Here is a 973,209-nt window from a genome sequence, read left to right as displayed (position 1 = left end):
TTAGGTTCTTGGAGAGGCTTCTTCCAACCCTCTTTAACAAGACAGAGTGGTCCCCTAACAGGATGGCCAAACAGAAGTTCATAGGGAAAACCCTACTCCTTTTTGAGGCACTTCTCTGTAGACAAAAAGCAAGCATGGCAAAAGGACATCCCATCTCCTTTTGTGTTTTTCAGGGAGCACCGTGATCATGCCCGTCAATATCTTGTTAAATCTTTCAACAAGACCATTGGTTTATGGATGATAGCGTGTAGTAAACTTGTACTGCACGCCACACTCATTCCACATGTGTTTGAGGTATGCAGACATGAATTTTGAGCCTCTTTCTGACACCACCTCCTTAGTAAATCCTACCCTGGTGAAGTCACAAATGAGGGCCTTGGCTACTGCAGGAGCTGTAGTAGTCCTAAGGGCAATTGCTTCAGGATACCTTGTGGCACAGTACACTACGACCAGTATAAATTTGTTTCCTGAAGCTGTGGGAAGTTCAAGTGGACCCACTATGTCAACACCTACCGTTTCAAAGGGAACTCCAACCACTGGTAGTGGAATTAAGGGGACCTTTGGGTGTCCATCTATCTTGCCACTGGCTTGAAAGGTGACAGGAGTTGATCGATCAATCAATCAATCATAGGCATTTGTATAGCGCACTGCTCACCCGGAGGGTCTCAAGGCGCTGGGGGGGGGGGGGTGGGGGGAGGGAACGCTACTGCTCGAACAGTTGCTTCCTGAAGGCGAGATGGTCTTGCGTTGTCCGGAGGTGGCTGGGGAGGGAGTTCCATGTCTTGGCTGCCAGGTAGGAGAAGGATCTTCCTCCGGCGGTGGCTCTGCGGATGCGGGGGACGGTGGCAAGAGCGAGGCTGGCGGAGCGGAGCTGGCGGGTGGGCTTGTGGAAGGTCAGGCGGCTGTTGAGGAACTTGGGGCCCAGGTCGTGGAGGGCCTTGTGTGCGTGGGTGAGGAGTCGGAACGTGATTCTTTTGTTGACGGGGAGCCAGTGCAGGTCTCTCAGGTGTCCGGAGATGTGGCTGTGTCGGGGGATGTCCAGGATGAGTCGTGTTGAGGCGTTCTGGATCCGTTGGAGTTTCTTCTGGAGTTTGGCGGTGGTGCCGGCGTAGAGGGCGTTCCCGTAGTCCAGCTGACTGGTGACGAGGGCCTGGGTGACCGTCTTCCTGGTCTCGGTGGGGATCCACCGGAAGATCTTTTGAAGCATGCGCAGGGTGTTGAAGCATGAAGACGAGACGGCGTTGACTTGTCTGGTCATCGAGAGGGAGGAGTCCAGGATGAAGCCTAGGTTGCGTGCGTGGTCCGTTGGCTTGGGGGTGGCTCCCAGGGTGGGGGGCCACCAGGAGTCGTCCCAGGCGGAGGGTGATGATCCCAGGATGAGGACCTCCGTCTTGTCTGAGTTCAGTTTCAGGCGGCTGTTCTTCATCCATTCGGCGACGTCTTTCATCCCTTCGTGTAGGCTGGCTCTGGCGGCGTCCGGGTCGCTGGTGAGGGAGAGGATCAGCTGGGTGTCGTCGGCGTAGGTGATCTTGAGGTTGTGTTGACGTGCGATGGTTGCGAGGGGGCTCATGTAGATGTTGAAGAGGGTGGGTTTGAGCGATGACCCTTGTGGAACGCCGTAGATGACTTCGGTGGCCGCTGACCGGAACGGGGGGAGGCGGACTCTCTGGGTTCTTCCGGCGAGGAATGAGGTGATCCACTCCAGGGCCTTCGACTGAATGCCGGTGTTGTTCAGGCGCTGTACCAGGGTGCGGTGGCAGACAGTGTCGAACGCTGCGGAGAGGTCCAGGAGGATGAGGGCCGCAGTTTCCCCGTTGTCCATTAGGGATCTGATGTCGTCTGTGGCTGCGATGAGGGCGGTCTCTGTGCTGTGGTTGGCTCGGAAGCCGGATTGCGAGTGGTCGAGGGATCCGTTGGTCTCGAGGAAGGCGGCTAGCTGTCTGTTGACGGTCTTCTCGATGACTTTGGCAGGAAACGGGAGGAGCGAGATGGGGCGGTAGTTCTTGAGGTCAGAGGGGTCTGCAGTTGGTTTCTTCAGCAGGGCACTGATCTCGGCGTGTTTCCAGCACTCCGGGAAGGTGGCGGTGTTGAAGGAGGCGTTGATGATGTCGCGGAGGTGGGGTGCGATGATGTGGTCGGCCGTGTTGAAGATGTGGTGTGGGCAGGGGTCCGTAGGGGATCCGGAGTGGATGGTGTTCATTGTGCGTGTTGTGTCTTCGGTGCTGACTGGGGTCCAGGTGCGGAGGGTGGCGGTGGGGGGCATCGGTTCGGTGGTGGGGTTCGTGGTTGGTGGGCCGAAGCTATTGTGAATGTTGGCGATCTTGTCGTGGAAGAAGGCTGCGAGGGAGTCGCAGAGGTCTTGCGAGGGAGTGATATCATTGTTTCCGGCGTCGGGGTTGGAGAGCTCTTGGACGATGCTGAAGAGTTCCTTGCTGTTGTGGGTGTTGTTGTCCAGTCGTTCCTTGAAGGCTGTCTTCTTTGTGGCGCGGATCAGTTGGTGTTGTTTGCGGGTGGCGTGTTTGAGGGCCGTCATGTTGTCTGTGGTCTGGTTGGTGCGCCAGGTGTTCTCCAGGGAGCGGCAGTTCTTCTTGGAGGTGATGAGCTCGTCGGTGAACCAGGAGGCTTTCTTGCTGCCGCGTCTGCTGGGGGGGGTTCTTCTTCAGTGGTGCGAGGGCGTCTGCGCAGTTGGTGATCCATTGTGTGAGGTTGTTGGCGGCTTCATTGGGGTCCGTTGAGCTGGTGGGGGGGGGGTTCTGGCTGAGGAAGGTGGTGAGCTGGTCGCCGGTGATCTTGTTCCAGCTCTTGCAGGGGGCTTGTAGAGGGTGGTGGTGGGTCATCGTTTTACTGAAGCTGAAGTGGACGCAGCTGTGGTCAGTCCACTGGAGATTGGTGGAGTGGCTGAAGGTGACGTATTTGCTGGATGAGAAGACTGGGTCAAGCGTCTGGCCGGCGTAGTGGGTGGGGGTGGTTACCAGTTGCTTGAGTCCGAGGTTGGCCAGGTTGTCCAGCAGAGCAGTGGTGTTGCAGTCCTTGTTGTCCTCCAGGTGGAAGTTGAGGTCCCCCAGGAGGATGTAGTCGGTGGAATTGATGGTGTGCGGGCTGACGAAGTCTGTGATGTCTTCGCTGAACTGTGTGCGTGGTCCTGGTGGTCTGTAGACGAGGGTGCCTCTGAGCGTGGTCTTGGGGTCGGTGTGTATCTGGAAGTGGAGGTGTTCAGCGGAGGTGAAGGTGTCAGCGAAGTTGGTCGTGATGCGGATGGTGTTCTTGTGGATGATGGCGATGCCTCCTCCTGTCTGATTGACGCGGTCCTTCCTGGTGATTTTGTAGCCTTCCGGGACGGCGATGGCAACGTCGGGCGCTGAGGAGGCGTTCATCCAGGTTTCCGTCAGGAAGGCGATGTCTGGTGCTGTCAAGTCGAGGAGGTTCCAGAGTTCGACGGCATGCCTGTGAACGGAGCGGGTGTTGAGCAGGATGCACATCAGGTGTTTGTTGCTGGGGCTCGGTTTAGCAGGTGCGGTGTTGGGTCGGAGGCCGGTGAAGCGGCAGGTCAGGCAGGTGAAGGGTCCGTGGGTGCGTCTCTGGGTGGCTCGGTAGCAGGCGGTGTTTCGGCCGGCGTTGAGTGCGTGGAGGGTTTTGGCGTCGTAGATGTGCAGGGTGTGCTGGCAAGGGCGAGGACCAGGGGGTCTGGCGCTGGGCGCGGTCCAGGCGCGGACGGGCTTACCTTTGGCGCTCAATCGGCGCTCCCGCTGCGCGCGTCCGCTACGTGGTCGCTCTGGGGGCGTCATAAGTAAGGAGCCGGGAGGGAGGAGCAGCTGGGTGGTGGGAGCGGGGCGGCGAATGGAATCACAGGGGCGCGGGGCCGCAGGGAGGCAGCGGCGGGAAATTCCAAGAAGCAGCGGGAAATTCCCAGGAGCAGCGGGAAATTCCCAGGAGCAGCGGGCAGCGAGCGAAGGAATCTGCAGGCAGGAGGCGGCAGAGGCAGGCAGGAGCGGCAGCAGTGAGTGGGGCGACCAAGCCCTGTGGAGGGCTGAGCGGTCAAACTCTCTTACTTTCTTGGACATCTGGGGCCAGTAGAAATAGCTGACAAGCCGGTCCCAAGGTTGTCTGACCATGATGCCCAGCTAGGGGGATGTCATGGACCAATGTGAGTAAGTAAAAACTCCCAGTACATCTGAGGCACTACCACTCTTCTAGTGGCACCAGGGCTGAGGTTTCTGGCCTCAGTATATAGGAGTCCCCCTCCCAATAGGCTCTGTGTGTTCCACTAACATCTCCCTTTTACCGTGCAGCATCTTGCTGCCTCAGGCTTTCAAGAGTTGGACAGGACTGCTGTCCAAGGTACAGCTGTTCCCAAGTGGTACCCCCAGGGCCTAAGGGCTCGACCTGGTAAGGGTCAAGTTCCATGAGCTAAGTTCCCTCTGGGGCTGACAAGTCCTCTCCGTGGGGAGAGGGGTGTGAGAAGTTGGCCTGATATATGATGTCACTAATTCTAGTGTACACCTTATATCAGTCCAAACAACCCTTATGGTGATTGGTTGTAAAGTCAACCTTATAGACCAGCTATCCTAGTGGTAGCATGGACAAGAGCAGTCTTAGGCTAAACTCTGAATGGCATGTGAAGCCAGCTGTTATACCATTTGTAACCCCTTGAATACCAAATGAAAGGACACCACAACAGAGATATATATAAAATAAAGTGTATTTATTCTAGTCAAACCCTCAGCACTCTTTATGAGATTCGAGGTAAGTACAACACAGTCTTATTTAAGCATACATTAAGTCACACAGGTAAGTAATACAGTTAGGCCCTGGGGGCCACGCAAACCATATACGAAGTAAGTGGTATAAGGACCACTGTTACGGAAATAGGATAGGCCTAGGCCTAGGGAATCGCTGGGGCTACACTATACTACCCAAGGTTAGGAAGTGGGAGGCCCACGGGATTCAGGTGCAGAGTGGAAACACTCACGCGTAATGTGTATAATCGATAGAAATAGTACAGTTTAGAATTGGTAAGATTTAGGACACTTCTGGAGTAGCTAGGAAGTCGAGACTTGAGAACTAGACACTAGGATAGTCAATACCCTGATGAGCACCGGAGTACCCAAGTTACCTAGCCCACGGGCTGCGGGTGCATAGGTGTGAACTTGCGTCGGGTTTCGTCGTCGACTCCTATGGATGCCTGAAGGAAAGATGCTGACAGGCAGTCAGTGAAGAGTGTCCGGTGGATCCCAAGGCCGGGATCAAGAAGGAAGGATACCTGCAAGCAGAAGGGACAGAGTCTGGGTCACTAGCCAGTGACCACGTGGAACCAGGAAGCAACCAGGCGATGTCGGGAGATTGCAGGTGAAGAGGTGAAGCTTGTCGCAGCAGCCACGGGTACCAGGAGACGTCGAGGACGACCAGGACCAGGAGGCGAGCTGTCCCACGAAGGCTCGAGCTGGCGGCGTCGAAGTCGAACTAGGACTCACCAAGCCTTGGCAAGCGGAACCCACGAAGAATGGAGGACTTGCTTCTGGTGCAGACCAGGAAGGTCTGGGGTGCTTCTCTTTTACAGAGGAGCAGGAGCCAGTCTGGAGGAGCCAAACCAGCAGTGGAAAATTGAAGGTGTCTCGTCGCAAAGGTTACTAGCCAACAGGCAAGCAATCGGACAGACGCGGCAAGCAGGAAAATGCAGAAGGGCCCACGCAGGACTCGTGGAGTGTGGGGGGCTGATCTTCGGTGCAGATGGTGCTTGGGGTTGGGGCTTCTCAATCCCCGGTGCACAACTTCGAGGGTGCCTCAGAAGCTGCGCTGGAAGATACTCGCCACTTTTCCCAGGTAGCCGGTCCCACGTCTCTCGTCGCCTCCACGGATCTCAGCTCGGCTGTGGATGTGGATCAGGGTCGGAGAAGTCAAGGCTCTGGTCAGGCTCTGCAGTCGGTCCCTCGTAGAACTTCAGCAAAGCAAAGGGTAAGTCTCTTGATGGTGCCTGTTCGCACAGGGTGACCACTCCTTGGCCACAAGGGAGATTCTTCAGTCTTCTTCTTTCGTCGAATGTCGAAGGTCCAGAGTTTCTGTTCAAGTTGCAGGTTCAGGATAATCTAATCTCCTGGGGCCCAGCTACCACACTTATACTAATCTGGGGGGCTGGGTTGCCTGCCAGGTCACGCCTTATGGGTGGGACCTCGGAGGGGGGTGGTTACACCGCCTTCCCTTTGTCCAGTTTTGCGCCAGGACGGGGGCTGGAGTGCCCCAGCACCGGTTTGAACTGGACTATGCATGGGACACCTTGTGTGCCCCAGGCAGTGTCTAGTTTCTTTCATCCCTCCCTGCCCCAATACACTAAGGCCTGTCTGGGGTGGTGCTCGCACCTCCCAAGGCAGGAAACCTATTGTCCAAGCCTCCCGTGCCGGGATCACTCCCAGCAGCAAGAGGTCAGACTTGTGTCGTGGCAGCAGCATCCATTTTGTGATGCTGGGGCTCTGGTTAACTTTAACCGGGTAAGTAGGTTTCAACATGTCTTCTCCCTCTAGAAGGGAGGGATAATATCCTCATCCCCAGAAATGGGATGGGGGTATTATTCCAAAGTGTTAGACACCTTACACGACATGTTTTGATAAAGCCAAACCATAGTTACCTTAACCGTTTAAGATTATAAGGCACTTTAGGAGTATATGGTAGGCTACATCATAGAACAGCTATAAGGACATGGTTCCGAAAGCTGCAGACAGGCCCAGCTCATGCTAGAGCACTATCTCACATGTTACCAAGCACTCTGCCTCCAGGATTGTTAAGGCCTGCCATAGGAGTGGCTGATAGGTACACATGTGTCTATATATAAGGTAGGTATAGGAATACTACACCTAAGCAAGGGGTGATTACACGACCTTGCCCCAGCTGAGTGATCAGCCAGTTGTGTCATAATGGAAGGCCAGGCCAGGGGTGGCATAATACATGCTGCAGCCCCTGGTAGGCCTAGGGTACACCTATGCCCTCGGTACCTAAGGTACACTGTACAGTGGCCAATCAGGTGATCCTATCCAATTGGGTTATGCACCTAAAGTACATAGTATTAATTTAGAGAGAGAACAGCAGGGCTGTGGGTCTGATTAGCAGGCCCACAGCCACATCTAAGTCGAAAACCAGTAAAACAAAAGCAAAAAGTGGGAGTGAACATAGAAAGCAGACCCTACTCTGCTACAAGGGTCCTAAACCTGTAGCTGTCCAGAAGCTTGTGCTCCAGTCTTCTTGCCTATTCTCTTGGAAGGTTGGATCATTCTTCAAGGCTCCCGCACTTCTTTTACATCATGTGCTCAGCTCCGTGCTCTAGTCTTGACACACACAATCTCATGGCTGTCCATCTTTGCTGCATTGTTCTTCAGTTTTACCTCTGCCCATGCTGAGGTCTCCAGGTTGTTTCTAAACAGACGGGCAGCTGGAAGTCTTGGAGAGACCACTACCTGTTTCAGACCAGTACCCCCTCCCCTCCCCTCCTTAGTCTGTTACCATAGCCATGGCATGGTCTGTAGTGACACTGTCAGTGTTTGTGACTGTATATGTCTTTCCAATCCAGTATTGCTCTGGAAACCCCAGTGTGTCTCTCACCATGGCGACACTGGCACCTGCATCCCTCAGGACTTCTATTCTAGTCCCATTGATCCAGGGGTACTGCAAATACTTTTTCAAGTTGGGAGGCCACACATCTAAAGTGGCAAACTCAACTTCCCCCTCCTGTGACTAAAACAGCTTCAGTGTGAACCGTGATTTGCTCTGGGCACACTGTTGATCCCATCTGGAGATTGGCTAAACCAGTACTAACTGGAGGAGGACTATGGGGTTTCTTGTTAGGACAAGTAGCATCTCCAGTCAGGATTCCCAACTTCTTACAGTTGAAACACCAGGCCTTTTGGGTATCAAAGTTTTTCCCTTTGTACCTACCATTGGTCTGAAAGAGTTCTGGGACCCACCCACCTGAGCAGGTTTTTGGGGGGGGCCCTTTCAAAGACTCGTGGGGTTTGTCTTTGGGGTTCTCACCCCCTTTCTCCTGAAGAGGTTTGGTAACCCCTTTCTTTTGGTCACCCCAGTGGTTGTTTTTGTTAGCCTAGGCTTGACCCAATGGTCTGCCTTCTTTCCCAATTCTTGGGGAGAAATTAGACCTAGATCTACCAGATGTTGATGCAACGTTTTATTAGTGCAATTACTTAAATTATTGACTTTCATTAAAAGATTCTAAAGTCCATTGAAATCATGCACATTATTTCCAGTTCACCATCCAACTAGTATCTTAACTGAGTAGTCTATGAAGTCAACCCAGTTCTGGCTTTGGGTTTTATGAGCCCCTCTGAATCTAATCATATATTTCTAAGTTGTGAGCCCGAAGCCCTCAATCAGAGTGTTCTTCAGGAGGTTATAAGACCCAGCATCTTCCCCAGTAAGGGTTAGGAGTCTGTCCCTGCAGTTACCAGTGAACAGTTCCCAAAGGAGAGGTCCCCAGTGTGAATTCTACCCTTTTCTCATTTCGCAATCCCTTTCAAAAGCTTTGAACCATTTGGTGATGTCATCACCTTCCTCAAATTTGGGGATTTTGGGATCATAAGATTGCTCTCTTCCCCTATTTACTAAGTTGCTGCCACCATTGATGAGTGCTAGGCCCATCCCTACTCTCTTTTTCTAGAGCCAGGAGTCTGGTCTCTAGGTATAAACTTTTGACCAAACTTGTTAGAAGGTTGGTCTCTTCGTTGAGGCCGTCCTCCATGGTCTCAGAAGTGCGTGACACACCTGTGTGGGATCTAGGTGCTGTGAGTAGTATTCTTTGAGTCGGGGGCACAGGGACCATGTCCTTCCTAGCAATTGAGGGGTTAGACGTTATCCTCATCCCCTCCACTTCCTTCCTCATCTAAGCATCTTAACATCCCCTGCCAAGAGCTCCTGGAGCCTTTGCCTGGTGGGATGGAACCCCACAACAATGTCTTTGAGTTTGCTTAGAGACCTTAACTCCCTCAATTCTATATGGAGGTTAGGGGTGAGGTCGGGCTCCTCAACCATGTTCTGTCATTTGGCATTTTGTTACTAATAGGTGGGTTCTTGTTAAGAGATTTACAAAAATTCTAAACCCTCTTACACCTAACTATGGTGATTTTTTTATTTTTCTAAAACATTCTAAAAGGGACTTCACCAAGGCCCTAACAAGACTTTTAGAAATTTGAAAAAGATGTCAATTCAAAAAATGTAGAATTTTAAAGACAATTTAGGAGTGATGTCGTGTGATCAGGTGTTGGCGAAGTCAGTCCAACAAATGCCAAGTTGCAGACCCCACCGCTGATCCAGCAATGTAGGAAGCTGGCTCTGTATATACTATAGCAAAGTAAGTTATAGTGTGCACAGAGTCCAGGGGATCCCCAAAGGCTTACAGAGGTAAAAGTAGGTAATACCTTACACTCTATTTGTGATAGTGTGGGCGAGCAGTACGGCTTTATCAGAGGATAGTGTTAAGCATTTATTGTACACACTCATACAAGAAATGTCACACTCAAAGACTGAACTCAGACCAATTGTTTGTATTAAAAATATTTCTTTAGTCGTATTTTATTTTTAGAACCAAGCAGGACTTGGTACAGGTAAATAGAATTGTACTTTTAAAGACCGATTTATCAGCAAGCAAGCACGATGAGAATGAATTTTGTTACAGGTTTGTGAAATATTTAAATACAGTTAAAATTACTTTTGATTACTTTTTAGAGTACTTTTTCTACCCAGGGTGATATGTCTAGCTATCACACTAGGACATTTCCTAGATAAAAGGTAAGTAAAACAGTTTTCATAAAAACAGTTTGTTTATACAAACAGTATCAACACTTGGACGTTTTTCACAGGAAAACAGTCAATGCGATACTATGGAGGAAAAATGACGTATCGGTTTGCAGGTAAGGTGCAGAGTGCTGGGGCCCAATGTTAGCCTAGGGGGCCGTCGGTTGATGGCTGCTCTCGGGCAAGCCACAAGGTTTAGGGAGCAAAGCTCCTAGGGTTAAGCTCAGGGCAAAGGGGGATCCAAGTTAGCACAAAAGGTGCATCCACAGCGGTGGCAGGGTGCTGGATCAGCGTCGGGTGCCCTGTTTGCAATGGAAGATCTCTGGTCGGGTCAAACACTGCAGATTAGGGCAAGAAGGCTTCCTGGAGGCAACCACTGGTTGTAGAGGTAATTTGGGATGCTGGGGGTTGCCTGGACACCGTTGTTTGAGCCACCCAAGGTCATGGGGGTTCGGGTGCATGGATGTCTTGAGACGTCAGGTTTTCCTTACCAGCTCCATCAGGGTCCGGGGGACCCTCCAGATAGAGGCTGCAGGCCTCATCGGGAGGCTTGAGGTAGGTCAGGGATCACCAGGGCCCAGGTCAGGATCACTGGGGGGGACCTCCTCTGGATGTAGGGCCACTCGTACTCTGGCCATGGGCGTCAGGTGCAGACTCACAGATTCAGTTGGAGCCAGGGTCTGGTTCTTAAGCAAGTCCGGTGCTCACGGGAGACAAAGTCTTTGTAGGGAAGGCAGGACAGGTCCTCTGGGTTCTGGGGGGCTGCTGGCTGCAGGACAAGACGGGATTCCACTGGAGCAGGTCGAGGTCGGGACAGGCCGGTAGGGCTGGGGCCAAGGCAGTTGGTGTCGTCCTCTTCTTCCTTCAGCACAGCTCTTTGGTCCTCCTTCTTGCTTGTCTGAGGAGGCAAGATTCGGGTTTGCCCCTAAATACTAAATATAGGGGCGTTTCAGGTTAAGTACAGGTCGGAACCAGTGGGTCCCTCCCTTGGGGTGGGTACAACACCTATTACGCCCCCCTCCAGTGGGAGGGGGGCATAAGCCTCACTCTGGTTGGCTGGGTCCCTCCATCTTCAAGATGGTGGGGACTGAGAGTTTTGCTTCGCCTCTCCTCCCCCCACCTGAGGGGTGGGGTTGGCAAAGGTGGGCACACCTCTCCTCCTATCTTGGTTTTCCTGCCAAATCTCCCTCCCAAAGTGGGGTTAGAACCGGTGGGGGGCAGTTGCTGGGAGCAGCAAATGGCTGCGTCTGCTCACAAAGGCAGCAAGCCTTTGAAGCTGCCCCTTCGTGAACCTGCCCATCCTGGGGGAGGAAGCTTGGCACCTCTGCCCAGAATGTGCTTTGTTTCAGGACCCCAAGAGCGAGAGGCTCTCGACCCAGGGGTCCAGAAACATGTCTGGTGGTGGCAGCTGGCGAGCAGCCAGTCAGCCAGGAGACTAGAGTTAGGTAGTTTTTCAGGGGCATCTCTAAGAGGCCCTCTGAGTGCATTTGGTATTAAATCCCACACTGGCATGCATCAGTGTGGGTTTAATGTGCTGAGAAGTTTGAAACCAAACTTCTCAGAATTCAGTAAAGCCATTATGGTGCTATGGAGTTCGTAACCACAAACACCCAGGCCATATACTTTTTGTGGCTCTTCCGCACTTACAATCTCTAAGGATGGACTTGGACCCTGTAGGGGTACGATGATCATGCACCTGTACTCTCACCAGTGGTATAGTACACCCAGCTAGAAGAGTGTCTTACTTATACCATAGGCAGTGGATTGTAGGCATGGCACACAGGCATGTGTTTATCGAGCGCCAGGGTAGATTGCCTGGCGTCCCTCAGATGCACTCCTGGTGGGTCCGTGAGGAGTCTTGAGGTCGTCTAAATGAATTTTGCGAATTCTTGAAAATATATACTCCACAGTGTGTTTTGTAAAGAGTGAAAGTAATGTATTCACGGTAACGTTAAAGTAAATTACGTCCTTTGTGTGTAATGAGCAATAAATCAATCGATTGTTTAAGGTAGCATGGTAATCCCGATGCATTTCGAGTCAAACTGACTCTTCGTCAGGGGATAAAGGTCCTAGGAATAAATGTAATAATCAATATCAAGACACAGGACCAAAGCATTATACAAGTGCTGTAATATGTCATGAAACAAGGTGATGTGAAAGTATAATCACTAGATTAGGTGTACAATCCCAGAGAAGTCAAAGCGTGTCAGAGGGAGAAATAGAATGAAATGTTCGGTAAGTATGGTTAAACAAAGAGAAACATGCCGTTCATGTGGCCAGAAAAAAACGGTACTTCGGAAATTAGTGACTGAATTCGCTAGAGGTGTTAGGTGTGCATAGAAACACAGTGGAGAAAGGGTCCGAGGAAAAATGAATAAAGGTGCCGGTTAAAAAGAAATGGAGGTTGCAAAGACAGAGTAAAGGAACCCGGAGAAACAGATGTAAGGGAGGTGCAAGACACAAGGAAGGTAAACATTAGTTATCATGCTAATAAAGTCGTTAGCGTGTATGCTACGGAAGACTTGAAGAGCGTGAGGCGGAATTACCTTAAATCAAACGTAGAGTCCGTGGCGGTACAAAAATTTCTAAATAGCCGAGTCTATCGGGGTAAAATATATAAACCAGGTAAGAACCAAATTAACGGAAAACGTCATAAAGTTCCAGAACAAAAGGGTAAAGATACAGGAGTGCCACTTACCAAGTGTAAAGCGGTCTTCCGTTACACCGTGAAGTGAAGAGAGTGACAAAGGACCAGAATTAGCAGAGTAAAATTGTGTAAAGGAAGGTCGACATGAAGATAGGACTTCGTAGAAATGGAAAATAGTAGCGCGCCATGTTTGAACAGGGTCCTGTTCAAGAAAAGTTATAACTAAACTAAGGGAAAACCATGAGGGTATAAGTAAGAAAGATTAAAAAAATATATAAAAAATCCAAAGAAGTAAGGAAAGAATTGACGGGTAAAGCGGAATAGAACGAAAGCGGAGTGTGATGGGAAACTTAAATAAGCAAACCTTCTGAAAGAATTGGTAAAACAAGTTTAAATAGGGAAAAAGGTGTGTGTGTATGCGTGAATTGGAAAGTCTAGAATTCACCGAAGGGTGTTGAGGATAAAAACAGGAGATGTACCAAGTATAAAATGGAAACCAAGAGTGTTCAGAAAGGAATGTAGTAAGCGGTACGGTAGGGGAAACATCATAAGTGAATGCGGTACACTGTACAATGGGGAGATACATAGATTACAGAAAACAACTGTATTCCAGATGGTCATTAAGACCGTTGGGGTGACAGGAATCGAGTCTTTTTATCCAAATAAGTTCTTTTTGGAGGAGTCTTTTGGTATTGTCGGTGCCTTGTAGTGTGTTCACGACTTCTAGCACCAGAAATCTCAATTGACTGATGTTATGTCTCTTTGTTAAAGTGTGCAGCGACAAGAGATTTCTCAGACTTGGTTCTGATGTTGCTTTTATGTTCAGTTAATCTGACTTTAATTTTTCGCTCAGTCTTTCTCACATATGGTAAACCACAAGGACATTTAAGTAGATAAATCAAGTTTTTGGAATCGCATGTAGCGGTCGTGTGTAATCGGATGGGTGTTCCTTTGGTAGGATGAAGGATCCATGTGCCTTTGATAACGTTATTACAATGACCTCAGTTCAAGCAAGGAATTGTTCCTCTGTACGTGCTGACAATGGGTTTAGGCGGATGAGATAACGGTTCTTTCAAATTTTTAGTGCGTTGATATGCGAAAAGTGGATGGAAATTGAATATCCCATTGAAATCGCGTTCATTACGGATCATAGGCCAGTATTTCAAGATTACTTTTTTAATTTGTTGACTTTTTGTTGAAAATTTGGATACAAATACCGGTCTATTAGTAGTATCTGATTTTATGGATTTGTTGAGTAATTGCGGTCGTCCAACTGATTTAGCTCTCTCAATGGCATCGGTGATGACTGTATTAGGGTATTTTCTTTCTTTGAATTTGGTAATTAGTTGTTCTTTATTTTTTTCAAAAATATTCGTCGTAGATGAGATGCGTTTAATCCTTAGGATTTGAGAGTAGGGCAGGTGTCTTTTCAAAGAAATCTGATGGCAACTGTCGAAGTGAAGGGTGTTATTTCTATCAGTATCTTTCCTATATACATCCGTCATCAATCTTTTGCCTTGTCTCATGACCAATACGTCCAAGAACGGTACTTGATGGGAATTCATGTTGTGGGTGAACTAAATTCTATCGTCAATGGTATTCAAGAATCTAAGGAAAGTGGTGCAGATCGGAGGTATCACCATGCCATATCAGGAAGATGTCATCTATGTATCTCCAAAATTGTAGGATCTTATCACACCACTCAGGATTGAATAAAATGTGGTCCTGTTCTAGTTTGTGCATGTAGAGATTCGCGTAGCATGGAGCTGCACAATTGCCCATAGAAGTGCCAGATAGTTGCTGAAAGAATTCATTGTTCCATCTGAAGTAACTGTGATGTAAAGTGAATTGGAGCAATTCCAAGATGAATACCTTAAGGTTGAGTTCAAGGGATTGTTCAATGAGAAAAGATTCGACAGCTTCGATGCCATTTAGATGCGGTATAGATGTGTATAATGTGCATACATCAATTGTGCATAAGATAATGGAATCGTCATCATTAAATTCGATGGTATTGATTATGTTGAGAAAGTCAGTGGTGTCGCGAAGGTAAGTTGACCTCTTTTGAACAATGGGCTGTAGATGTTTATCAATGTATTTGCCCGTAGCCTCATGAATGGTATTGATGGTAGATACAATTGGTCGAAATGGTGGATTATACAGTTGTTTGTGAACTTTGGGCAGCATATACAACGTTGGGCTGCCTGGATTTTTGGGTAAAAGATACTTTTTGTCTTTATCAGTGATAGTGCCTAGGGATCGCACTTTGTCAATGATGGTGGTAAGAATTTTTAAAAATTTGTCGGTGGGATCCTGAGGGAGTTTCATGTAGGTGGATTGGTCTAATACATGTTCGGAGACTTTCTTATGGTAAAAAGATGAGTCCATCACTACAAGGGCACCTCCTTTGTCAGCTTTACAAAATGTGATGTCCTTATTGTTTGCAAGACTCGAGATAATTTGTCTGTCTTTGGTTGTCAAATTCGTGAATTTCTGGTTGGGCTTCTGATGTATGGATTTGAGTTCCTTTAATACGGTGGTTTCGTATGAATCCAAAATTTTATGGCTGATGGGCGCCATGAATGTACTTAAATGTTTCAAACCAGTGGTGGTATCCTGGGAAACTGGAGGTTGTTGAGGGATGATATTGTTGAAGAAATGTTTCAAACAAAGGTTTCTCATAAATTTGAATACAGAGATTTCTGTGTCTAGTTCATTGGAGTGGTAAGTGGGTATGAAGGAGGTACCTTTTTGTAACCGGTTTATTTGAGAGTTTGAAAGTGTGGTGTGGGATATGTTGATAATCAACGATGACTCCTTGTTGATTTCGCCACAGGTTGTTCTTGTGTTCTTGCGCTTACTCCTGGTTCTACAGGGAGATCTTGGCCGGTTCCTAAAAAAGGTTGTCCAGTTTGAGAACTGGTTGTAGGAGTTTCTTGGGGACCCCTTTGTGGTTGAACATCCTTATTGGTCTGGTGTAAATTTTTCCTGCGCCTGTCCGTGGATTCAGTAGATGTAGAACTGTCTCCGTCAGAGGATCTGTTGGTAAAAGGACGTTGTTGTCTGCGTTGTGCGTAGATTTCAGCCCAGTTATACACTTCTCCCAACTTGTAGTTGATGGTGTCCCGTTTGTATTTCCTAATTTTTCTCTCATTGATCTCTCGGGTGTATTTATCTAGTTGTGTATTGACGTCATTAAGCATGATTTCAAGTTCATCAGTGGATAATCGTGAGTTCAAATCCCTCTTCAGTTGTAGTATTTCTTTATCCAAATCCTCAAGGATTTTTGCAAGTTCATCTACAATTAGTAGAATAAGGTCCACAGAACATTAATTGAGGATGGCGTACTATTTTTCTGTGAATTTAGGGTTAGAGTGTTGGCTTTAATGAAATTCTAAGCCCATGTGGAATTCTCTGTGCTCTCTTTTAGAGATGTAGAGTAGTTGTTTTAGCATGCTTTGAGTTGAAGCTGTACTGGTTTCTGAAGGGTCCATGTCTTGAATTAATGCGTAAATGCGGTTAGTTTCTTCGGCTGAAAAGCTGAAGGTTTATTGCGCGATTCTCGGTGATGTTGGTAATTTCATTGTAAGACATATTGAATGAGGTAGGTGCTCTCACTGTCGGGCAGTAGAGATAATCAGTAATGGTGAAAAGTGAGGCCATGCCATGCTGACTCTTCACTTTTCTGTGCACCAAAGCACAGAGTCTGCAAGGGTAGTGTGTATATTAAGGTACAGGGCTTCTAAGGGTGGCACATTAGGTGCTGCAGTCCTTAGAGGCCTTTCTTGGTCACAGTGCCCTTGGTACCCACGGTACCTTTTACAAGGAACTTAAATGTGGCCAGAGGTGTGCCAATTTGGGTTGCAAACGTACATTTTTAGAGCAAGAGCATAGGCCCTGGGTACCTGGTTAGCAGGAACCCAAGGCACACTTAGTCAGAGCATCAACATCAGGCACAAAGTGGGTGGGCAACCATGCCAAAAGGGACACTTTCCTACATCCGGTGGTTAAGGATTTTTTGCAAGGGTCTACCCTCCAGTTCATTCCCCTTCTCCCTGGGAACTCAATCTTGTTCTATCTAAGCTCTTGGGTCCCCCTTTTGAACCGATTAACAGAGCGACCCGACAACATCTTACATGGAAAGCTGCTTTCTTAGTAGCGATCACCTCGGCTCATAGGGTGAGCGAAGTCGAATCCCTCTGCTCTAAAGAGGCATACACAGTCTTTCACAGCAACAGAGTGGTGATGAGAACTTACCCTGCTTTTCTGTCTAAGGTGTAGTGCCTGACTTTCACATTAATCAGACCATTTCACTACCCACTTTCTTTCCTCATCCCACCACACCCGCGGAAAGGTCTCTCCATTCTTTAGACCGTAAGAGTATTGAAGTTCTACTTAGACAAGACTAAGGCCATTAGGAAACATGATCATTTGTTTGTTAATTACTGTTCCATTAGAACAGGGTTTCCTGCCTCCAAACGATCCATCTCCACTTAAGTTATCCAACAAACTCCTTGTGGCTACACCCAAGGCTCACTCCACAAGGGAAAAAGCAGCTACTGTGGCCCTGCTTCATAATGTCCCCGTCTCTGATATCTGCAAAGCAGCCTTTGAGAGCAGATACTCAAGTAGGCCAGGCTTCTTTGAGAAATGTATTCCAATGCCGAGTCCAGCAGCTCTGGATTCTTGGTCATTTATCCACAGAGATGAGGGATGGGCTTGCTACTCAATTCAATGCTTATGACTATTGATGAGGATCCCCTGGGACGGAAGGATAAGTTACTTACCTGTAATCCTAGTTCTCTTCCAGGGGTATACTCGTCAAAGTCATAAGCAACCCTCGAACGGCAAATGATCAAGCAATAAATCATCTTTGTGCCCTGATCTTCGGATCTCTGCAAAGAACTTAACTATCACCCCTTAGGCATGATGGGAGGCAATGGGTCATGGCTGCCTTAAAGGCACGGTGCCAGTTCCTTCATTTTCTATGGGTTAACAATGCCTATCCTATTATATTGCAGGTTGTGCAGTTCAATAAAGAGTGTGATTGTCGCTTTGTTTGCCTGTTTTTTCTTTCTACAAGTGAAATAAAGAGAATTAAAAGCAGATGTATGTTTAACAAAGCAAATGCAATTTATGGAAGCATTGTCTAGCCTTGTATTTGTTTAAGGCTGCTTTTCTTAGTTATGGAAAAATTATATATACATATACATATGTATGTGATTTTTTAAAAAAAAATTTATATATATAATATATATAAATCTATATAAAAAGAATACCCTTTCAGGCATAGAATGACGCATAAATTATGCAAAAAGCTTTGGGCAGTTCACAAGTTTAGGTGGAAAGCAGCTCCTTTATAGAGCACTCTCAACACCAGCGACACTCTAAATTTGCTCACCTCAAATGTCTGCTTTTTTATCAGTCTTTAAGCATAGGATTAGCACAGTCCCATCCACACCAAGATAGAAAGAGTCAAAGAATTTTGTCATTCGTACAGCAAAGTCTTTAAGCATAGGATTAGCACAGTGATATCCATGCCGAGCTGTAAAATGGCCAAAGCCTTTTACCACTCCAGGCACAGTATTACAGATTTGGATTGGTAAAATACTATCCAAGGCAACCTGAAATGAATAAAATCAACCCTGACACGTGTTTCGCTCTCAGAGCTCTTCAGAGAGGTATAGCTTTGTCCAGACACAATAGAGCACCAAGTATAAGTCAAAACAATACCCTTTCAGGCTTAGAGTGTTGCATAAAGTATGCAAAAAAAGAAGCAGAGAACTCTGGGTAGGTATCAAGTTTAGGTGGAAAGCAGCTTCAGTATAGCGCATTCTCAACACCAGCGACACTCTAAATTTGCTCACCTCAAATGTCTGCTTTTCTATCAGTCTTTAAGCCTAGGATTAGCAGAGTGCCATCCACTCCGAGATGGAAAGGGACAAAGTCTTTTGCCATTTCTACAGCAAAGTCTCTAAGCAGACATTTATGGTGAGCAAATTTAGAGTGTAGCTGGTGTTGAGAGTGTTCCATACTGGGCCCCCTGAAAACCTGCCAACCCGCCAACCCAGGTGTGGTTTCTGACTGGCTTAAGGTAGCCTACCAACACCAGACATGTTTCTGGATGCCTGAGGCCAGAAACAAAGCCCATCTTGGGTAGAGCTGTCATGCCTTCTCCCCCACGATGGGTTGGGTCCACGAAAGGGGAAGCTTCAAAGGCCTTGTATGCTGTCCCTGCCTTTTGCTGCCCCCAGCAACTGGCTCCCACTGGTTCTGATTCCCACTTTAGGTGGGAGAATCAGCAGGAAAACCGAGCTCGGAGGAGAGGTGTGCCCACCTTTCCCAACCCCACCCCTCAGGTGGAGGAGGCGAGGTGAAGCACACATCTGAGTTCCCTCCATCTTGGAGATGAGGGAACCCAACCATCCAGGAAGAGGCTCCTGCCCCCCTACACTGGAGAGTGGCGTAATAGGGGGTGTACTTACCCCAAGGAAGGGACCCATTGGTCCTGACCTGCACACCCCTGTAATGTCCCTAAATTTAGTATTTATGGGCAACCCTGAACCTTGCCTCCTCAGATTTGAGGAAGAAAGAGCCATGCTGACCCAGGACGAAGACACCTACTGCTTTGGCCCTAGCCCTACCGGGCTGTCCCGACTCCAACCTGCCTACAGCGAAGAAACTGGTGTGTCCAGCAGACCCTCAGAGCCCGCAGGACCTGCCCTGTACTCACCTTACAGACTGTCACCCATGAGCTACGGATTTGCTCAGCAAAGTCTCCAAGACCAGAACCAGGCGGCTCTGTGGTTCTGCACCACTCTGCATCTGATGCCCTCGGCCTGAGTGCGAGTGGCCCAACATCACGAGGAGGTCCCCCCAGCGATCCTGACCTGGGATCTTGTTATCCTCGACCTCCCTCAAGCTTCAAGATGACGCCTGCAGCCTCAACCTGAAGGGCCCCCCAACCGCAACCGGAGCTGATAAAGCGACCCAACACTAAAAGACACCCCTGCACCAGACGCCCCATGGCCTTGGGTGGCCCAAACAATGGTTTCCAGGCATCCCCAAGAACCCAACTTAACTCTCCAGCCGGTGGTCGTCTTCAGAAAGTCTCCATGCCCGAACCTGCAGCCTCTGTGCCGAACCGGAGGTCTCCATTGGAATTCACAGGGTCCCGAACGTTTTCTTCTTGGCACACACCATCCGGCCGCCTCTGTGTCACTGGTGGAGCAGCTCTTGTGCTGATTGTTGGCTCCTGGGGTTAAGGTCAGCACTGCAGGGGCCTGCTCAAAAGCAGTCCCTGACCGAAGGCCCCCTTAGCCCCATTGACTGACGTTGAGCCCCTGCACTGTGCACCCGGCCACCCCTGTGCCGCTGGTGGTGCAATTTGAGTGCCTACCTAGACCTTGGGGAACCTTGGTCCTAATCCCCAAGACTCCCTCTCATAAGACGTTTACTTACCTGTGAAACAGATAACCATTTTTCTCCCATAGGAACCAATGTGATGTGTTTTTTTCCTAAAATGTTCTAAGTGTTGAGCTGATGTTTTGTATGGGGAAAAAGTAACTACACGGCATATCCTCAAAAGTCTTACTTACCTTGTATTGTGAGATCCCCAGCGTGCTATCTAGGCATACCACTCGAGAAGTTGATGTAATATACAAGTATTGCAAAAATAATTACTGTGTAATTTCAACAGCTTTTTGAACCAATACCAACCTGTAACAATTACAAATAAATTACCTATTGCACTTCTCGAAGTGTTCTATGAATGAAAGTATATTTTACCTACTTGTACCAAGGCTTGCTTGGTTCTAGAAAATAAAACATAAGTATACCTTTTTTATTCTTACCTAATTGGTCTGGATTCAGTCTCTGAGTGTGTGCGGTCAGTCTTGAGTGAGTGAATACAATAAATGCTTAACATACCCTCTGGGTAAGTGCTGTTAGTTCTTATCTAATTTAGCCTCTGCTGTACATCTAGGAACCCCCTGGAATCTGTGCACACTATACCTTACTTTGGTATAGTATATACAGAGCCAGCTTCCTACAATGGTGCAAACCTATAATAAAATGAGACTGGGTCAGTTGTGTCATAACCTGAAAAACAGTCAAACTTTTGTGCAAATGCATTTGAAGTACCCCGTGGCTGTGATGGGCAATGTTCCAACTGTGTAAAGTTAAAAACTTCACATGGTGTAATAGCTTTATGTAGAAAATTATTACCATAATGTTAATAGAACATCTCATCAAAATTAGCTGTACCATCATATACCTCATCAGACGAACATACAGTTGAATGTTCTAGATCTTCTAACCTTTCATATACTGTATCAATGTCCCAATCATCAGAAATAGTATTGGGGGTGATAAAATCATTCAACGGAATGCATCGAATGCGGAATTTGTAAAAGTTCAGTGGGTCCATACACATCAAATGATGCCTTATCCCATACAATCCCATCCAGAACTGGAACAGGTGAAATGTTCACCAGGGGCAAGTCTTTCTGCTCACGGTGTGATGATGCGTGTGGTTTCAGAACCAAATTTACTGTGTACTGCAGAGCGTTCTGGGACAAAATGTCTGTTCAGGAGGAGGAAGAACAGTCACAAAACCAATCAAAACAACTAAGAAAAGTAATGCAATTGTAATCCAAAGGTGTAACCATGGACCAACAAAGTATGTTTTTTAGCCAACAATGGAAAACGCGCATATTTAGTTAAAAAGGCAGGGGTGGTGGGACTTCCGTTTCATAGGAGGAAAAGTAATCAAAGTCGAAGTATCCATACGCCGTCCGGTCTATTTTAGGCAGCTCAGCAGGCTGTTTCGAATTTGATTAAAGAGTCTGTCTGTGGTATATTGACGTAGACCATGTTCTTTTTTGGCTTCTGAATTGAAATTTGTCTTTCTGTAATTGTAAACTGCACAGTTGTCTGTTTTTTTTTAACAAGTAGATGGCATGCTTCGTTGTTGTTTGATGTTTCTTGTTGAAGAGAGCAAACTTCATTTGTAATTAAAACTTCCATCAGAACCTAGTGTACAGCAGTGAGGAGATTGGGAACTGCCCAGGAGTCTACAGGGCTTACCTGTGAGAATCGGCTACATAGTGTGGTTTGATCACATCGAGAGGGACAACCCTTTTGTCTCGGCACCCGGAAAGGGGCGGGAGAAGTATAGTTTGTGTACCTTCAAAAGGCACAGGTAAGATGACCCAAACTCCTCCATGTCCACAATCGTTATGCGTACCAGATCCCCGATCTTTGGCATCCAGCAGGTTCTTGCCGGAACAATCTTCATTTCTCCAGTAACGGATCGTTTTACTTGGACATTGTTTTGTTCGTCCCTGAACACATTAAATTCCTGTAAAACAGCCAAACGTTCATTGATGTCAAACAGTGTTTCTGCCGCCACTGTGCTGGGACTACCAAGGTCTAGGACCTGCATCTTAACCCCAAACTGGATCCCATAAGGAATCGACCACCCAGGGACTGTCTTGGCATGTTATTGAAAGCCCTCTGGACTCCAAATATGTGATGTACGACCAGAGCTTTGTACCTTTGCTGTTAAAGACTGCTTTAAGCCATGTTTTTTCCTCTCCACTACCGCATTTCCCTTGGGATCGTATGGAGACTAGAAACGCAGGGTCACACCCAAATTTCCCATGGCTACTTTGTAAGCCCAAGAGCTAAACGCTGGGCCCTGGTCAGAATGTAGTGTGCGAACTGCGTAAGCCCAGATAAAGACTTGTAGATCCTTTATACCAGTTTGGGTATCAGCCGATCGCTGTGGCCATACCCACAGGAATCTAGTGCAGGAATCCACTGCCAACAAGATGTACTTGTAAGCCCCAACTGATAGGAGGCTGCAATGGTCCAAATAAACACAAGCCGGAGGCTTATTCTAAATCAAGAGGTGTCGGGTGGTCGCGTCATGGTGGAACCCTTAATCTGCTGACAGATGTCACATCTCAGGACAAAGTCCTTGGTCTGTTTATAAAGACCCGGTACCAATAGCATTTCTACGATAAAGTGTAGCAGCCACCCCTACGTGTGCAGAAGCCAGACCCTCCTGTGCAGCCAGGATTAATCCCATTATGTGATCACTGTTCGGTATTACTCTGTCTCCTCACTCTTGGAATCTGAGAATACAGTGTGTTCTGGGCATCTAGTTTGTAGGAGTATTTGAGTGGAAAACCTTTTTGCAGATGTGTCATTCCGTGCAGCATTGACTGCCACATCCTGTCTGTCTATTCTCATACTTGAACGAGTTATTGCAGCAACCGTAGCAGTGCGAACTGTCACTTTTGCAGCTTCATCAGCCAGTGAATTCCCTGCAATGTGAACACCAATACATTGATGACTCAATGTATTCAGGACATGAACCTGTGACAAATCTTCTTTCAGCTTCGCCACCCGTCCCCAAAGCAACTTGTGCTTTACTGTGCAGCCTTTTGAATTCCTAAATCTGTTTTGACTCCAGTAATGAAGATATTCGGTATATGACTGTACACAATAATACGAATCACACACTATAAGTGTGGGGAATCCAGCATCCATATTCTGTAGTACCAGCACTAGAGCCTTAATTTCTGCCAGATGTGACATACAGCCACCTGGTTGACTGCATGTAGGTTTTTTCAGGATGAAAGGTTCCATCCTGCATATGGTCTTTTACGACTGTGCATGCGGCTGAATATTGGTGTGTGGTCCCTACTGCAGGCTTAGCAGAACCATCCGTGTAAATGATGTAGTCATAACGATCTAGAGGCATAATTTAATTAGGCAAAGTATATTCTGTAGTAGGGGATCTCTGTGTATAGTCATAATCTATGAATAGTCCCGCCCATGTGCGGGGACCCCGGAGCAATCAAAATATCTCTTAAGCTGTCCTGCATTTGCAAACCTGCAAAGACACTTAAGAGACAGACAAAATAATACAGCCTAATAACAATATGGCTGCACTGGCCAACACTTCCTCTGAAGTGAACACAAAAGCCAAAATAAAGTTTAAATGTCATTTTTATTCACATCTGACATGTTCCTTTATTGTATCACACTCCCTCCACCAAAATCCCTTTAAACAATAGAGAGGAAGGGGTGGACAGACAAGCCCTATAGGCTGTCATTATGTGTCTGCTAAAGGGATACCGTGCCTTTAAGGAACTCTCCAGAGACCCCCGGTATCCCAGGATGCACAGCCAAAGCAAGTTACTTTCAGTTCTTTTTGAAGGTGTATAACAACAGGCCTGATACTGCCAGTTTCACTCCACCGGGGAGGAGGGAGGGTCGCTTATGACTATAACAAAGATACCCCTACTACAGAACTGAAGTTACAGGTAAGAAACTACTCCTTCTGTAGTAGGGGATCTCTGTGTATAGTCATAATCTATGAAAAGAATGGCAAGCCCATCCCAACCAACAAACAGCGGTGGAGTAAAAATCAAACACCAACAAATTACTGTGCAAACAAATTCCTCAGCGAAGCCTGTCCAACCTGCGCATCTGCCCTAGCATCAGAGTCCAGGCAGTAATGCTTTGTAAACGTATGGACCGACTTCCAGGTGGCAGCCTTACAAATGTCAGCAATCGGAACATTCCTAAGCAAAGCTGTAGTCGCTGCTTTGCCCCTAGTCGAATGCGCTGTAGGCTTACCCCCTAACGTCTTATTAGCCTTCTGATAACAAAGCTGAATACAGGACACAATCCATCTGGAGATGGACTGTTTTAAGGTAGCTAGACCAGTTCTTACTGAACCATAATTCACAAACCGTTGATCCGACCTGCGGATGTCTTTTGTCTTATCTAGATAGAATTTCAACACCCTACGCACATCTAATGAATGCAGAGACCGCTCCGCCGGAGAGGAGGGATGCTGAAAAAATGTAGGCAAAGTTATCATTAGATTCACATGGAAATTAGATATTACTTTAGGTAAAAACTTAGGATGAGTACGCATCACCACTTTAGAAGCATGGAATACAGTATACGGCTCTTGACAACACAGAGCCTGAATCTCACTTACTCTCCTGGCCGATGTAATGGCCACAAGGAAGGTGGCCTTCCAGGACAAATGCTGCAGAGAAGCCTTATGAATAGGCTCAAAAGGCTCCCTCATTAATCTGGACAACACCACGTTCAATTCCCATGGTGGAGAAGGTCGTGTAACAGGGGGAAACACCTTACGCAAACCCTCCAAAAAATCTTTAATCACAGGGATTTGAAAAAATGAGGTTTGGGAAGGGCCCTTTCTATACGCAGTCAAAGCTGCGAGATGAACTTTAATAGACTGAAAATTAAGCCCAGATTGAGCTAACTGCAGCAGATAAGGCAAAATAACATCTTCTTTACACGAGGTAGGGTCAATGTCCTTTGCCTTGCACCATAAGCAGAATCTCTACCACTTATAGGTGTAAGAAGTCCTCGTAGACGGTCTCTTCGCCTCTTTCAAGATCTCCATACAGTCCTGAGGTAGGTTCAAGTGTCCATACTGCACTAGCTCAGGAGCCATGCTGCCAAACTCAAGGACGAGAGATTGGGGTGAACCATCTGTCCTCCGAACTTCGTGAGAAGGTCCGGCCGACACGGCAGGCACCGGTGTGGCAGAACAGACCGGTGAAGAGCTTTATTTTGGCTTTTGTGTTCACTTCAGAGGAAGTGTTGGCCAGTGCAGCCATATTGTTATTAGGCTGTATTATTTTGTCTGTATCTTAAGTGTCTTTGCAGGTTTGCAAATGCAGGACAGTTTAAGAGATATTTTGATTGCTCTGGGGTCCCCGCACATGGGCGGGACTATTCATAGATTATGACTATAACAGAGATACCCCTACTACAGAACTGGAGTTACAGGTAAGAAACTACTCCTTCTTGCTCGTACTGGAGAAAGGCTTGTATTTGTAATGTAGGATCAAAATCTATAATCTGCATCAGTTGCAGTGAGGGAGTTTGCCCATTGTATCCATCTTGGATGTAGAGCTTTAGCATTCGGAACACCTGCTTGGTAACCGCCTCTAAGGTTGGTACCGGTGTCACAACAATAATGAGTTTCCCTTAAGCCAGGGCATTCCCCCTCACTACAGCAGCCTGTACTGTTGTCAGTATTTTTTCAGTAGGTGAAAAACCCATTTCTGCATTGGTATAGCAATGCTATTTATATGCAGTCGGTACTGTCACCTTCTTTGAATGTGACATGTGTTTCCGGATGCACCGTGATTTCAAAGATGACCAGGTTTTGATGTGTTTACACGTGTGTGTAAATGTTTGGAAGCTATCATGTCGACTTGAATGGAACGTAAGATTCCCGTATGTTCTTATGTCCACTGTGTGAAAAATCGGGACGAATTAGGTCGTAGAAAAGGTTTTACCCAGTCTGTGTAATCTGGAATGTATGTTCAGCCAAAATTTAGGAATCTGAATACAAATTGTAACCTCTTTAGAGACGATGGAGGTTGGAGCAATATACATCTTTCTAAAAAAATAAAAGGTGTCTCCAGGCTCTTGGCCTCACTTTACAGCTCATATCCCAGAAACTGAGGTGGGCAATTTTTGATTTTTTAAAATTTAATCTGTAGCCCATGTGAGCAAACCACAGAATTATGCGGTCCAATCTGGTCAAGTGCTCCATCAGGTCATTGTCTGCCAAGTATGTGTCATCAACATATGACAATGCCTGGTCATCAAAATTCTCAAGTAATTCTGCGACTTTGGCTGAAAACAGCCCGGAGCTATTCTTATGCACCGGTGGTAAACAGCAAAAATCTTTTCAGAACATAGAACCGTGAAGGCTGACAAATACCTGCTTTCAGGTGCTATATTTTCGCAGAAAAATCCATTTGAGGTTGTCCAGTGTTGTTTTGTATTTCTTCTGCATGATGTTATTCATTAGTGTGGCACTGTGTGCATTATGTACTGCAAATGTGCGAATAACTGAGTTTAGGTGTCTGTAATCTAATACCAAACAATGAGATTGAGCTGGTTTCATCACCAGAAACAGAGGATTACTCATTGAAGAGGTGCAACTTTCGATCACGCCTTGATATTCAAGTTGTTCTAGGATTTCCCTAACTTGTTGCTTTGCTTCATTTTTTATTGGGTATTGTCTTTGAGGTTGTGGGGATGTCCTTAATGGTATGTCATAAGGTCAACCGTCATCCCACCCCACATGATAGCAGTATAATGCGGGGGCTAGTGTTAAGGCCCACTCTCTGGCATATGAATGTTTAATTGGTTCTGGAATGAGTTCAGAGAAAGCAAATAAAATAACTGTTTCCCCTTTTGGGCAATCCGTTAGAAATTCAGGTGTCCAATCTTTTTCGGCCAGCAAAATGTCATAACCTTTGAGTGAGTTCCTCCCAGAAGATGAAATGTATAAATCTATGTATGTCCCATCCGTAGTTGGACTTTGTATAAACGATGTGGAGCGCTTACCCTGGTAGCCGGTGTTTCCACCATGATATACTCACTCAGCTCTACTCCCACCAGACAATACATCAGGTTCTGGCGAATTATTGTGACTTTTGTCCCGCTGTCCAGCATCGTAAATGCCCATTCCCTGTTCAGAAGCAGATTCCTCAAAATCCAAAGCACGTCTGACCTTTAGTCTGGCTACCTTCTTTTTAACTTGAGGTTTTGATGTTTTAGGTTTGTCTTCCTGTTCAATAATGTATTCAGATAAGCTTTCCGTCCTTCCTTGGTTTCACCTGCTCTTCTGATCTACACTCTGAGCGTCCTCCTTACTCCGAATGTTTAGCGGATGAATCCTGAAAGGACAGAGAAGAACGTGAATCAGTATCCTGATACCTATTAGGTGGCTTAACAGCATCACGATTATTTATTTTGTAACTTTTTCTATAAGTTCCTGTGTAGGAGGCCCACCCAGGGATTTAGTTTTTTCTTTGTTTTTCTTATTGTACCACTTCTTCAGGTGCTTGTTTAGAGTTATCATTTTTAGAATCACTGTTGAATTGCAGTTTTCCTGGTCTGGCTCCCGAATTATCTCTACCCAGCGCAGCATAGGTTTCTTTGATAATTTTAGGTAATTTGCGTTTCTGCTGGGCAGGAATGAAATCCCTTAGACGTTGCATATAGCTAATGCTGCTGTTACTCAACATTATGGCGGATACCGCGTCAAAATTGCCCATCTAATAGAGACTTCTTGCTGCAGATTCCTTACCTTTGAATTTCCCAGACATTGAGCTGGATCTGGAAACTTTTGCTCGAGCAATCCCCTTTGCACGCGCTGTTGGGTGGCTCCATTCGGCTCCGTGTGACGTAGTCGAGCATCTGTTATATCGTCACCTATATAGTCGCCACCCAGGCACGCGGACATCCGTTCTTTTCTTTCCTCACCAGTTAAATGCCAATCCGGGAACAGCTACCCCTCTGTCGCTTTGTGGCAGGCTTTTTTTAAACTTTTTGACGTCTTCATAATTTTTCCAACTTCTTGTGCTAGGATGCCTTCAAGAAAGACCGGGTTTAAGCCGTGCGGTGCCTGTCACCGCATGATGTCAATCACCGACCCCACCTCTGTCTGTGGTGTCTTGAGCGTGACCACAATTTGAAGTTGTGCTCGGAATGGTGGGCTATGGCTCCAAAGGCATTGCGAGAGCGGGCTATGAAGCTACTTACGACCTGGGAGTCAACACCATTAAGCGAGTGTCCGCTGAGGTCCCGGTCCCGATCGGAGCCCTAAATCGTCCTCATCCCACTCGAGGTTTTCAGGACACTCGAGGAAGAGGCACAAGAAGAATTCCAAGCAGACTTCATCTTTGCCTCCTCTGTCATCTGTTGACAAACGAGTTAAGGAACACTTACGCTCTAGGCACGGTTCTGCAGAGCCGGAGCCAGGGTCGACTTTGCGCTTCCCTCTCTTTCCTTTCCGGGAGCCGGAGCGACCCTGCTCAAATGAAAGAATTTTACGAGTCCATGCGCTGTGATTTTGAGCAGGCCGACCCCTCTGGTGGGCCTTGTGGGTTCGGAAGGGGCCACATTGGATTAGACGCTGCTGGCTCCAGCCACGACGCTGGTGGGGCCTCAGGGGTCCGATCCCGGATCTCGGACGACTCCAGTTGTGCCATCGTGACCTCCCTTGATTTCAGACCCGAAGTCGATGACTTCAGTGCCAGCCCCATCCTTATCCCTGATGAAATAGAGTTGGAACGGTGTCGCTCTATGCCGATTGAAACCAGGGGCTCTATGTTGTTGCCTGAATACTTTGAAGATGTGTGAGAAAGTGCCCTCTTTCTTGCATGGTATGCCCCCACATTTTGCTGAATTGCTGATGTGCTTTGACTGTGTGTGCCCTGGGCTCCTGCCAATCAGGTGCCCAGGGCCTGTATTCCTTCCCTAAAACTGCATTTAAGCCTAAACCCAATTGGCATCTCTGGCCACAGGTCAGCCCCTAGTAAATGGTACCACAGGTACCCAGGGCACTGTTACCAGCGAAGGCCCCTAAGGGCTGCAGCACTTATTGTGCCACCCTTAGAGGCCCTGTCCCCTGACACTCACACACTGCCTTTGCAGACTGAGTGCCTTGGTACAGAACAAAGTAAAGAGTCGACATGGCACACATCCCTGTGTGCCATGCCCACAAACCACTGTCCTGGCATACATCAGTCACCCCTCTAGCTGGGTGCCCTATGCCAGTGGTGAGGGTACAGGAGCATGAGCCCTGTACCCCTACAGTGCCCAAGTCCATTCCTGGGCACTGTAAGTGCAGTGCTGCCATTAAGAGTATATGGTGCTGGGAGTTTGTCATTATGAACTCCACAGAACCATAATGGCTCCACTGAAGACTGGGAAGTTTGGTATCAAACTTCTCAGCACCTTAAACCCACACTGATGCCAGTGTGGGATTTAATGTAAAATGCACGACAGAGGGCATCTTAGAGATGCCCCCTGAAACTCGACCAACTTCCAGTGACCTGACTGAGTGACTGCGCAGGCTGCCACCACCAGTCATGTTTCTGGATCCCTGTGTCGAGAGCTTGCTGCTCTCGGGGGCCTGAAACAATGCACATCTAGGGACGAGGTGCCAAGCCTCCTCCCCCAGGAAGGGCAGGGTTCACGATGGAGAAGCTTCAAAGGCATGCCGCCTTTGTGAGCCTCTCCAGACCATTTGCTACTTTCAGCAACTGGTCCCCACTGGTTCTACCCCCCACTTTGGGCGGGAGAACCAGCGGGAAAAACAAGTGAGGAAGAGGTGTGCCCACCTCTGCCAACTCCACCCCTAAGGTGGGGGAGGTGAGGTGAAGCACAACCTCGAGTCCCCGCCATCTTGAGGATGGGTGGACCCAACCAACCAGGGATAGGCTCCTGCCCCCCTCCCACAGGAGAGTGGCAGGCTAGGGGGTGTACCCACCCCAGGGAAGGGACCCATTGGTCCCTGCCCTTTACCTACCTGTAACGCCCCTAAATTTAGTATTTAGGGGCACCCTGAACCTTCCTTCCCGAGATCCAGCAACCACAAGAAAAAGAGAAGGAAGACGACGAGAAGCCGTGCAGAGCTAACAAGAGGACGACGCCCACTGACTTGGCCCCAGCCCTACAGGCCTGTCTCCCCTCGAACCTATTCCTGCAAAACCCTGGCGTGTCCAGCGGACAGCAACCTCTAAACCCCAGAGGACCTGCCTGCCTTCACTTAAGCGGTTTCTCCCGTGAACACCGGATGTGTTTGAACTGCAGCTTCTGGTGCCAACCAGGTATCGCGAATCCCGCACACTCTGCACCCACCGAATCCGGCCAAAGCTCGAGTGCATAAATACCACGAGGAGGTCCCCCCGGCGATCCTGACCCGAGATCCAGCAACCCATGACCTGCCTCAAGCCTCCTGATGACGTCTGCAGCCTCAATCCAGAGGACCCTCCCTACCGCGACCAGAGCGGGTAAAGAAAATCCGACGTCAAAAGGCACCCCTGCAACCGACGCCCCACGGCCTTGTGTGCCCAATCCAGCGGTGCCTAACCAACCCTCAACATCCCAACTTACCCCTCGAAGTGGTGGTCACTCCTGGAAGATCCTCGTCCCCGAGCCTGCAGTGTTTTTGTCCCGGAGAATCTCCATTGAAATCAACAGGGCACCCGACCTCAAAACAGCACCCTGCACCCGGCCGCCCTAGTGCCGCTGAGGGTGCCCCTTTGGTGCTAACTTGGTCCCCAACTTGCTCTGAACTTAATCCTAGGAGCTTTGCTCCCACAACCCCGTTGCCTGCTTGCCAGCAGCCACCAACCGGAGCCCCCCTATCCTCCATAGGATAACATTGGGCCTCAACACTGCACCCGGCCGCCCTAGTGCCACTGGGGGTGCATCAACAGTGCATCACTGACCCTGGGAGACCCCCGAGTCTAAACCCAGGACCCCAACTCCAAAGACCGATTATCTACCACATTGAATAACATTGACACTTTTTCTCCCAAAAAGTTTCTAAGTGTCGACTTTTGAAAATTGAGAATATTACTTAAAAATCACCCGATTAACCAAAACGCATTTTCTCAACTGTTTAACTCCCGTAGGATAACATTGGTGATTCTATGTGAAAAAGTTTTTAAGTGGCAACTTTTTAAATACAATAATATTCTTTAAAAATCGTACCTCTAACTAAAACAAATTTACTCAACTGTTTTCAGGAAATGTCCTAGGGCTGAATCTAGGATCCAACCCTGTGTTAGCAAAAGTAGTCTGATAAGTAATTAATTGCATTTTTCTTAAAAAGCCCATTCATTCGAATGTACTATACCTGCTGAGTGTTGCAAACTGCTTACTTTTTTTAAAAACTTTATTATTTGCATCAAACAAAGCTGATTACAATCACTTATATTTTGCAGTTCGTACATTATACAGGGCAATGCCACAGAGCTAACTACGTACATGTACTTTCGCTTCTTCACCTCACCCATGAGATCCACCTTTACCGTACATAAAATGCTCTTCTATAGAGCGTCATCTGTGTTTGTCAGTCACTCAGTTCCGGGTCGGATTAGTCAGGCGAAGGGGCGCATATGTTCCCCTGAAATGCGTTCCATTTCCCCCCACACACTCATCCATTTTCGGGGACACCCTCTATGAAGAAATACTGCCTTCGCCGCTACCATAGCACTGTCTAAGTCACGACACCACTGCTGGTGAGTTGGGACCATCTGTACTCCCCAATGTTGAGCAATATTCCGTTTAGCCAGTGTGATACACAGGGTCGCCTAATCCTGCTCCGCGTGATTAAGGTCTATCGGCTCCCACACATTGAGTAGGCATCTCCTTGGTTCAGGGGAGACACTGAAGCCACACACTTGAGTGATCGTGGCCATGACAGCCCTCCAATATTGTGTAATGTAGGGACACTCCCATAATGTGTGGTAAAAGGTGCCCTCTAACCCACAACCCCGAAGACACAGCGGTGTATCAGTCCTTCCTATTTTATAAAGTGTTGTCCTGTTTGTTGGACTTGGTCCTTTTTGGCAGGTTCACCCCTAAAACTTTTTGCCTTAAGCTCTGACATGGTGGTAGTGATTTTAGGCCTCTGCGCACTTTTGCACTGTGGCCCAGTGTAAAGTGCTTGCGCACTCTTAAGTGCGTGTGGTGAGAGTGGCCTGCCCTCCTATAGGAATGCATGGGGGATATGTGTGTCCATGGTAATTCCTGATGTGAGAGGAGTGCAGGGTCGAATTTAGTATGTGCGAACTCGTGAGAATAAATGCTGCGCAATGGTGTGCGCAGATTTATGGTGACTAGTGGAGAAGTGCCACTTCTAGAAGTTGGTCTTTCTGTGTACTGTGTGTCTGCCTGCCTGATGTGGAGTGCATGTCTGGCATGTGATTGAGAGGGCTGGGGAATTCCAGGAGCCAGGGTGAGTCTGCCCAGTGGTGAATGGAGAGATCTGCAAGTAGATGGGAGGGAGGAGTTGCACCTGGGACCTGAATAGGACTGTGCCTTCCCTCCACAATGCTGGCTCCGCCCACTGTGGTGCGTCTGAGCACCTAGCCCCCACCTGATAAAGGAGAGAGGAGCTGAGCAAAACTAAGTGCTCAACAGCTCCCCTGAACCAGTTGTATCTGGTTCTCCCCTTGCCTACACTTATAAAACAAAGGATTTGCTGATATAAATAGAGGGGTTGTGACCCCATGTAAATGTTCTTGGACTCGAATCTGCCAGGGGCGTGCTGCTGCTGGGACCCAAGGGAAGGCTTGCCTCCCTGGGCTCTGCCCTGCCCCTGGATGCCTGGAGGACTTCTTCTTGGGACCCTTCTGCCTTGCTTGGATTCCAGGACCCTAAAGAGACTTTGGCAGCCCTGGTTGCGCCCTGGGAGCGCCGTGCTTATTTCCTTTGTAAGACCTTTAAGAGGGAATCCCCAGTGTCGGGATTCACCCGCGTCGATAATGGCAGCGGGTGCCCACCCCGCTTATTTGTATCTTTCAGTACGCAGGTGCCCACCCTGCGTCTTCGTTTTTTATTTCATAATTAATGCGGGTGCCCACCCTGCTTATTTGAGTCCAACGCGGGTGCCCACCCCGCTTCTACATTTATTTTCACTCTTGAGGGAGCCTACCTCTCGTTGTGCCCGGAGAAATTGCCGCTGCTGCCCAGCCGCGGCCGCCCGGAAGTCAGGCAAGTCTGCCTGTGACGTGGGCGGGGCCTGCTGCTGGGACGGAAGCGGCACATGAGTTGCGGGGCTCCCATGAGCTGTGGGGAGCCCCGGAAGAGGAATCGGCCCAGACGAAGTGAAGAGGTGGCAGTGGCCGCCGATGGGATTGCGGGGCTCCCAAGAGGGACAGGGAAGCCCCACGCCGCACGAGGAGTGTTGCCAGTCCCTGCAGCAAAGAGATCACCGCCACGGAGAGGAGCCCCCGCATAGCCGGTGAGTGAGGGGTGAGGGGGCAGATTTGTGGAGGAGGGCTATCCTGAGGGGCCCGTGCTGTTCAGTGACCATGCCTATGCTCCATGAGCGGACCCGCTGTTGCGGGCCGCTCCAAAGTTTTTGCATAATTATCTTCTGAGCCCCGTGTGGCTCCCCCAAGGCGGCACAGTCTTATTGAAGGGCCCAGAGGGCCCGTGTTGTCCCCAGCTTTGTTCCACTGCTCGGGCATGATTATTCCAGGAGCCAGTGCGCTCCCTGAGGGCATGTTAATTTCTAGAGCCTGAGTGGCTCCTACGCTTCGCATTAGTTAATTACCGAGCCCAATGTGGCTCCAACACTTGGCCGTAGTTACTTTTAAAGCGCCAGTGCGCTCCACATTTTGGGGGCAAGTTAGTTTTCATGATTGTGGCCTAATTACTTCAGGAGCCAGTGTGCTCCATGAGACATGATTATTTCTAGAGCCGTGCGTGGCTCCAACGTTTTGTATATTGCTTCTATGGGCCATTGAGAGCCCCTGCCTCATTTTTAACTTTCACAGCTGCCCAGCAAGTAGTGGACAGCTGCACCGTTTAGGCCTTGCTTCATTTTAGGGGACATGCTGAATTCAGGAGTGAGACGCACTCCTTCGCCCCCATGTTTTCCTACACAGCTGCGCAGCACTTAGTGCCAGCTGCTACGTTTAGGCCTGCGCAAAGTGCACACCCTTGACTGTCGCTGCATTGGCAGCAGCCCCGACTTTTAGACAGAGGGCAGTTGAGCCCCTTTGGGATGGCTAGTTGGCCAGGGGGATGGTTAGGTTTATAGGGCGCCAGGCCCTACTGTAATTTTGGGTGCTAGGAAATGTGATTCATGTAGAATGATTTACGCACCTCTAAATGTGTGTTATGATTATGAGGTTGGTTCGCATATGATGGTTTATGCTAGTGAGATTTATTCCCTAAGGTAGTTATGCTTAGGAGGTTAGGGTCTAATGCGTTTAGACTGGTGAGATGATGGCCTCATATGTTTATGATGGTGAGGTTGGCGCAGAATGTAATTCGCGCCTGATGTGAGACTGTGCATAATGTAGTTTGTTACAGGCTGATGCTAAGTACAGTGGTTACCAGTAGCTACTGGTTGTGTCCTATGAATATGATATGTTCTGCATTTACTAAGTTCACTTTGTGATGGTTCTGACAGTGGTCCAGTGGGCCCTGTCAGGTGTAAATAATCCCTTGTAAATATCGCCCAGTGCCAGGTGGCACAGTGTATAATATGTGCTTACTATTCTAATGTGTTATGATAATAAAAAGGCTTTTTTTTATATAACCTTGTGTGGAGTTCCTTTTGTGGTGTGCCTGGGATGTTGTTGCTGTGTGCGTGCGCAAATGCTTTACACGTTACCTCCGGGATAAGCCTGACTGCTCGTGCCAAGCTACCAAGGGGGTGAGCAGGGGTTATCTGTGGCGTGTAGCTTCCTTGCCCTGACTAGAGTGGTGGTTTCTGCCTGGCTTTGGCGCAAGCCTTAGCCAACCAGAAATCCCATTTCTAACACTGGTGTAGTATGTTCTGTGCAATATTTTAAGTTGCACGAGTTTTAGTCTGGAGGGGATTGCCACCTCCCGCGGAGATGCCAGCACCTCCTGCCAATCCTGATCGTCCATGTCTCCCACCTCAGTTTGCCATTTTTCTCTAAGGTTATGTGTGGGATCTTTCTGATGATTAACCAATTTGCGTTATGTTAGAGAAATAGCTTTTTGGGTGAGACAGTCCGTTAGTAATCGATCCTCGAGCGGCGAGGACTCTGGGAGGTCAGTTCCCGAGGGTATGGCCTTCGTCAGTGCGTATTTAATTTGCATTTATCGATATTGCTCCGTCCCTGCCATCTGGGACGATGCCTGTTGCCGGGCAAAGGTGACCCCCCCTCTTTTTCCACAGATCCCCAACCCTCGATATGCCTATTAGGTCCCATCGGGAGAAACCCTTACTTGCGCGTATTTTGCCAAACCTAGGGGTGTCCCAGAGTGGCTTGTGTTGCAAACTGCTTACTTAAACTGTAACCAAAATCAGTACAAGTTATACTGCAATTTTGAACTGTGTTCATACAAGTAATTTACTACTGCAAAGTATTTATACGCTTACCTATACCAGGCTTGCTTGGTTCTAGAAATAAAACGAGTATATTTTTTATACAAAACAATTGGCCTAGACTTCAGTTCTTGAGTGAGTGAATTAATTTGCTGACTGAGTGTGTACATCAAATGCTTAACACTGTCCTCTGATACTGCCTTACTGCTCGACCAAGCTACCACTTGAGAGTAAGGTTCTATCTAACTTTAAACTCTGCCTACCTCTGGAGACCCTTTGACTCTATACACACTGTACCTCACTTTGGTGCAGTATATATAGAGCCAGTTTCTTACAAGATGTTTTAGGCTCCAGAGAGGAATGGGAGGGGTCTATTGACCCTTTGGAACACCGGAATGACACTGCAGAACAGAAAAGCTGGTATGGGGAACTTGGGGAAGCCAGTGGACTGAACACTTCCCCAGATACTGGCATGCTCTCTCTGTCAACTGTGGCTACGGAGGAGGGAGCATCTTATGCCATGGTGGTGAGGAGGGCAGTAGAGGTCCTCCGTGCAGGTCAGGACTGATCTACTGACAGAAGTGCTTCAGTCTGGGGCTTCCACTTCTGAACCCCTTTTGTCCTTCAATGAGGCACTAACTGGTGCCCTTCTAGGCATGTGGTCCAAGCCTAGCACAGGGGTGTAGGAATCTGGCTCTGTCTATACTATACCAAAGTGAGGTATAGTGTGCACAGAGTCCAGTGGAACCCAAAAGGTAGGCAGAAGTAAAAGTAGATAGTACCTTACTCTCTAAAGTGGTAGCTTGGTCGAGCAGTAAGGCAGTATGAGAGGACAGTGTAAAGCATTTGTTGTACCCACTCAGTCAGCAAATGGTCCCACACACTCAAGAACTGAACTCTAGGCCAATGGTTTTTGTATAAAAATATTATTTTAGTTATTTTATTTTCTAGAGCCAAGCAAGCCTGGCACAGGTAAGCAATAAATACTTTACAGTAGTAATGCAGTTTGTAAACAGTTTGAACTGCTATTGTAAATGTACTTTGATTTGATTACAGTACAGTTACTGATAATGCAATGCTTTTCAGAATACAGTACATATACTTTCTATAGGATATTTAGTAGAATATCATGCAAGTTACTTTTCAGATTACTTTTCTTACATAGTGCAGTATACCTGAATACTGCACTGGGTCATTTCCTGTAAACAGGTATGTAAAAGTGTTTTGTTTATTTTGTTACAGTTTTAAACGATTTCTTAGATTTTTCAACTCCACACTTAGAAACTTTTCATAGAGAAACAGTCAAAGTTATCCTATCGAGGAAAATAGTATTATCGGTTAACAGGTAAGTACTTTTTTGTGGAAGTTGGTTTTCTGGGGTTAGACTCAGGATGCACTCTTGTTATTCCCATAACAGCAATAGGGAGGCCGGGTGCAGTGTGCTGAGGCCCAATGTTATCCAATGGGGGATAGGGGGCCTCCGGTTGGTGGCTGCTTACGAGCAGGCCACTGGGTTGTGGGAGCAAAGCTCCTGGACTTAAGCTCAGGGCATGTGGGGGTTTAGGCCAGTTTTGGCATTGGGCACCCTGTAGCTTTCAATAGGGGTTCTCCGGTTTGCAAAAGCACTGCAGGATCAGGGACGAAGGTCTTCTGGGTGCAACCACCGCTTGGAGAGTTAAGTTGGGATGCTGGGGGTTGGTTAGGCACTGTCGGTTGGGACACCCAAGGCCGTTGGGTGTCGGGTGCTGGGGTGCCTTTCTGATGGATACATCTGCCTGTCAATTCCTCACCTTTTGAATTACCATTGAGCCAGCATTCCATGGAAACTTTTTTCCTAGCTCTCCTGATGAGGACGTCCCAATGGCACGGCTCCGCTCACGACTGTCTGATGTCATCGGAGCCACAAATAGACCTCGTCGTGTACTGACGTCGGTTCCCTTTTTGCCGCGCCGACGACGCATAACAGTTTTCTGGGACTCTCTATTATACTTCTTAGGTTACTTTGTTTCTGCTGTTTCCTTTGGAGTGGCAGTGTGATGGCATTGAAGAAGTTGGGGTTTAAACCTTGTAGAGAATGTGGGGAACATAAGTTGATCAGGGACCCCCATGAAGACCGTTTGTGGTGCCTCTCTTCGGACCATGACATCGATGGTTGTACCAGCTGTCGGAAGATGAACCCGAAGGCCTTGAAGGAGCTTGAGGCCAAGTTGTTCATGGCAAAGGCAAGGAAGGAGAAAAGAGGTCGAAAAAGATCGAAGTCGTCGACTTCGCATGGTTCGAAGTCGAAGAAGCACAAGAAGAAGAGGAAGCCTGGTTTGCGACATCATTCGTCGAAAGGTAGGGCTTCAAGATCGCCCTCACCGGCTCCGAGACCTCGTTCTAGACATGTCATTTCTCTATCGCCTTCTCCTTCTCCTCCAGCAACTCCGGCTCATTCTCTGACGCCGACAGGTTCTCCGGCGCATTCACCGACGCCGAAGGGATCTCCTGGGCCAAGTTCTTCGCTGGTGCCGAGGGATTCTAATGAACCTGTACCAGCGACCTCTCCTGTCTTGGGCCCGATGTCACCGGCGCTTTCATGGCCTAGTGGGGATCAGGATACAGCTCCTTACCCATCCTTTCCTGGGCTTGGTAATCAATCAATCAAGAAATTTGTATAGCGCGCTACTCACCCGGAGGGTCTCAAGGCGCTTGGGGGGGGGGGGAGGGGGGTCCGCTACTGCTCAAACAGCCAGGTCTTTAGTTGCTTCCTGAAGGAGAGGTGGTCTTGGGTACGACGGAGGTGGATGGGGAGGGAGTTCCAAGTCTTGGCTGCCAGGTAGGAGAAGGATCTTCCTCCCATGGTGGCTCTTCGAATGCGTGGAACCGCAGCGAGGGCGTGACTCGTCGATCGCAGTTGGTGGGTGGGAGTGTAGAAGGTCAGGCGGTTGTTGAGGTACCTGGGGCCCAGGTCGTGGAGGGCCTTGTGTGCGTGGGTGAGGAGACGGAACGTGATTCTCTTGCTGACAGGGAGCCAGTGCAGGTCTCTCAGGTGTCCGGAGATGTGGCTGTGTCGGGGGATGTCCAGGATGAGTCGTGCGGAGGCGTTTTGGAGTCTTTTCTGTAGTTTGGCTGTGGTTCCGGTGTAGAGGGTGTTACCGTAGTCCAGTCGGCTGGTGATGAGTGCTTGGGTGACCGTCTTCCTGGTTTCGGTGGGGATCCATCGGAAGATCTTTCGGAGCATGCGTAGGATGTTGAAACACGATGATGAGACGGCATTGACTTGTCTGGTCATCGAGAGGGAGGAGTCCAGGATGAAGCCCAGGTTGCGTGCATGGTCCGTTGGTTTGGGTGCGCTGCCTAGGGCCGGGGGCCACCAGGAGTCGTCCCAGGCAGTTCAGTTTCAGGCGGCTGTTCTTCATCCACTCGGCCACTTCTTTCATCCCTTCGTGTAGGTTGGTTCTGGCGGTGGCAGGGTCGTTGGTGAGGGAGAGGATCAGCTGGGTGTCGTCGGCGTAGGAGATGATGTTGAAGTTGTGTTGGCGTGCGATTGCTGCGAGGGGGCACATGTAGGCGTTGAAGAGGGTGGGGCTGAGTGATGATCCTTGTGGTACGCCGCAGATGACTTCGGTGGCCTCGGATCTTAACGGGGGAGGCGGACTCTGGGTTCTTCCGGCGAGGAACGAGATGATCCACTCCAGTGCCTTCTCTTGGATACCGACGTTGCTTTGGCGTTGTACTAGGGTGCGGTTGCAGACAGTATCGAACGCTGCGGAGAGATCCAGGAGGATGAGGGCCGCTGTTTCCCCGTTGTCGAGCAGGGTTCGGATGTCGTCAGTGGCTGCGATGAGGGTGGTCTCGGTGATGTGGTTGGCTCGGAATCTGGACTGTGAGTGGTCGAGGGATCCGTTCGTCTCGAGGAAGGCGGCAAGCTGTCTGTTGACGGTCTTCTCGATGACTTTGGCAGGAAACGGGAGGAGCGAGATGGGGCGGTAGTTCTTGAGGTCGGTGGGATCTGCTGAAGGTTTCTTCAAGAGGGCGCTGAGTTAGGCATGATTCCAGTTTTCCAGGAAGGTGGCGGTGTTGAAGGAGCAGTTGATGATGTCCCGGAGATGGGGTGCGATGACGGAGTCGGCCTTGTTGAAGACGTGGTGGGGGCATGGGTCGGTTGGCGATCCGGAGTGGATGGTGTTCATCGTGCAGATGGTGTCTTCGGTGCTGACCAGGGTCCAGGCACGGAGGGTGATGGTGGGGGGTGTTGGTTCTGTGGTAGGGTGCGTGGACTATCGCCAAAGCTGTTGTGTATGTCTGCGATCTTACTGTGGAAGAACGAGGCGAGTGAGTCGCAGAAGTCTTGTGAGGGAGTGATGTCGTTGTTTCCGGCGCTGGGGTCGGAGAGCTCTTTGATGATGCTGAAGAGTTCCTGCTGTTGTGTGCATTGTTGTTTAGTCGATCCTTGAATGCTGACTTCTTGGTGGTGTGGATCAGCTGGTGGTGTTTGCGGGTGGCGTGCTTGAGGGCAGTCATGTTGTCTGTGGTCGGGTTTTTTCGGCAAGCTTTCTCGAGGGTGCGGCAGTTCTTCTTGGAGTTCTTGAGGTAGTCGTTGAACCAGGAGGCATTCTTGCTTCCGGGCCTGCTGGGATGTTTTTTCAGGGGTGCGAGGTAATCAGCGCAGTTGGTGATCCACTGTGTGAGTTTGTTGGCTGCTTGGTTGGAGTCTGTTGATCTGGCGGGAGGGTTCTGGTTCAGTGATGTGGTGAGCTGGTCGGTGGTGATCTTGTTCCAGCTCCTGCGGGGAACCTGTTGCGGGAGGTGGTGGGTCGTGGTCTTTCTGAAGCTGAAGTGGACGCAGCTGTGGTCTGTCCAGTGGAGTGGCTGAAGGAGATGTACTTGCTGGAGGAGAAGATTGGGTTGAGCGTGTGTCCGGCGTAGTGGGTGGGGGTGTTCACCAGTTGCTTGAGTCAGAGGTTGGCGAGGTTGTCCAGCAGGGTGGTGGTGTTGTTGTCGTAGTTGTTCTCCAGGTGGAAGTTGAGGTCCCCTAGGAGAATGTAGTCGGCGGAGGGGAGGGCGTGTGGGCTGATGAAGTCTGCAATGTCTTCGCTGAATTGTGTGCGGGGTCCTGGGGGTCTGTAGATGAGGGTGCCTCTGAGTGTGGTCTTGGGGTCGGTGTGTATCTGGAAGTGAAGGTGTTCGGCGGCTGTGAGGATGTCGTCGGAGCTGGTCGTGATGCGGATGGTGTTCTTGTGGACGATGGCGATGCCTCATCCTGTCTGGTTGACTCGGTCCCTTCGGGTGATCTTGAATCCGTCCGGGATGGCTATGGCGATGTCGGGCGCTGAGGAGGCGTTCATCCAGGTTTCCGTGAGGAAGGCGACGTCCGGAGATGTGGTGTCAAGCAGGTTCCATAGTTCCACGGCGTGTCTGTGGACGGAGCGGGTGTTGAGCAGGATGCACTTCAGGTGGTTGCTGTTGGTGCTCGGCTTGGCGGGTGCAGTGCAGGTCCGGATGCAGGAGAACTTGCAGGGTTGGCAGGTGAAGGGTCCGTGGGTGCGTCCTGGGGTCGGCCGGTGTTGAGTGTGCTGAGGGTGGCGGCGTCGTACGTCTGGCGGGTGGGCTGGCGTCTGCGGGGGCCAGGGGGTCTGGCGCTGGGCGCGGTCCAGGCGCGGACGGGCGTAGACGGGCTTGCCTTCGGCGCACCATTGGCGCACCCGCTGACTCTGCCATACATGGAGAGTGGGGGGGGCGGAGCGAGGGAGGAGCAGCTGGGAGGCGGGAGCGGGGTGGCGAGTGGGGAGGGGAGCGGTGATGCAGGAGGGAACGGGGGTGGGGCCACGGGGAGCAGCGGCAGGGAGCGGGGTGGGTCAGCGGTAGAAAACGGCAGTGGGGCACAGGAACGATCAGGGGCACAACGATGCAAACGATCACCAAACAAATGCAGGATCACAAAACAATACTGAGGTCAGGGGGCATGGGGCAGAAACAATACGGCGCAACACTGGGAGCGAGGACAGGGGCACAGAGGTACAACAGTTGACGATGCAAATTAAAGGAAAACAGTTACAGGCACAATACTGGTACAACAGTAGATGTAAATGAGCAGTGAACAATTGCAGGGGCAGATACAAACTTGGCAGCGGCAAGCGGATCCCGGGCACACTCGGGGCGGGCCACGCGGCGGGAGGAGCGACCGGCTCTGACCATCGCAGTTCCTCAACGCAATGAATGGCGTGTTTGCCAAGGCAGCCTACCCTACCGGTGCGCCTTCGGGCCCTGTGGGTCCGCTTGCATTTAATTTGGGTGTTCCTCAACATTATGCCCAGGCGCCTTTCATGCCTTTTATGCTGACTGCGCCGTCCTGGCACTTTCCGGCTCCGAGGTTCTTGACGCTGGTCTCTGTCTCCATCTGGTGATCGCTCCTCTTCTCTGCTTCAAGTGGCGCCGTTGCCTGCGTTGGAAGCTGACTCTTCCGAGGCGCAGAGGCTTCTTGAAGAAGACGAGTATCAGCAGGATGAGGCTGAAGAAGGCGAGATTGAAGAAGATGAGTTGGAAGGCCTTCAGGAGGCAAGTGGATTAGATACTTCCCCAGAATGGGAACTTTAATCTCCAAAGGCTTTACCCTCGCAAGATGTTGCGCCTTATCATGCAGTTATTAGAAAGGCTGCTGAACTTTTAGATCTTCAGCTTCCCACTGTTGATTTCAGACCGAATATTCTGACAGAGGTATTACATTCTCCTTCCTCTGTGGTTGAGCCTCTTTTGCCCTTTAATGAGGCTTTAACTGAGCCTATTTTGGCAGTGTGGAGGAAGCCCCTTTCTGCACCTGCAGTTTCAAGGACCATAGCAAGAAGGTACAGGCCTGCTCCAAATGATCCTACATTTCTTTCAAGTCATCCTTCTCCTGAAAGTTTGGTGCTGCAGGCTTCTTGTTCGAAGCAATCAACGGGATCTTTCCCACAGACTCCTGGGGACAGGGATTATAAAAAATTAGAACAGTCTGCTAAAAAGGTTTTTTCCTCTTTAAGTATGGCTTTGAAATCCACTAATGCAACCTGCTTGTTGGGGAGGTATATCCATGCCTTGATGGACTCTGCAAACCAGTTCATTCCAAAGTTGCAGCAGAATGATCGGATATCTTTTCAGGAGATTGTGACGGATACCCAGGCGGCGGCTCGTCAGGTTATACAGTCTGGATTGGACACTGCTGATTCAGTGGCAAGAGTGATGGGCTCTTCTGTTGCTACAAGAAGACATGCCTGGCTTAGGTCTTCAGGTTTCTCTCCTGATGTTCAAAATACTCTTCTTGATCTTCCATTTGATAGTTCAAGGCTTTTTGAGGAAAAGGCTGATTCTGCGCTGCAGAGGTTTAAGGACAGTAGAGCTACGGCTAAATCTTCAGTCTCCAGTCCCAAACTAGAGGATTTGCTTTTAAGAGGTATCAAGGTTTTGGCAGGATGTCTTCCTTTCGAGACAGCCGCCAACAACTGCAGCAGCAGCAGAACCTCCAGTACAAATCTTACAGAGGGGAGAACAGAGGTAGTTTGCGGGGTGCAGCCCGTCAACTCTCCTCCTCGTCCGCCCCTGCCACTGGTGTCTCCGGAGAGCAGCCCTAGATCCCCCATCTTGGAGCATGGTGGTACTGTAGGGGGTAGGGTGTCCCATTTTCTGCAAGATTGGAAATCTATAACATCAGACCTTTGGGTTTTGAATCTTGTAGAAAATGGGTAGGCCCTTTCTTTCTGGGAGTTTCCTCCTCCTTACCCTCCTCGCCAGGGCGGGTGTTCAGAGGATCATTTGTTGCTTCTACAGCAAGAGGTTCTTGTGTTATTGCAAAAAGGTGCGATAGAGGTGGTTACGGAGCAGGAAAAGGGTCAGGGATGCTACTCCCTGTATTTTCTGATTCCCAAGAAGGATGGCAGGTTAAGGCCTATTGCGGACTTCCGGGTCTTTAATTTATACCTCCGGCAGGAGAAGTTCAAGATGTTGACCCTAGCTCAGGTTCTTTTGGCATTGCAGCAAGAAGACTGGATGGTGTTGATCGATTTGCAGGGTGCATATTTTCACATCCCCATCCTGAAGTCGCATCAGTAGTATCTCCGTTTCACGGTAGAGTCCCAACACTATCAGTTTATGGTCCTACCATTTGGGCTTACTTCCGCACCTCGAGTCTTTACGAAGGTGATGGCGGTGGTGGCAGCTCATCTCAAAGTCGGGAATTCCTGTTTTCCCTTACCTGGACGACTGGCTGCTCAAAGCAAAGTTGCTGGAGATGGTGCTTCATCATCTGCAGGTAACAGCACGGCTGTTGTACGTTTTGGGTTTTTCGATAAATGTACCCAAGTCTCACCTGGTGCCCTCACAGCACAATCTGTTCATAGGGGCAGTTTAGGATACCACTGTGTGTCGAGCATTCTCTCCACCTCAAAGGATTCTCGACATACAAGTAATGATTCCCTTGTTTCACGATGGAGCGGTTGTTCCAGTCCTGAAGGTTCTATGCCTGCTCGGTCTGTTCGCTTCCTGCATTCTGTTGGTCAACCATGCATGCTGGAACATGAGGGCACTCCAGTGGTGTCTCCGCAGGCAGTGGTATCAGCACAATGGGGATCTCAGGGAGTCAGTCCGGATCTCCAGAGAAACTGCAGCGGATCTGTCTTGGTGGAGTGTGCAGGGCAACTTGTCTCAAGGGAAGCCCTTTCAGATTCCTCCACCAGTGGCCACAGTGATCACGGATGCCTCCACTCTAGGGTGGGGTGCTCATCTGGGGGATCTGGAGGTCAAAGGTCGTTGGTCTCCAGAGGAAAGGTTGCTTCACATCAACCTTCTGGAATTGCGGGCGATTCGTTTGGCACTAAAGGCCTTCCTTCTATCCCTTCGCGGTCAGTCAGTTCAGGCCAACACTACCACGATGTGGTTCATCAACAAACAGGGAGGTGTAGGGTCGTATCGTCTCTGCAGAGAGGCTCTGCGACTCTGGTCCTGGGTTCAGGACCATCAGATTTGTGCAATTGTAAATCATCTGCCCAGTGTACTGGATGTACGTGCGGACAGTCTCAGTCGGCGTTACTCGGCTGATCACGAGTGGCGACTTCATCCAGAGGTGGTCGATCTCGTCTTGAAGATGTGGGGATTTCCTCGGTTGGACCTCTTTGCTACTCTTGAGAACATGCACTGCCTGTTGTTCTGCAGTCTCCAGTTTCCGAGGCCTTTGGGGGACGTGTTTCAGTTGGATTGGAGTTCGCATCTCCTTTACTCGTTTCCTCCCATACCCTTGATTCCTTGAGTTCTGAGGCAAATTCACCAAGACTGGGCCCAAGTTATATTGATCACCCCAGATAGGCCAAGAATTGTGTGTTACACAGATCCACTTCACCACCTCTCATCGCACCCTCTGCTCCGTCTCCCTCTCAGGTCAGACCTCCTCTCGCAGTCGCAGGGGCAGGTTCTACACCCCCACCTTCAGAGCTTACACCTTCATGCCTGGAGATTGAACGGGCAACCTGAGTTCTTTCTCTCTCCCACCAGGTGTGGTGGATGTTATTATATCATCCAGGAGACACTCCACCAAATCTATTTATTCCTCTAGGTGGTCCAAATTTGTTAAATGGTGTGGAGAGAGGTCCATTGATCCTTTGAAAGCCCATTTGTCTAACATTCTAGAGTTTACTCTTTCTTTGGCCCAGCAGGGTTGTGCTGTGGCTACAGTAAAGGGATATTTGTCGGCTTTTCTATGTTTGCCGGACAAGCGGTCTTTGTTTAAGTCCCCCATTGTTATGAGGTTCATTAAGGGCCTTACTAATAGGTTTCCTCCCACTCCTTTCATTATGGCTCAGTGGGATTTAAATCTTGTTCTTACATTCCTGATGGGTTCTCCTTTTGAGCCTCTTCATAGTTGTCCGTTGAGGCTTCTCTCTTTCAAAACGGTCTTTCTGATCGCTTATTGCCTCAGCCTGAAGGGTAAGTGAGCTTCAGGCTCTTAGCTCCAAACCTCAGTTTTTGACCATTCATGCAGAAACGTTGGCTGCTTTCCTGCCTTAGGTGGTTACCCCTTTCCATCTTGGGCAATCCATTACCTTACCTACCGTCTATCCTCCTTCTCACCCTTCCAAGGAGGAGGAGATACTTAATCGCCTGCGTCCTAAGAGAGGTGTCAGTTTCTATCTGGACAGAACCAATGATCTGAGATTGGATGATCAGCTCTTCATGGGCTACGTCGGACATATGAAGGGCAAGGTTGTTCACAAGTGGACTCTCTCCAAATGGATCGTCTTGTGCATCAAGATATGCTACGCCTTGGCGAAGAAGGAACCGCCTGAAGGTATCAGAGCTCATTTCACCAGAGCTAAGTCTTCTGCTTTGGCTAGAGGTGTTCCTGTTGTTAATATTTGTAAGGCGGCAACTTGGGCCTCCCTCCACATTTCTGAGATTAGGAGGGCCAGCCATTTTGCATGCTCAGTGCTTCAGAATTTTTTGGTATTGGTTGCTGGACACCCTCCTCCGGGAGTGGAACTGCTGTGGGATTCAATTCAAAAGGTGAGGAATCCACAGGCAGATGTATTCATCAGAAGAACAAGTTACTTACCTTCGGTAACGCTTTTTCTGGTGGATACAGTTTCTGCCTTTGGATTCCTCACTGACTCACCCTCCTCCCTGTTGTCCACCTTCGTATACCAAAGGTTTTATGGATTATTTGACATATTGTTTTCATGTGTATTTTGAATGCTTTGTTCATTTATAGGAAATGCTTAGTTTCTTTTGCTTTTACTAGGATTCTTTATACTGTGTGTATTTATATTTATATTGTATACTGTGTATAATTCAATTATGATGTTGGTCCACCCGTTTTCCTCGGAGGCACGGAAAAAATGGGTGGAACTGACGTCAGTACGCCGACGAAGGTCTATTTGTGGCTCCGATGACGTCAGATGGAGTCGCGAGCGGAGCCGTGTCATTGTGACGTCCTCATCGACGTGGGAGAACTAGGAAAAAGGTTTCATGGAATGGTGGTGCAGGGTTAATTCAAAAGATGAGGAATCCACAGGCAGATACTATATACTCACCAGCTACGACCCTGTTCTCGCAGTAACCTCTCCAGGTACTGACTCACTGACAAGGAAGAGTAAAAATATTTGGTGACGTGTCAGCGAGCCCTCCAACGGACAGAAAACAAAACGAGCAGCAGGTGGAGGCAACGCCAGGAGGAGCATAGCAGCAGCGGGGAGAAGACTCGATCCATCAGGAACTGGCAGGAAGGAGCAGTCGCAAGGGGACCGGTAGGCGAGTAATCCTCCCCCGGGGCAACAGCACATCGGGAGGATTTACAGAAGCCGCCCGGTCCAGCGAGGCCAAGCTGTGCGACTGCTGCGGCCAAGGGCGGCATCCAAGCGAAGGAACTCGGAGGCTCGGCAGAAATCCTTAAAGGGGCAGGAGCCTCGCTGTCAGCATACAACAGTGGCTGCAGGCGTGGGGGTTAGTACGTCGCCAATTTTGGCGGAAGAGGGGACTGACCTTTCTTTGGGAGGCCTGGGGGCTAATACCTCGCCGATTCAGGCAAAAGAGGGCACACACCTTTCTTTGGGAGGCCTGGGGGCTAATACCTCGCCGATTCCTGCAGAAGAGGGCACAGACCTTTTATTCGGGCAGCTCCAGCAAGGGAGACGCAGCGCAAAGGATTGTATTGCCAGCGGTGCTCAGGACTTTCTATTTTGAGCAGGGAGGAGGTGGGAAGCAGCGCGTGAGCCACCAGCGCTACCCGGCCACGCCCCTAAGAACTGGATATAGCTGGCAGTTCTTCCCCGGACGCGGGACGCGCGCGGGCGGCACCGGGCAAAGAGCGGGCCGTCTGTGGCCGTCGGGGACCGAGGAGGGCCGGGCTACCCCCCTAACCTTCTGAAGTTCAGTAAGACGTTATGGGACATTGTGTTAATGCCAACACATTGTAGTTCTTTATTCCCTGGCAAGTGCATTGGTGTGTATGCTATTAAATGGCAGGGAAAGGGAAGCGTACGGGGGGGGGGTTGCGACAGTGACCGGTACTTTAGATCAGTTCATAACCAGAGCTGTTTCGGTCCTAGAACACAAAATCGCTATTACTGAGCGGCGCCTTTCTACTGAACCAATGCATGCCAGACGCTCATCTAATGGCCCATTAGCATTAGTAAAATCCCCTATTAGGCCAGTAGGGCATGGTATTGGTGATTTTCTCCGGCATGAGGATACTGAGGCTAGTCCCATTGTGTTATCGGATAGTAGGAGGACTACGGAGGCCTTCGGTGTGGCTGCCTCGGTAACCGAGGGTTCTTTAAGATCTGAAGTAGCCTATCCCCAGACAAGGGCTAGTAACAAAGTAATAAGATCTACTAATCCTAAGAGGAAAAGAGGAGGGGATACCCAAGGTGTGAGGCAGTCGAAAATCCCTAAAACTACGAAAAATACTTCCAAATTGCCTCGTGCTCTATTACTTGATGACTGTCTGGTTCTGGGCGGGGCAAACAAACGTCTCTGACCAGCCTCAAACTGGAGAAACGATCTCCCAGATTGAGCAGGTGGTGCGATCATTAATACTCCCCCTCCTAGAAAGGGTAAAACTGGTTAATGAAAGAATTGAACGCTTTGAACAAACGATCCTTGATAATTTTTGTTCATTAAATAATGTTGTCAAATTAGCAACTAAAGATAGAGCAAAATCTAATCCCATATCCTTTGACACATCAATGATTTCTGCACCCATTCCCATTGATGATCCTGTTGTGATAACCAAGGCCAGTCTAGGAACTGATCCTCAAAAGGTTCGGGCCAATGCCTACCAAATCAACGGAGGGGCAGGCCAAAAAAGTAATGTATCCGGGGGTAACACCAATAAGGAAAATAAGGGAGTGAGAGAAGACGTAAATCCAGAGATCCATGATAAATCTATTAAATCTCCCATGGTCCATATTCATCTCCCACCAGATTCTCTTCCTTACGTTGCCGTATTAACTGGTGTCCCCGAAATAAAAGGCGGCAAATCTGAATCCTACCAAGAACTTAAAAACAGTGACATTCTGGTTAAATAAGAACAGACCAATTCCCAACAACATGAACGGGAAGAACTTATTTGTTAGAAGGGTCAGTTGGGTGGGATCCAGACCAAAAGATGTTTTGGGTGACTCCATTATTGTCAACTTTAAAGATAGGCGCATAGCGCGTTTTATCTGTGATTGTGCATTCCCTGGGGACTGGTCGGGGATTGGGGTGCACGACCTAAAATATTTTGATAATCTGGCCCCCAATCGAGATGGAAGAATTAGACAGGACTGGGTAGGGAGAGGAATAAATTCTGGGTTTACCATTCCCCCCCCTGATCACTACAATGGTTCGCGTAATCTAGATGACCTGGACTGACCGGTGATGGAAGGGCCGAATTTAATAGTCTCTAGGGATGCCACTGTAGCTGGAGATGTGCCCATGGGTGGAGCAGATGTAGTCCATCTGGCCTCACCCAGGACCCCTAACCTGAAAAGGGTCCCAAATTTAAATCTGAACAGGGAGAACCAGAGGCAACACGAAGTAAGCTCCAATACTACCCATCAGGTTATAACGTCAGGATCAGGGGTGGGTACAATGATTTCTTGGAATGTTGCTGGCCTGAAGGTAAAAATGGATTCTCCTGAATGGGTTGAATTCATCGGTAACTTCGATGTCTGCCTTTATCAGGAAACTTGGTCTTGCGAGCCACAGTTTTTGCTGGGATATTTGAATTTCCATGTTCCAGCAATTAAGTGTCCCAAAGGGCGCCCTATGGGTGGCCTAACAACCTGGGCTCGCCAGGATTTATTTCAGATGGTTAGTGAGATACCAACAGGGTCTCCTGACATCCAACTAGTCAGGTTATCCCTGGGCCCCTTGGGCGATTTGGATATCTATAATCTGTATCTTAGAGGGACCAAGGGGACAAGGTCACGGGTCCTGGCCAATTTGGATTCCCTTATAGACGAGCTCTCGAGTGAGAGGGGAGTGCTCGTCGCGGGGGATTTGAATGTAACTTTCGAACCCCTCCTGGATCCAGACTCTGAATGGGGTCTTGATCCTGAGGAATATCGGCTTTGGGGTATACCCGGCCTTGATCTTGAACCAATCAAAAGGTGGTCAGAGGCTGTGGTCCAGGTCAATGCTCTCTGCTACGAGAAAGGACTGAGGGCATTGAATGGCAGGACGCCGGGGGACAAGACAGGAGTTAGTACATTCGACAATGGCCGCTCTAAAAGTAGGATCGATTATGTCCTCTGTAGCATGAAGCTATGGCAATTCGTCAAAGACATGGTGGTCGAATTAAGAGTTGAGACCGACCATAATCCTATTTGTGTAACGCGGTGGTGGTGGAAGAGTGCCCAAATAAAAGAAGAGGCGACAAAATTCGAGCCACCTGAAGTTGTCCCCTCTAATGATATGCGTAGACTCAAGTGGCGCGAGGTTAAGACTAACGAAAAGGTCATTGCTAATATTGAGAATGAGTTAGCCAGAGTTATATTGGAACTTGAGGGTGCTATGACCACCGAGGAAGGTAGTGCACAAGCCACTGGACTACATGAAACCTTTTTTGAGGGAATACGTAGGCACTTTCTGAAACCAGCAAGAAAAGATAAAAAGGCTCCACTTAAGTGGTTATGATGGCGATTGCAGGAGAGCCAGAGTTGATCTGGCTGCAGCCCTTTCTAGTGGTCATAATGATTGTGTCCGAAAGGCTAGACAGACATATAAAAAATGTGTTGGGCAGGCTAAAAAGAAATGGGATGAGCTTTATTGGCAAGACTTGAAGGGAGCAAGCAATGCTAGGGACTCAAGATTATTCTGGAATGTCATTAAGTGGAATAGAGGTGGTCTGCCTGATAGACCTTCAAATCATGTCACCCAAGAGGAATGGTTAAAATATTTTAAGCCCCAATATGCATGTAACTTTATACTTAATCCCACTAGGGAGACATCTTATGCTTTTTATTGCCAAGGTCCTTTTAGTACCGAAGATGCTTTAACGGCTTTAGGATCCGTAGCAAGTGGGCGAGCTCTGGGACCAGATGGGGTTCCATCTGATGTCTTTCTCCACAACAATACTTGTTGGAGCAAGTACATCACACTAAATGTAAATGTATGTGTCTTGTAAAGCGCACTGCTGCCCTGAGGCGTCGTGGCGCTGTAGACCGCTGGGGAACCCGTCCTGGCTATCCCTGTGAGATGGTCCCTCCTGGGTATCTCCAAGGTGAAACCAGGCATCCCCGGCGAATGTGGGGGGCCGTTGTGGAGATGAGGCAAGCTAATGCCCAGAGTTGCCGAGTGTGTTCCTGGTTAGAGTAGGTACCGAGGCGAGAATTATCAAGTCCGTTTTGACCCTGGTCCACGACCCTGCCGCGTCGGGAATTAAACCCTGGTCCCTGGCCGATTCTCTGCTTGCGGATCTGCCGCCTCTAACCAGTGAGCCACACCTCGCCACACTAGTGGCCAATGCTGTGGCCGAAGGTGCCCCAGTCCCTAAATCATGGGGGGGTGCAGTTATAATTCCAGTGTTCAAGAAGGGAGATAAGGCACTACCAGGAAACTACAGACCAACCAGCCTGATAGACACAATCCAGAAGATTATCGGGAGGATGGTTTTGAACCTGATATTAGAGTGGATTGAAGATAACAAGATCCTGTCCCCTTTTCAAGCTGGTTTTCGTAAACTAACTAGTACAGTGGATCAGGTTTTTCGTTTTGTCCAACTCCCCTGGAAGGTAGTCACCCTGGGAAAAGGCAGTCTCTATGTCGCTTTCGTGGACTTAAGAGCTGCCTTTGACCTAGTGCCCGCCTGCGGCTGTGGGCAGTGTTAGAAAAGCTAGGGCTCCCCGTAGAAATCTTGACCCTGGTAATGAGGCTACATGAGTCTAATTTTGCCATAATACAGTGGGGGGGCCCTTGTGATGTTACTTCTGAGTTCCCGGTAGAGCGTGGTGTGCGTCAAGGTTGTACCATGGCCCCCACGCTCTTTTCATTATACATTAACGGGATAGTAGAATGCATGCTTAGCGTCAATACAGATGCCCCAAAGCTGGCTGGAGTTACTACTCCGATATTGATGTTTGCGGATGATACGCTTATCGTATCAAAAACACCGAGTTGTCTGCAAAGAGCTTTGCTAGTGTTTGAAGACTTTTGTCTTGGTCATGGTTTGGAGGTAAACGTGGCCAAAACTAAACTCATGGTTTTTAACCCACATTTAAGCTATAGAGGGAAAAAGTTTTTTATGAACGGGCAACCGCTAGAAATGGTTAATAACTTTGTCTACCTAGGTATGCATGTAACAAAAGATAATAAATGGAGTAAGCATATAGAGATGGCCACCTTGAAATTCAGACAAATATCGGGAGCCCTATCTTGTGAGCATAAAAAATCTTTCACTAAACCAATAAAACCAGTGCTCCAAGTTTATGAGGCCAAGGCCCTGAGTTCTGTGTTGTATGGGGCTGAGCTATGGGGTTTTGACCAGCTAACTTCTCTAACGGTAGCTGAAAACAAATTTTTTCGTAGTATAACTGGTCTCCCACAGAGTAAACCTATGGTACCTTTGAGATACGAATTAGGCAGGAAGGCCATTATGGACATAGCTAAACTTCGTCCGGTTCTATACTGGCGGAGGCTTTGGACCACTCCGGAGCTCTCCCTTTACGCCAAAGGTCTCATGGATGTTATAAAATCTGATGTGTTCCATAAGATTGGGTGGTTGAGGAACCTCCGTGAGACCTTGATAGAATTGGGTTTGGAGGGGCTGTGGAGTGATCCAGCGGCTGCTCTGTTCCCTTCAAAGAGATCTTTGAGAATGACATATTGGGAACGTGTTGAATATCAAGTATGGAGTAGAGCAAATTCCTCCGGGATGACCGGATGGTATCTGGAGGCAAAAATTACACCCGCTCTAGAACCTTTCTGGGACTTGATCACCAAACCTGGAGACAGGAAACTTTATTTTCAGCTTAGAGCTGGTTCTTTACCACTTAGGTCTCTTACAGGAAGATGGTCTAGTGTATGTGAGGAAACATGTCCTGCAAGCAGAATCAATCGCCCACTTTCTGTTTGCCCTGCACTTGCTACCCCAAGACGCGTCTGGTTATCTCCAATGTGTAAAACTCTAGGTACCAGGAGTAGTGCTGTTGCATTAAGAATCTTACGCACAAGCACTTTACCAATCATCTCTATAGCTCTAACTAAATATTTGGGCTGGGCATGGTTTTTAAGGAAAACAGCCTTTAAGTAAATACCTGAAGCACTCCTACGAAACTATATAAACGCTGGGACGTGGGTTCTTCCTCCTGTATTATGATATGAACCTTGTTTAATTGATAACTTTTTTCTTTTTTTTTTCTTTTTTTTTTTTTTTAGATCTTGTTGATTTTTAAATACTTAAACTTTAATCCTGTAGTCTTCTGACTTGTTTAATGCTTTTTTAAACTTTTTAAAGTATTTATTGATGGATTTCAAGCATTTTAATGGGCACTAGATGCCATATTTTGTTCTTTGTTTGTGTCTTTTATGATCTTTTAAAATCGAATAAAGACTATGATGATGATGTTAAGAGACTATATCCACAAGAAAAAGCGTTAACGAAGGTAAGTAACTTGCTCTTTAGGTCCAGATCTTCTTACCATCTCCTGGTTTCTTTGGGGGGGGGGGGCCTTCCGGATTTAGGCTGAAGGTGTCGGCTGGAGGCTTGAGACAGGTCAGGGATCACTGGATCTTTGGACAGGATTGCTGGGGAGACCTCCTCTTGGTGTTGGGCCATCGAACTCGGGCCGTGGGAGTTTGGTGCAGAGTGATGCAGACTCGCGGATCCTTGCGGAGCTGGAGTCTATGGGTGAACAAATCCGGTGTTCACGGGAGACAAGGTCTTTGGGATTGTAGGCAGGCAGGTCCTCCGGGTTTCTTGAGGTTGCTGGCTGCAGGACACACTGGGATTTTACTGGTGCAGGTTCGAGGTGAGGATAGGCCAGTAGGGGTGGGGCCAAGTCAGTGGGCATCCTCCTTGTTAGCTTCGACACAGCTGTTTGGTCCTCCTTCTGTTCTTCTTCTGGCTTCTTGTCTGAGCAAGCAAGATTCAGGGGTTCTTCTAAATACTAGATTTAGGGGCGTTACAGGTAGGTAAAAGGTTGGGACCAATGGGTCCCTTCCCTGGGTTGGGTACACCCCCTATTATACCACCCAACAGTGGGAGGGGGGCATATGCCTTTTCCTGGTTGGCTGGGTCTCCCCATATGCAAGATGGCAGGGACTGAGAGTTGTGCTTCACCTCGCCTCCCTCACCTGATCGGTGGAGTTGGCAGAGGTAGGCACACCTCTCTTCCTCACTTGTTTTTCCTGCCGGTTCTCCCGCCCAAAGTGGGAGTCAGAACCAGTGGGCACCAGTTGCTGAAAGCAGCAAGTGACCTGGGGAAGCTCACAAAGGCGGCAAGCCTTTGAAGCTTCCCCTTCGTGGACCCTGCCCATTCTGGGGGAGAAGGCTTAGCACCTCGTCCTAGGATGTGCATTGTTTCACGCCCCCGAGAGCAGCAGGCTCTTGACCCAGGGGTCCAGAAACATGTCTGGTGGTGGCAGCTGAAAGCAGCCACTCAGCCTGGACACTAGTGGTAGGTCGTTTTTCAAAGGGCATCTCTACGATGCCCTCTGTGTGCATTTTTCATTAAAACCCGCACTATCATTAGTGTGGGTTTAATGTGCTGAGAAGTTTGATACCAAACTTCTCAGTTTTCATTGTAGCCATTATGTTGCTGTGGAGTTCGTAATGACAAACTCCCAACACCATATACTCTTAATGGCAGCACTGCACTTACAATGTCTAAGAATTGACTTAGATATTGTAGGGGTACAGGGCTCATGCACCTGTACCCCTCACCACTGGTTTAGTGCACCCAGCTAGAGGGGTGACTGATCTATGCCAGGGCAGTGGTTTGTGCTATGTCAACTCTTCACATTGTTCTGCACCAAGACACTCAGCCTGCAAGGGCAGTGTGTTTGTTTTAGGGTACAGGACCTCCAAGGGTGGCACAATAAGTACTGCAGCCTTCAGAGGCCTTCCCTGGTCACAGTGCCCTAGGTACCTGTGGTACCATTTACCAGGGGCTGGCCTGTGGCCATCGATGCCAATTGGGTTTTGTTCTCATTGCAGTTTTAGGGGCAAAACATAGGCCATAGGGTACCGGATTAGCAGGAGCCCAGGGCACACTCAGTCAAAGCACATCAGCAGCTCAGCAAAAAGTGGGGGCAACCATGCAGAAAGAGGGCACTTTCTCACACAACCCCCCCCAACCCCACCCCGTCTGGTGATTAGTTTGAACTTGGAAGTGAGTACCAAGCAAGTATGGTCTCAGCTTCTTCAGGTACTAAACCACAGCAAAGGCCTCCCTCTCAATGGCACTCCAACGCTGCTCTCTAGGGAGTAGCCTCCTGCTTATAAAAGCAACAGGTTGGTCTTGGCCTTTATCATTGATCTGGGATAGGACCACTCCTATCCCTAGCTCAGAGGCATCAGTCTGCACAATGAACTGCTTGGTATAGTCTGCAGCTTTGAGAATTGGTGCTGAACACATTACCTCTTTCAGGGTGTCGAAAGCCTTTTGACAGATAACTGTCCAGTTTACCTTTTTGGGCATCTTCTTGGAGGTAGGTTCTGTGAGGGGAGCCACAATGGACCCTTATTCCTTCACAACCCTCCTGTAGTACCCAGTCAAGCGAAGGAATGCCCTGACTTTGTCACGGTCCTGCCTGGAAACAGAGGCTCCTCAGGATTCGTGCGTCGCAATAAGGGTTCCACTCCTTGACATCCCCAACTCCTACAATGATTGCACAGAGTATTAGGGCGATCAAGTAAGGGAAAGGAAAGGGAAGGGAACAGCAGGGAGTAGAACCTGTAAAACAAAACACAGAGAAATGGAGACAACACAAGTGCATGCAACTCTACACTCAATAATTCTCGCTAGCCTACTTCTGACTGGCCACACCAACAACCACCGGCTGCTACCTCCTAGGCTTCCACATGTGGTATTGCCTCATACCAAAAAACATAGTTCCATAGGAAGTGACATGCAGCGGGAAATGGAGGAGTAAGTCAATCGGTTAACCGCAACCCCCCAGGACTTGCTTAGATTCAGCAACCCCCTGGCTGGGTAGTGTTTTGTAAGAAAAACCTACAGGTTATGACCTTCCTCTATATAGCAGAAAGTCGATGTGCACCACAACAAAATGCTTCCTTGAGAGAGTGTGCTATCTCTAATGTTTCAAAGACTCGGTAATCCTGTAAGTAAGAGAAGGCGGGTCTGCCAAAAGGCGCGCTAAGAATCGCCAAGTTAGCCAAGAAGACGCGGGAGGAGAGAGAAGTAAGCCGCTCCGCTGTAGGAACGGCCCGGTATGAATCCTAGTTCCGTCGGACACTGAGGCTGTCAGTGTGCGCTTACCTTCAGCGCTTCGGGGGTCTCAGGCCTCTTCGGCCATGCGGCACATTTAGACCGGCAAAGGGTCGAAAGTCCGACAGAGGGAATGCGGGTAACTGAACTAAACAGCAGTCCCCGGCTCACCTTCGAGCTCCGTGGTGCTTGCCAGCTCGGTCTTCTCCGCAAGTGCAGCGACGGCTGCCGAATACAAGAATCTCCAAGAGAAACGGGACCGGGCGGAAGGTGACGCTACAGCGTGTGCTTCTCCCCGTGGCTTGGTCCGTGGTGTAACGGGCTCGCAATACAAAAATAACGCACGCCTCTCTGGCGCGTGTCGTCCTAATTTACGGACATAGCTCCGCCTCCCCCCCCGCTGGACCGGGCTTTCTGGGAAGTGTAGTCCCATGCAGGCGCCAGCTCGTTGGTTCCTGACAGACTTGGGTCTGGGTTGTTGGAGCTGCCCAGTTCAGGATAGCCTGGATCTTGGGCTGTAAGGGTTGCACTTGGCCTCCACCAACAAGGTGGCTAAAGTATACCCCAGTTCCCTGCCCTTCCGGCATTTGGATGCCTTGGTAGTTAGGCCTGCAGTTTGCAGGGCATTTAAAAACTTCTCAGGGTGGATCATGTGATCCTGCCAGGTGAAACTAAAGACAGCAATATCATCTAGAAAAGCTGCACTAAAGGATTCCAATCCAGCAAGGACTTGATTTGCCAACCTCTGGAAGGTGGAAGGGGCATTCTTTAAACCAAACGGCATAACAGTAAACTGATAATGCCCATCAGGTGTGGGGAATGCTGTATTTTCCTTTGCTCCTGGGGCCATGCCAATTTGCCAATACCCTGCAGTTAAGTCAAAGATACTTAGAAATGTGGCTGCAACTAATTTATCAACTCATCTTCTCTTGGGATAGGGTGAGCATCTGTCTTGGTGACAGAGTTGAGCTCTCTATAGTCCACACAGAACCTCATTTCTCTCTTTCCACCCTGTGGATGAGGTTTGGAGACTAGAACCACTGGGCTGGCCCAGAGGCTCTCAGGGTTCAATAACCCTTAACTCCTGCATCTTGCTGACTTCCGCTCTGATGCTTTCCTTTTCTGTTGATAGATTTTGTTTTTGATAGGTGTACTGTCGCCAGTGTCTACATCATGGGCACACCAGTTTGTCTGACCAGGGGTCAAGGAAAAGAGCTTAGCATACTGCTTGAAGACTTGGTTGCAATCAGTCTGCTGTTGGGCAATGAGGGTGTCTGAAAAGACAACTCCATCCACTGACCCATCTTTGGGCCTGTATGAGAGGAGGTCAGGGAGAGGTTCACTCTGTCTCCTGATACTCATCAGTCACCATCAGCATGGTGATGTCAGCCCTGTCGTGGAAAAGCTTAAGGAGGTTCACATGGATCACCCTTTTGGGTGTCCTGCTTGTGCCCAGGTCAACTAAGTAGGTGACCTCACTTTTCTTCTCTAAGATGGGGTAAGGGCCACTTCATCTGTCCCGGAGATCCCTTGGTGCCACTGGCTCCAAAACCCAAACCTCTTGACCTGGTTGAAATTCTACCAGTGCAGCTTTTTGGTCATACCAATGCTTCTGAAGCTCCTGGCTAGCCTCTAGATTTTTGGATGCCTTTTCCATGTACTCAGCCATTGTGGACCTTAGGCCAGGCATAGAGTCCACAATATCTTGTTTTGATTCTTGGAGAGGCCTCTCCCAACCCTCTTTTACAAGACAGAGTAGTCCCCTCAGAGGATGGCCAAACAGAAGTTTAAAGGGGAAAAACCCTACTACCTTCTGAGGCACCTCTCTGTAGGCGAAAAGCACGCATGGTAGGACATCGCATCTCCTTTTGAGTTTTTTAGGGAGCCCCACGATCGTGCCTTTCAATGTCTTTTTGAATCTCTCAACAAGGCCATTGGTTTGTGGATGGTAGGGTGTATTAAACTTGTACTGCACGCCACACTCTTTCCACATGTGTTTGAGGTAAGCAGACATGAAGTTGGAACCTCTGTATGAAACGACCTCCTTAGGAAACCGTACCCTGGTGAAGACAGCAATGAGGACCTTGGCTACTGCAGGAGCTGTAGTAGTCCTAAGGGAAATTGCCGCAGGATACCCAGTGGCATGATCCACTACAACTAGAATTAATTTGTTGCCTGATACTGTGGGAGGTTCAAGTGGACCCACTATGTCCACATCTACCCTTTCAAAGGAAACCTCAACTACTGGTAGAGGAATCGGGGGGCTTTGGGTGGCCACCTGTCCTGCCACTGGTTTGACAGGTGACACAGGAGCTGACAATCTCCTTCACCTGCTGAGACATCTGGGACCAGTAAAAGTGCCTAATTAGCCTTTCCTAGGTTTTGGTTTGGCCCAGATGTTCAGCTAGGGGGTGTCATGAGCTAAAGTTAGTAGGAACTCCTTGTAGTTCTGAGGTACTATCACTCTCCTAGTGGCTCCAGGGTTAGGGTCTCTGGCCTCAGTGTACAGTAGTCCCTCTTCCCAATAAACTCTGTGGGTGCCACAGACATATCCCTATGCTGTCCAAGGCACAGCTCTTCCCTAGAGGGTCCCCCTGGGCCTAAGAGTTCAACCTGGTAAGGGTCAAGCTCCATGGGCTCAGTTCCCTCAGGGGTATCCAAGTCCTCTCCCTGAGGAGAGGGGTCCTGATCTTGTTGCTGAACAGAAGCTGTTTTCCCAGTCTTCTTACCTTTTCTCTTGGAAGGTTGGGCTATACTTTCAGTCTCCAACACTTCTTTTTCACCCTGTTTTCTGCTCTGTGCTCTTGTTTTTACACACACCATCTCAGGGATATACAACATTGCTGCATGGCTTTTCAAGCCCATGCTGAGGTTTCCAGGTCATTGCCAGCAGACATGCAGCTGGAAGCTTTGGAGACCACTACCTGTTTCAGGCCAGTAACCCCCCCCCCCCCCCCCCCCCTTGGTCTAATGTCACCATAGCCATTGCATGGTTAGTGGCAGCACTGTCCGCATTGGTGACTGGGTAAGTCCTCCCAATCAAGTTTTGCTCTGGGGAAACCAGTGCATCTCTCACAATAGTGACACTGGCACCTGTATCCCTCAGAGCCTCTATCCTGGTTCCATTAATCCAAGGGTATTGCAAATATTTCTTTAAGTTGTGTGGCCACACAGCTACAGTGGCAAACTCAAATTCCCCTTCTGAAACTAGAACTGCTTCAATGTGGAACTAGATTTGCTCTTGGCACACTGTTGATTCCATCTGGAGACTTGCTGCCCCAGGAGTAGCTGTAGTCGGACTAGGGGGCTTCTTGTTAGGGCAAGCAGCATCTCCAGTTAAGTATCCCAACTTCTTACAGTTGTTACACCGTTACACCAGGCCTTTAAAGGATCAAAGTTCTTCCCCCTGTACCTATTATTGGACTGAGAAGAGTTTTGGGACCCACCCCCTGCGCAGGTTTATGGGGCTCTTTAGAAGAATCAGGCTTTTTATCTTGGGGATTCTCACCCCCTTTCCCCTGGGGAGGTTTTGTAACCCCTTTCTTGTGGTCACCCCCAGTGGTTGTTTTCGTCACCCTTGTCTTCACCCAGTGGTCAGCCTTCTTTCCCAATTCTTGGGGAAAAATTAGACCTAGGTCTACCAAATGCTGATGTAACTTTTCATTAGTGCAATTACTTAAAATATGTCTTTCATAAACAGATTGTAAAGACCATTGAAATAATGCACATTATGTCCAGTTAACCAACCATCTAGTGTTTTAACTGAGTAGTCTATGAAGTCAATCCAGGATTGGTTTTGGGCTTTGTGAGCCCCCTGAATCTAATTCTGTACTCCTCAGTTGTGAGTCCAAATCCTTCAATCAGAGTTCTCTTCATGAGGTCATAAGACCCAGCATCTGCCCCTGTAAGGGTCAGGAGTCTGTCTCTGCAGTTACCAGAGAACAGTTCCCAAAGGAGAGTCTCCCAGTGTGACCTCTTCGCTTTTCTCATTTCTCAAGCCCTCTCAAAGGCTGTGAACCATTTTGTGATATCATCACTTTCTTCATATTTAGGGACAATCCCTTGGGGGACTTTAGGATCATAAGATTGTTCTTTATTCTTTATTTAAGTAAATTGCTGCCACCATTGATGGGTTCTAAGCCCATCTCTGCTCTCTTTCTAGAGCCAGCAGCCTGGTCTCTAGAGCCAGTCTTTTGGTCAGCCTTGCTAAAAGGCTGTCCTCATTGAGGCTGTCCTCAGTGGTACCTGATCCACCTGTGTGGGATCTAGGTACTGAGAGGTCGATTCTTGGAGTCAGGGCCACTGGGGCCCTTTTCTCTCTATGAAGTGGGGGGGGTGTGGACTGTGTCCTCACCCCCTCCAACTTCTTCCTCATCTGATTGGTCTTCACCATTTTCAGATGGGTGGTCCTTAGCATGCCCAGCCAACAGCCCATGGAGCTTTTGTTTGGTGGGATGTGACCCTATGGTTGTTTTTAATTTTACATAGAACCTTACCTCCTTGAAAGACAAGTGAAGGTAAGGGGTGAGGTCAAGCTCCTCAACCTGGTCCTCTGTCATTGTGGTTATCTTCACTAACAGCTGGATTCTTGTTAAAAGACATAGTTAAAAAACTTCTAACCCATCTTATCCCTAGCTAAAGTCACTTTTTATGTTTCTAAAATTCTTAAGGGACTTAATCAAGGCCCTAACAAGACATTTAGTAATTTTGCAAAAATGTCAATTTGAAAAGATTTTTAATTCTAAAGGCAATTTAAGAGTTCTGTTGTGTGATCAGGTGGTAACCAAGTTAGTCCAACAAATGCAAAGTTGTATATCCCACTGCTGATCGACCAATGTAGGAAGCTAGCTCTGTATACACTATACCAAAGAGAGGTATAGTGTGCACACGGTCCAGTGGAATCCAAAAGGTAGGCAGAGGTAAAGTTAGATAGCACCTTACACTCTATTTGTGGTAGTGTGGGCGAGCAGTAAGGCTTTATCAGAGGACAGTGTTAAGCATTTGTTGTACACACTCAGCCAGCAAATGATATCACACTCTCAAGAACTGAACTCTGACCAATTGTTTTTGTATAAAAATATTCTTTGTTATTTTATTTTCTAGAACCAAGCAAGCCTGGCACAGGTAAGCAATAAATACTTTACAGTAGTAATGCAGTTTGTAAATAGTTTGAATTACAATTGTAAATGTACTTTTATTTTACTGATAATGCAATGCTTTTCAGAATACAGCACATCTACTTTGTATGGAATTTTTAGTACATTTACAGGTAAGTTACTTTTCAGATTACTTTTCTTACACAGTGCAGTATACATGGTTACTGCACTGGGACATTTCCTGTAAACAGGTAAGTAAAAACTTTTTGGTTATTTTGTCACAATTTTAAAGGATTTCCCAGATTTTCCAGCTCCACACAGAAACTTTTCATAGGAAAACAGTCAATGTTACCCTATGGAGAAAAATAGTGTTATCGGTTAACAGGTAAGTACTTGGTTGTGGGAGTTGGTATTCTGAGGTTAGACTCAAGGGACCCCCAGGGTCAAGTATGGACTTGTCACACCCTCAGCGGCACTAGGGCGGCCGGGTGCAGATAGGGAGCCTCTGGTTGGTGGCTGCTGCCTAGCCGGCCACTGGGTTGTGGGAGCAAAGCTCCTGGACTTTAGCTCAGGGCAGATGGGGAAACAAAGTAGCACCAAAGGTGCACCCTCAGTGGCACTAGGGCGGCCGGGTGCAGGGTGCTGTTTCGACATCAGCCGCCCTGTTTTCAATGGAGAAACTCCGGTTTGTAAAAGCACTGCAGGCTTGGGGATGAAGGTCTTCTGGGTGCGACCACCACTTCGAGAGGTAAGTTGGGAAGTTAAGGGTTGGTTAGGCTCCATCGGTTTGGGCACCCTAGGCCGTGGGGCGTTGGGTGCAGGAGCGCCTTTTAGGGTCGCGTTTGGGGGGACCTTCCAGATTTAGGCTGCAGGTGTCGGCTGGAGGCTTGAGGCAGGTCAGGGATCACCGGATCTTGAGTCAGGATCACTGGGGAGACCTCTTGGTGTTGGGCCACTCAAACTCGGTCGTGGCCGTCAGGGGCAGAGTGGTGAATATTTGTGGATCCTTGTGGAGCTGGAGTCTGTGGGTGAACAAATCCGGTGTTCAAGGGACACAAAGTCTTTGGGATTGAAGGCAGGCTGGACCTCCGGGTATCTTGAGGATGCTGGCTGCAGGACACACTGGAGCAGGTTCGAGGTGGGGACAGCCGGGTAGGGCTGGGGCCAAGTCAGTGGGCGTCCTCCTCTTGTTAGCGTTGGCACGGCTGTTCGGTCCTTCTTCTTTTCTTCTTCTGGTTTCTTGTCTGAGGAAGCAAGGATCTGAAAGAGACACATTAGTGATAGATTCCTTACCTTAGAATATCCCCGGGCATCAGACTGGATCCGGAAAGTTTTCGTTAGCAGTACCCCTGCGCGTCGGAAGGTGCCATTGTGTGGCTCCGCGTCCGTCGCAGGCGTTTTATGCACCGAGATGACGTAACGGAGACTACTTAGGCGCCGCCCATGCGCGCTGACATCAGTTCTTTATTTTTCCGTACCAGCAAGCGCAGATCCAGTTAGAGCACGTACCCTAGTCACTTTTTGACTAATTTTTTAGACTTTTTGTGTTTCATTTTTGAGTCTTTGACTCCTGGTGCCACGTAGGGATGCCTGGGTTTAAATCCTGCGGGGCCTGTCGCCGTAAGATGTCAGTGGCTGACCCCCATGGTGTCTGTCTCTACTATTTGGAGCACGACCTTGACTCCCGGTCATGTTTTGACTGTCTGGCCATGGCTCCGAAGGTCTTACGGGCAGGGTCGCATTGGGATCACAATTTGGCCCGAGCACTGTCAAAAAAAGTGGCCCATATTTGCAGGGCGTGCCCTTTCATGAAACATCATTTGGTTACTCTGAGGTCTCATTTGTAGAGACATTTTGGGTAAATTCATCATTTTAAAGCTTATAGAGCCAGTAACATTGGTGAAGACACGGAGCACAGCAGTTCTGAAACAAGCATTGTAAATGCAATAGGTCTCGCCCTCGTTTAAGTTAAAGCAATTCTGTTTGTAATTGGGTGGCTTTTTAGCTTTGCTTTTATTAGTGTCTTTCAAACTTTCATGTACATAACATGCATATGTATGCATATATGTATATGTATAAGTATGCATGCATTTATATTTGTGTTTATATAGATATGCAGATGTGTATATATATGTTTATATATGTATGTGTATATATATATATATACCTACATATATATAAATGCATATATATATATATATGTGTGTGTGTGTGTGCATAGAGAGTAGTAGAGAGAGGTTGAGCTAGAGGTAGCTAGAGAGGTAGAGGGTAGAAGGGTAGAGAGGTAGAGGGTAGAGAGGTAGAGAGAGGGTAGAGAGGGAGAGGTAGAGAGTAGTAATGAGAGGCAGAGAGAGAGAGACAGAAAGAGGTAGAGGTAGTGTGAGGTAGAGCGAGAGGTAGAGCGAGGAAAGAGGTAGAGCGAGGAAAGAGGTAGAGAGTAGTAGAGAGTGAGTAGTAGAGAGTGAGTAGTAGAGAGTGAGTAGTAGAGAGTGAGTAGTAGAGAGTGAGTAGTAGAGAGTGAATAGTAGAGAGTGAATAGTAGAGAGTGAATAGTAGAGAGTGAATAGTAGAGAGTGAATAGTAGAGAGTGAATAGTAGAGAGTGAATAGTAGAGAGTGAATAGTAGAGAGAGAATAAGTAGAGAGTAGTAGAGAATAAGTAGAGAGTGAGTAGTAGAGAGTGAGTAGTAGAGAGTGAGTAGTAGAGAGTGAGTAGTAGAGAGTGAGTAGTAGAGAGTGAGTAGTAGAGAGTGAGTAGTAGAGAGTGAGTTGTAGAGAGTGAGTTGTAGAGAGTGAGTTGTAGAGAGTGAGTTGTAGAGAGTGAGTTGTAGAGAATGAGTACTTTGAAGACACTGACAAACTTAATAGAAGTGGGCCGTACCGTATTTAACTCCCCAGTAAAAAAACACTGCCCGGGCTGAGGTATGCATCGTGTATGATTAATACCTTCTATTCCAAGTTTTTGATTTGGAAATGAGTCTTCACACTCCGAATCGGTGTTTAAAGTGCGAAATTTCTTTTGCTTTGTATTTTTTTCTAAGGCCTTTTCCCCTGTTAAATTCCATCAGATTAGACATGCTGAAATCTGCCAGGGTAGAACATCTGGAGTGGGATCATCATCGCACAGCTATGCACTACAATCCCTGCGCAAACTCCTGAGTTTGTCATCAGGGCATTAATCCTGGCATTTAAATAATGTCTAAGCCCTTCCAATTCAGATCGATGACCGAAATGAGGTCCAGAAAGGTAGAGTTAACGGCAGAGGATCCCGCCATGTGGACAAGTGAGGTGAGGGGAGGAATATAGTAAAACCCAGGTCAGACCAGAGCAATCAAGTCACTGGACCATGTAAGATCCCAAGTCGGGACTCGCTGCACTTTTGTCATAAAAGAAGACTTTTTCAACACGCCAATCTCTCGTGTGTACTGAGGTTTTATTTAACTGCGCTGATGTAACACCTCCTACTCTGGCTCAGCTGTATCCTATACGGTACATGTAAATCCACTGATTTCTTTCTTAAACTATGCCCAAATGAAGGCATGTGCGACATATATTAATCCTGGCATTTAAATAATGTCTAAAACCTTCCAATTCAGATCTTCCGTGGCACTGACCTGGCAGAGAGGAGGCCTGTGGCATCGGGCGGCAACACACAGCTACAGACAGACACAGGGGTCGCAATGTGTGACCGTCCCACACACAGACATTGCCCCACTTCTCACATGAACACCACAGACCAGAGACACATACATTGACGCCAACACAAACATGCTCTCTATCTCACACACGCACTCAAACACACCCTGGCAGAAAAACAGATTGGCCAGGCAGCCGCTGTAAACAAGCAGCTGTGTCTCAGAGAGACAGACGGAAGGGAAAGCATATAGTGCTTCCCCAGTAAATAAAGGCACTAGTGTAACGCCGCGGGAAAAAGATCCAATCCCGCAGGGCGTAGATAAAAGGAGACAGGGTAGCAACAATAAGGGAGTGCCATGCCTGCAGTGCAATCATTGCACTGCCTTTGACACAATTTGTGACGCAAAACAACACACACGAATCAAAAGTTAAGACGGAGCTGGGACGAGGCTTCTGGAATCGTATCGATTCCAAGAAGCATCGTATGACGAGAGCAGCGCATGCGCTGCCTACGTCAGGCTGAGACCTAAAAATTAGTACCTCCTTGCAGTCTTAACACCCTGCACAATATAGTAAGATACTCTTTCCCAACCAGCTATGTCCTTGACTCTGATCATCACATAAATCAGAAATCTATTACAAAGTCAAGGGTAAAGAGTTAGACTGGAATCTCTGGGAATAGAACATGTAATAAAAGTAAGAGGAAGAGCAGCTCTGAACCTCTGCCTGGAAGAATAGAACCTCTAATGACACAGTAAAGAAATACATTTTGCAAATCACCCATAAAAACATTTTGCAAAACACTCAAAAGAAATGAAATCTACCTCACTCACAAATTTTGAGAGGTGAAGTAGAACTACAATCAGGTAGTGATACGTGTGATGGGGAGAGACATAAGGTAAAGACCGAAAGATCGGGTAGCCAGAAGAAAAGGTACTTTGCTATAGAAAGAAGAAGAGGTAGGTAGATAAGGAGTGTAAGAGGCATAGATAATACTTTATGGCCATTGACAAACACATGCAAACCTAAAAAGTGAACCTTCTTCAATTTTTCAAAGAGGATCTGTATCAAATGCCGCTAAGAATTCAGAAAAAGCAATAAACACCCTCTGTTCTCAGAATCATGATTAAAGTGACCTGACGACAACTAATGACATTGGTTTCAATATTCCATCTGTGTGACAATCCCTCACAATTCTTCACACGCCCTCCGTCTGTAAGACACATGCTGCAGCACCAAATCTGAAGCACGGGTTCCGGGGTAGCGTGCTACTCATAACAAAGCACTTCAACTCGTTGTCAGGGGTAGTAAGCGGGATATAAATCCAATTTACAATATGTTAATTAAGCATGTGTTTCTGTGGAATGAAAGGCAGCCCTCAGTCTTATTTACATTTTCACATTTTTACAACTGTTTTGCTGGTATCTGAAAGGCAATGTGGCTTTTAAGTTCATTTGATGCCATATAGCAACAATACACACAAATCTACTCCACAGCATACTACATAATTCTAATCCGCATAATTGTAATCAGTGCCACACAGTTCCTCTCCACACATTATCATTCCACACACTTCAGCAACACATCCCATAGATCAACTCAACAACACATTTACACAATACACCACATACATCCAATCCACACCACACAATACTACATCATGCCACAAATTTTAACACACCACATAATTAAAGTGCACAACATACCACTACACAACACAAAAAAATATTCCACATAATTACAGTCCATGACACACAATCCTACTCTACATAATTCCAGTATACTCAAAACCACCTAATTATGATCCACATAATTCCACTGAGCACCATCCCACATAATTCCACTCCACACCACATACCTCCACTCCATAACACATGGGTAAAACACATTGTCATTTACAATACCAGAAACTCAAACTCTCGCAAATGCAAAACCTAGTTGCATTGCCAATGCTTGTTTTTTTAATTGTTATTAATTTTTCATGAGCACCAATTACACTACACAAGATCATATTTTTTTTATTTAAGGGCCTGGGAGAGGAAGTGATTTGCCCAGAATCACAGTATGTTGAGAGCAGATGGCAGGCTTGAACGTGATCCCCCCTCTGCAATTCTGACCTGCAGGCCACATATGCCTATGCACACGCAAGGCATGGAAGTGGGAGAATATTGTTCTTGGGAAGGACACTGGGGCCAAGGTTACAATGGCATACAGCCTGAGCATTGTAACAGCCAGGCCCCTCCCATTACTAAATTACTCTATCCCTCCCCATCCCTCCATTGCCTCGGGGCAATGGCCTGGCAGGGGAGGAGATTGAGCATAAAACACGACTGCTGAGACATCCATAGGCGCGGGGTCTGATGTGAAGATGGCCCAAGTCCACAACATCACCTGTCCCCCACAGCAAGGCCCCAGAACAAACCCACCCTTCCCTGCCCACCGTGCCCTGAATGAGAAGGCCCATGTGCTGAGGTGTCAGAAAAACACAGTTTCTGGGCTGCATTGGCCCCAGGGGGGCTGAGGTGAGAATGGTTGAAAGGCCTTAGCAACACCTGGCCCCCAGGGAGCCCGATTCTCTCCGTCATCTGATCCCCAGCCCACCACCAGGGCGATTGGTTGGCAGGGCAGGGGTTAAGGAGAGGCCCCAGCTGATCAACGCCCAAGGGCTAGGCCCCACCAGCGATGTTGCTTTGCTCTCCCTGTCTCAGTGCCATCTGTAGGCTGGGAAAGGGGAAAAAAGCTCCCACAGAGGGCACTGAGACACCGGCCAATTCCCGGCTGCCCGTATTGCCAATCCGTCCCTACTTACAGGAGTGGTCCCGTAAGCTGCTGGAGGCCCGGCAGTCGTATTCGTGCCGTTCGAGTTCCAGGGGTCACTCGAGGGACCGACCGCGGAGCCATCATCATCGCTCCTCGGGGTCGAAGTCTTCACACACGGAATCGGGTAAGAGACGTCATAAGAAGAAGTCGAAGAAGCGTTTTCGCTCTCTGGCGTCCCCCCGTCGGTCTCCGGACGAGGGGGCCGGGGGTACATCCCCAGCAGCTCCTTTGGAGCCTGAGTCCCGCGGCTAACCCACCTTATCTGGGTCCATCGGCGACTCTGCCCAGGTGCAAGCTTTCCTTGCTGTCATGGACTGCCTTTTCAGGCCTAGGGCTCCCGGCGGCGCGCCTTAGGGCCCCGCTGTCCCAGCCGAGGGCCCTCCCTTGCTGCTGGCTCCGCTGCAGGTGCCGCCGGCGGCCCCGGTGCCGCAAGGTCCTCCGCTGGCGCCTCCTGCCCAGGTGCCGCAGTGGGTTCTATTCGTTCCACCACCACCCTTGCCTTGTTTCCCGGACAATCTTGTCCCTAGTTGGGACCCTAATTGGGACACAGAGCTGGACCGGCGCCTTTCCAGACGCCGTTCGAGCCTTTTTATTGCCCTGTCCCTCCCCCGCAGCCTGTTCCACGGGCAGTGTTGGACCGTGACGACTGGGAGGTGTCTGAGGACCCTCTTGCACGGCAATGCTCTTCGCCTCTGGACATGGCTGGAACATCAAAGCATAACCTTGGTGGTTCAACACCTGGCAGGTTCTCTGAACGCCAGGGCGGACGAACTCAGCCGCCGGTGTATGATGGATCACGAATGGCGTCTGAACTCGGACGTGGCGCAAGGTCTCTTTCTGCAGTGGGGAGAGCATTGGTTAGATCTATTCGCCACCGAAGAGAACGCACAATATCATCAGTTCTACATATTGGAATTTCCAAGGCGGCACTCGCTCGGCAACGCTTTTCGTCTTGCGGTCTGTTGTACGCCTTTCCGCCTATATCACTTCTGCCCAAAGTGCTGAAGAAGATTCGGCGCGACCGGGCCCAAGTCATCCTTGTGGCTCCGGATTGGGCACGAAGATACTGGTATCCCGAGCTACTCCGCATGGCGATCGATACCCGATCCGACTGCCTCTTCGGGAGGATCTTCTGTCGCAGCAGCAGGGGACGGTGCTCCACCCGAACCTGTCCAGCCTCCACCTCCATGCGTGGAGATTGAGCGGCGACAGTTGACCGCTTTCGACCTTCCTCCCGAAGTCTGTGATGTCATTCTGTCAGCCAGGCGTCCCTCCACTAAAATGGTATACACCTGCAGGTGGCATGGTGCACAGCAAAGGCTGTGACCCCCTTTCTGCCCCTCTTTCCGAGGTCCTTCTGTTACTTCTCTGTTTGCCCAGCAGGCTTCTGCTCTGGGCACTATCCAGGGTTATCTTTCAGCCATCTCTGCCTTTCTACGGCTTCCAGATCAGCGGTCTCTTTTTAAGTCCCAAGTTGTTAATCGCTTCCTCAAAGGCATTACACACGCTTTTCATCCCATGCCTTTCATAATTCATCAATGGGACTTAAATCTTGTCTTGACATATCTGATGTGCGCTCCATTTTGGGCCCCATCATAACTATCCCGTACATCTTCTCACTCTCAAGACTGCTTTCCTGGTAGCTATCACCTCTGCCAGAAGAGTGAGTGAGCTCCAGGCGCTTTCTTCTAAACCTCCTTCTCTTTCTGTACATCCGGACAAGGGGGTTTTAAGAACTCTTCCTTCTTTCTTGTCGAAGGTTGTCATGCCATTTCACATCGGCAGACCATCACTTTGCCCACCTTCTTTCCGCCTCCTTCAAAAGAGGAAGAAAGGCTCCACCGTCTGGACCCAAAACATGCGCTCTTGTTCTATCTACAGTGCACTCAACAGTCCAGGGTGGATGACAAGCTGTTTGTTGGCTATGTGGGTGCCAAAAAAGGTTGGGCCATGCACAAACAAACCATCTCTCGGTGGGTCGTTCTGTGCATCAAAGCATGTTACTCGTTGGCTAAGAAGGAGCCTCCTGTGGGGCTGCGTGCCCATTCTACCAGGGCAACGGCAGCAACTACTGCCTTGGGACGTGGCGTTCCCTTGCAGGACATTTGTCAGGCAGCTACATGGGCCTTGCTGCACACGTTTACCAAGCATTATTGCCTTGACAGTCAAGTCCGAAGGGACGGCTTCTTTGGCCGTTCTGTCCTCTGTGACTTTCTGCTGTAATCTTGTTCGCAGACCCACCTTTGGGGTTGGCATTGCTGGGGTATCTATTCTAAGGTAAGGAATCTATCACTAACGTGTCTCTTTCAGACGCACAAGTTACTACTTGTGTAACAATATGTCTGTAAGAGACATTAGTTAGTGATAGATTCCTTACCGCCCCACCCATCCTCCCCGTTCTGCGCACTGATATCTAGGGTTAAGGTCATCCTTTTCAGGGCCCTAGTTTCATGGCACCAGTGGTCAGTTTCTTGCATGGCTCTGCGTTCCTGGCGCGGAAAGTCAATCAATCAATCAAAGGCATTTGTATAGCGCACTGCTCACCCGGAGGGTCTCAAGGCGCTGGGGGGGGGGGGGGGAACGCTACTGCTCGAACAGCGAGGTCTTGAGTTGCTTCCTGAAGGCGAGATGGTCTTGCGTTGTCCGGAGGTGGATGGGGAGGGAGTTCCATGTCTTGGCTGCCAGGTAGGAGAAGGATCTTCCTCCGGCGGTGGCTCTGCGGATGCGGGGGACGGTGGCGAGAGCGAGGCTGGCGGAGCTGGCGGGTGGGCTTGTGGAAGGTCAGGCGGCTGTTGAGGAACTTGGGGCCCAGGTCGTGGAGGGCCTTGTGTGCGTGGGTGAGGAGTCAGAACGTGATTCTTTTGTTGACGGGGAGCCAGTGCAGGTCTCTCAGGTGTCCGGAGATGTGGCTGTGTCGGGGGATGTCCAGGATGAGTCGTGCTGAGGCGTTCTGGATCCGTTGGAGTTTCTTCTGGAGTTTGGCGGTGGTGCCGGTGTAGAGGGCGTTCCCGTAGTCCAGCCGACTGGTGATGAGGGCCTGGGTGACCGTCTTCCTGGTCTCGGTGGGGATCCACCGGAAGATCTTTCGAAGCATGCGCAGGGTGTTGAAGCATGAAGACGAGACGGCGTTGACTTGTCTGGTCATCGAGAGGGAGGAGTCCAGGATGAAGCCTAGGTTGCGTGCGTGGTCCGTTGGCTTGGGGGTGGCTCCCAGGGCGGGGGGGCCACCAGGAGTCGCCCCAGGCAGAGGGTGATGATCCCAGGATGAGGACCTCCGTCTTGTCTGAGTTCAGTTTCATGCGGCTGTTCTTCATCCATTCGGCGACGTCTTTCATCCCTTCGTGTAGGCTGGCTCTGGCGGCGTCCGGGTCGCTGGTGAGGGAGAGGATCAGCTGGGTGTCGTCAGCGTAGGTGATGATCTTGAGGTTGTGTTGACGTGCGGTGGTTGCGAGGGGGCTCATGTAGACGTTGAAGAGGGTGGGGCTGAGCGATGACCCTTGTGGAACGCCGCAGATGACTTCGGTGGCCGCTGACCGGAACGGGGGGAGGCGGACTCTCTGGGTTCTTCCGGCGAGGAATGAGGTGATCCACTCCAGGGCCTTCTCCTGGATGCCGGTGTTGTTCAGGCGCTGTACCAGGGTGCGGTGGCAGACAGTGTCGAACACTGCGGAGAGGTCCAGGAGGATGAGGGCCGCAGTTTCCCCGTTGTCCATTAGGGATCTGATGTCGTCTGTGGCTGCGATGAGGGTGGTCTCCGTGCTGTGGTTGGCTCGGAAGCCGGATTGCGAGTGGTCGAGGGATCCGTTGTTCTCGAGGAAGGCGGCTAGCTGTCTGTTGACGGTCTTCTCGATGACTTTGGCAGGAAACGGGAGGAGCGAGATGGGGCGGTAGTTCTTGAGGTCGGAGGGGTCTGCAGTTGGTTTCTTCAGCATGGCACTGATCTCGGCGTGTTTCCAGCACTCCGGGAAGGTGGCGGTGTTGAAGGAGGCGTTGATGATGTCGCGGAGGTGGGGTGCGATGATGTGGTCGGCCGTGTTGAAGATGTGGTGTGGGCAGGGGTCCGTAGGGGATCCGGAGTGGATGGTGTTCATTGTGCGTGTTGTGTCTTCGGTACTGACTGGGGTCCAGGTGCGGAGGGTGGCGGTGGGGGGCATCGGTTCGGTGGTGGGGTTCGTGGTTGGTGGGCCGAAGCTGCTGTGAATGTTGGCGATCTTGTCGTGGAAGAAGGCTGCGAGGTCTTGCGAGGGAGTGATATCATTGTTTCCGGCGTCGGGGTTGGAGAGCTCTTTGACGATGCTGAAGAGTTCCTTGCTGTTGTGGGTGTTGTTGTCCAGTCGTTCCTTGAAGGCTGTCTTCTTTGTGGCGCGGATCAGTTGGTGGTGTTTGCGGGTGGCGTGTTTGAGGGCTGTCATGTTGTCTGTGGTCTGGTTGGTGCCCCAGGTGTTCTCCAGGGAGCGGCAGTTCTTCTTGGAGGTGATGAGCTCGTCGGTGAACCAGGAGGCTTTCTTGCTGCCACGTCTGCTGGGGGGGTTCTTCTTCAGTGGTGCGAGGGCGTCTGCGCAGTTGGTGATCCACTGTGTGAGGTTGTTGGCGGCTTCGTTGGGGTCCGTTGAGCTGGTGGGGGGTTTCTGGCTGAGGAAGGTGGTGAGCTGGTCGCCGGTGATCTTGTTCCAGCTCCTGCGGGGGGCTTGTTGAGGGTGGTGGTGGGTCGTCGTTTTACTGAAGCTGAAGTGGACGCAGCTGTGGTCAGTCCACTGGAGATTGGTGGAGTGGCTGAAGGTGACGTATTTGCTGGATGAGAAGACTGGGTCAAGCGTGTGGCCGGCGTAGTGGGTGGGGGTGGTTACCAGTTGCTTGAGTCCGAGGTTGGCCAGGTTGTCCAGCAGAGCAGTGGTGTTGCGGTCCTTGTTCTCCTCCAGGTGGAAGTTGAGGTCCCCCAGGAGGATGTAGTCGGTGGAATTGATGGCGTGAAGTCTGTGATGTCTTCGCTGAACTGTGTGCGTGGTCCCGGTGGTCTGTAGACGAGGGTGCCTCTGAGCGTGGTCTTGGGGTCGGTGTGTATCTGGAAGTGGAGGTGTTCGGCGGAGGTGAAGGTGTCATCGGAGTTGGTCGTGATGCGGATGGTGTTCTTGTGGATGATGGCGATGCCTCCTCCTGTCTGGTTGACGCGGTCCTTCCTGGTGATTTTGTAGCCTTCTGGGACGGCGATGGCGACGTCGGGCGCTGAGGAGGCGTTCATCCAGGTTTCCGTCAGGAGGGCGATGTCTGGTGCTGTCGAGTCGAGGAGGTTCCAGAGTTCGACGGCATGCCTGTGAACGGAGCGGGTGTTGAGCAGGATGCACATCAGGTGTTTGTTGCTGGGGCTCGGTTTAGCGGGTGCGGTGTTGGGTCGGAGGCCGGTGAAGCGGCAGGTCAGGCAGGTGAAGGGTCCGTGGGTGCGTCTCGGGGTGGCTCGGTAGCAGGCGGTGTTTCGGCCGGCGTTGAGTGCGTGGAGGGTTTTGGCGTCATACATGTGCAGGGTGTGCTGGCGAGGGTGAGGACCAGGGGGTCTGGCGCTGGGCGCGGTCCAGGCACGGACGGGCGCAGACGGGCTTACCTTTGGCACACCTTCGGCGCTCAATTGGCGCTCCCGCTGCGCGCGTCCGCTGCGCGGTCGCTCTGGGGGCGTCATAAGTAAGGAGCCGGGAGGGAGGAGCAGCTGGGTAGCGGGAGCGGGGCGGCGAATGGAATCACAGGGGGGCGGGGCCACAGGGAGGCAGCGGCGGGAAATTCCCAGGAGCAGCGGGAAATTCCCAGGAGCAGCGGGCAGCGAGCGAAGGAATCTGCAGGCAGGAGGCGGCAAGGCAGGCAGGAGCGGCAGCAGTGAGTGGGGCGACCAAGCCCTGTGGAGGGCTGAGCGGTCAGGTAAGTAAAAGGTTGGATCCCTCAAGTGGGAGGGTGCATTTGCTTCTCCCTGGTTGGCTGAGTCCCCCTATCTGCAAGATGGCGGGGACTGAGAGTTGTGCTTCACCTCGCCTCTCCCACCTAAGGGGTGGAGTTGGTCACCTCTCTCCCTCACTTGTTTTTCCCAACGGTTCTCCCGCCCAAAGTGGGGGTCAGAACCAGTGGGAACCAGTTGCTGAAAGCAGCAAGTGGCCTGGGGAAGCTCACAAAGGCGGCAAGCCTTTGAGGTTTCCCCTTTGTGAACCCTGCCCATCCTGGGGGAGGAGGCTTGGCACCTCGTCCCAGGATGTGCGTTCTTTCAGGCCCCAGAGAGCAGCAGGCTCTCGACCCAGGGGTCCAGAAATATGTCTGGTGGTGGCAGCTGAAAGCAGCCACTCAGCCTGGACACTAGGGGTAGGTCGTTTTTTAGGGGGCATCTCGAAGATGCCCCCTGTGTGCGTTTTTCATTAAATCCCACACTGGCATCAGTTTGGGTTTAATGGGCTGAGAAGTTTGATACCAAACTTCTCAGTTTTCTGTGTAGTCATTATGGTGCTGGGGAGTTGTAATGACAAACTCCCAGCACCATATACACTTAATGGCAGCACTGCTCTTACAATGTCTAAGAATGGACTTCGACACTGTAGGGGTACAGGGCTCATTCACCTGTACCCTCATCACTGATATATTGCACCCAGCTAGAGGGGAGACTGATCTATGCCAGGCCAGTGGGTTGTAGGCATGGCACACAGGGATGTGTGTGTAAAGGTACAGGACCCCTGAGGGTGGCACAATAAGTGCTGCAGCCATCAGAGGCCTTCCCTGGTCACAGTGCCCTGGGTACCCGTGGTACCATTTGTAGGAGAGTAGGGTCTGCAATCCTATGATCACCCAGATTTTTTGCTTTTGCTTCATTGGTTTACGACTTTCTCCGGCTGTGGGCCTGCCAATCAGGCCCACAGCCTAGCTGTTCTCTCTCGAAATTAACACACCTGTACGTTAGGTGCATCCACTAATTGGAACTGGGCCGCCTTGTCAGTCCCTGTCTCAGCATACCACAGGTATCCAGGGCATCGGTGTACCCAGGGCCTACCAGGGGCTGAAGCATGTATTATGCCACCCCTGGAATGGCCGCCCAAATCTGACACAACTGGCTGCACGACAGCTGGGGCCACGTGGTGTAATCACCCGTTGCTGTAGGTGTAGTATTCCTACACCTAAACCCTAAAATGGACACATGGATTCCTATCAGTCACTCCTATAGCAGGCCTTATCAATCCTGAAGGCAGAGTGCAGGGGATCATGTGGGACGGTGCTCTGGCGCGAGCTGAGCCCGTCGACGGCTTGCGGAACCAAGTCCTAATAGCCGTTCCATGGTGACGCGGGCCAACTACTTTTAATGCAATTGCTAACTTTGGCCTCACCTCACCTATACATGTCGAGTAAGGTGTCATACGAATGGGAATACGAACCCCTCGCCAGTCCTGGTGACGGGGTTAGCATTCCCCCCCTTTTAGAGGGACACGACATGGAAGTAACCTTGAACCCCGGTTAAAGTTGACTCAAGCCTCAGCATCACAAAATGGATGCTGCCACCAGACACAAGTCTGACCTCCTGCTGCTGGGGGACCTTCCAGCAAGGGGAGCTTGGACAAAGGGTTTCCTGTCGAGGGCGGTGTTAGCACCGTCCCAGACAGGGTTTGTGTATCCCAGGTAGGCAGGGCTGAAAGGAAGGTGATTGCAAGTGGCACCCCGGTGCTCACTGTGCATAGCCCGGCTCAAACCAGTTTCGGGGGCACACCAGCCCCTGAGCTGGCGCGAAGCCGGACAAAGGTTAGGGGTGTAACCACCCCCCTCCTGGCTCCACCCATAGGTAGAACCTAGTCACGGGCCAGCCCCTTTTCTTAGAATAAAGGTAGGAGCGAGTCCCCTTCCCAAATTGGATAATCGGATAACTCCGAATCACGAACCACTTTCCACGAAAGGAACTCTTGACTATTTCTGAAGACTCTCCCTTGTGGCTAAGGAGTAGCCACCCTGCACCAGCAGGCACCACCTAAGCGCATGCGGTTTGCTGTAAGTCTCTCCTACGGATCAAGACTGCCCAGCTCGACGAGACCCGAGTACCCTGCCATCTCTGACCTTTTACCTACCTCATCAGCCCAGCTGAGAGACGTAGGTGTGACGAGACCTGCGGGACCGGCTATCTTCAGAACCTGCACGACGCTTATCTAGCACGCCCACCGAGGGACCCTCGAGTGAGTGCACCTAGGGTTTGAGAAGCCCTAAACCCTGAGCAGCTCCAGCATCGAAGTCTGCCTCCCCAGCATCCCCGAGATCTGCGTGGGGGCCCTTCCGCTCCTTGTTGTTCACCGCGTTGTTCGACCACTTGCCGACCGGCTTGTGGCCCTCTTCACGACGCACCACGATTGTTTCATCACTAGTCTGGTTGCTCCAGACTGGCTCTTGCTCCCCTTCAACAGAGGAGTACCACGGACCCTCCTGGTCCACTCCCGACGCCATCTTGACTCCCCCGCTTGGGTTGCCACTGCCAAGATCCGCTGCCCCTGCCTGGGCCCAGCATCATCGACAGCAGACACCTTCGTGGGACAGCTCGCCCTCTATCCTGGTCGCCGCCGCGCCTCCTGGCCCGAGGAACAGCCGAGTCCGACGTCACCCACTCACCTGGTCGAGGTGACTTCAGCCGGTACCCTCCTGGTACCCACACGATCGCTGGCTAGCGGTTGAGAACTGAGTCCCCTCTGCTTTCAGGTTTCCTTCATCACCGATCCAGGCGTGGATCGCTCTGAACATCGTCACTGGTCGCCTGCCAGCAACTGCTTCTTTCAGGCTCCTGAGACTACACGAGGACTCCCGACATCTTGCCGAACTTCACGCAGCCGCAGCCTCCGGGCTAGGTAACTCGAGCATCTCGGTGCTCCATCGCAGGTTCGCTCTACAAGTGTCCAGTTCCTTTTTCGTTTAGTCCCACTGATCGGATCACTCCGGAATCAGTACCTCCAGACTCTAACCATTCGCATTTTCACTGTTAGTGTAGATGGTTTCTCGTGCCCCTCGGGCATTTGTGTAAATTGTGCAACTGAAGTATTTTCCTAAGAGTTTTGTAGTGTGCTTAGCTCCCTGACTCATAAGGAGCCAGGGTAGTCTTGTTATTAATAAATATCCTTTTATTTTCATAACAACTTGTGTGGTGTCCTTTCACTTGGTGTTCAAGGGGTATATGTGATGGTAAACAGCTGGCTTAACACGCCCTCTAGAGTTTAGCCTAAAGACTGCTCGTATCCACGCTACTAGGATAGCTGGTCTAAAAGGTTGACTTACAACCAATCATCAATAAGGGTCGTTTGGAATGATACACAGTGATCACTAGAATGGTGAGCACTACATATCAGGCCAACTTCTCACACCATTTATCAGGGACTGGCCTGTGGCCAGGGATGCCAATTGGGTTTTGGTTTCATTGCAGTTTTAGGGACAGAACATAGGCTCTGGGTCCCTGATTAGCAGGAGCCCAGGGCACACTCAGTCAAAGAACATCAGCAGTTCAGCAAAACGTGAGGGCAGCCATGCAGAAAGAGGGCACTTTCGCACAAGGGACTCCTGTGAATTGGACAATTGCACGCTGCCATGGCCAGGCTCTGGGCAACCCAAAGTTCCTCAGCCAACACCCTACATCCGAAAGCTTGGTGGTGCAGGCTTTCTCACCACAGGACGCGTTACCTTCCGCCCCTCTGGACAGGGAATTCAAGATGCTGGATTCATTTGGTAAGAAGATGTTTGCATCCTCCAGCCTGGCATTGCAGTCGGTGAATACTGCATGATGTAGGTAAGTGGCTCTATATATACTGTTCCCAAATAGGTATAGTGAGTCCACAGTCCCCAGAGGTTTGGCAGAGGCTAAAGTTAGATATAACCTTACTCTCTAAAGTGGTAACTTGCTCGAGCAGTAAGGCAGTATCAGAGGACAGTGTAAAGCATTTGTTGTACACACTCAGTCAGCAAAATGGTCTCACACACTCAATAACTGAACTCTAGGCCAATGGTTTATATAAAAAGATGTCTGTTTTATTTTAGAACCAACAATAGGTATTAAAATATACTTTCTCAGAATGAGATGCTTTAGGTAAATACTTTTGCAATAAGCAATTGGCTTTTGTAGATAGTTACAAGTGGTTGCAATGGGCAACACAATTTCAAACACAATACAATGGGAATTTTAAGTTATATGCAATTGATTACTTTCAGGATTACTTTTCTAACTCCAGGACTGGATCCTAGATTGTCCTGGGACAGTTCTTGGAAACAAGTGAGTAAATACGTTTTAGTTACTGTCGTGATTTTTAAGCAATATTTTGCTATTTTAAAAGATGACAAACTTTTTCTGATGAAATTACCAATGTTATCCTATGGAAGGAAATTCACTTAGCAGGAAATTCACTTAGCAGGTAAGTGGGGTTATGGTTACTTTTTCTAGGTCAGTGTTGGATCCTGGATCCAGCACTAGTGTACCACCTGTAAGCAGTTGAGAAACTGCGTTTAAGTTATACAGGCGATTTTTAAGGAATATTTATAAGTTTGCAAAATCGACAATATCACAGAAAAACAGTCAATGTTATCCTATGGAAGAAAATTCAAGTTACGGGTAAAGTATGTTCTCGTTACTTTTGTAATCCAGTGCTGGGCTCCTAGGCTCATTACTGGGACATCTATCTAAAACAGGTAAGTAATTACGTTTTAACACAGTTGGTACGATTTTTAAAGAATATTTGTAGTTTGCAAAAATCGACAAGAAATTTCACAGTAAAACAGTCAATGGTTTCCTATGGAAGACAATTGAGTTAGTGGTAAGTACGGTTGTGAGTACTTTTCAGGGTCAGTGCTGGGCACCAAGATCCAGCACTGGGATCTCTCCTAATAGCAGGTGAGTATTTTCGTTTTCGTTACTCGGTTGATTTTAGGTGTATATTTTAAAGTTTAGAAACTCCACACTTAGAAGAAATTTCAGAAGAAACGAGTCAGTTACCCTATGGAAGAAAAGTGAGTTATCGGCTTTTGAGTAAGTACTCGACTGGCAGAGATAAGGTTCTGGGCACAGGCTCAGGGGTCTCCCAGGGTCGGGTAATTACAGTTGTTACACCCTCAGCGGCACAGGGGCAGCCGGGTGCAGAGTGAGTTAGGCCCAATGTTATCCTATGGGAGGCAGGGGGGCCTTGGTTGGTGGCTGCTGACTAGCAGGCCACACGGCTGTGGGAGCTGGGCTCCTGGTCACATGATCAGGGCAAATGGGGAAGTAGGTAGGAGTAGAAGTTGCACTGCCAGGGGCACTCGGGCGGCTGGATGCCGGGTGCTTTTGAGCCTTCGGGCGCTCGATGGATTGCAATGGAAAAGCTCAAGGACGAACAAAGGCTGCACGCTCGGGGACGAAGATTCTTCAGTTGTGACCACCACTTCGAGAGGTAAGTTAGGTAGTTGGAGGATAGGTAGGTACCCAGAAGTCGGGCACAGGGGGCAGCGGTGCCTTTTGGTGTCGGGAACTCTTACCCTCTGTTGATCAGGGTTGGGGGGGGTCCCTGGTTCTGAGGCTGCAGGCATTGTCAGGAGCGTCGAGGTGGGTTCTTGGGTGCCGGATTTGGGGTCACAGTCGCTGGGGGGGGGATGTCCTCGGGGTCTATGTCCACTCCAGCACAGGCCATGCTTGGCGTGTGCAGAGTGTGCAGGGTTCGCCGTTCCGGGCTGATCCCAGGGGTTAGATACTTGCTTTGAGCAGAGCCACTGCTCGTGGGAGTCCCAGACACTCAGTCACAAGGTAGCCAGGTCCTCCGGGGTTTGTGAGGTTGCTGGCCACAGGAGGTGCCGGGATTTAGCAGGAGCAGGTTCGAGGGTCGACAGGCTGGTAGGGCTGGGGCTAAAGCAGTTGATGTCTTCCTCTTCTTAGCAGCTGCACGGCAGGTCTTCTTTCTTCTTGATCTTCTTTGCTGTTTCGGAATCTGGAATCTAAGGAAGGAAGGTTCAGGGTGCCCCTAAATACTAAATTTAAGGACGTTACAGGTAGGTAAAACGCAGGGACCACTGGGTCCCTGCCCTGGGGTGGGTACACCCCCCTATCCTGCCACTCTCCTGTGGGAGGGGGGCAGTGGCCTAGTTCTGATTGGGCAGGGCTCCCCATCTTCAAGATGGCGAAAGCCCGGGGACGTGCTTCACCTCGCCTCCCCCACCTGAGGGGTGGGGTTGGCAGAGGCTGGGACATCCCCTGTCCTTATTTGGGGTTTCCGGCCAAGCTTCCCGCCAGAGTGGGGGGTTGCAGTGGCCTGGGGAAGCTCACAGAGGCGGCATGCCTTTGAAGCTTCCCCTTGCCCATCCTGGAGGAGGAGACCTAGTACCTCGCCCAGGATATGCATTGTTGCAGGCCCAGGAGAGCGGATGGCTCTCTACCCAGGGGTCCAGCAACATGTATGCTGTGTGGCAGCCCAGGCAGCCCCTCAGACCAGACGTGGATTGTAGGTTAGGTTCAGGGGGCATCTCTAAGATGCCCTCTGTCGTGCATTGTACATTAAATCCTGCACTGGCATCAGTGCGGGTTTAATGTGCTGAGGAGTTTGATACCAAACTCCTCAGTGAAGCCATTATGGTGCTGTGGAGTTCGTGTTTGACAAGCTCCCAGCACCATATACTCTTAATGGCAGCACTGCACTTACAGTGCCCAGAAATGGACTTGGGCACTGTAGGGGCATAGGGCTCATGCTCCTGTGCTCACACCACTGGCATAGGGCACCCAGCTAGAGGGGTGGCTGATGCATGCTAGGGCAGTGTATGTTGTGGGCATGGCACACAGGGATGTGTGCCATGTCGACTCTGTTTTGTCCTGTACCCAGACACTTAGCCTGTAAGGGCAGTATGTTTGTGTTAGGGTACAGGGCCTCTAAGGGTGGCACAATAAGTGCTGCAGCCCTTAGAGGCCTTCCCTGGTCACAAGGCCCTGGGTACCTAGGGTACCATTTACCAGGGGCTGACATGTGGCCAGGGTTTGCCAATTTGGGTCTTAGGTTTTAGGGAGGGAACATAGGCCCTGGGCACCTGATTGGCAGGAGTCCAGGGCACACTCAGTCAAAGTACATTCAGCAATTCAACAAAAAGTGGGGGCATTCCATGCAAGAAAGATGGCACTTTCTCACACATGCTTAATGGGCCGTTTCTCCCTCTCCCTCTGGGAAACAGTTGCGCAAGTGCTGCCTCAAGTCCTGGAGGAGGCCCGGGCTGTGCACTCTCAGGCAGTCGTAGATGGGAGAGATGCAGCAAAATTCACCCTAAGGTGTGGCCTTGACACGGCTGATTTGCTGGGCAGATCGATTTCCATGACAGTGGCTTTGAGGCACCATGCCTGCCTTAGGACAACTGGCTTCTCAGGTGATGTCCAGGCAAATCAGATGGACATGCCCTTTGATGGAACCCGCCTTTATGGGGAAAAGGCAGATTTGGCCCTAGTGAGGTTCAAGGACTCTCGATCTACGGCCAGATCCTTGGGCCTCTCCTCCACTTCTTGTGGTCAGTCTAGCTTTCGCCCCTTTCGTGGCAACGGAAGAGGTTTCCAGCCACATCAGCTCTATCCCAGCCTTTGTCCTGTGCAGTCTTCCCAAGTAGTGCGGAGACGTGGTCGCCGCTCATTCTGACCTCAGAATGGAAGCCAGAAGTCGTCGACCACCCTGCCCTCAGCAGCCATAGCCTCCAAGCACTCCTAGTCTGACTCTGTAAGACCACACCACTCCAGTTGGGGGTAGAATCCATCATCCTTTCCCCCGCTGGAGGTCCATAACATCGGACAAGTGCATTTTACAGCTCATTCTGGAGGGCCATTCTCTTCCTTTCCTTCCTTTTCCTCCTCCCAGCTCTCTTGGCTAAGGGAGCTATAGAGTGGGTCACGGATTCAGAAGTAGGCAGTGACTGGTATTCCCGCTACTTTCTGATTCAGAAAAAGAACATTTTAGATCTTTGGACCGTCTATCTCTTCCTCAAGAAAAAGTTCAAGATGCTCACATTGGCTCAGGTCTTGTCTGCCCTCGACCAAGAAGACTGGCTGGTAGCGATGGACCTGCAGGACGCGTATTATCACATCCCCAACCTGCCGGGCCATAGGCGTTACCTGCGGTTCAAGGTTGACACGAGCACTTTGTTTACTGTGCTCCCCTTCGGCCTTACCAGTGCCCCTTGGGTGTTCACCAAGATGATGGCGGTGGTCGCAGCTCCTCTGCGCAGGTTAGGGGTGTCAGTCTTCCCCCTACCTCGATGACTGGCTGTTGAAGGCATCCTCGTCCCAGGCTGTCGTCTCCCATCTTCAGACTACGGCGGACCTCCTGCATTTGCTGGGGTTCTCTGTAAACGTGCCATAGTCACACTTGACTCCCTCTCAGATGCTCCCTTTCATCTGTGCTGTTCTGGACACAGTGCAGTTTCGGGCCTATCCTCCCAAGCAGCGAGTCCAGGATATTCAGGTTATGATTCCGATGTTCAGCCTCTATCCTGGATTTCGTTGAGACTGACTCTGAGGCTTGTTGGGCCTCATGGCCTCCTGCATCCTGTTGGTAAACCCTGCCAGGTGGCCAAAGAGATTGGGCAAGGAGAGCCTGGTATCCAGAGCTTTGGAAAATAAGCATAGATCCTCCAATCAGGCTGCCCCTTCAGGAGGATCTTCTGTCGCAGAAGCAGGGCAGGGTCCTTCATCCGAACCTGTAAACTCTGGGCCTCCATGCGTGGAGATTGAGCGGCGACAGTTGATGGCTTTTGACATTCCTTGCAAAGTATGCAACATTATCTTGGTGGCCAGGCGGCCCTCCACTAAGACGGTATATGCCTGCCATTGGCAGAAATTTGTATTATACTGTACAGAAAGAACCATTGACCTTCTTTCTGCTTCTCTTTCCACTGTCCTTTTATTCATTCTAACCCTTACCCAGCAGGGCTCTGCATTGGGAACTCTCAAGTGTTACTTTTGTGCTCTGTCTGCTTTTCAACGGCTGCCAGACCAACCCTCTCTATTTAGGTCTCCAATTGTAAAGAGGTTTTTGAAGGTGTGGCACACTTGTTTCCGCCCACGCCCTTAATTATGCCTCTGTGGGACCTTAATTGGGCTGTCGCTTTTCTTATGTGTGCTCCCTTCGAGCCTTTGCACAACTGTCCCCTCTGGCTCATTACCATCAAGACAGCCTTTCTGGTGGCAATAACATCTGCCCGGAGGGTGAGGAATTTCAGGTGCTATATTGCACGCCTCCCTACATGAGGTCCTTTGCAGACAAAGTGGTGCTTCGCACCCGTGCTTAATTTTTGCCGAAAGATTTGGCCCCATTCCATCTGGGTCAGTGCATCACGCTACCCACCTTCTTTGCTCTCCTGAATCTCTCTAAGGAAGAGGAGCGTCTCCACCATCTGGACCCAAAAGATCATTGTCGTTCTACCTTGGCCACAATAAAGAGTTCTGCGTGGATGACCCACTCTTTGTGGGGTACGTGGGAGCTAAGAAGGGGCAAGCAGTGCAGAAAGGACCATCTCTCGCTGGGCCATTCTCTGCAATAAAGATCTGTTATGTCCTGGCTAAAATGCAGCCCCCTGAGTGATTGAGGGCCCATTTCACTGGGGGAAAGGCTGCGACTATAGTCTTTGCTCGGGGTGTCCCAGTCCCTGACATCTGTCGGGCGGCACCTTGAGCATCCTTGCACACGTTTGCCAAGCGCTATTGCCTGGACAGACAGAATTGACAGAATTTCGGGAGTTGGCGGAGTGCGAAACAAACTTCCTAGGGAAATATGCCACTCCCAGGCGATTCGGAGAGGGGGACAGGCCGGGTCGCACACTGGCTCAGTTGTTGCGGCCTTGTGTGGGGAAGACTTACATTACATCTATTCAGTCAGAGGACGGCCAACTCCACACAGACACAGCTGAGATCAGAAATTAGTTTTGTCGATATTTCACAACTTTATATACTACGCGCGCAGCAGGATGAGGACAACTGCAGGGCCTATTTAGATGAGATTGCTATGGTATGGCTTGAGGATTATATGCAAAAGTTCTTGGCGAAGTAAGTTGTCAGCGCCATAGATGCCTTAAGCGGCACTACAGTGCTTGGAATAGATGGCTTCACCAGCATTTTTTTACAAACATAAAGATAAACTGGCACCTAATCTCCTTGAGGTGTACAATGAAGATCTGGAAAATAAATGATTGCCACCAACACTGCGCGAAGCTGTGATTGAGTTACCCAAGCCGGGCAAAGGTCCATTGAGGTGCGGTTCTCACAGGCTGCTTTCGCTGCTAAATTTGGACTATAAAATCCTAGCCAAAATGATTGCGTTGAGGCTTGCGTTACTCTGGGATCGCATCATATTGCTAGTGCAATCTGGTTTTGTTCCCCATAGGTCCACTGCGCTGAATTTGCGTACATTGTTTGCAGTAATACATAGAATTTACTCCAGAGATCCCGGCCGCGGCAGTGCTGTTGTACAAGGCATTTGATTCACTGGAATGGCCTTTTATATGGGCCGTAATGAGGAAACTAGGCATTCCCAAGGGTTTCATAGACCTCACGCGTTGCTTTATGCCTCGCCCACTGCCAGGCTCTGCATGAATGGTACCTTATCCCCTCCCTTTACTCTCACACGTGGCACCAGGCAAGGTTGCCCGCTATCCCCACTACTTTTTATATTGGCACTAGGCCCCCTGGTTCACCACTTTCAGAAGAAGGATCTCCACAGAGGTATACAGTTTAATACGGGCCCCCTACTCTTGTCACTCTGTCGACGACGTTGTTTTATATATGTCCGCTGCCCTCAAACTAATTTGGATCCATTAATCAGAGAGGTTCTTCATTCTGGTGGGTACTCTGGGCTGGGTGTTAACTGGAATAAGGCTGTACTGTTCCCTTTGAACACGGGCACCATTGAGTGGGAATGCGAATTCCCGTTGACATGGTGTCGCGACTCAGTCAGGTATTTAGGTATACAAATACACAGAGAGACTGATCAGATGCTGCACCTAAATTACGGTTCAGCTATACATAACCATCAAACGCAGATAGAACGCTGGTTGAAGCTTCCACTCTCTGTCCGGCAGAGTTGCACTTATGAAGATGGTAGTTCTCCCGAAATTTCTATACATGTTCCACAACGTCCCCATCCCGCTTTCGGATAGCTTCTTCAAGACCCTCCGAACTCAACTGATCCGGCTCGCTTGGGGGGGTTGGGAATAAAAACGACCCAGGATACGCTGGGAAACTATGACATTGTCATATGAGATGGGGAGTTTGGGGGCCCCGGTCTTCAGATTGTACTATCTGGTTGCGCAGGCCAGTTTTGCCCACTCTTGGTACCATCCAGACATGTGTATTCCATATGGGAAACCTGAATCTGACTTGGCACTCCCGATTTAGCTGTCCGCCCTTCTGCCCCAGGGTTTTCCTCGTGACCCTAGGGATATTCAGGCGGTATCTACCAGGAGCTGGGCGTGGCGTAAACTCTCGCGGATCACAGGACATGGCTCCCTGTATTCCTCTGACATCCCTATAGCACACAATCCATGGCTCCCTATCACAGAAGAGAATTTGGTTCTGCAGGTACTTAAATCCCACTCATGGTAAAATTTGGCGATTTGTTTCCTGATGGCCATGTGTTTGAAAATGCGAGCAGAGACCGGGTGACCAACCTGACCTTTATGGACCAGTTTATTTTTGCCAGGGTACGCAGGGCGCTGCGTGCTAAAATATCAGAATACCCGCTTGAGCCGCAATCCTTCAGACCTCTATCTCTCATAATTACTAACCCGGACGGGGCTCGATTGATATCTAAATTATATAAGGCCTGTATTACTCTAATCCCGTGCCATAATACGAAGATCCGGGCTGCCTGGGAGGTGGACTTAGGGCATCCTATACTGGACAACCATTGGGCCGCCTGCTGTGCACAAACTCAGGGAATTTCCCTCAACAGCAGGCATAGGTTGATACACTTGAAATACTTATGGAGGGCATACATGACCCACGCTAAACTCCACGCGATTGATCCTTGTAGGCCGCACAGTTGTAGGAAGTGCAACAGCCCTTAAGCCGATTTCCCCCATTTGACATGGACCTGCCCCAAGATTGTGGAGTTTTGGGTTGTCGCTTTTGAGACACTGTCGCACATGACACAGCTAGAAATAGCCCCCTCCCTGGAGGTTGCGCTCTTTGGGTACGTCCATAACATGCCCAAGAAAACACGGAAATTCATTTCCCTTGGGCTGCTTTTGGCTAAACGCGAAATAGCTCTTCGATCGGGCAACAAATAACCGCCGACGAAGAGTGCATGGCTTGCTGGTCTTACTTTTGCAAAACGAATTGCAAATTATATGCCACATTGCTTCCACCCAAGTCCCGTCCGAAAGATATTTGGAGCCCGCTCAAGTCATATCTACAGAGTCTGGACCCTAGGACCCTCACTCAAACCCCCGCTGGCATAGTCCCGACAGGCGTGGGATGAACAGATTGCACGGGTGTTAGTATTATCCATGAGACATTATGTGCATCATAAGGTGGGAATTTGCTGGTTATGGGTCGATGTGTCGAGAGACAACTTAACTTGTGATTGTTATACATTGTAATTTCGTGACTTCCCTTTTATTTCTGTGTTCCATGGTTTATGATGGCACGTTGTGCAAGGAACTGATCATATATATTTATCAGGAACAACCGTCAAGATACCATTTACTGTATATGTTTGAATAATGATAAATAAAGTTTGTTTTTTAAAAGTTGCCTTCTCTTTGACACATCGACGTTTGACACACATTTGCATTCATGACACTTGGACTAGTTTTGTGGAAGCACTGACCTTGCTAACACAGAACACTTTGTGAGAATACTGTCACACTCCTTTGGCATTAGGTACAAGGCCCCTCACATGCGTAATACAATCAATCAATCAATCAAGCAATTGTATAGCGCGCTACTCACCCGGAGGGTCTCAAGGCGCTGGGGGAGGGGGGTCCGCTACTGCTCGAACAGCCAGGTCTTGAGTTGCTTCCTGAAGGAGAGGTGGTCTTGGGTCAGGCGGAGGTGGATGGGAAGGGAGTTCCACGTCTTGGCAGCCAGGTAGGAGAAGGATCTTCCTCCTGTTGTGGCTCTTCGGATGCGGGGGACGGCGGCTAGGGCGTGGCTGGTTGATCGAAGCTGGCGGGTGGGAGTGTAGAAGGTCACGCGGTCGTTGAGGTATCTTGGGCCTTGGTTGTGGAGAGCTTTGTGTGCGTGGGTGAGGAGTCAGAACGTGATTCTCTTGCTGACGGGGAGCCAGTGCAGGTTTCTCAGGTGTACGGAGATGTGGCTGTGTCGGGGAATGTCCAGGATGAGGCGTTCTGGATGCGCTGGAGTCGTTTCTGGAGTTTGGCTGTGGTTCCGGCGTAGAGGGAGTTGCCGTAGTCCAGTCGGCTGGTGACGAGGGCCTGGGTGACCGTCTTCCTGGTTTCGGTGGGGATCCACCGGAAGATCTTACGTAGCATGCGTAGGATGTTGAAGCATGATGCGGAGACGGCGTTGACTTGTCTGGTCATGGAGAGGGAGGAGTCCAGGACGAAGCCCAGGTTGCGTGCGTGGTCTGTTGGTTTGGGTGCGCTGCCAAGGGCAGGGGGCCACCAGGAGTCGTCCCAGGCAGAGGGTGATGATCACAGGATGAGGACTTCCGTCTTATCTGAGTTCAGTTTCAGGCGGCTGTTCGTCATCCACTCGGCTACGTCTTTCATCCCTTCGTGTAGGTTGGTTCTGGCGGTGGCGGGGTCGTTGGTGAGGGAGAGGATCAGCTGGGTGTCGTCGGCGTAGGAGATGATGTTGAGGTTGTGTTGGCGTGCGATGGCTGCGAGGGGGCTCATGTAGACGTTGAAGAGGGTGGGGCTGAGTGATTATCCTTGTGGTACGCCGCAGATGACTTCGGTGGCCTCGGATCTGAACGGGGGTAGGCGGACTCTCTGTGTTCTTCCGGCGAGGAAGGAGATGATCCATTCCAGTGCCTTCTCCTGGATACCGATGTTGTTGAGGCGCTGCACTAGGGTGCGGTGGCAGACCGTGTCGAACGCCGCGGAGAGGTCCAGGAGGATGAGAGCCGTTGTTTCCCCGTTGTCGAGCAAAGCTCGGATGTCGTCGGTGGCTGCGATGAGGGCGGTCTCGGTGCTGTGGTTGGCCCGGAAGCCGGACTGCGAGTGATCGAGGGATCCGTTCGTCTCGAGGAAGGCGGCCAGTTGTCTGTTGACGGTTTTCTCGATGACTTTGGCCGGAAAAGGAAGGAGCGGTAGTTTTTGAGGTCGGTGGGGTCCGCTGATGGTTTCTTCAGTAGGGCGCTAAGTTCGGCGTGCTTCCAGCTCTCTGGGAAGGTGGCGGTGTCGAAGGAGGCGTTGATGATGTCCCGCAGGTGGGGTGCAATGACTGAGTCGGCCTTGTTGAAGATGTGGTGAGGGCAGGGGTCGGTTGGAGATCCTGAGTGGATGGAGTTCATCGTGCGGATGGTGTCTTCGGTGTTGACTGGGGTCCAGGCGCGGAGGGTGGTGGTGGGGGGCGTTGTTCCAGTCGTAGGGTGCATTGGCTGTGTGCTGAAACTGTTGTGTATGTCTGCGATCTTGCTGTGGAAGAACGAGGCGAGCGAGTTGCAGAGGTCTTGCGAGGGCGTGATGTCGTTGTTTCCGGCGCTGGGGTTCGAGAGCTCTTTGACGATGTTGAAGAGTTCCTTGCTGTTGCGGGCGTTGTTGTCCAGTCGTTCCTTGAATGCGGATTTCTTGGTGGCGTGGATCAGCTGGTGATTTCTTCGAGTGGCAAGCTTGAGGGTGGTCATGTTGTCTGTAGTTGGGTCTCTGCGCCAGGCTTTCTCGAGGGCCCGGCAGTTCTTCTTGGAGCTCTTGAGTTCGTCGGTAAACCAAGATGCTTTCTTGGTGCCGGGTCTGGCGGGGGGGGTCTTCAGTGGAGCGAGGTCGTCTGCGCAGTTGCTGATCCATTTCGTGAGGTTGTTGGCGGCTTGGTTGGGGTTCGCTGATCTGGTGGGGGGGTTCTGGCTCAGGGATTTGGTGAGCTGGTCGGCAGTGATCTTGTTCCAGCTTCTGCGGGGGACCAGTTGCGGGTGGTGGTGAGCCATGGTCCTTCTGAAGCTGAAGTGGACGCAGCTGTGGTCTGTCCAGTGGAGTCCGGTGGCGGGGCTGAAGGTGATGTCCTTGCTGGAGGAGAAGACGGGGTCGAGCGTGTGGCCGGCGTAGTGGGTGGGAGTGGTCACCAGTTGCTGGAGTCCGAGGTTGGCGAGGTTGTCCAGCAGGGTGGTGGTGTTGCGGTCGTTGTTGTTCTCCAGGTGGAAGTTGAGGTCCCCGAGGAGGATGTAGTCAGCGGAGGGGAGGGCGTGCGGGCTGATGAAGTCGGCGATGTCTTCGCTGAATTGTGTCCGAGGTCCCGGGGGTCTGTAGATGAGGGTGCCTCTGAGGGTGGTCTTGGGGTCGGTGTGGATCTGGAAGTGCAGGTGTTCGGCGGCTCTGAGGGTGTCTTCGGAGTTGGTCGTGATGCGGATGGTGTTCTTGTGGACGATGGCGATGCCTCCTCCATTCTGGTTGGCGCGGTCCCTCCGGGTGATCTTGTATCCGTCCAGGATGGTGATGGCGATGTCGGGTGCTGAGGAGGCGTTCATCCAGGTTTCCGTGAGGAAGGCGACGTCTGGGCATGTGGCGTCGAGCAGGTTCCAGAGTTCCACTGCGTGCCTGTAGACGGAGCGGGTGTTGAGCAGGATGCACTTCAGGTGCTTCAGGTGGTTGCTGTTGGTGCTTGGCTTGGCGGGTGCGGTACGGGTCCGGATGCAGGAGAACTTGCAGGATTGGCAGGTGAAGGGTCCGTGGGTGCGTCTTGGGGTGGCTCTGCAGCAGCCGGGGCTCCGGCCGGTGTTGAGTGCGATGAGAGTGGCGGCGTTGTAGGTCTTGCGGGTGGGCTGGCATCTGCGGGGCCAGGGGGTCTGGCGCTGGGCGCGGGCCAGGCGCGGACGGGCGCAGACGGGCTTGCCTTAGGCGCGCCTTTGGCGCGCCCGCTGCGCGGCCTCCATATGAGTGGGAGAGGGAGGGAGGAGCAGCTGGGAGGTGGGAGCGGGGCGGCCAATAGGGTGCGAGGGGGCGGAGCTATGGGACGCGGCGGCCAATAGGGTGCGAGGGGGCAGAGCTACGGGACGCGGCGGCGGGAAACGGGCGGCGAGGGGGAGACGCGGGGAAAGACAGAAGACCAAAGGAGAGGGGGACAATCAAGGCAGCAAAATACACAGGTACAGTGGGGGAGAATCACTCACTCGTGGGTACAGAAGAGAAGGAGGGCACAGTCACTCTAACGCAGGCAGACACAATGCAGCAGCGGTCAGTGGTCACACAGGGGGCTGCGTGGCGGTGAGAGGAGCGACCTGCCTGGTAAACAGGGTCAGAGGTCGCTCTGACCCTCTGACACATACAAATGTGTTTATTATTACATCCATATGGCAACACAGCTATCTGTAGAAAACTAACAATGGTAGTCTGATGGCAATCTCTGTCCGAGGCAAGGATGCCATTATATATTTATAGCCTTTTGCTTCCAAGCATAATCAGAGGAGACACTTCTGCTGACTTCGAGGGGTCCCTGCATGCTGAAGCTTTCGGCTAGTAGCTGACTGACCTCTCTGTCAATGGTGTCCAGTTTATGACCAAGACGGGGTCGTATACTCTTACCCACCAGATAAAGGGGTTAGATCATCCAGAAGGGGGTTTTCTAGGCAGCCCATACATTCACACCTTTTATGGTTACACCCACTTTTTGCTTGATGTAATACGGTTTCTGACTAGTCTGATTGGGATCCTGCTAATCAGGACCCCAGTCTCTGTGCTTTCTCCCCTAAATTGGTTTGGTAAGTACTTGGGTACATCCCAGATTGGACACTGGTGTAACCTTATCAGTCTGTAGTATATGGTACTAAGGTACCCAGGGCATAGGTACACCAGGGGTCTCCCATGGGCTGAAGCATGTATTATGCCACCCATGTAAGACCACTTAATTTGTAACTACAGGCCTGCCATTGCTGCCTGTGTAAGCTGGTGCTAGCACCACTTACCAAAGATATAGGTTTACCTATATCTGAGGTCTTTCACTTAAAACCTATAAGTCCCCCCTAGAGTAGGCCTTTCAATCCTGAAGGCAGGGTGCTTGGTTCTAAGTGTGAGGGTGCCCCTGCATGAGCAGGACACCGCTGCAACCTACGGAGTCCATTCTCCCAGGTTATAAGTGAGACAGCCATGCAACATATAGAGGGGCACCGTGTCATTACGAGATGACCATCTCGAAACTGGCTTTAACAAATCCTATCATGTTTGGTATCAAATATGTTGGAATCATACCCCCACACCGTAAATGGCCTGTGGGTCCCCCTGAGGGTCACCGTAAATGTTGTGGGAGGTGTGATTTCGTGCACCGTAAAGCTCCTTTAGGAGGCCCTCGATGTTCCTGGTACTAGTCTTCAAGACCCGGACAGCAAGCTAGGGCTGCTGCCGGCCAGAGACACGATTCTGCCCTCCTGCTGCTGAGCATAGCTCAAGCAGGAAAAGGCAGAACAATAGGTATCCTGTCACAGGGAGGTGTGACCGCCTCCCAGACAGGGTTTAGTGTATTGGGGCAGGGTGGGGGCGCTTCCCAGCGCCAGATAGTCTGCGTGCAGGGCACACTTGCTGCCTTCCATGCATAGTCTGGCGCAATACTGGACAAAGGTTAGGGGAGTATCCTCCCCCTTGTCCAGCCCCTCCTTAGGGAGTGACCCCTGAATTATACCAACCCTTTCCTTAGGGTATTTAAGCGCTTACCTGTGGGTGGGTCCCTAGATTCGTCATGGGACAAGATTCGTTTCTGACACCACTTCAACCATCTGGACACTCTGGACTTCACTCTGAGCATCAAGGCTGCAACCAGGAAGACTCCTGCTGCTCCTGATCTCGTTGCACTGCTCGTCTGCTGCAATGTCCGTGCCTGTGCACTATACAGGAACCTTCCAAGGCCTGTGGGCATCAAAGACACCTGAAGGAATCTCCCTTGAAGTGAAGGAGTCACTTCCCTGCATCTGCAGGCACCGCAACTAAGCTGACCGGTCTTCTGATCCAGGGCTCCCATGACTCTGAAAGGCTCAGCAACACAGACGGTAGTTCTTCACATCCCTCGAGGCTTACCCTGTCCTCTCACCAAATTTGAGGCCAGTATCCCTCGTCAGAGGTGCAGGAACCGAACCCATGTGCACCACGTCAACTTGCAGTTGCAAAGCCTTGTTGGCTTCCTTCCACCAAGATCTTTGGGCTCCAAGTAGCCCCAACCTCAAGCATCTCCAATGACCAAGATCTTTGTTCTCACTGCCTCACTTGCACCGTGGGCCTGCATCTTTGATGAGCTGCTTGAAGTCCTTTTGTGACTCCAGGGCCTCCGGCCTGTGTGTCCTCTTGAGGGTCATCTTTGAATTCTTTGGGCTCCCTGATTGCTCAGGGCCTCCCCTTACACCCCTGCTTGTGGTGAGTCACCTGGACCTTGCTGGTCCCGACATTGCACCTTCTTCAACTTCCATGTTGGTTGAAGTTGCCAAGGTTTGTTGGTGCTTCCGCCGAACACCAACCCCCCCAACTCTCGATATTCGATGTGGGACAGCTCGTGTACAGCTCCTTGTCTTCCACAGTGTCGCCTGGTCCACACAGCTGCAGTTTCAAGGTCACCGTCCGCTCTCCTGTGGATGGTGACCTTGAAACTGCAGCATACCACTGCTCGCATACCACTATTTTAGTATATGGTTTGGTAACCCCCTTGTGACCACTGTGTATTTTGTGCTACTTACCTGTTTCTATTGCAAAGTATTGTGTGCATTGTGTATATCTCCGGATAGGCAATATCTGTATGTGATAGTGAGTGTCTTATAATCAATATATATTTTTATAAATACACTGTGTGGTTATTTTTCACTTTATCTACACCTATAAGATTATGTTCTGGTTAAACAAGTTGCTTTGCACTCCTCCTGAAGGCTGCTCTCCACAGCTACCACTTAGAGAGCTTTCTAAGGTTGTCTAAGACCACTAAAATCACCATAAGGGTTGTCTGGATTGGTGCAAGTTGCCCACTTACATAAGTATACACCAAGCTAGCTCCTCACAGCCACCCTCAGAGACCCCTCACCAAACACATACCCACTGCCATTGCAGACAGTGTGTTTTGATGCAGGTAAAACTGAAGAGTCGACATGGCACACATCCCTGTGTGCCAAGCCTACCAACCACCGCCTGTGGCATAGGTAAGCCACCCTCAAGCAGGACTCGCAGCGCTAAGACAGGGTGCACTCTACCCCAGGTGAGGACATAGCTGCATGAGCAATATACCCCTACAGTGTCTAAGTCCATTCTCAGACATTGTATGTGCCGTGAAGCCATATTGAGTACATGGGCTAGGGGTTTGTCTTTACGAACTTCACAGCTCCATGATGGCTTTACTCAATGCTAGGAAGTTTGATATCAAACTACTCGGCATAATAAGCCCACGATGATGCCAGTGTTGGATTTATTGTAAAATGCACTCTGAGGGCGTCTTAGAGATACCCCCTGAAAAACAACCAACTCTCTGGTGTGCAGCTGACTGGTCTGCACAAGCCTGTCACACACAGACATGTCTCTGACCCCCTGAGGTGGGAGCCTTGTGCTCTTGTGGATCAGGAACAAAGCCTGCTTGGGGTGGAGATGCTTCTCACCTACCCCCGCAGCAGGAACAGCATTCAGGGCAGTGAGCCTCAAAGTCTTCCTGCCTTTTGTTATGCTGGCCAGGGCCTCTCCCGCTAGTGGAGATGCCCACCCCCCTGAACAAGCCCCACTTTTGGTGGCAAGGTAGCTGGCAAAATTAGTAATCAGGAGAGGTGTGTCCTTTGTCAGCCAGGACTTACCCCTAAGGTGTCCTGAGTTGAAGTAACCCCCTTCTTTAAAAATACTCCAGTTTGGATTGAAGGATTTTAGTCAATAGGATTAGGTGATGTCCTCTACCCAAAAGGATGAGACATACAAAGGGTGTAGTCATCCTAAACCTGACCGAGACTGGCTCTGGTAAAGCAGTTCCGACGTCAAAAATCACCGGTGCATCCTCAGCCCCCTGACTTTGGGAGCCCAGCCGATGGTGCCCAAGTGTCCAACGACACCTCTACTTACCTGCCCAGCTGTCACTCTCGTCTAGCTTCCTGGTCCGAGCCTGCAGCCTCTTTGTGCGACCAAGATTCCCCATTCACTTGCATTAGGCGCCCAATGCTGATTTGTACCCTGCCGCCCCAGTGCCACTGGTGGTGTATGCTTGGTGCTGCCTTGTGGTCCCCCGTGCTTGCCTAAACCCCTGGGCGTTTGCCCTGAAACCACGGGTACCAACCTGCAACCAGCACCTCTGTGGGTGCCCCCAGTCTCCATTGACTAACACTGGGCTCAGTGACCTCTGCACCCTGTTGCCCCAGTGCCACTGGTGGTGCAGAACCAACCTTGATCTGACCCTTGCCCGATGTTGATTTAAAACCCAGAAGACTGGATGTGTAAGTCGAGTACTTACCTGTAAATGTGCATAACTGTTTTTCTTCCATGGAATTTGTAGGAAGCTGGTTCTGTATATACACTATACCAAAGTAAGGTATAGTGTGCACAGAGTCCAGGGGGGTCCCCAAAGGGATAGCAGAGGCTAAATTAGGTAAGTACTAACAGCTCTCTTTTTGATAGTGTGGGCGAGCAGTTAGGCTTATCCAGAGGGTGTGTTAAGCATTTATTGTATTCACACAATCAAGGACTGATTGCACACACTCGGACAGAATCTAGACCAATTAGGTAAGTATAAAAAAGATATCCATATGGTTTATTTTAGAACCAAGCAGGACTTGGCACAGGTGAGTGATATATACTTTCAAAATGCTGGACTGTGCAAGTTAATGCAGTTATGGTTGAAATTACAATTGTTACAGGTTTGCGTCACTTTTAAATGCAGTTTGTATCATATAGTAAGTACGTTTAGATTACTTTTGAGTTACTTTGGATTACTTTGAGTACTGGGGGTGGTATGCCTAGAACCACTTTAAGATTTCTACATATAAGGTAAGTACGACTTTTTATACTTTGCAATTGAGTTCACTTTTACCCATACATTAGAGGTTCCACACTTAGAACAAGTTAAGGCCCCAAATCTTATAATACGGGTTCCCATGGGAGAAAAATGATTATTGGTTTTGAAGGTAAGTAAACGCCTTACAAGGGTGAGCTTTGGGGGTTAGGACCAAGGTTCCCCAAGGTCTAGATGGGCTCTCAAGTTGCACCACCAGCGGCACTGGGGCAGTCTGGTGCAGAGTGCAGTTGGCCGATATTAGCCAATGGGGATAAGGCGGACTGCTGTCGGGCAGACCACTTGGGTGTGGGAGCAAAGCTCCTGGGGTTAAGGTCAGCACTGCAGTGGTCAACGACCAGCACAGGAGCTGTATCACCAGCGGCACTTGGGCGGGCGGGTTCAGGGTGCAAAACGGACGTTCGGGACCCTGTCCTTTCCACTGGTGACTTTCGATTTCGAAAAAATGCTGCAGGCTCGGGCAGAGAGACTTCCTGAAGGCGACCACCAGCTGGAGAGATAAGTTGGGATCTTGGGGGATGCCTGGACACCATCGGTTGGGCCACCCAAGGCCGTGGAGCGTCGGGTGCAGGGGTGTCCTCTGGCATTGGGTTTTCTTACCAGCTCCGGTCGTGGTTGGGGTTGACCGTTCAGTTTGAGGCTGCAGGCATCATTGGGAGTCTTGAGGGAGGCGGGGATCACCAGATTCCAGGTCAGGATCGCTGGGGCGACCTCCTTATGGTGTTGGGCCACTCTAACTCGGGCCGTGGGTGTTGGGTGCAGAGTGGTGCATAATCGCGGTGTCGACGGAATCTGGAATCTTGCGGGGAGTTTTGGGTTGAGAAAATCCACTGCTCAAGGGAGACAAGGTCTGTGGGAAGGTCGCAGGGCAGGTCCTCCAGGCTCTGGGGGTTGCTGGCTGCTGGACTCGCCAGGGTTCTTGCTGTAAGCAGGTTGCAGGCGGGACAGGCCAGTAGGACTGGGGCCAAGGCAGTTGGTTAGACAAATAAGGAGAGGGCCCCCGAGATACAATGCAGGCAGGATACCAGGGGAACTAAAAACCTTAAAAAGAAAAGAAAGAAAAGAACCTGCCTCTGATCAAAATGAGCGGAATATCTCGCTATAAGTGGTGAACACCTCACCATGCGGATCGAGCCTAGATTTTCAACATGGCTTAAATGATAAGCTACCACGTCCTTAATTTGGTTTCAACATTTTTTCCAATATTTAATACAAAATAAATCACAATAGGTATCAACAACTTATATGCACATATTGTCAAAAATTATAAAACTGCACTCTAATAGATTGCAGAAATACACCTTTTTCCTTTTTCCGTCCCCCTACATTCACAGTCTACTCAATCTCACCTACACACCTCACACATACAGACGTTTTCCACTAACATGCATGAAATATAGATCGATAGCTCCTTGCAAACAGGACAGGGATAAATCTGCTCTCTTGAGCTACGAACCGAGAGAGGAGTTTGAAGACCCACGCTACCCATTCATCAAGATTCCACACAGATTCATTTGTATCCTTTCGTTGGGCTCTTCAGAACACTCTTGCACTATGAAGTAAAGTATAAATCCCTAGGCAAGTATGATTGAACTGTCTGTAGTCTGTTGGTAAATCTATGCCCAAATAGTGCATTTAATTTCTTTGAGATATTGGAGTGCAATTCATATAAATTCAACTAACACTTACTATATTTAAAAACATTCATTTAATGACATATTAAAAAGCAATTCATAATACAGAGTAAAATACAATTGTTAAAATTTCTGAAATATTACACTTTTTATCATATCACATAATAATTACAGTTACAAAAGTACATATTCATTAGTGGCTGACGAGTAGATTCTACTCGTCAGCCACTAATGAATATGTACTTTTGTAACTGTAATTATTATGTGATGTGATAAAAAGTGTAATATTTCAGAAATTTTAACAATTGTATTTTACTCTGTATTATGAATTGCTTTTTAATATGTCATTAAATGAATGTTTTTAAATATAGTAAGTGTTAGTTGAATTTATATGAATTGCACTCCAATATCTCAAAGAAATTAAATGCACTATTTGGGCATAGATTTACCAACAGACTACAGACAGTTCAATCATACTTGCCTAGGGATTTATACTTTACTTGATAGTACCCTGCCCTAGGAATTATACAACTATTGTACAGGGGGCCCTTGCTTACTTATCTGAACACTCTTGCACTATGGCCATTTAACTTCTATGGGACTTGTGATTAATGAGCCAAGATACAGTACCCTCTCTTGAGAACCAGGACAGTCGTAGGCGGCTCATTATACATGGGCTGTGACCATAGAATCAGTGGCTCCTTCAACCGATGCCCTTGTTTGGAGTGGAGACGCCTTTGTTGGGACCTGCAACTCTTTTCCCTCTCCCCATCCCCCATCAAGTTATGGAATATTACATCTGAGCTCCCTGAGGAAAGTGTGGTCACTTCTGTGGCCCTCACCAAAACTCACGTCCACGCATTACTGAAAAGGAGTATTAGGACCATAACATTGGACAATGTCGTTTATATTTTATTTCATTAAAATGTACAAAACTGAACACTTTATCTATATGATCAGATTTATATTTTACATCAAAAGAGCGATTGAAATGTTCTTCAATGCCTTAATTATATCGAAACTCTCCAAATGAAGAGAGCTCTATGCGAGTGATCCTTCTGCATTGTGTCCATTCCTGTTCTGTTTCCATAGATCCATCTATCTAACTATATTTAATGCATATTAGTGGAAAAAGTCTGTATGTGTGACGTGTGTAGGTGAGATTGGGTGAATGTAGGGGGACGGAAAAAGGAAAAATATGTATTTTTTGCAATCTATTGTGATTTATTTTGTATTAAATTTTGGAGAAAAACATTTGTAACCAAATTAAGGATGTGGTAGCTTATCATTTAAGAAAATCTAGGATTGATCCGAATGGTGAGTTGTTCACCACTTATAGCGAGATATTCCGCTCATTTTGATCAGAGGCAGGTTCTTTTCTTGCTTTTTAAGGTGCCAAGGCAGTTGGTGTCCTCTTCTTCTTCCTGGACCAGCATGGCTCTTCGGTCCTGCTTCCTCGAATCTGAGGAGGCAAGGTTCAAGGTCACCCCATAATACTAAATTTAGGGGTTTTAAAGGAGCGTGCAGGTCAAGACGAATAGGTCCCTTCCTTGGGGTGGGTACCCCCTATTATGCCGCTCTGCAGTGGGAGGGGTACATGAGCCTCTTCCTAATTGGCTGAGTCCCTTCATCTTCAAGATGGAGAGGACTGAGATGTGTGCTTCACCTCGCCTCCTCCACCTGAGGGGTGGAGTTGGCAAAGGTAGGTACACCTCTCTTCCTAGCTTGGATTTCACGCTGATTCTCCTGCACAAAGTGAAGGCCAGAACCAGTGGGAGAGAGTTCCTGAGGGCAGAAAAAGGCAGGAACAGCATCCAAAGGCAGCAGAAACCACACCAGGGCTGATCAATTTTCAGGGGGCATCTCTAAGATGCCCTCTGAGTGCTTTTTACATTAAATTCCACACTGGCATCAGTGTTGGTTTAATGTGCTTAGACGTTTGCTACCAAACTTCCCAGCTTTTAGTAAAGCCATTATGGAGCTGTGGAGTTCGCATGACCAACTCCCAGACCATATGCTCTTTGTGGCTTTACTACACTTACAATGCCTAAGAATGTACTTAGGTACTGTAGGGGTACAGGGCTCATGCCTCTGTACCCTCGCCTTAGGGCTAGGGCACGCTGCTAGAGGGGTGACTTACCTAGACCTCAGGCAGTGGATTGCAGGCATAGCACACAGGGATGTCACTTTTTTCTGCACCAAAACACGCAGCCTGCAGTGGCAGCATGTGTTACGCTGCAGGACTTCTAAGGGTTTATTTGTTTACAAGATAATACTCCTTCCATGCCTGCCAACTTCATTGAGATTCTGAAGAAGTATAGAGGTGGCACCTGTTTCTCTCTCCCTTTAACCTCATCCTCCCTGATTGACGTACTTGTATGAAACCTATCGACAGTGAGCTTGGACATTTAGGATAACCCTCTGCCCTGAGCCAGAGACGTCTTCACCAATGGCCTGCCAGTAATCCTTAAGGTGTCTCTTAGATCATCACGTGCTGCCTTGATTTCTAATGGAGTCTGTGGGTAAATTGGGCTTTTCTATTGTTGGTAGCAGTGCTTTGCAGATGCTGAGTGCACTATAATCTCTTCTTGTTAAGGGGAATGTTTGTCCGCCATGATCTGCAGAGGGTCTGTTATATTATTCGTATTTGTATAGTGTACGACTCACCTGAGAGGGTGTTGCAGAGGACTGCACTGAACTTTTCCCATGGTTTTCTACTCAAATACTGGTTTGTCCCATGAGCCTCTAGCTTCGCACAACAGACACTTTGGTTTGCTCTTGCACCACCATAATATCTACATGTATTTCCTTCATCTTTACTGCATTTCAAGGCCTAGCATGGATAAGTTGAGGAATCCTTATTTTCTGTTGTGTATATGTAAAGCGCACTATCGCCCGTGAGGGTATCCTGGTGCTGAGCAGGTGCGTGTACCTAGCCCTGCCTATGCTAGGTTGGTTCATCGCCCGTGAGGGTATCCTGGTGCTGAGCAGGTGCGTGTACCTAGCCCTGCCTATGCTAGGTTGGTTCATCGCCCGTGAGGGTATCCTGGTGCTGAGCAGGTGCGTGTACCCAGCCCTGCCTATGCTAGGTTGGTTAATTGAAAAGATAGGTCTTCAGTTTCTTGTGCAATAGACGACAGGAGGTGGCTCTGATTTGGAGTGAGAGGCCGTTCCTCACTTTAGGAGCCATGTATGAGAACGCCCATTCTCCTGATGTGGTTCTATGTATGCCAGTAGAGGAGCTGTGGTGTGGCGGTGTCTTGGTGGTTGCTGGAAGGAGATACAACTGTTCAGGTAGGTGGGGCCTACGTTGTTTAGTGCCTTGAATGTGTGTGAGGAGTTTGAAAAGAGGGTGTTTGTGTATTGGGAGCCAGTGGTGCTCCCTGTGGTGTGATCAGAGTTCTGTGTGGAAGGTAGAGGATGGGTCTTCTGCTAAGTTCTGGATGGCTTGTCGTCTACAAGTGAGTTTCTTAGTGATCCCAGCTACAGGGCGTTTCAGTAATTTAACTGTTTACTGCCTAGGGTGTGATTGGCAGTCGTTCTACTGGTGCTTGGGAGACATTTGAAGATCCTCCTCCGCATCTTTTTTTCACCAGTGGGTCTTTATTTGGTTTTACATCTGATTGACAGTGAAGGTCGCCATCACTTACAGATTACATCAAATAACATTTTCATATACATTGATTTACAGGTATCAGTGAGACCCCTTTTTTTCATTAAACTTCCACTTGGCCAGCGGGGCAAATCTCGTACATGAAACTGTGTGGAGCTATGTATGACTCCGAAGTGTCGGGTTCGATTTCTGGAATGTCTTGAGGTGCCTTGAGGGTTTCCTCCATCTGATCACCTGGTCAGGGGAGGGGAAAGGGGGAACAGGCCCCACCCTCTAGGCTGTGTTCATGGGTCCTCCTCAGCATCTTCAGCGTGTGGAAGCAGGATGCAGTGAGGCGTGGACTTGTGTGGTCATATCCAGTTTGCTATTGATGATTATCCCGAGGTTCCTGGCACAGGTGATGGGTGTGGGTCAGAGTTCAGCCGGCCACAAGTTGAAGTCTGATGGTGAGGTATTCTTGCAGAAGGTCAACTTCTGTCTTGTCCATGTTTAGCTTGAGACACTTGGCTTTCATTAAAATAGCGACATTGGCCATGCAAGCGGTGAACTTGTTCCTTGTATCTGATAGACTTCTAGCTGCAGATTCCTTACCTTTTAAATTCCCAGGCATCAGATTGGATCAGCAAACTTTTCTGCGTGTGCAGTACCGCTATGCGCAGTCAGCTGGCTCCAGATGACGTTGTTGGTGTCCTATATAGGCACCACCCAGGTGCGCGGCGTCAGTTCTTTTCTTTCCACGCCAATTAGTGCTGATCCGGAGGAGAGCTACCCCTCTGTCACTTTTTGACAGGCTTTTTTCCACATTTTGCCAAGAGATTTTTTCTTTTGTGCCGAGGGATGACCTTTAGATGGGTAGGTTTTGAAACGTGTGGCAACTGTAACCGTGGCTCGGGAGAAGAATGGGAGGGGTCTCTGGACCTGTTAGAAAAGCAGTTGGATGCTCCTACTGAGTAATTGGACTGGTATGAGGAACATGGGGAGGCCAGTGGACTGGACACCTCTCCAGATACGGGTATACTCTCTGCACCTAATGTGGCTACAGAGGAGGGGGCTTCTTAGGACATGAAGAGGAGGGCAGCAGAGGTCCTTGACCTGGAGCTGCCCTCAATGCAGGTCAAGACTAATCTCTTGACTGAAGTGCTTCGCCCTCGGCTTCCTCATCCGGACCCCTTTTGCCCTTTTTTTGTTTAATATCTGTTTATTGAGTACAAGCAAGGAAAAAAGTTACACATGTCGCAGAAATTGGAGGACCCGGGTGGGGAAGCAACAAAAAGTGGGTAAAAGAAGCAGCAAACAGATCCGGACCCCCACAAAGGGATAAATTCAGCTCCGTAGGATGGAAAATACAAATGTAATGAAGGCACAGTGACTTCCCAAAATACAAGGGACAAAGTAAAAAAAAAAAAAGGCCTTCGCCATGCCCAAAGAGAAAGCCCTGGAGGGGGGCCAGAAGGCATGGGCCTAGTTAGTTCCATTGCCCAGAATAAGGTTCCCACAACAACACAACCAAAGAGACGAACAGATGGGCAAGGCTAGCAAGGTCAAGTCAAGGCGAGGCTCTCCACCCACTTGGAGGTTACAATTCGTACTGCGACAATACTAATACACTCTGCTATGTATAAAACAAAAACCATCATATAACAAGAGAAAGACAGAAAGAGAAACCTGAGAAGAAAAAAAAAAAGAACAGCGGAAGGTACGTCCCTCAAAGGGGAAGAGAAGAGAAAAGATAACAAGAGTGGATGCGCCCGGGAACTGGGTAGGAGGGGTAAGTGCCAAAGCCCAGGGTGGTGTCTAGTGAACGGAAGGCTCGAGGGGCTTGCCCGACAGACCAGGCAGGTCACTCAGGAGTGACCGGTATCTCTTGCCACGAGAGAAGGGCTCCAGAGGATCATCGAATAGCTGTAGAGCCCGCAGTCTAGGGGGCATCAGGCTGGAGTGTTCAGTTTTAGTGAGATAGTGTATAAGTGGGCGCCAGATGTGGTCAAAGCACGTCAGTGTGGGTGAGGCCAAAAGCAGTTCCATTGACAGGACATCCCACAGCCGGAGAAACCACGCAGCAATATGAGGAGGGTGGGGCCGCTTCCAACAGGAGGCGATGGACTGTCGCGCAGCTCCCAATAAGTAGAGAATTAAATACCAGTGTGCCGAAGACATGGCCTTCAATGTGCCGGGCCGAATGCCAAGAATCGCTAGGGACGGGGTAGGAGAAACCGAGAAGCCCACCACCTCTTTGATATGACTGAGGACTTCCTTCCAGAACATGGTAAGACTCGGGCAAGACCACCAAATGTGTAGGAAGTCCCCTCTATCAGTCTGGCATCGCCAGCAAGTCGGAAGAGTGTTTGGGAACATCTGGTACAAACGGGTAGGGGTATAATACCAACATGTCATCAGCTTATAAGCAGACTTGCGCTGATAAATGCTATGGTACACCTTAGGGATGTCCTTCCACAAGCGGTCCCTGTCGTCCAGGGGGATGTTAGCAGCCAGATCAGAGGCCCAACGCACCTGGTAACCATGAAGCGGAAGGTGTCGAGAGTGTTGAAGGACAGAGTAGGTTTTAGTGTTTAAGCCCGAGACCCCTCGAATCTACGCACCAGGGACTCAAAGGGGGTGAGCTGGTGAGTCACCTCCCAGGAGTATGCTGGGCAAGACAGCCAATGGCGCAATTGACAATATTGCAGACGCGTGTTATCTGTGAGATGGAAAAATAGTTTGCATTGATCTAAGGTGAGAAAGGCAAAACCCTGAAAAAAATCCTGGAGCACACGCCGACCCTCTATGGTCCAAGCCGCAAAAGCCTGAGGCTGCAAAGCAGGGGGGAACACAGAGTTGAGTGTCAGCGGGTTGTTGGGGGAAAGGAAGGTCGTAAGGCCCCGGGAAAGCGCCAATTTATCCCATATCTCCAAGACCGTTCTCGTTGGCGTTGCTATGTAGGCACTGCGAGAACGTGCCTCACGCGGGAGCAAGGCTAGATCCCACAATGGTCTACAGGCCACCGCACGGTCCATATGGAGCCAGTGCTTTTCGCTTTCAGGAACAATCCATTCCGATATAAACTGGAGATGACAAGCCCAATAATATTGCAGTAAATTGGGACAGGCCACCCCAAGATCTGGGAAGCACAAGTAGTTTATGAGAGAAGCGGGGCGGGACTTCCCCCAGATGAACTTGGTAAAATCCTGTTGTAAGGCCTGAATGTTAGCGTGCGGAATGGGAGTAGGAAGAGACTGGAACAGATAAAGGACCTTAGGGAGAAGGGACATTTTAACGACATTAGGGCACCCCAGCCATGCTAGTGTGAGGCCCTCCCAATGACGCATTTCATCGCGGATGGACTTCCGGTATCTGGGCCAGTTAGAGGAGGACCAAGAAGCGATTCTAGGAGTCGGGTCTAGGCCCAAGCAGCAAATCGACTCATCTGTCCAATGTACCCAGAGTAGGTACCGCAAACCCTGGACCTCCGAGGCCGAGAGCGTGAGATTGAGAGCATGAGATTTCGCTAGATTAATCCTATAGCCTGAAGCAGCCTCAAAGGACTTCAAGAGCTCAGCCACCGCTGGAAGAGAGGTCGACAGAGAGGACAAGGACAAAAGCCGATCGTCAGCAAAGAGGGAAGCCTTGTGTTCAGCACCCCCCATACGAATACCCCGTATAGTCTGATTGCGGCGTATGGCAACAGCTAAGGGCTCGACGACAAGTGCAAATAATAGAGGGGAAAGCGGGCACCCCTGACGAGTGCCTCGGTAGATAGGAGTGGTGGTAGAGCCATTGAAGCAAACGCAAGTGATAGGTTTCGCATAGAGGGCCATCAATTTAGAAATAAATCCAGGCCCTAAGCCAACCTTCTGGAGGACTGCCCAGAGGAAGCCCCAGTCCACGTGGTCTAACGCCTTTTTGGCATCAAGAGAGACCAGGCAGGCAGGGATATCTGATGAGCGATTTTTCCACCAAGTGGGGAATCCGCCGTATGTTGTCTGCACCCTGACGGTGGCGGACAAACCCCACCTGATCAGGGTCTATAAGGCCAAGAAGATGAGGCTCCAAACGGTTGGCCAAGATTTTGGTGAATAGCTTGGCGTCAGTATTCAACAGGGCAATAGGGCGAAAGGAAGCCTCCAGAGTCGGGTCCTTGCCAGGATAGGGACAAGCACTATTTCTGCTTCGTTCATCGTGGGGGAGAGGCCCGTATGATCAGTAAAGTTGTTAAAGAGATGGAGCAGATGGCCCGCAGTTGTGTGTAGAAGACCCGATAAAAAGCGACCGATAGACAGTCGGGACCCGGGGTTTTGCCCGTCGGGAGCTGTTTCAATGCTTTAGCAATTTCCTCGTGGGAGATAGGCTCATCGAGTAACTTTGTGAAGTACGGATCAATAGGGTCCCAGGGACAAGAGTCGAGAAACGTCTCGACTGCCTCCGGTGAGCAAGGATCCCGTGTATGCAGATCAGTTTAGAAGGCCATCAAGGTATGAGCCTTGTCTGCCTCCGAGGTAGCCCAGGAGCCATCAGGCTGTTTGAGCTTCGCAATATGGTATCGGGCAGTCTGAGTCCGCAGACGGCACACTAAGCACGCCCCAACCTTATCACCACCCACGCGATATTTCTGTTTAAGGTTAACAAGAAGGCGTTCGGCCTTATTAGTGTGCTGTAAGCGCAGTTGACCACGCAGGATAGCCAGGCGCCGTTTATTAGCAAGGGAGGGACAGGCATGATCCTCACGCTTCAAGACTTTAATATCCCGGGAGAGGGTGGTTTCAACCAGACGTGCCTCCCTGGTCCGGGCAATGGAGATTGAGGTGATGACACCCCGAACAGTAGCTTTGAAGGCATCCCAACGGACATCCTCGGGAGTATCGGAGAGAGAGTTAGCCACAAAGAAGGATTCTGAATGTCCGCCACATCTACAGGGTCACGGAGGGCTTGGGGGGGCAGGTGCCACCGCGGGAGGGGATCGCCACGGGCAGCGGGAGATTGGAAATAGAAATGTCCGAGATGTCCGCGGTGCACAGCACGTGAGCCAAAGAAAGCGAGAGAAAAAAATAATCAATACGTGAATAAGAGCGATGAACGTGAGAAAAAAAAGAGTAATCCCGAGAGTCCGGATGGAGATATCTCCAGGCATCGACCAAACCGAAGTCTGTAATGGCATTCCTCAATGGCGCTGACATCGCCCCAGCAAGACGGTGTGCCTGTGCAGTGCGATCCCGCTCAGAGTCCCAAACCAAATTAAAGTCATCCCCAAGAACAACAGGGATTGAGAGGGAGCGAAGCAGAGCCCCAAGGTGGTGGCGAAAGAACATATCCTGTTTCTGGTTGGGGGCATATACATTAACAAAAGTACAGGAGCCCCGACCCCAAACCATGTCAACTTTAAAATACCTCCCTCCCTCATCGGCCACAGTCTGGGAGGTCGCCGAGCGCCAGCCAGATTTAAACAAAATTGCCGCACTAGTCTTGGTCAGGGAGCACGCCCAAAATTGGGTAGGGTATTTGCGGTGAGACATGAGGCGGGTGTCAGAGGAAAGCAAGTGGGTCTCCTGTAAGAAAACCACATCAGGATCATGTTGGAGTAGGTAGCGCCACACCTGTCAATGCTTGTTAGGAGAGTTGAGTCCCTTCACATTTAGATAGAGGAATGTGACCGTGTATGTCATGGTGTAAGAGAGTAGGAAAATACGCTTCAGCCACACCAGCAGTTCCCAGAGCATACCAGACTCCGCACCCAATCAGGCACCCCCCAAGAAAGCGAAGGGAGACAAACCCCATGACCAGGAAACAAGCAGCCCCCCAAAGTCGCACAAGAGAGGGAGAAAAACATGTCAAAAACAGTGGCAAAGAGAATGAATAAAGCACAGGAGCAAAGGACCAGCCTACCCCGTACAGTTGCCAATATCTCCTCCACACACTCCCAGAGTTACACCACAATCCAGCCTCAGACAGGGATGCATCCGAAAAGAACCCATAGAAGGAAAAAGAGATAAGAAGAGAAAGAAGGAAGAGGGAGATTAAAGAAAAAACAGGCCAACTGGGCCAAGTCAATGTAGAGTCTATTCGGAGCAGCCTGGGCTCCCGAAGGCGGGCCATTCCGGAGAAGTCACTCTCCTATGGGACTCTGGAGAGGGGGGGGCTGCAGGCACACAGGCGGTGAAGAGTCTCCGCCGTCAGCATCCTATGTAGCAATGAAAGAAGCACAACTTGATCCAGCCACCGGGCCTGGGCTGAGGGGCCCCCAGGACTGGGCCCTAGGTAGGAACACAGCCAGGCACACCGCAGTACAGAGGGCGACTAGTTTGTGAGAGACGGGGAAGCACTCATGGAGCGAACATGGTTGATAGCATCCTGCTTGGCTTGTGACGATTCAAGTTCTCTCGAGAGGCATCTGGAGCGAGGAGGAGGGACAGTGGACCACTCTGGCCGGAGTGGGCCCGCAGGGCGTGTGCGAGAGGATGGAAGATCATTGTTTGAATCCACAGGGAGGTGGAGGAGACGCTGTGCCTCTTGCAGAGACCGGACAACTCGCCGTCTACCCTCCCAGGTAAACATCAAAGGGATGGCCCCATTGATATTTAATCTCAAGGTCCTGCAATTTATCTGTCACATGCTTAAAGGTCTTCCTCCGGCAAAGCGTAGAAGGTGCAAGGTCCTGAAAATTTGTAAGGAGAGCCCATTGTAGGAGACTGCTTGAACTCCCTGCCCCTTACGAAGGATGGCTTCTTTGTCCACAAAAAGTGGACTCTCATGATGATGTCCGGGACAAAATTAGGACGGTTGCGGGGGCCATGCACCCGATGCACTCTGTCCAACATGGGTGGCGAGGTACCCTCACACTCGCGTATGGCATGCAAAAGGTCCGCCGTGTACGCCAGGATATCTTTCTCTTCCGTTCCCAATGAGACGCCTCGGATGCAAAGGTTATTCCGCCTACTGCGGTTCTCCAGGTCCTCCGGCTTCAAATGTAGGCTGATATTTTGGTCTTCCATATCAGATCCTTCTTCCAGAGGCCATCAATATCCTCCGTCCTGGCGTCCATTGTCTGTTCAAGACCATCAACCCTGTCGCCAGTCTCAACGACCTCCCTGTGGATATCCTGCAGTCCGGCTTTGAAGTTATGCCGAAGGGAGCCAATTTCAGTCTTGATTTCCTGCAAGAAGGATGACATGTAGACCTCGGTGATTGGCACCCCAGAGGCGGACAAGCCAGAGGGCACAAAAGAAGCAGTAGGGTCCTCCTGTGTATGTGAGAGCATCTTGGACAACAGGGAGGTCACCGGATTCTAGCTGGAAGCCACAGAGTCGGCCTCTTTATTGCCACTATGCTTAGGAGGCATGTTTACGAAGACCAGGAGCGCCAAGGACCCAGCGGGAGAAGAACCAGGACGCTCCAGCCGGTGGCAGACTCCGGGAGGGGTGACGACGAGAGAGCAGAGAAGCGAGGGGCATCTCATTGTGTGAATGTCATGCCCTGCAGCACACAGGATGGAGACAGGCCCAAAATCTTCCGAGTGCTGGGGGACGTCAAGAGTAGGAGGGAGACTTGCAGTCACACCCCTGCAGGCAAGAGAGGAGTGAGCAATCAGCTACAGTGGAGAACCAGCTCACGCACCAACCAGCAGGGCTCCCGCACAGGTCGTCATCACAGCTCAGCAAGTCCAGCGAGGTCCCCGACCAAAGGGCAGTTCAGGTAGGGCAGGCAGGGGGGCACACAAGCCAAGGGGGCAAGGAGAGTCTCTGGGACCCCTCCGAAGGTCTCACAAGCAGGGAGGGAGCATCCAAAGCAGAGCAGTCTCTCACAGTGACCGGGAGACCTCCAGGGCCCTCACAGGCCAAAACTGCACCAGCACGTGGCTCAGAAAGCAGACGAGTTGGGCCAGGCTCTGATGGAATGGCACCTTCAGCGTACATGCCCATCTGGTCCGTGCCTTGGAGCCAGAGTCCCAGAAGAGGGAGAGGGGTAGAAGTGGAGCGAGGGCCGGGAATTGCAGGCCGCAGATGGGGACAAAATGGCAGGCCTGACGCTGAAGAGCCAGCAAAGCTCAAGCGGACCAGGCGCCCACATGTAGATGGTCCCCGTCCCGGTACCTGAACCCCCAGAGCGGTCAGCCGTAGTCCGTCGCGCCCTCAGGACTCCGGGGGGGGGGGGGGTCGACCGCTCCCACCACCAGATGTCTCGGGCAGTAGGGGGGGACGCCGTCCGCATCTGCAAGCGCCGGGCAGCGGCAGCTCGGGGCCCCAGCAGGTCATTGGAGGTAAGGGCATCAAGGACCTGTCCGCCGTCACCAGCGCCACTCTCCGCTAGCAGAACAGGCCACCAGGCGCCCGCGTAGACACAGCAACAGCTGGCGCCCGAAATGGTGGCAAGAACGGGTCGGGCCGATCCCGGCTAGAAGACTCTATCCACAAGGAGCCTCCGAGCGGCCCCCATAGCACAAGATGACGCCAAGAGGTCCCCCACTGGAGTCCGGGCCCCTCAGGGTGAGAAGCGGGCCTGGTGACCAGGAGGAAGGCGAGTACGAGAGGCGATGGAGCAGAGACTCGATGTAACACGTCTCACTCCATGCGCGCCCAAGCCACGCCCCCGCCTTTTGCCCTTTAATGAAGCACTGACAGAAGTCCTTCCAGGCACTTGTTTCAAACCTAGCACAGGGGCTCCTGTGAATAGAACAATAGCATACTGCCATCACCCTGCACCGGGTGATCTAAGATTCCTCCGCCAACACCCCACCCCTGAGAACTTGGTGGTTCAGGCTTCAACGTCTCATGGCGCGTTCCCTTCTGCTCCCCCGGAAGGAATCCAGGATGCTGGATGCACTTGGGAAGATGTTTTCTTCCACCAGCTATGCATTGTGGTCCGTGAACACTGTGTGATATCTCCCCTGCAGGCCCATTGCCGTTTTTCCTATGTTTAGCATGAGCATGCTTCAGTCTTTGCTTTGCACATGCTACTATACACCTGTATTTTGCTTTGTGCTCCTCTGTACTTTCACACAGAACGTACTGTTATTTTGTGTTCTATATTATCCTGGGATTTAGTCTGAACACCGTAGACCAGGTCAAACAACAATACCCCTTGTTATTTTGTTTTGGTCAGGTTCTAGCACATTGACAAAACACACACATGCAGCTGTTTGGGAACACGTACTTTGTCATATAGGTATGCCCAGACAGGCAAATACACAGACGAGATCGCGACTAAACCTAAGATGTAGACCCTTCATCTGTGCTGCAAACACCCAGAGATCTTTTGATATAGAGTCACTTTGCTTCCGTAGAACGGGAGGGGGGTTAGTTTACCCTGCCTTATACAATGACGGCTCCTTATATGATTTATAGATTACTTACTATGTTGACCGCATTTGTGTTAGGCGTCTTCTTACTTGTTGTGGCATTTATACTGCATACTACAGCATGATAATTAAAATAAATATTTTAAACTTTTCTCGTGTGTCTGTCAGATCTTATTGTGGACAAGTACAAGTGTGAGAGCGAAAGGGTGTGTCCTGTCACCGCGATTCCTGAGTCAGGAGTGTTGTGTTCTGGGGTGTCTAATCACTTGTTCCTCTGTGAGTGAGTAGGAGGGCAAGTGAGACACTATAGCTAGTTGGTCCTGGGCTCGTGGGTACTAAGGTGGTAGGATAACTCAGACCCTGCCTACCACGGTTCTATGGTCCCAAGCATAGTTGTGTGATGCAGCAGAATTCCTGCAGCAACTGCATGCTTATTGAGCCATTTCTTGCACGCCTTATGGGAAACGGTTGTGCAAGTGCTGGCACAGGTGCCGTGCTCTCCCTGGCAGTGAAAAATGGGAGCGATTCAGCAAAGATCACCATTAGGTGTGTGTAGGAGAGTAGGATCTGCACTTATGTTCCCCCACTTTTTTCTGATGTTAACACTGGTTTCTGGCTATAGTCTGGCTGGGTCCCTGCTAATCAGGGCCCCAGTCTCTCTGTTCTATCTAAACGACTTGGAGTGCATATTAGATGCACTAGTGATTGGATACTGTGGTACCTTATGAGCCCCTAGTATATGGTACCTTAGTTACCAAGGGCATAGGTACTTCACAGGCCTACCAGGGGCTGAAGCATGTATTATGCCACCCCTGGGAAGCAGACTAAATCTGACACCACAGGCCTGCTACTGCAGCCTGGGTGAGGTAGTGTTAGCACTCCTCACTGAGGTATAGGTTCCTATATCTCACCATACACACACACACAAACCTATCAGTCACCCCTAAGGCAGGCCCTATCAATCCTGAGGGCAGGGTGCTTGGTTTACAATGTGAGGGGGTGCCTCTGCATGAGCAGGACCCCTCTGCAGCTGGCAGAGTCTATTCTCTGTGGCTGTATGTGGATGCGGTTAAACCATATACTCTTAAGTGCATTATAACCTACCGGTAAATGCTATCTTTGGAATGACTGCATCAAAACATGTCGTGTTTGGTGTCAAACAACTTGGAATCATACCCCCACACCAGTAACTGGTGTGGGAGTATGATCCCACCCTTCTAGAGGGGACAACATGTACCCACTGTGGAAACACAGTAGAAATCTGAAAGAGCCCTGGCATCACAAAATGGATGCCACCAGCACAGACACTTGGCTGCCCTCCTGCTGCTGACTGAAACTCGCAGTGGAGGAGGCCCAACAATAGGCATCCCGTCACAGGGAGGTGTCACCACCTTCCAGACAGGATTTAGTGTATTGGGGCTGGGTGGGTGCACTCCTAGAGGGCTTTGAAGTCCTGCACTGGGGGAGCAGTAGGCTCCTCTGTGCATCTGCCAGCTCAAACCGGTTCAGGGGCTACCTGTCCCTGCTCTGGCGCAAAACTGGACAAAGGGAAGTGGGTGTAACCACCCCCTACCCTGACCCTCCCAGAGGAGTGGTCATAAAGCTAGTCCCTCCCTCCCTTTCTTTTAGTATAAGATAGGGAACCCTTGCCATTGCAATCTAGATATCCCTGGACGACACTTTACTAGAAGAATCCTGGCCCTTCGACGTTCCACTACCTTTGGAAGACTGAAGAATCTCCCTTGGAGTCAAGGAGTGACTCCCCTGCTTGGCAGGCACCAGTAACTTGAATCAACAGTTGCAAACTTTCCCGCTGGAGTCTGAAGTCCCTGCAGCCCCAGAAGTGGATTTCCTGACTTCTCGACGGCCATTGTGAGTCCCCAGCAGAGGTGAGTGGACCCCACGAGTGACGAGGAGCAGCAATACCCGGGTATCGTGCACTATTGTCAAGTGCCACCCCTTCACAACGTTCTACGAACTTGTGCATTGGACCATTTGTGGCCCAAGCCTCCAGCAGGTTGTGCACCGAAAATCAGAGGCCTACCCCGTCCCGAGCGACCGTGGGCTTCTGTAAAGCATTTCCTCACGAGGCGACTTCGCGATCCCTTGCCCGTTGGCTTGTGGGTCCCCTGAAGACTTTCTTATCAAACCAAAGGGCTCCCCTGATTGCTCCAGGCCTGCCCTCACTCACCCTCGCTGGGTGAGTCCCTCAGATCTTGCTGGTCTGCACCACTGACTTTATTCACTTTCCACGAGCCTTGCTGTTGCCAAGGCTTGTTGGCTCCAATCCGGTTGCCGACACCTCAGTAAGCTGCAGACATCGTGGGACACTCCGAATCCAGCTGCTGGTCATAGTCGATGCCTCCTGGACCTCGTGGGTGAAGAGTCAAAACACCCATGATCACCTGAAATCACCTGACTTCCGTGGGCATCCATCTTCCTGGCCCCGGCTCACTGGCAAGTGACTGTGAACACTTTCCCTTCTGCTTTCAGGTCATTTTCATCTTTAATCCAGCCTTGGATACCACTGGACACTTCATCTGTCTTCGCAAGCAGCAAATCTTCTTTGGCTTCCATAGAAAACAGCGACGCGACCCGACACCAAAAGACATCTATGCACCTGGCTTCCAATAGGGAACCCGCGGCTGTATTCTCACACTGCACGCGTTTCCCGTGGGTCTTTTACTTACCTGCCTTGGGTGGATTAGTGAAGCCTCAGCGATTCTACAGGCCCTAGGTCTTGTCCCTTTGCAAGTCGACTTTCCTAAACCTCTTTTTTAGTATATGGCCTGGTACGCCCCTAGGGCCCCAGCCATATTTGTGCTTAATTTATTGTGAAACGTTGATATTTGTATGTGTTCCTGACTTCTAATCTCATTAGTAGAGTGTGTCTAGAAATAAATACATATATATTTGATATATATATACCTGTGTGGTGTCCTTTCATTTGGTAATTCAAGAGATTATAAGGTAAAACAAGCTGCTTTACATTCCTCAGAGACTTAGCCTGAATACTGCTCTCCACAGCTACCACTAGGATAGCTTTCTTTAAAAGGTTGTCTTAAACCTATCTACCAAGAGTCGAATTGGACTGGTGCAAGGTGGCCACTATAACTAGTGACCAGCATATGCCAGGCCAACTTCTCACAGTGTGGCTTAGATATGACTGACTCGCTTGGTAGAGCAGTTTTGTCGACGGTGGCCTTGCGTCACCAAGCCTGGGCTGAGAACATCTGGCATCTTGGGTGATTGTCCAGACAAACCTCATAGACATGCCCTTTGACGGGGACTCGTCTCTTTGGTGAGAAGGCAGACTCTGCTTTGGAGCGCTTCAAGGAATCTCGTGCTATGGCCAGATCCTTGGGCCTCTGTTACCCCTTTTGGCCAGTCTACCTTTCACTGCAATGGAAGGGGTTATCAACTGTGTCGGCCATATCCCAGCCACCATCCTGCACAGACTCGCCAAGTTGTGCGAGGACGTTGACGCTGTACATTCCGACCTTGTGGTAATGGTAGCCAGAAGTCATCTGCCACACAGCCCCTGGCAGCTGCAGCCACTAAGCATTCCTAGTTTGGTTCTGCAGGACCGCGCCACTCCAGCTGGAGGAAGAGTTCAACATAATCTCCTTTGCTGGAGGTCCATAACATCGGACAAATGGGTCTGGCAGGTCATTCAGGATGGCTATTCTCGTCCCTTTCTTTCTTCTCCTCCTCCTTTACTGAAGTTACAGCTCCACTGGTCAGGGGGGCTATAGAAAAGGTTCCGATTTCAGAAGTAGGCAGAGGTCGTTACTCCCGCTGCTTTCTAATACCAAAAAAGATTAACGGTCTACGGCCTTTTCTGGACCTTCAGACCGTCAATTTCTTCCTCAAAAAAGAGAAATTCAAGATGCTCACGTTAGTGCAGGTTTTGTCTGCCCTAGACCAGGAAGACTGGTTGGTAGCGTTGGACTTGCAGGATGCGTATTTTCACATCCCCATCCTGTCGGCCCACAAGTGTTACCTGAGGTTCAAGGTTGACCATGAGCACTTTCAGTTCACTGTGCTACCTTTTGGCCTTACCAACGCCCCTCAGGTGTTCACCAAGGTGATGCCGGTGGAGCAGCTCATCTGCTCAGGTTAGGGGTTTCAGTCTTCCCCTACCTCGATGACTGGCTATTGAAGTGCTGTTGTCTCCCACCTTCAGACTATGGCGGTCCTCCTCCTTATGGTGGGGCTCTCTATAAACGTGACAGTCACACCTGACTCCTTCTCAGATGCTCCCTTTTATCAGAGCTGTTCCTGACACAGTGAGGTTTCAGGCTTATCCTCCTAAGTAGCAAGTCCAGGATATTCAGTTTATATCCTGGATTTTGGTGAGAATGACTCTGTGGCTGCTGGAACACATGGCTTCCTGCATCCTGTTGGTAAATCCTGCCAGATGACGTATGCAGGTGGGACCTGAAGTTTCATTGGGTGCAGCATTGGGGAATCTCTCAGATATGGTCTAGATCGCATAAGGAACTGCAAAAGCAGTGGTGGTTGACGAACCGCGATTGGGTCAGAGGCAGACCCCTCGCCCTTCCCCAACCAGATATCACAGTAGTGACAGTCGCAAGGCCGGTGACACGAGCCCCAGGGAGGGTGGGTGGGGTCAGGCGTGGGACCTGTGGCAAGGCCGGTGACACGAGTCCCAGGGAGGGTGGGTGAGGTCAGGCGTGGGACCTGTGGCAAGGCCAGTGAAATGAGCCCCAGGAAGGGAGGGAGGTGATGACAGGCGTGGGGCCGGTGGCAAGGCCAGTGACACGAGCCCTAGGGAGGGTGGGTGAGGACAGGCGTGGGACAGGTGGCAAGGCCAGTGAGACGAACCCCGGGAGGGTGGGTGAAGACAGGCTTTGGACCGGTGGCACGAGCCCACGGGAGGGTGGGTGAAGACAGGCGTGGGACCGGTGGCAAGGCCTGTGACACGAGCCCCAGGGAGGGTGGGTGAGGAGTGTGACCAGTGGCAAGCCCGGTGACATAAGCCCCAGGTAGGGTGGGTGAGGAGAGGGGTGTGACCGGTGGCAAGGCCGGTGACACGAGCCCCAGGGAGGGTGGGGGAGAGGAGAGGCGTGGGACCGGTGGCAAGGTCTGTGACACGAGCCCCAGGGAGGGTGGGTGAGGAGTGTGACCGGTGGCAAGCCCGGTGACATAAGCCCCAGGTAGGGTGGGTGAGGGGAGGGGTGTGACCGGTGGCAAGGCCGGTGACACAAGCCCCAGGGAGGGTGGGGTAGAGGACAGGCGTGAGATCGGTGTCAAGGCCGGTGACACGAGCCCCAGGGAGGGTGGGTGAAGACAGGCGTGGGACGACTGTCAAGGCCGCTGACACGAGCCCAGGGATGGTGGGTGAGGACAGGTGTGGGAATGGTGGCAAGGCCGGTGACACGAGCCCCAGGGAGGGTGGGTGAGGAGTGGGACCGGTGGCAAGCCCAGTGACATAAGCCCCAGGTAGGGTGGGTGATGAGAAGCGTGTGACCGGTGGCAAGGCCGGTGACACGAGCCCCAGGGAGGGTGGGAGAGGACAGGCATGGGACCGGTGGCAAGGCCGGTGACACAAGCCGCAGGGCAGGGGGGGTGAGGAGAGGCGTGGGACTGATGGCAAGACGTCTGACATGAGCCCCAGGGAGGGTGGGTGAGGACAGGCGTGGGACCGGTGGGAAGGCCGGTGACACGAGCCCCAGGGAGGGTGGGTGAAGACTTACATGGGACCGGTGGCAAGGCCAGTGACACGAGCCCCAGGGAGGGTGGGTGAGGACACAGTGCGACCAGTGGTCAGGTCTGTGACACGAGCTCCAGGGAGGGTGGGTGAGGACAGACGTGAGACCTGTGGCAAGGCAAGTGACATGTGCCCCAGGGAGGGTGGGTGGTGTCAGGCCTGGGACCTGTGGCAAGGCCGGTGACACGAGTCCCAGGGAGGGTGGGTGAGGTCAGGCGTGGGACCTGTGGCAAGGCCGGTGACACGAGTCCCAGGGAGGGTAGGTGAGGTCAGGCGTGGGACCTGTGGCAAGGCCGGTGACACGAGCCCCAGGGAGGGAGGGAGGGTGGGTGAGAACAGGCGTGGGACCGGTGGCAAGGCCAGTGACACGAGCCCTAGGGAGGATGGGTGAGGACATGCGTTTGACCGGTGGCAAGGCCGGTGAGATGAGCCCCAGGAGGGTGGGTGAAGACAGGCGTGGGGCAGGTGGCAAGGCCGGTGACACGAGCCGACGGGAGGGTGGGTAAAGACAGGCGTGGGACTGGTGGCAAGGCCGGTGACACGAGCCCCATGGAGGGTGGGTGAGGTCAGGCGTGGGACCTGTGGCAAGGCCGGTGACACAAGCCCCAGGGAGGGGGGGAAGAGGACAGGCGTGGGACCGGTGGCAAGACCGGTGACACGAGCCCCAGGGAGGGTGGGAGAGGACAGGTGTCGGACGAGTGGCGAGGCTGGTGACACGAGCCCCAGGGAGGGTGGGTGAGGTCAGGCGTGGGACCTGTGGCAAGGCCGGTGACACGAACCCCAGGGAGGGTGGGTGAGGTCAGGCATGGGACCTGTGGCAAGGTCGGTGGCACGAGTCCCAGGGAGGGTGGGTGAGGTCAAGCGTGGGACCGGTGGCAAGGCCAGTGATACGAGCCCCAGGGAGGGTGGGTGAGGACAGCCATGGGACCGGTGGCAGGGCCGGTGACATGAGCCCATGGGAGGGTGGTAGAGGACAGGCGTGGGACCGGTGGCAAGGCCAGTGACACGAGTCCCAGGGAGAGAAGAGGACAGGCGTCGGACCGGTGTCACAAGCCCCAGGGAGGGGAGAAGAGGACAGGCGAAGCAGTGGCAAGGATGGTGACACGAGCCCTGGGGGGGGGGGGGGGAAGGACAGGCGTGGGAATGGTTCCAAGGCCGCTGTGATGAGCCCCAGGGAGGGTGGGTGAGGACATGCGTGGGAATGGTGGCAAGGCTGGTGACATGAGCCCCAAGGAGAAGGGGAGAGGACAGGCGTGGGACCGGTGGCAAGGCCAGTGAACCGAGCCCCAGGGATCGAGGGTGAGGACAGGCGTGGGAATGGTGGCAAGGCTGGTGACATGAGCCCCAAGGAGAAGGGGAGAGGACAGGCGTGGGACCGGTGGCAAGGCCAGTGAACCGAGCCCCAGGAATGGTGGGTGAGGACAGGTGTGGGAATGGTGGCAAGGCCGGTGATATGAGCCCCAGGGAGAAGGGGTGAGGACAGGAGTGGGACCGGTGGCAAGGACGGTGCCACAAGCCCAGGCAGGGGGAGTGAGGACAGGCATGGTACCTGTGGCAAGGCCGGTGACACGAGCCCCAGGGAGGGTAGGTGAGGAGAGACGTGGGATGGGTGGCAAGGCCGGTGACACGAGTCCCAGGGAGGGTGGGTGGGGTCAGGCGTGGGACCTGTGGCAAGGCCGGTGACACGAGTCCCAGGGAGGGAGGGAGGTGATGACAGGCGTGGGACCGGTGGCAAGGCCAGTGACACGAGCCCTAGGGAGGGTGGGTGAGGACAGGCGTGGGACAGGTGGCAAGGCCGGTGAGACGAACCCCGGGAGGGTGGGTGAAGACAGGCTTTGGACCGGTGGCACGAGCCCAGGGGAGGGTGGGTGAAGACAGGCGTGGGACCTGTGGCAAGGCCGGTGACACGAGTCGGAGGGAGGGAGGTGATGACAGGCGTGGGACCGGTGGCAAGGCCAGTGACACGAGCCCTAGGGAGGGTGGGTGAGGACAGGCGTGGGACAGGTGGCAAGGCCGGTGAGACGAACCCCGGGAGGGTGGGTGAAGACAGGCTTTGGACCGGTGGCACGAGCCCAGGGGAGGGTGGGTGAAGACAGGCGTGGGACCGGTGGCAAGGCCAGTGACACGAGCCCCAGGGAGGGTGGGTGAGGAGTGTGACCGGTGGCAAGCCCGGTGACATAAGCCCCAGGTAGGGTGGGTGAGGAGAGGGGTGTGACCGGTGGCAAGGCCGGTGACACAAGCCCCAGGGAGGGTGGGGTAGAGGACAGGCGTGAGATCGGTGTCAAGGCCGGTGACACGAGCCCCAGGGAGGGTGGGTGAAGACAGGCGTGGGACGAGTGTCAAGGCCGGTGACACGAGCCCCAGGGAAGGGTGGGAGAGTGGATAGGCGTGCGACCGGTGGCAAGGCCGGTGACACGGGCCCCAGGGAGGGTAGGAGAGGAAAGGCATGGGACCACTGGCAAGGCTGGTTACACAAGCCCCAGGGAGGGTAGGTGAGGAGAGACGTGGGATGGGTGGCAAGGCCGGTGACACGAGCCCCAGGGAGAAGGGGTGAAGACAGGCGTGAGACCCTCAGATTCCATGTCATTTACCGCCCGCCTGGTAGCGGCCCTTCGTTTATGGAGGAACTCACTGACTTCATCAGCGACCAATACTCGCAAAGTGACAATCAGATCTTCGTGGGTGACTTCAATCTCCACTGGGGCTTGCCTCAAGACTCTTCTGCGAATTTTCTGGCCACCTTCCTCTCTGCAAATGATCTCATCCAACACTGCACAGAAACAACACACTCTAAGCGCTCAATCCTGGACCTTGTTATTTCTAAAGCAGGCATGCTGACTATCGCCACCCCTATTCATGTAGACTGGTCTGACCACCTCCTCATCCCATTCTCTCTTCACATATCCCACTCTATAACTCTGTCAACCTAAGAGGGCTACCTCCTGGTTCCATGACACTAAAAGTATTGACCTCGGTACCCTCTGTGAATCAGCTTTGCTATCACTTCCAAGGCTAGACCCGAACCTAGATGTTAACGGACTCACCTCCCAATGCCTCTCAGTTGAAATCAATAACGTCGCGCCTCTCCAAAGCAAAAAGAAAAGGCCTACTCCCTCAGCACCTTAGTTCAACAAATCCCTCTATGAAGAAAGGAAGTACCTAAGAGTCCTGGATAAACAATGGAGACAAGCGCCCTCCACCGATAATTTGGCCACGCTTCGCTCAGCAAGATCCAAGTACCACAAGCACATCTCCCTTGGAAAAGCATGGGGAGGGGAGGGTGGGTGAAGACAGCTGTGGGACGGGTGGCAAGGCCGGTGACACAGGCCCCAGGGATGGTGGGTGAGGAGAGGCGTGGGACCGGTGGCAAGGCCGGTGACACGAGCCCTAGGGCGGATGGGTGAGGAGAGGCGTGGGACCGTTGGCAAGGCCGGTGACACGAGCCCCAGGGAGGGATGGGGAGAGGACAGGCGTTGGACCGGTGACACGAGACCCAGGGAGGGGGGGTGAGGACAAGTGTGGGACCGGTGGCAAGACCGGTGACACGAGCCCCAGGGAGGGGGGGTGAGGACAGGCGTGGGACCGGTGGCAAGGCCGGTGACACAAGCCCCAGGGAGGGTGGGAGAGGACAGGCGTGGGACAGGTGGCAAGGCCGGTGACACGAGCCCCAAGGAGGGTGGGAGAGGACAGGCGTGGGAACGGTGGCAAGGTCGGTGACACGAGCCCCAGGGAGGGTGGGTGAGGAGGGGGACCGGTGGCAAACCCAGTGACATAAGCCCAAGGTAAGGTGGGTGAGGAGAAGCGTGGGACCGGTGGCAAGGCCAGTGACACAAGCCCCAGGGAGGGGGGGTGAGAACAGGCGTGGGACCAGTGGCAAGGCCTGTGACACGAGCCGCAGGGCAGGGGGGTGAGGGGAGGCGTGGGACTGATGGCAAGGCCGCTGACATGAGCCCCAGGGAGGGTGGGTGAGGACAGACGTGGGACCGGTGGAAAGGCCGGTGACACGAGCCCCAGATAGGGTGGGTGAAGACTGACGTGGGACCGTTGGGAAGGCCGGTGACACGAGCCCCAGGGAGGGTGGGTGAGGACTGACGTGGGTCCGAGGGGAAGGCCGGTGACACGAGCCCCAGGGAGGGTGGGTGAGGACTGCCTGGGACAGGTGGCAAGGCCTGTGGCACGAGCCCAGGGAGGGTGGTTGAGGAGAGGCGTGGGACCTGTGGCAAGGCCAGTGACACGAGCCCCAGGGAGGGTGGGTGAAGACAGCTGTGGGACTGATGGCAAGGCCTGTGACATGAGCCCCAGGGAGGGTGGGTGAGGACAGCTGTGGGACCGATGGCAAGGCCTGTGACATGAGCCCCAGGGAGGGGGATGAGGACAGGCGTGGGACCAGTGGCAAGGCCTGTGACACGAGCCGCAGGGCGGGGGGGTGAGGACAGGCGTGGGACCGGTGGCAAGGCCGGTGACACGAGCCCCAGGGAGGGTGGGTGAAGACAGGCGTGGGACAAGTGTCAAGGCCGGTGACACGAGCCCCAGGGATGGTGAGTGAGGACAGGCGTGGGAATGGTGGCAAGGCCGGTGTCATGAGCCCCAGGGAGGGGAGGTGTGTGGACAGGCATGGGACCTGTGGCAAGGCCGGTAACACGAGCCCCAGGGAGGGTGGGTGAAGACGGGCGTCGGACCAGTGTCAAGGCCGGTGACACGAGCCCCAGGGATGGTGGGTGAGTACAGATGTGGGAATGGTGGCAAGGCCGGTGACACGAGCACCAGGGAGAAGGGGTGAGGACAGGCGTGGGACCAGTGGCAAAGCCAGTGACACAAGCTTCAGGGAGGGGGGTGTGTGAGGACAGGCATGGTACCTGTGACAAGGTCGGTGACACGAGAACCAGGGAGGGTGGGTGAGGACAGGCATGGGAACGGTGGCAAGGCCGGTGACACGAGCCCCAGGGAGGGTGGGTGAGGACAGCCGTGAGACCGGTGGCAGGGCTGGTGACACGAGCCCCAGGGAGGGTGGGTGAGGAGAGGTGTGGGACCGGTGGCAAGGCCGGTGACCCATGCCTCAGGGAGGGTGGGTGAAGACAGGCGTGGGATGGGTGGGAAGGCCGGTGACATGAGCCCCAGGGAGGGTGGTAGAGGAAAGGTGTGGGACCGGTGGCAAGGCCGGTGACATGAGCCCTAGTGCGGATGGGTGAGGAGAGGCGTGGGACCAGTGGCAAGGCTGGTGACATGAGCCCCAGGGATGGTGGGTGAGGACAGGCGTGGGAATGGTGGCAAGGCCAGTGACATGAGCCTGGGGGGGGTGAGGACAGGCATGGGACCTGTGGCAAGGCCGGTAATACGAGCCCCATGGAGGGTGGGTGAAGACAGGCATTCGGACCAGTGTCAAGGCCGGTGACACGAACCCCAGGGATGGTGGGTGAGGACAGGCGTGGGAATGGTGGCAAGGCCCTTCACACGAGCCACAGGGAGAAGGGGTGAGGACAGGCGTAGGACCGGTGGCAAAGCCAGTGACACAAGCCCCGGGGAGGGGGGTGTGTGATGACAGGCATGATACCTGTGACAAGGCTGGTGACACGAGCACCAGGGAGGGTGGGTGAGGACAGCCGTGGGACTGGTGGCAGGGCCCGTGTCACGAGCCCCAGGGAGGGTGTGTTAGACGGACCGGGAGGGTCGGCCGAGGACAAGGGGAGGTCTCCGGGGAGAGCCGTCTCCAGCGATCGTACAGACGAGTAACTTCCCCCCCACAGATGTACACCACACAAAGATAAGGTTTTGACGTTCTTTATAAGCAATCTTTAGGTATGATAGAATGGTACAAGGAGGTCAGGACTCAGGGGTCCCCTCGATTCTAGTCTCTTGGTTGGGAAAGGGGGTAGCGGGACAGTCTTGTTACCAATCTGGTAGCTGAGATGGTATGATGGATAGCTCACAATCCTCGAGCTCGGCGTTCTAGATGGACGGGCCGCGGCGGCGCCAGCAGGTCCCGGTGAAGGTGGTAGTTACAACGGTCCGCGGCAGCGCCAGCAGGTCCCAGTGAAGGTGGTAGTTACAACGGTCCGCGGCAGCGCCAGCAGGTCCCAGTGAAGGTGGTAGTTACAACGGTCCGCGGCAGCGCCAGCAGGTCCCAGTGAAGGTGGTAGTTACAACGGTCCACGGCAGCGCCAGCAGGTCCCGACGAGGATGGAGGATGCAGAAGGCCGCGGCAGCGCCAGCAGGCAGGACGATAGTTCGCAAGGCAGGGCTACGGCAGCGCCAGTAGTCCGTCAGGGATGAGTTCTTCACGGTGTCTCTCAACTCCAGGATACAACTGCCTTCCTGCTCTGGAGCTGCCCCAGTTATAGGTCTGGCGCCCTTTGATGTCCGGACCCTCGCACTTGGAGGTCGGGAGGTCCGGGATGAGGGAGTCCAGACACCCAGCAGGGGGGTGGAGCCAGCGCCCGGGGGAGCTGGGGGGCGATCGGCACCTGGCGGGGGAGAGCCATCGACACTTCTTTCTCCCATCGACCTGCCAAGTGGTCCGTTCACCTCCTGGGTGGATGGTGGTGCCGGGATGTCGGGGCCTGGCCAGGCCCAGGGTTAGGGTCGAGCTGAGGCCACGCGGCCTCGTGGTGCAGTGTCGAAGATGGCGGCCGGGCCGGGTGAGGGAGCCGGTAGTGGTTCGGCCCCATGATACAGAGAGGTCCGGGGGCAGGAGTCCCGTCTGGGGACGGGGTGCGGGTTGTTTCTGTGGGTAACACCTGGAGGGCCGGGCTCGGGCCCTGTCATGCGGGGAGGGAGCAAGCCCTTCACGTGGCCTGTCCAACAGGGTGGGAGAGGACAGGTGTGGGACCGGTGGCAAGGCTGGTGACACGAGCCCACGGGAGGGGGGGTGAGGACAGGCGTGGGACTGGTGACACGAGCCCCAGGGAGGGGGGGTGAGGACAGGTGTGGGACCGGTGGCAAGACCGGTGACACGAGCCCCAGGGAGGGGAGGTGAAGACAGGCGTGGGATGGGTGGCAAGGCCGGTGACAAGAGCCCCAGGGAGGGTGGTTGAGGAAAGGTGTGGGACCGGTGGCAGGGCCGGTGTCACGAGCCCCAGGGAGGGTGGGAGAGGACAGGTGTGGGACCGGTGGCAAGACCGGTGACACGAGCCCCAGGGAGGGGGGGTGAGGACAGGTGTGGGACCGGTGGCAAGGCCGGTGACACAAGCCCCAGGGAGGGTGGGAGAGGACAGGCGTGGGACAGGTGGCAAGGCCGGTGACACGAGCCCCAAGGAGGGTGGGAGAGGACAGGCGTGGGAACGATGGCAAGGCCGGTGACATGAGCCCACGGGAGGGTGGGTGAAGACAGGCATGGGACCGGTGGCAAGACCAGTGACACGAGCCCCATGGAGGGTGGGTGAGGAGAGGCGTGGGGCTGGTGGCAAGGTCGGTGACACGAGCCCCAGGGAGGGTGGGTGAGGAGGGGGACCGGTGGCAAACCCAGTGACATAAGCCCCAGGTAAGGTGGGTGAGGAGAAGCGTGGGACCGGTGGCAAGGCCAGTGACACGAGCCCCAGGGAGGGGGGGTGAGAACAGGCGTGGGACCAGTGGCAAGGCCTGTGACACGAGCCGCAGGGCAGGGGGGTGAGGGGAGGCGTGGGACTAATGGCAAGGCCGCTGACATGAGCCCCAGGGAGGGTGGGTGAGGACAGGCGTGGGACCGGTGGGAAGGCCGGTGACACGAGCCCCAGGTAGGGTGGGTGAAGACTGACGTGGGACCGTTGGGAAGGCCGGTGACACGAGCCCCAGGGAGGGTGGGTGAGGACTGACGTGGGTCCGGTGGGAAGGCTGGTGACACGAGCCCCAGGGAGGGTGGGTGAGGACTGACGTGGGTCCGGTGGGAAGGCCGGTGACACAAGCCCCAGGGAGGGTGGTTGAGGAGAGGCGTGGGACCTGTGGCAAGGCCAGTGACACGAGCCCCAGGGAGGGTGGGTCAGGACAGCTGTGGGACTGATGGCAAGGCCTGTGACATGAGCACCAGGGAGGGTGGGTGAGGACAGCTGTGGGACCGATGGCAAGGCCTGTGACATGAGCCCCAGGGAGGGGGGATGAGGACAGGCATGGGACCAGTGGCAAGGCCTGTGACACGAGCCCCAGGGAGGGTGGGTGTAGACAGGCGTGGGACAAGTGTCAAGGCCGGTGACACGAGCCCCAGGGATGGTGAGTGAGGACAGGCGTGGGAATGGTGGCAAGGCCGGTGACATGAGCCCCAGGGAGGGGAGGTGTGTGGACACGCATGGGACCTGTGGCAATGCCGGTAACACGAGCCCCAGGGAGGGTGGGTGAAGACGGGCATCGGACCAGTGTCAAGGCCGGTGACACGAGCCCCAGGGATGGTGGGTGAGGACAGACGTGGGAATGGTGGCAAGGCCGGTGACACGAGCACCAGGGAGAAGGGGTGAGGACAGGCGTGGGACCAGTGGCAAAGCCAGTGACACAAGATTCAGGGAGGGGGGTGTGTGAGGACAGGCATGGTACCTGTGACAAGGTCGATGACACGAGAACCAGGGAGGGTGGGTGAGGACAGGTATGGGACCGGTGGCAAGGCCGGTGACACGAGCCCCAGGGAGGGTGGGTGAGGACAGCCGTGAGACCGGTGGCAGGGCTGGTGACACGAGCCCCAGGGAGGGTGGGTGAGGAGAGGTGTGGGACCGGTGGCAAGGCCGGTGACCCATGCCTCAGGGAGGGTGGGTGAAGACAGGCGTGGAATCGGTGGCAAGGCCGGTGACAGGAGCCCCAGGGAGGGTGGTAGAGGAAAGGTGTGGGACCGGTGGCAAGGCCGGTGACATGAGCCCTAGGGCGGATGGGTGAGGAGAGGCGTGGGACCAGTGGCAAGGCTGGTGACATGAGCCCCAGGGATGGTGGGTGAGGACAGGCGTGGGAATGGTGGCAAGGCCAGTGACATGAGCCTGGGGGGGGTGAGGACAGGCATGGGACCTGTGGCAAGACCGGTAATACGAGCCCCAGGGAGGGTGGGTGAAGACAGGCATTCGGACCAGTGTCAAGGCCGGTGACACGAACCCCAGGGAGGGTGGGTGAGGAGAGGTGTGGGACCGGTGGCAAGGCCGGTGACCCATGCCTCAGGGAGGGTGGGTGAAGACAGGCGTGGAATGGGTGGCAAGGCCGGTGACAGGAGCCCCAGGTAGGGTGGTAGAGGAAAGGTGTGGGACCGGTCGCAAGGCCGGTGACATGAGCCCTAGGGCGGATGGGTGAGGAGAGGCGTGGGACCAGTGGCAAGGCTGGTGACATGAGCCCCAGGGATGGTGGGTGAGGACAGGCGTGGGAATGGTTGCAAGGCCAGTGACATGAGCCTGGGGGGGGTGAGGACAGGCATGGGACCTGTGGCAAGGCCGGTAATACGAGCCCCAGGGAGGGTGGGTGAAGACAGGCATTCGGACCAGTGTCAAGGCCGGTGACACGAACCCCAGGGATGGTGGGTGAGGACAGGCGTGGGAATGGTGGCAAGGCCCTCACACGAGCCACAGGGAGAAGGGGTGAGGACAGGCGTAGGACCGGTGGCAAAGCCAGTGACACAAGCCCCGGGGAGGGGGGTGTGTGATGACAGGCATGATACCTGTGACATCGCCGGTGACACGAGCACCAGGGAGGGTGGGAGAGGACAGGTGTGGGACCGGTGGCAAGGCTGGTGACACGAGCCCACGGGAGGGGGGGTGAGGACAGGCGTGGGACTGGTGACACGAGCCCCAGGGAGGGGGGGTGAGGACAGGTGTGGGACCGGTGGCAAGACTGGTGACACAAGCCCCAGGGAGGGGGGGTGAAGACAGGCGTGGGATGGGTGGCAAGGCCGGTGACAAGAGCCCCAGGGAGGGTGGTAGAGGAAAGGTGTGGGACGGGTAGCAAGGCCGGTGACACGAGCCCCAGGGATGGTGGGTGAAGACAGGCGTGGGATGGGTGGCAAGGCCGGTGACACGAGCCCCATGGAGGGTGGTAGAGGAAAGGTGTGGGACCGGTGGCTGGGCCGGTGTCACGAGCCCCAGGGAGGGTGGGAAAGGACAGGTGTGTGACCGGTGGCAAGGCTGGTGACACAAGCCCACGGGAGGGGGGGTGAGGACAAGCGTGGGACTGGTGACATGATCCTCAGGGAGGGGGGGTGAGGACAGGTGTGGGACCGGTGTCAAGAACGGTGACACGAGCCCCAAGGAGGGGGGGTGAAGACAGGCGTGGGATGGGTGGCAAGGCAGGTGACAAGAGCCCCAGGGAGGGTGGTAGAGGAAAGGTGTGGGACGGGTAGCAAGGCCGGTGACACAAGCCCCAGGGATGGTGGGTGAAGACAGGCGTGGGATGGGTGCAAGAAAGGTGACAAGAGCCCCAGGGAGGGTGGTAGAGGAAAGGTGTGGGACGGGTAGCAAGGCCGGTGACACGAGCCCCAGGGATGGTGGGTGAAGACAGGCGTGGGATGGGTGGCAAGGCTGGTGACACGAGCCCCAGGGATGGTGGGTGAAGAGAGGTGTGGGACCGGTGGCAAGGCCGGTGACACGAACCCTAGGGCAGATGGGTGAGGAGAGGCGTGGTACCGGTGGCAAGGCTGGTGACACGAGCCCCAGGGAGGGGAGGGAAGAGGACAAGCATCGGACCGGTGACACAAGCCCCAGGGAGGGGGGAAGAGGACAGGCGTTGGACTAGTGGCAAGGCCTGTGACACAAGCCCCAGGGAGGGTGGGTGAAGCAAGGCGTGGGACCAGTGTCAAGGCCGGTGACACGAGCCCCAGGGATGGTGGGTGAGGACAGGCGTGAGAATGGTGGCAAGGCTGGTGACATGAGCCACAGGGAAAAGGGGGGAGAACAGGCGTGGTACCGGTGGCAAGGCCGGTGACCAGCCCCGGGGAGGAGGGTGAGGACAGGCATGGGACCTGTGGCAAGGCCGATGACATGAGCCCCGGGAGGGTGGGTGAAGACAGGTGTGCAACTAGTGTCAAGGCCAGTGAACTGAGTGTGAGAAGTTCTCCTGGCATATGCTGGTCACTAGTTATAGTGGCCACCTTGCACCAGTCCAATTCGACTCTTATGGTAGATAGGCTTAAGACAACCTTTTAAAGAAAGCTATCCTAGTGGTAGCTGTGGAGAGCAGCCTTCGGGCTAAGTCTCAGAGGAATGTAAAGCAGCTTGTTTTACCTTATAATCTCTTGAATTACCAAATGAAAGGACACCACACAGGTATATATATCAAATATATATGTATTTATTACTAGACACACTCTACTAATCTCTTTATGAGATTAGAAGTCAAGGACATGCACAACTATCAACATTTCACAATAAGTTAAACACAAATATGGTTGGGCCCTAGGGGCGTACCAGACCATATACTAAAAAAGAGGTTTAGGAATGTCAACTTGCAAGGGGACAAAGCCTAGGGCCTGTAGAATCGCTGAGGCTTCACTAATCCACCCAAGGCAGGTAAGTAAGAGACCCACGGGCGAGGCATGCAGTGTGAGAACACAGCCGCGGGTTCCCTATTGATTTCAATGGAGCAAGTCGCGGTTGGATTTTTAAAGTTTTAGGGTACTTCGAGGGAGTCTACAAGCAAGCCACTTACAAAGTTAGTAATTCGAGGGCCAACACACACTGGAGCACCAGAGTTCACGAGTTACCTCACCCAGGGAAGCCGGGTGCATAGGTGTCTTTTGGTGTCGGGTCGCGTCATCGTTTTCTATGGAAGCCGATGAAGATTTGCTGCTTGCGAAGACTGATGAAGTGTCCGGTGGAATCCAAGGCTGGATTCAGGATGAAGATGACCTGAAAGCAGAAGGGACAGTGTTCACAGTCACTTGCCAGTGACCCGGGGCCAGGAAGATGGATGCCCACGGAAGTTGGGTGATTTCAGGTGATCAAGGGTGTTTTGACTCTTCAGCCACGAGGTCCAGAAAGCATCAACGATGACCAGGAGCTGGTTTCGGACTGTCCCACAATGTCTGCAGCTTACTGAGGTGTCGGCAACCGGATTAGAGCCAACAAGCCTTGGCAACAGCAAGTCTCGTGAAAATTGAAGAAAGTCAGCGATGCAGACTAGCAAGGTCTGAGGGACTCGCCCAGTGAGGGTAAGTGAGGGCAGGCCTGGAGCAACCAGGGAAGCCCTTTGGTTTGATGAGAAAGTCTTCAGGGGACCCACAAGCCAACCGGCAAGGGATCGCGAAGACGCCTCGTGAGGATTCACTTCACAGGAGCCCATGGTCACTCGGAACGAGGTAGGCCTCTAATTTTCGAGGGAAATCCTGCTGGAGGCTTGGGTCACAAATGGTCCAATGCACAAGTTCGTAGAACATCGTGAAGGGGTTGCACTTGACAATAGTGCATGGTACCCTGGTATTGCTGTTCCTCGTCACTCGTGGGGTCCACTCGCCTCAGCTTTGCTGGGGACTCACAATGGCTGTCGAAAAGTCAGGAAATCCACTTCCGGGGCTGCAGGGCCTTCGGACTCCGGCGGGAGCAGGAAAGTTTGTGACCGTTGAGTAAGGTTTTTGGTGCCTGCCAAGCAGAGGAGTCACTCCTTGACTCCAAGGGAGATTCTTCCGTCTTCCAAAGGTAGTGGAACGTTGAAAGGCCAGGATTCTTCTTGTAGAGCGTCGTCCAGGGATATCTGATTTGTAATGGCAAGGTTTCCCTATCTTATACTAAAGGAAGGCAGGGACTAGCTCTATGACCACTCCTCTGGGAGGGTCAGGGTAGGGGGTGGTACACCCACTTCCCTTTGTCAAGTTTCGTGCCAGAGCAGGGACAGGTAGCCCCTGAACCGCTTTGAGCTGGCATATGCACAGAGGAGCCTACTGCTCCCCCAGTGCAGGACTTCAAAGCTCTCTAGAAGTGCACCCATCAGCCCCAATACACTAAATCCTGTCTGGAAGGTGTTGACACCTCCCTGTGACAGGATGCCTATTGTTGGGCCTCCTCCACTGTGAGTTTCGGTCAACAGCAGGAGGGCAGCCCAGTGTCTGTGCTGGAGGCATCCATTTTATGATGCCAGGGCTCTTTCAGATTTCTACCGTGTTTCCACAGTAGGTACATGTCGTCCCCTCTAGAAGGGTGGGATCATACTCCCACACATATGATTCCAAGTTGTTTGACACCAAACACAACATGTTTTGATGCAGTCATTCCAAAGTTAGCATTTACCGGGAGGTTATAATGCACTTGAGTATATGGTTTAACCGCATTCACAAACAGCCACAGAGAATAGACTCTGCCAGCTGCAGAGGGGTCCTGCTCATGCAGAGGCACCCCCTCACATTGTAAACCATGCACCCTGCCCTCAGGATTGATAGGGCCTGCCTTAAGGGTGACTGATAGGTTTATATATGTGTGTATGGTGAGATATAGGGAACCTATACCTCAGTGAGGAGTGCTAACACCACCTCACCCAGGCTGCAGTAGCAGGCCTGTGGTGTCAGATTTAGTCTGCTTCCCATGGGTGGCATAATACATCCTTCAGCCCCTGGTAGGCCTGAGAAGTACCTATGCCCTTGGTACCTAAGGTACCATATACTAGGGGCTCATAAGGTACCACAGTATCCAATCACTAGTGCATCTAATATGCACTCCAAGTCGTTTAGAGAGAACAGAGAGACTGGGGCCCTGATTAGCAGGGACCCAGCCAGACTATAGCCAGAAACCAGTGTTAACATCAGAAAAAAAGTGGGGGCAACATAAGTGCAGATCCTACTCTCCTACACCCCCCCCCCCACAACGCAGGGACACTAAACTAACCTTGACCAGTTGAGTCTTCGTGTTCTAAGTGGAAATACCTTGAGAGTCCATCTGCATTGGCATGTTGGGTCCCAGGTCTGTGTTCCACTGTATAGTCCATCCCCTGTAGGGAAATTGACCACCTTGGCAGTTTAGGATTTTCACCTTTCATCTGTTTGAGCCAGAGGAGGGGCTTATGGTCAGTCCGAACTATGAAGTGAGTGCGAAACAAGTATGGCCTCAGCTTCTTCAGGGCCCAAACCAGAGCAAAGGCCTCCCTCTCTATAGCTGACCAACGTTTCTCTCTAGGGGTCAGCCTTCTGCTTATAAAAGCTACTGGCTGGTCTTGACCTTCATTATTCAGTTGAGACAGTACAGCTCCCACACCCAGCTGTGAAGCATCTGTTTGGGCAGTCTGGACTCTGTAAGATGGGGGCAGTGCACATGGCCTGCTTTAGTCTTCAAATGCCTTCTGACATCTAGCTGTCCACTGAACCTTTTTTGGCATTTTCTTTGAGGTAAGATCATTTAAGGGGGTCACTATAGATCCATATCCCTTAACAAACCTCCTATAGTACCCAGTCAGGCCTAAAAAGGCTCTAACATGTGTCTGGGTGGTTGGAGCTACCCATTCCATTATGGTCTGGATATTGCTCTACAATGGTTGAACCTGGCCCCCACCTACAAGGTGGCCCAGGTACACAACCTGACTCTGCCCTATCTGACACTTAGTGGCCTTGATAGTGAGGCCTGCTTTTTGCAGGGCCTCCAAACCATTTCTGAGGTGGACCAGGTGATCCTGCCAGGTGGAACTAAAGACAGCAATATCATCTAGATAAGCTGAGCGATAAGTTTCCATACCTGTCAGAACTTTGTTCACCAACCTCTGAAAAGTGGCAGGTGCTTTTTTCAAACCAAAGGGCATCACCACAAAGTGATAGTGCCCATCAGGGGTTGAAAATGCTGTTTTGGCCTAGGCATCATCAGCTAACTTGATTTGCCAGTAGCCAGCTGTTAGGTCAAATATACTGAGGTACTTGGCTAAGGCCAAAGTATCTATTAGCTCATCTGCCCTGGGAATTGGATAGGCATCAGTCCTGGTGACTGCATTGAGGCCTCTGTAGTCAACACAAAACCTCATTTCTTTCTTACCACCCTGGGTATGAGGTTTGGGCACAAGGACACTGGACTAGCCGAAGGGCTATCTGAAGGCTCAATTACACGTAGTTCCAACATTTTCTGGACTTCAGTCCTGATACAGTCCCCGACATGGTCAGGTTGCCTGTAGATTTTACTCTTGACAGGCAGACTGTCTATAGTGTCCACCTCATGGGTGCACCAGGAAGTCTGACTAGGGGTCAGGCTAAACATATGTCTGAACTGCTGCAGAACTTTTCTGCATTCAGTTTGCTGATGGTCAGTGAGGCTGCTTGCCAAAGCAACACCATCTACTGACCCATCATCAGGGTTCTGTGAGAGCAGGTCAGGGAGAGGGTCACTCTCCTCCTCCTGTTCCTCATCAGTTGCCATGAGCAAGCCCATGTCAGCCCTGTCAACATATGGCTTTAATCTGTTGACATGGAGCATCCTAAGGGGGCTTCTGGGAGTTCCAAGATTCACCAAGTAGGTGACTTCTCTCTTTTGCTCAACAATTGTATGGGGGCCACTCTACGTGTCTTGGAGAGCTGCTGGGGCCACAGGCTCCAACACCCACACTTTCTGTCCTGGCTGATACAGTCAGTACAGCCTTTTGGTCATGCCAAGCTTTTTGTAGTTCTTGGCTGGCCTCCAGGTTTTTGGTTGCCTTCTTCATGTATTCAGCCATCCTGGAGCGGAGACCAAGTACATAGTCCATCACATCCTGTTTGGGTGGTTTGAGAGGTAACTCCCAGCCCTCCTTCACCAAACATAATGGTCCTCTTACAGGGTGCCCAAACAGAAGTTCAAAAGGGCTGTAGCCAACCCTCTTCTGTGGGACCTCCCTGTATGCAAACAGAAGGCAGAAAAGTAAAAGGTCCCATTTTCGCCTAAGCTTTTCTGGTAGGCCTTTAATCATTCACTTTAGGGTTTTGTTGAACCTTTCAACTAGCCCATTGCATTGTGGGTTATAGGGAGTAGTGAACTTGTAGTTTACACCACACCCCTTCCACATTGCTTTTAGATACCCTGACATGAAGTTGGTATCTCTGTCAGATATAACCTCCTTAGGGAAACCCACTCTGGAGAAAACTCCAATGAGGGCTCTTGCCACCACAGGGGCTGTGGTGGTCCTGAGGGGGATTGCTTCTGGGTACCTGGTGGCATGATCCACTACCACCAGGATAAACCTGTGCCCAGATGCTGTTGGAGGGTCAAGGGGACCAACAATGTCAATCCCTACCCTTTCAAAGGGAACCTCCACCACAGGTAGTGATATCTTTGTGGTGCCACCTGACTTGCCACTGGCTTGGCAAGTGACACAGGAGCGACAAAACTCCTTTGTATCCTCTGACATGTGTGGCCAATGAAAATGTGGAACAAGCCTGTCCCAGGCGTTGTTTTGGCACAAGTGTCCTGCTGAAGGGATGTCATGTGCTAGGGTCAAGAGGAACCCCCTAAACTTCTGAGGTATTACCAACCTCCTGGTGGCTCCAGGGGTAGGATTTCTAGCCTCAGAATATAGGAGTCCCTCATCCCAATAATCTTTATGGGGCCCACTAGTCAAGTCAAGACAAGTCAAAAAATAAGTTTATTATGACCATTCGGTCTTTAAACTACATATTCCATTTTATCACACGTTAAAAACGCAAGATAATATAACAATATTTTTTAAAATCCTAAATCCATTTCATTTGAACTAATTTCACAATAAAACAGGGCATACAATAAAAGGTTTCTAGTACATAAATAGTTAAAACCATTATATAGCCAACAATATTCACCTATGCCCACCTCATTCCGTTCCATTGTTATATTGGAATCTTTTTGCTTCTTGTAAAAATGTTGCCAAGGCGATTGCGCTCCATAACTGTAAGTAGCTCAATTGCTTGTGTTCTTGTACTTATTCCGTACTTCAGAAACAGGGGCCTTAAAATCATCCGCCTTATTATCATCAGTTTTGTGCAATCAAATACAAAATGAACACTTGTACATTTTAGATCAAGCCCACATATGCATTTGCCATTATCATCCATCAACATATTTTTCACTCTCTCAGTAGCACGGGCAGGATTAATTGCTATTCTTATTTTCAATAATTCTAATCGCAGACTGTAATTTGGTAAAATATCTAGGTATGGGTATGAATTATCATTATTCCAGACATGTAACATAAAGTGTACTGTCTTTTTTTGTTTCACATACTCCAAATCAATTTCTCTAGACTTTTCATTTCCCAGATTTTTTATTGCACTCTTCCCGTCTTCAATATACTGTGTTTCTGGACCAATTTTTACTTTTAGATTTCCACATATTAAACCCAATATTCTTCTAGTATCTTTTGCCCACTTCAGTTCGCTCCGCTGGATCTCCCTTCTACACCAACTAGCTACTTTCTCCGCCTCATCTTCTTCCATCCTTTTCCAAAATCTGCACGTATTTACCTGTACTTGCTGGTCCCAAGCTGGCCAGTTTAATTCTAGCCTAATAGCTTGTACCATTGAAGAGCTAGGTAGGGAAAGGAGAGATTTTAAACATTTCCCTTCTTCCTTTCCCCAGGTACATTTGCCACCAAGGCACAAAATTTCCGTTCCATACTGCATTTGCGGAGGAATCATAGCCTTAAAAGCTTTCAACATCGGTCTGTGCGATTTATCCCCATAAATGTTGTTACATTTTTTCAGACCACAGATTCCAGCATGCCCCTTTATTTTTTGTGCCTGAAGATGCATTTTCTAACTTAGCCCTTGATCGAACCATACACCTAGATATTTATATTCACTTACTTATTCCAATTTAATTTTGTTTAAAAACCAGTTATATTTCTGTTTTTTCTTACCAAAACATAATTATTTTTGTCTTGTCCATGTTTACTATTAGGTGTTTGGATCTACAGTATATCTCAAAGGCATTTAGTTTCCTTTGTAACCCTACTGCTGTTTGATCTAAAATGACTAAATCGTCTGCATATAGAAGACATGATAAATGCTTTCCATCTATCTTGGGACTCGCTCCACGTTCAGTTCTTAGTATTTTTGGTAAGTCAGCAAGAAAGATGGAGAACAATAACGGAGCCAACACGCACCCCTGTCTTAGGCCATTATTGATTCTTATCTCTTTAGTCAGGCCTCCTTCTGTATCTTTGATGACTTGTGCCCAATTTTCACTATGTAAGCTTTGGATTACTTCCAAGATGTCAGCAGGGATGTTGAATCTTTTTAACGTTTCCCATAAACATTCTCTGTCTACCAGATCAAAGGCTGCCCGGAAGTCTACAAAACAGCAGTAAAGACTGCCCTGCTGTTCGAGTGTCTTCTTTGCCACGGCCCACAAGGCAAAACAGTGGTCCAAGGTTGAGTGTCCTTCTTTGAACCCTCCTTGCTCCACCGGTACAATGGCATTTGTATCCACCCATTCCTTCAATTTTTTCAAAACTATCTTAGAAAAAACTTTCGCACCAATGTCCAATAGATTTATCAATCTATAATTCTTAGGCTCCTTTCTATCCCCTTTCTTTTGTATCGGTCGGATTACAGCACCCCTCCAAGATTTGGGTATTATACCTGTGGACAATACTGCTATGAACATTTTTGAGAAAAAGTTGGCCCACCATTCCGTCTCAGTTTTTATTATTACTGCCGGTAGGTTGTCGGGCCCTTCCGCGCGGGTTAGATTTAAATTCTTAATGATGTTTTTTACGTTTTCTACCGAGCACGAAGGGATGAGATTCATTACTACTTGTTGCCTCAGTTTATTTTTCCCACCAATTTCTTCCCCATTATTTCGCCTATACAATTGATTTAAGTATTCCTCCCAGGATGCTTCATCTACTTCACAGTTCAATGATCCTTGGGGATGGCCTGATGCTTCTTGGATTAGCCTCCAGAACTCTTTGGTATTTTTGGTTTTCTTTAAAATTTCTTTTTTTATTTCTCACTAACATTTTAAATTCCTTCCTTAGTTTTAGTAAATTATTGTAGGCTTCCAGCTTGTATTTTTGTTTCACTTTTCTTTCCTCCCTTCTTAGTATTCTTTTCTTCTCTCTACACATCAGGTCGAACCAACCCATTTGCATAACCCCCCTCTCCTGTTGTCTTTCACCCCCTTTGTAGGTTTTCCTTATATTAACCGCTAGACATTGAGCTGCCTGCTTTGTTTTCTCTTCAAACCATTCAACCTTCTTACTCCATACTATATCTACAGGCAAGTTTTGTTGGAACCCTGCCAATTTTGCAATATAATCCTCCGTCAGATTTGTGGTTAATCTTTTTGGGTAATCCATTTGTTGTGGTAAGACCTTTTTGCAGATTCGTGGGGGATCTTAGTATTTCGCAATACAATGGATAGTGATCACTTTCTTCCCTTTTGATTATCTCCAACTTTTTAACAAGAGCAAAATTCCAGAACTGTACATACAGGTAATCTATAGGGCAACATTAGTTCCCTCTTCTAAATGTTTGTCCTGCTGGACTATCATATTCCAATCTCCCATTTAGACTAACAAGCCCATATGACCCTAGGAATCTTCCTAACTCTTCCTCCTGTTTATTCATTTTACTATTAGGGAAATTAGCTGGCGCTATATCGTATGCATCCAGAATTTCATTCATCAAGGTATCTACCTTCGCCGGTGCTAGCTTATGGTTAAAATCTCCCATAATTACTAAATTACATTTCCCAAATTGTTCATTTAGATATTTCAGATCCGCTTTGAAGAACCCCATTTCTTTCACATATTCACCGGGGGAGCCCCATTGCATATATACATTCACCACTACCATATTTTCACTCAGCCTCCCATGCTCTTGTAGACCTATCTCATTTGCTAGTATCCATTTACAGGAGGTCTTAATAAGGTCTGCCTTAACTATTGCCCCAGTAGAGATTAGGGTCATTATTCCGCCTGAGGGGCGGCCTAATCTAGCTTTTGTCGCCTTTTTGGAGAACTGTTTATAGCCATCAGCTATCTGAGTATCGTCGCATAGCCAAGTCTCTTGCAGACAAATAATGTCTGCCTTCTGTGCAATATTCTTTACATACTCCACCTTTTTCCAATCTTTTAATCCATTAATATTCCAAGAAATTATTCTTAGGCTATGCGACGTCCCATTTTCCTAGTCTATTTCGCTCAAATTGCCCGGCTCATTTACTGTCCACCATGCCTCATTTAATTCTCTGTCCTCCATGCTCCCGTCACTCCTATTGTTTCTAAATTCATGATTTGCAACACTAATTTCCAATCCCTCTCTGCCTCCAAAGGCACCTGTTATTATTCTTGCTTGTCTTTTTCCCAACCCTGCATGAGGTTCAAGAAGGTGCTGGCGGGATAGCCTACCTTTTCTATTTCTACCTCTTGGATCAATCGTATTCCTTCTTTTAGCATCTCGTCTTCTGCTTTTATTATTGGGGATCTAATCATTTCTGAATATACCTCTACTTTTGTGACATCTTTCCCTATACTATTTATTAGGAATCCAACTTGTCTTAAATCTTTTGACTCAATTTTATATAGACTTGGGCATTTTGCAAATGAGGAGGGGAGTTGTGAGCGATTTAAGGGCGAGATTTTCCTTTGTTTTTTCCTGCCCTTGGGTGCATCCTGGGGTTCCAAATATACCCACTTTCCCCCACTCGCTTCTCCAACTCCCCAGTCTCTTATTTTTCCTCCCTTCTTTTCTTTTTCTCTTTTTTGGGCTATTTCATTTGCTTCCTCTTTCACTAAGCTTCTTGGGTTACATTTTGTTTTACATTTTCCCCAGGCCATATCCTTTTTCTCCCTTTTCTCCTCCCAACAATTTTTTTGCAGGACCCTTCTTTCTCTTGTTTCGCTCATAGTTGTTCCGGGCCTGCTTCTTTGGGGGTTCACTTTCATCTGTTCCATATTCTCATCCTTACTGGCCTTTGGTGTCACCCTTCTTTTAGATTTTATTTTCTGCTTTAGTGGTGTTGCCTCATTCCTTCTTACTTCCCCACACTCTACATTTTTATTTATCACCCGTTTCCCCTTGCTCTTTCCCTTTCCTTTATACCTGTTAACTTTCCCTAGAGGGAATCTTTGCTTTGCCATCTAGGGTCATTTCGTCTCCTTATCAGCATAGGTTGTTTCGATATATACACATCTTCAACTTCAACCTCAGCCCTGGATTCCCCTCTATCTCCTTCATTTGAATTATCAGTTACAATGTCATACATCAGCCGTACCACTGACGGCATTAAAGCCCTTATCCCCTGTAGCTCGCTGACAGTAAGTCTTAAGCTCATTTCTTGTGCTTTTAGTAAATTATTATTTGCAAGTGTGACTTCCAACAGGCCCTGTAAAGTCTTTTGTAACATTAGGATAACATCCAACATTGAGGCAGATAAGTCTAGAGTCTCTATACTGTTTCGCAATGTCTCATCCGTGGACTTATAGCCACCCTGTGACAGTTGCCCACGATTTTTTTTCTATGCCTGCTCTCTCTCGGTTACTGTTATCCCTCTGTTCGTTACCCCCTTCTACGGGTTCCTCATGTACTCTTTCACCGAAGTCAGTCAGAGAGCATTCTTGGTGAGGACGAAAGTCTTGGTTCTAAATTGATATTTATATTGCTTAGTTCACAGTGGTCAGAAAGTGAAAGTTCCATATCCTCAATGTTTTTCTCAGAAGATCCTTGCATTTGACTTGTATCAATCTCAAGCTCTACATCTTGATTTTGTATAGCAACAGTCTTCTTCATAAAGTGTCTACTCACAAAGTCTTTTATGGATCTAGTCCCGGAGTTACTTCCCTTCGAGTTCGAACACAATATGGATGGTGTCCTTGGTGTTTTTTTCGTCATTACATTTCTCACTGTTTCTTTAATTTGACCTCTTTCTGCATTCTCTCCGTCTTCTGGGGTCCCCATTTAGGCATTCTCCTCAACTGAGGAAGGGAGGGTTTTTTCATTTTTATTATTCTTCGCCTTTTTGAGGACCATTTTCTCGGCGCCCAACGTTGAATCTCTAAAATTACTTTTTTTTTTCCTCCAGAGTCCCCTATCTGGGCTGAGCTGGAATGGGTCTCCTTAGGCTAAAGATCCAGGAGCTCTTAGTCAGGCGATTTTCCTTTAGCTGCTTTTATCCCTTCCTTTTTTCCCTTTCTCTTTTTCCTCCCTTCGCCTCTGCCCACCTAAGTGAAAGAATGAGCTTTCTTTTTCCAGTCTATAACCTTCGCCCTATCTCTTTCCCCCCCACAGCCACCCCAACACACACTCTGCACGCTCCTTACCGGCACTGCTGAGGAGCAAAGAGGAGAGTAGAGCTACAGACCGGCAATCCCACAGCTCAAAAAGGGCTGTGGCGGGTCAACAAGAACCACTGGCGGGCCGTGATAACACTGGCCCGCAGGAAAAGTAGGTATGCCCAACATCTCAGCATGAGTCCATAACTCCACTTCAGACCAGGCTGAAGTCTCTAGATCATTGCCCAATAGACATTCGACAGGGAGGTCTGCACCGACCACTACCTTCTTGAGGCCAGTTACCCCTCCCCAGGAGAAATTCACAACTGCCAGACTGTGGTTGGTCCTGACATTGCTTGCATTGGTAACCTGGTACATTTCACCCAGGATGATCTGCCCAGGGTCCACAAGATCCTCTGCCACCATGGTGACACTAGCACCTGTGTCCCTGCATACCAAAGCCTGTTTGCCATTTATTATAGGCTGCTGTTTGTACTTGCCCAGATTCTGATTTCCACCTCTACCAGTACCTGTACTAGGGGGAACAGTTGCCTTAGGGGCAGGAGTGGGGGTGGTTTGGTCTTTGGACTTGGTACAATCAGAAGTCCTGTGCCCTTTCTGTGTACAGAATTTGCACCAGGGCTTCTTTTGGCCTTTTCCCTTTGTAGACTGAATCCCCCCCAGACGCAGATTTTTGGGGCCCTTGTGAAGACTTCTGGTCTTTTGACTTATCCCCACCTTTATCTGGGCCTTTAGGCTCCTGCTGCTTCTTAGTGTCACCCCCTTGGTTCTGGGTTTTCTGCCTCACCCTGGTTCTGACCTATTTGTCTGCCTTCTTTCCCAATTCTTGGGGAGAGGTCAGATCAGAGTCCACCAAGTATTGATGCAACAACTGGTTTTGGCAATTATTAAGGATCTGTTCTCTCATGATAAGATTATACAATCCCGTAAAATCAGTAACTCTACTACCAACCAGCCAACCCTCCAGAGCCTTGGTTGCACAATCAACAAAGTCTGTCCAGTCCTGATTCTGTGCTTTCTGGGTGTCTCTGAACTTCAACCTGTACTGCTCAGTGGTTAAGCCAAACCCATCTATTAATGCACTTTTCAGGACTTCATAATCATCAGCATCCTCTTCTCTAACAGTGAGGAGCTTGTCTCTACCTTTATCTGAAAAGGAGAGCCACAAGATTGCTGCCCACTGTTTTTGGGGGACCTGTTGTACTCTACAGGCCCTCTCCATAGCAGTTATCCATTTGTGGATATCATCCCCACTCTGGTAGGGAGGAACAACCTTGGACAGGTTCCTATGGTCTGGAATATAATCTGACTCTAGGGACACTGTTGCTGCCACCAGGGGATTCTAACCCCTCTTTTCTAGAAGCTCTCTGGAGCTCAAAGGCTTCTTTATCTAATGCCAACTGCTTGGCCTTAAGGGCAAACCTTGCCGCCTCATACTGCAGCAGTTTGTACATTCTTTCAGTGGAGGTCTCTCTTCTATTAAAGTATGAGCTCCTCTGATGGACAAATTCTCTTCCAGAATGATATGAGTTTTCAGATTCCCTTGAAGGGGACCTAACCCTCTCTTCTACTCTGTCAGTTCTCTTAGGGAGAATTCCTCTCTCCTGTTCAGATCCTTCTGGATCTGGCCCTTCAATCACAGAATCCTGGTCATCTTGATTTTCATCATCAGACCCAGACACTGTAATTGACCCACTCACTGATTCAGATATGTTAGCTCCTAGAGCCAACCTCAGATCATCTCTTGTTAGCAAATCTATCAGGCCAAGTGTGGAGGGACTAGCTTCAGGTGTCTTGCAACACACATGGCCTTCAAGTCAAAGAAGGTCATGTCCTTATACTGAGGCTGGGTGGACCCACTGGTTCCAACCCTTAAGCACATTCTAGTGTTGTGCAGTGTTATACTACCTACACTAGTTTGTGGCCTACTGATCCTAGCTTGAGCTGTAGCAAGGGTGTGCTATCCCTTCACAAACAGCTCTAAGTTCAGTAGAACTTATTGATACTAAGCTTGACTTTTATATGTACCTTGAGTACCTTTAGTGGTTTTCAGTTAGTAATTCAAATAGAGATTTTCTGGTAAAACAATGGCAAGCTGGAATCCCACACGCTGCCCACCAATGTGAGAAGTTGGCCTGGCATATGCTGGTCACTAGTTATAGTGGCCACCTTGCACCAGTCCAATTCGACTCTTATGGTAGATAGGTTTAAGACAACCTTTTAAAGAAAGCTATCCTAGTAGTAGCTGTGGAGAGCAGCCTTCAGGCTAAGTCTCAGAGGAATGTAAAGCAGCTTGTTTTACCTTATAATCTCTTGAATTACCAAATGAAAGCACACCACACAGGTATATATATCATATGTATTTATTACTAGACACACTCTACTAATCTCTTTATGAGATTAGAAGTCAAGGACATGCACAACTATCAACGTTTCACAATAAGTTAAGCACAAATATGGCTGGGTCCCTAGAGGCGTACCAGACTATATACTAAAAAAGAGGTTTTGGAATGTCGACTTGCAAAGGGACAAGGCCTGGGGCCTGTGGAATCGCTGGGGCTTCACTAATCCACCCAAGGCAGGTAAGTAAGAGACCCACGGGAGACGCGTGCAGTGTGAGAACACAGCCGTGGGTTCCCTATTGATTTCAATGGAGCAAGTCGCGGTTGGATTTTTAATGTTTTAGGGTACTTCGAGGAAGTCTACAAGCAAGCCACTTACAAGGTAAGTAATTCGAGGACCAACACACACTGGAGCACCGGAGTGCACGAGTTACCTCACCCAGGGAAGCTGGGTGAATAGGTCTTTTGGTGTCGGGTCGCGTCGTCGTCTTCTATGGAAGCCGATGAAGATTTGCTGCTTGCCAAGACTGTAGAAGTGTCTGGTGAAATCCAAGGCTGGATTCAAGATGAAGATGACCTGAAAGCAGAAGGGACAGTGTTCACAGTCACTTGCCAGTGACCCGGGGCCAGGAAGATAGATGCCCACGGAAGTCGGGTGATTTCAGGTGATCAAGGGTGTTTTGACTCTTCAGCCACGAGGTTCAGGAGGCATCGACGATGACCAGGAGCTGGATTCGGACTGTCCCACGATGTCTGCAGCTTACTGAGGTGTCGGCAATCAGATTGGAGCCATCAAGCCTTGGCAACAGCAAGTCTCATGGAAATTGAAGAAAGTCAGCGGTGCAGACCAGCAAGGTCTGAGGGACTCACCCAGCAAGGGTAAGTGAGGGCAGGCCTGGAGCAACCAGGGGAGCCCTTTGGTTCGATGAGAAAATCTTCACGGGACCCACAAGCCAACTGGCAAGGGATCGCGAAGACACCTCGTGAGGAATCACTTCACAGGAACCCATGGTCAGTCGGGACGTGGTAGGCCTCTGATTTTCGAAGGAAATCCTGCTGGAGGCTTGGGCCACAAATGGTCCAATGCACAAGTTCATAGAACATTGTGAAGGGGTTGCACTCGACAATAGTGCACGGTACCCTTGTATTGCTGTTCCTCGTCACTCGTGGGGTCCACTCGCCTCAGCTTTGCTGGGGACTCACAATGGCTGTCGAGAGGTCAGGAAATCCACTTACGGGGCTGCAGGGATTTGGACTCCGGCGGGAGCGGGAAAGTTTGCGACCGTTGATTAGTTTTTTTGGTGCCTGCCAAGCAGAGGAGTCACTCCTTGACTCCAAGGGAGATTCTTCAATCTTCCAAAGGTAGTGGAAAGCCGAAGGGCCAGGATTCTTCTTGTAGAGCGTAGTCCAGAGATATCTGATTTGTAATGGCAAGGGTTCCCTATCTGTTACGAAAGGTAGGGGAGGGACTAGCTCTATGACCACTCCTCTGGGAGGTTCAGGGTAGGGGGTGGTTACACCCACTTCCCTTTGTCCAGTTTCGCGCCAGAGCAGGGACAGGTAGCCCCTGAACCGGTTTGAGCTGGCATATGAACAGAGGAGCCTACTGCTCCCCCAGTGCAGGACTTCAAAGCACTCTAGAAGTGCACCCACCCAGCCCCAATACACTAAATCCTGTCTGGAAGGTGGTGACACCTCCCTGTGACAGGATGCCTATTGTTGGGCCTCCTCCACTGTGAGTTTCAGTCAGCAGCAGGAGGGCAGCCCAGTGTCTGTGCTGGTGGTATCCATTCTGTGATGCCAGGGCTCTTTCAGATTTCTACCGTGTTTCCACAGTAGGTACATATCGTCCCCTCTAGAAGGGTGGGATCATACTCCCACACCAGTTACTGGTGTGGAGGTATGATTCCAAGTTGTTTGACACCAAACACGACATGTTTTGATGCAGTCATTCCAAAGTTAGCATTTACCTGGAGGTTATAATGCACTTAAGAGTATATGGTTTAACCGCATTCACAAACAGCCACAGAGAATAGACTCTGCCAGCTGCAGAGGGGTCCTGCTCATGCAGGGGCACCCCCTCACATTGTAAACCAAGCACCCTGCCCTCAGGATTGATAGGGCCTGCCTTAGGGGCGACTGATAGGTTTATATGTGTGTGTATGGTGAGATATATGAAACCTATACCTCAGTGAGGAGTGCTAACACCACCTTATCCAGGCTGCAGTAGTAGGCCTGTGGTGTCAGATTTAGTCTGCTGCCAGGGGTGGCATAATACATGCTTCAGCCCCTGGCAGGCCTGTGAAGTACCTATGCCCTTGGTACCTAAGGTACCATATACTAGGGGCTCATAAGGTACCACAGTATCCAATCACTAGTGCATCTAATATGCACTCCAAGTCGTTTAGATAGAACAGAGAGACTGGGGCCCTGATTAGCAGGGACCCAGTCAGACTATAGCCAGAAACCAGTGTTAACATCAGAAAAAAAGTGGGGGCAACATAAGTGCAGATCCTACTCAGCTACACCGATCCCCAGGAATGGTGGGTGAGGACAGGTGTGGGAATGGTGGCAGGGCCAGTGACATGAGCCCCAGGAAGAAGGGGTGAGGACAGGTGTGGGACCGGTGGCAAGGCCGGTGAAACAAGCCCCAGGGAAGGGGGGGGGTAAGGACAGGCATGGGACCTGTGGCAAGGCCGGTGACACGAGCCCCAGGGAGGGGGGGTGAGGACAGGTGTGGAATCGGTGGCAAGGCCGGTGACACAAGCCCCAGGGAGGGTGGGAGAGGACAGGCGTGGGACCGGTGTCAAGGCCGGTGACACGAGCCCCAGGGAGGTTGGGAGAGGACAGGCGTCGGACCAGTGGCAAAGCTGGTGACACGAGCCCCAGGGAGGGTGGGTGAGGTCAGGCGTGAGACCTGTGGCAAGGCCGGTGACACGACTCCCAGGGAGGGTGGGTGAGGTCAGGCATGGGACCTGTGGCAAGGCCGGTGACACGAGCCCCAGGGAGGGAGGGTGGGTGAGGACAGGCGTGGGACCGGTGGCAAAGCCGTTGACACGAGCCCTAGGGAGGGTGGGTGAGGACAGGTGTGGGACCGGTGGCAAGGCCGGTGAGAAGAACCCCGGGAGGGTGGGTGAAGACAGGCGTTGGACCGGTGGCAAGGCCGGTGACACGAGCCCACGGGAGGGTGGGTGAAGACAGGCGTGGGACCGGTGGCAAGGCCGGTGACACGAGCCCCAGGGAGTGTGGGTGAGGAGTGGGACCGGTGGCAAGGCCGGTGAGGGGGGGGGTGAGGACAGGCATGGGGCCTGTGGCAAGGCCGGTGACACGAGCCCCAGGGAGGGGGGGTGAGGACAGGCATGGGACCGGTGGCAAGGCCGGTGACACAAGCCCCAGGGAGTGTGGGTGAGGAGTGGGACCAGTGGCAAGGCCGGTGAGGGGGGTGAGGACAGGCGTGGGACCAGTGGCAAGGCCAGTGAGACGAACCCCGGGAGGGTGGGTGAAGACAGGCGTTGGACCGGTGGCAAGGCCGGTGACACGAGCCCACGGGAGGGTGGGTGAAGACAGGCGTGGGACTGGTGGCAAGGCCGGTGACACGAGCCCCATGGTGGGTGGATGAGGAGAGGCGTGGGACTGGTAGCAAGGCCGGTGACACGAACCCCAGGGAGGGTGGGAGAGGACAGGCGTGGGACCAGTGGCAAGACCGGTAACACGAGCCCCAGGGAGGGTGGGAGAGGACAGGTGTCGGACCAGTGGTAAGGATGGTGACACGAGCCCCAGGGAGGGTGGGTGAGGTCAGGCGTGGGACCTCACCCACGCCTGACCAAGAAGGTCATGTCCTTATACTGAGGCTGGGTGGACCCACTGGTTCCAACCCTTAAGCACATTCTAGTGTTGTGCAGTGTTATACTACCTACACTAGTTTGTGGCCTACTGATCCTAGCTTGAGCTGTAGCAAGGGTGTGCTATCCCTTCACAAACAGCTCTAAGTTCAGTAGAACTTATTGATACTAAGCTTGACTTTTATATGTACCTTGAGTACCTTTAGTGGTTTTCAGTTAGTAATTCAAATAGAGATTTTCTGGTAAAACAATGGCAAGCTGGAATCCCACACGCTGCCCACCAATGTGAGAAGTTGGCCTGGCATATGCTGGTCACTAGTTATAGTGGCCACCTTGCACCAGTCCAATTCGACTCTTATGGTAGATAGGTTTAAGACAACCTTTTAAAGAAAGCTATCCTAGTAGTAGCTGTGGAGAGCAGCCTTCAGGCTAAGTCTCAGAGGAATGTAAAGCAGCTTGTTTTACCTTATAATCTCTTGAATTACCAAATGAAAGGACACCACACAGGTATATATATCATATGTATTTATTACTAGACACACTCTACTAATCTCTTTATGAGATTAGAAGTCAAGGACATGCACAACTATCAACGTTTCACAATAAGTTAAGCACAAATATGGCTGGGTCCCTAGAGGCGTACCAGACTATATACTAAAAAAGAGGTTTTGGAATGTCGACTTGCAAAGGGACAAGGCCTGGGGCCTGTGGAATCGCTGGGGCTTCACTAATCCACCCAAGGCAGGTAAGTAAGAGACCCACGGGAGACGCGTGCAGTGTGAGAACACAGCCGTGGGTTCCCTATTGATTTCAATGGAGCAAGTCGCGGTTGGATTTTTAATGTTTTAGGGTACTTCGAGGAAGTCTACAAGCAAGCCACTTACAAGGTAAGTAATTCGAGGACCAACACACACTGGAGCACCGGAGTGCACGAGTTACCTCACCCAGGGAAGCTGGGTGAATAGGTCTTTTGGTGTCGGGTCGCGTCGTCGTCTTCTATGGAAGCCGATGAAGATTTGCTGCTTGCCAAGACTGTAGAAGTGTCTGGTGAAATCCAAGGCTGGATTCAAGATGAAGATGACCTGAAAGCAGAAGGGACAGTGTTCACAGTCACTTGCCAGTGACCCGGGGCCAGGAAGATAGATGCCCACGGAAGTCGGGTGATTTCAGGTGATCAAGGGTGTTTTGACTCTTCAGCCACGAGGTTCAGGAGGCATCGACGATGACCAGGAGCTGGATTCGGACTGTCCCACGATGTCTGCAGCTTACTGAGGTGTCGGCAATCAGATTGGAGCCATCAAGCCTTGGCAACAGCAAGTCTCATGGAAATTGAAGAAAGTCAGCGGTGCAGACCAGCAAGGTCTGAGGGACTCACCCAGCAAGGGTAAGTGAGGGCAGGCCTGGAGCAACCAGGGGAGCCCTTTGGTTCGATGAGAAAATCTTCACGGGACCCACAAGCCAACTGGCAAGGGATCGCGAAGACACCTCGTGAGGAATCACTTCACAGGAACCCATGGTCAGTCGGGACGTGGTAGGCCTCTGATTTTCGAAGGAAATCCTGCTGGAGGCTTGGGCCACAAATGGTCCAATGCACAAGTTCATAGAACATTGTGAAGGGGTTGCACTCGACAATAGTGCACGGTACCCTTGTATTGCTGTTCCTCGTCACTCGTGGGGTCCACTCGCCTCAGCTTTGCTGGGGACTCACAATGGCTGTCGAGAGGTCAGGAAATCCACTTACGGGGCTGCAGGGATTTGGACTCCGGCGGGAGCGGGAAAGTTTGCGACCGTTGATTAGTTTTTTTGGTGCCTGCCAAGCAGAGGAGTCACTCCTTGACTCCAAGGGAGATTCTTCAATCTTCCAAAGGTAGTGGAAAGCCGAAGGGCCAGGATTCTTCTTGTAGAGCGTAGTCCAGAGATATCTGATTTGTAATGGCAAGGGTTCCCTATCTGTTACGAAAGGTAGGGGAGGGACTAGCTCTATGACCACTCCTCTGGGAGGTTCAGGGTAGGGGGTGGTTACACCCACTTCCCTTTGTCCAGTTTCGCGCCAGAGCAGGGACAGGTAGCCCCTGAACCGGTTTGAGCTGGCATATGAACAGAGGAGCCTACTGCTCCCCCAGTGCAGGACTTCAAAGCACTCTAGAAGTGCACCCACCCAGCCCCAATACACTAAATCCTGTCTGGAAGGTGGTGACACCTCCCTGTGACAGGATGCCTATTGTTGGGCCTCCTCCACTGTGAGTTTCAGTCAGCAGCAGGAGGGCAGCCCAGTGTCTGTGCTGGTGGTATCCATTCTGTGATGCCAGGGCTCTTTCAGATTTCTACCGTGTTTCCACAGTAGGTACATATCGTCCCCTCTAGAAGGGTGGGATCATACTCCCACACCAGTTACTGGTGTGGAGGTATGATTCCAAGTTGTTTGACACCAAACACGACATGTTTTGATGCAGTCATTCCAAAGTTAGCATTTACCTGGAGGTTATAATGCACTTAAGAGTATATGGTTTAACCGCATTCACAAACAGCCACAGAGAATAGACTCTGCCAGCTGCAGAGGGGTCCTGCTCATGCAGGGGCACCCCCTCACATTGTAAACCAAGCACCCTGCCCTCAGGATTGATAGGGCCTGCCTTAGGGGCGACTGATAGGTTTATATGTGTGTGTATGGTGAGATATATGAAACCTATACCTCAGTGAGGAGTGCTAACACCACCTTATCCAGGCTGCAGTAGTAGGCCTGTGGTGTCAGATTTAGTCTGCTGCCAGGGGTGGCATAATACATGCTTCAGCCCCTGGCAGGCCTGTGAAGTACCTATGCCCTTGGTACCTAAGGTACCATATACTAGGGGCTCATAAGGTACCACAGTATCCAATCACTAGTGCATCTAATATGCACTCCAAGTCGTTTAGATAGAACAGAGAGACTGGGGCCCTGATTAGCAGGGACCCAGTCAGACTATAGCCAGAAACCAGTGTTAACATCAGAAAAAAAGTGGGGGCAACATAAGTGCAGATCCTACTCAGCTACACCGATCCCCAGGAATGGTGGGTGAGGACAGGTGTGGGAATGGTGGCAGGGCCAGTGACATGAGCCCCAGGAAGAAGGGGTGAGGACAGGTGTGGGACCGGTGGCAAGGCCGGTGAAACAAGCCCCAGGGAGGGGGGGGGTAAGGACAGGCATGGGACCTGTGGCAAGGCCGGTGACACGAGCCCCAGGGAGGGGGGGTGAGGACAGGTGTGGAATCGGTGGCAAGGCCGGTGACACAAGCCCCAGGGAGGGTGGGAGAGGACAGGCGTGGGACCGGTGTCAAGGCCGGTGACACGAGCCCCAGGGAGGTTGGGAGAGGACAGGCGTCGGACCAGTGGCAAAGCTGGTGACACGAGCCCCAGGGAGGGTGGGTGAGGTCAGGCGTGAGACCTGTGGCAAGGCCGGTGACACGACTCCCAGGGAGGGTGGGTGAGGTCAGGCATGGGACCTGTGGCAAGGCCGGTGACACGAGCCCCAGGGAGGGAGGGTGGGTGAGGACAGGCGTGGGACCGGTGGCAAAGCCGTTGACACGAGCCCTAGGGAGGGTGGGTGAGGACAGGTGTGGGACCGGTGGCAAGGCCGGTGAGAAGAACCCCGGGAGGGTGGGTGAAGACAGGCGTTGGACCGGTGGCAAGGCCGGTGACACGAGCCCACGGGAGGGTGGGTGAAGACAGGCGTGGGACCGGTGGCAAGGCCGGTGACACGAGCCCCAGGGAGTGTGGGTGAGGAGTGGGACCGGTGGCAAGGCCGGTGAGGGGGGGGGTGAGGACAGGCATGGGGCCTGTGGCAAGGCCGGTGACACGAGCCCCAGGGAGGGGGGGTGAGGACAGGCATGGGACCGGTGGCAAGGCCGGTGACACAAGCCCCAGGGAGTGTGGGTGAGGAGTGGGACCAGTGGCAAGGCCGGTGAGGGGGGTGAGGACAGGCGTGGGACCAGTGGCAAGGCCAGTGAGACGAACCCCGGGAGGGTGGGTGAAGACAGGCGTTGGACCGGTGGCAAGGCCGGTGACACGAGCCCACGGGAGGGTGGGTGAAGACAGGCGTGGGACTGGTGGCAAGGCCGGTGACACGAGCCCCATGGTGGGTGGATGAGGAGAGGCGTGGGACTGGTAGCAAGGCCGGTGACACGAACCCCAGGGAGGGTGGGAGAGGACAGGCGTGGGACCAGTGGCAAGACCGGTAACACGAGCCCCAGGGAGGGTGGGAGAGGACAGGTGTCGGACCAGTGGTAAGGATGGTGACACGAGCCCCAGGGAGGGTGGGTGAGGTCAGGCGTGGGACCTGTGGCAAGGCCAGTGACACGAGCCCCAGGGAGGGTGGGTGAGGTCAGGCGTGGGACCTGTGGCAAGGCCGGTGACACGAGCCCCAGGGAGAGAGGATGGCTGAGGAGAGGCATGGGACCAGTGGCAAGGCCAGTGACACGAGCCCTAGGGAGGGTGGGTGAGGAGAGGCGTGGGACCGGTGGCAAGGCCGGTGAGACGAACCCCGGGAGGGTGGGTGAAGACTGGCGTTGGACCGGTGGCAAGGCCGGTGACACGAGCCCACGGGAGGGTGGGTGAAGACAGGCGTGGGACCGGTGGCCAGGCCGGTGGCTTGAGCCCCAGGGAGGGTGGGGGAGAGGACAGGCGTGGGACCGGTGGCAAGGCCGGTGACCTAAGCCCCTGGGAGGGTAGGAGAGGAAAGGCATGGGACCGGTGGCAAGGCTGGTTACATAAGCCCCAGGGAGTGTGGGTGAGGAGAGACGTGGGACCGGTGGCAATGCCGGTGACACGAGCCCCAGGGAGAAGGGGTGCAGACAGGCGTGAGACCCTCAGATTCCATGTCATTTACCGCCCGCCTGGTAGCGGCCCTTTGTTTATGAAGGAACGCAGTGACCTCATTAGCGACCAATACTCGCAAAGTGACAATCAGATCTTCGTAGGTGACTTCAATCTCCACTGGGGCTCGCCTCAAGTCTCTTCTGCGAATTTGCTGCCCACCTTCCTCTCTGCAAATGATTTCATCCAACACTGCACAGAAACAACACACTCTAAGCGCTCAATCCTGGACCTTGTTATTTCTAAAGCAGGCATGCTTACTATCGCCACCCCTATTCATGTAGACTGGTCTGACCACCTCCTCATCCCATTCTCTCTTCACATATCCCACTCTATAACTCTCAGTCAACCTAAGAGGGCTACCTCCTGGTTCCGTGACACTAAAAGTATTGACCTCGGTACCCTCTGTGAATCAGCTTTGCTATCACTTCCAAGGCTAGACCCGAACCTAGATGTTAACGGACTCACCTGCCAATGCCTCACAGTCCTTGCAGTCAAAATCAGTAACGTCGCTCCTCTCCAAAGCAAAAAGAAAAGGCCTAATCCCTCAGCACCTTGGTTCAACAAATCCCTCTATGAAGAAAGGAAGTACCTAAGAGTCCTGGAGAAACATGGAGACAAGCGCCCTCCACCGATAATTTGGCCACGCTTCGCTCAGCAAGATCCAAGTACCACAAGCACATCTTCCTTGGAAAAGCGTGGGGAGGGGAGGGTGGGTGAAGACAGGCGTGGAATGGGTGGGAAGGCCGGTGACACGAGCCCCAGGGAGGGTGGTAGAGGAAAGGTGTAGGATGGGTGGCAAGGCCGGTGACACGAGCCCCAGGGATGGTGGGTGAGGAGAGGCGTGGGACCGGTGGCAAGGCCGGTGACACGAGCCCTAGTGCGGATGGGTGAGGAGAGGCGTGGCACCGGTGGCAAGGCTGGTGACACGAGCCCCAGGGAGGGGAGGGGAGAGGACAGGCGTCGGACCGGTGACACGAGCCCCAGGGAGGGGGGTGAGGACAGGCGTTGGACCGGTGGCAAGGCCGATGACACGAGCCCCAGGGAGGTGGGAGAGGACAGGTGTCGGACCAGTCGCAATGCTGGTGACACGAGCCCCAGGGAGGGTGGGTGAGGTCAGGCGTAGGACCTGTGGCAAGGTCGGTGACACGAGCCCCAGGGAGGGTGGGTGAGGTCAGGTGTGGGACCTGTGGCAAGGCCGGTGACATGAGTCCCAGGGAGGGTGGGGGAGGTCAGGCGTGGGACCTGTGGCAAGGCCGGTGACACGAGCCCCAGGGAGGGAGGGAGGGTGGGTGAGGACAGGCGTGGGACCAGTGGCAAGGCCGGTGACACGAGCCCTAGGGAGGGTGGGTGAGGAGAGGCGTGGGACCGGTTGCAGGCCGGTGGGACGAACCCCGGGAGGGTTGGTGAAGACAGGCGTGGGATCAGTGGCAAGGCCGGTGACACGAGCCAACGGGAGGGTGGGTGAAGACAGGCGTGGGACCGGTGGCAAGGCCGGTGACACGAGCCCCATGGAGGGTGGGTGAGGAGAGGCGTGGGACTGATGGCAAGGCCGGTGACACAAGCCCCAGGGAGGGTGGGGGAGAGGAGAGGCGTGGGACCGGTGGCAAGGTCTGTGACACGAGCCCCAGGGAGGGTGGGTGAGGAGTGGGACCGGTGGCAAGCCCGGTGACATAAGCCCCAGCTAGGGTGGGTGAGGAGAGGCGCGTGACGGGTGGCAAGGCCGGTGACATGAGCCCCAGGGAGGGTGGGTGAGGAGTGGGACCGGTGGTAAGCCCGGTGACATAAGCCCCAGGTAGGGTGGGTGAGGTGAGCCGTGTGACGGGTGGCAGGGCCGGTAACATGAGCCTCATGGAGGGTGAGTGAGGAGAGGCGTGGGACTGGTGGCAAGGCCGGTGACACGAGCCCCAGGGAGGGTGGGTGAGGAGTGGGACCGGTGGCAAGCCCGGTGACATAAGCCCCAGGTAGGGTGGGTGAGGAGAGGCACGTGACCGTTGGCAAGGCCGGTGAGACGAGCCCCAGGGAGGGTAGGTGAAGACAGGCGTGGGAATGGTGGGAGGCCGGTGACACGAGCCCCAGGGAGGGTGGGAGAGGACATGCGTCGGACAAGTGGCAAGGCTGGCGACACGAGCCCCAGGGAGGGTGGGTGAGGACAGTTGTGGGAATAGTGGCGAGGCCGGTGGCATGAGCCCCAGGGAGGGTGGGTGAGGACAGGTGTGGGACCGGTGGCATGTCCCGTGACACGAGCCCCAGGATGGGAGGGAGAGGACAGGCGTGGGACCGGTGGCAAGGCTGGTGACACGAGCCCCAGGGAGGGTGGGTGAGGAGAGGCGTGGGACCGGTGGCAAGGCTGGTGACACGAGCCCTAGTGCGGATGGGTGAGGAGAGGCGTGGGACCGTTGGCAAGGCCGGTGACACGAGCCCCAGGGAGGGGAGGGGAGAGGACAGGCAACGGACCGGTGACACGAGCCCCAGGGAGGGGGTGAGGACAGGCGTTGGACCGGTGGCAAGGCCGATGACACGAGCCCCAGGGAGGTGGGAGAGGACATGTGTAGGACCAGTGGCAATGCTGGTGACACAAGCCCCAGGGAGGGTGGGTGAGGTCAGGCGTAGGACCTGTGGCAAGGCCGGTGACACGAGCCCCAGGGAGGGTGGGTGAGGAGAGGCATAGGACCTGTGGCAAGGTCAGTGACACGAGCCCCAGGGAGGGTGGGTGAGGAGAGGCGTGGGACCGGTGGCAAGGCCGGTGACACGAGCCTTAGTGCGGATGGGTGAGGAGAGGCGTGGGACCGGTGGCAAGGCCGGTGACACGAGCCCCAGGGAGGTGGGAGAGGACAGGTGTCGGACCAGTGGCAATGCTGGTGACACGAGCCCCAGGGTGGGTGGGTGAGGTCAGCCGTAGGACCTGTGGCAAGGTCGGTGACACGAGCCCCAGGGAGGGTGGGTGAGGTCACGTGTGGGACCTGTGGCAAGGCCGGTGACATGAGTCCCAGGGAGGGTGGGTGAGGTCAGGCGTGGGACCTGTGGCAAGGCCGGTGACACGAGCCCCAGGGAGGGAGGGTGGGTGAGGACAGGCGTTCGACCATTGGCAAAGCCGGTGACACGAGCCCTAGGGATGGTGGGTGAGGACAGGCGTGGGACCGGTGGCAAGGCCGGTGAGATGAACCCTGGGAGGGTGGGTGAAGACAGGCGTTGGACCGGTGGCAAGGCTGGTGACACGAGCCCACAGGAGGGTGGGTGAAGACAGGCAAGGGACCAGTGGCAAGGCCGCTGACACGAGCCCCAGGGAGTGTGGGTGAGGAGTGGGACCGGTGGCAAGGCTGGTGAGGGGGGTGGTGAGGACAGGCATGGGGCCTGTGGCAAGGCCGGTGACACGAGCCCCAGGGAGGGGGGGTGAGGACAGGCGTGGGACCGGTGGCAAGGCCGGTGACACAAGCCCCAGGGAGTGTGGGTGAGGAGTGGGACCAGTGGCAAGGCTGGTGAGGGGGGTGAGGAGAGGCATGGGACCAGTGGCAAGGCTGGTGAGGGGGGTGAGGGGGGTGAGGAGAGGTATGGGACCTGTGGCAAGGCCGGTGACACGAGCCCCAGGGAGGGGGGATGAGGACAGGCATGGGACTTGTGGCAAGGCCGGTGACACGAGCCCCAGGGAGGGGGGGTGAGGACAGGCGTGGGATCGGTGGCAAGGCTGGTGACACGAGCCCCAGGGAGGGTGGGTGGGTGAGGACAGGCGTGGGACCAGTGGCCAGGCCGGTGACACGAGCCCTAGGGAGGGTGGGTGAGGAGAGGCGTGGGACCGGTTGCAGGCTGGTGAGACGAACCCCGGGAGGGTTGGTGAAGACAGGTGTGAGACCAGTGGCAAGGCCGGTGACACGAGCCAACGGGGAGGGTGGGTGAAGACAGGCGTGGGACCGGTGGCAAGGCCGGTGACACGAGCCCCATGGAGGGTGGGTGAGGAGAGGAGAGGCATGGGACTGGTGGCAAGGCCGGTGACACAAGCCCCAGGGAGGGTGGGGGAGAGGACAGGCGTGGGACCGGTGGCAGGCCGGTGAGACGAACCCCGGGAGGGTTGGTGAAGACAGGCGTGGGACCAGTGGCAAGGCCAGTGACACGAGCCCCAGGGAGGGTGGGTGAGGAGTGGGACCGGTGGCAAGCCCGGTGACATAAGCCCCAGGTAGGGTGGGTGAGGAGAGGCGCGTGACCGTTGGCAAGGCCGGTGAGACGAGCCCCAGGGAGGGTGGGAGAGGACAGTTGTGGGACCGGTGGCAAGGCTGGTGATATGAGCCCCAGGGAGGGTGGGTGAGGACAGGCATGGGACCGGTGGCATGTCCCGTGACACGAGTCCCAGGAAGGGTGGGAGAGGACAGGCGTGGGACCGGTGGCAAGGCTGGTGATATGAGCCCCAAGGAGGGTGGGAGAGGACAGGCATCGGACCAGTGGCAAGGCCGGTGACATGAGCCCCAGGGAGGGTGGGTGAGGACAGGCATCGGACCAGTGGCAAGGCCGGTGACATGAGCCCCAGGGAGGGTGGGTGAGGACAGGCGTGGGACCGGTGGCAAGGCTGGTGACATGAGCCCTAGTGCGGATGTGTGAGGAGAGGCGTGGGACCGGTGGCAAGGCCGGTGACACGAGGGGAGGGGAGAGGACAGGCGTCGGACCGGTGACACGAGCCCCAGGGAGGGGGGTGAGGACAGGTGTTGGACCGTTGGCAAGGCCGATGACACGAGCCCCAGGGTTGTGGGAAATGGACATGTGTCGGACCAGTGGCAATGCTGGTGACACGAGCCCCAGGGAGGGTGGGTGAGGTCAGGCGTAGGACCTGTGGCAAGGTCGGTGACACAAGCCCCAGGGAGGGTGGGTGAGGAGAGGCGTGGGACCGGTGGCAAGGCCGGTGACACGAGCCCCAGGGAGGTGGGAGAGGACAGGTGTCGGACCAGTGGCAATGCTGGTGACACGAGCCCCAGGGAGGGGGGTGTGGACAGGCGTTGGACCAGTGGCAAGGCCGATGACACGAGCCCCAGGGAGGTGGGAGAGGACAGGTGTCGGACCAGTGGCAATGCTGGTGACACGAGCCCCAGGGAGGGTGGGTGAGGTCAGGTGTAGGACCTGTGGCAAGGTCGGTGACACGAGCCCCAGGGAGGGTGGGTGAGGAGAGGCGTGGGACCGGTGGCAAGGCCGGTGACACGAGCCCTAGTGCGGATGGGTGAGGAGAGGCGTGGGACCAGTGGCAAGGCCGATGACACGAGCCCCAGGGAGGTGGGAGAGGACAGGTGTCGGACCAGTGACAATGCTGGTGACACGAGCCCCAGGGAGGGTGGGTGAGGTCAGCCGTAGGACCTGTGGCAAGGTCGGTGACACGAGCCCCAGGGAGGGTGGGTGAGGTCAGGTGTGGGACCTGTGGCAAGGCCGGTGACATGAGTCCCAGGGAGGGAGGGTGGGTGAGGACAGGCGTGGGACCAGTGGCAAGGCCGGTGACACGAGCCCCAGGGAGGGGGGGTGAGGACAGGCGTGGGACTGGTTGCAGGCCGGTGAGACGAACCCCGGGAGGGTTGGTGAAGACAGGCGTGGGACCAGTGGCAAGGCCGGTGACACGAGCCAACGGGGGGGGTGTGAAGACAGGCGTGGGACCGGTGGCAAGGCCGGTGACACGAGCCCCATGGAGGGTGGGTGAGGAGAGACGTGGGACTGGTGGCAAGGCCGGTGACACAAGCCCCAGGGAGGGTGGTGGAGAGGACAGGCATGGGACCGGTGGCAAGGTCGGTGACACGAGCCCCAGGGAGGGTGGGTGAGGAGTGGGACCGGTGGCAAGCCCGGTGACATAAGCCCCAGGTAGGGTGGGTGAGGAGAGGCGTGTGACGGGTGGCAAGGCCGGTGACATGAACCCCAGGGAGGGTGGGTGAGGAGTTGGACCGGTGGTAAGCCCGGTGACATAAGCCCCAGGTAGGGTGGGTGAGGTGAGGCGTGTGACGGGTGGCAAGGCCGGTGACATAAGCCCCATGGAGGGTGGGTGAGGAGAGGCGTGAGACTGGTGGCAAGGCTGGTGACACGAGCCCCAGGGAGGGTGGGTGAGGAGTGGGACCGGTGGCAAGCCCGGTGACATAAGCCCCAGGTAGGGTGGGTGAGGAGAGGCGCGTGACCGTTGGCAAGGCCGGTGAGACGAGCCCCAGGGAGGGTGGGTGAAAACAGGCGTGGGAATGGTGGCGAGGCCGGTGACACAAGCCCCAGGGAGGGTGGGAGAGGACATGCATCGGACCAGTGGCAAGGCTGGCGACACGAGCCCCAGGGAGGGTGGGTGAGGACAGTTGTGGGAATGGTGGCGAGGCCGGTGGCATGAGCCCCAGGGAGAAGGGGTGAGGACAGGTGTGGGACCGGTGGCATGTCCCGTGACACGAGCCCCAGGAAGGGTGGGAGAGGACAGGCGTGGGACCGGTGGCAAGGCTGGTGATATGAGCCCCAGGGAGGGTGGGAGAGGACAGGCGTGGGACGGGTGGCCAGGCCGGTGACACGAGCCCTAGGGAGAAGGGGTGAGGACAGGCGTGAGACCCTCAGATTCCATGCCATTTACTGCCCGCCTGGTTGCGGCCCTTCGTTTATGGAGGAACTCACGGACTTCATCAACGACCAATACTCGCAAAGTGACAATCAGATCTTCATAGGTGACTTCAATCTCCACTGGGGCTTGCCTCAAGACTCTTCTGCGAATTTTCTGGCCACCTTCCTCTCTGCAAATGATCTCATCCAACACTGCACAGAAACACACTCTAAGCGCTCAATCCTGGACCTTGTTATTTCTAAAGCAGGCATGCTTACTATCGCCACCCCTATTCATGTAGACTGGTCTGACCACCTCCTCATCCCATTCTCTCTTCACCTGTCACACTCTATAACTCTGTCAACCTAAGAGGGCTACCTCCTGGTTCCGTGACACTAAAAATATTGACCTCGGTACCCTCTGTGAATCAGCTTTGCTATCACTTCCAAGGCTAGACCCGAACCTAGATGTTAACGAACTCACCTCCCAATGCCTCACAGTTGAAATCAATAACGTCGCGCCTCTCCAAAGCAAAAAGAAAAGGCCTACTCCCTCAGCACCTTAGTTCAACAAATCCCTCTATGAAGAAAGGAAGTACCTAAGGGTCCTGGATAAACAATGGAGACAAGCGCCCTCCACCGATAATTTGGCCATGCTTCGCTCCGCAAGATCCACGTACCACAAGCACATCTTCTTTGGAAAAGCGTCGCACTTCAGAACCCTCCTCGACTGTAGGAGAGTAGGGTCTGCTATCCTATGGTCACCCCAAATTTTTGCTTTTTGCTTCACTGGTTTTTGACATATTGAGGCTGTGGGCCTGCTAATCAGACCCCCAGCCTGCTGTTCTCTCTACTAAATTGACACTATGCACTATAGGTGCATAACCAATTGGAATTGGATCACCCTGTGAGCCCCTGTACCAGTGTACACTAGGTACCCAGGGCATTGGTGTATCTAAGGCCTACCCGGGGCTGAAGCATGTATTGTGCCACCCCTGGCCTGGCCTAACAATTTGACACAACTGGCTGATCACTCAGCTGGGGTAAGTTGGTGTAACCACCTCTTACTTAGGTGTAGTATACCTATACCTAACCTTAAAATGGAACACATGGTAACCTATAAGTCACTCCTATGGCAGGCCTTAACAATCCTGAAGGAAGAGTGCTTGGTTCCATGTGAGATGGTGCTCTGGCATGAGCTGAGCCTGTCTGCAGTGGTCGGAACAACTTCCTTCTACCGTTTCCAGATCGTCATACCATATACTCTTAAGTGCATTATGAACCTCGCGGTCAAATGCTATCTTTGGTTTGGCTTTATCAAAACATGTCGAGTAAGGTGTCATACGAATTGGAATACTAACCCCTCGCCAATTCTGGCGACGGGGTTAGCATTCCACCCTTCTAGAGGGACACGACATGTACAGTACCTGAAACCCGGGTAAAATCAGACATAGCCTCAGCTCCACAAAATGGATGCTGCCACCACAGACACAAGTCTGCCCTCCTGCTGCTGGGAGTCCTTCCAGCTTGGGTGACGTGGACAAAGGGTTTCCTGCCAGGGGAGGTGCGTGCACCACCCCAGACAGGATTTTGTGTATTGGTCAGGTAGGGCTTGAATGGAATCAGACATGCCTGAGGCTCACAAGGAGCCTCGGTGCATATGCCAGTTCAAACCGGTCCTGGGGCACACCAGCCCCGGACCTGGGGGGAGCTGGACAAAGGATTGGGGGTGTAACCACCCCCCTTCCTGGTCCCACCCTTAGGGAGGGACCTAGCAGGTAGTCCGGCCCCTAGAATCCGCTTAAAGGTAGGAACTGTGTCTCAAGACTTCAGACATCCTGGAATCAACTTAACTACAAGAAGAAGACGGGAACTTCGACGCTCTGCTGCACAGAGGACAGAAGGAAATCTCCCCTATGGTCAGGGAGTGACCATCTTGCTAACGCAAGCACCAACCAGCTACTCGACGTCTACTTTGCCGCCGCCTCCTACCGGAGCCCGAGCCCAGAGCCCGACAAGACCTGGACCTCCAGACCTCTCACCGTCCGATCCACAGTCCCTGAAAAGAAGGAACACGTGGAGGCCCCGAGACACGTGGAGCCAGCCATCTTGAAAGACCCACGACCAGCTGCAAGCGCGACAACAGAGGCTCCCTCCAAGTTGTGCTTTGGGTCCTGAGAAGCCCAACATCCGAGCAGCATCTGCACCAAAGGTGAGCCCTCCAGCATCTCCACGATCTGCGTGGGGCCCCTCTGCACTTTGCATCTCGACGCGCCTGCCCGGTCCCTGGCCCGCTGGCTAGTGGCCATTTTGGCGACGAACCTTGAAAACTACGACGCTGGTCTGGTTGCTCCAGACAGGCCCCTGCTTCCCTCCAAAGGAGCAGCCCCTCTGACCTTGCTGGTCAGAGTTACAAGCTTTCTTCATCTTCCACGACTCCTGCCTTTGCCAAGGTTTTGTTTGCTTCCTTCGAGTCGCCGACACCGCCGACAGCGAGAGCCTGCGTGGGACAGCTCGTGAACCAACTCCTGGACATCATCGACCTTCAGGGACCACGTGGCTGCGGAGACAAGCTACCCCTCATCACCTGTTTGCACCCGACATCGCCTGGTACCTACCTGGTGCCACGCTGGTCACTGGCTAGTGACTGTGAACACTGTCCCCTCTGCTTTCAGGTCTTCTACAACTCCGATCCACTCTTGGATCCACCGCATCTCTTCTGGACCGACCGCCTGCAGCATCTTTGTCACCAGGCTCCATTGAATTGATAGACGAAACCCGACGCACTTCGAGACCTATGCACCCGCTTCCTGTGGGTGAGGTAAAGCTGGCACTCCGGTGCCCAAGTGTAGAGAACCATCTCTAGTGTCTGTGTTTTAAGTCTTAAGTTCGTAGTCCATCCAGAAGACCCTTCTAGCAGTAACTTTTGAACTTTTACGCACCCATTGAAAACCTATGGGAGCCCGCGTGTAACTTTCCTCACTGCACACGCGACCCGTGGACCTCCTGGTCACTAACTGAAGTTAGCTCCTTGTAGGCCCAGCGATTCTAGAGGCCCTAGGCCTTTTCCCTTTCCTGTTCGTGGTACTTATACCACTATTTTAGTATATGGTTTGAGTGGCCACCAGGGCCCATCCATATAAAGTGCAACTTCTGTATATTGTAATACTTTCTTGTTTAACGATTTGTGCTCCTGTGCTCATAAAGAGTCTAGGGGATACTTTGAGTAATAAATACATATATATTTTGAATATATATCTGTGTGGTGTCCTTTCATTGGTATAAAAGGGGGTTACATATGTTAAAACAGCCTGCTTAACACGCTTTAACGAGTTTAGCCTCAAAGACTGCTTAGCCTACGCTACCACTAGGGCAGCTAGTCCGAAAAGGTTGACTTACAACCACACCATAAGGGTTGCTGGGCATGGTATAAGGTGGTCACTTTAACTATTGAACATCATATACCAGGCCAACTTCTCACATTGGTGAGCAGCGGTTGGATTTGAGCTTGCTGTGTTTTACCATTGTAATCTCTTTGTTACCAATTGAAAGATCATACAGGTACCTGTAGGTACATATAAAACAAGATTAGATATACTTAAGTTCTACTGAACTTAGTTGTTGTAGAGCAAAGGGAGTAGCACACCCTGACTACAACTACTAGATAGGTTTAGTAGGAAAACCCAAGTGTAGGTAGTTGCAACACATCCACCCACACTTAAGAGCAATGGCTGGGGCAGAGGGGTCCAATGTACCCATCTCTGTTGAGAGTGACCCCCAGAGGGCACCAACCATCTTTGCTACCCTAAATCAAAATGAGCTCAGGCAGTTGGCAAATATCAGGGGCCTTAAACAGCCCAGGAACCCTACCTCTGCTGAACTCCGAGAACTCTTACAGGCTGATGAAGATCAGAGAGCTCTCAAGAAAACCTCCCAGTTAGACCCCTTAGGGACAGGAACAGGAGGCCCTCCTTCTGAAGATGCCACTGAAGTACCCCTTTCCCACAGTCGACCCTTAGTTGAGAATCTGACTACAGATGATGAGAATCAGCATAGGGACAGGGATGACAAAGGGGGTGAATCTGACAGTAGCAGCAGTTCAGATGGGAGAGATAGCCCAGTGCCAGGTGCCAGACCTGGCTCAGCTAACTTAAGGCTACTGGGGACTGATAATGGGTTCACCCCATTGGATCTCCCTAGTGGACTTAACCAGGGGTTTTGGAGGCAGAGGAATCACTCAGGTGGCTCTAATGCTTCTCATGCCTCTAGAGGCTCTCAAGGTCGCTCCAGAAGGGGGATGACCAGCCCTCAGAGGAGGGAGCATGAGGCCAGAATGAAGGAAGCTCAGCTGAGGATCAGGAGACAGGAGCTAGAAGTAGCCCTGATGGAAGAAAAACTGAACAAGGCTAGGCAACCTAGAGAGAGTGGGTCTATACCCACTGGTGGCAGCATTGTCCCTAAGGACAAAGATATGGTCTTTGACAATAGGAACCTGTCCAAGGTTGTGCCCCCCTACAAAAGTGGGGATGATATCCACAAATGGATGACTGCTCTTGAGAGAGCCTGCAAAGTGCAGCAGGTTCCTGAAGACCAGTGGGCAGCAATCTTATGGCTCTCCTTTGAAGGTAGAGGCAGAGATAGACTCCTCACTGTTAGGGAAGAGGATGTCAGAAACTACAGAGCCCTGAAGAGTGTCCTAGTTGATGGGTTAGGCTTAACCACTGAACAGTACAGGTTAATGTTCAGAGACACCCAGAAGACACAGACTCAGGACTGGTCTGAATACATTGAATGTGCCACTAAGGCTTTGGAGGGTTGGTTGCTGGGAAGTAAGGTATCTGATTATACAGGATTGTACAATTTGATGATGAGAGAACAGATTTTAAATAACTGTCAGAACCAGCAACTGCATCAACACTTGGTTGACTCAGATCTGACCTCTCCCCAAGAATTGGGAAAGAAGGCAGACAAATGGGTCAGAACCAGGGTTAAGCAAAAGAACCAGAACCAGGGCCAAGGGGGTGATCAGAAGAAAACAGACCAAAAGGGTGGAGATCAGAAATCTAAAGACCAGAAGTCTTCAACAGGGCCCCAAACTAGTACTAACGAGGGTGGGTCCCAGCCTAAAGGGAAGAAGAAAGAAGGTCCAAAGAAACCCTGGTGCAAATCTTGCAAGAATACAACTCACTGGACTAGTGATTGTAAGAAGGGTGGAGCCCCCAACACTGTTGTCCCTAAGGCACCTGCTCCCACTACTACTGTTAGCAGTGTGTGTCCCCAGACAAAGGGTGTAGTGGGAATCACTATGGGAACTGAAGGAGATTCTGACTTAGACAGAACCCTGACACAGGCAGTCTTGATCTGTGATGGGGACATGGATTTGTCCCTGACTGTGAACCCCAGTAACCTGGGCAAGTACAGACAGACTCCTTTAATAAATGAAAAAGTGGCTCAAGCCTACAGGGACACATGTGCCAGTGTCACTATGGTGACACCAGGGTTTGTGGACCCTGGACAGTACATACCAGGTGAGAATTACCTGGTGACCAATGCCAGCAATGCCACTACTTCTCATAGTGTGGCTATTGTTAACTTCTCATGGGGAGGGGTAACTGGCCTCAAAAGGGTTGTGGTTAGTGCAGACCTCCCAGTAGAATGTTTGTTGGGCAATGACCTAGAGAGTTCTCTATGGTCAGAAGTGGAGTACAGGACACATGCAGAGATGTTGGGTATATCACCACATGTCCTTGCTGTGACCAGGTCACAGGCCAAAAAGTGCCTTACTGAACCACAGGTCTTGGATCCTGGAACAATGGACCAAGCACCTACCAAGAAGAACAGGTGGGTTAAGGCTGTGCCTTCCCCCCTGCCTCCAAGTGATGATCAGCCTTCCCAGGAAGATGATCTAGAGGACCCTGAAGGAACTGTCCCTGAAGAGCTTGAACCTGATCAGGTTGAGTTTCTGGGGACAGGGGGACCTTCCAGGGCTGACTTGGGGCAGGCTCAGTTATCCTGTCCATCTCTTGAACCCCTCAGACAGCTGGCTGCTGCTGAGGCTGCTGGGAATGCTCAAGGTACCCATAAAGTGTATTGGGATGAAGGGCTCCTTTATTCAGAGGCTAGAGACCCAAAACCTGGTGCAACCAGGAGGATGGTTATACCTCTGTAATTTAGGGGCTTCCTTCTTACCTTGGCCCATGATATTCCTCTAGCAGGACACTTAGGCCAGAACAAGACTTGGGACAGGCTTGTCCCTCACTTTCACTGGCCTCACATGAATGAAGATACCAAGGAGTTTTGTCGCTCCTGTGTAACCTGCCAAGCCAGTGGCAAATCAGGTGGCACAACAAAGGCCCCCCTAATACCACTACCTGTGGTGGGGGTCCCCTTTGAAAGAGTGGGTATAGATGTAGTGGGTCCCATGGATCCTCCCACTGCATCTGGGCACAGATTTATACTGGTGGTAGTGGATCATGCCACCAGGTATCCAGAGGCAATTCCCCTTAGGACCACTACAGCTCCTGTTGTGGCCAGGGCCCTGCTGGGAGTATTCTCCAGAGTGGGGTTTCCTAAGGAGGTGGTTTCTGACAGAGGTACCAACTTCATGTCAGGATACTTGACAGCTATGTGGAAGGAATGTGGTGTCAACAGCAAGTTCACCACCCCTTATCACCCACAATGCAATGGGCTTGTTGAGAGATTCAACAAGACCCTAAAGGGTATGATCAAAGGATTACCTGAAAAGCTCAGGCAAAGATGGGACATCCTTCCACCCTGCCTTCTGTTTGCTTACAGAGAGGTCCCACAAAAAGGAGTTGGCTACAGCCCCTTTGAATTGTTGTTTGGGCACCCTGTAAGAGGCCCACTGTGTTTAGTGAAGGAAGGATGGGAGTTACCTCTCAAAAAGCCTAAGCAAGACATAGTGGACTATGTACTTGGTCTGCGCTCCAGGATGGCTGAGTATATGGAGAAGGCATCCAAAAACCTTGAGGCAAGCCAGGCCTTACAGAAAGCTTGGCATGACCAAAAGGCTGTCTTGGTTGAGTATCAGCCAGGACAGAAGGTATGGGTGTTGGAGCCAGTGGCCCCAGCAGCACTCCAAGACAGATGATCTGGACCCCATACAATCCTGGAAAAGAAGGGAGAGGTTACCTACTTGGTGGACCTAGGAACTCCCAGGAGTCCCCACAGGGTACTCCATGTTAACAGGTTAAAAGCATATGTTGACAGGGCAGACATGGGCTTGCTCATGGCTACAGATGAGGGACAGGAGGAAGAGAGTGACCCTCTCCCAGACCTGTTGTCTCAGAACCCTGAAGATGGTTCAGTTGAAGGAGTGACCCTGGGAGGCAACCTCACTGAGCATCAGCAGATTAAATGTAGACAGGTTCTACAATCATTTCAACATATGTTCTCACTGATACCTAGTCAAACTGACTGGTGTACCCATGTGGTGGACACTGGTGACAGTCTACCTGTAAAGAACAAACTTTACAGACAACCTGACCACGTCAGGGACTGTATAAAGGCTGAGGTACACAAAATGCTGGAACTGGGTGTCATTGAGCCCTCAGAGAGCCCCTGGGCTAGCCCAGTGGTTCTGGTCCCCAAACCTCACACCAAAGATGGCAAGAGAGATGAGGTTCTGCGTGGATTACAGAGGACTCAATGCTGTCACTAGGACAGATGCACATCCTATTCCAAGGGCAGATGAGCTCATAGATAAACTGGCTTCTGCTAAGTTTTTGAGCACATTTGATTTGACAGCTGGCTATTGGCAAATCAGGTTAGCTGAGGAGTCCAAGGCCAAAACAGCATTCTCAACCCCAGGTGGGCATTATCAATTTTTGGTGATGCCCTTTGGTCTGAAGAATGCACCTGCCACCTTCCAAAGGTTGGTGAATCAAGTCCTTACTGGGTTGGATGACTTTTGTGCAGCATATCTTGATGACATTGCTGTCTTTAGCTCCACCTGGGAGGATCACCTGATCCACCTGAAGAAGGTACTTGAGGCCCTGCAAAAGGCAGGCCTCACTATCATGGCTACTAAGTGCCAGATAGGGCAGAGTAAGGTTGTGTATTTGGGCCACCTTGTAGGTGGAGGCCAAGTTCAACCACTGGAGAGTAAGATACAATCCATCAAGGACTGGTCTCCTCCAACCACCCAGACTCAAGTTCGAGCTTTCTTGGTCTTGACTGGGTACTACAGGAAGTTTGTTAAGAACTATGGGTCCATTGTGACTCCTCTTAATGATCTGACATCCAAGAAGATGCCCAAAAAGGTTCAGTGGACAGTAAGCTGTCAAAAGGCATTTGATGACCTGAAGAAGGCCATGTGCTCTGCACCTATCCTGAAAAGTCCTGACTACTCCAAAGAGTTTATTGTCCAAACAGATGCTTCTGAGTTGGGTGTGGGAGCTGTGCTGTCACAACTTAATGTAGATGGTCAAGACCAACCCATTGCTTTTATTAGCAGAAGGTTGACCCCCAGAGTGAAGAATTGGTCAGCTATTGAGAGGGAGGCCTTTGCTGTGGTGTGGGCCCTGAAGAAGCTGAGGCCATACTTGTTTGGCACTCACTTCAAGATTCAGACCGACCATAAGCCCCTCTTGTGGCTAAATCAGATGAAGGGTGAAAACCCCAAACTGCTTAGGTGGTCCATTTCCCTACAGGGGATGGACTTTACAGTGGAGCACCGGCCAGGTACAGACCATGGGAATGCAGATGGTCTCTCCAGGTACTTCCACTTAGGACATGAAGACGAGACTGGTCAAGGCTAGTTTAATGTCCCTGCGTTTGGGGGGGGGGGTTGTGTAGGAGAGTAGGGTCTGCTATCCTATGGTCACCACAAATTTTTGCTTTTTGCTTCACTGGTTTTTGACATATTGAGGCTGTGGGCCTGCTAATCAGACCCCCAGCCTGCTGTTCTCTCTACTAAATTGACACTACGCACTATAGGTGCATAACCAATTGGAATTGGATCACCCTGTGAGCCCCTGTACCAGTGTACACTAGGTACCCAGGGCATTGGTGTATCTAAGGCCTACCCGGGGCTGAAGCATGTATTGTGCCACCCCTGGCCTGGCCTAACAATTTGACACAACTGGCTGATCACTCAGCTGGGGTAAGTTGGTGTAACCACCTCTTACTTAGGTGTAGTATACCTATACCTAACCTTAAATGGGACACATGTTAACCTATAAGTCACTCCTATGGCAGGCCTTAACAATCCTGAAGGCAGAGTGCTTGGTTCCATGTGAGATGGTGCTCTGGCATGAGCTGAGCCTGTCTGCAGTGGTCGGAGCAACTTTCTTCTACAGTTTCCAGATATCGCCATACCATATACTCTTAAGTGCATTATGAACCTCGCGGTTAAATGCTATCTTTGGTTTGGCTTTATCAAAACATGTCGAGTAAGGTGTCATACGAATTGGAATACTAACCCCTCGCCAATTCTGGCGACGGGGTTAGCATTCCACCCTTCTAGAGGGACACAACATGTACAGTACCTGAAACCCGGGTAAGACAGAGCCTCAGCTCCACAAAATGGATGCTGCCACCACAGACACAAGTCTGCCCTCCTGCTGCTGGGAGTCCTTCCAGCTTGGGAGACGTGGACAAAGGGTTTCCTGCCAGGGGAGGTGCGTGCACCACCCCAGACAGGATTTTGTGTATTGGTCAGGTAGGGCTTGAATGGAATCAGACATGCCTGAGGCTCACAAGGAGCCTCGGTGCATATGCCAGTTCAAACCGGTCCTGGGGCACACCAGCCCCGGACCTGGGGCGAGCTGGACAAAGGATTGGGGGTGTAACCACCCCCCTTCCTGGTCCCACCCTTAGGGAGGGACCTAGCAGGTAGTCCGGCCCCTAGAATCCGCTTAAAGGTAGGAGCTGTGTCCTAAGACTTCAGACATCCTGGAATCAACTTAACTACAAGAAGAAGACGGGAACTTCGACGCTCTGCTGCACAGAGGACAGAAGGAAATCTCCCCTATGGTCAGGGAGTGACCATCTTGCTAACGCAAGCACCAACCAGCTACTCGACGTCTGCTTTGCCGCCGCCGCCTCCTACCGGAGCCCGAGCCCAGAGCCCGACAAGACCTGGACCTCCAGACCTCTCACCGCCCGATCCACAGTCCCTGAAAAGAAGGAACCCGTGGAGGCCCCGAGACACGTGGAGCCAGCCATCTTGAAAGACCCACGACCAGCTGCAGGCGCGACAACAGAGGCTCCCTCCAAGTTGTGCTTTGGGTCCTGAAAAGCCCAACATCTGAGCAGCTTCTGCACCAAAGGTGAGCCCTCCAGCATCTCCACGATCTGCGTTGGGCCCCTCTGCACTTTGCATCTCGACGCGCCTGCCCGGTCCCTGGCCCCCTGGCTAGTGGCCATTTTGGCGACGAACCTTGAAAATTACGACACTGGTCTGGTTGCTCCAGACTGGCCCCTGCTTCCCTCCAAAGGAGCAGCCCCTCTGACCTTGCTGGTCAGAGTTACAAGCTTTCTTCATCTTCCACGACTCCTGCCTTTGCCAAGGCTTGTTTGCTTCCTTCTAGTCGCCGACACCGCCGACAGCGAGAGCCTGCGTGGGACAGCTCGTGAACCGACTCCTGGACATCATCGACCTTCAGGGACCACGTGGCTGTGGAGACAAGCTACCCCTCATCACCTGTTTGCACCCGACATCGCCTGGTACCTACCTGGTGCCACGCTGGTCACTGGCTAGTGACTGTGAACACTGTCCCCTCTGCTTTCAGGTCTTCTACAACTCCGATCCACTCTTGGATCCACCGCATCTCTTCTGGACCGACCACCTGCAGCATCTTTGTCACCAGGCTCCATTGAATTGATAGACGAAACCTGACGCACTTCGAGACCTATGCACCCGCTTCCTGTGGGTGAGGTAAAGCTGGCACTCCGGTGCCCAAGTGTAGAGAACCATCTCTAGTGTCTGTATTTAAGTCTTTAGTTCGTAGTCCATCCAGAAGACCCTTCTAGCAGTAACTTTTGAACTTTTACGCACCCATTGAAAACCTATGGGAGCCCGCGTGTAACTTTCCTCACTGCACATGCGACCCGTGGACCTCCTGGTCACTAACTGAAGTTAGCTCCTTGTAGGCCCAGCGATTCTAGAGGCCCTAGGCCTTTTCCCTTTCCTGTTCGTGGTACTTATACCACTATTTTAGTAGATGGTTTGAGTGGCCACCAGGGCCCATCCATATAAAGTGCAACTTCTGTATATTGTAATACTTTCTTGTTTAACGATTTGTGCTCCTGTGCTCATAAAGAGTCTAGGGGATAGTTTGAGTAATAAATACATATATATTTTGAATATATATCTGTGTGGTGTCCTTTCATTGGTATAAAAGGGGGTTACATATGGTAAAACAGCCTGCTTAACACGCTTTAACGAGTTTAGCCTCAAAGACTGCTTAGCCTACGCTACCACTAGGGCAGCTAGTCCGAAAAGGTTGACTTACAACCACACCATAAGGGTTGCTGGGCATGGTACAAGGTGGTCACTTTAACTAGTGAACATCATATACCAGGCCAACTTCTCACATCGACTCAGCCAAAAATGGACCCAAAAAACGATTCGATCTCATCAAGAATCCAAACTGCCCTCCCCCAACCTCCAAGTTGGGGGATTCTACAAAGAAAGCAGCGGAATTCGCTATATTCTTTGACGAAAGAGTGAAATCACTTGTGGATCAGGTCACTCATCCTACCCCTCCAGAGGAGTGCAAATCCTTAGCCATTTGGCAGAACTTTGACCCCATCTCTGAAGATGCCCTCCTCAAATGCATCCTCCCTTCCTATTTCGTTCAAAACTGGTCAGGTCACCCCTCTGCTTGAAAAACCCACCACTGATGCAAACGAACTCAACAACTTCCGCCCCATCACTAACCTACCTTTTCTTGCGAAAATCACAGAAAGATGTGTAGCGAAACAACTCTCTCGTCATATCAAGGACAATGATCTTCTTGACAATTTCCAGTCTGGCTTCATTCAAAACTGCAGGTACAAAAGGGGGTGGTGATGGACGGAGCATCAGAGCCAATCAAACACTCACACCCAGTCAACAGATCTGGGTTTGATCCATCACCGTTCTTTAGCCCACTCTGCCACCCCAGTTCAGACATGGCAATATGCAAATCAGTCTGACCCTGTGCCTCATGGGAACAGTCCAGCCCGAACTGCCAAGCCATGCCTTCCCTGGACCAGAAACAAGCTTCCTAGGACCGGTTTCTGGCATTTCAGCCGTCGTCAGCCAGGCTTGCTTGAATCCAGTGGCAAAGTGAGCAAGGGACTCACGTCTGAGCATACCCTGCCAACTTATGGCGAACAAAGCGGTACAAAAGGGGGTGGTGATGGACGGAGCATCAGAGCCAATCAAACACTCACACCCAGTCAACAGATCTGGGTTTGATCCATCACCGTTCTTTAGCCCACTCTGCCACCCCAGTTCAGACATGGCAATATGCAAATCAGTCTGACCCTGTGCCTCATGGGAACAGTCCAGCCCGAACTGCCAAGCCATGCCTTCCCTGGACCAGAAACAAGCTTCCTAGGACCGGTTTCTGGCATTTCAGCCGTCGTCAGCCAGGCTTGCTTGAATCCAGTGGCAAAGTGAGCAAGGGACTCACGTCTGAGCATACCCTGCCAACTTATGGCGAACAAAGCGGTACAAAAGGGGGTGGTGATGGACGGAGCATCAGAGCCAATCAAACACTCACACCCAGTCAACAGATCTGGGTTTGATCCATCACCGTTCTTTAGCCCACTCTGCCACCCCAGTTCAGACATGGCAATATGCAAATCAGTCTGACCCTGTGCCTCATGGGAACAGTCCAGCCCGAACTGCCAAGCCATGCCTTCCCTGGACCAGAAACAAGCTTCCTAGGACCGGTTTCTGGCATTTCAGCCGTCGTCAGCCAGGCTTGCTTGAATCCAGTGGCAAAGTGAGCAAGGGACTCACGTCTGAGCATACCCTGCCAACTTATGGCGAACAAAGCGGTACAAAAGGGGGTGGTGATGGACGGAGCATCAGAGCCAATCAAACACTCACACCCAGTCAACAGATCTGGGTTTGATCCATCACCGTTCTTTAGCCCACTCTGCCACCCCAGTTCAGACATGGCAATATGCAAATCAGTCTGACCCTGTGCCTCATGGGAACAGTCCAGCCCGAACTGCCAAGCCATGCCTTCCCTGGACCAGAAACAAGCTTCCTAGGACCGGTTTCTGGCATTTCAGCCGTCGTCAGCCAGGCTTGCTTGAATCCAGTGGCAAAGTGAGCAAGGGACTCACGTCTGAGCATACCCTGCCAACTTATGGCGAACAAAGCGGTACAAAAGGGGGTGGTGATGGACGGAGCATCAGAGCCAATCAAACACTCACACCCAGTCAACAGATCTGGGTTTGATCCATCACCGTTCTTTAGCCCACTCTGCCACCCCAGTTCAGACATGGCAATATGCAAATCAGTCTGACCCTGTGCCTCATGGGAACAGTCCAGCCCGAACTGCCAAGCCATGCCTTCCCTGGACCAGAAACAAGCTTCCTAGGACCGGTTTCTGGCATTTCAGCCGTCGTCAGCCAGGCTTGCTTGAATCCAGTGGCAAAGTGAGCAAGGGACTCACGTCTGAGCATACCCTGCCAACTTATGGCGAACAAAGCGGTACAAAAGGGGGTGGTGATGGACGGAGCATCAGAGCCAATCAAACACTCACACCCAGTCAACAGATCTGGGTTTGATCCATCACCGTTCTTTAGCCCACTCTGCCACCCCAGTTCAGACATGGCAATATGCAAATCAGTCTGACCCTGTGCCTCATGGGAACAGTCCAGCCCGAACTGCCAAGCCATGCCTTCCCTGGACCAGAAACAAGCTTCCTAGGACCGGTTTCTGGCATTTCAGCCGTCATCAGCCAGGCTTGCTTGAATCCAGTGGCAAAGTGAGCAAGGGACTCACGTCTGAGCATACCCTGCCAACTTATGGCGAACAAAGCGGTACAAAAGGGGGTGGTGATGGACGGAGCATCAGAGCCAATCAAACACTCACACCCAGTCAACAGATCTGGGTTTGATCCATCACCGTTCTTTAGCCCACTCTGCCACCCCAGTTCAGACATGGCAATATGCAAATCAGTCTGACCCTGTGCCTCATGGGAACAGTCCAGCCCGAACTGCCAAGCCATGCCTTCCCTGGACCAGAAACAAGCTTCCTAGGACCGGTTTCTGGCATTTCAGCCGTCGTCAGCCAGGCTTGCTTGAATCCAGTGGCAAAGTGAGCAAGGGACTCACGTCTGAGCATACCCTGCCAACTTATGGCGAACAAAGCGGTACAAAAGGGGGTGGTGATGGACGGAGCATCAGAGCCAATCAAACACTCACACCCAGTCAACAGATCTGGGTTTGATCCATCACCGTTCTTTAGCCCACTCTGCCACCCCAGTTCAGACATGGCAATATGCAAATCAGTCTGACCCTGTGCCTCATGGAAACAGTCCAGCCCGAACTGCCAAGCCATGCCTTCCCTGGACCAGAAACAAGCTTCCTAGGACCGGTTTCTGGCATTTCAGCCGTCGTCAGCCAGGCTTGCTTGAATCCAGTGGCAAAGTGAGCAAGGGACTCACGTCTGAGCATACCCTGCCAACTTATGGCGAACAAAGCGGTACAAAAGGGGGTGGTGATGGACGGAGCATCAGAGCCAATCAAACACTCACACCCAGTCAACAGATCTGGGTTTGATCCATCACCGTTCTTTAGCCCACTCTGCCACCCCAGTTCAGACATGGCAATATGCAAATCAGTCTGACCCTGTGCCTCATGGGAACAGTCCAGCCCGAACTGCCAAGCCATGCCTTCCCTGGACCAGAAACAAGCTTCCTAGGACCGGTTTCTGGCATTTCAGCCGTCGTCAGCCAGGCTTGCTTGAATCCAGTGGCAAAGTGAGCAAGGGACTCACGTCTGAGCATACCCTGCCAACTTATGGCGAACAAAGCGGTACAAAAGGGGGTGGTGATGGACGGAGCATCAGAGCCAATCAAACACTCACACCCAGTCAACAGATCTGGGTTTGATCCATCACCGTTCTTTAGCCCACTCTGCCACCCCAGTTCAGACATGGCAATATGCAAATCAGTCTGACCCTGTGCCTCATGGGAACAGTCCAGCCCGAACTGCCAAGCCATGCCTTCCCTGGACCAGAAACAAGCTTCCTAGGACCGGTTTCTGGCATTTCAGCCGTCGTCAGCCAGGCTTGCTTGAATCCAGTGGCAAAGTGAGCAAGGGACTCACGTCTGAGCATACCCTGCCAACTTATGGCGAACAAAGCGGTACAAAAGGGGGTGGTGATGGACGGAGCATCAGAGCCAATCAAACACTCACACCCAGTCAACAGATCTGGGTTTGATCCATCACCGTTCTTTAGCCCACTCTGCCACCCCAGTTCAGACATGGCAATATGCAAATCAGTCTGACCCTGTGCCTCATGGGAACAGTCCAGCCCGAACTGCCAAGCCATCCTGGCTGACGAGGGCTGATAGCCCGAAACCGGTCCTAGGATGCTTGTTTGCAGTCCAGGGAGGACCTGGCTTGGCAGTTCCGGCTGGACTGTTCCCTTGGGGCACAGGGTCAAGACTGATTTGCATATGGCTGGGTTCAAACTGGAATGGCATGGTGAGCAAAAAAACGATGGATTTAGGCCCAGATCTCTGTACTGGGGTGAATGTATGACATTGTTCTGCATTCTGTCCATCAATTGTTGTTTTTTGCATCATTCAAAACTGCAGCACCAAAACAGCCCTGCTGTAAGTGATTGATGACGCGATGTGGCTACTCGATTCGGGGGGAGTCTTGTCTTCTAATTCTCCTTGACCTTGCTGCAGCCTTTGACACTGTCAATCACAACACTCTCCTTAACACTCTTCAACAGAGAACGGGCATGGAGGGCACTGTGCTTAAATGGTTTGCTTCCTTCCTCTCTGATAGATCCCAAATGATCAAAATAGCGAACAGTCTTTCATCTCCTTTGGCGGTAGATCAAGGTGTTCCTCAAGGCTCTATACTTGCACCCACATTGTTCAATCGCTATTTAGAACCATTGGGAAATCTCTTAAGTAAATCCGGGATCCACTATCATCTCTATATGGATGACACCCAAATCTACCTTAAGGTGGCCTCCAATCATGATCTCTCCAGCCTAAGCTCTACTCTCGACTCCATTCAAAACTGGATGTTAACTCATCAACTGATTCTGAATCCCTCCAAAACTGAATTCCTCCTCCTCACTTTCTCCTCCCCCGGTTCAATCATGAATGGATCAGATGAATCTACTTAACAATAAACCCATCATTGTTGACAGCGCAAAATCCCTTGGTGTCATACTTGACAAAAAACTCAATCTACTCTCCCACATCAATTCCATTGCAAAGTCTGCTCGATACCAACTGCGCCTTCGTCGCTTCTTCCTGGAGCAAGACCTTAAAACCCTGGTCCAATCGCTGGTTCTCTCCAGACTAGACTACTGCAATTCTCTTCTTACTGGCCTCCCCAAATCCCACCTGTCCCTCCTTAAATCTGTTCTCCATTCAGCAGCTTGTTTCATATATGGGGCCAAAAGAAGCGACCACATCACACCCATTCTATCCACCCTCAGTTGGTTTCCCATCGAGGCAAGATCTATCTACAGGACTGCCTATCACCCACAAAGCCTTGCACTCCTCCTCCCCTCGCTACCTGGCGAGTAAACTGAAACTCTCTGGAGGCTCTAGACCATCGCGTAATGCGGAAAATGTATTGCTTGAACCTCCCACTTTCAAGAAGGAAAGATCGATGGCTCAATCCTTTTCATGCAACGCGGTGAGAATCTGGAACTCACTTCTGCCTCAGCTCCGGACCACCACCTCTTCCCAGGCCTTCAAAACTGACCTCAAAGCTCTGCTCCTTCTGAAGTACTGGGAATTTTAAGCCCAGCGGTGCAGGGGAACACACCCTATGACTTCGGGTTCTTCCTGTTTCAGACCTACAGAAACAGAGTCTTCTGGGTGAAGTCAAAGATCAGTGTATTGGCTGCAGACCAATTACAGGCATCCTAGAAGTACAACAGCGTGTATGTTCTCAGGAGACTGCTTAAAGTTACAGAAACGGGCTTCTCCTTAAATACAAAATATCCTGCTTCAGGCATACATTCCTTGTTTTATGATATGGCCATATAAATGTATACATTACAAACAAAAAGGCAGAGTCATGATGACCATCCCACATTCCAGTTAAGCCAGCCCACAATTATTTACCCAGCAAGGCTCAGATCCCACATCAGATATCAACAGGCCCCAATAAACACGAGCATCTCCTGTTTGGAAAACAAGCCATAAAGCAGGAACAGTCAGGTGTGAAAGAGATTAGCTGGAGGCTCGTGTGGGATGAAAAGGCTTTATGGTGTGTCAAACCCTGATGCTAATCACAGGTGGCCGAAGGACGGGGAGCTCGTGAGACCGGACTGACCTGGGGCAGCGGAGCCAAGCTGCCCAGGTCACAGAGAAGTCAAAGGAAGGCACATGTGTTCTAAAGGCCCGTATTTGCTCGTAATATGTAGTCTATGTGAGGGCAACCATAAGATGGCCACCGCTCTAAGATGGAACCCACGAAGTCAATGTATAATAACGTATACATAGTGCATTTATCAATGAAACGCTATATAAAGCACTTGTACATACCGCATTGACCATTCGCGGTTCGCTAATACCGGGATAGACAGGGGTAGGGCCCTGCCTCCTACGCGGTCCCAAATTTCAAAGTACCACAGACCCTCCTTTTGCCCTTACATAGGCAATAACTATGCTCACATCAATCCGAGTCTAGGTCAATATTCACGAAGTCATGGAGATGTTGCTGTAGCATCATCCTATTACTTAGCTCGTCCCTCGATACAGGTTTCCTTACACATAATGTAGCACAGAGGCCACATATTGCAGGAGCACACTGTATGCACAGACAGAACAGGAAAAGGATGGCTAAGATCATTCCAATGACCATCAGAATTTTCCAACCCCAGGCAGATATCAGTTCCCAGAACCACCCCACCAGTGACCAATCTCCCTTATCCACGTGTATGGATTCAGATATTTTATGCAGTTTGGAGATGGCTTGATAAACTGTTGGAGCGTTATCTGGTATGAAAATGCAACAACTAGATTGGATAACCTTACATACCCCACCGCGGTCTGCAAGTATAACGTCTAGAACCATACAGTTCTGCAAAGTCATGAGGCGATCCGCTTGGAGCTCAGCTGTCAAATTACCAAGGGCACCAGCCGTAACATTAACAGTGGATTCAACCACACGAGTCAGTTGTCTCAGGTTCCTACTATTGACCATAGGTCCCCAAAACGGCAGGAAACCCAAAAAGAAGTCTCCCGCTTCCTGACCGGCAGTATCCTCCTTAGTAATCACGCCTCTCACAACTCTGGTCTTGTGATAGTCGGAGGCAGCAGTAAATGTTGGCGGTAGCAGATTTGCAATATAACATGTGCCCGAGAAGTCAGGGGGCAACCATGTATATGCTCGGTCATTGCAGACAAAATATGTACCCTTGGCAGCCAAAAACGCAGGGGAAAACTGTGACGGAAAAGTGTACGTTTCAGTACAGTCACTTCTCCCCAGTTGAGCTCTAGGATTCTGACCATTACCTTGTAAACAGAACCGACCTATGTGGGGTACGACCCAAATTGGGGATGAAACTTTTCGCTGTCTTTCACCCAGACTAATACTATACCCCGTCGCGTTCCACCCTACATAAGCTCTCAATTCCTCCTTGGGTATAGATGAGTATGCGTCGATATCTCTGCTCATATCGGCAACTCCTTTCATTAAGGCTTTATTATTTGTGCTAGGTCTGATGGAACGCGGTTGTCGCGGGGAGTAGGCGTCTAATGCAAAGAGAAACATGGTCTGGAATGCCCATGACGATCCATTGTAACTAAACGGCAGCACTAGATAAGGAATACCCTTATTAATGGTATGTGGCATTAAACCACACACCCAGCAATTGGTTGTATTCATGACTAGTTGGTGCTGGTGCAGGAGCTGAATAAACAAGTTGTTTACAAACTCTGATCGTCTAGCTTGTTCATGTTCAGGCAGAGGGTGAAAAGAGTGTGAGGAGACAGTAGGAGGAGGTATAGGCTGTACAGTGGGTGCAATGGGCTCTTGAGAGGAGAAGCATAATATAAATCCTACAGTAAACACTACCATACTACATAATACAAACAGGCATAAAAATACAAAACGTTTGCTCTTCATTATTTTACACATTCTTGCTTTAAAGTTAATTTCCTCAGCGAGTCTCTCCATCTTGAAAAACTCCATCCTCTAATCGTGCCGCTCGCGGCGGGTGAGTATCTTCTGCTAAGGAGTACGCCTGTCAGTCCAGGGAACGCCCTAGACCAACCAGAACCGTTGACCTAACGTCTTCGGCCTGTACCCCAAAGTCTTGGCACCGCGACCCTGCGGCTGAACCCGGATGGTGGTTCGAAAAACAAAAATCAAGAAAGTCCTTCAGATGGGAGAGCTATGGTTATCAAAAACCCAAAAGGTAAGGAAAATAATATTTATTTGTCCATAGGCCTTGGTCTTAAGTTATAGTGAAAACGGCCAGGTACTGTCTGATCTTGAAACAAGAGTTCAGGCTCTGTAGTGTCCAATCGAATTGACGGTGGCACAGCTTCTTGCAAAATATCGTCACTGTTGTGCTGAAGTTGTGCCTCTCACGCGTGCATCACTGAACGGCACAAAACGAGGTACAGTGTCTGTTTCAGAGTCAGCGATACCCTCCTGGACCCACTGGTCATACGGCAGAGGCAAAGGGATCCTTTTGATATGGGCGCCGTGGATCCAGTTATTTTTCCCCTTTACTCGAACAGCTGATCTTGTAGACAGAAGTACGAGGTGAGGGCCAATCCAACGGGGCTCATCGTTGCTTTTGCGCTGGAAATTTTTGATGAGCACCCATGTGCCAGGGTCGATAGGGTGTCCTGGAGCTTCAGAGGCCTGGGGAAGAGTATTGTGCACCTGTTGGTGTAAAACACGCAATTTAGCCGTCAATTCGTACAAGTAATCAAGCAGTACTGGATGTTCGATCTCGCTGAATTTCGTCGGTCTTGGCACACCCCATACATTGGCCGGGCGGCCAAAAATAATCTTGTATGGGCTAAGTCCCACTCGTGAGTGTACGGTCATTCTGGTGGACAGGAGTGCTAGAGGCAGAGCGTCAGGCCATTTAAGACCGGAGCTCGCCTGGATTTTGGCCAGCTTGAGTTTTAGAGCGCCATTGTAGCGCTCTACTAATCCAGCTGATTGGGGGTGATTTGCAGCATGGAACTTCTGCTTAATCCCTAATCCCTCACACACATTCTTCATTACGTGGCCCACAAATTCACTCCCATTATCACTCCACACCATTCTTGGCATTCCAAACCTAGGGAAAAATTCCTTCACAAGGGCTTTGGCTGTGGATAGAGCAGTGTTGTCTTTCAGGGGATATGCCTCTATCCATTTTGAAAAAGCGCAGACAACCACCAATACATATTTCAGGTTGTTGCACCTTTCCATGTGGATACAATCTAGCTGCAAAATTTCAAATGGATATGATGGAGGCGCAAAATGACCAGCTGGAGTTGGGGTTCCCCTACCAGGGTTGTACTTCAAGCATACCATACAATTCTTGACCTCATTCTCTGCACACTTGGGAATTCCAGCATTCTGCCATACTGGAGCCAACAACTTACAGATTCCTTTCATACTGATATGTGCCATTCCATGTGCCATAGTAACCACTGGAAGCACATATGCATCAGGTAACAACCATCGCCTATGTTCTGACAAATCAATCCAACAACCATTCTCATCCAACTTACCCGTACTTTCTCTCCACTTGCTCAACTCTTTCTCTGTGGCTTCAGCTTGAAGGGACTTCACACTCTCTATTGTGTTTTCACACATTCCAACATCACCAATCCATCTTGCAGGGCCTGCAACATACATTCGAGTCTTCACATCTTTTGCTGTTTCTTTCGCGGTTTCATCAGCAAACGCATTACCATGACCAACATCATCAGTGATTTTCTTGTGCGCACTGCATTTCATAATCGCAACTTGTAACGGTAGGGTCAGTGACTCAAGGAGATCATTCACCAACTTGCCATTCTGAATCTTAGCTCCATGCGAAGTCAGGAACCCACGTTCTTTCCACAATCGCCCAAAACTGTGCGCCACGCCAAAGGCGTACTGGCTATCCGTATATATGTTCACTTTCATTCCTTCAGACAACACGCATGCTCTCGTAAGGGCAATCAATTCTGCTGCTTGAGCCGAATTTTGTGGCACACGTGCAGTTTCAACAATCGTGTGCAAAGTCGTGATAGCATATGCAGCAGTCTTATCACCATTCGGAAGCTTGAAACACGAACCATCCACCCATAAAGTACCATCACACTCAGTCAGGGGAGTATCTTTAAGATCTACTCTCCCTTTCGTCTCTTCTTCGGTTCTGAACAGACAATCATGTTTCTCAATCTCATCTAGGTCTGCTGGAACTGGTAACAGTGTAGCTGGATTCAATGTGTTGCATCTCTTTATGTGTATATGATTTGCTAACAGTGTCAGCTCATATCCAGATAATCGCGCACTAGTTAAGTGTTGTGTCTTGGTCCTGTTTAACAATGTGTCCACAGCATGTGGAACCATAACAATCAATGTATTATCCATTACTAGGCCAGCAGACTGTCGAATAGACATAGCTGCGGCGGCTGTAGCTCTCAGACAACTTGGCAATGCCCTCGCTACCGGGTCCAAGGTTGACGAAAAATATGCGCATGGACGCGGTCTATCGCCAAAAGGCTGTGTTAACACTGATAATGCGCAACCATCTTTTTCATGAACATACAATGTAAAAGGCTTGCTGTAGTCAGGGTTACCCAACACAGGAGCTGAACATAATGCATTACGCAATTCCAAAAAACTTTTCTGACACTCTTCAGACCATGGGATAGGATTCGGTGTGTCTTTGCATGTTAATGCTAACAAAGGTTTTGCCAACAGGGAAAAATTGGGAATCCAATGCCTACAGTATGAAGTAATGCCCAAGAAAGCACGCACTTCTCTCTGTGTTCTTGGCACACTCAACTGTGCAATGGCTTGAATTCTTTCTGGGGTCAGTTTCCTTCCCTCCTTCGATAAGAGATGACCTAAGTAGGTCACTTCTTGTCGACAATATTGCATTTTTGAGAGAGACACTTTGTGATGGAAGGCAGACAAATGACGCAACAATGACAATGTAGCTTCTTTGCAAATCTTTTCAGTATCCGCGGCGATTAGTAAATCGGCAACATACTGAATAAGGATAGCGCCACTGGGTAAAACCAGTGCATCAAGCTGCGCTTTTAAAGCCTGACTGTATATTGATGGACTTTCACAGTAGCCCTGGGGAGCGCGTTTAAAGCGGAAGCTTCGACCTCCTAAACTAAAGCCAAAAATGTCTCTGCTCTCCTCTGCAATTGGGATGCTAAAGAAAGCATTCTTTAAATCGATCACTGAAAACCATGCAGCGGAAGCTGGAATCATAGTTAACAAGGCAGTTATGTCAGGAACAACTGGAAACTGTGGCACAACAATCTTATTAACCTCTCTAAGATCAATCACAAATCTGTAAACAGGTGGCTGTGAAGGGTCCGTTCGTTTTAAGACCGGTAAAACAGGAATATTGCAAACGTTGCCTCTTGTCTCTTCAATTACACCCTTTTTAATCAAATCACTGACAATTGCTAACAACGCTTTCTGACCTTCATTGGAGATCTTGTACTGGGGAATACATGGCAATCTGACATTGGCTTTTAAAGTGACCACGTATGGCGGTATTTCCAAAAGACCCACATCATTGGGACCAGTAGCCCAAAGGACATCCGGAAGGGATGACAATTCAGGTGGCATTGCATTTTTAGACAAATACATTGGGGAAATCACTTTCTTACCTAATGTAAGTTGTACTCCTGAGGGAGAACAATATAGTGTTGCATGCAATCTTTTTAGCAAATCTAATCCTAGCAAATTTTCACCACAACCTGTCGTTAGGATGAGGGGTGCTTTTAGCTCACAAGGTCCAACAGAAAGTGACATAGGACTAGAAATCGGGTGTCAAGAATTCCTGTCATACAAGGGAAACACGCCCTTATGTAAACAGGAGAGCTGTTACATAACTCAAGGGAAACACGCCCTTATGTAAACAGGAGAGCTGTTACATAACTCAAGGGAAACACGCCCTTATGTAAACAGGAGAGCTGTTACATAACTCAAGGAAAACACGCCCTATAAAGGGAGGAACCGGGAGGTACAAGGCTGTCGGATATTGTGTTTACACCGACGTACCTGCTTCGTGAAGAGCAGTGTTCCGGAGTGGTGCTCCAGTAAGGCAAGAACGGAGGTAGGTCGAGTCGTTACTCCCTGGGCCGTGTCTTGCCCCATCGTCACCTGTGAAGGACCCGGAAGCTCTACCGGTCAACCATTGAGCTTCGCTTTTTGACTCGGCTGAGTCCAAGCGCAGTGGCGCTTTTGCTGGTTGGAGTCGTAACTCCCAGCCCGACCAGAGACACAGGGACTGCCAGCTGTAACGCACACCAGGAGGTGTTTGCCGCGTTACAGACTCGGAAGTCCACAGGATCGATCGAGCGGCTGCTCTCGGTTCAGTCTTCTTGCTTGTGATTGGGGTATCGGTGACGCATCACCAGGAGGTGACTCCGCGTCCCGGTGCAGTCTGAGGAAGAGGTTGAGCGGCTGCTCCCTTCAGGTAGAGACCCCGGCTGGGTGTTTCCCTGACTCCTCGATTCTCCCCAACACTCTTCGTGCCCCTCACAGCCTACCGATTGGCATTGTCGGCCATTTCATTTCTGCCCTCTGTTGGCATACGCCGGGATCGGCGTATATGCAGAGGACGGTTAGGACCATCCGTGCTGTGGGCTGGTAACGTACTTAGCCTGGAGGATTCCAGTGACTATAACTTTTGTTTGTTCTTTGTATTTTATTTGCCTTCATTAAAAGAACTAACCCTTCACAAGTGGTTGCGTCCTCATTGTCGTGTCTGTTAAACGATCCTGAGACGTTCAGGGCGTTACATCGGGTTCCTAACTGGGGCGCCAGAAAAACCTACTGAAACATTCATTTTGCCAGACAAAGGCGCGCCAGGGAGTTTTGAATGCATGATTGAACTCTTTGCAGCACCAGTATCCAGCAAAAAAGGCTCCGTTACATTTGCTGTAGTTACTTTAACATAGGGTCCGCTCTGATCCACTGGCACTGAAACAACTCCCTCTCTCTGTCTACGGCTGTCCTAGTAATCATTATCTTCTACATTGTCATCTTCTGCATAATAATCATTATTGTAGTACTGAGCTGTATTACCAGTCGCGTTGGCTTGCTGATCAAAGCTATTTACGGTATTTTGAGGCGGAAGAGGACGCGCGTTCTGGGGAGCATTCCCACGCCCTCTGCCTCTAGGAGCTTGCTGACCACCTCTACCTCTTGCGCCATACGCATTACTGTTACGCTGCATTAATTTAGGGCAACTATATTTAAAATGACCTTCCTCTTTGCAATATGAACATTGGTTGGGACCTACAGGGATTCGTGGTTGATAATACCCATTCATTTGCTGATTATTCTGAAATTGTTGGGGTTGCTGATAGATACCTTGTGTTTGCCTATAATTATTCTGTCCTCCACGTGGTGGATAAGCCTGCTGCAAGAGGACCTTTGTTTTCAGTTCTTTCGTTTTCTTATCTGTTCTATCTTTCTCGTCTTTATCTCTATTTTCATAATACTGTGCAGTAGCCAGTATTTGCGCTGAAGAGGAAACAGCCCAGGAACTTTCTGAGTCTTTTAATTTTTTACACAACTCGGGAAGTAGATTCTGCACAAATTTATCAACAAATAACCGTTGGCCACCTTCAGTGCTCATGTCTTGACCACTGTGGTCGATAAACGTTTCTTCAAACCTGGTAAAGAAATCGGACACTGTCTCATCTTTCTTCTGCTTGCATGCGGATAGTTTATCCCAATTTACGCGCATCGCAGGCATTATAGTTTTCATGTAGGTAATAATTCGACCACGGAGTTCTGCTACCAAAGGATCAGGCTTCGCGCCGCCAACTTGTCTAGCGTCTGCAGCAACGATATTAGCCCATGCACCACCTAGTTCTGCCGCATGATCCGTATTACGGATGGATCCCCATAAAGGCTGTGTAACAACATTCCCAAATAACATATCTATGTCAGCCAGATTCATGACACATGATTCTGCAGTTTGTGATAACTCCTTATAATAACCTGTAGGGTTTTTACGGGGGTCAGGCAATGTCTGCTTGAGCGCTAACACCTCAGATCGCTTCCATGGGACATGCTCCCAAACACGCTGAAAATGTGCTAAGACAGGTGGATTAGCATTTGGATCAGCAGGTCTCCAAACTGGGGGAACCTCACGCATCGGATATTGGCGCGCTTTTACCTTTTTCCCCACAGGGAGTTCCTGTTCGAACAAGGATTGCTGACAATCGCCATTTCTGAAGGACAGTAAAGTCGCAACTGCTTTATCTACATTGGGACCCACAATTATACCTGTTTCAAAATCAAATCGCACTCGACACAATTCCTGTGGGTTTGGGTTTGCACCATTATCCTCCAATTCCTCACAGAGGAATTCACACATCTTATCAAAGACATACCTCTGTTTTGGGGCATCCCATTGGTGAAATCAGTTAACAACTGATTCCACATTATAGAGTGAAGGGAAACCAATCCACCTACGCGCCAGATGATCTAACACCTCTTTCTCGTCGGGACCAGGCAGCTGACTGCGCAATTGCTTACGCTGTAAGCCAGGAGTCGCGCTGGATGACCCAAAGAGAGGCGACATTAAACTAGTAACTACATTAGCTAGTCGTTGTCGTGCTGAAGGAGAAGTTGAGGCGAAAACGGGGGGATAGACAGAGGGAAGAAAAACGGATTCAGATACAGGTACCTGGGTAGTGTAAGAAGGAGCGCCAGGGGAAGCCGCTGGCGTGCTAGGCAAAGTCGCAGGAAGCGCGGGGGCAACAGGTAACAAAACTGGTGACTCTTGAGAGGGCTGCACTGCAGGGATAGGAGCCAGCTGAGGAGGAGCTGGCGGCTGTGGGAAGGCTTGCGGCATATTTATTGGAGGCTGCGCATTTACAAGCTGTGGAGGCGCGGTGGCATTTTGCGCATACGGGGGTGGCGAACTTAGCAAATGGGACATTAGGGAATCTTTCTCTTTTGTCTCATCTTGCACAAGGGGTGACAAAACAGGGTAACATTTATCGATCCCTAGTTTGCGCTGTCTGTGCAATTGCTCATTCATTTGTTCCTCCTCATTATCTTTAAATTGCACAGCTGCTTGCATCACAGACATACCTCTTTCTCTCTTATTCCTTTTCGCTAGCTTAATTTCCTTCTGTTTGGCTTCCTTTCGCCATAGGCGGAAAGAATCAAACATCGCCGGCCGGGCTTTCTTTTTAAACAATTTAACTTCCAAATTATCTAAGATATCTGTATCGAAACTACCATTTTGGGGCCATTTTAAAACACCGTCCTTTCTGGTGTATCGGATCCATACTTCATTATATGCAATGGGGCCCACGCCATGTTTTACATAAAGCTCATAAGTTGGAGTTCCAATTGGAGGAACCGGACATGGATCCTCTAACTGGAAATCCCTTCCACAACCCAAACAAAACAATCTTCCAAATACACTAGCACCAGGCATCTTCGCTCACTAGTCTAGGTCCAAACTTCAAAGGATTATCGATTACGATAGTCTCGTGAATACACGAGTCCTCTGGCTTTGGGGTTTGCAAACTCCAAATCAAAATGATCCCGAAGGATACCAAAAATCCCAAAGGATACCAAACAAACTGGGAGACGCTCCACTTATACTTAACTGAATATCGATGATCAATGGCGTCACCAGAAGACTCTCTCGATTGTTTCGCTCTACCAAAAAATTGTCAAGGGTCCAAAACAGGGCGATTAATCAGGGCAGCAGTCCTTCGTAGCCGTCGGGACGCGGAGAACCTCGCAGAAAAGACTTTTGGACCACGTCGACATGCAGGGGTCGATGAAGTGGCGGCCTTCCTCCAGAATTTCCACACGAAGCTCCTCACGAACCTCTGGCTTGGACTGGTACCGCTGAAATCGTCCCGAGTTGGGCGCCAACTGAAGTACTGGGAATTTTAAGCCCAGCGGTGCAGGGGAACACACCCTATGACTTCGGGTTCTTCCTGTTTCAGACCTACAGAAACACGGAGTCTTCTGGGTGAAGTCAAAGATCAGTTTATTGGCTGCAGACCAATTACAGGCATCCTAGAAGTACAACAGCGTGTATGTTCTCAGGAGACTGCTTAAAGTTACAGAAACTGGCTTCTCCTTAAATACAAAATATCCTGCCTCAGGCATACATTCCTTGTTTTATGATATGGCCATATAAATGTATACATTACAAACGAAAAGGCAGAGTCATGATGACCTTAAGCCAGCCCACAATTATTTACCCAGCAAGGCTCAGATCCCACATCAGATATCAACAGGCCCCAATAAACACGAGCATCTCCTGTTTGGAAAACAAGCCATAAAGCAGGAACAGTCAGGTGTGAAAGAGATTAGCTGGAGGCTCGTGTGGGATGAAAAGGCTTTATGGTGTGTCAAACCCTGATGCTAATCACAGGTGGCCGAAGGACGGGGAGCTCGTGAGACCGGACTGACCTGGGGCAGCGGAGCCAAGCTGCCCAGGTCACAGAGAAGTCAAAGGAAGGCACATGTGTTCTAAAGGCCCGTATTTGCTCGTAATATGTAGCCTATGTGAGGGCAACCATAAGATGGCCAGCGCTCTAAGATGGAACCCACGAAGTCAATGTATAATAACGTATACATAGTGCATTTATCAATGAAACGCTATATAAAGCACTTGTACATACCGCATTGACCATTTGCGGTTCGCTAATACCGGGATAGACAGGGGTAGGGTCCTACCTCCTACGCGGTCCCAAATTTCAAAGTACCACACTTCAAAGACACTTCCAAATTGAATTCACGCCCTCTCTATATCTGAAGGAAGTCCTTCCATTATAGGAAATTCTGTTCTCCATGACTATAGAAGTGCCTTCCCAGTGTGTTCTTGTGGTTTGAGTGTCTGCCATTTGTTGCAGTATTATACCTCTACTTTTACTTTGTATGCTTTTGTAACATGCACACGTGTCACCTTTCCTTTTGTAACGTATCGTTTGCAACCTCTTGTATTTTGTTTGCTCTTGATACATGCACAGTTGTCACTTTTGCCTCATGTAACGTAACGTTTGTTCTTGTGTTTTGAGTGTCTGTCATTTATGTTATGAGGGGTTTTGTTAAGCGCTCAGCTACTCAAGCAGTGTGTCCCGGCGCTGTCAGACCCGTAACCAAAGAACTCCATCAGGGGAAGGTGAAACTTATTGGCAAAACAGCCATGTTTTGAGCTTTTTTCTAAAAGACGTCAGACTCTCACTCTTTCTTAGAGATAATGGGAGGGCATTCCAGGCCCGGGGCGCGGGATATTTGAAAGACCGTCCCCCGATCCGGGCACGCCTGATTGCTGGAACTGTGGTGAGAGATAGAGACGCGGAAAGCAAGGCTCTGGCTGGCATATGGAGACCGATCCTCTTCCTCAGATAGCGAGGGCCGGTGCCATGAAGGGTCTTGAAAGCCAGCGTGAGCGTCTTAAATTCAATGCGCCTCTGGATAGGCAGCCAATGAAGAGTTTGCAGCAGACCGGTTGCATGGGCGCGATGACCAAGACCAAAGATCGCCCGAGCGGCCGAATTCTGTACAATCTGCAGGCGCGAGAGGAGAAGCTTCGGAAGGCCCAGATACAGGACATTGGCGTAATCCAGCCTAGATCCTATCAGGGCCTGCACTGTTGTTTTCCTATGGGCGATGGAGAGAAGGGGAAGACATTTTCTGAGCGTTTTTAAGACCCCAAAACACTGACCGACCAGGCTCATAATTTGTGGTTTAAAAGTGAGAAGGGTATCCATGTTGACCCCGAGATTTTTTGCCGCCAGTGCCGCATTAGAAGGGGGAGACATATCCGTCGGCTACCAGGATTTCCAGCAAGTATCTGGGGGACAGCCAAAAAAGAGAACCTCGGATTTATCCGAGTTGCATTTGAGCTGATTATCTTGAAACCAGTTAAAAACCGCATCCAAGCAGCCTTTAATGAGATCACCATCAAAGTCCATATCTTTCCCACAGGAGAAAAGGAGCTGGGTGTCATCAGCATATGAGACAATCTGGGCACCAAAAGACTCAACAAGTGCCGCCAAAGGGGAAACATAGATATTAAAGAGAGTCGGGCTCAAAATTGACCCCTGAGGGACTCCCACATCCAGGGGCGGCACTTCAGCGGAGTGCGGAGGTGCCCAGACTGTTTGTTGGCGGTTGGTCAGAAAAGATGTAAACCAATTGAACACCGTTCCTCCAATACCGATCTCCTCAAGACGCGCCAATAGGCGGCCATGAGGAACGGTGTCAAATGCCGCCGAGAGATCAAGTAATATCAACATTGCCTTCCCCCCAGAGTCCAGGACTTCCTTAATGGCCTCGGTCACCTCCAACAAGGCCGTCTCCGTGCTCATATTGGCACGGAAGCCGGATTGAGTGTGGTGCAAAACACCATGAGACTCAAAGAATTGCGAGAGGACGGACTGAACGTGCTTTTCTGCCACTTTTGCCAAAGCTGGAAGCAAAGAGATGGGTGGGTAATTGGCATGAATAGTATGATCCAATGAAGGCTTCTTCAGGAGTGGAATGACCATCGCCCGTTTCCAGATGGGCGGTACTATTCCCGTTTCCAAGGAGCAGTTTAAGATGGGGTTGACCATCGGGTTGATAACATGGGCCACTTTAGCCAGAAACTTTGCAGGACAGGGGTCCAGAGGAGAGCCAGATCTCATTTTTAAGAGAATTTCCAGAGAGGCTTGAGGTTGAATAGGGGGAAAGCTCGTCAGGCTGGGTTGTCCCTGATCAAGCACATCAGACTGGATTTTAGGACAGGATATTCCCCCCCGTGCAAGAGAGGGAAAAGTTGCCTGAAAACTCCTGATTTTATTGGAGAAGAAGCTGGCTAATTGTAAGACCCACGTCTCCGAGAAGGAACATTTGAGAGAAATGGCAGCTGGAGAGGTGAATTCTTTCACAATTGCAAAGATTTCTTTGCTGGTATTAGCAGCTTCTTCAATCCTTTGAGCGAAGTAGGCCTTTTTGGCGAGATAGATTTCTTTATGATAGGCCTTAATACAGGACCTATAGGCCTCCTTTAAAGGATCTAGATAATTTGCACGCCAAGCTCTCTCGGCCTTCTTACAGAGCCTTCTGCTGGAATTAAGTGCATGCGTGAACCAAGGGGCAGAAGCACGCAAAGATTTCTTGACGGACCGCTTAAGCGGGGCTAAGTCCTCCAGGCACTGCGCTAGCCATGTTTGAAAACGAGAAAGGTCCAGTTCTAAATCCCCTGTGAGAGAGCAGGGGATTTAGTATTATTATACCTCTACTTGTACTCTTTTGTAACATGCACACGTGTCACCTTTCCTTTTGTAACGTATGGTTTGCTACCTCTTGTATTCTGTTTGCTCTTGATACATACACAATTGTCAAAGTCAAAAGTGCTTTATTCGATTTTTGTCACATGTAAAAATCATAAAAGCATACACAATTGTCACTATTGCCTCATGTAACGTAACGTTTGCTTTTGTAACATGCTCACTTGTAATTTTATCCTCATGTCTCATTACTGTTCCTATTGTGAAGCGCTCCGACACCTTCGGCCGGTGACACGAGCGAGGGTGGGGAGAGAAGAGGCGAGGGACTGGCAGCAAGGCCGGTGACAGGAGCCCCAGGGAGGGGGCGCGACCACGGCCGCCTCCCCTCCGTCCGCCATTTTGTAAACCATTGTCCGCCATTTCCAGCCACGCCCTTGCCAGCTCCTTCTGGGGGAGGAGGTCGGCTGTTTCCGGAGAAGTTCGGCATTTTCCGTTCAGGCTGCGGATGGGGTATCGGGCGGCGCGCTCCACTCCTGCTAGCCTGTGGCTCCGCCCAGATGTGGTGTGCGCGAGCCCGCTCCTGCCCCACCCCTTCGCGCTTTCTCAGCTGTGCTCGTGGCCGTGTCCAGAAGGCGGGGCTCTCTCCCACCGTCGCTCGGTGGGTGCGGCGCGCTCAGCTGGTCTCGTGCCCGGCTCTGCAGAGGTGACGTCAGCGCCCGGCGGAGTATATGAAGAGGGGAGCGGCGGCGGGCGCGCACTGGAGAGGCTGAGATCCCAAGAGCAGGAGGTGAGAGGCGGGGGCGCGCGGGGGGTGTTGTCCTCTGAGGAGGGAGGGGCGGGGGGCGCACTCACCCCTCCTCAGGATGTGTACTGGAGTGCGGGCCCGGGAGGGAGGTGTTCGGTTGGGGTCAGCGGGAGGTGATACATTAGGTGAGGGACGGGTTGTTGGCGCCGTTCATGCGGATATGCCCCCCACCCCCCCCCCCCCCCCCCCCCCCGTCAGCCTGTGCAGAATTCCGGTGGGACAGGGATGCACGGGCACGCATGTCAGTCTCCTTTCATGCAGGGTCCTGCCCCGCCGTACAGTTCACATCGGGGGGGGGGGGGGTCTACATTCCGTTGATCTGTGTGGGATGTGACGGGGGCCCACAGACTCCTCCTGGGTGGGATATGGTGCAGGTCCTGTGTGTAGAGAGAGCTTGCCCCGATCCTCCAGACACTAGGGGGGGGGCGCACCCTGGCTAGCACAGCCCTCTTGGGGTGCCCCCCCCCCGGGGCTCTGCTGTGTAACATGCTGTTCATTCAAACATCCGTCTTCATGCATGCTCGGTGTGCTGCCGCCCTCGTGTTATGTATAGTCGGGGGGGCTGTACCCCCTCGCTGCTGGTGAATGGGAACAGGACGTGTTTACTCTTGCACTGGTGGGAGGGCCACCTTCCGGGGAGGCGCATTTTGTGTATCAAATATTAAGTTGCAGAGATGCACATTATCTGCAGAGTGTCACAGTGTGTCAGCTCGGGAGCCGGGATTCACAACGCTGTAACCACTGGACCGCACTGCGTTCACTCTACTCTCCTGACTGGAGCTGTAGGGCACGACCTGGGGATCTCTCTCCCCAGCCATCGCTCACTGATCACTCCCTATGACCTGGCAGTCACTCCTTCTGTCACAACTCTGCGATCCCTACTCTTGATGAGTGCATTCTTCGGCCACAACGCGATGCTATTTCCCTGCAACTTGACAATCGCTCCCTTGGGACCAACTTGGTAGTCACTCTCAATCCATCGGGGGCTTTTAAAGCGCAGCTCCTCACCCGTGAGGGTCACAAGGCGCTGAAGTGGGGGGGGGGGGGGGGCGGGGCTGATCTGCCTGGGTGTGGAGGTTCCGTCGGTGCCGGGTCTTGAGGTCCTTCCTGAACTGGGTCAACAATGCAGACTTCCTCAGGTGGAGGAGCAGGGTGTTCCAGGTCTTGGAGCTGAAGTGGGAGAAGGATCTTCCTCCGGCTCATGTCTTGTGGGACAGAGGCAAGGGCAAAGTAGGGTGGGGCAGAGTTGTCTGGCGAGTGTGTGGAAAGCGAAGAGGTGGTTTGTGTATTCTGGTCCTGCATTATGGAGAGCCTTGTAGGCATGTGTGAGGAGCTGGAAGGTTATTCCGTTGTTGATGGGGAGCCAGTGGCGTTGTTGGAAATGTTGTCATGGCTAAGGCGGGGGATGTCGAGGACCAATCTGGCTAAAACGTTTTGAACTCTGTAGTTTCTCTAGCTGTTTCGGGGTGAAGCCGGCGTACACTGCGTTGCCGTAGTCCAGTCTACTGGTGATTAGTGCGTGGGTAACTGTCTTTCTGAATTCTGTGGGGAGCCATCTGAAAGTCTTTCAAAGCAATGAATTGATCACTCTCCTCGACTGCTACTCAGTGATCACAACATGCAACTTTATGATCACTCCCAGCAATCGCATCTCTTGGCGATCACTCTCCTCGGTCACGACTTAATGTTCACTTCTTACGACTTGACGATCACTCCCCTTTGTCACAACTTGGTGAATATGTCCCTCTGTAATGTCTTCATCACTCTCCTTGGCTGTGAATCAGTCATCCCAACCTTTGATTTGATGATCACTCCCGAAAACGTCAACTTGGCAATCGTATCTCTCGGCAATGACTCTAGTGGTCACAACTGATCACTCCTTGTGACCTGGCAGTAATTCCTCTCAGTCAAGACTTGGCCATTACTCCTCTTGGTGTTCACTCTCCTCTGCCACAACTCAATTATCACTCCCTGCGACTTGATGATAACTCGATTAGGTGATCATCACTTGGCGATCACTCTTGTTTACTCCTAGGCCACCACGCAGGGATCCTGCCGTATTTCGTGCCATTCACTCCCCTTTGTCACAACTTGGCAATCGCTGTCCTCTGCCATGGCTAGATCTTGCTTCTCTGCCACAACTTGATCACTCTTTGGCTTTGACTCCATGATCACAGCTTGCAGCTTGACGAACAATTTGGTGATCACTCCCTTTGCTCACTATTTGGTGGTCACTCCTATTGGTGATCACTGTTCTTAGCTATGACTCAATGAGGACGGCCTACGTCTTGAGTGTGCGTCCAAGAAGCAACAGAGCTTGTGCGTAACTCTGTGTAGGGAGTGTCGATATTTGAGGTCATCAATCTCTCACAAGAGTAATAAATCCAACCAAAATCTAGTTATGATCCGCCTCTACACACCGCACTTGCAGCCTCTAGGCATCCGAGTCTTCTAGTGCCACCTCATGCAGCCAGACTTGGTTTACTCGGATATTCGAGCAACATTCTGTTGACCTATTTTCTCCTCTCGCTAGATTTTGGTTGGATTCATTACTCTTTGTGAGAGATTGATGACCTCACATAATGACACTCCCAATACAGAGTTGCGCACGAGCTCTGTTCCTTCCTGGACACACACTCGCCGTGCCTCTTCCACGATTAGGTATTAGTTAACTCACTTACCTTAGCACTCACCCCCTCCTTGTAAATAGCATCACTCCTCTCATTTCCCCTTACCCATAGGTGTTCTTCACCGCCTTGTCCTGAAGAAGACCCCAACACGAGGACACAAGTTACCCTCCAATCCTGGGGTCGAAACGTAGACTACATACAGCCTCCATTATAAGCTCAATGGATAAATTGTGACGATTAACATGTTCAATTGAGCTATGTCAGGAACAGTTGACCTATGTTAGGCTGGAAAGGTTCTACTTCATGTGTAAATGATGTATATATGTCACCATACCCTTTCCTTCACTCACTGACTCCCCACCTTCTATCCTACACCCTCTTCTTCCCCCACATCAAGAGCACTGTAAATAATAATTTCACTGTTATCTTTTGGAGCAACTGTGTTGCCATCTAATACTTTGAAGTTATTTCGCATTTAATGCCTGTCAAACTTGGAATTAAATATGACTAGAGCATTGTAAAAAAATTAGCGGTGAATGTTTGTGCTATCAAGCTGTATTACAACTTGCTACCACGACCAGATCTATACTTTACTGCATAACAGACCCAGGTCTGGTAGTTTTTTTGTGGTTCAGCCGTTGAAACTTAACACACTAACTAGGATTGTCCCAAACCAGCCTAGTGTTTAAGAAAAGTGTAGCCTCAAAAACAGAAGTATAATGAATGCACTAGTAGCCAATCCTTAAGGTCCATGATTCCTGAAAAGTCGATGCTGCCAAAACTAGAAAATTAGTGCTGCAAAGACCATCGTGTTTCGTGGTGGTTCTTTTGCTTCTTCAGAGCTGCAGGAAATATAACCATGAAATAGAGTTTACAATCAACAAATGAATAGCGTAAACATATAGATCATAATTGGGGTATCAACTCAATATATTAACAATTCTTACAGTAGCACCCCTTGTCTGCACAAGAACTCCGCTGCGATCTTAACTGCAATATCAACGCACAGTTCCTTTTTTAAAAAAAACAATTTGAAGGTACATAGTCGTTTCTCTAAGTCCTGTGATCTGTAAATTAAAGGTAGAGAACAGAATGTCTACAACAATGCCTAGCTTGTAAATTACAACAAAACAGAACCCACAGAGACTGTACAAGTTGTCCAATCTTACCAGATCTTAAAATATGATCCTTTCCACGATCAAAATAAGATTAGATAATGTTATTATCCTTTCAGTGTTGCATTCGTCATTGTTTCTCATCTGAGACCATCACATATTCCAATCGAAAACCAATGTGCATCATAGTTGTGCGTAGGTATAAAGTGTAATAAAGTACGCTCATCACATATACTTTAGTCATAATATACTATAAAAGTTCAGTGGATAGAGAAACTCTAAACACCCCGTTGCATCCATAAGTTGCAACATTGAACTCACACACATCAAACATCCTAAATTAAAATCACAAACCGAAGAACTCCAAACACCTGATCCAATAGGAGACGCGCAAAGCATCGCATAGCCTTGAAGCACCGAGTGACTTCATCCCATTACTTCATGTGCAGCCGTAAAAAGGTACAAGCCCTGCGACGAGATGGCCAGCTTTATATATTCGACCCACAGATTGGCATCTGACACCATTTCCTGCCTTCTGTCAAACCTTTTTTTGAAACCACCAAATTATCATGCCATAACTAAATTCAGCATCCTTAATTGGCTAATATCATGAGAACAAACAACATTAATATTCAAAATACTATCCATAAAAAAGCAATTCCAAAAGCATATGTATAAACAAAAATCTCTAAACATCAGGAAACATAAATGGCATAATGTCCAAACATAATTAAACCAAAAAAATAGAACAAGACTATTTACGAGGCCGTAGCAGTTTCGAACCCTGCATTTCTCACAAATGGATGTAGCGTTGTATTTTCATTGAACTACCTCACAGGTAGCCTCCAGCCTCTTCCAACATTACAGGGATGAGGTAACCCACCACTGGATCTGAGCTAGTATAAGGTTCATAAACGAACCGATTTATCATGCAACAGCTATATTTAAAATCCCAGAGCGGCTTACACGTTCATGTTCACGAAAACCAGCAACATCAGTATTCAAACTAATGTCCACAGATAGGCAATCCCAAGAATAAACTATGAAAACAGATGTATAACCATAACTGACATAACCTCCAAATATAATTAACCAAAACAAAATGGAACAAAAATGGTTTTAAAGTAAATGACCATAACTGTTTTGAACCTTGCGTATGTTGGTTCCTTATGAAAGATCACTTCCATTTAAGTGGCAATGTGGGCTCTTTTTATTCCTACATAGAACACTAGTAGGCATGGCCGAATGGCTTCACAATCCTGCTCTCTTGTTGGTACAATACCTACACTCCTTTTGTTGGTACAACCCTTCACGCCAGTTGGCTCTGTTGCACTCCCATCCTTCGGATTGGTGAGGAACACATATCTCTGTTCAGGCCCCCTTGACTGTCCATAGTTGGCTGAACTGCACAATTTTGGTTGTGATGGCATGGAAGTGCTGCAGTCCTCCGGGGTTATCATGGTTCAGGCCCTTAGGGTTGGTTTGAGGTGGCATGTCTCTATCTGGGTTGGTGGTGTTTCGTGAGCTTTGGTGGAAGGTGTTGGGTAAAGGATACGTGCAGGATAAAGAGCTGTCTGGTGTTCACGTTTGATGGCTCGTTTGTTGGAGTAGTGCAGCATATGCTGTGGTATCTCAAAGTTCCATCCCTAGGATAGCGTTCTTGGGCTGAACTTGGTGGCTGTCTCCATGCACACGTGGCCTGCATAGGTCAGACCTGGAGGAAGTTCAGTGTACACATAGCCAGCTTGGGTCAGACCTGGAGGAACTTCAGAGTACACGTGGCCAGCTTGGGTCAGACCTGGTGATTGTTCACCATGCACATGTGGCCAGCTTGGGTCAGACCTGGAGGAAGTTCATTGTACACATGGCCAGCTTGGGTCAGACCTGGTGATGGTTCACCGTGCACACATGGCCAGCTTGGGTCAGACCTGGAGGAACTTCAGTGTACACGTGGCCAGCTTGGGTCAGACCTGGTGATGGTTCATCATGCACACGTGGCCAGCTTGGGTCAGACCTGGTGATGGTTCACCGTGCACACGTGGCCAGCTTGGGTCAGACCTGGTGATGGTTCACCGTGCACACGTGGCCAGCTTGGGTCAGACCTGGTGATGGTTCACTGTGCACACGTGGCCAGCTTGGGTCAGACCTGGTGATGGTTCACCGTGCACACGTGGCCAGCTTGGGTCAGACCTGGTGATGGTTCACCGTGCACACGTGGCCAGCTTGGGTCAGACCTGGTTATGGTTCATCATGCACACGTGGCCAGCTTGGGTCAGACCTGGTGATGGTTCACCGTGCACAAGTGGCCAGCTTGGGTCAGACCTGGTGATGGTTCACTGTGCACAAGTGGCCAGCTTGGGTCAGACCTGGTGATGGTTCACCGTGCACATGTGACCAGCTTGGGTCAGACCTGGTGGAAGTTCAGTGCACATGGGCTTTAGGTGTCTTTCTCTTTTACTGGAGGCCCCATACCTATCTGCGTCCGAGCAGGGGTTACATACTCCCCTTTACCAGGGACCCTCTGGAGTCTCCTCAGGGACACACACTTCCCCCTCTCATTGGCTTCTGTCTTGTTGCTGTTATTTTTTCATTTTGCAGTAACTCTGTGTACACCCGGGATGGCTTGTCACTGTGTTCACCCGAAGGCGGCCTTGATGGGGGTGCCTGACAGTAGTGCCTCTATTCACTTGTCTGTCTTAAGGCGCTTGTGTACTTTCACAGCTTGCACGTAAATCTGGCTGAGGTCAACCCCCTTCCGGCCTGAGGGCCTGTCCATGGCTAGGATGTAGGTGGGATTTGGGGCCCCTGTATATGTGGGGCTCCATATATCTCCAGTCGGTTCTCCTGGGTTGAACAAGTTCGTAGCTCGTAATAGTGCACAGGCCGAGGGAAGCACAAGGGGGCTCTGGCACATCCCACATTTCTACCAGGCTTCGAAGCGCTGAGCTCCCAGCTCCAAAGAGGGGCCCTTCTGGTCACAGCACTAGCGAGTCAGGTGTGGGGCGCAGGGCTCTTGACCCCAGTGGGGGCGACCTCGGGACCTTTCAGCACATTCAGGAATTGTGGTGCCTGGCTTTCAATTCAGGGCACCACACAATCCGTTGGATGAGCCTGCCCCACCCCCCTCCATTGCTGCTCAGAATGTATTCAAGTACATACGCTGTCTGTCAGCATCTGCTAGAGGGAACCCCTCTTTCTCTCCTGCACCCCACCCTGCTGTAGGATCAGAGAAAGGCATTACCTGTGACAACTGGTTGCGAGGGCCCCTCTTTCCCTCACGCACCCCTCACCTGTAGGGTCACCGGAAGGCGATACTTTTGACAGTTATTTAAAACCATAACAATTTACAACATTGTGTAAATTTTATCGTAACTGGCGAATCCTTTCATTATGTTGTTTTGTATTAACATATCACCTAAAGGACAATGAAATCTCAGTCTGCTCCCTGAAGTGCTGCCAGCTTCAATCATCTGCCCAGGTGGCAAGAAGGGAGTTCTGACTCCATAGCTGTCCAGCCCTTGCCCTCTGCTGAGGCGGCCAACAATTCAAATAATCCTGCTAACACATGAAATCTTTACACTCCTCTACGAGCACATTTCCAAGTGAAAAACTAGATTTTCTTAAAAGGTCCCACCTGTTTGCTTCCTCAGTCAGTGAGCGCTCTTTATTAGCTGGTGGTAACAGTATCTGCAGGTGACTTGTCGCCCCGGCCTCATCTCCAGGATTGTGCCATGAGGTGCCCCGTTTGAGATCACGCCCTGCCCAGTGGGAGTGTCCAGGTCACTCCTGCGCCTCCAAGGTGACATTGTAGGCAGCTGAGCAGGAAGTGACTGGCCTGGCCATGCCTTTACACCTGTACAGCTCTGTGCAGCGCAGAAGCACCCCTCAGCTGTAGGGTCACAGGAAGGCATTACTTGTGACATCTGCTACAAAGGACCCCTCCTTTCCTCAAGCACGTGCACCCCTCACCTGTAGGGTCACAGGAAGGCATTATTTGTGACATCTGCTACCAAGGATCCCTCTTTCCCTCAAGTATGCGCACCCCTCACCCATAGGGTCACAATTTCACAGTAAGGCATTACTTGTGGCCTCCGGTAGGAAGAACCCCTCTTTCCCTCACTGCACCAATCAGCTGTAGGGTCACCACAAGGCATTACTTATGGCCTCTGGTAGGAAGAACCCCTCTTTCTCTCATGCACCTGCAGTCCTCACCTGTAGGGCCACAGGAAGGCATTGCTTGTGATATTTGGTAGGAAGAACCCCTCTATCCTCAAGCACCCCTTAGCTATAGGGTCACAGAAAGTGATTCGGCTGACCCCAGTCTAGCTCTGTAGAAGAAGCGTTTCTGCTGACACTGGTCTAGCTCTGTAGAAGAATTGTTTCTGCCTACACTAGTCTAGCTCTGTAGAGGTGTTTCTGCTGACACTAGTCTAGCTCTGTAGAGGTGTTTCTGCTGACACTAGTCTAGCTCTGTAGAAGTGTTTCTGCTGACACTAGTCTAGCTCTGTAGAAGTGTTTCTGCTGACACTAGTCTAGCTCTGTAGAAGTGTTTCTGCTGACACTACTCTAGCTCTGTATGAGAAGTGTTTCTGCTGACACTACTCTAGCTCTGTATGAGAAGTGTCTCTGCTGGCACCAGCTTAGCTCTGAGAAGTGTTTCTGCTGACACCAGCCTAGCTCTGAGAAGTGGTTCTGCTGACACCAGCCTAGCTCTGAGAAGTGGTTCTGCTGACACCAGCCTAGCTCTGAGAAGTGTTTCTGCTGACACCAGCCTAGCTCTGAGAAGTGTTTCTGCTGACACCAGCCTAGCTCTGAGAAGTGTTTCTGCTGACACCAGCATAGCTCTGTATGATAAGTGTTTCTGCTGACACCAGCCTAGCTCTGTATGATAAGTGTTTCTGCTGACCACAGTCTGGCTCTGTACAAGAGGCTTCCGCTGATACTAGTCTACCTCTGTTGTTTCTGCTGACACCAGTCTAGCTCTGTAGAATTATTGTTTCTGCTGACACTAGTCTAGCTCTGTAGAATTGTTTCTGCTGACACTAGTCTAGCTCTGTAGAATTGTTTCTGCTGACACTAGTCTAGCTCTATAGAATTATTGTTTCTGCTGACACTAGTCTAGCTCTGTAGAAGAATTGTTTCTGCTGACACTAGTCTAGCTCTGTAGAAGAATTGTTTCTGCTGACACCAGCCTAGCTCTGTATAAGAAGCTTCTGCTGACACTAGTGTACTTCAGTTTTTTCTGCTGACATCTGTCTAGCTCTGTATAAGTGTTTCTGCTGACACCTGTCTAGCTCTGTATAAGTGTTTCTGCTGACACCTGTCTAGCTCTGTATAAGTGTTTCTGCTGACACCTGTCTAGCTCTGTATAAGTGTTTCTGCTGACACCTGTCTAGCTCTGTATAAGTGTTTCTGCTGACACCTGTCTAGCTCTGTATAAGTGTTTCTGCTGACACCTGTCTAGCTCTGTATAAGTGTTTCTGCTGACACCTGTCTAGCTCTGTATAAGTGTTTCTGCTGACACTAGTCTAGCTCTGTATGGGAATTGATTGCCAACACCAGCCTAGCTCTGTGTGGGAAGTGTTTCTGTTGACCCCAGTTCTAGCGTTTCTCTGCAGGTCTCGCTTATACCTGGTCACGCCTCTGCCCCGGTGACTTGGACTGTCTTTCCAGGTCCCCATCTTCGTCGCCTGCAGTTGCTGGGCTTGGTTTTGTTGCCCTTCTTCCTAGAGCTGCTGCATTCTGGCACCATGTTATCATCACTGCGTAAAGTGAAGCTGCAGGTACTGTGTGACCCATGTGCATGGGCTGAGCTGGCATTTTTTGTGCCAGTGACCAGCTGCCCATGCTCTGCGCTACCACCCTGGTGGCTTGCTGGTGCATGTTGCAGCAGTCACTGCTGGCTCGCCACTGGTTTGCTGTGTTCTCTTCACTCGGACTACCCTCTGTTTGGAACCGTGATCTGTTTATACATGGCTACCCTGCATGTTGTGTTGTGAGTTTGTGCGCTGCCATGTCACATTGAACACACCCTCGTGAAACTGAGGGAAAACCGCACTCCTGCTGCTGGGGAAATGTTTCTGACTGATTCAAATGTGACATTCGCCATGGGTAGCCTTGGCTAAATTTTAGCTTAAATTCTCGCAAATGCGCGACCTATTGCATTGCAAATGCTTGTTTTTTGGTCGAGCCTGGGCAGCGCATGCGCTGCGCTGCCAGGCATGCTGTATTCAGGCACGGACTTGAAGCTCCGCCCATCTTTTCAATTGCCTGCTGTTACTGTCCTTTCTAAATGGTTGCTTTTGATTCATGAACAGGCCGTAGTCCCTTCTTGGTAACGCCTTGTCTGCATTTGTAACCTCCAATAAGGACTGGACTTTTTAGGTCTCGCCTAGCGATGCAGCGCATGCGTTGCTCGCCATGGCGAGATCTAATGTCAGTTTTTTCAGCGGAAGGGGGACAGGAGATGTGCACGTGTACGGACAGGAAATGTGCACACGTGCACAACTCCTGTCCCTCCGTGTCTTCTGCTCGCTGTGCCTGCGCGGACAGGAGATGTGCACGCGGAGACATCTTGTTGTGCTTTCTTTCAGTTCAATTTCCTGTAGTGCCGGTAACTTTTTGAGAATTACTGCATTATCTGCGCGTGCCTGGGACTGAGACGTGCAGAACCGGTTAAGAATTGGGCGCACCGCCGCTTCCGCTCGTTTTAAAGCACTTGTGTCAGAGCGATGGAAACAGCATCTCTCTTTCGCGCCAGTGTTATTAAACCTCCGCTTCAGGAAGCTGCCCTGCTATCCACATCACCTTGCGGCTTTTTATGCATCCACAGCTTCCATTTACATGTACCTCACACCCCTGATCAGGAACTATGAAACGGCAACAGTACCTGGACATCCTGCTATGTTGTAAACAGGGCTGTAAATCTTGCTCTTATCTTGCCACATTTGCTGTGCATTCAAAGACCGAGGTCTGTTTTTATCCCCCTGTTTCTTGAAGTTGCTTTTCTAGCAGTACATTTCTACAGGATATGTTAAGTTAGATAATTTTTCTCAATCTTCAGAATTTAATCTCAAAACGAGTCTCTCTCTTCAGAAAATAAATAAAGCTTTTGAACTCCCCTGACTCCTCTCTCCTTCCTGTGACAGGGCGCAGCACAAGGGCACGCTGTTCTCCACAAGCTGTAGCATTTTGCAGCACAACACACAGCCCGAGAGGGTCAGCGACGAGACCTGTATTGGGGGCATTATGAAAACAAGCTTTTTAAAGGCAGTAAGTCTTGCAATTGCGAGCTTTTATGTTATTGGCATTGTAAATGATAATGCCTTTTATTTTAGTGTTTTTCAAAGCAACACATATAAAAGGCATTGTCATTTCGAATGCTAATAGCTCAAACTCTCGCAAATGCGAGACCACTTTTATAGTGGCTGCTCCCTTTCCTTTGGTTGCTGCTCACCGTATTCAGGTGACAGTGAACAGCGTGTAAAGAAAGGGACGCAGCAAACATTAAAGTGAATGCGTACACAGTGTAAAAATAAAGAAAGCTTCTGTGGCGCGGCCGCTAATGTGAAAGCGTTTGCGCTGTAAATTAAATAAGTAAATAAGCGCGGCTGCTGAAGTGAAAGTGGCCTGCGCTGTAATTTAAATAAGTGTGGCCGCTATAGTTAAAACGGGCCATGATGGAAACGAAAAAATACATGACTAATAACAATATAAAAGGTGGTGGCGTGCTGCAACGTGGGTGGAATAGGCAAGATCATTTAAGAAAATAGTGCTCACAGACTAGATAAAGCAGACCGTGTAACAACACAATTAAAAAGTCCATTCGTTATGGGGGGTTACAAATGCAGAAATGATGGTACCAAGGAGGGACTACTAAGCCTATTCATGAATGAGAAGCAGTGATTTCAAAAGTACAGTAACAGTAGCCAATTGAAAAGATGGGCGGAGCTTCTATGCCATACCTCAGTACAGCATGCATCGCAGAGCAGCACATGCGCTGCCCAGGCTCAACCTAAAAGAGAACTGTCCAGAAAAAAACTGGCCCGGGTAGCCTCTGGGCTGGTGCAAAACATTTGCAGTGAGGTCACGTGCAGTGTGCTGTAATGTTGTGGACTTATTTCCTAGAAGTGCTGTGTCCAAGAAATCTAAATTTATAATCCAATCCGATTCTTAACATCCTGATGGTTGCGCTTCATCCGTGCATAATGGGAGGAGGTATGTGCAGGCATCTATTCCCGCCTATCCTACCGCCACCCGTGACATAACAAAATTCAGAAGACTAAAGACTGTATATTTTGATTTAATCGCTGAATACTACAGGACAGAGTCGAACGCTTTATTATTTAATACAAATGCTATTTAAATTGACGTATGAGCTCATATAGGAGCAATTACATGTCCGCCACATGCTCTTGATTCTCAGCCCACTCCACTTTCCGCCATTTCTCCAATATTGCTTGGAGCTGTGAACATGGCAGCTCTCCGAGACTACGGGATGCGCCAATGAACTTTTTTCACAGCCCACGTTTGGTCATTCTATCCACCACTGGCGCTACGTTTCAACCATGAGCATCAACTTTCAGTTCCTCCCACAGCAGCAGGAAGTATTGTTCCCATATTCCTGAGACTGTAGATTGGCGTTTGTAAACGCAGAGGGCTTTGGCCTAGGACTGCAGAAGTTAGTACGCTAGGTGTGTAACACAGAGCCACACCCACCATTGCCACCATCACCACATGGAAGGCTAAGATACAGCAAACTAATAGGTCCCATAACACAAACTGCAAGTTATCTTGACAATAAGAGTTTAATGAGCAGCGCTGATAGACTGTGGGATAGCAGCGGTGGCCTGCCTACAAATTACTTTAAGTGCACCCAATCTGATGCATTGTAATGGGTGCAAGAGAAGCCCTTGAGGCCGTAGCACATGGAGATGGCATACTGTTGGAAGGAGGTATCTTAATCCTCCGCATCACTTTAGCATCAGTGGAAACAGCCACTAGATTCAACTCCATCTCTCTCTAGCAGAAACAGTAATCGCCAAAGTTACCTTTACATTTTTATTGCTGCCTGCAAACCTCTGGCCACACAAGGACATGTTCTTTGCAGCAGGCATCTTAATCCTCTGCGCTACTTTAGCATGAGTGGAAACAGCCACTAGACAAAACTCCCATCACTCCAGCAGAACCATTATTCGCCAAAGTTACCTGCACATTTTGGTTCCCTCCCTGCCCCTAGTCACTCAAATTAAAATCAGTTTGTTCTTCTTGCTGGGCAGGGACTCTTAAGAGCTCAACCCAGGGACCCTCAGAGCAGGCAGCATGCAAGGAAATGGACAACTTGGACAGCACCACTTCCTAGTAATGTGTAAGTCCCCGATGCTTTTCATTTTAGTATTTACAACATCCTGTTAACATGCCTATCTGTCACAATCCTTTAAGAAATTCTTGGCACAGTAATTTCTTGCGAGCCAACAAAGGGGCAGTACACTATACCAGACCGCCCCCTCCACCCCCGCCATTCGGGTTAATCTCGAGTTGCCATGTATTTGCAATGCAATAGGTCTCGCATTAGTCGAAGTATGAGCTAATGGCATTGAAAATGATAATGTTAGACATTTTTTTTCAAAGAGAAAACGGCAGTAGCATACGTATTGTGAATTTCTTTTCACTACTTATGCTAGTGCTGGGATATTTCCTACACCAATAGCTCTAACGTTCACTAATGCGAGACCTATTGCATTGCAAATGCCTGTTTGCATGATGCCATCAGTTAGCTGCGAAATAACACTGATTAGTGCGTTTTTAGGTCTTGGCTAGTGAAGGCTGCGCTCGCGCAGTCTCGCTCGCGAGATTTAATGTTTTTTAGTACGGGGCTTAAACCCGCCCCTCTTCTCCATTTGGCTGGCTTCCTAAACAGAGGCCCGCCATTGGAGGAGAGGGGCGTCTGTCCGTTTAAGCCCCGTCTTTTTCGGATTCGGTTGCGTGTTTTTTACTTTCTTTCTCTCCTGGAATGTAAACATTCCAGCCAATGGGAAGAGGAGAGAAAGAAAAACACGCCCCCCCCCCCCCCCCGAAAATGCCACTGCATTTCTCTGAGGCATTTCTGCTTGACCTCAGAGAAAGGCGGTGGTGTTCATGGCGTCATCCCTGTCCACCACTCCCCCTTCTCTCGGCTCCCTCGGTGCTCCTCGGTCTAAACACGATCCCTCCAACTTGGACGGTCCCGCCTTTCCGCGGATGGCTCGCAGTCTGGTGAAGCCCATCCATGAGGGTGGCTGTGGGTGGCTCTGTGCGTGTGTGGGTGGCTCTGTGCGTGTGTGGGTGGCTCTGTGCGTGTGTGGGTGGCTCTGTGCGTGTGTGGGAGGCTGTGTGGGTGGCTTTTTTTGTAGGTGGCTCTGCATGGTGGCTTTGTCTGTGTGTGGGTAACTGTGTGCAGGTGGCTATGTGAGTGGCTCTGTGTGTGTGTGGCTCTGTGTGTGGGTGCAAATGCAATATGTCTCGCATTTGAGAGTGATTAAGCTATTGACATTGTAAATAACAATGCCGTTTCTTTAAATGTTTTAAAAACAAAAACATAAACAAGAATGTCATGAGCAATGCCAACAGCTCTAACTTTAACAATGCCGAGACCATTGCATTGTAAATGCTTGTTCTATTTGTAAAAGGCTTGAAATTCTTGCTGGTCTTTGGAGGTACCGTTTTATTAGCTTTTACCTGAATTATAATTTATGGATTCAGCAGACATCCGGTTAACCCCTTCAGTGCCCATGACGAGCTGGACTCGTCATGGGCTGCGGTGGCGCTGTGCCCATGACGAGTCCAGCTCGTCATGAACTCCGCCCGCTAATGGAAGGCGCGGCACTGGGCGGGGAAAGGGGCGGGCATGCAAGGGGTTAAACACAACACAAATCCCATGATATGAAGGGGGTAACCCTCAAGTCTGGTTAAACCAGGGGGCAGCGAGTAACTGGTTCATTGTTCTGTGATCATTTAGGAAGGAGATGGACGTCTAATCCCAATCTGTTACTAAAATGGCTGACAAATTCTGCAACCTTTTGCGTTATGATGCATTGCCAGACACCATGTACTCTAAGGACTGAAAATTTTTGGACCTCTGGATGCAAATAGGTAGGGGGTAAACCCGACACCTAGGGTTAAACAAGCATTGGCATAGCCAATAGTTCTCGCCTTTGGGATATTATAAGTGTTTAGCCATGCAACAGTTGATGTTGCACCAAGGATATTGTGCTGCATAATTAAACACTTATAAGGTCCCAAAGGCGAGACCTATTGGCATGCCAATGCTTGTTTTCACATGCAAGTGGTCTACCTCGCCAAACCCAAATGTAGTGAGTTTTGTACATCCCAGCTAAAGACCTGAAACCAAACAGGATTAGCACAGCTCAGAGCCAGCTACCAAACCATTGACCTCAGCACTCTGAAGTCACTGTAAAGTTGCATATCAGCGCTGGAAACTACAGGGTTCCAAATGGGCCCTGGGGAAATCCTGTGCTTATCCTAGCATGGAACTAATATGGAGCTCATTTGCTCATCTTCGCTTGTACAGAAAGCGTTTGCTGACAGTATTTTCGATTCCATGCTCACGCCCCGGGAGTGGTGACAGGAGGCAGAGACGGGGCTCCATCAGATGTACTGCAGTTTCTAAATGGCAGCGACCTGACAGCCGCGTGATAAACTGGAATATTCATTATAAGCTACCTTTACCTGTGATGGTTGACCAATGGAGTCTGAAGTGAAGCCTAGACTACCTGGCTGTATCTGGTGGCTGTCCAAGTTAAAAATTGAGCGGGGCTAAGTGCTGAAACGTGCATTTCAATGCAGGAAAAGCCAGAGGCACAGCATCAAGGACGTCTGTATGGTGTTAAAGACCTGTGTAGCTCTCTGCCTTCATCAGTCTCTTGAATGAGGAAGAGGCAGAGACTACAGCTCATTAAAGCATGTTCCAAGTCTCACTAGAGGGGAATTTGGACACTGGTCTAACAAGGGGGCAGATGGGCTGCTTATGAATTCAAAGTAAATATAAATGATTACATGCAGGCAATTTTTACTTCTCCATCAAAGGGTCTTTAATATTCAAACAGTGAAACAGACAAATAGGTTCATTTATCAAATGGCAATGAGTGTTCGGCATAGCAGAGACTTCATAGAGAAACTGGGCCAAACAAAGAGCCAAAGTCTCAAAATCGAAGTAAAGCTAAGCATTTGTGTGAACTGACCACTAGGTGGGGCCTCTCTGCAAACCTCACTGTTGCACGGGTATTTTTCATTAGACCAACTGAGCACCAGTAGAGCCAGCCTTGCTAACGCCATTAGAGAATGCTTTTGTTTGGAGAGCGCGGAGGAGCAACAATGTTTTTGCATTAATCAGTGAGACTTTCTTTAAAGGTATGGAGAATATTACGGAGTACTTTGTGTCACTATCGCATAAAGAATTTCTTGTGATCTTGTAAGGGTGGAGCTCAGAGTGGGACAAAAAATTTCGCACCAGCAGCGCAGAGCGGAGCTTACAAACAGGGGCCCATTTCTAAATTCAGCTGCTGCCCGCTCGCGTCACGGGTGGCAGCCCATGACTAGCGAAAGTAAGGCAGCTTAGACCCCAGCCCCCATGCAGTCTGCTGCTTAAAATAAACAAGCGCTTAAAGACGACCGGCCCCGGCGAGCGTCGCATACAGGAAGGGGAGTGGCCGCTTACAATGATAAACAAGGGGGTGGGGGGGGGGGGTGGGGGGAGTGCAGCCGAGAGCAGGGACATACAGCATTTACCTTGCGAGTGCGATAATTGCTACACATGGCGCCGCTGCTCGCTCAAGCAAGGGAAACACCAAACGTGCATACGTTGCAATAGAAAGCAATGCCAAACGTGCACGTTTTTGGTCAAAATGCTGATCGATTCCAAAAGGTCCCCTCCTATGCAGTGCATGTGTGCGCACTGCGTAGGCGAGACCTAAAAACGGGCCCTATATACAAATGTCGAAGTACAAAGTCCTGAAGAACGCCTATCAACTGGCGACAAGGCCAAAACGTGTCAACATTAACATTGCATGTTTGGCGTATCCAAGAAACCAAAGATCTGTGCAATCCTGGAATTAGGCGATACCCATGCTTTATTTTATTTTTTCAGGGTAGCACACACCAGTGTTCCCTACAGCGATTATTCTGTTTCTATCATAAATATGAATGTGATGGTGCTGTATTATTTGAGATTTTGTACAGCTTTCACCACCTTGTATTGGACTTTTTTTTTTTTTTTAGATCTCGCGCCTAGTGATGCAGTGCGCAGCGCTACTCGCTCAGCAAGAGCTCTTTTGACCAGGGTTTCAAAACGGAGCCTGGAATCGCACACGCTCGTGCATGTGCTTTTCCTTTTGGCTTCCGCTATTGGGCTTTGATTGCGTGTGTTTTTTTTTTTTTTTTTTTTTTTTTTTTAACTGCACGCAATAGGCCAAAGGCGGGGGCATTGCTCCGCCCATGGCCTATTAGTGTCTGTTACGCGCACCAAAGCCCATGTGGTTTCAATTATCGTGCCCAGACACGAGCACGATAATTGAAAACACATGTTTCGCTGTGGCGCGCGTGCGCAACACTCGCGGGCGTGTTTTTTTTTTCTTTTTCTCCACAATATCGATCGCTTTCGCGATTGCTTTCATTGCGCAGCCGTCTAGTTAACATATGGCGTGCAGGAGCAGGGCAAGCCCTATGCAATAGCCTTTATGGTTCTCAGCCAGGACGTGTTTCTCCAAAGCTGCTGGGCGTGTTTTCAGCAGTGGTTTCCAGCGCGGTTGTTATGAGGCATTTCATCTCTTAGAAATGACGTGATGATGTAACTGCAGGTCCGTGATTGCGAGTAACCCCAGAGCGTTCCTTGCTATATAGTACGGCGAGTTCAGTTGCTATGTCAAGTCTACGGTGCTTCCTCGTTTAGGCAGACTCCTGGTTTCTCATTGGCCTACAGTTCTTGTCTCCACGCGGAAGTATCTGCGTTATTTGACACCGGCCTCTCTGAAGTTGGTTCCTTTTTGAAGGCAAGTGAAACTAGCTCCGAAAACCACACGAAGAGCAGGCCTCTATTTTAGATTCAGGCAGAGTTAGAAGTGCTTTCGGTGGGCTTTTTTTTTTCTTTCATTATTCCAAACTACACTAAAGCTTCAAACTAGTTGTGTAGCCATGGTGTCTTTTTATGTTAGCCCTTGGAATACAATGTTCTAAAACTTGCAAATGAAGGGGGAATTGATACGAATAATATTTACAGTTACCAGTCTTTTCACAGGGGCTGTGTGTGGATCAGTGAATCTCAAACTTTTCAGAACTGCGTTTTAAAATGGCAAACTTGCGCAACTTACCTAACGGTAATAGAGAAGAGGAGATGCGATTTTTTTTTTAATGTAACAAGCATCGTGTGGAAGGAAGCGCAAAGTCATTTACAGACCGTACATTTCTATTGAAGCGGCTACGAACTTTGCACAGACCTACAATTTTACTGCTGAAAGTATATAGCTCACACACGATAATGCGGTTTCTTTGAATGTGTATCATTTGCTTATCAACAAGTTAAGTGTCTTCATTTGTTTTGGTTGCCAGCACACATCAGAATTATACAAAATTGTTTTAATTTTGCTTTTCCTAACTGCCGAACGAATACAGTTCATTTACATGTATCTGTTTTGCTGCAAAAAAAAATCACTTTCTTATACGCCAGCAAGATTTTCACATAATTCACTTTAGAAACTCCTGTCACTTTGCAGTTGGTGAGGGAAAAGTAAACACCAATCCCATAAGCCGCAATTTGCGGGAAGACCAGCACCAACTGTGAAAGATAAACACCAAATTTAAAGGCCTCTTTATTTGTCAGACTTTTGCGTCCGACAGTTTGGGTAACACTGATGTAGAATGTTTAGAAAGCTATTCTCTGCGAGGCGGTCATATAGTTAGTGCTTTAAGTGGGCAGGTACTGTCTGGTAATAAGTACATTCACTTCAGTTTGAGAGGAAGAGTACCTGCACTTCTCAGCACTGCTGAAATACGTTCCATGGGAGGGTGCCTGCTCTTCACAGGAGTAAGCAAGTCCTCGAAATAGTGAGTCCCTGCACTTGTATATTTCCATTTAAAGCACTGCGTATAGTTACACGGAGGCTCACAGGATATCCAGTGGTGTGCATGCCACCAGTTGGACCAGATTGTACCTATTCATTTATAGGTGGAAGTAAATACGTAACTAGGAGGGATGTGTCGGAACTGTGGCCTCTGTGTAGCTGTTGGATAGGGGTGCAGGATGTATGAATCCTGCCGTACGGTCTCTTTCTCAGAGCTGTTGACACCCACAAAAATGCTTAAAGCGGGGTGTGGGTGAGTGGTAGGAAAGGTGTTTTCTGTTAAGGTGAGTGAAGGGGGTAAAGGAAATTGGACTGGGCGCCCAGAGAGGCTCATCATATTATAAGTGATGTGGGGAGGTGGGTAGGGAAGTTGGGCAGGGGGTCGGTCCTAATGACTGGCAAAATCCCAGATCCACTTGCTTTGAGCATCCCCAGCCTGAAATAAGTTGTGTGCCCCATTATAGCAGTTAGTGTGGCTCTTATGCTGGGAGCATATGCAGTGTTTTTATGTATGTCTGAGTCCTTAGTACCAGACGTTTTCATTGTTGGGGACTTGAGGTTTGTTGTAGACTGCTCTAGCCTTATTTTTCAATGCTTCAGGTCATCTTATCGGATGTATGCTGTCCAGATGTACTTTATTTGTCTTTTCTGTTTCAAACTTGGTCTTTGATTCTCTATTTTTGTCTGATGTGAGGTTCCATGTCTCTGTTGCTACTCACTGGTATGCTTTAGTTAATATGCGAGGATGCAATGTTCTTATCGAGTCTCTGCTATTGTGTCCTGGCTTCACTGCTACATTTGAGGTTGTTCCAAGTGACTTCCATATATGTCTTTCTTAAAGCTGCAGTGTGCACGGGTGAGGCCTGGGGCCGCTCTGTGTCTGGGTGGTAAGGGAGCACTTTCACTACAGATCTTTGGAAGGAATCCCTTGATTGCTGAATACAAGTAGACCGCCGAAAAGAGCAGAGTGCACAATCCCCATTGGCTAACATTTGTCCCGGGGTGTCCATTCATGATGGATTTCCAGGATAGGATTGCAGGATTAATTGGTTTGTAATTATTAATCCAGATTGAAGCAGGTTAGTAGTAGTTACCCTGAAAAGGAAGCATCGATTCTATCGTCCCATCCAACTAACTGGACCACCCTGAATAATCCAGCACTTGCTTAAACGAACCCTCTAATCCGTAGTTGAATGCTTTGGAACTGCACAGTGGCTCAGAATAGGACTCTGAGTCGAGCACTTCCAGTGGAGAGTGGATGATTCATCGATTTTATGTCGTGTATCCACGTGATTGCGTATTTGTGTAAAACTGGTTTATTGTGTGTTTATAAAACTATGGGCATGCGTGTAGGCACCCTTGTGAATACTGAACCTGTCTGTTCCTTTCTGTTTGTGTATTTGTGTGGTATGTTTCTGCTTGTGAGTGTCCGAGAGGCAAGAAGGGTGTGTGCGTTTGTGCTTAAAAATGTGTCCGTGTTTAAATGAGTTTTTGTGTGCATATGTGGCTGTTATTTGTAATCGCGTGAAATCAATCATTAAATGTCACATAAGCTTTTTGAAGCTATTTTTTCATTTGTGCAATAATGACTATAGGGCATCTACACTCCTTTAGAAATATGTCATTGGTAAATCGTTGGAATTGTGCGCGCATTGATTTGCAACAGACATGTTTTCTTCTCTACAGTCAAATGTTTCATCATAACATTAAAACGAATGTATGGCATTTTGTGAGCGTACGTCAGCGTGTTTGTGAAAGTGTATGGAGTACTAACGTGTATGGGTTCAGGTCTGATATGCCTGCACAATTCACTAGAGTGAGGGACAGGAACCCTTTCGGAGCTGATGCCAGTGGGAACCGGGCACGACCACAGGCGTCCATACACTCCGACTCCCCTTCCCTCTTCTGCCCTGCGGCGCTTCATGCACATTAACCAGCCGCGGCAGACAGGGGCAAGAGGTACTGCCCAGGCGATGGAAGGGCGGGAGGAGGAGACTGGGCAGAGCAGGTCATGACGTCATCATTGCACAGAAACCTTTCCGTCATTTCTTCACAATCCTCCCATTTGATAGACAGTGACCAGTTTATTGGTGCTCCTGGCTTTACCTGCACAGTGCCGAGTATAGGCCTTGACACCACAGGTGGACCACTGGAAATATTAGTGTTCAAGAGGAACAGACCGAGTTCCCTATTATTGCTAAAGATTTGTAATGGGCACAGCTAGTGGTTTCCCGGTGCAGAGCAGATGGGGAGTATGCAGAAGAGCCTTGGATAGAAAATTTTGGATTAAAATTGGGAAAGAGCCAATTCTCCCAGCCTTTACCAAAGACAACAAGCATTGGCATAGCCAGTAGGTCTCGCCTTTGGAGCCTTATAAGTGTTTAGCCATGCAACAGTTGATGTTGTTGCACCAAGGATATTGTGCTGCATAACTAAATACTTATAAGGTCCCAAAAGCTAGACCTATTGGCTATGCCAGTGCTTTTTTTTTGGTATCTCGTCTCGTGATTTGTAGCACAGTAATACAGCCCTATTGCCCTGTAAGTCTTTAGTCGTTGTCGAGCCAAAACCCAGAATAAATGACATTGATGACGTCATTTGCACCATTGTCGTTTGAGAGACTTCTTTTTAGAGCTTAATTAAGTTTTGTGACCCCATCAAAGAACAATTCTCATATAACATGTTCGATCTCTGTATAGGAAGGAAATATTATGGACTAATTTTTAAAAATAAAAATAACTCCTGTTATGGTATGCAGGCACTCATGTGTATTTTAAATAAGAGTAACTTTTTCTGTTGGCCAGTGGGGCTACCATGTTGTGTTATTGCATGGGTTATTAGTTCACGCATATTGTGTGATAAGTATATTGTATGCTTTCAGGATATGCTTCCTCTATTGTGATGGTTAAAGATAGTGAGGTTTAAAGTCTTCTTCTAAAAAGGGGTCTTGGGGAAGATCAGTCTGTTATGGCAAACATTACTGTCAGGTACAGGCCCAGAGCTGCTTTCTAATCTCCGAGACAGGCAATCGTAGAGGTCCCAGTTGCCCCAATGCAGAAGTGTAACAAAAATCTTGGGGGCACTTGTATCGACAAGCATTGAAAATGCAATAGGTCTCGCCTTTCATTAAGTTAAACCCATTTACTTTGCTATTCAATACCATGAGCAAAGCAAATGGCTTTACCTTTATCAAAGGTGTGCCAGTCCCCTCCCTTTGAGGGGCTCTCTTCCTCCGTGACATGCCCGCCGGTGTGCCAGTCCCCTCCTTGTGAGGGGCTGTCTTCCTCTTGACATGCCCGCTGTTGGACCTATCCCCTCCCTGTGAGGCCATCTCCCCCGTGCGTCTGTGACATGCCCACCGGTGTGCCAGTCCCCGCCCGCTGGTGTGCCAGTCGCCTCCCTGTGAGGGGCTCTCTTCCACCGTGACATGCCTGCAGGTGTGCCAGTCCCCGACCGCGTCCCAGTCGCCTCCCTGTGAGGGGCTCCCTTCCCCGTGACATGCCCGCCGGTGTGCCAGTCCCCTTTGAGTGCCCTCTGCTGGCTTCCACTCTGACCCGTGACATGCCCGCCGGTGTGCCAGTCCCTTCTCAGTGAATGCCCACCTCTGTATTGACATGTTGAGCTCCCTGTACCCCCCCCTGTGACCTGCCACCCAGTGTGTCCGTGTCATGCCTACCCTAGTGGAGTAGTGCCAGTGCCCCTCGCTGCTGCTCGGCGCTCCCGGCCCTGCCATCCATTGTGGCCATCTCATGCCCATCCCTGTGGGTCATGTCGGTTTCATGCCCACCCCCTGTGAGTAGTGTCAGTTTCATGCCTACCCCTGTGGCCCACCCCGTGAGTGGTGTCCGTTTCATACCCACCCCCTGTGAGTAGTCCGTGCCCCCCTCTACTGGTGCTGCAGCTCACCGCTCCTGGCCCTGCCACCCAGTGTCCATCTTATGCTTACCCCGTGAGTAGTGTCAGTGCCCCTCGCTGCTGCTACTCCCGGCCCTGCCACCCAGTGTACATCTTCTCCTACCCCCGTGAGCAGTGTCCGAGCCCCTCGCTGCTGCTACTCCCGGCCCTGCCACCCAGTGTCTATCTTATGCCTACCCCCGTGAGTAGTGTCCGAGCCCCTCGCTGCTGCTCGCAGCTTCCGGCCCTGCCACCCAGTGTGTCCATCTTATGCCTACCCCCGTGGGTGGTGTCGGTTTCATGCCTACCCCCTTGAGTGATGTCGGTTATCCAGTTTTAGGGTATCTTTCATAGATTCACATGCCTGAATCATTCCCCGTCGTCGGGATGGGAGTCGCCGGTACATAAAGTAATGTCTCACTAGACATATAGAGTAATAAGCCAAAGGCCTCACCTTAGTAACATACCCACGTCCTTTTGTAAAAAAGGACCAAACTTTGGAGAGTATCCAGTCGGCTATCACCACCCTCTAGAACCTTCCTGGAAGGAGCTCTAGTCCCTCAGATTTTCTACCGCACGTCGTGCTAAGGGAGTCTCCTCTGAGCTCTGCTCGGCATTCCTTGTTTCTGGATTACCAGTGTTTTTCTTCAAATTTCCATCTTCTGGGTGAAGTTCTTCAGTTCTTCATGGCAGATACTCCGAAGGGCCTTTTTAGATCTTGTGCTTCCTGTGGAAAAAGACTTCATGTGGACGATCAACACAAAGACTGTCTCTACTCCCTTTATCCGAACCACTCTTCAAAGGATTGTAAGGTATGTCGTACCTTTTCCTCTAAGACCCTCAAAGATCGTGAGGGACGCCTCTTAATTTGGCTGCAGAGTCTTAAAGACAAAGACTCAGTATTGTCTTCTGAGGAAAGTGAGGGCTCGTCCATATCTTCACAGTCCTCTCAGAAAAGACCACGGGTGGCTTCTCCGGGCCCTTCGTCGCAGCCACCTCAAAACAAGGCACATAAAGTCTTCAGAGGTCCTTCCTAAGACTCTTCCAGCGAAGGTTTCGCCTCAGGAAGTTCTTCATGCCTTCAAAAAGCCTTCCACTCCGTAGACGACGGCCCCGACAAGGAAATCTCCATCTACGGCATTGAATGTGACCTCGTCGACAACGACAGTCTGAACTTCTGTCGCGTCTCATTCACTATCGACATCGACCACTCCATCGTCGACGGCCGGTAGGTCTGTCTCGTCGACGCTAAAAATAAGACCTCGTCGACTTCCAAACTGCCGTAGACGACGCGATCGCCGTCGACGGCGTCCACGACGACAGTCGACGAAGACTGTCCTGTCGACATCTACATCATCGTCGACGAGGACTCCGTTGACGAAACCTTCATCGACTGCTCTGACGACGGGACCTCAATCTACCATGGTACCCGTCAACACTTCAGTCGACGACTATACCGTCGACGGGACTGTCGGCGACAGCAGATTCTGACCTACAAAGTACGTATGTGCACCTAAAAATCACAAAACGTACGTTAACGCCGGCCCTGACCTCCCCTAGTAGAGTCCAGCTCTTGCCTCCAGCACATCTTTTGGAGGAAGAAGACTCTGATGGCAGTATGTTCAGAACCGCGACAAGCCCATCACAACTGAACGTTAAATACCAGGACAGTTCGGACTATGATGATCAAGGGCAGGAAGATCAGGCGGTTTCTCCTGAGGAATGCCATCTGCCTCCACCTCCCATTGTTTGTTTGCCTGCATCCGTGGTCTCCGACCTGCAGTTCCTCCTCTCGGACTATATAAGCAGAGGTTTCCAACGTCTGCAACGTCTCCGCTTCCGGTTGTGTCTCCACCACCAAGACCACGACCACCTCTGTTGAGCTTACAGTCTGAGCCTGTTACATCACCACCTCCACTTTCTACAGACGATGCGGAGGAGGAACAACATGAAGAAGGGGAACTTCAAGATTCCCAATCTACTTGTGACGAGTGGGACGATTACATACTTCCCTGTCCAGCTTCTCCTGTGCCTGCCCCAGCTGACACGCCTCCGGAGGACATTGGAGGCTTTCACAACCTAGTGGAAAGAGCGGTGCAGCGCTTCCAAATACCTATGCCCTGACACCAACAGGATTGCTTCCTCTACGATTGTAAAGAGCCTTTTAAGAAATCCGTTAGATCTAACCCTATTATAGACTACATATGGGATCAGGGTGTTAAGATCATGCAGAACCCTTCCTCGGTGCCTCCAGTATTGCCTCGTCTGGATAAGAAATATAGGGCTCCAGATACTGCTCTGGCTTGCCTGACCGGCCATACTAAACCGGACTGTCATTACACAAGCTGCTCAGCGGAGATCAAAAACTCCTTCCGCTCTGCTGACCGCTCCTCCGGACAAAGAGGGTAGGCGGCTGGACAATATTGGCAAACGCTTCTCGTCCATGTCTGCATTGACAGAGCGTGCATCTAATTCCTTGGCACTGTTAAGACGTTATAACAGGCAGATGTGGGCAGATATTGCTCCATACCTTGCGGCCTTGCCAAAGGATTCAAAGGAAGAGGCTAAGAAAATCTTACTGGAGGGCGCGCGGTCTGCATCAGAGATTATAGACTGTGCGATGGATATCGCCTCCACTGGATTTCGCCAACTCGCGGGCGCAGCTGTACTACGGTGCCAGGGTTGGTTGAAGGAGACTTCATTCCGACCGGAGGTACAAACGAAAGTTTTAGACATGCCATACGATGGCCAGCTTCGTTTTGGGACACACATAGACAAAGCTCTGCAAGGTATTAAAAAGGATACCGACACGGCTAGGGCTGTGGGTACCCTCCAATTCAAGAACCCATCTTTTCGAGGCTCATGAGGGAGAGGTCAAATGTCTACCAGAGGTTTTTACCAACATCGATCTTCCTTCTCTTCCACTCAGCAGAATCTGCCACAATACCAGCAACGTCAACAGCAAACCGCCTACACTAAATCTTCCTTTCGTGGCAAAGGAGGGCGACAGAAAGACGCTGCTCGGCGACAATGACTTTCCACTACCGCCGGTCTCCAACTCCTCTGCTCTCCAAAGTTGTAGGAAGAATTTCCCACTTTCTAAAAAATTGGAAGCAAATAACAAAGGACCGTTGGGTCCTGCAACTGGTTCAATTCGGCCATTCACTAGAATTCATTAAAATTCTTCCCCACACCCCTCCCTGTCCTATGCTTCACAAAAATCTGCGTGCTCTGCTCCTGGAACTTTCACTTATACTCCAGAAGGGGGCTATAGAAAGAGTTCCTCTACGTCAAAGGGATTTTACTCCTGATTTTTCCTAATGCGCAAAAAGGAGAAAAAAAAATGGAGACCCATATTAGACTTGAGAAATAAACAAATTCCTGAAAAAAGTAGTTTCGTATGGTTACCATCCAGGAAGTACTACAGCTACTCAATGCGGGTGACTACATGGTGTCTTTAGACCGTCAGGACGCCTACTTTCACATCCCGATCCACCACAACCACAAAAAATGTCTGAGATTCGCAGTGGTGGGCAGGCATTACCAATTTCGTGTCCTGTCGTTCGGACTCAAATCGGCGCCACGCATTTTTACAAAATGCCTTTCTCCGGTGGCTGCATATCTCCGACAACACCATCAAGTCTTTCCATATCTGGACGACTGGCTCGTCAAAGCACCCTCTCTAGAAGGCGCGTCCAGGTCTTCCAACGCCTGTCTGAGGCTTTTCGGTAGTTTGGGGCTTACTCTCAATCAGGACAAGTCTGTCCTTCAGCCTTCCCAGCGCATAACTTCCCTGGGTGCTACTCTCGACACGCTCCAAAAGAAAGCGTTTCCTTCACAAGAGCGAAAAGACTTCACTTCTTTCCTTGGTGCTTCGCATACGCTGCAAAAAGACTCTTACTGTGCGCCTTTTCAAATCCCTACTTGGAATGATGTCTTCCTGCATCCTACTAGTTCCACACTGTCGCCTTCACATGCGACCTCTTCAAGAAGCGCTTTCAGCTCGATGGGTCCAATGTACGGGGTCATTTGACGATGTCATCCAGGTGACCCCTCTGATGAAAAAGGCTCTACGGTGGTGGATTTGCCCTCAGAACCTTTCTCAAGGCTTGCCTTTCTTGCTTCTCCACATACTATCACAATGGATGTGTCCCTGGAAGGTTGGGGAGCCTTCCTCCAAGAACTCCAGATCAGCGGCAAATGGTCCCTTTCCGAAAGGAAACTCCACATACACTGCTCGGAGCTCCAGAAGATTTATCTCGCTCTTTTGGCATTCCTACCACGAATCAGAAATTCTCTAGTGCTTGTACGGACTGACAATACCACGACAATGCACTATTTGAACAAGCAGGGAGGGACTCGTTCTCTAACACTCTCTCACGAGTCGCAAAAAATCTGGAACTGGTTGCTCCGTCACAACATTTCTCTTCGAGCAGAGTATGTTCCAGGAACACACAACGTTCTGGCAGACTCTTTGAGCAGACAACCGACAGCATGTCACGAGTGGGAGTTGAATCAGCGGACCCTCAACCGCATATTCCCTCAATGGGGCACCCCTCTTTTGGACATCTTCGCTACCCAGCAGAACGCTAAATGCCAACACTTCGCAAGCTGGCATTCCCAGAAGGGATCTCTAGGGAATGCGTTTTCGATCACATGGTGCAACGTCTTTGCATACGCTTTTCCACCAATTCCCCTGATTCCCAGGGTGCTCAGGAAATAGGAAGCGGAACCTTGCACGCTCATCCTGATAGCTCCAGCTTAGCCACGCCAACACTGGTTCATGGAGCTTCACCGTCTCTCCCTGGAACTGCCGATCCGGTTGAAACAGTTTCCCTTTCTCCTCACTATGAACCACCAACAAGTCCAACATCCGGATCCAGCATCTCTAAGATTATCAGCTTGGCTCCTGAGTTCAGAGAGTTCCAGGGTCTAGACATCCCTCAGGACTGTAGAGCAGTTCTGGCTCGGGCTCGAGCAGATAGTACTACCAAAACATATTTCTTAAAATGGAAGAGGTTCTGTATCTGGTGCAAGTCAAACAAAATACACCCTCTATCATCCTCTCCAGAGCAAATACTGCCTTACCTTCTTCATCTGGCAAAATCTGGTCTCGCTCATGCCTCCATTAAAGTCCATCTGGCAGCAATATCCCGTTTCAGGAGATCCTCTGCAGGCCCTTCTCTGTGGTCTCATCGGTTGATTAAACAATTCCTTAAAGGCCTGTTTAGAACATTCCCCCCGATAAAGACTTTAGCTCCTGCATGGCAACTCAACACGGTTCTGGCTCCATTTATGAAACACCCTTTTGAGCCAATACACAGAGCAGATCTCCAGTATCTCTCCTGGAAAACAGCGCTCCTTCTAGCCCTTACATCAGCATGGCGAGTGAGTGAACTTCATGCTTTCTCAATTAAAGACCCTTTCCTTCAATTCAAACACGACAGGGTCATACTTCATACGAATCCGAAGTTTATCCTGAAGGTTACGTCAAACTTCCATCTCAATGAGCCTATTGTGTTGCGCTCCTTCTTTACAAATCCTCAAACAGTGGCAGAAAAAACTCTGCATTCTTTAGACCTTAAACGCTGCTTGAAATTCTACATTGACAAGACAGACATTTCGCAAATCCAACCAACTCTTTGTGGCTTACAGTCGACCTAGGAAAGGTCTCCCACTCACTAAACAAAGTATCTCTCGCTAGATCTCCGCAGCTATTACTTTTTGTCACCAGCAAGCGGGGCAGCCGCTGCTCTCCACAGTTCGAGCCCATTCCACGAGGGCAATCTCTACTTCAATGGCACTTTTTGCAGGTGTGCCCATTGCGGATATTTGCAGAGCGGCAACATGGAAAACGCCGCATACACTTACCAAGCATCACTGCCTGGATACGGAACTCATGAAAGATGCTGCAGTGGGTCAAGCGGTGCTCCGTCAGCTATTTCATTAGAGGTGAGCCCTTCCCATCATCCCACCATCCTTTCTTCTATACGCACATTTCTCTATTGTGTTTTATGCCTCTGCTATGTCGTTGCTTTTTGGTTCTTTCTATTTTCACATTGATATGTTATCTGGTGAATCTATATATACTGTACCTTTCGAAATGTGCTGATCATTGCTTGCTATTCTGATTTAGGCATGTGAATCTATGAAAGATACCCCAATACTGGATAAGGAACGCGTTACTTACCTGTAACTACAGTTATCCAGTATTGGTAACTTTTATAGATTCACATACAACCCACCCATCTCCCCTGGACTCTCTTGGATCTCTCAGTGATAAAACTACTTAGCACTGTGCTTATGAAAATCTGAGGGACTAGAGCTCCTTCCAGGAAGGTTCTAGAGGGTGGTGATAGCTGATTGGATACTCTCCGAAGTTTGGTCCTTTTTTTACAAAAGAAATTGGATCTATTACTAAGGTGAGGCCTGTGAATCTATGAAAGATACCAATACTGGATAACCGCAGTTACAGGTAAGTAACGCGTTCCTTTCGTGCCTACCCCCCCCCCCCGTGGCTGGTGTCGGTTTCATGCCTACCCCCTCCCCCCCCGTGGGTGGTGTCGGTTTCATGCCTACCCCCCCCCCCCCCCCCCGGGTGGTGTCTGTTTCATGCCTACCCCCTGTGGGTGGTGTCGGTTTCGTGCCTACCCCCCCCGGGTGGTGTCGGTTTCATGCCTACCCCCTGTGGGTGGTGTCGGTTTCGTGCCTACCCCCCCCCCCGGGTGGTGTCGGTTTCGTGCCTACCCCCTGTGGGTGGTGTCGGTTTCATGCCTACCCCCTGTGGGTGGTGTCGGTTTCATGCCTACCCCCGTGGGTGGTGTTGGTTTCATGCCTACCCCCTGTGGGTGGTGTCGGTTTCATACCTACCCCTGTGGGTGGTATCGGTTTCATGCCTACCCCCTGTGGGTGGTGTTGGTGTCATGCCTACCCCCTGTGGGTGGTGTCGGTTTCATGCCTACCCCCTGTGGGTGGTGTCGGTTTCATGCCTACCCCCTGTGGGTGGTGTCGGTTTCATGCCTACCCCCAGTGGGTGGTGTTGGTTTCATGCCTACCCCCAGTGGGTGGTGTTGGTTTCATGCCTACCCCCTGTGGGTGGTGTTGGTTTCATGCCTACCCCCTGTGGGTGGTGTCGGTTTCATGCCTACCCCCTGTGGGTGGTGTCGGTTTCATGCCTACCCCCAGTGGGTGGTGTTGGTTTCATGCCTACCCCCCGTGGGTGGTGTCGGTTTTGTGCCCGCCCCCCCCCCCCCCAGTGGGTGGTGTCGGTTTCATGCCTACCCCCGTGGGTGGTGTCGGTTTCATGCCTACCCCCGTGGGTGGTGTCGGTTTCATGCCTACCCCCTGTGGGTGGTGTCGGTTTCATGCCTACCCCCAGTGGGTGGTGTTGGTTTCATGCCTACCCCCGGTGGGTGGTGTCGGTTTTGTGCCCGCCCCCCCCCCCCCCAGTGGGTGGTGTCGGTTTCATGCCTACCCCCGTGGGTGGTGTCGGTTTCATGCCTACCCCCTGTGGGTGGTGTCGGTTTCATGCCTACCCCCTGTGGGTGGTGTCGGTTTCATGCCTACCCCCTGTGGGTGGTGTCTGTTTCATGCCTACCCCCTGTGGGTGGTGTCGGTTTCATGCCTACCCCCTGTGGGTGGTGTCGGTTTCATGCCTACCCCCTGTGGGTGGTGTCGGTTTCATGCCTACCCCCTGTGGGTGGTGTCGGTTTCATGCCTACCCCCTGTGGGTGGTGTCTGTTTCATGCCTACCCCCTGTGGGTGGTGTCGGTTTCATGCCTACCCCCATGGGTAGTTTCTGTGTCGCTCCCTCCTGCTGCTGCTACTCCCGGCCCTGCCACCCAGTGTCCATCTTATGCCTGCCCCGTGGGCAGTGTCGACGTCCTTCGCCGCTGCTGCTACTTCCCGCCCTGCAACCCTGTGTGTCCATCTCATGCCTGCCCCCGTGAGTAGTGTCAGTGCCCCTCGCTGCTCGCAGCTCCCGGCCCTGCCACCCAGTGGGTCCCTATCATGCCTACCCCCCGTGAGTAGTGTCCGTGTCATACCCACCCCTGTGAGCAGTGTCGGTGCCCCTCGCTGCTGCCGCTCCCGGCGCACCCAAGCCCTTGCCATTGATCTGTGGCCGGCGCCCCCTCCCCCATCAGTGCAGCTCAGCGCGGGCGGGGCCTCTATTTCCGTCTCTTCTGGAATGTTCTTCATCGGATGCGCTGCTCTGCGAGCTCCGCTTCCACGGGAAGGGCGCCTCCTACCGGGGGCCTCGGTAACCCCCACTTCAGCTGCCGGAAGGGTGGGCCCCACTGGTAATTGTGAAACATGAACATCTCAATTGTGATTTGTGTGATTGGAGACTCAGGTCACCAAGAGGTCAATAAACATATGGTGGATGGATGGATGGAGTGACAGATGCAGAGGAGAAGGGTGGATGGATTAAGGGTGGATAGATGGGTGCAGGGACAGACGGAGAGGAGAGAAGGGTGGAAGGAGGGACAGATGGAGGAGAGAAGAATGGATGGATGGAGGGACAGATGGAGGGGAGAGAAGGATGGATGGAGGTACAGATGGAGAGCAGAGAACGGTGGATGGATGAAGGGTGGATAGATGAAAGGTGGATAGATGGGTGCAGGGACAGATGGAGAGGAGAGAAGGGTGGATTGAGGGACAGATGGAGGAGAGGATGGATGGAGAGGAGAGAAATGGATGGAGGGACAGATGGAGAGAAGGATGGATGGAGGGACAGGTGGAGAGAAGGGTGGATGGAGAGGAGAGAAAAATGGATGGAGGGACAGGTGGAGAGGAGAGAAGGGTAGATGGATGGAGGGACAGATGGAGAGGAGAGAAGGGTGGATGGATGGAGGGACAGATGGAGAGGAGAGAAGGGGGATGGATGGAGAGGGGAGAAGGGTGGATGGATGAAAGGTGGATAGATGGGTGCAGGGACAGATGGAGAGGAGAGAAGGGTGGATGGAGGGACAGATGGAGGGGAGGATGGATGGATGGAGAGGAGAGAAGGATGGATGGAGGGACCGATGGAGAGGAGAGAAGGATGGATGGAACGATGGATGAATGGAGGGACAGGTGGAGAGGAGAGAAGGGTGGGTGGATAGATGGAGGGATAGATGGAGAGAAGGGTGGATGGATGGATAGAGGGACAAGTGGAGAGGAGAGAAGGGTGGATGGATAAATGGAGAGAAGGGTGGATGGATGGACAGATGGAGAGAAGTACCCTGTTCCCACCCCCCCTCCTCCAGAGGAGGTCTGTGTGACTGGGGAGGAGGGGGCACCTCCAGAGGAGGTATGTGTGTGGCTGGCGAGGAGGGGCATCGCCTGTACCCCCTCTCCCAGAGTAGGTCTGTGTGACTGGGGGGGGGCGCCTCCTGTACCCTCCACCTCCAGAGGTCTGTGTGATTGGGGGGGCTCCTGCACCCTTCGCCTCCAGAGGCGGTATGTGTGACGGGGGGGGGGACGCCTCCTGTACCCCCTCCTCCAGAGGAGGTCTGTGTGAGACTGGGGAGGAGGGGCGCCTCCTGTACCCTCCACCTCCAGAGGAGGTCTGTGTGAGACTTGGGAGGAGGGGCGCCTCCTGTACCCTCCATCTCCAGAGGAGGTCTGTGTGAGACTGGGGGGGGGGGTCGCCTCCTATACCCGCCTCCAGAGGTCTGTGTGACTGGGGGGGCGCCTACTGTACCCTCCACCTCCAGAGGAGGTCCGAGACTGGGGGGGGGGGGGGGGCTCCTGCACCCCCTCCTCCAGAGGTCTGTGTGACTGAGGGGGGGGGGGCGCCTCCGGTACCCTCTACCTCCAGAGGAGGTCTGTGTGCGACTGGGGAGGAGGGGCGCCTCCTGGCTCGACTTCCCTTAGCTCACTCGCTGCCCTGAATATAGCGCCTCACCTGTAAGCGCTGTAGAAAGGTGTTTTGAATAAAGTTCGACCCTCATGGGTGTTGTTCCGAGTGGACAGAGAGCGGTGTGTGAGGATGCAGAGCTCTCCTCCTCAAAGGTTCTCTCCCACCCTGTTTTTGAGACACCAAAGAACACTTGTTCGCTGCTGAGTAGCGCCTAGAGGCCAAAGTCCCCCGCCAACAGTGGCAAGTGATCTGCCCAGGGCCTGGAGTAAAGCCCGACTGCTCCACTCGGAATGTGACTAGTGGAAACTTCAGACGGTCCCGCCCGTTGCGGGTGCTTATCAGTGGAGTGCAGCCCCCCCAGAGCTGGGTGGGGAGGTGGTGGGCACTGGGCCAAGGCATGCCTGGCATGTGTCCAGGAGGTGCTCTTCATCCTAGCCAAGGCATGCCTGGCATGCAGGGGCGTAGCGAGAGGGACATTTCGGGGGGCGGGGGCTATTGCCGATTGCTATTATTCCATCAATCGGCAGAGTGCATATGCAGGGGCTCTGAGAAGGAGTGAAAGAACAAGACCTGTGAAGTACTCGGGTGCGGCTGTGCGCGCGCCCGGGAAGCAGTCTCAGCCCGGCTGACACACACCACGGGCGGGGTCTGAAGCCCTTTGAGCCCAATGGGCGTTGCTCGCCTGCTGACCTGTATGGGGGAAAGGGTCCTCTTTCCAGCCAAGGCAGTGTGTGTGTGTGCGCGTGCGCAGAGTGGGAGGGTCCTCTTCCCCGCCAAGGCACGCCTGGCATGTTTGGCAGGTGCAGCTGAACTCTGAAGCCCCCCAGGCTCTGTCCTCAGCAGCCTCTCAGAGCCTCCATGCCGGTGGCGGACGTGGCTTCGAGGAAGGGCCCATGCTCTGTGAAGCTGCTGGCAGGGCATTAGCTTCGAGGCAGGGCTCATAGCACATTGAAGCTGCTGGGCACTGGCCTGGCGGCAGTACATATGCAGCACGGTGAAGCTGCTGGGCACTGGCTTCAAGGCAGGGCTCATAGCACATTGAAGCTAGCTGGGCACTGGCCTAGAGGCAGTACATATGCAGCACGGTGAAGCTGCTGGGCACTGGCTTCAAGGCAGAGCTCATAGCACATTGAAGCTAGTTGGGCACTGGCCTAGAGGCAGTACATATGCAGCACGGTGAAGCTGCTGGTCACTGGCTTCGAGGCAGGGCTCATAGCACATTGAAGCTAGCTGGGCACTGGCCTGGAGGCAGTACATATGCAGCACGGTGAAGCTGCTGGGCACTGGCTTCAAGGCAGGGCTCATAGCACATTGAAGCTAGCTGGGCACTGGCCTAGAGGCAGTACATATGCAGCACGGTGAAGCTGCTGGGCACTGGCTTCGAGGCAGGGCTCATAGCACATTGAAGCTAGCTGGGCACTGGCCTGGAGGCAGTACATATGCAGCACGGTGAAGCTGCTGGGCACTGGCTTCAAGGCAGGGCTCATAGCACATTGAAGCTAGCTGGGCACTGGCCTAGAGGCAGTACATATGCAGCACGGTGAAGCTGCTGGGCACTGGCTTCAAGGCAGGGCTCATAGCACATTGAAGCTAGCTGGGCACTGGCCTGGAGGCAGTACATATGCAGCACGGTGAAGCTGCTGGGCACTGGCTTCAAGGCAGGGCTCATAGCACATTGAAGCTAGCTGGGCACTGGCCTAGAGGCAGTACATATGCAGCACGGTGAAGCTGCTGGGCACTGGCTCCGAGGCAGGGCTCATAGCACATTGAAGCTAGCTGGGCACTGGCCTAGAGGCAGTACATATGCAGCACGGTGAAGCTGCTGGTCACTGGCTTCGAGGCAGGGCTCATAGCACATTGAAGCTAGCTGGGCACTGGCCTGGAGGCAGTACATATGCAGCACGGTGAAGCTGCTGGGCACTGGCTTCAAGGCAGGGCTCATAGCACATTGAAGCTAGCTGGGCACTGGCCTGGAGGCAGTACATATGCAGCACGGTGAAGCTGCTGGGCACTGGCTTCAAGGCAGGGCTCATAGCACATTGAAGCTAGCTGGGCACTGGCCTGGAGGCAGTACATATGCAGCACGGTGAAGCTGCTGGGCACTGGCTTCAAGGCAGGGCTCATAGCACATTGAAGCTAGCTGGGCACTGGCCTAGAGGCAGTACATATGCAGCACGGTGAAGCTGCTGGGCACTGGCTCCGAGGCAGGGCTCATAGCACATTGAAGCTAGCTGGGCACTGGCCTAGAGGCAGTACATATGCAGCACGGTGAAGCTGCTGGTCACTAGCTCCGAGGCAGGGCTCATAGCACATTGAAGCTAGCTGGGCAGTGATGCTGAGGCAGTGCTTAATGCAGCACCTTGAAGGTTCCAGTGTAGTGGACTTCCGGCTGTGTTAATGTAGCGCTGTGAAACTGCCAGGACAATGTACGTACGGCTGGTGGCTTAGCGGCAGGAGCCACGGCACTGGCTTTGAAGCAGGGCTCATGTAGCACATTGAAGCAGGCTGGTCACTGGCTTAGAGGCAGTGCTCATGCAGCAGTGTGAAGCAGGCAGCCGCTAGGGCACTGGCCTCGAGGCAGTGTTCACATAGCACCTTGAAGCTAGCTGGTCACTAGCCTCGAGGCAGGGCTCATAGCACCTTGAAGCTAGCTGGTCACTGACCTCGAGGCAGGACTCATAGCACCTTGAAGCTAGCTGGTCACTAGCCTCGAGGCAGGACTCATAGCACCTTGAAGCTAGCTGGTCACTGACCTCGAGGCAGGACTCATAGCACCTTGAAGCTAGCTGGTCACTAGCCTCGAGGCAGGGCTCATAGCACCTTGAAGCTAGCTGGTCACTGACCTCGAGGCAGGACTCATAGCACCTTGAAGCTAGCTGGTCACTAGCCTCGAGGCAGGGCTCATAGCACCTTGAAGCTAGCTGGTCACTGACCTCGAGGTAGGGTTCATGCAGCCCTTTGACCCTTCCAGGGCAGTGGTGTTTGGGGCAGTGCTTAATGCAGCACAGTGAAGGTTCCAGGGTGTGAGAAAGTGCCCTCTTTCTTGCGTGGTATGCCCCCACTTTTGCTGAATTGCTGATGTTCTTTGACTGAGTGTGCCCTGGGCTCCTGCCAATCAGGATCCCAGGGCATATGTTCCTTCCCTAAAACTGCATGAAGCCTAAACCCAATTGGCATCTCTGGCCACATGTCAGCCCCTGGTAAATGGTACCCTAGGTACCCAGGGCCTTGTGACCAGAGAAGGCCCCTAAGGGCTGCAGTACGTATTGTGCCACCCTTAGAGGCCCTGTACCCTGACACACACACACACACACTGCCTTTGCAGCCCGTGTCTTGGTGCAGAACAAAACCAAGAGTCGACTTGGCACACATCCCTGTGTGCCATGCCCACAACACACACTGCTCTGGCATACTTCAATCACCCCTCTAGCTTGGTACCCTATGCCAGTGGTGTGGGTACAGGTGCATTAGCCCTGTGCCCCTACAGTACCCAGGCCCATTCCTGGGCACTGTAAGTGCAGTGCTGCCAGTTAAGAGTACATGATGCTGGGAGATAGTCAACACGAACTCCACAGCACCATGATGGCTACACTGAAGACTGAAGTTTTGTACTCCGCAACTGGCCCCCACCGGTTCTGACCCCCACTCTGGCGGGAAGACTGGCGGGAAACCCCAAGGGAGGAAAGGGGGTGTGCTGGCCTCTGCCAACCCCACCCCACAGGTGGGGGAGGCGAGGTGGAGCACATCTCCGGGCTCTCGCCATCTTGACGATGGGGAGCCCTGCCTAATCAGGACTAGACTACTGCCCCCCTCCCACAGGAGAGTGGCAGGATAGGGGGTGTACCCACCCCAGCGAAGGGACCCATTGGTCCCTGCCCTTTACATACCTGTAACACCCCTAAATTTAGTATTTTGGGGTACCCTGAACCTTCCTACCTCATAGTACAACAAAGAGGGACCCTGAAGCAATGAATGGGAGGGGAAGGTAGTCAGGGAATAATCAATACAAAAAACAGAACACGTTCCCCCCCCACTGACACAATATATATAGGCAATAAGTCTGTAAATTAAACTGTCCACAGACCAAACAAAAAAAAAATTTTTAAATTATTTTTTTCACATTTTCATTTATTTTTCTAAAATGATGCTGTACATACTACTGTAACTGTGGTAGCAAAATTGCTACTGATGTTCAATTATTACAAATACATCAAATACATTATAAAATAGACTTTGACACAATGGATTTTATAGAAAGAAAACAATCATATGCACAAACCCAACTGTAATGAAACAGCCAAACAATATTTAAAGTTGATTCAAACATATCAAAACGACAGCAAAAAGTAAAGAATTATTGAGAGAATACAATATAACCAAGACAGTAAAGCGCATACCTCATACCCAGATTCCGAAACAGCAAAGAAGATCAAGAAGAAAGACCTGCTGTGCAGCTGCTAACAAGAGGAAGACACCAACTGATTTGGCACCAGCCCTACCGGCCTGTCGACCCTCAAACCTGCTCCTGCTAAACCCCGGCGTCTCCAGTGGTCAGCAACCTCAAAAACCCCGGAGGACCCGAGTGCCTTGTGACTAACCAACGGGGACTCCCACGAGCAGTGGTACTGGTCAAAGCAAGTAACTGACCCCTGGCATCAGCCAGGAACCGCGACTCCTGCACACTCTGCACCCGCCAAGCCTGGCCTGTGCCGGAGTGGACAAAGACCACGAGTGCGTCCCCCCTGGCAACTGTGACCCCGAATCCAGCACCCAAGGACTCACCTCGACGCTCCTGACGACGCCTGCAGCCTCAGAACCAGGGACCCCTCCAACCGCGACCAGCAGAGGGTAAGATTTCGCGACGCCAAAAGGCATCCCTGAACCCGGCGCCCTGCGCCCCCCTGTCCCCAACTCCTGGATGCCTACCTATCCTCCAACTACCCAACTTACCTCTGAAAGTGGTGGTCGCACCTGAAGAATCTTCGTCCCCGAGCTTGCAGCCTTTGTTCGTCCTTGAGCTTCTCCATTTAAATCCATTGAGCGCCCGAACGCTCAAAAGCACCCTGCAACCAGCCGCCCGAGTGCCCCTGGCAGTGCAACCTCTATCCTAATCTACTTCCCCACTTGCCCTGAGTAAGTGACCAGGAGCCCAGCTCCCACAACCGCTTGACCTGCTAGCCAGCAGCCACCAACCAAAGGCCCCCTGCCCGCTATAGGATAACATTGGGCCTAACTCTCTGCACCCGGCTGCCCCTGTGCCGCTGAGGGTGTAACAACTGTACCTACCTGACCCTGCGATACCCCAGAGTCTATGCCAAGAACCTTAACTCTGCCAGTCGAGTACTTACCCAAAAGCCGATAACTCACTTTTCTTCCATAGGGTAACATTGACTGGTTGCACTTGGAAATTCTCCTAAGTGTCGAGTTTTGAAACTTTAAAATATTCACCTAAAATCAGCCGAATTACGTAAACTAATTAACTCACCGGTTATCAGGAGAGATCCCAGTGCTGGATCTTGGTGCCCAGCACTGACACTGCAAAGTAATTACAACCGTACTTACTGCTAACCTGATTATCCTCCATAGGATAATATTGCCTGTTTTTTGCCAGAAATTCTTCTGTCAATTTTGCAAACGTACAAATATTAGTTAAAAATCGCCTGTATAACAAAAACGCTTTCTTTCAACTGTTTACAGGAGATGCACCAGTGCTGGATCCAGGATCCAACACAGAGTACGAAAAAGTAACGATAACGCTACTTACCTGCAAAATGAATTTCCTCCCATAGGATAACATTGGTGATTCTATGTGAAAAAGTTTCAAAGTGTCAGCTTTTAAAATACATGAATATTCCTTAAAAATCACAACTGTAACCAAAACGTTTTTACTCAACTGTTTACAGGAGATGTCCCAGGACTGAATCTAGGATCCAGTCCTGTGGTAAGAAAAGTAATCCAAAAAGTAATCCATTGCATTTAACTAGAAATTCCCATTGAACTCAATGTATAATTGTGTTTGAAATTGTGTTGCCTATTGCAACCACTGTATCTATTGCATTTAAGTCTATTGCCTATTGCAAAGTATTTATCTAAAGCATCTCATTATGAGAAAGTATATTTTGATACCTATTGTTGGTTCTAAAATAAAACAACTATATATTTTGATACAAAACCATTGGCCTAGAGTTCAGTTCTTGAGTGTGAGAGACCATTTGCTGGCTGAGTGTGTGCAACAAATGCTTTACACTGTCCTCTGATACTGCCTTACTGCTCGACCAGGCTACCACTTTAGAGAGTAAGGTTATATCTAACTTTAGCCTCTGCCAAACCTCTGGGGACTGTGGACTCTGTGCTCACTGTACCTATTTGGGAGCACTATATACAGAGCCACTTTCTTACACAGGACACTTGACTTAAACCAGTGTTCATGTAGCGCTTTAACCTGCTAGGGCAATGGACATGCCTCACGTGACAAGCCAGTGCTGGATGCAGTGCGGTGAAGCTGTTAAAGCACTTTTCCTCAAGGCAGTGCTTATACTTTCCAAGGTGCACAACGCGCGCCATAACTCCTGCTGTTCACTCGGTTGCTTTCTGATGGCTATTTTTTTCTTTTTCGTGCCGTTACCAAATTCATGTCTTGACGCAAGCTGTGACATGTCCTGTGTGTTGGAAATCTAACTGGTGAAGTTCAGTGGTTGTTTGCCATAGTTCTCTCTGTGAATGTCATTTTTTATGATTTACTTGTTTTTCAGCCAGCGGTGCACACACTCTGTCCAGTGTACATGGAGTTCGCTGCAGGGCCTGGCTTTAGCTGGGTACTGTGCCTCACCTGCGGCAGGCAGCTGGAGGCTGGCTGCAGGGTCTGGCTTTAGCCGGGCACAGCGCCTGACCTGTGCAGGCAGCCCGAGGCTGGCTGGCTTTAGCTGGGCACGGTGCCTGACCTGCGGCAGGCAGCCAGAGGCTGGCTGCAGGGCCTGGCTTTAGCCGGGCACAGCGCCTGACCTGCGGCAGGCAGCCGGAGGCTGGTTGCAGGGCCTGGCAGCCAGGCACGGCGCCTAACCTGCAGCACGCAGCCGGAGGCTGGCTGCAGGGCCTTGCTTTAGCCAGGCACGGCGCCTAACATGTAGCAGACGTCCTTTGGCTGTATACAACAGAGGCTAGCTGCAGGACATGTCTTTACTGCACCAAACCTGCCGCAGGCGTCCTTTGGCTGTAAACAGCAGAGGGGGCGTCGCTGGCCAGCTATGGTGTCTGGTGCCTGTTGGCTGTTTTGAACCCTTTTAAAGAACATGAATAAAGAATAATTTTTAACATTGCAAGATTTGATCAACCTCTTTCATTTGGGAAAATGACCATCTACTGAAAACCACCTACATTATGGATATAGTTTGCAAAAAATGACTTGTATGCTTATTTGATTATTATACGAGTGCAGGGTTATTGTGTATATATTGAGTGTACAAGAAAATTTTTTCTGTCTTTCAAGTTAGGACCTAGGTGATTGTGTCCTAAGCCTTTTGCACCTAATTTGTATACTATTGTGTGGGGCGTTAGGACTGGTGCAGACACTAATGCTTTGATCCCCATCTCTGTGTGATGCACTAGTAGCATTTGATTTACAGGCCCAGTGCCAGGGTGCACACAGTGCACTGTGCTAGGGACTTGCTAGTAAATCAGTTATGCCAATCATGGAAAACCGATCATAACACAATTTACTTGGAGAGCATATGCACTTTAGCACTGATTAGCAGTGGTAGAGTTGCCAGAGTACTAAAACCAATGAAAAATGGGTCAAAAACAGATAAAAAAGCAAGCAGTCTGGGAATAGATCTGCTAAAAATGCCAGGTCTAATGTGCATAAATCAGTATCGCAGATCATATTCATATTACTTTGCCAGTCATTGATGCATTCTAATGTAATGATGCAGCGCTGGTTTCTTACTTCAGATGTTCTTGTTCAGAGGGTTCCATCTTTTCATGTGATGCTCATCTCCGATGGTCTCTTCAATAAGGTCTTAACTCAACTGTTCTAAATTCTGGGCATTAGGCTTATCCAGTGAACTATTAATCATCTTTTCGCTAAGATTGTATCTGCGGATGCTAATAAAGTTTTCAGTTTGTAGTTTTGTTTCTCTAAAAGGCCTGGTTTCACCCACTTAGTGAGCAGCAGGCCAGTTTCTGCTCATTGACCCTTCACCACCTTATACCAGAATCCAGCCACCCACTAAAGAACGATGATGGATTCAACCCAAATCTGTGACTGGGCGTGAGTGTCTGAAAACCATTTTGGCGCTCCTTCCATCATCTCCTTGTGTTTGCTTTGTTCGCCTTAAGTTGGCAGGGTATGCCCAGATGTGGGTTACTTGCTCACTTTCCCACTGGATTCAAGCTAGCCTGGCTGATGAGGGATGTTACCTCGAAACCGGTCCCAGGATGGTGGTTTCCAGTCTTGGGAAGACTTGGCTGTTCGGGCTGGACTGTTCCCATGAGGCACAGGGTCAAGACTGATTTGCATATGGCTTGGTCTGAACTGGGGTGGCAAAGGATTCAACCCAGATCTGTGACTGGGGGTGAGTGTAAAGTTTCAGCGCTCCGTCCATCTCCTTGTGCTTGCTTTGTCTTCAAGATAAACAGTGTTGGTCGTGATAGCTTTCTAAATAATGCAACTGGTTTTGAAGATGGTGTGACCCTGCAAGGGAGGCCAATTTAGTTTGCTCAGGATGGGGGTAATGTGTCTTCAGGCCATGGATGAAATGTGCTGCTGTATGAAGGATGCCCGAGGGACCAATGTGGAGCCTGAAAGGCCATGGAGCAGGGTGTTAACTTCCATGTTGTGTGAGTAAGAGCACTTGAACAGCAGTTCTAAAGTTGCTTTCTGGAAGCGACCGTTTCACTGTCTTCAGAGATCAGAGCTGCTACCAAGCCACCTTTGTTTTTAGCCACGTGTTCCTTTAGTGTGCGGTTGGTGTCCAGTGTAAATTCAAGGGACTTTGCATATGTTCACCTCAGTGAATCAGGATCGTGCTATTTCTTGCTTTCTTGGTGGGCGGGACTTCAGGCAGGAGCTGGACGTCCATGTCTGGATGAGGTACGGCGCTTGATGTCTAGAGCAGAGGAGACTTCCAGAGTTGTTTATCATCTGGATATTGGTCAACTTTGATTTTCTGTGATAAGAGGCATAAGAGCTCCATGTAGAGGTTGAACATGACATGGGACAGCAGTGAAGCACCAAAGGTGATGGGGAACTTTTTGGCACCTGGAGCTGCCCATATGAACAAACTGGTGTTGGTTGAGAAGGTAGGAAGAGAACCAGTGAAGGACATTGCAGTGAATTCCATTTGGGACTCTGTAGGGTGTGATGGTTGACTGTTGCGAAGTCAGCTGAGGGGTTCAGCAGTGTCTGGAGACAGGGGGCATCTTCATCTGTGCTCAGGAGGGCATTGTCTGTGATGTTGAAGGTGGCAGTATCTGTGAGGCGCTAAATCTCCTCCCCCAGGATGGGCAGGGGGAAGCTTAAAAGGCATGCCGCCTTTGTGAGCTTCCCCAGGCCACTGCAACCCCCCACTCTGGCGGGAAGCTTTGGCCGGAAACCCCCAATAAGGACCGGGGATGTACCAGCCTGCCAACCCCACCCCTTAGGTGGGGGAGGCGAGGTGAAGCACATCTCCGGGCTCTCGCCATCTTGAAGATGGGACTAGACTATCAGGACTAGGCTACTGCCCCCCTCCCACAGGAGAGAGGTAGGATAGGGGGTGTACCCACCCCAGGACAGGGACTCATTGGTCCCTGCCCTTCACCTACATGTAACGCTCCTCAATCTAGTATTTAGGGGCACCCTGAACCTTCCTATTCCAGATTCCAGATTCCAAACTACAAAGAAGAGCAAGAAGAAAGAAGACCTGCCCTGCAGCTGCTAAAAAGAGGAAGACACCAACTGCTTTGGCCCCAGCCCTACCGGCCTGTCAACCCTCGAACCTGCTCCTGCTCCAACCCGGCATCTCTTGTGGCCAGCAACCTCACAAACCCCGGAGGACCTGGCTACCTTTTGGCTCTAAGCCCCTGGGACTCCCATGAGTAGAGGCTCTACTCAAAACCTACCTCTAATCCCTGGCAGCAGCCCGGAACCGCGAACCCAGGGCACACTGCACCAGCCAAGCCTGGCCAGTGCCGGAGTGAACAAAGACCACAAGGACGACTCCACGGCGACTGGGACCCCGAGTCTGGCACCCAAGGACCTCCCTCGACACTCCTGAAGAAGCCTGCAGCCTCAGAACAAGGTGCCCCCCCTACCGCGATCAACAGAGGGAAGATTTCCCGACACCAAAAGGCACCCCTGCACGCGGCGCCCCGCGGCCCCCTGTGCCCAATCCCGGGGTACCTACCTATCCTCCAACTACCCAACTTACCTCTAGAAGCGGTGGTGGGACCTGAAGAATCCTCTTCCCCGAGCTTGCAGCCTTTTTCTAAACCGGAGATTTCCCATTGAAATCAATTGAGCGCCCGAAGGCTCAAAAGCACCCTGCACCCAGCCGCCCGAGTGGCCCTGGCAGTGCAACCTCTACACCTACCTACTTCCCCACTTGCCCTGAGTAAGTGACCAGGTGCCCAGCTCCCACAGCCGCGTGGCTTGCCAGTCAGAAGCCACCAACCAAGGCCCCCCTATCCCTCATAGGTTAACATTGGGCCTAACTCTCTCTGCACCCGGCCGCCCTAGAGTCGCTGAGGGTGAACCAACTGTACCTACCTGACCCTGGGGATACCTTGAGTCTATGCCCAGAACCTCAAATCTGCCAGTCGAGTACTTACCCTTAAACCGCTAACTCTATTTTCCTCATTGGGTAACATTGACTGGCTTTTTCCTGAAATTTCTTCTAAGTGTGGACTTTTCAAATCTTAAAATATTCACCAAAAATCAGCCGAGTAACGAAAACGAAATTACTCACCTGCTCTTAGGTGAGCTCCCAGTGCTGGATCTTGGTGCCCAGCACTGACTCTGGAAAAATACTTACAACTGTACTGACCCGTAACCCAATTTTCTTCCATAGGAAATCATTGACTGTTTTTCTGTGAAATTTCTTCTAAGTGTCAATTTCTGCAATCTTTAAATATTCTTTAAAAATCGTATAATATCTGAAAACGTAATTACTTACCTGTTTTGGATAAAGGTCCCAGTACTGAGTCTAGGCACCCAGTACTGGATTACAAAAGTAACGAGAACATACTGTACCTGCAACTTGAATTTTCTTCCATAGGGAATCATTGACTGTTTTCTTTGAAATATTTTCTAAGTGTCAACTTTTAAAATAGCTAAATATTGTTTAAAAATCATTACAGTAATTACGTCGACTTTCATCACTTGATTCTAAGTACTGACCCAGGACTGAATCTAGGATCCAGTCCTGGAATTCCAAAAGTAATCCTAAAAGTAATCTGTTGCAAATAACTTGAAATTTCCATTGAGCTCAATGCATTGTTGTGTTTAAAATAGTTGCCTATTGCAACCACTTGTAACTGTTTACAAAAGTCAATTGCATATTGCAAAAGTATTTATATAAAACATCTCATCCTGAGAGAGTATATTTTAAGTCCAATTGTTGGTTCTAAAATAAAACAAGCATACATTTTTTACATATAAACCATTGGCCTAGAGTTCAGTTATTGAGAGTGTGACACCATTTGCTGACTGAGTGTGTACAACAAATGCTTTACACTGTCCTCTGATACTGCCTTACTGCTCGACCAAGCTACCACTTTAGAGAGTAAGGTTATATCTAACTTTAGCCTCTGTCAAACCCTTGGGGACTGTGGACTCTGTACACCCTGTACCTATTAAGGAACAGTATATACAGAGCAACTTTCTCACAGGTACCGACCACCATTTGGTTCTAGGTCCATCCCTTTTGTGACGTCAGATATCCACGCAGTAATGTTTGGTGAATGTGTGTGGGGATGCCCATGTTGCCGCAGCACGTTGCCGCGTCTATTGGCACATTGCCTCATTTTTTAGGTCTCGGCTCGAAGGCTGCGCTTGCGCAGTCTCGCTCCGAGATTTAACGTTTTGGAGAAGAGGGGCTTGAACCCGCCCCTCTTCTCTCCTCTTCTCCATTGGCTGGCCTCTTAAATGCTGGCCAGCCATTGGAGAAGAGGTTTGTCTCTCCGAACAGGCCCCGTCCTTTTTGGATTCGGGGGCGTGTTTTTTGCTACTTTTCTCATTTTCTTCTCCAGCCAATGGCAAGAGGAGAGAAAAGAAAAACACGCCCCGAATCCGAAACCGCCGCTGCCTTTCTCCGAGGCATTTCTGCTTCGCCTCGGAGAAAGGCGGTGGGGTCCCGGCGTCCGGACGCATTTGTTAATTTCCAATACTTGTTTTTCAAGTGCTGGCGTTTCTGGTAGGAGTCTTAATTGGTGAGTGAAAACTTTTCTTTCGCAGTCCGATCCGGGTTTCTTTCATTCGCCTGACTTGTAGTATCTGTGGCCGGCTCCTCGGAATTCAAATACTGTGTCACTCGGCGTGTGTGATGCTGATGAGAAGTGATTCGCAGCTTTATCTTCTGCTTTCCACAAATGTAAACACTTGCTGCCATGTTTGACGAGCGTAGCTTGAAGGTGCACTTCCTTTAAAAGCGTGTCCATTTCATTCTTGTGATCCGAGGCAGCAAACTTTCTGAAACTTAAATTATACTATGGGGATCTAAAGTTATTGAAAGATGGCGGTATAATTATTCAGTATTTTTGCTAAACTACCTTACAGTGCGCATTAAGACGCACATCGGTACGCAAAGCCACGCACCTGAAAATGCAATAACAGGCTGTTAAGGCAACCAGCAGTATGCTTACTACATGCGTGTTTTTACCGGGAAAAGAGCCCCTGTGCAACCGATGGAATGCGTAAGCACTTTGGCACAGCTGTCATTGGCCAGAAAAACCGAATTTATTAAAACTAACACCGACTACTTCCTTCCACAAAACTGAGTAGGGCTCCGCAGCAGCGTAACGAAACTCGTGGGGGGGGCTGTAAAGTGCACGGAGGGGGGACTCCACGCCCTGGCTCCAATCCAGCATTTTTGCTAAGAGGGGGGGGGGGGGGGGGCTTATGTTATGCCACTGGGGCCCCCGGTCTGCATTGGAGAAGTTTACCCCACTACCAGAAGGCCCACGCTGATGTATCCTGCGAATTAATGGTAGATTAAACTCCACAAACGTGCTAACGAAGAACAAATGTTCCACAATTAACAAATATTTCTTAGTGCCTCAGAGGGGCAGTAGAATACGGGAGATAGTGGAGGAGAGAGCAGTGTAGGGATATATTTTGGTTCACTGTGATACCGTTCTGTATTTCTCTATTGGTGTCAGTTACACATTGTTTTGAAAAGCGCTTGATTTGAGTTCCCTTTGCCAACTTTCAATAAAACGTTATTTGTAGAGCGCAACTTAATACCCGGGAGGTATCTAGGCGCTGTGCTGCAGGCATCATTCAAAGACCCAGGTGTTGGTGTGTGTGTTATGTTTTTGTTTTAGCACTCGCTCTTTATCTCCTTGGTGTCTGGGACCAGCATCTCTCCTCAACCAGTCAAGTGCAAATTTGACACTGTTGTAACTGGGTTACATAGCCATTTAGGTGTTTTTACAAGTCTGAGTGTTTCTCCATTTGTAGAGCAATTTCATAAGGCTTGGGGTGGGTGCGTACTTGTGGTGGGTGAATGAGAAGGGTATTTTTAGCCAAACACTGATTTACTGTTGTTGTGTAGGGGGTGAAATTGAGTTGGTAGGCAATGTTACTGTGGTCCTAAGTGGGTATGGAGTCAGCTCCGTTTCAGTGCTTAATTTGTAAAAAAATAAACAAATAAAAAAAATTAACCAGAAGTCACAGGGCAGTCTGCATGGCCTAGGTGAGGCGCCCCTAGGGGACCCTCTACAGTCCCTATGCCCTAGGTACTCAGGAACCATTTACTAGGGCTTATTATATGTAATATTGAAAAAGCTTCCACTTTAAGCCCTGGTGACAACAAGACGATGTTGCTGCTCCTGAGTTTCAAGAGAAGGGAAATCTTTAAAGGTTACAACGGTAAAGCTAACTTCTCCACTAGAGAGAAGTGAGCACGCACGTCAATGTTCCTGCTGTGACTCAAAACGGACAAAAAACGGACCGCTGGTGCCAGGGCACAAAACAGAGCCCGATAGAGACCCGTTTCGAGGCCCTATTTAATAAAAAAAACTGCAGATGCTAGTCACTGGTGAGACCAGGCCCTCTTAAAGCCCTGGCTGTATCGTATATGTGTGTGGGAGGCTGTGTGTGTGTGTGTGTGAGGCTGTGTGTGTGTGTGTGGGAGGCTCTGTATGTGTCTGTGGGAGGCTCTGTCTGTTGGAGGCTCTGTGTGTGTGGGAGTCTGTGTGGGGGTAACTCTGTGTGTAGAATGCTTTATGTGAGTGGTGGGGGTAACTGTGTGTAGGTTGCTCTATGTGAGTGGCTCTGTGTGTGTGGGTGGCTCTGTGTGTGGGTGGCTGTGTGTGTGGCTCTGGGTGTGTGTGGCTCTGTATGTGTGGGTGCAAATGCAATAGGTCTCGCATTGGAGAGTGATTAAGCTATTGACATTGTAAATAATGCCATTTCTTTAAATGTTTAAAAAAAAAAAAAACATACAAGAATGTCATGAGCAATGCTAACAGCTCTAACTTTAACAATGCCGAGACCATTGCATTGTAAATGCTTGTCCTTGTTGAATGGGCTTTCGGCCGTGTGTTTAGAGGTTTTCCTGCTGATGCATAGCGTACTTGAATTGCCTCTACAATCCACCGTGCAGTTGTCCCCTATGTCACGGGTGCGCTCTTGTTGGGCTTGGAGTGAGCGATGAACAATTGGTCCCCTACAGACGAGGGTGGTATGAGCATGGTACGCGAGCTCAAGGCCAGTGAATGTAGCACCATCCTACAGCCGAGGGTGTAATGAGCATGACACGTGAGCTTGAGGCCACTGCCAGCAGCTCCCATCGATTGGCAGCGCCATCTTACAACTGAGGGTAGTAGGAGCATGGCACGCAAGCTCGGGCCAGTGCCAGCAGCACCATCCTACAGCCAAGAATGTGATGAGCATGACATGTGAGCTGAACACTTTTCTCCAGCCCCATCCGACATCTGAGGGGTAGGATGAGCATGGCACGCGAGCTCGGGCAGGGCCAGCCAGCACCATCTTACAGCCAAGGATGTGATGACACGTGAGCTCAAGGCCAGTATCACTTTTCTCCAGCCGCATCCTGCATTTAAATGTTGGGTGAGCATGGCACGCGAGCTCTGGCCAGTGCCAGCAGCACTATCCTACAGCCAAGTATGGAATTTGCGTGGCACGTGAGCTCAAGGCCAATGCCTAGAAGAACACCATGGAAGAGTTACTGGATGTGCAGCCATTGTCCCAAGGGATATTGCGGGTCAGGCACAGTACCTCCAGCACCAGAGTTAATGTTGTGAAAGTAGTACCGAAGTGGGACATGGAAACTAATTCTTGCGTACAGCTATAGTTTAGGGGCAGAGTGTTTGAGGTACAGAGTAGGTTTCAGTGCCCCATGTACATTAACCATAATGTGCCCCGTCCATGTTTGGCTCAGTGGTTGCCTGTCGGTTGCAGCCTTGGATGCCAGAGCAAAGTGTCTCAGCTGCTGTCTTGGCTCTCGCCCAGAGGCAGCTTTCATTGATGGGATGAATGCACCAGTCTGTGCCTGGACAGCTGACAGTGAGTGCTCAGCACTGAAAGTGGATCATTTAATGCAGAATCACCTGTTTGGGGAGGGTGTGTTGGGGGGAGCCATATTGTGTTCATACGCCCATAACCCTTCTCCCCAAGAGTTCATCCACATAGCAGGGGCATAGTCCTTCAGGAGAGGTGCAGAGTCAGCCCTCCCATATACCCCCCCCCCCCCCCACCAGAAAAAAAGGAGACTGCATCTGCATTGCAGGAGCCAAGAGTATGTATGCATGGGAGCTGTCCTGGGAAAGACCCCCACCCCCTCTGTATTACAGGGTTCAGGGCTTGCATTGGAGCAGTGCTGGGGCAGACCCCACCCCCTCTGTATTACAGGATTTAGAGCTTGCATTGGAGCTGTTCTGGGGCAGACCCACACCCCCTCTGTATTACAGGATTTAGAGCTTGCATTGGAGCTGTGCTGGGGCAGACCCCCACCCCCTCTGTATTACAGGATTCATAGACTGCATCTGCATTGCAGGAGCCAAGAGTATGTATGCATGGGAGCTGTCCTGGGGCAGACCCCCACCCCCTCTGTATTACAGGATTCAGGGCTTGCATTGGAGCTGTGCTGGGGCAGACCCCCCCCCCCCCCTCTGTATTACAGGATTTAGAGCTTGCATTGGAGCTGTTCTGGGGCAGACCCCCACCCCCTCTGTATTACAGGATTTAGAGCTTGCATTGGAGCTGTGTTGGGGCAGACCCCCACCCCCTCTGTATTACAGGATTCAGAGCTTGCATTGGAGCTGTGCTGGGGCAGACCCCCACCCCCTCTGTATTACAGGATTCAGAGCTTGCATTGGAGCTGTGTTGGGGCAGACCCTGAGTATTCCTCCCTTTCCTTCAATAACCAGGATTTTATTTTATTTTATTTCTAACACATCGCGATTTTCAATAAATCGCGGGTCTTCTCCCTCATAATTATTTCAATAGACACTCGCCCGTGAACACCCCCATTTAATTCCTGGGAACACCACATTATGACGCTCTTATTACCGCTGTGGGGCGAATGTCTCATTGTTTTTAATAAAGTTTTCATGGGTTCGACCTTCATCCCCAAGATGGCCGACCCTGTTTTCGTATAACGAATCAATTAGAGAATTGCAAAACCAAGTAAATAAGATACAGGCCAAAAAGGAAAAAAGGGGTGAGTAATGCTGATCTCAAAACACCGACAAGGCCAGTAGAGTGATAACAATAGGCACCCGTGAATGGACGGTGTGTACGTGTCCTCATTTAAATCATATCGTGCCACCTTACCCATGGTGCAAATTGTAAGTAAAAAACCCTGTAATGAAAGATTCTGTATCTCGTTAAATACGGCGTGCCCAAAAAAACTGACCTCCTGAATTCTGTGTTGATATGTTACTACAGAGAAAAGGGAGAAAGAGGAATTGAAGTTTGACTTAAAGACACTATCCAGAGATTGACTTAGGAAAAGGAGTTTAGAGTCACACTTAAAGTGTGGTGATAATTCCAACCCACACGATATGCAGGTGAGGGTAATGTTGCGATGAGTCCCACAAAGAAACCGATCCAGAGTAATGGTCTGTAGCCTGTAAGTTAAGAGGAAAGAATTCCTTGTAGTCGCTATTTAAATAACGCACGTCAAACATGGGTAAAATGAGTATAAACCCTGAATTTACGGATGTCCATTATAATATTGAATAATGGGAGTAATATCTACAAGATAAAGCGGTAAATACTTTTAGCCCGTAAGGTCATAGCGTTAAGGAGAGTAGCGAGTGATCTGGCATCAAATAAATAAAAATTCAGGTCTGGTCATAGCGAGACCAACCCTCCTCCGTGCTTCTGTAATACTACAAGGTTCTAACACCCTTACCTTAATTCGTAGCGGCGTGCTCACATCAGTTATCGTCTTTGCGTCCTCGAGTACGAGTGTCCGCTTTCCATGCCGATCTCATTAAATAACCGTGCATGTCAAAAGCCCGCGAAACGTGCTGGACTAGGAAAGGCGACCCATGAAAGTGGGAGTGTTAGGGCGCCATCTTGAAATTATCTAATACCACTGTTCCCAATAAGTGGATATATAAGAACAGTTAGATATCAGTATAACCCGTCCACATTAGGTAGCGTCTAGAAATTTAGTTTAGACTAAAGGTAATGTAATGTCTTGCGATACGTCACTAGTGAAGTAATCATCACTTTTAGAATTTATAAACCAATCCCTTGTAAGTTCTAATTGAAATCAAAGCTTATATGTCCACTTCGATTACAAATTTAAAAGCGATTATTAAGGTAAAGCGTAAGGTGATTAATCGCGTTGATAAACTCTAAAGTACAAAACAGACTCCCTTCCAGGATGCGCGCCATTTTGAACTGGGAACATTTCGTAAAGTTCCAATCCAACCTCGTTTGTCAACTAGCTTTTCTTAACTAAAAGGTAAAAAAAGGAGGCTATCGAGAGAATTTTTTACCTCGTATCTATTTATCTTGATCGCATGTATATTATGTATTTTTTAAATACCCATATATAATTTTCTTTTGCACAGTGTCTTTTATAGGTGAGAAAGTGAATTGTGTTCCCCGGTTTAGTATTCACAGTAATAAACGGAGGGTATGAGTAGATTTCATATACATTAAAATCAGTCCTGTTTCTATCGGAAACTCTTGTTTCTCCTGGTTTGATAAGCACCCTCCTTAAAACAGACTTAAATTCCGTGTAGTCCCAAAATGTGTGGCTGCATTGCGCTCTTTAACCTGGTGAAGTCATTCAGCACCACTTATTGAGTGTCATATCCAGCAGACTGTCTTAATTTTATACATAATGCCGCGATGTCTCCTACAAGTTAAATTTACTATTTGCCAATGTACCCAGTGAATTAATTCTGTGTGGTACGTTAATCATAATACTGGTTTGTCTACGGTTTTAAAAAAAAAATTCCGAAAGGTTTTATAAGAAAAGCGGAGTGTGTAGAGAAAGAAAAAAGGGTAATTTAGAGATAAACTGGTTGTCACACAGTTTTACATTGACAATATATGTGTAACAACTTAACAAATATACTGAACACATTTTGTTATACATAGTTCTTAGTTACACCTCCTGTGTTCCTGAGATGAATACAATCGCCTTTCTGTTAACATTCGGTTACACGCAACCACCAATACCATTCTCATATGTTGCGTAGTCATAGATCTCATAAAGATGCACAGGTAACTCAATGATGGTCTTAAATGACAGAATGTGTTATCTTCCCAAGAAATAATGTAATTCCTGGTCAACAGTTGTTTGCTCCTTAAGATCGGTGTGTTTATCGCTGTAGTGTTATCTGCTTGGGAGTCATTTGCCCTTTAGTATCGATGTGCACTCCACGCTATGATTGAGCTGCAATTTCTTCAACCTTGTGTCTTGTTTGGTTGTTCGTATTGGTATGTAGATTGGTGTGGTGTTCCGCACATGGGGGGTCATGTTTGCTTGTTATCGGTATGTTGAACATTGCACTGTTCTCAGCCTGGTGGGGCATAGGGCATGTTTGCTCGTTAGTAATGGCATGTTGAACATTGCACTATTCTCTGCTTCGGAGTGTTGTTTATTCATTAGTATCCATATGTTGATCGATGTCGTTTTCTCCGCCTGAGAATCTTGTTTATTTGTTAGTGTCGGTATATTGAACATTGCACTGTTCTCTGCCTGGGGCTCTTGTGTGGTCCTTAATATCAGTATGTTGATCACTGTAGTTTTTTCTGCCTGGGTGTCGTGTTTGCTCATTAGTATTGGTATGTTGAGCACTGTAGTGTTCTCTGCCTGGGTGTTTGCTCATTAGTATCGGTATGTTGAGTGCTGTAGTGTTCTCTGCCTGGGTGTTTAGTTTGCATACTAGTATCTGTATGTTGAACGCTGTAGTATTCTCTGCCTAGGTGTCGTGTTTGCTCATTAGTAATGGTATGTTAAATATTGCACTGTTATCTGCTTGAGAGCCTTATTTAATTGTTACTATCGGTATGTTGATCCCTATAGCGTTCTTCACCTGGGAATGGTTTGCTCGTTAGTATGGGTATATTCAGCGCTGTAGGGTTGTCTGCCTGGGTGTCGTGTTTGCTCATTAGTATCGGTATGTTGAGCGCTGTAGTGAGTTAGACCTGGGAGTGGTTTGCTCGTTAGTATTGGTATGCTGAGGGTTGGACTGTTATCTGCCTGGGAGTCTTGTTTGCTCATTAGTATCGGTATGTTGATCCCTATAGTGTTCTCCACCTGGGAGTGGTTTGCTCGTTAGTATCGGTATGCGGAGTGCTGTAGTGTTCTGCGTGGGAGTCTTGTTTGCTCGTTAGTATCGGTATGTTGAGTGCTGTAGTGATCTCCGCCTGGGAGTCTTGTTTGCTCATTAGTATCTGTATGTTGAGTGCTGTAGTGACCTCCGCCTGGGGGTCTTGTTTGCTCATTAGTATCGGTGTGTTGAGTGCTGTAGTGTTCTCTGCCTGGGGGTCTTGTTTGCTCGTTAGTATTGGTATGTTGAGTGCTGTAGTGTTCTCCGCCTGGGAATCTTGTTTGCTCATTGATATCGGTATGTTGATCGCTGTAGTGTTCCCTTCCTGGGAGGGGTTTGCTCGTTAGTAATGGTATGTTGAGCGCTGTAGTGTTCTCTTTCTGGGAGTGGTTTGCTCATAAGTATCGGTATGTTGAGGGTTGGACTGTTCTCTGCTGGGGGTCGTGTTTGCTCATTAGTATCGGTATGTTGAGGGCTGTAGTGTTATCTGCCTGGGAATCTTGTTTGCTCGTTAGTATAGTTATGTTGATCCCTATAGTGTTCTCCATCTGTGAGTGGCTTGCTTGTTAGTATCGGTATGTTGATCCCTATTGTGTTCTCCACCTGGGAGTGGTTTGCTCGTTAGTATCGGTATGTTGAGCACTGTAGTGTTCTATGCCAGGGTGTCTTGTTTGCTAGTTAGTATCGGTATTTTGAGTGCTGTAGTGTTCTCCACCTGGGAGTCTTATTTGCTCGTTAGTATCGGTATGTTGATCCCTATAGTGTTCTCCACCTGGGAGTGGTTTGCTCGTTTGTATCGGTAAGTTGAGTGCTGTAGTGTTCTCTGCCTGGGAGTGGTTTGCTCATTAGTATCGGTATGTTGAGGGTTGGACTGTTCTCTGCCGGGGAGTCTTGTTTGGTCGTTAGTATCGGTATGTTGAGGGTTGGACTGTTCTCTGCTGGGGGTCATGTTTGCTCTTAAGTAAGGAGAGCCCCCTCCCCCACCAGTGCCTTGAGACCCTCGCGGGCAAGTAGCTGCGCTTTACCAACCCTGATCGATTGATTGAATAAGTAAAGGTATGTTGAGCGCTGTAGTGTTTCCCACCTAGGAGTCTTGTTTGGTCGTTAGTATTGGTGTGTTGAACACTGCACTCCCAGCCATCGGGCCCTGCACTCCAGCCCTTGCACCGTCAGCCAGCCATCGGGCCCTGCACTCCAGCCCTTGCACCGTCAGCCAGCCATCGGGCCCTGCACTCCAGCCCTTGCACCGTCAGCCAGCCATCGGGCCCTGCACTCCAGCCCTTGCACCGTCAGCCAGCCATCGGGCCCTGCACTCCAGCCCTTGCACCGTCAGCCAGCCATCGGGCCCTGCACTCCAGCCCTTGCACCGTCAGCCAGCCATCGGGCCCTGCACTCCAGCCCTTGCACCGTCAGCCAGCCATCGGGCCCTGCACTCCAGCCCTTGCACCGTCAGCCAGCCATCGGGCCCTGCACTCCAGCCCTTGCACCGTCAGCCAGCCATCGGGCCCTGCACTCCAGCCCTTGCACCGTCAGCCAGCCATCGGGCCCTGCACTCCAGCCCTTGCACCGTCAGCCAGCCAGCCAACGGCCCCTGCACCCCAGCCCTTGCACAGTCAGCCTGCCATCCACCCCAGCCCTTGCACCGTCGGCCTGCCATCGGCCCCAGCACCCCAGCCCTTGCACCGTCGGCCTGCCATCGGCCCCAGCACCCCAGCCCTTGCACCGTCGGCCTGCCATCGGCCCCAGCACCCCAGCCCTTGCACCGTCGGCCTGCCATCGACCCCAGCCCTTGCACCGTCGGCCTGCCATCGGCCCCTGCACCCCAGCCCTTGCACCGTCGGCCTGCCATCGGCCCCTGCACCCCAGCCCTTGCACCGTCGGCCTGCCATCGGCCCCTGCACCCCAGCCCTTGCACCGTCGGCCTGCCATCGGCCCCTGCACCCCAGCCCTTGCACCGTCGGCCTGCCATCGGCCCCTGCACCCCAGCCCTTGCACCGTCGGCCAGCCATCGGGCCCTGCACCCCAGCCCTTGCACCTTCGGCCAGCCATCGGGCCCTGCACCCCAGCCCTTGCACCGTCGGCCAGCCATCGGCCCCAGCACCCCAGCCCTGGCACCTTCAGGCAGAGCAGTGCCCGGGTGGGGCTGGCCTCAGCCTCCCTAGTTTCGATGGCATCCTTTCGACATGCAGCTGGGCGTGTGCCTGCGGCTGGCACATGCTAGTGTGAGAGCACTTCACCACGGGCATGGCTGCAGCTTGTCCTCATGGAAATTGTGATAGTTTTTGCGCGCTTGAGCGATGTGGCCCCCCGTGGTGGGGTGCCAGCTACAGTACTGTGGGCGCAAACGAGGACTGGGTGATCTGCCGCAGGATGGTCAGCGTTTGGTGCTTTTGAAAGGCGAAATTCTTAAAACCCGGGGAATACTAGCACCCACCGGCCGGCCCAGCCACTCACAAGGCGCTGGAGCGGCCCCTTGCTGGGTTTTAGACACCGCTCTGGATCCGGCGGGAACGGGCGTTTCGACGTGTGTGTTCGTGGGACATCTCTGGGTTGAAAGGTAAGGAGGGTGGGTGGCGGGCTAGAGGGAATCCAGCCGGGTCTCTGTACCCCACACCTACGGATGAGATGGGGGGGTGAGAATAGGCTGTGCAGGTTTAGGGTGCGGCACCCGAAATACCAATGCTGGAGCTCTGAAGGTGAAAAAGGAAGAAAGAGGCCTTTACATTTTGTTGATCTTGGTACATTTGCTGCGGTTCAAAGACAGGGGTCAAAGGTCAGGCTCCCTTTTTAGGTCTTGGCTAGCGAAGGCTGCGCTTGCGCAGTCTCTCTTGCGAGATTTAACGTTTTTCAGAATAGGGGCTTGAACCCGCCCCTCTTCTTCATTGGCTGGCCTCTTAAATGCTGGTCAGCCATTGGAGAAGAACTTTGTCTCTCTAAACAAGCCCCATCTTTTTCGGATTCGGGGGCATGTTTTTTCGCGTCTTTTTTTTTTTTTTTTTTTTTTTTTTTTTACTCCCTGCCCCTTTTACACGTGGTGGGCGTGTTTGTGGTTTTTTTTTTTTTTTTTTTTTTTTTTTACATCGGAAGGTTAGGCCATTTTGTGCGCGGTGGGACTGGGAACGGAGCATTTTTTTTTATCCTCGGCAGACAGGAGTCTGCAAAGGTACAGAGCGGTGGCTGTACTCCCTCTCTCTCACCTCCGTGAGTGCGCACCGGAACGGCCCTAACATCAAATACTAATTATTATGGCTGTAAAGGGGGGCTTCCCTTGTCGAGGTGTCGCGGCACCCCGGTAGTCACCGGGTCTGAGGGGGAATGCGTAGTAGGCTCCGGGTCCGCCCCCTGTTCTCATGCTTCTCCCGATTTGGAAATCCGCAGTGTTTACCCTGCGCTTCAGCTCAGCTCCCTCCCCTCGGCAGACGTCTGTGCCGGGCTATGTTTTTCCCCCCGTAGCTACCAGGACGTCAGGCGCTCTGCAAAGCAGAGGGCCCTGGAGTTTGCCTTTCCAGTCTTAAATTCACAAAAGAAAATAGGTCCTGGCCGTTCTGACCACTGCCGGTAATAGACGAGCAAACGCTGCCCGGAACCATAGCTTTCCCTCTTGTGCGGTCTGGCAGCTCACCAAGCTCTATTCTGACACCTGGTCTCCCGTCCACGTTTTTGGTGAAAGCGCAAAAGACAAACACACGCTCTTGAAACAATGCAAGTGCAATGTTTTCTCGCCAGTGGTTACAGTGATGCCAAGGAGCTCCACGTTTCATGATCTGGTGTGCGGTGAAGTGCCAAGCGCTTGGAGTTTGCATCTGCAGTGCATTGAGCTCTGGTGCGTTCAACCCCCCCCCCCCCCCCCAAATAATACAGGGAATTCCCAGGAGCAAAACGCCAGCCGGGAAAAGGGTGCCACTGACAGCTGCCCATGTAATATGGCCAAAAAGGTGACCTATGAATTACTTGTATCATAATTTTCGTACGCGCATGTGTGACATTTCAATAGGTGATGAGTGGCGTTGAGTGACACTTTATCCCACCGATGAGCATTTAATGTCACTTATTTAGAAAGAATGCTTGACTTCACCTGTGTAGCTCAGGCATGCTCCTCGCCGTGATAAAGTCATAGAAAGAGAGTAGCCGTGTCTCCGACACAATGTTACAACCACTCACAATCTTACAAAATACAACTATACTCAACACACGTCCGTAAATAAAGCCTGTCCCACTGAATTTCTCAGTGGTGCTTTCTGCTGTTCTCAGGTTTTAAAAGCGCTTGCTGCCTCCTTCCTGGCCTCCAGCAATTTTCGGCAACAATAAAAATGTCATGATGACTCTGGTGTTTAATGTTATTCCTAGAGAGAGATCGGAGTTTTGTCTAGTGGAAGTTTTGACTCCTGGAAAGGTAGCACATAGGGTTAATGTGCCTGCAGCAAAGAACATGTATCATGCAGATCAGAAAGTGCACATAATGTAAATAGGTCAGTGGGCTACTGCGCGCGTGCCTTTGTGTGTGTGTGTGTAGGTGGCTCTATTTGTGTGTGGGTTGCTCTATGTGAGTGGCTCTGTGTGGGTGGCTCTGTGTGTGGGGGTGGCTTTGTGTGTGTGGCTCTGTGTGTGGGTGCAAATGCAATAGGTCTCGCATTTGAGAGTGATTAATCTATTGACATTGTAAATAACAATGCTGTTTCTTTAAATGTTTTAAAAACAAAAACATAAACAAAAATGTCATGAACAATGGCAATAGCTCTAACTTTAACAATGCCGAGACCATTGCATTGTAAATGCTTGTTGGAGGTTCCTGTCTTCTTTTCTTACTCTGACTGCAAAATGCGATAACTCTGTAGAGTGAACTATCGGCAACAAGGAGTGTGAAGGGGGCTGCGGATGGCCGTTATTTCTAGTACAAAATGTAAATAGATGAATTGTGCGTGCCTTTCCTTCAAAATTCTGAAGGGCCTATCACCTCCCTTACTGCACCAACTCTTGCGCCCTTACATCCCGGGCCGCACTCTGCGCTCGCTAGACCAAGAATTAGCGGTAGCCCCTCGGTTCAAACTCAGTCGGGTGGGGGGTCGCTCTTTTAAGGTGCGGGCAGCCGCACTCTGGAACGCTCTCCCTTTGAAACTCCGGACCTTTGGTGACCTGCTCTCCTTCCGCAAGGCCGCTAAAACTCATTTATTTTCTGAGCTTTGTTAAATCCTTCACTCCCCAATTTCTTAATAATTATTTCTGTTCCCCAGTTGTGTTGTGTTCGCCACCTTGTCGGTGCGCCGGGACGCTCCTTCGCTGGAGCAGCCGTGCGCAATACAAATAGCACTAACATAACATAACATAACATAACATAACATATTTCAAAGTGTAGCTGCAGCGGAAAGCACTAATGAAGCAGCTCTCTTAGGAATTCTAAACTCGGCGGAGACTAAGATTTTAATACCATCAAAACCAGACACTTTACTTGGTGACGCACTCACAATAATTACTCACTGGTGATCATTTGTGCGCCGAAGTGTCCTCAGTAAAACGGACTTCATTAAATGACAGGCCGCCGCGCCGTGGTTTAGTAGTGTATCTGTAGTACCACACCGTGCTTTAGTTATCGATCTGTGGCACCGCATTGTGCTTTAGTGGATCTGTGGTACCAAAGCGTGCTTTAGTAGTGGATCTGTGGCAGTGGTACCACACTGTGCTTTGGTTGTGGATCTGTAGCACCACACCATGCTTTTTAGCAGTGGATCTGTAGCACCACACCGTCCTTTTTAGGTCTCGCCTATTCTATCCCGCAGGGATGGATAGGCGAGATTATAGTAAGCAGTCCGAAAAGTCTACCTAGCTGCGGATCGCGTACAGTTCATGTGTACACAATCACGCGCATTGTCAACTGCCACCACCTCGCGCATTCTTTACAGCTTCCATTTTCTACCAGACACTTCGTGCGCGTGCGTTGCGCTCTCCCTCTGTTGCCACACGCATTCAGCTCACCAGGCGGCACACCCCCTCACTCTCCATATGGTTGCACGCCTTTTCTTTGATCTCCGCATTGCGTTCTCACAGGCTCCTCTCCGCCCACGCGTCTCTCCCCCTCCGTGTAGTTCCGCCCCGCCTTCTTTCTCGCATTTATTTTTGGGTGGGGGGGGGCTTTGTTTGACTGACTACTTGACCTCGTGCCTATGAGTTTTGCATGCGTCTATTATATTTATTTACTTTGAATGTGTTTTTTTTTTTTTACCGCCCACGCGTCTCTCCTCTTCCATGTAGTTCCCCTCCGCCTTTTCTTTCTCGCATCTTTTTCTGATTTTCGACTGTGTGACTGACTACTTGACCTCGTGCCTATGACTTTTGCATGCGTCTATTGTATTTATTTACTTTGAATGTTTTTTTTTATTTAACTTTACGCACCCAAACACGTTCATTGTTTCCTTTCCTTCTTACATCCTTATGCGAAAAAAAACTCTCTCCACAAACAGCACTTTTATCCTGTCTCGCCTCTGTGTTATGCTGTCTGCCCTCATCTTCAATAGCTTCCAGCCTCTGTGTTCTGCTTTACGCATCCAAACACGTATGCTTTTGTCTGATTTTCCTGCTTACAATCTCATGCAAAACAAACAAAAAATCACTCTACAAACAGCACTCCTCTCCGCCCACGCGTCTCTCCTCTTCCATGTAGTTCCGCCCGCCTTTTCTTTCTCGCATTTTTTTTTGGGGCTTTGTATGACTGACTACTTGACCTCGTGCCTATGAGTTTTGCATGCGTCTATTATATTTATTTACTTTGAATGTTTTTTTTTTAACTTTACGCACCCAAACACGTTCATTCTTTCCTTTCCTTACATTTTTATGCGAAAAAAAATCACTCTCTCCACAAACAGCACTTTTATCCTGACTCGCCTCTGTTTTGCTGTCTGCCCTAGTCTTCAATAGTTTCCAGCCTCTGTGTTCTGCTTTATGCATCCAAACATGTATGCTTTTGTCTGAGTTTCCTGCTTACATTCTCATGCAAAACAAACACAAAATCCCACTCTCTCTACAAACCGCACTTTTATCCTTTTATTCTGCTTTGCCTCACACAATGCCCTACACACATTAGACCACACAAAATGCCACCTCACACAATGCCCTACACACATTAGACCCCCCACACTACCCTACACACATTAGACCCCACAAAATGCCAACTCACACTGCCCTACACACATTACCCCCCTCACCCTCAAATAAATAAGAATACAGTTTACTTCCAAGGCACTGCAGTCATTTACGTGAGCCAGTGTTGGATTGTGTATTTTTTTTCGATACTAATACAGCCTTTAAAGAAAATAGAAATACAGTTTACTGACAAGTCACTAACCAACACTGCCCTGCTCTCACACATACTGCCCCCTCACACAGACCACACACACTGCCCCCTCACACAGACCACACACATTGCCCCCTCTCACACAGACCACACACACTGCCTTCCTCACAGACCACACACACTGCCCCCCTCTCACACAGACCACAAACACTGCCCCATCACACATACCACACACACTGCCCCCTCACACATACCACACACACTGCCCCCTCACACATACCACACACACTGCCCCCCCTCACACAGACCACACACACTGCCCCCTCACACAGACCACACACTGCCCCCCTCACACAGACTACACACACTGCCCCCTCTCTCACAAACCACACACACTGACCCCCCCCTCACACACTGACCCCCCCCTCCTCACACACTGACCCCTTGACATACTGCCCTCAGATACACTGCTCACACATTACCCACTCAAAGGACTTTAGGTCACACACACTGCACCCTTACACCCCGCACACACGCACAGCCCGCACCCTTACACACTCGCACTGTGCCCTCATACAATTCCCCTCTCACACACTGCCCTCTTACACACTGCTCCCTAGTTCGTACAATGTCAGTAGGTGCCTTTTCTAAATTTTAACAGAAACAAAAACGTTAAAGGATCAAAGCATTTCTAAAACGCATCAGTAGATTTTTGGATTTTTTCGTCGGTTAATATCTATTGGTGCTAGGTGTTTTGTGCTTAAATTAGAATTATTGTTTAACTTTATTTAACAAATGAACAAAGTTCACGTGGACGTTGCGGTCTGAAAATGTTGTGGCGCGCGCCGCGCTCTCCCTCTGTTGCCACACGCATTCAGCTCACCAGGCTGCACACCCCCCTCACTCTCCATATGGTCGCAAACCTTTTCTTTGATCTCCGCAGCGTATTCTCACAGGCTCCTCTCCGCCCATGCGTCTCCCCTTCCGTGTAGTTCCGCCCCGCCTTCTTTCTCGCAACTTTTCCGGAATCTCGGCTCAGTGACTCACTACTTGATCTCCTGCCTCTGTGCTTTGCCTTTATCTCTTATATTTGTTTACTTTTGAATGTGTGTTTCATTATTTTACTTTACGCACCCAAACACCAAACACGTATGCTTTTGTATGACTTTCATTCTTTGATTTCCTGCTTACATTCTGTTGAAGATCATTAACTGCACTTTTATTCTGTTGCGCCTCGCTGTGTCTTGATTATTTATAACAAACAAGAGCAACCCATATGTCCCTGTGAACTGGGTATTACTGTTAAGTAAGAAAAATGTCCACAAGGAACTTATTCAAAATAAACCATTTACAATATGGAGTAGAAATTATACTCCCAATTGATTTAATCAAAGAAGCCAAAGAAAACGTACTTAGTTAGCCTGGAGGACTCATTTACTTAAACCGAAGTAAATGCAAATTATTACACAATTCACAATTGTATCACAGACATTTTGTATTTTTCAGGCACAAAGGAAAGATGGTGAAAAAAGTGAAAATAGAACCCAGTGAGATGATCATAGCCTACAAAGTGAACTTGGTGTTTAAGAGGTCTTTAAAAAACAATGAGAGGCATGTAAGAGTGTAACGAATCTTTTTTGCTCTCCCTTTGTTGGTGTCGACGACGTTTCAACCCACTCTGGGTACGGGGTCTCTTCAGGACAATTATCTGGGGACTAATAGTATTCAAAACTCGAATTGAAGATGAGTAGTTGATAACATGTCTGACGCAGCTTGGGGCGTCCAATGTCTCCGCTGTATCAGTGATCAAGGGCAATACTTGTCGAACAAGGGGACCGAATGAGTAGTCTGTATAAATTATAGGACAGCCGTGAAGTAGCGAGGTGTCCGTAGTCCAAGTCAAAAGGGAGGACTTTGAATAATATTCCCGTAATGACTATAATACTTTTCCAGGAAACGAACGAGTGAAGCATCTGATCCTCGCGGCTGGATCGGATGCTTCACTCGTTCGTTTCCTGAAAAAGTATTATAGTCATTACGGGAATATTATTCAAAGTCCTCCCTTTTGACTTGGACTACGGACACCTCGCTACTTCACGGCTGTCCTATAATTTATACAGACTACTCATTCGGTCCCCTTGTTCGACAAGTATTGCCCTTGATCACTGATACAGCGGAGACCTTGGACGCCCCAAGCTGCGTCCGACATGTTATCAACTACTCATCTTCAATTCGAGTTTTGAATACTATTAGTCCCCAGATAATTGTCCTGAAGAGACCCCGTACCCAGAGTGGGTTGAAACGTCGTCGACACCAACAAAGGGATAGCAAAAAAGATTCGTTACACTCTTACATGCCTCTCATTGTTTTTTAAAGACCTCTTTAACACCAAGTTCACTTTGTAGGCTATGATCATCTCACTGGGTTCTATTTTCACTTTTTTCACCATCTTTCCTTTGTGCCTGAAAAATACAAAATGTCTGTGATACAATTGTGAATTGTGTAATAATTTGCATTTACTTCGGTTTAAGTAAATGAGTCCTCCAGGCTAACTAAGTACGTTTTCTTTGGCTTCTTTGATTAAATCAATTGGGAGTATAATTTCTACTCCATATTGTAAATGGTTTATTTTGAATAAGTTCCTTGTGGACATTTTTCTTACTTCGCTGTGTCTTGAGGTCTGCCCTCGCAAGTCGCCTGCGACTTGTCCTTCACATACACTGGCCCCTCGCACACAGACCCCACACACTGCCCCCCTCTCACACAGACCCCACACACTGCCCCCCTCTCACACAGACCACACACACTGCCCCCTCCTCACACAGACCACACACACTGCCCCCTCTCACACAGACCACACACACTGCCCCCCTCTCACGCAGACCACACACACTGCCCCCTCTCACACATACCACACATACTGCCCCACTCTGCACCCCCTCACACTCTGCACCCCCTCACACTCTGCACCCCCTCACACTCTGCACCCCCTCACACATTACCCACTTACACTACTTTAGGTCACACACACTGCACCCTTACACCCCGCACACACACCCAGCCCGCACCCTTACACACTCACACTTTGCCCTCATACAATGCCCTCTTACACACTGCCCCCTATTTTTACGATGTCAGTAGGTGCATTTTCACTTTTTTTTAAAAGTCACAAACGTTACAGGAACAAAACGTTTCCAAAACGCATTTTAAGCATTTTTTTGTTTGTTTTCGGGCAATATTTGTCGGTGCTATGTATTTGGTGCGAAAGTTAAAACTATTGGAATTGTAAATGACAAAGCTATTAATTTAGCTATTTTCAAAACCAACACATAAATACAAAATTTGGCATTTACAATACCAATAGCTCAAACTTTCCTAATGCGATACCTATTGCATTGCAAATGCTTGTTAGTAGTGGATCTGTAGCACCACACCGTGCTTTAGTAGTGGATCTGTGGCAGTGGTACCACACGGTGCTTTGGCAGTGGTACCACACCGTGCTTTAGTAGTGGATCTGTGGCAGTAGTACCACACTGCTTTTTAGTAGCGGATCTGTAGCACCACACCGTGCTTTAATTAGTAGTGGATCTGTGGCAATGGTACCACACTGTGCTTTAGTTATGGATCTTTGGTAGTACCACACCGTGCTTTAGTAGTGGATCTGTGGCAGTGGTACCACACCGTGCTTTAGTAGTGTATCTGTGGCACCGCATTGTGCTTTAGTAGTGGATCTGTGGTACCAAAGCGTGCTTTAGTAGTGGATCTGTGGCAGTGGTACCACACCGTGCTTTAGTAGTGTATCTGTGGCACCGCATTGTGCTTTAGTAGTGGATCTGTGGTACCAAAGCGTGCTTTAGTATTGTATCTGTGGCAGTGGTACCACACCGTGCTTTAGTGTAGTGGATCCGTTGCTGTGGTACCGCACTGTGCTTTTATTGTAGTGTATCTGTTGCTGTGGTACCGCACCATGCTTTAGTAGTGGATCTGTTGCTGTGGTACCGCACCGTGCTTTAGCGTAGTGGATCTGTTGCAGTGGTACCACACTGCTTTTTAGTAGCGGATCTGTAGCACCACACCGTGCTTTAATTAGTAGTGGATCTGTGGCAATGGTACCACACTGTGCTTTAGTTATGGATCTTTGGTAGTACCACACCGTGCTTTAGTAGTGGATCTGTGGCAGTGGTACCACACCGTGCTTTAGTAGTGTATCTGTGGCACCGCATTGTGCTTTAGTAGTGGATCTGTGGTACCAAAGCGTGCTTTAGTAGTGGATCTGTGGCAGTGGTACCACACCGTGCTTTAGTAGTGTATCTGTGGCACCGCATTGTGCTTTAGTAGTGGATCTGTGGTACCAAAGCGTGCTTTAGTATTGTATCTGTGGCAGTGGTACCACACCGTGCTTTAGTGTAGTGGATCCGTTGCTGTGGTACCGCACTGTGCTTTTATTGTAGTGTATCTGTTGCTGTGGTACCGCACCATGCTTTAGTAGTGGATCTGTTGCTGTGGTACCGCACCGTGCTTTAGCGTAGTGGATCTGTTGCAGTGGTACCACACCGTGCTTTAGTGGTGGATCTGTGGCAGTGGTACTGCACCGTGCTTTAGTGTAGTGGATCTATTGCAGTGGTACCACACCGTGCTTTAGTGCTGGATCTGTGGCAGTGGTACCACACCCTGCTTTAGTAGTGGATCTGTGGCACCACACCGTGCCTCAGTAGTGTATGGCAGTGGTACCGCACCATGCTTTAGTGTAGTGTATCTATTAGTGGTGCCGCACACCGTGCTTTTGTAGTGGGCAGTGGTGCCGTACCGTGCTTCTGTAGTGTATCTGTGACTGACTGTTCCTAAGAGCACCACCCATACATATCACACACTACTGCTGAATGGGCCGTGGCGCTTTTCCTACACTTGTTATCTGTGAAACGCTTGTATTTTTCACAATCCCTGTGACTCCAGTGATGTAACATTGATGCTGTCCCAGCACCTCTGGGTGTGAGTGAACCGGTTGGTTTAGGGTGCAGCCGCGCTTTGAATGTGTTATTAGACAGTAACGCCCGGTGTTTCAGCGAAGGTTGTGGTGACTCAGAGCATGTCTGCTGCCTGCACAAGATGTACCACCTCTTTCTGTTGTGGCTCTAGGCCCCCGGCTTCTCTGTCCCCACAGCCCTCTGTCCCTAATTTACAGGTCACCACAGACCTCTGACCCTAAAGGCCTCGAGTCCTCCCTCTCACTGAAGCCCTCTGTCACTAGTCTACCGGTCACCACGCATCTCTGGCCCTACAGGCCACGAGTCCTTCTCACCGCAGCCCTTTGTCCATAGTCTACCGGTCACCACAGGCCTCGAGTCCTCCCTCTTAAGGCAGCCCTCTGTCCCTATTCTACCAGTTGCTAAAGACCTCTGACCCTACAGGCCTCGAGTCCCCTCCTCTCACTGCAGCCCTCTGTCACTAGTCTACCGATCACCACAGACCTCTGACCCTACAGGCCGAGTCCTCCCTCTCACTGCAGCCCTCTGTCCCTAGTTTACTGGTCACCATAGACCTCTGACCCGGCCAGATCTGTCCTCCCTCACTGCAGCCCTCTGTCTGCACAGCCACCAAGGTCTCCTTGTCCCCACAGCCCTCAGTCCCTAGTCTACCAGTTACCACAGATTTCTGACCCTACAGGCCCCGAGTCGTCCTTCTCATCGCAGCCCTCTGTCCCTAATCTACAGGTCACCACAGACCTCTGACCCTACAGGCCCGAGTCCTCCCTGTCACCGCAGCCCTCTGTCCCTAGTCTACCAGTCACCACAGACCTCTGACCCTACAGGCCCAAGTCCTCTCTCCCACCCTAGCCCTCTGTCCCTAGTCTACTGGTCACCACAGACCTCTGACCCTACAGGCCCGAATCCTCCCTCTCACCGCAGCCCTCTGTCCCTAGTCTACCAGTTACCACAAACCTCTGACCCTACAGGCCCCGAGTCTGCCCTCTCACCGCAGCCCTCTGTCCCAGGTCTACCAGTCACCACAGACCTCTGACCCTACAGGCCCAAGTCCTCTCTCCCACCCTAGCCCTCTGTCCCTAGTCTACTGGTCACCACAGACCTCTGACCCTACAGGCCCGAATCCTCCCTCTCACCGCAGCCCTCTGTCCCTAGTCTTACCAGTTACCACAGACCTCTGACCCTACAGGCCCCGAGTCCTCCCTCTCACCCTAGCCCTCTGTCCTTAGTCCACCTACCACCACAGTCCTCGGTCCCCACAGCACATAATGCCGCCCAGTACCAGAGCCCTCTGTCCCTAGTCTACCGGTCACCACAGACCTCTGACCCTACAGGCCGGAGTCCTTCCTTTCACTGCAGTCTTCTGCCCCCACAGCACATAAAGCCTCTATATCTCCGGAGCCCTAGGGCCACCAGGCCTCCCTGTCACTAGAGCCCTCGAGTCCCTGAGACCACCTTTACTTGCATGCCCCCCAGCCCGCAAGTCCACGTGTCCCATGGACCCCCCTACCTTGCCCACAGCCCAAACAAGAAAGCGACTCGTACTCCCTCAGCACAGGGCTTATTCATGGAGGTCAAAGGGTTTTCTCTGTTTTCCAGAAAATGGATTCGAGTGGTGTGAAGGTGCTGGAGACAGCCGAGGACATCCAAGACCGGCGCCAGCAGGTCCTGGACCGCTACCTGCGCTTCAAGGAGCTATCCACTCTCAGGCGGCAGAAGCTTGAAGACTCTTATCGCTTCCAGTTCTTCCAGCGAGATGCAGACGAGCTGGAGAAATGGATTCAGGAGAAGCTGCAGATCGCATCTGATGAGAGCTACAAGGACCCCACCAACCTGCAGGTGAGAGCCGCTCCCCCCCCAGACCCCACCGACCTGCAGGTGAGAGCCGCTCCCCCCCCCCCCAGACCCCACCGACCTGCAGGTGAGAGCCACTCCCCCCAGACCCTACCGACCTGCGGCTTGAGGGCCCCTCCCCTGAGACCCTACCAACCTGCTCCTCCTCTGACCCCCACCAACCTGCAGGTGCGGACCCCTCACCAAAGACCCCAACATCCTGCAGGTGAGGGGACTGCGCCTCATACCCCACTAACCTGCAGGTTCAGGGCACCTCTCCTCAGCCCTCAGAAATGCAGACCTCACCAATCAACAGCTGAGGGCCCCTCCCCTCTACCGCCCTCCCCCTAGTAGGTGAGTGCACTCTCTCAGACCAATCCACTTGCAGGTGAGGGCCTCTCCACTCAGTCCCCCCAACCTGTAGGTCAGGGCACTGCTTCTCAGACCCCACCTACCTGCTGGTGAGAGGTTACCTGTCCACAGCCCTCAAATAGACACTACCACGCTGCAGATGAGGGCAGGCATCGGATCTCCACACCCATCTCATCACTTATGCCATGATGAATTCTGGACCTCCCAACCTTGACCTCGCCTCAGCCCCCACGAAATACAGACCACTCCAACCTTCCGGTGAGTGCACCTCTCCTCAGCCTTCAAGAATACAGAACACCCCCTCCCCCCAACATTCAGGAGAGGCATGCAGCAGATTGCTACACCCCTCTCAACCCTAGAACTATAGACTCCCACCCCCCCACCAACCTGCAAGTGAGGGCAATCAGAGGGTACCACATCCCTCTCTTCCCTCCCCATAACACCATAGACCCCACCAGCGGCCATGTGAGGTCAGGCTGCAGACCACCCCACACCCCTCTCGCCTTTCCCTTAGCCCCCTAGAATTGCAGAACACACCAACCTGCAGGTGATAGGCAGCACATTTTCACCTGCTAACCTCCCCCCACCTATTCAAACTATAAACACCTCATGAACATGCTGGTGAGACTCCCGAGACCCTCTGTCTCCGCACAAATTGGACTCCACCAACCTATACCTGACTAACCGCTAAGTTCGACCTGAGTAACCAGTAGGTGAGGATTGAACAATATGAACCCCCTACCACCATAAGCCCCTCCACCCTTGCCCCAACCTGCAGGCGAGGTAAGTTGGGTGAACATCGGTCAGGGCAGTAGCCTTCCTCCCACACAGACTTGGTGTACCTATCCTGAGTGGTGCCTCCCCTATGTTGCTGGAGTGCAGGGCAGAGGTCATTTAATGCGTCATTGCAGAGGATTTGATAGAGTTGCGGGGGTTCTTCAGTTGCAGCTAAGAAAAGAGCATGCTGATAACTCTTCTTGCCACATTCAGGGGAAGTTGCAGAAGCACCAGGCCTTCGAGGCAGAGGTTCAGGCCAACGCTGGAGCTATCGTGAAGCTGGACGAGACCGGGAACCTCATGATGTCAGAGGGCCACTTTGCATCTGAAACTATCCGGGTGAGTTTTGCTCTCCTGAACGAAGTAGTTTGCTTCTTTATTGGCCTGGAGTGGCCAGCGCTCCTGCGAAGCATTATTAGCTGCTGCTTAGTATGTGTAGCGCCTCCCCTTGATGGTGTACCGAGGAGCTCTAGATGTTGTAGGGTTGCAGTGATGCGATGGGTGGTAACTTTATGGTATCTGAAGTATTTCGAGAAAGGACTGGAAAAAAGTTGTGGTAGTAGATGTAATATTACAGAACGTTTATTCACATCTAAGTGCCTCAGGCACCATAACTTCTCTCCCACAGCTCACCTCTTTTCACCTTGAAATATGCACCCCACAACATCATTCTTGTTCACTTTATGCATCTGAGCCGGAGATACCTAAACCCACTCAGGAGCTCCAGAACATGAGCACTACCCATCATGGAGGGTGCGAAAGAGGGCCTTCATTGTTGAATGGCAGAACCACTGAGCATCTCTTGTGTTCAAAAAGGGGAGAGGCCTGGAGGTTAAAGTCCACCATGGGCATGCAGGCTGCCCAGACAGTGTCATCTCCTCGTGCTGCTTGGACATGTACAGCACGATAACCGTGACGCTGCCTGCATGGCCCCCTGTGCCGTGGGCTTGGTGTCATGCTTTGGCCACCTGTGCCCCGGGCTTGTGACACTCCTATGGTCCCCTGTGCCCCAAGCTCGTGGTGCCACCTGGCTTGTGTCCCCAGGAGCGAGGCACTGCCTGCCCCCGGGTGGCCTGAGCTCCTGGTTGCTTCTCTGTCCCCAGATCGTTGTGCTGCCTGCCCAGGTGCCCCTGGGTCATGAGACTGTTCCAAGCTGTGAGCCGGGTCTGTTCATGTGCCCCAGAGTCATGACTGTTCCAAGCTGTGAGTAGGGTCTGTCCATGTGCCCCTGAGTCGTAAGACTAGTCCAAGCAGCGAGCAGGTTCTTTTTGTTTGTGCCCCAGAGTCATGAGACTGTTCCAAGCTTCAAACAGGGTCTGTTCATGTGCCCCAGAGTCATGACTGTTCCATGCTGCAAACAGGGTCTGTCCATGTGCCCCTAAATCATGAGACTAGTCCAAGCTGCTTGTAGGGTCTGTCCATGTGCCACAGTCCTGAGACTGTTCCAAGCGGCGAGCAGGGTCTGTCCATGTGCCCCTGAGTCCTGAGACTAGTGCAAGCTGCGAGCAGGGTCTGTCCATGTGCCCCAGAGTCATGAGACTAGTCCAAGCTGCGAGCAGGGTGTGTCCATGTGCCCCAGAGTCATGCGACTGTTCTATGCTGCAAGCAGGGTCTGTCCACATGCCCTTGAGTCATGAGACTAGTGCAAGCTGTGAGCAGGGTCTGTCCATGTGGCCTTGAGTCATGAGACTAGTCCAATCTGCGAGCAGGGTCTGTCCATGTGCCCCAAGCTTCATGCCGTGTTCATTTACCTACATTGACTCCGGTTTCTAAGTGCTTCGTGCTGCTTGTCCCAAAGCTACACACAGGACTTCAGATGGTGGCATGAAGTGACCCTGGAGAACAGCAGAAGCCTTTTCTCCTTCTCACTCCTCAGGGGAGGGAGGGTTAAATTCTGTAAGAAGCTTTCCTGCTCCTCACCACCAATACACTCAGAGCGTCCTGCTTGGTCTACCACCCTCTGCTGTTGCCTGGGATCTGGGTTTGACGGATGCTCCTCACACACTTCTTCTCCTGCCCACATGTTATGGGTTGACAGTACGCCTACTCCCCACCAGGGCACTCTAGATAGATGCAGCTCCTCCCTTCACTTGCCTCATATCCACATCTGTCCAGGGTTCTTGTTCACCACACCATTCCTCATAGGTGCTGGGCATGGATCTGCCCTACCTACCCTAGCATGTAAAATTCAGGTTGGTGCTCTGCCAAGCTGCCATCGCTCGTTGCTGCCACCCGGCCGCTCATTCATGTTGGCTCCACCCGCTGTTACTCAGTGTTTCATGTTTGAAGTGCTGGGTTTTGCCCCTTTTTCCTGGAAGGGAGTATTGGCAGTGTTTTCCTGTTGTGTGACAACACCCTCCCCCTTTAATGAATGGGCTTTCTGTGTGTGCAGTGCTTGATTCCCTTCATCTAAGGGGTGACTGTGTGTGCAGTGCTTGTTTCCCCTTATCTAATGGGTTTGCAGTGTATGCAGTGCTTGGTTCCATTTATCTAAGGGGGTGACGTGTATGCAGTGCTTAGTTCCCTTTATCTAAGGGCCTTGCAGTGTATGCAGTGCTTGGTTCCCTTTAAGGGGTTTGCAGTGTATGCAGTGCTTGGGTCCCTTTATCTAAGGGGGTGACGGTGTATGCAGTGCTTGGTTCCCTTTAACTAAGGGGCTTGCAGTGTATGCAGTGCTTGGTTCCCTTTATCTAAGAGGGTTGCAGTGTATGCAGTGCTTGGTTCCCTTTATCTAAGGGGGTGACTGTGTATGCAGTGCTTGGTTCCCTTTATCTAAGAGGGTTGCAGTGTATGCCTTGCTTGGTTCCCTTTATCTAGGGGGCTTGCAGTGTATATGCAGTGCTTGGTTCCCTTTAACTAAGGGGCTTACAGCGTATGCAGTGCTTGGTTCCCTTTATCTAAGAGGGTTGCAGTGTATGCAGTGCTTGGTTCCCTTTATCTAAGAGGGTTGCAGTGTATTCAGTGCTTGGTTCCCTTTATCTAAGGGGCTTGCAGTGTATATGCAGTGCTTGGTTCCCTTTAAGTTAGAGGCATGTGGGCTGCTAAATTCATATCTGTGCATAGATCGCTGCCTAGTGTTGGGTCCGGATGATTGCACATTGTTGTCCTGGAAGAGTCTTCGAAGTATCCTGAGATGGGTGATTCCTCCCCTGGACCACAGTGCGCATGGGCATCCTCTCCATCCCCAGATTGTTTTTTTCCGCCATTGGGTTTGGATGCAACTATCTTAGCTCAACTTCGGAATACTTAGTTTTAGGCCAAAAGGCCTATAGTTTTCGTCGGTACAGTTACCGTTCGGTGTCGACTACTAGTTCTAGTGCTCCACACCCTCTTCCAACTTTCGGACCGAATTGGTCCAAACTTCGACGCTCGATCGACGATGGAATCGAGGACTCCGTTCAAGAGGTGTCCGTTTTGCCACGCCAAGTACCCTCATATCGACGTCCACACAGTCTGTAATAAATGTCTCTCGCCGGATCACGACGAATCGAAATGCATGGCCTGCGCGCGGTTCCGATCCAAGAAAACTCTACGGAACCGACGGGCAGCGAGGCTCGAGGCGCAGCAGGCAGCGCCCGCACCCACCAATATATTCAGCACCGAGGACGAGGACGCCGAGAGCGTGGAAGAAATAGTCTCTAGCCCCGCTTCGGAGCATGGTTCCCAATCGGACGACGATGACGAAGTGCTCTTTCGACGTGAAGAAGCCGTCGACGAGGTAGGGGACTTCGACGAAGCCTATGGGGCCGAAGAAGACAGCTCTCCCGAGGAGCTAGGCCAATCCGTCGAAACGGAGGCCGAAACTGTACATCGTCGTCAGGCTCCGGTCGAGGGATCGCCTTCGGGCCTTACCCAAGACCTAATACATGGTTCCTCGGCCCCGCCTTCCGGCCCGGCATCGAACACTATGCACGAGCCACTATTACCAAAGACGACCGGGTTGTTAAACCCAAACACATCCATCGCTCCAGTCCCTTCAAAATCGAAAGTGAAACTGGTGGTGGTCGGATCAAAGGTGTCGAGACAGTCCACTGCCCCGGCGCCGAAAAAAGTCGTCGGCTCCGAACGCGTACAGAGAGACTTCGACGCCGAGCTCACCGCAGCAAACGCGGTCGACGCACAGAAGAAGCGTGCCCTCGGGCACCACAAGGCACCGACACCTTCGCGCCGACACCAAAGCCCGTAACCTCCGCAGTCAAGATGGCCGCCTCGGCTACGTCGACGCCTAAAGCACCAATCCCGAATAAGTCCTCGACTACGTCGACTATCGATGCATCCCTTCAGACCAGTGACCCCCTTCCGACAAAAAAGTCGGGGTCGGCCTCGACGCCTACTACCAAGATGCCCACCAAACCACCATCTCAGTTTGCTGTACAGCAGGTCTCTGCATCGCATCCGTGACCGGGTAGCCCTCCACTCTACCTCTGGTCCCGACACTACCTCACCCTGTAGAGTGCACTCGGAGCCCACCAACATTACATTTGGGCTGCCACCGACATCGGCACCGAAACTATTTCAGATTCGGACACGTGTCCTACACACACAGTCCACCACCACTGGCCTAACAGAACAAGATACTTCGAGGCCACAATTTATCGACGCCGACACTGGCAGGTTAATGCTCCACAAGCGCAAAATAACGCCAGTCGGGGAAGAGGTGCCATACAAAATTCCTCTTAAACGCAAGCTACCGGCGGAGCAGGAACCAGTGCTACAAGAACACTTCCATCCCCTCCAACTAGATCCGCAGTCCTTTTCTCCTACCCCTTCTGAATCGGACCCGATGCAGGAATATGGTGGGGACGATACCATCTACCCCGGGGACGCAGATCCCGATGAACCACAAGACCCTGATCAGGCATGGGATGACCCCACAGACCAAAGTATCGCGCCACATACTCAGGATGCGCAACTCTACAACATTAAAACATCTCCTACAGAGGACACGGCCGCATTTAATGCTCTTATCGAACGGGCTGCTGCTCATCATGGGGTGGAGCTACATTCTGACGCCATTGAGGAGGACTTCCTGCTTGACACTTTCGCATCTTCAGAAAGGACTGTCAAGACTCTGCCCATGCTTAAAGGGGTTCTGAAACCTGCCAAAGACATTTTCAAGGACACCACAAGAGCCCGAGTGTTAAACCCCAGGATTGAAAAGAAATCTAAGCCTGCACCTGGTGACCCTAAATACATTAGGGGTCAGTTGCCATTAGACTCTATGGTGGTTGCCAACGCTCGCAAAAGAGCCCACTCACAGACAACTGGTGATGCTCCTCCCCCAGACAAAGAGTCAAAGGTCCTTGAAACATCGGGCAATCGTATTGCAGCGCAAGCGGCGAATATCCTGCGCATTGCCAATACACAGGCACTCCTGGCACGTTATGACAGGTCACATTATGACACGCTGGAGTCACTGCTCCAACATCTACCAGAGGAGTATAAAGAGTCAGCGGAACTCCTCATTAGAGAAGGACAACTCCTCACTAATGCATCCATAAAATGCGCCCTAGACGCAGCTGACACAGCGGCCAGGGCAATAAACACAAGTGTCATGCTGCGACGCCACGCCTGGTTACGCATCTCAGGCTTCAAACCCGAGATCCAAAACAATATCCTGAACTTACCGGTTAACACAGAATTTTTATTTGGCCCAGACGTTGACACTACCCTAGAGAAAATAAAAAAAGACACACACTGCCAAATCTATGGGGGCGCTACAAACGCAACAATTCCGTAGTGGCTCCTTTCGTCGCACTGGAAATAGGGGAACGTCAAGGGGTCAGGGGTCACAACAACAGTATTCTAAAGGTGGCACACAAACCACCTACGACAAAAACAGGGGTGGATATCGTGGATCCAGCACCAAGGGCAGGGGACGTGGATATGGCAACACCAGGTCCTCCCCAAAGAACAAACCGTGACGCCCTCTCCCTACCCCCGACCACTTAACACCTGTCGGGGGACGACTCCAGCTGTTCCTGTCCGCATGGAAGAACATCACCACGGACAGGTGGGTCAGGGACATCATTCAACATGGGTACTGTCTGGAACTAACTTTCACTCCACCCAACATACCACCAAAGCACCGTCCTATGTCAGCCGAACACTTAGATTTACTCCAGCAAGAAGTGCTTGCTATGCTCGCAAAAGGGGCCATAGAAGTAGTGCCCATCGCCCAGCAGGGCACAGGGGTGTACTCTCTGTACTTCTTGATCCCAAAAAAGGACGGCTTGCTCAGACCTATCCTAGACCTGCGACCCCTAAACCTATATATACTATCGGAGCATTTCCATATGCTCACCCTCCAACAGGTTCTCCCACTACTCAGTCAGGGGGATTTCCTAGCTACGCTAGACCTGAAGGATGCATACTTCCACATACCAATACACCCTTCACACAGGAAATACCTCAGATTCACTATTCAAGGGAATCACTATCAGTTCAAAGTTCTCCCCTTCGGAGTAACAACAGCACCCAGGGTCTTTACCAAGTGCCTGGCGACAGTGGCCGCGCATCTGCGAAGACAAAATATTCACGTCTTCCCTTATTTGGACGACTGGCTAGTTCAGGCCAAGTCAGCACAACAATGTGCCACCCACATGTCCCACACCATTCACCTTCTTCACGATCTGGGATTCTCACTAAATTACCCAAAATCAAGTCTCCAACCTGCGCATGTACAACAGTACTTAGGCGCGACAATCAACACTCTGGCTGCCACAGCTCAGCCAACTTTAGTGAGAATCAACAGCATGCAACTGCTGATCTCAAAATTCCAACCTCAACACTCCCTTCCGGCGCGAGTGTTCATGCAGTTGATAGGCATGATGGCCTCCTGCATTTTCATAGTCCCACACGCGAGACTACATATGCGCCCGCTTCAGGAGTGCTTAGCACGTCAATGGAATCAGGCTCACGGGCAACTAAAAGACCTAGTGTTGGTGAGCGGTCGGGCATACAACTCTGCATTGGTGGAATCCACAAAACCTTTGCAAGGGCCGACCGTTCCAAGAGCCTGTTCCACAAATAATACTGACAGCGGACGCGTCTCTCCAGGGATGGGGAGCTCATGTACTCAATTACACAGTGCAGGGACTATGGACTACACAACAAAAGAAGATGCACATCAACCTTCTGGAACTGATGGCAATCTTCCTGGCAATGAAAGCATTCAAAGTACACCTGTGCAACAAGGTCTTGTTGATCTGGACGGACAACATGACTGCCATGTACTACATACAGAAGCAGGGAGGAACACACTCTCCACAGTTGTCTCATCTGGCTCAGAGCATGTGGAAGTGGGCCATTCAGAGGAACATATTCCTCATGGCGGAACACCTCCCAGGCAAGGACAACCAGATGGCGGATCTGCTCAGCAGACACAACCACCAGATGCACGAGTGGGAGTTACACCCATCAGTACTCACACCGTACTTCCAGCAGTGGGGTCATCCAGAGATAGACCTATTCGCCACAAGGGAAAACGCAAAATGCCAAAGCTTTGCCGCCAGGTTCCCACATCCACAGTCGCAGGGCAATGCGATATGGATGAACTGGTCCGGCAGATTTGCGTACGCTTTTCCCCCAGCGCCGTTGATACCGCTAGTGGCCCGCAAACTGCGACAGCACTCACTGACACTCATCCTGGTTGCTCCAACATGGGCACGCCAGCCATGGTACACCACCTTTCTGGAACTTTCCGTGGTGCCGCATCAAAGGCTGCGGATCAAACCCGCGCTTTTGACGCAGAACCATGGAGAAATTCAGCACCCAGATCCGCAACAGCTGTACCTGGCAATCTGGCTCCTGAAGTCCTAGAGTTTGGCTACCTAAACCTGCCACCTGACTGTATGGAGATCATTAAGGAAGCTAGGAGACCCACTACCAGAGCTTGCTATGCAGCCAAATGGAAGAGGTTTGTCATTTATTGCAACAACAATGACATTAACCCGCTAGACGCATCTATTCAGAACATAATCTGCTATCTATTACACCTATACCGATGCAATCTGGCATACACCTCAATACGTGTCCATTTAACCGCAATAGCAGCCTATCTCCAAAACAGGCAGCACCTCTCTTTATTCAGAGTGCCTGCCATCAAAGCTTTCTTGGAAGGACTTAAACTGGTGATTCCCCCAAGGCACCCCCCAGCACCGGTGTGGAACCTCAACTTGGTCCTCACCAGACTACTGGGTCCACCCTTTGAACCTCTCCATTCATGTGAGATTCAATTCCTCACCTGGAAAGTGGCTTTCCTGGTTGCCATCACTTCCTTAAGGAGAGTTAGTGAACTCCAGGCACTAACCATTCAGGAGCCATTTATACAAGTTCACGCAAACCGGGTCGTACTACGTACCAACCCCAAATTCATGCCTAAAGTAATATCGCAGTTCCACATGAACCAAACCATTGAACTGCCTGTTTTCTTTCAAAACCCACAAAATGTCGCTGAGAGGATGCTCCACACACTAGATGTAAAGAGGGCCCTCATGTACTATGTTGACAGAACTAAAAACTTTAGGAAGACTAAACAACTCTTCGTTGTCTTCTCTCCACAACACAAGGGCAACGCCATCTCCAAAGCAGGTCTAGCCAGATGGATCGTTAAATGTATCCAAATTTGCTATCAAAAGGCTAAACGTACATTAACGATTCCCCCACGAGCCCACTCAACACGTAAGTTAGGGGTGTCCATGGCTTTCCTGGGAAACATTCCTTTACACGAAATTTGTAGAGCAGCCACATGGTCCACTATACATACATTTACCAAACACTATTGTGTACACTCAAAACAGCAGGCAGCTGTAGGACAGGCTGTTCTCAAAACTCTTTTTCAGACTGCTGCAGCTGGCACGGGTAGCCGCCGCTAAGGGAGGTACTGCTGTGTATTCTATGCACAGATATGAATTCAGCAGCCCACATGCCTCGAACTGAATATGCTACTTACCAGTATGCATCTGTTCTTGGCATGTAGGGCTGCTGACATTCATATCGCCCACCCTCCTCCCCGGCGCCTGTAGCAGCTGCAGCTCTCAGAATTAGTGTATAGCATGGTCATCACTTCCTGTATCTACTCCATCACTGCCACAATGGCGAAAAACAATCTGGGGATGGAGAGGATGCCCATGCGCACTGTGGTCCAGGGGAGGAGTCGCCCATCTCAGGATACTTCGAAGACTCTTCCAGGACAACAATGTGCAATCATCCGGACCCAACACTAGGCGGCGATCTATGCACAGATATGAATGTCAGCAGCCCTACATGCCAAGAACAGATGCATACTGGTAAGTAGCCTATTCACTAAGGGGCTTGCAGCGTATGCAGTGCTTGATTCCCTTTATCTAAGGAGGTGTCAGTGTATGCAGTGCTTGGTTCCCTTTATCCAAGGGGGTTGCAGTGTATGGAGTGCTTGATTCCCTTTAATGGGTTTGCAGTGTGTATGCTGTACTGACAAATGCCACCTCACTTTTGAAGGTGCTTTCGGTTTACTGTGCTGTGCTTTTTCCCTACCTCATGTAAGGTCTGCAGTATTTGCAGTGCTGTAATGTTGCACGCCCCGATATGATTTGCAGTATGTGCAGAGCTGGGTTGTTCCCCAGCTCTCCTGCAGGATCATTGCATTTTCACTTTACTGTTCTGCGATTGAATGTCTGCTTCCTTCTGAAGGGGTTTTCAGTGCACAGCGCACTGAAGGGGTTCGCAGTGCAGAGGGAGTCTGCAATGTATAGAGTGCAGTGGTGTGTTTGTTCCTTGTGAAGGGATTTGCAGTGTAGTGGGGTGGTGGTCTTCGTCTGGATAAGCTTGCAGTGTGCACAGTTTTTTTGCTTTTCAGAGGCTGTAATTTCTTCAGAGTATGTTATAACCTGTGTCTGGTTTAGTCCTTCACGCCGTACAGGACCGCACAACGCCCCAAAGTAACTGCTGTTCAAGTGGGGTCCCACATCCGAGTAGGTGAAGCAGTGTTTGGGATGTGACCCTTTCTGCTGTCCTCTCTACCCTTACCTTGTGTGATAACAAAACCACTGCTGCTGCGGTCTGTCCTTCCTTCGGTCCCCTGGGATCTGTTCTATCTGCCATTCACGCTGCTGCGGTCTGTCCTTCCTTCAGGCCCTCCTGGGTCTGGTCTATCTCTGTTCTCCTCTGCTACCATCCCTTCTTCCCTAGTAGCCATCCTCGTGACTCCACTGGTTCCCTGACACCTGCCCGTGTCCCTCTGCTGTCCTGATACCCACCCTCACGCCTCCACTGGTTCCCTGATACCTGGCCATGCCCCTCTGCTGCCCCGATACCCCCTCTCATGCTTCCACTGGTTCCCTGACACCTGCCCGTGCCCCTCTGCTGCCCCGATACCCACTCTCACGCTTCCACTGGTTCCCTGACACCTGACACCTGCCCGTGCCCCTCTGCTGCCCCGATACCCACCCTCACGCTTCCACTGGTTCCCTGACAGCCGCCCGTGCCCCTCTGCTGCCCCGATACCCACCCTCACGCCTCCACTGGTTCCCTGAAACCTGCTCCCTGAAACCTGCTCATGCCCCTCTGCTGCCCCGATACCCACTCACGCTTCCACTGGTTCCCTGACACCTGCCCGTGCCCCTCTGCTGCCCCGATACCCACCCTCACGCTTCCACTGGTTCCCTGACACCCGCCCGTGCCCCTCTGCTGCCCCGATACCCACCCTCACGCTTCCACTGGTTCCCTGACACCCGCCCGTGCCCCTCTGCTGCCCCGATACCCACCCTCACGCCTCCACTGGTTCCCTGAAACCTGCTCATGCCCCTCTGCTGCCCCGATACCCACCCTCACGCTTCCACTGGTCCTCTGATACCTGCCTGTGCTCCTCTGCTGCCTTCTCTTCTTCCCCCCCCCCCGTATTCACCCTCTCGCCTCTGCTTGTACTTGATGACCTGCCCTTTCGTCTCTCCTCTGTTCCTAATATTTGCTGCCTTGTTTGCCTCCTGCCTCTAGCGCTCCTTACCCCAAGAGCTCTTTCCTCTTCAAGAAGCTATGGACTCAGTTTTTTGGTTTCGGGGAGCTCTCTTCTCTGGTTGGTTCTGCTCCCTTGAGGTGGACCTGCTGTTTCCTTCAATCCTTTGTGTGCATGTTTGGGTCTTCTGTAATCCTGCTCACCAGAGTCCTCAGGCCCCCTCTTCCTTCTTGCTAATTCCTCAGCATATGCTCCACCAGGGATGCTGCAGGTCTGCACAGGACAGTGGTTTAAATTCTTTTAGTAGTGGCTTACTTGGGTGCAAGGGGACTTCTCTGTGGCCCCTCAGCTGGGAGGGAGATGCTTCCTCTACTCCAGGGCTACTGCTGACTGCCTGTCTCTGTCCCTCAGACACGTCTAATGGAGCTGCATCGTCTGTGGGAGCTGCTGCTCATGAAGATGCGGGAGAAGGGGGTGAAGCTGCTGCAGGCCCAGAAGCTGGTGCAATACCTGCGTGAGTGTGAAGATGTCTTGGACTGGATCAACGATAAGGTGAGTGTGCAGTGAGCCCTGGGCTCCTTTCTGCATAGAGACATTGTAGCTGCTGTGTTGTAGCGCCATTTGCAGGAAACAAGGGGTTCGTCTGCCAAGTCCCTGTGATTTCTTGCCCGTCACATGGCTTCTCCCATAGTGCTACCTTGTACATGTGTGGAACATGTACAATGTCTCATGTGAGCAGCATAGTTCAAACATGAAAATGATCACAACCTCGAATCGAACACGGACTGCCTTCACTTGGGTCTCCTGGCCATTGCTGGTGCTTACTAGTCTTTTTTCATGGCAAAAGTAATAATGAGCTTGACTGCGGTATTCAAGAAGAAAAATGGTTTAGTCACTTTAAACAGGTGTATGATGGAGACGGTTCCAGGGTGGCACCTACATTAAACCTGGAGAATTATACTCTGTCTCTTACTGAATTAGAGGTCACACATGCCATCATGCAAATGACTAGCAATAAGGCTCCGGGACCTGATGGAGTCCCGGCAGACCTTTTTAAATCAGACATAAAAACTTGGCCTAAAATTTTATTCAACGTTTTTTTTAATACATGTCAACTGGGTCTGCCTCCTACCTGGGCAAAATCTGTTATAATACCTATGTATAAAAAAGGCGACAGAGGTGATCCGAGCTGTTATCGCCCAATAGCTTTAATAGATTCCTCTGTGAAAGTACTGGGGAGGGTGGTCCTTGCCCAACTGACTGGTTGGTTAGAGGAGACAGGAACACTCTCTAAGGCCCAGTACGGATTCAGAAAAGGGATGGGCACCATAGATCAATGCCTAAATCTACAACTATTAATAGGCAAATATACGGTGGCCAAGAAAGGAGTCTTATTGGTAGCCTTTATGGACCTGTCATCGGCTTTTGACCGTGTAAATAGGTCAAAACTGTGGTCCTTGCTCTTATCCCATGGAGTAGACAATAACGTTGTCTACTTCTTAGCTGACCTACACAGGGATCTAACGGCCACGGTACGGTATGACCAATTGGGCAATTGTACAAAAGACATACCCATATCTAATGGAGTTAGACAGGGGTGCATTTTGGCACCCCTGCTTTTTACGCTTTATATAAATGAATTAGATAATGCTTTAATCACCTCCTGTAATGACATCCCCCGTGCAGGGAAATGTCTAATTCCCGCACTTTTATACGCCGATGATGCTGCCCTACTCGCAAGAACGGGAGTGGGCCTTCAGTTACTGCTAGATTCATTTGCGGGTTTTATGAAGGCATTGGATTGAACTGTTAATTTTGCAAAATCGCATTATATGGCTTTTGGTCCAAAATTAACAAAGATTAAAACTTTTAAATGTGGGGGCCACCCATTATCCAGGGTATCATCATTCCCTTACTTGGGCATTCTTTTTGATGATCAAGGTTCTTGGGTAACCCAAATAACTGCAAAAAAGATTGTTTTGTTCGAGGCATATGAGCTGCAGATTGTACACTTAGCATAGGTCGCCATCTGGTGTTGGGCCCGGATGTTTGCAGTTTGTTTTTCTTCTTGGACCGTGCTTGGAAGTCACGAGTTTGGTGACTCCTCCTTCGGTCCGTACTGCGCATGGGCTTCGGCTCCATCCTCAGATTGTTTTTTTCCGCCATCGGGCTCGGATGTGATACTTCGTGCTCCGGCTTCGAACTTCTACGGTTCCAGCCTCGACGGAAAATCCTCGATTCTTCGAGTTCCTTCATCATCTTCATCTCTCGAAGCGGCACTTTTTCCATCCCGTACATCGACACCGGCCTTCGGGCCCTCCGCGACTCCGGTCCCGGCCGATGGAAAGGACTCCGTTTAAAAAGTGCCCAGAATGTGGGTCTAAATTTCCCCACACCGACCTCCATCAGGTGTGTAACCTTTGCCTCTCTCCGGAACACGAGGCTCGAGACTGCCCCGCCTGCAAGTCTTTTCGATCGAAGAAAACGATCCGAGATCGAAGGGCTCGACGCACCATGGCGCACTCATCCTCGACAGTTCCACCGGACATCTTCGGAGACGACGCCGAAGCTTCGGGGCAGACACACACCGAACTGGGAGAAGACATCGTCAGCGCTTCCGAGGCCGACGACTCCGACCTGGAGGACGTAACACCAGGACAGCGGGCCGGGAGTACAATGCCCCCTCCCAGCCCCGCACCGAAAACCAAAGAGACTCCGGTTACCCCCTCGCCTGCCGGCCTGGGCAAAACCAAAACCAAAGCCTCGATCACCCCACCTTCGGGCCCGGTGTCGAAGCACTCAAAGTCTCACGGCAGCTCGGGATCGAGCCAGCCGACGCCCGGTGCCGATAAACACCACTCGGCACCGAAGCCTGCAAAATCCAGCTCGACTCCGAAACCACCGGTGCCGAAACCTGGACACTCGGCGCCGACCAAACACAAACAGAAATCGGTCGGCACCGACGCTCCGGCGCCGAAACAGCATTCGACGCCGAAACACACGGAGACCTCCAAAAAGCAAGGCGTACACAGAACATCGAAACCTCCGGTTCCGAAATCGCCGGTGCCGACAGACGACTCGGCGCCATTGGCTCTGTTTACACCAGACCCTTTACAAAAGACTTTGTCCAGAGATCCAAAGACTGGCCTTTTGACTGTGATTACTAAGAAGCGTCGCCTTGAGGCTCCGGCTCCTCCTCCTCCACCCAAAAAGAGGGACTCAGCCACTTCTCCCCTTAGAGTACCCTCCCCACTGCCACCCCCCCTCCCACCACCACCCCCTCCACCTTTACCTCACTACGATCCGGCCCCATCCCCAGATCCGGATGACGGGGACCCGGACAATGACCCAGGGGACGCCCCAATGGATCCCACCCCACCAGGGACCCCAGATCCATGGGAGGATTATAATAACCCTGATGTACCCAATGTACCTCAAGACGACCTATACCCATCAAGGCCGTCTCCTCCAGAGGACTCTTTAGGGTTTCACCATTTAGTGCAGAGAGCAGCACACTACCATGGGGTGGACATGCACACGGAACCAGTGGAAGAAGACTTCCTACTGGATACATTTGATTTACAAGATCGTTCCACTGCTATTTTACCCATGCTTAAGGGTGTCACCAAGCACGCTACAGAGGTATTCAAAGACCCTGTCAGAGCCAGAGTACTAAACCCTAGAATAGAGAAGAAGTACAAGGCGGCACCCACAGACCCTGCATACATCAAGGGCCCTGCTCCTCTAGATTCCCTAGTTGTCTCCACAGCTAGAAAGCGGGCTAACTCCCAATCCTCAGGAGATGCCCCACCACCAGACAAGGAATCTAAACTTCTGGACGCGTCTGGTAAACGCACCGCCTACCAGGCTGCAAACATGTGGCGCATTGCAAATACACAAGCACTGCTTGCGCGATATGATAGAGCACACTATGATGAATTAGAGGCTCTTATGCAGCACCTTCCAGAGAAATACAAACGCCAAGCTCATGACTTGATACAGGAGGGCAAACTAATCACAAACACCTCCATTAAGTGTGCCCTCGATGCAGCAGACACTGCTTCTAGAGCCATAAACACCAGTGTCCTGCTTCGCCGCCATGCCTGGCTCAGGATATCAGGGTTCAAGCCTGAGGTCCAGACATCAATACTTAATCACACCTTTGACCAGCAAACACTCTTTGGCCCAAAGGTAGACGAAGCGCTCGAAAAAATGAAGAAAGATACAGACACAGCGAAGTCTATGGGAGCGCTCCAGACCCAAGCCTCTAAGCGTTCCTTTCGACGCTCGTCCTTTCGTGGCACAGGTAGAGGCTCCTCCACCGATAATGCCTCTACCTCCTACAAATCCCCTCCTCAAAATACCTTTTCAAAGGGCAACCAAAGAGGTGGCTACAGAGGCAACAACAATAAGGGCAGGGGCAAAACCAACAATACCCGTTCTGCCACCCCACCCGCACAATGACTCCCCTTCCCTCCCCCCAGACCATTCCACTCCGGTCGGGGGCAGACTACAAGATTTTATCCACGTATGGGAGTCCATAACATCGGACAAATGGGTGACCCAAATCATTCGGTCAGGGTACTGCCTCGAGCTAACATCTACCCCACCCAATATCCCACCAAGGCACCGTCCAATGTCCCAAAAGCATTCCACACTGCTCAAACAAGAGGTACTCTCGCTCCTCCAGAAACACGCCATAGAGCAGGTACCCGACAATCAACGAAATCTAGGGGTCTACTCCCTATATTTCTTAATCCCAAAGAAAGACGAGACCCTCAGACCCATTCTGGATCTCCGGCCTCTAAATGCCTACATACATTCAGACCACTTTCACATGGTCACCTTACAACAAGTCCTCCCACTCCTCTGCCAGGGAGACTTTCTCACAACACTGGATCTGAAAGACGCGTACTTTCACATTCCAATACACCCCTCTCACAGAAAATACCTCAGGTTCGTGGTGGACGGGCAACATTACCAATTCAAGGTTCTCCCCTTCGGGGTCACCACTGCACCACGGGTGTTTACCAAATGCCTAGCAGTAGTAGCAGCACACCTCAGACGTCAACATGTTCACGTCTTCCCTTACTTAGACGACTGGCTCATAAAAGCCGCGTCCTACCACCAATGCGTGCAACATACAAACAGCACCATCCAACTGCTTCATCAGCTAGGCTTCACGGTGAACTACCAAAAGTCCCACCTCATACCATCTCACACAAAGCAATATCTCGGGGCCACCATACACACCTCAAAAGGTATTGCCTATCCAAACCCAGCCAGAATCACAAGCATTCTAGCCTTACGCAAAATATTCCTTCCTCAACACTCTCTACCAGCAAGAGTGTTTATGAAGCTCATAGGGATGATGGCGTCTTGCATCTTCATAGTGCCCCATGCAAGACTCCACATGCGTCCACTTCAGGAGTGCCTAGCACAACAGTGGAACCAGGCCCAGGGTCAGCTAACGGATCTGGTGTTGGTGGACGGCCGCACACATCACTCTCTGCAGTGGTGGAACACCACAAACCTTTCCAAGGGACGGCCGTTCCTGGACCCGGTTCCCCAAGTGACTCTAACAGCGGACGCATCGCTCTCCGGCTGGGGAGCGCACCTCTTACACCTCACAATGCAAGGTCTATGGACGCCACAGCAAAAAACGCTCCACATCAACCATCTGGAGCTTTTGGCGATCTTTCTAGCCCTAAAATCTTTCCAAAAGCAGATTTCAGGCAAAGCAGTCCTCATTCGCACAGACAACATGACTGCGATGTATTATATACAGAAACAGGGGGGGACACACTCTCCCCAGCTCTCCCGCTTAGCCCAGAGCATATGGAGATGGGCAATTCCCCAAAACATTTTTCTCCTGGCACAACATGTTCCAGGCGTACAAAACACCATAGCAGATCTGCTCAGCAGACAGACTCAACAACTACACGAATGGGAACTGCATCCACAAGTTCTTCACCCATTCTTCCAACAGTGGGGGCATCCTCAAATAGACCTCTTCGCCACCCACGAAAACAAAAAATGCCCAAGCTTCGCCGCCAGATACCCACACCCATTGTCCAAGGGCAATGCGATATGGATGAACTGGTCAGGCAGATTTGCATACGCCTTTCCACCTCTCCCACTAATTCCATTAGTGGTCAGGAAACTACAACAGCACTCCCTCACACTCATTCTGATAGCTCCGACGTGGGCCAGACAGCCGTGGTACACCACGCTACTACAACTATCAGTGGTACCACATCAAAAACTGCACCTTTCCCCATGCCTCCTAACCCAGAACCATGGAGAAATCAGGCACCCGGACCCAGCTCAGCTCAACCTGGCGATCTGGCTCCTGAAATCTTAGAATTCGGGTACCTTAACCTTCCCCCTGATTGCATGAACATCATCATGGAAGCCAGACGTCCTACCACTAGAGCATGCTATGCCGCAAAGTGGAAAAGATTTGTAATGTACTGCCGTAACAATACAATCAACCCTCTAGATGCATCCATACAACACATCATATGCTATCTGCTCCATCTTCACAGGTGTAACCTAGCGTATTCATCCATACGCCTACACCTAGCAGCGATCGCTGCCCATCTACAAAACAGACAGCATTTGTCACTCTTCAGAGTGCCCGCTATTAAAGCCTTCATGGAAGGCCTTAAACGAGTAATTCCTCCCAGGGCACCACCCTCCCCTGTATGGAATCTAAATTTGGTCCTTACACGACTAATGGGTCCGCCCTTCGAACCAATGCACAAATGTGAGCTACAATTTCTCACCTGGAAAACAGCTTTCCTTGTAGCTATCACTTCCCTTAGAAGGGTTGGTGAAATACAAGCGTTCACCATACAGGAACCTTACATACAAATGCATCACAGCAAGGTCATACTTCGAACTAATCCGAAGTTCCTGCCCAAAGTCATTACCCCCTTCCACCTCAATCAATCAGTGGAATTACCTGTCTTCTTTTCGCAACCCCAATCTGTTGCGGAAAGGGCCTTACACACACTAGATGTGAAAAGAGCGTTGCTATATTACATACAAAGAACGCAACCCTTCAGGAAGACCAAACAGTTGTTCGTTTCCTTTTCTCCACCACATAAAGGCAACCCCATCTCAAAATCAGGGATAGCTAGGTGGATTGTAAAATGCATACAAATTTGCTATCAGAGGGCAAAGAGAACATTATCTGTTCCCCCTAAAGCCCACTCTACAAGAAAGTTAGGGGCTTCTATGGCTTTTCTAGGGAATATACCCTTAGATGACATATGCAAGGCAGCCACATGGTCTACACCGCACACATTCACAAAACACTACTGTGTAGATGTGCATTCCCAGCAGCAAGCTAGGGTGGGCCAGGCTGTACTAAAAACACTCTTTCAAACAGCTGCAACGGATACCGGTGGTCGCCGCTAAGGTTGGGTACTGCTATATAATCTATGCTAAGTGTACAATCTGCAGCTCATATGCCTCGAACGGAATATGCTACTTACCAGTATGCATCTGTTCTTGGCATGTAGAGCTGCAGAGTTGTACACGCCCACCCGCCTCCCCGGCTACCTGTATCCGTTCCAGTCCATCTTATTTAGATACAACACACATGGGTTTCTCACTGTTATTACTACGCTCCATCATTTCCCTGTTGGCGAAAAACAATCTGAGGATGGAGCCGAAGCCCATGCGCAGTACGGACCGAAGGAGGAGTCACCAAACTCGTGACTTCCAAGCACGGTCCAAGAAGAAAAACAAACTGCAAACATCCGGGCCCAACACCAGATGGCGACCTATGCTAAGTGTACAACTCTGCAGCTCTACATGCCAAGAACAGATGCATACTGGTAAGTAGCATATTCCATCTAGAGCGACTGTGGCTGTTCTAGGTTTCGCTAGAAAGTTAGGTGCCAGGCCAATGAAGGCCCTTATTCAAGTCTATAGAGCCAAGTGCTTCTCTTTGGCAATGTATGGAGCTGAGGTATGGGGCATTAAAAATGTTAAAAGTATACAGATTGTCGAGGATAGGTTTTTAAAAAACCTCCTTTCAGTCCCGATCTCGACTGCCAATTATAATGTCCATCAGGAGCTTGGAATTGGTTTTGTAGAAGACTCCATTGCCCTGGCCCCATTACTGAAATGGATCAGCATCTGGTTAAACCCGGACTTACAGCTCAATCGCACGATCATGAAAGATTGTATATCACTGGATTATGGGTCACGCATACCCTGGCTGAAATATATTCAGAACCTGGCAATAAAGCTAGGTAGACCTGAATTATATCAGTCACCAGAAGCCCTAGTAAAGGGAGATACAAAATGGTGTAAAGAAACCTTTATGCATATAGCTACCATGGATAGGGAAGGGAATGAGCTGGTAAAGGGCACAGTTAGGGCTCATCAGCTATGTAAAACACCATCCATGGAATCATACCTAGGATTTGTCACAAATGTAAATCACCGTTGCTTATTGACTAGATTCAGATTAAATCAATTACACCTACTGTTTGGAGAAAAGAAAGGTTGGAAAAGGGTTGAGGATCTTGGCCCTTGCTCTTGTGATAATTTTTCATTACAGGATATGACACACTTTCTTTTCTTCTGTGAGCACTTTATTGATATCAGGAAACGCTTTTTACTCCCTATATTAAAAAACAAAGGCTTTGTGCAGGTGAGACCTGCTCTCCTTTACCTTCAAATGTTAAATGATGTTTGGGAAACCTATAACATTGCGAATTTTTTATCTGCTGTAATTAGATTTTTGAGGCAATGAACTGTATTCTCTTTTAAATGCTTTTTAAATGGAATTATTACTTTTTTTAGCCTTAGTGACTATTTAATTGAAATCTGTATCCTTTTAAGTGTTTTTTTAGTAGTATGCTTTTATGGTTTGCATTTAAACCGAATAAAGACTTTTGACTGACTGACTAATCTAGTGTGCGAGACTGAAGGTGGCCACTCTAAGAACCATATCAGTTTGCCAAGTGTTCCTACCCCTATGAAAGCCATCTCCGAGACAAACGTCTGCTGCTGAAGCCTTCACCATCTCCCTCGAGTGAGGCTGGATACCACCTGTCACTGGATCTCTTTGAAGCTTAGGACCCTTATCCCACTCCCCCCCCCCCCCCCCCTCCCCTCTTTAGTGGATCTCTTTAGGACTGAGGCACCCACCTTTGCTGTGAATTGCTTGATGGATAAGCAGCTCTCACGAGTGGATCTTGAGTTGTTGGTGACCGCACAGTATTGAAGGCTTCAAGTGTAAAGTAATCCCTTCCTTTACTTACTCCAGTACCGCTGGTGCTACTGAAGGAGCATTTTTGTGACAAAAGGGGTAAAAAGGTCCCGATCCCTTACAGGCCGTAGATTGAGCAAAGATTTCGTGGTTGTGCTTGCTCTTGACAGGTGGAAAACCCCTAACCGCCTAATGTAAAGACAGTGGTTGCAAGAGCAAGACTGATTTTTTTGATTTTCTTTAGGGAATAATTTCAGTCGATCGAAAAATAATTTTGTTGGTAGGATTTTAAAGTGTAGTCTCACTATCCGTGAGAATGAGTGCAAGACAGCCAACACGTGTTTCACCCCTTTACATGGCCATCCGGCCTGGGGCTTCCTCAGGGCGTGAAAATCCATATTGTAAAGCGTCTGTATCGAGGATCCTGTATTATCTTATCAAAATCACGGGCGTAATGCCTGACCAAACGAGAACTTCCTGGATGTGCCTACCCATGCTCGGCTTTCCTGTAGGGGGTACTGGGTCCTGGAGTTCGCCTACCCATGCTTGGCTCTCCTGTGGAGGGTACTGCGTCCTGGAGTTCGCCTACCCATGCTTGGCTCTCCTGTGGGGAGGGTACTGGGTCCTGGAGTTCTCCTACCCATGCTTGGCTCTCCTGTGGAGGGTACTGGGTCCTGGAGTTCGCCTACCCATGCTTGGCTCTCCTGTGGGGAGGGTACTGGGTCCTGGAGTTCGCCTACCCATGCTTGGCTCTCCTGTGGGGAGGGTACTGGGTCCTGGAGTTCGCCTACCCATGCTCTGCTGTGGGGGTTCTAGATGCAGACTACCCAAGCTTGTTTTTCCTGTGGGGATTCTGGGTCTGGATGCCACCTACCCATGCTCGAGTCTCCTGTGGTGGTTCTGGGTCTGGATGTCGCCTACCCATGCTCTGCTCTCCTGTGGAGGTTGAGTCTGGATGCTGTCTACCCATGTTCTCATAGGAGGGTGATTTAGTTTGTGTTTGTACTCTTCCACTTGCAAGGATGAGTCTGCGGTGAAAGGCAAAGGGTTGTGGGAAAATCTTTCACTGGTGCTCAAACATAGGTCTTTTGTCATCTTACATCATAGTATGCCTGAAGAGCGTTCTCTTGCTAGATTCCTGGTTGCAGGCAGGTACTTTGTGGTAGAAGATGGGTCGACCTCTGGATAATGGTGGCAGTTCCAGCCAGCTTGTACGAAGGTGGTCGAGAGTGCAAGTAAAAAGATGTTGGGTTGTTAGAGGTAATGAGCAAAATTTGCACAAGTAGCAGGGGTGGGGTTCTCAGCTGTAAGGCAATGACCTCATCACTAGTTCACATTTTGTGTTTTTACATCATTATAGGAGGCGATTGTGACTTCAGAAGAGCTTGGACAGGACCTGGAGCACGTGGAGGTTCTGCAAAAGAAGTTTGAAGAGTTCCAGACAGACCTGGCGGCCCATGAGGAGCGAGTGAATGAAGTCAACCTCTTTGCTGGCAAACTTGTCCAGGTGAAGAAAGCCGGTGTGGGACTGACTGGGCAGGGTCGGGGTTTTTGTACCTTCAAATGAGGCAACCCTCTATACAGTGCAGGTATGGCCTGCCTTGTTTGCATATCTGAGGGCTGTGCTCCTTGTATTCAGAGGTTCAGTGACTGTATTTCGTAACATAGCTGAGAGATTTCACAAGTGGGTGGTGTTCCGTGTAGCTGCAGTGGTGGGATCTTTTTCATACAGTGGTAGAAGTTGTGTACTGCAGTGTAAAGTCACAGATGTTGTGGCTGTTCTGTGTACTGCAGTGTGTAGTCAGACTTTGGGGGCTCTCTTTGTACTGCTGTGCGATGTAAGGCAGTGTGACTGCTCTTTATACTGCAGTGTGATTTCAGACACCGAGAGGCTATGTGTAGTGCAGTAGGACTTAACAGACCCTGGAAGGCTGTGTACTGCAGCGGGATTTAACAGACCCTAAAGGGGTTCTGTGTACTGCAGTGTGATTTCACAGATGGAGGGGCCCAGTGTGCTGCAGTGTGAGTTCACACACCTTGGAGGGCCTCTGTGTACCGCAGTGTGATTTAACAGACCCTAGAGGCCTCTGTATACTGCAGTGTGATTTCACAGAAAGTGGAGGGGCTAGGTGTACTGCAGTGTGATTTCACAGAAGGTGGAGGGGCTCTGTGTACTGTAGTGTGATTTCACAGACCTTGGAGGGGTTCTGTGTACTGCAGTGTGATTTCACAGAAGGTGGAGGGGCTCTGTGTACTGCAGTGTGATTACACAGATTCTGGAGGGGCTCTGTGTACTGCAATGAGATTTCAGACACTGAAGGGGCTCTGTTATTACAGCTGTATATATCCATGTTGATTTCCCTGGCAGTGACGTTCACACTGATTTCATAGAGGTTGTGGCGCTCTGTGTACAGCAGTGCGGTTTCCTTAGCACTCAAGTTTTGAGGCTTCTTTTAGGGGAAGGGGTGCTGCTTCCCATTAATGCCGTGACTGTAGCTGATGTTTTACCCCCTCAGGAGGAGCACCCAGAGGTGGAGCTGATCACAGTGAAGCAAAATGAGGTGAATGCTGGCTGGCAACGTCTGAAAGGCCTGGCCCTCTCCAGACAGGGCAAGCTCTTTGGTGCAGCCGAAGTGCAGCGGTTTAACCGGTAAGTGCATACGGCATCCACACAATGCCTCAAACAATGCTCCGGACTGGGAGTCATTTGTGATTGACAGTGGTGTCTGTGATGAGCTAACCCCAGCTTCAGAAAACCTCCAGCACTGGCCTGAGAGAACTGCTTCCTCATTCAGTGTTGGATGGATGCTGCCTACAATTTTTCAGCTCATGAGTGGGGCTGCAGTATTCTTGCTTTGATACCAAACTTCCCAGTCTTCAGTGTAGCCATCATGGTGTTGTGGAGTTCGTAATGACAAACTCCCAGCACCATATACTCTTAATAGCAGCACTGCACTTACAGTGCCCAAGAATGGACTTAAGCACTGTAGGGGTACAGGGCTCATGCACCTGTACCCTCACCACTGGCATAGGGCACCCAGCTAGAGGGGTGACTGATGTATGCCAGGGCAGTGGTTTGTGGGCATGGCACATAGGGATGTGTGCCATGTCGACTCTTCAGTTTGTTCTGCACCAAGACACGCAGGCCTTCAAAGGCAGTGTCAGGGTCCAGGGCCTCTAAGGGTGGCACAATAAGTGCAGCAGCCCTTAGAGGCCTTCTCTGGTCACAGTGCCCTGGGTACCTGTGGTACCATTTACCATGGGCTGACATGTGGCCAGAGATGCCAATTGGGTTTAGACTATAATCCCGTTTTAGGGAAGGAACATAGGCCCTGGGCACCTGATTGGCAGGAGCCCGGGGCACACTCAGTCAAAGTACATCAGCAATTCAGCAAAAAGTGGGGGCATACCATGTGACTGCATCGACTGCTTTTCTGTGAAAGAGTGGAGTTGGTTTGTATGAAACCCTAAAACTGCAAATGTACAAAAACTGAATTACTTACCTTTTCTATAGGAAATGCCCCGGTGTGATATCTAGGCATATCACACGGAGTAGAAAAAGAAGCTTAAAGTAAACTGAAAAGTAACATACAAAGTTATCTCAAAAGTAACTGTAAAGTAATTTTGACGGTTGACTTACCTGTAAACAAACCAATTGCACCCAACTGCATTTTAATTGTGTTCGAGGCATGTGGGCTGCTGAATTCATATCTGTGCATAGATCGCCGCCTAGTGTTTGGTCCGGATGATTGCACATTGTTGTCCTGGAAGAGTCTTCAAAGTATCACGAGATAGGTGGCTCCTCCCCTGGACTACAGTGCGCATGGGCATCCCCTCCATCATTAGATTGTTTTTTTCCGCCATTGGGTTCGGATGTCCTAATCTTAGCTCTTAGAGTATTTAGGCCTTTTCACGTCGGTATTGTTTTCGTTCGGCGCCGAGTAGTTTCATCGAAGTTAGCCATTTGCCCTTCGACGTCCGAGGCCCGATCAAGATCGACGATGGAACCAAAAACATCGAATAGCCCCTTCAAGCGTTGCCCTCTTTGCAACGCTAAGTATGCTCGCTTCGACGTGCACCCGGTGTGCAACAAGGGCCTCTCTCCAAACCACGACGAAGCCACCTGCATGGCGTGCTCCAGGTTTCGATCGAAGAAGACCCTTCGCATTCGTCGAGCAGCTCGGCTCGAGGCGCAGAAGGCGGCGCCGCACCCAGACAACCTCTTCGGGACCGAAGATGAGGAGGTCGTGGACCTTGAAGTCCAGGGAGAGCTGTCGGATCCGGCGTCGGAGCGTGACTCCGACTATGATGCCGAAGACTAACATATAATAGATGAAGAGGAGGATGACTTCGTCTTACAGGTAGGAGACAACGAGGAGGCCCTTGGGGCCGAGGAGGATGGCTCAGAAAACGAGCTAGGCCCTCAGGGCCGAAGGAGGCACTCGATAAGGCTCAGGTCGCGGGATCGCCACAAGGCCTTACCCAAGATCATTCCTCTCGTTCTTCCGCCCCGCATAAACGCCCGGCGTTGAACTATCCTAAAGAGCCATCGGTATCCAAAGCGCACTCACTCGATCAACGAGAATCGAAACTGAAGGCAACGGCACCGAAACCGAAAGTAAAAGAGTCTCAACACAGCGACCAGGCCTCGGAGCCGAAGACACAAAAGACGGCTGTCGACGCCAAGAGAGGTCATGGGGACGTCGAGCCACGGGCGGCGCTGAAACTCAAAGCCAAGGTAGCCGACCCCAAAGTATCGCCGCCAAAGAGCGTCCACACAGATATGGAGGGTGGCCATCGAGAGCCAACTGTCCAGAAGACGACCTCTGGTACAGGGCTTGATGCCACAACGAAGAAGGCGTCGAAGGACCGTGTCCAATCCACGACGCCATCGCCCTTTGTCAAGCAGAAGATGTCGGAGTCGTTATTCCGCATCCACGACAAGGCTTCCACAACCGGTGCGAAGGCAGCCCCGCAGCCGAAAACGGTCAGCGCGGTTCACATCGCGTCGACGCATATAAAGTTCGGCCTCCCACCAGCGGTGCGACCGAAAATGTTCGACGCAAAGAGGTGTCTCGACCCGCAAGAAGCTCTCGACCCGAAGAAAACTGTCGATGCACCAACAGGAATACAGATGGGACAGAGACCTGTTGCAGTGCCTCACGACGATGAGGTTCGAAGGCAGTTTATCGACGCCACCACTGGTAGACTTTCCATATACAAACGGAAAATCGTAACAGAGACACCAATGGAGCCCTACAAAATTACATTAAAGAAAAAAAGACCCACATCACCAGTTCTAGTGGAACATATTCAATTTGGCACCCCAGAAACTCAGTCATTCTCGCCCACACACTCTGATTCGGATGCTGGAGATGATGGTGATGCTGAGGGCACTTATCCTGTGGACAATGACCCTGAGGACCAAAACCAACCTTGGGTGGACAATACGGATGCAGGGGACACACATACTGCTCCGGACACACAGGCATATGTGGCAAAAACATCTCCTACAGAAGACACTGCTGCTTTCAATGCCTTAATTGAAAGAGCTGCCAACAATCATGACGTACAGCTCCACACTGATCCTATTGAGGACGACTTTCTAATGGATACCTTCTCTACTTCAGAAAGATCTGTGAAAACTCTGCCCATGCTGAAGGGGGTCCTAAAACAGGCTAATGACATTTTTAAGGAGACCACTAGGGCGAGAGTCCTTAACCCTAGAATTGAAAAAAAATATAGGCCAGCTCCAGTGGACCCTGCCTATATAAAAGGACAGTTGCCTTTAGACTCATTGGTGGTTTCCAATGCTCGGAAGAGAGCCAACTCACAGACAACGGGTGATGCTCCTCCCCCCGACAAGGAGTCTAAGGTCTTGGAAACATCAGGAAAGAGGGTTGCTGCACAGGCAGCTAACATCTGGAGAATTGCCAACACTCAGGCACTTCTCGCTAGATACGACAGGGCGCATTATGATACCCTAGAGACACTGCTGCAGCACCTCCCAGATCAGTATAAAGAAGGAGCGGAGACACTTATTAGAGCAGGGAAGCTCATTAGTAACGCTTGCATTAAATGCGCTCTTGACGCGGCTGACACTGCAGCTAGGGCTATCAACACCAGCGTCATGTTACGAAGGCATGCTTGGTTGAGAATCTCGGGATTCAAACCAGAGATAAAAACAACTAATCTGAAAGAAACACGTTAGTTAGATTCCTCACCTTAGAATATCCCCAGGCGTCAGACTGGATCCGGAAGATTTTTCGTCAGCAATACCCCTTGCGCGTCGCTAGGCGTCGTCTGCGGCTCCGCGTCCGTCGTCGGCGTCGTGCGCCGGGATGACGTCGTCGGAGTACTTAGACGCCGCCCTCGCGCGCTGACGTCAGTTCTTCTTTTTTCCGCGCCAGTAAGCGCAGATCCGGGAGAGCTACCCCTTTTAGTCTTTTTTGACTAAATCTTTTTGATCATTTTTGATCCCTGTCTGTCGACATCTGGTGCCGGTAGGATGCCTGGGTTCAAGGCTTGTGAAGACTGTCATCGACTGATGTCGGTGACCGATCACCACCGCCGGTGCCTCTATTGCTTAGGCCTCGACCACGACGCGGAGTCGTGCAACGACTGTCAGGCCCTGACTTCGAAGGCTAGGCGGGAGCGGTCCCGCAAGCTTCTCGAGCTTCGCCACTCGGCTCCGCGTCGTGCGCGATCCCGGTCCAGGAGGAGGTCCAAGGATCGCTCGCGGAGCCCTAGCCGACGCCACCATCGATCGTCTGGCTCCAAGTCGTCGGGTAAGTCCAAACACTCAAAGAAGTCCAAGAGGCGACATCGCTCTTCGGACTCCCCTCGCCGGTCGCGCGACTCGGCCGAGGGTCCAAGTGGTTCCACCCCCGCGGCTCCGGCGGAGCCGCAGGTGCCGCGTCCGCCCCCATACCTTCCGGTCCCTGGGGCTGACGCGGCGCCGGCGGAGATCAGTGCCTTCCTCTCGGCCATGAGGAGCCTGGCCCCGCCGTCGACGCCCGCTGGCGCGCCTTCGGGCCCCGCGGGCTCGACTGGGCGACCTCGCGTGCCGGCGGCTCCGGCCCCGGCGCCGTCGACGACTCCGGTCTCGACGCCGCAGGTCCCCGCGGGGCCCATGCCTGGGCCCCAGTCGACGCCGGTTGACCTTGTCACTCCTCCACCGGCGCCGACGCCTGAACCACCGACGCCGTCACCGGCGCCGCCGACGCCGACGCCTGTGACGCCGACGCCCCAGTTTAGCCCTCATCCGGACCCGACGCCGGCACGGCGTCCGCCGACGCCGCATCCGACGCCGCTAGAGACCTACCATCTCTACAGTCCGGTTCCGATCATTCCTCCTGTTTATCAGGAATCGGAAGAAGGGGGCGACTGGGAGGGGTTCGAGGACCCTCTGGCTGTTCAGTCACAGCTTTCTCAGGACTGGGCAGATGAGCTGGGGGAGGCCAGCGGGCTGGACATCTCGCCAGACGCTGGATTCACTTCTCCTCCGACCGTGGCTTCGGAGGAGGGTGCAGCATTTTCTGTGGTGCTGCGCAAGGCGGCTGAGGCCCTTGGGCTCGAGTTGCCTGCCGTGGCTGTGAGGACCAACATCCTCACTGAGGTGCTTCAAACCTCAGCAAGCTCCACTGAGCCTCTGCTGCCGTTTAACGAGGCCCTCACTGACGTTCTGCAGGGCACCTGGTCCAAGCCCTCCACAGTTCCTCCTGTGGATAGGAACGTTGCCAGGCGCCACCGCCCTGCTCCGGGCGACCCCAGCTTCCTGTCCCAACACCCCACCCCCGAGAGTCTGGTTATCCAGGCCTCTACTTCCCAATCCTCCTTCCCGACCGCTCCGCCGGACCGGGATTCCAAGAGACTCGAGCAGTTTGGCAAGAAACTGTTCTCGTCCCTTAGTTTGGGCCTGCGGTCTTTAAATACCGCCTGTCTCTTGGACCGTTATTCCCATTCTCTGTGGGATACGGTGGAGGACGTGCTGCCCCTGTGTCCGGAGGAGGTCCGGACGCGTCTTTCCCAGGCTCTGGCCGATGGGAGGGATGCAGCACGGCACGCCATAAGATGTGGGCTTGACACCACGGACTCGCTAGGTCGGGCGATTTCCACCACGGTGGCGCTCCGCCGCCACGCCTGGATGCGGTCCACGTCCTTTTCCGGGGATGTCCAGAACACCCTCATGGACATGCCCTTTGATGGCACTCGCCTGTTTGGTGAGAAGGCGGACAGTGCGCTGAACCGCTTTAAGGACTCCCGGGCTACGGCCAAGTCCTTGGGCCTCTCGGCTCCGCGGGCGCACACCTCCGCTTTTCGCCCCTTTCGTGGCCAAGGAAGGGGCGCCTCCTCACGTCCGCAGAGCCACCAGCCGCAGAACCAACCTGCGCGCGGTCGCGGACGTGGCTTCCGCCGTGGCGGAAATGGAGGCCGACGTGGTCAGCCCACATCCACCCCGGCAGCATCCGCCTCAAAGCCTTCCTAGTCCGAGCTTTCAGGCCCATACCACGCCAGTGGGCGGCAGAGTTCGCCATCACCTGCTCCACTGGCGGTCCATCACATCGGACAGGTGGGTGCTGCAAATCGTCCGAAGGGGCTACTCCCTCCCCTTCGAGACGACCCCTCCAGCCATGCCACCACAACACCACCGTATCTCGGGGGATCATTTGGATCTTCTCCGCGAGGAAGTTTCGGCTCTCCTGGCCAAGGGGGCCGTCGAGCGCGTTCCGAGTCCAGAAGTAGGTCGTGGTTGTTATTCCCACTACTTTCTGGTTCCCAAGAAGGGCAAGGGGGGCCTGCGCCCTATCTTGGACCTCCGGAACGTCAATGCCTTCCTCCGAAAGGAAAGGTTCAAGATGCTAACGTTGGCTCAGGTTTTAGCTGCCCTAGACCCTGGAGACTGGATGGTAGCGTTGGACTTGCAGGACGCATATTTCCATATCCCCGTCCTGCCGGCCCACCGGCGTTACCTGCGGTTCACGGTGGGCCAAGAGCACTTTCAGTTTACCGTGCTCCCCTTCGGCCTCACCAGTGCCCCTCGGGTGTTCACGAAAGTGATGGCGGTGGTCGCAGCTCATCTGCGCAGATCAGGGGTCCCAGTCTTCCCCTATCTCGACGACTGGTTGTTGAAGGCGGGCTCGCCCCAGGCAGTCGTCTCCCACCTCCAGACTACGGCGGATCTCCTGCATTTGCTGGGGTTTTCCATCAACGTGCCGAAGTCGCACTTGAGTCCCTCTCAGAAGCTCCTCTTCATCGGAGCGGTTCTCGATTCGGCGCAGTTCCGGGTCCATCCACCGGAACAGCGGGTCCGGGATATACAGGCCCTGATTCCCATCTTTCGGCCTCTATCCCGGGTTTCGGTCAGGTTAGTGTTGCGGCTTCTGGGGCTGATGGCCTCCTGCATCCTACTAGTGCATCACGCCAGGCGGCGCATGCGGGCTCTGCAGTGGGACCTGAAGTTTCAGTGGGCCCAGCATCACGGCAACCTGTCCGACCATGTCTTGATCTCGGAGGGTACTGCACAGCAGTTGCAGTGGTGGCTCACGGACCGCGAGTGGGTCAAGGGCAAGAGCCTCTCCCTTCCCCAACCGGAGCATGTCGTAGTGACGGATGCGTCCCTCTTGGGATGGGGTGGCCATATGGGAGAGGCGGAGATCAGAGGCCTCTGGTCTCCGGCGGAGTCTCGCCTCCACATCAACCTGTTGGAGTTGAGAGCGATCCGCTTGCACTGAAAGCCTTCCTTCCCTCTGTCAGGGGAAGTGTCGTGCAGGTGTTCACGGACAACACCACCGCCATGTGGTACTGCAACAAACAGGGCGGGGTGGGGTCGTGGACCCTTTGTCAGGAGGCTCTGCGCCTCTGGACATGGCTGGAACACCAGGGCGTCACCCTGGTGGTTCAACATCTGGCGGGCTCTCTGAACGCCAGAGCAGACGAACTCAGCCGCCGGTGCATGATGGATCACGAATGGCGTCTGAACTCCGAAGTGGTGCAAGGCCTCTTTCAGCAGTGGGGAGAGCCTTGGTTAGATCTATTCGCCACCGAAGAGAACGCGCAATGTCAGCAGTTCTGCGCGTTGGAATTTCCAAGGCGGCACTCGCTCGGCGACGCTTTTCGTCACGAGTGGAGTTGCGGTCTGTTGTACGCCTTTCCGCCTATACCACTTCTGCCCAGAGTGCTGAAGAAGATCAGGCACGACCGGGCCCAAGTCATCTTGGTGGCTCCGGATTGGGCACGAAGATACTGGTATCCCGAGCTACTCAGTCTGTTGACCGATCCCCCGATACGTCTGCCCCTTCGGGAGGATCTTCTGTCGCAGCAGCAGGGGACGGTCCTCCACCCGAACCTGTCCAGCCTCCACCTCCATGCGTGGAGATTGAGCGGCGGCAGTTGATGCCATTTGACTTGCCTCCTGAAGTCTGTGATATCATTCTGGCAGCCAGGCGTCCCTCCACAAAGTCGGTATACGCCTGCCGGTGGAACAAATTTGTGGCATGGTGCACAGCAAAGGCTGTGGATCCCCTTTCCGCCCCTCTTTCTGAGGTTCTCCTCTTCCTTCTTTCTCTGGCCCGGCAGGGCTCTGCCCTGGGCACCCTGAAAGGTTATCTTGCTGCCATCTCCGCCTTCTTGCGGCTTCCTGATCAGCCTTCTCTTTTCAAGTCCCCTGTGGTTACACGCTTTCTCAAAGGCATTACACACACGTTCCCTCCTGTCCCTTTTGTAATGCCTCAGTGGGACTTGAATCTGGTTTTGACATTCCTGATGTGCGCTCCCTTTGAGCCTCTTCACAATTGCCCTCTTCGTCTTCTCACTCTAAAGACTGCTTTTCTGGTAGCCATCACCTCGGCTAGACGGGTGAGTGAGCTCCAGGCTTTATCTTCAAAGCCTCCTTTTCTATCTGTTCATCCGGACAAGGTTGTCCTTCGGCCTCGTCCCTCCTTTCTTCCTAAAGTGGTGACTCCATTTCACCTTGGGCAGTCTGTCACCTTGCCCACCTTCTTTCCGCCTCCGCATCCTTCCAAAGAGGAAGAGAGGCTCCACCGTCTGGACCCAAAACGTGCGCTCTCCTTCTATCTGGACCGCACAAAACAGTTCCGGGTGGACGACCAGCTTTTTGTTGGGTACGTGGGCGCTAAGAAGGGGAAAGCTGTGCACAAACGAACCATCTCTCGGTGGGTCGTTTTGTGTATCAAAATCTGCTACTCCTTGGCTAAAAAGGACCCTCCTGTTGGGCTGCGCGCCCATTCTACTCGGGCCACAGCGGCTACTACTGCCTTGGGACGGGGAGTCCCTTTGCAGGACATCTGTCAGGCGGCGACGTGGGCTTCGCTACACACGTTTGCCAGGCATTATTGCCTTGACAGCCAAGTCCGGAGGGATGGCTTCTTTGGCCGTTCTGTCCTCCAGGACTTTCTGGTGTGATCTTGGTTCGCAGACCCACCACCGGGGATGGTATTGCTTGGGTATCTATTCTAAGGTGAGGAATCTAACTAACGTGTTTCTTTCAGATGAACAAGTTACTTACCTTCGGTAACGATGTATCTGTAAGAAACATTAGTTAGTTAGATTCCTCACCGACCCTCCCATCCTCCCCGTTCTGCGAACTGACATCTAGGGTTAAGGTCATCCTTTTCAGGGCCCTAGATTTTATTTTTGGCACCAGTGTCGGTCTTTGCATGGCTCTGCGTTCCTGGCGCGGAAGGCTATGTACAAGAACTGACGTCAGCGCGCGAGGGCGGCGTCTAAGTACTCCGACGACGTCATCCCGGCGCACGACGCCGACGACGGACGCGGAGCCGCAGACGACGCCTAGCGACGCGCAAGGGGTATTGCTGACGAAAAATCTTCCGGATCCAGTCTGACGCCTGGGGATATTCTAAGGTGAGGAATCTAACTAACTAATGTTTCTTACAGATACATCGTTACCGAAGGTTAGTAACTTGTTCTACTCAATCAACCGGTCAACCCGAACTCCCTCTTTGGCCCCGAGGTTGACACCACCCTAGAAAAACTCAAAAAAGATACAGAGACTGCAAAGTCTATGGGGGCTCTACAATCCCAGCAGTTTCGGAGTGGGTCCTTTCGTCGCTCTAGCAACAGAGGACCATCTAAAAGCCAAAACTCCCAACAGTCGCAGTACACTAAAGGAGGTACACAGACCACCTATAACAAAAATAATAGAGGTGGATACCGTGGAAACAACGTCAAAGGCAGAGGCCGAGGAAACTACAGCTCCAGGTCCTCCGCCACCAACAAACAGTGACGCCTTGTCACTGCCCCCCGACCACGTAACACCTGTCGGGGGGAGACTACAGAGGTTCCTGCCAGTCTGGGAATCCATTACTACAGACAGGTGGGTGAGTGAAATTGTCCAGTACGGTTATTGTCTGGAGTTCACGTCCACTCCACCCAACATACCACCAAGACACCGTCATATGTCCGCAGAGCACTTGCACTTATTCCAACAGGAAGTTCTCAGTATGCTCCAAAAAGGAGCCATATAACTCGTGCCTGCAAGGGAACGAGGATCAGGGGTGTACTCACTGTATTTTCTGATCCCCAAAAAGGATGAATCTCTCAGACCCATACTAGATCTAAGACCTCTAAACCGTTACATTCTGTCAGAGCATTTTCACATGCTCACTCTGCAACAAGTGCTACCGTTGCTCAGTGTGAGAAAGTGGCTCTGTATATACTGTTCCCTAATAGGTACAGGGTGTACAGAGTCCACAGTCCCCCAGAGGCTGATAGAGGTCAAAGTTAGGTATGACCTTACTCTCAAAAAGTGGTAGCTTGGTCGAGCAGTAAGGCAGTACCAGAGGACAGTGTAAAGCATTTATTGTACACACTCAGTCAGCAAATGGTTTCACACACTCAATAACTGAACTCTAGGCCAATGATTTGTATATATAAAATATATGCTTGTTTTATTTTTAGAACCACAAAGTGGGTAAAAATATACTTTCTCAGAATGAGAGGTTGAATATAAATACTTTTGTTTCAAGCAATAAATTTGTGTAAACAGTCACAGTTGGTTGCAATAAACAATCCTATTTTACAATGCATTGAGCTCAATGGTAAATTCAGGTTATTTGTGATAAATTACTTTTTAGATTACTTTTGGAATTCCAGGTCTGGATCCTAGAACCAGCCTGGGGTCAGTATTCAGAATCAAGTGATGAAAGTCGACTTAATAACTGTAATGATTTTTAAATAATATTTAGCTATTTCAAAAGTTAGCACTTAGAAAATATTTCACAGAAAACATTCAATGGACCTCTATGGCAAGAAATTCAAATTGCAGGTAGAGTACTTTATCGTTACTTTAGTAATCCAGGACTGGGTGCCTAGACCCAGGACTGGGGTCCTTATCAAAAGCAGGTAAGTAATTTCGTTTGCAGAAATGGTACGATTTTAAAAGAATATTTCAAATTTGCAAAAGTAGACACTTAGAAGAAATTTCACAGAAAAGCAGACAATGGTTTCCTATGGGAGAAAAATGAGTTAGAAGTAAGTATAGTTGTGAACACTTTTCAGAGTCAGGGCTGGGCACCAAGATCCAGCACTGGGAGCTCACCTAGGAGCAGGTGAGTAAATTCGTTTTTGTCACTTGGCTGATTTTTGGTGAATTTTTGCAGTTTTGAAAAGTTCACACTTAGAAGATTTTTTGAAGAAAAAGCCAGTCAATGTTACCCTATGAGGAAAACGAAGTTAGCGGTTTAAGGGTAAGTACTCGACTGGTAGTGTTGAAATTCCGGGCATGGACTCAGGGGTCCCCCAGTGTCAGGTAGGTACAGTTGGTTCACCCTCAGCGGTTTCAGGACGGCCGGGTGCAGAGAGAGTTGGGCCCAATGTTATCCTATGAGGGATAGGGGGGCCTTGGTTGGTGGCTGCTGTCTGGCAAGCCACGCGGCTGTGGGAGCTGGGCTCCTGGTCACTTACTCAGGGCAAGTGGGGAAGTAGGTTAGTGTAGAGAGGGCACTGCCAGGGCCACTCGGGCGGCTGGGTGCAGGGTGCTTTTGAGCCTTAGGGCGCTCAATGGAAATCAATGGGAATGTTCCGGTTTGGAAAGAGGCTGCAGGCTCGGGGACGAGGATGTTTCAGGTGCCACCACCACTTCGAGAGGTAAGTTGGGTAGTTGTAGGTTAGGTGGGTACCCCGGGATTGGGCACAGGGGGTCGCAGGGCGCCGGGTGCAGGGGTGCCTTTTGACGTCGGGAATCTTACCCTCTGGTTGATCGCGGCTGGGGTGGCACTTGGTTCTGAGGCTGCAGGCTTCTTCCGGGATGTCGAGGGGGGTCCTTGGGTGCCGGACTCTGGGTCACAGTCGCCGTGGGGTCGTCCTCTGGGTCTTTGTCCACTCCGGCACTGGCCAGGCTTGGCTGGTGCAGAGTGTGTTGGGTCCGCGGTCCCGGGCTGGTGCCAGGGATAGCAAGTAGGTTTCTTGAGTAGAGCCTCTACTCGTGGGAGTCCCAGGGGCTTAGAGCTAAAAGGTAGCCAGGTCCTCCGGGGTTGGTGAGGTTGCTGGCCACGTGGGATGCCGCGCTGGTGCAGGTTCGAGAGTCGACAGGCCGGTAGGGCTGGGGCCAAAGCAGTTGGTGTCTTCTTCTCTTTTTAGCAGCTGCAGGGCAGGTCTTTGTTCTTCTTGCTCTTCTTGTCGTTTTTCTATCTGGAATCTGAGGAAGGAAGGTTCAGGGGGCCCCTAAATACTAGATTTAGGGGCGTTACAGGTAGGTGAAGGCCAGGGACCAATGGGTCCTTGTCCTGGGGTGGGTACACCCCCTATCCTGCCTCTCTCCTGTGGGAGGGGGGCAGTAGCCTAATCCTGATAGGGTAGGGCCTCCCATCTTCAAGATGGCGAGAGCCCGGAGATGTGCTTCATCTCGCCTCCCCCACCTGAGGGGTGGGGTGGGCAGGCTGGCACATCCCCTGTCCTTGTATGGGGTTTCCGGCCAAGCTTCCCGCCAGAGTGGGGGGTTGCAGTGGCCTGGGGAAACTCCAACTGGCGGCATGCCTTTGAAGCTTCCCTTTGCTCATCCTGGGGGAGGAGATTTCTCACCTCACCCAGGATGTGCATTGTTGCAGGCCCGGGAGAGCAGGGGCTCTCCCACCCAGGGGTCCAGCAACGTGTCTGCTGTGTGGCAGCCTGGGCAGCCTCAGAGCAGACGTGGATTGCAAGTTAGCTGTAAGGGGGCATCTTCTAAGATGCCCTCTGGGGTGCTTAGTACATTAAATCCTACACTGGCATCAGTGTGGGTTCAATGTGCTGAGAAGTTTGATACCAAACTTCCCAGGCTTCAGTGTTGCCAATATGGTGCTGTGGAGCTCGTGTTTGACAAGCTCTCAGCACCATGTATTCTTAAATGACAGCACTGCACTTACAGTGCCCAGGAATGGACCCGGGCACTGTAGGGGCACAGGGCTCCTGCTCCTGTGCCCACACCATAGGCGTAATGCACCCAGCTAGAGGGGTGGCTGACATATGCCTTGGCAGTGTGGGTGATGGGCATGGTACACAGTGATGTGTGCCATGTCGACTCTTTGTTTTGTCCTGCACCCAGACACTCAGCCTGCAAGGGCAGTGTGTGTGTGTAAGGGTACAGGGTCTCTGAGGGTGGCACAATGAGTGCTGCAGCCCTTAGAGGCCTTCCCTGGTCACAAGGCCCTGGGTACCTAGGGTACCATTTACTAGGGGCTGATATGTGGCTAGGGTTTGCCAATTTGGAGTTTGTGTGGTTTAAGGAAGGAACATAGGCCCTGGGCACCTGATTGGCAGGAACCCAGGGTACACTCAATCGAAGTACATTCAGCAATTTAGCAAAAAGTGGGGGCATACCATGCAAGAAAGATGGCGCTTTCTCACACTCAGTCAGGAAGACTTTCTCGCAACATTAGACCTCAAAGATGCGTATTTCCATATACCCATACACCCCTCACACAGAAAGTATCTCAGGTTCACTGTTCTCAATCAGCATTACCAGTTCAAAGTCCTCCCTTTCGGGGTAACGACGGCACCCAGAGTGTTCACCAAGTGCCTGGCTACAGTGGCGGCACACTTAAGGAGACAGCACATACATGTCTATCCTTATCTGGATGACTGGCTTATCCAGGGAAAGTTGGCCCAGCACTGTGCCAGCCACATGTCCCACACCATTCACCTTCTTCGCAGCCTGGGCTTCTCGCTGAATTATCCAAAGTCCCACCTTCAACCCAACCACGTACAGCAGTACCTAGGCGCAACCATAGACACTCTGGCAGCCACGGCACAACCAAATTCAGTCAGGATCAACAGCATTCAGTTGCTCATAAAGAAATTCAGACCTCAACACTCACTACCGGCGCGAGTGTTTATGCAGTTGATAGGCATGATGGCCTCCTGCATCTTCATAGTCCCACACGCAAGATTACATATGCGCCCGCTTCAGGAGTGCTTGGCACGTCAGTGGAATCAGGCCCACGGACAGTTAAAAGACCTAGTGTTGGTGAGCGGTCGGGCATACAACTCTCTGCATTGGTGGAATCCACAAAACCTTTGCAAGGGCCGACCGATCCAGGAGCCTGTTCCACAAATCATACTGACAGCGGACGCGTCTCTCCAGGGATGGGGAGCTCACGTACTCAATTACACAGTGCAGGGACTATGGTCGACACAGCAAAAGAGGATGCACATCAACCTTTTGGAACTAATGGTGATCTTCCTTGCATTGAAAGCATTCAAGATACACTTGTGTGTGAGAAAGTGGCTCTGTATATACTGTTCCCTAATAGGTACAGGGTGTACAGAGTCCACAGTCCCCCAGGGGCTGATAGAGGTCAAAGTTAGGTATGACCTTACTCTCAAAAGTGGTAGCTTGGTCGAGCAGTAAGGCAGTACCAGAGGACAGTGTAAAGCATTTATTGTACACACTCAGTCAGCAAATGGTTTCACACACTCAATAACTGAACTCTAGGCCAATGGTTTATATATATATAAAATATATGCTTGTTTTATTTTTAGAACCACAAAGGGAGTAAAATATACTTTCTCAGAATGAGAGGTTGAATATAAATACTTTTGTCTTAGGCAATAAATTTGTGTAACAGTCACAGTTGGTTGCAATAAACAATCCTATTTCCTAAACATAACAATGCATTGAGCTCAATGGTAAATTCAGGTTATTTGTAATAAATTACTTTTCAGATTACTTTTGGAATTCCAGGTCTGGCTCCTAGAACCAGCCTGGGGTCAGTATTCAGAATCAAGTGATGAAAGTCGACTTAATAACTGTAATGATTTTTAAATAATATTTAGCTATTTCAAAAGTTAGCACTTAGAAAATATTTCACAGAAAACATTCAATGGATCTCTATGGCAAGAAATTCAAATTGCAGGTAGAGTACTTTATCGTTACTTTAGTAATCCAGGACTGGGTGCCTAGACCCAGGACTGGGGTCCTTATCAAAAGCAGGTAAGTAATTTCGTTTGCAGAAATGGTACGATTTTAAAGGAATATTTCAAATTTGCAAAAGTAGACACTTAGAAGAAATTTCACAGAAAAGCAGACAATGGTTTCCTATGGGAGAAAAATGAGTTAGAGGTAAGTCTAGTTGTGAACACTTTTCAGAGTCAGGGCTGGGCACCAAGATCCAGCACTGGGAGCTCACCTAGGAACAGGTGAGTAAATTCGTTTTTGTCACTTGGCTGATTTTTGGTGAATTTTTGCAGTTTTGAAAAGTTCACACTTAGAAGATTTTTGAAGAAAAAGTCAGTCAATGTTACCCTATGAGGAAAACGAAGTTAGCGGTTTAAGGGTAAGTACTCGACTGGTAGAGTTGAAATTCCGGGCATGGACTCAGGGGTCCCCCAGTGTCAGGTAGGTACAGTTGGTTCACCCTCAGCGGTTTCAGGACGGCCGGGTGCAGAGAGAGTTAGGCCCAATGTTATCCTATGAGGGACAGGGGGGCCTTGGTTGGTGGCTGCTGTCTGGCAAGCCACGCGTCTGTGGGAGCTGGGCTCCTGGTCACTTACTCAGGGCAAGTGGGGAAGTAAGTTAGTGTAGAGAGTGCACTGCCAGGGCCACTCGGGCGGCTGGGTGCAGGGTGCTTTTGAGCCTTCGGGCGCTCAATGGAAATCAATGGGAATGTTCCGGTTTGGAAAAAGGCTGCAGGCTCGGGGACGAGGATGTTTCCGGTGCCACCACCACTTCGAGGGGTAAGTTGGGTAGTTGTAGGTTAGGTGGGTACCCCGGGATTGGGCACAGGGGGCCGCAGGGCGCCGGGTGCAGGGGTGCCTTTTGACGTCGGGAATCTTACCCTCTGGTTGATCGCGGTTGGGGTGGCACTCGGTTCTGAGGCTGCAGGCTTCGTCCAGGATGTCGAGGGGGGTCCTTGGGTGCCGGACTCGGGGTCACAGTCGCCGTGGGGTCGTCCTCAGGGTCTTTGTCCACTCCGGCACTGGCCAGGCTTGGCTGGTGCAGAGTGTGTTGGGTCCGCGGTTCCGGGCTGCTGCCAGGAGTTAGGAATAGGTTTCTCGAGTAGAGCCTCTACTCATGGGAGTCCCAGGGAATCAGAGGTCAAAGGTAGCCAGGTCCTCCGGGGTTTTTGAGGTTGCTGGCCACAAGAGATGCCGCGCTGGAGCAGGAGCAGGTTCGAGGGTCGACAGGCCGGTAGGGCTGGGGCCAAAGCAGTTGGTGTCTTCCTCTTTTTAGCAGCTGCAGGGCAGGTCTCTTTTTTTCTTCTTGCTCTTCTTGTAGGTTTCTATCTGGAATCTGTCGAAGGAAGGTTCAGGGTGCCCCTAAATACTAGATTTAGGGGCGTTACAGGTAGGTGAAGGCCAGGGACCAATGGGTCCCTGTCCTGGGGTGGGTACACCCCCTATCCTGCCTCTCTCCTGTGGGAGGGGGGCAGTAGCCTAATCCTGATAGGGTAGGGCCCCCCATCCTCAAGATGGCGATAGCCCGGAGATGTGCTTCACCTCGCCTCCCCCACCTGAGGGGTGGGGTGGGCAGGCTGGCACATTCCCTGTCCTTGTATGGGGTTTCCGGCCAAGCTTCCCTCCAGAGTGGGGGGTTGCAGAGGCCTGGGGAATCTCCAAGAGGCGGCATGCCTTTGAAGCTTCCCTTGGCTCATCCTGGGGGAGGAGATTTATCACCTCACCCAGGACGTGCATTGTTGCAGGCCCGGGAGAGCAGGGGCTCTCCCACCCAGGGGTCCAGCAACGTGTCTGCTGTGTGGCAGCCTGGGCAGCCTCAGAGCAGACGTGGATTGCAGGTTAGCTGTAAGGGGGCATCTCTAAGATGCCCTCTGGGGTGCTTAGTACATTAAATCCCACACTGGCATCAGTGCGGGTTTAATGTGCTGAGAAGTTTGAGACCAAACTCCCCAGTCTTCAGGGTTGCCATTATGATGCTGTGGAGCTCGTGTTTGACGAGCTCTCAGCACCATGTACTTGTAATCTGGCAGCACTGTACTTACAGTGCCCAGGAATGGACCTGGGTACTGTAGGGGCACAGGGCTCCTGCTCCTGTGCCCACACCATAGGCATAAGGCACCCAGCCAGAGGGGTGGCTGACATATGCCTTGGCAGTGTAGGTGATGGGCATGGCTTACAGAGATGTGTGCCATGTCGACTCTTTGTTTTGTCCTGTGCCCAGACACTCAGCCTGCAAAGGCAGTGTGTGTGTGTAAGGGTACAGGGCCTCTAAGGGTGGCACAATGAGTGCTGCAGCCCTTAGAGGCCTTCCCTGGTCACAAGGCCCTGGGTACCTAGGGTACCATTTACTAGGGGCTGACATGTGGCCAGGGTTTGTCAATTTGGAGTTTGTATTTTAGGGAAGGAACACAGGCCCTGGGCACCTGATTGGCAGGAGCCCAGGGCACAACAAGGAAAAGTGCATCAGCTATTAGGCAAAAAAAAAAGGGGGGGGGTTACTGCAACAGAAACCCACTTTCTCACACAAGCCCCCCCCAGCCCAAAGGCCAGGAGACTTCTGCCAAAGCTGGGAGAGTCTACCTAGTCTTTCAGGCGAGGAAGAGTTGGGGAAGTGGTTTGAAAGTTGCAGGGCCTACTCTGCCTTACATCCTGCTGCCTAGGTCAGTCCCTTTGGGGAGCTGGCCTGTCTTTTTAGTCTCAGGACCTAACTCCCAAGGCTCCTCTCCTCGTCTTTTACTGTCCTTGTCCCATCTTGCTATTTTGGGCTTAGAGGTGTATACCTCGGTAGTTTCTTACTTAGCCAGGGCTAGGCCCAGCTTACCCACAGCTTGAGCAACCCCACCATGACCAATAAGGTCAGGGGGCCTGACTTGCTATTTGGCAGGGGGTTAGGCCACCATGCCAAGGTTAGGGCTGCCATGAAGGCTAACACCCAGCAGAGGCTGCTGACAGCTGTCAGTGCCCAGAACCACACCTTTAGCTCCTGACTGGCAAGTGAGGGAGCTATTTTATAGTTTTCTTTGGGTCCTGGCTGTTGGTCTGTTTTAGGATAGGGGGTCCCTACTCCTGGTAGGGAACACCCCTTCTCCACCCTTTGTTCTGCCACCTGAGGAGCCACTAATTCAGGCTGGACAGTTGCCTGACTAGTCAGGTCTAGTGGTTGGCTAGGGGGCGCTTTACCAGTGCCATTGTGGGAGTTTTCCCTTACTGGGATAGAATCTCCCTGGCTCTCTGGAACTGTGGCTAACAGTTGCCCACCTTTCCTACCCTGTTTCTTCTCACTCTTTTGGGACTCAGCTGCACTGACTGCAGGTTGAGCCTCCACAGGTTCTTTGGGCGAGGCCTGGCATTGGGCCAGCACCTCTCTTTGTCTCAGTTCCACATCTAAGTGATCATTCCCCAAGAGACAATCAAGGGGGAGGTTTTTACTGACTATCACTTTTCTCCATCTAAGGGACCCAGCTGTGGCTAGGGGCACTATAGCCACAGGCCTAACAGTGACTCCCCCTGGGACAGTTCTTACCCTTCTTGTTTCCCCTGGGACATATTGGTGTGGGAATACCAACCTGTCATGTACCACAGTGTGACTGGCACAGGTATCTCTCAGGGCAGTGGCTGGGATTCCATTCACCAGTAGGTGGTGGAAGTGTCTACTTCCTTCTGGGATCTCCAGCTTGCTTCTTGGGCCCATTCCCCAGTTGAAAGCTAGGAGGACTTCCTCATCTGAGGACCCTCCCTCCCAAGCTACACTGGCAACCCCTGGGGCTACACTAGTCACCCCTGGAGCTGTACTAGGAACCTTATTGTTAGGACAGCTAGAGTCCTGGGTGTGGTGTCCAGCCTTCTGACAGTTGAAACACCATATTCTGTTGGGATCCCAATTCTTACCTTGGTACCCTGGTTTAGTTTGTGAGGTGTCTTTGGGCCCACCCTCCTGGTCAGGTTTTTGGGGGGCTACCTGGGACTCCTTTCTTTTATCCACAAGGGGTTCACTCTCTTTCTTCTGGGGAGGTTTTGGGACCCCTTGGTTCTGGTCCCTCCCAGTGAACGTCCTAGTCACCCTAGTCTTGACCCAGTGGTCTGCTCTTTTTCCCAATTCTTGGGGGGATTTTAGACCTAGGTCTACCAAATGCTGATGCAACTTTTCATTTGTGCAGTTACTCAAAATATGTTCCTTCATGAATAAATTGTACAATCCAGTAAAATCCTGCACACCATGTCCAGCTAACCAACCATCCAGTGTCTTCACTGAGAAATCTACAAAATCAATCCAGGACTGGGTCTGGGTTTTGTGAGCCCCCCTGAATCTAATTCTATACTCTTCAGTGGTGAATCCAAATCCCTCAATCAGAGCTTTCTTCATGAGGTCATAGGATCCTGCTTCTGGCCCAGAGAGAGTCAGAAGCCTGTCCCTGCAGTTACCAGAGAACAGTTCCCACAGGAGTGCCCCCCAGAGAGGTTTCTTTACTTTCCTGATATCACAAGCCCTCTCAAAGGCTGTGAACCATTTGGTGATATCATCACCTTCCTCAAATTTAGGGACAATCCCTTTGGGGATTTTAAGGTCAGAAGTTTCCTCCCTATCCTTGTTTTTATTATTGCTGCCACCATTGATGGGTGCTAAACCCATCTCTCTCCTTTCCTTTTCTAGAGCCAGGAGCCTGGACTCTAGATCTATTCTTTTGGCCAGCCTCATAAGGCTGTCCTCTTCACTGGGGGGTCCCCCAGTGTTGTCTCTGGGACCAGAGCCACCTGTGTGGTCTCTAGGTGCCCAGATGCTATGTCTTGAGTTGGAGGGTATGGGTGCCATCTCCTCCCTAGGGAATAGTATGGGGAGGTTGCTGTCCTCCTCCCCTGTTTCCCTTTCCTCATCTGACTGGCCATCACCATGTTCAGATGGGTGGTCTTTAGCATACTCAGCCAGGAGCTCCTGGAGCCCTTGTTTGGTTGGATGCTGACCCATTTGTAAATTTTTGAGTTTACATAAGGACCTCAATTCCTTGAAAGACAAGTGTAAGTAAGGTGTGAGGTCGAGCTCCTCCACCAGGTCCATGTTATTATTATCACTAATAGCTGGGTTTGTTTGAGACATTCTAACCTGACAGTTCTAACCCTCTACCCTGACTATAGTGACTTTTATTTTTCTAAAATTCTAATGGGACTTAAGCAAGGCCCTAGCAAGACTTTTAGTAATTTTGGAAAAACCAATCCGAATTCTAAAGGCAATTTTTAAGAGTTCTGTCGTGTGATCAGATGGTAACCAAGTAGTCCAACAAATGCAAGTTTGTATCCCACCGCTGATCCACCAATGTGAGAAAGTGGCTCTGTATATACTGTTCCCTAATAGGTACAGGGTGTACAGAGTCCACAGTCCCCCAGAGGCTGATAGAGGTCCAAGTTAGGTATGACCTTACTCTCAAAAGTGGTAGCTTGGTCGAGCAGTAAGGCAGTACCAGAGGACAGTGTAAAGCATTTATTGTACACACTCAGTCAGCAAATGGTTTCACACACTCAATAACTGAACTCTAGGCCAATGGTTTATATATATATAAAATATATGCTTGTTTTATTTTTAGAACCACAAAGGGAGTAAAATATACTTTCTCAGAATGAGAGGTTGAATATAGATACTTTTGTCTTAGGCAATAAATTTGTGTAACAGTCACAGTTGGTTGCAATAAACAATCCTATTTCCTAAACATAACAATGCATTGAGCTCAATGGTAAATTCAGGTTATTTGTAATAAATTACTTTTCAGATTACTTTTGGAATTCCAGGTCTGGCTCCTAGAACCAGCCTGGGGTCAGTATTCAGAATCAAGTGATGAAAGTCGACTTAATAACTGTAATGATTTTTAAATAATATTTAGCTATTTCAAAAGTTAGCACTTAGAAAATATTTCACAGAAAACATTCAATGGATCTCTATGGCAAGAAATTCAAATTGCAGGTAGAGTACTTTATCGTTACTTTAGTAATCCAGGACTGGGTGCCTAGACCCAGGACTGGGGTCCTTATCAAAAGCAGGTAAGTAATTTCGTTTGCAGAAATGGTACGATTTTAAAGGAATATTTCAAATTTGCAAAAGTAGACACTTAGAAGAAATTTCACAGAAAAGCAGACAATGGTTTCCTATGGGAGAAAAATGAGTTAGAGGTAAGTCTAGTTGTGAACACTTTTCAGAGTCAGGGCTGGGCACCAAGATCCAGCACTGGGAGCTCACCTAGGAACAGGTGAGTAAATTCGTTTTTGTCACTTGGCTGATTTTTGGTGAATTTTTGCAGTTTTGAAAAGTTCACACTTAGAAGATTTTTGAAGAAAAAGTCAGTCAATGTTACCCTATGAGGAAAACGAAGTTAGCGGTTTAAGGGTAAGTACTCGACTGGTAGAGTTGAAATTCCGGGCATGGACTCAGGGGTCCCCCAGTGTCAGGTAGGTACAGTTGGTTCACCCTCAGCGGTTTCAGGACGGCCGGGTGCAGAGAGAGTTAGGCCCAATGTTATCCTATGAGGGACAGGGGGGCCTTGGTTGGTGGCTGCTGTCTGGCAAGCCACGCGTCTGTGGGAGCTGGGCTCCTGGTCACTTACTCAGGGCAAGTGGGGAAGTAAGTTAGTGTAGAGAGTGCACTGCCAGGGCCACTCGGGCGGCTGGGTGCAGGGTGCTTTTGAGCCTTCGGGCGCTCAATGGAAATCAATGGGAATGTTCCGGTTTGGAAAAAGGCTGCAGGCTCGGGGACGAGGATGTTTCCGGTGCCACCACCACTTCGAGGGGTAAGTTGGGTAGTTGTAGGTTAGGTGGGTACCCCGGGATTGGGCACAGGGGGCCGCAGGGCGCCGGGTGCAGGGGTGCCTTTTGACGTCGGGAATCTTACCCTCTGGTTGATCGCGGTTGGGGTGGCACTCGGTTCTGAGGCTGCAGGCTTCGTCCAGGATGTCGAGGGGGGTCCTTGGGTGCCGGACTCGGGGTCACAGTCGCCGTGGGGTCGTCCTCAGGGTCTTTGTCCACTCCGGCACTGGCCAGGCTTGGCTGGTGCAGAGTGTGTTGGGTCCGCGGTTCCGGGCTGCTGCCAGGAGTTAGGAATAGGTTTCTCGAGTAGAGCCTCTACTCATGGGAGTCCCAGGGAATCGGAGGTCAAAGGTAGCCAGGTCCTCCGGGGTTTTTGAGGTTGCTGGCCACAAGAGATGCCGCGCTGGAGCAGGAGCAGGTTCGAGGGTCGACAGGCCGGTAGGGCTGGGGCCAAAGCAGTTGGTGTCTTCCTCTTTTTAGCAGCTGCAGGGCAGGTCTCTTTTTTTCTTCTTGCTCTTCTTGTAGGTTTCTATCTGGAATCTGTCGAAGGAAGGTTCAGGGTGCCCCTAAATACTAGATTTAGGGGCGTTACAGGTAGGTGAAGGCCAGGGACCAATGGGTCCCTGTCCTGGGGTGGGTACGCCCCCTATCCTGCCTCTCTCCTGTGGGAGGGGGGCAGTAGCCTAATCCTGATAGGGTAGGGCCCCCCATCCTCAAGATGGCGATAGCCCGGAGATGTGCTTCACCTCGCCTCCCCCACCTGAGGGGTGGGGTGGGCAGGCTGGCACATTCCCTGTCCTTGTATGGGGTTTCCGGCCAAGCTTCCCTCCAGAGTGGGGGGTTGCAGAGGCCTGGGGAATCTCCAAGAGGCGGCATGCCTTTGAAGCTTCCCTTGGCTCATCCTGGGGGAGGAGATTTATCACCTCACCCAGGACGTGCATTGTTGCAGGCCCGGGAGAGCAGGGGCTCTCCCACCCAGGGGTCCAGCAACGTGTCTGCTGTGTGGCAGCCTGGGCAGCCTCAGAGCAGACGTGGATTGCAGGTTAGCTGTAAGGGGGCATCTCTAAGATGCCCTCTGGGGTGCTTAGTACATTAAATCCCACACTGGCATCAGTGCGGGTTTAATGTGCTGAGAAGTTTGAGACCAAACTCCCCAGTCTTCAGGGTTGCCATTATGATGCTGTGGAGCTCGTGTTTGACGAGCTCTCAGCACCATGTACTTGTAATCTGGCAGCACTGTACTTACAGTGCCCAGGAATGGACCTGGGTACTGTAGGGGCACAGGGCTCCTGCTCCTGTGCCCACACCATAGGCATAAGGCACCCAGCCAGAGGGGTGGCTGACATATGCCTTGGCAGTGTAGGTGATGGGCATGGCACACAGAGATGTGTGCCATGTCGACTCTTTGTTTTGTCCTGTGCCCAGACACTCAGCCTGCAAAGGCAGTGTGTGTGTGTAAGGGTACAGGGCCTCTAAGGGTGGCACAATGAGTGCTGCAGCCCTTAGAGGCCTTCCCTGGTCACAAGGCCCTGGGTACCTAGGGTACCATTTACTAGGGGCTGACATGTGGCCAGGGTTTGTCAATTTGGAGTTTGTATTTTAGGGAAGGAACACAGGCCCTGGGCACCTGATTGGCAGGAGCCCAGGGCACAACAAGGAAAAGTGCATCAGCTATTAGGCAAAAAAAAAAAGGGGGGGGGTTACTGCAACAGAAACCCACTTTCTCACATTGTGCAACAAGGTCGTGTTGATCCGAACGGACAACATGACCGCCATGTACTACATACAGAAGCAGGGAGGGACGCACTCGCCACAGTTGTCTCATCTGGCTCAGAGCATGTGGAAGTGGGCCATTCAGAGGAACATCTTCCTCATGGCGGAACACCTCCCAGGCAAAGACAACCAGATGGCAGATCTGCTCAGCAGGCACAGCCACCAAATACACGAGTGGGAGATACATCCATCAGTACTCCAACCGTACTTCCAACAGTGGGGTCATCCAGAGATAGACCTATTCGCCACAAGGGAAAACGCAAAATGCCAAAACTTTGCCGCCAGGTTCCCACATCCACAGTCGCAAGGCAATGCGATATGGATGAACTGGTCTGGCAAATTTGCGTACGCTTTTCCCCCAGCACCATTAATACCGCTGGTGGCACGCAAGCTCAAGCAACACTCGATGACGCTCATCCTGGTTGCTCCAACGTGGGCACGCCAGCCATGGTACACCACTTTTCTGGAACTCTCTGTGGTACCGCATCAAAGGCTACGGCTCACACCCACTCTTTTAACGCAGAGCCGTAGCGAGATTCAGCACCCAGATCCGCAACAGCTGAACCTGGCGATCTGGCTCCTGAGATCCTAGAATTTGGCTACCTAAACTTGCCTCCAGACTGTATGAATATCATCAAGGAGGCAAGGAGACCCACTACCAGAGCATGCTATGCGGCTAAATGGAAGAGATTTGTCATGTACTGTAAACATAATGACATAAATCCACTGGATGCGTCAACCCAGAACATTATCTGTTATTTATTACACTTGTACAGATGCAATCTGGCATACAATTCCATCCATATACATTTAACCGCATTGGCGGCTTACCTTCAGAACAGGCAGCACCTCTCACTCTTCAAAGTGCCTGCCATCAAAGCTTTCCTGGAGGGCCTCAAACGTGTCATTCCCCCTAGACACCCCCAGTCACCGGTCTGGAACCTAAATGTGGTCCTCACCAGACTGATGGGACCACCTTTTGAACATCTACACTCCTGTGAGATTCAATTTCTAACCTGGACAGTAGCTTTCTTCGTTGCCATTACTTCCCTAAGACGACTTAGTGAACTTCAGGCACTCACCATTCAGGAGCCATTTATACAGGTTCATGCTAACAGGGTCGTGCTACGCACCAAGCCTACTTTCATGCCCAAGGTAATCTCGCAGTTCCATATGAACCAATCCATAGAACTACCAGTGTTTTATCCTAATCCTGAGAATGTAGCGGAGAGAATGCTCCACACACTAGATATCAAAAGAGCTCTCATGTACTATATTGATAGAACACAAAGTTTCAGGAAGACAAAACGAACTGTTTGTTGCCTTCTCTCCACAGCACAAAGGCAACCCCATTTCCAAAGCAGGAATAGCTAGGTGGATCGTTAAGTGTATACAGATTTGCTATCAAAAAGCTAAGCGCACACTAACGATTCCTCCAAGAGCCCACTCCACACGAAAATTGGGGCCTCCATGGCTTTCCTGGGAAATATTCCCTTAGAGGAGATATGTAGAGCAGCCACATGGTCCACTATACATACCTTTACCAAACACTACTGTGTAGATGTACACTCAAGACAGCAGGCAGCTGTAGGACAGGCCGTTCTCAAAACTCTTTTTCAGACTGCTGCAGCTGGCACGGGCAGCCGCCGCTAAACGGAGGGACTGCTATATAATCTATGCACAGATATGAATTCAGCAGCCCACATGCCTCGAACTGATAATGCTACTTACCAGTATGCATCTGTTCTTTGCATGTAGGGCTGCTGACATTAATATCGCCCACCCTCCTCCCCGGCGCCTGTAGCAGCTGTAGCATTCAGTAATTTATAGTTAGCATGGTCATCATTCACTGTATTACACTCCATCTATGCCACACTGGCGACAAACAATCTAAGGATGGAGGGGATGCCCATGCGCACTGTAGTCCAGGGGAGGAGCCACTTATCTCGTGATACTTCGAAAACTCTTCCAGGACAACAATGTGCAATCATCCGGACCCAACACTAGGCGGCGATCTATGCACAGATATGAATGTCAGCAGCCCTACATGCCAAGAACAGATGCATACTGGTAAGTAGCATATTCAATTTCAACGTCAGTATACCTGCAAATTGATTTCATTTACCTGCACCAGGCCTGGTTCTAGAAATAAAATAACTAAATAATATTTTGATACAAATAAATTGGTCTGAGTTCAGTCTGAGTATGTGACATCATTTCTTGCTTGAGTGTGTACAATCAATGCTTAACACTACCCTCTGATAAAGCCTTACTGCTCGCCCACACTGTCACAAATAGAGTAAGGTGCTATCTACTTTTACCTCTGCCTGCCTTTGGGGTTCCACTGGACCCTGTGCGCACACTACCTCACTTTGGTACAGTATATAGAGAGCCAGCTTCCTACTGTTTAGCTTTGGTGCTGCCCTGTGCCCCGCCCCATGCTGATCTTAAACCCTGGGGCCTGTGCCCTGAAACCGCGGGTACCTACCTACAAACTAAGCTTCTTCGAGGTACCCCCAGTCTCCATTGACTAACATTGGGACCAGTGACCTCTGCACCCGGCCACCCCAGTGCCGCTGGTGGTGCAGTACCTGCGTTGAACTGACCCTTGCCCAGTGTTGGTCTAATCTCCCGAAGATTGGAATTGCGAGTAGAGTACTTACCTGCTAATGCATAACATTGTGTTAGCGGCATATGAGCTACTGATTACACACTAATGCATAGATCGCCATCTGGTGTTGGGTCCGGATGTTTGCACTTGTTTTTGTCCTGAAAAGTCTTTGGAAGTCACGAGGTATGCGACTCCTCCTTAGGATGATAGTGCGCATGGGCATCGGCTCCATCCTCAGATTGTTTTTTTCCGCCATCGGGTTCAGATGTGTTTCTCGTGCTCCAGTTCGGAACCGTTACCGATTCCTGTTTCGCCGCGCAATCCTTCACCCTTTCAACGGTATTGTCTCGAACGCAAACCCTAATCGGCGCGCATATCTACAAGTCTTCGATTCCAGTTGTCGAAGAAGGCTTTCGGGCCGACCCGAGCCTTGGCATCCAGCTCATGGAAAGGACGCCTTTCATAATGTGTCCTCGATGTGGGTCGAAGATTCCCCACACCGATATGCATGAGGTGTGTAACCTCTGCCTCTCTCCCGAGCACGAGGCCAGAGACTGTCCCGCTTATGCCTCCTTCAGCTCGAAGACAACCATCCGGGATCGACGAGCTCGAAGGACCATGGCTCGCTCGTTGGAGTTCGATCCCCGGCGACATCTTCCAGGAGGGCGTTGATGTGCCAGAGGAGCGGGTCGGTGAAGAGCTCATCAGCGCCTCCGAAGCCGATGACTCCGATGTCGAAGAAGTGACTCCAGCTCAACGGGTCGTAAGTAAAGACATCGACCCCGACCCACTCCCTGCAACAACAAAGGTTTCGGTCATTCCTTCACCCTCGGGCTCAGGTGCACACAGACACACTGCTTCCCATGCCCCGCCCTTGGGCCCGGCAAAGAAGCCTACCAAGCCTTCCGGCGACTCAGGCTCGAGTCTGCCTGCCACCGGTGCCCAAACCCAATCATCGGCACCGAAAAAGAAGCCGCACCCATCCTCGGAGCCGACCGCTACTTCCACCCCGAAGCCCTTGGCACCGAAGACTCCAACCAGTGACTCCCCGGCACCGAAAAAACACTGAGCCGACGAAGAAGCCACTCCCCAAAAGTTCAGACTCGCACTCTTAGGTGCCGAAAAAAGCATAGACACCGAAGAAGCACACAGAGGCTGACAAATCGCATGGCTCGAAGCCCAAAACCGCTACGCAGCCAGCACCGAAAAAGCAATCGATGCCGACGCCGTTGACACAGAACACCCATCCTTCTTCAGAAGAGCTTTTTCAACCAGACCCTCATCAAAAAACTTTAACTAAAGACCCTAAAACGGGTCAATTGACTATCCGTTCCAGAAAGAACACTGGACATGCCTGCGCCAGCCCCACCACCTATAAAGAGGGATATAGCCACATCATCTCTTAGAATACCTTCTCCACTTCCTCCTCCTCCACCACCACCTCCTCCACCTCCTCCACCACCTCCTCCCCTCCCCAACCTCGTTCTCCTACGCCATCCCCTACACCGGTAGATGACGACACATATGATGACACAGGGGACGGTGACAACAACATGCCACTAGATGACTCCAGTCCACCAGGCTCCACTGACCCCTGGGATGACTATAATACGCCTGATGTCTCTAATGTCCCACAAGAAGACATCTACCCCTCTAGGCCTTCCCCACCATGGGGTTTAATCAGCTAATACACCGGGCTGCCCAGTACCACGGGGTCGACCTACATACAGAACCGGTCGAAGACTATTTTTTAATGGACACTTTCGACACCACCCAAAGGTCCACATCCACTTTACCCATGCTCAGAGGTGATTAAACACGCTACAGAAGTATTTAAAGACTGTCAGGACTAGAATCATCAATCCTAGAATTGAGAAAAAATACAAAGCTACCCCTACAGACCCAGCTTACATTAAGGACCCTGTTCCATTAGACTCCATGGTGGTCTCAAATGCTAGGAAAAGGGCTAATTCGCAGACAACTGGTGATGCAGCTCCGCCCAACAAGGAGTCTAAACTCCTAGACGCCTCTGGCAAAAGAACAGCGTCCCAGGCAGCTAATATTTGGCGCATCGCAAATACTCAAGCCCTGTTAGCCAGATACAATAGGGCTCACTATGATGAGTTAGTCCCTACTCCCAACACCTTCTGGACAAATACAAACATAAGGCCAACGACCTAATACAAGAGGGTAAAGTTATCACCACCACCTCTATCTGGTGTGCTCTTGATGTAGCAGATACCGCATCCAGAGCAGTGAACACCAGCGTCCTTCTTCGCAGGCACGCGTGGCTACGCATTTCCGGGTTTAAACCTCAGGTGCAAAGCTCTATCCTCAATCAACCATTCGACCAACACCTTTTTGGCCCTAATGTTGATGCGTACCTTGAGGATGAAAAGGACACGGGCACAACCAAATCAATGGGAGCCTTGCAATCGCAAGCTCCCAGCCGTTCTTTTCGTCGCTCATCCTACAGGGGCAACTCCTGGGGATACTCGTCTGATACCCCATCCACCTACGACAAGTCTCCCACCCAATCCACCTTCACCAGAGGTTACCACAGAGGAGGATACCGAGGCAACAATAACAAGGGCAGAGGCAAGACTAACACCCGCTCTGCCTCCACCCCTGCCCAATGACTTCCCTCCGCTTCCTGTCGGGGGAAGACTACAGCAGTTCCTTCCTGTCTGGACCAACCTCACCACAGACAGGTGGGTGCAACAAATAGTGCAATCAGTTTACTGTCTCACTTACCTCTACCCCTCCAAACATTCCACCCAAATAGCGTCCGATGTCAGCAGAACATTTATCACTCCTCAAACAAGAGGTAATTTCCTTACTACAAAAAAGTGCAATAGAACTAGTTCCCCTGCACCAACAAAACACGGGAGTTTACTCCTTGTATTTTCTCATACCAAAGAAGGATGGCTCTCTGAGACCCATTCTAGACCTCAGGCCACTAATCCTGTACATACAATGAGACCACTTCCACATGGTCACACTTCAGCAAGTCATCCCTCTACTTTCACAGGGCGACTTCCTAGCCACCTTAGATCTCAAGGACGCTTATTTCCATATTCCCATACACGCTGCTCACAGAAAATATCTCCGGTTTGTAGTGGACGGGCAGCACTATCAGTTTCAAGTACTCCTTTTCGGAGTCACAACAGCACCACAGGTATTCACGAAGTGCCTAGCAGTAGTCGCAGCCCATCTAAGACAACACATTCACGTCTTCCCATACCTCGACGACTGGCTCATAAAAGCCAGCTCGTACAACCAGTGTGTTCATCACACTCACACGACTATCCAATTACTCCACGACCTGGGGTTCATAGTAAACCACACCAAGTCTCATCTGCAACCCTCTCACTCACAACAGTACCTCGGCGCCACAATAAACGCCTCAATACCGTTAGCCTATCCCAGTCCAGCAAGGATAGCAAGCATCCTCGCTCTTCTACCCAAATTTCAGCCGCATCACTCTCTCCCAGCCCTAGTGTTCATGCAGCTCATAGGGATGATGGCCTCTTGCATTTTCATAGTGCCTCACGCAAGACTCCAGATGCGTCCTCTCTAAGAGTGCTTAGCACGCTAGTGGAACTAGGCTCAAGGTCAGCTAACAGATCTGGTGTTGGTAGACAGGCGCACTCACCGCTCTCTGCAGTGGTGGAACACCAAAAACCTTTCCAAAGGGCGACCGTTCCTAGAGCCAGTTACTCAGATTAGATCGTCATGACAGCGGACGCATCGCTCTCCGGCTGGGGAACTCACCTACTACATCACACCATGCAGGGCAGGTGGACACCTCAACAAAAGTTATTCCACATCAGTTACCTGGAATTACTGGCCCTATTGCTAGCCTTAAAAGCATTTCAAAAACAAATATCAGGCAAGGCTGTCTTAGTCCGCACAGATAACATGACAGCCATGTACTACATCCCAAAACGAGGCGGGGCACACTGTGCAGCTCTCCCAGCTAGCACAAAACATATGGAGGTGGGCTATACCTCAGAATATATTTCTCCTAGCCCAACACGTCCCAGGAGTCCAACACCGTAGCCGATCTGTTAAGTCGTCAAACCCAACAGATCCACGAGTGGGAACTCCATCCACAAGTTCTTCAACCATACTTTCAGATGTGGGGGCAACCACAGATAGACCTCTTTGCCACCCACGAAAAACCCAAATGCCCAAGCTTCGCAGCCAGATACCCACACCCATTGTCCAAAGGGAATGCGACATGGATGAACTGGTCAGGCAGATTTGTGTACGCCTTTCCACCTCTCCCACTCATACCACTGGTGGTGCGCAAACTACAGCAACACTCACTGACTCTCATTCTAGTTGCTCCAACTTGGGCCAGACAACCGTGGTACACCACATTGCTGGAACTGTCAGTAGTCCCGCACCAAATATTACACCTCACCACGCCTCTTAACCCAGAACCGTGGAGAGATCAGACACCCGGACCCAGCTCAGCTCAACCATGCGATCTGGCTCCTGAAATCTTAGAGTTCGAGGCATGTGGGCTGCTGAATTCATATCTGTGCATAGATCGCCGCCTAGTGTTGGGTCCGGATGTTTGCACGTTGTTGTCCTGGAAGAGTCTTCGAAGTATCCTTGGATAGGTGACTCCTCCCCTGGACTACAGTGCGCATGGGCATCCTCTCCATCCTCAGATTGTTTTTTTCCGCCATTGGGTTCGGATGTGCTTATCTTGACTCAAGTTAGGAAAAACTCTTTTCAGGCCAAAAGGCCTCTAGTTCGCGTCGGTACTGTTCCCGATCGGGATCGATAGTGTCTTTGTTAGTTTACTAACTTCCAGAACCAACTTTTTCGCATCTTACCCGACCATTGACCCGATATCGACGATGGAATCGAGGACACCATTCAAGCGGTTCCCTGTATGCAATGCGAAATATCCACACATCGACGTCCATCCGGTGTGCAACAAATGCCTTTCACCGGATCACGACAAATCTACATGTATGGCCTGTGCCCGATTTCGATCCAAGAAGACTCTCCGGAATCGACGAGCGGCGAGACTCGAGGCGCAACAAGCGGCACCGGCCCCGGCCGACATCTTCAGCGCCGAGACCGAAGATGTCGAAGAAGTGGAGAACCTACCCTCCAGCCCCGTTTCCGAACATGACTCCGGATCGGAAGACGTCGACGAAACACTCTTTCACTGAGATGAAGACGACACCGAGGTAGACTACAATGAGGCCTTAGGGGCCGAAGAGAGTAGCTCCGATGACGTGCAAGGCCTACCCGTTCAGACTGAGGAAATCCCAGTGCAACAGTCTATGGCACCGGTCGAGGGATCGCCTTCGGGCCTTACCCAAGACCTATCCCAAAGTTCTTCGGCCCGCCCTCGGGCCCGGCCTCGGACATTCAGCGGCAGCCATTAATGCCCAAACCGGCTGGTTTCCCTTCTTCGAAACCAAAAGCTGTATTGGTTCAACTGAAACCGAAACCGAAAGTGGCGCTGGTCGGATCGAGGCCCTCCACACCTTCGACGCCAGCAAAACCCGTCGGCACCGAGCGCACCAAACGAGACTTCGGTGCCGAGCTCGAAGCGGCCGACGTCGGAGTCGACATACGGAAAAAGACCTTCGTTGCCACCAAACCTACTCGGCTCCCGGCACCGACGCAATCTGCTCCGACCCCAAAGGTCAAACTACCTGCCGCGTCTCACACCGCTTCGACGGCACCACCAAAGACACACTCCTCGAAGGCGTCGACGGCCATTCCCGCCCCTCGACTCCACGACTCACCGGCGCCGAAAAAGTCCACGCCCGCCTCCACAGAACCGGTCGGCGAAAAGGAATCAAGGGCGCTCCAGGTGCCACCCGTTGCTGCGCAGCGCACCAAAAATAAAAATGTCCTCCAGGACACGTCGGGCTCCGAGCCAATAAAAGCTCCAACAGCCTCTTCGGCACCAGTCAACATTACTTTTGGCCTGCCACCATCCACGGCCCCGAAACTGTTCCAAATCAGGACACGGGTCACCCACACCACGATCACGCCTGCCGAACACTCTGCGGAGACGTCTCCATCGCATATCATCGACGCCGACACCGGCAGGATGATTATCCACAAAAGGAGAATAACTTCTGAGCCAGCTTTGGACTCCTTCCGGATCCCACTTAAGAGAAAGCTGCCAGTGGCTTCAGAACCAGTTATTTACGAACCTTTCCATTCACCCTACCAGGATCCACAATCCTTCTCTCCCACACACTCCGACACGGATGCGTTGGAGGACTACATGGGTGACCAAGTCCCCTACCCCGGAGGGATGGACCCTGATGGCCAACAGGACCCTGATCAAGCTTGGGATGACCCTGTAGACCCAGGTGCACCTATGGATGCACAGGACCCGCAACTCTATGGAGCAAAAACATCTCCCACAGAGGACACTGCCGCGTTCAACGCTCTAATTGAAAGTGCTGCGGCCAATCATGGGGTGCAACTTCACTCTGACACCATCGAGGACGACTTTCTCATGGATACTTTCGCATCCTCAGAAAGGAATATAAAGACTCTGCCCATGTTAAAGGGGGTCCTCAAGCCAGCAAAGGACATCTTCAAGGAACCCACCAGGGCCAGAGTGATAAACCCCAGGATCGACAAGAAATACAGATCGGCGCCTGGGGACCCTACTTACATTAGAGGCCAATTACCTCTGGATTCCATTGTCGTTGCGAATGCTCGCAAGAGGGTGCACTCGCAAACAGGTGATGCTCCTCCCCCGGACAAAGAGTCCAAGGTGCTAGAGACCTCTGGCAAACGGGTTGCCGCCCAAGCAGCTAACATATGGCGCATTGCCAATACTCAAGCGCTCCTCGCTCGCTATGATCGAGCGCACTACGACACATTAGAGCAACTACTCCAACATCTCCCTGACCAATACAAAGAAGGTGCAGAGATCCTCATCAGGGAGGGCCAACTGCTCACAAATGCATCCATTAAGTGTGCACTGGATGCCGCGGATATAGCTGCCAGAGCCATAAACACTAGCGTCCTGTTGCGACGACACGCCTGGTTGCGAATCTCCGGATTCAAACCAGAGGTACAAAATAACATCCTCAACCAACCTGTCAACCCCGACTACTTATTCGGGCCGGAGGTTGACACTACCCTAGAGAAAATAAAAAAGGACACGGACACTGCAAAGTCCATGGGGGCCCTACAGACGCAGTCCTTTCGGAGCGGCTCCTTTCGTCGCCCCGGAAAAAGAGGAGCAGGTAGAGGACAGGGGTCACAGCAAACATACAACAAGGGCAACACACAAAACACCTACGATAAAAACACCCGGGGTGGATATCGTGGCTCCAGCACAAAGGGCAGAGGACGCGGCTACGGCAACACCAGGTCCTCTCCCAAGAACAAGCAGTGACGCCCTCTCCCTTCCTCCCGACCACATAACACCTGTCGGGGGAAGGCTACAAAGGTTCCTGTCCACGTGGAACTCCATCACCACGGACAGGTGGGTTAAAGATATTGTCAAATACGGTTACTGTCTAGAACTAACCTCCACTCCACCCACCATACCTCCAAAAAACCGTCCTATGTCCTCAGAGCACTTAACGCTCTTACAGCAGGAGGTGCAAAGCATGCTTCTAAAAGGCGCAATCGAGGTCGTACCCGTCCACGAGCAAGGTACCGGGGTGTACTCCCTGTACTTTTTAATACCGAAAAAGGACGGGTCACTCAGACCTATATTAGACCTGAGACACTTGAACCAGTACATTCTTTCCGAGCATTTTCACATGCTCACTCTACAGCAAGTCCTCCCGCTGCTCAAGCAGGGAGACTTTCTGGCCACACTGGACCTCAAGGATGCGTATTTCCACATACCCATTCACCCCTCACACAAGAAATACCTCAGGTTCACTGTTCAAGGGCAGCACTACCAATTCAAAGTCCTTCCCTTCGGCGTGACAACAGCACCCAGGGTGTTCACAAAGTGCCTAGCTACTGTGGCGGCACATCTACGGAGGCAGCACATACACGTCTACCCTTACCTGGACGACTGGCTCGTTCAAGCGAAGTCAGCCCAGCAATGTGCCAGCCACATGTCCCGCACCATCCACCTCCTTCACAGTCTGGGGTTCTCACTAAATTACCCAAAATCCCATCTCCAGCCCGCACACGTACAACAGTACCTCGGTGCGACTATAGACACTCTGGCGGCCACAGCTCAGCCAAATTTAGTGAGAATCAACAGCATGCAAATGCTGATTTCCAAATTCAAACCACAACACTCCCTTCCCGCGCGAGTGTTCATGCAGTTGATAGGCATGATGGCCTCCTGCCTCTTCATAGTCCACACGCAAGACTACATATGCGCCCGCTTCAGGAGTGCTTAGCACGTCAGTGGAATCAGGCTCAAGGACAGTTGAAAGACCTAGTGTTGGTGAGCGGTCGGGCATACAACTCTCTGCATTGGTGGAATCCACAAAACCTTTGCAAGGGCCGACCGTTCCAAGAGCCTGTCCCACAGATAATACTGACGGCGGACGCGTCTCTCCAGGGATGGGGAGCTCATGTACTCCATTACACAGTGCAGGGACTATGGACACAACAACAAAAGAAGATGCACATCAACCTTCTAGAGCTGATGGCAATCTTCCTCGCTATGTAAGCATTCAAAGTACACTTGTGCAACAAAGTCGTGTTGATCCGGACGGACAACATGACTGCAATGTACTACATACAGAAGCAGGGAGGAACACACTCTCCACAGTTGTCTCATCTGGCTCAGAGCCTGTGGAAGTGGGCCATTCAGAGGAACATGTTCCTCATGGCAGAACACCTCCCCGGCAAGGACAACCAAATGGCGGATCTGCTCAGCAGACACAGCCACCAGATGCACGAGTGGGAGTTACACCCATCAGTACTCCAACCGTACTTCCAGCAGTGGGGTCATCCAGAGATAGACCTATTCGCGACAAGCGAAAACGCAAAATGCCAAAGCTTTGCCGCCAGGTTCCCACATCAGCAGTCGCAGGGCAATGCGATATGGATGAACTGGTCCGGCAGATTTGCGTACGCTTTTCCCCCAGCACCACTGATACCGCTGGTGGCGCGCAAACTCAGACAACACTCACTGACACTCGTCCTGGTTGCTCCAACGTGGGCACGCCAGCCATGGTGCTCATCTTTCTCGAACTTTCCGTGGTGCCGCATCAAAGGCTGCGGATCAAACCCGCGCATTTGACGCAGAACCATGGAGAGAGTCAGCACCCAGATCCGCAACAGCTGAACCTGGCAATCTGGCTCCTGAAGTCCTAGAGTTTGGCTACCTAAACCTGCCACCTGACTGTATGGACATCATTAAGGAGGCCAGGAGACCCACTACCAGAGCTTGCTATGCAGCCAAATGGAAGAGGTTCGTCATTTATTGCAATAATAATGACATTAACCCGCTAGACGCATCCATCCAAAACATTATTTGTTACCTATTACACCTATACCGATGCAATCTGGCGTACACCTCTATACGTGTCCATTTGACCGCAATCTCAGCCTATCTACAAACCAGGCAGCACCTCTCTCTATTCAGAGTGCCTGCCATCAAAGCATTCTTGGAAGGACTCAAACGAGTCATTCCACCTACCCACCCACCAGCCCCAATGTGGAACCTCAACTTGGTTCTCACACGCCTGATGGGTCCACCCTTTGAACCTCTACACTCATGTGAGATTCAATTCCTTACCTGGAAAGTAGCTTTCCTAGTAGCCATCACTTCTTTACGAAGAGTTAGTGATCTCCAGGCACTAACCGTCCAAGAGCCATTCATACAGGTTCACGCCAACAGGGTCGTACTACGTACCAACCCCAAATTCATGCCTAAGGTGGTATCGCAGTTCCATATGAATCCAACTATTGAACTGCCTGTTTTCTTTCAAAACCCACAAACTGTCGCAGAAAGGGCACTCCATACACTAGATGTGAAAAGGGCCCTCATGTATTATATCGACAGGACCAAACCCTTTAGAAAAACAAATCAACTTTTCGTTGCCTTTGCCCCACACCACAAAGGTAACGCTATCTCCAAAGCAGGAATAGCCAGATGGATCGTTAAATGTATTCAAATTTGCTATCAAAAGGCTAAACGCACTTTAACGATTCCCCCTCGAGCCCACTCAACACGTAAGTTAGGGGCCTCCATGGCTTTCCTAGGAAACATTCCTTTGCATGACATATGTAGAGCAGCCACCTGGTCCACTACACATACGTTTACCAAACACTATTGTGTAGATGTGCAATAAAAACAGCAGGCAGCTGTAGGACAGGCTGTTCTCAAAACTCTTTTTCAGACCACTGCAGCTGGCACGGGTAGCCGCCGCTAATAAGAGGGCACTGCTATATATTCTATGCACAGATATGAATTCAGCAGCCCACATGCCTCTAACTGAATATGCTACTTACCAGTATGCATCTGTTCTTGGCATGTAGGGCTGCTGACATTCATATCGCCCTCCCTCCTCCCCGGCGCCTTTAGCAGCTGCAGCTCTCAATTACTGTAAGCATGGTCATCACTTTCTGTATCTACTCCATCACGGCCACAATGGCGAAAAACAATCTGAGGATGGAGAGGATGCCCATGCGCACTGTAGTCCAGGGGAGGAGTCCCCTATCCAAGGATACTTCGAAGACTCTTCCAGGACAACAACGTGCAAACATCCGGACCCAACACTAGGCGGCGATCTATGCACAGATTTGAATGTCAGCAGCCCTACATGCCAAGAACAGATGCATACTGGTAAGTAGCATATTCAATTTGGTTACCGTAACCTTCCTCCTGACTGTATGAACGTCATTAAGGAGAGCCTGCTATGCAGCCAAGTGGAAACGATTTGTGATATACTGCCATAACAATACCGTCAATCCCCTAGATTTGTCTATCCAACACATCATAAGCTACATACTACACCTACAAAGGTGCAACTTGGCCTTTGCGTCTATTCGGCGACACCTTGCTGCTACAGCAGCATATCTACAAAATAGACAACATTTATCACTATTTAGAGTACCTGCCATGAAAGCCTTTATGGAAGGACTCAAAAGGATAATTCCTCCCAGAGTTCCACCCTCACCTGTGTGGAATTTAAATATCGTTCTCCCACGACTAATGGGACCTCCTTTTGAACCTCTACATAAACGTGAGCTACAATTCTTAACATGGAAGGTTGCTTTCCTAGTGGCCATAACTTCTCTAAGAAGAGTTAGTGAGCTACAAACCGTAACTATTCTGGAACCATTCTTACAAATGCATCACAATAAGGTGGTTCTCTGCACTAATCATAAATTTTGCAGCGTGAATCTTTCTGGATTCACTATGCTGTGCATTATTCCGCGATCTGGTGGTTGGGTCCGGATTCGTAGTCTTTTGTTTTTGTTTTTTGTAGCCCAGGTGGGCGTCGACGTCCCACCATTTGGTGTACCTCTCGTGACGTCGTCGTGCTTCCTGCGGAAGTCCCACCTTGGTGCGCCATCTTCAGATTATTTTTTCCGCCGTTGGGTCTGGATCGTCATCGAGAAGCTCCAGAGCTTTAATGAAGGAAGAAGAAAAATACACGAGTTTCATCGAAGGAGAATTTATAGAAGACTACAGAGAGGAAGAGCATACAGCCGGGACGACGAAGAAGGAGGAGATCCTCAATCTTCAACGCCCATAGGAAAATGCGCACTCAGAGACTGAGCGCAATGGACAAGACACCCTTTAAATTCTGCCGTAACTGCCACCACTAATACGCGCAGAAGGACCAACATCTGGTCTGCAACCTTTGCCTGCCGATCGACCACGAGAGCAAGGACTGCAACGCCTGTTCCGCCTTCACGCCGAAGACACTCCGGGTGAGAGAAAGGCAGAGGAGAGCCAACTTAAACATGGAAGGCAAGGGTAAGGCCCCGTCGCTGTACGAACTGGGCCTCTCCACCGACGAAGACAACATCGCAGAGGGACCTGATGTCTTCACGGTCGCAGAGACCGATAAGAAAACGCCTGACAAGGTAGGAGACACGTCGAGTACGAAACCCCCGAAAGGGCCCCGAAAATCTGAGAGTGACTCTCGAAAAACAGAGTCAAAGTCCTCGAAAGGAACACCGGCGCCGAAAATGTCGACGACCGCGAGTGGATCCAAGGACGAAAGGCCCAGCGGATCCTTCGAGGGACAAGGCCGCGTCGACGCAAGCTCCGCCGAAGAGACCAGCGCTCGACGCCGAACATGCCTCCGAAATGGAGAAGAAAAAGAGAAGGCTCGAGGCGGAGATGGAAAGCATCCTTCTGAGGAAGGAGTTCGATGAGAAAATGAAAAGATTCAAAATCCCAAGGAAACAGTCGACGGATGTCGTCTATATCGAAGAACAGGAAGAGCTAGACGCCGAAGAGCAGTCGAGAGATCCTGAAGAAGAGGAAGAAGACCCCTACTATGAGGGAGAAGATGAGGAAGAGGAGCAGCAGCCGATCTACGGCTCGGCGCCGACACATGAGCTGGAATGGCAGGACATCGACGCCAAAAATCCCGAAGAGCCCGTGGAGACCTATCCTTCGAGGCCTTCGCCGCCAGATGACATTGGGGCATACAACATGGTCGTCAAGAGCGCTGCAGCAGCTTTTGGCGTGAAATTGGACGAGGAGAAGCCGAAAGCAGATTTTCTACTCGAAACACTGCTCCCCATCCAGACTAGGAGCCAGTTCCTCCCCATGCTCCAAAGCGTAATGAACCAAGGGAAGGAAGCGTTCAAGGACCCAGGAACTTGCAGATCCATCACTCCCAGAACAGAGAAGAAATACAAGCACTCCTCACAGGACCCGCCATATATCAAAGGATCAGTCACAGCTGACTCCATCATTGCGTCCACGGCCAGGAAAAGGGCCAATGTACCGGCAACCTCAGGGCGACGAGGAGAGCAGAAGGATGGACCTCACCGGGAGAAAGGTTGAGAGAAATGCGGCAATGCAATGGCTCATGGCGAACTCCAATGCCCTACTGAACAGGCACCAGTACCAGCACTGGGACGAGATGGGAGACCTAATCAAACATCTCCCCAAGCAATACCAGCAGAGAGCTTCCCATCTGGTGGAGGAAGGGAAGAATATTGCAAACTCATGCATTAAGACAGCATTGGACGGGGCAGAGACATCGAGCAGGCTGATGGCTATAGGAATCACTGAAAGGAGGCAGGCCTGGCTCAGAATTTCAGGATTCAAGCAAGAGGTCCAGAACAACATACTGAACACCCCTTTTAACGGTGAGACGCTGTTCGTTGCTCCGGTGGACGAAAAACTCACCCAACTGAAGAAAGAAAATGAGACGGCAAGGTCCATGGGGGCCCTGCAATTCAGAGGGATGAGAAGAGGCACCCCAGCTCGGAGACCCTACGGAAGGGGAGGAAACAAGCTGGGAACGTCACACCAGACATTCCAGCAAGAACAGCAGGGTGAAAGTCACGGCCAGCAGGGACAGCAGAAGCAAAACTGGCAGTACCAGCCTCGAGGCCAGTCCTTTCGCGGTAGGGGAAACGGACATGGCCAGAGAAGAAGAGGGGGAGACCAACCCTCAAAGTGACTTCGCACGGAAGAAAATGCTCACCCTCAGTATACCCCGCGGGGTGAAGCACAAAGTAAGCACAGTAAGGGGGGTACACAAACCAAACGCCTACGAGCATGCAACACCAGTAGGCGGAAGACTGGGACTTTACCTTCAACAATGGCAAAAAATAACCTCAGATTAATGGATACTCAACATCGTACAGTACGGATACTGCATAGAGTTGGAAAAAAGACCTCCATACAAGAAACCAAAGAGAAGACCACCCTCTGGTCAAGAGCTTGCTCAACTCAGAGAAGAGACGCTACAACTACTCCAAAAGGAGGCCATAGAACCAGTGCCATGCAGAGAAAGGAACAAGGGAGTGTACTCCAACTACTTCCTGGTCCCAAAGGTGGACAAAACACTAAGACCCATCCTGGATCTACGATTCCTAAACAAATTCATAAAGACGCAAAAATTCAATATGACATCGCTACAAGAAGTGCTACCTCAAATACGAGGCCGAGACTTCATGTCCACCGTGGATCTCAAAGATGCCTACCTGCACATCCCGATGAACAGGCGCCACAAAAACCTGTTAAGGTTCAACATCAACCAGGATTATTACCAATTCACAACCCTGGCATTCGGTCTAAAGTCCGCCCCAAGGGTTTTCACAAAATGCCTTGCAGCAGTAGCAGCGTACCTACGGAGGGAAGGGATTCATGTGTATCTTTACCTAGACGACTGGCTAGTCAAAGCAAGTACTCGCGACAAGTGCGAGGAACACACAGAGCGGGAACACTAACAAACCTGGGGTTCTCGATACACTGGGGGAAGTCATCAATGGAACCAGAACAGGTGAAGATCTTCCTGGGTGCGCAGATCAACACCATAGACAAAACGGTCATGCCCAGCGACAGGAGAACAATAGCCCTGCTGAAGGAGACGCGTCTCTACCAGAAGGGGCGAGCTCTGACAGTGAGGACAGCGAGCAAGATCATGGGTATGATGGCGTCATGCATTCACCTAGTCCCCAATGTACTCCTACACATGAGACCATTCCAAGAATGGCTGCAACAGCAATGGTCACAAGCAAACGGCAGTTGGGAGGATCTAGTGGTTGTAACGCACGCTGTGCAAGAAGAGATAACATGGTGGAACAGAGACAACATAACTATAGGGAAACCTTTGACCCCTCCAAGACCATCACCACAAACGCATCCCAGATAGGATGGGGAGCACACATGAGCAAGCTCAGAGTGAGGGGTCTGTGGACTCCAGCGGATGCGGTCAAACACATCAACTACCTGGAATTGAAAACCGTACTGCTAGCCCTGAAGGCCTTCCAGAGGAAGCTGTACAATCAGAAAGTGTTGATACAAACGGACAACACCACAGCAATGTTCTACATCAACAAGCAGGGAGGAACACAATAGTCTCCCCTATCCAACCTGGCACAGGAGATCTGGAAATGGGCCATCCCACTCAAGATAGACCTGCAGGCCATACACATACCAGGAAAGGACAATATGGAAGCAGACTGGCTCAGCAGGCAGACTTCAGCATCCCACTAGTGGGAGCTCAATGGGCAGGAAACGCAAAAACTTTTCAGAAGGTGGGGAACACCGACAATAGATCTATTTGCAACACACCAGAATGCAAAATGCCAAAACTACGAATCCAGACAACCAGAAAAACAATCCCAGGGGAATGCCCTATGGATAAGCTGGTCAAAACATTTGCCTACGCTTTTCCACCAATACCACTGATACACAGGGTACTCAACAAATGCAGGACCAGCAACATGACGCTGATCCTTGTGGCACCACAGTGGGCAAGACAGACATGGTACTCGCAAATAGTGGAAATGGCGCAGGGGCCCCCACACAAATTCGCAAGAATAAAAGACTTACTCCCCATGCAGAACGGAGAGGTTCTACACCCAGAGCCAGAGAGCCTCAGCCTAGCGGCTTGGCTCCTGAGGACTTAGAGTTCGCACACCTTAAGCTACCTCAAAGCACTATGCGAGTGATATGGGAGGCAAGGAGGCCAACAACACGGAAATGCTATGGGTATACATGGAAAAGGTTTACAATTTGGTGCAGCAGAAATAAGATGCAAAATAAAATGACCAGGGAATCAACGGTGCTTAGATACCTCACACCTACTGAAGGCTAATCTATGCTCGTCGTCGCTAAGAGTCCACCTAGCGGCGATCGTAGCTTACACACGAGGTGAGACGGGGGGGGGGGGGAGTTTCTTTACCTCTCGGGTAGTAAAGAGATTCCTCGAAGGGGCAAAAAGATTAGCGCCACCTAAAAGAATGCCGCCACCAGCATGGAACCTCAACGTAGTCCTTACAGAACTTATGAAGGCGCCCTTTGAGCCCATACTCAAGGCCTCTGTACAAATGCTGACAATGAAAACCGCCTTTCTGTTGCCAATAACCTCGCTACGCAGAGTAAGCGAACTGCAAGCGCTAACACTACAGGAGCCCTACATCCAAATACACAAGGACAGAGCCGTCATGAGGACGGACCCACACTTCATGCCAAAGGTGGTGTCCGCATTCCATATGAACCAGACAATTCAAATACCAAGTTTCTTTCAAAACCCAACAGGCGCTGAAAGGGCACTACACACTCTAGACGCTAGAAGGGCGGTGATGCACTACATCGAAAGAACAAAGGAGCACAGGAAAACAAAGCAGTTTTTTGTGTCATTCGCAACCAGCTTCCTGGGTAGACCAGTGACTAAGAGCACCATCGCAAGATGGATCGCACGAACGATACAATTCTGCCACAATCAGGCAGGACTATCAGAGGGGGCACAGGCACACTCCACAAGGAAAAAAGGGGCAACAATTGCCTTTCTGACAAACGCGCCCATTCAAGACATATGCCTGGCGGCAACTTGGGCTTCAGTGCACATGTTCACTAAGCACTACTGCGTGGAGATACAAATGAACAAGGAAGCACAAGTAGGACAAAAGGTGCTTCAACATATATTCAACGACCAACGCTCATCTTCCGCCCAGCCGCCACAAAGATAACACACCGCTACAAAATCTATGCACAGCATAGTGAATCCAGAAAGATTCACACTGCAAAACGAATAGTTTCTTACCTGTCGGTGTAGTTTTGCAGCTTGAAGATCTTTCTGGATTCACTAGCGAATCCACCCACCTCCGCCAGAAAGATGAGGCAGGAGAGGAAGGTGGAGGGACAAACAATAAAAAGGAGATACTGAGAGAAATATTGAAATGGAAATTACTAGAACGCCTAGGGTTAAAAAAAAAAAAAATACAGAGAAAGAGGGGAAAAAAGAACCCGAAGATGGCGCACCAAGGTGGGACATCCGCAGGAAGCACGACTACGTCACGAGAGGTACACCAAATGGTGGGACGTCGACGCCCACCTGGGCTACAAAAAAAAAAAAAAAAAAGACTACGAATCCGGACCCAACCACCAGATCGCGGAATAATGCACAGCATAGTGAATCCAGAAAGATCTTCAAGCTGTAAAACTACACCGACAGGTAAGAAACTATTTGTTCCTCCCTTAAGTCATTTCCCCCTTCCACCTTAATCTGTGGAGTTGCCCGTTTTCTTCTCGCAACCACACAGTCGCAGAAAGAGCTCTTCATACTTTAGATGTTAAAAGAGCATTACTCTGTTACATTGAAAGAACACAACCTTTTCGAAAAACCAAACAACTTTTTGTTTCTTTCTCACCACCACACAAAGGCAATCCCATATCTGAGTCTGGAATTGCCAGATGGATTGTTAAATGCATACAAATTTGCTACCACAAAGCAAAACGCACTTTAACTGTTCCTCCTAGAGCCCACTCTACAAGAAAAATAGGGGCTTCTATGGCATTCTTAGGCAACATTCCATTAGATGACATCTGCAAAGCAGCTACATGGTCTACACCACATACGTTCACGAAACACTATTGTGTAGATGTGCAATCAAAACAAGCCAGTGTGGGCCAAGCTGTACTCAAAACCCTATTTCAGACTACAGCAACAGATACTGGTGGCTGCCACTAATGAGTGGGACTGCTATACAATCTATGCATAGTGTGTAATCTGCAGCTCATATGCCTCGAACGGAATATGCTACATACCAGTATGCATCTGTTCTTGGCATGTAGAGCTGCAGATCTACACATGCCCACCCACCTCCCCGGCTTCCAGTATTATCTTTAGATACGGTATACAAGGGCATCTTCCTGTTTCTTACAAAGCTCCATCATTTCCCTGCTGGCGAAAAACAATCTGAGGATGGAGCCGATGCCCATGCGCACTATGATCCTAAGGAGGCGTCGCATACCTCCTGACTTCCATAGACTTTCCAGGACAAAAACAAGTGCAAACATCCGGACCCAACACCAGATGGCGATCTATGCTTAGTGTGTAGATCTGCAGCTCTACATGCCAAGAACAGATGCATACTGGTAAGTAGCATATTCCTTTCTTCCCATAGGATTGCATTAGATTCCCATCCTATTGCATACAAAAGTCTTTCCATTTCTATTGCAAAGTTCTACTGTTCTATATCGATATCACTAAAGTATTTCTATTACTATAAAGCATTTTTTACTGCCTTGGGAAACAATTCAAACTACATTTTAAAAGTATTGCTGCTTTGAAACTGTCACTTACATGCAACTGAGTTCCTCTTGGTTCGAAGAATAAAATATCAGAGTAATATCATTTTATACAAAACAATTCGTCTGGATTGAGTCAGTGTGTGTAATTATTTCTTGCCTTAGTGTGTACAATAAATATTTAACACCGCCCATGTTTAGCTTAACTGCTCAATCACACAACCACAAATAGAGCTTTTAGTATTGTCTACTTTATTCTCTGGTGATGCAGTGGACTCTATGCACACTATACCTTACTGTGGTTTAGTATATACCAAGTCAGCTTCCTACATTGGTGGATCAGCGGTGGGGGTCTCTGACTTGGCATTTGTTGTACTACTTATTTAACACCTGATCACACAACTACAATGCAAAATTGACAATTTTTTCTTAATTTTTAAAAGTCTTGTTAGGGCCTTAGTTGGGTCCCTTTAGTATTTTAAAAGTCTACTGTAGTTAGAAGTGCAAGTACTTCGAAGTTTTTTAGGCCTCTTGAAAAGATTTCAACAATTTGTAAAATAATGGATGCAGAGAATATGGTTGTGAAACTTGACCTGACCCCTCACCTCCATCTCAAGATGGGAGAGTTAATGTCTCTCTGTAAACTCAAAAAGATGAAAAACTGGTTCCAATCCTACCAAGGTCCAACTCCAGCAGCTCTTTCCAGAGTATGCAAGGAATTGCCCTTCTTTTTTTTTTTTAAACATATTTTATTTGTCGTTTTCATAGATATCACAGCACCCTGCATATCAGTCGTCTACGTAGTCATATAGCAGCATGTTACAGAAGCAATCCACTTTTATGTATGCCATCCGACAATATAATAAAAAGACACTAAAATACTACAACCCCCCCACGCCCCCCACCCTTTCCCCTGCGTCGCACCATGTAATATCCTGCAACCCAGCCGTAGCACAATAAAACATGACCCCCCTTATTCCCCCCCCCCCCCCCCCTCTATGCGGCACCCCCCCAACTTGACCGGCCTCATGGATTATCCCCATGGACGATCCTCTACCTCCACCGGCCGCTCCAGCCACATCCCCCGGTAATCCGCCCATCCATATTTTATAATGCTTGCGTGGGCATCCCAATCCGCAATAGAGGACTATATGGGAGATGATACCACCTACCCTGGGGATGTCGATCCTGATGAGCATCTGCAAGACCCAGATCAGGCATGGGATGACCCTACAGACCAGGGTACCGCGCCAGATACCCATGACACGCAGCTTTACAGCACAAAGACATCTCCCACAGAGGACACTGCTGCCTTCAATGCCCTCATAGAACGGGCTGCTGCCAATCATGGAGTAGAACTTCATTCTGACACTGTTGAAGAAGACTTCTTGGTAGACACTTTCGCTTCTTCCGAAAGAACTGTCAAAACTCTGCCCATGTTGAAAGGAGTTCTCAAACCTGCAAAGGACATTTTTAAGGAAACAACCAGGGCACGGGTGCTAAACCCCAGGATTGAAAAATACAAGCCTGCACCCGAAGACCCTATGTACATTAGGGGTCAGTTACCTTTAGACTCCATGGTTGTTGCTAATGCTCGCAAACGAGCCCATTCACAAACAACGGGTGATGCTCCTCCCCCCGACAAGGAGTCCAAAGTGCTGGAGACATCAGGCAAAAGGATAGCAGCGCAAGCGGCAAACATCTGGCGCATTGCCAACACACAGGCACTCCTGGCCCGTTATGATCGTTCCCACTACGACACACTAGAATCCCTACTCCAACATTTGCCAGATGAATACAAAGAGGCAGCGGCGCTCCTCATCAGAGAGGGACAACTCCTAACCAATGCATCCATCAAGTGCGCCCTGGATGCTGCCGACACAACGGCAAGGGCAATCAATAAAAGCGTCATGTTGAGACGACACGCATGGTTGAGAATCTCAGGCTTCAAGCCGGAGATTCAGAACAACATCTTGAATCAACCAGTCAACCCCGACTACTTATTCAGCCCTGACGTTGACACTACCCTCGAGAAAATTAAAAAAGACACTGACACTGCGAAATCAATGGGGGCTCTGCAGACGCAGCAGTTTCGTAGTGGCTCCTTTCGTCGCCCCGGGAATAGAGGAGCAGCTAGAGGTCAGGGGTCACAGCAGCAGTACACTAAAGGGGGCACACAAAGTACCTATGATAAAACCAACAGAGGTGGATATCGTGGCTCCAGCACCAAGGGCAGAGGACGTGGTTACGGCAACACCAGGTCCTCACCCAAAAACAAACAGTGACTCCCTCTCCCTGCCCCCCGACCACATAACACCTGTCGGGGGGAGACTCCAGCGGTTCCTGTCCACGTGGAAAACCATCACCACAGACAGGTGGGTCAGGGACATTATCCAACACGGTTACTGTCTCGAATTAACGTCCACTCCACCCAACATACCGCCAAAGCACCGTCCTATGTCCGTAGAGCACTTAGCATTATTGCAGCAGGAAGTGCTAAGTATGCTGCAAAAAGGTGCAATAGAGGTCGTGCCCGTCAACCAGCAGGGGACAGGGGTGTACTCTCTGTACTTCTTAATCCCAAAAAAGGACGGGTCACTCAGACCTATACTAGACCTGAGACCCCTCAACCGATACATTCTCTCAGAGCATTTCCATATGCTCACCCTACAGCAGGTTCTCCCGCTGCTCAGTCAGGGAGACTTCCTAGCCACACTGGACCTAAAAGATGCGTATTTCCACATACCCATACACCCTTCACACAGAAAATATCTCGGGTTCACTATTCAAGGCCATCACTATCAGTTCAAGGTTCTCCCCTTCGGAGTCACAACAGCACCCAGGGTCTTTACCAAGTGCCTAGCGACTGTGGCGGCACATCTACGGAGACAACACATTCACGTCTTCCCTTACCTGGACGACTGGCTTGTTCAGGCAAAGTCAGCCCAGCAATGTGCCAGCCACATGTCCCTCACCATTCACCTTCTTCACAGTCTGGGATTCTCACTAAATTACCCAAAATCACATCTCCAACCCGCACACGTACAACAGTACCTGGGCGCGACCATAGACACTCTGGCGGCCACAGCTCAGCCGAATTTAGTGAGGATCAACAGCATGCAACTGCTGATCGCAAAGTTCAAACCTCAACACTCCCTTCCAGCGCGAGTGTTCATGCAGTTGATAGGCATGATGGCCTCCTGCATCTTCATAGTCCCGCATGCAAGACTACATATGCGCCCGCTTCAGGAGTGCTTGGCACGTCAATGGAATCAGGCTCATGGGCAATTAAAAGACCTAGTGTTGGTGAGCGGTCGGGCATACAACTCTCTGCATTGGTGGAATCCACAAAACCTTTGCAAGGGCCGACCGTTCCAAGAGCCTGTTCCACAGATAATACTGACAGCGGACGCCTCTCTCCAGGGTTGGAGAGCTCATGTACTCACTTACACAGTGCAGGGACTATGGACGACACAACAAAGGAAGATGCACATCAACGTTCTGGAACTGATGGCAATCTTCCTAGCCATGAAGGCATTCAAAGTACACTTGTGCAACAAAGTCGTGTTGATCCGGACGGACAACATGACTGCCATGTACTACATACAGAAGCAGGGAGGAACACACTCTCCACAGTTGTCTCATCTGGCTCAGAGCATGTGGAAGTGGGCCATTCAGAGGAACATATTCCTCATGGCGGAACACCTTCCCGGCAAGGACAACCAGATGGCGGATCTGCTCAGCAGACACAGCCACCAGATGCACGAGTGGGAGCTACATCCGTCAGTACTCAAACTGTACTTCCAACAGTGGGGTCATCCAGAGATGGACCTATTCGCCACAAACGAAAACGCAAAATGCCAAAACTTTGCCGCCAGGTTCCCACATCCGCAGTCACAGGGCAATGCGATATGGATGAACTGGTCCGGCAGATTTGCGTACGCTTTTCCCCCAGCGCCATTGATACCGCTAGTGGCACGCAAACTGCGACAACACTCACTGACACTCATCCTAGTTGCTCCCACATGGGCGCGCCAACCATGGTACACCACCTTTCTAGAACTTTCCGTGGTGCCGCATCAAAGGCTGCGGATCAAACCTGCACTTTTAACTCAGAACCATGGCGAAATTCAGCACCCAGATCCGCAACAGCTGAACCTGGCAATCTGGCTCCTGAAGTCCTAGAGTTTGGCTACCTAAACCTGCCACCTGACTGTATGGATATCATCAAGAAGGCCAGAAGACCCACTACCAGAGCTTGCTATGCGGCTAAATGGAAGAGGTTTGTCATTTACTGCAACAACAATGACATTAACCCGCTAGACGCATCCATTCAAAACATCATCTGTTACCTCTTACACTTATACCGATGCAATCTGGCATACAATTCAATATGTGTCCATTTAACCGCGATAGCAGCCTATCTCCAGAACAGGCAGCACCTCTCTTTATTCAGAGTGCCTGCCATCAAAGCTTTCTTGGAGGGACTTAAACGAGTAATTCCTCCAAGCCACCCACCGGCTCCAATGTGGAACCTCAACTTGGTCCTCACACGCCTGATGGGTCCACCCTTCGAACCTCTGCACTCATGCGAGATTAAATTCCTCACCTGGAAAGTAGCTTTCCTAGTAGCAATCACTTCTTTAAGGAGAGTTAGTGAACTCCAGGCACTAACCGTTCAAGAACCATTCATACAGGTTCACGCCAACAGGGTCGTACTACGTACCAACCCCAAATTCATGCCCAAAGTGATATCGCAGTTCCACATGAATCAAACTATTGAACTGCCTGCTTTCTTTCCAAGTCCACAAAATGTCGCAGAGAGAATGCTCCATACACTAGATGTAAATAGGGCCCTCATGTACTATATAGACAGAACTAAGGACTTTAGGGAAACAAAACAACTTTTCGTTGCCTTTTCTCCACAACACAAGGGCAACGCCATTTCCAAAGCAGGGATAGCCAGATGGATCGTTAAATGTATTCAAATTTGCTATCAAAAAGCTAAACGCACATTAACGATTCCCCCACGAGCCCACTCAACACGAAAGTTAGGGGCGTCCATGGCTTTCCTGGGAAACATTCCTTTACAGGAAATCTGTAGAGCAGCCACATGGTCCACTATACATACATTTACCAAACACTACTGCGTAGATGTACACTCAAAACAGCAGGCAGCTGTAGGACAGGCTGTTCTCAAAACTCTTTTTCAGACTGCTGCAGCTGGCACGGGTAGCCGCCGCTAATAGGAGGGTCTGCTATGTATTCTATGGACAGATATGAATTCAGCAGCCCACATGCCTCGAACTGAATATGCTACTTACCAGTATGCATCTGTTCTTGGCATGTAGGGCTGCTGACATTCATATCGCCCACCCTCCTCCCCGGCGCCTGTAGCAGCTGCAGCTCTCAGAATTACTGTATAGCATGGTCATCACTTACTGTATCTACTCCATCACTGCCACAATGGCGAAAAACAATCTAAGGATGGAGAGGATGCCCATGCGCACTGTGGTCCAGGGGAGGAGTCACCTATCTCGTGATACTTCGAAGACTCTTCCAGGACAACAACGTGCAAACATCCGGACCCAACACTAGGCGGCGATCTATGCATAGATATGAATGTCAGCAGCCCTACATGCCAAGAACAGATGCATACTGGTAAGTAGCCTATTCAATACTGTTCCCAAATAGGTACAGTTTGTACAGAGTCCACAGTCCCCAGAGGTTTGGCAGAGGCTAAAGTTAGATATAACCTTACTCTCTAAAGTAGTAGCTTGGTCGAACAGTAAGGTAGTTATCAGAGGACGGTGTAAAGCATTTGTTGCACACACTCAGTCAACAAATGGTCTCACACACTCAAGAACTGAACTCTGGGCCAATGGTTTATATATAAAAAATATATGGTTGTTTTATTTTAGAACCAACAATAGGTATTAAAAAATATACTTTCTCAGAATGAGATGATTTAGATAAATACTTTTGCAATATGCAAGTGGCTTTTGTAGAAAGTAACAGGTTGCAATAGGCAACACAATTTTAAACACAATAATGCATTGAGTTAAATGGAAGTTTTAAGTTATTTGCAATAGACTACTTTCAAAATTACTTTTGTAATTCCAGGACTGGATCCTAGATTCAGTCCTGGGTCAGTTCTTAGGCACAAGTGATAAAAGTCGACTTAGTTACTGTGATTAGTTTTAGACAATATTTTGCTATTTTAAAAGTTGACACTTAAAAGAAATGTCAGTCAATGATTCCCTATGGAAGAAAATTCAAGTTGCAGGTATTGTATGTTCTCGTTACTTTTTTTATTCCAGTACTGTGTGCTTAGACTCAGTAATGGGACCTCTATCTAAAACAGGTAAGTAATTACGTTTTCACAGTTAGCGCGATTTTTAGAGAATATTTAAAGTATGCAAAAATCGACACTTAGATGAAATTTCACAGAAAAACAGTCACTGGTTTCCTATGGAAGAAAATTGGGTTACTGGTAAGTACGGTTGTGAATATTTTTCTGGGTCAGTGCTGGTCACCAAGATCCAGCCCTGGGATCTCTCCTAAAAGCAGGTGAGTATTTTCGTGTTCGAGGCATATGAGCTGCAGATTACACACTTGTGCATAGATCGCCATCTGGGATTGGGCCCGGATGTTTTCAGTTTGTTTTTCCTCTTGGAAAGTCTTTGGAATTCACGAGGTCGGTGCCGAAGACAATCGCCTATCTCGTGACCAAAGACTTCTTCCGAAGACGACAACAACCTGCAATCATCCGAGCCCAACACCAGATGGTGATCTTATCCTTAGTGTGTGGCTCTGCAGCTCTACATGCCAAGAACAGATGCATACTGGTAAGTCTGGTAAGTAGCATATTCCTTATTGGCACCGACGGTAGGTTGGCTCGAGCTGCCGGAAGGCTTGCTTGGCTTCTTTACCGGGCCCGAAGGTGCGGTGTTGGAAGCAGTGTCCTTGGTCTTTCCCAGGCCCGGAGGCGAAGGCGTGACCGGAGCCTTTTTCGGTGCTGGGAGGGAGGGGGGGGGGGGGGTGGAGATCAGTACTCACGACCCTCTGCGCCTGGGTGATGTCCTCCACATCTAAGTCGTCTGCTTCGGAAGCGCTGACGAGGCCCTCGTCTGTGTAATGCTGTTCTGGAGCGTCGATGCCGTCTCCGAAGATGTCGTCCGGAATAGTCGTCGAGGAGTGCGCCATGGTTCTTCTGGCTCTTCGGTCCCGAATAGTCTTTTTGGACCGGAAGGACTTGCACGCTGGACAGTCTCGAGCCTCGTGTTCAGGGGAGATCGGTGTGGGGAAATTTGGACCCACATCGAGGGCACTTTTTAAATGGAGTCCTTTCCATTAGCCAGGACCGGAGCTTGGAGAGGCCCGAAGGCCGCCGTCGACGACTGGAACCGAAGGTCTGTGCCGATGAGAAGGCGCGTCGAGTGGGGAGATCGCGATCGAAACAATACCGCGATTTGGGGTGAGGATTGCGCGTCTATCGTCTAACTGGAAGCTGTTCGGAACCGGAGCGCGAAGATTACATCCGAGCCCGATGGCAGAAAAAAACAATCCGAGGATGGAGCCGAAGCCCATGTGCAATACGATCCAAAGGAGGAGTCACCGACCTCGTGACTTCCAAAGACTTTCCAAGAGGAAAAACAAACTGCAAACATCCGGGCCCAACACCAGATGGCGATCTATGCAAAGGTGTGTAGATCTGCAGCTCTACATGCCAAGAACAGATGCATACTGGTAAGTAGCATATTCCTTTCGTTACTCGGCTGATTATTGGTTAATATTTTAAGTTTTTGAAACTCCACACTTAGAAGAAAGTTTAGAAGAAACAAGTCAATGTTACCCTATGGAGAAAATCGAGTTATCGGCTTTTGGGTAAGTAATCGGGGGGGGGGGGGGTGGGGGGTGGCCTCCCAGGGTTAGGTAGGTACAGTTACACCCTCAGCGGCGCAGGGGCAGAGTGAGTTAGGCCCAATGTTATCCTATGGGAGGCAGGGGGGCCTTGGTTGGTGGCTGCTGACTGGGCCACGCGGCTGTGGGAGCTGGGCTCCTGGTCACTTGCTCAGGGAAAATGGGGGAGTAGATAGGTGCAGAGGTTACACTGCCAGGGCCACTTGGGCGGCTTGGTGCAGGGTACTTTTGAGCCTTCGGGCGCTCAATTGATTTCAATGGGAAAGCTCCGGGTTGGAAAAAGGCTGCAAGCTCTAGGACGACGATTCTTCAGGTGCCACCACCACTTCGAGAGGTAAGTTGGGTAGTTGGAGGATAGATAGGTACCCAGGATTTGGGCACAGGGGGCCGCAGGGCGCCAGGTGCAGGGGTGCCTTTTGGTGTCGGGAAATCTTACCCTCTGTTCGCGGTTGGGGGGGGGGGGTCCCTGGTTCTGAGGCTGCAGGCGTCGTCTGGAGCGTCGAGGGAAGTTCTTGGGTGCCGGACTCTGGGTCAGTCGCTGGGGGGTCATCCTCGTGGTCTTTGTTCACTCTGGCACAGGCCAGGCTTGGCGGGTGCAGAGTGTTCAGGGTTCGCGGTTCCTGTGCTGATGCCAGGGATTGGATGCTGATTTTGAGCAGTGCCTCTGCTCATGGGAGTCCCAGGTGCTTAGAGCCAAAAGGCAGCCAGGTCCTCCTGGGTTGGTGAGGTTGCTAGCCACGAGGTGCCGGATTGTAGCAGGAGGAGGGTCGACAGGCCGGTAGGGCTGGGGCCAAAGCAGTTGGTGTCTTCCTCTTCTTAGCAGCTGCACGGCAAGTCTTCTTTCTACTTGCTCTTCTTTGTATTTTGTACTTTGTATTTTGTAATTTGGAATCTGGGGAAGGAAGGTTCAGGGTGTCCCTAAATACTAGATTTAGGGGCGTTACAGGTAGGTGAAGGGCAGGGACCAATGGGTCCCTGTCCTGGGTGGGTACACCCCCTATTCTGCCACTCTCCTGTGGTAGGGGGGCAGTAGCGTAGTCCTGATTGGGTAGGGCCTACCATCTTCAAGATGGCGAGCGCCCAGAGATGTGCTTCACCTCGCCTCCTCCACCTGAGAGGTGGGGTTGGCAGGCTGGCACATCCCCTGTCCTTATTTGGGGTCTCCGGCCAGGTTTCCCGCCATAGTGGGGGTTGCAAGTGACCTGGGAAAGCTCACAGACGCGGCATGCCTTTGAAGCTTCCCCCTGCCCATCCTGGGGGAGGAGATCTTGCACCTCGCCCAGGATGTGCATTGTTGCCGGCCCAGGAGAGCAGCGGCTCTCCTACCCAGGGGTCCAGCAACATGTCTGCTGTGTGGCAGCTTAGACAGCCTCCCAGACCAGACGTGGATTGTAGTTTAGGTTTCAGGGGGCATCTCTAAGATGCCGTCTGTGGTGCTTGCTTCATTGAATCCCACACTGGCATCAGTGCGGGTTTAATGTGCTGAGAAATTTGATACCAAACTTCAGTCTTCAGTGTTGCCATTATGGTGCTGTGGAGTTTGTGTTTGACGAGCTCTCAGCACCATGTACTCTTAAATGGCAGCACTGCACTTAACAGTGCCCAGGAATGGGCCTGGGTACTGTAGGGGCACAGGGCTCATGCTCCTGTGCCTACACCACTGGCATAGGGTACCCAGCTAGAGGGGTGACTGATGTATGCCAGGGCAGGGTAGGTGGTGGGCATGGCACACAGGGATGTGTGCCCTGTCGACTCTTTGTTTTGTCTTGTACCCAGATACTCAGCCTGCAAGGGCACTGTGTGTGTGTTAGGGTACAGGGCCTCTAAGGGTGGCACAATGAGTGCTGCAGCCCTTTGAGGCCTTCCCTAGTCACAAGGCCCTGGGTACCTAGGGTACCATTTACAAGGGGCTGACATGTGGCCAGGGTTTGCCAATTTGGGTTTAAGGTTTTTAGGGAAGGAACATAGGCCCTGGGCACCTGATTGGCAGGAGTCCAGGGCACACTTAAAGTACATTCAGCAATTCAGCAAAAAGTGGGGGCATACCATGCAAGAAAGATGGCACTTTCTCACACCCTGCTCACTGGAAATATCTTCGGTTTGTAGTGGACGGTCCGCATTACCAGTTCAAGGTTCTCCAAATCGGAATCACCACAGCACCCAGTCTTCACAAAATGTCTGGTAGTGGTAGCAGCCCACTTAGGAAGACAACAAATTCATGTCTTCCCATATTTGGACGACTGGCTCATAAAGGCCAAGTCACATACCCAGTGTGTAAATAACACACACGCCACAATCAAAATACTTCCTGACTTGGGGTTTACCATAAACCTCACAAAGTCTCCCCTCCAACCGTCCCACATGCAACAATATCTAGGTGCCACAATAAACACATCAAAAAGCCTTGCATATCCCAGTCCAGCCTGGATAGCAAGCATGCAAGCCCTTATAACAAGATTCCAGTCACAACATTCACTTCCAGCTCGAGTGTTCATGCAGCTCATAGGGATGATGGCCTCTTGCATATTCAGAGTGCCTCATGCAAGACTTCAGATGCGCCTCTTACAAGAATGCTGAAAAAGTCAGTGGAACCAAGCTCAATGTCAGCTGACAGATCTGGTGTTGGTGGACGACCACACGCATCGCTCTCTGCAATGGTGGAACACCCAAACGCTTTCGAACGGGAGACCGTTCATAGAGCCCGTTCCACAGATTGTGCTAACAGCAGACGCATCACTCACCGGCTGGGGAGCTAATCTACTTTATCATACCATACAGGGCACATGGATACCTCCGCAAAGGCTACTCCACATCAACCATTTGGAGTTACAAGCAATCTTTCTGGCATTAAAGTCATACCAGAAACCGATATCATGCAAAGCTGTCTTAGTCCCCTCAGATAATATGACCGCAGTGTGCGATTTACAAAAACAGGGTGGAAGCACTCTCTGCAGCTCTCTCAACTAGCACCGAGCATATGGAGGTGAGCTATTCCTCAAAACATATTCCTTTTAGCCCAACATCTCTCAGGAATTCAAAATCACATGGCAGATCTATTAAGTCGTCAAACATCACAGATTCACAAGTGGGAACTTCATTCACAAGTTCAACCGTTTTCCGTGCCACACATTGCAACACAAAATGCCCAAGCTTCGCCACCAGATATCCACACCCATTGTCCAAAGTAAATGCGATATGGACGAATTGGTCAGGCAGATTTGCGTACGCTTTTCCACCGCTCCCACTCATTCCATGAGTGGTGCGCAAGCTGCAACAGTCACTAACACTGATCCTAGTTGCTCCAACATGGGCCAGACAACCATGTTTCACAACATTGCTGGAACTTTCAGTAGTCCCGCACCAAAATCTACACCTCTCCCCACAGCTCTTAACACGGAACCATGGAGAGATCAGACACCCAGATCCAGCACAGCTCAACCTGGCGATCTGGCTCCTGAAGTCCTAGAGTGTGGTTATCTCAATCTTCCCCTGATTGCATGAACATTATCAAAGAGGCTAGGAGCCCCACTACTAGAGCCTGCTATGCAGCCAAGTGGAAAAGATTTGTCATATACTGTAACAACAACAACATCAATCCTCTAGATGCCTCCACTCAACACATCATATGTTACCTGCTGCATCTTCAAAGATGTAATCTAGAATATACATCAATTACATTACATCTCGCTGCCATAGCAGCTTACCTACACGACAGACAACATCTGTAATTGTTTAATGTGCCTGCTATTAAAGAATTTATGGAATGCCTCAAAAGAATAATTCCTCCCAGGGTACCACCCTCTCCAGTGTGGAATCTAAACATCGTCCTTACAAGATTAATGGGTCCTCCATTTGAACCTCTGCATAAATGTGAGCTACAATTTCGTACATGGAAAGTCGCTTTCCTTGTGGCCATTACTTAGTCAGCGAGCTACAGGCACTAACTATTCAAGACGGTAAGTGAACAGAGTATCGCACTCCTGGATACAATAAGTATTTATCAAGGTAAATTTGTAAGTGGTGCAATTGGGTGAATCCTCCTGAGTATGAGGATGTAGTAAGGTTTGACCGCACTCCTTAAGACGTAAAGAATGTCTCCCTTTTGCACTCGTGAGAAACTTAATAAAAGTTTGTGATCTTTCAATATGAATGTACAGATGTGTTGACACCCCGTTTCCTCATTTTCAGTTTGTTAGCCCCCGATGAAGGGCTCATAAGCCCGAAATGCATTGGGTAGTATGAACCTCGAATCACACCATGTAAAGATTCATTTACTTTGAAACCATGGAATATGATTCAAAAAATAACCATGAAGAATTAATGGATTTACGTTTATGATCTAATAAAGGATTAAAACATTGAAAGATCACTCACTTTTATTACGTTTCTCACGAGTGCTAAAGGGAGACATTCTTTACGTCTTAAGGAGTGCGGTCAAACTAACTATTCAAGAACCATTTTTACAACTCCATCATAACAAAGTGGTTCTCAGGACAAATTCCTTCCTAAAGTTATCTCTCCCTTCCATCTTAACCAATCTGAGTTTCCAGTGTTCTTCTCGCAACCACAAACAGTAGCAGAAATAGCTCTTCATACTCTAGACGTAAAAAGAGCACTCCTTTACTATATTGACAGAACAAAACCTTTTCGTAAAACAAAACTTTTTGTATACATCTCACCACCACATAAAGGCAATCCCATATCAAAGTCTGGGATTGCAAGGTGTTTTGTTCAAATGTATACAAATTTGCTATCACAAAGAAAAACGTACACTGTCTATTCCCCCTTAAGCCCACTCTACCTGCAAAATAGGGGCTTCAATGGCATTTTTAGGGAACATTCCCTTAGATGACATCTGCAAAGCAGCTACATGGTCTACACCGCACAGATTCACAAAACACTATTGTGTAGATGTGCTGGCAAAACAAGCTAGTGTGGGCCAGGCTGTACTCAAAACGCTATTTCAAACTACTGCAACAGATACTGGTGGTCGCCGCTAAGGAGGAGTACTGCTATGCAATCTATGCCCAGTGTGTGATCTGCAGCTCATTTGCCTCGAACGGAAAATGCTACTTACCAGTATGCATCTGTTCTTTGCATGTAGAGCTACAGATTCACACACGCCCACCCACCTCCCCAGCTACCTTTATCTGTTCCAGTATTCTTATTTAGATACATCATACATGGACATCTATTTCTCACAAAACTCCATTTCCCTTACTGACGAAAAAACTATCTGACGATGGAGTCGATGCCCATGCGCACTATTGTCCAAAGGAGGAGTCCCCTATCTTGTGACTTCCAAAGACTTCTTCCAAGACAACAACAAAGTGCAAACGTCCGGGCCCAACAACAGATGGCGATCTATGCACAGTGTGTGAATCTCCAGCTCTAAATGCCATGAACAGATGCATACTGGTAAGTAGCATTTTCCTTTCTTGGTGCATTTGGAAAAAAAATTATTTTGCCCAATAGAAATGTGTTGCTGGATTCTACACATAGGCCGCGATATGCCACTGGTTGAGTATCCCAAAAATTCCTTGATGGGCAACCAATACATAGTAACTTCTGACACAAGCTGCTGCTCTCTTCCTCTGCAGGGATGTGGACGAGACTATCGGCTGGATAAAGGAGAAGGAGCAGCTCATGGCGTCTGATGACTTTGGTCGCGACCTGGCCAGCGTTCAGGCTCTACTGCGAAAACATGAAGGCTTGGAGAGGGACCTGGCTGCGCTGGAGGACAAGGTATTGTAGGGTGCCTTCAAGCTATGATGAGTGCATGATGTGAGTAAACTAATTGTAAAGATCTGCTGAGGATTAGTCTGGAGCTTCTTCAGAGGACACTTCTGGGCTTTGTGCCCTAAGACTGATCACTGGGTTTCAGGAGTGTCAGAGGCAGGAGATGAGGAATCAATGTTTCAGGGTTTCTTGAGGAGAAATCTGTGCTTATGAGTTGTGGGACAGGAACAGGTGAGATGTGGTACAGTGCGACTGCAGGGTCTAGGTTATTGGGTGTAGTACTGGAACTGTAAGTGTGGCAGGGGGGACATGGGATGGAGTGTGGTATAAGTAGTGGTAAAGTTGTGTGTACATGCATAACTCATGTCTTCCACATAGGTAGTTGTGTATCTCCTTGCACTGGAGCTGCATTGTGTGTCTTGACACACAATGTCTTGACAGCATCTCGGACGTCCTGGAGATTGTGCATAAGGCCAGTGGAGAGGTGTTGCAAGTAAATCATCGGTGGAGTCCACACACCAGTGTTTGATAACGGGCTGTCTAAAGTAATTGTTTGTTGTGGTGTTCTTGCATATCCAACAACAGAAAGCCCCTCAATGTTCCCAAAATTTCATGAAGCGTAACATGCTTTCATTGTTTAGGTGAAAGCGCTCTGCTCAGAGTCTGACCGCCTGCAACAGTCTCACCCACAAAACGCACCCCAGATCCAGGTGAAGCGAGAGGAGCTGATAGCCAACTGGGATCAGATCCGCACCCTAGCAGCTGAGCGCCACGCCCGGCTCAACGACTCCTACAGGTGAGGTCATGGAAGTGGGCACGGGTTAGTAATTCCACCAGTTGAAGATTGCATGCTTTTGCCAACCCTTTGTGCATGAGAGGTGAGTTAGTGTGGTGCCTGGTGCAGGGACGTCTGAGTGAAGAGGCTTGCGCCATCCCTGCTGCAAGGACTTGTGTGGGCACTACAGGAGGCTTGCACCATCCTTGGTGCAGGGACGTGTGCGAGTGAGGAGGCTTGGGCGATCTCCTGCACAAGGACTTGTGTGGGCACTAGAAGAGACTTGCACCATCCTTGATGCAGGGACTTGTGTGGGCACTAGAAGAGACTTGCACCATCCTTGGTGCAGGGACGTGTGCGAGTGAGGAGGCTTGGGCTATCTCCTGCACAAGGACTTGTGTGGGCACTAGAAGAGACTTGCACCATCCTTGATGCAGGGACTTGTGTGGGTACTAGAAGAGACTTGCACCATCCTTGATGCAGGGACTTGTGTGGGCACTAGAAGAGACTTGCACCATCCTTGATGCAGGGACTTGTGTGGGTACTAGAAGAGACTTGCACCATCCTTGATGCAGGGACTTGTGTGGGCACTAGAAGAGACTTGCACCATCCTTGATGCAGGGACTTGTGTGGGCACTAGAAGAGACTTGCACCATCCTTGATGCAGGGACATGTGTGGGCACTAGAAGAGACTTGCACCATCCTTGATGTAGGGACTTGTGTGGGCACTAGAAGAGACTTGCACCATCCTTGATGCAGGGACTTGTGTGGGCACCAGACGAGCTTGCGCTCTCCTTGGTGCAGGGACTCGTGTGGATGACCATGAAAAGCCTACCCTTGGTTTTTTTCCCGCTACTTCTAAAGAGGATTGATGCGTGCTATGTAAGATGCGTTTACTCACACAACTTGCACCATTCCTGCCAGAGGGCATGGGGAAAGGTTGTGCTTTCTTCACTCTATTTCACTTCTCTGTGTGTTGGGGTATGAGTGTGCAATCAGTGACCCTTACAGATTGTCAGTGACCGGAAACTCTAGGATTATGCAGACACCGAGAGATTAAAATGCAATGCCCTTAAGTTTACACAGCTTATGCAAAAGCACTGGCACATCTTGCCTGAGCTGCTGTCCTCGTATCAGCTGATAGTGTGTAGATCTGTAAAATCAGGGCACTTCGTATCACTCATCAAATCCAGAAGATTGTAGGTCCACTGTTTTATCAGGGAAAAGATGTATTGCCACGTGCAGGCTTCATTTGTACTCCAGGGAACTCGAACTGTACCCATCTTCTGCCAAATCAAGACTAGTGGCAGGTCATTTCAGGCTTCAGCTGCATCTTTTTAGGTCTCGGGACCATCCGGTCGGCAGACCGGAAGTCCGGAGATTTAATGACTTGGGAGAAGAGGGGCTTGAACCCGCCCCTCTTCTGCCCTGTTCTCCATTGGCTGGCCTCGTAAATGCTGGCCAGCCATTGGAGAAGAGGTCCCGTCACTCCAATCATGCCCCGTCCTTTTCGGATCGGGGGGCGTGTTTTTTAAAGAAAGTCTCATTCTCTCCTCCAGCCAATGGCTGGAGGAGAGAAAAGACAAACACGCCCCCGAATCCGAATCCGCCACTGCCTTTGTCCGAGGCATTTCTTCTTGACCTCGGAGAAAGGCAGTGGTGTGCTCGTCCGCTCCCCCTGCGTCCGGCTGCTGCTCTGGTCTCCTCACCTCTCCTCACCCTGTCCTCGGAGCGGCGCTGGTTCTATGGCGCGCTTGGCACGGGCCGCGCCCTTATTTATTGGGGAAAGCAAACCTCGGTGTTTAAAAAGCGTCCGTGTCAATAGCTGCCGGGTCTCGCGAGCACCCTCCGCTCAACAGGCCTCTGTGCAGGGGCATAGAGGCTCGGCTCAACGCGAGCTGCGTGGGTCGACAGACGGCCACAGACCGGAGGAAACTACCAGCCCAGGCCGCCCTGCACGGGGAAAGCAAACCTCGGTGTTTAAAAAGCGTCCGTGTCAATAGCTGCCAGGTCTCGCGAGCACCCTCCGCTCAACAGGCCTCTGTGCAGGGGCATAGAGGCTCGGCTCAACGCGAGCTGCGTGGGTCGACAGACTGCCACAGACCGGAGGAAACTACCAGCCCAGGCAGCCCTGCACGATAGACTTTCTTGTATCTGTTTGAGAAGACACCCTGTGGGCAGACACTGTAGTCCGGGAAACCAAAACTGTGAGGCCCAGGCAGGCGCGAAGTTATGATAGGCTGCGTCACGAGGAGCAGAGCCAATGACAGTCGCCATATGCTCCGCCTGCGTGTATTCATTATTTCCACAAACACTACCCCCACAAAAAGTCCCAAGAAGGAAGACGTGTTAGTTAAGCTCGTTTACTTAATTGTTCGCTAATCGACTGTAATTTGAGATAGCTTAAAGAGTTAAAGCACGTGCTGCGGAGACCTTTTGTTTATCCCGTGTCTACACCAGCATCGGTGGTTAATGCACCGACAGGAGAAATGTATGTGACTGAAATCTGTGGTCAAAGATGTGTATTTTATGTAAAGGTAACTCTGGATTGGTGCGTTTGTAGTGATCCGGGTGTAACCTGGCGGTCCCGGTTATATTATTGTAAATTAGTAGCGAGTTCTGCACGCCCTGTAAACAGTGGTATCTAACCTATAGGGCACACAATGTAATCCAAGAACATAATACCTTACTCTGTCGTTTTTTAGTCAAAGGTTGATAAAAAGACTCCACTAAGTAATAATAAACATGTATGAAGCAAGAACAGATCTGGTTGTGTTCCGTCCTATGTAAGGAGTCACTGGTCGTGTAATTCATGCACACATATCTGACATTCCTGTACAGCACATGCAGCCCCACATATGGCACAGCCACAAGGAGCTTATAAATGTCTTTTAGCACCGTACGAAGCGACAGACAAGTTTAACTTCATTCCCCATGGTGTGTTTTAGCTGACACGAAGGTGTAAATCGTTTTGGAGCCCATGTGTCACTCGACTGTTGCTCCCAGCGTGGGCACAGCACGAACAAGTGACGTCTGGTTGTCCCTGGAGGAGCCACGAGTTAGTCATCTTTTACGTCACTGTATTGCGCTAGTGTCTACAGACCGCTATCTCCGCAGCAGGCGCATCGTTCTCGGAGCTGTAGTGAGCCCTGGAAATGAAGACAACAAGCATTTACAATGCAATGGTCTCGGCACTGGTAAAGTTAGAGCTATTGGCATTGCTCATGACATTATTTTTGTTTATGTTTTTGTTTTTAAAACATTTAAAGAAACGGCATTGTCATGAGCAATGCCAATAGCTCTAACTTTAACAATGCCGAGACCGTTGCATTGTAAATGCTTGTTTAACTCTTAACTTTCGTTAATGAAAACTAGTGTTCGAGGCATGTGTGCTGCAGATACACATGCTTTGCATACTCCTGCCATCTAGTGTTGGGTCTGGATGTTTGCAAGTTGTTTTTCTTAGAAGTATGTTTGAGGCATATGAGCTGCAGAGCCACACACTGAGGATAAGATCGCCATCTGGTGTTGGGCTCGGATGATTGCAGGTTGTTGTTGTCTTCGGAAGAAGTCTTTGGTCACGAGATTGGTGACTCCTTCCCTGGACAACAGTGCGCATGGGCATCCACTCAATCCTCAGATTGTTTTTTTCCGCCATTGGGTTCGGATGAACTTTTTTCCGCTCCAGCAGAAAACTTATATTAATCACTACAACTCTCAAAATTTGAAAACTCGACGTCGAAATCCGTATCGGACCGACTCCGGACGCGGCTGATGAAAAGGACACCTTTTAAAAAATGCCCCCAATGTGGAGCAAAGTTCCCTCATAGCGATCACCACGAGGTCTGTAATTTGTGCCTTTCACCTGACCACAACGAATCCAGCTGTCCAGCCTGCGCCGCATTCCGTTCGAAGAAAACTATCCGGGACCGAAGAGCTCGACGCCATATCATGGCCAAGCCGGTTCCGGAACCAGAAGACATCTTTGCACAGGATGTCCCTGACGATGACTCCGAAGATCTCCAGATCGTGTCCGAGGCCGACGATTCTGATCCGGGGCAGCCTGTGAGTACCAGCCCCCCCTACCCCAAACCACCCAAAAAGACATTGGTCAAGACTCTGCCAGCTGGGCCCAGTCGCGATCCAAAAACCTCTTCAGAAGCCCCGCCCTCGGGCCCGGCTCCGAAGAAAAGAAAGCCTGCAGGTGGCTCGGGCTCGAGCAAACCTCATATCATTGTGCCTATAATACCTTCGGCACCGAAGCAGGCTCCGAGACCGAAATCTCCATCGGCCCCGAAACGTCACTCGGCGCCGACATCTCCACCGGCACCGAAACGTCACTCGGCGCCGACATCTCCACCGGCACCGAAACGTTCTTCGGCGCCGAGGTCTCCGCCGACACCAAAAGGCTCGTCTGCACCGAAATGTCCTTCGGCACCGAAAAATCCACCGGAACCGAAAAGTTCTTCGGCATCAAAAACATCCTCGGTGCCAAAACAAGTCCATAAAGAACAAAAATCTAAATCAAAAACAAAAAAAGTCGGCGCCAAAGCCGCCTTCGGACAGTGAGGAACTCTTTCGGCTTGATCCAAAGCAAAAACCTAGACGACTGGTTACTAAGAGCAAACACATACAATCTTTGCAAAGAACACATACAGAGAGTCCTAGAGACATTGGTCCAACTCAGGTTCTCAATACACTGGGAAAAATCGTCACTAGAGCCAGAAAAAGTAAAGATATTCTTAGGGGCAGAAATCAACACAATACTAGGAAAGGTATTTCCAAGGACAAAGAACATTACCGAAACTGAAGGAGACACATCTATACCACAAGGGGCAAGCTCTGACAGTGAGGACAGTGGACAAAATGCTAGTGATGATGACTTCATGCATTCATCTAGTCCCAAACATTCGGCTACACATCAATCACTCAATCATGGAATTTATATCACGCACTACTCACCCGGAAGGGTCTCAAGGCGCTTGGGGAAGGGGGTTTGCTACTTCTCGAACAGCCAGGTCTTGAGCTGTTTCCTGAAGGCCAGGTGGTCCTGGGTCAGCCGCAGGTGGACGGGTAGGGAGTTCCAAGTCTTAGCCGCCAGGTAGGAGAAGGATCTTCCTCCGGCGGTGGCTCTCTGGATGCGAGGGACGACGGCGAGGGCGAGGTTCGCGGAACGTAGCTGGCGGGTGGGCGTGTAGAAGGTGAGGCGGTCATTGAGGTACCCTGGGCCCAGGTCGTGGAGGGATTTGTGTGCGTGGGTGAGGAGTCTGAATGTGATCCTCTTGTTGACAGGGAGCCAGTGCAGGTCTCTCGTGGCACGAGATGTGGCTGCGTCGGGGGACGTCCAGGATAAGACGGGCGGAGGCGTTCTGGATACGCTGAAGTCTTTTCTGAAGCTTGGCTGTTGTACCGGCGTAGAGGGTGTTTTCGTAGTCTAGTCTGCTGGTGACGAGAGCCTGGGTGACCGTCTTCCTGGTCTCGGTCGGGATCCATCGGAAGATCTTCCGGAGCATGCGGAGGTTGTGGAAGCAAGCTGAGGAGACGGCGTTGACTTGTCTGGCCATCGAAAGGGAGGAGTCCAGGATGACGCCTAAGTTGCGTGCGTGGTCCGTTGGTTTGGGTGCGGTGCCTAGTGCCGGAGGCCACCAGGAGTTGTCCCATGCGGAGGGCGATGGTCCCAGGATGAGGACTTCTGTCTTGTCCGTGTTCAATTTCAGGCGGCTGATGTTCATCCATTCAGCGACGTCTGTCATCCCTTCGTGTAGGCTGGCTTTGGCGGTGTCGGGGTCTCTGGAGAGGGAGAGAATCAGCTGGGTGTCATCGGCGTAGGAAATGATGTTGAGGTTGTGTTGGCGTGCGATGGCAGCGAGGGGTTTCATGTAGATGTTGAAGAGAGTGGGGCTGAGCGACGATCCTTGCGGGACGCCGCGGATGACTTCGGTGGCCTCGGAGCGGAACGGAGGGAGGCGTACTCTGTGTTCTGCCGGAGAGGTATGAGATGATCCATTTCAGAGCCTTCCCTTGGATGCCGGTGTCGTTGAGGCGTTGGACTAGTGTGCGGTGGCAGACAGTGTCAAATGCTGCGGAGAGGTCTAGGAGGATGAGTGCCGCTGTTTCACCGTTGTCGAGCAGGGCTCGGATGTCGTCGGTGGCTGCGATGAGGGCGGTCTCGGTGCTGTGGTTGGCTCTGAATCCAGACTGCGATGGGTCGAGGGATCCGTTCGTCTCGAGGAAGGCTGCCAGTTGCTTGTTGACGACCTTCTCGATGACTTTGGCAGGGAAAGGAAGGAGCGAGATGGGGCGGAAGTTCTTGAGGTCGGTCGGGTCCGCTGTTGGTTTCTTCAGCAGAGCGCTGAGCTCCGCGTGCTTCCAGCTCTCTGGGAAGGTGGCTGTGTTGAAGGAGGTGTTGATGATGTCTCGGAGGTGGGGTGCGATGGTAGAGGCACCCTTGTTGAAGACATGATGGGGGCACGGGTCGGTCGGAGATCCGGAGTGGATGGTGTTCATCATGCGTGACGTGTCTTCGGGGGTCACCTCGGTCCATGTCTGGAGGGTGGCGGCGGGGTGCGTAGGTTCGACCGATGGGTGCGGGGGTGGAATGCCGAAGCTGTTGTGGATGTCGGCTATCTTGCGGTGGAAGTACGAGGCGAGGGAGTCGCAGAGGTCCTGTGAGGGAGTGATGTCGTTGTTGCCGGTGCTGGGGTTGGAGAACTCCTTGACGATGAAGAGCTTGCTGTCATGGGCGTTCTTGTCTAGTCCATGAGACCATTTCAGGAATGGATTCAACAGCAATGGTCACAGGCAATGGAGAGTTGGGAGGATCTAGTGGTTGTCACTCAAACAGTTCATCAAGAGATGGCATAGTGGAACAGAAAGAACCTAGCACAGGGGAGACTTCTGAACACAATCAACTCCAACAGCGACCATTACAACAGATGCATTCCAGCTAGGGTGGGGAGCGCACATGAACAACCTCAAAGTAAGGGGGCTGTGGACACAACAGAATGCGATAACACATCAACTTCCTGGAGTTAAAGACAGTGTTCCTAGCCTTAATAGCCTTTCAGAGAGAGCTTTATGGGAAGAGGGTGTTAATCCAAACAGACAATACAACTACCATGTTTTTCATCAACAAACGAGGAGGAACACAATAACACTATCAACCCTAGCACAAGAACTATGGAGATGGGCCATCCCAAGGAAAATAGACTTACTAGCAATGCATCTTCCAGGAAAGGACATTGTAGTAGTAGACGGGCTGAGCAGGCAGGCATCAGCATTCCACGAATGGGAAATAAATCCGAAATCCTAAAGATATTCAAAAAATGGGGAACTCCGCAAATCGACCTATTTGCAACACCCCAGAATGCAAAATGCCAACACTTGGCATCCAGGCAACTGTGCAAACAGTCCCTAAGGAATGTGCAATGGATAGACTGGTCAGGGACATTTGCTTACGCTTTTTCCCGGACTTGCTATGTTAAAGTTAAAAGAAATGTATGTTCGATGCATATGAGCTGCAGATTATACACTTTTGCATAGATCGCCATCTGGTGTTGGGCCCGGATGTTTGCAGTTTGTTTTTCTTCTTGGACGGTCTTTGGAAGTCACGAGTTCGGTGACTCCTCCTTTGGTCCGTACTGCGCATGGGCTTCGGCTCCATCCTCAGATTGTTTTTTTTCCGCCATCGGGCTCGGATGTGATACTTCGTGCTCCGGCTTCGAACCTTTCCAGTTCGACCTTCGACGGAAAATCCTCGTCCATCGAGATTCTTAACACCAAAATCATCTTCATCTCTCTCGGCGGCACGTCTCGATTCCAGACATCGGCACCGGCCTTCGGGCCCCCCTCGACTCCGGTCTCGGCCGATGGAAAGGACTCCCTTCAAAAAGTGCCCAAAATGTGGGTCTAAATTTCCCCACACCGACCTGCATCAGGTGTGTAACCTCTGCCTCTCTCCCGAACACGAGGACCGAGACTGCCCCGCCTGCAAGTCTTTTCGATCGAAAAAGACCATCCGGGATCGAAGAGCTCGACACACCATGGCGCACTCATCGACTTCGGCTCCACCCAACATCTTTGGAGACGACACCGTAGCTTCGGGGCAGCAGCACACCGAGCAGGAGGAAGAACTCGTCCGCGCTTCCGAGGCAGACGACTCCGACCTGGAGGAGATCACACCGGCGCAGAGGGTCGTGAGTACTCTGCCCCCTCCCACTCCCGTACCCACACCGAAAGAGACTCCGGTTACACCTTCGCCTCCGGGCCTAGGGAAAACCAAACATACAGCTTCTATCACCCCACCTTCGGGCCCATTGTCGAAGCATCATAAGTCTCCCGGCGGCTCGGGCTCGAGCCAGCCTACTCCTGGTGCTGAAAAACACCGTTCGGCACCGAAGAAAACCACACCCAGTTCGGCTCCGAAGCCATCGGGCTCGAAGCCTGCACTCTCGGTACCGACAAAGCATAAGCATAAGCCCCTCGGCACCGACGCTCCGGCGCCGAAGCCTGCCTCGGCACCGAAGAAATCGGAGACCCCGAAAAAGCATGGCATGGAGAAACCATCGAAGCCCTCGGCTCCGAAAACATCGGCACCGACAGACGATTCGGTGCCAGGAGAACTATTTACACCTGATCCTTATCAAAAAACTTTAACAAAGGATCCAAAGACTGGTCATTTAACTTCGTCTTCCAAAAAAAGACATTTAAACAAGCCAGATCCTCCTCCACCGCCAAAACGGAAGGACTCTGCCACATCTCCCTTCAGAGTACTCTCCCCACCACCTCCTCCACCTCCCATATCTTCGCCACCTTTGCCTCACCGCTCTCCAACCCCATCTCCAGACCCTGATTATGGAGATCCAGATTATGATCCGGCAGACGCCCCAATAGACCCCACACCTCCAGGGACACCAGACCCATGGGAGGATTACCACTACCCCGATGTACCAGATATGCCTCAGGATGACATTTATCCATCCAGGCCATCTCCTCCAGAGGACTCCCTGGGGTTCCACCACTTAATACAGCGGGCGGCACACTACCATGGGGTAGAATTACACAGCGAGCCAGTTGAGGACGATTTCCTACTGGACACTTTTGACATACAAGATAAGGCCACAGAAATATTGCCCATGCTAAAAGGAGTAACCAAACATGCTGCAGAGGTGTTCAAGGACCCAGTCAGAGCTAGGGTATTAAACCCAAGGATAGAGAAGAAATATAAAGCAGCCCCCACAGATCCTGCATATATTAAAGGACCTGCTCCCTTGGACTCATTAGTGGTATCCACAGCTAGGAAGCGGTCTAACTCTCAATCATCAGGGGAAGCTCCCCCACCAGATAAGGAGTCAAAGCTCTTAGATGCGTCTGGTAAACGCACTGCCTCGCAAGCTGCAAATATGTGGCGCATCGCCAACACGCAAGCACTGCTTGCACGTTATGACAGAGCACATTACGATGAGCTGGAGGCTATCATGCAACACCTCCCAGACAAACAAACACAGGGCTCATGAGCTAATACAGGAGGGAAAGCTCATTACCAACACCTCAATTAAATGTGCCCTCGACGCAGCAGACACAGCTTCTAGAGCTATAAACACCAGTGTTTTGCTTCGTCGTCATGCCTGGCTCAGAATCTCAGGGTTTAAGCCAGAAGTCCAGGCATCTATATTAAATCACCCCTTTGACCAACAACACCTATTTGGTGCAAAGGTGGACGAAGCATTGGAGAAAATGAAAAAGGACACGGATACAGCGAAGTCTATGGGGGCATTACAATCCCATACCCCTAGACGTTCATTTTGTCGTTCCTCCTTTCGGGGCACAGGCAGAGGTTACTCTGCCGATAGCGCCTCTACTTCCTACAAGTCCCCTCCTCAGAATACCTTCTCAAAGGGCTATCAAAGAGGTGGATATAGAGGAAACAATAATAAGGGCAGGGGCAAAACCAACAACACCTGTTCTGCCACACCACCCGCCCAATGACTTTCCCCCGCTCCCCCCAGACCATTCCACTCCAGTCGGGGGCAGACTACGGCATTTTCTTCACACCTGGGAGACCATAACATCAGACAAATGGGTGACACAAATTGTTCAGTCAGGCTACTGTCTCGAACTAACATCTACCCCACACAATATTCCACCCAGGCACCGTACAATGTCACAAGAACACACCACACTGCTCAAACAGGAGGTGATCTCCCTCCTGCAAAAACAAGCTATAGAGCAGGTCCCCATCAATCAGCAAAATTTAGGGGTCTACTCTCTGTATTTTCTAATACCAAAAAAGACGGGACCCTGCGGCCCATTCTGGACCACCGGCCTCTAAATGCATACATACATTCGGACCATTTCCACATGGTCACCCTCCAACAAGTTCTCCCACTCCTCTGTCAGGGAGACTTTCTCACTACACTGGACTTGAAAGACTCATACTTTCATATTCCAATACACCCTTCTCACAGGAAGTACCTCAGGTTTGTGGTGGACGGTCAGCATTACCAATTCAGGGTTCTCCCCTTCGGGGCACAACCGCACCACGGGTGTTTACCAAATGCCTAGCGGTAGTAGCAGCACACCTCAGAAGACAAGACATTCACGTCTTCCCTTACTTGGACGACTGGCTGATAAAAGCCGCGTCCTACGACCAGTGTGTGCAACATACAAACAGCACCATCCAACTGCTCCACTAGCTAGGCTTCACGGTGAACCATCAAAAGTCCCACCTCATACCATCTCACACAAAGCAATATCTCGGGGCCACTATAGACACCTCCAAAGCTATAGCCTATCCCAATTCAGCCAGGATCGCAAGCATACAAACCTTGCGCCAAACATTCATTCTTCAGCACTCTCTTCCAGCAAGAGTGTTTATGAAGCTAATAGGGATGATGGCATCTTGCATCTTTATAGTGCCCCATGCAAGACTCCACATGCGTCCACTCCAAGAGTACCTAGCACGGCAGTGGAACCAGGCCCAGGGACAGCTAACGGATCTGGTGTTGGTGGACGGCCGCACCCATCACTCTCTGCAGTGGTGGAACACCACAAACCTTTCCAAAGGGCGGCCGTTCCTGGACCCGGTTCCTCAGGTGATTCTCACAACGGACGCATCGCTCTCCGGCTGGGGAGCGTACCTTCTACACCTCGCAGTGCAAGGTCTGTGGACGCCACAGCAAAAGTTTTGCAGCGTGAATCTTTCTGGATTCACTATGCTGTGCATTATTCCGCGATCTTGTGGTTGGGTCCGGATTCGTAGTCTTTTCTTTGTTTTTTTTTTTTTTTTTTTGTAGCCCAGGTGGGCGTCGACGTCCACCATTTGGTGCACCTCCCGTGACGTCGTCATGCTTCCTGCGGAAGTCCCACCTTTGGGGCGCCATCTTCAGATTCTTTTTTCCGCCGTTGGGTCTGGATCGACATCGGGAAGCTCCAGAAATTCACTCGGAGGAAGAAGGAAGAAAAGCGAGTTTCATCGATAGAATCAAGAGAAGACATCAGAGATTGAACAGATTTCATCAGGAGCGCTAAGAAAGAGGACCAGCGAGCCTTTTTCTTCAACAGCCCTGGAGAATGCACGCTCAGAGACCCTGAGCGAAATGGACAAGACGCCATTCAAGTTCTGCCCAAACTGCCACCACAAGTTCGCGCAGAGAGACCAGCATCCGGTCTGCAACCTCTGCCTACCGGTCGATCACCAGAGTATCGACTGCAACGCCTGCTCAGCCTTCGCGCCGAAGACACTCAGGGTGAGAGAGCGGCAGAGAAGGGCCAACGCCAACATGGACGGCAAGGGGAAGCCCCCGACGCTCTACGCTCTGGGCCTCTCCTCAGACGACGAGGACAACGTCGCCGAGACAGCCGAAAACTTCACGGTCGTAGAGACCGACAAGAAAAAAGAAGACGAGGTAAGAGAATCGTCGAGCGCAAAACAAAAAGTACCTCGACAACACGAGGGTGACTCGAGAAAAACTGAGTCAAAGTCCACGAAGGGAGCCCCGGCGCCGAAAGCTTCGACGTCCAAGGGGGGAACTTCAGGCAAAAGGCCCAGCGGATCCTTACAAAAGGACTCCCAGGTGCAGAAAGACGCCGAAGGGCAAGGGTCGTCGAAATCATCCCATGAAACGGGCCGATCGACGCAGAAAGAACGTTCGACGTCGACGCAAGTTTCATCGAAAAGACCCGCGGTCGACGCCGAAAGCATCTCCGAAATGGAGAAAAAGAAGAGGCGGCTCGAGGCAGAAATGGAGAACATCCTTCAAAGGAAGAAGGAGTTCGACGCCAGGATGAAGGAATTCAAGATTCCAACAGTTTCATCGGCGGACGTCGTCGAGGTCGAAGAGGAGTTCGACGCCGAAGGGCTGACAAGGGATCTCGAAGAAGAGGAGGAGCCCTATTATGAGGAAGAAGCCGAGGAAGAAGACCAACAGTCGTTCTTCGAATCGGCGGCATCTACCAGCAACGACGTCGAATGGCACGATCTCGACACCGAAAACCCGGAGGAGCCCGTGGACACGTACCCCTCGAGGCCTTCGCCACCCGACGACATCGGGGTATACAATATGGTGGTGAAGAGCGCAGCACTGGCCTTCGGCGTCAAACTCGACGAGGAGAGGCCGAAAGCCGATTTTCTCGTCGAAACACTGCTCCCCATCCAGACTAGGAGTCAGTTCCTCCCCATGCTACAAAGCGTGATGAACCAGGGGAGAGAAGCCTTCAAGGAGCCTGCCACCTGCCGGTCGATCACACCCAGGACAGAGAAGAAATATAAGCACTCCTCCCTGGACCCACCTTACATCAAGGGTAGCGTCACAGCAGACTCCATCATAGCCTCCACGGCCAGGAGAAGGGCCAACGTTCCAGCAACTTCGGGGCCACCTCCGGATAAAGAGAGCAGGAGGATCGACCTCACAGGCAGAAAGGTCGAGAGGAACGCCGCAATGCACTGGCGCATGGCGAATTCGAATGCACTCCTCAATAGACACCAATACCAACACTGGGATGAGATGGGGGAGCTTGTAAAGCACCTCCCCGAAGAATACCGCCAGAGAGCCTCTCACCTGGTGGATGAAGGAAAGAACATCGCCAACTCCTGTATAAAGACGGCGTTGGATGGGGCAGAGACTTCAGCAAGACTCATGGCCATAGGGGTCACAGAGAGGAGGCATGCATGGCTAAGAATCTCGGGATTCAAACCGGAAGTGCAGAACAACATCCTTGGCACCCCCTTCAACGGAGAGACACTGTTCGGAGCAACGGTGGACGAAAAGCTCACCCAGCTCAAGAAGGAAAACGAGACAGCGAGGTCCATGGGGGCCCTACAGCTGAGGGGAATGAGACGAGGTAATCCCTCGAGGAGACCCTACGGTAGGGGTACAAGCCAACAAGGGACATCGCACCAGGCGTTCCAACAAGGTCAGCAGGGCGAAGGTCACGGTCACGGTCAAGGTCAGCAGAAGCAAAGCTGGCAATATCAACCTCGGGGCCAGTCCTTTCGCGGGAGAGGGAACGGACGTGGCCAAAGGAGGAGAGGGGGCGATCAGCCCTCCTCGAAGTGACTCAGCACGCAAGAAGACGCCTACCCTCGTCAAGTCCCCAAGGGTGAGGCGCAGAAAAGTGTCATCAGGGGGAAGAGAAGATTCAAGAGCCTACGAGCATACGTCACCAGTAGGCGGAAGGCTGAGGTTCTACCTTCAGGAGTGGCGGCGCATAACCACAGACAAGTGGATACGGAACATCGTGCAGTACGGATACTGCGTAGACTTGGAGAAAAGACCTCCAAACAGGAAACCGAAAGGAAGACCGAGATCTGCCCAAGAACTGGCAATACTCAGAGAGGAAACGCGGAAACTCCTACAAAAGGGAGCCATAGAGGCAGTGCCGTTCGGGGAACGCAACAAAGGGGTCTACTCAAACTACTTCGTGGTTCCGAAGGTAGACGGAGACCTCAGGCCCATACTGGACCTCCGTTACCTAAACAAGTTCATAAGAACGCAAAGGTTCAAAATGACTTCACTGCAGGAGGTACTGCCACAGATAAGAGAAGGGGAATTCATGGTCACCGTGGACCTCAAGGATGCCTACCTTCACATCCCAATAAACAGAAGGCACAAGGGCCTTCTAAGATTCAACATCGAACAGGAACACTACCAGTTCACAACCCTGGCCTTCGGATTAAAATCAGCGCCAAGGGTCTTTACAAAATGCCTGTCGGCGGTAGCGGCACACCTACGAAAGCAGGGCATACACGTATACCCATACTTGGACGACTGGCTGGTCAAGGCAAACTCACGCGAGAAGTGCGAGAGGCACGCAAAACGCGTAACGGACACCCTCACAAATCTGGGATTTTCCATCCACTGGGGAAAATCATCGCTGGAACCGGAACAGGTAAAGATTTTCCTGGGGGCACAGATCAACTCCCTCAACAGTACAGTAGTGCCCAGCGACAGGAGGACAGATGCCCTACTGAAGGAGACACAGCTCTACCAGAAGGGGCGAGCTCTGACAGTGAGGGCGGTGAGCAAGATGATGGGGATGATGGCGTCCTGTATCCAGCTGGTGCCGAATGTACGCCTACACATGAGACCATTCCAGGAATGGCTGCAACAGCAATGGTCACAAGCAAACGGAAGTTGGGAGGATCTAGTGGTTGTTACGCACGCAGTGCAGGAGGAGATAACTTGGTGGAACAGAGACAACATAACAACAGGGAGAAGCCTGACACCACCAAGCCCAACAGTGACCATTACCACGGACGCATCGCAGATGGGATGGGGAGCGCACATGGACAACCTCAGAGTGAGGGGTCTATGGGCTCCGGCAGACGCGGTCCGCCACATCAACTACCTCGAGTTGAAAACGATACTGCTAGCCCTGAAGGCATTCCAGAGACACCTGTGCGGGCAGAGGGTGTTGGTGCAGACAGACAACACCACGGCGATGTTCTACATCAACAAACAAGGGGGGACACAGTCGTTTCCCCTCTCATCCCTAGCTCAGGAGATTTGGAGATGGGCCATACCTCTCAGGATAGATCTACTGGCAATTCACCTACCGGGGAAGGACAATGTGGAGGCAGACTGGCTGAGCAGGCAGACCTCAGCATCGCACGAGTGGGAGCTCAATGGCCAGGAAACGGAGAAACTCTTCCGGAGATGGGGGACTCCCACAATAGACCTTTTTGCAACACGCCACAATGCAAAATGCCAAAGCTTCGCGTCCAGGCAACCAGATCAGCAATCCAAGGGAAATGCCCTATGGATAAGCTGGTCGAGGACATTTGCCTACGCCTTTCCACCGATACCCCTGTTGCACAGAGTGCTCGACAAGTGCAGAACCAGCAACATGACTCTGATCCTGGTGGCCCCACAGTGGGCGAGGCAGACATGGTTCTCACAGATTCAAGAAATGGCGCAAGGCAATCCGTACAGGTTCGAGCGAAGAAAAGACCTGCTCTCAATGCAAAACGGGGAGGTCCTGCACCCAGAGCCAGAGACCCTCAACCTAGCAGCATGGCTCCTGAAGACCTAGAGTTCGCACACCTAAGGTTACCTCAGAGCACTATGCGAGTGCTACGGGAGGCAAGGAAACCTACTACAAGAAAGTGCTACAGCGCAAAGTGGAAGAGATTCACGGTGTGGTGCAGGAAGAAGGGCCTGCACAACAGAATGACAAGAGACTCAACTGTGCTGAGGTACCTCACACACCTTCTAAAGAGTAACCTCTGCTCGAGCTCCCTAAGGGTGCACCTAGCAGCGATCGTTGCCTACACCAGAGGTGAGAAGGGTGGAAGTTTCTTCAGCTCGCAGGTGGTGAAGAGATTCATGGAGGGAGCCAAAAGAATGGCACCCCCGAAAAGGTTGCCGCCGCCGGCATGGAATTTAAACGTGGTTCTGACGGAGCTCATGAAGGCGCCGTTTGAACCCATTCACAAGGCCAATCTACAAATGTTGACGATGAAGACTGCCTTTCTAGTGGCCATAACCTCACTACGCAGAGTGAGCGAGCTTCAAGCACTAACGCTACAGGAGCCCTACATTCAAATTCACAAAGACAGGGTAGTCCTGAGGACGGACCCACACTTCATGCCCAAGGTAGTGTCGGCGTTTCACATGAATCAGAGTATACAGATACCGAGTTTCTTCCAAAACCCGACTACAAACGCAGAAAAGGCCCTGCACACCCTCGATGCCAGAAGAGCGGTGATGCACTACATTGAAAGAACCAAAGAACTCAGGAAGTCGAAGCAGCTGTTTGTGTCCTTTGCTACTAGCTTCATGGGTAGACCAGTGACCAAGGGCACCATCGCTAGGTGGATTGCCCTCACTATTCAATTCTGTCACAAACAGGCTGGACAGGAGCTAACGGAGGGGCCACAAGCTCACTCCACAAGGAAGAAGGGGGCCACAGTTGCCTTCCTGGCAAACACGCCCATCCAAGACATTTGTCTCGCAGCAACTTGGGCATCTGTGCACACGTTCACAAAGCACTACTGCGTGGACATTCAAATGAATAAGGAAGCACAGGTCGGACAGAAGGTGCTACAACACATTTTCAACGACCAGCGATCATCTTCCACCCAGCCACCACAAAAATAGGAAAACCGCTACAAAATCTATGCACAGCATAGTGAATCCAGAAAGATTCACGCTGCAAAACGAAAAGTTTCTTACCTGTCGGTGTAGTTTTGCAGCTTGAAGATCTTTCTGGATTCACTAGCGAACCCACCCACCTCCGCCAGGAAGATGAGGCTGGAGGAAGAGGGGGTGAAATGGATAGGATCAAATAAGTGGATACGTACAGAAATATGGACAAAAGGATTAATCAATCGCCTAGGGTTAAAAAAAAAAAAAAAAAAAAAAAAAAAGGGAAAAAAGAACCCGAAGATGGCGCCCCAAAGGTGGGACTTCCGCAGGAAGCACGACGACGTCACGGGAGGTGCACCAAATGGTGGACGTCGACGCCCACCTGGGCTACAAAAAAAAAAAAAAAAAAAACAAAGAAAAGACTACGAATCCGGACCCAACCACAAGATCGCGGAATAATGCACAGCATAGTGAATCCAGAAAGATCTTCAAGCTGCAAAACTACACCGACAGGTAAGAAACTTTTCGTTACTCCACATCAACCATCTGGAGTTATTGGCAATCTTTCTAGCCCTGAAATCCTTTCAGAAACAAATTTCAGCCAAAGCAGTCCTCATTCGCACAGACAATATGACTGCAATGTATTATATTCAAAAACAGGGGGGGACGCACTCTCCCCAGCTCTCCCGCTTAGCACAGAGCATATGGAGATGGGCAGTTCCACAAAAAATCTTTCTCCTGGCACAACACGTCCCAGGCATACAAAACACCATGGCAGATATGCTCAGCAGACAGACGCAGCAAATGCACGAATGGGAACTGCATCCACAAGTTCTTCGCCCATTCTTCCACAAGTGGGGGCATCCTCAGATAGACCTCTTCGCCACCCACGAAAACAAAAAATGACCAAGCTTCGCCGCCAGATACCCACACCCATTGTCCAAAGGCAATGCGATATGGATGAACTGGTCAGGCAAATTTGCATACGCCTTTCCACCTCTCCCGCTAATTCCATTAGTGGTAAGGAAGCTACAACAGCACTCCCTCACACTCATTCTGGTAGCTCCAACATGGGCCATGCAGCCGTGGTACACCACACTACTACAGTTATCGGTGGTACCACACCAAAAACTACACCTGTCCCCATGCCTCCTAACCCAGAACCATGGAGAAATCAGGCACCCGGACCCAGCTCAGCTTAACCTTGCGATCTGGCTCCTGAAATCTTAGAATTTGGATACCTTAACCTCCCCCCTGATTGCATGAACATTATCAAGGAAGCCAGGCGTCCTACCACTCGAGCATGCTATGCCGCAAAGTGGAAGAGATTTGTTGTTTACTGCCGTAACAATACAATCAACCCTTTAGAGGCATCCATACAGCACATCATATGCTATCTGTTCCATCTTCAAAGGTGTAACCTGGCATATTCATCCATACGTCTACACCTAGCAGCAATTGCTGCTTATCTACAAAACAGACAGCATTTATCACTGTTCAGAGTGCCTGCTATTAAAGCCTTTATGGAAGGCCTTAAACGAGTAATTCCACCCAGGGCACCACCTTCCCCTGTATGGAATCTCAACGTAGTTCTTACAAGACTCATGGGTCCGCCTTTCGAACCAATGCATAAATGTGAGTTACAGTTCCTCACTTGGAAAACAGCTTTCCTCGTAGCTATCACTTCCCTTAAAGGGTTAGTGAGATACAAGCGTTCACTATACAGGAACCCTTTTTACAGATACATCACAGCAAAGTGATACTTCGCACAAATCCAAAATTTCTGCCCAAGGTCATTTCCCCCTTCCATCTCAATCAATCGGTGGAATTACCGTTTTTTTTTCTCGCAACCTCAATCTGTTGCGGAAAGGGCTCTACATACACTTGATGTTAAAAGGGCTTTACTGTACTACATACAAAGAACGCAACCTTTCAGAAAGACTAAACAATTGTTTGTCTCCTTCTCTCCACCGCATAAAGGCAACCCCATCTCTAAATCAGGGATAGCTAGGTGGATTGTAAAGTGCATACAAATTTGCTATCACAAAGCAAAAAGAACATTATCTGTTCCACCTAAAGCCCACTCTACAAGAAAGATAGGGGCTTCTATGGCTTTTCTAGGGAACATACCCTTAGATGACATCTGCAAAGCAGCCACATGGTCAACACCGCACACCTTCACAAAACATTACTGTGTAGACGTGCACTCCAAACAAGCTAGTGTGGGCCAGGCTGTACTAAAGACACTGTTTCAAACCACTGCAACGGATACAGGTGGTCGCCGCTAGGGCTGGGTACTGCTATATAATCTATGCAAAAGTGTATAATCTGCAGCTCGTATGCCTCGAACGGAATATGCTACTTACCAGTATGCATCTGTTCTTGGCATGTAGAGCTGCAGATCTATACACGCCCACCCGCCTCTCCGGCTACCTGTATCCGTTCCAGTCTATCTTATTTAGATACAACACACATGGGTTTCTTTACTGTTATCACTACGCTCCATCTTTTCCCGGCTGGCGAAAAACAATCTGAGGATGGAGCCGAAGCCCATGCGCAGTACGTACCAAAGGAGGAGTCAACGAACTCGTGACTTCCAAACACTGTCCAAGAAGAAAAACAAACTGCAAACATCCGGGCCCAACCCCAGATGGCGATCTATGCACAGTGTAGAATCTGCAGCTCATATGCCTCGAACGGAATCCTCCCCGGCTACCTGTATCTGTTCCAGCTTATCTTATTTAGATACAACACACATGGGTTTCTTCACTATTATTACTACGCTCCATCTTTCCCTGTTGCGAAAAACAATCTGAGGATGGAGCCGAAACCCATGCGCAATACGATCCGAAGGAGGAGTCACCGACCTCGTGACTTCCAAAGACTGTCCAAGAAGAAAAACAAACTGCAAACATCCGGGCCCAACACCAGATGGAGATCTATGCAAAAGTGTATAGATCTGCATCTCTACATGCCAAGAACAGATGCATACTGGTAAGTAGCATATTCCTTATACCTCCTAGAGCACATTCTACTCGCAAAATAGGGGCTTCCATGGCATTCTTAGGGAACATCCCCTTAGATGACATATGTAAAGCAGCAACATGGTCTACACCACACACATTCACCAAACATTGTGTGGATGTATTAGTACGTCAACAAGCCAATGTAGGACAAGCAGTGCTAAGAACACTTTTTCGAACCACTGCAACACCAACTGGTTAGTCCCTGCTTTTGGAGCATACTGCTATGCAGTCTGTGGAAAGCATGTGTATCTACAGCACACATGCCTCGAACAGATTGTTACCCTGTAATCATCTGTTCTTTGCATGTAGAGCTGACCATTCACATGCGCCCTCCCTCCTCCCCGGACACCTATGGTAGTTACACTTCTCATTACTTACATTAAACATGCATGGACATCTCTATTCTACACTTACTTACTCTATTATCACCCTCTTGCGGGAAAACAGTAACCATGGAGTCGATGCCCATGTGCATATCACCGAAAGGAGGAGTTACTTTAACTTGTGACTGGAAAAGACTTCTTCAAAGAAAAACAACTTGCAAACATCCGGACCCAACACTAGATGGCAGGAGTATGCAAAGCATGTGATCTACAGCTCACATGCCAGGAACAGATGCTTACAGGGTAAGTAACATAATCCTTCCATCACACAACCCGCTAAAATTTTAGAAAATCCCAAAAGAGGTTCCAGTGGATTGTTTTTTCTGAACAGTCTCTCTAGTACTGTGACTCCATATTGAGGTCCTATGGAGGGTTGTGGAAGACGCTTAGAATACCAACGGTTAAAATGTAGATAAGCGCCTAACATGATGGAATATCATCTCTCTCCTGCCTCAGAGCTTGAACCAGCCAGTGAAGTACAAACATGCTCTCTGCATCCACACAACTAGTTACTACTGGGGTTGTGATGAACTCTCTTCTCTTGCAGGCTGCAACGCTTCCTGGCAGACTTCCGGGATCTCACCAGCTGGGTTACTGAGATGCGTGCACTCATTAATGCTGATGAGCTGGCCAATGACGTGGCCGGGGCGGAAGCATTGCTAGACCGGCACCAGGAGCACAAGGTATGCCTGAGGCTGATACCCTGTACATTCTAGACCCAACTAGGTTAATTCTGTCATTCACATCTCAAGGGCTGCAAATATGAGGAGCTCCTTTGTGATTAGCATGTTCAATTTGGGCCAAGCTACCCATTCTCCTCCGGTTCCCCAATTTGAGCCCTCCAGCATGTCTCCTCATCATCTTGACATCCCCGACGTAGTGTCCTGGCTAATCTTGGTTACCTGAAGAAATCTCAGAAGAGCCGAGCACTCACGGCTGTGCCAGTTTTTCCTTTCATCGAAGAAATAGAAGCATGTCCTCAAACAGCACTTTCCTCCTAGTATGAGCGTTACTGGTTTTGCTTCCTTTGCAGGGTGAAATTGATGCTCACGAGGACAGCTTCAAATCTGCTGACGAGTCTGGACTGGCCTTGCTTGCTGCTGGTCACTATGCTTCTGATGAAGTCCGGGAGAAGGTACATATGGCATTGTCTTCCTGGCTTGGATATCAGTCGGAGGGGGACTGGGATATGGGCACGCATAACTCTGCTGTTAGTTCGTCGAGAGGTTTTAATGGGCTTGTATAGTGCACTTCCACTGGTATGGACTCTTGGCTAATTGTTTCTTGGCTTGGCAGCTGGGGTTGGTCTTTGACTGGTTCGTTTCTGTCCGGGAATAGAATAGGTGGGCATGGGGAGCAGGATCTGGCTGAAGGGCAGAATCTGCTCCTGTAAGATGGTATGGGGAGCAGAATCTGCTGTAAGATGGTATGGAGAGCAGGATCTGTGCATGGAAGAGGGTGCGAGGAGCACAATCTGCTGTAAGATGGTATGGAGAGCAGGATCTGCAGGTGGAAGAGGGTGTGGGGAACAGGATCTGCGGGTGGAAGAGGGTGTGGGGAACAGGATCTGCAGGTGGAAGAGGGTGTGGGCAGCAGGATCTGCTGCTGGAAGAGGGTGAGGGGAGCAGGATCTGCAGGTGGAAGAGGGTGTGGGGAGCAGGATCTGCTGCTGGGAGAGGGTGAGGGGAGCAGGATCTGCTGCTGGAAGAGGGTGAGGGGAGCAGGATCTGCTGCTGGAAGAGGGTGAGGGGAACAGGATCTGCAGGTGGAAGAGGGTGTGGGAAACAGGATCTGCAGGTGGAAGAAGGTGTGGGGAACAGGATCAGCTGCTGGAAGAGGGTGAGGGGAGCAGGATCTGCAGGTGGAAGAGGGTGTGGGGAGCAGGATCTGCTGCTGGGAGAGGGTGAGGGGAGCAGGATCTGCTGCTGGAAGAGGGTGAGGGGAGCAGGATCTGCTGCTGGAAGAGGGTGCGAGGAGCGCAATCTGCTGTAAGATGGTATGGAGAGCAGGATCTGCAGGTGGAAGAGGGTGTGGGGAACAGGATCTGCGGGTGGAAGAGGGTGTGGGGAACAGGATCTGCAGGTGGAAGAGGGTGTGGGCAGCAGGATCTGCTGCTGGAAGAGGGTGAGGGGAGCAGGATCTGCAGGTGGAAGAGGGTGTGGGGAGCAGGATCTGCTGCTGGGAGAGGGTGAGGGGAGCAGGATCTGCTGCTGGAAGAGGGTGAGGGGAACAGGATCTGCAGGTGGAAGAGGGTGAGGGGAACAGGATCTGCGGGTGGAAGAGGGTGTAGGGAACAGGATCTGCAGGTGGAAGAGGGTGTGGGGAACAGGATCTGCAGGTGGAAGAGGGTGTGGGGAACAGGATCTGCTGCTGGAAGAGGGTGAGGGGAGCAGGATCTGCAGGTGGAAGAGGGTGTAGGGAGCAGGATCTGCTGCTAGAGGGTGAGGGGAGCAGGATCTGCTGCTGGAAGAGGGTGAGGGGAGCAGGATCTGCTGCTGGAAGAGAGTGAGGGGAGCAGGATCTGCAGGTGGAAGAGGGTGTGGGGAGCAGGATCTGCTGCTGGAAGAGGGTGTGGGGAGCAGGAGAGCAGGATCTGCTGGTGGAAGAGGGTGCGAGGAGCAGAATCTAATGTAAGATGGTATGTAGAGCAGGATCTGCAGGTGGAAGAGGGTGTGGTGAGCAGGATCTGCGGGTGGAAGAGGGTGTGGGGAGCAGGATCTGCGGGTGGAAGAGGGTGAGGGGAACAGGATCTGCTGCTGGAAGAGGGTGAGGGGAGCAGGATCTACTGCTGGAAGAGGGTGAGGGGAGCAGGATCTGCGGGTGGAAGAGGGTGTGGAGAGCAGGATCTGCTGGTGGAAGAGGGTGTGGGGAGCAGGATCTGCTGGTGGAAGAGGGTGCGAGGAGCAGAATCTGCTGTAAGATGGTATGTAGAGCAGGATCTGCGGGTGGAAGAGGGAGTGGGGAACAGGATCTGCAGGTGGAAGAGGGTGTGGGGAGCAGGATCTGCTGGCGGAGGAGGGTGCGAGGAGCAGAATCTACTGTAAGATGGTATGTAGAGCAGGATCTGCAGGTGGAAGAGGGTGTGGGGAGCAGGATCTGTGGGTGGAAGAGGGTGTGGGGAACAGGATCTGCAGGTGGAAGAGGGTGTGGGAGCAGGATCTGCTGGTGGGAAAGGGTGTGGGAGCTGGATCTGCTGGTGGGAAAGGGTGTGGGAGCAGTATCTGCTGGTGAGAAAGGGTGCGGGGAGCAGGATCTGCTGGTGGAAGAGGGTGTGGGAGCAGGATCTGCAGGTGGAAGAGGGTGTGGAGAGCAGGATCTGCAGGTGGAAGAGGGTGAGGGGAGCAGGATCTGCAGGTGGAAGAGGGTGTGGGAGCAGGATCTGCTGCTGGAAGAGGGTGAGGGGAGCAGGATCTGCTGGTGGGAAAGGGTGAGGGGAGCAGGCTCTGTGGGTGGAAGAGGGTGTGGAGAGCAGGATCTGCAGGTGGAAGAAGGTGTGGAGAGCAGGATCTGCAGGTGGAAGAGGGTGAGGGGAGCAGGATCTGCGGGTGGAAGAAGGTGTGGGAGCAGGATCTGCAGGTGGAAGAGGGTGTGGGGAGCAGGATCTGCAGGTGGAAGAGGGTGTGGGGAGCAGGATCTGCAGGTGGAAGAGGGTGTGGGAGCAGGATCTGCTGGTGGGAAAGGGTGCAGGGAGCAGGATCTGCTGCTGCGAAAGGGTTCGTTAGCAGCATCTGCTGCTGGGAGAAGGTGCGGGGAGCAGGATCTGCTGCTGGGAGAGGGTGCGGGAGCAGGGTCTGCTGGTGTTAGATTGCGTGTTGAGCTGGATCTGCTGGTGGAAGAGGAGGACAGGGTCTGCTGGTGGAAGGTGTGTTCAACAGGATATTGTGGATCTATCTGGAGTGGGATAATGTGGAATCAGGGTTATGAGTGAGAGGTTGCAGCAGAGAAGTCCCGGCTGCACTCAGAAGGAGGCTTGTTAGAGAGGGGAGCACAGGTTATTTTGGCCGTGGACCAGAATGTAGATCTGTCTGAGGTGATTGAAAAGTAGGTGGGAGGAGAAGTGATTCCTTAATCTGATTTGCTCCCTGATGTGTTTTTTTTTTTTTTAATCTATACACCATCGTATCAGGCCACAAGTGTTCTGAAAATCAGTTTGCTCATATATTATAATTGCATTCATATAGTGCTTCCTAACCCTGACCAGGCCTTGAACCGCATACATGTCCCTTCTGACACTGTTGGTCATGTATTAACTGTCCTTTCTTCGCTCCAAGTTGTCTATCCTGGCAGGGGAAAGGACAACGCTCCTGGAGCTGTGGGAGCTGCGCAGACAGCAGTATGAACAATGCATGGACCTGCAGCTCTTCTACCGGGACACAGAGCAAGTCGATAACTGGATGAGCAAGCAGGAGGTGAGAAGCTGGTTGGACTTGGCCCAGGGAGGCAGGGTACAAGAGGACCTTTTGCATGTTAGTGAGTAAAATTGTCTTTGCTGATGGCAGGAATTAGTAGGCCCCCGTAGGCATACATGTAAGGATCCTTGATCGCCACCTCTTAGTGGCAGGACGTATCTGCCTCAAACCACTTCCTCTTCTTGCATTAGGCGTTCCTGCTCAACGAGGACTTGGGTGATTCTCTGGACAGTGTGGAGGCACTTCTGAAGAAGCATGAAGATTTTGAGAAATCGCTGAGTGCCCAGGAAGAGAAGATCACGGTAGGGCTCCCACTTTGCAGCTCGGTCTTTTTGGAAGGATCTAACAGGCTGAAGCAAAACTGCTCCTGAGAATTCAAGGGGAACATTGACTTGGGTTAGCGTGGAGCACAGTTTAGGGTATGATCTTTGACTGTATTTATTTTAATTTTCAGGCCTTGGATGAATTTGCAACCAAGTTGATTCAGAACAATCACTATGCCATGGACGATGTGTCATCTCGTAGGGATGCGGTGAGCATGTAGAACAGATTTTCCATCTTTGCTGACGCTTGTAAGAGATTGCTGAGTGACCCTGTCATTTCTCTACTCTTTCTGCAGCTCTTGAACAGGCGCAATGCCTTACACGAACGTGCCATGCATCGGCGTGCGCAGCTGGCCGACTCTTTCCACCTGCAACAGTTCTTCCGTGACTCTGATGAGCTGAAGAGCTGGCTCAATGAGAAAATGAAAACCGCGACAGATGAAGCTTACAAGGTGAGGTTTAGGTTGAATATCCATTGTATCTGCCCCCTCATGAGTTATCTCCATTCTACAGCATGTACACCACTGTCCTCCTTGAGTTCTGTGAAGAGACCAGGAGGGAGCACCCAGGGCTAGTGCAACAACAAAGGTTCAAGTGAAATTTCAATATCCTCCCCTGCCTGCTAAAACTGCAGCAAAGAAAACCTTGCATATTGTGGGAGCCCTGGTGTTCAGGCCATGGATGAGGGAGGCTCCATGGTTCTGACATCTTTTGGCGTCCAGGCTTGTCTTAACATGTAGTTCTCCATATTTTTTAGAACAATCCTGGAGATCACCTTGGCTAGTGTAAGAGCAGTCCCAGGTCTAAAGCAAGGGCCATCCAGGGTCAGCACGAGGGCAGTTCTAGAACTGGCACAACAGCTACTCTACAGTCTATCTTTTGGGGCAGGAGCAGCAGAGACAGAATTCTGACAAGGCTGGAAAGTAGTGCATGTTGGTAGTGTAAGCAAAAGGGGTGTGAGCAAAGCAAGGTGTGGACGTCGAGGTTTTCTTTACATTTGCTATGGGGAATGCACATCCCTAGGAGTTGGTCTTCATTTGAATGATGTTACCTTCCCTTTTCAGGTTCTTCCAGGGATATCCTGCCACACATCTTGCTTTTTACATGAACAGATGTAATGTGTGTTTGAAAACTAACACATATTTGCATCTGTGTCAGGATTATCTTGGCCATTGCATTTAAGGTCTAAGTGTGCAGTGTATAAGCGTCAAACGGGATGTTTTCAGTCAGTGCTTTTCTACTGTCTCGCACATTATGCAAAACATTGACTTGCTCAGTACAAACCATCATTTCAAACAAAAAGGTGAAGCCCCATTGATAGCTTGTAAGGAGGGACGAGCGTGGTTCTGTGCCTTTCAAGAAGTACTGTGAGCTCTGGTGGTCCATGCATGCGCAGCTGCATATCCTCTGGTCCTGTCTGTGGGGAGATGCTGGGTCTACAGTGACATTTTAAGTGGAAATGATGGCCTGGAACACCGTCTTTTCTTGGCTTTTGCATTATTAACAGTGTTTGTAGCCCGAGTCATCTTTGCGTAAGTAGCCTTTAAGGCACGGTGGATGTGCAATTCAAGTCACCAACATTAGAAGCACCAGTGTCTAATAAGTACTTGGTTTCTTAGACTATATTTTACAGTTCGAGGCATGTGGGCTGCTGAATTCATATCTGTGTATAGATCGCCGCCTAGTGTTGGGTCCGGATGTTTGCACGTTGTTGTCCTGGAAGAGTCTTCGAAGTATCCTGGGATAGGTGACTCCTCCCCTGGACTACAGTGCGCATGGGCATCCTCTCCATCCTCAGATTGTTTTTTTCCGCCATTGGGTTCGGATGTGTTTATCTTGACTCAAGTTAGGAAAAACTTTTTACAGGCCAAAAGGCCTTTAGTTCGCGTCGGTACTGTTCCCGATCGGTATCGATAGTTATTTGTTAGTTTACTAACTGCCAGACCAACTTTTTCGCATCATACCCGACCATCGACCCGACATCGACGATGGAATCGAGGACGCCCTTCAAGCGGTGCACTGTATGCAATGCGAAATATCCCCATGTCGACGTCCACCCGGTGTGCAACAAATGCCTTTCACCGGATCACGACGAGGCCACATGTATGGCCTGTGCCCGATTCCGATCCAAGAAGACTCTCCGGAATCGTCGAGCAGCGAGGCTCGAAGCGCAGCAAGCGGCACCGGCCCCGACTGACATCTTCAACGCTGAGGACGAAGATGTGCAAGACGTGGAGAACCTACCCTCCAGCCCCGCTTCCGAACACGACTCCGGATCGGAAGACGTCGAAGAACAACTCTTTCACAGAGACGAAGCCGACACCGAGGTAGGAGACTACAATGAGGCCTTAGGGGCCGAAGAGAGTAGCTCCGGTGACGAGCAAGGCCTACCTGAACAGACTGTGGATATCCCAGTGCGTCAGTCTGTGGCTCCGGTCGAGGGATCGCCTTCGGGCCTTACCCAAGACCTATCCCGCATCCATTCGGCCCCGCCCTCTGGCCCGGCCTCGGACATTCAGCGGCAGCCTTTCCTACCCAAAACGGCTGGTTTCCCTTCATCGAAACCGAAAGCCGTATCGGTTCAGCAGAAACCGAAACTGAAAGTCACACTGGTCGGATCGAAGCCCACCACACCTTCGACGCCAGCCAAACCCGTCGGCACCGACCGCACCAAACGGGACTGCGGTGCCGAGCTTGCAGCAGCCGTCGTCGGCGCCGACGCACGGAAAAAGACCATCGGTACCGCCAAGCCGCCTCGGCTCCCGGCAACGAAACAATCGGCTCCGACCACAAAGGTCAAAATGGCTGCTGGATCTCACACCACTTCGAAAACAGCACCAAAGGCACAATCATAGACGCCGTCGACAGCTACTACCTCTCCTCGACTCGATGACCCCGTGGCACCGAAGAAGTCCACGCCTGCCTCAACGGAACCGGTCGGCGCCAAAGAACCGTCGGCGTTCCAGGTGCGGCAAGTTTCAGCATCCTTGCAACGCATCAAAGATAAGGCAGCCCTCCAGGACACATCAAGCTCCGAGCCGAAAAAGGCTCAAAAAGCTTCTCCGGCACCGGCCAACATCACTTTTGGCCTGCCACCATCCACGGCGCCAAAACTGTTCGAAATCAGAATACGTGTCACCCACACCAGGATCACACCTGCAGAACACTCTCCTACGGAGACGTCGCCATCACACATCATCGATGCCGCAACAGGCAGAATGATGCTTCACAAGAGGAAGATAACTTCCGAGCCAGCTTTCGACTCCTACCGGATCCCACTAAAGAAAAAGCTGCCAGTGGATTCGGAACCAATTCTTTACGAGCCTCTCCATACCTCTTACCAAGATCCACAGTCCTTCTCTCCGACACACTCCGAAACAGACGTTTTGGAGGACTACATAGGTGACCACGTCCCCTACCCCGGAGAAATGGACCCTGAAGGCCAACAGGACCCTGACCAAGCTTGGGATGACCCTGTGGACTCAAACGCACCTATGGATACGCAGGACACGCAGCTATATGGTGCAAAAACGTCTCCCACAGAGGACACTGCCGCATTCAACGCCCTCATTGAACGTGCTGCGGCCAATCATGGCGTTCAACTCCACTCTGACACCATCGAGGACGATTTTCTCATGGATACTTTCGCATCCTCAAAGACATATTAAAACTCTACCCATGTTGAAAGGTGTCCTCAAACCAGCAAAGGACATTTTCAAAGAACCCACCAGGGCAAGAGTAATAAACCCCAGAATCGACAAAAAATATAGGTCAGCGCCTGGGGATCCTACCTATATTAGAGGACAGTTGCCTCTGGATTCCATAGTAGTCGCGAATGCTCGTAAACGGGCGCACTCGCAGACGACTGGGGATGCCCCTCCCCCGGACAAAGAGTCCAAGGTGTTAGAGACCTCCGGCAAACGGGTTGCAGCCCAAGCAGCTAACATATGGCGTATTGCCAATACTCAGGCGCTCCTGGCTCGCTACGACCAAGCGCATTATGACACACTAGAAACCTTACTACAACATCTCCCTGACCAATACAAAGAGGGAGCAGAGATCCTCATCAGAGAGGGACAACTTCTCACAAACGCATCCATCAAGTGTGCACTGGATGCCGCAGATACAGCTGCCAGAGCCATAAACACTAGCGTCATGTTACGACGACACGCCTGGTTACGAATCTCCGGATTCAAACCTGAGGTGCAAAATAACATCCTCAACCAGCCGGTCAACCCAGACTACTTATTCGGGCCAGAGGTTGACACCACACTAGAAAAAATAAAAAAGGACACAGACACTGCAAAGTCCATGGGGGCTCTCCAAACGCAGACCTTTCGGAGTGGCTCCTTTCGTCGCCCCGGCAATAGAGGAGCAGGTAGAGGACAGGGGTCACAGCAAACCTACAACAAGGGCAACACCCAAAGTACCTACGATAAAAACACCAGGGGTGGATATCGTGGTTCAAGCACAAAGGGCAGAGGACGCGGATACGTCAATACCAGATCCTCTCCCAAGAACAAACAGTGACACCCTCTCCCTTCCTCCCGACCACACAACACCTGTCGGGGGAAGGTTGCAAAAGTTCCTGTCCACGTGGAACTCCATCACCACGGACAGGTGGGTCAAAGATATTATCAAACACGGTTACTGCCTAGAATTAACCTCTACTCCACCCACAATACCCCCAAAACACCGTCCTATGTCCTCAGAGCACTTAGCGCTATTACAGCAGGAAGTGCTAAGCATGCTGCAAAAAGGCGCAATAGAGGTCGTACCCGTCCACGAGCAAGGTACAGGGGTGTACTCCCTGTACTTTTTAATACCAAAAAAGGACGGGTCACTCAGACCTATACTAGACCTGAGACCCCTCAACCGCTATATTCTTTCGGAGCATTTCCACATGCTTACCCTGCAACAAGTCCTCCCACTGCTCAAACAGGGAGACTTCCTAGCCACACTAGACCTCAAAGATGCGTATTTCCACATACCCATTCACCCATCACACAGGAAATATCTCAGGTTCACTATTCAAGGGCAGCACTACCAATTCAAGGTTCTTCCCTTCGGCGTGACACCGGCGCCCAGGGTTTTCACAAAGTGCCTAGCTACTGTGGCTGCACATCTACGGAGGCAACACATTCATGTCTACCCCTACCTGGACGACTGGCTTGTTCAGGCAAAGTCAGCCCAGCAATGTGCCAACCACATGTCCTGCACCATTCACCTTCTTCACAGTCTGGGGTTCTCACTAAATTACCCAAAATCACATCTCCAACCCGCACACGTACAACAGTACCTGGGCGCGACCATAGACACTCTGGCAGCCACAGCTCAGCCAAATTTAGTGAGAATCAACAGCATGCAAATGCTGATTTCCAAGTTCAAACCCCAACATTCCCTTCCCGCGCGAGTGTTCATGCAGTTGATAGGCATGATGGCCTCCTGCATTTTCATAGTCCCACACGTGAGACTACATATGCGCCCGCTTCAGGAGTGCTTAGCACGTCAATGGAATCAGGCTCAAGGGCAACTAAAAGACCTAGTGTTGGTGAGCGGTCGGGCATACAACTCTCTGCATTGGTGGAATCCACACAACCTTTGCAAGGGCCGACCGTTCCAAGAGCCAGTTCCACAAATAATACTGACAGCGGACGCGTCTCTCCAGGGATGGGGAGCTCATGTACTCAACTACACAGTGCAGGGACTATGGACAAAACAACAAAAGATGCACATCAACCTTCTAGAACTGATGGCAATCTTCCTGGCTATGAAAGCATTCAAAGTACACCTGTGCAACAAAGTCGTGTTGATCCGGACGGACAACATGACTGCCATGTACTACATACAGTAGCAGGGAGGAACACACTCTCCACAGTTGTCTCATCTGGCTCAGAGCATGTGGAAGTGGGCCATTCAGAGGAACATGTTCCTCATGGCGGAACACCTCCCCGGCAAGGACAACCAGATGGCGGATCTGCTCAGCAGACACAGCCACCAGATGCACGAGTGGGAGCTGCACCCATCAGTACTCCAACCGTACTTCCAGCGGTGGGGTCATCCAGAGATAGACCTCTTCGCCACAAGCGAAAACGCAAAATGGCAAAGCTTTGCCGCCAGGTTCCCACATCCGCAGTCGCAGGGCAATGCGATATGGATGAACTGGTCCGGCAGATTTGCGTACGCTTTTCCCCCAGCACCATTGATACCGCTGGTGGCACGCAAACTCAGACAACACTCACTGACGCTCGTCCTGGTTGCTCCAACGTGGGCACGCCAACCATGGTACACCACCTTTCTCGAACTTTCCGTGGTGCCGCATCAAAGGCTGCGGATCAAACCCGCGCATTTGACGCAGAACCGTGGAGAGATTCAGCACCCAGATCCGCAACAGCTGAACCTGGCAATCTGGCTCCTGAAGTCCCAGAATTTGGCTACCTTAACCTGCCACCTGACTGTATGGACATCATTTAAGGAGGCCAGGAGACCCACTACCAGAGTTTGCTATGCAGCCAAATGGAAAAGATTCGTCATTTATTGCAATAATAATGACATAAACCCGCTAGACGCATCCATCCAAAACATAATCTGTTACCTCTTACACCTATACCGATGCAATCTGGCGTACACCTCGATACGTATCCATTTGACCGCAAAATCAGCCTATCTCCAGAACAGGCAGCACCTCTCTTTATTCAGAGTGCCTGCCATCAAAGCTTTCTTGGAGGGACTTAAACGAGTAATTCCCCCAAGCCACCCACCGGCTCCAATGTGGAACCTCAACTTGGTCCTCACACGCCTGATGGGTCCACCCTTCGAACCTCTGCACTCATGCGAGATTCAATTCCTCACCTGGAAAGTAGCTTTCCTAGTAGCAATCACTTCTTTGAGAAGAGTTAGTGAACTCCAGGCACTAACAGTTCAAGAGCCATTCATACAGGTTCACACAAACAGGGTCGTACTACGTACCAACCCCAAATTCATGCCCAAGGTGATATCGCAGTTCCACATAAACCAAACTATTGAACTGCCTGTTTTCTTTCAAAACCCACAAACTGTCGCAGAAAGAGCACTCCATACACTAGATGTAAAGAGGGCCCTCATGTACTATATCGACAGGACTAAAGCCTTTCGAAAAACAAAACAACTTTTCGTTGCCTTTGCCCCACACCACAAAGGTAACGCTATCTCCAAAGCAGGTATAGCCAGATGGATCGTTAAATGTATTCAAATTTGCTATCAAAAGGCTAAACGCACATTAACGATTCCCCCACGAGCCCACTCAACACGTAAGCTAGGGGCCTTCATGGCTTTCCTAGGAAACATTCCTTTGCATGATATATGTAGAGCAGCCACCTGGTCCACTACACATACATTTACCAAACACTATTGTGTAGATGTACAATCAAAACAGCAGGCAGCTTTAGGACAGGCTGTTCTCAAAACTCTTTTTCAGACCGCTGCAGCTGGCACGGGTAGCCGCCGCTACTAGGAGGTACTGCTATGTATTCTATGCACAGATATGAATTCAGCAGCCCACATGCCTCGAACTGAATATGCTACTTACCAGTATGCATCTGTTCTTGGCATGTAGGGCTGCTGACATTCATATCGCCCACCCTCCTCCCCGGCGCCTGTAGCAGCTGCAGCTCTCAGAATTACTGTAAGCATGGTCATCACTTTCTGTATCTACTCCATCACTGCCACAATGGCGAAAAACAATCTGAGGATGGAGAGGATGCCCATGCGCACTGTGGTCCAGGGGAGGAGTCACCTATCTCGTGATACTTCGAAGACTCTTCCAGGACAACAACGTGCAAACATCCGGACCCAACACTAGGCGGCGATCTATGCACAGATATGAATGTCAGCAGCCCTACATGCCAAGAACAGATGCATACTGGTAAGTAGCATATTCATTGTCAAATGCCTAGTCATAAACACAGTTCAAACTACAGGCTTTTCTGAGCATTCATTTTCCGCTTGTGGTGTTGCTGTAACTTTCATTGCCCCAGTGAGGTGTGGTTTGTGGAATAGACTAGGTCACCTCCGGCGTAGTCTTCACCATAAGGTGGCCATTTGGGTAGCGATGAGCCATTGGGTGTGGAGAGGCCTGAGGATGGAGGTTTCACAGAGCCAGAGTTGGGACAGTTGCAAGGGCGGTAAACGTGGAATAGGGGAAGAGTTGAAGATGGCTAGGCCCTCTGTGGAATTGGGAGTACTCCCCTACATCTCTAAAATCGCTCAAAGTTGTGAATAAATAATTAGTGGCGCATATCAATTTACACTATCTTCACTCCACTCAATCCGGTTTTAGAGCATCTTTCTCAACAGTCAGTACTCCTCTTTGCAACAGAGTCTATACGGAGACTGGTGGACGCTGGTCAGGCGGTGGCCTTGGTCCTGCTGGACCTAAGCGTCGCCTTCTATACGGTGTCCCACAAACTACTACTTCAGCGTCTCCAGGTGTGCGGTCTGGACGGGGATGCGATCCTCTTTAGAGGATTGTAGCTTCCAGGTTGCACAGCACCCTTACCGATCTAGAACTCTGCCACTCCTCCAAGGGGTTCCACAGGGCTCTATCCTGAGCCCCACCCTTTTTAATCTGTATATCTGCCCGCTGGCTGATATTATGGATAAATACAAGAGCTCTATGGTGTCATATGCAGACGACACCCAGCTTTTAGTGACTCTTGCTCAAGACTCTTGTGAGCCAGCGATACAGTTCTCTTCCTGTCTTAATGATCTGGCCTCATGGATGTCAAACAACTGCCTATAATTGAATGGCAGTTAGACAGAGGTTATGATCATTGGGAAATCCCCCTCCATTTGGGGCTCAGCCTGGTGGCCCCAGAGGCAGGGCCTGTCCCCATGACTAAAACAGAGGTAAAGAATCTGGGAGTGTGGCTTGAGCCAAAACTTTCCTTCGAGTCCCACACTAGAACGGTAGTAGGGAAATGTTTTGGCACCCTCAAGATGTTTAAAAAGAAAAAATCTTAGACATTCTTCCCGTATCAGAAAGGAAAACTATAGTCCACACCTTGGTGACCTCGCAATGGGACTACGGGAATGTCCTATACCTGGGTGCGCTTAAATGCTGCCTTCAACGCCTCCAACGAATTTAGAATGTAGCGGCACGCCTTGTTCTTAATTTACCGAGGCATGCCTCAATGACGATAGCCCTTGATTCCCCTCACTGGCTGCCAATTGGAAAGAGAATCCTTTTCAAAGCCCTGTGCTTCTGTCACCGGAGCATACAGGGTAAAGACCCCAGTTATTTGCATGATTTTTTTTAACACCTTACAATCCTAGTCGACAACTGAGATTGACAGGAGCTCACCTGCTTAAAATACCGAAGAAAAAATAAGGGCAAGGATGAGAGCACGCTCGTTTGGCTATCTGGCAGCCAAAAACTGGAACACCCTCCCACCTCTGCTGCGCGCAGAGAAATCGGAGTCCACCTTTTGTAGAGGCCTGAAAACCTGGCTATATCGGAGTTAGTCCGGTTCTCCTTTTCTCTCTAGCTGAAACGGCTCCTAAGCGCGGGGACACCTGTAGGGGTAGCCAGGTGCTCTATAAATGACTTATTATTTTTAAGGCTGGAGAGTAGGGGCAGAGGAAAGCGTGCACTCCTGGGGAATGGGCATGAGGCGGAGGAATGGCGAGCAGAGCGAGAGGAAAAGGTGTATGCTTCGGCCCTCTGAGGATGGGTGTGAGGAGGAATAGAAATTTAGAGGAGCAAAGAATGTGTATATCTGGGCTCTATTTAGCCCATGGGATATTGACTTCAGTCCCAAGTAATCCTCCTCTTCTTTCCTTAGGATCCTTCCAACTTGCAGGGTAAAGTACAGAAGCATCAGGCCTTTGAGGCTGAGCTCTCTGCCAATCAGAGCCGCATCGATGCCCTGGAGAACTCCGGCCAGAAGCTGATCGATGTCAATCACTATGCATCTGATGAAGTTGCAGCTCGCAAGAACGATGTCCTTACGCTATGGAGGAGGCTTCTGGAGGCCACAGAGTTGAAGGGTAAGCCAAGGGCTCTAGCCTGGAAACAGCATGATTTTCAGAAATTGGTATAAAGGCAAGTAGAGCCGTATGGATTGAAGTGCAGCTCTAAAGCTAGTTGCATGATTTTCTTTGGTCATATGACAGTCCTTCCTTCTCATGTGTAGCTTTTCCCACCCTTGCCGAAGCCAGATGCGAGACCAAAGTAGTGAAGATTTAAACACGCAGCTCGCTGTTCTTGAAATCAAGACTGCGTGTCTTAATCTTAAGCGATTTATATTTTGTGTTCTAATCTCGTATAATAGGTCAGAGCTTTGCAACAGGGTGACTGTGCTTCTACTGTGCCAGAAGAGTTCGTAGATGGTGCCATTGCTGGCTCCAGAAATACATTCTCCAGTCCTTATGCCTACTGTGAGAACATGTATGTGTATAACTCTGAAAAACCTCTGCCGGCTCGGTCTCCGGATTATGTGGAGCTGCTACTTACTGCCAAAGCGTTTTTGTTTGACTACTCTCCTCTAGTTTGATCCTCTTTCCATCTCACCTCAGGAATAAAACTGCGAGAAGCCAATCAGCAGCAGCAGTTCAATCGCAATGTAGAAGACATTGAGCTATGGTTGTATGAGGTGGAGGGACACCTGGCGTCAGACGACTATGGCAAAGACCTCACCAGTGTGCAGAATCTGCAGAAGAAGCATGCGCTGCTGGAGGCTGACATAGCTGCCCACCAGGTACTGACTATGGATGTGAATGAATGAATGAGTGAGTGACTGACCACCTCTGTCCACCAAGGGCAGAATCCCTAGAAACGCATGTGTGGGGCATTTCTACACTCTGCTGGAGGCAGACCTCCCTTGCTACCAGATAGACGAGCGGTCTGTTTAGAAAGATATATGTGGTTTTTAAACCGCATGAATCTTTCCTGGATTTGCATGTTTTGCATTATTCTGCCATCTATTGGTTGGGTTTGAAAATCTTTTCTATAGTATTGTGCATTGTTGAACACCATTTGGTGCATTGTTCCTTCCCTTGTGACATCCGATGTATGCCCCAGAAGCCCCTGTGTGTGGTCACCATCTTCAGATTTTATATTCTGCTGTTGAGTCTGGAAGCAAAATGGAGTATCCGAGTGTTGGCGATGGTTCATAGACGGAAATTTAGAAAACTGAGCAAAAGTTTACAGAACATCAAGGAATACCAAAAACCTGGATTTAACGCCAGTATGACTGTTTTTCACTGAAAAATTACCACTGGGGAAAGACAGCCATGGAGTCTGAGAATGTGAAACCAGGTACTCTGGACCACTGGGTAAGATGGAATAAAAACTCCCTTTAGATTTTGCTCATGACACATCACAGGTGTACGCAAAAGGATTCGCACAAGGTCTGCAATCTGTACCTCCAGAAGGACTATATGTTCGAGGCATATGAGCTGTAGATCATATGCTGTGCATTGATCGCCATCTAGTGTTGGGTCTGGATGTTTGCACTTTGTTTTTCTTCGAAAGTCTTTCCAGTCACGAGGTAGGTGACTCCTCCTTTTGGTGATAGTGCGCATGGGCATCGACTCCATTTTTAGATAGTTTTTTTCCGCCATCTAGTTTGGATGTGAATTGATGCGCTAGGGTTTGGCACTGCATCTTCGGGCCCCCTTCGCGCAATCCATTACCCTCAACGGTATTGTTTATCGATGTGTTTCCCATTCTCTGTGTATCATTTACATTCGAAAACCTTTAATCAGAACATTCAAGGAAGGACGTTGGGCCTATTCGCGCCGGGATCGATAGCAGTTGATGGAACGGACTCCATTCAAGTGCTATCCAGGGTGTCGCACTAAGTTTCTGCGCACCGACTTGCACGAAGTGTGCAACCTTTGCCTATTGCTGGAACACGACGAGAAGGACTGCGACGCGTGTCAGTTGTTTCGATCAAAGAAAACACTCCATGACAGTTGGGATCGACGTAATGAAATATACCAGCAAAGTGGCTCGGCGCCATATCTCCTCTTAGACGAGTCCGAACACGAAGAATCGCAAGCACAGCAATCCGAAATGGAGGAGGAGCACATCTGTGTCTGAAGGAGACTCCGAAGACCTCACGCCAGGACAACGGATCGTGAGTAAAGAGACTTACTTCCTTTCCCTACCATCTCCTCCATAAAAAGGCTCCGGTCCGTCCTCTGCCTTTGGGCCAAGGTCGGCACCGAGAAAAGATTTTGAGCGCCCTGCCTTCAAGCTCAGCATCGAAACACAAACTGCCTTCCGGCTCCGCGTCTAATCGTCCCCACGCTAGCACCGTCCCAAAATCTTCGGCGTCCCAAGTCCAAACACCTTCTGGTTTCCGTTCCGCTGGTCTACAAACCTAAATCTTTGAAGCCGGAAACTTCGGAACCAAAACTTTCAACACCAAAACTGGCGTCTAAAGAAAGTACTTTAAATAAAGAGCCCTTGACCGATATTCCATCTTTGGATCCGAATAAGGAGATTGTGATTAATCCAGAAACTGGACAAATTCATGCCAAATTTCCTGAGAAATGCAAAATGGGCTTACAAGAAGAGTACAACATTCCTCTAAAGAAAATGTGGGTACTAACCCTTCTCCACCATACATTCCACCTTCAACCATTGATCCAAATTTATTCATTACACCTACACATTCTCCTCCACCACCATCACCTGACCCACAGGATACAGGGGATGGGGATATAGATTACTACACACCACAGGATAATGACCCATGCGATAATTATAGTGCTGACCCTCAACCAGATGATAATCCCGACCTATATCCATTCAGACCCTCTTCCGTAAGACGATAATTTTGGATATATTGAGCTCGTTAACCGAGCTGCACAATATCATGGAGTAGAATTTAAAAAAGACTTTAGAGGAGGATTTTCTGTTTGACACACTAAGTTCATCTCAAAGGGCTACACAGACATTACCAATGTTCAAAGGTATGCTTAAACATACGAACGACCTCTATAAAGACCCTGTAAGAGCTAGGATCATCACTCCTAGGGTAGAGAAAGTACACATTTACACCTAATGACCCTGTGTGTATCAAAGGCCAGTTACCTTTGGACTCTGGTAGTTTGCAACGCTCCTAAGAGACCTAATTTGCAAACGGGGGAAGCCCCTCCTCCTGATAGTCCAAAATAATTGACGCTTCGGGCAAAAGGGTAGCATCCTAAGCAGCCAATCATTGGCGTATTGCCAATGCTCAAGCATTGTTGGCAAGGTATGATAGAGCTCATTATGATGAGCTCGATAAGCTCATTGAATTTCTTCCTGATGAGCGGAAGTCTAGAGCTAGTGACCTTATTCAAGAGGGTAAATTAATAACTAATACCTCTATCAGGTGTGCTCTAGATCAGGCAGACACAGCAGCTTGAGCAGTAAACACTAGTGTACTGCTCCATAGACATGCTTGGTTAAGAATTTCAGGGTTCAAGCCTGAGGTACAAGCCTCTATTCTTAACCAACCCTTTGACAATGAACACCTCTTTGGTCCAGCTGTCAAAACATCACCGGAAAAGATGAAAAAAGATACTGACGTTGCGAAGTCCATGGGGGCCTTACAATCACCTTCCAACAGACCATGCCTCTTCCTCTTACAAGGGCAATAATCAGTCTCCCTCTTCAAGAGGTTATTTTAAAAGCGGATATAGAGGAAACCACGCCAAGGGAAGAGGCAGACGTAACTCAACATGCACTTCCCCCTGCAAACAGCAAACCATGAATTCCTTTCCATACCCCCGACTATTCCACTCCGGTCGGGTGACGTCTTTACAAATTTCTACCCATTTGGAATAAGATTACATCAGACAAATGGGTTCTACAAATTATCCAATCTGGTTATTGCCTGGAGTTTACAAGCACTCCACCAAACATTCCTCCAAGATCACACCTCATGTCACAAGAACATCTCGCCCTTCTAAAGAAAGAGGTTCTCGATTTGTTGCAGAAAGGTGCAATAGAACCAGTCCCTTTCCCAATAACAGGGAACAGGGGTGTACTCCCTCTACTTTCTAATTCCCAGAAAGGATGGCTCTTTCAGGCCTATATTAAACCTCAGAACTAAATCTATACACTCGGTCGGACCATTTTCATATGGTACCAAGTGCTTCCCCTTCAGCAATGCGACTTTCTCTCCAATCTGGATTTAAAGGACGGTTACTTTCATACCCTAATACACCCTGCGCACCGCAAATACCTCAGGTTTGTGGTAGCAGGTCAGCACTATCAATTCAAAGTCTATAACAAAGAACAGGGTTTAAGTGGGTAGGTAGGAAGGTGGCGCCTGCCCAGAGTGAAACGCTAGTCACTCTTTCATATGTAGTAGGACGGTGCGTACAGGAAGGGTTAACTCTGAACCCCCTGCTAAAGACCCAAGGTCTTATGTATGTGAAAATGAACCTGCGCACAAGTCTTAAAAGTTTAAAGCAGAGTAAGTACTCTATTAGGGTCCAACAACACTTATACAGTTTATGTATACATTTTATACGGTACAAATGTCCACATTTGAATGTGTTCTTCTTTTGTTCTTGAGAGATTGCCCAGCCAACATGTGTTTCGTCTGGGTGAATAACCCTAGACATCCTCAGGGCTTTAGGCAAGTAATGGAGAGCTGATATCTCTCTGCTGGTTGTACTTCCGTCGGCTGGCAAGGAGGTTGATGAAGGTGAAGAACTCCGGATTAGGGTTCCAATAGTGTAAAAATGAAATCCACGTGCAAAAGTAAGGTCACTGGGATGATGTCAAATCTGGTGGTACGGGCACAAATAAGGTCCACCACGATAAATCTGAAATATTATCGAGACAGGGGACTGGCGAAGCTGGCCAAGCGAGTACGCTGATCAACGAGAACGATCGCAGCGTCTGGGACTGGATCAATTCAAAGTCCTCCCATTCGAGTAACAACCGCACCCAGGGTTTTCACAAAATGCTTGGCAGTAGTCGCAGCCCATCTGAGAAGGCAACATATTCATGTCTTCCCATACTTAGACGACTGGCTCATGAAGGCCAGCTCGCACAACAGATGTCTACACTACACATAAACTGTGCAATTGTTCCACGAGCTAGGATTCACAGTAAATCTGTCCAAATCCCATATCCAACCATCCACATCTCAAGCATATCTAGGAGCTACTATAAACACGCAAAAAGGTCTAGCATACCCAACTCCAGCCAGAGTCCGGAATATACAAACCCTGACGTCTCAGTTTCAGCCTCAACACTTCTCCAGTATTAGGGTGTCTTTCATAGATTCACATGCTTGAATATTCCCCGTCGTCGGAGTGGGAGTCCCACGGTAAATAAAATAGCAATATATATATATATATATAATAAAATATATACATAAGTAATCATATAATTAGCGCATGTAGGTGTAAAACACACATAGTGTACCTATAAGAGAAAACTCCATAGGAATACAATGGAGAGAGACAAAAGACCTTTGTAGTCTATCTCTGTCATTATGTAAGTCCGAACTCCAGCCAATCAGGCGTCAGCCCCTCTCTAGAACCTTCTCCTCAGAGCTTCTCACCTCAGATTTTCTACCGCACGTCGTGTGACAGGGAGTCTCCCTGAGCTCTGCTCAGTTTTTGTCAGTGAGGATGTCTTCTAGTAAGAAATCTTTGTTTAGACCATGTTCTTCATGTGGAAAACTGCGTTTGTTCTCTGAGGACCCACACAGTAAGTGTATTTACTGTTTATATCCTGACCATGAGGTGGCAAAATGTAAGTTTTGTAGAACTTTTTCTACAAAAACTCTAAAGGACAGAGAAGGCCGCCTGCTATTATGGCTACAGAGACTGAAGGACAAGGATAACCCTCCCTCTGATGTGGAAAGTCTCTTTTCTGGTCGTTCTCAACCAGCCTCTAAGCGCAGTAGTGTGCAGGAGTTACCATCTCCTTTCCTGAAGAAAAAGAAGCTGGCTTTGCCTCTGACAACTGCCACCTTTGTGGTTTCACCTACTGCTTTGTCGCCTATGGGACACTGTTCTCAGGCTGCTGAGGCGTCTACTTCCCATTCCTCGGGGAAAACTTTGTCAGCCTCGTCGACGATGCTCCCGACGACGAGATCTGCTGTTTCTACCTCGTCGACGGTGACCCCGACGACGACGTCAGCTGCTTCGTCGTCGACGAGCGTTATGTCGACGTTATCCTCGTCGACGATTACCATCACTTCTTCAAGGGCGGTGACTTCTGTTGTGCCCATTACTTCGACGTCGACGAAGAAGGTAAAGGTTCCGTCGACGAAGACTGTGTCGTCGACGAAGACGTCGTCGAGCTCGTCGACGCCCATTCCGTCGGCGAAGAAAAAGAAGATCCCGACGACGACCCTGTCGACGGTGGTTCCGTCGACGAAAGCCTTGTCTACGAAGACCTCGACGACGGCTCCGTCGGCAGCGGCTCCGTCGACGGTGGCTCCGTCGACGGCGGCTCCGTCGACGATGGCCCCGTCGACGGCGAATCCGACGACGGCAATCTTGTTGCCACAGACGTCGTCGACGATAATTCCGTCGACCATCATTCCTTCGACGACGGCTCCGTCGACGAGTACATCCCCACAGACATTCGTAAGGGTACGAATACGCGGTGTGGCGACTACCCAGAAAACAAGAAGGGAAGGAGTTTCTTGGACACCATTACCTCCTACTGTGGGCTTGGAGAGCCAGGAACATAATATTCCTTTGGGAGTTGCACAGCCTCCCTCACCATTATTCGCTACAGATTCGGATCAGGAATCCGAGGGGTTACCGGAGTCTTTCGGAACGGCACAAAGTCCATCCGACTTGGTTATTAAGTGCCAGGATGTCAGTAGTGAGGATGAGGATCCGGTATATATACACCAGGCCCCTCCGAAGCATAAAACGGCGACTCATCCTCTGTCGCTCATTACTAATCTCCAACGCATGTTGGACGACTACAACCAACGGTTCCCTCTATCCCCTCAACGTTCAGAGGTTCCGTCAACCCCGGTGATTCCAGCAATTATTCCACCGGTACCTATTGTAAATCCTGCTCCACAGATGCCGCCTGTACCTCCACGACAGGTTCCGGAAAGGGTGTTGCCTCATTATGAGCCTGTAGAGGAAGGCCCTCAGGACCCAGAAGAGGGTGAAATCCCAGATGATGATGGGGATGTAGATGACAATGATGATGATATGGCGGAGTGGGACAATTACCAGGCACAAACACCATCCCCCTCACAGATAGTAACAGGGGATTCACCTCCAGTGGACATAGCCAATTTTCACCAACTGATGGAAAGGGCATCACACCGTTTTAAGTTAACAACGGAGCGCAGGGAGGAAGATTGCTTCCTTTATGATTTCAAGAATCAACCCTACAAACAGACTCATGCTATTCCCATAGTTGAGTTTATTTGGGAAGAAGGCAAGAAATTAATGCAGACACCGAATACCTTGCCAGCTCAGGTGCCTCGATTGGAAAAGAAATATAAGGCACCGATAGGAACCCCAGCATGCCTCACGGGTCAGGCTAAACCTGAGTCGGTCGTTACGCAGGCAGCGCAACGTAAGGCGAAAAATCCGGCATCTTCTATCACCTCGCCTCCGGATCGTGACGGACGTCGGATGGGATGCCATAGGGCGTAAATTCTCTTCTATGGCCTCTACGGTGGTTAGAGCAGCTAATGCCTTGGCCATCCTGGGACGATATGACAGACAAGTTTGGGCTGATATCTCGGATGTGGTTCAGGAGTTACCAGAGCCATCTAAAGTGGAGGCAATGAAGTTGCTCCAAGAGGGAGAAGCGGCATCGGCGGAAATAATCGATTGTGCAGTGGACATCGCCTGCATGGGTTTCCGTCAGCTTGCCGGAGCGGCTGTTCTGCGTTGGCAAGGATGGTTAAAATCTACATCCTTTCGTCAGGAGGTTCAGTCTATGATCTTAAACATGGCATATGACGGCGAGTCTTTATTTGGGAGCCACGTCGATGAAGCTCTACAGTCCATAAAGAAAGACACTGAAACAGCTAGATCACTAGGAAACCTTCAATTTCAGCGGAGTAATTTTCGTGGTGCACGCGGACGCGGCACCTCCTCAAGTTTTCGAAGAGACAATAAACAATACAAACCTTACAATCAAGGGTCCAACCGTTACTCTTATGGACAGCAACAGCAAACATCACGGCAGCAAACCTCCAAGTCATATAGAGGAAAATCCTCATACAGAGGATCCGCATCAAAGAGACAGTGACTCTTACCGGACAGACAAGGTTGGAGGTCGAATCTCTCTGTTCTTTTCCCAATGGTCCTCCATCTCAAAGGACCGTTGGGTTTTGGACATTGTGAAGAAGGGACACGCCTTAGAATTCACCAAATTCCCTCCTCCCACTCCACCCTCCGGACCGCCACCAGCTCACATGAAAGAACTGTTGCATCAAGTCCGACTTTTAAGACAAAAAGGAGCTATAGAACTGGTACCAGTGTCTCAGAAGGGAAAAGGTTTTTATTCCCGGTTCTTTTTGATCACAAAGAAAAACGGAGAGTGGAGGCCCATCCTCGATCTAAGAGCACTAAACAAATATATAAAGAGCCAATCCTTCCGTATGATGACGCTGGTAGACATCTTGCGCTTACTCTTGCAGGAAGATTTTCTGGCGACTATAGATCTCCAGGATGCCTATTTTCATATCCCTATTTTACAGCGGCATCGAAAGTTCCTGCGTTTTCGAGTGGGTCAACACGATTACCAATTCAAAGTGTTACCATTTGGCCTGCGCTCAGCCCCTCGAGTGTTCACGAAGGTACTGGCTCCAGTAATAGCGTATTTGCGCCTCCAGGGAGTGCAAATATTTCCATACCTGGACGATTTTCTCCTGAAATCTCAGTCAAGCACTCACCTGCGACAACACACTCTTCTGTGCCAGAACGTGTTTCGCTCTTTAGGCCTGTCCGTAAATGTGGAAAAATCCCAACTTCATCCGTACCAACAAAGAGATTTCCTGGGCGCAACTCTGGAGACTGTGTCAGCGAAGGCATTCCTCTCCCAGGAGCGTCTCAAAAAGATGCTGCGACTGGTGGCTCTGATCAGATCAAGAGAGTCAGTTTCTGTGAGACTATTAAAATCATTTCTGGGGATGGCGTCATCATCCATTGCCTTGATCCCTCATTGCCGGCTGAGGACACGTCCTATCCAGGAAGCTCTGGATGCTCAGTGGCGTCAGGTAACGGGATCTTTCCACGACATGATATGTGTCACAGATCAGATAAAGTCAGCACTCGCATGGTGGGCAATTCCAGCCAACTTGACGGAAGGCATGTCCTTTCTGTCGCTGCCACCGGACAGAACACTCACAACAGACGCCTCATTGGAAGGATGGGGCGCTCATTTGGAGGATCTCTCTGTGAAGGGAAGATGGTCCACACATCAAAGATCTTGGTACATCAACAGGTTGGAGCTCATGGCGATTTTTCTGGCTCTAAAATCGTTTCTGCCTTTGCTCCAAGGAGAGTCAGTGCTAATACAGACAGACAACACAACCTGTATGCACTATGTCAACAAACAGGGCGGAACAAGATCCCCAAGTCTCTCCAGGCTAGCTCAAAGAATTTGGGACTGGTCTCTCAGTCATCAGATCTTGCTTACGGCAGTCCACCTGCCAGGAGTATCCAATGTCCTAGCGGATTCCCTGAGCAGGTCCTCCTCGTCGACCCACGAGTGGGAGTTACACCAACCCACTCTAGAGAGGATATTCCAACTATGGGGCCGTCCGCAACTCGATCTCTTTGCCACGCCGGAGAACCGGAAATGCCGAAATTACGCAAGCTGGCATCCCCACAAGCAATCACAAGGGAATGCCCTTTTGATAAACTGGTGCAATCTATTTGCGTACGCCTTTCCTCCAATACCCCTCATACCTCGGGTTCTTTGGAAGATGAGGAGACAGCCTTGCCACCTGATCCTAATAGCCCCGCGCTGGCCACGGCAAGCGTGGTTCTCAGAACTGCTCCTCCTGTCCCAATGCCAGCCAATCCTCCTGCAACATCGGACGGATCTGCTTACAATGAGCGAAGGGAGAATTTGTCATCCAAATCCCTCCTCACTGAGCTTATCAGCATGGAACCTGAACACCATGAGTTCGCCCACCTAGACATCCCCCAGGATTGTAGGGATATTTTGGCCCAGGCAAGAGCACCTTCTACAATCAGGACGTACAAGTTTAAATGGAAACGATTCTGCCATTGGTGTGCTGCTAACGGAGTTCATCCGATACATTCCACGGCAGAGCAATTGCTACCATTCTTCTTGCACCTAGCCAGTTCTGGACTGTCGCATGCAACCCTAAGGGTTTTTCTAGCAGCCATTTCCCGTTTCCGGCAAGATGGATCAAGTTCCCTTTGTTCCTCAAGAATAATCCGCCAATTCTTTAAGGGCCTATTCCGGAAATTTCCGCCAGTTCGGCGTCCTCCTCCGTTGTGGCACCTCAACGTTGTGTTGGCACAATTGATGAGACCTCCGTTTGAGCCCATTCACAAGGCCGACCTAAAATATCTCACTTGGAAAGTAGCTCTACTTCTGGCACTAACGTCTTCTCGTCGTGTCAGTGACATCCATGCTTTTACCATCAAACCTCCGTTCCTGCAGTTCAAACCGGATGCTGCAGTGTTACGCACCAATCCATCATTTCTACCCAAGGTGCCTACTGACTTTCACATTAATGAGCCAGTAATATTAAAGACCTTTTTTGCCAATCCTCAGACACCTGCAGAACAAAGATTACATTCTTTGGACGTCAAGCGGTGTCTTAAGTTCTACATCAGTAAGACAGCTTCTTTCAGGAAATCCGATCAACTTTTTATAGCATATGGACGCTGTCATAAAGGACGTCAGGTTACTAAACCAACGATTGCACGCTGGATCTCGGCAGCTATTGTCTTTTGTCACCAAAGGGCAAATAAGCCTCTGCAGTCTCCAGTGAGGGCACACTCCACTAGGGCAGTATCATCATCTACTGCCTTATTTGCTGGAGTATCTTTGCAACACATCTGCAGAGCAGCTACGTGGTCGACCAGACACACGTTTACTAAGCACTACTGCTTGGCAACTTTAAGCGAGGAGGATGCTGCAGTGGGACAGGCAGTGCTGCGCAATCTTTTTAAGTAAGGTGAGCCTCTTCCTCCCGCCTCCATATTGTTTCCATATATGTATTTTATGCATTTACAATGTTACAGTTGTTCAATACTGTTTTTATGCATAAAAAGATTGATAATCTATATATGTTGAATCTATTTTGGCTTGGAAACAATGGTGATTGTTACTGCTAGCTATTCTATATTCAAGCATGTGAATCTATGAAAGACACCCTAATACTGGAGAAGAACAATTGTTACTTACCTGTAAACAGGTGGTTCTCCAGTATTGGTGTCTTTCATAGATTCACATGCGACCCTCCCTCCTCCCTTCAGAGGCTCTCTTCTCCTCATGCACTTTACAGTCTCTCTTGTGCTACGAAAATCTGAGGTGAGAAGCTCTGAGGAGAAGGTTCTAGAGAGGGGCTGACGCCTGATTAACTGGAGTTCGGACTTACATAATGACAGAGATAGACTACAAAGGTCTTTTGTCTCTCTCCATTGTATTCCTATGGAGTTTTCTCTTATAGGTACACTATGTGTGTTTTACACCTACATGCGCTAATTATATGATTACTTATGTATATATTTTATTATATATATATATATATATATTGCTATTTTATTTACCGTGGGACTCCCACTCCGACGACGGGGAATATTCAAGCATGTGAATCTATGAAAGACACCAATACTGGAGAACCACCTGTTTACAGGTAAGTAACAATTGTTCTTCTTACCAACTCGAGTGTTCATGCAGTTACTGGAAATGATGGCATCTTGCCTTTTTATAGTCTCCTATGGAAGACATCAGATGCATCCCCTACAGGAATGCTTAGCACGTCAGTGGAACCAAGCTCATGGTCTGTTATCAGATCTAGTGTTGGTAGACGCCGCATGTGAAAGTGCCATCTTTCTTGCATGGTATGCCCCCACTTTTTGCTGAATGTACTTTGACTGAGTGTGCCCTGGGCTCATGCCAATCAGGTGCCCAGGGCCTGTGTTTCTTCCCTAAAGACTGTGCTGAAACCTAAATCTCAAAGTGGCAAACCCTGGCCACATGTCTGCCCCTGGTAAATGGTACACTAGGTACCCAGAGCCTTGTGACCAGGGAAGGGCTCTAAGGGCTGCAGCACTTATTGTGCCACCCTTAGAGGCCTTGTACCCTGACACAAACACACTGCCCTTGCAGGCCGAGTGTCTGGATACAAGACAAAAACAAAGTCGACATGACACACATCCCTGTGTGCCATGCCCATCACCTACACTGCCATGGCATACATCAGCCACCCCTCTAGCTGGGTGCCTTATGCCAATGGTGTGGGCACAGGAGCAGGAGCCCTGTGCCCCTACAGTGCCCAGGTCCATTCCAGGGCACTGTAAGTGCAGTGCTGCCATTTAAGAGTATATGGTGCTGGGAGCTTGTCAAACACTAACTCCTCAGCACCATGATGGCTCCACTGCAGACTGAGAAGTTTGGTATCAAACTTCTCAGCACATTAAATCCACACTGATGCCAGTGCAGGATTTAATGTACAATGCACGACAGAGTGCATCTTAGAGATGCCCTCTGAACCTAACCTACAATCCACGTCTGGTCTGAGGGGCTGCCTAGGCTGCCACACAGCAGACATGTTGCTGGACCCCTGGGTAGAGAGCCATCCGCTCTCCTGGGCCTGCAACAAGGCACATCCTGGGCGAGGTGCTAGGTCTCCTCCCCCAGGATGGTCAGGGGAAGCTTCGAAGGCATGCCGCCTTTGTGAGCTTCTCCAGACCCCTTGCTGTACTCAGCAACTGGCCCCTTCCGGTTCTAAACCCCCACTCTGGCGGGAAGACTGTCCAGAAACCCCAAGGAAGGACAGGGGGTGTGCCAGCCTCCGCCAACCCCACCCCTCAGGTGGGGGAGGCGAGGTGAAGCACATCCCGGGCTCTCGCCATCTTGAAGATGGGGAGCCCTACCCAATCAGGACTAGGCCACTGCCTCCCTCCCACAGTAGAGTGGAAGGATAAGGGGTATACCCACCCCAGGGCAGGGACCCAGTGGTCCCTGCCCTTTACCTACCTGTAACGCCCCTACCTTCCGGAGATTCCAGATTCTGAAACAGCAAAGAAGGTCAAGAAGAAAGACCTGCCGTGCAGCTGCTAAGAAGAGGAAGACACCAACTTCTTTGGCCCCAGCCCTACCGGCCTGTCGACCCTCGAATCTGCTCCTGCTAAATCCTGGCATCTCCTGTGGCCAGCAACCTCACAAATCCCGGAGGACCTGGCATCTGAGCATCTGGGACTCCCACGAGCAGTGGCACTGCTCAAAGCAAGTAACTGACCCCTGGCATCATCCATGAACCGCGAACCCTGCACACTCTGCACCTGCCTAGCCTGGCCTGTGCTGGAGTGGACAAAGACCCCAAGGACGTCCCCCCGGCGACTGGGACCCTGATTCCGGCACCCAAGGACCCACCTCGATGCGCCTGACGACACCTCAGCCTCAGAACCAGGGACCCCCCCAACCACGATCAACAGAGGGTAAGATTTCCCGACACCAAAAGGCACCCCTGCATACCTACCTATCCTCCAACTACCCAACTTACCTCTCGAAGTGGTGGTCACACTTGAAGAATCTTCGTCCCCGAGCTTGCAGCCTTTGTTCGTTCTTAAGCTTCTCCATTGCAATCCATTGAGCACCCGACGGCTCAAAAGCGCCCTGCACCCAGCTGCCCGAACAACCTCTACTCCTACCTACCTCCCCATTTGCCCTGAGCAAGTGACCAGGAGCCCAGCTCCCACAGCCGCATGACCTGCTAGCCAGCAGCCACCAACCCAGGGCCCCCTGCCTTCCATAGGATAACATTGGGCCTAACTCACTCTGCACCCGGCTTCCCCTGCGCCACTGAGGGTGTAACAGTACTTACCTGACCATGGGAGACCAGAGTCTATGCCCAGCACCTTAACTCTGCCAGTCGAGTACTTACCCAAAAGCCGATAACTCACTGTTCGAGGCATATGAGCTGCAGATCACACACTAGCATAGAAGATCGCCATCTGGATGTTGGGCTCGGATGCTTGCACGTTGTTGTCTTGGAAGAAGTCTTTGTAGTCACGAGATAGGTGACTCCTCCCTTGGACGATAGTGCGCATGGGCATCAACTACATCGTTAGATTGTTTTTTTCCGACATTGGGTTTGGATGCAACTTTTCCGCTCTGGTTGGAAATCTCAATTCCAAGCTTTTCGAAGCGCAAAATTTACAGAAAAACCATCGAATCCTCTTCGACATCGATTTCATCGGCTTGATTCCGGACATCAACGCGGGCCGCTGGGCCTATCCACACCGTAAGGCCCAAGGCACATGGAAAGGACGCCTTTCAAAAAATGCCCCCAGTGTGGAGCTAAATTTCCGCACAGTGCCCATCACAAGGTCGGCAAACTGTGCCTATCACCTGAACACTACGAGTCCAGCTGTCCAGCCTGTGCATCCTTTAGATCCAAAAAGACCATCCGAGATCGAAGGGCTAGAAGACACATCATGGCACAGAGACCAGCTCCGGAACCAGAGGACATCGTTGAGGAAGACCCCGATGTCCCAGAAGAAGATTCCGAGGATCTCGATCATCTCCGAGGCAGAGGACTCAGACGACCTCATCACTCCTGGGCAACGTGCGAGTACTACTGCCCGTTGGCCCCAGTCGAGACCGAAAACATCCTTCAGAAGCCCCGCCTCCGGGCCCGGCTCTGAAGAAAAAAGACAAGCCTTCCGGTAGCTCGGGACCGAGTAAACCGCAGGTCATTGTCCCGCTGGCACCTTCGGCACTGAAGCCAAAAGAACACTCAGCGCCGAAATCGGCTCCGATGCCTTCCACCTCCAAATCAGCCCCGAAAACGCCAAGGCCCATAGATAAGCCGGCTTCGAAGGTTCCCAAGCCTAAAGATCCAGCTTCAGCTCCGAAATTAACACCCTCGGCACCGAAACAAACGGACTCTGATACACCTCCTAAAGCCAAAACCTATAAGGATCAACCACAACCTCGCTCGTAACCGAAAATATCGGCACCGAAAACTGTTACCGAGGAACAAGAAATTTTTCACCCAGATCCCATCAATCCAAGGCAGAAAAAGATTTATATCAACCCAAAAACTGGACATATCACGGATGTGCCATGTAAAAAACGAAAACTGGACACACCACCTGCTCCAGTTCCTGTACACAAGGACTCTGCAACATCGCCTATGCCCCCTTTTTCTCCTACACTGCCTTCTAACCCACCTCCTCTGCCTACACCACCCTTACCTGTAACTTCTCCACCACATACACCACCACCAGATGATGATGATGACCTAGGGGGTGGGGGAGATTCTAATGACCCGTTCACGGATCCAGATACCTCACCAATTGATGATTAGGCATTCCCTCTCCCAACAGACCCACAGCCATATCTCTCAAAACCATCTCCCCCAGATGATCACCTAGGGTTTGGTCAATTATTAAATAGAGCTGCACTTCATCATGGTGTTACAATGCACTCCGACTCACCAGAGGAAGATTTCCTCTTAGATACTTTTGAACAATCTCAAGTCAGTGAAAATATTACCTATGATCAAAGGAGTCATTAAGCATGCCCCCGAAGTATTTAAAGACCCCGTCCGTGCCAGAGTTCTTAACCCTAGAATATAGAAAATATAGGCCTGCCCCTGAAGATCCTACTTACATCAAAGGACAGTTGCCTTTGGATTCTCTGGTCGTTTCCAGTGCTTGGAAATGCACCAACTCCCAGACCTCCGGAGATGCACCACCCCCGGATAAAGAATCCAAACTGAACTACCATACTCAGCCATTCAACCAAGAACAGCTATTTGGGCCTGCTGTAGACACTGCCCTTGAAAAAATGAAAAAGGACACCGACACTGCTAAGTCCATGGGAGCATTACAGTCTCCACAAACGTGTGGCTCCTTTCGGCGCTCCTTCTACAGAGGAGCCTCCAAAAATATGGGCGCAGACACCTCCTCTACATTCAAAGCCATTACACAAACATCCCCCAGTAGAGGATATTTTAGAGGCGGATACAGAGGGAACAACAAGGGGCGAGTTCGAGGTAATAACACTCGCACCTCCCCTGCCACAAAACAGTGACTTTCCTCCGCTCCCCCCAGACCATTCCACTCCAGTCGGGGGCAGACTAACATAGTTCCTACCTGTCTGGAACTCCATCACAACAGACAAGTGGGTAAGACAAATTATCCAGTATGGTTACTGCCTGGAATTTACAGCTACCCCCCACACATACCACCCAAACAGCATCCGATGTCCGCTGACCATCTTGCGCTCCTCAAACAAGAGGTTCTCTCACTGCTTCAAAAGCACGCAATAGAGCCAGTTCCCTTAGAGCATCAAGAAACAGGGGTATACTCACTGTACTACCTTATCCCCAAAAAGGATGGGACTCTCAGACCAATACTCTACCTCAGACCCCTAAATCTCTATATACATTCAGATCATTTCCATATGATCACTCTTCAAGTGCTCCCACTGCTGCAACAAGGCGACTTCCTTGCCACACTAGATATCAAGGACGCCTACTTCCACATTCCCATACATCCTGCCCACAGGAAGTACCTAAGCTTTGTGGTGGACGGACAACACTACCAGTTCAGTCCTTCCATTCGGGGTAACAACCGCGCTCAGAGTATTCACAAAATGTCTGGCAGTAGTAGCAGCACATCTCAGAAGACAACAAATTCATGTCTTCCCGTATCTAGACGACTGGCTAAGAAAAGCCAAGTCATTAGACCAATGTGTTCTACACACTCGCCAAACCATCCAACTATTACACAACTTGGGGTTCACTATCAACTATCCCAAGTCTCATCTCCAACCCTATCATATATACCAATATCTAGGAGCCACCATAAATACCTCCACAGCGCTAGCATATCCCAGTCCAGCCAGGATAGCCCGTATACAAGCTCTTATCACAAAATCTCAAAACCAACACTCTCTTCTAGCCAGAGTGTTCATGCAGCTCATTGGCATGATGGCATCTTGCATCTTCATTGTGCCTTATGCAAGACTTCAAATGCGTCCCTTACAGGAATGTCTAGCACGCCAGTGGAACCAGGCTCATGGACAACTCACACATCTGGTGTTGGTGCACAGCCGCACACATCGCTCTCTACAGTGGTGGAACATAAACTTGTCCTAAGGGCGGCTGTTCCTAGAGCCTCTTCCTCAGATAGTGCTGACAACAGACGCATCGCTCACAGGATGGGGAGCCCATCTCCTCGGTCACACCACTCAGGGCAAATGGACCACTCAACAAAGTGCTCCATATCAATTACCTAGAACTGCTAGCAGTATTCCTAGCACTAAAATCCTTCCAACTACATGTACAGAACAAGGCTGTCCTCATCCGGACTGACACCATTACAGCCATGTATTGCATACAAAAACAAGGAGGCACACATTCTCTGCAGATGTCCCAGCTCGCACAGAACATTTGGAGATGGGCCATTCCTCCGAACATAAACCTACTTGCAGAACACCTTCCAGGGGTTCACAATCAGATTGCCGATCTGTTAAGTCAACAGACACAACAGATCCATGAATGGGAACTACATCCCCAAGTTCTACTGCCCTTTTTCCAAAAATGGGGCCAACCAGACATAGATCTGTTTGCCACACACGAAAATGCAAAATGCCCAACCTTCGCCGCCAGGTTTCCACACCTGGAGTCAAAGGGCAATGCGATATGGATGAACTGGTCAGGCAGATTTGCGTAAGCTTTTCCGCCTCTCCCACTCATTCCACTAGTAGTACGCAAGCTCAGGCAGCGGTCTCTCAAACTTATCCTAGTAGCTCCCACATGGGCACGCCAGCCGTGGTTCACAACACTACTGGAACTCTCTAGTTCCACACCAAAAACTGCAGCTCTCCCCGTCCTTAACCCAGAACCATGGAGAGATCAGACATCCTGATCCAGGTCAACTGAATCTGGCGATCTGGCTCCTGAAGTCCTAGAGTTCGGTTACCTCAAACCTGCCAAAAAAATATCACAAAACAGAAGAGACAAGGGGTTGAGTCTTCTCTGACTCCCTTTTCAATATCCAAAACTCACACAACCGAGAAACTACAGAAAGGGGTTGTTTTGTTCCCCAAGCATAAAATTCTCCACCTACCCTCAATGGGGTGGTGTATCTTACATACAACCCTACCTAACACTAAACCAGGGAAGACAAAAAATGTCTTAATACTGCCCTCACACACTTAACAGTGTCATGCTTCATCCTTGGGACCTGCCACCAGACTGCATGATCATTATAAAAGAAGCCAGAAGACCTACTACTAGAGCTTGCTATGCTGCAAAATGGAAGGGATTTGCCATTTACGGCACTAACCATAATATAGACCCACTGGATGCATCCATCCAGAACATCATGTTCGAGGCATATGAGCTGCAGATTACACTTTTGCATAGATCGCCATCTGGTATTGGGTCCAGATGTTTGCACTTGTTTTTGTCCTGGAAAGTCTTTGGAAGTCACGAGGTATGTGACTCTTAAGATCATAGTGCGCATGGGCATCGGCTCCATCCTCAGATTTTTTTCCACCATCTGGTTCGGATGCGTTTCTCGCGCTCCAGTTTGGAACCGGTACCGATTCCAGTTTCGACGCGCAATCCTTCACCTTCTCGACGATATTGTCTCGAACGCGACCCCTAATCGGCGCGTATCTCTACCAATCTTCCATTCCGGTCGTCGAAGCAGGTCTTCGGGCCGACCCGAGCCTTGGCATCTGGCTCATGGAAAGGACGCCATTTAAGAAGTGTCCTCGATGTGGGTCAAAGTTTCCGCACATCGATCTGCATGAGGTGTGTAACCTCTGCCTCTCTCCCGAGCACGAGGCCAGAGACTGTCCCGCTTGTTACTCCTTCCGCTCGAAGATCATCCGGGATCGACAAGCTCGAAGGACCATAGCTCGCTCGTCGAGTTCGATCTCCGACAACATCTTCCACGAGGGTGTCGATGTGCCAGAGGAGCGTGTCGAAGAAGAGCTCATAAGCGCCTCCGAAGCCGATGACTCCGACATCGAAGAAGTGACTCCAGCTCAACGGGTCGCAAGTACAGACGTCAACCACCTCCCTACAACAACAAAGGCTTCGGTCACGCCTTTGGGCTCAGGTGCCCACTGACGCACTGCTTCCCATGCCCCGCCCTCGGGCCCGGCAAAGAAGCCTACCAAGCCTTCCGGCGACTCGGGCTCGAGTCTGCCGGTTACCGGTGCCCAAACCCAATCATCGGCACCAAAAAAAAAAGAAGCAGTACCCATCCAAGGGCTGACTGCTACTTCAACCCTGAAGCCTCCGGGTCCGAAGACTCCAACTAGTGACTCCCCGGCACCGAAAAAATACTCGGAGCTGACGAAGCCACTCCCAAAGTTCGGAGCCGAAAAAGGCATCGACACCAAAAAAACACACAGAAACAGACAAATCGCATGGCTCCAAGCCGAAAACAGCTCTGCAGCCAGCACCGAAAAAGCCCTCTGCCGACACCGAACACCCAAACTTCTTTGGAGGAGCTTTTTCAACTAGACCCTCAACAAAAAACTTTAAAGACCCTAAAACCGGTCAATTGATTCGCAGTCCCAGAAAAAGACCACTGAACGTGCCTGCACCAGCTCCACCACCTAAAAGAAGGGATATAGACACATCACCTCTAAGGGTACCCTCTCCACCTCCACCACCATCTCCTCCACCTCCTCCACCCCTCCCACCTAGGTCTCCTATGCCATCCCCTTCACCAGTAGATGACGACTACACATATGACACAGGGGATGGTGACAACATGCCAATAGATGACCACAGTCCTCCAGGCTCCCCTGACCCATGAGATGACTATAATACGCCTGATGTCCCTAATATACCACAAGAAGACCTCTACCCCTTCACCACCAGAAGATACCATGGGGTTTAATCGGCTAATACACCGAGCTGCCCAGTACCCACGGGGTCGACCTCCATACAGATCCAGTTGAAGATGATTTTTTAATGGACACTTTTGACACCACCCAAAGGTCCACATCCACTTTACCCATGCTTAAAGGGGTGATTAAACACGCTACAGAAGTATTTAAAGACCCTGTCAGGACTAGAATCATCAACCCTAGAATTGAGAAGAAATACAAAGCTGCCCCTACAGACCCAGCTTACATTAGGGGCCCTGTTCCATTAGACTCCGTGGTCGTCTCAAATGCTAGGAAACTGGCTAATTCGCAGACAACAGGGGATGCACCTCCACCCGACAAAGAGTCTAAACTCCTGGACGCCTCTGGCAAAAGAACAGCGTCCCAGGCAGCTAATATTTGGCGCATCGCAAATACTCAAGCCCTGTTAGCCAGATACAATAGGGCTCACTATGATGAGTTAGTCCCTACTCCAACACCTCCCGGACGAATACAAACATAAGGCCAACGACCTAATACAAGAGGGTAAAATTATCACCAACACCTCTATCCAGTGTGCTCTTGATGTAGCAGATACCGCGTCTAGAACAGTGAACACAACCGTCCTTCGCAGGCACGCGTGGCTACGCATTTCGGGGTTTAAACCTGAGGTGCAAAGCTCTATACTAAATCAACCATCCGACCAGCAACACCTCTTTGGCCCTAATGTGATGCGTACCATGAGAAGATAGAAAAGGACACAGATACAGCCAAATCAATGGGAGCCTTGCAATCGCAAGCTCACAGATTTTCTTTTCGTCGCTCATCCTACAGGGGCAACTCCAGGGGATACTCATCTGATACCCCATCCACCTACGACAAGTCTCCCACCCAATTCACCTTCACCAGAGGTTACCACAGAAGAGGATACCGAGGCAACAATAACAAGGGCAGAGGCAAGACTAACAACACCCGCTCTGCCTCCACCCCTGCCCAATGACTTCCCTCTGCTTCCCCCGGACCATTCCACTCCTGTCGGGGGAAGACTACAGCAGTTCCTTCCTGTCTGGACCAACATCACCACAGACAGGTGGGTGCGACAAATAGTGCAATCAGGTTACTGTCTAGAACTTACCTCTACCCCCCCAAACATTCCACCCAAACAGCGTCCAATGTCAGCAGACCATTTGTCACTCCTCGAACAGGAGGTGATTTACTTACTACAAAAAAGTGCAATAGAACCAGTTCCCCTGCACCAACAAAACAAGGTAGTTTACTCCCTATATTTTCTCATACCAAAGAAGGATGGCTCTCTGAAACCTATTCTAGACCTCAGACCACTAAACAGGTACATACAATCAGACCACTTCCACATGGTCACACTTCAGCAAGTCCTCCCTCTACTTTCACAGGGCGACTTCCTGGCCACCTTAGATCTCAAAGATGCCTATTCTCATATTCCTATACATGCTGCTCACAGAAAATATCTCTGGTTTGTAGTGGACGGGCAGCACTATCATAAGCATACTTACCGCTAACTCAATTTTCTCCCATTGGAAAACATTGACTGTTCTTCTGTGAAATTTCTTTTAAGCGTCTATTTTTGCGAACTACAAATATTCTTTAAAAATCGTACCAACTGTGAAAACGTAATTACTTACCGGTTTAGATACATGTCCCAGTACTGAGCCTAGGAGCCCAGCCCTGGATTACAAAAGTAACAAGATCATACTTTACCTGCAACTTGAATTTTCTTCCATAGGTTAACATTGCCTAGTTTTTGCTCAAGAAGTTTCTAAGTGTCGATTTTGCAAACTTATATATTCGTTAAAATTACACTAGTGCTGGATCTAGGATCCAACACTGAGCTAGAAAAAGTAACAATAGCCCCACTTAGCTGCTAAGTGAATTTCTTCCCATAGGATAACATTGGTGATTTTACATGTTTTGGATAAAGGTCCCAGTACTGAGTCTAGGCACCCAGTACTGGATTACAAAAGTAACGAGAACATAGAATACCTGCAACTTGAATTTTCTTCCATAGGGAATCATTGACTGTTTTCTATGAAATATTTTCGAAGTGTCAACTTTTAAAATATCAAAATATTGCTTAAAAATCACAACAGTAACTAAAACGTATTTACTCACCTGTTTCGAGGAACTCACCCAGAGCTGAATCTAGGATCCAGTCCTGGAGTTAGAAAGGTAATCCTAAAAGTAATCAATCGCATTTACTTAGAATTTCCCATTGAGCTCAGTCTACAATTGTTTGAATTGTGTTGACAATTGCAACAAACTGTAACTATTGCATTCAAAAGACTATTGCCTATTGAAACGTATTTAACTAAAGCATCTCATTCTGAGAAAGTATATTTTGATACCTATTGTTGGTTCTAAAATAAAACAAGCATATATTTTTTATATATAAATCATTGGCCTAGAGTTCAGTTCTGGAGTGTGTGAGACCATTTGCTGACTGAGTGTGTGCAACAAATGCTTTACACTGTCCTCTGATACTGCCTTACTGCTCGGCCAAGCTACCACTTTAGATCTAAGGTTATATCTAACTTTAGCCTCTGCCAAACATCTGAGGACTGTGGACAATGTACACACTGTGCCTATTTGTGAACAGTATATTCAGAGCCACTTTCCTACACCTAGTCCTGATTGGGCAGGGCTTCCCATCTTCAAGATGGCGAGAGCCCGGAGATGTACTTTACCTCGCCTTCCCCACCTGAGGGGTGGGGTTGGCAGAGGCTGGCACACCCCATGTCCTTCCTTGGGGTTTCCGGCCAGTCTTCCCGCCAGAGTGGGGGTTAGAACCGGTAGGGGCCAGTTGCTGAGTACAGCAAGTGGCCTGGAGAAGCTCACAAAGGTGGCATGCCTTTAAAGCTTCCCCTGCCCATCCTGGGGGAGGAGACCTAGCACCTCGCCCAGGATGTGCCTTGTTGCAGGCCCAGAAAAGCGGATGGCTTTCTACCCAGGGGGTCCAGCAACATGTCTGCTGTGTGGCAGCCTAGGCAGCTATAAACACTGATTCAACCCGGGTCTAATGCTATATTAACAAAAAGAGGAAGAGAGTATACTGGAACAATCCGATATCTCTGATTAATAGAGAACCCTTCTAGGAACAGAACCCATCAATCACAGAGGAATGGTATGTTTGTCATCATTTGGGTCTGTATACCTCGATACAACGTACCAAGTCCTGATGGAACGACCCGGTAACGTGTAAAGAGGGATGGCATACAAGGGTTGCTGTCAGATCTCCAGTAGTGACAGAAATATGATGAGTCCTCAATTTTGTGAATGTGGTTCTAAAAGTGCAGCACTAAATCATAAAGGTGATAATAAAAGTGGCTAGTAGAACTCAAATGTGCTTTAATTGGTAGAGTGCGACTGCCACTGTTAAAAGGCAATATGGCAATTCAGCATAAATAGATTTGTCATTATGCTCGATATCCATAGTAATCGGTCGACATGTTTCTGCCCATAAAGATCTAAACAGTATCAGGGGCATTCATCAGGACCTCAAAAATGCTGCTACTATGTGAGAAAAAGTGAATTAACTAAAAATGAAAAAATTCACAGACAGTCCTACCGCACCGGTCAACTCTATGTAGTATTCGAAACCGGATACCTAGGAAAACAAAGAGATGGATAAGAAATACATTCATCCTACATTATGTAATAATAGCAAAAGAACAGTCTTATTTCCTGACTTCAAAAGAAGCAACATGACTAGTGCTTCACAGCATCTTATAGTGTATAAAATTGCACTTACCCAAATATTTTGGGTGAAACCCTCACCTCAACCTGGTCTGTGCTCAGGGAAAGGGGCCCCGCTCTAATAAAAAAGGAAGACAAAATACAAAGTTGCAGGTTTGCATACCTACGTACTGTCTCCTCAAAAGTGGCTTTAAAAAAAATAGGTAACGTCTTAATACAAACAAACAGTGGAGGATGGCATCCGGGTCTATGATCGACAAAGAATTAGCTTAGTCTGAGACCTATATAACAGGTCAGAGGAGTGCAAAGTATGAAGCGATTCTGCAACTAGACACCCTCTTGTTAGAGAGTCGATCATGAAAAGCACCCAAATTGGAGGAAACCCTGTGTACCTGTCTAGAGTGAATGTTCACTCGACTCGAGGATTTATCAGGAGCTAAAAATAGTGAGGACTCCTTCGATCAAATTATTGCTCTATTGGTAATGTTGGAGCCTCAGTGTACGGACAAGAAAACAGCGCCGCACTTACCTATCCGTCGGTACCCCGAGGCGGTCTTTGAGTCAAGACCGGAGGTACCGACCGGAGAGGTTCGGCATGTTTTATACTGATAGAGCCAAATCGTAAGCAGCTGCGTCTACGCTCGGTGGTGGCCAAACGTGTGCCTGTCGGGTTGTCACGCGCAAGAAGGACCCACAGTAAGGAAACGCCCTCTAGCCGACTGCGCTTGAGTGAAAGAAACGCTGAGATATTAGAACCTCAATGCGCATGTGTCAGGGAAGGAAACTGATCACATCCATCTCCTAGGATACTGGAACGTACGAAACGTAAACAATACCAGAGGAATGGAAGGGTTTGATGTTGCGCTCATGCTGAATAAAGATAACCAGTGTGTGAGGGTCACAAATTATAACAACAGCCAGGGGATATCGTCATTAAGCCCCACCACATCCGAGTGTAAACGATAAACCCATTTTTGTTCCCTACATAAGAGAAAACGTTGAATGTCTGTAATGTGTGGGGGAATGTAAGGTTGTTCAATGATAACCCAATGCACATCAGTGTCTTTGTGGCCTGCTGCAATGAAATGGCTGGTCAGTTTGGTGGCACTTTTCTTGCACCGTATGGTGCTCTTGTGTTCTGAAATCCTCAGCTTAATTTTGCGGGAAGTCATTCCCACATAATTCATACCGCAAGGACATTTTATCAAATAAATGACCCTGTCGCTGTTGCAGTTGGTGTGCTTGTTCAAAATCCACGGTCTGCTCGTGCCGATATTGACTTCCGTTGTATGTGAAGTCTGTGGGCACACTGAGCAGTTCCCGCAGGGAAAATGGCCTCTGACTGGGGGTAGGCCCCACAGAGGAATGTCTGCGGAGGTTCTCAGAGTTCTAGGACGTGTGTGTATCAATTGGTCCTTTATGTTGCAACTCCTCTTGAATGCAAAAAGAGGAGGAGGTAACAACTTGCCTTCAATTTTAAGCAGTCTCCAGTTTTTTAGAATGCTTTTCTTTAGAGCATTCGAATAGCTGGAGAAAGTGTTGACACATGTGATTCTTTTTTCTTCAGTAGTGGGATTGCAGATCTTCTTCTCTAACAAGGCTTCCCTATGATTATTTGCAGCTCTCTTCATTGATGTTTTAATCGTTCTTTTGGGATATTGTCTATCCAAAAGTTGAGAGGAGAGTTGGGAAGCATGTTCATGGTACTTAGCGATGTTGGAACAATTCCGTCGAATACGAAGGAATTGTCCAAAAGGCAAATTCTCCCGCAGGGCTCTCGGATGAAAGCTCTCGAAATGTAACAAGGAATTGCGAGCCATCGGTTTTCTATACAACTCAGTGGTGATAATTCCATCTTGAGAGCCAATCAATAAATCCAGAAAGGGGAGGCGCTCTTTGGAGACTTCACACGTAAACTTTAAGAAGCCATTAATGCTATTCAGCCATACGTGAAATCTCTCAATCGTATCCAAATCGCCCCTCCAGATGACTAGGATGTCGTCTATGTATCGTCTCCAGGTCAAAATATGACCTAGAAACGGATTGGATGGAGACAGAATCTCAGTTTGTTCAATTTGATGAACGTACAGGTTGGCTAGGGAAGGAGCAAAAATGCTCCCCATTGATGTCCCCGAGATCTGTAAGAATAGCTCCTCTTCAAACTGGAAAAAATTCTCCTTCATGGCCATTGTAGCACAGAACATGATAAAATCCACTGGTGTTGCACTTTGTAGGTTACTTGCTTCCAGCAATGTCTTGATTACTGCTAAAGTCTCATCCTGTGGGATGCAAGTGTAAAGTGACTCTCCATCAAAGCTCACTAAGTAGTCTTGTGTAGAGTCAAAAGGCATTCCATCTACGATGCGCAACAAATCTTTAGTATCCTCAACATATGAGGGCATCGTTTTCACTAACGGTTTCAAAAAGAAATCCACAAAAGTAGACAAGGGTTCGAGGAGCGACCCTATCCCTGAAATTATGGGTCTGCCCGGAGGGGGGAACACTCCCTTATGTATTTTTGGCAATACATAAAAGTATGGGGTCACCGGAAATGTTGTTTTCAAAAAGAGTGCCTCATGATTCGTGATCCAGCCTTTTTCAAGGCCATCGTCTACCCGATCTTTTATGGTAGCCATAAGTCTTTTTGTGGGATCCAATTTGAGAGGCCGATAGAAGGTGCCGTTCTTGAGTTGTTTCTTGCATTCACTCCTATATGCTTCTGAATCCATGATAACCGTTGCGCCTCCTTTATCCGCCGGTTTGATAGTGATTGACCTATCAGTTGATAGCGTTCGGAGTGCCAGCGATTCTTTCTTCGGTAGATTGGAAAATTGTCGGTTATCAGTCTGGAAGATTGTTTCAGCATCTCTCAAGACAGCCCTCTCGAAAGTAAGAACTTCCGGAGGAACTAGATGTGTAGGTGGATTAAACGTAGATTTCGGGCGTAAACCAGTGTTGGTAGTATTCTCCTCATCATCCTCTTGTGGTTTCTCTTTGAAGAAGGCTCGTAACCTCACTTTTCTAAAGAAGCCAGCTAGTTCCTGTCTAGTCTGGAAAGAATCTCCCTTGTAAGTGGGAACATAACCAAGTCCCTTCTCTAGAACGTTCGTTTCATCAGTGGTAAGGGAGCGTTCGCTTAAGTTAACAATTAAGCTGTCATGTTGCTTGGTCCTGGTATCACAGGATCTCGTTGGTTGCTCCGTGTGCGGGATGATAGAGGGGGACTCCAATGAACGTTTGATTGAGCTGTTCTTCTCTTGCCCCTGGAGCGGCGGGGGCCTTGTCCTAAAAAAGACTGTTGTTGGGAATTGTCTGTGTGCATCGGGCCTGGATACATTGGGTGTTGGAAATAAGGCTGTGGATAGTTGTAAGGTGCTGGTGGCCACCATTGTGGTGGAAGAGGTGGGCCTCCAAAGAAGGTACCTCTCCTCGGTCCCCTCTTCCTCCAATTCTGACCTCTCATTGATTGTTGTGCACCCAGGTCCGAATCGGATGAATCGCCATCACTACCTGATGTAGAGTAATTAGAGCCAGGTCTCCCACCTTGTTGGTTGTATGTGGGTGGAACATAAGAGTCACTGGTGTAAGGATATACTCGTGTCATAGAGAACTTAGCCAAATCTTTTTGAATTTTATAATCTTATTTGCTAGAATATTATCTCTAAATTCCTTACAGGTTTTGTCAGTTTCTTTAGACTGTTTGTTGAAGGTGGCAGTGACTAGTACTGATTTTATCTGAGACTCTAAAAGCTGTATCTCAATTAAGATGTTGTCAGCTATCCTTTTAGCAGTTGTTATAATCAGAATGAGCCAGTCCCTGGTACAGCGCCAAGCTACCAGGGACCAGTCCTTCAGGAAAGCCTTATCTTCCAAAAACAGCCTGGGTGCGTTATTTACGATAAGGCCAGTGGGAGCACAGTCCGACCGCAAATATTCGGTCATGATTGCACCATGTACCTGTGTCCGTGCATGTGAGCGTTTGAGAAAAAGGACCTTACTCCAATCATCGTTATTGGTGACCGCAAGGTTAGTAGGTACATCAATAATACTTGGTGTTTGTAAGATGTCAAGAGCTACCGTGTCGTCAAACGAGAGACCCTGCCTCTCAGACATAGCAAAAGCAGGGATCAAAGCACAAGTTTTATTTAAAAAAAGGGAAAATGTTCCTTAAAAAAAGGAAAACCATACCAACCACTGAGAAGTAGTATATGACGAAACCTAAAAGGAAGCCACAGAGCGTTTTAATTCCTTATACAGAAAGGAAAAAATATATATGGGACCTACGGCCAAAGGCCGCTCAATTACAGCAACAACAGAACAAAGTATGGGGAGGTCCAAGGGATAAATTTTTGAGACCTGCAGGTTGCGTATCCCTTAATCATAAACACTATAAACACTGATTCAACCCGGGTCTAATGCTATATTAACAAAAAGAGGAAGAGAGTATACTGGAACAATCCGATATCTCTGATTAATAGAGAACCCTTCTAGGAACAGAACCCATCAATCACAGAGGAATGGTATGTTTGTCATCATTTGGGTCTGTATACCTCGATACAACGTACCAAGTCCTGATGGAACGACCCGGTAACGTGTAAAGAGGGATGGCATACAAGGGTTGCTGTCAGATCTCCAGTAGTGACAGAAATATGATGAGTCCTCAATTTTGTGAATGTGGTTCTAAAAGTGCAGCACTAAATCATAAAGGTGATAATAAAAGTGGCTAGTAGAACTCAAATGTGCTTTAATTGGTAGAGTGCGACTGCCACTGTTAAAAGGCAATATGGCAATTCAGCATAAATAGATTTGTCATTATGCTCGATATCCATAGTAATCGGTCGACATGTTTCTGCCCATAAAGATCTAAACAGTATCAGGGGCATTCATCAGGACCTCAAAAATGCTGCTACTATGTGAGAAAAAGTGAATTAACTAAAAATGAAAAAATTCACAGACAGTCCTACCGCACCGGTCAACTCTATGTAGTATTCGAAACCGGATACCTAGGAAAACAAAGAGATGGATAAGAAATACATTCATCCTACATTATGTAATAATAGCAAAAGAACAGTCTTATTTCCTGACTTCAAAAGAAGCAACATGACTAGTGCTTCACAGCATCTTATAGTGTATAAAATTGCACTTACCCAAATATTTTGGGTGAAACCCTCACCTCAACCTGGTCTGTGCTCAGGGAAAGGGGCCCCGCTCTAATAAAAAAGGAAGACAAAATACAAAGTTGCAGGTTTGCATACCTACGTACTGTCTCCTCAAAAGTGGCTTTAAAAAAAATAGGTAACGTCTTAATACAAACAAACAGTGGAGGATGGCATCCGGGTCTATGATCGACAAAGAATTAGCTTAGTCTGAGACCTATATAACAGGTCAGAGGAGTGCAAAGTATGAAGCGATTCTGCAACTAGACACCCTCTTGTTAGAGAGTCGATCATGAAAAGCACCCAAATTGGAGGAAACCCTGTGTACCTGTCTAGAGTGAATGTTCACTCGACTCGAGGATTTATCAGGAGCTAAAAATAGTGAGGACTCCTTCGATCAAATTATTGCTCTATTGGTAATGTTGGAGCCTCAGTGTACGGACAAGAAAACAGCGCCGCACTTACCTATCCGTCGGTACCCCGAGGCGGTCTTTGAGTCAAGACCGGAGGTACCGACCGGAGAGGTTCGGCATGTTTTATACTGATAGAGCCAAATCGTAAGCAGCTGCGTCTACGCTCGGTGGTGGCCAAACGTGTGCCTGTCGGGTTGTCACGCGCAAGAAGGACCCACAGTAAGGAAACGCCCTCTAGCCGACTGCGCTTGAGTGAAAGAAACGCTGAGATATTAGAACCTCAATGCGCATGTGTCAGGGAAGGAAACTGATCACATCCATCTCCTAGGATACTGGAACGTACGAAACGTAAACAATACCAGAGGAATGGAAGGGTTTGATGTTGCGCTCATGCTGAATAAAGATAACCAGTGTGTGAGGGTCACAAATTATAACAACAGCCAGGGGATATCGTCATTAAGCCCCACCACATCCGAGTGTAAACGATAAACCCATTTTTGTTCCCTACATAAGAGAAAACGTTGAATGTCTGTAATGTGTGGGGGAATGTAAGGTTGTTCAATGATAACCCAATGCACATCAGTGTCTTTGTGGCCTGCTGCAATGAAATGGCTGGTCAGTTTGGTGGCACTTTTCTTGCACCGTATGGTGCTCTTGTGTTCTGAAATCCTCAGCTTAATTTTGCGGGAAGTCATTCCCACATAATTCATACCGCAAGGACATTTTATCAAATAAATGACCCTGTCGCTGTTGCAGTTGGTGTGCTTGTTCAAAATCCACGGTCTGCTCGTGCCGATATTGACTTCCGTTGTATGTGAAGTCTGTGGGCACACTGAGCAGTTCCCGCAGGGAAAATGGCCTCTGACTGGGGGTAGGCCCCACAGAGGAATGTCTGCGGAGGTTCTCAGAGTTCTAGGACGTGTGTGTATCAATTGGTCCTTTATGTTGCAACTCCTCTTGAATGCAAAAAGAGGAGGAGGTAACAACTTGCCTTCAATTTTAAGCAGTCTCCAGTTTTTTAGAATGCTTTTCTTTAGAGCATTCGAATAGCTGGAGAAAGTGTTGACACATGTGATTCTTTTTTCTTCAGTAGTGGGATTGCAGATCTTCTTCTCTAACAAGGCTTCCCTATGATTATTTGCAGCTCTCTTCATTGATGTTTTAATCGTTCTTTTGGGATATTGTCTATCCAAAAGTTGAGAGGAGAGTTGGGAAGCATGTTCATGGTACTTAGCGATGTTGGAACAATTCCGTCGAATACGAAGGAATTGTCCAAAAGGCAAATTCTCCCGCAGGGCTCTCGGATGAAAGCTCTCGAAATGTAACAAGGAATTGCGAGCCATCGGTTTTCTATACAACTCAGTGGTGATAATTCCATCTTGAGAGCCAATCAATAAATCCAGAAAGGGGAGGCGCTCTTTGGAGACTTCACACGTAAACTTTAAGAAGCCATTAATGCTATTCAGCCATACGTGAAATCTCTCAATCGTATCCAAATCGCCCCTCCAGATGACTAGGATGTCGTCTATGTATCGTCTCCAGGTCAAAATATGACCTAGAAACGGATTGGATGGAGACAGAATCTCAGTTTGTTCAATTTGATGAACGTACAGGTTGGCTAGGGAAGGAGCAAAAATGCTCCCCATTGATGTCCCCGAGATCTGTAAGAATAGCTCCTCTTCAAACTGGAAAAAATTCTCCTTCATGGCAGCCCCTCAGACAAGACGTGGATTGTGGGTTAGGTTCAGGAGGACCTCTAAGATGCCCTCTGTAGTGCATTGTACGTTAAATCCCACACTGGCATCAGTGCAGGTTTAATGTGCTGAGAAGTTTGATACCAAACTTCTCCGTTTTCAGTGGAGCCATCATGATGCTGTGGAGAGTTTGTGTTGACAATCTCCCAGCACCATATACTCTTAAATGGCAGGACTGCACTTAGTGCCCAGGAATGGACCTGGGCACTGTAGGTGCACAGGGCTCATGCACCTGTACCCACCCCACACCATTGGCATAGGACACCCAGCTAGAGGGGTGGCTGATGTATGCCAGGGCAGTGTGTTTTGTGGGCATGGCACACAGGGATGTGTACCATGTCGACTCTGTTTTGTTCTGTCCCCAGACACTCGGCCTGCAAGGGCAGTGTGTGTGTGTCAGGGTACAGGGCCTCTAAGGGTGGCACAATAAGTACTGCAGCCCTTAGGGGCCTTCCCTGGTCACAAGGCCCTGGTTACCTAGTGTACCATTGTGAGAAAGTGGCTCTGTATATACTGTTCCCAAATAGGTACGGGGTGTACAGAGTCCACAGTCCCCAGAGGTTTGCCAGAGGCTAAAGTTAGATATAACCTTACTCTCTAAAGTGGTAGCTTGGTCAAGCAGTAAGGCAGTATCCGAGGACAGTGTAAAACATTTTGTTCACACTCAGTCAGCAAATGGTTTCACACACTCAATAACTGAACTCTAGGCCAATGGTTTATATAAAAAATATATGCTATTTTTATCTTAGAACCAACAATAGGTATTAAAATATACTTTCTCAGAATGAGATGCTTTAGGTATATACTTTTGCAACATGGAATTGACTTTTGTAGATAGCTACAGGTTGTTGCAATAGGCAACACAATTTCAAACACAATAATGCATTGAGTTCAATGGAAGTTTCAAGTTATTTGCAATAGATTACTTTCAGGATTACTTTTGGGATTCCAGGACTGGATCCTAGATTCAGCCCTGGGACAGTTCTTAGAAGCAAGTGATAGAAGTCGACTTAGTTACTGTTATGATTTTTAGGCAATATTTTGCTATTTTAAAAGTTGACACTTAAAAGAAATTTCATAGAAAACAGTCAATGATTCCCTATGGAAGAAAATTCAAGTTGCAGGTACAGTATGTTCTCGTTACTTTTGTAATCCAGTACTGGGTGCCTAGACTCAGTACTGGGACCTTTATCCAAAACAGGTAAGTAATTACGTTTTCAGATATTGTACGATTTTTAAAGAATATTTGTAGTTTGCAAAAATCGACACTTTGAAGAAATTTCACAGAAAAACAGTCAATGATTTCCTATTGAAGAAAATTGGGTTACTGGTAAGTACGGTTGTGAATATTTTTCAGGGTCAGTGCTGGGCACCAAGATCCAGCACTGGGATCTAATAGCAGGTGAGTATTTTCGTTTTCGTTACTCGGCTGATTTTTGCTGAATATTTTAAGTTTTAGAAACTCCACACGTAGCAGAAATTTCAGTCAATGTTACCCTATGAAGACTGGCAGAGTTAAGGTTCTGGGCACAGACTCTGGGGGGGGGGGGGGTGAGGTAGGTACAGATGTTACACCCTCAGCGGCACAGGGGCGGCCGGGTGCAGAGTGAGTTAGGCCCAATGTTATCTTATGGGAGGCAGCGGGTGCCTTGGTTGGTGGCTGCTGACTAGCAGGCCACGCGTCTGTGGGAGCTGGGCTCCTGGTCACTTGCTCAGGGCAAATGGGGAAGTAGATAAGTGTAGAGGTTACACTGCCACGGCCACTCGGGCGGCTGGGTGCAGGGTGCTTTTGAGCCTTTGGGCGCTCAATTGATTTCAGTGGGAAAGCTCCTGGTTGGGAAAAGGCTGCAAGTTCGAGGACGAAGATTCTTCAGGTGCCACCACCACTTCGAGAGGTAAGTTGGGTAGTTGGAGGATAGGTAGGTACCCCAGGAGTTCGGCACAGGGGACCGCAGGGCGCCAGGTGCAGGGATGCCTTTTGGTGTCAGAAAATCTTACCCTCTGTTGATCGCAGTGGGGGGGGGGGGGGGCGGGGGGGGGTACCTGGTTCTGAGGCTGCAGGCTTCGTCAGGAGCGTCAAGGGAAGTCCTTGGGTGCCGGACTCGGGTAACAGTCGCCGGGGGGTCGTCCTCGTGGTCTTTGTTCCCTGCACCCTGCACACTCTGCACCCACCAGGCTTGGCGGGTGCAGAGTGTGCAGGGTTCGCGGTTCTGGACTGATGCCAGGGATTAGAAGCTGATTTTGAGCAGTGCCTCTGCTCATGGGAGTCCCAGGTGCTTAGAACCAAAAGGTAGCCAGGTCCTCTGGGGTTTGTGAGGTTGCTGGCCACAAGAGATGCCGGGCTGTAGCAGGAGCAGGTTCGAGGGTCGACAGGCCAGTAGGGCTGGGGCCAAAGCAGTTGCTGTCTTCCTCTTAGCAGCTGCACGGCAGGTCTTCTTTCTTCTTGCTCTTCCTTGTAGTTTGGAATCTGGAATATGGGGAAGGAAGGTTCAGGGTGCCCCTAAATACTAGATTTAGGGGTGTTACAGGTAGGTAAAGGACAGGGACCAATGGGTCCCTGTCCTGGGGGGGGGGTACACCCTTTATTCTGCCACTCTCCTGTGGGATGGGGGCAGTAGCCTAGTCCTGATTGGGCAGGGCCTCCCATCTTCAAGATGGCGAGCGCCTGGAGATGTGCTTCACCTCGCCTCCCCCACCTGAGGGGTGGGGTTGGCAGACTGGCACATCCCCTGTCCTTATTTGGGGTTACCGTCCAGGCTTCCCGCCAGAGTGGGGGGTTGCAGTGGCCTGGGGAAGCTCACAGAGGCGGCATGCCTTTGAAGCTTCCCCCTGTCCATCCTGGGGGAGGAGACCTAGCACCTCGCCCAGGATGTGCATTGTTGCAGGCCCAGAAGAGCAGGGGCTCTCCTACCCAGGGGTCCAGCAACATGTCTGCTGTGTGGCAGCCTAGGCAGCCTCCCAGACGTGGATTGTAGGTTAGGTTTCAGGGGACATCTCTAAGATGCCCTCTGTGGTGCAAGAAAGATGGCACTTTCTCACAACCATTTACCATGGGCTGACATGTGGCAGAGTTTGCCAATTTGGGTTTAGGTTTCAGCACAGTTTTAGGGAAGGAACATAGGCCCTGGGTACCTGATTAGCAGGAGCCCAGGGCACACTCAAAGTACATTCAGTAATTCAGCCAAATGTGGGGGCATAGCATGCAAGAAAGATGGCACTTTCTCAGTGATCATGAGAACAACCCCAGTTCCTTTCCAAGATCCTGTCACACTTCCATGTTAATCAAGCTATTAACCTGCCAGGTGTCTTCCAGGAGCCAAAGAGACACACTTAAAAGGTATTGCACACATTAGTTGTACAGAGTGAATTCATGTACTACCTCCTGGAAAGAAACCAGAGCAAAAAGGGGAGACAGTTCTCGAATTCCTGTGCACTAACCGTCTCACCCCTGTCCACGGGGACCATTTCAGAATGGATAATAGACATTTGAGACATATTACAACAAAGCAGTAGTTGGCACTAGAAAAACTGCATAGGGGGGCAAAAAGGGGTAAGCCTGTCCTTTTTAGCAAACTTCTAATTTAACAGAATATGTATGGCGGCTACATGGTCATCCATACATACATTCACCAATCACTGTTGTGTGGACATTCGAGTAAATGGATATGCGTGGGACAAGAAGGTATTAAAATGCCGGTTTATTTGCATGAAAATTTCAGTTCAACCTCCCTAGAAACCAGGATACCGCTACAAAATCCACGCACAGAATGTGAATTCAGAAAAGGTTCACAATCTAAACGAAATGAAGAATTTTCTAGAGTTCGAGGCATGTGGGCTGCTGAATTCATATCTGTGCATAGATCGCCGCCTAGTGTTGGGTCCGGATGTTTGCACGTTGTTGTCCTGGAAGAGTCTTCGAAGTATCCTGAGATAGGTGACTCCTCCCCTGGACCACAGTGCTCATGGGCATCCTCTCCATCCTCAGATTGTTTTTTTCCGCCATTGGGTTCGGATGTGCTTATCTTGACTCCAGTTAGGAAAAACTTTTTACAGGCCAAAAGGCCTTTAGTTCGCGTCGGTACTGTTCCCGATCGGTATCGATAGTTATTTGTTAGTTTACTAACTTCAAGAACAACTTTTTCGCATCATACCCGACATCGACGATGGAATCGAGGACACCATTCAAGCGGTGCCCTGTATGCAATGCGAAATATCCCCATGTCTACGTCCACCCGGTGTGCAACAAATGCCTTTCACCGGATCACGACGAGTCCACATGTATGGCCTGTGCCCGATTCCGATCCAAGAAGACTCTCCGGAATCGACTAGCAGCGAGACTTGAAGCGCAGCAAGCGGCACCGGCCCCGACCAACATCTTCAGCGCCGAGGACGAAGATGTGGAAGACGTGGAGAACCTACCCTCCAGCCCCGCTTCCGAACACGACTCCGGATCGGAAGACGTCGAAGAACGACTCTTTCACAGAGACTAAGCCGACACCGAGGTAGGAGACTACAATGAGGCCTTAGGGGCCGAAGAGAGTAGCTCCGGTGACGAGCAAGGCCTACCCATACAGACTGAGGATATCCCAGTGCGTCAGTCTATGGCTCCAGTCGAGGGATCGCCTTCGGGCCTTACCCAAGACCTATCCCGCATTTCTTCGGGCCCGGCCTCGGACATTCATCGGCAGCCATTACTACCCAAAACAGCTGGTTTCCCTTCACCGAAACCGAAAGCCGTATCGGTTCAGCAGAAACCGAAACTGAAAGTGACACTGGTCGGATCGAAGCCCACCACACCTTCGACGCCAGCCAAACCCGTCGGCACCGACCGCACCAAAAGGGACTTCGGTGCCGAGCTTGCAGCAGCCGACGTCGGCGCCAACACACGGAAAAAGACCATCGGTACCGCCAAACCGCCTCGGCTCCCGGCACCGAAACAATCGGCTCCAGCCACAAAGGTCAAACTGGCTGCTGCGTCTCACACCACTTCGAAAGCAGCACCAAAGGCACAATCATCGACGCCGTCGACAGCTACTACCTCTCCTCGACTCGATGACCCCGTGGCACCGAAGAAGTCCACGCCTGCCTCAACAGAACCGGTCGGCGCCAAGGAACCGTCGGCGTTCCAGGTGCGGCAAGTTTCAGCATCCTTGCAACGCATCAAAGACAAGGCAGCCCTCCAGGACACGTCAGGCTCCGAGCCGAAAAAGGCTCAAAAAGCTTCTCCGGCACCAACCAACATCACTTTTGGACTGCCACCATCCACTGCGCCAAAACTGTTCGAAATCAGAACACGTGTCACCCACACCAGGATCACACCTGCAGAACACTCTCCTACGGAGACGTCACCATCACACATCATCGATGCCGAAACTGGCAGAATGATGCTCCACAAGAGGAGAATAACTTCCGAGCCAGCTTTGGACTCCTACCGGATCCCACTAAAGAAAAAGCTGCCACTGGATTCGGAACCAGTTCTTTACGAACCTCTCCATACCTCTTACCAAGGTCCACAGTCCTTCTCTCCGACACACTCCGAAACCGACGTTTTGGAGGACTACATGGGTGACCACGTCCCCTACCCCGGAGAGATAGACCCTGAAGGCCAACAGGACCCTGACCAAGCTTGGGATGACCCTGTAGACTCGGGCGCACCTATGGATACACAGGACACGCAGCTATATGGCGCAAAAACGTCTCCCACAGAGGACACTGCCGCATTCAACGCCCTCATTGAACGTGCTGCGGCCAATCATGGTGTGCAACTCCACTCTGACACAATCGAGGACGATTTTCTCATGGATACTTCCGCATCCTCAGAAAGGAATATCAAAACTCTACCCATGTTGAAAGGTGTCCTCAAACCAGCAAAGGACATTTTCAAAGAACCCACCAGGGCAAGAGTAATAAACCCCAGGATCGACAAAAAATATAGGTTGGCGCCTGGGGACCCGACCTATATTAGAGGCCAGTTGCCTCTGGATTCCATAGTAGTCGCGAATGCTCGCAAACGGGCGCACTCGCAGACGACTGGGGATGCTCCTCCCCCGGACAAAGAGTCCAAGGTGCTAGTGACCTCCGGCAAACGGGTTGCAGCCCAAGCAGCTAACATATGGCATATTGCCAATACTCAGGCGCTCCTAGCTCGCTACGATCGCGCACATTATGACACATTAGAAACCTTACTCCAACATCTCCCTGACCAATACAAAGAGGGAGCAGAGATCCTCATCAGAGAGGGACAACTCCTCACAAACGCATCCATTAAGTGTGCACTGGATGCCGCAGATACAGCTGCCAGAGCCATAAACACTAGCGTCATGTTACGACGACACGCCTGGTTACGAATCTCCGGATTCAAACCTGAGGTGCAAAATAACATCCTCAATCAGCCGGTCAACCCCGACTACTTATTCGGACCAGAGGTTGACACCACCCTAGAAAAAATAAAAAAGGACACAGACACTGCAAAGTCCATGGGGGCTCTCCAAACGCAGACCTTTCGGAGTGGCTCCTTTCGTCGCCCCGGCAATAGAGGAGCAGGTAGAGGACAGGGGTCACAGCAAACCTACAACAAGGGCAACACCCAAAGTACCTACGATAAAAACACCCGGGGTGGATATCGTGGTTCAAGCACAAAGGGCAGAGGACGCGGATACGGCAATACCAGATCCTCTCCCAAGAACAAACAGTGACGCCCTCTCCCTTCCTCCCGACCACATAACACCTGTCGGGGGAAGGCTACAAAGGTTCCTGTCCACGTGGAACTCCATCACCACGGACAGGTGGGTCAAAGATATTGTCAAACACGGTTACTGCCTAGAATTAACCTCCACTCCACCCACAATACCGCCAAAACACCGTCCTATGTCCTCAGAGCACTTAGCGCTATTACAGCAGGAAGTGCTAAGTATGCTGCAAAAAGGCGCAATAGAGGTCTTACCCGTCCACGAGCAAGGTACGGGAGTGTACTCCCTGTACTTTTTAATACCGAAAAAGGATGGGTCACTCAGACCTATACTAGACCTGAGACCCCTCAACCGCTACATTCTCTCGGAGCATTTCCACATGCTCACCCTGCAACAAGTCCTCCCACTGCTCAAACAGGGAGACTTCCTAGCCACACTAGACCTCAAAGATGCGTATTTCCACATACCCATTCACCCATCACACAGGAAATATCTCAGGTTCACTATTCAAGGGCAGCACTACCAATTCAAGGTTCTTCCCTTCGGCGTGACAACGGCGCCCAGGGTTTTCACAAAGTGCCTAGCTACTGTGGCTGCACATTTACGGAGGCAACACATTCATGTCTACCCCTACCTGGACGACTGGCTTGTTCAGGCAAAGTCAGCCCAGCAATGTGCCAGCCACATGTCCCGCACCATTCACCTTCTTCACAGTCTGGGGTTCTCCCTAAATTACCCAAAATCACATCTCCAACCCGCACACGTACAACAGTACCTAGGTGCGACCATAGACACTCTGGCGGCCACAGCTCAGCCAAATTTAGTGAGAATCAACAGCATACAAATGCTGATTTCCAAGTTCAAACCCCAACACTCCCTTCCCGCGCGAGTGTTCATGCAGTTGATAGGCATGATGGCCTCCTGCATTTTCATAGTCCCAAACGCGAGACTACATATGCGCCCGCTTCAGGAGTGTTAGCACGTCAATGGAATCAGGCTCAAGGGCAACTAAAAGACCTAGTGTTGGTGAGCGGTCGGGCATACAACTCTCTGCATTGGTGGAATCCACAAAACCTTTGCAAGGGCCGACCGTTCCAAGAGCCAGTTCCACAAATAATACTGACAGCGGACGCGTCTCTCCAGGGATGGGGAGCTCATGTACTCAACTACACAGTGCAGGGACTATGGACAAAACAACAAAAGAAGATGCACATCAACCTTTTAGAACTGATGGCAATCTTCCTAGCTATGAAAGCATTCAAAGTACACTTGTGCAACAAAGTCGTGTTGATCCGGACAGACAACATGACCGCCATGTACTACATACAGAAGCAGGGAGGGACACACTCTCCACAGTTGTCTCATCTGGCTCAGAGCATGTGGAAGTGGGCCATTCAGAGGAACATGTTCCTCATGGCGGAACACCTCCCCGGCAAGGACAACCAGATGGCGGATCTGCTCAGCAGACACAGCCACCAGATGCACGAGTGGGAGTTACACCCATCGGTATTCCAACCGTACTTCCAGCAGTGGGGTCATCCAGAGATAGACCTATTCGCCACAAGCGAAAACCCAAAATGCCAAAGCTTTGCCGCCAGGTTCCCACATCCGCAGTCGCAGGGCAATGCGATATGGATGAACTGGTCCAGCAGATTTGCGTACGCTTTTCACCCAGCACCATTGATACCGCTGGTGGCACGCAAAGTCAGACAACACTCACTGACACTCGTCCTGGTTGCTCCAACGTGGGCACGCCAGCCATGGTACACCACCTTTCTCGAACTTTCTGTGGTGCCGCATCAAAGGCTGCGGATCAAACCCGCGCATTTGACGCAGAACCATGGAGAGATTCAGCACCCAGATCCGCAACAGCTGAACCTGGCAATCTGGCTCCTGAAGTCCTAGAGTTTGGCTACCTAAACCTGCCACCTGACTGTATGGACATCATTAAGGAGGCCAGGAGACCCACTACCAGAGCTTGCTATGCAGCCAAATGGAAAAGATTCGTCATTTATTGCAATAATAATGACATTAACCCGCTAGACGCATCCATCCAAAACATAATTTGTTACCTCTTACACCTATACCGATGCAATCTGGCATACACCTCAATACGTGTCCATTTGACCGCAATATCAGCCTATCTCCAGAACAGGCAGCACCTCTCTTTATTCAGAGTGCCGGCCATAAAAGCATTCTTGGAAGGACTTAAACGAGTAATTCCTCCAAGCCACCCACCAGCTCCAATGTGAAATCTCAACTTGGTCCTCACACGCCTGATGGGTCCACCCTTCGAACCTCTGCACTCATGCGAGATTCAATTCCTCACCTGGAAAGTAGCTTTCCTAGTAGCAATCACTTCTTTAAGGAGAGTTAGTGAACTCCAGGCACTAACCGTTCAAGAGCCATTCATACAGGTTCACGCCAACAGGGTCGTACTACGTACCAACCCCAAATTCATGCCCAAGGTCATATCGCAGTTCCACATGAATCAAACTATTGAACTGCCTGTTTTCTTTCAAAACCCACAAACTGTCGCAGAAAGAGCACTCCATACACTAGATGTAAAGAGAGCCCTCATGTACTATATCGACAGGACTAAAGTCTTTAGGAAAACAAAACAACTTTTTGTTGCCTTTGCCCCACACCACAAAGGTAACGCTATCTCCAAAGCAGGTATAGCCAGATGGATCGTTAAATGTATTCAAATTTGCTATCAAAAGGCTAAACGTACATTAACGATTCCCCCACGAGCCCACTCAACACGTAAGTTAGGGGCCTCCATGGCTTTCCTAGGAAACATTCCTTTGCATGATATATGTAGAGCAGCCACCTGGTCCACTACACATACATTTACCAAACACTATTGTGTAGATGTGCAATCAAAACAGCAGGCAGCTGTAGGACAGGCTGTTCTCAAAACTCTTTTTCAGACCGCTGCAGCTGGCACTGGTAGCCGCCGCTAATAGAGGGCACTGCTATTTATTCTATGCACAGATATGAATTCAGCAGCCCACATGCCTCGAACTGAATATGCTACTTACCAGTATGCATCTGTTCTTGGCATGTAGGGCTGCTGACATTCATATCGCCCTCCCTCCTCCCCGGCGCCTGTAGCAGCTGCAGCTCTCAGAATTACTGTAAGCATGGTCATCACTTTCTGTATCTACTCCATCACTGCCACAATGGCGAAAAACAATCTGAGGATGGAGAGGATGCCCATGCGCACTGTGGTCCAGGGGAGGAGTCACCTATCCCAGGATACTTCGAAGACTCTTCCAGGACAACAACGTGCAAACATCCGGACCCAACACTAGGCGGCGATCTATGCACAGATATGAATGTCAGCAGCCCTACATGCCAAGAACAGATGCATACTGGTAAGTAGCATATTCATTCAGCTACGACCCTCCCACCAACCCATAAATATGGTGTTTTTAAGCTTATAGAATGGAGGGACTTAGTACAAAGAAAAGATAAAGCCAAAGGACGGATCAGTCCTCCTAGGGGAAAAACGAATATGAAGATTGCTACCACACTCGGGGGCTTCTAGGGCAGAGACATGCCGGCAAATGATGCTCAATGATGTCCGTGCTGCAGAAAGTACGCTTGCAGCTCAAAGGATTTTCTGGCTTCACATGCAGTAAGCCACTCCTATAGGTAAGTAACATTTGTTTTTTCGGACAGCATTTGATTATGCCTTATGGAGTGTGGGTGAACTTTGGTTATGAAACTTTGGCTAAATAAATGCAATGGACGGCAGACTGATACCAAGAGAAGATGTCTTGCGTTGATGTTTCAGACAAATGGGGACATACTACATATTAACCTAGTTCCATTTGTTGTGAGACGAGGAGAGTGCACTGTTAGATTAAGGGACGTCCGTGGGTTGAAGGGAAACTTGCTGCTGAGGAAGATCTCCCAGCTGATACAGTGCCCTTTCACTCTTTTGATGAGTGAGAGTCTCAGGGAATGGTCTAGTAAGGCCCTGGTCCCAAGCGGTTGGCATCTACTGTGTCCATGGCCAGTGGCACGCCTCTCTAGGATCCCTGCCTCACTGTTCTTTTCTGTCTCTTGCAGGATCGCATTGATGGCATCACTATTCAGGCCCGTCAGTTCCAAGATGCGGGACACTTTGATGCTGATAACATCAAGAAGAAGCAGGAGGCTCTGGTTGGGCGCTACGAAGCCCTGAAGGAACCCATGGTGGCTCGGAAGCAGAAGCTGGCAGACTCCCTCCGCCTCCAGCAGCTGTTCCGTGATGTCGAGGACGAGGAAACCTGGATAAGGGAAAAGGAGCCCATTGCAGCATCAACCAACCGAGGTATGGGAGCCCGTTCGTGGATTGCCATGTGCCAGATTCAGCTAACTTATGATTTTTCTCTGTGCTGGGGGAACATTCTAAGGAGTCTCCTTTTACAGGGAAAGATCTGATTGGCGTGCAGAACCTGCTGAAGAAACACCAGGCCCTGCAGGCGGAGATTGCTGGACACGAGCCCCGGATTAAAGCAGTCACTCAGAAAGGGGGTGCCATGGTGGAAGAAGGTACAGTGATGTGGAGGATGTGCAGTGTCAGTGAAGAGTACAGTGATGTGGAGGATGATGTGCAGTGTCCGTGAAGGGTACAGTGATGTGTTGACTGGTGAGGTGCACAGACGGGCACGGTGCTGTGACGGAGGAGAGTGCAGTGGAAGAGAAGAGGAGAGTGCAGTGGCAGAGAAGGGCACAGTGATGTGACGGAGGAGAGTGCAGTGGCAGAGAAGGTTACAGTGCTGTAACGAAGGAGATTGCAGTGGCAGAGAAGGGTACAGTACTGTGACGGAGGAGAGTGCAGAGGCAGAGACGGGTACAGTGCTGTGACGGAGGAGAGTGCAGAGGCACATTGTTGTGGTGAAGTGAGGTGCAATGGCAGTGAAGGGTACAGTGCTGTGACTTAGGGGGATGAAGAGCTGTGGCAGTGAAGGTTGGAGTGCTGTGATGGAGGATAAAGTGCTGTAGCAGTGAAGGGTCCAGTGCAGTACAGCCTGAAGGACAGTGACAGTGAAGGGGTTAAGTGTGGTGGAGGATGAGCTGCAGTGAAGTTTAGTGCTGTGACAGGAGCAGCGTTGGGTACAGTGCATTAGCCCCTTGCAGTGCAGAGGCAGTGGATGGAAAGTGCCTTGGCAAATGTTAGCATGACTCATGGCAGAGGGCAGTTAGGCCGTTTCTGTGCGGTCTTTTGTGCTCAGCCGCTGCATAGGCTTTTTTTTTTTTTTTGTACCTCTGTTGCCTTGACACACATGGCTGTCCTGTGTGTTCCTCTGGTGTCGGTGTTCACTTCCTCTCTGTGTTCTCTGAGGCGCTTGCAGTTGTACTCATAGATGCCACCTGGACACCATCGCTTCGTCCTAGGAGGCTGGTGCTACCATGCATTTTGCCACAATGTACGATGCCTGCTTCCAATTTTCATTTGTGCTTGAGTTAGGCCTGGCCCTAGGCGTATGGCCGTACAGTGGTTCAGAGAAAGCCTGGGCTGTGCACAGAGTTTCCTTTGTCAGGCTACATGTAACATGCTCTGCCTCTTTCCAGGACACTTCGCAGCTGAAGAAGTGAAAACCAAGATCAATGAGTTGAACATGAAATGGGAGTCTCTGAAGAACAAGGCATCTCAGCGGCGCCAGGACCTGGAGGACTCGCTTCAGGCCCAGCAATACTTCGCTGATGCCAATGAGGCTGAGTCCTGGATGAGGGAAAAGGAGCCGATTGTTGGCAGCATAGACTATGGCAAAGACGAAGACTCTGCAGAGGTATGAGCCTGGGTGTGCACTGTAGCAGTGCCTGGGATAGAAGGGGTCTGTGAGCTGGCTAGTTTAAGGAGTGTAATGGTGGAGTCCTGCGGGGCATTCTGCAGATGAGGGAAGGATCCACACGATAGCAAAACAGCCATGCAGGGGAAAGGCAGAGGTCCTTGAGGGGTTAAATGTGGGAAGCGCCTACAGTGAGGTATATACTCTTTCCTGAGAAGAGTGAAGGGGTTCTTCTTGGGAAGGGTAGAGGTGCCTTGAGGTGTTAAATGAGGGAAAGCGCCTACAGTGAGGAGCATGAAGTCTTGCCTGAGAAGAGTGAAGGGGTCCTCGTTGGGTAGGGGTTAAATGAGGGAAAGCTCCTACATTAAGTAGTATGGAGTCTTACCTGGGAACAGTGAAGGGGTCCTCGTTGGCAAAGACAGAGGGGTCTTGAAGGAGTAATGGAAAGGATCTACATGTGTGAAGACTTAATTGACCAGTGCTGTATCCATGCACTGTTTGTATCCCGTGTGCATGATTGGAGGGGTCGTTCTGCCTGAGAGCAGTATTGGGCTCCGATGTAAAAAGTGTGCCTCTGATCCTTGGTGAAGGACGCGGTCTCATGCAGATTCATGGTCTTTGGATATGTTACAAGGAATCAAATTGGGTTCAAAATATTCCCAGCAATGGGTGTAGGAATTTTTCAGAGGGACTGTGGTCGGAGAGCTGCCATAGCATCCCCAGTAAGGGATGCGGTGAACATGGAGCTATAAAGGGTTCCACCCTGGAACATCATTCCTTAATTCCACATGCCAAAGATTCTAACATTTGGAATTCATTGTACTTTATCTGATAGACTACTAGCCGCAGATTCCTTCACGTAGAATTATCCCCAGGCGTGAGACTGGACCCAGAAAACTTTTTGACCAGCATCCCTGTGCGCTGGGGGACGGCATCAAGCCACTCCGCCCAGGCGTCGTCCTCTTATGTGATGTCAGCGAAGTCACATAAGTCCCACGCCAGTTTTTAGGTCACGCCTGAGCCAGCGCATGTGTTGCTCTGCGAGACATTTAGTTAGGGCTTTTAAAAGTGCTGCCACAAGGCCTAGCGCTTGCGTTCACGTGCACGCGCGCAGCTACCAGCTTTCAGCGCCCTGGCTTTCCTGTATGGCTCTCCTTTGCCGCTCGCACCACTTGTGCATCTTGTTTTATCTTTATTTTTTTACAGTTATGAGCCATCATGGCTCATTGAGTGCTTTCGCGCGCACCACTGCCGATATGCCATGACTGCCCAGACTTGCACGCAGGCAGTATTTTACTTTGTGTTGGAAATGTGGTTTTGCAGCGTGAATCTTTCTGGATTCACTATGCTGTGCATTATTCCGCGATCTTGTGGTTGGGTCCGGATTCGTAGTCTTTTCTTTGTTTTTTTTTTTTTTCGTAGCCCAGGTGGGCGTCGACGTACACCATTTGGTGCACCTCCCGTGACGTCGTCGTGCTTCCTGCGGAAGTCCCACCTTTGGGGCGCCATCTTCAGATTCTTTTTTCCGCCGTTGGGTCTGGATCGTCATCGGGAAGCTCCAGAATTACACTCGAAGGAAGAAGGAAGAAAAGCGAGTTTCGTCGATAGAAACACTAGAAGATATCAGGAAAGGAAAAGATTTCATCAGGAGCGCGAAGAAAGAAGGACCAGCGCCCTTCTTATTCGACGGCCTTGGAGAATGCACGCTCAGGGACCCTGAGCGCAATGGACAAGACGCCATTCAAGTTCTGCCCAAACTGCCACCACAAGTTCGCGCAGAAAGACCAGCATCCGGTCTGCAACCTCTGCCTACCGGTCGATCACCAGAGTATCGACTGCAACGCCTGCTCAGCCTTCGCGCCGAAGACACTCAGGGTGAGAGAGCGGCAGAGAAGGGCCAACGCCAGCATGGATGGCAAGGGGAAGCCCCCGACGCTCTACGCTCTGGGCCTCTCCTCGGACGACGAGGACAACGACGCCGAGACAGCCGAAAACTTCACGGTCGTAGAGGCCGACAAGAAAAAAGAAGACTAGGTAAGAGAATCGTCGAGCGCGAAACAAAGTACCTCGACAACACGAGGGTGACTCGAGAAAATCTGAGTCAAAGTCCACGAAGGGAGCCCCGGGGCCGAAAACTTCGACGTCCAAAGGGGGAACCACGGGCAAGAGGCCGAGCGGATCCTTAGATAAGGACTCCCTGGTGCCGAAAGACGCCGAAAGGCAAGGGTTGTCGAAAGCATCCCATGAAACGGGCCGATCGACGCAGAAAGAACGTTCGACGTCGACGCAAGTTTCATCGAAAAGAACCGCGGTCGACGCCGAAAGCATCTCCGAGATGGAGAAAAAGAAGAGGCGGCTCGAGGCCGAAATGGAGAACATCCTTCAAAGAAAGAAGGAGTTCGACGCCAGAATGAAGGAATTCAAGATTCCAACGGTCCCATCAGCGGACGTCGAGGAGGTCGAAGACGAGTTCGACGCCGAAGGGCTGACAAGGGAACTCGAAGAGGAAGAAGAGCCCTATTATGAGGGAGAAGCCGAGGAAGAAGACCAACGGTCGTTCTACGAATCGGCGGCATCTACCAGCAACGACGTCGAATGGCACGATCTCGACACCGAAAACCCGGAGGAGCCCGTGGACACGTACCCTTCGAGGCCTTCGCCACCCGACGACATCGGGGTCTACAATATGGTGGTCAGGAGCGCAGCAATGGCCTTCGGCGTCAAACTCGACAAGGAGAAACCGAAAGCCGATTTTCTCGTCGAGACACTGCTCCCCATCCAGACAAGGAGCCAGTTCCTCCCCATGCTACAAAGCGTGATGAATCAGGGGAGAGAAGCCTTCAAGGAACCTGCGACCTGCCGGTCGATCACGCCCAGGACAGAGAAGAAATATAAGCACTCCTCCCTGGACCCCCCTTACATCAAGGGTAGCGTGACCGCGGACTCCATCATAGCCTCCACGGCCAGGAGAAGGGCCAACGTACCAGCAACTTCGGGCCCACCCCCGGATAAGGAGAGCAGGAGGATTGACCTCACAGGAAGAAAGGTCGAGAGGAACGCCGCAATGCACTGGCGCATGGCGAATTCAAATGCACTCCTCAATAGACACCAATACCAGCACTGGGATGAGATGGGGGAGTTAGTAAAGCACCTCCCCGATGAATACCGGCAGAGAGCCTCTCACCTGATAGATGAAGGCAAAAACATCGCCAACTCCTGTATAAAGACGGCGTTGGATGGGGCAGAGACTTCAGCAAGACTCATGGCCATAGGGGTCACAGAGAGGAGGCATGCATGGCTAAGAATCTCGGGATTCAAACCGGAAGTGCAGAACAACATCCTTGGCACCCCCTTCAATGGAGAGACACTGTTCGGAGCAACAGTGGACGACAAGCTCACCCAGCTGAAAAAAGAAAACGAGACGGCGAGGTCCATGGGGGCCCTACAGCTGAGGGGAATGAGGCGAGGAAATCCCTCGAAGACCCTACGGTAGGGGAGGAAGCCAGCAGGGGACGTCGCACCAGGCGTTCCAACAAAGTCAACAGGGTGAAGGTCACGGACAAGGCCAGCAGAAGCAAAACTGGCAATATCAACCTCGGGGCCAGTCCTTTCGCGGGAGAGGGAACGGACGTGGCCAAAGGAGGAGAGGGGGCGAACAGCCCTCGACGAAGTGACTCAGCACGCAAGAGGACGCCTACCCTCGTCAGGACCCCAAGGGTGAGGCGCAAAAAAGTGTCATCAGGGGGAAGAGAAAATTCAAAAGCCTACGAGCATACAACACCAGTAGGCGGAAGACTGAGGTTCTACCTTCAGGAGTGGCGGCGTATAACCACAGACAAGTGGATACGGAACGTTGTGCAGTACGGGTACTGCGTAGATTTGGAGAAAAGACCTCCAAACAGGAAACCAAGGGGAAGACTGAGATCGGCACAAGAACTGGCAATACTCAGAGAAGAAACGCGGAAACTCCTGCAAAAGGGAGCCATAGAGACAGTGCCGTTCAGAGAACGCAACAAAGGGGTCTACTCAAACTACTTCGTGGTTCCGAAGGTAGACGGAGACCTCAGACCCATACTAGACTTCCGTTACCTAAACAAGTTCATCAGAACGCAAAGGTTCAAAATGACTTCACTGCAGGAGGTTCTGCCACAGATAAGACAAGGGGACTACATGGTCACCGTGGACCTCAAGGATGCCTATCTTCACATCCCAATAAACAGAGGGCACAAGGGCCTTCTAAGATTCAACATCGGACAAGAACACTACCAGTTCACGACCCTGGCCTTCGGATTAAAATCAGCACCAAGGGTCTTTACAAAATGCCTGTCGGCGGTAGCGGCGCACCTACGAAGGCAGGGAATACATGTCTACCCCTACTTGGACGACTGGCTGGTCAAGGCAAACTCACGCGGAAAGTGCGAGAGGCACGCAAAACGCGTAACAGACACCCTCACAAATCTGGGATTCTCGATCCACTGGGGAAAATCGTCGATGAAACCGGAGCAGGTGAAGATTTTCCTGGGGGCAAAGATCAACTCCCGCAACAGTACAGTAGTGCCCAGCGAGAGGAGGACAGAGGCTCTACTGAGGGAGGCGAAGCTCTACCAGAAGGGGCGAGCTCTGACAGTGAGGGCTGTGAGCAAGATGATGGGGATGATGGCGTCCTGTATCCAGCTGGTGCCGAATGTACGCCTGCACATGAGACCATTCCAGGAATGGCTACAACAACAATGGTCACAAGCAAACGGAAGTTGGGAGGATCTAGTGGTTGTGACGCACGCAGTGCAGGAGGAGATAACTTGGTGGAACAGAGACAACATAACAGCAGGGAGAAGCCTGACACCACCAATCCCAACAGTGACCATTACCACGGACGCATCGCAGAAGGGATGGGGAGCGCACATGGACAACCTCAGAGTGAGGGGTCTATGGGCCCCAGCAGATGCGGTCCGCCATATCAACTACCTCGAGTTGAAAACAATCCTGCTAGCCCTGAAGGCATTCCAGAGGCACCTGTTCAACAAGAGGGTGTTGGTCCAAACAGACAACACCACGGCGATGTTCTACATCAACAAACAAGGGGGGACACAGTCGTTCCCGCTCTCAGCCCTAGCTCAGGAGATTTGGAGATGGGCCATACCTCTCAGGATAGATCTACTGGCAGTTCACCTACCAGGGAAGGACAATGTGGAGGCAGACTGGCTAAGCAGGCAGACCTCAGCATCACACGAGTGGGAGTTCAATGGCCAGGAAACGGAGAAACTCTTCCGGAGATGGGGGACTCCCACAATAGACCTTTTTGCAACACGCCACAATGCAAAATGCCAAAGCTTCGCGTCCAGGCAACCAGATCAGCAATCCAAGGGAAATGCCCTATGGATAAGCTGGTCGAGGACATTTGCCTACGCCTTTCCACCGATACCCCTGTTGCACAGAGTGCTCGACAAGTGCAGAACCAGCAACATGACCCTGATCCTGGTGGCTCCGCAGTGGGCGAGGCAGACATGGTTCTCACAAATTCAGGAAATGGCACAAGGCGACCCATACAGGTTCGAGAGGAGGAAGGACCTGCTCTCAATGCAAAACGGAGAGGTCCTGCACCCAGAGCCAGAGACCCTCAACCTGGCGGCATGGCTCCTGAAGACCTAGAGTTCGCACACCTAAGATTGCCGCCGAGCACGATGCGAGTGCTACGGGAGGCGAGGAAACCAACTACACGAAAATGCTACAGCGCAAAATGGAAGAGGTTCACTGTGTGGTGCCGGAAAAAGGGCCTGCAAAACAGAATGACAAGAGACTCAACAGTACTGAGGTACCTCACACACCTTCTAAAGAGTAACCTCTGCTCGAGCTCACTAAGGGTACACCTAGCGGCCATCGTGGCCTACACCAGAGGTGAAAAAGGTGGAAGTTTCTTCAGCTCGCAGGTGGTGAGGAGATTCATGGAAGGAGCCAAAAGGATGGCCCCCCCGAAAAGGTTGCCGCCGCCGGCATGGAATCTGAATGTGGTCCTGACGGAGCTCATGAAGGCACCGTTTGAACCCATTCACAAGGCCACACTGCAAATGCTGACTATGAAAACAGCCTTTCTGGTGGCCATAACCTCACTACGCAGGGTGAGCGAGCTTCAAGCACTAACGCTGCAGGAACCCTACATTCAAATTCACAAAGATAGAATAGTCCTGAGAACGGACCCACACTTCATGCCCAAGGTAGTGTCGGCGTTCCACATAAATCAGACTATCCAGATACCAAGTTTCTTCCAAAACCCGACTACAAACGCAGAAAAGGCACTGCACACCCTCGATGCCAGAAGAGCGGTGATGCACTACATTGAGAGAACCAAAGAACTCAGGAAGTCGAAACAGCTGTTTGTGTCCTTTGCTACTAGCTTCATGGGTAGACCAGTGACTAAGGGCACCATCGCAAGGTGGATTGCCCTCACTATTCAATTCTGCCACAAACAGGCTGGACAGGAGCTAGCGGAGGGGCCGCAGGCTCACTCCACAAGGAAGAAAGGGGCCACCGTGGCCTTCCTGGCGAACACGCCCATCCAGGACATATGCCTCGCGGCAACTTGGGCATCTGTGCACACGTTCACGAAACACTACTGCGTGGACATTCAGATGAACAAGGAAGCACAGGTTGGACAGAAGGTGCTTCAGCACATTTTCAACGACCAACGCTCATCTACCACCCAGCCGCCACAGAACTAGGAAAACCGCTACAAAATCGATGCACAGCATAGTGAATCCAGAAAGATTCACGCTGCAAAACGAATAGTTTCTTACCTGTCGGTGTAGTTTTGCAGCTTGAAGATCTTTCTGGATTCACTAGCGAACCCACCCACCTCCGCCAGGAAGATGAGGCTGGAGGAAGAGGGGGTAAAATGGAAAAGATCAAAGAAATACAAACATACAGATAAAGGGACAAGAAGGATTAATCAATCGCCTAGGGTTAAAAAAAAAAAAAAAAAAAAAGAGGAATGGAAAAAAGAACCCGAAGATGGCGCCCCAAAGGTGGGACTTCCGCAGGAAGCACGACGACGTCACGGGAGGTGCACCAAATGGTGTACGTCAACGCCCACCTGGGCTACGAAAAAAAAAAAAAAAAAAAAGAAAAGACTACGAATCCGGACCCAACCACAAGATCGCGGAATAATGCACAGCATAGTGAATCCAGAAAGATCTTCAAGCTGCAAAACTACACCGACAGGTAAGAAACTATTCGTTTTGTAAGAAGGTATTTGATTTCTGAAAAAAATATCTTGGATTCGCTGGGAGTTCGTTATTTAACCTGAGACGATTTATTTGGTTGTATTAAAAATTGTAATTAAGATCTTGTATGTTATGCTCTTTGGTTACCTTCAAATTGATTCTGTGGAATTGTGGGTCTGCTCTGTGTACTTCTTGCCGGATCCAGTTGTCTTAAATACATATTCCACTTGTAGCCTGTTTCAACTCATTTTAGACATATGTGAATCTTCTGACTAAGACCACTGTGAGAGCAGCCTTGAAACGGTAGACTATGCACCATGGGTTTTCCGCTTTAGGTCGGCTGACAGTGAGGCTGGAGATGAGCGCCCCCTTGCATAAGTAGAAGGCACCCTGTAGCCACCGGAGCCATCATCCTAGGCAACCACAGCAGTAAAGAGTTCCGGGGCACAATTGTGGTTTGGAGCTCTGTGTGCAGGCTGAAGTGCAATTCTCTTGAGGCATTCCCTCTTGTGCTGAATATATCTGTGGCATGTAAATGATTGTTACTGGAGAGGTTTAAATCTAAGTGTGCAAGACAGAGCAGATCAGAGATAGACAGGCCTGTTGTACTGTCTGTAGCTCTGTGCAGTGCCATTTCTAAACAAGCATTGCCATAGCCAATAGGTCTCGCTTTTGGGACCTTATAAGTATTTAGTTATGCAGCACAATATGTTTGGTGCAATAACATCAACTGTTGCATGGCTAAACACTTATAAGGTACAAGGTTTAGCCATACAACAGCTGATGTTGTTGCACCAAGGATATTGTACTGCGAAACAAAATACTTATAAGGTCCCAAAAGCGAGACCTATTGGCTATGCCAATGCTTGTTGTTCTCCTTGTGAAATTATAGAAAAGCTTGAATGTTTCTGCTGCACGTTTAAAAAAAAAAACTTTAAACTGACATATTGAACTGATTCTAATATATCTGAAAGAAACACGTTAGTTAGATTCCTCACCTTAGAATATCCCCAGGCGTCAGGCTGGATCCGGAAAGATTTTTGTAGCAATACCCCTTGCGCGTCGCTAGGCGTCGTCTGCGGCTCCGTGTCCGTCGTTGGCGTCGTGCGCCGGAATGACGTCGTCTGAGTACTTATGCGCCGCCCTCGCGCGCTGACGTCAGTTCTTCTTTTTTCCGCGCCAGACAGCACCGATCCGGGAAGAGCTTACCCCTTAGTCAATTTTTGACTAAACTTTTTGACTCTTTTTTTGTCTTCTGTCGACTCGACTCTGGTGCCGGTAGGATGCCTGGGTTTAAAGCCTGTGACTCCTGTCATCGACTGATGTCGGTGACGGACCACCATCGCCGGTGCCTTTACTGCCTGGGGGCCGACCTCGACGCGGGAGTTGTGCCCCGATTGTCAGGCCTTGACCTCGAAGGCTAGGCGGGAGCGGTCCCGTAAGCTTCTCAAGCTTTGGCACTCTGCTCCGCGCCGCTCACGGTCCCGGAGGAGGTCCAAGGACCGGTCGCGGAGCCGCAGTCCCCATCATCACTCGTCTGGCTCGAAGTCTTCGGGTAAGTCGAAGCGATCAAAGAAGTCCAAGAGGCGACACCGCTCTTCGGACTCCCCTCACCGGTCGCGCGACTCGGCCGAGGGTCAGGGTGGTCCCACCCCCGCGGCTCCATAGGAGCCGCGTCCGTCTCCATACCCGCCGGTCCCTGGGACTGACGCGACTCCGGCGGAGGTCAGTGCCTTCCTCTCGGCCATGCGGGACCTGGCTCTGCCGTCGACGCCTGCCAGCGTGCCATCGGGCCCCGCGGGCTCGACTGGGCGACCTCGCGTGCCGGCGGCCCTGGCGCCTTCGACGACTTCGGTCCCGACGCCGCAGGTCCCCGAGGGATCCAGGCCTGGATCTCTGTCGGCGCCGGTCGACCTCACAACGCCTCCTCCGCCAACACCGGTTCCACCTCCGGCGGCGTCTCCAGATGACGCCGTTCCACGGTTTAGCCCCTGTCCGGAGCCGGCGCGGTGCCGCCCGGCACCGCACCCGGCGCCGATGGATGAGCGTTTCATCTACCGTCCGGCTCCGATCATTCCTCCTGTTTATCAGGAATCTGATGACGGGGGCGACTGGGAGTGGTCTGAGGACCCTATGGCCATCCAGGTCCAACTTTCACAGGACTGGGCAGACGAACTGGGGGATGCCAGTGGTCTAGACACTTCACAGGACGCTGGTTTCATCTCTCCGCCGACTGTGGCCTCGGAGGAAATTGCAGCCTTCTCAGTGGTGCTGCGCAAGGCTGCAGAAGCCCTGGGGCTCGAGTTGCCTGCTGTGGCCGTGAGGACTATTATCCTCACAGAGGTGCTTCAACCGTCAGCAAGCTCCACAGAGCCTCTGCTGCAGTTCAATGAGGCCCTCATCGACGTTCTGCAGGGCACTTGGTCCAAGCCCTCCAGAGTTCCTCCTGTGGATCGGAACGTGGCCCGGCGCCACCGCCCTGCTCCGGGTGATCCCAGTTTCCTGTCCCAACACCCCACCCCGAGAGCCTGGTTATCCAGGCCTCCACTTCCCAATCCTCCTTCCTGTCCGCTCCTCAGGATCGGGAATACAAGAGGCTGGAACAGTTCGGAAAGAAACTGTTCTCTTCCCTGAGTTTGGGCCTGCGGTCTTTGATCACCGCTTGCCTCTTGGACCGTTTCTCCCACTCTGTGGGATGCGGTGGAGGACGTGCTGCCCCTGTGTCCGGAGGAGGCCCGGACACGTCTCTCCCAGGCACTTGCTGACAGGCGAGATGCAGCGCGACATGCCATACGGTGTGGACTTGACACCACGGACTCGCTGGGTAGGGCGATTTCCACCACGGTGGCGCTGCCGCACCACGCCTGGCTGCGGTCCACGTCTTTTTCGGGGGATGTCCAGAGTACCCTCATGGATCTGCCCTTTGATGGCGCTCGCCTTTTTGGTGAGAAGGCGGATAGTGCGCTGGCTCGTTTTAAGGACTCCCGGGCTACGGCCACGTCCTTTGGTCTCTGCTCCACGGCCGCAAACTTCCGCCTTTCGCCCCTTTCGTGGCCAAGGAAGGTGCGCCTCCTCACGTCCGCCTAGCCACCGGCCGCAGAACCAACCTGCACGCACGCGGACGTGGGTTCTGCCGTGGCGGTACTAGAGGACAACGTGCCGGTCAGTCCACATCCACCCCGGCAGCATCCGCCTCAAAGCCCTCCTAGTCCGAGCTTTCAGGCCCATTCCAAGCCAGTGGGCGACAGAGTTCGCCATTACCTGCTCCAATGGCGTTCCATCACTTCGGACAGGTGGGTGCTGCAAATCGTCCGAAGGGGCTACTCTCTCCCCTTCGAGACGACCCCTCCAGCCATGCCACCGTATATCGGAGGATCACTTGAATCTTCTGCGGGAGGAAGTTACGGCCCTCTTGGCCAAAGAGGCCGTCGAACGCGTTCCTGGTCCAGAAGTAGGCCGTGGTTGCTATTCCCACTATTTCTGGTTCCCAAGAATGGCAAAGGGGGCCTACGCCCTATCTTGGACCTCAGGAGCATCAACACCTTCCTCCGGAAGGAACGGTTCAAGATGCTAACTTTAGCTCAGGTTCTGGCTGCCCTCGCCCCTGGAGACTGGATGGTAGCATTGGACTTGCAGGACGCCTATTTTCACATCCCCGTCCTGCCGGCCCACCGGCGTTACCTGCGGTTCACGGTGGGTCAGGAGCACTTTCAGTTCACCGTGCTCCCCTTCGGCCTCACCAGTGCTCCTCGGGTGTTCACGAAAGTGATGGCCGTGGTCGCAGCTCATCTGTGCAGATCGGGGGTTCCAGTCTTCCCCTATCTCGACGACTGGCTGTTGAAGACAGGCTCGCCCCAGCAAGTCGTCTCCCACCTCCAGACTACGGCCAACCTCCTTTATTTGCTGGGGTTCTCCATCAACGTGCCGAAGTCACACCTGAGACCCTCCCAGAAGCTCCTCTTCATCGGAGCTGTTCTCGATTCGGCGCAGTTCCGGGCTTATCCTCCGGAGCAGCGGGACCGGGATATTCAGGCTCTGATTCCCATCTTTCGGCCTCTAGCCTGGATTTCGGTCAGGTTGGTGCTGCGGCTTCTGGGGCTGATGGCCTCCTGCATCCTGTTGGTGCATTACACCAGGTGGCGAATGCGGGCCCTGCAGTGGGACCTGATGTTTCAGTGGGCCCATCATCGAGGCAACCTGTCCGACCATGTCTTGATCTCGGAGGGCACTGCGAACCAGTTGCAGTGGTGGCTCACGGACCGCGATTGGGTCAGCCCAGATGCCTCTCCCTACCCCAACCGGAGCACGTAGTAGTGACGGACGCGTCCCTCCTGGGATGGGGGGGGCATATGGGAGAGGCGGAGATCAGAGGGCTCTGGTCTCCGGCGGAGGCTCAACTCCATATCCACCTTTTGGAGCTGAGAGCGATCCGGCTTGCACTGAAAGCCTTCCTTCCCTCTGTCCGGGGAAGTGTCGTGCAGGTGTTCACGTACAACACCACCGCCATGTGGTATTGCAACAAACAGGGCGGGGTGAGGTCGTGGACCCTTTGTCAGGAGGCTCTGCGCCTCTGGACATGGCTGGAACACCAGGGCATCACCCTGGTGGTTCAACATCTGACGGGCTCTCTGAACGCCAGAGCAGACGAATTCAGCCGCCGGTGCATGATGGATCACGAATGGCGTCTGAACTCGGACGTGGCGCAAGGTCTCTTTCTGCAGTGGGGAGAGCCTTGGTTAGATCTATTCGCCACCGAAGAGAACGTGCAATGTCAGCAGTTCTGCACGTTGGAATTTCCAAGGCAGCACTCGCTCGGAGACGCTTTTCGTCGCGAGTGGAGTTGTGGTTTGTTGTATGCCTTTCCGCCTATACCACTTCTGCCCAGAGTGCTGAAGAAGATCAGGCGCGACCGGCCCCAAGTTATCTTAGTGGCTCCGGATTGGGCACAAAGGTTCAGGTATCCCGAGCTACTCAGTATGTCAATCGATCCCCCGATACGACTGCATCTTCAGGAGGACCTTCTGTCGCAGCAGCATGGGACGGTCCTCCACCCAAACCTGTCCAGCCTCCACCTCCATGCGTGGAGATTGAGCGGCGGCAGTTGATGCCATTTGACTTGCCTCCTGAAGTCTGTGATGTCATTCTGGCAGCCAGGCGTCCCTCCACAAAGATGGTATACGCCTGCCGGTGGAACACATTTGTGGCATGGTGCACAGCAAAGGCTGTGGATCCCCTTTCCGCCTCTCTTTCTGAGGTTCTCCTCTTTCTTCTTTCTTTGGCCCAGCAGGGCTCTGCTTTGGGCACCTTGAAAGGTTATCTTGCTGCAATCTCTGCCTTCTTACGGCTTCCTGATCAGCCTTCTCTTTTCAAGTCCCCTGTTTCATGTTTTCTCAAAGGCATTACTCACATGTTCCCTCCTGTCCCCTTCGTAATGCCTCAGTGGGGCTTGAATCTTGTTCTGACCTTTCTGATGTGCGCTCCTTTTGAGCCTCTTTACAATTGTCCCATTCGTCTTCTGACCCTGAAAACTGCTTACCTGGTAGCTATCACCTCGGCTAGACGGGTGAGTGAGCTCCAGGCTCTGTCATCTAAGCCTCCCTTTCTTTCTGTTCATCCGGACAAGGTTGTCCTCCGGACTCGTCCTTCTTTTCTACCAAAAGTGGTGACCCCCTTTCACATCGGGCAATCTGTCACGTTGCCCACCTTCTTTCCACATCCTTCAAAAGAGGAAGAGAGGCTCCACCGTCTGGACCCAAAACGGGCGCTGTCCTTTTATTTGGACTGCACCAAACCGTTCCGGGTGGACGACCTACTTTCTGTTGGATACGTAGGAGCTAAGAAGGGGAAAGCGGTACACAAACGGACCACCTCACGGTGGGTCATGTTGTGTATTAAACTTTGTTACTCCTTGGCAAAAAAGGACCCTCCTGTTGGGTTGAGGGCCCATTCCACCCGGGCCACAGCGGCTACTACTGCCCTGGGCCGGGCAGTTCCCTTGCAGGACATCTGTCAGGCGGCGACGTGGGCTTCACTGCACACGTTTGCCAAGCACTACTGCCTGGACAGCCATGTCCGGAGAGATGGCTACTTTGGCTGTTCTGTTCTCCAGGACTTTCTGGTGTGATCTTGGTTCGCCGACCCACCACCGGGGTTGGTATTGCTGGGGTATCTATTCTAAGGTGAGGAATCTAACTAACGTGTTTCTTTCAGATGAACAAGTTACTTACCTTCGGTAAGTAACTTGGAGGCTACTAGATTGCAAAGGGTGCAGAATGCCGCGGCGCGTGCCATTGTTGGCCTCCCTAGACAGTGTTCTGTCTCTGCAGTTTTGACCTCCCTTCACTGGCTGCCGGTCAGACAGAGAATTAAATTCAAGGCTCTCTGCCTGACATTTAAAATCTTGAAGCTTTCCTCTCCTCCAGCCCTCGCTGAGCTTGTTTCCTCCTATGTTCCTACGCGGTCTCTTAGATCGGAATCTCTCCATCTGGCGGTCAATACTCGGTTTAGACTGAGTAGGATGGGAGGGCGCTCCTTTCGAGTATTAGTAGCAGGATTATGGAATTCTCTTCCTGTCCATATACGAGCCCTGAACAGTCTTACTTCCTTTAGGCGCGCCATAAAAACTTTTCTGTTCCCAATCGCTGACTGATTCCCTCCTTTTCCCTTACTAGTATCGATTTGTTGTGTTGTGGTACCTGATCAGGCACCGTGACGCCTCTTGGCTGGGGCAGCTGTGCGCCTTATAAATACTATTAACATAACAATGTATCTGTAAGAAACATTAGTTAGTTAGATTCCTCATAGACCCACCCACCCATCCTCCCCGTTCTGCGAACTGACATCTAGGGTTAAGGCTATCCTTTTCAGGTCCCTAGATTTTTTGGCACCAGTGTCAGTCTCTTGCATGGCTCTGCGTTCCTGGCGCGGAAAGCTATGTACAAGAACTGACGTCCGCGCGCGAGGGCGGCGTCTAAGTACTCTGTCATTCCGGCGCATGACGCCAACGACGGACGCGGAGCCGCAGACGACGCCTAGCGACGCGCAATGGGTATTGCTACAAAAATCTTTCCGGATCCAGCCTGACGCCTGGGGATATTCTAAGGTGAGGAATCTAACTGTTTTTTACAGATACATCGTTACCGAAGGTAAGTAACTTGTCCTTCTGTGCAACAAATAGTTCACTGCTTTTATGAGGAGTTTAATTTTGCACTAGAGATAATATTTTTATTCATCCTGTTTGCAAACATGCTCGCTTGTATGTAAGAGTTGCGCGCCAAGTAGTTTGTGGTTGAGGTGATTGAATGACCATGTATTATAAGGAATAAAGTAACCCTGCCATACAGTATAAGGATATTATAAGTCTTCTCGGAGTTTCATAACCCTATATAAGAACTGCTCCTTCGGCCTTGTTGCTCCATATGGTCGTCATCGAATTCCTCTGCGGCTTGCAATTTCATTATAATGTATGGCATGGGGTACAATATCCGATATATATTATGTTATGGACAGTGGAGCTAAACCAGAGTTGCAGCTGCCACTGTGAAATATATTTTTACCTGTACACTCACATTTTCTTTCCTCCAATGCAGTTTCTGTTTATATCTGATAATAGTTATACTCCGTCAGCACTCCCTTTGCGACCCTGCTATCAGGCCCCGCGCTTCACAGGGGAACAGTACAGATGAGACGCACGCCCGGAAGTGGGCTAGATTCTGACGCACTCATGGGGACAAAGTGCTGCTACAACAAAGCACCAACACTGCGATGTTAACACAACTCTAGCTACAAAGTGCGCTGGGCGGACACAGAGAGGAAAGAGGGGGTGAGCCGGGACTCCGGGCTCTGTAGAGCATTCAACCATTGACAGACAGTGACTGATAAGAGCCAATATTGGAGCACGAGGAGCACACTAGAGGGGACACTAGGGAGGGCGTGGGGTGGAGGGGGGTCTACACAGCACCCACTGACTGACATTGAGCATGGGACAGGCATCCCCAGAGCAAACTGCACAGTAATGATTCCGGGGCATCTTTTTCTCATTAGAAGAGGGTGAGCTCCCGTGGGGATTGGCAGGGGGGCTGGGGGAGGGGTTACCTAGGAGACCCTTCACAGAAGTGACTCCAGAACATCCTGTCACAAATAAAACGGTGTTAGAGAGTGAGCTCCGGGTGGAGGGAGTTAACAAGGAGACCCAGGATAGCCATTACTCAAGAGCATCCTGCCACCGATAAAAGGGCTTAGAGAGTGAGCTCTGAATGAGGTGGGTTAACAGAGACCCTGCACAGCACTGACTCCAGAGCATCCTGCCACAATTAGAAGGGGGTGGGAAGGTCAGTTAAGGGGGTCGGGGAGGGTGGGATAAAACAGAGACCCTGCCCAGCACTGACTCCAGAGCTTCCTGCCAACATTGGAAGGGAGTAAGATAGTGACCTCCGGGGGAGAGGGTTTAACAAGACCTGCACAGCAATGACTGATGACCTGCTGCAGTCAGCCCGAGGGTGCACTGACCAACACTGGCGGAGCAGCACTACTGGAGGGAAGTACTGTCCCTAAAGAGTCACAGACGAGTATGTCGAGAAGTAGCAGACAACAGGAAGTGCCCGATAAAATGAGGAGCATCAGTATGTGACAACTGCATAGAAAGCAATCTTGAGAAGCTTATCCTCGTATCTCAATGTAAATTATAGCCGGAAACACAGCAGAGTGATATCACAGCAGATAAGAGGGGGAGCCGTGGGTGATAACAGTAGGAGCAGCCGAACTATAGCACTGAGAGCACTCATAAAGCGCAGCGTAGGTAAAGCAGACCAACATTGTGGCGGAGCACTACTACTGGAGGGAAGTAATGCCCCTAAATGGCCACGGACGAAGATGACAAGAGAAGTAGTGGACAACAGGAAGTGCGCGATAAAATGTGGAGCACCAGTATGTGAAAAACATATGGAAAGCAATCTTGAGAGAGTTATCCTTATAACTCCATGCAAATTATAGCATGAAACACAGTAGAGCGATTTCACAGCAGCAGAGGATAAGAGGAGGAGCAGCGGTGATACGAGGAGAAGCAGTGGAACGAAAAGACCATTAACATAAAGAGCAGGGTAGGTAAAACTAGAGCCCGCAAAAAAACAAGCAAAACAAATTGTTGCGCGCCGGCTTCTTTCAACTCTGGGTCCGTCGCGTGTGAGTGCACTGTTTAAAGTGAAAGCACGCCGGAGCCAGAGTTAAAGGAAGCCGGCGTGAACAAGATGGCGGTGGACTGTCCACTGTCCCATGGACCCACGCATGCTGTCTGCTATGGACAGATGGCGAGAGCAGCCATCTTGTCCATGCAGGCGCGTGCATGAGCCCACGGCGGAGAATCAATTCCAAAAGGTCTCTCTGACGAGAGCAGCGCATGCGCTGCTTTCGCCAGGCGAGACCTAAAAAAACAAACAAATTCCAGCCTTTTTTCCTGGAGTGTAGCGTGAGATGAACCACTGGAAGAAGTCTTCACTTGACTCCATTTGCATGTGGTTTTTGGGCAGTCACTATCAGCTGTTTCTTGGACAGCTTCTTTTCAGGGTGTGTTTGAATCTGAGTGAATGTGCTGTTAAGTTGCTCTAGACTGGTGATGTCAGGCCTGGCCGGCAGGTACATGTGATTTCACATTTAGGTTGCTTAGCAGTCTGCTGCGTGAGTGAGTGTAATTCTAACAGCTTGTGAAGTGGAGGCAGCGGTGCTACACCCCTGCTGGACACCCAGAAGAGGCCCAGACTGTATCCTTTGTTTAAAATCGGATCCAACGCTAAGTAATGGTGTGAGAAAGTGGCTCTGTATATACTGATCCCAAAGGTACAGGGTGTACAGAGTCCAAAGTCCCCAGAGGTTTGGCAGAGGCTAAAGCTAGATATAACCTTACTCTCTAAAGTGGTAGCTTGGTCGAGCAGTAAGGCAGTATCAGAGGACAGTGTAAAGCATTTGTTGCACCCACTCAGTCAGCAAATGGTCTCACACACTAAATAACTGAACTCTAGGCCAATGGTTTATATATATAAAAAATGTATGCTTGTTTTATTTTAGAACCAATAATAGGTATTAAAATATACTTTCTCAGAATGAGATGCTTTATATAAATACTTTTGCAATATGCAATTGACTTTTGTAGAAAGTTACAAGTGGTTGCAATAGGAAACACAATTCTAAACACAATAATGCATTGAGTTCAATGGAAGTTTCAAGTTATTTGCCACAGATTACTTTTAGGTTTACTTTTGGAATTCCAGGACTGGATCCTAGATTCAGTCCTGGGTCAGTTCTTGGAATCAAGTGATAAGTCGACTTAATTACTGTGATGATTTTTAGACCATATTTTGCTATTTTAAAAGTTGACACTTAGAAAATATTTCATAGAAAACAGTCAATGATTCCCTATGGCAGAAAATTCAAGTTGCAGGTATAGTATGTTCTCGTTACTTTTGTAATCCAGTCCTGGGTGCCTAGACTCAGTACTGGGACCTTTATCCAAAACAGGTAAGTAATTACGTTTTCAGATATTATACGATTTTTAAAGAATATTTAAAGATTGCAGAAATTGACACACAAGAAATTTCACAGAAAAACAGTCAATGATTTCCTATGGGAGAAAATTGGGTTACTGGTAAGTACAGTTGTAAGTATTTTCAGTCAGTGCTGGGCACTAAGATCCAGCACTGGGAGCTCACCTAAGAGCAGGTGAGTATTTTCATTTTCGGTACTCGCCTGATTTTTGGTGAATTTTTTAAGTTTTGAAAGGTCCACACTTACAAGAAATTTCAGGAAAAACCAGTCAATGCTACCCTATGGAGAAAATTGAGTTATCGGTTTAAAGGTAAGTACTCGACTGCCAGAGTTAAGGTTCTGGGCATAGACTCAGGGGTCTCCCAGGGTCAGGTATGTACAGTTGGTTCACCCTCAGTGGCACAAGGGCGGCCGGGTGCAGTGAGAGTTAGGCCCAATGTTATCCTATGAGAGGTAGGGGGGCCTTGTTGGTGGCTTCTGACTTGCAGGCCACGCGGCTGTGGGAGCTGGGCTCCTGGTCACTTACTCAAAGCAAGTGGGGAAGTAGATAGGTGTAGAGGTTGCACTGCCAGGGCCGCTCGGGCGGCTGGGTGCAGGGTGCTTTTGAGCCTTCGGGCGCTCAATTGATTTCAATGGGAAATCTCCGGTTTAGAAAAAGACTGCAAGCTCGGGGACAAAGATTCTTCAGGTGCCACCACCACTTCGAGAGGTAAGTTGGGTAGTTGGAGGATTGGTAGGTACCCTGAGATTGGGCACAAGGGGCCGTGGGGCGCCGGGTGCAGGGGTGCCTTTTGGTGTCGGGAAATCTTACCCTCTGTTGATCACGGTTGGGGGGCGGGGGGGCACCTTGTTCTGAGGCTGCAGGCTTTTTCAGGAGTGTCGAGGGTGGTCCTTGGATGCCAGACTCGGGGTCACAGTCGCCGTGGGGTCTTTGTTCACTCCGGCACAGGCCAGGCTTGGCTGGTGCAGTGTGTGCTGAGTTCGCGGTTCCAGGCTGCTGCCAGGGATTAGAAGTACATTTTGAGTAGAGCCTCTACTCATGGGAGTCCCAGGGGTTTAGAGTCAAAAGGTACCCAGGTCCTCCGGGGTTTGTGAGGTTGCTGGCCACAAGAGATGCCAGGTTGGAGCAGGTTCGAGGGCCGACAGGCCGGTAGGGCTGGGGCCAAATCAGTTTGTGTCTTACTCTTCTTAGCAGCTGCAGGGCAGGTCTTCTTTCTTCTAGCTCTTCTTCGGATTTTGGAATCTTCGGAAGGAAGGTTTAGGGTTCCCCTAAATACTAGATTTAGGGGCGTTACAGGTAGGTGAAGGTCAGGGACCAATGGGTCCCTGTCATGGGGTGGGTACACCCCCTCTCCTGCCTCTCCTGTGGGAGGGGGGCAGTAGTCTAGTCCTGATAGGGTAGGGCTTCCCATCTTCAAGATGGCGAGAGCCCGGAGATGTTCTTCACCTCGCCTCCCCCACCTGAGGGGTGGGGTTGGCAGGCTGCAACATCCCCTGTCTTTATTTGGGGTTTCCGGCCAAGCTTCCCGCCAGAGTGGGGGGTTGCAGTGGCCTGGGGAAGCTCACAGAGGCGGCATGCCTTTGAAGCTTCCCCCTGCTCATCCTGGGGGAGGAGATTTAGCACCTCGCCTAGGATGTGCATTGTTGCAGGCCCAGGAGAGCAGGGGCTCTCCTACCCAGGGGTCCAGCAACATGTCTGCTGTGTGGCAGCCTAGGCAGCCTCAGAACAGATGTGGATTTTAGGTTAGGTTTTAGGGGGCATCTCAAGATGCCCTCTGGGGTGCTTGGTACATTAAATCCCACACTGGCATCAGTGTTGCCATTATGGTGCTGTGGAGTTCGTGTTTGACGAGCTCCCAGCACCATGTACTCTTAAATGGCAGCACTGCACTTCGTGCCCAGGAATGGACGTGGGTACTGTAGGGGCACAGGGCTCCTGCTCCTGTGCCCACACCATTGGCATAGGGCACCCAGCTAGAGGGGTGGCTGATGTATGCCATGGCAGTGTAGGTGATGGGCATGGCACACAGGGATGTGTGCCATGACGACTCTTTGTTTTGTCTTGTACCCAGACACCCAGCATGCAAGGGCAGTGTGTGTGTGTGTGTAAGGGTACAGGGCCTCTAAGGGTGGCACAATGAGTGCTGCAGCCCTTAGAGGCCTTCCCTGGTCACACGGCCCTGGGTACCTAAGGTACCATTTACCAGGGGCTGACATGTGGCCAGGGTTTGCCAATTTGTGTTTTGTGTTTTTAGGGAAGGGACATAGGCCCTGGGCACCTGATTGGCAGGAGTCCAGGGCACACTCAGTCAAAGTACATTCAGCAAAAAGTGGGGGCATATCATGCAAGAAAGATGACACTTACTCACACAACCCCGCCCCCCCCCCCCCCCCCCCTCCAAACGAAAGGCGATGAGACTAACCTTGCCCTATGGAGACTTCATTGTCTAAGTGGAAGATTCTGGAAAGTCCATCTGCATTCGCATGGGCAGTCCCTGGTCTGTGTTCCACTTCAAAGTCCATTCCCTGTAGGGAAATGGACCACCTTAGTAGTTTGGGATTTTCCCCTTTCATCTGCATTAGCAATCTGAGAGGTCTGTGGTCAGTCTGAACCAGGAAGTGAGTACGAAACAAGTATGGTCTCAAGTTCTTCAGGGACCAAACCACAGCAAAGGCCTCCCTCTCAATGGCACTCCAACGCTGCTCTCTGGGGAGTAGCCTCCTGCTTATAAAAGCAACAGGTTGGTCTTGGCCTTCATCATTGGTCTGGGATAGGACCGCTCCTATCCCTAGCTCAGAGGCATCAGTCTGCACTATGAACTGCTTGGCATAATCTGGAGCTTTCAGAATTGGTGCTGAGCACATTGCTTCTTTTAGGGTGTCAAAAGCCTTTTGGCAACTAACTGTCCAGTTAATCTTCTTGGGCATATTCTTGGAGGTGAGTTCTGTGAGGGGGGTCACAATGGACCCATATCCCTTCACAAACCTCCTGTAGTACCCAGTCAGGCCAAGGAATGCCCTGACTTGGGTCTGGGTTGTTGGAGCTATCCAGTCCATGATGTCCTGGCTTTTGGGTTATAAGGGTTGTACCTGACCTCCACCTACAAGGTGGCCCAAGTACACCACAGTGCCCTGCTCTATCTGGCATTTGGATGCCTTGATAGTGAGACCTGCATTGTGCAGAGCCTCTAAATCTTTTCCAAGGTGGATCAGGTGATCCTGCCAGGTGGAGCTAAAGACAGCAATATCATCAAGATAAGCTGCACTAAAGGACTCCAGCCCAGCCAGGACATGGTTCACCAGCCTCTGGAAATTGGCAGGGGCATTCTTTAACCCAAAGGGCATCAAAGTAAACTGGTAATGCCCATCAGGGGTGGAGAATGCTGTCTTTTCTTTTGCTCCTGGGGCCATGCCAATCTGCCAGTACCCTGCAGTTAAGTCAAAGGTACTGAGGAATTGGGCAGCCCCTAATTTATCTATCAGTTCATCTGCTCTTGGGATAGGGTGAGCATCTGTCTTAGTGACAGAGTTGAGCCCTCTATAGTCCACACAGAACCTCATATCTTTTTTTACCCTGTTGATGAGGTTTGGGGACTAGAACCACTGGGCTGGCCCAGGGGCTCTCAGAGGGTTCAATGACCCCTAACTCCAGCATCTTGCTGACCTCAGCCTTGATGCTCTCCTTGACCTGGTCTGACTGTCGATAGAGTTTGTTTTTGACAGGTGCACTGTCACCAGTGTCCACATCATGGGTACACCAGCTTGTCAGACCAGGGGTCAGGGAGAAGAGGCTAGCATACTGCTGCAAGACTTGCTTGCAGTCAGTTTGCTGTTGGGCAGAGAGGGTGTCTGAGAAGATCACACCATCTACTGACCCATCTTTTGGGCTGTAGGAGAGGAGGTCAGGGAGAGGTTCACTCTGCTTCCTGCTCCTCATCAGTCACCATCAGCATGGTGATGTCAGCCCTGTCATTGTAGAGCTTGAGGCGGTTCACATGGATGACCCTCTTGGTTGTCCTGCTAGTGCCCAGGTCAACTAGATAGGTGACCTCACTCTTTCTTTCTAGGATAGGGTAAGGGCCACTCCATTTATCTTGGAGAGCCCTTGGTGCCACTGGCTCCAAAACCCACACCTGTTGCCCAGGTTGAAATTCAACCAGTGCAGCTTTTTGGTCATACCAGTGCTTCTGGAGCTCCTGGCTGGCCTCAAGGTTCTTGGATGCTTTTTCCATGTACTCAGCCATTCTGGACCTTAGGCCAAGCACATAGTCCACTATGTCTTGTTTGGGTTCTTGAAGAGGCCTCTCCCAGCCCTCTTTTACAAGACAAAGTGGTCCCCTTACAGGATGACCAAACAGAAGTTCAAAGGGTGAGAAAGCTACTCCCTTCTGTGGCACTTCTCTGTAAGCGAAAAGCAGGCATGGTAACAGGACATCCCATCTCCTTTTGAGTTTTTCAGGGAGCCCCATGATCCTACTTTTCAATGTCTTGTTGAATCTCTCAACAAGGCCATTGGTTTGTGGGTGGTAGGGGGTAGTAAACTTATACAGCACCCCACACTCCTTCCACATGTGTGTTAGGTAAGCAGACATGAAGTTGGAACCTCTGTCTGAAACCACCTCCTTAGGAAACCCTACCCTGGTGAAGACAACCTGGGAGGGCCTTGGCTACTGCAGGAGCTGTAGTAGTCCTAAGTGGAATTGCTTCAGGTTACCTAGTAAAATTATCCACTACTACTAAAATAGATTTGTTCCCTGAGGCTGTGGGAGGTTCAAGTGGACCCACAATGTCCACTCCTACCCTTTCAAAGGGTACCCCCACCACTGGTAGTGGGATGAGGGGGGGCCTTTGGGTGGCCACCTGTCTTGCCACTGGCTTGACAGGTAACACAGGAGCTGACAAACTCCTTCACCTTTTGGTGCATCTGGGGCCAGTATAAGTGACTCGCTAGCCTTTCCCAAGTTTTGGATTGCCCCAGATGTCCAGCTAGGGGGGGATGTCATGAGCCAAAGTTAGGAGAAACTCCCTGTATTTCTGTGGCACTACCACCCTCCTGGTGGCTCCAGGAGTGGGGTTTCTTGCCTCAGCATACAGTAATCCCTCTTCCCTTCCTTCCCTTTCCTTTCTCCTGAGGCACAGCCGGGAGTAGGAACCTCTGCTAAATTTTAAATTGTGTATAATTTGTTTTTTTACCTCCTTTTTAAAAACAAACGATCTTTGGCATCTCTCCTCACTCAGCGCCCTGACAGCTGACGCGGGCGGGTGACTCTAGCAAAAACAGAAACACCATTGGCCGATTGAAGGGCACGCCCCCTGCCAATAGCCACGCCCCTCCATTCACTCCCCACATAAAAGATGTGTCCTTACAGGAAGCGCAGCGGACTAGCGCAGCGGGCGCGCCAAAGGCGAGCCCGTCTGCGACAGGCCGGGACCAGGGGCTACAACCCCTGCCTCTCCAACTACAGATAGACCAGGCAACTCTGCGTTGGCATACTCTCGTGGAGAGCTGCTCAATCTTAATACTCCCTTACCATCCTACAATTCCCTTTGTGCTAAAGTTGGACCCTCCCACACCGTGGGCCCCTTTAGCTGTCGTTACTGTAGATGGAATTGTAACTACCCGGAGCCACCCTCACCTGAAGACACACCTACCCAGGACTACACATGTATTTATGTCAATGCAAGGTCCCTCCCCAAACACTCTATCGAAATATGGGACATATTACAGGATAGCAAACCTGATTTTGCTTTCATTACGGAGACGTGGCTCGGCGAGCACAATACCCCGGATATTACTGCAGCCCTACCAAATGGGTACAAAATCATTAATCTCAATCGACCAATTAAGAGAGGAGGTGGAGTGGCCATGATATTTAAAGATAGCTTTTTATGCCGTCAAGAAACAGTCACACAACTAGGCAAACATGAAGTTTTAATTATCTCCATCTCATCAATATTCAGGTGATCCTCGGATGTGCGATAATCTATAATCCCCCAAATTGCACAATTGACTTTAGCACCCAACTTCTAGAACAAATCCTTCCATTCTGTCTCAACCATAAAAACATTATAGTCATCGGTGACTTCAATGTTCATTTCGATCTATCTGATAATCCCCTAACTAAACGACTGACCACAGACATGGAAATTATGCAACTAACGCAGAAAATAGCTCGCCCCACACATAGAGCGGGGCACATGTTAGATCTTATATTTACTAACATATCGAAGACTAACATTACAAATATAACCCCTTTGACATGGACGGACCATTATAGGATAGATTTTACATTAAACCTACCTATAAAGACTAAAAGACCGTTAGCTCAACCGACTAACTCTACTAAATGTTGGAGTAAATTCTCTTTGGAAAAATTTAAGGAAGAATTCTCTCATATTCTCAACTCTGATATGACATGTGAAGAAGAAATTTGTCTATTGCGTGGCAACATAGAGAAAGCACTAGACCATTGCTCGCGGACTCGCGCAACCAACCGATCTAAACCGAAAACCTTGGAGAAATGGTATGGCCCGGACCTAAAAATTGAAAAAAGAAAATGCACCACACTTGAGCATAAATGGAGAGTGAGTAGAAACCCCGAAGACAGAGCCACTTACAAACATCAACTGAAAATATACCACACCGCCATACGCAAAGCAAAGAAAGACTATCTTTCTCAAAAAATACTAGAGAATAAAAACTCGTCCAAGGAGCTTTTTAAAATAGTAAAAGAACTTTGCAATCCCCCCAGTCTTACATCTAATTTAACGCCATCACAAGAAAATTGCACAAAAATTAGTGACTTTTTTTGCGATAAAATCGACAAAATATATGCCTCTTTTATAAATAACAGCCAGGCCCCTGTGGAGTATCAGATGGACTCCACTTCGCAAGCCAACTGCTCTACCTTTGGCCCATTTTCAGAAGACGAGGTCACCAAAGCCATGTCAGAAATCAAATCAGGCTCGCCATGGGATGTCTGTCCACACTATATTTTCTCTCAACTAACTCCCATAATTGGCCCAGCAGTCACAAAAGTTCTTAACCAGTCCCTGGAGCAAGCTGTATTCCCAGAAGTTTGGAAAAATTCGGCGGTTATCCCACTACTAAAAAAGGCAGGCGGGGACATAAACGACCCAGCCAATTATCGTCCCATTTCACAGCTCCCCTTCCTATCCAAGGTTTTAGAAAGACTGGTAACAAAACAACTGTCAAGGTATCTGGAAATCAACAATCTACTAGATGTCTCCCAAACCGGTTTTAGATCAAATAACAGCACAGAGACTACGCTCCTGGCTGTAATGGACGATATCCAAATGCAGGTCGATAAAGGCAAAACGGTCGCCCTGATACTCCTTGATTTATCAGGGGCGTTTGATACCGTGTCCCATAAACTGTTAATTCACATGCTTGCCGCTAAAGGAATACAAGGTAAAGCCCTAAATTGGCTGGAGTCCTTTCTATCAAACGGATCCCAGTCCATCTGTTTAGGTAACTTTACCTCTACCCCTCGAAAGATTAAATATGGAGTGCCCCAAGGGGCAGCATTGAGCCCAACATTGTTCAATGTATACGTCTCCTCATTGGCGTCGATTGGCAAGAAATGGGACATTAATATCTGCTCCTACGCTGACGATACTCAGCTGATGGTAACCCTAAATGGGGAAAATGACGCCAAAAGTAGACTGCAAAACTGCCTGTCAGAGCTATCCAACTGGATGCATGGTCATTATTTAAAACCAAATGCTGACAAGTCAGAAATTCTCCTCTTCGGGGGGACTAAACAGCTCTGGGATAACTTAAGAATTCAGATGGACACCACTCTATCGATGAAATGCCATGTCACCTCTATATGTGGCAAAGGATTTGCCATACTAAAAAGGTTGAAACGGGTCTTCCCCTGGATACCACTGGAATGCAGACAGATCCTAGTCCAGTCGCTACTAGTTAGCAGGCTGGACTATGGCAATTCTCTATTTGTGGGTATGTCGGACTACTTATTTAGAAAACTACAACTGGTCCAGAATGCTGCTGCTAAAGCTGTTTGCAATAAGAGAAAGTATGATTCAGCTACAAGCTGCCTGAGAGCCTTACACTGGCTGCCTATGAGGCAAAGAGCCACGTTCAAAATGCTATGCATCGCCCATAAAACAATACACAATACTGGCCCTTTCATTCTACGGAATAGAATTAAGTTCCATGCTCCAGCACGGAACTTACGTTCACAAGCCTCAGCCAAAGCAGCCACCACACGGATCAAGCTATCCAGGATGGGCGGACGTGCCTTTTCACACATTGCTGCTAAATGTTGGAATGATCTGTCCATCAACCTCCGACTCACGGACTCCTACCCCATCTTTAAGAAAAAACTAAAAACTGCATTATTCCCCATATCAGAATAATCAACAAGTCCCAGGAAACTGCCTTGGGTTTTACTGCTTAATATTGCAGCGCCGTGATATCCTGGTAGGATGAATGTTGCGCTTTACAAGTACACTTAACAATAAGCTCTGTGGGTACCACTGACCTCTCCCTTTGCTTCTGAAACAGCTTGCTGCCTCAGGCTTTCAAGAGTGGGACTGTCTCGCTGACCCTGGCACAGCTCTTCCCTAGAGGGTCCCCCTGAGCCCAAGAGTTCAACCTGGTAAGGGTCAAGCTCAATGGACTCATTTCCCTCAGGGGTATCCAAATCCTCTCCCTGTGGAGAGGGGTCCTGAATGTTTTGCTGTACAGAAGCTGGTTCCCCAGTCTTCTTTCCTTTTCTCTTGGTTGGCTGAGCCATTATTTCAGGCTCCAGACCTACTTTTTCACCCTTCCTCTTGCTCTGTGCTCTGATTTGCACACACACCAATTCAGGGATGCCCAGCATGGCTGCATGGGCCTTTAGCTCAACCTCGGGCTGAGGTTTCCAGATCATTTCCAAGCAGACATGCAGCTGGCAACTTTGGAGAGTCCACTACCTGTTTCAGGCCAGACAACCCCCACCCCCCCCCCCCTCCCCCTCCCCAGCCTAATGTCACCATGGGATGACTAGTGGTGACACTGTCAGCGTTGGTGACTGGGTAAGACTTCCCAATCAAATATTGCTCAGGGGAAACCAGTGTGTCTTTCACCATAGTGACACTGGCACCTGTATCCCTCAGAGCTTCTACCCTAGTTCCGTTCACCCAGGGGTACTGTAAGTATTTCTTTAAGTTGGGTGGCCACACAGCTACAGTGGCAAACTCCACTTCTCCCAGGGAGACTAGACTTGCTTCAGTGTGTTCCCAGATTTGCTCAGGGTACACCTCTGATCCCATTTGTATACTTGCTGCCCCAGGAGTAGCTGTACTGGGTGCCTTAGGGGCTTTGTTGTGGGGGCAAGATTTATCTACAGCTGGGTGACCTGACCTCTTACAGTTATTACACCAGGCCTTTAAGGGATCAAACTTCTTCCCCCTATAGCAGTGGTTCCCAAACTTTTTTGACCTGTGGCTCCCTTGACTAAATTGGCAGTTGGCCATGGCTCCCCACATTTTATTTTACCGGTGGGGGGATGAAACCCCGACCTAGGAGTACTCCCATTTGTCTTCCTAAATTAATTGGGATGCTTTTTTATTTTACAATTGATGACAAGCAGAGGAAGTCATGTTTTGGAGCATTTTTGATCATTAAAGGTTCCCTGGCAGGCCAAAACAGGTCAGGTCAAGTTACTTACCAGAAAGATGGCAGTACGCCGGGTGATGCAGTGACAGTCGCATGCCATGTCACTGTGCAAGGGCAGAGTCAGTCGCCTAGTAAAGTTAGTACAGTAGGGATGAGGCAGTCATTTGGGTGGCAGACTGGGAGGGCTGGTGAACAGCAAGTAATATATACTGTCAGTGGGGCCAGGTCAGCGAGCATTGGCAGAGCTATAAGTAGGCACACTCCGGGTCACAGGGGCTGAGGCAGGGCAGGACAGTAAGGTTGGGGGCAGAACAAGATGAATGGCAGAAGACAGGGCTGCGTAAGATCCAGCCAGCTCAGTGGGGCTGGGGTAGAGCCAGTCTCATGGCAGGAAGAATGGACGGGCAAGAGGCAGTTTTGTAGCATGCTGGTATGGATAAGGTAGAGTCAGTTGCACAAGGTGGACGTGGTAGTAGACCCAGTTATATCCCAGGTCAGTGTGGGGCACAGGACATTAATGACTTTGAATTGACCACATGTGTGCCCACTGCCGGTCCCTGCCCAGGTGCCTTTTATCACATAGGTCTGCTGCCCCCACGCCTAACAGCCCACTCCTGCTTCTGTCATCTGTCGAAATTGATGTGACACTAGCAGCTTCTTCCGGGGTACATACTTCGGAGAAGTCTCTGAGAAATATTGCTTTTGGTGCAAATTGTCTTCATTTTCAAGCCAGCTGTGAATGGATTCTAAAACATGCATTACTTTTTTTATTCAGAAACGTTTTTCAGGAAATAGACGGTGAGTGATAACAATGTCCCTTAAATTGTGTTCAGGGATTACAAACTTGTTTTGTCACTTAATAAATCCATTTGTCAACCTTATCTTTATTGAAGGACTGGCTAAAAATGTGTGCCTTGCAGACTGCACGCACCCTTTTGCAGAAAGTGCCTAGTTAAGTTCACTGGACTGTAATTTGCGACCTGCAGTTTGCAGAATGATCTCTGCAGCAAAGCATTTATACCAACTGATTTATACTTTTCATAGCTACCTTACACAGACTAGAAATGCGTGGCGTAGACGTAAACACGGTTCTTTGCCACATCCGTGCTCAACCAGTCTGAGCTCTTTTATGATCATTGGAACCTGTTAAGATTCCATAAAAGTATTTCCAAGAAGTGAGTTAGCCATGTTTTTTCAGAATATTATATCCTGAAACTGAACGTAAACAGACGTTTTCTGCAGGTGGCTAACCCTCAGAAGTGTAATAGGGACGGGTAGTATCAGCTCCAGAAAAAGTTTTATACATCGAGATATATACGGAGGGTCAGTCTGGGGGCAGGAAATTAATCCTGGCTGCAATGCGGCCTATTTCCACAGCCGCGAGTTTGCCCACTGGAATTTCTGATTATAAAATCAGGCACGGTGTTTCTTCAAGTTCACACAAAGTGTGGGAACAGCAGCCAGGATATAATTATACATGACTGTATTTCACATTTACAAGTTGTAGATATATTTGAAATCATCTTGTTCTGCGAGGGGCCTACTTCGTGTTCATTAAGTCAGATGCTGTCCTGTTTTTCGACGAGACTGCGGGGGCCACAGCACATTTATAACTTGTCCCTTTCAAACTCAACTTCTCAAAATAAACCAAATAAATGAGTTAATGAGCGAGCAGTGATTCAGCCCTAGTCTTACCTATTTGTAACTTGTGCAGAGGGTCCCACGAGGCACGGCAGAACACGGCGGGCAGCAATAATGCTCAATGGTCGTCAGAGCTGCGTATGCCAGTAAGCGGAGGCTACGTCTGTGAAAGCACGTACGTACCCACGTATGGCGGCAGTGCGCTCTTGGGCCAAACCATGTTCCCGGATTATGCAGGTGGTATTTGTAACTCCCCCGTATGTTGCGGCTGGAATAAGCTTCATCCTGCATTCAGGCGCTGTTAGAGCGTCAAAAGACGCATAATATTTTACTGCTTAAACACGTCCAAACACTATCTTTCCCACATCGTGCACGGCGCCCCTGGCTACTCATAATGGCGCACCAGGGCGCCGCGGCGCACAGTTTGGGAACCACTGCCCTATAGGGTTGGGGCATATAGGGAGTAGTTTGGGTCCCACCCACCTGAACAGGTTTTTGGGGCCCTTTGGAAGACTCAAACTTTTTATCTTGGGGATTCTCACCACCTTTCCCCTGGGGAGGCTTTGTGACCACTTTATTTTGGTCACCCCCAGTGGTTGTCCTTGTCACCCTAGTCTTGACCCAGTGGTCTGCCTTCTTTCCCAATTCTTGGGGAGAAATTAGACCTAGGTCTACCAAATGCTGATGCAACTTTTCATTTGTGCAGTTACTTAATATATGTTCCTTCATGAATAAATTGTACAATCCAGTAAAATCCTGCACACCATGTACAGCTAACCAACCTTCCAGTGTCTTTACTGAGAAGTCTACAAAGTCAATCCAGGACTGGGTCTGGGTTTTGTGAGCCCCCCTGAATCTAATTCTATACTCCTCAGTAGTGAATCCAAATCCCTCAATCAGAGCCTTCTTCATGAGGTCATAGGATCCTGCTTCTGGCCCAGAGAGGGTCAGCAGCCTGTCTCTGCAGTTACCAGAGAACAGTTCCCACGGGAGTGCCCAACAGAGAGGTCTCTTTACTTTTCTGATGTCACAAGGCCTCTCAAAGGCTGTGAACCATTTGGTGATATCACCTTCCTCAAATTTAGGGACAATCCCTTTGGGGATTTTAAGGTCAGACGTTTCCTCCCTATCCTCGTTTTTTATTATTGCTGCCACCATTGATGGGTGCTAACCCCATCTCTCTCCTTTCTTTTTCTTGAGCCAGGAGCCTGGACTCTAGCTCTAATCTTTTGGCCAGCCTTACATGGCTGTCCTCTTCACTGGTGGGTCCCCCAGTGATCTCTCTGGTACCAGTCACCTGTGTGATCTCTAGGTCCCCAGATGCTAATTCTTGGATTGAAGGGTATGGGTGCCCTCTCCTCCCTAGGGGATAGTATGGGGGGGGTTATTGTCAACCTCCTCTGCTTCCCCTTCCTCATCTGACTGGCTATCACCATGTTCAGATGGGTGGTCCTTCGCATACTCAGCCAAGAGCTCCTGGAGCCCTAGTATGGTTGGATGCAGGCCCATTGGTATATTTTTAGGTCTCGCCTTGCTATCGCGTAAGCGATCGCAAAGCGAGACTATTGTAAGGGGCTCCCAAAAGTGGTCCGAAAAGCGGATTGCATGGCGAGCACGCGCACAATCACGCGCATCGTGCCGCCATGCAATCCGTTTTGCATCGCACTTCAAAGGGTCCGCTTCCCCGCCCCTGCAAAGCGCGCGCCACGCTCCGCCGGGCTTGTCTTGTTTGTTGTTGTTCGCTGACTCCTAATAGCCCCTCGGGAGCCTCTCCTTGCTTCAGTCCCACCTCTCTCCCTGCAGAGCCTTTCACGTGGATGCCTCGCTTTCACTTTTACTTCGGGGATGCTGTGCTCAAATTTGTTATTTCACCAATGTCATGGCATCAATAAATTCCCTTTATTTTCTTCTCGAGACAGCGATTATCTGCCATAGGGAAGCATGCTTGTTTTGACGCCGAAATAACTACTTTCTTTCTCTGCACGGGATGCCACTTCTGATTGCCTTGCTTTCAATGATAGATTATTTACTTTTCAAAAGCACACATTTAGTTATTCTTTCCCCATCTTTCAAGCAATTTGTTTGTTACAAGGAGCATGGGTTGTAATTGTTCTTTACGTATAAAATACCTGTTTTGCCCACAGTTGTAATTACTTAAAAATGCCTACGCACCATTCTGCCTCCTTCTTGTTCAAGAATTCTTTTAGCCCTGAGCTGCTTCTCACAAAAAAGTAGATTTTTATAAATTGTCTTGTTATTTTTCCACAACGTTTGTTGCTCGATTTTCATGCCAAATATGTTCATGGCCCAGCTCGTGTTTTGGGACTTAGAGCCAAGGCAGACCCTTGGCTCTGCTTTCTGCTTTGCCCACGTCCAGTAGTACAACACCAGGAACTAAAAGCTAACCTGAAAAAAACGAATCTCTGAAAAGGAGATGCAGTTCAAGACGCTGCCTTTGAGATCAGTTGTGTGTTTTTAACACGAGCTATCATTGTATAAAACATAGTAGCATAAGAGGGGCACTAGTGAAACCGATTGTGCTCTTCAGTATTAGGCTAATCTGGCAAGGGTTTGCATCGTTTGCAGTGCCGGCCATTTGTTCCAGAGAGTGCCCCTTTAGTTAAGCTATAAAGGTCATTTCATATTGCACGGCTTGATTTTCCTTTATAAGTGGTTGACCTGACACCAGCACAGACGTGTTTAGTGTCACTAGGTTGTTATTTTAAACCTTGCAGGACGTGATTTAATTGAGTTTATGAAGTTGTTCGGCGTTTTGGTTGCTGCAGCTTGATGAGGACAAAAGGCACTCCTCTTTGTCCTGCGACGTGGCATGGGAATGTCACTTGGCCTTGCAGGCAGGGCAGGTGTCTGCACTGTTAGTTCTTTACATTTGTCTCAGTATACCGGTTCCATTGAGAATTGTGTTACCTAAAAATAGTGGTGGGAGTGTCAAGAGAAATGTAAAATCAGGATATAATGGTTTTGTCCAAATTCTAAAAAGAAAATTGTAAATTCGTGATAGAAATGCTGTATCTTTTAAGTGCAAAGATCCGGTGTTTTATGCTTTTTTGCAAAGTATGGCTACAGTATTTATAACCGAACCAGCAAGTGTGCGCTTTCGCAGACGACACAAACAGTTTTATTATAACTGTAGGCAGCAGTAAGATCTGCTGGTTGAATCAAATCTGCTCATTTGCAGACCGAGTGTCACTCTGTAAATTGTACTTCATCTTCAACTCTAACTTTGCTCTTCTATATGATTACTGATTTGTGTAAATCTCTGACCAAATTGAACTAGCTAGCCGATTTTGTTCTTAGCGATTCCGAATGTGAGAGTCTCATGCGTTTTTGCCTCAGCCATCGGACATTTATTTACTTCTTTCCCTAGAAGTGCCCAAGGAATCATGCCTTACTTTTCCTTGTTCAAGACTAGTACTCTGCTGCAATATAGGTGATTTCTTTATCCTTTTATAGAACAGACTAGTTAAATATATCCCTGTCTTACAGCCTACTACCACAATTATACCCGTGCTGTACAGGCTACTCCAAATTGCCCTTTCCTTCTATGCATCTAAGTAATAGGTTTCCATGGACCATCTAAGATCTATCTTCATTTCTCTTGAGATGTAGCTTCTAGTACTTGACACTACTCCAGAGGCCTTAGTATGGAAACCACTTTATATGTATTTTAGCTGCACTAGACCTGGTTGTCCTCATTGCCATCTCTTTGATCTGGTTTGTTTTCCGTACAGTTCCTTGCACTCCCTTCTTAAAGTAAATAGTTTGTTAGCAGGTCGCAATCTTCAGCAATCCCATTATCTTTAGTACCATTTTTCTTAGATAAGTAACAGCACAATTTTCGTATTCGAAATTGGATTTTTTTTTCTTCATTTTCATTTGCTCATCAGTAATTTGTCAGTATCATGTGATTCCCACGCGCACACCTGTATGCATTTTACACATATAAATTTCTCTATATCAGGAGTAATTCCTGTGTAGAAGATGCTATTATGTCCACTGAATCCAGACAGTACTGCCTTTTCTCCTTTACAGGTCGAAGCCTACCAGACAGTAGAGCTGACTGGTTTCGAAAGACTTATTTGGGTGCATGTTGTCAGCTGACCTGCTAAGCCACTCCGTCCGTTGCTTTCCATTGGCTGTTTATTTTGTCACTTATTTTCTTGCTTTCTATTCAATGGTTTTATTTACTTTAGCCTGTTCATCTAATCTTTGACGCTCTTAGGGAGCATAGACTGTTTACCATCTTTCTGATTGGCTCCTTTTATCCTTCCGATAGTGGCTGCTTTTTGGGAACTTTTGTCTTTCTTTCTAAAAGTATCAAGAGTGCATGCTTTTCCCCTGTTCAGTTTTTCTACTTCTCCCATCTCATTTGTTTTCATAACATTATAAAAATGTAATTTTCACGATTTTGTTTTACGAGCCGCTCTTACGTAAACTTTCACATTTATAGAGCTTTACCCTTCATGTGCTTTAAATCCAAGTTGCAATCTCCGTTGTTTATTCGCTCCTCCTCCTCCACGTTGCTCTGCCTCAGTTTGTTTCCCTTGCCATGTCCACTGTGTTGTTTCCACCTCCGCATTCTGTGTGTTTCTTTCCCTGTGGACTACTGTGTTGCTTCCGCCCACCCCCTGTGTGTTGCTTCCGCCCACCCCCTGTGTGTTGCTTCCGCCCACCCCCTGTGTGTTGCTTCCGCCCACCCCCTGTGTGTTGCTTACCCCACCCCCTGTGTGTTGCTTACCCCACCTGCGTTCTATCCCCCACCTGCGTTCTATCCCCACCTGCTCTTTCATCCCACCCGTGATACATTTTTTACCCATCCAACTTTAATCAGTTAACAAAAAAACCTCTTGCATAGTTTTGTAGATGTGCATATGCTTGTTGTGTGCACATACAAAGTGACTCAGCCGTCGTAATTTTTTCTTTTCAACTGTTGCATGGCTAAACACTTTTAAGGTCCCAAAAGCGAGACCTATGGCTATGCCAATGCTTAAGTTTGCATAGGGACCTCAATTCCTTGAAAGACAAGTGCAAGTAAGGTGCGAGGTCGAGCTCCTCCACCAGGTCCATGTTGTTATTTTCACTAATAGCTGGGTTTATTTGAGACATTCTAACCTGACAGTTCTAACCCTCTACCCTGACTATAGTGACTTTTATTTTTCTAAAATTCTAATGGGACTTAAGCAAGGCCCTAGCAAGACTTTTAGTAACTTTGGAAAAGACCAATCAGAATTCTAAAGGCAATTTTTAAGAGTTCTGTCGTGTGATCAGATGGTAACCAAGTAGTCCAACAAATGCAAGTTTGTATCCCACCGCTGATCCACCAATGTGAGAAAGTGGCTCTGTATATACTGTTCCCAGAGAGGTACAGAGTCCACAGTCCCCAGAGGTTTGGCAGAGCCTAAAGTTGGATATAACCTTACTCTCTAAAGTGGTAGCTTGGTCGAGCAGTAAGGCAGTATCAGAGGACAGTGTAAAGCATTTGTTGCACACACTCAGTCAGCAAATGGTCTCACACACTCAATAACTGAACTCTAGTCCAATGGTTTATATATAAAAAATATATATGCTTGTTTTATTTTAGAACCAACAATAGATATTAAAATATACTTTCTCAGAATGAGATGCTTTATATAAATACTTTTGCAATATGCAATTTACTTTTGTAGACAGTTACAAGTGGTTGCAATAGGCAACACAATTCTAAACGCAATAATGCATTGAGTTCAATGGAAGTTTCAAGTTATTTGCAACAGATTACGTTTAGGATTACTTTTGGAATTCCAGGACTGAATCCTAGATTCAGTCCTGGCTCAGTATTTGGAATCAAGTGATAAAGTCGACTTAATTACTGTGATTTTTAGACAATATTTTGCTATTTTTAAAGTTGACACTTGAAAAATATTTCTTAAAAACAGTCAATGATTCCCTATGGAAGAAAATTCAAGTTGCAGGTATAGTATGTTCTCGTTACTTTTGTAATCCAGTACTGGGTGCCTAGACTCAGTACTGGGACCTTTATCCAAAACAGGTAAGAAATTACGTTTTCAGATATTGTACGATTTTTAAAGAATATTTAAAGATTGCAGAAATTGACAATTAGAAGAAATTTCTCAGAAAAACAGTCAATGATTTCCTATGGGAGAAAATTGGGTTACTGGTAAGTACAGTTGTAAGTATTTTTCAGAGTCAGTGCTGGGCACTAAGATCCAGCACTGGGAGCTTACCTAAGAGCAGGTGAGTGTTTTCGTTTTCGTTACTCGGCTGATTTTTGGTGAATATTTTAAGTTTTGAAAAGTCCACACTTACAAGAAATTTCAGGAAAAAACAGTCAATGCTACCCTATAGAGAAAATTGAGTTATCAGTTTAAAGGTAAGTACTCGACTGGCAGAGTTAAGGTTCTGGGCATAGACTCAGGGGTCACCCAGGGTCAGGTAGGTACAGTTGGTTCACCCTCAGCGGCCGGGTGCAGAGAGAGTTAGGCCCAATGTTATCCTATGAGAGGGGTCCCTGTCCTGGGGTGGGTACACCCCCTATCCTGCCTCTCTCCTGTGGGAGGGGGGCAGTAGTCTAGTCCTGATAGGGTAGGGCTTCCCATCTTCAAGATGGCGAGAACCCGGAGATGTGCTTCACCTCGCCTCCCCCACCTGAGGGGTGGGGTTGGCAGGCTGGCACATCCCCTGTCCTTATTTGGGGTTTCCGACCAAGCGTCCTGCCAGAGTGGGGGGTTGCAGTGGCCTGGGGAAGCTCGCAGAGGCGGCATGCCTTTGAAGCTTCCCCCTGTTCATCCTGGGGGAGGAGTTTTAGCACCTCGCCCAGGATGTGCATTGTTGCAGGCCCAGGAGAGCAGGGGTTCTCCTACCCAGGGGTCCAGCAACATGTCTGCTGTGTGGCAGCCTAGGCAGCCTCAGAACAGACCTGGATTGTAGGTTAGGTTTTAGGGGGCATCTCTAAGATGCTCTCTGGGGTGCTTGGTACATTAAATCCCACACTGGCATCAGGGTTTAATGTGCTGAGAAGTTTGATACCAAACATCCCAGTCTTCAGTGGAGCCATTATGGTGCTGTGGAGTTTGTAATGACCACCTCCCAGCACCATATACTCTTGATGGCAGCAATGCACTTACAGGGCCCAGGAATGGACCTGGGTACTGTAGGGGTACAGGGCTCATGCACCTGTACCCTCACCACTGGCATAGGGCACCCAGCTAGAGGGGTGATTGATGTATGCCAGGGCAGTGGTTTGTGGGCATGGCACACAGGGATGTGTGCCATGTCGACTCGCAGCAATTGCAGCTTACTTACAAAACAGGCAACATCTATCACTCTTCAGAGTACCTGCCATTATATCCTACATGGAAGGCCTGAAAAGAATAATTCCCCCCTGAGTACCACCCTCACCTGTGTGGAACTTAAATATAGTTCTCACAAGGCTAATGGGGCCTCCCATCGAACCTTTGCACAAATGCGAACTACAATTCCTAACATGGAAAACAGCTTTCCTTGTAGCCATCACTTCCCTTAGTAGGGTCAGTGAGATACAAGCATTTACCATACAAGAACCTTTTCTTCAAATGCACCATAACAAGGTTGTTCTCCGTACCAACCCAAAATTCCTACCTAAAGTCATTTCCCCTTTTCACCTAAACCAATCTGTAGAACTACCAGTATTTTTCTCGCAACCACAGACGGTTGCAGAAAGGGCTCTGCATACGCTAGATGTCAAACGAGCCTTACTCTTCTACATCGAGAGAACACAACCTTTCTGCAAGACCAAACAACTGTTTGTCTCTTTCTCTCCACCACACAAGGGCAACCCCATCTCAAAATCAGGGATAGCTAGGTGGATTGTAAAATGCATCCAGATTTGCTACCACAAAGCAAAACGAACGCTATCCCTTACCCCTAAAGCCCATTCTACACGAAAGATGGCATTTTTAGGGAACATCCCATTAGATGATATCTGCAAAGCAGCTACATGGTCAACACCGCACACTTTCACCAAACACTATTGTGTAGATGTGCTAACTAAGCAACAAGCTAGTGTGGGCCAGGCTGTACTTAAAACACTATTTCAAACCACTGCAACAAATACCGGTGGTCGCCTCTAAAGTTGGAACTGCTATATAGTCTATGCAAAAGTGTGTAATCTGCATCTCATATGCCTTGAACGGAATATGCTACTTACCAGTATGCATCTGTTCTTGGCATGTAGAGCTGCCGATCTACACACGCCCACCCGCCTCCCCGGCTACTTGTATCTGTTCCAGTTTATCTTATTTAGATACAAACATGGGTTTCTTCACTGTTATTACTACCCTCCATCTTTCCCTGCTGGCGAAAAACAATCTGAGGATGGAGCCGAAGCCCATGCGCAATACGATCCAAAGGAGGAGTCACCGACCTTGTGACTTCCAAAGACTTTCCAAGAGGAAAAACAAACTGCAAACATCTGGGCCCAACACCAGATGGCGATCTATGCAAAAGTGTGTAGATCTGCAGCTCTACATGCCAAGAACAGATGCATACTGGTAAGTAGCATATTCCTTCTCACATGCATCTCCTGTGAATACTGGATTTGTTCAACTGCGACCTCTGGCAGCAGCCAGAAACCGCAAATCCGCCCCACTTTGCACCCGCCGTCGACGGGCCGAGTTTGAGTGGGCAAACACCACGAGGAGGTCACCCTGGCGATCCTGAACCGAGATAAGGCGACCCCTGACCTGCTTCAAGCCTCCAGCTGACGCCTGCAGCCTAAATCCAGAAGGCCCCCCTGACCGCAACCAGGAGCTGGTAAGAAGATTCGACCCTAAAAGGCACCTCTGTACCAGACGCCCCACGACCTTGTGTGCCCAAATCAACGGTGCCTAACCAACCCCTAACTTCCCAACTTGCCTCTAGAAGTGGTGGTCGCACCCAGAAGTCCATCTCCCTGCCTGCAGTGTTTTTGCAAACCGGTGGTTCTTTATTTTTAAACAGGGCATCCGGCGTCGAAACGGCACCCTGCACTGGATCGCCCTAGTGCCTCTGAGGGTGCACATTTGTTGCTAATTTGTTGACCTGTTTGGCCTGAGCTAACGTCCAGGAGCTTTGCTCCCACATCCCAGTGGCCTGCTTGCCAGCAGCCACCAACTGGAGGCCCTCTATCGGATAACATTGGGCCTCAGCACCCTGCACCCGGCCGCCCTAGTGCTGCTGAGGGTGTAACAAGAGTGCATCCTTGACCCTGGGTGAACCCTAGTTCTAACCCCAGAACCTCAACTCCAAAGACCGATTACTTACCTAAAAACCGATTAACCATATTAACCTCCATAAGATAACATTGACACTTTTTCCTGAAAAAGTTTAGTGTGGAGTTTTGAAACCTAAAGAAATTCTTTAAAATTGTAAGATTTAACAAAAACGCTTTTACTCGCCTGTTTAAAGGAAATGACCTGGTGCTGCATTCAGGCATACAGCACTAAGTAAAGTAATCCAAAAGTAACTTACCTGCTATTTTACTGGAACTCCCATTCAAGTCTATGTACTATAACAGGTGATTGCATTTCTCTGAAACAATGCTACAAGTCAAACCATAGTAAATTTACAATTGAAATTTTTTACAATCGGCATTTATTACTGTAAATTTTTATTGCTTACCTATGCCAGGCGTGCTTGGTTCTAGAAATAAAACAACTAAAAGAATATTTTTATTCAAAAACAATTGGTCTGAAGTTGTCTTTGAGTGTGTAAATTCATTTGCTGACTGTGTACAACAAATGCTGAACACTGTCCTCTGATACTGCCTTACTGCTCGACCAAGCTACCACAAATAGAGAGGAAGGTGCTATCTACTTTTACCTCTGCCTACCTTTGGGGTTCCACTGGACTCTGTACACACTATACCTCACTTTGGTATAGTATATACAGAGCCAGCTTCCTACAACCTGCAGTCTTGGAAACAGGTTGCAGTGGGCAAAGCAGTACTAAGAAACCTATTCACATCCCCACTCCCCCTTAAAACCCTCCTCCCTAGGGTAGAGTAATACTGCTAGATAGTCGGTGCAAAATGTATGAATCTAGAAGTGATTTCACAATGCAAAAGAAGCCAGTTCCGGACCCACCCGCCTCCCCAGTGATGAGAAAGCAAACCGGTGGGAAGATCATGTAAAGGAAAGAAAATAGACAGAAATCAGGAAAAGTAAATAAATAACCCTTAGTCTCAAAAAGAAGGGGCAAAAATAATCTGAAGATGGCTACCACGCACAGGAACTACTGGGTTGCTGTCTGACGTCACGCAAGGGGTGGACCTTGCACCAAATGGTGGTTGATGCCCAGAAAAAAAGAGAAACCGACAATTTGGACCCAACCACTAGATGGTGGAATAATCCAGAGCATGTGAATCCAGAAAACTCTTGAAGCTGCAAAACTGCTCCTACTGGGTAAGTAAACATTTTGTTTTGCAGCTTGAAGCTTTGCTAAAGTCACATGCGACCCGCCCACCTCCCCATTGAAAGTCACATAGAGGGGGGAAAATCTACGATTGTGGGCACGCACAGGGGCAATGCGGGCTTACGGTCGATATTTTATTATGGCTCTGCCTATGTAGACGCCCACGCACAAAACAAGTTTTCCAACAAATACTTCCAGACTCAACCACTTGAAGACTGTCTTGGGGTCTAAGCCCGTATTTGCACCTTTTGGGCTGAAGTCTGAGTTTACATGTGTTTCTCACTTTTTCCTCTTGGTTTCAGGCTCTTCTGAAGAAACATGAAGCACTGATGTCTGATCTCACGGCCTACGGTAGCAGTATCCTTGCTCTGCGAGAGCAGGCTCAGGCCTGTAGGGTAAGGAGACCAGTCTCGCATTCTCCTTTCCACATTTTGATGCTTTGCGTTTGAGAGTCTTCATCTCAAGATTGGGTGCGGTTGATGCGTTCTGATTTATATCCCTCCCAGAGCAGTTTCTTTCACTTGCAAACGCCGCTCTTGCATTGGTGCTAAATACATGTATGTGATTCAGAATGAAGATTGACAACTGCTGCTTTTGCGCACGTGGTGGCCTATGGAGTTTATTGCAGGTATGGTGGTATTCCAGCCATTTGAGCACCATGTTTCTTTCCTCCTATGAAGCAACAAGTGGCGCCCACAGATGACGAAACTGGGAAAGAGCTGGTTCTGGCATTGTATGACTATCAAGAGAAGAGTCCGCGGGAGGTGACCATGAAGAAGGGGGATATCTTGACACTGCTGAACAGCACCAACAAGGTAATGTTTGCTGGCGTCTCTGGCTAGTTTCAGATAACCGCCCCAAGAGGTTAAGGGCCGTTCAATCTCCCCTCACCCTACCAACCGTCCACCATCCACTTATTCTAGGGTAAGTTATACACTGAAAAGCTTAGTAGGTTGTGCCACAAGCTCAGTTAAAAAGAAAAACAACAAAAAACTTAAACTGCGCCTGTTAGGTAATTGCAAATCCCGGTGTTGCAACAATCGCTGAATTCTATGGAGTTCCATGTTGAAGTGTTGAAACAATATAGAAAACACAGATGCACCAATAGCGTGTCTGACATCTGTCTGCCAGTATCCCTAGACTGCAGTGAAAAAATACCCATCACAATATCTTCATTAATGTTCTGAAGACTGGAATAATTTCTACGTCCGTCTGACATCCTGGAACACTTGAACAGCGAGAATGTTATCACTCCGATCTCAGACGAGGTACAGACAATGCCTGTATAGAGCAATACATTGTTTAATATTTAGAGGAGTGGATGAAAATAACCATGCTAAAATCCCAAATGGGGTTAAAAACTGGCCTGCGCTGCTCCAGCATTTTCCATTTTCACCATTTCAAGGAGAGCAAGAAAGTAAACTGACCCCAGATTTGCCTGTAATGCAACTAGAGACTGGGGTGACTTTTTGGACCCCTTAAGATCCCTCCATGTTCCCATCTATTTCGAGCATCACCGGTGACTGGTGCCCGCCATAGTGCAGTCTCTCTTGTCCATGCGAGTGAGCATCATAAGTGACTGGTGCCCGCCATAGTGCAGTCACTCTCTTGTCCATGCGAGTGAGCATCACCGGTGACTGGTGCCCACCATAGTGCAGTCGCTCTCTAGTCCATGCGAGTGAGCATCACCGGTGACTGGTGCCCGCCATAATGCAGTCTATCTGTTGTCTATGGGAGTGAGCATCACCGGTGACTGGTGCTTGAGTGAGCATTACAGGTGACTGGTGCCCGCCATGGTGCAGTCGCTCTCTTGTCCATGCGAGTCAATTGGCTTGTGATCCCAAAGGTGCTTGCTGCTACAGACACCAGAGCTTTTGTCGATCTGGTGGGCAGGCTGCGAAAACAGCCTGTAGTGGGGACCTCGTGAGGTCTTCTAAACGTAACCTACTCTTCAACCAAAAGAACTCTGCACGTGAGACTTTGCAGAAGCTCTGGATCACAGATGGTCTGTGGATATCCTGTTCAGAATGCCTTTTCCTCTTTTCCCATAAACCTTTCATTGCATGAGTAATCACCTTCCAGAATTTCTTGGTCACTAGATGCCACAAGCAAAGGCATAACACAGGCCCTGTGATGCAGGGAGCTTCACCCCTCAGGGTATTTGTTGCTCAGATCTTGATGCCCCTCACCACATTCTGCAGGGCCCCCCCCCCCCCCCGAGACTTGGCAACCCCAATTTTATGCTCCCTTTGACATCTTGGATGACCATGCTGCAGACTGTGCTGCCAGGAATGAGTGGCCAATAAACCTGCGACAAAGGCTCAGGTTGTTAATCTGCCTCTGTACAAGCAACTGGCCCCATTACTCTCTACCCTAAGTTATGTGACGGGCTTTATACCTCATCCGGTGGATTCAGAGGTATTGAATGATTCCGTTCTAATGGCCTTTCACCCACTGCAGGCTACTTCAAGAGATTCAAATCTCTACTTGAAGTGTTCATTGCCGGCAAAGCCTGCACTCAAGAAAAGGAAGCTTGCACTGGAATAACTGATGCTTGTAATTCCCAACCAAGAAAGCTGCGATTAAGAGCCACGCCGGATCTTCTCCCTTCCACCATCTAATAGTTAAGATCCAGGGCTTGCTGCTGATATATTAACGTCTTTGTAAACTTCTGTATGTCCAGCCCACTGTTTAACCAGCACTGACCCTTGTCATCTGCAGCTCCTCAAAGCTCCCTTCAACCACTACTTGCCTAGAGGTGTTTAGAATAGCTCTGATCTCGAAGGTCGGTACGCTGGCTCTCCTGCTGCAGACTGTCCTCAGCGTCACAAGGACTGTTTGTGGGAACGGCCGAGGAGGCCTGTGCCTAGCGCGACTCAGCCACAAATGTCAACTACCTTCACTCAATCCATCACTGCCGTGTGATATTAGTCAAGGTTCAGTTTTGGAGTAGGCTCGGGTCCCTGTGTTAAATGTGTTACTCCATGACTGTCTGTACCTGTAGGCTTGGCGCTTTGATAAGACCTCTGTACAAATCTTCAGACTGACCAATCTGAATTCACCAGTATGGGATAAAACCTTACCTAGAAGAAACCTGGTGGAGCCCCCCTTTCTCTCCAGATGGTAAATATCTGCACCATGACACTGCTAGGTTTATTGAATAACTCCTGTTGCTCCTTCTCTGTACATGCACTGTGTACTTAAGGCAAACAGCCCCATCCATCCTTCACAACAATGTGACATTTCACTTGCTGTTTTGTGTTCCTGTGATCGCAGTGCGGTTTTGTTTTCATGGTTGTTTGCTCAGTTTTTTAACTTTTTTTTACTGGCCTTTCTTTTGTACTAATTTCTTTTCTGCAGGAAATGGAACATACCCAAATGAGTTGCTTCCTCCCTAACCTGTTCATAGAATTGGGAGGCACCACTGGCCTGGCGTAGTCCCCAGTTTTCACTCTAAATCCTTAGAACATCCTTTGTGGCTGAACAAGTGACTTACTCGTGGTTGTTTTCTAGCTTGAGTCACTGAGTTGCAACCAATTGAGCACATACTTGGGTTTCTAGCCGTTGTATTCTGGACACCAGAGAGTAAATGAAGATGAGGTGCAGAGGCTGAACATGCTACCATCCTAAGTAGTAATGAAGGTCCAGACGAGACGGAGTGACTTCACCCTGTAGACAGGATAAACCTTTTCTAAGAAGGTCCTTGATCAAACATGACAGACATGTTTGTGGCACTGCGCCACCTGCCCATGCTGAAGAACAATTGTTGGCCAGCAGGGCCCTTCGATGTTAACCGCAGATCTGAAGCTCTTCAAGACCTTGTTTTTGAAATCTGTTTGCTCTGAATTTTCTTATTTCTGTCTCTTTTTCAGGACTGGTGGAAGGTGGAGGTGAATGACCGTCAGGGATTTGTGCCTGCAGCCTACGTAAAGAAACTTGACCCTGCCCAGTCGTCATCCCGGGAGAACCTTCTTGAAGAGCAGGGCAGCATTGCGTTGCGGCAGGAGCAGATCGACAATCAGTAAGACTTCTCAAGAGTTGCACCTGTGTAAAGTCTCTTGATTCTCGGTTCCTCGATGTGAGAATTCCAAAGTCTGTAAAAGGATCTGCGTCCCTCCAGCAGGAGTAGACAAGAGCGAGCCCAAGCCACTGATCAGAGCCCATGCTAGTTTCCTATAACTACTCTGCCTCTTCTGCCCCGGAAGCCATTTTAACAGCACCGCTCCTCTTAACTGCATTCATCTGTCATGGCTTGTGTTCTAACCCACTTATTCTCTTCTTTCCCCCGATATTTTGCCTGAAATTCGTTTCTACCTCAGCTTTGTGATGTCTGGTTTTCAATTGCACCAGGCATGATGGATATTCCGTATGTGTTCCTAGACGTCTGTCTGGCACGGGGACAGCACCTAACGTGATCTGTACTGCAGTTGACGTATAATTGTACCCCTATTCTTTATGTAGACCCATTTTGCAGGTGACACTTGTAGGATTAACTTACCAGAAGCTTAGGTGTGCTAGGACAGAGGATTTAGTTTTTCAGCTTATTTACAGCTCTCTCCATATGCAGGATGTGGCGATGGTGAATCCAGTGGGGCAGCCTGGAAAGTCCTCAGACTGAGACAGGTCTTACATCGTGACGGCTACTAGTGGCCAGGCAGTTCTCCAGCGTAGCAAGTGAATATTTGAAGGTGGGAGGCAGTGTGGAGGAGCGAAGCAGCTCCTGTGGGGGTAAGCTCGGTAACCATTGCGGGAATCGAGGGCTGACTTCACAGGTTTCATGACAGTGTTGAAAGCTGACCAGTTTGCAGTTCACTGTGCTGAGTGTTCATGGTAGTGGGAAGAGGCGTGCAGCTATAAAAGCGGAGAGGTTTGGAACCGTCCCTACTGAGCAGAACTCTAGGACCTGTGCCTGTCATGGCTGGATGGAGCTGTGCTGAGTGTTCATGGTAGTGGGAAGAGGCGTGCAGGTATTAAAGCTGGAAGATTTGGAACCGTCCCTACTGAGCAGAACGCTAGGATCTGTCTGTCATGGCTGGGTGCAGCTGTGCTGCTGGGATGACACAATGATGTGCTTTTGGCTGTAAGGATAGAGGTGGGGTAACTGCTGTGCCAACAAACCGTTGGTGCACGTTGTCCACAGATGGCACTTCGTTTTCCTCCACCTGTGTTTTTTAACAGTCTTTTATTGGTGTCACAGGTGCTTGTGAGGAGCCCAGCCACGGCTGGGTTTTCCCTGTGCGTGGTATTTTCTTTGCTTCTTGAATGCCTTCGTATGTGGTATTCTGACTGCACTGTTAATCCTGCTCTGCACCTACTGCCCTGAAAGTCTCCCAACCACAGCACTGCTGCGAGCTTCTTTCCTTTTTGTTAATCTCACTAATTATTTTGCATGCCTTGCTGTGCTCCTCTGTCTGTGCAGGGCACCCGTAGCTAAGGAGGCCGGCAGCGTCTCTCTGCGCATGAAACAGGTTGAAGAACTGTGAGTAGGACATGCTTTTTTTGCATCTGCCACCCCGTGCTTCCTTTGTGCACCCTGTATATTTGTCTTTGCATTCACTGGCCTGCTCTGGGCTGTCGGAACCCCCTTGCCTATTGTGTTCAGGGTTGGTGATTGCTGCTTTTGTGAGCTGGCGAATGAGGCTGTGGTGCCATGCTTGCTGAAGCGTTTGTATCTGTAATGCATTGTGGGAGCCGCAGTGTCCTGGGTGTGGCTGGTGTCATGAATGCACAACAGCCAAGGTGTGCTCTACAAGGGAACCTCTGAAATGCTCTGCTGAAAAAGGGTGAAGGTAGCCTGCAGCAACAAAAAATGTTTTGCCAATGTTAAGTGTGGTCCCTATTAGTGGTATGCTCACCCCACTGTTGTTCCTGCCCAGAGTTGGCTCACACATTGCGTTACACAGCCTTTTGGCTTCCTTTCCTTGTATATTGGGCTTTAATCGGAAAGTGCACTTGTTACCCGTTGGTCTTTAAAAGCTGAAGTGTGCGCTGCTTTTATCATCACTTGGCCAGGCTCCTCTGTGGTGATCTTTCTAAAGCTTAGATGAGACCTCGCCTTTCCCTACATTGCATACAACAAGTATTGTCATCTGCTAAGTCGCACAATTCATCAGTTCCCAGACCTTTTCTGGTCACTCCAGGAGTACCTCAGGAAAATGAACTGACTGTCTGCCCTTGTTCTACCCTTTGCTTTCTTTTTCCATGTCCTGTTACCTTTGCGCCCTATCGTCTGCCTCTCTCCTCCGCCGGTCTCCTCTCTTCCCTTGTCTCCCTTCCCTACTTGTCTGCTTTTCCCTGTCCCTCCTCTCCCATTGTGCTGTCTTTCCACTCTGCTCCTTTCTTCATGTGTCCCCTCCTCTCTCCTCCTGTGTCTCCTCCTGTGCCCCCTCCTCTGCCCCCTCCTCTGCCCCCTCCTCTCTGCTTCTCTCCTCCTGTGCCCCTCCTCCTCTCCTCCTGTGCCCCTCCTCCTCTCCTCCTGTGCTCCTCTCCTCCTGTGCCCCTCCTCCTCTCCTCCTGTGCCCCTCCTCCTCTCCTCCTGTGCCCCTCCTCCCCTCCTCTCCTGTCCCCTCCTCCCCTCCTCTCCCTTCCTGTGCCCCCTCCTCTCCCTTCCTGTGTCCCCTCCTCTCCCTTCCTGTGTCCCCTCCTCTCCCTTCCTGTGTCCCCTCCTCTCCCTTCCTGTGTCCCCTCCTCTCCCTTCCTGTGTCCCCTCCTCTCCCTTCCTGTGTCCCCTCCTCTCTCTTCCTGTGTCCCCTCCTCTCTCTTCCTGTGTCCCCTCCTCTCTCTTCCTGTGTCCCCTCCTCTCTCTTCCTGTGTCCCCTCCTCTCTCTTCCTGTGTCCCCTCCTCTCTCTTCCTGTGTCCCCTCCTCTCTCTTCCTGTGTCCCCTCCTCTCTCTTCCTGTGTCCCCTCCTCTCTCTTCCTGTGTCCCCTCCTCTCTCTTCCTGTGTCCCCTCCTCTCTCTTCCTGTGCCCCCTCCTCTCTCTTCCTGTGCCCCCTCCTCTCTCTTCCTGTGTCCCCTCCTCTCTCTTCCTGTGTCCCCTCCTCTCTCTTCCTGTGCCCCCTCCTCTCTCTTCCTGTGTCCCCTCCTCTCTCTTCCTGTGTCCCCTCCTCTCTCTTCCTGTGTCCCCTCCTCTCTCTTCCTGTGCCCCCTCCTCTCTCTTCCTGTGCCCCCTCCTCTCTCTTCCTGTGTCCCCTCCTCTCTCTTCCTGTGCCCCCTCCTCTCCCTTCCTGTGCCCCCTCCTCTCCCTTCCTGTGCCCCCTCCTCTCCCTTCCTGTGCCCCTCCTCATCTCCTCCTGTGCCCCTACTCCTGTGTCCCCCTCCTCTCCCCTCCTCCTGTGTCCCCTTCCTGTCTGCTGCTCCCCTCTTGTTCGCTCTCTCCCTCAGGTATGGCTCTCTGCTGGAAATGGGTGAGAAGCGCAAGGACATGCTGGAGAAAAGCTGCAAAAAGTTCATGGTCTTTCGTGAGGCCAATGAGCTGCAGCAGTGGATCAATGAGAAGGAGGCTGCCTTGACCAATGAGGAGGTGGGGGCGGACCTGGAGCAGGTGGAGGTGCTGCAGAAGAAGTTTGATGACTTCCAGAAGGTGAGCGTCCCCTCCGCGCCAAGTCAGGCAAACTCGCGGCTTGCGCATCTTTTTTTTTTTGTTGCAACATTTATTTGCTGAAAAAAATGACCTTGTGACCAGCGGACACTGGCAGAGGGCCAGTCGTACCCATACGAGGTCTGAAGTAGGAGCAGTACCACAATATAAATGGCAGGCCAGTGTAGGATCAACTGTAAACTGTCCGACACATAACTTTCCCTATTTAGCAGAAGCAATATAAGACAGCTGGTCGTCTTACAACAGGAGTGACTGGGTGGGAGAGGGAAGGGTCAGGGTTGGGGAGGGGAGAGAAGGGCCAAGGGAGCAGGGGAATAACCAACAGTGTGGGTGAGTAAAGGCCTCCATTCCACAGCTGTAGCCTGATAACAGTGCGCTTTAGACACGGTGGATGCTCTTGGTGCAGACATGGAATGTGCCAGGTCCGGACTCTTGACAGTGTTTCTTCTTTCAGGATTTAAAAGCCAATGAGTCTCGCCTCAAGGATATCAACAAGGTGGCTGATGACTTGGAGTCTGAGGGTCTCATCACTGAGGAGGTGCAGGCTGTGCAGCAGCAGGTGAGGCGTCTTCAGCTGCCTGCACATGACACAGCATCCTTGCGCGTGGTACCTTGGAAGCCTTCTTGACTGTTTCCTCTTTCTTTCCTTTCAGGAAATGTATGCAGCACCACGGGTAAGTTGGTTGGTCTCGTGGGTGCCCTTCTGTCTGTATTGCCTGTTTTTATTTACTTTGAGATGATAGAAAAGTGCCCCTTTTTACATGCCTGAAAGAACTGAGGTAGCTGTATCTCGACTCTAGCGCCCTGGGCCTTGCTTTCCAGGCACCAGTGCATGTGCTCTGACCCCTCAAAAGTGTATGTGCAGTTGGCTAATCCCTGAATGGCATAGCTAACTTACCTATAAGATCCTCTTATGCGGTGCTTCGGGAACCCAGAGCCAGTCGTTGAAATGTCACCACTGGGACTTGAGCATTGGTCGTGCCACCGCTGTCATAGCAAAGTGGAAACAAGGCTGCCTGTCTGCCTTAGCCGCTTGTAAACTGCCACCCCAACATGGCAAAATAACCCTTTTGCCAGGTCTAAACTTTCCTTTGTGATATCTAGAAGTCACCCAAAGGAGGTCCTTCTAAGCCCATAAGGTAGGCTGCTGATATTAAATGGACGTGTTGAGCCTAAACCTTAAACCTTGCATGTCCTGACAATATAAACTGTTGTTTTTACTGTTGTAAGGACAGTATCCCTTTTGGCTTACATGGAGTTTCACTAATCCTCGCAGTAAGTGGTACCCTTCATATGGAACCCCCGACTGTGGTACTTCAAGGTATCAAATTGTTAGATTAAACCCAACTCCTTTCTGAGATCTGATTTAATGCACCTTTTAATAAGAAGGTGACTTCAGAAAGTCGGCACTTAGTTGCCCATACCCCTCGTAGCCCTTTCCGACAATCTGCAGCTGTTGTCCGTCGAGGCAACATGCTGTCCCCCCTGCTAGGAAGTGTGAAGTGCCCCAAAGAACAGGTAACAAAGAACTGTTGGAGGGAGGAGGTGTGGCTTTCTCCAGCAGGATGACTAAAGGGGTGTGGCCACAGATGGCCCGCCCTCAGAGAGACTGCCACCTCAGAGAAGTGCATTCTGATCACACCTTGGCCTGCCCACTTTCATGTTACGGGCTGAGTAACATATCCATTCTACTGAGCGTCTGTGATTATCACCCATACTGCAGCGAAGGGTCAAAGACCAAGCTTCAATTATACAATTGGATACATTTAAAGAAAATACAGTGACTGATGTGAAGACCTGAATCTGTGCTTGGCAAATTTGAGAAAGCAAAATACATTGTTCTGCATTCTGTCCATCAATTGTTCTTTTTGCATTTGTCTAATTTGAGAGACGTACTCTTGGAAAACACAAAGAATCTATAGGTGATGTTTGAAGCATTACAACGTTGGAAAAGAGTCAGTGAAGTGAGTTTCCTGGACTTCCTGCATTTTTTGACATAGCTGTGGTAATCTGTTCAGTTAGTCTTTGTTGAATTTGTGCCGCATGCACTGTTTTCATTTCATGTTTCTCTTTACAGGACGACGTAGATTCCAAGACTGCTTCACCGTGGAAGGTAAGGATTTCTGCATTCGCCTCCCTGTGATGGATAGTGTCTGCCCCGTGGGGATGGAAGGGCAGCGCAGTGTTCAGGGTTCCTTTACGTGTCCATATCATTTACTTTTCAGTGGAAGGGCTGTTTGAGGATGTTGCATGAAGCAGTGATTTGATGTGCAAAGCATCATGGCTCGGGGAGGAAGTGACATCAAAGTATGTAAAAGGGAGGTTCTAGCATCTGACCTTGAGATGGGGAGGAAATGCAAACCGAACAAGGGCTTGAGGCAGATGACCTGTGACATGTTCTTCATTTTTATCACGTGTGTGATCGGCTTACCTGCTCTTGTTTGCGATGCAGATGGTTACTTCTGCTTGGCGTACCTGAAGTGTCTGAGCTGAGTGCTGAATGAGTGTCTGAACCCTTTTGTTTGTTTTCTGGTATATACCTTTGGGAGCCCTCTTTTAGGCTGTCTTGTGCGAATTAATGCTCGACTCAGATTCTTTAAGCTCGGTTTACTTTCTTCACTCTAGTCTGTTAAGATGGCTGTGCACTCGGTGGCAACCTTCAATTCCATCAAGGTAAGAAGGATTTGATTAGATTCTATGGATCGCATGTGGCTGCCTTCTCCAGGGTGTACAACTGCTGCTTGTAGTTTCTCTGTGCGGGGTCTGTTGTGGGAGTTCTGCTCCTGCAGGTGCTGGGAGACCTTTTGGTCAGCCATGGTTTCCTGCTAGTGGGTGTTGGAGTGAGGTTCTGTTTAGTGGATCCTTGCGGATGGGCGCCTTTCCCTTTCTATTCTGTTCCCAAAGGCTAAAACCAATACTGCAAACCATGACCTTTTGAGGAGGAGCATGGTGTAATTTCCCACAAATAGCACATGGACTGGAGAGATTCTGGACATACATAGGGGAATCCAAAAGCCTTGTACTTTGGAATTTGAGAATAACTTTCCAGTTCGAGGCGTATGAGCTGCAGATTGTACACTTTTGCATAGATCGCCATCTGGTGTTGGGCCCGGATGTTTGCAGTTTGTTTTTGTTCTTGGACAGTCTTTGGAAGTCACAAGTTTGGTGACTCCTCCTTCGGTCCGTACTGCGCATGGGCTTCGGCTCCATCCTCAGATTGTTTTTTCCCGCAATCGGGCTCGGATGTGATACTTCGTGCTCCGGCTTCGAACTCTTCCAGTTCCAGCCTCGACGGAAAATCCTCGTCCATCGAGATTCTTCATCAATCATCTTCTTCATCTCTCTTAGAGGCACTTTCTCGATTCCACACATCGGCACCGGCCTTCGGGCCCTCCTCGACTCCGGTCCCGGCCGATGGAAAGGACTCCGTTCAAAAAGTGCCCAAAATGTGGGTCTAAATTTCCCCACACCGACCTCCATCAGGTGTGTAACCTTTGCCTCTCTCCCGAACACGAGGCCCGAGACTGCCCCGCCTGCAAGTCTTTTCGATCGAAAAAGACGATCCGGGATCGAAGAGCTCGACGCACCATGGCGCACTCATCGACCTCGGCTCCACCGGACATCTTCGGAGACGACACCGGAGCTTCGGGGCAACAACACACCGAGCAGGAGGAAGATATCGTCAGCGCTTCCGAGGCCGACGACTCCGACCTGGAGGACATCACACCGGCGCAGAGGGTCGTGAGTACTCTACCCCCTCCCACCCCCGCGCCCATGTCGAAAGAGACTCCGGTTACACCTTCGCCTCCGGGCCTAGGGAAAACCAAACATACAGCTTCTATCACCCCACCTTCGGGTCCGGTGTCGAAGCATCACAAGTCTCACGGCGGCTCGGGCTCGAGCCAGCCTACTCCTGGTGCCGACAAACACCGTTCGGCACCGAAGAAAGTGACACCCAGTTCGGCTCCGAAGCAACCGGTGCCGAAGCCTGGACTCTCGGTGCCGACAAAACACAAGCATATATCCCTCGGCACCGACGCTCCCGCGCCGAAGCCTACCTCGACACCGAAAAAAACGGAGGTTCCAAAAAAGCATGGCGCAGAGAAACCATCCAAGTCCTCGGCTCCGAAAACATCGGCGCCAGCAGACTATTCGGTGCCAGCGGAACTATTTACACCTGATCCGTCTCAAAAAACCTTAACAAAGGATCCAAAGACTGGGCTCTTGATTTTGTCTATCAAGAAAAGACGTCTTGACAAACCAGCTCCTCCTCCACCGCCAAAACGGAAGGACTCTGCCACATCTCCTTTCAGAGTGCCCTCCCCACCACCTCCTACATCTCCTCCACCTCCTCCACCTCTACCACCTCCTCTACCTCCCAAGTCTCCACCACCCTTACCTCATCACTCCCCAACCCCGTCTCCAGAACCTGATTACGAGGATCCAGATTATGATCCAGCGGACGCCCCGCTGGACCCCACACCCCCAGGGACCCCAGACCCATGGGAGGATTACCAAAACCCTGACATACCAGATGTGCCTCAGGATGACATCTATCCATCCAGGCCATCTCCCCCGGAGGACTCACTAGGGTTTCACCACATAGTGCAGCGAGCAGCACACTATCATGGGGTAGAACTACATAGCGAACCAGTTGAGGAAGATTTCTTACTGGATACTTTTGATATTCAGGATAAATCTACAGCCATCTTGCCCATGCTTAAGGGTGTTACCAAACATGCAGCAGAGGTGTTCAAGGACCCAGTCAGGGCCAGGGTCTTAAACCCCAGAATAGAAAAAAAAGTACAAAGCAGCCCCCACAGATCCTGCATACATTAAAGGACCTGCTCCTTTAGATTCACTAGTTGGGTCCACAGCTAGAAAGCGGTCCAACTCCCAGTTATCAGGTGAGGCTCCACCACCAGATAAGGAGTCAAAACTCTTAGATGCGTCTGGTAAACGCACTGCCTCGCAAGCCGCAAACATTTGGCGTATTGCGAATACACAGGCGCTGCTTGCGCGCTATGACAGAGCACACTACGATGAACTAGAGGCTCTTATGCAACACCTCCCAGAGAAACACAAACGTAGAGCTCATGAACTAATACAGGAGGGTAAGCTCATTACTAACACCTCCATTAAATGTGCCCTCGACGCAGTGGACACTGCTTCTAGAGCTATAAATACTAGTGTCCTGCTTCGCCGTCATGCCTGGCTCAGGATCTCAGGGTTTAAGCCAGAAGTCCAGGCATTCATACTAAATCACCCCTTTGACCAACAACACCTATTTGGGCCAAAGGTGGACGAAGCATTAGAAAAAATGAAAAAGGACACAGACACAGCAAAGTCTATGGGGGCATTACAATCCCAAACCCCTAGACACTCCTTTCGGCGTTCGTCCTTTCGTAGCACAGGCAGAGGTTACTCCACCGATAGTGCCTCTACCTCCTACAAGTCCCCTCCTCAAACTACCTTCTCAAAGGGCTACCAAAGAGGTGGATACAGGGGCAACAACAATAAGGGCAGGGGCAAAACCAACACCACCCGTTCTGCCACACAATGACTTCCCCTCGCTCCCCCCAGACCATCCCACTCCGGTCGGGGGCAGACTACAAAACTTTATTCACACCTGGGAGTCCATAACATCGGACAAATGGGTGACCCAAATTATTCGGTCAGGGTACTGTCTCGAACTAACATCTACCCCACCCAATATTCCACCAAGGCACCGTACAATGTCACAGGAACATTCCACACTGCTCAAACAGGAGGTGATCTCCCTCCTCCAAAAACACGCTATAGAGCAAGTCCCCGTCAATCAGCAAAATTTAGGGGTCTACTCTCTGTACTTTCTAATACCAAAGAAAGACGGGACCCTGCGGCCCATTCTGGACCTCCGGCCTCTAAATGCATACATACATTCGGACCATTTCCACATGGTCACCCTCCAACAAGTTCTCCCACTCCTCTGCCAGGGAGACTTTCTCACTACACTGGACTTGAAAGACGCATACTTTCATATTCCAATACACCCTTCTCACAGGAAGTACCTCAGATTTGTGGTGGACGGTCAGCATTACCAATTCAAGGTTCTCCCCTTCGGGGTCACAACCGCACCACGGGTGTTTACCAAATGCCTAGCGGTAGTAGCAGCACACCTCAGACGCCAACACATTCACGTCTTCCCTTACTTAGACGACTGGCTAATAAAAGCCGCGTCCTACAACCTATGTGTACAACATACAAACAGCACCATCCAACTGCTCCACCAGCTAGGTTTCACGGTGAACTATCAAAAGTCCCACCTCATACCATCTCACACAAAGCAATATCTCGGGGCCACTATAGACACCTCCAAGGGTATAGCCTATCCCAATTCAGCCAGAATCGCAAGCATACAAGCCTTGCGCCAAACATTCATTGCTCAGCACTCTCTCCCAGCAAGAGTGTTCATGAAGCTAATAGGGATGATGGCATCTTGCATCTTCATAGTGCCCCATGCAAGACTCCACATGCGTCCACTCCAAGAGTGCCTAGCACGCAAGTGGAACCAGGCCCAGGGACAGCTGACGGATCTGGTGTTGGTGGACGGCCGCACCCATCACTCTCTGCAGTGGTGGAACACCACAAACCTTTCCAAAGGGCGGCCGTTCCTGGACCCGGTTCCTCAGGTGATTCTAACAGCGGACGCATCGCTCTCCGGCTGGGGAGCGCACCTCCTACACCTCACAATGCAAGGTCTATGGACGCCACAGCAAAAGTCGCTCCACATCAACCATCTGGAGCTATTGGCGATCTTTCTAGCCCTAAAATCCTTTCAGAAACAAATTTCAGCCAAAGCAGTCCTCATTCGCACAGACAATATGACTGCAATGTATTATATTCAAAAACAGGGGGGGGGGGACACTCTCCCCAGCTCTCCCGCTTAGCACAGAGCATATGGAGATGGGCAATTCCACAAAAAATCTTTCTCCTGGCACACCACGTCCCAGGCATACAAAACACCATGGCAGATCTGCTCAGCAGACAAACGCAACAAATACACGAATGGGAACGTCATCCACTAGTTCTTCGCCCATTCTTCCGCAAGTGGGGGCATCCTCAGATAGACCTCTTCGCCACCCACGAAAACAAAAAATGCCCAAGCTTCGCCGCCAGATACCCACACCCATTGTCCAAAGGCAATGCGATATGGATGAACTGGTCAGGCAAATTTGCATACGCCTTTCCACCTCTCCCGCTAATTCCATTAGTGGTCAGGAAGCTACAACAGCACTCCCTAACACTCATTCTGGTAGCCCCAACATGGGCCAGGCAGCCGTGGTACACCACACTATTACAGCTATCGGTGGTACCACATCAAAAACTGCACCTGTCCCCATGCCTCCTAACTCAGAACCATGGAGAAATCAGGCACCCGGGCCCAGCTCAGCTCAACCTTGCGATCTGGCTCCTGAAATCTTAGAATTTGGGTACCTTAACCTTCCCCCTGATTGCATGAACATTATCAAGGAAGCCAGACGTCCTACCACTCGAGCATGCTATGCCGCAAAGTGGAAGAGATTTGTTGTTTACTGCCGTAACAATACAATCAACCCTTTAGAGGCATCCATACAGCACATCATATGCTATCTGCTCCACCTTCAAAGGTGTAACCTGTGGTACTCATCCATCCGTCTACACCTAGCAGCAATTGTTGCTTACCTGCAAAACAGACAGCATTTATCACTGTTCAGAGTGCCCGCTATTAAAGCCTTTATGGAAGGCCTTAAACGAGTAATTCCTCCCAGGGCACCACTTTCCCCTGTATGGAATCTAAATGTAGTTCTTACAAGGCTAATGGGTCCGCCCTTCAAACCAATGCATAAATGTGAGCTACAGTTCCTCACGTGGAAAACAGCTTTCCTCGTAGCTATCACTTCCCTTAGAAGGGTTAGTGAGATACAAGCGTTCACTATACAAGAACCCTTTTTACAGATACATCACAGCAAGGTGATACTTCGTACAAATCCAACATTTCTGCCCAAGGTCATTTCCCCCTTCCATCTCAATTAATCTGTGGAATTACCGGTCTTTTTCTCGCAACCTCAATCTGTTGCGGAAAGGGCTCTACATACACTTGATGTTAAGAGGGCTTTACTGTACTACATACAAAGAACGCAACCTTTCAGGAAGACTAAACAATTGTTTGTCTCCTTCTCTCCACCGCATAAAGGCAACCCCATCTCTAAATCAGGGATAGCTAGGTGGATTGTAAAGTGCATACAAATTTGCTATCACAAAGCAAAAAGAACATTATCTGTTCCACCTAAAGCCCACTCTACAAGAAAGATAGGGGCTTCTATGGCTTTTCTAGGGAACATACCCTTAGATGACATCTGCAAAGCAGCCACATGGTCAACTCCGCACACCTTCACAAAACATTACTGTGTAGACGTGCATTCCAAGCAACAAGCTAGTGTGGGCCAGGCTGTACTAAAGACACTATTTCAAACCGCTGCAACGGATAGCGGTGGTCGCCGCTAGGGCTGGGTACTGCTATGTAATCTATGCAAAAGTGTACAATCTGCAGCTCATATGCCTCGAACGGAATATGCTACTTACCAGTATGCATCTGTTCTTGGCATGTAGAGCTGCAGATCTATACACGCCCACCCGCCTCCCCGGCTACCTGTATCCGTTCCAGTCTATCTTATTTAGATACAACACTCATGGGTTTCTTACTGTTATCACTACGCTCCATCTTTTCCCTGCTGGCGAAAAACAATCTGAGGATGGAACCGAAGCCCATGCGCAGTACGGACCGAAGGAGGAGTCACCGAACTCGTGACTTACAAAGACTGCCCAAGAACAAAAACAAACTGCAAACATCCGGGCCCAACACCAGATGGCGATCTATGCAAAGTGTACAACTCTGCAGCTCTACATGCCAAGAACAGATGCATACTGGTAAGTAGCATATTCCTTCCTCGGGTTGATGACTCCTGGAGGATATTTTTATAGCTAAAAAGAGCAGAGCCTCAAATTCCCTGGTGGTGACGAGTCACTGGAAGTTAATGGTTTGATGAGCACAGAAAAGATGATAGTTGACACTACGGGGTCTTTCGAGCATTCCTAAATTTAACATGAATTATTGCACATCTTATTTAAATGCTCTATAATATGCATGCTAGCAGGGCTAGGGAATTAATTCGGAGTGTGATATTACACCCAATACTATGAAACAAATACGCTAAATGGCATCTTGCTGTCTAAACTGGGGCAGAGGAAGAGGAACTGATCCCATACATCAGATTGGGTTTGCCATGCTTGGTCAACATTAGATTTTATCTTGACCATCTTATTTCTTCTTAATACAGAGGTGAAAAGTAGAACGGGCAGATTAGATCCCTCTTTCCACAATTTTAAAATGACTTTAGAGGGCATAAACCGAGGTTTCCTTTGCCAAAAGTATACAATTGAGGTATTCCTCAACCTCATTTGTCTGCAGTAATTGCCCTCTGCAGGAATACTAGAGTCGGATCAAACTAGGCCATGGTAATCAGATATTGAGTAAGATCTGAACAAATGGATGCCTCAGTGGGTTTGTGCTCTGCACCACTGCTTCATAACCTGTACATGCACGCTAGTGGAAAATGTCTATTGGCAGAAAGTTTGTTTCCTCTTAAAATAGTTCAGTGTACAATGAGCGTTTTACAATACGAAGATGACACTGGAAACCTATCTTGATTCAGTCAAAGAGCACAGAGGTTAGCAGCTGCCTTAGGCATATATAATATAATAATTCTAATGATGTGGAAGTTCATCAAAGACTGGTATTGTATAGTAATATCTGATAGAGACTACTAGCCGCAGATTCCTTCACGTAGAATTATCCCCAGGCGGGAGACTGGACCCGTAAAACTTTCTTGCCCAGCATACCTGCGCGCCGGAGGACTGTACCACGCGACTTCATCCCGACGTCCTCCGCGGGCGTGACGTCAGCGAGGTCACATAAGCCCCACCCCAGCGCGCTTACGTCAGTTTTCTTTTCCGCGTGCAACGCGGACCCAGATCGTGTCCCTGGCCTGTTTCCGCCCTTCTTTCCGCTTTCAGCGTTTTTCTTGGAAACAGTGTGCCAATGGCTTCCGGTTTCAAGACATGCTCGTCTTGTGCGCGCCAGATATCGGCGACGGATCCTCACCCCATCTGCATGTGGTGTTTGGGGGAGCACCACGACTCCACGGATTGTGAGGCATGTCAACAGATGAATCCGAAGTCCCGGCGAGAGCGCCGGATGAAGCTCCTTTCGGCACGCATGTCCAGGTCGGCGTCGCCGCGTCGTTCACCACGGACGGCTTCAAGAACCTCTGTCGCCGACATCGTCCTTCTCCCAGACCGCAAGGGCGTCGCTCACCGGTTGGTAAGTGTCTCAGTTTGTCTCCGAGGCCCGGTCCCCGGCCTGTTGGGGGCATGGGTTCTCCGCGGGTGGTGTAGCCCGCGCATCACCATCCTACCTGCTGTTCCCCGGCGCAGGGGAGACCAGAGCCCAGATGGAGGCCTATGCGGCGGCCTTGCAGGCATCTTTGGCTCTTCCTTCTCCTCCTGCTATTCCTGGGATGTCTGAGGATCACTTGGTGCGTGCGGGGTCTTCTGCGGCGTTGCCGGCGGCTCCGGTGCCGGCAGGTTCAGATCCAGGTTCGGAGGATGTGGGGCCATTGGGGTGTAGCCCTTCGGGGTTCCCCTCCTTCGGACCCGGGCACCACTGCCTCGCCGCAAACCCAGCGGGGGTCCCTGTGGTGTCGCGGGAGGTTGCCGGGCCTCTGGCGTGTCCTCTAGTCCCCCTCGGTCCTCTGGACAGGCGGCGGCCTTGTCCGAGGTGGCGCTGGCGCCTCCGCAGGGGCCGGGTCGGGTTTCGGGGCGTGTCCCCGGGCCCCCCTCGACCTTGCCCGCAGGCAGCGGCTTCGGCGGAGGTTGAGTCGACGCCTTTTCGGCACCGTTCCTTAGCCGCCCCGGCTCCGACCCCGCTCCGCGCGTTGTGGCGGAGGTCGTTCTGGCGTCCCCTTCGGCGCCGGTCGACATTGACCTGACGCCAGTCGCGGACTCTACGGTGCCGGGCCGGCGTCGGGTCGTTCAGTCGTCTTCGGATGCCCCCTTTTCTCCAGAGGTTCGGTGGTTGTAGGTTTCCTCTTCTCCGGAGACGGGCCGCCGCGTCGTGGAGTTTTCCACGGCGTCTTAGAAGGACGGCTCTTCGCCGTCGCCGCGCCCGCAGTCTTCAAAGGAAGGGCCTTAGGTTCCCCATTCCTCAGCCCCCCCTCCTCCCCTTTTTCGGTCTTGGCCTTTCCTGTCTCCGGTTGGCCTGGAGGACGGCCGCCTTAGCTTGCAGCCGTGGCCTACCGAAGAACTGCTTTCCCCGCCACGGGACCCTACGGAGGCCGGTGCTGCCTTTGCTCGGGCTGTTTCCATGGCGGCTGGGATCTTGCGCATGGGCGATCCAGCTGCCCATTTCCCCACGGATCATCTTTTGGAGGTCCTGTATCAGGGTTATGGAGGTCGGGAGCTGCTTCTTCCCTTAGAGGCTTCGCTCCACATGTCTCTTTTGGGGGCGGCCCTCCGCGGGGGATCCGGTGCCCCAGCCTCTTCTGCACCGCCACTGTCCTGCGCCGCATGAGCCGGTCTGTCTTTCCCTTCACCCCTCTACCAGGGGTCCTCTTTTACAGACTGCTTTTTCCTCCCTGCCATCGGTGTTGTCTCCCCCGTTGCAGGAGGCCCACTGGCTAGATTCTTGGGGACGCAATATCTTCGCCTCCACCAGCGCGGCTTTGAGGGCCCTTAACACACTTTGTGTTTTGGCAAGGGCCACTTCTTTCTTGTGGGACTCGGTGGAGTCCCTTATGTCTGCTGCTTCTCAGGAGGGTGCCTGTGTTGATCTCGGCACCATGTGTTGGATGGCCGGGAGCTGGCGGCCTTTATTCTTCGCTCTGCTCTGGACGTTTCGGAGTTGTTTGGTCATACCATGGCTTCTTCGGTGGCCCTTCGTCGACATGCCTGGCTACGGGATAGTGTGTTCCCGGAGTACATGAGGGAACGGTTGGTGGACCTTCCTTTTGATGGCACTCTTTTGTTCCACGCCCCTGCGGACTCTACCATTCTTCCTCCTCCTCAGTGACCTGTGTCTGTCTGTGTCATGTGAGGTGGTGTTCCGTTGTTTTCCTGGGGCCTTGTAGCGCGTTGCCCCGGTTGTGTTTTGTGCGGTTCCTGTGCCTTCAGGTTTTTTTAGTTAGGACTTTGGTGCTGTTGGCTGCTGGTCCGGCTCTGTTTTGACTTGTGGTTTGGCTGTTAGCCGTGTAGGCCCTGAGATTAGGCCTTCTGTATATTCTTTCTTAGCTGATTGACAAGCCGTCTGCGGTTTTCTCCGCTGGTCTTTTAGTTTGTCCTTTGCTGCGGAAACCTTTTCTTAAGAGGGTTCCCATGTTCTGGGACGTAACATGCCCTATGTGGGGTAATGATAGCTATTACATAGCTTTATCATGTGCTGGGGAGGTGTGGTCGCCCTTCGGGCTTCTGCTCTCCGTGGCGTCACGGTATATTGCAGGTGCGAACTTCTTGCTGATTGTTTTGGAGTGGCTTGCATTGTGCCGTGGTCAGTCCTTCTCCTGGGTCGCTCCTGGGTCGCTGTGTCGCTTGCCTAGTCTGGCCTGCTGTTGGCGGCATCGTGTTGTAGCGGTGTTGGGGGGAGGGGGGGGGGGTGTTCTGGTGGGCGGCTTGTGCCGTCCTCCGTCTTTCTTTCTTTCCTTCTTTCTGCCTGGTTCCACTTTGTTTGTGGGTCAGCGTGTGCCGGACCCTCCCTTGGGACGTGTCCTGGCGCTTCCTGGCCTCTGCGTTCGGCGGGCGTCTAGCTTGTCCTGGGTGCACCGTTCAGCGGTGCTGTCTGCTACTAGCTGTGCATGCCGTGCGGGCCTGTTTGTTCTCACACGCTATTGTGGCCTTTGATGTATTCCCTTGTGCCTTTCTCTTCCGTCTGCGCTTTTGACGGTGGTTCCTTGTCCGGTGGCTTGCGGCTGCGGTGTGTTCGGCTGTTTTCTGTCACTGTGTGTGTTCTTCAGTGGGCACTGCCTCCGGTTCTGCCTCTTCCCCCTGGGGTCCGAGGTGGTCCTTGTGTTCCTTGAGGCTTTTCGGGCGCTGTCTGCCCCTGCGGGGTGTTGGGTGGCCTCCCTTGCTTGGGCTTAGGGTTTCCTGGACCTTCCCTTCTTGTCCCTGTGGCATGTCCCCTGCTGGGGCCCTGCGTCTCTCCTCGGGTAGGCTCTCACAGGCCCTCCTCCCTTCTGGGTATGGCTAGTGTATCTATTCTACGTTCAGGAATCTGCAGCTAGTAGTCTCTATCAGATGTACAAGTTACTTACCTTCGGTAACGATGTATCTGGTAGCCACAGATTCCTTCACGACCCGCCCTTCCTCCCCGTTCTGCTAGGGCCCTCTGCTTGGGTTTCTGCAGTCACCTCCCTCTGGGTGGCTTGTCTTCTGTGGGTGTTCTCTTCGTTTCCTTCCGTCAGCCATCCCTCCAGATGGTTTTTCTTTCTGGCGTGTGCACCTTCTTTTGCTCTTTCCTCTGCTGTTATTTCTGATCCCCACCTGGTCCTCTTCGTTGGGAGTTCTTTTCCCTGTCCTATGGCCCTCCTTGGCTCTGTCTGTGGATGGTTTTCCTATCCTCTGTCCGCCTGCTCCTTTAAGGAGGTGTGGACGTCCTTGGCAGTGTAGTTTGGGGGTGGATTGCTGTTGCTCCCCTGTTCCAGGCTTCTGGCCCTTTTCCTTTTAGTGGTGGTTGCATTCCCTCTCTCTTTCGGTCACGGTGCTTTCGCATGCTCTCGCCTTAGCTTGCGAGGTGGTTCAACAGAGTGGTGCTTGCGCTTTTCTTGCTCTGGCTTACTGTTATTTCCTTCTGATACTTTATTGCCACCTGGTGCTCTCGCCTTGGCTTGCGCATTTGTTCCTCAGAGTGGTGCTCTGCTCTTTTCCTGCTCTGGCCGGTTGTTGTCACCTTCTGGTACCTTGATGCCAACTGGTGATGTTTTCTCGCCTTTTGTTTTCCCCTGTGTTTGTCTGGTTTTTTCGCACACTGTTCCCGTGCTCTCATCAGTTTTGTTGTGATGGCTCCGCTTTGTGGATCGGAAAAGTTATTCGAAGCAAACTGACGTCAGCGCGCTGGTGTGGGGCTTATGTGACCTCGCTGACATCACGCCCGCGGAGGACGTCGGGCGGAGTCGCGTGGTACAGCCCCCCGGCGCGCAGGTATGCTGGGCAAGAAAGTTTTCCGGGTCCAGTCTCACGCCTGGTGATAATTCTACGTGAAGGAATCTGCAGCTAGAATCGTCTCTACCAGATACATTGTTACCGAAGGTAAGTAACTTGTACACTTGGTACAACTAGGCAATTATTAAGTAAGCAAACACAAGGAGATTGCCGGAGCGCTGAGACTTTCCAGACACTCACCCCCCCCCCCCCCCCCCCCCCCCCAGTAACAGATCTGGATTGAATTCATCATCCTTCTTAAGCTCACTTTCCCACCCCAGTTCAGACCCATCTATATGCAAATCAGTCTTGACCCTGTGCCTCATGGGAACATTCCAGCCCGAACTGCCAAGCCAGGTCTTCCCTGGACTAGAAACAAACATCCCAGGACCAGTTTTGGGGTAATTCCCCTCATCAGCCACACTAGCTTTAATCCAGTGGCAAGTTGAGCAAGGGACCCACGTCTGGGTATTCCCTGCCAACCTAGGGCGAAAAAAGCAAACACAAAGAGATAATGGACGGAGCCCTGAAATCTTTCAGACACTCACCCCCTGCCATGGATCTGTGTTGAATCCATCATCGTTCTTTAGCTCACTTCGTCACCCCTGTTCAGATCCAGCTATACGCAGATCAGTCTTGACCCTGTGCCTCATAGGAACAGTCCCGACCAAACTGCCAAGCCAGGTTTTCTCTGGACCGGAAACAAGCATCCTGGGACCGCAATTGAGAAGTGACATATATTTTTTAGATGGCCAAAGCATCTGTTTTCCCACGAGCTACTGTTGTTTGGGAGTTGAAACATGTGATTTGGGGCTGTGAGAAAGTGGTTCTGTATATACTGTCCCTTAATAGGTACAGGGTGTACAGAGGCCACAGTCCCCAGAGGTTTGGCAGAGGCTAAAGTTAGATATAACCTTACTCTCTAAAGTGGTAGCTTGGTCGAGCAGTAAGGCAGTATCAGAGGACAGTGTAAAGCATTTGTTGCACACACTCAGCCAGCAAATGGTCTCACACACTCAATAACTGAACTCTAGGCCAATGGTTTATATATAAAAAAATATATGCTGGTTTTATTTTAGAACCAACAATAGGTATTAAAATATACTTTCTCAGAATGAGATGCTTGATATAAATACTTTTGCAATATGCAATTGACTTTTGTAGAAAGTTACAAGTGGTTGCTATAGGCAACACAATTCTAAACACAATATTGCATTGAGTTCAATGGAAGTTTCATGTTATTTGCCACAGATTACTTTTAGGATTACTTTTGGAATTCCAGGACTGGATCCTAGATTCAGTCCTGGGTCAGTACTTGGAATCAAGTGATAAAAGTCGACTTAATTACTGTGATAATTTTTAGACAATATTTTGCTATTTTAAAAGTTGACACTTAGAAAATATTTCATAGAAAACAGTCAATGATTCCCTATGGAAGAAAATTCAAGTTGCAGGTATAGTATGTTCTCGTTACTTTTGTAATCCAGTACTGGGTGCCTAGACTCAGTACTGGGACCTTTATCCAAGACAGGCAAGTAATTACATTTTCAGATATTATACGATTTTGAAAGAATATTTAAAGATTGCAGAAATTGACACTTAGAAGAAATTTCACAGAGAAACAGTCAATGATTTCCTATGGGAGAAAATTGGGTTACTGGTAATTACAGTTGTAAGTATTCTTCAGAGTCCGTGCTGGGCACCAAGATCCAGCACTGGGAGCTCACCTAAGAGCAGGTGAGTAATCTCGTTTTCGTTACTCGGCTGATTTTTGGTGAATATTTTAAGATTTGAAAAGTCCACACTTAGAAGAAATTTCAGGAAAAAGCCAGTCAATGTTACCATATGAGAAAAATAGAGTTATCGGTTTAAGGGTAAGTACTTGACTGGCAGAGTTGAGGTTCTGGGCATAGACTCAGGGGTTCCCCAGGGTCAGGTAGGTACAGTTGGTTCACCCTCAGCGACTCTAGGGCGGCCGGGTGCAGAGTTAGGCCCAATGTTATCCTATGAGGGATAGGGGGGCCTTGGTTAGTGGCTGCTGACTGGCAAGCCACGTGGCTGTGGGAGCTGGGCTCCTGGTCACTTACTCAGGGCAAGTGGGTAAGTAGGTAGGTGTAGAGTTTTCACTGCCAGGGCCACTCGGCGGCTGGGTGCAGAGTGCTTTTGAACCTTCGGGCGCTCAATTTCAATGGGAAATCTCCGGTTTAGAAAAAGACTGCAAGCTCGGGGACGAGGACACTTCAGGTGCCACCACCACTTCGAGAGGTAAGTTGGGTAGCTGGAGGATAGGTAGGTACCCCGGGATTGGGCACAGGGGGCCACAGGGCGCCGCGTGCAGGGTTGCCTTTTGGTGTCGGAAATCTTACCCACTGTTGATTGCGGTTGGGGGGTGTGAGAAAGTGGCTCTGTATATACTGTTCCCTAATAGGTACAGGGTGTACAGAGTCCACAGTCCCCCAGAGGCTGATAGAGGTCAAAGTTAGGTATGACCTTACTCTCAAAAGTGGTAGCTTGGTCGAGCAGTAAGGCAGTACCAGAGGACAGTGTAAAGCATTTATTGTACACACTCAGTCAGCAAATGGTTTCACACACTCAATAACTGAACTCTAGGCCAATGGTTTATATATATAAAATATATGCTTGTTTTATTTTTAGAACCACAAAGGGGGTAAAAATATACTTTCTCAGAATGAGAGGTTGAATATAAATACTTTTGTCTTAAGCAATAAATTTGTGTAAACAGTCACAGTTGGTTGCAATAAACAATCCTATTTCCTAAACATAACAATGCATTGAGCTCAATGGTAAATTCAGGTTATTTGTAATAAATTACTTTTCAGATTACTTTTGGAATTCCAGGTCTGGCTCCTAGAACCAGCCTGGGGTCAGTATTCAGAATCAAGTGATGAAAGTCGACTTAATAACTAATGATTTTTAAATAATATTTAGCTATTTCAAAAGTTAGCACTTAAAAAATATTTCAAAGAAAACATTTAATGGATCTCTATGGCAAGAAATTCAAATTGCAGGTAGAGTACTTTACCGTTACTTTAGTAATCCAGGACTGGGTACCTAGACCCAGGACTGGGGTCCTTATCAAAAGCAGGTAAGTAATTTCGTTTGCAGAAATGGTACGATTTTAAAAGAATATTTCAAATTTGCAAAAATAGACACTTAGAAGAAATTTCACAGAAAAGCAGACAATGGTTTCCTATGGGAGAAAAATGAGTTAGAGGTAAGTATAGTTGTGAACACTTTTCAGAGTCAGGGCTGGGCACCAAGATCCAGCACTGGGAGCTCACCTAGGAGCAGGTGAGTAAATTCGTTTTTGTCACTTGGCTGATTTTTGGTGAATTTTTGCAGTTTTGAAAAGTTCACACTTAGAAGATTTTTGAAGAAAAAGCCAGTCAATGTTACCCTATGAGGAAAATGAAGATAGCGGTTTAAGGGTAAGTACTCGACTGGCAGAGTTGAAATTCCGGGCATGGACTCAGGGGTCCCCCAGTGTTAGGTAGGTACAGTTGGTTCACCCTCAGCGGTTTCAGGACGGCCGGGTGCAGAGAGTGTTAGGCCCAATGTTATCCTATGAGGGATAGGGGGGGCCTTGGTTGGTGGCTGCTGTCTGGCAAGCAACGCGGCTGTGGGAGCTGGGCTCCTGGTCACTTACTCAGGGCAAGTGGGGAAGTAGGTTAGTGTAGAGAGGGCACTGCCAGGGCCACTCGGGCGGCTGGGTGCAGGGTGCTTTTGAGCCTTCGGGCGCTCAATGGAAATCAATGGGAATGTTCCGGTTTGGAAAAAGGCTGCAGGCTCGGGGACGAGGATGTTTCAGGTGCCACCACCACTTCGAGAGGTAAGTTGGGTAGTTGTAGGTTAGGTGGGTACCCCGGGATTGGGCACAGGGGGCCGCAGGGCGCCGGGTGCAGGGGTGCCTTTTGACGTCGGGAATCTTACCCTCTGGTTGATCGCGGTTGGGGTGGCACTTGGTTCTGAGGCTGCAGGCTTCCTCCGGGATGCCGAGGGGGGTCCTTGGGTGCCGGACTCGGGTTCAAAGTCGCCGTGGGGTCGTCCTCAGGGTCTTTGTCCACTCCGGCACTGGCCAGGCTTGGCTGGTGCAGAGTGTGTTGGGTCCGCGGTTCCGGGCTGCTGCCAGGGGTTAAAAATAGGTTTCTTGAGTAGAGCCTCTACTCATGGGAGTTCCAGGGGCTTAGAGCCAAAAGGTAGCCAGGTCCTCCGGGGTTGGTGAGGTTGCTGGCCACGAGAGATGCCGCGCTGGTGCAGGTTCGAGATTCGACAGGCCGGTAGGGCTTTGGCCTAAGCAGTTGGTGTCTTCTTCTCTTTTTAGCAGCTGCAGGGCAGGTCTTTGTTCTTCTTGCTCTTCTTGTAATTTTCTATCTGGAATCTAAGGAAGGAAGGTTCAGGGGGCCCCTAAATACTAGATTTAGGGGCGTTACAGGTAGGTGAAGGCCAGGGACCAATGGGTCCTTGTCCTGGGGTGGGTACACCCCCTATCCTGCCTCTCTCCTGTGGGAGGGGGGCAGTAGTCTAATCCTGATAGGGTAGGGCCTCCCATCTTCAAGATGGCGAGAGCCCGGAGATGTGATTCACCTCGCCTCCCCCACCTGAGGGGTGGGGTGGGCAGGCTGGCACATCCCCTGTCCTTGTATGGGGTTTCCGGCCAAGCTTCCCGCCAGAGTGGGGGGTTGCAGTGGCCTGGGGAAACTCCAAATGGCGGCCTGCCTTTGAAGCTTCCCTTTGCTCATCCTGGGGGAGGAGATTTCTCACCTCACCCATGATGTGTATTGTTGCAGGCCCGGGAGAGCAGGGGCTCTCCCACCCAGGGGTCCAGCAACGTGTCTGCTGTGTGGCAGCCTGGGCAGCCTCAGAGCAGACGTGGATTGTAAGTTAGCTGTAAGGGGGCATCTCTAAGATGCCCTCTGGGGTGCTTAGTACATTAAATCCTACACTGGCATCAGTGTGGGTTCAATGTGCTGAGAAGTTTGATACCAAACTTCCCAGGCTTCAGTGTTGCCAATATGGTGCTGTGGAGCTCGTGTTTGACAAGCTCTCAGCACCATGCACTCTTAAATGACAGCACTGCACTTACAGTGCCCAGGAATGGACCCGGGTACTGTAGGGGCACAGGGCTCCTGCTCCTGTGCCCACACCATAGGCGTAATGCACCCAGCTAGAGGGGTGGCTGACAAATTCCTTGGCAGTGTAGGTGATGGGCATGGTACACAGTGATGTGTGCCATGTCGACTCTTTGTTTTGTCCTGCACCCAGACACTCAGCCTGCAAGGGCAGTGTGTGTGTAAGGGTACAGGGCCTCTGAGGGTGGCACAATGAGTGCTGCAGCCCTTAGAGGCCTTCCCTGGCCACAAGGCCCTGGGTACCTAGGGTACCATTTACTAGGGGCTGACATGTGGCTAGGGTTTGCCAATTTGGAGTTTGTGTGGTTTAAGGAAGGAACATAGGCCCTGGGCACCTGATTGGCAGGAACCCAGGGTACACTCAATCGAAGTACATTCAGCAATTTAGCAAAAAGTGGGGGCATACCATGCAAGAAAGATGGCACTTTCTCACAGGGGGGGCACCTTGTTCCGAGGCTGCAGGCTTCTTCAGGAGTGTCGAGGGAAGTCCTTGGGTGCCGGACTCGGGGTCACAGTCGCCGTGGGGTCGTCCTCGGGGTCTTTGTTCACTCTGGCACTGGCCAGGCTTGGCTGGTGCAGTGTGTGCTTGGTTCGCGGTTCCGGGCTGCTGCCAGGGATTAGAGGTAGGTTTTGAGTAGAGCCTCTACTCATGGGAGTCCCAGGGGCTTAGAGCCAAAAGGTAGCCAGGTCCTCCGGGGTTGGTGAGGTTGCTGGCCACAAGAGATGCCGGGTTGGAGCAGGAGCAGGTTCGAGGGTCGACAGGCCGGTAGGGCTGGGGCCAAAGCAGTTGGTGTCTTCCTCTTTTTAGCAGCTGCAGGGAAGGTCTTCTTTCTTCTTGCTCTTTGTAGTTTAGAATCTGGAATCTGGGGAAGGAAGGTTCAGGGTGCCCCTAAATACTAGATTTAGGGGCGTTACAGGTAGGTGAAGGGCAGGGACCAATGGGTCCCTGTCCTGGGGTGGGTACACCCCCTATCCTGCCTCTCTCCTGTGGGAGGGGGCAGTAGCCTAGTCCTGATAGGGTAGGGCTCCCCATCTTTAAGATGGCGAGAGCCTGGAGATGTGCTTCACCTCGCCTCCCCCACCTGAGGGGTGGGGTTGGCAGGCTGGCACATCCCCTGTCCTTGTATGTAGTTTCCGGCCAAGCTTCCCGCCAGAGTGGGGGGTTGCAGGGGCCTGGGGAAGCTCACAGAGGCAGCATGCCTTTGAAGCTTCCCCCTGCCCATCCTGGGGGAGGAGATTTAGCACCTCGCCCAGGATGTGCATTGTTGCAGGCCCAGGAGAGCAGGGGCTCTCCTATCCAGGGGTCCAGCAACATGTCTGCTGGGTGGCAGCCTAGGCAGCCTCAGAGCAGACGTGGATTGTAGGTTAGGTTTAAGGGGGCACCTCTAAGATGCCCTCTGGGGTTCTGGGTACATTAAATCCCACACTGGCATCAGTGTGGGTTTAATGTGCTGAGAAGTTTGATACCAAAGTTCTCAGTCTTTAGTGTTGCCATTATGGTGCTGTGGAGCTCGTGTTTGACGAGCTGTGAGAAAGTGGCTCTGTATATACTGTTCCTTAATAGGTACAGGGTGTACAGAGTCCACAGACCCCAAGGGTTTAACAGAGGTTAAAGTTAGATATAACCTTACTCTCCAAAGTGGTAGCTTGGTCGAGCAGTAAGGCAGTATCAGAGGACGTGTAAAGCATTTGTTGTACACACTCAGTCAGCAAATGGTTCCACACACTCAATAACTGAACTCTAGGCCAATGGTTTGTATATAAAAAATATATGCTTGTTTTATTTTAGAACCAACACTTGAAATTAAAATATACTTTCTCGACAGGAGATGTTTCATAAAAATACTTTTGTATATGCAATAGACTTTTTAGTAAACAGTTACAAGTAGTTGCAGTAGGCAACTCTATTTCTAAACACAATACATTGAGCTCAATGCTAAATTCAAATTATATGCAACAGATTACTTTTTAGATTACTTTTGTAATTCCAGGCTTGTATCCTAGATCCAGTCCTGGGTCAGTTCTCAGAATCAGCTGTTGAAAGTAGACTTTGGTACTGTAGGGATTTTTAACTAATATTTAGCTATTTCAAAAGTGAGCACTTACAAAATATTTCAGAGCAAACAATCAATTATTCCCTATGGAAGGAAATATAGGTTACAGGTACAGTAGGTTATCGTTACTTTTGTAATCCAGTACTGGGTGGCTAGACTCAGTACTGGGACATTTATCCAAAACAGGTAAGTAATTACGTTTTCAGATGTTATACGATTTTTGAGGAATATTTAGAAATTGCAGAAATCAACACTTAGAAGAAATTTCATAGAAAAGCAGTCAATGGTTTCCTATGGAAGAAAAATGAGTTAAAGGTAAGTATAGTTGTGGGTACTTTTCAGAGTCAGTGCTGGGCACAAAGATCCAGCACTGGGAGCTCGCCTAAGAGCAGGTGAGTAAATTCGTTTTTGGTACTCGGCTGATTTTTGGTGAATATTTTGAGTTTTGAAAAGTTCACACTTAGAAGAATTTCCAAGAAAAAGCCAGTCAATGTTACCCTATGAGGAAAATGAAGTTCGCGGTTTAAGGGTAAGTGCCAGTCGAGAAGAGTTGAAGTTCTGGGCATAGACTCAGGGGTCTCCCAGTGTCAAGTAGGTACAGTCAGTCCACACTCAGCGGTTTCAGGACTGCCGGGTGCAGAGAGAGTTAAGCCCAATGTTAGCCTATGAGGAATAGGGGGGCCTGGCTTACAAGAAATTTCAGGAAAAACCAGTCAATGCTACCCTATGGAGAAAATTTAGTTATCGGTTTATAGGTAAGTACTCGACTGCCAGAGTTAAGGTTCTGGGCATAGACTCAGGGGTCTCCCAGGGTCAGGTAGGTACAGTTGGTTCACCCTCAGTGGCACAAGGGCGGCCGGGTGCAGTGAGAGTTAGGCCCAATGTTATCCTATGAGAGGTAGGGGGGCCTTGGTTGGTGCCTTCTGACTTGCAGGCCACGCGGCTGTGGGAGCTGGGCTCCTGGTCACTCACTCAGGGCAAGTGGGGAAGTAGGCTAGTGTAGAGATTGCACTGCCAGGGCCACTCGGGCGGCTGGGTGCTTTTGAGCCGTCGGGCGCTCAATGGAAATCAATGGGAATGTTCCGGTCAGGAAAAAAGCTGCAAGCTCTGGGACGAGGATGCTTCAGGTGCCACCACCACTTTGAGAGGTAAGTTGGGTAGTTGTAGGTTAGGTGGGTACCCCGGGATTGGGCACAGGTGGCCGCAGGGCGCCGCGTGCAGGGGTGCCTTTTGGTGTCGGGAAATCTTACCCTCTGATGATCGCGGTTGGGGGGGGGGGGGCACCTTGTTCCGAGGCTGCAGGCTTCTTCCGGAATGTCGAGGGGGGTCCTTGGGTGCCGGACTCGGGGTCACAGTCGCCGTGGGGTCGTCCTCAGGGTCTTTGTCCACTCCGGCACTGGCCAGGCTTGGCTGGTGCAGAGTGTGTTGGGTCCGCGGTTCCGGGCTGCTGCCAGGAGTTAGAAATAGGTTTCTGAGTAGAGCCTCTACTCATGGGAGTCCCAGGGGCTTAGAGCCAAAAGGTAGCCAGGTCCTCCGGGGTTGGTGAGGTTGCTGGCCACGTGGGATGCCGCGCTGGTGCAGGTCCGGGAGTCGACAGGCCGGTAGGGCTGGGGCCAAAGCAGATGGTGTCTTCTTCCCTTTTCAGCAGCTGCAGGGCAGGTCTTTGTTCTTCTTGCTCTTCTTGTAGTTTTTCGAATCTGGAATCTCGAGAAGGAAGGTTCAGGGTGCCCCTAAATACTAGATTTAGGGGCGTTACAGGTAGGTGAAGGTCAGAGACCAATGGGTCCTTGTCCTGGGGTGGGTACACCCCCTATCCTGCCCCTCTCCTGTGGGAGGGGGGCAGTAGCCTAATCCTGATAGGGTAGGGCCTCCCATCTTCAAGATGGCGAGAGCCCGGAGATGTGCTTCACCTCGCCTCCCCCACCTGAGGGGTGGGGTGGGCAGGCTGACACATCCCGTGTCCTTGTATGGGGTTTCCGGCCAAGCTTCCCGCCAGAGTGGGGGGTTGCAGTGGCCTGGGGAAACTCCTAGAGGCGGCAGGCCTTTGAAGCTTCCCTTTGCTCATCCTGGGGGAGGAGTTTTATCACCTCACCCAGGAGTTGTTGCAGGCCCGGGAGAGTAGGGGCTCTCCCACCCAGGGGTCCAGCAACGTGTCTGCTGTGTGGCAGCCTGGGCAGCCTCAGAGCAGACATGGATTGTAGGTTAGTTGTAAGGGGGCATCTCTAAGATGCCCTCTGGGGTGCTTGGTACATTAAATCTCACACTGGCATTAGTGTGGGTTTAATGTGCTGAGAAGTTTGATACCAAACTTCCCAGTCTTTAGTGTTGCCATTATGGTGCTGTGGAGCTCGTGTTTGACGAGCTCTCAGCACCATGTACTCTTAAATGGCAGCACTGCACTTACAGTGCCCGGGAATGGACCTGGGTACTGTAGGGGGCACAGGGCTCCTGCTCCTGTGCCCACACCATGGGCATAAGGCACCCAGCCAGAGGGGTGACTGATATATGCCTTGGCAGTGTGGGTGGTGGGCATGGCACACAGGGATGTGTGCCATGTCGACTCTTCATTTTGTCCTGCACCCAGACACTCGGCCTGCAAAGGCAGTGTGTGTGTGTGTGTAAGGGTACAGGGCTCCTAAGGGTGGCACAATGAGTGCTGCAGCCCTTAGGGGCCTTCCCTGGTCACAAGGCCCTGGGTACCTAGGGTACCATTTACTAGGGGCTGACATGTGGCCAGGGTTTGCCAATTTTGAGTTTGTGTGTTTAAGGAAGGAACATAGGCCCTGGGCACCTGATTGGCAGGAGTCCAGGGTACACTCAGTCAAAGTACATTCAGCAATTTAGCAAAAAGTGGGGGCATACCATGCAAGAAAGAGGGCACTTTATCACACGAGCTCTCAGCACCATGTACTCTTAAATGGCAGCACTGCACTTACAGTGCTCAGGGATGGACCTGGGCACTGTAGGGGCACAGGGCTCCTGCTCCTGTGCCCACACCATTGGCATAAGGTACCCAGCTAGAGGGGTGGCTGATATATGGCATGGCAGTGTAGGTGATGGGCATGGCACACAGGGATGTGTGCCATGTCGACTTTGTTTTGTCTTACACCCAGCCTGCAAGGGCAGTGTGTGTGTGTGTGTGTGTGTGTGTGTGTGTAAGTGTAAGGGTACAGGGCCTCTAAGGGTGGCACAAGGAGTGCTGCAGCCCTTAGAGGCCTTCCCTGGTCACAAGGCCCTGGGTACCTAGGGTACCATTTACCAGGGGCTGACATGTGGCCAGGGTGTGCCAATTTGGGTTTGGTTTGTTTTAGGGAAGGAACATAGGCCCTGGGCACCTGATTGGCAGGAGTCCAGGGCACACTCAGTCAAAGTACATTCAGCAATTCAGCAAAAAGTGGGGGCATACCATGCAAGAAAGATGGCACTTTCTCGCAGGGGCAACCCATTATCTGATAGACATCTAGCTGCAGATTCCTTAACTTAGAATATCCCCAGGCGTCAGACTGGATCCGGAATTCTTTATTTTGTAGCCGCACCTCTCCACGCCGGGGGGCGGCGCCACACGGCCCTGCCCTGACGTAGTCCACGTACGTGACGTCAATGAGGTCATCTAAGTCACTCCCGGCACGCTGACACCAGTTTCCTTCTTTTCCGCATGCAACGCGGATCCGGAGTGAGTGGTGCAAGAAAGTGCGTCTGTATATACTGTTCCCAAATAGGTACAGTGTGCAGAGTCCAGTCCCCAGAGGTTTGGCAGAGGCTAAAGTTAGATATTACCTGACTCTCTGAAGTGGTTGCTTGGTCGAGCAGTAAGGCAGTATCAGAGGACAGTGTAAAGCATTTGTTGTTCACACTCAGTCAGCAAATGTTCTCACACACTCAAGAACTGAACTCTAGACCAATGGTTTTGTATAAAAATATATAGGTTCGAGGCATATGAGCTGCAGATTACACACTGTGCATAGATAGCCATCTGGTGTTGGGTCCGGATGTTTGCACTTGTTTTTGTCTTGGAAAGTCTTTGGAAGTCACGAGGTATGTGGCTCCTCCTTTGGATCTTAGTGCGCATGGGCATCGGCTCCATCCTCAGATTGTTTTTTTCCGCCATTGGGCTCGGATGTGTTCTCGCGTTCCAGTTCGGAACCGTTAACGGTTTTCTCTTTAGACGCGCAGTCCTTTCCATCTCGACAGTATTGTTTTCGATCGCATTTCCAGCCACACGCGACCCTTCAACTTCTAAATCTTCGATTCCGGTCGTCGAGAAAGGCCTTCGGGCCTGATCTCCGGCTCATGGAAAGGACGCCATTTAAAAAGTGTCTTCGATGTGGGTCGAAGTTTCCCCACACCGACCTAGATGAGGTGTGCAACCTCGGTCTCTCACCGGAGCACAAGGCCAGAGACTGTCCAGATTGTGCCTCCTTCCGCTCCAAAAAGATCATCCGGGACCGACTAGCTCGAACAATGGCACGCTCGTCATCTTTGATCCCCGACTACATCTTTCAAGAGGGTGTCGGTTCCGGAGCAGGGTCGAGTCGAGGAAGACATCCTCAGCGCCTCTGAAGCAGATGATTCCGACACCGAAGACATCACTCCAGCTTAAAGGGCCGTGAGTACAGACGTAGACCCCAACCCACTCCCCCCCTCGACGCTGTCAAAGGCTTCAGTACCACCTCCACCTTCGGGCCCAGGTGCACGCCGAGACACTGCTTCCCATGTCCCGCCTTCGGGCCCGGTAAAGAAGCCTAGTAAGCCTTTAGGCGACTCTGGGTTGTCAGCCTACCCTCGGTACCGAAAAGCAACATCTGGCACCGAAGAAAAAGGCGTCATCGACCTCATCCACGCCGACCACTGCTCCCACATCGAAGCACTCGGCGTCGAAGGCTAGCACCAGTTCCTCGGCACCGATAACACCCTCGGAGCCGACAAAAAAACGCCCGCCGAAAGGCCCTGATACTTCCAAGCCGAAGACCTCAGAACTGAAAAGACAGCAACCGGTTCCAATTGATAAAGACACTTCAAAACTACACGGTTCCAAGCCTAGAACCGCTACCGAGTCGACGCCCCAAAAAATTACGGCACCGAAACCCTTGGCTCCGAAGATCTGTCTCCCACAGATGAACTGTTTCGTCAAGATCCTACCCAAAAGACTTTAATGAAGGATCCTAAGACTGGTCATTTAATGCTCCGCATCAAGAAAAGACCACTAGAAATGCCTGCGCCCGCACTCCCACCAAGGAAGAGAGCCTTTGTTACCTCTCCATTAAGGATTCCTTCTCCTCTTCCTCCTCCTCCCCCACCACACCTCTCTTCCACACCATCACCTACCCCAATAGATGATGATGACAACACCTCAGATGATGCAGGGGGAGGTGCGGACGATTAACCCCTTGGGGACCCTACTCCCCTGACCCCTGGGATGATTACAGTGTCCCAGATGTCCCTTACACCCATCAAGATATTTATCCCTCCAGGCCTCGCCCCCCTCCCCCACTCCCCCCTCCCCTCCCAAGAGGACAATATCGGATTCATCCAGCTCCTTCAAAGAGCTGCCCAATACCACGGGTGGCCCTGCATACAGACCCAGTAGAGGAGGATTTTCTATTGGATACCTTTGATACCACACAAAGGTCCACCGCAACACTACCCATGCTTAAATCGGTCATTAAGCACGCACCAGAGATGTTTAAAGACCCGTCAGGGCTTGGGTCATCAACCCAAGAATAGAGAAGAAATATAAAGCTGCCCCTACTGACCCAGTATATATTAAGGGCCCGCACCACTAGACTCCCTAGTAGTCTCTAATGCCAGGAAGAGAGCAAATTCCCAAACGTCAGGTGACGCACCACCAGACAAGGAATCAAAACTCCTAGACGCCTCTGGCAAACGCACAGCGTCACAGGCAGCAAATATTTGGCATATTGCTAATTCCCAAGCGCTCCTAGCCAGATATGACCGGGCACATTATGACGAGCTTGAGTCCATAATGCAGCACCTCCCTGACAAATATAATAACAGGGCCAGTGAAATAATCCAAGAGGGTAAGACAATCACTAAAACCTCCATCCGCTGTGCCTTGGATGCAGCAGATACCGCCTCAAGGGCAATCAACACCAGTGTCCTTTTGCGCAGGCATGCCTGGTTAGGTATATCCGGTTTTAAACCCGAAGTACAGAGTTCTATACTCAATCAGCGTTTTGATGAGCAACACCTATTTGGCCCCAATGTAGACGTATCCCTCGAGAAAATGAAGGATACAGACACCGCCAAATCTATGGGAGCCTTGCAATCGCAAGCTCCCAGACGTTCCTTTCGTTGCTCATCCTTTAGAAGCACCCATCGAGGCTACTCCTCAGATAGCCCCTCCACCTCTTACAAAGCTCCCGCACAATACACCTTTACTAGAGGTTACCAAAGGGATGGTTACAGGGGGAATAACAGCAAAGGCAGAGGCAAAAACAACTCCTCTCGCTCTGCCTCCACACCTACCCCATGACTTCCCTCCACTTCCCCCTGACTATTCCACTCCAGTCGGGGGAAGACTCCACCAATTTCTCCCTGTCTGGATAAACATCACTTCAGACAGGTGGGTCCACAACATCATTCACAGGCTACTGTCTCGAACAAACGTCTACCCCCCCCCAAACACACCACACAAACACCGTCCAATGTCACAAGAACATTTGTTACTGTTAAAGCAGGAGGTAATCTCCCTCCTACAAAAAAGTGCAATAGAACCAGTTCCCCTGCACCAACTAAACAAGGGAGTCTACTCCCGCTATTTTCTCATACCAAGTAAGGACGGATCTCTAAGGCCTAATTTAGACCTCAGACCCCTAAACTTATATATACATTCAGACCTCTTCCACATGGTCACTCTAAAGCAGGTCCTCCCTCTGCTTTCCCAGGGCGACTTCCTTACTACTCTAGACCTCAAGCCAATTTCCACATTACCATTCACAGCGCTCACAGAAAATATCTAAGATTTGTAGTGGACGGTCAGCACTATCAATTCAAAGTACTCCCATTTGGAGTCACCACAGCACCAATAGTGTTTACCAAGTGCCTAGCAGTGGTGGCAGCACACCTAAGAAGACAACACATACGTGTCTTCCCATATCTAGACGACTGGCTTATAAAAGCCAAATCGCACAATCAGTGTGTACAACACTCACGCCACTATTCAACTTCACGACCTGGGGTTTACAATAAATCAGGCCAAGTCCCAGCTGCAACCGTCCCACACACAATACCTCAGTGCCACAATAGACACCTCAAGAGCGCCTACCCCAGTCCCGTCCGTATTGCGAGCATCCAAGCTCTTCTCACCAGATTCCAACCGCAACACTCTTCCAGCTCGAGTGTTCATGCAACTCATAGGGATGATGGCCTCTTGTATTTTCATAGTGCCTCATGCAAGACTTCACATGCGTCCACTCCAAGAGTGCCTAGCACGCCAGTGGAACCAGGCCCAGGGTCAGCTGACGGATCTGGTGTTGGTGGACGGCCGCACTCATCGATCTCTGCAGTGGTGGAATACCACAAACCTTTCCAAAGGGCGACCGTTCCTGGACCCGGTTCCTCAGGTTATTCTAACAACGGACGCATCGCTCTCCGGCTGGGGAGCGCATCTATTACACCTCACAGTGCAAGGTCTGTGGACGCCACAACAGAGGTTACTCCACATCAACCATCTGGAGCTATTGGCGATCTTTCTAGCCCTGAAATCGTTTCAGAAACAAATTTCAGCCAAAGCAGTCCTAATTCGCACAGAGAATATGACTGCAATGTATTCTATTAAAAAACAGGGGGGGACACACTCTCCCCAGCTCTCCCGCTTAGCACAGAGCATATGGAGATGGGCAATTCCACAAAAAATCTTTCTCCTGGCACAACACGTCCCAGGCCTACAAAACACCGTGGCAGATCTGCTCAGCAGACAAACGCAGCAAATGCACGAATGGGAACTGCATCCACAAGTTCTTCACCCATTCTTCCGCAAGTGGCGGCATCCTCAGATAGACCTCTTCGCCACCCACGAAAACAAAAAATGCCCAAGCTTCACCGCCAGATACCCACACCCATTGTCCAAAGGCAATGCGATATGGATGAACTGGTCAGGCAAATTTGCATACGCCTTTCCACCTCTCCCGCTAATTCCATTAGTGGTAAGGAAGCTACAACAGCACTCCCTCACACTAATTCTGGTAGCTCCAACATGGGCCAGACAGCCGTGGCACACAACACTACTACAGCTCTCAGTGGTACCACATCAAAAACTGCACCTATCCCCATGCCTCCTAACTCAGAACCATGGAGAAATCAGGCACCCGGACCCAGCTCAGCTCAACCTTGCGATCTGTGCGGGTTTAATGTGCTGAGAAGTTTGATACCAAACTTCTCAGTCTTCAGTGCAGCCATCATGGTGCTGTGTAGTTCGTGTTGACTATCTCCCAGCACCATATACTCTTAAATGGCAACACTGCACTTGCAGTGCCCAGGAATGGACCTGGGTACTGTAGGGGCACAGGGCTCATGCTCCTGTACCCACACCACTGGCATAGGGCACCCAGCTAGAGGGATGGCTGATGTATGCCAGGGCAGTGTAGGTTGTGGGCATGGCACACAGGGATGTGTGTCATGTCGACTGTTTTGTTCTGCACCAAGACACTCAGCCTGCAAAGGCAGTGAGTGTGTGTCAGGGTACAGGGCCTCTAAGGGTGGCACAATAAGTGCTGCAGCCCTTAGGGGCCTTCTCTGGTCACAAGGCCCTGGGTACCTAGGGTACCATTTACCAGGGGCTGACAGGTGGCCAGAGATGCCAATTGGGTTTAGGCTACATGCAGTTTTAGGGAAGGAACACCGGCCCTGGGTACCTGATTGGCAGGAGCCCAGGGCACACTCAGTCAAAGTACATCAGCAATTCAGCAAAAAGTGGGGGCATACCATGCAAGAAAGAGGGCGCTTTCTCACTCTGAGCGGGGATGCTTTACAGCGAACAGAAGTATTGTCCGTTTTGGACTTGGCAATTAAAGTAATTACCGCTCAAATTACAAATTGTTTATTTTAGAGAGTCTTTCTTCAGTGGCCTTTCCACAGAGGATGGAAAGAGATTGTATATTTTGCTGTTTTTTGTTGCTTTTAATGTGGTGTTTTAATGACAAGAATTTGGGTATTGGCTTATTGTTGTAACTTTTATTCATTCTGTTATAAAATGTTAACTTGAACTATTGTTTTCCATCTGCCTACCTTTTTCTCTGGGGTGGTGAGGAGGTGATCAAGTGTTTGTGGGAAGCATTGGAAGGGCTGCACAATGGCTTGTTTGTTTTCCCACAGGGACTTTAGCTTGAGGTGCTGGAGCATGTGAGCTATTGCAAGTTCTTTCTTCATCATAGACAATAGATCAGCTGGGCTCTCTCCTCCTCATACACCGATGGAAGGTAGTCTAGAATGTGCTCCGGAGATGATGTGGCAGCCTTCACCTTCTCACGTTCAGTAGTTGGTGTGTAGAGTGCCTGAACAATGGAAATTATATGTTCGAGGCATATGAGCTGCAGATTGTACACTTAGCATAGATCGCCATCTGGTGTTGGGCCCGGATGTTTGCAGTTTGTTTTTGTTCTTTGGACAGTCTTTGGAAGTCACGAGTTCGGTGACTCCTCCTTCGGTCCGTACTGCGCATGGGCTTCGGCTCCATCCTCAGATTGTTTTTTTCCGCCATCGGGCTCGGATGTGATACTTCGTGCTCCGGCTTCGAACTTCTAGGGTTCCAGCCTCGACGGAAAATCCTCGATTCTTCGAGTTCCTTCATCATCTTCATCTCTCGAAGCGGCACTTTTCTCCATCCCGTACATCGGCACCGGCCTTCGGGCCCTCCTCGACTCCCGTCCCGGCCGATGGAAAGGACTCCGTTCAAAAAGTGCCCAAAATGTGGGTCTAAATTTCCCCACACCGACCTCCATCAGGTGTGTAACCTTTGCCTCTCTCCAGAACACGAGGCCAGAGACTGCCCCGCCTGTAAGTCTTTTCGATCAAAGAAGACCATCCGGGATCGAAGAGCTCGACGCACCATGGCGCACTCATCGTCCGCAGCTCCACCGGACATCTTCGGAGACTGCGCCAAAGCTTCGGGGCAACTACACACCGAGCAGGAGGACGACGTAGTCAGCGCTTCCGAGGCCGACGACTCCGACGTGGAGGACATCACACCGGCGCAGCGGGTCGTGAGTACTGTACCCCCTCCCACCCCCGCGCCCAAAACCAAAGAGACTCAGGTTACACCCTCGCCTGCAGGCCTGGGTAAAACCAAGCACAAAGCTTCTATCACCCCACCTTCGGGCCCGGTGTCGAAGCCTCCAAAGTCTCACGGCAGCTCGGGCTCGAGCCAGCCGACGCCTGGTGCCGAAAAACAGCATCCGGCACCGAAAAAAGTAATACCCAGCTCGATCCCGAAGCCACCGGTGCCGAAGCCTGGACTCTCGGTGCCGACTAAACACAAACACAAATCCGTCGGCACCGACGCTCCGGCGCCGAAAACTCCTTCGCACCGAAAAAACCGGAGGCCCCAAAAAAGCATGGCGCACAGAAACCATCGAAGCCCTCGGTTCCGAAATCATCGGCGCCAGCGGACGATTCGGCGCCACTGGCTCTGTTTACACCAGACCCTCTGCAAAAGACTCTGTCTAAAGATCCAAAGACTGGGCTATTGACTTTAATTATCAAGAAAAGACGCCTTGACACTCCGGCTCCTCCTCCACCACCCAAACGGAAGGACTCTGCTACTTCTCCCCTCAGAGTGCCCTCCCCACTACCTCCTCCTCTGCCTCCTCCACCTCCTCCACCCCCTCCCCCTCCCAGGTCTCCGCCACCTTTACCTCATTACTCTCCGACCCCGTCCCCAGATCCGGACGACGGGGACCCGGATTATGACCCGGCGGACGCCCCAATGGACCCCACTCCACCGGGGACCCCAGACCCATGGGAAGACTACCACAACCCTGACATACCTGATATGCCTCAGGACGACCTATACCCATCCAGGCCGTCTCCTCCAGAGGACTCCTTAGGGTTTCATCATTTAGTGCAGAGAGCAGCACACTACCATGGGGTGGACATGCACAGCGAACCAGTGGAAGACGACTTCCTACTGGACACATTTGACATCCAGGACAAATCCACGTCTATTTTGCCCATGCTTAAGGGTGTCACCAAGCATGCTGCAGAGGTGTTCAAAGACCCTGTCAGGGCCAGGGTACTGAACCCTAGAATAGAGAAAAAGTACAAGGCGGCACCCACAGACCCTGCATACATTAAGGGCCCTGCTCCCTTAGATTCCCTAGTTGTCTCCACAGCTAGAAAGCGGGCTAACTCCCAGTCCTCAGGAGAAGCCCCACCGCCAGACAAGGAATCGAAACTTCTAGACGCGTCTGGCAAACGCACCGCCTCCCAAGCTGCAAACATGTGGCGCATTGCAAATACACAAGCGCTACTTGCGCGCTATGACAGAGCACACTACGACGAACTTGAGGCTCTTATGCAACACCTTCCTGAAAAACACAAGCGCAGGGCTCATGAACTGATACAGGAGGGTAAACTAATTACAAACACCTCCATTAAGTGTGCCCTCGATGCAGCCGACACTGCTTCTAGAGCCATAAATACCAGTGTCCTGCTTCGTCGCCATGCCTGGCTCAGGATCTCAGGGTCCAAGCCTGAAGTCCAGGCGTCCATACTCAATCACCCCTTTGACCAACAAACTCTCTTTGGGCCAAAGGTAGACGAAGCGTTGGAAAAGATGAAAAAGGACACAGACACAGCAAAGTCTATGGGGGCACTCCAAACACAAGCCTCTAAACGCTCCTTTCGACGCTCATCCTTTCGTGGCACAGGCAGAGGCTTCTCCACCGATAGCGCCTCTACCTCCTACAAGTCCCCTCCTCAAAATACCTTTTCAAAGGGCAACCAAAGGGGTGGTTACAGAGGCAACAACAATAAGGGCAGGGGCAAAACTAACACCACCCGTTCTGCTACCCACCCGCACAATGACTTCCCTCCGCTCCCCCCAGACCATCCCACCCCGGTCGGGGGCAGGCTACAAGACTTTATCCACGCATGGGAGTCCATAACATCGGACAAATGGGTGACCCAAATCATTCGGTCAGGGTACTGTCTCGAATTAACATCCACCCCACCCAATATCCCACCAAGGCACCGTCCAATGTCTCAAGAACATTCTACACTGCTCAAACAGGAGGTACTCTCCCTCCTTCAAAAACACGCTATAGAGCAGGTTCCCGTCAATCAGCAAAATCTAGGGGTCTACTCCCTATATTTCTTAATACCAAAGAAAGACGGGACCCTCGGGCCCATTCTGGACCTCCGGCCTCTAAATGCCTACATACATTCAGACCATTTCCACATGGTCACCCTACAACAAGTCCTCCCGCTCCTCTGTCAGGGGGACTTTCTCACTACCTTGGATCTGAAAGACGCATACTTTCACATTCCAATACACCCTTCTCACAGGAAGTACCTCAGGTTCGTGGTGGACGGGCAGCATTACCAATTCACGGTTCTCCCCTTCGGGGTTACCACCGCACCACGGGTGTTTACCAAATGCCTAGCGGTAGTGGCAGCACACCTCAGACATCAACATATTCACGTCTTCCCTTACTTAGACGACTGGCTGATAAAAGCTACATCCTACCACCAATGTGTGCAACATACAAACGGCACCATCCAACTGCTCCACCAGCTAGGCTTCACGGTGAACTACCAAAAGTCCCACCTCATACCATCTCACACAAAGCAATATCTCGGGGCCACTATAGACACCTCTAAGGGGATTGCCTATCCAAACTCAGCCAGAATCACAAGCATTCAAGCCTTACGCAAAACATTCCTTCAACACTCTCTTCCAGCAAGGTGATTCTAACAGCGGACGCATCGCTCTCCGGCTGGGGAGCGCACCTCCTACACCTCACAATGCAAGGTCTATGGACGCCACAGCAAAAATCGCTCCACATCAACCATCTGGAGCTCTTGGCGATCTTTCTAGCCCTAAAATCCTTCCAAAAACAGATTTCGGGCAAAGCAGTCCTCATTCGCACAGACAACATGACTGCAATGTATTATATCCAAAAACAGGGGGGACACACTCTCCCCAGCTCTCCCGCTTAGCCCAGAGCATATGGAGATGGGCAATTCCCCAAAACATCTTTCTCCTGGCACAGCACGTTCCAGGCGTACAAAACACCATGGCAGATCTGCTCAGCAGACAAACGCAACAACTACACGAATGGGAACTGCAGCCACAAGTTCTTCACCCATTCTTCCAACAGTGGGGGCATCCTCAGATAGACCTCTTCGCCACCCACGAAAACAAAAAATGCCCAAGCTTCGCCGCCAGATACCCACACCCATTGTCCAAGGGCAATGCGATATGGATGAACTGGTCAGGCAGATTTGCATACGCCTTTCCACCTCTCCCACTAATTCCATTAGTGGTAAGGAAGCTACAACAGCACTTCCTCACACTCATTCTAGTAGCTGCAACGTGGGCCAGGCAGCCGTGGTACACCACACTACTACAACTATCAGTGGTACCACATCAAAAATTGCACCTATCCCCATGCCTCCTAACCCAGAACCATGGAGAAATCAGGCACCCGGACCCAGCTCAGCTCAACCTTGCGATCTGGCTCCTGAAATCTTAGAATTTGGATACCTTAACCTTCCCCCTGATTGCATGAACATCATCATGGAAGCCAGACGTCCTACCACTAGAGCATGCTATGCCGCAAAGTGGAAAAGATTTGTAATTTACTGCCGTAACAATACAATCAACCCTTTAGATGCATTCATACAGCACATCATATGCTATCTGCTCCATCTTCACAGGTGTAACCTGGCATATTCATCCATACGCCTACACCTAGCAGCGATCGCTGCTTATCTACAAAACAGACAGCATTTATCACTGTTCAGAGTGCCCGCTATTAAAGCCTTTATGGAAGGCCTTAAACGAGTAATTCTTCCCAGGGCACCACCTTCCCCTGTATGGAATCTAAATTTAGTTCTTACACGGCTAATGGGTCCGCCTTTCGAACCAATGCATAAATGTGAGCTACAGTTTCTCACCTGGAAAACAGCTTTTCTCGTAGCTATCACTTCCCTTAGAAGGGTTGGTGAAATACAAGCGTTCACTATACAGGAACCCTTCCTACAAATACATCACAGCAAGGTCATACTTCGCACAAATCCGAAGTTTCTGCCCAAGGTCATTTCCCCCTTCCATCTCAATCAATCGGTGGAATTACCTCTCTTCTTTTCGCAACCTCAATCTGTTGCAGAGAGGGCCTTACACACACTCGATGTTAAAAGGGCTTTGCTGTACTACATACAAAGAACGCAACCCTTCAGGAAGACTAAACAATTGTTCGTTTCCTTCTCTCCACCACATAAAGGCAACCCCATCTCTAAATCAGGGATAGCTAGGTGGATTGTAAAGTGCATACAAATTTGCTATCAAAAGGCAAAAAGAACATTATCTGTTCCACCTAAAGCCCACTCTACAAGAAAGATAGGGGCTTCTATGGCTTTTCTAGGGAACATACCCTTAGATGACATCTGCAAAGCAGCCACATGGTCAACACCGCACACCTTCACAAAACAGTACTGTGTAGATGTGCATTCCAAGCAGCAAGCTAGGGTGGGCCAGGCTGTACTAAAGACACTTTTTCAAACCACTGCAACGGATACCGGTGGTCGCCGCTAAGGTTGGGTACTGCTATATAATCTATGCTAAGTGTACAATCTGCAGCTCATATGCCTCGAACGGAATATGCTACTTACCAGTATGCATCTGTTCTTGGCATGTAGAGCTGCAGAGTTGTACACGCCCACCCGCCTCCCCGGCTACCTGTATCCGTTCCAGTACATCTTATTTAGATACAACACACATGGGTTTCTCACTGTTATTACTACGCTCCATCATTTCCCTGTTGGCGAAAAACAATCTGAGGATGGAGCCGAAGCCCATGCGCAGTACGGACCGAAGGAGGAGTCACCGAACTCGTGACTTCCAAAGACTGTCCAAAGAATAAAAACAAACTGCAAACATCCGGGCCCAACACCAGGTGGCGATCTATGCTAAGTGTACAACTCTGCAGCTCTACATGCCAAGAACAGATGCATACTGGTAAGTAGCATATTCCTCTTTGGTAGCTGCCTCCAATTGATGACATAAACATATGCAAGTCTTGCCTTTACCCTGCTGGCTCTTTAATTTGTAAGTGCTTACTGTCTTCATTTATTTTGACTCCCTCCTTCCATTGATTCGCAGTTATGGATGTTGAACTTGAAAGTTGTCGTTTGCTCAAATGCAGCACCCTGGAGCCTTACTACTTTCTCCCTCTTTTGGCAGGAATTGAATGAGCGTTGGAGGGCCTTACAACTACTGGCCGAAGAGAGGAGTCAGCTTCTCGGCAGCGCACACGAAGTGCAGAGATTTCACAGGTAATAAGGGGGTGTAGTTCTGTGAGGTTTAAAATGCAGGTAGTACTTGGTGGCCCTTGATTTTTGTTTTCACCTCAATCCAGTTAAGCCCGTCGGATCTACCTTTCAAGCAGCATAGCCCCACGGGTCTGCCAGGGTAATTGAGACCCTCTCTCCAGATTTCGTAGTTCTTCCAATTTGGTTTTGCCTAAAACATCTTAGTTGTAGAAACATTTAAAGAAAAGTTCTCATGGTGTTAAGTCTGCATCAAGATTACAGATCTGTCAATAGTTTTTCTATAATAAAGGCGGTCCTTCATTTGGCTGTGGTGTGCACTGCATGTTCTGAGTCCTCTAGAAGAGCTCATTGCTGATGGTGAAGCAGGTGCTCCCTCCCTGTGCATCTGAGCCATGTTCTGAGCCCTGCACAAGAACTCTGTCCTGACCCTGGAGCGCCCTCCCTCTGTGTCTGGGCCATGTTCGGAGTCCTCACCAAAAGCTCACTGTTTGAACTGGAGAGGGAAATGTATGAATGGGCACAAAGTTAAAGTCTGCTTTCCCAGTAAGAAGAGGTCAGCAACGAATGGAAGTAAATGGACACAAATCATCTTGGAGTTTGTTACCAGAATTGAAGTCTCTCAGTGAGGCATTCGTTTTGCTTTGGATCCAAATAAGATCGAGCTTCAACCAAAGCTCCAGAACCTCTGTGTGAATTGCAGCCTTAGTCACTTTATACAGAACACTGAAAGCAACAGCCTTTCGGAGTCAACGGGCCTCAGAGGCAACCTGAAACCCAAATTCACCAGCACCAGTCGTCCTGCATGTTTGAGCATATTTAATGTGAGATACTTTCCAGACAGACTAACAGATAAAATGTACTTCTCGACCTCCAGTTTTTTTTGTTTTTTTTTTAACACTGGCTTGGTTGGTGAAAACTAGAAATAGGACTTTGAAAGTGAAGGTCTAAATAACTACAACCTGGCTCTCCTTTTGTACGGGGGGCCCCGGCCTGCAGCCTCCAAATCGGTTGCCGCCAAGCTTGACCGGCTGAGACTCCTCAGCTCACATTCAGAAGACTGACACCAGCACCACCTCTCAGCACAAATGCAAATAAATCTCTTCTCAAGCTGCTCAAAACTGAATTGCATGCTTTTCCCTCGTAACCGGCTTTGATCGCGACCACGTTTTGGTACTTTTCTAGCATGCTAAGCTGTGAGATGTAGCTCTCTAGGCTACATCTGCCTGGTCCTTCTCATAATCTGAACGAAGAATAGTGGCGTGTGGGGTCATTGACCAGGTGCCCTCATGGCACTCTAGGTCAATTGAGAAATGTGTTCTAAAAGAACTTCAGTGTGAAGACTGGAATTCTGTAAGCTTCTGAGTGCCATACACTTGCTTATTTGAAAATCATGTCCACAAAGTATTCTAGTTTGTGCACCCATTTATCAATTGCAGGTGCAGTTTTTTGAAATGCACTAAGTCCTACCTTGGGACCCTGCTGACACCATGAACTCTTCAGTGCGAAGTAAGGTTTGGTGCACAAAAGCACCTTTTGTCTGTTTCTTTAGTTCCGCAAGAAGTAACCATGCCTTTTTAAAGTAATAATTTGGCAGTGTGTAGCAATACTGATTTCTGTAACCACAAGGCCCCGCTTGGGCTTTATCAGGTGGAGTCTGTAAGCTGCTACTGCAGCAAGTTTGTACAACACCCTCCTTGCTTTAATCTGCAGCCAACTGTGCATCCGCATCGACTCCGGAGTCGACCAGAGCCCTCTTCAAGTGCAGTCTCACCAGTGGTTCGTGACTCTCGGTAGACTGTCATGGATTTGTATTTGGCCCTCCAGAAACCAAAACCTCTACCTGATGTTGCACTGGAAACTGAGATTACTTACTGTGGCAGTGGTTGCGTTTTTGGATGCGTGTAATGGGTTCTCACTCGGTTGTCTCTGCATAGGCGTACTGCCTTCATATTCTTGATCACAAGTAAAACTAAGATGGCACAAGGGAGGACGAGGGCGGTAGAGATTTGAGCCCTCTAGCATTATGAGGTAGTTTGTTTTGCTGGTGGTCATTTGACAATCATTTTTAGGAAAAGCACTGAGTTATACCGTCTTCCCTTTCAGTGTGGGTATATCTGAATGTTTGTCTACAGCAGTCCAGTAATGCTGCATGTAAGTGACTGTTAGTTGGATGTGTTGCAGTAGATGCTGCTTTACATACTTCTGCCATCTAGTATTGGGTGTGAACACTTGCAAATTGTTTTTCAATCAATCAATTGAGTGGATTTATGTTCCCATCCGGCTGCCATTATACCAGCCATATCGCCGCCCCAGGGAAGATATTGACACCACAGAATCTCTACGTTGGGCTTGGGATGGGTTGCGGCAATGGGCGGGCGCCCGGATACTGTGTGCCCCTTCCGTTACCACAAAACCCCATGTTGCCTAACAAAGACGGGATAAGTTAGACGTTCACGCAGAAGCTGAAACTCCACACGTTTGCGGACCTTTACCCAGATAAAACATTCAGGGTCCCCCAGGTTGCAGACTAGGGTCGGGGAGTACCATTTGCTCAAATGTTTCTGCATCATAAATTAGGTGCTGCCTGTTGTGCCCTGTGAGAAAGTGCCCTCTTTCTTGCATGGTATGCCCCCACTTTTTGCTGAATTGCTGATGTTCTTTGACTGAGTGTGCCCATGGCTCCTGCCAATCAGGTGCCCGGGGCCTGTGTTCCTTCCCTAAAATTGCATTGAAGCCTAAACCCAATTGGCATCCCTGGCCACAGGTGGGCCCCTGGTAAATGGTATCACAGGTACCCAGGGCAGTATGACCAGAGAAGGCCACTAAGGGCTGCAGCACTTATTGTGCCACCCTTAGAGGCCCTGCACCCTGAAACTCATACACTGCCTTTGCAGGCTGAGTGCCTTGGTGCAGAACAACGTGAAGAGTCGACATGGCACTGTGAGAAAGTGCCATCTTTCTTGCATGGTATGCCCCCACTTTTTGCTGAATTGCTGAATGCACTTTGTGCCCTGGGCTCCTGCCAATCAGGTGCCCAGGGCCGATGTTCCTTCCCTAAAAACTATGCTGAAACCTAAACCCAAATTGGCATCTCTGGCCACATGTCAGTCCCTGGTAAATGGTACCACAGGTACCCAGGGCACTGTCACCAGACAAGGCCTCTAAGGGCTGCAGCACTTCTTGTGCCACCCTTAGAGGACCTGTACCCTGACACAAACACACTGCCCTTGCAGGCTGAGTGTCTGGGGAACAACAAAACAGAGTCGACATGGCACACATCCCTGTGTGCCATGTCCACAAATCACTGCCTTGGCATACATCAGTCACCCCTCTAGCTGGGTGCCCTATGCCAGTGGCGAGGGTACAGGAGCATGAGCCCTGTACCCCTGCGGTGCCAAAGTAAATTCCTGGGCACTGTAAGTGCAGTACTGCCATTACGAGTATATGGTGCTGGGAGTTTGTCATTACGAACTCCACAGCACCATGATGGCTACACTGAAGACTGGGAAGTTTGGTATCAAACTTCTCAGCACATTAAACCCACACTGATGCCAGTGTGGGATTGTGAGAAAGTGGCTCTGTATATACTGTTCCTTAATGGGTACAGGGTGTACAGAGTCAACAGTCCCCCAGGGTTTGACAGAGGCTAAAGTTAGATATAACCTTACTCTCTAAAGTGGTAGCTTGGTCGAGCAGTAAGGCAGTATCAGAGGACAGTGTAAAGCATTTATTGTACACACTCAGTCAGCAAATGGTCTCACACACTCAATAACTGAACTCTAGTCCAATGGTTTATATATAAAAAATATATGCCTGTTTTATTTTAGAACCAACACTTGTATTTAAAATATACTTTCTCAGAATGAGATGTTTCATATAAATACTTTTGCAATATGCAATTGACTTGTAAACAGTTACAAGTGGTTGCAATAGGCATATTTTAAACACAACAATGCATTGAGCTCAATGGAAAATTCAAGTTATTTGCAACAGATTACTTTTTAGATTACTTTTGGAATTCCAGGACTGGATCCTAGATTTAGTCCTGGGTCAGTACTCAGAATCAAGTGATGAAAGTCGACTTAATCACTGTAATGATTTTTAAACAATATTTAGCTATTTTAAAAGTTGACACTTAGAAAATATTTCAAAGAAAACAGTCAATGATTCCCTATGGAAGAAAATTCAAGTTGCAGGTACGGTATGTTCTCGTTACTTTTGTAATCCAGTACTGGGTGCCTAGACTCAGTACTGGGACCTTTATCCAAAACAGGTAAGTAATTACGTTTTCAGATATTATACGATTTTTGAAGAATATTTAAAGATTGCAGAAATTGACACTTGGAAGAAATTTCACAGAAAAACAGTCAATGATTCCCTATGGAAGAAAATTGGGTTACGGGTAAGTACAGTTGTAAGTATTTTTCAGAGTCCGTGCTGGGCACCAAGATCCAGCACTGGGAGCTCACCTAAGAGCAGGTGAGTAATTTCGTCTTCGTTACTCGGCTGATTTTTGGTGAATATTTTAAGATTTGAAAAATCCACACTTAGAAGAAATTTCAGGAAAAAGCAAGTCAATGTTACCCTATGAGGAAAATAGAGTTTGTGGTTTAAGGGTAAGTACTCGACTGGCAGAGTTGAGGTTCTGGGCATAGACTCAGGGGTCCCCCAGGGTCTGGTAGGTACAGTTGGTTCACCCTCAGCGACTCTAGGGCGGCCGGGTGCAGAGAGAGTTAGGCCCAATGTTATCCTATGAGGGATAGGGGGGGGGGGCCTTGGTTGGTGGCTGCTGACTGGCAAGCCACGCGGTTGTGGGAGCTGGGCTCCTGGTCACTTACTCAGGGCAAGTGGGGAAGTAGGTAGGTGTAGAGTTTTCACTGCCAGGGCCACTCGGGCGGCTGGGTGCAGGGTGCTTTTGAGGCTTCGGGCGCTCTATTGAGTTCAATGGGAAATCTCCGGTTTAGAAAAAGACTGCAAGCTCGGGGACGAGGAATCTTCAGGTGCCACCACCACTTCGAGAGGTAAGTTGGGTAGTTGGAGGATAGGTAGGTACCCCAGGATTGGGCACGGGGCGCTGCGTAGGGGGGGCACCTTGTTCTGAGGCTGCAGGCTTCAGGAGTGTCGAGGGAGGTCCTTGGGTGCCGGACTCGGGGTCACAGTCGCCGGGGGGTCATCCTCGTGGTCTTTGTTCACTCCGGCACTGGCCAGGCTTGGCTGGTGCAGAGTGTGCTGCGTTTGTGGTTCCGGTCTGCTGCCAGGGATTAGAGATAGGTCTTTAGGTCTCGCCTTGGTATCGCGTAAGCGATCGCAAAGCGAGACGATTGTAAAAGGGCTTTTCAAAGTGCTCCCAAAAGCGGATTGCATGGCTAGCACGCGCACCATCACGCGCGTCGTTTTTGGGAGCACTTCAAAGGGTCCGCTCCCCCGCCTGGAATGCGCTCCCCCGCCCCCAAGCGCGCGTGCCATTCTCCGCCGCGCCTGTCTTTTTTTTTTTTTTTTTAACTAAGCGCGAGGCGCACGTGCGGCCAATACTTGTCTCCATTGATCCCTATCTTTCCCTTTCTCAATCTCACCCTCTCCCTGCCTTTTACAACTGCGGCCGCACCACTGTGCCCGCCCCCACTCCATCCTCCCACTCCCTCCTCGTCAGCTTCAGCGCACGCTTGTTGTTCTTGAAATGTGCCAATTCCCCTCACACTTGTTTGATGGTAACATCTAAAATCGAAAATCTAGAACCGCATGACTTTTAATAGAAGGTAATACTTCCCTTCTGAAACCCTAAACTGAGAAGACCGCGCAGTAATGCATTATTGCAGAGGTTTGTATTTCTGAGCTTTCACAATCGTAATTATACAGTTTGAGACCCTGATTCACATGCGGTGCAATGACATGTCTGGCAGGCTCCACAACTCTTTAGTGTCTTCGCAAATGGTGGAAACATAAGAACAATCAACCTCCCCCCGCAGTTCTCTCCTCTCACCAGAGCCGTAATTGCACGCCCAGCTTCCGGGTTTAATTACATATCACACCTCCTTATAGAGTCTATCGCCGTCTGGGGAAACGCACAGGGGACTTTGATTTCGATTTGATTATGCATGAATTTACAAGACTGCACCCAGACGTTGCTTAAGAGAACAGAAATGATTCCTGTTCGTAATCATCCCAAAACACTATTTCCAGAAGCTTCCATCCCGTTCCATAGAAAACTAGTAAATGCAGCCACCTGAAAGTCCCTGCTGCTAAAACTCGCGCAATGGTATCTTAGGTCATTAGCCACGTTTAGAAGGGGGGTGTAGCATGAGAAAGAAGTCTTGCCGAATAACAACAAGTTGGGTAATTGCTGGGCTCTGTCAGCGCTGCTCACACCTATTATTTTGCATGCGCTCAGCTAACTAGCCTGTCGAGATGGCGTCGAGAGCAGCAGCGCGGTGTCCGAGGAAATTAGAGGCGCTTTTTGCCGTTTGCTTGAGGTTGGTGTCTGGCATGCCATTCCTGAGCGAGGGACGGACGGACGGCCACAAGGAAGGGGCAGTGAGACTAAACTGGCGAGACTGTGAAAAGTGCACATTTGTATATACATCTCCGGCACACAGCTGTGTGATAAGGAGATGCATAGGCTAAAAATACAGGATTGAACTAGTATGACATGCGTCTACCTTTCTTTATTATTACATTATAAGTTACCTCTGCCGAACGCAGCCGTGCAAATGTCACATTCGCATCCCCATCTGCAAGCTAACCCCTCGCTCTCTCTCTCGCTTGCACTCTCTCTCGCTCTCTCTCTTTCATTCGCACTCTTTCACTCGCTCGCACTCTTTTTCTTTCGCTCGCACTCTCTCTCTCTCTCTATCGCTCTTTTTATGAACCGTTCATACCTGCCTGGTAAATTCTCCACCGTTTAAAAACACTTCTCCTTCCAACCCATTGGCCCGTACAGTGTAGCCTACTACCGTCTGAACACAAAGCAATCTAATGTAAGGAGTGGACGAGGCCTGGGCACGTTGAAGGTGTTTCATTTCTACCAGTTGCATTTACGGTAGTTATGGAGGCTGGGTAAATGCCAGTAGCCAATAACAAGCAGGCACAAGAAAATTCAAGCGCACTGCATCGTAGTCTTTGCTTCCGCTGTCTGGAGTTTTCATCTTTGCTGCACCCAACGAAAGGGGATCCGTTGCTGTGAAAGTTGTAGAGGTGGCTTGGCAAGGTGAGGAAGGGGTTGCGATTCGATTTTTCTGGGCTCGCTTTTCCGTTCGTTGCCTTTCCGCTACACTTTTTCATAAACGGCTGAGGTGTGTGCGCTTTGAGGGCCTGATGAGTAGGAACGGCCACACTTGTGTGTTAGTTAGTTGCTGTGTTTGTACGGTCATTGGCAGCTGCAGGGGCAATGTTTGCTTTAAGCTGCAGAGGCCTCCCGATGAGAGCCCCAACACTTATTCTTTTACAAACTAAGCACTGCTGCCACGGCCTCTTCATGTTATGCAAATACAACAGCCCAAGGTGTAGCTCCTGTGACTGGCATGCCAACAGAGCAAGTGCAAGTAATATACCAATTTTATTGGGCCTGTCACATTCTAAGAGGAAACCGGTCATTGGAAAAACGATATTTTGTTCTTGGAGGCTCCAGAGCTATTTTTCTCGTTCCGAAATGGTCCTTTGAACGTTTCTTGTTTTGTTGAAATGGAACAGAATGCCTAGTCGACCCTGATTTTTTTATTGCTAATTTTCTTTATGAATGAGCCCTTGACGGTGATATTATTGTCTATGTAAACCTGATTTAAATGTGATTATTAATTGTCAGCCTCTGTTTCAACGTCCACATCCTAAGGGAAAGTCGCACTTTCAATTGGGAATAGGATGTGAAAAAGAGAGACAGAGTCTGGTACAGTGTGAAGTGTCAGATTGTTCGCTCCAGCTGAGAAACGAAACCAGGACAAGATAATTAAGTGCTTTAAGATCGGCAGTAAAGATTGCAATCTCTTTGTTCCCAGCGTCAGTGAGATGCAAATGAACAAACAGCGTGACGCCAAAGGTCTTATTTTTTTAAAAACAAACCAGGTCACTGCTACAGTAAAAGGAACACCAAGCATTTGCAATGCAATAGGTCTCGCATTTACAAGAGTTTAAGCTATTGGCATTGTAAATGACGATGCCTTTTATTTGTTTGAAAAACGAAAACACAAATAAAAGGCATTATTTGCAATGTGAATAGCTCAAACTCACGTAAATGCGAGACCTATTGCATTGTAAATGCTTGTTGAGTAGAGCCTCTACTCATGGGAGTCCCAGGGGCTTAGAGCCAAAAGGTAGCCAGGTCCTCCGGGGTTGGTGAGGTTGCTGGCCACAAGAGGTGCCGGGTTGGAGCAGGAGCAGGTTCGAGGGTCGACAGGCCGGTAGGGCTGGTGCCAAAGTAGTTGGTGTCGTCCTCTTTTCAGCAGCTGCAGGGCAGGTCTTCTTTCTTCTTGCTCTTTGTAGTTTCGAATCTGGAATCTGGGGAAGGACGGTTCAGGGAGCCCCTAAATACTAGATTTAGGGGAGTTACAGGTAGGTGATGCGCAGGGACCAATGGGTCCTTGTCCTGGGGTGGGTACACCGCCTATCCTGCCTCTCTCCTGTGGGAGGGGGGCAGTAGCCTAGTCCTGATAGGGTAGGGCTCCCCATCTTCAAGATGGCGAGAGCCCGGAGATGTGCTTCACCTCGACTCCCCCACCTGAGGGGTGGGGTTGGCAGGCTGGCACATCCCCTGTCCTTGTATGGGGTTTCCGGCCAAGCTTCCCGCCAGAGTGGGGGGTTGCAGTGGCCTGGGGAAACTCCAAATGGCGGCCTGCCTTTGAAGCTTCCCTTTGCTCATCCTGGGGGAGGAGATTTCTCACCTCACCCAGGATGTGCATTGTTGCAGGCCCGGGAGAGCAGGGGCTCTCCCACCCAGGGGTCCAGCAACGTGTCTGCTGTGTGGCAGCCTGGGCAGCCTCAGAGCAGACGTGGATTGTAAGTTAGCTGTAAGGGGGCATCTCTAAGATGCCCTCTGGGGTGCTTAGTACATTAAATCCTACACTGGCATCAGTGTGGGTTCAATGTGCTGAGAAGTTTGATACCAAACTTCCCAGGCTTCAGTGTTGCCAATATGGTGCTATGGAGCTCGTGTTTGACAAGCTCTCAGCACCATGCACTCTTAAATGACAGCACTGCACTTACAGTGCCCAGGAATGGACCCGGGTACTGTAGGGGCACAGGGCTTCTGCTCCTGTGCCCACACCATAGGCGTAATGCACCCAGCTAGAGGGGTGGCTGACAAATGCCTTGGCAGTGTAGGTGATGGGCATGGTACACAGTGATGTGTGCCATGTTGACTCTTTGTTTTGTCCTGCACCCAGACACTCAGCCTGCAAGGGCAGTGTGTGTGTAAGGGTACAGGGCCTCTGAGGGTGGCACAATGAGTGCTGCAGCCCTTAGAGGCCTTCCCTGGCCACAAGGCCCTGGGTACCTAGGGTACCATTTACTAGGGGCTGACATGTGGCTAGGGTTTGCCAATTTGGAGTTTGTGTGGTTTAAGGAAGGAACATAGGCCCTGGGCACCTGATTGGCAGGAACCCAGGGTACACTCAATCGAAGTACATTCAGCAATTTAGCAAAAAGTGAGGGCATACCATGCAAGAAAGATGGCACTTTCTCACACCGCCCTCGCGCGCTGACGTCCGTTCTTCTTTTTTCCGCGCCAGTAAGCGCAGATCCGGGAGAGCTACCCCTTAAGTCACTTTTTGACTAACTTTTTCGATCCTTTTTGATCTTGTCTCGACTCCGGTGCCGGTAGGATGCCTGGTTTTAAAGCCTGTGCGGACTGTAACCGCCTGATGTCAGTTACGGACCATCACCGCCGGTGCCTTTACTGCTTGGGCCTCGACCACGACGCGGAGTCGTGTTCGGACTGCAAGGCCCTGACCTCGAAGGCTAGACTGGAGCGGTCCCGTAAGCTTCTCGAGATTCGCCACTCGGCTCCGCGAGCCTCTCGATCCCGGTCCAGGAGGAGGTCCAAGGATCGGTCGCGGAGCCGCAGCCGCAGCCGACGTCACCATCGGTCGTCGGGATCCAAGTCTTCGGGTAAGTCGAAGCATTCCAAGAAGTCCAAGAGGCGACACCGCTCTTCGGAGTCCCCTCGCCGGTCGCGCGACTCGGCCGAGGGTCAGGGTGGTTCCACCCCCGCGGCTCCGGCGGAGCCGCAGGCGCCGCGCAAGTCCTCATACCCACCGGTCCCTGGGACTGACACGACGCCGGCGGAGGTCAGTGCCTTCCTCTCGGCCATGAGGAGCCTGGCTTCGCCGTCGACGCCCGCTGGTGCGCCTTCGGGCCCCGCGGACCCGACTGGGCTGCCTTGCCTGCCGGTGGCTCCGGCCCCAGCGCCGTTGACGGCTCCGGCCTCGACGCCGCAAGCGCCCGAGGGACCCGTTCCCGAGTCCCCACTGACGCTGGTTGACCTCGTCACGCCTCCTCCGCCGGCGTCGACACCGGTACCACCGCCGACGTCGAGCCCCAGTTCAGCCCCGCTCCGGGCCCGGCGCCGATACGGCGTCGATGGACGCCGCGTTCGCGCCGCTGGAGACACATTATCGCCCGGCTCCGCTCCTTCCTCCTGTATACCAGGAATCGGATGATGGGGACAACTGGGAGGGATCCGAGGATCCTATGGCCGTTCAGGCTCAAATGTCACAGGACTGGGCAGATGAACTGGGGGAGGCCAGTGGCCTGGATACCTCTCCGGACACTGGATTAGTCTCTCCTCCGACTGTGGCTTCGGAGGAGGGCGCTGCTTTCTCTGTGGTGCTGCGCAAGGCGGCCGCAGCCCTTGGGCTCGAACTGCCTGCTGTGGCTGTGAGGACTCCACTGAGCCTCTGCTGCAATTCAATGAGGCCCTCATTGACGTTCTGCAGGGCACCTGGTCCAAGCCCTCCACAGTTCCTCCTGTGGACAGGAACGTCGCCAGGCGCCACCGCCCTGCTCCGGGCGACCCCAGTTTTCTGTCCCAACACCCTACCCCCGAGAGCCTGGTTATCCAGGCCTCTACCTCCCAATCCTCCTTCCCGACCGCCCCGCCGGACCTGGATTCCAAGAGACTGGAACAGTTTGGCAAGAAGCTGTTCTCCTCCCTTAGTTTGGGCCTGCGGTCTTTGAACACCGCCTGTCTCTTGGACCGTTATTCCCACTCTCTGTGGGATGCGGTGGAGGACGTGCTGCCCCTGTGTCCGGAGGAGGTCCGGACTCGACTTACCCAGGCTCTGGCCGATGGGAGGGATGCAGCGCGACATGCTATCCGATGTGGGCTTGACACTACGGACTCGCTGGGTAGGGCAATTTCTACCACAGTGGCGCTTCGACGTCACGCCTGGCTGCGGTCCACGTCATTTTCGGGCGATGTCCAGAGCACTCTCATGGACATGCCCTTTGATGGCACTCGCCTTTTTGGTGAGAAAGCGGACAGTGCGCTGAATCGCTTTAAGGACTCCCGGGCTACGGCCAAGTCCTTGGGCCTCTCGGCCCCGCGGTCGCAAACTTCCGCTTTTCGCCCCTTTCGTGGCCAAGGAAGGGGTGCCTCCTCACGTCCGCCTAGCCACCAGCCGCAGAACCAACCTGCGCGCGGTCGTGGTTTCCGCCGAGGCGGTTCTGGAGGACGACGAGGTCAGTCCACATCCACCCCGGCAGCATCCGCCTCAAAACCTTCCTAGTCCGAGCTTTCAGGCCCATTCCACGCCAGTGGGCGGCAGGGTTCGCCATCACCTGCTCCACTGGCGGTCCATCACATCGGACAGGTGGGTGCTGCAAATCGTCCGAAGGGGCTACTCCCTCCCCTTCGAGACGACCCCTCCAGCCATGCCACCGCAGCACCACTGTATCTCGGTGGATCATTTGAATCTTCTCCACGAGGAAGTTTCGGCCCTCTTGGCCAAGGGGGCCGTCGAGCGCGTTCCGAGCCCAGAAGTAGGTCGTGGTTGTTGTTCCCTTGGCCAAGGGGGCCGTCGAGCGCGTTCCGAGCCCAGAAGTAGGTCGTGGTTGTTGTTCCCACTACTTTCTGGTTCCCAAGAAGGGCAAAGGGGGCCTACGCCCTATCTTGGACCTCCGGAACGTCAATGCCTTCCTCCGGAAGGAAAGGTTCAAGATGTTAACTTTGGCTCAGGTTCTAGCTGCCCTAGACCCTGGAGACTGGATGGTAGCGTTGGACTTGCAGGACGCATATTTCCACATCCCCGTCCTGCCGGCCCACCGGCGTTACCTGCGGTTCACGGTGGGCCAAGAGCACTTTCAGTTTACCGTGCTCCCCTTCGGCCTCACCAGTGCCCCTCGGGTGTTCACGAAAGTGATGGCGGTGGTCGCAGCTCATCTGCGCAGATCAGGGGTTCCAGTCTTCCCCTATCTCGACGACTGGTTGTTGAAGGCGGGCTCGCCCCAGACAGTCGTCTCCCACCTCCAGACTACAGCGGATCTCCTGCATTTGCTGGGATTTTCCATCAACGTGCCGAAGTCACACCTGAGTCCCTCTCAGAAGCTCCTCTTCATCGGAACGGTTCTAGATTCGGCGCAGTTCCGGGTCTATCCGCCGGAACGGCGGGTCCGGGATATACAGGCCCTGATTCCCATCTTTCGGCCTCTATCCTGGGTTTCGGTCAGGCTAGTGTTGCGGCTTCTGGGGCTGATGGCCTCCTGCATCCTACTAGTGCATCACGCCAGGCGGCGCATGCGGGCTCTGCAGTGGGACCTGAAGTTTCAGTGGGCCCAGCATCACGGCAACCTGTCCGACCATGTCTTGATCTCGGAGGGCACTGCACAGCAGTTGCAGTGGTGGCTCACGGACCGCGATTGGGTCATGGGCAGGAGCCTCTCCCTTCCCCAACCGGAGCATGTCGTAGTGACGGATGCGTCCCTCCTGGGATGGGGTGGCCATATGGGAGAGGCGGAGATCAGAGGCCTCTGGTCTCCGGCGGAGTCTCGTCTCCAAATCAACTTGTTGGAGTTGAGAGCGATCCGACTTGCACTGAAAGCCTTCCTTCCCTCTGTCAGGGGAAGTGTCGTGCAGGTGTTCACGGACAACACCACCGCCATGTGGTATTGCAACAAACAAGGCGGGGTGGGGTCGTGGACCCTTTGTCAGGAGGAGGCTTTGCGCCTCTGGATGTGGCTGGAACACCAGGGCATCACCCTAGTGGTTCAACATCTGGCGGGCTCTCTGAACGCCAGAGCAGACGAACTCAGCCGCCGGTGCATGATGGATCACGAATGGCGTCTGAACTCCGAAGTGGCGCAAGGTCTCTTTCAGCAGTGGGGAGAGCCTTGGTTAGATCTATTCCCCACCGAAGAGAACGCGCAATGTCAGCAGTTCTGCGTGTTGGAATTTCCAAGGCGGCACTCGCCTGGCGACGCTTTTCGTCACGAGTGGAGTTGCGGTCTGTTGTACGCCTTTCCGCCTATACCACTTCTGCCCAGAGTGCTGAAGAAGATCAGGTACGACCGGGCCCAAGTCATCTTGGTGGCTCTGGATTGGGCACGAAGGTACTGGTATCCCGAGCTACTCAGTATGTTGACCGATCCTCCGATACGTCTGCCCCTTCGGGAGGATCTTCTGTCGCAGCAGCAGGGGACGGTCCTCCACCCAAACCTGTCCAGCCTCCACCTCCATGCGTGGAGATTGAGCGGCGGCAGTTGATGCCATTTGACTTGCCTCCTGAAGTCTGTGATATCATTCTGGCAGCCAGGCGTCCCTCCACAAAGACGGTATACGCCTGCCGGTGGAACAAATTTGTGGCATGGTGCGCAGCAAAGGCTGTGGATCCCCTTTCGGCCCCTCTTTCTGAGGTTCTACTGTTTCTTCTTTCTTTAGCCCGGCAGGGCTCTGCCCTGGCCACCCTGAAAGGTTATCTTGCTGCCATCTCTGCCTTCTTGCGGCTTCCTGATCAGCCTTCTCTTTTCAAGTCCCCTGTAGTTACACGTTTTCTAAAGGGCATTACTCACACGTTCCCTCCTGTCCCTTTTGTAATGCCTCAGTGGGACTTGAATCTTGTTCTCACATTTCTAATGTGTGCTCCCTTTGAGCCTCTTCATAATTGTCCTCTTCGTCTTCTGACTCTTAAGACTGCTTTTCTGGTAGCCATCACCTCGGCTAGACGGGTGAGTGAGCTCCAGGCTTTATCTTCAAAGCCCCCTTTTCTCTCTGTTCATCCGGACAAGGTTGTCCTTCGGCCTCGTCCCTCCTTTCTTCCGAAAGTGGTGACTCCATTTCATCTTGGGCAGTCTGTCACCTTGCCCACCTTCTTTCCGCCTCCGCATCCTTCCAAAGAGGAAGAGAGGCTCCACCGTCTGGACCCAAAACGTGCGCTCTCCTTTTATTTGGACCGCACAAAGCAGTTCCGGGTGGACGACCAACTTTTCGTTGGATACGTGGGTGCTAAGAAGGGGAAAGCTGTGCACCAAACGGACCATCTCTCGGTGGGTCGTTTTGTGAATCAAAATTTGTTACTCCTTGGCAAAAAAGGACCCTCCTGTTGGGCTGCGCGCCCACTCTACTCTGGCCACAGCGGCTACTACTGCTTTGGGACGGGGTGTCCCTTTGCAGGACATCTGTCAGGCGGCGACGTGGGCTTCGTTACACACGTTTGCCAGGCATTATTGCCTTGACAGCCAAGTCCGGAGGGATGGCTTCTTTGGCCGTTCTGTCCTCCAGGACTTTCTGGTGTGATCTTGGTTCGCAGACCCACCACCGGGGATGGTATTGCTTGGGTATGTATTCTAAGGTGAGGAATCTAACTTGTTTCTTTCAGATGAACAAGTTACTTACCTTCGGTAACGATGTATCTGTAAGAAACATTAGTTAGTTAGATTCCTCACCGACCCACCCATCCTCCCCGTTCTGCGAACTGACATCTAGGGTTAAGGTTATCCTTTTCAGGCCCCTAGATTTTATTTTTGGCACCAGTGTCGGTCTTTGCATGGCTCTGCGTTCCTGGCGCGGAAATCTATGTACAAGAACTGACGTCAGCGCGCGAGGGCGGCGTCTAAGTACTCAGACGACGTCATTCCGATGACGGACGCGGAGCCGCAGACGACGCCTAGCGACGCGCAAGGGGTATTGCTGACGAAAAATCTTCCGGATCCAGTCTGACGCCTGGGGATATTCTAAGGTGAGGAATCTAACTAACTAATGTTTCTTACAGATACATCGTTACCGAAGGTAAGTAACTTGTTCTTTAATGCCACCTACTTCGAGACCCCGAGACATTTGGGAGCCGTTCATTGCTCGGGTCCAGGAGCAGAGGGTGAGGACCCGTGTTGACTCTACCGGGGAAATGTAATGATCCGATTATTTGATGTGTTTATGGTGAAGGTCATGTCACGGGAGGTCTCTGCTCTGCTACTATATTCCTAAAACTGTAAACCTCATGTTTGCTGTTGTATAATAGCTGTTCTGTAGTAGGGGATCTCTGTGTATAGTCATAATCTATGAATAATCCCCGCCCATGTGCGGGGACCCCGGAGCAATCAAAAATATCTCTTAAGCTGTCCCGCATTTGCAAACCTGCAAAGACACTTAAGAGACAGACAAAATAATACAGCCTAATCACCACAAGGCTGCACTGGCCAGCACTTCCTCTGAAGTGAACACAAAAGCCAAAATAAAGTTGAAATGTCATTTTTATTCACATTTGACATGTTCCTTTATTATCACACACTCCCTTCACCAAAATCCCTTTAAACAATAGAGAGGAAGGGGTGGACAGACAAGCCCTATAGGCTGTCATTATGTGTCTGCTAAAGGGATACCGTGCCTTTAAGAAACTCTCCAGAGACCCCCGGTATCCCAGGATGCACAGCCAACACAAGTTACTTTCAGTTCTTTTTTCCGGCTCCTGCTAGCAGGACCCTGGAGCTTGAGCTCTACCCTTTTGGGTGGTTTAATTGATTAAAATCGGATTTTTTGGATTAAAAGTGGTTTCATTCGACGTCTAAAGCCTTTGTCTACTACTGCCTGCAATCTGGAGCAGTTTTGGCCCACTCTCAGCATGGCTTTATTCGATAAATGCCCTGAGTGTGGGAGGAAGAAGGCTAAGACGGACCCACATGAGGTGTGTATCCTCTGCTTGTCGCCCTCACATGTCCCAGCTGCCTGTGACATCTGCAGCACCTTTTCGAAAAGGACCCTGAGGGACCGGGAGAAGACTCGCCTTCAGGGACAGGAGAAGCAGAGGACCGGTGAGACTTCAGGGCATGGAGGGTCCCATTCCCCCTCCTCCGCCCATGCTTCAGCCCCTGGAGGGACCTCCGGGCAGAAAAAGGAGCAGAAACGACACCTACCGGCTGGTAGGTCGCGTTCGACGTCGAAGGCGACGACGTCGACGGCGAGAGAGAAGGCACCGGTATGTTCGCCGTCGATCCAGGGCTCTGGGTCGCGGCAGCCTCGGCGTTCGACGTCGAGGGAGGGGCCGGCGAGACCCGGGACCGGGTCGCCGTCGCAGGTGTCACGGTCGACGTCGACAACACATCGACGTCGTACCGAGCCCCATGGACTGCACTCACCACCGTCTACCCACGGCTCGACGCTGACGGAGTCGACGCCGAGATCCCGGCGCCCGCCGTCGAGGCGGAGGCGGTCGACGCCGGTACGCAGGTCGACGTCGAGACACCAACGATCGACGTCGAGACATCAACGATCGACGTCGAGATACCAACGATCGACGTCGAGACATCAACGATCGACGTCGAGATACCAACGATCGACGTCAAGATCGCAGCAGTCGACGCCGAGGCACCGGCGGTCGACGTCGAGACGCCAGAAGTCGGCGTCGAGGAGACAGTCGACGTCGAGGCAGACACCCCGGCGACGGCGATCAAGGCGGGGCTCGACTCCGAGGAGGCATGGGTCGACGTCGAGGAGGCTTGGTTCGACGTCGAGAGGACGATCGACTGCGGGGCGGCACTCGTCGTCGAGGGCGAAGAGACGCCGTTCGAGGTCAAGGTACAGTTCGACGTCCCAGACATCGGGGAATACGTCCTCGGTGATTACGATCTCCAGCCGAGGATCGGGAAGGCGCGGACGTTCGCCTTCGGTGGCTTCCCCGCGGGACAGGCCCGCCAAGAAGAGGAGAGTGGCCGCGAGCCCGGACAATGATGATGGGGGCTCTCCGGCTAGAAGTGATGGGGCTTCAGACCATCTGACCCCGCTGCGTACCCAGCGGCCTCCTTTGCCTCCGGTGCCCGACCTTCCACCGGCGCCTCCACCGGTGCCTGCACTTCCTCCTCCTCCTCAGCCTCCTCCTCTTCCTCCGCCTCCTCTTCCTCCTCCTCCACCTCCTCCGCTGCCTCTGCCCGTGCCTCAGCTGCCTGCCTCACCACCGCAGCCGCCGCCTCCTCCCCCGAGGGTCCCTCACCGGCAGAGATCTCGCTCTCGCCCTCGCAGGCGATCACGGAGTAGGCGCAGATCCTCCACTCGCTCTGGACATGGTCGACGGAGGTATCGGTCCCGTTCCAGAGGGTCGAGGGGCACGTACTCTCCGGGGGCTGGCAAGTATTCGCCCTCGCTGTCAGAGACGCCTCCTTCCCGCGTCTCTCCAGTGGATGACATTGCCACGTTCCAGGAGGTGTTGCTGAGAGGGGCTGCGAAGTTGGGGATATCAGTGACTACCCCTATTCCCACTACGTCTGTGATTTTTGAGACTTTGCATAAGGTACATCTGTCGCGCCCCCTCCTCCCGCTGGTCCCAGGACTGGAGGAACCTGCGATGGAGGTGTTCTTAACGCCGGCTGTGGTGAAGCCGGCGCCCTCGAGACTGTCAAAGAAGTACAGGGCCCCTGACTCGGATCCGGCGTTCCTCAGAGTGGACCCCCCACCGGATTCTGTTATCGTGGCGGCGGCTCGTAAGCAACACTCTACGACGCCTTCCTCCACGGCTCCCCCGGATAAGGAGAGTCGCAAAATGGACTCCTTGGGGAGGAGGATGTGCTCCACGTCGGCTACTACAATGAAGGCCGCTAGCGCCTCCGCTCTGTTGGGGCGCTATGACAGGTCTCTTTGGGACTCCCTGCAACAGTTCGCGGCCTCCCTGCCCAGAGACAAGAGGGAGGATTTTCAAGAGGTGCTGAACGAGGGCATGATGGTCTCTAATCAGATCATCAGTGCGGCGGGGGACGTGTCGTTGTTGGCGGCCCATGGGTACTGCCACGGCATACATATGAGGAGGCATTCCTGGCTGCGGCTGACTCCGCTCAAGCCGGAAGCGCAGCAGAAGATCGCCAATCTACCATTCTCTGGCACGACGTTATTCGGGTCGCATGCGGATGACGAGATGGCCCGCATGAAGGCTGAGGCGGAGACTCTGAAGGCGGTGGGGCTGGAGCGGCCTAAGGAGCAGAGGAGGTCCTTCCGTTCCTCGGGCAGGCGCTACACCAAGCAGAGGGGCCAAGGGCGTCAGTCGGGCCCCCAGCAACAGCCCCAGCAACAGCAGCAGTACCAGAGGCAGCCCTTTCAGAAGCGCCAGAGGGGCAGAGGCCAGCATCAGTCCTCGGCGGGGAACAAAGGCCCGTCCGGGGCGAAGCCCTGAAAAGTTACTTCCCCCTCATCCGTTACCCGCTCCGGTGGGGGGAAGTATTCAACACTACCTGGCAGAGTGGAGGACAATAACACAGGACAAGTGGGTGCTGAATATTGTTTGCAATGGCTACTGTCTTCGTTTCACCAGTTCGCCTCCACAGATTCCACCAGTGCGCTCCCTTTACATGGTGCGGGAGCTCCAGCGGGAGGCGGACGTTCTATTAAAAAAGAAGGCGATAGAAGCTGTTCCTTTGAGGCAAAAAGGAAAAGGTCTCTACTCACGGTTCTTTCTCGTAAGAAAAAAAGACAAGAACGAGTTCAGGCCTATTCTGGATCTGCGTCAAGCAAACAGGTGGATCCGCCGAGAAAAGTTCCGTATGTTGTCCCTGCATCAGATTTACCCTCAGTTGCATCGAGGAGACTGGCTGTGCGCCATAGATCTGCAGGACGCTTACTTTCATGTGCCGATCGCACCGAAGCATCGCAAATTCCTGAGGTTTCTGGTAGGCAACAACCATTACCAGTATTCCGTACTCCCGTTTGGCCTGAAGTCTGCGCCACGGACGTTCTCCAAGTGCATGGCAGTGGTCGCGGCACACCTGCGGAAGACCAAGGTGTTTGTGTACCCTTACCTGGACGACTGGTTGATCAAAGCGTCCACTTATCAGGAAGCCCAGTGCCATTTCAACAGGACGGCGGCTTTGCTTCACCGTCTGGGGCTGCACATCAACATGACGAAGTCAGTGCCGATCCCTGTGCAGTGTCTCCAGTACTTGGGGGCTTCAGTCAATACCTTGACCGCAAGCGTGTGTCCTTCGGAGGAGAGACGCTTATCGATCCGTGGGAAGGCTCTGCATCTCATCTCAGCCCGCTCTCCTACGGTGAGGACGGTGTCTTCATTACTGGGGTCGATGGCTTCTTGCATCTTCCTCACCCCCAATGCACGTCTGCATATGAGGCCCCTGCAGGAATGTCTGGAGGATCAATGGGACCAGAGGAGGGGGCGTTGGGAGGACAAGATCCAGTTGTCTCAGCACGCTCGGCAGTCTCTGAAATGGTGGTGTTCCCCAGAGAATGTCTGCAAGGGGACCCCTTTTCACAAGGACATTCCGGCCCAGACCATAGTGACCGATGCGTCTCTCCAGGGCTGGGGAGCGCATTCGGGCCCTCTTCAGATTCAGGGGATATGGTCGCAGATGGAGACGACCTACCATATCAACTTTTTGGAACTCAGAGCAGTACACTTGGCCTTGAAGGCGTTCCATCCCTCCTTCAGGACGTCCTCCCTGCTGGTTCAGACGGACAATACTACGACCATGTATTACCTCAACAAGCAGGGGGGCTCCCGGTCACGCACCCTGTCTCGGGAGGCACAGGCGATCTGGAACTGGCTGGTGGCCAGGAATCTGACGATCACGGCGACCCACCTGCCGGGAGTGCAGAATGCCCAAGCAGACGCGCTCAGCAGACTCGTTCAAGAGAACCACGAGTGGGTGCTAAACGACGACGTGCTAAGAGACGTCTTCGCAGAATGGGGCACTCCGGATATAGATCTGTTCGCCACGGCAGAAAACAGCAAATGCCGCGACTTCGCGTCCAGGTACTACCAGCCAGGGACGCTGGGGAATGCACTATGGATCAGCTGGTCCAACAGCTTTCTCTACGCCTTTCCACCCATTCCCCTGATTCCGGCGGTGCTGATCAAGCTGTCGCAATCCAGAGCCAGAATGATCCTGATTGCTCCGGAGTGGCCGAGACAATGGTGGTTCACCGACCTTCTTCACCGGTCTGTTCTGCCACACCGGCGCCTGCCGTGCCGGCCGGACCTCCTCACGAAGTTCGGAGGGCAGATGGTTCACCCCAATCTCTCGTCCTTGAGTTTGGCAGCATGGCTCCTGAGCTAGTGCAGTATGGACACTTGAACTTGCCTCAGGACTGTATGGAGATCTTAAAAGAGGCTAAGAGACCGTCTACGAGGACCTCCTACGCCTATAAGTGGAAGAGATTCTGCTTATGGTGCAAGGCGAAGGACTTTGACCCTACATCCTGTAAAGAAGACGTTATTTTGCCTTATCTGCTGCAGTTAGCTCAGTCTGGGCTTAATTTCCAATCTATTAAGGTTCATCTCGCAGCTCTGACTGCGTATAGGAAGGGCCCTTCTCAAACCTCATTTTTTCAAATCCCTGTGATTAAGGATTTTTTGGAGGGTTTGCGTAAGGTGTTTCCCCCTGTTAGAAGGCCTTCTCCACCTTGGGAATTGAATGTGGTGTTATCTAGATTGATGAGGGAGCCTTTTGAACCTATCCATAAGGCTTCGCTGCAGCATTTGTCTTGGAAGGCGGCCTTCCTTGTAGCCATTACCTCGGCCAGGAGGGTGAGTGAGATTCAGGCTCTGTGTTGCCAAGAGCCGTATACTGTTTTCCATGCTTCTAAAGTAGTGATGCGTACCCATCCTAAATTTTTGCCTAAGGTGATATCAGATTTCCATGTGAATCAGATGATAACTTTGCCTACGTTTTTTCAGCATCCTTCCTCTCCGGCGGAGAGGTCTCTGCATTCACTTGATGTGCGTAGGGTGTTGAAATTCTACCTGGATAAGACAAAAGATATCCGCAGGTCGGATCAACTGTTTGTTAATTATGGTTCGGTAAGAACTGGTTTAGCTACCTCAAAGCAGTCCATTTCCAGATGGATTGTTTCCTGTATTCAGCTTTGTTATCAGAAAGCTAATAAAACGTTAGGGGGTAAGCCTACGGCACATTCGACTAGAGGCAAGGCGGCTACCACCGCTTTGCTTAGGAATGTTCCCATTGCTGACATTTGTAAGGCTGCCACCTGGAAGTCAGTCCATACGTTTACAAAGCATTACTGCCTGGACTCTGATGCTAGGGCAGATGCGCAGGTTGGACAGGCTTCGCTAAGGAATTTGTTTGCACAGTGATTTGTTGGTGGTTGGTCTTACTCCACCGCTTCTTGTTGGTTGGGATGGGCTTGCCATTCTATTCATAGATTATGACTATACACAGAGATCCCCTACTACAGAAGGAGTAGTTTCTTACCTGTAACTCCAGTTCTGTAGTAGGGGTATCTCTGTTATAGTCATAAGCGACCCTCCCTCCTCCCCGGTGGAGTAACCTGACGGTATCAGGCCTGTTGTTATACACCTTCAAAAAGAACTGAAAGTAACTTGTGTTGGCTGTGCATCCTGGGATACCGGGGGTCTCTGGAGAGTTTCTTAAAGGCACGGTATCCCTTTAGCAGACACATAATGACAGCCTATAGGGCTTGTCTGTCCACCCCTTCCTCTCTATTGTTTAAAGGGATTTTGGTGAAGGGAGTGTGTGATAATAAAGGAACATGTCAAATGTGAATAAAAATGACATTTCAACTTTATTTTGGCTTTTGTGTTCACTTCAGAGGAAGTGCTGGCCAGTGCAGCCTTGTGGTGATTAGGCTGTATTATTTTGTCTGTCTCTTAAGTGTCTTTGCAGGTTTGCAAATGCGGGACAGCTTAAGAGATATTTTTGATTGCTCCGGGGTCCCCGCACATGGGCGGGGATTATTCATAGATTATGACTATAACAGAGATACCCCTACTACAGAACTGGAGTTACAGGTAAGAAACTACTCCTTCTTGGAATTGCTAGGGCTTATTGCTACATTAGGTGCATAATGTCTCACACTTGTAATGAACCAACTGTGCTGTTGTCTATTTCTGGACATGTAGAACTGGTATGCTGATTTGTTGTATTAAATGTATATTACCTTTACCTAAAAATACCAATAAATAAAAAATTTAAAAAAAATTACGTGGATTTATGTAGCGCAGTTAATCACCCGAGTGGACACTTGAGGGTCATGATGCTCTCGGAATCTCCACTAGAGAGGTAAAGGTCTGTAGCTGCAGAGGGAACTTGTTTCTGGTTTTTGCTGCGAGGTAGGAGACGGAGCATCCTCCGCTGTTGCGAGTGAGAAGGTGGTGTAGTGTAGTTGTCTAGTAGGATGGTGGAATTTCAGGCAGTGGTTGATGTAGGCTGTTCTTGATTGTGCATCGTTTTGTAGGCGTGAATCATCTGTTTGAATTGACATCTCTTCCATATGGGGCGCCAGTGGAGTTTTCCGAGGTGGGGGAATGATGTGGGTTCATCTGGGGAGGTTGAGGATGAGTCTGGCAGCAGAGTTCTGTATGGTCTGCAGTCTCTGCCGAAGGTGTGTGGTGATCCTAGCGTAGAGTGTGTTGCTGTAGTCTAATTGGCTGGTGATTAGGGACTGAGTGACAGTATGCATGGTGGTTAGTGAGAGCCATTTGAAGACTTTATGTAACATACAAAGTGTGCGAAAGCAGTCTGAGGCAATGGCGTTTATCTGATTTCTTCAAAGAAGCCTTCGATATCAAAATATTTTGAGGCTCCTCCCTTAGCCCACAAAGTACTAGGACAGACTAGACCTCAGGTTTGGTTTTTTCCGCCATTGAGTTCAACTTTTCAGGCTGAATTCTGCCCCTCTCCCTCACAACTGCCTTGCATCAGTAACTTAACAAGTGGGAGATGAATCCCCCAGTACTTCACCTGTAGTTTCATAAATGAGAAATGCACATTCGACCTAGTGGATTCCTCCAAAAATGCCAAATGCCCAAGCTTTGGCTGGACCGCGCACCCCCAGTTTCTGGGCAGTGCACTATGGATGGTCTGGTCAGGGATGTTTACGTACGTGTTTCCTCCACTGTCTGATTCCATTCATAGTATTTAAGATAAAGCAAACGCCCATGACTCATTTTAGTTGCCCCAACATGGGCGCGACAACCATGGTATTTGATGCTGCTTGAACTGGGATCCAAGATGTTTCTTATCATTTAGTTTGTCACAATGTACCATACACACTTGATCCTGCTTCGCTGTACTTTCATTGCTTACTCGATGGAGAAAACAATCCGAGGTGGATCTTTGTTCTGGTGTATTGTGGGAGCAAGGGAGGAGTCGCAAGATATCTCAAGACGAGAAGACTATTTCAAAGAAAGACAACTTGCAAACGTTTGTGCCCAGTTCTAAATGGCAGGCGTATGTAGAGTATGTGATTTACATCACTTCAAGCTACAAACTGCAGGTTACAGAGTCACTTTTTCCTTTCTTGGGCCGTGGGTGCTGCAGATAGGTGGTGCCCATCTGAAGAGTCCGCAACATGAATACTGCCTGACTCTTTTGGTTTTAGAGATAAGGAAGCAATGCGTCTTGATTCCAGCAGTCGCTCATGTGTTTCCTCCTTGTTTTATTTTCTTCCAGAGATGCTGATGAAACCAAGGAATGGATTGAGGAGAAGAACCAGGCCCTCAACACAGACAATTATGGGCATGATTTGGCCAGCGTCCAGGCTCTGCAACGGAAACATGAGGGTTTTGAGCGTGACCTGGCAGCTCTAGGTGATAAGGTGAGATTCCCGAGACCTGCCTCTGTTGCAGACCCTGACCCTTCTTTGTCCTTGTTGCCACCATGTGCAGTCCCATGTCCTATTTGTTCCATAATAATAAACAGCAGCATCTCCTTGCCAGCGTTTCTTGAACGTTGACATTGTATCATAGAGGTGTCTTGTCAATGTGTTCTGCACTCTTCTTCCTCTCTTGCTGTCACATGCGCATCACCACAGTTGCATTTATTCCACCCTCTGCGCTATGCAGCAACCTTTTTCTTATGTTCCATCTCGCTCTTTCTCCAGGTAAATTCTCTTGGTGAGACTGCTGAACGCCTCATCCAGTCGCACCCAGAATCTGCAGAAGATATCCAGGAGAAGTGCACTGAGCTCAATCAGGCCTGGAGCAGTTTGGGGAAACGGGCTGACCAGCGTAAGGAGAAACTGGGCGACTCTCATGACCTCCAACGCTTCCTTAGCGATTCAAGGTACGGTCTGCTGGACGCCACCGAGGCAGAGGTGGTGGAACTCTGGTGATCATGCCCTTTGATCTCACTTGTGCCCGCAGCTTCCCCCCCCCACCCGTGCTCTCTGATCCTGACTGGTCGCTGCATGTACCGTCTGATCTCTGCCTCTGCCCACCAGTGTGACTGGCCATCTATCTTACCTGCACCATTTGGTGCTTAAGCCATGTGCCCTTAGATCCCTTCCTATACTCATCACTGTCATGGCGTCCATCAGTATGGTTGTGGCCATGGATTTTGCATTTGGCCATCTGTGTGATTTTGCTCTCTGATCCTACCTGTGTCTGTCCATGTACTAATGCTGCCCTTAGGTGTGCTTGTGCCCACACTCTGAGCTGCCCTTAGGTGTGCTTGTGCCCACACACCTCTCTGGTCTAGTATATTTTTCCAGTGTGCCCTTTTAAAAGGGCCTTAAATCACCTATTTGTTAAGTCCTTGCAGCTTAAGACCGGTGTCTGGAGACCTCCATGGAGGTATTGTGCAACTTGTAAGAGTAGCCGCATCTTTCTGTCACTGCCTGGTGCGTCCGTGCTTTTCCCATGTCTAGTATCACGGCAGGAGTATATGGGCTCCTCATGCTACCTTAATACATTTGCTTTAATCGGTGCACTAAATCTAATTATCATTTTCTTTTTTTTTTTTTGATAATCAAGTTTATTGAATTTTTCAGAACAAAAACACACTGGTAGCATTCATACACATTATACATGTACATTGTATTAAGTGGGATATGATTTGACTCAAACAACACTTGTGGGCGAAACCCTGCCCTCGCCCATTGCTCAGCACATACACTACCATTTAGACCTTTCACACTGGCGATATATTAAACCATTTGCCCCATATTTTGCCAAAGAGTTCTGGGCAGCTTCTGGCCTCGAAGAGGGGCTCCTCTTGGGTACCACACCAGTCCACCCCCCCGCCTCCAGGCCCTCACGGTGGGCGGTCTGGCCTGGTACCAAAGCGCAGTGATATCACGCTTTGCCACCGCCACAGCTGTGCCCAAAAGACGCTTGTCGGCCCGTGATCCATAAAGGCCATCGAACACTCCCAGGATCAGGCATAGCGGGTCATGAGGGACCTCCCACCCTAGAGCTTGCGCAAGTTCGCACTCCACCCCTGCCCACAACGGTGCAAGAGCGGGGCATTGCCACACCATGTGATAAAAATCGGCTGGGGCGTGGGTGCAACGCAGGCACGCTGGAGAGGACCGCAAGCGAGCGCTGAACATTTGCGCCGGGGTGAGGTAAGCCGTGTGGAGGTAGTGGAGTTGGACTAGACGCAATTTGGAGGAAATCATCAGGGTCTTGGATGCCATAAGGGTGTCCCTCCAGTCCGCGTCTTCTAGGGGGCCCAACCACCCCTCCCACCGGGCACAGAGCGAGTCTAAGGACGCTGGACCATTGTTCACCAAGAAACGATAAATCCGGGACATACCCCCCCCCTCCGCCCAGGTTCCCCATCATCACTTGGTCCTCCAGGGGACTAAATTCGGGGAGGGAGGTGGGGGCCGGGATGTGGACTTGGAGGGCGTGCCTCAACTGCAAATATTTGTAGGATTGGGAGGAATGGAGGGAGTGGCGGTGTTGTAGGTCTGCAAACGATCTGACCTGGTCCCCCACCCAAACGTCCCTGAGCTGCGAGATCCTGACGTGGTCCCATTTACGGAAGTGCTGGTGGGACGAGACCTACTCTAGCCCCACTCCACAGAGGCGTCTGCCTGGTGAGTTTCCGATCCCATTTAACGTACCGTAGAGCGGTTCGCCATGCCATGAGCACCGTTCTAGTGATAGGGGGGAGATCCCAGGGGACTGGGCTCCCGTACAGGTATGCCTGGAGTTGCGCAACATCAGTCGTCCGGAGCTCCACTCCGTACGCCAGTTCGGACCAGCCGCCCGCGAACCAGTCATGGATCACAATCTGCCTCGTGGCCAAATAGTAGAGATGGAGATTATAGTCACCCCCCATTCCTCCATCATAGGGGGGTATGTGGCAATGCACTAGAGACACACGTGTTCTCCCTCCACCCCATAAAAATCGGGTGAGGACTCCGTCCAGCTCCCGAAACCAATGCATGGGAGATGAATGGTCATGTTCTGCAAGATGTAGGAAACTGGGGAGGACCATCATTTTGAAAAGGGCACTCCTACCGAGGGGGTTAAGGGGAAGGGTCTGCCATCTTCTGAGGACTGCCTTGGCTTTAGTGACCAGGGGCGTGATATTCAGGGCCCATTCGAGCTCCTGGAGGAGGGCCACCCACACCCCCAGATAATTGAAGGATTGCCTCTGCAGGGGGATGGTCGTTTGCCAGTCGAAGCACTCCCGAGAAGAGTGCAAGGGAACTAGGGTGGACCTCGCCGGATTGAGCCTGAGGCCGGAGACCCGTTCGAAGGCTGAAAGGGTGTCCAGACATCGCGGGCCCGAGCTCTCCGGGTCCGCCAGAAAAAGGAGGACGTCATCGGCGTACAGGGCAATTTTGTCGCTCTGGTGCGGATCCCAGGCCCAGCCGCAGATGAGGGGGTCCTGACTGAGGGAAGCCAGGGGTTCCATTGCTAGTACAAATAGAAGCGGCGAGAGCGGTCAGCCCTTGCGGGTGCCCCTCCGGACAGGGAATGCCTCCGAAACCACGCCGTTGATGAGGACCCTCTCCTTGGGGGTGGAGTAGAGGACCCGGACGAGGCGTCAGAAAGGGAGGCCGAAGCCCATCCTCTCAAACACTTCCCCAAGGTAACCTCAATCCACTGTATCAAATTCAAAATGTCAAAGTCTAGGAAAAGCAGTGCAAGATACGGGGTGAGGAGATGGCGATGCGCAAGGGCGAGGTGTAGACGGCGTATGCAGTGTCGGGTCCCCCGGGCGGGCATGAAGCCGCATTGATCGGGATGCACCAGTTCTTGCAAGTAGGGATGGAGCCGTTGGGCCACCACTGTGGCGAAGAGTTTTTATTTTTTTTTAAAGTTGTTTATTCAGGTTAGCAAGTCAATGACATTACAGTTGTTTACATTCATACTTCCATCAAAAAAAGTATGTTCTAATCAAATCAGACACTGTAAAACAGTAAGTAAACAAATATTGATTTCCCTTTACACCCAAATCCACTTTTGTAAGAACATAAACAAAACGAACGATGGTACAAAAGGAAAGCATTAGATAAAAAACTTATTGCTCTAGTAATGGAGGAGCAAAACCTACGAAGGAAGCATCTCGCATTTAGTATTTGTATACAGCAGCAAAAAATACACATATAGATCTGACTGTGGTACGGTGCAATAGGCGCAGGACTACACATTGTAATATACGGACTCCGGTATAGGCATTTCGTGGCAATACACCCTCTAGACAACGAGGCTCGATCTCAATCCCACCAGCCACAGAAGCCATCAATGAAATTTGAAAGTGCACAGAGCCCAGCAGTACAGGTGAACGCATTCTCCCGCCAGCCAGTGTCAACCCACATCATCCGAGACCTCTCCAGACAGCGAATGTGTGGAATTAGGGGAGCTTGCTCTTTCTCGCGACCACTGTAGGAAAGGCTCCCAGATGTCTCTGGGCCGGGAGGCAGTCTGCATCGTTTCCCAATAGCGTTCGAGTTGCGTGTTACCATATGTCACATCCTTCACCCACTCAGTAAATTTTGGCAGTGATCGACGACCCCAGCGCACCGCCACCTGTCTCTTGGCATAAAGGAGCAATAGCGCATGTAGCTTCCTATGCTTTGGTATAGTATCTTGAACATACCCCAGCAACCCGAGGTGTGGCGATGGCGTATCGGCTCTGAGTAAGATTTGGTTAATAGCAATAAAAATGTTTGACCAGTATTCTTCTAGCCTCGGGCAGCTCCATGCCACATGTATAAAAGAAGCATTTTCGGATCCGCATTTCCAGCACGTATCGTCCTCCCTAAGACCCATGCGGTGTAACGACTTTGGTGTACGATAGTACCTATGTAAAAACTTGAAATGCACCAGTCGCAACCTATAGTTAGGCGATAGTTCCGTTAGCTGTCTGCAGCAGAAGGCCCACTGGTCTTCGGACAAGGGATCTTCCAATTCCGCATTCCATGCATGCATGGAAGAAGGTACAATGACGGGACTGTTTCTGCATACAGTTGTATAACCTGGACACGAGTTTTTTAGAAGATGCCTTCGAGAGCAAGTTTTGTAGCGCCTGGAGCTGCGGGGGTTCTTCTGGAAACTGAGGCCACAGTGCTTTACAGGATTCTTTGAGCTTGTGGTAAGTGAAGAGGTCAGAGAAGGACTCAGGTGGGTCAGTCTCTCCAGAACCGTGATCCCTGAAGGTGCCTTTGGGGTAGATGTCGGCAAATGTATGCAGGGGCTCCCCACTAATAGTGACGTCACCCCCCTCTATCTTGTAGGCAGGGCATCATTGGATTGCCTCGCAGGGGAATGGCTGGCGCATAAAAAGTGGGAGATTTGCCCTCTTCTGTAATTCCCGCCACGTCCACCGGAGCATGTCCACTGGAGCATGTCCACTGTGTCCACGTCTTGTGATGGACGAGGCGCCTTCCCGTATAGTGCTACGCTCAGTGGCGATGGGGCAGCGACAGCCAATTCTACCGCAACATGTGGCTGACAAGGAGTGGGAAAAACCCAAAAGTGTAGAAATTGTGCTTGCGCACATAGCGAGTATAGTTTTATATCAGGGGCCCCCAGTCCGCCCTGCCTCAATGGGAGTGTAAGTAGCGCCCAAGATGATCTTGCCTGACCACCAGCCCAAACCAGCGTCAACAGTAGTGATCTTACTCGAGCGTGAAAGTGTGCAGTCAGGGGTATTGGGATGCTTACGAATAGATATAAGAATTTTGGAAGGACCACCATTTTTGCTAGGGCTATTCTCGCGACCAAAGACAGGGGGAGCTTGTTCCAGAGTTCTATCTTCCCTTCCAGCCAGTCCACCGCTCTGCCAAAATTCAGAGTCCACAAATCTTGCAGGTTGCGACTGATCCAAACCCCCAAGTATTTGACTGAGTCGGGTTCCCAGCGTAGGGGATAATCCGATAACACTTCCGATGTGGTATCTGTCAAGGGGAATGCGACAGATTTGGACCAGTTGATGGATACCCCTGCCAGACCCTCGAAGCGGATGAACTCCCTCAACAGTGGGTTTAAGTTCACAGCGGGGTTGGTGACGTACAGCATGACATCGTCCGCATATAGGGAAATCAGCAGGCTGTGAGAGCTGAACCCTATACCTCTCGCTGTGTGATGTTGTCTGACTCTAGCCGCCAGAGGCTCCATGGCTATAGCAAAGAGTAATGGGGACAGGGGGCACCCCTGCCTAGTCCCATGGGAGATGTCAAATGGCTGGGATACAAGTCCGTTTACACGCACTCTTGCCCTGGGAGCGTCGTATAACAATCTTATCAAGTTTATGAAGAGGGGGCTGAAACCCATCCTGCCGAGGATCCTAAAAAGGTAGGGCCATTCTAGCGAATCAAACGCTTTTGTAGCATCTAAGAAAATGACCGCCGCCTGTATGGAATGATGTAAATAGTGTAAGACTGAAAATATCGTTCTGAGGTTGTGCGATGTGGCCCGGTCAGGGATAAACCCAGATTTATCAGGCAGTGCCACCATTGGTAACAAGGGCTGTAGCCTGTCCGCGATGATTTTAGCATAGATTTTAGCATCCACGTTAATTAGGGATAAGGGACGGTACGAGTCTAATACTTGGCAATCCTTGTCCGGCTTTAGCAGCGTTATTATTAATGCTTCGCGCATCGAGTCGGGCAGGGATTCGGTCTCCAGGGCCTCGGCAAAGACAGAGTGGAGTCTGGGGGCCAGTTCTTCGACATAGGCCTTGTAGAAGACTGTCGTCAGACCATCTGGGCCCGGGGCCTTGTTTGCGGGCATACTTTTTATTACCTGAGCTATATCCTGGGCAGTAACTGGGACATCCATATACCGACGATGGAAGTCGTTAAACCATACGATGGCTATTGAGTCTAGGAATTCTTCTAGGGATGCCGGAGTAGTAGTCTGTCTTGAGGTATATAGGGTCGAGTAAAACTCTGCAAATGTGTTAAGAACTGCTTCCTGCCCTACAATGAGTTTCCCCTCACTATTTTTAATGGAGTGTATATAGTTTGACTGTGTGCGTGGAGATATGAGTCTCGCTAGGGTTCTGCTTGGTCTGTCCCCTTCCCCGTATGTACGTGCCTCCGCTTGTTTGCCTAGGAATTTAACCTCTCGTTGCACCTCCTCATTGAAATTAATCAGTTTAGCCTTCATCTGTACCGCTAACTCGGGTGAAGGGTCACTGCAGAAGCGCGTGTCTAACTCTTTTAATTCCCTCTCCAAAGTGCTTAGAGTATTGCGGATTGCTTTTAGGACACCTGCCTGTCTAGAGATGCACTGGCCGCGGACCACCGCCTTAAATGCATCCCACAGGATGGCCTCGGCAGTGACCGACCCTGCATTGTCTTCAAAAGACTTCACAATGTCTGCTCTTATTTCTTCAGTGAAAGCGTAGTCGGTAAGCGCATGAGGGGGTAAACGCCAGGAGAACGCACAAGTAGGGGCATCTGGTACTTTTATCTCCAACAAGCAAGGGGCATGATCTGAGAGCGATCTGGCTTGAATGACCACCCCCACCACCCAGGAAGCCACATCTGGTGACACCAGCCAGTGGTCCAGGCGAGACCAAGCCGCATGTTGACTCGTAATGCATGTCCCTACAGTGTCATTAGGGTGCCTAGATCTCCACACATCAGATAGTAGACCCTCTTCCATTATATCCAAGATAGCCTGACGGGCTCTAGTATGCGTAGGCCTCACTGCGCCTCTACGATCCAACGTATCATTCAGCACAACATTGAAGTCTCCACCCAGGACAACTGTTGAACAATCTAGTAACATGATCTGTGCCCATACAGCTCTGAAGAATTCTGGGTCATCCACGTTAGGGCCGTAAATGGCCGCCAGCACCAGTGTTCTCCCCTGAAGTGTGCCATGTGTAATAACGTATCTACCCTCCTTGTCTAAGATAGTGTGGTGCTCTTTCCAGTCTATCCCATTACGGATGAGGATCGCCACCCCTCTAGCGTAATTAGAGTAAATGGCGGAGTACACCCGTGCCCATCTTGAGTGTTTCAGTCTGGGTGATGGAGCGGAGTTGATGTGTGTTTCCTGTATAAAACATATATCCACATTATGCCTAGAGAGGAACCCATGCATTAATCTAGCCTTTTTGTAGTCCCCGAGTCCTCTAATGTTCCATGTCAATATCCTAGCGCCTACCATCCCACTTCGCACTCTGCGTAATATTTACAGTGCTGCTGCATAGCTTAGTATATACCAACCAGGATGCACCACTTGAGCAATGATAGAGCATAACCATATCACGTTGTGTGAAATCATTTCCATCGTACCAGTACTTAAGTAACTTTAAACTTCCCAACTTCCACCCCCCCACCCGCACCAACCCCCCAATCAGGTTGTGGCAAATCCCCTCTGTATACACGCATAGCGTGTTGGCAACCTTAAAACAAAAACGGTGGGAGACACACCATGGGGGCGTGGTGCTCCAAGCGTACACCCCTGTTTGCACAGGGTGGCTGTACTATAACAGTCCATCCACGTCACCAGCGCTGACCACCTCACACAGTTCACAACTTTCACCCTGGCGGAGCATTATAATGTTGGCTTATTCCAGCAACAAATCACCAAAAACAGGAGCAATATCTCACTCATAATCCAAAACAGGCTCACCAGAGCAACTTTAGGTGTAGAGGAGCTTCTATCTGAACCTCAGAGTAAGACAACCTATGCATATATTACACTCTACATATTCGCAATGTGATCAGTCATTGTCACCCAGATGTCCGTCTTCCTCCCCTAATCTTGGTGACCTCTTTCTCGCCCCAGAACCACAGATATGTTTGGCAAATTTCAGTGCCGATTGGGCATCTGTGAAATGATGTGCGGTGCCCTCATGCATCACCCTTAATTTTGCTGGATATAGTAGTGAGTACTGGACGCCAGGTTGAAGTAGCAGTTTTTTAGCCGGCAAAAATTCTTTCCGGGCGGCCTGCACCAAAGGAGTAAAGTCAGAGTAGAAGGAGATGTTGTTGCCTTTGTGCGTGATTTTACCCTTCTCTCGAGCCAGGCGTAAGATAAGGTCTCTGTCCTGAAAATTCAGAATCTTAGCAAGAATGGGGCGCGGTGCCGATCCCACCGGCGGTTTTTTCCCAAGCGATCTGTGCGCCCTTTCGACCGTAAATACCTGTGAGAGAGCTGGGTCGAAAATTCCGTGGAGCAGGTCTGACACGTACACCTCCATTCTGCCAGTGTTCGTCGTCTCCGGAATGCCCGTGATGCGAATGTTAGATCTTCGAGAGCGTGCTTCCAGATCATCAGTTTTTGCCCGGAGGAACTCCAGCTCTTTTCTATATTTGTAAGACGTTGTTTCATGTCCTGTTGGAACTCGCAGCACTCTGTGTGCCTGTTTTCTAGGCAGTCCAGCCTGGTTTCGTGAGTGTCTACCTGTTTTTTCACCGATTCCAGCTGTGAGGACATGGCGTCAAGTTTGGTATCTATGCTTTTGAGGCTCGATCTAACCTCCATCATCAGTGTCCTGAAATCAATGTCCGAATCAGCTCCCTGTGAGGAAGACTCCGCCGATTCCAGGTCTGCCGCGTTTTGTTTGGCTTGGCGCTTGTGTTCGAAAGTAAGTTTGGGCTGTCTTGCATCATTTTTCCCCCCCATTGCAACGCCCCAGGCGTGTTCATTTTCAGAGTTTCACTTCAGGCGTAGCTATACACCAATGCCTGTTAGCTGCTTATCTATACGGCAGTGTCAAAGGTCGCACCTGGCCCCCCAGATGTACACCTCCTACTCCTCACGTACACTGCCTAGCCGCAACAGGGCCACCAAGTGCGCAGGGTTTGGTCTCGGGCTCCACTAGATTTCTCAGTGGGTTGTATGTCAGCGGCGGAGCACCCCTTCTCTTGGACACCAGGCCAGGGCAGGACAGTCGCAGGTGTCTTAGTGCCCAGTCCTACAGAGTTGGCTTTGCACACAACGGTAGTCCCGCAGCGTCCACACCCCAGCAGGACCCAGGATTAGTGATCTGAAAGAAACACGTTAGTTAGATTCCTCACCTTAGAATATCCCCAGGCGTCAGACTGGATCCGGCAGATTTTTCGTCAGCAATACCCCTTGCGCGTCGCTAGGCGTCGTCTGCGGCTCCGCGTCCGTCGTCGGCGTCGTGCGCCGGAATGACGTCGTCGGAGTACTTAGACGCCGCCCTCGCGCGCTGACGTCAGTTCTTCTTTTTTCCGCGCCAGTAAACGCAGATCCGGGAGAGCTACCCCTTTAGTCAATTTTTGACTAACTTTTTGATCCTTTTTGATCCTGTCTATCGACACCGGTGCCGGTAGGATGCCTGGGTTTAAAGCCTGTACGGACTGTAGCCGATTGATGTCGGTTACGGACCATCACCGCCGGTGCCTGTACTGTTTGGGCCTCGACCACGACGCGGAGTCGTGCTCGGACTGTAAGGCCCTGACCTCGAAGGCTAGACGGGAGCGGTCCCGTAAGCTTCTCGAGATTCGCCACTCGGCTCCGCGCGCCTCTCGATCCCGGTCCAGGAGGAGGTCCAAGGATCGGTCGCGGAGCCGCAGCCGACGTCCCCATCGGTCGACGTCACCATCGGTCGTCGGGATCAAAGTCTTCGGGTAAGTCGAAGCATTCCAAGAAGTCCAAGAGACGACATCGCTCTTCGGACTCCCCTCGCCGGTCGCGCGACTCAGTCGAGGGTCAGGGTGGTTCCACCCCCGCGGCTCCGGCGGAGCCGCAGGCGCCGCGTCCGTCCCCATACCCTCCTGTCCCTGGGACTAACGCGACGCCGGCGGAAGTCAGTGCCTTCCTCTCGGCCATGAGGAACCTGGCTCCGCCGTCGGCGCCCGCTGGTGCGCCTTCGGGCCCCGCGGACCCGACTGGGCTGCCTTGCCAGCCGGCGGCTCCGGCGCCGTTGACGGCTCCGGCCTCGACGCCGCAAGCGCCCGAGGGACCCGTTCTCGAGTCCCCGTCGACGCCGGTCAACCTTGTCACTCCTCCACCGGCGTCGACTCCGGTTCCACCCCCGACGCCGTCGTCGACTCCGCTCGACGCCGTGCCCCAGTTTAGTCCCGGTCCGGGCCCGGCGCCGGTCCGGCGTCGGTGGACGCCGAGATCGACGCCGCTAGAGACACATTTTGTCTACCGCCCGGCTCCGTTACTTTCTCCTCTACACCAGGAGTCGGATGATGGGGACTACTGGGAGGGATCCGAGGATCCTATGGCCCATCAGGCCCAACTGTCCCAGGACTGGGCAGATGAACTGGGGGAGGACAGTGGTCTGGATACCTCGCCAGACACTGGATTCATCTCTCCTCCGACTGTGGCTTCGGAGGAGGGTGCTGCTTTCTCCGTGGTGCTGCGCAAGGCGGCCGCAGCCCTTGGGCTCGAGCTACCTGCCGTGGCTGTGAGGACGAACGTCCTCACTGAGGTGCTTCAGTCTGCAGCAAGCTCTGAGCCTCTGCTGCCGTTCAATGAAGCCCTCACTGACATTCTCCAGGGCACCTGGTCCAAGCCCTCCACAGTTCCTCCTGTGGACAGGAACGTTGCCAGGCGCCACCGCCCTGCTCCGGGCGACCCCAGTTTTCTGTCCCAACACCCTACCCCTGAGAGCCTGGTTATCCAGGCCTCCACCTCCCAATCCTCTTTCCCGACCGCCCCGCCGGACCGGGATTCCAAGAGACTGGAGCAGTTTGGCAAGAAACTGTTCTCATCCCTTAGTTTAGGCCTGCGGTCTTTGAACACCGCTTGTCTCTTGGACCGTTATTCCCACTCTCTGTGGGATGCGGTGGAGGACGCGCTGCCCCTGTGTCCGGAGGAGGTCCGGACACGACTTACCCAGGCTCTGGCCGATGGGAGGCATGCCGCGCGACATGCCATACGTTGTGGGCTTGACACCACGGACTCGCTGGGTAGGGCCATTTCCACCACTGTGGCGCTTCGACGTCACGCCTGGCTGCGGTCCACGTCGTTTTCCGGCGATGTCCAGAGCACTCTCATGGACATGCCGTTTGATGGCACTCGCCTGTTTGGCGAGAAGGCGGACAGTGCGCTGAACCGCTTTGAGGACTCACGGGCTACGGCCAAGTCCTTGGGCCTCTCGGCCCCGCGGTCGCAATCTTCCGCTTTTCGCCCCTTTCGTGGCCAAGGAAGGGGTGCCTCCTCACGTGCGCCTAGCCACCAGCCGCAGAACCAACCTGCGCGCGGTCGCGGACGTGGTTTCCGCCGAGGCGGATCTGGAGGACGACGAGGTCAGCCCACATCCACCCCGGCAGCATCTGCCTCAAAGCCTTCCTAGTCCGAGCTTTCAGGCCCATTCCACGCCAGTGGGCGGCAGAGTTCGCCATCACCTGCTCCACTGGCGGTCCATCACATCGGACAGGTGGGTGCTGCAAATCGTCCGAAGGGGCTACTCCCTCCCCTTCGAGACGACCCCTCCAGCCATGCCACCGCAGCACCACCGTATCTCGGGGGATCACTTGCATCTTCTCCACGAGGAGGTTTCCGCCCTCTTGGCCAAGGGGGCCGTCGAGCGCGTTCCGAGCCCAGAAGTAGGTCGTGGTTGTTATTCCCACTACTTTCTGGTTCCCAAGAAGGGCAAAGGGGGCCTCCGCCCTATCTTGGACCTTCGGAACGTCAATGCCTTCCTCCGGAAGGAAAGGTTCAAGATGTTGACTTTGGCTCAGGTTCTAGCTGCCCTAGACCCCGGAGACTGGATGGTAGCGTTGGACTTGCAGGACGCTTATTTCCACATCCCCGTCCTGCCGGCCCACCGGCGTTACCTGCGGTTCACGGTGGGCCAAGAGCACTTTCAGTTTACCGTGCTCCCCTTCGGCCTCACCAGTGCCCCTCGGGTGTTCACGAAAGTGATGGCGGTGGTCGCAGCTCATCTGCGCAGATCAGGGGTTCCAGTCTTCCCCTATCTCGACGACTGGTTGTTGAAGGCGGGCTCGCCCCAGACAGTCGTCGTCTCCCACCTCCGGACTACGGCGGATCTCCTGCATTTGCTGGGGTTTTCCATCAACGTGCCGAAGTCACACCTGAGTCCCTCTCAGAAGCTCCTCTTCATCGGAGCGGTTCTCGATTCGACGCAGTTCCGGGTCTATCCACCGGAACAGCGGGTCCGGGATATACAGGCCCTGATTCCCATCTTTCGGCCACTATCCTGGGTTTCGGTCAGGCTAGTGTTGCGGCTTCTGGGGCTGATGGCCTCCTGCATCCTACTAGTGCATCACGCCAGGCGGCGCATGCGGGCTCTGCAGTGGGACCTGAAGTTTCAGTGGGCCCAGCATCACGGCAACCTGTCCGACCATGTCTTGATCTCGGAGGGCACTGCACAGCAGTTGCAGTGGTGGCTCACGGACCGCGATTGGGTCATGGGCAGGAGCCTCTCCCTTCCCCAACCGGAGCATGTCGTAGTGACGGATGCGTCCCTCCTGGGATGGGGTGGCCATATGGGAGAGGCGGAGATAAGAGGCCTCTGGTCTCCGGCGGAGTCTCGTCTCCACATCAACCTGTTGGAGTTGAGGGCGATCTGACTTGCACTGAAAGCCTTCCTTCCCTCTGTCAGGGGCAGTGTCGTGCAGGTGTTCATGGACAACACCACCGCCATGTGGTATTGCAACAAACAGGGCGGGGTGGGGTCGTGGACCCTTTGTCAGGAGGCTCTGCGCCTCTGGACGTGGCTGGAACACCAGGGCGTCACCCTAGTGGTTCAACATCTGGCGGGCTCTCTGAACGCCAGAGCGGACTAACTCAGCCGCCGGTGCATGATGGATCACGAATGGCGTCTGAACTCCGAAGTGGCGCAAGGTCTCTTTCAGCAGTGGGGAGAGCCTTGGTTAGATCTATTCGCCACCGAAGAGAACGCGCAATGTCAGCAGTTCTGCGCGTTGGAATTTCCAAGGCGGCACTCGCTCGGCGACGCTTTTCGTCACAAGTGGAGTTGCGGTCTGTTGTACGCCTTTCCTCCTATACCACTTCTGCCCAGAGTGCTGAAGAAGATCAGGCACGACCGGGCCCAAGTCATCTTGGTGGCTCCGGATTGGGCACGACGATACTGGTATCCCGAGCTACTTAGTATGTTGACCGATCCCCCGATACGTCTGCCCCTTCGGGAGGATCGTCTGTCGCAGCAGCAGGGGACGGTCCTCCACCCGAACCTGTCCAGCCTCCACCTCCATGCGTGGAGATTGAGCGGCGGCAGTTGATGCCATTCGACTTGCCTCCTGAAGTCTGTGATATCATTCTGGCAGCCAGGCGTCCCTCCACAAAGACGGTATACGCCTGCCGGTGGAACAAATTTGTGGCATGGTGCACAGCAAAGGCTGTGGATCCCCTTTCCGCCCCTCTTTCTGAGGTTCTCCTCTTTCTTCTTTCTCTGGCCCGGCAGGGCTCTGCCCTGGGCACCCTGAAAGGTTATCTTGCTGCCATCTCTGCCTTCTTGCGGCTTCCTGATCAGCCTTCTCTTTTCAAGTCCCCTGTAGTTACACGCTTTCTAAAGGGCATTACTCACACGTTCCCTCCTGTCCCTTTTGTAATGCCTCAGTAGGACTTGAATCTGGTCTTGACATTCCTGATGTGCGCTCCCTTCGAGCCTCTTCACAATTGTCCTCTTCGTCTTCTGACTCTTAAGACTGCTTTTCTGGTAGCCATCACCTCGGCTAGACGGGTGAGTGAGCTCCAGGCTTTATCTTCAAAGCCTCCCTTTCTGTCTGTTCATCCGGACAAGGTTGTCCTTCGGCCTCGTCCCTCCTTTCTTCCGAAAGTGGTGACTCCATTTCATCTTGGGCAGTCTGTCACCTTGCCCACCTTCTTTCCGCCTCCGCATCCTTCCAAAGAGGAAGAGAGGCTCCACCGTCTGGACCCAAAACGTGCGCTCTCCTTTTATTTGGACCGCACAAAGCAGTTCCGGGTGGACGACCAACTTTTCGTTGGATACGTGGGTGCTAAGAAGGGGAAAGCTGTGCACAAACGGACCATCTCTCGGTGGGTCGTTTTGTGCATCAAAATTTGTTACTCTTTGGCAAAAAAGGACCCTCCTGTTGGGCTGCGCGCCCATTCTACTCGGGCCACAGCGGCTACTACTGCCTTGGGACGGGGAGTCCCTTTGCAGGACATCTGTCAGGCGGCGACGTGGGCTTCGCTACACACGTTTGCCAGGCATTATTGCCTTGACAGCCAAGTCCGGAGGGATGGCTTCTTTGGCCGTTCTGTCCTCCAGGACTTTCTGGTGTGATCTTGGTTCGCAGACCCACCACCGGGGATGGTATTGCTTGGGTATCTATTCTAAGGTGAGGAATCTAACTAACGTGTTTCTTTCAGATGAAAAAGTTACTTCCCTTCGGTAACGATGTATCTGTAAGAAACATTAGTTAGTTAGATTCCTCACCGACCCACCCATCCTCCCCGTTCTGTGAACTGACATCTAGGGTTAAGGTTATCCTTTTCAGGCCCCTAGATTTTATTTTTGGCACCAGTGTCGGTCTTTGCACGGCTCTGCGTTCCTGGCGCGGAAGGCTATGTACAAGAACTGACGTCAGCGCGCGAGGGCGGCGTCTAAGTACTCCGACGTCATTCCGGCGCACGACGCCGACGACGGACGCGGAGCCGCAGACGACGCCTAGCGACGCGCAAGGGGTATTGCTGACGAAAAATCTTCCGGATCCAGTCTGACGCCTGGGGATATTCTAAGGTGAGGAATCTAACTAACTAATGTTTCTTACAGATACATCGTTACCGAAGGTAAGTAACTTGTTCTACAGTACTGCAGCGCTGCCTCTGGTGTGCCATCACACAAGTACCCCGTGGGGCCTATGTCCTGGCCCTGTTGTGCCTTAGTTATTTAACTCACACTGGTGCCTGCAACTTCACTCAGCCTGCAGCTAGTGAACGTGTCCGCCACTCCGCCCGCGTTTGGCAGAATGACTCTGCGCAGCGCAGCACTCACGCTATGTGTCAGAGGCGTCGTCCACAGGAAGGAGCCAGAAGTGCTGCCTCTCCGTCCACGCTGTTGGGCGTCCACAAGGCTCTACCCTAAGCCAATATACAGTAGGTGCAAGGGTTCTGTGTCTTTCAGGGCGTTTGCACCGGTGATAGCTCCAGGTACAGTTCAGGTGGAGCACAATCAGCAGATTTCCCCCTCATGCGCAGCTTTGGTTTCAACTTGGTGCGTGTTCCATGAATGTCGCATGCACATATGCGGTGGGGCAGGGTCGGGTGCAGTGCGGTCTCCCCAGAAGCGGCGCCGCGTCCCAGGGCCAGTCTCCGACCAAGGGGGAGTGCCGTGCCTGCGCTCCCCGCTCTAGTCTTCGGGTCGCAGATCGTGTGAGGGTGCCCTCCGGCGGCAACCGTTTGCGTGAATCTTTAACATTAATTTACCGGCTCTCTCCGCAGTGTTTTCGCTTCAATACGGGGCAGCTCCTAGGCCAGACCGGGGAGATCTCTCCTGCGGCCAGCCTCTAGCCCAGCGCTGAACCCCCACACAAAATGGCGGTCCCGCCTTCAGGGCGCTCCCAAGTTAGGCCCGGGGGAGATATCCGCGACTACGCTCTTATCAGCCGGATATATATAGACTGGCGTTGCAGCCCCAGCGTATTAGTGTCCCACTGGTGCTGCTCAGAGGTGTTCCGCTCTCGTACCCTGGCTTGTACGTCGCGACACGGGGGTTACCTTCAGGCCCTTCGATCCCCGGACCGCAGTAGCTGTCCTCGCTCGTCCTAGGCTCCAGGGCGGCAGGCTTCCGACTCTGTCGACTCGGACAAGACGCCCAGGGTCACAGCTCAGCTTCCTCCCATCCGGCAGCCTCCAAAGTTCGATCGGTGAGGCACCAGGGCTTCCGCTGTCAACTGGTGTGCAAATCGGGACGCTGTGTGTGTCCGGAACAGGATTTTTGCAGGATTGAGTGCAGCCGGCGGAGCTCACTCACAGAGCGGCCATCTCGCTGCCCGGTTGGCCACGCCTCCCTCACTGTGGCGAAGAGTTTAATTTCGGTATTGATAAGGGAGATGGGACGGTAGTCCGTACACACGAGGGAGGGCAGCTGCGTCTTCGGAGGGACTACTATGGTGGCCACATCAGTCTCTGGTGGGAAGGCTCCCACTTCGACTACGTGCTTAAACAGGTCTTGTAGGTGCGCGACCAACGTATCTCGGTAGGCAGCGTAATATTCTTTGGGGTAACCGTCGGGCCCGGGCGTTTTGCCGGAGCGCAACAGTGAGATAGCCCCATGTATCTCTTCCGGTGTGAAGGGCCGGTTCAGAGCCTCGGAATCCGTCTGGGAGAGGCAGAGCAATTGAGTCCCGGTCTCGGTCAGCAGAGCCGCCAGTGAGGACTGGGGGGGGGGTGGGCTGCGTAGTCTCCCTCGAACGTCTGGGTAATGTCTTGGGAGGTGGTGTGATGAATTCAAGTTCCATCCCGAATCTCGGGAATAATGCGATTGGCTCTAGGGTAGGACACCAGATTGTGGAGAAGGTTGCCATTTTTGTCACCCCAACCCTACACGCGTGCAACTGAAGAGCGCCAGAGCATTTTAGCGGACTCCATCCAGATCCGGTGAATTTCTTCTCGGATCAGGGTAAGCTGTCGGGTGGAGTCATCATTGTCGTTAGTAGCCTGGGCCTCTTCCGGCTGCGCCGGCTGGGCTTCCAGCTGAGTGAGTTGGTCACATTGTTCTAGGCGTTTCGCGTGGACCAAACCCCTAGCCACTCCACGCATCACGGCCTTGCTGGCCTCCCACAGCATGCCCGACGAGGGGACCGAGCCCGCATTCGGGGAAAAAAATTGCTGCAGTTCCTGCCCGAGGGACTCCGCAAAGTTGGCATCCTGCGGGAACCAGGCATTCAATCGCCATACCGTCCGGGCGGCGCCAGGGGGGTTGCCGAGAGGAAGGGAGACTGGTGAGTGGTCTGAGACACCGCTGGTTAAGATTGTGGACCCGGACATCAATTGGCAGTCCACGGCCGACAGTAGAAACAGGTTGATACGAGAGTGGGTGTGGTTAGCCGCCGACGTGTGGGTAAATTGGACCTGGCGGGGATTCCACACCCTCCAGGCGTCGCAGAGACCCAGGGCCGAGGACCAGTCAGATAATCGTTTTGCAGAGGCAAGGCGGGCTGCCGATGGGGTACCCGTTGTCACATGAGGGCTGTATAACGGTGTTTAAGTCGCCTCCTATCACAGTCAAGCCTTGTGGAAAGGAGGAAAGCACCAGTATGAGGCAGCAGAGGGCAGGGACCATGACGGGGGGAGGGATATATGTGCATAGGAGATTAATGGGATGTCCCTCAATCCTACCCGTCAGGGCCACATAGCGGCCTTGTGCGTCCGTGTCGGCTTGTGTCATGGTGAAGGGCAGCCCTTTCCGGAGTAGAATGGCCACACCCTGGCCAGGAACTCTGGGCAGGAGGTGGACTTCGAGGTGAGTTTTGTGTCGTCGCTAGCAGCGTGTATGCATGTGTAGCTACCAAAAGGAACAGAGAACAGTGGCCCATAGGCGGCTAAAGAAAACAAACAAACTGGAGACAACGGTCTCCGTCCCCCCCACCCCCCCTCCCCCCCACCCTATACTTCGTAACGTTAAGCATCTGTCGCCCTGAAAAGGAAAACAAGTTAAACAACAAGAGACTGGTCGCTAAGCTAAAACGATTAGCGGAACATGACTATGTCAGAGATGGATCCCCCTCCATGAGTTCGGATAAGATAATCGTGAACAGCTACAACTACACGTTGGGCAAGCAAACAACAAAGAATGCAAGTTGAGTCCATGGAGTGAAGGAGGGAATAGTTCTTGGAGTAGTCGGTGTCGAGGAGATAAGATCACCCCCTTCCTGGGAAGTTCAAAGACCATTACCCCTGGGGTGCCTCAGAGGGTTATGAGAAGCGCACTTGCCATGTGTTATCGTTCAGGTGACCTCAGATTCTCCGGTTCCTCGGAGCATCGGGCTCCTAGACCGGTCAGAGTCGGAATGGGCGTGGCGCAGACTGTTCGAGGGACCCGGGTGGGCACTCAAGTCAATCGGTGAGGAGGTCGGGCTAGGAGTGTTAGAACCCTGGACCGAGGATCGGGATGGAGGGTGCGGGGACGTCGCACCCGGAGAGCGGGACTTCTCCCCATGGCGGTCTGGCTTTCTGCAGGACCTCGTCCGGCGCCTCTGGGGTTTAGGGAGGACACGGCACGGCTGCTGGGGAGCCCGTTGGGTGGGGAAGAGGCTGGCCGGGGCAGGAGGGGCCTTTCCTCTGAGCCAGGTCCACGCCACCTGGGGGCTGTCAAAGAAAAGGGTCTTATTCTGGAAGATGACTTTGAGCCGGGCCGGGAAGAGGAGACCATTTCGGAGACCCATGTTGCGAAACTTCTGCTTGATCTAATTGTAGATCTGACGTTGGGCCTGCACCTCCCTGGTGTAGTCCGGGAAGTCCATTATCTTGCTGTTCTGGTAATGCAGTGGCCCCTGTGCCCTAGCTGCCCCAAGAATGGCGTCTGTCTCGAAAGTTGAGGACCCTCAAGATTATGGGTCGGGCAAGGGCCCCAGGCGGAGGCTTGGGCGCCAGGGATAGGTGAGCCCGTTCAATCAGCAAACCATGGTGACAAGGTGTCCTTGGGCATCCAGGAGCGCACCCAGGTCTCCACAAACGTGTCGGCGCGGCCCTGCTCCACTCCCTCGGGAAACCCCAGGAGGCGCAGGTTATTCCTCCTTGATCTATTTTCAGCGTCCTCGGCCCTACGGTGGAGGTCCGAGGTCTGGGGCTGGCGGCGGGCTACCTGGGTCTTAAGCTGGGTGATGTATTCCTCCGCCGTAGAGATCCGGGATTCCGCCTCCGTGATGCGCGCTGTGGTGTTGCGCAGGTCTTGGCGAAGAGTGTAACCTTTCCCGCCTCACTTCGCCGATCTTAGATTCTACTGAGGCGCTTATCGCCTGGAGGATGGTGGAGAGATCTCCCCTGGACGCGGCGGGTGTGCCAGACGGCCCGCCCCCCCCGGGTCCCGGTCCGACGTGGTAAATTGGTCTATCTTCTTTTGGGTTAGAGGGACCGGATTCTGGACGGGGCGGCTTCTGCCCATCTCGGGGCGGGCAATGGATCCGCCGGGGAGCGAGCGCGGGAGGGGGGGGGGGGTGCCCGGACACCTAGGCCGTCAAAGCTCGGGTCCAGGCATCCAAGTCCAACCCCCTCGGGTCCCCGGCGGAGACGGAAGTGAATCGTGTATCGAAACCACACGCGGGGCCAGGCAGGGCTCCTCCGCGAAGGGCACCCCTCACAACTACTTTGGCTGGACCCAGGCCTCCGCAGCGGAAGCAGCAGCAAACAGGTGGCAGGGTCACGGTCAGTACTGAACACCCGGCGCATCCCCAGGGGATAGATATCCCTGGGGCCGGTGGCCCAGCAGCAAGGGGAGGCCTCCGCGGCGCTCCAGTACAATAGCGCTGGATAAAGTGCTCAGTTAGGTGTAGGAAGGGCGCCAGTCCAAGGCAATGCGGTCCTAGGCCAGTGGGGTCGCCCCGGAAGGGAGGGGGGGGGGGGCGGAGCGCCGGTGTCCCTGCTCTGCCTGCCACCCGACGCGGTGGCCGATCCCCACCCCCCAGTACGTCAGCCACTTGGGCCACCACCCTGGCAGGCGGCCCCAGGGAGGCCAGCCGCCCTCTACCAGGCCGAGCGGTCGAAGGCGGCGTGATAAAGCCAGGAGTTCGCCCAGCAGGACCCACCACCACACCACCGGAGGCACCCCCAAGGGGAAGTGGGCCGAAGCACAACCTTGTCACCCCAGCCGCCACCCGACTTAGTGGCCAGTCCCCCCCCCACTCACCGTCTGTGCAGGCCCGAAGACTGTCTCTGTCTTGGTGATCACGCAGCAGCCGCCCGATCCCTCTGGGGGAGGACACAGCAGCCCAGAAACTGAGCTGCGTCCCAGTCGGGCTGCAAGGGGTGAAGGGTGACTCGTTCCCTCTCACTGCAGCGGCTCCAGCAACCCCAGTCCTGAAGGTCGCAGCGCCGTCCAGCACAACGGGGGCACCGACACAGATCCCAAAGGACGGCCCCCACGGGCCCCGCCAGGCAGCCGGATCAGCAGCAGGTCCGAGTGGGGGTGTGAAACAGAAGCGCCGCTGTCCGATGGTGACAGCCGAGGCGCGGCGGGCACTAACAGGTCACAGCACCGCTCAGCCTAGCGCAGGCCCCCGCGGTCCCCTCACTCTACCCCAGCACCGGAGGATCTCGGAGGGTGGGGAGGGGGGGCACAGGGGATGACGTCCACTGAGAAGGCTCCGGTGGCAGTTGTTGCAGGCGCAGCCGCCGCAGGGGAGCACCTACCTAGGCGTGGGGGAACCACCAGGGCCGCCATTTTGAGGGCTGGGGCCGATGGAAGGAGAAAGACCGGTCTCAGCGAGGAGGAGTCCGATCCACTCGCGAGAGGGACCGGATCGAAGCAGTGTGGGGGAACAAGATCCGCTTCTGGAAACGGTAAGTTGCAGCTGAGGACGGGCGGATGCCAGGGGGATGACGGAGGGGGTCCAGAGCACTTAGTGTGTCCGCCATCTTGGCGCCTCAGGCCCCCCCAGCCCCCCCCATCATTTTATTTTTAAAGCAACACTCGCTGTGGTGCGGATTGTTTGCTGCTTTTTCTTTGGGACCATGTTCTTGTTCCTTACCCATCAGTAGCTTGGACCCTCTTCCATTGAGGGATTCAGTGTCTAAGTTTTTGTGAGTTTGTATTCCTGAAGCTCCACTGTTGCACAAGTTACTTTGTGCCACTGTGTGCGTCACTGTTGAAGATCACACATACACTTTCCAGGAAGGGGCATTTTGAAAATGTTCCTGCTTTTTCCTGGGGATTTAGCTATTGTATACTCCCTATGTTCTTTTCTTTTTCCCTTGTGCACATTGGCGTGCTGAAAGTGTTACTTATGAGCATTTGATGAGTTCCACCTGTACTTTAGCATGCTTGCAGAACTAGTGTCTCACTGTAATCACTCCTCGCGCTTGAGAAAGTTGTTTCTAATATTTTCTGTACACTGTTTCCCTTCTCCTCATGAAAGGGACCTCATGTCGTGGATTAATGGAATACGAGGGCTTGTGTCCTCCGATGAACTGGCCAAGGATGTGACGGGAGCCGAGGCTTTACTGGAAAGGCACCAGGTAGGGAGCGCAGTATCCTCGGAGGGCTGACCCACCAGCTGATGCAGGTCCAGACCCTACCGAACAGTTTATGGCTCCTCGGTTGGGTGTGCCTTTTGGGTTCCCTATCTACTAATGGTTTTGTTCTTTTTCAGGAACATCGCACTGAGATTGATGCCAGAGCTGGAACTTTCCAGGCCTTCGAGCAGTTCGGACAGCAGCTGCTGGCTCGTGGGCACTACGCCAGCCCCGAGATCAAGGAGAAGCTGGATGTGCTAGATCGCGAGAGAGCAAGCTTGGAGAAGGCTTGGGTCCAGCGCAGGATGATGCTGGACCAGTGCCTTGAGCTGCAGGTAGTGCCCTTGTGTGCTTCAGTTTTCCTTTCGTCTTGATACCCTTTACAAGACCTTCCATGACGACGAGTCTGTTTTTGTTTCATGAAGCTCTTTAACAGGGACTGTGAGCAGGCAGAGAATTGGATGGCGGCACGAGAAGCCTTCCTGAACAGCGAGGACAAAGGCGACTCCCTGGACAGTGTTGAGGCGCTCATCAAGAAGCATGAAGACTTTGATAAAGCCATCAATGTCCAGGTAGGACCTGAGGGATCCTTGTATCGGTTAAGATTGTAGGATGCTCGGATTGGTGTACAAGAGTTGGGCTTATTTAAATCTCTTCTAAATACACGTGGTTGAGTTTCTTTTCAGTCCCTGTAAAAACTGCTTGGTGCTTGTTGGCTGGAGGGCCAGGACTGAATTCGACAGAAGATAATTTCGGAAATGAAAGGAGATGTTGGATAAAACTAACTGGAGATTTGTCTCTCTCAAACAGGAAGAGAAGATCGCTGCCCTTCAGTCTTTTGCTGATCAGCTGATTTCTGCCGACCACTACGCAAAAGGAGACATTTCTGGCAGGTGCAATGAGGTCTTGGATCGGTAAGTGTTTGTGGCTCTGCTTGGAGTCGCGTGCTGCAGAGGCTGCATTTATTTCCGTAAGCGTACCTTGCATGTTTATCCTGGGAGCTTGACATTTTTAATAGCAAGAGTTTTCTGAAAATTGTATCCTCCTTTTCCACAGTGAAACATTGTCCTCTTTGAGAGCGCCTGCCCCATCTCTCATGTCACAAAGGTGGAGTGTAGCAACACTCCCTCATGCTCTTTTCTTGTTCCCCTCCAGATTAGTTTTGGCTCATGCTTCCTCAGCCAAGTATCTCACTATACGTCATACCTGTTTGCCCCCAAGTAGGCCTACAAGAAGAGTGTAACCGTTCCCGCCCCACTACACTTTGTTCATGATCTTGAGTCATCCACGCCCAGCACCCCATAATTGCCTTAAGGTCTCCCCTATTCCAGCATAGTCTGCTCCACTGCTTTCTTGGTTGGTTCATGCAATTAAGGTGATAACGCATATAAATGTAAGTGCATCTCGAGTCCGGTCCTATGTTGGCTTGCTGGCCTGCAGGTGGCGCCGTCTGAAAGCGCAGATGATTGAGAAGCGGTCCAAGTTGGGCGAGTCACAGACCCTGCAGCAGTTCAGCCGTGATGTGGACGAGATCGAGGCCTGGATAAGTGAGAAGCTGCAGACCGCCAGTGATGAATCCTACAAAGACCCCACAAATATCCAAGTAGGTAGCCATTGGGTTGTGTTACTAAGGCTGGTATGTGTTGTGAACTAGAACCGCCCGTCATTCCCAGCTGTATCTCCCACAGAATAGTAAAAGACACCTAAATGTTCTTCTCCAAGAGAGCTCTTGTCACCATTACTGCCTGGCCATACTTCAACTGGCCAGCAGAAGGCATGCCTGTAGTCTAGGCGCATGTGCCTTCTGCCCCAGAATTTACCTTTTAGAATGACTGGAGGGCGTCTAGTCAGGGAGCTTACTTGGTAGCTCCTGGACCCATGTCATGTACTACATGTGAAATTGATCTTATTCGGCATCATCCTGTTGTCTTGTGCGAGTACCAGATGGTAGTGTTCAGTTCATGAACCTGCCATTCTGTGTTGAGGTGGAAATCTTTCCAAATCTGTGTCTGCTGGGGGTACGCTTTATGTATACATTAAAGCATCTGCTTGATGGTTACAGTCTGCTAGTGTGGAAATGCCTACATTCAGTGCTTGAGAACATTCTGTGTGTGCATTTATACACTCTGCCTTGTCCGTCAACCTCCAGTACAGCTGTGCCAAAGCTCTGGGGTCCTGCAGGCTGGTTGTGCACACAGTGTTTAGTGTCTGGGTGCACAGCTCATTCCTTAGGAAATTGGGTGCTTTAGGTGTACCATCCAGTACAGATGTTTATCCCCTGGAGCTTGCGTTTTGAGCTGTGCTCTGCCTGAAGAGATGTACTTACCCACATGCCTCAGTGTGCTCTTCCATTTGCTTTGCTCTTTGAATTAGCAGCATTTCTGAACACCGGTGTAGGAAAGTGCCCCTTTTTGCATGGTTAGCCCACACTTTATGCCTGACATCTGATGCAACCTGACTTTGTGTCCTGAGTCCCTGCCAATCAGGTTCCCAGAGCCTGTGTTCTTTCCCAAGACTGTACCTTTGTACCCACGATTGGCACCTCCCTGGCCACAGGTAAGCCCCTTGGAAAAGGTACCATGGGCACTGTGACCAGGGAAGGCATCTAAGGGTTGCAGCACCTATTTTGCCACCCTTAGAGGCCCTGCACCTTAACCCACAAACACTGCCACTGCAGGCTGCGTGTTTTGGTGCAGAAAAAAGTGAAGTCATCATGGCACACAGCCATGTGTGCCATGCCGACAACACACTGGCATAGGCCAGCCACTCCTCTAGCTGGGTGCACTATACCAGTGGTGAGGGTACAGGTGCATGAGCCCTGTACCCCTAAAGTGTCCAAGCCAATTCTTAGACATTGTAAGTGCTGTAAAGCCATACAGAGTATATGGTCTGGGAGTTGGTATCTATGAACTTCACAGCTCAATAATGGTTTTACTAAAAATTAGGAAGTTTGGTTACAAACTGTTCGAGGCATATGAGCTGTAGATCATATACTTGTGCATAGATCGCCATCTGGTGTTGGGCTCGGATGTTTGCACTTTGTGTTTTTGTCTTGAAGTCTTTGTAGTCACGAGATAGGTGACTCCTCTTTAGGGTGATGGTGTGCATGGGTATCGACTCGATCTCCAGATTGTTTTTTTCCGCCATCTGGTTCGGATGCGATTTGCTGCGCTACGGGTCTGTGTCATTCTCGAACCCCCTTCGAAGCGCAGTCCCTCACCACTCCAGGGTATTGTCTCGATCGCATTTCCCTTTCGACGCGCATCTTCAAAAAATATATAATCATTGGCCTATATCTTCGATGTGGGCTGTTGGGCCTGTCCGCGCCGACCACGCCAGCAGTCAATGGAAAGGACTCCTTTTAAAAAAATGCACCGGGTGTGGTTCTAAGTTCCCACACACGGACCTACACCAGGTTTGTAATATCTGCCTCTCCCCAGAGCAAGAGGACAAAAACTGCCAGGCCTGTGCATCTTTCAGGTCAAAGAAAACCATCTGTGGCCGTCTGGCTGGACGTCCCGAAATGTCCCATGGAAGCAGCTCGATTCCGGACATCTTCGGAGCAGATCCCAATATCCAGCCAGAACAAGAAGCTGATGAAGGAGAGATCTCCGTCTCCGAAGCCGACTCTCCGTCGCTGACGACTCTGACATCGAAGACGAGACAGTCTGTGAGAAAGTGCCCTCCTTCTTGCATGGTATGCCCCCACTTTTTGCTGAATTGCTGATGTTCTTTCACTGAGTGTGTCCTGGGCTCCTGCCAATCGGGAACCCAGGGCCTGTGTTCCTTCCCTAAACCTGCATTGAAGCCTAAACCCAATTGGCATCTCTGGCCACATGTCAGCCCCTGGTAAATGGTACCACAGGTACCCAGGACACTGTGACCAGAGAAGGCCTCTAAGGGCTGCAGCACTTATTGTGCCACCCTTAGAGGCCCTGTACCCTGACACAAACACACTGCCCTTGCAGGCTGAGTGTCTGGGTAACAACAAAACAGTCGACATGGCACACATCCCTGTGTGCCATGCCCACAAACCACTGCCCTGGCAAACATCAGTCACACCTCTAGCTGGGTGCCCTATGCCAGTGGTTAGGGTACAGGTGCATGAGCCCTGTACCCCTACAGTGCCCAAGTCCATTCCCGGACCCTGTAAGTGCAGTGCTGCCATTACGAGTATATGGTGCTGGTATTTTGTCATTACGAACTCCACAGCACCATGATGGCTACACTGAAGACTGGGGAGTTTGGTATCAAACTTCTCAGCACATTAAATCCCACACTGACATCAGTGTGGGTTTAATGTAAAATGCACAACAGAGGGAATCTTAAAGATGCCCCCTGAAATTCGACGAACTTCTAGTGACCTGACTGAGTGGCTGCGTAGGCTGCCACCACCAGACATGTTTCTGGACCCCTGGGTCGAGAGCCTGCTGCTCTCAGGGGACCTGAAACAATGCACATCCTGGGACGAGGTGCCAACGCTCCCCCCCCCAGGATGGACAGGGGTCACGAAGGAGAAGCTTCAAAGGCATGCCGCCTTTGTGAGCCTCTCCAGACCATTTGCTGCTTTCAGCAACTGGTCCCCACTGGTTCTGCCCACAACTTTGGGCGGGAAAAATGGCGGGAAAAACAAGTGAGGAAGGAAGGTGTGCCCACCTCTGCCAACTCCACCCCTCAGGTGGGGGAGGCGAGGTGAAGCACAACCTTGAATCCCTGCCATCTTGAGGATGGGGGACCCAGCCAACCAGGGACCGGCTCCTGCCCCCCTCCCTCAGGAGAGTGGCAGAATAGGGGATGTATCCACCCCAGGGAAGGGACCCATTGGTCCCTGCCCTTTACCTACCTGTAACACCCCTAAATTTTGTATTTAGGGGCACCCTGAACCTTGCTTCCTCAGATTATAAACCACAAGAAAAGAAGATAAGAAGGACCAAAGAGCCATGCAGAGCTAACGATGCCCACTGACTTGGCCCCAGCCCTACAGGCCTGTCTCCCCTCGAACCTGCTTTTTGCGAAATCCCGGCGTGTCCTGCAGCCAGCAACCTCAAGAACCCCGGAGGACCAGCCTGCCTTCACTTCCAGGACTCTTATCTCCCGAGAACACCGGACGTGTTTAAACTGCAGCTTATGGTGCCAGCCAGAGACCTCGAATCCAGCACACACTGCACCCGCCGACCCCGGCCCGAGCTCGATTGAACCAACACCACAAGGAGGTCCCCCTCCCCCGGTGATCCTGGCCCGAGATCCGGCGACCCCTGACCTGCCTCAAGCCTCCTGACGACGCCTGCAGCCTCAATCCAGAGGACCCCTCCTACCGCGAACCGAGCGGGTAAGAAAATCTGACGTCAAAAGGTACCCCTGCACCCGACGCCCCACGGCCTTGTGTGCCCAAACCAACGGTGCCTAACCAACCCTCAACATTCCAACTTACCCCTCGAAGTGGTGGTCACTCCTGGAAGCTCCTCGTCCCCGAGCCTGCAGTGTTTCTCTGTCCCAGAGAATCTCCGTTGAAATCAACAGGGCATCCGACCTCAAAACAGCACCCTGCACCCGGCCGCCCTAGTGCCGCCGAGGGTGCCCCTTTGGTGCTAACTTGGTCCCCAGCTTGCCCTGAGCTTAACCCTAGGAGCTTTTCTCCCACAACCCCGTGGCCTGCTTAAAAGCAGCCACCAACCGGAGTCCCCTTTCCTCCATAGGATAACATTGGGCCTCAACGCTCTGCACCTGGCTGCCCGAGTGCCGCTGAGGGTGCAACAGTGCATCACTGACCCTGGGAGACCCCTGAGTCTAACCCCAGGACCCTAACTTTAAAGACCAATTACCTACCTGGAAACCGGTAACCTCTTTTTCCTCATAAAATAACATTGACACTTTTTCTCCCAAAAAGTTTCTAATTGTCGACGTTTGAAAACTGAGAATATTCCTTAAAAATCACCTGATTAACCTAAATGCTTTTTCTCAACTGTTTTCAGGAAATGTTACAGTGCTGAATCTAGGTATCCAGCACTGAGTAAGAAAAGTATCGTTAAAGCAACTTTCTATGTGAAAAAGTTTTTAAGTGTCAACTTTTAAAAATCGTACCTCTAACTAAAATGCATTTACTCAACTGTTTTCAGGAAATGCCCCAGTGCTGAGTCTAGGATCTAGCACTGTGTTAGTAAAAGTAATCCGAAAAGTAATTAACTGCATTTTTACTGAAAAAGCCTATTGATTCCTATGTACTGAGTCTACTAAAATTGTGCATTGCATTGCAACCCCTGTAAACTCGAATTGGTACAAAGTCCTACTATCTTTTGAAAGTATTCAACAACAGCATCATGTAGCTGAAAAGTATTACATGCTTACTTGTGCCAGACTTGCTTAGTTCTAGAAATAAAACAGTATATTTTGTATACAAAACGATTGACCTAGAGTTCAGTTCTTGAGTATATTGAATTCATTTGCTGACTGAGTGTGTACATCAAATGCTTAACACTGTCCTTACTGCTCGACCAAGCTACCACTTTAGAGAGTAAGGTTATATCTAACTTTAGCCTCTGCCAAACCTCTGGAGACCCTTGGACTGTATACACACTGTACCTCACTTTGGTGGAGTGTATATATAGAGCCAGTTTCTTACACAGTCACCCCAGCTCAGCGGTCCGTGAGTACCGAGGCCCCTCTCCTAACCAACCCCAAACAAAAGTCTCCGGTAACACCTTCGCCCTTGGGCTCAGGTCGACACCGGCAACACATTTCAGAAGCCCCGCCCTCGGGCCCGGCTATGAAACCGAAAAAAGAGTTCCGGCTCTGGCTCAAGCCAACCCCATTCCAGTGCCGACAAGTCACCTCCGTCATCGAACACCAAAACTAAAGATGTGCCACACCCTTCTTCGTCAGCACCGAAAACAGCCTAGACACCGAAGCCCTCGACGTCAAAACAAGCAAAGGACAAGCAATCGGAGCTGAAACAGGTTAAACAAAAACCTTTGGAGACGGAAAAGGTCTCGGAGCCACAAACTCTTACACCGAAAGCTAGAGAGTCCAAGACCCTGCAGAAAGCTAAAGAGACAAAGTCAAAAGAACATTCTGACCCCAAGTCTTCGGCACCTGAAAAAGGTTATGGTACCTAAACAGTCTGTACCAGATTTTTCAGATCCAAAGTAAAAAACACTACACATTGAACCAGAAACGATAAGGTTGTCGCCAAGCCTCCTAAAAAGAGGAAACTGGACACTTCAGAAGACTCTGAAATCCCCATTAAACGGAAGGAAATGGTCAATACTTCTCCAGCTGATCCTAATTTGTTAATTTCTCCAGCACACTCTCCACAACGTACATTTTCACCTCAACCACAGGATGATGAGGATTATACTGATGAAGGTGGGGATGGAAATCCAGATACGTATGATGACGCACACACCATCCCACACGATACAGATCCTTGGGATGATTACAGTGCAGATCCCGATCCACACAATGACCCGGACCTCTATCCCTGTAGGCCATCACCACCAGATGACAATATTGGGTTTGCACAACTAATTAATGGGGCTGCTCAATACCACGGGGTACAATTAAGCTGATCCCTTAGAGGAAGACTTTTTATTGGAAACATTTGCACCCTCACAAAAGTCCACACACCCTGCCAATGCTAAAATGCATGCTAAAACATGCAGCAGAAGTGTTTAAAGACCCCATCAGTCAGGATCCTAACACCAGGGTGGATAAAAAATGTAAGGCCGCTCCCAATGACCCAGTGTACATCAAAGGTCAGGTCCCTTTAGATTCTCTTGTGGTGTCTCATGCACGCAAGAGGGCTAATTCACAAAGCACAGGCGACGCCCCTCCTGATAAGGAATCAAAACTCATAGACTCATCCGGGAAACGTATCGCGTCACAGGCTGCAAATCATTGGCGGATTGCCAATGCCCAAGCTTTGTAGGCCAGATATGACAGCTCACTATGATGAGCTTGAAAAGCTTATGCAACATCTTCCTGACCAGTATAAAAACAAAGCTAATGACCTTATACAGGAGGGTAAATTAATAGCCAACACATCTATCAAATGTGCCCTCGATGTGGCTGATACGGCATCTTGTGCTATTAATACTAGCGTTTTGCTACGCAGGCACGCTTGGCTCTGAATCTCCGGAATCAAGCAGGAGGTGCAATCCACTATTCTTAATCCGCCTTTTGACCAAGAGCATCTTTTTGGGCCCACAGTCGATAAATCTTTAGAGAAGTTGAAAAAGGATACTGACACTGCCAAGTCAATGGGGGTCTTGCAATTACCTTCCCCTGGAGGTTCATTTCATCGCTTCTTTTACAGGGCTGGCTCCAAAACTACTGGCTCAGAACATCCCTCTTCATCATATAAAAGTCCCAATTAAACTACCTCCTCCAGAGGATATTTTCGAGGAGGGTACAGAGGTAACAACGGTAAGGGAAGAGGTCGCGGTAACAATACCCGCAACTCCCCTACCACCCAACAGTGACTTCCCTTCACTTTCCCCCGATCATCCCACTCCTGTGGGGACGTCTCTCACAGTTCCTACCTGTCTGGAATTCCATCACAACAGGCAAGTGGGTAAAACAAATTATCCAGTATGGTTATTGCCTGAAACTCACCTCCACTCCCCCAAATATCCCTTCCAAACAACGTCCAATATCCTCTATTACAAAAACATGCAATAGAACAAGTCCCCTTGCCGCATCAAGGCACAAGGGTTTACTCCCTCTATTTTCTAATTGAAAAAAAGGACGGCTCTCAGGCCAATACTGGACCTCAGACTGTTAAACCTCTACATTCAGTCAGACCGCTTCCACATGGTCACTCTCCAACAGGTGCTCCCACTGCTTCAACAGGGCAACTTTCTCTCCACTCTGGATTTAAAGGATGCCTACTTTCATACTCCAATTCACCCCGCTCATAGGAAATCTCAGGTTTGTGGTAGACGGTCAACACTACCAATTCAAAGTCCTCCCGTTCAGGGTGACTACAGCACCCAGAGTCGTCAAGTGCCTCGCAGTAGTGGCGGCTCACTCACGAAGACCACATATTCACGTCTTCCCTTATCTGGATGACTGGCTCATAAAAGCAAAGTCACACAGCAGCTGTGTGCAACACACAAAACAATCCAAAACAATCCAGTTGCTTCACGACTTGGGATTTACGGTGAATCCCACCCCAACCATCCAGCACACAACACTTTCTAGGAGCGACAATAAACACCTCAATAGCTCTAGCATAACCCAACCCAGTCAGGATAAGCAACATGCAAGCTCTAATACCAAAATTTCAGCCTCAACACTCATTTCCAGCTCGAGTGTTCATGCTGCTAATTGGGATGATGGCCTCTTGCATTCTCATCATCCCTTATGCAAGACTCCAAATGCGTCCATTACAGAAATGTTTAGCACGTCAGTGGAACCAGGCTCAAGGTCAGTTAACAGATCTGGTGTTGGTGGACGGCCGCACTCGTCGCTCTCTGCAGTGGGTGGACCACAGAAAACGTTGCCAAAGGGCGGCCGTTCCTCGACCTTGTTCCACAGATAGTGCTAACAGACGTATCGCTCACTGGCTGGGGAGCTCATCTTCAAAACCATACCATTCAGGGGACCCCTTAGCAAAAATAATTCCGCATAAATTACCTGGAATTGTTGGCAATTTTCCTAGCGTTAAGATCCTTTCAACTCCATCTAATAGGCAAAGCTGTCCTGGTCCGTACAGACATGACAGCAATGTACTACATACAGAAACTGGGGAACACACTCTTTGCAGCTTTCACACCTAGCTCAAAGCATATGGAGATGGGCCATTTCGCGAAACCTGTATCTCCTTGCGGAACACCTCCCAGGAGTACACAATCAAATTGCAGATCTGCTCTGTCGTCAAAGACCGCAGATCCACAAATGGGAACTTCATCCTCCAGTTCTTCTTCCTTTCTTTCACATGTGGGGCCACCCGGAAATAGATCTGTTCGCCACACACAAACGCAAAATGCCCAACCTTCGCGTCCAGGTAAACACACCCATTGTCCAAAAGCAATGCGCTATGGATCAACTGGTCAGGCAAATTTGCGTACTCTTTTCCGCCTCTCCCACTCATTCCGTTAGTGGTTCGGAAACTCAAACATTCCCTCACCATTATCCTGGTTGCTCCAACATGGGCCCGACAACCATGGTTCACAACCCTCTTGGAATTATCAGTAGTTCCGCATCAAAAGCTACACCTCTCACCCAAGCTTCTTACTCAGAACCATGGAGAGTAAAGGCATCCAGATCCCAGTCAACTCAACCTTGCGATCTGGCGCCTGAAATCTTAGAGTTCGGTTACCTCAATCTCCCGCCAGACTGCATGAACATCATTAAAGAGGCTAGACGTCCTACCACCAGAGCATGCTATGCAGCAAAGTGGAAATGATTTGTGATCTACTGTACAAACAACAAAATCAATCCACTAGATTCTTCTATTCAGAACATTATCTGTTCTCTTGCACCTACAACCATGTAACCTAGCATATACATCTATAAGACAACATCTCACTCCAAAATAGACAACACTTGTCTTTATTTCGAGATACCCGCTATCAAAGCATTTATGGAAGGACTTAAAAGAATAATGCCACCCAGAGTTCCACCCCCTCCAATGTGGAATCTGAATATTGTCCTTACCAGACTCATGGGTCCCCCATTTGAACCTCTGCACAAATGCAAATTACAGTTCCTCACTTGGAAAGTAGCCTTCCTAGTCGCTATCACATCTTAGAAGAGTTAGTGAACTCCAGGCATTAACCATACAAGAACCATTTTTGCAAATCCATCATAACAAAGTGGTTCTTCGAATTAACCCTAAATTTTTACCTAAAGTAGTTTCTGCCTTCCACTTTAACCAGTCTGTTGAACTCCCAGTTTTTTTTCCCTCAACCCTACTCAGTGGGAGAACGAGCTCTTCACATGCTAGACGTTAAAAGAGCAATACTCAACTACATTCAAAGAACAAAATAGTTTAAAAAGACTAAACAACTCTTTGTGGCTCTCCCCACCTCATAAGGGCACTCCCATTTCAAAAGCCGGGATTGCAAGGTGGATTGTTAAATGCATCCAAATATGCAATCTTAAAGCCAAACGCACATTAACCATTCCCCCTAGAGTTCATTCCACAGGTAAACTAGGGGCTTCTATGGCATTCTTAGGGAACATTCCCCTAGATGACATCTGCAAAGCAGCAACTTGGTCTACACCGCACACTTTCACAATACCCTAATGTGTAGATGCGCAAGCAAAACAAGCAGCTAGTGTGGGCCAGGCTGTATTAAGAACTTTTTCAAACCACTGCAACAGATACAGGTTAGCCACCGCTAAGGAGGTAGCTGCTGTGTAGTCTATGCACAAGTATACGATCTACAGCTCATATGCCTCGAACGGAAAATGCTACTTACCAGTATGCATCTTTCTCCAGTATTGGGGTGTCTTTCATAGATTCACATGCTTGAATATTCCCCGTCGTCGGAGTGGGAGTCCCACGGTAAATAAAATAGCAATATATATATAGTATCATATACATAAATAATCACATAAATAGGGCTATACAGGTGTAAAAAAACACCAATAATGTACCTATATGAAAACTCCATAGGGATACATGGAGAGAGAAAAAAGACATTTGCAGTCTATCACTGTCATTATGTAAGTCCGAACTCCGGCCAATCAGGCGCCAGCACCTCTCCAGAACCTTCTCCTCAGAGCTCCTCACCTCAGATTTTCTACCGCACGTCGTGTGACAGGGAGTCTCCCTGAGCTCTGCTCAGTTTTTCTAGTCAGTCAGAATGTCTTCAAGTAAGAGATCTTTGTTTAGACCTTGTTCTTCGTGTGGAAAGCTGCGTTTATTTTCTGAGGACCCACACAGTAAGTGTATTTACTGTTTGTACCCAGATCATGAAGTGGCAAAATGTAAGTTTTGTAGAACTTTTTCTACAAAGACTTTAAAAGACAGAGAAGGCTGTCTCTTAATATGGCTACAGAGACTCGAGGATAAAGAAGACCCAGTTTCAGACATGGAAAGTCTTCTTTCTGGCCGTTCTCAGACAGCCTCTAAGCGCAGTAGTGTGCAGGAGTTACCATCTCCATTCCTGAAGAAAAAGAAACTGTCTTTGACTCTGACAGCTGTCACATCTGCTGTCTCACCTACTGTTTTGTCGCCTTCGGGACATAGTTCTCAGGCTGTAGAGGCGTCTACTTCCCAGTCCTCAGGAAAAAGACTGGCCGCCTCGTCGACGATGCTGCCGACGACGAGATCTGCAGTATCAGGTTCGTCGACGGTGACTCTGACGACGACTTCAGCTGCCTCGTCGTCGACTAGTGTTCTGTCGACGCTATCCTCGTCGACGGTGACCATCAGCACTACAAGGGCGGTGACTTCTATTTTGCCCATTACATCGTCGTCGACTAAGAAGGTAAAGGTACCGTCGACGCTAACCGTGTCGTCGACGAAGACGTCGTCGGCCTCCACCCCGTCGACTAAGAAGAAGAAGATCCCGTCGACGGGATCGTCGACGGTGGCTTCGTCGACTAAAGCCTCGTCGACTAAAGCCTCTTCGGCGACGGCTCCGACGACGGCGGCTCCGTCGACGTCGAGGTTCGTTGACACAGATTCCGTCGATGACTGTTCCGTCGACCATCGTTCCTTTGATGACAGCTCCGTCGACAAGGCCTTCTCCGAAGACGTCCGCAGTGCATACCATGCACCAGTCGACGGCAGGTTCTTTCATAAAGATAAAGGTGAACAGGATATCATCTGCCCAAGGGTCAAGGAGGGAACAGCTACCTCACGCAACTTCAGCGTCGCTTTCATCATCCACTGGGTTTCCCTTGACACCATTACCAACTGGTGCTAGCCTCGATAGGCAGGAACAGAGTATTCCTGTAGAGGATGCGCAGCCTCCATCACCTTTATTTGCTACGGATTCTGATCAGGAGTCCGAGGGTTTACCGGAGTCTTTTGGAACGGCGCAAAGCCCATCCGACTTAATAATTAAGTGCCAGGATGACAGCAGTGAGGATGAAGATCCAGTTTACATGCAGCAGGTCCCTGCGAAGCATACAACGGCGACTCTTCCATTGTCGCTCATAACTAATCTCCAACGTATGTTGGACGACTATAACCATCGTTTTTCTCTATCTCCACAACGTTCTGAGGTGCCGGCAACTCCTGTGGTTCCGGCAACTATACCACCGATACCAAATGTAAATCCTTTACCTCTGCTACCGTCTGCACCACCAAGACAGGTTCCAGAGAGGTTGGTTTTTTTTTTTTTTTTTTTTTAATTTTCCAAAACCTTTATTCAGCATGAACAAGAAATACACAGCCCCATGCCTACAACCGACATGTGGCCGGCAGCGTGGTACAAGAAGGAGAGAGAAGAGTAAACACAGCGGTCTGCCTACAACCCTCCAGGGGCCGGCCGCGGCATAAGAAGCAAGATAAATAACGTGCCAGTGCGAGGAATCATCTCCCCCAAAAACTGTGACATGGAAATCGTCGACCCATATTAACGTGTTGTGGTGGTATAGAGGCACCTGTCCACTGCGACCCGCGAGAGTCTCAACTCCGATCCTCGGTTGCCGCGTGGCTAAGGGGCAGGAGCCGAGCCACCCTCGCCGGAGCGGTGTCTAGGAAGGTTAAGGGGAGAGCGGGAAGAAGGTCCACTATGTCTGTGGGTGTGATAACAGATATGCCTGCAGGGGACCCCAGATGTCAGCCGGCCGCGAAGCGGAAGGCAGGAGTTCAGCATAACGGAGTAAAGTATCCTGGCAGTGTACCATATCAGCGATCCAGTCCTTAAACCTGGGAGTTCTGCCCCGCCCCCACCTACAGGCTATCAGGCGTTTCGCCATGAGAAAGGCGATAGTGGCGAATCTACGGACAGGTTTTCGTATAGTACTGGTGTAGCCCAGGAGTGCCTGTAATGGAGAGGGTGTTAGTGAGACATCGATCATTTCGGAAAGGCCAGAAAAAACTTGTTGCCAATATTCGACAATCTCCCGGCAGCCCCACGCCAGGTGCAGGAAGTCTGCCCCCGGAGCGCGACAGCGCCAGCATAGATCATCTTCTCGAAGGCCTATCCTATGCATGTGTGCTGGAGTACAGTAGAGCCTATGTAAGAACCGGTAATGAATCACCCTAAACCTACTACTGGAGGAGATCTGTTCGGTTTGTAAACAACAGTAGCTCCAGAGGTCGTCATCTATGGGCAGTCCTAGGTCTTCCTCCCACTTTGTACGTGCCGTGCAGGGCGAGAAGTTTAGAGTGGTGCGTAGCGAATGGTATAGAGTAGAAACAGCATGAGCCGGAGTGGTAGCCTTAAGTAAGCGTTGTAGGGGTTCTAGCATGGGTGGCTCACAAGGAAAGTCCCCCGTCAGTGCACGAATACCACTACGAAGCCTGGTGTAGAGGAAAGTGTCCATGAAAGTGGGTGTAGAGTGAGTGAACATCTGAGATTGGGAGCGGAATTGTCCATCATGATAGAGGTCCCCCCATGTTGTGATGTGGAATTTGGCCATAAACTTTTTAAACAGTTGTTCCTGTAAAAGGGGCAATCGGGGATGGTATGCCAGAGGAAGCAGTGGAGAATAGATGAGCGGTGCGCCTGCCACCTTAGCAAGGTAGCGCCACGCTAGAATGGAGCTCGAGATCGTGGTGCGGTACGCTGTACGTGTCTCTGGTGTACTGAGTATCGCCCCCTCAAGTGGAATAGGCGCAGCCAGCCAGTGTTCTACAGCCGTCTGCGGCAGGAAGGGCGTGGGGCGAATCCAGTGATGAATGTAGTGGGCCTGTGCGCTGTGATAATACAGCTCGAAGTCCGGTAGGTCTAGCCCTCCGTGCACAAATGGACGAGTCAACACCTCCCAGCGAAGACGCGGCTTCCTCCCCCCCCAGACCAATCGAATGAGTTCAGACCTCAAAAGACGGAAGAAGGACTTGCCAGGGTAATATGGGATGTTCATGAACAAGTACAGGAGTTTTGGAAGAATAACCATTTTGATTAAGGAGGCGCGGCCCGCAAAGGAGAGGGGCAGTGTGATCCATCTAGACACATATGCCTGGATACACTCAAACGTGCGGCCATAGTTCATCCGCATTAGCTCTTCTCGGTCATGGGAGAGGAGTATGCCCAGGTAACGGACTTCCTCCATTTCCCACCGTAGAGGGTAGTCCAGAGGAAAGGGCTGGGCGGACGCAGTCAGTGGAAATATAGTGGACTTCCCCCAATTGATATGGACACCAGATAGCCCCGCAAAGCGAATAAACTCTCGGAGAACAGGGTTGAGGTTGGCAGCGGGGTCACGTATGTAGAGTGTGATGTCATCCGCGTAGAGGGAGATGAGGACCTCTCGCTGAAGACAGCGCAGAGCCTTGTCCCGGTGATGTTGGCGGAGCCGAGCCGCCAGAGGTTCCATCGCTATCGCGAACAGCAGCGGAGACAGTGGGCAACCCTGTCGGGTACCACGCGACACCGCAAAGGCGTCCGAAGTGCGCCCATTCAGCCCCACCCTAGCGACCGGTCGGTCATACAAAAGCTCGATCCAGCGCGTGAACCCCAACGGCATGCCCATATTGCGCAGGATACAGTGGAGATAGTCCCATTCCAGGGAGTCGAAGGCTTTGGTGGCGTCTAGAAAGACAGCCACCAAAGGCAAATCCGGAGCTACATTATGCATAATGGAGAAGAGCGTCCGGAGATTATTGGAGGTGGCCCTACCCGGGACGAAGCCCGCCTGGTCAGATAACACCAGGCCTCCCAGTAACAACTGCAGACGGTTAGCCAGTATTTTTGTCAGGATTTTTGCGTCACAGTTAATGAGCGAGAGCGGGCGATACGAGTCGCAGTATTGAGGCGGCTTCCCAGGTTTCAACAAGGAGGTAATCAGTGCCTCTTGCATTGACGGAGGAAGTGCGCCAGACTCATGAGCCTCCATGAACACCTCACGAAGCACTGGAGCAAGGATATCCATATACGCCTTGTAGAAGTCCATAGGTAGCCCGTCCAGGCCGGGGGCCTTTCCCGGAGCCATCTGTTTGATCGCATCTGTAACCTCCTCCAGGCCCACTGGCTCCGCCAGGAACTCCCGGTGACGGTCAGAGAGCCATCCCAGTGTGAGCTCCCGAAGGTAGTCGTCAATGTCCAGCGCACCGACCCTGGTTGTGGAGTATAATGTTGAGTAATGAGTAGTAAAGGCCGCCAGAATCGAGCGCGTGTCCCGCAAAGGGGTCCCCTCCTCCCCCTCCAGCTCCAGCACAAAGTTAGAGCCCCGTGGTGGTCGGATCGCTCCCGCTAAGGATTTACCGGGTCGTTCCCCCTCCCCGTACGTGCGAGCTTTGAAGTATTGGCCTCGGAATTTCACCTCCCGTTCGGCAGTGGACATGTAGTCCGATAGTGTTTCGCGGTACTTTGCCTGCGCATCCGCATTGGTGGTATAGTCCGGGCTATGTTCTAGAGTGTGGAGTGTAGTTTCTAAGTTGCGTAGTGTACCTCTCAAGGTCCGGAGTACCCCGGAGCTCTTTGAAATGCAGAAGCCCCGTATCGTTACCTTTAGCGCCTCCCAGAGAGTGGCCATCCGATCCACCGTCCCCGTGTTACGGGATAGGAAGTCTTCCAATTCTTGACCCAGTTCTATTCTAAACAGTTCGTCTAGTAAGATGGTGGGTTGTAGTCTCCAAGTCTGAGGTCTGCCCATGATGTCAGGTAGCCGGAACTCAGCCAAAACTGGAGAGTGATCAGAGTATGTGCGACTCAAATGTCGCACCCCCACCAAGGAGGGGGCTAGGGTCTGATCCACCATAATGTAATCTAGCCTGGCCCAAGTCGCATGTGCATGATTCCAGTGTGTGCCTTCCATAGAAGTCGGGTGTAAGTGTCGCCAGGTATCCACGATCCCATGGGTGTCGCATATGTCCCTCAGATATCTGTGTGTGGTAGTGTAGTGGTGCATGGAGGGGTTGGATCTATCCATCGCGGGGTTTAAGACAGCATTAAAATCTCCCCCCCATATAAGGTGGGTGGATCCCACCTCCCTGACCTTGTTCCAGAGGGCAATGAAACTACTCGGATTATCGCAGTTGGGGCCGTAAGAGCATGCAAGGGTGATTGTCTCGACCCCTATCCTACCCCATGTTATGCAGTAACGACCCTCGCGATCAGTGGCGGTGCCCATGGGAACGTAGGGAACTCCCCTCTTAATCAGGATAGTAACACCTCGTGCATATGACGAGTAAGGGGCATGAAGAGAATGTGTAGCCCATCTGGCAGCAAAGGTGGCATTGCGAAGAGGGTCCATGTGAGTCTCCTGAAGGAATACCACTTGAGCATGTAATCTGTCTAAGGCACCCAGGATTTGCCTGCGTTTCCTGGGATCCCCCAGGCCCCGAACATTCCAGGTGACAGCAGTGAGCAGGGCCTCCCCACCTAACTCAGTGCACGTGGTGCGGGTCATACGTGTCGAGAGAGGACTCATAGGTGAAGAAGTGCAACTGGCAGCAGGGCCGCAAGTGTAATGGCCGAAAAAGGGTGGCACAGTGTGCTATTTCCACAAATGTATGCAGAGCGTTCATGCTGAAAACGAACAACAATCTTAAAACAGTCCCCAGAACCCCCCCCCCCTTACCAACTTCAACATCCCAATTATGTCGATCATCCCCAAGCTCCATCCCACCCCCTCCCACCACTGCAGCCCAATCCTGCCGGAATGCAGACCCCCTCCCAATCCCTGCAACAAACATAACTGCAAAAAAATGGGGTATGCCCTATAGGGGACTCGCCAGTGCGCCGGACCTGTCCGTCCCAACCCTTTATTTCACCCACCATACCATCACCCCATAGGGGGAGGAGTTCGGGTGGGACAGGGAGGGAGTGCCAGGGCGAAATCCAGTAGCCAAAGGCCAGACCAGTACCTTGTAAGCAATAGGCGACAGCCTATACAGGGCCCCAAACCGGAATGATTGTTCATCCCGTACATTTTATCGAGAGGGCGAAGGGCTAATGTAGTCCCACAATGGGCGATGGACACGGTCCCTCCCAAGAAGCATAATCCTCCCAAAGTCCAGAGTCAGAGTACAGGTTACTTAAAGAGTGGAGTCAAGAGCAACGTGGGAGCAGCCAACGCCAGTGAAGAAGGAGAGAGACACGAAGGGGTAAAGAGAGTAAACATGAATCATAACAGCGGTACTCATCAGTCAGGAGCAGTCGTCGGAGAGCTGGATCCCGATCCCGTTCCAGAACCGCGCCGTCGAGGGGCCGCCGAAGATTGTTCCTTCAGAAAGTCCTCCACCTGTTGCGGATTACCAAAGAAGAAGGGCTTGCCATGATGTGTGACCTTGAGCTTGGCTGGATATTGCATGGAATAAGGAATGTCTCTTTGCTGTAGTTTCTTTTTTACTCCTATAAATTTCCGACGGGCATCTTGCACTGCTTGCGTAAAATCCGGGTAGAATGAGATGGTGACGTTTTCATGTAGGATCGGTTGTTTCTCCCTGGCTAGACGCAGTACGGTGTCACGGTCTCTGTAATTTAGAAATTTGATGATAACCGGACGTGGCGGGGCCCCAGGAACTGGGCGAGGCCCTAAGGAGCGGTGGGCACGCTCCACCACCAGCTGTGGCGAGAAGGATTCCCGTCCAAATTTATCGATCAGCAGCCGCTCAATGAAGTCTTCCATGCGACCCCCACCGCTGGATTCCGCAAGGCCAATCAGGCGAACGTTGTTTCGGCGGGAGCGGGCCTCCAAATCCTCATTTTTGTCGGCAATGACCTTGAGTAGCCTGTCCATCTGCGTCAGCTTGGCAGCGCCAGCCACCGCGCCATCCTCCAACTCCGATATTCGCCCCTCCGCCTCTTTCAGGCGCTCCCCATGTTGGTCCAGTCGATGTACCACGGCTTCCAGACGGGCGTTCATATTGTCAATTTTGGTGTCAATGGTCGTTAGGCTCGTCTGCAGGCCGAGAAGGATAGCCTTCCAATCCACCTCCTCCTCCTCGCTGGGCCCCAACTCGCCACTCTCCGCAGGCAGGGCACGCGTTTTCTTTTTGGGGGGGTTAAATTGTAGAGTCGCCTGTTTTGCGTCCGCTTTGCCCATGGCCGCGGCGAACGAGGATCAGGATAGACAGGCCGCCAGGTAGGTCTTATATAGTTGGCGCTCCCAGGAGCTCCGAGTCGAGGCGCCCACCACACTCCGCAGCGCCAGCACCAGCTCGCCAGAGGAGCGGACCCCTCCAGATGTCGGGGACTCGCTGGTCAGACTGGATTCAAGGCGCTTCGTGCCGCCACAGCACCCCCGAAATCCCACGCAGGTATAGGGTCGCGTGCCTCCGCCCCGCGGGCAGACGATGAGAGACGTCCGAGGGACACGGGCCGATGCTGCTCCTCAACTCCAGTGGAGGTGCGCCGACGGCGACCCCCCACTCAATGCCTCCTGTCACGACACCTCCACAGCACACAGGGCAAGGATCGCGCTCCTCCGCTGCAGCGCGGTACGGTAGTATAAGCAGAGTACCTGCATACGTGGGAGCAGTAGCCTCGATGCAGCAGGAACACGTCCGGTACCGCAGACAAGCATCGGCAATCGTGAGGAAGCGAAGTGGACGCCCGGCACCCTGCGGCAGTCTGGTAGAGTGTCGTTTTTGCCAGCCTGAGTGCAGAAGTTCCTCGTGGCCCGCAGGGCCCGATCAATCCCCGGTCTCGCGTTGTGAGACGCCTCCGCTCCGAGGGACCGCCCCACTCGCCGTCTCGTCAATGCTGGGCAGTATCGTCGCCGTCAGTGCACCCACCGGCTCGAAACTTGCGTCGAGTGGACCGGGGACCTTCAGCTGTCCATCGGCGTCGATTAAGTGCGGGTTACTGGCCTGTAGGATATCTTTGCAGGGTTTATGGACGCCCGGCTGGCGAGAGCCTCACGAAAGCGCGGCCATGACGGTCCAGCGCCACCTAGCGCCCCCAGGTTCCAGAGAGGTTGTTGCCTCACTATGAACCTGCGGAGGAAGTCCCTCAGGAAACAGAAGAGGGTGAAATCCCAGATAATAATGGGGATGTGGATAACGATGACGATGATATGGCGGAGTGGGACAATTACCAAGCACAAACTCCATCCCCCTCTCCGATAGTAACAGGGGATTCACCTCCAGTGGACATAGCGAACTTTCACCAACTAATGGAGAGGGCGGCGCAACGTTTTAAACTGACAACGGAGCGCAGAGAGGAAGATTGTTTCCTTTATGATTTCAAGAGTCAACCTTTTAAACAGACTCATGCTATTCCTATTGTGGAATTTATTTGGGAAGAAGGCAAGAAGTTGATGCAAACACCGAATACCTTGCCGGCACAGGTACCTCGATTAGAAAAGAAATATAAGGCACCAATAGGAACCCCAGCATGCCTCACGGGTCAGGCTAAACCTGAGTCAGTCGTTACGCAGGCAGCGCAACGTAAGGCGAAAAATCCTGCGTCGACTATCACCGCACCACCGGATCGTGACGGACGTCGAATGGATGCCATAGGGCGTAAGTTCTCCTCAATGGCCTCTACTGTGGTTAGAGCAGCTAATGCCTTGGCCATCTTGGGTCGTTATGACCGACAAGTGTGGGCTGATATTTCAGATGTGCTGCAAGAGTTGCCGGAGCCATCTAAGGGGGAAGCAATGAAGTTGCTCCAAGAGGGAGAAGCTGCATCGGCGGAGATAATTGATTGTGCAGTAGACCTCGCCTGCACGGGTTTCCGTCAGCTTGCCGGAGCGGCTGTTCTGCGCAGGCAAGGATGGTTAAGATCAACATCCTTTCGTCAGGAGGTACAGTCCATGATCCTTAACATGGCTTATGACGGCGAGGCGTTATTTGGAAGTCACGTTGATGAGGCACTCCAGTCCATAAAGAAGGATACTGAGACAGCTAGATCTTTAGGAAATCTACAATTTCAAAGGCAAAATTTTCGTGGTGCACGCGGACGCGGCACCTCCTCCAATTTTCGAAGGGGCAATAATCAATACAGACCCTATAATCAAGGATCCAACCATTATTTGTATGGCCAGCAACAGCAATCATCACGACAGCAGGCCTCCAAGTCGTATAGAGGGAAATCCTCATACAGAGGAAACGCGTCCAAAAGGCAGTGACTCGTTCCGGACATGCAAGGTTGGAGGTCGAATCTCTGTTCTTTTCTCAATGGTCCTCCATCACAAGGGACCGTTGGGTTTTGGACATTGTGAAAAAAGGGCACGCCTTAGAATTCACCAAATTCCCTCCTTCCACACCACCCTCCGGACCACCACCAGCTCACATGAAAGAACTTTTACATCAAATTCGACTTCTAAAGCAAAAGGGAGCTGTAGAATTGGTGCCAATATCTCAGAGGGGAAAGGGGTTTTATTCCCGATTCTTTCTGATCACAAAGAAAAACGGAGAGTGGAGGCCCATCCTCGATCTAAGGGCACTAAACAAATACCTAAAGAGCCAATCCTTTCGTATGATGACGCTAGTAGACATCTTGCGTTTACTCTCGCAGGAAGATTTCATGGCAACAATAGATCTCCAGGATGCCTATTTTCATATTCCTATATTACAAAGGCATCGGAAGTTCCTGCGTTTTCGAGTGGGTCAACACGATTACCAATTCAAGGTGTTACCGTTTGGCCTGCGCTCGGCCCCTCGTGTGTTCACGAAGGTACTAGCTCCAGTGATGACGTTTCTGCGACTCCAGGGAGTGCAAATGTTTCCATATCTGGACGATTTTCTCCTGAAATCTCAGTCAAGCACTCACCTGCGACAACACATATTTCTGTGCCAGGACGTGTTTCGCTCATTAGGGCTGTCCATAAATGCAGCGAAATCCCAACTTCATCCTGCTCAGCAAAGGGATTTTCTGGGAGCAACTCTGGAATCGGTATCAGCAAGAGCGTTTCTCTCCCAAGAGCGCCTGCAAAAGATTCTACGGCTGGTGGCTTTGATCAGGTCAAAAGAGTCAGTTTCTGTGAGATTGTTAAAATCGTTTCTGGGGATGGCGTCATCCTCCATTGCCTTGGTTCCTCATTGCAGGCTGAGGACACGTCCTATTCAGGAAGCACTGGATGTTCAGTGGCGTCAAGTAACGTGTTCTTTCCACGACAGGGTACATGTCACAGATCAAATGATGTCAGCACTCGTATGGTGGACAAATCCAGACAACTTGACAGAAGGCACGTCTTTTCTGTCGGTGCCGCCGGACAGGACAATCACGACAGATGCCTCATTAGAGGGATGGGGCGCGCATTTGGAGGATCTCTCGGTAAAAGGGAGATGGTCAACACATCAAAGAACTTGGCACATCAACAGGTTGGAGTTAATGGCGATTTACCTCGCTCTAAAGTCATTTCTACCCTTGATCCAAGGAGAATCAGTGCTAATACAGACAGACAACACAACCTGTATGCACTATGTGAACAAACAGGGCGGAACAAAATCCCCAAGTCTGTCCAGGTTGGCTCAAAGAATTTGGGTCTGGTCTCTCAGTCATCAAATCATGATTACAGCATTACATCTACCAGGAGTATCCAATGTCCTAGCGGATTCCCTGAGCAGGTCCTCCTCATCGACCCACGAGTGGGAATTACACCAACCCACTCTGGAGAGGATATTCCAACTATGGGGTCGTCCGCAACTGGATCTCTTTGCTACGCCGGAGAACCGGAAATGCCGGAATTATGCAAGCTGGCATCCCCACAAAGAGTCGCAGGGGAATGCCCTTTTGATAAACTGGTGCAATCTATTTGCGTACGCCTTTCCTCCAATTCCCCTCATACCTCGGGTCCTTTGGAAGATGAAGAGACAACCTTGCCACCTGATTCTAATAGCCCCACGCTGGCCCCGGCAGACATGGTTCTCAGAACTGCTCCTGATGTCCCAATGTCAACCAATCCTCCTTCAACATCGGAGAGATCTGCTCACAATGAGCGAAGGGAGAATTTGTCATTCAAATCCCTCCTCACTGAGCTTATCGGCCTGGAACCTGAACACCATGAGTTCGCCCATCTAGACATCCCGCAGGATTGTAGGGATATTTTGGCCCAAGCAAGAGCACCCTCTACAGTCAGGACGTACAAGTTCAAATGGAAAAGATTCTGCCACTGGTGCGCTTCTAACGGATTCCACCCGATACATTCCACGGCGCACCAATTACTACCTTTTTTCTTGCACCTAGCTAATTCTGGACTGTCTCATGCAACCTTACGGGTTTTCCTAGCAGCTATTTCCCGTTTCCGGCAGGATGGATCAAATTCCCTTTGTTCCTCAAGAATAATCCGCCAATTTTTTAAGGGTTTGTTTCGGAAATTCCCGCCAATTCGGCGCCCTCCTCCGTTGTGGCATCTTAACATTGTGTTGACGCAATTGATGAGACCTCCGTTTGAGCCCATTCACAAAGCCGACTTAAAATATCTAACTTGGAAGGTGGCACTACTTCTGGCACTAACGTCTTCACGTCGTGTCAGTGACATTCATGCTTTTACCATCAAACCTCCGTTCCTGCATTTCAAACCGGATGCTGTAGTGTTACGCACCAATCCATCATTCCTACCCAAGGTGCCTACTGATTTTCATATTAACGAGCCAGTCATATTAAAGACTTTCTTTGCTAATCCTCAGACACCTGCGGAGCAAAGATTGCATTCTTTGGATGTGAAACGATGTTTGAAGTTCTACATCAGCAGGACAGCTTCGTTTCGAAAATCCGATCAGCTTTTTATAGCATATGGACGCTGTCATAAAGGACGTCAGGTTACTAAACCGACGATTGCACGCTGGATTTCGGCAGCTATTGTTTTCTGCCACCAGAAGGCAAACAAACCCCTTCACTCTTCAGTGAGAGCACACTCCACTAGGGCAGTATCATCATCTACCGCCTTATGCAAGGTTTTTTAAATGCTAATTCCTAACTATAACGTGTGTGAAACCTATGGTTTTTTCAGTGAATTTGTACGGTTTTTTAAATGCTAAGTTACTTTACGCCATTTGTGGCGTGCGCGCCCACTTAACGCAGTTCGTTCCGTGCGCGCACGGTGCGCTTCGCGCACCGTGCGCACATGGAGGACATATGATCATCGTTGTGACAGGTAAAATATATGTTTTGTTTAGCTCATATAAGCCATGCACAAAAGGTTCTCCAGTATTGGTGTCTTTCATAGATTCACATGCGACCCTCCCTCCTCCCTTCAGAGGCTCTCTTCTCCTCATACACTTAAGAGTCTCTTTGGTGCTACGAAAATCTGAGGTGAGGAGCTCTGAGGAGAAGGTTCTGGAGAGGTGCTGGCGCCTGATTGGCCGGAGTTCGGACTAACATAATGACAGTGATAGACTGCAAATGTCTTTTTTCTCTCTCCATGTATCCCTATGGAGTTTTCATATAGGTACATTATTGGTGTTTTTTTACACCTGTATAGCCCTATTTATGTGATTATTTATGTATATGATACTATATATGTATTGCTATTTTATTTACCGTGGGACTCCCACTCCGACGACGGGGCATATTCAAGCATGTGAATCTATGAAAGACACCAATACTGGAGAACCACCTGTTTACAGGTAAGTAACAATTGTTCGTTCTTGGCATGTAGAGCTGTAGATTTGTATAAGCCCACCCGCCTCCCCGGATAACTATCTGTTGCAGTGCTATCTTACTTAGAAACATCACACATGGACATCTTTCTATTTCTTACGAACGCCATCATAAGCCTGCATGGCGAAAACAATTTGGAGATGGAGTCTATGCCCATGCGCACTATCGTCCTAAGGAGGAGTTGTGAGAAAGTGGCTCTGTATATACTGTTCCCAAATAGGTACAGGGTATACAGAGTCCACAGTCCCCAGAGGTTTGACAGAGGCTAAAGTTAGATATAACCTTACTCTCTAAAGTGGTAGCTTGGTCGAGCAGTAAGGCAGTATCAGAGGACAGTGTAAAGCATTTGTTGTACACACTCAGTCAGCAAATGGTCTCACACACTCAATAACTGAACTCTAGGCCAATGGTTTATATATAAAAAATATATGCTGGTTTTATTTTAGAACCAACAATTGGTATTAAAATATACTTTCTCAGAATGAGATGCTTTATATAAATACTTTTGCAATATGCAATTGACTTTTGTAAACAGTTACAAGTGGTTGCACTAGGTAACACTATTTTAAACACAATAATGCATTGAGTTCAATAGAAGTTTCAAGTTATTTGCAATAGATTACTTTTAGGATTACATTTGGAATTTCAGGACTGGATCCTAGATTCAGTCCTGGGTCAGTACTTAGAATCAAGTGATAAAAGTCGACTTAATTACTGTGATTTTTACACAATATTTTGCTTTTTTAAAAGTTGACACTTAGAAAATATTTCATAGAAAACAGTCAATGATTCCCTATAGAAGAAAATTCAAGTTGCAGGTATAGTATGTTCTCGTTACTTTTGTAATCCAGTACTGGGTACCTAGACTCAGTACTGGGACCTTTATCCAAAACAGGTAAGCAATTACGTTTTCAGAAGTTATACGATTTTTAAAGAATATTTAAAGTTTGCAGAAATTGACACTTAGAAGAAATTTCACAGAAAAACAGTCAATGGTTTCCTATGGGAGAAAATTGGGTTACAGGTAAGTACAGTTGTAAGTATCAGTACTGGGCACCAAGATCCAGCACTGGAGCTCACCTAAGAGCAGGTGAGTATTTTCGTTTTCGTTACTCGGCTGATTTTTGGTGAATATTTTAAGATTTTAAAAGTCCACACTTATAAGAAATTTCAGGAAAAAGCCAGTCAATGTTACCCTATGAAGAAAATTGAGTTATCGGTTTAAAGGCAAGTACTCGACTGGCAGAGTTGAGGTTCTGGGCATAGACTCGGTGGTCCCCCAGGGTCAGGTAGGTACAGTTGGTTCACTCCCTGCGGCACTAGGGTGGCCGGGTGCAGAGAGAGTTAGGCCCAATGTTATCCTATGAGGGATAGGAGTGCCTTGGTTGGTGGCTACGCGGCTGTGGGAATCTGAAAGAAACACGTTAGTTAGATTCCTCACCTTAGAATATCCCCAGGCGTCAGACTGGATCCGGGAGATTTTTCGTCAGCAATACCCCTTGCGCGTCGCTAGGCGTCGTCTGCGGCTCCGCGTCCGTCGTAGACGTCGTGCGCCGGGATGACGTCGTCGGAGTACTTAGACGCCGCCCTCGCGCGCTGACGTCAGTTCTTCTTCTTTTTTCCGCGCCAGTAAGCGCAGATCCGGGAGAGCTACCCCTTTAGTCAATTTTTGACTAACTTTTTGATCCTTTTTGATCCTGTCTATCGACACCGGTGCCGGTAGGATGCCTGGGTTTAAAGCCTGTACGGACTGTAGCCGATTGATGTCGGTTACGGACCATCACCGCCGGTGCCTGTACTGTTTGGGCCTCGACCACGACGCGGAGTCGTGCTTGGACTGTAAGGCCCTGACCTCGAAGGCTAGACGGGAGCGGTCCCGTAAGCTTCTCGAGATTCGCCACTCGGCTCCGCGCGCCTCTCGATCCCGGTCCAGGAGGAGGTCCAAGGATCGGTCGCGGAGCCGCAGCCGACGTCACCATCGGTCGTCGGGATCAAAGTCTTCGGGTAAGTCGAAGCATTCCAAGAAGTCCAAGAGACGACATCGCTCTTCGGACTCCCCTCGCCGGTCGCGCGACTCGGTCGAGGGTCAGGGTGGTTCCACCCCCGCGGCTCCGGCGGAGCCGCAGGCGCCGCGTCCGTCCCCATACCCTCCGGTCCCTGGGACTACCGCGACGCCGGCGGAAGTCAGTGCCTTCCTCTCGGCCATGAGGAACCTGGCTCCGCCGTCGGCGCCCGCTGGTGCGTCTTCGGGCCCCGCGGACCCGACTGGGCTGCCTTGCCAGCCGGCGGCTCCGGCCCCGGTGCCGTTGACGGCTCCGGCCTCGACGCCGCAAGCGCCCGAGGGACTCGTTCTCGAGTCCCCGTCGACGCCGGTCAACCTTGTCACTCCTCCACCGGCGTCGACTCCGGTTCCACCCCCGACGTCGACTCCGCTCGACGCCGTGCCCCAGTTTAGTCCCGGTCCGGGCCCGGCGCCGGTCCGGCGTCGATGGACGCCGAGATCGACGCCGCTAGAGACACATTTTGTCTACCGCCCGGCTCCGTTACTTTCTCCTCTACACCAGGAGTCGGATGATGGGGACTACTGGGAGGGATCCGAGGATCCTATGGCCCATCAGGCCCAACTGTCCCAGGACTGGGCAGATGAACTGGGGGAGGCCAGTGGTCTGGATACCTCGCCAGACACTGGATTCATCTCTCCTCCGACTGTGGCTTCGGAGGAGGGTGCTGCCTTCTCCGTGGTGCTGCGCAAGGCGGCCTCAGTCCTTGGGCTAGAGCTACCTACCGTGGCTGTGAGGACGAATGTCCTCACTGAGGTGCTTCAGTCTGCAGCAAGCTCCACTGAGCCTCTGCTGCCGTTCAATGAAGCCCTCACTGACGTTCTCCAGGGCACCTGGTCCAAGCCCTCCACAGTTCCTCCTGTGGACAGGAACGTTGCCAGGCGCCACCGCCCTGCTCCGGGCGACCTCCAGTTTTCTGTCCCAACACCCTACCCCTGAGAGCCTGGTTATCCAGGCCTCCACCTCCCAATCCTCTTTCCCGACCGCCCCGCCGGACCGGGATTCCAAGAGACTGGAGCAGTTTGGCAAGAAACTGTTCTCATCCCTTAGTTTGGGCCTGCGGTCTTTGAACACCGCTTGTCTCTTGGACCGTTATTCCCACTCTCTGTGGGATGCGGTGGAGGACGCGCTGCCCCTGTGTCCGGAGGAGGTCCGGACACGACTTACCCAGGCTCTGGCCGATGGGAGGGATGCCGCGCGACATGCCATACGTTGTGGGCTTGACACCACGGACTCGCTGGCTAGGGCCATTTCCACCACTGTGGCGCTTCGACGTCACGCCTGGCTGCGGTCCACGTCGTTTTCCGGCGATGTCCAGAGCACTCTCATGGACATGCCGTTTGATGGCACTTGCCTGTTTGGCGAGAAGGCGGACAGTGCGCTGAACCGCTTTAAGGACTCCCGGGCTACGGCCAAGTCCTTGGGCCTCTCGGCCCCGCGGTCGCAATCTTCCGCTTTTCGCCCCTTTCGTGGCCAAGGAAGGGGTGCCTCCTCACGTGCGCCTAGCCACCAGCCGCAGAACCAACCTGCGCGCGGTCGCGGACGTGGTTTCCGCCGAGGCGGATCTGGAGGACGACTAGGTCAGCCCACATCCACCCCGGCAGCATCCGCCTCAAAGCCTTCCTAGTCCGAGCTTTCAGGCCCATTCCACGCCAGTGGGCGGCAGAGTTCGCCATCACCTGCTCCACTGGCGGTCCATCACATCGGACAGGTGGGTGCTGCAAATCGTCCGAAGGGGCTACTCCCTCCCCTTCGAGACGACCCCTCCAGCCATGCCACCGCAGCACCACCGTATCTCGGGGGATCATTTGCATCTTCTCCACGAGGAGGTTTCCGCCCTCTTGGCCAAGGGGGCCGTCGAGCGCGTTCCGAGCCCAGAAGTAGGTCGTGGTTGTTATTCCCACTACTTTCTGGTTCCCAAGAAGGGCAAAGGGGGCCTCCGCCCTATCTTGGACCTTCGGAACGTCAATGCCTTCCTCCGGAAGGAAAGGTTCAAGATGTTGACTTTGGCTCAGGTTCTAGCTGCCCTAGACCCCGGAGACTGGATGGTAGCGTTGGACTTGCAGGACGCTTATTTCCACATCCCCGTCCTGCCGGCCCACCGGCGTTACCTGCGGTTCACGGTGGGCCAAGAGCACTTTCAGTTTACCGTGCTCCCCTTCGGCCTCACCAGTGCCCCTCGGGTGTTCACGAAGGTGATGGCGGTGGTCGCAGCTCATCTGCGCAGATCAGGGGTTCCAGTCTTCCCCTATCTCGACGACTGGTTGTTGAAGGCGGGCTTGCCCCAGACAGTCGTCTCCCACCTCCAGACTACGGCGGATCTCCTGCATTTGCTGGGGTTTTCCATCAACGTGCCGAAGTCACACCTGAGTCCCTCTCAGAAGCTCCTCTTCATCGGAGCGGTTCTTGATTCTGCGCAGTTCCGGGTCTATCCACCGGAACAGCGAGTCCGGGATATACAGGCCCTGATTCCCATCTTTCGGCCTCTATCCTGGGTTTCGGTCAGGCTAGTGTTGCGGCTTCTGGGGCTGATGGCCTCCTGCATCCTACTAGTGCATCACGCCAGGCGGCGCATGCGGGCTCTGCAGTGGGACCTGAAGTTTCAGTGGGCCCAGCATCACGGCAACCTGTCCGACCATGTCTTGATCTCGGAGGGCACTGCACAGCAGTTGCAGTGGTGGCTCACGGACCGCGATTGGGTCATGGGCAGGAGCCTCTCCCTTCCCCAACCGGAGCATGTCGTAGTGACGGATGCGTCCCTCCTGGGATGGGGTGGCCATATGGGAGAGGCGGAGATCAGAGGCCTCTGGTCTCCGGCGGAGTCTCGCCTCCACATCAACTTGTTGGAGCTGCGAGCGATCCGACTTGCACTGAAAGCCTTCCTTCCCTCTGTCAGGGGCAGTGTCGTGCAGGTGTTCACGGACAACACCACCGCCATGTGGTATTGCAACAAACAGGGCGGGGTGGGGTCGTGGACCCTTTGTCAGGAGGCTCTGCGCCTCTGGACGTGGCTGGAACACCAGGGCGTCACCCTAGTGGTTCAACATCTGGCGGGCTCTCTGAACGCCAGAGCGGACGAACTCAGCCGCCGGTGCATGATGGATCACGAATGGCGTCTGAACTCCGAAGTGGCGCAAGGTCTCTTTCAGCAGTGGGGAGAGCCTTGGTTAGATCTATTCGCCACCGAAGAGAACGCGCAATGTCAGCAGTTCTGCGCGTTGGAATTTCCAAGGCGGCACTCGCTCGGCGACGCTTTTCGTCATGAGTGGAGTTGCGGTCTGTTGTACGCCTTTCCGCCTATACCACTTCTGCCCAGAGTGCTGAAGAAGATCAGGCACGACCGGGCCCAAGTCATCTTGGTGGCTCCGGATTGGGCACGAAGATACTGGTATCCCGAGCTACTCAGTATGTTGACTGATCCCCCGATACGTCTGCCCCTTCGGGAGGATCTTCTGTCGCAGCAGCAGGGGACGGTCCTCCACCCGAACCTGTCCAGCCTCCACCTCCATGCGTGGAGATTGAGCGGCGGCAGTTGATGCCATTTGACTTGCCTCCTGAAGTCTGTGATATCATTCTGGCAGCCAGGCGTCCCTCCACAAAGACGGTATACGCCTGCCGGTGGAACAAATTTGTGGCATGGTGCACAGCAAAGGCTGTGGATCCCCTTTCTGCCCCTCTTTCTGAGGTTCTCCTCTTTCTTCTTTCTCTGGCCCGGCAGGGCTCTGCCCTGGGCACCTTGAAAGGTTATCTTGCTGCCATCTCTGCCTTCTTGCGGCTTCCTGATCAGCCTTCTCTTTTCAAGTCCCCTGTGGTTACACGCTTTTTAAAAGGCATTACTCACACGTTCCCTCCTGTCCCTTTTGTAATGCCTCAGTGGGACTTGAATCTGGTCTTGGCATTCCTGATGTGCGCTCCCTTCGAGCCTCTTCACAATTGTCCTCTTCGTCTTCTGACTCTTAAGACTGCTTTTCTGGTAGCCATCACCTCGGCTAGACGGGTGAGTGAGCTCCAGGCTTTATCTTCAAAGCCCCCTTTTCTCTCTGTTCATCCGGACAAGGTTGTCCTTCGGCCTCGTCCCTCCTTTCTTCCGAAAGTGGTGACTCCATTTCATCTTGGGCAGTCTGTCACCTTGCCCACCTTCTTTCCGCCTCCGCATCCTTCCAAAGAGGAAGAGAGGCTCCACCATCTGGACCCAAAACGTGCGCTCTCCTTTTATCTGGACCGCACTAAGCAGTTCCGGGTGGACGACCAACTTTTCGTTGGATACGTGGGTGCTAAGAAAGGGAAAGCTGTGCACAAACGGACCATCTCTCGGTGGGTCGTTTTGTGCATCAAAATTTGTTACTCTTTGGCAAAAAAGGACCCTCCTGTTGGGCTGCGCGCCCACTCTACTCGGGCCACAGCGGCTACTACTGCTTTGGGACGTGGTGTCCCTTTGCAGGACATCTGTCAGGCGGCGACGTGGGCTTCGCTACACACGTTTGCCAGGCATTATTGCCTTGACAGCCAAGTCCGGAGGGATGGCTTCTTTGGCCGTTCTGTCCTCCAGGACTTTCTGGTGTGATCTTGGTTCGCAGACCCACCACCGGGGATGGTATTGCTTGGGTATCTATTCTAAGGTGAGGAATCTAACTAACGTGTTTCTTTCAGATGAACAAGTTACTTACCTTCGGTAACGATGTATCTGTAAGAAACATTAGTTAGTTAGATTCCTCACCGACCCACCCATCCTCCCCGTTCTGCGAACTGACATCTAGTGTTAAGGTTATCCTTTTCAGGCCCCTAGATTTTATTTTTGGCACCAGTGTCGGTCTTTGCATGGCTCTGCGTTCCTGGCGCGGAAGGCTATGTACAAGAACTGACGTCAGCGCGCGAGGGCGGCGTCTAAGTACTCCGACGTCATTCCGGCGCACGACGCCGACGACTGACGCGGAGCCGCAGACGACGCCTAGCGACGCGCAAGGGGTATTGCTGACGAAAAATCTTCCGGATCCAGTCTGACGCCTGGGGATATCCTAAGGTGAGGAATCTAACTAATGTTTCTTACTGATACATCGTTACCGAAGGTAAGTAACTTGTTCGCTGGGCTCCTGGTCACTTACTCAGGGCAAGTGGGGAAGTAGATAGGTGTAGAGGTTGCACTGCTAGGCCTCCACCTTTTTGTGGAAAAGGTGGGGGCCATTTACCGTTTTTTTCTTGGCTCATCCGCATCTTCGAAGAAGCTGGAATGTGGCCCGAAGACAAACATGTCTTTGCGCTCTCTCCCAGAGCTCTCGATGGAGGAATTTAATAAAATTGCGGTGAAAGTTAAATCCGGTTCACCAATGGATCCTCTACGACCTGCCCAATTCAGACAATCTGCCTCACTCTGTTTCCCTCCTTTATGCGACCTTATCAATTTATCCCTGACGTCAGGCTTTGTCCCTGGTAGCTGGAAACAAGCCCAGGTGATGCCCATTTTAAAAAAACCTGCTCTGGACCCATCAAAATTGGAGAACTATTGTGCCATATCCCTTCTTCCGTGGGTGGCAAAACTGACCGAGGCCCACGTCAATGCCATCCTATCCAACCATCTCCATTCTGCCAATATCTTAGACCCTTCGCAGAATGGCTTTCGACCTGGCCACAGCACTGAGACTGCGCTGCTCTCAATGGTCGATCACCTGCGAACTTTGGTTGTTTCTGGTCAAACGGCGGCTCTGGTGCTTCTTGACCTCAGTGCCGCGTTCGACACCGTCTCCCACGCTGTTTTATTACAGCGTCTGGTTGAGGCAGGCGTCGACAACGTGGCACTTAAATGGTTCCGATCGTTTTTATCCGGTCACACATTCAGGGTTGCCACTCCTCCCTTCCAATCTAAACCCTATCCTATTGCACAGGGTGTTCCGCAGGGGTCGGCTCTTAGCCCCACACTTTTCAATCTCTATGTCGCCAAGCGTTGGAACCGGACTATGGTGTCCTATGCTGACGACACGCAGCTGGCGGTTGCAATAAGTGGGGCCTCCGACCTTGAGGCGGCTAAGTTCCGTGAGGGAATTGGCTCAGTGGCCCGTTGGATGACAGACAATTGCCTGCAATTGAACGCCAAAAAAACCGAGGTGCTCATTGTTGGCAGGCAGAGTCATCTCTGGGGTGATCATTGGTGGCCATCTGAGCTCGGCCCAACGCCTATCCCTGCCACCGAGGTTAAAAACCTAGGGGGTCTGGTTGGATCCTAAACTTAGTTTTGTCTTTCACACTAAGAAAACCGCTGCCACGTGCTTCGGGACTCTTCGTAGGCTCAGACCCATTTTTAAATTCTTTGATGCTCCAACCAGACAGCTTATTGTACAAGCTATGATTTTGTCCAGGTTGGACTATGCGAGTTCCCTTCTGCTGGGAGCTAATCAGGCCCAACTTTCCAGACTTCAACGCGTTCAAAACGCTGCCGCCAGGGCTCTGGTAGGCTTGCCGAGATTTTGTTCGGCCAAAAAAACCATCTATAAACTTCATTGGCTCCCTGTTGCTCAGAGGATTAAGGTCAAGTCTCTTTGCCTTTCGTTTAAAATTCTGAAGCACTCCTCTCCTCAGCTCTTGGAGCATTTTATCTTGCCGTATGTACCCCCGCGGTCTCTAAGATCTTCAGGACTCCATCTGGTCACAGTCCCCCGCTTCAAGAGGGCTAGGGCCGGTGGCCGCTCTTTCAGAGTGCTTGCTGCCAGGCTATGGAACTCTCTTCCTGCCCATATCCGCGCTATTGACGAACTTCTGGTCTTTAGGAAGGCCGTAAAAACCTTCCTTTTTCCTCCGGATTCCTAGAGTTGTTATGGTTGTGTCTTTGGTACTGCTTCTGTCCGGCTTTTTGTCCATTATAGCGCCGGGACGCCCCTTTGCTGGGGCAGCTGCGCACTCTACAAATCCGGTTAACATAACAGAACTCGGGTGGCTGGGTGCAAGGTGCTTTTGAGCCTTCGGGCGCTCAATTGATTTCAATGGGAAATCTTCGGTTTAGAAAAAGACTGCAAGCTCGGGGACGAAGATTCTTCAGGTGCCACCACCACTTCGAGAGGTAAGTTGGGTGGTTGGAGGATAGGTAGGTACCCCGGGATTGGGCACAGGGCGCCGTGGGGCACCGGGTGCAGGGGTGCCTTTTGGTGTTGGGAAATCTTACCCTCTGTTGATCGCGGTAGGGGGGGCACCTTGTTCTGAGGCTGCAGGCTTCTTCAGGTGTGTCGAGGGAGGTCCTTGGGTGCCGGACTCGGTGTCACAGTCGCCGTGGGGTCGTCCTCGTGGTCTTTGTTCACTCCGGCACAGGCCAGGCTTGGCTGGTGCAGAGTGTGCTGGGTTCGCGGTTCCGGGCTGCTGCCAGGGATTAGAAGTAGATTTTGAGTAGATCCTCTACTCATGGGAGTCCCAGGGGCTTAGAGTCAAAAGGTAGCCAGGTCCTCCGGGGTTTGTGAGGTTGCTGGCCACAAGAGATGCTGGGTTGGAGCAGGTTCGAGGCTCGACAGGCCGGTAGGGCTGGTGCCAAAGCAGTTTGTGTCTTCCTCTTCTTAGCGGCTGCAGGGCAGGTCGTCCTTCTTCTAGCTCTTCTTCGGATTTAGGAATCTGGGGAAGGAAGGTTCAGGGTGCCCCTAAATACTAGATTTAGGGGCGTTACAGGTAGGTGAAGGGCAGGGACCAATGGGTCCCTGTCCTGGGGTGGGTACACCCCCAATCCTGCCTCTCTCCTGTGGGAGGGGGGCAGTAGCCTAGTAGGGTAGGGCTTCCCATCTTCAAGATGGCGAGAGCCCGGGGATGTGCTTCACCTCCCCCACCTGAGGGGTGGGGTTGGCAGGCTGGCACATCCCCTGTCCTTATTTGGGGTTTCCGGCCAAGCTTCCCGCCAGAGTGGGGTGTTGCAGTGGCCTGGGGAAGCTCACAGAGGCGGCATGCCTTTGAAGCTTCCCCCTGACCATCCTGGGGGAGGAGATTTAGCACCTCGCCCAGGATGTGCATTGTTGCAGGCCCAGGAGAGCAGGGGCTCTCCTACCCAGGGGTCCAGCAACATGTCTGCTGTGTGGCAGCCTCAGAACAGACGTGGATTGTGGGTTAGGTTTCAGGGGGCCTCTCTAAGATGCCCTCTGTGGTGCTTGGTACATTAAATCCCACACTGGCATCAGTGTGGATTTAATGTGCTGAGCAGTTTGATACCAAACTTCTCAGGCTTCAGTGGTGACATTATCGTGCTGTGGAGTTCAAGTTTGACAAGCTCCCAGCACAATGTACTCTTAAATGGCAGCACTGCACTTACAGGGCCCAGGAATGGACCTGGGTACTGTAGGGGCGCAGGGCTCCTGCCTCTGTGCCCAAACCAGTGGCATAGGGCACCCAGCTAGAGGGGTGGCTGATGTATGCCAGGGCAGTTTGGTTGTGGGCATGACACACAGGGATGTGTGCCATGTCGACTCTGTTTTGTCTTGTACGCTGACACTCAGCCTGCAAGAGCAGTGTGTGTGTGTTAGGGTACAGGGCCTCTAAGGGTGTCACAATGAGTGCTGCAGCCCTTAGAGGCCTTCCCTGGTCACAAGGCCCTGGGTACCTAGGGTACCATTTACCAGGTGCTGACATGTGGCCAGGGTTTGCCAATTTGGTTTTGAGGTTTTTGTTTAGGGAAGTATCTTAGGCCCTGGGCACCTGATTGGCAGGAGTCCAGGGCACACTCAGTCAAAGTACATTCAGCATTTCAGCAAAAGTGGGGGCATACCATGCAAGAAAGATGGCACTTTCTCACAGGAGTCACCGATCTCGTGCCTACAAAGCTTTCTTTGAAGACAAAAACAAAGTGCAAACATCCGAGCCCAACAACAGATGGTGATCGATGCACAAGTATGTGAATCTACAGCTCTACATGCCAAGAACAGATGCATACTGGTAGGTAGCATTTTCCATTCAGCCCATTAAACCCACACTGATGTCCGTGTGGGATTTAATGTAAAAAGCACTCAGAGGGCATCTTAGAGATGCTCCTTGAAAATCGACCAGCGATGGGGTGGTTCCTGAATGGCTGCCTGCAATTTGCCATTTAGTTTCTGGACCCCTGGGTAGAGAGCCTCTGCTCTCTGGGTCCAGAAACAAAGCCCATCCTGGGCAGAGGTACCATGCCTCCTCCCCTCGGATGGGCTGGGTCCACGAAAGGGGGAAGCTTCAAAGGCCTGCCGCCTTTGGACGCTGTCCCTGCCTTTTGCTGCTCCCAGCAACTGGCTCCCACCGGTTTTGTCCCTCACTTTAGGCAGGAGAATCGACAGAAAATCCAAGCTATGAAGTGATGTGTGCCCACCTATGCCAACCCCGCCCCTCAGGTGGGGGAGGCGAGGTCAAGCACACATCTCAGTCCTCCATCTTGAAGATGAGGGGACTCAGCCAATTAGGAAGAGGCTCCTGTCCCCCTCCCACTGGAGAGTGGCATAATATGGTGTGTACCCACCCCAAGGAAGGGACCTATTGGTCCCAGCCTGCACACTCCTTTGACACCCCTAAATCTAGTATTTAGGAGCACCCCTGAATCTTGCCTCTTCGGATTCAACGTGACAAGTAGGACCGAAGAGCTGTGCTGCAGAAGAGGACGACAACTGCTTTTGTACCAGCCTGTCTCCTGCTCTGAACTCCTAGCTAAACCTGGTGTGTCCTGCATCCAGCAGCCTCCAAGAACCCCGCAGGTCTGCCCTGCTTTCACAAAGAACTCCTATCTCCCATGGGCACCGGATTTGTCCAGTAGCAAGCCAAGCCAAGGACGCCATATCTGTCCGGATCCGCGAGTCCTTACCACTCTGCACCCGGCACCCACGGCCCGAGTCAAAGTGTCCCAACTCCCCAGCGATATCCCCCTGGTGATCCTGAGCTCAGTGTCCGCATTGGGCGACCTCCACCACCCTGTTCCTCAAAACCTGCAACCTCAATCCGAAGGGTCCCCCCAACTGCGACCGGAACCGGTGAGAAGAATCCGACTCGAAAGGACACCCTTCCATCCGCAGCTCCTGTGAACTGAGGTGCCCGACGGATGGTGGTGTTGTGTCTAGCAACTCTTCAACTTCATCCTCCAGTCGTTGGTTCCCTTCATCCGGTCTTCTGGCTCTAGCCTGCAGTCCTTTTCTGTGACCATCCTTCGTTGAATTGCATTAGGCTCCCGACACCTCTTGGGCACCCTGCACCTGGCTGCCCCTGTGCTGCTGGTGGTGTGGACTCCATATTAACTTGGAACCCCCCTTGCCCAGATCTTAATCCGAAGAACTTGGCTCCTAATACCAAGTGGCCTGCCCATGAGCAGCCCCCAACCAAGCTGCACCCTAGCCCCATTGGCTAACACTCTGCACCCGGCCGCTCTAGTGCTGCTGGAGGTGCCCCTTGAGTTCCAACCTGAACCTTGGTTCTACCCCTCAAAAACTCCTGTCCCAAAACCGATTTACTCACCTTTAACTTAACACTGCGTTTTTCCCATAGGACTGATTGGTGGGGTTTTCTCTAAAAATTCTAAGTGTTGAACTGTCTTGTACTGCACAAACAGCAATCTATTGCTTGCACAAGAGTTAACCTGCTTATAAGTGTCCTCTGTTGTGTAAACTGTGTGTGGAGTACGTATTGTACCAAACCAGAACTGTAATTTAAAAGTAATCAAAAAGCAATAACCTGCTTTTTTTAACTGTTTTCTCAACTGCATAGATTTATCTAAATGTTTCTGAAAATACAGCTTACTGAAAGTAACATTGTATGAAGAGTTTAACTTAACTGCTACTAAGTAAATCTTGGTTCTAGAAATAAAAATAACTAAATAGCTTTCTTTTATTCAAGCAATTGGTCTGGATTCAGTCTTTGCGTGTGTGACATTATTTCTTGCCTGTGTGTGTGTACAAGTGCTTAACACTACCCTCTGATAAGCCTGACTGCTCAACCACACTTCTCAAGAGATGTTGGTACGTACCTAATTTAGCCCTGCTATACCTCTGGGGACTCCCTGGACTCTGTGCACACACTATACCTTACTTATATACTTATAGTATATACAGAGCTAGCTTCATACAAGGATCCTGCTCTTGGAGGTTCAATACACACCCAAGAGCTCCGTGACCAGCAGTAAGGCTGCGTAGACCTCTTAGACCTCAGAGGTCCTGATCAATGAGAAAATACTCCGCCAAGGACTCCTGGCTGTGCAGCATTGTGGATGCCACAGCCTGCAGCTTGAGGCTGTGTGCGCACTGAGGATGCCACAGTCTCCAGCTTGAGGCTGTGTGCACACTGAGGATGTCGCAGCCTGCAGCTTGAGGCTGTGTGCGCACTGAGGATGCCACAGTCTCCAGCTTGAGGCTGTGTGCACACTGAGGGTGTCACAGCCTGAAGCTTTGAGGCTGTGTGCGCACTGAGGATGCCACAGCCTGCAGCTTGAGACTGTGTGCCCACTGAGGATGCCACAGCCTACAGCTTGAGGCTGTGTGCCCACTGAGGATGCCACAGCCTACAGCTTGAGGCTGTGTGTGCCCACTGAGGATGCCACAGCCTACAGCTTGAGGCTGTGTGCCCACTGAGGATGCCACAGCCTACAGCTTGAGGCTGTGTGCCCACTGAGTATGCCACAGCCTGCAGCTTGAGGCTGTGTGCCCACTGAGGATGCCACTGCTTGCATCTTGAGGCTGTGTGCGCACTGAGGATTCCACAGTCTCCAGCTTGAGGCTGTGTGCACACTGAGGGTGTCACAGCCTGCAGCTTGAGGCTGTGTGCACACTGAGGATGCCAAAGCCTGCAGCTTGAGGCTGTGTGCGCACTGAGGATGCCACAGTCTCCAGCTTGAGGCTGTGTGCACAATGAGGGTGTCACAGCCTGCAGCTTAAGGCTGTGTGCACACTGAGGATGCCAAAGCCTGCAGCTTGAGGCTGTGTGCACATCTATAGTGGAGGTATGCAGACCGGAAGTTTGACCTTCCAAACGTGGTCTTCTGTAAAATGTTGGTGTTTGAATGGCTGTCTTCTTACAATTCCCTGTCTTACACACTTTCAAAAGAAACCTACTGAATTCATTTTCTTGATCTGTTTTATAGCTTTCAAAACTGCTGGTAAGTTGAGCTGTTATTTACACAACTGTGTAACGTGGTCCACGTGTGTAGAATAAGTGTGACCGCACGTCTGGTCCTGTCCAGTTTCTAGCTCCATCATTTGTCTGTCTGTTCATTCTTTTTCTAACCCATCATTGCCTTCCATCCAGGTTTTGCTTGTCCCCAATGTCCATGTCTGGCTTTTGTCATGTAGTGGTTACTTTCTTAATTGTATTTGGTGTTTGGGCGAGTTCTGCATGGTGTGGTTTCACCTGAGGACAGGGATTGGAGTAATGGGAACTCTCAGGCAATGAGTGAGTGGGATCACTTTGTCTGTTCCTGCCTTCCGGGCCTCCTGACTAATACTGGGTCAGAGGGAAGCACTGAAGGGTCTACAGACCTGCTGGAAGTCACCTACACAAAGCTCCAAGCACACCTTGTGGTGCATGGGGGTGACTGTCCTGATCTTCTTTGTTATTGATGGAGTGAAGTGGAGCTTGGGTGGAGGAATTTGGGCGTGTGTTTGTGGGGGTGTAGGTTCTGTTCAGAGTTGCATTGGATGTGGAAGGAGTGTCTGGTTATGCTTTGGGTTAAGCAGCTGGTAACACACCATGCAGAACAGTTCATGGCAGTGGTGTTTTTTGTCCTGTAGTTCGCTCTCGTTTTTGAGGCGACACTTCTCCATCCTTGTAAGCACCCATTGTGGTGTGCCCTCTGTAAAGTGTCCGTCTTGTTTATTGTATTCTCAAGTATCACCTCTCACCCCCAGCCCAAATCCTTTTCCCATTCCCTTCCCTAATATTTACAGACACATCCTTTTCTTTTGGAGACTCTTCACTCCAAACACAACCCTACACAAAGAGTGTGAGTAGTGTGCACACATCTCACCTTCGGCGCTCTGCCACTCTTGAACCCTTGTCTGTCTAACATTCTCTTGTTACTTCTGTCAGAGTAAACATCAGAAGCATCAGGCCTTCGAGGCAGAGCTGCATGCCAATGCAGACCGGATCCGTGGTGTCATCGACATGGGCAACTCCTTGATTGAGCGCGGGGCATGTGCTGGCAGCGAAGATGCCGTGAAGGTATGTCATTTGGTTCAGAGTTCTGTGGGAGTTAGTTGGGTCCTGCCATAATGATGTCTGTTCGCTACCATTCTTGCTCTCACTGTAGCTTCAGACACACAGTTTGCTCTGCTTGAGGTGAATTCTGGTTTCTTTGTTGCAGTGCAACTTGTGTACCCTTGGTGTGGTTTTAGGTGGACAGTTTGTGCCTCTGAAACCTCAGGACCGCCCACTTGCATAAATAAGTGCTGGGTCCATTTTGGTTCAACACTAGCTGCATAGCTTGGGCTGCCGGGTCATAGGATCATGAGCGTCCAAGTTTTAAGGGTTTTCTCCTGTTGCAATTGTGTACTGTTCGGCTATGGGGGACCTTTCTTTTGTCACAGCTCTAGGGCCATTATTGTTTCACACATTATTCGACTCCTGCTTTTATTTTCTTGGGGAACATCTGGGTCGTGGAATACTTCAAATTATTTGGGGAGGGCCTGGCTTGACAAAATGCAGCGGTCTGCAAGACCAGTTACCTGAGCTTTAAAACGCATGTAGACTGATCTTTAGCTCTGCGCAGAGGATAGTTTCGCTCTCACCTTATACTATTGGCTGTTGTGTATCATTTTTAATTCTGTTCAGGGCTTGCATTGCAGGAGATGACTATTTTACATCTCTGAAGTACTCTGAATCAACACCCCTTCATTTTTTATCCCATAGATGCATTGAACACGTAAAACAATTATTTTGAAAAACTTTTTTTTACCGGATACCGGCTTTAAAAAAACAAAAATAAGTGTTGACAAAATGCAAACGAGAACTTTTTTTCTTTGCCAATGGCTTAGAGTCTTGGATGTCATAGGGGGCGTAACTTTATTTTAGACATTGCTGTTTACTTTCGCTCTGTACAGTGCTGATGACTCCAGACATTTACACTCTCTCTTACCCCCACAGGTGCGTCTGGCTGCCTTGGCCGACCAGTGGCAGTTCCTGGTGCAGAAGTCTGCGGAGAAGAGTCAGAAACTAAAGGAAGCCAACAAACAGCAGAACTTCAACACTGGCATCAAGGACTTTGATTTCTGGCTCTCAGAGGTATGTATCGGACACCTGCGCTTTAAAAGGTCTGTTCAAGAAAAATATCTCTCCTATTAGTAACTCCCTACTTAACCAGATGTGTGGGACTGTGGAGTGAAAGTCTGGTCAGTGTTGAAACTTTTTGGAAAACAGTTCAGCAAGAAATCGGATACACTTCATTATTTTCTCATACATAGCCACTCCGAGAGCGTGGCTGAATGAAAATATCTGAATTAACAGATATAACACGTTCATACTTGGCGGGTTCTACAGCTCCAGAGCTGATTGATTCCCAAAGAGAGGTTGGCCTACAAACCCTGATTGGTCAGACTCTTGTGGATGGGAATGGGTTTCTGGGGGGGGGGGGGGGAGGTTCGGGGGGGGGGGGGGGTGATCAGGCTGATTCCTCAAGGAGGATTTGGGGTCTGGCAGGCATGGGGAGCAGGTCGGTGTTTGAAAATGCTAGTTTGAGCTGCATATTGCTCTTGATGAAGGGGGATCAACACAATTGCTCTTTTACTTAGACGGGAGTGATGGCTAGGACACCGCTTTCTCTTGTCCTAGTCGTACATGTGTGCATAACCCTGTGTGGGTCTACTTTGGCACATTTCAGAATTTGTAGTTTATTTGTAATGATTTTTTAAATGTCTCTCCCACAAGTCTTGATTATCTCAGATATTTGGGTTAGTAGCATGATTTAAAGTTCTTCCTTCCCGCCACATGCCTCGCCACGGTTTCCGACACTTGTTTGTTGTGCCGCTTGCAGGTGGATGCTCTGCTGGCATCAGAGGATTATGGGAAGGATCTGGCGTCTGTTAATAACCTGCTCAAGAAACACCAGTTACTGGAAGCTGATATCTCTGCCCATGAGGTAAGACCGTTGTGACTCTGCCACCTTGCCTCAAATGCCTGGGGGCAGCGTCTGCAACAACCAGTGAATGGTTTGGGGTTTGTGAAGTGTCTGCCTGCTGGGGAAAGGCCTGCTTGAACGCTGGCTGAGGTATCAAAAGCCAGTATTGGAAGACAAACATTTTAACATAATATACAGAGTTGGGAACTTTCTCTGAAAGTGTATCCATTTCACAGTACTTCTATAATGTTGTGGCATATACTAGCTCCTCGAGGTCACTAGCAGAGAAGACTGCGGAAACCTCCACTCCAGCACAGTATCTGCATGTTTTACTGCTTCTCCCCCAAGACATCCACTCATGGTGCCACCCGAGTCAATGTCTGGCGGAACACCTCCTGGGGGTGGAGCTCTTACGCAGGACGCACCCTCAAGGCCTCCACAGGTACTCTTGCAGTGAGGAAAACTCCTTATGACCTATACCCTACCCAGGAGCTTCAGGACATTCTTTCGTAGCCATTTCATCTTCACAAGGTAAGTCTGCCATAAACCTCTATATGCAACAGGGATAACTCCTTTCTTTTTTGCATTTGTATGGTGAAAGTGTTCATGAGGGACTCTAAGATTGTACCCCAGGAACACCTCTTGCACCTGCTTGGAACCTTAATGTGGTAGTTCTCACAAACCTCATGTACTTTGCACTACCTTTCATGGAAAGTGGCTTTTTTTGTAGCAATAACTTCACTTTGGCACACCCGCGAACTGCAAGCTCTTACTGTTGTAGAGCCATTCCCATAAATTCACAGAGACAGAATGGGCCTTCGAATGAACCACAATTTCTACCCTAAGATGGTATCACCATTTAATGTGAATCTGTCCATTGAGCTGACCGTATCCTTTCCACAATCTGAATTTGTAGCAGAAAGGCCATTACGCAGCTTACATGTAAAACATGTATTAATATATTATATTGATAGGGCTAAACCGATTTCAGATCAATCCACTTTTTGTGGCCTTGCTAAACTCTATAAAGATCGGTCTATTTCAAAAGCAGGTATTGAAAGGGGGATTGTTAAATACATCCAGACTTGCTATGCAAAGGTTATTAGTGTATTCTCTCCATACCTTCAGGGGGCACACTACGTGGAAAAAGGGTGCCACTACGGCTGTCTAGGGTAACCTCCCATTAGCCGATATTTGCAGAGCTGCTTCTTGGTCCGCGCCATCCACTTTCACAAAACACTACTGCGTAAACATATTAGCTTGTCAATAACCTGTGTTTGACCAGACTGTATTAAAAACTTTGTTTCAAACCTCTGCATCATCTGCTCGTTATCCACCGCAAGGAGGAGACTGATTTACAGTTGATGCTACAGCCACATATGCTGCAAACTAAAAGTTTTGCAGCATTAATCCTCTTCAGGATTCACATGCTGTGTACCTATTTCGCCTTCTAGTGGTTGGGTCCGGAATATTTTGTGTGTGTGTGTGTGTGTGTGTGCGCGTGTGCACGTGTGTGTGTACGTGTGTGTGTGCACGTGTGTGTGTGCGTGTGTGTGTGCACGTGTGTGCACGTGTGTGTACACCACCATTTATTGATGAGTCCATCACTTGTGTGATGTCACATGGCCCCCTGGAAGTTCCTTGCGTTGCCGCCATCTTTAGAATCGGTTTTCTGTCGTAAGCTCTGGAAACACTCCGGTGGAGCTCTGAAGACAAGGATCAGATGAGAAGAGTGGAAAAAAAAGGGCACCGAAAGTCTCCAGAGGACATAAACATCGAAGCTGGGGGGCACAGTTGCTGGAGGACATGTGGCCAGAGGAGAGGGACAGATAAGTGATATGGAGAACACCCCTGTTCGAGGCATATGAGCTGCAGATTACACACTGTGCATAGATCGCCTTCTGGTGTTGGGCCCGGATGTTTGCAGTTGTTTTCCTCTTGGAAAGTCTTTGGAAGTCATGAGGTATGTGACTCCTCCTTTGGATCGTATTGCGCATGGGCTTCGGCTCCATCCTCAGATTGTGTTTTTCCGCCATCGGGCTCGGATGTGATCTTCGCGCTCCGGTTCTGAACAGTTTCCAGTTCTTCTATCGACGCGCAATCCTCACCCTAATTTGCGGTATTGTTTCGATCGCGATCTCATAGATCGAGACCTTCGATTTCAGTCGTCGACGGCCTTCGGGCCTACCCAAGCTCCGGTCCTGGCTAATGGAAAGGACTCCCTTCAAGAAGTGCCCTCGATGTGGGTCCAAATTCCCCCACACCGATCTCCACGAAGTATGTAACCGCTGACTCTCCCCTCAACACGAGGCTCGAGACTGTCCGGCGTGCAAGTCCTTCCGGTCCAAGAAAACCATTTGAGACCGAAGGGCACGAAGAACTATGGCACACTCTTCGGCGGTTCCAGACGACCTCTTCGGGGAAGGCGTCGACGCTCCAGAAGGACAACACACTGACGAGGGCCTCGTCAGCGCCTCCGAAGCAGACGATTCAGATGTGGGGGACATCACTCCGGCGCAAAGGGTCGTGAGTACCCAAGTACCGCCCCCCCACCTCTCACCCTCGACGGCACCGAAAAAGGCTTCGGTCACGCCTCCGGGCCTAGATAAGACCAAAGACACTGCTTCCCGCACCTTCGGGACCGGTAAAGAAGCAGATTAAGCCTTCCGGCGGCTCGGGCTCGAGCCAGCCCACCGTCGGTGCCGAGAAACACTCCTCCGCACCGACGCCGAAAAAGAAGATGGCCTGAGCACCATACCGAAAACCAGCTCCAGCTCCTCGGTACCGACACCATCCCCGGAACCGAGCAAAAAACACAAGGCCACCGACACCGATATCTCGAAGCCGAAAACCATCTCTGCACTGACTAAACAGACAGCCCTTTCCAAGCCGCAGAGTTCCAAACAGCGGACTAGCGCAGGCTCTAAAACGAGAAAAACAACAGCCCCGGTGCCTTCGGCGCCGACGGACAAGCCACCCTCGGAAGAACTCTTTACACCTGATCCATTGCAAAAGACATTGATCAAGGACCCCAAAACCGGACATTTGATGCTCAGCATCAAAAAGAGGCAGCTGGAAAAGCCTGCCCCAGCTCCACCTCCAAAGAGGAAGGACTCTGCTACCTCACCTTTCAGAATGCCTTCACCACCTCCTCCACCCCCTCCACCTTCCCCTCCTCCACCTTCTCCACCCCCACCTCATCATTCCCCCACACCCTCTCCGGATGATGATGATAATGATAATGTCTATGATGACATGGGGGACGTGCCCCATGACCTACCTACAGGGGACCCCTCTCCCACAGGCTCCCCAGACCCATAGGACGACTATAACATTCCTGACATTCCGAACGTCCCACAAGATGATCTCTACCCTTCGAGACCATCCCCACCAGAAGACTTATTAGGGTTCAACCACTTACTCCAGAGGGCTGCACGCTATCACAGGGTGGATCTCCATACCGACCCCGTGGAGGAGGACTTCCTTCTCAATACTTTTGACACTACGCATAGGGCCACCTCCATACTGCCCATGCTCAAAGGAGTTATTAAACATGCGCTGGAGGTCTTTAAAGACCCAGTCAGAGCCAGGGTCATTAACCCGCGCATTGACAAAATATAAAGCCGCCCCTACAGATCCCGCCTACATCAGAGGGCCAGCACCACTAGATGCCCTAGTAGTGTCTACAGCATGAAAGAGGGCCAACTCCCAAGCGTCAGGCGAAGCACCACCACCTGACAAAGAGTCAAAACTCTTGGACGCATCCGGCAAGCGCACTGCATCACAAGCTGCCAACATATGGCGTATCGCTAATACACAAGCGCTACTAGCAAGATACGACAGGGCCCATTATGACGAACTAGAAGCCATAATGCAACACCTCCCTGACAAATAGGAAAATAGGGCAAACAAGTTAATTCAGGAGGGCAAAACCATTACCAATACCTCCATCCGCTGTGCCCTAGATGCAGTTGACACGTCTCCAGAGCCATTAATACCAGCATCCTCCTCCGTCGCCATGCCTGGCTTAGGATCTCAGGTTTTAAACCAGAAGTTCAAGCTTCTATCCTGAACCACCCCTTTGACCAGGAACATCTGTTCGGCCCAAAAGTGGATGAGGCCCTAGAAAAAATGAAAAGACACTGATACGGCGAAATCTATGGGAGCCTTACAATCACACCCTCCCAGGCGCTCCTTTCGCCGCTCTTCCTTTCGGAGCACATCCAGAGGCTACTCCTCTGACACCGCTTCCACTTCATATAAGGCCCCTACCCAATCCACCTTTACAAGGGGTTACCAAGGAGGCGGCTACAGAGGCAACAATATTAAAGGCAGAGGCAAGACAAACACTGCCCGCACTGCCTCCGCACCTACCCAATGACTCCCCTCCACTCCCCCCCAGACCATCCCACTCCGGTCGGGGGCAGACTCCAAAATGTCCTTCCTGTCTGGACTACCATCCCCTCAGACAAATGGGTAACACAAATAATTTGGTCCGGCTACTGCCTAGAACTAATATCTACCTACCCCCCCCCCCCCCCCCCCCCTAAACGATCCACCCAGACAACACCCAATGTCACAGGAAAATCTAACACTACTACAGCAGGAGGTAATCTCCCTCCTACAAAAAGGGGCGATAGAACAGGTTCCTACCAACCAACAAAATATGGGGGTCTACTCCCTATATTTTCTCACACCAAAAAAGGACGAGCCTCTACGGCCCATCCTAGACCTCAGGCCCCTAAACAGGTACATACACTCAGACCATTTTCACATGGTAACACTTAAGGAGGTACTTCCACTGCTTTCCCACAACGATTTCCTGACCACTTTAGACCTAAAAGACTCCTATTTCCGCATTCCTGTGCACAACGCTCACAGGAAGTTCCTCAGATTTGTAGTGGACGGCCAACACTACCAATTCAAAGTACTCCCATTTGGAGTCACGACAGCACCACGAGTATTCACCAAGTGCCTAGCAGTAGTGGCAGCACACCTGCGGAGACCACACATCCATGTCTTCCCATACCTAGACGACTGGCTGATAAAAGCCAGCTCATACAACCAGTGTGTGCGATACACGCACGCCACTATCCAGCTACTTCACGAACTGGGCTTCACAGTATACCACGCAAAGTCCCATCTACAACCATCCCACGTAAAACAATACCTCGGTGCCACCATAGACACCTCAAGAGCGCTAGCCTACCCGAATCCTGCCAGGATTACACGCATTCAGGCTGGCTCTACGTCACAACACTCCCTTCCAGCTCGAGTGTTCATGCAACTAATAGGGATGATGGCCTCTTGCATATTCATAGTACCTCACGCAAGACTCCAGATGCGTCCTCTTCAAGAGTGCTTAGCGCGACAATGGAACCAGGCCCAGGGTCCATTAACAGATCTGGTGTTGGTAGACGGTCGTACCCATCGCTCTCTGCAGTGGTGGACCACCAAAAATCTTTCCAAAGGCCGACCGTTCCTGGACCTGGTTCCTCAGATAGTACTGACAACGGACGCATCGCTCTCCGGCTGGGGAGCTCACCTATTACATCACACCATGCAGGGCAAATGGACACCTCAACAAAAGTTACTCCACATCAACCATCTGGAGTTACTAGCCATATTTTTAGCCCTAAAATCTTTTCAAACACAGATTTCAGGCAAAGCAGTCCTAGTCCGCACAGACAACATGACAGCCATGTACTATATACAAAAACAAGGCGGCACGCACTCTGCACAGCTTTCTCAGCTAGCACAGAGCATATGGAGATGGGCCATCCCCCAGAAAATCTTTCTCCTAGCCTAGCATGTTCCAGGAGTCCAAAACACTATGGCAGATCTGCTCAGCAGACAGACAAACACAACAACTCCACGAGTGGGAACTCCACCCGCAAGTTCTTCACCCGTACTTTAAAATTTGGGGGCATCCACAGATCGACCTCTCCGCCACCCACGAAAATGCCAAATGCCCAAGCTTCGCCGCCAGATATCCACACCCATTGTCCAAAGGCAATGCGATATGGATGAACTGGTCAGGCAGATTTGCATACGCTTTTCCGCCTCTCCCACTAGTGGTGCGCAAACTACAACACTCCCTCACACTAATCCTAGTAGCTCCAACTTGGGCCAGACAACCGTGGTTCACCACACTGCTGGAACTTATATGTAGTACCGCACCAAAAGTTACACCTCTCTCCACACCTCTTAACCCAAAACCATGGAGAGATCAGGCACCTTGACCCAGCTCAGCTCAACCTTGCGATCTGGCTCCTGAAATCCTTTAATTCGGTTATCTAAATCTTCCCCCTGACTGCATGAACGTCATTAAAGAGGCTAGGCGCCCCATTACTAGAGCGTGCTACACGGCCAAGTGGAAACGTTTTGTTGTCTATTGTCACAACAATACCATCCATCCCCTAGATGTGTCCATTCAACACATCATAGGCTATTACTCCAGTATTAGAACTTTCATAGATTCCCATAGCTTGTATCATTCCCCGTCGTCGGAATGGGAGTCTCGGTATCCAAAATAACATAGCAGTAGGTATAAAAGAGAAATAAAAAAGGCCTAGGCCTCATTCCCTTTTGTAGCACATCAACCTCTTTCTGTAAAAGAGACCAAAACAAAGCAACAACCAATCAGCTTAGCCTCACCCCACAGAACCTTCCTGAGAGAAGCTCAGAGCCTCAGATTTTTCAACCACACGTTGTGCTTAGGGAGTATCCTTTGAGCTCTGCTCACTTCAACTTTGTTGACTGCTTTTTTCCAAATATTTTGCTTCCATCTTGTTGCTGTTTTCCTTCTGGAATGTCTGACAAGGAGAAGAAAGCCCTTTTCAAGCCAGGTTCCACCTGTGGCAAAAACCGCCTTTACGTGGAGGACAAGCATAAGGATTGTATTTATTGCCTGTATCCGGAACATGACGCTGCGGACTGCAAGATCTGCCGCACCTTTTCTACTAAGTCCCTCCGGGACCGTGAGGGTCGCCAGCTTACGTGGCTCCAGAAGGTTAAGTCACGGAAGGGTGCTACATCCAGTGACAGTGAGGACTCTTCATCTGGCACCTCCTCTCCCAGGTCAGTGAAAAGGGGTAGGGGTTCCCCTTCGCCATCCTCTGACCGCCCTGCTAAGGCCTCAAAAAAGACCCCCCGTAAGTCTGAGAGCCGGAGTCCGAGTAAATCTCCTCACCACGGTGTAAAGGAGAGGGAAGGACTTTCTACTGCCCCAGCAGTGGTGGTATCCACTGCGGCGTTCAAGAAGCCCTCTTCTTTGTCTTCGGAGAGGGCAGAAAAGGACTCTAGATCGTCGACGACGCAGTTGAAGACTGTCGATGAAGACTTCTAAATCTCAACTTAAAGTCCAGCCGTCGACGGGCTCGTCGACGTACCTGCTGTTCTAGCATCGACGTCCGCGTCGACGGGAGTGTCGACGACTATGCCGACGACTATGCCAGCGTCTACGAGAGTGTCGACGACGGTGTGGTCCACGAGAGCTATGACGAAGTCGACTATGACGACGACAACGGTGGGAGTGTCGACTGTCTCGTCGACGACTTTCTCGTCGATGCCCATATCTTCGTCGACGATCCAGTCGTCGACGATCCAGTCGTCGACGGTGCAGCTTCCGATGACGACCTAGTTGACGATGGTTTCATTATCGCCGACGGTGCCGACGACGACCTCGTCGACTGAGAGAATTACAATTTCCTTGAGGCGAATAACACCAGACATGACCTCTCCAAGGAGGGTGACCCCCTTGCCTCCCGCATTGTTATTAGAAGAAGAAGACTCTGATGGGGACGATCAGGATTCTTGTGGTTATGCCCATAGTCCTTCACAACTGCTGGTGAAATGTCAGGACACTGATTCGGAGGGCGATTACACGCCGGGGTACTCCTATCCACCATCCTATGGGCGTCCGGACAGCGCAGGCCAGGTAATGGTTGCGGTTCCTTCCTCACTCCTGGCGGATCTCCAGGGCATGTTACATGATTATCGGAAGAGATTTTCTAACGATCCCCTTCTTCCGTCTTCGTCTGCAGTGCATACTGTGCCTCCTCCATCGGCTCCTGCAGATTTTTTGCCAGGGCAACCGCCTCGGGTCGTTTCTCACCTGCAAGTTTCCAGCCCAGGGCTGCCTCCAGTGATCACGGTTGTTCCGGATGATTCCTCTGATGAGGATCCAGATGTTGGCAACACGACTAATCAGTGTGTTGAGTGGGAGGACTATGTCATTCCAGATCCGGCTTCACCTACTCCTGATCCGGTGGATTCTCCCCCGACATATATTGGGGGTTTCCACAAGCTGATGGAAAGAGCCTCCGGTCGTTTCCAGCTACCTATGCCGTTGGCCCCAGCGGAATGCTTCCTGTATGATTCTAAGGAGCCCTACAGGAAAGTGGTTCGTTCGATTCCCATTGTTGGCCATCTTTGGGAAGAGGGTTTGAAGGCTATGAGGAACCCGGCTACGGTGATTCCGGTTTTGCCGCGCCTGGAAAAGAAATACAAGGCGCCTGAGGACAGTCCAGCGTCCTTGATTGGTCAGCCGAAGCCGGATTCAGTAATATCCCAGGTGGCGCAACGCAAGTCACGTAACCCTTCGGCGCCACTCACCACCCCTCCGGATAAAGAAGGCAGGCGCCTTGATAATGCGGGGAAACGTTTCTCCTCTATGGCCAGTCTTTTGGTAAGGGCAGCTAATGCATTGGCGATCCTTGGCAGGTACGATCGCCAAATGTGGTGCGACCTTTCGCCTTACTTGGACCAACTTCCATCGGAGGCGAAGACTGAGGCCAGTAAAATTCTTCAGGAGGGGGAGGCTACGTCAGCGGAAGTTATTGACTGCGCCATGGACATCGCCACTACAGCTTTCCGTGCACTGGCAGGTGCGGCGGTTCTTCGTCGGCAGGGCTGGCTCTGGGCGACTTGGTTCCGACCGATGGTTCAGAACAAGATCTTGGACCTCCCGTTTGATGGGGAGGCATTGTTTGGGAAACATGTCGATGATGCCCTCCAGGAAATTAAAGATGCAAAAACTGCGAGGTCTCTAGGCACGCTTCAATATCGTAAAAGTGCCTTTCCGTGGGGCCAGAGGGAAGAGTACCATGTCCTACAGAGGCTCGTACCAACAACAGAGGTACTCTTCTTATGGTTCGACACCTCAGTCGTATCGCCCGCAGTACCAACAACGACAAGGCCAGTCTTCGTCTTTCTCTCGCTCAACCACTAGAGGGAAACAGGCTCGCCAGGGGCGTGACTCCTCCAAGAGACAATAGCGGTGATCTGAAAGAAACACGTTAGTTAGATTCCTCACCTTAGAATATCCCCAGGCGTCAGACTGGATCCGGAAGATTTTTCGTCAGCAATACCCCTTGCGCGTCGCTAGGCGTCGTCTGCGGCTCCGCGTCCGTCGTCGGCGTCGTGCGCCGGGATGACGTCGTCGGAGTACTTAGACGCCGCCCTCGCGCGCTGACGTCAGTTCTTCTTTTTTCCGCGCCAGTAAGCGCAGATCCGGGAGAGCTACCCCTTTTAGTCTTTTTTGACTAAATCTTTTTTGATCATTTTTGATCCTTGTCTGTCGACATCTGGTGCCGGTAGGATGCCTGGGTTCAAGGCTTGTGAAGATTGTCATCGACTGATGTCGGTGACCGATCACCACCGCCGGTGCCTCTACTGCTTAGGCCTCGACCACGACGCGGAGTCGTGCAACGACTGTCAGGCCCTGACTTCGAAGGCTAGGCGGGAGCGGTCCCGCAAGCTTCTCGAGCTCCGCCACTCGGCTCCGCGTCGTGCGCGATCCCGGTCCAGGAGGAGGTCCAAGGATCGCTCGCGGAGCCCTAGCCGACGCCACCATCGATCGTCGGGCTCCAAGTCGTCGGGTAAGTCCAAACACTCTAAGAAGTCCAAGCGGCGACATCGCTCTTCGGACTCCCCTCGCCGGTCGCGCGACTCGGCCGAGGGTCCAAGTGGTTCCACCCCCGCGGCTCCGGCGGAGCCGCAGGCGCCGCGTCCGCCCCCATACCTTCCGGTCCCTGGGGCTGACGCGGCGCCGGCGGAGATCAGTGCCTTCCTCTCGGCCATGAGGAGCCTGGCCCCGCCGTCGACGCCCGCTGGCGCGCCTTCGGGCCCCGCGGACTCGACTGGGCGACCTCGCGTGCCGGCGGCTCCGGCCCCGGCGCCGTCGACGACTCCGGTCTCGACGCCGCAGGTCCCCGCGGGGCCCTTGCCTGGGCCCCAGTCGACGCCGGTTGACCTTGTCACTCCTCCACCGGCGCCGACGCCTGAACCACCGACGCCGTCACCGGCGCCACCGACGCCGACGCCTGTGACGCCGACGCCCCGGTTTAGCCCTCATCCGGACCAGACGCCGGCACGGCGTCCGCCGACGCCGCATCCGACGCCGCTTGAGACCTACCATCTCTACAGTCCGGTTCCGATCATTCCTCCTGTTTATCAGGAATCGGAAGAAGGGGGCGACTGGGAGGGGTTCGAGGACCCTCTGGCTGTTCAGTCACAGCTTTCTCAGGACTGGGCAGATGAACTGGGGGAGGCCAGCGGGCTGGACACCTCGCCAGACGCTGGATTCACTTCTCCTCCGACCGTGGCTTCGGAGGAGGGTGCAGCATTTTCTGTGGTGCTGCGCAAGGCGGCTGAGGCCCTTGGGCTCGAGTTGCCTGCCGTGGCTGTGAGGACCAACATCCTCACTGAGGTGCTTCAAACCTCAGCAAGCTCCACTGAGCCTCTGCTGCCGTTCAACGAGGCCCTCACTGACTTTCTGCAGGGCACCTGGTCCAAGCCCTCCACAATTCCTCCTGTGGATAGGAACGTTGCCAGGCGCCACCGCCCGGCTCCGGGCGACCCCAGTTTCCTGTCCCAACACCCCACCCCCGAGAGTCTGGTTATCCAGGCCTCTACTTCCCAATCCTCCTTCCCGACCGCTCCGCCGGACCGGGATTCCAAGAGACTCGAGCAGTTTGGCAAGAAACTGTTCTCGTCCCTTAGTTTGGGCCTGCGGTCCTTAAATACCGCCTGTCTCTTGGACCGTTATTCCCATTCCCTGTGGGATACGGTGGAGGACGTGCTGCCCCTGTGTCCGGAGGAGGTCCGGCCGCGTCTTACCCAGGCTTTGGCCGATGGGAGGGATGCAGCACGGCACGCCATACGATGTGGGCTTGACACCACGGACTCGCTAGGTCGGGCGATTTCCACCACGGTGGCGCTCCGCCGCCACGCCTGGATGCGGTCCACGTCATTTTCCGGGGATGTCCAGAACACCCTCATGGACATGCCCTTTGATGGCACTCGCCTGTTTGGTGAGAAGGCGGACAGTGCGCTGAACCGCTTTAAGGACTCCCGGGCTACGGCCAAGTCCTTGGGCCTCTCGGCTCCGCGGGCGCACACCTCCGCTTTTCGCCCCTTTCGTGGCCAAGGAAGGGGCGCCTCCTCACGTCCGCAAAGCCACCAGCCGCAGAACCAACCTGCGCGCGGTCGCGGACGTGGCTTCTGTAGGAGAGTAGGGTCTGCTTTCTATGTTCACCCCCACTTTTTGCTTTTGCTTTACTGGTTTACGACTTAGATGTGGCTGTGGGCCTGCTAATCAGACCCACAGCCCTGCTGTTCTCTCTCTAAATTACTACTATGTACTTTAGGTGCATAACCCATTTGGATAGGATCACCTTATTGGCCCCTGTACAGTGTACCCTAGGTACCCAGGGCATAGGTGTACCCTAGGCCTACCAGGGGCTGCAGCATGTATTGTGCCACCCCTGGCCTGGCCTTCCATTTTGACACAACTGGCTGATCACTCAGCTGGGGCAAGGTCGTGTAATCACCCCTTGCTTAGGTGTAGTATTCCTATACCTAACTTACATATAGACACATGTGTACCTATCAGTCACTCCTATGGCAGGCCTTGACAATCCTGGAGGCAGAGTGCTTGGTAACATGTGAGATGGTGCTCTAGCATGAGCTGAGCCTGTCTGCAGCTTTCGGAACCATGTCCTTATAGCTGTTCTATGATATAGCCTACCATATACTCTTAAAGTGCCTTATAATCTTAGACGGTTATGGTAACTATGGTTTGGCTTTATCAAAGCATGTCGTGTAAGGTGTCTAACACTCGGGAATAATACCCCCATGCCATTTCTGGACATGAGAATATTATTCCCCCCTTCTAGGGGGAAAGACATGTTAAAATCATACTTCAACTGTTAGCCTCTGACCAAAGCCTCAGCATCACAAAATGGATGCTGCTGCCACGACACAAGTCTGACCTCCTGCTGCTGGGAGGGATCCCAGCCAGGGAGGCCTGGACAATAGGTTTCCTGCTTGGGGAGGTGCTAGCACCTCCCCAGACAGCCTTTAGTGTATTGGGGCAGGGTGGGCTGAAAGGAATGAGACATGCCTGGGGCACACAAGGTGTTCCTTGCATAGTCCAGTTCAAACCGGCGCTGGGGCACTCCAGCCCCAGCTCTGGCGCGAAACTGGACAAAGGGAAGTGGGTGTAACCACCCCCTCCCAGGTCCCACCCATAAGGCGTGACCTAGCAGGTATCCCAGCCCCCCAGATTAGTATAAGAGTGGGAGTTGGGCCTCAAGACTTTGGATTATCCTGAACCTGCAAAACTGAACAGAAACTCTGGACCTTCGACATTCGACGAAAGAAGAAGACTGAAGAATCTCCCTTGTAGCCAAGGAGTGGCTACCCTGTGCAAACAGGCACCATCAAGTGACTACCCTTTGCTTTGTGAAACGTTCGACGAGGAACCGACTGCAGAGCCCGACCAGAGCCTTGATTTCCAGACTTCTCCGACCCTCATCCACATCTGCAGCAGAGCTGAGATCCGTGGAGGCGACGAGCGACGTGGGACCGGCTACCTGGGAAAAGTGGCTAGTAACTTACAGCGCAGCTTCTGAGGTACCCTCGAAGTTGTGCACCGGGGATTGAGAAGCCCCAACCCCAAGCACCATCTGCACCGAAGACCAGCCCCCCACACTCCACGAGTCCTGCGTGGGGCCCTTCAGCATTTTCCTGCTTGCCGCGTCTGTCCGGTTGCTTGCCCGCTGGCTAGTGGCCTTTGTGACGACGCTCCCTAAAATCTTCTGCGCTGGTTTGGCTCCTCCAGACTGGCTCCCGCTTCTCTGCAAAGAAGAAGCACCCCAGACCTTCCTGGTCTGCACCAGAAGCAAGTCCCTTGTTCTTCGTGGGTTCCGCTTGCCAAGGCTTGGTGAGTCCTAGTCCAACTTCGACGCCGCCGACAGCAAGAGCCTTCGTGGGACAGCTCGCCTCCTGGTCCTGGTCGTCCTCGACGCTTCCTGGTCCTCCTGGCTCCAGCGACAAGCTTCACCTTCCCCTGCAACTCTTCACGACATCGCCTGGTTCCTTCCTGGTTCCACGTGGTCACTGGCTAGTGACCTTGACTCTGTCCCCTCTGCTTGCAGGTTTCTTCTCTTCTTGATCCCAGGCTTGGGATCCACCGGACACTCTCCCCTGACTGCCTGTCAGCATCTTTCTTCAGGCATCCATAGGAGTCGACGACGAAAACGACGCATCTTCACCCCTATGCACCCGCAGCCTGTGGGCTAGGTAACTTGGGTACTCCGGTGCTCATCAGGATAGTGACTATCCTAGTGTCTAGTTTTCAAGTCTCAACTTCCTAGCTACTCCGGAAGTGTCCTAAATCTATCTATTTCTAAACTGTAACATTGCTATTGACTTTTACGCATTACGCGTGAGTGTTTCCACTCTGCACACGAATCCCGTGGGCCTCCCACTCCCTAACTAACGCTAGTGTAGTGTAGCCCCAGCGATTCCCTAGGCCTAGGCCTATTCTATTTCCGTGACAGTGGTTCTTATACCACTTATTTAGTATATGGTTTGCGTGGCCCCTAGGGCCTAACTGTATTACTTACCTGTGTGACTTACTGTATGCATTAATAAGACTGTGTTGTACTTACCTCTAAACTCATAAAGAGTGCTGAGGGTTTGCTTAGAATAAATACACTTTATTTTATATATATATATCTGTTGTGGTGTCCTTTCATTTGGTATTCAAGGGATTATATATGGTATCACAGCTGGCTTCACATGCCATTCAGAGTTTAGCCTAAGACTGCTCTTGTCCATGCTACCACTAGGATAGCTGGTCTATAAGGTTGACTTTACAACCAATCACCATAAGGGTATTTGGACTGATATAAGGTGTACACTATAACTAGTGACATCATACATCAGGCCAACTTCTCACATTGGTGAGCAGCGGTTGGGATCTGAGCTTGCTGTTGTAATACCATTGTAATCTTGAGATACTAAATTGAAAGATCACACAGATATTGTCTAGGTACATATAACATAGATTATTATACTTAAGTCCTACTGGACTTTGTAGTTGTAGGTTGAAGGGAATAACACACCCTGACTACAACTACTAGAAAGGTTTAGTAGATACAACTAGTGTAGGTAGGTGCACACACCACACCCTCACTAGATCATGCCTCTGGGAGGAGATCAAGTAGATGCTCTCTCAGGAGGGGCAGGTCTGCAGAAGACCCCCTCTAGGTATGATACCTTAACATTCCAGGAGATGAGACAATTGTGTACCTCCAGAGGAATAAAACAGGGTGCAAACCCTACCCTCCTTCAGTTAAGACAACTCCTAGAGGAGTATGATGCTCAGAGGGCATCACAGGAAGGTGCCCTAGGCGCAGAGGAGGGCCTACCCACCACAGAGGAGTCAGATGGGCCTTCAGATGGGGAGGTAGACAGCCAGAGCCAAGTAAGGAGACTTAGCCAGGCTAACTTAAGTTTACATGGGAGTTTGCATGGGGTCCCCCCATACAGACCCACAAGTAGACATTCACAGAGAAGCAGGAGGGACAGATCCCCTTCAAGGGAATCCATCCACTCCCATGTCTCTAACACCTCTAATGCTTCCTCTCACAGGGGAATGACTTCACCTGAGAGAAAGGAGCATGCAGCCAGAATGAGGGAGGCTAATCTGAGGATTCAGAGGGAAGAACTTGCCCTTGCCAAAGAGAAGCTTGCTCTGGCTAGAGAACAAAAGTTAAGTGGGTTAGAACCCACTGGTGGCAGCAACATTCCTAGAGATAGAGACAGGCACTATGATAATAGAAACCTGAGCAAGATTGTCCCTCCCTACAAGTGTGGGGATGACATCCACAAATGGATAACTGCTTTGGAGAGAGCTTGCAAAGTACAGCAGGTACCCCAAAGTCAGTGGGCAGCTATCTTGTGGCTCTCCTTCTCTGAGAAAGGAAGAGACAAGCTCCTCACAGTTAGTGATGAGGATGCAGATAATTACACTGTCCTGAAGAGTGCTCTGATTGATGGGTTTGGCCTAACCACTGAACAATACAGGTTGTTGTTCAGGGATACCCAGAAGACACAGACTCAGGACTGGACTGACTTTGTAGATTGTGCCACTAAGGCTCTGGAAGGCTGGCTATTGGGAAGTAAGGTTAAGGACTATACAGGATTGTATAATTTGATCATGAGAGAACAAATACTTAACAACTGTCAAAACCAGCTATTGCATCAACACCTGATTGATTCTGATCTGACTTCTCCCCAAGAATTGGGAAAGAAGGCAGATAGATGGGTCAGGACTAGAGTTAAGCAGAAAAACCAGAACCAGGGCGGTGATCAGAAAAAGGCAGACCAGAAGGGTAATGAGCAGAAACAAAAAGACCAGAAGTCTTCACCAGGCCCCCAAAAGGCTCAGGGGGAGGGTGGTTCCAAAAAGGATAAGAAGAAAGAAGGCCAAAAGAAACCATGGTGCAACTATTGTAAGTCTACCTCACATTGGTTTAGTGAGTGCACCAAAAAGGATAAGCCCCCAGCCACCATTGCCCCTAAGGCAACTGTACCCCCTAGTTCAGCTGTAAGTGGTGGTTCCCAGCAAAAGGGTGTAGTAGGGTTAACCCTGGGAACTGAGGAGGATTCTGGCCTAGTCAGAGTGCCTACTCAGGCTGTCCTGATCTGTGATGGGGACTTAGCTTTGTCCTCTACTGTAGGCCCCAGTAACCTGGGCAAGTACAGACAGACACCTTTTATCAACCAAAGAATGGCTCAGGCCTACAGGGACACTGGGGCTAGTGTCACAATGGTGACACCTGCTTTTGTGGACCCTGGACAGATCATACTAGGTGAGAATTACCTAGTGACCAACGCTAGCAATGCCACTACCTCCCATAGTGTGGCTATTGTTAACTTCTCCTGGGGAGGGGTAACTGGCCTCAAGAAAGTTGTTGTTAGTTCAGACCTTCCTGTAGAGTGTTTACTGGGCAATGATCTTGAAACTTCAGTTTGGTCTGAAGTGGAGTATAGGACCCATGCAGAAATGCTGGGGATAGATGCACATGTCCTTGCTGTGACCAGGTCACAGGCCAAAAAGTGCAACACTGAACAAGTGCTGGATCCTGAAACTATGGACCAGTCACAATCCAAGAGAAAGAGCAGTAGGGTTAAGGCTGTGCCTTCCCCCCTGCCTCAGGTGGTGGATCAGCCCTCCCAGGAGGATGGTTCTGAGAGCCCTGAAGGAACTGTCCTAGAAGAACTTGAACCTGATCAGGTTGAGTTTCTTGGGACAGGGGGACCTTCCAGGGCAGATCTGAGGCAGGCTCAATTAGACTGCCCCTCTCTTGAACCCCTCAGACAGCTGGCTGCTGCTGAGGCTGCAGGGAATGCTCAAGGTACCCATAGAGTGTATTGGGATGAAGGGCTACTGTACTCAGAGGCTAGAGACCCCAAGCCTGGTGCATCCAGGAGGTTGGTCATACCACTGAAGTTCAGAGGCTTCCTTCTAACCTTGGCCCATGATATTCCCCTTGCAGGACATTTAGGCCAGAACAAGACTTGGGACAGGCTTGTCCCTCACTTTCACTGGCCCCATATGTCAGAAGATACTAAGGAGTTTTGTCGCTCCTGTGTCACCTGCCAAGCCAGTGGCAAATCAGGTGGCACCACAAAGGCCCCCCTCATACCACTACCTGTGGTGGGGGTCCCCTTTGAAAGAGTGGGCATAGATATTGTAGGACCAATGGACCCACAAACAGCATCTGGGCACAGATTCATACTGGTGATAGTGGACCATGCCACCAGGTACCCAGAAGCAATTCCCCTGAGGACCACAACAGCTCCTGTTGTGGCAAGGGCCCTGCTTGGAGTATTCTCCAGAGTGGGCTTTCCAAAGGAGGTCATTTCTGACAGAGGTGCCAACTTTATGTCAGGATACTTGACTGCAATGTGGAAGGAGTGTGGTGTTAACTATAAGTTCACCACACCCTATCACCCACAGTGCAATGGGCTTGTTGAGAGATTCAACAAGACCCTAAAGGGAATGATAAAAGGATTACCAGACAAGCTTAGGCGAAGATGGGACATCCTTTTACCCTGCCTTCTGTTTGCTTACAGAGAGGTCCCACAAAAGGGGGTTGGCTACAGCCCTTTTGAGCTTTTGTTTGGGCATCCTGTAAGAGGACCCCTGTGTTTGGTGAAGGAAGGATGGGAGAGACCTCTCAGACAACCCAAACTAGACATAGTGGATTATGTACTTGGTCTCCGCTCCAGGATGGCAGAGTATATGAAGAAGGCTTCTAAAAACCTTGAGGCAAGCCAAGAACTCCAAAAAGCTTGGCATGACCAAAAGGCTGTACTGACTGTTTACCAGCCAGGACAGAAAGTGTGGGTGTTGGAGCCAGTGGCCCCAGCAGCACTCCAAGACAAATGGTCTGGACCCCACACTATTGTTGAGAAAAAGGGAGAAGTCACCTACTTGGTGGACCTTGGGACTCCCAGAAGCCCCCACAGGGTGCTTCATGTCAACAGATTGAAGGCATATGTTGACAGGGCAGACATGGGGCTACTCATGGCTACAGATGAGGGGCAGGAGGAAGAGAGTGACCCTCTCCCAGACCTGTTGACTCAGAACCCTGATGACGGCTCAGTTGATGGTGTGGTCTTTTCTGACAGCCTCACTGTCCATCAGCAACAGGACTGCAGACAAGTTCTGCAGGCCTACAGACATATGTTCTCTCTGACCCCAAGTCAGACAAACTGGTGCACCCATGAGGTGGACACTGGTGACAGTCTGCCTGTGAAGAGTAAAATCTACAGGCAACCTGACCATGTCAGGGACTGCATAAAAGTTGAGGTACAAAAGATGTTGGAGCTGGGAGTCATTGAACCTTCAGAGAGCCCTTGGGCTAGTCCTGTAGTCCTTGTGCCAAAACCTCACACCCAAGATGGTAAGAGAGAGATGAGGTTTTGCGTGGATTACAGAGGTCTCAATGCTGTCACTAGGACAGATGCCCACCCAATACCTAGGGCAGATGAGCTCATTGACAGACTGGCAGCTGCTAAGTTTTTGAGCACATTTGACCTAACAGCAGGCTACTGGCAAATCAGGCTAGCTGAGAGTGCAAAGGCCAAAACTGCTTTCTCGACCCCAGGAGGACATTATCAATTTGTGGTAATGCCCTTTGGTTTGAAGAATGCACCTGCCACTTTCCAAAGGCTGGTGAATCAAGTCCTTACTGGGTTGGATGATTATTGTGCAGCTTATCTTGATGATATTGCTGTCTTTAGCTCCACCTGGGAGGATCACCTGGTCCACCTGAGGAATGTTTTAGAGGCCCTGCAAAAGGCAGGCCTCACTATCAAGGCCACTAAGTGCCAGATAGGGCAGAGCAAGGTTGTATACCTGGGCCACCTAGTTGGTGGGGGTCAGGTTCAACCACTGGAGAGCAAGATCCAGACCATAAAGGACTGGGCTCCTCCAACTACCCAGACTCAGGTCAGAGCTTTCTTGGGCCTGTCTGGGTACTACAGAAAGTTTGTTAAGAACTATGGGTCCATAGTGACACCACTTAATGACTTGACCTCCAAGAAGATGCCAAAGAAAGTTCAGTGGACAGCAAGCTGTCAAAAAGCATTTGATGACCTGAAGCAGGCCATGTGCAGTGCACCTATTCTGAAAAGTCCAGACTACTCCAAAGAGTTCATTGTCCAGACAGATGCTTCTGAGTTAGGTGTGGGAGCTGTTCTTTCACAACTGAATGTAGATGGTCAAGACCAGCCCATTGCTTTTATAAGTAGAAGGCTGACCCCTAGAGAGAAACGTTGGTCAGCTATTGAGAGGGAGGCCTTTGCTGTGGTTTGGGCCCTGAAGAAGCTGAGGCCATACTTGTTTGGCACTCACTTCAAGATTCAGACAGACCATAAGCCCCTCTTGTGGCTAAATCAGATGAAGGGTGAAAATCCCAAACTTCTTAGGTGGTCCATTTCCCTACAGGGGATGGACTTCACAGTGGAACATAGACCTGGGACTGACCATGCCAATGCAGATGGACTCTCCAGATATTTCCACTTAGAACATGAAGACTCAACTGGTCAAGGTTAGTTTAATGTCCCTAAGTTTGGGGGGGGGTTGTGTAGGAGAGTAGGGTCTGCTTTCTATGTTCACCCCCACTTTTTGCTTTTGCTTTACTGGTTTACGACTTAGATGTGGCTGTGGGCCTGCTAATCAGACCCACAGCCCTGCTGTTCTCTCTCTAAATTACTACTATGTACTTTAGGTGCATAACCCATTTGGATAGGATCACCTTATTGGCCCCTGTACAGTGTACCCTAGGTACCCAGGGCATAGGTGTACCCTAGGCCTACCAGGGGCTGCAGCATGTATTGTGCCACCCCTGGCCTGGCCTTCCATTTTGACACAACTGGCTGATCACTCAGCTGGGGCAAGGTCGTGTAATCACCCCTTGCTTAGGTGTAGTATTCCTATACCTAACTTACATATAGACACATGTGTACCTATCAGTCACTCCTATGGCAGGCCTTGACAATCCTGGAGGCAGAGTGCTTGGTAACATGTGAGATGGTGCTCTAGCATGAGCTGAGCCTGTCTGCAGCTTTCGGAACCATGTCCTTATAGCTGTTCTATGATATAGCCTACCATATACTCTTAAAGTGCCTTATAATCTTAGACGGTTATGGTAACTATGGTTTGGCTTTATCAAAGCATGTCGTGTAAGGTGTCTAACACTCGGGAATAATACCCCCATGCCATTTCTGGACATGAGAATATTATTCCCCCCTTCTAGGGGGAAAGACATGTTAAAATCATACTTCAACTGTTAGCCTCTGACCAAAGCCTCAGCATCACAAAATGGATGCTGCTGCCACGACACAAGTCTGACCTCCTGCTGCTGGGAGGGATCCCAGCCAGGGAGGCCTGGACAATAGGTTTCCTGCTTGGGGAGGTGCTAGCACCTCCCCAGACAGCCTTTAGTGTATTGGGGCAGGGTGGGCTGAAAGGAATGAGACATGCCTGGGGCACACAAGGTGTTCCTTGCATAGTCCAGTTCAAACCGGCGCTGGGGCACTCCAGCCCCAGCTCTGGCGCGAAACTGGACAAAGGGAAGTGGGTGTAACCACCCCCTCCCAGGTCCCACCCATAAGGCGTGACCTAGCAGGTATCCCAGCCCCCCAGATTAGTATAAGAGTGGGAGTTGGGCCTCAAGACTTTGGATTATCCTGAACCTGCAAAACTGAACAGAAACTCTGGACCTTCGACATTCGACGAAAGAAGAAGACTGAAGAATCTCCCTTGTAGCCAAGGAGTGGCTACCCTGTGCAAACAGGCACCATCAAGTGACTACCCTTTGCTTTGTGAAACGTTCGACGAGGAACCGACTGCAGAGCCCGACCAGAGCCTTGATTTCCAGACTTCTCCGACCCTCATCCACATCTGCAGCAGAGCTGAGATCCGTGGAGGCGACGAGCGACGTGGGACCGGCTACCTGGGAAAAGTGGCTAGTAACTTACAGCGCAGCTTCTGAGGTACCCTCGAAGTTGTGCACCGGGGATTGAGAAGCCCCAACCCCAAGCACCATCTGCACCGAAGACCAGCCCCCCACACTCCACGAGTCCTGCGTGGGGCCCTTCAGCATTTTCCTGCTTGCCGCGTCTGTCCGGTTGCTTGCCCGCTGGCTAGTGGCCTTTGTGACGACGCTCCCTAAAATCTTCTGCGCTGGTTTGGCTCCTCCAGACTGGCTCCCGCTTCTCTGCAAAGAAGAAGCACCCCAGACCTTCCTGGTCTGCACCAGAAGCAAGTCCCTTGTTCTTCGTGGGTTCCGCTTGCCAAGGCTTGGTGAGTCCTAGTCCAACTTCGACGCCGCCGACAGCAAGAGCCTTCGTGGGACAGCTCGCCTCCTGGTCCTGGTCGTCCTCGACGCTTCCTGGTCCTCCTGGCTCCAGCGACAAGCTTCACCTTCCCCTGCAACTCTTCACGACATCGCCTGGTTCCTTCCTGGTTCCACGTGGTCACTGGCTAGTGACCTTGACTCTGTCCCCTCTGCTTGCAGGTTTCTTCTCTTCTTGATCCCAGGCTTGGGATCCACCGGACACTCTCCCCTGACTGCCTGTCAGCATCTTTCTTCAGGCATCCATAGGAGTCGACGACGAAAACGACGCATCTTCACCCCTATGCACCCGCAGCCTGTGGGCTAGGTAACTTGGGTACTCCGGTGCTCATCAGGATAGTGACTATCCTAGTGTCTAGTTTTCAAGTCTCAACTTCCTAGCTACTCCGGAAGTGTCCTAAATCTATCTATTTCTAAACTGTAACATTGCTATTGACTTTTACGCATTACGCGTGAGTGTTTCCACTCTGCACACGAATCCCGTGGGCCTCCCACTCCCTAACTAACGCTAGTGTAGTGTAGCCCCAGCGATTCCCTAGGCCTAGGCCTATTCTATTTCCGTGACAGTGGTTCTTATACCACTTATTTAGTATATGGTTTGCGTGGCCCCTAGGGCCTAACTGTATTACTTACCTGTGTGACTTACTGTATGCATTAATAAGACTGTGTTGTACTTACCTCTAAACTCATAAAGAGTGCTGAGGGTTTGCTTAGAATAAATACACTTTATTTTATATATATATATCTGTTGTGGTGTCCTTTCATTTGGTATTCAAGGGATTATATATGGTATCACAGCTGGCTTCACATGCCATTCAGAGTTTAGCCTAAGACTGCTCTTGTCCATGCTACCACTAGGATAGCTGGTCTATAAGGTTGACTTTACAACCAATCACCATAAGGGTATTTGGACTGATATAAGGTGTACACTATAACTAGTGACATCATACATCAGGCCAACTTCTCACAGCTTCCGCCGTGGCGGAAATGGAGGCCGACGTGGTCAGCCCACATCCACCCCGGCAGCATCCACCTCAAAGCCTTCCTAGTCCGAGCTTTCAGGCCCATACCACGCCAGTGGGCGGCAGAGTTCGCCATCACCTGCTCCACTGGCGGTCCATAACATCGGACAGGTGGGTGCTGCAAATCGTCCGAAGGGGCTACTCCCTCCCCTTCGAGACGACCCCTCCAGCCATGCCACCGCAGCACCACCGTATCTCGGGGGATCATTTGGATCTTCTCCGCGAGGAAGTTTCGGCTCTCTTGGCCAAGGGGGCCGTCGAGCGCGTTCCGAGTCCAGAAGTAGGTCGTGGTTGTTATTCCCACTACTTTCTGGTTCCCAAGAAGGGCAAGGGGGGCCTGCGCCCTATCTTGGACCTCCGGAACGTCAATGCCTTCCTCCGAAAGGAAAGGTTCAAGATGCTAACGTTGGCTCAGGTTTTAGCTGCCCTAGACCCTGGAGACTGGATGGTAGCGTTGGACTTGCAGGACGCATATTTCCATATCCCCGTCCTGCCGGCCCACCGGCGTTACCTGCGGTTCACGGTGGGCCAAGAGCACTTTCAGTTTACCGTGCTCCCCTTCGGCCTCACCAGTGCCCCTCGGGTGTTCACGAAAGTGATGGCGGTGGTCGCAGCTCATCTGCGCAGATCAGGGGTCCCAGTCTTCCCCTATCTCGACGACTAGTTGTTGAAGGCGGGCTCGCCCCAGGCAGTCGTCTCCCACCTCCAGACTACGGCGGATCTCCTGCATTTGCTGGGGTTTTCCATCAACGTGCCGAAGTCACACTTGAGTCCCTCTCAGAAGCTCCTCTTCATCGGAGCGGTTCTCGATTCGGCGCAGTTCCGGGTCCATCCACCGGAACAGCGGGTCCGGGATATACAGGCCCTGATTCCCATCTTTCGGCCTCTATCCCGGGTTTCGGTCAGGCTAGTGTTGCGGCTTCTGGGGCTGATGGCCTCCTGCATCCTACTAGTGCATCACGCCAGGCGGCGCATGCGGGCTCTGCAGTGGGACCTGAAGTTTCAGTGGGCCCAGCATCACGGCAACCTGTCCGACCATGTCTTGATCTCGGAGGGCACTGCACAGCAGTTGCAGTGGTGGCTCACGGACCGCGAGTGGGTCAAGGGCAAGAGCCTCTCCCTTCCCCAACCGGAGCATGTCGTAGTGACGGATGCGTCCCTCCTGGGATGGGGTGGCCATATGGGAGAGGCGGAGATCAGAGGCCTCTGGCCTCCGGCGGAGTCTCGTCTCCACATCAACCTGTTGGAGTTGAGAGCGATCCGGCTTGCACTGAAAGCCTTCCTTCCCTCTGTCAGGGGAAGTGTCGTGCAGGTGTTCACGGACAACACCACCGCCATGTGGTACTGCAACAAACAGGGCGGGGTGGGGTCGTGGACCCTTTGTCAGGAGGCTCTGCGCCTCTGGACATGGCTGGAACACCAGGGCGTCACCCTGGTGGTTCAACATCTGGCGGGCTCTCTGAACGCCAGAGCAGACGAACTCAGCCGCCGGTGCATGATGGATCACGAATGGCGTCTGAACTCCGAAGTGGTGCAAGGCCTCTTTCAGCAGTGGGGAGAGCCTTGGTTAGATCTATTCGCCACCGAAGAGAACGCGCAATGTCAGCAGTTCTGCGCGTTGGAATTTCCAAGGCGGCACTCGCTCGGCGACGCTTTTCGTCACGAGTGGAGTTGCGGTCTGTTGTACGCCTTTCCGCCTATACCACTTCTGCCCAGAGTGCTGAAGAAGATGAGGCGCGACCGGGCCCAAGTCATCTTGGTGGCTCCGGATTGGGCACGAAGATACTGGTATCCCGAGCTACTCAGTCTGTTGACCGATCCCCCGATACGTCTGCCCCTTCGGGAGGATCTTCTGTCGAAGCAGCAGGGGACGGTCCTCCACCCGAACCTGTCCAGCCTCCACCTCCATGCGTGGAGATTGAGCGGCGGCAGTTGATGCCATTTGACTTGCCTCCTGAAGTCTGTGATATCATTCTGGCAGCCAGGCGTCCCTCCACAAAGTCGGTATACGCCTGCCGGTGGAACAAATTTGTGGCATGGTGCACAGCAAAGGCTGTGGATCCCCTTTCCGCCCCTCTTTCTGAGGTTCTCCTCTTCCTTCTTTCCTTGGCCCGGCAGGGCTCTGCCCTGGGCACCCTGAAAGGTTATCTTGCTGCCATCTCCGCCTTCTTGCGGCTTCCTGATCAGCCTTCTCTTTTCAAGTCCCCTGTGGTTACACGCTTTCTCAAAGGCATTACACACACGTTCCCTCCTGTCCCTTTTGTAATGCCTCAGTGGGACTTGAATCTGGTATTGACATTCCTGATGTGCGCTCCCTTCGAGCCTCTTCACAATTGCCCTCTTCGTCTTCTAACTCTAAAGACTGCTTTTCTGGTAGCCATCACCTCGGCTAGACGGGTGAGTGAGCTCCAGGCTTTATCTTCAAAGCCTCCTTTTCTATCTGTCCATCCGGACAAGGTTGTCCTTCGGCCTCGTCCCTCCTTTCTTCCTAAAGTGGTGACTCCATTTCACCTTGGGCAGTCTGTCACCTTGCCCACCTTCTTTCCGCCTCCGCATCCTTCCAAAGAGGAAGAGAGGCTCCACCGTCTGGACCCAAAACGTGCGCTCTCCTTTTATCTGGACCGCACAAGACAGTTCCGGGTGGACGACCAGCTTTTTGTTGGGTACGTGGGCGCTAAGAAGGGGAAAGCTGTGCACAAACGAACCATCTCTAGGTGGTGTATAAAAATCTGCTATTCCTTGGCTAAAAAGGACCCTCCTGTTGGGCTGCGCGCCCATTCTACTCGGGCCACGGCGGCTACTACTGCCTTGGGACGGGGAGTCCCTTTGCAGGACATCTGTCAGGCGGCGACGTGGGCTTCGCTACACACGTTTGCCAGGCATTATTGCCTTGACAGCCAAGTCCGGAGGGATGGCTTCTTTGGCCGTTCTGTCCTCCAGGACTTTCTGGTGTGATCTTGGTTCGCAGACCCACCACCGGGGATGGTATTGCTTGGGTATCTATTCTAAGGTGAGGAATCTAACTAACGTGTTTCTTTCAGATGAACAAGTTACTAACCTTCGGTAACGATGTATCTGTAAGAAACATTAGTTAGTTAGATTCCTCACCGACCCTCCCATCCTCCCCGTTCTGCGAACTGACATCTAGGGTTAAGGTTGTCCTTTCAGGCCCCTAGATTTTATTTTTGGCACCAGTGTCGGTCTTTGCATGGCTCTGCGTTCCTGGCGCGGAAGGCTATGTACAAGAACTGACGTCAGCGCGCGAGGGCGGCGTCTAAGTACTCCGACGACGTCATCCCGGCGCACGACGCCGACGACGGACGCGGAGCCGCAGACGACGCCTAGCGACGCGCAAGGGGTATTGCTGACGAAAAATCTTCCGGATCCAGTCTGACGCCTTGGGATATTCTAAGGTGAGGAATCTAACTAACTAATGTTTCTTACAGATACATCGTTACCGAAGGTTAGTAACTTGTTCTTCTGGCTCTGCCTACTGTACTCTCCTCCCTGTTGACACCTGTGGGAGGCAGGGTATCCCACTACCTCCACAACTACGCCCAGATAACATCGGACCGTTGGGTCCTCAACATCATTCGAGATGGTCATACGCTGGAGTTTCTTCATATGCCACCTTCCAAGCCCCCTGTCGCCATGCCTTCAAAACGTCTGCGTCTCTTAAGGCTCGAAGTACATCAGATGCTCCTCAAGAGAGCAGTGGAACCGGTTCCCCGGTCTCAGAGGGGGGACGGTTTCTACTCCAGGTTTTTCCTGGTCAAGAAGACGCCGGAGAAATGGTGATCCATTTTAGATCTCAGGGAGCTCAACACCTATCTCATCTGTCAATCCTTTCGGATGGCGTGTCTCCAGGATATCTTGCGTCTCCTCAACCCGGGAGATTTCATGGCCACTCTCGATCTCGAGGATGCGTATTCTCACATCCCTATTCATCCAGCCCACAGGAGGTTTCTATGCTTCACAGTAGCCAAGAGCCACTTCCAATTCAGGGTTTTACCCTTTGGACTTCGTTCTGCCCCGAGGATCTTTACCAAGGTGCTGGCAACGGTAGCAGCTTTCCTCAGGAAGCGGCATTATCAAATCTTCCCCTACCTGGACGACTGGTTGCTGAAGGCACCGTCCAGGTTCATGGCGGAGGAAACAGTCGGGGCGTGTACAGCTCTGTTCACAAATCTGGGTCTGACTCTCAACAGAGAGAAGTCGTCGCTCTGCCCGTCCAAGAGGGCAAGGTTCCTAGGGGCTATCTTGGACACGTCTCTCAACAAGGCTTCCCCAACTGTTGAAAGGCAAGACAAGCTGAAATCCTTGGCACATCTGTTGAGAAGAAAAAGGGGTCTTTCAGTACGCCGTTACAAATCCCTGCTAGGCGTGATCTCTTCATGCATCCCTCTGATACCCCATTGCAGATTACGGATGCGATCTCTTCAAGAGCAACTAGACATGCAGTGGCAACAAGTTCACGGCTCTTTCGACGACAAGGTGGTGATTTTGGCAGCAATGAGGGACGCCGCCTTGTGGTGGACACAGGAGGAGAATTTGTCCCGCGGTCTATCCTTCGTAAGCACTCCGGCTCCTCATGTTGTCACGACAGATGCCTCCCTGGACAACTGGGGTGCGGTGCTTCAGGACTTGCAGGTCAGCGGGTGTGAGAAAGTGGCTCTGTATATACAGTTCCTTAATAGTACAGGGTGTACAGAGTCCACAGTCCCCCAGGGTTTGACAGAGGCTATAGTTAGTTATAACCTTACTCTCTAAAGTGGTAGCTTGGTCGAGCAGTAAGGCAGTATCAGAGGACAGTGTAAAGCATTTGTTGTACACTCAGTCAGCAAATGGTCTCGCACACTCAATAACTGAACTCTAGGCCAATGGTTTATATATAAAAAAAATATATGCTTGTTTTATTTTAGAACCAACAATAGGTATTAAAATGTACTTTCTCAGAATGAGAGGTTTCATATAAATACTTTTGCAATATGCAATTGACTTTTGTAAACAGTTACAAGTGGTTGCAATAGGCAACTCTTTGTTCGAGGCATGTGGGCTGCTGAATTCATATCTGTGCATAGATCGCCGCCTAGTGTTGGGTCCGGATGTTTGCACGTTGTTGTCCTGGAAGAGTCTTCGAAGTATCCTTGGATAGGTGACTCCTCCCCTGGACTACAGTGCGCATGGGCATCCTCAGATTGTTTTTTTCCGCCATTGGGTTCGGATGTGCTATCTTAGCTCAAGTTAGGAAAATATTTGGTCGAGGCCAAAAGGCCTTTAGTTCGCGTCGGTACTGTTTATCGATCGGGTTTCGATAGCATTTTGTTAGTTTACTAACTTTCAGCACCGACTTCTTTCGCATTTACCTGTCCATCGACTACTTCGACGATGGAATCCAGGACGCCATTCAAAAGGTGTCCGGTATGCAATGCGAAGTACCCACACATCGACGTCCATCCGGTGTGCAACAAATGCCTTTCGCCGGACCACGACGAATCGACATGCATGGCCTGTGCCCGGTTCCGTTCCAAGAAGACTCTCAGGAACCGAAGAGCGGCGAGACTCGAGGCGCGGCACGCGGCACCGGCCCCAACAGACATCTTCGACGAGGCCGACGTCGAAGAATTAGAAGTCATACCCTCCAGTCCCGTTTCCGAACACGACCCCGGATCGGACGAGGGCGACGAGTCACTCTTCCACAGAGGTGAAAACGACACCGAGGTAGGAGACGACGAGGAGGCCTTAGGGGCCGAAGAGAGTAGCTCCAATGATGAACAAGGCCTACCTGTTCAAACCGAAGAAACACCAGCGCCACAGCCTTTGGCTCCGGTCGAGGGATCGCCTTCGGGCCTTACCCGAGACCCATCCCGTAGTTCTTCGGCCCCGCCCTCGGGCCCGGCCTCGGACGTTCAGCAGCAGCCATTGCTGCATAAGCCAGCTGGTTTCCCTACCACAAAACCGAAACCGAAAGCTGCTCCGGTTCATACGAAACCGAAACTGAAAGTAGCGCTAGTGGGATCGAGGCCTTCCACGCCTTCGACGCCAGCGCAACGCGTCGGCACCGACCGCACCAAGAGGGACTTCGGTGCCGAACTGGAATCTGGCGACATCGGAGTCGACAAGCGGAAAAAGGCCATCGGCACCGAGAAACCTACTCGGCTACCGACGCCAACAACACCGAGGGCAATACCGCCCGCTTCGCCTCGCGTCGCTCCCTCGACGACGCCGATGCCTCACCTATCGAGGACGTCGTCGGTGATCTCCACACCTCGACTCGAGGACCCGCCGGCACCGGAAAAATCCACGCCCGGCTCTACGAACCTGCCCGGTGCCAAAGCCTCAAAGACGCCCCAAGTGCGGCCTGCTGTGACGTCGGGTTCCGGCCCGATCGGAGCTCCAGCAACCTCTACGGGGCCAGCCAACATTACCTTCGGCTTGCCTCCGTCAACAATCCCGAAGATGTTCCAACTCAGGACACGGGTTACCCAGACTCCGGTTCCACCGGACGAGACGTCTCCGTCACGGGTCATCGACGCCGACACTGGCAGGATGATTCTCCACGACCGAAGAATAACTTCGGACCCGCCATTGGACCCTTTCAGGATCCCACTAAAAAGGAAGCTGCCGGTGGAATCAGAACCTCTCCTTTATGAACCGTTCCATTCCTCCTACCAGGATCCACACCGGTTCTCCCCCACGCGCTCCGACACGGATGCATTGGAGGACTACATGGATGACCAAGCACCCTACCATGTAGACACAGACCCTGATGACCAGCAGGACCCTGATCAAACTTGGGGCGACCCTGCAGACCCCAGTGCACCTCTCGATACACAGGACCCACAACTCTATGGGGCAAAAACATCTCCCACGGAGGATACTGCGGCTTTCAACGCTCTTATTGAACGTGCTGCAAATAACCATGGGGTACAGCTTCACTCAGATACCATCGAGGATGACTTTCTAATGGACACTTTTGCATCCTCAGAAAGGCATGTAAAAACTCTGCCAATGCTGAAGGGGGTCCTCAAACCAGCTAAGGACATTTTCAAGGAACCCACCAGGGCACGAGTGATAAACCCCAGGATTGATAAAAAATACAGATCAGCACCTGGGGATCCTACTTACATCAAAGGACAATTACCACTCGACTCCATCGTCGTAGCGAATGCTCGCAAGAGGGCACACTCGCAAACGACAGGTGACGCTCCTCCCCCGGACAAAGAGTCCAAGGTGCTAGAGACCTCCGGCAAGCGAGTTGCCGCCCAGGCTGCCAACATATGGCGCATAGCCAACACTCAAGCGCTCCTCGCTCGCTACGATAGAGCGCACTATGATACATTGGAGCAACTACTCCAACATCTCCCTGACCAGTTCAAAGAAGGTGCAGAAATTCTTATCAGAGAGGGGCAGCTACTCACGAATGCTTCCATCAAATGTGCACTAGATGCTGCAGACACGGCTGCCAGGGCCATAAACACAAGCGTCATGCTGCGACGACATGCCTGGCTACGAATCTCAGGATTCAAGCCTGAGGTACAAAATAACATACTGAACCAGCCCGTCAACCCCGACTATTTATTCGGCCCAGAGGTTGACACCACCCTCGAAAAGATAAAAAAGGACACGGACACTGCAAAGTCCATGGGCGCCCTCCAAACTCAGTCCTTTCGGAGCGGCTCCTTTCGTCGCCCCGGAAACAAGGGGGCAGGTAGAGGACAGGGGTCACAACAAACGTATAACAAAGGCAATACACAGACCACCTACGATAAAAACACCCGAGGTGGATATCGTGGCTCCAGTACAAAGGGCAGAGGACGTGGCTACGGCAACACCAGGTCCTCCCCCAAGAACAAGCAGTGACGCCCTCTCCCTTCCTCCCGACCACATAACACCTGTCGGGGGAAGACTACAAAGGTTCCTGTCCACGTGGAACTCCATCACCACGGACAGGTGGGTCAAAGATATTATAAAATACGGTTACTGTCTGGAGTTAACCTCCACTCCACCCACAATACCACCAAGGAACCGTCCTATGTCCTCAGAGCACTTAACGCTCTTACAGCAAGAGGTGCAAAGTATGCTTCTAAAAGGCGCTATAGAGGTCGTCCCCATCCACGAGCAGGGTACAGGGGTGTACTCCCTCTACTTTTTAATTCCAAAGAAGGACGGGTCGCTCAGGCCTATATTAGACCTGAGACCCCTGAACCAGTACATTCTTTCGGAGCACTTTCACATGCTCACCCTACAGCAAGTCCTTCCGCTTCTCAAGCAGGGAGACTTCCTAGCCTCACTGGACCTCAAGGATGCGTACTTTCACATACCCATCCACCCCTCACACAAAAAATACCTCAGGTTCACTGTTCAGGGGCAGCACTATCAGTTCAAAGTCCTTCCCTTCGGCGTGACAACAGCGCCGAGGGTTTTCACGAAGTGCCTAGCTACGGTGGCAGCACATTTACGGAGGCAGCATATACACGTCTACCCCTACCTAGACGACTGGCTCGTTCAAGCGAAGTCAGCCCAGCAATGTGCAAGCCACATGTCCCGCACCATTCACCTTCTTCACAGTCTGGGATTCTCACTAAATTACCCAAAGTCCCATCTCCAGCCCGCACACGTACAACAGTACCTAGGTGCGACTATAGACACTCTGGCGGCCACAGCTCAGCCAAATTTAGTGAGGATCAACAGCATACAACGGCTGATCTCCAAGTTCAAACCCAATCACTCGCTTCCAGCGCGAGTGTTTATGCAGTTGATAGGCATGATGGCCTCCTGCATCTTCATAGTCCCGCACGCGAGATTACATATGCGCCCACTTCAGGAGTGCCTAGCACGTCAGTGGAATCAGGCTCAAGGACAGTTGAAAGACCTAGTGTTGGTGAGCGGTCGGGCATACAACTCTCTGCATTGGTGGAATCCACAAAACCTTTGCAAGGGCCGACCGTTCCAAGAGCCTGTTCCGCAAATAGTACTGACAGCGGACGCGTCTCTCCAGGGATGGGGAGCTCATGTACTCCACTACACAGTGCAGGGACTATGGACGACACAACAGAAGAAGATGCACATCAACCTACTGGAACTGATGGCAATCTTCCTGGCCATGAAGGCATTCAAAGTACATCTGTGCAACAAAGTCGTGTTGATCCGGACGGACAACATGACTGCCATGTACTACATACAGAAGCAGGGAGGAACACACTCTCCACAGTTCTCATCTGGCTCAGAGCATGTGGAAGTGGGCCATTCAGAGGAACATGTTCCTCATGGCGGAACACCTCCCTGGCAAGGACAACCAGATGGCGGATCTGCTCAGCAGACACAGCCACCAGATGCACGAGTGGGAGTTACACCCATCAGTACTCCAACCGTACTTCCAGCAGTGGGGTCATCCAGAGATAGACCTATTCGCGACAAGTGAAAACGCAAAATGCCAAAGCTTCGCCGCCAGATTCCCACATCCGCAGTCGCAGGGCAATGCGATATGGATGAACTGGTCCGGCAGATTTGCGTACGCTTTTCCCCCAGCGCCGCTGATACCGCTGGTGGCTCGCAAACTACGACAACACTCCCTGACACTCGTCCTAGTTGCTCCCACGTGGGCACGCCAGCCGTGGTACACCACCTTCCTCGAACTTTCCGTGGTGCCGCATCAAAGGCTGCGGATCAAACCCGCGCATTTGACGCAGAACCATGGAGAGGTTCAGCACCCAGATCCGCAACAGCTGAACCTGGCGATCTGGCTCCTGAAGTCCTAGAGTTTGGCTATCTCAACCTGCCACCTGACTGTATGGACATCATCAAGGAGGCCAGGAGACCCACTACCAGGGCTTGCTATGCAGCCAAATGGAAAAGGTTCGTCATTTATTGCGGTAATAATGACATCAACCCGCTGGACGCATCCATCCACAACATCATCTGTTACCTCTTACACCTATACCGATGCAATCTGGCGTACACCTCTATACGTGTCCATTTGACCGCAATATCAGCCTACCTGCAAACCAGGCAGCACCTCTCTCTATTCAGAGTGCCTGCCATCAAAGCATTCTTGGAAGGGCTCAAACGAGTCATTCCACCTAGTCACCCACCGGCTCCAATGTGGAACCTCAACTTGGTCCTCACACGCCTGATGGGTCCACCCTTTGAACCTCTACACTCATGCGAGATTCAATTCCTTACCTGGAAAGTGGCCTTCCTAGTAGCGATCACTTCCCTAAGAAGAGTTAGTGAACTCCAGGCACTAACCGTTCAAGAGCCATTTATTCAGGTTCACGCCAACAGGGTCGTACTACGTACCAACCCCAAATTCATGCCCAAGGTAATATCGCAGTTCCACATGAATCAGACTATTGAACTGCCCGTTTTCTTCCAAAACCCACAAACTGTTGCAGAAAGGGCACTACATACACTAGATGTACGGAGGGCCCTCATGTACTACATCGACAGGACTAAACCATTCAGGAAGACAAAACAACTGTTATCCAGTATTAGGGTATCTTTCATAGATTCACATGCCTGAATCATTCCCCGTCGTCGGGAATGGGAGTCACCGGTAAATAACAAAGTAATGTCCAGAAGACATAAGACAGTCATAGGCCTCAGAGGCCTTAGCTTAGTAAGCTATCCACGTCCTTATGTAAAAAGGACCAAATTTTGGCCAGAGCCAATCAGCTAACACCACCCTCTAGAACCTTCCTGGTAGGAGCTCTAGTCCCTCAGATTTTCTACCGCACGTCGTGCTAAGGGAGTCTCCACTGAGCTCTGCTCATTTCTTTGGATTTGACAGCATTTCTCTCAACATTCTGGATTTTCAGCATGGCTGATACACCTAAGAAGGGTTTATTCAGGCCCTGCGCCTCTTGTGGAAAAAAGAGGCTACATATCGACGACCAACACAAGGACTGCTTGTATTGTCTCTATCCCAGTCACAGTTCTAAGGACTGCAAGGTATGTCGGACTTTCTCATCTAAGACCTTGAAAGACCGAGAGGGGCGCCTTTTAATCTGGCTGCAAAGGCTAAAGGACAAGGAGGATGTGGCCTCTGAGGAGAGTGAGAGTTCTTCAGTTGCGTCTCACTCCTCATCTAAAAGACCAAGGGTGGCATCGCCGGGCCCTTCGTCGCAGCCACCTCAAAAGAAGACGCAGAAAAAGTCTTCAGAGGTCCAGGATTCGCCTGTTCCAGGGAGCTCGTCTCCTAAGGTGATGCCCCACACCTTCAAAAAGCCTATTGCCACCTCGTCGACGACAACAATGTCGACAGTAGCGTCGACGAGAAAATCTCCTTCGACAGCGATTTCAGTTACATCGTCGACGACGACTCTATCGACGATGACATCCCATTCCATGTCTTCGACGACGACAACTCCATCGTCGACGGCAGGCAAGTCAATCCCGTCGACGTTAGCCATAAAAAAGGCGTCGTCGAGTAAGCTGTCGACGGGAGCGTCGACGGCGACGACACCGTCGACGAGAGCTTCATCATCGTCGACGACAACATCGTCGACGAAGACACCGTCGACGACGAAGACACCGTCGACGACGAAGACACCGTCGACGAGAATATCACCGACGACGCCGTCGTCGACGTCATCGTCGACGAGGAGACCGTCTTCATCATCCTCGTCGTTGACGACGACCCCGACGACGATCCCGTCGACGGCATTGATACCTGTAACGTCGGTTACAGCTATACCATCGAGCCCCTTGAGGAGTATGGACTCGGACGACCAGAGTACATTTGTGCATGTACAAATAACCAAGCGTGCATTGACTCCGGCCCTCACTTCGCCCAGTAAGGTCTCAACCTTGCCTCCCACTCGCCTCTTTGAAGAGGAGGATTCGGACGACGCTAGTCTCTTTCCTGCGGCGACTAGTCCATCACAACTCCATGTGAAGTACCAGGATGTCTCGGATTACGAAGACAATCCCCAGGATTACGAGGAGGTTCCTCATCGAGAATACATGCCGCCTCCACCTTCCATGGTGTGTCTACCGGCAACCTTGGTCACAGACCTTCAGCTCTTAATAACGGACTATAAGCAGCGTTTTCCGACTCCGGCACCTCCACCGATGCCTGCGGGGCCTTCCAAGGAGGAGGCTACACGGCCACGACCGCCTCCACTGCGTTTGGAGAGGACGGCACCTCCGCCTCGGCCCGCCACGGACGACGAGGAGGAGGAGGAGGAGGAGGAACCTGAGGAAGGAGAACTCCAGGACGTTCAATCCCAACAAGATGAATGGGACGATTACATCCTTCCGGCTCCTGTTTCGCCTGTCCCTACCACAGCCGACTCACCGCCCGACGACATCGGCGGTTTCCACAACATCATTGAAAGGGCGGCCCAGCGCTTCCAAATCCCGATGCCTTCGCATCAACAGGACTGTTTCTTATATGACTTTAAGGAACCCTTCAAGAAGACCGTCCGGGCAATTCCGATAATAGATTATATTTGGGACCAGGGCATAAAGATAATGCAGAACCCTTCATCAATGCCACCGGTTCTACCACGCCTGGACAAGAAGTATAAAGCTCCGGACACTGCTCCGGTTTGTCTTACAGGCCATCCAAAGCCGGACTCGGTTATCACTCAGGCTGCGCAGAGGAGGTCAAACAACCCAGCTGCGCTGTTGACAGCTCCGCCGGATAAAGAAGGGCGACGTATGGATAACATAGGGAAACGTTTCTCCTCTATGTCAGCCTTGACAGTGCGTGCCTCCAACGCTACTGCACTATTGGGACGGTACAACCGACAAATGTGGGCGGACATTGCCCCATATCTAGCGGATTTGCCCTCTGACTTAAAAGAAGAGGCAAAGAAGATTCTGTTGGAGGGTGAGCGATCTGCCACGGAACTGATAGACTGTGCAATGGATATTGCTTCCACAGGCTTTAGACAGCTGGCTGGTGCGGCTGCTCTCCGGCGCCAGGGTTGGCTCAAGGCAACTTCTTTCAGGCCGGAGGTCCAGACAAAAGTCCTGGACATGCCTTATGATGGCCAGTTTCTATTCGGTTCTCTTATTGACGAGGCATTGCAAGGTATCAAAAAAGATACAGACACTGCCAGAGCCCTGGGGTCTCTGCAATCTCGGAACCCTTCCTTTCGTGGGTCAAGAGGAAGAGGCCAGACTTCCTCCAGAGGAGACTTTCAACAGCGTTCCTCTTTCTCCTCTTCCCAGCAGTACCGTCCACAATCTCAGCAGCGACAACAGTCGTCTTACCACAAAACTTCCTTTCGTAACAGAGGAGGAAGACAAAAAGGTGCCGCGCGGCGGCAATGACTTCCAGATGCAGCCGGGCTCAAACTTGTCTCCACCCTACAAGATTGGCGGAAAAATCTCCCATTTTCTCAAAAATTGGCAAACGATAACTACGGACCGATGGGTCCTTCAATTAATACAATTCGGCCATTCCCTGGAATTCACACAAATTCCTCCTCAAACTCCTCCCCGCCAAAGGGCTCACAAAAACCTACGCCCATTACTCCAAGAAATAAAGATTATGCTTCTAAAGGGAGCTATAGAAAAAGTTCCCCTCAGCCAACGAGGGAGAGGGTTCTACTCCCATTTCTTTCTCATCCGAAAGAAAGAGAAGAAATGGAGACCCATATTGGACCTCAGAAATCTCAACAAATTTCTGAAAAAACAGTCGTTTCGAATGATTACCATACAGGAGGTTTTGCATTTACTCAACGCAAACGACTACATGGTGTCGGTGGACCTTCAAGACGCCTATTTTCATGTCCCAATACACCGCAACCACAAGAAGTTCCTGCGTTTCATGGTGGCGGGCAGGCATTACCAGTTTCGGGTTCTGCCATTTGGGCTCAAATCGGCGCCACGCATTTTCACCAAATGCCTAGCACCAGTGGCGGCGTACCTACGCCGGTTCCACCACCAAGTCTTCCCGTATTTAGACGACTGGCTTATCAAGTCCCCATCACAAGAAGGCGTGATAAGTTCTTCCAACGCTTGTCTGACACTCTTCGAGTCACTGGGGCTCACTCTCAACCACGACAAATCTGTCCTGCAACCATCCCAATGCATGCAATTTTTGGGAGCCACACTAGACACCATCCACAGGAAAGCATTCCCGTCACAGGAACGCCAGGACAAACTTCAATCTCTGGCACTCCAGGTAATGACAAGAAAGACACTCTCGGTGCGCCTCTTCAAATCCCTCCTCGGGATGATGTCTTCCTGCATTCTTTTAATCCCACATTGCCGCTTGCGGATGCGACCCCTACAAGAGGCTCTGTCGAACCAGTGGATCCAGTGTACAGGGTCTTTCGACGACGTCATCCAAGTAACCCCGGCGATCAAACAGGCTCTGCAATGGTGGGTTTGCCCCAAGAACCTTTCGCAAGGCTTGCCTTTCTTGCTTCCTGCTACTCCTCATATAATCACCACGGACGCTTCCTTAGAAGGCTGGGGAGCTTTCCTTCAGGAGCTACAGATAAGCGGAAAGTGGTCCCTTTTGGAAAAAATGCTTCATATCAACCTTTTAGAGCTCCGAGCAGTCTACCTAGCTCTAGTGGCTTTCCTCCCGAGGATAAAGAACTCAGTAGTGCTTGTCCGGACAGACAACACCACGACAATGCACTACCTGAACAAGCAGGGAGGGACTCGTTCACTGACACTTTCGCGCGAATCGCAGAAAATCTGGAACTGGCTGCTCCGCCACAACATCTCTCTCCGAGCAGATTATGTTCCAGGCACCCACAATGTGTTGGCAGATTATCTAAGCAGGAGGCAGGCAGCGTGCCACGAGTGGGAGCTGGATCAGCAGGTCCTCAACAATATCTTCGCCCAATGGGGCACACCTCAGCTGGACCTATTCGCCACCCAACGCAACGCCAAATGCCAATACTTTGCAAGCTGGCATCCCCAACCAGGATCCCTGGGGAATGCCTTTTCGATAGCATGGTGCAACGTCTTTGCATACGCCTTTCCGCCATTTCCCCTGATCCCCAGGGTACTACGGAAGATGAAGGCGGAGCCTTGCACTTTGATATTGGTAGCCCCAGCTTGGCCACGCCAACACTGGTTCTCGGAACTTCACCTCCTCTCCCAGGAACCTCCGATCAGGCTGAAAACGTTTCCATCTCTTCTGACGCTCAGCGATCAGCAGATTCAACATCCGGATCTAGCCTCTCTCAGGTTATCAGCTTGGCTCCTGAGTTCAGAGAGTTTCGGGGCCTAGACATTCCTCCAGACTGCAGGCGAATTCTAGCTCGGGCTCGAGCAGATAGTACCAACAAGACCTATTCACTCAAGTGGAAAAGATTCTGTTTATCCAGTATTAGGGTATCTTTCATAGATTCACATGCCTGAATCATTCCCCGTCGTCGGGAATGGGAGTCACCGGTAAATAACAAAGTAATGTCCAGAAGACATAAGACAGTCATAGGCCTCAGAGGCCTTAGCTTAGTAAGCTATCCACGTCCTTATGTAAAAAGGACCAAATTTTGGCCAGAGCCAATCAGCTAACACCACCCTCTAGAACCTTCCTGGTAGGAGCTCTAGTCCCTCAGATTTTCTACCGCACGTCGTGCTAAGGGAGTCTCCACTGAGCTCTGCTCATTTCTTTGGATTTGACAGCATTTCTCTCAACATTCTGGATTTTCAGCATGGCTGATACACCTAAGAAGGGTTTATTCAGGCCCTGCGCCTCTTGTGGAAAAAAGAGGCTACATATCGACGACCAACACAAGGACTGCTTGTATTGTCTCTATCCCAGTCACAGTTCTAAGGACTGCAAGGTATGTCGGACTTTCTCATCTAAGACCTTGAAAGACCGAGAGGGGCGCCTTTTAATCTGGCTGCAAAGGCTAAAGGACAAGGAGGATGTGGCCTCTGAGGAGAGTGAGAGTTCTTCAGTTGCGTCTCACTCCTCATCTAAAAGACCAAGGGTGGCATCGCCGGGCCCTTCGTCGCAGCCACCTCAAAAGAAGACGCAGAAAAAGTCTTCAGAGGTCCAGGATTCGCCTGTTCCAGGGAGCTCGTCTCCTAAGGTGATGCCCCACACCTTCAAAAAGCCTATTGCCACCTCGTCGACGACAACAATGTCGACAGTAGCGTCGACGAGAAAATCTCCTTCGACAGCGATTTCAGTTACATCGTCGACGACGACTCTATCGACGATGACATCCCATTCCATGTCTTCGACGACGACAACTCCATCGTCGACGGCAGGCAAGTCAATCCCGTCGACGTTAGCCATAAAAAAGGCGTCGTCGAGTAAGCTGTCGACGGGAGCGTCGACGACGACGACACCGTCGACGAGAGCTTCATCATCGTCGACGACAACATCGTCGACGAAGACACCGTCGACGACGAAGACACCGTCGACGACGAAGACACCGTCGACGAGAATATCACCGACGACGCCGTCGTCGACGTCATCGTCGACGTCCTCGTCGACGAGGAGACCGTCTTCATCATCCTCGTCGTTGACGACGACCCCGACGACGATCCCGTCGACGGCATTGATACCGGTAACGTCGGTTACAGCTATACCATCGAGCCCCTTGAGGAGTATGGACACGGACGACCAGAGTACATTTGTGCATGTACAAATAACCAAGCGTGCATTGACTCCGGCCCTCACTTCGCCCAGTAAGGTCTCAACCTTGCCTCCCACTCGCCTCTTTGAAGAGGAGGATTCGGACGACGCTAGTCTCTTTCCTGCGGCGACTAGTCCATCACAACTCCATGTGAAGTACCAGGATGTCTCGGATTACGAAGACAATCCCCAGGATTATGAGGAGGTTCCTCATCGAGAATACATGCCGCCTCCACCTTCCATGGTGTGTCTACCGGCAACCTTGGTCACAGACCTTCAGCTCTTAATAACGGACTATAAGCAGCGTTTTCCGACTCCGGCACCTCCACCGATGCCTGCGGGGCCTTCCAAGGAGGAGGCTACACGGCCACGACCGCCTCCACTGCGTTTGGAGAGGACGGCACCTCCGCCTCGGCCCGCCACGGACGACGAGGAGGAGGAGGAGGAGGAGGAGGAACCTGAGGAAGGAGAACTCCAGGACGTTCAATCCCAACAAGATGAATGGGACGATTACATCCTTCCGGCTCCTGTTTCGCCTGTCCCTACCACAGCCGACTCACCGCCCGACGACATCGGCGGTTTCCACAACATCATTGAAAGGGCGGCCCAGCGCTTCCAAATCCCGATGCCTTCGCATCAACAGGACTGTTTCTTATATGACTTTAAGGAACCCTTCAAGAAGACCGTCCGGGCAATTCCGATAATAGATTATATTTGGGACCAGGGCATAAAGATAATGCAGAACCCTTCATCAATGCCACCGGTTCTACCACGCCTGGACAAGAAGTATAAAGCTCCGGACACTGCTCCGGTTTGTCTTACAGGCCATCCAAAGCCGGACTCGGTTATCACTCAGGCTGCGCAGAGGAGGTCAAACAACCCAGCTGCGCTGTTGACAGCTCCGCCGGATAAAGAAGGGCGACGTATGGATAACATAGGGAAACGTTTCTCCTCTATGTCAGCCTTGACAGTGCGTGCCTCCAACGCTACTGCACTGTTGGGACGGTACAACCGACAAATGTGGGCGGACATTGCCCCATATCTAGCGGATTTGCCCTCTGACTTAAAAGAAGAGGCAAAGAAGATTCTGTTGGAGGGTGAGCGATCTGCCACGGAACTGATAGACTGTGCAATGGATATTGCTTCCACAGGCTTTAGACAGCTGGCTGGTGCGGCTGCTCTCCGGCGCCAGGGTTGGCTCAAGGCAACTTCTTTCAGGCCGGAGGTCCAGACAAAAGTCCTGGACATGCCTTATGATGGCCAGTTTCTATTCGGTTCTCTTATTGACGAGGCATTGCAAGGTATCAAAAAAGATACAGACACTGCCAGAGCCCTGGGGTCTCTGCAATCTCGGAACCCTTCCTTTCGTGGGTCAAGAGGAAGAGGCCAGACTTCCTCCAGAGGAGACTTTCAACAGCGTTCCTCTTTCTCCTCTTCCCAGCAGTACCGTCCACAATCTCAGCAGCGACAACAGTCGTCTTACCACAAAACTTCCTTTCGTAACAGAGGAGGAAGACAAAAAGGTGCCGCGCGGCGGCAATGACTTCCAGATGCAGCCGGGCTCAAACTTGTCTCCACCCTACAAGATTGGCGGAAAAATCTCCCATTTTCTCAAAAATTGGCAAACGATAACTACGGACCGATGGGTCCTTCAATTAATACAATTCGGCCATTCCCTGGAATTCACACAAATTCCTCCTCAAACTCCTCCCCGCCAAAGGGCTCACAAAAACCTACGCCCATTACTCCAAGAAATAAAGATTATGCTTCTAAAGGGAGCTATAGAAAAAGTTCCCCTCAGCCAACGAGGGAGAGGGTTCTACTCCCATTTCTTTCTCATCCGAAAGAAAGAGAAGAAATGGAGACCCATATTGGACCTCAGAAATCTCAACAAATTTCTGAAAAAACAGTCGTTTCGAATGATTACCATACAGGAGGTTTTGCATTTACTCAACGCAAACGACTACATGGTGTCGGTGGACCTTCAAGACGCCTATTTTCATGTCCCAATACACCGCAACCACAAGAAGTTCCTGCGTTTCATGGTGGCGGGCAGGCATTACCAGTTTCGGGTTCTGCCATTTGGGCTCAAATCGGCGCCACGCATTTTCACCAAATGCCTAGCACCAGTGGCGGCGTACCTACGCCGGTTCCACCACCAAGTCTTCCCGTATTTAGACGACTGGCTTATCAAGTCCCCATCACAAGAAGGCGTGATAAGTTCTTCCAACGCTTGTCTGACACTCTTCGAGTCACTGGGGCTCACTCTCAACCACGACAAATCTGTCCTGCAACCATCCCAATGCATGCAATTTTTGGGAGCCACACTAGACACCATCCACAGGAAAGCATTCCCGTCACAGGAACGCCAGGACAAACTTCAATCTCTGGCACTCCAGGTAATGACAAGAAAGACACTCTCGGTGCGCCTCTTCAAATCCCTCCTCGGGATGATGTCTTCCTGCATTCTTTTAATCCCACATTGCCGCTTGCGGATGCGACCCCTACAAGAGGCTCTGTCGAACCAGTGGATCCAGTGTACAGGGTCTTTCGACGACGTCATCCAAGTAACCCCGGCGATCAAACAGGCTCTGCAATGGTGGGTTTGCCCCAAGAACCTTTCGCAAGGCTTGCCTTTCTTGCTTCCTGCTACTCCTCATATAATCACCACGGACGCTTCCTTAGAAGGCTGGGGAGCTTTCCTTCAGGAGCTACAGATAAGCGGAAAGTGGTCCTGTGAGAAAGTGGCTCTGTATATACTGTTCCCTAATAGGTACAGGGTGTACAGAGTCCACAGTCCCCCGGAGGCTGATAGAGGTCAAAGTTAGGTATGACCTTACTCTCAAAAGTGGTAGCTTGGTCGAGCAGTAAGGCAGTACCAGAGGACAGTGTAAAGCATTTATTGTACACACTCAGTCAGCAAATGGTTTCACACACTCAATAACTGAACTCTAGGCCAATGATTTGTATATATAAAATATATGCTTGTTTTATTTTTAGAACCACAAAGGGGGTAAAAATATACTTTCTCAGAATGAGAGGTTGAATATAAATACTTTTGTTTCAAGCAATAAATTTGTGTAAACAGTCACAGTTGGTTGCAATAAACAATCCTATTTCCTAAACATAACAATGCATTGAGCTCAATGGTAAATTCAGGTTATTTGTAATAAATTACTTTTCAGATTACTTTTGGAATTCCAGGTCTGGATCCTAGAACCAGCCTGGGGTCAGTATTCAGAATCAAGTGGTGAAAGTCGACTTAATAACTGTAATGATTTTTAAATAATATTTAGCTATTTCAAAAGTTAGCACTTAGAAAATATTTCACAGAAAACATTCAATGGATCTCTATGGCAAGAAATTCAAATTGCAGGTAGAGTACTTTATCGTTACTTTAGTAATCCAGGACTGGGTGCCTAGACCCAGGACTGGGGTCCTTATCAAAAACAGGTAAGTAATTTTGTTTGCAGAAATGGTACGATTTTAAAAGAATATTTCAAATTTGCAAAAATAGACACTTAGAAGAAATTTCACAGAAAAGCAGACAATGGTTTCCTATGGGAGAAAAATGAGTTAGAGGTAAGTATAGTTGTGAGTACTTTTCAGGGTCAGGGCTGGGCACCAAGATCCAGCACTGGGAGCTCACCCAGGAACAGGTGAGTAAATTCGTTTTTGTCACTTGGCTGATTTTTGGTGAATTTTTACAGTTTTGAAAAGTTCACACTTAGAAGATTTTTGAAGAAAAAGCCAGTCAATGTTACCCTATGAGGAAAATGAAGTTAGCGGTTTAAGGGTAAGTACTCGACTGGCAGAGTTGAAATTCCGGGCATAGACTCAGGGGTCCCCCAGTGTCAGGTAGGTACAGTTGGTTCACCCTCAGCGGTTTCAGGACGGCCGGGTGCAGAGTGAGTTAGGCCCAATGTTATCCTATGAGGGATAGGGGGGCCTTAGTTGGTGGCTGCTGTCTGGCAAGCCACGCGTCTGTGGGAGCTGGGCTCCTGGTCACTTACTCAGGGCAAGTGGGGAAGTAAGTTAGTGTAGAGAGTGCACTGCCAGGGCCACTCGGGCGGCTGGGTGCAGGGTGCTTTTGAGCCTTCGGGCGCTCAATGGAAATCAATGGGAATGTTCCGGTTTGGAAAAAGGCTGCAGGCTCGGGGACGAGGATGTTTCCGGTGCCACCACCACTTCGAGGGGTAAGTTGGGTAGTTGTAGGTTAGGTGGGTACCCCGGGATTGGGCACAGGGGGCCGCAGGGCGCCGGGTGCAGGGGTGCCTTTTGACGTCGGGAATCTTACCCTCTGGTTCATCGCGGCTGGGGTGGCACTCGGTTCTGAGGCTGCAGGCTTCGTCCAGGATGTCGAGGGGGGTCCTTGGGTGCCGGACTCGGGGTCACAGTCGCCGTGGGGTCGTCCTCAGGGTCTTTGTCCACTCCGGCACTGGCCAGGCTTGGCTGGTGCAGAGTGTGTTGGGTCCGCGGTTCCGGGCTGCTGCCAGGAGTTAGGAATAGGTTTCTCGAGTAGAGCCTCTACTCATGGGAGTCCCAGGGAATCAGAGGTCAAAGGTAGCCAGGTCCTCCGGGGTTTTTGAGGTTGCTGGCCACAAGAGATGCCGCGCTGGAGCAGGAGCAGGTTCGAGGGTCGACAGGCCGGTAGGGCTGGGGCCAAAGCAGTTGGTGTCTTCCTCTTTTTAGCAGCTGCAGGGCAGGTCTTTTTTCTTCTTGCTCTTCTTGTAGGTTTCTATCTGGAATCTGGGGAAGGAAGGTTCAGGGGGCCCCTAAATACTAGATTTAGGGGCGTTACAGGTAGGTGAAGGCCAGGGACCAATGGGTCCTTGTCCTGGGGTGGGTACACCCCCTATCCTGCCTCTCTCCTGTGGGAGGAGGGCAGTAGCCTAATCCTGATAGGGTAGGGCCTCCCATCTTCAAGATGGCGAGAGCCCGGAGATGTGCTTCACCTCGCCTCCCCCACCTGAGGGGTGGGGTGGGCAGGCTGGCACATCCCCTGTCCTTGTATGGGGTTTCCGGCCAAGCTTCCTGCCAGAGTGGGGGTTTGCAGTGGCCTGGGGAAACTCCAACTGGCGGCGTGCCTTTGAAGCTTCCCTTTGCTCATCCTGGGGGAGGAGATTTCTCACCTCACCCAGGATGTGCATTGTTGCAGGCCCGGGAGAGCAGGGGCTCTCCCACCCAGGGGTCCAGCAACGTGTCTGCTGTGTGGCAGCCTGGGCAGCCTCAGAGCAGACGTGGATTGTAGGTTAGCTGTAAGGGGGCATCTCTAAGATGCCCTCTGGGGTGCTTAGTACATTAAATCTCACACTGGCATCAGTGTGGGTTTAATGTGCTGAGAAGTTTGATACCAAACTTCCCAGTCTTCAGTGTTGCCATTATGGTGCTGTGGAGTTCGTGTTTGACGAGCTCTCAGCACCATGTACTTGTAAAAGGCAGCACTGTACTTACAGTGCCCAGGAATGGACCTGGGTACTGTAGGGGCACAGGGCTCCTGCTCCTGTGCCCACACCATAGGCATAAGGCACCCAGCCAGAGGGGTGGCTGACATATGCCTTGGCAGTATAGGTAATGGGCATGGCACACAGAGATGTGTGCCATGTCGACTCTTTGTTTTGTCCTGCACCCAGACACTCAGCCTGCAAAGGCAGTGTGTGTGTGTAAGGGTACAGGGCCTCTAAGGGTGGCACAAGGAGTGCTGCAGCCCTTAGAGGCCTTCCCTGGTCACAAGGCCCTGGGTACCTAGGGTACCATTTACCAGGGGCTGACATGTGTCCAGGGTTTGCCAATTGGGAGTTTGTGTGTTTTAAGGAAGGAACATAGGCCCTGGGCACCTGATTGGCAGGAGCCCAGGGCACAACAAGGAAAAGTGCATCAGCTATTAGGCAAAAAAAGGGGGGGTTACTGCAACAGAAACCCACTTTCTCACAGGTCCCTTTCGGAAAAAATGCTTCATATCAACCTTTTAGAGCTCCGAGCAGTCTACCTAGCTCTAGTGGCTTTCCTCCCGAGGATAAAGAACTCAGTAGTGCTTGTCCGGACAGACAACACCACGACAATGCACTACCTGAACAAGCAGGGAGGGACTCGTTCACTGACACTTTCGCGCGAATCGCAGAAAATCTGGAACTGGCTGCTCCGCCACAACATCTCTCTCCGAGCAGATTATGTTCCAGGCACCCACAATGTGTTGGCAGATTATCTAAGCAGGAGGCAGGCAGCGTGCCACGAGTGGGAGCTGGATCAGCAGGTCCTCAACAATATCTTCGCCCAATGGGGCACACCTCAGCTGGACCTATTCGCCACCCAACGCAACGCCAAATGCCAATACTTTGCAAGCTGGCATCCCCAACCAGGATCCCTGGGGAATGCCTTTTCGATAGCATGGTGCAACGTCTTTGCATACGCCTTTCCGCCATTTCCCCTGATCCCCAGGGTACTACGGAAGATGAAGGCGGAGCCTTGCACTTTGATATTGGTAGCCCCAGCTTGGCCACGCCAACACTGGTTCTCGGAACTTCACCTCCTCTCCCAGGAACCTCCGATCAGGCTGAAAACGTTTCCATCTCTTCTGACGCTCAGCGATCAGCAGATTCAACATCCGGATCTAGCCTCTCTCAGGTTATCAGCTTGGCTCCTGATTCAGAGAGTTTCGGGGCCTAGACATTCCTCCAGACTGCAGGCGAATTCTAGCTCGGGCTCGAGCAGATAGTACCAACAAGACCTATTCACTCAAGTGGAAAAGATTCTGTATCTGGTGTAAGACGAATAAGTTGCATCCTTTCTCTTCCACCCCAGGACAAGTCTTACCCTACCTTTTACATCTAGCAGAATCTGGTCTTGCTCATGCCTCCATTAAAGTTCACCTAGCTGCAATCTCACGTTTCAGAAGATCTTCTTCCGGCCCCTCTTTATGGTCTCATAGACTCATCAAGCAATTCATGAAAGGACTGTTTCGCACATTCCCTCCAGTAAAGCCTGTTCCACCGGCCTGGCACCTTAACATAGTTCTAGCTCAACTAATGAAGCACCCGTTTGAGCCCATCCACAGAGCTGACCTTAAATTTGTTTCCTGGAAGGTGGCACTTCTACTAGCTCTTACCTCGGCAAGGCGAGTGGGAGAGCTCCAAGCATTCTCTATCCAGGACCCATTCCTGCAATTCAAAAAGGATAGAGTCCTTCTCCGCACAAATCCAGCTTTCATCCCCAAGGTTCCATCTCACTTCCACCTCAACGAACCTATTGTTTTACAATCATTCTTCCCAAATCCACAAACAGTGGCGGAACGAACTCTACATTCACTAGACATTCAACGTTGCTTGAAATTTTACATTGAGAGAACGAAATCTTTTCGAAAATCAAATCAGCTATTCATAGCCTACAGCAGACCTCGACGAGGGCTTCCGCTCACAAAACAGAGCATTTCCCGCTGGATTTCTTCGGCCATTTCTTTCTGTCACCAACAGGCAGGACGTCCGTTGAGAACAACGGTCCGTGCCCACTCCACAAGGGCCATGTCTACTTCCATGGCTCTTTTTGCTGGGGTGCCCATTGTGGACATTTGTAGAGCGGCCACATGGAAGACGCCGCATACCTTCACCAAGCATTACTGCCTGGATGCGGAGATCATGAAGGATGCGTCAGTGGGTCAAGCGGTACTACGTCATCTTTTTAAATAGAGGTGAGCCCTTTCTTTCATCCCACCATCCTCAGTTTATGCACATTTCGCACTATAATGTATGCTTTACTTATTCATTGCTTTACGGTAGCACTGTTGTTTATCTCGGATAGATGTGGTTATCTAATACCTGTATGTTATCCATATCTTTCGAAATGTGCTTTATTCACTGCTTGCTACTCTGATTCAGGCATGTGAATCTATGAAAGATACCCTAATACTGGATAAGGAACGCGTTACTTACCTGTAACTGCGGTTATCCAGTATTGGTATCTTTCATAGATTCACATGCAACCCACCCGCCTCCCCTGGAAGGGCTCTCTCGGATCTCTCAGTATACAGCTGCTTAGCACTGTGCTCACGAAAATCTGAGGGACTAGAGCTCCTACCAGGAAGGTTCTAGAGGGTGGTGTTAGCTGATTGGCTCTGGCCAAAATTTGGTCCTTTTTACATAAGGACGTGGATAGCTTACTAAGCTAAGGCCTCTGAGGCCTATGACTGTCTTATGTCTTCTGGACATTACTTTGTTATTTACCGGTGACTCCCATTCCCGACGACGGGGAATGATTCAGGCATGTGAATCTATGAAAGATACCAATACTGGATAACCGCAGTTACAGGTAAGTAACGCGTTCCATCTGGTGTAAGACGAATAAGTTGCATCCTTTCTCTTCCACCCCAGGACAAGTCTTACCCTACCTTTTACATCTAGCAGAATCTGGTCTTGCTCATGCCTCCATTAAAGTTCACCTAGCTGCAATCTCACGTTTCAGAAGATCTTCTTCCGGCCCCTCTTTATGGTCTCATAGACTCATCAAACAATTCATGAAAGGACTGTTTCGCACATTCCCTCCAGTAAAGCCTGTTCCACCGGCCTGGCACCTTAACATAGTTCTAGCTCAACTAATGAAGCACCCGTTTGAGCCCATCCACAGAGCTGACCTTAAATTTGTTTCCTGGAGGGTGGCACTTCTACTAGCTCTTACCTCGGCAAGGCGAGTGGGAGAGCTCCAAGCATTCTCTATCCAGGACCCATTCCTGCAATTCAAAAAGGATAGAGTCCTTCTCCGCACAAATCCAGCTTTCATCCCCAAGGTTCCATCTCACTTCCACCTCAACGAACCTATTGTTTTACAATCATTCTTCCCAAATCCACAAACAGTGGCGGAACGAACTCTACATTCACTAGACATTCAACGTTGCTTGAAATTTTACATTGAGAGAACGAAATCTTTTCTTAAATCAAATCAGCTATTCATAGCCTACAGCAGACCTCGACGAGGGCTTCCGCTCACAAAACAGAGCATTTCCCGCTGGATTTCTTCGGCCATTTCTTTCTGTCACCAACAGGCAGGACGTCCGTTGAGAACAACGGTCCGTGCCCACTCCACAAGGGCCATGTCTACTTCCATGGCTCTTTTTGCTGGGGTGCCCATTGTGGACATTTGTAGAGCGGCCACATGGAAGACGCCGCATACCTTCACCAAGCATTACTGCCTGGATGCGGAGATCATGAAGGATGCGTCAGTGGGTCAAGCGGTACTACGTCATTTTTTTAAATAGAGGTGAGCCCTTTCTTTCATCCCACCATCCTCAGTTTATGCACATTTCGCACTATAATGTATGCTTTACTTATTCATTGCTTTACGGTAGCACTGTTGTTTATCTCGGATAGATGTGGTTATCTAATACCTGTATGTTATCCATATCTTTCGAAATGTGCTTTATTCACTGCTTGCTACTCTGATTCAGGCATGTGAATCTATGAAAGATACCCTAATACTGGATAAGGAACGCGTTACTTACCTGTAACTGCGGTTATCCAGTATTGGTATCTTTCATAGATTCACATGCAACCCACCCGCCTCCCCTGGAAGGGCTCTCTCGGATCTCTCAGTATACAGCTGCTTAGCACTGTGCTCACGAAAATCTGAGGGACTAGAGCTCCTACCAGGAAGGTTCTAGAGGGTGGTGTTAGCTGATTGGCTCTGGCCAAAATTTGGTCCTTTTTACATAAGGACGTGGATAGCTTACTAAGCTAAGGCCTCTGAGGCCTATGACTGTCTTATGTCTTCTGGACATTACTTTGTTATTTACCGGTGACTCCCATTCCCGACGACGGGGAATGATTCAGGCATGTGAATCTATGAAAGATACCAATACTGGATAACCGCAGTTACAGGTAAGTAACGCGTTCCTTCGTTGCCTTTGCCCCACACCACAAAGGTAACGCCATCTCCAAAGCAGGGATAGCCAGATGGATAGTTAAGTGTATTCAAATCTGTTATCAAAAGGCAAAACGCACATTAACTATTCCACCACGAGCCCACTCAACACGTAAGTTGGGGGCTTCCATGGCCTTCCTAGGAAATATTCCCCTGCATGATATATGCAGAGCAGCCACATGGTCCACTACACACACATTTACAAAACACTATTGTGTAGACGTGCAGTCAAAACAGCAGGCAGCTGTAGGACAGGCTGTTCTCAAGACACTTTTTCAGACCGCTGCAGCTGGCACGGGTAGCCGCCGCTAATAGAGGGCACTGCTATGTATTCTATGCACAGATATGAATTCAGCAGCCCACATGCCTCGAACTGAATATGCTACTTACCAGTATGCATCTGTTCTTGGCATGTAGGGCTGCTGACATTCATATCGCCCTCCCTCCTCCCCGGCGCCTGTCGCAGCTGCAGCTCTCAGAATTACTGCAAGCATGGTCATCACTTTCTGTATCTACTCCATCACTGCCACAATGGCGAAAAACAATCTGAGGATGCCCATGCGCACTGTAGTCCAGGGGAGGAGTCACCTATCCAAGGATACTTCGAAGACTCTTCCAGGACAACAACGTGCAAACATCCGGACCCAACACTAGGCGGCGATCTATGCACAGATATGAATGTCAGCAGCCCTACATGCCAAGAACAGATGCATACTGGTAAGTAGCATATTCATTTAAACACAACAATGCATTGAGCTCAATGGAAAATTCAAGTTATTTGCAACAGATTACTTTTTAGATTACTTTTGGAATTCCAGGACTGGATCCTAGATTCAGCCCTGGGTCAGTACTCAGAATCAAGTGATGTAAGTCGACTTAATTACTGTAATGATTTTTAAACAATATTTAGCTATTTTAAAAGTTGACAGAAAATATTTCAAAGAAAACAGTCAATGATTCCCTATGGAAGAAAATTCAAGTAGCAGGTACAGTATGTTCTCGTTACTTTTGTAATCCAGTACTGGGTGCCTAGACTCAGTACTGGGACCTTCATCCAAAACAGGTAAGTAATTACGTTTTCAGATATTATACGATTTTTGAAGAATATTTAAAGATTGCAGAAATTGACACTTAGAAGAAATTTCACAGAAAAACAGTCAATGATTTCCTATGGAAGAAAATTGGGTTACGGGTAAGTACAGTTGTAAGTATTTTTCAGAGTCAGTGCTGGGCACCGAGATCCAGCACTGGGAGCTCACCTGAGAGCAGGTGAGTAATTTCGTTTTTGTTACTCGGCGGATTTTTGGTGAATATTTTAAGATTTGAAAAGTCCACACTTAAAAGAAATTTCAGGAAAAAGCCAGTCAATGTTACCCTATGAGGAAAATGGAGTTATCGGTTTAAGGGTAAGTACTCAACTGGCAGAGTTGAGGTCCTGGGCATAGACTCGGGGGTCCCCCAGGGTCAGGTAGGTACAGTCAGTTCACCCTCAGCGACTCTAGGGCGGCCGTGTGCAGACAGAGTTAGGCCCAATGTTATCCTATGAGGGATAGGGGGGCCTTGGTTGGTGGCTGCTGACTGGCAAGCCACGCGGCTGTGGGAGCCGGGCTCCTGATCACTTGCTCAGGGCAAGTGGGGAAGTAGATAGGTGTAGAGGTTGCACTGCCAGGGCCACTCGGGCGGCTGGGTGCAGGGTGCTTTTGAGCCTTCGGGCGCTCAATTGATTTCAATGGGAAATCTCCGGTTTAGGAAAAGACTGCAAGCTCGGGGATGAGGATTCTTTAGGTGCCACCACCACTTCGAGAGGTAAGTTGGATAGTTGGAGGATAGGTAGGTACCCCGGGATTGGGCACAGGGGGCCGCGGGGCGCCGCGTGCAGGGGTGCCGTTTGGTGTCGGGGAGTCTTACCCTCTGTTGATCGCGGTAGGGGGGGCACCTTGTTTTGAGGCTGCAGGCTCCTTCAGGAGTGTCGAGGGAGGTCCTTGGGTGCCCGACTCGGGGTCACAGTCGCCGTGGGGTCGTCCTCGTGGTCTTTGTTCACTCCGGCACTGGCCAGGCTTGGCTGGTGCAGAGTGTGCTGGGTTCGCGGTTCCGGGCTACTACCAGGGATTAGAGGTAGGTTTTGAGTAGAGCCTCTACTCATGGGAGTCCCAGGAGCTTAGAGCCAAAAGCTAGCCAGGTCCTCCGGGGTTTGTGAGGTTGCTGGCCACAAGAGATGCCAGGTAGGAGCAGGTTCGAGGGTCGACAGGCCGGTAGGGCTGGGGCCAAAGCAGTTGGTGTCTTCCTATTTTTAGCAGCTGCAGGTCTTCTTTCTTCTTGCTCTTCTTTGTAGTTTTGAATCTGGAATCTGGGGAAGGAAGGTTCAGGGTGCCCCTAAATACTAGATTTAGGGGCTTTGCAGCAAGGTGAAGGGCAGAGACCAATGGGTCCCTGTCCTGGGGTGGGTACACCCCCTATCCTGCCTCTCTCCTGTGGGAGGGGGGCAGTAGCCTAGTCCTGATAGGGTAGGGCTCCCCATCTTCAAGATGGCGAGAGCCCAGAGATGTGCTTCACCTCGCCTCCCGCACCTGAGGGGTGGGGTTGGCAGGCTGGCACAACCCCTGTCCTTATTTGGGGTTTCAGGCCAAAGCTTCCTGCCGGAGTGGGGGGGTTGCAGTGGCCTGGGGAAGCTCCCCCCTGCCCATCCTGGGGGAGGAGATTTAGCACCTCGCCCAGGATGTGCATTGTTGTAGGCCCAGGAGAGCAGGGGCTTTCCTACCCAGGGGTCCAGCAACATGTCTGCTGGGTGGCAGCCTCAGAGCAGACGTGGATTGTAGGTTAGGTTTAAGGGGGCACCTCTAAGATGCCCTCTGGGGTGCTTGGTACATTAAATCCCACACTGGCATCTGTGTGGGTTTAATGTGCTGAGAAGTTTGATACCAAACTTCTCAGTCTTTAGTGTTGTCATTATGGTGCTGTGGAGCTCGTGTTTGACGAGCTCTCAGCACCAAGTACTCTTAAATGGCAGCACTGCACTTACAGTGCTCAGGAATGGACCGGGGCACAGGGCTCCTGCTCCTGTGCCCACACCATTGGCATAAGGCACCCAGCTAGAGGGGTGGCTGATGTATGCCAGGGCAGTGTAGGTGATGGGCATGGCACACAGGGATGTGTCATGTCGACTTTGTTTTTGTCTTGAACCCAAACACTCAGCCTGCAAAGGAAGTGTGTGTGTAAGGGTACAGGGCCTCTAAGGGTGGCACAAGGAGTGTTGCAGCCCTTAGAGGCCTTCCCTGGTCACAAGGCCCTGGGTACTTAGGGTACCATTTACCAGGGGCTGACATGTGGCCAGGGTTTGCCAATTTGGGTTTGGTTTGTTTTAGGGAAGGAACACAGGCCCTGGGCACCTGATTGGCAGGAGTCCAGGGCACACTCAGTCAAAGTACATTCAGCAATTCAGCAAAAAGTGGGGGCATACCATGCAAGAAAGATGGCACTGTTCGAGGCATATGAGCTGCAGATCACACACTGAGGATAAGATCGCCATCTGGTGTTGGGCTCGGATGATTGCAGGTTGTTGTTGTCTTCGGAAGAAGCCTTTGGTCACGAGGTTGGTGACTCCTCCCCTGGACAACAGTGCGCATGGGCATCCACTCCATCGGCAGATTGTTTTTTTCCGCCATTGGGTTCGGATGAACTTTTTTCCGCTCCAGCAGAAAACTTCCAGCAATCGATTTAACTCTTTAATCTTCATTCCATCGACGTCGACATCAACTCGGACCGGTTCCGGAAGCGGCTGATGGACAGGACACCCTTCAAAAAATGCCCCCAGTGTGGAGCGAAGTTCCCCCACAGTGACCACCACGAGGTTTGCAACCTCTGCCTGTCGCCGGAACACAACGAGTCCACCTGTCCAGCTTGTTCCGCTTTCCGTTCGAAGAAGACCCTCCGGGACCGAAGAGCTCGACGCCATATTATGGCCAAACCAGCTCCAGAACCGGAGGACATCTTTGCTCAAGATGTTCCCGAAGACGACACCGAAGATCTCGAGATCGTGTCCGAGGCCGACGATTCCGATGACCTCATCACTCCAGGGCAGCGTGTGAGTACCACCCCCCCTGCCCCTGCCCCATCCAAAAAAGCATTGGTCAAGACTCCGCCAGCTGGGCCCAGTCGCGACCGGAAATCCTCTTCAGAAGCCCCGCCCTCGGGCCCGGCTCCGAAGACATCTAAGCCTGTGGGTGGCTCGGGCTCGAGCAAACCTCACCTGATTGTGCCTTTAACACCCTCGGCACCCAAACACCCACTGTCGGCACCGAAACAGGCTCCAAGACCGAAATCTCCTTCGGCACAGAAACGTTCCTCGGCACCGAAGTCTCCACCGGCACCGAGACGTTCTTCAACGTCGATGCCTGAAAGTCCATCGGCACCGAAAACTCAGTCGGCGCCGAAAACTCAGTCGGCGCCGAAAACTCAGTCGGCGCCGAAAACTCAGTCGGCGCCGAAAACTCAGTCGGCGCCGAAAACTCAGTCGGCGCCGAAAACTCAGTCGGCGCCGAAAACTCAGTCGGCGCCGAAAACTCAGTCGGCGCCGAAAACTCAGTCGGCGCCGAAAACTCAGTCGGCGCCGAAAACTCAGTCGGCGCCGAAAAAATCATCGGCGCCGAAAACTCAGTCGGCGCCGAAAAAATCATCGGCGCCGAAAACTGCGTCCCCGCCGAAAAAAGCTCATAAAGACCCGAAGCGGACATCACAGACACCACCTTCGGAGCCAGATGAACTTTTTCGACCAGATCCTACTCAGAAGCGGATCTACATCAATCCTAACACGGGACATGTGACTGCCATCCCATATAAAAAGCGGAAGCTGGACACTACACCTCCCCCAGCTCCCACACGGAAAAAGGACTGTGCTACTTCACCACTTCGTCCTTCCTCTCCTGTTTTACCTCCTAACCCGTCCCCCCCTCCTCCTCCTGATTCTCCTTTACCTTTACCTTTACCTTTACCATCTCCCTATCATTCACCTCCTCCACAGGATGATAATGATGACTTAGGGGGAGGGGCGGACCCTGATTTATTTAATGATCCTGTTGATCCAAACGACCCTTTTACGTTCCCAGACCCAGCACCCATGGATGACTGGTCTTATCCTATACCTGACATGCCTGACCCCACTACCTACCCCTCCAAGCCCTCCCCTCCTGATGACCACCTAGGGTTCGGCCAACTTATAAATAGGGCAGCAACATTCCACGGCGTTACAATGCACACAGACGCCCTTGAAGAGGACTTTCTCCTTGATACCTTTGAGCAGTCACAAAAGACTGTTCATATACTGCCCATGATCAAAGGGGTTATAAAGCATGCTACTGAAGTCTTTAAGGACCCTGTTCGAGCTAGGGTTCTCAACCCACGCATCGAAAAAAAGTACCGACCAGCCCCGCAAGACCCTGCATACATTAAGGCCCAGCTCCCTTTAGACTCCCTAGTCATATCAAATGCCAGGAAGCGCGCTAACTCACAGACAACTGGAGAAACGCCTCCCCCAGACAAAGAGTCTAAGCTTTTAGAAGCCTCGGGCAAACGGGTCGCCGCGCAGGCGGCTAACCATTGGCGTATTGCGAATACCCAGGCCCTGTTAGCCAGGTATGATAGAGCGCATTATGACCAACTTGAGGACCTTATGCAACATCTGCCTGAACCTTTTAAGTCCCAGGCCTCTGACCTCATCCAAGAAGGCAAATTAATATCTAATGCCTCCATTAAATGCGCCTTAGATGCAGCAGACACTGCTTCTAGAGCGGTCAATACTAGCGTCTTACTCAGACGACATGCCTGGCTCCGTATTTCCGGTTTTAAACCGGAGGTTCAAACCGCAATTCTAGCTCAACCTTTCAACCAAGAGCAGCTATTTGGCCCTGCAGTGGATACTGCATTAGAAAAAATGAAAAAGGATAATGAAACTGCCAAGTCTATGGGAGCACTGCAGTCTCATCAAAACCGGGGTTCCTTTCGTCGCTCCTTTTATAGAGGAGGCTCCAAAAACACATCAACTGAGACCACGTCCACCTTTAAAAATTCTGGACAAACATCCCCTAACAGAGGTTATTTCCGGGGAGGTTATAGGGGAAACAATAACAAAGGTCGAGGGCGGGGCAACAACAACAACACCCGCACCTCACCAGCCACCAAACAGTGACTTGCCACCACTCCCCCCAGACCATTCCACTCCGGTCGGGGGGCGACTCCAACAATTCCTACCTGTCTGGACTTCCATCACCACAGACAGGTGGGTAAGACAAATTATCCAGTCTGGCTACTGCCTCGAACTCATACAATCCCCCCCAAACATACCGCCCAAACAACGTCCAATGTCCTCGCATCATCTCTCTCTCCTCAAACAAGAAGTTCAATCCCTGTTACAAAAACATGCGATAGAACCAGTCCCCCTTCAACATCAGGGAAAAGGGGTATATTCTCTATACTTCCTCATTCCCAAAAAGGACAAAACACTAAGGCCCATACTGGATCTCAGACTACTAAACCAGTATATACATTCGGATCATTTTCACATGACCACTCTCCAACAAGTCCTCCCACTTTTACAACAGGGAGACTTCCTCGCCACATTGGACCTCAAGGACGCATACTTTCACATCCCTATGCATCCCGCTCACAGAAAATATCTACGATTTGTGGTAGATGGGCAACACTATCAATTTACAGTTCTCCCATTCGGAGTAACAACAGCACCCAGAGTGTTCACCAAGTGCCTAGCAGTCGTGGCAGCGCATCTCAGAAGACAACCGATCCATGTCTTCCCCTATCTGGACGATTGGCTCATAAAAGCCAATACATACCAAAAATGCGTTCTCCACACTCATCGCACGATTCAAACTCTCCACGATTTGGGATTCACTATCAACTACCCCAAATCCCACCTACAACCTTCCCACTTACATCAGTATCTAGGAGCAACCATAGATACATCCAAAGCCATTGCCTATCCCAGCACAGCCAGGATAGCCAGTATACAAAATCTCATCTCTCAATTTCAAACTCATCCATCTCTTCCAGCAAGAGTGTTCATGCAGCTCCTAGGCATGATGGCGTCATGCATCTCCATAGTCCCACACGCACGACTTCAAATGCGTCCCTTACAGGAATGCTTAGCACAACAGTGGAACCAAGCTCACGGACAACTTACCGATCTGGTGTTGGTGGACAGTCGCTCACTTCGCTCACTGAAATGGTGGAACACCATCAACCTGTCCAAAGGGAGACCGTTCTTAGAGCCTCTTCCACAAGTTGTGCTAACTACAGACACATCTCTCACGGGGTGGGGAGCCCACCTCCTTCACCATACCACTCAGGGCAGATGGACCAGTCAACAAAAACTGCTCCACATCAACCACCTGGAACTCTTAGCAGTGTTCCTAGCACTAAAATCCTTTCAAATTCACCTAAAGAACAAAACTGTCCTCATACGCACAGACAACATGACGACAATGTATTATATACATAAACAGGGAGGGACACACTCTCTCCAACTGTCCCAACTGGCACAGCAAATCTGGAGATGGGCAATTCCCCAAAACATCTACCTGTTAGCAGAACATCTCCCAGGGATCCACAATCAAGTGGCCGACCTCCTAAGTCGCCACACACAACAGATCCACGAATGGGAACTACACCCCAAGGTTCTACTCCCCTTCTTCCAAAAGTGGGGACAACCAGACATAGACCTGTTCGCCACTCCCGAAAACACAAAATGCCCAACCTTCGCCGCCAGGTTTCCACACCCACAGTCGAAGGGCAATGCCCTATGGATGAACTGGTCAGGCAGATTTGCGTACGCCTTTCCGCCTCTCCCACTAGTTCCATTTGTGGTACGCAAACTGAAACAACAGTCACTAACACTAATACTAGTGGCTCCCACTTGGGCACGTCAACCGTGGTTCACCACACTTCTGGAACTATCTTTAGTTCCACATCAAAAGCTACGCCTCTCCCCGGATCTATTAACCCAGAACCATGGAGAAATCAGACACCCAGATCCTCAAACACTGAACCTAGCGATCTGGCTCCTGAGGTCCTAGAGTTCGGTTACCTCAATCTCCCTCCAGACTGTATGAATATCATAAAAGAAGCCAGACGCCCTACTACTAGAGCGTGTTATGCCGCTAAATGGAAACGATTTGCCATCTACTGCGCTAATAATGACATACATCCATTGGATGCTTCCATCCAAAACATCATTTGCTATCTACTACACTTGCAAAGATGCAATCTAGCGTATTCCTCTATACGTTTACACCTAGCAGCCTTGGCAGCCTACTTGCAAAATAGGCAACACCTCTCCCTTTTTAAGGTACCAGCCATCAAAGCGTTTATGGAAGGTCTCAAAAGAATTCTTCCCCCAAGATTGCCACCTGCACCAGTGTGGAATCTCAATGTGGTTCTAACAAGACTCATGGGTCCCCCATTTGAACCTATGCACAAATGTGAATTGCAATTCCTAACATGGAAGGTAGCCTTCCTTATCGCAATCACTTCCCTGCGCAGAGTAAGTGAAATACAAGCCCTTACACTTGAGGAACCTTTCTTACAACTACACCGTAACAAAGTGGTTCTTAGGACAAACCCTAAATTTCTTCCAAAAGTGATTTCCCCTTTCCACCTTAACCAATCAGTAGAACTACCGGTCTTCTTCCCAAATCCAGACTCGGTAGCTGAAAGGGCCCTACATACCGTAGATGTTAAAAGAGCCTTGCTTTATTACATCGACAGGACAAAACCTTTTCGAAAGACAAAACAACTCTTTGTTGCTTTCGCGCCACCACACAAAGGCAACCCGATCTCCAAATCAGGAATAGCCCGGTGGATAGTTAAATGCATCCAAATATGCTACCTCAAGGCTAAACGTACACTTACAGTTCCCCCTAGGGCGCACTCCACGCGTAAAATAGGGGCTTCTATGGCCTTCTTAGGCAATATTCCCTTAGAAGACATTTGCAAGGCAGCCACATGGTCTACCACGCATACCTTCACTAAACACTATTGTGTTGACGTGCAGGCCAAACAACAGGCCTCCGTGGGCCAGGCTGTCCTAAAAACTTTATTTCAAGCTGCTGCAACGGATACAGGCGACCACCGCTAAGGGGAGCACTGCTGTATAATCTATCCTCAGTGTGTGATCTGCAGCTCATATGCCTCGAACGGAATATGCTACTTACCAGTATGCATCTGTTCTTGGCATGTAGAGCTGCAGAGTCACACACGCCCGCCCGCCTCCCCGGGACCTGTATCTGTTCCAGCATCCGTCTTACTTAGACACTACACATGGACATCCTTTCTTTCTTTTCTATATACTCCATCTTTTCCCATCATGGCGAAAAACAATCTGCCGATGGAGTGGATGCCCATGCGCACTGTTGTCCAGGGGAGGAGTCACCAACCTCGTGACCAAAGGCTTCTTCCGAAGACAACAACAACCTGCAATCATCCGAGCCCAACACCAGATGGCGATCTTATCCTCAGTGTGTGACTCTGCAGCTCTACATGCCAAGAACAGATGCATACTGGTAAGTAGCATATTCCTTCTCACACAATGCCCCCCACCCCCCCAAAACGAAAGGTGATGAGACTAACCTTGCCCTATGGAGTCTTCACTGTCTAAGTGGAAGAACCTGGAAAGTCCATCTGCATTGCCATGGGCAGTCCCTGGTCTGTGTTCCACTTCAAAGTCCATTCCCTGTAGGGAGATGGACCACCTCAGTAGTTTTGGATTTTCCCCTTTCATCTGCATTAGCCATCTGAGAGGTCTGTGGTCAGTCTGACCAAGGAAGTGAGTACCAAACAAGTATGGCCTCAGCTTCTTCAGGGACCAAACCACAGCAAAGGCCTCCCTCTCAATGGCACTCCAACGCTGCTCTCTGGGGAGTAGCCTCCTGCTTATAAAAGCAACAGGTTGGTCTTGGCCTTCATCATTGGTCTGGGATAGGACCGCTCCTATCCCTAGCTCAGAGGCATCAGTCTGCACTATGAACTGCTTGGCATAATCTGGAGCTTTTAGAATTGGTTCTGACCACATTGCTTCTTTTAGGGTGTCAAAAGCCTTTTGGCAACTAACTGTCCAGTTAACCTTCTTGGGCATCGTCTTGGAGGTGAGTTCTGTGAGGGGGGGTCACAATGGACCCATACCCCTTCACAAACCTCCTGTAGTATCCAGTCAAGCCAAGGAATGCCCTGACTTGGGTCTGGGTTGTTGGAGCTATCCAGTTCATGATGGCCTGGTTCTTGGGTTGTAAGGGCTGTACCTGGCCTCCACCTACAAGGTGGGCCAAGTACACCACAGTGCCCTGCCCTATCTGGCATTTGGATGCCTTGATAGTGAGACCTGCATTGCGCAGAGCCTCTAAAACATTTCCAAGGTGGATCAGGTGATCCTGCCAGGTGGAGTTAAAGACAGCAATATCATCAGGATAAGCTGCACTAAAGGACTCCAGCCCAGCCAGGACATGGTTCACCAGCCTCTGGAAAGTGGCAGGGGCATTCTTTAACTCAAAGGGCATCACAGTAAACTGATAATGCCCATCAGGGGCGGAGAATGCTGTCTTTTCTTTTGCTCCTGGGGCCATGCCAATCTGCCAGTACCCTGCAGTTAAGTCAAAGGTACTGAGGAATTGGGCAGCCCCTAATTTATCTATCAGTTCATCTGCTCTTGGGATAGGGTGAGCATCTGTCTTGGTGACTGAGTTGAGCCCTCTATAGTCCACACAGAACCTCATCTCTCTCTTTTCATCCTGTTGATGAGGTTTGGGGACCAGAACCACTGGGCTGGCCCAGGGGCTCTCAGAGGGTTCAATGACCCCTAACTCCAGCATCTTGCTGACCTCAGTTTTGATGCTCTCCTTGACTTGGTCTGACTGTCGATAGATTTTGTTTTTGACAGGTGCACTGTCACCAGTGTCCACATCATGGGTACACCAGTTTGTCAGACCAGGGGTCAGGGGAAAGAGGCTAGCAAACTGCTGCAAGGCATGCTTGCAGTCAGTCTGCTGTTGGGCAGAGAGGGTGTCTGAGAAGATCACACCATCTACTGATCCATCTTTTGGGCTGTAGGAGATGAGGTCAGGGAGAGGTTCACTCTCTGCTTCCTGCTCCTCATCAGTCACCATAAGCATGGTGATGTCAGCCCTGTCATTGTAGAGCTTGAGGCGGTTCACATGGATGACCCACTTGGGTGTCCTGCTAGTGCCCAGGTCAACTAGATAGGTGACCTCACTCTTTCTTTCTAGGATAGGGTAAGGGCCACTCCATTTATCTTGGAGAGCCCTTGGTGCCACTGGCTCCAAAACCCACACCTGTTGCCCAGGTTGAAATTCAACCAGTGCAGCTTTTTGGTCATACCAGTGCTTCTGGAGCTCCTGGCTGGCCTCAAGGGTTCTTGGATGCTTTTTCCATGTACTCAGCCATTCTGGACCTTAGGCCAAACACATAGTCCACTATGTCTTGTTTGGGCTCTTGAAGAGGCCTCTCCCAGCCCTCTTTTACAAGACAAAGTGGTCCCCTTACAGGATGACCAAACAGAAGTTCAAAGGCTGAGAAACCTACTCCCTTCTGTGGTACTTCCCTGTAAGCGAAAAGCAGGCATGGTAACAGGACATCCCATCTCCTTTTGAGTTTTTCAGGGAGCCCCATGATCATACCTTTCAATGTCTTGTTGAATCTCTCAACAAGGCCATTGGTTTGTGGGTGGTAGGGGGTAGTAAACTTATACTGCACCCCACACTCCTTCCACATGTGTGTTAGGTAAGCAGACATAAAGTTGAAACCTCTGTCTGAAACCACCTTCTTAGGAAAACCCACTCTGGTGAAGACACCCAGGAGGGCCTTGGCTACTGCAGGAGCTGTAGTAGTCCTAAGGGGAATTGCTTCAGGGTACCTAGTGGCATGATCCACTACCACTAGAATAAACTTGTTCCCTGAGGCCGTGGGTGGCTCAAGTGGACCCACAATGTCAACTCCTACCCTTTCAAAGGGGACCCCCACCACTGGTAGTGGAATGAGGGGGGCCTTTGGATGGCCACCTGTCTTGCCACTGGCCTGACAGGTGACACAGGAGCTGACAAACACCTTCACCTTTTGGTGCATCTGGGGCCAGTAAAAGTGACTCACTAACCTTTCCCAAGTTTTGGATTGCCCTGTGAGAAAGTGCCATCCTTCTTGCATGGTATGCCCCCACTTTTTGCTAAATTGCTGAATGTACTTCGATTGAGTGTACCCTGGGTTCCTGCCAATCAGGTGCCCAGGGCCTATGTTCCTTCCTTAAACCACACAAACTCCAAATTGGCAAACCCTAGCCACATGTCAGCCCCTAGTAAATGGTACCCTAGGTACCCAGGGCCTTGTGACCAGGGAAGGCCTCTAAGGGCTGCAGCACTCATTGTGCCACCCTCAGAGGCCCTGTACCCTTACACACACACACTGCCCTTGCAGGCTGAGTGTCTGGGTGCAGGACAAAACAAAGAGTCGACATGGCACACATCACTGTGTACCATGCCCATCACCTACACTGCCAAGGCATATGTCAGCCACCCCTCTAGCTGGGTGCATTACGCCTATGGTGTGGGCACAGGAGCAGGAGCCCTGTGCCCCTACAGTACCCGGGTCCATTCCTGGGCACTGTAAGTGCAGTGCTGTCATTTAAGAATACATGGTGCTGAGAGCTTGTCAAACACGAGCTCCACAGCACCATATTGGCAACACTGAAGCCTGGGAAGTTTGGTATCAAACTTCTCAGCACATTGAACCCACACTGATGCCAGTGTAGGATTTAATGTACTAAGCACCCCAGAGGGCATCTTAGAAGATGCCCCCTTACAGCTAACTTGCAATCCACGTCTGCTCTGAGGCTGCCCAGGCTGCCACACAGCAGACACGTTGCTGGACCCCTGGGTGGGAGAGCCCCTGCTCTCCCGGGCCTGCAACAATGCACATCCTGGGTGAGGTGAGAAATCTCCTCCCCCAGGATGAGCAAAGGGAAGCTTCAAAGGCATGCCGCCAGTTGGAGTTTCCCCAGGCCACTGCAACCCCCCACTCTGGCGGGAAGCTTGGCCGGAAACCCCATACAAGGACAGGGGATGTGCCAGCCTGCCCACCCCACCCCTCAGGTGGGGGAGGCGAGGTGAAGCACATCTCCGGGCCCTCGCCATCTTGAAGATGGGGGGCCCTACCCAATCAGGATTAGGCTACTGCCCCCCTCCCACAGGAGAGAGGCAGGATAGGGGGTGTACCCACCCCAGGACAAGGACCCATTGGTCCCTGGCCTTCACCTACCTGTAACGCCCCTAAATCTAGTATTTAGGGGCCCCCTGAACCTTCCTTCCGGAGATTCCAGATAGAAAAACGACAAGAAGAGCAAGAAGAACAAAGACCTGCCCTGCAGCTGCTAAAAAGAGAAGAAGACACCAACTGCTTTGGCCCCAGCCCTACCGGCCTGTCGACTCTCGAACCTGCACCAGCGCGGCATCCCACGTGGCCAGCAACCTCACCAACCCCGGAGGACCTGGCTACCTTTTAGCTCTAAGCCCCTGGGACTCCCACGAGTAGAGGCTCTACTCAAGAAACCTACTTGCTATCCCTGGCACCAGCCCGGGACCGCGGACCCAACACACTCTGCACCAGCCAAGCCTGGCCAGTGCCGGAGTGGACAAAGACCCAGAGGACGACCCCACGGCGACTGTGACCCAGAGTCCGGCACCCAAGGACCCCCCTCGACATCCCGGAAGAAGCCTGCAGCCTCAGAACCAAGTGCCACCCCAGCCGCGATCAACCAGAGGGTAAGATTCCCGACGTCAAAAGGCACCCCTGCACCCGGCGCCCTGCGACCCCCTGTGCCCAATCCTGGGGTACCCACCTAACCTACAACTACCCAACTTACCTCTCGAAGTGGTGGTGGCACCTGAAACATCCTCGTCCCCGAGCCTGCAGCCTCTTTCCAAACCGGAACATTCCCATTGATTTCCATTGAGCGCCCTAAGGCTCAAAAGCACCCTGCACCCAGCCGCCCGAGTGGCCCTGGCAGTGCCCTCTCTACTCTAACCTACTTCCCCACTTGCCCTGAGTAAGTGACCAGGAGCCCAGCTCCCACAGCCGCGTGGCTTGCCAGACAGCAGCCACCAACCAAGGCCCCCCTATCCCTCATAGGATAACATTGGGCCCAACTCTCTCTGCACCCGGCCGTCCTGAAACCGCTGAGGGTGAATCAACTGTACCTACCTGACACTGGGGGACCCCTGAGTCCATGCCCGGAATTTCAACACTACCAGTCGAGTACTTACCCTTAAACCGCTAACTTCATTTTCCTCATAGGGTAACATTGACTGGCTTTTTCTTCAGAAATCTTCTAAGTGTGAACTTTTCAAAACTGCAAAAATTCACCAAAAATCAGCCAAGTGACAAAAACGAATTTACTCACCTGCTCCTAGGTGAGCTCCCAGTGCTGGATCTTGGTGCCCAGCCCTGACTCTGAAAAGTGTTCACAACTATACTTACTTCTAACTCATTTTTCTCCCATAGGAAACCATTGTCTGCTTTTCTGTGAAATTTCTTCTAAGTGTCTACTTTTGCAAATTTGAAATATTCTTTTAAAATCGTACCATTTCTGCAAACGAAATTACTTACCTGCTTTTGATAAGGACCCCAGTCCTGGGTCTAGGCACCCAGTCCTGGATTACTAAAGTAACGATAAAGTACTCTACCTGCAATTTGAATTTCTTGCCATAGAGATCCATTGAATGTTTTCTGTGAAATATTTTCTAAGTGCTAACTTTTGAAATAGCTAAATATTATCTAAAAATCATTACAGTTATTAAGTCGACCTTCATCACTTGATTCTGAATACTGACCCCAGGCTGGTTCTAGGATCCAGACCTGGAATTCCAAAAGTAATCTGAAAAGTAATTTATTACAAATAACCTGAATTTACCATTGAGCTCAATGCATTGTTATGTTTAGGAAATAGGATTGTTTATTGCAACCAACTGTGACTGTTTACACAAATTTATTGCTTGAAACAAAAGTATTTATATCCAACCTCTCATTCTGAGAAAGTATATTTTTACCCCCTTGTGGTTCTAAAAATAAAACAAGCATATATTTTATATATACAAATCATTGGCCTAGAGTTCAGTTATTGAGTGTGTGAAACCATTTGCTGACTGAGTGTGTACAATAAATGCTTTACACTGTCCTCTGGTACTGCCTTACTGCTCGACCAAGCTACCACTTTTGAGAGTAAGGTCATACCTAACTTTGACCTCTATCAGCCTCTGGGGGACTGTGGACTCTGTACACCCTGTACCTATTAGGGAACAGTATATACAGAGCCACTTTCTCACATTGGTGGATCAGCGGTGGGATACAAACTTGCATTTGTTGGACTACTTGGTTACCATCTGATCACACGACAGAACTCTTAAAAATTGCCTTTAGAATTCTGATTGGTTTTTCCAAAATTCCTAAAAGTCTTGCTAGGGCCTTGCTTAAGTCCCATTAGAATTTTAGAAAAATAAAAGTCACTATAGTCAGGGTAGAGGGTTAGAACTGTCAGGTTAGAATGTCTCAAACAAACCCAGCTATTAGTGATAATAATAACATGGACCTGGTGGAGGAGCTCGACCTCACACCTTACTTACACTTGTCTTTCAAGGAATTGAGGTCCTTATGTAAACTCAAAAATTTACAAATGGGTCAGCATCCATCCAAACAAGGGCTCCAGGAGCTCCTGGCTGAGTATGCTAAAGACCACCCATCTGAACATGGTGATGGCCAGTCAGATGAGGAAAGGGAAACAGGGGAGGAGGACAGCAACCTCCCCATACTATTCCCTAGGGAGGAGATGGCACCCATACCCTCCAACTCAAGACATAGCATCTGGGCACCTAGAGACCACACAGGTGGCTCTGGTCCCAGAGACAACACTGGGGGACCCCCCAGTGAAGAGGACAGCCTTGTGAGGCTGGCCAAAAGAATAGATCTAGAGTCCAGGCTGCTGGCTCTAGAAAAGGAAAGGAGAGAGATGGGTTTAGCACCCATCAATGGTGGCAGCAATAATAAAAACAAGGATAGGGAGGAAACTTCTGACCTTAAAATCCCCAAAGGGATTGTCCCTAAATTTGAGGAAGGTGATGATATCACCAAATGGTTCACAGCCTTTGAGAGGGCTTGTGATATCAGGAAAGTAAAGAAACCTCTCTGGGGGGCACTCCTGTGGGAACTGTTCTCTGGTAACTGCAGGGACAGGCTTCTGACTCTCTCTGGGCCAGAAGCAGGATCCTATGACCTCATGAAGAAAGCTCTGATTGAGGGATTTGGATTCACCACTGAGGAGTATAGAATTAGGTTCAGGGGGGCTCACAAAACCCAGACCCAGTCCTGGATTGATTTTGTAGATTTCTCAGTGAAGACACTGGATGGTTGGTTAGCTGGACATGGTGTGCAGGATTTTACTGGATTGTACAATTTATTCATGAAGGAACATATTTTGAGTAACTGCACAAATGAAAAGTTGCATCAGCATTTGGTAGACCTAGGTCTAATTTCTCCCCAAGAATTGGGAAAGAAGGCGGACCACTGGGTCAAGACTAGGGTGACCAAGACAACCACTGGGGGTGACCAAAAGAAGGTGGTCACAAAACCTCCCCAGGGGAAAGGTGGTGAGAATCCCCAAGATAAAAAGTCTGAGTCTTCCAAAGGGCCCCAAAAACCTGTTCAGGTGGGTGGGACCCAAACTACTCCCTATGTGCCCCAACCATATAGGGGGAAGAACTTTGATCCCTTAAAGGCCTTTTGTAATACCTGTAAGAAGCAGGGACACCTAACTGTATCTTGCCCCCAAAACAAAGCCCCTAAGGCACCCAGTACAGCCACTCCTGGGGCAGCAAGTATACAAATGGGATCAGAGGTGTACCCTGAGCAAATCTGGGAACACACTGAAGCAAGTTTAGTCTCCTTGGGAGAAGTGGAGTTTGCCACTGTGGCTGTGTGGCCCCCCAACTTGAAGAAATACTTACAGTACCCCTGGGTGAATGGAACTAGGGTAGAAGCTCTGAGGGATACAGGTGCCAGTGTCACTATGGTGAAAGACACACTGGTTTCCCCTAAGCAATACTTGATTGGGAAGTCTTACCCAGTCACCAACGCTGACAGTGTCACCACTAGTCATCCCATGGCCATGGTAACATTAGGCTGGGGGGGGGTTACTGGCCTGAAACAGGTAGTGGTCTCTCCAAAGTTGCCAGCTGCATGTCTGCTTGGAAATGATCTGGAAACCTCAGCCTGGGCTGAGGTTGAGTTAAAGGCCCATGCAGCCATGCTGGGCATCCCTGAATTGGTGTGTGTGCAAACCAGAGCACAGAGCAAGAGGAAGGGTGAAAAAGTAGGTTTGGAGCCTGGAATAATGGCCCAACCAACCAAGAGGAAGGGCAAGAAGACTGGGGGACCAGCTTCTGTACAGCCAAACACTCAGAACCCCTCTCCCCCTGGAGAGGATGTAGATACCTCTGAGGGAACTGAGTCCATGGAGCTTGACCCTTACCAGGTTGAACTCTTGGGCCCAGGGGGACCCTCTAGGGAAGAGCTGTGCCAGGGTCAGCGAGACTGTCCCACTCTTGAAAGCCTGAGACAACAAGCTGCTTCAGAAGCCAGGGGAGATGTCAGTGGTACCCACAGAGCTTATTGGGAAGAGGGATTACTGTATGCTGAGGCAAGAGACCCCACTCCTGGAGCCACCAGGAGGGTGGTAGTGCCACAGAAGTACAGGGAGTTCCTCCTAACTTTGGCTCATGACATCCCCCTAGCTGGACATCTGGGGCAATCCAAAACTTGGGAAAGGTTAGTGAGTCACTTTTACTGGCCCCAGATGCACCAAAAGGTGAAGGAGTTTGTCAGCTCCTGTGTTACCTGTCAGGCCAGTGGCAAGACAGGTGGCCACCCAAAGGCCCCCCTCATTCCACTACCAGTGGTGGGGGTCCCCTTTGAAAGGGTAGGTGTGGACATTGTGGGTCCACTCGAACCTCCCACAGCCTCAGGGAACAAATTCATTCTAGTAGTAGTGGATCATGCTACTAGGTACCCTGAAGCAATTCCACTTAGGACTACTACAGCTCCTGCAGTAGCCAAGGCCCTCCTGGGTGTCTTCACCAGGGTGGGTTTTCCTAAGGAGGTGGTTTCAGACAGAGGTTCCAACTTCATGTCTGCTTACCTAACACACATGTGGAAAGAGTGTGGAGTGCAGTACAAGTTTACTACACCCTACCACCCACAAACCAATGGCCTTGTTGAGAGGTTCAACAAGACATTGAAAGGTATGATCATGGGACTCCCTGAGAAACTCAAAAGGAGGTGGGATGTCCTATTACCATGCTTGCTTTTCGCCTACAGGGAAGTGCCACAGAAGGGAGTAGGTTTCTCACCCTTTGAACTTCTGTTTGGTCATCCTGTAAGGGGACCACTGTGTCTTGTAAAGGAGGGCTGGGAGAGGCCTCTTCAAGAACCCAAACAGGACATAGTGGACTATGTGCTTGGCCTAAGGTCCAGAATGGCTGAGTATATGGAAAAAGCATCCAAGAACCTTGAGGCCAGCCAGGAGCTCCAGAAGCACTGGTATGACCAAAAAGCTGCACTGGTTGAATTTCAACCAGGGCAACAGGTGTGGGTTTTGGAGCCAGTGGCACCAAGGGCTCTCCAAGACAAATGGAGTGGCCCTTACCCTATCCTAGAGAGAAAGAGTGAGGTCACCTATCTAGTTGACCTGGGCACTAGCAGGACACCCAAAAGGGTCATCCATGTGAACCGCCTTAAACTCTACAATGATAGGGCTGACATCACCATGCTGATGGTGACTGATGAAGAACAGGAAGCAGAGAGTGAGCCACTCCCTGACCTCCTATCCTACAGCCCAAAAGATGGGTCAGTAGATGGTGTGATTTTCTCAGACACCCTCTCTGCCCAACAGCAGACTGACTGCAAGCAAGTCTTGCAACAATATGCTAGCCTCTTTTCCCTGACCCCTGGTCTGACAAGCTGGTGTACCCATGATGTGGACACTGGTGACAGTGCACCTGTCAAGAACAAAATCTATCGACAGTCAGATCAAGTCAAGGAAAGCATCAAAGCTGAGGTCAGCAAGATGCTGGAGTTAGGGGTCATTGAGCCTTCAGAGAGCCCCTGGGCTAGCCCAGTGGTTCTGGTCCCCAAACCTCATCAACAGGGTGAAAAGAGAGAGATGAGGTTCTGTGTGGACTATAGAGGGCTCAACTCTGTCACCAAGACAGATGCTCACCCTATCCCAAGAGCAGATGAACTGATAGACAAATTGGGGGCTGCCAAATTTCTCAGTACCTTTGACTTAACTGCAGGGTACTGGCAGATTGGCATGGCCCCAGGAGCAAAAGAAAAGACAGCATTCTCCACCCCTGATGGGCATTATCAGTTTACTGTGATGCCCTTTGGGTTAAAGAATGCCCCTGCCACCTTCCAGAGGTTGGTGAACCATGTCCTGGCTGGGTTGGAGTCCTTTAGTGCAGCTTATCTTGATGATATTGCTGTCTTTAGCTCCACCTGGCAGGATCACCTGATCCACCTTGGGAAGGTTTTAGAGGCTCTGCAGAGTGCAGGTCTCACTATCAAAGCATCCAAATGCCAGATAGGGCAGGGCACTGTGGTGTACTTGGGCCACCTTGTAGGTGGAGGCCAGGTACAGCCCCTACAACCCAAAATCCAGGCCATCATGGACTGGATAGCTCCAACAACCCAGACCCAAGTCAGGGCATTCCTTGGCTTGACTGGGTACTACAGGAGGTTTGTGAAGGGGTATGGGTCCATTGTGACCCCCCTCACAGAACTCACCTCCAAGAAAATGCCCAAGAAAGTTAACTGGACAGTTAGTTGTCAAAAGGCTTTTGACACCCTAAAAGAAGCAATGTGCTCAGCACCAATTCTAAAAGCTCCAGATTATGCCAAGCAGTTCATAGTGCAGACTGATGCCTCTGAGCTAGGGATAGGAGCGGTCCTATCCCAGACCAATGATGAAGGCCAAGACCAACCTGTTGCTTTTATAAGCAGAAGACTACTCCCTAGAGAGCAGCGTTGGAGTGCCATTGAGAGAGAGGCCTTTGCTGTGGTTTGGTCCCTGAAGAAGCTGAGGCCATACTTGTTTGGCACTCACTTCCTAGTTCAAACTGACCACAGACCTCTCAGATGGCTAATGCAGATGAAAGGGGAAAATCCAAAACTACTGAGGTGGTCCATCTCCCTACAGGGAATGGACTTTGAAGTGGAACACAGACCAGGGACTGCCCATGCCAATGCAGATGGACTTTCCAGGTTCTTCCACTTAGACAATGAAGACTCCATAGGACAAGGTTAGTCTCATCACCTTTCGTTTGGGGGGGGGTTGTGTGAGAAAGTGCCATCCTTCTTGCATGGTATGCCCCCACTTTTTGCTAAATTGCTGAATGTACTTCGATTGAGTGTACCCTGGGTTCCTGCCAATCAGGTGCCCAGGGCCTATGTTCCTTCCTTAAACCACACAAACTCCAAATTGGCAAACCCTAGCCACATGTCAGCCCCTAGTAAATGGTACCCTAGGTACCCAGGGCCTTGTGACCAGGGAAGGCCTCTAAGGGCTGCAGCACTCATTGTGCCACCCTCAGAGGCCCTGTACCCTTACACACACACACTGCCCTTGCAGGCTGAGTGTCTGGGTGCAGGACAAAACAAAGAGTCGACATGGCACACATCACTGTGTACCATGCCCATCACCTACACTGCCAAGGCATATGTCAGCCACCCCTCTAGCTGGGTGCATTACGCCTATGGTGTGGGCACAGGAGCAGGAGCCCTGTGCCCCTACAGTACCCGGGTCCATTCCTGGGCACTGTAAGTGCAGTGCTGTCATTTAAGAATACATGGTGCTGAGAGCTTGTCAAACACGAGCTCCACAGCACCATATTGGCAACACTGAAGCCTGGGAAGTTTGGTATCAAACTTCTCAGCACATTGAACCCACACTGATGCCAGTGTAGGATTTAATGTACTAAGCACCCCAGAGGGCATCTTAGAAGATGCCCCCTTACAGCTAACTTGCAATCCACGTCTGCTCTGAGGCTGCCCAGGCTGCCACACAGCAGACACGTTGCTGGACCCCTGGGTGGGAGAGCCCCTGCTCTCCCGGGCCTGCAACAATGCACATCCTGGGTGAGGTGAGAAATCTCCTCCCCCAGGATGAGCAAAGGGAAGCTTCAAAGGCATGCCGCCAGTTGGAGTTTCCCCAGGCCACTGCAACCCCCCACTCTGGCGGGAAGCTTGGCCGGAAACCCCATACAAGGACAGGGGATGTGCCAGCCTGCCCACCCCACCCCTCAGGTGGGGGAGGCGAGGTGAAGCACATCTCCGGGCCCTCGCCATCTTGAAGATGGGGGGCCCTACCCAATCAGGATTAGGCTACTGCCCCCCTCCCACAGGAGAGAGGCAGGATAGGGGGTGTACCCACCCCAGGACAAGGACCCATTGGTCCCTGGCCTTCACCTACCTGTAACGCCCCTAAATCTAGTATTTAGGGGCCCCCTGAACCTTCCTTCCGGAGATTCCAGATAGAAAAACGACAAGAAGAGCAAGAAGAACAAAGACCTGCCCTGCAGCTGCTAAAAAGAGAAGAAGACACCAACTGCTTTGGCCCCAGCCCTACCGGCCTGTCGACTCTCGAACCTGCACCAGCGCGGCATCCCACGTGGCCAGCAACCTCACCAACCCCGGAGGACCTGGCTACCTTTTAGCTCTAAGCCCCTGGGACTCCCACGAGTAGAGGCTCTACTCAAGAAACCTACTTGCTATCCCTGGCACCAGCCCGGGACCGCGGACCCAACACACTCTGCACCAGCCAAGCCTGGCCAGTGCCGGAGTGGACAAAGACCCAGAGGACGACCCCACGGCGACTGTGACCCAGAGTCCGGCACCCAAGGACCCCCCTCGACATCCCGGAAGAAGCCTGCAGCCTCAGAACCAAGTGCCACCCCAGCCGCGATCAACCAGAGGGTAAGATTCCCGACGTCAAAAGGCACCCCTGCACCCGGCGCCCTGCGACCCCCTGTGCCCAATCCTGGGGTACCCACCTAACCTACAACTACCCAACTTACCTCTCGAAGTGGTGGTGGCACCTGAAACATCCTCGTCCCCGAGCCTGCAGCCTCTTTCCAAACCGGAACATTCCCATTGATTTCCATTGAGCGCCCTAAGGCTCAAAAGCACCCTGCACCCAGCCGCCCGAGTGGCCCTGGCAGTGCCCTCTCTACTCTAACCTACTTCCCCACTTGCCCTGAGTAAGTGACCAGGAGCCCAGCTCCCACAGCCGCGTGGCTTGCCAGACAGCAGCCACCAACCAAGGCCCCCCTATCCCTCATAGGATAACATTGGGCCCAACTCTCTCTGCACCCGGCCGTCCTGAAACCGCTGAGGGTGAATCAACTGTACCTACCTGACACTGGGGGACCCCTGAGTCCATGCCCGGAATTTCAACACTACCAGTCGAGTACTTACCCTTAAACCGCTAACTTCATTTTCCTCATAGGGTAACATTGACTGGCTTTTTCTTCAGAAATCTTCTAAGTGTGAACTTTTCAAAACTGCAAAAATTCACCAAAAATCAGCCAAGTGACAAAAACGAATTTACTCACCTGCTCCTAGGTGAGCTCCCAGTGCTGGATCTTGGTGCCCAGCCCTGACTCTGAAAAGTGTTCACAACTATACTTACTTCTAACTCATTTTTCTCCCATAGGAAACCATTGTCTGCTTTTCTGTGAAATTTCTTCTAAGTGTCTACTTTTGCAAATTTGAAATATTCTTTTAAAATCGTACCATTTCTGCAAACGAAATTACTTACCTGCTTTTGATAAGGACCCCAGTCCTGGGTCTAGGCACCCAGTCCTGGATTACTAAAGTAACGATAAAGTACTCTACCTGCAATTTGAATTTCTTGCCATAGAGATCCATTGAATGTTTTCTGTGAAATATTTTCTAAGTGCTAACTTTTGAAATAGCTAAATATTATCTAAAAATCATTACAGTTATTAAGTCGACCTTCATCACTTGATTCTGAATACTGACCCCAGGCTGGTTCTAGGATCCAGACCTGGAATTCCAAAAGTAATCTGAAAAGTAATTTATTACAAATAACCTGAATTTACCATTGAGCTCAATGCATTGTTATGTTTAGGAAATAGGATTGTTTATTGCAACCAACTGTGACTGTTTACACAAATTTATTGCTTGAAACAAAAGTATTTATATCCAACCTCTCATTCTGAGAAAGTATATTTTTACCCCCTTGTGGTTCTAAAAATAAAACAAGCATATATTTTATATATACAAATCATTGGCCTAGAGTTCAGTTATTGAGTGTGTGAAACCATTTGCTGACTGAGTGTGTACAATAAATGCTTTACACTGTCCTCTGGTACTGCCTTACTGCTCGACCAAGCTACCACTTTTGAGAGTAAGGTCATACCTAACTTTGACCTCTATCAGCCTCTGGGGGACTGTGGACTCTGTACACCCTGTACCTATTAGGGAACAGTATATACAGAGCCACTTTCTCACATGCCCCAGATGTCCAGCTAGGGGGATGTCATGAGCCAAAGTTAGGAGGAACTCCCTGTACTTCTGTGGCACTACCACCCTCCTGGTGGCTCCAGGAGTGGGGTCTCTTGCCTCAGCATACAGTAATCCCTCTTCCCAATAAGCTCTGTGGGTACCACTGACATCTCCCCTGGCTTCTGAAGCAGCTTGCTGCCTCAGGCTTTCAAGAGTGGGACAGTCTCGCTGACCCTGGCACACCTCTTCCCTAGAGGGTCCCCTTGGGCCCAAGAGTTGAACCTGGTAAGGGTCAAGCTCCATGGACTCAGTTCCCTCAGGGGTATCCAAATCCTCTCCCTGGGGAGAGGGGTCCTGAATGTTTTGCTGTGTAGAAGCTGCTTCCCCAGTCTTCTTTCCTTTTCTCTTGGTTGGATGGACCATTATTTCAGGCTCCGGACCTACTTTTTCACCCTTCCTCTTGCTCTGTGCTCTGGTTTGCACACACACCAATTCAGGGATGCCCAGCATGGCTGCATGGGCCTTTAGCTCAGCCTCAGCCCAGGCCGAGGTTTCCAGATAATGTCCAAGCAGACAGGCAGCTGGCAACTTTGTAGAGTCCACTACCTGTTTCAGGCCAGTAACCCCCCCCACCCCCCAGCCTAATGTTACCATGGCCATGGGATGACTAGTGGTGACACTGTCAGCGTTGGTGACTGGGTAAGACTTCCTAATCAAGTATTACTCAGGGGAAACCAGTATGTCTTTCACCATAGTGACACTGGCACCTGTATCCCTCAGAGCTTCTACCCTAGTTCCATTCACCCAGGGGTACTGTAAGTATTTCTTTAAGTTGTGGGGCCACACAGCTACAGTGGCAAATTCCACTTCTCCCAAGGAGACTAGACTTGCTTCAGTGTGGTCCCAGATTTGCTCAGGGTACACATCTGATCCCATTTGTATGATTGCTGCCCCAGGAGTAGCTGTACTGGGTGCCTTAGGGGCTTTGTTGTGGGGGCAAGCTACAGTTTGGTGTCCTGACTTCTTACAGTTATTACACCAGGCCTTTAAGGGATCATAGTTCTTCCCCCCTATAGGGTTGAGGCACATAGGGAGTAGTTTGGGTCCCACCCACCTGAACAGGTTTTTGGGGCCCTTTGGAAGACTCAAACTTTTTATCTTGGGGATTCTCACCACCTTTCCCCTGGGGAGGTTTTGGGACCACTTTCTTTTGGTCACCCCCAGTGGCTGTCTTGGTCACCCTAGTCTTGACCCAGTGGTCTGCCTTCTTTCCCAATCCTTGGGGAGAAATTAGACCTAGGTCTACCAAATGCTGATGCAGCTTTTCATTTGTGCAGTTACTTAATATATGTTCCTTCATGAATAAATTGTACAATCCAGTAAAATCCTGCACACCATGTCCAGCTAACCAACCATCCAGTGTCTTCACTGAGAAATCTACAAAATCAATCCAGGACTGTGTCTGGGTTTTGTGAGCCCCCCTGAATCTAATTCTATACTCCTCAGTGGTGAATCCCAAGCCCTCAATCAGAGCTTTCTTCATGAGGTCATAGGATCCTGCCTCTGGCCCAGAAAGGGTCAGAAGCCTGTCTCTGCAGTTACCAGAGAACAGTTCCCACAGGAGTGCTCCCCAGAGAGGTTTCCTTACTTTTCTGATATCACAAGCCCTCTCAAAGGCTGTGAACCATTTGGTGATATCATCACCTTCCTCAAATTTAGGGACAATCCCTTTGGGGATTTTAAGGTCAGAAGTTTCCTCCCTATCCTTATTTTTATTATTGCTGCCACCATTGATGGGTGCTAAACCCATCTCTCTCCTTTCTTTTTCTAGAGCCAGGAGCCTGGACTCTAGCTCTAGTCTTCTGGCCAGCCTCATAAGGCTGTCCTCTTCACTGGTGGGTCCCCCAGTGTTCTCTCTGGTACGAGTCACCTGTGTAATCTCTAGGTGCCCAGATGCTAATCCTTGGATTGAAGGGTATGGGTGCCCTCTCCTCCCTAGGGGATAGTATGGGGGGGTTATTGTCAACCTCCTCTGCTTCCCCTTCCTCATCTGACTGGCCATCACCATGTTCAGATGGGTGGTCCTTAGCATACTCAGCCAAGAGCTCCTGGAGCCCTAGTTTGGTTGGATGCAGGCCCATTGGTACATTTTTAAGTTTGCATAGGGACCTCAATTCCTTGAAAGACCAGTGTAAGTAAGGTGTGAGGTCGAGCTCCTCCACCAGGTCCATGTTATTATTTTCAGTTATAGCTGGGTTTGTTTGAGTCATTCTAACCTGACAGTTCTAATCCTCTACCCTGACTATAGTGACTTTTAATTTTCTAAAATTCTAATGGGACTTAAGCAAGGCCCTAGCAAGACTTTTAGTAATTTTGGGAAAGACCAATCCGAATTCTAAAGGCAATTTTAAGAGTTCTGTCGTGTGATCAGATGGTAACCAAGTAGTCCAACAAATGCGTTTGTATTCCACCGCTGATCCACCAATGTGAGAAAGTGTCTCTGTATATACTGTTCCTTAATAGGTACAGGGTGTACAGAGTCCACAGTCCCCTAGGGTTTGACAGAGGCTAAAGTTAGATATAACCTTACTCTCTAAAGTGGTAGCTTGGTCGAGCAGTAAGGCATTATCAGAGGACAATGTAAAGCATTTGTTGTACACACTCAGTCAGCAAATGGTCTCACACACTCAAGAACTGAACTCTAGGCCAATGGTTTATATATAAAAGAATATATGCTTGTTTTATTTTAGAACCAACACTTGTATTTAAAATATACTTTCTCAGAATGAGATGTTTCATATAAATACTTTTGCAATTGACTTTTGTAAACAGTTACAAGTGGTTGCAATAGGCAACTCTATTTTAAACACAACAATGCACTGAGCTCAATGGAAAATTCAAGTTATTTGCAACAGATTACTTTTTAGATTACTTTTGGAATTCCAGGACTGGATCCTAGATTCAGTCCTGGGTCAGTACTCAGAATCAAGTGATGAAAGTCGACTTAATTACTGTAATGATTTTTAAACAATATGTAGCTATTTTAAAAGTTAACAGAAAATATTTCAAAGAAAACAGTCAATGATTCCCTATGGAAGAAAATTCAAGTTGCAGGTACAGTATGTTATCGTTACTTTTGTAATCCAGTACTGGGTGCCTAGACTCAGTACTGGGACCTTCATCCAAAACAGGTAAGTAATTACGTTTTCAGATATTATACGATTTTTGAAGAATATTTAAAGATTGCAGAAATTGACACTTAAAAGAAATTTCACAGAAAAACAGTCAATGATTCCCTATGGAAGAAAATTGGGTTACGGGTAAGTACAGTTGTAAGTATTTTTCAGTGCTGGGCACCAAGATCCAGCACTGGGAGCTCACCTAAGAGCAGGTGAGTAATTTCGTTTTTGTTACTCGGCGGATTTTTGGTGAATATTTTAAGATTTGAAAAGTCCACACTTAGAAGAAATTTCAGGAAAAAGCCAGGCACCTTGTTCTGAGGCTGCAGGCTTCTTCAGGAGGGTCGAGGGAGGTCCTTGGGTGCCGGACTCGAGGTCACAGTCGCCGTGGGGTCGTCCTCGTGGTCTTTGTTCACTCCGGCACTGGCCAGGCTTGGCTGGTGCAGAGTGTGCTGGGTTCGCGGGGCCGGGCTGCTGCCAGGGATTAGAAGTAGGTTTTGAGTAGAGCCTCTACTCATGGGAGTCCCAGGGGCTTAGAGCCAAAAAGATAGCCAGGTCCTCCGGGGTTTGTGAGATTGCTGGCCACAAGAGATGCCGGGTTGGAGCAGGTTCGAGGGTCGACAGGCCGGTAGGGCTGGGGTCAAAGCAGTTGGTGTCTTCTTCTTCTTAGCAGCTGCAGGGCAGGTCTTCTTTCTTCTTGCTCTTTTGTATTTCGGAATCTGGGGAAGAAAGGTTCAGTGTGCCCCTAAATACTAGATTTAGGGGCGTTACTGGTAGGTTAAGGGCAGGGGCCAATGGGTCCCTGTCCTGGGGTGGGTACACCCCCTATCCTGCGTCTCTCCTGTGGGAGGGGGGCAGGAGCCTAGTCCTGATTGGGCAGGGCTTCCTATCTTCAAGATGGTGAGAGCCCGGAGATGTGCTTCACCTCGCCTCCCCCACCTGAGGGGTGGGGTTGGCAGGCTGGCACATCCCCTGTCCTTATTTGGGGTTTCCGGCCAAGCTTCCCGCCAGAGTGGGGGGTTGCAGTGGCCTGGGGAAGTTCAGAGGTGGCATGCCTTTGAAGCTTCCCCCTGCCCATCCTGGGGGAGGAGATTTAGCACCTCGCCCAGGATGTGCATTGTTGCAGGCCCAGGAGAGCAGGGGCTCTCCTACCCAGGGGTCCAGCAACATGTCTGCTGTGTGGCAGCCTAGGCAGCCTCCCAGACCAGACGTGGATTGTAGTTTAGGTTTCAGGGGGCATTTCTAAGATGCCCTCTGTGGTGCTTGGTACATTAAATCCCACACTGGCATCAGTGTGGATTTAATGTGCTGAGCAGTTTGATACCAACCTTGTCAGTCTTCACTGCTGCCATTATGGTGCTCTGGAGTTTTGTTTGACAAGCTCCCAGCACCATATACCCTTAGATGGCAGCACTGCACTTACAGGACCCAGGAATGGACCTTGGTAAGGTAGGGGCACAGGGCTCATGCTCCTGTGCCTACACCACTGGCATAGGGCACCCAGCTAGAGGGGTGGCTGATGTATGCCAGGGCAGTGTAGGTTTTGGGCATGGCACACAGGGATGTGTGCCATGTCGACTCTGTTTTGTCTTGTATCCAGACACTCAGCCTGCAAGAGCAGTGTGTGCGCGTGTTAGGTTACAGGGCCTCTAAGGATGGCACAATGAGTGCTGCAGCCCTTAGAGGCCTTCCCTGGTCACAAGGCCTCCCCGGCTACCTTTATCTTATTTAGATAGCACACACATGGGCATCTTCACTGTTATTACTACGCTCCATCTTTCCCTGCTGGCGAAAAACAATCTGTGGATGGAGCCGAAGACCATGCGCAATACGATCCAAAGGAGGAGTCACCGACCTCGTGACTTCCAAAGACTTTCCAAGAGGAAAAACCACTGCAAACATCCGGGCCCAACACCAGATGGCGATCTGTGCCCAGTGTGTAGATCTGCAGCTCTACATGCCAAGAACAGATGCATACTGGTAAGTAGCATTTGCTATATGCATGAGATTAAATTTAGGTTTGATTAGTTTTGTTCGAGGCATGTGGGCTGCTGAATTCATATCTGTGCATAGATCGCCGCCTAGTGTTGGGTCCGGATGTTTGCACGTTGTTGTCCTGGAAGAGTCTTTGAGGTATCCTGGGATAGGTGACTCCTCCCCTGGACTACAGTGCGCATGGGCATCCTCTCCATCCTCAGATTGTTTTTTTCCGCCATTGGGTTCGGATGTGCTATCTTAGCTCAAGTTAGGAAAAACTTTATCGAGGCCAAAAGGCCTTTAGTTCGCGTCGGTACTGTTTTCTCGATCGGTTTCGATACTCCTTTGTTAGTTTAACAACTTTCAGCACCGACTTTTCGCTTCTTACCTGCCCATCGACGACATCGACGATGGAATCGAGGACACCGTTCAAAAGATGTCCGGTATGCAATGCGAAATATCCCCACATCGACGTCCATCCGGTGTGCAACAAATGCCTTTCGCTGGATCACGACGAATCGACATGCATGGCCTGTGCCCGGTTCCGTTCAAAGAAGACTCTACGGAATCGACGAGCGGCAAGACTCGAAGCGCAGCACGCGGCACCGGCCCCGGCAGACATCTTCAACGCCGAGACCGAAGATGTCGAAGAATTGGAGATCCTACCCTCCAGTCCCGTTTCCAAACATGACTCCGGATGGAACGACGTCGACGAATCACTCTTTCGCAGAGATGAAGACGACACCGAGGTAGGAGACTACGATGAGGCCTTAGGGGCCGAAGAGAGTAGCTCCAATGACGAGCAAGGCTTACCCGTTCAGACTGAAGAGAGCCCAGTGCCACAGTCCATGGCTCCGGTCGAGGGATCGCCTTCGGGCCTTACCCGAGACCTATCCCGCAGTTCTTCGGCCCCGCCCTCGGGCCCGGCCTCGGACGTTCAGCGGCAGCCATTATTACCTAAACCGGCTGGTTTCCCTTCTTCCAAACCGAAACCGAAAGCTGCACTGGTTCAATCAAAACCGAAACCAAAAGTGGCGCTGGTCGGATCAAGGCCTTCCACACCTTCGACGCCAGCGAAGCGCGTCGGCACCGAGCGCACCAAGCCAGACTTCGGTGCCGAACTTGAAGCGGCCGACGTCTGAGTCGGCATACGGAAAAAGGCCTTCGGTGCCAACAAACCTGATCGGTTCCCGGCGTCGACGCCATCGACTCCGACACCAAAGGGCACACTGCCGGCTGTGTCTCACATCGCTTCCACGGCAACACCGAAGCCTCATGCATCGAAGACGTCGACGGCCATTCCCGCCCCTCGACTCGATGACCCGCCGGCGCCGAAAAAGTCGACGACCGCCTCTACAGACCTGGTCGGCGCAAAAGCCTCAAAGGCGCTCCAAGTGCGACCTGGTGCAGCACAAAGCAGCAAAACCAAAACGGTCCTCCAAGACACGTCGGGCTCCGGCCCAATAAAAGCTCCAGCAGCCTCCTCGGCGCCAGCCAACATTACTTTTGGCCTGCCTCCGTCCACGATCCCAAAAATATTCCAACTCCGGACACGGGTCACCCACTCCACAACTACACCTGCTGAGGCGTCTCCGTCACATGTCATCGACGCCATCACCGGCAGGATGGTTATCCACGAACGGAGGATAACTTCGGAGCCGCCTTTGGACCCTTTCCGGATCCCACTAAAAAGGAAGCTGCCTGTGGACTCAGAACCTCTCCTAAGCGAATCTTACCACTCGCCCTACCAGGATCCACAATCATTCTCTCCCACACACTCCGACACGGATGTGTTGGAGGACTACATGGATGACCAACTTCCCTACCACAGAGACATAGACCCTGATTACCAACAGGACCCTGATCAAACTTGGGGCGACCCTGTAGATCCAGGTGCACCTCTAGATGCACAGGACCCACAACTCTATGGGGCGAAAACATCTCCCACAGAGGACACTGCAGCATTCAACGCTCTTATCGAACGTGCCGCAAATAATCATGGAGTGCAGCTTTACTCTGACACCCATCGAGGACGACTTTCTTATGGACACCTTCGCATCCTCAGAAAGACATGTAAAAACTCTGCCCATGTTGAAAGGGGTCCTCAAACCAGCCAAGGACATCTTCAAAGAACCCACCAGGGCACGAGTGATAAACCCCAGGATCGATAAGAAATACAGATCGGCGCCTGGGGACCCTACTTACATCAGAGGCCAATTACCACTAGACTCCATCGTCGTAGCGAATGCTCGCAAGAGGGCACACTCGCAGACGACAGGTGACGCTCCTCCCCCGGACAAAGAGTCCAAGGTGCTAGAGACCTCCGGCAAGCGAGTTGCCGCCCAGGCTGCCAACATATGGCGCATAGCCAACACTCAAGCGCTCCTCGCTCGCTACGATAGAGCGCACTATGACACATTGGAACAACTACTCCAACATCTCCCTGACCAGTACAAAGAAGGTGCAGAAATTCTTATCAGAGAGGGACAGCTACTCACAAATGCTTCCATCAAGTGTGCACTAGATGCCGCAGACACGGCTGCCAGGGCCATTAACACAAGCGTCATGCTGCGACGACATGCCTGGTTGCGAATCTCCGGATTCAAACCGGAGGTGCAAAATAATATACTCAACCAGCCTGTCAACCCCGACTATTTATTCGGACCGGAGGTTGACACCACCCTTGAGAAAATAAAAAAGGACACGGACACCGCAAAGTCCATGGGGGCTCTCCAGACTCAGTCCTTTCGGAGCAGCTCCTTTCGTCGCCCCGGAAATAGAGGAGCAGGTAGAGGACAGGGGTCACAGCAGACATACAACAAGGGCAATACACAAACCACCTACGATAAAAACACCCGGGGTGGATATCGTGGCTCCAGTACAAAGGGAAGAGGACGCGGCTACGGCAACACCAGGTCCTCCCCCAAGAACAAGCAGTGACGCCCTCTCCCTTCCTCCCGACCACATAACACCTGTCGGGGGAAGGCTACAAAGGTTCCTGTCCACGTGGAACTCCATCACCACGGACAGGTGGGTCAAAGATATTGTCAAATACAGTTACTGTCTAGAGCTAACCTCCACTCCACCCACAATTCCTCCAAGAAACCGTCCTATGTCCTCAGAGCACTTAACGCTCTTACAGCAGGAGGTGCAAAGCATGCTTCTAAAAGGCGCAATAGAGGTCGTACCCGTCCACGAGCAAGGTACGGGGGTGTACTCCCTGTACTTTTTAATACCGAAGAAGGACGGGTCACTCAGACCTATATTAGACCTGAGACCCCTAAACAGATACATTCTTTCCGAGCATTTTCACATGCTCACTCTCCAGCAAGTCCTCCCGCTGCTCAAGCAGGGAGACTTTCTAGCCACACTGGACCTCAAGAATGCGTATTTCCACATACCCATTCACCCATCACACAAAAAATACCTCAGGTTCACTGTTCAAGGACAGCACTACCAATTCAGAGTCCTTCCCTTCGGCGTGACAACGGCACCAAGGGTGTTTACAAAGTGCCTAGCTACTGTGGCGGCACATCTACGGAGGCAGCACATACACGTCTACCCTTACCTGGACGACTGGCTCGTTCAAGCGAAGTCAGCCCAGCAATGTGCCAGCCACATGTCCCGCACCATTCACCTCCTTCACAGTCTGGGGTTCTCACTAAATTACCCAAAATCCCATCTCCAGCCCGCACACGTACAACAGTACCTAGGTGCGACTATAGACACTCTGGCGGCCACAGCTCAGCCAAATTTAGTGAGGATCAACAGCATACAAATGCTGATCTCCAGGTTCAAACCCCAACACTCACTTCCAGCACGAGTGTTCATGCAGTTGATAGGCATGATGGCCTCCTGCATTTTCATAGTCCCACACGCGAGATTACATATGCGCCCGCTTCAGGAGTGCTTAGCACGTCAGTGGACTCAGGCTCAAGGACAGTTGAAAGACCTAGTATTGGTGAGCGGTCGGGCATACAACTCTCTGCATTGGTGGAATCCTCTAAACCTTTGCAAGGGTCGACCGTTCCAAGAGCCTGTTCCACAAATAGTACTGACAGCGGACGCGTCTCTCCAGGGATGGGGAGCTCATGTACTCCACTACACAGTGCAGGGACTATGGACCACACAACAGAAGAAGATGCACATCAACCTTCTGGAACTGATGGCAATCTTCCTGGCCATGAAGGCATTCAAAGTACATCTGTGCAACAAAGTCGTGTTGATCCGGACGGACAACATGACTGCCATGTACTACATACAGAAGCAGGGAGAAACACACTCTCCACAGTTGTCTCATCTGGCTCAGAGCATGTGGAAGTGGGCCATTCAGAGGAACATGTTCCTCATGGCAGAACACCTCCCCGGCAAGGACAACCAGATGGCGGATCTGCTCAGCAGACACAGCCACCAGATGCACGAGTGGGAGTTACACCCATCAGTACTCCAACCGTACTTCCAGCAATGGGGTCATCCAGAGATAGACCTATTCGCCACAAGCGAAAACGCAAAATGCCAAAGCTTTGCCGCCAGGTTCCCACATCCGCAGTCGCAGGGCAATGCGATATGGATGAACTGGTCCGGCAGATTTGCGTACGCTTTTCCCCCAGCGCCGTTGATACCGCTGGTGGCTCGCAAACTCAGACAACACTCCCTGACATTCGTCCTAGTTGCTCCTACGTGGGCACGCCAGCCATGGTACACCACCTTCCTCGAACTTTCCGTGGTGCCGCATCAAAGGCTGCGGATCAAACCCGCGCATTTGACGCAGAACCATGGAGAGGTTCAGCACCCAGATCCGCAACAGCTGAACCTGGCAATCTGGCTCCTGAAGTCCTAGAGTTTGGCTACCTCAACCTGCCACCTGACTGTATGGACATCATCAAGGAGGCCAGGAGACCCACTACAAGAGCTTGCTATGCAGCCAAATGGAAAAGGTTCGTCATTTATTGCAGTAATAATGACATTAACCCGCTGGACGCATCCATCCAAAACATCATTTGTTACCTCTTACACCTATACCGATGCAATCTGGCGTACACCTCTATACGTGTCCATTTGACCGCAATATCAGCCTATCTGCAAACCAGGCAGCACCTCTCACTATTCAGAGTGCCTGCCATCAAAGCATTCTTGGAAGGACTCAAACGAGTCATTCCACCAAGCCACCCACCGGCTCCAATGTGGAACCTCAACCTGGTCCTCACACGCCTGATGGGTCCACCCTTTGAACCTCTACACTCATGCGAGATTCAATTCCTCACCTGGAAAGTAGCTTTCCTGGTAGCAATCACTTCTTTAAGAAGGGTTAGTGAACTCCAGGCACTAACAGTTCAAGAGCCATTTATACAGGTTCACGCCAACAGGGTCGTACTACGTACCAACCCCAAATTCATGCCCAAGGTAATCTCGCAGTTCCACATGAATCAAACTATTGAACTGCCCGTTTTCTTCCAAAACCCACAAACTGTCGCGGAACGAGCACTCCATACACTAGACATAAGGAGGGCCCTCATGAACTACATCGACAGGACTAAACCCTTTAGGAAGACAAAACAACTGTTCGTTGCCTTTGCCCCACACCACAAGGGTAACGCCATCTCCAAAGCAGGGATAGCCAGATGGATAGTTAAGTGTATTCAAATTTGTTATCAAAAGGCAAAACGCACATTAACTATTCCCCCACGAGCCCACTCAACACGTAAGTTAGGGGCCTCCATGGCTTTTCTAGGAAATATTCCCCTGCATGATATATGTAGAGCAGCCACCTGGTCCACCACACACACATTTACCAAACACTATTGTGTAGATGTGCAATCAAAACAGCAGGCAGCTGTAGGACAGGCTGTTCTCAAAACCCTTTTTCAGACCGCTGCAGCTGGCACTGGTAGCCGCCGCTAATAGAGGGCACTGCTATACATTCTATGCACAGATATGAATTCAGCAGCCCACATGCCTCGAACTGAATATGCTACTTACCAGTATGCATCTGTTCTTGGCATGTAGGGCTGCTGACATTCATATCGCCCTCCCTCCTCCCCGGCGCCTGTAGCAGCTGCAGCTCTCAGAATTACTGTAAGCATGGTCATCACTTTTCTGTATCTACTCCATCACTGCCACAATGGCGAAAAACAATCTGAGGATGGAGAGGATGCCCATGCGCACTGTAGTCCAGGGGAGGAGTCACCTATCCCAGGATACCTCAAAGACTCTTCCAGGACAACAACGTGCAAACATCCGGACCCAACACTAGGCGGCGATCTATGCACAGATATGAATGTCAGCAGCCCTACATGCCAAGAACAGATGCATACTGGTAAGTAGCATATTCAATTTGTATATTATATAAGACCCATTTGTTTCTGAGGAACGCTTGTGTTTTTGGAATCTTGAAGCAAACTATATGTTCGAGGCATATGAGCTGCAGATCACACACTAAGGATAAGATCGCCATCTGGTGTTGGGCTTGGATGATTGCAGGTTGTTGTTGTCTTTGGAAGAAGTCTTTGGTCACGAGATTGGTGACTCCTCCCCTGGACAACAGTGCACATGGGCATCCACTCCATCCTCAGATTGTTTTTTTCCGCCATTGGGTTCGGATGAACTTTTTTCCGCTCCAGCAGAAAACTTCTAGCAATCACTACAACTCTCATAATTTCAAAACTCGACGTCGAAAACCTTATCGGACCGACTCCGGACGCGGCTGATGGAAAGGACACCTTTTAAAAAATGCCCCCAATGTGGAGCAAAGTTCCCTCATAGCGATCACCACAAGGTTGTAATTTGTGCCTTTCACCAGACCACAACGAATCCAGCTGTCCAGCCTGCGCCGCATTCCGTTCGAAGAACACCATCCGGGACCGAAGAGCTCGATGCCATATCATGGCCAAGCCGGTTCCGGAACCAGAAGACATCTTTGCACAGGATGTCCCTGACGATGACTCCGAAGATCTCCAGATCGTGTCCGAGGCCGACGATTCAGATCCGGGGCAGCCTGTACCAGCCCCCCTACCCCAACACCACCCAAAAAGACATTGGTCAAGACTCTGCCAGCTGGGCCTAGTCGCAATCCAAAAACATCTTTTGAAGCCCCGCCCTTTGGCCCGGCTCCGAAGAAAAGTAAGCCTGCAGGTGGCTCGGGTTCGAGCAAACCTCATGTCATTGTGCCTATAATACCTTCGGCACCGAAGCAGGCTTCGATACCGAAATCTCCATCGGGCCCGAAACGTCACTCGGCACCGACATCTCCACCGGCACCGAAACATTCTTCGGCGCCGAGGTCTACCGGCACCGAAAGGCTCGTCGGCACCGAAAAATCCACCGGACCCGAAAAGTTCTTCGGCACCCAAAACCTCTTCGGTGCCAAAACAAGTCCATAAAGAACCAAAAAAGTCGGCGCCAAAGCCGCCTTCGGGCAGTGAGGAACTCTTTCGACCTGATCCTAAGCAAAAACGGATTTACATAAATCCGAAAACTGGACATGTCACAGCGGTGCCCTACAAGAAAAGGAAGCTGGACACAACACCTCCTCCAGCACCTCCAAAGAAGGACTGTGCCACTTCACCCATACGTCCTTCCTCTCCTACATTACCTCCTATTCCATCCCCCCAACCCCCACCGCCTTCACCTCTACCATCTCCTTCTCACACACCACCTCCACAGGATGATGATGATTTTGGGGGAGGAGGAAACCCAGATTTCTTTACTTATCCCACTGATCCTACTGATCCCTTTACACTCCCAGACACAGCACCAGTAGATGACTGGACTTACCCTATGCCTGATGTCCCTGACCCCGCTCCATACCCCTCAAAACCCTCCCCTCTTGATGACCATTTAGGGTTCGGCCAGCTTATTAACAGAGCAGCATCGTTTCATGGTGTCACCATGCACACCGACACTCCGGAGGAGGATTTTCTACTCTACACTTTTGAGCAATCGCAGAAGACCGTTCACATTCTACCCATGATTAAGGGAGTGATAAAGCATGCCACTGAGGTTTTTAAAGACCCTGTAAGGGCCAGGGTTCTCAACCCCAGAATAGAAAAAAAATACAGACCGGCGCCACAAGATCCTGCGTACATCAAGGCGCAACTCCCCCTAGACTCACTAGTGGTCTCAAATGCCAGAAAACGGGCCAACTCCCAAACAACCGGAGACACGCCACCCCCAGACAAAGAGTCTAAACTCCTGGAGGCTTCCGGCAAAAGGGATGCCGCTCAAGCGGCTAACCACTGGCGTATTGCAAATACACAAGCCCTATTGGCTCGTTATGATAGAGCCCATTAGGATCACCTAGAGGATCTCTTGCAACACCTGCCTGAACCTTTCAAAACACAGGCCACTGACCTCATCCAAGAGGGCAAGCTAATATCCAATGCCTCCATTAAATGTGCATTAGTCGCAGCGGACACCGCCTCTAGGGCAGTCAACACAAGCATATTGCATAGACGCCACGCATGGCTGCGCATTTCCGGCTTCAAGCCGGAAGTACAAACCTCCATTCTTGCTCAGCCCTTTAATCAGGAACAACTATTCGGCCCTGCAGTAGACGCTGCCCTAGAAAAAATGAAAAAAGACCATGAGACTGCCAAATCTATGGGAGCATTGCAGTCTACTCAACCCAGAGGCTCCTTTCGTCGCTCCTTTTATAGAGGAGCTTCCAAAAATGTGGGAACAGACAACTCTTCCACCTTCAAAGCATCAGGTCAAACATCCCCTAACAGAGGATATTTTAGAGGAGGTTATCGGGGAAACAATAATAAAGGCCGAGGACGGGGCAACAACAACAACACCCGCACCTCTACAGCCACCAAACAGTGACTTCCCACCACTCCCCCAGACCATTCCACTCCGGTCGGGGGCAGACTTCAACAGTTCCTACCTGTCTGGAATACCATCACTACAGACAGGTGGGTAAGACAAATTATCCAATCTGGCTACTGCCTCGAACTCATAAACCCGCCCCCAAACATACCACCCAGGCACCGTCCCATGACGTCTCACCACCTCACACTCCTCAAACAAGAAATACAGTCTTTGCTTAAAAAAAACGCAATAGAACCTGTTCCACTACAACATCAGGGCACAGGAGTATATTCCCTATACTTCCTCATTCCCAAAAAGGACAAAACCTTACGACCCATACTGGACCTCAGACTACTAAACCAGTACATACAATCGGATCATTTCCACATGATCACTTTCCAACAGGTCCTTCCATTACTTCAACAAGGAGACTTCCTTGCCACATTAGACCTCAAGGACGCATATTTTCACATCCCTATGCATCCCGCTCACAGGAAGTATCTACGATTCGTGGTAGATGGTCAGCACTATCAGGTTACAGTTCTCCCATTCGGAGTAACGACCGCACCCAGGGTATTCACCAAATGCTTGGCAGTTGTGGCAGCATATCTCAGGAGACAAGAAATCCATGTCTTCCCCTATCTGGACGATTGGCTCATAAAAGCCAATACTCTAGACAAATGCGTTCACCACACCCACCGCACTATTCAAACCCTACACAACTTGGGATTTACCATCAACTATCCCAAATCTCAACTACAACCCTCCCAAGTACAACAATACCTGGGAGCCACCATAGACACAGCCAAAGCCGTAGCTTATCCCAGCATAGCCAGGATAGCCAACATACAAAGTCTGATCAAAATATTTCAAACACAACACTTGCTACCCGCAAGAGTGTTCATGCAACTCTTAGGCATGATGGCGTCCTGCATCTCCATAGTACCCTACGCACGCCTTCAAATGCGTCCCTTACAGGAATGTCGAGCACAACAGTGGAATCAGGCCCACGGACAACTTACCGATTTGGTGTTGGTGGACAGCCGCTCACTTCGCTCACTGACATGGTGGAACACCATCAACCTGTCCAAAGGGCGGCCGTTCTTGGAGCCCCTTCCACAAGTTGTGCTGACCACCGACGCATCTCTCACGGGGTGGGGAGCCCACCTCCTTCAACGCACCACTAAGGGACGGTGGACCACTCAACAAACAGTTCCACATCAATCACCTAGAACTTCTAGCGGTGTTCCTAGCACTGAAATCCTTCCAAGTGCATCTACAAAACAAAACTGTCCTCATCCGCACGGACAACATGACCACAATGTATTACATACAGAAACAAGGAGGGACACATTCTCTACAACTGTCCCAACTGGCGCAACAAATTTGGAGATGGGCGATTCCCCGGAACATCTACCTGCTAGCAGAACACCTCCCAGGGGTTCAGAACCAGGTGGCCGACCTCTTAAGTCACCACACACAGCAGATACACGAATGGGAACTACACCCCAAAGTCTTACTCCCATTCTTCCAAAAGTGGGGACAACCAGACATAGACCTGTTCGCCACACAAGAAAACGCAAAATGCCCAACCTTCGCCGCCAGGTTCCCACACCCACGGTCAAAGGGCAATGCAATATGGATGAACTGGTCAGGCAGATTTGGATACGCTTTTCCGCCTCTCCCTCTCATTCCATTTGTGGTACGCAAACAAACAGTCGCTGACACTCATCCTAGTGGCTCCCACTTGGGCACGTCAACCCTGGTTCACCACACTTTTAGAACTATCGCTAGTTCCACATCAAAAACTGCATTATCTCCCCGGATCTCTTAACCCAGAACCATGGAGAAATCAGACACCCAGATCCTCAAACACTGAACTTGGCAATCTGGCTCCTGAAGTCTTAGAGTTCGGGTACCTCAACCTTCCTCTAGACTGTATGAATATTATTAAAGAAGCCAGGAGACCTACTACTAGGGCATGCTATGCTGTAAAATGGAAACGATTTGCCATTTACTGCGCTAACGACGACATACAACCACTGGATGCTTCCATCCAAAACATCATTTGCTATTTATTGCACTTGCAAAGATGCAATTTAGCGTATTCCTCTATACGTCAACATCTAGTGGCATTAGCAGCCTATTTGCAAAATAGACAACACCTGTCCCTCTTTAAGGTACCAGCCATTAAAGCATTTATGGAGGGTCTTAAAAGAATTATTCCTCCAAGGTTACCACCTTCCCCGGTGTGGAACCTTAATATTGTTCTAACAAGGCTCATGGGTCCCCCATTTGAACCAATGCACAAATGCGAACTGCAGTTCCTAACATAGAAAGTGGCTTTCCTCATCGCAATCACATCCCTGTGAAGAGTAAGTGAAATACAAGCCTTAACTCTCGAAGAACCCTTCCTACAACTACATCGGAACAAAGTGGTTCTTAGGACGAATCCAAAATTCCTCCCTAAAGTCATTTCCCCAACCAGTCAGTGGAACTGCCAGTCTTCTTCCCTAATCCAGACTAAGTAGCCGAGAGGGCACTTCATACCTGAGATGTTAAAAGAGCCTTGCTGTATTAAATTGACAGAACCAAACCTTTTCGGAAAACAAAGCAACTGTTTGTTGCTTTCGTTCCACCACACAAAGGCAACCCTATTTCCAAATCGGGTATCGCCAGATGGATAGTCAAATGTATCCAAATATGTTACCAAAAAGCTAAACGTACTCTTACCGTCCCCCCCCTAGGGCGCACTCCACGCTTAAAATAGGGGCCTCTATGGCATTCTTAGGGAACATTCCCTTAGAAGACATTTGCAAAGCAGCCACATGGTCTACTACACACACCTTCACTAAGCATTACTGTGTTGATATGCAATCCAAGCAACAAGCTTCAGTAGGCCAAGCTGTCCTAAAAACTCTATTCCGAACTGCTGCAACTGATACAGGTGACCACCGCTAGGGGAGACACTGCTATATAGTCTATTTTAGTGTGTGATCTGCAGCTCGTATGCCTCGAACGGAATATGCTACTTACCAGTATGCATCTGTCCTTGGCATGTAGAGCTGCAGAGCCACACACGCCCACCCGCCTCCCCGGGACCTGTATCTGTTCCAGCATTGTCTTAATTAGACACTACACATGGACATCCTTTCTCTTTACTTCTTACACACTCAATCATTTCCCATCATGGCGAAAAACAATCTGAGGATGGAGTGGATGCCCATGCGCACTGTTGTCCAGGGGAGGAGTCACCAATCTCGTGACCAAAGACTTCTTCCGAAGACAACAACAACCTGCAATCATCCGAGCCCAACACCAGATGGCGATCTTATCCTTAGTGTGTGGCTCTGCAGCTCTACATGCCAAGAACAGATGCATACTGGTAAGTAGCATATTCCATTTTTTTCTAGTGTAAAATAGTTCTGTAGTAGGGGATCTCTGTGTATAGTCATAATCTATGAATCTATGAATAGTCCCGCCCATGTGCGGGGACCCCGGAGCAATCAAAATATCTCTTAAGCTGTCCTGCATTTGCAAACCTGCAAAGACACTTAAGAGACAGACAAAATAATACAGCCTAATAACAATATAGCTGCACTGGCCAGCACTTCATCTGAAGTGAACACAAAAGCCAAAATAAAGTTTAAATGTCATTTTTATTCACATCTGACATGTTCCTTTATTGTATCACACTCCCTTCACCAAAATCCCTTTAAACAATAGAGAGGAAGGGGTGGACAGACAAGCCCTATAGGCTGTCATTATGTGTCTGCTAAAAGGATACCGTGCCTTTAAGGAACTCTCCAGAGACCCCCGGTATCCCAGGATGCACAGCCAAAGCAAGTTACTTTCAGTTCTTTTTTCCGGCTCCTGCTAACAGGACCCGGGAGCATTGAGCTCTACCCTTTTGGGTGGATGTTTTGGACTAAAATTGTTTTTTTGAAGATAAAAGTTTGTTCATTCGACGTCTAGAGCCTTTCTCTGCTGCATCCTGTAGTTTGGTGCAGTTTGACCCACTCTATTTTACTTAACATGGCTTTATTTGATAAATGCCCTGAGTGTGGGAGGAAAATGGCCAAGACGGACCCACATGATGTCTGTATTCTCTGCTTATCATCTTCACATGTCCCTGCTACATTTGACATCTGCAAGACCTTCTCCAAGAGGACCCTGAGGGACAGAGAGAAGATTCGCCTTCAGGGACAGGAGAAGCAGAGAACAGGTGGGACTTCTGGGCATGGAGGATCTCCTTCCTCATCCTCTGCCCATGCTTCAGCCACTGGAGGGACCTCCGGGCAGACAAAGGAGCAGAAACGACGCCTACCGGCCGGAAGATCCCGTTCGACGAAGAGGACGACGACGTTGACGGCGAGAGGTACAGCACCGGTGTGTTCGCCGTCGATCCAGGGCTCTGGATCTCGCCGTCCTCGACGTTCGACGTCGAGAGAGGGGCCGGCGAGACCTAGGACTCAGTCGACGTCTACACACCATCGACGTCGTACTGCGCCCCGCAGACCGCGCCGCTCGCCGTCGACTCATAGATCGACGTCAACGACATCGACGCGGAGACACCGGCGAAGGCCGTCGAGACGAAGGAGATCGCCGTCGAGGCGACATCGCTCACCGTCGACGTCGAGAGGCTCGCCGTCGAGACGGCGCTCGACGTCGAGGAAAGACAGGGGTCGCCGTTCGACGTCGAGGGGACGACGTTTGCGGTCAACGGCGACGAGAAGCCGCACGAGGTCGACGCACAGTTCGACGTCGAGGACGAGATCTCCTGGTAACACTTCAGTGATTACGATATCCAGTCGTGGATCTAGGAGAGGAGGACGCTCTCCCTCGTTCGCTTCAGCCTCTTCACGGGGTAGACCCGCAAAGAAGAGAAGGGTGGACGGAAGTCCGGACAGAGCTAGTCCGGGTTCTCCTGCAAGGGGTGATGGACGGAGAGAGTCTCCAATGGACCCCCTGCCACTACCGCGGCCGCAACCTCAGCCGCGGCCTCGGAAGCCTCCTACGCCTCCTAAGCAACCTACGCCACCTCCGCCACCGGTGCCACAGCTCCCGCCTTCTCCTCGCCTACCAGTGGCTCCTAAGACCCCACGCAGACTGAGATCACGCTCTAGATCTCGCCGGAGGTCACGGAGCAGACACAGATCGTCCACTCACACAAGGCATGGACGACGGAGGTACAGATCTCGATCCAGAGGCACGAGGTATACGGACTCTTCTGGCACTGGACGGCTTTCCCCCACGTTGTCGGAATCACCGCCTACTAGAATCTCGCCAGTGGATGATATTGCCACTTTCCAAGATGTTCTGATGAGAGGGGCGGCAAAATTGGGAATCTCAGTGACAGTACCAGTTCCCCCTACCTCTGTGATATTCGAGACATTACACAAGGCGCATCTATCACGCCCCCTCCTCCCTTTGGTTCCAGGTCTGGAGGAACTAGCCATGGAGGTCTTCTTGACACCAGCCGTGGTGAAGTCTGCCCCCTCAAGGTTGCAGAAGAAGTACAGGGCCCCTGATTCGGACCCGGCGTTCCTCAGGGTGGACCCTCCCCCGGACTCTGTCATTGTGGTTGCGGCTAGGAAACAACATTCCACGTCGCCCTCTTCAACAGCTCCTCCGGATAAGGAGAGTCGCAAGATGGACTCCTTGGGGAGGTGGATGTGCTCTACGTCGGCCACGACTATGAAGGCTGCTAGCGCCTCCGCTCTGCTGGGTCGCTATGACCGATCATTATGGGACTCCCTGCAACAGTTTGCTGACTCCCTGCCTAGGGATAAACGGGAAGACTTCCAGGAGGTGTTGAATGAGGGCATGATGGTCTCCAACCAGATCATCAGTGCAGCGGGGGATGTGTCATTACTGTCATGGAGTACACATGAGGAGACATTCCTGGCTGAGACTTACCTCTCTAAAGCCTGAAGCGCAGCAAAAGATTGCTAACTTACCGTTCGAGGCATATGAGCTGCAGATTGTACACTTAGCATAGGTCGCCATCTGGTGTTGGGCCCGGATGTTTGCAGTTTGTTTTTGTTCTTGGACCGTCTTTGGAAGTCACGAGTTTGGTGACTCCTCCTTCGGTCCGTACTGCGCATGGGCTTCGGCTCCATCCTCAGATTGTTTTTTTCCGCCATCGGGCTCGGATGTGATACTTCGTGCTCCGGCTTCGAACTTCTACGGTTCCAGCCTCGACGGAAAATCCTCGATTCTTCGAGTTCCTTCATCTTCATCTCTCGAAGCGGCACTTTTTCCATCCCGTACATCGACACCGGCCTTCGGGCCCTCCGCGACTCCGGTCCCGGCCGATGGAAAGGACTCCGTTTAAAAAGTGCCCAAAATGTGGGTCTAAATTTCCCCACACCGACCTCCATCAGGTGTGTAACCTTTGCCTCTCTCCAGAACACGAGGCTCGAGACTGCCCCGCCTGCAAGTCGTTTCGATCGAAGAAAACGATCCGAGATCGAAGGGCTCGACGCACCATGGCGCACTCATCCTCGACAGCTCCACCGGACATCTTCGGAGACGACGCCGAAGCTTCGGGGCAGACACACACCGAACTGGGAGAAGACATCGTCAGCGCTTCCGAGGCCGACGACTCCGACCTGGAGGACGTAACACCAGGACAGCGGGCCGTGAGTACAATGCCCCCTCCCAGCCCCGCACCGAAAACCAAAGAGACTCCGGTTACTCCCTCGCCTGCCGGCCTGGGCAAAACCAAGACCAAAGCCTCGATCACCCCACCTTCGGGCCCGGTGTCGAAGCACTCAAAGTCTCACGGCAGCTCGAGATCGAGCCAGCCGACGCCCGGTGCCGATAAACACCACTCGGCACCGAAGCTTGCAAAATCCAGCTCGACTCCGAAACCACCGGTGCCGAAGCCTGGACACTCGGCGCCGACCAAACACAAACAGAAATCGGTCGGCACCGACGCTCCGGCCCCGAAACAGCATTCGACGCCGAAACACACGGAGACCTCCAAAAAACATGGCGTACACAGAACATCGAAACCTCCGGTTCCGAAATCGCCGGTGCCGACAGACGACTCGGCGCCATTGGCTCTGTTTACACCAGACCCTTTACAAAAGACTTTGTCCAGAGATCCAAAGACTGGCCTTTTGACTGTGATTACTAAGAAGCGTCTCCTTGAGGCTCCGGCTCCTCCTCCTCCACCCAAAAAGAGGGACTCAGCTACTTCTCCCCTTAGAGTACCCTCCCCACTGCCACCCCCCCTCCCACCACCACCCCCTCCACCTTTACCTCACTACGATCCGGCCCCATCCCCAGACCCGGATGACGGGGACCCGGACAATGACCCAGGGGACGCCCCAATGGATCCCACTCCACCAGGGACCCCAGATCCATGGGAGGATTATAATAACCCTGATGTACCCAATGTACCTCAAGACGACCTATACCCATCAAGGCCGTCTCCTCCAGAGGACTCTTTAGGGTTTCACCATTTAGTGCAGAGAGCAGCACACTACCATGGGGTGGACATGCACACTGAACCAGTGGAAGAAGACTTCCTACTGGATACATTTGATTTACAAGACCGTTCCACTGCTATTTTACCCATGCTTAAGGGTGTCACCAAGCACGCTACAGAGGTATTCAAAGACCCTGTCAGAGCCAGAGTACTAAACCCTAGAATAGAGAAAAAGTACAAGGCGGCACCCACAGATCCTGCATACATCAAGGGCCCTGCTCCTCTAGATTCCCTAGTTGTCTCTACAGCTAGAAAGCGGGCTAACTCCCAATCCTCAGGAGATGCCCCGCCACCAGACAAGGAATCTAAACTTCTGGACGCGTCTGGTAAACGCACCGCCTACCAGGCTGCAAACATGTGGCGCATTGCAAATACACAAGCACTGCTTGCGCGATATGATAGAGCACACTATGATGAATTAGAGGCTCTTATGCAGCACCTTCCAGAGAAATACAAACGCCAAGCTCATGACCTGATACAGGAGGGCAAACTAATCACAAACACCTCCATTAAGTGTGCCCTCGATGCAGCAGACACTGCTTCTAGAGCCATAAACACCAGTGTCCTGCTTCGCCGCCATGCCTGGCTCAGGATATCAGGGTTCAAGCCTGAGGTCCAGACATCAATACTTAATCACACCTTTGACCAGCAAACACTCTTTGGCCCAAAGGTAGACGAAGCGCTCGAAAAAATGAAGAAAGATACAGACACAGCGAAGTCTATGGGAGCGCTCCAGACCCAAGCCTCTAAACGTTCCTTTCGACGCTCGTCCTTTCGTGGCACAGGTAGAGGCTCCTCCACCGATAATGCCTCTACCTCCTACAAATCCCCTCCTCAAAATACCTTTTCAAAGGGCAACCAAAGAGGTGGTTACAGAGGCAACAACAATAAGGGCAGGGGCAAAACCAACAATACCCGTTCTGCCACCCCACCCGCACAATGACTCCCCTTCGCTCCCCCCAGACCATTCCACTCCGGTCGGGGGCAGACTACAAGATTTTATCCACGTATGGGAGTCCATAACATCGGACAAATGGGTGACCCAAATCATTCGGTCAGGGTACTGCCTCGAGCTAACATCTACCCCACCCAATATCCCACCAAGGCACCGTCCAATGTCCCAAGAGCATTCCACACTGCTCAAACAAGAGGTACTCTCGCTCCTCCAGAAACACGCTATAGAGCAGGTACCCGCCAATCAACGAAATCTAGGGGTCTACTCCCTATATTTCTTAATCCCAAAGAAAGACGAGACCCTCAGACCCATTCTGGATCTCCGGCCTCTAAATGCCTACATACATTCAGACCACTTTCACATGGTCACCTTACAACAAGTCCTCCCACTCCTCTGCCAGGGAGACTTTCTCACAACACTGGATCTGAAAGACGCGTACTTTCACATTCCAATACACCCCTCTCACAGAAAATACCTCAGGTTCGTGGTGGACGGGCAACATTACCAATTCAAGGTTCTCCCCTTCGGGGTCACCACTGCACCACGGGTGTTTACCAAATGCCTAGCAGTAGTAGCAGCACACCTCAGACGTCAACACATTCACGTCTTCCCTTACTTAGACGACTGGCTGATAAAAGCCACGTCCTACCACCAATGTGTGCAACATACAAACAGCACCATCCAACTGCTCCACCAGCTAGGCTTCACGGTGAACTACCAAAAGTCCCACCTCATACCATCTCACACAAAGCAATATCTCGGGGCCACCATAGACACCTCAAAAGGTATTGCCTATCCAAACTCAGCCAGAATCACAAGCATTCTAGCCTTACGCAAAATATTCCTTCCTCAACACTCTCTACCAGCAAGAGTGTTTATGAAGCTCATAGGGATGATGGCGTCTTGCATCTTCATAGTGCCCCATGCAAGACTCCACATGCGTCCACTTCAGGAGTGCCTAGCACGACAGTGGAACCAGGCCCAGGGTCAGCTGACGGATCTGGTGTTGGTGGACGGCCGCACACATCACTCTCTGCAGTGGTGGAACACCACAAACCTTTCCAAGGGACGGCCGTTCCTGGACCCGGTTCCCCAAGTGACTCTAACAGCGGACGCATCGCTCTCCGGCTGGGGAGCGCACCTCTTACACCTCACAATGCAAGGTCTATGGACGCCACAGCAAAAAACGCTCCACATCAACCATCTGGAGCTTTTGGCGATCTTTCTAGCCCTAAAATCTTTCCAAAAGCAGATTTCAGGCAAAGCAGTCCTCATTCGCACAGACAACATGACTGCGATGTATTATATACAGAAACAGGGGGGGACACACTCTCCCCAGCTCTCCCGCTTAGCCCAGAGCATATGGAGATGGGCAATTCCCCAAAACATTTTTCTCCTGGCTGTAGGAGAGTAGGGTCAGAACCAACAGCTGATTTCCGAATCCTCCTGCAATTGCTTTTGCCAAGGCTTGTTTGCTTCGATCAAGTCGCCGACACCGCCGACAGCGAGAGCCTGCGTGGGACAGCTCGTGAGCCGACTCCTGGACGTCGTCGACCTTCAGGGACCACGTGGCTGCGGAGACAAGCTACCCCTCATCACCTGTTTGCACCCGACATCGCCTGGTACCCACCTGGTGCCACGCTGGTCACTGGCTAGTGACTGTGAACACTGTCCCCTCTGCTTACAGGTCTTCAACATCTCCGATCCACTCTTGGATCCACTGCATCTCTTCCCGACCGACCGCCTGCAGCATCTTTGTCCCAGGCTCAACGGAACAGATAGAAGAAACCCGACGCACTTTGAGGCCTATGCACCCGCTTCCTGTGGGTGAGGTAAAGCTGGTACTCCGGTGCCCATGTGTAGTAATACATCTCTAGTGCCTGTGTTCCAAATCTTAAGTTCCTAGGTCATCCGGAAGATTCCTTTTGCAGTAACTTTGTACTTTTTACGCACCCATTGAAACCTATGGGAGCACGCGTGTGACTATTTGCTCTGCACACGCCACCCGTGGACCTCCTGGTCACTAACTGACGTTAGCTCCTTGTAGGCCCAGCGATTCTAGAGGCCCTAGGCCTTTTCCCTTTTCTGTTCGTGGTACTTATACCACTATTTTAGTATATGGTTTGAGTGGCCACCAGGGCCTATCCATATAACGTGCAACTTCTGTGTATTCTGTGATAATCTTGTTTGACGATTTGTGCTCCTGTGCTCATAAAGAGACTAGGGGTTACTTTGATAAATAAATCCATATATATTTTGAATATATATCTGTGTGGTGTCCTTTCATTGGTATAAAAGGGGGTTACTATTGGTAAAACAGCTTGCTTAACACGCATCACGAGTTTAGCCTCAAAGACTGCTTAGCCTACGCTACCACTAGGGCAGCTGGTCCGAACAGGTTGACTTACAACCACACCATAAGGGTTGCTTGGCATGGTACAAGGTGGTCACTAGAACTAGTGAACAGCATATACCAGGCCAACTTCTCACATTGGTGAGCAGCGGTTGGGATCTGAGCTTGCTGTTGTAATACCATTGTAATCTTGAGATACTAAATTGAAAGATCACACAGATATTGTCTAGGTACATATAACATAGATTATTATACTTAAGTCCTACTGGACTTTGTAGTTGTAGGTTGAAGGGAATAACACACCCTGACTACAACTACTAGAAAGGTTTAGTAGATACAACTAGTGTAGGTAGGTGCACACACCACACCCTCACTAGATCATGCCTCTGGGAGGAGATCAAGTAGATGCTCTCTCAGGAGGGGCAGGTCTGCAGAAGACCCCCTCTAGGTATGATACCTTAACATTCCAGGAGATGAGACAATTGTGTACCTCCAGAGGAATAAAACAGGGTGCAAACCCTACCCTCCTTCAGTTAAGACAACTCCTAGAGGAGTATGATGCTCAGAGGGCATCACAGGAAGGTGCCCTAGGCGCAGAGGAGGGTCTACCCACCACAGAGGAGTCAGATGGGCCTTCAGATGGGGAGGTAGACAGCCAGAGCCAAGTAAGGAGACTTAGCCAGGCTAACTTAAGTTTACATGGGAGTTTGCATGGGGTCCCCCCATACAGACCCACAAGTAGACATTCACAGAGAAGCAGGAGGGACAGATCCCCTTCAAGGGAATCCATCCACTCCCATGTCTCTAACACCTCTAATGCTTCCTCTCACAGGGGAATGACTTCACCTGAGAGAAAGGAGCATGCAGCCAGAATGAGGGAGGCTAATCTGAGGATTCAGAGGGAAGAACTTGCCCTTGCCAAAGAGAAGCTTGCTCTGGCTAGAGAACAAAAGTTAAGTGGGTTAGAACCCACTGGTGGCAGCAACATTCCTAGAGATAGAGACAGGCACTATGATAATAGAAACCTGAGCAAGATTGTCCCTCCCTACAAGTGTGGGGATGACATCCACAAATGGATAACTGCTTTGGAGAGAGCTTGCAAAGTACAGCAGGTACCCCAAAGTCAGTGGGCAGCTATCTTGTGGCTCTCCTTCTCTGAGAAAGGAAGAGACAAGCTCCTCACAGTTAGTGATGAGGATGCAGATAATTACACTGTCCTGAAGAGTGCTCTGATTGATGGGTTTGGCCTAACCACTGAACAATACAGGTTGTTGTTCAGGGATACCCAGAAGACACAGACTCAGGACTGGACTGACTTTGTAGATTGTGCCACTAAGGCTCTGGAAGGCTGGCTATTGGGAAGTAAGGTTAAGGACTATACAGGATTGTATAATTTGATCATGAGAGAACAAATACTTAACAACTGTCAAAACCAGCTATTGCATCAACACCTGATTGATTCTGATCTGACTTCTCCCCAAGAATTGGGAAAGAAGGCAGATAGATGGGTCAGGACTAGAGTTAAGCAGAAAAACCAGAACCAGGGCGGTGATCAGAAAAAGGCAGACCAGAAGGGTAATGAGCAGAAACAAAAAGACCAGAAGTCTTCACCAGGCCCCCAAAAGGCTCAGGGGGAGGGTGGTTCCAAAAAGGATAAGAAGAAAGAAGGCCAAAAGAAACCATGGTGCAACTATTGTAAGTCTACCTCACATTGGTTTAGTGAGTGCACCAAAAAGGATAAGCCCCCAGCCACCATTGCCCCTAAGGCAACTGTACCCCCTAGTTCAGCTGTAAGTGGTGGTTCCCAGCAAAAGGGTGTAGTAGGGTTAACCCTGGGAACTGAGGAGGATTCTGGCCTAGTCAGAGTGCCTACTCAGGCTGTCCTGATCTGTGATGGGGACTTAGCTTTGTCCTCTACTGTAGGCCCCAGTAACCTGGGCAAGTACAGACAGACACCTTTTATCAACCAAAGAATGGCTCAGGCCTACAGGGACACTGGGGCTAGTGTCACAATGGTGACACCTGCTTTTGTGGACCCTGGACAGATCATACTAGGTGAGAATTACCTAGTGACCAACGCTAGCAATGCCACTACCTCCCATAGTGTGGCTATTGTTAACTTCTCCTGGGGAGGGGTAACTGGCCTCAAGAAAGTTGTTGTTAGTTCAGACCTTCCTGTAGAGTGTTTACTGGGCAATGATCTTGAAACTTCAGTTTGGTCTGAAGTGGAGTATAGGACCCATGCAGAAATGCTGGGGATAGATGCACATGTCCTTGCTGTGACCAGGTCACAGGCCAAAAAGTGCAACACTGAACAAGTGCTGGATCCTGAAACTATGGACCAGTCACAAACCAAGAGAAAGAGCAGTAGGGTTAAGGCTGTGCCTTCCCCCCTGCCTCAGGTGGTGGATCAGCCCTCCCAGGAGGATGGTTCTGAGAGCCCTGAAGGAACTGTCCTAGAAGAACTTGAACCTGATCAGGTTGAGTTTCTTGGGACAGGGGGACCTTCCAGGGCAGATCTGAGGCAGGCTCAATTAGACTGCCCCTCTCTTGAACCCCTCAGACAGCTGGCTGCTGCTGAGGCTGCAGGGAATGCTCAAGGTACCCATAGAGTGTATTGGGATGAAGGGCTACTGTACTCAGAGGCTAGAGACCCCAAGCCTGGTGCATCCAGGAGGTTGGTCATACCACTGAAGTTCAGAGGCTTCCTTCTAACCTTGGCCCATGATATTCCCCTTGCAGGACATTTAGGCCAGAACAAGACTTGGGACAGGCTTGTCCCTCACTTTCACTGGCCCCATATGTCAGAAGATACTAAGGAGTTTTGTCGCTCCTGTGTCACCTGCCAAGCCAGTGGCAAATCAGGTGGCACCACAAAGGCCCCCCTCATACCACTACCTGTGGTGGGGGTCCCCTTTGAAAGAGTGGGCATAGATATTGTAGGACCAATGGACCCACAAACAGCATCTGGGCACAGATTCATACTGGTGATAGTGGACCATGCCACCAGGTACCCAGAAGCAATTCCCCTGAGGACCACAACAGCTCCTGTTGTGGCAAGGGCCCTGCTTGGAGTATTCTCCAGAGTGGGCTTTCCAAAGGAGGTCATTTCTGACAGAGGTGCCAACTTTATGTCAGGATACTTGACTGCAATGTGGAAGGAGTGTGGTGTTAACTATAAGTTCACCACACCCTATCACCCACAGTGCAATGGGCTTGTTGAGAGATTCAACAAGACCCTAAAGGGAATGATAAAAGGATTACCAGACAAGCTTAGGCGAAGATGGGACATCCTTTTACCCTGCCTTCTGTTTGCTTACAGGGAGGTCCCACAAAAGGGGGTTGGCTACAGCCCTTTTGAGCTTTTGTTTGGGCATCCTGTAAGAGGACCCCTGTGTTTGGTGAAGGAAGGATGGGAGAGACCTCTCAGACAACCCAAACTAGACATAGTGGATTATGTACTTGGTCTCCGCTCCAGGATGGCAGAGTATATGAAGAAGGCTTCTAAAAACCTTGAGGCAAGCCAAGAACTCCAAAAAGCTTGGCATGACCAAAAGGCTGTACTGACTGTTTACCAGCCAGGACAGAAAGTGTGGGTGTTGGAGCCAGTGGCCCCAGCAGCACTCCAAGACAAATGGTCTGGACCCCACACTATTGTTGAGAAAAAGGGAGAAGTCACCTACTTGGTGGACCTTGGGACTCCCAGAAGCCCCCACAGGGTGCTTCATGTCAACAGATTGAAGGCATATGTTGACAGGGCAGACATGGGGCTACTCATGGCTACAGATGAGGGGCAGGAGGAAGAGAGTGACCCTCTCCCAGACCTGTTGACTCAGAACCCTGATGATGGCTCAGTTGATGGTGTGGTCTTTTCTGACAGCCTCACTGTCCATCAGCAACAGGACTGCAGACAAGTTCTGCAGGCCTACAGACATATGTTCTCTCTGACCCCAAGTCAGACAAACTGGTGCACCCATGAGGTGGACACTGGTGACAGTCTGCCTGTGAAGAGTAAAATCTACAGGCAACCTGACCATGTCAGGGACTGCATAAAAGTTGAGGTACAAAAGATGTTGGAGCTGGGAGTCATTGAACCTTCAGAGAGCCCTTGGGCTAGTCCTGTAGTCCTTGTGCCAAAACCTCACACCCAAGATGGTAAGAGAGAGATGAGGTTTTGCGTGGATTACAGAGGTCTCAATGCTGTCACTAGGACAGATGCCCACCCAATACCTAGGGCAGATGAGCTCATTGACAGACTGGCAGCTGCTAAGTTTTTGAGCACATTTGACCTAACAGCAGGCTACTGGCAAATCAGACTAGCTGAGAGTGCAAAGGCCAAAACTGCTTTCTCGACCCCAGGAGGACATTATCAATTTGTGGTAATGCCCTTTGGTTTGAAGAATGCACCTGCCACTTTCCAAAGGCTGGTGAATCAAGTCCTTACTGGGTTGGATGATTATTGTGCAGCTTATCTTGATGATATTGCTGTCTTTAGCTCCACCTGGGAGGATCACCTGGTCCACCTGAGGAATGTTTTAGAGGCCCTGCAAAAGGCAGGCCTCACTATCAAGGCCACTAAGTGCCAGATAGGGCAGAGCAAGGTTGTATACCTGGGCCACCTAGTTGGTGGGGGTCAGGTTCAACCACTGGAGAGCAAGATCCAGACCATAAAGGACTGGGCTCCTCCAACTACCCAGACTCAGGTCAGAGCTTTCTTGGGCCTGTCTGGGTACTACAGAAAGTTTGTTAAGAACTATGGGTCCATAGTGACACCACTTAATGACTTGACCTCCAAGAAGATGCCAAAGAAAGTTCAGTGGACAGCAAGCTGTCAAAAAGCATTTGATGACCTGAAGCAGGCCATGTGCAGTGCACCTATTCTGAAAAGTCCAGACTACTCCAAAGAGTTCATTGTCCAGACAGATGCTTCTGAGTTAGGTGTGGGAGCTGTTCTTTCACAACTGAATGTAGATGGTCAAGACCAGCCCATTGCTTTTATAAGTAGAAGGCTGACCCCTAGAGAGAAACGTTGGTCAGCTATTGAGAGGGAGGCCTTTGCTGTGGTTTGGGCCCTGAAGAAGCTGAGGCCATACTTGTTTGGCACTCACTTCAAGATTCAGACAGACCATAAGCCCCTCTTGTGGCTAAATCAGATGAAGGGTGAAAATCCCAAACTTCTTAGGTGGTCCATTTCCCTACAGGGGATGGACTTCACAGTGGAACATAGACCTGGGACTGACCATGCCAATGCAGATGGACTCTCCAGATATTTCCACTTAGAACATGAAGACTCAACTGGTCAAGGTTAGTTTAATGTCCCTAAGTTTGGGGGGGGGTTGTGTAGGAGAGTAGGGTCAGAACCAACAGCTGATTTCCGAATCCTCCTGCAATTGCTTTTGCCAAGGCTTGTTTGCTTCGATCAAGTCGCCGACACCGCCGACAGCGAGAGCCTGCGTGGGACAGCTCGTGAGCCGACTCCTGGACGTCGTCGACCTTCAGGGACCACGTGGCTGCGGAGACAAGCTACCCCTCATCACCTGTTTGCACCCGACATCGCCTGGTACCCACCTGGTGCCACGCTGGTCACTGGCTAGTGACTGTGAACACTGTCCCCTCTGCTTACAGGTCTTCAACATCTCCGATCCACTCTTGGATCCACTGCATCTCTTCCCGACCGACCGCCTGCAGCATCTTTGTCCCAGGCTCAACGGAACAGATAGAAGAAACCCGACGCACTTTGAGGCCTATGCACCCGCTTCCTGTGGGTGAGGTAAAGCTGGTACTCCGGTGCCCATGTGTAGTAATACATCTCTAGTGCCTGTGTTCCAAATCTTAAGTTCCTAGGTCATCCGGAAGATTCCTTTTGCAGTAACTTTGTACTTTTTACGCACCCATTGAAACCTATGGGAGCACGCGTGTGACTATTTGCTCTGCACACGCCACCCGTGGACCTCCTGGTCACTAACTGACGTTAGCTCCTTGTAGGCCCAGCGATTCTAGAGGCCCTAGGCCTTTTCCCTTTTCTGTTCGTGGTACTTATACCACTATTTTAGTATATGGTTTGAGTGGCCACCAGGGCCTATCCATATAACGTGCAACTTCTGTGTATTCTGTGATAATCTTGTTTGACGATTTGTGCTCCTGTGCTCATAAAGAGACTAGGGGTTACTTTGATAAATAAATCCATATATATTTTGAATATATATCTGTGTGGTGTCCTTTCATTGGTATAAAAGGGGGTTACTATTGGTAAAACAGCTTGCTTAACACGCATCACGAGTTTAGCCTCAAAGACTGCTTAGCCTACGCTACCACTAGGGCAGCTGGTCCGAACAGGTTGACTTACAACCACACCATAAGGGTTGCTTGGCATGGTACAAGGTGGTCACTAGAACTAGTGAACAGCATATACCAGGCCAACTTCTCACACTGGCACAACATGTTCCAGGCGTACAAAACACCATAGCAGATCTGCTCAGCAGACAGACTCAACAACTACACGAATGGGAACTGCATCCACAAGTTCTTCACCCATTCTTCCAACAGTGGGGGCATCCTCAAATAGACCTCTTCGCCACCCACGAAAACAAAAAATGCCCAAGCTTCGCCGCCAGATACCCACACCCATTGTCCAAGGGCAATGCGATATGGATGAACTGGTCAGGCAGATTTGCATACGCCTTTCCACCTCTCCCACTAATTCCATTAGTGGTCAGGAAACTACAACAGCACTCCCTCACACTCATTCTGGTAGCTCCGACGTGGGCCAGACAGCCGTGGTACACCACGCTACTACAACTATCAGTGGTACCACATCAAAAGCTGCACCTTTCCCCATGCCTCCTAACCCAGAACCATGGAGAAATCAGGCACCCGGACCCAGCTCAGCTCAACCTGGCGATCTGGCTCCTGAAATCCTAGAATTCGGATACCTTAACCTTCCCCCTGATTGCATGAACATCATCATGGAAGCCAGACGTCCTACCACTAGAGCATGCTATGCCGCAAAGTGGAAAAGATTTGTAATGTACTGCCGTAACAATACAATCAACCCTCTAGATGCATCCATACAACACATCATATGCTATCTGCTCCATCTTCACAGGTGTAACCTGGCGTATTCATCCATACGCCTACACCTAGCAGCGATCGCTGCCTATTTACAAAACAGACAGCATTTGTCACTCTTCAGAGTGCCCGCTATTAAAGCCTTCATGGAAGGCCTTAAACGAGTAATTCCTCCCAGGGCACCACCCTCCCCTGTATGGAATCTAAATTTGGTCCTTACACGACTAATGGGTCCGCCCTTCGAACCAATGCACAAATGTGAGCTACAATTTCTCACCTGGAAAACAGCTTTCCTTGTAGCTATCACTTCCCTTAGAAGGGTTGGTGAAATACAAGCGTTCACCATACAGGAACCTTACATACAAATGCATCACAGCAAGGTCATACTTCGAACTAATCCGAAGTTCCTGCCCAAAGTCATTACCCCCTTCCACCTCAATCAATCAGTGGAATTACCTGTCTTCTTTTCGCAACCCCAATCTGTTGCGGAAAGGGCCTTACACACACTAGATGTGAAAAGAGCGTTGCTATATTACATACAAAGAACGCAACCCTTCAGGAAGACCAAACAGTTGTTCGTTTCCTTTTCTCCACCACATAAAGGCAACCCCATCTCAAAATCAGGGATAGCTAGGTGGATTGTAAAATGCATACAAATTTGCTATCAGAAGGCAAAGAGAACATTATCTGTTCCCCCTAAAGCCCACTCTACAAGAAAGTTAGGGGCTTCTATGGCTTTTCTAGGGAATATACCCTTAGATGACATATGCAAGGCAGCCACATGGTCTACACCGCACACATTCACAAAACACTACTGTGTAGATGTGCACTCCCAGCAGCAAGCTAGGGTGGGCCAGGCTGTACTAAAAACACTCTTTCAAACAGCTGCAACGGATACCGGTAGTCGCCGCTAAGGTTGGGTACTGCTATATAATCTATGCTAAGTGTACAATCTGCAGCTCATATGCCTCGAACGGAATATGCTACTTACCAGTATGCATCTGTTCTTGGCATGTAGAGCTGCAGAGTTGTACACGCCCACCCGCCTCCCCGGCTACCTGTATCCGTTCCAGTCCATCTTATTTAGATACAACACACATGGGTTTCTCACTGTTATTACTACGCTCCATCATTTCCCTGTTGGCGAAAAACAATCTGAGGATGGAGCCGAAGCCCATGCGCAGTACGGACCGAAGGAGGAGTCACCAAACTCGTGACTTCCAAAGACGGTCCAAGAACAAAAACAAACTGCAAACATCCGGGCCCAACACCAGATGGCGACCTATGCTAAGTGTACAACTCTGCAGCTCTACATGCCAAGAACAGATGCATACTGGTAAGTAGCATATTCCTTTCTCTGGCACGACGTTGTTCGGGTCTCATGCGGATGACGAAATGGCCCGCATGAAGGCCGAAGCAGACACCCTGAAGGCCGTGGGGTTGGAAAAACCCAAGGAACAGAAGAGATCATTCCGTGCCTATGGCAGGCGTTATTCTAAACAACGCGGCCAAGGGCGTCAGTCTGGTCAAAAACCACACCAGCAACAACAGCAGTTCCCGAGGCAGTCCTTTCAAAAGCGCCAGAGGGGCAGAGGACAGCAGCAATCCTCGTCGGGGAACAAAGGCCCGGCCGGGTCGAAGCCCTGAAAGGTCACTTCCCCCTCATCCGTTACCCGCTCCGGTGGGGGGGGGAAGTATTCAATACTACCTGGCAGAGTGGAGAACAATAACTCAGGACAAGTGGGTGCTGAATATTGTTTGCAATGGGTACAGTCTTCGTTTCACCAGCCCGCCTCCACAGATCCCACCAGTGCGCTCTCCCTACATGGTGCGAGAGCTCCAGTGGGAGGCGGACATTCTGTTAAAGAAGAAGGCGATAGAGACTGTTCCTTTGAGGCAAAAAGGAAAAGGTCTTTACTCAAGGTTCTTTCTCGTCAGAAAAAAGGACAAGAACGAGTTCAGGCCTATTCTAGATCTGCGTCAAGCAAACAAGTGGATCAGCAGAGAAAAGTTCCGTATGTTGTCCCTGCATCAGATTTACCCTCAGTTGCATCGAGGAGACTGGCTGTGCGCCATAGATCTGCAGGACGCTTACTTTCATGTGCCGATCGCACAAAAGCATCGCAAGTTCTTGAGGTTTCTGGTAGGCAACAACCATTACCAGTATACAGTACTCCCGTTTGGTCTGAAGTCTGCACCAAGGACGTTCTCCAAGTGCATGGCAGTGGTGGCAGCACACTTGCGGAAGAACAAAGTGTTTGTGTATCCATTCCTGGACGATTGGCTGATCAAAGCTTCCACGTACCAGGAAGCCCAGTGTCATTTCAACAGGACAGCTGCCTTGCTTAATCGCCTGGGACTGCCGATCCCTGTGCAGTGTCTCCAGTACTTTGGGGCCTCAGTCAATACTTTGAAAGCAAGCGTGTGTCCTTCGGAGGAGGGACGCTTATCTATCCGTTGGAAGGCCCTGCACCTCCTCTCAGCCCACTCTCCTGCAGTGAGGACGGTGTCCTCTTTACTGGGGTCGATGGCTTCAAGCATCTTTCTCACCCCCAATGCACGTCTGCATATGAGGCCTCTGCAGGAATGTCTGGAGGATCAATGGGACCAGAGGCGGGGGCGTTGGGAGGACAAGATTCATCTGTGCCAACACGCTCTACAGTCTCTGAAATGGTGGTGCTCCTCAGAGAATGTCTGCAAGGGGACTCCCTTTCACAAGGATATTCCGGTCCAGACCATAGTGACCGATGCGTCTCTCCAGGGCTGGGGAGCGCATTCGGGCCCTCTTCAGATTCAGGGGATATGGTCACAGACGGAGATGACTTACCACATCAACTTTTTGGAACTCAGAGCGGTACACTTGGCCCTGAAGGCGTTCCATCCCTCCTTTAAGATGAACTCCCTGCTAGTTCAGACGGACAATACTACTACTATGTATTACCTCAACAAGCAGGGGGGCTTCCGTTCACGCACGCTGTCTCGGGAGGCACAGACGATCTGGAATTGGCTGGTGGCCAGGAACCTAACGATCACGGCAACCCATCTGCCGGGAGTGCAGAATGCCCAAGCCGATGCGCTCAGCAGGCTCGTTCAAGAAAATCACGAGTGGGTGCTAAACGACGACGTGCTAAGAGACGTCTTCGCAGAGTGGGGCACTCCGGATATCGATCTGTTCGCTACGGCAGAAAACAGCAAATGCCGCGACTTCGCGTCCAGGTACTACGAACCAGGGACGCTGGGGAATGCACTATGGATCAGCTGGTCGAACAGCTTTCTCTACGCCTTTCCACCCATTCCCCTGATTCCGGCGGTGCTGATCAAGCTGTCGCAATCCAGAGCCAGGATGATCCTGATTGCTCTGGAGTGGCCGAGGCAATGGTGGTTCACCGACCTTCACCGGTCTGTTCTACCACACCGGCGCCTGCCGTGTCGGCCGGACCTTCTCACGAAATTCGTAGGACAGATGGTTCACCCCAATCTCTCGTCCTTGAGTTTGGCAGCATGGCTCCTGAGCTAGTACAGTATGGACACTTGAACCTACCTCAGGACTGTATGGAGATCTTGAAAGAGGCGAAGAGACAGTCTACGAGGACTTCTTACGCCTATAAGTGGAAGAGATTCTGCTTATGGTGCACGGCAAAGGACATTGACCCTACATCCTGTAAAGATGTTATTCTGCCTTATCTGCTGCAGTTAGCTCAATCTGGGCTTAACTTTCAGTCTATTAAAGTTCATCTCGCAGCTTTGACTGCGTATAGAAAGGGCCCTTCCCAAACCTCATTTTTTCAAATCCCTGTGATTAAAGATTTTTTGGAGGGTTTGCGTAAGGTGTTTCCCCCTGTTAGACGACCTTCTCCACCATGGGAATTGAACGTGGTGTTGTCCAGATTAATGAGGGAGCCTTTTGAGCCTATTCATAAGGTCTCTTTGCAGCATTTGTCCTGGAAGGCTGCCTTCCTTGTGGCCATTACATCGGCCAGGAGAGTAAGTGAGATTCAGGCTCTGTGTTGTCAAGAGCCGTATACTGTGTTCCATGCTTCTAAAGTGGTAATGCGTACTCATCCTAAGTTTTTGCCTAAAGTGATATCTGATTTCCATGTAAATCAAATGATAACTTTGCCTACATTTTTGCAGCATTCAGTGTTTAAATTCTATCTAGATAAGACAAAAGACATCCGCAGGTCGGATCAACTGTTTGTAAATTATGGTTCGGTGAGAACTGGTCTAGCTACCTCGAAACAGTCCATCTCCAGATGGATTGTGTCCTGTATTCAGCTCTGTTATCAGAAAGCTAATAAGACGTTAGGGGGTAAGCCTACAGCGCATTCGACTAGGGGCAAAGCAGCGACTACAGCTTTGCTTAGGAATGTTCCAATCGCTGACAATTGTAAGGCTGCCACCTGGAAGTCGGTCCATACGTTTACAAAGCATTACTGCCTGGACTCTGATGCTAGGGCAGATGCGCAGGTTGTACAGGCTTCGCTGAGGAATTTGTTTGCACAGTAATTTGTTGGTGTTCGGTTTTTACTCCACCGCTGTTTCTTGGTTGGGATGGGCTTGCCATTCTATTCATAGATTATGACTATACACAGAGATCCCCTACTACAGAAGGAGTAGTTTCTTACCTGTAACTCCAGTTCTGTAGTATGGGTATCTCTGTTATAGTCATAAGCGACCCTCCCTTTTCCCCGGTGGAGTAAACTGACAGTATCAGGCCTGTTATACACCTTCAAAAAGAACTGAAAGTAACTTGCTTTGGCTGTGCATCCTGGGATACCGGGGGTCTCTGGAGAGTTCCTTAAAGGCACGGTATCCTTTTAGCAGACACATAATGACAGCCTATAGGGCTTGTCTGTCCACCCCTTCCTCTCTATTGTTTAAAGGGATTTTGGTGAAGGGAGTGTGATACAATAAAGGAACATGTCAGATGTGAATAAAAATGACATTTAAACTTTATTTTGGCTTTTGTGTTCACTTCAGATGAAGTGCTGGCCAGTGCAGCCATATTGTTATTAGGCTGTATTATTTTGTCTGTCTCTTAAGTGTCTTTGCAGGTTTGCAAATGCAGGACAGCTTAAGAGATATTTTGATTGCTCCGGGGTCCCCGCACATGGGCGGGACTATTCATAGATTCATAGATTATGACTATAACAGAGATACCCCTACTACAGAACTGGAGTTACAGGTAAGAAACTACTCCTTATCGAGGTAAAGAACAAGATTGAACAGCTTTAAAGACAGACGCTCTGTTTGTTGCCAGCCATACATTACAGCCGTAGTTCAAGGCTGGTGTGCTTGTAACAGTGGTTTAACTCTCCGTTCCAAGTCTTGGCATGATGAGAGCGTGAATCCAGAGTTTCACGATCTCCTTCTATGTTCTTTCTACAGAAGAGCAACTTTTGTTTACTTGAGAGAGAAGGCAGTCTTCTAGTCTTCTGCAATGGTATTCGTATGGTAAACCAGAGAAAGTGCAAGTATGAGTGGTTGTAAACCTCTCATCAAAGAACAGGAGTGACGCACCGTATGCTGGCTTTTGTAAATTGAAATTATGGAAGAGCCGAGTCCCAAGCGGAGCAATGGGACGATAGACCATCTGTGGAGTATATAGATAGCTTATAACTTGGCTCCAACCAGTGTGTTTGTGTGTGTGTGTGTGTATTTCGGGGGTGCAGTAGGTGGAACTGAGAGCTTTGAAGTTCTCGGGTATTAAATAACCAAGCATCTGGGGAACAGGGTTCTAGTCGCGGCGTCTGCTCTCCCGTGTGTACTATAAAGAAAAAAGTAAACCATGGTGATTGGAAACCAAATATGGAAGGAAACAAATGTATAAATGCCTATCTGGCGGTGGTTAAACATCCTTTAAAATGAAGTGTACAGGATCGGGTGAAGGCATGATCAGGTGAACGCTACAGAAAGAAAAGCCCACATTAAAAAACAAGCATGGCAAATAAAGCGGTTGCAAAACTGTCTCAAAGTAATCAAAACACGAACACTTAACCTGAGCTGAGGCAGGCCAACCAAAGAAAGTGTTCTCAAAGTATCCTAAATAACATGAAGAGTAAGAGCACATGTAACAGGGGCAGTCCTCGTGGTAGGATACAAAAGTCCAAAAGGAGGGACTGCCATGCATATTCACCAAACAAAAGCTGTCATTTACAATGGACAGTTCGAGGAACCAGTGAAAATGTTTGGCAGTGCTTGAAGCCCATATTGTAGATATAGCATGTCGCAAAGAGAAAGCGCGCATGCGCTGCCTAGGCAAGACCTAAAAAACCAGAAGGACAAACCATTCTGGACACAACTTCTAGATGGCGGAATAGATGCACAGCATGGGAATCCAGAAACTCTTCAGGCTGCAAAACTAATCCTACTTGCAAGTAATAATTTTGTTACCTACCCTATCAGCATTTGCTCATAGTGTGTAAAGCTATAGATTCATATGCACCCACCCTCCTCCCTGAAAGTGGGCAGTAATGCACATGTTTATGCAATAAATATATATTTATTATCCGATAAATATATGCAGAGCACATACCTACAATTCTGTACACTCCACTTTTGCCCACTGAACCAAAAGCAAGAGTGAAGTTTCTGTGCAGCAAGGTACAAGCTGCTGCTCTCAGGCCACACACTGTAGGCCTGAAGCCATTTTTTTTCACTGCCACTGTAGTGGAAGGCACAATAGGGGCTGCAGTCTATAAGTGGCATCTAACTTTCCATGCCATGGGTGCATTTCTGCCCATATCCTATGGCCTTCTAGGAAATGTAAATGTGGCAACCAGTTTCTACATGTTTTAGGGTTCAGAGCACATACACTTCTGGATAGCAATGACCTAGTGTTAAAGTTCAAAATTTCCAATAGGTGAGTCCCAAAACAAAATGAAAAACTGGGGATGACCTGCCAAAAAAAGGGTCGCTTAGCAGCAATAATGTGGTGTTTGCTTCTGTTCTGCCATTAGGACCGTCTGAAGGACCTCAACAGCCAGGCTGACAGCCTGATGACCAGCAGTGCCTTCGACACCACGCAGGTGAAGGAGAAGAGGGATGCTATCAATGATCGCTTCCTGAGGATCAAAAGTATGGCGTCCGGCCGCCGTGCCAAGCTCAACGAGTCCCACCGTCTTCACCAGTTCTTCCGGGACATGGACGACGAGGAGTCCTGGATCAAGTGAGTTACTCTAACGCCAGAGCACTTACGCTGCAACATGCTCAGGCAGGGATTGAGGGAGAGACCTGGGGAATCACTGTGCTCTGCACTTCAGTGGATGTGTGTTCAATGGGTCCATTGGGCAGGTCGTACACTGATAGGTAGGTGGTATGTGCGTCTGCTGCTTTCATCTTGTTTGTGTGCATAGGTTAGACTCAAGCTGTGTTAGAGTAATGGGCATTAAGTCTTTACCTATGCCTTCATGGGCAGTACCACATTGGTCAGAGAAATGAGGATTGTGGGAACCCCAGGTTACCCTGAGGATGAGTCTCTACAGAGCTGGGCAGTCTGTAGAAGGGCTTGTTGTGCTTGTTCTGAAAAGAGCCTGTTCTTTCATCTCTTGAGGGAGAAGAAGCTGCTGGTTAACTCTGAAGACTACGGCCGCGACCTGACTGGCGTTCAAAACCTCCGGAAGAAGCACAAGCGTTTGGAAGCAGAGCTAGCTGCGCACGAGCCAGCAATCCAGGTGAAGAGAGAGCAGTAATGATAGATTAAAGATGTGGGTACTTTTGTCTTTGTTAGAGTGAAAGACTGTATTGGTATGAGATTCATTCAGCTGGAAGAAGAAATACTTCTGCAGGGTTTCAAGAAAGTCTGTCCTAGGTCAGTAAGCCCCTAAACAAGAGTTTGTTTCATACTCTCGTTCTTTCCTCTCTTTGTCCTAAGATGCGCAAACCTACAATCACCTGATTTCCGTGATCTGGTGGTGAGTGGTTCAGGGTTTCCTAATCTCTGCTTCTGCCTTCTCCAGGGGGTATTGGACACTGGACGGAAGCTTTCGGATGATAACACCATTGGAAAGGATGAGATTGAGCAGCGCTTGGTGCAATTTGTGGAGCACTGGCAGGAGCTAAAGAAACTGGCAGCTGCTCGGTGAGTGAAATTGTACTGTAAACTGCTTCTTCCTTCCTAGAGCTTAGTTAGATCTAGTGAGGTTCCCGCTGTTGCCTATTTCTGATGGATACTTCTAATCGCAGAGTCCTCATTTTGTGAATACCCCCAGGATCCAGTAACTAAAAAGGCAGTGTTTGTGTGCGCCTGTAGATTGTTCTGTGTGACTCCGCTTTGATTTGATTCTGCTATGGGAGTGAGGTGCGGAACCACATATAAGCACCACGTATGTCGGCTGACATCAGTTCCTTTATCTTCGAGGCATATGAGCTGTAGATCACACACTTATGCATAGATCTCCATCTGGTGTTGACCCCGGATGTTTGCACTTTGTTGGTGTCCTGAAAAGTCTTTGGAAGTCACAAGATAGGTGGCTCCTCCTTTGGACAATAGTGCGCATGGGCATCGACTCAATCGTCAGATGTTTTTTTTTCCGCCATCGGGCTCAGATGTGTTTGTCGCGCTCCGGATCTGAAAGAAACACATTAGTTAGATTCCTTACCTTAGAATATCCCCAGGCGTCAGGCTGGATCTGGAAAGATTTTTCGTCAGCAGTACCCTGCGCGTCGGTAGGCGTCGTCTGCGGCTCCGCGTCCGTCGTCTGCGTCGTGATCGCCAGGATGACGTCATCGGAGTACTTGGACGCCGCGCTGACGTTAGTTCTTCTTTTTTCCGCGCCAGCAAGCGCAGATCCGGGAAGAGCGTACCCTTAGTCATTTTTTGAATAACTTTTTGGACATTTTGTCTCTTTTTCGAGTCTATTTCTACTCTTGGTGCCGGTAGGGATGCCCGGGTTCAAGCCGTGTGACGTCTGTTACCGACTGATGTCGGTTACCGACCCCCACTGTCTGTGTCTCTACTGTCTTGGGGCCGACCACGATAAGTCGTTCCCCGACTGCCGGGCCTTGAGGTCGAAATCTAGGCGGGAGCGGTCCCGCAAGCTCCTCGAGATCCGGCAGTTTGCTCCGCGCCGCTCGAGGTCCCGGTCGAGGCGGAAGTCGAGGGGCCGCAGTCATCACCGCCCGTTGGGATCCAAGTCCTCGCACTCGGGTAGGTCGAGGCATGGCAAAAAAGTCGAAGAAGCGACATCGCTCTTCTGACTCCCCTTGCCGGTTGCGCGACTTGGCTGAGGGTGGCACCACCCGTGCGGCTCTGCCGGAGCCTCTGGAGTCTCATCCGGCCCCACACCCTCCGGTCCCTGGGCTTCATGCGACTCCAGGCGAGATTCGAGACTTCTTTGTGGCCATGAGGACTCCTTCCGCCGTCGAGGCCTGCCGGCGCACCACCTGGCCCCGCAGGTCCGACTGGGGGGTCCAAGCGAGCCGGCAGCTTCGTCGTCGACTTTGGTCCCGATGCCGCAGGCCCCTGTGGGATCAAGGCCTGGATACCGGTTGACGCCAGTTGACCTCACGACTTCTCCGCTGGCGCCGATCCCCATGGTGTTTTTCCCGGCGCTGTCCTCGAACGCCGTCCCTGGTTTCAGTCCGGGTCCGGCGTCGGAAGCGGCGCCGCTCCGGCATCGATGGGTGAGCCTTTCGCCTATGACCCGGCTCCGTCATTTCTGCCCGATTACCAGGACACGGATGAAGGGGAGGACTGGGAGGGGTCTGAGGACCCTCGGGAACAGCAGTGCCAGTTGAGTCAGGACTGGGCAGATTAGCTGAGGGAGGCTAGTGGTCTAGACACTTCGCCTGACACTGGTTTCGCCTCTCCTCCTTCCATAGCTACGGAGGAGGGTGCTACTTTTGCTGTGGTGCTGCGCAAGGCGGCCAAGGCCTTGCGCCTGGAGCTCCCTGCAGCGGCCGCGAGGACTAACCTCCTCACTGAGGTGCTTCAACTGCCAGTAAGCTCCTCGGAGCCTCTGCTTCAGTTTAATGAGGCCCTCACCGACGTTCTGATGGGCACTTGGTCCATGCCCTCCACAGTCTCTCCTGTGGATCGGAACGTGGCCCGGCGCCACTGCCCAGCTCCGGGCGAACCCTGCTTTGTGTCCGTACACCCCACCCCCGAGTTTGGTTATCCAGGCCTCCACGTCACAAACCACCTTCCCGTCAGCACCTCCGGATGGTACAGTTTGGCAAGAAACTGTTTTCCTCACTCAGTCTTGGGTTGCGGTCCATTAATACTGCATGCCTTTTGGACCGTTACACCCACTCTCTGTGGGATACGGTGGTGGACGTGCTGCCCCAGTGTGAAGAGGAGCCCAGGACACGGCTCGCCCAGGCTCTTAATGAGGGGTGTGATGCAGCACGGTATTCCATTAGATGTGAACTTGACAGCACGGACTCGCTGGGCAGAGCGATTGCAACGTTGGTGGCGATTCGTCGTCACGCCTGGCGGAGGTCCTCTAACTTTTCAGTGGATGTCCAGAGCACTCTCATGGACATGCCCTTTGATGGCCGTCGCCTTTTTGGCAACAAAGCAGATAACGCGCAGGAGCGCTTTAAGGACACCAGGGCTACGGCCAAGTCCTTGGGTCTGTCGGGCCAGCGCAAGCAAACATCTGCTATTCGCCCCTTTCGTGGCCAAGGAAGGGGCGCCCCCGCACGTTCGTCCAGCCACAGGCCGCAGAACCAGCCTCAACGCGGACGTGGATTACGCCGTGGCGGAGCAGGGAGACAGAGAGCCGGTCAGTCCACATCCGCTCCCGCAGCATCTGCCTCAAAGCCTTCCTAGTCCGTGCTTTCAGGCCCATTCCACGCCAGTGGGAGGCAGAGTTCGCCATCACCTGCTCCACTGGCGTACCATCACTTCGGACAGATGGGCGCTGCAAATCATCCAAAGGGGCTACTCCCTCCCCTTCGAGGCGACCCCTCCAGCTATGCCACTGCAGTACCACCGCATGTCGGGGGATCACTTGCAACTTCTGCAGGAGGAAGGTATGGCCCTCTTGGCCAAGGGGGCCATCGAGCGCGTTCCGTGCCCAGAAGTAGGACGGGGTTGTTACTCCCACTACTTTCTGGTTCCCAAGAAGGGAAAGGGGGCCTGCGCCCCATCTTGGACCTCAGGAGCGTCAACGCCTTCCTCCGGAAGGAGAAGTTCAAGATGCTGACATTAGCTCAGGTTCTGGCTGCCCTGGAGACTGGATGGTAGCATTGGACTTTCAGGATGCTTATTTCCACATCCCCCGTCCTGCCGGCCCACCGGCGTACCCTGCGGTTCACCGTAGGCCACGAGCACTTTCAGTTTACCGTGCTCCCCTTCAGCCTCACCAGTGCCCCTCTGGTGTTCACGAAAGTGATGGCGGTGGTCGCAGCTCATCTGCGCAGATTAGGGGTTCCAGTCTTCCCTTATCTCGACGACTGGTTGTTGGAGGCGGGCTCGCCCCGAACAGTCGTCTCCCACCTCCAAACTACGGCCGACCTCCTGCATTTGCTGGGGTTCTCCATCAACATGCCGAAGTCACATCGAAGTCCCTCCCAGAAGCTCCTCTTCATCGGAGCGGTTCTGGACTCTGCGCAGTTTCGGGTCTATCCCCCCACCCCCGAAAAGCGGGTTCGGGATATTCAGGCTCTGATTCCGATCTTTCAGCCTTTATCCAGAGTTTCGGTCAGGATGGCCCTACGGCTGCTGGCCTCCTGCATCCTGCTGGTACATCACGCCCGGTGGCGGATGCGCGCTCTGCAGTGGGCTCAACATCAGGGCAACCTGTCCGACCACATCCTGATCTGAGGGCACTGCAAGACAGTTGCAGTGGTCGCTCACGGACCGCGATTGGATCAGTGGCAGATCCCTCTCCCTACCCCAACCAGAGCACTTAGTGGTGATGGATGCGTCCCTCCTGGGATGGGGGGGGCACATGGGAGAGGCGGGGATCAGAGGCCTCTGGTCTCAGGCGGAGTCCCGACTCCATATCAACCTATTGGAGCTGCGGGCGATCTGGCCTGCACTGAAGGCATTACTTCCCTCTGTCTGGGGAAGTGTAGTGCAGGTGTTCACGGACAACACCACCGCCATGTGGTATTGCAACAAACAGGGCGGGGTGGGGTCGTGGACCCTTTGTCAGGAGGCTCTGCGCCTCTGGACATGGCTGGAACACCAGGGCATCACCCTGGTGGTTCAACATCTGGCGGGCTCTCTGTACGCCAGAGCAGACTAACTCAGCCGCCGGTGCATGATGGATCACGAATGGCGTCTGAACTCCGAGGTGGCGCAAGGTCTCTTTCAGCAGTGGGGAGAGCCTTGGTTAGATCTATTCGCCACCGACGAGAACGCGCAATGTCAGCAGTTCTGCGCGTTGGAATTTCCAAGGCGGCACTCGCTCGGCAACGCTTTTCGTCGCGAGTGGAGTTGCGGTCTGTTGTACGCCTTTCCGCCTATACCACTTCTGCCCAGAGTGCTGAAGAAGATCAGGCGCGACCGGGCCCAAGTCATCTTGGTGGCTCTGGATTGGGCACGAAGGTACTGGTATCACGAGCTACTCAGTATGTTGACCGATCCTCCGATACGTCTGCCCCTTCGGGAGGATCTTCTGTCGCAGCAGCAGGGGATGGTCCTCCACCCGAACCTGTCCAGCCTCCACCTACATGCATGGAGTTTGAGCGGCGGCAGTTGATGCCATTTGACTTGCCTCCTGAAGTCTGTGATATCATTCTGGCAGCCAGGCGTCCCTCCACAAAGACTGTATACGCCTGCCGGTGGAACAAATTTGTGGCATGGTGCACAGCAAAGGCTGTGGATCCCCTTTCCGCCCCTCTTTCTGAGGTTCTCCTTATTCTTCTTTCTTTGGCCCGGCAGGGCTCTGCCCTGGGCACCTTGAAAGGTTATCTTGCTGCCCTCTCTGCCTTCTTATGGCTTCCTGATCAGCCCTCTCTTTTCAAGTCCCCTGTAGTGTCACGCTTTCTTAAAGGCATTACTCAAACATTCCCTCCTGTCCCTTTTGTAATGCCTCAGTGGGACTTGAATCTTGTCTTAACATTCCTGATGTGCACTCCCTTTGAGCCTCTTCACAATTGTCCTCTTCGTCTTCTCACTCTTAAGACTGCTTTTCTGGTAGCCATCACCTCGGCTAGACGGGTGAGTGAGCTCCATGCTCTATCGTCCAAGCCTCCTTTTCTATCTGTTCATCCGGACAAGGTTGTCCTTCGGCCTCGTCCTTCCTTTCTACCGAAAGTGGTGACCCCCTTTCATCTTGGGCAATCTGTCACCTTGCCCACCTTCTTTCCGCCTCCTTCCAAAGAGGACCCAAAACGTGCGCTCTCCTTTTATTTGGACCGCACAAAACAGTTCCGAGTGGACGACCAGCTTTTCGTTGGCTACGTGGGTGCAAAGAAGGGAAAAGCTGTGCACAAATGGACCATCTCCCGGTGGGTCGTTTTGTGTATAAAAATCTGTTATTCCTTGGCGAAGAAGGACCCTCCTGTTGGGCTGCGAGCCCATTCTACTCGGGCCATGGCGGCTACTACTTCTTTGGGACGGGGAGTCCCTTTGCAGGACATATGTCAGGCGGCGACGTGGGCTTCGCTGCACACGTTTACCAGGCACTATTGCCTAGACAGCCAAGTCCAGAGGGATGGACCGTTCTGTCCTCCAGGACTTTCTGGTGTGATCTTGGTTCGCAGACCCACCACCGGGGTTGGTATTGCTTGGGTATCTATTCTAAGGTGAGGAATCTAACTAACGAGTTTCTTTCAGATAAACAAGTTAATCTGAAAGAAACACGTTCGTTAGATTCCTCACCTTAGACTATCCCCAGGCGTCAGACTGGATCCGGAAGATTTTTCGTCAGCAATACCCCTTGCGCGTCGCTAGGCGTCGTCTGCGGCTCCGCGTCCGTCGTCGGCGTCGTGCGCCGGGATGACGTCGTCGGAGTACTTAGACGCCGCCCTCGCGCGCTGACGTCAGTTCTTCTTTTTTCCGCGCCAGTAAGCGCAGATCCGGGAGAGCTACCCCTTTTAGTCTTTTTTGACTAAATCTTTTTTGATCATTTTTGATCCTTGTCTGTCGACATCTGGTGCCGGTAGGATGCCTGGGTTCAAGGCTTGTGAAGATTGTCATCGACTGATGTCGGTGACCGATCACCACCGCCGGTGCCTCTACTGCTTAGGCCTCGACCACGACGCGGAGTCGTGCAACGACTGTCAGGCCCTGACTTCGAAGGCTAGGCGGGAGCGGTCCCGCAAGCTTCTCGAGCTCCGCCACTCGGCTCCGCGTCGTGCGCGATCCCGGTCCAGGAGGAGGTCCAAGGATCGCTCGCGGAGCCCTAGCCGACGCCACCATCGATCGTCGGGCTCCAAGTCGTCGGGTAAGTCCAAACACTCTAAGAAGTCCAAGCGGCGACATCGCTCTTCGGACTCCCCTCGCCGGTCGCGCGACTCGGCCGAGGGTCCAAGTGGTTCCACCCCCGCGGCTCCGGCGGAGCCGCAGGCGCCGCGTCCGCCCCCATACCTTCCGGTCCCTGGGGCTGACGCGGCGCCGGCGGAGATCAGTGCCTTCCTCTCGGCCATGAGGAGCCTGGCCCCGCCATCGACGCCCGCTGGCGCGCCTTCGGGCCCCGCGGACTCGACTGGGCGACCTCGCGTGCCGCCGGCTCCGGCCCCGGCGCCGTCGACGACTCCGGTCTCGACGCCGCAGGTCCCCGCGGGGCCCTTGCCTGGGCCCCAGTCGACGCCGGTTGACCTTGTCACTCCTCCACCGGCGCCGACGCCTGAACCACCGACGCCGTCACCGGCGCCGCCGACGCCTGTGACGCCGACGCCCCGGTTTAGCCCTCATCCGGACCCGACGCCGGCACGGCGTCCGCCGACGCCGCATCCGACGCCGCTTGAGACCTACCATCTCTACAGTCCGGTTCCGATCATTCCTCCTGTTTATCAGGAATCGGAAGAAGGGGGCGACTGGGAGGGGTTCGAGGACCCTCTGGCTGTTCAGTCACCGCTTTCTCAGGACTGGGCAGATGAACTGGGGGAGGCCAGCGGGCTGGACACCTCGCCAGACGCTGGATTCACTTCTCCTCCGACCGTGGCTTCGGAGGAGGGTGCAGCATTTTCTGTGGTGCTGCGCAAGGCGGCTGAGGCCCTTGGGCTCGAGTTGCCTGCCGTGGCTGTGAGGACCAACATCCTCACTGAGGTGCTTCAAACCTCAGCAAGCTCCACTGAGCCTCTGCTGCCGTTCAACGAGGCCCTCACTGACGTTCTGCAGGGCACCTGGTCCAAGCCCTCCACAGTTCCTCCTGTGGATAGGAACGTTGCCAGGCGCCACCGCCCGGCTCCGGGCGACCCCAGTTTCCTGTCCCAACACCCCACCCCCGAGAGTCTGGTTATCCAGGCCTCTACTTCCCAATCCTCCTTCCCGACCGCTCCGCCGGACCGGGATTCCAAGAGACTCGAGCAGTTTGGCAAGAAACTGTTCTCGTCCCTTAGTTTGGGCCTGCGGTCCTTAAATACCGCCTGTCTCTTGGACCGTTATTCCCATTCCCTGTGGGATACGGTGGAGGACGTGCTGCCCCTGTGTCCGGAGGAGGTCCGGCCGCGTCTTACCCAGGCTTTGGCCGATGGGAGGGATGCAGCACGGCACGCCATACGATGTGGGCTTGACACCACGGACTCGCTAGGTCGGGCGATTTCCACCACGGTGGCGCTCCGCCGCCACGCCTGGATGCGGTCCACGTCATTTTCCGGGGATGTCCAGAACACCCTCATGGACATGCCCTTTGATGGCACTCGCCTGTTTGGTGAGAAGGCGGACAGTGCGCTGAACCGCTTTAAGGACTCCCGGGCTACGGCCAAGTCCTTGGGCCTCTCGGCTCCGCGGGCGCACACCTCCGCTTTTCGCCCCTTTCGTGGCCAAGGAAGGGGCGCCTCCTCACGTCCGCAAAGCCACCAGCCGCAGAACCAACCTGCGCGCGGTCGCGGACGTGGCTTCCGCCGTGGCGGAAATGGAGGCCGACGTGGTCAGCCCACATCCACCCCGGCAGCATCCGCCTCAAAGCCTTCCTAGTCCGAGCTTTCAGGCCCATACCACGCCAGTGGGCGGCAGAGTTCGCCATCACCTGCTCCACTGGCGGTCCATAACATCGGACAGGTGGGTGCTGCAAATCGTCCGAAGGGGCTACTCCCTCCCCTTCGAGACGACCCCTCCAGCCATGCCACCGCAGCACCACCGTATCTCGGGGGAACATTTGGATCTTCTCCGCGAGGAAGTTTCGGCTCTCTTGGCCAAGGGGGCCGTCGAGCGCGTTCCGAGTCCAGAAGTAGGTCGTGGTTGTTATTCCCACTACTTTCTGGTTCCCAAGAAGGGCAAGGGGGGCCTGCGCCCTATCTTGGACCTCCGGAACGTCAATGCCTTCCTCCGAAAGGAAAGGTTCAAGATGCTAACGTTGGCTCAGGTTTTAGCTGCCCTAGACCCTGGAGACTGGATGGTAGCGTTGGACTTGCAGGACGCATATTTCCATATCCCCGTCCTGCCGGCCCACCGGCGTTACCTGCGGTTCACGGTGGGCCAAGAGCACTTTCAGTTTACCGTGCTCCCCTTCGGCCTCACCAGTGCCCCTCGGGTGTTCACGAAAGTGATGGCGGTGGTCGCAGCTCATCTGCGCAGATCAGGGGTCCCAGTCTTCCCCTATCTCGACGACTGGTTGTTGAAGGCGGGCTCGCCCCAGGCAGTCGTCTCCCACCTCCAGACTACGGCGGATCTCCTGCATTTGCTGGGGTTTTCCATCAACGTGCCGAAGTCACACTTGAGTCCCTCTCAGAAGCTCCTCTTCATCGGAGCGGTTCTCGATTCGGCGCAGTTCCGGGTCCCTCCACCGGAACAGCGGGTCCGGGATATACAGGCCCTGATTCCCATCTTTCGGCCTCTATCCCGGGTTTCGGTCAGGCTAGTGTTGCGGCTTCTGGGGCTGATGGCCTCCTGCATCCTACTAGTGCATCACGCCAGGCGGCGCATGCGGGCTCTGCAGTGGGACCTGAAGTTTCAGTGGGCCCAGCATCACGGCAACCTGTCCGACCATGTCTTGATCTCGGAGGGCACTGCACAGCAGTTGCAGTGGTGGCTCACGGACCGCGAGTGGGTCAAGGGCAAGAGCCTCTCCCTTCCCCAACCGGAGCATGTCGTAGTGACGGATGCGTCCCTCCTGGGATGGGGTGGCCATATGGGAGAGGCGGAGATCAGAGGCCTCTGGCCTCCGGCGGAGTCTCGTCTCCACATCAACCTGTTGGAGTTGAGAGCGATCCGGCTTGCACTGAAAGCCTTCCTTCCCTCTGTCAGGGGAAGTGTCGTGCAGGTGTTCACGGACAACACCACCGCCATGTGGTACTGCAACAAACAGGGCGGGGTGGGGTCGTGGACCCTTTGTCAGGAGGCTCTGCGCCTCTGGACATGGCTGGAACACCAGGGCGTCACCCTGGTGGTTCAACATCTGGCGGGCTCTCTGAACGCCAGAGCAGACGAACTCAGCCGCCGGTGCATGATGGATCACGAATGGCGTCTGAACTCCGAAGTGGTGCAAGGCCTCTTTCAGCAGTGGGGAGAGCCTTGGTTAGATCTATTCGCCACCGAAGAGAACGCGCAATGTCAGCAGTTCTGCGCGTTGGAATTTCCAAGGCGGCACTCGCTCGGCGACGCTTTTCGTCACGAGTGGAGTTGCGGTCTGTTGTACGCCTTTCCGCCTATACCACTTCTGCCCAGAGTGCTGAAGAAGATCAGGCGCGACCGGGCCCAAGTCATCTTGGTGGCTCCGGATTGGGCACGAAGATACTGGTATCCCGAGCTACTCAGTCTGTTGACCGATCCCCCGATACGTCTGCCCCTTCGGGAGGATCTTCTGTCGCAGCAGCAGGGGACGGTCCTCCACCCGAACCTGTCCAGCCTCCACCTCCATGCGTGGAGATTGAGCGGCGGCAGTTGATGCCATTTGACTTGCCTCCTGAAGTCTGTGATATCATTCTGGCAGCCAGGCGTCCCTCCACAAAGTCGGTATACGCCTGCCGGTGGAACAAATTTGTGGCATGGTGCACAGCAAAGGCTGTGGATCCCCTTTCCGCCCCTCTTTCTGAGGTTCTCCTCTTCCTTCTTTCCTTGGCCCGGCAGGGCTCTGCCCTGGGCACCCTGAAAGGTTATCTTGCTGCCATCTCCGCCTTCTTGCGGCTTCCTGATCAGCCTTCTCTTTTCAAGTCCCCTGTGGTTACACGCTTTCTCAAAGGCATTACACACACGTTCCCTCCTGTCCCTTTTGTAATGCCTCAGTGGGACTTGAATCTGGTATTGACATTCCTGATGTGCGCTCCCTTCGAGCCTCTTCACAATTGCCCTCTTCGTCTTCTAACTCTAAAGACTGCTTTTCTGGTAGCCATCACCTCGGCTAGACGGGTGAGTGAGCTCCAGGCTTTATCTTCAAAGCCTCCTTTTCTATCTGTCCATCCGGACAAGGTTGTCCTTCGGCCTCGTCCCTCCTTTCTTCCTAAAGTGGTGACTCCATTTCACCTTGGGCAGTCTGTCACCTTGCCCACCTTCTTTCCGCCTCCGCATCCTTCCAAAGAGGAAGAGAGGCTCCACCGTCTGGACCCAAAACGTGCGCTCTCCTTTTATCTGGACCGCACAAGACAGTTCCGGGTGGACGACCAGCTTTTTGTTGGGTACGTGGGCGCTAAGAAGGGGAAAGCTGTGCACAAACGAACCATCTCTAGGTGGGTCGTTTTGTGTATAAAAATCTGCTATTCCTTGGCTAAAAAGGACCCTCCTGTTGGGCTGCGCGCCCATTCTACTCGGGCCACGGCGGCTACTACTGCCTTGGGACGGGGAGTCCCTTTGCAGGACATCTGTCAGGCGGCGACGTGGGCTTCGCTACACACGTTTGCCAGGCATTATTGCCTTGACAGCCAAGTCCGGAGGGATGGCTTCTTTGGCCTCCAGGACTTTCTGGTGTGATCTTGGTTCGCAGACCCACCACCGGGGATGAATCTAACTAACGTGTTTCTTTCAGATGAACAAGTTACTAACCTTCGGTAACGATGTATCTGTAAGAAACATTAGTTAGTTAGATTCCTCACCGACCCTCCCATCCTCCCCGTTCTGCGAACTGACATCTAGGGTTAAGGTTGTCCTTTCAGGCCCCTAGATTTTATTTTTGGCACCAGTGTCGGTCTTTGCATGGCTCTGCGTTCCTGGCGCGGAAGGCTATGTACAAGAACTGACGTCAGCGCGCGAGGGCGGCGTCTAAGTACTCCGACGACGTCATCCCGGCGCACGACGCCGACGACGGACGCGGAGCCGCAGACGACGCCTAGCGACGCGCAAGGGGTATTGCTGACGAAAAATCTTCCGGATCCAGTCTGACGCCTGGGGATATTCTAAGGTGAGGAATCTAACTAACTAATGTTTCTTACAGATACATCGTTACCGAAGGTAAGTAACTTGTTCATCAGGTGCCCAGGGCCTATGTTCCTTCCCTAAAAACACAAAACCCAAATTGGCAAACCCTGGCCACATGTCAGCCCCTGGTAAATGGTACCCTAGGTACCCAGGGCCTCGTGACCAGGGAAGGCCTATAAGGACTGCAGCACTCATTGTGCCACCCTTAGTGGCCCTGTACCCTTACACACACATACTGCCCTTGCAGGCTGGGTGTCTGGGTACAAGACCAAACAAAGTCGACATGGCACACATCCCTGTGTGCCATGCCCATCACCTATACTGCCCTGGCATACATCAGCCACCCCTCTAGCTGGGTGCCCTATGCCACTGGTGTGGGCACAGGAGCAGGAGCCCTGTGCCCCTACAGTACCCAGGTCCATTCCTGGGCACTGTAAGTGCAGTGCTGCCATTTAAGAGTACATGTTGCTGAGAGCTCGTCAAACACAAACTCCACATCACCATAATGGCAACACTGAAGACTGAGGTTTGGTGTCAAACTTCTCAGCACATTAAACCCACACTGATGCCAATGTGGGATTTAATGTACTAAGCACCCCAGAGGGCATCTTAGAGATGCCCCCTAAAACCTAACCTACAATCCACATCTGTTCTGAGTTCTTTCCATTAGCCAGGACCGGAGCTGGAGTAGGCCCGAAGGCCGCCGCCGTCGACGACTGGAACCGAAGGTCTTGTCGATGAGAGGCGCGTCGAGTGGGGAGATCGCGATCGAAACAATACCGCAAATTGGGGTGAGGATTGCGCGTCGATTGTCAAACTGGAAGCTGTTCGGAACCGGAGCGCGAAGATTACATCCGAGCTCGATGGCGGAAAAAACCAATCTGAGGATGGAGCCGAAGCCCATGCGCAATACGATCCAAGGGAGGAGTCACCTACCTCGTGACTTCCAAAGACTTTCCAAGAGGAAAAATAAACTGCAAACATCCGGGCCCAACACCAGATGGCGATCTATGCACAAGTGTGTAATCTGCCTCGAACATTGAGTTATCGGTTTAAGGGTAAGTACTCGACTGGCAGAGTTGAGGGTCTGGGCACAGACTCAGGGGTCTCCCAGGGTCAGGTAGGTACAGTTGGTTCACCCTCAGCGACTCTAGGGCGGCCGGGTGCAGAGAGAGTTAGGCCCAATGTTATCCTATGAGGGATAGGGGGGCCTTGTTTGGTGGCTGCTGTCTGGCAAGCCACGCGGCTGTGGGAGCTGGGCTCCTGGTCACTTAGGGCAAGTGGGGAAGTAGGAAAGTGTAGAGTTTTCACTGCCAGGGCCACTCGGGCGGCTGGGTGCAGAGGGCTTTTGAGCCTTCGGGCGCTCAATGGATTTCAATGGGAAATCTCCGGTTTGGAAAAAGACTGCAGGCTCGGGGACGGGGACTCTTCAGATGCCACCACCACTTAGACAGGGAAGTTGGGTAGTTGGAGGATAGGTAGGTACCCCGGGATTGGACACAGAGGGCCGTGGGGCGCCGGGTGCAGGGGTGCCTTTTGGTGTTGGAAAATCTTACCCTCTGTTGATCACGGTTGGGGTGGCACACTGTTCTGAGGCTGCAGGCTTCTTCAGGATTGTCGAGGGGGGTCCTTGGGTGCCGGACTCAAGGTCACAGTCGCCGTGGGGTCGTCCTCGTGGGTTTAGTTCACTCCGGCACCGGCCAGGCTTGGCTGGTGCAGAGTGGACTGGGATCGCGGTTCCGAGCTGCTGCAGGGGTGAAAGGTAGGTTCTGAGTAGAGCCTCTACTCCTGGGAGTCCCAGGGGATCAGAGTTCAAAGGTAGCCAGGTCCTCCGGGGTTTCTGAGGTTGCTGGCCACAAGAGATGCCGGGTTTGGAGCAGGAACAGGTTCGAGGTCGACAGGCCGGTAGGGCTGGGGCCAAAGCAGTTGGTGTCTCCCTCTCCTTCGCAGCTGCAGGGCAGGTCTTCTTTTCTTCTCGCTCTTCTTGTAATTTCGGAATCTGGAATCTAGGGAAGGAAGGTTCAGGGTGCCCCTAAATATTAGATTTAGGGGCGTTACAGGTAGGTGAAGGGCAGGGACCAATGGGTCCCCGTCCTGGGGTGGGTACACTCCCTATCCTGCCCCTCTCCTGTGGGAGGGGGGCAGTAGCCTAGTCCTGATAGGGTAGGGCTCCCCATCTTCAAGATGGCGAGAGCCCGGGGACGTGCTTCACCTCGCCTCCCCCACCTGAGGGGTGGGGTTGGCAGGCTGGCACATCCCCTATCCTTATTTGGGGTTTCCGGCCAAAGCTTCCCGCCAGAGTGGGGGGTTGCAGGGGCCTGGGGAAGCTCACAGAGACGGCATGCCTTTGAAGCTTCCCCCTGCCCATCTTGGGGGAGGAGATTTAGCATCTCGCCCAGGATGTGCATTGTTGCAGGACCAGGAGAGCAGGGGCTCCCCTACCCAGGGGTCCAGCAACATGTCTGCTGGATGGCAGCCTAGGCAGCCTCAGAGCAGACGTGGATTCGTAGGTTAGGTTTCAGGGGGCACCTCTAAGATGCCCTCTGGGGTGCTGGGTACATTAAATCCCACACTGGCATCAGTGTGGGTTTAATGTGCTGAGAAGTTTGATACCAAACTTCCCAGTCTTTAGTGTTGCCATTATGGTGCTGTGGAGCTCGTGTTTGACGAGCTCTCAGCACCATGTACTCTTAAATGGCAGCACTGCACTTACAGTGCTCAGGAATGGACCTGGGCACAGGGCTCCTGCTCCTGTGCCCACACCATTGGCATAGGGCACCCAGCTAGAGGGGTGACTGATGTATGCCATGGCAGTGTAAGTGATGGGCATGGCACACAGGGATGTGTGCCATGTCGACTTTGTTTTGGTTTTGCACCCAAACACTCAGCCTGCAAAGGCAGTGTGTGTGTGTAATGGTACAGGGCCTCTAAGGGTGGCACAAGGTGTGCTGCAGCTCTTAGAGGTCTCCCTTGGTCACAAAGCCCTGGGTACTTAGGGTACCATTTACTAGGGCCTGACATGTGGCCACTGTGAGAAAGTGGCTCTGTATATACTGTTCCCTAATAGGTACAGGGTGTACAGAGTCCACAGTCCCCCAGAGGCTGATGGAGGTCAAAGTTAGGTATGACCTTACTCTCAAAAGTGGTAGCTTGGTCGAGCAGTAAGGCAGTACCAGAGGACAGTGTAAAGCATTTATTGTACACACTCAGTCAGCAAATGGTTTCACACACTCAATAACTGAACTCTATCTAGGCCAATGATTTGTATATATAAAATATATGCTTGTTTTATTTTTAGAACCACAAAGGGGGTAAAAATATACTTTCTCAGAATGAGAGGTTGAATATAAATACTTTTGTTTTAAGCAATAAATTTGTGTAAACAGTCACAGTTGGTTGCAATAAACAATCCTATTTCCTAAACATAACAATGCATTGAGCTCAATGGTAAATTCAGGTTATTTGTAATAAATTACTTTTCAGATTACTTTTGGAATTCCAGGTCTGGCTCCTAGAACCAGCCTGGGGTCAGTATGTAGAATCAAGTGATGAAAGTCGACTTAATAACTGTAATGATTTTTAAATAATATTGAGCTATTTCAAAAGTTAGCACTTAGAAAATATTTCACAGAAAACATTCAATGGATCTCTATGGCAAGAAATTCAAATTGCAGGTAGAGTACTTTATCGTTACTTTAGTAATCCAGGACTGGGTGCCTAGACCCAGGACTGGGGTCCTTATCAAAAGCAGGTAAGTAATTTCGTTTGCAGAAATGGTACGATTTTAAAAGAATATTTCAAATTTGCAAAAGTAGACACTTAGAAGAAATTTCACAGAAAAGCAGACAATGGTTTCCTATGGGAGAAAAATGAGTTAGAGGTAAGTATAGTTGTGAACACTTTTCAGAGTCAGGGCTGGGCACCAAGATCCAGCACTGGGAGCTCACCTAGGAGCAGGTGAGTAAATTCGTTTTTGTCACTTGGCTGATTTTTGGTGAATTTTTGCAGTTTTGAAAAGTTCACACTTAGAAGATTTTTGAAGAAAAAGCCAGTCAATGTTACCCTATGAGGAAAATGAAGTTAGCGGTTTAAGGGTAAGTACTCGACTGGTAGTGTTGAAATTCCGGGCATGGACTCAGGGGTCCCCCAGTGTCAGGTAGGTACAGTTGGTTCACCCTCAGCGGTTTCAGGACGGCCGGGTGCAGAGAGAGTTGGGCCCAATGTTATCCTATGAGGGATAGGGGGGCCTTGGTTGGTGGCTGCTGTCTGGCAAGCCACGCGGCTGTGGGAGCTGGGCTCCTGGTCACTTACTCAGGGCAAGTGGGGAAGTAGGTTAGTGTAGAGAGGGCACTGCCAGGGCCACTCGGGCGGCTGGGTGCAGGGTGCTTTTGAGCCTTAGGGCGCTCAATGGAAATCAATGGGAATGTTCCGGTTTGGAAAGAGGCTGCAGGCTCGGGGACGAGGATGTTGCAGGTGCCACCACCACTTCGAGAGGTAAGTTGGGTAGTTGTAGGTTAGGTGGGTACCCCGGGATTGGGTAAAGGGGGCCGCAGGGCGCCGGGTGCAGGGGTGCCTTTTGACGTCGGGAATCTTACCCTCTGGTTGATCGCGGCTGGGGTGGCACTTGGTTCTGAGGCTGCAGGCTTCTTCCGGGATGTCGAGGGGGGTCCTTGGGTGCCGGACTCTGGGTCACAGTCGCCGTGGGGTCGTCCTCTGGGTCTTTGTCCACTCCGGCACTGGCCAGGCTTGGCTGGTGCAGAGTGTGTTGGGTCCGCGGTCCCGGGCTGGTGCCAGGGATAGCAAATAGGTTTCTTGAGTAGAGCCTCTACTTGTGGGAGTCCCAGGGGCTTAGAGCTAAAAGGTAGCCAGGTCCTCCGGGGTTGGTGAGGTTGCTGGCCACGAGGGATGCCGCGCTGGTGCAGGTTCGAGAGTCGACAGGCCGGTAGGGCTGGGGCCAAAGCAGTTGGTGTCTTCTTCTCTTTTTAGCAGCTGCAGGGCAGGTCTTTGTTCTTCTTGCTCTTCTTGTCGTTTTCTATCTGGAATCTAAGGAAGGAAGGTTCAGGGTGCCCCTAAATACTAGATTTAGGGGCGTTACAGGTAGGTGAAGGCCAGGGACCAATGGGTCCTTGTCCTGGGGTGGGTACACCCCCTATCCTGCCTCTCTCCTGTGGGATTGGGGCAGTAGCCTAATCCTGATAGGGTAGGGCCTCCCATCTTCAAGATGGCGAGAGCCCGGAGATGTGCTTCACCTCGCCTCCCCCACCTGAGGGGTGGGGTGGGCAGGCTGGCACATCCCCTGTCCTTGTATGGGGTTTCCGGCCAAGCTTCCCGCCAGAGTGGGGGGTTGCAGTGGCCTGGGGAAACTCCAAATGGCGGCATGCCTTTGAAGCTTCCCTTTGCTCATCCTGGGGGAGGAGATTTCTCACCTCACCCAGGATGTGCATTGTTGCAGGCCCGGGAGAGCAGGGGCTCTCCCACCCAGGGGTCCAGCAACGTGTCTGCTGTGTGGCAGCCTGGGCAGCCTCAGAGCAGACGTGGATTGTAAGTTAGCTGTAAGGGGGCATCTTCTAAGATGCCCTCTGGGGTGCTTAGTACATTAAATCCTACACTGGCATCAGTGTGGGTTCAATGTGCTGAGAAGTTTGATACCAAACTTCCCAGGCTTCAGTGTTGCCAATATGGTGCTGTGGAGCTCGTGTTTGACAAGCTCTCAGCACCATGTATTCTTAAATGACAGCACTGCACTTACAGTGCCCAGGAATGGACCCGAGTACTGTAGGGGCACAGGGCTCCTGCTCCTGTGCCCACACCATAGGCGTAATGCACCCAGCTAGAGGGGTGGCTGACATATGCCTTGGCAGTGTAGGTGATGGGCATGGTACACAGTGATGTGTGCCATGTCGACTCTTTGTTTTGTCCTGCACCCAGACACTCAGCCTGCAAGGGCAGTGTGTGTGTAAGGGTACAGGGCCTCTGAGGGTGGCACAATGAGTGCTGCAGCCCTTAGAGGCCTTCCCTGGTCACAAGGCCCTGGGTACCTAGGGTACCATTTACTAGGGGCTGACATGTGGCTAGGGTTTGCCAATTTGGAGTTTGTGTGGTTTAAGGAAGGAACATAGGCCCTGGGCACCTGATTGGCAGGAACCCAGGGTACACTCAATCGAAGTACATTCAGCAATTTAGCAAAAAGTGGGGGCATACCATGCAAGAAAGATGGCACTTTCTCACAGCCACGTTTTGCCAATTGGGGTTTGGTTATTAGGGAAGGAACATAGGCCCTGGGCACCTGATTGGCAGGAGTCCAGGGCACACTCGGTTAAAGTACATTCAGCAAAAAGTGGGGGCATACCATGCAAGAAATATGGCACTTTCTCACACCTATTAACAACAACTACAACTCCGACACTTGCAATGGCGCCCGCACATTCCACTCCTATTTCCACCAGGAGTTTCCAGCTAAAGACTTTTCAAAGACAGGAATGTAGCGACATATCACCGCTTACTCCCTCACATCTCTTAGAAACATATGTATAGGGTGAGGATGATGATTATGAGGAGGAAGAAGGGCCCTTTGGGATTGCTCGCCATCCTTCTGAACTGCACATCAAATGTCAAGATGACGATGAGGAGGAGGAGGAGGACAATTATCAGGGGCATTACTATCGGGAAGACATAGTCGTTCCGCATCATAGACCTTGCTACAGACAGCCTCGTCAGAGCGAGATGTCACATCTGCCTCCGACTTTAATTCAAGACCTGCAAGCCATGCTTGCAGATTATAAACAGCGTTTTCCACCGCAGCCAGTCATTCTACAGGTTCCGCGGACTGCACCGCAGCCGGACCCATTGCCTTTGCCTGAAGATTCAGCCCCAACGCCTCAACTGCCTGATCCTCCACAGGGCCCGCGTCAAGGTCAAGAATCAACCTCGGAGGAGGAATTCGAAGAGGGTGAGCTACCAGACCCAGCAGACCCTTGGGATTCTTATATAATCCCTATGCCTTCGCCACCCACCCCTCTACCATCTGATTCGCCCCCAGAAGATATAGGGGGGTTCCATAACCTTATGCAGCGCGCTGCGACCAGGTTCCACTTGCCGGTTACCATTGAGCAGTCTGACTGTTTTCTTCATGACTTTAAAGAGGAGTCAAGAAAGGTTACAAGAGCTATCCCTATCATTGACTACATTTGGAAGGAAGGGGTTAAAATTATGAAAAACCCAACATCAGTGCCAGCGGTGCTTCCACGGATTTACAAATACCGTGCTCCTGCCAACAGTCCTTCCTGTCTCATTGGCCAACCTCGGCCAGACTCTTATCTCTCAGGCAGCCCAACAAAAATCTAAGAATCCGGCAGCACCTGTCTACTACACCACCGGATAGGGAAGGACGACGCCTGGATTTTAATTGGGAAAAAATTTTCAACGATGGCAGCTGCATCCATCAGGGCAGCCAACTCGCTTGCGATAATAGGGCGTTATGACTGCCAAATGTGGTCAGAAATGGCAAGCTTTATCGACCTCATCCCAGAGGACAACAGACAAGACGCTCGGAAGATTTTGTTGGAGGGTGAGCGTGCAGCATCAGAGACTATCGACTGCGCTCTGGATATTGTAAATACTAATTTTCGCCAGTTGGCTGGGGCACCGGTTCTCAGGCGCCAGGGCTGGCTTAAGGCCACCACGTTCAGACCAGAAGTCCAGACAAAAATATTGGACATGGCCTATGATGGCGAATCATTGTTTGGAAAGCATATAGATGACGCACTCCAGGCAATAAAGACTGATACTGATACCGCAAGATCATTGGGCTCCTTGCAGTACAAGCGAGGTACCTTCAGAGGAGCAAGAGGCCGTGGATTTTTATCCAGAGGGGGCTATCACACCCAACAGGTACCAGCCTCAGTATCGACAATTATATCAATCTTCCTACAGACAAACCAACACGTCTGGTTTCTCTCGTCAAGGCGGACGAAAAAGATCGCAGAATCAGGGAAGAGACACCACAAGGAAGCAATGATTTCTGCAGGGCGCCTTCCACTCCTTTCCCCCCCCCCCCCCCCCCCCCTGTGGGTGCGAAGATTTCAAGTTTTGTGAGCAAGTGGCAAGAAATTACGTTGGACCAGTGAGTTCTGGACCTGGTTCTCAACGGTCATACCTTAGAGTTTGTCACCAAGCCACCCAATACACCACCCAAGGGACCCCCTCCCCCTCGTCTTCACTTATTATTCAAAGAAGCTTTAACGATGCTCAAGAACGCAATCGAGAAGGTTCCTGCACTTCAAAAGGGGATGGGTTTCTATTCCCGCTTTTTTCTCATCAAGAAGAAATCAGGGGAGTGGCGTCCAATCTTAGACCTTCGCAATCTGAACAGATTCCTCAAGAAGCAGGGATTTCGCATGGTCACTGTGGCAGAAATCCTAAGTTGCCTCAACGAGGGAGATTTTCTAGCTTCTTTAGATATGGAAGACGCTTACTTTCACATCCCAATACATCCGAAGCATCGCAAGTATCTTCGCTTCACAGTGGCTGGCGCCCATTACCAGTTCAAAGTGCTCCCGTTTGGGTTCAAATCTGCCCCAAGGATATTTACGAAGTGCCTAGCTCCAGTGGCAGCAGCGTTACGATCCCAAGGAATCCAAGTCTTCCCGTATTTAGACGACTGGTTGATAAAAGGTCCTCTGGAAAGCTCAGTCAAGACTGCCGTGACAACATCTCTTCGTCTGTTCTACTCTTTGGGGCTTACGATCAACAGGAACAAATCTCAATTACACCCAAGGCAGATCCTTCCTTTTTTGGGAGCTCTGCTAGATACAGTCCGCTGCAAAGCATTCTTATCTCACCAACGGCAGGTTTGTCTTCAAAAGTTAGCAATCCTGATTTCCAAAAGAAAGTCAGTTTCTGTCCGGATGTTCGCGTCGCTCCTAGGGATGTGCTCCTCTGCAATACACCTCGTCCCTCTGGCACGGCTCCGGATGCGACCCTTGCAGGAGGAGTTACACCTTCAGTGGCAGCAGGCGACGGGTTCTTTCGACGACATCCTCAGAGTCACTTCAGGCATAAAGAGCGCTCTACGTTGGTGGTCCCACATACCCAACTCAGCAGAAGGGCTCACTTTCATACAAAAGATTCCAGACTTTGTCCTCACTACGGATGCTTCCATGGAAGGGTGGGGAGGTCATCTCCAAGACTTACAGATACAGGGGAAGTGGTCTCCAGAGTACAAGAACAAACACATCAACAGTCTGGAATTGCGAGCAATTTTCCTGTCTCTTCAAGCTTTCCTTCCAAGGATTGCAGGTTCTTCGGTTCTGGTTCGGACCGACAATACCACCAGCATGTTTTACGTGAACAAGCAAGGAGGGACAAGATCAGCAACTCTGTCCACAGAGGCTCAGGAGTTGTGGGAATGGGTCACACTCCACAACATCACCCTCAGAGCAGAACATGTCAGAGGTCTCTGCAATACATTAGCGGACATGCTCAGCAGATCCCATTCAGATTGCCACGAATGGGAGTTAGAGCAAGCTCAAGTGCTCAGAGTATTCGGAGCTTGGGGGACACCGCCACTAGATTTGTTCGCCACAAAGGAGAACAAGAAATGTCGCTTTTATTCCAGCAGATACCCTCAACAGGGGTCAAGGGGGAATGCCCTGTCCATGCGATGTTCAGGGATTTGTGCTTACGCTTTTCCCTCGATACCTCTAATACCGAGGGTCATACGCAAGATGAAGTTGGAGGGCTGTCGTCTCATGGTGATTGCACCCAGATGGCCACGCCAATACTGGTTTCAGGAGCTTCTATTACTATCTCAGGACCAGCCGATCCGTCTTCTCCCGACGCCCACAATGCTGTCAAGGAACAGAGGTCAGGTTCTCCACCCAGACCCTCAGTCCCTACATTTACACGCATGGCTCCTGACTTCTTAGAGTTTAAGGACCTGGATATCCCTCAAGACTGTAGGGATATATTAACGAAATCACAAGCCCACAGCACGATAAAAACTTACCGTCTGAAATGGAAACGGTTTTGCTGTTGGTGTGAAGCAAACCAAGTGCACCCGGTGGACGCTCCTGCAGAACAGATCCTCCCTTATTTGTTACACCTGGCAAGATCAGGACTTTCTTTCCCTTCAGTCAAAGTCCACTTAGCTGCACCTTCCAGATTCAGAAAGGGTGCTCATGGCCCTTCCCTTTGTTCATCCTCTTTAGTTAAGCAGTTTATGAAAGGACTCTTCCGGGAGTTTCCTCCGGTCAAGCTTCCGCCACCGGAATGGGAACTCAACACAGTCTTAATGCAATTAATGAAGCATTCATTCGAGCCTATCCACAAGGCTGACCTCAAATTCCTTACCTGGAAGGTTGCTTTACTTCTGGCTTTAACATCAGCTCGACGAGTGAGTGAAATTCAGGCATTTACTATAAAGGAACCTTTTCTACACTTCACTCAAGACTTCGTGCACCTCCGAACTAATCCAACATTTATCCCTAAGGTGCCGTCACAGTTTCATCTTAATGAACCAGTGACGTTAAAAACTTTCTTTCCTAACCCAGCTACTCCAGTGAAACGAGCCTTACATTCTCTCGATATCAAGAGATGTCTTAAATTCTATCTTCAAAAAACAAAGAACCTTAGAAAGTCCGACCAATTGTTCGTGGCTTATGGCCAAACTACCCTGGGAAGGGCAGTGACAAAATCCACCATTGCCAGATGGATAGCATCTAAAATCCTTTTCTGCCATGACAAAGCTCACAGGCCATTGTTACGGAAACCCAAGGCCCATTCCACGAGAACAGTAGCAGCGTCTACAGCATTGTTTGCTGGTGTGACTCTAGAAAATATCTGCCGTTACTCGACATGGAAAAATGTCCACACTTTTACGAGACATTACTGCCTCCAATCTACGCATCGAGACGATGCAGCAGTCGGACAAGCTGTCCTGCGACATCTGTTTCTTTGAGATATTTCAGGTACCTTTTTCATACTTTTAACATGTAATATGTGGATATCTTTTGGTATGACAATGCAATGTTTTACAATAATGATTTGCTTTCATTTTAATGTCATTGCTTTACATGCTGTTTTCTCTTTATAGATTGCAGGTTTCTAAATTTAAGGTTCTTTTTCTTATACCTCTTGTTAACAAGCTGTGGATGCAATTAGGGAGTATCAGCACTAGTCTCCCACCATCCGCAAACGACTGTATACTTGGTATACTGCTCGCTATTCTGATTCAGGCATGTGAATCTATGAAAGATACCCCAATACTGGATAAGAAAACAAGTTACTTACCTGTAACTACAGTTATCCAGTATTGGTATCTTTCATAGATTCACATGCACCCACCCTCCTCCCCGTAGAGTCAGTTCTATATATTTTGGGACGTTACTTCCCACTTGTGCTACGAAAATCTGAGGAGAACTGGCTCTGCTGAGAGGGTTCTAGAAGGGTGCTGGTGTCTGATTGGTTGTTACCAAATTCTTGGTTTCTTTTGCATGAGGTGGATAGGCTACTAAGATAAAGGCTTTGGGCCTTTTCTTGGGCCTACTACTACTACTAACATTTTGGCACTGCTTTTTTATTTACCGGGGACTCCCGCCTCGGCGACGGGGAATGATTCAGGCATTTGAATCTATGAAAGATACCAATACTGGATAACTGTAGTTACAGGTAAGTAACTTGTGTTCTTCCACACCGACGCCCTCTTGGTCGAAACCCAGCTCTTTGGTACAGACGCCATCTTCGGTACCGACCAAACCATACAAGGCCACCGGCATCGACACTTCCAGGCTGAAGCCCATCTTGGCGCCGACCAAGAGACCGGCGGGTCCCAAGCCGGGTTCTAAGCAACAAACCAGCACAGAAAAACCTAAAAAGACATCGGCCCGACGCCATCGGCGCCAATTACCTCACCAGAGCTATTTACACCGGTTCCTTTGCAAAAAACTCTCACCAAGGATCCAAAAACTGGACATTTGACACTCTCTACCAAAAAGACATTTGGAGAAGCCTGCTCCACCTCCAAAGAGGAAGGACTCTGCTACCTCTCCATTCAGAATACCTTCCCCTCCACCTCCTGCCCCACCTCCACCCCCACCTCATCGTTCTCCTACCCCGTCTCCAGACTATGATGATCAGGGGAACCCATATCATGATACAGGGGATGTGCCACAGACCCCACCCCTACAGGATCCCCAGATCCATGGGACGATTAAAATATTCCAGATATCCCCAACGTCCCACAAGACGATCTTTACCCTTCTAGACCATCTCCACCAGAAGATTCATTAGGGTTCAACCATCTTCTGCAAAGGGTGGCACATTATCACGGGGTGGGCTTGCATACCGACCCCGTGGAGGAAGATTTCCTCCTAGACACATTTGATACCTCACATAGGTCCACCTCCATATACTGCCCATGCTCAAAGGGGTGGTAAAGCATGCGGCAGAAGTTTTTAAGGACCCAGTTAGAGCCAGTGTCATTAACCCACGTATTGAAAAAAAATACAAACCTGCTCCCTCAGATCCCTCTTACATCAGAGGACCAGCGCCACTAGATTCCTTAGTGGTATCTACGGCACGTAAAAGTGCAAATTCACAAGCGTCAGGTGATGCACCACCACCTGACAAGGAATCAAAACTACTAGATGCATCAGGCAAACGCACAGCATCCCAGGCGGCCAACATATGGCGTATAGCAAACACTCAGGCACTGCTGGCCAGATATGACAGGGCTCATTATGACGAATAGGAAAGCATAATGCACCATCTCCCTGAAAAATATAAAGCTAGGGCCAACGAGTTAATTCAAGAGGGTAAAACAATCACGAATACCTCCATACGTTGTGCCCTAGATGCAGCAGACACAGCCTCCAGGGCCATCAACACCAGTGTCCTTCTCCGTCGCCATGCTTGGTTAAGAGTATCTGGTTTTAAACCAGAAGTACAAGCCTCCATCCTTAACCATCCCTTTGACCAGGAACATCTATTTGGGCCAAAGGTGGATGAGGCCTTAGAAAAAATAAAAAAAGACACGGATACCGCAAAATCCTTGGGGGCCTTACAGTCTCACCCGCCCAGACACTCCTTTCGCCGCTCCTCCTTTCGGAGTACATCCAGAGGTTACTCCTCAGACACAGCGTCCACATCATACAAATGCCCTACTCAGACCACCTTTACAAAAGGTTACCAAAGAGGCGGCTACAGGGGTAACAACAACAAGGGCAGAAGCAAAACAAACCACGCCCGTTCTGCCACACCTACTACCCAATGACTTTCCCCTGCTCCCCCCAGAACATTCCACTCCGGTCGGGGGCAGACTCCAAAATTTCCTTCACGTCTGGGAGACCATCACCTCAAATGGGTGACCCAAATAATTCGGTCAGGCTACTGCCTAGAACGAACATCTACCCCCCCAAACATTCCACCCAGGCAACGCCCAATGTCACAAGAACATTCAAAATTACTAAAGCAGGAGGTAATCTCCCTCCTACAAAAAAAGGCAATAGAACACGTTCCTGTCAATCAACAAAATATGGGGGTCTCCTCCCTATATTTTCTCATACCAAAAAGGGACGAGACTCTACGACCTATTCTAGATCTCCGGCCCCTAAACACATACATACACTCCGACCATTTTCATATGGTAATGCTTCAGCAGGTACTTCCGCTCCTTCCCTAAACAACTTCCTCACCACACTGGACTTGAAAGACGCTTACTTTCACATTCCAGTGCACCATGCTCACAGAAAGTACCTCAGATTTGTAGCGGACAGACAACACTACCAATTCAAAGTGCTCCCGTTCGGAGTCACAACAGCACCACGGGTATTCACCAAGTGCCTGGCAGTAGTGGCGGCACACTTGAGAAGACAACACATTCACGTCTTCCCATACCTAGACGATAGGCTGATAAAAGCCACTTCATACAATCCGTGTGTACAACACACCGCCTCCACAATCGAACTAGTGACCCAACTAGGCTTCACGGTGAACAACCAAAAGTCCCACCTACAACCATCCCACATAAAACAATATCTCGGTGCCACCATAGACACCTCAAAAGCGATAGCCTACCCCAATCCGGCCAGGATTGCAAGCATTCAGGCTTTGAGACAAAAATTCATACTTCAACACTCCCTTCTACCACGAGTGTTCATGCAACTAATAGGGATGATGGCCTCTTGCATTTTCATAGTGCCCCATGCAAGACTCCAGATGCGTCCACTCCAAGAGTGCTTAGCGCGCCAATGGAACCAGGCCCAGGGGCAACTGACAGATCTGGGGTTGGTAGACGGTCGCACCCATCGCTCTCTGCAGTGGTGGAACACCACAAATCTTTCCAGAGGTCGACCGTTCCTGGACCCGGTTCCACAAATAATCCTGACAACAGACGCATCGCTCTCCGGCTGGGGAGCTCATCTATTACACCTCACAGTGTAGGGCACATGGACGCCGCAATAAAAGTTACTCCATATCAACCATCTGGAGTTACTAGCAATCTTTCTAGCCCTAAAATCCTTTCATACACAGATTTTAGGCAAGGCAGTCCTCATTCACACAGACATGTACTACATTCAAAAACAAGGCGGCACACACTCTCCACAGCTCTCTCAACTAGCACAGAGCATATGGAGATGGGCAATTCCACACAAAATCTTTCTCCTAGCCCAACATGTCCCAGGAGTCCAAAACACCATGGCAGATCTGCTCAGCAGACAGACGCAGCAGATCCACGAGTGGGAACTTCACCCACAGGCTCTTCACCCGTTCTTTCAGATGTGGGGGCATCCACAGATAGACCTCTTCGCCACCCACGAAAACAAAACATGCCCAAGCTTCGCCGCCAGATACCCACACCTATTGTCCAAAGGCAATGCGATATGGATGAACTGGTCAGGCAAATTTGCGTACGCCTTTCCACCTCTCCCGCTAATTCCATTAGTGGTAAGGAAGCTGCAACAGCACTCCCTCACACTCATTCTGGTAGCTCCAACATGGGCCAGGCAGCCGTGGTACACCACACTACTACAGCTCTCGGTGGTACCACATCAAAAACTGCACCTGTCACCATGCCTCCTAACCCAGAACCATGGAGAGATCAGACACCCGGAAACAGCTCAGCTCAACCTTGCGATCTGGCTCCTAAAATCTTAGAAATTTGGATACCTTAACCATCCCCCTGATTGCATGAACATTATCAGGGAAGCCAGACGTCCTACCACTCGATCATGCTATGCCGCAAAGTGGAAGAGATTTGTTGTTTACTGCCGTAACAATACAATCAACCCTTTAGATGTATCCATACAGCACATCATATGCTATCTGCTCCACCTTCAAAGGTGTAACCTGGCGTACTCATCCAGCCGTCTACACCTAGCAGCAATTGCTGCTTACCTGCAAAACAGACAGCATTTATCACTTTTCAGAGTGCCTGCTATTAAAGCCTTCATGGAAGGCCTTAAAGAGTAATCCCGCCCAGGGCACCACCCTCACCTGTGTGGAATCTAAACGTAGTTCTTACAAGGCTAATGGGTCCGCCTTTCGAACCAATGCATAAATGTGAGCTGCAGTTCCTTACTTGGAAAACAGATTTCCTCGTAGCTATCACTTCCCTTAGAAGGGTTAGCGAAATACAAGCGTTCACTATACAAGAACCCTTTTTACAAATACATCACAGCAAAGTGATACTTCGCACAAATCCAAAATTTCTGCCCAAGGTCATTTCCCCCTTCCATCTCAATCAATCGGTGGAATTACCGTTTTTTTTCTCGCAACCTCAATCTGTTGCGGAAAGGGCTCTACATACACTTGATGTTAAAAGGGCTTTACTGTACTACATACAAAGAACGCAACCTTTCAGAAAGACTAAACAGTTGTTTGTCTCCTTCTCTCCACCGCATAAAGGCAACCCCATCTCAAAATCAGGGATAGCTAGGTGGATTGTAAAGTGCATACAAATTTGTTATCACAAAGCAAAAAGAACATTATCTGTTCCACCTAAAGCCCACTCTCCAAGAAAGATAGGGGCTTCTATGGCTTTTCTAGGGAACATACCCTTAGATGACATCTGCAAAGCAGCCACATGGTCAACACTGCACACCTTCACAAAACATTACTGTGTAGACGTGCACTCCAAGCAACAAGCTAGTGTGGGCCAGGCTGTACTAAAGACACTATTTCAAACCGCTGCAACGGATACCGGTGGTCGCCGCTAGGGTTGGGTACTGCTATATAATCTATGCACAATGTATAATCTGCAGCTCATATGCCTCGAACGGAATATGCTACTTACCAGTATGCATCTCTTCTTGGCATGTAGAGCTGCAGATCTATACAAGCCCACCCGCCTCCCCGGCTACCTGTATCCGTTCCAGTCTATCTTATTTAGATACAACACACATGGGTTTCTTTACTATTATCACTACGCTCCATCTTTTCCCTGCTGGCGAAAAACAATCTGAGGATGGAGCCGAAGCCCATGCGCAGTACGGACCGAAGGAGGAGTCACCGAACTCGTGACTTCCAAAGATTGTCCAAGAAGAAAAACAAACTGCAAACATCCGGGCCCAACACCAGATGGCGATCTATGCACAGTGTATAGATCTGCAGCTCTACATGCCAAGAACAGATGCATACTGGTAAGTAGCATATTCCTTCTCAGAATGAGATGCTTTAGTTAAATACTTTTGCAATATGCAATTGACTTTTGTAGCTAGTAGTTACAGGTTGTTGCAATAGGCAACACAATTTCAAACACAATAGTACATTGGGCTCAATGGAAGTTATTTACAGTAGATTACTTTCAGGATAACTTTTCTAACTCCAGGACTGGATCCTAGATTCAGTCCTGGGACAGTTCTTGGAAACAAGTGAGTAAAGTCGACTTAATTACTGTTGTGATTTTTAGGCAATATTTTGCTACTTTAAAAGTTGACACTTGGAAGAAATTTTATAGAAAAACAGTCAATGATTCCCTATGGCAGAAAATTCAAGTTATAGGTATGGTATGTTCTCATTACTTTTGTAATCCAGTACTGGGCTCCTAGGCTCAGTACTGGGTCCTCAATCTAAAACAGGTAAGCAATTACGTTTTCAGTCGGTACGATTTTTTAAGAATATTTGTAGTTTGCAAAAATCGACACAAGAAATTTCACAGAAAAACAGTCCATGATTTCCTATGGAAGAAAATTGGGTTTGTGATAAGTACGGTTGTGAATATTTTTCAGGGTCAGTGCTGGGCACCAAGATCCAGCACTGGGATCTCTCCTAATAGCAGGTGAGTATTTTCGTTTTCGTTACTCGGTTGATTTTTGGTGAATATTTTAAGTTTTAGAAACTGAACACATAGCAGAAATTTCAGAAGAAACCAGTCCATGATACCCTATGGAGGAAAATTGGGTTATAGGCTCATGGGTAGGTACTCGAATGGCAGAGTTAAGGTTCTGGGCACAGACTCCGGGGTCTTCCAGGGTCAGGTAAGTACAGTTGTTACACCCTCAGTGGCGCAGGGCAGCCGAGTGCAGAGTGAGTTAGGCCCAATGTTATCCTATGGGAGGCAGGGGGGCCTTGGTTGGTGGCTGCTGACTAGCAGGCCACGCGGCTGTGGGAGCTGGGCTCCTGGTCACTTGCTCAAGGCAAATGGGGCAGTAGATAGGTGTAGAGGTTACACTGCCAGGGCCACTCGGGCGGCTGGGTGCAGGGTGCTTTTCAGCTTTCGGGCGCTCAATGGATTTCAATGGGAAAGCTCCTGGTTGAACAAAGGCTGCAAGCTCGGGGACGAAGATTCTTCAGGTGCCACCACCACTTGAAGAGGTAAGTTGGGTAGTTGGAGGATAGGTAGGTACCCAGGAGTTGGGCACAGGGGGCCGCAGGGCGCTGGGTGCAGGGGTGCCTTTTGGTGTCAGGAAATCTTACCCTCTGTTGATCACGGTTGGGGCGGTACCTGGTTCTGAGGCTGCAGGCGTCGTCAGGAGTGTCGAGGTGGGTCCTTGGGTGCCGGATTCGGGGTCACAGTCGCTGGGGGGACGTCCTCTGGGTCTTTGTTCACTCCGGCACCGGCCAGGCTTGGCGGGTGCAGAGTGTGCAGGGTTCGCGGTTCAGTGGCTGATGCCATGGGTTAGAAGCTGGGGACTGTGGACTCTGTACACACTGTACCTATTTGGGAACAGTATATACAGATCCACTTTCTCACACATGGGCGGCGTAGGAGCGTGCTTAGGCGGTGCTTCTATGCTGCTCTGGTTACTTGCGCTTCTAGTATCTGTTTGAAAGAAGAGCATTACTGAAGGTAAGGAACGTTTTCTTATGGCCCCGCCATTACAGCCTATATATGCCCAGAAGTCGGAGCCTCTAGAAGTTAAACAACGAAAGGTGACCAGTGCAATGCTTTCAGAAACCTTTCACCGTTAGTCCCTTTGGACGCATTTCAGTCCAGTACATTTTTGGCACAGTGTACCACTCCAGGCAGATGCAACCAGTGTTGGTCCCACGTTAATTGGAAGAGTCCAGCCCAAACTGCGTGGTGATGCCCTTGTAAAGGGAGCGCATGCACACCCAGACTGGCTTCCAGCGAATGGGCCTTAGAAGTAGGTGGCGACTTGGATCCTACAGCACGCCATGTCTTGGCATCACATTAAAACCAAAACATGTGAGCGGTGAAAGGCTAAATTCTAAGGCACTGGTAGTTACTAAGAGCTGCGTTCCTTTTCAAGCTGTAGATGACCCTGTGTCAACCTATATGTGTCCCTGTGTCACAGCCTGTGAACGCAACAAAGAATATGCGTAAAATGCTTTTCACAGTCCCTCCACCAGTAGCCATGCCAAAGTTCTGTCTTCCTTCCCTTGCAGCGGGCAGCGTCTGGAAGAGTCTCTCGAGTACCAGCAGTTTGTCGCCAACATGGAAGAGGAGGAGGCCTGGATCAACGAGAAGATGACGCTGGTCGCCAGTGAGGACTATGGGGATACTCTGGCCGCCATTCAGGTGAGCGAAGCGCTCCATGTTATCATTGGTGCCTGCTCTAGAAAGAAACCCTGTGTGGCCCTCGTCAGACTTATGTGGCCCCTACAAAGATCATGATCATGGTCCCTTAAAGTATACTTTATTTCATGTTTGCACCACTACCAGTGACCTCTTCCAAAGATAAAGCTAATACTTATGCTACTCAATAGGCTTTGAAAAATGTAAGAAGAATGGCATTATTTCCTTTCTTCAGACCGAATTTGGTGAATAATATGGTCTGTGTAGAAGCTGCAGACTAAGTGTTGGGTTCCCCAATTGTTGGAGCGCGTGTGATTTTCTGGTAGTAATGCCTTCTTGGTTTGGCTTTAGCTCAGAGAAGTCCCTATAGATTGCAATCCGTAGAGGCCCGGGGTATTTCATTCAAACGAAACTTGTGGTATTTCTATATCAACTCTCCATTGCAGTCACTGGTTCTTGAGAGCCGTTCCAGCTCGGTGCTGTCCCTGCCAGAGAGCCTCAAACTCAGAATAACGAGCTCATGGCTGTTTTTGTCCTAAAACAAGTCTTGGCGTTGTGCTTTGCCCCACTCGTATCTCAGTAGTATCTAGGGGTGGTCAGAGGGCATCAGTTTGTTATTCTTGAGGAAGAGAAGTGGGTGTCTGTGTTTTGTGCAATTTTGTTCTTTTAATCTCAGTCTCGGATGATAGAACACCGGTTTTTAAATTAAGGTTCATTATTAAGCTGTTGTCTTTTCTCATACATTCTTTGCAGGGCCTGCTAAAAAAACACGAGGCATTTGAGACCGACTTCACAGTGCACAAAGATCGTGTGAATGATGTCTGTGCGAATGGGGAGGAGTTAATTCACAAGGTGAGTGATATTTCCTACCTGCCCTCTGATGAGTATGGGGCATATGCACAGCCAGTTGAGGGAGAGCAGCCCCTCTGAGAGGGAGCTCTGTGGCCCAGCGACAGGGAGATCTGTAGCAGTGGGAGGGAGATGGCTCCGTGGCCCAGGAAGGGGATGTCTATGGAACTGGGAATGTGGGGGACAGCTCCGTGGCCCAAGAAGGGGAGGTCTATAGTACTGGAAGTGGGAGTGAGAACTCCGTGGCCCAAGAAGGGGAGGTCTATGGAGCAGAGTGGGAGGAAGAGAGCTTTGTGGCCCAGGAAGGGGGAGGTCTATAGTACTGGGAGTGGAAGGGAGAGAGCGCTTCATGGCCCAAGAAGGGGAGGTCTATAGTACTGGCAGTGGAAGGGGGAGAGCGCTTCGTGGCCCAAGAAGGGGAGGTCTATAGTACTGGGAGTGGAAGGCAGAGAGCGCGCAAAGGCCCAAGAAGGGGAGGTCTGTGGAACTGGGAGTGGAAGGGAGAGAGCGCTCCATGGCCCAAGAAGGGGAGGTCTATGGAACTGGGAGTGAAAAGGAGAGAGCGCTCCGTGGCCCACGGGGGGGTCTATAGTACTGGGAGTGGTACGTAGAGTGCGCTCCGTGGCCCAAGAAGGGGAGGTCTATGGAACTGGCAGTGGGAGGGAGAGAGATCGCCATGGCCCAAGAAGGGGTGGTCTATAGTACTGGCAGTGGAAGGGAGAGAGATCGCCGTGGCTCAAGAAGGGGAGGTCTATAGTACTGGCAGTGGAAGGGAGAGAGATCGCCATGGCTCAAGAAGGGGAGGTCTATAGTACTGGCAGTGGAAGGGAGAGAGCGCTCCATGGCCCAAGAAGGGGAGGTCTATACTACAGGCAGTGGCAGAGGAGAGCGCTCCGTGGCCCAATAAGGCAAGGTCTATAGTACTGGCAGTGGCAGAGGAGAGCACTGTGGCCCAAGAAGGAGATGTCTATGGAACAGAGTGGGAGGGAGAGGGCTCCGTGGCCCAGGAAGTGGGAGGTCTATACTACTGGCAGTGGCAGAGGTGCGGGCTCTGTGGCCCAAGAAGGGGAGGTCTATACTACTGGGAGTGGAAGGGAGAGCGCTCCGTGGACAATGGGAGGGGTGGTGATACTGCATTCGTGTACTGGAAAGTAGATATGTGGAGGGGGAGCCATGAATTTCAAAAACAATTTTCCTGGTACTCACCGCGACGGAGTCTTAGGTCAGCCAATAAAGGACTGGTACTGGTTCCCCAGATGTGGGGGCAAGAGCCTCTATCACCTAGCAGCCAAACTGTGGAACTCCCTCCTGACTTCTATCAGTCTACAATCTAATAGGTCTCTCTTTAGGAAACTGGTTACGACCTGGCTCTTCCCTTAAGCTTTTAGATTGGCAAGCCTGAGCAGCGGTATCAACTCACCCGAGCGCCAAGACACCTAGTCAATCCAGCGCTTTATAAATGTCAGTCAGTCAGTAGGTTGTTTGTACCAAGTCCATTCTGTGCTCTTCCAGAACAATCACCATGTGGACAATATCACCCTGAAGATGAAGGGGCTGCGCGAGAAGGTCGCCGAGCTGGAGAAGGCTGCTGCCCAGCGGAAGGCCAAGCTTGATGAGAACTCAGCCTTCCTTCAGTTCAACTGGAAGGCAGATGTGGTTGAGTCTTGGATTGGTAAGTATACTGGATGGCTGTCCTCATTGGCTATCCTGATGTGCAGCACGCGTCGGTGTTTTTGTGGCGTTCACTGTACATTGCAGCGGGCTTCTGTGTCCTTGTGGCGCTCACTGTACATTGCAACTGACTTCTGTGTCCTTGTGGTGCTCAATGGACATTGCAGCGGGCTTCCGTGTCCTTGTGGCGCTCACTGAACATTGCAACTGGCTTCCGTGTCCTTGTGGCGCGCTCTGGACATTGCAGTGGGCTTCAGTGTCCTTGTGGCGCTCACTGGACATTGCTGCGGGCTTCAGTGTCCTTGTGGCGCTCACTGGACATTGCAGCGGGCTTCAGTGTCCTTGTGGCGCTCACTGGACATTGCAGCGGGCTTCAGTGTCCTTTGGTGCTCACTGGACATTGCACATGGATGTGGTGGACTTGCGATGGCAGAGCAAAGTGGCTGCATTAATGATGGGCAGACGCTGAAAGAGTATTTCCATTTGGATGTTGGGCTTGGGCTTCAACTGAAGGGACATTTAATTTACAGCTGTAAGAAAAAAATCTGATTTGGTTAGTTCATTTGCTTCCCTCTCAGTGTACTGATCTCTTAAAAGAGCTTATTGCTGACTGTAAGAAACTGGCTCAATATATACTGCACCAAAGTGAGGTTCAGTGTGTACAGAGTCCACAGTCCCCAGCAGTTTGGCAGAGGCTAAAGTTAGATATAACCTTACTCTCTAAAGTGCTAGCTTGGTCGAGCAGTAAGGCAGTATCAGAGGACAGTGTAAAGCATTTGTTGTACACACTCAGTCAGCAAATGGTCTCACACACTCAATACCTGAACTCTAGGCCAATGGTTTATATATAAAAAATATATGCTTGTTTTATTTTAGAACCAACACTTGGCATTAAAATATATCTTCTCAGAATGAGCTGCTTTATATAAATACTTTTGCAATATGCATTTGACTTTTGTAGAAAGTTACAAGTGGTTGCAATAGGCACCACAATTTTAAACTCAATAATGCATTGAGTTAAATGGAAGTTTCAAGTTATTTGTAACAGATTACTTTTAGGATTACTTTTGGAATTCCAGGACTGGATCCTAGATTCAGCCCTGGGTCAGTACGTGGAATCAAGTGATAAGTCGACTTAATTACTGTTATGATTTTTAGACAATATTTTGCTATTTTAATAGTTGACACAAAATATTTCATAGAAAACAGTCAATGATTCCCTATGGCAGAAAATTAAAGTTGCAGGTATAGTATGTTCTCGTTACTTTTGTAATCCAGTAACTGGGTACCTAGACTCAGTACTGGGACCTTTATCCAAAACAGGTAAGTAATTACATTTTCAGATGTTATATGATTTTTAAAGAATGATTTAAAGATTGCAAAAATTAACACTTAGAAGAAATTTCACAGAAAAACAGTCAATGATTTCCTATGGAAGAAAATTGGGTTACGGGTAAGTACAGTTGTAAGACATTTGGAGAAGCCTGCTCCACCTCCACCTCCAAAGAGGAAGGACTCTGCTACCTCTCCGTTCAGAATACCTTCCCCACCTCCTCCATCCTCTCCACCTCCGCCCCCTCCGCCTTCTCCACCCCCACCTCATCGCTCCCCGACCCCGTCTCCAGACGATGATCAGGGGGACCCATATTACGATCCAGGGGATGTGCCCCAAGACCCCATCCCTACAGGATCCCCAGACCCATGGGACAACTACAATAATCCAGACATTCCAGACGTCCCACAAGATGACCTTTACCCTTCCAGGCCATCTCCACGGAAGACTCATTAGGTTTCCACCACCTACTTCAGAGGGCGGCACATTATCACGGGGTAGAGTTACACACTGATCCAGTGGAGGAAGATTTCCTCCTCGACACCTTTGATACCGCACATAGGTCTACCTCCATACTACCTATGCTCAAGGGGGTGGTAAAATATGCGCCAGAGGTTTTTAAGGGCCAGGGTCATTAACCCACGCATAGAGAAAGTACAAAGCTGCCCCCACAGATCCTGCCTATATCAAAGGGCCAGCGCCACTAGATTCCCTAGTGGTTTCCACTGCACGGAAGAGGTCAAATTCCCAGGCGTCAGGCGAAGCACCACCACCTGACAAAGAGTCAAAGCTACTGGACGCGTCCGGAAAGTGCACTGCGTCACAGGCAGCCAATATATGGCGTATCGCCAACACCCAAGCGCTATTGGCCAGATACGACAGGGCGCATTATGATGAACTAGAAACCATCATGCACCATCTCCCAGAAAGATACAAAAATAGGGCCAATGAATTAATTCAGGAGGGTAAGACTATAACTAACACCTCCATACGCTGTGCCTTAGACGCTGCAGACACAGCCTCCAGGGCCATTAACACTAGCATCCTCCTCCCTCGCCCCGCTTGGCTGAGAGTTTCAGGCCTTAAACCTGAGGTACAAGCCTCCATATTAAATCATCCATTTGATCAAGAACATCTATTCGGTCCAAAGGTAGATGAGGCCCTCGAGGATGAAGGAGGACACAGATACGGCGAAATCTATGGGAGCCCTGCAGTGTCACCCTCCTAGGCGCTCCTTTCGCCACTCTTCCTTTCGGGGCACGGGCAGAGGCTACTCCTCAGATAGCGCGTCCACGTCCTACAAATCCCCTCCTCAGTCCACCTTCACAAGGGGTTATCAAAGAGGCGGCTATAGAGGCAATAACAATAAAGGCAGAGGCAAAACAAATACCGCCCGCTCTGCCACACCGCCTACCCAATGACTTCCCCCCCGCTCCCTCCAGACCATCCCACTCCGGTCGGGGGCAGGCTACAAAATTTCCTTCAGGTCTGGGAGACCATCACCTCAGTCAAATGGGTGACCCAAATTATTCGCTTAGGGTACTGCGTAGAATTGACATCTACCCCCCCAAACATTCCACCCAGGCAACGCCCAATGTCACAAGAACATTCCACATTACTAAAACAGGAGGTAATCTCCCTCCTACAAAAACAGGCAATAGAACAAGTTCCCGCCAATCAGCAAATTTTAGGGGTCTACTCCCTATATTTTCTGATACCAAAAAGATACGAGACTCTACGACCTATTCTAGATCTCCGGCCTCTAAACACATACATACATTCAGACCATTTTCACATGGTAACACTTCAGCAGGTACTTCCGCTCCTCTCCCAGAACGACTTTCTCACCACACTGGACTTGAAAGACGCATACTTTCACATTCCGGTACACCATGCTCACAGAAAGTACCTCAGATTTGTAGTGGACGGGCAACACTACCAGTTCAAGGTACTCCCATTCGGGGTCACAACAGCACCAAGGGTATTCACCAAGTGCCTAGCGGTAGTGGCGGCACACCTCAGAAGACAGCACATTCACGTCTTCCCATATTTGGACGACTGGCTGATTAAAAGCCACGTCCTACAACCAATGTGTACATCACACCGCCACTACAATCCAACTACTTCACCAGCTAGGCTTCACGGTGAACCACCAAAAGTCCCAGCTAACACCATCCCACATAAAGCAATACCTCGGTGCCACCATAGACACCTCAAAAGCCATAGCCTACCCCAAAAGCCATAGCCTACCCCAATCCTGCCAGGATTGCAAGCATTCAGGCTTTGCGTCACAGATTCATACCTCAACACTCTCTTCCAGCAAGAGTGTTTATGCAACTGATAGGGATGATGGCCTCTTGCATTTTCATAGTGCCTCACGCAAGACTCCAGATGCGTCCACTCCAAGAGTGCTTAGCGCGCCAATGGAACCAGGCCCAGGGATAACTGACAGATCTGGTGTTGGTAGACGGTCTCACCCATCGCTCTCTGTAGTGGTGGAACACCACAAATCTTTCCAGAGGTTGACCGTTCCTGAACCCAGTTCCACAAATAATACTAATAACAGACTCATCGCTCACCGGCTGGAGAGCTCATCTATTACACCTCACAGTGCAGGGCACATGGACGCCGCAACAAAAGGTTCGAGGCATATGAGCTGCAGATCACACACTAAGGATAAGATCACCATCTGGTGTTGGGCTCGGATGATTGCAGGTTGTTGTTGTCTTCGGAAGAAGTCTTTGGTCACGAGATAGGTGACTCCTCCTCTGGACAACAGTGCGCATCCATCCTCAGATTGTTTTTTTCCGCCATTGGGTTCGGATGAACTTTTTTCCGCTCCAGCAGAAAACTTCTAGCAATCAAACCAACTCTCAATTTGAAAACTCGACGTCGAAATCCACATCGGACCGGATCCGGACGCGGCTGATGGAAAGGACACCTTTTTAAAAAATGCCCCCAATGTGGAGCAAAGTTTCCTCATAGTGATCACCACGAGGTCTGTAATTTGTGCCTTTCGCCAGACCACAACGAATCCAGCTGCCCAGCCTGCGCCGCATTCCGTTCGAAGAAAACTATCCGGGACCGAAGAGCTCGACGCCATATCATGGCCAAGCCGGTTCCGGAACCAGAAGACATCTTTGCACAGGATGTCCCTGACGACGACTCCGAACATCTCCAGATCGTGTCCGAGGCCGACGATTCTGATCCGGGGCAGCCTGTACCAGCCCCCCTACCCCAACACCACCCAAAAAGACATTGGTCAAGGCTCTGCCAGCTGGGCCCAGTCGCGATCCAAAAACATCTTCAGAAGCCCCGCCCTCTGGCCCGGCTCCGAAGAAAAGTAAGCCTGCAGGTGGCTCGGGCTCGAGCAAACCTCATGTTATTGTGCCTATAATACCTTCGGCACCGAAGCAGGCTCTGAGACCGAAATCTCCATCGGCCCCGAAACGTCACTCGGCACCGACGTTGCCACCGGCACCGAAACGTTCTTCGGCGCCGAGGTCTCCACCGAAAGGCTCGTCGGCACCGAAAGGTCCTTCGGCACCGAAATGTTCTTTGGCACCAAAAACATCCTCGGTGCCAAAACAAGTCCATAAAGAACAAAAATCAAAATCAGAACCAAAAAAGTCAGCGCCAGAGCCAGCTTCAGACAGTGAGGAACTCTTTCGGCCAGATCCAAAGCAAAAACGGATTTACATAAATCCGAAAACTGGGCATGTCACAGCGGTGCCCTACAAGAAAAGGAAGCTGGACACAACACCTCCTCCAGCACCTCCAAAGAAGGACTGTGCCACTTTACCCATACGTCCTTCCTCTCCTACATTACCTCCTATTCCACCTCCCCACCCCCACCGCCTTCACCTCTACCATCTCCTTCTCACACACCACCTCCACAGGATGATGATGATTTTGGGGGAGGAGGAAACCCAGATTTCTTTACTTATCCCACTGATCCTACTGATCCCTTTACACTCCCGGACACAGCACCAGTAGATGACTGGACTTACCCTATGCCTGATATGCCTGACCCCACTCCATACTCCTCAAAACCCTCCCCTCCTGATGACCATTTAGGGTTCGGTCAGCTTATAAACAGTGGCATCGTTTCATGGCGTCACCATGCACACCGACACTCCTGAGGAGGATTTTCTACTCTACACTTTTGAGCAATCGCAGAAGACAGTTCACATTCTACCCATGATTAAGGGAGTGATAAAGCATGCCACTGAGGTTTTTAAAGACCCTGTCAGGGCCAGGGTTCTCAACCCCCGAATAGACAAAAAATACAGACCGGCGCCACAAGATCCTGCGTACATCAAGGTGCAACTCCCCCTAGACTCACTAGTCGTATCAAATGCCAGAAAGCCGGCAAACTCCCAAACAACTGGAGACACGCCACCCCCAGACAAAGAGTCTATACTCTTGGAGGCTTCCGGCAAAAGGGTTGCCGCACAAGCTGCTAACCACTGGCGTATTGCCAATACACAAGCCCTATTGGCTCATTATGATCAACTAGAGGATCTCTTGCAACACCTGCCTGAACCTTTCAAAACACAGGCCACTGACCTCATCCAAGAGGGCAAGCTAATATCCAATGCTTCCATTAAATGTGCATTAGTCGCAGCGGACACCGCCTCTAGGGCAGTCAACACAAGCGTATTGCTTAGACGCCACGCATGGCTGCGCATTTCCGGCTTCAAGACGGAAGTACAAACCACCATTCTTGCTCAACCCTTTAATCAGGAGCAACTATTCGGACCTGCAGTAGACGCTGCCCTAGAAAAAATGAAAAAAGACAATGAGACTGCCAAATCTATGGGAGCATTGCAGTCTACTCAACCCAGAGGCTCCTTTTGTCGCTCCTTTTATAGAGGAGCTTCCAAAAATGTGGGAACAGACAACTCTTCCACCTTCAAAGCATCAGGTCAAACATCCCCTAACAGAGGATATTTTAGAGGAGGTTATCGGGGAAACAATAATAAAGGCCGAGGACGGGGCAACAACAACAACACCCGCACCTCTACAGCCACCAAACAGTGACTTGCCACCACTCCCCCCAGACCATTCCACTCCGGTCGGGGGCAGACTTCAACAGTTCCTACCTGTCTGGAATACCATCACTACAGACAGGTGGGTAAGACAAATTATCCAATCTGGCTACTGCCTCGAACTCATAAACCCGCCCCCAAACATACCACCCAGGCACCGTCCCATGACGTCTCACCACCTCACGCTCCTCAAACAAGAAATTCAGTCACTGCTTCAAAAACACGCAATAGAACCTGTTCCACTACAACATCAGGGCACAGGAGTATATTCCCTATACTTCCTCATGTCCAAAAAGGACAAGACCTTAAGACCCATACTAGACCTCAGACTACTAAACCAGTACATACAATCGGATCATTTCCACATGATCACTCTCCAACAGGTCCTTCCATTACTTCAACAAGGAGACTTCCTTGCCACATTAGACCTCAAGGACGCATATTTTCACATCCCTATGCATCCCGCTCACAGGAAGTATCTACGATTCGTGGTAGACGGTCAGCACTATCAGTTTACAGTTCTCCCATTCGGAGTAACAACTGCACCCAGGGTATTCACCAAATGCTTGGCAGTTGTGGCAGCATATCTCAGGAGACAAGAAATCCATGTCTTCACCTATCTGGACGATTGGCTCATAAAAGCCAATACTCTAGACAAATGCGTTCACCACACTCACCAAACTATTCAAACCCTACACAGCTTGGGATTTACCATCAACTATCCAAAATCTCAACTACAACCCTCCCATGTAAATCAATACCTGGGAGCCACCATAGACACATCCAAGGCCATAGCTTATCCCAGCACAGCCAGGATAGCCAACATACAAAATCTCATCAAAAAATTCTCTCTCCCCGCAAGAGTGTTCATGCAACTCTTAGGCATGATGGCGTCGTGCATCTCCATAGTACCCCACGCACGCTTTCAAATGCGTCCCTTACAGTAATGTCTAGCACAACAGTGGAACCAGGCCCACGGACAACTTACCGATCTGGTGTTGGTAGACAGCCGCTCACTTCTTTCACTGGAACACCATCAACCTGTCCAAAGGGCGGCTGTTCTTGGAGCCTCTTCCACAAGTTGTGCTGACCACCGACGCATCTCTCACAGGGTGCCCACCTCCTTCAACACACCACTCAGGGCAGGTGGACCACTCAACAAAAACAGCTCCACATCAATCACCTAGAACTTCTGGCGGTGTTCCTAGCACTGAAATCCTTCCTAGTGCATCTACACAACAAGACTGTCCTCATCCGCACGGACAACATGACCACAATGTATTACATACAGAAACAATGAGGGACACATTCTCTACAACTGTCACAACTTGCACAACAAATCTGGAGATGGGCAATTCCCCAAAACATCTACCTGCTAGCAGAACACCTCCCAGGGGTTCAGAACCAGGTGGCCGACCTCTTAAGTCGCCACACACAGCAGATACACAAATGGGAACTACACCCCAAAGTCTTACTCTCATTCTTCCAAAAGTGGGGACAACCAGACCTAGACCTGTTCGCCACACAAGAAAACGCAAAATGCCCAACCTTCGCCGCCAGGTTCCCACACCCACGGTCAAAGGGCAATGCAATATGGATAAACTGGTCAGGCAGATTTGCGCTTTTCCGCCTCTCCCACTCATTCCATTTCTGGTACGCAAACAAACAACAGTCGCTAACACTCATCCTAGTAGCTCCCACTTAGGCACGTCAACCCTGGTTCACCACACTTTTGGAACTATCGCTAGTTCCACATCAAAAACTGCGTCTCTCCCCGGATCTTTTAACCCAGAACCATGGAGAAATCAGACACCCAGATCCTCAAACACTGAACTTGGCAATCTGGCTCCTGAAGTCTTAGAGTTCGGGTACCTCAACCTTCCTCCAGACTGTATGAATAGCATTAAAGAAGCCAGAAGACCTACTACTAGGGCATGCTATGCTGCAAAATGGAAACGATTTGTCATTTACTGCACTAAAAATCACATACAACCACTGAATGCTTCCATCCAAAACATCATTTGCTATTTACTACACTTGCAAAGATGCAATTTAGCGTATTCCTCTGTTCGAGGCATGTGGGCTGCTGAATTCATATCTGTGCATAGATCGCCACCTAGTGTTGGGTCCGGATGTTTGCACGTTGTTGTCCTGGAAGAGTCTTCGAAGTATCCTGAGATAGGTGACTCCTCCCCTGGACCACAGTGCGCATGGGCATCCTCTCCATCCTCAGATTGTTTTTTTCCGCCATTGGGTTCGGATGTGCTTATCTTGACTCAAGTTAGGGAAAACTTTTTTTTTCAGGCCAAAAGGCCTTTAGTTCTCGTCGGTACTGTTCCCGATCGGTATCGACAGTTACTTGTTAGTTTACTGACTTCACGAACAAATTTTTCGCATCATATCCGACCATCGACCCCACATCGACGATTGAATCGAGGACCCCATTCAAGCGGTGTCCTGTTTGCAATGCGAAATATCCCCATGTCGACGTCCACCCGGTGTGCAACAAATGCCTTTCACCGGATCACGACGAATCCACATGTATGGCCTGTGCCCGATTCCGATCCAAAAAGACTCTCCGGAATCGACGAGCAGCGAGACTTGAAGCGCAGCAAGCGGCACCGGCCCCAACCAACATCTTCAGCGCCGAGGACGAAGATGTGGAAGGCGTGGAGAACCTACCATCCAGCCCCGCTTCCGAACACGATTCCGGATCGGAAGACATCGAAGAACCCCTCTTTCACAGGAAAGAAGCCAACACCGAGGTAGGAGACTACGATGAGGCCTTAGGGGCCGAGGAAAGAAGCTCCGGTGACGAGCAAGGCCTACCCGTACAGACGGAGGATATCCCAGTGCGTCAGTCTATGGCTCCGGTCGAAGGATCGCCTTCGGGCCTTACCCAAGACCTATCCCGCAGTTCTTCGGCCCCGCCCTCTGGCCCGGCCTCGGACATCCAGCGAAACCCATTAGTACCCAAAACGACTGGTTTCCCTTCCTCGAAACCGAAACCAATAGTCGTATCGGTTCCACAGAAACCGAAACTGAAACTGACACTGGTCGGATCGAAGCCCACTACACCTTCGACGCCAGCCAAACCCGTCAGCACCGACCGCACCAAACGGGACTTCGGTGCCGAACTCGCAGCAGCCGACGTCGGCGCCAACACACGGAAAAGGGCCATCGGTACCGCCAAATCGCCCCGGCACCGAAACAATCGGCTCCGGCCACGAAGGTCAAAATGGCCGCTGCGTCGCACACCACTTCGAAAGCAGCACCTAAGGCCCAATCATCGACGCAGTCGACAGCTACTACCTCTCCTCGACTCGATGACCCCGTGGCTCCAAAGAAGTCCACGCCTGCCTCTACAGAACCGCTCGGCGCCAAAGAACCGTTGGCGTTCCAGGTGCGATAAGTTGCAGCGTCCTTGCAACGCATCAAAGAAAAGGCAGCCCTCCAGGACACGTCGGGCTCCGAGCCGAAAAATGCTCAAAAAGCTTCTCCAGCAACACCCAACATCACTTTTGGCCTGCCGCCATCCAAGGCGCCAAAACTGTTTGAAATCAGAACACGTGTCACCCAAATTAGGATCACACCTGCCGAACGCTCTCCTACGGAGACATCACCGTCCCACATCATCGATGCCGACACCGGCAGAATTATGCTCCACAAGCGGAGAATATCTTCCGAGCAAGCTTTGGACTCCTACCGGATCCCGCTAAAGAAAAAGCTGCCAGCGGATTCGGAACCAGTTCTTTACGAACGTCTCCATACCTCCTACCCAGATCCACAGTCCTTCTCTCCGACACCCTCCGAAACCGACGTTTTGGAGGACTACATGGGTGACGACGTCCCCTACCCCAGGGAGATGGACCCTGAAGGCCAACAGGACCCTGATCAGGCTTGGGATGACCCTGTGGACCCGGGTGCAGCTATGGATACTCAGGACACGCAGCTATATGGCGCGAAAACGTCTCCCACAGAGGACACTGCCGCATTCAACGCCCTCATTGAACGTGCTGCCGCCAATCATGGTGTGCAACTCCACTCTGACACAATCGAGGACGATTTTCTAATGGATACTTTCGCATCCTCAGAAAGGAATATCAAAACTCTGCCCATGTTGAAGGGTGTCCTCAAACCAGCAAAGGACATTTTCAAAGAACCCACCAGGGCAAGAGTAATAAACCCCAGGATCGACAAGAAATATAAGTCGGCGCCTGGGGACCCTACGTACATTAGAGGCCAGTTGCCTCTGGATTCCATCGTAGTCGCTAATGCTCGCAAACGGGCGCACTCGCAGACAACTGGTGATGCTCCTCCCCCGGATAAAGAGTCCAAGGTGCTAGAGACCTCCGGCAAACGGGTTGCAGCCCAGGCAGCTAACATATGGCGTATTGCCAATACCCAGGCGCTCCTTGTGAGAAAGTGGCTCTGTATATACTGTTCCCTAATAGGTACAGGGTGTACAGAGTCCACAGTCCCCCAGAGGCTGATAGAGGTCAAAGTTAGGTATGACCTTACTCTCAAAAGTGGTAGCTTGGTCGAGCAGTAAGGCAGTACCAGAGGACAGTGTAAAGCATTTATTGTACACACTCAGTCAGCAAATGGTTTCACACACTCAATAACTGAACTCTAGGCCAATGATTTGTATATATAAAATATATGCTTGTTTTATTTTTAGAACCACAAAGGGGGTAAAAATATACTTTCTCAGAATGAGAGGTTGAATATAAATACTTTTGTTTCAAGCAATAAATTTGTGTAAACAGTCACAGTTGGTTGCAATAAACAATCCTATTTCCTAAACATAACAATGCATTGAGCTCAATGGTAAATTCAGGTTATTTGTAATAAATTACTTTTTAGATTACTTTTGGAATTCCAGGTCTGGATCCTAGAACCAGCCTGGGGTCAGTATTCAGAATCAAGTGATGAAAGTCGACTTAATAACTGTAATGATTTTTAAATAATATTTAGCTATTTCAAAAGTTAGCACTTAGAAAATATTTCACAGAAAACATTCAATGGATCTCTATGGCAAGAAATTCAAATTGCAGGTAGAGTACTTTATCGTTACTTTAGCAATCCAGGACTGGGTGCCTAGACCCAGGACTGGGGTCCTTATCAAAAGCAGGTAAGTAATTTCGTTTGCAGAAATGGTACGATTTTAAAAGAATATTTCAAATTTGCAAAAGTAGACACTTAGAAGAAATTTCACAGAAAAGCAGACAATGGTTTCCTATGGGAGAAAAATGAGTTAGAAGTAAGTATAGTTGTGAACACTTTTCAGAGTCAGGGCTGGGCACCAAGATCCAGCACTGGGAGCTCACCTAGGAGCAGGTGAGTAAATTCGTTTTTGTCACTTGGCTGATTTTTGGTGAATTTTTGCAGTTTTGAAAAGTTCACACTTAGAAGATTTTTGAAGAAAAAGCCAGTCAATGTTACCCTATGAGGAAAATGAAGTTAGCGGTTTAAGGGTAAGTACTCGACTGGTAGTGTTGAAATTCCGGGCATGGACTCAGGGGTCCCCCAGTGTCAGGTAGGTACAGTTGGTTCACCCTCAGCGGTTTCAGGACGGCCGGGTGCAGAGAGAGTTGGGCCCAATGTTATCCTATGAGGGATAGGGGGGCCTTGGTTGGTGGCTGCTGTCTGGCAAGCCACGCGGCTGTGGGAGCTGGGCTCCTGGTCACTTACTCAGGGCAAGTGGGGAAGTAGGTTAGTGTAGAGAGGGCACTGCCAGGGCCACTCGGGCGGCTGGGTGCAGGGTGCTTTTGAGCCTTAGGGCGCTCAATGGAAATGTTCCGGTTTGGAAAGAGGCTGCAGGCTCGGGGACGAGGATGTTTCAGGTGCCACCACCACTTCGAGAGGTAAGTTGGGTAGTTGTAGGTTAGGTGGGTACCCCGGGATTGGGCACAGGGGGTCGCAGGGCGCCGGGTGCAGGGGTGCCTTTTGACGTCGGGAATCTTACCCTCTGGTTGATCGCGGCTGGGGTGGCACTTGGTTCTGAGGCTGCAGGCTTCTTCCGGGATGTCGAGGGGGGTCCTTGGGTGCCGGACTCTGGGTCACTGTCGCCGTGGGGTCGTCCTCTGGGTCTTTGTCCACTCCGGCACTGGCCAGGCTTGGCTGGTGCAGAGTGTGTTGGGTCCGCGGTCCCGGGCTGGTGCCAGGGATAGCAAGTAGGTTTCTTGAGTAGAGCCTCTACTCGTGGGAGTCCCAGGGGCTTAGAGCTAAAAGGTAGCCAGGTCCTCCGGGGTTGGTGAGGTTGCTGGCCACGTGGGATGCCGCGCTGGTGCAGGTTCGAGAGTCGACAGGCCGGTAGGGCTGGGGCCAAAGCAGTTGGTGTCTTCTTCTCTTTTTAGCAGCTGCAGGGCAGGTCTTTGTTCTTCTTGCTCTTCTTGTCGTTTTTCTATCTGGAATCTGAGGAAGGAAGGTTCAGGGGGCCCCTAAATACTAGATTTAGGGGCGTTACAGGTAGGTGAAGGCCAGGGACCAATGGGTCCTTGTCCTGGGGTGGGTACACCCCCTATCCTGCCTCTCTCCTGTGGGAGGGGGGCAGTAGCCTAATCCTGATAGGGTAGGGCCTCCCATCTTCAAGATGGCGAGAGCCCGGAGATGTGCTTCACCTCGCCTCCCCCACCTGAGGGGTGGGGTGGGCAGGCTGGCACATCCCCTGTCCTTGTATGGGGTTTCCGGCCAAGCTTCCCGCCAGAGTGGGGGGTTGCAGTGGCCTGGGGAAACTCCAACTGGCGGCATGCCTTTGAAGCTTCCCTTTGCTCATCCTGGGGGAGGAGATTTCTCACCTCACCCAGGATGTGCATTGTTGCAGGCCCGGGAGAGCAGGGGCTCTCCCACCCAGGGGTCCAGCAACGTGTCTGCTGTGTGGCAGCCTGGGCAGCCTCAGAGCAGACGTGGATTGCAAGTTAGCTGTAAGGGGGCATCTTCTAAGATGCCCTCTGGGGTGCTTAGTACATTAAATCCTACACTGGCATCAGTGTGGGTTCAATGTGCTGAGAAGTTTGATACCAAACTTCCCAGGCTTCAGTGTTGCCAATATGGTGCTGTGGAGCTCGTGTTTGACAAGCTCTCAGCACCATGTATTCTTAAATGACAGCACTGCACTTACAGTGCCCAGGAATGGACCCGGGTACTGTAGGGGCACAGGGCTCCTGCTCCTGTGCCCACACCATAGGCGTAATGCACCCAGCTAGAGGGGTGGCTGACATATGCCTTGGCAGTGTAGGTGATGGGCATGGTACACAGTGATGTGTGCCATGTCGACTCTTTGTTTTGTCCTGCACCCAGACACTCAGCCTGCAAGGGCAGTGTGTGTGTGTAAGGGTACAGGGTCTCTGAGGGTGGCACAATGAGTGCTGCAGCCCTTAGAGGCCTTCCCTGGTCACAAGGCCCTGGGTACCTAGGGTACCATTTACTAGGGGCTGACATGTGGCTAGGGTTTGCCAATTTGGAGTTTGTGTGGTTTAAGGAAGGAACATAGGCCCTGGGCACCTGATTGGCAGGAACCCAGGGTACACTCAATTGAAGTACATTCAGCAATTTAGCAAAAAGTGGGGGCATACCATGCAAGAAAGATGGCACTTTCTCACACTCCTAGCTCGCTACGATCGCGCACACTATGACACATTAGAAACCCTACTCCAACATCTCCCTGACCAATACAAAGAGGGAGCGGAGCTCCTCATCAGGGAGGGACAACTCCTCACGAACGCATCCATTAAGTGTCCACTGGATGCCGAAGATACAGCTGCCAGAGCAATAAACACCAGCGTCATGCTACGACGACACGCCTGGTTACGAATCTCCGGATTCAAACCTGAGGTTCAAAATAACATCCTCAATCAGCCGGTCAACCCCGACTACTTATTCGGACCAGAAGTTGACACCACCCTAGAAAAAATAAAAAAGGACACAGACACTGCAAAGTCCATGGGGGCTCTCCAAACGCAGACCTTTCGGAGTGGCTCCTTTCGTCACCCCGGAAATAGAGGAGCAGGTGGGGTCACAGCAAACATACAACAAGGGCAACACACAAGGTACCTACGATAAAAACACCCGGGGTGGATATCGTGGCTCCAGCACAAAGGGCAGAGGACGCGGATACGGCAATACCAGGTCCTCCCCCAAGAACAAACAGTGACGCCCTCTCCCTTCCTCCCGACCACATAACACCTGTCGGGGGAAGGCTACAAAGGTTCCTGTCAACGTGGAACACCATCACCACGGACAGGTGGGTCAAAGATATTATCAAACACGGTTACTGCCTAGAATTAACCTCCACTCCACCCACAATACCGCCAAAACACCGTCCTATGTCCTCAGAGCACTTAGCGCTATTACAGCAGGAAGTGCTAAGTATGCTGAAAAAAGGCGCAATAGAGGTCGTACCCGTCCACGAGCAAGGTACGGGGGTGTACTCCCTGTACTTCTCAATCCCAAAAAAGGACGGGTCACTCAGACCTATACTAGACCTAAGACCCCTCAACCGCTACATTCTCTCAGAGCATTTCCACATGCTCACCCTACAACAAGTCCTCCCGCTGCTCAAACAGGGAGACTTCCTAGCCACGCTAGACCTCAAAGATCCGTATTTCCACATACCCATTCACCCCTCACACAGAAAATATCTCAGGTTCACTATTCAAGGGCAGCACTACCAATTCAAGGTTCTTCCCTTCGGCGTGACAACAGCACCCAGAGTTTTCACGAAGTGCCTAGCTACAGTGGCTGCACATCTACGGAGGCAACATATTCACGTCTACCCTTACCTGGACGACTGGCTTGTTCAGGCACAGTCAGCCCAGCAATGTGTGTGAGAAAGTGGGTTTCTGTTGCAGTAACCCCCCCTTTTTTTGCCTAATAGCTGATGCACTTTTCCTTGTTGTGCCCTGGGCTCCTGCCAATCAGGTGCCCAGGGCCTATGTTCCTTCCTTAAAACACACAAACTCCCAATTGGCAAACCCTGGCCACATGTCAGCCCCTGGTAAATGGTACCCTAGGTACCCAGGGCCTTGTGACCAGGGAAGGCCTCTAAGGGCTGCAGCACTCATTGTGCCACCCTTAGAGGCCCTGTACCCTTACACACACACACTGCCTTTGCAGGCTGAGTGTCTGGGTGCAGGACAAAACAAAGAGTCGACATGGCACACATCTCTGTGTGCCATGCCCATTACCTATACTGCCAAGGCATATGTCAGCCACCCCTCTGGCTGGGTGCCTTATGCCTATGGTGTGGGCACAGGAGCAGGAGCCCTGTGCCCCTACAGTACCCAGGTCCATTCCTGGGCACTGTAAGTACAGTGCTGCCTTTTACAAGTACATGGTGCTGAGAGCTCGTCAAACACGAACTCCACAGTACCATAATGGCAACACTGAAGACTGGGAAGTTTGGTATCAAACTTCTCAGCACATTAAACCCACACTGATGCCAGTGTGGGATTTAATGTACTAAGCACCCCAGAGGGCATCTTAGAGATGCCCCCTTACAGCTAACCTACAATCCACGTCTGCTCTGAGGCTGCCCAGGCTGCCACACAGCAGACACGTTGCTGGACCCCTGGGTGGGAGAGCCCCTGCTCTCCCGGGCCTGCAACAATGCACATCCTGGGTGAGGTGAGAAATCTCCTCCCCCAGGATGAGCAAAGGGAAGCTTCAAAGGCATGCCGCCAGTTGGAGTTTCCCCAGGCCACTGCAACCCCCCACTCTGGCAGGAAGCTTGGCCGGAAACCCCATACAAGGACAGGGGATGTGCCAGCCTGCCCACCCCACCCCTCAGGTGGGGGAGGCGAGGTGAAGCACATCTCCGGGCTCTCGCCATCTTGAAGATGGGAGGCCCTACCCTATCAGGATTAGGCTACTGCCCTCCTCCCACAGGAGAGAGGCAGGATAGGGGGTGTACCCACCCCAGGACAAGGACCCATTGGTCCCTGGCCTTCACCTACCTGTAACGCCCCTAAATCTAGTATTTAGGGGCCCCCTGAACCTTCCTTCCCCAGATCCCAGATTCGAAACTACAAGAAGAGCAAGAAGAACAAAGACCTGCCCTGCAGCTGCTAAAAAGAGGAAGACACCAACTGCTTTGGCCCCAGCCCTACCGGCCTGTCGACCCTCGAACCTGCTCCTGCTCCAGCGCGGCATCTCTTGTGGCCAGCAACCTCAAAAACCCCAGAGGACCTGGCTACCTTTGAACTCTAAGGCCCCTGGGACTCCCATGAGTAGAGGCTCTACTCAGAAACCTATCTCTAACCCCTGGCAGCAGCCCGGAACCGCGAACCCAGCACACTCTGCACCAGCCAAGCCTGGCCAGTGCCGGAGTGAACAAAGACCCTGAGGACGACCCCACGGCGACTGTGACCCCGAGTCCGGCACCCAAGGACCCCCCTCGACATTCCGGAAGAAGTCTGCAGCCTCAGGACAGAGTGCCACCCCAACCGCGATCAACAAGAGGGTAAGATTCCCGACATCAAAAGGCACCCCTGCACCCGGCGCCCTGCGGCCCCCTGTGCCCAATCCCGGGGTACCCACCTAACCTACAACTACCCCACTTACCTCTCGAAGTGGTGGTGGCATCTGAAGCATCCTCATCCCCGAGCTTGCAGCCTTTTTCCAAACCGGAATATTCCCATTGACTTCCATTGAGCGCCCGAAGGCTCAAAAGCACCCTGCACCCAGCCGCCCGAGTGGCCCTGGCAGTGCACTCTCTACACTAACCTACGTCCCCACTTGCCCTGAGTATGTGACCAGGAGCCCAGCTCCCACAGCCGCGTGGCTTGCCAGACAGCAGCCACCAACCAAGGCCCCCCTATCCCTCATAGGATAACATTGGGCCTAACTCTCTCTGCACCCGGCCGTCCTGAAACCGCTGAGGGTGAACCAACTGTACCTACCTGACACTGGGGGACCCCTGAGTCCATGCCCGGAATTTCAACTCTACCAGTCGAGTACTTACCCTTAAACCGCTAACTTCGTTTTCCTCATAGGGTAACATTGACTGACTTTTTCTTCAAAAATCTTCTAAGTGTGAACTTTTCAAAACTGCAAAAATTCACCAAAAATCAGCCAAGTGACAAAAAAGAATTTACTCACCTGCTCCTAGGTGAGCTCCCAGTGCTGGATCTTGGTGCCCAGCCCTGACTCTGAAAAGTGTTCACAACTATACTTACCTCTAACTCATTTTTCTCCCATAGGAAACCATTGTCTGCTTTTCTGTGAAATTTCTTCTAAGTGTCTACTTTTGCAAATTTGAAATATTCTTTTAAAATCGTACCATTTCTGCAAACGAAATTACTTACCTGCTTTTGATAAGGACCCCAGTCCTGGGTCTAGGCACCCAGTCCTGGATTACTAAAGTAACGATAAAGTACTCTACCTGCAATTTGAATTTCTTGCCATAGAGATCCATTGAATGTTTTCTGTGAAATATTTTCTAAGTGCTAACTTTTGAAATAGCCAAATATTATTTAAAAATCATTACAGTTATTAAGTCGACTTTCATCACTTGATTCTGAATACTGACCCCAGGCTGGTTCTAGGAGCCAGACCTGGAATTCCAAAAGTAATCTGAAAAGTAATTTATTACAAATAACCTGAATTTACCATTGAGCTCAATGCATTGTTATGTTTAGGAAATAGGATTGTTTATTGCAACCAACTGTGACTGTTTACACAAATTTATTGCCTAAGACAAAAGTATTTATATTCAACCTCTCATTCTGAGAAAGTATATTTTTACTCCCTTTGTGGTTCTAAAAATAAAACAAGCATATATTTTATATATATAAATCATTGGCCTAGAGTTCAGTTATTGAGTGTGTGAAACCATTTGCTGACTGAGTGTGTACAATAAATGCTTTACACTGTCCTCTGGTACTGCCTTACTGCTCGACCAAGCTACCACTTTTGAGAGTAAGGTCATACCTAACTTTGACCTCTATCAGCCTCTGGGGGACTGTGGACTCTGTACACCCTGTACCTATTAGGGAACAGTATATACAGAGCCACTTTCTCACATTGGTGGATCAGCGGTGGGATACAAACTTGCATTTGTTGGACTACTTGGTTACCATCTGATCACACGACAGAACTCTTAAAAATTGCCTTTAGAATTCGGATTGGTTTTTCCAAAATTACTAAAAGTCTTGCTAGGGCCTTGCTTAAGTCCCATTAGAATTTTAGAAAAATAAAAGTCACTATAGTCAGGGTAGAGGGTTAGAACTGTCAGGTTAGAATGTCTCAAACAAACCCAGCTATTAGTGATAATAATAACATGGACCTGGTGGAGGAGCTCGACCTCACACCTTACTTACACTTGTCTTTCAAGGAATTGAGGTCCTTATGTAAACTCAAAAATTTACAAATGGGTCAGCATCCAACCAAACAAGGGCTCCAGGAGCTCCTGGCTGAGTATGCTAAAGACCACCCATCTGAACATGGTGATGGCCAGTCAGATGAGGAAAGGGAAACAGGGGAGGAGGACAGCAACCTCCCCATACTATTCCCTAGGGAGGAGATGGCACCCATACCCTCCAACTCAAGACATAGCATCTGGGCACCTAGAGACCACACAGGTGGCTCTGGTCCCAGAGACAACACTGGGGGTCCCCCCAGTGAAGAGGACAGCCTTATGAGGCTGGCCAAAAGAATAGATCTAGAGTCCAGGCTCCTGGCTCTAGAAAAGGAAAGGAGAGAGATGGGTTTAGCACCCATCAATGGTGGCAGCAATAATAAAAAAAAGGATAGGGAGGAAACTTCTGACCTTAAAATCCCCAAAGGGATTGTCCCTAAATTTGAGGAAGGTGATGATATCACCAAATGGTTCACAGCCTTTGAGAGGGCTTGTGATATCAGGAAAGTAAAGAAACCTCTCTGGGGGGCACTCCTGTGGGAACTGTTCTCTGGTAACTGCAGGGACAGGCTTCTGACTCTCTCTGGGCCAGAAGCAGGATCCTATGACCTCATGAAGAAAGCTCTGATTGAGGGATTTGGATTCACCACTGAGGAGTATAGAATTAGATTCAGGGGGGCTCACAAAACCCAGACCCAGTCCTGGATTGACTTTGTAGATTTCTCAGTGAAGACACTGGATGGTTGGTTAGCTGGACATGGTGTGCAGGATTTTACTGGATTGTACAATTTATTCATGAAGGAACATATTTTGAGTAACTGCACAAATGAAAAGTTGCATCAGCATTTGGTAGACCTAGGTCTAAAATCCCCCCAAGAATTGGGAAAAAGAGCAGACCACTGGGTCAAGACTAGGGTGACTAGGACGTTCACTGGGAGGGACCAGAACCAAGGGGTCCCAAAACCTCCCCAGAAGAAAGAGGGTGAACCCCTTGTGGATAAAAGAAAGGAGTCCCAGGTAGCCCCCCAAAAACCTGACCAGGAGGGTGGGCCCAAAGACACCTCACAAACTAAACCAGGGTACCAAGGTAAGAATTGGGATCCCAACAGAATATGGTGTTTCAACTGTCAGAAGGCTGGACACCACACCCAGGACTCTAGCTGTCCTAAAAATAAGGTTCCTAGTACAGCTCCAGGGGTGACTAGTGCAGCCCCAGGGGTTGCCAGTGTAGCTTGGGAGGGAGGGTCCTCAGATGAGGAAGTCCTCCTAGCTTTCAACTGGGGAATGGGCCCAAGAAGCAAGCTGGAGATCCCAGAAGGAAGTAGACACTTCCACCACCTACTGGTGAATGGAATCCCAGCCACTGCCCTGAGAGATACCTGTGCCAGTCACACTGTGGTACATGACAGGTTGGTATTCCCACACCAATATGTCTCAGGGGAAACAAGAAGGGTAAGAACTGTCCCAGGGGGAGTCACTGTTAGGCCTGTGGCTATAGTGCCCCTAGCCACAGCTGGGTCCCTTAGATGGAGGAAAGTGATAGTCAGTAAAAACCTCCCCCTTGATTGTCTCTTGGGGAATGATCACTTAGATGTGGAACTGAGCCAAAGAGAGGTGCTGGCCCAATGCCAGGCCTCACCCAAAGAACCTGTGGGGGCTCAACCTGCAGTCAGTGCAGCTGAGTCCCAAAAGAGTGAGAAGAAACAGGGTAGGAAAGGTGGGCAACTGTTAGCCACAGTTCCAGAGAGCCAGGGAGATTCTATCCCAGTAAGGGAAAACTCCCACAATGGCACTGGTAAAGCCCCCCCTAGCCAACAGCAAGACCTGACTAGTCAGGCAACTGTCCAGCCTGAATTAGTGGCTCCTCAGGTGGCAGAACAAGGGGTAGAGGAGGGGTGTTCCCTACCAAGAGTAGGGACCCCCTATCCTCAAACAGACCAACAGCCAGGACCCAAAGAGAACTATAAAATAGCCCCCTCACTTGCCAGTCAGGAGCTAAAGGTGTGGTTCTGGGCACTGACAGCTGTCAGCAGCCTCTGCTGGGTGTTAGCCTTTATGGCAGCCCTATCCTTGGCATGGTGGCCTAACCCCCTGCCAAATAGCAAGTCAGGCCCCCTGACCTTATTGGTCATGGTGGGGTTGCTCAAGCTGTGGGTAGCCTCTGTGGGTAAGCTGGGCCTAGCCCTGGCTAAGTTAGAAACTACCGAGGTATACACCTCTAAACCCAAAATAGAAAGATGGGACCAGGACAGTAAAAGACAAGGAGAGGAGCCTTGGGAGTTAGGTCCTGAAACTAATAAGACAGGCCAGCTCCCCAAAGGGACTGACCTAGGCAGAAGGATGTAAGGCAGAGTAGGCCCTGCAACTTTCAAACCACTTCCCCAACTCTTCCTCGCCTGAAAGACTAGGTAGACTCTCCCAGCTTTGGCAGAAGTCTCCTGGCCTTTGGGCTGGGGGGGGCTTGTGTGAGAAAGTGGGTTTCTGTTGCAGTAACCCCCCCTTTTTTTGCCTAATAGCTGATGCACTTTTCCTTGTTGTGCCCTGGGCTCCTGCCAATCAGGTGCCCAGGGCCTATGTTCCTTCCTTAAAACACACAAACTCCCAATTGGCAAACCCTGGCCACATGTCAGCCCCTGGTAAATGGTACCCTAGGTACCCAGGGCCTTGTGACCAGGGAAGGCCTCTAAGGGCTGCAGCACTCATTGTGCCACCCTTAGAGGCCCTGTACCCTTACACACACACACTGCCTTTGCAGGCTGAGTGTCTGGGTGCAGGACAAAACAAAGAGTCGACATGGCACACATCTCTGTGTGCCATGCCCATTACCTATACTGCCAAGGCATATGTCAGCCACCCCTCTGGCTGGGTGCCTTATGCCTATGGTGTGGGCACAGGAGCAGGAGCCCTGTGCCCCTACAGTACCCAGGTCCATTCCTGGGCACTGTAAGTACAGTGCTGCCTTTTACAAGTACATGGTGCTGAGAGCTCGTCAAACACGAACTCCACAGTACCATAATGGCAACACTGAAGACTGGGAAGTTTGGTATCAAACTTCTCAGCACATTAAACCCACACTGATGCCAGTGTGGGATTTAATGTACTAAGCACCCCAGAGGGCATCTTAGAGATGCCCCCTTACAGCTAACCTACAATCCACGTCTGCTCTGAGGCTGCCCAGGCTGCCACACAGCAGACACGTTGCTGGACCCCTGGGTGGGAGAGCCCCTGCTCTCCCGGGCCTGCAACAATGCACATCCTGGGTGAGGTGAGAAATCTCCTCCCCCAGGATGAGCAAAGGGAAGCTTCAAAGGCATGCCGCCAGTTGGAGTTTCCCCAGGCCACTGCAACCCCCCACTCTGGCAGGAAGCTTGGCCGGAAACCCCATACAAGGACAGGGGATGTGCCAGCCTGCCCACCCCACCCCTCAGGTGGGGGAGGCGAGGTGAAGCACATCTCCGGGCTCTCGCCATCTTGAAGATGGGAGGCCCTACCCTATCAGGATTAGGCTACTGCCCTCCTCCCACAGGAGAGAGGCAGGATAGGGGGTGTACCCACCCCAGGACAAGGACCCATTGGTCCCTGGCCTTCACCTACCTGTAACGCCCCTAAATCTAGTATTTAGGGGCCCCCTGAACCTTCCTTCCCCAGATCCCAGATTCGAAACTACAAGAAGAGCAAGAAGAACAAAGACCTGCCCTGCAGCTGCTAAAAAGAGGAAGACACCAACTGCTTTGGCCCCAGCCCTACCGGCCTGTCGACCCTCGAACCTGCTCCTGCTCCAGCGCGGCATCTCTTGTGGCCAGCAACCTCAAAAACCCCAGAGGACCTGGCTACCTTTGAACTCTAAGGCCCCTGGGACTCCCATGAGTAGAGGCTCTACTCAGAAACCTATCTCTAACCCCTGGCAGCAGCCCGGAACCGCGAACCCAGCACACTCTGCACCAGCCAAGCCTGGCCAGTGCCGGAGTGAACAAAGACCCTGAGGACGACCCCACGGCGACTGTGACCCCGAGTCCGGCACCCAAGGACCCCCCTCGACATTCCGGAAGAAGTCTGCAGCCTCAGGACAGAGTGCCACCCCAACCGCGATCAACAAGAGGGTAAGATTCCCGACATCAAAAGGCACCCCTGCACCCGGCGCCCTGCGGCCCCCTGTGCCCAATCCCGGGGTACCCACCTAACCTACAACTACCCCACTTACCTCTCGAAGTGGTGGTGGCATCTGAAGCATCCTCATCCCCGAGCTTGCAGCCTTTTTCCAAACCGGAATATTCCCATTGACTTCCATTGAGCGCCCGAAGGCTCAAAAGCACCCTGCACCCAGCCGCCCGAGTGGCCCTGGCAGTGCACTCTCTACACTAACCTACGTCCCCACTTGCCCTGAGTAAGTGACCAGGAGCCCAGCTCCCACAGCCGCGTGGCTTGCCAGACAGCAGCCACCAACCAAGGCCCCCCTATCCCTCATAGGATAACATTGGGCCTAACTCTCTCTGCACCCGGCCGTCCTGAAACCGCTGAGGGTGAACCAACTGTACCTACCTGACACTGGGGGACCCCTGAGTCCATGCCCGGAATTTCAACTCTACCAGTCGAGTACTTACCCTTAAACCGCTAACTTCGTTTTCCTCATAGGGTAACATTGACTGACTTTTTCTTCAAAAATCTTCTAAGTGTGAACTTTTCAAAACTGCAAAAATTCACCAAAAATCAGCCAAGTGACAAAAAAGAATTTACTCACCTGCTCCTAGGTGAGCTCCCAGTGCTGGATCTTGGTGCCCAGCCCTGACTCTGAAAAGTGTTCACAACTATACTTACCTCTAACTCATTTTTCTCCCATAGGAAACCATTGTCTGCTTTTCTGTGAAATTTCTTCTAAGTGTCTACTTTTGCAAATTTGAAATATTCTTTTAAAATCGTACCATTTCTGCAAACGAAATTACTTACCTGCTTTTGATAAGGACCCCAGTCCTGGGTCTAGGCACCCAGTCCTGGATTACTAAAGTAACGATAAAGTACTCTACCTGCAATTTGAATTTCTTGCCATAGAGATCCATTGAATGTTTTCTGTGAAATATTTTCTAAGTGCTAACTTTTGAAATAGCCAAATATTATTTAAAAATCATTACAGTTAAGTCGACTTTCATCACTTGATTCTGAATACTGACCCCAGGCTGGTTCTAGGAGCCAGACCTGGAATTCCAAAAGTAATCTGAAAAGTAATTTATTACAAATAACCTGAATTTACCATTGAGCTCAATGCATTGTTATGTTTAGGAAATAGGATTGTTTATTGCAACCAACTGTGACTGTTTACACAAATTTATTGCCTAAGACAAAAGTATTTATATTCAACCTCTCATTCTGAGAAAGTATATTTTTACTCCCTTTGTGGTTCTAAAAATAAAACAAGCATATATTTTATATATATAAATCATTGGCCTAGAGTTCAGTTATTGAGTGTGTGAAACCATTTGCTGACTGAGTGTGTACAATAAATGCTTTACACTGTCCTCTGGTACTGCCTTACTGCTCGACCAAGCTACCACTTTTGAGAGTAAGGTCATACCTAACTTTGACCTCTATCAGCCTCTGGGGGACTGTGGACTCTGTACACCCTGTACCTATTAGGGAACAGTATATACAGAGCCACTTTCTCACAATGTGCCAGCCACATGTCCCGCACCATTCACCTCCTTCACAATCTGGGATTCTCACTAAATTACCCGAAATCACATCTCCAACCAGCACACGTACAACAGTACCTCGGTGCGACCATAGACACTCTGACAGCCACAGCTCAGCCAAATTTAGTGAGGATCAACAGCATGCAAATGCTGATTTCAAAGTTCACACCCCAACACTCCCTTCCTGCGCGAGTGTTCATGCAGTTGATAGGCATGATGGCCTCCTGCATTTTCATAGTCCCACACGCGAGACTACATATGCGCCCACTTCAGGAGTGCTTAGCACGTCAATGGAATCGGGCTCACGGGCAACTAAACGACCTAGTGTTGGTGAGCGGTCGGGCATACAACTCTCTGCATTGGTGGAATCCACAAAACCTTTGCAAGGGCCGACCGTTCCAAGAGCCTGTTCCACAAATAATACTGACGGCGGACGCGTCTCTCCAGGGATGGGGAGCTCATGTACTCAACTACACAGTGCAGGGACTATGGACAATACAACAAAAGAAGATGCACATCAACCTTCTAGAACTGATGACAATCTTCCTGGCAATGAAAGCATTCAAGGTACACTTGTGCAACAAAGTTGTGTTGATCCGGACGGACAACATGACTGCCATGTACTACATACAGAAGCAGGGAGGAACACACTCTCCACAGTTGTCTCATCTGGCTCAGAGCATGTGGAAGTGGGCCATTCAGAGGAACATATTCCTCATGGCGGAACACCTCCCCGGCAAGGACCACCAGATGGCGGATCTGCTCAGCAGACACAGCCACCAGATGCACGAGTGGGAGCTACACCCGTCAGTACTCCAACCGTACTTCCAACAGTGGGGTCATCCAGAGATAGACCTTTTCGCCACAAACGAAAACGCAAAATGGCAAAGCTTTGCCGCCAGGTTCCCACATCCGCAGTCGCAGGGCAATGCGATATGGATGAACTGGTCCGGCAGATTTGCGTACGCTTTACCCCAGCACCATTGATACCGCTGGTGGCACGCAAACTCAGACAACACTCCCTAACACTCGTCCTGGTTGCTCCAACATGGGCACGCCAACCATGGTACATCACCTTTCTTGAACTTTCCGTGGTGCCGCATCAAAGGCTGCGGATCAAACCCGCGCATTTGACGCAGAACCATGGAGAGATTCAGCAACCAGATCCGCAACAGCTGAATCTGGCTCCTGCAGTCCTAGAGTTTGGCTACCTAAACCTGCCATCTGACTGTATGGACATCATTAAGGAAGCTAGAAGACCCACTACCAGAGCTTGCTATGCAGCCAAATGGAAAAGGTTCGTAATTTATTGCAATAACAATGACATTAACCCGCTAGGCGCATCCATCCAAAACATAATTTGTTACCTCTTACACCTATACGGATGCAATCTGGCATACACCTCAATACGTGTCCATTTGACCGCAATATCAGCCTATCTCCAGAACAGGCAGCACCTCTCTTTATTCAGAGTGCCTGCCATCAAAGCATTCTTGGAAGGACTCAAACGAGTAATTCCTCCAAGCCACCCACCGGCTCCAATGTGGAACCTCAACTTGGTCCTCACACGCCTGATGGGTCCACCCTTTGAACCTCTACACTCATGCGAGATTCAATTCCTCACCTGGAAAGTAGCTTTCCTAGTAGCAATCACTTCTTTAAGGAGAGTTAGTGAACTCCAGGCACTAACCGTTCAAGAGCCATTCATACAGGTTCACGCCAACAGGGTCGTACTACGTACCAACCCCAAATTCATGCCCAAGGTGATATCGCAGTTCCACATGAATCAAACTATTGAACTGCCTGTTTTCTTTCAAAACCCACAAACTGTCGCAGAAAGAGCACTCCATACACTGGATGTAAAGAGAGCCCTCATGTACTATATAGACAGGACTAAAGTCTTTAGGAAAACAAAACAACTTTTCGTTGCCTTTGCCCCACACCACAAAGGTAACGCCATCTCCAAAGCAGGTATAGCCAGTTGGATCGTTAAATGTATTCAAATTTGCTATCAGAAAGCTAAACGCACATTAACGATTCCCCCACGAGCCCACTCAACACATAAGTTAGGGGCCTCCATGGCTTTCCTGGGAAACATTCCTTTGCATGATATATGTAGAGCAGCCACCTGGTCCACTACACATACATTTACCAAACACTATTGTGTAGATGTGCAATCAAAACAGCAGGCAGCTGTAGGACAGGCTGTTCTCAAAACTCTTTTTCAGACCGCTGCAGCTGGCACTGGTATCCGCCGCTAATAGAGGGTACTGCTATATATTCTATGCACAGATATGAATTCAGCAGCCCACATGCCTCGAACTGAATATGCTACTTACCAGTATGCATCTGTTCTTGGCATGTAAGGCTGCTGACATTCATATCGCCCACCCTCCTCCCCGGCGCCTGTAGCAGCTGCAGCTCTCAGAATTACTGTAAGCATGGTCATCACTTTCTGTATCTACTCCATCACTGCCACAATGGCGAAAAACAATCTGAGGATGGAGAGGATGCCCATGCGCACTGTGGTCCAGGGGAGGAGTCACCTATCTCAGGATACTTCGAAGACTCTTCCAGGACAACAACGTGCCAACATCCGGACCCAACACTAGGCGGCGATCTATGCACAGATATGAATGTCAGCAGCCCTACATGCCAAGAACAGATGCATACTGGTAAGTAGCATATTCAATACGTCTACATCTAGCGGCATTAGCGGCCTATTTGCAAAATAGACAACACCTGTCCCTCTTTAAGGTACCAGCCATTAAAGCATTTATGGAAGGTCTTAAAATAATTATTCCTCCAAGGTTACCACCTTCCCCGGTGTGGAACCTTAATATTGTTCTAACAAGGCTCATGGGTCCCCCATTTAAACCAATGCACAAATGCGAACTGCAGTTCCTAACATGGAAAGTGGCTTTCCTCGTCGCAATCACATCCCTGCGAAGAGTAAGTGAAATACAAGCCTTAACTCTCGAAGAACCCTTCCTACAACTACATCGTAACAAAGTGGTTCTTGGGACGAATCCAAAATTCCTCCCTAAAGTCATCTCCCCTTTCCATCTTAACCAGTCAGTCGAACTGCCAGTCTTCTTCCCTAATCCAGACTCAGTAGCTGAGAGGGCACTTCATATCTTAGATGTTAAAAGAGCCTTGCTGTATTACATCGACAGAACCAAACCTTTTCGGAAAACCAAGCAACTGTTTGTTGCTTTCGCTCCACCACCCAAAGGCAACCCCATTTCCAAATTGGGTATCGCCAGATGGATAGTCAAATGTATCCAAATATGTTACCAAAAAGCTAAACGTACTCTTACCGTTCCCCCTAGGGCGCACTCCACGCGTAAAATAGGGGCCTCAATGGCATTCTTAGGGAACATCCCCTTAGAAGACATTTGCAAAGCAGCCACATGGTCTACTACACACACCTTCACTAAGCATTACTGTGTTGATGTGCAATCCAAACAACAAGCTTCAGTAGGCCAAGCTGTCCTAAAAACTCTATTCCAAACTGCTGCAACTGATACAGGTGACCACCGCTAGGGGAGACACTGCTATATAGTCTATCCTTAGTGTGTGATCTGCAGCTCCTATGCCTCGAACGGAATATGCTACTTACCAGTATGCATCTGTTCTTCGCATGTAGAGCTGCAGAGCCACACCCGCCTCCCCGGGACCTGTATCTGTTCCAGCATTGTCTTAATTAGACACTACACATGGACATCCTTTCTCTTTTTTCCATCATGGCGAAAAACAATCTGAGGATGGAGTGGATGCCCATGCGCACTGTTGTCCAGGGGAGGAGTCACCAATCTCGTGACCAAAGACTTCTTCCGAAGACAACAACAACCTGCAATCATCCGAGCCCAACACCAGATGGCGATCTTATCCTTAGTGTGTGGCTCTGCAGCTCTACATGCCAAGAACAGATGCATACTGGTAAGTAGCATATTCCTTATCGGCTTTAAGGTAAGTAGTCGACTGGCAGAGTTAAGGTTCTGGGCATAGACTCGGGGGTCTCCCAGGGTCAGGTAGGTACAGTTGTTACACCCACAGGGGCAGCCGGGTGCAGAGAGAGTTAGGCCCAATGTTATCCTAAGGGAGGCAAGGGGGCCTTGATTGGTGGCTGCTGACTAGCAGGCCACGCGGCTGTGGGAGCTGAGCTCCTGGTCTCTTGCTCAGGGCAAATGGGGAAGTAGGTAGGAGTAGAGGTTACACTGCCAGGGCCACTCGGGCGGCTGGGTGCAGGGTGCTTTTGAGCACTCAATTGATTTCAACTGGAAATCTCCGGTTTAGAAAGACTGCAAGCTCGGGGAGGAAGATTCTTCAGGTGCCACCACCACTTCGAGAGGTAAGTTGGGTAGTTGGAGGATAGATAGGTACCTCGGAGTTGGGCACAGGGGGGTGCCGGGTGCATGGGAGCCTTTTGGTGTTGGGAAATCTTACCCTCTGTTGATCGCGGTTGGGGGGTTGGGGCACCTAGTTCTGAGGCTGCAGGCGTCTTCAGGAGCGTCGAGGGAAGTCATTGGGTGCCGGGCTCGGGGTCACAGTTGCCGTGGGGTCGTCCTTGTGGTCTTTGTTCACTCCGACACAGCCAGGCTTGGCGGGTACAGAGTGTGAAGGGTTCGCGGTTCCGGGCTGATGCCAGGGATTAGAAGTAGATTTTGAGTAGAGCCTCTACTCATGGGAGTGCCAGGGGCTTAGAGCCAAAAGGTAGCCAGGTCCTCCGGGGTTTGTGAGGTTGCTGGCCACAAGAGATGCCGGGTTGTAGCAGGAGCAGGTTCGAGGGTCGACAGGCCGGTAGGGCTGGGGCCAAAGCAGTTGGTGTCTTCCTCTTCTTAGCAGCTGCAGGGCAGGTCTTCTTTCTTCTTGCTCTTCTCTGTATTTCGGAATCTGGGGAAGGAAGGTTCAGGGTGCCCCTAAATACTAGATTTAGGGGAGTTACAGGTAGGTGAAGGGCAGGGACCAATGGGTCCCTGTCCTGGGGTGGGTACACCCCCTATCCTGCCTTTCTCCTGTGGGAGGGGGGCAGTAGCCTAGTCCTGATTGGGCAGTGCTCCCCATCTTCAAGATGGCGAGAGCCCGGAGATGTGCTTCACCTCGCCTCCCCCACCTGAGGGGTGGGGTTGGCAGGCTGGCACAACCCCTGTCCTTATTTGGGGTTTCCGGCCAAGCTTCCCACCAGAGTGGGAGGTTGCAGTGGCCTGGAGAAGCTCACAGAGGCGACATGCCTTAGAAGTTTCCCCCTGCCCATCCTGGGGGAGGAGATCTAGCACCTCGCCCAGGATGTGCATTGTTGCAGGCCTGGGAGAGCAGGGGCTCTCCTACCCAGGGGTCCAGCAACATGTCTGCTGTGTGGCAGCCTCTCAGACCTGACGTGGATTGTAGGTTAGGTTTCAGGGGGCATCTCTAAGATGCCCTCTGGGGTGCTTGGTACATTAAATCCCACACTAGCATCAGTGTGGGTTTAATGTGCTGAGAAGTTTGATACCAAACTTCTCAGGCTTCAGTGTTGCCATTATGGTGCTGTGGAGTTCGTGTTTGACGAGCTCTCAACACCATGTACTCTTAATTGGCAGCACTGCAGTTAGTGCCCAGGAATGGACCTGGGTACTGTAGGGGCGCAGGGCTCCTGTGCCCACACCACTGGCATAGGGCACCCAGCTAGAGGGGTGGCTGATATATGCCAGGGCAGTGTAGATGGTGGGCATGGCACACAGGGATGTGGGCCATGTCGACTTTTTGTTTTGTCCTGTACCCAGACACTCAGCCTGCAAGGGCAGTGTGTGTGTGTTAGGGTACTGGGCCTCCAAGGGTGGCACAATGAGTGCTGCAGCCCTTAGAGGCCTTCCCTGGTCATAAGGCCCTGGGCACCTAGGGTACCATTTACCAGGGGCTGACATGTAGCCAGGGTTTGCCAATTTGGGTTTTAGGTCTTTAGGGAAGGTACATTGGCCCTGGGCACCTGATTGGCAGGAGTCCAGGGCACACTCAGTTAAAGTACATTCAGCAATTCAGCAAAAAGTGGGGCATACCATGCAAGAAAGATGGCACTTTCTCACACGCAAGGCAAGCGTGTGTCCTTCGGAGGAGAGACGCTTATCAATCCATCAGAAGGCTCAAGTTCTCATGACCATTCCCTTGCCGACGTGAGGACGGTATCTTCTCTCCTGGGCTCCATGGTGGCTTGCATCTTACTCACTCCACATGCATGCCTCCACATGCAGCCTCTGCAGGAATGTCTGGAGGATCAGTGGGAATTGGGAGGACAGGATTCAGCTGTCACAGCAAGCCCTCCAGTCCAAGTGGTGGTGCTCGCCTCACAATGTTGCTGTTGTGAGTGAGTTCTGCCGGAGTTGTTGCGTAGACTTGGCCCTGAGAATGGGCCTTCTGCTTTGCTTGACCTGCTGTCAAGCCTGTTGCGGGGATGTTTTTTTCCCTGTGGTTCTTTGTTTCTTTCTCTGCTGCTGAAGTTCTTTCAGAGAGGGTTCCCCTATATTGGGCCTCCACGTGACCTATGTGGGGCTATGGTAGCTGTCATATGGCTTATGCTCTGCTGGAGGGTTCTGGTTGCCTTAGGGTACCTGTTCTCCTTGGTGTTTCCGTAGGTTGCTTTGCTCCCTGAGGTCGTGTGCGCGGCCACTTTTGGTGGTGGTCTGGGCCTCTCCTTCTCTCCCTGCTTCCGTTCTGCGGTCTGGGTTGTCCCTTACTAGGCGTTGCCTACTTGGTCTTCCTGGGGCCTTGAGCTGTTCTTTTTGCTTCTGGCCTTGACTGCCTGCATTGTTCTGGCCGACAGACTGCTCTGCACCTGGAGTAGGCTCGCCGCCTTCTCCCTAGTTTCCTTGGGCTCTCTAGGCTCATCTTCCTGTCTTGCCGTTCGACGGAAGCTGTGCTGCCTTGTGTGGGGGGGCAGGTGCTTCGGCCTCTCAGTCCTTGCCCTTGGTTCCTCTGTTGTGGTTGTGTGAGCCTCTTCAGCCTTCTTTCCCTCCTACGTCCCCTTTGGGGTCGGTGGGGTTCTGCTTGTGGGGGTTCCCTTGGCCTGGCAGGGGCGAGGTTCTACCTAGTCCACAGATCTGGTCCCCTGTGGGGCCCTCTGCTCTGCATTGGCTGGTGGGGTCCATTCGCAGACCCTCCTTCCCCGGAGGTATTGCTAGGGTATCTATTCTGCGTGAAGGAATCTGCAGCTAGTAGTCTCTATCAGATGTACGAGTTACTTACCTTCGGTAACGATGTATCTGGTAGAGACGATTCTAGTCACAGGTTGCTTCACGGCCCGCCCTTCCTCCCCTATAATGCGAGGACCCTTGGGTTGGTCTTTTGTACTCTCCTCCCGGTGGGGGCTGTCTCCTGTGAGTGCCTTCCTTGTTCTCGACGGGTTGCTTAGGCTGGGAGTGGTTCCTTCCTCCCTTGATTCTTGGGAGGCTGAGGTTTCAGTGTGCTGTTGCCCTGCTGCTCTGGCTACTCCAGGTTTGAGTTGCTTCAATCCTTGTCCTCGCTCCCTTCCATTGGTGTCCTCTGGCCATGTTTTGCCCTTGTGGGTGGTTGCCCTCTAGGTTGGGGTGGCTTGGTGGTCCGTCTTGGGACTGGTCCCCTTCCTTGCTCAGGATGAGGGGGGTGGGCTTCCTCAGTGTGCCATGACTTCTGTAGTAGGGGATCTCTGTGTATAGTCATAATCTAGTGAATAGTCCCGCCTACGTGCGTGGACCCCGGAGCAATACAAAATAATCTCTAAAAGGTGACAAATCATGCAGACCTGCATACACCTTTAAGAGAGAATTTAATTTAAAGACAGATAATGCAGCCTATACCCACAGGCTACACTGTCCAGTACTTCAACTAGAATTCCACCAACATCCACAAACCGCACTGCCTGTCTAGTTTTTCTCCACATAGGAAAAAACCCTGCCTCTACCAGCAAAAGCCTCTGGAATGATAGAGAGGAAGGAGTGGACAGACAAGCCCCATAGGCTGCCATTATGTGGCTTGGAACAGGATACTGTGCCTTTCAGAAAACTTTCCAGTTTTCCAGAACTTTCCCCAGTATCCCAGAATGCCCAGCAGGTCCCATTTACTTTCAGTTCTTTTTTCCGGCTCCTGCTAGCAGGACCCTGGAGCATTGAGCTCTCCCCTTTTCAAGGGTTTAATTGAGATTTTGGCAATTTTTGTCACTTTTTCTTGTGTTTAGTAGCTGGTACTGTCAACATGCCTGGCTTGTTCGACAAGTGCCCGGAATGTGGTCGAAAGAAGGCTAAAACTGATCCACACGAGGTGTGCATAGGTTGCCTTCCCCAGTCCCACGTGCCTGAAAGCTGTACCATCTGCCACTCGTTCTCAGCCAGGACCCTGAGGGACAGAATGAAAATCAAGCTTCAAGTTCTGGAGGAACGAAGACTGAAGGCACCAGGTGGGTCTGGAGGGGCTGATTTGGCCCATACTGAGGCCTCTGGGGGGCTCCCCAGGGTCAGGAAGACCAGTAAGCGCTCCCACTCCCCGTCGACGTCGAGGGCGTCGACGTCGAGGAGGATGACCACCGTCTGTTCGCCGTCCCCCCCAGGGCTCTGGGGAGAAGCGGCGTCGACGATCGCCGTCGAGGGACCTGAATAGGCCGCCGTCGACTACATCGGCGTCGTCGGCTCCGTCCAGCGGTCGTCGTCGAGATGGGACCCGGCGTCGGCATTCGCCGTCGAGGGATCGCAGCTCGCCGTCGATGAAGAGGAGAAGGAGATCGACGTCGAGACGCTTGAGGTCGCCGTCGAGGCGGAGGTCGCCGTCGAGGCGAAGGTCGCCGTCGAGGCGAAGGTCGCCGTCGAGGCGACGATCGACGTCGAGGAAGAGAGAGTCACCAGGATCGGTGTACTCGGTGGTGTATACGCCGCCTCGGATGCCTCCGTCGCCGCCTCCTCTCCCGCCGCCTCCACCTCCACCACCTCCACCACCACCTCCACAAACACCTCCACCACCGCCACCTCGGCCGCGGACGCTGCCTCCGCCGCCCCAGCCTCTGTCGCTGCCACGCACCCCTGTGGGACCGCCGCCGGTTCCCCCGCGGTCGGTTTCCCTTCCACGGTCGCCTGGACCAGCGAGACCGGCGGACAGGCCGAAGAAGTCGCGCTCCCGCTCTCACAGGAGGAGAAGATCACGGAGCCGTGGACGGTCCTCGTCGGACTCAAGACGACGCCGTAGGAGGTATAGGTCCAGGTCGCGCACGCGCTCCTCGGACAGAGACCTTTCCCCGACGCTGTCGGACTCCCCGGGGACGAGGGTGTCTCCGGTGGACGACTTGGTCTCGTTCCAAGAGGTGCTGTTGCTAGGGGCTGCAAAGTTGGGTATCACGGTGACGGTTCCAACACCCACGACGTCCGTGATATTCGGGACGCTTCATAAAAAACACCTGTCTCGCCCCCTACTGCCTCTGGTACCAGGACTGGTGGAACCCGCCTTGGAGCTGTTCCTTACTCCCGCGACGACGAAGGCCGCTCCTTCCAGGCTCATGAAAAAGTACAGGGCCCCGGAGTCGGATCCGTCATTTTTGAGAGTGGACCCGGATTCGGTGATCGTGACGGCGGCAAGAAAACAACATGCGACCGCCCCGTCCTCCACGGTTCCACCCGACAAAGAAAGCCGCTGGCTGGATTCTGCGGGCAGGAAGGTGTGTGGTACCGCCGCCACCACCATGAAGGCGGCGAGTGCAGGGGCTTTGTTGGGCCGTTACGACCGGGCCCTGTGGGAGTCCCTGCAGCAATATGCAGACCTCCTGCCACGGGACAAGAAGGAGGACTTCTTGGAGACGGTGCGCGAAGGCATGCTGGTGTCGAACCAAACGATCAGCGCAGCGGCGGACATATCTTTATTGGCCGCCCACGCCTACTGTCATGGCGTCCACCAGCGGCGCCATTCGTGGTTGCGCCTGACGTCCCTCAAGCCAGAGGCGCAGCAAAGAGTGGCCAACCTGCCCTTCTCGGGGGAAAACCCTGTTCGGGAAGCATGTGGACGATGAGATGGCCCGCATGAAGGCTGTGGCGGAAACCCTGACGGCCGTCGGGTTGGAGAAGGCCGAGAAAAAGACGCGCCCGTTCCAAAGGAGGTTCGGGTCGTCGGGCAGAGGGCGTGGGCAGGGCTCGGGACAGCAGCAGCCACAACAGCAGCAGTTCCGCAAGCCCTTCCAGAAGCGCCAGAGGGGTAGAGGAGGCCAGCAGGCTACTACCACAACCAAGGGCCCGGCCGGGTCTCGGCCCTGAGCGGTTACTTCCCCCTCAACCGTTACCCACTCCAGTGGGGGGAAGCATTCAATTTTTTCCGGCAGTGGAGAAAAATTACTCAGGACAAGTGGGTGCTGAATATTGTTTGCAATGGATACAGTCTTCGGTTTATCAGCCCGCCTCCAGCGATTCCGCCGGTCAGCTCTCGATTCCAGCTGAGAGAGCTCCAGGCGGAGGCAGACATCTTGTTGAGAAAAAAGGCGGTAGAAGAGGTACCTCTGTCTCAAAGGGGAAGAGGTCTGTACTCTCGGTTCTTCCTCGTTCGCAAGAAGGACAAGAACGAGTTCAGGCCCATTCTGGATTTGCGGTAGGCAAACAAATGGATTCGCAGAGAGAAGTTCCGCATGCTTTCGTTGCACCAGATTTACCCTCAGCTGCAACGGGGAGACTGGCTCTGTGCCATAGATCTACAGGATGCGTACTTCCATGTGCCCATAGCGAGGAAGCACAGGAAGTTCCTGCGATTCCAAGTCGGCGCCAATCACCATCAATACACAGTACTGCCATTCGGGCTAAAATCTGCGCCCAGGACCTTTTCGAAGTGCATGGCGGTGGTGGCGGCACACCTGCGGAGGAACAAGGTGTTTGTCTACCCGTATCTGGACGATTGGCTGATCAAGGCATCATCCTTCGCGGAAGCGCAAGAACACTTCCGATGGACGTGCGAGCTCTTGCACAAGCTGGGGTTACACGTCAACATGTCCAAGTCAGTCACGACTCCGGTCCAGTGCATACAGTACCTGGGGGCCTCCATCGATACGCGGTCAGCAAGCATGTCTCCTTCGGAGGAGAGACGGTTATCACTCCTTCGGAAGGCTCAGGACCTCAGGACTGCTCCATCGACGACAGTGAGGAAGGTGTCGTCTCTACTGGGATCGATGGCCTCCTGTATCTTCCTCACGCCTCACGCTCGGCTACACATGAGACCACTGCAGGAGTGTTTGGAGGATCAGTGGGATCAGAGGACAGGCTCTTGGGACGACAAGATACGTCTGTCGCTGCATGCTCTTCAGTCTCTGAAGTGGTGGTGTTCAGCGGAAAACCTCCTCAAGGGGGGTTCCCTTCCACAAGGACATTCCCACGACGAGTGTCGTGACGGATGCGTCTCTCCAGGGCTGGGGAGCGCATTCCGGGGACTTGCAGATTCAGGGAAAGTGGTCTGCTTTGGAATCGACGTACCACATCAATTTCCTGGAACTCAGATCTGTCTTCCTGGCACTGAAGGCCTGCCTTCCGTCCTTCCAGACCAACTCGCTGCTGATACAGACGGACAATACAACCACGATGTATTATCTCAACAATCAGGGGGGGTCGAGATCGCGCACTCTGTCGCAGAAGGCGCAGGCGATCTGGCGCTGGCTGCTGGCCAGAGGACTGACGATTACGGCCACGCATCTGCCAGGAGTGCAGAATGCTCAGGCGGACGCCTTGAGCAGGCTGATTCAGGAAAACCACGAATGGGTCATAAACGACGAAGTACTAGGAGAAGTCTTCGCAAGGTGGGGGACTCCAGACGTAGATCTGTTCGCCACCGCCGAAAACAGCAAATGCCGAGACTTCGCATCCAGGTACTACCAGCGGGGGACGCTGGGGAATGCGCTATGGATCGATTGGTCGAACAGCTTTCTTTACGCTTTTCCACCCATTCCCCTGATTCCGGCGGTGCTCATCAAGTTGTCCCAGTCCAGGGCACGGATGATCCTGATCGCCCCGGAGTGGCCCAGGCAGTGGTGGTTCACGGACCTTCTTCACCGGTCTCTCCTTCCTCACATGCGGTTGCCGTGCAGGCCGGACCTTCTCACGAAGTTCGGGGTGCGGATGGTGCACCCCAACCTCTCGTCTTTGAGTTTGGCGGCATGGCTCCTGAAATAGTGCAATATGGCCATCTGAATCTACCAGACGATTGTATGGACATTCTGAAGGAGTCTAAGCGACCTTCCACTAGAACATCCTATGCTTACAAGTGGAAGAGGTTCTGTATCTGGTGTAAGTCCAAGAACTTTGATCGGACAACATGTAAGGAAGATGTCATCCTTCCATACCTTTTACATCTGGCGCAGTCTGGCCTTAATTTCCATTCCATTAAGGTTCATCTGGCTGCTTTGACTGCTTACAGGAAATGCCCTTCACAGACTTCCTTCTTTCAGATCCCTGTGGTCAAGGATTTTTTGGAAGGCTTGAAGAAAGTGTTTCCTCCCGTCAGACTTCCCTCGCCTTCCTGGGACTTGAATGTGGTGCTGTCCAGACTGATGAAGGAGCCTTTTGAACCCATTCACAAGGCTTCATTGCAGCACCTATCCTGGAAGGCGGCGTTCCTAGTGGCCATTACATCGGCCCGCAGGGTGAGTGAACTTCAGGCATTATGTTGTCAAGAACCTTATACTGTATTTCATGCTGCTAAGGTTGTGATGCGTACTCACCCTATATTTCTTCCTAAGGTTATCTCTGATTTTCATGTCAACCAGACCATAACTTTACCTACGTTCTTTCAGAATCCCTCTTCGCCAGCGGAAAGGTCTCTCCATTCCCTGGATGTTCGGAGGGTGTTGAAATTTTATCTGGATAAGACCAAGGATATTCGTAGGTCTGACCAATTGTTTGTTAATTATGGCTCAGTCAGGACTGGTCTTGCGACCTCTAAGCAGTCCATTTCTCGGTGGATTGTGTCCTGCATACAATTGTGTTATCAAAAGGCTAATAAGACCTTAGGGGGTAAACCTAAGGCTCATTCCACCAGGGGCAAAGCTGCCACGACGGCTTTGCTGCGTAATGTTCCGATTGCGGAAATCTGTAAGGCGGCCACTTGGAAGTCGGTCCATACCTTTGCTGCGCATTACTGTCTGGACACGGATGCCAGAGCAGATGCTCAGGTTGGGCAGGCTTCGCTGCGAAATTTGTTCGCACAGTAGTGGTAGTGTCTTGTGTGTTCTCCACCGCTTTTGTTGTGTGGGGATGGGCTTGCCATTCTATTCACTAGATTATGACTATACACAGAGATCCCCTACTACAGAAGGAGTAGTTTCTTTTCTGTAACTCCAGTTCTGTAGTAGGGGTATCTCTGTTATAGTCATAAGCGCCCGCCCTCCTCCCCGGTGGAGAGATACTTATTCATATGTAGAATGCTACAGGTCTGGCGTGCTACGCCTTCAAAAAGAACTGAAAGTAAATGGGACCTGCTGGGCATTCTGGGATACTGGGGAAAGTTCTGGAAAACTGGAAAGTTTTCTTAAAGGCACAGTATCCTGTTCCAAGCCACATAATGGCAGCCTATGGGGCTTGTCTGTCCACTCCTTCCTCTCTATCATTCCAGAGGCTTTTGCTGGTAGCGGCAGGGTTTTTTCCTATGTGGAGAAAAACTAGACAGGCAGTGCTGTTTGTGGATGTTGGTGGAATTCTAGTTGAAGTACTGGACAGTGTAGCCTGTGGGTATAGGCTGCATTATCTGTCTTTAAATTAAATTCTCTCTTAAAGGTGTATGCAGGTCTGCATGATTTGTCACCTTTTAGAGAATTTTTTATTGCTCCGGGGTCCACGCACATGGGCGGGACTATTCACTAGATTATGACTATAACAGAGATACCCCTACTACAGAACTGGAGTTACAGAAAAGAAACTACTCCTTATGCCTGTTCTTCACTTCGGGGCACAGGGATGGTAGATTGTCTATGTGCAGGCAGGGAGGCTGCGCAGGTTTCTGCTTGTTCTTTCTTCTTTCCCTGCCTTTGGGGTCTGCGGTGTTGGCACTACCCTGGTGGTGGTGTTAGTCGCCGTTTCTTTCCAACTTTTCTGCTCTTCGCACACTGTTCCCATGCTCCCACAGTTTTTTATGTGGGGATTCCGCGTTGTGGTGCAGGAAAGTTCTCTGAAGAAAACTGACGTAGGCGCGCTGGTGCTGGTCTTATGTTACCTTGCTGACGTCACGTACACTAACGCGTGATGTCGCACCGCCCCCGGCACGCAGGGATGCTGTGGCAAGTTTCCGGATCCAGTCTCACGCCTAGGGATAATTCTACGTGAAGGAATCTGCGGCTAGAATCGTCTCTAACAGATACATAGTTACCGAAGGTGAGTAACTCATACTTTAGTGCCTACAGGCATATTCTACATTTCTACACTGCCCAGGATGGGGCTTAGGAGGATATGATCCTGTGAGGGGACGTTGGAGGACCTCCATGCATGTGAACTCTGGTCTTTAGTATTTACAATGTCCTTGTTTAGTCAGTGAGCAAAAGATGCACAGTGGCAGGTTTAATGTAAGACTTGCCAATATTTTTACCTTGGACCTTGATGATAAGAGGAGCTATGGCTGCAGATTCCGCACCTGGTTGGGGCAATGTGCAAGAAAACGCAGCAAACACCATTAGCCCAAACATCACCCTCAGGATGTAGTGGAGCTCGCTGATAGCCATGTGGAAGTGACGCGACATACCCACATGCGTGCACACACCTGAACCTCTGCCACACACTGCGCCATCTTGAGAGGGTGCTTCTCTAACAAGCGAGTTAGACCGTTGGCTGTTCAGTCTCTCATACAATCTAAATGCAGAGTTTGCATTCAGAAATCGTGTAGTGATAAAATATTCTGCATTGCAATGTCTTTTCTTTTCAGTTTTTTCTTTATTCTTACACTCCACCCAATCAGAATCACTCTGTTCCTTACTTTCCAGGATCAGTCATGCATGTATTTACACTGTTAGGCAAAGCTTTACGCAGGGGCACAAAAACTGGGCCAGAGTTCCAAGTGAACAATTGAACACTAAATTGTAAATAATCTCTCCGGCATTGGCTGTTAATTCTTAAGGGTACTTTCAAAATGGTTTCTCTCATTTTGCTGTGGTTATCTACTTCAGTGGCTGGGCTTTTTGAGTGTGCAAGCATTGCAACCCCTGTGACTGAGGCTGCGCAGAGCAGCCGCAGTGCAACCCCTGTGACCGAGGCTGCGCAGAGCAGCCGCAGTGCAACCCCTGAGGCTGAGCAGAGATGCCGCAGTGCAACCCCTGTGACTGAGGCTGTGCAGAGCAGCCGCAGTACAACCCCTGAGGCTGAGCAGAGCAGCCGCAGTGCAACTCCTGTGACGGAGGCTGCGCAGAGCAGCACAGGTGCTGATGTTTCACTTTGCTCTTCGCAGGTGAGAAGGAGAACAGTCTGAAGACAGATGACTACGGGCGTGATCTCTCCTCAGTGCAGACACTTCTGACTAAGCAGGTGAGTGCCAGCAGCTGTCCCTGTTGGATGAATTTGTGATGGGTTTACAGGCTTTGCATGCTTTGCTAATGCCAGGTCCATCTCTTTTTAACTACAGGAAACCTTTGATGCTGGTCTGCAAGCCTTCCAGCAAGAGGGCATCACCAACATCACAGCTCTGAAGGACCAGCTGCTGGCAGCCAAGCATGTGCAGTCCAAGGCCATCGAGGCGCGCCATGCAAGCCTGATGAAGCGCTGGAACCAGCTGCTCTCCAACTCTGCGGCCAGGAAAGAGAAGCTGCTGCAAGCCCAGGAGCACTACAGAAAGGTGAGGATGTGCAGCAGGCAGTAAAGTCAGGAGAGCTGAGACACATATCTGAAAGACACACGTTAGTGGTAGATTCCTTACCTTAGAATATTCCCCAGGCGTCAGTCTGGATCTGAAAAGTTTTCTGCTTAGCAGGACCACTGTGCGCCAGTAGGTGGCGCCGTGCAGCTCCGCGCCAGTCACTGGCGTCGTGCACGCTGACGTCTGTTCTTTTTTTCCGCGCCAAAAGCACAGATCCGGATTGAGCACGTACTTCGGTCAATTTTTGACCACTTTTTGAGACTTTTGCCCGGCTTTGTCTTGCGGGTCGTGCCACCGTAATATGTCAGTGGCGGACTCCCATGATGTCTGCCTCTACTGCATGGAGACCCACCACGACTCCCGGGACTGCCATGCTATGGCCCCGAAGACATTGCGGGAGCGGCGCCGGAAGTTTCTGGAGGTCCGGCACTCCTCTTGCAGCCGCTCCAGGTCTGCCGCTCCTCTGGAGCCTGGGAGTCCCGCGGCCTACCCGCTCTACCCGGGTCCGTCGACGACTCCTGAACAGCGGCAAGAGTTTCTTGCAGCCTTGGATCACCTGTACGCCTGCGGGCCCCGCTGCCCCTTGTCCAGATCGTGTTGACCCAGCGGCGCCAGCCCCGGAGCCACTAGATCCAGCGCCCGCGGCTCCGGCCCTGGTGCCACAAGGTGCAACTCCGCTGGCTCCGGCCCCGGCGCTGCCCTTGGCTCCAGCCCGAACGCCGCCCCTGGCTCCGCCCCTGCCTCGGTTCTCGGACCATTTCGTCCCGACCTGGGATCCTCATTAGCATGGGGCACCGGGTGGGCCCTGGCCGATGCCGCTGCTGGCCCCCTCTCCGGCACAGGTCCTGCCGCCGCGACCGGCTCCTTCTACCCCTTACCGGCGCCTGGTGTTCCCGCATTCTTGACCACTCACCCCACGCCTGAGAGCCTGATCATTCAGGCCTCGACATCGCAGAGTGCCTTTCTCTCCGCTCCGCCGGATAAGAGGCTGGACCAATATGGCAAGAGGTTGTTCTCCTCAGCCAGTTTGGGGTTGAGATCGGTTAATACTGCCTGCTTATTGGGCTGTTACTCCCACACAGTGTGGGATTCGGTGGCGGACGTTCTCCCTCAGTGCTGAGGAGAGGTCCAGGCTGTCCTTTCCCAAGTAATTGCGGAGGGCAAGGATGCAGCGAAGTTTTCCATCAGGTGTGGTTTGGACACCGCTGATTCGTTGGCCAGGGCGATTTCCACGACGGTGGCGTTGCAGTGCCACGCCTGGTTGCGTTCCACTGGTTTCTCACCAGATATCCAGAGCTCGATCATGGACATGCCCTTCGATGGCTCCCACCTCTTTGGTGATAAGGCTGACAATGCCCTGGAGCGCTTTAAAGACCTCGTGCCACGGCCAAGTCTTTGGGTCGTTCCTCCAAAAATCCTGCAACGACGAGGTTTCGTTCCTTTCGTGGCCAGGGCAGGGGTACCCAGGCGCGCTCTTCCAGCAAGCCTGTGCAGACCCAGCCTCAGCGAGGCCGCGGACGTGGGTTCCGCAGGGGCAGGTCTGGTAACCAGCATGTGGGACAGTCCACTTCCACCCCCGCTGCTTCCGCCTCGACCTTCCTAATCCGAGCTTCAGGGGGCACCCCACGCCAGTGGGTGGCAGTGTTCACCTCCACCACTGACGTGAGATTACGTCGGACAAGTGGGTGCTGCAGATAATCTGCCACGGTTACTCGCTCCCCTTTCTGTCCTCCCTTCCAGCCATGCCACCTCGGTACCACCGCTTGTCGGGGGATCATTTGGCTCTTCTCCGTCAGGAAGTCACGGCCCTCCTGGCCAAGGGGGCCATCGAGTACGTTCCCGATCAGGGAGTGGTTGCTATTCCCACTACTTTATGGTCCCCAGGGGGGGGGGGGGGGGGGGGGGGGTCTGCGCCCCATCTTGGACCTCCTGGGACGTCAATCGGTTCCTCCGGAAGGAGAAGTTCAAGATGCTGACTCTGGTCCGGTCTGCCCTGGAGACTGGATGATAGCGTTGGACTTGCAGGACGCTTATTTTCACATTCCCGTCCTGCCGGCCCACCGGCGTTACCTGCGGTTCACGGTAGGCCAGGAGCATTTTCAGTTTGCTGTGCTCCCTTTCGGCCTTACCAGCGCCCCTTGGGTGTTCACGAAGGTGATGGCGGTGGTCGCAGCTCATCTGCGCAGGTCAGGGGTGTCAGTCTTCCCCTACCTCGACAACTGGCTGTTGAAGGCGGGTTCGCCCCAGGCAGTTGTCTCCCCCCCCCCCCCCCTCCAGACTACGGTCGACCTCCTGCATCTGCTGGGGTTCTCCATCAATGTGCCGAAGTCTCACCTGAGTCCCTCTCAGAAGCTCCCTTTCATCGGAGCAGTTCTGGATTAGACGCTGTTTCGGGTTTATCCTCCCGAACAGCGAGTCTGGGATATTCAGGCTATGGTTCCGCTCTTTCAGCCTCTAGCCCGGGTTTCGGTCAGGATGACCATCCGGCTTCTGAGCCTTATGGCCTCCTGCTGGTGCCGCATGCCAGATGGCGTATGCGGGCTCTGCAGTGGAACCTGAAGTTCCAGTGGGTGCAGCATCAGGGCAACCTGTCCGATCATGTTCAGATCTCGGAGGGCACTGCACAGCAGTTGCAGTGGTGGTTCACGAATCGCGATTGGGTCAATGGCAGATCCCTCTCCCTTCCCCAACTGGAGCACACGGTAGTGACTGATGCGTCCCTCCTGGGTTGGGGTGGCCACATGGGAGAGGCGGAGATCAGAGACCTCTGGTCTCCGGTGGAGTCCCAGCTTCATATCAACCTTCTGGAGCTGCGGGCGATCCGGCTTGCACTGAAGGCATTCCTTCCTTCGGTCTGGGGAGGTGTAGTGCAGGTGTTCACGGACACCACCACCACCATGTGGTATTGCAACAAACAGGGCGGGGTGGGGTCGTGGACCCTTTGTCAGGAGGCTCTGGCCTCTGGACGTGGCTGGGACATCAAGGCATTACCTTGGTGGTTCAACACCTGGCAGGTTCTCTGAACGCCAGGGCGGACAAACTCAGCCGCGGGTGCATGGTGGATCACGAGTGCCGTCTTAACTTGGTTGTGGCGCAAGGTCTCTTTCTGCGATGGGGAGAGCCTTGGTTAGATCTATTCGCCACCGAAGAGAATGTGCAATGTCAATCAGTTTTGCGCGTTGGAATTTCCAAGGCAGCACAGTGAGAAAGTGGCTCTGTATATACTGTTCCCTAATAGGTACAGGGTGTACAGAGTCCACAGTCCCCCAGAGGCTGATAGAGGTCAAAGTTAGGTATGACCTTACTCTCAAAAGTGGTAGCTTGGTCGAGCAGTAAGGCAGTACCAGAGGACAGTGTAAAGCATTTATTGTACACACTCAGTCAGCAAATGGTTTCACACACTCAATAACTGAACTCTAGGCCAATGATTTGTATATATAAAATATATGCTTGTTTTATTTTTAGAACCACAAAGGGGGTAAAAATATACTTTCTCAGAATGAGAGGTTGAATATAAATACTTTTGTTTCAAGCAATAAATTTGTGTAACAGTCACAGTTGGTTGCAATAAACAATCCTATTTCCTAAACATAACAATGCATTGAGCTCAATGGTAAATTTAGGTTATTTGTAATAAATTACTTTTCAGATTACTTTTGGAATTCCAGGTCTGGATCCTAGAACCAGCCTGGGGTCAGTATTCAGAATCAAGTGATGAAAGTCGACTTAATAACTGTAATGATTTTTAAATAATATTTAGCTATTTCAAAAGTTAGCACTTAGAAAATATTTCACAGAAAACATTCAATGGATCTCTATGGCAAGAAATTCACATTGCAGGTAGAGTACTTTATCGTTACTTTAGTAATCCAGGACTGGGTGCCTAGACCCAGGACTGGGGTCCTTATCAAAAGCAGGTAAGTAATTTCGTTTGCAGAATTGGTACGATTTTAAAAGAATATTTCAAATTTGCAAAAGTAGACACTTAGAAGAAATTTCACAGAAAAGCAGACAATGGTTTCCTATGGGAGAAAAATGAGATAGAAGTAAGTATAGTTGTGAACACTTTTCAGAGTCAGGGCTGGGCACCAAGATCCAGCACTGGGAGCTCACCGGGGAGCAGGTGAGTAAATTCGTTTTTGTCACTTGGCTGATTTTTGGTGAATTTTTGCAGTTTTGAAAAGTTCACACTTAGAAGATTTTTGAAGAAAAAGCCAGTCAATGTTACCCTATGAGGAAAATGAAGTTAGCGGTTTAAGGGTAAGTACTCGACTGGTAGTGTTGAAATTCCGGGCATGGACTCAGGGGTCCCCCAGTGTCAGGTAAGTACAGTTGATTCACCCTCAGCGGTTTCAGGACGGCCGGGTGCAGAGAGAGTTGGGCCCAATGTTATCCTATGAGGGATAGGGGGGGCCTTGGTTGGTGGCTGCTGTCTGGCAAGCCACGCGGCTGTGGGAGCTGGGCTCCTGGTCACTTACTCAGGGCAAGTGGGGAAGTAGGTTAGAGTAGAGAGGGCACTGCCAGGGCCACTCGGGCGGCTGGGTGCAGGGTGCTTTTGAGCCTTAGGGCGCTCAATGGAAATCAATGGGAATATTCCGGTTTGGAAAGAGGCTGCAGGCTCGGGGACGAGGATGTTTCAGGTGCCACCACCACTTCGAGAGGTAAGTTGGGTAGTTGTAGGTTAGGTGGGTACCCCGGGATTGGGCACAGGGGGTCGCAGGGCGCCGGGTGCAGGGGTGCCTTTTGACGTCGGGAATCTTACCCTCTGGTTGATCGCGGCTGGGGTGGCACTTAGTTCTGAGGCTGCAGGCTTCTTTCGGGATGTCGAGGGGGGTCCTTGGGTGCCGGACTCTGGGTCACAGTCGCCGTGGGGTCGTCCTCTGGGTCTTTGTCCACTCCGGCACTGGCCAGGCTTGGCTGGTGCAGAGTGTGTTGGGTCCGCGGTCCCGGGCTGGTGCCAGGGATAGCAAGTAGGTTTCTTGAGTAGAGCCTCTACTCGTGGGAGTCCCAGGGGCTTAGAGCTAAAGGGTAGCCAGGTCCTCCGGGGTTGGTGAGGTTGCTGGCCACGTGGGATGCCGCGCTGGTGCAGGTTCGAGAGTCGACAGGCCGGTAGGGCTGGGGCCAAAGCAGTTGGTGTCTTCTTCTCTTTTTAGCAGCTGCAGGGCAGGTCTTTGTTCTTCTTGCTCTTCTTGTCGTTTTTCTATCTGGAATCTGAGGAAGGAAGGTTCAGGGGGCCCCTAAATACTAGATTTAGGGGCGTTACAGGTAGGTGAAGGCCAGGGACCAATGGGTCCTTGTCCTGGGGTGGGTACACCCCCTATCCTGCCTCTCTCCTGTGGGAGGGGGGCAGTAGCCTAATCCTGATAGGGTAGGGCCTCCCATCTCCAAGATGGCGAGAGCCCGGAGATGTGCTTCACCTCGCCTCCCCCACCTGAGGGGTGGGGTGGGCAGGCTGGCACATCCCCTGTCCTTGTATGGGGTTTCCGGCCAAGCTTCCCGCCAGAGTGGGGGGTTGCAGTGGCCTGGGGAAACTCCAACTGGCGGCATGCCTTTGAAGCTTCCCTTTGCTCATCCTGGGGGAGGAGATTTCTCACCTCACCCAGGATGTGCATTGTTGCAGGCCCGGGAGAGCAGGGGCTCTCCCACCCAGGGGTCCAGCAACGTGTCTGCTGTGTGGCAGCCTGGGCAGCCTCAGAGCAGACGTGGATTGCAAGTTAGCTGTAAGGGGGTATCTTCTAAGATGCCCTCTGGGGTGCTTAGTACATTAAATCCTACACTGGCATCAGTGTGGGTTCAATGTGCTGAGAAGTTTGATACCAAACTTCCCAGGCTTCAGTGTTGCCAATATGGTGCTGTGGAGCTCGTGTTTGACCAGCTCTCAGCACCATGTATTCTTAAGTGACAGCACTGCACTTACAGTGCCCAGGAATGGACCCGGGTACTGTAGGGGCACAGGGCTCCTGCTCCTGTGCCCACACCATAGGCGTAATGCACCCAGCTAGAGGGGTGGCTGACATATGCCTTGGCAGTGTAGGTGATGGGCATGGTACACAGTGATGTGTGCCATGTCGACTCTTTGTTTTGTCCTGCACCCAGACACTCAGCCTGCAAGGGCAGTGTGTGTGTGTGTAAGGGTACAGGGCCTCTGAGGGTGGCACAATGAGTGCTGCAGCCCTTAGAGGCCTTCCCTGGTCACAAGGCCCTGGGTACCTAGGGTACCATTTACTAGGGGCTGACATGTGGCTAGGGTTTGCCAATTTGGAGTTTGTGTGGTTTAAGGAAGGAACATAGGCCCTGGGCACCTGATTGGCAGGAACCCAGGGTACACTCAATCGAAGTACATTCAGCAATTTAGCAAAAAGTGGGGGCATACCATGCAAGAAAGATGGCACTTTCTCACAAGCACTCGCTCGGAGACGCTTTTTATCTAGAGTGGAGCAGCGGTCTGTTGTACGCCTTTCCGTCTATACCACTTCTGCCCAGAGTGCTGAAGATCAGGTGCGACCGGGCTCAAGTTATTCTTGTGGCTCCGGACTGGGCTTGAAGAGTATGGTATCCCGAGCTACTCAGTATGAGCATCGATCCCCCGATCCGTCTGCCTCTTCGGGAGGATCTTCTGTCGCAGCAGCAGGGGACAGTCCTCCTCCACCCGAACCTGTCCAGCCCCCACCTCCATGCTTGGAGATTGAGCGGCGACAGTTGACAGCTTTCGATCTTCCTCCCGAAGTCTGTGAGGTCATCTTGGCAGCCAGGCGTCCCTCCATTAAAAACGGTGTACGCCTGTAGGTGGAACAGATTTGTGGCATGGTGCACAGCTAAGACTGTGGATCCCCTTTCTGCCCCTCTTTCTCAGGTTCTCCTGTTGCTTCTATCATTTGCCCGGCAGGTCTCTGCTCTGGGCACCCTGAAAGGTTATCTTTCGGCTTTCTCTGCCTTCCTTATGCATACGTTCCCACCTGTGCCCTTCATAATGCCTCAGTGGGACTTGAATCTTGTCTTGACTTTTCTGATGTGCACTCCCTTTGAGCCCCTTCATAACTGTCTCTTACGTCTTCTTACTCTCAAGACAGCTTTCCTGGTAGCTATCACCTCTGCCAGAAGAGTGTGTGAGCTCCAGGCTCTTTCTTCCAAACCTCCTTTCCTTTCTGTTCATCCAGACAAGGTGGTTCTGAGGACACGTCCTTCTTTCTTGCCAAAGGTTGTCACGCCCTTCCACATCGGGCAGACTATCACTTTGCCCACCTTTTTTCCGCCTCCGCATCCTTCACAGGAAGAGGAGCGGCTCCACCGTCTGGTCCCAAACGTGTGCTTGCATTCTATCTGCAGCGTACACAGCAGTTCCGGGTGGATGATCAGCTCTCTGTTGGCTACGTGGGCGCCAAAAGAGGTCGGGCGGTGCACAAATGGACCATCTCCCGGTGGGTCGTTCTGTGCATCAAAGCAGGTTACTCCTTGGCCAAGAAGGAGCCTCCTGTGGGTCTGCGTGCCCATTCGACTAGGGCAACTGCAGCCACTCCTGCCTTGGGATGCAGTGTCCCCTTGCAGGATATTTGTCAGGCAGCTACGTGGGCCTCGCTGCACACGTTTACCAAGCAGTACTGCCTTGACAGTCCGGTCCGAAGAGACTGCTTCTTTGGCCGTTCTGTGCTCTGTGACTTTCTGGTGTAATCTTGTTCGCTGACCCACCACCGGGTTTGGTATTGCTGGGGTATCTATTCTAGGGTAAGGAATCTATCACTAACGTGTCTCTTTCAGATGCACAAGTTACTACTTGTGTAATGACATATCTGTAAGAAACATTAGTTAGTGATAGATTCCTTACCGCCCCACCCATCCTCCCCGTTCTGTGAACTGATTACTAGGGTTAAGGTCATCCCCTTTTAGGGCCCTAGTTTTATGCACCAAAGGTCAGTTTCTCGCATGACTCTGCGTTTCGGCGCGGAAAGTTGTGTACAGAATTGACGTCAGCGCGCATGGGTGGCGCCTAAGTAGTCTCCGTGACGTCGTCCTGGCGTGCACGACGCCGCACGGTGCCACCTACTGGCGCGCAAGGGTACTGCTAAGCAGAAATCTTTCCGGATCCAGACTGACGCCTGGGGAATATTCTAAGGTAAGGAATCTATCACTAACGAATGTCTCTTACAGATATATCGTTACACAAGTAGTAACTTGCGCCTTAGGGAGCACCACAGGAAGGTGAGGATGTGCAGCAGGCAGCGGTGCCAGGGAAGCAGAGACAGGTCTTAAGGAGCACCACAGAAAAGTGAGGATGTGCAGCAGGCAGTAGTCAGGGGAGCAGAGACCCGTCTTAGGGAGCACCACAGGAAGGTGAGAATGTTCAGCAGGCAGTAGAGACCGGGGAACAGACACCTCTAGGGAGCACCACAGGAAGGTGAGGATGTGCAGCAGGCAGTAGAGTCAGGGGAGCAGACACACCTCTAGGGAGCACCACAGGAAGGTGAGAATGTGCAGCAGGCAGTAGAGTCAGGGGAGCTGAGGCACATCCTGGGGAGCACCCCAGGAAGGTGAGGGTGTGTGGCAGGCAGTAGAGCTAGGGGAGCAGAGACGACTTGGGGAGCACCACAGAAAGGTGAGGATGTGCAGCAGGCAGCGGTGCCAGGGAAGCAGAGACAGGTCTTAAGGAGCACCACAGAAAAGTGAGGATGTGCAGCAGGCAGTAGTCAGGGGAGCAGAGACCCGTCTTAGGGAGCACCACAGGAAGGTGAGGATGTGCAGCAGGCAGTAGAGTCAGGGGAGCAGACACACCTCTAGGGAGCACCACAGGAAGGTGAGAATGTGCAGCAGGCAGTAGAGTCAGGGGAGCAGACACACCTCTAGGGAGCACCACAGGAAGGTGAGAATGTGCGGCAGGCAGTAGAGTCCGGGGAGCTGAGGCACATCCTGGGGAGCACCCCAGGAAGGTGAGGGTGTGTGGCAGGCAGTAGAGCTAGGGGAGCAGAGACGACTTGGGGAGCACCACAGAAAGGTGAGGATGTGCAGCAGAGGATACAAGTTTGGCGAACACCTGGTGTATTTAAACAGAGACCACAAGAAAAGCAGATGTAATAGAATGTCCTGGGTGGAAGCTATTTTGTGAGTGAACTGTGTTAAAGGTAAAATAACAAAGAGCAATTCGACTAAAACGTGGCTTTGAACAGCCTTTTTAAACAGTTTAAGAAGTGAAGTAAGTTGTACTAAAATTGAAAGTGCAATTGGATAGAGGGAGGGGCCATAGAAGAAAAGAGGTACATCGATGTGAGGGAACAACTATAGAGGCTTGTAAAGGGAAACCTTGATGCATGGATTCAATGCTGGAAAATGCAGAATAGTGGTCGGTGGTTGAGTTGCAGGGAAGAGGCAGGAAGGTGCAGAAACTGGTGGGTGGAGCTGCAGGGAAGAGGAAGGAAGGTGCAGAAACTAGGGGTGGAGCTGCAGGGAAGAGGAAGGAAGGTGCAGAGCTAGTGGTCGGTGGTGGAGCTGCAGGGAAGAGGAAGGAAGGTGCAGAAATAGTGGTTGGTGGAGCTGCAGGGAAGAGGAAGGAAGGTGCAGAAATAGTGTTAGGTGGTGGAGCTGCAGGGAAGAGACATTGAAGGTGCAAAAATAGTGGTCAGTGAAGCTGCAGAAAAGATGAAGGAAGGTGCAGAAATAGTGGTCAGTGGTGAAGTTGCATGGAAGAGGCAATGAAGGTGCAAAAATAGTGGTCTGTTGTGGAGCTGCAGGGAGGAGGAAGGAAGGTTCAGAATAGTGGTCAGTGGTGGAGCTGCAGGGAGGAGGAAGGAAGGTGCAGAAACTGGGGGGTGGAGCAGCAGGGAAGAGGAAGGAAGGTGCAGAGCTAGTGGTCGGTGGTGGAGCTGCAGGGAAGAGGAAGGAAGGTGCAGAAATAGTGGTCGGTGGAGCTGCAGGGAAGAGGAAGGAAGGTATCGAAACGAAGGAAGGTGCAGAAACAGTGGTTGGTGGAGCTGCAGGGAAGAGGAAGGGAGCTGCAGAAATAGTGGTAGGTGGTGGAGCTGCAGGGAAGAGACAATGAAGGTGCAAAAATAGTGGTCGGTGGAGCTGCAGGGAAGAGGAAGGAAGGTGCAGAAACCGTGGTCCGTGGTGAAGCTGCAGAAAAGATGAAGGAAGGTGCAGAAATAGTGGTCAGTGGTGGAGCTGCAGGGAAGAGGAAGTAAGGTGCAGAAATAGTGGTTGATGGTGGAGCTGCAGGGAAGAGGCAATGAAGGTGCAAAAATAGTGGTCGGTGGAGCTTCAGGGAAGAGGAAGGAAGGTGCAGAAACAGTGGTTGGTGGAGCTGCAGGGAAGAGGAAGGAAGCTGCAGAAATAGTGGTAGGTGGTGGAGCTGCAGGGAAGAGGCAATGAAGGTGCAAAAATAGTGGTCGGTGGAGCTGCAGGGAAGAGGAAGGAAGGTGCAGAAACAGTGGTTGGTGGAGCTGCAGGGAAGAGGAAGGAAGCTGCAGAAATAGTGGTAGGTGGTGGAGCTGCAGGGAAGAGGCAATGAAGGTGCAAAAATAGTGGTCGGTGGAGCTGCAGGGAAGAGGAAGGAAGGTGCAGAAACCGTGGTCCGTGGTGAAGCTGCAGAAAAGATGAAGGAAGGTGCAGAAATAGTGGTCAGTGGTGAAGTTGCAGGGAAGAGGCAATGAAGGTGCAAAAATAGTGGTCGGTGAAGCTGCAGGGAGGAGGAAGGGATGTGCAGAAATAGTGGCCGGTGGTGGAGCTGCAAGGAAGAGGAAGGAAAGTTCAGAAATAGTGGCCAGTGGTGGAGCTGTGGTAAATAGTAAAGGACAGAATTGTCATGGGATCAAGTTGGAGGTGAAGTTGGAGCCTGCAGGGGAGAGATGTTGAAGTGGGTGTCATGCGGGCTGATGCAGCCTGTGTGATAGCTAGGAGGAAGAAAGGAAGTGGAGGGCCTCTTTAGAGTCTCCTACCAGCATTGATATAACTCACCTCCCCATCCAATAATCTGACCTGCAATCATTTGGTATTAGCTGTTGTAGGGAAATTGTTCAGAGATCTCACTGAGTGATCGCAGCTGCTTAATGCAAACATTTTTTTTTGTTGTTTTTTTTTTTTACAGGTTGAGGATTTGTTCCTGACTTTCGCCAAGAAGGCTTCTGCATTTAACAGTTGGTTCGAGAATGCAGAAGAGGATCTGACTGACCCAGTGCGTTGTAACTCGCTGGAGGAGATCAAGGCTTTACGAGAGGCACATGATGCTTTCCGTAACTCACTGAGTTCTGCTCAGGCGGATTTCAATCAGCTGGCTGAGCTGGACCGACAAATCAAGAGCTTCCGCGTGGCTTCAAACCCCTACACCTGGTTCACAATGGAGGCGCTAGAGGAAACGTGGCGCAACCTGCAGAAAATAATCAAGGTAATGTGAACTGAAGGTTTCTGAGCGCTGGTGGGGGAGGGGTTGGGTACAAAGTAGTCTTACCTTCAATGACAATACGGAGATTATCCTGTTTTTCTTGAGCAACAGCCTGGTGCCCCCCCCCGGCCCCCCCCTCGTCTCTGCTTATTCAGCCACACTAGTGTGTTGCTTCAAATGAAGCGTTGAAGAAACTACTCGTCGATGCCAGTCTTTTAGAATTCCCTGATGAACAGATTGGAAAAGGTGATCTGTTGCATTTGAATCCTGGGTGCCTCTCCAGTCCTGGGGGGTATATTTCCTGCATGTTTATTGCATGATCGCTGCATGGGGAGAGCATGCTGCCCTCTTCCCAGTCTCTTGCTACCTGTGTGTTCCCCCTAAGGTAGATTGTAAATGAACCCCAGGTCAGGGACTGAGTCCATCATTCAGCAGAAGAGAAGTTGGAGCTAAACACTAGATATAAGGGTTTGTTGTTTTCCCAACCCATCCAGCTTTTACAGGGGCTAGAGAGGAGCGCAGGAGGTAGACTGCCCAGCAGGACAAATAGAAGCGTGGTTTACTTTAAACACTGTTGCTCCCCAATACATCCTCACCCATTGAAAACTCTCTCACACATCCCAGATGCGAACAGAACCTAGGTAAGGGAGACTGCACAGGCTTCAAAAGGAGGGAGCTGGAGTCAACCCCACCCTAAAAGGATACAGTTACCCCCAAGTAAAGACGAATGCTACCACCAGTGTGAGTCTACTACTGCCTGGCTAGAAAGGGCAGAAGGCTGCTAAAGATGGGTGCACTGTGCTTGCCCCCTTGATCCTCCGAACCAAGCTCTAGGGTCTCAATCCATGTAAATGGAGACCCTCAGTGGATGCACTGTGCTTGCCCCCTTGACCTCCGAACCAAGCTCTAGGGTCTCAATCCATGTAAATGGAGACCCTCAGTGGCAAGCATTATTGTCATGTTCACGAAGGTAAAAATAAAAAAAACCTACAGCAACTTTCTAGTGACTTGTCAGAGAAGCAACACGAGACTGGGAAGCGCGCTCTCCAAGGCCTTGCAGAAGACTTCCTGTCCCAACACAGCTCAAAACCTAAGCGTAGGTTTCACATGCGTGCATAACACACCATTGAGTGGGCTGGGCATAGAATATTGTGGTGTTTACTTAAAGATCCCAAGAAGGGGTTCCACTGTTCACATTATCTGATAGACTCCTTCACGTGGAATCATCCCCAGGTGTGAGACTGGACCCGGAAAAGTCTTTGCCCAGCTTCCCTGCGCGCCGGGGGGGGGGGCGGCATCACGTGACTCCGCCCAGGCGTCGTCCTCGTACGTGACGTCAGCGAGGTCACAAGTCCCACCCCGGCGCGCCCACGTCAGTTTTTTCCTTTTCAGCGTGCAACGCGGATCCGGTTTGTGCTCTGGGCTTGTTTAGGCCTTTCCCTTACTGCTTATTGCTGCGCATGTGGGAACAGTGTGCGAATGCCTTCGGGCTTTAAAACTTGTTTGTCGTGTGGCCGCCTTATGTCGGCGACGGATCCTCACCCCCATCTGTATGTGGTGTTTGGGGGGAGCACCACGACTCCACTGATTGTGAGGCGTGCCAGCAGATGAAACCGAAATCCCGGCGGGAGCACCAGATGAAAGTTCTATCTGCTCGTGTGTCCAGGTCGGCGTCGTCATCTCGCCCCGCCCCTGCGGAGGGTTCTCAGACCTGTGGCTTCCCTCGCCGACCTCTCTTCTCCCAGGTCGCAAGAGCGCCGCTCACCTCTTCGTAAGTGTCGCAGTTTGTCCCCGAGGGTCGGGTTCTGGCCTGTTGGGGGCATGGGCTCTCCGCGGGTGGTGCGGCCCCGTGTGTCGTCCCCTTATCCGCCATTTCCCGGTGTGGGGGCGACCAGAGCCCAGATGGAGACATATGCGGCAGCTTTGCAGGCCTCGCTGGCTTCTCCTCCTTCCCCTCCTGAGACGTCGACGGATCCCTGGCAGTGTACAGGGCCTTCCGTGGCGTCGCCGATCCAGACTCTGAGGATGTGATGCCGTTGGGTGCGGCCCTTCGGGGGTCCCTCCTTTGGACCACGGCGCCTCCGCTTCGCTGCAAACTCCCGTGGGAGTCCTTGTGGTGTCGCGGGAGGTCGCCGGGGCTCGGGTCGCCCCCCTGAGCCCCTCTCGGTCCTCAGGACAGGCCGCGGCTTTGTCCGAGGCCGAGTTGACGCCTCTATGGCGCCAGCGGCTGCTGGCCCTGGCGGCGCCACAGGGGTCGGCGGAGGGCCCATCTCGCACTGTCACGGGTCACGTGCGCATGGGTGATCCGGCTACCCATTTCCCCGCGGATCATCTTCTGGAGGTTCTCAATCAGGGCTCTGGTGGTAGGGAACTGTTGCTTCCCTTCGAGGGTTCACTCCACACTTCTCACTTGGGGCCGTTCTGCCTCGGGGGACCCGGTGCCCCAGCACCTTCTCCACCGCCACCATCCAGCACCGCGTGATCCGGTGTGCCTTTCTCTTCACCCTTCGACCAGAGGCCCCCTTTTGCAGTCTGCCTTTCCTGCTTTGCCGCTGCTGTTGTCTCCCCTGTTACGGGAGGCCCGCTGGCTGGACTCCTGGGGGCGCAATATGTTTGCTTCGACCAGTCCGGCTTTGCGGGCCCTTAACACACTGTGTGTTTTGGCTAGGGCCACTTCTTGCTTGTGGAACTCGGCAGAGTTCCTTATGTCTGCCGTTTCTCAGGAGGGTGCCTGTGTGGATTTGGGACACCATGTCTTGGATGGTCGGGAGCTGGCGGCGTTTATCCTTCGCTCCGCTCTGGACATCTCGGAGGTGCTGGGTCGTGCCATGGCTTCTTCGGTTGCCCTTTGTCTCCATGCCTGGCTTCGGGACAGTGTGTTCCCGGAGAATGTTCGAGAACGGCTGGTAGACCTCCCTTCGATGGTGCTCTTTTGTTCCATGCCCCTGTGGATTTAGCCATCCAGAGGTTCTTGGCAGGGCTTTCATCCTCCTCCTCCTTCTCAGTGACCTGCGTGTTGATCTGGTTCTTGGAGCTGTTCTTCCGTTGGGGCGGGTCGCCCTGGTTGTCTGTTCTGTGTGCTTTAAGGCCACTCGAGTCCTCCTTGCTGCGGCTGTGGTTCTGTTGGCTGCGGGCCATCCCCTTTTTGACTGTTTTTTTCCTTTGGGATTTTTACACCATGCTGGGCCGGAGATTGGGCCTTCTGCGTTCCCCTCTGGCTGCTTGATAGGCCTCCTGCGGGTTTTTTTGCCACAGGTCTTTTTTGTTGTCCTCTGCTGCGGAAGTTTCTTCCTAAGAGGTTCCCATATCTTGGGATATGACATGCCCTATGTGGGGCAGGGTTGGCTGTTATATAGCCCTGGTATGTGCTGAGGAGTTGTGGTCGCCTGCTGGCTTCTGCTCTTTGTTGCATTATGGTATGTTGCGGATGCAACCACCTTCTTCGCCTTTTTGCTTGCGTGTTTCGTTCTGTGGTGTCCCTGGCGTCTGGCGGAGCTTGCCAGTGTCGCCCTCTTGTTCTTTTTGCACTGTTGTGCCTTCTTGGGGCTTTAGTCGGACTGTCATCCTGCCTTCTCCGCTGCTTCCAGTGGGCCTTGCACTCTGTTCTACCACTTCTCCCTGTGGGGGGATGGTCCCTGACTTTTGGACCCTCTTGCGGGCGCAGTTTGTCCCTGCGGGGCGTTGAACGATTCTTCCTGGGTGACCTTGACTTCCCCTTTTCGACTTCTGCCTGCTTCTTGCTGCCGGCGCCGTCCTGTTTGGGATTGCCTTTGCTCTGCCTCTTCTCCTTGGAATCTCTAGATTGCTCTTCTCCTTCGATGCTCCTTTCCTTGCCCTGGCCTTGGGCGGAGGTTTTGTTGCCTCGCGTGGGCGTGGGGTGTTTGGCTTCTTTGCGCTTAGCCTGTCCTCATTCAGCAGAGGAAATAAGGCAATCTTCTCTTCTTTTCCCGAACCCCTCCCCCCCCCCCCCCCTTTTTGGGGGTTGGTGGCCTCCTGCTGGCGGGGGTTTCCCTTTGCTTGGGGGACGGGGCTCCTCGTCCTGTTTTCGGACTTGGCCCCTGTGCGGCCCTCTGTTGTGCCCAGGTGGGTGGGGTCCTCTCGCAGACCCTCCTTCCCCTTGGGTATGGCTAGGGTATCTATTCTACGTGAAGGAATCTGCGGCTAGTAGTCTATCAGATGTACGAGTTACTTACCTTCGGTAACAATGTGTTCGAGGCATATGAGCTGCAGATTACACACTCTTGCATAGATCGCCATCTGGTGTTGGGCCCGGATGTTTGCAGTTTGTTTTTCCTCTTGGAAAGTCTTTGGAAGTCACGAGGTCGGTGACTCCTCTCTTGGATCGTATTGCGCATGGGCTTCGGCTCCATGCTCAGATTGTTTTTTTCCGCCATCGGGCTCGGATGTAATCTTCACGCTCCGGTTCCGAACATTTCCAGTTCGACGATCGAAGCGGAATCCTCACTCACATTGCGGTATTGTTTCGATCGCGATCTCCTCAATCACCTTCTCATCCACAAATCTTCGGTTCCAGTCGGCGGCGACGGCCTTCGGGGGAATACCCAAGCTCCGATCCTGGCTGATGGATAGAACTCAATTCAAGAAGTGCCCTCGATGTGGGTCCAAATTCCCCCACAGCGATCTTCATGAAGTGTGCAACCTCTGCCTCTCCCCTGAACACAAGGCTCGAGACTGTTCGGCCTGTAAGTCGTAAGGATCGAAAAAGACTATTCGGGACCGAAGAGCCAGTCGAAACATGGCGCACTCCTCGACCTCTGTTCCAGTCGACATCTTCGGAGACGACGTCGAAGATCCGGGACAGCAGCACACCGAAGAGGACCTCGTCAGTGCTTCCGAAGCCGACGATGTAGAGGACATCACCCCGGCGCAGAGGGTCGTGAGTAATATACCCCCCGGCGCCGACGGAACAAACATTGTCACAGGAACTGTTTACACCGGATCCCTTACAAATAACTCTTACTAAAGAACCAAAAACTGGACATTTGGCACTCTCTTCCAAAAAGAGACATTTGGACAAACCGGCTCCGCCTCCACCTTCAAAGAGGAAGGACTCTGCTACCTCCCCTTTCAGAATACCTTCCCCACCTCCTCCACCCTCTCCACCTCCGCCTTCTCCACACCCGCCTCATCGCTCTCCAACCCCGTCTCCAGACGATGATGATCAGGGGGACCCATATCACGATCGAGGAGATGTGCCCCAAGACCCCACCCCTACAGGATCCCCAGACCCATGGGACAACTACAATAACCCAGATATTCCAGAGGTCCCACAAGATGACCTTTTATCGTTCCAGGCCATCTCCACCGGAAGACTCACTAGGTTTCCACCACCTACTTCAGAGGGCGGCACATTATCACGGGGTAGAGTTACACACTGATCCAGTGGAGGAGGATTTCCTCCTCGACACCTTTGATACCGCACATAGGTCTACCTCCATACTACCGATGCTCAAGGGGGTGGTAAAATATGCGCCAGAGGTTTTTAAGGACCCAGTCAGGGCCAGGGTCATTAACCCACGTATAGAAAAAAAGTACAAAGCTGCCCCCACAGATCCTGCCTATATCAAAGGGCCAGCGCCACTAGATTCCCTAGTGGTTTCCACTGCACGGAAGAGGTCAAATTCTCAGGCGTCAGGCGAAGCACCACCACCTGACAGTCAAAGCTACTGGACGCGTCAGGAAAGCGCACTGCGTCACAGGCAGCCAATATATGGCGTATCGCCAACACCCAAGCGCTATTGGCCAGATACGACCGGGCGCATTATGATGAATTAGAAACCATAATGCACCACCTCCCGGAAAGATACAAAAATCGGGCCAATGAATTAATTCAAGAGGGTAAGACAATAACCAACACCTCCATACGCTGTGCCTTAGATGCAGCAGACACAGCCTCCAGGGCCATTAACACTAGCGTCCTCCTCCGTCGCCATGCTTGGCTGAGAATATCAGGTTTCAAACCTGAGGTACAAGCCTCCATCCTGAATCATCCCTTTGACCAAGAACACCTATTCGGCCCAAAGGTAGATGAGGCCCTCGAAAAAATGAAGGAGGACACTGATACGGCGAAATCTATGGGAGCCCTGCAGTCACACCCTCCTAGGCGCTCCTTTCGCCGCTCTTCCTTTCGCAGTACGTCTAGAGGCTACTCCTCAGCTAGCGCGTCCACTTCCTACAAATCCCCCACTCAGTCCACCTTCACAAGGGGTTATCAAAGAGGCGGCTATAGGGGCAATAACAATAAAGGCTGAGGCAAAACAAATACCGCCCGCTCTGCCACACCGCCTACCCAATGACTTCCCCCCGCTCCCTCCAGACCATCCCACTCCGGTCGGGGACAGACTACAAAATTTCCTTCAGGTCTGGGAGACCATCACCTCAGACAAATGGGTGACACAAATTATTTGCTCAGGTTACTGCCTAGAGTTAACATCTACCCCCCCCCCCCCCAAACATTCCACCCAGGCAACGCCCAATGTCACAAGAACATTCCACATTACTAAAACGGGAGGTAATCTCCCTCCTACAAAAACAGGCAATAGAACAAGTTCCCGCCAATCAGCAAAATTTTGTGGTCTACTCCCTATATTTTCTAATACCAAAAAGGGACGAGACTCTACGACCTATTCTAGATCTCCGGCCCCTAAACACATACATACATTCAGACCATTTTCACATGGTAACGCTTCAGCAGGTGCTTCCTCTCCCAGAACGACTTCCTCACCACACTGGACTTGAAAGATGCATACTTTCACATTCCGGTACACCATGCTCACAGAAAGTACCTAAGATTTGTAGTGGACGGGCAACGCTACCAGTTCAAGGTGCTCCCATTCGGGGTCACTACAGCACCAAGGGTATTCCCCAAGTGCCTAGCGGTAGTGGCGGCACACCTCAGAAGACAGCACATTCACGTCTTCCCATATTTGGACGACAGGCTGATAAAAGTCACGTCCTACAACCAATGTGTACACCACACCGCCTCTACAATCCAACTACTTCACCAACTAGGCTTCACGGTGAACCACCAAAAGCCCCAGCTAACACCATCCCACATAAAGCAATACCTCGGTACCACCATAGACACCTCAAAAGCCATAGCCTATCCCAATCCTGCCAGGATTGCAAGCATTCAGGCTTTGCGTCAAAGATTCATACTTCAACACTCCCTTCCAGCAAGGGTGTTTATGCAGCTCATAGGGATGATGGCCTCTTGCATTTTCATAGTGCTCCACGCAAGACTCCAGATGCGTCCTCCAAGAGTGCTTAGCGCGCCAATGGAACCAGGCCCAGGGTCAATTAACAGATCTGGTGTTGGTAGACGGTCGCACTCATCGCACTCTGCAGTGGTGGAACACCACAAACCTTTCCAAAGGTCGACCGTTCCTGGACCCGGTTCCACTAATAATGCTAACAGACGCATCGCTCTCCGGCTGGGGAGCTCATCTATTACACCTCACAGTGCAGGGCACATGGACGCCGCAACAAAAGTTACTCCACATCAATCATCTGGAGTTACTGGGAATCTTTCCAGCTCTAAAATCCTTTCAAAGACAGATTTTAGGCAAGGCAGTCCTTATTCGCACAGACAACATGACGGCCATGTATTACATTCAAAAACAGGCGGCACACACTCTCCACAGCTCTCTCACCTAGCACAGAGCATATGGAGATGGGCAATTCCACACAAAATCTTTCTCCTAGCCCAGCATGTACCAAAAGTCCAAAACGCCATGGCAGATCTGCTCAGCAGACAGACGCAGCAGATCCACGAGTGGGAACTTCACCCGCAGGTTCTTCACCCGTTCTTTCAAATGTGAGGGCATCCGCAGATAGACCTCTTCGCCACCCACGAAAACAAAAAATGCCCAAGCTTCGCCGCCAGATACCCACACCCATTGTCCAAAGGCAATGCTATATGGATGAACTGGTCAGACAAATTTGCGTACGCTTTTCCACCTCTCCCACTAATTCCATTAGTGGTGCCAAAGCTACAACAGCATTCCCTCACACTAATCCTAGTAGCTCCAACATGGGCCAGACAACCGTGGTACACCACGCTGCTGGAACTCTCGGTAGTGCCACACCAAAAGTTACACCTCTCACCATGCCTCCTAACCCAGAACCATGGAGAGATCAGGCACCCGGACCCAGCTCAACTCAACCTTGTGATCTGGCCCCTGAAATCCTAGAATTCGGATACCTAAACCTTCCCCCTGGCTGTATGAACGTCAGCAGAGAAGCTAGACGCCCTACTACTAGAGCCTGATACGCTGCCAAGTGGAAAAGATTTGTTGTTTATTGCCATAACAACACAATCAATCCTCTAGACTTGTCTATACAACACATCATATGCTACTTACTCCATCTACAAAGGTGTAACCTAGCATATACCTCCATTCGGCTACACCTCGCAGCAATTGCCGCTTACCTACAAAACAGGCAGCACCTATCACCTTTCAGAGTGCCTGCCGTTAAAGCCTTCATGGAAGGCCTAAAACGAATAATTCCCCCCAGAGTACCACCCTCACCTGTGTGGAACTTAAATATAGTTCTCACAAGGCTAATGGACCGCCCTTCGAAGCTTTACATAAATGCGAACTGCATATGGAAAACAGCTTTTCTTGTAGCCATCACTTCCCTTAGAAGGGTCAGTGAGATACAAGCACTTACCATACAAGAACCTTTTCTCCAAATACACCAGAACAAGGTTGTTCTCCGTACCAACCCAAAATTCCTACCTAAAGTCATTTACCCTTTTCATCTAAACCAATCGGTAGAATTACTGGTATTTTTCTCGCAACCTCAAACTGTTGCAGAAAGGGCTCTACACACGCTAGATGTCAAACGAACCTTACTTTACTATATCCAAAGAACACAACCTTTCAGAAAGACCAAACAACTGTTTCTCTTTCTCTCCACCACACAAGGGCAACCCCATCTCAAAATCAGGGATAGATAGGTGGATTGTAAAATGCATCCAGATTTGCTACCACAAGACAAAACGAACGCTATCCGTTCCCCCTAAAGCCCATTCTACACGAAAGATGGGGGCTTCTATGGCTTTTCTAGGGAACATCCCATTAGATGATATCTGCAAAGCAGCTACATGGTCAACACCGCACACTTTCACTAAACATTACTGTGTAGATGTGCAAACCAAGCAACAAACTAGTGTGGGCCTGGCTGTACTAAAAACACTATTTCAAATCACTGCAACAGATACCGGTGGTCACCGCTAAGGTTGGGAACTGCTATATAGTCTATGCAAAAGTGTGTAATCTGCAGCTCATATGCCTCGAACGGAATATGCTACTTACCAGTATGCATCTGTTCTTGGCATGTAGAGCTGCAGATCTACACACGCCCACCCGCCTCCCCGGCTACCTGTATCTGTTCCAGTCTATCTTATTTAGATACAACACACATGGGTTTCTTCACTATTATTACTACGCTCCATCTTTCCCTGTTGGCGAAAAACAATCTGAGGATGGAGCCGAAGCCCATGCGCAGTACGTACCAAAGGAGGAGTCACCGACCTCGTGACTTCCAAAGACTTTCCAAGAGGAAAAACAAACTGCAAACATCTGGGCCCAACACCAGATGGCGATCTATGCACAAGTGTGTAGATCTGCAGCTCTACATGCCAAGAACAGATGCATACTAGTAAGTAGCATAGTCCTTCTGGTAGAGACGATTCTAGCCGCAGATACATGCACGGCCCGCCCTTCCTCCCCGTTCTGCGAGGGCTTGTGATTTGGTCTTTTGCACTCGCTTCCCTGTGGGTGGCTGTGTCTTCTATGAGTACATTCTTGCCCTCTTTCTGTCAGGCTGTCCCCTTTTTTCTTCCCCGTTGTCACATGGGAGGATAGGTTTATTGGTACTTCTGGCTCTTTGCGATCCTTGAGGTTGGTCTTTTGGCTATGCCTCTGCCCTTGTTCCTAATGGGGGTTGTCACACTCTGTGATGGGGATGTCTTTGAGTTTTTTCGTTGCCTGTGTCCCAGACTGGTTCCCCTTCCTTGTCTTTGGTTGGGGTTGTAGTCCTTTTGCATGTTACATATGTCCCTTGTCACTAGGGGGGGGGGGCTGTCTCTGTACTGGCAGGGTTGCTGCTCTGTTCTTTATTCTTTCCCTGCCTTGGGGTGCTGCAGTGCCGGGCACTGCTCTTTATGGTGGTGTTCCTCACCATGCCTTTTTCTGCTCTTTCGCACACTGTTCCTATACTCTCAGTTTTGTCTGCTGGCTCCTCGTTGTGGCGCGGAAAAGTTCCCCTAAGAAAACTGATGTGGGCGCGCCGGGGTTGGACTTATGTAACCTCGCTGACGTCATGTACATGGATGGCGCCTGGGTGGAGTCACGTGATGCCGTCCCCACCGGCGCGCAGGGTTGCTGGGCAAAGAGTTTTCAGGGTCCAGTCTCACGCCTGGGGATGATTCTACGTGAAGGAATCTGCGGCTAGAATCGTCTCTACCAGATACATAGTTACCGAAGGTAAGTAACTCGTACGTCAGTCCTGTAGCTTGGAACAATATGTTCAAGGCATATGAGCTGTAGATCGTATACTTGTGCATAGATCGCCATCTGGTGTTGGGCTCGGATGTTTGCACTTTGTTTTTGTCTTGTAAGAAGTTCTTTGTAGTTACGAGATAGGTGACTCCTCCTTGGGATGATAGTGCGCATGGGCATCGACTCCACCCTCCGATTGTTTTTTCCGCCATCGGGTTCGGATGTAAATTGCGCTCTGGGTCGGTGTTATACTCAATATCCCTTCGACGCGCAACCCTTCACCGATCAACGGTATTGATTCGATCCCGTTCCCCTTTGACGCGCATCCAAAGTATTCATCACAAGTTCGATTCCGGTCGTTCATGCGGGCCGTTGGGCCCACCGGCGCCATCAGGCCCTGCAGTCAATGAAAAGAACTCCATTTCAAAATTGCCCCCTGTGTGGTGCAAAATTCCCACACACTGATCTCCACGAGGTCTGTAACCTTTGGCTCTTTCAAGAGCACGAGGATAAAGACTGCGAGGCATGTGCTTTCTTCCGATCGAAAAATACCATACGTGATCGTCTAGCTCGACGTCACATAATGTCTCGACCAACAGCTTTGGCACTGGCCCTTAGGCGCCACAACACTACGAAATAGAAGATGAGGACATCAGCGTCTCCGAAGACCACTCATATGTCGGACCAAGCGATTACTCCAGGGTAACGGACCGTGAGTACTGATCTCGACGCCCCCTTCCCCAACAAAAACTCAAGATAAGGTTCCGGTAACACCTTCCCCTTCGGACTCTGGTTCACCCCTGGACAAAGCTTCCGAAGCCCCGCCCTTGGGCCTGGCTCCGAAGCCTAAAGTAAAGCCTTTCGGCAGCTTGGAACCGAGCCAGCCTCCTACCGGTACTGACAAACAATCTCCGGCACCGAAACACAGGTCCAAAATACAGTGTCACGCCCTGATACATCGGCTCCGAAGAAGGCTTCCACGCTGAATTTCGGCACCGAAACACCCCAAGAACAAACCCTCGGACCCGGAGAAATCCCATAAAGCTTCGAAACCGAAGAAAATTTTGGAGTCGCAAACTCCACCGAAGCATAGGAGACCAAGACCTCTCCTAAAGCTACAGAGACTAAGTCAAAGCACCATTCGGAAACAAAATCCTCGGTACCGAAAAAAGACAAGGGCTTCGAAGAACTGTTTCACCCAGATCAGCCGGGTCCCAGACAAGACTCTCCACATTGACCCTGTTACCGGTCAGGTGACCACATTGCCACCTACGAAGAGGAAATTGGACACCTCAGGAGCACTCGAGCTACCCTTTAATAGAAAGGACATGGCAACTTCACCCTTTTAGACCCTCCTCACCCCCTCCAGCACTTCCAACTGTCACTTTCTCCAGCACACTCTCCACTACCTCCTTCACCTCCACCACAGGATGATGAGGATACCTTATGGGATGGGGGGGAGACCCACAAGAGGATGACTAAGATGATGACATCCAGAGTATTCCATCACCTGACTCATGGGTGTATTATGATGAGGCCCCAGATATACCTGAGCCAGACTCATATCTATCTAAGCCATCCCCTCCAGACAACAACATAGGCTTTGTGCAACTTATAGACAGAGCTGCCAAATACCATGGGGTAGAATTACTCACCCCCTTCGGACGAAGATTTTCTGCTAGAGACTTTCACACGGACACAAAGGGTAACAAGTACTTTACCTATGCTCAAGGGTATGATTAAACACACCCCTGAGGTATTTAAAGACCCTGTCGGGGCTGGAGTTCTCAACCCCAGGGTTGACAAGAAATCTAAAGCAGCTCCAAATGATCCAGCTTGTATCAAGGGGCAGCTCCCGCTAGATTCTCTAGTAGTTACAAATGCCCCTAAACTGGCAAACTCCCAGACAACAGGTGATGCCCCTCCGCCAGATAAAGAATCAAAATTACTGGACGCATCTGGTAAACCGGTTGCATCACAAGCGGCAAATTACTGGCGCATTGCTAACGTCCAAGCTTTACTAGCCAGGTACGATAGGGCGCATTACGATAATCAGCCTTTTGATCAAGAACACCTATTCTGCCCTACTGTAGACACATCTTTGGAAAAAATGAAGAAAGACACTGACAGCAAAATCTGTGGGGGCCCTACAGTCACTAACAACTAGAGGTTCCTTTCGTCGCTCCTTTTATAGGGGCGCCTTCAAAACCATTGGTACAGACAACTCTTTGTCATACAAAAGCCCCACTCAAACTTCATCTAGCAAAGGATATTTTAAAGGGGGTTACAGATGAAATAACAAAGGGAGAGGCCGCGGGATTAACACCCGCACCTCTCCGACCACAAAACAGTGACTTCCCACGACTAACCCCCCCCCCCTGTCTCTGAACATTCCACTCCAGGCGGGGGAAGACTATCCGCTCCTACCTGTCTGGAATTCCATCACCACAGACAGTTGGGTGAGACAAATTATCCAGTATGGTTACTGCCTGGAACTAACTTCTACTCCTCCACATATACCACCCAGACAGCGTCCCATGTCCACGGAACATCTCACGCCTCTCAAACAAGAGATTCTCTCTATTGCAAAAGCACACAATAGAACCTGTTCGCATGCACCAGCAAGGCACAGGGGTTTACTCCCTTTACTTTCTCATCCCAAAAAAGGACGGTACTCTCAGGCCAATATTAGACTTCAGACTGTTGAACCTGTACATACAATCCGACTACTTTCACATGGTCACTCTCCAACAGGTCCTCCCATTACACCAGCAAGGCGATTTCCTTGCTACCTTAGATCTCAAGGACGCCTACGTTCACATTCCTATTCACCCTGCTCACAGGAAATATCTACGGTTTGTAGTAGATGGTCAGCACTATCAATTCAAAGTGCTCCCCTTTGGGGTAACCACAGCACCCAGTGTCTTCACAAAATGTGTCGCAGTAGTAGCAGCTCACTTGCGAAGACAACACATTCGTGTTTTTCCTTACCTCAACGACTGGCTTGTAAAAGCCAAGTCACATAGCGATTGTGTGCACAACGCACACCAAACAATCCAGCTGCTGCACCGCTTAGGATTCACATAAACCTCACCAAGTCACATCTTCAACCGTCCCACACCCAACAGTATCTAGGCGCCACAATAGATACTTCCAAAGCCTTTACATACCCCAATCCGGTCAGGATGGCAACCATGCAAACTCTCATAACAAGGTTTCATCCTCAACACTCACTGCCAGCTCGAGTGTTTATGCAACCAATAGGAATTATGTCCTCTTGCGTATTAATCATACCTCATGCAAGACTCCAAATGCGTCCCTTACAGGAGTGTCTAGCACGTCAGTTGAACCAGGCTCAAGGTCAGCTTACAGATCTGGTGTTGGTAGACAGCCGCACACATCGCTCTCTGCAGTGGTGGAACACACAAAACCTTTCCAAAGGGCAGCCGTTCCTAGACCCGGTTCCACAGATAGTGCTCACAACAGACGCATCGCTCACCGGATGGGGAGGTCATCTTCTAAACCACACCATTCAGGGTATGTGGACCCATCAGCAAAAAAACGCTCCATCAATCACGCAAAGCTGTCCTTGTCTGGACGGACAAGATGATAGCAATGTACTATATACAAAAACAGGTGGGAAACACACTTTGCAGCTTTCAAGCCTAGCGCAAAGCATATGTAGATGGGCCATTCCTCAAAAAATATACCTCCTAGCAGAACATCTTCCAGGGCAACACAATCTGATTGCGGATCTGATCAGTCGTCAGACAGCAGATCCACGAATGGGAACTTCATCTGCAAGTTCTTCATCCGTTTTTTCACATGTGGGGCCAGCCAGACCTAGACCTGTTCGCCACACATTTAAACGCAAAATGCCCAAGCTTCGCCTCCAGGTATCCACACCCACTGTCCAAAGGCAATGCAATATGTATGAACTGGGCAGGCAGATTTGTGTACGCTTTTCCGCCTCTTCCGCTCAGTCCCTTAATGGTGCGCAAGCTCAAACAGTCTCTCACAATGATCCTAGTTGCTTCCACATGGGCACGACAACCAAGGTTCACAACCCTGCTGGAACTCTCAGTAGTTCCACACCAGAAGTTACTCCTTTCTCCAAATCTTCAAACAGAACCATGGAGAAATAAGGCATTCAGATCCAGCTCAACTGAACCTAGCCATCTAGCTCCTGAAGTCTTCGTTTGGTTACCTCAACCTCCCGCCAGACTGTATGAATATCATTAAAGAAGCTAGACGTCCTACCACTAGAGCGTGCTATGCAGCTAAATGGAAAAGGTTCGTTATTTTCTGCAATAATAACGCAAACAATCCACTAGATGCCTCAAAACAAAACATTTGTTACCTCTTGCATCTACAAAGGTGTAATCTGGCATGCACATCTATACGATTACATCTTGCCGCCATAGCCGCTTACCTACAAAACAGACCACACTTGTCGCTCTTTAGGGTACCTGCCTTCAAAGTATTCATGGAAGGCCTTAAAAGGATAATACCTCCCAGAGTTCCACCGTCTCCTCAGTGGAACCTCAACATTGTTCTTACCAGGCTCATGGGTCCCCCATTTGAACCTTTGTATAAATGTGAATTACAATTTCTCACATGGAGAGTAGCTTTTCTCATAGCGATCACATCTTTCAGGAGAGTTAGTGAACTCCAGGCATTAACCATACACGAACCATTTTTGCAAATACACTACAATCAAGTGGTTCTTAGGACAAACCCAAATTCCTTCCAAAAGTAGTTTCTGCCTTCCACCTTAACCAGTCTGTTGAGCTGTCAGTCTTTTTTCCTCAACCAGACTCATTAGCAGAACGGGCTCTTCATACACTTGACGTCAAAAGAGCTATCCTTTACTACATTGAAGGAACAAAAACGTTTAGGAAAACCAAACAACTTTTCGTATCTTTCTCACCACCACATAAAGGCAATCCTGTATCAAAAGCTGGAATTGCCAGGTGGATCGTTAAGTGCATTCAGATATATTATCAAAAAGCAAAGCGTACATTATCCATTCCCTCTAGAACGCATTCTACACGCAAACTAGGGGCTTCTAAGGCATTCTTGGGGAACATTCCCCTAGATGACCTCTACAAAGCAGCAACTTGGGCTACACCACACACTTTCACAAAACACTATTGTGTAGATGTGCAAACAAAACAAGCTAGTGTGAGCCAGGCTGTATTAAGAACACTTTTTCAAACCACCTCAACAGATACAGGTAGCCACCGCTGAGGAGGTAACTGCTGTATAGTCCATGCACAAGTATACAAATCTACAGCTCAACATGCCAAGAACAGATGCATACTGGTAAGTAGCATTTTCCTCATCACTTCATTAATCCTTTCAACAGTTCATACAAGATCTTCAGCCTCTTAATACACAACACAAGCAAGTTTAGGAAAAGCTGTTGCAAAATGTCAAACCCCCCCTGCTGTGGGGGGTCGCAAGGGGTACCTCAACTTAAGACTGAAAACGCATGCAGAAATTATGACTTTTTTAATCTTTTCTTTGTGTTTCAGGATGCAGGCAGATAGTTTCAGGCTGTCCCCAAGTTTTTCACTGTGTAGTTCTGTTGTAGTCCTGATGCAGTGTAGCATACGCCTAGGTTTATTGTAATAAGGTACATGTACACTTGGTGGAAGACTTTGTGAATTGGCATTCTGTGTTTAAGAATATTAAAGAAAATCAGAATAAGGAATATTACAGAGCACATAAAGCAGTAAAGGCACAAGTTACTTGTCTACAATATATGGGATAAGTACCTCCTGATGTATATTATAAGAAAATGTACGGCTCTGGAGATTTCTGGAACCATATAATGGAATGTGGCTGAAGGCTGAGTTTCTCTCGAAGGTCAATGGCACTCGGCGAGGTACCTTTCAAAAACCTTATAACGTGCAACAGGGAGTATTTTATTCATTATAATACATGATCAGACCTTCACCCCTCCCACAAACCACTTCAATCCTTGGTGTTTTGTTTTCTCATGTGAAAGTGGTGGTACGTTTGCAGACCTGGATAAAAGTAGCAAATAATCTACAAAATGAACATATTAAAAAAAGTAATTGAAGAAAAAAAAGTTGAAAAAAAAGCTGCTGCTCAGTGTAGAATCAATGTTGGTTTTTCTTGTAGTGACCTATGGCTTCGAAAAGAAAACATGTTGCCATAGATATCTTGTTTCTAATGATTACTGTTTATTTTAGAAAAGTAGATCGGAAGAATGAAAAGCCAGTTCAGGTTTCTGTGCTTGAGCTCAGATGTAATGATGCTCCCAGAGCTGCCTTTCACCCTGGCTGCTGGCGGCAGGCACTGTGAGGTCAGAAGTCCACTCAAATAGCGTATTACAGTTGACCAGAAAAGTCACTAGTCCCCTTTAATAAGAACATTGGAGACTGGATTTTCTAATAGGATTGCAGCCCAGTGTATTTACAGGCAGGTCTCCGGCTTCCTTGGGTAAGGGTGTCGGAGCACTGATCTTGCATATTTCATCAGTACTACTCTCACTCCCAGGATCAGACATAACCACAATCTGATGATGGGATCTAAGGTGCTAGGCATTGTGGACTTCAGGTGGACATGTGAATCTCCCACATCTTTAGATAACCCAACAATTTACAGATTTCAGAAAACGCGATGGTATTTTGAGCCTTGCCAATAGGTAGCTGCATTTTGTGTGCACAACAGGTGTATTTATAATGGCTTCTTAAAAAAAAGTCACGTAATGAGAAATTGTGGATTTCTCGACTCCTATGGGAGGCATCCACGATGAACAAATTATTTTTGAACGAGGATGTTTTGCACTAGATATGTGAGTGAGGCACAACCTATGAGTCTCCTTTAGTAATACGCTACAAAACTATTGTCACAGGGGAGTAAATGCCGGGACTTGTGATTTGCTGTTGGGAGACAGTTACTGGTGGAATTGCTTGCCGGTGAACTTTCACACTCCATTTATTCCTGTTGTAGGAACGCGAGTTGGAGCTACAGAAGGAGCAACGGCGACAAGAAGAAAATGACAAGCTGCGCCAAGAGTTTGCGCAGCACGCCAACGCTTTTCACCAATGGATTCAGGAAACCAGGTAAACTCAATTACCTCTTCCCCCCTCCTCTCTGGGCATAGAGGTCCTCCAAGAGGAGGAACGCCCGCAGTGATCCCCACTGAAAGAGCGAAGTCAGCTGCTCCGAAAACTCATGAGGAGGTCCACAGGAGTCGCTGTGCTTGGCAAAGGCACCATACTTGATTCCAATACAAGTGGATGGTCGGCTGAGACATCTTTTCCAGTCACAAAGTGGAGATGGGTTTCGGGGACCAGGTGCTTGATGTCTTGATCACAGAGCAATTTGTTGGCTTGTGCATAGTTGCAAAGTCTTTCCTCTAAACTTGATGAAGTTTTCACCAAAACCTTGCAAGCGTGTATTTTGTTTTTTGAGGGGAGGGTAAGAAAGAACGCAGCAAAACACCTCTATATTGGCAAGAATAAGCAATTGTGGGTTAAGTTGATAAAAGCTTTGCTACCTTTATGAACTTTGTAAAACCTTTTATTGAAAATTTAAATTCTCTCGATCTTGGTGATCCCACACCAGCTGGAAGGGTTGGTTGAGTTGTACCCCCACTGTGAGCCATCTAAGAGGGGTGTTTAAGACTGCCACCCATCCCCTTTGCAGGATGCCCTTCAGCCTACAGATGGCACCCCGATGGGCAGTGCCTTTAAGTGTTCCACTGTACTTGTGTGATGCTCTTGCCAGCCTGATCAGTGCAGCCTTTTCTGTTGAAGTGCTTTGGGTTCACACCTATTCTGACTGGTCACTGTTTTTTCTCCCCTCCCCCGCTGCTGTTTGACACCGGACCATCTTCTGCAGGACCTACCTACTTGATGGGTAAATATGTTTTTATTTCACTAGATGCTTGTTTCTTAGAATGGAATGGGTAGTAAAGTGTGATATTGTTTAGCGCCTTCTACCTCCAATGGAAAGACCTTTTGTACTTGACGTTTTCTTCGGCTCTTTTGTATTCCTTGTTTGCCGTTGGCTTGTCTAGTCAAAGGGGGCTTGGCAGTGAATTCACTTCTAGAAAGCAGGCGTCTTTCATTCTGGCAGTGGTGCTTGCTTGCCAGGCCCTAGTATGTCTTGCCATGCTGAATAGTATGGGAACGGTCTGTGTATTCAGTTGTGCCATCTGTTCTCTGGGATCCAGTCTCCATGCCAGACCTTCCATTTAGTTCCTGGAGTCTATCTTTGCCAGCCAATCTTTGGGACTCAGTCGACCCCTGCAACCCATGATTTTGGTCTGGCCTTGTAACCAACTCTCATGGTTAGAGCCCTCAAGCCTGGTCCTACCTCTTCTCTCGAGTGCAGTCTACTCGGTGCCCTCAGGTTCTGTGTTCTGGTTGCCATAGTCCTGACTGTGGCAGTTTATGTTGGTATTTTTCTTGCATGCTTGTGAGGTTAAACTGTGCATGTTCAGTTCGATGCCTTTCAGGCGGGTGTGCAGGGTGGGAGTAGGGAAGGGGAGTTGTGACGGACGGGTGGCTGTGTGTCAAGTTGTCATGCTCTCCGTGAAGCGGGCGTGGGTTGCAGATATCCGTGCTTTGTGCATGTGAGCCTGGATGCGAGTTGGGTTGCTGGGGTGGCTGGTAGCCTCCTTTGTGTATTGAAGAGTTGTTTCTGAGGGGTTGGGGGGGACGGAGGGGTCTTGCTTTCTTGCAACGATACAGGTATTTGTACTTGGGCTGTATGTGCGTGCGTGTATGTTGGCTGGGAGTTGGATTGATGAAGGGAGGCATGAGTTAACAGTATGCATGTTTGTTGTTTGTCTCTGGATTAGTTTATTCATCCCGGAAGCTGTGACACCTGGGTTACAGGTATTCATCATATGTAATGCGTACCTTGGGGTGTGTATGGGAAAGTAGCGTAACTTGGGGTTTGCATCTGAGAGCGGCGTAACTTGGAGATTGTATCAAAGAGCGGCGTAACTTGGGGATTGTATATGAGAGCGGCGTAACTTGGGGTTTGTATCTGAGAGCGGCGTAACTTGGGGTTTGTATCTGAGAGCGGCGAGGCTTGGGGTTTGTATCTGAGAGCGGCGTGACTTGGGGTTTGCATCTAAGAGCGGCGTAACTTGGGGTTTGTATCTCAGAGCGGCGAGACTTGGGGTTTGTATCTGAGAGCGGCGAGACTTGGGGTATGTATCTGAGAGCGGCGTGACTTGGGGTTTGCATCTGAGAGCGGCGTGACTTGGGGTTTGCATCTGAGAGCGGCATAACTTGGGGTTTGCATCTGAGAGCGGCGTGACTTGGGGTTTGCATCTGAGAGCGGCGTAACTTGGGGTTTGCATCTGAGAGCGGCGTAACTTGGGGTTTGCATCTGAGAGCGGCGTAACTTGGGGTTTGTATCCGAGGGGCGTAACTTGGGGTTTGTATGTGAGAGTGGCCACGTCATGTTGGCAGCACACTGTTTCCAGTCTTGGACTTTCCTGTAACAAATCAGTGTCTTCTGGTCAATGCAGCCGTTGGACTGACTTCTAACCATCCTTAAAGGCAAGATGGGGGTTTACAACAGTCCTGCCGATGTGGCGGTGCCAACTGTTCATTCTTTCTGGCCGATGGGTGCAGTGTGTGGTCTCTTGCTGGATGGAAGGTGTTTTGTGGTGGTCAGGAGGTTGGGACAAAGGATTTCAGGTACACACATTCTGTGCATCATTGTACTTGTCTATGCAAGAGGTCTAGTACAGTATTTCCAGGGGCAGCGACAGTAGGCTCATGGCTATCCATGTGCAGCTCAGGATGTGAACCTTGTTCCCCATCAACTTACCCGTCTGATCCTCCTCCTTTGGTCTCCTTTCTCTGCATAGCATAGCCTATCGTCGTGTCATTCGCGTATATCAGTATGAAGTTGGGGATGATCTTTCTGGAAGGTTTTTCCTCTTACTTTTCTTCCTTCACTGATTTTTTTTCCGATGCACTGTCTGCTGCCTCCTAACTAACCCTCACTGCCAGCAGAGAGCTTGCCTCCCATCTCTGCCTTCCACCCTCTGTATTAGCTGGATGGCATACTCTGACAGCCAGTGGGGTGAAGGTAGCAGGGTCTGCCTGGCGGCCCTGCTACCTAGTTCCCACAAGCTTGCCTGAGCCCGGTTTGGGCATGAGCAGCCCAGCGCTGTGCAGAGACTTGGAGGTGTCGGGGGCAGACCTGCTTTGCATCCCCACCTGTGTGACGCTCCCATAGTGACTCCGCATGAACACAATTGCACCCTTATCACAATGTGTGTGCACATGGGTCTGTGAAGGGTGGGTGAATGGGAGTCCGGTCAGGCACAATCCTCACCGCCCCATCTGCCTCCTAGCAATGTACCCTGTGTGGGTAAAGCCAGGGTACATAATGGGTTCAGCTGCTGTGGATCTGGCTATGGGGACCAGGTTGGTGGGAGGAGAGAGAGAAGGCAGTCTGACTTCATCCTGTGAGATTCAGGAGACTGTGAAAGCTAATGGGATGAGGGAATTTGTGAGTTTGAGAGACTCTTGTTTTGGGGATGATGGGAAAGAGAGGAGCAGGCTTCTTGCTGGTATACCTGGGTGAGGGAAAGGGTTCATTGGGGAGGACCAGGCTGTCTAAACAGGAGGCTTCTAGGTGAAGACGACATGCTGTAATGCTCAGTTTGTGGGGCAAGATGTCCTGGTTTGAAGTCCTAGCCCTGGGCATGGGGTGACTCCGCTAGGGTGCAAGCCTGGAGTCCAGAGTGTGTTGAGGCTTGACCTCTGGGGTGGGAAAACGTGGGCCACAGGATTGAGGGCTTGTACTGTGGTGGGTGGGGAAATTCATGTCCAGGTCCTACAGGTAGCAGGTGGGGAATGGGAAAGAGGTGGCTCTGGTCCCTTGAGGTTGCTGGTGCAGGGACGGTAGGCTGCAGCAGAGTTGGCCACATGGCATTTGTTCTGAAGTATGTACCCTCTCCAGGAAGGGTAAAGCTCACAGCCTGATGACAGTTCTGCAGGTTGCAGAGGGTCCGGTCTTGACTTGACAGCTGCAGTTCTCTAGGTTACGGGGCCTACAGGGGCTCTGCATATCTCCCACGTTAGCTGAAGTTCTGCAGGTTATAGGGTTTTGAGCATGGCTCATGATAGCTGCAGATTTGCATGGGAGTGTCTCCTGCTTGGGTTGTAACTCACTGCCTTACAAACGCATATGGGGTCAAGTGGCCTCATGTCACGCAACACTTAAAGCCAATAAATATCACGTTACATTCTGGAACATGTGGCTTCAGTTTTAAAATTATCAGGCTCAGACACCCCAGCATGCAAAGTGCATTTGGCTAAACATCCAGGACTGGTAGAAGGTGCAATGTGTGATTGAGGCTACTTGGCAGCGATGTAGATGGGGCTAGAAATTAACGTGGTTCTTGCAGATCAGGTCCACAAAGAGCTTGAATTGGGAATTAAGTTTTGATGTAATTACAAAGGACGCCTTCGCTGCAGGAAGGTGTTAATTTCCAGCCCTGATTTCTGATTCTGGGTAAGCTGTGTGCGTGTTCTTACATATGTTATCTGTGCAGGTCCTGTATGGTGGAAGAATCCGGAACGTTGGAATCTCAGCTGGAAGCTACAAAGGTAAGTGCTGTTTATAAATGTCTGACGTGTGCATTTGTCAGTTTAAGACTGCAAGAAACTCGGTTGAACACCTTCAAGCAGCAGAGACCATGATCTGGTGCACCGGAAACTGACGAGTTGTGACCTAAAAGTACTCTAGCCACCAGGGACGTCACTACATTAGGAAGGACCTCCGCAGCATTTGATTGTGATGTTATTCCTCTTCAACACAAGGACGATCCTCTATTAAATCAAAGTAACAGAGACAAACCAAAACGGCACACTAAATGAAATGGCTTTTCCAAATTGTTTGTCTGCTTTCTCATCCGTGAGGTGGGTAGGTTTCCGTTCACTGTTGAGGCTGGTGTTAGACCCTGACAATACCAAATGTGATTCCAGGTTAAGAAAGGGGCTCTGTATATACTGTTCCCAAATAGGTACAGAGTCCACAGTCCCCAGAGGTTTGGCAGAGGCTAAAGTTAGATATAACCGTACTCTCTAAAGTGGTAGCTTGGTCAAGCAGTAAGGCAGTATCCTTGGACAGTGTAAAGCATTTGTTGCACACACTCAGTCAGCAAATGGTCTCACACACTCAAGAACCGAACTCTAGACCAATGGTTTTGAATCAAAATACATAGTTTTTTTATTTTAGAACCAACAATAGGTTTTAAAATGTACTGTTCGAGGCATATGAGCTGCAGATCACGCACTTAGCATAGATCGCCATCTGGTGTTGGGCCCGGAGGTTTGCACTTGTTTTTGTCCTGGAAAGTCTTTGGAAGTCAAGAGGTAGGTGACTCCTCCTTTGGATCATAGTGCGCATGGGCATCGGCTCCATCCTCAGATTGTTTTGTTCGAGGCATATGAGCTGCAGATTATACACTGTGCATAGATCGCCATCTGGTGTTGGGCCCGGATGTTTGCAGTTTGTTTTTCCTCTTGGAAAGTCTTTGGAAGTCACGAGTTCGGTGACTCCTCCTTTTGGTTCGTATTGCGCATGGGCTTCGGCTCCATCCTCAGATTGTTTTTTTCCGCCATCGGGCGCGGATGTAATACTTCGCGCTCCGGTTCCGAACTACCCAGTTCACCGATGGACGCACAAATCCTCGCTCATCGAGCTTCTTCAAAGATATAAATCATCTTCTCTTCGGCACTTCTTCGATTCCGGTGGTCGACGGCGGCCTTCGGGCCTATTCCGGCTCCGGTCTCGGCTGATGGAAAGAACTCCCTTCAAGAAGTGCCCTCGATGTGGGTCCAAGTTTCCCCACACCGATCTCCATGAGGTGTGCAACCTCTGCCTCTCCCCAGGACACGAGGCCCGAGACTGTCCCGCCTGCAAGTCTTTTCGCTCAAAGAAGACCATTCGAGATCGACGGGCTAGACGCAACATGGCGCACTCCTCGACCTCCGCTCCAGTCGACATCTTCGGGGACGACGTCGAAGCTCCGGGACAGCAGGACATCGAACAGGAGGACGACTACCTCATCAGCGCTTTAGAGGCCGACGACTCAGATGTGTAGGACATCACCCCGGCGCAGCGGGTCGTGAGTACAATTCCCCCTCCCACGCCGATACCGAAAAAGGTGTTCGAGGCATATGAGCTGCAGATTGTACACTTAGCATAGGTCGCCATCTGGTGTTGGGCCCGGATGTTTGCAGTTTGTTTTTCTTCTTGGACCGTCTTTGGAAGTCACGAGTTTGGTGACTCCTCCTTCGGTCCGTACTGCGCATGGGCTTCGGCTCCATCCTCAGATTGTTTTTTTCCGCCATCGGGCTCGGATGTGATACTTCGTGCTCCGGCTTCGAACTTCTACGGTTCCAGCCTCGACGGAAAATCCTCGATTCTTCGAGTTCCTTCATCTTCATCTCTCGAAGCGGCACTTTTTCCATCCCGTACATCGACACCGGCCTTCGGGCCCTCCGCGACTCCGGTCCCGGCCGATGGAAAGGACTCCGTTTAAAAAGTGCCCAAAATGTGGGTCTAAATTTCCCCACACCGACCTCCATCAGGTGTGTAACCTTTGCCTCTCTCCAGAACACGAGGCTCGAGACTGCCCCGCCTGCAAGTCGTTTCGATCGAAGAAAACGATCCGAGATCGAAGGGCTCGACGCACCATGGCGCACTCATCCTCGACAGCTCCACCGGACATCTTCGGAGACGACGCCGAAGCTTCGGGGCAGACACACACCGAACTGGGAGAAGACATCGTCAGCGCTTCCGAGGCCGACGACTCCGACCTGGAGGACGTAACACCAGGACAGCGGGCCGTGAGTACAATGCCCCCTCCCAGCCCCGCACCGAAAACCAAAGAGACTCCGGTTACTCCCTCGCCTGCCGGCCTGGGCAAAACCAAGACCAAAGCCTCGATCACCCCACCTTCGGGCCCGGTGTCGAAGCACTCAAAGTCTCACGGCAGCTCGAGATCGAGCCAGCCGACGCCCGGTGCCGATAAACACCACTCGGCACCGAAGCTTGCAAAATCCAGCTCGACTCCGAAACCACCGGTGCCGAAGCCTGGACACTCGGCGCCGACCAAACACAAACAGAAATCGGTCGGCACCGACGCTCCGGCCCCGAAACAGCATTCGACGCCGAAACACACGGAGACCTCCAAAAAACATGGCGTACACAGAACATCGAAACCTCCGGTTCCGAAATCGCCGGTGCCGACAGACGACTCGGCGCCATTGGCTCTGTTTACACCAGACCCTTTACAAAAGACTTTGTCCAGAGATCCAAAGACTGGCCTTTTGACTGTGATTACTAAGAAGCGTCTCCTTGAGGCTCCGGCTCCTCCTCCTCCACCCAAAAAGAGGGACTCAGCTACTTCTCCCCTTAGAGTACCCTCCCCACTGCCACCCCCCCTCCCACCACCACCCCCTCCACCTTTACCTCACTACGATCCGGCCCCATCCCCAGACCCGGATGACGGGGACCCGGACAATGACCCAGGGGACGCCCCAATGGATCCCACTCCACCAGGGACCCCAGATCCATGGGAGGATTATAATAACCCTGATGTACCCAATGTACCTCAAGACGACCTATACCCATCAAGGCCGTCTCCTCCAGAGGACTCTTTAGGGTTTCACCATTTAGTGCAGAGAGCAGCACACTACCATGGGGTGGACATGCACACTGAACCAGTGGAAGAAGACTTCCTACTGGATACATTTGATTTACAAGACCGTTCCACTGCTATTTTACCCATGCTTAAGGGTGTCACCAAGCACGCTACAGAGGTATTCAAAGACCCTGTCAGAGCCAGAGTACTAAACCCTAGAATAGAGAAAAAGTACAAGGCGGCACCCACAGATCCTGCATACATCAAGGGCCCTGCTCCTCTAGATTCCCTAGTTGTCTCTACAGCTAGAAAGCGGGCTAACTCCCAATCCTCAGGAGATGCCCCACCACCAGACAAGGAATCTAAACTTCTGGACGCGTCTGGTAAACGCACCGCCTACCAGGCTGCAAACATGTGGCGCATTGCAAATACACAAGCACTGCTTGCGCGATATGATAGAGCACACTATGATGAATTAGAGGCTCTTATGCAGCACCTTCCAGAGAAATACAAACGCCAAGCTCATGACCTGATACAGGAGGGCAAACTAATCACAAACACCTCCATTAAGTGTGCCCTCGATGCAGCAGACACTGCTTCTAGAGCCATAAACACCAGTGTCCTGCTTCGCCGCCATGCCTGGCTCAGGATATCAGGGTTCAAGCCTGAGGTCCAGACATCAATACTTAATCACACCTTTGACCAGCAAACACTCTTTGGCCCAAAGGTAGACGAAGCGCTCGAAAAAATGAAGAAAGATACAGACACAGCGAAGTCTATGGGAGCGCTCCAGACCCAAGCCTCTAAACGTTCCTTTCGACGCTCGTCCTTTCGTGGCACAGGTAGAGGCTCCTCCACCGATAATGCCTCTACCTCCTACAAATCCCCTCCTCAAAATACCTTTTCAAAGGGCAACCAAAGAGGTGGTTACAGAGGCAACAACAATAAGGGCAGGGGCAAAACCAACAATACCCGTTCTGCCACCCCACCCGCACAATGACTCCCCTTCGCTCCCCCCAGACCATTCCACTCCGGTCGGGGGCAGACTACAAGATTTTATCCACGTATGGGAGTCCATAACATCGGACAAATGGGTGACCCAAATCATTCGGTCAGGGTACTGCCTCGAGCTAACATCTACCCCACCCAATATCCCACCAAGGCACCGTCCAATGTCCCAAGAGCATTCCACACTGCTCAAACAAGAGGTACTCTCGCTCCTCCAGAAACACGCTATAGAGCAGGTACCCGCCAATCAACGAAATCTAGGGGTCTACTCCCTATATTTCTTAATCCCAAAGAAAGACGAGACCCTCAGACCCATTCTGGATCTCCGGCCTCTAAATGCCTACATACATTCAGACCACTTTCACATGGTCACCTTACAACAAGTCCTCCCACTCCTCTGCCAGGGAGACTTTCTCACAACACTGGATCTGAAAGACGCGTACTTTCACATTCCAATACACCCCTCTCACAGAAAATACCTCAGGTTCGTGGTGGACGGGCAACATTACCAATTCAAGGTTCTCCCCTTCGGGGTCACCACTGCACCACGGGTGTTTACCAAATGCCTAGCAGTAGTAGCAGCACACCTCAGACGTCAACACATTCACGTCTTCCCTTACTTAGACGACTGGCTGATAAAAGCCACGTCCTACCACCAATGTGTGCAACATACAAACAGCACCATCCAACTGCTCCACCAGCTAGGCTTCACGGTGAACTACCAAAAGTCCCACCTCATACCATCTCACACAAAGCAATATCTCGGGGCCACCATAGACACCTCAAAAGGTATTGCCTATCCAAACTCAGCCAGAATCACAAGCATTCTAGCCTTACGCAAAATATTCCTTCCTCAACACTCTCTACCAGCAAGAGTGTTTATGAAGCTCATAGGGATGATGGCGTCTTGCATCTTCATAGTGCCCCATGCAAGACTCCACATGCGTCCACTTCAGGAGTGCCTAGCACGACAGTGGAACCAGGCCCAGGGTCAGCTGACGGATCTGGTGTTGGTGGACGGCCGCACACATCACTCTCTGCAGTGGTGGAACACCACAAACCTTTCCAAGGGACGGCCGTTCCTGGACCCGGTTCCCCAAGTGACTCTAACAGCGGACGCATCGCTCTCCGGCTGGGGAGCGCACCTCTTACACCTCACAATGCAAGGTCTATGGACGCCACAGCAAAAAACGCTCCACATCAACCATCTGGAGCTTTTGGCGATCTTTCTAGCCCTAAAATCTTTCCAAAAGCAGATTTCAGGCAAAGCAGTCCTCATTCGCACAGACAACATGACTGCGATGTATTATATACAGAAACAGGGGGGGACACACTCTCCCCAGCTCTCCCGCTTAGCCCAGAGCATATGGAGATGGGCAATTCCCCAAAACATTTTTCTCCTGGCACAACATGTTCCAGGCGTACAAAACACCATAGCAGATCTGCTCAGCAGACAGACTCAACAACTACACGAATGGGAACTGCATCCACAAGTTCTTCACCCATTCTTCCAACAGTGGGGGCATCCTCAAATAGACCTCTTCGCCACCCACGAAAACAAAAAATGCCCAAGCTTCGCCGCCAGATACCCACACCCATTGTCCAAGGGCAATGCGATATGGATGAACTGGTCAGGCAGATTTGCATACGCCTTTCCACCTCTCCCACTAATTCCATTAGTGGTCAGGAAACTACAACAGCACTCCCTCACACTCATTCTGGTAGCTCCGACGTGGGCCAGACAGCCGTGGTACACCACGCTACTACAACTATCAGTGGTACCACATCAAAAGCTGCACCTTTCCCCATGCCTCCTAACCCAGAACCATGGAGAAATCAGGCACCCGGACCCAGCTCAGCTCAACCTGGCGATCTGGCTCCTGAAATCCTAGAATTCGGATACCTTAACCTTCCCCCTGATTGCATGAACATCATCATGGAAGCCAGACGTCCTACCACTAGAGCATGCTATGCCGCAAAGTGGAAAAGATTTGTAATGTACTGCCGTAACAATACAATCAACCCTCTAGATGCATCCATACAACACATCATATGCTATCTGCTCCATCTTCACAGGTGTAACCTGGCGTATTCATCCATACGCCTACACCTAGCAGCGATCGCTGCCTATTTACAAAACAGACAGCATTTGTCACTCTTCAGAGTGCCCGCTATTAAAGCCTTCATGGAAGGCCTTAAACGAGTAATTCCTCCCAGGGCACCACCCTCCCCTGTATGGAATCTAAATTTGGTCCTTACACGACTAATGGGTCCGCCCTTCGAACCAATGCACAAATGTGAGCTACAATTTCTCACCTGGAAAACAGCTTTCCTTGTAGCTATCACTTCCCTTAGAAGGGTTGGTGAAATACAAGCGTTCACCATACAGGAACCTTACATACAAATGCATCACAGCAAGGTCATACTTCGAACTAATCCGAAGTTCCTGCCCAAAGTCATTACCCCCTTCCACCTCAATCAATCAGTGGAATTACCTGTCTTCTTTTCGCAACCCCAATCTGTTGCGGAAAGGGCCTTACACACACTAGATGTGAAAAGAGCGTTGCTATATTACATACAAAGAACGCAACCCTTCAGGAAGACCAAACAGTTGTTCGTTTCCTTTTCTCCACCACATAAAGGCAACCCCATCTCAAAATCAGGGATAGCTAGGTGGATTGTAAAATGCATACAAATTTGCTATCAGAAGGCAAAGAGAACATTATCTGTTCCCCCTAAAGCCCACTCTACAAGAAAGTTAGGGGCTTCTATGGCTTTTCTAGGGAATATACCCTTAGATGACATATGCAAGGCAGCCACATGGTCTACACCGCACACATTCACAAAACACTACTGTGTAGATGTGCACTCCCAGCAGCAAGCTAGGGTGGGCCAGGCTGTACTAAAAACACTCTTTCAAACAGCTGCAACGGATACCGGTAGTCGCCGCTAAGGTTGGGTACTGCTATATAATCTATGCTAAGTGTACAATCTGCAGCTCATATGCCTCGAACGGAATATGCTACTTACCAGTATGCATCTGTTCTTGGCATGTAGAGCTGCAGAGTTGTACACGCCCACCCGCCTCCCCGGCTACCTGTATCCGTTCCAGTCCATCTTATTTAGATACAACACACATGGGTTTCTCACTGTTATTACTACGCTCCATCATTTCCCTGTTGGCGAAAAACAATCTGAGGATGGAGCCGAAGCCCATGCGCAGTACGGACCGAAGGAGGAGTCACCAAACTCGTGACTTCCAAAGACGGTCCAAGAAGAAAAACAAACTGCAAACATCCGGGCCCAACACCAGATGGCGACCTATGCTAAGTGTACAACTCTGCAGCTCTACATGCCAAGAACAGATGCATACTGGTAAGTAGCATATTCCTTCGGTCACACCTTCGCCTCCGGGCCTAGGCAAGACCAAGGACACTGCTTCTCACACCCCACCTTCGGGCCCGGTAAAGAAGCCTATTAAGCCTTCCGGCAGCTCGGGCTCGAGCCAGCCGACCACCGGTGCCGAGAAACACCCTTCGGCACGAAGAAAAAATCGGCCTCCACACCGAACCTGGCACCGAAGCCTTCGGGGTCGAAACCTGCCCCTCCGGCGCCGACCAAACATCACAAGACCCTCGGCACCGACACTCCCGTGCAGAGACCTTCTTCGGCACCGACCAAAAAAAACCAGAGGTTCCAAGGAAGCACGGCTTCGACAAACCTAAAAAGCCTCCTCCTCCACCCTCTCCACCTCCACCCCCTCCACCTCCACCCCCTCCACCTCATCGTTCCCCCACCTTGTCGCCTGTAATAGACTATTTGGGGGACCCTTACTATGATCCAGCAGATGTGCCACAAGATCCCACCCCTACTGGATCTCCAGACCCATGGGATGATTATAACAACCCGGACATCCCAGATGTCCCACAGGATGACCTTTATCCATCTAGGCCATCCCCTCCTGAAGATTCCTTGGGTTTTCACCATTTGTTACAACGGGCGGCACACTACCACGGGGTGGAGTTATATACCGACCTAGTGGAGGAGGATTTTCTCCTAGACACCTTTGACGATACACATAGGTCCACTGCCATTCTACCTATGTTAAAAGGCGTAATTAAACATGCCCCTGAGGTTTTTAAAGACCCAGTCAGGGCCAGGGTCCTAAACCCTCGGATAGAGAAAAAATACAAAGCCGCCCCCACAGACCCTTCATACATTAAAGGCCCTGCACCATTGGATTCCCTAGTGGTATCTACAGCTAGGAAGCGCTCAAATTCTCTGGCGTCAGGCGAGGCGCCCCCACCTGACAAAGAATCCAAGCTCCTAGATGCGTCAGGGAAGCGCACTGCGTCACAAGCGGCCAATATCTGGCGTGTTGCCAATACGCAGGCACTGTTGGCCCGATACGACAGGGCGCATTATGATGAGTTAGAGACCATCATGCACCATCTCCCTGAAAAGTACAAGACTAGGGCTAACAAACTTATTCAAGAGGGAAAAACAATAACAAATACCTCGATACGATGTGCCCTAGATGCGGCAGATACAGCCTCCAGGGCCATAAACACCAGTGTCCTTCTCCACGCCTGGCTCAGGGTTTAAACCAGAGGTTCAAGCCTCTATATGAAATCACCCATTCGACCAAGATCATCTATTTGGCCCTAAAGTAGACGAAGCCCTCGAAAAAATGAAAAAGATACAGACACGGCGAAATCTATGGGAGCCCTACAAACACAGACTCCCAGGCGCTCCTTTCGCCGTTCTTCCTTTCGGGGCACGGGCAGAGGCTACTCCTCGGACAGTGCATCCACGTCCTATAAATCCCCTCCTCAATCTACCTTCACGAAGGGTCATCAAAGAGGCGGATACAGAGGCAATAATAAGGGCAGAGGCAAAACAAATACCGCTCGCTCTGCCACACCTCCTGCCCAATGACTTTCCCCTGCTCCCTCCAGACCATTCCACTCCGGTCGGAGGCAGACTACAACATTTCCTTCACGTCTGGGAGACGATCACCTCAGACAGATGGGTGACACAAATTATTCTGTCAGGGTATTGCCTAGAATTAACATAGACACCCCCCAACATTCCACCCAGGCACTGCCCTATGTCGCAAGAACATACTGCGCTACTAACACAAGAGGTGATCTCCCTCCTGCAAAAAGGAGCAATAGAGCAGGTCCCCAAAAATCCACAACATTTAGGGGTCTACTCCCTGTACTTTCTAATTCCAAAGACAGACGAGACCCTACGACCCATCTTGGATCTCAGACCTCTAAACACCTACCTTCATTCAGACCATTTTCACATGGTAACCCTCCAACAGGTTCTTCCACTTCTCTCCCAGAACGATTTTCTCACCACTCTGGACTTGAAAGACGCGTACTTTCACATCCCAGTACACCAGTCTCGCAGGAAGTACCTCAGGTTTGTGGTAGACGGACAACACTACCAGTTCAAGGTGCTCCCGTTCGGGGTAACAACAGCACCAAGAGTTTTCACCAAGTGCCTGGCAGTAGTGGCTGCACACCTCAGAAGACAGCACATTCACGTCTTCCCCTATCTGGACGATTGGCTGATAAAAGCCACGTCCTACCAACAATGTGTGCAACATACCGCCGCTACGGTCCAACTACTTCACCAGCTAGGTTTCACGGTGAACCATCAAAAATCCCACCTGGTACCATCACACACAAAGCAGTATCTCGGTGCCACCATAGACACCTCAAAAGCCATAGCCTATCCCAATCCGGCCAGGATTGCAAAAATACAAGCGCTGCGTCAAAAATTCCTATGTCAACACTCTCTCCCTGCAAGAGTGTTTATGCAGCTCATAGGGATGATGGCCTCTTGCATCTTTATAGTGCCCCATGCAAGACTCCAAATGCGTCCACTCCAAGAGTGCTTGGCGCGCCAGTGGAACCAGGCCCAGGGACAACTGACAGATCTGGTGTTGGTAGACGGTCGCACCCATCGCTCTCTGCAGTGGCGGAACACCACAAACCTTTCCAGAGGTCGACCGTTCCTGGACCCGGTCCCACAAATCCTAACAGCAGATGCATCGCTGTCAGGCTGGGGAGCTCATCTGTTACATCTCAGAGTGCAGGGCACATGGACGCCGCAACAGAAGCTACTCCACATCAACCATCTGGAGTTACAGGCGATCTTCCTCGCCCTAAAATCCTTCCAGGCGCAGATTTCAGGCAAGGCAGTCCTCATTCGCACAGACATGACTGCCATGTACTACATTCAAAAACAGGGGGGCACACACTCTCCACAGCTCTCTGTTAGCACAGAGCATATGGAGATGGACAATTCCACAAAAGATTTTTCTCCTGGCCCAACACGTCCCAGGAGTCCAAAACACTGTGGCAGACACAGCAGATCCACGAGTGGGAACTTCACCCTCAAGTTCTTCACCCGTTCTTTCAGAAGTGGGGGCATCCACACATAGACCTATTCGCCACTCACGAAAACAAAAAATGCCCGAGCTTCGCCGCCAGGTATCCACACCCATTGTCCGAAGGCAATGCAATATGGATGGACTGGTCAAACAAATTTGCATACGCTTTTCCACCTCTCCCACTAATTCCATTAGTGGTGCGAAAGCTACAGCAGCAGTCCCTAACTCTGATCCTGGGAGCTCCAACATGGGCCAGACAACCGTGGTACACCACACTGCTGGAACTCTCAGTAGTACCACACCAAAAGCTACGCCTCTCACCATGCCTCCTAACCCAGAACCATGGAGAGATCAGGCACCCGGACCCAGCTCAACTCAACCTTGCGATCTGGTTCCTGAGGTCCTAGAATTCGGATACCTTAACCTTCCCCCCTGATTGCATGAACATTATCAGGGAAGCTAGGTGCCCTACTGCTAGGGCGTGCTATGCAGCAAAGTGGAAAAGATTTGTTGTTTACTGCCACAACAACACAATCAATCCTTTAAATGTATCCATACAGCACATTATATGTTATTTACTCCATTTACAAAGGTGTAACCTAGCATATACTTCCATTCGGTTACACCTCGCTGCAATTGCTGCCTATTTACAAAATAGGCAGCACCTCTCATTTTTTAAAGGGCCTACCATCAAGGCCTTTATGGAAGGCCTCAAAAGAGTAATTTCACCCAGAGTGCCACCCTCACCTGTTTGGAACTTGAATATAGTTCTCACACGGTTAATGGGACCCCCTTTCAAACCATTACATAAATATGAGCTCCAATTTCTCTCATGGAAGACAGCTTTTCTAGTGGCCATCACTTCCCTCAGAAGAGTTAGTGAAATACAGGCACTCACTATACAGGAACCTTTTCTTCAGATGCATCACAACAAGGTTGTACTCTGCACCAATCCCAAATTTCTACCCAAAGTCATTTCTCCATTCCATTTAAACCAGTCGGTAGTATTACCAGTCTTTTTCTCGCAACCCCAAACAGTTGCACACACTAGATGTTAAAAGGGCTTTACTTTATTACATCCAGAGAACACAACCTTTCAGGAAAACCAAACAGCTATTTGTTTCCTTCTCCCCACCACACAAAGACAACCCTATTTCCAAATCGGGGATAGCTAGGTGGATTGTAAAATGCATACAGATTTGCTACCACAAAGCAAAAAGAACGCTATCGGTTCCCCCTAAAGCCCACTCTACAAGGAGGATAGGGGCTTCTATGGCTTTCCTAGGGAACATACCCCTAGATGTTATCTGCAAGGCAGCGACATGGTCAACACCGCACACCTTCACAAAACTTTACTGTGTAGATGTGCAAACCAAGCAACAAGCTAGTGTGGGCCAAGCTGTACTAAAAACACTGTTTCAAACGACTGCAACGGATGCCGGTGGTCGCTGCTAGGGTTGGGTACTGCTATGTAATCTATGCACAGTGTATAATCTGCAGCTCATATGCCTCGACCGGAATATGCTACTTACCAGTATGCATCTGTTCTTGGCATGTAGAGCTGCAGATCTATACACGCCCACCTGCCTCCCCGGCTACCTGTGTCCGTTCCAGTCTTATCTTATTTAGATACAATACACATGGGTTTCTTTACTGTTACTACTACACTCCATCTCTCCCTGCTGGCGAAAAACAATCTGAGGATGGAGCCGAAGCCCATGCGCAATACGAACCAAAGGAGGAGTCACCGAACTCGTGACTTCCAAAGACTTTCCAAGAGGAAAAATAAACTGCAAACATCCGGGCCCAACACCAGATGGCGATCTATGCACAGTGTATAGATCTGCAGCTCTACATGCCAAGAACAGATGCATACTGGTAAGTAGCATATTCCTTTCCGCCATCGGGCTCGGATGTGTTTCTCGCGCTCCAGTTCGGAACTGTTACCGATTCCATTTCGACGCGCAATTCACCCTTTCTATGGTATTGTCTCGATCGCGAACACTACGCGTCGCGCATCTCTCCAAGTCGAAGTCTTCGATTCCGGTCGTCGACTAAGGCAATCGGGCCTACCTGGGCCTTAGCATCTGGCTCATGGAAAGGACGCCATTCAAGAAGTGTCCTCGATGTGGGTCGAAGTTTCCCCACACCGATCTGCATGAGGTGTGTAACCTCTGCTTGTCACCGGAGTTCGAGGCCAGAGACTGTCCAGCTTGTGCCTCTTTCCGCTCCAAGAAGACTATTCGGGATCGGCGAGTTCGGAGGAGCATGGTTTGCTCGTCGGCCTCCAACACCGACGACATCTTCCAAGAGGGTGTCGATATATCGGAGAGGGTCGAAGAAAGCCTAGTCAGTGCCGACGATGACTCCGACATCGAAGAAATCACTCCAGTGCAGATGGTCGTAAGTAAAGACGTTGACCTGACCCCCTCCATGCAAAAAATGCTTCGGTCACACCTCCACCTTCGGGCCCAGGTGCACACCGACACACTGCTTCCCACGCCTCACCCTCGGGCCCGGCAAAGAAGCCTACCAAGCCTTCAGGCGACTCGGGCTTGAGTCAGCTTGCCACCGGTGCCGAAACCCAATCTTCGGCACCGAAAAAGAAACCGCCCTCCTCCTCCGTGTCAACCGCTGCTTCCACCTCCAAGCCCTAGACACCGAATAAACTCGAAGCCGACCAAAAAGCCACTTCACAAGAGTTCGGACTCGCACTCTTCGGAGCCGAAAAATCATCTGAACCGAAAAAGCATACAGGGACTGCAAAACAACACGGGTCCAAACCCAAAGACACTCCGGTGCTGGAAAAGCCCTCGGAACCGAAACACTCGGCCCCAAAAAAACAACCTTCATCAGAAGAGCTTTTTCGACCAGACCCTACACAAAAAACTCTGGTTAAAGACCCTAAAACTGGTCAATTGACACTAAGTTCCAGGTAAAGACCACTGGACATGCCTACACCAGCTCCACCACCTAAGAAGAGGGACATTGCTACATCCCCTCTTAGAGTCCCTACTCCACCACCACCACCTCCTCCTCCTCCCCCACCACCTCGTTCTTCTACACCTTCTCCTACACCAGTAAACGATAATGACACCTCTGATGACACAGGGGGGGTGTGGATGATCTGCCACTAGGGGATCCCAATCCACCTGATTCCCCTGACCCCTGGGATGACTATAATACACCTGATGTCCCTACTCCCCGCAAGATGACCTCTACCCCTCTAGGCCTCCCCCCCCCCCCCCCCCCCCCCCCCAGAGTACACCATGGGCTTCAATCCGCTTGTACACCGAGCTGCCCAGTACCACGGGGTCGACCTACAAACAGACCCCGTGGAGGAGGATTTCTTGTTGGACACTTTCGACAACGCCCAAAGGTCCGCATCTACTTTACCCATGCTCAAAGAAGTTATTAAGCATGCTCCAGATGTATTTAAAGATCCTGTTAGGGCTTGAGTCATCAACCCTCGCATAGAGAAAAAATACAAAGCTGCCCCTACAGACCCAGCTTACATTAAGGGCCCTGTTCCATTAGACTCCATGGTGGTATCCAATGCCAGAAAGAGGGCTAACTCTCAAACATCAAGTGATGCAGCCCCACCCCACAAAGAGTCTAAACTCTTGGACACCTCCGGCAAGAGAACAGCCTCACAAGCAGCTAATATATGGTGCATCACCAACACTCAGGCCCTGCTAGCCAGATACAATAGAGCACACTATGATGAGTTAGAGTCCCTATTGCAACACCTCCCGGACAAATACAAAAACAAAGCCAACGACCTCATACAGGAGGGTAAACTAATTACCAATACCTCCATCCGTTGCGTTCTCTGTGGCAGATACCGCCTCCAGAGCTGTAAATAAGAGTGTTGTTTTGCGTAGGCACACTTGGCTACGCATTTCAGGCTTTAAGCCTGAGGTACAAAGTTCAATCCTGAACCAACCGTTCGACCAAGAGCACCTCTTTGGCCCTAATGTAGACTCCTCCCTGGAGAAAATAAAAAAGGACACGGACACAGCCAAGTCAATGGGAGCCTTGCAATCGCAAGCTCCCAGGCGTTCTTTTCGTCGCTCCTCCTACAAAGGCAACTCCAGAGGCTACTCATCAGACAACCCCTCCACCTCTTACAAGGCTCCCACCCAGTCCTCCTTCACCAGAGGTTACCACAGAGGAGGTTAGAGGCAACAATAACAAGGGCAGAGGCAAGACTAACAACACCTGCTCTGCCTCCACCCCTACCCAATGACTTCCCTCCGCTTCCCCCAGACCATTCCACTCCTGTCGGGGAAAGAGTACAACAGTTCCTTCCTGTCTGGACCAACACCTCCACAGACAGGTAGGTGCGCAAATAGTTCAATCGGGTTACTAACTCGAACTTACCTCTACCCCCCCCAAACATACCACCGAAACAGCGTCCAATGTCACAAGAACATATCTCTGCTAAAGCAGGAGGTAATCTCCCTCCTACAAAAAAATGCAATAGAACTGGTTCCCCTGCACCAACAAAACACAGGAGTTTACTCTCTGTATTTTCTCATGCCAAAGAAAGACTGCTCTCTGAGACCTATTTTAGACCTTAGACCCCTAAACCTATACATACTCAGACCATTTCCACATGGTCACACTTCAGCAGGTCCTTCCCCTTCTTTCACAGGGCGACTTCCTTGCTACCCTAGATCTCAAGGACGCCTACTTCCACATTCTCATTCACGCAGCTCACAGGAAGTATCTCAGGTTCGTAGTGGACGGGCAGCACTATCAATTCAAAGTACTCCGTTCGGAGTCACAACCGCACCAAGGGTATTCACCAAGTGCCTAGCGGTAGTAGGAGCCCACTTAAGAAGACAGCACATTCACGTCTTCCCATATCTTGACGACTGGCTCATAAAAGCCAGCTCATACAACCAGTGTGTACATCACACTCACGCGACTATCCAACTACTTCACGACCTGGGGTTCACAGTAAACCACCCCAAGTCTCACCTACAACCCTCCCACATACAACAGTACCTCAGTGCCACAATAGACGCCTCAAAAGCGCTAGCCTATTCCACTCCAGCCAGGATAGCAAGCATGCAGGCTCTCCTCCCCAAATTTCAACCTCAACACTCTCTTCCAGCTTTAGTGTTCATGCAACTCATAGGGATGATGGCCTCTTGCATATTTATAGTGCCTCACGCAAGACTCCAGATGCGTCCGCTACAGGAGTGCTTAGCACGCCAACGGAACCAGGCTCAAGGTCCGCTAATAGATCTGGTGTTGGTAGACGGTCGCACTCATCACTCTCTGCAGTGGTGGAACACCAAAAACCTTTCCAAAAGACGACCGTTCCTTGAGCCAGTTCCTCAAATTGTCATGACAGCGGACGCATCGCTCTCCGGCTGGGGAGCTCACCTATTACATCACAGCATGCAGGGCAGGTGGACACCAACATAAGTTACTCCACATCAACCACCTGGAGTTACTAGCCATATTCCTAGCCTTAAAAGCATTCCAAAAGCAAATATCAGGCAAAGCTGTCTTAGTCCGCACGGACAACATGACAGCCATGTACTACATACAGAAACCAGGCGGGGGACACACTCTGCAGCTCTCTAAGCTAGCACAGAACATATGGAGGTGGGCTATACCTCAGAATATTTTTCTCCTAGCCCAACATGTCCTGAGAGTCCAAAACACCATAGCCGATCTGTTGAGCCGTCAAACACAACAAATCCACGAGTGGGAACTTCATCCGCAAGTTCTTCAGCCATTGAAATGTGGGGGCAACCAGAAATGGACCTCTTCGCCACCCACAAACGCCAAATGCCCAAGCTTCGCCGCCAGATATCCACACCCATTGTCCAAAGGCAATGCGATATGAATGAATTGGTCAGGCAGATTTGCGTACGCTTTTCCACCTCTCCCACTCATTCCACTGGTGGTGCACAAACTACAGCAACACTCACTAACTCTCATTCTAGTTGCTCCAACTTGGGCCAGACAACTGTGGTACACCACATTACAGGAACTGTCCTTGGTATCACACCAAAAATTACACCTCTCACCACGCCTCTTGACACAGAACCATGCAGAGATCAGACACCCGGACCCAGCTCAGCTCAACCTTGCGATATGGCTCCTGAGGTCTTAGAGTTTGGTTACCTTAATCTTCCCCCTGACTATATGAACCTCATTAGAGAAGCTAGACGTCCCACCACTAGAGCCTGCTATGCAGCCAAGTGGAAGCGATTTGTGATATATTGTCATAACACCATCCATCCCCTAGACGTGTCTATCCAACACATCATAGGGTACCTTCTACACCTCCAAAGGTGCAACTTAGCCTATACGTCTATTAGACTGCACCTTGCTGCCATAGCAGCATACCTACAAAATAGACATAACTTATCACTTTTCAGGGTACCTGCCATCGAAGCATTTATGGAAGGCCTTAAAAGGATAATTCCGCACAGAGTTCCACCCTCACCTGTGTGGAATTTAAACATTGTTCTCACAAGACTAATGGGGCCCTCCTTTTGAACCTCTACATAAATGTGAGCTACAATTCTTAACATGGAAAGTAGCTTTCCTAGTGGCCATAACTTCTCTAAGAAGAGTTAGTGAGCTACAAGCACTAACTATCCAGGAACCTTTATTGCAAATCCATCATAATAAGGTTGTTCTACGAACTAATCCTAAATTCCTTCCAAAAGTCATTTATCCCTTCCACCTCAATCAGTCTGCGGAGTTGCCTGTATTTTTCTCGCAACCACAGTCGGTCGCAGAAAGAGCTCTTCATACCTTAGATGTTAAAAGAGCATTGCTTTATTACATCGAGAGAACACAACATTTTCGTAAGACCAAACAACTTTTTGTGTCTTTCTCACCACCACACAAAGGCAACCCCATATCAAAGTCTGGTATAGCTAGGTGGATTGTTAAATGCATACAAATTTGCGATCACAAAGCAAAACGTACTTAATCTGTTCCTCCGAAAGCCCACTCGACATGAAAGCTAGGGGCTTCTATGGCATTCTTAGGGAACATTCCCTTATGACATTTGCAGGGCAGCTACATGGTCTACACCGCACACATTCACAAAACACTATAGTGTGGATGTGCAAACAGAACAAGCTAGTGTGGGCCAGGCTGTTCTCAAAACACTATTTCAAACTACTGCAGCAGATACTGGTGGTCACCGCTAAGGATGGGTACTGCTATACAACCTATGCTTAGTGTGTGATCTGCAGCGCATATGCTTCGAACGGCAAATGCTACTTGCCAGTATGCATCTGTTCTCGGCATGTAGAGATGCAGATCCACACACGCCCACCCGCCTCCCCGGCTACCTTTATCTGTTCCAGTCTTATCTTATTTAGATACAGCATACATGGGCTTCTTTCCTGTTTCTTACAAAGCTCCATTTCCCTGCTGGCGAAAAACAATCTGAAGATGGAGCCGATGCCCATGAGCACTATGGTTTGAGGCATGTGGGCTGCTGAATTCATATCTGTGCATAGATCGCCGCCTAGTGTTGGGTCCGGATGATTGCACATTGTTGTCCTGGAAGAGTCTTCGAAGTATCACGAGATAGGTGGCTCCTCCCCTGGACTACAGTGTGCATGGGCATCCTCTCCATCCTTAGATTGTTTTTTTCCGCCATTGGGTTCGGATGTAACTATCTTAGCTCAACTTAGGAATACTTAGTTTTAGGCCAAAAGGCCTTTAGTTTTCGTCGGTACAGTTACCGTTCGGTGTCGACTACTAGCTTTAGTGCTCCACACCCTTTTCCAACTTTCGGACCGGTTTGGTCCAAACTTCGAAGCTCGATCAACGATGGAATCGAGGACTCCATTCAAGAGGTGTCCGTTATGCCATGCGAAGTACCCTCATATCGACGTCCACCCAGTCTGTCATAAATGTCTCTCGCCGGATCACGACGAATCGAAATGCATGGCCTGTGCACGGTTCCGATCTAAGAAGACTCTGCGGAATCGACGGGCAGCGAGGCTCGAAGCGCAGCAAGCAGCGCCTGCTCCCACCAACATATTTAGCACCGAGGACGCCGAGAGCGTGGAAGAAGTAGTCTCTAGCCCCGCTTCAGAACATGATTCCCGATCAGACGACGATGAGGTGATCTTTCGACGCGAAGAAACAGTCGATGAGGTAGGAGACTTCGACGAGGCCTACGGGGCCGAAGAAGACAGCTCTCCTGAAGAGCTAGGCCAATCCGTCGAAACGGAGGCCGAAACTGTACGTAGTCATCAGGCTCCGGTCGAGGGATCGCCTTCGGGCCTTACCCAAGATCAAATACATGGTTCCTCGGCCCCACCTTCCGGTCCGGCCTCGAACACTCTGCAAGAACCACCATTACCGAAAACGACCGGGTTATTAAACCCAAAACCATCCATCGCTCCAGTCCCTTCAAAAACGAAAGTGAAACTGGTGGTGGTCGGATCGAAGGCGTCGAAACCATAGACTGCCCCGACGCCGAAAAAAGTGGTCGGCTCCGACCAAGTACAAAGAGACTTCGGCGGCGAGCTCACCGCAGCGGATGCGGTCGATACACGGAAAAAGCACGCCCTCGGGCACCACAAAGCACCGAGACCTTCGGCGCCACCATCGAAGGCCGTAACCTCCGCAGTCAAAATGGCCGCCCCGACTACGTCGACGCCTAGAGCACCGATGCCGACTAAGTCCTCGACTACGTCGACTGTCGATACATCCCTTCAGACCAGTGACCCCCTTCCGACAAAGTCCGGGCTGGCCTCGACGTCTACTACCAAGGTGCCCATCAAACCACCATATGCGTTCGCTGTGCAGCAGGTCTCTGCATCTCTACAACGCATCCGTGACCGGGCAACCCTCCATTCTATCTCGGGTCCCGACACAACCTCCCCTTGTAGAGTGCACTCGGAGCCCACCAACATCACGTTTGGGCTGCCACCGCCATCGGCACCGAAACTATTTCAAATTCGGACACGTGTCCTCCACACACAGTCCACCACCTCTGGCCTTACAGAACAAGACTCTTCGGGGCCACAATTTATCGACGCCGACACTGGCAGGTTAATGCTCCACAAGCGCAAAATAACGCCAGTCAGGGAAGAGGAGCCATACAAAATTCCTCTTAAACGCAAGCTGCCAGCGGAGCAGGAACCAGTGCTACAAGAACACTTCCAACCCTTCCATGCAGATCCGCAGTCCTTTTCTCCTACCCCTTCCGAATCGGACACAATACAGGACTATGGAGGGGAGGATACCATCTACCCTGGGGACGTAGATCCTGATGAACAACTACAAGACCCGGATCAGCGTGGGATGATCCCACAGACCAAAGTGTCGCGCCACATACTCAAGATGCGCAACTCTATAACGTAAAAACGTCTCCTACAGAGGACACAGCTGCATTTAATGCCCTCATCGACCGGGCTGCTGCTCATCATGGGGTGGAGCTCCATTCTGACGCCATTGAGGAAGACTTCCTGCTTGACACTTTCGCATCTTCAGAAAGAACTGTCAAAACTCTGCCCATGTTAAAGGGGGTTCTAAAACCTGCCAAAGACATTTTCAAGGACACCACAAGAGCCCGAGTGTTAAATCCCAGGATTGAAAAGAAATACAAGCCTGCACCCGGTGACCCTAAATACATTAGGGGTCAGTTGCCCTTAGACTCCATGGTGGTTGCCAATGCTCGCAAGAGAGCCCACTCACAAACGACTGGTGATGCTCCTCCCCCAGACAAAGAGTCAAAAGTACTAGAAACATCGGGCAAACGCATTGCAGCGCAAGCAGCGAACATCCTGCGCATTGCCAATACACAGGCACTCCTGGCACGTTATGACAGGTCACATTACGACACGCTGGAGTCACTGCTCCAACATCTACCAGATGAGTATAAAGAGTCAGCGGAACTCCTCATTAGAGAAGGACAACTCCTCACTAACGCATCCATAAAATGCGCCCTTGACGCAGCTGACACAGCGGCTAGGGCATTAAACACAAGCGTCATGCTGCGACGCCATGCCTGGTTATGTATCTCAGACTTCAAACCCGAGATCCAAAACAATATTCTGAACTTACCAGTTAACACAGAATTCTTATTTGGCCCAGACGTTGACACTACCCTAGAAAAAATAAAGAAAGACACGGACACTGCGAAATCAATGGGGGCTCTGCAAACGCAGCAATTTCGTAGTGGCTCCTTTCGTCGCACCGGAAATAGGGGAACAACAAGGGGTCAGGGGTCACAACAGCAGTATGCTAAAAGTGGCGCACAAAGCACCTATGACAAAAACAACAGGGGTGGATATCGTGGATCCAGCACCAAGGGCAGGGGACGTGGCTATGGCAACACCAGGTCCTCTCCAAAGAACAAACAGTGACGCCCTCTCCTTACCCCCCGACCACAACACCTGTAGGGGGACGACTCCAGCTGTTCCTGTCCGCGTGGAAGAACATCACCACGGACAGGTGGGTCAGGGACATCATCCAGCACGGGTACTGTCTAGAACGAACTTCCACTCCACCCAATATACCACCAAAGCACCGTCCTATGTCAGCCGAACACTTAGGTTTTCTCCAGCAGGAAGTACTTGCTATGCTCGCAAAAGGGGCAATAGAAGTAGTGCCCATCGACCAGCAGGGCGCAGGGATGTACTCTCTGTACTTCTTAATCCCCAAAAAGGACGGCTCGCTCAGACCTATTCTAGACCTGCGACCCCTAAACCTATATATTCTGTCGGAGCATTTCCATATGCTCACCCTCCAGCAGGTTCTCCCACTACTCAGGGGGATTTCCTAGCTACGCTAGACCTGAAGGATGCATACTTCCACATACCCATACACCCTTCACACAGGAAATACCTCAGATTCACTATTCAAGGGAATCACTATCCGTTCAAAGTTCTCCCCTTCGGAGTAACAACAGCACCCAGGGTGTTTACCAAGTGCCTGGCAACAGTGGCCGCGCATCTGCGAAGACAAAACATTCACGTCTTCCCTTATCTGAACGACTGGCTAGTTCAGGCCAAGTCAGCACAACAATGTGCCACCCACATGTCCCACACCATTCACCTTCTTCACGATCTGGGATTCTCACTAAATTACCCAAAATCAAATCTCCAACCTGCGCACGTACAACAGTACTTAGGCGCAACAATCAACACTCTGGCTGCCACAGCTCAGCCAACTTTAGTGAGAATCAACAGCATGCAAATGCTGATCTCAAAATTCAAACCTCAACACTCCCTTCCGGCGCGAGTGTTCATGCAGTTGATAGGCATGATGGCCTCGTGCATTTTCATAGTCCCACACGCGAGACTACATATGCGCCCGCTTCAGGAGTGCTTAGCACGTCAATGGAATCAGGCTCACGGGCAACTAAAAGACCTAGTGTTGGTGAGCGGTCGGGCATACAACTCTCTGCATTGGTGGAATCCACAAAACCTTTGCAAGGGCCGACCGTTCCAAGAGCCTGTTCCACAGATCATACTGACAGCGGACGCGTCTCTCCAGGGATGGGGAGCTCATGTACTCAATTACACAGTGCAGGGACTATGGACAACACAACAAAAGATGCACATCAACCTTCTGGAACTGATGGCAATCTTCCTGGCAATGAAAGCATTCAAGGTACACTTGTGCAACAAAGTCGTGTTGATCCGGACGGACAACATGACTGCCATGTACTACATACAGTAGCAGGGAGGAACACACTCTCCACAGTTGTCTCATCTGGCTCAGAGCATGTGGAAGTGGGCCATTCAGAGGAACATATTCCTCATGGCAGAACACCTCCCGGGCAAGGACAACCAGATGGCGGATCTGCTCAGCAGACCCAGCCACCAGATGCACGAGTGGGAGTTACACCCATCAGTGCTCCAACCGTACTTCAGCAGTGGGGTCATCCAGAGATAGACCTATTCGCCACAAAATAAAACGCAAAATGCCAAAGCTTTGCCGCCAGGTTCCCACACCCACAGTCGCAGGGCAATGCGATATGGATGAACTGGTCCGGCAGATTTGCGTACGCTTTTCCCCCAGCACCATTAATACCGCTGGTGGCGCGCAAACTAAGGCAACACTCACTAACCCTGATCCTAGTTGCTCCAACGTGGGCACGCCAGCCGTGGTACACCACCTTTCTGGAACTTTCCGTGGTGCCGCATCAAAGGCTGCGGATAAAACCAGCATTTTTAACAGAACCATGGCGAAATTCAACACCCAGATCCCCAGCAACTGAACCTGGCGATCTGGCTCCTGAGGTCTTAGAATTTGGCTACCTAAACTTACCACCTGACTGTATGACTATCATCAAAGAAGCCAGGAGACCCACTACTAGAGCCTGCTATGCGGCCAAATGGAAAAGGTTTGTCATTTACTGCAACAACAATGACATTAACCCACTGGACGCATCTATTCAAAACATCATATGCTACCTCTTACACCTATACCGCTGTAATCTGGCATACAACTCAATACGCATCCATTTGACCGCGATAGCAGCCTACCTCCAAAACAGGCAGCACCTCTCCTTATTCAAGGTACCTGCCATCAAAGCTTTCTTGGAGGGACTCAAACGAGTAATTCCCCCAAGACATCCACCAGCACCAGTGTGGAACCTCAACTTGGTCCTCACCAGACTAATGGGTCCGCCCTTTGAACCTCTCCATTCATATGAGATTCAATTCCTCACCTGGAAAGTGGCTTTCCTGGTGGCCATCACTTCCTTAAGGAGAGTTAGTGAACTCCAGGCACTAACCATTCAGGAGCCATTCATTCAGGTCCACGCAAACAGGGTTGTCCTACGCACCAACCCCAAGTTCATGCCCAAAGTCATATCACAGTTCCACATTAATCAAACTATCGAACTGCCCGTTTTCTTCCAAAATCCGCAAAATGTCGCGGAAAGAATGCTCCATACACTAGATGTAAAGAGGGCCCTCATGTACTATATAGACAGAACAAAGGATTTTAGGAAAACAAAACAACTCTTCGTTGCCTTCTCTCCACAACACAAGGGCAACGCCATTTCCAAAGCAGGAATAGCCAGATGGATCGTTAAATGCATTCAGATTTGCTATCACAAAGCTAAACGCACATTAACGGTTCCCCCATGAGCCCACTCAACACGAAAGTTAGGGGCATCCATGGCTTTCCTAGGAAACATTCCTTTACAGGAAATATGTAGAGCAGCCACATCGTCCACAATACATACATTTACCAAACACTACTGCGTAGATGTACACTCAAGACAGCAAGCAGCTGTAGGACAGGCTGTTCTCAAAACTCTTTTCCAGACTGCTGCAGCTGGCACAGGTAGCCGCCGCTAAGGGAGGTACTGCTATATATTCTATGCACAGATATGAATTCAGCAGCCCACATGCCTCGAACTGAATATGCTACTTACCAGTATGCATCTGTTCTTGGCATGTAGGGCTGCTGACATTCATATCGCCCACCCTCCTCCCCGGCGCCTGTAGCAGCTGCAGCTCTCAGAATTACTGTATAGCATGGTCATCACTTACTATATCTACTCCATCACTGCCACAATGGCGAAAAACAATCTGGGGATGGAGAGGATGCCCATGCGCACTGTGGTCCAGGGGAGGAGCCACCTATCTCGTGATACTTCGAAGACTCTTCCAGGACAACAATGTGCAATCATCCGGACCCAACACTAGGCGGCGATCTATGCACAGATATGAACGTCAGCAGCCCTACATGCCAAGAACAGATGCATACTGGTAAGTAGCATAATCAATCCAAAGGAGAAGTCACTGACCTCATGACTTCCAAAGACTTTCCAGGACAAAAACAAGTGCAAACATCCGGGCCCAACACCAGATGGCGATCTATGCATAGTGTGTAGATCTGCAGCTCTACATGCCAAGAACAGATGCATACTGGTAAGTAGCATTTGCCTTCTCAGAATGAGATGCTTTAGATAAATACTTTGCAATAGGCAATAGACTTGAATGCAATAGATACAGTGGTTGCAGTAGGCAACACAATTTCAAACACAATTATACATTGAGCTCAATAGGGAGTTCTAGTTAAATGCAATAGATTAATTTTTGGAATACTTTTCTTACCACAGGACTGGATCCTAGATTAAGTCCTGGGACATCTCCTGTAAACAGTTGAGTAAAAACGTTTTGGTCACAATTGTGATTTTTAAGGAATATTATTGTATTTTAAAAGTTGACACCGAAACGTTTTCACATAGAATCACCAGTGTTATCCTATGAGAGGAAATTTACTCAGCAGGTAAGTAGGGTTATCGTTACTTTTTCTTACTCCGTGTTGGATCCTGGATCCAGCACTGGTGCATCTCCTGTAAACAGTTGAAAGAAAGCGCTTTTGTTATACAGGCGATTTTTAACGAATATTTGTAAGTTTGCAAAATCGGCATAAGATTTTGTCAAAAACCAGGCAATGTTATCCTATGGAGGAAAATCAAGTTAGCGGTATGTACGGTTGTAAGTATTTTTCAGGGTCAGTGCTGGGCACCAAGATCCAGCACTGGGATCTCTCCGAATAGCAGGTGAGTATTTCCGTTTTCGTTACTCGGTTGATTTTAGGTGAATATTTTAAGTTTTAGAAACTCCACACTTAGAAGAAATTTCAGAAGAAGCCAGTCAATGTTACCCTATGGAAGAAAAGTGAGTTATCGGCTTTTGGGTAAGTACTCGACTGGCAGAGTTAGGGTTCTGGGCACAGACTCGGGGGTCTCCCAGGGTCAGTTGGTACAGTTGTTACACTCTCAGCGGCACAGGGGCAGCCGTGTGCAGAGTGAGTTAGGCCCAATGTTATCCTATGGGAGGCAGGGGGCCTTGGTTGGTGGCTGCTGACTAGCAGGCCACACGACTGTGGGAGCTGGGCTCCTGGTCACTTGCTCAGGGCAAATGGGGAAGTAGGTAGGCGTAGAAGTTGCACTGCCAGGGCCATTCGGGCGGCTGGTTGCAGGGTGCTTTTGAGCCTTCGGGCGCTCAATGGATTTCAATGGGAAAGCTCCAGGACGAACAAAGGTTGCAAGCTCGGGGACGAAGATTCTTCAGGTGCCACCACCACTTCGACAGGTAAGTTGGGTAGTTGGAGGATAGGTAGGTACACAGGAATCTGGCACAGGGGGCCGCTGGGCGCAGGGGTGCCTTTTGATGTCGGGAAATCTTACCCTCTGTTGATCGCGGGGGGGGTGGGCCCTGGTTGTGAGGCTGCAGGCGTCATCAGGAGCGTCGAGGTGGGTCCTTGGGTGCTGGATTTAGGGTCACAGTCGCCGGGGGGACGTCCTCAGGGTCTTTCTCCGCTCAGGCCAGGCTTGGCGGGTGCAGAGTTTTCAGTTCCGGGCTGATGCCAGGGGTTAGAAACTTGCTTTGAGCAGAGCCACTGCTCGTGGGAGTCCCAGGTGCTCAGAGTCATAAGGTAGCCCGGTCCTCCGGGGTTTTTGAATTGCTTGCCACAGGAGGTGCCGGGATTTAGCAGGAACAGGTTCGAGGGTCGACAGGCCTGTAGGGCTGGGGCCAAGCAGTTGTCTTCCTCTTCTTAGCAGCTGCACGGGAGGTCGTCTTTGTTCTTGTTCTTCTTTGCTAGTTTAGAATCTGAAATCTGAGGAAGGAAGGTCCAGGGTGCCCCTAAATACTAAATTTAGGGGCGTTACAGGTAGGTAAAGGGCAGGGACCACCGGGTCCCTGTCCTGGGGTGGGCACACCCCCTATCCTGTCACTCTCCTGTAGGAGGGGGGCAGTGGCCTAGTCCTGATTGGGTAGGGCTCCCCATCTTCAAGATGGCGAGAGCCCGGAGATGTGCTTCACCTCACCTCCCCCACCTGAGGGGGGGGGGGGGGGGGGGGGGGGGGGATGGCAGAGCTGGCACATCCCCTGTCCTTACTTGGAGTTTCTGGCCAGTCCTCCCGCCAGAGTGGGGGTCAGAACCGGTGGGGGCCAGGTGCGGAGTACAGCAAGTGGCCTGGAGAAGCTCACAGAGGCGGCATGCCTTGGAAGGTACCCCTGCCCATCCTGGGGGAGGAGACCTAGCACCTCGCCCAGGATGTGCATTGTTGCTGGTCCAGGAGAGCGGGGGCTCTCCTACCCAGGGGTCCAGCAACATGTCTGCTGTGTGGCAGCCTCCCAGACCAGACGTGGATTGTAGGTTAGGTTTCCGGTGGCATCTCGAAGATGCCCTCTGGGGTGCTTGGTACATTAAATCCCACACTCGCATCAGTGCGGGTTTAATGTGCTGAGAAGTTTGATACCAAACTTCAGTCTTCAGTGCTGCCATTATGGTGCTGTGGAGTTCATGTTTGATGAGCTCTCAGCACCATGTACTCTTAAATGGCAACACTGCACTTACAGTGCCCAGGAATGGACCTGTGTACTCTAGGGGCACAGGGCTCATGCTCCTGTACCCACACCACTGGCATAGGGCACCCAGCTAGAGTGGTGGCTGATGTATACCAGGGCAGTGTTGGTGGTGGGCATGACACACAGGGATGTGTGCCATGTCGACTTTGTTTTTCTTGTACCCCGACACTCAGCCTGCAAGGGCAGTGTGTGTGTGTTAGGGTACAGGGCCTCTAAGGGTGGTCAATGAGTGCTGCAGCCCTTAGAGGCCTTCCCTGGTCACAAGGCCCTAGGGTACCATTTACCAGGGGCTGACATGTGGCCAGGGTTTGCCAATTTGGGTTTGAGGTTTTTAGGGAAGGAACATAGGCCCTGGGCAGCTGATTGGCAGGAGTCCAGGGCACACTCAGTCAAAGTACATTCAGCAATTCAGCAAAAAGTGGGGGCATACCATGCAAGAAAGATGGCACTTTCTCACAATAGGCATGATGGCATCTTGCATTTTTATTGTACCTTATGCAAGACTTCAAATGTGCGCCTTATAGGAATGTCTAGCACATCAGTGGAATCAGGCTCAATGACAACGTACATATCTGGTGTTGGTAGACAGCCGCACACATCGCTCTCTGCAGTGTTGGAACACAAAAATCTTGTCCAAAGGGCGGCCGTTTCTCGAACCTGTTCAACAGATAGTGCTCACGACAGATGCATCACTCACAGTATGGGGAGCCCATCTCCTCGGACATACAAACCAAGGCAAATTGACCACTCAACAAAAAGTGCTCCACATCAATCACCTGGAATTACTAGCAATATTTCTAGCTTTAAAATAATTCCAAGTACATGTACAAAACAAAGCTGTCCTAATCCGGACGGACAACATGAGAGCCATGTACTACATGCAAAAACAAGGAGGCACACATTCTCTGCAGCTGTCCCAGCTCGCACAAAACATTTGGAGATGGGCCATCCCACAAATTATATATCTACTTTCCGAACACCTTCCAGGAATTCACAATGAGATTGCGGATCTGTTAAGTCTACAAACACAACAGATTCACGTATGGGAACTGCATCCCCAAGTTCTTCTACCATTTTTCCAGATGTGGGGCCAGCCAGACCTACATCTGTTCGCCACACACCAAAACTCAAAATGCCCAACATTTGCCTCCTGGTTTCCACACCCATTGTCCAAGGGCAATGTGATATGGATGAACTGGTCAGGCAGATTTGCGTACGCTTTTCCGCCACTCCCGCTCATTCCACTAATGGTACGCAAGCTCTCACAACCGTCTCTCAAACTAATCTTAGTAGCTCCCACATGGGCACGCCAACCGTGGTTCACAACACTGTTGGAACACTCACTAGTTCCGCACCAAAAAATTCACCTGTCCCCATCCCTGCTAAGGCAGAACCATGGAGAGATCAGACATCCAGATCAGCTGAATCTGGCGATCTGGCTCCTGAAGTCCTAGAGTTCGGTTACCTTAACCTACCTCCGGACTGTATGAACATCATTAAAGAAGCCAGACGCCCAACTACTAGAGCTTGCTATGCTGCAAAATGGAAAAGATTTGCCATTTACTGCACCAACAACCATATTGATCCACTGGATGCCTCCATCCAGAATATCATTTGCTACCTACTGCACTTGCAAAGATGCAATCTAGCATACTCATCCATAGTTTACATCTAGCAGCACTTGCTGCTTATCTGCAAAACAGACAACACTTGTCACTTTAGAGTCCCTGCAATTAAAGCCTTGTTGGAGGACCTGAAAAGAATCATTCCTCCCAGGTTACCACCCTCTCCAGAGTGGAATCTAAATATTGTTCTGACCAGGCTCATGGGACCCCCATTTGAACCTTTACATAAATGCGAACTGCAGTTCCTCACATGGAAAGTAGCTTTCCTTATTGCTATTACCTCTTAGAAGAGTAAGATCCAGGCTTTAACCATACAAGAACCATTCCTACAATTACATCGTAACAAGGTGGTTCTCAGAACAAAATTCCTTCCTAAAGTCATCTCTCCATTTCATCTTAACCAATCAGTGGCGTTACCAGTGTTTTTTCCAAACCCGGACTCCGTAGCGGAGAGAGCTCTACACACCCTAGATGTAAAAAGAGCCCACACCCTAGATGTAAAAAGAGCCCTGCTTTATTAAATTGACAGACCAAATCCTTTCGCAAAACAAAACAACTGTTCGTAGCTTTCTCCCCACCGCGTAAGGGTAATCCCATCTCCAATTGCAGGTGGATCGTCAAATGTATCCAAATATGCTACCAGAAAGTGAAGCGCTCATTGACAATTCCCCATAGGGTGCATTCCACACACAAACTAGGGGCCTCTATGGCATTCATAGGGAACATTCCCCTAGAAGACATTTGTAAGGCAGCCACATGGTCTACAACACACACCTTCACCAAACACTATTGTGTTGACGTGCAATCCAAGCAGCAAGCTTCTGTGGGCCAAGCTGTTCTTAAAACTCTTTCAAACTACTGCAACAGATACAGGTGACCACTGCTACAGTAGATACTGCTGTACAATCTATGCACAGTGTATAATCTGCAGCTCATATGCCTCGAACGGAAAATGCTACTTACCAGTTTGCATCTGTTTTTGGCATGTAGAGCTGCAGACCCTCACACGCCCACCCACCTCCCCGGGACCTGTATCTGTTCCAGTTCTATCTTACTTAGATATACACACATGGACATCTTTTTCTTTCTACTAACTCCATCATTTCCCATCATGGTAAAAAACAATCTAAGGATGGAGTTGATGCCCATGGGCACTATCGTCCAAGGGAGGAGTCACCTATCTCGTGACTACAAAGACTTCTTCCAAGACAACAACGTGCAAGCATCCGGGCCCAACACCAGATGGCGATCTAATGCAAGTGTGAGGATCTGCAGCTCTACATGCCATGAACAGATGCGTTCGAGGCATGTGGGCTGCTGAATTCATATCTGTGCATAGATCGCCGCCTAGTGTTGGGTCCGGATGTTTGCACGTTGTTGTTCTGGAAGAGTCTTCGAAGTATCCTGAGATAGGTGACTCCTCCCCTGGACCACAGTGCGCATGGGCATCCTCTCCATCCTCAGATTGTTTTTTTCCGCCATTGGGTTCGGATGTGCTTATCTTGACTCAAGTTAGGAAAAACTTTTTTCAGGCCAAAAGGCCTTTAGTTCGCGTCGGTACTGTTCCCGATCGGTATCGACAGTTACTTGTTAGTTTACTAACTTCAAAAACAACTTTTTCGCATCGACACCATCGACGATGGAATCGAGGACACCATTCAAGCGGTGTCCTGTTTGCAATGCGAAATATCCCCATGTCGACGTCCACCCGGTGTGCAACAAATGCCTTTCACCGGATCACGACGAATCCACATGTATGGCCTGTGCCCGATTCCGGTCCAAAAAGACTCTCCGGAATCGACGAGCAGCGAGACTTGAAGCGCAGCAAGCGGCACCGGCCCCGACCAACATCTTCAGCGCCGAGGACGAAGACGTGGAAGGCGTGGAGAACCTACCCTCCAGCCCCGCTTCCGAACACGATTCCGGATCGGAAGACATCGAAGAACAACTCTTTCACAGGGATGAAGACGACACCGAGGTAGGAGACTACGATGAGGCCTTAGGGGCCGAAGAAAGTAGCTCCGGTGACGAGCAAGGCCTACCCGTACAGACGGAGGATATCCCAGTGCGTCAGTCTATGGCTCCGGTCGAGGACTCGCCTTCGGGCCTTACCCAAGACCTATCCCGCAGTTCTTCGGCCCCGCCCTTGGGCCCTGCCTTGGACATTCAGCAACAGCCATTTGTACCCAAAACGACTGGTTTCCCTTCCTCGAAACCGAAACCAAAAGTTGTGTCGGTTCCACAGAAACCGAAACTGAAAGTGACACTGGTCGGATCGAAGCCCACTACACCTTCGACGCCAGCAAAACCCGTCGGCACCAAACGGGACTTCGGTGCCGAACTCGCAGCAGCCGACGTCGGCGCCGACACACGGAAAAAGGCCATCGGTACCGCCAAACCGCCTCGGCACCCGGCACCGAAACAATCGGCTCCGGCCACGAAGGTCAAAATGGCCGCTGCGTCGCACACCACTTCGAAAGCAGCACCCAAGGCCCAATCATCGACGCCGTCGACAGCTACTACCTCTCCTCGACTCGATGACCCCGTGGCCCCGAAGAAGCCCACGCCTGCCTCTACAGAACCGCTCTGCGCCAAAGAACCGTCGGCGCTCCAGGTGCGACAAGTTGCAGCGTCCTTGCAACGCATCTAAGACAAGGCAGCCCTCCAGGACACGTCGGGCCCCGAGCCGAAAAAAGCTCAAAAAGCTTCTCCAGCACCACCCCATATCACTTTTGGCCTGCCGCCATCCACGGCGCCCAAAATGTTTGAAATAAGAACACGTGTCACCCAAACTAGGATCACACCTGCCGAACGCTCTCCTACGGAGACGTCACCGTCCCACATCATCGATGCCGACACCGGCAGAATTATGCTCCACAAGCGGAGAATATCTTCAGAACACGCTTTGGACTCCTACTGGATCCCGCTAAAGAAAAAGCTGCCAGCGGATTCGGAACCAGTTCTTTACGAACGTCTCCATACCTCCTACCCAGATCCACAGTCCTTCTCTCCGACACACTCCGAAACCGACGTTTTGGAGGACTATATGGGTGACGACGTCCCCTACCCCAGAGAGATGGACCCTAAAGGCCAACAGGTCCCTGACCAGGCTTGGGATGACCCTGTAGACACAGGTGCACCTATGGATACACAGGACACGCAGCTATATGGCGCAAAAACGTCTCCCACAGAGGAACCTGCCGCATTCAACGCCCTAATTGAACGTGCTGCGGCAAATCATGGTGTGCAACTCCACTCTGACACAATCGAGGACGATTTTCTAATGGATACTTTCGCATCCTCAGAAAGGAATATCAAAACTCTACCCATGTTAAAAGGTGTCCTCAAACCAGCAAAGGACATTTTCAAAGAACCCACCAGGGCAAGAGTAATAAACCCCAGGATCGACAAGAAATATAGGTCGGCGCCTGGGGACCCTACGTACATTAGAGGCCAGTTGCCTCTGGATTCCATCGTAGTCGCAAACGGGCGCACTCACAGACAACTGGGGATGCTCCTCCCCCGGACAAAGAGTCCAAGGTGCTAGAGACCTCCGGCAAACGGGTTGCAGCCCAGGCAGCTAACATATGGCGTATTGCCAATACCCAGGCGCTCCTAGCTCGCTACGATCGCGCACACTATGACACATTAGAAACCCTACTCCAACATCTCCCTGACCTATACAAAGAGGGAGCAGAGATCCTCATCAGGGAGGGACAACTCCTCACGAACGCATCCATTAAGTGTGCACTGGATGCCGCAGATACAGCTGCCAGAGCAATAAACACCAGCGTCATGCTACGACGACACGCCTGGTTACGAATCTCCGGATTCAAACCTGAGGTTCAAAATAACATCCTCAATCAGCCGGTCAACCCCGACTACTTATTCGGGCCAGAAGTTGACACCACCCTAGAAAAAATAAAAAAGGACACAGACACTGCAAAGTCCATGGGGGCTCTCCAAACGCAGACCTTTCGGAGTGGCTCCTTTCGTCGCCCCGGAAATAGAGGAGCAGGCAGAGGACAGGGGTCACAGCAAACCTACAACAAGGGCAACACACAAAGTACCTACGATAAAAACACCCGGGGTGGGTATCGTGGCTCCAGCACAAAGGGCAGAGGACGCGGATACGGCAATACCAGGTCCTCCCCCAAGAACAAACAGTGACGCCCTCTCCCTTCCTCCCGACCACATAACACCTGTCGGGGGAAGGCTACAAAAGTTCCTGTCCACGTGGAACACCATCACCACGGACAGGTGGGTCAAAGATATTATCAAACACGGTTACTGCCTAGAATTAACCTCCACTCCACCCACAATACCGCCAAAACACCGTCCTATGTCCTCAGAGCACTTAGCGCTATTACAGCAGGAAGTGCTAAGTATGCTGGAAAAAGGCGCAATAGAGGTCGTACCCGTCCACGAGCAAGGCACGGGGGTGTACTCCCTGTACTTCTTAATACCAAAAAAGGACGGGTCACTCAGACCTATACTAGACCTGAGACCCCTCAACCGCTACATTCTCTCAGAGCATTTCCACATGCTCACCCTACAACAAGTCCTCCCGCTGCTCAAACAGGGAGACTTCCTGGCCACGCTAGACCTCAAAGATGCGTATTTCCACTTCTCCAGTATTTGGGGTGTCTTTCATAGATTCACATGCTTGAATATTCCCCGTCGTCGAAGTGGGAGTCCCACGGTATATATAAAAAGCAATAAGTATCATGTATATATACGTATACACATACCTAACCACATAAGAGTATATACATACCCAAATAAACATCTATATATAGTTCAAATAACATATCAAGTTAAAAATACCATAGGATAGCATTGAGACATAGGAAAGCATTGAGAAAAAGAATCACTTTGCTAACATATCACTGTCACTTTATAGTCCAAACTCCAGCCAATCAGGCGCTAGCACCCTCTAGAACCTTCTCCTCAGAGGCTCAGGCCCTCAGATTTTCTACCGCACGTCGTGTGAAGGGAGTCTCCCTGAGCTCTGCTCAGTTCTTCTTCTGGTTTGAGGTTTTTTATCTCTCATCATGTCTGCAAGTAAGAAATCTCTTTTCCGTCCTTGTTCATCTTGCGGAAAGTCAAGACTTTTCTCTGAGGATCCCCATGAGAAATGTATTTATTGTCTGTATCCTGATCACAAGGTGGCTGATTGTAAGATCTGCAGAACTTTCTCTCACAAAACTTTGAAAGATAGAGAAGGTCGCCTTTTGATATGGCTTCAAAACTAAAGGACACAGACAACCCACTTTCTGAGGTGGAAAGTGTAGCCTCTGTCAAAACAGGAGTCTCCTCAAAGCGTGGAAGTGTCCAGGACTTGCCATCTCCTTTTCTGAAAAAGAAGAGACTTCACCTTGAGGAAGTGTCTACAGGCAAGGTCTCTGTCTCCACGTCTGCGCCCCCGAGACGTAGCTCTCAGGCGCCTGTGACTCCGTCAGCACATGTTTCCAGTCAGAAACTTTCAAAACCGTCGACGGGCCCGTCGACGGCCCCTCCGTCGACGAGATCGGCTACTTCATCAGCCTCGTCGACGACGGTGACGACGGTATCGAGTAGATATCCTTCGTCGACGACACTGACTTCGTCGACGTCTTCTCCGTCGACGATAGTATGTGTGTCTCTTAGAACTGTCTCGTCGACGATACCACTCACTTCTTCGTCGACGACTGGGAAGCTGGCGCTTCCGTCGACGTCCACAACTCCGTCGACGATGGGTAAAAAGAAGAAGAGGAAATCTTCCTCGTCGACGACAGCCTCGTCGACGACAGCCACACCGTCGACGACAGCCATTCCGTCGACGACAGCCATTCCGTCGACGACAGCCATTCCGTCGACGGCAGCCACCCCGTCGACGACAGTCCCGTCGACGACAGTCCCGTCGACGACAGTCCCGTCGACGGCAACAACCTCGTCGACGGCAGCTCCGTCGACGATTGCTTCGTCGACGGTCGCCTCGACGACGGTAGGGTCAAATTTTGCGACAATGCCATTGGTGCCAATGTCAACACCAGCACCGGGGTCTGTGGACAGCTCCTTAATGCTTCGTCGTAAGGCCATGCTAGACCCAGTGATGTTACCACCTGGACCACGGCCACCTCGTCAACTATTTCCCTCAGGGGATGAGGACGATTCGGATGAAGGCGATCAGTCTCTTTTTCGGGATGCTCATAGTCCTTCGGAGCTCCATATAAAATGCCAAGAGTCTGAGGAGGATGAATTTTATGAACAGGAAGAAGAGCAAAATACCTCTGCTCCGGTTCCTATGATGCAGCTTCCTGTGCAGCTTGTTTCCAACCTCCAATATATGTTGGAGGACTATAATCGTCGTTTTCCAGCATCCCCTCAAAATACTCCACGTGAAGCGCCATCTGAGGTTCCACCTCCTATATTGCCAACGATACCCACGCCCTCCACACCTGCACTGCCTTTCAATGCAGAGGATGATAATATGGACAATCCGGATACGGAAGAGGGCGAGCTCCCAGAAGACGACACTATGGCGGACTGGGATGATTACCAAATCAATTCGCCCGCATCACCGCCAAGGTCACCAGTCAACTCGCCACCTGTCGACATAACAGGGTTCCATCAGCTGATGGAGAGAGCAGCACAACGCTTTCACCTTCCCATGGTGGTCAGGGAAGAGGACTGTTTCTTATATGACTTCAAGTCCCAACCTCAGAAACAAGTACGAGCTGTGCCAATCATAGACTTCATATGGAATGAAGGCCTAAAATTAATGAAGACACCTAATTCTATTCCGGCGGTGCTCCCACGCCTGGAGAAAAAATATAAAGCTCCGGATTCTTCCCCAGCCTGCTTGGTGTCTCAACCTAAGCCGGACTCAGTGATCACACAAGCGGCACAGCGCCGCTCCAAGAATCCATCATCTCCAATGTCGGCGCCTCCGGACCGCGACGGCCGTCGCCTGGATGCTATAGGCAAGAAGTTTTCAACCATGGCGTCAACAACGGTCCGGGCTGCGAATTCCTTGGCTATCCTCGGCCGTTATGATAGACAGATGTGGTCGGACATGGCTGCATTGGTCAAACTTATACCGGAGGATTCAAGAGCGGAAGCTCAGAAAATCCTGCAAGAGGGAGAAAGGGCGTCATCCGAGATCATTGACTGCTCTGTTGACATCGCATCCACCGGTTTTCGCCAATTGGCGGGAGCAGCCGTCCTAAGAAGACAGGGCTGGCTTCGGTCAACCTCTTTTCGGCAAGAGGTCCAGGCTAAGATTTTGGACATGCCATATGACGGGGAGTCATTATTCGGCCAGCATGTAGAAGATGCCTTGCAAACCATTAAAAAGGATACGGATACGGCTCGTTCCCTCGGCACTCTACAGTTTAAGAAGCAGCCCTTTCGAGGTGCGCGCGGCCGCGGCACCTCCTCATCATCATCCTTTCGTGGCTCCTCGTCCCAATACCGCTCGTACAATCAGGGGCAACAGCGGTACTATTCACAACCGCAGCAGTCCTACAGACAGCAAAATAGCAAGTCATACAGAGGAAAGTCGAATTACAGAGGAAATTCAACCAAGAAGCAGTGACTCTGTACGGAAAGTACTTCCTTTTCCCAGTTGTCCTCTAGTTCTCGTTGGAGGAAAAATCTCCCAGTTCTTTTCAACCTGGTCCTTAATCACTTCGGACCGCTGGGTCCTGGATATAATTTCAAGGGGCCACGCCCTAGAGTTTGTGAAGGTTCCTCCACGCACACCGCCATCCGGGCCACCACCCGCCCATCTCAGAGAACTTTTCAAACAAATCCAAATAATGTTAAACAAGGGTGCCATCGAAGTGGTTCCGAAATATCAAAGAGGGTTGGGATTCTATTCCCGTTTTTTCCTCATACTAAAGAAATCAGGGGAATGGCGTCCGATCCTCGATCTCAGATTGCTCAACAAATTTCTCAAGACTCAGTCCTTTCGGATGCTCACATTGAAGGACATCCTCCAATTCTTTTCTCAGGAGGATTACATGACAACGATCGATCTGCAGGACGCATATTTCCATGTGCCCATTCTACCACGCCACAGGAAATACCTACGGTTTCGAGTGGGCCACAGGGACTACCAATTCAAAGTCCTACCCTTCGGACTCTGCTCAGCCCCGCGGGTCTTTACAAAATTCCTAGCCCCGGTGGTGGCTCACTTACGACAAGAGGGTATTCAGATATACCCCTACCTGGACGATTGCCTCATCAAAGCTCAATCCTCTCACCAGGCGGCCCTCGATACCCAGCGCTGTCTCGATCTGTTTCAGTCCCTGGGGTTGTCGATCAATGTGCAAAAATCTCAACTCACGCCGACTACGTGCAAGACTTTTCTCGGCGCTTGTATCAATACGAGCACAACCATGGCCTTCGCTTCAGCAGAACGTCAGGAACGGATTCAACAGCTTGCGAGCTCCATCGCAGCAAAGCAGTCAGTTTCAGTCCGCATATTAAAATCCTTTCTGGGAATGGCGTCCTCCTGCATCGCTTTGATCCCTCTCTGCAGACTAAAAAGTCGCATCATCCAAGAGGAGTTAGACAAGCAGTGGCGCCAGGTTTCCGGTTCCTTCAACGATCAGGTCGTGGTGTCACCCCGCATGGCTCAAGCGCTGCATTGGTGGACTTGTCCTGCCAATATCGCAGCAGGAACATCCTTTCTGTCGTCAACCCCAGAACTCGTCCTTACCACGGACGCATCCATGGAGGGTTGGGGCGCACATTTTCAAGATCTATCCGTCAAGGGCCTATGGTCAGCGGCTCAGCGTTGCTGGCACATCAACAGACTGGAACTGATGGCCATTTTCTTGGCGTTGAAATCCTTCCGCCTGCAGTTCCAAGGGAAGTCAGTCCTCATTCAGACGGACAACACCACGTGCATGCACTACCTGAACAAACAGGGCGGGACGAGATCTCCACTGCTCTCCCGTCTGGCGCAGAGGATTTGGAGTTGGGCAATACTCCATCAGATGACGATACAAGCAATTCATCTGCCCGGCATTTCCAGTACTCTGGCGGATGCACTCAGTCGGTCAGCATCATCAACCCACGAGTGGGAGTTAAATCAACCGACGCTGGAATTCGTCTTCGACCTTTGGGGTCACCCGACAATCGACCTCTTCGCAACCCCGCAGAATGCAAAATGCCAGTCCTACGCAAGCTGGTTTCCCCACGAAGGGTCGTGCGGAAATGCCCTTTCGATCAATTGGTACGGGATATTTGCGTACGCTTTTCCGCCGATTCCGTTGATTCCACGAGTGCTGCGGAAGATGAGACAACAACCGTGCCATGTACTTCTAATAGCTCCACGGTGGCCTCGGCAGGCATGGTTTTCGGAGTTGCTTCTCCTATCCCAACGCGAGCCCATCCTTCTCCACCTGAAGCCGGATCTGCTCACAATGAACGATGGTCGGATATGCCATCCGAATCCCAGATCTCTCAGCTTGTCGGCTTGGAACCTGAGCACCTTGAATTTGCTCATTTGAACATTCCTCCAGCCTGCAGGGAGGTGTTAGCTAAGGCAAGAGCTCCATCCACAGTGAAAACGTATAAGCTCAAATGGAAGCGATTTTGTCATTGGTGTGCTTCCGCCCACATTCATCCTGTGCACGCTCCTCCAGAACACATTCTGCCGTTCTTCCTACAACTAGCGCAGTCTGGATTATCACACTCTACCTTAAAGGTATTTCTAGCGGCAATATCTCGCTACCGACAAGATGGCTCGTCCTCTCTCTATTCATCCAGAGTCATACAACAATTTTTCAAGGGTCTCTTCCGCATGTTCCCGCCCATTCGGCGTCCTCCACCCACGTGGCGCCTGAACATCGTGCTGGCTCAGCTTATGAAGGCGCCCTTCGAACCTATCCACTCAGCGGATGTCAAATTTTTAACTTGGAAAGTGGCCCTCCTCCTTGCTCTGACCTCTTCCCGCAGAGTCAGTGACATTCACGCTTTTACAATAAAGCCTCCGTTCCTTCAATTCAGATCGGATTGTGTCATCCTCCGCACTAATCCGGTTTTTATACCTAAAGTGCCATCCGATTTCCATCTTAACGAACCAGTGCTCTTAAAGACTTTTTTCCCGCATCCACAAACCCCGGCGGAGCAAAGCTTACACTCTCTGGACTTGAAGAGATGTCTAAAATTCTACATTAGCAGGACTCAATCCTTTCGCAAATCTGACCAGTTGTTTGTGGCCTACGGGCGTGCTTGCAAAGGACAGTCTGTCACCAAACCTACTATTGCCCGTTGGGTTTCATCAGCAATCTCTTTTTGCCATCAAAAGGCTGGTAAGCCTCTGTCTTCGGGAGTGAGAGCCCATTCAACGAGGGCTATGTCATCTTCCACTGCCCTGTTCGCTGGTGTGCCCATCCATCAAATATGCCGGGCAGCTACGTGGTCCAGCAGGCACACGTTTACGAAGCACTACTGTCTGGAATCCATTAACGAAGCAGACACGGCTGTGGGACAGGCAGTTCTACGAAATCTGTTTAAATAAGGTGAGCCTCTGCTACTTCCCTCCTCCTGGGGTATTATTATTATTATTATTGCGTTTTAAATACATTGTTTGTATTACATGCAATATCAATACGGCTTGGTCAGCCAAATACTGTTTACTGCTTACTATTCTATTCAAGCATGTGAATCTATGAAAGACACCCCAAATACTGGAGAAGAACAAATGTTACTTACCTGTAAACTGTGGTTCTCCAGTATTGGTGTCTTTCATAGATTCACATGCGACCCACCCTCCTCCCCTCAGAGGCTCTCTTCTCCTCTTTCGGCTCTATGGTCACTCTCGTGCTCGAAAATCTGAGGGCCTGAGCCTCTGAGGAGAAGGTTCTAGAGGGTGCTAGCGCCTGATTGGCTGGAGTTTGGACTATAAAGTGACAGTGATATGTTAGCAAAGTGATTCTTTTTCTCAATGCTTTCCTATGTCTCAATGCTATCCTATGGTATTTTTAACTTGATATGTTATTTGAACTATATATAGATGTTTATTTGGGTATGTATATACTCTTATGTGGTTAGGTATGTGTATACGTATATATACATGATACTTATTGCTTTTTATATATACCGTGGGACTCCCACTTCGACGACGGGGAATATTCAAGCATGTGAATCTATGAAAGACACCAATACTGGAGAACCACAGTTTACAGGTAAGTAACATTTGTTCATACCCATTCACCCCTCACACAGAAAATATCTCAGGTTCACTGTTCAAGGGCAGCACTACCAATTCAAGGTTCTTCCCTTCGGCGTGACAGCACCCAGAGTTTTCACAAAGTGCCTAGCTACTGTGGCTGCACATCTACGGAGGCAACACATTCACGTCTACCCTTACCTGGACGACTGGCTTGTTCAGGCAAAGTCAGCCCAGCAATGTGCCAGCCACATGTCCCGCACCATTCACCTTCTTCACAGTCTGGGGTTCTCACTAAATTACCCAAAATCACATCTCCAACCCGCACACGTACAACAGTACCTAGGTGCGACCATAGACACTCTGGCAGCCACAGCTCAGCCAAATTTACTGAGGATCAACAGCATGCAAATGCTGATTTCCAAGTTCAAACCCCAACACTCCCTTCCTGCGCGAGTGTTCATGCAGTTGATAGGCATGATGGCCTCCTGCATCTTCATAGTCCCACACGCGAGACTACATATGCGCCCGCTTCAGGAGTGCTTAGCACGTCAATGGAATCAGGCTCACGGGCAACTAAAAGACCTAGTGTTGGTGAGCGGTCGGGCATACAACTCTCTGCATTGGTGGAATCCACAAAACCTTTGCAAGGGCCGACCGTTCCAAGAGCCTGTTCCACAAATAATACTGACAGCGAACGCGTCTCTCCAGGGATGGGGAGCTCATGTACTCAATTACACAGTGCAGGGACTATGGACAATACAACAAAAGAAGATGCACATCAACCTTCTAGAACTGATGGCAATCTTCCTAGCAATGAAAGCATTCAAAGTACACTTGTGCAACAAAGTCGTGTTGATCCGGACGGACAACATGACCGCCATGTACTACATACAAAAGCAGGGAGGAACACACTCTCCACAGTTGTCTCATCTGGCTCAGAGCATGTGGAAGTGGGCCATTCAGAGGCACATGTTCCTCATGGCGGAACACCTCCCCGGCAAGGACAACCAGATGGCGGATCTGCTCAGCAGACACAGCCACCAGATGCACGAGTGGGAGCTACACCCATCAGTACTCCAACCGTACTTCCAGCAGTGGGGTCATCCAGAGATAGACCTATTCGCCACAAGCGAAAACGCAAAATGCCAAAGCTTTGCCGCCAGGTTCCCACATCCGCAGTCGCAGGGCAATGCGATATGGATGAACTGGTCCGGCAGATTTGCGTACACTTTTCCCCCAGCACCATTGATACCGCTGGTGGCACGCAGACTCAGACAACACTCACTAACACTCGTCCTGGTTGCTCCAACATGGGCACGCCAACCATGGTACACCACCTTTCTCGAACTTTCCGTGGTGCCGCATCAAAGGCTGCGGATCAAACCCGCGCATTTGACGCAGAACCATGGAGAGATTCAGCACCCAGATCCGCAACAGCTGAACCTGGCAATCTGGCTCCTGAAGTCCTAGAGTTTGGCTACCTGAACCTGCCACCTGACTGTATGGACATCATTAAGGAAGCTAGAAGACCCACTACCAGAGCTTGCTATGCAGCCAAATGGAAAAGGTTCGTAATTTATTGCAATAACAATGACATTAACCCGCTAGACGCATCCATCCAAAACATAATCTGTTACCTCTTACACCTCTACCGATGCAATCTGGCATACACCTCAATACGTGTCCATTTGACCGCAATATCAGCCTAGCTCCAGAACAGGCAGCACCTCTCTTTATTCAGAGTGCCTGTCATCAAAGCATTCTTGGAAGGACTCAAACGAGTAATTCCTCCAAGCCACCCACCAGCTCCAATGTGGAACCTCAACTTGGTCCTTGGTCAACTTTGCCACAATGGCGAAAAACAATCTGAGGATGGAGAGGATGCCCATGCGCACTGTGGTCCAGGGGAGGAGTCACCTATCTCAGGATACTTCGATAACTCTTCCAGAACAACAACGTGCAAACATCCGGACCCAACACTAGGCGGCGATCTATGCACATATATGAATGTCAGCAGCCCTACATGCCAAGAACAGATGCATACTGGTAAGTAGCATATTCAATACTGGTGGGTAGCATTTTCCTTTAACTGTTTGCAGGAAATGTCCCAGGGCTGAATCTAGGATCCAACCCTGTGTTAGCAAAAGTAATCTGAAAAGTAATTAACTGCATTTTTCTTTAAAAGCCCATTTATTTGAATGTACTATACCTGCAGTGTGTTGCAAACGGCTTACTTAAAACTAACCAGTACAAGTTATACTGCAATTTTGAACTGTGTTCATACAAGTAATTTACTACTGCAAAGTATTTATATGCTTACCTGTACCAGGCTTGCTTGGTTCTAGAAATAAAACAGTATATATTTTTTTTATACAAAAACTATTGGCCTAGAGTTCAGTTCTTGTGTGTGGATTCATTTGCTGACTGAGTGTGTACATCAAATGCTTAACGCTGTCCTGATACTGCCTTACTGCTCGACCAAGCTACCACTTTAGAGAGTAAGGTTCTATCTAACTTTAACCTCTGCCAAACCTCTGGAGACCCTTGGACACTATACACACTATACATCACTTTGGTGCAGTATATATAGAGCCAGTTTCTTACAGCCACCGCTTTGGGAGAATACTGCTATACAATCTATACAAAGCATGTGTATGTACAGCACACATGCCTCAAATGGATTGTTACTTACCCTATAAGCATCTGTTTGCACGTAGAGCTGTAGAGTCACATGCGCTCTCCCTCCTTCTGGACACCTATGGTCATTGTAGTTCTCATTTACATTATACATGCATAGACCTCACTGTACAGGTAGAAGCTGAGGCATGAGGTTCATTCTCTTACTGGATTTCAAATACCAGGTGGACTATTCCAGATGCAACTAGGAAATAACTGACAAACACTGGAACTGTGCTCCTCCTAAAGTCTTTTGTGCCACTGCCCCAGCTCTAAAGCTGACCAAGGGGCTTCAGAAACAGGCAGAGATCGTGTTGCTATCCATAGTACAGTAAGATGTGCGTAGCTGAGACTGAATGGTATGGCTATGGGGGAGGAGGGAGGCTTGCAGAGACCACCATCACACACACTATTAAGCACACTGACTATTAGAGGTTGTCTGGGACAGTAGGCACTCCATAGCAAGGGGTAATTGACACAGAGTTCCTGCATGTCCTAACCTATGCGAGACCTCCATGCTTCCAACACAACACTAAAGGCGAACGCAACAATGGTCTGCCCACTCCCTCTAATGTCAAGGACCCTGGCTTGCCAGCGCTATGTACGTAGATCAGGCTAGCCAGCGCATTCGCCCATGCACCATCTGCATGCGATCCTTCACTGTAGCCTCTAGCAGCAAGCACAAAAGCATCGAGTACCTACAGAAAACACTATTCACCCTTTATGTTTAAAAAATGCACCTCCAGACACCAGCAGGTGCATCTCCCTTTAATGCTTTAATTTAATGGATCGAAGTTCCTGAAGCCCTTATACGAGGAACAGGCTCACAAACTCCAGGAGCGCCACATATAGGTAGAAAACTGATAGCCTGTTGATGGTCCCTTCTACTGTGTACTTTCCCATTGAAAGGCTGACTTACGGATGTGGCCAGAGCCTGCACACAATGGCTAAAGTTGAGCGGAACTGTTAATAGAATCCCTTATCATACTAAAGGCTATCCAGAGAGCAGGCTGGCAGAAATAGTGTGCCTGCCGGCAAACCAAATGGTTGATGCCAGAGGCCTTCGAGATGGTCTCCTGATTATACCCTTAGGATTGGGTCTTACAGCCAGTATGGGAGACTATGCCCCAACAATCCAAGTCAGTCATCCTTCGCAACCAGGAAGGGATGATACGCACCTCTTTTCTCCAGTCTGCGCTTTAACCAGACAGGGATGACCTACCCCACCAATCTCTGCTCGGCTGGACCTTTTACCCAGGAAGGATAACCTTCTCATCCAGGGGATACTCATCAATAGTCATAATCTATGAATAATCCCCGCCCATGTGCGGGATCCCGGAGCATATAGAAAATACATATATATAAATATATATATATATACATATGTGAAAACATATAAATGCAGCCTAATAATGTTCAAAACATGGCAATGCTGTAAATTACATATTTTTGCATAGTAGTGCCCCCGTAACCCGTAAGGAAAAAAGGAAGCATCAGGCAAATTATAACACAGCACTGCTTTATTGCCATAAAGCAACATGTAATTGTAGGCATTCGCCAGTAGGCTGCAGTAGAGTATCAAGAATCCAAGAAAACTGACACCTTGCCTTTAAGGCATTAGAGTAGGGGGACCGTGCCTTTAAGGCCTGCCCGTGACCCCCTGCTCCCATGATGCACTACAGGTGACAGTTGGGCCAGTTCTTTTTTCCGGCTCCTTCTGTGAGGATCCTGGAGCTTGAGCTCTTCAGTTTTTTGACTGAAATTTTGAATTACAGCTTTTTCTAGCTTTTTTCGACGTTTTCTGGCTTATAAGGGCTAATTCTGCTGGTTCCAGTGAATTTTCCAATTTTTTTCCAGTCAGAATGTCTCCTTTATTTAGGAAATGCCCTTCTTGTGGTAATAAAATGGCACTGGTGGATCCACACTCGGTGTGTATTGTGTGTTTACCATCAAAACACGATCCTGACCAGTGTCCCCACTGCCAGAAGTTCTCAAAGCGCACTCTGAGGGACAGAGAGCGTATTAAACTGCATGCAAGACTGGAGAAGGAGCGAAGCCGTCGTGAAGGCGAGCATTCCTCATCAAGACCACCTTCTTCAGCTACGCAAGTACAAAAACGGCGACATACCAGCTCCCCGGGCTCCAAGAAGACCAGGAGTCCAAGAGGTTCGCCGTCGACGTCGAGGATGCCGGCGAAGAGGCAGAGAACTTCGGCGTCAAGGGATTCATCCCACCATCAAGAGTCTCCGCCGCGCAAAAGTAAGTCGGCGTCGAGAGGCGGCCCTTCGGGCTCGAAGGCTGCTAGTCTGGTGACATCTGAACTGTCTCCGTCGACGTCGAGGCTTCCGTCGACGTCGAGACACTCTCCGCCACCCTCGAGGGGGTCGACGTCGAGAGATGCGGCGACGTACATTCCGCCGCGAGTGGGCCGGTCGCCGTCGATGGTTACCCCCACTCGGCGACATAGAAGGTCGACGTCGAGAGGAAGATCGACGTCAAGAAGTCGACGTCGAGAGAGGTCGCCGTCAAGATCACCACGTCGACGTCGAGAGAGGTCGACGTCGAAGTCACCCAGTCGACGTCGAGAGAGGTCGACGTCGAAGAGTCGACGTCGAGAGAGGTCGACGTCGAAGTCGCCCAGTCGACGTCGAGAGAGGTCGACGTCGAAGTCGCCCAGTCGACGGCGAGAGAGGTCGACGTCGAAGACACGGCCGACGTCGAGGTCATCTAGCCGACGTCAGGTGCCAGAGAAGAGGAGATCGACATCGAGGTCTCCACGACCGGCGTCGAGACCAGAACGGCATACCTCACACTTGCCGATGGTGACGCAGACGTCGTCGACGTCAAGGGATTCGACGTCGAGGGCGAAGACTGGACCGCCCGCGGAGAGGTCCCCAGGAGAACAGTCATCATCTCCGGGACTGCACATCGTGCAAATATCTCCAGAAAGATCACCCGAGGCTCCAGAGCGGTTTGGACTGTCACCGCGCTGGTTACGAGATGTGGGCGCTGCCGCATGTCGGAGTCCGGGATCGGACTACTCCCGCATGTATTCCCCACCGCGCAGGAGTAAATCGCCTCCGAGGGATCCACGGCCAATTTCACCACGCCGGTCTCGTTCCAGGGACCGTCGCACCGCGCCAAAACGTCCAAGATCTCCGTCCAAGCGCAGATCAGGATCAAGGGCTCACCAAAGCGAACGCTCCCACAAGAGGCGACGCACCAGGTCGTCCACTGGGACTGCATCCACAAGATCCTCAGTCCGGGACTACTCTCCTACTTTTTCATCCACGCCTCCATCGCGAGTGTCCCCGGTGGATGACATTATAACTTTCTCGGACGTCCTGGGTAGAGGGGCGCAAAAGTTGAACATCGCACTGCACGCCCCTCAGGCACCCACTTCTGTGATCTTTGACACTTTACACCATCGGTCAGCTCCCAGACCTCTGCTCCCGTTGGTGCCAGGATTGTTAGAACCAGCGATGGCCATGTTCCTTACACCGGCTACAGCGGGCTCGGTCCCCTCGAGAATAGCAAAGAAGTACAAGGCTCCGGCCGAGGACCCTTTATTCTTGAGGGCGGACCCGCCAGCGGATTCGGTGATAGTGGCGGCGGCCATGAAGTCTCACTCAGCCTCAATATCTGCTTCTGTCCCCCCTGAGAAGGACAGCAAGCTGATGGACTCCTACGGCAGGAGAATGTGCAACACATCTGCCGCGCACATGAAGGTCGCTAGCGCTTCAGCCCTGCTAGGGAGGTATGATCGTTCCCTATGGGATTCCCTGGCCAGATTCGTGGAGAAATTGCCTAGGGAGGACAGGCAGGACTTCACGGAGATCCTACATGAAGGCGGACTGGTGGCCAACCAAGTAATAAGCGCAGCGGCGGATGCATCAGACCTAGCCGCGCATGGCTACTCCCATGGCATCTGCTCCCGCCGTTCGGCCTGGCTCAGATTAACAGCCCTCAAACCAGATGCGCAGAAAAGGATTCTTAACCTGCCGTTTAATGGATCATCGCTATTTGGAGCTCATGCGGACGACCAAATGAGCAAGATGAAAACGGAATTGGACACTGTAAAGGCTGTGGGACTGGAAAAACGCAAAGAGTTCCGCAAGCGCTTTCGCCAGGGCGACAAACGTGCCTTTCACCAGCGCGTTCAAACGCCCCAATGGTCCTCTCAAAACCAACAGAGGTCCCAGTTTCAGCAAAGGGGCCGGGGCAGAGGAAGAGGAAATGCTAAACAGCAGCAGTCCTCTAACAAGCAACCTCCCAAGCAGTGAAAACTTACTTCCTCCGCACTCGTTCGCCACTCCGGTGGGAGGAAGTGTCACCGCTCACCTGGCAGAGTGGAATACAATTACAAACGACAAATGGGTGCTGAGTATTGTAGAGCGTGGCTACTTGCTGAGGTTCAAATCTCCCCCTCCGCAGGTACCCCCACGGAAACAGCCACTCCCTCTCAGCCAAAACAAGCTTTTAAAGGACGAAGTTGCCACTCTCCTCTCCAAAAACGCCATAGAGGAAGTTCCAAACAGGCAGAGAAATCGGGGAGTGTACTCCCGGTATTTTCTTGTTCAGAAAAGAGGAGCGATCGGAGAATACAGACCCATCCTCGATCTCCGCCTACTCAACAGATTTCTCAGAAGGGAAAAATTCAGGATGCTAGCACTGCACCAGATCTTCCCACATCTACACCAAGGGGACTGGATGTGTGCCATCGATTTACAGGATGCATACTTCCACATTCCTGTCTCAGCGAAACATCGGAAGTTTCTCAGATTTCGCATCTTTCACCAACATTATCAATACAAGGTCCTGCCATTCGGCCTCAAGTCCGCGCCACGAACGTTCTCAAAGTGCATGGCGGTGGTGGCTGCATTTCTCCGCAAAAGGAAGATATTCGTCTACCCATATCTAGACGACTGGCTCTTAAAAAGTTCCACCCCGGTTCAACTCCAGAGTCATCTCTCGTTCTGCCTAAACCTTCTACACTCGTTGGGCCTTCAGGTCAACTACCGGAAGTCGATCCTCAATCCAACTCAGCGGATCCACTACCTGGGCGCCTCTCTAGACTCCTCAAGCGCAAGCGTGTGTCCTTCGGAGGAGAGGTTATCCTCCATGCTGCAAAAAAGCTGCACGTTTCTCAGCACGGAATATCCCACAGCCAGACAAGTGTCATCTCTCCTGGGATCCATGGCCTCGTGCATCTACATCGTGCCCAACGCACGTCTGCACATGCGTCCTCTGCAACAAGACCTAGAGGATCAGTGGTCGCAGAGGACCGGCCGCTGGGAAGATCACATTACCCTTCATCAAGCCGCCAAAGATTCCATCCGGTGGTGGATGAAGCGCTCCCATCTGCTTCACGGCGTCCCATTCCATCAGGCGCCTCCGACACAGACGGTGGTCACAGACGCCTCCATGCAGGGCTGGGGGGCTCATATGGGCCGGCTTCAAGTACAAGGTCTCTGGTCCGCTACCGAGCAGAGCTATCACATCAACTTCTTGGAGCTACGAGCAGTCCATCTCGCTCTCAAGTCCCTGTACCCATTGTAGGAAGGTGGATATCTGACTATGGTTACCCCCAACTTTTTGCCTAGTGTCTAGCTGGTTTTTCGACTTAGTTGGCCTGAGATCCTGCCATTCAGGGTCTCAGGCTGTCTGCTCTCTCTTTAAAATGGATTCCATGTACCCTAGGTACATTCCCAATTGGTAAGGATCACCTTATTGGACCCTGTACAGTGTACCCTAGGTACCCAGGGCATAGGTGTACCCTAGGCCTCCCAGGGGCTGCAGCATGTATTATGCCACCCCTGGTCTGGCCTTCCAATCAGACACAACTGGCTGATCACTCAGCTGGGGCAGGGTCGTGTAATCACCCCTTGCTTAGGTGTAGTATTCCTATACCTACCCTATATATAGACACATGTGTACCTATCAGTCACTCCTATGGCAGGCCTTAACAATCCTGGAGGCAGAGTGCTTGGTAACATGTGAGATGGTGCTCTAGCATGAGCTGAGCCTGTCTGCAGCTTTCGGAACCATGTCCTTATAGCTGTTCTATGATATCGCCTACCATATACTCTTAAGGTACCTTATAATCTTAGACGGTTATGGTAACTATGGTTTGGCTTTATCAAAACATGTCGTGTAAGGTGTCTAACACTCGGGAATAACACCCCCATGCCATTTCTGGACATGAGAATATTATTCCCCCCTTCTAGAGGGAAAGACATGTTAAAATCATACTTCAACTGTTAGCCTCTGACCAAAGCCTCAGCATCACAAAATGGATGCTGCTGCCACGACACAAGTCTGACCTCCTGCTGCTGGGAGGGATCCCAGCCAGGGAGGCCTGGACAATAGGTTTCCTGCTTGGGGAGGTGCTAGCACCTCCCCAGACAGCCTTTAGTGTATTGGGGCAGGGTGGGCTGAAAGGAATGAGACATGCCTGGGGCACACAAGGTGTTCCTTGCATAGTCCAGTTCAAACCGGCGCTGGGGCACTCCAGCCCCAGCTCTGGCGCGAAACTGGACAAAGGGAAGTGGGTGTAACCACCCCCTCCCAGGTCCCACCCATAAGGCGTGACCTAGCAGGTATCCCAGCCCCCCAGATTAGTATAAGAGTGGGAGTTGGGCCTCAAGAGATTAGATTATCCTGAACCTGCAAAACTGAACAGAAACTCTGGACCTTCGACATTCGACGAAAGAAGAAGACTGAAGAATCTCCCTTGTAGCCAAGGAGTGGCTACCCTGTGCAAACAGGCACCATCAAGTGACTACCCTTTGCTTTGTGAAACGTTCGACGAGGAACCGACTGCAGAGCCCGACCAGAGCCTTGATTTCCAGACTTCTCCGACCCTCATCCACATCTGCAGCAGAGCTGAGATCCGTGGAGGCGACGAGCGACGTGGGACCGGCTACCTGGGAAAAGTGGCTAGTAACTTACAGCGCAGCTTCTGAGGTACCCTCGAAGTTGTGCACCGGGGATTGAGAAGCCCCAACCCCAAGCACCATCTGCACCGAAGACCAGCCCCCCACACTCCACGAGTCCTGCGTGGGGCCCTTCAGCATTTTCCTGCTTGCCGCGTCTGTCCGGTTGCTTGCCCGCTGGCTAGTGGCCTTTGTGACGACGCTCCCTAAAATCTTCTGCGCTGGTTTGGCTCCTCCAGACTGGCTCCCGCTTCTCTGCAAAGAAGAAGCACCCCAGACCTTCCTGGTCTGCACCAGAAGCAAGTCCCTTGTTCTTCGTGGGTTCCGCTTGCCAAGGCTTGGTGAGTCCTAGTCCAACTTCGACGCCGCCGACAGCAAGAGCCTTCGTGGGACAGCTCGCCTCCTGGTCCTGGTCGTCCTCGACGCTTCCTGGTCCTCCTGGCTCCAGCGACAAGCTTCACCTTCCCCTGCAACTCTTCACGACATCGCCTGGTTCCTTCCTGGTTCCACGTGGTCACTGGCTAGTGACCTTGACTCTGTCCCCTCTGCTTGCAGGTTTCTTCTCTTCTTGATCCCAGGCTTGGGATCCACCGGACACTCTCCCCTGACTGCCTGTCAGCATCTTTCTTCAGGCATCCATAGGAGTCGACGACGAAAACGACGCATCTTCACCCCTATGCACCCGCAGCCTGTGGGCTAGGTAACTTGGGTACTCCGGTGCTCATCAGGATAGTGACTATCCTAGTGTCTAGTTTTCAAGTCTCAACTTCCTAGCTACTCCGGAAGTGTCCTAAATCTATCTATTTCTAAACTGTAACATTGCTATTGACTTTTACGCATTACGCGTGAGTGTTTCCACTCTGCACACGAATCCCGTGGGCCTCCCACTCCCTAACTAACGCTAGTGTAGTGTAGCCCCAGCGATTCCCTAGGCCTAGGCCTAGTCTATTTCCGTGACAGTGGTTCTTATACCACTTATTTAGTATATGGTTTGCGTGGCCCCTAGGGCCTAACTGTATTACTTACCTGTGTGACTTACTGTATGCATTAATAAGACTGTGTTGTACTTACCTCTAAACTCATAAAGAGTGCTGAGGGTTTGCTTAGAATAAATACACTTTATTTTATATATATATATCTGTTGTGGTGTCCTTTCATTTGGTATTCAAGGGATTATATATGGTATCACAGCTGGCTTCACATGCCATTCAGAGTTTAGCCTAAGACTGCTCTTGTCCATGCTACCACTAGGATAGCTGGTCTATAAGGTTGACTTTACAACCAATCACCATAAGGGTATTTGGACTGATATAAGGTGTACACTATAACTAGTGACATCATACATCAGGCCAACTTCTCACATTGGTGGCAACGGTGGGATCTGAGCTTGCTGTTGTAATACCATTATAATCTTGAGATACTAAATTGGAAGATCACACAGATATTGTCTAGGTACATATAACATAGTTTAGTATACTTAAGTCCTACTGGACTTAGTGGTTGTAGGTTGAAGGGAGTAACACACCCTGACTACAACTACTAGAGAGGTTTAGTAGAAACAACTAGTGTAGGTAGGTGCACACACCACACCCTCACTAGAATCATGCCCCTGGATGGAGATCACACTGATGCTCCCTCAGGAGAGGAGAATCCTAGACAGGTTCCCTCTAGGTATGATGCATTCACATTCCAGGAGATGAGACACTTGTGTACCTCCAGAGGAATAAAACAGGGTGCAAACCCTACCCTTAGACAGCTAGTGGAGCTTCTGGAGGCCTATGATGCTGAAAGAGCTGCCAGGGATGGTGCCATAGCTGTAGATAGGGGTCTACCCACCACAGAGGAGTCAGATGGGCCTTCAGATGGGGAGGTAGACAGCCAGGGCCAAGTAAGGAGACTTAGCCAGGCTAACCTAAGCTTACATGGGAGTTTGCATGGGGTCCCCCCATACAGACCCCCAAGTAGGTTTTCACAGAGAAACAGGAGGGACAGATCCCCTTCAGGGGAATCCATCCACTCCCATGTCTCTAGCATCTCTAATGCTTCCTCTCACAGGGGAATGACTTCACCTGAGAGAAAGGAGCATAAAGCCAGAATGAGGGAAGCTAATCTGAGGATTCAGAGGGAAGAAATTGCCCTTGCCAAAGAGAAGCTTGCTCTGGCCAGAGAGCAAAAATTGTGTGGGTCAGAACCCACTGGTGGCAGCAACATTCCTAGAGATAGGGATAGGTCTTATGACCATAGAAACCTAAGCAAGATAGTCCCCCCATATCAGAATGGGGATGACATCCACAAATGGATGACTGCTTTGGAGAGGGCCTGCAAAGTACAGCAGGTACCCCAAAGTCAGTGGGCAGCTATCTTGTGGCTCTCCTTTTCTGATAAAGGTAGAGACAAGCTCCTCACAGTCAGTGATGAGGATGCAAACAATTACAAAGTCCTGAAGAGTGCTCTGATAGATGGGTTTGGCTTAACCACTGAGCAATATAGGTTGTTGTTCAGAGACACCCAGAAGACACAGACACAGGACTGGTCTGATTTTGTGGATTGTGCCACTAAGGCTTTGGAAGGTTGGTTAACTGGCAGCAAGGTGCAGGACTATACAGGATTGTACAACTTGATTATGAGGGAGCAGATCCTTAGTAATTGTCAGAACCAGCTTCTCCATCAACACCTGGTAGACTCAGATTTGACCTCTCCCCAAGAATTGGGAAAGAGGGCAGATAAATGGGTCAGGACCAGGATTAGGCCTAAAAATCAGGGTGGTGACCAAAAGAAAGATACCACCAAGCCTCAAGAGAAGGGTGGGGATAAAGCAAAAGAGAAATCTTCCTCAGGGCCCCAAAACTCCACACAGGGTGGTGGGTCCCAAGCTCCCTCCTCTTCCACAGTTAAAAAGCCTTACTGCCATGTGTGTAAAACACCTGGGCATTGGAAAACTGACAGCAGTTGTCCACAGGCTAAAAACAAAACTGTTCCTCCAACTACTCCTGTCACACCACCTATTACTGTCAGCAGTAATCCCCCAGGTGGTGGGAGTGCCCCCAAAAATTTGGTTGGGTTTTCTTGGGGAACACAGGGGGATCCTGGCTTAGCCAATTCCCCTGCAGCAGCTACTCTTGTCTGTGATGGTGGCATGGGGTTTGCCAACTTCACTGCCTGTCCCAACACTTTGGGTAGGTACAGACAGGAACCCTACATCAATGGTAGAAAAGCTGAGGCCTACAGAGACACTGGAGCTAGCATCACTATGGTGGCCCATAGGCTAGTTCCCTCTGAGCAGCTTTTGCCTGGTTTCTCATACCAGGTAACTAACATTGATGGCAAACAGAACAGTCATCCCATGGCAGAGGTATGTCTCAGCTGGGGAGGTGTCACTGGCCCTAAAAGGGTGGCAGTGTCTCCAACCTTGCCTGTGGACTGCTTGCTGGGGAATGACTTAGAACTCTCAGCTTGGGCTGGAGTTGAACAAGACACCCATTCCAAAATGGTAGGCCTTTCCAAAAAGGGTAGTGGGGTTGTGCCAGTCACAATCCCTGTCCAAGTAGCTTTCCTCCCTGAAAAGGTTGGAAGGGCAGTGGTAGCCACAGCCCAGGCACAGACAGACTTCCCTGTAGGGACTGACAGAGCTGTGACAGTCACAGCTCAAACCCAAACTGAGTGCCTTCCCGAAAAGGTTGGCAAGGCTGTAATGGTCTCAGCCCACACTCAGACTGATATAGGTGTAGTGAAGCCTGAAACAATGGATCACTCCACACAGACAGAGAGTAGTGGGGAGGAAGAAAAGTCTCCCTCCCCCCAGACATTAGGAAAAGGTCAGCCTCCTCAGGGATCTGACCCCACCCCTTGTGAAGGAACTGCCCCAGAGGTAGCCAGGCCTGGCCTGGCAGAGCCTCTGATGTCAGTGGCCCCTTCCAAGGTGGGACCCAGTCTGGTGCAGGTAGCCTGCCTCTCTCTACCCTGCCTCAGTCAGCCCAGGGCTGCAGAGGTCAGGGAGGCCAGTGGACCCCAAGAGGGCCCCTGTCCACAAGAACCCCCCCTTCAAAAGAATGAGGATTGCCTGGTTAGTTGCCCTAGCCAGGTGATGGGTAAAAACATTCCTGAGGGATCCCCTTCACAGGTAGTTAGGGACCTCCCCCAGAGGGATTCTGTTGGGCACAGGCAAACCTGGGACCTTAGGGCCCCAAACCTGACCTGTCCCTCCAGTAAGCCCACAAAAGGGACCCAGCCTCCAGCTTTAGGTAGCCAGAGGCTGACCCTGAGAGCACAGTGCAACTCAGTTAGAGAAAGAAAGGCATCCATGGTGGAGGATGATTGGAGGAAGCTGAGGCCTCACTTTGAGGACACTCACTTCAGTACTCCATCTCAACACCAGCCTTTTTCTTTGCAAAGACACCCCAAAGGTAGAGATTCCCTATGGTGGAGACCCTATGATATCTTTAGGATGAGGGATTGCTTAGTGGACCATGAGACAGGGGGTAACCATGCCAGTGCTGGTTCTTCCTTATATGGCCACTCAGGCAATAGAGGCTTACCTTGTAAAGGCCAGCCTTATCTCCTTTCGTTTGGGGGGGGGTTGTGTAGGAAGGTGGATATCTGACTATGGTTACCCCCAACTTTTTGCCTAGTGTCTAGCTGGTTTTTCGACTTAGTTGGCCTGAGATCCTGCCATTCAGGGTCTCAGGCTGTCTGCTCTCTCTTTAAAATGGATTCCATGTACCCTAGGTACATTCCCAATTGGTAAGGATCACCTTATTGGACCCTGTACAGTGTACCCTAGGTACCCAGGGCATAGGTGTACCCTAGGCCTCCCAGGGGCTGCAGCATGTATTATGCCACCCCTGGTCTGGCCTTCCAATCAGACACAACTGGCTGATCACTCAGCTGGGGCAGGGTCGTGTAATCACCCCTTGCTTAGGTGTAGTATTCCTATACCTACCCTATATATAGACACATGTGTACCTATCAGTCACTCCTATGGCAGGCCTTAACAATCCTGGAGGCAGAGTGCTTGGTAACATGTGAGATGGTGCTCTAGCATGAGCTGAGCCTGTCTGCAGCTTTCGGAACCATGTCCTTATAGCTGTTCTATGATATCGCCTACCATATACTCTTAAGGTACCTTATAATCTTAGACGGTTATGGTAACTATGGTTTGGCTTTATCAAAACATGTCGTGTAAGGTGTCTAACACTCGGGAATAACACCCCCATGCCATTTCTGGACATGAGAATATTATTCCCCCCTTCTAGAGGGAAAGACATGTTAAAATCATACTTCAACTGTTAGCCTCTGACCAAAGCCTCAGCATCACAAAATGGATGCTGCTGCCACGACACAAGTCTGACCTCCTGCTGCTGGGAGGGATCCCAGCCAGGGAGGCCTGGACAATAGGTTTCCTGCTTGGGGAGGTGCTAGCACCTCCCCAGACAGCCTTTAGTGTATTGGGGCAGGGTGGGCTGAAAGGAATGAGACATGCCTGGGGCACACAAGGTGTTCCTTGCATAGTCCAGTTCAAACCGGCGCTGGGGCACTCCAGCCCCAGCTCTGGCGCGAAACTGGACAAAGGGAAGTGGGTGTAACCACCCCCTCCCAGGTCCCACCCATAAGGCGTGACCTAGCAGGTATCCCAGCCCCCCAGATTAGTATAAGAGTGGGAGTTGGGCCTCAAGAGATTAGATTATCCTGAACCTGCAAAACTGAACAGAAACTCTGGACCTTCGACATTCGACGAAAGAAGAAGACTGAAGAATCTCCCTTGTAGCCAAGGAGTGGCTACCCTGTGCAAACAGGCACCATCAAGTGACTACCCTTTGCTTTGTGAAACGTTCGACGAGGAACCGACTGCAGAGCCCGACCAGAGCCTTGATTTCCAGACTTCTCCGACCCTCATCCACATCTGCAGCAGAGCTGAGATCCGTGGAGGCGACGAGCGACGTGGGACCGGCTACCTGGGAAAAGTGGCTAGTAACTTACAGCGCAGCTTCTGAGGTACCCTCGAAGTTGTGCACCGGGGATTGAGAAGCCCCAACCCCAAGCACCATCTGCACCGAAGACCAGCCCCCCACACTCCACGAGTCCTGCGTGGGGCCCTTCAGCATTTTCCTGCTTGCCGCGTCTGTCCGGTTGCTTGCCCGCTGGCTAGTGGCCTTTGTGACGACGCTCCCTAAAATCTTCTGCGCTGGTTTGGCTCCTCCAGACTGGCTCCCGCTTCTCTGCAAAGAAGAAGCACCCCAGACCTTCCTGGTCTGCACCAGAAGCAAGTCCCTTGTTCTTCGTGGGTTCCGCTTGCCAAGGCTTGGTGAGTCCTAGTCCAACTTCGACGCCGCCGACAGCAAGAGCCTTCGTGGGACAGCTCGCCTCCTGGTCCTGGTCGTCCTCGACGCTTCCTGGTCCTCCTGGCTCCAGCGACAAGCTTCACCTTCCCCTGCAACTCTTCACGACATCGCCTGGTTCCTTCCTGGTTCCACGTGGTCACTGGCTAGTGACCTTGACTCTGTCCCCTCTGCTTGCAGGTTTCTTCTCTTCTTGATCCCAGGCTTGGGATCCACCGGACACTCTCCCCTGACTGCCTGTCAGCATCTTTCTTCAGGCATCCATAGGAGTCGACGACGAAAACGACGCATCTTCACCCCTATGCACCCGCAGCCTGTGGGCTAGGTAACTTGGGTACTCCGGTGCTCATCAGGATAGTGACTATCCTAGTGTCTAGTTTTCAAGTCTCAACTTCCTAGCTACTCCGGAAGTGTCCTAAATCTATCTATTTCTAAACTGTAACATTGCTATTGACTTTTACGCATTACGCGTGAGTGTTTCCACTCTGCACACGAATCCCGTGGGCCTCCCACTCCCTAACTAACGCTAGTGTAGTGTAGCCCCAGCGATTCCCTAGGCCTAGGCCTAGTCTATTTCCGTGACAGTGGTTCTTATACCACTTATTTAGTATATGGTTTGCGTGGCCCCTAGGGCCTAACTGTATTACTTACCTGTGTGACTTACTGTATGCATTAATAAGACTGTGTTGTACTTACCTCTAAACTCATAAAGAGTGCTGAGGGTTTGCTTAGAATAAATACACTTTATTTTATATATATATATCTGTTGTGGTGTCCTTTCATTTGGTATTCAAGGGATTATATATGGTATCACAGCTGGCTTCACATGCCATTCAGAGTTTAGCCTAAGACTGCTCTTGTCCATGCTACCACTAGGATAGCTGGTCTATAAGGTTGACTTTACAACCAATCACCATAAGGGTATTTGGACTGATATAAGGTGTACACTATAACTAGTGACATCATACATCAGGCCAACTTCTCACACCCATCCCTGCAGACCGACTATGTTCAGGTTCAGACGGACAACACCACAACTATGTTCTATCTGAACAAGCAAGGAGGGACCAGATCACGGGTCCTGTCTCTGGAGGCCCAGTCAATCTGGAAATGGCTTCTGGCGAGAAACCTGACGATCGTCGCTGTTCACCTGCCAGGGACCCTGAACGTGCAGGCGGACGGCCTCAGCAGAGACTTCGTCGAAGCGCACGACTGGGTGCTCAACGAAGGCGTCGCTCAAGACATCTTCCGCTTGTGGGGCATACCAGACATCGATCTGTTCGCAGACGCGGACAACAAAAAATGCCCCGTCTTCGCCTCCAGGTTCCCTCAACGGGGGTCGCAGGGGAACGCGCTTTTGATCAGCTGGTCGAGGACATTGCTTTACGCTTTTCCTCCTCTCCCTCTCATCCCGGCTGTGATTCAGAAGTTCTACAGGGCCAGAACTCGGATGATCCTAATAGCACCGGAGTGGCCCCGGCAGTGGTGGTACCCGGATCTACTCCAGCTGTCGGAGGTACCACAGAGGAGGTTGCCATGCCTGCCGAACTTGCTGACCAAGGACAAGGGGAGAGTGTTCCACCCCAATCTCCCCTCCCTCCGCTTGACGGCATGGCTCCTGAATTCATCCAGTACGGACATCTAGATCTTCCACCGGACTGTATGAGCATTCTTCGGGAGGCAAAGAGGCCCTCCACGAGGAAGTCGTATGGCTTTAAATGGAAAAGATTCTGCTTCTGGTGTAGAGATAACACCCTTGATCCGATCCGGGGTCAAGAACAGGTTATTCTCCCCTACTTACTGTACTTGGCGAAGTCTGGGTTAAAGTACTCTTCCATCAGAGTACACTTAGCTGCTATTACAGCCTATAGGAAGTCTCCTACCCAGACCTCATTCTTTCAGATGCCAGTGGTAAAGGATTTCTTAGAAGGGCTTAAGAAAGTTTACCCACCTGTGAGGTCTCCTTCCCCTTCCTGGGAACTGAACATCGTTCTCTCTAAACTGATGGGAGGTCCTTTTGAGCCGATTCATAAGGCCTCCTTGCAACATCTGACCTGGAAGGCTGCCTTCTTAGTAGCCATCACTTCGGCCCGTAGGGTTAGTGAAATTCAGGCCCTCTGCTGCAAGGAACCTTACACGGTGTTTCATGCTAATAGGGTGGTGCTCCGTACTCATCCGAGCTTCCTGCCCAAGGTGGTTTCGGACTTCCATATTAATCAGGTGATCACGTTGCCCACCTTCTTTCCTCAGCCGACCACACCCCCGGAGAGAGCTCTACACTCTCTTGACCTCCGGAGGGTTTTGAAATTCTATCTAGCTAAGACCCTTACTCTTAGAAAGTCAGACAGGCTCTTTGTTAACTATGGACCCACTAATACCGGGCTGGCTGCGGCCAAGAGATCTATCTCTAGATGGATTGTCTCTTGTATAGCTTTGGCTTACCAACTGTCCCACAAAGTTCTGCAGGGTAAACCTAGAGCACACTCTACTCGGGGGAAGGCTTCTACGGTAGCACTCCTTCGCAACGTTCCCATGTCTGAGATCTGTAAAGCGGCTACATGGCGCTCAGTCCATACTTTCACGCGCCATTATTGCCTAGATTCAGACGCACAGGCCGACGCCCAGGTGGGGCAGGCCTCTTTGAGGAACCTATTTGCATAACTGTAATGCAAGATGTGTCTTTTAATGTATGTTTTAACTGCTTTGTTGCTCGTCCGCGAGACTTTGGGTATGGGCTTGCTACTCTATTCATAGATTATGACTATTGATGAGTATCCCCTGGATGAGAAGGATTAGTTACTTACCTGTAATCCTAGTTCTCATCCAGGGGTATACTCATCAAAGTCATAAGCGACCCACCCACCTCCCCGGACGAGCAATGTTTTCTCTTTAAATAAGTGATGTATGGAAGGCAGATCTACTCAGGTGCGGAGGCACCGCCAAAAAGAACTGGCCCAACTGTCACCTGTAGTGCATCATGGGAGCAGGGGGTCACGGGCAGGCCTTAAAGGCACGGTCCCCCTACTCTAATGCCTTAAAGGCAAGGTGTCAGTTTTCTTGGATTCTTGATACTCTACTGCAGCCTACTGGCGAATGCCTACAATTACATGTTGCTTTATGGCAATAAAGCAGTGCTGTGTTATAATTTGCCTGATGCTTCCTTTTTTCCTTACGGGTTACGGGGGCACTACTATGCAAAAATATGTAATTTACAGCATTGCCATGTTTTGAACATTATTAGGCTGCATTTATATGTTTTCACATATGTATATATATATATATTTATATATATGTATTTTCTATATGCTCCGGGATCCCGCACATGGGCGGGGATTATTCATAGATTATGACTTTGATGAGTATACCCCTGGATGAGAACTAGGATTACAGGTAAGTAACTAATCCTTCTGTGCCAAGCATTTGCAATCTGGAAGGGAGAACATGCCCACCAATCTCCAGTCTGTCAGCCCTTGAAACCAGTGAAGGATAATCTGCATCATTACTGATGCCGTCTGGTCAGCCCTTACAACCAGTAGTAACGTACCATGCTAATCTCCAGTCAGCCAGCCCTTACAACCAGAGAAGGGGTAATCTCCCCACCAATCTAGTGCAATTGGACCAGAAAGCAACCAACAACAAGCAGGGTTTACCAGTAGATTAAGAAAAGGCAACATGGCTCCATTGCCTGCAGATCTCGGGCATGGGACCAAATGAAATGCCCTCTTTCCAACTGATATATTGAAATAGTGAGACGAGTGCATCATCTGCATGGCCTCTATAATTCCCTCCACTGCCTAACATGATGGGTTGATTTCGCAGGGCATTAGAGTTCATGCAGGATTCCTCCTTTCACTACTCCTTTATCGTTCTTTTGAGTCCGTGCAAGGCTGGCCTCCATTGTGCATCGGAAACTCGCAAGACAGACTGTGGTGATCGGTCAAGTTTACAGGATGTTGAGGCTGACTTGAGAGACCCTGACACAGTGACTTGACATGCTTTGCTGAAGACTGGACAGTACTTTGAGAGTTGGATCTGAGTATAGCAAAGACTATCGGAGAGGTTTGTGCATCCCTATAGAATCCGTCCGTTTCCCAGCATATGTGCATGTGGAGACAGATCCTGTGAGACTGTGGCATCTGCGCACAGGCATGTGCCGTGCTTAGTGATGTGTCCATCTGTCTCTTGCAGCGAAAGCACCAGGAGATTCGAGCCATGCGGAGCCAGCTGAAGAAGATAGAGGACCTTGGGGCTGCGATGGAGGAGGCGCTGATCCTGGACAACAAGTACACGGAGCACAGTACGGTGGGGCTGGCCCAGCAGTGGGATCAGTTGGATCAGCTCGGCATGAGGATGCAGCATAATCTGGAGCAGCAGATCCAAGCCAGGTGAGCGTCATCCCAACGCCCTTCAGTCCTCTGCCAGCAACAAGGTGCCGCCTGCATTTATACATGTGTATGCTTCGTCACTTGCAGGAACACCACAGGAGTGACGGAGGAGGCTCTGAAGGAGTTCAGCATGATGTTTAAGTAAGTGTTCCACAGATACATGTAGGGTTTTTTAATCATAATCGCCATTTCAATTTCTCAGCCTTTGTGTGAGGCCTGATGAAGCCATCAGCCACAGCCTTTTGACCAGATGCCACCTGCAACTCCCTGACTTTTTTCTCCCTTTCTTTCAGGCACTTTGACAAGGACAAATCGGGTCGACTGAATCACCAGGAGTTTAAATCGTGCCTGCGCTCCCTGGGTTATGACCTGCCCATGGTAGAAGAAGGCGAGCCAGACCCTGAGTTTGAGGCCATTCTGGACACCGTGGATCCCAATAGGTACAAGTGTTGTATAGATAGTGCTTACGTGCAAAGGAGGAGAGAAAAGACCACTAATGGATGGGTGCACAGCATGTAAAGGGAAGCTAGTAGGAAGAGGAAAGATGGCACGCTGATAAGGCAAAGAGATCGTATAGGTAGTCATATGAAAGTGGCTGCCTAGCTGTGTAGAAGGAAAGCAATGGGGAGTGAGATAGTAAAAGGAAAGGGATCAAGGGGATGACGGACAGCATGTTGGAAAAAGAGGAGGTGGTAGCCTGGTAGGTAGAAAGGAAGTAACACCCTAGAGTGGTATGAAGAGACCGGGGTGGGGAGAGGTGTGTCAATGGGGAGAGAGTCAGTGGAAGCAAAGAGCAGGCAGGTGTCAGCCAGGTGGGGAGAGGAGGTAGTAGCTTGGTGGATGTCGAGGGGTCTGCACATGGTGCATATATGTTCGAGGCATTTGTGCTGTAGATGCACATGCAAAGCATGTAAATCTACAGCTCTACGTGCCAAGAAAAGATGCTTACTGGGTAAGTAACATTATCCAGATATATATTTTATTAGAAGAGCATGTGCACTTAGGGAGTTTTTAATCACTTCAAGTTCTGGTCTGTTTCTGTAGTTATTGTATTGCTGTAAGGTGCACCTTTCTGTGGGTGGATCAGTCTCATGGCTATGCTTTATTTTGTGGGTGGTGCCATCACATTGCGGTGTCTTTCTATGGGTGAGACCTCAATGACTGGCAGACTTATAACTTATAACAGCTGCCATGTCTGTGGGTGGATCGTCCTTGAGTGAGGCCTAACTGGTTACTTTCCTCCTCAGGGATGGCCACGTGTCGCTGCAGGAATACATGGCCTTTATGATCAGCAGAGAAACAGAAAATGTGAAGTCCAGTGAAGAAATCGAGAGTGCATTCCGAGCACTCAGCACAGAACAGAAACCATATGTGACTAAGGAAGAACTCTACCAGGTGAGTGCACCCTCCTGCTTTTATCTTGTACTACATTGAGACGGGGTGGAGATATGTGATTGGAGGTGCTGTAACCCCAAGCCCTTCATTACCCCTTAAACCTCACAGAGTGAAAATGGCAAGAACATTCTATTTTGTTTTGTATAACCTGAACATTAAATATACTCTGTGTGAGAAAGTGTTATGGTGAGGTGGGCTGGTTGTGAGATCTCATCAAGAAGTAATGTTTGTGGCATGTGTAGCTGTAGATACACATGCTGTGCATACTCTTCCCATCTAGTGTTGGGCTCGAACATGTACAGCTTGTTTTTGCTCGAAGTCTTTTGAGTCATGTGGTATAGTGACTCCTTTGTCATTTTGCATGAACATTGACTCCATAGTTAGATTTATTTATTACTCCAGTATTGGAACTTTCATAGATTCCCATAGCTTGTATCATTCCCCGTCGTCGGAATGGGAGTCTCGGTATCCAAAATAACATAGCAGTAGGTACGAAAGAGAAAGAAAAAAGGCCTAGGCCTCATTTCCTTTTGTAGCATATCTACCTCTTTTTGTAAAAGAGACCAAAATAAAGCAACAACCAATCAGATTAGCCTCACCCCACAGAACCTTCCTGAGAGAGCCTCAGATTTTCTACCGCACGTTGTGCTTAGGGAGTCTCCTTTGAGCTCTGCTCACTTCAACTTTGTTAACTGCTTTTTCAGAATATTTTGCTTCCAACTTGTTGCTGTTTTACTTCTGGGATGTCTGACAAGGAGAAGAAAGCCCTTTTCAAGCCTTGTTCCACCTGTGGCAAAAAACGGCTTTACGTGGAGGACAGGCGTAAGGATTGTATTTATTGCCTGTACCCGGAACACAAGGCTGCGGAATGCAAGATCTGCCGCACCTTTTCTACCAAGACCCTCCGGGACCGTGAGGGTCGCCTTCTTGCGTGGCTCCAGAAGCTTGTCACGGAAGGGTGCTGCATCCAGTGACAGTGAGGACTCTTCATCTTGCACCTCCTCTCGCAGGTCAGTGAAAAGGGGTAGGGGTTCCCCTTCGCCATCCTCTGACCGCCCTGCTAAGGCTTCAAAAAAGACCCCCCGTGAGTCTGAGAGCCGGAGTCCGAGTAAATCTCCTCACCACGGTGTAAAGGAGAGGGAAGGACTTTCTACTGCCCCAGCAGTGCTGGTATCCACTGTGGCGTTCAAGAAACCCTCTTCGCTGTCTTCAGAGAGGTCAGAAAAGGAATCTAGATCGTCGACGACGCAGTTAAAGACTCCGTCGACGAAGACTTCTAAATCTCAGCTTAAAAAAGTCCAGCCGTCGACGGTGCTTTCTATTTCAGCGTCGACGTCCGCGTCGACGGGAGTGTCGACGACTATGCCAGCGTCTACGAGAGTGTCGACGATGGTGGCGAAGATGGTGGTGGCGACGACGGTATCGTCCATGAGGGCTATGTCGACGATGACCACGACGACGGCGGGAGTGTCGACGGTCTCGTCGACGGCATTGTCGACGACGCCCATATCTTCGTCGACGGTGCAGCTTTCAACGACTACCTCGTCGACGATGGAATAATTAGCGCCGACTGTACCGACGACGACCTCGTCGACAGAGAAAATTACAATTTCCTTGAGGCGATTGACACCAGATATGACCTCTCCAAGGAGGGTGACCCGCTTGCCTCCCGCATTGTTATTGGAATAAGATTCTGATGGGGATGATCAGGATTCTTGTGGTTGTACCCATAGTCCTTCACAACTGCTCGTGAAATGTCAGGACACTGATTCGGAGGGTGACTACATGCCTGGGTACTCCTATCCACCATCCTATGGGCGTCAGGACAGCGCCGGCCAGGGTATGGTTGCGGTTCCTTCCTCACTCCTGGCGGATCTCCAGGGCATGTTACATGACTATCGGAGGAGATTTTCTCACGCTCTTCCTCCTCCAGCTTCAACTTCGTCTGCAGTACATGCTGTGCCTACTCCATCGGCTCCTACCGGGCAACCGCCTCAGGTGGCTTCTCACCTGCAAGTTTCCAGCCCAGGGTTGCTGCCAGTGATCCAGGTTGATCCGTATGATTCCTCTGATGAGGGTCCAGATGTTGGCAACACGACTAATCAGTGTGTTGAGTGGGAGGACTGTCATTCCAGATCCGGCTTCACCGACTCCTGATCCGGTGGATTCTCCCCCGGCAGATATTGGGGGTTTCCACAAGCTGATGGAAAGAGCCTCCAGTCACTTCCAGCTTCCTATGCCGTCGGCCCCAGCGGAATGCTTCCTGTATGATTTTAAGGAGCCCTCCAGGAAAGTGGGATGAGGGTTTGAAGGCTATGAGGAACCCGGCTACGGTGATTCCGGTTTTGCCGCGCCTGGAGAAGAAATACAAGGCGCCTGAGGACAGTCCAGCGTCCTTGATTGGTCAGCCGAAGCCATATTCAGTAATATCCCAGGCGGCGCAGCGCAAGTCGCGTAACCCTTCGGCGCCACTCACCACCCCTCCGGATAAAGAAGGCAGGCACCTTGATAATGCGGGGAAACGTTTCTCCTCTATGGCCAGTCTTGTGGTAAGGGCAGCTAATGCATTGGCGATCCTTGGCCGGTACGATCGCCAAATGGGGTGCGACCTTTCGCCTTACTTGGACCAACTGCCATCGGAGGCCAAGACGGAGGCCAGGAAAATTCTTCAGGAGGGGGAGGCTACGTCGGCGGAAGTGATAAACTGCGCCATGGACATCGCCACTACCGCTTTCAGTGCACTGGCAGGTGCTGTGGTTCTTCGTCGACAGGGCTGGCTCCGGGCACCTTGGTTCCGACGGGAGGTTCAGAACAAGATCTTGGACCTCCCGTTTGATGGGGAGGCATTGTTTGGGAAACATGTCGATGATGCCCTCCAGGACATTAAAAAAGATACGGAAACGGCGAGGTCTATGGGCACACTCCAATATCGTAAAGTGCCTTTCCGTGGGGCCAGAGGGAAGAGTACCACGTCCTACAGAGGCTCGTTCCAACAACAGAGGTACTCTTCTTATGGTTCGACACCTCAGTCGAATCGCCCGCAGTACCAACAACGACAAGGCCAGTCCTAGTCTTTCTCTCGTTCCACCACTAGAGGGAACAGGCTCGCCAGGGTCGTGACTCCTCCAAGAGACAATAGCGGCGTTCTGGCTCTGCCTACTGTACCCTCCTCTCCGTTGACACCTGTGGGAGGCAGGGTATCCCATTACCTCCACAACTGGGCCCAGATAACATCGGACCGTTGGGTCCTCAACATCATTTGAGATGGTCATACGCTGGAGTTTCTTCATATGCCACTTTCCAAGCCCCCTGTCGCCATGCCTTCAAAACATCTGCGTCTCTTAAGGCTCGAAGTACATCAGATGCTCCTCAAGGGAGCAGTGGAACCGGTTCCCCTGTCTCAGAGGGGGGACGGTTTCTACTCCAGGTTCTTCCTGGTCAAGAAGACGCTGGTGAAATGGTGACCCATTTTAGATCTCAGGGAGCTCAACATCTAGCTCATCTGTCAATCCTTTCGGATGGTGTGTCTCCAGGATATCTTGCGTCTCCTCAACCCGGGAGATTTCATGGCCACTCTCGATCTCGAGGATGCGTATTTTCACATCCCTATTCATCCGGCTCACAGGAGGTTTCTACGCTTCACAGTAGCCAAGAGCCACTTCCAATTCAGGGTTTTACCCTTTGGACTTCGTTCTGCCCCGAGGATCTTTACCAAGGTGCTGGCGCCGGTAGCAGCTTTCCTCAGGAAGCAGCATTATCAAATCTTCCCCTACCTGGACGACTGGTTGCTGAAGGCTCCGTCCAGGCTCATAGCGGAGGAAACTGTCGGGGCGTGTACAGCTCTGTTCACAAATCTGGGTCCGACTCTCAACAGAGAGAAATCGTCGCTCTGCCCGTCCAAGAGGGCAAGGTTCCTAGGCGCTATCTTGGATACGTCTCTCAACAAGGCTTCCCCCACTTCTTTGGCACATCTATTGAAAAGGTGTCTTTCAGTACGCCGTTACAAATCTCTGCTGGGCGTGATCTCTTCATGCATCCCTCTGATACCCCATTGCAGATTACGGATGCGATCTCTTCAAGAACAACTAGACATGCAGTGGCAACAAGTTCACGGCTCTTTCGACGACAAGGTGCAGATTACGGCGGCAATGAGGGACGCCGCCTTGTGGTGGACACAGGAGGAGAATTTGTCCCGCGGTCTATCCTTCGCAAGCAATCCGGCTCCTCATGTTGTCACAACAGATGCCTCCCTGGAAGGATGGGGTGCGGTGCTTCAGGACTTGCAGGTCAGCGGGCATTGGTTACCCAAGCACCGCCTCCTTCATATCGACCTCCTGGAACTCAGACCGATCCGCCTGGCTCTTCAAGCATTTCTGCCGCGGTTGCAGGGTTCCGCGGTTCTCGTCCGCACAGACAACACCACGGCCATGCATTATATCAACAAAGAAGGGGGCACCAGGTCTCTTCCGTTGTCACAGGAGGCCCAGAGGATTTGGGAATGGGCGATCCTTCACGGCATCTCTCTCACAGCGGAACACCTCCCAGGGGTCCAACGAAAAGGCGGACAGGCTCAGCAGGCTTTCTTCCATCAGCCACGAGTGGGAACTGAACCAGATGGTCTTGGAGGACATTTTTCACCAGTGGGGAAAACCTTTGATAGACCTCTTCGCCCCCCCGGAAAACCGGAAATGCCGGTCTTGCGCTAGCAAAGTTCACCATCGCGGATCACTGGGGAATGCGCTTTCGATAGCTTGGTCAAGCGCATTTGTGTACGCTTTTCCCCCCATTCCGTTAATACCGAGGATCCTCCCGAAGATCAAAGCGTAACCTTGCAGAATGATCTTAATAACCCCGGCATGGCCGAGGCAGTTCTGGTTCACGGAGCTTCACCTTCTGTCTCTGGTTCCTCCTCGTCCTCTACGAACGATTCCGGATCTTCTCACAATGTCTCGGGGCCAGATCTGGCATCCGGATCCTCGTTCCTTGCACCTCTCAGCATGGCTCCTGAGCAGCGAGAGTTCCTAGATCTTCCTCTCTCGCACAAAATAAGGGATGTTCTCTCTCAGGCTAGAGCCCCTTTGTGAGAAAGTGGCTCTGTATATACTGTTCCCTAATAGGTACAGGGTGTACAGAGTCCACAATCCCCCAGAGGCTGATAGAGGTCAAAGTTAGGTATGACCTTACTCTCAAAAGTGGTAGCTTGGTCGAGCAGTAAGGCAGTACCAGAGGACAGTGTAAAGCATTTATTGTACACACTCAGTCAGCAAATGGTTTCACACACTCAATAACTGAACTCTAGGCCAATGATTTGTATATATAAAATATATGCTTGTTTTATTTTTAGAACCACAAGGGGATAAAAATATACTTTCTCAGAATGAGAGGTTGAATATAAATACTTTTGTTTCAAGCAATAAATTTGTAAAACAGTCACAGTTGGTTGTAATAAACAATCCTATTTCCTAAACATAACAATGCATTGAGCTCAATGGTAAATTCAGGTTATTTGTAATAAATTACTTTTCAGATTACTTTTGGAATTCCAGGTCTGGATCCTAGAACCAGCCTGGGGTCAGTATTCAGAATCAAGTGAGGAAAGTCGACTTAATAACTGTGAGGATTTTTAGATAATATTTAGCTATTTCAAAAGTTAGCACTTAGAAAATATTTCACAGAAAACATTCAATGGATCTCTATGGCAAGAAATTCAAATTGCAGGTAGAGTACTTTATCGTTACTTTAGTAATCCAGGACTGGGTGCCTAGACCCAGGACTGGGGTCCTTATCAAAAGCAGGTAAGTAATTTCGTTTGCAGAAATGGTACGATTTTAAAAGAATATTTCAAATTTGCAAAAGTAGACACTTAGAAGAAATTTCACAGAAAAGCAGACAATGGTTTCCTATGGGAGAAAAATGAGTTAGAAGTAAGTATAGTTGTGAACACTTTTCAGAGTCAGGGCTGGGCACCAAGATCCAGCACTGGGAGCTCACCTAGGAGCAGGTGAGTAAATTCGTTTTTGTCACTTGGCTGATTTTTGGTGAATTTTTGCAGTTTTGAAAAGTTCACACTTAGAAGATTTTTGAAGAAAAAGCCAGTCAATGTTACCCTATGAGGAAAATGAAGTTAGCGGTTTAAGGGTAAGTACTCGACTGGTAATGTTGAAATTCCGGGCATGGACTCAGGGGTCCCCCAGTGTCAGGTAAGCACAGTTGGTTCACCCTCAGCGGTTTCAGGACGGCCGGGTGCAGAGAGAGTTGGGCCCAATGTTATCCTATGAGGGATAGGGGGGCCTTGGTTGGTGGCTGCTGTCTGGCAAGCCACGCGGCTGTGGGAGCTGGGCTCCTGGTCACTTACTCAGGGCAAGTGGGGAAGTAGGTTAGAGTAGAGAGGGCACTGCCAGGGCCACTCGGGCGGCTGGGTGCAGGGTGCTTTTGAGCCTTAGGGCGCTCAATGGAAATCAATGGGAATGTTCCGGTTTGGAAAGAGGCTGCAGGCTCGGGGACGAGGATGTTTCAGGTGCCACCACCACTTCGAGAGGTAAGTTGGGTAGTTGTAGGTTAGGTGGGTACCCCGGGATTGGGCACAGGGGGTCGCAGGGCGCCGGGTGCAGGGGTGCCTTTTGACGTCGGGAATCTTACCCTCTGGTTGATCGCGGTTGGGGTGGCACTTGGTTCTGAGGCTGCAGGCTTCTTCCGGGATGTCGAGGGGGGTCCTTGGGTGCCGGACTCGGGGTCACAGTCGCCGTGGGGTCGTCCTCAGGGTCTTTGTCCACTCCGGCACTGGCCAGGCTTGGCTGGTGCAGAGTGTGTTGGGTCCGCGGTCCCGGGCTGGTGCCAGGGATAGCAAGTAGGTTTCTTGAGTAGAGCCTCTACTCGTGGGAGTCCCAGGGGCTTAGAGCTAAAGGGTAGCCAGGTCCTCCGGGGTTGGTGAGGTTGCTGGCCACGTGGGATGCCGCGCTGGTGCAGGTTCGAGAGTCGACAGGCCGGTAGGGCTGGGGCCAAAGCAGTTGGTGTCTTCTTCTCTTTTTAGCAGCTGCAGGGCAGGTCTTTGTTCTTCTTGCTCTTCTTGTCGTTTTTCTATCTGGAATCTGGGGAAGGAAGGTTCAGGGGGCCCCTAAATACTAGATTTAGGGGCGTTACAGGTAGGTGAAGGCCAGGGACCAATGGGTCCTTGTCCTGGGGTGGGTACACCCCCTATCCTGCCTCTCTCCTGTGGGAGGGGGGCAGTAGCCTAATCCTGATAGGGTAGGGCCTCCCATCTTCAAGATGGCGAGAGCCCGGAGATGTGCTTCACCTCGCCTCCCCCACCTGAGGGGTGGGGTGGGCAGGCTGGCACATCCCCTGTCCTTGTATGGGGTTTCCGGCCAAGCTTCCCGCCAGAGTGGGGGGTTGCAGTGGCCTGGGGAAACTCCAACTGGCGGCATGCCTTTGAAGCTTCCCTTTGCTCATCCTGGGGGAGGAGATTTCTCACCTCACCCAGGATGTGCATTGTTGCAGGCCCGGGAGAGCAGGGGCTCTCCCACCCAGGGGTCCAGCAACGTGTCTGTTGTGTGGCAGCCTGGGCAGCCTCAGAGCAGACGTGGATTGCAAGTTAGCTGTAAGGGGGCATCTTCTAAGATGCCCTCTGGGGTGCTTAGTACATTAAATCCCACACTGGCATCAGTGTGGGTTCAATGTGCTGAGAAGTTTGATACCAAACTTCCCAGGCTTCAGTGTTGCCAGTATGGTGCTGTGGAGCTCGTGTTTGACAAGCTCTCAGCACCATGTATCCTTAAATGACAGCACTGCACTTACAGTGCCCAGGAATGGACCCGGGTACTGTAGGGGCACAGGGCTCCTGCTCCTGTGCCCACACCATAGGCGTAATGCACCCAGCTAGAGGGGTGGCTGGCATATGCCTTGGCAGTGTAGGTGATGGGCATGGTACACAGTGATGTGTGCCATGTCGACTCTTTGTTTTGTCCTGCACCCAGACACTCAGCCTGCAAGGGCAGTGTGTGTGTGTAAGGGTACAGGGCCTCTGAGGGTGGCACAATGAGTGCTGCAGCCCTTAGAGGCCTTCCCTGGTCACAAGGCCCTGGGTACCTAGGGTACCATTTACTAGGGGCTGACATGTGGCTAGGGTTTGCCAATTTGGAGTTTGTGTGGTTTAAGGAAGGAACATAGGCCCTGGGCACCTGATTGGCAGGAACCCAGGGTACACTCAATCGAAGTACATTCAGCAATTTAGCAAAAAGTGGGGGCATACCATGCAAGAAAGATGGCACTTTCTCACACAACCCCCCCCCAAACGAAAGGTGATGAGACTAACCTTGTCCTATGGAGTCTTCATTGTCTAAGTGGAAGAACCTGGAAAGTCCATCTGCATTGGCATGGGCAGTCCCTGGTCTGTGTTCCACTTCAAAGTCCATTCCCTGTAGGGAGATGGACCACCTCAGTAGTTTTGGATTTTCCCCTTTCATCTGCATTAGCCATCTGAGAGGTCTGTGGTCAGTTTGAACTAGGAAGTGAGTGCCAAACAAGTATGGCCTCAGCTTTTTCAGGGACCAAACCACAGCAAAGGCCTCCCTCTCAATGGCACTCCAACGCTGCTCTCTAGGGAGTAGTCTTCTGCTTATAAAAGCAACAGGTTGGTCTTGGCCTTCATCATTGGTCTGGGATAGGACCGCTCCTATCCCTAGCTCAGAGGCATCAGTCTGCACTATGAACTGCTTGGCATAATCTGGAGCTTTTAGAATTGGTGCTGAGCACATTGCTTCTTTTAGGGTGTCAAAAGCCTTTTGACAACTAACTGTCCAGTTAACTTTCTTGGGCATTTTCTTGGAGGTGAGTTCTGTGAGGGGGGTCACAATGGACCCATACCCCTTCACAAACCTCCTGTAGTACCCAGTCAAGCCAAGGAATGCCCTGACTTGGGTCTGGGTTGTTGGAGCTATCCAGTCCATGATGGCCTGGATTTTGGGTTGTAAGGGCTGTACCTGGCCTCCACCTACAAGGTGGCCCAAGTACACCACAGTGCCCTGCCCTATCTGGCATTTGGATGCCTTGATAGTGAGACCTGCACTCTGCAGAGCCTCTAAAACCTTCCCAAGGTGGATCAGGTGATCCTGCCAGGTGGAGCTAAAGACAGCAATATCATCAAGATAAGCTGCACTAAAGGACTCCAACCCAGCCAGGACATGGTTCACCAACCTCTGGAAGGTGGCAGGGGCATTCTTTAACCCAAAGGGCATCACAGTAAACTGATAATGCCCATCAGGGGTGGAGAATGCTGTCTTTTCTTTTGCTCCTGGGGCCATGCCAATCTGCCAGTACCCTGCAGTTAAGTCAAAGGTACTGAGAAATTTGGCAGCCCCCAATTTGTCTATCAGTTCATCTGCTCTTGGGATAGGGTGAGCATCTGTCTTGGTGACAGAGTTGAGCCCTCTATAGTCCACACAGAACCTCATCTCTCTCTTTTCACCCTGTTGATGAGGTTTGGGGACCAGAACCACTGGGCTAGCCCAGGGGCTCTCTGAAGGCTCAATGACCCCTAACTCCAGCATCTTGCTGACCTCAGCTTTGATGCTTTCCTTGACTTGATCTGACTGTCGATAGATTTTGTTCTTGACAGGTGCACTGTCACCAGTGTCCACATCATGGGTACACCAGCTTGTCAGACCAGGGGTCAGGGAAAAGAGGCTAGCATATTGTTGCAAGACTTGCTTGCAGTCAGTCTGCTGTTGGGCAGAGAGGGTGTCTGAGAAAATCACACCATCTACTGACCCATCTTTTGGGCTGTAGGATAGGAGGTCAGGGAGTGGCTCACTCTCTGCTTCCTGTTCTTCATCAGTCACCATCAGCATGGTGATGTCAGCCCTATCATTGTAGAGTTTAAGGCGGTTCACATGGATGACCCTTTTGGGTGTCCTGCTAGTGCCCAGGTCAACTAGATAGGTGACCTCACTCTTTCTCTCTAGGATAGGGTAAGGGCCACTCCATTTGTCTTGGAGAGCCCTTGGTGCCACTGGCTCCAAAACCCACACCTGTTGCCCTGGTTGAAATTCAACCAGTGCAGCTTTTTGGTCATACCAGTGCTTCTGGAGCTCCTGGCTGGCCTCAAGGTTCTTGGATGCTTTTTCCATATACTCAGCCATTCTGGACCTTAGGCCAAGCACATAGTCCACTATGTCCTGTTTGGGTTCTTGAAGAGGCCTCTCCCAGCCCTCCTTTACAAGACACAGTGGTCCCCTTACAGGATGACCAAACAGAAGTTCAAAGGGTGAGAAACCTACTCCCTTCTGTGGCACTTCCCTGTAGGCGAAAAGCAAGCATGGTAATAGGACATCCCACCTCCTTTTGAGTTTCTCAGGGAGTCCCATGATCATACCTTTCAATGTCTTGTTGAACCTCTCAACAAGGCCATTGGTTTGTGGGTGGTAGGGTGTAGTAAACTTGTACTGCACTCCACACTCTTTCCACATGTGTGTTAGGTAAGCAGACATGAAGTTGGAACCTCTGTCTGAAACCACCTCCTTAGGAAAACCCACCCTGGTGAAGACACCCAGGAGGGCCTTGGCTACTGCAGGAGCTGTAGTAGTCCTAAGTGGAATTGCTTCAGGGTACCTAGTAGCATGATCCACTACTACTAGAATGAATTTGTTCCCTGAGGCTGTGGGAGGTTCGAGTGGACCCACAATGTCCACGCCTACCCTTTCAAAGGGGACCCCCACCACTGGTAGTGGAATGAGGGGGGCCTTTGGGTGGCCACCTGTCTTGCCACTGGCCTGACAGGTAACACAGGAGCTGACAAACTCCTTCACCTTTTGGTGCATCTGGGGCCAGTAAAAGTGACTCACTAACCTTTCCCAAGTTTTGGATTGCCCCAGATGTCCAGCTAGGGGGATGTCATGAGCCAAAGTTAGGAGGAACTCTCTGTACTTCTGTGGCACTACCACCCTCCTGGTGGCTCCAGGAGTGGGGTCTCTTGCCTCAGCATACAGTAATCCCTCTTCCCAATAAGCTCTGTGGGTACCACTGACATCTCCCCTGGCTTCTGAAGCAGCTTGTTGTCTCAGGCTTTCAAGAGTGGGACAGTCTCGCTGACCCTGGCACAGCTCTTCCCTAGAGGGTCCCCCTGGGCCCAAGAGTTCAACCTGGTAAGGGTCAAGCTCCATGGACTCAGTTCCCTCAGAGGTATCTACATCCTCTCCAGGGGGAGAGGGGTTCTGAGTGTTGGGCTGTACAGAAGCTGGTCCCCCAGTCTTCTTGTCCTTCCTCTTGGTTGGTTGGGCCATTATTCCAGGCTCCAAACCTACTTTTTCACCCTTCCTCTTGCTCTGTGCTCTGGTTTGCACACACACCAATTCAGGGATGCCCAGCATGGCTGCATGGGCCTTTAACTCAACCTCAGCCCAGGCTGAGGTTTCCAGATCATTTCCAAGCAGACATGCAGCTGGCAACTTTGGAGAGACCACTACCTGTTTCAGGCCAGTAACCCCCCCCCAGCCTAATGTTACCATGGCCATGGGATGACTAGTGGTGACACTGTCAGCGTTGGTGACTGGGTAAGACTTCCCAATCAAGTATTGCTCAGGGGAAACCAGTGTGTCTTTCACCATAGTGACACTGGCACCTGTATCCCTCAGAGCTTCTACCCTAGTTCCATTCACCCAGGGGTACTGTAAGTATTTCTTCAAGTTGGGGGGCCACACAGCCACAGTGGCAAACTCCACTTCTCCCAAGGAGACTAAACTTGCTTCAGTGTGTTCCCAGATTTGCTCAGGGTACACCTCTGATCCCATTTGTATACTTGCTGCCCCAGGAGTGGCTGTACTGGGTGCCTTAGGGGCTTTGTTTTGGGGGCAAGATACAGTTAGGTGTCCCTGCTTCTTACAGGTATTACAAAAGGCCTTTAAGGGATCAAAGTTCTTCCCCCTATATGGTTGGGGCACATAGGGAGTAGTTTGGGTCCCACCCACCTGAACAGGTTTTTGGGGCCCTTTGGAAGACTCAGACTTTTTATCTTGGGGATTCTCACCACCTTTCCCCTGGGGAGGTTTTGTGACCACCTTCTTTTGGTCACCCCCAGTGGTTGTCTTGGTCACCCTAGTCTTGACCCAGTGGTCCGCCTTCTTTCCCAATTCTTGGGGAGAAATTAGACCTAGGTCTACCAAATGCTGATGCAACTTTTCATTTGTGCAGTTACTCAAAATATGTTCCTTCATGAATAAATTGTACAATCCAGTAAAATCCTGCACACCATGTCCAGCTAACCAACCATCCAGTGTCTTCACTGAGAAATCTACAAAATCAATCCAGGACTGGGTCTGGGTTTTGTGAGCCCCCCTGAACCTAATTCTATACTCCTCAGTGGTGAATCCAAATCCCTCAATCAGAGCTTTCTTCATGAGGTCATAGGATCCTGCTTCTGGCCCAGAGAGGGTCAGAAGCCTGTCCCTGCAGTTACCAGAGAACAGTTCCCACAGGAGTGCCCCCCAGAGAGGTTTCTTTACTTTCCTGATATCACAAGCCCTCTCAAAGGCTGTGAACCATTTGGTGATATCATCACCTTCCTCAAATTTAGGGACAATCCCTTTGGGGATTTTAAGGTCAGAAGTTTCCTCCCTATCCTTGTTTTTATTATTGCTGCCACCATTGATGGGTGCTAAACCCATCTCTCTCCTTTCCTTTTCTAGAGCCAGCAGCCTGGACTCTAGATCTATTCTTTTGGCCAGCCTCACAAGGCTGTCCTCTTCACTGGGGGGTCCCCCAGTGTTGTCTCTGGGACCAGAGCCACCTGTGTGGTCTCTAGGTGCCCAGATGCTATGTCTTGAGTTGGAGGGTATGGGTGCCATCTCCTCCCTAGGGAATAGTATGGGGAGGTTGCTGTCCTCCTCCCCTGTTTCCCTTTCCTCATCTGACTGGCCATCACCATGTTCAGATGGGTGGTCTTTAGCATACTCAGCCAGGAGCTCCTGGAGCCCTTGTTTGGATGGATGCTGACCCATTTGTAAATTTTTGAGTTTACATAAGGACCTCAATTCCTTGAAAGACAAGTGTAAGTAAGGTGTGAGGTCGAGCTCCTCCACCAGGTCCATGTTATTATTATCACTAATAGCTGGGTTTGTTTGAGACATTCTAACCTGACAGTTCTAACCCTCTACCCTGACTATAGTGACTTTTATTTTTCTAAAATTCTAATGGGACTTAAGCAAGGCCCTAGCAAGACTTTTAGTAATTTTGGAAAAACCAATCAGAATTCTAAAGGCAATTTTTAAGAGTTCTGTCGTGTGATCAGATGGTAACCAAGTGGTCCAACAAATGCAAGTTTGTATCCCACCGCTGATCCACCAATGTGAGAAAGTGGCTCTGTATATACTGTTCCCTAATAGGTACAGGGTGTACAGAGTCCACAATCCCCCAGAGGCTGATAGAGGTCAAAGTTAGGTATGACCTTACTCTCAAAAGTGGTAGCTTGGTCGAGCAGTAAGGCAGTACCAGAGGACAGTGTAAAGCATTTATTGTACACACTCAGTCAGCAAATGGTTTCACACACTCAATAACTGAACTCTAGGCCAATGATTTGTATATATAAAATATATGCTTGTTTTATTTTTAGAACCACAAGGGGATAAAAATATACTTTCTCAGAATGAGAGGTTGAATATAAATACTTTTGTTTCAAGCAATAAATTTGTAAAACAGTCACAGTTGGTTGTAATAAACAATCCTATTTCCTAAACATAACAATGCATTGAGCTCAATGGTAAATTCAGGTTATTTGTAATAAATTACTTTTCAGATTACTTTTGGAATTCCAGGTCTGGATCCTAGAACCAGCCTGGGGTCAGTATTCAGAATCAAGTGAGGAAAGTCGACTTAATAACTGTGAGGATTTTTAGATAATATTTAGCTATTTCAAAAGTTAGCACTTAGAAAATATTTCACAGAAAACATTCAATGGATCTCTATGGCAAGAAATTCAAATTGCAGGTAGAGTACTTTATCGTTACTTTAGTAATCCAGGACTGGGTGCCTAGACCCAGGACTGGGGTCCTTATCAAAAGCAGGTAAGTAATTTCGTTTGCAGAAATGGTACGATTTTAAAAGAATATTTCAAATTTGCAAAAGTAGACACTTAGAAGAAATTTCACAGAAAAGCAGACAATGGTTTCCTATGGGAGAAAAATGAGTTAGAAGTAAGTATAGTTGTGAACACTTTTCAGAGTCAGGGCTGGGCACCAAGATCCAGCACTGGGAGCTCACCTAGGAGCAGGTGAGTAAATTCGTTTTTGTCACTTGGCTGATTTTTGGTGAATTTTTGCAGTTTTGAAAAGTTCACACTTAGAAGATTTTTGAAGAAAAAGCCAGTCAATGTTACCCTATGAGGAAAATGAAGTTAGCGGTTTAAGGGTAAGTACTCGACTGGTAATGTTGAAATTCCGGGCATGGACTCAGGGGTCCCCCAGTGTCAGGTAAGCACAGTTGGTTCACCCTCAGCGGTTTCAGGACGGCCGGGTGCAGAGAGAGTTGGGCCCAATGTTATCCTATGAGGGATAGGGGGGCCTTGGTTGGTGGCTGCTGTCTGGCAAGCCACGCGGCTGTGGGAGCTGGGCTCCTGGTCACTTACTCAGGGCAAGTGGGGAAGTAGGTTAGAGTAGAGAGGGCACTGCCAGGGCCACTCGGGCGGCTGGGTGCAGGGTGCTTTTGAGCCTTAGGGCGCTCAATGGAAATCAATGGGAATGTTCCGGTTTGGAAAGAGGCTGCAGGCTCGGGGACGAGGATGTTTCAGGTGCCACCACCACTTCGAGAGGTAAGTTGGGTAGTTGTAGGTTAGGTGGGTACCCCGGGATTGGGCACAGGGGGTCGCAGGGCGCCGGGTGCAGGGGTGCCTTTTGACGTCGGGAATCTTACCCTCTGGTTGATCGCGGTTGGGGTGGCACTTGGTTCTGAGGCTGCAGGCTTCTTCCGGGATGTCGAGGGGGGTCCTTGGGTGCCGGACTCGGGGTCACAGTCGCCGTGGGGTCGTCCTCAGGGTCTTTGTCCACTCCGGCACTGGCCAGGCTTGGCTGGTGCAGAGTGTGTTGGGTCCGCGGTCCCGGGCTGGTGCCAGGGATAGCAAGTAGGTTTCTTGAGTAGAGCCTCTACTCGTGGGAGTCCCAGGGGCTTAGAGCTAAAGGGTAGCCAGGTCCTCCGGGGTTGGTGAGGTTGCTGGCCACGTGGGATGCCGCGCTGGTGCAGGTTCGAGAGTCGACAGGCCGGTAGGGCTGGGGCCAAAGCAGTTGGTGTCTTCTTCTCTTTTTAGCAGCTGCAGGGCAGGTCTTTGTTCTTCTTGCTCTTCTTGTCGTTTTTCTATCTGGAATCTGGGGAAGGAAGGTTCAGGGGGCCCCTAAATACTAGATTTAGGGGCGTTACAGGTAGGTGAAGGCCAGGGACCAATGGGTCCTTGTCCTGGGGTGGGTACACCCCCTATCCTGCCTCTCTCCTGTGGGAGGGGGGCAGTAGCCTAATCCTGATAGGGTAGGGCCTCCCATCTTCAAGATGGCGAGAGCCCGGAGATGTGCTTCACCTCGCCTCCCCCACCTGAGGGGTGGGGTGGGCAGGCTGGCACATCCCCTGTCCTTGTATGGGGTTTCCGGCCAAGCTTCCCGCCAGAGTGGGGGGTTGCAGTGGCCTGGGGAAACTCCAACTGGCGGCATGCCTTTGAAGCTTCCCTTTGCTCATCCTGGGGGAGGAGATTTCTCACCTCACCCAGGATGTGCATTGTTGCAGGCCCGGGAGAGCAGGGGCTCTCCCACCCAGGGGTCCAGCAACGTGTCTGTTGTGTGGCAGCCTGGGCAGCCTCAGAGCAGACGTGGATTGCAAGTTAGCTGTAAGGGGGCATCTTCTAAGATGCCCTCTGGGGTGCTTAGTACATTAAATCCCACACTGGCATCAGTGTGGGTTCAATGTGCTGAGAAGTTTGATACCAAACTTCCCAGGCTTCAGTGTTGCCAGTATGGTGCTGTGGAGCTCGTGTTTGACAAGCTCTCAGCACCATGTATCCTTAAATGACAGCACTGCACTTACAGTGCCCAGGAATGGACCCGGGTACTGTAGGGGCACAGGGCTCCTGCTCCTGTGCCCACACCATAGGCGTAATGCACCCAGCTAGAGGGGTGGCTGGCATATGCCTTGGCAGTGTAGGTGATGGGCATGGTACACAGTGATGTGTGCCATGTCGACTCTTTGTTTTGTCCTGCACCCAGACACTCAGCCTGCAAGGGCAGTGTGTGTGTGTAAGGGTACAGGGCCTCTGAGGGTGGCACAATGAGTGCTGCAGCCCTTAGAGGCCTTCCCTGGTCACAAGGCCCTGGGTACCTAGGGTACCATTTACTAGGGGCTGACATGTGGCTAGGGTTTGCCAATTTGGAGTTTGTGTGGTTTAAGGAAGGAACATAGGCCCTGGGCACCTGATTGGCAGGAACCCAGGGTACACTCAATCGAAGTACATTCAGCAATTTAGCAAAAAGTGGGGGCATACCATGCAAGAAAGATGGCACTTTCTCACACCCTTCCACTAACAAGACTTACCGTCTCAAATGGAAGCGCTTTTGCATCTGGTGCCATCAGCAAGGTGTGGATCCCTTTTTGTCTCAGCCTCATCAGGTTCTTCCTTATTCCCTTTCCATAGCTAAGGCAGGTTTGGCTCATTCCTCAATCAAGGTGCACTTGGCTGCTGTTTCTCGCTTCAGACATACTGCCTCTGGCCCGTCTCTTTGGTCCTCTAGAATTGTCAAGCAATTTCTCAAGGGACTGTTTAGAGTTTATCCTCCCGTGAGGCCTCCACCTCCCACATGGCATTTGAACTTGGTTCTCACCCAGCTGATGAAGCCTCCTTTTGAACTGGTTCTTCGAGCGGATCTGAAGTTCCTCTCATGGAAACTGGCCCTCCTTCTTGCTCTCACGTCGGCGCGGCGTATTGGGGAATTGCAAGCTCTGACAATTCAGTCACCTTTCCTCCAATTCAAAAGGAATACTGTCATTCTTCGGACTAATCCAAAGTTCATCCCAAAGGTGCCTTCGGACTTTCATTTAAATGAGCCGGTGATTCTCAAGGCTTTCTTTCCTCAACCATCTACACCGGCGGAAAGGGCACTTCATTCGCTGGATGTGCAGCGGTGCTTGAAGTTTTATCTGGGCCGTACTAAAACCTTTAGAAAATCTTCGCAACTGTTCGTTGCATTCAGTGCTCCCCGCAAAAGATTACCCCTGTCCAAACAGGGTATTGCTAGATGGATCTCCAGTGCTATTCAGTTCTGTCATGCTGCAGCGGACAAGCCTCTAGGTGGCAGAATTAGAGCACACTCGACGAGGTCCATGGCTTCTTCTACGGCTCTTTGCGGGGGTCCAGATTAAAGACATCTGCAGAGCTGCGACTTGGAGCAGCGTGCACACCTTTACAAGACATTACTGTCTGGAGACCTTGGCGCAGGAAGACTCTGCTGTGGGCCAGGCAGTCCTGAGGAACCTCTTCCATTGAGTGGTGAGCTTTCCTGTCTTCCCTCCTTCCTTTGTATGGTTCTTGCACATTTTGCTATGTACTGTTCTTATCTGATTGCATGGTACTTTTATGTTGCAAAAAAAAAAAAACACAAGGTAAAGTACGGTGATGTATAGTAATACACAATGAGATGTCTCAGAGAGGCAAAATGTGTTTCTTACTGCTAGCTACTCTGATACAAGCTATGGGAATCTATGAAAGTTCCAATACTGGAGTAAGAAACAAGTTACTTACCTGTAACTTTGGTTCTCCAGTATTGGTAACTTTCATAGATTCCCATGCGCCCACCCGCCTCCCCTGGGAAAGCTCAGCCCTCGCAAGGTTTGGTTGTACTGTTACACAACGGCTACGAAAATCTGAGGTTCTCTCAGGAAGGTTCTGTGGGGTGAGGCTAATCTGATTGGTTGTTGCTTTATTTTGGTCTCTCTTACAAAAAGAGGTAGATATGCTACAAAAGGAAATGAGGCCTAGGCCTTTTTTCTTTCTCTTTTGTACCTACTGCTATGTTATTTTGGATACCGAGACTCCCATTCCGACGACAGGGAATGATACAAGCTATGGAAATCTATGAAAGTTACCAATACTGGAGAACCAAAGTTACAGGTAAGTAACTTTTTTCTTCCGCCATCTGGTTCAGACGTGCTTCCTCAAGAGCTCTAAGTCGGCGCCACGTGGCAACCTTCATCGGGGCCTCTCGAGTTCTCCATTTCCGATAAGTTTCAAACAATCTGGGCACTTGTGATGATATTCGCGAGCGGGGCCTTAGCCCCCATTGGACCCCTTTCCGTGTGTCTCACTTTCGAGAATGGTCTGAGTAATGGGAAAACACCTATTCGAGGCATATGAGCTGTAGATCGTATACTTGTGCATAGATCGCCATCTGGTGTTGTGCTCGGATGTTTGCACTTTGTTTTTGTCTTGGAAGAAGTCTTTTGTAGTCACAAGGTAGGTGACTCCTCCTTAGGACTATAGTGTGCATGGGCATCGACTCCATCTCCAGATAGTTTTTTTCCGCCATCTGGTTCGGATGTGTATTGCTGCGCTCGGGTTCGGTTCAAACCTTTCGACGTGCAATCATTCCCCTCGACGGTATTGTTTCGATCACGGTTTTCCTCTTCCATGTGCATCATTGAAATCCAGCCACTGCGATCGAGAGCTTAGACGTGGGTCGCAAGGCCGACCCGCGCCAACCACCCCAGCAGTCGATGGAATGGACTCCATTTAAAAAATGCTCCGGATGTGGAGCTAAATTTCCTCACACAAACCTACTCGAGGTTTGTAATCTGTCTATCCCTGGAAGACAAAAACAGCCGCTGCGAGGACTATCATTCCGATCGAAGAAAACGATTCGTGACAATCGGGCTCGACGTCACGAGATGAGACGTGGCACTAGCCTGGTGACTCATCAGCACAGCGCCGATCAAGAGGAAGAAATCTCCATGTCTGAAGCAGACGACTCTGACATGGAGGAAGACTCACATCACTCCAGGTCAACGAACTGTGAGTAGCAAGCCCCAAGTCACCGAAAAACCCATGAAGGCTCCAGTACCACCTTTGCCCTCGGGCCTAGGGAAACACCAAAAACATGGTTCAGATGCCCCGCCCTCTGGCCCGGCTATGAAACCGAAAGACAAAGCCCCCGGCTCGGGATTGAGCTGTCCCCACAGTACCGAAACTCCATCTCCTGCACCGAAAGCCAAGCATGGAACCGATGCCGCGATACCGGCACCGAAGTCATCTTCGGCACCGAAAGACTCCGACCCGAAACCTCATAAACTCAAGATTTCAGAGCCGAAACCCAAAGAAAAGCCTTCAAATCCAAAAGTTAAAGACAAAAACCTTCAGAACCGAAAGTTCCAAAAGACAAACCTTCGGTGCATAAACAACATGTACCAAAGGATTCGGAACTGAAAAAACAGACTGCCCTTAAAATATCCTCTAAAATGACCAAAGAGCAGGAATTACCACCTAAAGAACTTCCTTTACAAGAATCGATGGATCCCTAGCCAAAGAAACTGCATATTGATCCAACAACTGGATATCTTGTAGCAACCCTTCCTAAGAAATGCAAACAGGACATTTCAGAGGAACACCATGTTTTGCAGCATGAATCTTTCTGGATTCACTATGCTGTGCATTATTCCGCGGTCTGGTGGTTGGGTCCGGATTCGTAGTCTTTCTTTTCTCTTTTATTTTTTTTTTGTAGCCCAGGTGGGCGTCGACGTCCCACCATTTGGTGCACCTCATGAAGGAAGTCCCACCTCGGGGCGCCATCTTCAGATTCTTTTTTCCGCCGTTGGGTCTGGATCGTCGCCGTGAAGCTCCAGAGTTTTTTGGCGAAGAAAAAGAACGAGTTTCATCGAAGAGAAGTTGAGGAAGACTACAGAAAGGAAGAGCAACAAGCCGGGACAACGAAGAAGGAGGAGAACCTCGATCTTCGACGTCCAACGGAGAATGCGCACTCAGGGACACAGAGCGCAGGAATGGACAAAACACCTTTTAAATTCTGCTATAACTGCCACCACAAATACGCGCAGAAGGACCAACATCCGGTCTGCAACCTTTGCCTGCCAGTTGACATTGCTGTACGCTTTTCCTCCTCTCCCTCTCATCCCAGCGGTCATACAGAAGTTCTACAGGAACAACACAAGGATGATCCTGATGGCACCGGAGTGGCCATGCCAGTGATGGTACCCAGATCTCCTCCAACTGTCAGAGGTGCCAAACCGGAGGTTGCCCTGCCTCCCGAACTTATTGACCAAGGACCAGGGGAGAGTGTTCCATCCCAACCTCCCCTTCCTCCGCTTGACTGCATGGCTCCTGAAGTCATCCAGTATGAACATCTAGATCTTCCGGCTGACTGTATGAACATTCTTCGGGAAGCAAAGAGACCCTCCACTAGAAAGTCCTATCCCTTCAAGTGGAAGAGGTTTTACATTTGGTGTATTGATAACGCTCTTGATCCGACTCAAGGTCAAGAACAAGTGATTCTCCCCTACTTACTGCACTTGGCAAAGTCTGGTTTAAAGTACACCTCTATCAGAGTCCACTTAGCTGCTATCACAGCTTATAGAAAGTCTCCTACCCAGGCCTCATTCTCCCAACTGCCTGTAGTCAAAGATTTCCTAGAAGGGCTTAAAGTGTTTCCACCAGTGAGGTCCCCATCTCCCTGGGAGCTCAACATCGTTCTCTCCAAATTGATAGGTGCTCCTTTTGAGCCTATCCATAAGGCATCTTTGCAGCATTTGACCTGGAAGGCTGCTTTCTTGGTAGCCATCACGTCAGCCTGCAGGGTAATTGAGATTCAGGCCCTGTGCTGCAAGGAGCCTTACACTGTTTTCCACGCGAATAGAGTGGTACTACGTACTCATCCTAGCTTTCTGCCCAAGTTGGTCTCGGATTTTCACGTAAATCAGGTTATCACGTTGCTCACTTTCTTTCCTCAGCCAACCACTCCCCCGGAGAGAGCCTTACATTCTCTAGACCTACGAAGGGTATTGAAGTTTTACCTTGCTAAAACCCTTTCACTTTGAAAGTCTGCCAGGCTTTTTGTCAATTATGGTTTTAAAAATACCGGGCTGGCTGCTTCCAAAAGGTCTATTTCTAGATGGATTGTTTCCTGTATAGCCTTGTCTTATCAACTAGCCCACAAGGTTCTGCAGGTCAGACCAAGAGCACACTCTACCAGAGGGAAAGCTTCTACTGTAGCTCTCCTTCGCAACGTTCCTATTTCTGTAATTTGCAAAGCAGCTACATGGCGCTCTATACATACCTTTACACGCCATTACTGCCTTGATTCAGACACACAGGCCGATGCCCAGGTGGGGCAGGTCTCTTTGAGGAATTTATTTGCATAACTGCTGTTCGAATGTGATTTTACTTCATGTTCTAGATGCTTTATTGCTCGTCCGCGAGACTTTGAGTATGGGCTTGCTACTCTATTCATAGATTACGACTATTGATGAGTATCCCCTGGATGAGAAGGATTAGTTAATTACCTGTAATCCTAGTTCTCATCCAGGGGTATACTCATCAAAGTCATAAGCGACCCACCCACCTCCCCGGACGAGCATTCTCTTCAAGTTATTGTTTATTGATTGCAGATCTGCTCAGGTGCTTGTGCACCGTCAAACAGAACTGACCTAACTGTCACCTGTGGTGCATCATGGGAGCGGGGGGGTCTCCTACAAGTCTTAAAGGCACGGTCCCCCTACTCTAATGCCTTAAAGGCAAGGTGTCCGTTTTCTTTGTTTCTTGATACTCTACTACAGCCTACAGGCAAATGCCTGCAATTACATGTTTGCTTTATGGCAATAAAGCATTGTTGTGAGTCAATTGGTTTAGTGCTTCCTTTTTAGGTCTCGTCTGACCCAGCGCATGTGCTGGTCTGGCGAGACTTATTGAGAGGGCTCCAAAAAGTGCTGCCAGGCCAGGCTAGAGCTACAGTGCATGTGCGCGGGCGCGCCCACCGCGCTTTACCGCGATTACTTTCACGGCCGCTTTGATGTGTGATGGCGATCACTTTCACTTTTGCGGCCGCTTGGCATAACCAATAGGTCTCGCTTTTGGGACCTTATAAGTATTTAGTTATGCAACTGTTGCATGGCTAAACACTTATAATGTCCCAAAGGCGAGACATATTGGCTATGCCAATGCTTGTTTCCTTATGGGTTAGGGGTACTACAATGCAAACCTATGTAATTTCAGCATTTTTGCCATGTTTGAAACATTTTAGGCTGCATGTATATGTTTTCAATTCAATTCAAAACAGTCTTTATTGCGATTGTTCATCTTAAAAGACAGGTAGTTGTACAAATAAAGAAAATTAAAAAAAAACGCATCCAAAAATACATCTATAATGCTGTCATAATTTAAAACTAAAAAAAAAGAAAACACAATTTAAAAAGCCTTTAAAAACAGTATTAAATATATCAATCGCAAGGAGTTTACATATATGCATACATCTAGTATATGTTTTAACATATGCATGTATATGTTCGAGGCATATGAGCTGCAGATTACACACTTGTGCATAGATCGCCATCTGGTGTTGGGCCCGGATGTTTGCAGTTTGTTTTTCTTCTTGGAAAGTCTTTGGAAGTCACAAGGTCGGTGACTCCTCCTTTAGATCGTATTGCGCATGGGCTTCGGCTCCATCCTCAGATTGTTTTTTTCTGCCATCGGGCTCGGAGGTAATCTTCGCGCTCCGGTTCCGAACAGCTTCCAGTTCGACGATCGATGCGCAATCCTCACCCCAAACCGCGGTATTGTTTCGATCGCGATCTCCCCCACTCGACGCGCCTTTTCATCGGCAGACCTTCGGTTCCCGTCGTCGACGGCGGCCTTCGGGCCTCTCCAAGCTCCGCTCCTGGCTAATGGAAAGGACTCCATTTAAAAAGTGCCCTCGATGTGGGTCCAAATTTCCCCACACTGATCTCCACGAGGTATGCAATCTCTCCTCTCCCCTGAACATGAGGCTCGAGACTGTCCGGCGTGCAAGTCCTTCCGGTCCAAAAAGACTATTTGGGACCGAAGAGTCAGAAGAACTATGGCGCACTCCTCGACGACTGTTCCGGACGACATCTTCGGAGAAGGCAGCGACGCTCCAGAGCGTTACACCGACGAGGGCCCCGTCAGCGCTTCCGAAGCCGTCGACTCAGATGTGGAGGACATCACCCTCAGAGGGTCGTGAGTACTGACCCCCCCGCCCCCCACACCCCTGCCGGCACTGAAAAAGGCTCCGGTCACACCTTCGCCTCCGGGCCTAGGCAAGACCAAGGACACTGCTTCCAACACCGCACCTTCGGGCCCGGTAAAGAAGCCAAGCAAGCCTTCCTGCGGCTCGGGCTCGAGCCAGCCTACCATCAGTGCCGATAAACACGCTTCGGCACCGAGCCCCGCACCGAAGCACTCTGGGTCGAAACCCAGATCTTCGGCACCGACACCACCTTCGGTGCCGACCAAAGCACACAAGGCCACCGACACTTCGAGGCCGAAACCCATCTCTGCGCCGACCAAGCGTCCGGAGGTTCCCAAACCGGGTTCCAAACAAAGAACCGGCACTGATGGACCGACCAGCCTCACCAAACCTATTTACACCGGATCCCTTGCAAAAAACACTCACCAAGGATCCAAAAACTGGACATTTGACACTCTACCAAAAAGAGACATTTGGAGAAGCCTCCTTCCACCTCCTCCACCTTCCCCACCTCCAACCCCTTCTCCACATGATGATGATCACGGGGACCCATATGATGACATAGGGGATGTACCCCAGGACCTACCCACAGGGGACCCCACTCCTACAGGATCCCCAGACACATGGGACGATTATAATATCCCTGAGATACCCAACGTCCAACAAGATGATCTTTACCCCTCCAGACCATCTCCACCGGAAGACTCATTGGGGTTCCACCATCTACTGCAAAGGGCGGCACACTATCACGGGGTAGACTTGCATACCCCGTAGAGGAAGATTTCCTCCTCGACACATTCGACACCACACATAGGTCTACCTCCATATTACCTATGCTCAAGGGAGTGGTAAAGCATGCGCCAGAGGTTTTTAAGGACCCAGTTAGGGCCAGGGTCATTAACCCGCGCATCGAGAAAGTACAAAGCTGCCCCCACAGATCCCTCCTACATCAGAGGGCCAGCGCCACTAGATTCACTAGTGGTGTCCACTGCACGCAAAAGGGCAAATTCACAGGCGTCAGGCGAAGCACCACCACCTGACAGAGAGTCAAAGCTACTGGACGCATCAGGAAAGCGCACTGCGTCATAAGCAGCCAATATGTGGCGTATCGCCAATACTCAAGCGCTATTGGCCAGATACGACAGGGCACATTATGACGAGTTAGAAAGCATAATGCACCACCTCCCTGAAAAATATAAAGCTAGGGCCATCGAACTAATTCAAGAGGGTAAAACTATAACGAACACCTCTATACGCTGTGCCTTAGATGCAGCAGACACAGCTTCCAGGGCCATCAATACCAGCGTCCTCCTCCGTCGCCATGCTTGGCTAAAATATCAGGGTTTAAACCGGAGGTACAAGCCTCCATCCTTAACCATCCCTTTGACCAGGAACATCTATTTGGCCCAAAGGTGGATGAGGCCCTAGAAAAAATGAAGGAGGATACGGATACGGCGAAGTCCATGGGAGCCTTACAGTCACACCCTCCCTAGACGCTCCTTTCGCCGCTCTTCCTTTCGAAGTACATCTAGAGGCTACTCCTCAGACACCGCGTCCACTTCGTACAAATCCCCCACTCGGTCCACCTTCACGAGGGGTTATCAAAGAGGCGGCTATAGGGGTAACAATAAAGGCAGAGGCAAAACAAACCACGCCCGCTCTGCCACAACGCCTACCCAAGGACCCCCAGATCATTCCACTCCGGTGGGGGGCAGACTCCAACATTTCCTTCCCGTCTGGGCTACCATCACCTCAGACAAATGGGTGACACAAATAATTAAATCAGGCCATCCTAGATCTCCGGCCCCTAAACACGTACATACACTCCGACCATTTTCATATGGTAACGCTTCAGCAGGTACTTCCGCTCCTCTCCCAAAACGATTTTTTGACCACCTTAGATCTAAAAGACTCGTATTTTCACATTCCGGTGCACAAAGCTCACCGCAAGTACCTCAGATTTGTAGTGGACGGACAACACTTCCAATTCAAGGTGCTCCCGTTCGGATCCACAACAGCGCCAAGGGTATTCACAAAGTGCCTAGCAGTGGTAGCAGCACATTTGCGAAGACAACACATCCACGTCTTCCCATACTTAGACGACTGGCTGATAAAAGCCGGGTCATACAATCAGTGTGTTCAACACACATCTACCACCATTCAATTACTCCACCAGCTGGGCTTCACAGTAAACCACCAGAAGTCCCATCTCCAACCATCCCACATAAAACAATACCTCGGTGCCACCATAGACACCTCAAGAGCACTAGCCTACCCCAATCCTGCCAGGATTGCAAGCATTCAAGCTCTACGTGCAAAATTCGCACTACAACACTCCCTTCCAGCTCGAGTGTTTATGCAACTAATAGGGATGATGGCCTCTTGCATTTTCATAGTGCCTCACGCAAGACTCCAGATGCGTCCTCTCCAAGAGTGCTTAGCGCGCCAATGGAACCAGGCGCAGGGTCAATTAACAGATCTGGTGTTGGTAGACTGTCGCACCCATCGCTCTCTGGAGTGGTGAAACACCACAAACCTTTCCAAAGGTCGACCGTTCCTGGACCCGGTTCCTCAAATAGTACTGACAACGGACGCATCGCTCTCCGGCTGGGGAGCTCATCTACTACATCTCACCACACAGGGCAAGTGGACACCTCAACAAAAGTTACTCCATATCAACCATCTGGAGTTACTAGCAATCTTCTTAGCCCTAAAATCTTTTCAAACTCAAATTTCAGGCAAGGCAGTCCTGATCCGAACAGACAACATGACAGCCATGTATTCTATTCAAAAACAAGGCGGCACACACTCTCCACAGCTCTCACCTAGCACAGAGCATATGGAGATGGGCAATACCCCTGAAAATCTTTCTCCTAGCCCAGCATATCCCAGGAGTCCAAAACACAGTGGCAGATCTGCTCAGCAGGCAGACACAACAAATCCACGAGTGGGAGCTTCACCCGTAAGTTCTTCACCCGTACATTCAAATGTGGGGGCATCCACAGATAGACCTCTTCGCCACCCACGAAAACGCCAAATGCCCAAGCTTCGCCGCCAGATACCCACACCCATTGTCCAAGGGAAATGCGATATGGATGAACTGGTCAGGCAGATTTGCGTATGCTTTTCTGCCTCTCCCACTCATTCCACTAGTGGTGCGCAAACTACAACACTCCCTCACACTAATCCTAGTAGCTCCAACGTGGGTCAGACAACCGTGGTATACCACACTGCTGGAACTATCTGTAGTACCGCACCAAAAACTACACATCTCTCCACACCTCTTAACCCAGAACCATGGAGAGATCAAACACCCAGACCCAGCGCAGCTCAACCTTGTGATCTGGCTCCTGAAATCCTAGACTTCGGGTACCTAAATCTTCCCCCTGGCTGCATGAACGTCATCAGAGAAGCTACAAGACCTACCACTAGAGCGTGCTACGCCGCCAAGTGGAAACGTTTTGTTGTTTATTGCCATAACAACACCATCAATTCACTGGACGTGTCCATTCAACACATCATAGGCTACTTACTACACCTACAAAGGTGCAATCTAGCCTATACGTCCATTCGACTACACCTCACAGCTATTGCAGCTTACCTACAAAACAGGCAACACCTTTCACTCTTTACAGTAACTGCCATTAAAGCCTTCATGGAAGGTCTTAAAAGAATAATTCCCCCCAGAGTGCCACCCTCACCTGTGTGCAACTTAAATATCATTCTCACAAGGCTAATGGGGCCTCTCTTCGAACCTCTGCATAAATGCGAACTACAATTCCTAACATGGAAAACCGCTTTTCTTGTAGCCATCACTTCCCTTAGAAGGGTCAGTGAGATACAAGCACTTACCATTGAATTACCCTTTCTCCAAATGCACCATAATAAGGTTGTTCTCCGTACCAACCCAAAATTCCTCCCTAAAGTCATTTCTCCCTTTCACCTAAGCCAAACAGTAGAACTACCAGTATTTTTCTCGCAACCACAGACCGTTGCAGAAAGGGCTCTTCACACACTGTGTGTCAAACGAGCCTTACTCTACTACATTCAGAGAACACAACCTTTCCGTAAGACCAAACAACAGTTTTTTTCTTTCTCTCCACCGCACAAAGGTAACCCTATCTCAAAATCGGGGTTTATCTAGGTGGATTGTAAAATGCATTCAAATCTGCTACCATAAAGCAAAGCGAACGCTATCCATTCCCCCTAAAGCCCATTCTACACGAAAAATAGGGGCTTCCATGGCATTCTTAGGGAACATCCCATTAGATATCTGCAAAGCAGCTACATGGTCAACACCGCACACTTTCACCAAACACTAATGTGTAGATGTGCAAACTAAGCAACACGCTAGTGTGGGCCAGGCTGTGCTCAAAACGTTATATTCGAGGCATATGAGCTGCAGATTATACACTGTGCATAAATCGCCATCTGGTGTTGGGCCCGGATGTTTGCAGTTTGTTTTTCTTCTTGGACAATGTTTGGAAGTCACGAGTTCGGTGACTCCTCCTTCGGTCCGTACTGCGCATGGGCTTCGGCTCCATCCTCAGATTGTTTTTTTCCGCCATCGGGCTCGGATGTAATACTTCGTGCTCCGGCTTCGAACCTTTCTAGTTCGACCTTTGACGAAAAATCCTCGTCCATCGAGATTCTTCAGACAAAATCATCTTCTTTATCTCTCTCTTCGGCACTTCCTCGATTCCAGGCATCGGCAGCGGCCTTCGGGCCTATCTCGACTCCGGTCTCGGCCGATGGAAAGGACTCCCTTTAAGAAGTGCCCAAAATGTGGGTCTAAATTTCCCCACACCGATCTACATCAGGTGTGCAACCTCTGCCTCTCTCCCGAACACGAGGCCCGAGACTGCCCCGCCTGCAAGTCTTTTCGATCGAAAGACTATTCAGGATCGACGAGCTCGACGCACCATGGCGCACTCATCGTCCTCGGCTCCACCTGACATCTTCGGAGAAGACATCGGAGCTTCGGGACAGCAGCACACCGAACAGGAAGACGACCTCGTCAGCGCTTCCGAGGCCGACGACTCCGACGTGGAGGAGATCACACCGGCGCAGAGGGTCGTGAGTACTCTACCCACTCCCGCGCCCATACCGAAAGAGACTCCGGTTACACCTTCGCCTCCGGGCCTAGGCAAAACCAAACATACCGCTTCCATCACCCCACCTTCGGGCCCGGTGAAAAGGCATCATAAGTCTCCCGGCGGCTCGGGCTCGAGCCAGCCTACTAGCGGCGCCGAAAAACACCCTTCGGCACCGAAGAAAACCACACCAAGCTCCGTTCCGAAGCCATCGGTGTCGAAACCTGGCCTCTCGGTGCCGACCAAACATAAATCCCTCGGCACCAACGCTCCCGTGCCGAAGCCTGCCTCGGCACCGAACAAAAAATCGGAGGCCCCGAAAAAGCATGGCACAGATAAACCAAAGAAGCCGTCGGCCCCGAAAACATTGGCACCGACAGATCAATCGGTGCCGGAGGAGCTATTCACGCCAAATCCTCGACAAAAGACTTTAACAAAGGATCCAAAGACTGGACATTTGACTTTGTCTTCAAAGAAAAGACATTTAGACAAGCCAGCTCCTCCTCCACCGCCAAAACGGAAGGACTCTGCCACATCCCCTTTCAGAGTGCCCTCCCCACCGCCTCCACCTCCTACACCTCCCCCATCTCCGCCTCCACCTTCTCCACCCTTGCCTCATCGCTCTCAAACCCCGTCTCCAAACCCTGATGACCAAGGGGATCCATACTATGATCCAACAGATGCCCCACAGGACCCCACCCCTCCGGGAACACCAGACCCATGGGATGATTATCATAATCCAGACGTCCCAGATGTGCCTCAGGATGATCTTTATCCATCCAGGCCATCTCCACCGGAGGACTCCCTGGGGTTCCACCACTTGGTACAACGGGCGGCACATTATCATGGGGTGGAGTTACACAGTGATCCAGTTGAGGAAGACTTCCTACTTGACACTTTTGACATCGCAGATAAATCTACTGCCATATTGCCCATGCTTAAAGGGGTGACCAAACATGCGGCAGAGGTTTTCAAAGACCCCGTCAGGGCAAGGGTCTTAAACCCCAGAATAGAGAAAAAATATAAGGCAGCCCCCACAGATCCTGCCTATATTAAAGGACCTGCGCCCTTAGACTCATTGTGGTATCCACAGCTAGAAAGCGGTCCAATTCTCAGTCATCGGGTGCAGCTCCTCCACCCGATAAGGAGTCCAAGCTCTTAGATGCGTCAGGCAAACGCACTGCCTCGCAAGCTGCCAATATGTGGCGCATCGCCAACACGCAAGCGCTGCTGGCGCGGTACGATAGAGCGCACTATGATGAGCTGGAGGCTATCCTGCAACATCTCCCAGACAAATATAAAAATAAGGCTCATGAACTAATACAAGAGGGAAAGATTATTACCAACACCTCTATTAAATGTGCCCTTGACGCAGCAGACACAGCTTCCAGGGCTATAAACACCAGTGTTCTGCTTCGCCGCCACGCCTGGCTCAGAATCTCAGGCTTTAAGCCGGAGGTCCAAGCATCTATATTGAACCACCCTTTTGACCAACAACACTTATTTGGCCCAAAAGTAGACGAAGCCCTGGAAAAAATGAAGAAGGATACAGATACGGCGAAGTCTATGGGAGCATTACAATCCCACACTCCTAGACGCTCCTTTCGCCGCTCCTCCTTTCGAGGCACTGGCAGGGGTTACTCTGCCGATAACGCCTCCACATCCTACATGTCCCCTCCTCAGACTACCTTCACAAAGGGCTATCAAAGAGGTGGATATAGAGGAAACAATAATATAGGCAGGGGCAAAACCAACACCGCCCGTTCTGCCACACCGCCCACACAATGACTTTCCCCCGCTCCCCCCAGACCATTCCACTCCAGTCGGGGGCAGACTACAAGACTTTTCTCAAACCTGGGAGACCATAAGATCAGACAAATGGGTGACCCAAATTATTCGGTCAGGGTACTGTCTCGAACTAACATCTACCCCCCCCCCCCCCCCAAATATTCCACCCAGACACCGTGCGATGTCACAAGAACATACCACACTGCTGAAACAAGAGGTAATCTCCCTCCTGCAAAAACAAGCTATAGAGCAGGTCCCCATCAATCAACAAAATTTAGGGGTCTACTCTCTGTACTTTCTGATACCAAAGAGAGACGAGACTCTACGGCCCATTCTAGACCTCCGGCCTCTAAATGCATACATACATTCAGACCATTTTCACATGGTAACTCTCCAACAAGTTCTTCCACTCCTCTGCCAGAACGACTTTCTCACCACACTGGACTTGAAAGACGCATACTTTCATATTCCAATACACCCTTCTCACAGAAAGTACCTCAGATTTGTAGTGGACGGCCAACATTATCAGTTCAAGGTTCTCCCCTTCGGGGTCACAACCGCACCAAGAGTGTTCACCAAATGCCTAGCAGTAGTGGCGGCACACCTCAGAAGACAACACATTCACGTCTTCCCTTACTTGGACAACTGGCTAATAAAAGCCGCGTCCTACAACCAATGTGTGCAACATACAAACACTACCATCCAACTGCTTCACCAGCTAGGCTTCACGGTGAACCACCAAAAGTCCCAGCTGATAACCGTCTCACACAAAGCAATACCTCGGTGCCACTATAGACACCTTAAAAGCTATAGCCTATCCCAATTCAGCCAGAATCGCAAGCATACAAGCCTTGCGCCAAAGATTCATTCTTCAGCACTCTCTCCCAGCACGACCGTTCCTGGACCCGGTTCCTCAGGTAATTTTAACAACGGACGCATCGCTCTCCGGCTGGGGAGCGCATCTACTACACCTCACAGTGCAAGGTATATGGACGCCACAACAAAAGGTTCGAGGCATATGAGCTGCAGATCACACACTGAGGATAAGATCGCCATCTGGTGTTGGGCTCGGATGATTGCAGGTTGTTGTTGTCTTCGGAGAAGCCTTTGGTCACGAGGTTGGTGACTCCTCCCCTGGACAACAGTGCGCATGGGCATCCACTCCATCGGCAGATTGTTTTTTTCCGCCATTGGGTTCGGATGAACTTTTTTCCGCTCCAGCAGAAAACTTCCAGCAATCGATTTAACTCTTTGATTTGTATTCCATCGACGTCGACATCAACTCGGACCGGTTCCGGAAGCGGCTGATGGACAGGACACCCTTCAAAAAATGCCCCCAGTGTGGAGCGAAGTTCCCCCACAGTGACCACCACGAGGTTTGCAACCTCTGCCTGTCGCCGGAACACAACGAGTCCACCTGTCCAGCTTGTTCCGCTTTCCGTTCGAAGAAGACCCTCCGGGACCGAAGAGCTCGACGCCATATTATGGCCAAACCAGCTCCAGAACCGGAAGACATCTTTGCTCAAGATGTTCCCGAAGACGACACCGAAGATCTCGAGATCGTGTCCGAAGCCGACGATTCCGATGACCTCATCACTCCAGGGCAGCGTGTGAGTACCACCCCCCCTGCCCCTGCCCCATCCAAAAAAGCAGTGGTCAAGACTCCGCCAGTTGGGCCCAGTCGCGACCGGAAATCCTCTTCAGAAGCCCCGCCCTCGGGCCCGGCTCCGAAGACATCTAAGCCTGTGGGTGGCTCGGGCTCGAGCAAACCTCACCTAATTGTGCCTTTAACACCCTCGGCACCCAAACACTCATTGTTGGCACCGAAACAGGCTCCAAGACCGAAATCTCCTTCGGCACAGAAACGTTCCTCGGCACCGAAGTCTCCACCGGCACCGAAACGTTCTTCAACATCGATGCCTAAAAGTCCATCGGCACCGAAAACTCATTCGGCACCGAAACATCAATCGGCACCGAAACCTCAGTCGGCACCGAAAAATCAGTCGGCACCGAAAAATCAGTCGGCACCGAAAAATCAGTCGGCACCGAAAAATCAGTCGGCACCGAAAAATCAGTCGGCACCGAAAAATCAGTCGGCACCGAAAAATCAGTCGGCACCGAAAAATCAGTCGGCACCGAAAAATCAGTCGGCACCGAAAAATCAGTCGGCACCGAAAAATCAGTCGGCACCGAAAAATCAGTCGGCACCGAAAAATCAGTCGGCACCGAAAAATCAGTCGGCACCGAAAAATCAGTCGGCACCGAAAAATCAGTCGGCACCGAAAAATCAGTCGGCACCGAAAAATCAGTCGGCACCGAAAAATCAGTCGGCACCGAAAAATCAGTCGGCACCGAAAAATCAGTCGGCACCGAAAAATCAGTCGGCACCGAAAAATCAGTCGGCACCGAAAAATCAGTCGGCACCGAAAAATCCATCTGACCCGAAAAAATCATCGGAGCCGAAAACTGCGTCCCCGCCGAAACAAGCTCATAAAGACCCGAAGCGGACGTCACAGACACCACCTTCGGAGCCAGATGATCTTTTTCGACCAGATCCTACTCAGAAGCGGATCTACATCAATCCTAAAACGGGACATGTGACTGCCATCCCATATAAAAAGCGGAAGCTGGACACTACACCTCCCCCAGCTCCCATACGGAAAAAGGACTGTGCTACTTCACCACTTCGTCCTTCCTCTCCTGTTTTACCTCTTAACCCGTCCCCCCCTCCTCCTCCTGCTTCTCCTTTACCTTTACCTTTACCATCTCCCTATCATTCACCTCCTCCACAGGATGATAATGATGACTTAGGGGGAGGGGCGGACCCTGATTTATTTGATGATCCTGCTGACCCAAACGACCCTTTTACGTTCCCAGACCCAGCACCCATGGATGACTGGTCTTATCCTATACCTGACATGCCTGACCCCACTACCTACCCTTCCAAGCCCTCCCCTCCTGATGACCACCTAGGGTACGGCCAACTTATAAATAGGGCAGCAACATTCCACGGCGTTACAATGCACACAGACGCCATTGAAGAGGACTTCCTCCTTGATACCTTTGAGCAGTCACAAAAGACTGTCCACATACTGCCCATGATCAAAGGGGTTATAAAGCATGCTACTGAAGTCTTTAAGGACCCTGTTCGAGCTAGGGTGCTCAACCCACGCATCGAAAAAAAGTACCGACCAGCCCCGCAAGACCCTGCATACATTAAGGCCCAGCTCCCTTTAGACTCCCTAGTCGTATCAAATGCCAGGAAGCGCGCTAACTCTCAGACAACTGGAGAAACGCCTCCCCCAGACAAGGAGTCTAAGCTTTTAGAAGCCTCGGGCAAACGGGTCGCCGCGCAGGCGGCTAACCATTGGCGTATTGCCAATACCCAGGCCCTGTTAGCCAGGTATGATAGAGCGCATTATGACCAACTTGAGGACCTTATGCAGCATCTGCCTGAACCTTTTAAGTCCCAGGCCTCTGACCTCATCCAAGAAGGCAAATTAATATCTAATGCCTCCATTAAATGCGCCTTAGATGCAGCAGACACTGCTTCTAGAGCGGTCAATACTGGCGTCTTACTCAGACGACATGCCTGGCTCCGTATTTCCGGTTTTTAAACCGGAGGTTCAAACCGCAATTCTTGCTCAACCTTTCAACCAAGAGCAGCTATTTGGCCCTGCAGTGGATACTGCATTAGAAAAAATGAAAAAGGATAATGAAACTGCCAAGTCTATGGGAGCACTGCAGTCTCAACAGAACCGGGGTTCCTTTCGTCGCTCCTTTTATAGAGGAGGCTCCAAAAACACATCAACTGAGACCACGTCCACCTTTAAAAATTCTGGACAAACATCCCCTAACAGAGGTTACTTCCGGGGAGGTTATAGGGGAAACAATAACAAAGGTCGAGGACGCGGCAATAACAACAACACCCGCACCTCACCAGCCACCAAACAGTGACTTGCCACCACTCCCCCCAGACCATTCCACTCCGGTCGGGGGACGACTCCAACAATTCCTGCCTGTCTGGACTTCCATCACCACAGACAGGTGGGTAAGACAAATTATCCAGTCTGGCTACTGCCTCGAACTCATACAATCCCCCCCAAACATACCGCCCAAACAACGCCCAATGTCCTCGCATCATCTCTCTCTCCTCAAACAAGAAGTTCAATCCCTGTTACAAAAACATGCGATAGAACCAGTTCCCCTTCAACATCAGGGAAAAGGGGTATATTCTCTATACTTCCTCATTCCCAAAAAGGACAAAACACTAAGGCCCATACTGGATCTCAGACTACTAAACCAGTATATACATTCGGATCATTTTCACATGACCACTCTCCAACAAGTCCTCCCACTTTTACAACAGGGAGACTTCCTCGCCACATTGGACCTCAAGGACGCATACTTTCACATCCCTATGCATCCCGCTCACAGAAAATATCTACGATTTGTGGTAGATGGGCAACACTATCAATTTACAGTTCTCCCATTCGGAGTAACAACAGCACCCAGAGTGTTCACCAAGTGCCTAGCAGTCGTGGCAGCGCATCTCAGAAGACAACAGATCCATGTCTTCCCCTATCTGGACGATTGGCTCATAAAAGCCAATACATACCAAAAATGCGTTCTCCACACTCATCGCACGATTCAAACTCTCCACGATTTGGGATTCACTATCAACTACCCCAAATCCCACCTACAACCTTCCCACTTACATCAGTATCTAGGAGCAACCATAGATACATCCAAAGCCATTGCCTATCCCAGCACAGCCAGGATAGCCAGTATACAAAATCTCATCTCTCAATTTCAAACTCATCCATCTCTTCCAGCAAGAGTGTTCATGCAGCTCCTAGGCATGATGGCGTCCTGCATCTCCATAGTCCCACACGCACGACTTCAAATGCGTCCCTTACAAGAATGCTTAGCACAACAGTGGAACCAAGCTCACGGACAACTTACCGATCTGGTGTTGGTGGACAGTCGCTCACTTCGATCACTGAAATGGTGGAACACCATCAACCTGTCCAAAGGGAGACCGTTCTTAGAGCCTCTTCCACAAGTTGTGCTAACTACAGACGCATCTCTCACGGGGTGGGGAGCCCACCTCCTTCACCATACCACTCAGGGCAGATGGACCAGTCAACAGAAACTGCTCCACATCAACCACCTGGAACTCTTAGCAGTGTTCCTAGCACTAAAATCCTTTCAAATTCACCTAAAGAACAAAACTGTCCTCATACGCACAGACAACATGACGACAATGTATTATATACAGAAACAGGGAGGGACACACTCTCTCCAACTGTCCCAACTGGCACAGCAAATCTGGAGATGGGCAATTCCCCAAAACATCTACCTGTTAGCAGAACATCTCCCAGGGATCCACAACCAAGTGGCCGACCTCCTAAGTCGCCACACACAACAGATCCACGAATGGGAACTACACCCCAAGGTTCTACTCCCCTTCTTCCAGAAGTGGGGACAACCAGACATAGACCTGTTCGCCACTCCCGAAAACACAAAATGCCCAACCTTCGCCGCCAGGTTTCCACACCCACAGTCGAAGGGCAATGCCCTATGGATGAACTGGTCAGGCAGATTTGCGTACGCCTTTCCGCCTCTCCCACTAGTTCCATTTGTGGTACGCAAACTGAAACAACAGTCACTAACACTAATACTAGTGGCTCCCACTTGGGCACGTCAACCGTGGTTCACCACACTTCTGGAACTATCTTTAGTTCCACATCAAAAGCTACGCCTCTCCCCGGATCTGTTAACCCAGAACCATGGAGAAATCAGACACCCAGATCCTCAAACACTGAACCTAGCGATCTGGCTCCTGAGGTCTTAGAGTTCGGTTACCTCAATCTCCCTCCAGACTGTATGAATATCATAAAAGAAGCCAGACGCCCTACTACTAGAGCGTGTTATGCCGCTAAATGGAAACGATTTGCCATCTACTGCGCTAATAATGACATACATCCATTGGATGCTTCCATCCAAAACATCATTTGCTATCTACTACACTTGCAAAGATGCAATCTAGCGTATTCCTCTATACGATTACACCTAGCAGCCTTGGCAGCCTACTTGCAAAATAGGCAACACCTGTCCCTTTTTAAGGTACCAGCCATCAAAGCGTTTATGGAAGGTCTCAAAAGGATTCTTCCCCCAAGATTGCCACCTGCCCCAGTGTGGAATCTCAATGTGGTCCTAACAAGACTCATGGGCCCCCCATTTGAACCTATGCACAAATGTGAATTGCAATTCCTAACATGGAAGGTAGCCTTCCTTATCGCAATCACTTCCCTGCGCAGAGTAAGTGAAATACAAGCCCTTACACTTGAAGAACCTTTCTTACAACTACACCGTAACAAAGTGGTTCTTAGGACAAACCCTAAATTTCTTCCAAAAGTGATTTCCCCTTTCCACCTTAACCAATCAGTAGAATTACCGGTCTTTTTCCCAAATCCAGACTCGGTAGCTGAAAGGGCCCTACATACCTTAGATGTTAAAAGAGCATTGCTTTATTACATCGACAGAACAAAACCTTTTCGAAAGACAAAACAACTCTTTGTTGCTTTCGCGCCACCACACAAAGGCAACCCAATCTCCAAATCAGGGATAGCCAGGTGGATAGTTAAATGCATCCAAATATGCTACCTCAAGGCTAAACGTACACTCACAGTTCCCCCTAGGGCGCACTCCACGCGTAAAATAGGGGCTTCTATGGCCTTCTTAGGCAATATTCCCTTAGAAGACATTTGCAAGGCAGCCACATGGTCTACCACGCATACCTTCACTAAACACTATTGTGTTGACGTGCAGGCCAAACAACAGGCCTCCGTGGGCCAGGCTGTCCTAAAAACTTTATTTCAAACTGCTGCAACGGATACAGGCGACCACCGCTAAGGGGAGCACTGCTGTATAATCTATCCTCAGTGTGTGATCTGCAGCTCATATGCCTCGAACGGAATATGCTACTTACCAGTATGCATCTGTTCTTGGCATGTAGAGCTGCAGAGTCACACACGCCCGCCCGCCTCCCCGGGACCTGTATCTGTTCCAGCATCCGTCTTACTTAGACATTACACATGGACATCCTTTCTTTCTTTTCTATATACTCCATCTTTTCCCAACATGGCGAAAAACAATCTGCCGATGGAGTGGATGCCCATGCGCACTGTTGTCCAGGGGAGGAGTCACCAACCTCGTGACCAAAGGCTTCTCCGAAGACAACAACAACCTGCAATCATCCGAGCCCAACACCAGATGGCGATCTTATCCTCAGTGTGTGACTCTGCAGCTCTACATGCCAAGAACAGATGCATACTGGTAAGTAGCATATTCCTTACTCCACATAAACCATCTGGAGTTATTGGCGATCTTTCTAGCCCTGAAATCTTTTCAGAAACAAATCTCAGCCAAAGCAGTCCTCATTCGCACAGACAATATGACTGCAATGTACTACATTCAAAAACAGGGGGGGGGGGACACTCCACAGCTCTCTCGGTTAGCACAGAGCATATGGAGATGGGCAATCCCGCAAGAAGTCTTTCTCCTGGCACAACACGTCCCAGGGATACAAAACACCATGGCAGATCTGCTCAGCAGACAAACGCAGCAAATGCACGAATGGGAACTGCATCCACAAGTTCTTCACCCATTCTTTCACAAGTGGGGGCATCCTCAGATAGACCTCTTCGCCACCCACGAAAACAAAAAATGCCCAAGCTTCGCTGCCAGATACCCACACCCATTGTCCTAAGGCAATGCGATATGGATGAACTGGTCAGGCAAATTTGCATACGCCTTTCCACCTCTCCCGCTAATTCCATTAGTGGTAAGGAAGCTACAACAGCACTCCCTCACACTCATTCTGGTAGCTCCAACATGGGCCAGGCAGCCGTGGTACACCACACTACTACAGCTCTCAGTGGTACCACACCAAAAACTACACCTGTCCCCATGCCTCCTAACCCAGAACCAAGGAGAAATCAGGCACCCGGACCCAGCTCAGCTCAACCTTGCGATCTGGCTCCTGAAATCTTAGAATTTGGATACCTTAACCTCCCCCCTGATTGCATGAACATTATCAGGGAAGCCAGACGTCCTACCACTCGAGCATGCTATGCCGCAAAGTGGAAGAGATTTGTTGTTTACTGCCGTAACAATACAATCAACCCTTTAGATGTATCCATACAACACATCATATGCTACCTGCTCCATCTACAAAGGTGTAACCTGGCATCCTCATCCATCCGTTTACACCTAACAGCAATTGCCGCTTACCTGCAAAACGGACAGCATTTATCACTTTTCAGAGTGCCTGCTATTAAAGCTTTCATGGAAGGCCTTAAAAGAGTAATTCCGCCCAGGGCACCACCCTCACCTGTGTGGAATCTAAACGTAGTTCTTACAAGGCTGATGGGACCACCTTTCGAACCAATGCATAAATGTGAGCTGCAGTTCCTTACTTGGAAAACAGCTTTTCTCGTAGCTATCACTTCCCTTAGAAGGGTTCATGAAATACAAGCGTTCACTATACAAGAACCCTTTCTACAGATACATCACAGTAAGGTGATACTTCGCACAAATCCAAAATCTCTGCCCAAGGTCATTTCCCCCTTCCATCTCAATCAATCTCAATCAATCGGTGCAATTACCGTTTTTTTTTCTCGCAACCCCAATCTGTTGCGGAAAGGGCTCTACATACACTTGATGTTAAAAGGGCGTTACTTTACTACATTCAAAGAACGCAACCTTTCAGAAAGACTAAACAGTTATTTGTCTCGTTCTCTCCACCACATAAAGGCAACCCCATCTCAAAATCAGGGATAGCTAGGTGGATTGCAAAAAGAACATTATCTGTTCCACCTAAAGCCCACTCTACAAGAAAGATAGGGGCTTCTATGGCTTTTCTAGGGAACATACCCTTAGATGACATCTGCAAAGCAGCCACATGGTCAACACCGCACACCTTCACAAAACATTACTGTGTAGACGTGCACTCCAAACAACAAGCTAGTGTGGGCCAGGCTGTACTAAAAACACTGTTTCAAACCACTGCAACTGATACCGGTGGTCGCCGCTAGGGTTGGGTACTGCTATATAATCTATGCACAGTGTATAATCTGCAGCTCATATGCCTCGAACGGAATATGCTACTTACCAGTATGCATCTGTTCTTGGCATGTAGAGCTGCAGATCTATACACGCCCACCCGCCTCCCCGGCTACCTGTATCCGTTCCAGTCTATCTTATTTAGATACAACACACATGGGTTTCTTTACTATTATCACTACGCTCCATCTTTTCCCTGCTGGCGAAAAACAATCTGAGGATGGAGCCGAAGCCCATGCGCAGTACGGACCGAAGGAGGAGTCACCGAACTCATGACTTCCAAACATTGTCCAAGAAGAAAAACAAACTGCAAACATCCGGGCCCAACACCAGATGGCGATCTATGCACAGTGTATAGATCTGCAGCTCTACATGCAAAGAACAGATGCATACTGGTAAGTAGCATATTCCTTCAAACCACTGCAACAGATACGGGTGGTCGCCGCTAAAGATGGGTACTGCTATATAATCTATGCACAAGTGTGTAATCTGCAGCTCATATGCTACTTACCAGTATGCATCTGTTCTTGGCATGGAGAGCTGCAGATCTACACACGCCCACCCGCCTCCCCGGCTACCTGTATCTGTCCCAGTGTATCTTATTTAGATAGCACACACATGGGCATTTTCACCGTTACTACTACGCTCCATCTTTCCCTGCTGGTGAAAACCAATCCGAGGATGGAGCCGAAGCCCATGCGCAATACGATCCAAAGGAGGAGTCACCGACCTCGTGACTTCCAAAGACTTTCCAAGAGGAAAAACAAACTGCAAACATCCGGGCCCAACACCAGATGGCGATCTATGCACAAGTGTGTAGATCTGCTGCTCTACATGCCAAGAACAGATGCATACTGGTAAGAAGCATATTCCATATGTATTTTCTATATGCTCCGGGATCCCGCACGGGGGCGGGGATTATTCATAGATTATGACTGAGTATACCCCTGGATGTGAACTAGGATAACAGGTAAGTAACTAATTCTTCTCTGCAGCTGTCCCAGCTCGCACAGAACATTTGGAGATGGGCCATCCCACAAAATATAGATCTACTTGCCGAACACATTCTAGGAGTTCACAATCAGATTGCGGATCTGTTAAGTCGACAAACGCAACAGAATCACAAATGGGAACTGCATCCCCAAGTTCTTATACTATTTTTCCAGATGTGGGGCCAACCAGACCTAGATCTGTTCGCCACACCTGACAACGCAAAATGCCCAACCTTCGCCGCCAGGTTTCCACACCCATTGTCCAAGGGCAATGCGATATGGATGAACTGGTCAGGCAGATTTGCGTACGCTTTTCCGCCACTCCCGCTCATTCCACTAGTGGTACGCAAGCTCTCACAACCGTCTCTCAAAATAATCTTAGTAGCTCCCACATGGGCACGCCAACCGTGGTTCACAACACTGTTGAAACTCTCACTAGTTCTGCACCAATAACTACGCCTGTCCCCATCCCTGCTAACGCAGAACCATGGAGAGATCAGACATCCAGGTCAGCTGAATCTGGCGATCTGGCTCCTGAGGTCCTAGAGTTCGGTTACCTTAACCTACCCCCGGACTGTATGAACATCATTAAAGAAGCCAGACGCCCAACTACTAGAGCTTGCTATGCTGCAAAATGGAAAAGATTTGCCATTTACTGCACCAACAACCATATTGATCCACTGGATGCCTCCATCCAGAATATCATTTGCTACCTACTGCACTTGCAAAGATGCAATCTAGCATACTCATCCATAGTTTACATCTAGCAGCACTTGCTGCTTATCTGCAAAACAGACAACACTTGTCACTTTAGAGTCCCTGCAATTAAAGCCTTGTTGGAGGACCTGAAAAGAATCATTCCTCCCAGGTTACCACCCTCTCCAGTGTGGAATCTAAATATTGTTCTTACCAGGCTCATGGGACCCCCATTTGAACCTTTACATAAATGCGAACTGCAGTTCCTCACATGGAAAGTAGCTTTCCTTATTGCTATTACCTCTTAGAAGAGTAAGATCCAGGCTTTAACCATACAAGAACCATTCTTACAATTACATCGTAACAAGGTGGTTCTCAGAACAAACCCAAAATTCCTTCCTAAAGTCATCTCTCCATTTCATCTTAACCAATCAGTGGCGTTACCAGTGTTTTTTCCAAACCTGGACTCCGTAGCGGAGAGAGCTCTACACACCCTAGATGTCAAAAGAGCCCTGCTTTATTAAATTGACAGACCAAATCCTTTCGCAAAACAAAACAACTGTTCGTAGCTTTCTCCCCACCGCGTAAGGGTAATCCCATCTCCAAAGCTGGGATTGCAAGGTGGATCGTCAAATGTATCCAAATATGCTACCAGAAAGCGAAGCGCTCATTGACAATTCCCCCTAGGGTGCATTCCACACACAAACTAGGGGCCTCTATGGCATTCATAGGGAACATTCCCCTAGAAGACATTTGTAAGGCAGCCACATGGTCTACAACACACACCTTCACCAAACACTATTGTGTTGACGTGCAATCCAAGCAGCAAGCTTCTGTGGGCCAAGCTGTTCTTAAAACTCTTTCAAACTACTGCAACAGATACAGGTGACCACTGCTACGGTAGATACTGCTGTACAATCTATGCACAGTGTATAATCTGCAGCTCATATGCCTCGAACGGAAAATGCTACTTACCAGTATGCATCTGTTCTTGGCATGTAGAGCTGCAGACCCTCACACGCCCACCCACCTCCCCGGGACCTGTATCTGTTCCAGTTCTATCTTACTTAGATATACACACATGGACATCTTTTTCTTTCTACTAACTCCATCATTTCCCATCATGGTAAAAAACAATCTAAGGATGGAGTTGATGCCCATGGGCACTATCGTCCAAGGGAGGAGTCACCTATCTCGTGACTACAAAGACTTCTTCCAAGACAACAACGTGCAAGCATCCGGGCCCAACACCAGATGGCGATCTAATGCAAGTGTGAGGATCTGCAGCTCTACATGCCAAGAGCAGATGCAAACTGGTAAGTAGCATTTTCCTTGCTATTTACTTAATCTGCAAAGATGTACTCTAGCATACTCATCCATAAGATTACATCTGGCTGTCCTTGCCGCCTACTTGCAAAACAGACAAGATTTGTCATTGTTCAGAGTACCTGCTATCAAAGCTTTTATGGAAGGCCTTAAAAGGATAATTCCTCCCACATTGCCACCCTCTCCGGTGTGGAATCTAAACATTGTACTTACTAGGCTCATGGGTCCTCCATTTGAACCTTTAAACAAATGCGAACTGCAATTCCTTACATGGAAAGTAGCTTTCCTTGTCGCAATCACCTCTCTCAGGAGAGTAAGTGAGATCCAGGCTTTAACCATACAAAAACCATTCTTACAAATGCATCGTAACAAAGTGGTTCTTAGAACAAATCCAAAATTCCTTCCCAAAGTAATCTCTGCTTTTCATCTTAATCAATCTGTAGAGTTACGAGTGTTTTTTCAAAACCCAGATTCCGTAGCAGAAAGAGCTCTTGACACAATAGACGTCAACAGAGCTATACTTTATTACATTGACAGGACTAAACATTTTAGAAAGACAAACCAACTGTTTGTAGCCTTCTCTCCACCTCATACAGGAAACCCCATCTCCAAAGCTGGAATTGCCAGGTGGATAGTCAAATGCATTCAAATATGCTACCAGAAGGCTAAACGCACATTAACAATTCCCCCTAGAGCACACTCCACACGCATACTAGGGGCTTCCATGGCATTCTTAGGGAACATTCCCCTAAAAGACATTTGTAAGGCAGCGACATGGTCTACCACACACACCTTCACCAAACTGCCTCGACAGCCAAGTCCGGAGAGACGGCTTCTTTGGCCGTTCAGTTCTCCAGGACTTTCTGGATTGAACTTAGTTCGCAGACCTACCTCCGGGGTTGGTATTGCTGAGGTATCTATTCTAAGGTGAGGAATCCATTACTAATAGTCTCTTTCAGATGAACAAGTTACTTACCTTCGGTAACAATATATCTGTAAGAGACCTATGTTAGTTATGGATTCCTCACCACCCCACCCATCTTCCCCGTTCTGCGAACTGACTTCTAGGTTAAGGGACTCCCTTTCAGGGCCCTAGTTTTGTGCATCAGTAGTCAGTGTCTTACATGGCTCTGTGCTTCTGGCGTGTAATGTAGTGTAAAGACGTCAGAGCGCAGTGGCGGCGTCTAAGTAGATTCCGCAACGTCATTCCGGCGATCACGACTAACGCGGAGTCTACCGGCGCCATCTACCGATGCGCAGGGGTACTGCTGAATAACAATTCTCCGGGTGATAATTCTAAGGTGAGGAATCCATAACTAATGTCTCTTACAGATATATTGTTACCAAAGGTAAATAACTTGTTCCTTTAGGCTTTTTTTATACTCTATATTCATCCCTACCCTCTGTGCGGGAAAACCATCTTCACTATGAAGTCAATGTTTATCCGCAGTGCTAACTAAGGGAGGTGTCACTATACCTCGCGACTCGAAAGACTTCTTGAAACAAAAACAAGTTGTACATGTCCAAGCCCAACACTAGATGCATGAGTATGCACAGCATGTGAATCTAATGCACACTATGGCATGAACAGATGTCTACAGGGTAACTAACCTATTCCTTCTATTTATACAAATCCTGCCTGACAAGCTTTTAGCGCAGTCTACCACTGTGGTGAATGCAAGATCTGCCTAGAGGTCTATGTTGAAGGCTGGTGACTGTCCACTTTGCCCACATTCGGGTTCCACTTGAACAGTACAAGCTCCAGTTAAGTGTTTGAGAGCTGTCATTGCCCTGAGAACTTGCAGACTTTCCTCTTGTCATTTTGTGTACTTCCACCTCCAAAATGTGCAGAAAGCAGTTGGGTCCTGCTAACTTCACAATAATGTCTGTTAAGAAGTGGGCCAGTTTGCAGTACCCTGTGGAGGTCTTCTAGTGTCATGAATTGAAAAGCCCAGATTTAGTTCTGATGTTTCCTGTGCCTGAGAAGCTCCGTTCTGTCCTAAAATAGACCACTTAAAACTAGCTGTGCAGACCGATTGATGCTACCTATAAGTCATAGTGTATTGTTGAGGTGGCATTTCTACGCTTTCAAGCTATGTTGGTCTCCCCTTGGATGTATTTGACTCTGTTAGAGGTGTTTGTTGATCACACAAACTGTAGTAGGTGCCCTTGTGTTACCTTTGATGCCCTAGTAGGGTAGATCTTATTCTTTCTAATAGTGCATTTGATGATGCCTTGTGGTAGAGTACTTTATGCTCTGCTGATGTGTTGCAATGTCTCTGCTGTGTAGTCTTTGGTGTCCCTTCAGAGGGGTACACGGTGAGCTATAATGCCCAGCACGGTATTTAAGGTCATGCTAGAGGTGTTCCCAGATTTACTGTTTTTGTTTGTCCTTTGATTTCAGAACTTATCGCGGGAACAAGCAGACTACTGCATCTCACACATGAAGCCCTACACAGACAGCAAGGGTCGCGAACTACCCTCTGCCTTCGACTACATCGAATTCACACGGTCCTTGTTCGTGAACTGAACTGTGTGCAGTCTGCCGCCTGCCAGCACCAGCTCTGCATGTCTCTGTCCTGAATGTCGCTCTCCGTATGCTAGCAGCTTCGCTTTGAAGTTCTGGTTAAACTATGTACATGCAAATGTGTGCTTCAATAAAATGTGATTGGTCCAAGCTACACAGCGTGATTTAATATCGCTTTAGGTTTCTTTGCCCATAGACATGCTCTCAGCCAGTTAGATTTTACTCTGGCCCTTGTCTGAGCGCATACCGCAGTGCGCCAAAGGATCACCCACAGTATGATTGAGAGACAAGGGGGCTTATCACCCACAGTATGGATGAGAAACAGGAAGGCTTATCACCCCCAGTATGAATGAGAAATGTGAGGGCTTATCACCCACAGTATGAATGAGACACGTGGGGGCTTGAGTCTGCCACCCACAGTATGAATGAGACACGTGGGGGCTTGGAGTATCACCCACAGTATGATTGAGAGACAAGGGGGCTTATCACCCACAGTATGGATGAGAAACAGGAAGGCTTATCACCCACAGTATGGATGAGAAACAGGAAGGCTTATCACCCCCAGTATGAATGAGAAATGTGAGGGCTTATCACCCACAGTATGAATGAGACACGTGGGGGCTTGAGTCTACCACCTACAGTATGAATGAGAAACATGTGGGGGCTTGAGTCTACCACCTACAGTATGAATGAGACCTGTGGGGACTTGAGCCGATCACCCATGGTATAAATGAGAATGGAACTGAACTCAGTCCATCAATGGGATGTACATGTTAGGCTAAGAGGATGGACTGCACAGGCCGAACATTGCTAAGCTTGTCTGGGCCAACATCACTCGTGTGGGTGTAATTTCAGTTTATTAAAATTCTAAACATCTCTGCTAAAGAGCTCAGCTCTTCATTGGTGCAGCGCCTCAGTTCTTATTCGCTGAGGGTGTGGGGCTCCTCTCTAGTTTGAATGTTGATAAACAGCTTCTCTCTTAGGGGATCCCCGCACGTGGGCTGAACTATTCTCTGCTTATGACTTCAATGGAGATTCCATTAAGAGGGAAGAGGGATTACAGGTAAGAAACCGTACCTTCTGTAGTAGGGGATCTCTGTGTATAGTCATAATCTATGAATAGTCCCGCCCATGTGCGGGGACCCCGGAGCAATCAAAAATATCTCTTAAGCTGTCCTGCATTTGCAAACCTGCAAAGACACTTAAGAGACAGACAAAATAATACAGCCTAATTACCATATGGCTGCACTGGCCAGCACTTCCTCTGAAGTGAACACAAAAGCCAAAATAAAGTTTAAATGTCATTTTTATTCACATCTGACATGTTCCTTTATTGTATCACACTCCCTCCACCAAAATCCCTTTAAACAATAGAGAGGAAGGGGTGGACAGACAAGCCCTATAGGCTGTCATTATGTGTCTGCTAAAGGGATACCGTGCCTTTAAGAAACTCTCCAGAGACCCCCGGTATCCCAGGATGCACAGCCAAAGCAAGTTACCTTCAGTTCTTTTTTCCGGCTCCTGCTAGCAGGACCCTGGAGCATTAGCTCTTCATTTTTTGAGCTTTTATTCATTTTGAGTGATTTTTTTTCTGGATTTGAAGTTTCATTCGACGTCTTTGGCCTTTCTCTACATTCTGCTGTGGTTTTTTGGCAGAATTTCTGCAGTTTGCTTTCCTCTATAGCATCGGACAAGTGCTTTGACTGCGGTAGGACATAAAGGCCAAAGCTGAAGCTCACAGAGTTTGTCTTCTGTGCTTGCCTGTGTCTTATGTCTTTGACACCTGTTTAGGCTTCTTCTTCAGCCCCTGGGTAAGGAGAGGGTAGGTCCTCTACCACGTCCCATGCTGTGGCCTCGGGGGCTTTCCCCAGTAGTAACGCACCTGCAGTATGGCGCGTTTTCCGGTCAGCATCGAGGGCGGCGACGTCGAGAGCAGGTATGACGCCAATGCTCTCCGTCGACCCACGAAAAGGCCCACGTCAAGGAGGCTGCTGAGCCATGACGCCGAGAGCCATGACGCCGAGAGCCATGACGCCGAGAGCCATGACGCCGAGAGCCATGACGCCGAGAGCCATGACGCCGATGCTTGCAATGTCGACGTCGAGGCTTGACGCCGCTGCTTGACGTCGACGCCGCTGCTTGACGTCGACGCTGATGCTTGACGTCGACGCTGATGCTTGACGTCGACGCTGATGCTTGACGTCGACGCTGGTGCTTGACGTCGATGCCTGGCGTCTACGCTGGATGTCGACGCTTGACGTTGATGCTTGATGTCGATGTCGGTGCGCTGCCTTCCGTCGGTGCGCTGCCTTCCGTCGGTGCGAGGCTTGACGTTGGTCCGAGGCTTGACGTTGGTCCGAGGCTGGACGTCGATGCATGGCTGGACGTCGATGCATGGCTGGACGTCGATGCATGGCTGGACGTCGATGCATGGCTGGACGTCAAGACGCTTGGCGTCGCGGCGCAGTGATGCTTGACGTCGATAGCCGTCGAGGCGCGGTGATGCTCGACGTCGAGGTGCAGAAGGAGGTTCGACACCGCTGTGGTGGTGCCGTCGCAGTGCTGATGACGTCGCAGTAATGGTGAGGTCATGAGTGACGTCGAGGGGTCATTACTGGCGCTCGAGGTCTAGGTCCCGTTCTGGACCTCGCTCTGTTGTGGGCCTATCATCATAGGCGGGGACTTCGTTTTCCCGTCAGCGTCGACTCTCGACGCTGAGCTGGCGCCGAGGGACCCTTCGGAGTCTGGGGCTACTTACACGTGGTCCGCTCGGAAGCGTGGGACTTTGGTCCCCTCGCTTAGCAGTGTCTGCGTACCGGCTCACCATCTTGGTCGCCTCCTGCTCCGCCACCACGGGGATGCCGCAGAATTCTCTCCGGCTCGTCTCCCACTCACCGGGGGGCCTGTGGCGCCTCGGCCGGAGATCCACCCCCCCTCCGTGGAATCTTGATGTCCCTAGAACGAGGTCTCGTGTGGGGGCGTCGGTCCCATGGAATCCGCTGTCTTCCATAAGGTCCCGTCGTCACCTTATGGAAGTTCTCGGGTCAGGCATGTCAGGGGTGCCTCTTACGTGAATAGGGAGAGGTGCTCTCCTGTTCTTCCGGACCTCTGGCTGGGCCGTTGTGGTGATCCCTGTGTGCGTTCCTTCACCGACGTGTGGATCTCCTGCCCAGAGACATGGATAGTCTACAGGGCATGATGGTTGCGTATATATATATATATATATATATATATATTCTTAGCTCTGCAGCAGATATTTTGCTTCAGGCGCATCCCGGGTTTGCCGTGGGTTTGTTCTACGGCGACATTCTTGTCTTCGACGGAATCTCTGCAGCCTGCGGCGCAGCAGTGTGTTTCTACTCTCCTTCTCTGCCGCAACTCTTGTGCTCCCATGCGGATAGCGAGGTGGCCCGCATGAAGGCCAAGGCTGAGGCTTTGACGGTTGGGAGGGGCAGGGAGAGCGGCTTAAGGCCGTCCGTCCTCTCCAGCGGCGTTATGCCTCCCAGATTTTGTTTCTGCGGTCTCGGGCCGCCATTGAGTCATTTTGGGGCTCACTGCCGTGCGACTCTTCCGGTTTCCCTCCAGCGCTCCCTCCACCTCAATCGCGCTCTGTGCGCGAGTTGTAGAAGGAGGCCACCTCCATCTTCCAGTAAAGGAAGATAGACTCTGCTCCTCTGGGATGGACTGGAAAGGGATGGTACTCACTTTTCCTTCTAGCGTGCAAGGGAGACATGACCGAGTTTGGACCCATGTTCGGCGGGCGACAAGCCGACTCGTGGGATCAAAGAGTAGTACATTCCGGTGGAGGTCTCTGCAGTAGGTTTCCCCTCAACCTCCTCAGGGTGACTGACTATGCAGCGGGGAAAATATCGCGAGTTCCTGTTTTTCACAGTGGGCAACGGCCATTATCATTGCTTTGTGCCTCCTTTCGGCCTGCAGCCGACACCTCGGAATGTTCCATACGCTAGGCCGTGGTGGCTGCGCATATGAGAGTCACAGTGGCTTTGTCTATCCGTTTCTGAACGGCTGGTTGATCAAGGCAGCTACTTTCAGGTGGCGCGCCTGCATTTCACTTGGACTCTCTCTCTCTTTCTCTCTCTCGCTCTCTCTCTCTCTTACTTCGTTTGGGCCTCCGTACCGACCTCACGAGGTCTGTCGTGACTCAACGGCTGTGTGCCCTTCGGAGGGGAGACGCTCTTCGATCCTTCGTAGGGCTCGAGTTCTTCTATTATTACCCTCCCCCCCCCCCCCCCGACGGTGGGGCAGGTCTCGTCTCTGACGATTGGTTGGTCAGGGCACACTCCTTCTCAGAAGCGCATGCGCACTCCCTCCAGACGAGCGTTCTCTTGAACAAGCTGGGGTGGCACGTCACCATGTCCAAGTCGGTCCCGGCGCCGTTCCAGTGCATATAGTACGTGGCGGCCTCCATCTCTACGCTGTCAGTAAGCGTGTCTCCTTCGGAGGAAAGACGATGGTCACTCCTTCGGTAGGCTCAGGCCCTTGTGACCGCTCCATCGGAGGGGCTTGACGACGAGATTCGGCTGTCTCTACATGCTCTTCAGTCGCTGCAGTGGTGGTGTTCGGGGGACAATCTCCTCAGTCGGGCCCTCTTCACAGGGGGTATGGTCGCAGACGGAGATGACTTACCACATCAATTTTTTGGGAAACTCAGAGCAGTACCCTTGGCCCTGAAGGCGTTCCATCCCTCCTTCAAGGCAGACTCCCTGCTCGTTCAGACGGACAATCCTACTTCCATGTATTGCATCTACAAGCAGGGGGGCTCCCGTTCACGCATGCTGTCTCGGGAGGCGCAGGCCATCTGGTATTGGCTGGTGACCAGGAACCTACCGATCACGGCTACCCATTTGCTGGGAGTGCAGAATGCCCAAGCCGTTGCGCTCAGCAGGCTTGTTCAGGAGAATCACGAGTGGGTGCTAAACGGCGACGTGCTGATAGACGTCTTCGCAGAGTGGGGCGCTCCGGATGTCGATCTGTTCGCTCGTCGGGCAGAAGACAGCAGAGGCTGCGACTTCACGTCCAGGTACTTCCGACCAGGGACGCTGGGGAAAGCTCTCTGGATCAGCTGGTCTAACGGCTTTCTCTACGCCTTTCCACCCTTTCCCCTGATATCGGCGGTGCTGATCGAGCTGTCGCGATCCAGAGCCCGGATGATCCTGTTGGCTCTGGAGGGGTCGAGGCACTGGTGGTTCACCGACCTTCTTCACCGGTCTGTTATTCCGCACAGGCGCCTGCCATGTCGGCCGGCCCTTCTCACGAGGTTCGGATGACAGATGGTTCCCCCAATCTCTCATCCTGGAGTTTGGCAGCCTGGCTCCTGAGTTAGTGCAATATGGACACTTGAATCTGCCTCGGGACTGTATGGATATACTGAAAGAGGCAAAGAGACAGTCTACGAGAAATTCTTATGCCTATAAGTGGAAGAGATTTTGCTTATGGTGCAGGGCAAAGGACGTTGACCCTACATCCTGTAGAGAAGATGTTATTCTGCCTTATCTGCTGCAGTTGGCTCACTCTGGGCTTAATTTTCAGTCTATCAGGGTTCGTCTCGCAGCTTTGACTGCGTATAGAAAGGGCCCTTCCCAAACCTCATTTTTCCACATGCCTGTGGTTAGTTTTTTTGGAAGGTTTGCGTAAGGTGTTCCCCAATCCCCCCCCCCCCCCCCCCCCCCCCTGTTAGACGACCTTCTCCACCATGGGAGTTGAATGTGGTGTTGTCCAGATTAATGAGGGAGCCTTTTGAGCCTTTTCATAAGGCCTCCTTGCAGGATTTGTACTGGAAGGCTGTTTTTCCTTGTGGCGATTACATCAGCCAGGAGAGTAAGTGAGATTCAGGCTCTGTGTTGTCAAGAGCCGTATACTGTATTCCATGCTTCTAAAGTGGTAATGCGTACTCATCCTAAGTTTTTACCTAAAGTGATATCTGATTTCCATGTGAATCAAATGATAACTTTGCCTACGTTTTTTCAGCATCCCTTCTCTCCGGCGGAGAGGTCTCTGCGTTCACTTGCTGTGCGTAGGGTGTTGACCTTCTATCTCGATAAGACAAAAGGCATCCGCAGGTCGGATCCACTGTTTGTGAATTATGGTTCAGTAAGAACTGGTCTAGCTACCTCAACACGGTCCCTCTCCGGATGGATTGTGTCCTGTATTCAGCTTTGTTATCAGAAAGCTAATAAGACGTTAGGGGGTAAGCCTACAGCACATTAGACTAGAGGCAAAGCAGCGACTACAGCTTTGCTTAGGAATGTTCCAATTGCTGACATTTGTAAGGCTGCCACCTGGAAGTCGGTCCATACGTTTTCAAAGCATTACTGCCTGGATTCTGATGCTAGGGCAGATGCGCAGGTTGGACAGGCTTCGCTGAGGAATTTGTTTGCACAGTAATTTGTTGGTGTTTGGTTTTTTACTCCACCGCTGTTTGTTGGTTGGGATGGGCTTGCCATTCTATTCATAGATTATGACTATACACAGAGATCCCCTACCACAGAAGGAGTCGTTTCTTACCTGTAACTCCAGTTCTGTAGTGGGGGTATCTCTGTTATAGTCATAAGCGACCCTCCCTCCTCCCCGGTGGAGTAAACTGGCAGTACCAGGCCTGTTGTTATACACATTCAAAAAGAACTGAAGGTAACTTGCTTTGGCTGTGCATCCTGGGATACCGGGGGTCTCTGGAGAGTTTCTTAAAGGCACGGTATCCCTTTAGCAGACACATAATGACAGCCTATAGGGCTTGTCTGTCCACCCCTTCCTCTCTATTGTTTAAAGGGATTTTGGTGAAGGGAGTGTGAGATAATAAAGGAACATGTTAGATGTGAATAAAAATGACATTTAAACTTTATGTTCGAGGCATATGAGCTGCAGATTGTACACTTAGCATAGATCGCCATCTGGTGTTGGGCCCGGATGTTTGCAGTTTGTTTTTCTTCTTGGACAGTCTTTGGAAGTCACGAGTTTGGTGACTCCTCCTTCGGTCCGTACTGCGCATGGGCTTCGGCTCCATCCTCAGATTGTTTTTTTCCGCCATCGGGCTCGGATGTGATACTTCGTGCTCCGGCTTCGAACTTCTACGGTTCCAGCCTCGACGGAAAATCCTCGATTCTTCGAGTTCCTTCATCATCTTCATCTCTCGAAGCGGCACTTTCTCCATCCCGTACATCGACACCGGCCTTCGGGCCCTCCGCGACTCCGGTCCCGGCCGATGGAAAGGACTCCGTTCAAAAAGTGCCCAAAATGTGGGTCTAAATTTCCCCACACCGACCTCCATCAGGTGTGTAACCTTTGCCTCTCTCCGGAACACGAGGCCAGAGACTGCCCCGCCTGCAAGTCTTTTCGATCGAAGAAGACCATCCGAGATCGAAGAGCTCGACGCACCATGGCGCACTCATCCTCTGCAGCTCCACCGGACATCTTCGGAGACGACGCCGAAGCTTCGGGGCAAACACACACCGAGCAGGAGGAAGACGTCGTCAGCGCTTCCGAGGCCGACGACTCCGACGTGGAGGACATTACACCAGCGCAGCGGGCCGTGAGTACTATGCCCCCTCCTACCCCCACGCCGAAAACCAAAGAGACTCAGGTTACTCCCTCGCCTGCCGGCCTGGGCAAAACCAAAACCAAAACTTCGATCACCCCACCTTCGGGCCCGGTGTCGAAGCTCCCAAAGTCTCATGGCAGCTCGGGATCGAGTCAGCCGACACCCGGTGCCGAAAAACAGCATCCGGCACCGAAGACTGCAAAATCCAGCTCGACTCCGAAACCACCGGTGCCGAAGCCTGGACACTCGGTGCCGACCAAACACAAACACAAATCTGTCGGCACCGATGCTCCGGCGCCGAAACATCATTCGACGCCGAAACACCCGGAGACCTCAAAAAAGCATGGCGCACACAGACCATCGAAACCCCCGGTTCCGAAATCACCGGTGCCGACAGACGACTCGACACCATTGGCTCTGTTTACACCAGACCGTTTACAAAAGACTTTGTCCAAAGATCCAAAGACTGGGCTTTTGACTTTAACTACCAAGAAAAGACGCCTTGATGCTCCGGCTCCTCCTCCTCCCAAAAGGAAGGACTCTGCTACTTCTTGTGAGAAAGTGCCATCTTTCTTGCATGGTATGCCCCCACTTTTTGCTAAATTGCTGAATGTACTTCGATTGAGTGTACCCTGGGTTCCTGCCAATCAGGTGCCCAGGGCCTATGTTCCTTCCTTAAACCACACAAACCCCAAATTGGCAAACCCTAGCCACATGTCAGCCCCTAGTAAATGGTACCCTAGGTACCCAGGGCCTTGTGACCAGGGAAGGCCTCTAAGGGCTGCAGCACTCATTGTGCCACCCTCAGAGGCCCTGTATCCTTACACACACACACTGCCCTTGCAGGCTGAGTGTCTGGGTGCAGGACAAAACAAAGAGTCGACATGGCACACATCACTGTGTACCATGCCCATCACCTACACTGCCAAGGCATATGTCAGCCACCCCTCTAGCTGGGTGCATTACGCCTATGGTGTGGGCACAGGAGCAGGAGCCCTGTGCCCCTACAGTACCCAGGTCCATTCCTGGGCACTGTAAGTGCAGTGCTGTCATTTAAGAATACATGGTGCTGAGAGCTTGTCAAACACGAGCTCCACAGCACCATATTGGCAACACTGAAGCCTGGGAAGTTTGGTATCAAACTTCTCAGCACATTGAACCCACACTGATGCCAGTGTAGGATTTAATGTACTAAGCGCCCCAGAGGGCATCTTAGAAGATGCCCCCTTACAGCTAACTTGCAATCCACGTCTGCTCTGAGGCTGCCCAGGCTGCCACACAGCAGACACGTTGCTGGACCCCTGGGTGGGAGAGCCCCTGCTCTCCCGGGCCTGCAACAATGCACATCCTGGGTGAGGTGAGAAATCTCCTCCCCCAGGATGAGCAAAGGGAAGCTTCAAAGGCATGCCGCCAGTTGGAGTTTCCCCAGGCCACTGCAACCCCCCACTCTGGCGGGAAGCTTGGCCGGAAACCCCATACAAGGACAGGGGATGTGCCAGCCTGCCCACCCCGACCCTCAGGTGGGGGAGGCGAGGTGAAGCACATCTCCGGGCTCTCGCCATCTTGAAGATAGGAGGCCCTACCCTATCAGGATTAGGCTACTGCCCCCTCCCACAGGAGAGAGGCAGGATAGGGGGTGTACCCACCCCAGGACAAGGACCCATTGGTCCCTGGCCTTCACCTACCTGTAACGCCCCTAAATCTAGTATTTAGGGGCCCCCTGAACCTTCCTTCCTCAGATTCCAGATAGAAAAACGACAAGAAGAGCAAGAAGAACAAAGACCTGCCCTGCAGCTGCTAAAAAGAGAAGAAGACACCAACTGCTTTGGCCCCAGCCCTACCGGCCTGTCGACTCTCGAACCTGCACCAGCGCGGCATCCCACGTGGCCAGCAACCTCACCAACCCCGGAGGACCTGGCTACCTTTTAGCTCTAAGCCCCTGGGACTCCCACGAGTAGAGGCTCTACTCAAGAAACCTACTTGCTATCCCTGGCACCAGCCCGGGACCGCGGACCCAACACACTCTGCACCAGCCAAGCCTGGCCAGTGCCGGAGTGGACAAAGACCCAGAGGACGACCCCACGGCGACTGTGACCCAGAGTCCGGCACCCAAGGACCCCCCTCGACATCCCGGAAGAAGCCTGCAGCCTCAGAACCCAGTGCCACCCCAGCCGCGATCAACCAGAGGGTAAGATTCCCGACGTCAAAAGGCACCCCTGCACCCGGCGCCCTGCGACCCCCTGTGCCCAATCCCGGGGTACCCACCTAACCTACAACTACCCAACTTACCTCTCGAAGTGGTGGTGGCACCTGGAACATCCTCGTCCCCGAGCCTGCAGCCTCTTTCCAAACCGGAACATTCCCATTGATTTCCATTGAGCGCCCTAAGGCTCAAAAGCACCCTGCACCCAGCCGCCCGAGTGGCCCTGGCAGTGCCCTCTCTACACTAACCTACTTCCCCACTTGCCCTGAGTAAGTGACCAGGAGCCCAGCTCCCACAGCCGCGTGGCTTGCCAGACAGCAGCCACCAACCAAGGCCCCCCTATCCCTCATAGGATAACATTGGGCCCAACTCTCTCTGCACCCGGCCGTCCTGAAACCGCTGAGGGTGAACCAACTGTACCTACCTGACACTGGGGGACCCCTGAGTCCATGCCCGGAATTTCAACACTACCAGTCGAGTACTTACCCTTAAACCGCTAACTTTGACTGGCTTTTTCTTCAAAAATCTTCTAAGTGTGAACTTTTCAAAACTGCAAAAATTCACCAAAAATCAGCCAAGTGACAAAAACGAATTTACTCACCTGCTCCTAGGTGAGCTCCCAGTGCTGGATCTTGGTGCCCAGCCCTGACTCTGAAAAGTGTTCACAACTATACTTACTTATAACTCATTTTTCTCCCATAGGAAACCATTGTCTGCTTTTCTGTGAAATTTCTTCTAAGTGTCTACTTTTGCAAATTTGAAATATTCTTTTAAAATCGTACCATCTCTGCAAACGAAATTACTTACCTGCATTTGATAAGAACCCCAGTCCTGGGTCTAGGCACCCAGTCCTGGATTACTAAAGTAACGATAAAGTACTCTACCTGCAATTTGAATTTCTTGCCATAGAGATCCATTGAATGTTTTCTGTGAAATATTTTCTAAGTGCTAACTTTTGAAATAGCTAAATATTATTTAAAAATCATTACAGTTATTAAGTCGACTTTCATCACTTGATTCTGAATACTGACCCCAGGCTGGTTCTAGGATCCAGACCTGGAATTCCAAAAGTAATCTGAAAAGTAATTTATTACAAATAACCTGAATTTACCATTGAGCTCAATGCATTGTTATGTTTAGGAAATAGGATTGTTTATTGCAACCAACTGTGACTGTTTACACAAATTTATTGCTTGAAACAAAAGTATTTATATTCAACTTCTCATTCTGAGAAAGTATATTTTTACCCCCTTGTGGTTCTAAAAATAAAACAAGCATATATTTTATATATACAAATCATTGGCCTAGAGTTCAGTTATTGAGTGTGTGAAACCATTTGCTGACTGAGTGTGTACAATAAATGCTTTACACTGTCCTCTGGTACTGCCTTACTGCTCGACCAAGCTACCACTTTTGAGAGTAAGGTCATACCTAACTTTGACCTCTATCAGCCTCTGGGGGACTGTGGACTCTGTACACCCTGTACCTATTAGGGAACAGTATATACAGAGCCACTTTCTCACACTTCTCCCCTCAGAGTGCCCTCCCCACCACCGCCTCCCCTACCCCCTCCACCTCCTCCACCGCCTCCACCTCACAGGTCTCCGCCACCTGTACCTCACTACGATCCGACCCCATCCCCAGATCCGGATGATGGGGATCCGGACAATTACCCGGCGGACGCCCCAATGGATCCCACTCCACCAGGGACCCCAGATCCATGGGAGGATTACAATAACCCTGATATACCCAATGTACCTCAGGACGACTTATACCCATCAAGACCGTCTCCTCCAGAGGACTCCTTAGGGTTTCACCATTTAGTGCAGAGAGCAGCACATGCACAGTGAACCAGTAGAGGAAGACTTCCTACTGGATACATTTGATATACAAGACAAATCCACTTCCATTTTACCCATGCTTAAGGGTGTCACCAAGCACGCTACAGAGGTGTTCAAAGACCCTGTCAGAGCCAGAGTACTGAACCCTAGAATAGAGAAGAAGTATAAGGCGGCACCCACAGACCCTGCTTACATCAAGGGCCCTGCTCCCCTAGATTCCCTAGTTGTCTCCACAGCTAGAAAGCGGGCTAACTCCCAATCCTCAGGAGATGCCCCACCGCCAGACAAAGAATCTAAACTTCTGGACGCGTCTGGTAAACGCACCGCCTCTGCATTGCAAACACACAAGCACTGCTTGCGCGATATGATAGAGCACACTATGACGAACTAGAGGCTCTTATGCAGCACCTTCCAGAAAAATACAAGCACAAGGCTCATGACCTGATACAGGAGGGTAAACTAATTACAAACACCTCCATTAAGTGTGCCCTCGATGCAGCCGACACTGCTTCTAGGGCCATAAATACCAGTGTCCTGCTTCGTCGCCACGCCTGGCTCAGGATCTCAGGTTTCAAGCCTGAAGTCCAGGCATCCATACTCAATCACCCCTTTGACCAGGAAACACTCTTTGGGCCAAAGGTAGACGAAGCGCTCGAAAAGATGAAGAAAGACACAGACACAGCAAAGTCTATGGGGGCACTCCAAACACAAGCCTCCAAACGTTCCTTTCGACGCTCGTCCTTTCGTGGCACAGGCAGAGGCTCCTCCACCGATAACGCCTCTACCTCCTACAAGTCCCCTCCTCAAAATACCTTTTCAAAGGGCAATCAGAGAGGTGGTTACAGGGGTAACAACAATAAGGGCAGGGGCAAAACCAACAACACCCGTTCTGCCACCCCCCCCGCACAATGACTCCCCTCCGCTCCCCCCAGACCATTCCACTCCGGTCGGGGGCAGACTACAAAACTTTATCCACGTATGGGAGTCCATAACATCGGACAAATGGGTAACCCAAATCATTCGGTCAGGGTACTGTCTCGAACTAACATCTACCCCACCCAATATCCCACCAAGGCACCGTCCAATGTCTCAAGAACATTCCACACTGCTCAAACAAGAGGTACTCTCACTCCTCCAAAAACACGCTATAGAGCAGGTCCCCGTCAATCAACAAAATCTAGGGGTCTACTCCCTATATTTCTTAATACCAAAGAAAGACGGGACCCTCAGACCCATTCTCGACCTCCGACCTCTAAATGCCTACATACACTCAGACCATTTTCACATGGTCACCCTACAGCAAGTCCTCCCACTCCTCTGCCAGGGAGACTTTCTCACAACCTTGGATCTGAAAGACGCATACTTTCACATTCCAATACACCCCTCTCACAGGAAATACCTCCGGTTCGTGGTGGACGGGCAACATTACCAATTCACGGTTCTCCCCTTCGGGGTCACCACCGCACCGCGGGTGTTTACCAAATGCCTAGCAGTAGTAGCAGCACACCTCAGACGTCAACACATTCACGTCTTCCCTTACCTGGACGACTGGCTGATAAAAGCCGCGTCCTACGACCAATGTGTGCAGCATACAAACAGCACCATCCAACTGCTCCACCAGCTAGGCTTCACGGTGAACTACCAAAAGTCCCACCTCATACCATCTCACACAAAGCAATATCTCGGGGCCACTATAGACACCTCCAAGGGTATTGCCTATCCAAACTCAGCCAGAATCACAAGCATTCAAGCCTTACGCAAAACATTCCTTCCTCAACACTCTTTTCCAGCAAGAGTGTTTATGAAGCTCATAGGAATGATGGCGTCTTGCATCTTCATAGTGCCCCATGCAAGACTCCACATGCGTCCACTTCAAGAGTGCCTAGCACAACAGTGGAACCAAGCCCAGGGTCAGCTGACGGATCTGGTGTTGGTGGACGGCCGCACACATCACTCTCTGCAGTGGTGGAACACCACAAACCTTTCCAAAGGGCGGCCGTTCCTGGACCCGGTTCCTCAGGTGATTCTAACAGCGGACGCATCGCTCTCCGGCTGGGGAGCGCACCTCCTACACCTCACCATGCAAGGTCTATGGACGCCACAGCAAAAATCTCTCCACATCAACCACCTGGAGCTCTTGGCGATCTTTCTAGCCCTAAAATCTTTCCAAAAACAGATTTCGGGCAAAGCAGTCCTCATTCGCACAGACAATATGACTGCGATGTATTATATACAAAAACAGGGGGGGACACACTCTCCCCAGCTCTCCCGCTTAGCCCAGAGCATATGGAGATGGGCAATTCCCCAAAACATCTTTCTCCTGGCACAGCACGTTCCAGGCGTACAAAACACCATGGCAGATCTGCTCAGCAGACAAACACAACAACTACACGAATGGGAACTGCATCCACAAGTTCTTCACCCATTCTTCCAACAGTGGGGGCATCCTCAGATAGACCTCTTCGCCACCCACGAAAACAAAAAATGCCCAAGCTTCGCCGCCAGATACCCACACCCATTGTCCAAGGGCAATGCGATATGGATGAACTGGTCAGGCAGATTTGCATACGCCTTTCCACCTCTCCCACTAATTCCATTAGTGGTCAGGAAGCTACAACAGCACTCCCTCACACTCATTCTGGTAGCTCCGACGTGGGCCAGGCAGCCGTGGTACACCACGCGACTACAACTGTCAGTGGTACCACATCAAAAATTGCATCTATCCCCATGCCTCCTAACCCAGAACCATGGAGAAATCAGGCACCCGGACCCAGCTCAGCTCAACCTGGCGATCTGGCTCCTGAAATCCTAGAATTCGGATACCTTAACCTTCCCCCTGATTGCATGAACATCATCATGGAAGCCAGACGTCCTACCACTAGAGCATGCTATGCCGCAAAGTGGAAAAGATTTGTAATTTACTGCCGTAACAATACAATCAACCCTCTAGATGCATCCATACAGCACATAATATGCTATCTGCTCCATCTTCACAGGTGTAACCTGGCATATTCATCCATACGCCTACACCTAGCAGCGATCGCCGCCTATCTACAAAACAGGCAGCATTTATCACTCTTCAGAGTGCCCGCTATTAAAGCCTTCATGGAAGGCCTTAAACGAGTAATTCCTCCCAGGGCACCACCTTCCCCTGTATGGAATCTAAATTTGGTTCTTACACGTCTAATGGGTCCGCCCTTCGAACCAATGCACAAATGTGAGCTACAGTTTCTCACCTGGAAAACAGCTTTCCTTGTAGCTATCACTTCCCTTAGAAGGGTTGGTGAAATACAAGCGTTCACCATACAGGAACCCTACATACAAATGCATCACAGCAAGGTCATACTTCGCACAAATCCGAAGTTTCTGCCCAAAGTCATTTCCCCCTTCCACCTCAATCAATCAGTGGAATTACCTGTCTTCTTTTCGCAACCCCAATCTGTTGCAGAAAGGGCCTTACACACGCTTGATGTAAAAAGGGCGTTACTATACTACATACAAAGAACGCAACCCTTCAGGAAGACTAAACAATTGTTCGTTTCCTTCTCTCCACCACATAAAGGCAACCCCATTTCAAAATCAGGGATAGCTAGGTGGATTGTAAAATGCATACAAATTTGCTATCAAAAGGCAAAGAGAACATTATCTGTTCCCCCTAAAGCCCACTCTACAAGAAAGTTAGGGGCTTCTATGGCTTTTCTAGGGAATATACCCTTAGATGACATCTGCAAGGCAGCCACATGGTCTACACCGCACACCTTCACAAAACACTACTGTGTAGATGTGCATTCCAAGCAGCAAGCTAGGGTGGGCCAGGCTGTACTAAAGACACTTTTTCAAACAGCTGCAACGGATACCGGTGGTCGCCGCTAGGGTTGGGTACTGCTATATAATCTATGCTAAGTGTACAATCTGCAGCTCATATGCCTCGAACGGAATATGCTACTTACCAGTATGCATCTGTTCTTGGCATGTAGAGCTGCAGAGTTGTACACGCCCACCCGCCTCCCCGGCTACCTGTATCCGTTCCAGTACATCTTATTTAGATACAACACATGGGTTTCTCACTGTTATTACTACGCTCCATCATTTCCCTGTTGGCGAAAAACAATCTGAGGATGGAGCCGAAGCCCATGCGCAGTACGGACCGAAGGAGGAGTCACCAAACTCGTGACTTCCAAAGACTGTCCAAGAAGAAAAACAAACTGCAAACATCCGGGCCCAACACCAGATGGCGATCTATGCTAAGTGTACAACTCTGCAGCTCTACATGCCAAGAACAGATGCATACTGGTAAGTAGCATATTCCTTTGGCTTTTGTGTTCACTTCAGAGGAAGTGCTGGCCAGTGCAGCCATATGGTAATTAGGCTGTATTATTTTGTCTGTCTCTTAAGTGTCTTTGCAGGTTTGCAAATGCAGGACAGCTTAAGAGATATTTTTGATTGCTCCGGGGTCCCCGCACATGGGCGGGACTATTCATAGATTATGACTATAACAGAGATACCCCCACTACAGAACTGGAGTTACAGGTAAGAAGCTACTCCTTCTTACAACATTTCCCAGTATTGTTATGGATCATGGAAGAGTTTGAGGAGGTAATGATATGTAAATAGAAGGACAAAGGTCTATGGAAAAGCTCCTGCTGAACATGTTTTTGGCTTGCCCGTTCTTTCAGCGAACCTTCTTCCCTTGTTGAACATGTTTGTCTAGAGGCACAAGACTTTGTTGCCCAGGAGATGCACCCCAAGTGTCCCCACACTTACTTGGAGATGCAGATATGGGGTTTTGAACTGTAGTGGCAGTGGCACAGACCCTTTTTACATGACTTCTAGAGGGAGAGGGTTTATTGCCTCTACCCTTTAACACGGAGAAAGTAGCCTTGCACTGGGGCCCTTGACTACCACTATGGTGTGTGGAATGTTGTTCTATATATGGTGTGTTTTGCATGGATGGTGTTCAAAGAGTCTGCGCTAAATGGTTCGTTTGTACCATGCACTACTGTGGATCACATGCGCTGCATAGTCATGCCATCTAGGGTTGGGCATGGACGTCTTGAGTACTCAGTCTTGAATTTGTGGCTCATCCTTGAAACCCCCAAAGCACCAGGAAAAAGTCACCACCTAAGACGGCTTTTTGTCTCCCCACCATCTTGCTCGGACATTTCTCTTGTTCCAGGACAGTTGAGCTACATCTCAGATCAGCGACTGGAATCTCCAGCTACAGCATCCGAAGGCACACCGTCATTATCGCCACTTCGACCCAGACTGGAGGGGTTTCTTAGTCCTGAGAATTCCTCATGGGTCAGTAGGTAATGGAGACCATAACCTTTCAGTTTTGTGTAAGTGCAATTAAGTCACCGCAGTTGTACCATCACAATATGCAGCCTTTGCTTACTTTGGAACAACTAGGAATCGAACTGTTTGGCTTCCAAGCCTGTAAAAACGAGAAGACAGCCCACTACAGGCAAAAGCATTGCTGGGCACATTATGAAATGCAGCGCTAAGACCTTGCGAGCAGATGCCAGTTTTCAGTCCTAAAGTGGAAGGCCAGTCGGATTACTGTCTGGTCAAGCTGAAGAGAGCCCAATACCCTCTCCCTGGATGGATCCAATGTCTGGAAGCAAGGTACCTCTGGGGCCCCACAAAAGCCAGAACCCAGGGCAAAGGCAACGCCAAGGGCATCCAAAACTCGACCACCGCCTGAGGATCACTCTTCCTGTATCGACCTCAGTGTCTCACAAAGGTAGTGTACACCACTCTTGAGAAACTGGCCTCTTCAATCTGCGTTGGCCCATGCACTGATCCTGCTTATTGCAAGACCGCTCTATAAAAGCCTTAGGCCAGGAGCTCTGAGCCTCAAGGCAAAGCCGTTCCTTCTCGATCCAGATCCACCGAACAAATTAATTCAGTGCCGAAGTCTGCTTTGAAACTAACTCTGGACACCTCTCTACTCCAGCCTGTGAGGAAATGGGGAGTATTATGATTTTGTTTTGCAGCGTGAATCCTTTTCTTGATTCACATGCTGTGCATCATTCCGCCATCTAGTGGTTGTGTCCGGAATTGTCTTTTTTCTTGTTTTGGTCGCTATCTACCACCACTTGGTGCCAAGTACGTCTCCTGTGTGACGTCAGACGGTATCCTGGAGGTCGACGTGCGTGGTGGCCATCTTCAGATTCTTTTTTATGTCGTTGGATCTGGAAGCAAAACGGGAAGCTCAGAAGAAAGTTCTTGTTTTCCCGGAAAAAATTCAAAAGAAGATTATCATCGAAGAAAAATAGAACAATCAACGCCATATCCGAAGGCAGGAGCAGGGCGTCCGTTTGAATACTAGAGGACCACTCTGGTCCACAAATGGCACGGTAGGAGTCATGGGGAATACCCCTTTCAAATCCTGCCCCAAGTGCCACCACAAATGCGCACAACGCGACCCACACAGCGTGTGCAACCTTTGCCTGCTTAAAGATCATCAAGACAAGGACTGTGAGGCCTGTGCAGCGTTCCTGCGAAAGACACTCAGGACACGCCGAAACCAAAGACTGGCCCACTACACCACAATGTCGCAGTTGACAAACCTTCCAAGAGGGACCTGGGTTTTGTCTGGCGACAGAGGAGCAGGGAGCCCCAGCACCATCGACACATGAAGGATCGGACGTCGAAATCCTAGAAAGACTCCAAAAAGACCCACGCCGAAAAGAAGGCGAGCGAGTCGTAAAATAAGACGGAGAAGGTATGACAAAGATCCGTCGGAACCAAAAGGCCACGAACATAAAACGCCCAAGGCAGCCCCGACGCCGATCAAAAAGGCTATCGACGGTCAGCCGCGATCAAAAGAACCCCACGGAACCCATCCGAAGGTTACCGAAGAGGAAAAATCACAGGGTCCCGGAGGAAGTGGAAAACTCAAACCTTGGAGGATACATGAAACCATCTGGACAGAGTCCAGAGGAAGAGATCTGCAGCTACCCTTCAAAAGCATCACCCCCAGATGACATTGCTTTCTATCATGACATTGTAAAAAGGGCTTATTCTAAGCAACAATGGTCCCTAGGAAAGGGTGAACAAAAACGATAAATACAGACCCAGTCAGTACTGTATTGGTTAAACGTGTCCAGCCGGACAGTGATTCAATGTTTAATTTTTCAGCAACTCTAGGAAATATGTACAAGGCAATATACTGAGAGTGGGACACAAGCCTGCATTCCACTACAGAAACGTAGAAACATTTAAGCAAGGCTCAGGCAACGCTCACGGTTTGTTCGAGAAGAAATTCACAATTATAAGTAAACAAATCGCAAGGATCGCCTCTACATGACAAATAGTAACATCATAGTGTATGTATGAGGTGTTTTAGGGTGTCAACGGCGTTTCGATCCAGGCGAAAAATGTTAGGATCACATTCAGGACATTAGATAAGCATGCCTGAATTATAGGTGCCTTAAATTACATCAATTGTTGAATTAGGAAAGAGCCACGGGAGTGTGCTCTGTGGGCGCGATGGCCTTTAGCCGTAGGTTACGGTGTGATGTCTCAGGGGATCAATGTCCGTAAATGCGCATTTACGGACATTGATCCCCTGAGACGTCACGCATTTAACCTACGGCTTAAGGCCATCGCGCCCACAGAGCACACTCCCGTGGCTCTTTTCTAATTCAACAATTGATGTAATTTAAGGCACCTATAATTCAGGCATGCTTATTGTAGGAGACTAGGATCTGCACTTATGTAGCCCCCACTTTTTTTCTGATGTTTACACTGGTTTCTGGCTATAGTCTGGCTGGGACCTTGCTAATCAGGGCCCCAGCCTCTGTTCTCTCTAAACAACTTGGAGAGCATATTAGATGCACTAGTGATTGGATATTGTGGTACCTTATGAGCCCCTAGTATATGGTACCTTAGGTACCAAGGGCATAGGTACTTCACAGGCCTACCAGGGGCTGAAGCATGTATTATGCCACCCCTGTGGAGCAGACTAAATCTGACACCACAGGCCTGCTACTGCAGCCTGGGTGAGGTAGTGTTAGCACTCCTCACTGAGGTATAGGTTCCCTATATCTCACCTTACACACACCTTAAAATTATCAGTCACCCCTAAGGCAAGCCCTATCAATCCTGAGGGCAGGGTGCTTGGTTTTCATGTGAGGGGGTGCCTCTGCCTGAGCAGGGCCCCTCTGCAGCCCTCAGAGCCTATTCTCTGTGAATGTTGTTAAACCATATACTCTTAAGTTCATTATAACCTAGCGGTAAATGCTAACTTTGGGATGGCTGCATCAAAACATGTTGTGTTTGGTGTCAAACGCCTTGGACTCATACCCCCACACCAGTAATTGGTATGATTCCACCCTTCTGGTGGGATAGTCATGTACCTACTGTGGAAACACAGTAGAATCCTGAAAGAGCCCTGGCATCACAAAATGGATGCCACCAGCAAAGACACTGGGCTGCCCTCCTGCTGCTGACCAAAACTCGCAGTGGAGGAGGCTCAACAATAGGCATCCTGTCACAGGGAGGTGTAACCACCATCCAGACAGGATATAGTGTATTGGGGCTAGGTGGGTGCACTCCTAGAGTGCTTTGAAGTCCTGCACTGGGGGAGCAGTAGGCTCCTCTGTGCATATGCCAACTCAAACCGGTTATGGGTCTACCAGCCCCTGCTCTGGCGCGAAACTGGACAAAGGGAAGTGGGTGTAACCACCCACTCCCCTGACCCTCCCAGAGGAGTGGTCATAGAGCCAGTCCCTCCCTTTCCTTTAGTATAAGATAGGGAACACTTGCCATTGCAAACCAGATATCCCTGGACGACGCTCTACAAGAAGAATCCGGGACCTTTGACGTTCCACTACCTTTGGAAGACTGAAGAATCTCCCTTGGAGTCAAGGAGTGACTCCCCTGCTTGGCAGGCACCAAAACTTTGAATCAACGGTCGCGAACTTTCCCGCCGGAGTCCAAAGTCCCTGCAGCCCCGGAAGTGGAATTCCTGACTTCTCGACGGCCATTGTGAGTCCCCAGCAAACCTGAGGCGAGTGACGAGGAACAGCAATACCCGGGTACCGTGCACTATTGTCGAGTGCAATCCCTTCACGACGTTCTACGAACTTGTGCATTGGACCACGTGTGGTCCAAGCCTTCAGCAGGATTTCCCGCAAATCAGAGGCCTACCTTGTCCCGAGTGACCGTGGGCTCCTGTGAAGTGAATCTTCACGAGGCGTCTTTGCGATCCCTTGCTGGCTGGCTTGTGGGTCCCCTGAAGACTTCATCGAACCAAAGGGCTCCCCTGGTTGCTCCAGGCCTGCCCTGACTTAGCCTTGCTAGGTGAGTCCCTCAGACCTTGCTGGTCTGCACCGCTGACTTACTTCACATTCCACGAGACTTGCTGTTGCGAAGGCTTGTTGGCTCCAATCCGGTTGACGACACCTTAGTCAGCTGCAGACTTCATGGGACACTCTGAATCCAGCTCCTGGTCGTCGTCGACGCCTCCTGGACCTCGTGGCTGAAGAGTCAAGACACCCGTGATCACCTGAAATCACCCGACGACTGTGGGCATCCATCTTCCAGGCCCCGGGTCACTGGCAAGTGACTTTGAACACCCGTCTCCTCTTTGATTCCACCGGACACTTCTCCTGTCTTCGCAAGCAGCAAATCTTCTTTGGCTCCCATTGAAAACGATGCCGCGACCTGACACCAAAAGACACCTGTGCACCCGGCTTCCATGGGTGAGGTAACTCGTGCACTCCGGTGCTCCTGTGTGTGTTGGCTCTTGAACTACTTTACTTACCTGCCTTGGGTGGATTAGTGAGGCCCCAGCGCTTCTGAAGACCTTAGGCCTTCTCCCTTCTCAAGTTGTTCTTTTTATACCTCTTTTTAGGTTTCGCCTGACCCAGCGCATGCGCTGGTCTGGCGAGACTTATTGAGAGGGCTCCAAAAAGTGCTACCAGGCCAGCCTGGAGCTACAGTGCATGTGCGCGGGCGCGCGTGCCGCGCTTTACCAAGATTACTTTCACTTTAGCGGCCGCACAGCCGCTTTGATGTTTGATCGCGATCACTTTTACTTTCGCGGCCGCACGGCCGCTTTGCATAGTCAATAGGTCTCGCTTTTGAGACCTTATAAGTATTTAGTTATGCAACTGTTGCATGGCTAAACACTTATAAGGTCCCAAAGGCGAGACCTATTGGCTATGCCAGTGCTTGTTTTAGTATATAGTCTGGCACGCCCCTAGGGCTCCAGCCATATAAGTGCTTAATTTGTTGTGAAACATTGATTTGTGCATATGTTCCTGACTTCTAATCTCATACAGAGATTAGTAGAGTGTGTCTAGAAATAAATACATATATATTTTATATATATATACACACACCTGTGTGGTGTCTTCATTTGCTAATTCAAGAGATTATAAGGTAAAACAAGCTGCTTTACATTCCTCAGAGACTTAGCCTGAAGGCTGCTCTCCAGAGCTACCACTAGGATAGCTTTCTTTAAAAGGTTGTCTTAAACCTATCTACCATAAGAGTCGAATTGGACTTGTGCAAGTTGGCCACTTTAACTAGTGACCAGCATTTGCCCGGCCAACTTCTCATATTTATCTAATGTCCTGAAGATGATCCACACATTTGTCACCTGGATCGAAACGCCGTCGACACCCTAAAACACCTCATACATACACTATGATGTTACTATTTGTCATGTAGAGGTGTTCCTTGCGATTTGTTTACTTATAATTGTGAATTTCTTCTCGAACATACCGTGAGCGTTGCCTGAGCCTTGCTTAAATGTTTCCCAGACTATATGTTTTGTATGTTTCTACGTTTCTGTAGTGGAATGCAGGCTTGTGTCCCACTCTCAGTATATTGCCTTGTACATATTTCCTAGGATTGCTGAAAAATTAAACATTGAAACCATGTCCGGCTGCACACGTTTAACCAATACGGTACTGACTGGGTCTGTATTTATCGTTTTTGTTCACCCTTTCCTAGGGACCATTGTTGCTTAGAATAATTGATTCCCAAGGTCCCAGGCAGACTTTATTTGGGTCCCCCTTGTTGTTTAAAAAGAGATTGCAAAAAGGGTAACAAACCAATTTGGGGTTCCTTTAGAGGAAGAAAAGGGGGACACATTTTCCTGCTGGAAACACTAGCACCTGCAACGAAGGGGACACAATATCTACCCATGTTGCCAAGTATCCCGGGTCAGGGCAAAGAATCCTTTAAAGAGCCAGCCTCAAACAAAGGGGTAACTCCCAGAGTGGAGAAAAAAAATATAAGCCCTCTTCAAAGGACCCAAAATACATACAGGGAAATACTATACCTGACTCCATCACTGTAACCACAGCCAGGAGGAGAGCAAATGTGGTCTCCAACACAGGGCCCCTGTTAGAGAGTGGGTTTCTGTTGCAGTAAACACCCCCCCCCTTTTTTTTTTTGTTGCCAGACTACTGATGCTCTTTGACTTGATGTGCTCTGGGGTCCTGCCAATCAGGACACCAGGGCCTGTGTTCTTTCCCTAAAAACTGTACCACCAGGGCCCTGTGACCTGAGAAGGCCCCTAAGGGCTGCAGCTTAATGTGCCACCCTTAGAACACACACACACACACTCACTCTCTCTCTCACACTCACTCTCACACACTCACTCTCACACACTCACACACACACACACACTCTCACACACATTCTCACACTCTCTCACACACACTCACACACACTCTCACACACATTCCCTCCCTCCCTTTGCAGGCTGAGTGTCTTGGTACAGAACAAAACAGTCGATGTGCCATGCCCACAAACACACTGCCCTGGCATACCTGTCACCCCTCTAGCTGGGTGCCCTATGCCAGTGGTATGGGTACAGGTGCATGAGCCCTGTACCCCTACAGTACCCAGGTCCATTCCTGGGCACTAAGTGCAGTGCTGCCATTAAGAGTATATGGTGCTGGGAGGTTGTCATTACGAACTCCACCGCACCATGATGGCTACACTGAAAACTGAAGTTTGATATCAAACCTCTCAGCACGTTAAACCCACACTGATGCCAGTGTGGGATTTAATGTAAAATGCACAACAGAGGGCATCTTAGAGATGCACCCTCAACCTAACCAACAACCAGCGTCCTGACTGAGAGGCTGTCTAGCCTGCCACCCAGCAGACCTGTTGCTGGACCCCTGGGTAGAGAGCCATCCGCTCTGGTGGGTCTGCAACAATGCACATCCTGGGCGAGGTGCTAGGTCTCCTCCCCCAGGATGAGCAGGGGGAGCTTCAAAGGCATGCCGCCTCTGAGCTTCTCCAGGCCACTTGCTGTACTCAGCAACTGGCCCCACTGATTCTGACCCCCACTCTGGCGGGAACATCGGCGGGAAAACCCAAGTGAGGAAAGAGTGCCAGCCTCTGCCAACCCCACCCCTCAGGTGGGGGAGGCGAAGTGAAGCACAACTCCAAGCTCTGGCCATCTTGAGGATGGGGAGCCCTACCCAATCAGGACTAGGCTCTTGCCCCCCTCACACTGGAGAGTGGCAGGATAGGGGGTGTACCCACCCCAGGGAAGGGACCCGTTGGTCCATTACCTTCACCTACCTGTAAAGCCCCTAAATTTAGTATTTAGGGGCACCCTGAACCTTCCTTCCTCAGATCCCAATTCCGAAAATACCAAGAAGAACAAGAAGAAAGAATACCTGCCATGCAGCTGCTAACAAGAGGAAAACACCAACTGACTTGGCCCTAGCCCTACAGGCCTGTCGACCCTCTAACCTGCTCCTGCTAAAGCCCGGCGTCTCCAGTGGTCAGCAACCTCAAACCCCGGAGGACCTGACTGCCTTGCTCCTCTAAAAGATTGGGACTCCCACGAGCAGTGGTTCTGCTCAAAACAAGCAACAACCCCTGGTGTCAAGCCAGGAATCGCGAATCCAGCGCACACTGCACCCGCGGAGCCCGGCTTGTGCCTGAGTGAACAAAGACCACGAGGACGTCCCCCCGGCGACTGTGACCAAGAATCCAGCACCCAAGGACCCACCTCGACGCTCCTGGCGACGCCTGCAGCCTCACAACCAAGGACCCCCCCTGCCGCGACCAGCTGAGGGGAAGATTTTCCCGACGCCAAAAGAAGCCCTGCGGCCCCCCTGTGCCCAACTCCTGGGTGCCTACCTAACCTACAGCTCCCCAACTTACCTCTCGAAGTGGTGGTTGCACCTGAAGAATCTTCGTCCCCGAGCTTGCAGCCTTTGTTCGCCTTGCAGCTTCTCCATTGAAATACATTGAGCTCCTGATGGCTCAAAAGCACCCTGCACCCAACCGCCCGAGTGCCCCTGGAAGTGCAACATCTATCCTATTCCTTAACCCCTTCGGCGCTCATGACTGAACGGTTCCGTCATGAGCGTCGGTTGGGCTGTGCTCATGACGGAACCGTTCCGTCATGAGCCCGCCCGCGCAACGAACCTTCAGCGTGGCGCGGGAATCCGCGCTGCGCTGAAGGGGTTAAAAATCGCCTGTGTAACAAAAACGATTTCTTTCAACTGTTTGCAGGAGATGCACCAGGGCTTAATTCAGGATCCAGCCCCGAGTAAGAAAAACCTATGCTAAGTAATTGATATTGTGTTTACTTTAAAATTCCCATTGAGCTCAATTTTAGAATTGTGTTTAACTTGTGTTGCCTATTGCAACAACTGTAACTATTGCATTCAAAAGTCTATTACTTATTGAAAGTATTTAACTAAAGCATCTCATTCTGAGAAAGTATTTTGATACCTACTTGTGGTTCTAAAATAAAACAACCATATATTTTTATATACAAACCATTGGCCTAGAGTTCAGTTCTTGTGTGTGCGCGACCATTTGCTGACTGTGTGCAACAAATGCTTTACACTGTCCTCTGATACTGCCTTACTGCTCGACCAAGCTACCACTTTAGAGAGTAATGTTCTATCTAACTTTAGCCTCTGCCAAACCTCTGGGGACTGTGGACTCTGTGCACACTGAACCTTACTTTGGTTCAGTATATACAGAGTCACTTTCTTAGATTGGTGGATCAGCGGTGGGATACAAACTTGCATTTGTTGGACTACTTGGTTACCATCTGATGACCCGACAGAACTCTTAAATTGCAGAGAAAGAAAGTAAAAGGATGGATATGGTGGGGAGAAGGATGGAAAAAGAAGCTGCAACGCAGTGGCACATTGCCATCTCAAATGCACTGTTAAACAGATATGGCCACCAACAGTGGGATGAAATAGAAGAGTTGTTTAACAAACTCCCCGAGGAGGACACAAAGAGGGCAAAATGTATTGTCCAAGAAGGAAAAAATGTGGCTAACACCTACCTAAAATCAGCCCTAGATGCAGCAGATACTGCAAGCAGGCAGGTGTGCAGAGGAACCTTCCTCAGAAGGCATGCCTGGCTCAGAATTTCTGTATTTAAACAAGACGTTCAGACATCAATCATCAACAGACCATTTAATGGAGAAGCTCTGTTTGGAAAGGAAGTGGACGAATCCCTTCAGCAAATTAAAAAGGACAATGAAATGGCAAGGGCAATGGGGGCCCTACAGCAAAGAAGTTCTTTTAAAAGAGGAGGCTTCTGTAACAGAAAGACCACAGGTAGAGGCAGCTTTGTTCAAGGACAGCAGATGCCACATCAGTCTCAGGGACATAACCAAAACCAACAGATGGGTCAACAGTTTAGCTACCAAGGTTGGCAACAGCAGCAGAAGCAGCCCTTTCAAGAGAGGGAATGGCAGAGGAAGAGGCCAATCTTCTAGAGGAAGAGGAAATGGCTCAAACTGACTTGATCACGGGAAAAGATCCACACAAGACACCAGTGGGGGGAAGAATAGCCTTTTTCCACAGAGAATGGGAAAGGATTACAACAGACAATTCGATATTAAATTTGGTACAATACGGATATTGCATAGAGCTCACAAAGACACCACCTGCAAATCCACCAGTGAAGACAATTAACCAGATCAGAACAAACACTACTAAATGCAGAAATCAAAGAACTATACCTAAAACAGGCAATAGAAAATGTACCAACACAAGAGTGGTACAAAGGAAACCACTCCCCATACTTCCCAGCACCCAAACAGGATCAGACTCTAAGGCCAATTATGGACTCATAAACAAGTTCATACCAACATAACACTTCAAAATGTGTACCCTCCAAGAAATAATCCCACATATTCAAAAGGGGGATTCATTGGAAACAATAGACCTAAAGGACGTCTACTTACATATCCCTATGAACAAAAGGCACAGAATATACCTACACAACCAAACTTACTACCAATTCAAGGTACTTCCGTTCGGCATAAACTCTGCTCCACGGGTGTTCACAAAGTGTCTAGCCGCAGTGGCGGCACATCTAAGAAGAGAAAAAATCCACGTCTACCCCTACTTAGACGGCTGGCTAGTAAGGGGACGCACAAAACAAACATGTCACAATCCTATTCAAATAACTATTCAAACAGTACAAAGACTGGGTTTCTCAATAAACCACAAAAAATCAACAACCCCCAGAAAAGGAAAAAACCTGCCTGGGAGCAAGACTGAACACAAAAAACACCAAGCCAGGATACAAGCTATACCACTTATTCCTCACGCTCACCTACACATGCGCCCATTTCAAGAATGGCTCATCAACAGCTGGTCGCAAGCCACAGGAAGTTGGGAGGATCTAGTGGTTGTTGCACAAAGGGTGCAAGCTGAGATACAATGGTGGGCATCCAACAACATAGCACAGGGGAGACAATTCAGAGACCCAACTCCATCTGTGTCAACGGTTGGGGGGCACATCTCAACCAGCTGAAAGTTCATGATCAGTGGAGCGAACAGGACTCCACAAAATATATCAATCTTTTGGAGATAAACAGTTTTTCTGGCACTCAAGGCATTCCAGAAGCATGTTCAGGGGAAAACCATCATAATATGAACAGACCATACAACCATAATGTTCTACCTCAACAAACTGGGTGGACCAAGGTCCTTTCCCCTGAGCAAACCTACACAGGAAATCTGGCATTGGGCAATACCCCAAAAAGTCTTATCTACAGAGAGTACATCTACTAGGGGTAGACAACATCACAGCAGACCAACTGAGCAGACAAAACGACTGCTCTCACAAATGGGAGTTAAAACAGTTCAGTATCTATTCAACATCTGGGGAACACCAGTGTTGGACCTGTTGTTAACAATACAGGACAAGAAATGCCAATGCTTTGCCTCAAGGTTTCCACACCACCTGTCAAAGGGAAATGCGCTTTCACTTAATTGGTCACAGACATTTGTTTACGCTTGTCCACCAATACCCCTGATGCAAAGGGTGCTACTAAAAGCAAACGAGCCAGGAACAAATATGATTCTCATTGCCCCTCATTGGCCAAGGCAAACGTGGTACTCGACTCTCCTAGAACTATCCAAGGGAGAAATGATCAGGATCAAAGCAGAAAAAGACCTGCTGACAATGCAACAGGGCCAGATTTTTCACCCAGAACCAGCAACGCTGCAACTAGCCACCTGGCGCCTGAATACATAGTTTGGGCATCTCAATCTACCAGTAAGAACCATGCAAATGCTAAAGGAGGCAAAACAGTCTACAAGACAATTCTATACAGCAAAATGGAAGCGATATACCACATGGTGCACAGCTTACAAGACTAGTTCAATACGCAAACTGTTATTACATATCTTAATTGCCTCTTGGACAGCAACATCAACTTTTCCAGCCTTAAAGTGAACCTTGCTGCCATAGTGGCATACACAAGAGGAAAATCATGCAAAAGGTTTTTACAAGACCAGTCTTCAAAAGGCTCTTAGAAGGAGCAAAATGAATAGCTCCACCAAGAGCTGCCCCTGTACCAACATGGAGCTTAAATACAGTACTTTCTCAAATGACAAAACCCTTTGAGCCCAATGCAGCGGACCTCAAACATATTACTCTAAAGACAGCCTTTCTTATTGCTATAACATCACTACGAAGAATAAGTGAACTGCAAGCATTAACAATACAAGAACCCTATTTACAAATCCACAAGGATAAAGTAATCTTAAAGACTAACCCACAGATCTGAAAGAAACACGTTAGTTAGATTCCTCACCTTAGAATATCCCCAGGCGTCAGACTGGATCCGGAAGATTTTTCGTCAGCAATACCCCTTGCGCGTCGCTAGGCGTCGTCTGCGGCTCCGCGTCCGTCGTCTGCGTCGTGCGCCGGAATAACGTCGTCGGAGTACTTAGACGCCGCCCTCTCGCGCTGACGTCAGTTCTTCTTTTTTCCGCGCCAGTAAGCGCAGATCCGGGAGAGCTACCCCTTTTAGTCTTTTTTGACTAAATCTTTTTTGATCACTTTTGATCCTTGTCTGTCGACATCTGGTGCCGGTAGGATGCCTGGGTTCAAGGCTTGCGAGGATTGCCATCGACTGATGTCGGTGACCGACCACCACCGCCGGTGCCTCTACTGTTTAGGCCCCGACCACGACGCGGAGTCGTGCTCCGATTGCCAGGCCCTGACTTCGAAGGCTCGGCGGGAGCGGTCCCGCAAGCTTCTCGAGCTTCGCCACTCGGCTCCGCGTCGTGCGCGATCCCGGTCCAGGAGGAGGTCCAAGGATCGCTCGCGGAGCCCTAGCCGACGCCACCATCGATCGTCGGGCTCCAAGTCGTCGGGTAAGTCCAAACACTCTAAGAAGTCCAAGCGGCGACATCGCTCTTCCCTCGCCGGTCGCGCGACTCGGCCGAGGGTCCGGGTGGTTCCACCCCCGCGGCTCCGGCGGAGCCACAGGCGCCGCGCCCGTCCCCATACCCTCCGGTCCCTGGGACTAACGCGACGCCGGCGGAGGTCAGTGCCTTCCTCTCGGCCATGAGGAGCCTGGCCCCGCCGTCGACGCCCGCTGGCGCGCCTTCGGGCCCCGCGGACTCGACTGGGCGACCTTGCCTGCCGGCGGCTTCGGCCCCGGCTCCGTCGACGACTCCGGTCTCGACGCCGCAGGTCCCCGCGGGGCCCATGCCTGGGCCCCCGTCGACGCCGGTTGACCTAACCACTCCTCCACCGGCGCCGGCGAATGAACCACCGACGCCGTCACAGGCGCCGCCGGCGCAGACGCCTACACCTCCGGTGCCGCCGACGCCGCCGCCTTTGGTGCCGACTCCGGACGGCGTCCAACCCCAGTTTAGCCCTATTCCGGACCCGGCGCCGCAACGGCGTCGACCGACGCCGCGTCCGGCGCCGCTTGAGACCTATCATCTCTACAGTCCGGCTCCGATCATTCCTCCTGTTTATCAGGAATCGGACGACGGGGGCGACTGGGAGGGGTTCGAGGACCCTATGGCTGTTCAGTCGCAGCTTTCACAGGACTGGGCAGATGAACTGGGGGAGGCCAGTGGTCTGGATACCTCGCCAGACACTGGATTCACTTCTCCTCCGACTGTGGCTTCGGAGGAGGGTGCAGCATTTTCTGTGGTGCTGCGCAAGGCGGCCGCAGCCCTTGGGCTCGAGCTGCCTGCCGTGGCTGTGAGGACTAACATCCTCACTGAGGTGCTTCAAACCGCAGCAAGCTCCACTGAGCCTCTGCTGCCGTTCAATGAGGCCCTCACTGACGTTCTGCAGGGCACCTGGTCCAAGCCCTCCACAGTTCCTCCTGTGGATAGGAACGTTGCCAGGCGCCACCGCCCTGCTCCGGGCGACCCCAGTTTCCTGTCCCAACACCCCACCCCTGAGAGTCTGGTTATCCAGGCCTCTACCTCCCAATCCTCCTTCCTTACCGCTCCGCCGGACCGGGATTCCAAGAGACTCGAGCAGTTTGGCAAGAAACTGTTCTCGTCCCTTAGTTTGAGCCTGCGGTCTTTGAACACCGCCTGTCTCTTGGATCGTTATTCCCATTCTCTGTGGGATACGGTGGAGGACGTGCTGCCCCTGTGTCCGGAGGAGGTCCGGACACGTCTTACCCAGGCTTTGGCCGATGGGAGGGATGCAGCGCGGCACACCATACGATGTGGGCTTGACACCACGGACTCGCTGGGTCGGGCGATTTCCACCACGGTGGCGCTCCGCCGCCACGCCTGGATGCGGTCCACGTCATTTTCCGGGGATGTCCAGAACACCCTCATGGACATGCCCTTTGATGGCACTCGCCTGTTTGGTGAGAAGGCGGACAGTGCGCTGAACCGCTTTAAGGACTCCCGGGCTACGGCCAAGTCCTTGGGCCTCTCGGCTCCGCGGGCGCACACCTCCGCTTTTCGCCCCTTTCGTGGCCAAGGAAGGGGCGCCTCCTCACGTCCGCCAAGCCACCAGCCGCAGAACCAACCTGCGCGCGGTCGCGGATCTGGAGGACGACGTGGTCAGCCCACATCCACCCCGGCAGCATCCGCCTCAAAGCCTTCCTAGTCCGAGCTTTCAGGCCCATTCCACGCCAGTGGGCGGCAGAGTTCGCCATCACCTGCTCCACTGGCGGTCCATTACATCGGACAGGTGGGTGCTGCAAATCGTCCGAAGGGGCTACTCCCTCCCCTTCGAGACGACCCCTCAAGCCATGCCACCGCAGCACCACCGTATCTCGGGGGATCATTTGAATCTTCTCCGCGAGGAAGTTTCGGCCCTCTTGGCCAAGGGGGCCGTTGAGCGCGTTCTGAGTCCAGAAGTAGGTCGTGGTTGTTATTCCCACTACTTTCTGGTTCCCAAGAAGGGCAAAGGGGGCCTACGCCCCATCTTGGACCTCCGGAACGTCAATGCCTTCCTCCGAAAGGAAAGGTTCAAGATGTTAACCTTGGCTCAGGTTCTAGCTGCCCTCGACCCCGGAGACTGGATGGTAGCGTTGGACTTGCAGGACGCATACTTCCATATCCCCATCCTGCCGGCCCACCGGCGTTACCTGCGGTTCACGGTGGGCCAAGAGCACTTTCAGTTTACCGAGCTCCCCTTCGGCCTCACCAGTGCCCCTCGGGTGTTCACGAAAGTGATGGCGGTGGTCGCAGCTCATCTGCGCAGATCAGGGGTTCCAGTCTTCCCCTATCTCGACGACTGGTTGTTGAAGGCGGGCTCGCCCCAGGCAGTCGTCTCCCACCTCCAGACTACGGCGGATCTCTTGCATTTGCTGGGATTTTCCATCAACGTGCCGAAGTCACACCTGAGTCCCTCTCAGAAGCTCCTCTTCATCGGAGCAGTTCTCGATTCCGCGCAGTTCCGGGTCTATCCACCGGAACAGCGGGTCCGGGATATACAGGCCCTGATTCCCATCTTTCGGCCTCTATCCTGGGTTTCGATCAGGCTAGTGTTGCGGCTTCTGGGGCTGATGGCCTCCTGCATCCTACTAGTGCATCACGCCAGGCGGCGCATGCGGGCTCTGCAGTGGGACCTGAAGTTTCAGTGGGCCCAGCATCACGGCAACCTGTCCGACCATGTCTTGATCTCGGAGGGCACTGCACAACAGTTGCAGTGGTGGCTCACGGACCGCGATTGGGTCATGGGCAGGAGCCTCTCCCTTCCCCAACCGGAGCATGTCGTAGTGACGGATGCGTCCCTCCTGGGCTGGGGTAGCCATATGGGAGAGGCGGAGATCAGAGGCCTCTGGTCTCCGGCGGAGTCTCGTCTCCACATCAACCTGTTGGAGTTGAGAGCGATCCGACTTGCACTGAAAGCCTTCCTTCCCTCTGTCAGGGGCAGTGTCGTGCAGGTGTTCACGGACAACACCACCGCCATGTGGTATTGCAACAAACAGGGCGGGGTGGGGTCGTGGACCCTTTGTCAGGAGGCTCTGCGCCTCTGGACGTGGCTGGAACACCAGGGCGTCACCCTAGTGGTTCAACATCTGGCGGGCTCTCTGAACGCCAGAGCGGACGAACTCAGCCGCCGGTGCATGATGGATCACGAATGGCGTCTGGACTCCGAAGTGGCGCAAGGTCTCTTTCAGCAGTGGGGAGAGCCTTGGTTAGATCTATTCGCCACCGAAGAGAACGCGCAATGTCAGCAGTTCTGCGCGCTGGAATTTCCAAGGCGGCACTCGCTCGGCGACGCTTTTTGTCACGAGTGGAGTTGCGGTCTGTTGTACGCCTTTCCGCCTATACCACTTCTGCCCAGAGTGCTGAAGAAGATCAGGCACGACCGGGCCCAAGTCATCTTGGTGGCTCCGGATTGGGCACGAAGATACTGGTATCCCGAGCTACTCAGTATGTTGACCGATCCCCCGATACGTCTGCCCCTTCGGGAGGATCTTCTGTCGCAGCAGCAGGGGACGGTCCTCCACCCGAACCTGTCCAGCCTCCACCTCCATGCGTGGAGATTGAGCGGCGGCAGTTGATGCCATTTGACTTGCCTCCTGAAGTCTGTGATATCATTCTGGCAGCCAGGCGTCCCTCCACAAAGACGGTATACGCCTGCCGGTGGAACAAATTTGTGGCATGGTGCACAGCTAAGGCTGTGGATCCCCTTTCCGCCCCTCTTTCTGAGGTTCTCCTCTTTCTTCTTTCTCTGGCCCGGCAGGGCTCTGCCCTGGGCACCCTGAAAGGTTATCTTGCTGCCATCTCCGCCTTCTTGCGGCTTCCTGATCAGCCTTCTCTTCAAGTCCCCTGTGGTTACACGCTTTCTAAAAGGCATTACTCACACGTTCCCTCCTGTCCCTTTTGTAATGCCTCAGTGGGACTTGAATCTGGTCTTGACATTCCTGATGTGCGCTCCCTTCGAGCCTCTTCACAATTGTCCTCTTCGTCTTCTGACTCTTAAGACTGCTTTTCTGGTAGCCATCACCTCGGCTAGACGGGTGAGTGAGCTCCAGGCTTTATCTTCAAAGCCTCCTTTTCTCTCTGTTCATCCGGACAAGGTTGTCCTTCGGCCTCGTCCTTCCTTTCTTCCGAAAGTGGTGACTCCATTTCATCTTGGGCAGTCTGTCACCTTGCCCACCTTCTTTCCGCCTCCGCATCCTTCCAAAGAGGAAGAGAGGCTCCACCGTCTGGACCCAAAACGTGCGCTCTCCTTTTATCTGGACCGCACAAAACAGTTCCGGGTGGACGACCAGCTTTTTGTTGGGTACGTGGGCGCTAAGAAGGGGAAAGCTGTGCACAAACGGACCATCTCTCGGTGGGTCGTTTTGTGTATCAAAATTTGCTATTCTTTGGCAAAAAAGGACCCTCCTGTTGGGCTGCGCGCCCATTCTACTCGGGCCACAGCGGCTATACTGCTTTGGGACGGGGAGTCCCTTTGCAGGACATCTGTCAGGCGGCGACGTGGGCTTCGTTACACACGTTTGCCAGGCATTATTGCCTTGACAGCCAAGTCCGGAGGGATGGCTTCTTTGGCCGTTCTGTCCTCCAGGACTTTCTGGTGTGATCTTGGTTCGCAGACCCACCACCGGGGATGGTATTGCTTGGGTATCTATTCTAAGGTGAGGAATCTAACTAACGTGTTTCTTTCAGATGAACAAGTTACTTACCTTCGGTAACGATGTATCTGTAAGAAACATTAGTTAGTTAGATTCCTCACCGACCCACCCATCCTCCCCGTTCTGCGAACTGACATCTAGGGTTAAGGTTGTCCTTTTCAGGCCCCTAGATTTTATTTTTGGCACCAGTGTCGGTCTTTGCATGGCTCTGCGTTCCTGGCGCGGAAAGCTATGTACAAGAACTGACGTCAGCGCGCGAGGGCGGCGTCTAAGTACTCCGACGTCATTCCGGCGCACGACGCCGACGACGGACGCGGAGCCGCAGACGACGCCTAGCGACGCGCAAGGGGTATTGCTGACGAAAAATCTTCCGGATCCAGTCTGACGCCTGGGGATATTCTAAGGTGAGGAATCTAACTAACTAATGTTTCTTACAGATACATCGTTACCGAAGGTAAGTAACTTGTTCTTTTTGCCAAAAGTGGTATCTAAATATCACTTAAATCAAAACCTTCTGCTGCCCGTTTTCTTTCAAAACCCAAAAGCTAAAGCAGAGATAAGCCTCCATACCCTGGATGTAAGGAGGGCTTTACTGTATTATTTCAGAAAACAGAACAAATAAGAAAAAAAACAATTGTTTGTTGCATACGCACATACCAACACAGGATCAGCTGTCACAAAAGCAACTATTGCAAGATGGATAGAACAAGCTATCCAAGTATGTTTTGGCAATGCCAAAAAGGAACTAAAAATGTAACCAACAGCCCACTCCACTAGAAAGAAAGGAGCAACGCTGGCATTTATGGCCAATGTACCTATTGATTCCATTTGCGCAGCAGCAACTTGGGCATCACCTCACACCTTTACGAAGCATTACTGTGTGGACATACAAATGAATAAGGAAGCTCAAATTGGACAGAGGGTGCTTCAACACCTGTTTGCAAAGTCTTCCTTTCACCACAGCCTCCCAAACACGGGAGAAACCGATACGTAATCTGATGCACAGCATGTGAATCCGGAAAAGGATTCACGCTGCAAAACGAAATGGTTACTTACCAGTAGGAGTAGATTTGCAGCTTGAAGAATTTCTGGATTCACATGCGTACCCACCCAGCCTCCCCTGCGCGTCAGTAGGTGTAGTTGTGCGGCTCCGCGTTTGTCGCTGGCGCCGTAAGCGCCGAGATGACATCACGGAGACTACTTAGGCGCCACCCATGCACGCCGACGTCCGTTCTTTTTCCGCAGCAGAAAGCGCAGATCCGGTTAGAACACTTACCTTAGTCACTTTTTGACTACCCTTTGTGAGACTTTTTGTCTCCTGTACTCGGTGCACGTAGGGATGCCTGGATTTAAGTCTTCTGGGGCCTGCCGTTGCAATATGTCTGTGGCGGACCCCCATGTTGTCTGCCTCTACTGCCTGGAGACTGACCACGACTCCCGGTCTTGTTGGGCCATGGCCCCGAAGGCCTTGAGGGAGCGGCGCCGGAAGCTGCTGGAGGTCCGGCACTCGTCCCAGCGGCGTTCCAGGGACCGTTCCCGGGAACGCTCGTGGGGCCGCAGTCGTCGCTCCTCTGGCTCCAAGTCTTCACCCTCGGATTCAGGTAAGAGGTGACACAAAAAGAAGTCGAAGAAGCGAGTTCGCTCTCCAACGTCTGTCCTCGGATGCGGGCGAGGGGGACAGGGGTTCTGCCCCTGCGGCTCCTTTGAAGCCTGGGAGTCCTGCGGCCTACCCACCTTACCCGGGTCTGTCGGCGACTCCCGAACAGGTGCAAGAATTTCTTGCCACCATGGACCGCCTCTTTAGGCCTCGGGCTCCCGCCGGCACGCCTTCGGGCCCTGTGTTCCCGTGTCCGGATCCTGTTGGGCCTCCGGCACGACTTGGGGGATCCAGCTTCAGCGCCACAAGGTCCAGCGCTGCCGGCCCCAGCGCCACCCTCTGCTCCGCCTCCGGCGCCACAGTGGGTGCCATTTGTCCCGCCCTTTCCCCGGTTCCAGGACCATTTTGTTCCTACCTGGGAGCCGCATTGGTATGCGGCGCTGGCTCGGCCCCGGCCAGCGCTGTTTCTGACACCGTACGTTCCTTCTCCGGCTCCAGCTCTACCGCCGCGGTCTGTTCCCCATGCGACAGAGGTGGAGGATGACTGGGAGGGGTCCGAGAACCCTTTTGCCCGTCAATGTGACTCCGAGCAGGACTGGGTGGACGACTTGGAGAAAGCCGGCGACCTCTGTCTCCTCTGAACCGGGGTTTGCCTCTCCCCTGCCGACCATGGAGGAGGGCGCCGCCTACACGATGGTGCTCTGTCGAGCAGCTGAGGTCCTCAACCTTGATCTCCCTACGGTCGCCCTCAAAACTAATCTCCTCATTGAGGTGCTCCAGACGGCGTCCACTTCGTCTGAGCCCCTGCTCCCATTTAACAACGCGCTCACTGATGTCTTGTTGGGCACTTGGTCGTGGCCAGCCACAGGGGCCCCTGTGGATAAGAATGTTGCAAGGCATCATCGCCCAGCGCCTGGTGACCCCGCTTTTCTGACCACTCATCCTACGCCTGAGAGCCTGGATATCCAAGCCTCAACGTCCCAGAGTGCCTTTCCCACGGCTCTGCTGGATAAGGACTCTAAGAAGCTGGAACAGTTTGGTAAGCGGTTGTTCTCTTCGGCCAGCTTGGGGTTGCAGTCAGTGAACACCGCCTGCTTATTGGGCTGCTATTCCCACGCGGTGTGGGATACAGTTGCACAGGTGTGTCCTGAAGAGACCCACGCTGTGCTGTCCCAAGCTATTACCGGGGGTAAGGATGCGGCTAAGTTAGCCATTCGGTGTGGTTTGGACACCGTGGACTCACTGGGTAAGACGATTTCTATGACTGTGGCGCTTTGTCGCCACACCTGGTTGAGATCTACCGGGTTCTTGCCAGATGTCCAAAGCTCACTCATGGACATGCCCTTTGATGTCACTCGCCTGTTTGGCGAGAAGGCCAACAGTGCTCTGGAGCGTTTTAAGGACTCGTGGGCCACGGCCAAGTCCTTGGGTCTTTCCGCAAAACGCCCGGCCACTCCTAGTTTTCATTCCTTTCGTGGCCACGGCAGAGGCGCCCAGGCACGTTCCTTCAGCAAGCCTGTGCAGAACCAGCCTCAGCGCAGCCACGGACGCTTCTTCCGCAGGGGTGGGTCTGGGATTCAGCGTGGGGATCAGTCCACCTCCACCCCTGCTGCTTTAACCTCCAAACCTTCCTAATCCGAGCTTTGTGGAGCACCCCACGCCGGTGGGTGGCAGTATCCGCCACCACCTCCCCCACTGGCACTTTATCACTTCGGACAAGTGGGTGTTGCAGATCATCCGCAAAGGTTACTCCCTTCCCTTTCAGTCCTCCCCTCCAGCCATGCCACCTCGGTGCCACCACATGTCAGGGGAACACTTGGTACTTCTCCAGCAGGAACTCACGTCCCCCTTGGCCATTGGGGCCATCGAGTGCCTTCCTGGGCCGGAAGTAGGGAGTGGTTGTTATTCCCACTACTTTCTGGTCCCCAAGAAGGAAAAGGGGTACCTGCGCCCCATCTTGGACCTCCGGAACGTCAATCGCTTCCTCTGGAAGGAGAAGTTCAACATCCTGACTCTGGCTCAGGTCTTGGCTGCCCTCGACCCTGGAGACTGGATGGTAGCGTTGGATGTGCAGGACGCATATTTTCACATCCCCGTCCTGCCGGCCCACCGGCGTTTCCTGCGGTTCATGGTAGGCCCAGGGCATTTTCAGTTCGCCGTGCTCCCCTTCGGCCTTACCAGCGCCCCTCGGGTGTTCATGAAAGTGATGGCGGTGGTCGCAGCTCATCTGCGCAGGGCAGGGGTGTCAGTCTTCCCCTACCTCAACGACTGGTTGCTGAAGGCAGGCTCGCCCTATGCGGTCATCAACCGCCTTCAGACTACGGCCGACCAACTGCATTTGCTGGGGTTCTCCATCAATGTGCCGAAGTTGCACCGGAGTCCCTCTCGGAAGCTCCCCTTTATCGGAGTGGTTCTGGATTCAATGTGGTTTCGGGTTTATCCTCCCGAGCAGCGAGTCCGGGATATTCAGGCCATGATTCCGATCTTTCAGCCTCTATCCCGGGTTTCAGTCAGGATGACCCACTGGCTCCTGGGCCTGATGGCCCCCTGCATCCCGCTCGTGCAACATGCCAAATGGCATATGTGGGCTCTGCAGTGGGACCTGAAGTTCCAGTGGGCACAGCATCAGGGCAACCTGTCCGATCAGGTCCGGATCTCTGAGGGCACTGCACGACTATTGCAGTGGTGGCTCACGAAGCGCGATTGGGTCAATGGCAGATCCCTCTCCCTTCCCCAACCGGAGCACACAGTGGTGACTGATGTGTCCCTCCTGGGATGGGATGGCCACTTGGGAGAGGCGGAGATCAGAGGCCTCTGGTCTCCGGCGGAGTCCCGGCTCCATATCAATCTTTTGGAGCTTCGGGCGATCCGACTTGCACTGAAGGCAAGTCGGGGAAGTGTGGTGCAGGTGTTCACGGACAACACCACGGCCATGTGGTATTGCAACAAACAGGGTGGGGTGGGGTCCTGGACCCTATGTCAGGAGGCTGTGCGCCTCTGGACATGGCTGGAACATCAAGGCATCACATTGGTTCAACGCCTGGCAGGTTCTCAGAACGCCAGGGTGGACAAACTCAGCCGCTGGTGCTCGATGGATCATAAATGGCGCCTGATCTCGGACATGGTGCAAGGTCTCTTTCAGCAGTGGGGAGAGCCTTGGTTAGATCTATTCGCCACCGAAGAGAGCGCGCAATCATCAATTCTGCGTGTTGGAATTTCCAAGGCGGCACTCGCTCGGTGATGCTTTTCGACGTGAGTGGAGATGCGGTCTGTTGTACGCCTTTCTGCCTATACCACTTCTGCCCAGAATGTTGAAGATTCGGTGCAACCAGGCCCAAGTCATCCTTGTGGCTCCGGATTGGGCATGAAGATACTGGTATCCCGAGCTACTCAGCATGGCGATCGAACCCCCGATCCGACTGCCTCTTCGGGAGGATCTTCTGTCGCAGCAGCAGGAGACTGTCCCCCACCCGAACCTGTCCAGCCTCCACCTCCATGCATGGAGATTGAGCGGTGACAGTTGACAGCTTTCGATCTTCCTCCCGAAGTATGTGATGTCATTCTAGCAGCCAGGCGTCCCTCCACTAAGACGGTATACGCCTGCCGGTGGAACAAGTTTGTGGCATGGTGCACAGCAAAGTCTGTGGATCCCCTTTCTGCCGCTCTTTCTGAGGTCCTTCTGTTGCTACTGTCCTTGGCCCAGCAGGGCTCTGCTCTGGGCACTATCAAAGGTTATCTTTCGGCCATCTCCGCCTTTTTGAGGCTTCCAGATCGGCCTTCTCTTTTTAAGCCCCCAGTTGTTAACCGTTTCCTGAAAGGCATTACACACACGTTTCCTCCCGTGCCGTTCATAATGCCTCAATGGGACTTAAATCTTGTCTTGACATATCTGATGTGCGCTCCCTTCGAGCCCCTTCATACCTGTCCTTTGCGTCTTCTCACTCTCAAGACGGCTTTCCTGGTAGCTATCACCTCTGCCAGAAGAGTGAGTAAGCTCCAGGCTCTTTCTTCCAGACCTCCTTTCCTTTCTGTTCATCCGGGCAAGGTGGTTTTAAGGACCTGTCCTTCTTTTTTGCCAAAGGTTGTTACGCCCTTCCACATCGGGCAGACCATAATTTTGCCCACCTTCTTTCTGCCTCCGCATCCTTCGAAAGAGGAAGAGAGGTTCCACCGTCTGGACCCAAAACGTGTGCTCTCGTTCTACCTGCAGCGCACACAACAGTTCCTGGTGGATGACCAGCTCTTTGTTGGCTACGTGGGCGCCAAAACAGGTCGGGCTATGCACAAGCAGACCATCTCTCGGTGGGTCGTTCGCTGCATCAAGGCCTGTTACTCGTTGGCTAAGAAGGAGCCTCCTGTGGGGCTGCGTGCCCATTCTACCAGGGCAACGGCAGCCACTTCTGCCTTGGGACGCAGCGTCCCTTGCTGGACATTTGTCAGGCAGCTACGTGGGCCTCGCTGCACACGTTTACCAAGCATTACTGCCTTGACAGTCCGGTCCGGAGAGACGGCGTCTTTGGTCATTCTGTTCTCTGTGACTTTCTGTTGTAATCTTTTCGCAGACCCACCACCGGGGTTGGTATTGCTGGTGTATCTATTCTAAGGTAAGGAATCTATCACTAACGTCTCTTTCAGATGCACAAGTTACTACTTGTGTAACAATATATCTGTAAGAGACATTAGTTAGTGATAGATGCCTTACCGCCCCACCCATCCTCCCCGTTCTGCAAACTGATTTCTAGGGTTAAGGTCATCCCTTTCAGGGCCCTAGTTTCTTGGCACCAGCAGTCAGTTTCTTGCATGGCTCTGCATTCCTGGTGCGGAAAGTTGTGTACAGAACTGATGTCAGCGCGTATGGTGTGAGAAAGTGCCATCTTTCTTGCATGGTATGCCCCCACTTTTTGCTAAATTGCTGAATGTACTTCGATTGAGTGTACCCTGGGTTCCTGCCAATCAGGTGCCCAGGGCCTATGTTCCTTCCTTAAACCACACAAACTCCAAATTGGCAAACCCTAGCCACATGTCAGCCCCTAGTAAATGGTACCCTAGGTACCCAGGGCCTTGTGACCAGGGAAGGCCTCTAAGGGCTGCAGCACTCATTGTGCCACCCTCAGAGGCCCTGTACCCTTACACACACACACTGCCCTTGCAGGCTGAGTGTCTGGGTGCAGGACAAAACAAAGAGTCGACATGGCACACATCACTGTGTACCATGCCCATCACCTACACTGCCAAGGCATATGCCAGCCACCCCTCTAGCTGGGTGCATTACGCCTATGGTGTGGGCACAGGAGCAGGAGCCCTGTGCCCCTACAGTACCCGGGTCCATTCCTGGGCACTGTAAGTGCAGTGCTGTCATTTAAGAATACATGGTGCTGAGAGCTTGTCAAACACGAGCTCCACAGCACCATATTGGCAACACTGAAGCCTGGGAAGTTTGGTATCAAACTTCTCAGCACATTGAACCCACACTGATGCCAGTGTGGGATTTAATGTACTAAGCACCCCAGAGGGCATCTTAGAAGATGCCCCCTTACAGCTAACTTGCAATCCACGTCTGCTCTGAGGCTGCCCAGGCTGCCACACAGCAGACACGTTGCTGGACCCCTGGGTGGGAGAGCCCCTGCTCTCCCGGGCCTGCAACAATGCACATCCTGGGTGAGGTGAGAAATCTCCTCCCCCAGGATGAGCAAAGGGAAGCTTCAAAGGCATGCCGCCAGTTGGAGTTTCCCCAGGCCACTGCAACCCCCCACTCTGGCGGGAAGCTTGGCCGGAAACCCCATACAAGGACAGGGGATGTGCCAGCCTGCCCACCCCACCCCTCAGGTGGGGGAGGCGAGGTGAAGCACATCTCCGGGCTCCCGCCATCTTGAAGATGGGAGGCCCTACCCTATCAGGATTAGGCTACTGCCCCCCTCCCACAGGAGAGAGGCAGGATAGGGGGTGTACCCACCCCAGGACAAGGACCCATTGGTCCCTGGCCTTCACCTACCTGTAACGCCCCTAAATCTAGTATTTAGGGGCCCCCTGAACCTTCCTTCCCCAGATTCCAGATAGAAAAACGACAAGAAGAGCAAGAAGAACAAAGACCTGCCCTGCAGCTGCTAAAAAGAGAAGAAGACACCAACTGCTTTGGCCCCAGCCCTACCGGCCTGTCGACTCTCGAACCTGCACCAGCGCGGCATCCCACGTGGCCAGCAACCTCACCAACCCCGGAGGACCTGGCTACCCTTTAGCTCTAAGCCCCTGGGACTCCCACGAGTAGAGGCTCTACTCAAGAAACCTACTTGCTATCCCTGGCACCAGCCCGGGACCGCGGACCCAACACACTCTGCACCAGCCAAGCCTGGCCAGTGCCGGAGTGGACAAAGACCCTGAGGACGACCCCACGGCGACTGTGACCCCGAGTCCGGCACCCAAGGACCCCCCTCGACATCCCGGAAGAAGCCTGCAGCCTCAGAACCAAGTGCCACCCCAGCCGCGATCAACCAGAGGGTAAGATTCCCGACGTCAAAAGGCACCCCTGCACCCGGCGCCCTGCGACCCCCTGTGCCCAATCCCGGGGTACCCACCTAACCTACAACTACCCAACTTACCTCTCGAAGTGGTGGTGGCACCTGAAACATCCTCGTCCCCGAGCCTGCAGCCTCTTTCCAAACCGGAACATTCCCATTGATTTCCATTGAGCGCCCTAAGGCTCAAAAGCACCCTGCACCCAGCCGCCCGAGTGGCCCTGGCAGTGCCCTCTCTACTCTAACCTACTTCCCCACTTGCCCTGAGTAAGTGACCAGGAGCCCAGCTCCCACAGCCGCGTGGCTTGCCAGACAGCAGCCACCAACCAAGGCCCCCCTATCCCTCATAGGATAACATTGGGCCCAACTCTCTCTGCACCCGGCCGTCCTGGAACCGCTGAGGGTGAACCAACTGTACTTACCTGACACTGGGGGACCCCGGAGTCCATGCCCGGAATTTCAACATTACCAGTCGAGTACTTACCCTTAAACCGCTAACTTCATTTTCCTCATAGGGTAACATTGACTGGCTTTTTCTTCAAAAATCTTCTAAGTGTGAACTTTTCAAAACTGCAAAAATTCACCAAAAATCAGCCAAGTGACAAAAACGAATTTACTCACCTGCTCCTAGGTGAGCTCCCAGTGCTGGATCTTGGTGCCCAGCCCTGACTCTGAAAAGTGTTCACAACTATACTTACTTCTAACTCATTTTTCTCCCATAGGAAACCATTGTCTGCTTTTCTGTGAAATTTCTTCTAAGTGTCTACTTTTGCAAATTTGAAATATTCTTTTAAAATCGTACCAATTCTGCAAACGAAATTACTTACCTGCTTTTGATAAGGACCCCAGTCCTGGGTCTAGGCACCCAGTCCTGGATTACTAAAGTAACGATAAAGTACTCTACCTGCAATTTGAATTTCTTGCCATAGAGATCCATTGAATGTTTTCTGTGAAATATTTTCTAAGTGCTAACTTTTGAAATAGCTAAATATTATCTAAAAATCATTACAGTTATTAAGTCGACTTTCATCACTTGATTCTGAATACTGACCCCAGGCTGGTTCTAGGATCCAGACCTGGAATTCCAAAAGTAATCTGAAAAGTAATTTATTACAAATAACCTGAATTTACCATTGAGCTCAATGCAGTGTTATGTTTAGGAAATAGGATTGTTTATTGCAACCAACTGTGACTGTTTTACAAATTTATTGCTTGAAACAAAAGTATTTATATTCAACCTCTCATTCTGAGAAAGTATATTTTTATCCCCTTGTGGTTCTAAAAATAAAACAAGCATATATTTTATATATACAAATCATTGGCCTAGAGTTCAGTTATTGAGTGTGTGAAACCATTTGCTGACTGAGTGTGTACAATAAATGCTTTACACTGTCCTCTGGTACTGCCTTACTGCTCGACCAAGCTACCACTTTTGAGAGTAAGGTCATACCTAACTTTGACCTCTATCAGCCTCTGGGGGACTGTGGACTCTGTACACCCTGTACCTATTAAGGAACAGTATATACAGAGCCACTTTCTCACATTGGTGGATCAGCGGTGGGATACAAACTTGCATTTGTTGGACTACTTGGTTACCATCTGATCACACGACAGAACTCTTAAAAATTGCCTTTAGAATTCTGATTGGTTTTTCCAAAATTACTAAAAGTCTTGCTAGGGCCTTGCTTAAGTCCCATTAGAATTTTAGAAAAATAAAAGTCACTATAGTCAGGGTAGAGGGTTAGAACTGTCAGGTTAGAATGTCTCAAACAAACCCAGCTATTAGTGATAATAATAACATGGACCTGGTGGAGGAGCTCGACCTCACACCTTACTTACACTTGTCTTTCAAGGAATTGAGGTCCTTATGTAAACTCAAAAATTTACAAATGGGTCAGCATCCATCCAAACAAGGGCTCCAGGAGCTCCTGGCTGAGTATGCTAAAGACCACCCATCTGAACATGGTGATGGCCAGTCAGATGAGGAAAGGGAAACAGGGGAGGAGGACAGCAACCTCCCCATACTATTCCCTAGGGAGGAGATGGCACCCATACCCTCCAACTCAAGACATAGCATCTGGGCACCTAGAGACCACACAGGTGGCTCTGGTCCCAGAGACAACACTGGGGGACCCCCCAGTGAAGAGGACAGCCTTGTGAGGCTGGCCAAAAGAATAGATCTAGAGTCCAGGCTGCTGGCTCTAGAAAAGGAAAGGAGAGAGATGGGTTTAGCACCCATCAATGGTGGCAGCAATAATAAAAACAAGGATAGGGAGGAAACTTCTGACCTTAAAATCCCCAAAGGGATTGTCCCTAAATTTGAGGAAGGTGATGATATCACCAAATGGTTCACAGCCTTTGAGAGGGCTTGTGATATCAGGAAAGTAAAGAAACCTCTCTGGGGGGCACTCCTGTGGGAACTGTTCTCTGGTAACTGCAGGGACAGGCTTCTGACCCTCTCTGGGCCAGAAGCAGGATCCTATGACCTCATGAAGAAAGCTCTGATTGAGGGATTTGGATTCACCACTGAGGAGTATAGAATTAGGTTCAGGGGGGCTCACAAAACCCAGACCCAGTCCTGGATTGATTTTGTAGATTTCTCAGTGAAGACACTGGATGGTTGGTTAGCTGGACATGGTGTGCAGGATTTTACTGGATTGTACAATTTATTCATGAAGGAACATATTTTGAGTAACTGCACAAATGAAAAGTTGCATCAGCATTTGGTAGACCTAGGTCTAATTTCTCCCCAAGAATTGGGAAAGAAGGCGGACCACTGGGTCAAGACTAGGGTGACCAAGACAACCACTGGGGGTGACCAAAAGAAGGTGGTCACAAAACCTCCCCAGGGGAAAGGTGGTGAGAATCCCCAAGATAAAAAGTCTGAGTCTTCCAAAGGGCCCCAAAAACCTGTTCAGGTGGGTGGGACCCAAACTACTCCCTATGTGCCCCAACCATATAGGGGGAAGAACTTTGATCCCTTAAAGGCCTTTTGTAATACCTGTAAGAAGCAGGGACACCTAACTGTATCTTGCCCCCAAAACAAAGCCCCTAAGGCACCCAGTACAGCCACTCCTGGGGCAGCAAGTATACAAATGGGATCAGAGGTGTACCCTGAGCAAATCTGGGAACACACTGAAGCAAGTTTAGTCTCCTTGGGAGAAGTGGAGTTTGCCACTGTGGCTGTGTGGCCCCCCAACTTGAAGAAATACTTACAGTACCCCTGGGTGAATGGAACTAGGGTAGAAGCTCTGAGGGATACAGGTGCCAGTGTCACTATGGTGAAAGACACACTGGTTTCCCCTGAGCAATACTTGATTGGGAAGTCTTACCCAGTCACCAACGCTGACAGTGTCACCACTAGTCATCCCATGGCCATGGTAACATTAGGCTGGGGGGGGGGTTACTGGCCTGAAACAGGTAGTGGTCTCTCCAAAGTTGCCAGCTGCATGTCTGCTTGGAAATGATCTGGAAACCTCAGCCTGGGCTGAGGTTGAGTTAAAGGCCCATGCAGCCATGCTGGGCATCCCTGAATTGGTGTGTGTGCAAACCAGAGCACAGAGCAAGAGGAAGGGTGAAAAAGTAGGTTTGGAGCCTGGAATAATGGCCCAACCAACCAAGAGGAAGGACAAGAAGACTGGGGGACCAGCTTCTGTACAGCCCAACACTCAGAACCCCTCTCCCCCTGGAGAGGATGTAGATACCTCTGAGGGAACTGAGTCCATGGAGCTTGACCCTTACCAGGTTGAACTCTTGGGCCCAGGGGGACCCTCTAGGGAAGAGCTGTGCCAGGGTCAGCGAGACTGTCCCACACTTGAAAGCCTGAGACAACAAGCTGCTTCAGAAGCCAGGGGAGATGTCAGTGGTACCCACAGAGCTTATTGGGAAGAGGGATTACTGTATGCTGAGGCAAGAGACCCCACTCCTGGAGCCACCAGGAGGGTGGTAGTGCCACAGAAGTACAGGGAGTTCCTCCTAACTTTGGCTCATGACATCCCCCTAGCTGGACATCTGGGGCAATCCAAAACTTGGGAAAGGTTAGTGAGTCACTTTTACTGGCCCCAGATGCACCAAAAGGTGAAGGAGTTTGTCAGCTCCTGTGTTACCTGTCAGGCCAGTGGCAAGACAGGTGGCCACCCAAAGGCCCCCCTCATTCCACTACCAGTGGTGGGGGTCCCCTTTGAAAGGGTAGGTGTGGACATTGTGGGTCCACTCGAACCTCCCACAGCCTCAGGGAACAAATTCATTCTAGTAGTAGTGGATCATGCTACTAGGTACCCTGAAGCAATTCCACTTAGGACTACTACAGCTCCTGCAGTAGCCAAGGCCCTCCTGGGTGTCTTCACCAGGGTGGGTTTTCCTAAGGAGGTGGTTTCAGACAGAGGTTCCAACTTCATGTCTGCTTACCTCAAACACATGTGGAAAGAGTGTGGAGTGCAGTACAAGTTTACTACACCCTACCACCCACAAACCAATGGCCTTGTTGAGAGGTTCAACAAGACATTGAAAGGTATGATCATGGGACTCCCTGAGAAACTCAAAAGGAGGTGGGATGTCCTATTACCATGCCTGCTTTTCGCCTACAGGGAAGTGCCACAGAAGGGAGTAGGTTTCTCACCCTTTGAACTTCTGTTTGGTCATCCTGTAAGGGGACCACTGTGTCTTGTAAAGGAGGGCTGGGAGAGGCCTCTTCAAGAACCCAAACAGGACATAGTGGACTATGTGCTTGGCCTAAGGTCCAGAATGGCTGAGTATATGGAAAAAGCATCCAAGAACCTTGAGGCCAGCCAGGAGCTCCAGAAGCACTGGTATGACCAAAAAGCTGCACTGGTTGAATTTCAACCAGGGCAACAGGTGTGGGTTTTGGAGCCAGTGGCACCAAGGGCTCTCCAAGACAAATGGAGTGGCCCTTACCCTATCCTAGAGAGAAAGAGTGAGGTCACCTATCTAGTTGACCTGGGCACTAGCAGGACACCCAAAAGGGTCATCCATGTGAACCGCCTTAAACTCTACAATGATAGGGCTGACATCACCATGCTGATGGTGACTGATGAAGAACAGGAAGCAGAGAGTGAGCCACTCCCTGACCTCCTATCCTACAGCCCAAAAGATGGGTCAGTAGATGGTGTGATTTTCTCAGACACCCTCTCTGCCCAACAGCAGACTGACTGCAAGCAAGTCTTGCAACAATATGCTAGCCTCTTTTCCCTGACCCCTGGTCTGACAAGCTGGTGTACCCATGATGTGGACACTGGTGACAGTGCACCTGTCAAGAACAAAATCTATCGACAGTCAGATCAAGTCAAGGAAAGCATCAAAGCTGAGGTCAGCAAGATGCTGGAGTTAGGGGTCATTGAGCCTTCAGAGAGCCCCTGGGCTAGCCCAGTGGTTCTGGTCCCCAAACCTCATCAACAGGGTGAAAAGAGAGAGATGAGGTTCTGTGTGGACTATAGAGGGCTCAACTCTGTCACCAAGACAGATGCTCACCCTATCCCAAGAGCAGATGAACTGATAGACAAATTGGGGGCTGCCAAATTTCTCAGTACCTTTGACTTAACTGCAGGGTACTGGCAGATTGGCATGGCCCCAGGAGCAAAAGAAAAGACAGCATTCTCCACCCCTGATGGGCATTATCAGTTTACTGTGATGCCCTTTGGGTTAAAGAATGCCCCTGCCACCTTCCAGAGGTTGGTGAACCATGTCCTGGCTGGGTTGGAGTCCTTTAGTGCAGCTTATCTTGATGATATTGCTGTCTTTAGCTCCACCTGGCAGGATCACCTGATCCACCTTGGGAAGGTTTTAGAGGCTCTGCAGAGTGCAGGTCTCACTATCAAGGCATCCAAATGCCAGATAGGGCAGGGCACTGTGGTGTACTTGGGCCACCTTGTAGGTGGAGGCCAGGTACAGCCCTTACAACCCAAAATCCAGACCATCATGGACTGGATAGCTCCAACAACCCAGACCCAAGTCAGGGCATTCCTTGGCTTGACTGGGTACTACAGGAGGTTTGTGAAGGGGTATGGGTCCATTGTGACCCCCCTCACAGAACTCACCTCCAAGAAAATGCCCAAGAAAGTTAACTGGACAGTTAGTTGTCAAAAGGCTTTTGACACCCTAAAAGAAGCAATGTGCTCAGCACCAATTCTAAAAGCTCCAGATTATGCCAAGCAGTTCATAGTGCAGACTGATGCCTCTGAGCTAGGGATAGGAGCGGTCCTATCCCAGACCAATGATGAAGGCCAAGACCAACCTGTTGCTTTCATAAGCAGAAGACTACTCCCTAGAGAGCAGCGTTGGAGTGCCATTGAGAGGGAGGCCTTTGCTGTGGTTTGGTCCCTGAAAAAGCTGAGGCCATACTTGTTTGGCACTCACTTCCTAGTTCAAACTGACCACAGACCTCTCAGATGGCTAATGCAGATGAAAGGGGAAAATCCAAAACTACTGAGGTGGTCCATCTCCCTACAGGGAATGGACTTTGAAGTGGAACACAGACCAGGGACTGCCCATGCCAATGCAGATGGACTTTCCAGGTTCTTCCACTTAGACAATGAAGACTCCATAGGACAAGGTTAGTCTCATCACCTTTCGTTTGGGGGGGGGTTGTGTGAGAAAGTGCCATCTTTCTTGCATGGTATGCCCCCACTTTTTGCTAAATTGCTGAATGTACTTCGATTGAGTGTACCCTGGGTTCCTGCCAATCAGGTGCCCAGGGCCTATGTTCCTTCCTTAAACCACACAAACTCCAAATTGGCAAACCCTAGCCACATGTCAGCCCCTAGTAAATGGTACCCTAGGTACCCAGGGCCTTGTGACCAGGGAAGGCCTCTAAGGGCTGCAGCACTCATTGTGCCACCCTCAGAGGCCCTGTACCCTTACACACACACACTGCCCTTGCAGGCTGAGTGTCTGGGTGCAGGACAAAACAAAGAGTCGACATGGCACACATCACTGTGTACCATGCCCATCACCTACACTGCCAAGGCATATGCCAGCCACCCCTCTAGCTGGGTGCATTACGCCTATGGTGTGGGCACAGGAGCAGGAGCCCTGTGCCCCTACAGTACCCGGGTCCATTCCTGGGCACTGTAAGTGCAGTGCTGTCATTTAAGAATACATGGTGCTGAGAGCTTGTCAAACACGAGCTCCACAGCACCATATTGGCAACACTGAAGCCTGGGAAGTTTGGTATCAAACTTCTCAGCACATTGAACCCACACTGATGCCAGTGTGGGATTTAATGTACTAAGCACCCCAGAGGGCATCTTAGAAGATGCCCCCTTACAGCTAACTTGCAATCCACGTCTGCTCTGAGGCTGCCCAGGCTGCCACACAGCAGACACGTTGCTGGACCCCTGGGTGGGAGAGCCCCTGCTCTCCCGGGCCTGCAACAATGCACATCCTGGGTGAGGTGAGAAATCTCCTCCCCCAGGATGAGCAAAGGGAAGCTTCAAAGGCATGCCGCCAGTTGGAGTTTCCCCAGGCCACTGCAACCCCCCACTCTGGCGGGAAGCTTGGCCGGAAACCCCATACAAGGACAGGGGATGTGCCAGCCTGCCCACCCCACCCCTCAGGTGGGGGAGGCGAGGTGAAGCACATCTCCGGGCTCCCGCCATCTTGAAGATGGGAGGCCCTACCCTATCAGGATTAGGCTACTGCCCCCCTCCCACAGGAGAGAGGCAGGATAGGGGGTGTACCCACCCCAGGACAAGGACCCATTGGTCCCTGGCCTTCACCTACCTGTAACGCCCCTAAATCTAGTATTTAGGGGCCCCCTGAACCTTCCTTCCCCAGATTCCAGATAGAAAAACGACAAGAAGAGCAAGAAGAACAAAGACCTGCCCTGCAGCTGCTAAAAAGAGAAGAAGACACCAACTGCTTTGGCCCCAGCCCTACCGGCCTGTCGACTCTCGAACCTGCACCAGCGCGGCATCCCACGTGGCCAGCAACCTCACCAACCCCGGAGGACCTGGCTACCCTTTAGCTCTAAGCCCCTGGGACTCCCACGAGTAGAGGCTCTACTCAAGAAACCTACTTGCTATCCCTGGCACCAGCCCGGGACCGCGGACCCAACACACTCTGCACCAGCCAAGCCTGGCCAGTGCCGGAGTGGACAAAGACCCTGAGGACGACCCCACGGCGACTGTGACCCCGAGTCCGGCACCCAAGGACCCCCCTCGACATCCCGGAAGAAGCCTGCAGCCTCAGAACCAAGTGCCACCCCAGCCGCGATCAACCAGAGGGTAAGATTCCCGACGTCAAAAGGCACCCCTGCACCCGGCGCCCTGCGACCCCCTGTGCCCAATCCCGGGGTACCCACCTAACCTACAACTACCCAACTTACCTCTCGAAGTGGTGGTGGCACCTGAAACATCCTCGTCCCCGAGCCTGCAGCCTCTTTCCAAACCGGAACATTCCCATTGATTTCCATTGAGCGCCCTAAGGCTCAAAAGCACCCTGCACCCAGCCGCCCGAGTGGCCCTGGCAGTGCCCTCTCTACTCTAACCTACTTCCCCACTTGCCCTGAGTAAGTGACCAGGAGCCCAGCTCCCACAGCCGCGTGGCTTGCCAGACAGCAGCCACCAACCAAGGCCCCCCTATCCCTCATAGGATAACATTGGGCCCAACTCTCTCTGCACCCGGCCGTCCTGGAACCGCTGAGGGTGAACCAACTGTACTTACCTGACACTGGGGGACCCCGGAGTCCATGCCCGGAATTTCAACATTACCAGTCGAGTACTTACCCTTAAACCGCTAACTTCATTTTCCTCATAGGGTAACATTGACTGGCTTTTTCTTCAAAAATCTTCTAAGTGTGAACTTTTCAAAACTGCAAAAATTCACCAAAAATCAGCCAAGTGACAAAAACGAATTTACTCACCTGCTCCTAGGTGAGCTCCCAGTGCTGGATCTTGGTGCCCAGCCCTGACTCTGAAAAGTGTTCACAACTATACTTACTTCTAACTCATTTTTCTCCCATAGGAAACCATTGTCTGCTTTTCTGTGAAATTTCTTCTAAGTGTCTACTTTTGCAAATTTGAAATATTCTTTTAAAATCGTACCAATTCTGCAAACGAAATTACTTACCTGCTTTTGATAAGGACCCCAGTCCTGGGTCTAGGCACCCAGTCCTGGATTACTAAAGTAACGATAAAGTACTCTACCTGCAATTTGAATTTCTTGCCATAGAGATCCATTGAATGTTTTCTGTGAAATATTTTCTAAGTGCTAACTTTTGAAATAGCTAAATATTATCTAAAAATCATTACAGTTATTAAGTCGACTTTCATCACTTGATTCTGAATACTGACCCCAGGCTGGTTCTAGGATCCAGACCTGGAATTCCAAAAGTAATCTGAAAAGTAATTTATTACAAATAACCTGAATTTACCATTGAGCTCAATGCAGTGTTATGTTTAGGAAATAGGATTGTTTATTGCAACCAACTGTGACTGTTTTACAAATTTATTGCTTGAAACAAAAGTATTTATATTCAACCTCTCATTCTGAGAAAGTATATTTTTATCCCCTTGTGGTTCTAAAAATAAAACAAGCATATATTTTATATATACAAATCATTGGCCTAGAGTTCAGTTATTGAGTGTGTGAAACCATTTGCTGACTGAGTGTGTACAATAAATGCTTTACACTGTCCTCTGGTACTGCCTTACTGCTCGACCAAGCTACCACTTTTGAGAGTAAGGTCATACCTAACTTTGACCTCTATCAGCCTCTGGGGGACTGTGGACTCTGTACACCCTGTACCTATTAAGGAACAGTATATACAGAGCCACTTTCTCACATATGGGAGGCACCTAAGTAGTCTCCGTGACGTTGTCTCAGCGCTTATGACACCAGCGACTGACGCGGAGCCGCACAACGCCACCTACTGACGCGCAGGGGTACTGCTAGCAAAACGTTCCGGATCCAGTCTGACACCTGGGGATATTCTAAGGTAAGGAATCTATCACTAACTAATGTCTCTTAACAAAGTGCATTTACTATTACAAATCCAAACTGGATTACAACTGTATATTTACTGCAAAGTACTTATCACTTACCTGTGCCAGGCTTGCTTGGTTCTAGAAAATAAAATAACTAAAAGAATATTTTTATACAAAAACAATTGGTCTGAAGTTCAGTCTTTGAGTGTGTGAATTCATTTGCTGACTGTGTACAACAAATTTATTTATTTGTTTATATAGCGTCTGAATCGACCCCCGAAGGGGTAACTGCGCTTTGGACGGGTAGAAAGAAGTGAGGCTATACAACATCATCAGAGACAGAAGAGAGTAGTCTTAAGCTGCTTTCTAAATTGTAGGTGGTTGGAACATTGTCTCAGATGCAGAGGTAGTTTATTCCAGTAGAGTGGACCAAGGTGAGAAAGAGCCTTCCCACCCAGTCTGGCTTTCCTGACTCAGGGAACCAAGAGAAGAGACTTGGATCCCTAGCGAAGGGACCTAGAAGGCAAATAAGGTATACATTTCTCGGAAAGATAGGCGGGGCCAAGGTTAAATAAAGCCTTATGGATGGTGCAGCAGACTTTGAACTTAACCCTTTCGCATATTGGAAGCCAGTGAAGCTGACAAAGAAGAGGACGGGAGGCAGTCCTGGAAGGGGCATTGAGGACCAATCATACCGCAGTGTTCTGGACTACCTGCAATCTGCTAAGTGAGGACTCGTTAGCAGAAATCAACAGGCCATTGCAGTAGTCCTGACTGCTTAATATAAGAGTCAAGGTCTTCCGCGTTGAATCAGGAAGCAAGGTAAAGACTTGGCGTAGTAGGCCCAGTGTGTGGAAACAGGAGCTAGCTGTCTGAGCAGCATGCTCCTTCAGGGTAAGGGTCTGATCCAGACGAATGCCTAAGTCCTTAACAAGGGATTTTGGAGCAGGGGGAACACCAAGATCAACCGGCAACCAATCCGGAGTCTATAGTAGGGAGGCCTCTCCGAAGAGCAAAATCTCAGTCTTCCCAACATTACGTTGGAGGAAGTTACTCTTCATCCAGTTTGAAATATCTCTCGTGCCAGAGGAGAAGGTCTTCTGTACCGATGGAGTGAATTTATCAAAAGGAAAAAGCAGCTGTCGTCGGCGTAAGAGATGGGAATGAACCCACGCACCCTAAGGAGGTTGGCCAAGGGAGCCACATAGATATTAAACAAAGTAGGGCTCAGACAGGAGCCCTGAGGCACTCCCTTGGTCAGTTCCATAGGAGCCGAACGATACGGGCCAAGAATGACTGTCTGAGAGCGAGAAGATAAAAAACTTGTCATCCACTGCAAAGCAGAATCTCTAAGTCCGGCCTCCTTCACTCTCCTGAGCAGTGTCTGATGTGATACCACGTCGAACACAGCAGATAGGTCCACAGCACCAGAATCATAGATTGGCCCCTGTCTAGGGTCATCCTGATGTTAACTGTGACCGCTAGCAGAGCTGATTCTCTGCTGTATTTGGGCCTAAGCAACCGGCCAGTCTGACATGGTTGGAGAGATGTTTATTGATATGCTTCTCCAATAGCTTGCTCAGGAAGGGAAGGAGCGAAATAGGGCGGAGATTAGAGAAATCAGTCAGCGGAACCTTGTTCTTACGGATAGGCATAACCTGTGCTGCTTTCCATTCTGACGGGACGTGACCCTCTCTCAATGAGAGATTGAGAGGACACTGCTTAACACTGTCCTCTGATACTGCCTTACTGCTCGACCACACTACCAGAAATAGAGAGTGAGGTGCTATCTAACTTTACCTCTGTCTACCTTTGGGGTTCCACTGGACTCTGTGCACACTATACCCTACTTTGGTCTAGTATGTACAGAGCCAGCTTCCTACAACTTCCATTTGGCGTCACCACAGCCCCCAGAGTGTTCACCAAATGTCTCGTAGTAGTAGCCACTCACCCTAGAAGACAAAATGTATGTCTTCCTTTAACTGGATGACTGGCTTATCAAAGCGGGCACTTACCAGAGCTGTATACTACAGACTCAGACAACCGTACACCTACTTCATCAGTTGGGTTTCACAATAAATGCACAAAAAGCTAACCTGTGTCTGGCACAAGTGCAATCTTTTTTTTTTTATAACTTTATTTTTTTTCTGTACCAATAAAAACAAAACTTGGAGAGGGGAAAAGAAATCATCAATACAAAAGATACGATCAATAATGTGGATGGAGGTACAGTAATTGACACTAAATAATGCTGAGGATTACTTAAGCAAAAAAAACATATATTCACCTCGACAGTGGCAGTCCAGTAATACAGAAGACAAGACCTTCTAGAGTTCTAATCTCAAACAGATGGTGGGAAAATATTTCCTAAATGCCAGGAACAGACACCACCTGGGACAGTGTTAGGGCTCCCTCTTCTGCCTCGTAACCCAGCTTGTAATATTTGAACCATGGGTACCAAATTTTCCGAAATTTACGCGGGCAGCCCCACGCCTTATAAACCACTTTCTCCGCCGCCATGTAGAGATCCATATTGGACTTCCACTTTAAGTGTAGGAAGGTGATGTGCACCCCAGTATTTGGCTATATCCCTTTTAGCCACCACTAATCCAAGGTTGGCCATTAGGATCCCATATCGCGGCAGGTCAATATCTGTGGGAATTCCTAGGAGTAAGAATTTCACGTCCATCCCCATGTTTGCCCCGAGTATTTTGTTTAGTTCTGCCACTATTGTGTGCCAGTAGGGCTGGATGTGACTGCATTCCCAGAGAGTGTGAATGTACGTGCCATGCTCCGCACTGCATCTGAGGCATGTAGGGTGTTCCACCCTCCCCATCTTGTGTAGTCGTTCCCTATCGTAGTAGACCCTATGAAGGACCTTGTATTGAATAAGGCGCAATCTTAATTTGATCGCGACCTCTCGTGGGTGCATGAGGGCTGCTTCCCAGTCTATATCTTCAAGAGGCCCCGTGGTGAGTTCCCATTTTGCGCAAAGCGGGCCAAGGTTATCCGGCATATTATTAAATTGCGTATTAAATGTCAGGGATATCGCTTGATTTGGGATCTCCTCCTGAAGGAGTCTGTCCTCAAGGGGGGCATATTCCTGTAGCGTCACCTAGTCTAATCCCTCTGCCTTCCAGGCATGTCGAAGTCTAAGATATGCGTAAGCTTGGGAATTATGAAGTTGATATTTGGATTGAAGGAAAGAGAAGGAAGCCAGAGAGCCTCTCTCCAGGAGGTCCCCTACATTCGAAATGCCAATAAGGTTCCATTTCCTGAAGCCCCTCAATTTCTTGATCTCAGGCAGACTAGCCCCTTCCCACAGGGGGTCTCCCGCGTAGGCTTCCCCTCCCATCTCATCAATTTCCCTGCAGATTTCCAGGCCTCTATTACCCGCTGTGTAGCCGGAAGAAGTCGTGACTGTCCTGCTCCCCCATATAAGTAGTGCAGCGGGGAACGTTCATGGAACTGGAGTCTTTCCAGCCTATACGTCGGGTGATCCCCTGGTGTGTGGTCCCATTCATTAATAATGATGAGGTGGGCCGCCCTATCATAGGCTCTTATGTCCGGTACAGCCAATCCTCCGTTGTAGGGGTTGCGGTGTAGGGTCTGCAGTGCTATCCGCGGATGTGCACCGTCCCATAGATCGAGGCGTAACTCACTGTTGATGAGAGTAAAAATAGTATCGGGTAATTTGTGATGTGTGTTCTGGAGAACGTAAAGAAGCTGAGGCAGTGTTACCATTTTGTACATTGCAGCTCGTCCCATAATAGAGGGTTCTCCAGCGCTTCCCATCTGCCTGAAAATTAAGCAACACTTGTCGTATATTGCGCTCTAGGCAAAGCACGGGGTCGGTGGTGATGTAAAGACCCAGATAAAGAAATCCCTCTGTGACCAGCCGCAGGCAGCTGGGGTAGGTGGAAGGCACTGGGTTTCCACTTACTGGATAAGGGTGGACTTAGTCCAATTGATCTTATAGCCAGCGTAGCTCCCATATTCCTTAAAGATGTGCAAAAGGAGGGAGAGTGTTTCAGCGGGCTGTGTGACATAGAGCAGAACATCATCCGCGTATAGCGAAATGCGCTCTTCCACTAAGGAACTCGAGCTGGCGAGGGAGCCACTCAGGCCCGGTCGGGTACGAACCACACAGGCCAGGGGCTCCCAGTATGAGGGTGAACAATAAAGGGGATAGAGGACATCCCTGTCTGGTGCCCCTCTGTATCGGCCAACTATCAGAGAGAGTGCCGTTGACCCGGACTTGTGCATATTATATAACAACGCCAGCCATTCTAGGAAAACCGGGCCGAAGCCCATTGTTTCCAGAGTTCGCCACATAAAGGGCCAGTGAATCGTGTGAAACGCTTTCTCCGCATCAAGCGAGACAAACAAATGGGGACTATCGTGGCCTCGTACTGTCTCCATCCAGTTGGCTAGTCGGCATAAATTGAGACGCGTGGCACGCTTAGGCATAAAGCCAGGTTGGTCTTTGTGCACCAGCGGAGGCACAAGGGCAATCTTATCTGGGAGCTTCCCTCAACACTCTCAAAGCTCTAGCCTCTCCCAATGTAGCCAGTATTAACAATATTCAGGCCACAATATTACAATTTTAATCCAATCAAACATTACCAGCCAGTGTCTTCATGCAACCGCTGGGATTGATGACATCCTGCATTGCAATCGTACCTCATGCAAGGCTTTACATACGCCCTCTGCAAGAATGTCTAGTGCCGATCTAGTGTTGGTAGACAGCCGCACCCATCACTCTCTACAGTGGTGGAACCCTCAAAACTTGGCAAAAGGGCGGCCTTTCATAGACCGGATTCCACAGCCTATAGTGACAGCAGATGCATCGTTAACAGGTTGGGGTGCCAGTCTTCAACATTACACGGTACAGGGGCTGTGGTCGGACAATCACAAACGTCTCCACATCAACTACCTGGAACTTCTAGCAGTGTTCCTAGCACTCAAAACTTTTTTTACCCAACTTGTAGGCAAGACTGTCTTAGGTCGCACAGACAACATGACGGCAATGTACTACCTACAGAAACAGCGAGGGGCACACACTCTCCAGCTGTCGTGCCTTGCACAAAGCATTTGGAATTGGGCGATTCACCACAAAATCTATCTCCTAGCAGAACACCTTCCAGGAGTAGACAATCGGATTGCAGACCTGTTCAGCAGACACAGGCAGCCAGTTCACAAGTGGGAACTTCATCCCCAAGTTCTTCTTCCCTACTTTAAAAAATGGGGATTTCCACAGATAGATCTGTTTTCCACAGTACACAACGCAAAATGCCCAAACTAAGCATCCAGGTTCCCACACCGAGCATCCAAAGGCAATGCTCTATGATGAACTGGTTAGGGATATCTGCTTACGCTTTTCTGCCTCTCCCACTAATTCCATTACTGGTTCGGAAGTTCAGACAAACGTCCCTCACACTGATCTTAGTAGCCCCCCCCACATGGGCTCGTCAACCTTGGCACACCACCCTGTTGGAACTCTGTGGTTCCACATCAAAAGCTACATCTCCCACCCTGTCTCCTCACTCAGAGCCATGGAGAAATCCGACATCCAAATCCCACAGAACTCAACCTAGCGATTTGGCTCCTGAAGTCATAGAGTTTGGTTATTTACAACTGCCACCAGACTGTATGAACATCCTGAAAGAGGCTAGAAAGCCTACTACTAGAGCATGTTATGCAGCAAAATGAAACTTTTTTTGTCTATTATAACCATATCAATATACTTGATGCTTCAGGACAGAACATCATTTGTTTTCTGTTGCATTTACAGCAATGTGGACTAGCTTACACATCCATTTGTTTACATCTAGCAGCGGTAGCTGCATACTTTTAAAATAGACAACACATCTCTATTCAGAGTACCAGTGTTTAAAGCCTTCATGGGAGGATTAACAAGCATTGCATAGCCAATAGGTCTCGCCTTTGGGACCTTATAAGTGTTTAGCCATGCAACAGTTGATGTTGTTGCACCAAGGATATTGTGCTGGATAACTAAACACTTATAAGGTCCCAAAAGCAAGACCTATTGGCTATGCCAATGCTTGTTTTAGTTTACTAGCGCCCATGTGGCGCTTTCACATTCATGGAGGCTGCGCCCCTTTCTTTAGACAAGCTGTGTCTAAAGAAGGGTGCGCGGCCGCTAATAAAGTGAAAGCGAGGCATGGGTGCTTTTACAAAAATAAAACATCTGTTTGTCAACTTGACAAACAGATCCTTTTTTTCGTCAAAGCTTCCCATGCCACGGTTTAACTTTAATGTCGGCCACACCCCTTTCTTTAGACTCAGCTTGTTTAAGGGGCACGGCCTCCATAAATGTAAAAGCGCCATATAGGGGCGCTAGTAAACAAAAAAATATTTCCAATGCAATAGATTTCGCATTTGCGAGAGTTTAAGCTATTGCATTGCCAATAGTTCAAACTCTCGCAAATGCAACACCTATTGCATTTCAAATGCTTGTTAACTAAGGAATAGTAAGTACTCAGTCAAGAGACCTGCGAGGACGAAAGGTGTAACTCTTCATATTCCAGCGGTTTGTAAGCTCTGTAATCCACGACTGTTATTATTACCTAATATAAATAGACCTCCGATTGTGAAGCGCAGGATTCCGCCTGGTAACCTATAGGTCACAAAAGAGATCAGAAGGAAGCATTTCATTTACTAAGCAATTTTTCCGAGCAGGAAGTCGTGCAAAGGTTAGATCTGCACCAGCTGCTCAAATGTCTGTGGAGTTCTGGTCATTATAATCAGGGCGAACTCAGGGTCCTTGTGTCTTCAGTTACCTGTCCTAATTAGCACCCTATTTGGAATACTGAAATCCACTCAGCCAATCAGAGTGCTTAAACCGCAAGGACTATTAATCGCACGCGCCGCCCAGAGTTCAGTGAAAGTGCAGACCCTTGTAGTGAAACACACTGATGCGCATGTGTGTACATGCACGGGTCTCTGGTAATTATCCGCCTGCTGCTGGACATGAACATCTGGTAATTAATTGCCTTTCCCTCTCATTATGTACCTTTGATGTCAGCTTGTAGACATAATTACAGGCAGGGGCCAGTTAAAAGTTAAGAACGCTATCATCAAACATCAGTGAAGCTTAATTGTTAAACAGCAAATTAGCATTGGAAACAATGTATAAACATATGTTTGTGACCCCCCCAGTCTTCTGTTTGAAGGGGTCTAGTTAGCAGGTCTGCATCAGCGGTCTCATAAACAAGTACAAGCGCACGCGGCAGCAGGGGGAGGGGAGAGAGGAGGGGGCCTGCGCGATTCCCTTGCGGGAGCAAGCGGCAAGGTGCGATAATTGCTACCATATGGCGCCAGCTGCTCGTTTCCGCAAGTGAATCTCCAGACGTGCACGCATTGCCATTGGAAGCAATGCAACGCGTGCGCGTTTTTGCAGGGAAAGCTGTGCCGATGACTAAAGGTCTCTTTCCTATGCACCGCATGCGCGCTGCGTAGGCGAGACCTAAAAAGGGTGATACCACCAAGAATTCCCCCTGCTCCAGAGTGGAACTTAAACATAGTCCTTACAAGGCTAATGGGTCCACCTTTTGAACCAATGCACAAATGTCAGTTACAATTCCTATCATGGAAAATTGCTTTCCTCATAGCAATAACCTCACTGCGGAGAGTTGGTGAACTTCAGGAATTAACTATACAAGAGCCTTTCTTTCAACGTCACAAAGATAGAGTGGTTCTTTGTACCAATCCTAAATTTCTCCCTAAAGTAGTTTCTGCCTTTCATATCAATCAATCTGTTGAGATACCTGTGTTCTTTCCTCAACCTGATTCTCTAGCAGAACGAGCTCTACACACACTTGATAGAAGTGCTATATTTTAATGCATAGAAAGAACCAAAGAATTTTGGAAAACAAAGCAGCTATTGGTTGCTTTTTCTCCACCTCACAAGTCCGATATTGCAAGATGGATTGTTAAATGTTTCCAAACATGTTCTACTAAAGCAAAGAGAACTTTGTTAGTACCCCCTAGAGCGCATTCTACTCGTACAATAGGGGCTACTATGGTCTACACCGCACACATTCACCAAACACTATTGTGTAGATGTGTTAGCGAGACAACAGGCCAATGTAGGCCAAGCAGTACTTAAAACTTTATTTCAAACAACTGCTACAGGCTAGCCACCGCTTTGGGAGTTTAATGCTATATAGTCTATGCAAAGCGTGTGATCTACAGCTCACATGCCTCGAACGGATAATGTTACTGACGCAGTAAGCATCTGTTCTTGGCATGTAGAGCTGTAGATTCACATGCGCCCACCCACCTCCCCAGTCTCCTGTAGTTCTGTAGCAGGGGATCTCTGTGTATAGTCATAATCTAGTGAATAGTCCCGCCCATGTGCGTGGACCCCGGAGCAATAACAAATAATCTCTAAAGGTGACCAATCATGCAGACCTGCATACACCTTTAAGAGAGAATTTAATTTAAAGACAGATAATGCAGCCTATACCCACAGGCTACACTGTCCAGTACTTCAACTAGAATTCCACCAACATCCACAAACAGCACTGCCTGTCTAGTTTTTCTCCATATAGGAAAAAACCCTGCCTCTACCAGCAAAAGCCACTGGAATGATAGAGAGGAAGGAGTGTACAGACAAGCCCCATAGTCTGCCATTATGTGGCTTAAAACAGGATACTGTGCCTTTAAGAAAACTTTCCAGGTTTCCAGAACTTTCCCCAGTATCCCAGAATGCCCAGCAGGTCTCATTTACTTTCAGTTATGTTTTCCGGCTCCTGCTAGCAGGACCCTGGAGTATTGAGCACTCCCCTTTTCAAGGGTTTATTGGAGATTTTGGCAATTTTTGTCACTTTTTGCTAGTGTTAGTAGCTGGTACTGTCAACATGCCTGGCTTGTTCGACAAGTGCCCGGAATGTGGTCGAAAGAAGGCTAAAACTGATCCACACGAGGTGTGCATAGGTTGCCTTCCCCAGTCCCACGTGCCTGAAAGCTGTACCATCTGCCACTCGTTCTCAGCCAGGACCCTGAGGGACAGAATGAAAATCAGGCTTCAAGTTCTGGAGGAGAGAAGACTGAAGGCACCAGGTGGGTCTGGAGGGGCTGATTTGGCCCATACTGAGGCCCCTGGGGGGCTCCCAAGGGGCAGGAAGACTAGTAAGTGCTCCCACTCCCCGTCGAGGGCGTCGACGGCGACGTCGAGGAGGATGACCACCGTCTTTTCGCCGTCTCCCCAGGGCTCTGGGGAGAAGCGGCTGTAGGAGAGTAGGGTCTGCTTTCTATGTTCACCCCCACTTTTTGCTTTTGCTTTACTGGTTTTCGACTTAGATGTGGCTGTGGGCCTGCTAATCAGACCCACAGCCCTGCTGTTCTCTCTCTAAATTGATACTATGTACTTTAGGTGCATAACCCATTTGGATAGGATCACCTTATTGGCCCCTGTACAGTGAACCCTAGGTACCCAGGGCATAGGTGTACCCTAGGCCTACCAGGGGCTGCAGCATGTATTATGCCACCCCTGGCCTGGCCTTTCATTTTGACACAACTGGCTGATCACTCAGCTGGGGCAAGGTCGTGTAATCACCCCTTGCTTAGATATAGTATGCCTATATCTACCCTTATATATAGACACATGTGTACCTATCAGTCACTCCTATGGCAGGCCTTAACAATCCTGGAGGCAGAGTGCTTGGTAACATGTGAGATGGTGCTCTAGCATGAGCTGAGCCTGTCTGCAGCTTTCGGAACCATGTCCTTATAGCTGTTCTATGATATAGCCTACCATATACTCTTAAAGTGCCTTATAATCTTAAACGGTTATGGTAACTATGGTTTGGCTTTATCAAAACATGTCGTGTAAGGTGTCTAACACTTTGGAATAATACCCCCATACCATTTCTGGTGATGAGGATATTATTCCCCCCTTCTAGAGGGAAAGACATGTTAAAATCATACTTCACTGTTAGCCTCTGACCAAAGCCTCAGCATCACAAAATGGATGCTGCTGCCACGACACAAGTCTGACCTCCTGCTGCTGGGAGTGATCCCAGCCAGGGAGGCCTGGACAATAGGTTTCCTGCTTGGGGAGGTGCTAGCACCTCCCCAGACAGCCTTTAGTGTATTGGGGCAGGGTGGGCTGAAAGGAATGAGACATGCCTGGGGCACACAAGGTGTTCCTTGCATAGTCCAGTTCAAACCGGCGCTGGGGCACTCCAGCCCCAGCTCTGGCGCGAAACTGGACAAAGGGAAGTGGGTGTAACCACCCCCTCCCAGGTCCCACCCAAAAGGCGTGACCTAGCAGGTATCCCAGCCCCCCAGATTAGTATAAGAGTGGGAGTTGGGCCTCAAGACTTTAGATTATCCTGAACCTGCAAACTTGAACAGAAACTCTGGACCTTCGACATTCGACGAAAGAAGAAGACTGAAGAATCTCCCTTGTGGCAAAGGAGTGGCTACCCTGTGCAAACCGGCACCATCAAGAGACTACCCTTTGCTAAAGTTCTACGAGGGACCGACTGCAGAGCCCGACCAGAGGCTTGACTTCCAGACTTCTCCGACCCTGATCCACATCCACAGCAGAGCTGAGATCCGTGGAGGCGACGAGAGACGTGGGACCGGCTACCTGGGAAAAGTGGCTAGTATCTTCAAGCGCAGCTTCTGAGGCACCCTCGAAGTTGTGCACCAGGGATTGAGAAGCCCCAACCCCAAGCACCATCTGCACCGAAGACCAGCCCCCCACACTCCACGAGTCCTGCGTGGGGCCCTTCTGCATTTTTCTGCTTGCCGCGTCTGTCCGGTTGCTTGCCCGCTGGCTAGTGGCCTTTGTGACGACGCACCCTGAAATCTTCTGCACTGGTTTGGCTCCTCCAGACTGGCTCCCGCTTCTCTGCAAAGAAGAAGCACCCCAGACCTTCCTGGTCTGCACCAGAAGCAAGTCCTCCGTTCTGCGTGGGTTCCGCTTGCCAAGGCTTGGTGAGTCCTAGTCCAACTTCGACGCCGCCGACAGCAAGAGCCTTTGTGGGACAGCTCGCCTCCTGGTCGTCCTCGACGTTCCCTGGTCCTCGTGGCTGCAGCGACAAGCTTCACCTTCACCTGCAATCTTCACGACATCACCTGGTTCCTTCCTGGTTCCACGTGGTCACTGGCTAGTGACCTTGACTCTGTCCCTTCTGCTTGCAGGTCTCCTCTCTTCTTGATCCCAGCCTTGGGATCCACCGGACACTCTTCACTGACTGCCTGTCAGCATCTTTCTTCAGGCATCCATAGGAGTCGACGACGAAACCCGACGCAACTTCACCCCTATGCACCCGCAGCCTGTGGGCTAGGTAACTTGGGTACTCCGGTGCTCATCAGGATAGTGACTATCCTAGTGTCTAGTTTTCCAGTCTCGACTTCCTAGCTACTCCGGAAGTGTCCTAAATCTGTCTATTCCTAAACTGTACTATTGCTAGTGACTTTTACGCATTACGCGTGAGTGTTTCCACTCTGCACCTGAATCCCGTGGGCCTCCCACTTCCTAACCTTTGGTAGTATAGTGTAGCCCCAGCGATTCCCTAGGCCTAGGCCTATCCTATTTCCGTGACAGTGGTCCTTATACCACTTACTTAGTATATGGTTTGCGTGGCCCCTAGGGCCTAACTGTATTACTTACCTGTGTGACTTAATGTATGCTTAAATAAGACTGTGTTGTACT

General features: G+C 50.8%; 2 protein-coding genes across 7 annotated transcripts; both read left to right on the top strand.

The window, feature by feature from the left end:
• Window positions 1-185,531: 185,531 nt before the first annotated feature.
• Window positions 185,532-909,686, top strand: SPTAN1 (spectrin alpha, non-erythrocytic 1). 6 transcript variants are annotated; one of them, XM_085614070.1, is made up of 56 exons: window positions 185,532-185,682; window positions 252,122-252,361; window positions 253,718-253,843; window positions 264,849-264,989; window positions 275,030-275,176; window positions 276,186-276,319; window positions 333,938-334,082; window positions 334,718-334,872; window positions 355,394-355,529; window positions 355,880-355,981; window positions 359,118-359,255; window positions 359,447-359,557; window positions 359,710-359,787; window positions 359,875-360,030; window positions 369,400-369,604; window positions 370,133-370,314; window positions 411,440-411,683; window positions 411,782-411,904; window positions 412,928-413,145; window positions 452,937-453,029; window positions 453,315-453,449; window positions 456,507-456,655; window positions 458,054-458,113; window positions 460,017-460,215; window positions 460,688-460,792; window positions 460,887-460,907; window positions 462,311-462,346; window positions 462,859-462,906; window positions 497,127-497,218; window positions 521,057-521,201; window positions 521,487-521,668; window positions 542,811-542,910; window positions 543,045-543,242; window positions 543,333-543,479; window positions 543,718-543,821; window positions 544,348-544,510; window positions 582,575-582,706; window positions 583,628-583,765; window positions 584,514-584,618; window positions 695,751-695,959; window positions 696,344-696,464; window positions 696,750-696,871; window positions 727,046-727,178; window positions 727,929-728,027; window positions 729,537-729,696; window positions 769,512-769,588; window positions 769,686-769,895; window positions 780,988-781,284; window positions 798,795-798,907; window positions 799,689-799,706; window positions 803,377-803,431; window positions 863,168-863,364; window positions 863,452-863,505; window positions 863,658-863,804; window positions 864,612-864,759; window positions 909,410-909,686. In XM_085614070.1, exons 2-56 carry the CDS (start codon window positions 252,125-252,127, stop codon window positions 909,533-909,535), a joined length of 7,416 nt encoding a protein of 2,471 aa, XP_085470196.1. In that variant the 5' UTR covers window positions 185,532-185,682; window positions 252,122-252,124; the 3' UTR covers window positions 909,536-909,686. The 6 variants fall into 6 exon arrangements, with proteins under 6 accessions (XP_085470196.1, XP_085470198.1, XP_085470197.1 ...); XM_085614067.1 differs by lacking the exon at window positions 185,532-185,682 and adding an exon at window positions 195,075-195,228; XM_085614072.1 differs by lacking the exon at window positions 458,054-458,113.
• On the top strand, window positions 417,625-420,127 carry LOC146868973 (uncharacterized). The gene is made up of 2 exons (XM_085614073.1): window positions 417,625-419,892; window positions 419,983-420,127. Exon 1 carries the CDS (start codon window positions 417,861-417,863, stop codon window positions 419,859-419,861), a length of 2,001 nt encoding a protein of 666 aa, XP_085470199.1. The 5' UTR covers window positions 417,625-417,860; the 3' UTR covers window positions 419,862-419,892; window positions 419,983-420,127.
• Window positions 909,687-973,209: the final 63,523 nt, after the last annotated feature.

This window comes from Triturus cristatus, chromosome 1_2, assembly GCF_964204655.1.
Source record: "Triturus cristatus chromosome 1_2, aTriCri1.1, whole genome shotgun sequence".
Lineage (NCBI taxonomy): Eukaryota > Metazoa > Chordata > Amphibia > Caudata > Salamandridae > Triturus > Triturus cristatus.
This window is presented reverse-complemented; position numbering and strand designations above follow the sequence as displayed.

What these genes read in the sequence shown, in the direction of transcription:
- SPTAN1 (XM_085614067.1), top strand. Translation starts at nt 195,196, where the DNA reads ATGTTATCATCACTGCGTAAAGTGAAGCTGCAG. An exon ending in CAGGAGCAGATCGACAATCA is followed by an intron (nt 456,656 to 458,053) that starts GTAAGACTTCTC and finishes CTGTCTGTGCAG; the next exon opens with GGCACCCGTAGCTAAGGAGG. An exon ending in ATGAAACAGGTTGAAGAACT is followed by an intron (nt 458,114 to 460,016) that starts GTGAGTAGGACA and finishes TCTCTCCCTCAG; the next exon opens with GTATGGCTCTCTGCTGGAAA.
- LOC146868973 (XM_085614073.1), top strand. Translation starts at nt 417,861, where the DNA reads ATGGCTACAACAACAATGGTCACAAGCAAACGGAAGTTGGGAGGATCT.